Source organism: Xiphophorus couchianus, chromosome 22 (assembly GCF_001444195.1).
Source record: "Xiphophorus couchianus chromosome 22, X_couchianus-1.0, whole genome shotgun sequence".
NCBI lineage: Eukaryota > Metazoa > Chordata > Actinopteri > Cyprinodontiformes > Poeciliidae > Xiphophorus > Xiphophorus couchianus.
Genome location: NC_040249.1, coordinates 16,421,876 through 17,533,053, shown reverse-complemented (window position 1 = coordinate 17,533,053; position 1,111,178 = coordinate 16,421,876). Strand labels below are relative to the sequence as shown.

Below are 1,111,178 nucleotides of genomic sequence, written 5' to 3'. Positions count from 1 at the left end.
TGAACTGAAAAGGTTTAAACCCGCTGGGCTACATAAAGCCTACCTTCACCTCTGATGACGACGGATAGAAATCCTTCACCTTAAAAGACAGATCTTAGGCTAAACTACCAGTGTCACTCTGGTTGCTCTTCATGTTTCAAGCTAGCTGTCACTTTCCCTGTCCTTGACCACACCCTTCATTAACTCCCTCTGCTCCTCCTCCACACACTTGGCCACGCCCCTCAGTGTCTCTTAGCACGGCCCACTTTGGTGGAATTTTGGGTTTAGTTCCACGTTAAGAAACATGTAAAGAAGTATTACATTTAAGCGAAATAAAATTTCAGATTTAATACCCAATTACATTATTTTTACATTACTAACATTCTATTCACTGTGGAACTGACATGTAAACGAAGCAACAAAAAATTGTTGGGGTGCATCAGACTGACGACTTTATTCCAGGTGTTCCCTAGGTCATGCCTTGCTGGGTAGTAAACCATATTGCTGCTATTAAATCCGCCACTGACATAAAGAGACTTATGGCCCTTTTCCACTAGCACCTCTAAAGCGTGGCTCGATTCGGCTCATTTACAGTTCTGGTGGTTTTCCATTACAAGTTTAGTGAGTGTGGTCGACATATAGTGGTCGACCCCAGAGTCCGAAACGTAGCGCACCGAGATCTATATGCTGCACAAACACAACAGTGAAGGAGGCTATGTTGAGCAGTCTTCTCAGTGTGGGGCTTTTTTTGACTCAAAAAAGAAAAGAACCAGAGAAGTCTGTGGGCAGAGAAGTAAAGGAGAGTGAGAGTCACTTTTGTGATGCAACACCCTAGCCAAGCAGTGACCGACACTCTTCTGATGTCACATTTTAAGCCCCACTTTGCACACTTGGAACCCCAGCAAAAAAATTCTAAAAAGAGAGACTAGCACTATGTAGCCAATACTAGTGGAAAACCCTTATAATCATCTAGAACGTTTGGAAAAGGGCCATCATGAAGCATTAGAATTGTCTCCAAAATTTAATCTTGGAATGATGATGGTCCCAAAAAAGTGGGTCATAGTTGTAAGTCAGACAACCACTTTTCTATTTAAAGTTTTCCAAACTCACTTTACAATCAAAATCCACCATAAAGTTGCTTGTCTAATGTAGCTTTTACAAATATCAGATAATCAGCTCGATCTTTGTGTCTTTTGTGATGTCATCAAGCCAAAAATAATAATCAAAACTGAATGACTATTTTCTTATTGCCACAGTCTACTTTTATTTTTTGTGAAATCTTGCAGTGGGAATCTATATTTGATTAACAAACTGTGTTTGTATTGCCAGGAATGATAAAAAATACACACCTGGATGGTAGTTTTAAGAATTTCTAGCATCACAGTGCTGGCACAATAAAGTGTGAAGACTCATATGACCCGAAGTCATGTTGACGTGCATAAATCTCCACAGCCACAAGCCTAAACAAAAGTTTAATGTATTTTTCAAGCATGCCTCAGTTCTTACTGCATCTACCTCTTGTTCTAATAGACTTCACTACAGCTTTTCCAGTAATTTTTACTTCGTAAAGATTTATGTCTGCTTGAAAGGTGGACAGATCCAATGTTAGCTTTCACACTCTGATTAGTAAAGGCAGTTCGCTAAATCATGTGGAGTGAAAAGAAAGCTTGCATCAAGGCCAGCAGTGAGCCAAGGGCAAATACTGAAAGCATGGCATTTTTAGGCAAGCCCTGGAAGAAGATTGTGAAATTCTACTGTTGAAACATCTTAAACATCTGCAAATTTTAAGCATATTTTTCCTGCTAGAAATGCTTTGATTGTTGGAATGTCAACAATGTCAAGAGCACATATTGTAAATCAGTTGCTAATCAGAATATACAGTGCCTTGGAAAAGTATTTGTACTTGAACTTTTTCCACATTTTTCAAATTACAAAGGCAACTCTGAATGTACTTATTGGGATTTATGCTATGTAACCAAACAGTTGAGAATCATCGTGAAGTAAAAAGAAAATAATACATGGTCTTTCTCTACAAATAAAAATCTGAAAATATTCTAAACAGATGCCTTTATTTTGATAGTTACGAATAAAATCAATAGGCTTCAGAAATTCTCTAAATAGTAAGCAGATTTCATCTTTGTGTAATTTAATCTCAGAATAAATCCAGCTGTTCATTGAAGGCTTCAGAGGTCTGTAAGAGTTGACAAACAGCATCATGAAGAAAAAAACATGCCAACCTCCTAGCATCTCACAGAGGTCTGTTCAATGAATCATAAGACAATATAGAGCACAACAGCCTACTAAAATATGAATGTTCACCTAAGCTGACCAAAGAAAGCATTAAAGCAGCCAAGATGGCCGTGATAACTCTGGAGGAGCTGCAAAGACCAACAGGTATAGGAGAATCTGTCAACAGGACAAATACAAGCATTACGCTTTACAAATTTAATGGAAGAGCAGCAAGGAGAAAGACATTCTTAAAAATAAAAAACAATAAGTCGCACAGCAAGTATGCGGAAAATGTTGGTTTGGTAAACTGAAACTAAAAATATATTTGATCTAAATGTGGCTAAAAACTAACACCCTAAACACACCGCATCCACTGTGGAAAATGGTGGTGGCAGCATCATGCTGTGGAGTTGCATTGTTTCAGCAGAGACAGGGAAGGTGGTTAGAGTTGAAGTGAATATGGATGGAGCTACATGCAGAATAATACTGGAAGTTAACCTGGTTTAGATTAAGGCATATTAATGCGTTAGAATGGCCTAGTCAAAGTTCAGAGCTTAATCCGTTTTAGAATATGTGGCAAATGAATCCAAAAATATGTCTTTCTTTTAAATATTTTACATGTAAAATGTACAAAACATGTTTCATTTTCCTTCCTTTTCACAATTACACATGATCTTGTGCTGATTCTATCTTATGCAAAATAGCACTGCAGTTTGTGGGTTTAATCAGACAAAATGCAAAAAAAAAAAGAAAAAAAATCTAAGAAAGGTGAATATATCCACAAGTCATGGTAAGGCCAAATATCCATGGCACTACCAGGATGGATGTCCATCTAAATGAAACTCCTGCTAACCAGATTAACAGATTTAACATTCGCTTTATTTTCATGTGATCAAGGAAATATTCCTTTTGGTGTCAAAGGGTAACTGTGGCCAGGTGTCTCTCTTCTAGAAGGTAATCTGTGAACTAGATCAGTGGCCAGCACTGTGCACTCACCCACCCACACACACATTTATATGAGGGGTGGGAAACCCCCTCTGCCCCTGTCGTTAGTGATTTGTGCGAACCAATTACACAGGTCACTCAAAGGGTTACAATCAAAGAAGCACCGTTGGAAACCGTGGTATTACATAGTAAGGAGCGAATCAATCAGTAACTATGTAATGCTTCACCATCCCAGTTTATAGCTGTTTATGAGGGTGTTGCACTATGTAGATGTATATGTTTGCACTAGATAAGCTGAAAGATAATTTTTTTGTAGTTTTTCAATAAGACTGTACAACCTCTACTTTGCTTTGTGTTTTCACCTAAACTGGAAAGCAGCAGGGTTTATCTTATCTGCAGAAGCATCAGCGACACAGGGATGCACACCAGCCAGGGCTTGGATTTTTATCTAATGCAGAGGCCGTGATACAACTTGTATTCCTTCACAAGGAGGGAGAGTATCTAGGTGTTACTTCCACGCTCTTAAATCACTGCCGTCAATATTCAAATGTCACGTTTCCTGTAGTTGAACTTCAAGATGAAAGATACCACTTCCTGGCCTCAGCCACTGAGCTGATAGACATCTCAGGTTACAGGCCTCATTGAAATGCTCTCTTTGGGTAATTAGGGTTAATTGGAAAAGTTTTTAACCCTTGGGTAAGTTTCTTTTTTCTCTCGCTTTCACTTATTCTCCTTGATGGGAAAAGCTGAAATTGAGTCTAGACGCTATGGACAGTTTGGGGAGGGGGTTGTGTCAGAAATCTGCCTTCAGTGCCCCCACGACCTGCCCAGAGGTGATGCTGCTAGGGAGGATGATGAGGGTGGGGTGAGCTGTGGTGAGAGGAGGGGGTAAATGTATACAGATTATACAGTTCTTAGCAAGACTTTTTCTCCTTTTCTCACATTATACAACTCTAAACTTTAATGTACGGCAATTTAATGGTCTTTTATTTGGAAGACCAAATATCTGCGGGTCTATTTATGTTTCCGGTTGTTGTTTTGGTGGAAGTTGCCGACTCTTTGACATCTTCTAACAGGATTCCTGCCAGGATTTTCCTCTATTAATCTCCATCTGCCTACCTATCAACTCTGACCAGCTTCCCTTCTGTAGAAACACACATTTATACCAGTTGTTTGAATTATATCTATTAACATCTGCAATTTCAAGTGGTGCAGTGGTCCTAGGTTCCAAGTCCAGTGTGGGCTCTTTTTTCTTTGAGTTACCATATTTCCTACATGCATGGTGGGTTGTCTCTAGGTACTTCAGTTTCCTCCTACAATCCAAAAACACTTCTGTTTGGTCATTAGTCTCTTTAAATTGCTTTGTAATGGCTTAGTGACTTATTCAGGGTTTACTTTACTTCTTGCCCTTTAACCAATTATGTACTTTTTGTTTGATATTTGATTATTTGCAATATTGTTATGTCAGTATTTTAAAAACTATGCTTCTTGCAATTCCTTTTTTACCTGAAGTATTTCCTCATTATCATCAGTCCTTCAAACCCACCTTAGAGCTGATAACTGCACATTTTTGCCTTGTTTGGCATATTAAGTCTCTAAAGGATCTCTGCAGGTCCTTCAGGGGTACTGCAGGTTTATTAGTTGCTTATCTGATTAATGCTGTCAGTTTAGATGGAAGGCCGAGCCTTGGCAAACTAGAACAGAGCTTGGAGAGTCGTGGAAAGAGATCTAAAGATGACACACTTTTTAGATTTTGGGGGAGAACATCTAAAAGTTTTGGGGGGATTTTGGGGGAGAAAATTAGGGAGAAAACAAAATCACAATTTGTTTCTTCATCTCCAGAGCTATGCACAATTTTGTCTTGGTTTATCAAATAAATAAAACATTTACAGGGTAGGTACACTTTTGGCAACATGTTATAAATTTGTTCTTTCCTTTTACAATGATAAATCCAAACTAGTGGTACACAACTGCAAAAAGAACTGGAAAAACCTGGATCTCTTCTGTTTAATCATAACTACTCCCATTTATCATGCAGCATGTCTGCTGCTCCTTATGAGCACGGTGTGTTGTCCTCATGGAGCACAGACCTGGTTTCTCCTCTGAGGCCATGGTGCTAATCTCCTGCAGCCTTAATGTGATTATGGTAATGATCACAGAAATGACCCTTGGGCTTTTGGGGGGCGATCCATGGCTCATACATCCTCACACATGGGTCTGCTGTGACTTCCAGATGAGAACAGCAGACTGAGCCGGTCCTGGTGGCCCCTCTCTCCTGTTCTTGTGTCCTCTCTCTGCTTGGATGAGATAAGTGAATGACCAAATACATTCCAGACCAGGGACACAAAACCTGAAAGGCTATGAGAGGGAGAAAGAGATGGATACCTTTTGTTGTCTGACAATCAATGCCGTATTCCAATCCAATTACCTCAGTCTTTTGCAACCCCTTCTGTTGCAGAGCATGGCATTGAAGCCTGCTGGAGTTCAGACTTCAACAAGAATGTGGTGGATTAGGTGCTTAGTGTGCTCCCTTCCCCCTACTTTTTATTAAAATCCATGACACATGCTCCCATGAAATGATTTATAACAGCTACTATCTTTTTAACATTTAACATTCAGTCACCAAAGTCAAGGAAGAGGTTAATTTCCTCTTTCATCCATAGCAAACAAAAGGATCCTGTGTTGTTTCAATAGCCAACAGAGAAATACAAGTAAGCAACATGACTGTGCATTTACCCTTCAGCATTACATTAAGGAGGAAATGACGTGTACATGAGGTGCTCTTCAGTCACGTTTTGGAGCCATGAAGCCTACTCGACCACAGTCAGTCTCGTGAAACACCTCTGCAGGCTCTTCTCTTTCTTCAAGCAGAGGCTGACTGTAAAAATGAAAACAATATTTCATTTTGGTTTTTTGCTAATATTTTACTACTGCTACACATAGATGTCAGCTTTCAGAACTGTGAGAATAAAGAGAAAAACCAAAAGGATGAGAACATGTTCCATAATATATAATTAAACATGATCAATGATACAGTCAGAAGGTTTCATACACTTACCATGGACCTAATGTCATTAGTTTTTAGACTGAAACACTCAGGTACAACTTCTGGAAGTGAACAGCATTTTTTTCTAATCCACATCCGGTCAAATATATTCATATAGAATCAAATATATGCATGCAACCCTGTAAATATTGGAAAAAAGTCCTTAAGCAAGTTGCAGAGAAGCTGGAAAATAGGGCTGGAGGTTTGATCCCCATTATTGGCAGAGTTGAGCTGAAGTAAAGCTGAAGAATTTCATTATTCCATCTTGTACATTTCACTAGTACAACAAGCAGCTAAATACACTATGAGCATGATACTTCTATTACTATGCTTGATAGCCGGAACAGTGTTCTTAGATCTGAAAGTCTCACCCCAACTCCTCCAAACATCCTTTTGTCATCGTGGCCAAACAGCTCATTCTTTGCCTTATCTGGCCATGAAACATTTTCTCACAAGGAGTTCAGTTTCTTTGGGTGGGTAGCTGCAGATTTCAGTCATGCTTGAAAGTGCTGGCAGCCTCTCAGTCCATGGTTACATACAGTGGGCAGTGGCACTGCTCTTCAAGTAGTTTACATTTGGGAGGTTCCTGGGTTGTTCTTGAACATCTTAACCGATTACCTTTCCCTCTCAGGGGAGCAGTTTGGGTTAGCTGATGGAAACTTGGACACTAATGGTTCTTTCAGTAGGACAAGGATCCAAAAAACACATCAAAACTGGTTTGGGGATGAATTAAGCAGGCTTTCATAAATCTGGAATGACCCCCATCTCAACCCTGTTGAGAATTTATAGACTATGTCTAAAAACTGAGTCCATGCAGGGAGACCCAACCAATTTCAATAAACTCCACCAAGATGAGCAGTCAAACATCCATCCAGAGCTATAACAGAAGCCTGTTGATGGTCACAAATATAATGCAGTGTCTCTGCAATATGTTAACAGACTTTTACCCAAACATTAGTGGAGATTTACCTCCACTAATGTTTGGGTAAATCCATGTGTATCCATGTACATGCAAATCCATGTACATCCATGAGAAAGATTAGAGACAGCCATGAGAAAGTTGAACACTAAATTCTAAAAATACAAACTACTTGAAGTTGTTTGCTACATAATCATCTGACCCTTTACACAAAAAACATTGTGTAAAGTCCAAAATTAGTATGGGAATAATATAAACGTCCGACCAACTCTCTACATCAACGTTTATTTTGAGAAACAAAATTAGTATATTCTAACTTTCAGGCATTCAAGACGCACAATACTTTATCATATATGTTCATCAGGAAGCCCAACTATGTCATAGGTCAGCGGTCCCCAACCTTTTTAGTCGCGCGGACTGGTCAGCCCTTCGCAGTTTAGCTGTGAACCGGGGGGGGGGGGGAGTTCAGATGAACCATTTCTGTTAATCTATAGGTTTAAGTAGCTATACAGTATTATTTCTCTTATGTTGTAAAGTTACTGAAAAGCCTCTTATTCTGATCTTCACATATTTCTTACTTTTGTGTAAACCTGCATGCTCCCACTTAATTTTGATTTGATTCTGTTACACCTGAATTTTTTTATTCTGTTCTATAAAGCCCGCTCTTATTTAATGAAATGGGTGTAATAGATATCTATTTGGCTCTCTCTTAGTTTAAGAAACTCGGCTTCTGCCTAAATTTACAGGGTTCCCACCTCACTTACAGTAAAAATAAGGTGGAGCGTAGGCATTAATGTATTAAGAGTTTTAAGGAGATTACGACAAATACCGGGCAGGAGTAAATGTAGGAAGTGATGAAGCACATCTGAGTGGGCGATTAGAGCTCAGAGAGGTTCCCTTTTGTCATTTGGGGTGTTTTTCCTTTTAAATATACACCACTGTTTACATGGTGTGTTTATGGGAGCTGCTCTTACAAAATGTGTTACAGATGGTATCAGCTTTTTGCACTCAGATAAATGTCCCCCCCACCCCCTTTCTTAAAGCAGGGCTGCATGCAGTTCAAAAGCCTCTTCTGTGAGGTGATGGTATTTGGATGTCTGAGTGAATATGCGGTGAGCACCTCGGTGTGGTGGGAACCTAGTTGCCATGTGGAGGTTGAGTAAAAAAGAGGGATTACATGTTGAGGGGTTTGGTTTTGATTTTCATTGGTTCAAACTGTGCCTAATTGCTGTGGTGATTCTGTGGGCGACTCATTTATGTCATGTTTATTCGAAGTGTCTTTAGTCTTTTCCCCCATGCTAAAGTGGTACAACATATGTCAGCAGGACGGGGAGTGGAGTGAGGAGAAATGACGGCAGAAGGATTTAGATGGTTACCTGCAAGCGTGTATATCAACAGCGTCATAACAAGGCTACAGGATCAGCTCTCTGCACAGGCACACGTGTTAGGTTAAGACCCTGTGAATGGATCATCAGTGTGTTGTGTGCTGTCCCCTCACATCCTTAATGGCCAGGGGTGTTTGATCCTCTGAGGGGCGGGAAGATAGATTATCCTGTCTTAGGCTATAGCTGCATTTCCACCTGGTCTACAGTATCAAGTCTCATACAGCTGAGCTGACCCTTGTGATTAGGCCAAATGTGTGTGCAGGAAGGTTCCTTTCACCGGGGATTCATATCCAGAGCCTGCGTCAGAGCCAAAACCTTCTATTGCATTTTAGTGGGAATTTATGTGATATACCAAAGTGGTGCCTAATTGTAAAGTGGGTCGAAAGAAGGAAAAAATAACTGAAAAGTGATGTCCATTTGTATTCAGCCATCCTGAATCAGTACTTTGTAGAACTTGTACGTTTCTAGAGGAACATTGTTGCCTGTTCTTTTTTGCACAAACCTTTAGGTTCAATGATGGGGAGTGTAAGAGCATGAGTTTTCAAGTCTTGTTACAGATTCTCAACCGGATTTAGGTCTTGACTTTGATTGGACCATTCTAGCATGTGAATATACTTTGATCTAGCTCTGGCTATTGATGTATGAAATATCTATTAGTACATCAGATTGTGTGCTTGGTTTTATGTTTAGAGTTTTAACTCTGCTCTGCTGTAACCCCAGTCTCAAGTCTTTCGTTGCCTGTTTAGGTTGATCAATCTTTCCCGCCTCTCGCTCGTTGATAGCTGGCGATAGGCACCAGCACCCTTTCTGACCCCAATGGGATAAGGGTGTAAGAAAATAGATGGATGGACGGTGCAAGTGGGAAATAATGGAAGAATGGGTGACTTGTGTAGCTCTACACAACTTAAGGTAAAAATTAAACTGAATTTATTGCATTTTTGACAGCAGCTTTCTTGTCAGGTAACCAAGAACTAGTAGCCAATTACTTGTACTGTTTTTATTTCGTAATATTAAAGTAATGGGGGGGTTCAAATGCATGAATCTGCAATTCAGATTTTTTGATAAAAATTATTTTGCTAAAACATTATAATATGCATAATACCCCTTTTATTTTCCGTACATCAAGTTCCAAGAAAATGCGTTAAAGTTTGTGGTTGTGATATGTAAAATGTGAAAAACTTTCAGTGCTGTGAATATTTTTCCAAGGCACTTTGTGATTAAATCAAGAAGACGCAAGAATTCAGGGGAATGTTTGCAGCTTCATTATTGATCATAGTGACAGTTCCTCAAGTGGGTGGAGGGAAACTATTGAGGCAAGAAGATTAGATCCACTGTGCATCACACTAACCGAGGTGGTCTCCTCAAGTTAGAAGGGTTTGCGTGTCCTCAGGATCAGTGAGTCAGAACAGTGCTCTCTTCAAACAGGATATTGGGCCCCGCTTGAGGTGAGTGCACCTAATTACCTGAACTTCCTATCTGGAGGAGGTGACACTGATAAAACTCTTCCTCTCTGTTGTCCCGGTTGTTGTCAGTCATGTTGCACTTTGGATGATGAGGGTGAGAAATCCCCGGGATTCTGAAACCAGCAACTTTTACTAAAAAAAAAGGAAAGAAAAATGGCCTACAGGCCTGCCAAGAGGAATATAAGCTCCATCAGAACGACATCCGTTGCCAGCCTTGAGGGGAAAATATTGATGCTGGCAGTCTCTTGATGTCCTTTGCACCATGACGTAGCGGTTTTTCCATGACACATTTGATGATTGTTTCCAAATGGGCCTGTCAGTTTCAATATAGATGACCCCTTCGCTTCACTTTCTTCTAGAGCAAACTAAATCCACAGGCTCATACATATTAGCAGGCACACTCCAGGAATAACTCTTGAAGAAGAACAGGCAGTCACAAGCTGATATCAGTTTTGATATTCAGTCTTCTCATTCCTGACTGAAAGAGACCGAGTCTGTTTTTGTAAGCCTGTAGATGGAAAGCCGGCCGCAATGTTATTAATAGGAAACTGGATGTAAATTCATGAAATGGCATTACACCCCAGCATGTGGCATGTCAGGGAGCACACGGACCAACCACAGAGACGCAGGGGATTTGCAAAAATGTTGCTCAGTTTATTTACACAAAACATAAAAAATATCAAGGGAATGCAATAAATTTGAGCTCATAAAAGGAGGTCAACAAAGCAAACTTAACACAGGAAACTTGAGCACAAACTGACTGGAAACGTATGGAGCGAATGAGTTCCAAGCAAAAATAATAAACTAACAAGCTAATTAAAAACAAATTGTACAGAGTAACACAAGTTAGTAACCAATAGGAAAGAAAATATACATTAAGTATAATAGAAAAGCAAACTTCAAATCCTTGCAATGTCTGAAGAGATCCAGATGACACAAACCAATATCAGCAACAGGAAGATCTGATCCAAGTGGGACAGTTTCTATTAACATAGTAACAAACGATCGGCAGATGTAAATTAACTCAACCCAAATTACCACATTTTTACTGTGTTACAAAACTGTTAAATATTTATACGTGCATTCCAAATGGTCAAAAACAGCTAAAACAACTGTAAAAGTGTCTTACAGGGGACATGCTCCTATTAATGTGAGACATTAACTTCAAAGGTCTTTCCCACTTTGAACATGAATATCCTTTACAATTCAGCTGGAAAACAAACAAATCTCATTAGGAAACATGTAACAAAGGTGACATAATTTGATTGCATAAATGCACTTTGGTTTCTCTTTCAACATCCAGGCTTCATGATTTCAACTCCTGCTATAAATTCTTTTAAATCTGAGGGACCTGAAATATGATTGATATAGTATGGAGATTTGGTCCCCACCTTCTGACTGCTACCTTTGAAGACTGAAATTCTTTTGATCCTTGGTAACCATGGCTCCATGTTAACGATGGAGAGGAACAAATTTAAGAAAAAGACTGAATGGTACAACTAAATTAAAAGTTTCTTTAACAAAGTATTTAAAGGTCTGCACATTTATAGGTCAGAATAAAAGTGGAAAAGGTTGTGAAGTGATTTATTGTAGTTTTATTTTATCACACGGATGTCCACATATTTTATATGTTCTTACATACTTTAAGGTAATTCTAAAAAAATATAGATATTGTTTAATTTTACATTTTTAGTATCAGGTTCTGCTGTATAGTTATACTAAAATACACAGAGGCTTTACTTTAATACAAAAAGGGGGAAAAGTCACGATGTTTCCTCAAATACAATTAGATACAATAAAATACTTCAAAAGAAGATCAGGTATATATATAACAATAAACCCTTCTCTAATTATATTTAATCCCTGGTTTAGGCCCAGTGCCAACATGAGGCGTGTCAGTGTAATGACTGTTGCCTAACATATTATGGACAGTGTGGAGTTTGTTTACAGACCTTAGTCGGGTCGGAGGCATGCGAGCGGTCACCTTCCAGAGCATAACGTGGAAATATGTGGGAACTGCTCCGTTAATGGGTACAGCTGAATATTTGATGGGTCTGCTTCACTGGAGCATATCAACTACCTGTTAATGTTAAACTAATGAGCCGTTCTCTAGGGTTGTCACTTTAAGGCTTTTGTAAACACACTATGTAAATCACAATACAAAAAGGCGTAAATGTGCTTGGTGGCACAGAATAGTTCACAGCAGCAATATTTTTAGATACTTTAACACTCATTTGATGTCATTTGAAAAAGTTAGTTTCTGTTTAATTCAGAATAATAATTGTGTGGTGGAAAAAAAATACTGAAAACTGAACAATGAGTAGATCGGGGTCCACTGTAACTATGACTACTAAAAGCTAATATTTCTTAATTAATATGATGAAGTTTATGATGAACATTAAAATAAAGGAAATTTACTTAAGATTTTTTTTCCCTTTTCAACAGAAAGACAGGAGCTAAACATCACCATGCTAGGTTAACAGGCTGGCAGTGAATGGATATAGAGCAGAACTAAGGAGGAAATTGCTGGCTGATTAGACTAAAGGCTATTCACACAGCAAGTAAATACAAGCTAAGTCCACTGTTTTGTCCATATGCGATCTATATATCTGGCCTTTTCACAGCTGTCCGATTTCGATCTTTTCACCCCCTCAAAAAAAAAAGAAAAGAAATCCGATACATACCACTTTCATATCAGCTCTTTGAACGGTCATGTGCATTGGCTTCTTTATCATTAAGGTGAGACATAAACACCAGGGCATAAACAGTCAGGGGCAGTAAATCAGAATGCAAACAATGGCTGAAAATTATAATTATGCAATTAAGGAAGAAGTCTCTGCATTACATCTTAATCCCACCATTTCTGACTCTGTCTACATACTTTCCTAGAGAAACTGCAATCAATACTCCACGGTCTATAAATTGTCCTTTCATTTTATTAGCTTCCTTCTTATTTTTATGATCTTGTGACAATGGACCTTACCAAGCTCCGCCCACAACCGACCTAGTGGCCGCAAGTCTCACAAACAAAGCCTCACAGCGCCTATGTAAATGTGGCGTATTCCACTTTGATTGATTTTCTGCAGTGTATTTCTGACTCGATTAGTGCATCATTTCTACCAGATTTTCACAATTTATCAGCTGCTACTACAATGGACAGAGGAACTAAGACGTTCATGTCATCTTTTTTGGATGAGATCAAGGTGTTTGAGCCACGCCATGCCTTCAACATTGTGCATGTCACTTTCGCTTTCGCTCTATGAGGAAAACGGCAGATCCACACACCCTCTACATCAATATAGCTGCGGACAAGATCACTGATGCCTATTGTTCTTGCAAGGCTGGGTAAGTCGGGCATTCATCGTTTTGTAGGTTACTTTTGAAATCAGTCGGTGATTCCTGTGGTTTGTTGGCAAATGTTTAGAGTGTGCCTAGGCCTGATACACTGTACTTGGTGCTAGAATGGCTAACACCAGTAACAGTTTAGTCCAAAGCCTTTTCTGCTAAAATAAAATCTTTAGTGTATGTCAGATACAGTACACATTGCATATTGATCTGTTTAGCTAACGTAAGACTGTGTAGAAGTTGCATCAGTACTGCCATTATGCTGTACTTAGCTAACGGGAAGCTAAGTGTGTTTGTGAGAGGGCTACGCACGTGGTAGCCACGCTACACGTAGAATGGGCATCAGCCAATGAAAAGCGGCCTCTGTGGTAAGGTCCATACCGTCGGCTTCCGTTGCTTTACAAACTTTAAAATCGATCCATCAACGGCTCTACCCAGTATTACTTCCGTAAACAATGCGTGACGTCAATGTTCTTCTTCTGCGCATGTGGAGATGTAAACCCTTCACACAGAAGTCTCAATGCGGTCGGGTTTCATTAGTACAACTGAGTATTAGGGCCATGCTTAGAAAATAATATAATACAATTATTAGAATAAAGTCAAAAAATTACAAGAATAAACTTGTAAAAGAATAAAGTCATATTTTCGGGCTGTTCTGATAATATTGGGAGTTTATTCTCATACTATGACTTTATTCTCAAAACATGAGTTTATTCGGGTATTACTATGACTGTTATTTTTAAATATAACTTTATTCTCATAATTCTATAATTAAATTTTTTTCTTTGAAGGGTCTGCTTCACTGGAGAACATCTATGTCCCTAATACGCTGCTGTAAATTAGTAGCTTGAACAACCAGCCAATAATTAATTAATTAATTAATTAATTAATTAAATAAATAAATTTAATTTTATTAAATAAAAGCAAAACCATTCTGAATTTATTTCAGAAAAAAAATTGGTAATGACCATCAAGACTTGCTGTGTGAACATATAGCGTGGATCTCATCTGGTGGGAGGAGGAAATGAACAGAGAGAAAAACAAGCAGGGAGGGGAAAAAAGTGGAGATAAGAAGGAAGTTGGAAGAGAGTACATTTTTTATTCTACAAGATAAAAAGTAAACAGGTGATATGTTGAAAGTAAGCATTGTGTGCTAAACTATCCATATCCCAATGTGCAACAACAATCTGATGTATAACTAGAAGTAGTTAGAGTTAAACTGAAGAGATGAAGTTTTTCAAGGCTCTTTACAATGCACTAATTGTAGTAAACAGAAAAAAACCCAGAGAAGAGAATTTAAAGTAATTTCAACATTTTTACATTCTGTTTCATTGCAAGCTACAGTGTATTTTATTGGGAAACAGCATTCTAGATTAAAACCACGTGGCCAGTAATTGTAGAAGGAAAATGAGGAATGTTTTTTTTTTATTTTTTATTTGCAAATAAAATCCTGAAAATCAAGGCATGCACTTCTATTTGACCCCCTTTGCTCTGATATCCTTAAATAAAATCCAGAGCACCCAGTTGTCTTCAGAAATACTTGAGCACTGCATTTCCGTGTGTTGGAATGGCCAGTCAAAGTCTTGATTAGAATTTCTTTCCCCTAGATGCTCTCCATTAAGTTAAGTGAACAACTTTCATGGGGGTAAAGTTTAGTCTCTACGTGCGCAAAGCTGGTCATATGAAACATAATCAATAAACTAGAGTAAAGTTAAATTTTACTGGGTTTTAAGAGACAACAGGAGACTTTATTATCATGTATTTTATTTTGTCTTGGCTTTGACTTTCAAAATGCTGTGAAGCAGTCATAAAACTGTCAATGGGGGGAGAAATGTTTCCACACACCATGATAACAAACAGCACAGAGGCAATACAAGCATGGGTGCCATAGAGACAGCACATTGTGATTACACTATTGTTCCTTTTTGATAGCCTGGATTACTGGCTTGTTCTCAGAATACTATCTATTTAGTTTTAATAAAGTTACAAGTAATTTCTACATGCCTGATTTTTTTCTTTGTCTTGATCTGCCAATTTCAGCTGTTTTTGCTTAGATAACTATAAATCAAGTCTCCAACTCAGTGAATCATTCACCCTTCAGTATAAATAAATACAATAAAGAGTTACCTCAAATATTCCAATAAAAATATTAGTGTGAAGTTTCATAAGCTTTCAGATAACTGAACACATTGCTTTTTAAAGAGGTTTTCTATTTACTAGACACTGTCTCTGTAGCCTGGTTTTGTGGTCAACCCATACAAAATGGGCGCCAACTTTAAAATGAAATGGCTTAATGGTTAACAAATTAAACAGAACTCAATAAAGAGTGATCACGAAGCTAAAATGTAGAACTTATGCCTTTACCTGAAGCAGATTTTATGTTTGATGGCAAAATAACAATGCTTGCCTGGACATGGCTGTTTTTTATGGAACAGCAGAGAGGCAGAGTTGCTTCATTGATAAATTGCACATGCTGTCACACATCGCCTTGGAAAGGTATTTATACCCCTTGAACTTGTCAAGATTTTGTCACGTCACCACCACAAATCTCAGTGTTTTGTGCCTCAATTTTATGTTGCAGTCCAACACAAAGCAGCACATAATACATGAAAGGAAAAAAGGCCCAAAGATTTTCAAAATGCAATAACTAAGAACCACTTTGTGACTTTTTTTTTATGTCTTTGTCCCCTCTTGTTTGCAAAATAGTTCAAAAATAGTGCAAAGAGAGCATTTGTAGACATCAATTTCTGCATCAATGCAAGAGATTCTCAATTGGATTTGGTTCTGTACTTTGACTAGGCTATCCTAACACACGAAAGGATATACTTTGATTTAAACCGTTTCACTGTAGCTCTGGCAGCATGTTTAGGGTCTTGCTGGGATGTGAACCTTCACCCTTCAAGTCTTTTGCACCCTCTAACAGATTTTCTTCTTGTGTGTAGCGCCATCTAATACTGAAGTAAAGCATCCCACAGTATGATGCTGCCAAAACTGTGTTTTAATGTAGGACTTATGCCAGAATTCAAATGGGACTTCCATTTGCTTTCTGTCAACACTGGCTTTCTCCTTGACAGATTTGTTGAGTTAACATTTAATAATTTCCTTGTCAACAGATTGCCCCACCTGAGCGGTGGACTGCTACATCACCTCCAGAGTTACCAGGAGCTTTTCGGGTTTTTGTTTGAATGTGTGTTCTTTTGGGTTTGCAGATGCGCCAAGGTCATTCAACACTTACACTTTACTTATTTGTGACATCAGAGGTAATTGATTGCGGTACATTTTATTTTGCAGTATCAAAGTAAAAGGGGCTAAATATAAAGGTATGACAAGCTTAAATATTTTAAGTATACATATTTCTTTCCACTTCACAATTGTACATTCATCATTAGTCTATTATATGAAATCCTGATAAAAAAACATTGAAGCTTTAAATTCTAGCATAAAATGCAGAATACATTTGTTATGCACAGAAATATATAAATGGTGACATTAATGCGCCTTTCTGCATGCGTCCTGCACTCTGGCAGAAGCAGACAGTGTTTTGACACGAGGCTGCCTGTCTGTCACCGGCCAAGTCGGTTTGCGCTGAGTGAGAGCAAAGCGCTGGCAGGCCTCACAGGATTCACGAATCAAGGCCGCCGCAGTAGAAGGGGCCCAGCGTTTTCTTAATTCACTGACAGACGCCGCTAACTCTGTTTACGACAGCTAAACAAAAGCAGTCTGGAAGCTATAGACTCACCGCCTTGTTTTAATTAATTTTATTTGATAATGTTTTTCATTCTGCCCCAATCAGAGTCCCTGAATGCATTTTAATGTGGTGCGCTAATGCATGAGAGTCTCAACTCCCATCGGTGCGTTATACGTTTTGTAAATCAGGGAGAAAAAGAGGAGATCTTTTGTGTCAGCACATCTGACATTCCTTTGTGTGCAGTTAAAGGCTTGTCTTGTGAAATCATGCTTCAATGCCGTTGTGGAGACGTGGTTTGTGCACATTCATTATGAGGGGCTTGTGAGTGACATAATGTTAGCGCTTAAGGTTGAAAGCAAGGGGCTGTGCTTATTAACAGGCTCATAACGAACCCCAGTTTGTCTTGTTGATACATAATGCGTGTCTGTTGAAAGTTACTGGATGCTACAAGCAGGTTTGCTTTAGAAACACATCAAAAAGTTCATATTAATTCTGGCTCACTTAAGATAGAATGCATTCAAGTTACCCAGTAATCATAACGCTCCACTGATCTAAAGCCCATTGTCACACGGCCACTTGAAGAAGTCTTTTGTGTAACAGAAGAATGCCAGCGTGACCCCCGGCAGCGCCGACCAAGGCCAGGCAGACGTTTCTTTGGCCCAGCCGTCCACTCCTCTCAGCAGCTCGGAGTAAGATTTCAAGGTCCGAGTGGCCATGAGTGTTGCTGAGAGATAGGCAGAGAGAAAAGATCCCTAACCCAATAGCTTTGATGATTGAAACAAAACACGGAGCCCCTGCAGACCACCGCCTGCAGACATGGGACCGAGTGTGCTGTCATGCCTATTTGCCAGTGGCATCACTCAAAATCTGAACGCATTTGTTTTTTTTTTATTGCTTCAGTGAATACACCGGTGTTCACTTCAATGGGTGTTGATCAGAAACTCGCTCAAAAATGCCCAACACTTGCAGAAGCTACTTTGCTTTCTGATGAGGAAAATGAGTACACAACCAGAAATGACCATCATTTTTGGAGGTCAAAGGTGGGGTCCTACCTCTTAGAACTTACACAAAATAAAACCTTCTTTTCATGAATTAATTGGGAATCATCTCTGATCCTCCAAATGCATCACTACACTTCTAACAGACATGTACATTGTGGAGACAACAGAACAGCTTTATGGTCTAACAAAATTTAATTCATTGCTGTGCAGTGGGTCCTACAGGGAGGTGGAACAAAGTCAGTAAAAATGTGTCTCTTTATTGGATTTGGAATCCCATTACATCATTTAAAGGGCAAGGCAAGTTTATATAGTTACATTCATTGGCACCCCCGGTAAAGAAGTGTTAAAAAGTCTTAATATAAATCTAAAAGAGAAAAATTCAGCCTTTATTGTGAGCACATTTTATTCATCCATTGCCTATGGTCGTTTTTGCACAATCTCCATAAATAATTTGGAGAGATTTTCCAGATTGTCATAGGTCCTCTGTTTTTCTCTCCTCTCTTCAGCTCACCCCAGTTTCTTTAAGCATTTAGTTCTGGGGACTGAGATTTTTATTTAAGACTGTCTGGCATTTCAGACAGTTCATGATGGCACACTTTAAAAATATTTTTAAGGGCCTCTGCAGAAGAAAAAGCCCCACTGCATCAAAGATCCTCCACCATATCTAACAGTGGTTAGGTATTCTTTGTGTTTGAAATTTTTTAGTCTTATTTGACAAAAGCGTGCAGTTCTAGTTAAAGTCAAAGCAAAGTTTTACAAACTCTTAATGAGTATAAATCAATAAGGGAGAAGAAACAGAAAAAGTCTGCTGTTTTTCAGCAGTATAGCTGTTGCTTATTCAAAGGTTTTTGGCCAGTGACATATTTGTTTACCCAGCACATAGATGTGGATGATGTTTTCAATACTTTGAGGTATAAATCATGTCCTGTGGGTGTGTTTCCATAAGGTGTGGTGAACAGCATTTAGCTGGTTGTGGCTATCAAGTATCCGCAATGTTGGAGAATAAAAAAAATAAATAGACGTTTTTTTAATTTTTTAAAATGTTAGTAAGAGAATAAAAAGCATGTTTTTACCTCATTCCCATGCAGGATGACAGATAGTTGTCAAAAAAAGCGGTATATTGGCCTGGGAATGGGGAGGAGCATTTAAAAAGAGGATATCAAGAAGATATTCCCAAGGTTTTTTAGTATGACAAAAAGTTCTTGGTTTTGGCTTTTGAAATATTCAGATTCTTTCTGATTTACAAATGCAATGCAACAAATGGTTTCATTAACAAGATCCCTGCGGGGAGCCATGTGTGGGCATGTCACTGACTCATGCAAGTTTCTTTTAAAATGACAATGAGATCATTAAAAAAGGATTTACACCAAGAAGAAATATCCAACCACAACATCAGATGTTTGATAAGCAGTGCTGCATGTCCCAAGAGGCTTTGCAATCCACACAGGTCAGTCAATCTCACAGGCTCACAGAATATCCGACAGGCATCATCTGCTCGGAAAAAAGTAGTAGAATAAAATTTATTTATTTATGAAGCTGCAAGTTCCAAACAAATTTCTCAGATCCCTTTAAAAGCAGATCCAATTTCTGTCCAGAAACATATAATCAGTCAGATCAAACATAGCGACTCAAGTTCAGTTACATAACGTAAAGTAAGAACATTCCAAGTAAAACATAAAACAGAACATACAAAGAAGACAGATTTCCATATGAGCCCCTAAGCCACCCTGAGTTCACAATCCAACATGGCTGCTACACATGAGACATTATGAAACTTGTAGCCATAAACTGTCTTCTTGTGCTTCGAACAGTTTGTGTGACATTAAACCGGTTTCACACATACAGCACTGTGAATATGTTCTGTTTCTGTTTTTTTGTTGTATTTAATGATTTAGACCGTCAAAGTGATTGTAATTATCAAACAAAGATAACTTGGGTTTAAAACTATACATTTTAAAATCATATTTTCAATAATTAAGGGGGAAAAAACCTCAAACCAACCATGACCTATATGAAAATATCCTTATAATCAGGGACTTAAAAAGACTCAGTGACCTGCTACAGAAAGCTGGTTCTGTCCTGAGGCCTGCTGTGGAACCTCTGCACATGATGGTGAAAAAAGGATTCCTCTTCATGAGTCTGTTCTACAGTTCGAGGCTTCTCCAGATCTGCTGTAATATAGAATGCTACAAGTTTCTTGCAAAATCACAAAAGTTTTGAAAGGAACTTAACCGGCATTTTATTGCTGGTTTAGGCAATAAAATTGCCTTAACCGACATTTTACACCCTTTTGTGGTAAAGAAAAAAATGCCTACAGCACCTGGATTTCAGCCATTCGGAGGTGGTCTCCCATTCAAGTACTGACCAGGCTTGACTCTGTTTAGCTTCTGTGATCAGATGAAAACAGGCTTAACCGGAATAGTTTGGCTGTAGACAGCATGGGTTTTAGTGCAAGTGTACTTTACTGACTTAACTGATTTGCTTGCGTGATTACTTGACCAACAGAAGAAATAAAAGATTGTCTTACTCTGAACAAGGCCTAGTCAAAGTCTGGACATGATTGCTGACATGATTTTAATCAGGTTGATCAAACTTGCAAACCCCTCAGTGTGTCGTAGTTAAAATAATTTTGCAAATACTAAAAGACTTCTTTTTCTTCTAATTACTTCTTCACATGGGGCAGTTTAGCTTGAAACCTGCATTTTATGTTTACTCAGGTGATGTTCCCCAGATATTACAATTTGTTTGATGAATTTAAGCATTTAAATTTAACAAAAAATCAGAAATAGAAGAAATCAGTAAGCACTGTGGAACCCCCCCACCCCCTGACAAAAATAAAACATGGGATGGCAGAAGATTCCAGGTTTGTAGGATGTGTTTAAATCTGCTTGTTGCACAATCAAAGAGCAGATAGCGGCTCCCTCTCTTTTTATGACCCTTTGGAAACATGCTTGGAGTATTATGTTATCAAACCGGGAGAAAGGAGGGAGAGCACAGACAGCTGAAAAAAGGAGAAGCAAACAGCTGTGCCAGTGCAAACAGCACACAGATTATTTGCAAGAGGAAAAGTTGGACCGGCCTCACTATCATAATACCACTATTGAACACACAGCAACGATGAAGAGCTCCCATAGCTGTTTCTCTTTGCTAAAATCTTATTATGTCTGAACATTTATCAGGAGTAAACAGTTAAAATCAGTAGGGATTAGTCATTAAACCCTGATATGTCCAGAAAGCCCCTGATCTGACGGACGATGTTTTCCTCAGGTCTGTGCTTATGCTCAGAGGATGCCTCCAGACTCTACAGTTTCTCACTTGATGTGGCTGGCTGCAGTAGGAGGACCAGTGTTGATACAGCTGATCGCTGTTTTTCCAAGTAAAATATATGGCTTTGCTTGTTTTCACAGATAGCCCCATTGCTTTGCTTCAAGTTCATATTTACCTATCATGGGAAATATGTCAGAGCAGAACCAGTTTGGACTCATTACGCCGTCATATCTCACTGTTAAGCTGCTGAAGAGGATCCTTCCCTTATGTTTAACTTAAAGGTAGCACAGCAATTACATACAATTATAGCTGTGTGAAATGCATACGATGAGAGGCGGCCGACTTTATGGACTGTGTCCCGACAAATATGAGCACTTTTATGAACATGGCTCGCCTGTCGTGTTTCGGTTTGTTTTTCAGTCTGCGTTTTTTTTCTTTAAAGAAATGGCACCTTTGAAAACCCTGAAGGTGTTACAGGAGTGGCAGCAGCAGCAGATAGCAGTCATTTGAGAGTTGCTTGCAAGAGACAATACTTTGTGGAGCTGTTGCACACCCACGTCATGGAGTTCCCCTGAAGAAGATTGGATTGATATCTATCAGGAACTAAATGTCTCGCTTTATATTCTTTGCTGTAGACAAGACATGAACTTTTCTAAAATGATCCAGTAAAAGCAACCATAGTTGCACAGACTGGAAAGTATTTACGTGCAACTGTAATCCTAAAATTATTGTAATGCTATATCTTCAATATTCCTTGTGACATATTAGTGTTACTCTGTCACAGTTTATTATCTACTCTCCCACCATGCAGTTTAGACACTTGAGACAATATACAGGTTAGACTTTGCAGCATTTGGTTGAAGTAATGATATTACCTCAGCGCCGCATGAAGCAATACAGTATTCCTCTCTGTCTTCGGAGGGAAGGGGAAGTCCCCGCGTCTGTGGGCCGTTTGACTGGACTGGGTGAGTAATGCAGCATGGGATTAGGTGGAGCAGCCTCACAGCAGCAAACCCTCCCTCACTCCTGATCTGTCTGGACCCACACATGTGAATGGTTGGATCAGAACGACAGCTGGCCCGCATCCCTCCATCCTCGTACAAGATATTCCACTTGTCTTAAAGCTGGACGCCGCAGGTTTTTCTTTCAGCAAGACTATCACAGACAATCAGGCCCTGCCAAAGCTTACCATCCGATGATTATTTTTAGTTGTAATCAGGAAACATAAATCACAAAGCCCATAAAAATCTTTTACAGTGCCTCACAGAACGAACTTTTATGTGTTCTGCTGGAAATGCAGCTGCAAGTTTCTACCGACTTTGCACATCTTTTGCTCATTCTTCTTTGGAAAGTAGCACAAGTTCAGCTTGACTGAATAGAGAGCATCTGTGAACATCAATTTCTAAGTCTTGTCACAGTTTCTCTGTAGATTTTAGGTCGGGACTTTGACTAGGCTGTTCAAAAATGCTTTGATCTAAACCAATCCATTGTAGCTCTGGCTGTAAGCTTGAGATTGTTTCCTATCAGAACCTAAACCAGCATTCCTTTCACAAATCTTTTGCGGACTCTCATATGTTTTTGTCCTGGATTGCCTGGTATTTATCCCCCAAGCCTGAATGATCTGTTGTCCCTTCTGAACAAAAACATCCTTGCAGCATGATGCTACCACCACCATGTTTTAGCATGTGAAGTTTCAGAGTTCAGGCAGGCCAAAAAAAAGAGCATAGTCTGCCTCATGTTTGCTTGTTTGCTTTGTGGCCTGCATGCTAAAACATATAGGGGTCCTGCTGAAGTCACCATCCCCACTGTGAAACATGGCAGTGGCAACATCATGCTGTGTGGATGCTTTACTTCAGCAGTGAAAGCAAGGCTTTGACTGCCATCTTCCCATCAGTGACCAATTGATAATCTGTGGCTGGACTTGAAAACTGATCCTCACAGCATTTATGCAAAGAAGAACGTGCAGCACAACACTGATAGACACAGCAAAAGCGGTATAAAAAAGTATTGAGTTGAGGGACTGAATACAAAGTTATGCCACATTTTTCAGGTTTTTATTTATAAAAGCTCTTTTCCCTTTACAATTATGCCTACTTTGTATTGATCTATCGCGTAAAATCTTCCCCAAAGTACAAAACGTGAAATAGTTTAAGCAGTGTGAAGAGTTTTGCAGGAGGGAAAAAGCCATTCTGTTTGTCTTCTGTTTGCTTCGCTGCACTGTGATGTAGGGACCACAGGTGGATGAGACATGGCTTCACAGCATAATTATTCTCTTTTGCATTCAGTAAACTTATAGCAACAGCAACTGAAGACCGCAGAGTGGATAAGGCCGTAAAGAACAATGGGAATGAGCTGGACTAGTGTTTCAGTCTATAACTCTCCAGTGCTGCATAGAAGAATCCAAAGCTGGATCTGAATGTCGGTCCATTTGTACCTCTCGCTGGCCCATAAATGTAACAACCCCAAGGGGGACTGCCACTGCTGCCCTAAAAGAAACACACACCCAATCACCCCATACTCTGAGATCTGTGCATTTCAAACTCCCTCTGATGCCTGCTGAAGTCATCATTCTGCTTCTGCACTAAAACATTCAATAAAAGCGTAATTTCTAACATAAAACACACCTCACATGTAAAATTACAGTCTTGAAGCAACACATTTTCTTTAAAATAATGGTTCCATTTCTGTCCCAACTAATATGCCTCGCATAACAGCGCCAGCGGTGAATTTTCCTCTCCTTATCCTTGCGGGCCTCCCCTTGATTGAAGTCTTGTTCATGTCGCTAAGTCCTGCCTGTTTAACCCCAAGCCTCACAGGATATGGCATGAATTACGGGCACGCACCACACTGCTTAGATTGTAATCTTTTCATAATATACAGCCAATTTCCACACTGCAGCATACAGCTGATTGCTGCAGAGTCAGCGGTGCAGTCCGGGCCTTTTCGGACGGGGACCCATAGTCCCAGTGTTGCAGTATAAACAGACGAATAATGAAGCTTTTCATCAAGATGCTCAGCATAGACCTTCACTCTCCACTGCGATGTCCCACAGACTAATCATTGTTTCTTTTTTAATTAGACAAACTCAGTCCTTTGTGTACACAACCGAACATCTGTAATTTACAGTTTGATTAGTTTTCAGTGGAGATGTTGCACGATAGCAATGATTGCTATGCAGGGAGGGCGCTGTCACATATTTGCTGCTGTCTTTCAGCGGCTGAATGAAGGGTGTTCTCTGTCTTCGGCGGTTTGTTTAACCACTTATATGATTGGATCGTTCATTAATTCTCCCTCTGTCATGTCCCTGCATTAATCATTTTTTTAATGTGAATTTAAACTGCCTCACTCAACATCTGTCTGATGATTTACTGTGGACATATTACACAGTTAGTTGTTTTTCCGCCACTAGTGCATTCTCACGCCTTTAGCAAAATAAAGCGGCTCGATTTATTTGAAGCCAATTTAGCTGGGCTATATTAGATTTGATATGGCAAGGCACGCGGGCACATTCTGTCCAAAAAGTCTGTCCGCAAGAATTTTTTCCTCAGCCACACTAAAGGCATGTTTGGTTTGTAGTGCTTTATGTTACTGTTGACTAGAATGGTTTTAACACAACATCAAAAAAAGTCTGCAAATAAGACCTTAACCTTTTTGAGTCCACAGGATTATCATCATCACTATGTGTAATTCCTCACCCTCTCTCCCAACATCCCACAGTTTATTCACGACTTACGCATTTACTATTGTGCTAAGGTTTCCCAATGCTGTGGCCACCGACTTGCGTAACCACAGCCCAGCTGACTGCCGGTCACCACTCCTACAGGAAACACACCCACAGGACGTTGTTTGTACCTCAAAATATTGCAAATATTACTCTTATCCGTGAGTTGGGTAAACAAATATCCCACAAGCCCAACGAAGCCACCAGTTTAAAGCTAAACATTTACAGCCGTTTTGAGATGACAGAACATTTTTTTTAAAATATGTTGAAAGAGCATCATAAACTAAATCTTTTAATTTGGCAATTAAATTACATTTGCTGCCATCTCTTTTCTTGTTTTCAAGAAGAAAAATGGCAGATGAAATGGCGTCCAAAAAGGTTGGGGTGGATTTTATTTTTAGGTATCAGAGTAAAAGATAGATCACTTTGTTTCTTTCGCTTCATGATTAGGTGATACTTTGTGGTGCTCTGTCACCAACACAAATACATTACATACTGTTAAAACTGAGGAGAAATGCACATTTCAGGACAAAATAATTGTATTAAAAATCCAGGTAGGCTGTTTTTCATCTGATCAAAAGTTTATCACCCGAGCCCTAAAAAGTCCAACTCTGCACATACATCTTGTGATTTTATACATTCAAACTGATGACAAAAACAAACAGCTTTCTGTGTTTAACCAAGATATTAAGATAATTTTTGATCTCTTCTAAGTTCCTCAGAACAAAAAAATCAAGACGTGGTTGAGCCAGAGGATCTGATGTGTTGTATGTGAGGAGACCGTTGGTAAAAATTATCAACGACCTGCACTTGCACAGCATTTTATCAAATCAAAGGACTACAAAATGTCTTACATAAGAGTCAGTCTTTCACACTGGAAACACAAATCAAGCACCACTAAACAATTTCGTGATCTGTTAAAAAGCCAAAGGTGGAACTACATGACCTAATGAGGTTAGAACTTCAGCAGCATTTCATATACTTAGAAATTACTTTGTAAGCAGACACAAGTTGTTTCCTAGTATTTAAAGTATTAGTGGAATCTCCATCTCACCAGATTTTTGGGAGTTGGTAAAGTTGTTGCATACATTTTTAGAACTATGCATACAACAGGGTCATTTTTTGTTGGGGATATGGGTTCCTGGTGGGGTTTCTGGTGGTGCTCCTACAGCTTTCCACCAGATGGCGCCAGAGGTGGCTCCTCCTGGCGGGGCGTGCCGGTATCAGGCGCACCTGAACCACATCTTCTCATCATCTCGGGAGTTCAAGAGGAGCTGACTGCCGTTTCTCCGACGCCTGAGTGTTTGCCAACAATGGTAGTCAGACCCTCCTAGTATAGCTACTCCTGGATTCCTAAGAAATCTCGAGTGATTCCTGTTGTTGTTTTTTTTCTTCTCTCCAGGTGTTTTCAGCCAGACGCTGAGTTTCCTCCGTGAGAGGTTTTTTCTCCCCTGGTTTTCCCTGTACCTACCTTCTCGTGACGCCGTGGAAGTTACCCACTGGTTGCCCGAGCTCCTTCCCTGTTTTCCTCAAGTGGACCAAGCCGTTTTCCTGAGGAATCCTGATGTGCAGTCGAACCGCTCCTCTGTCTCCCACCGCCTGAACTTACCTGTCCGCCCTCCACCACAGCCTCTTCCGCGCCAGCTCACCCGAGCTACGGTCAAAGAAGAACCCCATCCGATCGGAACCCAACCCGGCAGATTTCCCTCCCCAATCTGAACCGCCAACTCCACAAGTAAGACCAGTTCTGTTACGAATCTGTGTTTCCATTTTCCCACATCCTTGAACTCATCATCTCTCTCTCTACTGCCACCGTAGTGAGCCGCCTTTTTCCAGAGCTGCCTCCAGAGTGCCGTGTCCTTTCAAGACAACCCTTATCTGAATCTGCAATAAATATTATTACTGATCTTTTGTCTACTCTGTGGTGTTCTGCATGTGGGCAAAAAGAGTTGATTCCAACATGACAGAACACTCAGGCCAATCACCAAGCCCAGCAGACGCCATCAGAAGAACTCTTTCTGAACAACATTCACTCCTACAATCTCATGAAACGGCTTTACAAGAATTAAGTACCCGACAGGCCGAGACAAATCGGCGTCTAGGGGAACTAACAACTTTCCTTCAAAGCTCTGTTCCACAGCCACCCGCTCTCGAACCAGCCCGCGCTCCGGATCCAGGTCCACCGGTCCATTCCACGTTTTCGGAGATCCGTCCTCCTACCCCTGAAAGGTATTCTGGCGATATGGAGAAATGTAGGGGTTTCATTCTACAATGTTCCATCATTTTTAATCACTCCCCTCAAAGTTTTGGCCATGATGGTGCCAAAATTGCGTATGTTCTCTCCCTGTTGTCAGGCCGAGCATTACGCTGGGCTGAAGCCAGATTCCCGTCACCCGTCAATTACGGCTGCACCTTCGATGAATTTTTAAGGGAGTTTAAACAAGTATTCAGTCAAGAACATGACAAAACCTTTGATTCCCGAGAGTTATGGAGGATTAAGCAGGGGCAGCGGACAGTCGCTGACTTCGCAGTTGATTTCAGAATAAAAGCGGCAGCCTCCAACTGGAACGCCGCCGCACTAAAGAGTGCGTATTTTCACGCTTTAAGTGAATCGATAAAGGATGAACTAGCCACCTTAGATGAGCCAGAATCCTTAGAGGATCTAATCGCCATTACCATTCGTCTTGATAATAGAATTCGCTCCCGAACAAAGGAGAGGAGCCGTAGAGAACCACCAGTAAAATTTTTCACCTCTTCTCCACTATCTCCTCCTGTCACGTCTCCACAGAGTTCCACAGATCCAGAACCGATGCAGATTGGTCGAACCCGCCTAACCCCGGAGGAGCGACATAAGAGAATGACATCTCGTCTATGTCTTTATTGTGGGGCCCCTGGTCACTTTATAGCACTCTGCCCTGTGCGTTTAAACCCACAGGTCCGCCAGTAGAAGCGAGGAGGTTGGCGGACCACCTCCTGAATGAAAAGTCTCCTCGTTTGTTGGTACCTGTTACCCTGATTTACGGTAACCAGTCTCTACCTATGTCAGCCCTTGTCGATTCAGGCTGCGAACAGAACCTTATTGATTCAACTTTAGTTCAGCAGTTATCTATTGAAACCATTCCGTTATCGGTTCCCCTGCGGGTTGCAGCTATTGATGATCAGACTCTCCCTCATATTACTCACCAAACCAAGCCGTTGCATCTAGTCACTTCTGGCAACCATAGAGAGCTAATTTCTTTTTTTTGTTTCCCCACTGCCAGTTCGTCCATAATCCTTGGTTTCAGTTGGCTACAACAGCATAACCCGCACATCAACTGGTCCGATAGTCTTATAGAATCATGGTCTATTTCCTGTCATCAATCCTGTCTCCGTTCCGCAGTCCCTCCAGGATACTCACCGGTCGCCTCTAAACAAGCAGATCCTCCCGACCTGTCTTCAGTTCCGCTCGAATACCACGACTTGGCCCCTGTGTTTAGTAAATCAAAGGCTCTCTCTCTTCCCCCTCACCGTCCCTATGATTGCGCCATTGATCTCCTCCCTGGGGCACCTCTTCCCTCCAGTCGCCTTTATAACATTTCTCGACCTGAGCGAGAAACAATGGAGAAATATATTAATGACTCTCTCGCTGCAGGAATCATCCGCCCATCCTCTTCTCCGTTAGGAGCAGGATTTTTTTTTGTGGGAAAGAAGGACGGCTCCCTCCGTCCCTGCATTGACTACCGGGGGTTGAACCAAATAACGGTTAAAAACAAGTATCCTTTGCCACTATTATCCTCAGCTTTTGAACCAGTACATGATGCCACAATTTTTTCTAAATTAGACCTTAGGAACGCTTACCACCTGCTCCGCATTCGTCAAGGTGACGAATGGAAGACAGCATTTAAGACCCCTATCGGTCATTTCGAGTATTTGGTTATGCCTTTCGGCTTATCGAACGCTCCAGCATTTTTCCAAGCCTTAGTTAACGATGTTTTGAGAGACTTTTTGAATGTTTTTGTGTTTGTGTATCTAGATGATATACTCATTTATTCCAAGACCCTCGCTGAACACCGACGCCATGTCCGACTCGTTCTCCAGCGCCTCCTCGAGAACAAGCTGTTTGTGAAAGCAGAGAAGTGTGAATTTCATACCGCATCAGTCTCGTTTCTGGGGTTCATTCTTGAGGGCGGACAGGTAAGACCGACAGAGGAGAAGATTAAGGCTGTTTTAGACTGGCCAGTTCCTGAGACGCGAAAACAGCTGCAGAGATTTCTCGGGTTCGCAAACTTCTACCGCCGATTTATTCGCAATTACAGCCAGACTGCCTTACCTCTGACGGCTTTAACATCTTCCAAGGTGGTTTTCAGTTGGACCACACAAGCAGCTGAAGCCTTCAAAAAACTAAAAACCCTTTTTGCTAGTGCTCCTGTGCTCATTCAGCCGGACCACAAGAAACAGTTTATAGTTGAAGTGGATGCATCAGATACGGGTGTGGGGGCTGTCTTATCTCAAGTTTCAGGTTCTGACAATAAGACTCACCCGTGTGCCTTTTTTTCCCGTAGACTATCCCCGCCGGAGCGCAACTACGATGTGGGCGATCGGGAATTACTGGCCATTAAACTGGCTCTGGAAGAGTGGCGACACTGGCTGGAGGGGGCTGTACATCCCGTAATAGTGTGGACGGATCATAAGAATCTCGCTTATCTCAAATCCGCTAAGAGACTCAATCCCCGTCAGTCCCGCTGGTCACTATTCTTTTCTAGATTCAATCTCGCCATCTCTTTTCGCCCTGGTTCTCGTAATGTTAAACCCGACGCCTTATCCCGCATCTACTCTTCCGATGATGTGGTTAAAGCCCCCGATCCGATTCTGCCGCCCAGTTGCACTGTAGCTGCGGTCACATGGGAAATAGAAGATCTGATTAAACAAGCGCAACAATCCGAGCCGACCCCCGATTCCTGTCCACAGGATAAGATCTATGTTCCCACAACAGTCAGAGCCCGGTTTATATATTGGATTCATTCATCCAAGTTTTCTGCACACCCGGGCATTAGTCGCACTGTCGCCCTCATAAGCCGAAGATTTTGGTGGTCATCCATCCATAAGGACGTAAAAGAATACGTTTTAGCTTGCCCGGTTTGTTCGAGAAATAAGTCCTCTCACCGACCTCCCTCGGGTCTCCTCCAACCTCTCCACATTCCCGGACGTCCGTGGTCCCACATATCTGTCGACTTCATCACCGGCTTACCTCCGTCTAAGGGCATGACCGCCATCCTGACTATCATCGATCGTTTTTCGAAAGCCTGTCATTTAGTTCCCCTGAGAAAGTTACCCACCGCATTTCAGACAGCCCAGCTAATGGTTAAACATGTTTTCCGTTTACACGGCATCCCACAGGAAATTCTCTCGGACCGAGGGCCCCAGTTTATCTCCCAAGTTTGGAGAAATTTCTGTTCCGCGCTTGACGCTAAGGTTTCCCTCTCCTCAGGTTTCCACCCACAGACCAATGGCCAGACTGAACGCATGAACCAGGAACTGGAATCAACCCTTCGCTGCTTCACATCCACAAACCCATCCGAATGGAGCCAATTCCTTCCCTGGGCTGAGTATGCGCACAATAGTCATGTATCCACCGCTACTGGGTTATCACCATTCGAAATATCCCTAGGCTATCAACCACCGCTTTTCCCCTCAGAGGAGAAAGACATTACAGTGACTTCAGTACGACACCACATCCGTCGTTGTAAAAAGATCTGGAGTAACACTGTCCAGGCCCTCAGCCGCACAGCGGAGCAAAATAAACGCCAAGCAGACCGCAGGAGAATCCCCGCTCCAATCTACACTGCGGGTCAGAAAGTTTGGTTGTCCTCACATAATATCCCGTTAAAATCCATGTCTAAGAAACTGTCCCCCAGGTTTATTGGCCCTTTTGACATTGAATCCATTATCAGTCCGTCTGCGGTCCGCCTCCGTCTCCCTGCCTCCATGCGCATTCATCCCACCTTCCATGTTTCACAAATCAAACCCGTCCAGGCCAGTACTCTCTGCCCTCCTTCCGAGCCCCCTCCTCCCGCCCGTGATGTGGAGGGTGACCCGGTCTATGCTGTCCGCCGGATCGTGGACTCCCGTCGGCGTGGTCGTGGTTGGCAGTACCTCGTCGACTGGGAGGGCTACGGTCCGGAGGATCGTTCTTGGGTTTCCGGGTCATTTATTTTGGACCCGTCTCTTATTGCTGATTATCGGCGCTCTCTTCCTTCTAGCTCTTCTCGGCCGCCAGGTGGCGACCGTTGAGGGGGGGGGTACTGTTGGGGATATGGGTTCCTGGTGGGGTTTCTGGTGGTGCTCCTACAGCTTTCCACCAGATGGCGCCAGAGGTGGCTCCTCCTGGCGGGGCGTGCCGGTATCAGGCGCACCTGAACCACATCTTCTCATCATCTCGGGAGTTCAAGAGGAGCTGACTGCCGTTTCTCCGACGCCTGAGTGTTTGCCAACAATGGTAGTCAGACCCTCCTAGTATAGCTACTCCTGGATTCCTAAGAAATCTCGAGTGATTCCTGTTGTTGTTTTTTTTCTTCTCTCCAGGTGTTTTCAGCCAGACGCTGAGTTTCCTCCGTGAGAGGTTTTTTCTCCCCTGGTTTTCCCTGTACCTACCTTCTCGTGACGCCGTGGAAGTTACCCACTGGTTGCCCGAGCTCCTTCCCTGTTTTCCTCAAGTGGACCAAGCCGTTTTCCTGAGGAATCCTGATGTGCAGTCGAACCGCTCCTCTGTCTCCCACCGCCTGAACTTACCTGTCCGCCCTCCACCACAGCCTCTTCCGCGCCAGCTCACCCGAGCTACGGTCAAAGAAGAACCCCGTCCGATCGGAACCCAACCCGGCAGATTTCCCTCCCCAATCTGAACCGCCAACTCCACAAGTAAGACCAGTTCTGTTACGAATCTGTGTTTCCATTTTCCCACATCCTTGAACTCATCATCTCTCTCTCTACTGCCACCGTAGTGAGCCGCCTTTTTCCAGAGCTGCCTCCAGAGTGCCGTGTCCTTTCAAGACAACCCTTATCTGAATCTGCAATAAATATTATTACTGATCTTTTGTCTACTCTGTGGTGTTCTGCATGTGGGCAAAAAGAGTTGATTCCAACATGACATTTTTTGACTATTTTCTGTTTGAAGGGTTGTGGGGTCATTGTCATTGTCAGCTAATAAACAACCTGTTAAATGCAGTTTTAAATAATTTGTCTTCTCTCTCTTCTTTGTGTATTTTGAAGCTCAACTAAGAACCTGCTTATTACCAAGTAATACGAGATGTGAATATTTGCAATCCAGTCTTTTTTCAAGTTGATCTGGAGTTTACATTGAAGTTTGTGGTTTTAATGTGACAAAATATGCAAGAGTTTAAGGGTATTATAGCAAAGCACTGTAAGCATTAAGGGAGGAAGCTTAATACACATGAACCTCCAGTCAGCACTTGATTAGCACCAAACGTCCTCCTGTTTTCTGTCTGTGATTTCATCTCAGCAGTGATCAGCCGGTGGAGTAAGTTGGCGACTATGGACTTGTCAAAACTGTAGACGGTCTGTGTCTTGTAATTTTCACCTTTCCTTTTTTAGTTTAACAAAGCCAAAAAGGACCAATATTTAAACAAAGATTGTTATGTTTTTCCTTTCATTTTCTGCTCAAAGAGAAATGAAACATATCCAAACCTTGGCCTCCCTTAAATTGGGTTATTTTCTTGGACCTGTCTACAGGCTCACTATTACTGCATTGAACTTGAATGTCAGAGAAGGGGAAATTCAATATGTCCCGCTTTTCACCAGCAACCAGAGAAAATCTTTGCAGGTTAATGATGGGTCAGTGCTGTAAGAGGAACACAGATTGGAAAATACACTCCAAAGTCCCCAGAGAAGCAGATATTTAATGGTTTATCTGGTTAGTGGAGATACTAGGACACAAATAGCTGATGGATGTGCATCAATCTATCTATCAATCTATGACCAAAGTCATGAGCTATTCACACTAGGTGGGTACCATTATTTGCTTTTTATTATATTTCCAAGTTTTCATATGACATTTTAAATATTTTTTAGAGAATAAACTTCAGATAATGCAGAAAAACAGTTTTTTTACATCTCAGACAGGCCTCCATATAGAGCCAAAAAATAACTCTGTTTGCAGATATAGTGAGAAAAATGTAAAATTCAAGTGTTGTTTGTTGTGGTTTGATTCACATGAGTCTTGGCCTTTGCTGTTGAATAATTTTACTGCCTTCGTGGGACCCTCTTCATGGGAACTCAGTTCAGCTCCCAATGGATCCCACATAATTCAAGCCTTTAAAATTTAGTTTCAAGTTGGAATTTGGTCAGTTTTTGAAAACTACAGAACCAGTTTTTTTTGTTTTTTTTTAAAGAATCAGTAGGGAATCAACGAGGGTGTGTATGGGCAACTCAAATATACAATGATGGATGCTGACTTTGAGTGGGCATTCATTAATAACATTTCCATAAGGGAGCTCTGTGATGGATCTAAGCTGCCACCAAAGACCTAGGTGACAATTCAGATATTTTAAGAGCTACACTATAACAGTACAATAAGTGAAAACGAGTTACGCTGCTATTTTCCACTATTTGTCCCAGATACGCCTTGCAAAATAAATCAAACCACTTAAACCTTTTACATTTTGTGACATAAAAGCCTCAAACATCAGTATTTTATTGAGATTCTCTGAGACAGACCAACAAAAAGCAGCGCATAATTGTGAAGTAGTTGCACAGTTTCGCCCTAGGTCAAATAATCAGGCAGGTTTTAATGTGCCTTTTTATTTCATGCTGATGAGATTCTCTGCTGTACTTTGAGGCCAACTGAATATTTACAGTTGTCCTCCTTGATCAAATGCTTTAGTAGCATCAAACACAAACAGTGGCTCTGTGACAACTACTTGAAGATGAACTCTGATGAAACACAATCCTTAATTGAGTCTCTATTGCCACAGAGACTCAAATGACTGAAATCAAGCATTATCTTGGTGAATTGGTCTCTTTTGTCAAACTAAACATCAGAAATCTTGGTATTTTTCTTGATTCTGCCATGTTTTAAAGTGGCTTTCTCGTGGCTACATCAAAAACTGTTTTCTTCCCTTTAGCCAAGAGTTATTTCTAAGCTTTGAAGTCTTTTTATCTATATTTTATCCGATTCCCTAACAAGTGTGGAGGGAGTTGAATTAGCTGTCAGGCATTAGTCCACCCAGCAGTCTGAAGAGCAGGGGTGCAGATTCTGCACAGCGCTCCAACTCTGGTTCCAAAAAGCAGAACTTTGACCATTCTGCTTATGTTGTCTGAGTTACAGCATTTACATACATAAGCTCACACAAACCTCAACCTTCAGGGATGTAGCACCATAAAGAAAGCACATAAACTGAGGAATATTTCTGATGACAGGGCAGTCTTTGTAGGTTTACCACATTCAGGCTTCTTAGAAACATGTTTATATGAGTAGAACCCCACAACACATGCAGATGATATTTTATTATTAAAGCATCGCCATAGGACTTTCGGGGTAGATTTGGGGTGTGTGTTCAGGAAAACACAACCACTTATTAAAGTCTAGACGCAACATAAAACCATCCAAAGTCCTGAAGTAAGCACTCACGGGCTCTTGTGGATCGAGCTGTCAGAGTGTTGGTTTTGCCTCAGTGTCTGTGAAGTGTTGGAAGAGATTTCATGCAAACATCAGAGCAGTGACGGAGCAAAAGAAAGACAGTCAATATTCTAAGACCACAACCAATGTTAACAGACAGTATTCCTTTTTACACATCACAAACTAACGTCTGGCATGTGCAAAGCTATATATCAAGCTACTCTCCCTGTAGGATACCCAACGTTTATCTGGTTGAGGTCAAACTCTATTTTATTCCTGTAAGTTTATGGTTTTTATTGCAGGAGAGCCAAGACATTCCACTATATCCTGAGGTCTCCCACCTGCAGCAGAGTGAAGATGTTCAACCAAGATTTACAGTCTCTTAAGGTGCATTTTGGTGGTTCGACCTGCATTCGACAGGAAGAAAACCTACAGGCAGAGCTCCAGGGAGTAAGAAACTTTGGGTTTTAAAACAATTTCCTGTTCCAGCGTCTTCTTGCAGGCAAAAGGCACAAACACTTAGCTTTTCTATGGTTAAGATAGAAAACGTAGTTTAAGATAGGAACCCTATTATAGGGTTCCTATCTTAAACTAGGACGTGACAAACTAGGATGTGACAAATTTCAAGTGCTTAGTTTAGTTCATTTTGATTATCGTGGCTTACAGCAAATGAAAGCATCAAATTCAGCTTCTAGGATAATTAAAATATTTTAAAAAGGCCAATTAAAACTCATATAATACAGAGATGTTTTAAAATAGTCATTCTAAGTTTGCAATTAACCAGCAGACACTCACAGAAGATCTATTAATAAAAAAACATATCCAAGCATATTAAAGAAAAGTTTAGTGGAAGAAATAAATGTGGTTGAAAATGATGGCTTTTGAAGCAAATAGTTTGAGGAGATTGGAGCTAGATTTTGTGTTGACAATTCTTTTTTAATAAAGATGTTGATTTTATTTTTTAGAAGTACATAACATCTGTCAAAAGCTGGCTGACTGACCATGGCATATGCTTGACAGGCCAGCAAACCTATTAGATTCTATTTAGGGTACTGCTAAAGAGCAGATGAGAGAAATAAAAAATAAAATTTTACTGTTAAAATGTTTTTAACTGGTTATATGTATGTACTGAGTTCATGCATTCAGTCCTTTTATTTTGCAGCAGTGGCCATAACTTGGTCCACAGTAACAAAAGATAGAAGAAAACCCGAAAGGCTGCTGCTATCTGTCTGTATCGTGACATTTGAAGAGAAATTGTGAGCAGTCCTGGAACAAAAGCATTTCTCTAATCTTTTAGCAAGACATTGAGACAGAGAACATAGCAAGGTGAAAGGAATGGTGCTGCCTGTGTCTGCGACCTGGGTCTCAGGAGTCCGGAGGTCTGGCCCGCTCTTCAAATGCCACTGTGTTTGTTGGGGAATGTGCAATTATGGAGGCCAGGCCTTTGATCCAGGTTTTCCATCAGGGCTAAATTGTCCTCACATTGAGCGCCGCAGTGTATCCTTGGGCACTCCTTTATATTCTGCTGCTCTTTCATGTGCGCCCCTCTGGAACTCAAAGCATCGCCGACTGAAAAGTGAGCTTTGGCCTGTCCTTGCTTCATTGTGGTAAGGAAATACTGCTCAATGCATATACAGATATGTGTTCATGCATGTGTGTGGAAATTGCATCTTATGAGTCATTATGCAGATATGCAAGTTGAAACTACATTGCTGTTGTAAGCAGCTATGTTTGTAAGCGGTGATGCCTCATAATGCATGTGTGGAAGGGTGGAAGTCGCGTTCCTGTGCTTGCGTGCATTTGACTTCGTGATTGTGATTCTTTCCACATGCCTCCATGTGTTATCTGTCCTCATAATAACTACCATCTCTGTCAGATTAACCAGAGGGACTTTCTTCCAGATAGTGACCTCAGCTACTCACATCAAGGTCTACTGTTTATTATGAGTTTTCTCCAAGGCGTGCATTTACACACTCTAGGTACTCTGAGTGCGTGTGAGAAATGGAAATGCCTATTTATAGATGTAGTGGTCACCTAAGATCTTTAAATTACATTACAGACAAGATGGACATTATGCACCGTCCTCAGAATGTGTCCCTGTGGTATAATTGTTAGACATAACACTCTGAGGAACTCTCTATCATCAGCTGCAAAGTAAAACCACATGTTTTATAGACACTTATGTAAGAGTGCCAATAGAGATGTTTCACTGGAGAGTTTGGAGGCCTTTGGAGGAGTGCAAAACATTGTATGTGGTTCTGTCATCTACCATCACGCTCATCTGCAGTCTAAGCTTTCTGTAACTTTGTGAATGTTGGAATACTCTGAAGTGTATATCTGAAGAGTGAAGAAAAAAAAATCCTACTTGGAAGCATAAATGAAGCATTTGGTATGTGACATTTTTCTGGATGAAAATCAAATGTTAACCTTTTTCTGTAAGGAAAGCATTTATGCAGATGATCATACTAAAAAAGTCCTTTGGCAGACAATTGTTTAATGTAATCACAGCAAAAATTCTCTATGTCTACTACAAATATCCATCCATTCATCCATCCATTTTCTAACACCCTTGTCCCTAGAGGGGTCAGGAGGGGTGCTGGTGCCTATCTCCAGCTAACGTTCCAGGTACACCCTGGACAGGTTGCCTGTCTGTCGCAGGGCAACACAGAGACAGACAGGACAAACAACACGCACACTCACACCTAGGGAGAATTTAGAGAGACCAATTAACCTAACAGTCATGTTTTTGGACTGTGGGAGGAAGCCGGAGTACCCAGAGAAAACCCACGCATGCACAAGCAAAAACTCCGTGCAGAAAGACCCCGGACTGGGAATCAAACCCAGGTCCTTCTTGCTGCAAGGCAACAGTGCTACCAACTGAGCCACTGTGCAGCCCTCTACTACAAATATTCAGGACCAAATTTCTGAAACCTTTCAACAATTTTTTGCCAAATGTTTCAGCTATGAATAAAAAAAGCATTTATTGCAAACTTTCAATATGGAGTCTCTCAAAAAGAAGAGATGCAAGGATGAATGGATGCAACATTTAATGAACTCTGGATATACATCTTTTTCTGTACTTTTCCCCCTTTTTTTATTTATGGTCTGGAAAATACATTATATTCAATACATTTTCAGATTAAATGGGAACCTGATTTGAACCTGATTATAGCATAACATAAGTTTGAAAATTCTTCATTTACTTATTTCCTACCTCAGCATTGCGTTTTAGTGAGCTTAGGTTTATTGCTTGTAACAAAAATAGAAGACAGCAGTGATTACGTTCACCAACTAGAGATAGGGGGATTCTCAAGGAACTGCACACCTGTGGGTCAAATTTGGCTAAACTGAAATTTGATTGTAATTTTTAGAAAAAACATCTTAAATCAATTCACTAAATCATGTTTTGATAGAAACACTGAAATATGACTTAAGATCCTGTTAGGATCTTACAAATTTACAAATTTGCAACTTACAAATTTGAAACTTAAACTTTACAGGAAGAAAATTACACTCTTACCCATAAAGCAGCCACCACCAGTATACTGTAACAAAGCAGGATCCATGTTTTCAAGCTGTTTACACCAAATACTGACTACAGCTTACCATCTTTTTTAAACTATATTCTCTGTAAAAGAGAGATTTGTTTATGCGCTAAAATCTGAGTAGATCAGTGGTTCCTAAGATACTCTTAGCAGCAAGTTTAGAACCAAATAACCTACCCTGTTTAAAGTAAAATCCCCAGTCTGCCACATTTTGATGCTCAGTTTGGATTTCAGCAAGTTATTTTTACCAAGTCTAGATGAGTAAGTGCTTTGAGGGGTGAACAATTAAACAGAAGTATCTAATAAAGTGGCTGGTGAGTGTCTCAAACATCATTGAGGCCATTTGAGGTGAAAATGTAAAAAAACAAACAAGAACCCAGCAATACACTGTAATTTTCGTTTTGCATCCACAGTTTCAACAATGACGATATCTTGTCTCAGAGGGACAAGTGATTAGTTTGTGATCACACTCTTCAGTCTATATATCACCTTTAGCTGCAGTGTGCTCTGCCAACTTTTCCACATGTGGCTCCTTTATTATAAGAGGCAAGTAATGACTAATACTGTAATAAATTTAGGGCTAGAAATCTCAGCCTTGTGTACCCACCCCGACTAGTTCAACTGCTCTCCTCACTTGTAAGACCTCAGCTGTTGAACTGCTGTGTTAAAAGGAGGAATGTCTTTTAAGTGGTCTCTGGGACTGGAATGAGGTACACTCAGGCTCCACACTTAAACCCCTCTCTTCCCTCTCTGCTGGTGAGATGCCAAGCTCCACTGCAGGGTGGTGGGTCCCCTCTGAAGATGATGGTGTCAGAGCTCGTACACACTTTAAGCACGTTAGTGGCGGTAAGCCTTCGTTAGCGGCTTGCGCTGCGGTTGAGCGAGCTCTGACGTGATGTCGCCTCTCTCTGAAGTCTGAGCTTTCACTGGGCTCACTTGTCACTCAGGTCCAAAATAAACATGTATCTTCCACACACCCAGAGACTAACCTGCAGCATGTCTCAGAATACCCGTTTGGCTTTTGAAAATATTTCCACCGTGGCTTTGCAACAGCTAGTCTGTGCATTCGACTCTCCAGATGGTGTTCTCTAGCCAGCAAGTCAAGAAGGTTTTACCTTTTAGGAAATTTACAGTTCTAGTCAGTAGTTTATGTACACTCTTCATGGGCATGAAGGTCATATTGACTGGGGCTTTTATGACTCATATAAACAGTGTATGGGAGCGTAGTCCTGTCAGAACACACAGGGGTTTGCAAGTTTCTGTCATCAAGTTGTGCATATGAGATGGAGTTATAAATTTAAAAAATTTCCTAGAGATTAGAAACTAAACAAGAACACGCAATACAAAGATGTGTTCATCTATTTATTCTAGTCTAAATAGAGGAGCAGTTAGTTTACCATGTTGATTAAAGAAAATTGCAGAAGTTTTATGCTGCTCTGCTCTTATCAATCACACATCCCAGAAGATTTGAACTTGACTCACCCTGTGGTCAGAATAATCAACAAAATGTAGCTGGAAAATGTTAAGCAAAAGCTAAAAATGGGGTCTGGAAGTATTTTAAACTGGTAATAGTTAAAAATAAAATGTCAGGTTTACTTCGGGCTCGGGCCTCTAATTAGAGTTAATTAGTAGGGTCAGACTGAACTCGGACATAATGTGTTTATTTACTCATATACCTCTCAACATTATTTGGACTGTGTTCAGAAGCATGGTCTATGCCAAGAAACCAACAACTTTAAATAGTATCTGCTCATTATACCAAGAACAGTGGTCAAACATCCAGCCAGATTGGTAGCAGAAACTAGTCAATGGATACAAAACGCAAATATTTGGGATGCAGTTTGGTGAAGATTGATTTGATCAGATAGTACTGAGGATGCATGTAAATAGTTGAATCTGTATGTATAATTTTGACCCAGTGGTGCACAAGAGAAAAAAGAAAATACATTTAAACTTGTGTACACAGTTCTAGTTTCTGATGAATGTTTCTAAAATCGGTTGGACTTTGTAAAACAAATTTTTTAAACTCTAAATTAATAGGACACACATGTCCAAAATGAGTGTATATCGATTTTTTCCCAAATTGTAGCTGTGTTGAATAAGAAAGTATGAAATAACTTTTGCAACACAAATTTTATATGACAGCTTTATCTCCTTTGGACTAAAAACCACAGTCACATAAATCTGATCTACAGTCGTGCGAAAAAAATGTAAGCACCCTAATAAATATTTATTTCTTTCAAAAAAGTATTCCCATATCAAAGCCTAATCTCATTATTTTTATCCCAGAAAAACGTATTTAATTGCACTTTAACATCAAAAATTAACCTGGATTTACTCATGCTAGGGAAGACAAACAAAAATATATTTTCAAAGTGAGGAAAAAATAAATAAATTTCATCCCCAAAAACTCCAACTTCACCTCCTTAGGCCAAGACAAATTCTGTGAAACAGTTTTTGAAACTATCTACCTATGTCAAACATCCTGAGGCATCAAATTGTCCTGGGGCAATAAGATCCAGACAAAATGCCTCAGGACATTCCATTTCTTAATTCTCTCCTACTTCTTGATAGATTTAGTGTTATGCTGGCATTTTGTAGTCTGCTTCATGGTGAACTTGCTTGGACAGACATAGTAGGGGATGCTTGCAGCTGTTTTCTACTTTTGGGTTGCGCTTTCTTCAGTGAAATTACTGAATAAAAATTATTTTGAGATGCGTTGAAACTATTTAGTTGACTCACAAACTGCAGGAGCAAAAGCCTGAGGTCTAAACAGGACAAACCTTTTTCAAAAGGCTGAGTAATATAGCCGAGGTTATGCATCTGTACTTCATTTTAGCACATTCTAGAATTTAGGAATAAATGTTATTTATGTTTTATAGAAATATTATTGCTTTTCCTAGTATATAAACTTAATTTCTCAGTATCAGTAAAATTTATGCTGTCCATGCAGTGTCTGAACCTGTTAGAAAAACATACAAGGTTTTATAGGGTTATGTTTCCCATGAGACATAATAACCAAGTTAACACTGTCAAAGAATAAGATTAGAGCAGGAACACACTGCACTGTTAAAACAAATGTTTTGTTTTTCAACACGTTTTCTGTGTTACGATCAAGTGCACAAATCTTGTATTGTTGTCTACACTTTATGTGTTTTATTTCAACAACTGGATGCAGAATATGTGTTAAGCCATTGCTCAATCACATCACTTTTTGGATGTCTGCTGTTCTGGAACTTTCTACAGAAACAAAACTGAAGTTATTATTTTTTGACCTAAAGAGGAGCGATCTATAGTCAACGCACAGTTTCAGCTAATACAATTAAAACCCAGCAATCAGACCTGAAACCTGGGAATAGTGATGGACTCTGACATGAACCTTCAGAGCCACATTAAGACAGTCACAAAGTCGGCCTTCTATCAGCGAGATCTAGTGAAATTCATTCATGCGTTTATCTTTAGTCACATTGATTACTGCAACAGCGTCTTCACAGGTCTGTCCAACAAATCAATCAAACAACTGCAGCTGATCCAGAATACTGCTGCTCACGTTCTGACTAAAACCAGGAAGATAGAGCACATAACACCAGTTTTAAAGTCCCTCCACTGGCTCCCTGTAGCTCAAAGAATAGACTTTAAAATACTGTTGTTAGTTTGTAAATAACAGAACAGCTTAGCACCACAATACATTAAAGATCTGGTGTTGTTGTATCAACCTTCTAGACCCCTCAGGTTCTGGTTCTGGTTCTGCTCTGCATCCCCAGAACCAGAACCAAACGAGGAGAAGCAGCATTCAGCTTCTATGCACCACAAATCTGGAACAAACTTCCAGAAAACTGTAAGACAGCTGAAACACTGACTTCCTTTAACTCTTGACTAAAAACCCACCAGTTTAGAGTTGCTTTTGAAATATAATCAATCACAAATTTAATGATGGCACTTGACTTATTGTACTGTAGTGTTTTAATTGATGATTCTATGTTGCATGACTTTGTGTTTTTGTCTTTGTTAAGATGTAAAGCACTTTGAAATGCCTTGCTGCTGAAATGTGCTATACAAATAAAATTTGATTTGATTTGACAAAAACAGCCATCCGACGCCACTGCACAGTGGTGCAGTTGGTAGCACTGTTGCATGTTCTCTCTGTGCAAAGGCTCTCTTTGGGTACTCCAGGTTCTTCCCACAGTCCAAATTGTTACGTTTGTTAACAAATTGCAAACAAACTTAACAATTGTTAAGTTAATTTGTTTCTGTAAAGTAATCCTAAAGTGTGAAAATGTGGTTGTCTGTCTCACTGTTGCTCTGCAACCTGTTCAGGGTTACTGTGCTGATAATTTAACAAAACTGATGTGTTAAAATTATTTGACACAATAACTACATTGAATTATTAGCACATAAAATGTGTCAATTTTAACAAAAATGTGTCCTCCTCATATTGACAAATTGCATGTTTATCTGTTTTAAAGAGTTCAATGAGGGCTTGGCTGCCTACTTTGGAAAACAGAATAAGTGTATTTGATTACCAGACAGACCACAGCTATGCTTTAATAATTTCAATTTACCCTGTCATTGCAGAGGGGTCATAACACACTGGCAGTGTGCATTGGATATTAAGACAGATTGCCTGTTGCACATCTGTAGAGCCAAACACAGGCAGACTGATAATGCGGCCATTGTCACACCAATGGGTAGCTGCACGAGTGACAAGCTCTTCTCCAAATTTGACCTTCTGGGTCTCCGTCAGACGGCAAAAGGGAGACGTAAAAATGAGCCTGAGCCCTTGACAGAGTGCACTTGTCTGGGGGCAGCTTTTCAATCTGGTTATCTTGAGAAACGCAGACATGTGAGAGGTCCTCTGTGGCATTCAGAGTTCGTGTCAGGAGCGAGGGCCTTGCTTCCTTTCTGCTAATGTGTGCCGAGAGGTTTCTCCTTCCTGCATGTTGGGGAGTACATGTGCGTGTCTGCTAAAGGTGCCAACATCTTCAGTGAATGACAGATAACTCCTGTGAAGTCAACACCCGCCCCCCCACCCCAAACGTCCCTGTGTTTCTCCTTGACCCGTCGGAGGGGGTCGCCTTGCCTTATTGCGTTTGTCCTGCTCTGGAGACGCTCAAGGAGAGTGAGTACTTTTTAAAAAAGCAGAGAGCAAGGCTGGGCTTCTCCTCCAGCTGTAGATCTTTCATGCCTGCATGGTTCTGGCCTTGAGAATCCATGAAGGATAATTCTGTGTGGTCCTGGTTCTCTGGGATGACGCAGCTGTTGGTGAAACATTTTCTCTAAATTAATTTAAGTGCACTGAAACAAGATTTTTGCAGGCAAATTTTTTAACAAATTTGAACTAGAAGTTGACGAAAGCCATGTGTTTTCCATTTAGATTAGATGACACTGATAAACAAAATCCTTCCTGTCTGTGAAGTCCTGAAAGACTTTAAAGAAATTCCTTCTTTTCATTTTGATCATGCTCTAAACTTTAGTTTTTTGTGTCAGTTTTTTAGCATGAAAAATATGTCTACAAAAAAACTACACAGACTGGTTGAAAACAATATCAATAGTTATCCTCCAAAGACAATTTCATCTAAGATGGGCTGTTTTACAGTGGAAGTTACTATTTTGGATTTGTGTGTAAATATTGTCATCTGGAAAATGCATAATAGAGCTCCATCTGCTTTCAACATCAAGTCGAGGCATGACTTTAGACATTATCTTCCGGATGAGTTGGATGTGTTTATTCCTTCTGAGGCAATCTGATGAGATTTTGACTTACCGAATGGATGCTATCCTTGACTAAGGACTGAGCTTCCGTCTTTCCCATACGATGAATAATACAGTTCCAAGTGAGTACTTCCAAATCTTCATTTCTGAAGGTGATGCACAGTACTTACTAATAGTAATGTTACTCTGTTCTGATCTCTGTTCTGCCCTATGAACAATTGTTAAATTTGGCATCACAAGTAAGGGATATTTTTGCTGTTTGTTTTTATCCTAAGTTGCTCTAACTTTTGACAGCATAGGGCTCCAATTTTCATTTGATTAACCCTACACCTTTCCCCAACATTTTCTTGATTGTTTTTGGTTTCTTTTCTTTCTTTTTTTTGCATTTCTTTGGCTGTGTCAATCCAAGTGGAAAAGATTTTGTCCAGATTGTATTTTTTTATTCAAGACAACAGATCAGTCTGCCCCTTTCTGTATTTTTGTGCCATTAACTCCCACTCTAAAATATATTTTACAAATATACTACAACTGTGGTTTTGGTTTCTACATTAAAATGATAGAATAGAGGCAAAATTTCAGATGATGTGCTACTTTTGGTGAAGACCAAAGGTAGTAATGGTATTACTTTAAAAACAGGAAAATGAATAATATTTCTATGGCAACATTTAAAAAAGGCCTTTTGTGGTGCAATTTATTACAAACATTTCTGATTAGAAGAAAACTATTACTATTGCTAACGTCACACAACAAGAAGGCGATGTCACTGCAAACGTAAGATAGCCTTCCTGATAGTTACACACAGTGAAATCCACACATTGTTTCCAAAATATATGCACTATTGAAACCAGGAACATCCAAAATGACACATATACTTGAAAGTTGACTTCATTTCCTCATTTTTAAACCCACATGAATTGCGTTTCTCACTGCAGTGTCGTACATGGCAAGACATGAAACTGTGACACCAGCTTTACTCTTAAATGGGTTGGACTGGAATTGTGAAAAAGAGATGTTGTGATCATGACATCCCTACTCACAACCTGAATAATCATCATGACTTAACAGATTTGGATGACTTAAAGAAATAGATGATTTGGTAACCATCCATTTACTTCAAATTCATGTGTCTTCAACACTAGCTTCCCCCTTGAGTTTCAGTCTGAATTAGTTCTCTGCCTCAGCTGGCTCAACAGTAACTTAATCCTGTTCTGTATTAAGACTAATCAAAGGTGGATGATCAGAGGTGATTCCTGTGAAGCTCAGCTTTTTTTAGTGAAAATCAATTTACCTTTCCATCTAGCGATTGCATAACAAGAAACTCAACCTTTCCAGCTCAACAACAAATTCAATTGCAAACCTTCCTTCTGCAAAACCCAATGAACCAACTATGAAACTATGGGATATTCTTAATGCTCTATTGTTGTGGTCAACCACAAAAATGGCAAACTACAAAAGAGAATTTCCCCAGTCTAGTACAGCAACATGACAAATACAGCTGACACATATATAGTATATTGGTTTGGCTTTTAGAAACATTATTGCAACATGGAGAAAGTCTTGAGGCCTCAGTCATGAAGAGTTGAACTTGATGCCACATCAGAACTCCCCTCACCAGCCCCACACTTAAAAGCACTTTACGCTATAAAAGTGTTTGACTTTCAATTCACTAACCATCCTATTGTGTGCTCCCCCCCAAATTTTTTTTCCCTTAAATTGCTGATTAATCTGTCACAAATGGTGCTTTGAAAAAACATCTTTACCCCTTGAACCTTTCAACGATTTTTTTATGGTATAACCACAAATCTAAATGTATTTTATTAAGATTTGCTATAGCCAACTTGGCTATGCATTTCACCCTATTGGCTGTGACACATTAACAAAAATGCAGTGCAACCAATTGCCTTTAGAAGTCACGAAATTAGTTCACAGAGAATAATAATATAACAATTCTGTGATGTCCTCAGAGGTTTTGTTTTAAAACTTTATCAAAAAACCACATAAAGTGGACCTAGGAAAACACCAGACAGGCGAGAGATAAAGCTGGAGAGAAGTTTAAATCAGAGTTAGGTATTAAAACAAAATTACGGCATTTGAACATCCCACAAAACAGCATTAAACCATGATCCGAAAATGGAAAACATACACCACAGCAGCAAACTTTCAGGCAGGGCAAGGAGAGCATTATTCAGAGGTGCAGCCAAGAGGCTCATGGTAACTCTGGAGGAGAGACTCGCAGCTCAGATTAGGTAATCTACTGACTGAATGAGTGTTAGTTCTGCAATCCATAAATCTGGTATTTATAGAAGAGAAAAAAGAAAAAAGTCTGGTTTTGTGATTTGCTTCGAACCATCTGGGAAACACCAAATATTTGGAAGAAGGTGCTTTTACATAACCCCATCACATTCAACTCACCATCCCCACAGTAAATCGATAATGGCAGCATCATGCTGAGGGGAAGATATTGTTCAGCAGGGTCAGGCAAGCCAGACTTTAAGAAGCAATGAATGGAGATGGAGAGGTTAGGGTCAGCCTTCCTATAATTTAACAACCATAAACACACAGCCATAACTACAATGGAATGGTGTAGATCAAAGCATATTCATGTGTAAGAATGGCCTAGTCCAATTCACAATTACTACCCTACTGTGTGGTGGTCTTATTCACAAAATCCGGATAAAATACACTAAGGGTTGTGAAACAAATACTTTTGGAAAACTCTAAAATTTTCAGAAACGTGACAGGGTGAAAAAATAAACCTCTTTTTCTGTGGGAATGTATTAATTTTGTTGTTCTCAGAAAAGTAACAGCAAATGAATGAATAAATAGAACACAAAGGATAAGTGGAATGTTTTAATTATAATAATCTGGATGTTGTATTGTATGTGGCTCTTGCGCTTGGGTAAAACATATTGTGTGCTCTCCATGGTAAAGCTATCATTAGTAAATGTGAAGAAGGAGGTTCACAGCACGAAACTGACCTCACACTATAATCAAATGGATCCATAGGTTAATAAATATCCTCTGCCAAGCAGGGAAACAAAGGCCATTTGCAGACTTCTAAAGCCTCTCTAAATCCGGGCTCTGTCATTATGAAAACTGCTCAACTGCGTCTGCTATAATCGCCTCGCCGGAGTGTTTTACGGCCCTCATGGGTAGTTTGTGACAGTGTCAAAGTTTAAAAACGGACACAGGATGTGAAGCTGTGAGAAATCTGCCTATAAGAGAACACATAAAAGCAAAGAAGGGCACTGTGGTTCACAAAACTGCACATTGTGATAGAGATTGAGAGAATGAGGACACGAGCGAGGAAGTGGGGGAGAGGGGAAGGGAGAGTTCAGCAGCGAGGGATGGGCAGAAGGAGGGAGGGATGAAAGCAGGAGGCCCAGACAGGCTAGAACAAGAAAGCAAAGAAAAATATCTAATTGGAATCAAGTGTCCTGACCCAGTGCGTGGGCGACTAAATTCCACAGAGCGTGCTGCTTTTCCACTCGCAAAAAAAAAAAAAAATGGAGCGTGAAAGTGAACGAAGAAGGTGGTGGAGGTGGGGGGGAGTTATTGAAAATACCCGTGGATTTAAGTGATTTTTCTTTTTTTTTTTCTGGGTGGGTTTGGTTGAGACAAATGATAGTGGGGTGTGGAGGCCAACCACAACAGCATTTCCATTTCAAACTACGCCGTTCTTTTTTCACAAGCAGGCTTTGGAGAGCATGCTGCCTGTGGGGTTTGCTTTGAGACCGAGGAAATGCTACCCAGTGACGAACTGAAACCAGTCTTACATTTCCAATTTCTTGTGCATCCTAATTGCTAATGAAGTTAAGGTTGTGTGGGGTTTCTGTGCGTGTCCTCTAAGAAGAGATAAAAGGGGTCAGAGGTCAGGTCTGCATTCTGAAGGACTTCAAGGGCCCTTTTTCTCTGATTCCAGTCATTCTGTTGCTCATTTGCACAAATGTTTGATTGACTTCTTGTCACAGAAAATATTCATTAAATTTAACACTAAATAGTTCTGTATTCAGGCTTAATTTTCAGCAAACTGCAATCAGTTTTGTTGTCTAAGGTTCTGGCAATCTCTCCTCTTTTTGTGAAAAATATACATCCAGATAGAAACACAATCGCAAAAACAGTTTGAATGCTGTTGCAGCTTCAAGCAGGAAATAGGAATAGACTGTACATAGTAGGGCTTTACATCTTCAATTCTATCAAGCTTTGAACTCTTTGTTCCCAAAAGCCTAGTTTAAATATGAACAAAAAAGTGAAAAGCAGCAGAAATGCATGTGCAAGTGTGGACAAAGGGATGCAATCTCTGAAAGAGGGCAATCAAGCTACCTTCAGCAGATGTCTCCACCCATCAGCTCTGGATCTCTCTCCAACTTCATGTCACAACACCGTGATCCTTCTAAAAACTGGTATTTTAAAAATTAAGTTCTCTGTATGATTCTCTAAGCCTGGATTTATTTATTTGAAATGCATTTATTCTTTTTAGATACTTTTATGTCCTATTTGCGTTCTTGCTATTTAATTTGATGTTAAAAATAGACCTCTACCTCACGTTCATGCACTGTTGCAGAACAAACAAATCTTGCATGTCACTTTCCTGAGTCTTCATGCATTTCCTCAGACAACTAAAAGTACGTAGATCAAGGCTTTGAGTTGTGCAGTGGAAACTAATCTCAGCCAGAGGGGCGATTTATACTCGTCTGTTGACCTTTGATGTTCAAGGTAAACCTTAACGTTTGGCCCTGATGAGGGACTGGGGGTCCCCAGACACACTGCCTGACAACCACGCAGACAGCTGTAGGTTTACATGAAATAAATCCTAAAGAAAAGCCAGAGAAATTCTTTCTTTTTTCTCCCTGTGTTTCTGTTAGCACTGATGAAAATGAAATGAAAGATGTTTTCCCATCACACGATACTGTATTGTTGCTCCTGCTGTGTGGGCTTCCCCTTCAGAGTCCTTTGCATCAGCAGAACAGACGCAGCGCTGTCTCATTGAGTGTCTGGCTCTCATTCTCCAGAACAAAGCTCCTCGACGGGGAAACGTGCGTTCTGCACCAGTGGCTTGTGGCCCACCTCCCACCCTGAAAGAACACGTGGATTACAGATGAGTGTAATCCACAATAAAGAGAAAGGTGGGTCTAATATCATACGCTGCTTTGCAAAAACTTAAACTTCTATGTGTTTTATTGAAATTTTGTCAGATAGACTAATACAAAGTCAGGCACAGTCATGAATTAGCAGCATAATAAGATTTATAAAACCTAAACCAACACCTTCCTTGACATGTTTAATGTGTCACCTATTTGGCTTGTGGCAAGCTGCAAATGGGACTTTTCAAGGGTTTCTTAAGAGCCCGACTAATATTTGTCATTCAACAGATTATCCCACCCAAGCTGGGATTCTCTGCAGCTCCTTCAGAGTTATCATGTGGCTTATGACTTTTACTCTGATTAATGTTCTCCTTGTCCAGTTAAATAAAGGAGCAACTGTGTCCTTTATATTAAGGGAATTAGTTGGGCTAGATTTTAATTAGGAATTTCAGGCTGAAGGGGGTTATTTTTTAAAATTATGCACTACTTTGTTTTGGTCTATCACATAAAAAAATCCCAATAAAAATACATTGATGTTTGTGGTTCCAATGTGACGAAATGTGGAAAAGTTCAAGGGAAAAGAATACTTTTTCAAAGCACTACATTAAGGCTCACACTGACACACTTTTGTAAAGCCTATAAAGTATTTGTTCTTTTTGGTTCTGCCACAGGGTGATTTATCTGACCTACAACTGGAATTTGGCTGCAATAGTTAAAGAATAAGAGCCATTACTTGTTCAGAGTAGCGTTTATATCCATAAACCACCCAGAAATGACAGTTTTTCTTCTTCGTTTCTCAAAAGGTTTGCCAGGCTCTCCCACCACCTGAGCAGTGGGAGCAATCGCGGATTACTTTGATAGTGTAACTGAAAACCTAAGAGTCCCTCTCATGCTATCTGAGACACACTGAGCACAAAGGGAAACTCCAGATATTGTTAACTGTGTAACCATAATCAAGGGAACACCCTTTCTTCCCATAAAGTCAAAAATAGTGGCATTAAATGAAAGTGCTCCACTGATAAAAATTCAGTTATTTATGAACCATGTGGTAAGTCCGGAACAAAATAAAATAATGGAAATCTCGTGTATTAGTGGTGCTTTGTGGGGCTAATTCGTCCAGCAGCAGCAGCAGGCAGGATGACATTTTTCATTGGAAACTGTTGTTTCTTCATTGTTCTGCACTATATATATCGCCACTTGACATTCAACTCTGCCTGTGTGAATGCAGGGTGCACCTCCCTTTCTTTCAAGGAATCTCAGTTGACACTCTCATCCTGACACACCCGTTAAACATAAACATCAGTAGATCTCCGGCTGATAGTTAGACACTCATTTATCCCCTTCAGTCAAAGATCAGAGCAAAGACTTTGGAGGCCACTTATGGGTCACGGAAACTGACAAATCTGCACATAAAGTGCCAGAGAAAAACAAAGAAAGGAACATGTTTTTTTATTCATAGTTCTCTCAGTATTTTTTTCAGTATTTTCATTGTATCATTGATAAATAAATACCAACAAAAAATATATTAGAATAAATGTATAATACAATAAAACAAAACCTGAACAAATATATCTGTTATTTAAAAATAGGTTGTACATTCATTCATAATCTTTCTTGATATATTTTACTAATACTCTAGTCAGTATAAAGATATCCTTGAATGGCTTTGTTCTGATATTATATACACATATGATTTATGAAAATTTACATATATTGGATATGTAAAAATGTTTCACAATCTTCCTGGTGAAAGACTGGCCTAAATGGTTCAGATTTCTATTTTCTGCTATGTGTTCATTATATTATACTGCTCAGCATAAATTATTGGCTGTTTTGCAAATGCCAGCCAATAGTGTGTCAAGTAGCATTGCACCTACGTAATTCAGCATCCCACATTGGATTTTCTCTCAAAAAGTTTAGATGTGTTCCATGAAAAAAAAAAAAAATCCATCAATAGGCAGGTTTTCCCTGAGCAATTTGGGGTGATGTTAAGCGGAAAAATCCACAACTACTGAACTGCAAATAAGAAGCAAGGGTACAATGTATATGATATGCAAATGAAACTTGTACAGGAGGTGATTGATGCTCCCTGCTTCTCAGCCTTCCTTGAAAAATGAAAGGCTGAACTTGAGCAAGACGTCATTCACAGGTCCAAGTTTTAACTTCTGAGGCGAACCCATTGCTCCAATATTCCAGGCTTTTCAAACCTCTTAATGTTAGCTGAGAAGAACTGTTAGCCTTTTAACTATCTCTTTTGTTTAAACAGCTTTGTTTCAGTTTATTAAAAAGTCACGTATCACCTCTTGAAAACTATTAGGCATTTATTACTCACTGTGCCACAGCATATAAATAGGCATAACGTTTGCTTTCTGAGCTCTTACAAGATTCTGCAATGTGGGGATACAGTAACTAATGGGGAAGAACTCAATACTGCCATGCCCCTAACCCGGTCCAGATGGGATGTCTGAACTGTGGTTTAGAAATGGTAAAAATAGTCCGCAGAGTAACACTTCATCTATCATTCGCCACCCTGCGGTACATGGTTAAAAGAGAACACACCGCGTCACTTTTTCTCAACACTGAGGAGATGCTGGAGGAGCTCTTTACATTTACAGAGATGTTTTTCTATTTTGTGGAGGAAGGAGAATAAATTCCACAAAGCAGTTTACTTGGACCATCCTTTTAAAATGTCAGATATAAGGCAAAGCATAGGTACATCTACTCTAACAAATATAGCTCCTTGCAAAATTAATTAAACCCGTTGAACTTTTACACATTTTCTGAAGTTACTACAACAAACTTCACTGAACTTCATTGGAAATTTTGTCATAGACAAACAAATTAGAGGATTATTGTGGAGTAGAATGGAAAGGCTACATGGTTAACAAAATTTTATTACAAATAAAAATCTGAAAAGTGCAGAAGATACCTGAAAAATAAATAAACTCTACCAGTGCATGAATTAATCTCAGCATAAATATAACTATACTGTGAAGGCTCCAAAGGTTTGCTAGACAGAATTAGTGAACAAACATCATCAAGACCAATAAACTGCACATAACACAGAGATAAAGTGGTGGTGATGGTTGCATAAAAGAATATCCTTAGCTTTGAAGATTCCATTGAGCTCTCTTCAATCCATTGCCCAGAAAAGGAAAGAGTATGCAAACTTACTGTGAAACAGTTGTCTACCTAAACTGACCAGCATTAATTTGAGATGCAGCCATAGTTTCCACAGTGACTTCTGTGGAAACTATGATTGCAGGTGAGAAAATCTGTTGACAACACTGAATAAATATGAAAGAAAGTTCCATTTAAAGTCAAAAGAAGTTGCTCAGGTAAGATTTAAATGTTTTGGCCAAAATGGAAAACACCAGTGAAGTAGTGGCAGCACCGTGATAATGGCTAATGTTTCACCAGAGAGAGGAAAGTTGGTTACAGTTGATTGGAAGATGGATGGAGCTAAATAAAGAGGGATGTCATAAAAAGTAGAAATTTGTGGTTGTAATCAATGAAAAACTTTAAAGGGTGTGAATACTTCAGAAAGACTGCTGTAAGATTTTGAACACTAGTTATCTTCTGTCTGTCAGACTGATTTTATGTCTTGAAACAGGGTAGGGCTCTTTTAGAGTCAAACCCCTTTTCAGCTGTTTGCTTGCTGTAGTTGGATCTTTGGGGGCACAAACATATTGCCTGTTGCAGGTGTGTGTATAGCTGCGCCGTGTGTGGGTTTGTTTAACGTGTTTGGGAGAAGAAGAGAGGGAGAAAGAGAGAGAGAGGAAGTGAGAAGAAAAGCTAGATTTGGATCAAGCTCAATGTGGTTCACCACAGATGGTTATTGTTTAGAATTCCAGGGTCATGATCTCACGCTGCGCGCTCTCTCTCTCTATCTCACAGGCCCTGTAGGCTATGAATTAATCAAACGAAACACAAGCCTTGATATTGTAAGTAGTCTCCTATCAGATTACCGACTGTCACCAGAAATTGGATTACTTAGGCGATAGCTAGAGACACTTGTGATTATAGATGTAGCCAGCAGCACTTTAGAGAGTTACCCCAGTTCTGCCAATGTTCAGCAACAACTTTGACATCTGTAAGCATCTCACCTCAGGTCTGTGTGACAAAACTAAACTTCCTCTCTCTTCCTTTTTACTCTGTTGACTTTGCTGTTAACTGGGGGGATATCCTGTCAGTACACACTCTCTTTCTTCTCTCCGTCTCCTCAGTCAGTCACACTCTCAGCTGTAGTAAGGATGTCAGCAGGGGAAACATCTCGGAACGCCCCAAAAAAGCTTCTTTGTTTGCACAGGACAACTAGTAAAAAGCCTCTGATGAGATGAAACTTCCCGCATGTCATACACCACCTCGCACCTCCCTTTATGTCCGTCTATTCCTCCACATGTGATCGTCATGCAGGGCTGAAGCATTTAGCTGCTGTCAGTCAGTGAGAACTGGGTCTAAGAAAGACAACTGAGGAGCTGCGTTGGCAAACGAGCCACAGAGGCCCCATTACTTTCCCTGCTTGTCAGGAAGGAGTTAACCCCACGGAGGGGGAGGCCAAACATTAGGCTCAATGGTAAACGAGTGTGTAATTAATGCTGCAATGTGTCCAGTCCCCAGGACCTTCTCAACCCCAGAACCCTTTCTCAGACACTGGAATGGCGAGAGAGGTCAGGGAGGAGAGGGGGGCATCCGGGGCCCCCTTATGCCATTGCATCTGTCCAGAGGAGGGATATCATCTCCAACAGAGCCTCAGGCGAATGACCCTTTTCAACCATGAAGTTATGGATGACAACACACTGGCCTCCAATGATGGATGCAGGGAGGGAGACAACAGTTTATAGTCTTCTGATTTGCATTTACTCCCTATGACCATTATAAGGTCAAATATACTTAAAAGACCACAAAATTATTAACGCCCTTTAAATGTCTGCCTATCTGGCTCTCTTCCTCTATCCTTATCTCTCTGGGTGAAGGTGTTTTTCTGCAGGAGGACCTGGTGAACTTTACAAAATAGATGCCATCAGGAGGCCATCATGTTCTACATTAACATTTTGATGGGTTTACCCAGCATAAAAAGATTATTTGCTGGATTACTTGCATGGCTACATGTGTGGATGTAGAGCATGTGTTTCTTGTATTTTGTTACCTGAAGTTGCAGAGTTATTACAATGCTAGGAAGAAAAGAAACCTTACCTCAACACTCAACAGCCCAAAGGGCAGGGATTATTGCACTCCCACAGAGCAGCCTCATGCCTGACACAGAGTAAGATTGGCATTGAAACATAGGATCAAGAAGCCAGACAAGGAGAGATACAGAATAGTGAACACCCCGTCCCTATCATGTCCCCCAGAGCAGTACACCCGGACAGTCAAGTTTGCACAAGCCCCAAGCAGCATAACCACCCAGCACTAAGATAGAGGAACCCCCCCAAGTGTCCCAAACCTAAACTGGTCAGGCAGAGTGTATCAGTTTACCTTTCTTATTTCAATAGAGAGGGTGGATTTGCATTATTATGACAGAGAAAACTACTTCTGTCTAGAAAATCTCAAACTGTTTTCAAAATGTAAATTAGCAGAAAACTATGCATGAGTATAAGGAAAATGTTGGTTAATATGCAATAAGTCTTGCCAGGTTTGACTGCCTTATTAATGATTGCTCTCACAGCTAAGAAGGATTTTGATCATTTATACTATTTAAGTTGGCTTCTTCCAGCGATTCCTGAAAGAACTGTGTTCTTTGGCCACCTCCAACAGCGATCCAGGCCGAGACAGAAAAGCTTGTTGAGGTTGTGAGAGCATTTCTCAGTTGTATAAATAAATAGGGAAAGACATCCATAGAATTCCATTTGATCTGGAAAATGTTGCTGTTGGCCGTGTCATTTCATGTTTGTTTCAGATGCTGCTAACTGGTGATTAAGTGCATTTTTGGACCAGATTGGGAATCCGTCAGACCAGTAAACAATGGCTGTGTACAGAATAAACAAATAACACGCTTCAGTGGGAGACTTGAACCAGCAAAAAAAAAAAAAAAATTGGCATCTGCCAACTGAGTCTTTAAGTCAAATAGCCTCCTAGCTCTCCCAGTCAGGAATCTGAATGGCCAAAAGCCGCCTAACTCTCTTGTCAATGGTGGTGAGAGCAGCTCCACCACATGTAAGCATTCCTGGGGCGCCGCAGCCTCGCCACAAGCTCATATTTATCCTGTGTGGTTCGATCGCCACTGAGGAACCCACAGCAATCATAGAGTTAAAGGAACACACACACACGCAGACACACGTTAAATGACCACTCTCTGCCATGTCTGTCAAGCCTCTCTCCTGTATCTGCGATATTGTCTGTGTCAGCATTTCGGCTCCTGTAAAACAGGTTCACAAAGACATCTGGCAGCTGCGGAGTCACGACATGAGCAGCCTCCCGTCAAGATCAACCGATTCCAGCTTGTTTTAAGGGTGACCCACCAGGCTTGCATGTCCTAATTACTACTCCTCTAAGTCTTTTGTATTTTAATTGAGCCAGAGTTAATGGAGTTTAATCATCAAGAGAGAAAAGGCTCCTTCTCTTTACGGTGCATGGAGTGACTCTTATAGGAGATATAACAACACTCAGACAGGTTGTGTCTGAAGCACACAGGCCATTAGCAGCCAGTAAGAAGAGCGGGGAGCCGTTCCTCTGGGCCCTTTGATTGTGGACTGTCTTAGTAGTTTTAGTGGTGCTCAGTTATTATCATCCTCCAAGCTAACATGCAGCAGTGCTTTTATGTCTTCCCTGAACTTTGGACCCAGCTGGATGTGTTTAGAACTGTTATAATGTAACAGAGGTTCAAAAGATTTCACTACCTTCCATTTAGCTCTCCTGCTGACACTGTTGAGCCACTTTAATATGCTTCCACACAGGGTCTGGATCTCATCAAGGCCAGATGAGGCGAAGGAGGGTGGGTTGACAGAGGGGGCTTGCTTTACAGGGAGGAATTAACGTGGAAAAAAAGTACCAAATCCATTAGTCGCAGTGGTGGTGAAGCCTGACAGATACAAGTGCCTTGTGGGCTGATTGGCACAAGCAGACAGGGCGACATTACATGTGGCGCAACCTTTTTCTTTTGACCGCATCTCAGCTTTCTTACTTTTTGCCTTAAAGGTGTGAGATCTGACCACAGTGATAGTGGAAGTAATTTAACAGAAAAGCAAAATTAAAAATCACACTTTTCACAGTTTTAAGATCCTTCGAAAATTTCCAAGTCAGTTGCACTGAAATGTCAGTCTAAGCTGCATATTCTTCAACTATAGCGTCACTTTCCCCTAGCCTCTAAGGAGAGTGTGGTTGGACGCTATAAAACTTTACTGAGGGGAGTAGAGCGACATGGGAGTGTCTCACCTCCATTAAAGTTCTTGCCAGGGTGCTGTGGCATTTAAACACTCATAAATAAATAATGGTGAGTTCCACAAACCCCTAACACGGAGTTCCCCGCTCTGAGGGGGACGCCAAGGGGATCGACAGACGGAGAAGGGTCAGCGGAGACATCCTGATTGGATGAAAAATTAAATTACACCCAAAAAAACTTTATTGCAACCACTAAAGCACGGTGACAGAAACCCAGCCAGGCCCTCATTCCTTGGAGGAACAAGGACACCAGTACAGTTTTTGTTGCAGCGGTATATTCTTTAGTGTTTCTTTCTTTATTATTTTACAGGCGAAGGGTTAAGTCATCAGCATTTGGAAGCCCTACTGAGAGGAGGTTAATCCAGACACAGCCTTTTTCTGAGCAATTAAATTGATTATTAGACAAAGCAGAAAAAGAACAACGTGTTACAAAAGTATTAACACCCCTTCAAGTTCTTCACATAATGCTACATTACAATCAATAACATTTAACTCATTGAATTTTTTTACTTAAATCAAAAATACTGTATTTATTCCAAAGGGAAGTTATTAGTTGTAACTCATATCATCCAAGGGTCTTTAAAGAGTCGTTGTAGATGGTGATGCTGTGGGGAGGAAGGAACTCCGGTAGCAGTAAGTCTTGCTATGAATCTAAAGATCTCTGTGACTCAAGACTGTCTCATGACCATCATGACATGATAACAGCTCAATTTCCAGGCAGAAAGATTACGTTCTGCTGTAACATGTCCTTGATGACACAAAACACTTGTAATCCACCTCATATGCTTTTGCTGCTCCTCTTCAAATCTACGTCTGGTCATATGATTAGCAAGCAGAGAGATGCTGAAATCAGCTATGTAATTCCTTGACCTTATGATCTGCTCTTTGATAAACAACTGTCTGCAAAAACAGTGAGTCAGAACTATTGCAGCAGAGCTACTCCAAAATGTTGTCACCATGAGGAGTGCAATCCTAGAATTTGATGTATTTAAATGGGATTTTGAGTCATAGACCAAATGAATTAGTACATAATTGTGAAGGGACAGAAAATGATAGATGGTATTCAAAAACTGAAGGTGACCAGTTTTGAGTACTTGTTACATTTCTTATCTGCCTGGACCAATCTAACACAAAGATATACTTTGGTCCAACCAGTTCTATTCTAGCTCTGGACATATACTTAGGGTTGGAAAGTGAACCTCTGACCCAGTTTCAAGTGTTCTAAGACAATAATGTGTATTTATACGCAAGCTATAAGGAAAAATAGATGGACATAATTATGATAGATACTGGGACACAGCAGATTAGATGCAGCAAAAGATGTGAAAACCACTTTATGTGACTCTGTCATTAAAAAACTCATTAAAACACATTGATTTTGTGCACGTAATGTGACAAAATGTGAAAAGGTTCAAGGCATGTACTGTCTTTGCAAAGCAGTGCAAATAGCTAACACAGTGGAAATTTTTGTCATTCATCCATTCATCCATTTTCTAACACCTGTCCCTAGTGGGGTCGAGAGGGCTGCTGGATCCTATCTCCAGCTAATGTTCCGGGCGAGAAGCGGGGTCACCCTGGACAGGTCGCCAGTTTGTCGCAGGGAATTTTTGTCAGGTGTTACATTATTAAGTTATATCCAGGTCTACGTTTTTGCATGTTAATAAAAAAAATGAGCAGTATAGAGTGGAGAGCCATGGATTAATCTATTCAAAGAAGTGACAAAAGAGTGAAAGGGCAATAGGGAGAGAGTGGCATAAAGCTGTTAGCAGCAGCACGGGCTGACATCACCGCATCCAATACAATCAGAGCACTAGCTGTAAATGAGCCCTCCAGTCTGGAGCGGCGGGACTGGGCCATATCAGCCTCCTGAACTAATTCATGCTGCTGTGAGTCCTGCTTGCTCTGCACAGGGAGGATTTTGAGGGATTTTGGGTGGGCCCTTTTTTTTTGTCGTAGCGTCCCTCTCATCGCTTAGGCGGACAGTGCTCGCTGAAGTTAGATTGATTTGCGGCTGAGGCCAAGCCTTGTGCGCCTGACAACGAGCAGGATGAAAAATGGAAAACGAAGGCCCCCTTGCAACAGTCGGCGATCTTCATTTGTTGCACACAGAGACGGAGAGCAAACTCTACAAGAGCTAGAGCATAGTGTGTTTACCCAGGTGTGTGTTGTAGCCTGCCAGCTGCTCTGGAACAATATTGAAAGCAGAGTGAAAGCTTCATTGTATATACAAGCCTTAAGTAAAAAGAGTGGGTCCTTTATAAAAATAACTTGGTTTGTTATTTTCTGAAAACAGAACTGTATCTTCAGCAGGATGCTTCCCTTTTTATACAGCCTTTCCTAATCAATGTAAAGCCTATATGTGTTTCTGCTAAAATAGCTTACTTCCTTAATATACAGTTGGTAATGTAATCTTTAGATATTTTTAGATTCACTGTGGTATATTGCGTTACTGTGAGGAAGTAACATATAGATTTCCCCTCTGTGGGGTTCATAGGGGACTATTCTATTCTATTCCTATTTTCAAATTTCACCTCAACTTCTTGATTCCATTTAGGACTGAACTTTGACTAGACCTTTTTAATACACAAACTGCTTTAATCTAAACCAATATATTGTAATTCTATATCTTATTGGAAAGATAACCATTGACCTTGCCTCTGGAGTTTTGCAGGCTCTAACAGATTTTTATCCAAGAAGAAGAAGCCTAATGAAAAAGATCATCCACACAGCATGATGCTCCCTCCACTATATTTCACAGTGTTGATGCTGTGTTCAACCAGAGGTATGGTGTTAGTTTTCCACCACTTTTAACATTTTACACATAGGACAAAAAGATCATTTTTAGTCATTGTAGGTGGATGGCCACATCTTGATAGGTTTACAATTCAGATATATTCCCCACAGCTTTTCCCCTGACCTGTTTGTTGTCTTCATGTTGTTGTTTGTTCACTGATGTTCTCTAAGAAATCTCTGAGGCCTGCACAGAACATATATTGATACCTAAATTAAAAAGAGAATGGCTTAATTTACTCATTAGGTGACATTAGAAGAAAACTGATCACATTGAATTTTATTTATTGAATTGCAGTGCCTTAATACAACTGCAAGACTTTTCAGACTTCTTTTTTTAAATTACTTGTTATCTAATTAAGTGACTTCTGCAGCCAACTGATTGTATTTGGTTTGCATAAACAAATGCATTATTTTTCGTCCACTTCACTATTCATTTCTGCTGCTGTAGCTTGAAAAAGGGGGGGGAGGGGGATTCAGAGGGTATGAATACTTTTGCAATTTTCAGTAACCAACTCTTTTGCAAATGTCCCAGCTTCTTTTGTGCCGTATTTGCACTCTAACACACTTTCATTCTGCAGAAAACCCTCTGGTTTGTCTACGTGGTGGACATCCACTACTCTGAGGATTCATATTCCCCAACTTAAATTTTCACTCTGCATGAGAGAAGCATTGCAACAGCTACTGGCAACAGGCTGCAAGCTCTTTTTTCCCTCCTCAATTTATAAAAGTATTAGTATGGTAGTCATGCCAGGAAAAGTAAATCCTCCGGAGCTCTGTGCGTGCACTTACAAGCCTGTACATGAGGGCCGCTCATGTACACGCCTGCACGTATAAACTCGTGCATGCGTGTGTGTGTGTTTGCAGACAGAGACAAAATCAATCTCATCACTTCTGTGGGGTATTTCCCCCAAACCCACTGCTTGTGATTACAATAGGCCTTGAAGTCACTGTCTATTTTTACTTCCTTTCTTTTTTTTTCTGCCCTCAGCTTCATGTGGTTATAGTTTGCATTCATCTATAAAGAGGCTGACGCTTGTTTGTAGCCTCAGCAGTGTAACCTGAGTCCAAACCCAACCTTAAGGTGTCTTCCGGATGCTTCTCTGTGTGATCAGCTCCTCATTGTAAACAGAATCATTTTGCACCCACGCATGACATGCGGCAATATAAAATCGATTAACAATGGACAAGATCTTAAAAAAAAAAGCAGTAGCAATGGTTTAAGTAGAGGGATTTTCAGCGTCTTGTTCATACCCCTCGATCTTTTACACAATTGGTTACAATCATAAATTTTAATATATTTTTATGCAACAGACCAACCAACTTCCGTTTGTTAAAGCCCTGCAGTGTATCAGTTGGCTTGAAGGCTGATATGGTGACAGACTGCTCATAGTGACAAATTGGTGCAGTCTTCCGCAATGATGATCTGACAGCATGTGTGAGAGAGTATCCCTCCTCTGGCAGGGAGTGCGGAAGATAATGGCTGCCACATTACATCAACATTGTTCTATGCTAACTGCTCAACTGATGACACATCCCATGATGCAAAGCTAAAAAGCACTCACCATCAGGAGTTGTCATACGGCTCTAGATGCTAGTTCTTTCTCCAGCAGTTGTTGCGTCAGAAGGTTACAAAGTAATTTCATTTTAAAGTGCGCTGAGGGATCTCAGAAGGGATCAGAGATATTCATATATACTTCAGAGCTATATAATTTGCCTTCACTAAAAAAATATTTCAGCGAATACGTGCGTTTTATAAATTTGTGACTTCAGTGGCTCAGTGTGTGGTCCTAAATAATAAAGAGACCATTAGTACTACTAGAGTGACACAATCCCTATTTAAATGGCTGCAAGAGTTTCATTTCATTGCAGTGCCTTGCAAAATAATCCAAACTCAATGAACTATTTTACATTTTGTCATGTTAAAACCACAAACCTTAATGTATTTTAATGGGATTTTATGTGATAGACCAACAGCGGGCAGTGCATAAATATGAAGTGGAGGAAAACAAATCTTCATTTTCTTACTCGTAAAAGTCTGTGTGCATGTATTCTTTGCAAAATGGCTCAGTCTGAACATTATTTTTTAAAAACTGTCAGCTGGCTATAGGTCTGGACTTTGACTGGACCACAATTTCTATTGCTTTCATCTAAACCGATTGTTATGTCTTCCACCCCAATCTTTTGGAGCCTCTTGCAAGATTGTTTCATGTTTAACTTCATCCACTTTCCCATGAATATCGATTACCTTCCCTGTGGATGCTGAATGAAAGCATCCCCAGAGATCTGTATCTACAAGATTTGTGGAGTATACACCAATCGATATATTTAAGGAGAAGTCCTGTCAACCAATTGTCCTATCAGAGTTCTGGATCTGTACAGCTCCTGTTGAGTACCATTTGCCCTCCTATTGCACTTGTTATTCAGCCTGTCTTTTTAGGTACATGGCCAGATTAGCGGTTGTACTCTTTCCATTTTTGGATAATGAATTGAACAGTGTTTTGTCAGATGGCTGAAGTCCTCCCTGACCTGTCTGCTCTATTCCTAGTCATCACGTAGCTACTTGTTCATTAATATTCTCTAAGAAACCTCTCAGAATTCACAGAACATCTACCTTTATACAGAGATTAAAGTACACTTTCTTTACTAACTTCTGAAAGTATTTAATTGCACTGAATTTTGCTTAGAAGGTCAGAGTAAGGAGGGCTGGACATGCATGCATACTGCATTTTTTCAAGATTCATATCCTTTTCCTTCCACTTCCAATTATGTGCCACTTTGTCTAACCCATATAATCTCTATAATTTAATGAAGGTGTTAGCAAAAATGTGAAAGGAATACTTTATGTAAAAGCCAAAAGCACTGATGTTTATAAACATATAACTTGTGAAGTCCATGCAACAATTTTAAAGCATAAAAGTGTATCTGAAAAATATCTTTGCTTCTTTTTTTCTTTCTCAACTGATTCACGCTGTTTAAAAGCTGGTAAACAGAACCTGTCTGGAAGAGTTTATTCAAGATTTGTCCCACCCAAACAGAACCATGCAAAAAGGAAATTATTCTATTTACTTGACCACATAAATCATTCCTGGGGCTTTATTGGATCTTTTCTTATGGAAACTGTGTGTGCAGCAGTGTTTTTGCTTTCCCTCTTCAGTCAGACCACCATATAGTGTTTACTATTGTTGGGATACAAATATTTCTAAAAATTTGATCTGAATAGTGCAGAAATCCCCATTTGTCTGCAACATACTTTTTTCAAACTGGATTTTACCCTGGATTGTCAGGTGTGGGTGGGCTTGGCTTATTCCCAGCTTATTCACATTTGCTTCAAGCCAAATGGTGCATTCTCGCCAGCGTAGAAGTCACAGCCAGCCAAGGCAAGATGGTGGTCTAGATTTCCAGAAATCAAAGCGGCTTGTTGTAAATCGTGATCATCACTTTCTTGCTGTATCCAAGTAAAGCATTTTGGAGGTGGTAGAAGATTATTCCCCCAGATGCCGGTGAAATGTAGTATGTTTGGCTTTACCTATCCATCTGGAACACATTACACAACACAATGTATGGGTCGTCATAGCAACGCCGACAACAAGGGTCCCTGGACCTCTGAAGCACAACTGATGTTGATGCTCAAAGAAAATAAGTATTGTCAAAGTGCTAGTGGGGATCTTACACACGTTTTCCCAGTGGATGCAAAAACGTGCAGCCATTCTGAGTGAGTCCTTTAGTTCAGTGATTGTAGAGAGCAAACTCCCTGCTGGGTGCTGTTGGGAAGGGGCGACTCTGTGGTTAATTAGCGGGCAGTGATTTGGCACCAAGAGGACAAGTTTGGCCCACCAGTGAGCTCACTTCCCTTCCTTCTTCACTCACATGCACGACCGCTCCCTGGCTATGAGTCAGCTTGAGAGCAAGAGCAAGAAAAAAAAAAAAACAGGAAGTCAATTTACCCGCATCAGGCCCATCTCCAATCGTGTTGCCTGCCAACTCTGACTTGTGTGATTACAGGCGAAACAGATTAAAACAAAACAACTTAGCTGTGCAGCCCAATCTTCCTCAACTTTCATGCATATACAGTACAAACGGACAGCAACCTTCACCCTCCACCTCCAGCACAGTTACACAGCACACACAGCACACACACACACAAAGTCAGGAAAAAACAGGATGCTTGCAGGCTCCCCAAATCTTTTTAGACACTAATGGCACCCTGATGGAACACAGGTGCCTCCGGAGAGTTGCTGAATACACATGAGATGACTCAATGCCTGCTTTCCTGCTTTAATCGTTTAATGATTATTATGTCTTTAGGTATTTCCTTATGCTCATGCTTTGGTACTGCTTGGGAAAGCCAATCTGGGCTTTTACAGACAAAGTTAAAAGACTTGATAATAAAGTGATGAGAAAGCTGGCCTGTGTGGCAGCCACATAAACATGCCCTGGACTTTTAAGGGATTTTCCCTGAGACATCGAATGCAGGTGCTCTGCAGAGATCAAAGCGGACAAGTAAAACCTACTTAGTTGAGGAACTCCAAGAGAGCTGATTTATTTAGTCATCCCACGGTAAGGATGCCCTGTTGGTTCCTGGACAGCGTGTAGCTAATGATGTATTCTCTCCCAGAAGCTAGAGTAATGTATTTTCTTTCAAAGTAACGGCAAAATACATCTGGTATTTTTTGTTCCTTCTATGATATCCTGTTTCTACTGTGAAAGAGTAGATAGCAGCCAAAAATATAAACTATTATGGTACATATGCTCCCAATTCACATGGTACCAACAAAGTACAGAAGGAAAGTTCAAGAGATTCACTAAGAACTTGTTGGAATCTAGTGAAGCCAACTCTTCTGTAAAAACACAACTATTGGCTGGTCTAAAAGTCACTGGAACTCATTAAATGGCAAACTACTGCATAATTCATCATTTGCGTGTAGTTGGAATAGATGCTTATGAGATAGGAATAATGTTGGAAAGTAAACAGAAAAGTAAATCAAAACATATGTTAATATAATAAAAAAGTTCATCAAGACAAAGACAAGAACATTAGAACGTTTAGAACAATTATGAAGATTTCTCATATCAGTATTAGCTTTTTTTGTCACAGTTTTAACCCTTTTTTTAGTCTCAAATAGAGCTGACAGAAACACTAAGTTTTAGTTTTGTTAAGCTGTCACCATATGTATGTAAATGTAAATTTTATGTACTTTCTTGTGAAAAGTATATATAATTCTTCTGTACAGTTGACCATGCTCCTTGAGGACTGGGCTGCCTGTGAGTGCTTTAGGATTGGTGAAGAGCTCATGGCAGAACTGAGAAAAGGAAGAACGATATGTGCTTAAATCATGTCTTGAAAAGTCTCCAGAAGCACTAAATAAGTTGTGGGATTTGTTTCATTTTGGAAAAGCAATCACTATAGGGGTCAGCACACTCATAAAATACAGCAAAAAGAAAAAAAAATATGGCTAAGTTGTTTACTATCTGAATAAAATGAGTTTCAGCTTGAACTTTCTTAAAAAAGTTTCCGGCTCTGTTGGAAACTCAAAAATGCAATTTTCTTTCAATCAGTGAACACACACTAAGCAGCAATGCACATCAAATGTGCTTTAAATTATGCCTATCAAGTGGCAACCTTAACACACAGTGAACATATTTTGTGCAGTGACTGAGCAAATTCCTGAACTTCAGCTATGGATGTCTTATCAAGAGTCTTGATGTTGAGTCTTGAGCTGAATAGAACTGATTTGAAAAGCGTTATTGAATTGGGAAAACAAGACGGATATAATTCTTTTTATGTGCATCTTGGGCTGCCAAACGTGAACTACCAGGCTGTACTGTTTTGTGAAAAATTACTGCAGGAAGAACACTCAAAGTAATCTATGTGCAGTGGGAGTGGGGTGTTTATAACTGATGTTAAAGGAAACACAAAAAGCGTAAGATGTTCTTAAAAAGAAAACATGTTTTCCACAGCCACGTTATTCCAAATTATTCAGGCTGTTACAACAGACAACCTGACCTCGGTGGATCCTGGTCATTTATGATGGGAGCCTTTATTATTTCATATTTTTGCAGTTTTGGTCACTTTGTCTTAAAAATGTTCAGCTAAGAAAAAGTCAACCTGCCACAGGAAATCAATTCACCACCACTGGCACATTTTGTTGTACTACTGATGTATCATGCTGACACAAAGACAAGTTAAGCAGATCCAAGGAAGGCTGAATGTACTGCACCAATGTTGCTCTATTATAATTATTTTGGTCTCCAAATCTCTGTTAGGGAACCTGCTGGATTTAGAAATATTGGGATTACATTTGGACAACTCAAAATTATTAAAAAGTATTGCATTCCCTTGGAGACACACAAAGAAACTGTTGTTTGCTGTTAATATGCTAACATGTGTTAACTGCTAACATCAGATGCTACAAACAGTTCAAAATGTCCACATTAAATCTTTTTGTCTTTGCTTGGAATGAATAGATTAAAATTTCTAACCATATGTCGAAGCTGTATAAAGTTTGATCCCCTAGTAAAAGTGTCTCTAGATAGCACAATACCTATGTTGTCAGATGCTTAAAGGTAGAACATCTTTCTCTTTGAAAAGTAAAAAGAACATGTTTTGAGCAAAAAAAATAAAATAAAAAATATGGACTGGTGTTTTTTTCTTTTTTAAAAGTGGTTCCAGCAACTAAACTTCACATGTGACAGTTGTTTTAACATTACAATTCTGCTCACGTTGTAGTCCCTTCAACTGAGCCAGAAAATGACCATTTTCAATACACAGCGAATATTTGCTGCTTGCTCATGAAACCCACAAAAACATTTGAATCCAGCCCAATGCACTGACCCAAAGAGGTTGAAGAAACCATTGAGCAAACAAATTCGACTTTAACAGTAGAGCCTATCCATCACCCAGGCAACTGCGTGTTTCACTGAGCGAAACAAACACAATACAACTTAATAGTGGGGTTAACATAGAAGACAAGTTTACTGCTATGGAGCAGACACGAACAGGCCTGAGAATGGGTCAATGATTTGTGTGTTGAAGGCAGATTGGAGCAAACTATGCTGCCATTGAGAATTATTTAAATCAACATAATTACAGTTGATGCATGAGAAAATATATGCACAATATACTCTCATCTATTCACATGGTTGTTAATGAAAAGTTTCACAAAATTTATGCACATTCAGTTTTCTCAGGGCTGCTGAGTCAATGTGTTATGAAAGTGCATCTTTAAGGCTTGCGGCTACAGTTGCACAATAAATTTCACAGTGAAAAAATGACGTTTGCTCATCATCTTTCTCCTTGTCAACTCTGACTTCTGTTTTTGGAAAAAGCTAAAATGAAGTATTATTTTTTTGACCTTTCAATGCATTTTAATGTTTTTGTTTGCATCAAGAAGTCTAAACTGAGATATTAATGAAACAATACTTTTGGAAAACACAGATAGGTTTTATTAAACACTTGGTTAGTATATGCACTGTGCAGCATTGTGAAACTCTACACAACCTTTCAACCCATGGATGCTCATGACTGTCAACATTCCTCTGCATTTTAAGTTTCATACCATCTTTATTGTGTCATATTTTATTTTTCCTTATTTATATTCTGAACAAAGTGAATCCTATCTGGCTTTTCAAGCGACTATTTAACTTCTTGGTCTATGCTTTTTCCGACTAATTCGATTTGGCCTTGATAAGCAGAATTTTTGAATGAGCATCTGTCACGGCAGCTATAAATTAATAATATTTATTGCTGAAGCTTCTTTTTCCTTTAGGCCTCCATGAGAAGATTAGAGCCTTACACAAACTTGAACCTTTTAAATCAGTACATGTACAAACAAAACTATTAACAAACACACGTGGTATGCGCATACTTGCACACACCCTGTAGTGTTCAGGCACATTTTGCTGACTAATCTAGATGAACTCTTTCCAGCAGTGATAATAAAGCTTTCCAACTTCAAATTCTTCTTCGACAAATCTAAAAGGATTTTTAAGAAACATAGAAATCTGTTAAGAATTAACATATATAATTCTTAACTGTCCTTTTTAAAATGTTTCAAAACATGGAAATGATTTTAAAATTCCACTTTTCTGACCCAGTGGAAGCAGGCCTTTGTCAAAAAGAATCTGCAAATGGAGGGGTGACTTGTCGTATCAAAAACACCAGAGCATGATGGCAGCTGGGTTTCTTTTTCATGCTTTTTAAGAAAATATTTTTATTATTTATGTTGACTTTGGATAAAAATATAACTATCATTAACTAGAAGCTAATGAAAGTATAAAAATGATGAAATATTCAAGATTACACTCATTTAACATCAAACGCAGTCAAGATCACAAGAATCATACACCTCAGTGATGACATCTGTTATATGGATGACATGAACTGAATCATCACCAAGATCAGGAATCAGAACTATGGCTTTGCTTGCTTGTCCTGACAAGCAAAGGTTGAAATCCTCAGTATCTTTTGACAAGGACTCCTCATCGCCAACAGCATCGAATCATATATCTTGTCAATGTACCAACTCTAATGGTCACCCCAGAGACGAGTGGATTTTCTGCATGGTTTGCCATCAATGTAACCGCTGTATCCACGCTGAGTGAATGTTTCACAGATATCATCAGAGGGAGTTGACAGAAGAAGAAATAGAGCTTCTACCACAACACAAAGTACTTCAGATCACAGGCTCTTCAGAGGTGAAGTACAGCCGAGAGCGATAGCTGTGTACAAGGACATGAAGCATCAGCCAGCAGAGTAAATACTACCTGTAAGGATTAACCTTCCTGTGTTAACTTGTATAGTTGTAAATACTGGAAATATGAGGGTTATCCTGATGGAAAAAGTGATTTACCTCCCTCAGCCTGTGCATAAATTACACACGCAAAGTTCTTTGAAGAGTATGCAGTTGCTACCTACACTAAGTTAAGCATTAGTGGTTGGTGGCGCAATAAGAAACACCGTGGAAGCTGATAATAATGAGATAAATCATGCAGCTGTTCATCTATTGCTATATTACGTTAATATTTCCCACTGACAGTCAAACAAATTCAGTTTCACCAACTTGAAATGTTGATGGCTAAAGCAGACTTCATTCAAAAAGCAGCACTTTTTCCAAAAATCATACAGTGATTTATTAGGTCACAAAGAGCGCCATGAGAGCTGCTAAAAATCATACACAAAAATAAATAAAAACAACATAGCATTTAAATCACTGAAGCATACAGGCATGCTTCTAAGCTTGCTATTTGATGGTGAGTTGGGATGGTGAGTGTGGTCGGCGATGAGGGAGGCAGAAAATATGTAGTAGCCACAATGGTATTTCCAGTGGGTTTGGGCTCTTGGTGCCTCTGGCAGCAAGGTCATGTGTTGACTAAAGTCAATTCATTTTGTACTAGAAAGTGTCACAGGCCAGACTTAGGGAGGCAAATGTTTAGCATCAGACTGCAGCCTGATGCATCTTGAATGTGTGTTTGTGAAGTCCGTACTGAACAGAAGTCTTAGCGTCCTGCAGTACCTTGCAAAAATACTCATGCACCATTAAATCTTTTACATTTTGAAAAGTCATAGCATCAATCATTAGGTAATTTATTGGAACTTTACATGACAAGGCAGTAGCGCATAACTGTGAAGTGGAAGGAAAATGATGAACAGTTTGATTTACTTCTTTACAAAGAAAAATATAAGGAAATATATATATAATAAAAAAATATTATGTGTATTTCAATCTAGGTTCATATCCAGCTGTTCTGTAAAGGCATCTGAGGTTTTTTAGAGAACATTTGTGTGCAAACATCATCATGAAGACCAAAGAACACTGCAGATAAAGGGAGAAAAATAAAGAAATTTAAAGCAAGATCTCAAACTTTAAACACCTCACAGAGCACTTTTCTACCCATCATCTGAAATTGAAGAGTATGGCACGAGTGAAACCTACAAAGACATAAGGCTGGTCAGGAACAGTATTTATCAAAGACACAGCAAAGAAGCCTATGGTAACTCTAGAGAAGCTGCAGATCTCAGGTGTAAGATCATAAATCCCATATACAGTGTGTTACAAGCCATGTAGGGGAGACAAGAATTGTGGAAGAAGTTTTTCTAGTCAAATTAGAATAAAACGTTTTCTAATAAAGACCTGCAGATTTTGAGTGGTAAAAACACGAACACTGCTCATCTCCCTGAGAACACCATCCCCTCCGTAAAACATGGAGGTTCCTCTTCTCTCTCTCTCGCCAATCCCGTCACAGCAGCAAAGAACAATGAAAAACAGTGTAAAATATAAATTAATTAAAAACTATACACCACGTATAAAAATAGTTCTTTAAAAAGAAACAAACCTGATTCTATTTCTGATTATCTCAGGTCACTATGTGTACAATTTAGAGCTCCGCTACGTCACAGATGAGTAAACAAATAATAAAGTAGACGCTACTGCCCGAATAAAGACAGATGTAAAGTAATGACTAATGCTCAAACTTGGCTCCTAATTGTTAAATCGACCCCAAAACGCAGAGTCCAATAGAGAATAGGCTTGGCCAAAGACACTAATTTGTATGAGAGTGGTCATTACTGGGACACAGCAGCCGGCTGTGGCGTGCTGCTGTTTATCTGGAGGTAATGAGAGGTAACATGGCTGTAATGCGGTTCCATGCATGTATATCTGTCTCCACTTCCAGAAAATAAATCCTGTTCGGCTGGTTTGGAATCCCTCTATTTTTTTCCCCTCTCTCGTTCTCTCGCTCTCTGCTATTTCTCATTAACCTCATGAAAAAGAAAAACATGTTTAGTGTGAGCTGAAGACCCCCCTATCCACTGACTCAGTTGTGGGAAGGGAGCTGTAATGGTTAATTGAGAGAGGTCTCACACGGGGAGAGAAGACACCCACACTCAACACACACATAGATCAGAGGGCAGCAGTGTTTTAAGGTGATGTTTGGGGTGGCAGATAAACAGAACATGTCTCGAGGAGCAGCGGGAGACCTGATGGGACTCAGGTGAGAGAAAGAGTGGAATAGCCCAAGGAGACATGACGCTCGTCTGGCCTGTTTCCCGGCCTCCCGTGTCGGAGCATGAAAAGGAGCAGGTCGTTTACACCCCGCTTAAAAAAGAAGAAGAAAAAAAAGCCACCATAGCTACAACAGCACCTGGATGTTATTTGGGCTAATGGAGTTGAGCCTCACTCAATAGTAATCAACTCAGGGGAGGGCTTGTCGCTTGGATTCCTGTAGAACCATTTTCCCAAACTTCCTTTCTTTGTCTTGCAAAACTTAGCTTTTTTTACCCTCCTACCTGGTTTTACTCCCTTCCCGTCCTTATCTCTCCCCACCTTTTCCTTGTGTGTTTATTTTATTTTGCAGAGAGCTGTGTTATGACAAAGCCTTCACTCCCCGGATGCGTGCAGTCAGAGCTTGTGTCATGCCCTTATGAGGTATGAGGGCTCTGCCAGCCCCACCCGGAATGCTCTTCCCAAGCTTGGAGGAGGGGTTGGGAGAGCCTGTAAAAAAAAAAGGGGGTGACTCCTGCTTCTGCTTTTCTTATCCAACCTAGTGTTGGTGCAAATCTAAACGTCATATATCATAATTTTTACAACATTTCCTTGTCAGCTGTGTTTTAGCTTGTAGCTCACTCATTACTCATGTCTTTTCAAGTCAGAAATTGAGAAATAGGTATGAAAGTAAGAGTGAAGAAATTGAGCACAAGGTAGCCAAGAATGTGGCCAATAGTTACCCAACAGTGATAATGTTATGTTTGGAACACCAAACTTTTATGAATAACGCATAGAAAGAAGTGGCAAATTTTGCTTATGGTCTAGCTAGCTCTTATTCTGATACCTCCACACACACCAGCACTCCCATTTCTCCAACTGGATCAGCTGAATTCTTTTTACATTACTGAGCCATGCAGCAGTTGTGTAAGTCTCACCTTTTTCCTCATAATCAATCTGTTTTTTTTTACTTTGAGGGACATGTTGCACCAAGGGCGTAGGTTTGGTCTAAGTTTTGGTGGGACCTTACAACTTACTGACCCCCCCCCCCCCCCCCCCCCCCCCCCCCCCCGGTCAGAAATGGTCGGCGGGGGGGGGGGGCACCACATTGGCTTATAGCCCCCTCCCCCCAACCATAACCAGATCATACATCTTGTGTATACAACCAGATACAGTCATACTCAGCAGGTCAGTTCAAGAACACTTTACTTTTTCCTTTTCAAAATTCAGCAAACATTACAAGTAAGATCAAAAGAAATATCCTCTGGATCTACTGATTATACAACAAACACAATTGCAGATAAGAACAAAAAATGACTTCTTGCACTTCAGGAAAAAGATCCAATTGTTGAGATATTATGCATTTAAGAGGAAAAAAGATTCATAAAATTGCTGTCTGAGCATCCTATGTGAAAAAGTATTACATAATTAACAGACCTATTCTACCTCACATTCAGTGCTGACCTTACTAAACACCGGACTTTACAACAAATGCGTTGCGTGATAGATATCTAACTTATGGGTCCACTCACTGTACTTACAGCCGAGGTAGCGAAATAACTTCTAATGTCTGTCGTCCTTTTCTTTTTTGGTGGCGACATGGTCTCGGAGACTCATAATAAATGTCAAACTCAGAAGGAGACGCGTTCACTGTCAGCACCATGGACCAAGCTTCCGTTCCGCGTGTGGCCAGCTGGCCGCCGCCTGTTGCAGCTAATCAAAGAACGTAGATCCACGTTCTTTGAGCCAATAGCGGCATGGGTCGTCATAGTTCATAACAGCGAATTTTAAAATGAATGCTACCACTGCGTAGTATATTGAAATATTAAACTAATCAATGTAGATTTTCGTTTATTTATTTTGTTTTTGTTAAAAAATACATATGTTTTTTTTTTTTTAAATTAATATGGCAAAAATTGGTCGGGACTATTTTATATCCCTTGAATATTGGTCGTGACATGTCACGACCGTCCATACCCAAACCTACGCCCATGTGTTGCACTAACCTGTCAAGACATTATTTTGAGAACAAAGTCACTTCATTCTAGTGCTATGAAATTTCTCTCATTCAGTTGTCTCAGACACAAACAACAAAAATGATTTTGCTATGGCTAAATATTTTTGTTTTATCATGATCAGTGGGTGTTAGCAAACATTTTGCAACGGCAGAGGGCACATTAAAAGTAATAGGTGCTTCAACATAATATCTGTCATTCACTTCAATACCAATATGACACCATCCTAAAGGAAATAAACCCACCTATATAGCTTTACAACACATTTGTTGCTGTCAGGTTGCCAACAACAGCATGCAGTTGTCACACTGCATGTACAGTATACCTCAGTAATAATATCAGCGCATCATTTTTTATTGCACTATGAAGAAGTTTCACTCACCTCATCATTTTGGACTATTCAAACTAAAAGTGAAACTGACAGCATCGTTCTGTGTCTAATTAATATGACTAATAATTATCTGGCCATTTGGAGGTACACGTGGTTGATATTTTATTATGAAAACACCAATGTACCCACTTATGATATATTGAAACACTGTGAATATTTGATCTTGAAATATGCACTATTTTAAAAAAATGACAAGACTTGATGTTTTTGCAAAATCTCTCTCATTTCACCACATGTACACCCACATAATATTGTCTAGTTCTTATGTAGTGTTCGCATCCCTCATTTTAGGTTGATGCCTCCTTTTAATCCAAGGTTTTGAATACTTCATATCTTGGGGTGACAAGTGTTTTTAATTGACTTCAGGACTGCTTTTACAGTCAAATAGTCACCATCCAAATATGGGGATCCTTTTTGTTTTAGTAGGATTGCCTGTTTTTGTGTTGAAAAACATGTTTTGAATTGATATATTACTGTGAAATAAATAAGGGAAAGCACTAACTGTTATGAATTTATTCATTTGCAAGCTATTTAGGTTCTAAAATAAGGTATATTTAATAAAACCTTTATCTGACAGGATTCATGCATTTTTGCTGTTAAAAAGCTGAGATGAGACTTTCTGAGTAAGACTATTTTCCGTATCCCTGCTATTACCTCATTCACTTGAGCAGTAGAGAGTTTAGGACTGTTTACCATCTATCACAAACCTCAGACGCCTGAAATCTTTAGCTAAAGGCATGTAACGCTCAATAGCAGTATAGAATAGTTCATCATGTCGCAGACACATTCATCCTGTGCTGGCTCCTTTCATTCAATTTACCAGAGGGGTTTATTTTTTATGTCCTCCTCTGGTGTCGGGTGTTTTCTATTACAGTGTTTCACTCTTGCTGTCTCTTTTATCCGTCCAGACAAACATTCTTTGTTTGCCATAAAAAAACTCACTTCATTTGTCATATCATGAAATATTCTTAGCTCAACATAAAAAGAGGAAAAAAGAAAGCAGACGGGGGTTCTTTGAAAAAATATCTTGTGACAGACTCCAAATTGAAAGTTGTAAAATAATATTACTTGAAATCCCTAAACAGTGTACCAGAAATCCTGTTTATTTTTGATCATACTTTTTCTCTCCGCTCTTACAGCTTGAATGTGAAAAACCCCTTAAAGAAAATGTTGCATTTCACAATTTTTCCATTCTTTAATTTTCACCACAAAGCCTGACATGTTTTAAGAGGTGCAACCTAATATTGCCTGAACTCCAGGACCTACCACAAAGATCTCTGGGTAAATGGGAGGGAAGGAAGTGCACAGACAGGAGGACGGGCGTGGATGGAAAAGTGCGCAGTAACTTGGCTGCTGCACACACTTAAGTAACAACACATGGTAGTGGAGGAATTCAACATCCATGAATACTCTAGATGAGCGAGGACTGGGAAAAGTTTGCTTGTACCAAGTCGCTGACCAGCTCCAAACGAGGAGCTGATAAGGTTCTGCCATACCTAATTTCTTTCCATGTTCTCATCCAGGGTAGGCATCACAATGGGCATGATTCATGGGGGTAATTCCGACAGCTACTGACTTGGCTCCTGTCTACATTTGGGAAGAATGTGACCTCACAATATGCTTCCTTCAGGCCCATCCCTGTCTGATTTTGTCTCGCCTCATCTTGAAGCCCTCTTCTGTTAGAGATTGCAGAGTGAAGACAAGGGAATGCAGCAGAGTGGCAATAAAGAGATGCTAAACAGAGTGGAAATACTTGAGTGGTTTAAAGTAAGAGGGGGTGAAGTGCACAAAAGATTTTGAATTCTGCCACTGTACAAACAACAGAAACAAGATTTCATTACCATGTTGCAGGTGTGATAACAGCTATTTGTTTTAGAATGAGTTGAGGTCAAGCTACACAAAATCCAAGCTTAGTGAATATCACAACAATAATTTAGACTGTTCTCTATTCATAAGTGAGTATAGGATAACAAATTGGTCAAAAGTGCCACAGAAATGCCATAGAACTTGTCTTAAATGATTATGACCTAAATGCCTGCTCAAATCAGGCAGATGACTGGGAACTCAAGTGAAACCTAAGTGAAAATCAAGATATAAAAGAAATCTACCAAAAGTTGAAAAGGATATAAAATCAAAGGAAATAAGTGGCTATGCATGTGGCAATGAAAAAAAGTGTACAAAAGCAGAAGTGGAAGCTGCTAAAGAACAAACGGAAACCACGGGATGAGTGAAAGGTTTCAATGAGATGATCCACATAAAAACAGATTCATAAGAACAAAGCAAGACAAACTAACGCAACAAGACTCCTAAGTGAAGATTGAAACATTGCCACTCCTTTAAGGGAAAACTCCATAACAATCTTAATCAAACAGGAAAAAAGGTAAATAAAAAAATAGGGATCAAGGGAGATTAGTTGATTGAGAAGCAACAGGAAGGAACAGACTGAGCGGCTATATCCCCTCAAAACCTAACTTCCTTTCCACTGTATGTTCTGTAGAGTCCCGACAACTTGTGTGGTACTTTGTTATCCTGAGTTATTGGTTTGTGAACTCAAATACAGGACCACTCATGAGGTAGCTACACTTTAACTTTGCATGTTTTGTTTGTAAAACATGCAAACAAACAGGACTGACAACGTGACATAAAGGGTCTGACAAAAGAAAAAGAAGTACAGAGAGATGTAATAGTTAAATTGATGCAGTTGTAAGAGAATACAAAACAAGGCCTTGTGTATGCAAACAGTCAGAACAAGTAACAAAATGAAGAACAGAAACAATCTCACAAAAAAAAAAGAAATCAGGCCAGACTGAAAATAGAACAAATACACAAAAGCTGGGACAAACCCAACAAAAACAAACTGAGAAACCATAGATTAAACACAACTGTTTTGAAACCAGAAGTTTTGCTCGTGTCCTCTGGTATGCATGTTTTCTACAAATCCAGAATTGTTTTTTTTGCATGTTTCAAACAAAGAAAGAGCACTTGCCTCACCATCAGTTATTTATGACCAAACAGCTGACTGATCAGAACAAAATGATGCAATCTTTGAAAGGAGGGTCTTAACAGAAGGGGGTAATATGTGCTTTGGTACTCCTTTTAACCACTTAATTCAAACAATATGGCACAGTTGTTATCACTGTTACCGCACAACAAGGAGGCCTTGGGCTCCTACCCTTGGCAAAAATATTGCTGGATTCTTGTTTCTTTGTGAAATTGGCAAGTTCTCTCTGTGCATGTCTGGATTCTCTCTCAATACTCTGTTTACCTCACTCCTGAGGTTAGTGGCTACTACCCTAAACTCCACTTTGACATGGGGGTGTGTGCATAAATGTGTTTGCGTGTTCCTCTGTGATGGGCTAGTGATCTGTCTAGTGTATCATTTTACCTCTGACCAATTAACCACTGGAGACAGGCACCAGCCTGCACAGTCCAAGATAATAACTTACATCGCAACACAATGTAATTAAGTGAACAGGTCAAAAATACACATTACATGACAATACAATTGGGTTAATATGGAAAAAACTAAGGTATGTGGGGCATGCTAACCCACATCGTCAACACTACAGGGTGCTCAGTTTTGTCGATTCTTGTTTTTCTTTATTCCGCAATTCTATCGCCCTCTTGCGTCCGGTGTGTTTTTATAAGTTGCATTTGGATAAATGTAATGTTATTAAGGTGTTCCCTTGTTTTTGGTTTATTTTTTTAGCTTTACACTTAGTTAATACATTTGAACATTGTATTAAACCTTTTTCCTAATCCCTTGTACTTAGTTTTCCATTTTTCGTCATTCTCTCTCAGTACCTCAGTCAATAATCCTGATCAGTTGCTCCACATTCAGTTAATTAGTCCTACCTGATGATACATGCAATATCTCCCGCCCTGTGGAAATACACTCCACAGATTCTTATTCTAGTTGTTGTCAGGCAAAATGACTACATTGTCAGCCTGAACATAAGTTGAGAGTGATATTTAGGTGAGATCTTTTCACTCTAGGAAGTGTTGAAGTTCTAGTGTGTAAAGTGTTTACAGAATTTACTTTCTTTAAATGGGGATGTCAGAATTGTAGGATTATAGTTCTGTAACAGAATTATGACCCAGTATAAATTCTTTTTTTCAGCTTGCTAAAGAGCTACTTACTCTTGTCATTTTGCTACAGGGCAGTCTGACTATGTGCATAGGTGCCATCAACAGAGCACACATGACCATAAGCATGAACAATCTGACACAAGCAAGAACATGTCTATACTGCCTCACATGTAAACTGGGTGTCGACACCAGTGCATATGTAAGCAGAGGTGGTTGTGTTATTTAAATCCCTTTAACATCCTTCTACAGTCTGCCTCCTCGGAGGAGAAAATATGGTGTGATGTCACTTCTGGCAAAGTCCCAGTGTCTGAACACTTTTCATGTTGTGCCCCAATGAATGAGGGGCAGACATTAGTCAGAATAAGACTCTCCGCAGTTAAAGCTGGTACTTGTTAAACTGAATTGCTGCCAGAGTCCCACCACTGTCTGTTGCCTGCAGATAGACAAAACGTAGATCAGAGCATTCTGCCTCCACAAAGCATCCTCAGTATGTAAGTTTGCCTCTCTCAAGTCATCCCTGTCATTCTTGACGGCGGTGCCACGCTGCTCGGCCAGCACCGCCTTAGAAGCTGTAAGCAGCCTGGCGGCATTGCTTTAAAACCGCTGAGTGGGGTTAGTTATAATACAGCATCATCAGCCCATCAATCCTCGTCCACTCCCACAGTGAGCTGCACGTTCTGACAGTGACTTGCACTGCGCTTAAAAGCCTTGGCACTCTTGTCTCAGGCCCAGATGGCCTAATAAAGGGATTGTTCAACAAAACTTGAAGAGAATGTTTGGAAATCCTGATCCACCCTAGCTGTGTGTCACTGTGCATTAGCAGTGACAAAGACATTCCTGAATCCTGACTCCCACGCTGTTCTGGCAAGTGTTTCAAATAAAACTGAGCAAGAAACACTCAAACTGGAGATGTAAATTGCGAGCCTATTTAGAAGATTTAATATTCTCTCTGACGTTAAAAAAAATAACTAAAATAAAAACACCCAGAGGCAATTTTGGGTTAACAATGTGTCAGCGGTTAAAAGTAATAGACTGTTGGTAATTTATCAAATAAGTGTACTTTCTGGTTTTTATCACCGAGAGAAACAAAAGAAGATTTGTTTACCCATTTCTCCTTCCAAGTTATGTTTCATTCCACAAGACAGCAAATAGCTTTTGATTGCATAAACACAAAACATATTTTAAAAATTTTATAAAAAAATATAAGTAAAGTAATGAAGATTTAGTTTTAAATTTTTTTCACAAACCCAGAAGGCATTGCTCAAAAGATAATAAAGCTATTTTACTATATACTAAATAACTTATCTGTTGTTTGAAAGTAGAGCATATCAAAATTAATTTATACACTTCTTAGAAACCAATGGAAAGATTACTATTGGCAGTACAGCAATCAATCAATCAATTATAATTGCATGTTTCCTCTAGTAAAACTATCTATCTTTAATTATGAACTCTAAGTGTATTAAACTGAAAGATGTTCCTTCTGTCACACCCTAATTCACTCATTTCACTATCAGGTTTAAGTCCTGATGTCAGCTGAGCTACTTGAAAATGTTCATACTTCCAGTCAGAAGCAACAAGAAGATATAATTACCACCAACAAACTGCTTTAAACCTAAATCTGTCAGGGATATGAATAATTTTGGACTGAACTGTACCTGCTCACCGTCAGAAATAGTCACACAAAACATATTTTCTAATATTTCACAGATTAAGTACCAGTTTAGCTGTGCCCACAGACCTTTGTTTGAGAAAATAATCACAATACGTTTTGTCCAATACAAAGCTAATGAGAAGGACTGACTATTTGCCAGTGTTTTATCATAGTTTATCAGTAATGTAAAGGCTAGCTGAATAGATCTAAATAACAGGTATGCAACAAGTACATATAAGTGTTTCTCTTACGAACTGGTTTTCTTTGGCCACTTTGGTTACTGCATTCCTTACTGGATGGCTGCTGAGGAGAGAGATAATTACGGCTCCCTTCTTGCCCTGCTACTTCCAAAACTTGACCAATGGGCAGACAAACAAATGGGCCCAGTTTGCATTTGAGTTTAGTTCAACACCAAGGATGGTTCATCTGTGATTCTGCAAACTGGGATTGCTTTGACTGCAGGTAAAATATCAGTAATTCTCAAGTATTCCTTACCACCAGAAAATTCATAGCATTAAGCTCTTCCTTTGATGTTTAATTCATGTGTTTGCAGTCTGTCAGGGTTGATAGTTTTTTCTATTTGTGGGTACATATTGGGTCTCTTGTCTTTTACTTGTGACACCCAAAGCTGTCTGGCTAACAGGATCCTGAGAAAGTCTCCTTCATAAAGCAAATGAGTTGAGCAAGTCTCTCAGATTTGGATACATCTTTCTCACAGATGGCGAGAAAGCAAATGTGCTGCAGTGAATTTGATCTGCAAAGGTGACATCATACTAGCATCCAAGACAGGGTTCTCTTTCACTGGTACTGGTTCTTGCTGATAAAAAAAACAAAAAAGCAAAACAAATATGTATATATATGAATTGTTTTAAGCATTTCTATTCCAGCTGACAAGTCTGGTGAGCGTGTTTTTTTTTCACTCATGAGAAAGTGCTCCCATTATGCTGGTTAACACTCAGCTAATTCCATTCAGTGATTCTATTTTGGTGAAACGTCTAGACATAAAAACATTTTACTACAAACCAAAGCCGCAGCTCAGTTCTCTAAAGACGGACCAGACATGGACCTTCCAGAAAACCCTGAATGACATGTCGGGTCCAAGCAAGTGTTTGGAGTTGATTTTCTGCCAAGCACCTTGCAGGGTGTTGATCTGATCTTCAGAGATAAAATATAGCAGATGAAGTCATGTGTTTACTTCCCGTGATGTTTTTTCACTGGGGAAAAGATTGTCTGCAGTCATAAAGTGTTTATATTAGCATCTTTTATGAGATGTCCCTTGTATACATAACTGTTTGTAGCATAATAAAAAAAACAAGACCAACAAAGTGCAAATTATAGGGTTTGTGGGGGTGCTGACCACCTATTTTCCACACTCTAAGTCACAACATCTGTAAACAAAGTCACTGTATTCTACCATCTACACGCCCAAAAGTTTTGACCACAAATGATGTCAGTGCATGGTAATGAACATTTAAGGCTGAGAATCACTCACTTCATTCAATTAAAATTGGGGTTGCTTATAATTGCTTTCTATTAAAAGTTTTATTTCTCCAAAATGCATTTCTGGCACAATGATGAAAACATGGTGGGATCAGCAATGAAACAGCCAGTTATTCTTTAAGACCAAATTTGATTACATGTTAAGTTACAAGATGTTGTGTGTTATGCTTGCCATGTTTCTTTACATCACTTTTCAGTAACACCATCCAGATTTACAGTCAATCATGAGGATGATTTTTTTTAACACTGTAGTGAATCATCACTTTGCAGTGAATCACTTCTTTTTGCAGGCTCTTCAGTTTCATCTATGATTTTTTCTAATGTTGGTAACTTCGGCTCTGCAATTTCTTGTGTTTACATTCCCAAAGTTGCTCAATTAATGACAGTTTTTTTTTTTAGCTTTATTGAATCAGAATGTAACTCAATCATTTATGAGAATTTCTATTGTGCAATTGAGAAGCATTAACTGTAAATGTAACTCTGCCAATGTTCTCAAATCTGAAATCCAAACATTAGGTAATGCCTCCACCCTATTGTGGTACTTAACAGGATTAAGCTGCTGCACAAAACCGATGGAAAAACTATGCATACTTTTAATAATATTGATAGACATAACTATTATGATAATTAAATAATGTACCTTCAGTGAATCTTATTACTTTTTGGGTGATTCTCTGTGCTTCCACTCTAACAGATTTGTCTTCAGGATTTCTCTCCGTTTAGCTCTGTTGATCAACTCTGACCAGCTCCATTGTTCTGTCTAAAGAAAAGCATTCCTTCAGCATGATGCTGCGACTGCCATGCTTTTATGAATTTCCCCACCTGAATTCTAAATATTTCTTCCAGAGATTCCTTGGGTGCATTGGATGTTTTGCTGATTGATGCTCTTGTTTTCTGGTTTTATTAGCTTTAAAACATAAACCTGCTTTAAATTTCTCCAACACTTTATTCCTGGACTGTTTACTGTATTGTATGTCCACACTGGTTGAAAGTGATTAGGCAAACTCTTAAGGCAACAGGGTGCTACGCATTTTTTAGTTATCACAGTAAAAACACACTCCACTATTTTGATTTTTTATTTGTTAAACATTTTGACATGAATCATTTTATTTACCTTGCAAAATTATGTGCTACTTTGTCAGTCAGCCACAAACGTTCTATTACAATCCCAATAAAACAGAAAGTTTGTGATTGTAGTGTGACATGAAGAAGATCAAGGGATATAAATACTTTTTAATGGCACTATGCTATGCCTTGAATGTAATGCCAATTGAAAAGCTTTGTGTGAAATTGTTTGCAGGTCATCTACTGTGCTGTATTTAACGTCGAATGTGTGATGGGCTTTGACTGATGTCTTTCCTATGTTCTATTTTGTCCTAATCTGGAGGAAACATATTGGTGTGAGCAACCTAAACCAGTTACACAATAGTGACTAAAAGTCCTGTCAAGATTAAAAAATAGTCTAAAATCAACATTACTCTGATACTGCCTCTGGAAACAAAACTCACAAAGCATAAGCAGGAAGAAAGGGCCTCCATTAGCGTTCAGTACAGTGGCTGATGATTGATATGATAGCAAGCCTATTCAAACTGCAAATTTTACACATGATTGAGGCTCTATTGGATGTAATGAAATGGCTTTCCTGAATATTGCACTTGAGTGACTGTGTGACCACCAGCACAATGGCTGCTATTATAGCGTTGGACCTTCAAGCCCTCTTTCATTGTACCGGGTCCACTGTGTTATTACAGCAGAACTCAGAGTGAACCTGCGGCTTCGGTTTCTTGCTGTTTCGGATGTGACCATTCTCTCCACTGGGAGCAATTCGTGGAGTGTTAATTGAGCACCGCAATCACTCAGCAGATTTATGGAAAGTCAGAAGGGTCACAGGAGATTTTCAGAGGAGGCTATCCAGGGAGCAAGGCTAGCCTCAGATCTGCAGCTGGGGAATTTCTGGCCTTTGGAAGCACACTGCTGGCACACAAACTCCCTGTGTTCCTGTACTAACCCCAAAGGATATCTGTATTTTATAGATAAATTATCCTTAAATTGTTCATATGGGAAAATCATATAATGTTGTGGGTGAGTTTGGTGGGATGTTCTGTTTTACTGTATTTACACTTTCAAGGCAGGAAATATCTTGGAAAAAACACAATTCTGCACTCAAAGTCTATTATCTTCAAATAAAACCGTGACCCAGTTTGCTTGTATTGGTCATCTACTCATGCAGATGTGTGTCATTCATTGGATGATAACTGGAGGGGCAGACAGACAGGGCGTGGCCTGTGGGGCCCATCTGATCTACAATAATCAGCTTTAACAACAGATCTACACAGATGAAGATACAACAGTATAAACAGAGATTCAACTGTTGACTACACCATTTAACATTACATATTAGGCTAAAACCTTCGGCCAAACTACTGTGCAAATATTAAAGTTATAGGATGCTCTGATCCGCGTTGCCATGAATTCTGAGTAAAGACACAAAAACATGATTTTTAAAATTTATATTTTATTCTGCGGTGCAGTGTGTCAGAGTATTAATTTGAATGAATGTGTGTGCGGCTCTGCATCTGGACACTCCTAATGCTTTTTAATCCTTTTCTGTTAGCCTGCAGAGCTTGCTATGCCACCACTATCAGCCATGTTTACTTGTGTTCAAACAGAATGTGAGCATCTGACAAAGTTCTTCTCATATTTTTAAATTTTACTCCTCCACTCATTGAAGAATGGCCTTGTTTCACTAAGGTAAGAACAAAACTATGAATTCTTTCCCCCCTGCGTTTTATTATGTCATTTATGGGCAAATTCAGTATGGGTATTTGGAGTTGCTAAATATGTGCAAATCTGAGTTTTCTGTTGTGCTACTGGAACAATGCAGAAGCATATATGAGGCACTAAGCATTTATTTTGTTTTTTACATTTATAAAAACTGAATAAACTGTGAAAGATGTGTTTAAAACCACATAATTATTAGTAATAAAGGCCACTAGTCATCTTTCTTTTTTAAATACAACTCTTTAAGTTATAAATCAAATATATTTTTATCATTGGTCATGGAGATTGCACTAATTTTGTAAATGATTGCCATTACTGGGAGATAATGAACAACCCTTTTTAAGTTTTAGCTTCCAGATATTTATTACACTCCTTTCCACTTCACTTTACCAGCTGGATGTTATTATTCAGTTAATAAGAGCCACTAATTCAGCCAAAACAAAGGATTTTTTTCACAAAATACTAACTCTGTTCTAGAAAACAATGTACATTTAAGATCTCCTAAGCAATTTTATACGGCATGCTTCCTTACAATAGGGTCATTGTTGATACTCTGTTCTAGCTCTCTCTCTTAAATGCCATAAAAGAACTCCACATTTTGTAACCTATTACTTCATCTCTGGCAACCTGTTGCCACAGAGACACCAAAATTCATTTCTGATTGGCTCATCAGTCCCTTGTGATGACTGATCACAAGGGACAGTCATCTTCCAACTGCTGAGAAGCTGAGCAGTTTTTGTAAAAAAACCATTTTTTTCCATATTTGTAGCATAACAGGAAAACTATCAATTTATTGAGTTCTCGGCAGGCTCTACTTTTGGGGAGAAGCAGTGGAAGGTGTGCTTCTTTGCATTAAAGGACCTGATTCTGAAATCTATATGTGATTTCTGAAATCTAACCTTGCAGACATCCTAAGCTGGAGCAGAAGAGATCACTGCCATGGTCCTGATTGAAAGTGCCCTCCATGCGTAGATAGAATTAACGCTTTGCTCTGCGTCCTGAGATGTCTCTGAGTTAGAGACTCGAGTTAGAGATCCAGTCAGTTCCACAAGCAGTAAAATCAACAGCATACGTGTCAGGCCCAAAAAGTCACTTTTGTCCTCGTTATGGAAGGATTCTCTGGTGGTTGGAATTAAAAAAATATCTTCTCACATTTTCCAACTTTATTATCCCTTCTTAAATCTTAAAAGGGCATAAAGGTTCAAACTGTACCATCAAAGTAAATTTTCTTGCAAACTTTAAGGTCTTATTTACTAATTAAATTCATTTGATCAACCCTTCTTCAGTAAAACGCAGTGTGTGGTAAAAGAAAAATTCATCGTCTTGCACATCAGTGGAAAATAGACATCATCAACTGCTTTATTTTGGCATCCACAGATTTGTAACCAGAGGACATATAAGTGTCATAAAATCAAGAGACAGAAACAAGGCAGCCACTTTTCTAAAGGGAGTGGGTGCAGTTCACATCTTATGATGGGTTACAAACACTGGTATAATTTTGACTTGAATGGATTGTTTTTTGTGGGCAGAATGGTTAGGAAAATGCTGGTGCAATAATGCGATGCAGTTGAGAATAATTGCTTTGAGCTTGCCAATTTTTTTTTGCTGTGATTATGTGATAAGCTTTTGAAGAAAAGTATAACTGTCTTACAGTGAGAGTTGCCCAGCCATGATGATTTATGAGTGCCTTACGTCTTTGTTTTGCTGCATGGAGCCTGCACGGTGTGTGGAGTCTAAATATCATGCTTGCTTACACAGAAAACTAATGGATTTGTGTTACATTGCTAAATAATGTGGAGTTGTGAATGGGCTGCAAGCAAACCTTTATGATCCATTAACTGGCAGGCACGGTTTACCCCTGGCCATGTGTGCCAGCTGGCAGAAACTGACAAGCCTGTATCATAAGCAGCCTCTGCCAATGATAGCTTTACTGTGGTTTGCACAGTTTCTCCCTAATCTCTCAAGCTGATTAGATACATGCTGTTTTCTCATTAGGCAAGACTCCTCATGGTCCCGTCTTGTGGAAATGTGTGTTGGAATGAAGGTAAACAGTGTGCGTATAATATGTTTGACTTGATGTCTACAGGCAGCTCGGGAAGGGCGACAAGTCTGTGGAGTGGTTTGAATTTGGGTGGAGACGTTTGCATTTACAGTAGAACTGCAGACAAATATGCAAGGACCCCACCCTAGGACGGCGATCAACTCATCTGTCATCAGTTTCTTTATCATCCAGACAGAGATTGATGTTCAAGGATAAAATTCCTTAGGATTTATATTGCAAAAGAAAGTCCCATATTTAAAAAGCAAAGAAAAAACAAAAACAATTGAGGTTCTATCGTACAGTATGACTGTTTCTGTTTTAGTTAGGAAAACTGGCAACAATCTATAGCATACAAACACAAATCATCTGTGCATTAGCTGTTCGTTGAAAAATAACTATTTGTGGGTATGTTTTATAATTCATGTTTGATATATCATAATTTTTACAAACTTTCCTTTTTAGTTTTAACCTGCATTCACGTCTGACTAAACTTTTTTTTTTACAAAATGAGACCATTCAGGTAGAAGTTATAATTATGCTCCGGTTCTGTCCAAAATCATTACTTTAAAGCACACGAGGCTGCATCACCGCTCCCATTTCTTCCAATGACTTTGTAACTTTATAGTTCAACTTTTCTGCACATTTTCAGTCCATGTTTTATTCTTGAGGGTTTAACTGATGGGTGTCCGAAGTGGTGGCTGCTGGCCCCAATAAAAGAGTGCTATAAATTTAGTGGCTGATGCAGTCACTAAATCAGGTTAAAAAAAAAAAAGGCAATTGGCACCATTCAGACTCTGAGTGTGTGTGAAGTTAGTTATCTCATAATAACATTGCAGTCCCTAACAAGTCCACTAATCTTCATCTAGCAGCACTCATGTATGTTTACATATTCATACAAGATGGACGAACAATTTGGTATTAAATGCCTTGTAGACACATTCAACTGGAATTGAACTGACAACTTTGCAATTGCAAGGAAGTTACTTTTCACATTGTGCCTTAGTGAGTCACAGATTGTTTTATAGAATTGGGGCAAAAAGTGGTTCCAACTAAGAAGTTGTTTTTAGTGGGTGAGGAAAAATCCATCCTTTTCACTTTATTATTTGCATGAAAATAACTGTAAACACTTCTAAAAGGTGACCACACATTGAGACCTTAATTTTTAAGTCAAGAAAAGAATGTCATTTCATTTTAAAACAAATAGAAGTCACACTACATGGGCTTACAATAAATGCTACATCATCATCCATATATAGTTGTGAATTTTTGTTTGATGGCCACATCTTAAAGTGACTCACCTGCCTTTATAAACATTGGGAAACCTACAATTTCAAGGGACACAGTTTTCAGTAGGCTCCAAAATATTCTGGAATTTTTTTTTTCTGCCACAGAAACAGATCGTTTGAGAAGCATGTAATCCAGATATATATACTATTTGATTCTTAAATCCTTCCACTTCCAAGATCACAGTCATTTACCAATGCACCCATGGCTTCCAAACCACATTTACTTTATGACTCCACAGTCAAATGGATGAGGGGGAATTCTGAGCAGACGGTGATGAAAGTTTTCAAAACAGCTAGTGGGAATGTGGATGAATCTACTGTACAAGAAATCTAGGTCAAATGTGAAGGAGATAGGTAAATCAGACGCTTCCTCCATCTCCTCTAAAATGTGGCACTTTCACTGGGTCAGATAACAAGCGAGATATGAGGAGCTGAGGAGGACCTGAGGGGGTTGTGGTGGGCATGAGACCAATAACAATAGTTCAAAGCCTCTTTGTATTTTAGGTTGCATTTGATCCATTGTCCCCGTTGGTCTTTGGAGACCACCACCAACATGCCATCAACATACTCAGGTTTGCAGGGTTTTGTATGACTAAGATGCCTCAAAAGATTAGGTTCAGGTGAAACCCAGGGTTAAAAGCAGGTGGGAGGATCAGAAATCTCACCATTGTTTTGGCCTGTTTCTGTGAGAACAGAAAACACTTAGATAAGAATGTACTTGTTTAAATGATAAATACCGGGCTTTATCTTCATTGGAAGTTGTAATTATCCACATTAAGAGGAGTAAACACGGTTAAGACGATAAAAAGAAATCTGAAAAGAAATAATTAAGATAGATAAGCACGTATTTCTTTGTCTGGTGATGATTGTAAATCCCTTGAGGAGGATTATCACAGTGGCTTGGTTCTCACCAGAAAATTTTCCTGCAGAACTTTGTCGGTCTCACTCACTCATAGGGCAAAATAAAGGGTGTGATATCTCAAGAAGTATGCAAATGAAAGCCAAAGAGAGAAACATCTCAGAGGGACACCACAATGAATGAAAATTTGGATGATGCTAATGAAACAATGTGATGATTTATTGTCAGTAACAAAATGTTTACTGTCATTTTTCCAAATGCTCTGCTTCCTGGAACATGTTGCATTTGGTCTCAGCTCTATACAGAGTCTTTGCAAAGTAGTAAAAAGCTGTAACACTGTGTCACTGTAATAATTTCTGTATTATGCAACTTTATTGGGAGGTTGTGTGATTGACCAATTCAAAGTAAAAGCATGTTTTTTCTGTTTTAACAAAGACATTAGATATCTGAAAGTGCCCGAGAAATTTTTACTCGCGATCCTTTAATATGATGCTCCTACGTAAATGCTGGTGTGGCAAATTACCCTCAGAGGGCAGCTCTTCTGTGGAGACCTCAGAAGATTGTACGTCAGTAAACAAACTGATGGGAGTTTGAATGAAACCAAATACATTGTAGTACTGGAAGGCTGGAGACTGGGGCAGACGGTCACCTTCCAGCAGGAAGATCATCTTAGAGTAGCCAGAGCCACCTGTCATTGGTTTAGAAGAAAGAATATTCATAGATTAAAATAATAAATCCCAACCCTATATTCAATCTAGAAGCTGTGGAAAGAATTTTTTTTAACAGATTCTCCCCATCAAATCTAACTAAGCTTGAGTTGTTTTGTAAAGAAGAATCAGCAAAAATTTGTGGATGTTCGGAATGGTAGAAATGTGCCACTAAGGACTTATATTTTCTGGTTCTACAAAGTACTTAAACAAAGGGGGCAAATACAAATGTATGCCAGATTTTTCACTTTTTTTGTGGTAAAAACTTTTTCTTAGTGTAATTTTGCCTGCACTTCATAATTATAAATTGCTGTGTTGATCTATCACATACAACCAAGATGTAATAAAGTTTGTGATTATTATTTGACAAAATACAAAAAGTATTTCAATTGCTAGAACCTGCAGTATCACAACACACAAACAGATTTTCCTCATTTGGACTGATAATTTTTCTTTGTAGTGTAATGTTTGACTAATTTTATTTTTGGAAAGGAAAGTGTTTTTTTTAATACTTCATATCTCTATGAGCATCACTCTGGGTTCAACCCAGAGGCACATGAGCTATCGGCAGGCTAATGAATGGACGGGACAGAGATGTTATCTGGCCTGAGGGAGGATGTTTACGGAGTGGGAGTGGAAGGGCTGTGTAACTTCAGTGTGCTAATGCAGCTAACAGCCAGGAAAGCAGAATGTTGACTCTGCAGATTTAAGCCTGCTACTGATGGCTATGGGGCCAAACACTGACCCTATGGACCAATAAAGAAAATCACCTCAGGCACGAGCCGTGGGGGTCAGAGGTAACACCATGGCTGGGAAAAACACAGACCATGGCTTTCAATCACTACTCTTCCTAATTGAAATGACAGTTGAAGACCAGCGGGGTAACAGTGTTTATTTACGTCTTTGTTACATGGTGAGCAAGCACAAAGATATGCCTGGCCCTGCCAGGGATGACATCGCTCCTGTATACTGTCTGGCTCTGGGATCTCTGCCCCAGTACAATAAGAGCTTCCTGTCTGCCGTCAGAATTTGCAGCTTTCCACCCCTGCCTCGGATAAGGCGAGGGGGCTGGTGGGGACATGGTTTACTGGGAGACTGTGAGTCCTAAACAGACTGATAACGTAGACGCAATCCCTTTCCTTTAACCTCCAAGCCTACACTCTGTCTGATCTTATGTCTGCTATAATTGCATACAGGCTGCCTTCCTGTTCCTTCCACAGGCTTAATGAGCCTAATTGTTAAAACGCTGATGTTGCATTTCTGCAAGTCTCTAGTCTCTTGTTGTTTTTTAAGCAAAGAGCCTTTTTTTGTTAATAAAAGTCTCCTAAAAAGCTTTGTAGGAGTCAGAGGCATCTCTTACCTAAATACAGATCTGGGTGAGAGCCTCTTTCTGCACAACCTCAATCCCTACATTTTCTTGCCACCCCACATCAAACAAATTAAACACACTTTTGCCTTGTAAAGCAAATACTGCACAAAAAAACACAACTCTATGTGGTTGACTTATATAAATAAAACGTAGAAATCTAGAAAACATGAAATATTACTAACCCATGGAAAGGGTGGTTATCGCCTTTCCATTGTTTTTCAAATCAAACAAGTAATTTTCAAAGTACTTTTTAGATGAAAAGAAGGCTTTTGTAGTTGCCCTGTCTTTAAAAACAGGGAGTATTTATATTGACAATAAATTCATATTGGTAATTGATTTGCAATGTCCGATAGATAATTTTTTTCCATTAATGTAAAAATGGTGGATGGATGCGCGTCCCTTATAGGTGATGTAAAAGAAAAAGGGTGGTGAAAGCAGCTTTGAGCCAAAGATAACCAATGCTGGAAAAATGGGTGTGTTTCATGGAAGTGTGTCCCCCCTTCTTGCTCCACCCCTGCTAATAGCCCAAGCAAAGAGTAAACAGTAATAGGGCAACAAAAACGTTTGTTTGTGAGCAAAATGTTTATTAGTTAAGAAATTACTTTCCTTTAGAACATGTTTTATTTTGTTTCCTCTGGCAGTACAATATGTCTGTTGATTTCTGCAGATTATGTTTGATCCATAACCTACCCATGCAAACAATCCTTCTGCATGCATGAAGTGGCATTTTGGGGCCAAACAACATGTTGCTATGGGAAAAACAACAAATAAACTCATAGCTAGTACCTCACGAGTAAAATATGGACTGAATTATATTGCACAGTCAGATGTGCATACTGCAGCTACTGCAAGGTAAAGAAGACTATTCCGATTGCATAGTTTTTGGGAGGAATCTGCTGAATATTGCGTAAGCAAATCAAAGTAAAAAGGCTGGTGAGAACCAGAACAATTATAACATCTAAACTAAATCTGAATTGGATTCTTTTAGGTTCCGGTTTTTGCCACGAGTGGTAATTTTTCACTTTGGTGAACTGTAGACACACTGAGCTCACAGCAGAGCACTTTCAATTCCCTCCTTTGTTGGCTTGTCAAGATAATGTCTGGAAGTTCTCCTGATGTTCTGATCCTCACTGGATGATTCACCATATAGATGTTCATTTTATAAACTTAAATTTAAGGTGAAGACTAGAAGCGTTTGTGCACCATTCACACCAACGCTGCTTAGTCAGCTTTAATTGAATTCTAGTTAGTTTGTCTTGAAAGTTTGATTTGTGTCTGTTCGGCATAGTTGAAATGAACTCTGGTGCATTGGAATGCACTCGTGAATACCAAGAGGATCGGAGATTGCTTCAAAAGCAAGAAGCAGATTATAGAGCAGGGCATTCTGGGTAAATACAATCAAAACAATCAAGCTTTAGTGAGAGAAATTACTTGTGGTCTTTTACCAAGAACAAACATGAAATCCTACAACCACTAAACTGTGGCGCCATCCCAATTTTGTTTAAACTGTGTGAAGCACGAACCTGCGCACATCTTCTTCAGAGATTTTTGTGTCGTTTCCTTCAGTGGTTCTTGGTGTAGCGCCCCACAGGCAAGGGGGGAACAGGGATTTTTAAAGGGTTTGGTTCATTTAACACAGTGCAGTGTGAAGTGAACCACACCAGCTGAAAATGTTACAAACGTTGTAATTTAGGTACCCAATCAAACAAGGTCTACCAGACTATCAAGTGTGAAAATACCCTTTCATTGACTTGACTTGCAAATGAACAAAATTAAACTTAATTTTGGGTGAAGCGAACAATAAGGTTCTTTTTTAGTGCTTCTCTCACTTCACAAGGCTAAGTGGCCTGCGTGGTGAGCCACATTGCCTACATAAAAAACTACAACTGGTAGGTTTCTGTTCATGATATATCCCAAGTCCAACAAAAATTTGGACAATGAATGAAAAACACAAACATATAAGAGGAAGAGCATCGCATTTGCATGGATTTTGCAACACTGATGCAACTATCTGAAGAAGTGGGGGAGGACCGTCGGTTCTCCTGTTTCATTGAGGTCAAAGTTAGAGAGTGACCCTGAGCAACCGGAGTACTAAAGCAGCCTGCTGCCGTCTAGCGTGACTAGATATTCTGCATTAATGGCCTCCTGAAAGGACCGATGGCACAGGAGGAAAGAAATGCAAATACTCAACCTCTAACAACCCAGCAGCATGAAAAGGAGTGTGGGGTGGGGGTGGGAGTGGGCAGAGATTAGTGGGAGCAAAACACAAGCATGTGCTTTAGGGATTATGCCAAGATTTAAGGTCCACAGTCAATTCATTGTTCGGATTTTAACACACAATGTGCATCACTGGCTCTTTAACAAATTCTCTAGACAATAATTAAAGAACAGGGTATCTGAATTACAAGAGGGACCTGGATGTGCCAAGATTGTTTCTGACTGAATCAACCATCTCATAAAATCTGTCCTAGTATGCGATTTCCAAAGCAAGATGACACAATGACATTTCTACAAATAGGACAGACCAAATTCCTAACAGGGACAACATGTTGTGCAACATAAACTCAGGCCATGGCAGTTGGGTACACCAGTTTGGGGTCTTATTAAAACGGTTGTTAAAAGCAGAAAATGAGTAGCTTTTGTGGTGTCTTCTTTCTTATTTAACAGATAAAACGCTTCAGTTTCTGGTCTCCATATAAGTCTATACATACAACGTTTAAAGCCAAGGATAATTCACATCTACTCTCAAAGTGTTGTCAGTCATTAGCATTATTTGCCAAAAGTGCCAGAGTTCATAGAAGAACAACAACCTACGTGTGTTGATCATGCCAATATATGAATTACATCAGACTCCTTGTAAAATTAAACATACAGATCTACTCCATGTCTTTCAGGTTTCTGGGCTGTTGCTGGGCAACAATATTCAGCTCCCTTCAATGATTTTCTTTTGGGTTCAGGTCTGGAGACTGGTTGGAAATTTCAGACCTCTCCATTCTTTGTAAGAGGGACAACTGAAAAATTGGCAGTGTATCAGATACTTTTTCTTCGACTGTATTTACATGCTGACCCATTTCAAATTACTCAGTACAGTAACCTCAAGTATGTTAACCACATTTCCTACACTAAACCACTTTGTCCACCAAAGATCAACTTGAAAAAAAAATCAAGCAATTGGAAATTGTATTGCATCACGAAGGAGTTACCTTAAATAAGGTATTCAGCTGTTCATGATATTTTTATTTTATTAAGTTTTATTAAAAGCCAAAATTAAAATACAATTTTACATAGAAAACTAAATATTTAAATCTGTATCCAATTTACATAAATGTGATGAGTAAATACATGTAAAAATGATATCCACTTAATTTAGTGTTTTTTGTTATCATGATTACTTAATGATTCCTGACCCACACTGCATCATGACGCAAACCCCAATATGCACTTTACAACCTGACTGGACCAACCATATTAACTTAAGCAGCATTAGCCCCGCCCACTGACTTTGATAGGTAAAGTTGAAAATATTTTGCCCACAGCAAGAACTATTGAAAAACTTAAATGCATTCATACATAATTGTGAGCATTATGCACATAGTATAAATATTTCAATTATTGACACCATCCATTAGTTGTACACTCATTAAATGATCTGTTTTTTTAAGTTCATCCATCTTATGACCCTCCGTACATGTTCAACATCCAGTAAAATACAACACAAACCTTTCGAGTCCACAGTAAATTATCCTCATAGGAAAGACGTTCATTGAGATGGCTTTCACATTTGCTCAATATTTTCCTTAAAAAAGATATTTGAATAAATCACTTTTATTTCTTTATGAAAGAGTGAGAATTATATCTGTCTCTAAGGTCTCCACTTGACTTTTTATTGCATGTACCACAATCATAATGCCTTTTGGATTCTTTACAAACCAGTTTCCCCTGTGATCATCTCTTGCCACATCTGCCACGACCCTTCAGATAAATATAGACCATATAATCACCTGCCACACTTAATTAAACCCCTCATCATCGCTTTTATCAGAGGCATCAAAGGACAGCATGCCCAAAGTGGGCCATGCAGATTAGACTTCAGCAGTGCCCCTTCAAAAGCTTTTTGCACAATGGAGGTCGCTAAAATCTTTAAGTTAGTTTAGTGGAAATAGGTCAGTGTGGACAGCTGTAGGTAATGTGTCCCAGGCCCGGCCTGTGGTCCAGCATGCTTCTCGCCATATTTAACACCCTTTGTGCCATCCTCTCGGCACTAATCTGTCCTTTCACTGAGTGTTAACTTTAATTTGCAGTGATGTCTAAGAGGGCCCAGGCATCGTTAGGGAACCTTGATGGGGCTACAACTGGACAAGCTGCTTTTGTCCTCTGTCTGCCTCTTTTTAAACAGCCATGACAGCAGATTTGAAATGCCTGTCTGATGAGGCTCAGATGCCCTGGCTTTAGATGCCGCAGTGACTCCACTTTTAGGCCTGAGAATGTGAAAAACATCTAAAGGACATGAGGACAACATCAGCACATTAAACAATACTACAGATGAGAGTGTGCAACAGTTTCATAGAGCGTAGCCCTTTTCCCTCAGTGACACATTGTGGTTATCCTTGATGGCTCTAAAATTACAGATAAATCTTAACTTGATTTAGACTCACTGTCTCGACACTGAAGTTTCAAGGAGAACATGAGTGAGAAGCGATAACTGTATCACTTCAGAGAGTTTGGCATCAACACAACATGGTGTTCCCATGGGAAAATCACAGACAACAGTTTTTGTTGAGCTCTCCAGTGGTGCTCATAATGCCATTAATTGTGTGAAGAGAGAGTTAGCCACAGAGCACTCTGAAACCACAGTTGGTAAGGAAGATTTGTAGGAGCTTGCATAGATCTGTTGCGCCTAAAACTGGAGGATTTTATATTACTTGCACAAGTATTAATACTTGACATTATATATTGTGGGCAGTTCAAACACTACAATACACTTTAAATCATCCCACTATTTTAGCTCTGGCTATTTTTTAGGCTTGTTGAAAATAAGTTGTTTGCATCAACCTGCAATCATCTCCATTCATCTTCTCTCCAACTATGACTTTATTCCCGGTGTCTGTCAAAGAAAAGCATCCCAACAGCACGACGCAGCCACCACCATGTTGAAGCACAAATACTGCCTGTGAAGTGTTAGTTTTCAGCCCATTTTGGATTTAGGACAAAAAGTTCAACAATGGTCTCATTTGACCACATCACCAAACAATGTTTCAAAGTGTATGAATACCTTTACAAAGAGATGAATTTAACATTTATTTCACACAATTTCCCCAAGAGAGATGCAAAAGAAACAAGTTACCAGAATAACTCCTTTTGATACGTTATTCTGTCTCAACAGACAAGCTTGAAACTTCGAGAAATATTGTTGCTAATTAAAGCACAACAGAGAGACAAATAAAACAAAGTTTGTCCAGGGCAGCTGCTGGTGGGCATAGTGGGAAATTTCCTTCCATCATATTAAACTTCCATCTCTATCAGAGACATACTCAGATTCCAGTAAGCCAATCAGCCAATCTAAGACAAATGATCTTGTTGCGCTTTCCTGCCACACTGGGCGTGGGAACAGCACAGATTCTCATAAAAAAGAAAAGAGAAGGAAAAAAAACAGAGCCAGTAAATTATTTCCCTCCTGCTTCAAAGACTTGAACAAGAAGAAGAAGAAAAAAGTTTGTGTTTATGTTCGTTATTGTCTTTGAGCCCTCTAGGTCTCAAATGGTTTCTACTGAGCTTGTGTATGTGTAAACAATATTTGGCAGAAACTGCTGTCTGGCCAGAGAGGAGGAACACAAAAGGATGCCATCTTTCATTCTCACAGATAAATAAACCTCTTCAAGGGTCATTTAAACTGGGCTGGCGGGAGGGGAGTATGCATTACGCTTTTTTTGAGGCAGCATTTTGATCAAAGCCTATTTCCTTTCCTCTGTCCCCCCCGCCCCGCCAACCATGCCATCCTCCCAGCCTACTTTATCCCCCACTCTAACCACGACTGCCTTGCTGCTGCTAATCATTGGTGGTCTCCTGACTGCCAACAGTAATTGATTAGAGAGAAAGGTGGGGGGGTCGGACTAGCTGTTGAGGGGGTGGAGGGAAGGCATGGAGGGGAAAGTTCAGCCCAGAAGTTCTAGAGGTCACTGGCCTTTTCTTCTCCCCTCTGAACTCCTTTTCTCAGGCTATTAGGTATCAGCCAAGTATTTGGCACACTTTCTAAGGGTTTTGGCAGTGGCGAACACAAACAGGAAGGTCCCTGTAAGCAGAAAAATGGATGCATCTGCTTGAGGGAAACGATAGAAACGAGGGTAAAGAGGTTTGATTCATGATGTGTTGATTTAAGAAGTCAACAGCGTTGGTTAAAGATGCTTATTTTTGTTGTCCCCCCACCCTCATTGGTGGAGTGCCACCATGTTGTTTGATCCCTAGTGAGTCCTCGACATCCTTGACGATATAAAGCATTCAGTAAGTGTTTTTCTCAAACAGTCACTCCCTCCAACTCCCTCCCTTTAATTTCACAGGAAGAGGTGACATTCCTTTCCCCTGGAAAGTGACTCATACTCCTGTCTTGTTTAGTAAATGCAATTATAGGCTGGTTAAAACATTCCCCTCCTCTATGAATTCAGAAAAAAAACCCTGTCTTTTCAGTCTGACGGGGTGTGTGTTTGCCTGTGTGAGTTCTCTGTATGACCAAACAGGGTCATGTTCACCACAGAACCCGCGCTGCTGCTGAGTACAGACGTAAAGTCTTGATGCCTGTGGAAACATGACTGTCACAGGAAATGTTCAACATGCTTCGCTGTTCTGCAGCTGAGAGACAGAACAAGAGAGAGAGAAAAGGAGAGAGAGAGAGAAGGAGGTGAGGGTGTTTCAAAAATGGAGCCCTCCCAGAGCAGAGAGGCTTATTGTTGATGTTGGCCGTTCCACCGTCTCTGGGCTGTCCGGAGTTTACTGCTCTTTCCTTGTGAGACCGTTATTAGCACAACTGGAGCATGCTCAGATACTCACAGACCTATGTCTGGACATGTAGGCTAAATCACGGAGCACAGAGAGACCTGGTGATGTAACTCCTGGAGTACAACTGAGCAAGATGGAAAAAAAAAAATCTAAAGGACCACAGCACATTCCAAAACTTTTCATACTATTTGATCTTTCACAAACTTATAACTACAAAAATAAAGTATTTTATTGGAACTTCATGTTATATACGACTGCATACAAATTAGTGCAAACATGGAAGAAAATTATATATGGTTTTATTGTTTTTTTAAACAAATAATCTGAAGAGCATTCCTTTGTTTTCATCCCTCACTTAGTCGACACTTTGCAGAATCCCTGTGCTATGTAATTACAGCCGGAGGTGTTTTGGGGTATGCATCAACCCGCTTTGCACATTTAGAGACTAAAACAACTTTTTAAATCTTGCCACAGATTTGTATTTGGAATAAGGTCTGAACTATGTCTAGGCCATTTTAACACATTATTAAGTTTTGATCTAAACCCTAGTAGTGTAGCTCCTGCTGAATGTTAGCAGTTTATTTTTTAAATTTACTTTGCTTGATCCAGCTTCCTATCAACACTGGTTTGCTTTCATGTGTCAGCTTAAGAAGCATGATGCTGCCTCCACCATCAGCTTTCCATCATGTGGTCAAAACAATATCAATAACTTAACCCTACAGCCTTATCTTTGAGCATTCTGCCATGTTCTTTGGTCCTCATGTTGATTATTCTTCACTGATGTTCTCTAAGAAACCTAAGAGTCTATTTACTATATTAGTGAATCCCAAAGATAGTTGGTCACATTGTATTTTGTTTACGGGAAAAAAATTTGGGGTTATGGGAAAAAAAAAGTGTGCCAAACGTCTCTGATTTTTCTCTGCAAAACCTTTAGAAAACCATAAATCATGTTTTCTTACTTCACCACTATGTGTCACTTTACATGAATTAATCACATTAAATCTCAATAGGGGGTGAATACTTTTGCAAGGCACCGTATGTTGAAGAGAAATAACTTGAATAGTTTCACATGTACATCATGAGATGAAGGACTGTTGGAGTGAAGAATGGTGAGGTTTCCATGTTGACCTCAGCCTACTTATCCTGCCTCAGGCTAAAGCAGCTGTGAAGCATTCATCTCTGTCTGTTTTGTCACTTACAGCATCTCTGAACATGCATCATAAGGAACTGATCTTTCATATATCTGCATGGAAGGTTGCAGGTTTTCTCATTTTAAATACAACCTCAATAACGAAGATAGAACGTTATTCCTGCATATGAGTTTTTATTCCCCTACTGCTTATGTATATTCAAACAACATGTATGGAAGATTATGACAGAAACTGATATGCTTGCAAACACCAGATCAAGATATCATGAAAGCCAGGTTCCTGCAGGCTACAAATAAAAAGCTCTTGTGTGGTTTAACTTTATCCAGACGTGCAAATACCAGTGGAGGTCCCTCTAAGAAGTGGTGGGGTCTGTTTAATGTCCAGACAGTTTGGGAGTATCTGCTCTCTGCTGCCTCCCTTTGTTGGCCAGGCAACATTGATTTGGATCATTTCATAGACCCCCATTGTGCATATTTATTACATACACACGCAGAAATTTGATTTGAAAGTGGTGTTGTTTGCCTTTCTTTTATTGACTCTATTTTTGTACCTGCATAAATGCTTTCTAACTCGAGCCGTCATGCTCAAATCTGAGACACCCTAAACCCACATACCTTCAACCCCTCCTATTAAACCTGTGGTCAGGATGTTCTCCTGAGATTAGCAGTAGAAGTGGATACCACCATGTGGGTCTGCATAACATGGGTATAAAAGCTCTTTTCACCTGACTTTAGGAGTCTTTCTAGTCTTTCGCTCAGTCTGTCAACAGTTGCCTGGCTGCCAACAGAAATCACCACAAGGTGCTATAACTTATGCCTAGCAACAAAGACTGCGGGACTTCCTAAACAAAATGATTTGTGTGTTAGGATGATGTTTTTTTTCCTTAAGTCTGCAGCCAAAGCGCTGTTTTAATCTATTATATAGGAATATAGTTATGTGCAAAAGCATTCACACCCTAGAACTTCCACATTTTGCGGTGTAAAGACCACAAACGTCATCGTATTTTGCTTGGACTGAAGAGAAAAAACAACACAAAGTAGTTCATGATGGTGAAGTGGAAGAAAAATGCTTTTTAAAAAAATAATAAAACAAACAAAAAAAATCTGAGTTGCCTGCTTTATTCATATCCCCCTAAATGAAATTCAGTGCAACCAATTGCATTCAAAATTCACTTAACAAGCAAATAAAGTCCAACTATGTGCAATTTAATTGGAGAACTGCAAACTACCAAGATTTAGTCATCAACCTAAACAAGGGCTGTGGAAGTACAGTCATCAAGACCTACTATCCTGTAACTTTAGACACCTGTCTTAACCAAGACAACTGAAACAAATGGCTCATATTAATCTTTTAGCTCTTTTAGGCCTGATGATACTCAGTCATTTGATTCAGGTGTATAGAAGCAGAGATGCATCTAAAAGTTGAAGAGTTACAGCTAAAGGACTGGACTTGGACACCCCTGATCTAAACTCATAGGCAATGCAAAGACAACATTAATCAGAGAAGCAGCCATGAGGCCCATGGTAGCTTTGCAGGAGCTGCAGAGAGTCACAATTCAGGAGTGAGAATCTGTCGGCAGGATGATTTTTATTCACCCCTAAATTTTGGCCTTTATGGAATATTAAAAAGTGTCAGGATTCAGGTGTGATCATGTTTTCTGTATGAGCATGATAGGATCTTTGCTAGAGATCAGTGCTTTCTATCAGTTTCATCAGTATGCTTAGGATTTAAGGATTTTCAAAACCTCCCTTTCTGCCAGATGCTTAACCTGGCTGGTAGTCTCTAACCAGCTCTGCATTTCTTGTTGCTTTTCGAGTTTCTCTAGTTGAAATGTATGTTTTTTCTTCTTATGGTCAAGTCGCCTAAAGCCTTCTGTGCTCCAAGTTCAAGTTCTGTCTCCAGATCTCCACCACCAAACTCACCATTAAACTCCATTCTCAATTCTGGACTCCATTTCTGGTTCTCACCAGAACCTGAGTCACTCCTCCCACGCACTTCTCAGCCTCAAGTTACAGAAAACCACTCCCTTCTGACATTTACATCAATCAACTTTCCTGATCACTGAATACAAAATCATGTATTTATACAAGATAATTCCTAGCTCCTGAGAAGAAACAGATCCTCATCATAACATTTCCCATTCTCTATGCATATTACTGTAAATACAAAATGTTTCCTTTTAACTCATATCCTGAATGTGATTCGGCACATCCGTCACAAAACTAAACCCTAACCTGACAACAAGAAGACAGCTGTTATTGGAAAAATATATACCATAATGCAATGTAGGAGGAACAGCAAACATATGGTCAAAGGTGCTCTGCTAAGATATGACCAAAATGTAACTTTTTTGTAGCATGCTAAATGCTATGTGTCACAAAAAATTAACACTGTCCCATGAAACACATCGTCCACCGTCTGTGCTTCTGATCATTGGCCTCATGCACTGTCATGGCCCCTGGGCCTTCTGAATTTTTGTAACTTAGCACAGATTGCACACACCATCTTTCAGTCAAACTGTAAATGACATGGCAGCTGAAACATCATATCATGTTGCAATATGCATAACTAAAGCAGGTAAACTTTATTGCATTAGTGAAACATATATGACTGGAACATCAAATATAACATCAGCAAAATGATGATAGAAATAATAACAAAGATGTAGTTGGGGTGGGTGCAGTTGTTTATTTACTCTCTGAGAAGGGGCTAGCTCTCCAAACTCTGAATACCTGGGGTTTAGATCAAAGCATAATACTCTGTTAGAAAGGACCAGTCAAAGTACAGGTCTAAATCCAATTGTCAATTCATGCCAAGGCTTTAATATCTTTGCTTTCTTCTATTCTTTGCTTTTTTCCATTCTTCTTTGTAAAGAATGAGACAGAATGTGATGTGCAAATCTGAGATAGACCCATAAGACTTGCAGCAAAAGGTGCTTCTTTAAAGTATTAACTGTACTTTAACTATGGCTTTATCTGTAGCAGGCTAAATTTGTTGAGCATAATTTTTAAACCCTAGTAGGCAGATAAACATCTTTACCCTTGACATGGTGTTTGCTTTGCAATTTCATCATTATATGCATAGAAATTAAGAAACTGAGGCAAGAAATACATAAGAAAGACTTCAGGGCAAGACATGCCTACTGGTGGAGAAGTACCTATTCCTATTACTCTGCTGTCACGTTATGGGCGTGAGAAGCAAAAAAACCAAAACAAAACAAAAAAAATCAGGGATATTATCTTTTCATGAAAAGCCTTTGGTGTGGGTGGTGCAGTAAGCCAGTTTTAAGCTGATGCCGGATGATTCATCAAGTATCAGAGAACAGGACGGCTCCTGTGGAATGAGGGAAATGTCATCTGATGCCATACGGGTTGTGTGAGCCACACATCCGCTGCCCCTATTCACACAAGGCCCCATGCAAACCACCCTCACAAAATTTAATATGGATTTCTCAAAGTCATATAAGTACCATTGCAGGCACATGCATGGCTGTTTTAAATTTACAACCCATACGTCTACCATGGTACAGCTGCCATATCAGTCGTTTTAAACCAATGTGGCTGCAATGATGCTGTTTATCATATCAAAGGATACTCAGCAAGGCTTGCATTCATTTCAAGTGTTCACCTGACCTCAAGAGCATGAATTGGAGCTTTTTTCTCCTCCGTGGTTTTCCTAAGCAACGCATGATGCAGCCGACTGTCTGTTTGGTGCAGATTTAATATCACAGAGGAGTGAACGAATGTTTTGTCCTTCTTTCGATCTTAATAAATCCATTTCATTTTGCTGAGAAGAAGTGGATTTTGAAAAATACCCAGTCAACTCGATGGCGAGTGGAAAAGCTGAGAAGCAACGGAAAACCTGGGGAAAAAGAGAAAGTTTTTCATGCGGACTGTTCTTCTGCTCATGTCTGTGTGTCAGGAGGAAGCAGCAAATGAAGATTAATGAGGGTCGTCTGCATTCACACCTGGATAAACGGGGATCAGGTGAGAAGAATGTGGCCCATATTACAGTGGAGGATCTGGGGATAGATAACACAGGCTTTAGCCTGGGGGACGAGAGCCCCCCGACCCCCAGGAACAGCATGGCCCCCTTGTTCAGCTCTGCGTCATCCTGCGCAAGGGCTCTGAAAAAGAAAGGACTAAATGCTCTGTCTTCACTTGTTATACCGCCCCAGGTTCAACCAACAGTCGCCATTAGCTACACGCAGGCTAATGAAGAAGAGGAGGAATTCCAGCTGGTGTTTGAAAATGGCGGTGATAGCACATCTGGTGCTGGAGGCCTCCTGACAACACCCATAATCAACCTGATTCCACCCACTCCCTCTAATGTTGTTGATGATGGTCGATTCTTTGACGGCAATTTAGATGAATGTGAGGCTTGTTCATCTCAGAGTGATGGAAGGTCTGTTGCTGCAGACCTGGACAAGAACGGTAGAGTGGAAACAAAGGAATCAAAAAAAGGATTCACACTGGCTGAAGGAAGTAATGAAATTGCTGAAAGCAGACCCATCAGTGGTGGTGGTCTAAGCGATAAGTCTGGAGACCAAGAAGAATCCGTACCTCATAAAAAGCTGGATAAAGATAAAGTAAGAGCCGCATTCCTATCAAGTGCCTTTAAGGAGGCTCCTATACCTGAGATCTCAAATAAACGTGAGTCTATCAATTTTCATGTAAAGGTGAAACTCTGGAGCAACTAGGTTTTAATTAGGTGACTAATTACTTAACCCCTTAACTGGCGGTATCCCATCCATGGGAAAAATCTAGTTTGTTTGAATACTCTGCCTTTTTCGCCGCCAGTTAAGGGGTTAAAGAAGTTTGTGTGTTTATGTAGAAGTAAAAGAAAGGAAATACAACATAATCACTGTATAAACATACTACTGTAGATTCTCTGTTAACCAGGACAACACACCCCTGGTATTCATTCATTCAGTTAAAAACCAAACTCCCAAACTCAGTTGCATGTCTATGGGCAAATTATAGAGAAAATGAGAACAATATGGGATTCCTGAACATTTTTCTTGCAAAAATTTCAGTTTTGTTTTTTAATACTGTATGCTTGAGTGGACAAACAAACCTGTAAATTATCAGCAGCAGTGAAATTGGATTGTATTTTCTCACTGTGGATTGTGGTAGTAGCAACACAATGAAAACAGGATAGGGCGTAAAATACAGCCCTGAGGTACTCCACAGCTATGACGGGATAAAGACACAGATGAGTCACTGACCCAACAATCCTTGTTGTTTGCAATGAAAGAATGCTTTCTTGGAACTCCACTATGAAGGGTGTTTAGGATGCACGAATGACTGTGAAACAGACCGGGAGCAGAGCTAAAGTTGTTGTTTTTTTTTTCTTTTTGAGCTGAGCAGATTATGCTATGTTTTGTGTTTAAAATAGAAACTCTTTGTCTCCTCTTGTGGAGACAAAGAAATGTGTGTCCCTGTCCTCAAAGTAGTCTCCTTTGTCCTTGAGATGTAAATAAACTGCAGTGTCTTAACCTGATGAGTTAGTTCTCTGTGTTCTATTATCTTCATCAGAAGGCGAAAGAGATATAGTTTAATTGTAATCTTTAATCCATAGCCTCTCTACTTTTCTTGTCGGGTTAAAAGTGCAAGGCAATACAAACCGAAAACTATAAATGAGAGGTAAAACATTTTTATGAAACAGAAGATGAAGTCCAGCTGCTTTCTAAGAAAGATAAGATAAGATAAACTTTACTATCCTGGAGAAATTTGTCATGGATACAAACACTGGCTGCTACACAATTGAAAAACTGTAACTGTCATATTATCTTCTCACTTAAAACCACTTCTATGATTAATTCATTACAAGAGGAATAAATAATGATACACCAGAGAAACAAAGCAGTACATTTAAAATCTTAGACAATATTACATACAATCACAGTTTATGGTTTGTTTCTGTTAATGGCTTTGATAGAAAGTGAAACAAATGAGTTCCTGTAACGGTTCAGCCAGAAACTGTGAAACACCGAACTTCTCAGAATTGGGAAGTTCTGAAGAAATGCCTACTGATACCAATTCAGACAATAGGTGACAATGACCAAGGGTTGATCATTTTTGGAAACTGGTTCTGCCAGCGTGTTTATAGATACATTTATAAATAATTGTATATTCAGACACTCATTATGTTCATTGTCTTTATTCTTGATCTAAACAGTTGATGTCCCTCATAGTCAAAGTTTCTGCAAATATCAGGAGTCGACTGGCGTGCCTTTCTGTATAGAGTTTACAAAATGACTGGGTCAAAATAAGCATGCAACTATGAGCTTGGACAAATAGTGGTGCTGGTTTTCTTTATATATATATATATATATAGTTATCCAACAAATATATATATATACCCTAAAATTATATATAATTTTAAAATTTCCTCCAACTGCTTAGTAACTTATCAACCAAATTCTTTCTCATGCCTGTTTAATTTTGCGTCTATTTGAAAAGCTATGGCATACTTTACAGCAAAAACATTGTTTTCCGTTTTCTTCTCTTTTTGTCACAGGGGGAAGCAACACAGGAATAAATTTTCTATCATTTACTGAACATAACTTGGGTAAGTCTTTCCCTGGTTCTTGTATTCTGTCTTTTATTTTCCATTAAGGAATAATCGAGGTGAGAGGTAAATGTCAACCAGATCCAGACCAAGTGTTTCTTCTTCCAGCTGTTCAGACTCAAGTGCTACCTTTCCGTTTTGATCTTGGTTCCCCATTCAGCTGAAATTGCTCTCATTATGTGACATGGCTACAGTACCTAGAACACCTCACATGGGAGTTGCAGAAGTTCCCCTTTGTTGGAGTCTCTTTTTAGCCATTGTGCACATATTCCCCAAGTGTGGTTGTTCAGCCTGTTCCCAGGTTTTGGGTTGCTGTGATTCAGCATGCGCTCCTCCCTCCGTCTTCTCTCAAAAAGCAGACTTTCCTTTCAAACCAATGGTACAAATGATAAGCATCGCTTTTCCCTATCAATTACACAAATGTGCTGAAATGTCATGACTCTAAAGCTTTGCTTTGTTGTTCTGTCTGTGTGTCACAATGTGTCAAAGGCAAAATGTAGGATGCTCAGGATCTGTCTGTGCTAACCTGTAGGCAGGCTTACTCATGGTTTTGCTGTCCCTGATAGTCATGCATTTCAGACTGATGGATTATGTCTAGGTTGAATTTTAACATGCCTGAATATTCCTATCCTTCGTTTCTTTGAAGAACGTAATACAACAACACGGTAAAGCATTCATTTTCATAAATTTTCCACATTTTGTCATAAACTACTGGCTGACATCCACAGCACTGCATATTTTGCAAAACTGATCATTCTGTGGTGCTGATATACTTCAGCAGGGAAACTGGTCATACCTGATAGGAAGACAAGAGTCTGAAAAGACTTGTCTCGTATTAAGACAGTAAACAAAAGCGTCAAAAGTCATGTATGTATTAGAGAAGAAATCTAGAGGTGGTAATTCTAAAGGAGGTGTTGATATTCTCATGGCCTAGTCAAAGCCCAGACCAATTAAGAAGCTGGTGCAAGTCATAACAAAAGTCATTGAGTGAGACAAAGTGATTTTCTCAGAATATCAAAGACACACAGTAAATGTCTTGAGGTCAGTGATATGAAGGTACTCCCATGTGTCTTCAGATGTAGCCAACACACATCAGTTCTTTCAGCCTGGCCTCGATAAGACAAGGGCTTGGCATACACAATTATCTGCCTCTGCTTAGCTGCAGGCCATATACTCTTAGAGCCAGGTGATGAAGAGACTGCTAGCTAAACGCCCCTCCTTTTTGTGCTCTTCTGCTCCTCCAGGACCCAGACAAGATTCCAGTGCTGACACACATAAACCAATTACACTGTCTTATCTGCCTCTGCCTTCGTTTCAACTCTTATCCATGTCAAACCAGCTTGTCAGAAACAGCAAGCTGAAATGGGGGGAAAAAAAGTACTCATATGATGATGCTCATGTTTTTCTTGGCTAGCCTATTCAAAAAGACAACTGCTTTTTCATCCTAATCCTTTAACCTTGAAATTTATTGAAGTTTAGACTGTCACAGTCACATCACTATTTCTGCCATGTGTGGCATGAAAAAGTCAGGGCTTAGCTTGATGTCATGTTTCCAGCCTCATTCGTCTTGCTTGTTATGATTGGACAAAATAAATGACCAAGTGATATTTGGGAAATGTAAGAAAAAGAGCTGCCTGTGGGAAAGAATTTGGGCTGTCAGAGAAGCATGTCATCCACCAGACAGACATGCTTGTGTTTGGCTGGTTGCTCAGAAACTCAATCTACAGCACATTGGAAAGGTATTCATACCCTTGAACTTATTCACATTTTATTGTGCTCTCACCACAAACTTCAAGTTATTTTATTGAGACTTTAGATAAGCACAAAGTCCCACGTAGTCATAAACTCAAAGCACTGAGATTCATGGGTTTTCATGAATTGCAGCTTTTGCGTGTTTGGTTTCCCTTTCCAATTTTGAATATTTTATTTGCCTGGTCTTCAGATTGGAAGTGAACAACAGCTACAAATGACTTTTTAGACTCTCCCCTGTGGGTTTTGGCCCAAAATGCTAAAGAGCTGAGCAATGTTTCAAATAATTATCTGAGAAAAAGTTGTTTTTGGTAATTTTCACCAATAGTGCAAAGAATAATTTTTGTTGAAATATTTCTTTCTATTTAGGCTACAGACCACATGCTTTTTTCAAAGAAATATTACCTACACTCCAATTTGATCCCAGCTACTAAATAATGCAACCAATTTCAGTTATTTTACCAACAAGAACAACCCTCAAAAACTACACCATTTATTGCACCATTTTTTAAAGGCAGGGATATAACTTCCTAGTTAAAATGATATACTTAGGTTTTTGGGTGTTAACTTTCAAAAAGTCCCCTACTAGATAAGTGCTTTTCAAATTTCTTTTGTAAACATTTTCTATCCTTTCTCCTTCATAATAATTAACCACTTTTTCCATGTCTGTGAAACAAAATCTCAATAATATCCATTCAAGTTTGTGGTTTTGACATGATGAAATTTAAAAGAATTCAAAAGATATTAATCCTTTCACAAGGCACTGTTCAGCATTAGAATCTACAAAAGCTTACAAGGACTAAATCTAAAGCTTTCTCTCTTTGTTTAACAATTTGATTTGTTTTCTTCTAGATGACTTGGGCAACAGAGAACTTATCCGTCCTGACATGCTGAAGAAAGATCTTGACCAGCTTCCTCACACAGCCCGGATGGAGGCCTTTACCTTTCATAGGGTATGACTACTCCTAGCTCGCCTCCTCACATGTGTATATTGCATTTTAGAATCTGTATCTGAAGCTGAGTTGTAGTACGGTGAAAGTTTGCTAAATAATTACTACTGGCATATGACAATGTGTTGAAATAACTTATAATTGATGACTTTGAGTTGATTAGATATAGGACTGTTATCTAATTACAGCGACCATTAACACGTTCCTGCAGTCTCGGAGAAACAGTTCAGACTTCTGCTTTCCATACATCAACACAGACCACAGATCTGTGCAAGGAAAGAAAAGGATTACTTCAGCAAAGGCGCATAACCATTGGTGAGTTTGTCTGCACATTATGGATCGCTATGGTGCATAATGCTGTTTCTTCAGGTAATGGGTAACTTCAATACTGTCCTTCTAGCATTATTTTTGTTGTGTGTCTGTCCAGCTTCATATGAGCCTCATTCAGCGGATCAGAATGGAAACTTCGCTGACAAGGTACTCTAAAGAAGCAAAGTGGGGCCTAAATAGTATAGCATCACCTCACAGTTTACTGATGTTGCTTGCTGAATATTCTCTGTTTAGATTTCCCTATCTATCCTGGTCTTATGGCAAAACAATGAGTGTGCAAAAAGTCTCAGGAATTTACTCTTGGTATTTAAATTTTCCAAACAAGTATCCATGTGCCTTTCACAATTTCGGTGTATGCTTAAACTGAGACAATTAGTTCAAAAGAGAAACTCACATCCAGCTAAATTGCTGTTATCAAGGCTAAGTTTAGTGTGGTTACAACACCGGCTTTGTGTGAGTTATTTACACAAATACACATTTTAAACCAATCATTATCAATATTCCCATCATAATAATTTTGGGTTTTTGAATAAGTTGTAACATTTTCCTTTCTTCTTTTACAGTTGACTTATAATGCAAGACACATTTTCCATAGGTCTTGAAAACTAGAACTGGGTTCACCAGAAAAAACATATTTCTTTTGGTTCTCAACAAGCTTTTAACATCATTTTGTTTGGGTATTTGGCCACCTTTCTTATCAGATTTGGTAGAAGGTTCTCAAATAGGATCCATGTTAGTCAGCATGGAGCTAGCCTTTAAACCCAAATCATATATTTTTCCATCCAGAGAAAGTTAGTTAACTTCCATCTACAAACCAGTTATGATGTTAGTTGGGTATTATTGTTGTCCACTTTATTTTCTGTGAATTTACAGAAAAGTAAGTTAATAGTTTAATCTTAAGACATATTGTGTCAATAAAACCTCTTTGGGAAAGATGTGGTTTTGTTGATGTGGAAAACTGAACATTTCAGCAGGGAAGCTGGTGAAAAGCTTCAAAGTGTTGCACTGCAGGGTTAGGGTCAGCATGTTCTCTTGTAATCCTGGTGTTTCTGTACTTCCCAGTACAGAATCGGCTTGGTGAGACGGGGTGGCTCCTGTGTTGTTCTTGGAAAGCCTAACCAATTTCCTTTCTCATGAGGTTGATAGTTTGTGTCAGGTTGCTGAAGCTTTGACAGAACTGGACGCCTTAACACACCAAATACACCAAAACCAGTGTTGGGATAAATAAAGCAAGCTAACACTGAGCTTCTGGAATTACTTCAACCTCAATCCAATGGAGAATTGATGGGATATCCTTAAAAGGGGGTTGAAAGCCAATAAACCAATGAATTTAGGAAGAGTGGTCAAACATACAGCCAGATATATCCCAATATGCTGTTGATGGCTACAGTTTGTGGTTTTATGTAACTTACCAAAGGATATTTATCCAAATATTAGTGGAAGTGTATGAAATATATTTGAGCCAGGATGTATAATTTGACCCAGTGTGGATTGGGAGAAAAATCCCCAATATTTCACATTTGTCCATTTCTGTCTTGTGTTTAAAAATCAATCTTTCCACCCTGGAAAATGCACAGCTCAAATAAATGGTTAAAAGCCCCAAATTATGTAAATTAATGTCTGATTAGAACTGTAACTACATTACCACAATTTTTTACTACATGACAAATGTTGGCTAAAATGTGGATATAATATTATTTACCATGATTTATGAAAGCATCACTAGAACAAACTATCAGTTCTTTTGAAATCAGTCACCATCATAGTTGAAAGCATTTCCAGGTAAAAGTAGGGTTTTTTTAAGCCAATCAGAATGTGGAACCAAAAAAAAAGAAAGAAAAAACAACTCTCAAAACTGTTGTTTTGGTTCTTCAGGCTGTTTAAGCTCTTTACAATGACTCAAATATTTTAACGAGCTGCAACATGTCTTAACGGGCATATCCAACTCAGTCATACTTATTTCCAATAAGACGGTGACGCAAACATGGACAATTCTGGAATTTTACCAAGTTTTGTTTTGAAGTGTTGCCAGAAGCAACAGTGAAAGTAAGCATCATCTCTTCCTTTGTCAAAAAAACAAAAAACAAAAACAAAACAGCCATTAACTAATCTCAGGTTAACGACAACATAATTAACATGACGCAATCATGATGTTTTAGAAAACTTTCATCTTCATACAGCATGAATGTTTGCCTTAGAAATGTCTCAGCTTTACAAAAGATCATTGCCCTACACATCAGCAAATGACACTCAAACATAAAGTAATGCATAAATTATTAATGTTTTGTTTTAGAGATCTCAGAAACGGCCAGAGTCAGTTTTATTATTTGATTAGGTAAGAAATTACGATATAAATACTCAGTGTTTTGCAACATTATGTTTATAAAATAGGGTTTCCATTGCATGACACTGTTGCTATGTGCTGCAGAATATATGTATGCATCGTCTCCCTCTCAGGATTTATACAAGCAAGAGGCCAAATCCCTCAGTGAGCTGAGCATAGACGAAGTCTGCCAGTGGTTTACCAGTATTGGACTGCAAAAATGTCTCCCTTTAATCCGAGGTAAAACATCATATTTTAACTCATCACCCAGCTTTTCTTTGGTATGCAGCAAAATATATTTAGAATATTTATGTCACATAAAGTAATTATACAAGCAGTTTATTGAACATCATTAAAATTTTAGACAGAACTTGATATTTTCTTAATGTTAAGAGATGCAGAGATGCATAATTGCCTTTTAGAGAAATCTATTTTGTTTTTCATATATTAAAAGTAAAACTTCTGCATGCATGTTTGTTTATGGTGTCTTCTCTTTTCCCTCTTAGAAGCTAAACTGTGTGGATCAGACATAGCCTCAGTAGATGCCAACACACTGGACATCCTCCACATCAGCTCACTGGAGGACAGAGAGCAATTACTGTCAGCTATCTATAATGCGCTCCACCCTCCCAGCACCATCACTCAGACTCTTGACTCTTTGCTTGGTATATTTCACCTCAATAGGAATGTCCCAGTCAAGCATTTGTTTCCATTTAACAATCAGATTAGCTGTTTATGGATACCACCTTAAATCTATTACAGTCAGTGCCATGCATTTGCTTGAAGTAACACATAATTACCCTAAAACATTTTGTTCCTTCCGACAGTTTTCATATGAAGTAGTTTACTAAATGGAAAGCCTCCCTGCTTTACAATCTGCTTTGATATGCCTTGTTGATAATCCACCGTGAAACATGTTAAAATGCTGTTTCCAGTTAATTCTGAACAAACTAAGAAAAAAAGTTATTTTCTTCTCTTAGAGGTGGCATGATGTATTTTCCAGGTACATAGTATCATTGTACAGCACAATCAAACTCAAAAGTTGATTTTACTTAATGCACCCTCTTTAAAAAACTTTGCTTTGAACATCTTAATTGTTGTTGAACCATTAATGGCAGATGGTCCAACTGCTTTGCATACTCCAAAGAGTAGGCCACCAGGCACAGCATCCAATACAGTCTCTCTATCACTGCGAACATAATTTAAAATTATTAGAGAAAACTTACAGCGATCTGCATGACCTATTATTAAGTTTTGCAAACCATGTAATTTGGTTGTGCCACACACAGTCTTTACAATTCCTTGGTTAACACTGTGGTTGGCTGGCATAAAATTACAGGCATTACTCCAACAACAGGGAGTTGAGTTTAGTGAGGAAGTACGATGCTAACCATTAAAAAATGCCTCGACTGGGACATCCAGGCTTTAAAGTGTAAAGACGGTTTTAGACTTGACAAAATAAAATAAATAAATGTCTGCTTGATATTTTCTTTTCACCCAGTGACTTTAGAGCCAAGTAAGGTAGAAACGTTCACTACAGATTTGGCATCCATGAGCAGGTCCACATCCTCTCCCCATGTAAGCTGCCTGAGTATGAATCGGCGTTCTTTTAAGTTCAGGTAAAGGGCATATACTCTTTAAACCTTGCACATGAAATTAAAAAAAAACCTGCAGCAGGTCTGTAGCTACTGGGTTATTAGAGGGAAACCATTACGTGTGATAACATCGGTATCAGAGGCCTTCAGCCTGATACCTCTGCTGCATTCTATCACTACAAGCTACAGAGTACAAAAGTGATAAACCTATTAAGGACCTGCTGCAGATATTTTAATTAGTTTCTGCTGGTGCCGTTCCCTGAAGCCAATAACACGCACCACAGTATAAGCAAAAAACTACTAAAGGAAAAAGCAAGTGTTGTTTTTATTCTCATGGTTTTGCTCGACAATAGGAACAGAAGCCAAAACCTCATGGCACCAAGGAGTTCTCAGATGATAGAGATCACAATTAACGGTGAGTCAACACAGTCACACAAACTTAAATAGTAAACAATCACTTATTCCCTGAAGCAGAGACAATAGCTTGCAAAGTATTATTACCCCTGGCCTCTTCCCCATCTTGACACATGACAATTTTCAAAGTATTTCATTCACTTTTTAATTGATTTATTTTTGATTTAATAAAAAAGTGCATTATTTTTAAATAATATGATGCAGCCAACTGCCATCAGACATCATCTAATTACTGCATTGCTACTTCAGCTGAAATTAATTAAATTTCAGTATTAATGCAGCTGTGTTTCGTAAAAATCTTGTTAATGAACATTAAAGAACAAACAGTATCATGAAAACCAAGTGACACCAGAAAGATCAGGATTAAAGTTGTGGATAACCTTAAATACCCAGTACTTTGAACATAGCAGAGCACCAGAATAATGGCAAAATAATATAGGGAGGATTTTTCTACATTAAAGAAAGGCAACTGGTTGAGTTTGATGGGAAGGTGAATAGATAAGAAGATGGACAAAAAACCCCCAACGTTTCTTATCAATAGAGTTGGTAATGGACCAGTCAAAGTCCAGGTTCAAATCCCAATGAGAATATGTAGGAAGACTTGAGCCATATAATCTGACTAAACTTGAGCTATTTTGTAAAGAGGTCTCTACATGTGCAAATCTACACATAAGACTTGCCTGAGAAACTGGAAAATGATGAGCACCACACTTTCCATATATCTGACTGAGATAAATATAGTAAACCATGTGTTCAGTTTGATTGTTGATTTCTTTTACGTCATAATTACTTACACCACTTTGTGCTGATATAGTTCATAAAATTCCACAAAATCACAGTTTGTTTGTAATGTCACCAAATGTGAAAAAGTTATAGGGGTGTGAATACTTTTGGAAAACCCTGTAAGTTAATGTCTTCTGTGTAGATCTGAGCTTGTTAGGTAGATTTTTAAAATTATTTTGAATGTGTCTTAAATGACTTAATTTCAATGCAAATGTTGCAGCATCAGAACAGATAGTCCATCTCAGGACTCCAAAGGAAACAACAGTGGGAAAAATCATGGATTCATGCATGAAAATGCTTGGATTGATGGACAATAAGACTCTATTCACACTAAAAGAGAAGCAAGGTGCTCAGATAATCAGCAATATCCCCATATAGTTTGCAATAGCATACAGAGGTATTATATGAAGATGGTATTAATATAATTTTGGGCTTTATTTCCTCAGATTCCCTTGAGGAGCTGTCCCTGGATCAGCAGATAGGAACTTTATTGAAGACACCATTAGAGAAAGGGCAGCTGGAGCTGCATCTGTGTAAAGCGGTACTGAACTTTGATACAGTATTCACAGATTTTACACTGTGCAAGCTAACAACAAACTTTCTGCTTGATTTTACATAATAGGAAATACAAATGAATTCTGCATCAGAACTTAATCTGAATATGAACAGTGAAAAAGGCATCATCAGCAAAAATGCCCAGGTGAACCAGCCAGGTAAAGAGGAGAGGATCCGGGAGCTAAAGCAGCAGGTGGACTCGCTGCAGAATGTCATCCTTCAGGTCTGTTATAAAAATCAAACACCCCTTTTCAATTCATAGTAAGAATTATAATCAATTTTGTCCCTTTTACTCCCCAAGGTCCAGGAGCTTCATCACGGCCTGGTAGCGTTTTGCTCAGAGATAAAGAACATGGAGCCAGATGTGAATGTGGACAGGCTGAGTTCTGCTGAGCTGAAACAGAGGCTGGAGATGGTAAACAGCCAACTGGAGGAGAAGAGGCAGAGGCTGCAGATCCTCAGAGACAGCATTAACAACTCAGCTGCTCATAAAAACAAGTAGGTGAAGTGTCTTTGTGGAGGTGGTCTAACCTCACAATGGAGAGAGACTGGACTCTTCCCTCTTCAAGTGATGACATTTTGCACTTTAAAATGTTACAGTCGGGGAATAACACCTTTAATTTTAACAAACGAGGTGGAACATTAACACTCTTCACCTTTTTTTATTTACATCATAAGAGATAGTCAAGTCATTAAAAAAACCCAGCTAGTGAGGATTTTTCTTCTTACAATGGTTGAGAGTACCAGAGAGACTTTGCTTTATATCATAATTCTTCTATAGCGGAGTCCAAGTCCTCAAGGGTGAGTAGATTTTTCCCATGGTCCAACATACCTTTAATAAAAAGTGGTTCATTAGGAGGTTGCTGCAGAACTTTTTGACATGCTGAGGAAAAAGGTGGAGCTTTAAAACCAGCGCTGCAAGCAGAAACATATCTAAAGCTGGGAGGACACCAGCTCTTTAGGACTAGAGTAGAACACCTGTACTCTAAAGCAGGGGTCTGCTACTCCAGTCCTCGAATGCCACTGCTCTGCAACCTTCGAATGTATCCCTGTTCCAAAAGACTAGGAATAAAATGAATGGCTAATGACCAGGTTTTTGCAAAACTTCCTGACATGCCAAGGAGATAATTCAGGTGTGTAGGAGCAACAGTACATTAAAAAGTTGCAAAACAGGGGCACTGGATGACTGGTGTTGCAGATTCCCTGCTGTAAGACACCTCAAAGTCACTGGATTGTTGTTATATTTTGGAAAACAAATAAGGGAAAATTAGGATTTCAGTTGGTACTCCTAAAAAAAGAGTTTAAATCACCTTTCTCTTTGAGAAATCCTGTGAGGATATCTGTTAAGGCATTTCTAGTTTTAATTATTCTTCTGTTTGTGCTCACCTTATTACCTCTACTGATTCTGTGCACCAGTTGTTTGATCTTATCAAGATATCTGCATTACTTGGATTTAATTTGCATTAAGAGATTTTCCTGGGTGGGCCCAGAGATTCATTGATTTTTTTATGGAGACTGAACTGTCTGCCATATTTCTTCAACTCTGGCCAAAATTCCCATAAAACTCTAATCATAGTATAAAATGTTACTTGTAACTATTAATTTAGCTAATTTTATGTGACTACCAGTATATATATATCTGTCACAGTCTCTGAAATGTGGTCTCTTTTCATTTAGACAGCTGGAGGTTCATCTGCTGGAAAAGATTAAGCTGAACTGCCAAGTGTTTAAGGAAGAAATTACCATTGTACATCTCAATCGACAAGCTACTCATCTCCTAAATGCCTGGCAAGGAAGCTCCATGAAGGTACGTACAGCAGATAAAATTAGTGTCTTTCATTGAATGCTTGCATCATTGCAGAGTTTAATTTGCAGATTTAAAAAGTGCTGGAGTTGAGTCTGTTGAGTTTAACAGCATGTGAATGACAGTTGCACCAATATGTGGGAAAGCTGTATCGTCTGAGACGGAAAATGTTTTCATTTCCAAAAATAAACACTGAGAACTGATATGTTCACCAAAACAACTGCAGATACTTTGAGAGGCATGTTTGGTATGGAATAATAAAATGATTTCAGCACAGAAGTAGCAGAGTCAAATTTGGTGTTTTTTTGGAGAATACGGTGCTTTTAAGCTATTCTTAACCATTTCACAGAAACTTGTGTAACTGGCCTTTTTTCTTTCAGACATTCCAGATCTGATGCATAAATCAGTTTGCAGTGACATGCTAAGATTTATTTGTATACGAAGATATTTAACTCTTAAACAGATTAGCCCAGCAAAACAAGGTGATCACAGCTATTTGAGAAGATACTCCTCCAATCAAAACTATTACTGATTTGACATAACACAGTATTGCATTAAAGAGCACAAATCACTGTGTTTCAGTGTCAGAAAACTTGAAAATCCTCAGAATATAATTGCATTATATTCTGAGGATTATATTGCTTAATATTACAAGCAATATCAATTGTTTGTGATATTAATAAATCACAAGCAACCTTTTGTTTGCAAAGTGGATAATTTTAAAATTCACATTTCTGAAACATTTGAGTCATGCCCAGTGAAGGCGAAAGGCTCTACCATAAATGGCATATGTAATGGCTGCCTTAGAGCCTTTTACTTTATATGGCTGCAGAAAGGTATTACTACAAATGACCTTTATAATGAGAATATGTTAAATTAAAGCTTATTAGACTAACAGAGGCAGAATACGGTGAGTGCAATGATCATTGATACAGGAAACTTGAATAATCTCTTTGGAAGTAAAAAAAAAAGTAAAGAGAATGGTTTCTTCTCACCTAACAAAACAGTGTCTCTACTGAAAGTATATTCTGAACTGGATTGTTAAACATTTATTTTGGATTTAAGGACAGGAGCAGCTACAAGAGATGGCTAAAACAAGGAAGTCAATAGCCAGACAGTTGAGTTAACCAAAGGTTTTGTTTGTGAGCACATTATTGTAGTGCAGCTACATAAGTAAAATTAGGACTATGCTAATAAAACTTTGTCTTGCACAATCACTGCAGAAACTGCATCACTGACTCAAAATGTTTCAAGGAATTTAATGTTTGAATTACAATTTTTGTACATGCGGTCACTCATCACCATGGTGAGTGACAGGCAGACAGTATCTCTCCTCCTAGACACTTTTCCATCACTTTTTTGTGTAATGCACTGATGTCCAACTTTGGTGTTCTGTATGCATTATTATTGATTAGCAACCTTTGATTGAAGTCTAAGCTACCATTTCTTATTGTTTCGCTCATTTTTACAGGTTTCATTTTCAGCTTTTGGTCACGGAAATGAATTCAGCTATTGTGAGCAACAAGAATGAACACCCTTTGAAAAGGAAAGGTTGTTTAAAAGAGAATGAACAAGCAGACAGAGCAAGTAATTTAGACAAACCTGCAGTGTTTACTGAGAAAGGGATGTTTAGCACTGACATTTGAGAGCCTGTGACCATACCAACAAAGGAATGCATGTGACAAAAGATACTGGGAGAGTGAAATGGAGAAATGGGCCAGTATGTGTAAAACTATCTGCATCTATCCCCCAGTGGAGCTCCCCTTCTTTTTTAACGTGGCTCTTTTATCTCGTCGGTGAAGCCCTAACGAGATGCCATGAAAGGACACACGCGGTTTCAGCTTTGAAAGGTGCTCCGTGTCACATTGCCGCCCCCAGGCCACACTTTTTTAGGTGCTGAGTTTGTGGGAAAAGCAGCAGCACTAATGTTTATCATATGACCTAATCAGAGTTAACACACAGGTCAGAGCCAAGGAGCAGTCTGGGAACTGATAGAGCTGCTGTTCAAATAAGGAACAGACCGCCCAGTGTTTGCTCCTCGTAGGCTGCCCCAAATTTCAAACAATAAGGAAATATTTCATCATGGGCCGTCTAATCACCAGGATCGCCTGCAACTGGAGAGCATCAGTAAAGCAGCTGAGAGGGAAGGAGGAAAAGGGGAAAGCAGAGGAAAACAGAGACCCAGATTAAGGAGTGAGGGGGGAGAACATCAAATGAGGGAAGTGACTTTAAATAATCCGTTTAGCTTTGATGGTTTTAAAACTTCAGATGGACAGTGGAAGAGAAGAAAGCTGGAAAATTATTAGTTCATCCAGCCCTAGCACCTAAGTCCTCTACGTGCAAAAAGAAAATTCCCCCCAAAAAACCAACAGAAAGAGCATCTTCAATTTTAATCTAACTGCACTCCTGTTAGATTATTTCTCACCATTTCATTATCTTCACTGAATAATTCCTGATGTTCTCACTTACTTTGGATTAGTTTTGTGGAATAGTGCCATATGTCTGCCTCAGGCAGACAGGGATTTCATTCAAAGTTCCGGATAAACAAGAAAAATATGAACCTGAAAGTCCTCAGGTTCTTAAAATGTGACCAGAACTGAACAAACTGGAAGGGAAAAAATACATATTAGAGTTTCGTCGAGGGGCTTTGCCTGTGTTTCCGTTGGTATATCCTGTCTGGCCCACTTGTCTAGAGAGAGAGAAGCTTTAGCTTTGACCCCTGACCCTTGCAAGGCGGCAGCTATTGCTGCAAGGCATTCACACGCCATGTGGGGGGAGAGAGAAGTATGCCAAGAGGCTGGATAAAGGGCCCGTTGGAATTCAGTGGTCAGACTCAAGTTATTTCTGATTCCTGCAAGCTTCTTGCGGCGTGATCTCTTTTGGAGCTAATCATTATATCTTGGTGGTCGACTGACTTTGACGCAGACTCAGTATTTATCTCTTGGGAACTTTCTTGTACTGTAGTGGTGTGTGTAACTTTAAAGGAGGCGATATCCGGGTTATTTTTATAACTCAGTAGCACATAAGTTTGACAGGCAGTTTAGAGAACAAAAGAAGTCAGAGTGCGTCAATCACCAATGGTAAATTATGCTTTGCATTGAGACCTAAACTGACATTAAAAATTAATTAGTTAGATAACTGCATTATCTAAGCTTGGTGAAAATGTTTGTTTTGAATGCGTGCAAAGGTTTCCTGTAGGAACTTAAAAACATACAAAAAAACATAATGATAAATCATGTTGCATTTTTGCAGCCATTGAATGCATCAAGAAATCTGCTTATGGGGAGAATTGGACAATATTTAGCATGGTCTTTGCTGACCAGTGACTAGCCAGTCAGAAAGTATAGAATCCACACATTTTCCAAATATTAAATACACCACACCTAAGAGCGACTGAAACTCATGCTAGAAAATACAGTTGACTATTCCCGGTTCAGAAATTGCTAAATTTTCTGTGGAACATAATGCTAAGCTATTCATAGGAAGTGTGTCTATTAATGGATATTTTGTAGAGCTTATCTAAAATATTTGAAAAAAATCCAGCTTAGAAAGCTGAAACCTGGGTGTGACACTACTTGAAATGCTTCTGACTGGTGTTTGCAAAGCAGCTAATAAAGAACTGTCATTTTCCTTGACGCTTATTGGTTGTACCCCCAAGAGGGACGATAAGCAAGACTGTGGAAATTAGCTTCCAAGATAGTGTTAAGGTATATTTGGTTTTTCAACAACAAATATAAGCAGCTATAACCTATTATGAGTTTCTGAAATACTCACCGATTTCAGCTTTGTGGTCTCTAATTCCCGTGAATACCGGGGGTTCACTGTGTAGTTTTCATGGATACAGACCAACAGCTGTATTTACAGGTGACTCTACAAAGCATTGAATCAAGTGGGACAAGTCTAAATGCTACACTAGTAAGACTTTTATTTTCTTAAAAAAATACTTCTTTCTTTGAGTTTTTGATTCATGTTATTACAGGAGAAAGCTCAAAAACAGACTTCAGCTTTAAGCAGCTTGAGCCAGCTTGTGACGCCTCAGTCTCCAGCCATGCTGATGGTCGTGCAAGAGAAGCAGCTTCCTGATGGGCATTATGGCTTCACGTGCTGCCACAGAGATGACCAAGGACTGGTGGTGGTGAAGGTGGACAACTCCCACCTGTTTGTGGGAGACAGGTAAGAAAGGAGCACTAACAAAACTATCCTGGGCAGATAATTTAGGATTGCTGACTAAAGTGTGTTCACAGATCCCTCCACCCCCTAGCAAGTGAAAGCAGATCTTACTCATTTCTTTCATCGGTGCATTTTTTTATGCTCAGTAGCTATGGAGACTCATTAAATAATAGCCCCAAAACAAGCAACAGAGTAATGTAATACTTGGATGCAGAAGAGAGTGAAAATGAGCAGATTAAAAGATGTCATGCATTTAAGCAATTAAGGAATTATAGTCAGTATATTGTTAGAGAAACAAAGCTGTTAGAGACACATTTTCACATACTCTCAGTGGTGTTGTTTTTGCTCCTAGAAACAATTTTGCCATGGAAAGATTCTAGACTACAGAGCAAATAAAGAACCAACGGAGTCAAAAACAGTCTTTTGTTGTTTTTTTTACAAGCTAATAAAATGCTACAGGCCATCTTTCCTAATGTAATTCCTATTTGGCTATGAATGCAAGAAATTATCATCAAGCTTACTGTAAAATATATATTCTTCAGTATTTGTTCATCATTTATTACCTAACACTTTGTCCTCACAGACTTGTGGAAGTGAATGGGGCGCCGGTGGTCAGCGCCACCCTGGAAGAGCTGAAAGATCTGCTGCGTCTCGGACCGTGTGTCCAGATTGTTGTTCTTCGCCAGCCTCCACCTATTCTGGTCTCTACTTGTCTCAAGCAACCGGTTATAAGTCCAGATCATGTCCAAACACTCTGGCCTCAAAGGGATGAAGTAACTACAGAAACCGCACCACAGAGAAAGATGATGGCCATCTAACAGTAGGCATACAGAGCATCGGAAAAGTAGTCATACCACTTGAACATTTCCACATCTTGTGCTAGAACCACAAATCCTTGATGTATTTTATTGGGATTTTATATGATTGGCCAAAAAGGTGTATATTATGAAGTAGAAGAAAAATGATGAAGGTTTTCCAAAATATTTCACAAGCAAAAATCTGCATAGGGTGGTCGGTATTTTTGTTCTCCTCTTTTTTACAAGACTTTAAGCATGTAGACTGGGCCGGCCAAAGCCTTTTTGGGGGCTTAAGCAGATTTTAATTTAGGGCCCACCATAGCAACATGTCAAAATCAGATACTTTATCATTCCTAGGCTACACTATTTGTGTAACATACTTACTACTATTAGCGTCATTTGTAAATAGCTTACATCATACCGGTGTTATTATGGCTATTGATTCTAACTTTGCAAGAGTAGCAAACAAGCAAAGTTGCTCTAATTGAAATGCAGAGGGGTATGGCAAGTGTGGCATATTAATTCAACTATTTGAACGTAACATCTGCAGACAAACACCAAATTTACAGTAAACAAATTAGCAAGTTTGATATCTTTTGATGTAAAAATTTTGTCAGGTGTGTAAAATGTGCCAAACGTGCAAACTGTCTCTACAAAACAAGATCAAATGATGTGCTTGGGGGCCTAGTGGTTTTGGGGCCCTAAGGAGCTGCTTAATTTGCATTTGCTTTTGACCGGCTCTGAATGAATAGGTCAAAGTATATTTGTGAGTTAGAATGGCCTAGTCAAAGCCAAGATGTAAATCCAACAGAGAATCTGTGATTAGAATTGCAAATTGATGTTTTCATCCAGTCTGGTTGAGGTTCTACTATTTTCCAAAGAAGAATGGACAGAAATCTTTGTCTTTGCTTGGCTCATCATTAATGGCAGGAAATAAAAAGTAAATATTGACACAAAACTATCTTGCATTCTGGACAATGATTTCCAAACTGACTGCAAGGAGGACCTGACTTGATTAGGAGACTTAAAAGGCTTTCTGCAAACTTTCACTTTGCCAACTTGACACTTTAGATCCTCCCAAATACTGTTCACAACAGACTGTTGCTTAAATGAAAGGAGGTTGGGTCTTTGTTGGCAAGCCGTAACGTAATCCACTGCATTGCAAGAACAAACCCTTGGGCCCGGAAGTAGCCCATTTATCAGCCCCCTTTCTTCCTGCTCTTACTAAGTGGCAGTGGATCATGCATGTCTGACAGAAAGACAGCACAAACACTACCAAACCCTGACCCAGACCCCGAGGGGTCCAGAGAGCCTGAGAGGAAAAGTGAGGAACTGGTTTTGCTTGTCTCATGATGAGAAAGGTCACAGGTCAGTCACCAACACGTTTGTGTTTTAATGGTTTTCTAATCAAAGCCAAATGAGCTCCGTATAATCCCGATGATGACAGAGGTGGCATTTGCTGCTTGCCAAACTGAGCCACAGGGAGGGAGGAGTACCATGCTGGCAAAACTAGAAATGTGAGACTTCTTTACAGGCATGGGAAATTGAATTCCTCCACGTTGCAACATGTTTGTCTATCCACTCACACAGAAGAACTATAATAACAAACCTCAGAATGTTTAACAATACAATGAAAAGTGTATTTAAAAACAGTAACAGTTCAATGCCAGGGTTTGGACTTGAGATGCTGTGGGAAGGAAGAGAAAGGGAAGAAATTATTAATGATCATGCTCAGAGTCAAAATAGCATTGTGAAAGCAGCTGAGGTAGTCTGGTCTTCCATTCAGCGCAAAGAGACATGGAGAGAAATTCCCAACTCTATAAAATAAAGCCACACAAAGGCTGAGGAGAAGGAGAGAATGTGTCATGGCTGCCTTCATGGAAACAAATTAACGCTGGAGAAAATGAGACTAAAATCCTATAAACACTAATTCTGGCAAGACTAGAAAGAGACGGAGGGACTCCCAGTGACCGACACAATCCTCTGAACACATACTCACAGACTTTGATATTCCTGCTATAAAACTGTTGAATGTTGTCAATCTAATAAGCACAAGAAATCCATCTGGTGAGGATTTAACTGGACATACTGAAACCCAAACATCTGATTCAAGACATTAAAGGTTAGTTTACGATTTTTGAAATGAGGTTCTGTTAAAATGTTAAAACCAGTTAATAGCTGATCCGTAGTAGATAGGTCTCCTGGGATCTTCATCTCTGAGTACTCAAGCTAGAAGCTAGCTGTTGATTATTTACATTAGAAATGGAAGTTGGAGGCAGTACACCACCAATAATTGTCCTGATTGAAACTCGTACTAAAAACGGAACATGTCAAGAGTTTCACAAAAAATAGTTTCATACATAATAAAACCAAGTCTACATTAAGCAATATATTACTGACACTAAACTCTCCATGTGAGTCACCAATAGGCCTTGGTAAAAACCGTAAGGCCGAAAACAGACAGACTAGCAGAATTTAATAAAGAAAATGAAATTCACAACAAAACTTGAAGTCTCATAGAATTCGCAGGTATCTGCAAGCAAGCGCTCCTTAGTAGTTTCTGCAGACCAGAAATAAGGCACAATAGGTAAGGTGGTGCTCAGCTCACCTCTCCACACAGAAAAAAAATGATCTGCCATGACAAAAAAAAGTCACTGAAACACCAACATCCTTCAGAAAATAAAAAACAAAAAAGACCTAAACACAAAAAAACTTTCAGAACTTACTAAAATGTGAATGTCGGGGACAGATGGAAAACATAAAAATGAATTAAGTTCCAGATCATTACAGACCATGGAGTCAACAAGGGTCTACTGTTTGCAGGGGTTTTGAGACAAATATTATGGTGTTGAGTTCAAGTTTAAAGCAATTTTAAAAAGGAGATTTTCCTTGTAAAATGTAAAAACTATGATTCTTTGTTAGTTACAAAATTGACAAGATATTTTGAAGTACCTCAGAAAAGCATTCAATGTTCTGATGAACCACAGCACTTTGTTACATTTGTTAAACCTAAACAACAGTAAATGTAAACCTCTTTGGCTTTTGATTTGTTAAATAGTTTTCATTCACTCCATAACTGCACACTTTTTGGGTTAATGAATGTGGTGAGAGTGAAAAACGTCAGCCTGGCTTTTGCCTTCCTACGCAGTTCCACTTGATTCTCATCTCCTTTCACTGCTCAGTTTGGGATTGTCTCATTGAGCTTGATTTCTACAGATGCATATCAATGAGGAATTGTGAACAAGCACGTTGATTTCTGCGCTGTTGTAGTCTACCTATGGTTGTAGTTTGGCAATGGCAAGTGAACAAAGTCATTGAGTCCATTTTGGCCATGCATCCAAATATTGAGCAATTAAAGACGGAGCAAGAGAAAAGTTGAAGACTTTTTGTTGCTTTTTTATTGCAGTGTAGGTGATGGTTGTTTACAGCACACACTGTAAGCTTTATAGCATGGCTTCCTCTATGATTGAGTTGATGCATTACAGACGTCGCAGCCAAAAATGAGCAAGGGGATAAAATCAAATCCAATTGTTTAAAACTTCAACAGAGTCCGTGCCTCAAGCAATCATTTCTTTATAGCTGTGGGTCCAGATCCCCTGTACGACACAAAGCGTAGAACAAGGAGCTGGTTTTTAACGGGCTAGGAAAAAGTGTAACTCAGAACAACAATAAAGAAACAGAAAAAGAGTAATTTGGGGAGAAAACTGAATATGGAAAATAATACAACAGATTTTATAGAGGCTGTACCTATATTGTAGCTTTTTTGTACTGTGTTAAATAATCATTGGCTTCTTTGCAAATACCCATCCAAAACCAATGTGACTCTAGCTCAAAGGTCAATAAAAAATGTTAAGCTGCATGAAAACACAAAGTGCAGTAAACCGTTATGACATTTAAAACATTTGGACAGGTGATGAGACGGCGGATTTCCGCCTCGGTCTGGGCCACTCTCAGACTAGTTGCTGGCTAGTCTGCTACTAATTTGAATTTATACTGACAGAAGATGCACCAACTGCAGGTAAGATAAACTACTCTTAACATTTAAACAGAAAGTCACCTCAGAAAACTAACAATAAGTTAGTAATTCCCAGAACTAATTTCAGTATCTTAACCAGGGTTGCAAACAACCATGTGTGAGGTCTTAACATCCGCTACATTGAACTACATAAAAAAAGATTCATGGAATAAAGGCAATAATTTACTTTTACTGGAAGAGTAACAACTTACAAACTTATATTGGCTTGTGATTTTGTTACTGCACCCTTGTCTAGTATAAATACTTATATCCTCAACAGACAGTCAGCGTCATGAATCTCGTCCACAGTTATTTTGTGGGTCAGAAGCTGATAGATTTGGGAGCCACTACTTTAAGTGAAAGAGGATGAACCGCAGAACACCAGTACTCATCAGGAACATCTGCAGTAGGTCTGAGCGGCATGCAGCGGCATCTTCCCATACCAGAAAAGCACCTCAGGTTGACCTAGGTCTGTACCTGACACACAGTGGCACGAAGCAACCTGCATCTGGTTTGGCTTAGTGGGTTCAGTAAAGTTACATCCAGTGCACACTGATAAGCTCAAAACGGAGTCCGGTGTGGCTGGATTTCTCCCTGTTGTCCTGTGAGCCACAGCTTCTCACTCTTCAACCCCCTACTCCTCCACCCCCTTACCCTCCCACCTTCTTCAACTCTCTAACCACCCCTTGACATTTAAGGGTGCCTGGCATCCGTTTGAAGTGGGAGAGGGGGCATTAGCTCTGGTTTCCTGCCCAAATCCCACACAAGCCAATAAAATGCATACAGGTCTAAAGTGAACCAAAGGAATTCCTGTTCACTAAATGCTAAAATAACACTGGCATTAACCCTTTTATGATACTGTACAAAACAAAGGTGGATTGCATTTCTCACTCTCTCTTGCAAGAACTCATGCAATTTATTTGAAGGTAATTAAGAATTTGCTTAATTAGAAAATAATTCACATTTCCTCATCAGATCTTCATTTCTGTGGTGCTGCACAGTCTAATATAGTTAATAGAGGTCTACACCCTCTAGCCCCTTACATTTCAGTAATCACTCAGTGGGAGTGAGGGCTGAGAGGGTCACAGTAAAATCCCTGGGGCTTTTCATTTCATTTTACTCAGGTGGAAATGGAACTTCAGCCTTTTTCCTGTGGCTAATCTAGCTGCACCGAGCACTTCAGAGACTCCCCAAAGATATTTATCAGTTAAACGTCTCCAGGCCAGCAAGGCCCTATTATCCTATTATCACCAAGCATAGTAAGGCTGCAGCTACCAATATGGCATGACAGCATGAGTAGAGACTGCCATCTACTGGATATCTCACAAACTCCTGTATTGCATCCCCACAAATTACTTGAGTGGCAGCAAAGAAAATCATTTCTCTTGGGGTTGATTATGAAGTGATTTTGATTACATCCCATTATTCATGAAATGCAGATAATTTACAATGATTATGTTTCATGGCTGAATGAATACCCAAGAAGTTTGATTGAAGCAACAAATGTGTAGATTTATCTAATTAATGTGGAAACATCTGCACATCTTTGCTTCCTAGATGGTTTGTGAAAAAACATATTAAGGAGTCTGCCTCAACACTCTCAACTCTGTTAAGTTGTGCATTTTGGATTCATACTAAGCATGTTAACAGCTCAAACTAAGGTATATTTTAATGTGAAATCTATTTCACTTTACTGACAAATACAGCACCTTCTGCAACTATTGGCACCACTTATCTGACACTTTGAACTGAGGTAACCTTTAATTTGAAAACATTTAAGCAGCAGCGCAGAAAGGACACATGCTGATAAATAATTTATACAACCAATAGTGACAAAAATATTAGTACCATTCCACATGGTTGTAGCATTCAGATAAGGTTTTTTGGCCTTTTTTCTTTGCACAGGATCTATAATGATTTTTGTCAATTTATAAGCTACAATAAGAAGTAAAGCCAATGGTTAGATAGATAGATTAAAACAACAACATGACCACTTGAAAACATTAAATGTTGTTTAAAATTTTATAAATAATACTGTGCCCATATTTGGACGCCGACTGATTTTTCTCCAGTACCAGTGATGTTTACATTCAGCTTCACAATGTTTCAGGTGAGTAATTCAGTTAATTGCAGAGAGAGCTACACCTTATTGCTGTTGAAAAATGTGTACTCTGACAAAGTTTTGGCTCGTTTCACCTTTTATTCTCCACTGCCACTGTATGAGAAATCTTAACGTTCCCAAACAGCAGAGTTTAGTGAAAGCTTTCTCTTTTGTCTTGGTGTCACGTTTTAAAGTAGAACTACACAATGCTGCATTACACACCAAGTTCCACACATAAGCATTCTGCGTGTGTTCATGCATCAAACAACACTGTATTTATTTAGTGACTGTTGGGAACTTCTGTCTTTACTAATGACCCAAACATGCCAGAGCGATAAATATGAGCCATGCTCCTTTTACTGTTATTTACTTTTTAACACAATTACAGAAATGTACACTCAGGAGAAACACACATGATTGATGACCACACTTTGTGTTTTAATGTGGGTTTAACTATCCCAGATTAACATGTATGGACAAGGTTTGACATTAGGGCCACTCTTCAAAGGCAGCTGAGAGACAGTTTAACTCTCATTGCCCCGCTTAATTAGAGGGATAATGAAAAGGCCATTAGGATTAAGTCTGAGGTGTGCTTTGGATGAGATAAATATGCTGCTAAATACTCTTTCCGTTGCCCTGCCAACAGGCAGAACCTGGGAAAGGTCAGCATAAGGTATTCGTCATTTTTCAATCTGTTCTCTGAAATACAGAGACCATAATGGCTCGTGTCTTTGTCCGATGAAAGGTTTAATTAACACTAGACGAAAATGGTTATGGGAAAAAATCATCGGGGCACATAATCAGCAATGAGTGGCTGGGAAATCTTGAATCCAATTGCAGAAGTGTAGTGCAGACTACAAAGGAAGGAAGATTTATAGCAAAAAAGAGGAAGAAATCAAAAGAAAAGAAAGAGGCAGATTAAAACTGTTAAATAAGTACTGCTGGTGGAACTTGATGTACCTTTACTGGTATTACTATTTCTAAGGTAAATACTAACAAGTTGATTTTGTTATAGAGCTACTGAACACCAAGAGCAAAAATAATGTTCAAGAACAATGATTTTTGTACAATCATGAACTTTCCAAAAGCGTTGGTAAGAAAATTCAGAGGACACTTCATTGTCCAGGAACAGTTGTGTTTCATTCACCTCTGAGATGAAAATGTCTGGGATGTGGGAACAAGGTTGGTATAGGAACCCAGGGAGCATCTTAACCAATCCATGAGTGTTCAAATGTTCATTTGCATGTCCAGCCACTGGGCTGTTGATGGGGTATTCTAGTCTAGGAATCTGGTTTGTATGGTTGGGAAGGGAGCCAAGCCAGAAAACCTGTTAACTGTTGTATTTAGGGAACAAGCTACCAACATTGTCTGCATTTTAAAAAAAGTTTCAGATGAAAGGCAGCCTTATTGGATTATGAGGTCAGAGCTGGTGTGAAAGCAGGCTGTAGTTTTAGTCTTGTTTTCTGATTTCAGACTTGGAGACTGTAACGTCTGTGTAAAAATGAAATATATAAGGACATCTATATCTTTCAAACGTGAGAGTGACTTTAGCAAGAGCTTCTGCTGGCTTAATTTTTCAGTTAATGGAGAGTTTTACATATGGATAAAATCATTCCTTGGACATATAGTTATGTTTATAAGGAACTATTTAAAAATAAAAACATAGCAAATGTTGATTAATCAAACGTCGTTATTCAGGGACGAGACCTAAAAACCTTGAAGGTAACATAGATCTAACTATCAATCTACTGTAGTTGGCATGCACATAAAGAAACTTGTGTAGGAGACACTAAAATTGGCTCTCAACCAGAGACCAACTTCCTCCTAAACGCAGCCCTCTTTCAGTCAATCATGCAGTGCCGATGAATATGAATGTTTGTGTTTCTGTTGCTTTTATAGCATAACACAGCAAACTGAAAAAAAGCCCTTTTGCACCAGTTTTTAAAATGCCTGGTATTTACTGAGGAGGTTCTTCCCATAAAAAAGGTGTTGGAACCACTAAAGTAGATTAAAAAGGAACAACAACAAAAAAGTTTTAATTCTCTAATGAGGTATGGCCTTGACAAATGGCCAGGCGTGGGTGCAGTTGAGGTTACTTGTACAATAAAAAGAAATTTCCTCCCACTCGCTGAACAACAAACAGGCAATTTCTGGCACTTCCTCAGCAATGTATGAGGGAGATTATCAAAAAAGGAAAGAAAGCACAAAACACTACAGAAATTACCTCTGAGGCGTAACAAATATGGAATAAATAACCAAACCATTAAGATGTTAATTATGACAATTTTCACAAAAAATAAATAGCAGCTTTGCTCCAATGCAGCCTGATCCCTGATGAACAGCAGCTTTTGTGCTCTAGATGGCAGTAGAGGGCTCAAAATTAGCTTGTTAGCTGGACAAAAAACAGCAGACACTCTCTCAGAAAGTCTCTCAGTGAAACCCATTACTTGCACAGAAAGATGCTTCACAAGAATCCATGTTTGAAAGACTGCCAAGCAAATCCTTAGCCGGGGCTGATTATTTGCTCCTTGATGGTTTTGGAAAGTAGGCCAAGGCACTGCTGAATCTCATTCGCAATAAATGTTTGACGAAAGCAACAGAAAAAAAAAAGATACATTTTTGTAAAATACAAGAATAATATATGGATGCAGAAGCTTCCATTCGATACCATCCGTTAAGAAACTGAGTGGAAGTTTTAAGGGCAAGATGAAAGTTATCCACCTTCACCCAAAGTAATTGGACTAACAAATAACGGCACTCAACTGAGCAGCTGAAACGGCACTAAATCATGTTTGCCTGATGCTCTCACTTTTTGACGTTGTTTGACAGCAGATCATAAGGAACACCTCAATGATGAGAAAAAAACAGAGAAAGCAGGCACTGAATGAATTGATGGTTTTCCCAGTGAATACTCAGACTATTGACGTGACCAGATATTTGTAACAAACCAAAAATTTGGCACACCTAAATTAACCAAAACAAATCAGCCAGAACATAAAGTGGAATAAAGTAAATAAGTACACATCAGTAATAAGAAGCAAAAACATGATACATGCTGATGGCACAGAGAAGTGGTTGTTTGGAGGTATCTGTATTTCATTTTTATTTAACCAGGTGGAGTTATTAAGAACAGATTCTTATGTACAATAGTGACCAGGTGGGAAGGGAAAGACATTTTGCCTTTATTTACTCTCAGACCATCAATCCATCCTTTATTCTTTCGTTCCTTGTTTCCTTAGTTTTGAAGTGTGACCTCAGGGGGACCTCCCAAGTCCTTTCCAGGCCAGCTGTGAAACAGTCCCTCCAGCGTGTCAGGGGCTTCCTCTGGGTCTCCTCCCAGTGGGAGGTACCTGGCACACCTCACTAGGGAGGCGTCAAGGAGGCAACCTAACCAGAGGCCCTAGCCACTTCAACTGGCTCCTGTCGTGGATTAATAAAACCTTGGTTTTCATGGGCAAGACCATGACAACCAGGGTCATCTGAGCCCCTCCCAGATGATCAAACTATTCTCCTCATCTCTCATGTTGAGTCCAGACACTTTGTGAAGGAAACTAAATTTTTCCTCTGGAATCTGTGATCTCGTTTTTTCAGTCCCTACCCAGAATTCATGACCATAGATGCAGGTAGAGACATAGACTGACTAAGTTGAGAGATTCACCTTTCATCTCAGCGCATTTCTCCCTGCGACAGACCAGTACAGCTTTCACATCACTACAGACACCCCAGCAATCTTGAGCCAGAAATGAGTAGAGAGCCTTTTACATGTCAGTAACAAGGTCCTGCCCCAAGTGGAAGATTTTAAGCATCTGTTGGTGTGTTCAATAATTAGGGGAAAATGGAGCAGGAGATTTACCATTACCCTCCAACTTCATTGACACAACAGCTCACTGAATATTTTCTCTTTTTTGCACCAAAAGCTGTTTGGTGATGCCTTGATGACACTAACCTTTGTGTGTTCAAGGCCACACAAATCCTTATTTTGTTGTCTTCATATCTAGTGAGCAATTGTGTACCTAATAAAGTGTCCATTTAGGGTGTGTTTCCTCAGGAAAACGCTGACAATGTCAATACTTGTTCAATACCTGTTTTCCCCGCTGTACTTGTTGCTTTCAATATGATTTGTGCAAGAACAAAGAAAAACACTTGTGATATAAAAAGATGACACTGTAGATTTCTTGCTTCAAATTGACACCACAATCCATCAAACAAAAACCCACACTCAGAACAATATTGTTCCTTCTCACTACATCACCGCCAAGGCACAAACACACACACGCGCCCGCACACACACTTTCCGCACAAATAAAAGAGTATATATCTAGAGTGTTTGATGGCGAGTGAGTCGGCCAGAGGAGATGGAAGCAGCACACCAGGGGGAATGATGAGAGGAAATGATGCGCATGATGAGTGCTGAATGGTTGGCCAGTGGGACAGACCTTGTCAGACTGTCTGCTAAAGGGCTGGAAGACACATCGAGACAACTGCAGAGAGAAGAAGAAGGAGAGACAGAGTCTGAGAGAGCAGAGAATCACTCAGTGACAAAGTTTTTCTTACTGCCATGCACTCCTTGACCATAGCATAATCATCTTTACTCCACAGCTAAAGCCAACTAACGGGTGATTTTTAAGCTGAAAGGTTAGTTGGAGAAGCAGGCCAGCAGCATGTTTTATTCAAGTCCTATTACATAAACTCTGTGTTGCATTTCCAATTCTTCCTTTTTTTTTTTTCTGCAGCCCAGAAACGTCTCCCAGTTTTGTACCAAGCATCATTTTCTACTCTTGTCGTCAAGTTTTTTATCTGCAAAGCAGGTCCTCACACACAGAAACAATGATGACCCAGTTGTGAGTTTGTCTCTGTGTTACAGCCAGTTCTCCTCAGTCCTAATCACAGTCCCAGAGCTCCGAGAGCGGCTGCTGCTGCTAAAACAAGGCAGGGAGCAGGGACGGATAAAAAGAGAAGAGGAGGCTTGACAGGAAGAAAAGGAGAACGGGTTTGTCTTCAAGGAGGAAGGAGAGAAAAGACTACAAAATATCCGGGCGGATGGATAGATATGTTCACAGATAGCACAGAAATAGAACGACAGAGAAGGTTAAACTGCAGTTCCTTTTCTGATTCGCTCCCTGCGGAGAGCACTTCTGAAGGCGGGATTGATGCTATGACAGGCTGGAGAAGGGAAGTTGGGGCCTGATGCACCGTGCTCCTTCATCTGCACAGATGTCTCCAGAGATACAAGAAATCAGGTCATTCTGTTATTCATCAGGTGTGACTAGATACTTGCTTGCAGGGTTGCAGATCCATGTTGTGCTTATGTAACACTATAAAAACACACAACCATATATTATATCTGTACATATACTCAACTACAAGCACAAAGCTACCAGGTCATCTGAGCTCAGTCAGTCTGAGATCAGTAGATTTTCTTGAACATGAACTAATTTCACAGAGATGTATCTTAATAATCTGCTCAGACAGATAAAATATGCAGCATGTCTTAAAAAATTTCACGGACATGGGCATGTTTATTCCAGGCTTACTGAAGATGCCTCACTAAAACATGGTGCAGTTCTCTCTCTCCAGTAACAAGGAGGTTATATTGTCGTTATGCTGGTTTCTTGCAGCACATACTGAGCTTCAGTTGCTTTAAATGCCCCTGTTTTAGATCAAGCTTTACTTACAGTTACTTAAAGAGATAGTTCAGCATTTCCAAAGGGAAACTTAGTTAAAGCTTTGTAGGCGATATCTTAGATATTTCTTTATTTAGTATAAATCCAAGTTAGCTGGTCCAGGAGGAAGAAGCTAAATTTTTACAATGACAGAGACCAAGACCTTCCCATTTTGCTAAAATGCACAAGCGGACACCCACAATCTTACTCATGTCTGCTCTTGGGGATACAGGCAATCAGTGCCAAGAAAATTGAATGACCCTCCTGGATTCAAATATTTCAAGTATGCTCCATGAAGAAAATAAATACCGTATTTTCCGCACTATAAGGCGCACCGCATTATAAGGCGCAGCTTCAATGAATGGCCTATTTTAAAACTTTTTTCATATATAAGGCGCACCGCATTATAAGGCGCATAGAATAGACGCTACAGTAGAGGCTGGGGTTACGTTATGCATCCATTAGATGGAACTGCGATAAAGGGAATGTCGACAAAATAGTCAGATAGGTCAGTCAAACTTTATTAATAGATTACAAACCAGCGTTCTGAAAACTCGTTCATTCCCAAAATGAACAGCTGTTGCTTCCTCCACTTCCGCACCATTGATTCGTTCATGTTAAATTCTCTCTCTGCTGCTCTATGGGCTCTTTGCACCTCAGCTTAATGATGTACATGGAGCCGAAGCCCCGACAATAATCTGGAGAAAGGTTTTAAGATGTTCGCCTCGTTATACACAGATACGAAGGTGAGTTTTACTTTCTTTAAACTTTGTAGCTAACATTAGCTTTAGCTTATGCCGGACATTTTTCTTGTAAAAATGTGCTATCTAAGTATCTAAACATTTTTCATCATTCATTAATGGACAATGTTTTTACCTTATGTTCAAGTATATTACGTGGTTTATTGTCGTCAGTGTCAGAGACCAAATAACGGGGATTTTACGGTTCAGGCTTTTTGCTTCTGAAGCACAACGAGCCCATAGCTTAACATTAGCTCTGGTGTCGGAGTTCTAGTTCAGCTGACGGTTCAGGTTCAAAGTTATTGCTTTTAGAAAAATATGGCCGTGTTCCTTAAGGTTTCCGTGTTACTTCGCTTTATTAGTTTAGCATGCTTCTTGTGAAGCAGGACGGTGTTTACAGCGGTTTGTACAGGCGGATCAGTAGCTCGGCTGTCTGGCTCTGGTCTGCTCTCTCGTTCCGTAAACTCGCTCTTTCAGGCTGAATACAGAAGTGTTTCCATGGAAATAACACAGAAAGCTCCTTTACCTTCTTCTTTAGGCTGAAGAAGTTGATCCGGAGTGACGTGAAGGCTGTAAACTTTGCTGTGCGGCGTTAGCTTTAACTGGTAGCGACGAATATTTACAAGCCACCGTCTTCTTAATTCAGGATCGTTTGGAAATCCATGAAAACTTAAAAGCCCATTATATTAGGAAGACAGCAATGTTCATAGTATTGTTTTATTTGCGTCTGAAATAAGACTTTGTCTTTTCTAGCTGTCATGGTAACTCAAAGCAAAAAAAGAGAGCCGCATTTGCGCATGCGGTTGTGACGTCAGCGCGGCAGGTGCAAAGAGCCCATTCCCGTGTTCTACTGTGTGACTGATCGCCTTGAGCTTAAACTCTGCGTTGTAAGCATGTCTCTTAATAGGAGCCATTTTGGGGTCTTTACACAAAACCCAGCTTGCACCGCTGGCTGCATCGGCGGCTGCTTTCCCCCATTTCTTCTTCTATGGGGAAAATGAAGTTGGTCTGCTTTCCCGTTTCTTCTTCTACAGGGAAATGAAGTTGGCGTCTGCTTTTCTCCGTTTCTTCCTCTACGGGGAAAATAAAGTCGGCGTCTGCTTTCCCGTTTCTTCTTCCACGGGGGAAAATGAAGTCGGCGGCTGCTTACCGTAGTTGCGAGACCTGTTGTGGCTCAATATTGGTCCATATATAAGGCGCACCGGATTATAAGGCGCACTGGCGGCTTTTGAGAAAATTGAAGGTTTTTAGGTGCGCCTTATAGTGCGGAAAATACGGTAGGTTAATTTTCTGCCAAAAAAATGGAGTCAAATTCTAAGAAAACTTAACTATTACAAACTCTAATAGTTGAGTTGGTAAATGCTGAACCACAAAGAGGTGAAGGTTTACTGTACTTAGTAAACCCTACAGATCGGTTTGACTCCGACTGAATGACAAATATGTGGAAAAGCAGTTAAAAATAGTGGAGGATCTGTGATGTTTTGGTCCCATTTCTCCTCCTACAGCCCTGGGAGTCTCTTTAGGTTTATTGGCATAATAAATTATTTTATTGTCATTGGGTCTTTCAGAAGCATAATGGCTCAAGATATGTGGAACTGGTCAGACACAAAGTCTTCTTCTTCAAACTCGGTTTGAAGAAGACACATACAAAGCTTGTGAGGAGGCCACAGAGTAAAGAGCATAAGAGAGAACTCTGGACTCTGTGTGATCTAGAGGCAGATCCAAAGAAGAAAAGTCAGAAATCCTTCTGAGTGCTTTAACCTTCAGAAATGTTATAAGAAAAGACTAAATGCTGCATATTAGAAAGAAGACGATTTGACATATCATTAATAGCAAGAGTACCAATAATTATCCCATTTGTGATTTAGTCTAAAACTGATTTTTCTTAATGTTTTCCTCCTCAGACACTGAATAAATGCACTCAAAATAAAGATTGGATGTCTTTGTAGGTAAAAACGGCAGTGTGATGCTATTTAACATCAGTTCCAACACTGTGGAATCAGGAGGACTGAAGTCAGAAAAGCAAATATCATCTGTGAAAGGTCCTCTCGAGTTACCTAAATAACATATGCACTAGCTGACATGGTTACAGTGCCCATGTTTCCTGTGATCATTAGTGCATGATTTTTAGGACTTCGGGACTTGGGAGATAATCTCTGAGCTGTAAGAAAAACAAAACTGTAACATAATGTGACTGACCGTGGTTCAGCGGTGGTATCACTCGATGCAAAAGGACTGAAGAGTACTGTGATGCAAAAGGACTGGAGAGTAAACAGGACGAATTGTGCATCAAGCATGAAACCCTCCCGCTCTCCTAGCGACTTTTGTCACTAGAGTTGGAGCCAGATGGGACTGGACAGAGGAAGGGGGGATTTTGACCTTGTTTTCCTCCCCAAATTTGGCACAACAGATAAAAAAAAAAAACATGAAAAAAAACCTATAGTGAGAAAATGACATTTATATCAAACAGGGTGGTCTCAGTGTTTGCTATGTAAGTGTATACTGTACATTTAGAGGACATGGGAGGTGAAAATCAAAGGATGAGCGGTCACGGGTGCCAAAGCTGGAGACACACGGAGTTGGCACTAAGCTGGCAACAAGCTGAACTTAGGGAGGCGGGGGATTCCTTGCCTGGCAGAGTCTGTCTGTTTGAGCAGAGGGACCACATCTCAATGACTTCTAAGCCGACTATATTATGCTAAGACATGTATCCTTGAGGGAGCATGGATTGAAATTGAAAGTCACACAAGGACAGAGAATTAGCAGCGCCAATGAGAGGATACCAGCTCCACGCCCTGGATGACATACAGCACTGCGTCTGCATAAATTGGTTTAAAAAGAAATATTTACACTGGCTTATACTGCTTCCCCTGGTAAGAACTCTGCACAAGGTAGTGAAAACTACCCGCTGCAATGCAGTAAAAAGTTTAAAGCCGAAATTTATGGCTATGAATCCAAGATCGACACCTTTTAGATGTATAGTTTAACAGAGTAATAAATATAGACATCTGGGTTAAGTCTGTCTCTGTTATTCCCTTCCTAAACTGTGTATGTTTCAATTTCCTCAGTGTGATGTATATCTCTGACATGAAGAGATGAATTACACCCTCAGCTCATTTCCTCTTCCTTCCCAACCTTTACACAAGGTGACCTTGCGTGGAACATAATTTACCGCTGAGTGACATGTTTGCCGTTCAAACGTATGCCAGCCTGCATCAACACCGTAAGTGCTGTGAGACATTGCTAAGCCGCTCCTGTAAAACTAAACCCTACAGTTCAGAGATTGCTAATGTGCGTCTATGTGCCTTCTGTCTGCTTGTTTCCACTGATGGCTGGTTGACACTGGACACAGTTACAGCATCTATAGGAACATGAGCGCACAACAGATGACATTTCAGTGATTTTAACCATGTCAAACATATCTGAAAATGTAAACCTAACTGGAGCAAAACGTAGACATTTAAGTTAGATTTTGTGTTTAAAATCAAAGATGAACTGCTTTGTGATGCGTAGTTTCACTACAACTTTACAGCATCTTTATTCTCCTTTAAAGTTTTACTGCACATCACCTTACAAACACCAATAATGTGTGTTTCATGTTATGTGTTAAATATTATAATATACAAGATAAACCAACACAAAGTGATACAGAATTGTAAAATGGAAGGGAATATATTCAAAAGTATTTTATAAATAAATACCTGATGCCTCTAAATACCATGTGCAACCATTGCCTGCAGAAATATTCCAGATATTCTGTGAAGGCCTCAGAGGTCGTTTCAGAACTTCAAGAAACAAACAGCGTCAGACCAAAGAACACAGCAGTAGCATATGTTTCATAGGTGAAACATATGCTACTGTATGTGTGACACAGCAACCTGACAACACATTTTCATGGTATAAATTTGGTCTTTGCAGAATCATGCTGGGGGATACTTTTCTACAGCTGGTATAAAAACGCTAATCAAATTGATGGGAAGATGGATGAAGCTAAATTATAGGCGGAAGAGGAATGAGGACTGGTTTAAAGGAGGGCTGTTTTATATAACTGTTTGAATATGTGAATATCCCACAAACAGCAGATCAATTGTATATCTAAAAACATTACAATTTGACAATGGAATAGCTGCAAACCTACCAAGACATGGGTGTTGTCCAAAACAGAGAGGCCAGGAATGACAGCAATAATTTGAAAAGCATTTATGAGGCCTTTAGTATCTCCGGAGGACCTGCAGAGATCCACAGCTCAGGTAGGAGAATCAGGGACAAGAGTTGTTGCAATTGTGGCTTACCCAAGTTGGACTTTAATAGCAGCTTGGCAAATAGAAAGTAATAAAGAATTCCAATGTCTTTCACAAGCCAAGCCATTTAGGGAACATTTTTTGGGAGAAATAAAAAAAAAAACACGAGGTGTGGAATCATGCTGTAGTGAGGTTTCCCTTTATAAGAGACAAGGACAAAGCTGAACAGAGATCCAACCTGAAGGAAAACCTATAAGAGGCTAAAAAAGACTGAAGCGTTCCAACAGGTGAACAACTCTAAAGGCAAAGCCACAGCTACAAAGGGAGGGTTTAGAGAATGTTAGAATGGCCCAGTCAAAGTCCAGACCTAAATTCCAATAGAGAATCTATGACTAAACTACAAAGTAAAATACCACAGATGTTTTCTATCCAGTTTAACTGGGTTTGATCAAAACCCCAAGTCTCTGGAGGCCTAAAGCTGGTGGAGTCTAAAAGCCCAAAAGACTTGAAGCAAAAGGCTCTAATTCAAGGAGCTGAATACCCACAAAAACATACCACATGTTCATCACAATAACATTTTAAAGTTTGTGGCTGTAACTTAATAAAGTGCAAAAATTCAAGGGCATTCAAACTTTTGCAGAGCACAGTAAATGTAATTAAGCTGCAGCCACCAACAGGACATCTCTGCCTTCACTTTTGGTCTAATTCATGCACAGTATTGGATGCGTCTCTTCACCCTGTCCCCATGCTCCACCAACCAGCGTCTGACGATTTGAAATATTGATTTGCATGTCCACCCATATAACCACGCCTTGGCTTTGCTGTCAAGTTCATTTAGAAGAAATCTTCTTAATGGCCTTTTGATGCCAATAGTGTGACTGTGGCCACAGAAGAGTTGCAGGGATGTGTGTGTATGGTGGGGTGATGGTTGGTGTGATATAAACTGGGCAGACAAAAACAAGTGCAACCAAGAAGGAAAGAAATAAACAGTGTAGAGATTCTCATAATTAGAAATCATCTTTGAATTCAGCATAGTTAGATGCAAGTACTGTTTTTAGGGCACAAACCTGCAGTTATTCATGTGAAGAGAATAAGCTGCTTGGTGCATCAAATCAGGTTGTACACTGTATTTCCCAATTAGCCATTTCAGCATGGATACACTCTTCTGCTTCACATAAACAGCCAACAGCCTTGCCTGAACATCAAGCCACAGACACTCATGAGCAAAAAACACAGTGAGGATAAGAAATCCTGCGTGCTATGAGTTATTTCTGAGACGGCCTTTACAGAGAGCATGAGGTAAAAGGTTATTCTGTTGTCACAGAGTTTAGGTCAGTGGTGTGTGGACGGATTTTAGGCTGAAAACTAATGTCACCCACAGTCCATTTGAGAGATAACAAGGTGACCTTTTCATGTACAGGATCTAAATGACAAATTGATGTTAATGCCTTGACTCGAAACCTCTTTAGTCTTCTGCACCGCTGCTTTGTGGGTTTCTTTTTGTCAGACTACTGCAGCTCAGCAAGAAAGGGGAAAAAAAAGTCTCACACAAATCAGATGCGGCTGATAGCTGAAGGGTTCCTCCATTTTTCTCTTGCACTGATTTTTTTTTTTTTTTTGGACCCTGCTTCAGTCAGACAGCAACAGTTCATCACCAAGCCGGAGAAACCAATGGTCTTTATTCTCACTGCCACGGTCCCTGACATCGTGTGAGTGGCATGCCGAGAAAGAAAACTACTGATGCAACAGGGCAGAGGCAGATGAGATGGGGTTGAGGAGCAAAAGATGAGAGGCAGAAAAGAAAGATAGACGGATATTTGCTGTGAGAAAAGATTGAAAGGAGGAAGGCTGCAACCCTCTCAATGAGAAGGTTAGGGTATTCTCTGTGCTGCCCTGAAGTGCAAAGAGAAAGGTGAGTCACAGCACACACTTGAACTGGGAGAGGCCAATAGACAAGCAGCTTGTGCTGGAGGCAGCATTGTGGCTTATTATGAGGGAAGCAGATGAGAGGAGGTTAGAGAATGAGCAAGACGGGATTGATCTCACCATTGTGCTCAGTGTGAAGCCCAAACTCTTTGTTGTTATAATGTCATTAGCTCATCCTTTGGCCCTCCTCTGAAGATTTGCATCATCTCCTTTAAACCCCTGTTTATTTATTTATTTGCATGCAAAATATAGGTCATGCATTCATACAGACCATACATCTTTAATAGAATTGCAGCTTTAGCTCAAATGTCTGCAAAGAGCCCCGGTGAGCCACTCTGCCACCGACTCGGGTCTGAATGGAGCAGAAACAGCGCGCCCGGTGCAGAGCAGTGCAGGGTGTCGTTGATGCCAATGCTAATGCAGCCGCTGTGTGATGAAAATGTTTTGTATATTTTCAAAGTGTGTGCTGTGATGCTCATAGGGTAAAAAATAATACAAAGCTTAAAACTTTGGCTAAATACCTGAGCATATTTTAAAGTATTATCACAGAAACCTATCTGGACTATAATCCTGGACTTCCTAACTGATGAATACATTTTCTGGTTACTTTGTATGAGCTACTTGTGGTTTATTTAGAGTTGTTGTTTCCTGAGAAAGTGCTCCTCTACCGCAATCTTAAGTATTTTACAGTCTATAGTTTTTCTTGATAATGCTGTCACTACCATGGTTTACCATGGTGTAGGCACTGTGACTATGGATCGTCAGTAACCACTACATGCAGAGTTTCGCATGTAGGCCAGAAAGCTGAGCTGACATCTCTTTAGCAGTAGTACTCCAGATACGAATAAATCCATGCAGTTGTATAGTGGAAACAAAAAAAACTGTGGATGTTTGCTTCTGTGACAATGCCAAGACGCAGGTGGGCTCTTAACTAATTAGGTGACTTCAGAAGACAAATGTACACTGGATTTTATTTTCGGCTATCAAAAGGGGATGAATACACATGCATTCCACATTTTTCAAATATCACTTTCAAAAACATTTGTAACCCATGAATCATAGGCTACGTCTCAAAATACCTTAGAATTTGAGGTTACAATTGGACAAAATGTGTAAAGAGTCAAGGGATTTGAATTCTTGTGCAAGGCACTTTATATGATTACTTCGACAACAGGATAAGCCAACTGATGAGAACATTATATAGTGAAGACAGCAGACTATTTTATCAGTGTTTGTGTAGATCAGTCTAGCTCCATTTCTAGGAACCACAAAGGAGCCCAGAGGCAATAAATGGCCTTTTCCCTCCCACAATATTTTTATTCCTCTCTTACCAAACAGAAATGAAAAAAGGCGCTCTCTGTAGATCTTTAGTTCGAATCATCACTGCTGTGGTAAAGCAAGTCAAACATGTATGCGCTCCCTTATAAGAATGAGGAATCTCACAACGCTCCCCCCCTCCTAAAAGTCCAAGACACTATAAAGAACAAGCAATTTTCAAAATTTTAAATTAAAAATGACTTACCAGCTGCAATTATTTTGCTCATAATCTCTGTAATGGCTTTGGATGTTTTATTATGGTCCTAGCAGGATTATGAGAGAAGCACTTAGAGCAAGATTCATGTTGTGGTCTCATTTATTCTCTTTATGCACATTAAAATCTGATATGTGAAATGTGACACCTCTATTTGAAAAGAAGGCAGCGCAGTGATTGCTTTGATACAAGAATTCTTCTGAGGTGATAACAAAGCATTAAACCTCCCTTGATGATAACAGCAGATAAATGATGGAGATGTTTAAGAGCTGCTCTTTGCTTATTACTTGTCTCATATTAGTCGTTTCCGAATGAAAGAGTATTTCTATTACATCCATTTCCCCACTGTGGCTGCAGCCTGATTGCTTTCAGCACCTCTCAGATTGCACCAACCAGCTTTTGATTTTATTGACGCCACATCTATTTACACTTGTTTATTTCAGAGAGCCGATATTCTTCTGCTGCAAACGGGGATGTTAAAGCATCAGCACATGCAGCCTTTACAGTCTGAAACATGCATGTAACAGTGGCAGCATGGAGAAGCAATTTAAAAAGGCTGCCTGCCGCTCTCGTTCACTGGAAGAGCAGGCAACTAACACCAAACTGTGGCATCTACATTACAAATGAAACTGGAGCTTATGTTAGACAGACAGGTTGCTCAGCTGAGTGGAGTAGAAATATTATATATCGAATGCATTAAATGGGTAAAAAATCAATAAATGTCTGCCCTGTCGGTCTGGCAGAGCAGAAAACCACTTTTATTTCACGCTCTGTCTAAGAATGAAATTGCAGGCACCAGAATATAACCATGCATATGTTCAGCATTAGAAATGCTCGCTTTCTTTGTGTGGCTTAGTTTTCTATCCCACAATCTCTTATCTGTAAGTCAGATTGCAAAACTCTAAATTAATTTTCTGCTTTCATATATTTTTCATGCTGCAAAGATGAAGCTTAAATTACTGCTGTTATCTGTTTATCTAACACTGACAGCAAGTTTCTCACGTTAACTAAAGTGAGGAGCTACAAAGTGAAGTGATAAAGGCATAAACAGAAACAAAACAAGACAGAAAACCTCTTTCCAAATGACAATTTATTTATTTAGGAAGTGAAGAAAAAAGGGCCTTTTAGACCAGCCAGGTCCCAAAAATGGGCTTTTACATCACTGTGGATTAATATCGGCTTTCTCTTGTTTTCATATTTAATTCAATTCACTCACACTGAAGTTCAGACATTAATTATGCCACTCCATAATATTCATTCGGGGTTTATTTCAGTCATTGTCCTGTTACGTAACCCAAGTATTCACTTAAACTTAAGGTCACAAACTGCTATCTGAACAATGTCTCTCAGGATTTTAAAGGGCTAAATTTATGAATGTATCAACTCCTGTAGCTCATCAATGTTTTATTGTAGCAAAGCAGCACCAGCCGCCACAGTCCGGTCAAAAGTGTTTTTGGCTTGGAGCTCTTCTTTGGATGCCATTTTTGCCAGTGTTTTTCTTATTGTGGAACCATGAATATTGACCTTAACTGAGGGAAGTGCATCCTGCAGTGCTGGGTCATAAATATATTCCTAGACAGAGGCTGGTAGTTACATTTACTCATTAATACTAACCTTAGTAACATTTTGAAAAATAATTACTAGATTTACTGCTCCATACTGTTTTTAAAAGGCAATAATGGCTTTCATTCAACAGTAGCTAGATAGGCAAAAGGGCAAAGAGAGAAGGGGAAGACATGCAACAAATAGTTTGGGGTCAGGAATCAAAACCCGCATAGAGGACTGCAGCCTCTGGATCGGTTGTGCATGCAAAAAATGATACAGACATCTGATACAGACTAAAATAGACTTACAGTCAACCATTTTTTTTCTTGTATCACTGTAGTTTTTTCCACAAATACATACATGATTAATAATTTGTAAACAATAATACAATAAACTTTGGCACAAAAGCACCTCAAATTGTTTCAGAAAATCTACCTAGCTAAAATTACTTTCCTTTTATTTAATATCAAAAAAACCTTTTTAAAAAAGGTGACTTTTTTACTTCTGAATCTTTACTCTTTTTCTAACCTAAACAAGTTTTATTAGGCTGATTTTTCTTGTTTATATGAGCTGCGAATATTGTCGCAGCTGTTCTGAAAGCCAAACTCAATTTAGGGATTCCATAGTGACAGTTCATCAGCTTAAAGCATAACCTCATTTTATCATAAGGCAGAAGGAGAAGCTGGAGTCGAGGGTTAAGAAAAACAGTAGGCAATGGTTTCTGACAAAGTTAAATGCTTAGTTTATTGCTCTAAAATTTTGTTGTATATCTACTTTATCATAGCATCTTACTGTGAAAATAAACTTATTATTTAAGTCAGTTTAACGCAAATTGTTGTCAGATATAAAAAAAATTTCTTACTTATAGAAAAATAGTAGAAAAGTGTTTTCTCATCGAAAGTTAGTGGTAATATGCTTCTGAAAAAATGCCACTATGAGTGACTGTCTTGGAGAGACATGCATGTGTGTGTATATGTGTACATCTCAGTGAACACTGCAGTAAACCAGCAGCGTTGACACAAGCAACATCGGCCCTCTGTGGCACATCAGGGACAGCTGGATGTTGTCAGCCAGCCATCGCTTTGATGAGAATGGGCTGATCTCAGCTCATGGGCCCCTCCCACTTATAAATCAGCTTCTCAGCTCTCATGGATGGATTACAGCAGCGGCAAGCACTGCCATACCTGCTGTGCCACACAGGAAACCCTGCAGTAAGCAGCAATTTCAAAAGGCTGTGTTGCCTTCCTGGCAGACAGATGGAAGTTCTGTTGGTGTTATTCTCTCAGAGTAAATAAATAAAAAAACTAAATTGAATTCAGCTTTTACATTTCATTCATTCGTTTTCATAGCTGAGTTAGGGGAGGAGAATAAAAATCATCAGCTTAACTGAAAATCGTCAATCAACTTTATAGAACGCCCCACAAACATATGAAAAGATAAAAAAGAAACTTGTCTGGCTATATCCAGAGTAGCCTCTCTTGCACCAGTAATTAATTTTGTATGTATTAATTCATATTATGGAGAGGTTTTTTCAGTGGAGTTGGCTTGCTATGGAAAAATGCTGCATTGTCAATTGCTGATTGTCCAGCCCAGCTGACTGAGCTGACTGAGCAAGGATATACAGAACATGGTGTGCTTAGAGAAAGCAGAGCTTTTAGCCATGCATGACTTTTAGCCTACCAGCAACAATCAACTGCAATGTGCTCTTTACAATATTTTTTTCTTGATTAACAGTGTTTTTGTTGTTGTTAAAAATATGTCTAAACAATGTCTGAATAGTGCAGACAAATTTAGGGTAAAGCTAGCACACAAGTACACAGCCTAATTAGTGTACTTGGTCGAAAGTGAAAGTTTGATTTAACATCTGATCAAAGTCTTAACATAGCCAAACACTTCAATTCGATATATTTTATTCCTACTAGTAATGTTTGTTGAGTCCTTGCTAATGAATTAATGGCTTGTTTTACCCTCAATGACTTGCTTCAGCGGTGACTTGTTTTCACTACTCAACTACATCTGCTATCTGATTATATATCAGAATTTTAACAGATGAGAAACTGTAATATACTTTTACCTTCATTCATAAACCATGGACTGATATAGTGCATAACAATTCGATTTGAAAAATTACTGCTCATCCATTTTGGGAGAAATCAGAGAGGTGATATCTGAGGGCTTTCAAATAATAATCCTGATCAGAACCACAGCAGAGTTTACAATCTCTATTGTACTGATCGACTTTTAGATTTCTTAAAATATTTTTTTGGATCAGTCGGTGATTTGGCCAACAGACACTATTGTGAATAACAGGTTGACCTGACTCACCATAAAGAGCTTTTAAATCGTCATGCCAGTTTGTGAAGTCTTTGAGCTACTGCTTATAGGTAACAGGTTGGCCCATGTCCTCCTAGTCACTGGACAAATAATATAAATTTTATAACCTTTAATTCAAGTTTGCAATTTTGGAGGCACCACTTTTATCTTGGGTTAAAAGAGTTTCAAATATGTTTTTTTCTTCACACATTTTCACCTATTTTCTCAATTTTGAACTTGAAAATTATCAGCTAACATAGAATAACTGCTAAGTTAGCAGCCTGATCAGAACTTAAGAGGAAATATTGTAAAAAGTATCAGATAAACCCTTTACAGTTAGTTAGCTACTGTTAGTTGTGCTATGTGGGACATGCCTTATGCATTTATTGTTTTTAAACTATTGAATTGTTTTGCAATTTTCTTTTTTCTCTTTTTATATTTTCATATGCTGTACAAAATGAAAAAGTATTATTATAAACTTATGGCTTGGGCATCTGGTCAGGATGCCTCCTGGACGCCTCCCTGGTGAGGTGTTCCGGGCACGTCCCACCGGGAGGAGGCCCCGAGGAAGACCCAGGACACGCTGGAGGGACTATGTCTCTCGGCTGGCCTGGGAACGCCTCAGGATTCCCCCGGAAGAGCTAGAAGAAGTGGCCGGGGAGAGGGAAGTCTGGGCCTCCCTTCTGAAGCTGCTACCCCCGCGACCCGACCTCGGATAAGCGGAAGAAGATGGATGGATGGATGGATTATTATAAACAAAATAAATGGTAAAGATAATCCTTGGGGAATGAGGATATAATTAGACATATAAAATATGAAATAATCTTCTTTTTAAGCAGTGCTTTATAAGGAGTACAATTTCTCAATGTGTGTCTCTATGTTCCAAGACTGCATTATTGTCATAAAAATTGATGTCTTTCTAATTCGTTATGTCTTACTCTACTCCAGTCACGAATAAAGATTTTAGAGGTCTCTGTAGATTGCTTTGTTTTCATACTGAATCTGCATCTGACTGATTTAAGAATGTGAAGCTGAATAATCATAGCACCTTTGCACAGCATGGCTTATTAATAACTGACTTTTTCAAGGAGTAAAAATGTTCAGACTTAAACTCTGGTGACATGATGCATGCAGAGTGAGTAAAAAGACAAAGTGTTTAACATTTTCTGCCAGGAAAATCTACTGTTAAAAATACAAAAACAAAAGCATTACATTCATTTTCACACATAATCTCATTTTTAACCGTGTCACAAAGAATCGTTTTAATTAAAAAGCTATAATCCATCATTCCCTCCTGACCTTTTCATAAAGTTTTAGTGAAATTGTGAAGTTAATTGTAATAAGGAATTACAAGCTACCCTCAGGGTAAAAACACACAGAAAAAAGAAAATTATAGTTCCACTGACCGTTTAACAATCAGATTTGAACGCTTTTAGAGATTTCTTCTCAAACAATTTTTCCATTAGCTCAGAAGAAACCAACAAACAAATCTCCTTTGAAGACTTTATTCAAGCCAAGCCTTCATGATATTAATTTCTATGGCAGTCAAGAGGAAAACTACGGTTGTCTTTGTTAGCAGCCAAACCGTGACCGTCTCCCTGTCTTTGCTGTCTTCACTCATCCATGTCTTTCTTAGACACTTGAACGAATAAGCGTGTTTTTCCACCTCTGCCTGAACTTTTGTGGTTTACATTCTTGTTAGTGTTACCATTACACTTAAGGACCAATGAACTGTGTCACACTAAAAAAATAAGTATTTCTTTAAAACTGTGTTTTATCAATGAGGAGGCAGAATCTCAGTTCTTATAAAAAAAAGACTCTTTCCTTTATTCACAGTCCTTCTGTTCCAGCAGATCTCTGCTGTTTCCAGCTATTCATTACATAGTTAAAAGAAATAAATAGTGTCTGAAAAAGGCATATTTTGCTCTGTGGGTTTTCCCTTATCTGCTGTGATTTCTAAGAGCTACATCTTTATTGGCTGCAAAGCCCAACACAGATTTATTTTTGCCAAATAGGAACAGCCATCCAGAAATGCTTTATCTGTTGTGCCGGACTTTTTGTCCCGACACCTGTGGAAATTATTTTGAATCATGGTATTTTATTTCCCTCAAGTGGGTGTTGGGTTTTATCTAACTTAAACAAGAAATGAGAATCTGCTTGCATGACAATGTTTTCAACATTTAAGTTAATAAATAAAACCGAGTCTCTCAAACAAATAGCTAAGGGAGTTATTATGGCTGTTCATTCTTCAGGAGGTTAGGGACCACAGCCGGATGCAAAAAGCTGAAATCCACAATTTCCTTTAAGAATGCTTATAAGTGCCAACTTTAATGTTCTAACACCAAAGATACTTTAATATGCAATAAATACGTACAATGGAATCTCTTGTTACTACTGCAGAAACCTCATCTGAGAGGAGGACTGTGTACCTTTGTGTAGCTAGTTAACCCAGTCAGCGCCAATGGAAATTAAAGACATTGTTGAATCAGCTGTTAAATAGAACGTAACCTGTGTATTTTAGCTCCCCAAGCTACATTTTATTTTAAATGTTTTAGGTATCCTCAAAAAATAATCTGTGAATTTTACACAAATAATCTGGAGTCACATTCTGAGAATACTAAACTGAGTCTAGGTGATAAAACCTGTGATAAAAAGGATGTGTAGTGTAATAACAAAATACTGCAGTTCTCAACTTCCAAAATTAATATTTTTCCCTCTATTGTTCTCCCACTCTGCCTGCTTTGACTGGTGTAGTGACTTGAGCAAATACTGATATATGTATGTACAGTATATAACTCATTCATGCTGACAGCATATATATGTATAAATATACAACTAATATTCTGAGCAAATACAGTCTGCCTAGTTGAGTTATTTTGAAAATACAGATGTGCTTGTGCATTTTCCTGTTGGGGTGGTGTGATCTTTGAAGATTGACTCCGTACTTGTGCGGGCATCTGGCAAAAATAGGATCGATTCTAATTTTAGCGTCATCCTTGGCGGACGTGCTGTGCGCCATGCTGCCTTTTGAAAGTGTAAATGTTCTCATTTACTATAATGGGTGTACATTTACTGCTAAGGCCACGCCATGGTGGTGTGGAGTCGGATGCAGTGTAAATTAGGGGTTATATTCTGGAGTAACATATAGTCCAGAAAATATGGTAGGCGTGTTTCCGTCTATTGGTTTGGAGCAGATGCTGAAGCCATACAGCACTTGATACATCAAGTGTAACCGATGGAAACTGAACTGCCACTGACATTAAAATCCTGTTTCATTTGGGTACACAGTCGACAAAACTTACTGAAGGCAGAAGTTAAGTTTTGTCCATCTATATCTGTGTGTGGTCTTTGAAACAGACAAAAAAAATAAATTAGCTGAACAACAAACCAGTTACTTCAAAACACATGTCAGTACACACCATCTAAACAAATTGTTTTTATGCATCACCTCTGTCTTACTTAAAGTTGCATCAACAATCAATTCTACAGAACCGCTAACAAAATACGGTGGATATCCCTCCTGGGCAGGGAACTCCAATAACGAGAAGGAGAATGATGCTGGGGAGAGAGAAGTGTGGGTTTCCCTCGTGAACCCGTTATGGATAGATGGATGGATGTTGGTGATAAAACTAGAAAAGGTCATATTTAATTCTTCCATCAGCCATGTTGAAGCTCCAGATAAGTGATGAGAAATTAGCTCTGTGAAGGTTAAACTTCCCTCTCAGGGGGTTGCTAATTAGTCTGAATGAACAAATATAGGTGGTCACAGTGCTCACCAGACTTAAACTGCCATGAAAAACATTAATGTTAGTGCAGAGTTTCAGATTATACTGAGAGAAGGAGGATGGAAGCAGGCTGGGGCAAAAAAAGGATTAAGAATCAGCTTTAAGGGGCTTTTCCCATGTGCTGTGCAGAAGCATATCTTTTTTTTGCTTTTTCACAGGTTTCTACAGGGGCTGCTCTCTCTCCGTTCAGAGACCCCAATCTCCTCTCTGACCTTCTGCCGCTCGACGGTTTCTGCCTATTAACGCGCACAGAAGCGTGCACCCAAAGTCACAATTTCATAGTCCATCCAGAGACTTTGATCATATACAGACATAGTTACAATATGCTATTAGCAGCAAGTTATTTATTTGAATACAATGTAATGTTTTAGGCTTACCAAAACTGTATATTCTCTGAAAGCCAGAATAATGAGGGAGAAAGCCGCTCTCTTCAGGGTCAGAAGTTTACATGCACTAAAAGTATCATGTTTTTAATAAAAGATTTCTAGTCAAAGTATTTAACACCAAATGTTCTTCCAGCTACAAAGAAAATGATTGTAAACTTCTAAATTTGAAGAGAGACTTAGAAATACATTCTCATTGCTTTGACATTTAGCAAATATAAATATATGTAGTAATTACAACTGATGTAAATCAGAAAAGTTTAATTTTATTTAACGTCAGACATTGACAGAAACGTGTCTCTTTATAGTGCTTGTAAATATTTTGTTTCAACTATATATCCAGGGGAAATGGGAAGGTTATGCGCTGTTACACTGAGCATATGACAAGTGCTGTCTCACTGCCTGGTTTATTAAGACAGTAGGAAGACATTCCCTCTTTTCTAAACAATAGGGACGTTATTACAAACTATCTCCATGCTCCTTATTCCATCTGTCTCTTTCTTTTCTCCACGCCTGCATGTGCCTGCTCAGCACTCTGCTCCTCTGGGGCTCCTCGGGTGCAGCTTGAACGCATATGGAGTCTGTTTAGATATTTATCTACATATTTATCACAATCCATGGCACAAGTCTCATGGAATTATGTTGTTCACATATGCATTAGCACTCGCACTAAGACGTGCATTATGATTGCTGCTTGTCTTGTGTAAATAAATCAATTTCTGCGTCTGCATGGATTGCAGACACGTCAAATCACATCACAGGATGAACCATATGGTCAGCCTTTTCAGCACCAGCGGGACTCCCACCGACACTTTGTCAACACCCAGTGTTCCATATTTCAGATGTACCAGGATCTGCTGTGCTATTGCAGACATAAGCATCTGTGCATCCCCCATAAGTCTGACAAAACATGCAGGTTTCAGCACCTGATCTCTAAATAGCTGATTTTACATGACAAGCACCTCCTGCCTGACTGCCATTATGCAAATCAGTGAAATCATCTGCTGAAGCAATGTTGGTTGGAACAGAAGCCAGCATGATTCAAACCGTTACTGATTCAAGTACTCAGAATTTAACATCTAAGTGCTGGTGTGGGTGAATTTATGAAAATGACATTGAGAACAAGATGTCTTCCAAACTTGGAGCTGAAACTAAGAGTCTTAGATGTTTCAATGACACATGTGAGCAACAAAGACTAAATCTTGACAATTATGCCGCTCTTTGTTCAAAAAGGGGATGTTTTTAGTCCTGAATATAAGCTAGATTAATATAAAATACTTCAAAGTTTTACCTATAATGGGAAAAATAAAGACTGCACATATTCTTTTTTTGAATAAATCTATTTCTAATGAGGTCTTTGACAAGATGACTAAGGAATCAAGACAGATTACTCCATAAAATATGTGTAATAAAACAGAATGACAGAAGTATTAAGTTTAAGCCACGCTTTCTGAAATGTATTATTTACTATACCAGAAAAAGCCTTATTTGGTAATGAAAACATAGGAATGTTAGATTTAAATGTAATGTAGAAACTAAACTAGACTAGAGAAGATGTGATTTAGACTCATTCTTCTAACCATCTCTTTAAATGTTAAGTGCTCTGGGGTCTTCTAATCATCGCAATGCAGTCTAATCAGGAATTCTGTCCATCGATTTTTAAGCATATTCATGTCTGGTGATTGACAGGGCTATCTCGATAGATTTATTATATTTTTCTTAATTAGTAGCATTCTCTTGGCTGTGTTTCATTTTTAGATTCTAATCTTGAATATCTCTCTAACTTTCTCCATTCTGTTGGTAACAGAATGGAAGACAATGAAGAGGCCTGTTTAATATTTAGAGGAAGAATATTCCACAGACTAGGAGGCCTGACCTATTCCTCCTAGTCTGTGGAAAAGATTAGGAGGACCAGTAAAGCTCTTCCTCCTCCTGTCACCAGCCGAGCTCTGGGAGTGGAAAGTAGCAGCTGATTTAAGGATCCGAGATTGCGAGAAGGGATATAAAAGGTAAGAAGCTCAGATAGAAATGGTGGCACAAGACCATTCAGGGATTTACAAACAAACAATAACATTTTTAAGTCAATTCTAAAAACCACAGGGAGTCGATGCAATGTGCTGATATTTATGAATCTTGTGAGAACTCTACCTACCCCAGGTTGAGAGAACTTCCAGAAAATAAAGCATTATAATAATCAATCGAGCATCTCCACTGCTTGATATTCTCACCTCAGGAACTCACAGAGTTCAATTTGGTTTTACTGAGTCATTCTTCTCTGTAATTTCACTGGCTTCTTCGAATGTTTTTCACCAAGCTTTAAAGCAACTCTCAACATGTTTTTTTCTTTAGCAGTGATGTTTAATTGAGTTACCACTCACACAGATCATTGCAGTTGAGTTAACTACTTATTGCTTTCTTGGTAAAACTGTACATACTAACACCAGATCTTCCCGAAGTTCTCTGCAAGTGGTAACTGGATCTCAGATAGATCTTCAGATAATGTTTTTTGACTCCGCTATGAGAAATCTGGCAGCTTTATTTATATTGATGACTTGATTAAATACATGAGATGGAGATACATTAACAAAATAAGAAATCCGTTTAGTATTTATTTACCCCATTGTGTTATTAGATTATTAAACATTGTTTTGAGGTGTTTTTCAAGTGACTGGGATAACTGTGTTTGTAAGACATGGGAATCCTTGTCTCAGAAAACCTTTACTTGAAGCAGCTGAGCCTCCTCAGCATGAGGGCCAGGACTCTCCTTGAAATTCTTGCAGTTGTATTAAAACGATCCTGAAATGGACTCTTCTTCTAACCTTGGTAGGACCTTGATTTCAGCCTCCAAAATAAATTACTAGTCTGAATTTGAAATAACAACAGCCTGCAACTGGTTCTGAGGCAAGGTGTATATTTTAATAAAAGTCTTAACCTTGGGTTTACAGGAAGACTTTGCTCACTGTAGAGTTGCTTCCTCAGCATCCTCTCCCTCTCTCTTACTCTCTTGTGTCAACAGAAGTGATGTATCGCCCCTATGCATTTTCAGAATAGCCCCTACACAGAATATGCAAGCTGTTTCCAGACTGGATTAGTGTGCAAGACAATTGATGTTGATGTTTCCCATAAGCAAAAACCTAACTGTTCTCATTGCTCATATATCTAAATATTTTGATCATTACTTGTGGAAGACCAAGCAAAGTTTTCTCATGTAGATATGATTAAAGTCTGTGAAGCAGAAGCAGAATTTTTAAGTGCAAATTCTTCTTTTAAAACTTAGAAAACTTTGAGGATTTATTAATTCCTACTGACTTAAATTCAGCCTCCAACATAGATTCAGCAGAAGGTCATTAGGGTCCTGACAACTAAACCTAATTTTTAAACCATTTCACGTGAGCCGTCTCTTCTAGGATATTAGTGTCAGGAGTTGCAAAAGGTGAGAATGCAAATGCAGAGAGCAGGTTGCAGACAGGGAGATGGATGACATAAATTATTTTTTCAAAGAAGAACACAAGGGGTTGCAAAGCAAGGAACTAGATATGAAAAAACAAACAGATTTAGAAAATCCTTAAACTTCTCCATTCATCTATGTCTAACTACATGAAGTTTGAAGTCAATATATGCATATGTATTGTTTGAAAAACAAAAGAAAGGTTGATTGAGAACGATCTATATTTCACACTTTTTGCTCTCTTGCTCTCAATATAATCGTGTTCTAACCGAGATAGACCCTCCCCCCCAAAAAGTACATGAAGACAAAATGCATCCTAATTAAAAAAATGCAGTTGCTTTTGTGTTTTGAGCGTTATTTAATAATAACATAGCTCTGGCAATGTATGCAAAGAAAGAAGTGAGAGGGGATCTGTTATACTGCATTCTGTTGTTACTTTATCCAAAGCATGTATATTTAATTAAAACCTAAGGGTATTTGCATGACTTGTAAAAAAGGCACAATACTTCTCCTTTAATTACACACTGGGAACTCATTTTTGAGAAAAATTCACACTGCTTAACCCAGAAACCTGTCGAGTATGCCACATTTTATTTGCAAAGCTGTGGTTTAAAAAACCCATTGCAAAATAAATTAATTATTACACAAGTAAAGACTAGAATTTGAAAGTATTAAACACTGACATTTGGACATATCATACGTACACAATGCAACAATTATTATTATTATTTTTATGTATGCAAACTTACATGCATGGTCTTGCAGGGTCAATCTGAAAAACCTTAAATGGATATTTAATGTGTGTAGAAAACACTAAATTAATGGGCAGACATGCAGATAACTATGCCAAATCAGTTTTATATGACAGCACAGAGAGGATGAAGAGTGAGCAATGGAATAGGATGCGTGGGAGTCAGCATGTGAGCGTGTTGTGGGCCAGGGTTAAAGGGTCATCTCTACACTGTCATTACTGTATCCACACATTTAGCTGCAGCACACACACATGTTGGAAAACACAGCCACAGGACAGGTGCATATAAATTGACTTGCACAGGCCAAAACAACACACCTATTTAAAATGGTTGCTGTGCATGTGATTCAGAGGAGCTTCTGGCTCTTGCAAACCTCCTACAATCTTTGGTATTTCTTTGCGTTCCCAGCAAGTAAAATTACCCCCATAGATCTTCTGAGTGTGACATATTGATTGTTAGCCAAAGGGGAGGCTATCATCTCATCTACTGTGTTGCTGCCTTTCTGGCCAGTTAAAGTGTGTTGGGATATTTCTTGGACAAGACATTGTTAAGGGTTCAAGTGCTAATAAACGATCATTGCATTTTGTAATGAAATGTTTATCCTGCCATTTGCTACAACTGCCATTTGCAACTAACAATGTGGTTATGCAATACAGTGACTAAATGTAGTATGAGTACTGCGAAGGTCAGTGGGCCTGATTTGTCAAAAACCTACATAGTTTTGGGAAAAAACATTAGTCCCCCATTTCATAAATCTGTTGGCTTAAAGAAATCAATATTTCGACACTTCTATTTATTCATAGTTTTGCCCCACTGTTTAACCCCACTGTTAAAATTTCTATCATAGATGAAGAAAAAGGCAATAGAGGAGAAAATGCAAGGCAGACATAAAAGATGAATGAGAGTCTCTATCACAAAGAAAGTGTCCAAATATTGTCACATCTTGTTATTTTCAAAGTGGATTTGCCTAAACAAGTGTTGAGCAGTCACACATTAGAAGTGCTAGATACCAAACCCAAATTAGTTCTTCACACACACACTATTGTGCAAAAATGCACAGGCTAAATGATGGCCTTCATAAACTTTCTCAGGCTTTTACATCAGATTCTCGCCTGAGGCAAGCCCACCCACTGCAGTACCCCTAAATAAACTGCCCACAGTAAAATTTGACTGAATGAAAGCTTCTTCAATCTCATTTTGAGAAGTTTCATCCAAAAGCCCCCAGCATGGACTGCATTAGCTTTGGAGTGTTAGGTGTCCCTCTTTTAAATCCAATTATGGATTTGGGAATAACTTCATAATGACATGCGTGGGAAGAATTAATAAACTTAATACTCACTGGCAGTGTTGTGCATGAACTCATTCAAGAGCAGTTAAATTTCTGAAGTACTTGCAACTTAAAGCTGTTTTTCTCATGATGAAGCTGAAATGTGCACAGCTGTCACTGGTGACTTTGAATGCTAATTGGCAGCAAACAAAAGACAAAAACTGAAAACTATAAAGGCCTTCTAAACCTTCTAAACACAACATAGCATGATAGTTTTCTGATGCTACTGCGCAGGAGCTTGGATTGTCGACTCAATTGAGATTGTTTTGGTAATGAACAATAAATAAACATGAAGTAATATATGCTCACATATGAATTGACACGTCCTCAAATTAGATAAAAACTTGCTCCCCCCACCCCCAACATATTATGTTGATAACTGAACCCCAACGAAAGCAAATGGTAACAAAAAACCAAGGATAGTGATGGATAAACTACAAATTTAGCCTCACAAACGCTTTAACTGGGGCAGTGCATGTGCACACAAACCCTCACACTGTTCTTGCACCCGACTGCCAGCTCTCTCCAAGACCCCACTGAAAAAAACGGCTCTTTCAGGACTTCTAAGCCCCATATCTGGGCGGACGCCATCACTTCCGCCCCTTCCACCTGTCAGGTGCCCTTGCCTGCTTTAATGGTGGCAGCACAGTGGGGGGAGGCAGAGAGGAGGGGTACGGAAAGCAAACAGTGGACGACGAGCTGCTGGATCCCATCCCTGCCTCCGTGTGCCAACCCTACATCACAGTTCATTTCGCAGCCTCCCCTCTCCTCCGCTGCGCTCGGCCAAGCCTCTCAGCAGGTTTCCCTCTGCAGAAGAGTTCTGTCGCCACACAGGGAGGCATCTCTGTGCTCAAACCCAAAGTGGCAAGCAGCCACCTCCACAACATAACTAATGACTTAGCATTCGGAGTTTTGCAGAAATTCTATTTAAATTCCACTGAACCCAAAATAATTCACACCAATACAGATTTTTTATTATATATATATATATTTTTTTACACTGACCATATTTCAGCAGTCTGCTTTACTGGTTTGTTTGTACAGCACACCATCTGTAGTTAGTTCTTATAGGATGGAGGTGTCCTGGTAAAACAACTTTGAAGATAAAGGTGTTTCATTGAGCGCTATCCTCAAGAAGCAATCAACAAAGGCACAGCTGGACTTCTGCTGCTTTTTAACTTCGTCTTTTGATATTTCTACCCCACAGCAGGAGAAAAACTGTACAGAGGAAAGGAATTTAAGAGACCTGTAGTTCCATCAATATATAAAATCATTTAATATTTTCTAGCTTTAAATCTGAGATGACTAAACCATGAACCAGCACTGTTCATGGTATAGTTATATATGAACACACATTTCCCCCCTTGCATGTGCAAAATTGTGTTAAATTTGATGATTATAGCAGCTGTTGGTCTTTGTTAAACTTAGTGTTAATTGCAGTGTTACTACAGTTATGCTAATTTTTCACTTCTCTGTGAATATGTGCGCCAAGGTGATAACATGCGAGATGAAATCAATGTTGACGTTGTAACAACACCATCATTACTTCCTCCCTTCACTCCTGAGTCTGGATGTGTGAACAACAGGATTTAATTTTCTGCTGAAGAATGGAGGGAAAATGCAATTAAACCATTTAAAACTGATATTTGGTGGCATAAATCAAATACTGTAGTCAGCTCCTGGGCTGTATTGTTAGATAAATTGTAAAAATGTCAGATTTATTACGCATATTAACAGTTTCAGATAAGGAATCATCATTTTAACTTCTGTAGATAATAGACAGTTATGACAATGGATCTATCTGGAATAATAAAAACCACAGCACAAGAAAACCTGTTCCCATCATCATTGTTTTTGTCTGCATAATATGTTTTCTGTTTTTTTTCCTTTCTGGTTTTACTTGTGGATTTGGTTACCAGGGTAACATCTCTAGTGGCCTGCAATTTCAGAGTATGGTGCCCCGTAATGTTGGTTCCATGTTGCCATAGCAAATTTCTCTGTTCGACAGTGTACACTGTATCAGGGGGCTTAGCAGGCTAATGCTCCTCGGTGCAGCAAAACACTAAGACAGTTAATTAGGCTTTATGGAAAAATCAATATTGAGACTGGTTCAAGGAAGAGTCTCACCGGTAAATTCATTTAACTTATCCCAGTCTGTTTGTCAGTTTTATTTTCACTGTTATGAATGTGCAATGCAATATGTACGTGCATTTTAATAGAAATAACACTAACACAACACCATGAAAATAAAATAGCAAACTAAACAAATATTTTTTTTTCATGTTGGTTATCTACAACGATACGTGGGAGATGTGGATTTAAGCATTTTGTAAAATATCAAGTCTTGTTTTGAAAAGGTTTGTGCATATAATGTGAAGAGTGTTTAATAATGTGTTACGTTTTGACATCACAACATAGATGATTAAATAATGATGAACTCTCTAAACATAATGACACCACAGAAAGTTAATTATTCTGCAAAACACCTACAAAATAATTATGCCAACTTAAATAATACCCAAATACACTAGAAATTACACTATAACAATTTGTGTTTTCAAGAGACACAAATTCTCTTGAAAATTGTGTCTGCTGCTCAGTCAATTCCAGCTTCCTGGTTTTGTTGGTCTTAAAAATGTGTCCAGTCAACACTATCCTCCTAATCGCTACCCTGAGGAACCTTTGTAGTATCATGGCTATAGTTTGTCTTATTTACTTTTTAGCAGAAAGCCATTAGGCTTTGTAGTGGAAAAATTAAAGTAAGGTCACACCTGCTAGTTGTATTGCTATATGTTTATTCTAAGTTCCAGTATATTCCCACCAAATTAAACTATTTTGGTTACATGTACAAGGTTGGACGTTGTTTTTCAAAGCTGCATGAGAACCAGTCTGTTTGCCATGCTTAGGATCCCTTATCCCTTTGTATAAAACTCATGTGTTGTCTCTGCCTGGCAGAGCTTTCATCCAGACCTGCTTCATTACTGATTGTCCTGCAAGCTCTCTGTATTGTGCACAATATATGAATAAACCAGATTGAGTGATTCTCTCTCTCAAATTCTCCTGTTACACTGCCCCCTAGGGGTGAACATAAGTGCGATTTTAGCTTCTTCCATTTCTCTTTAATGAATTTGTTCTTTTCCTTTAAAACCAGAACTATTAACTGTTTATCTATCTGTCAAAATCTAAGTCTTTGGTCAAAATTATATACACAAAACCCATAGAAAATGGGGTGAAGACCCATTGTGACAATATACAATTAAAAATACCAATGTTGAAAAATATCAAGTGGGAAGTAATTCATAAGAAGCTTCTTCCACCTAAAAACAGTATAATTTAACCTAAAATTTATTTGTATCTATTTTTAAATAATGTTTCTATTATTCTGGCACTTACAGAAGAGACTATATATGTAATTCTAACTGACCTAACATTCAAAGTGTAGAATAATTTAATGCCATACAAAATAGTTCTGTTTTTATAAGGTGTATGCAAAACTCTGGTAACAACTCTGATGCTGATGGCACAGAATGTTTTGATAGTTTTGTAACAAAAAGAAAAAAACAGCTTTGCTTAGATGAAGATAAAACTGCATATGTTACAGTATCAAATCAATTGTAAAGAAAAGTGAGCTTGTATACTTAAACAAGGTTTTGGTAAGAAGACTAAGAAAAAACATCATTGGTGAACATAAAGCTGAAAATAATTACGAATTTGACCAAGTAGGCAAACACACCTGAATTCCAAGATCCTAGATTAGGCTTAATCTGTGCAGGAAGATTCAAAACATGTTGCAGCAGCACAGACATGCCCAACGCAAATGTCTCAATGCACTTCCCACATTTCTGAAGAAGTAATTTATATAAGTTAAATGAATGATCAGTTGTTTCTGAAACACTTGAAAATTGAATGGGTATAATAGCACTTTGTAAAAATCTGAAGGTTGAATAACCAAAACAAGAGATTAAAAACAATAAAAATCTTTGTGGGCTCACATGTCCATTTATTCAACAATTTAGTTTTTGAATGGAAAATGTTGCTTGTTTTGTTGACATAATTTTCAATTAAAATGAGATTAATTGCAAATAATTACTTACAGATCATAATTAACTCAATTAAACCTTTGAATTAATTGATTATTAAATATGTCCCCACATATTTAATAAGGAAAAAATTATCTTCCAAATTGAAATTGATATATTTTTTAAAAGCTGCCTCTCTAGAGTTCAGAGAAGGAGTGTTATTTACATAAAAGTCTTGTATCTTTGTGCAGCTGAAATGCAGGACAGATACTCAATAGCGTGGCAAGGGTGTAAATAAACAATTAAAGCCTCAAAGGAAAAAAGTAAACCTATTGTGCAAGTTAAACAAGAAGGACAAATAATCCATATGCATTTAGAGAACATTGTGCTGAGAGTACATTGTATTCTTAGCTCCATGTACTCTCTGGATAGGATGATAAAAAATTTACAAAGACATTTTTGAAGACCTTTTTTGTTCTTTCAAAGAAAAGTTGTCTGAAACATCTTGGAGGTAGAAATCTATGGTGAAGTAATGTAATCCCACTATAGGTGGGGATTCAATACTTTCAACTCTTTATCAACTGCATTTAATACAAATGTCATATGATGACTAATCAAATTCTACCTAAACAATTATTAAGCTTATTTATTGGAGTTAAAATGGAACCCTTTGGCTTTCAGTAAATGAAACGCATGAAGGAAAAGCTGTGGATTAATCTATCTTTCTTATGAGACATGACTGCCACTTTAATTGAGACGTACCCAATAACATATTCAAGCATGTGCAGCCCTATAGGCTGAATTAGCCAATCATGAATTCTGTCTGCTGCCATTGGCTGAGCTCCTGAGAGAGCTCTAAACTGTGCTGAGAGGGGGGCGGGCATGTGGGGGCTCTCGATCTCTTCTGCGCTCTCCCATTCAACCCCTGTAGTCAGCAGAACGAGAGGCTGAGCGGAGCAGCTCAGCATTCACAGCTCCTGCATCCTGCAGATGAGTCTGCTACAAGGAAGAGAGGGGGGAAAAGCGATCCTGCCTCACAGAGAAAAAGAGTCACAGATGAAGAGAGGCAGAAAGGGGATGAAAAGCACAGAGGGAGAAAGAGGGCAAAATGACAGGACCTGAGTAAAAGGTGCTGCCTGAGGACAACTGCAGCGATACTAAATCTGGAGCTGTCAGGACAACCCTCAGTGAGCCAGCGAGTGAGAACGCCAAGGAGAGGAGGAGAGAAGAAGTGGATTTGAAGAGCTGATCTTATCACTCTGAACAAGTAAAGATGGGAACCCTGAAAGGCTCTCCATCACCAGATCAAACTTCACATCAGAGAAAAGCCTTCAGATCATTGGTTTGAAGCTCCTTCTTCAGGGAAGTGACAAAACAGAGAAGAGACATATCCTAGCAGTTCCAAAAGCTGGTGGAACAGACCTCACACAGGACTCTTGCTGCCAAACTGCTCAGAGTGGCTCAAATCTCTCCTGTCCTCATCCCCCTCAGCCCTCCATCACACCTGGCTACTCCTGCTGGATGTCTTCTCTGCATGCTCTCCCACTGCTCAGCAGTTGAACACACTCATGGTCGATGCCAAGGGAAGGAACATGAAATGTCTGACTTTCTTCTTAATGCTTCCTGACTCGGTGAAAAGCAAGTCAAGCAAAAGCTCCAAAAAAGGGAATGCCAGTGGCAGCTCCAAGCTGCCCCCAGTCTGTTATGAGATAATCACCCTGAGGAGCAAGAAGAAGAAGATGTCCGCGGAAATTTTTCCCACCAAGAAGCCGGCATCCTCCACCACCACCACCACCACGGTGCAGGAGTACCAGCAGCAGAACCTCAACAACAACAACACGATACAGAACTGCAACTGGCAGGGACTGTACTCAACTATAAGAGAAAGGTACTGATTCTCGTGACTGCAACTATTTGGAGATTTACATGTGTACTGATAAATGAGAAACTTGTATAAAGATTCTCATTTATCTGAATCTCAGACAGGACTAATGCAAGCTAGTGACCTTCATATCTGTGATTAGCTTTAGGGAATGTGAGAGTGTCAGGATCATTGAATGAAAATTAAACCAAAAAACATAAAAATTTAGTTGCTTTTATTAAATTAGATCATAAATAATTTGTAATGGTGTTAAAATTCTTGCTTATTTGTTATTCATAACACATTTGTTAAGCAAAATAAAAAATTGAATACATTTCAACTTAAAATATTCATAATCTTCATAGTAGTATAACAATCTGATATTAGCAGGTTAGACGGTCTGCAGCTTAGCAGATGTACTGTTTGATTTAAAACAATATTAGCATAATAAGAGCAATGGGTTGCAGTCTTTTAGATTACATAGGGAAAAATGTAGGAGCCTTCTTTCAGCAATCTGGACCAGCAGTGCTCAGTAATCACTTGGAGAGACAATTCCAGCCAATCCATTGGAATATTATTGAAACAGCTTTAAACTGCACGTTAACCATAAGTGTTTAAAACCTTGGTGTACCTCGACAGCTGTAACCGGCCCCTTGCCGGTGTTCTGTCAGCACTGTCCTCCTTCTGTTGGGGGAGACCTCTGTTTACAGCCTCTCCCACTCCTCCAGCCTTCACTGCTCTGATGTAGTGGAGAACAGACAGGCAGCAAGTGTGTTTGATATGCACAACATGAAGAGGCTGATCTGTGCTAAAAGGAAAATATTTACTTTGGCGTATCTGTAAAAGGCCCCAGCTGTTCAGAGCAAAGCGTGGGCTTTTTTTCTGACCTGGCTTTTGTTGTCTCTCCAGAACGTCACGGGGCTGTTTACCCACCCCAGTGACATGTACTCAATAATATATGAGCACAGCTTTATTGTTGGTCCTGTTCTTTCACAGCGGGGACTTTTCATTAAGTTTGTTGTCTTGTTCGTCTGTCTTTATGAAAAGAGAAGACATAAAAAGAAGCGGTATGAGGAGAACTCATACAGATGAGACTGTTCTAGTTTAAATGAAGCAGGATGAAAGATGCTACTGAGCAGTAATGTTACCATACAGCTGAAATGCTATACAGACATACTGATTTTGTTCTTCTGCTTTTCTTTCCCTTCAGAAATTCAGTGATGTTCAACAATGAGTTGATGGCAGATGTTCATTTTGTCGTGGGTCAGCCTGGAAGGACCCAACGGCTGCCGGGCCACAGAGTAAGAATCTATCAGTAAAAATAATGGCAACAATATAAGGAAATCAACAAACAAAGGATCAGGCAGGCTGAGTTTCATAGAAGGTCATTTCATAGAAGCATGAAAATAATCTTCTTCCATCATGTGCTTCTGTGGAAGTGAAATCTTTTGTGCTCTGTTCTCACTTCCGCACCATGTGTCTTTTTCAAGACAGTCTTCAAATATTTATATAAATGAGGCTGAAAGAGAGCGAGCAAGAGGAAGGGGTCATCTCTTTCTCAGCACTCATCTCACACAAAATAGATTCACCCTTGTCTGAGCCCAAACTATGCTTTTCAGAACTGCTTTAGAGTGAACTAACTTTAAATCCAACGAAGGAAGATGAGAAAAGAATGGGAATTTACAAATATTGGGGTATTTTTATATCTGCCATGTCTGAGTCCATTTAAAGTGATCTTGGTTTGGTTGCTCCATTAGTGTGATTTATTTTGGTAGATATAAACCCAAGGACTCGCATTAGTGTGTGGACTAAACCGCACACCCAGTACTAAACCCACCTCAGTTTCAAACAAACTCTAGAGTGATGTGTTTATGGTCTGAATGTGATCCCAACTCAAACCTACACCTCAGTCGGTGGCTGCAAACTTCAGCCAAATGACATGCCATAGTCAGATATGCGTTGCATTGTGGGATGCGGTAGAGTAAATAAAATAGCATTTCCTTTTTTTGCTAAGCATAAACTGACATGCTAGCTTCAAGCCAGGTTCTCAAATTCATTATACTTATTCAATTATTTTTGTCTGAAATAGTAACCAGAAAAACTAACAATATGATTAAATTCTTTCCACATGCTTTCAGCCACCAAACCACCAGGAAAAGTTATAAATTAAACTAAAAAACTGATTTGGATAAAAATAAATAAACTATAGGTGTGAAAATGCTCTTAGGAAAAATTTTAGAAAAGATTTCATATACTATAATGCTAAAATGCTATAATTCAAACTAACTAGTTTAAGCATTTCTTAAATTATTTCAGTCACTGAACCTTTATAGCTTACTCTGCAGACATCTGCTATGACTTCAGACATTTAAAAATGTTTGACTTTCTTTTGTAAACATCAGAATTTTTCTCACAAATAATAAGGGAGCAAGCTTTCGAATTGATGCGTAACTATGCTAACTACTGTCTCTGAATTTCAGTTAGAAAGAACAACTAAAGTTTAACCAGGTCACAAGACATTATTAACTGTATTCTGCAAACATGATACCAAACTTTTGCTAATAAACAATTTATTGATGAAAAACTAGAAAAATATTTTATCGCTTCTTAATTCTTAAAGAGTGGAATTTCAAGGGACTTCTATATTAGCAGGGAAATCCCACTCAGCTCTCAATAGACTATAAATGCAAGGAACAGAACTACTTCAGCCGGTTTCAACTAAATGTCAACTGTTTTAATGCCTGTGCTGATTTCTACAATTTAAAACCTGTAAATAAGTCCGCTTTATTTATTCATTTAAGAAAATTACATTTTTCTAGTTTAGTTATTACATGCTCAGATAGTTAGTATTATATCTAATTTGTAACATAATGTTGCTTAGCCCAACGTCTTTGTTTCCTCTGCCCACTGAAGTGACTGCTCTTTCAAGATGTTCAGATAAATAATTAAGATCAACTTTTTCTTAGACCATATGCCCTCTGTGAATGCACTCTCATATTTACTTACGTTAAACACAATTACACAAGATTAATATGGTAAGTCCCTTTAATGCCTTAAATTCACCCGTCCAACCACATTAGCTTTCAATAGCTCTTTTTTCTCTCTTTTCGTCCATTATATGGGACCAAATGAATTATATATGATTTGGAGCTGCAGTGCTCTTGGTGCATTTAGAGAGAACAGTCATGGAAGAATGATTTGATGGCCCTTTATGCTGAGACATTATACCAATAGGATTTAAAGATATTCAGCTCAGCAATCTTTATTGTGTCCAGTTGGCAGGAAATTACACAACCATTATCTTTGCAGTTAGTTCCTTAGCAAGCCAAGAAAATAGCTAAAAGCATTAAATTTGTTTATATCTATGAAGAGCATGACCTGAGACTAATTGAATTCATTTTTATTATATTGTTCCTTAATCCACATGCAAAAGCATGTGTGACTCCATAATGAAGGAAACAAATATGTTTTAGAAAATTGTATTACAGCATGTACCAGCATCTACAACAATAGTGACATCTTTTCAAGCATTTCCCCATGACTGGCTGCAATTTAGAGAAATTTATTTCAGGAAATTTATGCCACCCACATCTTCACCTACACATGCTTGCACAAACACTTCCACACAAAGATCTGAAACCTGAGTTTATAAACAGAACTTGAGGCCCTGCAGTCTCTAATCGAAGCGTGCCTATTAATGAAAACGGTGATTGTGTTGCATCTAATTTCATCATGATTCAGATAATTCATTAATTCCAGCAAACTGAACCTTTAGTGCACTCTGTTAAGTATCTAGAAATCTGCCTTCCTGTCCGCAGGGAAAAGGAAAGCTGGCTAAGAACTGCAGAGAAAATCAAAGGATTAAATATTTTTATGACTTAAGCTTTTCTCAGATACTTGCATTTTTATCCAAACAAAAAAAATATTGAACATTTTCTTTCGTATATCCATCCGACAATGCCAAACTATAAACTGTGTTTACTTTAAACAAAAGGCTAGGTTTTCCAGGCGTAATCTATTGACAAGTCATTATTGGTCAGGGTTCTCACAGAAATAAAAAAAACATTTGCTTTTTTTAGTGGTTTCACAAAATGACCTGAACAAAATAATTACAACCCAACCTCGGTAATTATTGCAAAAGCTTTTATCTGCCATCACAGGCATCAGGCTGTTCTAATTGCCAACAAGCCCTAATTTGCCTGATTTTAGGCAATTCCTCTGATTAAATATTTTCTATCTATCTATCTATCTATCTATCTATCTATCATCCTGATGGTATGCAAACTTTGACTCTATATTGTTAAGGTTTTACTTAATGTTTTTTTTATATATATACAGTATATTGTGGTCAGATACTAAGCTGCACCCTCATACAAAGTATAGATGGCTAACATGAAATATTGCCATTGACAAAAAGTCCTGGGGCATGAATCATTTTCCAGATCTCAAACCTCCATACCTGTACATGCAAAGATTCAGAGATGCTACATTTCCTGTGCTAGTCAAATGTATATTCTCCATTGTCATAGTGTTTTCTCTTCTTCTTTCCACAGTACGTACTGGCTGTAGGCAGTTCAGTGTTTCATGCCATGTTTTATGGTGAACTTGCAGAAAACAAAGATGAAATTCACATACCGGATGTGGAACCAGCAGCATTTCTGGCAATGCTAAAGTAAGGAGGTTCAGACTGTTTGTCTATTTTTCTCTCACATCACTGATATTTTACTGATGTTCTTTGTCTAGATCAACATTTTTCTGTTATATTTTGTATAAAACTGCTCAACACTCATATGACTTATCATACCCGTTTATGCAATAGTCAAGCGTATTATCTGTAGTGAGAGTACATAAGTACTATCCTTTACTCATTTATGCCAAAAAGAACCACATTCTTGTTTTCTGTGGAAAGAACAGTGATTTAATTACAGTTAAACACCCAAAATTGCATTGTTTGCTCATTAAATTCAAAATAAACAAATAAAGTACACTGATGGACGGTAGAATCAATAGTGGATTCTGTGATGAACTGTTCAGGTCCTGCTACAGCACAAGCTTCCCCAAACCATGAAACATCCACCTATATGCTTTATAGTTGGTATCAGGTTTTTTTCCTAAAAATACCAAACATGTCCTCTGTTCTGGTGTCTCAATTATCTAGTTTTAAACTAATCTCCCAAAGATGAGTTTTGTCTATGTTTTTGCTCAGTATGACTTTCATGTTAGTCTTAGAGAGAAATGGTTCCCTCATCATATCTCTCATGAAATTTAAACTTGTGCAGTCTATTTCTGGCTATACATGGATGCACTTTCATATCAACAGCACAAAACATATTTTTGGAGAATATCTTTAGCATTTTGCAGTCTACTCTCAGGTTGACCTTACCACAGGTCAGTCTTGGCTTGTAGTTTGTCAGTGTTCTCCATTAGGAGACTATTTTCTGTACAGTGTATTGGCTAATTTCAAATTATTTAGAGAACTTTTTAAACTCCTTACTATAGCAAAAAGCTGCAACAGTCTTCTTTCTGAAAGTCTCATTCAGCTCTATTATCACCAAGGGGTTCACTCTCACTTTACTAGACAGGAACATAAAAAACTAAATGTCTGAGGTGTCAACAACATAAACCTGAGTAGTTTTAGCCAATTTAAATGGGACTCAATCTGCCAAAAGACTCAGAAAATCTGAGGGTTTTCTGGTTTATTCCTCAACAGAAACTGCATTTTGATTAAATTTTAAATAAAATGTTCAAAAGCCTTCTCTTCAACATTTATCATTTATTATTATTCTTTAGGATTGATCCAATTTTAACTAAATATTGACTAAATAAATGACTTTACAATGAGGTAAATCTCAATAATTTCCTTTCACAAAATTTTCTAATTTCAATAATGTTGATTTTACAATAACATGCTAAACATTATAGTTTGTTGATGTGTCTAATGTCCAATTTCTACTCCAACAGGTATATATACTGTGATGAAATTGACTTGACTGCTGACACCGTGCTGGCCACTCTCTATGCTGCCAAGAAGTACATTGTCCCTCACCTGGCACGCGCTTGCGTCAACTTCCTAGAGACAAGTCTGAGCGCCAAGAACGCCTGCGTGCTGCTCTCCCAGAGCTGCCTGTTCGAGGAGCCGGAGTTGACACAGCGCTGCTGGGAGGTGATTGATGCCCAGGCTGAGCTGGCATTACGTTCGGAGGGTTTCTGTGACATTGACTCCCAGACCCTGGAGAGCATCCTACAGCGAGAGACACTCAATGCTAAAGAGATAGTGGTATTCGAGGCTGCACTTAGCTGGGCCGAGGCCGAGTGTCAAAGACAGGAGTTCACGTCTTCTACTGACAACAAGCGTAAGGTCCTGGGGAAGGCCATGTACCTCATACGTATCCCTACAATGGCTCTGGATGACTTTGCCAATGGAGCAGCCCAGTCTGGCGTGTTGACGCTTAATGAGACCAATGACATCTTCTTGTGGTACACAGCAGCCAAGAAGCCTGAGCTTAAGTTTGCAAGTCAACCGAGAAAGGGCCTGACGCCGCAGCGCTGCCACAGATTCCAGTCCTGTGCCTATCGTAGCAATCAGTGGCGCTACCGCGGCCGCTGTGACAGCATACAGTTCGCTGTGGATAAAAGAGTTTTTATCGCCGGGTTTGGCTTGTATGGATCTAGCTGTGGCTCAGCAGAGTACAGTGCCAAGATAGAGCTGAAGCGTCAAGGTGTGCTGCTGGGACAAAACCTCAATAAATACTTCTCTGACGGGTCCAGCAATACCTTTTCAGTATGGTTCGAGTATCCAGTCCAAATTGAGCCAGATACCTTCTACACTGCCAGTGTTGTTCTGGATGGAAATGAGCTGAGCTACTTCGGACAGGAAGGGATGACAGAGGTACAGTGTGGTAAAGTGACATTCCAGTTCCAGTGCTCCTCAGACAGCACCAACGGCACCGGGGTGCAGGGAGGGCAGATTCCTGAACTTATCTTCTATGCTTGACAACACGTGTAACTATTTCTCTCATTTTTAGTGCACTTACTGAAGCAGAAATGTATCACTTTGTGCATAACAGAAGGTGTTATTTTGTTGCAGCTTGATGTTAGACCCGTGATATGTTTTCTTTACTTATTTTGACATGACGAATGGTCCAGCTCCTGGTCAATTTGCCCCGTCACCATTTCATAATGGACTACTAGCATTTTATTGGCTGAATTACATCAGTGAGTTTTTAAAAAAAATTATATTTGCAGTGCTTTCATAAATTCTGAAAATAAATTTCTAACATTTTGAAAAATATTTTCTGAACTATTAGGAGAGTATATTTTGCTCCTTGACAACCAATTTTAAAAATATTTATTTTATATTCTACAGATAAAAAACAGCTATCTAAACACACTTTATGCATTTTTTTACTTAACACTGAAATACACTGAGCCTCTTGTTTAAGTCAATCAAGCGGAACAGAGTTATTTGTTAAGAAACTTTAAGCAATTAGTGAAAATCCAAATGTTGATGTCATTGCTTTGTACACTTCTGATACAATTTACAAGATTTGACTTAAATGGAGGTGAAAGTTGATGTGTTTTAAGGGAACATCCCAAATACACAGCTCCCTTTGGTGACATCACTTGAAGATCAAGGAAGGAAGGTTCTGTGTCCCACAGATGACTGTCAATTATTTGGTGCAAAATAATTGACCTCAGATTTAAAGCAAAAGACATTGTGAAGATGTTGGCTGTCATTATCCACAATAAAACCAGAAAAAATGGTTGTGTTTTTTGATGTAGTGTATATATTTGCTTTAAAGAATTACTTTAAATCCTTGGTTGCCAAAGTTGGTTCAAAATAGTCCTCTGGTGGGTAGAAATTGATGCACAGGTAGTATGAAAGACCCTGCATTGGATGTTTCTATTTCATACTAGAAAAAAGTTAGGCACGAAAAGGTGAAGGAGCAAAATAACCTAAACTGGACCATTTCAAATAAGTTGCTGAGTTGTCCAAATAAATAAACTGCCCTGATGTCTTGCTCTAGAATAAACAAACAAAAAATTCCTTGCACTACGGGTGCATGTACAGATGAACATATGTAAATTTTGAAAAATGTATACAATGCCACAGTTGTGGCCTTTGTTGGCTGCATAGATATCTTATATAATAAAAACATGTTACAGTATGTTTATTATTTCTATACTTGCACAGAGTGCACATATATATGAGCAATACTTGATTGAATGGTGATCATTTTATTCCAGGAGTCTCTGGATCCTTACCAGGGAGATGAAAAATACTGTACAGCTTGCAAAACCAACCCATGTTTAAGATCATACACATGGTTTGTCTAATGAATATCAGTAATGAGTATTAGTTATTTGCTTTTAGGTTGTTTAAAATGGACTGCTGCCTTTACAATATTGTTCTGGAAGCATTAAATAACACCTTCTTTAAATAACATTTATCTGCATTCACACCCTCTTCAAACCATCTTAGGAGGGCCTCTTGCAAAACTAGGGCTGAACAATATTAGGGAAAAAAACAACAATACTGGCGAATGTTGATATTCAGCTCAAATTTAGTTTCTTTTACTTTGGAAATGAAACTAGGTTATAATTGCTTAATGATTTGACCATAATGCCATCTTCTTAATTTTTGTGCTGCATTAAACAAGAGTCTCTAAGTATTACAAGAGCTTGAGTGCATGCTGCTTGAAAAAGTAGCCAACACTTGTTGCAGTTCTGGCAGTTCTTTGCGATATTGAGTAGAGTGGTATTGCGATAAATTTGCAATATATTGTGCAGCCCTATGCAAAACAATACCCTCATTTCCAATGCTGCTTTGATTCACGTTTACAAAATATGAACAGGAAAAGGAAATGGAAATGATAAAATCCCAACTAATCTCTTATTAATGCATGAGCAAGGTTACAGACCTCAGTCAAGTAATTTTCATCAAGATTTACTATAAGAGGGAATGCAACAACATGCCTGGTTAAAGACATGTTTTAAAGTTTATTTTTCTTCTTCAGAAAATCTTTGAACGGTATAACTTATGTTGCTATCCTTCATTGTCACTATGTAGCCTCATGTATTCGCCTTAATCCAGGAAAGCAAGGTGTCTAAATATTTTTATTTTTTGCTTGATATTTGTTTTGCTTGTAAAATAGAAAGCTGACTAATGTGGATATGTCTAGAGGCAAATGTAGAACTTAAATCCTCACCATTCACCACTTCCTGTTGAAATTTTGTCCAGCCATTTATCCATAGTGATCTCCACTGCAGCACTCACAACATGGACAGACTGGATCTGTTACCATATTATATGTATGTACTACTAATTACTGTGGCACCTTGCTTTTGTTTACAGTAAAATAATCAGTTGAACTGCTGTTTATCTGCTGAACTTTGTTAAAAAAAACTTATGTGCACTGGAAATGATGGAGCACTCCCTCCTAATGTGAACAAAGTTTTTGTATTCATGGAGCATATTACTGCACAGTTGCACTGATGCTGGCTTGTGAATATGTTTGTTTTGCTTTTTTTGCTCATTTCTAATGCAGGTAATTTTGGGGGGATTTACTATGCTACTGAATATTCTTTCTGGTGAAGGATAAAAGTCTTCAGGCTTGTGTGCTGGTGATAATGGATGGGTAAACTGGTGTACAAGTCCTGTGTTGTATGTGCTACAGTACTGCAAGACCAGCGAATGTGTATGGTTGTGTATGATGCAAATAAACAAAAGTTGTACATAGGCATTATGTATTTTCTTTCCTGAAGGTTGTATGTGACTGCATGTTCAAAAATTAGGACATGGGGTGATATCTCTGTTCAGTGCTGCAGGGATTTTGAATGTCAGGTTGAGCAGTCAGTTGATTGTCTCTGTGACACTCTGACACCCCACTATTTTCTGTCAAATGCAAATTGACAAACCTCATTTTACGTTGAAATTATTCTAAAAATTATGCAGTTCTGTAAAGGTGAGTGAGGATTTTTTAACCTCAATCCAGAGGAAGGACTTAAGAAGGGCACCTTATGTTTAAAAGTTAGAACAGATAAAAGAAAAAACTGCTATTACAAAATTAACCACAGATTAGAGGTGGTCAATGTTAACCTTAATCGACGATCAGTAGCATTGAAAAAAAAAAGGATTTCCAATTCACTAAAGGCGTCATAATTAGTAACTACAACCATTTTTGGAGTATAAAAATATCTACAAACAGGAAGTTTGTGTTCAATAAAAATCAGATGATAGATTAGGGATTCATAAATTGGGATAAATAAGTTTAAAAACTGCTACCTAACAAAGAACCTGCAGCACATTTTCTCTTTTTTGATGTATATAGCCTACATTACACACACACACATATATATATTTTTTTGGTCTGGCCTGCTTTTATATATATATATATATATATATATATAAGCAGGCCAGACCAGAAATGCCATCGAAAGTTGACCAGAAAAATTCTGATTTCTGAATTTCTAATCTAAGGGGTTTGAGTTTAATTCCCAGTGATAGTGATGACGACTATTTGAGGATGCTTAGATAATACGAGTGACAATGAGAATTAATTTTCCTTTGGGAAAAATAAAGTGTTTCTGAACTGAACTGAAATATTTCATCTCATATTTGGGCCTACTTATTTAAAAAGAATATTTAAAAGCACCACTATCTTAAGAGAGTTTCTAATTGCAAAGGAGAGATAACTTTTTCTAAAAACAATGAATCAAAAATATGCTTTGGGATTTAATTAGATTGTGTATCAGGTTACAAATATGTATTAAACACATCTCTCACTCCTGAGACCAGTGTTTCTCATTGATGTGTGTGAGTTCACCAATCACATCAACTCTTGTAAACATTTATATTAATACAAAAGCAGAGGTCAGAATTTGCAAAACCTTTCCAGAACTGGCCAGTAGCATGAACAATGTTACATGGTTTAATGACTCTTGATCCGTACTACACACCTCCTGTTATATCATTCAGACGGTCAGGTCGGAATTTGATTTAAAACAACATGAAAACTTGAATCTTTGCTGTCTTGCATCAACGGTTTAGGTTGCAGTTGGTGGTGTGGGTGATGTGCATTATGGATCCGCAGGGCTGCAGGAAATGCGTGAGGCTTTTATCTTGATGTGAATTTAAAATAAGAGGAACGTTCCCGACACCCATATTAGACCTTTGCCACAGAGACCTTAGGCACTTCTGAAAGAACAGAAGGTCTAACCTGGAATTAGTACCCAGTAAAGTAGATCAGTCTATCTAAATACACAAGCAAATTTTCATTGTTCAACAAGAAAGAAAAAAAGAGAAAAAAATATTATATATATATATATATATATATATATATATATATATATATATATATACTGTATGTCCCAATCCAAGTAAAGTTTATGTTTTGTTTTAATGCTGAGAAGAACAACCACATGCAGAGACCAGACCTTTGTGTCACTTTTGATGCATAAACAAAGCACCAAGCCTCTGGTGAGAGATTTCCTCCCTTTGTTCACACTGAACACTTTTTTTTATTCAACACTATAATTTCATAATTCTTTGGTATTTGTCACAGTCAGATCAGTAGACAGGGTGGCTAGAGGAGGTGTGGCAGAAGGAACTCAGCTACTGATGATCAACAAGAACTGAATCAAGGCTCAGTACAATGGTGATGTTAAAAGGCTGCACATAAAGACAGAAGAACATAAAAGTCACCAGATTTTATTCTGCAAGGGCTCCACTCTTCGTCTTGTTTGCTGCAGGCAATTCACTGCGCAACATTCTAATAATTTCCTTTGCAGCAAATGTAAATGAATTAATAATAGCTAGAGAGGGAAGGAAAACCCAGCTGTGGGTGTAAGGAATTCATCAAAGAAAATTATTTCTGTATAGGATTTTTAATTGAACCTCGTTCGCACCTCAAGGAAATTTTCCAGTCTCGCTTTAGGCCAAATGTACAGCTTGTATCTATAAGATAATATTCAAAGTACAGAATCTGCTTTAGTGCAAAATATGCTTAGCAAGTGTTATGAAAGTCCAGAAGCTTTCCTGGTATGCCATGATGAATGCAGAACATTTAAAGGGGTGTTTCAAGATTTTTCAAGTAATTCTCTGGTAAACTGCTAGCATAACCGACTTGACTGCAGAAAACTCTGGCATCTTCAGAAAGGATAAATTTGACTAATATTAAGATAGCCCCTCAAACACCTGGCTTTTGTAAAGGGAAAATTCTGAAGCAAGATGTGAATTGTGGACCTCCAGAATTATTGTTCATCTTTAGGTATAATTTATACATGTTAGGAAAGTGTCACATTCATCTGTGCAAACAGTGATGAACAAGTACAGTATAAACAGTATGACAATCTTCAGCCATCATACCATTCAGAAAAGTTTTGTGTCAAGGCTAATTAGCTAGAACTTGAGCAAACCCAAAACTTTAAATCATACAGTTTCAAATGGCATTATAACACATATTAAGCGGATGTATATAAACTTACTTTATCTCTTAATTTTGGCATTTAGCAAATAAAAATAGATTGCTTCATAGAGTATGTAAATATGTGGTTGAAGCTGTTTTTGAGAAAATCATTTTGAAAAGCAAAAAGATAAAGTTCTGTCCTTGTGGATCCACTTGGTTTAGATTTGTGGGCAGCAAGTGCTGTGTACACCAGGTACATTTTAATTACTTAAAAGAAAAACAACGTATTTGGCTAATAAATAGAGCTGTAAATGATTAAAACCAGGGGAAAATGCGCACAACACAGCAGAGGTAAACCATATTACATCCCAGTTGTGCCACGATAAATACCCTGTTTACATAATTATGCTTTTGTCAAATGAAACAGGATCCAAAATGCTGCAGCCAGGCAGAAAAAAAAAAAAAAAGCGTAGTTTCATAAGCAGTGGAAGCTAAATATGTTGCCGAAGCATTATGCTAATCAAGCTATTTAGTCCTACAACTATAGAATGGTATACCTGTCATCCACAGCCATTACTGTAAGGCCTGATCAAAACCTTGAACGCTGGCAGCTTCCCACAGCATGGGCTGATGAGGGCTGAGCATGCTACTTTTTCTATGTACTCCAGAGCCTCCATTCAGACTGAAGCATGTCCTCTAAAGCTGCTCTGTGGCTTTGATAGTATGGAGAAAGAGGGCCCCTTCTTTCCCCAGGGTCTGATATAATGAGAGCAAGCTTTCTAAACATGATCCACGGCTCTCTCAAATAAGCTGCTTGAAACGGCTCGAGACTGAAACACTACAACAAACAGCACTGATTCATTTGTACACATGCTCTCACTCCATCTCTCTGTGTGTAGCTTTGGGGTAGGAGGGTAATGTGTTTTAACATGCAGTAGGGTGTAATATGGGGATGGAGAAGGCGCAAACCCTCAGGATTCCCACTTTATGTGCATCTATTCAGAATATCTGCAGTTTCGGTTTAATTATTTCCTGCTGGCACAAAGAAAATGCAGATAGACAGATTTTTAATGATTAGATTCAGTTTGCATTTGTATACATATGAATACAAATGCGTTGAGTAGTTATTGTGAAAAATAATAGGTTTCAAATTTGGTCATTATCTGCCAAATCTTATCATTTTGCAGCTGCAAGGCTGGTAATCAATAGATGCTTTATTCTGCCAAAAAGGTATTTCTTTTGTCAACCAAATAAAAATTTATCAGCTTCTCTGGGAGCCAACACAGCATTTCCTGCTCATAAATACACAAGTAATAGAGATTTCCCCCCCATTTTCCCTCAGTTTAACCTTCATGTGACTTAACACTTTCCAACGCTGCCAATTTCTGTATAAATTATAGCAGGGAGAACAAAAACAGATGTAGTAAAATGATAATACCCGGAGTTCTTTAAAATGCGACTGAGCTCAAACAGCCTGCTTTTGTGGCCCATTTTAAGAAGTGGAGCGTTATCTCCTGTTCTTCTGCCCTTTTTAATGTCCTGCTTACCACAGGGAAAAACCACTTTCTGTGTCTCTCTGTGCAATTAACACTGTTCAAAACAGCATTACCTAGGCAACTGTGGCCTAAAGCTAACCACTGGAGCTACTGCCATGCAATTCATTGTGACTTTGAAGCAAAAATTCAGCTCTCAAACAAAGAGGGTCTGGGTGTAAAGTACCTCCATTTAAACCATCACCACATTCATGCAATTGGCCCATATAAACAGCCTCGGCAGTTAATTGCAAGTTTAATTGTCAGAGTACTAATACGTCTGATGTCAGCAAAGACTTTTTTTTGTTATTTAAGTCAAATAGCTAGTTGCAGATGCCTCAACTGTGAAGAAAAACTTTCAGAGCTGATGAGTATTGCTGTCATCAACTTGTGGACTCTATTTTCTTCCCCATTACCCTTCAATGGAAGGTACTACTGGCTCAGTGCTCTTGTATTTGGCTCTGTATCTTTCCTGCATGTAGGCATTGTCAGAACTAGTGCTGCCATTGATTATGTGTGTATTTGTTGTTTTTATCTCTCCCAGAAAATGACACCCAATGTGTGTGTATAGCTGTATCTCCTTCCTGAACAGACTACTAACAGAGCTATTGTTGCCATCAACGTTGTTCAATCTTTCTTTTTCTTTCCCACAGGAAGTACACCTGGTTTAGTGCACCTGTGTTGACATCTGTCTCTTTGGTGCATAAAGTCAATATCAGAGCTAATTGTTACCATTACAGGGACTATATCACTACTCCTTACTCAGCACTTCTGTTTTTATGTTCATCTCTTTTCTGGACAGAGCAAACAATAGAGATATTGCTACTATGAACTTTGTGTAACATTTGTTTTCTTAGCTTGTTTTATTAGTCAGTGAGAAGAAAATACTGCTGGCTTAGTGCTTCTATGTCACATTGAAACTACTCTTGATCCAGTTCTCGTATGTTTAGATGAAACCAGGTATTGACAGAACTAAGGATGTCAATTGCCTGTTCAATTTTCATATAAAGTTCTACTGACCCAAAGGGTCTATTTAGAGCTATGACTCTATATTCTAAAAAACTACTGATAGAATTTATGATGCCATTAACTTTATATACTCCTTTTGTTTTTACTTTCTCACTAAAGGTACTACTGGTCCATAGCCTGTATCTTTGTGTTTTATGTTTCTGGACAAAGTTACTGAAAGATCTGCTGCTGCTATTAACTATGTATACACTCTTTGGCTCTCTTTCATATATGGTACACCTGGTTGAGTGGTGTTGTGTTTTCTCCCTACAGAGAATCATTTCAGCCATCAACATTGTATTTTCTTTTCCTATCTATAGAAGGTACGATTGCTCGGTTTTCTGCTTCTACATCTTTTCCTCTCGACTCCAACCGGTACCAGAATGAATGGATTTTATCTGGATGGACATAAATACAAGCTGGATTCTGTTCGATTATAAATGAATTGGACTTCTTTTGCTTATGAAGTGCTTTAAGTAGAAATGTATTTTAATTGATGCTTGAGAATACTAAATTCTTAAATAATGAATCATAAAATCTAAGGCAAAAATATTAAATGATGAAATGCCATTGATAAAGTATTGTTTTATATTTTTACCTGAAAGATCAGATGATTCAACACCCTTGCATAATTTATGTTGCCAACAGTGCTCATCTGACCCAACTAACAATCTTCTCTCCTTATGCTTTCTTTAGTCAATCCCCAAACTATTCCCTGCCTGCCCTCAATAATGGCCTCAATTTAAGCTTTGCCATGCATTACCTTCTCCTTATTTTCTCTTGCCTTTGAGATACCAAATCTTTTTTCTTCATTCTGAGCTGCTGGAAATAATCCCAGGACATGAGATGAATAAATGAGTCTTGTTTGGAAAAGTTTCCCTGTTGATTATGAGTGTTTTTATTCTTCAGCACAGAGCACATCGTATGTAGCAGAGCAGGAGAGAACGATTAGACAGCTTTGACAAATGCAACATCTAACAATGTCAGACCTATAAAATGTGTAACTATGGTTCAAAGGGAGATAAAAAGAGCATCAGACTTTCACATAAAGCAGTCAGTCCAAACAGATCCATTGTCCATATAGCTCAGTTTATGTGTTTATTCTGGCAGGCAGTAACGATACTGCACAGGTGTGGGACTAGCTTTATGCATTTAATCAAGGAAAGTGGAGCATATGGTTTATGTGTTTATACCAAGCTTTATAAAAGAGAGAATATTCTTTGTAAACGTGCCAGTCTGTACTGATATAAGTCAGGAAAATGCATCTGTATGTCTAATGGTGTCAAATTTATCTTGGAAATAAAGGTCACTCCACTAAGTAGACATGTAAAATGAATAGAAATTTAGTTAAGATGTGGAACAAACCTTGATATTATAATTGTAGCAAACTCTCACGCTAAAACATTAAGAAAAACCTAAACTTTAATGCAAGTCAATTTATTAATTGACTGTAAGATAGACAAAATCCCTTATGGCACCACTTTTGATGTCCCTGAAGTCAGTATTTTATGTAACCATCTTTTGCCAACAGAACAGCTCTTTGTCTTTTCCATGCACAATATTTCTAAATTATAGAGTCCCATGTCCTTCAACTTATCCTTTTTTTTTAGAGCTTATGTATTAGAGTGGACCCCTGGTATTCATCTGGGATAAGGACCACAGCTGCCCGCGAACAGCTGAAAGCTGCGAATACTTACTTCGCAAGCTGCATTTTCCTTAGAGTATTTCAAATGTGCTCTATGATAAAAAAAAAAAAAAATAGTCCATGGATCGGTCAGTTTTATGCAAATAATTTGGGGTTTTGTTTCATCAAAAGTCTATGAAACAAAATCAGGTAATCCACATGCTGAACTCAGACCAGGTGGGGTCCACTGTATTAATAATGCTATATTTATTTAATCAGATTATAAGCTGTAAGTTTTCAAAAACAAAAAAAGTATAAATAATGCTTTAGCTGGATTTATTTCAAAACAGGATTTTTAAGGGTACTCATAATTCTACTGAAAGTGATTTTGTGAAAATTAATTATTTCTCATCTGATATTTCATCTTCACTGAATAAATGTAACCAAATTAAAAATTGTAGCCAAATACCATAAAAATTTTCTGAATCGACATAACCCCATATTAGTGAAAAGTAAAGTTTTTGTTTAATTTCGTAAGCTAGTATTTTCACATTTACTGTTTGCCCTTTTTATGTAATAAGTGAATTTATTTTTGGCAAGTTAGTTAGAATTAGTTTTCTTGAGAGCAGCAAAAGACAATGAATGATGTGGATATTCTCTATGTAACAGAAGATCTCATCCTCCCTTGAGGCAACAAAAAGTCACAAGAGAGACATCATTTTAACACAATGAGTAATGCATCTCATTCTAACATAACATCTTGGACTATCAATTATTATGTTGTCACCTAAGGCAGTACTAAAGCAAGCAGAGCAAGAACACAGGCTTCTTCTGCTCAAAAAGAGTGGCTTGCAATTTTGCAGAATTAGCATTTGTGGATAAAGACGGAACAATGGAGAAGTTTAATGCGAGGGAAAAGTGCAGGTTCAGGAAAGTAGAGTATATGAATAACTAATAGATTTTTGCATATTTAACAATGCATTTCATTGACGAGGACATGTTTTGTAGTTTGTATATCTATTTTCACATAAACCTAACTACTTTAAGCCATCTGCTCCCAACACTTTTGCTTCTGTCTCACTTTCATAGACACAGAATATCACAAAGTGAAATATGTCAGAGCTCAAGAGGTGGGAGAGGAGGGGATTTTCCTACAGTGTGCTGATCTTCACCTCGAGCAACAAACAGGAAGGGGAGCAGCTGGAATCCCATTACTCAGAGAAGAAACACTTTTCATCATGCGTCTTTTGCATAACAAAGCTGCAGAAAATGTATTATGCAAGTCAAAGTTTAACTATAAAGCCCCTAACAAAAGATTAGTCTAAAAGCAGCTCTCTGTTTGCAGGAATAGAAGCAAATATTAGGCATTTTGTGTTATAAAGGTTAGAAATATCACCACTTACCACTCTGCTGCGTGCGCGAGTCAGTAGCCACATTAAATGTCATTAAAGAGCTTATGTAATTTATCCAGTATGTGCAATATGTGAGGACTTTGGTCTTCTTCCTGATGTTATTCATTACTGTATGAATACATCCTTTTAATTTGCTATATCAATAAAGTCTCACGCGCCGATGACTTGTTACTTTCAGCGCCACATGGAGTTCACCGGTGCACAGAGAAAAAGCTTTGGTTTAGTAATATTTCATCAGTGTTCTATTAGGCTGATAAAAGGGATTGGATTATAAAAGAAGAAGGCCCATTACAGTTGAGAGTCCATGCCAGGTGTCACTCTAATTTAATGGAGCCACTAAAGACAAAGAGTTGGCCCGAGGGATGGCTTTCAATAACAGGCCTGACTGCAGATGACAAGTGGCACAGTAGCCTGTGATTGAAAGGATAGACAGGAGGCTTCAGGGCAGCTTCACTGTCTACTAATAATGAGTGAAGTTAGAAGCTCAGAGATTCAAATGGTGTTTTTGAAGAGATAAGTGGATGCGCAGAGAGAAAATGATGTCATTTAGAGAAATGGATTTACAGATTTTTACTAAACTGGCACGTTACAGGAGAAAAAAAGAGAAAAAAAACAGTTTCTTTGTTTTGAGATAAAAAGTTAGTAACATGAAATGGAGAGTGTATGTAAAGGCTTAACTAAGGGGTTTTTGTTTTAAGTGGATACTGTGCCTTACAAAAGAAAATGTGTCCGTAAAACGTATCCATATTTTTTCAGTATACACTCACAAACCTCCGTTTTATTTTCTCAAGATATTTGGGATGGGGAAACATAAAGCAACACATATGAACAGGGAGGGGAAATGATGCATGCTTTACAATTTTTGAAAATCCAAACCTGAAAAGTGCTATAATGCTGGAGATTTACATAGATACATTTAAAATACAAGTTGAATATTAAGTCGCCACAAGCTGTTTAAGGATACAACTTTTGGAAAACAGAACTCTGGCCAGATAAGAGAAACGCTGAACTTACCTCAAAAGAACTGCAGTATTGATTTATGGAGGCTCAAAGCAAATGTATGCCCCACTTCCCAGGTTTTAATTAGTAGAAAAGGTCTAAAACTAAGCATCGTTTCCCTCCCACTTGATAACTTGGCACTCCTTTGTGTTGTTCAATGACATTTCCAATAAAATAAAAAGCAGTTTGTGGCTGTCTCTCCTGTGGCTGTTTACAAATTTTGAAAATGGTTGTGATCATTTTTGCACGGCAAGTTCACCTTCTGTGGGTCATATTGGATTTTACTGTGGCTGATTCAGCTGTTATCAATATCTTTAGAAGTTGATCTATAGCTGTGTGTAATTACTGTTCACATCCAGATAATCATTAGAAAAGTCTCTATGCATCAAAAATAGCAGAACAAGACACCCAGTCAGCATATAAACACATGTGTGGGTGTAACATTCATGCACCACACCCTGGCAACCCAGGTTTTGCAAAGAAAAGTTTGATTGATCCTGAAAAATTAAAAGGCAGGAGTGGAAATGAATGTGGACATGCGAAGATTCATTACATGAATTATGCCTAAGCAACACTTTGTAAGTCATTTGGTTGCTCAGACATTCAATGCAGCAGCACAGGTTCTCAAGCAGATTTGCAGGATTACTCGTTGTAAGCCAGGCCAGCTCAATATATTGATTTCCCCTCACTGAGAGCTGCATTAAATTTCTCAGCAATTAGATGAACCTGGAGGTTAATATGGTGCTTCGTTAATCTGCTCACTTGCCCTAATAATAACTTTCTCTTCAGGTATGTTTGGATTAAAGGCACTAAACCCAGACATCCACTCTGTTAACAAATATTAGTACTTAATAAGCTATGCAATGTTATTAAATACATTGGAGAGTATTATTTCTCCCAAACTACTGCTACTTTAGGTATATATTATTATTCTAACAGTGTAGATGATTTCAAGGCAACGTTCAAGCCAGAGTGAATTAGTTTGGCCCCTACCATGACCCTGTAACCACTAATTCCTCCCATGACCACAATATGCTTTTAATGGCCTTGTATACTCACACATAGGCAATTTTGTTTCCATATCCACTGGCTGATTTTATATTCTGTAAACGTCTCATGACTTATGGCTGGTAAGAATGAAATTTCTCACATGGGATTTAGGAGATTTGTCTGCAGTGTACGTGCATCGAGGCTGGAGACGTAGAAAAGACAGCAGCACTGCATGTTTGAAATGAAACTGTCATAATGTTATCAATTCTTATTTGTAAAAACCAATGATATGAGTCTCTGTGGTTTCTGTGCATGGATACCTGGTGGGTTTGGGGATTTGAAAGCAATTTTCAGTGATAAATGATGGACAAGCAAGAATTATGTGGTCAACAGAAAAATAAAGTGATAATGCATCTGCTGAGGTATAGCAAACACAGCTTGACACAGGGCTCGAACGTATCCGATTTCAAATTACTGCAGCTATAGAATGAATTCATACATCCAAATCTTAGGAGAAAGTAAGCAGCAGAGCTAGGCGGAGTGGGTGGGGGTGATACTGGCCAGCAAGGGGGGGAGATTAGCTACAGGGGCTTTCGCTGCTGTTTGCAACGTTAGGCCCAAAGTAAGAGTAACTGGAAAAAATAGGAAGAAATTCCTGATCTAGAAGCTGACATAAACTAAAGGCAAAGATATTTCTGTAAGAAAAATGTAAGGTCATACAATACAGTAACAAATGTAGTACTAGTATCTACAGTCAAATCAGCAGACACATACAGTAACTATCTTTAGGTCAAATTCTAATGTTATCTTGCAGGAATGATCACTTTTTTAAATAACTCCAGGGAAAAAAAGGAGTTTACAATAATGGTAAAACAAAGTCAAGAAAATATGATATTGGTAAACTTTTTTCATTAGCAGTTAGCACCATGGGTATGGTGTCAGTATAGGTATGATATTGCACCTCTTAGTGCAATATCTAAATGATAAATATTCCTAACTTGAGTCAGACTCTTCTAACAGACTCCCAACATTTACTAATATTACATATTTTGGGGCAGAAAGAACTAAAAGCTCAAATTTAATTTATTGAACACCCATTATCCTTCCTGTGGAAGGTCTTTGTTGTTCTTCTATTCTATTATTACTACTGCAACAATCTGACCACTGTAAATATTTAAATAAAAAGCAAAGCCTATGAGCTTTTTTTTTTCTTTCTCAGTATCAATGATGGTTCTTCCATGAGAAGTGCCCTGGGCAAGCCCCTTTTTCTGCCAAGTCCAACCAATCAAAGTGCAGGAAATCATTGGAGATTCAGGAATGGAATAAAATGTAGTGCACTCTTGCACAAAGCATTGGATCTCCCTAATCCCAGCAGCAAGCAAGCAGTCCCTACACAACGCAAGGGCAACCAACTACCTATCGACTGCAAACTGTAAAAGCAGAAGGATGTTAGGTTAAGGTGAATCTCACACCCTGGGAAACCGTCCCTATGGCGCATGTCAAGAAGCATTGTAGACTATGCTGAGCAGTAGACTTTGTCTGCTGACAGAATGCTTCCAAAACTTGTATGAGTATGCCACCCACACATACGCAATTTAAATAAATTCAAAATAGATTTACTGAAATATGATAATATATTGCATTTTTAAAAATGTGCAATTGTAATACTTTGAAAAGAACAATGACAACAACTACAGAGGACCCCTGTGAAGTTAGGGACCACATCTCTCCACTATTAGAGGGGTTTTATGGTCCCTCTAAAAGTGCTCATAACTACCCATTTTAATAGTTAAAACTCAAAATGTATCTTAATATGGATTAATGCGCAAAATGGAAGCAGTCCCAGTATTACCGCAGAAGCTAAAATCTACAGTTTTCCTTATCTCAGCTCCTGACCACTCAGAGCCAAGGAAAATGAATGAAATGTAAAGTAGCACCTCAGTATTTCATCTTCTGAAGCTACATCTTTTTTTGAATACTTTAAATATGCTTTATTAATAAAATCTGGAAACAGTCAAACTACATCTCCCTGACTCTTTTCCTTTCTTTGAGATTATACAATGTCTCCATCACTCTCTGTTAGCTTTGGCATCTTGGCTATTAAACATACATCAGGTATTAGAGTCATACAACTGGCTAAATATTGGCAACCCGAACATCAATCTGTTACACTTGAAATATAATAACCCACAAAATATTTCACACTTATATTTTTGACAATTCAATATATTGGTCATCTCTAAACTATTTCTTAATGAAATAATTTAGAAAATTACAATGTATATTTTGTTATATTAGAATATATAATGGTAACAAATTTGTGACTTCCAAAGTATTTCCTGCACCAATACAGCACCATGTCGTCTGGACTGGTGACTCTCACCAGTATAGGACAGTATTATTAGATCGGGTCAGTCTTATCATCCTGTTTTTAAGTGGATGAAAATAATGAAAGACTCAATCATTCCTAGAGGCTGGGCTCATCTTTATATGCTGCCCTGAAAAGTATTAAAAATATACAGTCTATATAAAATTAATTTTAACAGCTAAAAAAGCTCTTGTAAAATAGAGATACTGTGATGTGAAGAACAAACCTTGAAAAGATACCATGGTACATACCTTAGAAGAACAGTAGTCTCTTTAGTTTGCCCCCCACCAATACATTTTCTTATGCGACATGAAGAAATAAAAATGGTCTCAGGATAATTATGCGTGTGTTTGAGGCAGTCATGTAAAATATGAATATTTCAGCAGATGTAACAAGACTCAGATATTTTCACAGAGAATACACTCCAAATTCGCTAAACTTCTGCTTTACCATCCAATTATTGCTGCAGTTGTGATAACTAAATCTCTGCGGTAGTCCCTGAGTCATCCAGAGATAGACAGAGTTGGACACAAAGCGCTGATAGAAAACAGCTGGATGCATCCCAAAGGAGGCTGGATTCAAACTACTTCCTGCTTTTAACATAGTTCCACATCAGATGCACTTTTGAGAGCAATATTGCATGTTTACGTGCACAAGGCCAGCAGTAAGAACAAAGCAAATAAAAAAAAAAGGATACTTCTTCAGTTTCACTCCATCCTGTGGAACTGTTAATTTAAGCAATTAATTTAAACTCACACTGTTCTGAGAATCCCCTTCATTTACTCCTCTCCTCACACACCGTAACACTTTACCCCCCGGTGGTGGATGGAGAAGTGGCTGCGGATACTGGCTCGGTAATTGGACAGACCTTCTAAAACATGCAGATGAAGCAGTGTGAGAAAGAGAGGACTGAAAGTGAAATGAAAATCGGACCATATTCCTAATTATCCATTTCTCCCATTCCCTTTTCTCAAGCTTTGTTCGAGCTGCAGTCATACAGCGGGGGGCTCCTTCTACTGCTCGTGTTGGCCAGAGCATAATTAGGCATCGTGTACATGGTTGAAGAGGGACTGAATCTCACGCTAGGGTCTCGGTGGAGGGGGTTCAGAGGAAAGCTGAAGCTTTGATGAGAGGGTTAAGAGCACTGTCAGCACTCTCACAGAGAATCACCCTGTCAGCTGACACCAAAGCTGTCTTACAAGAATCTTGGATGCAAGGTCAAAGGTAAAGCCATCACATGTGAACGTACATCCACAAATTTAATATACTCTTGAATACATCTTTTATTTACAGCTGAATCGAGATATTTACATACATCACAGTAAAAGACACATAATCTCACCTCTGAGATTATGTTATGCACCTCTGGTTGCATAACATTACATTGTATTGTTTTAGGACAATTAAGGTTAACTTTTTTTTTTTAAATGTTGGGGGAAAAACATTTCTGGATCTTGCTTCAAATTGAGAGTTTTACATGCATTTCCTTTACTATTTGGTGGTAGGAAATGACTTTGGGATTTTCCTCACCAAGCTTTTTCACCACAGTTTGCTTTAATTAATCTCCCGACAGAATTGTTTTAACAGTCAGCTTTGTTAACTACCCTGCTAACACACTTTTCGGCATTGACCATCATTTTTTATTTGACAATGTGGTTCTTGAGTCACTTTTTAGCTAATTGGGTGGTAAATTTAGGATCATTTCCTATTTGAAGGCCCATTAGTGCCAAGCTTTTACGCACTGGCTGGTTTCTTAAGATGTTTTTACAATATATACGCATAAAGTTCTATGAAGTCGTATATTTTGTCAAGTTCACTAGTTCAGAAAAATGGGATCGAGTTCTCAAGTTTGCATGCTTTCCCCTTGTTTCTCCAAATGTGAAAATGGCCATTAAGGTCAAATAGTCATAGTTTCATCAGATTACAGCATATGTCTCTAAAAAGTAAAGTATTTTTTCCTTAGGTACATAAGCAATCTGTCACCTTGATTCTTTTGTTGTTTTGCAATAACAGCCTCTTTCTTACTGAGCAGCTTTTCAGTCCCTGTTGGCACAGGACTGGTTTCACCACAAATATTGACACTCAGTTAATAGTTTCAGCCAGCATCTTCACAAAGTATTTGGTTCTTGATTTGGGGTTTCCAAAAATACATATTTATTGGTTGACCACAGCATCTCCATCATCTTCTTGAAAAATTTTGCAAGGTGAGCACTGAAAAAGAGACCATGATTTTAAAAAATGACCATGCATTTGTTAATTTTAAAGACTGGATATACAGAAGGTAAAGTAATGCAGGAAAATGAATACACTAACACTCACTTAAACAAGTGGTAAAAATATACTGAACATAAGTAACATGTTTCTGAAAGCTTTGCTAGAATCTTGTGATAATCATAAAAGATGAAGTACTGACTGTCCCAAACTCCCCTCCATCAGACTCAATCTGATGGAGAGGAGTCTGAAAAGGCTTTGCTTTTTCAGAAAAGCAAAGCATTCCAGCATCAGCAAGAGGAAAAGGGTTTAAATAAACTTTCTGAGCTCAAGAAGCATTACATTTCAAAATAAGTTCCCATTTTTCACAAACTGAATGTACCGACGTAATTTTGCGCCAAAAAAGGTGAACCTTAATGCTTACTTGAGTGATTTCAATAAAGCTGTGTAATATAACATATTAAGATATGTTTTTTGTCTGTGCAATTTTGTCTTCAACAAACATCCTGAATAAACGTTTTTAGAAAGATTAAGACCCACTAAAGTGATGCAAGTGAAAGCTCTGCAGAGACTTCCTCTGATGGTTAAGCTACCTACCGCAGCTAAAGGAGGCTCAGGACTACCGCTATTGCATATATTCTACCAGACCGTTCTTATCACCAAACTATAGGGCCATGGAGGGGTAATAGGATTGTGCATCACAGAGAAAGTGCCATGCTCGCCAAGCAGGGAAGAGCTCAGGCAAAAAAAAAAAAAAAATCTGAAGTGGCTGGCCAGCACCATGAGCAGAGAAAAGCAGGAGGGGAGAATGTGTTCTTGTTGCTCCATAAATAACTGTGCTAAATTGAAGGCTTTGGAGGGTCAGTGGGATGCTGGTCTGTTAGTGTATATCTGAAGGCCGGGATAACCTGTAATCCCACATCCCAGAAAATGAACAGCACAGCAGTAACAGCAAAATGTATTTTCTATAAAACTGAAGCCTGGGCATTAACGAGTTTGGGGACACAGGGAGATACAGAAACTAAAGGAGAAAGGCTCAAAGTCGATGTCTGAGTGCTAGACGCCTTCCTCTGCTAGCTGGGTCCCAGCAGGAGGAGATAAAAGCAGCTCTGGGTCAAACAGGGATGGAAAGATGAGGAAGGGGTGGGGTTTATTTGACTGGCAGACTGCTGTACACTGCACATAACTGAAATGGAAGATTGGCTACAACCCAGCTCTGGAGGCTAACAACGCAACTTGCCATCAAGATTTTGGGAGACCAAAGTTAAATGTTGCTGAAGGGAGAAATTTATCAAGAATTAAATGAGTGGGTGTGTGTTTGAGCTACATCAGCACACTAGAGCTCAGGGAAAGGGCATTAAAAGCCACTGCAGGTGGGTTAAGATGGATACAGGCACTCTGATTCTTTTGTGTTGTGTTAGAGAACATAAGGTGCCTGAGGCAGCAAGCATTGAATGTGGTGTTATTGTGGAGACTTAAGGTTGTTATTGAAAAGTGGGCATTGGGATACACTTCAGCTGCCTGGAGATATAGAGTTCCTTACAAAGGTATTCATACCTGATCAACTTTTTCACATCCAAGATACCAAATGTAATGTATTTATTGGTATTTAATTTGATGAACTAACACAAAGCAGTGCATAGTTATGAAGTAGAAACTGATCCATTGTGAGAAGTTTTGTTTCTTTTATATGTACAAAATAAGCTGCTAAGGAAACAACTTTGGAAATCAATAACTGGATGCTCTTGTCCTTATAATTAAAGAGTTGTTTTCCTTGTTAAAATTTTTCACACACACTAACTCAGAAAAGTAGATTAGGCATTCAGACATAGCAAAAACCAAAGAGAGAAACATCAGTGTGAGCAGAGACTTGTGCCGAAAAAGCAGCAGAGAAAGACTTGACAGCAGGGCAGGAAACAATTTGCTGTTTCACCTTATTTTTGTATCTTATCATTGATTATTTAAAGAAGATGTATTTTCCAGGCAATAGTGCCATTCTATAGCACAGACAAATAACCATGTTATTCAGTGGTTATAAATATACTATATATATCAAATGTAACTTAAAAGAAATTTGACTTTGAAATTTGACACCTTGAAATTGGCTTTTGTCTCTTTAAGAAGCTCCTACGCTTCAACATTCTGCCTGCAGTTTGTTCTTACAACACAACTCCACCGATACACCATTTCAAATTGTTCTTAGGAGCTTTGGCCTGAGAGGTACTGATATGATGAGATCAGCAGACTTGTAATTCCACCAGACCTTTGCTAATTGCTGCTGCCACTATTCTGAAGGAGCTGTGTGAGGTTAGAGGTGATCTGTCAGGTGGAAGCTCAGCTGGAGACTGCAGCTGCAGTAAGTAACTTTGTGTAAATAGGCACATATTAGAGCAAGCATTTAGGCAACCCTGAATGGCTGCCATGGGAGGGACTCCTCAAACATGCGTCAAAGAATCAAAGCAACATTCCAGGTATGTTTTTGATTAGGGAATGACATAATAACGTGATACAAAGCTCAAAAACGTTGATTTTACGTAGTTCCCCCTAACCCCTTTAAAAGTGGTAATGCAGCCAGTGGGATCTGAATGGCTTTCATTTTAGACTTAAGGTGCCTTGCAATGAACTGGAAGGTTGTCCAGTGGGATCAGGCATTTCATCCACTCATTTTACACTTGTGCATATGTATTAATTAGTTTTATTTTGTGACCAGGGTGCTGTGTATTGCAGACTTCTGTCCAGGTCCCTCTTGAAAATGAGATCTAGATCTCAATGAGGTTTACCTGGTTAAATAAAGGAAATAATAATAAAATGATCCACTAGAGCAGGTTTACACTCCAGTGCCCCTCCAAAGTAAAGGTTTAGAAAAACAGTTAAAATCTGCCGTTCAGCCTCTTAGATTGCTCATATTTATTCACAACATTGTCAAGTGTAAGAGGGGTACCTAGAAACTGACAAATCTAGGTGATTATTTTAGGTATTCATTAAAAATGAAAAGATGTCTTTCAAACTAATTTTTTTATTAAAACAAATAGTCTTGCCACATTAAACTTTCATTGGGAATTATATATGTGTGTCACATCAACATGACTAAATTTTATTTATGACAAGTTTGAAGCTTCCAGCATTTTATTATTAAACCCAAGATGTGCATCAAACTGTAATTTATCTTAAAAATGCGTGTGAATAAAATTAGAGGCTTATTTGTGGTAAACGAGACTGTCAGCCTAATGTCATGTGTCCCGTTAAGGACGCATGCATCTTCAGCACCCCCCCACCCCCCGAGTTTTCTGTGTTTCTAATTTATTTCTTGTCAGGCTTGATGAGATAAAGTGACGAATGCCAAGAGATGGTTGTCAGGAGAAGACAGGGTCTTTCTTCTTGCTGCCTTTTGATGGCTATCAGGGCCTGAGATCTGGCTGAAAGCGTGCCTGCTGCTCAGAGGGTCAATAACCCTCACGCTGCTACAAAACTGTCTTTGTTCTGTGACTGACACCCGCTCACCATACGGCTTCTGTCAAGTGTATACATGTCAGGGTAAAATAAAGGATAAGGTATTTTTCATTTTGAAAGTGTTGTGTTTATAAATAAACAAAGTGGAATAACATGACAGATACAGAGATAGCTGCCCAGCTTTCACACATAGAAAAAGTCTGCTTTGCTGCTGATGAAATTTATATTTATATGCAAATTTTTCAGATCCTGTCATGCACGCTTTACAACTGTTGGTCACTTGACAGCCAAAGGTTTATTTTTGATCCACGGATCTGTATGCTTTCTTGCCTCTTATACATATATATGTCTTTCCCTGCTGATTTAACCCTCCCTGATTGTCACATTAAACACAGATTGCTGCTGTCTGAATGATCTCTTGGTCTGATCTAAGGGATAACGGTACGTCTTTGAAATCCTTTGTACAATTCAACATTTCAGCTTTACAGGGTTGTGTCTCTCCATACAAGGCAGCATATTCATTTGCCTACTCTTCCCTATGCTTTTCTTTTTTTAATGTTTCCATTTTAAGAAGACAAAGTCTACCCCATCAGTGGGTGAGCTTCTTATGCTTCAAAACACACAATCCCCACAGCTACATACAACTGACAGCAGTAAAAATACTGTTTCTTATTTTATTTCACATTTTATTTTATTTTTAAAAACTGCCGTTTCTTGGCTGCTCATTTTAAAAAAGAGAAAAAGGCAAACCGAGCAAGGTAAAAAGGGTAATTTTACTGTCATTTTGTTTGCAATAAGTGATAAAGCAGTGAGACTGCTTTATTACTTTTTTCATTAATAATTTTGATTTATTAAAATGAATACAAAATAGTTTGTTTTAACCTGGACAAATAATAAAAACAACAGGATAAAATTCTGCAACAAATTTATTATTGAAGAATTTCACAAAATGCTGTTTTTAAAAAATGTTTAAGCAGAGAACATCAATGTTGTTGATTAAAGGTCAACAATAAAGGGTAAGAATAATAGGAGTTAGTTAGTTCCTTACTAAGGTTCTTATTATATAAAAGTTTCAAGCTCCATACCAATACTAAGATAAATACTCATACACGTTTCAAAGGCACTGTAATCTTTTCAAGTTAAGTGTAAAAAATGATTTATTACAATATAAGAATATTTTAACCTTTTTAATTAGGACATAAATAATATCTAAGGGATAATTCTGACTTCATTTATGAACACAGAAAATTTTAAATGGTCACTTTCCTTTTTGGTAAAACACACACACTCACCATAAATGATCATATCCTTTGTCAATTAGTCAATCAAATGTTATTTGCATAGCGCCTTTCAGCAACGAGGCATTTCAAAGTGTTGTACATCATAAAAACACAAAAATAAATCGTCATAGAACACACAGCCAACAACATTACGTTTTGCCCCCATTACACATCAGGTTATTGATCAATGTTTAATGATTATGTTTCAAAAGCAACTCTGAACAGCTGGGGTTTTAGTCTAGATTTAAAGGAACTCAGTGGTTATGGAAGAATGAACCTTTGATTCAGTTGTGCAATTATCTTATTCTATTAGAATTACATACGTTTAGTGTGCCACTGGGTGTTTTCATTTGCATGTCAATTTGCTGTTGATACAAATAAAATTTACCTTTGAGGGACAAATAAAGAATAATGCTATACTAGAATACATTGATTTTTTTTTTTTTTTTGCAGTGTAAGCAAGGGTCTGGTAAATGCAGATGTATTGAGCAACAGCCCTGTGCAATTTCTTTGTTTGATTTCAGAAAATATTTTTTTGGACAAATTGTGTTATTTTTCTCCTAATGCGTGTTTTTTTTTTATTTGGTATTCAAAGCAAAATGAAACAGGATTGCTAGTTATAAAATGATCTTAAAAGAGCTTAAGATCATTTATCATGCTGCATGAAGCACCCAAATATGTTACTTTGTTCGACAACCCTGCGTATTTTTGAACCCCTGCTGTAAGACAGGAATGGTATCATGAAAACGTGATGGGCTGTGCTAATATGAGCCAACTGTCTGATCAGGATTCAGCAGGTGCTCTGTGTAGAGAGGGCTGACGTTTGCTTGGGATCATCCATCAGAGCTAAATGGCAGATGGTCCTCTCTGTGGCCAGGCAGGAAGCACACTAATACAATTGCTGCAAAAACACAGGGAGCACTCTACCTGCTGATAATCCACTTATGCACGAACAAAGCTGCTTTAATCTGCCCTCTCCTTTCCTGCACCGCCCCTTGCCACACGACAAGGCCAGGCTTCCTGCTGGAGGATCACCGCTGATCCACTACACGTATGTGCACAGACCGAGCACTGACAGGGACCGTTATAATGAATCCTCAATCACTCTCGTGTGAAATAGGAGGATCACAGACATTAAACACAAAAACTTAAAAATAATCACATGGCCATAATTTTGGCCATTTACATATAAGAAATAACAAATTTCAATGAAAATAACTGTAATATATGTTGCAATACAAATGAATATTTAGTGCTTGTGAAGCTTAATTTAAAAATCAGTCATTTAAAAAAAACGTCTCTAATGTGTAACTAATGTGTTTTAGATCAGAATGAAAAATGGTTTTTCCTATTGTAAAATAAAGCCAGTGAAGATATGAAAATAAATTAGCAATACTTACCAGTATTATGTCTACATTAGTGTAATTTTATTCTCACAATGATGTCCGAATGCAGCTCAGACATTCTGTCTGCCCCTTCCTATCTGTCTGAGCTGTTACATTCGTACGCACCCTCCCGTTCCCTCAGGTCAGCTGATCAGCTGCTTCTGAAGGTACCAACAACAAAGTGCAAGCTCAGAGGAGACCGTGCTTTTTCTGTGGCAGCTCCCAAGCTATGGAATGATTTTCCTTTGGGTATAAGACAGGCCTCTTCACTTGTTGTTGTTAAGTCCCTTCTTAAGACCCATCTTTTTTTCTTTGGCTTTTGGCACAATCTGAGAGGTTTTCACTTTGTTTTATTGTGTCTGTATGTATTTTATATTTCAATCTTTTCTATTTTATAATCGCATTGTATTTTATGATTGTGTATAGCACTTTGGTCCTGTCGGTGTATAAAGTGCTTCATACATAAAGTTGGGCAGGAGAGATGGTATTCTCTCCTGGCCATCTATTATGACAATGACTGGGATTTTGCCCTGTAATACTTAGTTATCAGGGTTTCATAAAGTTCCTATAATAGTCAGAAAGCATTCACCTGAAATACTGGCAGCTTTATTATGCATTTCTAAAGCACCTGCTATTTGACTAAGCACATATGACAACAAACCCTTTTGCAATCTTGAATGTGACTTATGCTAATGATTTGTCCATAAACAAAATGTTTGTTGTAGTTTCTGGTTAACTTACTTCCTCTCACTTTTGATATGACTCATTGATAATTCTGTTAGTGACCTTTTTTTTTCCCTGAATGTTCTTAAGACAAATGCCAACAAAACTTACAAAATGAAAACTCAATTAAGCAATTTAGTTAAGCAATTTGCGCAAAATGTCTATTAAACATAGTCCTTCGTGTGAAGGACTATGTTTCAGATGTGCTCTCCAAGAGTTTCAGCTGACCAAGTCACATGACAGGGACAGGCAGAAGGCTGCAGCAACAAGCACAGTCCCAGATTTGTCAGATAATATTAACACATACACAAATAGTTCCTTATCTGAATTTAAACTGAGAGGGCAAATAATAATTTAAAGAGATTCCATTTTTATAAATTTAATGCCCCCTTACATTTTTGCTTAACTAGTCTTTTTTCTCTGTTCATTTCTTGCTCATCTTCACAGACCCCCAGACTGTTCAGCCCTATTCATCTCACCATCAGAAGGCCAAAAATTCCTTGATGCATCTGATTTATTAAACAACCTCCTGTGGTGTGTTCTGTTAGGATCCGCTCTGGGCTTTGACACAGCACTCATTAAACCTGTAACAGTACTTTTGAATAAATAATCAAATTATCTTATATTCTTTTGAAAAATCTTCCAGTAAAATGTTTTACTCCAAAAAAGATCACTTAAATTATTATACATTGGCAACGCTAGACTATTTCTAACAAATAAATAATGAGATTTTAACTGTCTTCATTGCAAATTTATGTGTAATATAATAAGTACATAATGGTCTTGTATATTCAAGCAGGATATATGATACCAAAAAAAACTCTGCCCATGGACTAAGTTTCTAATACGAAAAATAGCAGTGCCTTGCAAAAGTACTTAAACATTTTCACATTTTCTGAAATTACTACTAGAAATTTCTGCCTGGTTGTAAATTAGAAAAGAATCATGTAGGATTTTTAAAATTCTTTACAAATTAAAATAAGTGGCATGTAGTGCTTAAATGTTTAAGCCTTTTTTCTCTGTAATAGAATCCACAGAGGTCTTGGGCAACAAGAACAAACCTTGCAGAGTTATAGAAGCCAATCCAGTTCCTGCTGACATCATCACATTCAACTTATGATTGCGCTCATTTCACAGACATCAAACAAAACCCTTCTGCAAAACGAAGGACACTGGAGAAACGAGACAAAACTCCAGCAAAATGCTGATATTTATTCTGACAGATTGTCATACAATCTCCAAAAAGGTTGGTATTAAAGTTAATAAAATGCCATAATGTACAAAACAAGACTGTAAATTACCACATATATTTAAAATTTCCTCCAAATTCATAGTATTTTCCTGTGGCTCTTTGAACTTTTCACAATGGCCAGTAATAATTTTATCTAAAAATGATAAAGAACCAATTTGTGTCTTTAAAGATAAACATAACAACAAATGCAGGTTTGAGATGTTTTCCTACATTGAAATCCCATAATAGAATGACATTAAAAGTAAATTTATTAAAATATTTCTCTGTGCCTTTTTACATTTTCCACAATTATCAGCATACGATAGAGAATTAATGCATCCTGTTTTTGCAAACGCTTTATGAATTGCTTTTATTTTAAAACGTAAAAATAAAATGTTTCTTTAAACAATTATAGTTCGTATTTTAAAAGCTACATAAGTTGTCTTTTTTTTAAAGTGTAATATTTGCGGCTCTCAGCAAGTTTAACTTTGCTGGACTTAGATCAAAAATAGCTCTTTGGATTGTAAATGTTGCAGACCAATGTCCTAGAAGATATTTAAAGCTTTGGTTATTGTTTTCTAACCTAGTTCTATTTAAAAGTTTTGCAGAACTTTACCCTTGACCTTTCTGCTGTGTTCCTTGGTCTTCGTGATGCTGTCTGTTAAGGCTGTTCAAATATATGCAGCTAAATAAAGCTGCCTGCCACAGTTATCAGATTTTTATTTGCAAAAAATATTGAAAACCATCTTATAATTCTGTGTTCCACTTCACGTTATGCGCTCCTTATCAATGGTTTACCACAAAGAAATCATGAATACTTCTGTAATCCCCTGCAGCTGGACACTACATAACTGATCTAGGTTAGATTTTATTGGCCAGACTTGTAATGAGAGTCAAAAGGGTAAACAAACTATTAGAACATTTGCATTTTCTAATAAAAACTAGTTTAGTATGATTATAAAATCAGCAAAGTAAAATTTGAAAGATGATCAGTTGTCGTTACAACTGTTTGTATTTCCACTCTACATTTCACATCATTTAAACATATTACTCTTAAGTGTTGATCATAAAACCCAAATTACTTTATTTTGTGCAAATTAATGTGGGTTTTCATCTGATCTTGCCCTGTTTAATTAATAACTTTGTATGCTGCCAATTAACATTTGGTTCTGCATGCTTATTAGAATAGCTGGACTTAGAAGTGGACCGACAGACGGAGCCACCGGAACCTGGAAGTCCCTTTGGGAGTCATTAAATATGGAGATAAAGTTTATTGAGGTATTTTGCCAGGTTGTTTCAGCTGAATGGTCTTCATTAAAATAACCCAGACTTATTGAGGCTGAGCAAAAAGAGGCCGTGTTCTCTAGTTTGATATCAGAAACCTCTGATAACCCAAAACTCCAGTCAGATCAGAATAGATTTATAGCATATTTAATTTTCTGTATCCTGGGGTGTGGAGCCGATCGTGCTGGTGAACTCATCCATTTAACAGTTTGAATAACGAGTTGTCCTCTTTTCTCAAAGCATGTTCACTGGAGCTGTACGGGGAGGAGGTGTCAGAGCGGAATAAGAGCAGGGAGAGAATGAACAATTAGTGCAGAGTGGTGGAACGGCTCCATGACAAGACAGAGGCGGAGGGGGAAGGAGGCATGAAAGGGGCCAGGTGCAATATCGCATCCTTCCTGTCAGGGAGCTTAAAAAGGGAGAGCAGAGGAAGAGCATTTAGCTTCAAGAGACGCACGTGGAATGCTGACCACAGGTTGGAAGAATCGACTATTCACAGTGCGTCTCTTCTCTCTGCCCTGGTGGGAGGGAAGCGGTATCTACCAAGTGAAAACTGCTGCCAGCATTTACTGAGATGCTTGGAATACCGACAAGGAAAATAAGGTCTGCAGGATGATAGCTGACCTTGATCACAGCAGCTGTGGTGAATGGGAGAATGCTTGCTAGTCAAAACAATAGCACACTGCAAATGCAGCAAGTATGTTTTTCTTTAAAAGTAAAGCGCACATCTTTATTCCTAAATCAGCTTAGATTTGCTTTTCCTTAATTATGCCTCAACTATGCCTTCGACATCATCTGAATATATATTTATCCTCATTCCATTCAGAGGATTTAATACAAAGTTTTCTTGTATGTCTTTATCAAACTCATTGCATCAATCGTTTTAAGCAATGAATGATTGATGCAATTCACAGATTACATTAAATGGTAAATTAGTACTTGTTATGAGGCACAATGGATCATTAAGAGGTTGCATATTTCCCCCATGTTCTTAAATGTTGAGCAGTTACACCGGGAAAGTATTTGAACTAGTTTTCTTATCAATCATTAAGAAGGACTGATACTGCCAGCTCAAATTTCAAATCCTCTTTGGTTACTCTTGCATGGAGTTGCACAGGGCGCTGTTGTTTCTATTTATTTTTTGCACTTTATTTACATCCCTTGTACCTCATTAAGGGTCAATTCAATGACATCATTACCATGCTAAATATATTCAGCTTTTTCTTTCTTATAAACCCATGTATATTGCTAACTGCCTTCATGGCTGAATTTGTTTTCCAAAAATATTATTTGCAAGATTTTTTGCTCTCCAGGTGATGCTAAATTAAGGAAGGATAAAAAGTACACTAAAAAGGCTCCTAACCATTCAGGAGGCAATCCTACCAATGTCTCCAAAGTACAGATTAGTATTTTACTGCACTATATTTAACGTTAGTCAACAGTAGGATAATTCTATTATTAGACTTGTTTAAATGACAAATTTATACATAAGCTTTTTTAAAACAGCTATCAAAGTGCTGACGAGAGCAGATAAAAACAGTTCACTGGCACTGGTCCATCTGGGCTTATTTAACAAAAGTCTTAATGCATCATAAAAAGCCACCTTCAATCTTTGAAGACTTGCATTTTTAAAATTACACCACAAATGTGCAGTATACAGAGATGTAAAATATGAACTAAACAAACAGTTTCACTTCATCAGAACAGAATCCAAACTTACGGACAAGGATATTTGCCTGAACATATATCATTCGAACCTGACGGTAAATGTCCTCATCATCAGACAGATGGTCTGTCAACACATGACCAAGATATTTTACTTCATTTGAGACATTCAGTTAAATCCCAGACAGCTTGAAATTTGGAAATACTCTATTTTTGTCCTCTTTAGTACGACAGATCAAGTTGATACTTTTTGATGGATTGAATTTAACATCATGTAGCTCATCATATGCTGAACAAGCATTAAGCAGCTTCTAAAGACCAGCTGAACTTGGACTAAAAACCACTTGGTCATCAGCATACATTAAATGATTTATTTATGGTTTTATTATGGTTTACTTAGTAAACGGATGTGCATTTGGGCATAACTGAGAGCAGGATGAGTGTAAAGTGCTTCTAATACAGTGGGCCCCTAACCCCTGTATTCATGGAGGACGACAGGCACCTGTATAGTGAAAATCTGCAAATACTCGAGACCCTCTGTAAAAACGCGTATAACTACCTACTTTAATAGTTAAAACACCAAATACACCTTCATATTCATTGATACTCAGAGGGAACTCTAGTCTTGTATATTAGATTAAATATTGACATATGAGCACATTTATGAGTTACAGTAAGTATTTTGGGGAACTTTGAAATTATCCAGGCTAAACTTGAAATTAGTGCAACTTTTGCTGCCTTCAAATGGCCCTCTATTTGTAAGTGAACAAATCCTGAAACCTAAAAATCAGAGAAAGGGTGGTAAACCAGTTTAGCCAAAAAAGCAATTACTTCAAGGTTAGTTTAAATAGCTGTTTTTCCTCAGCAAATTTGAAAACTATTTATTTTACTTTCTTTTAGGTGTCTTTGTCTAATATTAACATGAATTTGATGTTCTGCAATATTTTTTATATAATCAGAATTTAAAATAAAATACTGAAGAAATCTGTAAGGAGGACATGCATTTTCACATATACAACAGCGTACATTGGTAGAATAAATTAAAAATACTTTTTGTCATATTAATCATAGTGTTTCTCATAAAAACTTGTAACATGTCCATCTATTGATGACTGTAACATGTCCCTCAACAAAGACATATTTGTTTTATAAAAAGGAAAGTTGAGTGCCCTTGGAACTACTGATTGCTTTTTTCTTTGATTAGTCGTCATTGCAATTTAGTTTATTTTCCATTGGTATTTAGTCAGAAATTGCCAGACTATTTATAATTTGTTCTTTTTGTTTTCGTAAAAGGTGTCCCTGTTCAGTCATCAGTTGCTGAAAAAACAACTGGAGGCCACTTAAAATTACATTCATTAAGGCAGTTCGACTAAAGAAGTCTAACTCAATTATATGCCATTTAAGACCAAAAAAAAAGTCTGAGATGGGTTAAAAACAAGTGCAAACTTACTGCCACAGCAAGCTTGAACTATTACCCTCGTGCTGAGCCTTTATCCCTTCTCTAGGATGTCAAAGGAGTTCTTTGGCATTTTAAGCATTTTTTTATAAGGCACAGTTAAGTTTCTACTGAGAACTCCGTGTCTGTCCATCATTGATTAGACGCTCTGTTTGGAGCTTGCCTTAACATCTTGATTTACTGGTGAGGCAAGCGACATGCTCAATAGCCCCCATCTCCTTTCACAGCTAGTGTCTTCTTCCTTGTCTAAACCATACAAAGCCTTGTCTTTTAGTTTCTATAGACATCTTACTCCCAACATCAATATAAGGCCACTGTTCATCCACTAACGAGTAGAGAACATTTTTGTGGACAATGAAAGCCAGGGCAGTTGTTATTCTTAAAAGCTTTTCTCCTTCATAAGGGTTCAAAATAAAAAAAGAAAGTAAATATTTTACAAAAGACATAGCAACGGTGTGTAGAAAGTTAGAAATTCATATCTGGAGTAACATAATCTAGCATAGAAAATTTAGAAAAACCTAAACTTTAATTTGAGCAAGAAAAACCCCATGTTAAGGAAAACTAATTATAATTATTGACACCTCATCTATTCATATGGTTATAAAAAGGTACAACCATTGTTAGAAAAGAGAAAATTATGTCTTCTATCACATTGGACAAGGTTGTGGCTACAGACAAAGGGTTGCTCATTCTTGATGGTTCCTAAATCCTCTTCCAGATCCTCCTCTCGCCTTTTGACCTCACAAGATTTTCTATAGGCTCTAGGTTTGATTCAGTATCGTCATGTAAGGGTGATTTTGTGTCTACTGGACCATTTCTGTGTTGATCTGACTGTAAGCATCGTGATCCTACTGTGAAGCCCTTTGATTACCTATTTTCAGTTTTCTGGCAAAAGCAACCAGGTTTTATTCAAAATGAAAATATCCTGGTAAACAGTTGATTATTCTATCGACTCCAACAAGGCTCCCTGGGGATTCAGGCCCACAGTATCCCACACACTCCCCCATACTTAGAAGTGGGCGTTAGGTGCTTTTCTATATTCATCCTCCATTTTACTCTAAACCCACAGAGAGTGTTTTTTGAAGGAAAGAGAGAAAAATGGCTTTATGGCTTCATTTGCTAACAAATTGTTGGCAAATGATTGTTATGGTAAGCTTTAGAGATTTGTTTTACTTTTCTTCTTATTCCTTTCTGGCAAGTCCACTCTAGGGGCCAACAGCTAACAGAAATTGTCCACTTAGCTTACTAATTAGAAGTTTCTACAAACTTAAAGTAAAGCATAGTTAAAACCAATCATTTCTAAACATATCTTTTCTCCACTGGACAAGTTTGCTGTACAGTAATAAGTAAAAATGTTGCCTTTCTGCAAGTAGGTTCTGAGTTCTCCCACCCAGGGGTCTTAGATGCAGTTGCATGTTCTCCTTCTGTATGCGTGGGTTCTCTCCAGGCGCTCCAGCTTAAGATTACAAAAACATGACTGTTGGTTTAAATGGTTTTTCTAAATTTCTTTTTGGTGTAAGTGTGAATGATTGTTTGTGTCTTCCGATGGACTGGTAACCTGTCCAGGGTGTCAGGGTGTCCCCCTTGTCTAATGAACATTGCATGGGCGTTAAACCCTCTATACCAGGGGTGTCAAACTCCAGTCCTCAAGGTCCACTGTCCTGCAACTTTTAGATGTGCCTCTGCTGCACCACACCTGAATAGAATAATTAGGTCATTAGCAAGGCTCTGGAGAACTGATCTACACAAGGAGGAGGTAATTAAGCCATTTCACTCCAGTGTTTTGTACCTGTGGCACATCTAAAAACTGCAGGACAGCGGCCCTTGAGGACTGGAGTTTGACACCTGTGCTCTATACCCTGTGACACAACAAGAACAAGCAGGTACAGACAGCGTGTGGTTGTATACATTTCCTCATTAATAGTAATCTCTAATGATGGAACTCTCAAACATCCATCCCGTAACTATTTCCTATTTCACCTGCATTTTCTGAAGACAAAATGCAGGTCATACCTTTATCCATCACTGGATGGGACTTGTTAAAGCACAGTTAGGAATGTTCAGTTTTAAAAAAAAAGATCCAAGAATTTGGACACAGATTTATAAATCGTACATCTTAAAAGGAATATTGATTGTAACCTTCTACAGCTGATCGGTAGAAGGTTAATGTATTCAGATCATTTCATGTATTTACTGAGCACTAATAGGAGAACCTTTGAGACTTCAGATTTAAAAGTTATTTCATGAAAGTGTCCTGACCAAGAAAGGCAGCTGCTCACATCATCAATGCAGCCTGAGTCCAACAAATACCCTTCATATGTAGAGATATTTTAAGGGACCAAAAGCCTAACATAAACCACACAAACTTAAGAGCCAAGATGGTCTAACATTAAATCACTCTAGTTGTTGCAGGTCACACAGGTGCAGAATGACAATTTACAAGCAGACGTATCTGCCATAGAAATGCAGCTGCACTGACTGGAAAACTGTTTATTTTTCCTGTAGGTGGAGAGAGTTGCCTGTTGGCACGAATGTAATAAATATTCTGCAGTGAAAAGTCTTCTGTAAACAAAATAAAAATATTTGATCTTTGCCAAGTTCCACAATTATTTAAAGCTTACCTCAAGTAAGCAACGGATTCTGCCCACTCATCATTTTAAACAAAGGCAAATAAAAAATAAAAGAGTACACCTTGCTTCTTCTATAGGATTTAAGAGTTCAAATAGCAGACAGATGCTGCTGCTGATTCTTATCTCTAAGGACTTAAAATCCATTAAATCATTTTCCAAATTCTGTTTTGTTTTTCCCCATTTTTCTTTTTATTTTTCCACGTTTTCAGTTCAAACCATATTTGTTAACCCAATAGCAGCGTAATTGTGGAGTGAATAGAAAACATTAACCAATAGCCAGAGGTCCACATTTATTGTTATTCAGATTTTTACAAATATAACAGTGCTGTGGTTCAACAGAACATTGAATGATTTTACCAGGTTTAAAGCAGGACTCCCCTAAAAATTGAGAACTCATATTTTTAACATTTTACAAAAATAAACATCTTGGTTAATGATAGTAATATCATAACATATTTTTACAAATATGAACTAAACAAATGCAAACAGTAAACCTTTGTTCACACTTCCATAATGATAAGATCCTTTGTTCCCTAGACATCTCAATTGAATGTTTAGATAGCTAAACATAAGAGCTGTTTAGCTCCCATGTTTCTGCAGCCCTGCACTTACATTGCTTTACTAAAAATTAGCTACTGTATGTTTTTTTCTCCTTTTAGTGTTCTTCTTATACATGTTTCTGATGTGAACCTTTACTATAAGTGGTTGTCACATGTATCCTCGCACCTCCAGAGCTTAAAAGCTTTCTCACATAAACCTTGCTAGCCCTGAGCCTTTTGCTAAGCTTTGAGTTTTTAGTACTTTTTAGAGAATATAGGTGTTTCGTTGAGTTTTTTCACCATGGCTGGTCTGTTTACTATGCCTGTGTGGAGACGAAATCTGACCCCCGCCTAACCAGTAACGCTACTTACAGGAGTTGCATCAGCCAGGATATTAGAGACATTTTTTTTAGCTTTTTCTGCTGCCTGATAGACAAATTCTGTGAAGTTATTGGAGACTCCATTTTGTGTCTTAAATTCCGTGATCCCCCCACATTTTCCACTTCACATAAAGTCATAGGGCCCTACTTAGCAGATGTCATCACCTCTGCAAAAGCAAGCGTTAGGGCAATTATAGGTTTTCAGATATGTTTAGCACTTTGTTAGTGTGGAAAGAGATCATTGATGACCTTGGAGAAGCAACTGTAGCTACCCATCAATCTGGGAGGGTTGGCAAGACCATTTCCACTCAATTTGACATCCATCGTTCTGCAGTGAGAAAAGTTACAAGTGGAAAATGTCTAAGACAGCTGCCAATCTTAGCAGGAGAGCAGTTTCCATCAACATCCCTTCAAGAACAAAACAGTTCCACCTCAGAATCAACAGATCTCAGCACGTAAAATTTTACAGGTCAAGCGAAGACAGACACAGAGTTAACATATAAGGGTTTTTTTCTAAGGGTTGCATCTTTGAAAATAGTAGAGGACATAACATAGGTTTGCAAACCATATCTCTAAGCGACTCTAAACAACCCTCTATCATCAATCAACTCAAGATGCAGTTTTTTAAGCCCAGAGGATAAATTTGGAGAACTGTGTAAAATATAAATAAAAAAAGATTTTCACAGCTGAGAAATGCAAACCAGAAAAGTTAATCTTGTGAGCTGAAAGTGCCAACCAACTTATCACTGTCCCACTCTTGTAGGAAAATGCCAGAACAATTTTCAACTAAGGTGTCTGTGGATGTTCTCAGGTTCTCTCTAATGAATAAATGACCAAGGAAACATCATCCGACTTAAAAACATGGCCTGACCCAGCTTGTGAGATAAAAGCCTAAAGTGAGATTAATCACTGCTGTCGTGTACGATGACAATCTTTGTTTCTGCTAATTTATGGCCTGTTTATAACAAAAACTCTGAACCTACATATTTGAGTCTAACATACTGTATGCAATCTTTATCCACTTATCACCTATCTTGAGCAGCTCAGGTAAAAGCAAACAGAACAGCAACATTAGACTACACTATGTTATTCATGACGGTAAAGGTTTTAAGCTGTGTTTTGCCTCCCTCCATCTAAATAAAATATTTTCTGTCGCTACATCTAAAATCTATGCAACATACAAAAACAGTCCTGCATTAGGGCAGATGAGTCCAAGGCGGTTTCACCGTAAGAATAAATGTTTTTAAGTAAACGGTTCGATACGGGTAAATTCAGTCATAGTTCCCTGAACTCCAAACATGTCTCTTGGTGTAGTGAATATTTCATGCCAAGTGTCACAGAGCTGACAGCAGTGTTGACCACAGTACAGCTCTAACAGATGTCTAGAGAGCCTGCACAGTGCCTTCTAAAAGCACTAATATTCCTTCTGCTGTTTCATTTTGGCACATTACCATCACCAGACAGCATTTTATTGGGATTCTAAGTGATAGAACAATAAGTTAGTACAGAATAGTAGATAATGTTACACTTTTTTTAAACATTCAATTTAAACATTAGTACCATCTAAATACCAGCTCTGGACATGTAGAGAATCAAATTTGTACTTATTATTTAAAGTATATAGCGAAACCTCTCCTATTACCTGATTTACCTATTCACAGATTTTTCTGTGGACACCAAATTAGTCCCAGAAAATTTGGATTTTAGACTATTGCGCATGTAAAACATTCAAAAGAAAATCCAGTTTAGGAAGCTGAAATATCTAGGGACGATGCTACATCACACCATTGGATTGTGTTTGCAATTTGCGTTTATTTTCTTTGGCATAGACTGTACCCCCAAGAGTGGAAATAATGAAGACCGTAGATGTTAGCTTACACTGTGCATAATAATACATATTAAATTACGCATATATTTAGTGTTTGAACTATTAAGATAGGCAGTTATAAGCTTTCTTAGAAGGGGTCTTAGATATTTGAGGATTTTAGCTACTCACAGGCAGCTGTGGTATCTAATCCCTGCGACAATGAGAAGGTTCCGTGTAACTCAACATTTGTGAACGGCAATTTTCAGGATTTTCCACAGATTCTGTATTAAGCTACAGTGTGTGACAAACTTTATGCAGGAATTCCTATTATTTTCGTTCTACAATGGCTTTGTTCTTGCTACTCTTATGGATTAATTCACCCTTCCTCATTAACCAATAATCCCACCTGGTCTGTGGATCTTAGCAACTCTTCCCAACATATCTTGGTTTCTGTTAATGCTCTTGTCAGTTGTCACTTTCGGTGGCCAGCCATGTATCAGTAAATTTGCAGAACAATCTATCCAATTTCAAATGATTGGTATCCAAAGCATAAGATATTGTTTTATATCCTAACTGTGCTTTAAACTTCTCCATGTCTTTATTTCTGATCTGGCTTGTAACATTTCTTGGACTTCATGACGCTGGTTGTTAACTAATGTTCTCAAACTTCTAAGGCCTTCAAAGAACAGCTAAAGATTACATTAGACAGAGGTTCCCTCTGTTCTCTAATTAGATGACTTTTGAAGTGAACTGGCTGAATTGGATTAGATTAAAGAAATGAATACCACACTTTCAGGTTTTAATTTGCCCAAAGCCTATAAAAATTGTGCATTAATTTAATGCTACTTCATGATTCTATGCCACAAATATCCAAATTAACATATGTTTTTGCAATACACAGTATTTTACAGACTGAATTATTATGAATTATACAAAAACATAAATGTACAAAAAAGCACTGATGAATATTTCACCTTTCAGGAGTTTATTTTATACCTTTACATATAATGTAGTTTGTTTGAGGAATTCTCTCCTTTTATAGAGCCTTTCTTGAAACCATAAAGCATTCTGCTTAAATTGAATGTTACATAAAACTAGACATATTTATCTGGTAATAAGATGCTTGGGTATGTACAATTTCTTTCTCAACCACACACTGTCATTTAGTTACATAACTGTCTGGCATTAGGCCAAGCCATTAAATGCATTGTTGGTCTTCAAATAGTTTTAAGGGTGGGACTGCTGAGCTTTGACTGCTGTGCTCTGATGGTCTCTCTAGAGAGGCCAAATCATGCAGTCTTTTTATAGCAGAAACACATCAAGTGTAGCAAAAATCCTCTTTTTCAGGCCTACTTTCTCAAGGTTATTTTCAAAGATGGTTCTTGTTAGACTTTGTGGGTTGGGCCTTAAGTACCCCTGCCACTAGAGATGCAGTGTAACCCTAACATAGTGGAGCTGAAAGGGCTTCAGAGGCTGCAGAGAGATCGGGTGATAGCTAATTTGAACCCGTGAGCAGCTTGGATGGGCGCTGTCGTTCTTCCAGGAGACTTCACACACAGAAAACACACAGTCAGTTTATGTCTGCTGTAAAGCACTTAAGGGTAATGAGATTTAGGCTTTCTGCGCATAAAATTTGACTGCCTAGAGAAACCCTTGAGACAGTGGTGACCATGTACTGCCAAGAAGAACAAAATAGACATATTATATCAGAATTGCCACATTTGATTATGAAAGAAAGAATTTTACACTCCAGGGAGGGATGTTCCTTCTGTCAGAGAATTTGTTGCCATCAGGCTGTTAATCTCTTAATATATTGTATGTTCACTTCTGGAAGAAGATTAAGGACTTTTAGGATCACTGAATTCAAACAAATGAATTTCTGTAAACGCGTCTACTTTGATTATAAATCCTTAATTTGCTCCATTCTGGAGGATTAATCACCACTGTTACTTAAGTCCAGATCCCAGCAGTCTGCACCCCTGCAAATGCTTTGGCCGAATACAATCTTAGACTTGTTTAACAGGCACTGATTTTGTAAAAAAATTAAATAAAGTATACAAAACTGATATGAAAGTAGTTGCAGACACACTCTCCAGAGAGGGCAAGGCACACAAGGCCATTGCTAAAAAAGCTGTCAGTTCACACAGTGCTGAACTCAAGCATGTCAAGGAAAAATTAAGTGGAAGAAAAAGATCCAAAAGCAACAGGGATAACTGCAGCATTATGAGGATTATGAAGTCAAATTCACTAAGTAGTTAAAGGGAAATCTACAAGTTTCGGGCTGCGGCTGGACTAATTGTATAACTAATATCAGCTAAACTGAGAATGTCTCAGACTCAGAATAATGTAAAGAGCAAAAAAGGGCATCGCTAGTTGATATGCATTTCTTTTGAAACGTTAAATATAAACCAACCAAAAAGTGAAAACATTTCCAAGCATTTGTTGTATAAAATCTTACATAATATTATAAAGTGACAGGAAAGAAATAAGGAAGTGTAGTGGACTAGGTAATCATTGTTTTCTTTATAGGCAGGTACATTCATTGTCCTGTTGGGTCCTCAATCACTGCCAGCAACAAGAGAAGCTGTTATTTTGCTATCTATTTTGCAACTGGCAGGCGAATTTGTAGGCCTAACAAAAATATGGCACACTGTTAAAAATTATGATGATTACTTTTGTAAATGCATAACATTTGATCACTGCCAATAAAACCTTAAAATTTAATTAAAGCAGGTGTCATAGTTCCTACTGGCAATGAGATTAGCTTTCTCCTGTGTGTGTGCGTGTTTATGTACGCGTCTGCCCTTTCTCTTCTTCTCCTTCTGTGTTCCTACAGACTTGGCATCTAGTTTTATAACTGGCAAGCTTTATAACACACCTGCTTCTCATCCGACTCACCTCCAAGCTTCATCATCACTGGGCTGTCCTCCTTTTTTCTCCCTCAAGGTGACTCTAATTGCCTGTCAGGTAACACTGAGCCCAAAATCAACCACCAAAGCTTCAAATTGGTTCATTTTTTAAAATTTTGTGGTACCATTGTTTTTATGATTTGGCACTTCTTGAGGTAACTGACAGCCTGTTATGGTTTGAGTTTAATTTGAAAGAAAGCAAAAACACAGCACATTTTCTAATAAACATTTCCAGATGCAGCCCATAGTATTATTCATTACAACTGAATTGTAATGAGTCGATAATACAAAGTGGGTAATGTTTGTAAAACAGAAGAAGGAAATTAAGATTAAGGATCAGCTCCCATCGCTCAACAACTATAAAATGAATCCATAGACGACGGCATCCATTATTACTTCTGTAAACAGCACACTGTGGTGAAATATCTATGTTATTCTCTTGCACATGCAGGTCACTGTCTGGTCTAAACTTTTCATACAGAAGTGTGACTGCAGTCACACTGAATTGAAGTAGCGTGAATGACTATGCAAAAATATAATTTTTCAGCCAAAAAGAAAAAAAAAATCGTAATTGAGCATCAAGACCCGTTGTGTGAACGTAGCCTTCAACTTAATGCTAGCTATACATGGCAGTGACCACATTATGAAACATGGTGGTGGCTGCATCGTGGTGTCGGTAATCCCTTAGGGACAGGAAAGCTGATATAAGTTGAAAGAAAGCTGGATGATCAGTATTTTTGTCTTGGAAAGCTGCTACATCAGAAAATTTTAAAAAGCTCAAATTTTAATACCCTGCAAGGGCTTTATACCCTGTCTTGAAAAGGGCATAAGGACCTTAACAAGACACTGTACTAAGAGTATATATATGAATCTCAGTAATTAATTTTTCTAGTCAATGATTAGAAAAGGACTTAAATGTATATTTTTATCCTTTAACAAGCAAAATTCTGCTACATTTACAAGCTCGGGACAATAACTGCCAGTTAGAGGATGCTGTGTTATAACTGCCTAATTTGGTAAAGAATTTTGTATTTTTTAAAGGATGGATTTCAAATATAATTCTTGCATCTGCAATTAAAATGACGAAGACACTAAATCTCCTTTTCTGTCCTGAACATATCTGTGACAGGACTTTGATTGCATAATTAATAAGATCCAAAAAGGGAATTTAATAGGAAGGTTGCCATGCACATAGTTCTGTGATTTAATCTATTATTATGTCTTGGATTTTTATTAGGTACACCATCTTGAAACCACTGTGAATTTTAATGCTTTTTTTTTTCTTTACAAGATGTCCTCAGAGTTTTCATTTTCCCAAACCTTTTAATGAAAATCAGTAGACTGGAAAGATGATGATTTTATTTGCTTTATTTTCCATCTGGAATAGGAGCGCCTGCAGTCAGCCTTCCCAAACTTATGTCCTCCATTCTTCCACAGCTTTCCACATACACACAAGCTATCTAATATCCATCAATTCCCACTTCTGAAATTGATCAATAAATCATACATCATAATACACCACTGCACAGTTTGAATAAAAATGTTGGAATCTGAGAACTGAGCATTGGATTGACTTTGCAGAAAGTGAACCGCCTGCAAGGCTAAATTTGCAAAGACGATGCAGCGCAGAGTTGCTCAGCTCTACTGAGCAGCACAGATGTGTCAGGATGGAGGGGAGGAGGATGCCAAGGGCAATGTAAACAGCATCCAATTACCTGCCTGGATGACGATTCCTGCTAAGCACATACACGTGAAGGGGCCAGCGCATCTGCCAGGAGATGCACAACCACACACCTTCAAATCAAACAACCTCTGATTTACTGTACCATCAGGCACACTGTGCCTCAAGCACACATCGTTTCATTTTTCAGTTTGTAAGGTTGTCTGAACACGGATTAGTGATCAACTAGGATTGGTTAATAAGACAAAATGTGATGAGAAATACGCGTAGATTTTTTTCAATTCAATTATTGATTACATCATTGGTGGATGAAATGTTTGTATCTTTTACTCTAGCAGTTATGGTGTTTTACAAAAATGTTTTGTCCATTTTTGATGTTACAAACTGCTGCAATGCATTTAATGAATAATTGCCAGCAGAAAGGACTGAATAACTGTGGAGTGAAAGAAAATGGGGGTTTTTCCCAAAGCTTTGTGTTGTCAAATATAGAGTGCCTTTCTATGCACCCCCTTTACTCAAACATCCTTAAATAAAATTCTGTGTAACCAATTTCCTTCACACTTCTCCAAATAGCTTAATCTCAGTACAAATCCAGCTGTTCTGTAAAGACCTTGGAAGTGTATTAGAGAACATAAGCAAACAAATAGTATCACAAAGACTAAGTAACATCAAACAAGTCAGAGGAAAGTTGTGGTGATGTTTGAAGCTCAATAAGTTTATAAAAAAATATTCCAAGCACTGATCATCTCACAAAGTATGGGTATGGCACTATTGCCAACCTTCCAAAATATGTCTGTCCAGATAAGCTGAGAGGCCAGGCAAAGAAAGCATTACTCAAGAAGCAAATAAGAAGTCCATGGTAACTCTGTAGGAGCTGCAGAGATCCTTTGCTCGGGTGGTAGGACTCATTGACAGATTTAAATTCAAAACTTTGTGAGGAGTGAGACAAACACTGTACCAGCCTGGAATACAGAATCCACACTGTGAAATTTGGTGGTGTATCATTATGTTGTGGGGATGCTCTTACTCAGCAAAGGTGGATAAGCTAGACAGAGTTGATGTCAAAATTATTTGAAATAAACACAAGGCAAACCTGCAAGATGCAAGGAACTTTAGAGTTGAGCAGAGGTTCATCTGATGTTTATAGTTATGACAAAATGTAAGTAAGCTTAAATGTAGTGAATATTTTTGCAAAGCTCTGTAACAAGTATTCTCAGCTTTATAACCTTTTTATGAGACATTTAAGGCTCAGATTTTGGCTGTTCCTGTTTCTGGGAAAAGAGAAAGGGTGAATTATGGATAATTAATTAGGAGAAACAAGATAACATTTGTGTAATGAATTAAAGACCCAAATGATAATTTATCAAGCATCTTAAAAATGTTGGTCTTTATTTCCTAATGTCACAGCAAGGAAATGGAAAATGTTCAGCGAAAGTTATTTCAACACGACCCAAGTTAGCTCAATCCTGCAGCTAAAACTCTTACATAATGTTCCTGGTAATATCCAAAGCTTCCCATCTGTGTACATCTTACCCCCAGGTGGTTTTCTTCATATCGCTTTTCACTAAAAATGGGACCCTATCCACGAATAGAAAGGATAAATTACCCAACGAACACTGGAGTTTTATCCAGAGTGAAATCAGCAGAGGCTGTTTGCATAATTTGCCTTTGTCCTCCCCATGTTCGTACCATCTATGTATTTATCTAACATTTAGACAAACCAAAAAGCAACAGAACCTATTTTGTTGTGGTGAGGCAGTAGGGCAGTCCTCATTGATAAAAGATAGTAGCTACAGATTAATAAATCGGTGATTAATTGAATCGGTGATTCAATTAATCACCGATTTAAAAATTATATATATACAAAACTATCCATCAAAGTGCAGGATATTACAGTAGATTTTCCATGTAGTTTCCACAATGAAAACACATATCTAGGTATTTATGCAGATATCTACATATCTAACATTTTTGAAGTGTCTAGGAAGATCTTTTTTTATCAAATGAATCAGATATAAATACCCTCCAATCCTACCAAATCAAAAACGAGTGCTAATCTAAAAGAACACAAAGGTCTGACTTGAGTTTGTCAGAAAACATCTTGATAATTCCCAAGACTTTTGGGAAAATGTACAGTAGACTGACAAGACGAAAGAACTTGTTATATAGAACTAGGGTACCATAACTAGATCCAAACATTGTAAAATGATCCGAGGATGCTGTCGTTCTTAGATCTGCAGATGTTTTGGGATCAATAAAGTGGAATTGTTCTATTGTGTAAGGACAGGGTACAGTAATTATGTTGTCTTGCTCACATGTAAGGATCAAATGTCCATCTGGAATGGCTCAAATGGTCAAACAATTTGCAGAAGGATTTAGGAAGTAGGGCCATCAGTTTTAACCAGTATGCCGATGTTAGAGAATCCTCATCAGTGCAGACACATAGCGTAGGAGTAGAATAGGTAATGTCATTATTGATCACTGCTCTGATATTTTAGTCACTGTTGCTTTGATTGTGTTATGTATATTGAATGATGATGATATTTGAAGTATTAAAAGTGCACTTGGCATTACCAAAAACATCCTCAACCAGTTTGGTAAACAAATTATGTATGTCATGCTTTCAAATGGATAGTAGGGCAATGCGAGAGTGTTGTTTTCAGATGACATCGTGTGTTGCTACAGCATTGAGATGAAAGGGAGATACGCAACGTGACAGGTATTGGGAGCTGCATATGATGCAACATTGTGGATCTAAAGCAGGAATTTCTGAAAGACAGTTTTATTCTGGTTCCATCACTACTTCAGTATGCCTGGGCTGACACAGCTATAAGCAAAGACTTGTCCCCCTTTTTTATTGCTTTCCTGATTGCCACAGGAGAGTGACTGACCTCTGGACCATGCAGGGGCAGGTAATATTCACCTTGATTGTGCCCTCCCTGGCACCCAGTCCTTACCACCCCACAACTATGCTTTAGGGTCAGAGCTTGTTGGAACATCAACAACTGATGAAAGCTTGAAACTCTGAAAACAGGTTGACAGGATATGCATGAAAAAGAAAAGGCTATGCTAGCAGGCCAAATCAGAACAAAGAGAAAAAACAAAGACAAGACAAGATTTTTTTCAGGCAGCCCAAGAGCAAAAAAGAGTAAAAGACTAAAGAAAAACACACTGAACACACTGAAAAGTGCTTCTCTTGATTTTTACTGTAAAACACTGCATGCTCTAACTGTTGTGTTTTTCATCAGTTGCTAAAAGCATAAATTATTAATTGTATTTTAAGGATTTAGGAAATAAAATGTTCTATTCTTAGCAAGCAGGCTTTGAATTTGAATAATATCAATAAGCTTCCAGTCTTCTGAATCTAATTGATTATGCATGCGCTGCATTTTGCCTCTTGAGAACGTTTTATATAGTCCTTCTCTGGCATTTTAGCATACGTCTTACCTTCAGTTGATGTCAAAAGTTGAAAAAACACACTTAGGAAGGGAAGGACAGAAAAATAAAAAGTCAGAGACAGATTACAAGGGAGAAGGCAAGTCAAAAGATGTTTAAAACATGAGGCGGTTTGTTGGCTTTCTCTTTTTGCTCAGCCATAATTAAATTCTTAATTAGCAAGCCCCGTGGAAGGAAATGCATCAAGAAGGAATTCAATTTAACTCCCCAACACATTTGGCCAATAGTGAAAGAGAGGAGGATGTGGGGGTGGTGGAGTTTGAACGTATGGAGGCAAAGCCAGGAGCAATAAATGAGCAAATTTATTGCAGATGCTACTTTTTTGAAGGACCAGAAATAGAGGCATCAGCTGCATCCATACAAAGTTATCGGTAAATCGCCATCAGCTGTGGAGGCAGAAGAAATGAAAAACCTTAAATTAATTTCTGATGGGTTTTCTTTCAATATAGCCATTTATTTTAAAAGATAGAAATTTCTCATTTTCAAAATTACTTTTAAGATTAGAGAAGGAATTTCTTTTGACCAGCCTGTCCTAGAGTATTTTGATACAAAAGCTTATATAGTAAATATATAGTGCCAAGCAAATGTATTTATTATCACTCAACTTCAATTTGGTTGTTTCACGTGATAGAAAATATTGTACATAATTGTGAACTGTAAGGAAGTGTGGTCTTAAATGTGGCTCAGCAGGAAAATGTGTCATCTGGTAAATGAAAGGTTGTGTTTTGGATCCCAGCAATCGACTTGCCCACTCCCCAAATCACCTACCATTGACCTTTACCTATGTTTAAAAATGTTTCTGTTAACTATGACCACATTGTAGCTTTAACTGTATTTTTAGAACCATTGTCCAGCTGAAAGTTGAAAGTCCATCATTTTCTAAAATCATTTGTATCATGAAACAGGTTCTCCTCCAGGATTATTCTATGTTTGAATCAGAAATCACTTTGACAGCATTGCGTGGATCTGTACTCTTACTGTACAGATACTAGGTACAAATATATAAATTGTAGAGGAAACAAAATAATAGATAAAAGAGTTTACATGCATTTAGATATACAGAAATGTTTCCATAAAGAAAAAAAAAAAAAAACAGGTTGTGATAGTGTAAATATGTTTATTTTGTTTCACAGCAGAGTACCGCCCTGGCTATAAAGTATTTGTTGTGTTCATCGGAGACTGTATGTGGGGAAACTGTCTCCGTGGTGGTGCAATCTTTCATTTACCAGACAACTCCTTAGCAAATGGCACTCAACCTGAAGGTATGCATTTGCGTCCAGAATGTATGGGGTCTGTAGACATGTTAACTGCTCTTTTTCTGACCTTTGACCTGTACAAGTCATGGATGAAGGGAAGGTTCATCCACATTGATTCTCTCTGCAAATCTAATTGTTTGTTGGCATTTGGACCTGTCCTGTTTTGTGGATAAGTCAAACCACACAATGATGGACAAACACAAGACAAACTAAGTAACTGAATAATGCCAATGTCTATGTAGAAGATGACAAACAGGTCCTGTGGCAAGCTGCACTTCTTGAGTAGGGATGGATTGATTGATAAACTCAGAATAGCTTACCTGCTTCTGCTAAAGAAAAAGATCCAGTAACATGTTGCTGTCACCAATATGCAGTAATTCCAGTTGTCCAAAAAAAGTCTTCCACAGTTTTTTCTTGCCTGATTTTTTATTATAACCAAATCCCAGTTGAAATTGTTTATCATTTCCTTCCCCTTCACAATGATACACTACATTAGATTGCTAAATCCCATACAACCTTCAAAATACAATGAAGTTTGTGATCATATCACAAAAAATAAGGGTAAAGATATTTTTGCATGGCACCATGGAAAACATAGTTTTCCTGGAAAATGGCACCATTTTCCAGGAAAATACCTTCAACTCGACAAACGGGGGAGGGGGAGGGGGATCCAGCTTGTTGTGCACGTCTTGCAACTGAAATCTGCTTTGCACCTAACCCCCAGAGTTAACCATGCTGCACTAGACTTGGAAAGTTCTACCCACAGGCTGCCCTGATAACTTTAAGTCATCCAAGTGGGAAATAGAGAGTCCATTTTTTAATTTGTCTGCCGAGGTCTTTAGTCATGGCCTGCCTGGCTGCGGCACCTCTCTGGCCAACTCCAGAACTGTGAGGTACCAAAGGGGAGAGTGGATTTGCTGCAGTCCTTTGATGTGTCAGCAGAGCGTTGGCGGCACACCTCTGTGAAACATTGAAATGTGATGCAACGATGATAGGTAGAGGTGAAGAACTGCCAGGGGCTAAATGAATATGCTCTTTCCTGCATGGTAGACCATGGCTCTGGGTTCCCTAATATCCTGCTTGAAATTGACAGATTCGTGGCATGTTTGTATATACAGGGTTTGGCATGGGTATCAAAGGAGAGATTAGCAAGTTTTGGTGCAGATGCCTCTTTGTTTACAGAGTTCAAGAGCAATGAAGAGAAACAATAACTATTTTTATTTTTTTAGACTACTTTTGTCCAAAAATAAAAGGTATACATAAAAATAGCAGGACTCCATGAACTGAGTTGCAGTGTCAGCTCCCTGGTGATCTAGTTTACACAGAGGCAGGCTTACAAATTTACTCTCGGCCCGACCTTTGCGGTCGTTGCAGAGTCCTGTTGAAATGGAAGTAAGTACTCAGCGTCCTGGGAGAATCGAGGACTCATGGTCGGCGTTGAAGCTCAGAGAGAGGGCAATGATTGTGCATTCACGGGAGTTTTGCAGAGGCAAGGGTTTGGAGGGTTTAACAAGTACACAGTTCATGTAATACCCAAGCCCAAGGGCCCGCCTGAGTGCCGATAGGATTCCCATCATTCCTAAACTGAAAGAAGATATCCCGTCATTGCAACACACGTATAAGTGTATAAGGTTCTTCCTCAAAATACAACATCCAGTAATTTTCTCCAGCAGACCACACTCTCATATTTATGATTTATCAACAAGTTGTAATGACCCCGGAGGCACACTATATCTGCTTACATCTCAAACCTGAGCGCTCAGGCTTTGATTAATCAAAATAAATCAGCAGGTTTAATGAGCATGTGTGAAGACCCTGATATAAGATGAGAGCGCAGTTCTGCATAATAAACCTGACATCAAAATATCTTAGATATACAGTTCTGGGAACTGGAGTGTAGTGAATCTCCTATATAAAACCCCGGAAACAAGAAGAAACTAGAATTGTGCATATTAAAGTTTACTCCTCTGTGTTCCCTGCTTCCTATTCTCTCATCTTTACTCATCTCTTCCCCTGGAAACCACAGTCCCAGAGGGAGGGTGAAGTAACAATACATCAGCACTGCAGCACTGCTCAGAAAAGAAACACGAATACTTCTGTTTTGTAAGAAGCACTGTGAAAGAGTCAAATTTTGAGCAAGACTATTCTGTTAATTCATTAGCATATGATTTGGTAGGATCAGTATCAAAATACTAAATTTCTCATGAATCATCATGATTTCTTATCTTTTTACACCATCATATCTTTCACCATTTAGTCACACAACAGTCACCAACTTTAATTTTTGGGGGATTTTACTAAATTGTTTTTATTGACTCATTTAACAATAAACACAAATAATTAACATGATTATTATACATCCATAATTAGTTTATGCATCTTGCCATGACTGTAGAGCCTTAGGCAGGAACAAATGCTTATTTGAGTATGCCTAACCCACTAACTAACATGAGAGCTGCCCATCAGAATGACTGAAAAATAAAAAAGCAATAAAAGATATTTACTATTGCACCCTGTAATGTATATTTACCAAGTAGTCTTTTGAACAGCAAAAATGGATTACTAATGTTTAAATTTATGCTTCCCTCATTCTTTACTGCAATAATGAAAAAAATTTCTTTTGACCTTTCTTTAGCTTTTTGTACCATAACTTTACAAACACCTCTTAACTGTCCAATATGAAATAAAATGCTGTCTACAAATAAAATTGTTGCACCAAGTCTTTAAGTGACATTGATTTTGTTCTGAAAATTATTTGCATCATTTTATGACTTATAGGTATTTAAATTTCACATCATTATTTGTGTGATTTTAGTTGAGATCAACACAGAATACCATATAATTGTGAACGGAAACAAAAATGTTTCAAATGTTTACAAGCATTTGTATTCAGCTGCAGTATAAGTTATGCCCCTAAGTTTTTAGCCATTTGACAATCATTGTAAAAAATTATAGAAAAGTAAGTAATTTCTCACTATGGTTGATAAACACTTCTTAAACGTATTCATGTTGCCCTCCAGAAACAAAACTGGATAGTGTAAGCGCATTAGTTTTAGTTGAAGTCAGTCACACCATACTTTGCACAGAACTATGTGGAAAATAGTTTGACCCAGGCCTGGTGTTGAGAAGAGGATTAGACACCTCCCTGCAAACAAGATGACCCAATTTTTGTCACGCAACTACATGAATCAGAAATGATTTTAACGCTCTGGATGAAGAATTGGAGAACCTTAACACTTGTCCAGTTCACACATCTTCTCACCTGGACACAGTGTAGGTTGTGGCTATAAATACAAGAGTGTGTGTCACGTTTCCATGTTTTTAAATTTGATTGTACTGTGGACAACTTTTTTATGTAGTAATAGCTGTCCTCACGATGTTTTTTTTTAGGTTAAACTAGGACTAAGAGTACTTGAGGAATAAAACTGACAAAGGAAAAAGTTCCAGTAATTTAAAATGGTTAAAGTGTCATTATTTGAGTCTTTACCAAAACTTAAATCTCTGTCAGAAATAATACTGAAGAGGATGACTTGGAAACAAAAAGCAGACACCAAAAGCCCAAACATGTTTCTTTCAACAACAGAGAAAGTCAAAGGAACAGCAAAAAGGAAGATGACAACTGAACTCTCAACAAGAACTGGCCACAAAACTGGGCTAACAGGCAGGCAGTACAGAAAGAAAACAAATGCAATGAGGATCTGACAGCGAATAACTGAAACTATATATACTTTATCGGACAAACAGCATCAATCAATCAATCAATCAATCAAATTTTATTCGTATAGCACATTTCAGCAGCAAGACATTTCAAAGTGCTTTACATCATTACAAACACAGAAACACAATGCAATATAGAATCAATAATCAAAACAAAGCATTAAGTCAAGTTCCATAATTGATTACATTTCAAATACAATTCTAAACAGGTGGGTTTTTAGTTGAGATTTAAAAGAAGTCAGTGTTTCAGCTGTTTTACAGTTTTCTGGAAGTTTGTTCCAAATTTGTGGAGGCAGATCTCTGACAAATTGGTTGCAGAGTAAGAAAAAATAACTGAAAGTTAAAGTAACAGAAAAACAGAACCACAAAATCAAAACGAGGAAAAACACAACAAGCCTAAATTTAACCAATATTAAAAACAGAACAAACTCTTTCTGCTTATCTAAAAAGATGATGCCCTGGGTATTTGCCCATATCATTCATGTCAGAAATCACCACTGTCTTTACCATTAAACATAGCAACTGAGGTAATGCCCCCCCTTATTTTTTTTTTGTATTGCTGCTTTTCAAAATGAAATGTTCATCTTTGCTTTAACAGAAACCTTGTTTCTCTCAAACTTGTGTACTTCATGTGAGAACCTGTCATCCAAAAGAACGGCATTGCATAAGTATTTTTATTCCATCAACTGTCTTCTACATGTCTCTGCATTCTTGCAGTTTATACTGTCATGCAGGGGCAATGACATTCGCCTCTATTAGGAGCTTAAATTTAACATGAGAAGCAGCTGTGTGACGACACACAGAGCAGATTGATGAGTGCCAGGTTCCTTTAAATACAGGTCTTATTTTTCTACAGATTTAATGGAGTTGATTATATCTAGGTCAATGTTTCTATGAGATCTAATGCTGAATAAAACACAAATACAAGTGAAAAAAGCTTCATGTAAAAGTTCATGTAAAAAGAAATTCTACACAATGGTAGAATTTGCATGCACATATACTACTGTATGCACACAATAAACACAGTAACTCACAATGGCGCACGCCGGTTGGTGAATCAACAATTCTACATTTAGAAGCCTCCAGAGTGTCTAAGCTGCAGGATGCACGCCTGGAAACTGGGTCAACCAAAGCCTTAAATGCAGTCTTCTTCCTTTTTTTTTTAATTCAGAGTAATTCTTTTAATCTTCTACATCTTGCATTTGAGAATGACACCAAAGAATATGCTGAGGATTATAATAAGCCTTCGCTTGAGTACTGTTTGAACAGATATGGTGGCCATGACATACAAAAGTGTGGTAAACTTCAGCAGTTTGGTATCTTTTCACAGTATACAGAGCAGCTTGATTAATTAATATTTAATATATATTCATTGTAGATGTATTACCGTTCTGTAATGATCATCAAATATGCAAAAGCACCCCAAAAATCTTTGCTAATGTTTTTTGGTAGATCTCCAACAGTTTTGTCGACATGTGGACTGTCTCATCAAGAAAGGTAAACTTGAGGTGATAGCAGTGGTGTGACCTCTCATGCTGTGGTGTATACCCCAAACATTTCACCCTCCTCCCATGTCAGTTAATTAGGTCATCCTCAGCGGGGCTATTAATGTAGCCCCTAGAACTCTCAGAGATGGTTATTCTTCTTTGTGTGGTCTGTGATCAACCTTAAAACAGAAGTAAGTTACATCCACTTGAAAATAATCCTTAACTTCTATACTAGAGTTTAGCTAAAACAAGTTTGATAGCTAGTCAAATATTGTAATACCATAGCCATTAAACCAGGTATCTGTACTTTTGACAGTTTTTTCAGGTGTCAAGTCATATGACAGGACCATGATATGATATTTCTGTATTAAAATTCTAATTTTAAAAAGTATTTGTTAATATTCTAATATAATAAAATAATTAATTTGGGGTTTTCATTAGTTTCAAATCATAATCATAAGTTGGCTCACTTAGAAAAAAGCACACCATGGGCAGAGGCTCAGCGTAGTTGTTCGATTCCTGGTTTTAGACCATTTGTTGCATGTCTTCCCAGTTCAATAAAATTCACTAGAACCTAAAAATCTTAAAACGCACACACACAGTCATCAAAATATACAAAATAAATGCTTAGAATGTAGTATTCTGTGTGCAATTTCCACTAAAATTACTGAAATAAATTATCTTTCTGATGATACTAATTTATTGATCTGTACTTATAATAAGTACTTATAATAAATAAATGTTTACCGTAATTATGTACAATGTGTACAAAATGCAGGAATAAAGTTGTTACAACAGCTGTGAAAAGGTCTTAAGTGCTGCTATATGATAGAAAGTGGTGAATGAAAAGATAAATCAGAAACACATATGTAGTACTGTGAACTACATTATGACTTTGGTTTCTGTTTCAGTTTATTATAATTCCTTTTTGAACCAAAAACTTTTGATCATGTTTTTGGTTCACATTTACTTTCATGATTTATTCTCCGCTGTTTACATTTTTTGAGGTTTTAACTTTTCTGATCTTGTTCCTTCTATTTGTTCCTTCTTTTCCTGTCTGTGGGTTCCTTGATAAAACAAAAACCACAAGCTGTGTTCTTTGGCAGATCTTACTTAAAGTTGGCGTCTATCTTTTAGAATTCTGTTTGATTCATTTTTTTTTTCTTTATGGATGCCATATTGTAAGCAACTGCAGGACATTCGGCCTCTTCATCACTTTGTGCTCCTTGTTTCTTTTTGTTTTTCTAACTTTTTTTTTTTTTTTTAAAAAAAAGGACCTGCCTACCATGAGACTCTGCGTTATAACTTCGAATCCATTAGCAACTGCCTAGGGGGCGCCTTACTTTCACTTTAACAGCCAAGGAAAAGCAGTTATTTGGAAAACAAACAAAATATGAGGGGAAAAATGTAAAAAATAAAAAAAGCAGCAATAACCTGGTTGCATTGTATCAACCTTCCAGACCTCTCAGGTCTTCCGGTTCTGGTCTACTCTGCATCCCCAGAACCAGAACCAAACGAGGAGAAGCAGCTTTCAGCATCTATGCACCACAAATTTTGGAACAAACTTCCAGAAAACTGTAAAACAGCTGAAACACTGACTTCTTTTAAATCTCAACTGAAAACCCACCTGTTTAGAATTGTATTTGAAATGTAATCAATTACAAATTTATTGATGTAACTTGACTTAATGATTGATTCTATATTGCATTGTGATTCTGTGTTTGAGATGATGTAAAGCACTTTGAAATGTCTTGCTGCTGAAATGTGCTATACAAATAAAATTTGATTGATTGATTGATTGATATGTCTGCACACCTTTAAGGTAATTTTTTAAGTCAATTCCAGCATTTTGTCTTTCTAGCACACACAGCCATCAAAAATAGAGAATGTGTTCAACTGTAGGTTTAGCTCTTCTTATATGATTTTCTTATTAACTGCTAAATTGCATCCTTAAGTTAAAGCCAGAGCTTACAGGGAGATTACAATAGACCCAAAAAAAATCAACATTTTATACATTATAATTTGGCACAGAAAAGACAGCCATCAGTAAATAGAATATGGAAAAATGTGACATTACAGATAAAAGACAAGACGGAAACTGGTCTCAGGAACTGCAAAGAGACAGACTAGCACTGAATGAACTTTACTTTTGGTAAATTGTCTGCATGTCAACAGTCTTCCATGTTATTCTCCATTTGTCTACATAAAGGAATGGGTTTGAAAGATGGCAGAAGCCTCCGAAAAAATAAAAAATAAATAAAGCCCAGTCTTATATAAGAATATGTTAAGTTTGGATGAAAGCGATCTAGCATGATGCCAGTTTTCTTTTTAAAGTATTATGATAAATGACTGCCTTTTTATACACGTGTTGCTTTTATGTGTTTTTTGTGGGACACATTATATAAACCAATTTTTATCTTATCTCCTGAGTAAGCCTCAAGTAAAAATCTGCTGATTCTGAAAGCTGTCAGATCTCTACTTTGTCAGTACAGTGATGAATAAAAGGCCTTTGTTAAAAGACTCAGACGTTGAAAGCCATTAGGAAATTAGATCTGGATATTATGAGTCTATGTATCAATAAAAAGCTGCTCTAAATGTTTGGAAAACAGAATACAAGGAGCAAATATGAGCCAACATTAAGTGCATCTGCAGAATTTAGACAACCTTTCCCAAAGAAGGCATTAAATATCATTGAAGATGTTTCAATAAAATTGCAGACAAATTATTTAACTGCTTTCAAACAAAACTTTAAGGGGTGAAACTGCACACTCATTACTGTTTTGGAGTAAAATCTTTGCAGAATCACTACAGACTTTGACCAGTTTCCAAATACTAAAACTCACCTTCATGAATTGAAATGTCAATAAGCAGATATGACTTTCAGTTCCTGTCTGCAATTTTCAGGCACTCTCGGGAGTACAGCAATATCAGGTTGCGACTCTCATTTATTTTCCCAGATGCTGTAGATTAATCTAAATGCTTTCATTTCCATGGTTGTTTGCATTGCTGCATGTTAGCACTCTTTAATTGAGATGTCCAGCTCTTCCCTAGTGTCCCTGACATTTACTGGGGTGAGGATGAAAAAGAAAATTTGCATATCAAACACGAGTTAAACAGTTCTCCAGAGAAAGTCTTTTTTTTTTCTCTCCATGGTTGTTTTCTCTGTTGTTTATTATACTTTTGGGTAATGATGGTTTGATTATGTTAAAATGAATGTGTCAGAATTGTTTACTGTAGGAGAAGTAAAAAGCTACCAAGATCTGAAGGAGGCTCTTTTGCCACCAAACAGAGATCCTCGTTTGATTTCATTGCTACAGGCAGAATGTGTTGTTCTCTCAAAGTCAGAATGCCCCATCACATGTGGCAGGATCCTCCTCCCATCTCTCATCACTGCTACTCGCTTTCATAAATAATTAAAGATTTAATATATGATATTTTCAAAGGTCAGAAGCACAACAAAGAGAGATAAATGCCATTTTTTTCTTTCGCAGGAGAAGCACCTTTGGTCATGTATCCACACTGGGTTTTGTTTTTTACCTTGAATCAGCTGAATCATAATGGGTGCAGAGCAAGGACAAGCAAAAGCGACCAGAACCAAGCATGTTAAATGTAATATTGTTAAAAAGAAAGCTTGTGAATGCTTAATAACTTTTTAAACACTGCAGCAATGATGCAGAGGAAAAGTGTCCATGGGAACCAGAGCTGCTACATGGAACAGCATAACATCAAACTGGCTGCAGGTTCAGGAAGAGGGAGGCCATGCCCACGTTGATGCATGAATATCTCCATCGTGCTCCTGATGGATTTCCTCTCCTGATGCATTATCTATGAGGACTGCTCCCTGCATTATAATCTAGTCTTGATAGAAAGAATTTAACATTTCTTTCTCTCTTCTTCCTAGTCAATGCTTTTCTAACCAATAGAAAATTAAAGACTTTAATCTTTAAACAGGGAGTTACTGATATATTTTAAAACTTGGTATGTTGAAAAGAACATGCTGAAGTCTAAAACAAAACCTATGTTGTGTACTTTTTGCATTAACTGCACCCTTTAGAGGTCAGTAGATCATCTGCATCCATCACCTCAAGCATCACCTCCTGCCCTTCGAAAAAGGGGCAGGAAAAAAAGGAAGGAAAAAAGTAAAGTTCTCATAATATTTAATCTCTCTGAATCAAATAAAAGCTTTTCTAACTTTCTTGCTGTTTCTTTTCTTACTGGGTTTTGATTTGCCGATGTCAAGCAGACTTCATCAGGAGTTACTTACCCTGACCCCAGATCAGTTTTTCCAGACAGCCAAATTAAAAGAAAAATGCATTTCTGAAAGTTAACAGCTTGGGAAGAGACTGGTTTTCCTGGTACCCTCACATCTGTTTCTTCTCAAATCTTAGTCATTTGGGCCTCATTGACTATTTGAAACAAAATGTTTGATGGTTATGTGGTAATCCCCCAATGTCTTGGCAATTTCTAGTTTATGAATTCAACTCTCATTTCATTCCAGCTGATAAAATGTAAAACTTTTTCTCTTCATTTGGAGGATGTTTCTTAGTTTCTGGCATTATCTTTGTAAAAACACCTGCTCTTCCTTTCCTTGTAATCTCCTCTAAAAAAGAAAAACGTATCGTGTGCTGTCAGAAACAAGAACTCCATCTTTTTATCTTGTAAACAAAGAAAGTGAAGAACTTTGATTTTATTTTGTTTGTTGCACAGCACTCAGGCATTGCATGAAAAGGAAAGAAGGTTTTGTTTTAAGAATATTTTCACCAATAGATTCTGTAGTTGCTGTATGTGTGACATTGTCCCTGACAAACACCACTTTTCCACTACAGTTTTGCTCTAAAATCCAATTAAGTTCCAAACTTCTTTCATTTTGGCATTTACCAGAAGCTGTTTGTCCTGCTACTCTGTGTTCTCCTTTGTTGTCACAGACTTTAGAGATTTTTTTTTTGTCTGAGAATAAGTGGTTATTTGTGTGAAATGCTTTGAGGTGGAAACAGTGGATGTAGACACTGTGTGCTGTGGCTTGTAAAAACCTTGAACTTTTCCACATTTTGTCACATTACAACCTCAGCTTAGAAACCACATCAATGTATTTTAGTGGAAGTTCAAGTGATACGCCAACTCAAAGCAGTTCATAATTGTGATGCATGTCTATTTAGACTCATGCACTGATACAGCTAAATGAATCATTCAGAAGTCAAGAACTGGTGCATATTAATTGGTTATTGTTACGTCCAGCTACCCTCACCCTGGTTCGTTTTTATACCGATTAAGGGAGAGAAGGGGCCGCAACAATAAGTGCAATAATGATTTACACAAAAAGGAACGAAGAAAACAAAACTGGGCACCTGAGGGAACACACAGTGTGGCGGGGCTTACCTTAGATGTCCGATCAGTAGATCATTCCTTGACCAGCTAGCATCCATTGAGAAGGGGCGATCCCTCATTCATCAGCCGCTCCGTTTAATAGTTTTTTTTTCTTTATCTTAATATATAAAGTTTTTCTCTTTTCCTAAAAACCGCGCCTCTGGTGAATTTGTCGGTGGTTGATCTTGGCAGGCGTGTAACTCCCCGGTGCTAAAATGCTTTAGCGTCCAGCAGGGTTTTCCCAAAACAAATCCAAACAAACAAAAACAAACTTCATCCCGGCCAAAACTTCCGACGCTCCCCTCTGGGTGGATCCGTCCCGAGGTGAAGGCACTCTTTTTTTCGTCCAAAGCCTTCCCGCACCGTATTTTAAATTAATTTTTCTTCGCCCAAAACTCCGCTGCTGCGGCAGCTTCTTACACGCCACCATCACTCATCTCTCTCAGGTGCGCCACCAGTCCAGCTAAAACACCTGGGCTGGCTGTGCCCCGCCCCCACCAGTGAACCGTGAAAGGTGCCAACAACAAAAACAAAAATAAACAATCAGGAGGCGGAAGCAAAGTGTAGGCATGTAACATTACTAAGACATGGATGTCCACCTGAAACTATAGGCTAGGCATATATAAAAACCAAAATCCTATGTGTGGAGGAAAACCAACAGCATATCAGGGCCAATCCGTGAGATGAACCTGTCAGAGGCTGCAGAAGATTTAAGACTATGCAGAGATTCCCGCAGGACAACGTGGTTAAACACGCACTAAGAGGTTGAATAGAATGGTTTAGATCAAGCATGTGTTTGGATAAAGTCCAAGTTGAAACCAAAGTTAAACAGTGAATCTGTGTCAAGACTTGAAAATTGATGTTTATTGAGACTCCATCCAGTTTAATTGAGTCAGAGTCAACTGATAGAGACACATCCCCATTAACTAAGGGGCTGAATAGTAAAGTGGTATCACACTGTCTGATTAACATTTTTTAAAGAAATTTTGAATATTTTCCTTCAAGTTCACAATTGAACACTGGTGTGTTTATCTATCACTTAAAGATACTTAGTTTATGGTTAGAACATGACAAAATATGAAAAGTTCAAGAGGTATGAGTAGTTTACTCAAGCAGCAGTTCATGAAAGTTAAAATAAAATTATGAAATAAAGAGTTTTGCGTTGTGTTTTGTGTGTTTGCTTTTCTATGGTTCTAATGGGTGTTTACCTGTCAGGCGTTGTGCCTGGCTTCCCATGTCGAGCTGCCGCTGCTGTTAACCTCCGCTCTGCCTTCAAGTTAATATGTTTCTGTCAAGCAGTAAACCCTGGTTGGCAGGCCCAACACAGTCAGGCTTTCTATTAAACATTCATGAACTGCATTGCAGTGGCACCAATGCAGAAAGGTCACTCAACAATGATCGGTTTGGCTGGCTAAAGCTCTGAGCAAAAATATATATGTGCTTGGCCATAAAATAAAATGCTCTCCAAAGATCCGGTGGCCTGATCCTTTCATAGCAGGAAGAGAAATCCCTTCTCACACAGAACCAACACAAACATCTCAGATAAAGACAGTCATTATACAATTAGAGTCATAGTTCATACAAAAGAAAATAAAAGGAAATGCATTCATATAGATAGTGTTAGGGATTTGTCGAAGCCACAAATTTTAAAGAAGAAGATTATATCTGCTTTGTGAAGAGTATTATTTAACCTTAAAAATTAAATAAAATATTTTCAGAAGAAAAAGAAGAATCTGAATAGTCTCTTTTAAATCACACAGCAGGGATTCTCATTCTCAACAATGCATGTCTAATTGAATTGAATATAAGAAAATGAACAAAAGACTGTAACCTGCACAAACAATATTCTCTCTATGAAAATAATCCTTTTGCATCTCTGTGTCTCTTTATGTTTCCAATTGTCTTCAGGTTAAAAGTGCACTTATAAAAATGTTAATGTGCAGTTAAAAGATTCTCTAAAAAGTTACACATTAACACCAACCTTTTATCTTTAGTGGTTTTTAGTTGTTAAAGCTCAAGGACGATGCTGAAGTCATCCCAGTAAATTGGATCTGATGGTCTGGGAAGACAAAACAAGACACACTACAGTCCATTTAACGCCACACAGTGATCCACTGCCATTCTCAGCAGTAAAACTCTCACCAACAGACTTTATGCAGGCTAACAGTATAGATACTGTACACATACTGAAATGAATGCAGGAGAAAACCGACACATTTACTCTAAATGCCTAATTGCAGGCTCAGCAGAGCATGTTGCATTATAGAAGTATGGTATCTCTCTCTAACCCTTGCCGGTCTCATTTGGTTAATTATAAAATGGTGCATCTGCCTCAGAGGGCGGCTAGCTGATAAGACTGCCCTGTGAAGCGGTCGCTGCCCCCATCAAGAGACAAGGACAGTGACCACTGTACCGCTCAGGCCAATTACCCACCTGCTGCATAACTGCGGTTCAGGGATGTCATTCCATGCTCAAACCAGCCCCATAATTGCTTTTGTTTCCCCAGTTAGAGGGTTTAAGACATTACATCTTAAAACTACTCAAATTAGCAATCTATGTTGTCTTGCAAAATTATTCATACCCCCTAAACATTCCAAATTTACTTACTTCCACAAACGTCACTGCATTTTATTAGGATTATGTGATGAACTGATGTTAAAAAAGTGCATAATTGTGAAGGAATCTAAAAGTTATGCATGGATTTAGAGTTTGGTGAGCATTTGTATTCCTCCCTCCTTTGCTCTAACACCACAAAAGAAAATCCACTGCAAATAATTACCTTCAGAGTTCAACTGTTCAGTAAATAAAACTCCCCTAGGTGTGATTAGGCCTGTAGCATTAAGAAATTTTGCTAGACAATAAATTGTGCCAGCAATTATGGCGACTTTTTGTTTTCACATCATTTTCAAGTAATATCCAAGTTCACCCCCTCAAAGACCAATAAACGTTTATGTTGTAAAGAACACTTAACACTGGAACTAGGTATTTTATATATCCAAAATAAATCACAACCAAACAAGAAATAAAAAATGACATATAACTGAAACCATAAATTAAATGGACTTTGATGTCACAGTGACCAAAACTGACTTTCAAAAATATTAATCATCAAAATGGAAATTTTTGAGATCATTTAAATTTTTGACCCAATTAATTGATTAATTGCTTATTGTAATATTCATAAAATTCATGACTGTCATGTGAGAATAAGTAAAAAGTTCAAGTGGGGTGAATACTTTTTTACTGCAGGGTAAAATAACATTTTATTTGGACTCTAATGTCCTGCAGCAGAACATTGACTTGAGAGGTTGTCAGCTGGTGGAAACACTGATAATCAAAATAATAAAAAAATATGTTTTTGTGCATTTCTAATACAGTTACATGAAAGATTTAGAAAATGTGTGTCAATTTAAATCTGATTTTTCTTTCTAATGAATATTTAAAGATTTCTTGTTTTAAAAAAAATATCTGCTGTTCTAGAAGATAAATAATGTGGGATGCACCACAGCAGCAGGAGGACTTATCGTGCCATCACCAGCTTTGTTATCGCTGTCACTATCTGTTTTTCACACTGGTTAAGCAACATGTCCCCTGTTAATTTTACAGTCAATTCCAGAGGCTGCACTCTACTCGCCTTCTCACTGCTATTATTTCCCCCGAGGGCTCTGCATGAGGGGCTCTGAAAGATGGGAACAAATGAAGGTCAGAAAAAAATAAATTACACGTACTGGAAGGCCAAGACCTGCACTCCATGAACATGCATTGTTACTTTTGAGCAAGTGATTCACAGTCAAATGCATCTTTGAAAAGTAATAGAAAGAAGATGAAAATAATACTGATGTGCTTTTTAAATGCAAATTTTGACAAGCAAAATATGCAAGCAAGGCCAAGCAAAATTGGATTATATGCCAATATAATCTAATGTGTTATGAACTGAGATAAAAATCTACCCAGATTCCCCAAACTTTCATGACTAATCTCCCACTTCTATGGTTCAGCTGACTTTTGCCTCCAAACAAATTAGCAAAGATGATGATGAGTGACAGGAACTTTTACATTCTGTCCCAATTAACAAGCCACCCTTGTCCCCACTAGCATTTATCATGGAAGCAGAGCTGACACATGCCTGTCAGACAGTCACCTCTCCTTATACCCTGTTTAATTCTGCACACAACTGGCCTGTCTTGTTTTCATACATCAAGGTCCGTCGCCACATTGTCACTGCCAGCTAACTTCACTTTATTCACTATTTTCAAACTGAAAGACAATCACACATACATACACACACACACACACACACACACACACACACACACACACACACACACACACACACACACATATACAGTATATATATACTGTATATATACACGTATATATTCTATTTATATATACACCTTTCCTTAATGTAATGATTTCTCACCATAAAGCATATGTGTGAAAAATGGCTCAATAAAACGGTGAAATTTCAACACTTCAGCTCTTAGCACCAAACTGAGTCATAGAATAACTTTTCTAGTAGAAAACAGCAAGTGACAGGTGCAACAAAGATGTTCCGGAGCTATTTGTAACTACTGAAACTGGTTAAGATACTTTCTGTGTTGGTCTTACTGTGTTTACTTAAATGAAAAAAACAGTTCCTGAAAATCTGTTGTTAAGTGTGTCCATTTGTTTCATTGATCTCTTTTTCACTGGCTAAAAGTGAACCATTAACTTCTTTCTTTCTGCTTCCTGTGTTGATCTATTCAGTCTAAAATGAGACTGCACTGTGGGAATTGGACATTCACCAACATTTAGCAGTTCCTACATGCAATGAATTCATTTTTACTTTACTTACTTTCATAGTACTGCTTTCTAACTACTGGCACAGGCCCAATTTATTTCCCATTAGTATATGGAATCCAATTTCATCCAGATTTACTTCAATTTTATCAAATTCAACCCAATAAAATCCAATTACTTAATCAAAATCCCATCCAATTGGATATAATCCATTTTATTCAAAATTATTAGACAGAATAGTTACACTAATTTGGTCATTTGTTGCAAATTTACAAAATTATATTAGGATTTTTAGCTGGTTGTATCATCCTTCTCATAAAGTATGTATTTGGATAGGAGAAAGGCAGATTTTTAAACCTCTTGTACAAATAGGCTCAGGCTCCAGCTAACCAATTTTGTAATTTTTATTTTTCTCAACAATTTTGTAGTCAAAGTTCAAGGATAATGAAGTCACAGGTAAATAAGAAAACATGTTTGGTTGTTTAGGGGTTTTAACCCACACATTTCATTATACCATTTATCAGCATCAGAAACTCTTTGATGTACCTGGTTAAATTTAATTTTTCTTGGAAATGTACCTACATCTGTGTGAAGAGTCCCTGGACTTGAAGGACAAGTGCTGTAGCAACAAACACCAATATCAAAATGGATTTGCCCAAAGATTTTGTCTGATTGAGTGGTCAGTTCCTTCGGTCTACGGAAACGACAAACACATCAAAGCAGACCTTGTTGCACACTTGTCTGTTCAATACATAAGTTGTGGCATTTGCATGCAGATTTAGAAAATTAAGAAACGGCAGTCACAAGCTGCCACTAGGATTGTTCCAGATAAGCTAACAAAAAACCCTGCAGTGCAGAGAAATGAAGTCAAAGCTTTGCATTGCCTAACATTCATCTGGAGCTGAAGCTGGAGGAGTAATGAATACTGATTGTGACTCTAAAATACAGGAACTGTAATATTCACATCGAGGACAGGCAAATTGTTGTAAATGAGTGGAAAAGCACTGTGTCGTAATGTAGATTGATACCCTCATAATGACTGTTCTTGACTAAGCAGGCTTTAAAAAAACCCTTCAGCTATCTGTCTCTTGTGCTCATTTTATTCCTCTCTTGCTTTGATTGCACAGCAGACCAGCTCCAAGCACAACTGATCCCACTTATCTTGCAGTCTGATAGTGATATACACACTGGTGTGTAACTCTGCATAATGAACTCAAAGCTTCTTACTTTATCATTATCTTCCGACCAAGTTTTTTGTCCTGTTTTGAATTCATGTAATGAATTCAACTATTTATACTTTGCCATTGTCCCATGCTGCATTATTGCTTAGTTTGCACTGCATCATACTTGTGTTGTGTCCTCAATTAGAGCTTATTTGATCTAACGGAGCCTTACTGAACAATGAGAATGAAATATTCTCTACAGAAAATTGATACCTATGTATTGTCAAAAGTTGTGCACAAACTTTAAAAGTGTACCTTTTTTTCTAGAAAAGTAATTTAAAAAAATGGTCTGTGCATTTCTACATCTCATTTCCCATGGTGGCCTGTACAAAAATGAGCAAGTAATTTCAACCATTATCCTATTTTGGTCAACCTTTTTCTAAAAGAAAATGAAGCACAAAGTCTTTAGTATTTTGATACAAAATTCAAATTAAACTCATTAAAGTTTGTGGTTTGGAAAATAAGGAAATCCAGAAAAGAATCAAGGGGTTCAAATATGTTTGCACTTCAAACAAAGTAATTATGAATTTGTCTTGGTTGTAATATCTCAAACATTTACTGCTTCTCAATAAAATCTAACAATCCTCTCCTGCCTAAAAAGTACAATCACTGACCTGTATACTATACACAGGACTTTACATGTTGTTAGATCTGTCATCCTCCAGACAACCCAGCTCTTATAAGCCTTTCATAGCATGACAATGTCTATCTGCTTTGTACCACTGTATGTCTGATATGAGAGGACAACATTATTTTCAGTCTATTCTGAACATGGCAAGCTCTCATCTATCCTCCTAGACATATTTGCTCAGTCTGACAATGATTTCAGAATGGCCCAGTACGAGAAGAGAAGCCATCCTTCAAAATCCACCGATCATCCACATATCAATTACCCAGGAGGGAAACTCACTCACTTCCGGGAGGCCCCCCGTTTTTTCTTATTATTATTCTTTTTGCCTGTCCAGCTACCAGAAAAACTGACAACATCAAGGGGATTTAGTGCAGTGTCTGTGGGGCGGGTTGGCACATTCTCAGTAGATGGGAAACAGTAATTACTGCTGAGGGGGGAGGCTCCCAGGGAGTCTGGAGCCTTGCAGAGATTCAGTGTCATAAGGCCAATGGATTCCTGGGTGCCTGTAACAAATAGTTGCCTCACTTGTCAGAGCAGAAAAATGCAATAGAACTGGGCAGATTTGACTTAGAGGAGGCAATTTATTAGATCAGTTGTCTGTTTAGTGACATATCTCTTAAGACTAAACTCACATTCTGACCTTTATAAATACGTCCTGAGTTATTCAAGATGAAATCCCACTTCATTTCATCTGACTATGAGAATAAAGTTTGGGCCTCAGATGATTACTCAAGTATATAAATATTTTAAAATTTGCAGTGTTTTTTATCATCTGAGGTTGGGTTATTTACAATAAAATAGTGTTTATACAATGTTGACTGTATAAGAAAGATAGAAAGCAATTTTTCAAAATGTATTTAACACATCCTGAAAGAAAACTTCTTCTAGCCGTTTAGTGAGTCACAATGCCTGCTGGATAAATTGGGATCAGCAGACATAAAAGAGCTAAGTTGACCGACAAAAACACTGAAAATTACAGCTTAGTCCATATAGCCTCCAGTTATGTCTGCAACACTACCACCATCACCTCTCTATTGCACTCAGTATAAATATCTTTGCCCAATTCGGTTTCGATCCTCAATTCCCCAATGCATCTGAACATATTCCAAAGGCTGAGTGCTGGAGGTGTTGGACCAAAATAGCATTTTTATTGGTATACAAAACACATCTTTCAGTTTTGTTTACAGTCTACACCGCTAACTGGGTAAATAAAACCTTACCAAAAAAAAGAAAACATTGTGAAATGTTCCAATGTGTTCAAGAATGTAGTAGTGGGTGGGATTGTCTAGCATTCTGCTAGATTGTTTCAGATCTTATTTACCAGAACAGAATGTTGTACTAGACACTTATAAACTTTAGTAAACAAAGATTACGTCTGTGTTGGGATCTTGGTGTATATCTGTGCTTTGATGTGCATGTAAGAGGCTTCCTGAACAAAGGATCTCAGCTGTAGGGTGTGGCAGACCTGCTGCAGATCCCATATCTGCCTGAAAGTGATCACCCTTTACTGGTAGTCAAGCCAGCTGTATCTCTTTGAGTTACTTTATCTCAATTTATTGAATTTGTGTTTATGCTTATCTTGCTGCCATATTTACTCTTTATGCTTTCTGTGCTTCCCAGGTTAAACCTGCAGCTAGCTTCCACATCATCCCAGATCAAACCAACAAACTGGTCCTTCACCACGGATATCTTCGGATTTCAATTCTTTCAATGCTTGCCCACTACAGCTCTGTAAGCCTCAACTTTCATCTTTCATCCTACACACTCTGTTCAAGTAACCATCTGAATTTCTCAGGCCATCAGTTACTCACAGAAAAGCTTCCTGGAATCGCTCTTCCTCAACATCAGCTGTCCATCTCAGAACCACAAGCCTGAAACTTAGTCATTGTAAATAAGCTTCATTACCTTTTTCAATTCTGTGTCCAGTATCTGATTCTGCATGTGGGTTAGGAAATTATCAGAAAACATGACAATACTTCCATGAAAAAATTTTTTAAACCTCTTTCTTCTGTATGACAATAAATACAACCAAACTTTTCTGTTTTAGGTCAGTTAGAATTACCAAAATATTTCCACGTGATCAATCCCATCTATATCCACTTGTCTTTGCACCATGACTGGTGACTTCTAGCTAATTGGGCAAAAGGCATGACAAAATAATCAAAATATTTCTTTAGATATTATTTTATTACAAATCTTCTGACTTTTGGTCAGACGATAGTGAAACTAAAGTGAAACTGTTTGGTCATAATGGCCATTGTCACATTTGGAGCAAAAAGGGGGACACATGTAATTCTTAGAATCTAATATTAACTCTAATGTATGGTGGTGGCTGAATTATGTTGGGAAGGTGTTTTACTGCAGGAGGGACTGGTGCAATTTACAAAAAAGATTATGTGAAAATGTTGAAGCAAATTCTTAAGACCAAAGGAATCACCAGTCTAATTAAAGTTTGGACACAAAAGAGACAAGACATATCATCAAATTTGTAACAAAGTGGCTTACAAATGAGAAAGTCAGTGATTTGACTTTGTGGCCATCATAAAGTGGTGATCTCTGTGGCAAATTCAGCCATCTAGATGGCCTACAAACCTAACTCAGTTACAGTAGTTCTGTCAAGAGGAATCTGTCAAAATTCCACCAAACTAGATTTGTTTTCTTTATTAGTTTTTACTAAGAACCATCTGCATATTTAAGGTTGTTCCATTCTAAAGTCACATATAAAAAGTATTCTTTAAATCCTATATAGAACAGTAGCAACCAGGATATTAAAATGAGGTCAGTTGGGCCTGACGAAGAAATTACATGATTTAATGGCACCCCGGGGGAAGTTTAAATATAGCTCAGCAGCACAACTTGCTTTCATGGCATAGCAAGAGTTCATTCATGCACAACTGCCCACATCGCTGATGAACCAGCAACTTAGATGCTGTAAAAAATGGTCATTCACATAATATAAATATGCAATATTTGCTCTTTTATTTTTTTTTTAATAGGCAGTGTTGATGAGAAGAGTTAAGTGGATTGTGTGTGTCTGACTTTTATGTCCTCTGCACTGCCACAAGATGGCAGGACAACCTCCTGTCTGTCAAAAGCTACTTATCAAATAGGTGAGGCATTCTGTTGTCAGCAAAGAATGTTTGCTTTTTTTATACAACCTCCAGATAGATTTTCTTTATAAATAATATGCAAAGGCTGTAGCACAGGGAGTTTGAGTCTATTAAAACATTTAAAGTCATCAAATATGGAATATTAATTGTTTTACATGATACTCTGAGAAATGGAAACTCCACACTGGAATAATCTCTACCTGTTGAACTTCACCAGCTCTCTTACTGAGCTTTCAAGATAGATTAACACACTATAAATCATATAATAATCTTAAATATAGAGAACATAAAAAGCAACAGCAAACTGATTTAGTTTAATATGCATTTTCTCTGCCTAGATCAATCAACTGAAAATAACAGCACTCGTAGCTGTCAGACAAAATGCTTAAACTTATGTTTCAGTCATGCAACATTGAAATTGTAAGTTAAAGTTACTTCTGTTGCTTTAATGAACCTTAGGATTAAAGAAAACATCCATAATGAAGAGTGCTGTCCAGATTGTTGCAGTTAATGAAGGCTGACAGATGTAGGCTACATCTGGTCCCATGAGAGGGAAGCAATTGTGTAACGAAGGAAAGCAAGAACCAGCTGCTCCTGCTGCTGCTGTGGGGTCTGCTCAAGACTCCAAACTAAGCTAACAATGGCTAAAAGCTGCAGATATCACTAATATCTTGTTGACACAGATTGTAACATTTAATCCATACCAACTGATCTATTTATATAGATGAGCTGCCTCAGTAAAGTTGCACTACCTAACATGTCAGTTAGCTTTACTAGTATTTGCTAAATTAGAAATGAGTCTTAAATGACCACAGCAGCTTCTTCCACATGTCAGTGTCTCCTAAAGAACTTACACCAAACTTTAACTGTAATTTCTTAAGGCTTTCTGTCAACAGTGACTTTATACTTCCCATTGTTTTATAAAGACCAGGTTTCTAAAATGCAAACTATTAGTTATATATCAACAGTGTCTCCCACTTCTAAAGTAACCATGGGCCTCTTGGATGCTTCTCTGACTGATGCTGTCCTTATCAGTTCAGGTGGACAGGTGTAGGAGACTCAGCAAACATGTAGTCCTCTGATGGACAGGCACATTGTTTGCAATATTATTTGACTTCTAAAGTGCATTTTATTTTATTTAGGGGCATATGGGAGTAACAGGAGCCAAATTAAAATGTATGCCACACAAGTAAGGGCATACTTGAATTAATAATTTCTCTTTAGTGATTTATAACATAACAAAATATGCAAACATACTTTTCCAAGGCAATGCATACAATCCCAGAGCAGTAATATTTTCAAACAGAACATAATACAGTGACTATAAATGATATTCTGATTCTATTAGCTTTCAAATGGTTAGGGACAGCAGAGGTGGGATAAAGAAGGAAGTTATGTTTATCAAATAGTAAATAGCTGTGAATAAATGAGCTTTTAACCAACACAACAGTGATAAACAATTTGTGTTGAAATTACATGGAGATGGGAGATATTAGACAGAGACACAGAGTGGCCCAAAGAAAAGTTAGCAGAGCCTGTGTGGCAGATACTGCCATCAGAGCATTTCTATTCATGCAGCATGAAGTTCAGACATGCAGCTGCATTCCAAACAAGTTCCTCTGAGCGCTATCTTCACGTCTGTCTGCTTCTGAGAATCTGACTTGCTCTTCAGAAGCAATAAGCCAGCTGAAAAGCTTGGGAAAAAAATGTGCCAGCCTGTTTAGTCATGCACATGCTTCAGTTTACTTTGGAAAGCCACAAGGTACACCACAGGAGCGGTTAGCACCATTTTACTAATGAACACCGCTCTCTTTATCCTAAAGGAAAAATACTCAAAGTGCGGATGGACTATCACCAAGCAAACAGATAAGATTTTAGAAGGCTATTTTTTATGTACTTTATAAGAGTAAACAGTAGGTTTGATTTATGACACACAAGTATATGATTCACCACAAAGCCTTCCTGCTGTGGAAACCAATAGCAACACTTGTTACAGCTGTAAAACTAGAACGTTTTGCTCAGCAAAAACATTAACAGCCAGTTTAAGGTTGTAAAATGTTGTCATTAGGCTGAGCTGGACTTTGACACAGAAACAGTTGGTGTTCGGAGTGCTATTCGGCACTGTAAACATAACTACCAGCACTATTGCAGCATCTGTCCCTCTAACCTCTAAACTTCCCATTATATTCTGATAACGTCGTTGTGTTGCTTTATATCAGATCAAATGTGAACAGTCTGATTTCTTTTTTTTTTGCCTGAAGTGTCGACATCAGTCATTGCTTTGTTATAAGTAAGCAAAGCACATTGTAATAAGGTTGTTATACTCAATGACCAAACCCAAACATAAAACAGGAAACAACACATACACAGTCTTACAAATGACTCAAACAGAACCTGGTTTGGGGCCGCTCTTCCTGCCTGACATCATCACCAACAACAGCTTTCAACACACATTTGGTGGAGAGGGGGCAACATTTAATCAGCTGAGCTTAAAAGAGAATCTTGTATATTGGTTGCAATTGTTTGCTGAGATTAATTTACAAACAAACATAACTTAAAAACAAAAGAACAATTAAGTTTGAAGCATGACATTATAGCTATGTTAACACAATAATCAACCAATGCAGATTAGTCTTTGCACTTTTACAATGCAAACTCACTAGTTTGCTTCTTAAAATCACAATTTTAAGGAGCATTTTAATAACTCTACATGTTTTCTTTTTTTAGATTTATTGCTCATGTTAAAATTCAAGTATTTATGGGAGGCCACTGATAATTCAGGAGTCTTAGGAAAGAGCTTAGTTTGCTTGTGCCTTCAGTCAGTTCTGAAAGTGTTCGTCATGTTTCTTTTACCACCAACTTCATATCATTTAGTTGTCTTTTACTACAGCAACAGCAGCATTTCACGTGTGGAGTATAATTTCACAAGCAAGACTACTTTGAGCGCCTGAAGTGAAACTATAACAAGAAAAAATATTTAGGACCAAAGTCAGTTACATACACTTGTGAATCCGATCTGAAGGCATCTTACTGTTTCACATTCCTGTACAGATATAGTTTCATTCAGAAAAGTGCATTTCACAAGTTATTCTGTGTTCTTTTAAACATTTTTTATTGTAGGTACATTAAAAGCCAAAGTATTCATACGTCACATTTTGTCACACTACAAGAAACCTCAACCTTATGCAATAGATGAACACAAACTAATACATAATTGTGAAGAGGAAGAAAAAGGAAATATGGTTTTATTGTTTTTCTTTATATATTTTTTAAGTGAGTGACATTCAGGGCATTTATCCCTATCTAAAAGCCAGTGCAAGGAGTTGCCTTTAAAAGACACCTACTTAGTAAACAGAGTCCGACTGTGTATAATTTATCCGTTCTGTGAAAGCCTCAGAGGTTTGTTAAGTGGACATTAGTGAATAATCATGAGGATCAAAAAGCACAACAGACAGGTCAAGGATGACGTTGTGAAGAAGCTTAAAGCAGTTAAAACAAGCTTTGATCATCTCACAGAGCTCTGTTCAATTCATTTGGAAATGGAAATAGGATCAATGCTATGAGAAATCAGAGAAGCAGCCATGGTAACTCTGGAGGAGCTGCTGACAATCTCCATGCATTTTTTCCTCTCTTTCTTTCCTTCTTTTTTTCAGTTTTTAATTATATAGGCTACCACTTATTACTTCTGTTGTTAGTAATGTTTGTGGCATTACCAGATAAAATGCAAAACAAGTTTAAAGGGTATGAATACTTTTACAATGGAATGCATAATTTAAGTATATGTATATTAGTACATATAATAAAAATACTATAACATAGAAGAGCTTTTCTTTTAAAGTATTACATTCATGATACCCAAAACAGTAGGTTTAATTATAGTAAAAACATTTTATTTCCATTTTGTCAACGTTTTGTTATTGAGTGAAATACATTAAAAACAAAATCTGTATTCCATAATTTAAAAATAAATGAGGGTGATGTAAGTGCCACCCCTGTTTAGGTTTTAATAACCAGAAGTTCCCTTTTTCGCTATATCGAAAGAGAAAACATTGATAAAGCAAGGGTGACACTTTCTGCAGAAGCTTTCAGGCAACAGCAAAAAAAAGAAAAAAAAAAAAAGAAAAAAAAAAGAGGCTGAACCGAAACAACTGAAGGAGGAAGTCACCTTTGGCAGTTTAGTAATCAGCACGTTGGTTTGTCATTCAACGTAACAGACCCATTCCGCTGCTAAACATGGCAAGAACGTCTGACGCAGACTTAAAGCCTCCTTTGAGCCAGAACGGACTGAAATGTGACGATCTGAGGAAAACCAGTTGTCACGGCAAAAGAGAGGTTTGTCTGTTTATGCTTCACTGATGAGAGTTGCTTATTATGGGGTAACTTTTTCTCCTTACCTTGCGGGTCCGCCTTCTTAGGTGCGGCACGGTGTTCAGCACCTGATCGTATACTGGTTAGTTAGCTACCGGCGGTTATGGTTGGGCTTCTTACCTGAGATAAACTTTGTGACGTAGCCCACAGTGTGCCATTCTTTATGTCAGTTCTACTTAAAAAGAAAAAAACAATTAAACTTTACGTGAAGAAAAAACGTATAATTAATTCGTCATTTGTACCATTATATCTGTTCAACATAACTATATATAAATAAGCTACATATGCAGCCTATATTAACTACGCTGTTAGGTCACTGTCTTGTGAAACAGTTATGAATTTGATATGGGATTTTTCAAGATTTTATTTCCGTATTACTTTTGTTTATTATCAAGATATTTACATACACAGTTTAAAATAACACATACTTTTTTTTTCTGTTTCTGTCTAACAATAAGTCAATTCAATTCTAAAATACTTTTTGAATCATATTGAAAGGTGATGCTGTGGGCCTGAAGGATCTCCAGTAGCAGTCAGTCTTGCAACAAATCTGAGGAAGCATCTGACTATTGCTGTATGAGAATCTCATTACCGTACTTTCATGACATGCTAACAGACAAATATAGAAGCAACAGCATGTTCCACAGTAGCGTGTCCTGGATGGCACTGCTAATCCACCTCATTTGTTTTTCCCTGTCCTCTTTAAATTTCTGTCAGTCCATGCAGTTAGAAAGCCAGGCAGAGAGACAATGTAGTTCAAGATATGATCCTTGCATATTATGATCAATGTTTTCACTGGCAAATATTGCTATTAAATGAGCCCATCAGAGGTTTCAACCACTGCTATCTGTAGGATATTTTAGAAATAGTTTAGTTTTTAGTAATGAGCAGAACAACCACATGGATGCTTGATTCTGTTGGTTTAACAAAGTAACCAACATGACATTAAGGTTGATATTATCTCTATAAGATGTTGTTTTAATTAAGAATTGAAACTAAGCATTGTAAACTGAAACACTGTATTGAAAAATATACTTTTCAGAAGCCTCTCACGCTTTAGGCTTCCACTACCCACTGAGATGGGGCTGACTATTCATAGCATTTTTGTTTGCAGTAAAAGCAATGACAACCAACCTTGTTTTCCCTTGTTATTCACCATATAGCTAGATTTTCGTATCTGTTCCACATTTCTATAGCTATATATTTTTGATATAACATGGCTGTCTCAGTCCATTGAAACCAAAGGCTTTTTTAAAAAAAATATACAAAAGAAGTAGACAAAAGACTCCACCCTGAAATGATTCCTCTTTTCCCTTACATTCATTGTGTTTTTACAGAGGGTGCAGTTCTTATACTTCCTCAAAAAGTCCTCTTTACTTTCTGTAGTATCCATTTGTAGCTTCCTCTAAATATGAAAGTTTTCAGTGCTTGAATTGAGACTCAGGAGAGACGTTAGACTACAACAGCTGATGGGTAACTAATAAGTGAGTGCATAACTTCATAGTGCGCTAGCTGATGTCATTGTCAAGAGTTGTATATCAAAACAAATAAGATTACGTACAACTTGGTTCAAAACAGCAGTACAACATTACTTAGCAGACCAATCCCTCTTCTTTTAATAGAAGCGTAGAATAAGTTTTGCAGCAATTCAAAGACATGCATGAGTATAAACTATCCAAAAGAAACCCCTGCAAAGTCAAGCTAGTTATGATATGGCAATTTTTTCATACTACAGAACTATTCAGTAAATTAAAATATTGTTTTATATCATTGGGCCTATCAAACACAGAGGTTGTGGATCAGTTTGAACATATGAAAATACTTGAAGAGGTAATTTTGCCTTAATTATTTCAAAGACCAAATTCCTTCAAAGTGGGTGTTTTATGCAGTCATCAGTTCCCTTTTCTTACTATAGATTTATATTTTGACCATTAAAAACAACAAATATTTTCTACCTTGAAGCAAATATTCACCTGTCTTCTGTTTCCAAAATAAAAGCAGTAATTGTTTGAGCAAATTAAGCACTGAATCTCTGGTTCAAAAACCAGCCCATTTATCTTGTTGAAAAGAATGACAGAAAAATATCTTGGGGTTGTTTATTGTAATGTTGGCATTATAAATTCTTGATACTACAGCCCACAAAAGCAGAAAGAAAGCTGCATTTGAGAGAACATTGCAACTAGATTCAATCAATCAAGGGATTGGCTCACAGACTTGATGATACACACCTAATAAAGGCCTTTTATCTCTCTTACTTACAGTATTATTTGTTGTTATTGTTATTTGAAGCTGTTTTGTAACATTTTGACAGACATTTACAGCAACTATTAGTGGTTTTGGAACTGCACAAATTTTGTGACTATAAACAGCACGTTTCCAAAGTGGCGGAAAACAAACACTTTGAGATATAACTGTTTCTAACAAAGTCCCAGGTGGCACTGTTGGAAACAGATACCCCTAGAAATAAAATACCTTTGTTAATCAACATGATGTGACACATAGACCCTATGGCACTGGCTCAAAGTTAATGGCGATGCATGTTCATCTTTGTAAGTCAGCAAATGGCTAGAGCTACAACCAAACTTTATCATCCATGAAGTCAGGGCAATATTTTTTAAGATTTGATCAAGTGGATGTGACAAAAAGGAGCTGTGCATGTCCTTCCATGGGTGCTTGTCATTAGGGAGCCTGGACTTTGGAATGTAATTCTTTTGGTACATTAGAGATCATTTACAACAAAACCAGAGAGTATTTCAGAAACACATAACTAGCAGCTTATCTCCAGGCAGAAGAAATACTCTTTATAGCACCTCTAATATAGATTTAGGGAACAGCTTGAATATAAGTGCTCTTATGGAGACTTTTCGTAACCTATTATTTCTAAGATGGAGCACCTTAGGGGAGTTTTTCTACCAAACCTGTTCCAGTCATAAACCAATGCCGGTGCTGGCATGCTATCAGATGAATTTTTTGACTTCTTTTTCCTTTCTTGTACTCTTTTTATTTTTTCCACCCTGACTTTTGAAACACAGGTGCCTGCCAAATTTGAGATTGAAGAGTAATAGAGCAAACTGCTGGGACGACAGGAAGGAATGGGGCATCAAGGAGGAGACTTTAGGAAATTAATCTTTTTCTAGAGCAAATTTGTTTCTTCTGTATTTCTTCACACATTTTTAGTTAAATATGTCACGATTATTTATAAAAACTGTGTCAGATTTTTTGGGTGCCCTCCTGGCCACTTTTGTGCCATATGCACAATGTGTTATGCATGTGGGAGGAGCAATGGTACTGCTCAGAACCTACTGTTAGCTAGGCCAGGGCGAAGAACTGCCCTCATCAGGGATTCGAATAAAATGTGGCTACATTTTATTTTATTCTAATATTCTTGAGTTATTTCTGCATTTAACCTTCGTAGTGAAAAGTTCAACGGAATGAAACACAAATGTCAGCATGAGTAAGGGTTGAGATTAGTATTAACTGGCTATCACTTATCTTTTTATTGCTTAGTTTGAGGTCACCCGTCAGTAAATTGAAGTAGGTCATTGTAACACATAGAACCGCCCTTCAGAGCCATTGTTTTCCACTAAATCTATAAAATTGATTTTTAATTCAGTTCTGAATCACTGCAGGATTTATACCACCATGCGACATTAATAAATACCACTTTTAAAAAAAATTACATTTGTCTTTACAGAACTGCCTATGGATGCTGAGCAGACATTACTTGGCGTTATAAAGATATCAGCTTGCAAGGATACTGGGAAAACATTGTATTTGATGTTGTTAAACGATCCCTTTTCTGTGTTTCTTTACACATACTTGTAATGTAATGGAGATGAAAGCATTTATTTACTGACAGAGATTCATTCAATGCCGTAAAGTCATGGTTCTAAGTTTACTCTCTGGCCTTTAAAAAAATGTACGTATGTTTGTGTGTATGTTTTTTTTTTGTTACCTCTTTTAGATCCCAAGCATGATACCAAGGTCATCTTAGGTACTCGTTCCCATTTTGAAGTGTGACCAATAGAAAAATATCCCTGCAGTGTAGTTATTTTTGCAGAAACTTTACCTTAGCCATGATTAGTTTTTGCTTTGTGCATTTTAGGAACTTGTAAAAAGCATGTAGGGCATGTAAGTCAAGAAACTGCAAAGCGGCCTGATGAGATGAGCACAACAGCAACCTGAGGCTGTATAAATTATCCGGCTTTCATTGGCATTCTGTCCTGTATTTGCATTCCTGCAAAGGGACCAAGGGTGTAGCTCCCTTCGCTGTACAAATAATCTGATTGTATGTCGATGAGTAGATAATAAAGGTTAGTCACGTGAATAGTTTCTTACAGTATGACACTAGTCAATAGTTTCAGGTTTTTCCTGAAAAGTCACTCATAGGGGAGAGTTTTCTAAAACTACTCATGTTGAACTAAGTCATCTTAGTTCTCTGTCACATGAAATATTAGAATACATTTCTGACTGTTGGCACACAAAGATCCCCAAAGCTGGGTCTTGCAAAATTAGTCTCATAATTACAGGTTTTAGTGTCTGTTTCATCCAGCTTAATTGAAATGCTAACCACAATTATTTTTTACATTAAGCTGAACTGCATTTGTTACCATAAATGTTACTACATTCTGTTATGTTCCTGTCTGGAATGCAAGCGCTCATGTTGCTCTCTCGTTAAATAGAAAAATGTCCCACAGACCGACGTCAGCTCCAGGCAGTTCAGCCATGACACGTTTGAACAGCCACCCATGTATGTGGCGGTGATGACATACCTGGGTTATGGGATTGTCACCCTGTTTGGTTACCTCAGAGACTTCCTCAGAGCTGTGGGCCTGGAGAAGTGCCATGTTGCTCAGGAAAGAGAGGAACAGAAGGTAGGTATAACATAAAAAAACATGCAGTCGGCACACTCCTAGGCATTTTGTATGATTAGACACATACCACACACCCAAGCTTGCAGACACCATCAATACGTTTTGTTTTCCCCAATTATTTCCATTTTTCCTTAAGCAGTGCCTCTTCTTTCTTCCCTTGTGTTTCTCCTCACTTCTGTATAACGTTGCCATGGGTGAAATGGAACACCAAAGAGAATATGTGTTGAAGATCTAATTAAATCTCACAGGATTCAAGCTCTTTGTTACTTTATTTCAGATTTCATGCTATGTCTCTTCAGTGAAGGTTAAATTAGAAAATACTTCAAGATGTTTTGTGATTTATGGGTTGGCAGGCACAATAAAGTATTATCTTAATAGAGTAGTCAGCCAAAAAGTCATGATTTTACTTTATTAAGGATGTTGAGGATATTCTCGAATAATCTTGATGAAAAATCTTACCTTTGTTAGTGGATTAAGGTGAGTAATTATTCAAATTTAATAACATTACGTTATAAAGGCTCTGATTATCATATAAGTACCAGAACTTTTAAAAAGCAAATTGTTAAAACTTACAATTTGCCTTAAAAAAAATAATAATAACCTGGTACTGACTCACTGTGAAGTTAATTAATTTGTTTTTATTGCCAGGATTTCACTCCCCTTTACCAAGATTTTGAAAATTTTTACACTCGAAACCTGTACATGCGAGTACGGGACAACTGGAACCGTCCCATATGCAGTCTCCCAGGCCCTATCTTCGACTTGATAGAAAGGGTGTCTGATGACTACAACTGGACATTCAGGTATTGTAACCCAACCATTTCTAATTATAACTTTTATCGCCTCAGCTGTGTTGCATGTGGAGTAGAACAGCTGCAGAAAAGAGCACACAACTCTAAAATGCACATATTGAGGTTTCTAGGAGACTGAGGAAATTTGAGTTCTTCAGGCTTTGAAATTTATTCATCATACTGTCAAAGCTTGTAATATAATTTTTGTATATAATTTTTAAAGTGCTGCAGTAAAATGAATGCTTTACAATGCACTGCATCTGTACAGAAATCCCCCACAAGGAACCTTCTCTTACTGCTGGTAAAAACATGGATCCCACTTCCCCCTCTAAACAAGGCTGAAGCTGATGGTGCAAAAATCTCTCACATTTATAGGGAAAACCTGCATAGTGTGAGGAAACATAATGAGACAAATGTAACACCTTTCTTGGAGTCACTGCGATATTATGGCCATGCAAGCAGCAGGTGAAGAAGACATCAGTAGGATGTATATTAAACTTAGATTACGACAGAGAACAAAAATTTGAAAGCAATGCTACTTGCAGTGTGACGCCTTTCTTAAAAACCAGTGTGAGTGCTATGGATTTTCAGAAGTATTAATGCGCGATCAACCTTTGCTTTCATTGATTAGAATTGTTTTTTTTCCAGTTTCTGGTTAAGTTTTCACTGATAACTCATTATTGCCCTTTTGAATTGCTCTATAAATTATGCCAAAATCCAGTGAAGTTACAAAATTCTCAAATATCCTAGAAACTTTATCTAGTGAGATGAAAGGATAACTTATTAAATATGGGGCAATCTCTGCAGATGTTTACATCACCACTGAATGACTTAGGCAGTAGGTGAACAATATGTTCCTGCATACAATGCTCTGTATGCAGGATTATGTTGTGAATAGAAACATTGTGATTCATACCCAGATGAGTTCAGAGTGTGCATCTCCAAACCAACAAGACTTGCGGGAAGAATCTACAGATAATTTCCTAGGCCTAACCTAAGGGATATTCTGTTTTCTGAAACCACCTGCCACAAAGTTCTTCTAGGACTCTTGCACAACATGTGTTTTATATTTTTTTGACTACATATAACCACTATCATGTCAGGTGTTCTCTCTTTGCTTGTCAGTGTATAGTCTTTAAGTTAAGTGTGCATCCATGTCTTTATTATTCAGTAAGTTCTCCTAAATTGACTTACATGTAGATTTTTGCTCCAAATGTGTCACACCAAGGATATCAGTAAATATACCATATGCAGATATAAACCATATGGTTTCTGGACCACAATTGATATTCCTTGGCACTGCGCAGCAGGGTCAGGGAATGTGTTATGAAAAAGAAAATGAGCAGAGCCACAGGGAAGGAAAGTGATATTATGAATCTGTGAAGAGGTACGCGTGGATTACATGTTTAAAGAGGTTTAATGTGACTTTAAGAAGAAGATATGGGGAAGCCTACTCGACTTTTGTGGAGAAGTGTGGTGAATTGGTAAAATGGTATGAAGCAGAGTGGAAAAAGTAGGTCGGCCGAGTAAACTCCTTCAATTCTTTGAAAGAAGAACTTTAACTACTTTTAAATTGGACAGGTGAACTTGGGCTTTGTTTCCTATCACTTTCTCATGCATAAAGAGATCCAGTTTTATCTGCACACTTGTTCTCCAAAATGCATCATAATAATATATAAATTCACTGCCTTTTAGTTTAAAGTATAATTGTTTGTATTCCATTTCTTGCTACTTGCTATGTTTAGTTATTGTGCAGTTTATTTTGAGGTTATTTATGTTTGTGTGTGAGCGTGCATGGGGTGGGGGTGTGTGTGCGTGTGCATACCAGAAAAACAATGACACACTAACTGAGACAAACATAAATCTTCACAGGTTTACTGGGAAGACAATACATAACGTCATCAACATGGGCTCATACAACTACCTCGGTTTCGCAGAGAACAACGAAGATTTCCTGAAAACTGTGGCAGATAAGTTGCGGCAGTACGGGGCTGGTGTCTGCAGCACAAGACAGGAAATTGGTAAGTTTGCGGTCAATGTTTGACAGAAAAAAGAAATTGTTTTCCACGTGTCGCTTAGAGCTCAGTTTCACAAAGCTTTTCATTCTATTTGAAGTAATGTCCACTGTACAAATCATAGTAGGAAGGTTTTTATTTTATGTGACGGGGGAATTGACTTTTGTGCATTTTCTGTTGTAACTGCCTGTCATATTGCTTCATGTATTGTTTTCTAATATTTTTGATGATTATGGCTTACTGCTAATGACAACCCAAATATTACTTTTTTCTGAAAGTTTGGATGTGGCATAAAATTATTAGTAATACAGAAATGTTATATTTGGAAAAGGTGTGCTAGAATGTGCACTCCTGGACCAGAGACAATGTCAGAATCTTTTCACCTGGACTAAAGTGAAAATGACATGACTGCTCCTAAGGGGACTTTCATTAACTCTCAAGTCAGCACAGCAGTCTGCCAGGAAATTTCTAGAGCACTTCATGCTGCTGCTCTGTCCCCTTTTCAGATGAAAGTAAATTTTACCATTCATTTGGGAATCAAGATCCCAGAGTATTGAGGAAGAATAGAGAGGCAAAAAAAATCCAAGTTGCTTGAGCTACTTGATGCACAACATATCAAATCACAGTTATTGCAATATCTATGCATACAATACGGCAATCACAAAGGACTGCCAGATGCATTGATAGAACAATAAAGTTCATGTGTCATGCATGCAAACCCTACATGCTAATAACATATCTGGCCTCCTAGATAGAGTTTCATTGGCTGAGATACTAAAACTCATGAAGAGTGGTGGGGACATTGTGATGAAGGGAATGAAAGAAAAGTGTCAGGAAAATGTGGGTTAATTATCAATATTACCGTTTCTAACGTCAGCAGTTATTTCACAATGAACTGTTTTCCTGACAATGCTGACTGTGTTTATCAGATTTAAAACCAGTAGAGCCATTTGTCGGGATATATTAGAGCACTTCATGCTTCCTTCTGCTGACCAGCTGAATGAAGACATTTATTTCATTTTCCAGCATGACCCAACACCTTCCCATACTTGATGTACCACATCTTGTTTTAGCTTAGTCAGTTTTTTTCTGTCCCATCTGGCCGTGTAGCATTCATAATTGAACCCACAGAAGTGCAAGATTTACTTTCATAAGTGGAGCATTGTAGTTTTCACTATAATGCATAACTAGTTATATTTAAATGAAATACCTCAATTAGACATTGCTTTTGGCTTATTAAAAGTAAAAGATGGCCAATAACAACAAATAACAAATGCATATATAACAACAACGTCACTGAAAAGTATGCTGTACTAATTAATACAGTATGTATGTAGTGGTAACCGTAGCCCAATGTGAAATGTATCTGTAAACACCTGAATCCAAACACCTGTCAGTGTGTGTGCGCGCTTGTTTAGACCCAATGGCAGAAATTGCTCTTACAAGCAACATAGTTCGAGTCATAAAAGTTTATTTTACACCATAAAGTAATGGTCTGAGCGGAAGTCCAGAAGGTGTCCTAGGAAGAGCAGCGGCCGTATTTGAAAAGGTCCGTCAGGTTTAGCTGAAGGTGTGTAATGAAATTTCCAAGGAACACTAAAGGAAGTTATTGTTTGTTCTGTGGTGCATGGTGGGCTTGTGGTAAATCTGTCCCAGCAGAGACATGAGGGATTGTATCGCTGAAAAAGGGGAAGCCCAGCATAAAAGTGATGCAAGAGGGGAGTAGAATTGCCAATCAGTGCTGACAGAATAAGCATTTGTTCTCTTGTGCTTAATGAGCTTGATTTACAAATGAGCTATCAGAGACCACCATGAACAGCTAAACAGCTAAGTAAGAAGAGGAGGAACTGTCACAATGCTGAGCTTAACATCCACTTCCTCAATTAGCCTATAAACCTACTTAATCTAAGCCAAGATCTTCAGAGACACCAGACACAACTATTCAGATGACAAGGCCGCTATCAAAGCAACCTGAGTCTCTTTAATTCCTCATCAGAGGCACAAGCTCCATCCCACACCGCACTGATGCAGTAATTCCTACAAATTAACTGGTACGAATGTTTAAAAATCAAAAGGAGGCCCAACCAAGTATGGAGTACATATGCTTTAGATACTTTTCAGTGGGCTGATATTTTTATGTTAAATAGTCGAAATTAACAGAAATAAATGCTTGACTGTATCACGCTGTGTGCCATTGATATACCCCATATGAGTTTCACTTTTTTAAATGGAATACTAAAATTATCTTTTTGTTAATATTTTAATTTACTTAGAAGCACCTGTATATTTCCCCTGAGTTATACTGTCAGTATGTTTAATTATCTGTCAGTAACTGTATTGTTGTATGAATTATTCAGCTTTTGTTCAATTATGTGGAGTGATAATCAGCAGAGATACATTTTGGTCCACAGAGGAGCCATGGAAGACATGTTATTGTGGATGAGCTATCAGAATTAAAAACCCTCAGGACTTTAAACAGGATGCAAATGCGATATACATACACGGACATGTTATAATAACAAGGATCAGAAAGTGGGATCTAATGAATTTTAAATGGTGTCTTATCTTTTGATCTTGAACCCATCTTCTGATCAGATGCAAGTGGCAGCCTGAAGCTCATTTCAGACATATCTATCTTGCAGCTTGGAACTCTAATGACTAGCAATCAGCTGAGTGTTTCTGTCAAAACATTCGATGAGTGAATATCATGGATCTCATTGGTGAAGTTTTCTTCAGAAAAGCACCTTTTCCTCTCTCGTTATTGATGTTTTTAGAGTATGAAACCTCTGCTGCCAGGTAGTCGTGCATCGGCTGAGAGCGGGCTTACAAAGTGGGGCGGGCACACAAGAGTCTGTGTATGTGGGAGTGTGGTTTGTGATATCAGCAGTCTGACAGTGAAAAACAACAAGCAATGTTTGTCAGTTCACCACTCCCTTATCCCCTCAACCCCCAAACAATCCATTATTCATTTCCTTGATTTATTTATATGTTTATTTCTCTTTCCAAATTGGACTGTTTTAGTCTGGGTTTCTAATGGGCACTTCAGCTGTCTTGAGTGAGCGGGTTATGCAAAAACAAGCATTTGTCTCATGAGACCATATATGAAGTAAATATTTAAAAATCCTGGTGTCTCTTTAAGAGCTGTCATGATGCCATCACAGCCATAGCAATTTGTAACCGACTGAAAAACCTAGGTCTTTTAGAGGCTAGTAGTACACAGTTTAAAAAAACAAACTTAAAAGGATATATATTTTAAAATGACCACCATTCACTCTGATGATCTAATTTCCATTTAACATTCAGATTCAACATGTTTGTTTTAAATGATCTCCTGTCTTCAGATTAATTGCAGTTTAACTTGAAGTCTTGATCAACCTGTAATTATTGGCACAAAATGTGATATTCATTTAAGTAAATTTTAATGAAATAACAGAACATTCTAATGTGTGCTTGAGGGGTGTACAGGGAGTATCTCTAAAGAGTAAAGTTGGGCACAAAGTGCAATAAAGGCAAACCAAACATTCATAGGCTGACATTACTGGGTTGGTTTTCTTTTTCTTGCAATCATTGACTTTCTGTTTGTCAAATATTCTCACCTAGCAACCATTTAAATTAATCACTTATTACTAATAAGGGAATTATTAGGTCTCAAACACAGATATTTTTGGCACAATTGGTACAAATGTTAAAAAAAAGCTATTAAAATTAATTTATCTTTTAGTACAGTGGCATAATCTCACACAGAAATTTGTTTTAACTATTGCACATTTATAGCTTCACAGTCAAATAAAATTGCAATATCAATGTGTACCCCAAAATACATTCATTCAATGTAGAGAAATTCTGGCTATACACTTAATAGTTATGTGCCTTTTGAAGTACATTCAATTTAAGCATTTTGTATTTATCTATTTTGAAATTGTGTCAATTTCTAAAACAAATTAGGTATATTTGAAAAAGCTGCATATTCTGCTCAACCATCTGAAAGATTATAGAAGAAGTGCTCTCTTATTGGCACTTGAATAATTTAGATTATCAACGTTTGAGTCATCTGTGATTTTGTAAACATACTGTATTATTTCTTAACGTGGAATTTTTAACCCCCATTAAATAATTTTAGTTAAATTAAAAGTTGTATTCTTCTCCTTTTTTAGTTAGAGACCATGTTTAGATGTTTAGATTTTTTACTCTTAATGTGCCAATAGATGAGGCAAGCATTGTATTTGTGAAATATATGCAAAGTGTACCTATGCAATAGAGCATCGTATCATTGAATACACTGTTGAAATAATTTATATTTAAATAATTAGCTCTTTTTGGCTTATAAATGCTTTAGAGAAAGCTTGGGTCCTATGTAAGTAATGAAGAAAACAGACAGGAAGGATTTATATTTATAGTTCCAATATTTAGTGTTTTCACTAAATATTATGATGATCTTGCTAACACAGGCAAAGGAAGACTTAAAAACGATGTAGGCGTTATCTCATTTCATCTAACCAAAGCAGGATGAGCTACATCAAATCACTCTCTTTTACCTGAAGAGTATCTAGATCTAAAGGCAGCTTCTGAAGGTTAAAATATCAATAAGAAGGCTGGGCGCACCTATGAAGACACTGCCAGGGGAAATGTTCCTTAAAGAGCGCAAATGCCAGTGCAGTCTGATTAAAAACGCTACACGTGCCAGCAGGGCCTGTGTGCTCAAGCAGTTGAGGAAATGTAAGAATCGATCTAGCTAACTCATCATCCTGATAGAAAGCACTGAACGGGAGTCACTATAAAGTCAGAGCTGGTTCACTTCATTACAGTTTTATGCCCATCACTCAGATTTCCATTTTCCTGGCCTGCTTAAAACATCTGTCTGCTTAAGTATTTAATGCCCGCCCTCTGTTGTAATGACCCATATTGACTTTGACTGTAATGATTAGTATGCAATGTATATGCAATGAAGGCTCCGTTTTCATATGAAAGGTCACGTCGGAAAATTTTGTGTTATTACTATTCATCAGATTTTATATTCCCTCTGCAGAAAGTCAGCTGTGTTATTACTTGTTAATGCAAATGTAACAACACATGCTGAGTGTAACAGAATGGATTTCATGTTTTGGAGATTTATATTATGCATGCAGAATATACGGTGCTTTGCAGAAGCATTTACATTCCTTAGATTTATTCATGTTTTAGCACATAAATAGTACAAGCTTGAATGTACTTTATTGGAGTTTCCATGCAGACCAATACAAAGGGCTTCATAATTATGGAGTGGGGAAAAAAGGATGAAGCTCTTGCTGTAGATTTAGATTTTTATACTTGTTGTTCTGCTAGAATTCAAACCTCCAACACAGTTTTGGGTCGTCTGCAGCCTCTAGCAGGTTTTTCTCCTGTTAGGCCCTGTATTTAGCACCATCCATCTTCCAAAAGGTTATATTCTGGTCTCATCTGGTCAGAGATTACACTTTCACATGTCTACTGTTATATCTACATGGCTAGGGGCAAACTGCAGATGCGTCTGACTTTCTTCTTCTCTCCTCTCTTTCATAAAGGCCAGGTTTGTGGAGTCCGCAACTAAAATTGGTCTTGTCAGCAGATTCTCCCACCTGATCTCTAAACCCCCGCAGCTCCTCCAGAGTTACCTTAGGCTACTTGACTGCTTCTCTATCAGGTCATCCGTCTCCAACTCAAGTCCTCAAGAGCTACTATTCTGCAACTTTTAAGAGCATTTCTGCTTCAGCACACCTGAATGAAATAAATGGCTCGTTATCAGCTCTCTGCAGAGCTGAAGGAGGTGCTGACGAGGGAGTTCGGTCATTTGATTCAGGAGTGGAGAAGAGAAATAGTAGCAGGATAGTAGTTCTCAAGGACTGGAGCTGCAGACCCTTGGTTTTGGTGAATGACCATGTCATGGTAGCTTTGCAGTTTTGCCATTTCCACAGCATCGATAAAAGTTCTTTTTTACATGTTCAAAAGCTTGGGATATTGTTTTATAACCGGCTGCTGCGTTCCTTGGTCTTCATGATGCTATTTCTTGACTGATGTTGTCTAACAAACCTATGAGGCCTTCGCATACCAGATGGTTTTATATGGAGAGGAAATAATACACATTTCTATTTATGAATTAAGTAACATTTGCAGGCAGTGGCAATGGGTTTTATTTGTGGTTATCAGTAAAGGGGCCTGAATCCATACGCACACCACAATTTTTAGATTTTTCATTTTCCTTTAACTGCTTAATTATTCACTAGTTTGTGTTGGTCTGTCACATAAAATCTGATTAAAATCCATTCAGGTTTGTGGTTGTAAAGTGGACAAATAAAAAAAAGTTCAACGGATATGAAAGTCCAGTTTATAGAGTGCGCTGCATCTTGACACTGAAACTTTAATTGTTCTTTTTAACAGATGGCCACAAAGGCAGATACCAAAACAAAAAAGATCTTATTTTGTTCACAAAATGAAAGAAACACAATGTCAGATGGCACATTAGCACAAAAATGAATTCTGGTCCCCACCTGCCATATTGGTTTATCACCAACTGTTTCAGCCTCAGATTGTGCAACAGAATCATTTTAGACCTTGCGGGACCTGCTCTGTTATTACCTTGGATGAAAAAAAAGATCAGGGGAACTAAATTCCAAGTTTGTCACATCATAGATCTATAAGAATTGAATTTAATCTCTAGAGGGTGAGTGCTGATCCAGAGGTTTGTGTCTTATGCTTTTTATGTCTGTCAGAATGTTAGATTGGATGACCAGAAAAAAGATCAACAAGAACCTAAAGGAATAAATCACTCTCCAATGATAGCAACATCCACAAACAGGGCTTCTTGTAGCCATGATCTTTTCCTTTTGGTCACTACCCAGAGGTCGTGACCATAATTAATTGTAGCAATGCAAACACCATGCCAATCTACCTCTCAATCACGAATGTAGCAACAAATGACAAGCAGAAAAATGTGGGAAAGGTTGACTGATCCCAACTGAGACCGCAGTTGCAATATTTAACAATAATCTGAATATTGCATAATGTTCTGAGAGGCAGACCTCATCCAAGGTGAAAGACTGTTTTTTTGTGATTTTCATCTTGCAGGTAACCTGAAGATTCATGAGGAGCTGGAACAACTTGTGGCCGATTTCATTGGGGTCGAGTCCTCCATGATTTTCGGGATGGGCTTTGCAACAAACTCAATGAACATCCCAGCACTTGTGGGGAAGGTACGCGATTCTCCACACGTTTCCCCACTCGCTGAATGAAGGAAATCCGATAAACAGCAATAAAGGTGCAATTTGCAAAGCACAGTAGATATTAATATAATTAGTTGAGCTTTTGTTTCCTTCTTGCTTATGCTCTAAATTATTAAAAGAAAACCTAAGTCAACTGCTAAATATTCCTGACCATCTCACTTAATTAAAGTTTTAATTAAACCTTGCAGTAGCCAGAATAAGAAGGTTTTGGGCATACATGACTGCTTCCAGGCAAGCAGACAAGCAAGGGCAGTTTTTATGAGCACTACTTAAGGGTCTGACTACCCATAATCTGGCCTCTTGGCACACCCGCCTGCTTCAAGTGGAGCTGACAGAAACCAGCGGCAACTTGAAGCAGGAGTAGCTGCGATTCAACTGGACAGGAAGAAAAGTAGGGTTGACGGTTTAAGTGATGAGAACAGGCTCGTTTTATGCAGCTGAAGAGGTCCAGCAGCCCCTTTAGGCTGCAGCGCTGATGCTAACCCGGTAACGTCTGGGGGTCAGCCCTCACTGCCAGCTCCGTCCTACAGGGACAAGGTGAGCTCGGACAGGCCTCTCTGAGCAGGCGGAGCCACATTAGAGTGACAGCTGTTGGTGGACCAGCTTGACCCCGGGCCATGCTGAGCGTATCTGTCACCGTGCTGGTGTCAACATGACCACCCCCCAGACCCCCCTTTACAAGATTATTCCGATTAATGCAGTCAATTGCTCTGAGCTTCAGTGCTATATATGCTAATGCCCTGGAGAGAATTTCATGGGACAACTGAATTCATTTGCATGCTGATTTTTATAGCATATGAAGCATCACACTGTCCAAGTAAAAATTATAACAGATGAGCTGGTAAAAATTTTATCAGACATCAAAAGGAGGGGACATTTGTAGACGATTTCTATCCTTTCTGTGTCAGGACATAAAAAGATTGTGATTAAGACATAAATGGGGGAAGGAGAAGAGGAATGAGTTGACGGGTAATTGGCCATGTGAATCCTTTTTATTTGAAAAAGCACATTTGCATAACGGGATTGCTTTTTTATGCTAAAACACATAAAAACCAAGAAATCTCCTAAGGAACAGATGCATTACGTTGTTCACATGGTTGCAATTTTCACCCATAAATAGTTGGCGGTTAACTGCTGTTTGTTTTATGCAACTAAATGAGCAACTCATCCTGCTCTTATCAATAATCAGTCATTAAAATCAGGTTTACAATGAAATTTTATAAGATATTTTATTCCAGTTAAATTTTCATATTGTGAAAAGTTAACTGGAAGTGAAAAGTCTTTTTTTGTGTGTAAGTTGTAGCTTTTTGCTGATTTCCAGGGTTGTTTGATAGTAAGCGATGAGCTCAACCACACGTCTCTAATTTTGGGAGCCAGACTGTCAGGAGCTACAATCCGGGTGTTCAAACACAACAGTAAGTTCATCGGCTTTCTCTTTTTACATATTTCACAATTCATAAGAGGTCAGATCCAAATTGCAATTTAAGACTCGTACCTTGTGTGTTCATCACTGAGAGCAAACTTACTTTGATTTGAACCATTTCTACGTCAGAATAAAGCTTGAGCTTCTCCTTGCAGCGCTGCAAACTGCGTCTTGGTTATTTTCTGCTGTTCCCTCATTTCTTTTTCACAGGATTTGCAGATTTAGAGAATAGTATTATATTTGCATTTCATATTAGTATGTTTGGAGCTATGAAGAGGTTTTACCAACCAGCACAAATATCACCATTTATATGCATTGAGCTCCAAAACTGAACTGTTGAACACCTAAACCTTTCTATATACAGTGATCTTAAAATCACAAAGGTCACTATATATTATTGTTGTTAATATTTTAAGGAACAACACAAAGTGGTACATTATTTTGAAGTGGAGGAAAAATATGCATGGTTTTCAAACTTTCTAGCAAATTGAAGTCTAAAGAGTGTGATTTATATTAATATTTACCACCAACTGAGTCAATACTCTGCAGACCCCAGAGTAGATACTGAAAGTTTTGCCCTTTCAGTCTCTAGGCCATTCTAATACATGAATATACTTGGGGGTTTTTTAGGATGGATAGAAGCTCAATCCTTCCTCCTATTAAGTTTGAGCAGCACCTCTGTCCCTGCTAAAGAAAAACATCCTCATGTTGGATGCAAATGAAATTTTAATGTTTTGGTCTCAACCAGGAAACTTAATTCCAGACGTTTGCTGTTTCCCCTACATTGCACATAGCACCTGGAAGCGTTCTGTCCATCATCAGTCCCATCTCTGCCTGTCTCAACTTCCCTCACAGTCTCCATAACCATCCCACTTTCCCTCTTTCTAAGATCAAACCTGGATCTAACTAACCGCTTGTTACTGTATGTGCATGGTGATATCTTGGTAGGGTTCCAACTGTTCAATGCTTTTTCCATTTTCACATTATAGATTCAACAATGCTCCATTAGATGTCCAAAGCTTTGGAAATTCTGCTTTAAAGTTCTGCCCAACTTTCCCCCTGACCTGTCAGCTGTGTTCCTTTGTCTTCATGATGTTTGTTCACTTGAGTTGTCTAATGAACCTCTGAGGCTTTCACAGACCACCTGCATTTATACCAAGATTAACGTGCACACGGGTGGACTCTTGAATTACTAATTAGGTGACCTCTGAGGGCAAGCTCGTTAGGAGTAAAATGAGCGGAATACAAAATACACCACACACTTTTGATGTTTTCACTATGCATCATTTTTCTTCCACTTTGCACTGAGCTGCTACTTTGTGTTTGTCTGTCAGATAAAATATACTGCTCAAAAAAATAAAGGGAACACTTAAACAACACAATATAACTCCAAGTACATCAAACTTCTGTGAAATCAAACGGTCCACTTAGGAAGCAACACTGATTGACAATCAATTTCACCTGCTGTTGTGCAAATGGAACTTTGTACAGAACAAAGTATTCAATGAGAATATTTCTTTCATTCAGATCTAGGATGTGTTATTTGAGTGTTCCCTTTATTTTTTTTGAGCAGTGTACATTGAACATTTTTGGTTAACCATGACTAAATGCATAAAGATTCATGGGGTTTGAATATTTGGCAAGACATTGTATCTGTTTAGTTATGTTGTTTTATGTAAAGTTTGTTTTCCTAGAAAAAATAGACTGTATACTGGAATCCCATCTATCTCAGGAACACCACCAACAGAACACCTCAAATGGGCTATTGGTTTAGCAGCAAATGCATCCTGACAGGTGCAAGCTCAGTCAGTTATAGTTCCACCTATCAGACCCCCCGAGGCCTGATCAGGCCTGTCTAAAGGCAAAGCAGCCTCAGGCACCTGAACAGTAGACCGCTTCTTGCCAAAAAACCTTCAGCAGCAGACACTCAAGCCTTGATTTAGCTGAATTTCTTCTAAAATGGCTATAAAGTCATAAAACTATAGCCATGGTTTTACAATGTCAGTTATTGGTGCAAGTCCTGGCAATGTGCAATTGCATGTTCACAGCAGCTGAAATGTTTATGATTTGCATTTTAGCAGAGCAGGATTTACAACAATAGAGAAAAACTGGTTTGCACAGTCCAAGTTTGCATATCAGAAGGCATGATGACATTTCTCCATTTTTTTTTTTGTTATTTTTCTTAATGATTTGCTGCATGTATTTATCTTTGCTTATTGAAAGTAAGCTTTAGATTCATTTGGGTTAATGCAGCTTAAACCAAAAGTGATTACTGTAAAATATTATTGCAGCAATTTACAGATATTTGCTTGTTTGTTTACATGTTCTGTAAAGAAGAAGATAAGCATCTAGTCACACAACGTCACATATCAGGTCATAGCTTATCCTGAATCAGAGTGATACTGTAAAATAATCTCTTGTCTGGTCTCCTCTACGTGGATTTTGAGTTGCGCCGGATGCATTCTGTCCTGTTGAGCTTCAGGAGGGGATATTAGCAGCAGCAGAGCATCTGCTGTCTCCTAAATGAACCTGTCCACGTGGAGGCAGTAATATCGATCATCTAGACAGACTGTTGGCTGTGGCAGGGGTTTTTTTCTGCAGATCATGGCTGGACTGAAGTTAGATTTTAAATATAAAAATTCAGGAGAATTACAACTGGTCGATACTGCCATCTGGTGGATTGTCACTGGAGATTGTTAAAACATCCCCATATGGAAAGAGGAAATTTTGGGAAATCACTCCCATGATGAGCAAAAATTTCTGTCACGATTCATATTAATTCAAAGAAATATTTTTCCTAGTATACTTTTATATGTGTGTAATTATGACAGATATTTCACGTCTGGAAGAGTGTCGGTAGTTGTATTAGTTGATAGGAATGTTTCGGTGTGTACCCCAAGTCTTGCTCCATGGAAATAGACACCAGCCCCACTGTGACCCTGCATGGATGATAGATGGATAGTATGTTGAATGTGTTTCTGTCATACAGTAATGCTCTCTGTATTCTTAAAACTACTTTAGAAGTGGTCTTTACAGCAATGTACAATTGTATTATTGCTTTATTTAAATTTATTGGTACATGTCTTGCAAGAGTATTACCCCACAACTAATCTACAGTTTACAACCACAAACCTGAATGTAAATTTATAAAGATTTTATGTGATAGAAAAACATAAAGCGGCACATCATGTTGCACTAGAAGGAATCATGCATGGTTTTAAATGGCTTCTACGTGGATGGAACACGCAGAAGCTTCTAAAAAACAACCTTTAACCACAATTACAGCTATGACCTTTTAACTTGTTTAACAGTGGGAGTGGTGCCACAGGATGTGCAGTGTTAGTTTTCTGTCACAACGTGAGTTTTTAGAGTTTCCGAGTAAAAAGTTCAGTTTTGATCTCATCAAAGCTGATGAGTATTCACACCGCCTCCGGAAGGGTGTGAATACTTTTGCTATGCACTGTATGAACCGTCCTAATACTTTACACTTTATTGGGCAGATTTTGTAATATTATTATTATTTTTTTTTTTTTATTTACCTTGTCTTAATTGTTCTTTGCCTGCGTGTGTGTGTGTGCTTTAGACATGCACAGTCTGGAGAAGCTTCTAAGAGAGGCTGTTTGCTCAGGGCAGCCTCGGACCCACAGACCCTGGAAGAAGATCCTCATTATGGTGGAGGGCATCTACAGGTCAGCTCCGACTAAACCGCCTTCAGGTTCTTCCATAGGATATTGTTGTGGTGTATTATTTCAATATATTATAACTAAAAGACATTTCTTGAGTTCGATGGTTTCTAATTTTAATCTTTTTAAGCGAGAGTTTTGCTCTCCCAGGATTTGGTAAAGATCTTTATTTGTAACCTGAGGTGAGCCTGTGCTTAGATGCCCCTGAATGCTCTCTTTCTCTGTTGCCTCCCTTCCTGCTGTTTGAATAATTGATTGTGCTGTGTGCTGGCAGGTGGATGGGAGTGTGTGTGTGGCTGGGTAGGGTGTGATTACCGGGAAAAAGGGAAAAGGTATTGTGTGTCTCTCCTGGCGGTGAGCTATCCCAAGTCTTAGTGACCCTCTCTATCTGCTCATTACCTCTAATTCAAGGCCAAATGGAGCCACTGAGATTGACTTGGCTGAGTCCCCAGCTCCAGCTGTTTATTACTGGCAGTATTTTCTCATTTTTACCTCATGTTACCCTTATCTGTCAGCATCCTTCACATTTTTTGCTAACAAAGTGGAAAACCTAAAACAAGGAAGCAGTCCATCCCAAAAAAACTCGATTTATTTTCACTTTATTATCCTGCCTTGATCAATGTGTACAGTGTGAGTCACACGAGAGCAAAATGCTGTCCTTCGTACAGCTCTGAAAGAACTAGAGCTCCATCTTTCACCTCCCTGGAACATCAAAAGGCCTGGATAAGGAGACTTTAGCTCTATCCCTGTCTCGCCTTTGATGTCCACAACGCTCCTGGTTCAGCTCTGTCTTCTATCATTTGGGCTGCAGGCTCAGCCAAAGAAAGTATGGCAGGTCAAGGATTTTTACAATTCTCCAGCTATATAATTACTTATTCTGTCTATTTGTAGCTTTAAAAGGTTTCCATCAGAGGGGAGGAAGAAGTGGGGGAAAAGATGATAGGAAAAAGTAAAAATGCCAGGAGAAAGATTCTTGAGAAACTGTAGAAAGTCAAACTATATACACGTCTGCTCAAATGTTTCCATCCACTCATCATGGGCATGAGCATCTTATTAAGCTGAATATTTTAAGGAATTATTTGAGCCGTTCTTTTTCCCAGATGCCGTGATTATACAATTCACAACATTTATTCTAATCCTCAACTGGTCAGATTATACTAACATTCTTAATTATATATACACCCCCTTCAAATACTTAAATAAAGGTCCCTTAGAAAGAAATTACAGCTGCCAACAATAAGCTTCTGGTTCAGTTCTGGCTGAATATTTTACGATTCTTCTCTTTATAAATGGTGTAGTTCATTTAAATTGTTTTTTTTTGGTGCATGGTTCGAACCTGGAATTTAAACGTAGTCCACCATAAACTGTCGGTGGGCCTGAAATTGAGACTATTCCAAGAACTTCCAGGACAAAACCAGTTATGATGGCTGTTGAAGATCATTGACCTCTTGAAAGACCGACTTTTGTCCAAGTCGAGGATGGCCAATCCCATATTTGGTAGAATTTATTGAGATAACAGTAATAAAAGTATTTACCCATTTTGGAGCAGGAGACTTTTTCTCGCCCAGCACCTTCTCAGTGGACAGTGATGTGCTAATAAATCACAAAACTGATTTTACTATGGATAGTGACACTGGTGTTCCAGTTGCTTCCAAGTTATATTTGGCTTGAGTTCTGGTCATTTCTGGGTTGTTCTTGGAACATCTGAACCATTTTCCTGTCATCTGAGGATGACATTTTGGGTCAGACTGATACTCAGAGACACATACTGTAGATGTTCCACCAAGACGAAGATCACTAACACACTTCCATACTAGGTTTGAACTAATCAGCTTTCTCATGTGACATTTCATCAAAAATCAGAGCTGGTGCTATGGATATCAACAATTTTACCACTTCTGACAAAAATAGTAGCCAAATAATCATCCAAAAACATAAGCAGAACCTTGATGATGGGAGATTTCACCAAATACTTTTGAGAGTTTATGTGTGAAATATCTCTACTTTCTGAGGCTGAGAGTTTTTTTTTTTTATGGGGCTGTTGTGACCTTTTTGCTGTGGCCTGCTGGGGCAACAGGCTGAGGGCAGCAGATGCCAACAGGCTCTACTCACTGGTCCATAAGATCAGTGATGTGGTGGGAGTGGAGTTGGACGCTCTGATGGCAGTGACACAAAGTAGGATGCTGTCAAAGCTGCATGCCATTTTGGGCCATTTTGGACCCACTCCACAACACACTGATGAAACACAGGAGCACATTTAGTGGAAGACTGATTCCACCAAAATTTGCTACAGAGCGCCACAGGAAGTCATTCCTACCTGTGGTACGGAGAACTCTACAGCTCCTCCGTAACTGTTTGACACTTTCTATGGGGAATCTGAGCAAATTTGTAACACTTACGTGTGTTTTTAAAATAATCCCTGCATAATTAAAATATGTGAATTATAATGCTGACTTATGTATATTATTATAATGTATGTTATATCGGTTTTGCTCTTATTTTTTATATTATATTCTTTTCATGCTCCTGTAATGGGTGCAGTTGCAAAACATGAATTGCCCCTGGGGTTCATATTCTGATTCTGATGCATTTATGTGTGGATTACAGAAAATCCACAATAAATTCAAACGTGCGCAAGTCTTTGTTTTTGAAAGTTATTGGAGTTATTTGATATAGGTCTTTATTCCTGTCCCAATCAGCAATTGATTGTACAGCAAGTCACATCAAGAGCAACAGAAACAACGCACCAACAATTATCATTCAGCTAGAGGGCACTAAATGCCCCTGCTTTAACCAGTTTGAGCTAAAAATAAAAATGTGTTGATCAAAAGAATATAGATGCTGCTATGACTACAAAAATGAACAATAAATAAACCAGTCAATACATAATATTTTTAAAAAATCTAAAAAGTAATTTAAAACTTCACACAGAATAATAAATGGTCTGAATGCATACTTGCATACCCCCAGTTACTTGAGTGTATGCAAACATCTCATCTGAACTCTAATATAAGACTTCAGAGTCCAGTTGGATTTTTTTCACAGAACACTAATTATTTGGTTTCTAAAGCTTACACCTGGTTGAATTCCTGTTTTCTCTTTCTGTGAATCTCTCCTATCAGCATGGAGGGCTCAGTTGTGCGACTGCCTGAAATCATCGCCCTGAAGAAGAAGTATAAAGCCTATTTGTACCTGGATGAAGCCCACAGTATTGGCGCGGTGGGGCCTTCGGGGAGGGGAGTCACCGAGCTGTTTAATGTGAACCCGGCTGATGTGGACGTGATGATGGGGACTTTCACGAAGAGCTTCGGGGCAGCTGGAGGCTACATCGCAGGAAGAAAGGTTACTGTTGAGCTCTGTTCCACCTTCCTCTGCTCATTTCATCCATCCTCACCATTTCAGCTGTTTATGGCCCACCTATGAAAAAGAGAGAGCTTGGAAACAGTGCAGTAAACATGCTATTATTCACACAAGCAGAAATTAGTCTGGTTGCTAATCCATTTGGATGCAAATAGGGTCAGGATAGATTTTACGATGTAGATGAGATTAATCACACTGAAACAATTCCAATAGCCATTGGTTCTCATTACGGAGAATCAGATAGCTTAGCCCACACTTTCTTGAATTTATTTAACACCACTAATCTGGCTTCAAAGCCTGATAAAGTAAGTCATGTAAATTATTTAGAATTTTTAAGAATTATTTGCAGCAGGTATTCAAAACAGATGGGACTGAATAATACAAACTCCATAACAACGACTTTTTTGTAGGCCTCATGTGTTCAACAAATGTTCAATAAGCTGCAACTCAGAGCCTTTTTAATCCGCTTTTACTCTATTAAAAAGTACACTTTAGTACATAACCACAGTGGTTTCGAGGCTGTTGATTAGAAAGCAAGGAAACAGGCTTGTTGTTGGAATTAAGCTCTTAAAAATGGACACTTCCTTTCCCTGCCTTATGTTAGCTCAGTCCTGCTCTGCCTTAATAAGAAGGTAAAGCTGGCAGAGGGCCAGCCCCTTCTTGTGGCACGCATCGGAACTGCGCTCCAGATTTAACAGGATGATTTTTAACAAGCATGATGATGTTTGAAGTATGAACGTACTGCCTGGTTTGACAGCTGGCTGTTGTAAACTCTTGAAAGGGAAAAAGGCAGGAAAAGAGAGAGAAAGCATATTTGTTGTTGTGGTGAAGTGCCCCAAATCCTGTGTTAAGTGGATACGGGTTGACCAAGAAAAGGCTCTGCACATGTGTTCTGGAAAACAGTCATCTTTTAGCTGTTTTATGAGAGAACCAAAAATAAATACACCCCAAGCTCCTTATAATTCACTTCAACAGTGTGTTTAGAAAGCATTGTTCAATTACCCTTTTGGCAAAACCTGATCCATACTCAGAAAGGATAAGTCGCTAAATACACAGGGCTTTTATGTCACATTAAATGTTTTAGAATATAAAATTAATTTTAATATTAGACAAATATAACACTGCATGTAATTTTCATGGGAAAAGCGATCCAAACCAATCCTGTAACTCAGTTCTTTTAGGAAAGAACTCCCTTTCCATTCAAATTCTCATTTAGCAAATACTGCAGGGCTGAGAGTTATTTAGGTAGAGCTGCATGATGATGCAGTTTGTAGTACTACTCCCTGGGTTTGAATCCCATGTTCTCCTTGTGCGTTCTCCTACAGTCCAAAAAAAATAAATGTGAGAGCAATTGATTCTCTAAATTGTCCTTAGGTCGGAGTGTATGTGTGTATATTTGTCCTTTTTATCTCCATGTTGCCCCGTGATAAACTGGTGACCATTCCAGGGTTTATCCTGACCCTCATTCAATCACTGCTAAAGATGAATCATTTTGTGAAAAGTGTATTTATTCAGGTCAGATAGACGTATTTTACCAGATACTCTTGTGAGCCTAAATTAATTGTAAAGTGTGCTGAGAAAAACTCTTAAAAAAAAATCTGTTATCTACAGAGCAATTCAGAAATTAATATATTTCCTAAAAACATCAGATTTAAAAGCACACATTCTTGTGTGCACACTAGAATTGAATTAAATTCTAGAATTCTAGCAAACTAGAATTGTATTTATTTAATCCAGGTTGCTGTATGTAATTTGTAAAATGTGATGTGGGATTAATCGTGTGCATATCATATGTTAATATTTATTTTGTATGAATGTTTTTGTATTTTATCAATTGTACCCCAGAAAGATTAGTAACCACTTTGGTTACTAATAAATTACACTAATAAATAAACAAAACAAACGAGCAGGCACCCAGAACCCTGCAAGGACAAGCAAGTATAGAAAATTAATGGATGTAATTCATGAAGGTCTATAATAACTAATATTAATACTGAGCAATCATTGATTCCTTTTAGATGTGATTTTCTTCCATAATCTTTAGTAAACTGAGCTGGTAAATACTGAAATATTAAATTTCCTATAAATATTAACCACAAATATTAAAATAAATTGTCTTTTTTTATTAAGATGGAGTTCAAAACATCCTAGAAAGGTGCAATTCCTTCTTCAATTTATTTTATTAATATGTGATAGAGTTAGCATGACTTTGATAACTAGTGAGGCTGGTTCAGTTATGGACATTAAAGTGGTTTAAAGTGGCTGAAAAGTCGCTGCACGTGCACAAGGAGCTCTGGCAATGTTCCCACTCTGTGGTTTTTTGAATAAGTATGCCACACCATTACTGTGACCGCTGTATGGCTTCGGAAACACCCTGAGTTGTCACTGCGTGCCCCCAGGCATGAGATGGATTTCAGACATGTTCTCCTAACTGGCTTATCTTGGTTGCGCTAAAATCCTCTGGGACCACAAAGCTGTGAAAATCTCCTGCCTTAAACAAAAACAGATGTCAGGTTGTTCCAGAGCTCCTATCTTTCGTTTGAACATTTCCACTGAAATCCCCCTTCCCTCCATGTGTGTGAGGAAACCTCAGCCACCACCGCCGCTGCCGCCCAGTGGGGACAGATGGTGGTGAGTGGAAATGGTGGCCAGACATCATCTCCGGCTGTGTGTCATCACTTCGCAGCCGCTGAGCAGGGGCCCGTCACGGCTGCAGGCCCGCACCCAACCTCTTCTCGCTCCAGGGGCCTCAACCGAATCAGTTCCCTGAAATTCTGCTTCTTCCCCTGTCAACCACTGGCAGAATTAATCTCCTGCTGACATTTCAGAATAATGAGCCTGACAATCCTCATTCAGGCTCATTTTGTCATCGGTTCCTTCTCAGTTTAGGAGCTGGAGAGGGGGAAAGGTTCCAGAGCCGTGTTAGAGTAGGTGCCAAGTTCCTCCTAGTGACAAAGGAAGGATCTGATGTATTTTAATTACTTTTCAGAAGTTGAGTAGATTTGAGCTCTCTCTAGTGGCTACAAGGTAGAACTACAAGTAATCTGACTCCACAACTGAAAGTTTATGTATGTACTGTATTTGGGACTAAAATACACACTTTTCCTAGTGCTAAAATGTGATTGCTTGTGTGCCATTGCAGGAACTGGTGGAGTACCTGCGCAGTCATTCTCACAGTGCAGTATACGCCTCAGCCATGTCCCCTGCAATAACAGAGCAGGTCATGCGTGCCATGAAGTGCATCATGGGAAAAGATGGAACCACAGAAGGTAAGAATATGAGAGTATTAGACCTTTCTTTACTAGTGAATCAAACCCAAAAATTTAGCTCCATCCATATTCCCTTTATCTCTGGTCAGCCTTCCTGTCTCTTCTGAAAAACAGCATCCCCACTAGATGATGCTGCTATCACCATGTTTTACCATGTCAGTTAGGTGTGTTTAGGGTTTTGTGGTGTTAGACTTCTACATCCTAGCTCTTTCCCTTTCATATGAAAACTACAATACTTGTTTGGCTTCCCTTCAAATGCAACTTTGTTATTGTCACAATGCCATGAGGGCGAAAAATATGGTGTGCACAATTAATAGTTGCCCTGTCAGCAGGTTATCACACTTAAACAAGTTTTCAGTTGTGCTTTACTGTTTCTTTTTCAAATGGCTTTAACCGTACTCCATGAGATACTCAAAGCTTGGGAATATTGTTTTGTAATCTAGCCATGTTTTAAACGTCTCCTCAGCTTTCTGTCTGCTGTGTTCCCTCTTCTTAATTATATTGTTTATTATCTAATGTTCTCAAACAAACCTCTAAGACCTTCACAGAGCAGCTGTATTTAAGAATAGTGACCACACATGCATGACACACTTTAAAGGTTTTCATCTAAAAACATTTTAAAGCCACACTTTTCCTTCCATTTGTCAATTGTGTCGGTCTGTGGTTGACAATCCTAATAAGAAACAGTGAAGTTTTTTGGCTGTAACATGGAGAATGAGTCATGTTTTTTTTGTAAGAAACTGTAAATGTTAACCTTTCATCAATATTGCTTGATATTTATTCAGCAATTCTTAGAAGGAAAGAAGAGTCTAGATACAAACGATTGTGTAATTTAGTTGTGAATTTGCATATTACCGAAAGAAAAGTATATTAGTAAAAGTTTAGCTTTTTGGGGGCCCTCATAGCTGTCCACAAAGATCTCACTTCTTCTTCTTCTTTTTCTCATTTGCAATTATGCGTTTTTCTGTGCAAAAAACAGCAAGCCAGATCAGGAGGTCACTATCAGCGTTTGCATTAGGAGTTGGACCTGCAGGAAAACACTAACAGCTGCTTTGTCAGAAAATGTGGAAGCAATTACACGGGTCTGCCATGGCAGGGAATGAGGGATCAAGCAGTCTATGAGCATTTTCATTTAAGTGTTGTGATGAATTCTGAAAAGTTGCTGCCTCAATTGAAATAGACACAAGAATAGGGAAGAGACTAGTTAAAGTAAGTACCTTCTGTGTAGATGTTCTCCTGAAGAGACATTAAAAGGAAGAAATACTGACAGTAATGGTAAATGAGTGACATTTAAAGGGCCCTAAGCATATGTCTTGTAGGGAAAACAGGCAGTCGTGACGTAAACTGTGTGGGACATTAAAACAAAAATGATAGAGTGCTGTAATGGGTTAATCGCTTTAGCAACAAAAGCCGAGTAAGCTGTGGTTGAGGTATACTGTGGGTTCATACAAAGATGAGCAACTTTTATCTGGCTCTGAATCAGACATGCCTTGCCTCTGACGTAGCTGTTGTGGAGAAATCAGTCTTGACCTGTCTTATTGAGGGGAGGGAGGGAGCTCAGCGCTGCAGTTACAGCGTCCAACACAACCCCGACTCCAAACCAGTTCAGCAGGGGGGCAGTGGCTTATTTTGGGGGAGGCTAAATGAATCTACGTATCAATAATACCATTACTCAAGTAAAAGAAAAAGGTACAGTGCAGTAATCAGTACTACACACTTTTGAACATAGATAACATCAGTAGCCTATAGGATACTTGTTAACCAGCTTAACATGCTGTATTGGTATTAGCTAGTCATCTTTTAGCTAACATTACCTGCATCCAACCGCATTATTCAACTCAATTGGTAAGTTTGGGGGGAACACTGTGCAAAGTTCTTTGTGTTTTGCTGGTTTGCTTCTGTGAGTGTAACACAAAAAACTCTGCACAAAAGGTTTCAGTTATTGCCGCACAGGTGTAAACCCAGCGTGAGCATCTTAGCACTCATGTTGCTTTTAAAGGCCGCCTCAGAAAAACACGTCACGACTTGTTAACAATGGATAACGACTGAAAAAAGGGATAGAGAGCACATATATAGGAAGTGCAGAAGCCCCTACTGTATCAAATCAACAGAAGTAACAGAAAGTTGGCCACTCTAAGGTAAAAACAAAGAACAGCTTCCAGTCCAGGGGGGCATATCTGATTCTGTGGGTGGGAAATGCCCGCCCATGCCGCCGGGCCTGGTCCACCATACAATAAAACACCTCCAATAGTTCTTCCTACTCCTTCTTCTTCATCTTTTCCTTTCCTGTTAGGCTTTGCTTTAGTCACATGTTCTTCTATGATTTCTGTGTCTTGCAGCAGGCTTTTGACTTCCCTGGCCTCTATCTTACCAGAGAGGAGCAATTTACAAAATGAGGCCCGTGCTTTTTGGCAGATGTCCGAACGCTATGTTTTCTCTCTCTCCTCTCCACCCCTCTCTCTTTCTCTCTTGTTTTGCTGAGATAAGGGGATTTAAAGTGCTTCTCTTACATCTCTTTGAAAGAACTGCCAATCTGTTCCCAGGTAATCAGAGGGAAACAGAGCTGGGATCCAAGGCCGGCTCATGCCAAGCCCTGGTACAGCCACAGAGCAGCAGGCTCCCCAGCGATTCACATTGTTCAGGAACACAGGGAGGGGGTCAGCAGAGCAGACCGCCTCTGCTTCCTTTGATGTGATTTCTAATATAGTCATCTTGAAATCCTGTGCATGTGATACTTACGCATTGTTTATATTCAGTCTCAGTCATGGCTAAGCTCCACTGGCAGTCAATAATTTTGTGCGAAATCCATCATAACTAATTTGTGAGCCCTCATTCTGGCAACAAGCGTGTGTGTAAACCCTGCTGTCAGGCAGACAAAACTGAACCATCTGCTGCTGCTGCAGCCCAGTTGTGATCATGGCAAATTTATGGGGAAGGGTAGAGGGTTCACAAACAGTCTAAAATAGTGTGGAACTCAATTTCAGTGTTTTCCAGGTCTGGATAAACATGGAGAAAAAAAAAGTGCTGAAAAAAATATTCATATTTTCAGACTTTCTTCCCAATCCTACTAACTGTGTCGTTCCTTACACCTTTCTTTTCCTTTTCTCTGATACTTCATCATGTCTTCACCCCCTCCAACCCTCAAGTTCCTCCTTCCTCCCTCTTCCTTGTCTTATTCCTTGTGTCACTTTTTCCCCTCAGGTTATTCCTTTCTTTCATTTCTTTTTTATGTATTTCATGTATATCTTATTTTTTACCATCAATCCTCAGTCCTATCCTTCCTTACTGTCCTTTGTTGAAGCTTCCTTCATTCATCTCTTGTTTCTTTCCTTCCTTTTCAGTTTTATATTGTTTTTTCCTGCCTTGTTTCCTTCTGTCCTCATGTCCCACTTCCTCTATGTTTCTTGCTTCTTTTTATCCAACCTGATTTTCGTGTTTGTTTCTTCCTTCCTTGTGTTTTTCCTTGGAGCTGCAGAACTTTGGGGCAGCTGCCACTGCAAGGAAGACACACTTAACGCTGTTCCCCACTGGGAAACTGGAAGTGTTCAGGGAAAAAATCAGTGAGTTGTTGCATTACTCATGTACATCTGGTGATGTCCTTGTTTTAATTGGAGGCATCAGACGGATCCGCCAGTTGGCAGAAAACACCAGATACTTCAGGGCCAAGCTGAAGGATATGGGCTTCATCATCTATGGCGATGATGACTCCCCTGTGGTTCCAGTGCTGCTCTACATGCCAGGCAAAGTGGTGTAAGTACCCCTAAACTCTCACCTATACACGTAGCATAATCTGGTTATTCACAAAGTTCAACATTTAATCTAAAGCAAAGATTAAACTTGAAAACTGTCTGCTACTTCAGTAATTACCTAACACCTTTTGATGTATAGACAGTTCTTTGTGATCTTGATATTAAGTACATTTCAGCAACGATTTGTGATTCATTGTGCAGCTCTAGCATGCCATGAATGTGAAACTGCTCTTTGCAAAACTGAAATGTCAGACACATTTCTTCTATGTGATACATCTCTACATACCAGTATATTATGAGACTGGTATTATTGATATTAATACCTAATCGGTTACCACATTTCTTTTATTGCTACCTAGGGCCTTTGCTCGTGAAATGCTGAAGAGGAAAATAGGAGTTGTAGTGGTTGGCTTTCCCGCTACCCCGATCACAGAGGCCCGAGCTCGTTTCTGTTTGTCTGCTTCGCACACCAGAGAGATATTGGACGAGGTAAACACACAGAGAAATCCACCAACAGTGGCTGTTTCATTTTAAACTGTGAATAAAGGTTTAGAAAAGGTTCTGAAACTTTGTTTTCTTCAGGTGCTGCAACAGATGAACGAAGTAGGAGACCTTCTCTGTCTGAAGTTTTCACGGAGGAAACGCTCCGCTTTTCCTGACGCCTGCAAAGGCGGACAGCTGATGTGACGTATCGCACCTTGACTTCACAGTGTCGAAACTAAGTGTCTCTCCCGGTGCAGACTCATTAACACATATCTTAGGGTAACACCCATAATTTATGCACAGAAGAGGGGACAAATGTTTGGCAGCTGCTTTTTAGATGTTGTTGCAAGCCACCGATTCAACAGAAGAGCAGTTTTTGCTCCTTTGAATTAAATTTATTTGTTAACACGTTTGTTTTTGAGCACTTGCAGAAAATCACTGCAGAAGCACGGCAGGGACCAGTTTAGCCTAAAGGAATGTGGAAAATATTCTGTGTTAGCATTTGTCCACATAAAAGGCTCTCAGATCAGTTTATTTTGAGAATTAAGAGCGTTTTAAAACATATTTAAACAACCGTGTCAATATGTCTTTAAATTAATGTTTGGAACTTTTTCTCTTAATGTATTTTTTATTAAATATATTTTGTTCCTTATACATTATTGTCAATTTTAAAAATGCTGTCACTGATAATTATTCAAGAATAAATTATTTTACTTACTATTTATTTTGTATTATTTTAAGCAACACAATGCTTTTTTAAAAAGGGATCATAGCTGATGCTAGTATATTCACTATGATCCATGTCTTCAACAGTGAGATGTCAAAAAATTATGAAAAGAAAATAAGCAAGTAAGCTTAAAGTTGTTGTAAAGATGTTAAGTTTGAAACATCAAACATGGGTATTAGCACATAACACAACAGCTAACCAAGAAGAAAATAGTGAACACAAAGTGTGCAGCTTTAATTTAAGTTCAGAAGGTGAAGATTTATATAAATTTATCTTGTGAGAAAGAGAACATTGGTTGAAATGTTTGTTTGTAGATTAAAAACCTGACTAATGGGATCCCTACCCATTTTCTAAGGTAGGTAGTACCTTATCCCTAAAAGTACTTTGTGTCACTTTTGTGACAAAATTGTAATTTTAAAATCTTAACAGGTGTTGCAGTTTCTGCACCAGTTCTGACCAGCATTATTTCTCTGACATACCTGTTGTTTTGAGCACTCCCTACTAACACCGGAATACTTTGTATAAGCAAACTATGCAACGACTGTGTATAACACAATAGTAGTGGATAGAAGCAGCTGAAAGTCTGCTTTCCACAGAGCTGTCCGTGTTTTCATTTATGAGCTTTTGCTTCACTACAGCTTTGAAGTTGTAGAAACATTTTTTTTGCACACGTCTCATCATTTAAAGTGTGTCTACAGTTAGTTTTCTCTCAGTAGTATGTCTTGTGGCTGTAAAAAGTAACTTCAGGGCTACACATGTAGTGGATTCAGAGAAGTTAAGAAACTTCAGCAGCTGCAGTCAAATGCCCCCTCATTCCTTGGTCTCACTTCCCTTTAGAAACTAAGATAAAAACATGTTGCTGTCGCTGTTAATTTTCATTGCTACACATGAAAAAAGAACATTTGAAGAGAGTGTTTATTAATTGAAATTAATATTGCAGTTTCAGACAACATGCCATAGTGTATTTCTGATTTAGATGGGCATAATTTCAAATGCTCTGTTTATGTCTGAACCAGGTGTTAATTGCAATTTATAGGTGTTTTATACTTTCAGAGTTTGAAGGTTTTCTGGCTCTAAAAGTGAATATTAGGCCATATATTGTTACTGTTTGGCTGCTAAGTTATTTTCCCTGCCGATTTCTTTATTTTTGAAAAGAAAAAGTGGCCATTGAAAGCTTGGTGAATCATAAAGTTGATTGATTACCCACCTGACATGTGTGTTGAAGCCTTGAGCCTCTATGCAGTAGCTTTTAAAACATCCTAATCCATGATTATTTTCAGTACTCACAACCATACTGAAATGTTGTTTTAAAAAGTCTCAGCATGACACAACTTTCATTTCCACTCTAAATGATAGTCCTGCTGCAAATAATATATCAGGCTGCAATTACCTCTTTGACATATAGTTGAATCCCAGCGAATAAAAAAGGTGCTGCAGCATGTTTTGTGGTGAGACTGCATATATTCGCCGAATCCAAACAGTTTAATTGTCGGTGTTTTAAAGACCACTGTGCTCATGCACACGCAGGCTGCTCAACAGTTGCGAAGGTAAGCATGCAGAGTATGCGGCACCTGGGCCAACAGAAACCTAACCTACCAATTAGTGCTGAACCCTGAATTCTCGTGGCATGGGGTAATCATTTGATTAAGACAGGAAGGATTATAAATGGATGATATATGTGTTTTCACAATGTGTCAGGCTGGGTCTAGTTTGCGCTTGTTTTTCTTCAGAACGAGACACTGTGCTCTTATCTCCATAAACAACATAATAATGTTTTACAATTTCGCATAAAGATACGATGCGGAGCTCTCAGGATAGCATTGTAGAACTACTTTAAACATGGAAGGAATTTTTTAAAAAAAAGACAAACAGGGAGGAAAGAAACTCTGCTCTTTGCTTGATCACTTTGTTCTGTAAGTCAATACTTCACATCTGGCTCCTGCAGCCAGAAACAATAAGGAACAGCTTCTTTAATCATCAAATCTGTGACGCCAGGGTAATGCACCGTTCCATCGAGATCTGGGGGAGAAGCTGAAAGGTGGCCTGATACGAAGCACTAGGATGCACTAATGTCTTCCGGATGGGTGCCATTAAGCTTCTCAAAGTTTTGTATTCGAAGAGGAAATATAAGAATTTAAGCTCAAAGGGAATATTATATTTGTGGATTTTTGTTTCAGGCGCTTTTCTGACAGCTTAAAATGTTTGCACGTTGCACATATAACCTTGAACTTGAAATAAAAAAGGGTAGCATTACATAATACACCCTGTACTTTCCCTGGACTTAGAGCTTTCCATTCCAGAACTTATAGAAAATGTTTAAGGAACATACTTGATACATTTCAAAACGTACTTTCAGAACTTGAAACTTTCATAAGACTTATTACTGTCCTGGAACCTACCACATACTTTTCTCAAACTTGGAGGTTATTTGTCATGTATGTTTATTCAGTTTACTGATTACTTTACCAGAAATGACCAGGTATTTTCTTGGATCATATAGGGTACTTCCCAGAACTTTAGTAATCAATGAGTTCCAGGAATTTTATTTTAAAATACATTGTAAGTTCGAGAAAAGCATCTGGTTGGCTCTGTGAAAGTAATCAGTAACATCCATGAAAGTATTGATGAGTGCCTGAAAGAAACATCTAAGTTCTGGGAAAATAACCACTAAGTAACAGGAACGTACCTGACAAGTTAAAAAAAAAAAAGAGACCTTTAAGTTTTTGGAAAATACCTTGTAAATTCCAGGTATTAATCCAGTAAAGTCTAATAAAATTTCCAAGACACTAAAAGTTTTAAAAAGTAATCTCCAAGTTTAAGGAAAGTCACTTTAAAGTTTTGTGAAAGTATAAGCTGTAACATGTAGTACTATCGGAGACTCTCAGCTCAAATTATTAATCATTAGAAGAAAATTTGGACTTTTTATGTGATAACACAGCTACCTAAAACACAATTTTACTTTACATCACTGGCTTTGCTTTCCCTTTTTTTTATTATTTCATCAAGATTTAAATTTGTTACATTTAAATTTACTTTTTACCTCTGAGGAATGAGCTCCAAGCAGGTACTCAACCAAAGTGACAGGTAATGCCAAGGCAACAAGTTTCAGCATCAGCAGAAGAGTGGCACATGGTTTGTCCTGACATTAAAACATCAGCGAAGCCACACTATGGGTGTCAAGGCCTGCCTGCACCAGCCTCTTTTGAACTTCACATCCTAATTCACTTCACTTATTGCAATGGCATGTAGCTGCTGTTCTGAAGGGGGATCCTCTGCTACGCCTTTGATGTCCACCACTGTGTCCAAGGCAGGCGAACCTGCTCTCTGTTTTCCATTTAGTCTGATATTTTTCTACTTTGGGAGAGGAGTTTTGAAGTGAAGCAGACAAAAGGACACATTTGCATGTTTTGGACATCTGTTCTCTGCTTTGAGAAAGAAAGACTGAAGGTTGTATTAAGGATCTAAATCTGGAAACTCTAAACTAAGATATGGATTTAATAGATGGCATGATCAAACACAATAAAGTGATGCGATAAAATATTTATGCTTTTATTTTATATTATTGTTTTGTTTTGTTTTGGGTTGTTGTTTTTTTTCAAAATAAGGAGCTATTTCTCAGTATTATTATGGTTTGTTGATCTTGTTCTCTATTTAATAGTTCAAACCATGACAGATAATAAAGAGTAAGTTATTTTAATCTCGAAAATGTATGTGTATTTATTCACATATTAATATGTTTACAGCGTCCCCATTCATTCTGGAAAAGTGTTTCAAATAAATATGGAAAAAGAAAATGGAGAATGGAAAAATAATTATATTACTGTACTTCATTACCTGTCCCACTGTATAACAATTGCATCAGTACATCCATTCAATCATCCTCACTGCATCTGATATTCCATCCATATACGTACTTGTCCACTCATCCATCTGTCTATCTATTCAACAACTTACTTTTTTTTATTACATCTACCCATCCATCTAATAATCTTGTCCTCCATCCACTGTTTAAACTTCCTTCTATTATTTATTTGTGTTTATCTGTCTGTCCATTCGTCATCTTATTCGTCTACTTATTTTATCAATCCATGCATTCATGTTTCAGTTGAACCATCCTCATATTTGTCCATTCGTGCTTATTTATCTGTCGTTCTATTCATCCAGTTTTTGTGTAGGACCGCCCCTGCATGTTTGCTACCAGGAGTTTTGTTCCACCTCTCGTATCTCATGGTGAATAAGTTCAGGGAAACGGTTTAAAGTGCGTCTTCCTCTCCGTGCAGGATCAGTGAATTGAGGCAGCAGCATCCCTGGTAGGTGCATGCTTTAACACGGTGGGCTGTCCTTTCAAGGGGTCAGTGACGCTCTCGCACTGGCTAAAATCACATTACGCACCATTTGTCTTGCTTAAGCGAAGTGTCACCGCTGTTTTACGCTGCAGCTGCGCACGCGTTAAGCTGAGGTGTAAACCTCCTGGTGCGACCTTAGATGCGCCTACAGGTCCTTTGATTTGGCCCAATAAATTTCAGCTAAGGTGTATAAGGAATAATATTTCACCTTGCAAATCTACAGAAAGTGGTGTTCAAAAGCGCATTTTGGTCATTTTAATTCTAGGACTGAAAAGCAAATCGGAGTGGGCGAGCGCTCCTCTTGATCTTTCACCAGAATAAGTGGAAATTAAAGCCAGCTGCACCTCAGTTTGATGAGGAGGGTTCAAAGGGATGAAAGAGTTAATCAGAGGGGAGGGCGCGGGCACATGGAGGGAGGTGGGGGGGGGTGCCTTGGTATAAAACCAGCTCCAGATCGCACAACAACACCAGCGTGCGTCTGCCCTATTTCCTCCCGCAGGTTTCTTCAACTCTGTGAGGTTAATGCTGACCCTGACTTGGAAGATCTCTCGTTTTTCCTCGGTTCTACCTGTGCCGTTAGCCCAAAGGTATTCTCGCTGGACTATGCCGCGCAGAATGCGGACTGTGCAGAAAGTTGCGCAAAGCGGATGAAGTGGGGAAGTGAGGAAAACCTGTGGCATGAGGTTGAAAATGCGGCGAGGAAACGCAGCTGCGAGTTTTCTGAGTTTGGAGATCTGACAAGAGCGGAAAGTACTAATGCTCCATGCTGGATCAACACCACAGCTACTCACTACAGGCTAGAGTAGTCTCTGAACTCAGCCAAGTGTTTACTCATTCAGCCTAAATAAGATTATATGATTAGAAAGCCAAGGAGAATTGGTTTAGAAAAAAACCTGGATCCAATTCCATCTCCAGTTCCTCGCATTCTCTGACTGCTTGTCCACCTTTTCGATCGGTTTCCTCCCCGGTTTTTTTTTTTTTCCCTTTTCTTTTTCTTTTGCACCTCTGATTCCCGAAGTGGCTCCGAAGTGGTGTTGCGGCTCCTCGTCCCCGGCGGATCCGGAGATTGGAGTCTCTGCACCGGTGGGAGTCGGAGGCGGAGCTGGTGCTCCGGCCACACCGCGGGCTCCAAAGAGCGGCCGCGTCAAGAGGATGGTGCGGCTGGCGGCAGAGCTCCTGCTGCTGCTGGGACTTCTCCTCCTTACCTTACACATCACGGTGCTGCGGAGCAACCCGCTGCCTCAAGGAAATGCTACTGTGAGCCTGGATCAGGATACAACACTTACGGAGGTGAGTAAGGAAATCTGCTGCCACGAAGTAGAAACTTAATGGCGTTAAGTTTAATGGTGTTAGGTAGGTGAGTAGGGTAGGTGTTGTCCAGGTAACAGAGCCGACTACAAGTCTACAGGGGGCTTTGACCAGGACTTGATTTGGGGGTCCAGTGGTTTCTCACCACAAAGCCACTTGCAACTCTTGAACTGCCCATGCTTGATCTTTATTTCTGTAGGCTCACTATGCCAGTTTTCAGTGGAGCACATCCTCTAAATGCAGGACCATGAAAATTTTTTTTTGCGTTTCTGCATTCTGGTCATAAAAGTTTTAGATTGTCAGCCGTTAGTATCAGACAAGGGTTCAGTTTTCAAATGATGAAACCAGTAGTTATGCCACCCTTGATTGCAACATATGTTATGAGGCCTTTGTGACACCTGGCAGTGAGTCTTTGACATCACTGGAGGAACAGATCTGATTCAGCCACTTTGGATGGTTTCAGTGCCATCCTACAACCTCTTAATTAACTGACTTTAACGAGCCCACTCCAAAATCTGTTTCTTCTATTAGTTTTTTTTTTCCCCTGGACTTGCTAGTGTGGTTTGGACAATTGTCCAGCTGCATAACCTGCTTTTTTGCTGGAGTTTTCAGGTCAAAAACTGATTATCAGAACGAATGCAACGAGATTCCTTGGGATTCATTGCAAGCAATATTAATAACTATTAATATTGTTGCAATATTGCAACAATATTTATATTGCAGCAGCTGTCAGGATCATCCAGATCTTGACAGCTGCAAAGTAGCCCCACACCATCACACTTCCACTACTGTGTTTTGTTGACAGTATGATGTTTTTTACATGTTGTTTTGGGTTCTTGATTTATTTCTGGAGGGATTTTGGTATTGTGCCTTTACTTCAGGGAAGGTTCATCACACTTCCATGATTTCTGTATTGGAGAATATTGACTCCCCTCTGGTATTCACTGGAATCCCAAATCCTTCAAAAATGTTTTTGTAAGCTTTTCCAGACTGATCAAATCAATGCTTTTTATTCTTACCTGTACTTGAATTCTTTTGATCAGGCTGTGACATCTGTTTTTTATTTTTTTATTTTATTTTTTTAGATCTGCTAGTCTACTTCCTGTTGTTGGACAGGTTCTGTTTAGGTGATTTCTTGATTGTACAAGTCTGGTAGTAAAACTGCTATGGAGCGGCTAATAAAATTAAACTTTGTGTTCCAAAAAATATAGTTAGTCACAATAAATTAATTGTCAAATAATGATTTGATTGTTTGACTGCTACATTTTAGGGCCAAGTTAGTTTGCATAGCTTTTTTTCCTTAACTTAAATAATTACTCATAAAACTACATGTTTAACTCTGGAAAAATTTCTGTGACTAAAAAAACTAATATCTGAAGATGTAGTTCAGAAAACGCATATCAAAGATAATCGGAGTTTATGATCAATTATGACTTATTAAACTTCAAAGATTTCTCTTAATGTTTACAACTGATACATTTGTCAAATAGTTTCAATAAATAAGAAAAACTGTTATTCATCACTCTAAAACTGTTTGAGGCAATTTAATGGTAGTCGTTATTTCTAAAGACATCAGAAGTTTTGAGTTCTCATTTGAGTCGGAATCTAAGTGCTCTTTGGGGCCCTCTGGTGGCTTTTATTATTATTATTAATATGATTATTATTATTATTATTTGTATTATTATATTATTTATAAACCTTGATTCCACCGGGAAAATCCCAATGAGATCAAAATCTTTGTTTCAAGAGAATCCTTGCCAAACAAGAGAGTGCGGGCCTGGTGACTTTGACCAGCCGCTTAGTTTGCTTATGCTTCTGGCTGGCTCTGTGAGGTTAATTAAAGCCTTCACTTACTGAGGAAGACTCTTGGAGTCTCTGGGGATTGGTGCATTCTTCCAAAAGGGAACCCCCAGGAATGATGGTGTGCCAGGAGAGGGGTAGAAAATGATCCGGGGTCAGAGATCAGCACCTTTGCCCCACAACAGACACACCTCCTATTGTCAGGGAGTTAAATGCTAGCTGCAGGCACTTCTGTCATCAAGGGCTCCTCACTGTCATCCAAACCCTTACTTGATAAGGCAGAGGATCAGGCCTGAGCCCCTGATGGTGCCCCATTTCCTGTTAAGATTCCATGATGTGTGTTTGGACAGCACTTTGTCATAAACCAAACCTCCACCTTGTTTGGATTTCAGGCAAGGAAAATTGTGTTTGTTGTTGTGTTTGCTATTTATACAAAAACCAAATAAGGTGCCATGCTGCAAAATATCGGAACATAGGGAAAGGAAAAGTCATTACAAGCAGGAATGGTTAAATGATTAACAAGAACATTTAATGAGATGAATTTATTAAAATTGAAATAAATAGAAAATGATGTTGCTTCCCTGATATGTACCCCTGAAATATATTTAGAACGAAGATCATTCAGTGTTGCAGGAAAATCATGTTAAAACCTAAAAACAACTTTACAACACTCTACCTGGATATAAAAGCATGCAAAATATTTTCTGTGTCCTGTATTGACAGGAAACCTCCTGTTCTGGCAATGTTTATGAGATGGTAGTGGGACCATTTAGTCATGGTTTTTATGTGGATGTTAAAATTTCCATTTGAGTCAAACAGCTAAGTTACTAGCAAGAGGTGTTGTGTTTAGTTTTTGCCTCACTGATTCTGAGTGCTGATCTCTAGCATTTTGGGGACTAAAACAATGGTCTTTAACTTTTCTGTATTATCAATCAATCAAATCAATCAAATTTTATTTGTATAGCACATTTCAGCAGCAAGGCATTTCAAAGTGCTTTACATCATTACAAACACAGAAACACAACGCAACATAGAATCAACAATCAAAACACGACATTAAGACAAGTTCCATCAATAAATTTATAATTGATTACATTTCAAATACAATTCTAAACAGGTGGGTTTTTAGTTGAGATTTAAGTATTATTAAACTATAGCAGAGGTGTCCGAACCTTCTGCTACAGGAGCCAACACTGTCAATTTCAAAGCAGCCGTGGGCCACAAAATTACTTTCTTAATATGTATTAAAAACACAAAAGAACTTAACTAAATAGAACATAATTTAGCAAATCAATGAAAGGGGTGAATATTTGATTTTAAAATTAAAAATTTCTACATGTGTGGTGTTAGTATGAAGAACAGGATATGTCACTTGTTTTGCAGAAACTGGTGCATCCACCTCTGCTTTTGAGCGAAAACCACTGGATATTTGTGGCTCCATTTACTATAAAGATGCATTAACTTAAAATGTGGGTAAGAAATGAGGAGCAGTTATTTTAGGAAAACTGCATTTTACCTTCTTTTTAAAATGTGAAATATCACCTTTTTTTTTTTTTTTAAGTGTCTCTGCGTCAACCACTTGTGCTGTTCAACCAGTACTGTGCCATTCTCGAATTGTGGTGCATAGGCTGAGCAAAATCATTTCAAGGGCCACAAATGCCCTCTGGCTATACTTTGGATGCCTCTGAGCTAGAGGAACTTCTGGAACATTCACTCACTTAGGTTATGCCACATATTATCGATATTAGGAGGTGTTGCAGTACTCCATATTCTGAGCAAGTAGGAGCCTAGATATTTAATGAAAGTGGCCTGAGAATAGAACCTTGAGGAACCCCACATGTGATCTTTGTTAACTCAGGTTTATTATTGTCAAATGACACAAAACAATCCTGGCCTTTCCTGGTGTGCCAAGAAGACAATAATGAAATCAGCACTGAAATCCAGGATTACTGAATCAGAAGTTCAACATAAACTTTTGCACAATAAATCAATCGGGTTAATTTTTCCTTGGTGTGATAACATTGGTTGTTATCACACATCTGATCAAACTGATGTTTTTGACTCCCCTGTGATCCAGGTCAAAACGTGCCATAACAAAATTCAGAAGGGAGACATTTGTCAGCATGACACCACTTGAAACATGTTTAATGGCTTAGCAGCCCATTTTAACAGCAACATCAAGCAGACATACTTCAACAAAGCCATAAATCCACACCAAGGACTTATGAGGGGTTTGGGATCAACAGGCTTCTTTAGAAAGTGTCAAAGGTATAGTACAGGAATTTTAAAGTGAGGGTGTGTTAAAGGCTCATAGGCAGCTCCCATTCTACTTGTAACAGATAATGCTCTTTGTGTTTTATTTAGTAAAAATCTATATTAGTAGCCAATAATTATTGTCAAAGTATTTCCAGTTATATTAACTGTTAGAAAAGTAAAGAGCAGCTAAAATCAAAATATCAGTATTTTCTCTGGAGTCAAATGGGGTGGCCAGAAATTATCCAGGGGGAGACCATGCCCCCTCCTGATCACCCCTTAGAGGTGCCACTGGCTACTTTGATCTGAAATCCTTTACATGTTCTTTTCTTCATGCATGTTTCACACAGGATGATTTTTGGTGGCACCCCATCTCCTAACTACAATTCCCATGTAGTCATAAAATCCAATGTAAATGTGACAAGAGTTTATAAAATGGTGTTGCTTTAAAACCGCTGTGATCCTCTTGAGTTTGGAATATTTTTAAGACAGCAGAGGTAAGCTCTGGTTTGGCATAAAAATGTCCCACAAAATAGCCCAGGGGAATTTTTAACATGAACTTTGTTCGCTTAAGCGAATAAAGAAATCTAATTTATTTTTTAGATTTTTCATGTCCATGATCCATACGCAGCATCAAGAACTTTTAAGTAAGTTCTTGACCAGGTGTTAAGATCTTACTTGATCTGTGGCTCCAGAGCCATAAGTGGCTCTTTGGACCTTCCACAATCGCTCTTTATAACTTTGGATATAAACTTTTAAAGAACCAAGCAGTTTGTTTTAATGCACAAATGCAGGTTTTAGCAACTTTCATAGTTTTTTATGCATGTAATTACAGTAATAAAGTCATTCTAAAAGCACAATAGTATATTTTTCTTGTGCTTTTTAAAAAGAAAGAATCATCCTCTATTCAAAGGGCATATGTGTTTTATTTAGCAGGACGGTGGGAAAAATGACTCTTTGGGTTGTAAAAGTTGCAGATCTTTGATTAAGTCAAATTATTTTATCTTAATACTATCTCACCTGCTTTTCCCATCCATTAAATTATTATATGATCAACTGGGTCAAACGCATAACTACAATCCAGAAAATTTGGATTGTAGTTATGTAACTAACTATAAGTAAGTAGTTGTAGCTACTAACTTGTAGTAGCTACAACTACAAGTTGTAGTTTTTGTATCCTAGATATTATGTATTTTTAAATGTTCACTTAATTTAGACTTTTACACTTTCTGTACCATGTGATGTATGTTTTCAGTGTGATAACATCCATTCTGCTTTATGGTAAACTGATCTGTTCAAACTGCTGTTTTCAGTGCTTCCTCTATGATTCAGGTGAGGGCGTGCCTCAACAGGAAAACACTTGTCAGCATGACACCACTTGAGACATGTCTAATGGCTTAACTGCCCATTTTAACATGAGCGTCATGCAAACGTACAGTCACAGTGCTCGAGGCGCTGCATGGTCCCCATTTGCAGACACTGAGTCCTCAATGCAGCTGCCCTGGGATCAGTTGCTGGTTTGCATGTCTTCCCCTTCCCTCTTGTTAAAGCTTTGGATTTTGACCAAAGCTTACAAACAATACTGTTTGTAAGTCTTAAACATCCTTCAATTGCCAAAGTATTTAAAATGTTCATCCCATGTAGCAGATAAATATGTATCCTCCTTGGAAGAGTTTCTGTTGAAATAAAAATAGAAACATGTGTCGGGTATGTTTTTTTTTTTTTTTTTCATTTTTACAGCTAATAACTAAGGTGCACATTTTCAAGTCTGTGTTTTCCTGGATGTTAGGCCATACAAAGCTGAGGAAGTATTCCAGGAATTTATTGAATATTTGTCGTCCGGCCAAATGTTGAATTGGATGAGCAGGAAGAGGAGCAGCGGGGAGTTTATTCTGAGAAATCAAAGGAGGGATTCTGAACTCTTCATCCCAAGTTCATCACCCCGCATTTCAATTATCCTAGAGATTCCTTTAACAATGAAAAATGAAACAAATCTTGAATGGTTTTTTTTGTTTGTTTTTTTGCGCATAAAGTCCAGATAAGTGTGCATAAAGTCTAGATAAGTTTCACTGATTCCTAATGAAAAGAAGTGATGTCATTCTGCAGCCAGGCTTGTCACAGCTCAGGTGTCAAATTAACAAAAGTGCAGCAAAAAAAATTTACTTTAGCTTATTTATGTCCTCTCTTGTCAAAGGTTACTTTAAGCTATGTACTTTTTCAGTTTCATTTGCATCCACTTTTTAGATGTGTGAGATGGGAAGGAAGATTTCTATTTTTTTTTCTCCACCACTGCTGGAAACCATGTGGTAGTACCATGTAGACTACCTTAATTTCCTGCCAGGTCCCCAGGGGGGAGAACTGAGTGGCTCCCAATTGAAAATAGTCATGGCCCTTTAAAGAGCTCCTCACAATATGAAGCCAAAAAAAGGGAGGAAGCGGGAAAGAAGGCGATGAAGAAGAAGAGATGAGGGAAGAAAGGAGGTGGCTTGTGTGTACAACAAGTGTTCATTCATGCCTTTTGGGAGTTGGGGTTTGGGGGCACTGAGACATCCTGGGAAGCCCCAGATGAGCGGACGGCTGGTGTGTCACTTTTGATCTCCAAATGAAAGGTTGCTCCTCAACATATGAGTGATAGGAACTATAAAGCAGCCTGCTGTCAAAGCAGTTTGATATTTAACATTTAAATGGGTTTCTCCTGTGCTTTTTTTTTTTACAGATAAGGTTGTGTTGGAGAGCAAAACTACGAAAGGATTTGTTTTTTCGTTAACATGTGTTTCAAATACCTCTGAAAACAATATAGGACAGGTGAATAATCTGCTAAAAAAAAACTTTAATTTCTAAGACTCATGTTTACTAAAACAGCCCTGGTATTTGTCATACTACCAGATATTAATAATCTGCTCTGTTAAAATAAATATCCATTCATTATGCTGTTAAATATTGATAGTGGCCCCTGCTGAAACAAACTACACAGATGAGACACCTGCTTTTGTATTACGCCGCTGTATGTTTGCATTTACGTTGTGATTAAACCTGTGAATGCTCCGTCTCGGTTGCTCCCTCAGCGGAGCTCAGTTACAGCCAACGAGTGAAATCTGAAGACTGGGAACATGAAAGGCAGGGTTATCACATGGGCATCTCAAAGTCCAAGTACTTTTGTTTGAAGCAGCAAGAGCTCTGTAATGTTCACGTAAAGAGCAGATTGCTGAACCATAAATTGGTCTCCCAAAATCGTTTTATTTTTTTATTTTCTTTTACAGAGCTCATAGCCATAAGTGTCTGGTTTTGGAAACAACACTGCTAGGGTTTTAACTGGATTCAGTTTTATGATTTCTTTTCCCACAAATATTATAATTTTGTACATGAATCCTCCTCATCCAGAAAAAAAGCTAAATTCTTTACTAAGAGGTTACAGAAAAATCTGTGTTTCTTTCTCTAAATTAATCATTTTAAGGACACGCAGCAGGAATTCTTTAACGTTTTGTCACATTTAAGTTAATCTAAAAAAAGCAATGCAGCTGCTTCCTCCAATAGAAGTTAAATGTACATTTATAATCCCGGCTCCCTTGCTGTGCAGCTTCATTTACAGTGTCCGTTTTGCCCCAGAGTGCACCTTTACTCCACACAAACGGCTCCAGTGGGGGCTTTTATGCCCTCCACAATGTGGCTGGGCTGACACTTTGTCTGTGACAGGCCACCGCAACCGTGCAGCACCGCTTCCATATTCTCAGGCCTCAGTCTGGCCACAAAAACACTGGGAAGAAAAGGAAAAAAGAAAAACAAGAAACATGATTGATGCCTTGCTTTGATCTTATTTTCTGCCACCCCAGAATGGATGATTGCAGACTACTTATGGCTGTCTGTCCAATTTAGGAATAATTGATCCTTCTGTGCATACCTGATCGAGGACATATGCCTCAGCTGTCATTATGGGATGGATTTACAACACCCTGTCAAAAGACCAAATGTTTTTCTGTCTTCAAGAAGGCAGATGAAATTATTTTTGCAATGTTTGCTTAGGTTTTTCTGTATAGCAGAGCAGGAAAACCATCACTCTTACACAGCTCTTTTTTTAGGCAGCAATACAGCAGAACATGCTATCTATGTACACAACATATTACTATGGTAAAGTTGCAGCATATTTAGTCAGGATAGAAAAAGGAAAAATACATAGTAAGGATGTACATAGTACCTAAATGCATGCTCAGAGTAGATTTTATTTTGATTGAAACAGACAGTTCTGTCTGGGTTCAGAGTCGAACTCACATGAACTCAAAAATTCATCCAATGTTGCTGTGTAAAAGGAAAATGTGGCGGTCTTTGTTCTAAAATGATCAAAATCAAGAATTAAATATATTCTACATGTATTCAAATACATTTCAATTGTATACATATTTTTGTTTCTTTCTTTTCTTTAGCAAAACACCTTAAATGCAAAAAGTAGGTCATTCGCCCAGCTGGCTCCTGAAGACCGGAGGTCTGGTGCCGAGCACCGGCCAGCCCATCAGCCTGCAACGCTCCCCTGGGTGCAGGGCAGCAACGTACACAAGGATGGTCCTGGGGCTTTCCTACTGGACCTGCATAACTTTCCGGACCTCTCCAAAGCTGATATTAATGGACAGAACCCCAACATCCAGGTGAACATGTGTGTCTGTGCAAAGTGTTTGATGCACTTTGATGCTTTTCTTTACCTCAAGGGACACTCTACAATTTTTACAGTGAGGCTTTGTGAAATGGTGATAAGCAGTTAATGTCCTGCCTGCAGTAGATAACTCTCTTGGCGTCTTCATTTAGCAATAAATGCAGAAGCGTTGGTCCCAGAGTTTTAAATCGGTAGCTAGTTTAAGAGGGACCAAGAAAAAATTGGACTTCTACAACTCTTAATCTCAAAAATGTCATAAAACAAAATTAATTTTTAAAACAATTTGCATCTATTGCTTATTTACATAGAAACTGTTCAATATGTACATAGGAAATTGTGAGTAGGTGGTGCAGCACCAATAATCTTTCTATGTCAAACATAACAAGAGTAGAACATCCCTCAATCAGACTTTACCTGACATTTGTGTCTTTTTATATCCAGACTGCTCAGATGAGACATTAAAACTATTACAGTCAAAAACCTCATGGTGATGTATGGGAGTGCAGATTTTTTTAACCCTTTCAGCTATCATGATTGCATTGGTTGGGATTTTCCACTAAAGCTGATGATTACAAGGAACCTAAGTAGGAGACAAAGCATCACCAAATCGTGAAATGCATTCTAAGCATGGAACATGACTAGTATTCTAGTCAAAGTATCTATCTCGTAAAAAATTAAAGGGTAAAATCAATAAATTTCACTTTAACTGCTACAAACAGACCAATTCACTTTGTTCCCAAAGGCCAAAGCTAACAGATTGTTTAAGCTGTTGCGAAACCAAAGCCGATTTTCTTCATCTCCAAAATGCTAAAGAACTTGGGAATCCTGTTTTAGGAAGCTTAAAACCATGGCTACGTTGACACCAGGTTGCTATTAACACGTAATCTGTAAATTATTTACTCTGTGGTAGATGTGGTGCACCACCAATGACCATTCCAATTTAAAGTGAGGTTGTGTAAAGGTCAATATAACAGTATTTACTCAAACCACTTTTATATTTTTAGAATTTACTTTATCCTGGTGAAGACTTCTAAACTGTCATCATGTTTGCATTGGGCAGGTATTTACACAGAGGATTGATTGTTTACACAGGGAAGTGAGCTAGGATGTGGTGCACCACTAATGATCTTCCTGTGTGAAACAAACACTAACAATCATGTACAGATCTTCAGATCAGAGAAAGTATCTAAACAAAAGTAAAACAAAAAATATTGTAGCAGTCCATCACCACTGGTGGTGTACATTTCCTGTGCAAATAATCACTGGATTAATGCAAACAATACAACAGCCCACATACCACGTTGGTGTTTTTAAGCAGGGGTGCACAGCAAATCAGTAACCCCCCTTGATTTGCTGGGGGTTACCGCAAATCAGTACCAGGGGAAATGAATCGTGCTCATGGGTTAGCTGCTTTGCAAATGGCAGCCAGTCCAGCATGCAAAGTAATGTAGGCATCTGAGCTTTTAAATATTTTTTTTATTTGCTCTATGAAAAAAATTAATGAATATGTTGATTTTCCATAAATAATTTGAAGCTGCGTTCCACCGAGAAAAAAAATCTGTGAATGCTGAACTGCAAATATAGGTGATAAACCTGATACATCTCATCGTGTATCAAGTCATCTCATGAGCTCTGTGTTGCAGGTGGTGCCTTAAGACAGGATTAGTCCTTTTTAGTCTTGAGCCCTCTTGGCTTCAGCTACCAAGTCCAGCTAATTTGGATTTATGATATGAATTAAGGTAACAAGAAGATTATCTACTGCAGGTTAGATGTTAACTCCTTATAACCTTTGAATTTAAAATTACCCCTTTAAACTTTGGCGATGCAACAATGAAGGAAAAGAGATAACAGGAAGGAGAACAGTCTGGTGCACATCGTTGCACCTTTTTTCTTCCTCTTTCTCCATACATCTTCTCTACCCTTGCCCCTTTTCACACTTCCTGGATCCCAGTAAAGCGTAGGAGAGACTCCACGTCAATCATGCTGACAGCTGAAAGGCAGAGACTAATCAACAGAGCGTCACTGCTGCACTAACCCATGTGCAGGAAGATGGACGGTAGCCTTATGTAAATGTGTGGCAGGCCCTTGGTCATAAATCCCTCAGTGAAGCAGATGGTTGAATAACGGCTGCCATGTTTAAATCATTCTCCTGTCTAATCCACCAAAGGGGGCTCTTTGCATTTCTGAGGGCATCATTGCTAAATATGAGCATGAACAAAGTGTATTAACATCTCAAGATGTGGGAAGAGAGAAAGCAACCAATTGAGCAAGGGCGTGAGGCTGTGGGAGCAAGGCAGGAGGAGGTGGGGGTGTCTTTGATCCTGGGATTCATCTGGCTTTCATGGTCTGGAGGAGGCCGAGTAGCCCTTTGAACTCTGTGTTTAGGTGGAGAGAGCCAGAGAGGTGGGAGGGCAGGGGTGGTGTCCCCCCCTCTTCATATGGGAGGCACATGTGTCAGGACAGAAAGGGGGAGGGAGTGATGTTGTGTGCTGGGGCAACAGAAATGGCCCCCTTATTGCATCCGATGTTATCATTCGTATCTTTAAGAGGAATATATATCAATTTTAGACAAAAAAACATAAAAATCTTAAATATTACGCATAAATTAGTTGGCCTTTCTGGTTGTTTTTAGCATCATTCTGAATCTCCCTTTACTGAAACCAAAAGAACCATTTAATTCATGGCCACTAAAACAAGAAAACACCCTCATATGTGAGAATAATAGCACCTTCTTGAAGTATGTCACTGTATGGCTGGAGACATAAAACAAATTGTTTGCATAAGAACAGCTTTGACTGGAATATGTAAGATGAATGCTTAATGGTGACAGTAAAAAGATTTGACAAGTGCTTTAGCCCAAATCATCAGTGAAAGAAAAGGTGTCTGAATCTGTAGAAGTAAACACATGGAGGGATAACATATAAATGTCTCCTGGAAATGCCTTTTGCCTTATGGTTATGAAACAACTGAAATTGTAGTTGGGGCACAATATTCCTCCAGGAAGATAATTGGGACCTGTGCTTGTTTTCCTTCTCAGTGTCTGAGCCAAATGAATGAGAGAACATTTGACAGCAGATGCTCTCTCATTGTTTTGACTTCACTTGCAAAGACTGCAGGTGTAGCATTAACTTCAATTGATGTTTTAGGGACAAACAACTTGTTTTAAGAAAATCACGAGTAGGTTGTGTGACAAATAGTGTCCTTGGAAATGTTTTGACAGCTATATACAGTACATCGTCTTCACTTATCAACTTTTGGCTATCTTGTGCTCACTTGTTTTTTATCTAATCTTCCAAGTTCCTGGCATGGCAATGAATATAACTATCATGAGCTATCATTTATCTCTACAGGTGACCATTGAAGTGGTGGATGGACTAGAAGGCCATGAACCTGAGAGAGAACTTCACAAGGAAAGCAAGCCCAACTGGGCCTCCCCCAACTGGAGAAACTGGTGGCCTCACACCTCTTCTTCGTCCTCTCATCAAACGGAAGAGCACGATCGCTCCTATGGGAGAAAAACAGAGGACAGCAACTTTCTCAGGCCACCATCAGACTGGGACAGGAGAGGAAGCAAAGCTCAAACTGAATACGGTGAGACAGACGGCAGGGTGTGGGTATTTGTTTCTGTTTGCATAATACGTCACCGGCTCCAATGGGGCTCTTATTTGAGCACTGCTTCCCAGATGGCTGCAGTCTGATGTGGAATCTGTAATTTGCAGATTTACTGATTTAAGCTGTCAGAATAATAAGGGCAGTCATGCTAGGCAAGCCCTGATTGAAGCCCTAACGCGTTTTTATGGGACAGATTCCGCTGCGGTGCAAAGCTAGCTGCGTCGTTGCATCAAAGTTCAGTCACAGTCAAGGAGCAGGAAGCACCATTAGGGCCTCTTAGGGACTCGAACCACGCACTCCAAAAGCAAACCCCATAGATAAATCTGCCGTGAAAGAATTTATGCTCACTGTCATACAGTGCGGCCCGTGTTGAAGCATGCCCAAACCAACGCAGTCAAAGAGGAATTTCTGTCGTTTTATTCACTTGCACTGGGGTGTTTGGAGGAAAGATGTTTGATATTTAGTAAGCCATAACCCCTGTTAAATGCCTCTGGCTTATCGCTGCGGTCATCTCCATCATTCTTTCTGTATTTCACACCACAGTAATGGACATGAAATATTTTATCTGCATTACTGTCATAGTCTTAAAGTTAATGATCCACCGATGGAACAATTATTTAACTGATGTGTGGCCTGAAAACTTTATTTTTCTTTCTGAATTCAGATTTTTGTCTTAACTGAATATGGCTAATGTGGTTTATATTACTGAAAAACGTACATGCTGAAGGGCAGATGGAGGATATATAGGATGGTTTGAACGCCAGCCAGAAATACTTGCATCCCAAAATGGCCACATTAATGCTTCTCTCTGATTGAATATGGCTTTTCAAACTTGGATCAATGTGTGTGGCAGAGTGACAGTGGTGGTGGGACGAGGTGACCCTCATGTAACTGCTTCTCTGTTTGCATTTGCTGTTATTTCACTTTGAATTTTGAAATTAAGGAGTTAAACATACAGTAGCTATCAGATGTTCAATGTGCTCTAAAATTTGTCAACAAACTTTTGTTAGAAAGCTTTTGTGCATTTTCTCATACTACACCCACACATACAAATATATTTTATTGGGATTTTATATGAAAAACATACAGGAAATCTAAAATGTTTTGCATATGTTTGGATGGAAATTCTCAAAAATTGTACTATCCATTTGAATAATTGAATAGGATCTGATTTAAACATATTTAGCTGGCTGTATCGTTACTATCCTTTGCCTGCAGAAACTGTAAAACGTCCCCATGTTTTAAAGCTCCTAGCAGGTTTTCTTTGAGGACTGCTCTGATTTTTATTGTCATTTATCTTCCCATGAACTCTGACCAATTTAACTGTCTCTGGTGAGAAAAAGCATTCCCAGGTTTTATTATTCCCAAGTGTTGGTTTTCCACCGCACATAGCATTTGGCATGCAGATTAAAAAAAGTTTTGTTTGGTCTCATTTGCCAAGAGAACCTTCTTCTACGCATTTGCTGATTTTATGTGGCAAACTGTAAATTATACTACTTCTGACTTTCCTTCAACAATGATTTCTTCTTGCTACTCTTGTATAAGGGTCGGTTTTGTGGAGTACATGTCTAGTGGACTGATTTTTTTTGTACAAGTTACCATTGACCTCCTGCTTCTGCCTACACCAGAATAAGTTCAGGTAGCCATGTCTTGATAAGTTTGCATTTTTCTTCCAATTGACAAGAGCTTTTTGAGATGACTAAAGTATGGAATATTGTTTTTATGACCTAACCCAGCTTTAGGTTTCTCCACATTATCTCTGACCTCTGTGCTATGCTTCTTGGTCTTCACGATGCTGTCTGTTTAGTAATGTAGTGATGAAGGCAGGCTTTACACTAGATTTTATTAAATAATATTGAGGTTAAGAAGGAAGCAGAAAAATGCATGCCGCATGTAGTACTGTCCTCTTGCTACTTTGTGTAAAATACATTGAAGTTTGCTTTTATAACTTTACAAATTGTGAAAAATACATACATGAACATTTTTGAAGTGCACTGTAACTCTAGGATTTTGTCTCCATTTGAGCTAAAAATCTTACCGTCTCCTTCGTCTTTCCTTTCTCTGATCCAAGACTACATGGATGGTGAAGGAGACTGGAGCAGCTGGTCAGCATGTAGTGTCACCTGTGGAAACGGCAACCAGAAGAGAACCAGGTCCTGTGGTTATGCCTGTACGGCCACAGAGTCCCGGACTTGCGACATGCCCAACTGTCCAGGTAATCTCCTGTTTGTTTTTATCCTTGTGAGGAGCAAAACAAAACCCATTTATTCATAGTCACTCATTCTTCATTCCATCCTTGTCCTTTAAGGTTTTGAAGACGCCTTCAAGACAGCAGCTACTGAAGTGAGCCTGCTAGCTGGGAAAAATGAATTCAATGCCACAGAGCTCTTTGGTGTTGGTAAGATTTTGTCCATTTACTTTTCTTCTCCACCCCATCCTACTTATAGATGTGACTGCTTTATCGCAGAGAATGTTGATCTACACATTTAGTATGCTTCCTTTTAGCGCCATTACTCTGAAAGTGCTGCAGGGCATGAAGGTCTCAGCTTTCATCTTCCCACCTTTTATCCCAATGTTCCTAAAGTCTTCAGTAAAACCACACACTTATAGAAAAAAAGCTACTCCTGCTCACACTTCTGAATTTCAACTTTAATGTTGGCCACCAAACATTATTTCTTCCAGACACAGACAGCTGTGAGCGATGGATGAACTGCAAGAGTGAGTTCTTGAAGAAGTACATGACGAAAGTGGCTAACGACCTTCCCAGCTGCCCCTGCTCTTACCCAACTGAGGTGGCGTACAGCACGGCGGACGTGCATGACCCCCTCACACGGCGCGATTTCCGCTGGAAAGACGCCAGCGGGCCGAAGGAGAAACTGGAGATCTACAAGCCTACAGCCCGTTACTGCATCCGCTCCATGCTGACCCTGGAGTCGACCACGCTGGCCGCGCAGCACTGTTGCTACGACGACGGCATGAAACTCATCACCCGCGGCAAAGGGGCCGGCACGCCCAATCTCATCAGCACAGAGTTTTCCGCAGACCTGCACTACAAGGTGGACATCCTACCCTGGATCATCTGCAAAGGAGACTGGAGCCGCTACAACCAGGCCAGGCCGCCAAACAATGGCCAGAAGTGTCCAGAAAATCCTCAGGATGAGGATTATTACAAACAGTTTGAAGAAGCAAGGGAGTTCTAGCCTGTGCAGCTCAAACTAGACTCAGAGACTCATGCATCCTCACAAGAAGCACATTTGTCATAAACTTGTCGTCCATTTTTCTGCTTTCTTGACAAGTTCCGTTTTTAAAAGATACTCCTTTATAATGTTGCTGCAAAATGTTACTCAGAGTTGGTCACAAAAAGGGAGAAATTTCTTCATTTTTTAAAAAGGGAAAGTTACTATTATAGAAACGTCAGGTTAGACCGTGTCCAAGTTTGTCTCTGTAGATGTTGCAGTGATAAGAGTAATGAGACGCCCTCTCCCAGGAATGTGTTGGTCAGAAGGGGCCAAAGAACAGAGCGGCTCAGTTTTAATAATTTTCTGTGCAGGTTTTATCCATGTAAGCTTGCGGGTATGAATATTTAGCATGCACATTTCTGTTTCGTTCATTTACCACTGTAATATTCTGTCTGTGAGGCAGTTCATTGTAAAAAGCCTGCATTAGTTTTGTAAAGTATTTATTAAAGTGTAGCTGTGATTGTGGTGGGTGTCTGTGATTTTAGATTGTCTTTCACATAAAGTTTTTTTTTTCTCTTGATAAAGCATTCACGCTCCATGAACATTTTTACACTTCTTCTACTCTTACAAGCCCAAACTTCAAACAATTTAATTGGGATGTAATATTAAGGGCAAAAAACAGCTTCAGTGCAGATTAAATATAGGTTGTCTGCAATCTCAGATTCTTATTTGGATTTAGATCTGGAATTTGACTAGTACATTCCAACAAATGAATATGCGTTGCTCCAACCCAATAGTGAACAAAGTCAGTCCTCAATGACTAGTATCCTGCATGCTTATCCTGCTGGAATGTGAACTTTTATTTTACAACCTCTAACAGGTTTTCTTGCCGTTTTCCATGTTTTTGCTCCATTCAGCTTTCCATTAATTCTGACTCTGCTTTCACTCCTCCTGGAGAAAAGAGGATCACAACATGATTTTGTGCAGTGTTTAGTTACACACAAGTGGACTCTGTTAAGTGACTTCTGAATACAACTAGTGGCCTTTATTCATTAGCAGCTGACCAGGAAGAAAAGGAGTCTGAGAGGGGGAAGACATGACGTAAATGTATCGACTGAATCGAATCGGGGTCGTGTGCCGGCTCTACCACTAAGACATGTGGAGCCCCAGGGGATTTTATTAAGCGGTATTAGAATAGAAGGGCCTAAATGTGGACACTTTCTAGGTGCTTATGTGTTAAAAAAAACTATTGGATCCTTTTCCTGACATTTTCCCCTAATTATTCACTAATTTGTGTTGTTCTGCCACATAAAATCCCAATAAAACATGCTGAGGTTTGTGGTTCCAATGTGACAAAATGTGAAAAAGTTCAAGCGGTTTGAATACTTTGAGACACTGACAAAAACTAAACCAGAGCTTTGTCTGTAGTTCATACCTCACCATCACCCAAAGCATACGATGTAACTAGCAGAGCGTGAAGAACGAGAGAAATAAACATTCAGAGAAACAATTGAATAAGAAATGTCTAAAAAAAAGCGAATGTGTGAAGTGTACTGTCATTTTTCAACATCTTCAAGGATCATCAGCTGCTCCTAGATTTCCCTCCTGCTGTCAAACAAACAAAAAAAAATCATCTCCAGGAACAGAAAAAAAAACATCTCATCTAATCAATTACACTCCTCCACAGAGTTAAGCCAGTGCACAAGACTTCCATTAGTTCCATCCAGAGTGGCTGTCAGGCCAGGCCTTTTGATGGGGCTGTGATATTTCTTCAGAGGGCAAGGAGAGTAAGGTTCCTTTGAATGCGACTCAGATTCTTTCTTTGGCATGTATCCTCACATTCCTGAGTAATTTCTCAGTGTACACACACTCCCACACACACACATTCACCCCTGCTTGTCCGTAGCGGGGGGTGAGGGGGACCTCTGACCGTTCCCTCTCCGCTGAGTGCTGCAGTCATTGTCACACAGAGAAAGCCATTCAAGGTGCCCTCATTCCTGCAGTCTCGTGTGCTGCACAGCTGGCCGGGTGCAGGGGCTTGTCTTTATAAACCAGCAGGCCCCAGCACGTTTCACACCCCCGAGGCGCTCTCTTTGCAACCACCTAGTTGTTTCTCTGTTCATGGAAAACTCCACGGGCATCGTCCGACACATTAATCCGCGTCTCTGCTTTTTCTCAACGTGTTCACTGAAAAATTGAACAAGAAGTTTGCTTAATCTCATGTCAGTCCCCCGAGTTAAAGCATGGTTTATTGCAGAGATTAAAGAGAGCAGCATGGATCGTTATCTTGACGCGGCGTCTGCTGAGCAGGTTTAGAGATCAAAGCGAGGTGTTCACCTTTTATTTTGCAACATTAGCGCCAAGTTCAAATACACGGCATACCTTCCACTCCGCCACGTCTCTCCCACCCCCCACTCAGATTTTCCCCTCTAGGCAGGCTCCCTCCTTGTGGCTCCAGAGCAGGCAGTTACTCGCATGCACGCCGCACACCGCTGCGACTGCTGCTGTGATTATTGCGCAAAGGTACAGATAGGAATACAGATAGAAGGCTAGAGAGGGTAACTGGTGTGAAATTGTAGAGGAGGGCAGAAAAAGTCTACGCCCGGCAGAGGAAAGAAACCTCGCTGCTTGGATTGTTTGTGAGGCCTCACTGCTGTGTTGCTATTTCCAGCATAGCGTTCTGGTATGTTTCAAAGGCTGCACATTAGTGGTGTATTGTCAAGGACCTGAAAGGGCTCATTAAGCATCACTAAGATATGGGTTTTGGTATTTTGCCTCTATTTTTGTTATGAGAAAGGAATTATGCAGACACGGCTTTAGATTGAGCTCCTCAGAGCTTCCCCTGGGATTTCTCAACAGATCTACACACCAGAGCCACAGTGCAACAGTCAACTAACTTCAACATCCAGCTTAAATAAATGGATTTTGACATTAGCTTACACAAACATGTAAAGGGTGCCATGAATTTGTACTGGAATCCCTTTGAAACAATTAAATAAAATCCAATAAAATTACACATCACGTAATTTGTGCGTAATTTTGTCTTAAAAGCATTGTTAGAAAACATTAGTGGATAAGCAGGATCATAAAGACCAAGGAACACAGCAGACAGGTCTGGAATCAGTTGTGGAAAAGTGTAAAGCAGAGTAAAGTTCTAAAACTATTCCTCTGGAGGAGCTGCAGAAATTCACAGCTCAAACATGCGGAAGATCCTCATCTGGCTCTGGTCAGATGAGACCAAAGCTGAACTTTTTGGACCCACATGCAAAACATTGTGTGGCAGAACACACCATCCTCATCCTCAATATGGAAGTGGCAGCATCACACTTTTGGGGTGTTTTTCTTCATGTGGGGAGAGTTGAATCCAAAACCAAACTGTCAGAAAGTTATATGCTGCAAAAGACTTGAGACTGGGGTGGAGGTTCACCTTGCAGCATCACAGCGACCATACACATACAGCCAGAGGAACACTGGATTAGTTCAGATCAAAGCATATCCATGTGTTAAAATGCCCCTGCAGATTTAATACTCTTCAACTTAGATTCTCTTCAAACTTATGCATAAGTCTAATTTGGTGTAATAAATTCAACATGGAGTATTCTTAAAGCTCTGCCTCATCATCTTACAAGCAGAAAAGCAAATGTTTGTTTTAGGATCTCAGTCTGAAGGCTTCTGTAGGTAAAGGGGCAGGGACATCTCTTTGTTTTGGGTGTGCTGCAGATGTGGCTGAGCCATTTTTAGTCTCACTTCCCTCACTTTCTTTCACTCGCTCCCTTACACTGTCGCTTTATGGGTGGTGTGGCACAATGCAGGAAGTGTCTGGGCCGCAATACCGCAGGGCCCTAACTTCATGGCAAACCTAATTAAAAGGTTTTTCTTTCGGCTTCTAATCTGAAAGGGCTGTCCTGGACCCGGACCTTGCTTATCTTTCATCCGCCCACCCCCAGTCATCACCCCCGGCACTTTACTGACAAAGAAAACACACAAAAAAGAAGCAGGCACCGTGCCATGGGTTCGCATCTTTGGCACGGCAACACAAGGGAGGAGTAAGCTGCGGGGGTCGGGGGAGCAAATATGGGCATACAGCTGAGCAAACGGGACAAGTACAAGTGTAGGACCTGAGAGGGCAAAACAGAGCTCTGCTGCTACACAATAAATAGTAGACAATGGCAAATCAAATTACTTTGACTTGTTAGATGTTTGGGTTGGTTTTACAGGCACCTGCTGCTGGCAGGTCCTGTATAAAAGCATGCACCTGCTTTCACTTACAGGTCCTTGCGAAAATTCTCTCTCAATCAAAGATTTCCATCTTATATACCAACACAAAGTAGTTCCTAATTGTGAAGTGGGAGGAGACTTTACTAATAGAAAAATCTGAGAAGTGTTATGTGCATCCCACTGGTGAATATTTTGTACCACCTTTTGATGCAAATGTTCAACTATCTTTCTCAGAAATGCTGCATTTATACACAAAGAGGAGGACTCTTAAATATGCTAAGCAGCTTCTGAAGGCAAATGGTTGCATTTTATTTAGTGGTTTCAGAGAAAATATGAGTTAAATACAAATACAAAACACTTTTCTGCTTTCCACGTTTATATGTGAAAAATTTAGAGGCTCATTTTTGGTCTATCGCATAAAAACTCAAAAAGGCAAGTTTACGATTGTAATATGACAAATGTATTTTTTTTAAACTAGGCACAGGAATACTTTTCCAAGACACTGTATACAATGTTGCAGGGTATAGATTACCTTTTTCAGGCTCAAAGGAAAATGCATCGTTTCCAGATGTTTTTTGTTTGAGCTAATATCATCAGTAATAACCCATATGTCTTCAACACAGACATATAAAAAAAAAAGTTGTGTAGACACAAAACAAAACATGGTTTGATTTTAAATCTTGATTTTGACTGACTAACCAGGCTATCACAAAGGGCGGCTGGTATGACAATGCTGAGGCGGAATGGTGTCTTGGAGGTGGCGAGGGGTAGCAAGCATGAGGAACAAAAAGCTGCGTGGCCGTGACTCCGCGGTGACAGCACCGCTTGGCATGTTGAGGACAGCAGGGCAGACAGGCAAGGCTGCTGCCTTTGATCTTTATTTGCTTCATGTCTGTTTTGCATTTAAGAGCTTTGCTGAACGTAAGGCATTGGACACACGGAAAATGGCTCAGGAGGATCGGTCCGCGTTTTAAAGAGCCGGGATCTTTTTTCAAAGCTGAGGGGATCCAGAGCGAAGACGAAAACTCCACGGTGAGTAGAGAGGAAGGTTCCCCAGTGGCACAGATTAGCCCTGATGAAAATCGCTTGCTCTCTAATAACACACAGCTGATCATGTTAGTGGAAAGTTGTGAGTGAATGGGAGGGTTATTGTCAGCGGTTACGTCAGTCTCCCTTTAGATGGACCTTTAACATCAAACTGAGGACAGGTGGCTGCAGAACAACACACACAGCATACTTTTAGCTAACATGCAACACTTATGACCTCCCAAATTCACTTTGCACCTTAGTGACACCAAACAACTGTGACATGTTACACCTCAGGGGCAGACTGACTGCATATCATCACTATGTGGGCTGATCTCACAATCTGGCATAAGGCACTGACACTGACGCATTTCTACTTTCAAATGGTGAATATGAATCTTTTCACAGTTCTGCTGCAAATTCCACCCAGACACCACAATGGCCACAATCCAGAGTCAGCAGCAGCTGGACAAAGTGTTGCTAGAAAGACTTCCCAGCCTGTAAAAAGGTTCAGAACGACGAGAAGAAAAGAGGAAAGGAAAAATCACTGGAATATTGATACATTGATTTTAAACAGAAAGGGAGCTGCTTCTTCACTGTTATTACATCACAAACACCTCACCTACTTTGATATTAAGCTCTTTTCTGGCATACACTTCAGCTCTCAGAAGTAAAGAGCCCTGTCATATGTAAAATGCTATATGTGTTTTTCCCAAATAAAGTGACATTTACCCAGTACGATTCAGATCGGAGAAACAACAATCCGAAACTAATTTTTAACGAAACTACGGTAATACTTTATTGAAGCATGTTTTAATTAAAATTTATACTATCTTCTTCAAGTACAGCAGATTTTTGTTCCAGATTAATCAGATTCACCAAAACTAATAGCAAAGAAAATAAAATGTCGAAATTACATCAAAAACTGTTCATCCAGCCAGTAGGTGCGCATTTATTCATGCCACGTTATTGCGCATTTTTATTTACAATCTTTTTTACTGATTTGTTTTCCAGTTAAATTGTAGGATAATTGTCAGACCATGTTTTTATTAATTTTTTTACATCACCAAAATCTGATAATTGAACAATGTTTTTTCATTGTGGTAAGCGCCACATTGACTGCTGTCCAAAAAGTAAACAACTAAGTTGCATCAGTTCTCAACTGATCTGCAGGACTTATCAATATTTAAAGCAGATAATTATGTAGGGTTATTACATCACATACCAGCTACTCAAACTCCTTTTTTCTTTAAAAGACCATATTTCATCACGTTTTAAAGCCAGAAAGCTCATAAATCTTGAATGTAACATAAATAAATCCCAATAAATATTTCTGTTGGGTTTTAAATCAAGCAAGTAACTTTAAAACACACTTTACATACAGAAAAACAGCCTTTTGAGTCAAACCAAAAGCAATATGCCTTTGTATATCTGATTGATAAAGTGGCCAGGTATTATTGACTCACCATCAAAACAGAAAATACACTGTTTACTTGATAATAATACATTTTTAGGAGCAATATGTCAAACTGATGTGGGTGGCCTTTTTTTTGGAAAAATATTAAAAAGATAGAGGTGGCACTTAAATAAAAAAACATAATTTTATAAGGTTACATGGGCAGGCTTTCAAAAAGTAAATGGGTGTCGTAGCCAGATTTCTATTCACCAAATGAGAACAGTCTGATATGAAGACGCTTGTTGCCCCAAGGCTAAGGGATGATGAAAACCTCCTTATTTTCAAAAAAAAAAAAAGAGGAACTAATTTAGTGCTATAAAACATCAACGATTTAATTAATTGCCTATCTAGAGATTTTTTGATGACGGTATATCAGCAGGGTTACCTAATAAAAATAAAAACTGCAAGAAAGGAACAAATTTTTTTATCTGTGAAACGTTATGCTTACAACCAAGACTCGCAGTCACCTCAATAGTCTGGCTGTTGAATGCCTGAGTATTTTTGCTGCCTTAACTATGTGGATCCTTTGACAGCAACTTGTCTGTCTGGGTATTTTAAGTAACTAAATTAGCTAAAATACCCAGTAATAATAGCTTAGCTTAAATTGACTTATTAGGAACAAGCAAGTTGTTCTAGAGGGGCTTCACATGGAGTTTAAGTGGCAAATATCTTACAGTAGTGGAGTTGCACACTCATGGATGAAACAGAAAGCTTATAGGCATAAAAGTGCCCATACTTGGAGAACTGACGCCTCAGAATAACAATGTGGTCAGAATCTGAGCAGAAACTACATCTACTTCTCTGCTGCCCCTATGACTCGACCCTGCATTAAGAGGGAAATGATGGATTGTTTGATGGATGGATGGATACAGGTGGAAAAACTCATTTCATATTGGGGTGTTAAAACACAAACAAAAGTGTAGCAAGGTAGATTTTATTCAGTTCCTCAGCACTGCAGAGTGTTGCACATATATGGTTTGCAAAGCTTATATAATTCAATATAATTTCTATGTGGGCTGCACAGTGGCGCAGTTGGTAGCACTGTTGCCTTGCAGCAAGAAGGTCCTGGGTTCGATTCCCGGCCGGGGTCTTTCTGCATGGAGTTTGCATGTTCTCCCCGTGCATGCGTGGGTTCTCTCCGGGTACTCCGGCTTCCTCCCACAGTCCAAAAACATGACTGTCAGGTCAATTGGTTTCTCTAAATTCTCCCTAGGTGTGAGTGTGTGTGTGCATGGTTGTTTGTCCTGTATGTCTCTGTGTTGCCCTGCGACAGACTGGCGACCTGTCCAGGGTGACCCCGCCTCTCGCCTGCAACGTAGCTGGAGATGGGCACCAGCAACCCTCCCGACCCCATTAGGGACAAGGGTGAACAGAAAATGGATGGATGGATGGATAATTTCTATGTAGAAATCAACAGGAGTTTTTTCATGTTGCTAAGTAATAAAGTAAAATCAGCACATCAGCTAACCCCATTTTCCCAATATAGTTAGTTCAGACAGTCACCCTTTTCAAGTACAATTCAACAGCCCCATTTCATGGGCATGACATAGACATTTGTTTTAGCTGGATTCTGCCAGCAGGAAAATACAACCTCTTTGCCAGTGGGACTGTGGAAAAATAAAATGTGATTTATAAATGACAAGTAACAGTCGTCACTCTCAAAGCACTCGGCTTCCTCCTTACAGATCAACACTCTAACTACAGGGTAAGAGAAAGTAGCTCATTCTAGACATGCAGTATTTATATATGCACATTTTATAAAAGAAGCAAAACATTCAATGCCTGAAATGATAGAAAATAAGCATTATGCTCTATTTTAAATAATGCTGGAGTCTTAACAGTACAGGTGGTTACATAACAAACTAATGCATTTTTTATTATTGTTAAAACCCCAAGGCTCTAAATTATTGCAAGCACAAATCTTGAGTAGCAGACAGTTCAAAAGGTGCACTTTTACATATTTCATTTATTGTTGTTTGAAAACAAAAAATATCCTGGATTTGAAATTTATAAAAATGTGAAAATAGTCACATCTCTTCTGCAACACAATATAACATCCACCCTGTTTCCCTAGATTATAGCTTGTGTACAAAATGCAGGGATGTATTAATTATCTGGGGGGACAAAGTATCAAAGAAAAGTAATGGTACATCAATATAATGATGCATCAAGTTTATTCCAGGTGACACTGGAGAGCTTGGAGGGTAAACTGGCATAGAATGCATACTGGAGGCCGGCAACGGCAAAGGGAAGTCTTATAAGTGCACTAAGTAGTAGCTATCGCTCATCACTTCTTCCTGAACACCTGTTCAAACAAAGAAAGCTTATTATCTCTGGCATCGCAAAGGTTGTGGGAAGTTAGGGATGCTGTTCATATTTGTGAGTGCATGTATGTGCATTGTCTGAGTATGTATAGGAGTATTGCTAAGGAAGCCCCGAAGAAGAGAGAGGGAAGAGGGAAAGCGGTTCAATCCACGATGCCCATCAGCCGACACACCCCTCCCTCGATGGCCAAAGACTGGCCAGGAACCGTTCCAGGAGGCAATCTGGATATGTGAGTCTGCAGACAACAAATAAAAAACACTTTTAAAAGTCTATGTATATTTTAAGTACAGAGTGACTCACACCAGGCTTCAATTCTAATTTGGTTTAACGTAAAGGTGCCAAACTCTAGCCCACGCGGGTGACTTTAGATGCCTCCTTTCTCTGACACACTTGAACCAAATGAATGGCTCATTAGCAACCCTCTGCAGAGCTGAATGACCTGCTGATGAGGGAATTCAGTCATTTGGTTCAGGTGAGGTGGAAGGGTGAAGTCTCTAAAATATACCACTGGTAAAACCTACATTCCAGGGATTGTTTTTGAACTGGAAACAATCCCTGGAAACTCTTCAAATGAGTGAGTAATCAGTAAATCACAACACAAAAAGCAATGAGGCTCAAACTTGGAAACTTCAACTCAAAAACTGGGAGATATAAACCTCTATTCTACTGGTTCTACTTCTCACTGTTTGCCACGGAGAAGTATATTACCAGTTAACTCCAACCATGTTAATTCATGAGCTACAAGTAGGCAGTGTGTGTCCAAATCAAGCTATGTGGATATCTTTAGTAGTGTTATGAGTAATTTTGCATGTCATTTCTAGAAGTTGCAAAAGTTAAAAATAAAATAAAAATTACATTTTAATTTTCCTAAGGACAGTGAAGAGATGTATTTAGCAACCTTATTTTACCAAGCTGGGCCAGAAAGAAACTGGGAAAATAAATGACTAACAAAGACAATTATAGCAAATAATCCCTCATATAATAATAATAATAATATCTCATTTGGATAATATTTGAAAAAAAAAAAAAAACACAGAAAAGAGAAACTGAATCACAAGAACTCAAAACGTGCACATTACAGAAACATATACACTGATAGATAAAAAAAATTATAACTGTTCTTTTTCTTCTTCTTTTTTATGGCGGTTGGCAAGCAACTTACTCATATGCATTACTGCCATCTACTGGAATATAGTGTGGATCGGGATGCTACATATATATTCTAAGCTATAACTGTTTCATTTAACTGCTTAATTTAAATAATTTTGGACTGTTTATGTAATGTCAAGAGAATACAAGTTTGCATTTATTTTAATCTGTGGAAGTGTTCTAGAAACTTGCCATGTGTGATTAGATCCCCTGAAGATATTCAGTCAGTATTTGTCAAATTTGTATTTGTACTGATTCTAGTCAGTATTTAGAATCATGTTTTTTTTTTTTTTTTCAATTTGAACTGAATGAAAAGTTGAAAGAAAGTCACAAACACAGCTGTGAAGGCATGAGCGATACGTCCATCTGAGGATCACAGGTCATCGACCCCCCGTGTGCCAATAATGGCTGTCATCCTCCTTCCTTTCTCTTGGCAGAAAGGCTAACACTGATTCCTTTCCTCTTGGGAGAGAAGAAAATCAACTGATGAGTAAGGCCACTGAGCTGGTCCCACATAATTCATCCAGATGCAAGAGTTGACTGGTGCTGTTTGGTGTTGGCTCAGACTATTCCCTTGAGCACCTCGAGGGCAACTGTCACTACAATGGGACAGCAGCCAGACAAGGCCAACCACACATGGCAATACTCTCAGGGGGCCATTATGCCTCGTACACGTCTGAGTTCATCTTCTTCCCTTCATCTTGTGAAAATGAGGTTAAAGGAAGGTCTAATTTGAACTGCTCGATAGGAGTCATGATCAACTTAAACTAAATGTTTTCCTTTTGATGTTTATAACAAGTGGGAAACAGTTTTCACACCAAATACTCCACTGAAAATCCCCACAGGGCACAGTTAACTGGCTTTTTGAGTTCATAAGGCTAACAGACAAGACAGCTTAAACCTATAATATATTTACACCAGTACTGTATATGTAAGAACTGTGTCCTGTTAAAAGCTACAAGGTCAAGTAATAACGCTAGTCTGACATAAACAACTCAAGATACAGAATCTGAAAATACAAGAAAAGAAGAAAATATCTAAAATGGGATGTTAATTTTATAAGATAGAAAGGGCAGCATTACTAAGCAGCAACAATCAGGGGGGGTTTATAACCAAACAAGTGAGGAAAACTGTTTTACAAAAACATTCATTGAGGATAAAGGGGAGGCTTTACACTTCATAAAAGGAGATTAACATGTATTTCAAGCAAATATAAAAATGCTTCTCTAATGGCTTTTTTTGGCTAGTAATACCCCAAATACTGATTTTTAGAGCTTTGTTCTTAGCTTGGAAAAAAATGCAGGAAATGTTGAGTAAATGTTGCACATTATGCATTTATACAGGCAGCAGTGCTGCAACATGTCTGGGACAAGTCTGATTTTCATTTAATCTCTGAAAACAGCTTTGAGCACAATAACATTACTCTGAAAACAGCAACAAGTGCCTAAACAGACTAACTCTCTTGCTTTTACTCACGTTAAGGAGGGTATTTCAACATATATGAATGGCAAAAAACCTGCTTTAAAAGCTCTGTCTGATACACTGGTGGCCTTTGGAAGCCAGCCTTGAAAATGGCACCACCGTATATAAAATGAGGGGTCACCTGGTACCGCAGAGTGCAAGGTCCAATTTCTGAAAATAGATTGTTTTGATTTGTTTCAAAAAGAAATTGGGAATACAACAAATGGATCTGCAGCCACTTATTGGGAACACAGAAAAGGATTGAGTGAGTACTCTTACTTTCCTGAGAAATCCTAGTATGGAGGAAATGTATGAGAGCTTTGCAAAAGTTCTTGTTTGATTCCTGCACATTTGTTGCAGTACAAGAGCAAGCATAGGCAACCATAGAACCCATCGATGGATTGGCAACCACTGGTCGTGAAGTTTTTCTCTTCATTTTCACTAGGAAAATTAGTTACTTTAACATGATCGCACAAAAAAAAAAAAAAAAAAGTTGATTTCATGGGAATCAAAAGCCCAAAATGACTTTAGGGCTAAATGACATGTCTGGAAAATAACTTTTGACAAACTTAAAGAGTTTGTATAGCATGCTTGAAGGCGTTCTATCATATCTGTCATAAACAACATGCTCAAGCCCTATTTGAAAAGAAAAAAGTCAAAATATGATAAAATGTGGCTTTTAGGATTGTCAGTGGTGTCAATTTTAACATTTCCTTCACAGGATAACACTGCTATTGACCAACAGAGAATTTCTGCTTAAGAAACTTGCAAAAATTCTGCGTAAAAAAATAACTTCAAAAAAGAGCAAAATAAAGTAGAAAAGAAAGAAGGCATGCAAACCTGTTTACAACTTGTTACTCGATGACCAAAGTAACCACATGACAGGACAACAGCTGTGTCAAAATATAGCATGGACAGGACAGCTCATTGTTCAAATGTTTAAGAAAAACAACATTCTTTGTTGACATAAATGTGTTTAAGAGTTACAGAAGCCACACATTAACACCACAGTGTACACGAAAGCATAAATGTAGCTCTGTAACCAAGCTCTTGTTTTTTTGTTGTGGTTTTCAGATTCTTTCCCTCTTAGAATAACTACAAAGACAATCATATGCTATTTTAACTTTTAACTCATTGAAAGATGAATAATAAAAAAGTATTTTTTTAAAAAAATACAAAACAAATAATATCCAGAAAAGCATGCATGCTTTTTTGATTTTCTCTGGCTTTACACAATTGAAGAAGAAAATCTTCATAGTGGTTAAGATGTAAAAGAGGAGAAAACAAAGCTATGGTGGTAGTGTTGTCATTCTTTGTCTTTATTCAACCGAGGTGATCAGAAAACAAAATTCAGTCTAAACCAATGGTTTGTAGCTTTGCAAAAACATAATCTGATGCCCTGAAGTTAATTCAGTGTAAATTCAGGTGAATATTTGAATAAAACCAGATGCTCTTTTTCATGAAAACACTGGTTGTGTCACAGTAAAAAGTGGAGAGACAAGAGAATGACTTAACAGATATCTGATAGAAATGGGAGAAATATAACACAACCGTACAAGTGCCTGACAAGGCATGCTAAATCAACATTGTTAGCTGAGATGTAGAGAAAATATGCACCAGATTGGCCTTGACCAGAAAATGTTTGGTCAGAAACCAAAACGTTCACTCTTTTGTCCTACTAGGAAACCCACCATGTTAAGTGCTTAAAGACTAAATTGAAAACACTCTTTAGTGTGAAGTCTGTTACTAAAAGAAGACTCAAATGTTGCTTTTTAAAAATTTTGTTAGTCATGGTAAAAAAAAATCTGTTCAATCACAACTGGCTAAAGTGATATTTTACAGGTCAGAAATGTCCCCTATGTACAATGTTGCTCTGTCTGGTTTTCTACGAACACTAAGCTATCTGAAGCAAAAACAAATCAAAAGACACCAGAAACCCAGGGACCTCTTTACTAAATACTCATGCTGCTGTGTAAAAGCACCTTTCATGTTTTATCACATTTAATCAGAGAAAGATGAACTCTGGCTGGGCAGAAATGGTCAGCTAATAGGAATGGAAGGAATGTTTGAAGATTCACAGCCAAGGCAGTGAATGTCTGAGCTCAGAAAACTGTGCATGAAAACATGGTGTGAGAAATACATGTTTTGCAAGATTTTTAGTTATTTTAAGCTTCATTTTGTTTTAATACAAGGTCTTAGGACAACACTGGCACACTTTGTTCCAGGCTACTTCTGCTTTTACTCTTCTCTAACTTCGAGTTTGAACATTCCCACAGATTTACCATCAAGGTCATGGCCATGCAGGTGGCACTTCGTGGGCCTCTATAGCAGACCACAGCAGCTGGGACTGCAGTCTGAACGCTTTAAAGTTCCTATCTCTTGCTATTTGAACTTCATCTGACAGGAGAGAGAAAACAGATGCTGTTCACCATGGTACCCCCTTAATGAACGTATGTAGGCACTGAGCAGAAAACATCTCTGGTCCCAGCTGGGGATCAGCGAGGGAAATCTTGTTTGCGCCCGACGAGGGAGCATGACGGACAGAAAAGCCAGCTGCTCTGGTGTGCAGATGGCATAACACAAGAGGCGCAGCTCAAATCCCACAGTCGCCCTCCAGCAGAGGCAGTGTGAGGTTTGGTGGAGCAGCTGTGATCCTGGCTGCGCTCTTCAATATCAAAATCACCACTGGTCCCTGAAGAGGAAGTGGACACCCGGCCCCAGGAGATTCAGAGATGGCTGACTCCTAAAGCTGCACTCACTTTACGCAAGTAACTTTTTACTGTTGAATGTGAATAGTTTGGAGGCTATTCAAGCACAAATCATGAATTTGTAATGAAATAAGTGTGCTTTATTTTTTAAAGTACAAAAATCTTATTGGTGCATCTCTACTAGTAACAAAACACTTGGGTGAGGATGAAGGTTTTCCGAGGATATTACTAAATTGCAGCATAAAGTTCACATATAACCAAGGTAAGAATAAGAGCATGTCAGGAACATTAGCAAACACTGCTTGCACTACAAAATAATTGAGGATTTTGTTTGTTTTTTCTTTACATTAAACAATTGTAACACAGGAGTTATTTGACTTTTATAAACCAAAAAAGTATAATATTACTAACATTAAGCTATTTTAAAAAAATCTTTTTTTAATCTGTAAAATGTTTATGGAGGACAACTGTTATTAAATATATTATATATTAATATTAACATATTTTACATTATCTGGCAATTCAAACGCTCACCTTTGCTTTGCTGTCCTGGGCAGACATGTAGCCAACACACATGCTCTCTGTGGTGTGACTCCACAGGAACTCCACTGCGAGTGAACAATAAAAACATAAAACAGGGCTAAGCTTATCCAGAATAAATAATATGAGGCAGTCTTTTAGCATTCAAATTCACAAAATGTACATAATTTGAAAGGCCTACAACATATTACACAAAGACACAGAAGATTAGAAGCAAATCTTGATAATGGACCATGTTACCTTTCTAATGTGAAGTACGTGACATGCTGCTAATTCCTACATCAACAGTTATGAAGTCAACCAATCAAGTTTATTTATATAGCACATTTCAGCAACAAGGCAGTTCAAAGTGCTTTACAGAATAAAAACACAAAAATAAACAGCCATAGCAGACACCACACCGTCAACAATGGCGAAAACCAGTAAACATTACATTTTGCCAAGTGCCAAAGTAGTGAGAAATGGTCACAACTTTGAAAACATTTCAACCTGATTTTGATCTTAAGATCTCAGCCTAGCAGAAAGAGACGACTCCGTCTCAAAGCTGCAGGTAGAGAAACCAGATCCATGAATACAAACAGTCAAACTGAGCAGTTCTCAGAAGGAGCCACTTGTGCAAAGATTAGCAGTTGATTCCAAAGTGGGAGGTCTGAGTTTGAATCTGAGATGAAGGGGGTGAAACCAGAGCCTGACTGCACAAGTTAAACCCCAGACCACCAGCGAGGAAAGCCACGGCATCTCCTCCCACTTTTACTTATTCAACCAATCGTTCATTTTTTATATATTCACAGTCAGAACTGGTGTTAGAGGAATGGATCTGTGTACAGAGATGAAAATATTAATGCTTTACCCATTGCAGCTTGAATATTTGGAGATGGCTGTGCTTCCACACATCTGCAGCATCTCAAGACAATAACTCCACCCAGAACACGATCTTCACTGGCTAGAAACGGTGAGCCTAGAAACATAAAAGGCCAAAATATTTATTTGTGTCCACACGGCATCTCTTTCAATCAAAATTTAGAAAAAAATTTAGAAAGAAATACACAAACAAAGAAACAAAAAAGGACACAAGACAATAGCAGATTGATCTAATGCCTAAACTGTGCAGTGGGTATATAATTGATGAATAATAACCCAAACAGTCTCAACAGCCAGCAGCTGTTTTTATTTCCTCAAATATTAAAACGTAAATATGCTTCACCACTTTTTGTTGTTAGTTTAACTTCTGTATAGGATTTCTAGACCCTATACTTGTTGACCCGACCGCAATGTTGGGTATCAGTGACCTAACCAACTGAAAATAAAGAGACTTACCAATTTTTTGTGTTCTATTTTCACAGAAAACCCTTTATTCTGAAAAGTTTTAAGATAACAGTAAGTTTCGGTGCATAAAAAACTTTATGTAGCTGCTAGAAGTAAAAGGTGCAAATAAGCTATTAATCAGACAAATCATAGGCCGACATTGAAACGTAAACGGCTCTCATGTTCAGAAAGGATTCACTTTTATTAAATCATAACTACCACAAAATGTAAATAAGCTTTAAACTTGAAAAGATTTCCTTGAACAATCAGTCCTAAATGTGCCCCTAGCATTGGGTTAAATCCAGGAGTATTGAACTTCAGAGGCATATTTTTTCTGCCTGACTTTTTGAAACAATTATTGAAACCTTGGTGTGGACTACACATAACCCAATCCCTTTAATCAAATGAAAGGGATTTATTGAAAACCTTTCTTCCCCGTTTGAGTTATTTGCTTTTTTTTAGCCAAGTTAAACAACTGGAAATGATTATTCTCTTCTGATGCAATTATCCTCTTTAGGAGTCTGCTAAATAAAAATATTTCACTGCCTTCATGTGGGCAAAATAAAAGGGATAATGACAGGTAATATAACTATTGTATGTGCAGTAATAACAAAATTAACAGGGTAAATAGTTGTCCCACCTCGCATTAAAAAACCAATTGGAAAAAAGAAGCACCTAATTTGTTGCATGATGAAACTGCAAGGGCTGCACAGTGGCGCAGTTGGTAGAGCTGTTGCCTTGCAGCAAGAAGGTTCTGGGTTCGATTTTGGCCCGGGGTCTATCTGCACGAAGTTTGCATGTTCCCTGTGGATGCGTGGGTTCTCTCCGGGTACTCCGGCTTCCTCCTGCAGTCAGGTTAATTGGTCTCTCTAAATTCTCTCTAGGTGTGTGTGTGTATGGTTGTTTGTCATGTCTGTCTCTGTGTTGCCCTGCGACAGACCGCCTCTCGGGTTACACCCTGGACAACGTATTCCGGAACGTTAGCTGGAGATAGGCTAGTAAAAGAAACAGACTACAAAACTCTTAAAACAACAGCAAGAAAAGTAAACAATAACAATAATAATTAAAATATCCTGTGCTCTTTAAAGTGCTCTTTTTGTGTTCTTCAAAAACGTTGACGTTGGCTCAAAAGTCTCAGTTTGGGCTGGGAAACAGAATGGTATGTGTTTGTCACTTCTACTTGCTAAAAAGTCCACAATGTAATTTTTGGTTTTGGTTGCAGGACACAGAAACACCCAGAATTTACCTTGTGAGAGTTGTCTTCAAAATAACAGCAGTGTGTTTAAAAAAAATGAGCAAAGCTCAACAAGGGTTATTTCAACATATAAAGGCACTGGGAGAACTGTACTCTGATCTGAGACAAGACCTGGAGACTACTTCACATTCTCCTTCTACAGGTGATACTCTTGCCTTTCAGTGTTTAACCTTGCCTTTCTCCTACACAAAGCTATTGGCTGAGCTTTTTGGTGACCAACTACATGTGCTCTTGTTCATGTTAAGGCCTTTTAAATCATGCTAGATGTGATTCTCTCCTAAAAGGAGCTCCTGTTGCCATTAACTCCTTACTTTTCTCTGAACTAGAAAGTACTCCTGGAGTCAGTGCTTCTGTTTTTTTGTGTCTTCTCTTTCTAACACTCTTAAACACCCAGTTGGCAGATGCATATTCACGCTGAGTCAGGTTCTGGTCCTCATAGATGTTTTTAGCTGCTTAAGACCAGTTTTTCCTCTCCACTGTTGCTACATGCTTAGTAAATATGATTGATTGCTGCAAAGTCAACAAGACAATGCAAGTGATTGTTTACAGTCAATACATGTTTGTTCAGGAGGAATGAATGCCACAATTCAATGACTGCAATTTCCTGGGTTTTCTTAGATGGCAAACTTTTGTAAACTAATTTTAACAAACTTAAATTGACTGCATTGTTTGATAACTAGTATCAATTGGAATGAATGCAATTATTGTGGGATCTGTCTGTATGGTTCTTTGACGGTCACAAAGAAGAAACAGAAGAACTGAATGCTTTCCATGTTAGTGAAAAGTAAAACGTTGATAGACGCAGAGCCAGGGTGAACCGTCTTTCCGGACTGAATTCCTCCCTACCTTCCAAACTGTAAAGAGAAAAAAAGGCTAATTATGGCCCTAATAATTAGTGAAACAAGTTTGACATTTTTATTGTCTTAACATATAAAATCTGATGTATATGGCTTCAAAGACGTTTAGTCAATTTTAGCCCATCATGTAGCTTTGATTAAGTTGAGCTGCCATAAAGATTTATGGAGCTGTGTTTAAACCTGATGTGAATTCAGACAGAAACATGAAATAACTTCAAACTGACCTCAGTGTTGGAAAACAAATATATCACAAAGCCAGACATAGATGGACTTTCAGAGGCCAGAACAAGGCTGAAACCACCACATGTATCCACTTGTGTTTTCTTTGTTTCCTCTGTTCTAACAAAGACTGGTCATTCACTGCACAGCAAACACACTTAACGAGGATCTCTAAAACTAGCCACCTCAGGGAATCCAGCAAAATTACACCTTCGAATAAGCACGCAACAAAATGTGCATGTCTTCTTAAATCTTCTGCGGCTGTCGTCTGTGATGTGTGGAACATCAGTTTACTATTTAACAATAAAACGTTAAAAGTTGTCTCTTTTGATTCTTTTTTTAAATGTTTCTGGTGGTTCACTCATTCTTCATGAGGAGGAACATCTGCTTGTTTGATTCCCTCAATGCATTTGTCAAAAACGTAGCATTGTCTTGCAGAAAATGTGTTTGTTTGGAAAATAGTGGTCATCAAGGCACATGCGGGTGACTCACTGATGAACTTGTTTTGCATAGCCTCCAGCAGCGCTTGGTGGGCATCTTCAGACTGCATGGCAGCGGAGCATTCCCGAGCCAGCATGGTGCGAATCAGATGCTCTCCACACCCTGACAAAACACACACAGCGAAAATCAAATGTGGTCAACATTTTGAGTTGTCATAGATTTAGACTATAGTCTTCTTTAAAAAATTAGAATATATATCCTGATGAGTCTCGTTTGTCAGATTAGAAATAGCTTTTGAAATTAAGCAAGTATTAAACATACTTTTCATTAAGTCCACATTTCCATTTTTAAAAATAGTTTTTATACTGGTCTAACCTTATTAGCGGTTAGCAAAAAATTATTACGATATAGAAATAAAGGAGCTAAAACATCCATCTTTGCCTAATTATTCCATATAATGAGTTTTACTTGGTGAGGGAGTTACTAAAAAAAATATCTCAACAATATTCTAATATACTGAATGGGTATATGGCTTTTAGGTCAAATTAACTCTGAGGCTTTAAGAATAAGTTTGAATTTTTCTTTACTCCAAGTGGAGCAATTAGAAATCAAACACAATTCTCCACATTCTTTATCTCAATATTGTAGCTTTTTCAGACTTCTAATTTCTTGTATTTTTTTTAATGTGCATAATTATTTGGCTCTAGTAGCTTTTTTATTTAATAGTGAAGCTACAAGAAAGCAGGTCGTGAGAGAGGGGGAAGAGATGTGACAAAGGTCAGCGGGCTGGGACGGCCACACCCAAAGAGGATTTAGGCCTCTGTATATGGGTTGCGCAGTCTTCACCTGCACCACAGGCGTGCTCTCTTGTAATTTTTATAATTCAAAATAACTACCTAGAAATCTCTAGAATGGCAATTGGTTCTTAGGTTTGAAATTTTTCACAAATAATTAAACACAAAAACTCTTTTAGCTGTGAAATAAGGGATGAAGTATCCAAAGCTGCATTGGGATACCTTTAAAAGTTTCTGAACATTGGCATCATTATTTAGATTTTTTTCTAAATGCAGAAAACTGCAGTCTTGGTGCTTGGTTTATCATTTTCATTTCAATTGAAGGTTAAGTTCAGTTCAACCAGAATTCAATGTTGTCCAGTGACCAAACAAGTAGTGAATTGGGTCTTTTAGGATTGAGAGCAGTGTTTCTCAATTCCGGTCCTCATATGTTAGATGGGTCTCTGTTCCAGAACATTGAGTTAGTATGTGAAAAACCAAAATACCAACGGGTGAAACATTAAAATCAAGGTGTGATGTCGCCAATCAAATATAAAACACTTGAACTCCACTAAACATTTTTAGACTATTAAAAGAGTCTTTATCATAGACTCTAATATTGCTAAAAGGAGCAGTCCAGTGAAAATTATGCCAAAACGTTGGCACATCAACTTCTAAAATCAAACTGACAAACCTTGGCAAAAAAAAAACAAACATTTTTTGACATTTTCAAGTTGAAGACCTATTGTGGGGGAAACCATTGTGATAACTTGTCATGTGGTGTCTGTACATTATTTAGCCATTAAAATCATCTCTGGGAAAAAATCTGAGCATTATGCAAAGTCACAGCATTTTTCTGTTTGTTTTCCAGTTGGTCTAATTAGGGATGGGAGAGTCGGATTGCAACCTAAAGTCAATCTCCAGAGCATCCAAAGGATTTTTCAATGGGATCATTGTCTGGAGTCTGTGGTACACTAGTCATGCATTTAAATACTGTCTCGTCTTCCCTTAACCACTTAAAAAAAGAAAGAAAAGCAAAACGAATCTTGGCATCGTCATCCTAGAATATGTCTCTGCCATCATCACACTGATGAAAGAAACAGGCTATTCAACAGATCCTGGCAGTCAACTCAACACAGTTTTAAGACACATAAAGTTGTCGAATACAAATATTTTCTACCATAGTCATCCCAGATTATGCTATTGTCCCCCAAACCTTTCCAAAGTAGACATGATGATTGAAATATTTATTTCATTTTTACACTGTTACATCACTTGAGTAAGAGAAAAACAAGACAGACCAAGCAGGCCACAAGCTAACTTATTACTGAAACTTTTAAATATTTCTTAATACTGTATATACTGTATTGTTGAAGAAATAATATTCTTGCTTTTCTCGTATGCAAAAAATGTTTTTTCATTCAGCCAGCTGATTTGCTATTTGAAGCAATATGTGAGGGATGGGCACTACTTGCAACCATAGAGCCAGAAAAAAATCTGGTCACTCTCGCACCTACTTTAATATCTAGCTAAAAAGACTTTTAATTAAAGACTTAAGATGAAAGAACCGTTGTAGAACTAAGCGGGAAATATATAAAGCAAGTAGTGAGCTGGACAATCACTACTAAATAATTTGTTTTCAATTTAATGTTATTTACCAAAAGCAAGAGAAAGTATTAAAAAAAATTATGACATTTTTGACTCCATCGCTTAAGACACATTGCAAATCTCTGAAAAGTAAAGGATATGATTACATAGAAAAATGAATAGGAATCGGAAAGTAAAAATAAAACCCCTTTGATGACACAGCACTTGTGAAAACTCATATAAAGGCTGAGGAATAATACAGCCTCATTGTTTCTGTAAATACGAATTAAGGCTCCCATAAACCTCCAGGTAACTACAACAGAACAGAATGCAGGTTAGTAACTATGCAGGCCAAGTGCCTGGAGGGATTTCTAGCTCTTGCTAAAGCAAAGGAGAGAGCTTCTCTCGCCATCTACTCTGCAGTTTACTAAAGAGCCTTGCAGAAGAAAGGAACCAGAGATTATCAATGTGGCACGAAGAGCTGGATATAAAATTGAGACTTGCAACACAACAATAAATGAATAAATGAGATAGTAATTGCAGATGAAATCTGCTTCTAAGCTGATGCCTCAGTGACCACAGCAAAGCCAAGACCAGATGAAGTAATAAAACTATGACCCATATGAGCCACATATTATAAATCTGACTAAATCGGAAAAAGGGAAGAGGAGGAGTAGGAAGAGGTGGTGGAGGAAGAATTGTGTGTGGCTCTTTGTCAAATGAAAAAAAGGAGTGACATGAAGGGTAAGGTTCACGCTCCTTGTGACAAATTAAAAAATATTGTTTTTCTGTTTCTTTTGATGGAAACGGCTTTCAAGTTGGGAAATGAAAAACAGGTGTTGAGCTGGAACCCACATTGTGCTTTTCAAACCCATAAGACTGGCTTTGTGTTGGTTACATCAAAGCAAAGAAGCCACAATATAGTAAGACAGGGTGAAGCGAAAATACACACAGGGAGGAGGCATATGCACTTGATCTACTGAGATAACAGACCGACACCAACCTTCACTAACACCCTGCTCAGATGCTGCTCGGGAAATGCAACAGGTACAGAACAATCAGCTGAAATGCATAAAAAACTACCACCTCTAACCTGCAGATAGAGAGCCTCTGTCATCTTGTTTGATCATCTAGAGAGTGATATACCAACCATATTTAAGAAAATTACCATGATCTGCCAGCAAGTTTGGAGTGATTCTTGTTAATTACTTTGAAACAACCAAATAATTGCAGTGGATCACACCATCAAGTTAGCTCTGTGAATAATTCAGGACGTATTAGAGGTTCAAGTACATAAAGCTCAAGCTGAAGCCTGTCTGATCAACTCAGCTCATCTGCACTGAGACGCATTAGGCTACAGATCCACATCAAAAGGCTTCTAATGTTCCCCAGAAGCTATGCTGGAGACATCTACACATCTTAAAAGAATACAGCCTTAATTCAAAACCAGACTGCATTGACTTGATTTTTAAAACTAAAAGGAAAGCAGACTTACAGCTGTTCAAAATGCAATAATCTACTCAAAAGAAGGAAGATTGTTTTCTGGAAGGTGAGTTTTTCTTGACTGGAGATGACCTATGTAGGTAAAAAGCTGTTACCTTAAGTCAAAGAAAGGCAGGGCTTACTTTACAGAGATTCATTGCAATGTTTGTCATTTTACCACCACAAATAACCCCTGAATTTATTTAAATTTCGTCTGATAAACAATACAAAGTAGCACATACTTCTAAAGTGGAAGGTAACTATGTGCAAGTAATAGTCCCCTTGAGTCAATATCTTATAAAACCACTTTTCTCTGCACTTCCCTAAAACCTACCAAGGTCTCTCTCTACCACCTTTATACATCTGAAATTGATAAAGACCAATATGTGGGTCATATTACATACCTGGAAAAATAAAATGACATGTTTTTTCACAAATAAATAGAAATTTAAGTCCCAATAAAAAGATCCCACATGAAGGTTAAGTCAAATATGATCATTTAAATGTAGACAACTATTTTTAGTGAGTTTCCCATTATTGCATTCAATCCACACCAGTTCTCCTAGTATATCTACAGCAGGTGTCCCATGTCAAATGTCACTAAAAATCCACACAGCTATGCAATGCACCTGGCATGCAGCTGGCTAACCATGAGTGGAGTATGTTGACTCAATCAGCTCAGGAAGTGACTGATGTGAATCTCTCAACAGGAAAATTTAGAGGTCATCCGAAAGCAATGTCAAACTTTTTTAGCCTTGAGTCAGTCTATTAACTCATATTATGGCCAAAACAAAAAGATGGGCCAGTGGTAAACAACAGAGCCACTGCACTGGGATATTTTAGCACAAACTCCTGAGGAAATGCAAAGTTGTGTAGAACAAGAGGTTATACCTGAGGTACTCACTGCTGTAGAGTAAGAGTTCATGTTACAGACGTTTTCAGCCCAGCAGCCACATCCATAATGAGCAGCCTAAAATAAAAACAGGGAGAAATAAAACTGGAAATTAAGAAAGGGTTTGCTGAATTAGCTTTAATGGAAAACTATTACCAACTCCTAAATGTTACCACCGGCATAAAAACAAGAAAGGAAGACTGTAGCAATTATTTCAACCTAATTAGCAGGCCCAAGACTCAGGGCTGAATATGAGCATAAAGTTTGCTAATTAGCTTGAGGCAAACAACGCTACTAACTTTATCCATTCAAATTTCATGTTGTAGCCATTTTTCAGTTGTCCTACATTAAAGAAAAGAAAAACCCAGGACTACTTGTTACTGGCTCAAAGTAAAACATTTACTGTACACACGTTCGCAACCATGTTGAACAAAAACATTTAGTATGCTGGTAAGTTATTTTCTCATTAATTTAGGCAATATGCATTAGTAACCAGAAGTTTATTTGGGTTATTACATCAGGCTGAGGCAGCGCCAGACTAAAATAGCAAAGGAAAAAAAAAAAGGTGAACAGAAAGCTGTAAGACTTCAGTGGTAACAGCTGTTTGCTGAAACATCCAAGCTGCTGTGTTTCGGCTTTCCAAAAGTGCATTGATCAGTAAAATTTTGGTGATTGTGGAACATAAAAATAAACTAAATGTTTGCCAGGAGGAGATCTTGTTTGAGAATTAGAGATACAACAACAAGCACTTGGTGGCTCCTTGCATGATTTTATGCTGTGACCTCTCAGTCAGAAGCTAAACATAATCTTTTATGAGATTATATAAATCTAGATTGATTGTTGTTATCCATAGAGCTCGAAAGGAAAAGAGAATAGGTTAAAATCTGTATTGTTAGATTAGAGTTTGATGAAATTGTAGAAAGAAAATGGGTCACAAAGGTCTGACCGTTGCATCTCTGCTATTCAAGAAAAAAAAAAAAAAACACTGAAGGGACCATAATAGTTTCCCAGTGAACCCAGCATAAACAAAAAACAGACCTGTTGGGATGTTCTCTTCTGAAACTATAAATGAAAGGCAGTTATCTGGCGACAGTCGACATCAAAGGCAGCATTTTAGAGAAGGCCATCATGTCAAATTGAATGGTCATACTGGAGGAAATGTTCTGCTTTGCTGCCCCAGAGGCCATGGCCGTCAGATTCAACTATGAATTATCCATTATATCTAAAGCAGCAATGAATCCAAATGTTTCAGTTGAAACGGAAGATAGTGGTTATGATCAACACCAAAAGATTACAAAAATCTTTTGAGTCATGAAAGTCTAGATCTGTAAGAAAAGCCAACATCAAACTAGGGAACAAAATATATCTGTTTACTTACATATATTTCAAAATGGACAAGTGTATTTTATTTATATAACTTTGAACTCTCTTTGTACCCCTTCCACATCTCCATTTTTCTTACATTACAATCACAAACCGTCATGTAAAATTTTTCGTGGCAGACCAACACAAATTACAGTTTATTATTTTAGAAGAATGACAACAATAAATGGATTTCAAAATATTTTTTTTTAAAAATAGCCAAAAAACGTGCCATGTATTTGCACAGAAATGTGGTTATTGAACCTGTCAGGGGATGCAAAGACTTGCATCCCCTTATGAGACTGGGATAAGGATTCTCCTTTCAGCAAGACATGCAACTCTCAACCTACAGCCATAGCTGAAATGAAATTCTTACAAAATGTCCCAGAAATATATACAATTCAGAATCTCTGATAGAGCTTGAAAATTGATATTTTTTAAAATAGAATTTTTCCAGCTCTACCAAACCTTACACTGACATTTGTGGTTGCGGCGAAGCAGAATAGGAAAAAATATAGGCGTATTAATGCTTTTGGAGAGCACTGCATTTTTCTGAGTTGTGTGCTTACTTTTTATAACAGAAACAAGTGTATATATATTAAAAACAAGCCACTATGAGAATAAATGTATCACGATAGAAGAGGGTGATCCTACCTGGCCAACCCTTCCAGGATGTTTCATAGCTAGGCCTCCACTGGACACAGCTGCAGCCACGTTCCCCTCTGAGTCGACCACAACAGCTCCGACTGTGTCAAGGCACCCTGAGCCGTTTTCCTACATCACACCAGGAAAGAAAAACTATTTGCGTGGATGGAATAAAATGAACACAAATGAAAATAATTACCTAAAAATTTCGGCAACAAAAAATAAATAGCGAATCATTCAGAGTCCACAAAAGACAATACTTTGAATATTTACAAAATAGGCAAGGACATCACGAATTCCCTTCCTCCCCTTTTGTCTTTAATAAAAATGCTTTGCTGTAATTTAAATTGACTCTTTCTTTCCCTGATTACGGTTTGTGTCGGAAGTGATTTGTCTGTGATCAATCCACAGTGGATGATGAATAAAAATCTGGATGTGAAACGTGCAAATCGGCATCGTAACATGTGATCACAATTCCACGTTCACCAGAACCTAAATACCCTGATTAAACTTTGGAATAAAAAGGAAAGAAACAAGAAAAGAAAACAATGTGAGGCTTTTTCTCTTCCATCATCTGCTCTCTTGAATCAGTCATCTCTCTGGGGTTGTAAGACCAAAACGAGGCCAGAGCCAGCTATTTCAAAATTAAAAACCATTGTGCAATACAGCATCCGTGCCTTTCAGTTCCACTGTAAATGATGGCTCCAAAACATGGGAAAATAAAAATTATGTCAATATGTTTTAGACTCCTTGGAAATTTTAACTATACACCATCAGTACACAGGTGTTTCTTGTGCCATGAATGAGAATGAGGAAAAGAGGAAAGATTTTATTGCTTGGCAACGAGTCAGGAAGGCATAAAAAGAACATTGTGCACAAAATTAAAAACAGGCAGCTGAGGCTATGTTTCTAATAAGTTGTTACTTTAAATCTGGTAATTTCCTTTTAAATGTCAACTTCAAATTTAAAACCAAGAATAATTTCTTAACTGCTGTTAACTGCATCAAATAGTCACAAATTAATCTTCCAACAGGTCACGCATTTGGAAAAGAAAAACAAACACTTCCTTTGGAATAACAGCCATTTGACATAAAGATTCATCATTGAATCATTGGTCACTTGAATAAACAAGCAGCCCATAAAAGTTATTTGTTTTCTTTTGCACTGAACATTTTGTGAGTGAACTATGTTGTAGGTTTACTAAACCAAAATACGATTAAAAAGTAATTCCGATGAAGTTTGTATGCTACATGTTTATTTACGTTGCACAAGATTCGCATGTGAATCAAGACAAACGTTCCCACCCTTTTCTATCACCGCTTCCATTTGCAGGGAGTTCATAAGAGAACGAACATTTTAACTGATTCAGTAAATAGTGACAGGCTACCAAACTTTACACCATGTAGTGTAACATCCATAAAACAGAAATAAGTAAGATATAACAAAACAACAAGAACTAGAATAAAATGAAAGAATAGAGGCATATATTATTTTTTGTCATTTAAATCCTGTTAATTCTACAACAGTAAAACTTGTGGTGTGCAAGAATTTATTGAAATGAAACCATTTTACTTCTCACTAGTTAGACTGTTCAATAAAGAGAACATCAGGGTACAGTACTGCCTTTCTGCTCAGCTATGTCTTCACTACAACAGACCAGTACAGCGCTCGCTATACTCACCACTCTGCCTATTGATCTCTGGCTCCATTTTTTCCTAATTTCCCTTCAAATTACCAGTCACTTATGTCAAATTATACACATTTGATTCTTTTTAGCTCAGCCATTTGAAATCTGTGGTCTTTTAACATGAACGTTGTTTTTTTCCATACTCCTTCCTAAAAGACCTGGCAATATACAAGCAAATTGCTAGATTTACACAATTTGCAGTTGTGATGTTAAATGCAGCTTAAAGTCAAATGTAGTCGTACTCCTGGCAGATTGAGATTTAAATTATTTTCACTCAACAAATAAGTTCATTTCTGGAGAGGAAATGAGACTTTAGGAGACAGTTTTAGAACTTTCTAGACTTTCATAGGCATCCTCAAGTTTCTTCATAGCAAATAAACATTTCTCCTTGAGTTTCATGATGAATGGATAAATGGTTGAGTTGTGTGGAAACTCACTTCTAGTCAAATGTTCCCTTTTGTCTTTGATAAGAAAAAAACTCACGTTTTCACTTGATTGTCGTCTTTTCTTTGTCTGGTTTTGTCCTGTGTCCATTTTCTCTGCTAGCTCCATCTTTCGCTTGTTCCTCTTGTATGCAGATAAACTGAACTCTGGATGTGACAAAATAATGTGGCCCCAATTGCATCCATTTATAGTAAAGCGAGTCTTCTTATTTCTTTTAAGGTGTGTTGGTTTATTCACTGTCAAATACAAATTCTAAGATTTTTTTCTTATGTTTAGAAATAATTCAACAATACTCACTTGTTGCCATTTTCTCTGAAGGGCATGGAGGTATTCCATGTCCCACTGCCCAATCATGTGCTCCTCGCCCCACCAAAAAGCTGCAGAAAGACAGTACAATTAACAAGAGGGAAGTGCTAACATTCCGATCTTTGATCATGAGGCTTGATAGTCACCAGGGTGGTATTCTGCCTGCTGAGAGCTTCCCTTTCTGTGCTTCAGTCAAGAGGCAGCTTGCAACTAAGACGGGGTTTTTTATACCTGAGAAGAAAAAAACAAATGAAGTCTTTCATTTAAGCAGAGCATTACAGTGTAATGAATTCATTGAGTTACATGCCTTACAAACACATTTAAACCCCTTCAGTCTTCCCAGAGTTTGTTAAAATACAAGCATAAACTTTGAACTACTTTTTATGACAAACTAACACAAAACAGTGACGGACGATGATGGTTGCACATCTCCCTGAACAAACCCCTCAGTGATACATGGTGATGATGGCAGCGCCATGCTGTAGAGATGCTTTTATTGAACAGGAATTAGAGAGTAGACCTAGTCAGAGTAGATGGGAAGATGGATGGAGCTAAATACAAGAGAAGTCCTACAGAAAACCTGTTGTAATAGACTTCAGACTCTTTTCTAAAAAAAACAACCTTTTTCTACAAGAACAACAACCCTAAACATGCAGCCACGGCTACAATTGAATGGCTTAGAACAAAATACTGTATATGCATGTTTTTGAATGACCTAGTCAAAATCTAAAGGTAAATTCAATAAAGAATATATTTCAGATTCTCTTCACCCATTCAGATTAAAGTATTTTTGGAAGAATTGAAACTTCACTATAAAATCTTTGTGAAAATGCAATAACCTTTGTGTTTGGAAAATAATAAAAATGGAAAGATGTCTAGAGATGTGAATAGTCATGTAAGGAAGTAAGAGTCAGTAAGAGAAAATGCATAAAAACTATGCAGTAAAGATGCTACAAGTGTACAAGTGTAGTTAAAATTTAAGGCAAATCAAGATGTGGAAATACAGATTTATAAACAGCAACATAACATTTTTTTTGTTGTTTTTAAGATGTAAAAATTTGTGTATAAATCCTGTGGTATGTACAGCTGCAGTTGTTTGAGAGACTGGAGAGGATATCAAAACACATATATTATATATTATATAGTAGAAACTAACCACTGATGGCTCCAACTGAGCCAAAATGAAGCGACTTCCCGTCCATGATACTTGCATCACATTCAATTTCCCCCGACAGATTAAGGTTGGAGCCCATGCCAGCATTTGTAAAAGGAGAGTCCTGAGAGTAATTAAACCAAGGGGAAAGTAGACAAAAAACAATATCTAGATCAGGAAAATCATTTAAAGAAAGGAATGTTGCTTAATATTTAAGATAATACCACAACAGAGTTTACTCATTTATAATCTACTTCTAAAAATGAAATTGTCAAAATATTTTTTTTTGTGAGCTAATATGTAAGATAATATCTTTTGTTAAGGTATTTTCTAGTGTTTATTGTGATAAAAGCGATGACAAAAAAAGCATGTACAATTTCCTTGAAGTTTTAAATAACTATATGTCACTTACTGCATGTCAAAGTCATACAAACCAGCTCGTTTACATTATAAAATGATTTTTATTCAACCAACCTCTAGTTCAACCAGGGCAGCAGTCACAGCTTCCACTGCAAGTGCACCTGCTCTCAATTGGTCTACAGCCTGGAAATAATAATAACTGAATTAAAACAATGAACAAATCACATCGCACCCATTCAGCGTTTGTAAAATTACAAACGCTGAATGGGTGCAATGCATTATCTTATTCTATAAATGTAGGTAAACACAATGCATCTAATGCAGAGAAACATAAACGTACCCTGTGTCTAAAGCACTTCTCTCTAAAGCAGCACACAAATGTTATGCAGTGCTAAAGAAAATGACCCTTAACACAAAGAAAACTTTTTAGGAATATTATAAACTACTTATTTGCAGTTGCAAAAATACATTTTCTAAGTCAAAAAATAAAACTGTGAAACTTAGCTCCTGGTCTGTATTGTGAATAGATGATATGTAAATCAGTCTAAACAGAAGTGGATTCTTGAAAACTATCTTGAAATGACAGAGAATGATGACTCTCTTGTGAGAACACCACAACCCTTCCCCAACAAATGCATGAAAGCATCTCAGCAGAACAGCCAACACAAATGTTGGAATTGTGCTGAAAATATATTGTATTTGTGGTTGACTTTAAAGAAATATATTTAGTAACATCAAACAAATAAAGAAGGATTTATTGCTTAATTGTACACTGACAATTGATTTATTAATTCACAAAGGCTGCCTTTAGACTTGTAAAGCTCTTCACAACCTGAAACGTAGCACGATAACTGCAAATTTGGGAAAACATTCTGTTTGAAAACAATAACCGTGGTGCTGCAATTTTAATATCAACTGAATATGTCTCTAATATGCCACAGATATACTCTTCTAGATATTGTATTTATTAACGCTACCTTTCAATAAGAATTCTACCATATGCTCTGCCATTTTACCAAAGTCCTTAGGACAGAGCAAAAATCCTGCAGATCACACCACAACAGCATTATGCTACAGCCAAGACAATTTGAAGTCCCGCTTCAAATTCTTGAAGACCAGGTTTCAGTAGTACACAGGCTTCGCTTCATAGATGCCACCACTTCTATATAGCATCAAGAATCCAATACAATGCCAGCTGTACCGCACAATAATAAACTAGTCCTAGCACACAACAGAAGACTTCTCCCAGTCTTTGTAAAGGCTATTGGATCTCCTGACAGATTTTTTGTTGCAAGTGAGTCTTTATGCAGGATAGGAACACAAGATTTACAAAGTAAACTTACCCGCTGGCAGGCTCTTTTACACACATGCTTATATTCCTTTGCCTTAGATTCAGAGTGGTAACCTGCTCCTGAAAGAAAGCAATCATTTTTAATTTTTTTAAAATTAAATCTAAGCAAATTACTCAATTACCTGTGATATATTTGGGATGTTGTATTAGATAAAAGAAAAATCTGAATGTATCAACATGCAAATATCCTAAACCCAATGCTATTTGGTGATAAAAAAAAAAAAATTGTTTTATTTTTTTTGTATAATTATATTGAGTTCTTCTAACAGGAGAGAAAAATAACAAGATTAGAAACATTGTGAAGTGTATCACATATGTACGGTCAACTTCTACGAACTTTAAAATAGGAGAAAAAAGTATGAAGAAAGAAATGGTGTGTCAGGATTTTTGCAGAATTATTAGTTTTTTTTTGGAGGGTGGTTGCCTAGTAAATAAAGGCTTCACAAGTAAATGATTTCTGTGACATAATTCATAAAGTAAGAGGTTTTATAAGTATAGGACTACAAAGACCAAGAAGGTTTAACTAACTGCATTAGTTCATATTCTATAATCTCTAAATTGTTTTGTTTTTTTCTAAACTTATCTCATTTTAACATTATGATTTTTTTCACCTTCATCTAATTGTTCGCGTGAATGTGTGATGGCTGAAACTAGTTGTTGCAAATGAAATGCCTTTTTGGAACTTAATAAAGTAAAGTGGATGTGTGTTTTTAAAAAAAGAAATTCCAGACTCACCTGCATGCACAAGGACAAATCCCCCAGCACATTTTGCCTTTTGACTCCTGCATGCTTCCTGATTGGACCAGGAGTTGGTCATCACAGAAGTAGGCTGCTGTTCTTCAGTACAATTAATTAAACTTTCCATACCCTCAGCATAACTTCACAAGCTTATCGTTGCCTGTCACGCTGCCTTAACAAAATCATTTTCATAGCATACCTGTGAGAGGACCAGAAATGTACACATTAACATCGAAATTTAAAAGTGGAATTATTTGACTGATTAAATGAACAATAAGAACTTCTTGCAAAGCAATGTGTATGTAGCACTTAGAATAAAATATTGTAATAAACAATCAGTGGTCTTTTAACAACCAAAACTGTTTTAAATCTGCATTTGATGGGTCGAATGCAATTTATTATCATAATTTGTATGAATAAAATCTGAAAAACATTAATTTTTTTTACGTATAAATGTACGTTATTAGTAAGTTTTTGAGCAGCGAACAATATTTTCAAGACATACACAATTTTCCTCATCATACTGCCATTCGTTTTTGTGTGTAATATTTCTGTTTTACGGATAAAAATACATAATGAACGAATAAGTTATTAAAACTTTAACAAGTTGTTTACTTTAGCGTGTTAACAAAAAGCTTGCTAACACAATAAGAAGATGCTTCCGACTTACAGTTCTCCCTCCTCTCATATCGGCGACAGAACTGGCTCCTAACCTTCAAATTACCGGACAAGGGTATAAAACACCTGAACAGTACCTGTCCTCATACTTTTAATCATTACAAACTTTATTTTTACTCTTTCGTACCCCAGAACAGCCCATGGCTAGTTAGCTGAAGCATACGGAAGTACTTCCGGGTTCAGAGGCTGGTTGCTAAGGAAGTGCGGTCTCCAAACACTGGCTCACGTGGACGAAAGGGCGCAAAACACCCATAATTCATCGAAACGGATGAATGTTAGACCATAGACATGTACATAGGAAACTGTTGCGATACAAAAAACGAAAGAAAATCACACATTCGGCATATTACAAGACGATATCAACATAATGAAACATAAATATTCACACTGGTTTCAGACAAAATCAATCTATTTATTAAAAAAAGAAAACACACTGGAAAGCATGTAAACATCAATCTTCAAAACTATCATAAAACACAATATTTCCAATGTTGGTAAAGTCTGACATATTAAGCATCATGACATTAAAAAAGAAGCCTTATGCCGAAACCAACAGCAACAGTTTGCATGAATATTGAAACTTTGAAATACTGGATGTTAATAGATTAAACTGTGTTAGAACTTTCATGAATAACAAATGCCTACTTTCGTTTAATATACCTAATTTTTTGAGAGTTGATGGATTTAAGTGTCTTCATTTATTTGTTATTTTATTTTCCTTTTAATCATGTAAATCACTTTGACTTGCCATCTTACTAAAAATGTGCTATACAGATAAAATTGCATTGCCTTACAGTATAGAAAATTGTCAACTTCTCACAATTTTGTGAGTAGGCTCACAATGGGCTCAACATACTTCATAATACAAGATATTTTTTTCCAGTCAAGAATGGATCAGCATGAAGCAGTTATGTCCCTAGTGGTTTGAGGAAGCACATAATTTGCAAGCATAAGTTGAGGAGCATAGGAAATTCTTCTGATTTTATGATTGTTATTTTAAATATGAAAACGATCTCACCACATTTTAATTCCTGCTGCTATTTCTGACCCGGAAGAACATTGTAATTCAGTTAATATTTAAAAATAGTAAATAGTTGGCTTAAAATGAAGTGTAAACCAACTATTTACATCTTTTATTTTTACTGTTTTTCAAAGAGAACATTACATAATAAAAATATTCACTATCAAGACATGGAATTAATGTGCTAATTGTTGTACTACCTTTGGTAAAAATAAAATTAAAAGATAAAAACACTCCTATCAAATGATGGTGAGTTAGGTTGTTTTTTTCCCCTTCATATAAAAGGTCCTTACAATCAAATGCCCATACCTTGTAAAAAAAAAACATAGGTAACAGAAACAGAAATTTTATATTTAACAGTTGAACTTCCAGATTTTGTGCCTGAATTTTATGCCTGAAACTCTAACCGAATCTCCAGTTGAAAGAAATATCTTTACTGGCCTTGACAATAGAGTTGTCAATTGAAGCTGTGGAAAGAACTTTAAAGTTCAGTCTAAGAAGTAAATCAACACTGAGTGTTTCAAAATGATTCTGTCTGCACCCTATCAGCTGTGTCTGGAGTTTAGAAAAAGAAAAAAAAAACTGAGAAGGGAAACACACTAAGACCAAGGAAGACTTCAAAGCGTCACGACTGAAAAACTGAAGCAATATGTCAGAAATGAAAGACAAATGTACAGAAGCAGCAGTTTATAAGAACTCAGCTGAGGGACAGATATAGTCAAGCATAAACAATCTTGAAAAATTAAAATAGAAGTAAACAAGGTAACATTGAAAGAAACAAAGATTGGGTGTGCTGTGGTGGCGTTGGGGATAGCGCGACTTTCATATAATGAAAGTAGGCTTGAATGAAAATGGCATTCAGTGATGAATTATGGATCTACACTGGTCAAGTAGATGAAATGATGTAAGAGCCTTCTCTCAGGGTTGTACTGCATCTGCAGCACTCATGCTACAAATCAAAAGTGCTTCACAGCACTTGCTTTGTAGTATGAATGCTGGTATGTTTCATCAAGAAACACAAGCCAACTTAATGACAGGTCTTAATACAATTTAACATTTTGGCTTGAAATGATAAAACAAGGTTAATGACATGGGTCCATCATGCCACGCTGGTCTTTCAAAACCAAATGAGAACATTTTCAGGCTTCAGTGCTCTATAAAACCATTCATGCCCCTTGAAAACAACACACACAAAAAAAGAAAAATCTCAACAAACACTTTTCAAGTCACTGGATTTTTTTTCCTTACCAGAATGCTAAAATTGGTTGCTTTTTTCTGAAATGTTTGATATGTTTTGGAGGGGGGTTTTTTGCAACAAAGTCCTCCGAAAGTAGTGACTCCATATTTTTTGTATGAAATTTCACAGCTTCACAGAAAAATTTATATTTATTGTAGATATGTTTAATTGCCACAATTATTCTGCACATATTGGAGCTCTATATTTGTATATTTCATAAACGATGGAGCAAGTAGTTGTGATAATCCTAAAGTACGCATCCTTCTGACAGCAAGGATGTCATTGCAGTCAATAATTTGTTTTGCCACAAAGATAGAGAGACTCAAGTTTTGTCATTGCGTCTCCTTCTCTTATATAAGGACATTTTCTTTATAAATGCAGGCTTTTATTTGTCACTTCTGTATATGTACACCATCTCCTAAACTTGGGCAACCTTGTTTTTATCTGGTAGAAAATATGTTATCTTCTTTTTTATATTCTCCATTTATTATTATTATTTACTCTGCAATTGTGTATGTAACATTTACAACCCAATGGGCCATTTTATGAGCTCAGTTCAACTACATAAAACTCATTTAGAGTCACAAACGTTATACGACCTTTCAAAAAAATAGGTTTTCATTCTTTATAAATATCTATTATTGGAACTTGTCATTTTTAAAGAATCTCCATTTGATTTCTATTTGTAGGTTTTTCAATAAAGAAAAGAAAATAACATTTTTGCAAAAGGTTATGATGATGGATTTACTTTCTTCTTCCATTCTGAAATTTATGGAAAATATGTTTAAATAAACCACAAACTAATTACAAAAAATAGATCTAAAAAGTGCAGTGGCGCAGTGGATAGCACTGTTGCCTTGCAGCAAGTCCAAAAACATGACTGTCAGGTTGATTGAACTCTCTAAATACTCCTTAGTGCATATATAACTGTTTGTTTTGTCTGTCTCTGTGTTACCCTGCAATGGACAGGTGTCCTGTCCAGGGTGTACCCTGCCTCTCGCCCGTCAGCCACTGAAGATAGGCACTAGTAACCCTTGCAAACTCACAAGGGACAAGCATGTAAGACAATGGATGGATAGATCTAAAAAGTATTACTTGTACTTTTGGTATCATTTGGTAGTGGAAATTCAAATGTGAAATTACTGATTCAAAAACTGCTCATATCTGCATTTATTATCATATCTTTAAAAAATTAACTGGCTCTTCACCATTTTAACCAAAAGCATTAAGAGCCATTGTGGAAGGTCCAAATACATATGGGTTTGAAAACCTCAATAGGAATTTGGTTTTATTTTTTCTCCAATTTTAGATGGGGCATAATCTTGCCCCAAAAAGGGCCTTGAGGTTCATGTTCTTTCTCAGAGACATGTTAAGCCTCAGGAGGGAAAGGCTAGACAACATTAAAAATCTATTGCTTCTGTCGTAATGTGCAGTGTTTGCTTTGGATCAAGTCAACAGTGATGAAAGGGCAATGTTCACTAGTTAACTCAAAGAGGGCTGAGGCTGAGGGTGCAGTGTGCTGAGGAGGGCCAATGAGCCTTAAGGGGACAGCATCAACATTGCATACCAGAATGTCTCTGTGGAAACTTCTTCAAGCTGTTGTTAATGGTGTGCAAAGGATCACTATCCAGTTTTATTTGATGTGATCTCTGTCATGACCTCACAAGCTGCAGACACATACCAGCAAAGAATGTTTTAAATGTAAAAAAACAAACAAACAAAAAAAACCATTATAAGTTCATATTTACTGGAGAAACTCTTTAAAGAAAAGTTTCTATGTTGTTGTAAAAACAACAAATATAATTACAGTGGGACCATACTACTTATAAATCCCGTAATACCTCTTTGACAGAAATTTGAATTCTGAAATAAATGTTCGGATGATAAATTTGGTGATGGGGATATTTTGTAATTTACCCTCATCTGTAATATTCAGCTAACATCTGACAGACGAAAATTCTAGCTTGGCTCAGTGACTCTGGCAGTTGTCAAATTGCGAGAGTTCTTTGTATTTTTGCCTCTGTAGCATAATCAGAAACATAATACATGGCCAAGGTATCCAGTTTTTAAGCTTAGTTGGACCGAAAAACTACATGTAAGATTAAAGATCTTATATGTATTGTATAAAGAATAATTTATTGTATAAAAAATAATCTTCAGTAGACCTGTAGATGCCAAGGGACAAAGCAACGGAGAAGCAATTCATCTGAAGAGAAACAGAGCAAGGTTCAATGATTTCCAATGTAAGACGATAGACTGGAAATGTTGAACCTTTATTTATTTAGTGAAAGTTACCAGTGCTGGGGCAAGAAGCTGGAGGTCCTGAGTACCCAAAGTTTGGTAAAGGGCACAGAAGGGTAGAATGAGGTAATGCTTGATTTAAAGTTTTCCTGCTGGGAAGTGAACCTTCGCCCCACTCTCAACCGTTTTGCTGCCCTTTGTTTGTTGTGATTCTTGGATGTTTCAGTTTTAGTTTTCATAAAAGTGTGTGTTTTGATCACTATGAGTTCTTTATTATTGCTCAAAGGTCTTTCCATATTCAGTTAATGTACCTATGTTCATTATTGCTAGTTAGTAAGTTGTAGCCATTAGTTAATTCTTTGCATAGTTTCTTATTTTATTCTTGTGTTATTTTGTGATTTGCATTTATTTCCCTTAGAACATTGCTAGCCTTTTCCACATGGTTTGTCTTTTCTTTGTTTCGTTAAGCTTCTTTGATGCTGTTATTCGTCTTCACTCAGCCTGCTGGTTTGTTCTGCTCCACAGCTGTTGCTAATCCCATGATTACATCACCTGCATTCAGTGGCGTTTTCCACACAGTATATAAGATCACCGGTTTTTTGATTTTTGTTTTCATTGTTCTGTGCCGATTCATCTGTTCAACCATGTTTTGTTTGTCCTACAACTGTGCCTCCAATCGTTCCTGGTTTGTTTTTAAATTTATTTAGCTTAGTTTCACCATCTTCAGTTTAAGGTTTGAGGTTTTTGGACCTAGGTCCATTTTATTTGTAAGTTTTCACCATTTCATTAATTTATTCATTTTCTTCCATCTCCGCCTCTCTTGCTTGTGTTTGTCTCCTCTTTTGTGACAGTATGTAACTGCATTCATTTTCCTATTGACTCGCTTGTTGCTGTTGAAGGGGGTTAGTTATGTGTGTTTAGACTGAAATGCAGTGTTGCTTTTCATCTATGAAGAGTATGTAGGTCAAAAATGTTTGTTCTGACAAAATACATTGACATTTTCTTGTTTGTAAATTGACAATGGGAAAAAGTGTAAGGGATATCTATATTTACACAAACCATTGTAGATAATTTTTTTTCTGGTATTATGGTAGTTGAGGAATTTTGGAATATCTTTGAAAGAGTATTGAGGAATTCTTCAGGAAAGTAGTTCATGACCATAAAGAGACATATGGTTTGAGGAGGTGCAAAGAAAGTGTCACAAAGTGAGAGCTGGATTACCTTTGAGCAATTCCATGGACAATCAGGTGCTGAATGAGCATCCTGCTGTTTCTTTCAAACAAAAAATTTTAAGAGGTGGCTGAAATAAGTTGGCAGCCTTCATTGAGATCAGTAACTACTCATGGGAATGGAGAGGGGGCAAAACAAAACCAATCACTGACCACAATAATTGATCATTTATCTAATGTAATTTCAACTTGATTTGCACCAGATTTCATCTGACTATGCATGAACTCATTTCCCAGTTTCATAATTTCATAATTACCTTTTGCTGACTGTTTATTTCCTCATTCAGCAAATGTCTAGCAATAGAAATTGACCTTGTTGCATGTCATTTGTAGGAATCAATTTGTCTAAACACACAGAAGTTTAAAACAGGGTGTGACAGACTTTAGAGAAAATGCTCAATTCAATACTATATAAATGGAAAACAGTTGAATTATTCAAATGTTTATCTCCATGTATCAATTTGCTCACTACAACAAAATATATACCTAATTTGAGTCATTTATGTAAAGGGGTAGAAAACAATTTGTCACCATGACATAGTGAGTTTGAGGTGAAAAGATGAATGAATAAGCAATTAAATGAAGTATTAGAATCAAACCAAATAAAACAATGTGTGGTTTTTTTGTGACTATTAAAGCAGATGGAAATTAGGTGGAATCATTCTGGAAATGAATTAATGTCAAAAGCAAATTTACAAAAATGCACAGGGACAGGCAAAGCAACCAGAACAAAACAAGAACAACATAACGCGCACAAAGAAACAGGACAGTCTGATAGTGAAGTACTGAATATAGGAGTTTAATAACAGGATGATTATTGGGAGAAGTTTCAGGTGAGTCTGATTAACTGGTGCATGGAAGCTGGGAGAGAACTTGAGCCAGGACACTGAGGGAAAAATACTACAGGGAAGCACACATATGAATAAAATGACCACATAACAGAATGTATGTAAATGCACATCAAAACAACTCACTGGAATTCAAAACTCAAAACTAGAAGCATAAATTATAGAAGTCAATTTTCAACGGATCATGAAAATAAATCAATTACCTCGTGGGATAAAACCCGAAACATGCCGTCTCTGCTACAAATGAAAGCCAGCTACTAAAGCAGTAATGCACTTAAAATCTACAGCATGCAGAGACTTCCAGTTTCATTACTAAAATGTCTTCATTTCTTTTATGACATAAACAAATGAAGACACATAAATTTCAAAGTTCAAAACACAGCAGGGCAAACGTGCTGTTGCTTCAGGAGGAAAGGTAATGTCAAGCTACAGGCCAACTTCGCACAAACATAAAACCTTAAACAGTCGGGACCCATTTCACAGCGTGCATGCTTTGAACAATCAATCCGCACTCAGTCCATTCAACTCCAGTTCACCCTGCGATCAAGAAGAAAATTCCCGCTGCTCTTAGCCGGCAGAGAGCAGGCACGCTCTGCTGTGAGGAGACAGGCTGGATGGGGGTTTTATTAAATGAAGTAAAATAAACAGAGGGAGTAGTTGCTACATATTTTTGCCAAAGCTGGAACCCACAAGAATTTTAAAGGAAAAGAATCCTCACAGCATGGTGCTTTTTTAATCCAACCTCAAACCAATTCTGAGCACATAGACTAAACAAAGTACCACTCAGTAACCCAACATACTCGCATGTATGCAGCCTCATGACAAATTCATCTTACAACTGCATAAGTGAATTAAAATCAAAGCGCCCCAACAAGAAACGCTGACATAAATGAAGAAAATTCAGTCAAAACAGCTGTATAAGTGGGAAATAAAACGTCTTTCGAGATCATTGAAAGATCAAATGCTTTCAAAAGGTTTAGTAAAGGAGTGCGAACACTTAAACAAGCATACTGATTGCAGATGTGTGTCAGATTAAGTCTTCACATACACAACATGACACGCACACAGAAAAATGACTAGTTCATGACCAATTCAGACTATTTCTGTTCGACTTTGTGAGTTGCTGTTCACATCTGTGAGACAGATGAGCATAATGCATGACATGTCTCACTGAACTGTGATGCACAGTGAAATGTTTGATTTAGAGGGATGGAGAAAATAATCTGCACTCTATGTTGAGTTTTCATGGTTGGACAGAGTGGCGCTATCACAAAACTCTTCTAACTGTAGAGCAAGGGATTTGGAAGCACTGCCTGTTGTAATCTTACAGTCTGTGCTCTTTTGAAACTCCAGGTATCCAGAGTTCCCCAGATCATGCATAATGTCTCTTGCTTCTACTGAAGTGAGCAGTGCAGTGTGTTCCCATTAGATTTTAAAGCTAGAGAGAACGGAGGGAATAAAAAAATAACCTGAAATATAAAAGAAAATTGAACCGAAAGAAAAAAACAGATGAAGTAGAAATTGAATACCCCATTGCACTTGGTAATGAAACAAAGTTTTCCACACACATTTTGTGGGAAGTATTTTTAATTTTAAATATAATTATGTGGAATAGGAATCTGAACATTCACAGAGAAAATAAAACTGCAGATGATTGTGGAATATTTCCTCTAAACGTTACCATAGGAAGCAAATAAATACTTATACTGTAAAAAATGCTTTGTGACAAATTAAATTAAAACAGTAAATGTTGAAAGGGTTTGCTGTTAAGAAATATAACTTTTTGCATTTTAAAATCTCTTGCACTTATTGATTTTATATCCAACATGACAGCTGCATAGCGGTGCAATTGGTAGCACTGCTGCCTTCAATCAAGAAGGTCCTTGGTTGAAAACCCAGACTGGAGTCTTTCCGCATGGGGTACCTCGTCTCATAACCATATATGCAGCACTCATGCTTCAGAGGTAACTAACTTAACCTATGATTGTTTTATACTTTTTTTCTTTTTTGCAGGGCATATTTCATAATAGTTTTCTTATTGATATAATGTGTCATGGCAACAATGTTTTATGTGGCATTGTTGGGTGAAAACTACTGATGAAGTATTTATATTTGTTTTGATATAATTTTTTGTTGCTCTTATCTACAACATTAAAATGTTTTGTCAAAATAAAAAAAATCTAAACATATCCAATGTTCTTCTGACACGGGAAAATATTTAAAATGTTCCTTTGAAAATGAAAATAGATGTGAAAATAAGTCAAAATAAATGAATAACAATACAGACGTACAATTAGAATATTACATATGTTTTGTGAAAAAGTATTAGACAGTGAAGATTTTATGTTTTTTATTTTTTTCTCACATTTAAATTAAGATTTCCTAATAATACCACCATGTTAGTAAAACTGAAACCGTGCTCTGTTTCACTAGCCACACTTTAGAATTAGATGATTTCTTAAAGACATGACTACATGAAGCAAGTTTCTACATGAAACGCCAGAAATGGCATGAACCAGTGAACCACAGTCAGAGCAAATATCCACATATGGAGAAAATGTGGTGAACCATCCCAACGGTGGTCAGCCTACAAAAACTGACTCTGAAAGCACACCAATGACTCAACCAGGAGGTCACAAAAGGACCCAAAGCAACATCTAAAGTGCTATTTGTGATACTTGCCTCATCTTGGGCTGCATAAGCAAAAGAAAACAATGTTTTATCCACCTTTTGGTGGCTAAAAAGATAAAATGGATGTTTTGGAAAGTAGTCTGAACCATTTTCCTCAATAATATAAATCAAGACATTACAAAATCTTGATTTCAGTTGTTGCCTGCAGGAGGGACACAGCCAGTTGTTTTGGTGGCTCACTTTTTCTCAAAAGAAGTTAAACTATTGTTAAACCTCATCAAGTCTAGAGGGAGAAAGATTCCCTGTCTCCATGTATTTGTCCTGAGCAAGATTATATAAACATGATACAAATGAAGGTCACTGCATTAAAACCTTCGAAACCCACTGAAGCCCATTGTTGGCACTGGCAGGGTGAGCTGCGTCAAGGAAAACACAAATTACTGTTGAAAATAGTTTTGCGTAAAGCCTTGACTTTGTAAGAGACATGATTATGATGTAATCTCTTTGCAGAAAACAAGCCAAACGGTACAAAAAGACCTAAATTGCCCCGTGATTATTGACATAAGGACACAAAGATTTCATCAGTTTCATACCTACGATTCCTGTAGCCTCAGGGCACCATTTAGGTGGGTGATAATTGTGAGTATTTTCCTTGAGGTAATTGCTTTATGTTGCAATTTCCCAAAGTGGAGAAATGACAGACATGCATATCAAAACAACAACAGCTCATAGGAGGCAATGTTCTTCCAAGTTACTTGTAGGTGCAGTCAGTCCCTTTAATCTTCTTGTATCCATGACAATAACAACAGCCCACACAAACTTACACAAATAGATCCTCCTCTGTTTGGAGTATTTGCAACTGCCCTTCAGACAGAAGCACTGACTGGAGGGAAGCAGCTAAGTTTCAGCCTTTAATTGTTTGTTCTTTTGGTTAAACTTAAGAGGCTTTACTCTGAAATAATGTAATCTAATGAATCTGAAAGTACTTCAGTTGACATTAAACTTTCATCAATACATAGACAAGCATCAAGATGAGTTCATTTTGATTAAAAGGCCATATAGCTAGTTTCACAGTTTCACACACACAAAAAATCATAAGACCACTTAAACTTTTTTAAAAAGACAGAAATGTTATGTTATGTTGTACACAGTAATGGGAAAGACTCCGGACAGTCATTGACACCTTCCACAGGGTAAGTGTGAAAGTATTATTTAAAAAAACTCTGTCTTTTTACAGAGTGCTATATATGAGAATTATACTGAAATGTTGAGTGGAAGAAAAAGCTCTGTTAGAGAAAGTTGACTAATTTGTGGAAGACATGTTGGGCATTGAATTATAGAAAGCACGTGATTGGTTGGGTGCAAATAGACTTTTTCTTCATGTGATAAGACAAAAGCTTTCAGTTCTGGTAGCAAAATTAGCTTAGCTAAATCATCAGATTTTACAGTTAAAACAGAAGACCCTGTATCACCAGTCAAACATTTTGAACAAACTGTTGTGGCATTTATTTTATAGTAGGTTGACATGAAGGTGGGTTATGAGAGAGGAGAGAAGACATGTGGTAAAGGTCAACATCGATGACAGAGTCCTCCAATACAAGCGTTGCATGCTGTAACCCCAGCCTGCCACCATGATACCCATTTTGGAAAGAAAATTATGATCCCTTTTAGGTTGAAGCTATTTTTTACTTTTGATCTTTTCTTTATTGTATTTTTCTCTTGCCTTGTTTGCCAATTTAGTTTATTTCTTGTCTCAGCTCAGTTTGTAGATTTGTTTGTGTTTTGATTTTGCTCATTTAGATTTATGTTCCTTTCTATTACAGTTTTATTGATTTCAGAGTTATTTTCCTCTCACATTTTCCTAGACTGGTTTATTTTCTCCCCTCACTCCTCCATTCTTCACCAGAGCCCAGCTACTAATCATTGCCTTATTCTTCTGCTACTATTCTTCCCACCTGCATCTGGTTACCTGTAATTAGCTCTCCTGGTTCTTTTGTCATTTCCACTCTTCCCTCTGTTTATATATGCTCCCTGTTTGCTTTTGTTCTCCACTAGTTTCTTCCGTACTTGTCATCTCCTTGGCCCTCTGTTCTTCTTTGTAATGCCTTGCTGCTCCTGTTTTGTAAGTCTGCTCTTTTGTTTATAACAAACTTTCATCATATTAACCCACAACTCCAGTGTTATTCACTCACAACCCAGTCTGCATGTTGGTCTTACCACTAAATCTCATCATATGACACAAATGCCTGATTCATAAAAAGATGGCTCTGAATGTACAAAAAATAAATCAAAGAACTACATTTCCAGCTAGGAAAGAGGTGTTCCCAGCTGGGAATCGGCATTGCGTATTCAGGCTGGAACACTGGTGAAGAGTCACTATGCTGTCATTTCTTGGTATACAGACCTTTCACAGGTTTGAACAAATAAATTACAGACAGACAGGTCAAAAGAAATTAATTAGTGTAATGCACAAATTACATAAAACATGCAGACTTTAACCGTTATTTTGTTAAATTACATTGGTTAACACTATTAAAAATGCACAATACATCTCAAAATACTATTCACTATTGAAGTAGTCACTGATGCAAAAATTATTTTTCTATTGGTTTTATGTAATGTAATTTTCTCAGACTTTTAATCATTAAAATTAAATCCATAAATATTTTTGAACCAAATTACTGAAATTAGCAATTTTCAATAAAGTTCCAACATCTTGAGATTGAAAGAAGTATTATACTCTAAGGATTTGGATGTTTTGGATAACAGCAGCAGACTGACGATTGTGAGAAAGATCATTCATGCCCTTTCTCACAGTTTAAGCTGATGCAAGATTGACATCTAGTGGCTTGAAGTAAAAAGCACACAACTGAGGGACAATTCACATGCAATTCTGACTTTGTTTTTATGTTTAAATTGATTATTTGATAATGGGTTCTATTCAGAGAAGATGACAAAATGGAATTAATACAGTATTACATAATTTTATATTTCTATATCGCTCAAAGTGGGATCAAATGAAATGAGAACTAGAGGAAATTTCTGTTCATGGAAGTGAGAATTAGTTACTTTCTGTTTATAGCTGCTCAGTGTGATAGATACTTTTAATTTGCAAAACTGAGAAGTTACTGGGGAAAATTAGGTCATGCAAATTTAAGATACAGTGATTCCCAACAAGTCAAGAGCTTTTGTTCCATCTGTAAAGTTAGTTTTTTATGTACTGCTACTGTTCTGTCAATATCATGCGTCAAGCCTGAATATATTTTAGTGTGAGATCTGGACAGAATTCAGGCAAGCTAAAATCTAGATGAAAGAAAATTTCCATCCTCAGATATGTCAGTGGTTTCAGGAGCAGATGGGTCTGGATGAGAGCAGTGCTAGCACAACAGATGACAGACGGTGGTCTCTGGAACCAGCCTCTCACATGTAACAGTCCAAATGACTGATCTGATCTAGTCTCTCCTGTGAGAAACAGACCTGAGCTTTATAGGAAGGACAGAAATGCCATCAGCATATTCAGTTTAAATGATAACCATAAACAATAATCACAATGAATGACATAAATATTCTCAAATTCAAATGCTGTAATTTGCTTGGCTTGTTAGCCATAGTCACATGGAATCGAAACAAAATTTACTTCGGATTCAATTCAAATTCAGTCCAATTAAATCATACTTCATTAATCCCAAATAGAAATTAAATCATGTTGTAACTCATGTTTTCAATTTTCTTCAAAGAGTTGTTGTACATTGTGCTATTGTATAACAATCTGATGAAAATGATACTCAGGGTTGCCTGTAATGCTCTTATATGTAACCCTTTGAAATATCCAGGGATCCCTAAAGGTTATCTAAAACCTTTACAATGTCATCTTTGGAGCATGCCTAAAAGCTACTCTCAACTTTCACAGGACTATATTAGAGAATATTCAGAAAACATTTTCTAAAAGGTACCTGAAGAACTACCACTTTAAGCATTAGGTTTAAGAGAACCTTTAGGTATATAGCCCTCATAGTTCACATAAATTGTATTGTCTATGTTAAAAGCAAACTTATGAGAATACACAATGTAGAAACTTTTCTCTACAGGCTCCCTGAAGGTTCTTAGCAACTTTTATGAATGTTAAAAGTTCAATTTAAAAGATAACCTTGAAAGTGGAAGCCAATAGCACAGTAAAGTGAAAACAAGTTCTCAAATTTCGACTATCAATTAATAACCTCAGATTTAGCGTGACAGTAATCTTTATTTGGAATAATTTAACGTATATTGCACTTTTACACGTGGTGGTCCATAAAAAGAACCCTTCATTTCAGGAAGAAAATCTGAAAGCACTTAATGTATTGGAAACATTAAAAAGTTATACATTAATCCATGCTCATAAGAGTCATAATAGACTTGATAATTTCGGTAACGTATGTTGCCTATGTAAGCTGGGTTCTTTTCAAAGCGAGATAAACTACCTGGGTACATTTTTTCAGCACAACACCGGCACAAGTCTCCAACCAGCTCACACGCTGGAGGGACGGACCACCGGAAACAACCTACCCTCACTCCACTCTGAACGTTGGAACAGTGTGATGGACTGCTCCAACAGACCAATCACAGGCCGACTTTCTTATTCCTCTGAGCCAATCGTGTGGCCAGAATTCTCACACATAATTTACGGCGCCATCACGATAGGTTGACGTTACTAAGGGGTCCATAGAAATTTGACAGCTTCACAGGTGAGACAACCGTCCAGAAGCTGTTTCACTTTACGTTTCTATTTTCTTTTATCCCCCGGAACTCCACTCACTGTGAGCCTGGGGTTGTCACAATCAAAAAGCAGCCTTTCGAAGTCTTATCACTCCGGCAGCATGAGCAAAAAGAAAAAGGACTGGAAGACTGAAAAAGGTAAGGGTTGTTTTGGAGGTGGATAATGTGGCTATCATTTCCGCGACAGACAGCATGAATTATAACCGGAACACTGACAGATGCTCTGCCTGTTCCCTGCTTTAATAACTTATTTTCTAGAGTATTCTGTCAATGCCATACGGAAGCTGCACAGATGTTACTGTTGCGCCTCTGCTTGTCTGCTTTATAATGCATGCTTGACATTCGCAGCAGCACCTTTCACTGCTTCTTATCTCTTTATTAGCTTACATTATTTGCGCTTAGATTCATTTTCGACACGTTTCTGGACTTTCATGGAAGCCACAAACTAGTATTTCCTGTTTTCCAGCTGTGTCGTGCTCCAGCATTAGCTCAGTGAGGTGCAAGCAGCCAATTCTAGGTGTATAAATGCCCTTGTAACCACAAACGGCTTTCCACCTCTGAATTACAAACAACACTAGTGTTGTAATGAAACACTTCATTTGTTTTAATCTGCAGCAGCAATAGAAACCCCCCCTATATTTTCTGTATTTAAGTGCAGCAAAAAATGTTTTATGGGCTGCTTGTTTGAGTGCAAGAACTCTTGGACCTGTTGAGTATCAAAAAGAAAACCAAACTTGCCTGATATTTATTTATTTATTAACCTATTCACACTGGAGCTTTTTATTGCATGTCTCTTCCTGAGGTACAACATTGCTGCAATTCATTAGTTTGCATTATGCCACTTCTGTCCTTGTCAGTGTGTGAGCATTGCTTTGGAAACACATTATAGAATGCAGCCATAATTAAAGTAAGACAAAAACTTCATGATGGCCTCTGTTTCTCACCTTCCGCTGCTATTAAAGCTGCAAGTGTTTTTTGGTATGTCCCTACCACCTTTGCACATGTAGAGACTTTTACCATTTCTCTTTGGAAAACAGCCTAAGTCTAGACATATTTCTAGGGATAGTATTTTTCAAGTCTTACCACAGAGTTGAAAAATATTGGGGGGGGTGTAACATATGAATGCACTTTTATGCACCTTTAAGTGGTTCACCATCATGTCTTTGTAGGTTTTTATTTGTGTCATCCTTTATATTTCCAAATGACAGATTGAGCACAGCTCTGTGAGAGGTCCAAAACAAACATTCTTTAAACTTTTCCACACAACCCACAACAGAATATTTATTGCAATATGTATTAATTTATTTATTTTTACCAAACATCTATATTTTTGTAAATATTACTATGAAACTTTCAGCAAATATTAATGAGCACTTAAAATATTGAACATTTTCAGATGGAATAATTATCAATTATTTGTAGGCAAAACGTATTTTCACATTTGAACTAAAAATGCTGCTATTTTAATAATTTTATGGATGCCATGTTTGTTTTGGGAAATGCAAGTTCTTACATTCAAATCAGTTGATTGTATAATCTGAAGAATGTTCAACAACCTGATAAATTTAAGTGGGGGAAAAGAAACATCTATTTTGTAAGTGCATTAATTCATACCAAAATGTTGGGTTAACTTAAAGAACCGAATGTTAAACTTTCAATAAATTATCTTGTCTATTCTGTTTGTACTCTAAGGCAAAAATCAGACAGAACACCCACAAACTTGAGTCTCATTAATGTGTTTCCTGACTCAGATTCAATATGGCTGCTGTGCATTTATAAAACGTATGAAAGTTGCAGGAATAAATATTTTAGTTGCTCTTCTGTCACACATAGAACTTTACCATTCCTGTTTGCTTGCATGTTTCTTCCAGGCTTTAAGGCATGGAATAGAGAAACTTATGGTTTTATTTATGCTTTTGTCGTTAATGGTTATCAACCAGGTTAGATGCTTTGGTCACAAAATCACTGGTTTTGTGACTTGGGAACAGAGCATCATTTGGACTCCAATAAATATGGTAAATCAGATTTAATGCCACCATCAGTCTCAGTTCCATTAATATATTACACTATACTGCGTTGTTCAGAGATGTCTGGAAAATGATGAGGACTGACTCCTGCATTTGCAACTATGGCACAGCAAATCTTAACAGGTCTATATGCTGTATAACATATATTTAGAGACAGTTACCTGTCAGGGTAGCTAAGCTTTGGAATTTGTCAGTGATGAATTGTTCAACCTTGTGACTGAGTGTTTTATTATAGTCCAAAAAGCTTTGCTGTGTTCAGCTGCCTTTTTATTCATCCATGTAGAATAAAAGCAGCTGTGGAAATAAGACAAGTAGGCGATGGGGAAAGATAGTACATTAGGAATAAAATAGATTTCATGCACTGCAGTAATACTTTAAATGTATGACTGGCTGACTGTGAGATCTTGTCAAAGGGATATTCTGAAGAAGGTTATATTTTTCTCCATATTTAGGGTCTTCCTCAGTATTTCTTCCTCTAAAGATTTCATTTCACAGTGACTTTATTCCCAAATTACTATGACCTATAAGTAGATGTAAATTTTTGAATTTTTCACTTTCTTTAATCACTGCTTTTATTGCACACATTTTTTGCTCCTGATGAGAGCCTCGGAGTCTGGAGATATAGCACACAATCCAACTCTGAGGTTAAGCTCAATATCCAGTCTGTTTCTGTTGTTTTTCTTTAGCTGAACCAGAGTTGAAAAGCTGCTCTCATAGAGACAGGTGCTGAACGGCTGGAGCTCGAGTAGCAAGGGAAGGATGCTGCTGTATTACAGTATAGCAGCAGAACTGAGGAAAGCTTACCTTAGCAAATTTTGTATTGTAATTACATGATAGCCTGCCTAGTTGACTTTTAGTTATGATTTCCATGCTTATTTCACAGGTGTTGCACATATAATCATCCCTTTGTTTCTCAGGAAACTAGTCTTACAAAGTTGAAGCCTTTTGCTGTGATTGATTAGCATTTAACAAACTTTACGTCCTCTTCTGTGGTATGAAACAAATGAATGCCAACTCTCATTACAAGGAATCGTGACTACCTGCTGTAGGTTTAATCAACAATCCACTATTGTTTTTTCCTCATAATTTTCTGTCCATGCAATTGCTCACAACTAATTGAAAATGGATTTGTGACCCATATTTGGGTCAGGACTCACCAGTTGAGAAATGCTGGAGTGGATCCAAGAATACTAATGTGTTAGTTATAGCCCAGTTAACGTCAGACTTAAATCCAGTTAAGACTTTCAATCTAATCTCACAAAGTTTAAGAGGCATATCTCAAAATGACTCGCTTCTTTTGTTTCCCTAACAAAATGTATCACAGTATGTGATTGTAAAGTGGCCAAGTATTCAAGAATAGAGGTGAACAAAATGATTATCTCTTCAGAAAAAGGCAATCAAAAATTTTGTAATGTCAGTTATTTATAATGGAGGGTATTTTCAAATCTAAAAGATTATTTAGAAAAAAAATATTTCCCACTGAGTGGATGGATCTCCAGGGTAAGTAGTTATAAAGGTTTACTGATTAGTTACAACATCAAGAAAGAAAGGCAATGGGAGAGCTTAGGGTTCACCTCTTTCTGGGCGATAATCTTTTTCTTAATAGTAAATTGTCTATACTGGCATAAAAGCACTAGTGAACAGCAGCAGTAAAGGTTATACTAACCTCTATGGTAGAGGTGGAATACCAAATCATTTTTTTGGAAGAAGAGGAGTTTGTCACAGAACTTTCTTGTTTGTTTTTGTTCACAGAACGACTCCTTCAACTAGATCGAGAGGAGAGGCGCAAGGAGTATCGTAAAGGTTTTACACAACTGGATGACATTCCAACTTGGAGAGAGGAAAATAGATGTGAGAGACTTTCTGTTTGTTATTTAAGGTGCTGAATGCCAAGTTGGTGGAGGATGGTAGCTTTTCTTTGTCTTTTTTTTTTTTTTTACACAAGCCTTCCTTCTCATTTTGCATCATCAGATTTTTCCCACCACTTTTTGTAAGCTTAAGATTTGTGCATCAAGAGTGGTAAAAGTACAAATATATTTGCATGCAGTTTGTTAATGAATATTCCTTTAAAGGTAGCAACCCATCAAATATTGCATCAAAGCAGACCTTTGCAACTGCGATGCTAAAAACACTGATATTGAAATGATTGCAGTTTGAAATATTGCATACAGCTACTTGTGAGAGTTCATGTGATCATGAGCTCTTCAAATAACAGGACAACTTCAATAAGAATCTGGTGGTCCACAGGAAAATTAGAAATAGGTAATTGGATGATTTAAACATGATATTAATCCAAAATGTATGGGCAAATTAACACTGAATTGGTTCATCAGTTGGAAAACCTGTGGGAGCTGAGTGGGAAAGAAGACATGAAGGTATGAGAGAGAGCCAAGGATGATTTAGAAAGGAAAAGCCAAAAATCTGAATACTCCAACCTCGATGAATGTCATTAGGCTTTCATGCTGTCCTTTTGGCAATAGGGCTTGGTACAAAATATTGACAGCATGAGTGCCTGTAATTGTGCAACCAGTGATTTTAGTTACAAGTAATTCTTTCTTCAAACAAAATTTTGTTTTACCAATTTAACCATCCTTAAATTAAAGGTTTGGTTTTTACTGTGTGGGTTACGCTAGTGCTATAAAAGATTAATTTATTTGACTTTTTACATGTCTTTACCAGCAACGTTTTCTGCATTATCCAAAAAAAAAGAGTAAGTGCTTGTGTCACATCAAGTATGTAAGATTGCATTCAGTGTTAGAAGGAAACAAAAATTATTTTACTAACGCTCATCAACATGGTTTATATCTTATTTGTGAATAGAGGTAAAGTTATTAATTCTTTGAAATTTCTTTTTCTGTCCTGTCAGCTTATTTCATGATTAAATATTTTTGGACTTTACTTTTTTGGGGGGAGTTTTGCTACTCTAGGAAATGTTGCTGTTTGATATGTAACCAATTGTTTATCATCTACACATTAAAGTGAACTTTAATGCCTTTTTGAGCACATCTGCAAGCTCTTTTCAAATATCCAGCTGATATCTAACTACATTACATGCTTGGTGGCATGTTTCTGTTTGTTACTTCAGCCAGGACTAAAGAAGATGATGAGAAGGAGCTCACAGCTGGAGGAGGCCTCGGTGATAAAGTATCTCTCTACAAGGGTGATATTACTGTCCTGGAGGTGGATGCCATAGTCAATGCTGGTAGGAGCTCTGCCCTCTAACCTTTTTAAGCTGCTGGTTTTCTGTCTGAAGTTCAGCTTTAAGTTGTGTTTTGCTGCCCTCTGCTGGTGAACATAAAGAATAACTGGTTCTGGAGGTGTTACAAGAGTGGTGTGTGCTAATGATTAAGGCAAGTTAAGTAAGTGTACTTGGTCTTGCTTACCATAATTTAAGTTGTATGGCAGTTTTCTTCTTTTCTTGTCTTCTGTTAGGTCACATGTTTTTTCTGTTTGATTCTGAAAGGTTTTTCTGGTACAGCTTTCTGTTATGCTATTAGTCCTCGGCACAGTCATCTTATATTCGAACCCGACCTTTGCTACAGATATTCCCCTCCCCTCCCCGCTCTCCTTATTCCTTTTTCTCCCCCTTTCCTGTGCAAGGCAAATAAAAGCCACTTAAACTTAAAAAACAAAACATTGAATTTGATGAGGTTAATCAAATCTTTTGGATTACATTTAATGAGGACTGAAGAACACTGCTCATTCATCAACATAATTTTACAAACTTGGAACATTTAAAAATACCGGAGACATTTAAATGTCATGGAAGCTGTTTTGTATGATCGGCATTTTGACCTTTTAACACAAAGTTTTGAAGAGCTCTTATCATAAGTCAAGCAGCGTGGTGTTTTGTTTGAGTATTGTGATAACGTGAAAACCGAATATCTGCTGTATAATTACTGTAAATATGGGGAACAAGGCTAAAATATTCACCTTGGTGATGTCTCTTGATTCTACTTGATTTTACTATGTTGCAGAGACTTGGTGGCTCCATGATTCTACTCTTTGCTTTGACAAGTGAGCTTTTATGATTTTTAAACCTCCCTTAACATCCTCCTTGCCGTGCGTGGTGACGAGATAGACGAGATTTCTTACTGAATCTTATTCATCCTAATAGTTGCGGTGAACTTTTTACCCTTTCTCTAATTGTAGACAGGAAATGGCAACAAGAAAAACAGCTGTTCATCTATAAACCCCTCATGACTCAATATGAGAAACACATTTGGCCGAGTTGAATAGCATGTTGTTAAAAGAAATTATATTACATAGAACAGGATTACTAATATGGAAATCTTAAGGATGATCTGATTAACTTTGAGTAAAATCTTTTAAAGAATTAAAAGAGTGGATTCTTTTTTTTTTAAGCCAGTGTTAGATAATTCTAGTCCAATAAAACATAGATTTTTTTTAAAAGATCTTTAAGGATATGTACTGTGGGTTCCAGTAAATGTAGAGAATACCATATTAGGTCCTTTATGAACTTTAAATTTTGTTGTTTGATTGTTTTAATAGAGATACAGAAAAACTTTAGAATAAGTTCCTATTTCTCCCTGTCTGTGTTTTAAAATGCATGTTGCATTTGGTAATTGGGAGGTAAAGAGCATTACTATGGCCTGTAATGTCAGGGTTATGGTCTCAGAGTAAATATCAAGTTTTTTCTGTAACGGTTGAATTTTTCATTCTGTGCAGGCAGGTTATTAGCTCATCAGTAAATGTTGCCAAACGTTCAGGCTGTGATTAAGCTCCATTGTGGCCTAGAGGCAATCCGTTCTGTTTAGCGGACCATCACGAGGTCTGAAAGGTTCAAAGAACTTTCTGTGGGCTTTTATGATTTTTGAGAATTTGTCTCCCTGATACTCTATTCTCTCTGGTGGTCTGGTTGCTTTTTACACAGGTGGCAGGACTGATAGGAATATAAAGTGCTAAACTTTGCTGTCCAGCGTTACTTGCTGTCTGTGTGAGCCTTGCACTGCAATGTTGGTCGAAAGATAATTTGCATGTGAATGCAATGTTCTGTGCAATTGTTTTTCATTGACAAAAGTTATTTATTCTAACTAATGTCACTGAGTTATATAAATGATGCACATTCTGACATATTGTTGTAACTCTTTTCCAAATATTTAGTAATAGATTTGGGTGAAAAAAAACCATTGGACAACTTGCCTGACTTTTTTACTTTCATCTGTTCATTGCTACTAATATTTTGCCTGCTGTATTTTCATTTTGTCTTGCTGTTTTTAATTTACACTTCACATCAGTAATCTATGAATTATAGGACTCTGGGAGTAAAAAAGCCTAACATATTGTCAGCATAAATTACAGTTGAAATTGGTCTGCCAAGTGTTGAGTGTTAGTTAAATTTGACCAAACTGTTTGTTGAAAGCTCCACTGATGACCAATTTATAGTTTTTTTTGGCAAAACCCACTTTTTTGTTTTTTTTAGTTTAAAATATTCAGATTTTTCCAAAAGTTTATGATGGCTTTGTGGTTTAACAAATATTGCAGGGCACTATTGCAGTACAGCTCATCCACTGTACTAGAAAGTGGGAATTGCTTTTCATTGTTTCATGGTAAACCCACTTTGTAATTTTTTCTAAATAAAAAAAAGTACCTTAGTCTCATTTGACAAAAGTATCCAGTCCCCGTAGTATCTAGAGTATCTAGCAAATTCTAAATATTTGTCTGGACAGAAAATTCCTTCTCTTGTCTTTGAATCACTTTTAAGCAACCAGCAGGCAGCTGTTGTTGTGGACACCTGGTCACCCTAAGTGGCCACACGTTTGCTATAGTTATTGAACAGAGAGCTTTAACTTGTGGGAGTCCTGAACCAGCTGAGGTATCTGTGGCAAAAAGAAATGCCATCATATTTAACTTGTAAACTATGAATATAAAAATGGTTACTGGTATGTTTTTTTTATTGGGTTTGTTGGTAGAAACACTGATTTTAACACTTGTTGCTTTAAAATTAAACATTTCTTGACTTCTGAGTTTTTTTACTACTGAATAATGAACTGAAATAGGATTTTCTTCATGTATATTTGAGTGTAACATTTTGCCACTGCAATAAAAGACTAGGGCTTTTAACACTTCTATATGTTTTATAAATGTGGCCCTAATATTCACACATTTCTGAAAGCATTGCTGATGTAGTTTAAGGCTGTAGAGGTTGCATATTCAAAAGGACACAGAAAGGAAGTTATAACATTTATGTAGTGTGAAGGATTTTGGTTACAAAAGCAGGTGGAATTGGAATTTTTCTCTTGATAAATTTTCCCATGACGACACAATGAATGTGTGGGTTGCTAAGGAGGAAAGGAGTTTCCTCCCTGATTGTTTTGCAGATATGGTTTCTGCCTATAGCTTTAAGTGGGTGTCAGGCTGCTTTATGTCCACCATTAAAATTTAATTACCAGGCTCATTGAGTTTTTAACTCTTCCTTAATTTTGTTTAGCTGGCAGTGACACAAGAGGAGCTCGCACTGTCACCTGTGTGAGAGCCTAAAGAAAGCAGAACAGCCGATAAACTGCAGTGCAGTAAGCTTACTGTGCCTGTACAGTCCTTTCCTTTTCGGATTGTATACAGCAAGGCTCCAACAATGAGTAACATCAGCGCTTAAATTTCTATTAGTGTTTTGTGTGTGGGTTGGGGTGTGTGTGTGTGCAGAATGCTTGCATGATAAGACAGCTTTCACGCCTTTCTGCCTAATAAAGAGGAGAAAAGAAAAATAATCAGCATCAATATTTTTCTTTCTAAAAAATGTTTAACAAACCTTTTAGTTTGAGTTTTGATTTCATAGATTATTTTTAGTAAACCAAGACAAAAAAAGGTTGCAATGCAATATTTGCCCATGTGTTCAAAATAATTTAATTACTGCTTACAAAGTTTGTGTTGTGAAATTATCTGCACTATACGTGTTTGATTGTTTTGATATTCAACAAAACAATCAAACAGAACTGAAACTTTTGTTGACAAAATACTCACTTTTAAAGTTTTGTAAAACGAAAATGCACACAACTCCACAGAAAAAACAAAATTAACCTTGCAATCACTGCATTTCTACTAAATACCTACCTACCCACAAGATACTTTTTTGTTTTGCTGTCTGAGTTCTCTAGATGTGGCTTTGAGACATCTACAGGTAGTGTACTTCAGCAGATTTCTTACAATTTCGTTACAGTTTATTTTATGTGTGATAAACAAAGAGCTTTAATCATTGAGTGTCCCTTTATTTTAGGCTCTCTGCCTATTCCTTTGAACACAAAAGGCTCTTTTAAACATGGCAATAAATGGGTTCTATGTCCCCCTTTTCTATATAAATGGATATCATAATTTCAGTACTTCACAGGCATATTGAATCATGAAGTTGTCTAAATTAATTTGTCATATTGTTATTTGTCTTTATTGATATCTGTAAATAAGAGTGAAGAACCAGAAAAATTACATGCTAAATGGATTTTACCACCAGGAAATGTGGAGGAAAAATAAAAATGCAAATTATGTTGTGAGATTAAGCATATTGCGTGAGAGTCAATGACACTAAAAATTTGAATGGGATGCAGATTTTTCTATTTTGTTAAAAAAAACCAAAGTCTTTAATGTGATATTTGTTGCGACTTTTACAAGGATAAAGAACATTGATGGACCAAGGAGGATTAAAGACTGATATCTGATATCAATATACTGTATATGCAAAATACAGATTATGATATTGTCCTGCATTATGTTGAAGCCAACCATGGATCCACAACATTTACAGAATATTTAGAGGGGAATAAAAAATCTCTCCTTTTCTTTTTGGCTGAAATTGATCAGTTTTGCAAGGAGAAGTGGGATGAATGAGCTAAAGAAATTAAAAAGCAGCCTGACCATCCCGAGTTTACAGATTAAATCATTGTTTCTGCAACTGTCAAATATTAGATTAAACTTTTTATTAAAAATGTAGTAGTGTGCATGTACAGTGTGCATAGCTAGAACAACTATTTTCCTTTTGAGTAAAAATGCTCCTCAGTGTACATTTTGGATTAGTAATGAATAGAAGGAGGAGATAAAAGTTAACCAAGTGTGAAAAAAATATTCATTTATACTAGAATAACTCCTAATAAATTAGGTTTTGCTGTCAGATGGTGTGCATTGTATTTAATTTTAGTTATTCTACATGTCTTTAACCCAGGTCTCTAAAATGTAGTGCTTATAATTTGACTCGGCATTCTCATTAGAAAGGGAGGTGGAGAAGATGTGCTATTATTATGACTGTGATAATTATGCAGGGTTTGAATCCTAACCTTTTATCTACTGTAAACCCTTCCTATCTTTCTTTATTAGATCATTTATTCAGGAACCAATTTTAATTGCACAGAAGTGGTTATGAGTGCTATAAAGAACCTTTAGGGTTACAGATAAGTACAAGAAATTCAATTGGTTCTGAGTTGAGTAGAGCCCCTTGTGTTGTGGTGATTATTGACCCTCAGAAAGTATTAATGCTGCTATGGATTATAGATATAATAATCTGTCTTTTTCTCTGGGATTGTAATTTTGCTTTAATGAATGCATGTTCCATGTTTTTTTTTTTTTTTCATTTTTCAGTAATGTAATGTATAAAACAAGAAAATATTGCTGCATAGAAACAGAGAAATTTTTTAACTAACAGAAAGACTATCCCCATATAAAATTACTCTAAAAGCAAAAAGCTGCTTAGCCAAGTCTAGGAAGGTCTTGCGTCTGAAGTTAACTCCCCTAATTCTGCCTCTCAACCCCACATTGCCCCAGATTTGAAAATGGGACTATTACACAGAAAGTGGTGAATTGACCATTGATTAATAATGCAACACATTTTATTACAGTGTCATCATAATGGCAGTTATTTTCATATATTTTCGGGGGAAATCTTAACTGAACTGTCGTGGCGTTTTCCACCATTTGATGGAAATTTCATCACATTTGTCTGATACCCAAATATCTACTCTTTTCTCTTGCATGTGATTCACAAATGGTTTGCGGAAAAATACATTATACTAAGAAACTCTCCAAATCACTGAATCCAGGTGTTTCAATCACTATAAGCGGCCACATGTGTTTAAAATAAAGCACCTATGTGTGCAGATTGCTTTTATAAGTATTCATAAAAGACTAGGTTGGTCTCAGGAGCTCAGGGAATTTAATCATGGTGCTGAGATGCCACCTGTTCACTAAGTCCATTTGTGAAATTTACTCAGCAACTATTTGTTATCATAACAAAGTGGAGGCAATTGGGATTAAAAGCAATTCCAAGGCCATGAAAAACGTCTTTCAGGAACTGCACAAGCTAATGCACACAGAGCCCAGAAGTCTGCAACTGCTTGGACAGTAAATGGCTACAGACCTCTAAACTTTGTGTGGACTTCAGTTAAGCTCATTTATTGTGTGCTGAGGGTTTCTGTTGCCTAGCAGCTGCAGCCAAACTTTACATCTCTAAATGCAATGCAAAATGTGAGATGCAGTGATTTAATGCATACAGGCAAAGTACTCTTAAAAAATGGAGATGCTTTCTGAAGTGAAGGATCAAGCCTCAATGTATTTTAGTGGGGGTTAGGCTTGGCACAAGTTCAAGTCTTAATGTTGTAGCATATGAAAACATCTGGGAAATTGTTATTCTTCTGAGGAATGGCCCCTTCTTGTACGAATATGACTGTCCACCAGTGCACAGAGCAAGGTTAAAGACATGAATGAGTGAGTTTGGTGTAAAAGAATCCGAGTGTCCACATAAACCCTTTAGAGCATCCAAAGAGAAAATTATTAGGCCTTCTTGTCCAACCTTAATACTTGACCTCACACATTCTCTCCTGGAAGACTGGTCAAATATTCCCGTAAACACGGTCCTAAAACTTTTCGGCCCAGAGGGAATTAAGCTGCTATAGCTGTAAAGATTGGTCAATATAATATGTAGAGTTCACCAGTTTGTGTGTAAAAGCAGATAAGCCAATATTTGGTGCATTTGTTTGTATCTAACCTCAGTTTTTTCTGATTTTTTTTCTTAGTGCTTTAAATGGTGGGTACATTTTTTGCCTGTCTCAGTCCGACTTGTATGTTTTTGTTATACTCTAGTTTTGTAAATGCAACATGAGTAAAAGTGTATGCTGAATAATATTCAGTGACTGTTGAACTCTTGTGTCATAAGCCTTATGGGAGAGTGCTGCATTATTTATTGTGGGATATCTTCTTTCCTCCATAGGTGAAGGTGGAAAAGACACAGCACTAAAACCAAACAGACTCGCACATTAAAACTGGCATCACATTTTCAATAAAAAAAACTTCAGTTCTCCATTTATTTTGTTGGGTGATAAAACAGCACTTTGAAGCTTCTCTGAAAAAACCGTGTCACCACAGAGTCTACATGTTTTCTGTCCAGCCATGAACATGCTGCTCCACATGCTCAGCCCCTGGGGAGTCTGGCTCAATGTGCCCATCATTCTTTCTGGAGATTCACACCTTGTGCCATAACCTCCTTGCTCCCAGCTATGTGCAATTTACTCTATCCCTCTTCTCTTTATTTCTTTCATTCTGTTGGCTAGTGGTGTAAAGATGGAATTACTGTTGTGCACACAGGAACACACACAGCTCTCTTTTCATCACTTTGGGAGACTTAAATTCATTTTCTGAGAACAGACCTTTTACTCTAACCACAACCCTACCCTAACCTTACTGGGAACCCATCTTTGGATTAGTTTTCCTCAGGTGGGATGGGCCTGTGTTTTGCTTTAGGTGTGTGGTGTAGCCAGTGATAATCCCGGTTGGTTATTCAGGCCAGGATTGCATAAAGATACAGCAGACTTCCAATATTTGTGGAGGATAAAGACCACGACCACCCGCAGATGGCTAAATTCTTGAATACTTGAGGTCCCCCCTAAACTTACTTATAAATGCTTATTTTAATTACCAAATATTTTTTAATATGTATTAATACCCACAGAGGAAACTGCAGAAGCTGATGACCTCTGTCTTCCTTATAGTGAGCTCAACCAGTCAGCGCCTAGGAAAATGTTTGGCCATTTTGCAAATATCAAACATCAGTGTGTTGACTAGCACTACATTTGGTATTTCAGCTAGAGCTGAATTTTCAAAAAAATATGTTGGGTATGCTCTATAAGAAGTCTGAGAACAGGTGGATTTTCCACAAATATTTTGGAGCTACATTTGACAGAAAAAAACTGCACATAAGCAGTGGTTCACGGTACATATGAATGCAAATAAATTTAGAGGTGGTTAAAAACTAACTTGTGCCAGATCACTGAGGAACTTTTGGTAGAGATGCAAGAAATATTTGGACACTAATTGAAACAGTTGATTTGCAAGTAAAAATAAGTTAATAAATAATAAAAACAAACAATAAAACCCAACAAGATTATTAAGTCAATGCACTGCCATTTGGGAAAATGGGAGAATGGCCATTTTCAGCCTTTAAGCATGTAAACCAGCAGCATGAACTTGATACACTTTTTTGAGTATAAAATACTAATAATAAGTGAAAGAAAATCAGAAAAATTAGCATTCGAGTATAAAGGGTTAGGGATAGCATTGTAATTTGATCTTTGTATTTTATTTTTTTCTGCTATTTATTTCTGCCATGTTTTACCATTATGTTTGGTCATGTTTCCTAGATTAACTACTTATGGCCATGGAAGATGTAATAGAAAACTAAAATTTTCTCATTTTATCTATTGTGTTTTATGGGACTCTGGACTAAAATAAGCCAACTTCAGTGAAATACTTTCATAGATCTTTACACTGAGTTTCCTGAAGCTGTTTCAGTATTTTGGTTGCAACTTTCCCATATCTCTGTCAGAGGAAGGCTCCATTGATGGAACCTCAGAAACCATAACAAGGGCCTGGTAACTTCTTCAACAAACTTGTGATTGTTATGTTGTCACACTGAGGAGGATAATCAGTGGCTCTACCTGAGAGAACTTGCTGCTCTGATGAACAGTGAAATGACTCCGGTTAGTGGGTTATGTTGGGTCCTGCACTTAGCGCTCCCGTTAATCGGATCACATTTGAGAGAGGTTCAGAATGAGGACAGGTTTCTTCCCTGCAATCTCTTTGGGAATCTGAACTCAGGTGCTAAACCAATTGATGGGTTATCCTCTCCTCTGATTTCATTTAGGTTTCTTCTCTAGATTTTTTTTAGTTTCATTTTTTTTGTGATTTTAAATATTTCAAATATTCATTTTAAACATTTCACTTGTCGCAGTTTATTAAAAATATTTCTGAAAATGAATACCACCTTACCTGCTCTTCCTCATATTCCTTATCGTTCATGTTAGATTTGAACTCACACAGATGGATGCGGGGATACAAGTGGTGGAAAGTAGATACATCTCTAGTTAAATCAGTTCATTTAACAATAAATGCATGTCTATGAAGAAATTTATTCATTGACCTGTAGGGGGCAATGTGACTCCAGCTAAGTATCAATGATTTGTTTGCTAAGTGGCAGAGCTGGGAAGCCTTTGCTGGTACAGCTTTTCAAATGGATAAATACCCTTTTTTATAGCTTTTTCTTCACAGATGTTCCTTTAGAAAACTTATTGGTGACAAGTGGAAATTCCAAAACTTCCTCTAGATTTTCAAACACTTTTTTTTTTCAAACACATTTTTTTTCTGGAGCCAATACTTTTTTTTTTTTTAAGTGTTTTTTCTTGATAAACTATTTTAGCAACAAATTCAGAGCAAGATTTCAGCTTTTAGACCACATAATTGGAAAAACTAGGAGAATGGCTACACTACATTCCTTTTCTGACTGTGGTTAGGATCTGTCAGGTGAATAGTTTTGTGCATGAAAGAGGAAGTGATTGCTCTGCTTCTAAAAGAGGGAGACTTTTTTTCTGGTTCTGTTTGGATTGAAATCAACTCTGGATCTCTGGCTGTTTCCACACTATCCTCAGGCAGTCTACTCTGAATTGTTGTGAATCAGCGATTCACTGGTTGTTGCACAGCCCCTATTTGACTTTTGAGGTCATCTTTCCCACTTTCTATTCTTGTTTTACTCAGTTTCTCTCATTTGAGCTTTAGTCCGTCTCAATTCTGAGAAATGTTGTAAACTCTGAACACAGCCATCCTCTAAAAGTGTATACCTTAGCAGAAATATTAATGAGCTTCTTGGTTACGTGCTTACAGTGGCAAGGTTTTCTATAATGGAAAGGTAATGGTAATGGTCCAGTTAATGAGCAACATAACACTACAAGTGGAGAAATATAAAACACTGATTTTGGCAAGGAATGTTCTTTTCTTTCTCCAGAGACTCTATCTGATCATTTCTTGCTTTTGCGTCACATTACTGTTTTTATAAATGCTTTTAAGCATAGAAAATGTGACTCTATTGTTGCATGAATAAAATACTATGGTGCATCGTTACTGTGACTAAGTCTCTGTCAAAATTCAGCGGAGAACATCAGCGTTCTTACAGAGATACAAAATGTCCCCTTCGCTTTTTTCCCCTCCTTTCTCTTTGCCATACAGAAAAATGACTCTTTAAAAAAGCGCCTCTGAGCAACTGGAATGAAGGACTGTGATGTTTTTTGTCAGTAGCTTTAAATGAGAATGCAATTCCTTTAACCCTAGGCAGTTCGTTCTGTATTGCACAAGTTTCTCTAAGGGAACCAGGGGCCATGTTCATAAAGGGAGCTCTCAGATGGCCATTTTGATGCTTTTAAGAATCACAGTTAGCACTAAATCTCTGAAGGATGTGGCTGTTAGATTTCCAGCGGCTAATTTTTATAAGATATGTAGGCCAAACTAAAAATGCACCTAACACTTTTTATTTTGAAAATAACCCCCAACAAAAACAACACTATATCACATCCTGTATAAATGTAAAAACAGACTTAAGAGTAAATATTTCACTTCTACATGGCCAGAAATGAAAAAAATATATATATAAGAAGTTGTTTAACTTGCTTTTCAAAGTTTTTTTTTCTCTATGCCAAACTTTTTACAACAGAACTGAAGTACCAAGCAGTGCATCATTTAACATGTTCAACTAAAATGTTTAAAAAAGCTTTAAAGTTTTATTTTTGGCATTACAGGGAGGAATTCTAATGTCAGTTTTGTTTAGGCAAAAGATTATCTCTACAAATATGTAAGGTATTTTTGCATTGTTACAAATTGAAACAAAATGTGTAACATAATCCAAGTACTCCACAATCACTCCCACATGTAATTGTTATTGCAATTCAACAATAAAATATATAATTAAATTTTCAAGTAACTTATGCTGATTGCACAGATTAATGCAACCTTTTGATGTTCCGATATAGCAACACTGGTAAGACAAGCTGACATTAGCTGGTTAATGAGTATAGCTATCTGCTTTGTAGCCTGCCTGCAATCAGCTGCAGTCAATGGATATGCTGCTAATACTTTACTCACTGTAGTTTACAAGCAGAGTTGATAAGAGGGATGAGGAAGTATACACTTTCCATGCCATGACTAGTTCTGCTTTTTTGTTAAAATTTATGTTTTCAGCAAGGCAGTAATATTTTTTTGAGCCAGCAGCTGACAGTCGGTGTGCAGCTGCTGCATTATTATATGATCCTTACAGCTTGGAAAACCTTAGATTATTTTATATATAGATTCAAAAGAGAAAACAAAACGCACAAAACAATCAAAACTGCTGCCAGAGTCTGACAACATAATAATATATAATAATATAATATAATAGTTTTCTCTATATGACATATAAAAAAATCTTCAAGTCAATGCATACAACACAAGTCAAGCAGTGGCCCATAATTATAATCTCTGCCAAATATAGCTTAAACCTGAAAATTGAGCCAAAAATTTTATTATAAGTTATCAGTTTCTGTATTCTTCATAATCTGTAATTCTTTGGTTTCTTACTGTTGGTTGTATAGAAATATTAGCATTTTTATGTGTATAGTTTGAAATATTTGGCAATATGTTTTCCTTCCTGATAGATTTTAAAGTACCTTGTTGCTTTTATTTGAACTGAAATTTTTATTTCCTTTTTTTGTGACATCTGTCTGCTGATCATCAGCAGAAGCGATTAAAATGCAACAACTAAGCTGCAGTTAATTTTGTTGGCTGCACCTGTAAAGTACAGAAATTGCAGACATGACACTATTTTAAAGAAGCATTTCTGTACCTTCTATATATTTCTAAACGGTATTGTTTCTCCAATTCTTTAGATTAAAACAACACATCACTACTTCACCTTTTGAAAGTCTCTAAACCAGGGGTGGCCAACCAGACAAAGACCAAGAGCCACATTTTTTACCAAGTTACCGCAAAGAGCCACATCATATGCATGGGCACACATGAACATCAACCCACCCCTTCCTCATACTCATACTTTTGCTCAGCCAGATTTATTGTAAATTTCACACACTATTTTAACACTAAAAAGACCACAGGCCAGACATTTTCAACAATGAACACTGTGCACTTTCTCATGCAAACAAACTCTGTTTAACCAAATAAACAAACAATAATAGAACAATTTACAATACATTTTTTCTTTTATTATGTGCATTACATGTGTTATTTAATGGGACTTCTGGCATTCCTTGTCTTGAACAATCCTGTTCAGATCTGGCTTGTACTCCGTTGTTGTCACTCGAAGCAATTCTTTGACATGGATGTCGGCCAGAACAGACCGATGCTTCGATTTCACATGTTTCAGGGTAGAAAACACAGACTCGCAGACATATGTTGACCTAAACATTGACAGTATCTTAAGTATCGTTTGACATTGGGATATTTTTCCATTGGCACATGTTTCCAGAACTCAATGGTCCCTTCCTTTATAGCAGGTTTCAGTTGGTCCTCCTCACGAAGATCAATCATCTCCAACTCAGCCGCACACTCATCTATGACTAGCAGGGCTTTCAAACAGTCTGTCTCAGCATTAAATGGGTCGACAAGGAATGTAATCTGTGGCCTTTTCAGTTGTAGATCACGGAACCGGGCCACAAAGCTTTCGTGCAGGTTTTCAACCAGTGTTGCATATCTGGCTCTTTGCTTGTTCAGGGTGGCACTGGTGACCTGCCCGCTGGCTTTTAGTAGAGTGGGAAAATGTGTTAATTTCCCCTTTGAATGTGCGCCTTGAACAAATTCAGTTTGTTGACAAATGCAAACACACTTTGCACCAGGTCAGGCAGCCCGTGCAATGTTCCAAGTCAGTTGATATGATGCGAGCGTTACAGTCTCTGAGTGCTTTGTAAATTTTTGGAAAAACTTTGCCTGCTTTTCTGTCTGACTTTTCAAGGTAACCAAATGGTGCTTGCGAAGTTCAGTCCCTTTTGGAAATTCCTGGTCGATGTTAGCATGGAGTGAGCTGAAGTGGCGCTGAAGGTTTGAAGCCTTAAAATGCGACAAGGACACCTGACATATAAGGCGGAATGGCTTTCCACTACGTTCAACAAAAAAATATAAATTCTCCCACTCTGTCAAAAACGTCCTGTGTTCATCTTCATATTTTCGTTTTCCTGTGCATTTTTTCCCTGCCATTTTGAGCGCGAAAGGTTTACTCAAATGATTTTACTCTTACTGGAAAAACTGCGCACATGCGCATTTGACGAAAATACCGTACTGCCCTCAAGCAAAGCGAAACTTGGATATTATAGCGACCCTACAGTATGTGCTAAATGTTACTGGATGTTACGCTGTTTAGAGATTTAAATTAGAGTGTATGATTTCCCATTGTCCGCGAATACATCAGGATGGATGAGAGAGCGAGGGGGCGGGGGAGTGAGAGTGAGGGGTGAGCGGAGGTTTGTGTGAGAGCAGATGGCGAACTACTGGAAAGAGTAAGGCTGCAAGAGAAACAAAGACTGTTTTTTGTTTATGTTGTTTTTGCGTGGTTACGGCCAACAGTAATGGCGTGCTGCTGTTGTCAATAATTGACAGTTCATCTGACTACTTTTCGTCATTATTGCACGTCTGGCAGATTGCGACTATATGAACGTAAGAGCCGCATGGAACCGGTCAAGGAGCCACATGCGGCTCTCGAGCCGCAGGTTGGCCATCCCTGCTCTAAACAGAAGCCATAATTTTTTTATAGATAAGTGCTAATTTTTTGACATATAGGAACAAAACAACCTTTTCTAAATCATGAGGGCAGATAGAAAACTCTTATCATTTTTAACAAAGACATGATGAGCTTTGCAAATAAACAGTACCTTTTCTTGATATTTTCTGTTTTGTAACCCCAACACAACCACATATGGTGTTGGGGGTGAGGCGGGAACACAATGTTAGAAAAAATAAGTTTTACTTTAATTCACTCGTGAACATTTTGTTTTAAATTGAATATGTCTAAAAACTGTACCTTGCAGTGAAATTCTACTAATACTGTGCACTCTAGTTATCAGTAACTGCTCTCAGGGACCACATGGCTGCACAGTTGTTGCCCCTGTGTATGGTAATGAAGCACTGACTGGACATCCTGATGAAATGGATTTCCCTTGTGTTGACATAAGTGATTGTGTGGTTACTGCGGGGCTTAGAGAATGTGGACTCATTAAATACAAACACCTTTGTTTAGTGAAACGGTAATAGAAACAAGACTAGGTTCTGTTGACAAATGATAAATGATGAGCAATGTACAAAATGTCAGAGTGATATGATTTTTATTTGGTATTATTGAGTTATTCGTTTAAAAGGCTTACAACGCAAGTTGGTGTTTAATGTAACAACTCTGGAAACAAGCAGAAGGAATTTCACTTTCACAATAGAGCTGCATGCCAAAGAATCTCTGTTTAAAGCAGTGATGAAAGCGTCCTTGTGCCTTAAGTAGTCTTACAGTGCAGAGGTGGTTAATGCAGCAAGGTTCAAAGGGGATGCATATATAGAGTAGTTATAGACAAGGTGATGATTTGTTGTGATGTACTGGGGAGAGAACAGTGAAACCTGACTTGGAAGCAAGGCAACCTCAAACAACCTGCATTTGTTTAACCTCGCTCAGCTGTGGAGCTATAATGGGATGATGGCTTCTGCCATTAGCATGATGAAATGGACAAATAAGTGACTTTCGTGAAACCCACTCAAGTAAGGGTTGTAATTTCACTGGCCCTTGATGTATCAGTTGGCTATGGCAACTATTTTATCTCTTTAATAGAATCTCAGTCCCTGTTCCAGGCACAAACAAAGCAGATTAGAGCTTCCAAGAGACACTGTTGATGCAGCTGAAATCCCAGTTATGTGGGTGGGATTGTGTTGTTTATAGCTATTGAGGATAACCGCTCTGAAATACTTATCTGAATACAATGCTAATATTTCAGTTCTTTTTTGCTGTACATATTATTTATTTAAGCACAATTGGAAACCAAGATTAGTTTTATAATTCTATATCTGACCAGGCAGATAAAAGTGTTGGACAAATGGAAAAATGAAAACTTTAATAGTGGAAATCTTGAGTAATTTTATGCTCACTTAATTGTAAAAGAGTTTAGTTTTGTGAACATAAGATAGATGTTTTATGGTATTTATAAATTTTTGGCAGATGCATAAATAAAGTTAATTCTGTATAGTTATATCGGTACATTTCATATCAGTTGTCATTTCAAACTGATCCAGTTTATATACAGAAATATTCAATATACAGTTTCAATAGTAATGTAGTAACAGACTAAAACGTATTAATATGGTATACGGGTAGGGAACTTATATTGGTCATCAGCCATAACATTGACGCTAAATAGATGATATCATGTATAATAAACTTTTTTGATTCTTGTATCATGTTATGTTGTTCCATCATCAAAGACATACCTGGAGTATTTCTTTGATTTCTTCAGGCATGTTTGAGAATTTCTTGAATCTCCCCTGGCAACCATTCAGCTTTGTAAAATACTTGATGGGATTGAGGACAAAGTTTCCAAGCTTCCAAGTTGAGTGGAGGTGTCTCCTCTGCGACTCCCCCACTCAGCTCCTTCAAACTAGCCAGCAGCAATTGGCAAACACCTTTGTGAAACTGCTCATCTGCTGAGCTCATTATATGAGCTACTTCTCACTGCAATACTGATTAAAATCATTGTTAAAGGTTTAATAGAGGAGTGATGTTATGATAACTTCCTGAAGGCGGAGTGTCAGAAAAAGCAAGAGTTTCTTAAAGAGGCACTGGCCCAATTTCAAGGTGATAATTTACAAAGTTAAATTTCTTTAAAGTCATAATTGATACATACAAAATTTTTATAATAACTGAAGGAGACCTAGTTACTTGATTGTGCTACAAAGTGGTGGTATGTGCCTGAAAAATACATAATACTGCCCCTTTAATATTGACTATTTCATATAGGTGTACCGTTTGCTTTCTATGTTGCTGGTGAAGGAATGCATTCCCACAGCATGACTTGTTCAGGGTAATGGCAAACCTGAACATATGATGAAAAAAAACGTATTCATATCTCAGGCCTTTTTAGATTGAAAAGAATCTTTTAATTTTACTAGCATGTTTCGTCTGCCTGGAAGTCATATTAATGCTACAGAGCAGCCCTGTCCAGTAGTGGTAGTTGTGTAGAGACAAATAGAATAGAATAGAAACATCATTTATTGTCCCTTAGGGCAAGAATTCAGGTAATTCCGGCAGATGTGTAGCGATAAATGTGTAGATGGAGATGAAGATGAATCTGTAGTTATCTAGCAATGTAGTGTGCATCCTGTATGTCAGAAGCACTTAAGGCTGTCAGGTCTGGGAATAAAATGGTAAACAGGAATTAGAAGGATGTTAGGGAAGATGGGAGACTCACAGGAGGGATGCCATGTACTCGAAACAGATTTAATTTTTCATGTTCCCTAGATAATCACGCACCACATGGCCATCTTCCAGGCAATAGTCTCTCAGGGGGCTTTGCCATATTGTTAATGAAATGCATTACATTGCAGCAGATAACGGTAATTTTATTATGTTTTAGAAGATGTTTTGACAACAGATGTTGAATATAGAGCAGTTTCTTTATTCAACCACACAGGTGTTTGTGTTTGGACAATGCAGTGGGCTATGCGATGTGCAGGCACACACTGTACAATAAAGCTGTTTATTATGGAATTTACAGGAAAAAATTAATCTGGCCTGTGCAGATGCTGGGTAACAAGCTGTACACATAGAGAGATGCAATTTTGGTGAAGGGAGTTAATGATCATTTGAAAAAGGTTCAAGTATTTCTAGACTTGCGCTTCAATATGGAACATAACACAACTTACAAAGTTCATAGTTTAAATCTTGATCTTTCCTACTATGGTAAAGTGGAAAAAATAACATGAATTACATGAAAACCAATATTACCAAATGATTATGGCCAGAAAAGATGTCAAATACAATAACAAAGAAAAGACAAAGCAATCTTCTAACTATATACTCTATTTTTATTTCAATTTTTCCTTTAAACTTAGCAATTAAACATTTGCTTAGTAATTACAATTATTTTAAAAAGGTTGCTCCAACACTTTTAAATTCTAGAAAATTAAATACTTGAATTGAGTCTGAGTGCATAGGAACAATACAGCAACTTAAAGGGAATGCTGCTACTTAATTTTCCTTTTTTTATTGCAAAAACAGATGGAATATGTGCATAATTAGACCAATAAACATTACTACAGTCACAGTCTGTTCTATCCCAACATGTAATCCTCTGATAACCTAATAAATAAGCCATCTTTACAGTTCTGCCTATGAAAGTACATCATAATCCTTTGAAAACAAAACTGCGTGATAAGATCAAAATTATATTCCTTCACCTTGCATTTGAATATTCTTGTGTTGTCTCGGTTAATCTGACTAATTGTCATCATGCAGTCCTTGTTGAATAATTCATAAATTGCAAATTAATGTATTATGGTTAAATGATATTCAGGAAGGGTAAAACATTCTCTTTTCACGTTTTGAAAAAAATATTTTCTACATCTTCTGAAACAAAGTGTACAGATAGTTCAAAATCAAACAATGCAGTACAAATTTTTTTTACTCTTTTATTGTTCTTATTGTTGGCCTTTTTTCACATTCACATAATTGTTTGATAGTTTAAGGTTTCTGTACTGTATTGATTGGCCCTGTATAAAATCAGAATAATTTGGCTTTTCTTGTACAATGACATTCAATTGGCATTGACTTTCTCTTCTAAGGAAAACATAGGGGCAGCAAGTTTTTATATTAATTTAGAAACTCATTGTTGTCCTCGTACATTTTTCCCTCTCTCCAGTTTCAAAATTTCAAGATTTATTAATCCTCTTACCCTTTACATACGAAAATAAAGTATAAATTTGCACCACATACATATGTCTCCTGCCCAATAGGTACCAGATCCTCTGCAACCTGCGACCCCGTAAGGACAAGCAGGTATAGACAATGTACGGTTGTCAGGAAAAATAGATGGATTAGTGGCTGTCAAGACCATCCATCCATCCATCTTCTTCCGCTTATCCGAGGTCGGGTCGCGGGGGTAGCAGCTTCAGAAGGGAGGCCCAGACTTCCCTCTCCCCAGCCACTTCTTCCAGCTCCTCCGGGGGAATCCCGAGGCGTTCCCAGGCCAGCCGAGAGACATAGTCCCTCCAGCGTGTCCTGGGTCTTCCCCGGGGCCTCCTCCCGGTGGGACGTGCCCGGAACACCTCACCAGGGAGGCGTCCAGGAGGCATCCTGACCAGATGCCCAAGCCACCTCAACTGGCTCCTCTCGATGTGAAGGAGCAGCGGCTCTACTCTGAGTCCCTCCCGGATGACTGAGCTTCTCACCCTATCTCTAAGGGAGAGCCCAGCCACCCTACGGAGAAAACCCATTTCGGCCGCTTGTATCCGCGATCTCGTTCTTTCGGTCATGACCCAAAGCTCATGACCATAGATGAGGGTGGGAACGTAGATCGACCGGTAAATCGAGAGCTTCGCTTTTTGGCTCAGCTCTCTCTTCACCACGACGGACCGGTACAGCGCCCGCTTGACAGCAGACGCTGCGCCAATCCGCCTGTCGATCTCCCGCTCCCTTCTTCCCCCATTCGTGAACAAGATCCCGAGATACTTAAACTCCTCCACTTGGGGCAGGACACCCCCCCTGACCCGGAGAAGGCACTCTACCCTTTTCCGGCTCAAGACCATGGCCTCGGATTTGGAGGCACTGATCCCCATCCCGGCCGCTTCACACTCGGCTGCGAACCGATCCAGCGAGAGCTGCAGATCACGATCTGATGAAGCCAAAAGGACCACATCGTCTGCGAAAAGCAGAGATGAGATCCTGAGGCCACCAAATCGGATCCCCTCAACACCTTGGCTGCGCCTAGAAATTCTGTCCATGAAAGTGATGAACAGAATCGGTGACAAAGGGCAGCCCTGGCGGAGTCCAACTCTCACCGGAAACGAGCCCGACTTACTGCCGGCAATGCGGACCAGACTCTGACACCGGTCATACAGGGACCTGACAGCCCGTATCAAAGGGCCCGGTACCCCATACTCCCGGAGAACCCCCCACAGGGCTCCCCGAGGGACACGGTCGAACGCCTTCTCCAAGTCCACAAAACACATGTAGACTGGTTGGGCGAACTCCCATGCACCCTCCAGGACCCTGCTGAGGGTGTAGAGCTGGTCCAGTGTTCCACGACCAGGACGAAAACCACACTGCTCTTCCTGAATCCGAGGTTCGACTATCCGACGGACCCTCCTCTCCAGGACCCCTGAATAGACCTTGCCAGGGAGGCTTAAGAGTGTGACCCCTCTATAATTGGAGCACACCCTCCGGTCCCCCTTTTTGAACAGGGGGACCACCACCCCAGTCTGCCAATCCAGGGGAACTGCCCCCGATGTCCATGCGATATTGCAGAGTCGCGTCAACCAACACAACCCTACAACATCCAGAGCCTTAAGGAACTCCGGGCGGATCTCATCCACCCCCGGGGCCCTGCCACCGCGGAGCTTTTTAACCACCTCGGCGACCTCGCCCCCAGAGATTGGAGAGCCCAACCCAGAGTCCCCAGGCTCCGCTTCCTCAGTGGAAGGCATGTTGGTGGGATTGAGGAGGTCTTCGAAGTACTCTGCCCACCGGCCCACAACGTCCCGAGTAGAGGTCAGCAGCACACCGTCCCCACTATAAACAGTGTTGGTGCTGCACCGCTTCCCCCCCCTGAGACGCCGGATGGTGGACCAGAATCGCCTCGAAGCCGTGCGGAAGTCTTTCTCCATGGCCTCTCCAAACTCCTCCCACACCCGAGTTTTTGCCTCAGCAACCGCCCGAGCCGCATGCCGCTTCGCCCGCCGGTACCCATCAGCTGCTTCCGGAGTCCCACAGGCCAAAAAGGCTCGATAGGACTCCTTCTTCAGCCTGACGGCATCCCTCACCGAAGGTGTCCACCAACGGGTTCGAGGGTTGCCGCCGCGACAGGCACCGACAACCTTGCGGCCACAGCTCCGATCGGCCGCCTCGATAATGGAGGCACGGAACACGGTCCACTCAGACTCCATGTCCCCCACCTCCCCCAGGACGTGTTCGAAGTTTTGCCGGAGATGGGAGTTAAAGCTCCGTCTCACAGGGGATTCCGCCAGACGTTCCCAGCAGACCCTCACAACACGTTTGGGCCTGCCAGGTCTGACCGGCTTTCGCCCCCGCCACCGGAGCCAACTCACCACCAGGTAGTGGTCAGTGGACAGCTCCGCACCTCTCTTCACCCGAGTGTCCAAGACATACGGCCGCAGATCCGATGAAACGATGACAAAGTCGATCATCGAACTGCGGCCTAGGGTGTCCTGGTGCCAAGTGCACATATGGACACCCTTATGCTTGAACATGGTGTTCGTTATGGACAATCCATGGCGAGCACAGAAGTCCAGCAACAGAACACCGCTCGAGTTCAGGTCGGGTGGGCCGTTCCTCCCAACCACGCCCCTCCAGGTCTCACTGTCGTTGCCCACGTGAGCGTTGAAGTCCCCCAGCAGAACAAGGGAGTCCCCAGGAGGAGCACTCTCCAGTACCCCCTCTAAGGACTCCAAAAAGGGTGGGTAATCTGAACTGTCGTTCGGCCCGTAAGCACAAACGACAGTCAGAACCCGTCCCCCCACCCGTAGGCGGAGGGATCCTACCCTCTCGTTCACCGGGGTAAACCCCAACGTACAGGCGCCGAGATGGGGAGCAACAAGTATGCCCACTCCTGCCCGACGTCTCTCTCCCTGGGCAACTCCAGAGTGGAAGTATGTCCAGCCCCTCTCAAGGAGACTGGTTCCAGAACCAGAGCCATGCGTCGAGGTGAGACCGACTATTTCTAGCCGGAACCTCTCGACCTCACGCACTAGCTCCGGCTCCTTCCCCACCAGAGAGGTGACATTCCACGTCCCAAGAGCCAGTTTCTGCAACCGAGGATCGGACCGCCAGGGTCCCCTCCCTTGGCCGCCACCCATCACACAGTGCACCCGACCCCTTTGGCCCCTCCCACGGGTGGTGGGCCCATGGGAGGGGGGGCCCATGTTTCCTCTTCGGGCTGAGCCCGGCCGGGCTCCATGGGTAAAAGCCCGGCCACCAGACGCTCGCCATCGTGCCCCCCCTCCAGGCCTGGCTCCAGAGTGGGGCCCCGGTGACCCGCGTCCGGGCGAGGGAACACCAAGTCCAAGGTTTTCCTTCATCATTGGGGTCTTCGGGCTGCACTTTGTCTGGTCCCTCACCTAGGACCTGTCTGCCTTGGGTGACCCTACCAGGGGCATGAAGCCCCAGACAGCATAGCTCCTAGGATCATTGGGGCACTCAAACCCCTCCACCACGATAAGGTGGCAGCCCATGGAGGCTGTCAAGACGTGATGAAAAAATTGATGGATGGGTATTTTGAGAAAAAAATAAAATACAATTCAAATTAAAGGAATACATAGATGGATTAAGGTCTGAAAATGCAACTATTTTTCCATCACATCCACTCGTGCTCGTGACAGTGTTGGACCCCTGCTTGGAGAAGCTCTGGTAGGTTGAAGGAGTAAAGTTCTGTGAAAGAGCCTCATGTTCATTACAATGTAAAAGACAACATAATTAAACATTGGCCAATTAATACTTACTAGCACACATAATTAATGAGGAGGCATGTTAGTGCAGGTCAGGAAGGGAAAAGAGGTAAACGTTTAGGTGCTATTTGGACTCCATTCTACTGATGTATCTCAGAAATAAGCTGAAAAATATAATAATGAATAATCTTAACCCCATATACAGTATTACCATCACACAATAGCTCTGCTTAGACATGTTTTATTCAAAAAGACATTCATGCAATAAAATGCGAACCGTAATGTGCAAAGCTTTTGAAAAGTGCAAACAGATAGAATGGTAAATATTAACATTGTAAGAAAGTATTTCGTATACAGTGGACCCCTGCCTTTTCAGGCTTGGTATTCACAAATTTTTCTGTGGAATGTAACTCCAAATTATTTGCAGAAATTTGCCAATCTACTCACTTTTTTCATAGAGCACTTCCAGAATATCCAAAAATGAAATGCAGCTGGGAAGCTGCAATATCAAGGCGCAATGATTCTTAACAGGCTAGTGGTTGGCTTTTGGTAGGCACACAGTTCAGGAACACCATTTCTTTTTTATGCCGCTGATTGGCTGTAACTCAAAGAGAGAGAAAGAAGAGCATGGATTTTAGCTTCTTCAGTACTTCTAAGATGTTCTCTATGGTTCATATTAGTGCATTTTAAGGTATATTTGGTATTTAATTTTTCTCTCTCCTATGGATTACTGTTGAAAGGTGTAACAACCAGATGCATAAGAGAAAAAGATTATGTTTTGGGAAACAACAGGATATGAAGTTGCCAGTTTACATAAAATTATGAGTCATTTGAATTTGTACCTTGGGTACCTCAAAATCTGTCTACCATATGATGTTGAGCTAAAATATTTGTAGTCCTTTTGCTAAAGACAGTTAAGTGTTAGCTGGATGACTGACGTGATAGACAACACTGGGTTAAGTCTATTGTTGATGTTTAGGTACAAACTAGATTTAAAATTTGTGTCAGAATGGGGAATTTGGTTGATGGCAGGCAGAATAAATCTTTCAGTCTGGAGGTGGCTCCATGATGGCTACAAAAATATTTATTTCAGGTGGTTTTATTCTACCCTTCTCATCCTCCTGGTAAAGCAGATAAAAAACAATGTGCAACAGAGATGGTGAAAAGAATGTTTACCAAACCTAGCATAATTTGGCTTTTAAGATAAGTTATTGATTTAGCTGTACACGTCCAGGTTGGCTTCAGATTTTCAGTTTGTTCAGCAGAGCCTCCTGCAAGCTGTTCAAACACATAGAGTGCTACTTTGTTGAAGCAACTTGGGAGATGTTATATTTGTCCCAAAAATTAATGTGTGTTTCAGGTTTGGATGTGTTAAGAAGCCAAGTAAAGCAACATGCCTTGAGGAGCGCCTCCCTCTGTGAATTTCATTATGGTAAACTAGGTTTAGGCTTTCACTCCAAACACCAGCTGGTGCTTCAATCATAACCGTCTGTTGTGTTGTGTCAACATATGTAGATGCTAACACTTTGGTTTTTTTTATGGCAGTTCTTCGCCTGGGATGTGGATTAAAAAAAAAAAAGAAAAAGAAATGCCTCTGTGGGAAATTAAATTCAGACAAGGTTGCAAATATTTTGGATTTGTATTGTCTTCTTGTCGCACAACATTCTTTTTTTCCTAGCAGGATATTGCATGTTATTGTTGGTGGAGAAATGTTTTCTCTGATTGTTGAAGTTTTTCACTGAGGAGATTTTTTCTTCTAGATAGCTAGGGGTTTTTAAGAACTGAACTACGAATTCAGATTTTTACCAGTAGTAAGGAACATAATGCATCTCAGACGTTGTAGTTTCACATTCAAATGAAAATAAAGAAATCTGAAGATTATCACAACTTATGCATCAAATCAAGCATTTCTAAGATTTTTGTTGAACTCAAAGTGCAGCAAAGTATATGTTGTTGATTGATGTATTTGTGATACAGAAATGATACATCTCAGTTTTAAATTATTAAATAAGTTTTTTCCTTACTTAATCTACTGATCACCAGCCACCTCTGATCAAGGAGAATCAGAATTAGTTTTATTGGCCAAGATTATATTCACAAACAAAAAAGTATATATACACATAATACAAATATGAACTTTAGATTAAATAAAGTGAGGATAAAAGAACTATATGTATTTGCAGGCATTTTTTATAAAGAAGATAACAGGATGGTGACTGTGCAAATTTCCTAATTCTTTTTCACAGAGTTGTTGACTACTCTAGCTATTCCTTCTGTTCATGAGAGAAAAAGTCTGGGGAACAAAGTGTTTCTGTGGTGGCTGCTTTTTGCCACTGTCACTCTGTATCACCAACCCAAAGGTAAAAGTTTCAACAGCTTGAGTCCAGGATGTGTGGAGTCTACAGGGATGTTGACTGTTCTTCTTTTGACCCTAGCACTGGTCTATTCAAATCTCTTCGATTAATTAGTGTATCTCTTCCCCATTTACAGTATCACCAATGTTTTACACACCCTGATCTGATTAATCATTCCCCTACTATATAGACATTTTTTACACACAAACAGCAGCAACAATAAAACGGCAGTATAATCAAAATGTATTCCTACCTGCAACAATAAGTCTGGGCACTTATTGTTGATCACTTGAATGCTATTCAAGTGATCATTCAAGTGAGATGAGAAAGAAGTAATTTGTTATTGGTGCTTCAGCTTTCATTAGACTTTAAACTCCACATTACTATAAGACCCAGATTTTTCCTTTAAATGTTTGTATGAAGAAATGCTACAGAATTGATTTCTAATCTTTTTATTAATCACAATCATTTAGAAGAGATCTTACTTTTCATCTAAGCTACTGACTTACATATCTTGTACTGACTTTAGCTGCCTAAGAGTTTTCATATACGGGCTGCTTAGGTAGGCTTTTTTTTCCAACTCGCTGCTCCAAAGTGTGCTCTTAAAACTTCTCCCTAGAGAAGCATGTTCTTTCATGTTATTATGTTGAGAATTAGGAGGATACATGCTCACAAGCTGTTTTTCAGCCTTGTTCTTGTGTTTTTGTACCGACAGAGTTGATGGAAAAGTCTTAAAATTGTGCAGATTAATCTTCATAAAAAAAAATGGGGCTGTGCTTTATGCTGCCAAATGGTGCATGAGAGAGTCCACAGTTCTTGCGTAAATTTGTTGATGGTGTGTTTCATTCATGTCATTCCCCTTTCTTAGTAAAACATTTGAGGCAGCTTTTTGGGTTCAACATAAAGTCAAAATTCTATTCAAATGCAATGTATTCGTTAGCAGAGAAATAGAATGCCATCAACATTATGTAGACAGTTTTTGCACATTGAATATTCCTGTGATCTCTTAGTGTTTAATTAGGCTCCCATTGTTAAAAGGCTGTCAAGAAAGTAGCATGTTTGACATGATTTAAATTTTATCATGGGCACAGATTCCTAAAAACAGGTAACGTCAAAAAGCAAAGGTTGCACCACAGTTTGCGTTAACCCAAACCCATATAATAAAAATGATAATTTTTGTGGTATTCTGTTACACATGGCACAGTTTCCAGGATGAAGGTAAATCAAAATTTTAGACACAAATTAAAAACGGCTACATTTTCCCATAAAAGTTGAAGTAGTACAGTAGTTCTTTAACAAGAAAGCTTAAACAAAACGTTTCCCAAAACATCAGAAATACTACAATGATATAAATTTCAGTCAACCCACATTCTCTTTGCTTTGGTTTCCATCATCATAATACCACCATCACTGACTGACAGCTTTAGCAGCTACACATTAAAATCCATCTTACAAGCTTATACAAGCAAGAGACCTCTCTCAGTCAGAGTTTCTCTACTTTTTATGTCACATTCTGTGGAGTAGAACTATGGATTACTCATATTTATTTTTTCTGCTTGCAAGAGGAACAAAGCTGGGTTTTTGACAAATCATGACATGGAAACTTCAGAAGCAACACCATCACTCCTTCTATTAATGATGCTAAGCTTTATAATTGCAGTTTGCAAGTCAAGAGTTGCTCTGAGTCCTACCAATTAACCAGCAAAAAGTAGCATGTCCGACTCCCATTGTTTCTCTAAAGAGCATTAGGGCCAAAAGGGACAATAGTCCATCCAATAAGCCTGTTTTCTCGAAAGACTTCTACTAAATTTAGTGAACTTTTACTGACTTATGTTAATCAGTATTTGGTTACCGTTAAGATGTGACTTAGTCTGGTAATGGTGAGCGGACGATATGAATACAATGGAACAGACAAAAACAAACTTTTATTGTCCTTAAGTGGAGAAATTCTGGTGTACTAGTAGCAAAGTGACAGCAGGCAAGTTGAAGCATGTCGTTTTACACAAAAACAAACTGTACAGAGAATAACAAACTGTACAGCATTGCATTTTTTTTTGCATACAAAAATATTATTTAGTTATTAAAGGTTGTGTACTCCAATTCAAAGAAATGCACAACTAAAATAACTTAATTACAATTTTAATTTGTATGTGTGCATAGAAACAACACCCGAGTATTTACTAGTCAACAAAACTTCATATATAGTGGGCATCTTCTTGTGGTAGTTCCCATGTCTTGTAAACTAGTCAGATGTGATTCTTTAAAACACATTTACTCATGTTAAGAGTAGGGGAAAAATGAAAACTCAGTATTGTGTTATTAGGGGTATCTTCTCTGAAGGGTATCACTGATTTCCTAAAAACATTAATTTACACAAATGCTCTCAATCTGACATGAACATTTTATGGCAGATCTGTCAGTTTTCTGTTATATAATCTTTCAATGGGAAGGAATCAGTGAGAGGTTTGATATTCTCCTATCTGTTTAAAGCGGTGTGCAAAGCTGGAAACACCATTAGTTGACGACAGGATTTCCATCTTTTATTGGTACATTTATGACAGTAAGACAGCATTCTCTCTGTCAAGTTCACAGCAAGAGGCCAGCAGGCAGGAGGTGCATACTAGATAGATAGACACCCCAAACATCACTAAATGAGCAAACTGGCACTTTACAGATACATCTCAAAGTAACCTGCATGTTTTATAGATGAGAAGAATCTCAATAACTGTCAGGGAATGAAAGCAGCTCTGAGGATGTTACTGTAATAGCCTCTCAGTAAAATGAGACGCATCATAACGAATGTTTAGCATTGCACATTTCACCAACTTTTATTTTTACAGGCCAGGGGGGAGAAGGCGGCAAAGCCTGCGAGAATGTTGGAGCTTTTTTTTCATTAGGCAATTTGTCAAATTGATCAGAGAAGACGAGAAATGTGTCATTGCTTTGATTCAGTCAGCAATTAAAATGAAAGCACTTCTTTTAAGGAAGAGGGGGTAAAAAAAAATCAAGTAAATAACTAAAATCATTTAACTATTCCACTCTGCAGCATTTGAATGTTACGCTTGTCTTATGTGTTGTTTACATGTGTTTGATGGTGAGCCTCGATGCCCTTCTTCTAAAACTGTTTATCAACTCTCTCAGATCGCAGCTTGTATTTGCATCTAACAGTGAGAAGCAAGAATATTGGTTTTAAACATTTCTTTTTATGTAGTTTTATTGAACCTCATGTGGCCCCAAATTAGGCTTGTTGTTTCAAATCCTTTTAATTTTCTGTTTTCATGTTTGTAATGCTAATTTTGTATGCTATTTTTTCTCACTGTGGATATAAATTATATATTACACCTGTCCATCAAAGTCAAGAAGGGCAAGGCTGCATGAAATCACTATTTTGGAAAGCAAGGTAATCTGCCAATATTTGTGATTAGTCAACCAGGATCTCTGTACTGTCTGTTCTCAGTTCATGTACATGTTTGACTGCACTTAAATCTTTAAACCAGTTTGAAAGTCACCTTGATACCTCTGTATTATCATATAACAGCTTAACAGTGAATTTTAAAAAAGACTTTAAGTGGAATTTTTTGGGAAAGGGTTCATGCATTAACAGTGCAAATTTGGATCTACAATTTTTTTGTTGTGGACAATGTAAGCTTTTCCTTCTTTATTGAAATGGATCTAAAGTATAATTAATTTTCACTTGCTAAGCCTTACTGAGGACTCATGTGTCATGTTCTCTGTGACAATACATGATACAAGTTTCTTCTGGCATCACAAGAGCAAAATGTAGGAATTACTTTGCTCTTGGAGATCATCATCAGCACTTCGTATGCTTGACAACTTCTGAAATAACTTTTAGTGGACATAAATGGAGACTTGCAAGGAATTGCCAATCAGGCAGTACAAGAAAAGCTCACTTGGAAGTTGGAGCTCATCAGTTTTTTGAATAAGTTGTCTGTTGAAGATGGCACGCCGACAAGACTCTGGCAAGGATTATTTTATCGCTTTAAATGGAAATGGATAGTAATATCTTTATTATATTATTGGATTTTTTTGTGCAATAAAAGTATGATCAGTAATGAGTTAAACACATCAATCTACTCCTTCTTTTTCCACATTATTGTTGGGATTTAACATTTTTCAACCTCATATTTAAGCCCGGACAATTTTCAGTGAGTGGTAATGGATCATGTGACGACTGATGGTTGCAACAGCATCAGTCCTTAACTGTTGTTCTACAGTCAGGTGTGAGAGGGCAGGTGTCACATGCTAGTGATTCAGAACAGGCTCTACTGGGAGAAAGACGAGAGCTGCTGGCCAGATTATTGCCTTTATAAATGCCTTAGGGACCTGGGTAAACATGGACCTCAGCCCTTCCTATCAGAGTAACTCAATAGCTCTGTCCACAACACCCTTCAACGTCTTAACACCTTTCCTGGGTTGAAAAATACCTCAGACCAGTTAGCTCCTGAGGATGTTGACCCAGCAGTGCAGGTCATCTCTTTGAGACAAAGAGATTTTTATCAGCCGAGCCAGCCTCTCCTCACTCACCCCCATCCACTGCCCTCCACACGGTGAGCGATGACTTCTCTGAAACTTAATATCAGTGATATCATCAAGGTGCTTCTTTGCCCCTCTCTTAGGATTCAGAGGAGTGTTGTGAAAAAATACCATCAGGCACTTGGCTGACAGAGGACTCCTCCAGGGATTGTCGGTTAGTTTGGTGCCATTAAGTGGTGTGTAATACAAGACAGAGAGACTAACAGAAAACCAGAGAGAGGAAGAGGTGCGGGGACAACTGTGGATGCAGAGGTTAATGCTCCATAACCCATTTTCCTCTTTTCTCCACCCAGGATTTAAGTAGCTGAGGGAAATTGGAAGCTGCTCTCTTGGCCAATCCATTGCTTTCATCCTTGAAGCCATTTTGAATTAACTGTCATTTTTAGTACTTATCCTAAACAAAACATGATGTATGTATAATTTTTATGTACTCTTTATTTAGATCCTTTAGAGTTCTGCATATTTATCAAAGTATATTTTATCTTTTATGCGTAATATTTTTCCAATACCAAATAAGAATTCACTTAAAACAAAACAAACCAATCCAATATTTGAATCAGAATATCTAATAGTAATGATATATTCCAATAAAAAACAGTTTAACTTAAACATTTGTTAACATTATTTTTTACTTGGCCCATATCAAAAAATATTTCTCTTACAATTTTGTTTTATTTCTGATTTTTATTTTTGTCACATAAAAATAAAAATAGTATTGTTATAGGGGGAAAACATGTCAATCTTCCTCTCTATATGTGGAAAAGTAATACCCCCAAACTGATAACTGGTGGCACCACATCTGACGGCAACAATAGCTGACAAGGGTTTGCAATACCTGGTTTTTATATTATTGTGAAGTAATTTGGCGACTTTACCATGTAGCAAAGACTTCAAAATTGAAATTATTTCAAATGTGTATACTGTTACATTCAGTCTTATTCTTATGTTACTCTTAGTTATTGAAACGTACTTTTAGGCAAAAATAGTCTGGTTTAATAGATGGAATATGAAAAAAAATTATTAACAAATCAAATCGAGCCTAATCATTAAAGTGGTGGTTTAATAAATCAACAAAAAATCAACTTCATACTCTTTGTTGCCCTTCTGTAGAGCTCAGCGTTGCAGTATGGAGATTTCTTCCCTAGTACTATAACAATCCAACACAACTTTGACTGATCTAAATGTTTGCACAAAACACAACAAATTAATCTCTTGTATTTTCTTTATAATGTCAGTAAAATATTGCCAAAGCAGCCCATGCTGAGCAGCAGACGGCTAATTTTGCATCATGCAATATATTACATATTCATGAGTCAACAAAGTTTCCACAATATTAACATGGTCACGTTACTGTGCTGATCATGAAGCATGGCTGTACTTGGACGGGAGTGTTTAAATGCCTCAGTATACCAAATAATAAATAAACTCTTAGCTTTGAGTCCAAAAACTGGTATATCACCCTAACTGGATTATTACACACAGGACATGATGGTTGGAATACATGATATATGAATATCTAGCAAAATTTACCTTGGAATAGTATTGCATCCATCAAAGCTTCAATTACATTTCATATTTACTTAGATTTTTCCCTTGTGGTGCCTGTTACACAAGATTACTTTCATTTGATTATTGCTCTACATTAGGTGAAGTTTGTGAATATATTTGAAGACTGACAGAAACAACTTGTTCTGTCATGTTGTACAAAGGCTTTGAATTATTTTAAAGCTTCTGTGCAACAGGGACATTTTGCTCCCTAAAAATTATTGTGTATAGAATTTTAGGGAGCAAAATTCTGTACACAAAATTTCCAAAAGATAAACATTTTATTGTCCTATTTCTTCTCATATTCTTTAATTCCGAATTTACTGAGTGACCCAGATCATATTAATATTTAAAGGTGATGACTCTGCTTATTCTGTGCGGCTTCTGCTTTGCCCATTTATATTCAGTCCTTCGGAGTGTATTCATAAAGTTTTTATGAGGGGTGAATTAATTTGATCCCTGAATGCTCAGCTATTACAACTTGTATTGTTGTCAACATGCATTGAAAGAGTGGGCAGAAATGTTTAGAGAGATAAAGAGAGATTAATCTTTATTGTCATTGTCACAAGGACAACGAAATTTAAAAGGTGCCATCAGTCAGTGCATATGCTTAAAAACAAAAAATAACTGTCTCACAATTCACACACAATTTAAGAATTAACAAATAACTGGTAAAAAAATAAACAAACAAAAAAACTAATAAATAAGAACAGCCACATTCTCACATACATCATTCATGATGATTAATGGTTGTTTTTGATTGCATTTTGTTATTGCTATCGGGTAAAAACTGTCTCTGAGACAGTTGGTTCTTGTTCTGATTGCTCTGTATCTTCTGCCTGAAGGCAGCAGTGTGAACAGAGAAGTGTCCTTTGTGATGTGTTGTGCTTTTCTTAGACAGCGGTCGCTGTGCAGGTCCTCCAGTGAGGGAAGAGGGCAGCCAATGATTTTTTGGGCTGTATTCACAACCCTATGGAGAGCTTTCCTTTGAGCCGTAGTGCTGCTGTTATACCATACGCAGATACAGTAAGTCAGTATGCTCTCTATGGTGCACTTGTAGAAGGACACCTTCTGGATGTTGTTCCTCCTGAGAACCCTCAGGAAGTACAGTCTTTGCTGGGCCTTTTTTATCAGCTCGAAGGTGTTCATGTTCCATGTGAGGCCCTGCTCAATGTGGACCCCCAGGAAACGGAAATCAGCTACCCTCTCCACACATTTTCCCCCAACGGTTAGTGGTGTAATGTCCGTTTTATTCCTCCTGTAATCTATTATGAGTTTTTTTGTCTTTGAGTTGTTGAAGAGCAGATTGTTCTCCCTGCACTACTGCAACAGCCGCTCCACCTCACCCCTGTAGGCGGACTCGTCGCCTCCTGAGATGAGCCCCACCACTGTGGTGTCATCAGCAAACTTGATGATGGTGTTACTGTGGTGGGCAGAGGTGAAGTCGTATGTGTACAGACAATAGAGCAGGGGGCTCAGCACACAGCCCTGTGGAGAGCCAGTACTAAGGCTGAGGGCAGTGGATGTATGTTTTCCCACCCTAACTCTCTGATGTCGGTTGGTCAGTAAGCTCAGAATCCACATGCAGGTGGAGTGAGGGAGGCCCAGGTCCCCCAATTTGTCCACCAGTCTGTAAGGGAGGATGGTATTAAAAGCAGAGCTGTAGTCTACAAAGAGCATCCACATATAGCTCCCCTGTTGCTCCAGATGTGACAGAGCAGCATGGAGGGCCATGATCACAGCGTCCTCTGTGGATCTGTTGGCTCTGTAGGCGAACTGGTGGTGGTCAAAGCCAGGAGGGAGAAGTGCTGTGATGTGACCCCGGACCAGTTTTTCAAAACACTTCGTCACCACAGGGGTTAGTGCCACTGGCCGGTAGTCGTTGAGGCAAGAGATGTGAGGTTTCTTGGGTATGGGGACTATGGTGGAAGATTTCAGGCAGGATGGGACTGTAGACAGGGCTAGGGACTGGTTGAAGATCCTGGTGAAGACTCCAGCCAGCTGATAGGCGCAGTCTTTCAGGACACGTCCAGGGACGCCATCAGGTCCAGCAGCCTTCCTTCGGTTGACAGCCCGCAGTGTGCGCCTCACCTCGTGCTCCTCTACAACGAGGGGTGTGGTGTTGTGGGTCGCTTGGTGTAGTGTGGCTGCCTCTGTTGGCTTCACCTCAAAGCGGGCAAAGAAGAGGTTCAGCTCCTCTGCCAGCGTGGCGTCGCCTTCCGCAGCTGCGAGGTTGGTCCTGTAGTTGGTGAGATGCTGGATTCCCTGCCACACCTGCCTGCTGTTGTTGCTGTCAAGGTAGCCCTCTATCCTCCTCCTGTAGTCAGACTTAGCCATTCTGATGCCGCTCTTCAAGTTAGCTCGGGCTGTACTGTAAATGTCCAAGACCCAGACCTTGTTACACAACTCCTTTCGAACTATATACAGTAGCTTTTAATGTAGTCATCCTTTTATGCTGCGTCAGACTAAATTTTGTACTAATCAAAATGTTCATACCATTTGATGATAAATCCTGAGATTTATCATCAAATGATATGAAAACTTGTGGTTTACTCTGGAGTTAAAATGTGTTTTATTTTTATTCCTGTTTGCAACCACTAACATAAGCAGATGAATCCACTTTCTTCCAGATGATTAGCTAAGCTGAGCTAAATATAACAGAGTTATAATCAAATAATCAATTATCTATTTGACAGGAGTCCATATTTATTTAAGTTTCTGTTTGTCAGTCTAATATGACTCTTTGGCCAACAAACCTTTCATGCTGTTCAGCCTAATTACATAATCATTTCAGACTCAGCGTATCTATGTCTACTAAGTGGAAAATTGTCATTATGACACCATTTCTTTTCTTATGCAGGGGCAGATTTCTTATGCTAGGAGGGTTTAGAAATTGGATACTGTGTAAAACGAGAAGACAACTAAGCTGAAATGTTTTATTTGCCAGCATTATGAACACTGCATCGAAAACAGATTTGTTAAAGTCACAGCCTGCAACAAATGCATGATATGAAACTATTGGTGATTTAGAAAGGGTCAGTGAAAATTATTATTTTTGTCTAATGTTGAGTGTTCTGAGAGAGATAATTACAATTACTGTGTCCCTGAAGATTTAGACCATTCTAAGACAAAAAAAGTAATTTGTTTGACAAAACAAGATAGTCGTTGTCTTTCATTTTGTCTATTTATTTAGTTTTTAAGTAAACATATTTAAAGAATATGAGCAGATAAAATCACACTGTGTAGCTGTTTTTCCAGTTTATTTTACCACCATTTTATTTAAAAACAGATTTTATGTATCCAAACATGAAGAAACATAAACTCCAGTTAATTAAGTATATTATACACCCTTTATCACATATTACATCTGTATTGGGAAGAAGGGTGGAAGTATGTAAGCTAAGTGGCATAGCATTGTGACACACTTTTGATGAACTACAAAGGGGCCGATTGTGAGATTGCAAGCTTTTTGGTATTCAACATAAATAACTATATCAGTTTTGGGCATAAACAACTTTGGAAGCCCATCAAATTGGCCAAATATATTGTGAGAATGCACATTTTCACTGCATGACATCTGAAATATTATCATCAAAAATTGTAGCTAAACAGTCTTTTGTGATTGCAAGTAAGTTTTTAACGCCTTGTATCATGTTCTAGATAGCACCTTATTTTAGCATGAATGTGGCTGCATTTGTTCGCTCCAAGTCAAGTGATATGGCTGAGATTGCATCAGCACAGGCGAATACCAACATTTCCATGTGACCTGGCTGGACAAGTTTTAGTGCTGGGCAGCAGAAGGTTTGATCTATATAAAACTAAACCACTTTCAATCCAGATGGGGTATGTTTACAAGAGATTACCACTCCTCTACTAGAAAGAAGTAGTATTCAGAAAGCAATACAGTGTAATCCCTCGCTTCACCCTGACATTTGCCATTCTTGGCTCACAATCCCTCTGACACCTGTCAACAGTTTCCAAAACATTGGAGCATTGTACACAACTCAAGATAGATGTAGATTTTTAATCATGTTGATCTTAGTCTAAGATGACACAAATAGCAGAAATAAATACAATAATTTTAACAGCTGATCTAATGAGTTATGAAATTAAGATCTAGGTTTTATCTTAGCAATGCACCATGCAGTCTTAAAATAATAAAATAAGCCTTCTTAGTAAATTTGAACCAAATTAATAAAATAGAATGTAACTTACACTATCATGGGAAAGACTGCTGATTCTACAATTGTCCAGCAGACAGCCATTGACTCACTCTCGTAGATAGTAAGTCATAAAAGATTATTGCTAAAGAAGCTGTCTTTTCAAGCATATTCTTGAAAATGTGAGTGGAAGATAAAAGTAAAAATGACAGCATCTGCAACACTGGAATAGACCTCTAGTATTTTGGATTGTCAGTCTTTTACTGAAATGATTTATTCAACAATGTGGTAATTCAACAAGATGCTCCTGTAAGATGCAAGAGTTAATTTCCCAATACACACTTCTATTTATCGAGACCTTTGTTGTGGTAAAAGGGGGTTCAAAAATTATTTTCAAAAGTTGAAAAGTACTGCTGTATGTCTTTGTTTGTCTCTGCTGGTCATACTGGTTGATTAGCTCACCCTTGAAACTCCCACTACCCAGATGGTCAGTCCAGCCCCGATCAGTAGAAGACCAAACAGGAATTCTGAGACATATGGCTCATCTGTTGTGAAAGCACAAAACGGAGAGTGGAGCAAGCACTGGACATGCGTCATTGTTCCACGCATGAGTGCTCTTCTTTGGTTTTCCCCATGTTACCAAACATGTTCTCTTTGTGCACAACTCTCTGAGGTTAAGCTCTTCAAACCAGATGGCCAAAATCTGCTCAACTCTAAGTTACATTCCTCGTTTTATTTCTGCAGGTAACTTGTGTGGTATTTGTACTTCCCTGAAAACTAGTAAGATTGAGGTCAAACAGTTGATGAGTTGAGCATTTATAAATACTTTTCTGTGCCAAGTTTGTCCTGGCATTTACCACTATGTTCCTAGTAATTCTGGAGCCATATGGCTATAAAGCTGCATTTGAACAAAATCCAGAAAAAAATGCAACAGAAAGCCTTGTTCTCTCATCAAATACCACCTGTTGTGGAATTTAAAAGCACCAAGCATGGAGAATTGTGGGTAGGCATCTCCTCTTTACAGAACAGGGGACCATGGAAGAGTGAACACCTCAGCGAACAAGAATGGGGAGTTAGTTAAGGGGGTTAATGCACAGGGGAAGGGGGGAAGTCATGGAGGGCGTGGATGGACTTAACACAGAGCAGTCTTGAAGAAAAGAACCTGGAGGATTTTGAAGAAACTCCTCCACATTCTGTGGTTCAGTTCCCCTTCATTGCAAATCATTGTCATTCATAAAGCAGAAAAAAGCCAGTGGACAGCTGGGCTTTGGCTCGGCCAGTCGCTGTGAATGAGACGGGCTGAGTCATGCTGCTGCAGAAAGGGAAATGGAGAGATTAGTTTTACAATCATCAAGCTCAATTTTTCCTCTAGTTTACACGGATATCTGCAGTTTGACAATGAAGTGCGTTTAAAAATTCTGTATCAAGCCACCGTGTATTATTACCTCCTCACTATGTAATTTAGTTTGCTGATAGAACATTGACATATTAGAGAAACACTAATAATAAAAACAGGATTGATAACTGTGTTAAAATGCGTTAATGTACACAAACATCTCAAAATTAAGTATGAACAAAATCTAATTCAAGCAAGAATACTTCTGTACACTTCTCCAAACAAGGTTATATTAGGACAAATAATCAACAAATCATTTGGGGAAAACCTCCTGAAACATAATCAAGAATTATTTATAGTATTGATTACATAAGGTTCACTTCCTAATTAAATTAAGCTAAAAACAGAGATGCTAACTATATTAGAATATCTAATCAAAATCGGGACTTTGAAATTACAAAAGAGGACGTATGACAGAAATGGATTTACAACAAATTTAATCACTAAAGTATTCAACAATATTAACTGCATGATTTCCAACAGGCTTGTTACTCAAGCTACTCTACAAACTACTTGTTATGAACTATTAGGAACATTTTCTAGTGATAGAGCTTAAAATAAAGAATGTCAACTAATTAAAAATCTATTTTTCATCAAATTCTATTGTTTTCCCAGAAGCTAGGAAAAAGGGGCACTGACTGTAGACTAATTCTGGTTTTTAATGCCTTACGGCCATCTGAGAGGGGAAGGTTTGGGGGAAAAGTGAAGCAGAATGAAGGACAGGTTCTGAATCAACTTTGATCCATTGGCTCGCAACTCCATAATCACTCAGGATATAGCTGTGAAGAGTAGCTTAGTTTGGGTCAGATGCAGCTGTTCCACGAACTTTGCATTACTGCTCAGGGATTTCCTTGATTTCAATTTTTTGACTGGACGGATAATCAGCTTTTTTCTTCCCACTGTGGTTTTGTTTGGCAATTGACTGGCCTGCTTCAGCTTGTTCGTGATTCACTGTTTTGGATTTGACTCCAAGTCGCATGCAAAGGAAAAACGGTTTTAAAACTTAAGAAGGTGTGATGTTGAGCACAAAAACTCTGCAGCTTATTGGCAGCTGGAGTTTCCAGGGTAGGAGACATCAGAAGGTGCTGATCAGTGAATCAGGCTTTGAAAAACTTTAACTAAAGGGAGATCAAAATGTTAACAAATTAGAAGCAATTTAGAAAAATTAGATGAAGAGTTTTTTTCACATTCAAAGATTCAAACATGTAACATTCAAGTTAATAAAAATTCAGAGGAATTATGATTTATGGATTGTGAAGTTGTCCTGAATTATGGCATGTCATGAACACATTATAGTTTGACACATTTATGGCTCTCTGAATTTCTGGATTGATAAAATAAGATTCATTGAATACTTATGCAATGAAATTAATCTTAGCCAAATTTCTATCCAATATAATAGTGTAATGACATCTTGTGACACAAAGGGTTAGTGAGGTTAAATATTACAGTACAGCAAGCATATTTTTAAGGAACTGGGAGGAAAGTGTTTTTTGTGTGACAGTTGAAATCTGCTGTGCACCGCAAAACTTTTAAGTTATATCTGTAAGTGTATGTTTGCTTTCCTCTTCTTTTCTCTCCCTGCTCCTGTCATGTTGCAATGTGTCTAGCATTTGTGTATTACTTAATATGAAGTGTGTCATGCTAGTCATGGTTAAGCTTATCCCATGATCAAAGCAGACGTAAGAGACTGATGTGGATACAGTGAGGGACCAATCCGTCATGGAAAGTACCGTACATCATGGTCCAACACAGTCCTGACTGTCGGATTGACTGAGTTTGAGTGGGAGACGCCAAAGGTTGTCTGAAGACTTTTCTTCCTGATAAATTAAGAGAAAAAAATGTTTCATGAATTTTAAACAGCTTGCTGTTTGTCTGCCAGCAGTTTTAAAAGACCAAAGGTTTTAGAAAAAAATAACAGTAAATGCTGATGGAAGGAATCTGCATACATTTGCATTCATTTTCCTTCATGTTAATTTGCCTGCTTCTCCCAGAGCTGCATTTACAGCGTCTGTCTTGCATTCCCCTTTTTATGCTGATTTTATTTTGGAACAAAATTGTCCTTTGTCACATTGTCTTGGATCCTTTTATGTGTGTAGTTTGGAATTTTTTTGTACTATTTAATCTGACTGCTTTAGATGGTTTTTTTCCTTCTTTAACCGGGGCACTGCTTAGGTGTGTACAACTACAGCTCAGTAATGCGATTTTAATCAGGTTTGTGGACTTTTACCATCTAATTCAGCTGAATGAAGAATGTTGGTTTATTTAATCAGAAAAACTTTTTTTTATCTAATCTTTAACATGTTTGACTTTAGAGTTAAAGATGAATATTAGTGGGTCCTATACTTAGCCACGCTGACAAATATAATTAGAAACAGAAACTAATGAACGTTAAACTTTGAGTTCACATTTCCAGCCTTCTCCTTCCTGCTTTCTCAACATCTTTTCAATGCATGTCACTAGCTTCTCTGTTTTAACTGTTAAATGAAAAATTTTAGCATTTGTACTGAATTTAGTTTAAAGTATTACCTAATGTACAAACGAAAATTATATTGTTTCTTGAATTTTGCAGCATATCTTTTAGCTTAACATTTTTCTTCATAACTGAAGGAGCTTACGGGATGTTTTCATTTTCTTTCTAAAAGAAATTGAGACTGCTAATTTTTTAATAGGACATTAGTTATTCTGTCTGCTGCTGGGAATGTACCCAGAAATGATATTTTTAAAATCAATGCATGCAAATTGGTTTATTTTGTGAAATTCTGGGGCGTATCTTTTTCTTCAGTGGGGAGCAAATGTACAGTATAAGACCAAAACAATGCAGGAAATACTGGCTTTAGGATGGGGGAAATGAGACAGCTGTGTTTATGTTTGTGTTCCTAAAACAGTTACTCAGTAGTTACTGTAATTGTTTTCTCCTTTTTGGCAGACTTTGCTTCCTTTGTCCAATCTAGGCACAATCAAACTTCCCTTGTTATGCCATAGAGCACTTAGACTCAGTTAGGAAGGTTCAACATTTTAACCTTGCAACATGTCAACATTTTAAGCAATGTTGACAAGCAATGCTGCTGGTTTTGATGTAAAGTAGTACAAGTCATCCTGCTTTTAAACATTTATAATGAGGCGTTCTTTCATCTTCTTTCTGGAGGCACACAGAATAGAATTAGAATAGAATAGAATTCAACTTTATTGTCATTGCACTGTCACAAGTACAAGCAACGAGATGTGGTTTGCATCTATCCAGAAGTGCTCTACGAGATATAAATATTTATTTACGGATATACAAGACTATGTATGTATGGACTAAGGGGTTATAGCAAGAGATATAGATATTGTGTATAAATATAAATATGGGATCTATATGCACAGATTATACAGATTATACAGAATATACAAGAATGTTAGGGAATGGATTATAGATAAATAATGGCAGATAAAATGTACAGGTTGTATCTGTGTGCATACAACCTGTGTTCCATATTATAAGGAACATAGTTCCTTATAATATGAAAAAAATATTTATATTTCTTTACATTCATGGTCTTTGATTTAAAAAAAGAAATACACACACATATATACAGGGTTTCCCCCAGTGCATTATAAGACTGGCGGGCCACCAAGCATTCCTTGTGCCCCCACCAGGCTTAGCGTTACATATTTAAGTTTTTTTTTTTATATTTGCATTTTTTAAGACTTCATAGTTGATGTTCAGGTATTAAACTTCCAATTTTTCAATAACACATAATTATAAAGGGATATTTTCAAATTCCCTGTCAACTTTAAGCATAAAAAAGCATAGCCGGCCGGTGAATGAATGACTGCCTAGTGCCCCAACCACTGGGCTTAGCTAGTTTTTTTGGGGAAACCTTGACATATATATTTGACAGTCTTCTGCTATGCCCAAGGAAAAAGAACGAATTCAGACTCTGCCATGTTGAACTCTGACATATCTTACTTCCTTTTGCTAATGAAATGAGACGCTTCTTAGTTATTCTTCTGACTGATGCAACACCAGGGGGTTTAATAGAAAATGTTATGATACAGTATTTCATTCTCATTTTTTCCTCACATAATGCCTAGATTAGAAACTAATCAATTATTGAATCATTACGTGTTAAGAGTGGAGTACCTCTAGCACTCAAATATCCTAACAACTTATTAAAGAATCTTTAAAGAGCAAAGGTTACATATGAAATAGGTAACCAGTTTTAGTGGTGGTCTACTATTGATTTAATAAAAACAATGAAAAAGAGAAAATTGGTGAAACACCAATTTTCACCAATTTGTGGTGAAACACAAGATCTATTTCTTCTACTGTATTGTGCATAACAAGCTGATATGAGCCGGGGTGTGTGGGAAATTTTGCCTATAGCTCATTTTAAAACAGTTTCCTCATTTTGGTTTCTTCTTTTTATGTATTTTTCCCCCTCATTTTTAAATGTTCTGTGTAGTACATGGTTTTGTCATTTTAAGTTTTCTTATTCTGTATTTATTTTTAATTCACTGTCCCTTTTAGATTTAATTTCTCTACTCTTTCCTCTTTGCATTTTATGCCCTCCTGTTTTCTCCCTTGTGTATTTACTTACAAATTTTACTTTTTTTCTTTTCCTCATATTTTTTTCTTTTCATTCTTACTCTTTGAAGGAGATAAAGTGAGAAGAGGGGATTGGTAGGACAAGGGAATCTTGTAGGCGGACATTCAGAGGCAGCATCTCTCCTATCTGTCAACATCAAGATCCAAGCTCTAAGTTAGGAAAGGTGTTATTTCTTATTTATTTTAATGCAATGCTTGCCACATTAATTCCTTTATCAAGCTGTTTATTTCAATTTTTCATTGTCAGTTTTTGCAGGATAAGTCCTCCACAGCACCAAAGGACCCTCTAAAAATTACCAAATTTATTGCAGAAACAATTATCCTGGAATGAGAAGAAGCAGAGGAGGGAGAAAGAAAAGATGGAGGCAACAGAGAAGGGAGACACCAGCAGGATTATAGGTGCAACCCAAAGAATTGGGGAAAGAGGCAAGAAATGACAGTTTATATTATCTTTGATGCCATATCAGCAGAGCACAGTGGCCACGAGAGCAATTTAACCATTTGAGATTTCCCCCCAACAAGATTGTTACTGTGGAGAGAGATGCAGCTGAGAAGGATGAGATCAGAAAAAAGAGTAGATCATGGAATCAAAGGAGTGCCACAGATGCAGCTGTGATGATAAATGGGAAGGAGATTTAAAAGAAAAGTAATTAATGTCTTCAACTAAAGTAAGAATGGGACAAGATCTATAGTTAATCTCACAAGTAGTACCCTCTCTCCCTAAATACATTTATACATTTCCATGCTTGGAAATCTGTTTTTCTTTTAAGCCCTCTGTTAGTAAGTGGAAGAGATACAAGTAGAGAAACGAGAGAGCAGCTAAAATGACAACTAGGAAGACTGAAAGAGACAACAAATTAGACCTGTGTTACATAATATAACCTCTGCAGTCAAGCTCAAGATTATTGCATTTCAAAAGTTTTAGTGGCAAGTAGTCTATTTAAATCAAGATTTTTCTCTATTTTTAATGTTTTTACAGAAACCAAAGTGTGCATGCCATCACTGTTGATTTGATATAAAACATGTATGTTGCTGCATTAGACTGAGTTTCTTGATTTGAAAGACAAGCCAGAGATGAAAGTGAAATTAGAAACAACGTCTGGGGCTTTTGTGTAGAAAAGTTGTGAGTGGATATTAGTGGAAGCTGTATTGAATGCAAGCACATATGTGAGGGAGAGTGAAAGAGAAAGAGACCACCAAACACAAAAGTGACTGAAAAGTGAACTCAGCTAATTGCACTCTTCAGTAACATCTGCTCTGATGCTTCCAGTAATGTGATTACAATGTTTTTATCTCCACTTTTATCATCTGAGCATCACACTGAAACTGGCAGCACTATGTGAAATTTTCCTTTAAAGCATTTATATTCCAAGAGCATGAATTGCAGGTAAAAAACACCCCCTTTATTCGCTTAAAGATATTGAACATTAATATCCCCACACAATAATTATGGCCTTGGTACAAAAACGTCTTATGTACGTTTTGAACACAGCTCCTCTTTGTATGTTATATCTGCTTGTGGGACAACAGCAATGTTCTGTATGCAGTCATAGCCATGGAACTAGAGCGGTTTTCTCTTCGGTGAAACAGAAGCCTTACTCCTCAGACAAAAAGACCTCTTCAGAAGAGTTTGTGGGGGAAGAGGAGAAAGTAAAGTGTAATAGCACACATGTTCCTGTCAACTCTGGCCTTTGTGGTGTGAAAACCGCTCAAAATAAAATCCCAAGCTACTTCCTCATGCTAATGGCACTTGTGATGCCATTGAAAATTGATACATGTTGATGCGCAACAGTAACTTGATGCGACATGCTAAGTATTTATTTGGCTTTTTTGTGATTAGTTCACAGACCAAATAAGTGTAGAAAGAAATAGAAAATGGACCAGAGATTGGAGTAGTACATTTGCAAAGTGCTCAGGGCAAAAGGGGAAAATTGATTGCATATAAAGAGGTGTAATTTGTCTTCTTTTTGCATTATTGGGGGTTTGTTTATCCTACTCTGAGGAATTCAATACTATTTCAGTTGCACATGTATTGCAGTCAGTTTGGGATAGTTTAGTTTGCATACTTTTTTAAAAAGTCTGCTTATACTTGAACAACAAAATAAGATAATATTAAGTTGAGAGAAATAACCTTTGATTTCTGATGTTAAATATTGTTTGACACCAGAAACCCATCCATCCATCCATTTTCCGTTCACCCTTGTCCCTAATGGGGTCGGGAGGGGTGCTGGTGCCCATCTCCAGCTACATTCCGGGCGAGAGGCGGGGTTCACCCTGGACAGGTCGCCAGTCTGTCGCAGGGCGACACCAGAAACCATCAAAGTAAATTGGGACAGCATTACATTGAAAAAAGCAGGCAGCTATAACAGTGTTTAATATTGCAGTGATTATAGTTGCCAAAAAGCACACAGTTTCTGGATTGATTCCTGTTTCTGTAACACACCCAACACTTCTCCACAACGGAACATCTTGACTTCTTTCATCCAGATCGACTGTGGATATCAAGGACAGTGAGTCCATTCAACTGGTCCAAATGTGTCCTTCAGGTTTTAGATCTGTCCCCAGTCCAGCACACCTGAATCAAAGGGCCAAATTATCTCTTTAGCATATGCAGCAAATTTCTTCAGAGTTCTGCTAAGTACCTGATTATTTGGCTCATATGTGTTGAAGCAGAGATGGATTTAAATGTTGCAGGACATTGGTCTTTGAGGACTGGAGCTGCAGATTCCTGCTACACGTCTTTGCTTCCAATAGTCTCTTTGTCATTTAACATTTTGGCCACTGCAATGTGTGTCAGTTGTGAATGTATGCTGCAGTCATACTCAAATCAACAACTTAAATATTAGATTGTCGTCCAAAGTGTGTCCTTGTGACACTTGGAATATTTGCCAACTCTTTTTGCATTCCAAATGGGCCATTTTGGACAATTCCAGTCACCTGCCGATTCATTGGCGTTACTCCAAAGTGATATGATTGACAGTTTTAGATTTCACACATTCTACATTTCAGTTATTTATACAAAAATATCATGGGTTAATAATGAAAGTGTTTGTGAAATTACATGTATAAAGATCTTCTGAATGTGAATTTGAATATGTAATTTTTTAGCCCTTAAAGCTCTTCTGATATTAAAGTGTTCCTTTAAATATTATTTTTTAAAATATGCATCTTTTTCCTTGGGAAAGAAAGTCAGCGCCATTACAGGACTTCGGGCCAATGTTATATAAAGCTTAAATAATGGAGGAATAGAAAAAGCTTGTTTGAGAGGGAGACATCACTGTGGGATACAATTTAATTTTCCCTTTTTATCACTGCTCCAAATTCTTCCATTAATCATGAACTTTGTTCTATTAAAAATTAAATGTGAATGTAGTATTTGAGTGTTAAAGCAGAACCACCCAACTTTTCGGCTGCTTTATTTTCTGGAGCTTACTAGACATGCAAGCGGGTCAAATAATAATGGAGTGAGGAGGATGCAAAGTAATCAGCCATGGATTTTATGTTTGAAAGGGTGAACTTAATTAAATCTGACTTGGCTTTTATAAGATTTTTGAGTTTCAAGTTTGCATTAGTAATGAGTAAAAATAAATTTCCCAAATGGAAAAGCTATGTGTCAAAAACTAAACACACCCTTACTGCTTGCAGGGTATTTGAGTGGAAATGTGGCAACCCTTGATTCATTATTGATCAGTAAGATCATCTATCTCTTTACAAGCAGGAGTTTTTATCACTTTCTGGTTCTCAAGCATATGGTTTGAGGTAACATAATTCTAAGTTTGGAAGATTTTGACATTGACCTCAGAAAAGACATATTGTTTTACATAAAGCAAAGAGTCCTAAGGTAATTTCCAACAATTTGAAGTTTATTGTTTGGAGACAAATTTGTCACAGATGTAAGATATTCTCCATCTTTAATGGAGGTGACGTTCTATCTGGTTTTTCCTGCTTCCTGAATCTGCGGGCCTTGGTAGGAGTAATTGAAGGCTGTACACTTTTTAACTGCAATGGCAACACAAGCTGGGGTTTGCAAGGTCTCAACTTAAGCTACACAATAATTCTGGTGCAATGTTCTTGGACTGATATGACATTAGGCCAAGATGCACAGTAACGTCTGAAGAAAACCAAACACAGTATCATTAGCATAAACCTCTCAAACCAGCTAACAGGTCTGGTGATGGAGTGGGAAATGATTTGTGCTTGTTTTGCTGCCACAAGAGCTGGGAAATCTGGCAGTCACTTAGTTGTCAAAAGTTCTTGGATAAACGTTGGGTCATGATATTGGCCTTAATTCAAAACACAGCAGCAAATTTAAAACAGAATTCCTGAAAAATCAAAGAATTGAGTTAATCAATTGTCAAATCAAAGTCCTTATTTTCCTTTTCCAATTAGGGCTGCTGAAAGTTTTTTTTTAAAGTCAACTTTGTGTTAATAGCATCTCAAATATGACTTTTGTATTATGTTTTCTTTGTTTAATGAAAATGTAAAATCCATGTGTTTTTGGACACAGTTTCCTTTCATCATGAATATATTTGAATGGAATATGAATGAATTATTTGAATACATTTCTTTATTACTATCAATTTTGTAAAGAATAATATATTGGAAATAACTCATTAAATTCAAACCTGCTGGGGCTAACGCAACTTTTTGTTGACCATGTGTACACATGAATAGGGCTTGTCAGTCTAAAAAAAACAAATGGCTTTTTTAAAGTTATTAGCCAGATAGTGTGCTGCATGTCATGAGAAAATGCATTTCTCAGATGGGTTGTCTTGAAAATATATAGCTTCTTTCTCTCTGTGCGGCGATGAGTCAGTTAGAACAGTAATGAAGTTATTTTTCCTCAGAGTGAGAAATGGGAGAAAGAGAGGGAAATCAATAGTGATATCTCGAAGCTAGAGTCTGCCATCTAATCTCTCAGTGGTACTGGAAGTGCTTCATTTGGCCTTTTTGATGCTTCCCCACCCACACTTTGCTCACAAAAACACCTACTCCCCAGTGTTCCTCATACGTAAACATGCATAAATGGACCTCATACAAGCTCAAAATATCAGCTTATCCATGCAGTGAGAGATTTGGAAAAGTGGGGAGAAGCTTCAAATTGAAGTACTTGAGGAATTCAGGCCAGACTGAGCACTAAAACATTCATTCTTTCCCCCCTTGTGCTAATCATATTTTATTTAGTTGCCACTGTGTTTCCACTTAATCTATTTTTGTGCTTGTAAGCAAACTTACTATGTTTAATTATCAAAAGCTCTTCACACATAGAATGAACATGAGTGTAGGGAAGTGGAGATGTGGAGACCGCATGGTTAACGCCTTTTCATTCAAACTTACTGTGATCTAGTATTTTGACCCGTAAATGTACCTGTACAAATAATGTCGATGCTTTTAAATCGTCCAACTGTACATAAACCACAAGCTTTCTAAGAAAAGTATTTGCTTTTTACACTTAATGGTAGGTTTTCATCTTGAAGATTTTTTTTCCCCTTTAATCCTTTACTGTTGCAAAACCCTTAAAGTGGAACCACAGCTTTACTCTATCTGTCTGAAGAGTGTCTAAGTTGATCTTAGGCATGCAGCCAACAGCAGTGTAGCTTTTTAGTAACATGACACAAAAGACTAGCTGATCATCTCTTAATCTTTGCGGCAGCTGCGGCTGTGCTTTGAGAAGACCTCAAGCACCATAGATATGGCGCGATCTGACAGGCAGAGAAGAATGTATGATTTTTGTTTAGATTCTTTTTATTCATTCACAAGGTCCAGTTTTGTCCGGACCTTTCCGACTTTCATTTTGAATTTCGAAATGAAGGGAGCAGAAGATTCTAGAGTGTGAAGTACAATATTTTTAGCTCATGCTGCAAACTGATTTCACGCTTCTGCCTATAGACTTCTAGACACTCTTCCCTACTAGAGCTCACAAGTAATTGCCGTTTATTTTAGGGATTAGTTTTAGAACTGATTTTCTGAAAATACATCGGTTATTCATTAATTATGACAAGCAAGACTTTATTTTAAAACTGTTTAGACTTAATCTCTTCACAATATTAAACCATTGCTTAGAAATGACATTGTTTTGTGTTGTAGGTCACCTATTTCTTGTTTAGAGTGTAATTACATAAGATATGGTGAGGTCTATATCAATTTTAAGAGTTGCTCTAATCAGAATGTTCTGGCCGATTATTCGACCACAAATTGTTTCATTTTTTAAAAGTTTTTACTGACCAAAGAGACATCAGTTAATCGTGAGGAATGGAGGCAACATCACATTGATGCATGTATTAAACACATTTTGGGCTGTTTTACCATCCGTTAAAGGCTAATATCAATTCTTTGAACCTTTTGGATGTGTAGTCTTTCGTCTACAGTAGGAAGAAATGACTGACGTGAAACTGTTTTCAGAAATTAGAAAAACAAAGGGAAAATACAGATTTTTATCTGTTTGGTATTTCTCCAAAGTGCCACAAAAGCTCCTTTTGTTGACAACTCGTGTTTTATAACAAAAAGAAGTCTATTTTGTATATTTACTCAAAAGGATATACTTAACTCATGATTATATGTGTTTCCATTCAATTCAATTTCAAAATAATCCATGCATATTTTTGAAGCCAACAATGGAAAATAAGGATTTTATCTAGTGCAATTCTTTAAAACAATTAATATAAATTCATCCAGTTACAGTTGGTATCCACTTATTTAGCAGAAGCAAAATAACAACAAAGAAAGAACTTTAATAGAGAAGGCAGGACCATCCCGGCTCGGATTGACTGACCTGTGCTTCAATTGGCTGCCATCTCCATGCAGTTTTTGAAAGCATGATGTTCATGTCAAGGCCAGATGGTTTAGTCAGTGTTCATTTTCTTTTAACAGACCTGACGTGTTTGAAAAATATTCCTTGCTAAGAGCTGTTATTCAACCAAGGCTTGATATGATTCTGGTTGAAATACCTGATAGAAAGTTAATGAAGTGAGGGAAGTAATCATGCTGAAGAGTTTACTGTCAGTTACTGACTGTATTAACTTGGACTGAGATTTTTTTATGCACTTTTTCTATAAAACTGTCAAATCTTTCAGATTGGTGCTGTTTCAGTAGCAGAGGGGTTTTTACTGACTCTGAATGTCAAGGTGAGGTGGTAATGAATCAAGGAGAGGGATGGATTAAAGCTGCACATTCCGTACCAAGTCTGTTAAAACTCCAGGCCCAGGGGAAGGTTTTAGGCACTCACAGTGAAGTAAAGATGTCAGCTCCTCAAATCAACTTGGTCCTCTTTCCTCTGTGTTTTTCATCTACTTCACCTTTGCATTGCTTTTGTTACATTCTCCAGCAAAGTCCTCAGATTCAGGTCAAAGGTGGCTGACGGTCGGCCTTTGGTGGCTATTAAAGTAAGGTTCAGCAGAAAAAGGCCTCTGAGGATAGCCATCCATCAGGGAAGGTAAAAGTAAGAGTGTGTTTTAGGCTGTCATCAGAAAGGTGACCATCCCTTAAAATAGAATCAAGTTTAAAAGCCTCCACACCCCTGAGTTTCAGTTTTCCAGCTTTAGATCCCATATTTCCCCGTATCATCTTCACCCGCATGTGGAATATAGATTTAAATGTCATTAACATGCAATCCACTGAGCTTCACATCCTTGTTTCCTGAGAGTGGTTCTTGAGGACTTCCCTCTCCACACACATATATGGGACCAAGGTGACTCCTGCTTTTCCTCTAGGCCCCATGTTAACTCAGCCTCTCTATCTGGCTAAACTTAATTTCTTCCTTCACTGCTTCGGACTGCATCATCAGAATAGGGCGCGGTAGAGCCAGAGACCATTCCCAGTGGCCGGATTTGCATACACGGCCACTATACAAAAATCCACTCTGTGATAGTCATTTCATAGCACTGAACTTCTACTTCTTTCATTTATAATTTACTTTTTGCCTTTCCTCCTTTACCTTCAATGTCTCCAGTTTTTATTATTTGAGATTTAACTTGTGTATTAAATTTCTACGTGTTCGTATCTGAGGACAATCTGTGACTACATTGCATTCATATCCCCATTATAACAGGAAAGAGGTTGGCACGCAAACTGCAAAACAGGATGTAAGCCAATATGTGTAGGTATTTTTTTGCAGGTGCTGCATGAGACTGAGATTGCCTTTTGGCCACTTTCCTGGGAAAATCCCCTGTTAACTCCTATGTTTTTATCCTTCAACGTGCCTGGAGTCGACAAAATACAAGGTTGCAAGATAAGCAACATAAAAACCTTTACAGAGATTCACCTTAATAATTATTACTTTAATTAAAAAGCAAAGTCAACCCATTATTCATGGCAGTTAAACCAAAGCAACTCAACTTAATGGACATTAATAAAGTTGCTTATCCAAGACTTCAACAGGCAGCAGATAACTTCCCAGCTATCCTTCTGTTTTTCTATTCTTTGTTCTCGCCAATGTTTTGCAGAGACATCTGCACCGGATTGATGATCATTTACTTTCCCCTCTCATTTATGTGTGTGGTATAATTTTAAAAGATACTTTTCTGAAGAGGCAATTTGGCTTCCGTAGAGGCAAAATAAGAGTTGATGGAAAATAAACAGTAATGTTGTTTTCTGATGGGGAGCCATCAGGTTTGTACATCTCTTTGGGTTCCTGGTTTCTCCCTTTTGATAGGTGAACCTGAGTGTCATGACACAGCTCAGGATTCATTTGATTTTCCAAACCTATTGATGGATAACATTACCCATCCAAAACTTGTACTAGAGATGAGAGGACAGTGTTTAAAAGTAGAATCTGTGCAAGGAAAAAATTTCATTTTAAAAAAAAAAAAGAAAATCAAATTTACCATTGTCAACGGTGGAAAGAAGAGTGGTCAAATATCTAGTTATGATAGAAACTTGTTAAAGGATACAAAAAGAATGTTGCTTAAGCAAAATTTTGCAATAGAAATTTGTCTCAGTGAGGTTACATGTTTATATTTGGGTCTTTACATGTAGATTTGATCTAGTGTGGATTAGAAAATATACTGAATCATCCCCAACTCCTGATCTATAAAGTCACTACAGTCAAATGTTGCATAATTATCACCCTGGAAAATATATCATTATTTTAAATTATATCATTAAAAGCCCTGCGTTGGTGACATTTATGCCTTAAATGTCTATACATAAACTTTGGACCAGAATTGTTCATCAAAGGTGGAATCATTGTTTGTTTCTCTCACATTTAATCTAAAAAAATGCCTGTGTGGATATTGCAATAATTAAATTTGCTGTAAAAGTGATGAGCTCATTTTAATTACAGCTACAATATTAATTCATTCTTGCTATTATAAATAGCAGCATTACTACCACTGTAGTAAAAGAGAGGTTATCCTATTCAGGCCTAATAGTAACTCACACAACCTGCCTATGTAATTTGGTTTTCCTGGGTCATACATCCGACAAAACATAACCAATTTAGCAATAATTATAGACTCTGATTTTAAATTTGATAAACAAATCAAATCTATTAGGCAAAAAAGTTTCTTCCAGTTAAGGCTAGTAATAAAACTTAAGCAAGTTTTATCGAGGCATGGCTTGGACATGCCCTGATCTCAACTTGTGTCGACTACTGCAATGCACTTTATGCTGGTGTCAGTCAAGCATCCCCATCTCATCTTCAGCTTGTTCAAAATGCTGCAGCCTGTCTTCTTACTGGCATACAAAGACATGAACACATCTCACATGTCCTGGCCTCTCTTCATTGACTCTCTGTACTGTATAGAATTTATTTAAAATTTTATTTATGGCTTAAACAAGCAAGAATGGTCTTTCTCCTTTATTCCTTTTGGATCTTCCCCAGGTTTATCCCCAGGTAGACCCCATTGATCAGCCAACCAGCTGGTTTTAGTTGTCCCAAAAACTAGATTGAAGTTTAAAGGAGATCGAGCCTGGTTGAAAAAGGAATAAGTCAGATCACAGAACTTTGGAATGAACTCCCTTTTAAATGTTAGACAAGTGTCTTTTACAAGCATCCTTTTTCAGTTGCTTTTGATCAGTAGTGAGCTAATATGCCATTTATATTGTGTTTGCTCTAGTTTTTGAGTCTTTTCAAAAGTCTACTGGGTTGGTTGTTTTTTGTTTTACTTCTATTTTTATTAATTTATTAGAATGTACAGCACATTGGCAAACTTACTGTTTCTAAATGTGCTTTATAAATAAATTAGATTTGGATTTGAACTTTTGTTGCCTGCATCAGTTTATCTATATATACAGTTAGGGCCAGAAATATTTGGACAGTGACACAAGTTTTGTTATTTTAGCTGTTTACAAAAACATGTTCAGAAATACAATTATATATATAATATGGGCTGAAAGTGCACACTCCCAGCTGCAATATGAGAGTTTCCACATCCAAATCGGAGAAAGGGTTTAGGAATCATAGCTCTGTAATGCATAGCCTCCTCTTTTTCAAGGGACCAAAAGTAATTGGACAATGGACTCTAAGGGCTGCAATTAACTCAGAAGGCGTCTCCCTCGTTAACCTGTAATCAATTAAGTAGTTAAAAGGTCTGGGGTTGATTCCAGGTGTGTGGTTTTGCATTTGGAAGCTGTTGCTGTGACCAGACAACATGCGGTCAAAGGAACTCTCAATTGAGGTGAAGCAGAACATCCTGAGGCTGAAAAAAAAGAAAAAATCCATCAGAGAGATAGCAGACATGCTTGGAGTAGCAAAATCAACAGTCGGGTACATTCTGAGAAAAAAGGAATTCACTGGTGAGCTTGGGAACTCAAAAAGGCCTGGGCGTCCACGGACGACAACGGTGGTGGATGATCGCCGCATACTTTCTTTGGTGAAGAAGAACCCGTTCACAACATCAACTGAAGTCCAGAACACTGTCAGGGAAGTAGGTGTATCTGTCTCTAAGACAACAGTAAAGAGAAGACTCCATGAAAGTAAATACAAAGGGTTCACATCTAGATGCAAACCATTCATCAATTCCAAAAATAGACAGGCCAGAGTTAAATTTGCCGAAAAACACCTCAAGAAGCCAGCCCAGTTCTGGAAAAGTATTCTATGGACAGATGAGACAAAGATCAACCTGTACCAGAATGATGGAAACAAAAAAGTTTGGAGAAGAAAGGGAACGGCACATGATCCAAAGCACACCACATCCTCTGTAAAACATTGTGGAGGCAACGTGATGGCAAGGGCATGCATGGCTTTCAATGGCACTGGGTCACTTGTGTTTATTGATGACATAACAGCAGACAAGAGTAGCCGGATGAATTCTGAAGTGTACCGGGATATACTTTCAGCTCAGATTCAGCCAAATGCTGCAAAGTTGATCGGACGGCGCTTCACAGTACAGATGGACAATGACCCCAAGCATACAGCCAAAGCTACCCAGGAGTTCATGAGTGCAAAAAAGTGGAACATTCTGCAATGGCCAAGTCAATCGCCAGATCTTAACCCAATTGAGCATGCATTTCACTTGCTCAAATCCAGACTTCGGACGGAAAGACCCACAAACAAGCAAGACCTGAAGGCTGCGGCTGTAAAGGCCTGGCAAAGCATTAAGAAGGAGGAAACCCAGCGTTTGGTGATGTCCATGGGTTCCAGACTTAAGGCAGTGATTGCCTCCAAAGGATTCGCAACAAAATATTGAAAAAAAACTATTTTGTTTGGGTTATGTTTATTTGTCCAATTACTTTTGAGCTCCTAAAATGTGGAGTGTTTGTAAAGAAATGTGTACAATTCCTACATTTTCTATCAGATATTTTTGTTCAACCCTTTAAATTAAACGTTACAATCTGCACTTGAATTCTGTTGTAGAGGTTTCATTTCAAATTCAATGCGGTGGCATGCAGAGCCCAACTCGCGAAAATTGTGTTACTGTCCAAATATTTCTGGCCCTAACTGTATATATCCTAGTGATGATATATATTGGCTAACCAGATGCACATGGCTGCTTTTATTATCTCGCAGATGACACACTAATTCAGTGTCCTCAAATATGAACAAGATTTAAAGAGTTAAGTCTGAATAGCAGTTTCTGTATTTTACTCAAGGCGATTAATTTGCATTCAGATGCAGAGTTTCTCAGTGCATATTTGCAGCCTGAAAATTCCAGTAATATGTGGGATGTCATTATCATTTCTAAGTTAAATGAGAATATATGGCCAAGAGTAACAACTGCATTTGTGAAGAAATGACCCAATTATAAGCTAATGAGCTTTCATTCCATCATAAGCTGTCTTCAGATACATGATTGAATGTTGACTTCTAAAGAAGACAATTTTTCTAAAGAAGACATGACTCCTTTTTGCATATGTTAAAGAGGGAAAAGTATGTCTGAATGTTCACTGATTTTATTCTTAACTTCCTACCTCTCATGAGCTATTGGATTCACTGTGTTTGCTCTGACCTTTGTATTGGAGCAGTAGTTGCATTGAAGCATAATATTATGTGTGCATATGCTACAGTTTGAAACTTCCTATATTAACATTAACACAAATGCTTCAAGCTGTCAGTTTGGTTCCACTTGGACTCTCTGATGCACTGACCTCAAAGTAGCCGTCACAGCCAGAACTCACTGTGCTGATCTCTGATCTGTTGGTGCAGCCATGTGCAAAAGTAAGTGTGGTTGGAAAAGAAAATCGTGAATTTTGCAATGTGTGATGCAACCATCGTACTTATATAGCCCTATTTAATAACACCAAAAATGGTAAAGGATCTGACATAATCCTTAATGCAGCCTTTTTTCTTTTTACTTTAAAGGTTCAGATGTTTTGGGTGTTAAATATCTTGATTTTTGTAGCTTATGGAGACGTTAAATTAGAAGTAAATGGGATGGATTGCATTTTGTCTCAATGGACTTTTATGTTTAAAGTTTAATGTTGCCATTTTATCTTGAACTACTAAATACATGGATTCAGTTTATTAAAAAAAACTACTTTTTATATTGTTGAGAATTCAGTTTGATTGGTGGCCCAAACAATGTTGTTCCTGAGGCATCTCCAATGTGATTCACAGTTGTTACAAGGGTTGAGCCTTGGAAAATTATTCCTGTTCTACATAGACAAACCTAATAATTGAAATATCAATAGTATATGATTGTAAAGATCTGGTCTTTTGAAACATTTAAAACTAGTTCCTTGTTGTGTTTATTTTTAACACAGGCTGTTATGCAGGTTAAATTTGAGAACTCACTCTTAAAGACACACTTAATAGGAACACTTTAAACAAATGTTTGAAATGGTGAACTGCTGAGTTTTTGTCATTATTGCATATCCTGCTAGTGCTTACCTATTTACAGCGTATGTAACTTATATCTTAAAAGCAGATGTAAGTTAATGCAGCTCTGGCTTCACTAATGTTTATTTATAAAACTTGGCAATATCAAGGATATTAAGCAGATTTTAAATGTGAGTGATTTGAAATACTGTAACATTTTACCAAGTCAAAATTCTGAATCTAAAATCTTAAAACTACACATTAAACAACCCAACCATGGCAAGCATGCTCACAGAAGTTGCAAAAGTGGATTTAGTAGCAAGCATAATCTGTTACTTACTTCTGATTTCTAGTGTTTAAAACAAACTTTTTAGATGAGCTTGAATGATGACAGCAGTCTTTAAAGTTAGACCTCACAGCATGAATGTATCTTTGTATGCAGGGGTGAAAAAGGGGGAAGAGACAGGATATAAAAATGGTAGCAACAGGAGTCTCACAGACCACAAACACACAATTGTCTGCTGCATGGGTGGCAGTTTCCAGGCGCACTGGTATATTTACAGCTGGACCGACATCCCATGGCTTCCACAGATGCTTTAGAGAACTCCTCAAAGCCTCTGTTGATCTCCCAATTGCATGTTTTCCCTCAAGGAATTCCTTTAAGCTTAAACCACCCTACAAACTGCACCTGCATTATTTTCACTGGTTCGGGCTGACTAGAAATCCTGAAAAAACAAGATTTTATTTTATATATCATCTGTTTAGAATGTGTGAGCCTTAACAGGAGTTGAATGGTGAAAAGATTGACTAATAATTTAAGCTGCTAGATGACACAAGCCAGGCTGCGTGTTTTCAGATGTGTGCATGTTTAGGTAGGTGAGGCATTTTGCATTTACCAGACTCCCAAGGTCTCTTCCTTAATGGGATTTGATCATAGTTGGGGAACATTGATATAAGAGTTCAAAAGAGATTAAAGTTTGTATATATATGTTTGTTTCCCTCCATGGTGGGACTTTTACTTCAGCTCTGGTTAGATGAGTACAGCCTAAATTAGCCATAGCAGGAGGGAGAGAAGGGGCACTGAGAGGGTCTGCAGCTAATCCCAGGATATTGAGCAGGATTCCTAGGATGAGGCTTTGCTCCTTTGCTTTCCCAAGTGTGACGATGGGGCGTGTGGGGTGGTACGAGGAAAGAGGGTGGATTTGGGGACTTTTTTTCTACTCGGTCCCCTTTGTGAAGAGAGTTTTCACAGTTTAGGGGCACAGTGTCTGGGATTCTCTGCCCACTGAAGTGAGTCTTTTTGGGGGGAAACGACCAGGCAGCATTGGTCTCCAAGGATTAAACCCACTGGGATAATCAGGATCAGTTCAGTGTCCTCGAAGGGGGTCTCGGTTTATGTCCATCAGAGTAGGAGAGGACGCCACTGTCCTGTGTAGTTGCTGGTTCTCCTTGCATCCCCCTTCCACCCTGATGCCATTAACTTCCCTCTTCTCTGCTTCACTGTGTCTAAATTCTCACCTATGACTCCTATGGAGGTTTTGCATTTGGTCATATCAAGTTGGTCTTAATAGGTAATGTAATTGTGATGCTTTAAGGAACAAGTAGAATTTATACAATATGTTAAAAATACCCAAATGCAGAAGAAACATTAAAAATAAATCTTGAATGTTCATTCATTTATTGCAACACAAAGGGATCATGTGAAGATATACATCTTTTTAATCCCTCTTCAAACTGGTACATTCCTTGATAAAATTTAATTAGCTAACGTCATCCCAACATGTAAAGCAAGATACAGCTTGAGGTATTTAAAATTTCTATCTGTACAGTTTTGTAAAATCTCTGAAAAAATGTGTAAGGCTAAATTTCATTACATAAAACATACTTTGTAAGCAATTGTACAGATTTAGAACAGGAAGAACAACTATGAATAGCTGTAGGCGTATTCTTGGATTAGAAGCATTCAATATCGTTTGCCATAACATGTTACGGCCAACAACAGGCTCCATTAAAGGAGATGGCAAACACTATCTTGGTGAAAAAGTTAGTTAAAAAAATTTACATTTTAAAATAAACAATGCAAATGTGAAATGTGATTTTACTTAGGAAAGCCGAAAGTTTAGTGCTGGGGCTAACATTTTTCTTTTTGTCATAATGATGACTGGTTTCGAAACAGTCAGTTTTTGTACTGACAGGCATTTTGTTGTAGAAAAGGTTTCAATAAACAAATGAAAACAATGTTAGAAGAGCAAGTTGAAGAGTTTGTTTCATATTAATAGACAAGTTACATTTTAGTTGTGCAATATTTGTATTTGGTAATCTGTTGAAATGCTCTGTAAGCCAAGTTCTTAAAGAGTCATTGCAGGTAAATTATACTATGTCAGCCACAAATTATAAGAAATTATAGTTTACGCCATTACAGTAAAATGTGTTTACTCTGAATTCATTGCATGTTTTGTAAAGTTTATCAAGATTCATTTGTCCTTCCTTATGGCTCTCGAACACATTCATTTTTCGTGTGCAAATTTTCTCAAGCATTGGTAATGGATTAAAATGTGATTGTGTAATCACTCACAAAGACCCTAATTTTACATATAAATTAAGTGCTTCAACAGTTTTTTTTCTTTTTATTAATAAAATGATCACATAACAAAATGTTGTTTTTGTGTGTAGGAATTGGACATTCAGTCCTCATTTCTGATTGCTAATCCATGTGTGGTTGTTCTTTTAAAGTCTTTGTTTTCTAAAAACGTGCCTTGACCTTTGGGAAAACAGAAAAAAAATGAGGCAATGCCTGCCATGTTGTGTGCAGGCACATCTGTTTTTCATATTTCTGCCATACCTTTTGTAGTTGTGAACAATTTCACTGAAACAAAAGCTTGGGAAATGGGTGGAACTAAAAATGATGGTCACCCACCTTGTACAATGAGGTGTACATTGATCCAAATGAACCATTCACTGTTTATGTTGCATAGTCATTCCAGTCATTGTCTTTTATTTTGTCCTGAACAAAAATAAATGGAAACCTTGTCACGTAAACTTCCTGTTTTTTTGGGGGGTTTTTTCTAAGTTTCTAAGTTTCTAAGTGTGGTTTTCGTTACTTCACTTCTTCTAACTCTGGTCGCAGGCTTTGCTTCTTGAACTCTGCTCTTGACAATCATATCTACAGTGAAGACTTCCACAAACCTTACTTGCCTTGTGCTGTTACCAAGATACGAGCACTAACAGTCTTGAGTATGCTGGGGAATGACGGACAACTTTAGCACACATATGGAGCAGTTCACTGCTCAAAGGCCAACAAACAGAGGCTTTCATATTCCCCTTCTCTTTTGGACAGATGAGGGGTTGTATGGAAGGAAGGGCTAAGGGGCATTGGGGAGGTGGTCACAGGCCACTACAGGGACACCAGTCTTTGGGACTTTCAGAGAAGGGTTTTGCCTTCTCTGAAAAGTCATTTACATATATAAAAAAAAATCGAGTTGTGGTGAAATCCTGTTTCTTTAAATATGTTTAGCATTTGTAGCTAGCATCCAATATTTTAAAGAGTTCTTCATTTAACTCTGTCTGCGAACACTGCTCAGACGTTTTGCAAAGATGTGTTTTTGCTGGGTCTTTTAACTACCCACAGAGCAACATCAAAGACTTTGATCAATGCTTCATTCAAAAAGCGTAAGCTCTTTAGTTTGACCTTGTCTGGGTTCAAAGTTACTCTTATTGTGGTTTTTTGGTAGGTGTTAGGGGGACTTGTCAGAAACAAGCTGTAAACTACATAAAAATGAAGTAAAATTGCATCCCACAGCTGCACACACTCACAAAGTGGCAGAATATTAGTCTCAGATCTTTCTGGTAGGTAATCTTACTCACTAGTCTCCTAGGCTATGCTTTTTCAGTGGTTAGGAAAATAATGGGACTCTTGTAACACAAAGGTATTCTACCATATGCTCACAATGTTTCACTTCCTTTTCTTGAACACAGGTTCCTTTCTCACACTCAGAAAACAAAACAAAAAAAAAACTGTAGCTGCTGTACTTTTTACAACTTGCAACATCTTTAATAAAATATACAGTATATTTCATGGACTTAGCTTTGCTTGTAATTGACAGATTCTGATACTTTAACAAATTTGTCATAGTAAAAATCTGTTGTAAGGAATTTTTTTGACTACTCATGTTCCTTCAGCTTACAGTTGGTTACAATAGACTGCAATATGTTTTATTGGGTTTTTATTTGAAGAAAAAACACAATGTGTGCATAAATGAAAAAAAAATGGAATGACAATGCTTCAAAATGTTAACATTTTGCCTCGGTAGCAGAAGGTGAAGTTTTCTTTCTAGTCTTAAGTCTTTTGCAACTTCTAACAGGTTTCTCCATCCCATTAACTCCAGTCCACTTCCCTGTCCTGCTGAAGACAATCAGTCCATAGCATGATGCTGACACCATTTAGCACTTAGTATGGTGTACTCGAGGTAATGTGCAGTGTCTGTTTTCCATCCCAGAGAGTTTTTTCATATAGGCATGCATCATGTTATAGATGTTTGCTTCAAACCATCTGATTTAGATGACTGCAGTTCAGCAAAAGTCTGTCAGTCATCTAAAACATGAAATACGGTGTGTCTTAAAGGTGGCTTTTAGTAAACTGTAGAAACTACTTATGGTTTTCTTTTTGCCACTTATATCCACACAAGTCAGGCTTGTGACAGGCATAACTAATAGCTGTCCTGTGAATGTCTGCAGCTCCTGAAGAACATTTTTTGCACCAGTAGCTTTTAGTGACAGTTTGTTGTTAGACATGGGCAGAGAGAGTAGGGGAAAAGACGTGCAGCAAAGGTTTTAAGTCTGAAATCAAACCAAAGACGGCCATGTTGAGGACTACTGCTTCTGCAGATGGGGTTCCAGCCTTACCAACACCCAGAATTATGTGACTTTTGATGGCAATAGATTGCACCTGATTTTTAGGGGTATCAGACTAAAGGAGGTGAACACATGGCAGTCCTCCTCAATGTTAAAATCTTTGTGTGGAAATGTTGAGAGCCATCTACTGTTTTCCTTCCACTACACAGTGGTCCCCAACCTTGCATTACCTCCCATAAAGAGCAGCAGAATCTTGTTAATCACCCATTTATTTAAGTCAGGAGTGGAGCAGGAAATGTCTAAAACATGTGGGACAGTGGACCCCAAGGACCATCACTACACTTCACTACACAGTTAAGCACTGCTTTGTGTTTGCTTATGATATAAAATAAGATAGTTCTTTGGCTTTTACTTGACAAAATATAATAAAGTTAAATGCTTTTGAATATTTTAAAAGGCACTTTGAGATAAATACATAATCTTTCTGCGTACCAGTTCATTTCAAATTGTTTTTTTTGTTATGCTTATTTAATCACCTTTGCATCTCCTCTCTTGTGTGAAACCTTGACTCTATCTCTATTTTTTGTTCATGTATGAATGACAAGATGAAATAAACACATGTTTTTTTATTGCTACAAGGCATAATAAAACTCATAAAAGGTTCAAATCCTTTAACTTATGATGGCTAATTTGACTTTTTCAGTTGGATTTTAAGTTGAATGTAGACAGGCTACTGAAGTTGGAGCAGTGACATGGTTTTCTTTGTGCCTATCCACTCCCTCCCCACTAACACTCACACACATGCACACTCTAAAAACACCTTTCATCACAGCAAACAGAAACCTTATTCCCCTTTCAGTCCCTTAGCTTGAGATTTAATTTTCTTGTATCACTTATTCCCCATATAATGTTCCTGTTGGATATTTATGACGTAGATTGCTGTTTTGTGGTGACTGGTCTTTGTAGGCAGTATTAAAGCTATATTTCATCTTATTATATTATATTAAAGTAGTTTTGGTTTGCAATTCCATCCCTTGCTTCACACCAAAAAAAAAAAAAAAAAATCGCAGGAAACATGAAGCAGCCAGATTCAGTGGTAGCCAGTATGAGATGCACAGCTGACGCTTTATTAATGGGATTCGGGAGCTCATCTGAGCGTTTCCATAATGGAACACTGGAGAAGCTCGCTTTGACAATCCTTCATCTGTGAAAGGCTACAATTGATCACCAATTCAGTTGCTAACTGAAGAAAATTGAATTTCTAGCCCTAACATTGTTCGTTAACCACGGTGCCGATGAGATGGCCATCCAGATTAATGATAATGGGAGGCTGAGATGGCTTGTGAGACGGCTTGTGAATTTGATTAGCTCTAGACGGCTGCAGAGACAAAGAGCAGCCAGTCAGACTCTTATGTGGAAGTACTTAATGAAAACCCTGAATTGGAGGTAATTGGGGAAATGTTTGTGTGACTGCACATAGTTCTCAGCTTACTTCACGCAGTCTTTAAATCTATCTGACTTGCTTTTAAGCACACACGTGTAAACAAATTCATCCTTGTTTCCTCTAATTGCATTATCTTGCATATAGAAAGTAAATGCAACAGTAAATACTGTGCATCTCCGTGTTTTTTCTGTATTACCTCCTTAGTAGTCCTGCCCATGCATTGCAGCACTGACTCTTCCAGGGTTCTGTCAGTGCCGATTAGCAAAAAGCTCATAGTCCAATCCCTTACCCCTCATCAAAATGATGCAGGCTCATTTCGGCTTTTAAATCAAATGACAGTGTTTAATATGGACATGTCTGCCACAGTGTTTGATAGGGCAATGTATATATCCCTAGAGTAAGATGAGATGTCAGTGAGTAGTAGATTTTGGTGACATCATGTCACAGTTGGCTGTGAGTGAGGCAGGTATAAACTCTCACCTTCAAATTAGAAATTAAATTAATCAACTGTATTTCATTTCTGTGATTTATGCCAAAACTTTAAAGAATAATGACACTGAACATTAATTGCCTTGTTTAATTACACTCTGGTGAATAGAGGTGGGAGGAAGTGAAATCCTTGATGCGGAACAGTCTATGCAACCAAAGTCAAGGGTACATTTTCTGTGAAATGATCCTCCTAAGTCTGTACTTTTTACGTGTGTAGCTGGAGTCAATAGCTCTACAGAGTATACAAATGTGAATAGTTGAGTCCCAGATTTCACTGTGTACATTATGCCAAAGCAACAAATTTAGATATTTTCTGGTCCCATTTGTGTTTTGTTTCTCCTCTTGTTGTGATAAACAATACCTGTTTTCAGGAGTACCACTCTTTAGTTTTATTTTTGCTGCTACATTTGAATATAGAGTGAGACGTGGGAGCGCACAAACGGCTCTAGAGCATAACGGTCATTTTAAAAAAGTAACTGTAAAAAGCTGCTGCTTTTATAAGAAATACATTTGACAAATGATCTAGAGAAGTAATTTACAGGATCTAGAGAAGCTACAAAAATCCACAATGTAGTTTAGTCCTGGTCCACATACATACGGGATTGAGTTTTCTAAAATGGGCACATTTATTTTTACGTTTTTGTGCTCCACGACCACATGGAAATGGCATCATAAGGGACTTGAAATGTTTTTGTTGTTGGTTTTTGGTTTTTTTTTTAATGGGTTTCAAAGTGAACATTTGGCCTTTGAATATTCAATGACAGCAAAAAGGGCTTTTTTATGAAAATGATGACTTATTAGTCCAACCTCTAACCTTGTGTGGAGGCTTCATGCACGTGTCCAGTCGTCCATGTAAACTATTGGACAACTTACAGTTCTGGTTGAGTATAAGTAGTGCTTTGGGCTGTCCTCGGTCTCACCATGTGGATGAAAACATTTCTGGAACTGGTCCCATGTAGATGTGGGTGTTTTTGAAACCGACAAACCATTATAGATATATACTTTCTAATGTGTATGGGGCCTTATTTGGCTTTACTGCCAGTACGTTAATTTAATACTCATGAGTTGAGGTGATGTTACGTTTGTGACAGATTGCATAAAAGTTAAACAAATGGCTCAGCAAGATAGTTTACCATTTCACCAAAGCAACCATCAAGTAAATAAGAGGGTAACATTTTTTAAAACCTTTTCTAATGCCTTTAAGTGACCATCACTGGCAGGAAAAGCATTACTAAGTGTAATAATCTATTTTCTAGATTGATAATTAAGTACGGACCTTTTACCTGTTAAAAGGTAGTTACTGTTTCAAGACCAAACTAATATTACCTACAGTATATCTCTATTATACTGGCATCTAAAATCTTAGCCAGACTACATAATTCCCAATGTTTGAAACACCTATTTTTGTTTCCACAATGTCAAATAAGTAAACACAATTAACATCCTAAAAGGTTTTGGATAAAATAGGTCAGCAACATCGTACTTGTTTCTCATTTATTCCTTCCTTGCTTCTGAAAGAACTGCTTTGAATAGCTACATAACTTAAATCTGTTGCATTTTATATACTATAGCTATCCAATGTTAATTTACTGGATGAGAAGACTATTGCAACTCGCCCTGAGCAAGTCTCTTCATTTGGGCATTTTCAATCCCCCTGAACACATCTGTTAATTAGGATCTCTAGCTGAGGCAAAGTCCAAAACAAGACGCATGGTTTTTGACTGAAGACTCAAATATATTTGCAACTGTACTCAATTACTTGGCATTGCATTTTTGAAATGCCTACAACGGACAGTGTGTTTTTCTGCTAATTCATTTATACGGGGCAATATTGAAAAGTAAACACAATAGAGGCTCTTTGTGAGGTTAAACCTGCTGCTAATTAACAAAAAGCGAATTTGAAATGGGAATTAGTCTCTGAAAGGGAGCTCTGTAATGAAGTGAGTGAATGGAGTAGAAGAAGAAAGCACTTGGCCTTCCTTGATGGAAAAAGGTTAATGAGTGTGTAGAACTGACCAGAAGTGTCTTCCTCCTGCTTTGCTGTTGGTCCTGATCCTCAGGGCTTTGCTTTTTGTTGGTCCTCAGAATAGAAGACAGGCATTCTAACTGTCCAGGGAGTGTGCCTGGGTTTTATTTCAGATTTCAGCTGCAGACGTCCTAAAATATTGTAGTTAGGGACATCTTTGAATGCTAACCAGCTTGTAAATGTGGATGCTGTGAAGCAACCAGGTATATTGAAAGTGCTGCCCTATAAACAAAAGGCAACATCTGGTTCTGGGCATGCTGTGTAGTTGTCTCTGCTTTCACTTGTGTGGATTTTCAGGTTTATTGCAGACATAAAATTAGCTTCGGTAAACGGATGCAGCTGCCTCCATATCTAAATTACTTCAGAAGGAGAAAGTAAACACTACTTTAACTCCTGAAAATATTCACATTTACAGATGCTGGTTTCTAGGTCAGTAAAGGGGAAGTTGCTGCATTGAAAACTGATGCAGGCCGTAATTGTTAGTTGCAAATGTTGTGAAGTTACGCTTGACATAAGGGCTGCTGTAGGACACTAATGCTTTTTTGCATTTTTGTCATTATTACATGCATTTGTAGATGTGTGATATTTCTGGAAGCCCTGTAAAATTGTGGTTTGGTGTACATATTTTGGACAAGACACTTAATTGGCTCTTGCTGCATGTTTTTGTTGGGGGATGTACAGGTCGAGTCTGCATGTTGTCCAGTTTGACTTATTCGAACATTTGAGGTATTGTGTGCCTTTGTTGTATTTGTAATTTAAATAAAAATGTCAGAGCTTCCTTGGATTTATTAAAGCTGTACAAAGGTGTGAAAGTAAGCACTTTTGCAACCAGCTTTTGCTGACATTAACATATCTCCAAACACTGCTGTAGAGCTATATGTTAGAATAAATGTAAGTTTAGAAGCAGGAATTTGTTTTACTGCAGTCTGCTTTTGACATGCATCTGTACTCCAGACTTCATCACTCTTGCCTAAAATGAAAATATTCACCTTGTAGTATGACTGAGTTACTTTTACCTCACATTTTACTAGGAAATGTGCTGAGAATGAAATAACAATCTGTTATAAATATGAACACCTGAAATAAAAAAAAACTTTGCATACTGTCTGTCCAAAGAAAATGCTGCCACCTGGATTTAACAAAGCAAATATGCATAAGCTTCCTTTTGCTTAATTACTACATGGATGATTGTTTCAGCTGGCAACAAGTTATTCAACCCCAACTGATGCAATGAGTAGCTTATTTAATAAGTAACAAAAACAAATCGCAGACCTTTCATCTATGTTTTTCCACATGCACAATGCAAATGGAACTTGAGGGATTAGGACTGAACAGCTGTGGAGCCATAAAAAAACTACTAATCAGGGATAAAAAAGGCTTCAATTTGCAAGAGAACACAAAGATCGGACATTGGAGCAATGAATGAAAGTCATGTGGTTCGAGTCCAGATTTACCCTCTTCCAGAGGGATAGGTGTGGGATGAAGTGATGCACCCATCATTTCCCACCACATATATAATCTTTCAGATAGGCTGGACCAATTCTCACATACTTTCTAGAAGATTCTGGTGAAAAAACAAAGAAAACTCTGGATGGAATAAACATTTAGACGCTGCAAAAGGTTGAAGATGTTACTTCAATAATGCCTACTGTAATCAAAGCTAAAGATGGTCCAACAAAATATTAGTGTGTGGCTTTTAATTTTTGGATGGGCAGGATGCCAACATAAATTATTACCACAAAAACTTGGCAAATAAAGAAACATTTTGGTTTGCAGGAGTAATTAAACAACTAGGAAAACCACAATGTTAGATGTACTATCAGAAGAGATTTTTTTAAAGATACTTTTACACTTTCATGCAGTATTCCTACAGTCTGAAAGATAATGGAATTGATTTGTTTTTTTTTTCTGATCTTAAGAATAGAGAAAGATGAACTTGGAAACATATAGTGAAATGTACATGTAATTATTATTTTTATGCTGCAGATGTAAAAGTGTTATGGTACATCAACCTTACATAATATTCAAAAGTTTTACATTTGTTCCAAAGTAGTTAGACTGGCTTTTCTTTTTGAGTTCTCACTTTCAAAAATCTTTCATAAAAACACAACTGCTTTGCCTAAAGTAAAGCCGAGTGATTTAAATATTCTTTGACTTGGAAAGGACGCTGAACGGAATCCTAGTATTGGATTTTCATCCTACTTTCCAAACAATAAAAATCCACATTCTTGTGAGTTTATTGAAAGTGGTAACTGATTGAGGACAGATGCTAGAAGTATAAGGAAATTTTCATCTGGCATTTTTCTACATATTTTATCACTTCTACACATAACAAGATGAGATATCACAAGGGAATGAAAAGGAATTGACCATGCTGCACATACTGAGAAATATTTACTTTATTTACCTCTATTTACTGTGCACTTGCAAGCCTGAATATTTTAGTGTAACTATTAGGGGTGTTTTTTTTCTGTTGCTGAAGTCTTGCTCTCTTCTTTCTCCACCTGGCTCCTGTTCAGACATGACCTCTATTTTTTTGAAAGCAGGGTTTATGCCTCATGCACAATACCACTTTGACAGGATACTGTATGGTGTATGGGGTACACAGCTTCTGCGGTTTCACTTACATCTTGGCCCACCTTCACGTCAACCCATTTGCAAACCAAAACTGGCTCCATAATTCATCCCAGGCTAGCCAACAAAAACGTAAATAAAGAACAAAAGTAGCTTGTTCTCCACATATCAGAGGGCCTCTTCAGCAGTGGAACTCCCTTAAAACTGATCCTGCTGCAGGCCTGACCCTGGCCTTTTCTGTTCGCTCCATTTTCTAAAGCAGCAGTTATAAGGCAGCGCGCCATAGTCTGTTTGCTGCCCTTATCTCACATTGGCAGACATTGGGTCTCCCCATAGTCTGGACTTCTGTCTGAGCCTGAGCACCTAGAGGGCTGATTGTTTTCCTTCATCTGCACAGCAATCTCCTCTTTCAGACTGCTTCAAATTAATTGACTTTAATTTGTCTTTTGTGTCCTCCAACGGATAGTGTACGTCTTGAATGCGCTGTTCGTAGCTAGTGTCAATTAAAAAGGCATCACCCAGTAAAACCTGTGAACAATCAACTTTAATTAATATCAAGGGTTTATTGTGTGTGGTGCAAGTCTGGCTCTTAGCACTTGATAACTGTTTGACCATGAAGTTTAAGTGCCGGTTTGGAGGCTGAGCCTAACGAAGCCCATCGGCTTAAATGAAGCCAGTCCGTAAAATGGCTTCATCAGGCACATTATTTTAATACAAGGAGAGCATTAGCACTGTAATTTGGCCACAGTCTTTCTTTTATTACAATAAAAAAAACACGTTAGAATTACAGGACAGACGATTTATAATTATGAAACAAGTAATTATTGATTGGAACCTACATAAACTGTTAAAAGATAAAAGCAGGGGTGGTTTATATTGCAGCTTGTCACAGTTTTGTGATTAAAAGGGTCTATTTTAAAAATAAGATAAATACACTTTGCTTTTGAAGCATAATCAATGAAACATTAATCAGCAATCTGATGTGTAACGATGGCACCTGACAAAATGTAATGCTTCAACTGTTAACTGTGTGTTCTATGACTTGATATGTTTTTATGATGAACTGCCTTGTTGCTGAAATGTGCTATACAAATAAACTTGAAACTTGAACTTGAAAGTCTGCATTCTGTCTGTGTAGCAACAATACTATAAAGGGGCTCCATCATGCAGCTTGATAACATTTTCTTCTGACCAGTAACAACTTTGTGAAGTATCAAACAACAATTGTCACACCAATGTCACAATCACAAAGGCAAAGCAAGTTTGTTCATATTGCACCATTTATGCGCAAGGCAATTCAAAGTGTTTGCAGGGCCTCAGAAGGACAGAGAAGATCTTTATTGTGAATTAACCCAACCCAGTTCACCAACAATAATAATTTATCACATTGCAACACAAACCACATCCACCATATTGGATTTGTTCTCACAGTGGAGGAAAGAAATACTACTTGAAACAGAGAGTATAGAAACTATTTGTGTACAAAGAACATACTGTAGCTTAAGCTTTTGTTTTAGTGCTTAAAATTAAGGTAAATTCCTTAATTTGTGTTGCGAATTTAATACTTTAAAGGCTAGGCAGACACCATTGTTATCAATATACTGCCTTACTCTTCCCCATATATTCAATGTACATCACTGTTATGTTTTTGTTGGTAGAGGATCCATAAGGTATGTTTTTAAAACCTGGGCAAAGACATGAATGTCACTTCCTGACCTTTGGCAGTCTTCCTTAACTGGAAATGTTCTCACTTCCTCACCAACATTCCACTTTATTGTTCAGAGTCTGTCTCACGTCAAGAAGACTTTTACAGATTGAACCAGATAATGATTTGCCATCGTGATCTTAGTTTTTCTCCCTCACAATTATTTCCTGTCCATCTAATGCTCATTTTCCTTTTCTTTGTTTTTGCTTCTTATTAATCATTTCTAATAACAGCATGATGATGTCAGTGAAGTATTTTGATTGTGCTGCACACTTAAGCACTGAAGCTTCTTCACAATGGATGCGTTCACACCAGACATTCCTCTGTGCCCGTCTCATTTTGCAACTGCTACACGATCCTTCTCATTTTCTAGCAGCTTCTGTGATCTGCAGTAAAACCTAATTGCTCTAATTAAAGTGACAGTCAACCAATAAGGACCATTGTCTTTGTCAAGTATCACATCAATATTTCATCTATTTGTTCTCATGATTGGTACTGTCCTGTTGTGTTGCCAAAAGACTCTCATTATTATGGATTCTTTTAGTTATAAAGCCTGATAACACCACCAGCCCCTAATGCCTTTTTTCATTTTAAAACTAAACTGCCACTTTTGCATCTAGTGGGTAGATGCTCTGTATTTAATATCAAGAGTGTGTACTATTTTCTGAGAATTTACATAACTTTCCATCTAGTGCTTCTGACTAGGTCAGCAGGTAATAAATACAATTGGTGGACTTTACCAGTAAATATATGTGTGTAAACTGCACACATAAATGGGATTCTTTCTTCTTCTTTATGTGTTTGTGTAGTGCTGGCCACATTTATTTGCAAATGCAGATGTAAGAAGGCTCAAAATATCTTTTTTATTGCAACAGCATAATCTTATTCTAAGAAATTTAGGCTCAATTTGCAGTTCTAGGCAACAATCCAACATTTAATTTAATCAAGCTTATTCAGTGGGGAAAATTATGTTAAGTAATTGTTTTAACAAAATCAACAGCACACAGTTATTGGTGCCCCTAACAATTATTTAAAATGAATCTAACTTTGATACTAAATCTCTTCAAGTAAAGAAATAATAATAAAAAAAATTAAGTAATTAATGACTTCCTGTTTCCACAAGGTATAAAATTACTTGACAGAGTGGAGTTGACAGCTATTCTCACCACCTTGGATACTGAAGTCGAAAAATCCTTAGTTTTCTGTTGGGAAACTCTAATCCAACCCCTTTTCAAATCATCCTTGATGCCATAACATATACATTATTTATACCTCACAATTGACTGAAATGTGTCAACACAAAATGGTTGGTTTAAGTCACACAACACGCTCTTTATCTCAACAGATCAACATGTGGCATGTGAAAGGACAAAGTGACCTATGGAGAATTCCTGTTTTTTTACTTGTAATGTTTTTTTTGCTCAAGAGTGGTGTCTTGGGGTAAACAACTGTTCACACAACAAATTAATGCCACCTCTATGCATTAGTTTGCATAGAGGTGGCAAAATGCTTCCTTTTTCTGTCAAAAGGAAGCATTTTCTTTAGAAAAGTAGACATGTAGAGATTTCAAAACTCTTCTAGGTCTAACTGGATCTGTGTGCTGTGTGTTTATGGAACCAGATTGTAATTTTTCAGCAACAAGCACTCCAGATTTTACATGAATCAAAAGCTACTCATCCCCATCTGTGCAGTGGATGATATCTGATGTCTTTTTTTTTTTTTCAAACTGCATGGTACCTTTAAGTTGACATACCTGGATACTTTAAATAAGAATTTAATACTTTAAAGAAATTTCTAAAGAAATTAAAGAAAGAAATTGAAATTGGTACTTTAAAGACATTGGTGGACTTTACCAGTAAAGTCCACCAATTTCTATATTAATATAGGTCTTAAGAGGAATGCTTAAAAATATGTCTCTTGTGTTCTTCAACCTTATGAAACGCTGTTCAACAACACTAAATGCTGACATTTTGAGAAATGTGGGTTTATAGAAAGTCTTGGGTGCCAATGTGTAACTGGTGATCTTATTGAATTACAGTTTGCTTAACGTCAGCTTCTTTCCCACACTAAATGAATGTACTCAAGTTAAAGGTTGCACTGAAGAAAAAAATTATCTGGGTGAAATTCTGCTACTCCAGCAAGGGGGTACCTATAAGTCTGGCTGCCTTTGCATTTCAATGTTAATTTACATTACAATTTTATCATTAGTCATAATCCTATTGTTTAGGGTTTAGTATTTACTGTTTATTATTCAAGCTGGCAAAATGAAACATGGAATACTTGACCTAGATTGACAATTACCCTCAACATGTGCATTGAGCCGGTTTGTTCCCCTCCCAAGGTATGAAAACAGTGGCCACTAAATTCAAAGTTCCAATTAATCATCCTCTATAAAGGTTTGTTTTTCTCAACAATCTCTTTGGATGGCATAAAGTAGGAACATCTTTATATTCAGCTCACATTTAGTGTGAAATATAAGGTCTAATGGTCATTGCAAAGACAAATTTCACAAAGCAAAGGTACCAGCAGCGATAATACATCTTCTATGCTCTGTCAAGCTCACATTAAAACTGCTCAAAAAAAAGAAAGAAAAAAAATCACAGCTCTAAATAAAACCTTGACTGAGGTAAATGAGGAGGAAATATAAGCAATATACCACATGCTACATTTTAACCATCTGTTTAAAAAAATTTAAATTGATAAATATTAATACGCGATAAAAATAACTAACATGTTCCCAAGACACAAGGGTTAAGTTTGCTTTTACGCACAGTTGTAATGTGTTTACAGGTAAGATGGCACCTGTCTCACAGTGGACATGCTGCTATCTGTGGAATGTCTTTTGGGACGGTTTGGCATTAACCTCACTGTGTGATGTTCCCTTTCCTCTCCACCCGTTCAACCCAGCCCCGTGTGAGATACAGAACTTGCCAGATCCACTCTGTCATCACAGCATTAATTAAAATGCCACACAGCAAAGGACCGGATCCCTTTTGGGCCACGGTGTATGCATGAATGACATGCACATGTGTGCTCCCACTCAGACTGTGTCCTGTCTGACACGGGGACATGTTTTCAGATTAAATGACCTTGGGGGACTTGTAACAAAATGGTCACGTTTTGTATCTGATGGACAGATGTCGCCCCGGCTTCCATTCATAGATATGTTTCCCCTTATTGAATATAATTATATTGCAACACATTACTTATGCCCATGTGTCTGGCTGAACTTGCCCCAAACTATAGCCATCTGGCTCCTGCTGATGATTTGCATTTGCATAGTTTTTCTTGCTGTGACAACTATGTTGTCAAAGGTTCAAAATTACCTTCTCTCATTGTTGTTTAATTCATGACTCTCACAAGACGCCACAATTCATTTGAAGGGATTCAAGTAAATTGAGTACAAAAGGAGGTTACTTATTTATCCCAGAGCCCAGTAATGCCACGGCATAGAGACAAAGGAGTTGAGATACTAAATGAATTCTGTTGTGCTGTGTGCTTTTGCTACCTATCACAATAATTTGATTAGTGACCTGGTAATTATACATGTATAGGACCTTTTTGTTCAAGTCCTCTGGGGCTCCTGGGGCCAAAGTCTATCGTAAAGGACCCGGCCCCTTTCCAAAGCAGGGCTGCCCTCATGTCATGTATGCACAAAACTGTATGAACGGGTGATTAATGACCAAGCTCGTGGTGCCATTGAGAAGTTGTGGTGACTCCTCACAAAAGCCACCACCCTTGTCACATTAGCACCAGTCTGGGAACATTTAGCCTCATGCTGCTGGCTTGCAGTACAGACAAGTTGTTTTACACTAATTCATAATACAAAGACTTTCTGCCTCAAAATAAATAAAGAAGAAATTTATTTAACTTTCTTTAATTTTCTCTGAAATCCTAAGCTTTTGTTTGCCCTTTACTTCATGTACTTTCGAATCCATTTATAATAAGACAAGTTATGAAGCGCACATTTCTTGCCGTCCTCTGATTTCATTAGCACAGTTTTCATCAGTTAGTCTTCTGTATCAGTTGTGTCTTCAGCTAACAATAAACCAACATAAGTATAAAATGAGGAATGGCCCTGCCAGAGAACTTTTCTTTTATCTTCTAAACTGATTATATTTTTGCAAAAATTAGCTGAATCATTATTGCTCCCAAAAAGCTTATGGATTCGTCTGACTTTTGAAATGTGTCTTTATTAAGTGAATTCTGTCTTATACATGTCTGGCAAAAGTATCCATATCACAGCAGATTTATGTGCTTAAATGGCCCAGTCAAAGCCCATTCAATTAAGAATCTCATGGAAGAAATTTGTTTTATTCCAATTTCATGTTTAGACACATTTTGTCAAATCTGACTAAATGTGACTGAGCTTGTACTATCAAAAAGGGGTAGGAATACTTTAGCAAGGAACTGTTGGATAACTGCCAAACTGAGATCACATGTGAAAACTTTCTGTTTTACAAACTTCCTTTCTGTGTTGAAATCTATTTTTCTTCTACAGGAACATTGAGGTGTGAATTAATAAACCCTGGTGCACTCTTCCTTGTCTGCAGGATCCTGCTTTCACCACAGCTATCACCTTTAATAAGAGTTTTTGTTAAAGACATTTGTAGCTTTGGTGTAACCTTTAGCGCTTCAACACCATTGTGATACGTGTCGTTCTCGCAGCTTTAACAACAAGTGGCATGTCTTCAAAATGTCCCGAGATATTTTTAGATTTACTTTTAAACCTCGCTATAAAGGAACTCAAACAGTCCAGACAATTGTTCGGATATGATGCAAACAAATGGCAAGCCTATTGTTTCTGTGTCAAAGTAGATTGTAAACAGTTTTTTAAGCAGCTGGCCTTTCTGAACAAAACTGATTTCTCCATAAATACTGCACACACACTGAGCAGTAGTTTCTCTTGCATTGCCACACTCAAAGATCCATTTATGACAGCTAACAGCAGCTGCAGGGAAAAAGAGATTTGCTTACATGCTCTTAAAGAATCAGCTTTTAGTGAGAAATCAGCTTCCTTCCAGGTAGCTGAAAATTGTGTTTATTGTACTGTAGCGACCTGGTAGTTGCAAATCCTAACACGAAGCCAACAACATCAGGCATCAGCTTCCACATCATTTCTCCACTGAACCTTTACTAGAAGCCTGACTCGCTGATTATATCTACATCAAGGCCTCCTGAGTTATTTTTGTTGTATGTGTGCTGCAGAGCCAAATTAAACAGAACAACAGGAACTCTTCATCAGAAAAAGTTTGTCAATGAGAATCTAATAAAACGTTAATACTGAAAGTTGATTTTTATCTATGCTTATTGAGTTTATTTCCCACTAATAGACCTCTATTCCTGGAGTAGATACAGATAACCTTTAATTTCTTAAAAAATATTAAATTGTTGACGTAAATGAGCCAAATTAGATTTTGATCAGTTATGTTTTAGTATTTTGCTAGTTGGTCATGACTGATTTGAGCTGTTCTCTCTTAATTTAAAGAGAATAGATGATATAAATTATGTTGGATAAGATCAGTCAACATCAGACAACATTTTGGATATATAGCATAAAAATGTTTTTTTTTTCTCAATTGAACACAGCAATAGACTATCTGCTATAGACTTTTTATTTTATGTGATCATTTAAGTTTGTGTTTCCATATTGATTGCAAGAGGTGGATAACAAAGCATACCAAGAAACCAGCACATATGGTACAATTGACAGATGTTGTTTTAAGCTGTGTGGATGTCTGTGTGAATGTCAACACACATTACACCACTAACTTAAGCAGGTTTTAAGCAGTGGTGATCGGAGGATTACAGTGGCTTACATCCTTTGACCCTACCCCTCCCACAAGCCCAGTGTGTCACTTGATTGAAATGGATTCCTCTGACTTATTCGAAAACCAAAGAATTCCCCATCATCTGTCAGTTTCATTCTTATTGCCTCTTTTCTTTTGTTTAGATTTTTAAATTCCACCAAATGAAAAATGATTCCTTGGTATTTTGTACAACAGACGGCTCTTTGCCCCCAGCTCCTCAATGGGGAGGAAATGAGTTGTGGGAGCAGATTCCTCTCACACAGAGATCTCAGTAATCGGGTAGCTGTGTGTCACCAGCACACCGCAGTGACAGCAGCCTTTAATTAATCCCACATCCCACCACCCCGACTTGCCCATTGGTGGTTTCTCCCCTAAACTTTTTCCTCTGAATTTTTGTTTGGTTGCAGCAGTCGGGGGGCTTTTCTCTGCAGTCTCCCAACCCACTGCAGTGTTATGTGCAAAACTTTCAAAGTTACAGGATGCCTCTGCTGTTGATTTATTCACACTGGTTTTTATTTGCTCCTCCAAAACAGACTCGGTGTTTGTGAAATGTAGTCATTACTAGTAGATGGCCCACACTGAGTAATGTATCCTACTGGTAGCATCACATTGGCTCGATAGGACATTTAAATAATGACACTTTCAAGCAGCTGACTAACTATGACACCGAATATTTACAATTTTAAAAGGTGCTGAATCTGCTGAAATTCTCTCGCCCCTGTGAAACATAGGAAAATATTGCAATCTTTGACCAAATGTGAAGCTTCAGCTAAAATCTGGCTGAGTTGTCTTAGTGAAGGGAAGCTAGATAGACTTCACAGGAGAGATAAACTGAGCTCACGCCTGAAGGTCAGACTGTCAGTCGGGTATTATCAGATCTCCTGAGACTGCCTCCTGTGCAACTGCAGCATCACAGAACCAAATCAGGATTATGACTTTAGAAAATTTTTGTAAGACAATTGATCGTATATACTGTACATTGGTAATATATAATGGTTTTCTCATTACATTAATATCAATAAAAATAAAGACACACAGAGAAATCATCTAGTGAGTTAAATTGCTGAATGCTCTACCAGCCCTGGTTTCTGATCTGCTGGTTGGAAACTAAAAATCTAATCTTTTTCAGTAAGCACACCTTTCTTGACTGAAGTTTACATTTAGCAAGTTTTCACACTACAGCTGTTTAGGTCACCTAAGGTAGACAATAGTTGTTGTTGTTTTATTTTTCCAACTATCTGCTGGATATGTTGGAAAAATGTATTCAAACTAGAGTTTGAATGAATTAATTGAAGACCGACTCAAAATTGGGGTCATGGTTTACTTACAAAATGAACCGTTCACTTACTGTTGGGAAAGCAAACAGACCATATAGCAAATAAAAAGGAAATTGGCATATGAATAACAGACCCATATGTTGTCTACATCTTCATTTCTGTAGACGCATCATAACTCTAGAGTCGCTCTCTCTGCAGTTATCTTCTGTACTGATGCATTTGCCTCATTTATCCAGAGCAGTATGGTTGTACGTTGTAGCTTTGCCTGCTGCTCATAATGGCCAGGTTTGAGTGATGATGCCCCACATGACTAGCTGTTGTAACCAAAGAATGTCTTGGTCTGTTTTGAAAAGTGTGGGAGAAAATAAAACCAAATCACCTAGAGGTTTGAAATTTTTCAACTTTCTGAACTTGTAGTAATGACAATTGTGCTAATCTGCTAGACAGGTCAAATTCTGATACAAATGGGTAAAGACGGCTTAAGATAATTGTCTCTAAAGTTTCTGTAGTTGTTACAGCAGCAAACCAAATAAGAAATAATATTTAAATCTAAGAATTAAAGAATGCAATTTAAAAGAAAAGGAATAAAATTATCCTACTCACAATTGTAATAATTTTAAACACAAAAGATTTGGCAAACCAGTAGGTAAAAACTAATTCACTTTACATGGATTAAAAACAGTTTGAGCTGAGTTAAGCAGGGATTTTGTGTAGTTGGTTTATTTGTGCTGACATCTCAGCTCCATAACCTTCATGGTTTTACTAAATTTGTAGATCTGTTATAATTTTTAAACACAAATCTCTATTGGCCACTTGAAGCTTTCCAAAATTTCTGACCAGAAATTGGCCAGAAAACCTCATATTTCTGCGACTCTACTTAAAGAGCGTGCTGTCGTATGGTCAGCCTGGAATAATTCTTTATGTGAAAAGCTGCAGCTTTTTCTGTGTCTCACACCTGAAAGCCAAAGTGAGTAGGACGCGTGCAGCAGAACACTGCAGTTATAAACCTTGGCTTGCTTTCAGCATTACTTGGCTGTAGCAGACATTAGGTTCACAAAGTGGGCTAAACTTGCATGCGATTAGACTGTCAGCGTCTGAAAATAATGAGCTGCAGACAGAGCCACATTGGCATGCAAATACTGTACTGACATTCAAAGCTGGCTTAACATAAATGAGGGAAGAAAATGGATCGAAGTGAAGCTTTTGCCTCAGTGCTGAGCTTCAAACCTGCTGCGGGTTAGACACAAGTTGGGTCCTATCAGAACCTTCAGAAATGAAATGATTTCTCTTCTGCATCAGACTTTGTAGACAAATGAAAGTGAGGGTCGATTAAGTTCTAACGGGGGGATGTGGTGTTGATCTCATAAAGGGCATCAGGAGATGTATGGCCTCTTACAAGATCATTTAAACCACTTAAAGTAAGACAGAAATTAATGGCTGCCACAGAGAAGAGTCAATTATATGGATATTTTCATAACATATTGTGTATAATTCATAGTGTAATGCAATCAGCACTAATCAGCTCCTCTGCTTTTGTTTTGGTTATTGCCTGTTTTAAATGAGACTATCGACTCTGTATTCTAGGGTGCACAATAAGTTGTGAAATAGAAGTGTCGTCATTGTCTGGTGTTGTCGACTGGCGCGGTCTTGATGGCAAAGCCTCTTGTTAATTTATATTAATGTCAGCCAATTCCGAGTTGCGATGGATATATGTGCATGCCTTGTGCTTTCAGGCAAAAAATTGGATTCATTAAGAAGACGGAGGAGCTGGTTAAGTTTTTTGGCCTTGCGGTTTCAGGTCACTGAGTAATGTGAAGAGATGGAGAGGGTCCTGGCCTGGAGGTTGGGGGGAGCCAGTCAGAGATGGAGGACGAAGGACAACACCCCCACATTGGGCGACATCACTCACAATGACATGTCTCTCACCATACAGTGTTGTCTCTCCTCCGCTCTTTTGCTGCCAGAACACATTGCACCAGTGACCGGGAGCCACATGACAGTCAAAGGACAACTAGATAGAAAAGACTTGATGACTTGAGCTTCACTTTCTACTCTATATTAATATGCATGTATGATGGTTTATGCTAATTCGATGTAGGGACAATGTGCACTGGTTCACATGAAAGCACAAGTAATCATAACCAGCATTAATTATTACAAACAAACAGAAAACACTCGCAGATGGAGACATTCACATGAGCTAGTCCTTCAGTGTCAAATGCAATTAGGCATGGGCTGGCATGAGATCCTCGCATTACAGCACGGAGTAAAAATATCACTGCTTCATGGTATCAAAGTGTTTAGAAAAATACAGTTACAATGCTTTCTGTAACATTATTGTTTTGATTTTCATTTCTATAGATTTATTTTAAAGTATATTCTAAAAACTATAGTTTTCTAAAACGTACTTACCCTACATACAGATGTCACTTTCTTTGTAATAAAATCAGAAGCTATTTAAGTTTATCTTTTGTGTATATTATCTCAAAAACATTTGTTCTTACTTTATTAGACTTGTTCTTAATATAAATATAATAACCTATTTGGTAACATTTTATGACTTTTATGCACTAAAATGAAGTTGTAATCTTTTAAATGCTTTGCAGTATATTTGGTGAAAGATCTAATTAATTAATTTTAAAGATTAAAACTCATCATTCGGTTTAATCCAACATATTTATAGACAAGCTTTAAAAGTTGGATTTAATTATATGCCCACCGATAAATTCAAGCATCAATATTCTTTTTACCATATACCAGTTGAAAAAAATAGTCATCCTGCAAGAATAATGGTAAACTCTTCCTAGCGGCTTGATTCAGATTATTTATGGTGTTTGAATTATTTTTTTCAAACAATTGGTTCAATTAGACCTTAATACAATGCTTTGTTTGTTCTGCAAAATCCTGATTGAGCACAATTATTGTGTACAGAAAGTACCCAGAAAGCTCTGACTGTATACATCAAAATACCTGCTGCAAAAAGTCTAAATTCTGTTTTTTTTGGGGTTTTTTTAACTGACACTTTTATCATTGCATCAATAAATGGCAAATAACGTGATTAATTTTATTTGATCATAATTTTCCCTGTGTAGTAGATGTCAGTTAATTCAAAATGATGCCATGCTGAGCTTCAAAATTATTGCAAATGTCAATACAATTACAGAACATAAGTTCATTTGCCAGTGAGACCAACTCATTTTAATTTTTCTTAAAAGTTTTATTCAATTTAGAACTTTATTGTAGTGTGCCACATGTCTTAAACCCCCTCATATCTAAACCGCCGGATTGCTGTAATAAAGTCAACCTAGTTGCCAAAAAAAGTACAAATGGCATCATTTCTTTCCTATGCAAAACTTAATGTAGCTCAGTTGTGTTTTTTAAATCGCTACTACATAGGAATAGCACTGCGTTTTTTCTTCAGTGTTTTGGTAAGAAAAAATGAAAACAGCTTTGAACAAAAAAGAAAAACAGTCTGCCATTAAAGACACGGTGAGGGTAGATCAGAAACAAATCACATCAAAGCTTTTACATCATGTCCCTTGTTTTGTAGTCTTTAAATAAACGTGCATTATATGCAAAATTACTCAGTGGAACAAGAACAGAATTAGTGGAGGTCTTAGGGTGTTAGGCTATTGACAATAGTAATTCAAGCCCTAAAATGGTCTATTCAGTATGAATTCTCTCTTAACCATGATGTAGGGCTATCATTGTCGAACATTGTGAAAATGATATTGCTGTGATTAACCCTCATTATCACAATGTTCGCACTGCTCAGTAGCAGCTTGGTGCGTCAAAGGTAGGAAAACTCCATCCAGCCGGCCAAACATATTATTACCTTAGCATGAATGCATGGCGCTTCAAATATAACATGCAATACTGCATTCAAGCAGACATTTTTGGGTGTGATTTTGCTAATATTGATATTGTCATTGCAACTGCAATTCTTTATAATGTGCAGCTGTAATGTGAGAAGGAAGAGTTAAACAAAACCTTGTTTTTTATTTTTTCTCATCCATGCCTCTTAGATGAGGTATATTTATTTTCAAAATCTTTGTTAAACTCCAATAAAAAATATTTACTTTTGATACAAACTGGCATTTTGTTTTGCAAGATCTCTTAACCATTATGGGAAAAGTTGTCTTATAACACTTAAAAGTTAATACACCAGCTAAAATTTTGTTAAAATCAAACAAGTCTTAGCATTGAGCTATAGTCTCTCCTTGTTATTGTCTCTTTGTTGGGTCCTAAAAGCTCTGAAATAATTACAGAATATTAGACTTTTCTTTAAAATGCTGCTCTCCATATTTTCAGGCATCACTTTTGGAAACTCTGGATAATAAAAGGCAGAAGACCTTTTCTTGAGCAAAGCATTCTAATGATGGGCTTGTTGCTTATCCAGGTCTCTGATGTACATCAATTTTTCATCTCTTGAGATCTTTGAACCAAGACTGACCTGACCTCCACGACCTCTAATCAGTCAAAGGGTCACAAGGATTTTACTTTTTGATCCAACTAATGGTGCTGATGGAGAGAAGCCATGCACAGCTACCAGAAACTGCGAGGTCATCCAGGGGAGCATAAACGCAGGCATCTATAGGTATGCAAATGTGACCGACTGACTGACCACAGCGGTACAATAGGAATAACAGGAGCTTGGGGCAGACAGTGCAGCTGCCTCCATTAGCGTTAATCGCCGGGTTACATAAAAGGAAAAACATCATCAAGCTGCAAGTGTCAAGCAAGAGACAAATGCTTCAGGCAGCTTCTGTTGTTTAGAGGATTGTTTGACCTTAGTGAAAACTTGACAGTGATTAAAGAATAGTTTAAAGGGACACGTGGGTCAGGGGTCGTGGGTGATAAGTCTGCACAGAGGGTTGTAAGGAGTCTGGTTCATTAATTTTGTCTCTTACGTGGTTCACTCAAAATGCCCAAAGTTATTTTGTTTTGTGTGATTTACCTAGTTAAAATCTGAACAATAAAATGCTCTTTTCACAATGTTTTTTTTTTTGTTCAACCAGGTTGTGTCATTACAAACACGCAAAAAACCCCCAAAAAACACAAAAGGTTTCTGACTAAAGGAACTACACTTTTTTTCAACTTTGAATCAGGTTTCTGGCTCAATAATAATTCAGCAAACATTTCAAGAGTTTCTCATAATATCTGACTATTGGATCACTCCAATAATTTTCAATTCATGGTATCTGTTAAGTCCCTTATTCATTAGTGACACTGAGAGTATGAAACCTGCTAATATATTTTAGGCAAGCTTGGAGTATAAATATATATTTTTTTTCTTTCTCAGTGCAAGTTATGTGAAATTACAACAGATATGTTGATATATGTTGTACAAGGTTAGGCTTTTTGTGACTTTGTTTAAATATTTAATTTGGAAAAGGAAAACGGAGGCTTACAAAAACCAAATTGCTGACATCATTCATAGTCAAACAATTACTATTGGTAATGAGATAAAGCTTGTTTGGTAAAACAACTAATTTTGATTCTCACTTCATGTGATATGCAGTGCCTTGCAAAAGTATTTATTCTTCCTGAACATTTTTACTTTTTCTCAAATTACGACCACAATCTTCGATGCATTGAATGCAACATAATTATTTTTAAAAGTTATGCTGCAAATAAATATGTTAAAAGAGAAGGTACTTCTGTATTCGGCCTCCTTTACTCAGATGGCCTTAAGCAAATCACCTATTTAGAGAAAAGCATCCAACTATTTATAAGTTAAATAACTAAATCAATAGACTTGTGGACAGAATAACAAATTAAAATTTAGTGCATCCACTTGCCATTCAGAGTTATCGGTTTAGGGGGAAAAAGCCTGGCTATTGTTTAGTAAAGTGTAATTAAATTGACGCAGTATGACTAAATGAAATGCATGTACAAAAAACCTTGAAAACCATGTGTCATCTTGCTACAGTTATGAATAACTTTGTCTTGGTCTGTCATATAACATTAAAATGAAAAACACTGAAGTTTGAGGTTCTGAGGGTTCAAAATGTAAAAAAGAAAGGAGATGAATATAAGGCATTGTATGCTGGCGTAGGTCAGGGTTATGATGTTACTGAGGTCAGGATGACTTTGCTGTTTTCTGCAGTTAAGTTTAACTGAAAGCTTTATATGATAGCATAAGCCTGGGGATGTGTGAACATAATGGCTTAATGGAAATATGCTTTTACTTCTATAATTTACAAACTTAAAAAAAAAACATTTAATATGAGGTCCTTATGGGTTTGAATATGCAAAAAAAGGTGCAATTTTCTTCAGCAATTTCATGTGCACCTTAATTGGGCCTCTGCCAGTTTGAACAGCAATCGTGCTGCCTGAAGCAGTGTGGACTCTGTGCACTGCAGAGAGGGGCATCCCCTACAGGGTCTGCCTGTACCACCCCTCCATATGGTGGTCTGTTGTGTGCCTGATGCCTGGGAGGTTTATCAAACCCAAGAGTCCAGTGTCTCAATTTCTGTTCCATTGTGGTATTTTTCTTCCTGACCCATTGTTTGGTTACACATGACTTACCAGCAGGATAGAACAACAGCAGCCTCAAACAGATGTTGCTCTGCTTGTGGTGTGGTACCAGTATGAGTTAATTTTACGTCCCATTCCATATTGTAGAAGGGGAAATGTGCATAAAGGATAAAAAGAGGATGTTTTTAATTTCCTATCATTTTCAAATTAAGCTTTTAGTGGGTAATTTGAGCTATCAATGAATTAAATTGGACCCGTGGAGCCTCTCAGGCTCTATGGTGCTTAGATAGAGTTTGAAAACTTAATATAATCATAATAAACTCAGAAATCATATCCATAGTGACATATTGTACTTGAATAGAAATATAATTTATTCTGAGTGTAGTTTTGTTGTATTCAATGTAAGACAGGGAAAAGTTGTTTTTGTCCACTTTTATTCTTTAATATGACCAATATTTCTCATATTCAAGTGTGTATGAAAAAAAGTCACTGGTTTCTTAAAAAGCTAAATACAATAAGCATTAGATCAAGGCACATACAAGACTGGCCAAAGGGCATAAAATGCACTTTGGTTTTTCAATTGTAAAGAACCGTTTACTTTAAATTGTGGCAACAAAAAAGTGTCCATTTGGAAAATAATATGAAAATAATACTCATGGGGAATTAAGGAGTTGCTGACAAGGTGGTAATTTGTATGAAAGCCAACAAGATGGGGCTTTTTTGGCCTGCAGACTAGAATGACGTATGGTACATAGTACTAAAGAATGCCGCCATTGTCATTTGGCCATTCTACAAATAGAGTAGGTGGTAGTGGGGGGTCCTATGTGTCAGCCAGACATGTCTACTTAGTTAAGGTTGGTGTGCTTTATGCCCTGTGCTGTGGCCTACAATCCTATCAGATACATTGGAACCCTGCTTTGCTGTGTTTTGTCTACCTGTAAAACAGAGCAAAATAACACACCCAGCAAAGCAGAAATAATAACATCATGGCACCTCATTTTTAGTTATTCATAACCACACATTAGGTGAATACTTGAGTAAAATTCTTGGTCCATAGTAAGTGGAGACAGCTAGTCTCTGCTCATTCTTTAAGATGCTTTATCGTGCCTGTTTGGTGAATTGGCCGATCATCTGTGCCTTACATTACTTGCCTTGTCATTTTTTTGCCTTTTTGTTTTTCTAACAGCCACAAAGTTAAAATAATGACCTGTGCTTATATTACAAGGTTTCCTAAAGTCTGATTGTTCAACACAGCAATGAAAACCCACTTTCACAGTTGACAAGTCATCATATCTTAATAGAACAAAGAGTTTCTTTAGTCGGTTGGTAACCTTAAGCAAAGGAAATACAGTACAAATTACTACAAATCCCTAAAATATAGAATTGCATTTGATAGTTCAGTGACAGCCTGCAATTGGAATCTTCTCAGTCTTCATAAAATGTCCTTAAATATAAATTATATGGCAAATGTACAGAACATTGCTCCCTTAGTCTCATATATCCAGTGTTTTGTAAAAGTCTTGCCGCTCTGTTTTAGTCACACACTGCTCTTGGATGTCTGTGTGCATCATCATGAATGGGAATGATCTGAATCTGGTATTCCACTGTCTCTGTAGCTCCTGTTGTTAATGCTGTTCTCATTGTGTGGACTTTTGTATAAACTTAAGCCATTTGGTGGGAAAATTGTGTGTATCACAAACTCCTCCTTGGACACGGGCAGATGATTTATAGGTATCATTTGAAAAGAAGTTTCTCTTATCTCCAGAATGGAATTGTCCTTCTTGGTGCCAGCCTCAGCGTAATCGTCCTTTCTCCGTCGACCTTTGTTGTAGGTGCAGTTCCTGGAAAAAAGCGACCCATTCCTGTGCACATACCAGCACACCAGTGCCAGCATGATTATTGCCAAAAGAGCCACGGCCCCTCCGATAATGGCAGCCAAAGGCAGACTGGAATTTTTATAAGGCTCTTTTTCCTGCTCTCTATTTAAAGTTGTAGTCGGTTGGTAGGATTTGTGAGGCCCGGTCTCTGTCTCGATGCAAACAGGGGTCTCATCTGACAGGTAAATATTGCTGGTCTCCATGGGAACCATGCATATCCTATAGGCAGAGTCTGGCTCCAGTGCAGTGAGGAGATAATCTGTCCTCTCTCCCTGCACAATGGTTTCAGTTATGGAGCCAAAGGCAGGGCTGTGTCCCAGCTTTAGCCAGCTGAGCCGCAGGGCAGTCATGGGTTGTGACACTCTCCATGATATATGAATTGCATCTGCACTACTTGCTTTCACACTGATGGTGATGATCTTTCTGCCTGAAGAGCTGGTAGTACTGTGGTAATTCTTACTGATGTCAGGCCCTTTCACCACAGGCCTTCTGGTGACAAACGGTGGCCACTGGGGCTGTGAAGGGCGTAAATTGTTGGAGACTGTGCTTGTCTCATATGTGGAGAACAGTTCTGAATCAGCACAGTCAAACATATCTGTGGTCAGATCTTTAATAGCCATGCCTTTGACCTTATCTGGCCCCTGGCACATGAAACCACGTACATTCACTTTTGTTGGCAGTGACCGCAACCAGTCCCGCACCCATTTCATCCTGCAAGTGCACTGCCATGGGTTGTTTCTCAGCAGAAGATGTGTAAGATTGTCCAAATCTTCAAATGCACCCTGTGGGAGGCTACTTAGGTTGTTACCAGATAGGTCCAGGCGATACAGCTGCCTCAAGTAGGCAAAAGCCCCAGATGGCACCCGGTTTATGTGATTATCTTGTAGGTGCAGTTTTTCCAAACTGGTGCCTGGGAGGTTTGCTGGCGGTGAAGTCAGGGAGTTCCTCACCAGTGACAGCTCAGTCAAGTTGATCAAGTTGATGAAAGCCATTTCTCCAATCCCACGGTTGTTCAGAAGGTTGCCATCTAAGATTAGTCGTTTCAGATTGATGAGATCTTGTAACGATTGCTCTGAGATGGACGAGATGCGGTTATCGTCAAAGCGCAGCTCCTCAATGCTCATGGGTAGGCCTATTGGGATGGTACTCAAATGGTTTCTGGAGAGAAAAAGCAGTCTCAAGTGATTACTGTCCCTGAAAGCCCCCTCTTCTATGCTGACTGCTGACACAGAGTTGTCATCCAGGTGAAGTTCCTCAATGTAAGGAATCTGAGCTAATGAGGCATGGGTTATCATTCTGACATTATTCTCCTGCAGGTGGAGCTCTTTTAGTCCAAGTGGAAGATTAGTTGGGAATTCATCCAGATTGTTGCAATAAAGATAGATCTTCTCCACATTTACCAGTCCGCGGAGCTCTGAGGGGATGCCTGAACTCTTGATGCGGTTGTTTTGCAGAAAGAGCACTGTAGCATCCAGAGGCATCCCTGTAGGTATGGAAGTCAAGCCTCGGTCATTACAGTATATGAAGGTCCCGTCACAGCGACAAGCTGAGGGACACGAGGCAGAGGTGACCAAGGGGTTTGCTAGACCCAGCAGCAGCCCAATCCTTATTAGGAAAAGGACAAAGGACTTGCAGTGACGTACCATCTTGAAGGTGCGTATCCTGGCAGTCTAATCACTCAAAGGGCCCTGGGGAAAAGAGCAGAAAAAGCAGATTAATGGACAAGGCCCTGAGAGAGGGAGCCAAATTCCAGTTTTTGTAATTGCTGCAGGTTTGAAAAGCTGCCTACAGCACTTTCTTGATTAAGTAACTGCTGAAAGAATCATTTTGCATTTTTCCGTTTGACTGATATGAACTGATTATGAGGATTAGGGTGTGAAGGCCTATCTTAAGGTTTTACTTTATACTTCTTTAGCGCTCACTGAAATTTGTTTTGTCATGCAAGTTTTTAAGGTAAAGTGAATTTTAAAGCTTTGTGGTTGAAAGTACGTCTTAAGTTTTTGGTCACAACTTCCTAAGTTTTACATCTTTTATAATGTATAAAAGATTATACATTATAAAGATTATACCACTTGATGCAGTGGTTTGATTGTTTGTTTTTTCTTCTTTTTTTGCAGTTTTTTGTTTTGGCTATTACTAGTTTCTTACAACTCTGGGTTGTAAAACCTTTGCAAATTGAGTTTTTTTTAATTTTTATTCCCCTCAATGTTAGTAACGTTGGGGCAGTCGATTAAGACTATGAAAATGAAGCAGAATTCCCATTTTAATCAACCCGAGAATACATTGGGCTTTAACTGAACATTCACACCCACATTTACTTATCTTTATCTTTTTAAAATAGGGATCTTGTGAGTAAATCAAAAAGACTCATAGCAATCTTTATTTACAATACCTGATTTAGACGAGGCTGTAAATCCTTTCCAATGAAAGAAAAATCCAATCAAGATTTCTTCTTAAATTTGTTCTTATCCTCACTGAAAGTAAACGTTTGTCCAAAGGGAGGGAGGATGGGTTCTGGTGATGTCCTGACCTGGTCAGTATTTGCCAAGCTGATCCTTGTTTGGACGATGACCTCTTCTGTGTTGTCAAAGGCTCATTCTTTCAATGCCTTTGCCATGGCAGATAAGCTTGCAGAAAAAAGCATCCCTTCTTGCTAAAAAAAGAACATGCACCCTTAGCTGATATTAAAAATCCCAGCGGCTGTTGCTGTAGTCAGGTTCAACAGCCATAACAGCCCCTAAGGTTTTTTTGTGTTTTTATAGAGATCCGTGAGTCGGATGGCAAAGAATCCTTCCTGCCATCAGGCTCGTCAGACATGATGGGTTGACACAAAGCCGGTCTGAGCCATGTCAATCCCCTTGGCCACAGGCTCAATCCTGGCCTGTTTGCTTGTGCCGACCGTGCTTTCAGGTAACCCAGAATCCTCTGCTTCCTTGTTGAGCCAGTACACACATTAATCCAGGGCTCAAGATCTTTTTCCTGAAGCAGATAACCAGTGTCCCCTTCTTCTCTAAAGAGCAATACGGGATGAGTTGCTGTTCCTGAAGGGCCCAATCTCCCTCATGCATCTGCACCTCGAGTCATCATGTCCTCCTGAAACCTGGGACAGTGCTCTGAAAAAAATCACAATGATAACATTTAGTGGAGAAAAGCTGAAATAATAAAATATTGGGATTTATAGTAGCTTTCTGGCTAGCATAAGAACAATACTGTTTCAAATACTTGCTATCTAACTTTAGTATGTTCTAAAGTGTTCAATATTTATACCTGAAATGGTAATCTTTTATAATTATAGCGACTGTTTAGCTATTATTGGGATATCATTTATCAGCTAATAAAATATGATAATAAACATGCAATTTACAGCTCTTCACCTACTAGCCAATTCGATCATAATAATATGCCACTTGATAGCAACATGCTAATTCTAGCATGTCAGTATTTTTCATGCAAGTCTTGCTTTTTCATGGTTTAATAATTGCAGTGGTAGAATCCAAATTCCTTTTCAGTTCAGCACAAATATATGTGAGATTTAAACCAGACAGTAAAATATTTATATACGATACACAGTATTATTGGTGGTAGACACAACATTTGTCACAAATTTTGCTTTTAGAAATATTGTTAATAATACCATTTGTACAAAAACTTAGTAATTAATTGAATAATAGTATTATTATATGTATTATGTTTAATTTATCAAAATTAAACATTTATCAAGTTTAATTTTGATAAATGACCAATGACCATGAATAAATTGACCAATCAGCCTTTTCCTAGTTGATACTGATTTCAGTTTTTCTTTTATGTCTGACCTTCTAATTTTAGCTTTAGATCCACCAAAAAAAAAAGAAAAAAGAGAGAAAAAAAAAAAAAAAAATTTCCTTTTTGTTAAAAAACAAAAGCTGAGGAATAAAAACGGCTGAACTTCGGAGTTTAAACATATTTATTGGGTAGAAAAACAAAATTATTTTTCTGTACCTCACCAAATTTGATTTATAGGTATATGCCAGTCTTAAAACTGCTTTACAATGTCACATTCAAAAAACCCCTTTTTTCCTGCCTTTTAGTCCATTGACCTTTTACTCCCAGTTACTCTAAATAACCAAATCTTTTCTATGGAGATGGAGGAAAGAATGCTTGTGCATGCACAACACATCTGTGATCTGGACCCCAAACTCAACAATAGGGGAGGGTGGAGCTCATGTGCCCTTCTCTCTCCGCTTCAATGCATAGCTGAGCTCTAAGTATTTTACAAGAGAACCGGTCCTGTGATTAAAAATAAAGAAGTCTGTCCAAATTCTTTTCCGTGAAACAAAAACGGATCCAGTCAGAGCTTAGTGTAATTACTCACACTGTGAAAAACACCAGTGACATATGAAGTCCATTTGAATTTCATATTAAGCAAAGGATGGGTGTTGCATCCCACCAGGCTGCTCCCAGCTACTTCGTGTGACCCTTCACGCCCACCTCATCCTCTGCTTACACACACCGACTGCCGTTTTCTGCTCACGAAAATAGATTTCCTTCACCAAAGAAAATGTTACGTTTCCTCTCAGAACACAATAGCTCTGTAACTATCCGTGTGCCCTTATGGCTGCTACCGTGTGCTGTAAAACATTCAAAGGTAAATTAGGAACAAGAAGCCCAGCCGTTTAACAGTTGTAACCCCTGACAAGGAGAAGATTAGGGAATTGAGAGGCTTGTAACTCGATTACAACTCCTGAGATGCTGTCTCATAATAACAGCCACCCCCCCTTCCTTCTGTTCCATCTAAACATGGGCTCTCTCTGTCCAGTATTACATTAGTAGTAGATTAGAGTCTAGGGAAAAAAAGCACCAGATGCGACCTCCAGTAACTTGTGGAATAAAGAGAGTTTGATGAGAGGAAAAAAAAAGATTAAATACAGTAATGGAGTTTTACAAAATGGCAGGATGATAGAGGGATATGGCATATTGGTCTGTTGGAATGGACTCCTAATGCAGCACTTTGTTGAGCTATTTCAATAGAAAATGTGCTTTTTCTAAGATGTTTTTTTCACTTTATGAATATTGTTAAATATGGAGTTTCATTTAAATTGCTTGGAAATTTAGCATTTTGAAAAACAAATTATTCTTTTCTGTTCCATCGAGCAAATTTTGACTTCTAAGGTTGTGCCATGGATTCATTCATCACTTATGGTACACCGTAGAGTTTAGACATGAACAGGATAACATCAAGAACTTATACCAAGATTTTACAAAGTTTCTGTGTCAAAGCTGCTAAATTGTCTGCTTCCTTTCCTCCACTTGTTACTGCACCCTGCTGAAGAGCCAACAGAAAGAATGCTCTTATGATTTTCTCTTACTTGCAAAAAAAAAAAAAAATCAATTTAGCCTATTTGGAAATAATTCAGCTTGCTGTAAAAAAATAATTGTGTAAACCAAAGAAACAGCATTCTTATTAAGACTATCTGAAGAGTTACTAAATTGTGCAGGTGTCTGCCTTTGTTTCAAAATAACCCTTACAGTTTATAGTGGTATTATATCTTATTTTTGAACAGCAGGAGGGATTGTTGCTGTTATTTTGTTTTTATCCTGCCATAAGAATTTCGTACTACCCATGCCTACCTTTGTTTTTTGCTTATTTTTTGCCATCAGAATTGTTAGAACCTTAGGTAACAGTCTAGCTTAGGGTCAAGGTGTAAAACAAAAAAGGGGGCAGTTATTTAATCAGATGGTATGTTGGGTAAGTTTTTGCTTAATTTAACAGAGCATATTCGGGCCTGGATACTTTTCTCCCCTACTTTTTTTTCGTTCTCTCCACTCATCGGATTTCAGGAGAGTGGCCCCTCTTCATTGTTTGCTCCAGGGCAAGCATGCAGACCTTGTAGCCTCACAGAGAGGATCGGGGCTGATGGGGTGGGGGTTATAAAAATGTAAACTTTTTATTAAAACTTATCTCATTTAAGCAGTGAATCAATCAAGCATTGTTATTGCATTAACCTGTCATAAATGGCTCTATATTTTGCAAATTTATTTACATTTGAGCGTTTTTTAGAGCAACTGTAGTTGTGCCAATTTTTTTTTTTTGGTTTATTCTTTTGTGATGGATGCTTTTCTCCATCGTTTTGATAAGCTCCGCCAACAGGAGAGTGGGTTTTCACTAGCTGTTATAGAGTGGAGTCTGCTTCGTTTAATCTGAACTGGCAAAGTTAAATTGACCATTGTTGGGGAAAAAATGGGCGCAAGTGTGTTTACAGGGGAGAAGAGCAGGAGAGACATAAAGCTGGACACTGATAGCCATTGTGAGCAAAATACACCCAAATGTACATTAGTCTGAAATAACAGAGACAAGGGCTCAATGCCCTGGAGTCATGTACTCCACAAGAAATGCTGCAAAATACCTCAAGCACAAACAATTTCATGCCTGTGTAATTATTGCAGAACATGATGACTTTTACTTTAGCAAAATACTGGAAGTTTTGTAAGCTTGCATTTATAGAGGAAAGAGCTGCATAGAAATTGCAATGGCTGGCTGTTAAATTATTCATGAACTCTGAAATTAATTTTGAACCACAGTAGAGCTCTCCATTGGGAAATCAATTCTGTTATTATGTTGTTCTGATATTCACTCTAATTCACAATATTATTTTGAATTATGACTGATTGCACAGGTATAGTTTTTGTTGGATCTGTGATTGGTCCAGAAACGTGTGCATGTGCAAATTAGCACATTAAGCAGGTAGGATTTTTTCAATGGAAGACATGAATGATTTAGTATTATATCATTAAATTATATGTATATCTTCTAGTAATGGACAAGTAAAAGTCTTGAAAGCCAGTTTGTCAGCTATTATTTGAAACTTCTTTGTGTGTTTATATGCAGAGAATTTCTTATTTCTCGGATGAAGACGTCAGGGTACCTGGCAGGGGTCGACTGTGCTGCCAAATCACAATAAAATGTTCATGATCCTATTCGAAATCTAAATGACGCAAATTACACACACACACAAAAAGCAAAAACAGGATGAAAAGAAAAATCTCTGAGTCTTTCTCAGATTTAGTATGTGGCCTCCTAGTGTTATCTCTAAATAGGCTGAACAGATGATACTTTTGCTGGCCCATTAATAACATATAGGCCCAAGACAGACGGGGGTCTCTCTTTTGTAGCTGGCTGAAAGGAGAGATCTGCAGCAGCTGCAATTGTTTTTCCCCACATGGGGGTGGTAGGCACTGCGAGATGAAATGTATGTATGTGTGTATGGGTGTGTGTGTGTCTCTTTGACAAGCAAAACCCAAGACATGAATGCTTCTGTTAAGCGGCACAAACCTATCTTGGCTCAGGCCGGACACCTTTCCCAAAATAAAGGGATTTGTTAACCTCCCTGCTGTTTTATCTGAGGCACTCTCAGTATTTATGGTTTTCTCCCAACTTTGGATTTCTTCTTGACTAAATGTGTTTCTTAAATCTTGGAAAACCTGGTAAAAAATACACCTTAGTGGCTCTGTAAAATATGAAAGAACTGCATTAGGTTATTTTAGATTAGGGCCTGCAGTTCTGCAACCAAAATAAACATTTCTCCACATGAACTGGGCATAAATATATATTTTATGCGTTCTTTCCTACAATTAGATTATTCCATCCTTTGTGACCTGGTTAGCTGTTAATCTTCTATATGAGTTCCTTCTGAAAAACAACTGACTGGGGACTTTAGCCTCAGGCAAGCTATCAGAGAGGAACTGGGCCTGTCCTCATGACTGCCATGTTTAACCAGCTATCTTTTTCCGTAATGAAAACAAGGGAAACCACCGTTGCTTTCCATGAGAGGGAAGCAAGAAGTTTGCTGTGTGCAGAATTGGTGCACAGCCTTGGGGTCATTATTTAGAGCCTGGATGACCTTATCGTCTCATGAAGATAAAAGGCTCTCTTAAATTGGATTAACAACTGTCCCTGCTTCGGTGTTGCCAATAGGCATGCCGCTATATTTCATTGGACTAATAGGATAAATATCCGTTTGGATGAAGGGAGAATAGCGCTGAGTTGGTTTTAGTTTTAAGCATATGTTTCTGTATATTAACGAGGTTGTTACATTGCATGCGTGCAATTTTGCGAATTACTGTGCTTACCTATACGCGTCCTGATGTGCGTAAAACTTGCATGAAATTGCACGTTGCATTGCACGCCTTTCTAAAACATATAACTAGGTTATGAGGAAATTTTTTTCGTTGGATCTACGCTAACAACCGATGGCAGTACTCCAGACAGCGACGGAAAACGAGCGTTTAGGCGGCATTCAGTCTCCCCAGCTGCCCCTTCACGTCCAACTCCGCGGGATCCGCGCTGCAATTTCAGGAGCGCACCGGGGTGTCTCCTCAGGCTGCGACACCGAGACTGCTCCAGACAGTGAACCTCGCTAATCCCCTCCAAGTTTGCATATTCATCCCAGACCATTCCCATACATACATGCGCCTCTCTATGCAGTGCTTAAAATCTGGAATGTTTGCAAGGAGCGCAACGATTTGCGTTGCGCACTAGTGGTGCCGAGACTAAAATGTGATTGTGGAAAAACAATACTGAGTTGGTGATTTTTTGTCTTTGTTAGAAATGCAAAATTAAAGGGATTTTGTATAGATCGCAGCAGCAAGTGGCAGGCACCGGGGGAAAAGGCTTGAATTGGTGACATAAAAACATATTCTGTGTGCTGCAAAATCTGTGCAGCTGAAGAAACGCTTTTTTGTGTTTGGAGAAAGGTGGGCTCACATTTTTATTATTATGGATATAAAAAGATTCGCGCCTGTCAGCATAGACAGGACCCGGTATTATTCGCCTGGAAAATAGGAGCAGTTCAGATTCACGCAACTCCTGAGGATTCCGCATTACTTTCAGTTAGTCGAAGAGAAAATCCAAAAGGCAAAAAGAGAGAAAGGGAAACGCTTCCAACAGGACTGCTGCACCAGCAGAAAGATTACTTACCTCTCAAAACAATCAGCAAAATGAAAAGTAACAGGTATCCTCTTTAAATGTGGCTCAGAAGAGGGAAAATAAAAATAAGTTAAAAAAAATTAATCCAATCCAGGCTAGTGAAAATTGAAACGCAGATCCAAGTGAAGAAAACGAAGAATAAACCCTCCTAACTCACACAGATTAAGAGCTACTTGGAGTTTATCTGTAGCAGCACTGCTCTGTTTTCAGTGGCAGCCCCCCTCACACAAATACACAATCAACTGGCTGTGAGAGGACATGGGCGCAAGTGTGGACCTCAGTACAAATGTGGAGTTGTGTGCGCCTCTAGCTCTGCTTCAATAGAGCTCTGATGTCATCTGGGGGAGGTCCTTCTTTCTCTCACTCTCTCTCAAGCTCTCTCTCTCTTTCTCTCTCTGCCTCCCTCTCTCCGTCATGGTCTCTGTTATGGTGCTTGAAGATGCAGTTCCGATTAGGTGCACTAGGGGGAGTGGAGGAAAGAGGAAAAAGCAGAGATTCACTCACCATGTGCCACAAAAGTCAGAAGAAGACCCCAAAATACAAGCATATAATATGTGTGAGAATGTTGATAAATATTAGAAAAACTGTTATTACCTGTGTCACTTGATCTAAAGAACAAAATCAATTTCAGTTTTCCATAAACGATGTCATCAGTTGTCATGAACTCCGCAAGGGGTGTTTTATCTCAGATGTACTTTTTTTTTCAGTATTTGTACTTTAGACAATTAAATGGGTTAGTGTTTTAAAAATAAAAATATGTGAAGGTCTAAAAAAAATTATTATTATTTTTTTTTGTACATTGACAGCTAAAAGATATTGTCTGATGTTGGACCAGAATAGTTTATAAGAAATTATGTGCACATTCTGTCAAATTATAACAAACGTTTATCCATTCATCCATCCATTCTCTTAACTTATCTTTGCAGGGTCTGAAGGAGGGGGCTTAGTGCCTATAATTGAGATTTTACATACTAGACAAACACAAAGTAGAGTAATTGTGAATTGGAAACCTCCCCCCACACCCCTCAAAAAACCCCATAAATAATAAATGTGGCGTTCCAACTTTTTTCTGCCCCATTTTACATTGATTTTCCTAAAAAGCCAATGCAACCATTTGCCTTCAAAATTCACCTAATTACTGTGCAATTTAATCTCTGTATAAAGCCAGATGTTCTGTGAAGCTTTGAGTCTTAATAGAGAACACAAGTGAACAAATGGCATAATGAAGTACATTAATCAGAAACTAGCCAAAAGGCCTATACTAATGCTACTGGAAAGTTGCAGTGACTCACAGCTCAGGAGGGAGAAACTGTTAACAGAAAACAGTCATAAGGTTTGTCACATAGGGAAAATAGAAAATAGGTTAAAGAAAGTACTTGAGTACTGAACTTTTCACCTAGATTCAGAACACTGTAGAAAAATAACACTCTTGGGCACCTCATCTCACAGTGAAACATGTGAGTGGCTACATCATGCTGTGGGACTGCTTATTTTAATTAAGGACAGGTGAAAGTTGACAGGAAGATGGATGGAGATAAATACAGTCCCAGAGAAACCCTGTTGGTGTGCTAGAGTCTTGAGACTGGGATAGATGTTTCAGCAGGACAACAACCATAAACATATAATAAGAACTATAATGCAATGGTTTAGATAAAATATTGTGTGTTAAAATGACCTAGTCAAAGGCGAGATCTAAATACAGTTGATGTTGTACATCTAATCTCCGTGAGTTTGAACCATACTTGGGAAAAAAAAGTATCAACACAAGAATAGCAGAGATGCTTAAAATACTTGCAGCTGTAATTTTAGAGAATGGTGGTTGAACAAAGACATGACTTAGAGGGCCTGAGCACAAAAGCACACCACACTTTTCAGATTTTTATTTGTAAGACATGTTAAAACACATTTTCCCTCACTTTTCTACAGTTATTTTGGTGAGTTTGACAAAAGTCCCCAAGAAGCGCATTAAAGTTTAAATTGTAGCGTGACAAAATGTTGATAGTTGGTTTATACAGCTTAAAGGGGCTGCATATGTAGGCCTTTATATATGAGCCTGCATTTAGATAATTACGAATAAGTGTATTAGTACAGCATGGGCTTGAGCTGCTTTAACATACCTGAAGTGCCTCTTGACCTTATTTGAATTTTTTTTCTTTCTCTATTTAGATGAAGAAAAATAAAGCAGAGCAGAGATGAGGCAGTCAGGGGTTTTACAGAAGAGTGTCTGACCTGGCCAACACCCTCTTAGCCTACGTCATCTCCTGGGTTTTCCCCCTCTGGCTACTTGACAAGTCGGACCCCACAGTCCCACACGTTACGTTGCCATGCCATCTGTTTATTTCTTGTTGAATGGCATCATCTTGTTGATGCCTGTAGAGATCAGCTCTCTGAGCGCTATAAAATTTAAAGTGAGAAATTTTAGACTCCTGTCATCCACAGTTACCTTCGATAATTATCTCAAACCTTTACAATCCGGCTTTAAGTGCTTTGAGGGTCTGCATTAATTTTCAGTGAATGCTCAGATTTATTAGGGAGCTTTTGTATTCTCTTGCTGTGGGGATGCAAAAATATATTTGTGTTTGTCACGACAGGGATGCTGCTCTGTAATAATTAATGACATCTTTAAAACGGGAAAAAAAATCACAAAGAAAAATCTCTTCTGAAGCAAAATTGGAGGCTCAGTAATGAATGGAAAAAGCTGGCATTTTGAAAATGAAGACCGCTCGCAGGGTATCTTAGCGATAATATATGCTCAGCTCTGTTCATGGGGTGTTAAACAAACAAGAGAAAAGCTCAATGGCTGTCTTCATCATCCCATGTTCGCATTTTGCCAGGGACAGAATGTGATCCAACTTCAGCCTCAGCAGCACAGGGTTTAGACCATGATTGCCATCTTAACTGGAGTACCTAATTGAACAGACACTTAAGCCTGGAGCATCTGCCGAAACTACTTAGACCTCCACTGGAGGTTCTCTGATTTGTTTGCTTTCCAGCTGGAGTGACTCTCACTTTTGTTTGCGACACAATGGGATTCCAGATTCCTTCCTGTCTGTATGCTATTAATTTGTTAACTAAAGCACATGTTTAAAAAAAAAAAAAAAAGCAATTTCTTAACCTAACTATAATAGCCCAGGTGTTGTCTGTCAGAGACTTCAGGGCAATCAAAGGTCAACCTTGGACATCCTGGCCTGATCCGTGTCTTCCTTCCATGGGGACAGAGCAGAGAAGTCTGTGTCTAACCTCAACATGTCTTCCTCTCCTAAATCGACTGCAGACACATCTGTCAGCGACTGGTGATTGACCCCCCTCTTAGACGTACAAAGAGCCCCACTGGAGGACGAAGGTGTTGGGTTTCTGTTATCTCAAGACTGGGGGAAATCTGTTGCCCCTGTTGGTCTTTTGTTGAAGGGGGAAAGGTGCTCTCCTTTCCCAAGGACATGCTCCAGTCTGTCTGGCTGCTTTTAGTGTTTAGACAAAATTAAGATTGCTTCCTACTTTGCTATGAAACTTGATTTTTACCTTTTATAGTCTAGTTTCTGCTTTGTCTTTATTGTAATACTCAGAACCTTTTTGTTTTGCTTCATCAAATACATTGAAACAGATAATTGATTAACTTTTTTTTTGCCTGTGCTACAGTCAATACGTGGCTGTTTGCAGTTGACTGGCTGTGTCCTACTTTCCTGGACTTTTCTGCAGGACACATGGACACAGTTGGATTTGCCCTATGTAGCTCGGTGTTATGGCTTTTCCTGTTATAAAAAGACAATAAATCCCAAAACTGCTTTGAGGCTCATGAGGGAAAATGCACTGATTGCACCTCCTGTGCTCCAATCCTCTGGCTTGAATTCATTATTGACATTAACACGTTTTTAACCAATGCCAAATTAACAGGAACATGTCAAAACTAGGTGCCAAAATCCCCGCTTTGTTTTTCATTTACCTTCTGCTTTATTTGCATATTCACCCTCAGCAAGCAGTCGTCGGTGATCTTTGCTCTGGGCCTTTCATTTCTGCTTCTTTTTTTTTTTTCCCCCATCCAGAAAGGCAGCTTTTCAGAATCAAAATGTTTGAAATTTGATTTGTGCTGTTAGTTTTGCTGCCACATTCACATTTTTGATTTAGAAAGCATGTAATCAATGTGACATGAATGGAGAGAGCAAAAGCACAAGTTGGTGAAAGTGCTAAAAGAACACGGATGCCGGATTTTATGGATGTGAGCCTGTTTCAAATGTAATGTTTGCTATTAACCAAAATAGTTGGTAAAGTGAACTTTGACTGATAGAATTTGAGTCTTCATGTATATAAATGCAATGTTGGTTACATAAGTCATTGTTTTGCTATGGGTTGCTACCATGCCTTGCAGTAAGGCACTAGTCTTTTCTAATGGAAATTCCAGATGTGAAGGATAGGATGACCCTTCTTCATCTTTAAAGAACCAACAACAACAGAGACTACATGGGGCGTCCTGCTGCTCAGAGGCCTTGGTCAGCACTCATTCAGGACATGGATTTGTAGACAAGCAAAAAACCTAAATCAGCTGTTTCTCTTCTTGTCTTTTGTCGGCTGCTTTTGTGGCTGCTGGTGTGTCGTCTGCTTAGATGGGGAAACATGAGGCTGAGAGAGCCTCAGAGTAGCTCAGAAAGGGGGTTGTGGCTATTCGACTTGTCAACCTCCGGGACCTCCTGTCGGTTAATGACCCAAAACACAATGCTCTCTGATCAGATTAGATAGAGCACGCTTCCCCCACGACACTAATCAGCACAATAAAGGAGATAAAAGATAGAATTACCATATAATGTTTTCTCAGTTGAGCGTACATCGCCAATATAGCTAATTGAAGCCCGCCTTTGTCCTGCTTTGCAACTGGTTTACTACTTCTACACTAAAATGTATTTAGCCAACTTAGCATCTTTTACCAGCTGTAGTTAAACTCTAGCATTTATCTTTTCACTGGGCTGAACATGTCTGTGTAAATGCTGACACAATCTTTAAGACAACACGCAGTATTCCTTCAGTATGGTGTCTTAGTCTACGGAGAACACATGTATGTGTTCTACTAAAAAGGTCAATTGAAGTTTAGAGTTGTAAGGACAGGAAGTTGGTGCTAATGTTATCGAGGGGAACAAAGGCGCTCTTGATAAGATAAAATAGATTATACAGTACCTCATGGATTGCAGTGTCTTGTTTGCTGGATCGCTACAGGAAGTGTGGGTATTAGGTAAACGTACTGCCTTAACAGACACAACTGACATCACAGATATCAAAGTCCTCACTAATCTTTGAAAGACACGTGTCTTACATCAGTGGATGTTTAGAAATTTGAACAAGAGACTTTTCAAAATGTTTTTAGGCAGTTGTTGCTCTTAAAGATGCAAACGTCTACTAGAAATCAGTGATACTGACAGCAGTGATTGTTACACATGGTTGATCGGATAAGAAATTGCATCCAGAAATTAAAGATCAAAAGCGTTTTATTGAGTTCTTTTTTCTGCAGCTTGTCAGTTTTAAAATTTCCTTTAATATGAATCACACAAATTAACCGATGACATCCCTCGGACTAGAAAATATCTTGGTTAAAGTTATATTTTGCTGGGTTAAGGTCAGAGTATTAGATATTTTTTTTTAAAAAAGAACACAGAAATGCAACCTGTCTGATAACATGAATTAGATCCTAATTGGAGCAGTGGTGAACCTTTCCAGGAAAGCTCACCACTGTTTGGGGTCCTTTTCAAGGCATTTTTAAAGCTGTTCTGAACTGAACTGAGAGAGCCATTGGTGGAGGGGAAAAGTAAGAGCACCTGAAACATTACTTTTTAAATTTTATAGCCTTAAAAATAAGCCGGAGAATAACTTCATTGGCGAGTTTTCTCTTTACATGATTCACAGGAACAGCATTAAAATATGTGATTAGCTGAATTACGACTAAATCATTTAAAACAGTCCAGAAGCATGTAGCATTAGCCTAGCATTTCAACATAAATTAGTGAAGCAACGAAGTAGCGATGTCGACGTTTGTGGGGCCTTTTTGTGAATTCGTCTTAAAAACTGGGAATCCGGAGCTTTAAATTTCACCTAAGGATGTTTTCAGGTGACACTTTCAGCTGCCCCTACAAAAATGTTGGCATTCGTGCCTCACTGTCTGACAGCAGTGCTCCTTTGTACATCCCAAGTGACTCGGATATCAGATGTCTAGTCTGCAGCCAGGAGCCACATTCAAAGGAGGCCCTACAGAAAGAGGCGATTGGGAAATAAAAAAGACAGTTTGAAGTGAGGAGACATCTATGACTCACTTGAAAGAAATATTTGTAAAGCACCCACCCACCAATTAACAGTAGTGCGTAAGGTGTCTGTGCTGGAGTTGTGAATGACACATTATGAGCATAACTGGAGTAACCGGAGTAGAGCCTTTTTATCCCGCTGTTGCCGGGGTGATTTTAGGTTAACGTTCAACGAGACCAAGAGTAACTTAGGTGTGTATTACACTGTTGGCACATCAGATTTCAGGGGGTTCCGATTTAATCTACATATACATAAAATTAGTTAATCCTCTGTGAGGTTTTTTTTCCCCCTCTGTCTCTTCTAAAGCATGAGACCTTCCCAATTTTATTTTGTTAATAACAACAACATAAATAATTTAAAGTATTAAAGTTATGAACTAATGATCCCACTTAGATCTTTTCTCAAGGTTAACTAGTAACAACTCCTTAAATATTGATAGAACATTTTATAGACATGCTTTTTTCTGCTTATAGTTTATTAAAATACATAGAAATACAAAACTATCTACTACTAAAGCAATAATATATTCAATACAAACTCTCAAGAACTGATTTCGTTCAACTAAAGAGCCACCATGGGGTAACATAATTTGATCACCTAAAGCAGGACTGGACTTTGGCACCTGTGACCTAAAGCATCTCCATTGATAGGTTTCATCTTACCTTCACTGGCTTACAGCAGCAGATTGCGGTGCAGGGAGAGAGTTATCTTTCCAGATCAAGATGTTTGTCTTTTTATCTGTCTAAACAGGTGTCCTGTTGTCATTACTCTGTTTTAAACAACCATCAGCCTGTGGACTCTCTGTACAATGTCGCAGCTGGTATTTCCAATGTGTTTATAGATGAAGTTGCAAACCACATCCATAAATTAAATGAAAGACAGAGATTGTGAATTCAGCTTTGTGGAGTGTGTTAGTATGCATTCGCAGTTCAACTTTCACCATTAAAACAGGCACCAGCAGGAGGAAGACATAATAAATTAGAATACTAGCTCAGTATTAATCTATTAAAACTTAATCTAGTTTTGGTGCATCTTCAGGTTGTTGATGGTTTTGTAGCTTTATTGAAGGCCTGTTAAAGTGTGTTTTTCTCATTTTGGTTAATGGCCTGAAAATATCAATTACATTTGAACCTTTTGACATATCAGGCACAAATGATTAGAAAATAATTGCACATCATTTTTGTAGGAGGTTTTCTCTATTTAAACCTCAAACATTGAATATAATGTGCTATTCACTGCTGAAGTGAGGGTAAGCACCATAGTGATATCCAAAGAGCTATCTGAGGCCCTAAGAATGAAGATTGTCATAACTTCTGAGTCAGGTATTTAAATGGCCTCAACAGAATATGAACCATAACAGTTTACCAAAAAGAATCCAGAAATGGAGAGGCATGCAAAGCAACTGTCAATATACCCTGGTCGTGTCATGCAAGCAAGTTCACCCTCAGCGCAGAATGCTAAAGATGTTAAAAGTCTCCAAAACCTTTAAAGGACTACAGCAGGTTTTTGCTACTATTCGTATATAAAAATACATGGTAATCAGAAAAAGATTGCACAAGTTTAACATTTAAAGCAGGTGAGCAAGGAGGGACACCTCTGTGGTCTCAGAAATACATCAACAAGGACAAACATGGTGTAAAACCAAATTCATCATTGTAGGAAAAGAATCTCAGAGCAGCTGTGATTTGATGATTTTGAAATGTCACTTGCGTGTTTTTTTTATTTTTATTTTTTTATTTTGCTTATTCTGCTGCTGCTGCACTGAGCTTTTTGTTAGGTTTATGTGAACTTCTAAAGGAGAATATCCACAGCTTCTAGACACCGTTTTTAAATTTTTTTCTGGCCCTAAAATGATGCAATAGTTGGGTTAGACGAGGTAAAGGCTGAACTGCAATGTGTGACTTAAAGGAGAGAAAAAGAATAGCAGGAACATGTTTTTCTTCTTCCTGCTTTTAAACCGACACTTCAAAGACATCCAGGGTGTTTCAGGAAATTTAGAAGCAAGATGTGGATTGAGGAGGTGGTGTGTTGCGTAAACAGAAGTCCTTCCCGTATAGCCACCATTTGTCACTTGGGCTATATAAGGATGCAGATGTATACATTTTGAATGAAGCATAGGTGGTAAGAGCCGAGCAGCGAGATCGTACTAGCCTATTCTGCTGTCTGTGTAAAACTGGATTTGAAAGGGCAAGGAGCTCTCTCTTCAGATGTTTTTGTGAACATGTAAAGCTGCTTTAACTGGCTAACCAATATGCATTTTTTTATAAATAAAGGTCATTGTTAATGAGGAGATTAACCAGCATTTCTGGCTTAGAAACATTCATCACTTTATCATTTTATTGTTTGTCTCTGTGGTCCATTTTTAGCAGTGTGTAATGCTTTTCCAGGCACTACCTTCATTATTTAAGATGCTTGCATTTGGAGTTGGTGTAGCGGTGCAGCGGGTGGCCCAGATGTGGAGGCTACAGTATTAATCCACGATGGAACCATCCAGGGTTCAATTCCCAACCTCAGGAACCTAGCTGTGTGTGTTCCCTTTCTTTCTCTGCCCATTTCCTGTTTTAAACAATGTGAAGAAGAGATGTCAGAGCTACAAAACTGCACTGCTCCAGCTACAAAATAAAATAAAGTATTTTGTATATTATTTTTTATATCTTTGTTGTAGTCTTACTGTATATTAACTCATTTTTACCACTGAGATAGCTAAAAGTGCCATTTATTGTGAAATACATAACATGAACATTTTACAAGAAGACAATAATTAAATTGTTTGTGTTTATTTATTATGTATTTATTTATTACCTAGTTGACCTCTGAATGAAATTCCTGGCACTAAGTTTTATTTTGGGATAAATATTGCATTGTTCTACTTTTGCAAGAGATCCCTATGAAGTACATTAACTTTAATGTACTTGTAGGATGACTTAAAGTGAAGAAGTTCAAGAGGTGTAGCGTGAATGCCTTACATTGTAGAATTAGTCATTTTAAGCATTGTTTTAATACTATGAAAAATTATTTTTGAAGAGCATTTTTTTTTCATGGTTTGAAAAGTGAAGCCCAAATTCTCCCAAATCCATTGAAGCGCAGCGTTCAACTCTTGCAACAGCAGCCGCCCCCAGCTCTCTCAGGATTGGGAAACCCCAGAGGAGGCTCCATTTAACCCCTTAGGATTAGTGCTCATGCCTACTTTAGCACCAGTAAAAGGGAAAACGTCTCAGCACATTGAGTCAACAGGGACTCAGGCTTGCTCTGCTTGCTTCCCACACTAAAATGGACAATAAAAAAAAAAAAAGAGTAGAAAACGAGAGCGAAGATTCGGCTCTGACTTGAATAGAGTTGGATATTTGCTTTACCGTTTGCCCTTCCGCAGCCTTCACAGTACATTACTGGACCAAAAATACGAGGCAGTAATCTCAATAATATATTCCAAGCTGGTGTGTAGAGCTTTGGCTTGAATATTTTATCTGCATCAGTTAGTCCACTTAAAGTTGAAGGAAGGTTGCTAGAAATGGGGAGATTTTGCTATTTGCATACGCTGCTAGTATTAAAATTGGGTTTATTTCAGCTTTTGCTGTGTTGTTCTCAGACAGCAGTTTCTCGTTGTTCTTTCGTCTTGTACGCCTAAAAAAAAATCCTCCTTTGTCTTTTAGTTATTATTCTTGCTCTGTTTATGCTGTATCAGTGAAGGTATTTGTCAGCATTGTTCTGAGTGGAAAGCAATGATGTAGAGAGAGTCCAGTGCAGTGTCAGAGGGCGTGGCATCTCTCACTTGGGTCCCCGGCTCTGTTCAGTCTCAGTCTATTGACTTTAGCTCTAGCTGACATTCCCTTGTGTTTGTCTAGGCTTTCATCACAGCTCTGTTCAAACAAACGGCAGCCACTGGAAAGACATTTTCTCGCTAACTCACAGGAAGACGCACACGTGAGCGCACACATGCATAGACAGACTTTGATTGGACTTCATAGCAACAGGTGATGACCTACATCAGAGTCAAAGCCATAGCAGCTGTGTTGTGGGTTTCCAGTGGAGTTCTTGGAGAAATAACGACTGTTAAAGATATGAAATGAGTATGTCCTGCTGTCAGGATATAGCTGATTAATAGATTGTGGGGGGGGGGGGGGTAAAAGCTACCATTTCATTCTCTAATAGAAATAAAAAGTAGCATTTTTACATCTCACCACATTTTCTGTTTCTTTCCCACCAAGTCTTGCGCTGCAGTTCTTAGTAGGAAAAAGCTGGACTGTTTTCTCCCTCCTTAAGCAGAGCAGCTAAAGCATATTGGTGTCTTCTTCACAATGGATGATGGTAAGATGGATAACTGACCTGAACCACAAAGTAAAACACTTGATTTACAGGTCTATCCATGTTTTGGCCTAATCCTGTCATTATAAGATATGAATCTTGTCTTAACAAATGAGATCCCAATTCCCTGGGATCTTTCAGAATGATCTGGAGAATGTTGCTGATTCTAAATGTCAGAGTTTCCATTCTGATCCTACTTTAATTAGATAATTATGAATATATGCAATAATAAGGCTAATTTATCTACTTTTCTTTTATAATTTTGAACGGAAAAAATAAAAGCAGAAGAAATGTCATTTTTTTATTGCTGTTTATTTTTTTAAATACACATTTTTTTGCCAAAGAGAATATGCCAGAAGAGAAACAGTTTGATCTAACACAATGTGCTGGTCTTGGCAACCAATACTAATTTCTTCCTAAAAAAATATTTAAAGAGTTGTTGTTTCTTGTTGACTTTATCAAAAGTAAAATTAAAAACCCAGAACTTGCTGGAGAGACTATATATATCCCTTGAGGACCGAGAACTGGGCCTTGGTATCTCCTAGAATGAGCTGCATGGTGCTGCCAGGAAGAAGGAGGTCTGGGCTTTCCTTCTGGACCAGTTACCCCTCACAACCCAACGTTGGGCTAACACAAAATATCAAATGGATGCATTGGTTTTGTATTTTCTACTGTAGCTGGTATGTATTGTTCAGTCAGCACGGGAGGCAGCCAGCAGGCATTTTTCAGCCAGTCAAGCAGGACGAGGGTCTTCTACTGATGTGGATCGGCGTCTGGAAAGCTTCCCAGGACTCCAGATTTCATTCTTGCAGTGGCGGCCGCTCTAGTGGGGGAACAGATGAGACGCTTTGTCTGGCAAAAGTGACATCACAGCCACTGAAAAGGGAGAGTGCTTACCATCTCAACTCAGCTGCGATGTATGGAGGAGAGAGTTTTAGAAAGCAGGTGCATCCCACACCTGCATGTGTCCCGTCCACCTTGCTTAATTAGAGTTCAGCATCCTCCTAATGAATATCCTCATTCTTGTCTCCTCTGTATTTGTGCTTGTGTGTGTGGGAGCCAATAGGCTCAATTGGGAATTATCTAGCGTTCCCTGGAGAACGCCTCTTTTCTTCCTCTCTGTTTATCAAAATACTGTGGAGAAGCTCAACGAACTCATACTGATCTATGGACAGTCTCTGAGTTTCACTTCCCACCTTCAGTTTTATTTCCTACTAAGTAAACTACATAAGCACTTTTTTCAGCAATAAGTAAGCCCCAGTTGCAAACTTTTTTATTTTCTTAATTCTTTGCTGTGCCAGCAGATTCTTATAGTGGTGCAGTGGGGAGCAACAGAGTCCCTCTCTGTCACCAGATCTTGCAGTGGGTTGGCGGGGATCAGTCATATAACTCATCAGATCTGAGGCTTAATGTGTCAGAAGTGTGAGCATGTAGAGAAGCTGCAATCTGTTTGATGTGCAGTCATCTGCTGGGTTGTAATTGGGACTCAGGCCTCTGTTCCTTTGAATGCACTCACTTGGAATTCTCTTTAGAGACTGTGTTTGATTTTTCTTATAGTCTGATGGTTAGAAGAGACTTTGCACTTGTCTAGCTGTCAGAATACGTGAGCCGCTGTCTGAGAAATTCTTGTGGAGATGCAATTGACAAAGTCCCAGCCAGTTTCTGTTTTTGTTAGTTTTAACAAAGTTTGTTCCTTCACCTCTGAAATCTCTTGGGGTTTCTTGCATTACCTTTCTGGCTGATCTTTCTCTGGCGACCCTGCTGAATTGCCTCAGTCATTGTGGACCACCAGATTTTGAGACCTAGCAAACACACATAGCCTCACAAGACCCCAGGGAGGTGTTAATATTAATGTGAGGATAAAACACATCAAACTCTTGCAGCACTTCCAGATTTATCTCAGGTTTTTGATTGCTGTCTGGAGACCAGTAATCTTGTCACCTCTTCTGATAGGCTGAGGAAAGTGGAGTTTTGTTTATAGATGATCCAGGAAGCCATCGGTGAACTGTTTGGTTAGGAATGTGGTTGATGTTTCTGGTTCAGGATTTTTTTGGTCATCTTAGTACTTACCTGGGAACTGGACAGTGGATATAAAAAGTCTGCACTTCTTCTGTTAAAATGCCATTTTTTTCTGATTTAGATTATGAATTTAAGGTGGGGAATTACACAAAATATTGCACATTTGATCTGACCTATGGCCTGTGCAGCTCAACTGAAATGTTTTAAAAATAAGCTAAAATATTAAAGTTGGAGGCATGCATGTGCTTAGAATTTACCATCATATTGAAATTAATTTTAAACAGAATTGGTAGGTATTGATAAACCATCGAAGATCTCCAGTATACTTTGACAGCAGTAGAGAAGCAAGTTTGAACCGTGTTTTTTTGTTGTTGCAAAGCATCCAATACAGTACCTGCCAAAGTTGGCCAAATTTGAAGTACCAAATCCACAAAGTATATACAGTAGTCAGTATAAGCATCAGTATATCAACAGTGTGGAGTGGTGATGGTAGCACCATCATACTTCATTTTGTGGGAATTAAAAATAGCTTGATTTGGCTGTTATTGGTTTAGTATACATTCTTCCAAATAGTATTTCCAATGTTTTTTTTTTAATATTTAGAACCCAACAGCAGCTGGAATTCTTGTGAATTTGTGTCAGCAAATAAACATGTTACCATGTGTACAGATGTCTCTTGACTTTATGTTTTACAGTGAAATTACTGTCACTGCTCTAAATATGCAAATCTAATAGTTTAGCTACTTGTTTAGTTAGTATTTTAAATTTTTTTACATGTGAGCTGTTGAGAGAAAGCAGACTTGTTTTAAACAACTACAGTAAGAAATAGGTAAAATGTAACGCTATATATATTTATTGTAGATTAATGAAGATTCAATTAAGAAGTTACAGCAATAACTTTATAATTGAACTGCAGAAAAAGCTACGTTTTGCAACTGATTCCAACTGTTGTACACTAATTTCAGTATGTAATTTTTTTATTCAAAGTAATCTGATTAATTTGCACTTGGACATGTTAGAAAATGTTCATATTGATAATTGCTACCTGAGCAAATAAATCCCAATTTGAAAGTTTTTCCCTGTTAAGTGCTGGCCATTGCAGGAGAGATATTTGGTCAATTCTGTTTAAAGATAAGAAAAACCTTTATTTATAGCAGATTCAGAACTGCATCACTCTTTAAATGCTCTTGATTCACTCAACAGTTTCCCTTCAGAAAATTCATATTGATCTCTGAGGTAAACAGGCTGCCTATACTTACTGACCATTTAGAGTTCAAATTTTAAACTTCTGATTGTGTTCGCCCACTTTAATTCCACTTTGTTTCACAAAGTGATTGCAGAAACAAACAGTTTTTCTCATTAGTTTGTCAGCATTTCTGTGGCTTCTAAAGGTGCCTCTTCTGCTTGATGGTGGCCATGGTGAGAGTAGATGTAATTGCTAATTTAGCTAAAGTGTGGAGAAAAGCAAACAGAAGGAAGAAGCTGAAATGACCAGACTACATCTCTTTCCAGCTGCCTAATCTACTCAGGTAATTCTCCTCAAACCCACTGAGTCCATGCGAGCGATTGAATTTCAATGAATCTCTGATGAGACGGAGGCCAAAAAAACAAGCCTCCCCTTAGCACTCAAATGGATTGGCAAACAGATGCTCGGCCAAAGTGACAGGTGATAAGTGCTCCGGCAAGCTGTAAGTGAAATCTTTATGCATGTCTCGCTGTATGTAGCGTTGCTGTCAAAGCCCATCCCTCATTCGGTTTCTCTCGTTTGCAATGTTTTCAGTCTTTCTTAGCTCCAGAGTTGGCTCCTCTTTCTCACTGATAAAAAGTCTTTGACCTTTCAGATGAAGCGTTTTACCCTGTGTACTTCACAAGGTGCAGCGAAAATCTAAAAAATATCAACTTTTGGTGCTTCATTATTTTTGACCCCTCTGGCCTTTTATGGTAATTTCCTATTGGAGTAGGTCTTAATTTGTACTTAGATGAGTCACAAAGCTTGATAGGTACTCTTGTTGTTTGATGAAATGAGAGGAAATTGCACTCAGATCAAAAGTTAAGTTGTGCCAAAGGGTCGAGTTATCTACCTTGTTAATGGACATGTAATACTTTAAAAATCAGGAAGCTCACTGTTTAGATGGGATCCCCAAGTATGTCACAGTAATCCTCAGAAACAATATATTTAAATAGAACAAAAATGTATTATATTTAACACTAGAGGAGCAAAATTGGGTACTTTTTCTTTTAATTTGACCGCAAAGCCGGTGTGTTTTTCTAACATATTTTGACATATTGATTTTTAATATAAATTTTAAAAACTTATTTTTTTAAAGTGATTTAACTAAACAAGTAAAACTGAAGAAATTACGTTTTTCTGTAAGGTTTTATTTAAAAACTGCATTTTTTAGTAGTAAATCATTTGGGACACACCCACATTTGCTCCCACTTTGAGTGGCTTAATTTACACACAGGTATATCATATCATGTACATATGATCAGAGGGTGATTAGATTGTGCTCAGCATTTAAAGTAACCCACTCGCTGTATGTAGCGTGACTCTAAATTTGAACAGTTTTAAACCGAAGATATTTAACTTGGTCTTATCATGACTGTTGAAGTGAGAAGGAACACCATGATATGTTTAAACCTAGCTGTCTCACATCTTTTGAAAGAGAATGGCAGCTTATGAGTTTGAGAAGAGATCTACTGAGGACTCAGAATAACCTGAAATCAACAATTCCACAGTGCAGAAAAGAGCCTACAAGTGGTGAACCTTTAAAACGACTTGCAAGGTTCTTAGGTCTAGCTATTCAAGCAAGTTCACAAGAAAACTCTAAAAGATGCAAATGTCATCATGGAACTTACAGTAGGCTCTTACTGCTGTGAGAGTAGTATGAAAGTAGGCATGCAAGGAGCAGGCATTGTCTAAGAAAAACATAAGAAAAAAAACCAGACTGTGGCAAAATGGGAAAATGTTAAGCACTGATAAAGCTTGTGTAAGGAGTTTTTGATTTTCTGACTCTGCAAGTCTGTCTGTCATAAAGAATAAAGCAAAGGACATTTGTAATTACATTATTTGAAAAGATTAGCATAAAACTGTATTATGCGGACACCAGAAGAGATGACGGATTTGGCATGTACCAACATAGCATCCTAGGAAACCAACCTGATGCCACTTATGAAGTACAGAACTGACAGGGTCATGATGTTAGGATTCTGTGTTGCAGTAGAACCTGAACAGCTCACTATCATCCAACCCACTATTAAGTCTATTATGTATTATATGATTCTTGAGAAAATGTGAGATGATCTGGATAAATGCAAAATGGTGAGTGACTGAGGGTCATTGAGCGTAACGGAAACCCTGTAAATTCTAGACACTAACAGGTACCATAGAATTGCACAAAAATCCATGAGGGACGGCGGAGTCCCAGCTCGAAATTCCATGAAAGAGGTGTACGGAGCCTTGTGCCAGAAGCCCATTAAAATGCTGTCTACATCGTTTTAAACTGTGTGATTGTGAGCGTGAGTGGGAATAAAAATAGCTATTTTGTTCCATATAACACAGTAGGAGTGTAACAGATAAACCTTTTATGGATGCAAACTCGACTAAAAACCCACCTGTTTAGGATTGTATTTGAAACGTAATCAATTACAAATTTATTGATGGAACTTGACTTAATGTCGTGTTTTGATTGTTGATTCTATGTTGCATTATGTTTCTGTGTTTGTAATGATGTAAAGCACTTTGAAATGCCTTGCTGCTGAAATGTGCTATACAAATAAAATTTGATTTTGATTATTTTTTTTTTTTTGATAAATATAAAGCAGGGCTAAACCTTGCAACTAGACAATGATCCAAAACAAACATGACATCCACCAAAGAGTAGCAGAGAATTAAGAAATAACTAGCTTCATTAAAGGATACTTTGCTTATACTTTAATGGGTAAGATACAATACTTATATTTAAAACTTTTTTTTGTTACTTTTGACTAAGCTTTATAGTTTTTTTTTTTTTTCCACAATTCCAAGTTAGTTTCAACTGCAGTTTTGTTAGCTTCACACCTAGATGCACGTACCGGCACTCCATTATAACTTCTAAAGGGTATTGTATTGTAGAAGCTGGACTTTTCCTGTGTATTTTCATTAGGTAATTTCAATTGTGTGTAAACGGTGATTAAAAAATACCTTAATCTAGGACTACTTGAAAAATCTTAAACCAGGTATGCCCAAGTCCAATCCTGGACAGCAACTTTCCTGCAACTTTTAGCTGTGTCCCTGTTTTCAACACACCTGAAACAAGTGGATGGCTCATTAGTAGGTATATGCAGAACTAAATGCTAAAAATTAGTAAATATTTTTCTTTCCTTTAAGCATTGTAGTTTGTGATGAGCATAAGCATTGTGTGTTTGTGATGATTTTCAAAATGTGAACTAGTTTAAATGATTTGAAAACGTTAGTAATCTACGATGCATGGTAATGTGAAGCCTCCCTAATTCAAGTGTGGGAGATTACCTTGGAGCCATTTCTAAGTACTGTCCCACTGTTGCGTACAGGTCAGAAGGTAGCTCAGAGATTTGCATGACGTTGTGTGACAAAAAAAAAAAAGCGCTTAAACGAGCTCTTTATTTAAAGCAGCAGCTGAATCAGTTGGAATCCCACACAATTTCTCTTCATTACTCACACAAAGCGGCCTCAGCCACCTTCATTTATTTTCCTCTTCACTTCATCCTGCTGTATGCATTTTTCATCCGCGTGGATCAGGGGCAGACTGTGCTTCTCCACCTGAGACCCCCACATAAATCCCATCATAACAAATTTCTTTTAAAATGGATGACTCAAGGCACTGCCTCAACATCTGAAGTTCCTGGCAATCAGTAAATTGCTGTCTTAAGAACACGAGTTGTGCAATTGCAAGGGGCTGTGATCATAACCAGAGAGGATTTAAATCAGAGTAGCTACCCCCTTTTTGTCTCAAAGGACAAAGCAGGCTTAGAGAAGGCATGGGTAGCTATTCTAACACTTTTTGCATCAGCATACAAAGCTGCAGTTTCCCTGGTACAAAGGTCTAATCCTCTTTCTCCCAGTCTGACTGTTGGTCACTCAGCCACCAAGTTTTTCTCTTGTGTTTGCATAGCATCATTAGCCGGGGGTCAGTCCTGCTCCCTCTTTAGTCCCCTTTGGATTCCCAGTTGCTCTTTTTTAACAATAGTTGCTACTTCCCAAAGCTTTAACACTTCTGCTGTTGGCCTGTAACACTTTAATACCAGCAGTTTTTAATCCTCTTGACCAAAGAACCATGGAACATGGGCACATGTTTCAACACCGCTGCCTACATCTGCTGTAGAAGCGGCACCTTATTCAAGAAAAAAAAAAAAAAAACTTCCTCTCTTCTTACCAACTTGCTTTTCCACTGTATTTAACATCTCTAAATTATCTAGTACTGTAATCATTGTCAGATAGAGATTTTATTTTGTCATGGAGGAGATTAGCATGGCTCAGTCCCTGTGTATGGTGGTAGATTAAACATTTTGAGTGAACATGTCTTTTAAAGTGTGGTGTTTAACTGATCAAGTTTTATTCAAAAATCAAATGTATTAAATGAATGAATGAATCAAGTTTACCTTTGACAATATCCAGAAAGATTTTGTCAGACTTTATTCACTTCCCTACCACCTAAAAGTTACATCCAACTTTGTTGTATCCATTCATATTTGGCCAATCATCCACTCATCCATTCATCTTTACACCAGAACATCAGTTTGTCTATTCATCCATTCATGAAACCATCTGCTCATTTTCCATCCATGCTTTTATTCGTTCATTCAGCCATCCATTCATCCACCTGGTGTTGACCTTTCTAAGTTTGTAGTAATACTTTAATATCATCTAACAAAGGACTGAGTACACTGGAATTAGGAGTCTGGAAAAGTGTGGATATTTTAGGTAAAAAAATTGTAGGAATCCTGACTATTGTCACACTAGTTAATTAAAGTTGATTTGTTTGAAGTCTTGGTTAAAGAAAACTTAATCACAAAACTTCATGGAATAACAGATTGGTTGATATTAACGATCACCATTCACTTTCAATGAAGAACTTGAAATCTTTTTGGGGGATAGCCAATATCTCGGTGCTGGTCTTTTCTGTATTTTTCAACCTGATGTTCTTCACAACAAAAAGGCACAGTTTCCTCAGAGGGCATTAATGCTAAATAGAAATTGGATTTAACACATAGATGTTCTTTCAGGATGATTAGAGCTGCAGCCAACCATGGCGTCCTTATGCTCCTGCCTGTTAAGCGTTGGATTAAGCCACTTGGAACCGACACATTCACGTTCCCTTTCTATACTGATCAGTTCTTGAAATTACTTTCTCCTTACCCTTGGGAGAACAGAAAGTGATCATTTCAAAAGTTCAGGTGAAAGTCTTCCTGTTTACAGTCTAAACATGATGGATTTACAGTGAACTGAGCTGGAAATAGCAATCTCACATTGGAGGCTGTACAAATGTTCTGTTGTACTAATTCAGCGTCTAGCCTAAAGCATCATTTATGTAATGTAATCATTTGCAAAAGGAGGACATGGAGTATTCATACAGGAGAATGCCCTATTGCTAACCATGCAAATAATTTTAAAACCAATGTAGAATAAATAAATTCAATGTTTGTTGTTTTGAGAAAATGGTTAACATAATTAAAATTTGAGATTTTACAAAATAATTACTCTAAGCAAAACTCCTCTTTGTAAATAAGAAACATTCTTAGTTTATTACCAGAGATGATCTTTACACATTATACCATTTGTGTTTTAACATTGGCTTTGCAGGCTATACTGCATTGCTTTTTTATGAGACTGCAATGTTTGCTAGAATTGCCATATTATATGTAGTCCCATCACATAAAAAAACTCCTTTCATCTGGAGGACAAAGATGTCAGTATGCAATCAACTGTAGACAAATGCCCCTATAATTTCAATTCCATTTAAAAAGAGTCATCCATACAGAATTACTGCTAACAACCAAGGCTGTTGGTGTTGTAATAAAAAGGACAGATTTCACTTCACTAGAGCTTGCTGTAGAGATAATGCATATTTGCTTGTGCATAGAAAAATCGGATTCCATATATTTTTTTTCTTTCAAAGCATAAACAACCACATGTGACCCTAATTCTTTTCATGCTTTGTTTCAAGGTCCAGGTAAGGCAGACTTCTGAATAATTTACATAAGTTCTTGGAGGGAATAGAATATTATTCTGTAATTATTGTTCCAAGACAGCTACCCTGTCGGCTGTTTGGTTTGAAAGCAACCCAAGGATGCTTGGATTCACAAGTCCAATTTATCTTAAGTGAATTGCTTCTATAGAAAAAACAAAAAGGCCAATAACAATTTTAAAAAAAAGCTGTTCATTTGTAGAGTATCTCTGTTAACCATGCATGCTGTGCTTGCCTGGATTCTTAAGCATAAACTTTGGTCCAGTTCCAGACAGGCTTCTTTTGAAAGTTTTTAAAACCCACATTCAACACCAGGCTGGTTTCAAGGGGAACAAGAAGAGTGAAAATACCTCCAATGATGCCCCACTTTGTTAAAAAAAAAAAAAATCTGTCATTGCATTAGAAAGCAATTAATCGCTGAGGAGATAATTAAACTTGTCCTGACAAAAATACCCAAGTACAAGCTGCAAAATGACAGAGTAGGGTAAACATTGGGGCTTCTGGCTCGTAGAGTCATTAATTAGGCAGGACGTTGCTACTTTTCAGTACAGGGCAACTCTTTGATAAGTTTAAAGAAATTACCCAGTTCTGAAATTTGTTGTTACAATGTCAATAAAAAGCCGGTATGGTAATCAGCTGTTGATTTCCACTGCAGGATTTTATGAAAAATAGGTTTATTAAAGCAGATTGAAGAAAAAAAAGAAATTTGTTTTGTGTGTATTTGACTCAATAACAATACAAGAGCTAGAGAAATCAAGCTCATTAACAAATATTATGGCAGACAAGCAATTCCGGAGTGATTATTAGACAAGTTGAAACATTCTAGCATTAGTATCTTTCTTTCTATTTTTTTATCGTGTCCTGTCTGTCAGTGAGGCACCCAGAATTGTTCCAGAGTCCAGGTAAGGCCCGACTTTCACAAGCGGACGTCATCCTATACTTGATATGTACAGTATGTGCGTATATATGAAACTTTACTAGAAATAGTTTTGACTTTATTTGAAATGTAATGTACAAGGTGACAGAAAAAGGGAGAAAGATGAGAAAAAAGTTTAGAAGGAAAGGAGACAAAAGTGGAGGAGAGAGAAGGATAGAGAGAACACAAGTCAACAGTCTTCAAGTCTGCCTCTGGATCTATTGTATATATATATATGTAGATAGATATATATACTCTATATATCTATCTACATATATATACAGTACAGACCAAAAGTTTGGACACACCTTCTCATTGAATTCAATGAGAAGGTGTGTCCAAACTTTTGGTCTGTACTATGTATATATATATATATAACAGATTATGCAAGTAAACAACTTTGAAAGAAGAACTTCCTAAGAAATGCAGATTAAAAGGCTAGAGAACTTTAAATGGGTGCACTCAAATGAACAGTTGCCTTATGTGATTTGACCAGAAGCATGTGCTTCCTAAAGTATGCATTGGGAGACTTTATCTCATTTTAAATAAAATACAACAAAATGGCAAAAGCAAATGGACAAACAGATCCCGACCTACTGTTTTACAGATAACAAACTATTTAAAATTAGTTTGATCCATTTTACACAAATGTCTGGTTAAATAAATAAAGATATCAAAGTTATTTCCATTTTGATTTCTCTCATACATATGGGAGTGCACACCTATGTGTGGATTGCTTGTTGCAGGAGATGCACATAGAGGGTTATTTGTGACATCGATGAAAACATTTCTTGCATTAATGTAATACTACAGTATTACATGGTTGGTTCAGGGCTGTTTCCTTTTCAGGGTTTGGAAAACTAATGCATACTATTAATCTGTGCCCTGCTGAGGGCGAGAAGGAGGTTGTTAGGAGCCGTAGAAACGCTTTGCTGAAATGTGATTGTACACACCGGCACATGCTTGGATCTTAGTCCGTTGTTCCTTACCAAATAAATTATGTTGCTTCGTACAAATTAAAAGGAATCTAGAATTAGAGAGTAAGAAAACTTTTATTCCTTCATTCGATGATTAAATTGTAGTTTCTAAACAGTGTTTCTTGTTCATATATAGAAGAGAGAGCCAGAAACTTTTGAGTCGTCTAATTATTGTATTTTCCTTGTTTGCGATGATGTTTATAAGCTAAATGCATTGCCTTCAGTCTTGAACATTTTACATACCATAGCCATGATAGCCAAAAACATATTGTAGCTCTCATGTTTTCATACAGGTTACATTTCATATCTAGGCCAAGAAAACAAATTCAAAGAACTGAGGGAAAGCTGCTAGAAGTGACGACACTGACTCGATGCTTCCTACTATATGATTCAAATCATTTGTTCAGCAGCAGAAAAATCCAACCCACTAAGTTTATTAAATCCTAGATTTTAATTAAAAATGTTAGTGAAACTTCAAGTTTAAAAAGGAATTTGTTTTCAGAACCCTTTTATCAAAACTTGACCTAACCCTACAAGCTATGCACAGTCACCCTTTTCTCATTCTCTGACGCACACAAAAACACCCACACACATGGCTATAAAAACACCCACACACGGCTATAAAAACACCCACACATGGCTATATACATATGCTGTTGGAGATTCAACTAGAGACCCTTTTTCTACCAAACTCAAAACGATACATTAAAGAGGCACAGTCTCTTTATTCTCCTCTTTAAATGAAGAGTTTGGTTGTGTGCAGTTGTCATCCTGCTGTGAGGGGAATTTCCACCCCTGCCTCAGCTTTTCATTCATGATTACATTATAGCTACACATATTTTTTATTAACTCAATCAATGTCTTTGCTGAAGAAAAGTATTTATGCTGCACAATTCTGACATTCACCGTATTTTGATGCAGAGATGATATGTTTAGGATTATGTGCCGGGCTTGTTTTTCTCGCCTACTTTTGTTTTACTTTGCTTTATTTGATTTTTAAAGTAACTTCACTGTTATTTTAGATTTGTGCATCAGTAACTTATTTTGTCTTTCGGATTTGTTTTCATTTTGTTAAATGTTTTGTACAGAATTGAGGTTAACCTTATTTTAAATGGGCTTTATAAATTGAACTTAACTTTGAGGACAAACTCTTTTGCTTATGGACTTGAAAGATTTTAGTTTCACATGATCAGACCAACTTCTTGCTTGAGTTTGCCTGCGAGTCTTCTGGTTGTATTCTCTATCTTCTGGCCAGATTTGGGGAGCGTTCTAGCTGAATTTTGTATTTATGAAGCCTGTCCTAATTTGTGTACAGCAAATACATGTATGTTGCAATTTTTGGGTTAAAAATAAAAAATTTCCTTCCACCTGAGAATTGTTTATTGCTTTGCGTTGGTTCGTCACATAAAATCCTAAGAAAAGATATTGAAGTTTGATCAAATCTGAAAACACACATGGGATGCTCCGAGCACTTTGTTTTATGCTTTATATACTGGCCCAGCTCCGTCTGAAATGGGACGTGTCTGATAACATCTGAGGCAACTTTGTTAGTTACTTGGTTAGGAAATGACATAATCGAGACACGACAAGATTCCTGCTCGTTTGGACAGCAGTGATAGACATGCATGAACTTACTTTCTGTCGAAAGACGCTGAACTATGGAATTATCTGATCACATTTGCTGAAGTGAACATCCTTCTGCCGTCTCCCTAAACAAATAACTGTCATTTCATCTTTTACTGGACCTCCTGTTCTCTCACTTGGCAGCCCATTTCCTGGCTGTATGCGTTTCTGTTTCCTGCTCCTTGAATCAGAACAAACTGCGGGGAGTGTTTTTGTTGGACAGACTGCAGAATGATCTGAGAATTTTTAACAAGTAAAAATCAAATCACAGCTGAGTGCATTTTTACAGCTTTGGAGAACACATACTTGTCGAAACACAATTAGTGTGGGGCTTTCAGTTTTGGTCACTCGTACTTATCATCCATTTGCATTAAAGTGTGCACTTTTACAACCCTAGCACTATTTGTATGTGGAAATAATTTTTTATATGTGCATTACTAATAAAACTGTCTAAAATATTTCTAATTCAGACTTTTCACTCAGATTTGGCCAATGAAATGCTTCCAGCCAGGTTTGATTTAATGTGTGAAATAAGCAGATATAAAGTTGTACAAGGTGTGTTGAGTAATGGAGTGTGGCCTCTGCCAGATTAGGGTGCTAAAGCTGCTTACAGGAATGATTTAAAAGTTGAGAAGTATTTATTTTCTCCAAAGTTATTAGTTCTGTGGAAAGTGAAGAAGCACCACCTATCATCCCCAGTGGACTTGAGTTTAAGACTCCTCCTGCTTTAAACATTGAAATCAATAAATATTGTCTGTTCAATAGCTCTTGTGACCTTTTTATACAAAGTGTAATAAGCATTTAGTAATCCATATACGAGGTCTTGACCAGAAGAATGGAAATGATAGTTGGTTGTGTGAGCCGGGAAGGGTGTGTTGCTTCAACACACCAGATGGGCAGGGTTATATGTGCTGTTAGCGGGCTCCGAGGCATGAGGCCTGCATGGAGCCCAAACAGCTGCTGCTCTTTAAATGAAACTTCTGACATTAACAGCGGTTACTGCGCTCCTGTGAGGCCTCCCTTTACAGCTGTTCTGAGGCCATTTCGTCTTTTAATTGGGACGGGAGAGATCATAGATTACATTAGTCGGAGAGGAGACTCTGAAGGCCGATGGGTTTCCACAGTGGGACCCCTTCGTTTTTATATCCTTTGGGTTGTTAGCTCCCGTGTCACCGTATACTTAATCAGCCTCCCATATGGATCTTTAGTCCTTTCTGACTAAAGATCCATATGGGAGGATTGTTCAGAAGATGGTTCTGCATACAACTATTATTTGGGAGCTCATTTTTTGACTTTGTGTTTTTATCAAGTTTTGTTTTAAAACTTCCTGAACTAAATTACTTTTTTCCTTATTTTTGCAGTGAAATGGCATCCTTAAAGAGAAATTACATGAATAAATATTGTTTTCCTCAAAGCCCGTGTGCCGCCAGTCTAGACTAGCTGGCTGTAACCAATACCTGCTGTCTGACCAGCAGCGACATATTATATAGTTGCAAGAGACAATCACTGTATTTATATATGAGTTAAAAATGCCCAGGAGACAACAGTGGAGATTACATATCTGCAACCGGAGTGCTAGGAGAGATTGACATAGCACTGTTAACTCATTTCAAACTTGATTAAGTCTAATTGGAGAATGAATGCTGCCTCTCTTTGAGCAAGGTGGGGGAGGACAGCCTAAGAGAGTTATTGACAGGCTATTGGTGCCCCCGGAGCAGGCCACAGACCTTTAAGAGTATGTTTTCATACCTCAAAGGATTCAGTGAAAGCGGTCAGGCTTTGTAACTAGAATATAAAGTGTATCCAGGGGAGCACCAAAGTGAATGTTTACATTACCTGTTAGATGTAGAAAGAGTAGGTAGAATTTATCTCTTCGGATGTTTGTCTCTAGAGAGAGCTGTGTATATATTTGCCACTTAACAAACATTCTAATACAACAGAATATGCTCACCAGAGGGCAACAACTTTAAGTTGATAAATTTTATTCAAACAATTTCTTTAGAGATAGTTATCCTTCGGTACTGGATATATACTGTATATATATATATATATATATATATATATATATATATATATATATATATATATATATATATGAGGTCCATTCAGGAGAGACTTAAAACAAATAACAGGAATGTTAAACATTTCACAGCAACATTACTTTGTTTAATCCCACTCAACATTCAGCTGAGCATGTTGTTTGAAAGCGCTTCGAAATACTTTCTGTTGGCTTGCATGAAATCAGCTAACAGATCCACGACTGAAAGAGTTCAATGTACTGTGCAAACTGTTTTAACATGTCATCTTTATTATGATACAGTTGTCTGATTTAAAAAAAAGGGCAAAAATAAAACTCTACAACAATGCTGTTATTCCCCCTGATGATTTTTCAGTGTGCCTGAACATTATTTATTTATTTATATCCTTGAGAGTCAGTGCCTGCAAATTTTAGATGCCTCTGCTTAAATCAAATAATCAGGTCATCAGCAGGACTCTGATTTGACTGCATGCTGAGAAAGAAATTCAGCCATTTGATTTAGATGTGCTAGAAGGTCCACATGTAAAAGTCTGAGGACATTGGCCCTCTAGGAATGGAGAGCCTTAACTTTGGGCCTTCTTAAAATATCTTGAAGACCAACAGCCCATCCCTGTATTTTATTGCGGCTAGTAACACTAATTGCTGATATAAGAAAGTAAAGACCATTTAAAATGTTAGCTCTGCAGTTATTAGTCTTTGCTTAAAAGTATTGGTGATGCCATGTATTATATTGATGTCTCTCTCACACAGTGTGACATCGCCTTCCCTCCCAGTCTAACTGTCCAGTACAAAGGCTGGCAAAAAAAGACTGCTAAAATCTGTAGTAGATTGGCACATCTGTAAATATTAGTGCAGCTTTATTAATAACAGTGTTCTATTACTTTAGAGCAGTTAGAATAACTGTTTATTAAACAGAGCTTCCTCTGTTTAATAAAATCAGTTTAATCTGTTTATACATTTTTTTGAATTTGTGTGTTAAAACTCTTGTGTAAGAATCTCCTTTTGCACCGTGACTAGTTACTTTTTTCCCCAGCTAGCTCAAAGAGCTTTGTTTGAGCTCTGACATGGCTAACTGAAAAAAATAAGATAAAGCATTAATCTTCTCTGTGTATCACTTTATCACACAGCATCTATTGCTCTGCCATGTGCAGCTCTGCTTGGCCTGTTTTGTGTTTTAACAGCGATCACAGGATCCTGCTTCATCCTGCATCAGATCTCATTAAAGATGGAAGTGAAGATTAAACCACATCCTCTTTAGTACACTGTGGCACTGGGCAGGAGACATCCACTTCCCTTCTATTACTTATGAATAAGATTGAACAGGCAGTTCCTGCAGCGGCAAAAATGAGGCTTGTTTGGTACCAGTGGAGGGGTTTTTCTTCAGGAATGACGAAAAATACTTTAGTGCTGTAATAAACAGAATTGTAAATTTTGCAGAAGAAAAAATGCATCATTTAAAGATAATAGAGTTGGAAACTGCTCAAAGAAGACATTTAAAGCCTTTTAGGAATAGTATGTCTTGCATTAGGCTTTTTTTTTTTTTTTTTGCAAATATATATGAACTGTGTGGTGTTGTATGTGAATCGGCTGTGTGAAACTGACTTATGTGCAGCTGTCGGAAACTGTTCCTCAGAATGAGGCTGAAGCTACGTTTCCTTTTGTACTTTTGTGCTGCAGAACAAGAGTTAAGCCAATTAAATCCTTTTAAGGTTTGAAACTGCATCCCAGCTTCATAAATGATGAACGCAGCGAGTGCTAGCCATGGCTCTTTACTGCTGGCTCCTCAGTAATTAGAAGCCCCATTAATGATCCCAAATTACCTCGTCTTTGAAGTACTTCCTTAATCCAGACATTGTCACATTCTTTCAGTGAAGTGAGGGGGAAAGCTCAAAGATGCTCATCTGATGCCAAATCTGAGTTCAGCGTGATTCTTATTGTGCTGTTATACAAACTCCCACGTGTCCTCCTCTTTTTTATATGAACAAAACTTTCCCGATCTCTTCAAGATAAAATAAAATGTTTGATTGTAGTTAAAGAAAAAGTAAGGAAAATATTAATATTGATGCATATGATATTCAATTGAATTTCCCCTCTAGTTATTTGATCTTCTTTTAAGTCAAGAAATAAGTGAGCTACTTTTCATCATTTTTGATCTTCTGAGTTTGTCTTTCCATTATAGAGAAGCATCTTATTAGCAACTCTACTTTCATAAAACAAAACATAAACGAATCGCCCATTTGGCCATTACTTCTAAAGAAAAATTTCAATAGAATATTTGCCTACCTGAGTTTTGTAAAGCAAAAAAAAATAAATAAATCTTGGATTGATGTCTGGTAATACATTTTTTAAGAAATTGGTATTGATATTATTGCTTAATGAATACCTTTGCTTGAAGACATATTTCTTTTCATTTAATTTTCCATTTATTATCATAAAACACTCGATGAATGTGTTCTCAAACAATGCTGTCTAGAAAATAAGGCTCTAGTGAAATTACCTATTGTTTGAGAAATTTAAACCCCTGGAATAAAAAAGTGGAGAAAAACTTTTGTTAAAAGCTGATGAAAATTAAATAATTTAAGTTAACTGGGCCCCTACAACAGAGAGGCAGGACCATCATGTCTCTATTTCTGTTTTCACGAGGAAGCACTTTTTTCCCATGCTGCTCCACGTTTTGGCGGTGGCTGAACAGACGGAGATAGAGCCTGCTCACAACAGCAAAGCTCCACCAGATGCCTTCTCTACTTCTGAGCGATGTCTGACTACCAGTGGAGCTCTGCCTGTTACAGCATCTGCAGCCAGGTGCTGTTGCTTTGTCGTGCCTCGTCATGTCGTCATAGAAACACAGATCGGTTGACTGCATCAAAAAAAGTCCAGGTTGCAACATGATAATATTAGTTCCTCTGTAAAATATTTTTAAAAATCCACATTGGGAAAGTTCTTATGCCTCTTTTGTCATCATACAGGTGCTGATGTCTCAGTTGTTTTTTTAAATTGCTTTCAGTAAATCTGACATTGTTAGTAATTTTGCTATCTTTAACTGAATTCCTCTGTGTATAATCCAACATTTGATCCTCCTATCGTATTTTCAGCTCACATTTAACTGGCGGAAACGTGAGCCAAATTAAAATCCACTGATCTAAGCAGGTTTTCTCAGTTTGTCTACCTCTGCACCTGCCATTTCTTTTTAGGTCATTCATCCATCTAACGTTCCAAACTGAATTGCATTTTAATCATGCATGCTTGAAACCATTTTGTGGTTCCAGTTTTTCCCTTTCCTTTAGTGCATTCACATTATCTATTTGGAGACAAACAGACAGCAGCCCTTTTGCTACCATTCTGGACTGCCTCGTGATTGGGGTAACACTGGAATACAGATTGATCTCTGCCTCTAATAGAGGTCACAATGACATTTCTATCCTTCATGTTAACAGAAATGTGTGTTTTTTTTTCTTACAAATGCTTTAAAATCAGATTCTCTTTGTCAAACTTACAACTGACTGACCTTTCAAGCAATTTGTCATATTTACCTCTTGCCCAGTGGTTCGGCAACTATACAATAGGCAGTGTGAGGGCTGCTTTCTATTTGTGTCTCAGGACCTGTCCCGGTCATACTCTGGGAATGGTTGGTGACAGAAAAGTCTAGGTAAGGGTAATTTGGGGGGAAAAAAAGGATGTATCAAGTGATGTGGCACCCAATGCATTTCAAATGTTGTGTCCTTGGGATGCAAGGTTACTGCTGAGTCCTCTCACCAGAAACAGGCTGAGTAAACTATAGGTATTAGTGAAATGTTTCTATAGAAGAGAAGAATGAAAAGGTCCTGTTGACTTTCACTTGCATGCAGTTATACAGAAGGCACATCTATTTTTGTAAAATGATTAAATGAAATGGGACTCCAGTACAGCTTGTAAAATTGTTGGTCTTTTGCTTAGCTAGTTAATGGTATGCTACGTCCTCTGCAAGTTATAACATTGTCTGGAGGATTGTTGCACGAGGCCCCATTTTACACCATATCAACAGTCTAGAGGAAATGCAAGATGATTTGAAAGCATCTTTGTTATGATGAATCTTGCAAACACTATTTCAAAGTGAAGACAGTTTTGACATTACTATGCTGTATAGTATTTGCCAAATTGGAGTTTCAATGCTGCTTTCCGAGCCACTCAACCACAATTTTCATCCACTTTTGTGTTTGTTTCTCTGTGTTCATACATGGGATTCAAGTAGACAAGTTTTCTGTACAAAATGTTGCTCTATGCAGGGTGCAACATCTTGTACAATTAAATTTGAGGGTATAGCCCTTCTTCCATATATGTTGGGTCAGAAAGCATGATGCACTCAGAATCAAACGTGTAAAAGTCTCACATCTTTCAGTTTCTGAACAACCAGCACCTTATGTGCAATTTGGAGATGTGTGCTTCTCCACAGTTGGGATCGCTGTTTACTTGGAGCGCAGCACACTAATCTCCATGTGCACTGGGCATTATATTAATAGCTGTGGAGCTGAAGCATGGTTAGTTTCAGTTGGTTGCAACCAAATAACACACACCCACCACATCTGGATGGTGGTTGATGATTAAAGGCACAACACCCAGCGAGTATTTTTAAAACGTTTTCCTTTCAGAAGCATCAGTGTCTCTTCTAAAACTATCTATGACTGAACTTCAGTAATATGTTGTGATAAGTAATCACGGGTACTGCGTGAACCTTCCATGCAGCAAATCAGAACTCTGATGTGCTTCCACTACAATCTAATCACAGACATTTCGGTCAGTAGAGAAATCTCCTACTCATGTATATAATGAGGAGCACAGAGCACCTCAGGAAGCCTCTCCAACACTCTGCAGAGACAGCCTACTAATTTTTGATTGTTTTTAATTTTGTGCTGCAGTCTAAGTTTGCATATCTTAAGCTCTGATTTTTTTTTGAATGTATAACACTAGCATGTTTTTTACAGGCTGAAATTTACTCTCTAATCTTATTCTGCTTTATCATAATCATTTGGAACAACTATTTCCTTTTGCATCTATTAGAGCACTACTCTAATAGATCTAAATGTGCACACCCTTTTTATTCTACAGTATTAAAATGATTATGAAGTGTTACATTGAACATCAAAATTATGCATTACAAATTTTCTTTGACCTTGCAAACCAGAAGGGGAGGAAAAAGGACTTGGCACCGACAATTTTATTCTGATGAGTTCTTTTCATCAAAACAGGAGGATAAATTGTCTGCCTCTCTTGGTCTCTCTTCTTCAGTTTTTGGCTTCATAGTCTTAATTACAAGAAAATCCTGTACGCTTTTTCCCACTCTTATTTATGTGTACAAAGTCACTTTTCTTTCTTCCTAGTTGCAGAATTATCTTTCAGGGTGTTTGCTTTCACTCTATCTCTTTTTCAGATTGTTTTCTGTTGGGATTTTTTTTAAAAACTATTTTTCTTTTTCTCCAGCTATGGGATCCCACCTGGCAGAGAGGTAGCTCACTGGTGAGGATGAGATAGGGATTTAAATCGTTTTACTCTGGGATCTGTGTCTTCTGTGCCCAGTCGAGTGCTAGGGAGAGGAATTATAAGGAAAGAGAATAAATCTTAGAGGGGTTCTTCCAGCTGTGTCGTCTTCGCCTTTAAGATTCAGTTCTATAATCAGCCTCACAGTTACTCTCAGTATGTGAGCTACAGAAAGCCTTAATTTTCATTGGCATGTCTAAAAGAAACATAAATTGCCTCTCCAGAAGTGACAGCCCTCCAACAATGTAACTTGCGCTCAGATGTGATTTAGTGTTGAGTGTACCAAACTGCAGAAACTCTGTGCACTACCCCACCTCCTTTTTTTGTAAGGCTCCTCACACAGGAACACTAAACCTGGCAGTCTGGTGTAAAACTGTCACAGCTTGGATAAACTACCAGAGGAGGCACATATTGTTGCACTTCTAAAATGGGATATGAACTATTCGTTTTGTGCTCTTTGAATGAAGACTCTTGGGTATTTTCCAATAGATAGTGGGCATCTCATTTCAATCTTTGCTTTGACATACAACATGACAGCTGTAGTGGAATAATGTCCATGTTCAGTGAGGAAGCAAAGAGCTTTGAAGGAAGTCATTAAACTGCTTCAATTAAAGCAGTTCTGCAAAGTTCAGCAGGAAAACAGGGATATCATTTAGGGAGATATAATCATTGTCAATCTATCCTTCTTGTTGGTATCCCCAAGATAGCTATTAGAACTCCTCAGCCTGCAGCGTGTCTGTCAATTATTTAGTGTAATGTAGATGACTGTTGTTTCATTCTCTTCTGAGTGGGTAAGTGGGGGGATGTTTTGATTGTAGCTCTTCCTAAGATTGTTTGATGTCAGCCTTGCTAGAGTCTAACAGTGTGAAAGGTATAACTGCATGTGTTTTATTAATTTAACCGTATTGTGTGTGCCTGTAATGGGACTCAGATAATGTTCATATTACATTTTATGAGTAGTTCAGTCAGAAATGCTGGCAATTCTGACTGTAATTCTGTACTTTCTCTTGCACTGATAAGCGATTTAAGAGTCTAGCTGCTTGGAGGCAAATGCAGGCAAGAGGACAGGTCATGTTACTGTGGTTATTAGGCTCTTATGAGTTTGAGGGACCCTGTTTAGTCAGGTTTTTGGTGTCCAGAACAGAGTGAACCCTCTGTTTAAATATTAGCATTAGGTTTTCAAGGGATAATGACAGAATGCATGATGAAGCAAAGAGGTTGTAATACAGGATGAGCTTCAGGCCTGGCAGGTTATTGTGAGAGGCACTGTGAGTCTGAATTGAGCTCACTGATGGAGAATACAAAGTCACTTTAATACTTTAATACAAAGCAAATGAATTTAATCGAACAACACTAGGACATCACTAGCGAGCACATCCTTTTGGATTGGAGTTTATAGGAAGCATTCAATTTCTGCATTATTGACACTGCTGTATATTATTCAAGCTGAGAAACATTATTTGATGTTTTGAATAATCACTTCAAATACATTTCCTTTGTTGTTGTTTGGTTGTGAGTAAAGGCAGCATCAAGCAGGTATTGTAGTTTTAATATGTCTAATCATGGTTGATGATTCTGTGGAAAGGAATATTCCACAGTAACATGTTCTGAATGACACTATCACTGTTAATCAACCTCATTTGCTTTTGCTACTCCTATTTAAATATTTGTCTGGCCAGCTGGTAAGAATGCTGGACAGAGAGACATTGAAGTCAAGGATATGATCCTGGATCATTATGATTAATGGAAGAGATGGTTTGGGCTTCCTCCTTTCCTCTTTGCTCTTTGGTCTTGCTCTGCATTCATGAAAAGTCCTATTCAACTCCTCTGGGATTTGACGTCACAGTTCAGGTTTTTGGTGCTAATTAGCTTCTCCCAGTTGTAAAAACAATACAAATAACTGTCCAGAAGTAAAAACGTACTAATAAAAACCCCTACAGCTGCACAGCATTCAAAGAAATTAAGCACAAGAAATTAAGTGATACCTCAAAAGCAAACAAAAAATGAAAAAAAGTCTACAAAAAAAAACTAACATTAATACTAAGGCAACAGCTACTGCAATATGCTGCCACCATGAGCGGTGCAATTCCAGAACAGATCCCAGCAATCTAGTAAGCACTTGCAATCTTATCCGCTGCTATTCCTCTCCTTGCTTTGTTGTGCATCATGTCTGTTCTGCCGGTATGATTCCTTCAACCCCCCATTCTATGTCGGAACCTGTCAGTCAATCAAGATGCACGATAAATGAGTTCTGAAAATACTTCGTCATTTCACAAGTAGCAGCAATGGCAAAATGTTACTTTCTTTGGCAGGAATCATGGTGGTTTTTCTGCTCCCCTTGTCTCCGCTACAGAAGATTGGGACAAATCTGTAATACTGGGTAGAAATCTACCACAGAAAACAGCGGGTGGTATTTTCGGTGGGTAACCTGAACTGCAGGTGGGAGTGATGGAGGAGTGCTAAACATTTCTGACTGGTTCAATATTCCCTGAATTTTCTTTTAGTAACTCCAGTTTAACTCCTCTCCAGATATATTTTCTCTTTACTCCTAAATTTGACAGGAGTGAAACATTCTGTCCAATAACAGAAGAGATTCTTAGTTAAGAAAAAAAGATTGAAATCCCATTCCTGTGAACCTGAGAGCTTACTTCATCTTAACTGGTTGTACCACCTAACAGCCATTGCTTTGCTTTGTGTCTTCCTTTCAAGGCTAAGACACTTGTAATTTTTGAAAGCGTCACTTAAAATATATCAATGACACAAATCCTTGCTTTTTTAAGTCAGTGACATTAATCATTTCACTCTTGTTAAATCAGAACATTAAATCCATTTAATCAAGCCTTTATTCTCTTTATGTGAAGTGTAGCCCTTCTTTACAGTCTAGTAGTTGAATGAAATGGCTCACATCCATTTAGCAAAGAGAGCAACAGAAAAGCCTCCTTATGAAGCCAGAGTAGACTTACTTTGAGTGTGGATAAAGATTGGATTATTCTGTGTGAAAACCTGGAAAAATATACAAGGAGGGTAGTTGAACCCCCACTGCTACTCCTTTTAACTTTTTATTCAGTCTTCCACAGTTCTGTCATGTCTTACACAGCTGGTTTTACCAGCTATTTATTTATTTATTTATTCATGGAGGCAACTGCCAAGTTAAATTGCCTCAGTGTCTTTTTGTGGTCTAAAAGGAAGCATTATATTACTCAATCTATATGTATACCTACATCGAATGCTGGGCAAAATTTCAATTATTTATTGAACAACAGAAAAGCTCAGTACAAGCATTAAAGGCAGACTAGAGACAAACAATACATATCCTTACAGGCAGTACACCAGTATTTAAACATTGTTACAAAATGCTAATTAAAGTGTGAACTTCATTAGCAATTTTTTCTGGTTTTCAAACATATTTTCACTTTTAAAGTGTCATTATTCATAACATCTTTCAATTTGTATGTGAATTCATTGTCTATTTCATAATTTTTCTAATTAAATCTGTTCATGTTTTTAAATTCATTTAATATGTTTATGTCTGTATTAAAACATATGTGGTCTTAGAAATGTTCACCTGTATTGTGATATTTATCAAGACTATCTATCAAAAGCTCTACTGGTCTACATCTTGATTTTCTGACCAACAGACAAAACATGCATTTCAGTTTCTGTGAAACAGGAAAATGATTGACAGTTTACATTTTGTTTTCATGGACTTTATGTTCATTGCTATTGTTTCTGTTCTGTAGCTGACAAAATCAACGGAAGACTCAGAACTGAGTTGATGTAGTTGCTGTAGATGAAATGATACTTATTTCTTGATGTGTATGAGGATGTCATTAAATCATAATTGGGGAAATACCTTTGCTTATTTTTAAACTGTCTAAACCTTCATTGGATCAGTGTTTTATAAACACTGATCAGCCAGAACATTAAGAACACTGAATGACAAGTTGATTACTGTAATATTGCTCATCTCATTACAATGGAAAGGTTTGCATAGAAAACCCACATCTTGGCATTCACTCGGATGCTCTATTGACACTCGCTGCCCACCCACCTTCCATCCTCACTAAGATGCATCACTGAAAATTATACAGCTTAGGATGGGTGAATCATAAGATTGTAATATTGGATTGGACTAAGTAGTCATAATGCCATTAGTGTACAGCAATATGTGTATTTTTATGATTACTTAAGGTTTAAACGGAAAAGTGGAACTTGTTACATTTTGCTCAATATGGCCCCTTTCAGAAATGCTTTAGAGTGAAGACATCAGTTTGTGTTTTTGGAAAACATTTAAAAGACATATTGTTACAGTAAATATAACACAAGTCTTGGTGCCTTGAAGAGCTCCAGCAGCAGCAGGAGGTCTAACTGAAGACATTCGAGTTCTCTTTTTATTTCAGTTTCCACTCTCCTTCCTCGGTTATTTCACCAGCCATAGGAACACTTGGACACAGATTGGTAATGTTAAGAATCTAGGGAAAAAAATCCCATTGCTGTTGCAGGTAGCTATGATAACTTAGCTAACAATGTGAACTCCTAGTAAAAGTTAAAATACATGATTGTCACAGTCTGTTCTTCACTTTTTCTGATTTAATTGATTCATCTACATTGTATACACACAGTTTAATTTTGGAGCAGCTGACAAGAATTTGATTTAAAGATCATTCCGATGCTTTTAATATAGTTATCAGTCTTGGAAACATAAAAGCCACTGCAAACACAGACAACATTCCCAACTGACTACCAGACACCCCTTTATCATTTCATACTGGTGTAGTTTTGGTCATTACCCAGTTTTCTTATTTTTGCGGAGCCATTTGCTGAGTGTATTCTACACAGTATTTTGATTCATATCCAACAGAGTAGCAGCTTCTCTAACTTTCAATGGAAGTAATTTTCTATATGCTACATATAGTGAATTGGCTGTCTTCTTAAAAAAATCTGCAAAGTTAGTAAGTTTTGGATTGATGTTTGGTTATGAATTTGGCATAGTCTTTTTAGAACTGGTGTTGTCTGTTAGAGGGAAATTAAGCTCCCACCTCACTGGTATTGGATCCTGTGATATTGGAGCACTTTTCTGTACAGTGATCTAGAGCTCACTCGAGTACATGCACATAATATTGGATTGATACCCGATGCTGGTATAGGCATCGATGCATCCCTAATAAAAAGGAAATGTGGTATAATATGAGGTTTTCAGAAAATTTGATTTAAGCACTGACATTACCATTTATATTGATAAACTAACAAGTATATTAGTTTTGATATAGAGCACACTAATTATTTTATTATTCTGGAAGAAAAGTATATGAAACATGTTAAGCCAAAATATTGTATGTTTAAGAAAAACAGCTAAGAATTGAGTATTAACAAAATATGAATTCTCTTATTAAATACTATAGATTGTTATTTTGAATAGTTTGTTGTACATTACTAAATCCTTATCAGCTTACTTGTACTAATGCCTCCATCCAGATTCAAATGTGAAGCTAAAAGATGGACACTCTTTTTGATAAACTGCCTTTAATTAATCTGTCTAATAGTCTGCACTCAATAAGGAGAAAACAAGATCATTCTGGAGTGTTCCTGGCACTACAGAGAGGTGAGTTCCTGTGACTTAAACCTCTACCTCCAGGGTGCTCTTCACACATGACCTCAACACTAAGGGCGCTATGATCAAATAAACGCTGGTGGGAATGGATTCTCTTAAGTACCTGTTAAGTGCATTTTGCTAAGGAAGTAAGAGAAGTTAAAATACAGTTAGTGTTAAAAAAGACAATGCACTCTTCTTTAATGCACTGGTCTGCACTCAGGCTATATGGACTTTTAAGTGAGAGCATATATACGTTGGTCCAGCCTTCAAGCCTTCATTTCCAGATTCTTTTTTTCACAAAAGGAATGTAGTGGTATGTCAAGGAAAAGCCTTTTTAGAAGATGTACTTAAATTGTAGAGTATTTCCAATTTAAAACTGTCCAGCCATGTTGTGTTTAATGTAGTAAAGAAAACTGTCTGGCTGCTAGGGTGGTACCTGGCTGGGCTTAATGATATTAGAGGACCCTCAAGGTGCCTGGAAGTCTTTTCTATATCAGCAAAGCTGATCACCAGGAGGGAAGATTGGTCAAGTGGAGACTAATCCGGAAATTTACCACAATGATTGTGCAGCTGCTGGGCCAAATCCTGCTGGATCTTTGTGCTGACACTAGTTCTTGTCAAGGTTAATAAAAACCAATATAATCTTAACCAAATTCCTCAAACTTGGCATGCGTGCACTCATTAGCTAAATTATCTTGGTATGTGTTGCAGTTTTGATCCTTGTTTTGACTGTGCACTTTCAGTTTTAATCACTCACCAGATAAAATGTACAATGATTTTAACATGCTAGTGATCTATTTATTGTCCTTTCATATAAATGTTTTGAAAATTGCTTTTACAATCGTGCTTGTATAGAGAGCCTTGAAAAGGTATTTATATGCTATAAACATTTCAGTTTGTTTTAACAAGAATGAAGCATAATAATGAAGCTATTCAGTTTGCTTTGTGGTTCTAGAAGATTAATTTATATAAAACAAATGAAAGCTGTACAACAAAAATGACTAAAAACGTAGGCACAGATACATGATTTTGCAATTGTAAAGAATTCCATAGTCTCTTCAGTTTATATCATGTCCCTAATGCCACTAAAAGGTACTGGTCCAATGATCTGAGGGAATGTTCATACAGATGAAATGGAGCAATAGAAAAGACAAATAAGAGCTTTCCAACTGGATTTTGAAATAATGAAGGCGGTGAAGAGAAGGCAAAGTTGGTGAAATGTAATCACGTTTAGCAGTTCCCAATGTTATTCCGGTTTGAATTAGCTTACAAAGAACAGCAGATATAAATTTTTGTTTCTAGACATGCAAAGTGTGCAGAGACACAGACAGTCTAAAAGCCTTGCACTTGCAACTGCAGAAAGATGTGGTCCTGCATATTCTGCATATCAATTCAGGGGAGCTGAACCCAAACGCAAGACCCCTTTTAGTTTTTATTTGTTAACAGAGTAATTTTAAAAATATGTATCCTTTTTTTCCCCTCTTCTCAATTATGAACTACTTTTTTGTTGTATTGAATAAAAATGTCAAGGCAGTGTTAAAAAAGGAATACAAAGGGAGACATGCAAAAAACCAAAATTGAATAATGTTATTTTCAAACAAAGTGTTTGTGGTTTTCTCACAAACCACATTCATTTAGCTATTGTGTCAACCACAGTGGGTTTATGATTGGGAAAGTAGAACCAGATTATCATATGAACTCTGCTCTCCCACTCCCCTCTGCAGCATGTCTCAGGAGACGATGCAGGAAGTCTTCCTCGTTCACACTACAAGTTTTGCATTAAGGCAATTACTAAATAACATTGCAGTTGTAGAAGTCATTGTTGTGTTCTTACTGTGGTGGCGTTCATGTTGCCTTGATGCACAACTTCAGAAGAAGTATAAAATTCTGCTTTACTTATCCCACCTTCGTTTTTATTTTCTTGTAATTTCTGCTAGCTCCCATTGCAGGAATGGGTGGAGAGGTTGAGCAGATGCAGGTGGATGTATATTTATGAGGGGGATGTGTATTTCAGGGCGAAGCAGCGCGTTGTGAAAGGTGACCTTGTTAGATAAAAGGAGGGCTCGAAAGCCAAATGATGAAAGAGAGGGGGATCATCCTGGGCTCATTAATGTGGATGTGAAGGTCAGGTCAGGTAACAATAGATGTGTGGGCTGGCTTTGGCATCTGGTTTTGTTGCTTTGTTATGGCGGTGACAAGCGTGCGGAGGAGAGGGATTAATCACGGTGACACCACCTTGTTGTCACTTCGATACATTCTGACGTGACATAAAGCGCTGAAGTTCTTGAAGAAAGGTGTGAAAACTATGTATTTCTAACCACAAGCAGTAAACGTTGTCCAGTTGAAAGCATATTTTTTTTATATGCATATTAGTCTTTTTCAGGTTTTTAAAACATTTTTTTTATTGATTTTCCTTCCAAAATCAACTTGTGAAAAATGTTTCCCAAGCTGATTAAATTTATTGGAAATGTTGATGTAATGGAGGTAAGAGATCTTGTTTTTGTCTCAGTGTGATGTAATAGGAATTATAGTACTGGGATAAACTCCTTCTAGTCCACTGGTGAGGTTTTATCACCATATCACTACAGTGCTTACCCATGGGCACTTCAAAACATTTTCAGATTTATACTCTTGCAATGTTACTTAATTTTTGCACAAGATTCACACTCAATATTTCACACAGCAATGTTGCTGTCACTTGTCACTAAAGCCTTAAAAAAAGAGCATGTATTAAATATATTATCAGTAGTAAATCTTTTATTTTGACTGCTTGGATCAAGATGATGCTCAGGTGGTTATGAATATATTTATTATTGAGATGTTAGCTTATCCACCTTATATTTGAGTGTGATATTTTCTTCATTTGTTTGAGTCACAGTTGCATCATTGTGAGTAAATCTGCTTCTGTGATGATGCCAGCTCTCCCACTAGTTTGTCTAGCTCAGTCGGTCTCCTCAGGGGCCGCTAAAAGCAATAAAGAACAAAAAATGCCAACGAGTATTATCAGGCAGGGCTGCATGTGTGGTGTGACATGCATTTTTAATGTGCAACAAATAAGAAATACTATTGATGCTGCTCCTCTCTCGTTTCTTAGTTGATGGCTCATTTAAGTTTTATTTCTATTTGTTCGAATTTCAGCCGAGACAAATGGCGAAACGGTCCCTCGTCATTAAAGGTCGGAATTACTTCAATAAAACACAGAGCTCCTAAAACATTAGATGGCTCGCTCTAGGTATCAAATTCTAGCTCCAATCGCTCCATTTGGTGTGTAGGTGCAATGTGTGCAGGATGCTGTGTGTACATTTGTATGTCTGGTGAAAAGTCACACAATCTCACTCTGTTGGAGTGGAAAAACGTGTGCGTCTGTTTTTTGGTTTGAAGGGAAGGAAAGAGCTGGAACTACATGACAATGTTCCCCTGGAAATAAAACCCCAATAAAATAACAAAGCTTTTATCAACTAACTGTCTGAACTTCAACATTCTGACCTTTCTTGTTAGACAAAAAAAAGAATATCTAACAACTTTTGTCAGTCCAGTCTTTAAATTATTATCTGTTAGTTTTCAGAACTATTTCTTTATTGTTGTAAAGTTTTATTGATATGCTTCCTGTAGATGCAATGGATGTTATGTTTATTTTAGTTCCTGCCACTCCAATTATTAAGTTCCCGGAAAGCTTGCAAGTTCAGTCACTTTACGACTATGAAATTTCATATTGGCAGTAACTGAAATTATGCAATATACAAAATAACCATTTAAGGACCATAGATTTGTGACAGTTTTTTTAAATCCTTAGCCTGCTGAATTTTGTTTCTGAACTGTAAAATAAGCAGGTAAAATAATCAAATGGTAAAACACCTTTTAGCCTAAAATTAGTGGAGTGCCCGTTATCTGCTCAAGACCTTGCCGTCTTTATGCTTCCTCAGACTTCCTAGCCATGTTGAGCTTTACTGAAGCTCAACATGGCTTCAGTAAAGCTCAGCTAGCACTCTGTTCGTTCTTCAATCTCTACTCTAGACTATAGAGGGTCTAGAGTCAACTTGGTAGAGATTACTAAGAGAAACTAGCTAATTCTACATCTTTAATACACATGCAATAGCACAAGTTGTTTCTTTGTCTGTTGATGCAGATCAGATTGGTTTAGGCTTGTTAATTCCTTTTTTAAATGAAATGTTATCTATTGTACAAGTTCAAATGAAATGCATTAAATTTGGTCAGATGTAGGAAGGCTGATAGCATTACACCATAGTGGCACTTCTGGTTTCTTTAAAAAATATTTGCACTAAGATTATAGTTTAGAAGCAGAGCGGGAAATCTGCACCAGAATCTTGTATTAGTTTCTCTTCCTTTCCTTTTTTTCCCAGAGTCACAACAGAGTATACTCTGAGCTGACTGAGAAGCACGCTGAGGATAAGGCATGTGCATTTGACAAAGCATACTGAGAAGGTTCAGTTAAGTGGTACAGACCCAAAGGTAGACAGTGGATCTGTTTACTGCCTTGAGGTTTTGTGGTTATGCACTAGAGCTTTCCAGTTAACAAGCATGATCTAAGGATGAGGTGACAACACCAAACATGCAGCAGTGATCGAATCCTAAGTGCTCTCTGTGCTAACACAATTGAGGCATGTAAGCCCTTTGTTTGAATGATTTGAAGATATCATGACATAGTAAGATGATTTGGAGATTTAAATCAGACCACAGCATATTCTCCATATGGCCACAATAAAAAGAAACACCCCTGTCACAGTCATGGACTAACATTCTGTTATTTTGCTTGATTTGAAGAGTTTCAACAGTGGTATCTAGTTTCTCTCCCTACAGGAACTTCTTGTCCTCACAGTGACTGTGCTGGCATGAGCTTGATGGACCAACAAGTCTTTACCGTCCCCAGGCAATCTGGGGAGCATTTCCACTGGGATTTATGACCCTTGCTGTGGTTACCACAGGGATGATGCCACAACACACAGTTACACATTAAAGCCTACTCTGCTGGCTTCAGACTTTCCTCTCGTTAACTGGGTCATTGCAACGCTTCAAGGCTTAGCTTTGTTGCTAAAGAAATATTTAAGTTCAGAACTCTCGTATACTGCTTTATTTTGTTTAATGCAAAGGGTTGTATTTAGTTTTTGTTGAGCAGAAGATGTGGTTTGGCCTGTGTTTAAAAAAAAAAAAGTTTAAATCTATCTTGGGGCAGGCCCTAAAAGAGGGTGGTAAACTCAAAAGTCTATTAACCATTTATTCCAAGAGACTGCTCCACATGTGGACACTAGCAGAAATAGATAATGGTCTTCTGGTAATACTAATTATTCACTCCCCCATTGCTTTTCTAAAGGCATAAATGTGTTGATCCCACACAAGATGCTCAGTCTGAGCCCAAGGCGAACAAAACGACACAGAAAGCTGCTTTATAATTAATACACACAGTATAAAATATTGATTGTGAGAAAGATGTGGCCAAATATGGATTCTTTTTTGTTTGGATTTGCACCAAGGATAATAACTAGGTATTGTTTCATTCTTGCGGAGAAGCAAATCTGCATTCGATTTCAGATTTTTATGTCCTGTGACGGTGTGTCTGTTGAGGAAGTAAAAAGTCAACACATCACTCTTTAATCTGATCTAAACCTCAATTTAAGAGAAAACAGCAAATCTTTTAAAAGAAGATAAATAATATTTGTTATAACGACATGGCTGTATAAATGTGTACTAATTACTGGAGACTTGGCTTTCAGAACTAACCACCACATTCAAAAGAACATTAAATAGGAGTCAGAATATACTGATTAATTATGGTCATTGGTATAGTTTGTTCGACCTGATATTTTCTCAGTTGCATTTCATTACAGAAGCTATGGTCTGCATAATACTTTCAAAACATAAAAGGGATCTCACTGTTGAAAGATGTAAGTCAGGAGAAGGGATGAACAAATGAGATACACCATAGAAAGTGCAGAAAGACGCCATCAAGTTGAGTAAATATGGCATGACACTGACATGACCACAAACTGGACTTTGATCCAAAATCGATGAAAAAGCTCTAAGAAAAGAGTTATGAAGGCAAATACTACTATCTCCCATACATTCATTTATATTGGCTATTAGATAATAGTTTGGCAAGATAATTTGGCTTAAACACTTTTTGACATTTCTATAAAGCATTTTTGGACTATAATTCCATTCCATTAAAGAAATGCCTCAGCAAAGTTTTAGTTTGAGACTTAAAGTTTTTATTTTTCTTTCCTTAATAATTCAATTTATTTTATTATTGAGTTGTACATTTTATAGGCCAAATAAAGTTCTAAAATGTGCTATTTTGGCTTTGTTTTTTTTATGTATTACACAAAATTGGTGCCTTAAGAAGAATAGAGACATATCCACTGTATGTGGGTTGAGTGCACATATTCTGTGGGTTGGTAGCATCATTTTGTTCTATAAGACTAGCCACCACTACTTGTTTTGTTTTGATCATTAAAGGTGATGTTACAGCAAGAAGTGCACATGTTTAGGTAATTTTTTTCTGTTTTCATTCTTATTAAAAAGCCACAACAATGAAGTAAGCATGTCTCTCCTATTGACAAAAACATACCCAATCATAAGTGTACCCAATCATTTCTGTCGACAGAAATCCTTTTATATCTCAAGCCCAAGCTCACCCTTTACCCTGCTATCACCATGCTGCCTTGCATACATATACATGCAGAAGAGTTGTGTCTGATTAGCAACCACATCTCAGATCTCTGATTAGGTGTGGAGTAAATGAAGTGCCCCCCTCTGGCATGCATTTCCATAATGTCAGGTAATTAAACCCCAGTGTTTTAATAGCTCAGGAATAAGGAAGGCTCCCCAAGAGACCAGACAATGATGATAGATGATGTTGAAAAACAGTATGCCGCTGGCTTGGGTTTGAGCTGACTTTGAAAGTGTTGGATTTGACTGAAAATACAAATGTGCCATACAGTTTGATGTTAAGGGCAATGCCTAAGCAGAAATTCAATATATTTCAGTTTTATATCAGTGCAGAACAATGCAACATGAATAATTCCATCTTTTTTCTGTTATTTTACAACAAACAATTTGCACTAGAGATGATGTGGTATACAGCGTTTTTTCTCTCTTCTCATGAAAAAGGAGGTGGCAGTTATCAGGTCATCATGCTATCTTGCTAGAACACAAAAGAGTGGCTCAATTGTAATAATATTAAAGGAACATTTATTTATTTATTTATTCCTAACAATTCTTGTTAAAGCTAGATATGTCTCCTGAATAAAAAGAAAAGAGTCAGATTTTTCCAGGAAATGTACCACTCTCATTTACACAGAGTAACTCCGGAACGCATGCACATTTGAGTTATGTGCTCTTTGTTGATGGCTGACAGATTCCAGAGCTAAACAAAGGCTGCGAGAGCATAAGCGTCTTTTTTATCACAGAAAAACCTGGAGAGGTGCTATTGTAAACATGACAGTGGATTGTCAGTACATCCCTGTTTGAGTTGTTGCTTTGTGTGTGTGAGTTGTCATACTGTATGTGCGCACAAAGACCACACAGATGCGCAACAAAAGCCCTTTGATGAATAAAAACCTGCTGTAGGAAGGTTTTCTTTGTCAGGCCCACTCATATTTGTGGGTCTGAAATGAGAATAATGCTTCCACCGAATCCAACATGAGCAGATTGAACTCCAGATGTCACTTCCTTTATGTAAATTAGACTCTAAAAACACTAATAAATAAGGACTTCTTTGGTAATGGCTCATTTTTATTATCTGTTGCTGGGGGGGGAAAAAATGCATTTTTGACTAAATGAGCTTTTGAACAGGGCTGATTCTGCAGCTCTATCTGAAGATAATTAATCGGATATTGTGAAAAACCATTCTTTTAATCTGATGTATGAACTACACTTCAAGCGTCACTGCTACCTTCTTTGAATTTCATAAAATAACAGATGTACCTTAAAAGTCTTTTAATCTTTCTTGTCGTATATGAAAATGGATTGCTCAAACGAAAAGAAAAAAAAATGGGTTAATTTTTAATGATGCTCTACTTGGGTTTCCTCTTGCAGAAATGGTATGTTGTGTCATTCATTAATGTCTGCCAAGGGATAATAAGTGTTTGTGAGCTGAACTTTCTTGTATTTGCTTTGCTTTGCAGATGTATCAGATCAAAGAACTGAGCCTTTTTAATAAATGCCACAACCATTTTAGTAACGAATGCCTTTTCACTGAAGCATGTTTTATGCTCCTTATACATAAGGTTCATATCAGCACATACAGCTTTCAGCAAAATACATGCAACTACTATTTTAAGTAATATAGACATTTTTGTGCTGAGCACAACTAATGTAGTAGGAAAAGAAAAACCTCAATCATAATTCACTGTCAAAGAATGACACATCAGCTGCCAAATGGCTAAAGTACAGTAGTTGTTCAACTAAACCACTTTCACACACAATAACACATTTTGTACATTTGAGATGTGACAAACTATTGGCTCATATTCATGTAACAATTGTTGGAAGGTAGCAAGCATCAAAATACAAACACTTGTTTTGTTTGGCACAGCTAGTGAAATGTTTGATTGATTGTAGATTCAACTGCAAAACAAACTGTTTCTGTCGGTTTTTAAATTATTTTCACTATTTCCATCCAAGAGTAATCATTGATTTTTATTAATTATTTTTTGTTTTGTTTGCCTTTTACAACTGGGAAAGTATAATCTGACAATCTTTGCTTTTAGATTAAATACATTATACTGTGGAAAAAAATAATTGACAGTTTATGCATTTGAAACATTGCTTTGATGTTATGTAAACTATACCGAAAAAGTCTTATTGATATTTGGGCACTTGTTCATATGCCTATTGACTTTTTTTCTCCTCTCATTTCAGCAAACACCAGTCTTCTGGGAGGAGGTGGAGGTGAGTAATATTAACATTTAAATATATTTAATGTTTGTACATAATTCCTTATGTATGTGAATAGACCAGCCTAAAATGTTGTATGGGTCATTTAGTGAACTTCACAATTTTTTATTTATTTACTTATTTGTTTATTTATTTATTTATTTTTTGCCTATTTTAAATCTAACTAAATGTTTTGTTAGATCAGAATATTACAGAGTAACCTTGCTCTGTGCCACTGAGAAGTGGTCATTACTTTAGCAGCCTGCCAAAGAGCATTATCATCAAAGCAAGGAAGCAAACCCAAGGCAGCCAACTGTGGTGTGAGAATAATGGGGAGGCAGGCAGGGGATTCCTGCTCACTCTTCTTTCTTCTATTTTTTTTCTTCTTCTTTCTATGGTGTTAGACGTTTTCTGTGATATTATTGAGATAATAATTCTTCACCACTGTGACAACAGATCTGGATAAAATGATCTAGGTTAAAAATGGAATGTTAATTTTTATTCCCACAGGGAATTTTTGATCATGTGGGAATAATGTGATCTGCTTCAGTCTTGTGTATCCTACTGCGTTTGCTGATGTGTGTAATATGTCTTCTGTCTAGAGCTGTACTAAAGAGCTTTCTTTTGTGAACCAAATAGCCTTTTCAATTTTTATGTTAAATTATATTTGTGGAAATTCTTTATAAACTGTAGGTTCACTGTGTTTTTTTAATGTCTCTATCACTTTTTCATGGGTCATATTGGATTTATGAATATTTATCTAAGAGCTAAGAGTTTAATAGTAAATTGTTAAATTTTTATGTATCAAACTATCAAGCTACAATGAACCCTCACCTATTTGAGATTCAGTATTCGCAAATCATCTATTGTGCGTTTTTTGTTTGTTTTTGTTTTTTCCTGTGGAATGTAATCCTGATTATTTATGGAAATCTCCCACTGATTTTTTTTTTTTTTTTCCATTTAGCATACTGTTTGAAAGACAATGCAGCTTGGAAAGCTGAAATACCTAGGTGCAGTGCCATTAATTCTCTTTTATGCTAATTAGCTGTACCCTCGAATGGAAATAAGGAAGACTGTAGATTTTAACATAGTAGTGCTAAAATGGTTTCAACTGTGTATAATAAAGTGCATTTTGGGTATGAACTACTTAAATATTCAGTTTTTTATTGGGAATTCACATATTCATGGATTTCAGGTATTTATACATGGATTGCTGTGGTTCCGCATCCCCAGAATCACCTGGTGTTCACTGTAGCTAGCTTTTAAATGGCTGCCTAGCTAAGAAGCCTATCGACAGTGCAGAGCACAGGAGTTAATCAGCCATGTTCTTTGTTAGAATGAAGCAAATCTCATTCTAACGTCAGCAGACTATCTAGTTAGCATTTGACTGCTAATAGCTAAATTTTAGAGCTTTCTTTTTCAATGCTATACTATTTAGCTGTGTAGGTTATATAGCTATATTAGCTATGTTACATTTACTATGTCATTTACTGTGGTAGCAAACTGGTTATCTTGCTTGCAGTGTAGGTTGCTATATAGTTATCTTAATCGCTATGTAGCCTAACTATTTTTGCTTTAAAGCTTTTCTTACGCTCTACCTCTCAGTCTGGCTAGTTGTCTACCTATTTTGTTGGTGAGTAGAAATAGACAGTTTAAGTATCTAGTTAGGTTTCCTGCTTACCTACCTTGCTTTCAATTATTGAGCTTGCTCTCTAGAATGTTGTCTAGTCATTCAACTAACTTGCAGTCTATCTTTTTGCCTTGCAGACTGCATTGCCATGTAGCTATTTAGCTTGTTGCAATCATGTCTACTGTTGCTGCTTTTGCTATCAAGCTGTTTCATTGTCTAGCTTGCTATTTAGCTTACGATCTAATGCCATTGTTCAATGCTTTGGCTAACCTTGCTTGATCCTTGGCTTGCTTTCCCTCTCTTGAGACATTTTTTTAAAGGTTTTGTCGATTCCTTTATTTGACAGTTGTCAGATAGGAAAGTGGATTGTGAGAGAGCAGGAAGACATGTGGCAAAGGTCATCGGACCGGAATTCGAACCAGTGACAGCCGCATCAGGGATTAAGGCCTCCATACATGGGTTGCGCTTTACTCCTAAGCCACTGCCACATCCCATCTCTTTCCACATTTGACAGCCTTTATGAAAAGAACTTTAAGAAACATGTTCAGTGCAATATAAAATAAGCTGAAAATAAATACTGATACTTTCATGGCAATTAATAATTTATTTGTTTGTGTTTATTAAGGCTTACCACCTGGCAAATATGAATTATTACAGACAAAGGCTGAGCATAGAAGAACTTCAAAGCCTCAGCATAGTTTAATGCTCAGTGCACATGCTGTCAGAGACATGAAGCTTCTCACATCTCATCATGCTCGTTGGAGTGGGCCTTATCTTGTCTGATAGATGATTAAGGGTGCTTGCCTGCAGAGTGGTTTCAAAATCTGTCACTCACAAGAAGAGATCCTCAGCATACAACTACTTTAAGAATTTCTGTGATTGAGAGCGAAGGTCACAAACATACATCTCCATTACCAAGCCAGGCCCTCCAAAACAGGGTACACTGTTTTCCTGATTGGTGTCTGTCTCTGCTGCGGTCAGATCTCAGTATTGATTTGCCATGTACAGAGAAACAAAACAAGGCAATATTCTTTTCTATTATATTCTCATTACCGTCGCATTGTGGAATATCACCTTTTTACAGTTTCTCAAATCTGTGTTGTTGATTGATCCAGTTTCTTCTTCAACTAATAATAGGTGTTGGGGTTTTGCTGATTGCTCTGTTTCAAAACAGTGTCGGCAAATATCAAGCTGAATTTATGGTTGTCAACACTGGAATGTGAGATCCTTTGTTTCAATTAATGTCATACTTTGCAAGGAAACATTTTCACCTGATTGAGACCTGCAGCTGTGCTTATTAATGCCTGAGGAATTCTAATTGTAGCTACAGACCTTTTTTTTTTTCCTGAGCCAGCGTCTTTTCAGTTTTAACTGACTTCAGGTAATGCCGTTGCTGCTACATATCTAACACAAAACACAAGGTTAACTCATAAATGCTGACGCTCGTACTTCTTCGAATAATAATCAGCAAAGCAGGTCTCAGAATTACATATTTTTTATTTTACTGCTTTTTAAAATCATTTACAGTAATGTGAAATTATGCTAATTATAAACAGAAACAGTCATCTGACTGTTTTATTAAGAGTTAAAATGTTATATTTTTTTAAGAACATGTACCTTTTTTATTTTATCAGCACGAGGCCAAAAGAGCTTTAGCTTTTCAGTGTCTTTTCCACTTAAATGTGTCTACAAACTAGACAAAATTGTTCTCTCTGTTGCCCTGCCCAGCCTCTCTACCTCTATCTGTGGCTTGGCATGTGAAGACCTCCTGCCTTGGTGGCAGTGAGGATCGATGGGAAGAGGAGATGTGGTCTCATATAGGGTCCTCCTTATCTCCCAGCTGTCTTCTCTGGGCTCTAAAGAGGGCCAGTTTCACAGCAGGATGATCCATCATGCTGGCCTCACACACCTGAGCTGTGCTTATTTTCTCATAGCTGTGGAGGTGGGCCTCCTGCCAGGAAGTGAAAACTGGACAAAGCTTTTACTCTGGTTACCTTTGTACCTACCTTTTTTCCATACTTGTTAAATATAGACATGTTGGTTTGGGCATGATTTTTCAACTTACTTAATTCCATAAATGAAAATCTAAATCGTAAGGGAAATTATTTTAAGGATCAAAAATCTTATGAACATCTTAAATGGAACATTTTACTACACTCAAGCCATTTTTCTTATGAAGAATTATTTCAGACATGAGCTTAGAGAATGGGAATTTATTATTTTGGAATATTCTAGGCAACATTAAACTTGATCATTACCTCGGCTCGTTTGATGATTTGTCTGCTGCTGCCTGCCATTAAAAGGTAGCCAGAGAGGTGACACCTGGGCAGAACATTTATTGCACTATGTAAGGTGTTTTATAGATGCATTGGACTTTTTCAGAATTTCAATTTAAAATGTGTTAAAACCTGTCACAAGTGTACTATTGCCAGGAACATGGGCTTCCCTCTCTCTTTACAGTAAATGCAATGCACTATATTATCGGCTTCACCATCTAGAAATTGGTGAAGCTGTCTTTATAGTGGAGAGTTATGAGGGCTTAATTTACATACAATTTAAATTGTGAAAGCAGACGCTGGGCCAAGCGGTCACAGGAAGGAACAGATTCAGAGGGGAACGTGAACCCTAACCCAACCCTTACCCTGCGGGATTTAAACATATATGAACATATAAACTGACACTTGTTCGCTGTGTGCTTAGATTAGTGGCATAAATATAACATCAAGCTTATCAGTATTGCAATATGTACAAATCCGACTAGAAGGACGTTTTTTGAGTAAAACGCACTCTGAATCTTGCTCGGAAAAATGTTATGTTGGATGAGTTGCAGCTCACAGATGCAATGTATATTGGTTATTTGTATGACATAATTTATGCAAATCTTACTCAAATTTAGCAGCAATGATTCAATATTACCTGATCTCATGCTACGCTTTGCAGATGCTCTGTCTACACTGATGAAGATTTACTCACCTCATAAATATTTAACTAAAGCTCCAGCAAAATAAAATACCTCTTCATGATGCAGTAGAACATTGAATTCCACGCCCATGACCCCGATACACATGTGTTATTGAAACTGACTGCCTGAAAAGTGCAGTCAGTTCTCCATTACCTCCATTATCAAACTGGGCCTGGTAATGGCCTGCCTGGTAATAGAGACATGATAGGAGTTGATTTTACTTTAAATGAGCTTAATTTTCTCGCATTTAGACCTACCTAATAGTTTTTTTTAACACATTAGGATACCTGACAAGGTAGGAAACAGTGTGACAGTAGTCATACTTTTTCAATCACATCATAATATATTCCAGTAAAACATAGAGAACATTGTATGATTTTGCTTGTTATCTACTAGAGCACTATAAAAATAATGAGGGTCAGTAATAATAAAGCCTTGGGATTTTTTACTTTAATTACATTTTATATTCCTGGTGTTTGTTATTGAGACAAAAAAATTATTAGATTCATACACCCCAAGGCTCAATTGCTTCCTTAGAAATCACTGATGGGAATTCATGGGATTTCAGCTGTTCACTCTTAGTATTGTGTAAGCAATGGGGTCACCCAAAATAGTACTGTTATCTGCAATAGATGTGTTGGTCTCACTGGGATTCCAAGCATACATTGAGGGAAATAACAATGATCTCTGATAATAGCACACTAAATGAGGCCTCTGTGAATAGAGGGTAATTATAAATAGTACCAGGTTGTCTATGTGATGTGTGTCACAGCATGGCTGGGCGCTGGCACAGTCCCAAAAGAAAAGAGCTAATGTAAACATTATGTTGTCTACCCTTCCCTTTTCTTTCCATTTGTGCCTTTCTAACACACAAGATCAAGGATTCAAGCTCATATTGAACCATGTAATGATACCATGAAGCCCTGTGAAGGTTGTGTGAAGAGAGGGAGCTCCCCTTGCCTTTGATGTGTCTATCTTGAAGGGGAATTGCCTCATTACCATTCTAACCAGAACCATTGGCCATTTAGCACTAGGCTTTAACTAGCCCACCCAAACAAATCGTTCTTCCAAGGTTGGGCCTCCTTTTTCTTCTCCAGTTGAGCAGCTGGGCTCAGTATGGGGTTGTTTTCTCTGTCCATGAATTCACCAGCGTTTCCCACTTGCGTAACAGTCTGGGGAGTAGTGAAGAGAAAACTGCTTTAAGTTTTCCAAATCAGTTGCTTGAGTCAAAATAATATTTGTAACATTTGAGGTTAATTATGTTCATACCATTTCATGTGTTTTATGATTATACTCATGGGTCCTTCTGTGCTTTACCTTCTTTAGTAGGTAAAGATTTCATGTGCCGTAGACTCAGATTGACAAAATCATAGCTGACAGCATTTCTTAGAAAACTACCGACTAATTTGCTGCAGGACTGCATCCTACATTTTAGTTGTAGAGTCCTAGATCAGACTTTTCAGTACAAAGTCAGAACCTAGTATATTTATCTAAACAGAAAAAAGCAACATCAGCAATGCATGTTCAACAGATCTATTGTAGGACTGGCTCTTGGTAAAACAGTGTGCTCCAGTGTGCCTAAAAGGAATGTTTCAGTTTCAGACATGTTTGGATAATCCTTTATCAAGATTCCTAAGTGCTTCAGAGTGCTTATCTCTATCTCCATTCGTTATGCAAAGAGATCTGTTTTCTTTTCCTGTCACCTCCAGGTGAACCATTATCCTCTGTCTGGGTCCTGCCTGAGGCTTGTTTATTGAGTAGATTGGAGGGGACCGGGGCATGGGGCTTTGCACAGGGGAGGGGTGTGGGTTCAGATACGGCAATGGTGTTGGGTGACAATTTGAGCTAGGTGAACTCACGGCCCTTACACAGCTCCCAGGATGCCCCCACACTAATCATTCAGAAAGGACATTTTATTCTCATAAGTTATAAATTGCACACTATGCTAGACTGATAGTCCTCAGTTCACAGATGGTAGTAACAGTCATTAGCATAACTTATGACAGTGAGAGCGTATTTCCCCACAGAGTAGCCTAAATAATGTAAAATGATAAATTGAATGCAAAGATTCCTCAGTCAGCGGGACACCCTTGGGATTTACATATTTTCTCGCATTTAGTGTGGAGTTAGTTACACTCTGCTCTTTACCCAGCTTTTATTTAGGCTGTATTGTTCCACATTTTCTTTAAAGTGTGTTTGAGGCAGGACCAATTTAAATATGTGTCAGTCCTTCTCTTTGGGATTAGCTCTGCAGATAAAAAGCTGTTTGTGAGGTAAACAGACAACATAAACACATATTTATTCTTTTTAGGCTGTATGGTTCAGCCTAATGAACCAAACACCTTCCTTATGAAGGTATTCTTTTGTTATGGCGCTATATAAATATGGGAAAGTTTTTTGTATTAATTTGTAAGTGGTACAAATATAAAATAAACTAACTTAGCTAAATAATAAAAGAACCACTGAACTGTCAAATGAAGCTGTGGTCCCCTTCCTTTAAAAAAAAAGGATATTATAATATGTTGATAAGATAACACAGAAGAAATCCACAGCTTCTCTTGCCTCACTGGGGGTAGATTTCTCAGTATTTGAATCAAAGTTTTATTTATTTCTTTAAAGAATATTCTGAAAAAAGAACATGATTATAACCACAGTTTTCAATGACCTCTAGGTTCCCAAAAAATTGGAAAGTTAAGCTTTTTGGAGAGATTTTCAGATCACAAGACGACACATGATTTCAGGCTTGCAAGATCGAGACAAATTAGATTTTGTTAGATTTTGTTTGATTTTGTTATAACAACTGAAATAACAATTTAGTGGTTTTAAAAGATCAAATATACAATAACCCATTCCAGGTTAGAACAGCAAATAGTGGTCTTTATTCACCGTTTTGCATTTTCATGCATAAAAAAGGTTCCCTAAATATCAAATAATCTTTTAGGGAATTGTTTTAGTTCAGAATTATTTAGTTTATCTTTTTATTTAATATTTGAATTAGAGATGACCAAATGCAGTGAATTTCTTAAGCTGTGAAGCAGCTTTTTACTGTACATTAGATCATGTCCAGCTAGGAAATAGATACCAACTTTAATATTGTCAGCAGCTAGTTTTTAGTTAGCTGCATAATTGCCAAATCGCTTAAAAACCATTCAAATGGGTGTAGCAGTGGCATAGGGGTAAAGCACAACCCCTTTATGGAGGCCGTAGTCCTTGACGCAGCTGTCAAGGATTCGAGTCCCAGTCCGATGACCTGTGCTGCATTTATTCCCCTTTTTTAACAACCACTTTCCTGTCTGACAACTGTCAAATTTAGGCCTGTCCTGGAAGGACAATCTATACTGTTTTCTCATTCCCACTAAAAGAAATGCTTCCAGATCGCCTTTGAATATGCTTTAGTCAATTTAGGAAATAGTGCTGGAAATAATTCTTTCTGTCTTTAATTATAAAGGTGTTCTCATTTATATCCTGTATATCATTTTAACCTAACATATGTAATATACATTTTGATATCATTATTAAAACGTAGATCTATGAAGGGTAAAATTTTTATTTTTATGTTCTCCTAGACAATATTATAATTCTCATAATGAATAATTGACAATTATAATAATTCAGCTGATGGTTCAAATCATGCTTTCAGAACAGATCGTGCAGTGACAAGTCACTAACAGCTGTTAGCAGCATTCCTAAAGTGCTTATAATCTCTTCAAATCTTGTCTCTTACACTCACAATTGGATTATTTCAAGTGAGTACCCAAAATGCTCCCACAAGTGATTTATAGTGGCGGGAGCTTCTTCAGTGCTTAGGTAACCCAAGTGTTGTCAGTCAGTCCAATAATTAGTTCAAATCAAGTCTGCCAATACAAAACTTCAAAATAAGAGTCTAAAAGAGAGTGTCATGCCTAAATCACTCGGTTTTATAAATAAGAGTTAGGAGTAGTTGAGACAAGTTACATACACACAGCAACATGATTGCTCTTTGTGACACAGACCTGACATTGCAAGATCTCATGCTTTGTTGCACATCTAATCCTTAAATTAAAAAAAATGAGGAACTTTGAAGCATTACAGTGTTTCCTGATCCAATTACCCAAGAGACCATTCCACGGAAATTAACAGAACAAGGTCATCTGCTGGACTCAATTTTGTGACTGGGTGAAACGTTTTAATCTAGCTCTTCATTCAGCATTGATAGATGGACTAATTGATGTGGAATGATTGGGCCATTTATTTTATTCTTCAGCAGTTGGTTCCATATTTAGTACTAGTGTTGGGAGTACAAAGGGATGGAAGTGAAAAGTCGCCAGAAGTCCAAGGATGCTAGTGATAAAGAGGAACAGATTCAGAGAGCAGAGAAGGCAAAACGGGTTATGAAGCTATCTGGAGCAACAAGACTGGTCACTTTGGTCGTGTTTAGCTTATGAGACATTAGGGAGTGCCTAAGTAATGTTATGGAGAGGTGTGTCTCTATGAATAAATGTGAATGAAAGATGCATATGACTTGTATGCCTCTTGCTATCCTTCTCTTTGCCCATGAATCATTCATATCTGTCCCCATGTATAAATCAAGCTGCCGGTCTTTGCCTGCGGCTGTCGTGTCATTAGCTAGTTGATGGCATCGCTTGATCTTTGGCACTGCCAGTCAAGTGTGTTAAAGGGTCTATATTTTAACAGTGTACACATCTGAATATCAAACCATATGAAGGTTTTGCTTTCCTAGTAGCAAAATTTGAAATTAAAAGAGGCACAATCATATAAAGGCATGTTTCTCCAAGAACAATAAAACTGTTTTGGAAGAACATTGAAGCATCTTAATTGGCGTCTACAAAGAGGATTAGCTGATCTTTGTTTCTAGTGAGTTTTTAATGTGCCCCAACTGAAAGCTAAATTAAAAGCATTCACACTTCTTAAGCTTGTACATTTTTTTCCCATTTTATATCCACAATGGTTGTATTTTATAGGGATTTCATGTGTTGGCACAACACAAAGTAGAAGATTATTGCGAAGTGGAAGGAAATTTATTATGAGATTTCAAAACGGTTTTACAAATCAAAAACTAAAGTGCGCCATGCATTTATAGTCAGTCCCCCTGAGTCAGTACTGTGTGTCCCCTTTAAATACAAACAGGGTTTTTGTGGCATTTCTCTACCTGCTTTGCCCATCACTTTACTGACTGTTTCTGGGTTTTTTTTGTTTGTTTTTTTATTTGCTAAAAGTTCAGTCTCAGATGGATTGGATGGATATATTGTACATTGTTTTATTTTTTTTTTATATTTTAAAAGCCATGTTTCTGAAAAAATGTTCTGTCACAGCAATCCAATAAAATACATTGAAGTCTATGGTTATGACATGACAAAGTGCAGAATATCATATCCCTATGATGTACAGTTATGGAACTGCTCTCTATTCCAGAAATATCTTGTATGTTTTTCTACTAACAAAATGGCAAATTCCACTTCAGTTAAGGTTTCTTATTCTCCCAAATCTGTCCTTTACACAGTAGGTTTATTTACATACCTCATTAGTTAGATTAGCTAGCTGAACAAGTCATTCAGTGTGATTACATCTTATGATTATAAATTTAGAGAAATAGTTCAAGGATGATCGTGAAACCAACCTGAGCAATTACTACAGGGTTAGAAATCTGGCTATTTTTACATTAGAACTTATTTTTGTGCCTACAAAGGAGCACAAACATGCAGTGAACTATCATAAATTCTCCGAATAATTTAGCAGAAAATAAATCTGATGGTGCAGTCAAGTCCTCCACTTCCCTCAGGGTTCCTTCTGTAAACATATTGCAGCTGCTTGTTTTACTTTGTGTTTGACCCAGTGCAACCCCTCTTTCTCTATTTTATAGTGTCTCTGTTCTGCCATCTCTAAAAGGGAGAGTCATGTTCTGAAACCTTGCAACAAATATTCTCCAGTCATTAACTTTTTTGCTTTGGTTTACCAAAAGATACTGAGTTGTTTTTTGTTTAGGTTTTTTCTTAAGGTATACACCACCTTCTTACCGACTGTAATTACAAAAACCAATTAGCTTGAAAAATATGAAAGAATCTATCAACTAATTTCCATTTTTGTGTATTTGTTTTCACTTGCCTCTCATATGACCTCCTCCCAAATTTTTTCTTGTGCACCAGTATTTCTGGGTCAGTTGTTAGGGAGTTTAGACAATTCAGTGCATTACCAACCCTGGTGTCAGAGCACATTTGTATCCCGTTTGGTCTTTATCATTCCTGCTTTTGGGGGTTGATCCTGCTCGCACATCACTTCACTACACTGTTTGTCTTTTTCATGGTTTTGTTTGTGTGCATTATCCTCTGTATGTAGGTCCCCATTACTGTACATTTTCATTACAGCGTGCATGAGTGCAGGCATGATTATGCCCATATTTCCACATATGACAGGCTTGTGTCTGTCTGAATTTGTGTGTGTCTCATTCAGAGATAAATGACTGCTGAGCTGTCCTGTCGACTGACCCAGTGGTCAGTTTTGGTCCTGCTGCCCCTAGCGATGCGTGACAGAGTGATGAGATCTGACAAATGGGGACAGTTCTTTGCAGGCCACTGCCTCATTCCATACTGTAGTCTCAACTATTATGGCAAAAGCACCAGATGAGGTTTGAAGAGTTTTTAGCATCATGCTCACAAATAAGTCAGAGCTTGACAGTATGTCAATTATAGGAAGGTTTGTTATTTGAAAACATGTATTTAACAGGTGTGCATAATAATCACCATGCAAAGAGTACAGGATAGGAACAGAGTTTTTCCTTTCTTGTTAACTTCCACTGTTATGACCTAATTTACAGCAGACTCGTTTGCACATATGGATGCTGACAAATTTGTTGACACCCCAGTTAAAGATGTGTAAAAAGCTATAAAATGAGTTGATTTTGTTGCTGAAGTATCATAATCTTTCACTGAAAATGTCAGAAAAGTCTTTGTTTATACCCACTTATTCTTGCAGCGCTGCTGGGGGGTTTGGTGCCTATCTCCAGTGGTCATTGGGCTAAAGACAGTGCACAACCCTGGCCAGATCTACATTTCTACCCTTTGCACTTTTCCATATTATAATGGACATTATTTATTTACAAGAAAATAACTTATCTGAGTCTTTGCTGCTGATGAACATTTGAATTTGCAGTAGTTTGTGTTTGTGGTGGTAATTGGATCTTAAACTCTTGTGATGTTACGGTGGGAATGGGCCTTTTAAGTTGCTGTGAGAGAAAGGGAAGTAACATTTGAGCATTTTGAAAGTACCTGTTGGCTGATTAGTAAGACTTTTTTGACACTTCCTGTGCTGTGACTGACCTGCTATGGTGGCCTTTTGCCAACTACTAACAAACTGTCAACCTATCTGCATCTCTCCTGAGCCAGCCTAGTTAGCACCATCTGACAGGCCACACGCAGACATGGAACATTTGGGCCCAGGGACGGCAGAGGGAACTTCTCTGGAAAGCTGTCGTCTTTTTTTTCCTTTTTTTTCTTTTCAGACCATAGACAGGAGGAAGAGATTATCTTCCTCTGTCTTTCTTTTTCTCAAATCTCTATATTTCCTTCACTATCAACCTGTTCCCTTGGTGAAGATTTTCACTCTCCCAGTGCCTGTTATACCACTCTCAACCAGAGTGCAGAATAAACAGATGGGTGTCAGAGGATGAAACGCCAAGTTTCCCCAAGGAGCAGAGCCTGTCGTTGTGTTAACTTTCCCACTGTTACCTCCTGAGGACCACAGCAGCAATCTAAGTATGCTAGCTCAGAGTAACACCGAGACAAGCAGTTGGACTGAGGTGAAAGACGCTCCATGTGTCCTTCCTTAGGGAGAGATGAGCATTTATACCACAGGGATGATGCCCACTGCTCCACCTAATCCTCTTTTCCTAGACACTTCATTATCACCCACACTCTGCGGTTGCAGTTTTGTGTGTGCTGACATATCTCAGAGGAGAACCACAGAATCGCTTGTAAAGGTGGAAAGTGAAGAATGACTTTTGAAAGTGAGAAAGGACAGCGAAGATCAATGAGAAAGGATAATGTAGCGTGCACAGAGTAAAACTGTGGTTCTGGCAAAGAACAGGAGCCTCATATTCAAAGTTCAGTTGGGTTTCCAACTGAAACATGGTGTACTCCTAAATCTAGTAAAAGGCCTATGCACATACAAATCAAGAAGTACAACACGATGTGGACAATTTATTTTTTACATCCCAATCATGGTACATTTAACCACATGTGAGGCATTAACAGAAACCTCTCTGTGCACGCCTTCTTTGAAATATGCAAATAGATTATAGAAAGCCTTGCATTTGGGAATTTCCTCACTGTGAGCAAAAACCATCTCTACACACAGGAAGAAGAAAAACTTTGTGGAATGTTATGTGAAGCCGGTCATCCTTTAATGTTTCACACCAATAACATGGATCACGGACATTATTGTAGAGGAAACCAGATGTGCACTGATATGATCAAGACCAGAAAGACTTGTATGTGTATTTGTATAACTGTTATAAACAACGAGGTAAACAATGACTTGGCACAGCACCCCATAACTGCACTGTAATCTGCTAAAAACTGAAAGTCATGCAATTCAACCACTAACTATTAATGATTCGATTCAGAACAATGTAAGCAATTAACCACAAATGCTGAATTTCAAATGATTAAACAGTACAGTAAGCTTAATTATTTGTAGTAGTTTAAAAAGTTTTGAAAGAAACCCAGCAGATTGCATGGAGTCATTGACTTGCAGCATTCACTCTTTCTGGACGACCACATAGTGACAGCAGAAAATCACTAGTATTGTATCGTTGACTTTACAGAAACCCTTCAAACTGAGCATGTACATAGTGACAGTAAAAAGACAAACAGGACGAAAACTGCAGCAGAACCTGGCTCAGCACGAGCAGCCTTCTCCCACAACTGACTGAAGGGTTGAGAAGATGGAGCAGATACACAAAGTTTTATAGTTTAAACTTCAAAAATCATGGATGTGCAGCTAAGAGATCTGCTGCCATCATGTCAACATGAACCGAAATCTAAGAGAAATGTTTGACCCCATGTTAAATCTATGGCATGAAGAATTGGGATAGTGCTAAAAGCAAAAGAGGGCCCAACCCATTACTACTAATTTATATCTAATAAATTAGTAAAAATTGTATTTCTTGCTGGTGAGTGTACAAGAAATACAATTTTGTACCTGGACATCTTGAGTATATAATGATCTTTAGTAATCAAGTTGTCAAGCTTTCCAGTACACACAAAACTGTGATTATTATTGAATCTCTTTCTCACACCTTTAGGCTTATGCAGAGATGTCTGCTCGGAAAAAGACAAATTTCTAAGTGGGAGAGTGCTGCAAAGTCATTCTAAGCCCACTGAAACATGTCGGTTCTCTGCTGTGAGACTCACATTAGCACATGCCATAATTGATGGAGGAGCCTACTTAGCGGTAATAATGGGCATGGGCAATACAGGGGGGGTGGTATCAAGTCATTGTTTTCAGAAAGCTCTAATTAAGCTTTTTCCTGTGACGCTAGTGTAGCACCAAGTGTCCAGGTTCATAAGAAATGCTTTCTAATTCTCTGATAAATCCACCACATGCCTGTTTGTTTGTTCAGGGTTTCCCATGCAGAGCAAACATAAATAGTTCATCAAACAGTAAGAGGCAGAGCTTATCTCCAGTGACTCTTGCCCTGCCTCTGATGAAACAGCAATCAGCTCTGTACCATAGGGAGCCACTGTGTGTGCAGTCGGTGGGTGGAAGGATGCTGCTTGCCTGGGAATGTTAGACGTTTGAGGCCAGCTGGGACATTCCCACCAGCAGCCAGCTCCACCTGCAAAGCTGCAAACAAGCCCTTGTCCCCCTTCCTTCAGTCTCCCTGGCCACGCAAGAGATCGACACCACAATGACACTTTCTCAAGGGTCTTCAATCACCATACTATTTTAGGGTGAGGTGTTGTGGCTGCAGAGCTTGCATACACTGTCTTAGGTGCTGTCTTTGAAGTGGAAGCACAACAAAGCACATACAGCTGTTGGGCTGATTGTGTCTAACGTGGGTTATTTGACCTCAGTGACAAGTAAAGATGTGGGTGGGATGCAGGTAAACAAGAAACCGTTGACATTATCATCTCTCCAGCTGTTTTGCCTTGTCCTCCATACATTTTTACTTAAGCAAGCCAGCAGATATTGGATGTAAATGACAGAGAGTCTGTTTCCAGACATTTTATTCCACGTAGCATTGAAACGGTAAGCCTGAAGGAAAAACGGCAGGAAGGGGTGTGAATACGAACCTTAGCTGACAGCCTAAGGGACGCGTTTTTCCCCCTTGGTGGGCAGCCGAGAAAACTTCACTGAGCGCGACAATAACAGAATGCCAAAACATGGAATGGGCCAAATGAGCTGTGACTGCTAACAAAATAGTGAATTTGTTGTGTGGACATGTGTCTCCGCAGCATGTTAAACACTGCACAGTCTTAGAGACCGACAGGCAGGCAGAATAATTAGCAAACAGTAAAAGAGAAGACAGAGATGAAGACTAGCAGAAACCAAACAACATAGCAAAAAATAAGTATGTATATACATAGCACTGCAGTATTTGAATGTGTTGCGTAGCAATTTTTTAGAGCCCACCTGACATTTGTCATGCCATATGGTAAATTTCCAGAGCATGAGCTATAAACCAGTGGAGTAGTTGTTTTTGCAACCCCTTGAGACTAAATAGCAACTCACGAGAACTAAAATAAGTTAGTGCCCGACATGCCTGTTTCTATGGATTTTGTGTTATTCATGGCTCAGGCAGGAAACCCACAGTTTCTCTACAAACCTGAGTGTGGCTCAGCTGTTAAATGTTTCATTTACTGAACCTTGAGGAGATAAGAGCCAAGTGTATTAGGATGTCTGTCCGAGGACATCAGCATGCCTTTCATTGTGTGTGCTTCCTTTTAGTGCTGATTGGTCATTTGGCATCCATCTCTCTACACCAAAGTGGACTCTTAGAGCAATTCAAGAAAGCTATAAACATATGTATCCAATGACAGAGCTATTATGAAAAAAAAATCTATTGTACACAGCTTTAAAAAATTATTTTTTTGTTCTATGTAATAGATTCTAGAGTTGCTTTCAAAGTCAGAGCCTCTTATCTTTTAGGGGTGGAATGTTGTTTCTTTTTATATTTTTCACTCCTAATCTTCCTATGGAGCACGCCATATTGAGGAGACGAGTTAAGGAATAATAAGAGGCCAGCTACATAGAAAATGGATCTGTACTGGGCAGCTTGTTAATTTCTTGGTGCACTTCCTGAGGTGAAGCGCTCTTGGTGCGGATGCTGCCTTTGATCATTCACAAAGCATGTTGCATCAAGGTCTGCACTGGCACCCAACAGATGGTCATTAAATCATGCATTTTATTTTACTGGAGCCTTTTACATTCCTGCAAGATCTCTGTGGTTTTTATTGCTGCCATTGAAGATGGCTGCCATGCTGATGAGCAACAACCAGAGTATCTCAGTGAATTGCCAATAGAACTAATAGGGGGCAAAATGTGCATAAGAACAGAAATGTAATCACAGCACTTAAGGTGCTAAGCATACTGCTTGTAAAATTTTGTTGGTTCACATGCTCTAATTAAAAATGAGCTAATTCTTAAATTTGTATTCAGAAATAATGAAGCAGTTTTAATATCTCTTCAAAAACTGGTCCATTTTGATGAAATGAGCAGTCTTTCTCTAAGTTGCCAATGCATGTAAACCTGTTTAATCTTCGTGTCACCGGTGTCATTCAGATAAAACAATGCCACATTATCTTTGCATGATTAGCTGATGAGCACAATTGGAAATCCACCTTAATGATGCATGACTTCTTGAAAGCCCTTAAATGGATGACCTCAAACAGCAAGCAAGCCATAAACTGGTGATCTGATCTTTTCAACCTTTGTTGTTTTCATCATTGTACAAAGCAGTGAACTGCATCCAAGTATGACAGTTATAAAACTATAACTGTCAACTGTCTAAGTAACTATTTAGAAGTTGCATAGCATTCTACTTCATCTTGTATATAATACGGGTTCTAAAGGATACTGTTGTTTAGTAAACAGAATATTCCACAATGTGAAAGTCTGTTTTTTTCTCTTTAGTCCTTGAAAGAAAAATGGTTTCTTTCAAAATTGAAGTCTAATGTTGATAAATATTTGTCATCATGTCTTTTTGATGTTTTACAGTTGGACACATTATACCTCAATTTGAAAATTATTTGTGACATAATACAATTTGTGGGGAAGTCTTGATCTGATCCCAAGTGTGGATTTGGAATGCCAATCTAAATCATAGTTAATTTATAGGACCTATATAATCAATATTGGAATCCTTGAGGACACACCCTGTATACACCCTGTGCATGCAAAATGACAATATAAGTCTAAGTCACATGACCCTGGATACATGTTTCTTCTCTGTAATTTTTACATAGGTAACACTCCAGCTAAGCCTGGAGTGTTACCTATATCTTTTTTAGACCTTAGATGAAATGGCTTCTTTTTATTTTAAATAAAAGTTTAGTGGCACTATTTACCCTTTTTGTGAAGCCTTTCACCTTAACAGGCACTATGAGAAACAAAGACAGTGTATTATATTGTCATGAGGGGCAAAGTTCCTGACATGACAATTTGCTGTCTTTTCTTTTGGGTGAGTGGTGACAATAGGCCACTGTATGCTCAATCAGGTGCCTGTGTAGCGCAGTGTGAAAGCAGCTTGGCTTTTTGCCCCAAAGGTCAGTTCAGGGATCTCAAACGTCCCCGACTGATGAGCGCTAATCTGGCCTTCTCAGCAAACGTGGGCCTTTCTCTCTAACCTTCAAACCGTGAAACACAATTCACAGCAGCGGTAGGGGGTCAAGGGACCGTGATGTTAACAAGCCAATAGAAGAGTGGCTTCAGAGTGCCTGTAACATTGTACACAGTGTAGTAAACTGTTAATTCTTTCTTTTCACTGGTAAAGTGAAACATCTTATCTATTTACTCCTAGCTTGTTTTTTTTTTTATGTACTTGTTGTAAAACAGAGTAATAAAGTCATTTAGTTTAGTTTTTCCAGCTGTATATGACAAAAGTAATCTCTGGAAAAAAATCTCTGGATGTTCTAAATTGCAGTTTGTTTGGGCTTCATGCGTATTGTACTGATTGTAATCCATCCATGCAATTATGTATAGACAAAGTTTGAAATGCTAGACATACATAATTGACTGCTGACTGTAAACAGCCTGAAAAATATTACATATAATTTAGAGTCAGATATTTCTGTTGCTATTATGTCAACACCTTTATTAATATCTTTCCCAAGCTCAATGGCCATCTGTATATGTGGATGCTTGAGGAATTTTTAATTAATAAAGCACATCTTCCTCCATCATTGAAATGCTAGGCTGCTAGGCAGATAGCATTTGCCTAGCAAACATACAATATTTCAAAGTGGATGCATAACAGTCTGTCAAACTTTAAAGTTGTGGTGTTCAATATCACTTCTTAAGGGCTGGTGTCCTGCATGTTTTAGATGTTTCCCTGGTTCAGCACACCTGAATGGTTCATTATCAGGCCTCTACAAAACTTGATGAAAAGCACATCTACAACAGCCATCAAAGGAGTGGACAGTGTGGTTCAAAGGATAAAAGATCAAATTTATTATAAAGCAAGCTAAGACAAGCTTGTTTTAACTAAAACAAGCTAAAAAAACAAGGATAAATTTGTTTTTGTCGTGTTTATCCTAAAACTAGCTTGTTTTAGGATACATTTGATATCAAACAGGCTAAAACAAAAAATGTGTAGCTTGTTCTATTAGCTAAAATAAGTTTATTGGGTGAAAGAAAAAATATTTTCAATTCTAATTTGCTAGGGGTATAAATAGTTTTGGCTTAACTTTAAATGCCTAAAAGTTATCCAGAGTAAAAGAAACGGCATACAATCAGAGAAAATTGATTAGTCTATAAGTGTAATAATTTCCTACTCCTATCCTACTATTTTCAGGTAGCTGAATAAAATATTAGTTCATTATATATTTTATACAACTCTGGGTAGTATCTATTGTAGAGAAAGTAAATGTTTATCTCTCTATCATTATTTTCATATTGAATACCAGTCTCTCTCTTTGTATCCATTTTGGCGGTGCCTCTGTGCTGACATCTCATTTGATATTCATTAAAATACCTGCCCCTGCATATATCTGTTAGGAGCAGCACTCCTCTTCTGCAGTTAATACTAGAGTTGATTAAAGAATTTAAATGGTCCATTTAACCCCTAACACAGGCGAGACCAACCTGTGTGATAGTACCATTATTTTGCAGTAATTCCTGAAGGCAGCAGCTTGAATTGATTCCCCGCTCGGCCATCAGAAAGTTTTAGTGCTGCTATGTGTGCGTTCAAAGCCCAGTTTAATAAAGCTAGGCGCTCATGAACCGTTAACCAGAGGAGAACAATAAATAAACGGAGCCACCCTTTCCTCTTCACCCCCTCCCCGAAAACCCCAAGTTCTTTTCTACAACACCTTCATCCCACCGTGTGGTGGATGCACCTCATGCAGAGATTTGTGCTTCTTGACATGATTGGCTTACAGCAAAAGGCAAGCACTGAAACTCTGAGCGATGGTACTCTGATAGCCCGATGGGGCGCTCTCCCTTTAAGAGGGTTTTATCAATTCCACAGCCAAACAGCCACACATCATTTCACAATAGCCTGCTATTTCTTTTAATCTAAATGGAAGGATTTGTGGGACATCGGTGTTTTTAATATTATGCATAAAGACGGCGGGGGAAAGTGTCATGAGACTGCCGCCACAACACAGGCCATCAGCGAGGCAGATTGATGTTGAGGGGCCTGGCTGATGGAGATAGTTTATCTGCTGCAGGCTGGGATATGAAATCTAATCACATGAGTGCCAGGTGAGGTAGTGCAGCCACAGATGAGCCCCGAACGCACACCCATCACACTTGTATGCAACAAATGGCAAGAAATTTCTCTCTGCTGGGTTGAGACAGGCGATAAGCTTCAGACAAGAACTTTCCCGCTCGGCAGATCTGTCTTTCAGGAAGCGAAAGAGAAATAGACAGAAAAGCAATGGTATTAGAGAGAGAGGAGGGAGGACTGAGAAAAGGTTAGCTGTGGGAAATGTAAAAAGAAATGAAAGGGGACTCTTGAAACACTCTCAGCAGCCCAAAAATATTCAATCTCTTTGGCTTATTTTATACATTGTTTACTCCACATAGTGAGTGAAAAGGCTTGACCTAATGGATTACTTGTGTTCTGAGCTTGTCTGTGGTCAGTGTCCATGGTGGATTGTTTATGTCTGACGTCAACCTAACACAGAAACAACTTTAAACAGACACTCCTTTGTAAATCAAAAACAGACCTTAAATTATATGAAGTTATTCATGAGATAAACTGAAACACAAATTTAACAATAACAATCTTAGTACCTACAGACATTATGTGCTCTGTCATTGTTTTGTAAGATACAGTAACTATCAATCCTATAATTACTACCGACTAGATTTAATCTGATATAATAAAACAACTGGACTTTTAGTTGTTCACAAAGCTAATGCTGCTAATACTTTAAACAACTGAATAAAAAAAAAACTTAAAAATTGCTCAATTATATTTGGAATATTCTAAATTTAGATGTCACTGCACTGCAAAAAAAGTCTGCAAATATGTTAATTTTAGGCAAATCATTCTGTTTGTTTTCATAAAGAAATTTCCAGGTTATAACCTAAACATGCTTAGTGACATAGATTAGAATTCCATGTGAGAGGCAAATACATTAAGTTATGGATTGAAACATAGCAAAAATATAAATATGTATAAAAAGCTATATGATGTACATTTTGGCATAATGTATAACTGAAGATGTATTGGGATCTTTTTATCTTCAATACGGTATTTGAAATGTTAGTATTTTGCATAATTCTTTATATTGAAACTGAAAAAATTTAGATATAAAATGGGTAATGTTGTAGGTAATATGACCTGGAATATAATATATTGGAAGGGGGTTAGGGAGTTAAGTTATATTGGCAACGGCAGTGTTAAGAAAATTAAATTCAAAGAAGTTGTTGTTAATTCTTTGCCTTTTTGTACACAAAGGCATTAATAAAATGGTCTGAAAGCTTTCTACTTCTGACCACAAAAATATTTGGTAACAATGTAATTCAACCAGGTTTTCTCCTGTGAATGGTCATTAATTATTTATTAATAGTGGTGACATGTATATGTGAAACCGAAAGTAAAGTAAAACAGCTCAATAAAAAAGTACTATTCACAATGTCGCTGAAACCAGGAGAGAGTATTTGATGGTGAAGTTTTCTGTGTTATTAGCTTTTATTACACAGTTATCATCTTTACCAGACAGCAGACGTGGATGTGCGAGGGGGGGGGGGGGGGGGGGGGGGGGGCGTGCGTGTGTGTGTGTTTTCTACATGCTAACTGTTTTTAATAGTATTCCAATGTTTCCGAATTCTAACCAATTCCTGGCAATAGGAGGTTGGAAGCTCAAGAGGGGAAAATTAAGCAGTTTTCTGCAGCTCCGTTTATGTTCCTGTTTGCTGAAGGTCCCCATTGCTCCTCTGCAGAGTGTGTTCTCCTCAATGTTTTGCACTCTAACAATGTGACACAACATTACCCACTTAAACTGTTTACACAAAATGAAATTCCTATGCATATGTTATCCCTAAACTGTATCCGCCAAGAGATAAAACTTTTTAGTGACAATTTATTATCTCTGTTTTATTAACTTTTTGGCTGCTAACTTAAACCTCAACAGTCAAATCAGTGGACACAGAAGCATGGATTGTGATTCAAAGGACAGACATTGGATCTGATTTCTTTCTCTAATTCCAAACTTTTGATAAATAGTGCAAACACAGTTGTTGCCATGAGCATATATGTTCAATATATGGTGCAGCAGCACTAGTTTCAGTCTGTCTTTAGTTTCTCCATTGTTTTAAATCATGTCCTGCAGTCCCTGATGCTATCCACTGGTGCAGAATGTACAGACCACTGCATTTTTAGCTGTAGACATTAAGCTGAAAGCTGCTTAAACAGAGCTAATAATTTTGAGAATACCATTTTATTAGCCCCGGGTGCCGTCCTCTCCTTTACAAACCTTAGTGAAACTCAGTGGAAATGTATTGCAAACAAATGATAAATGAACTTTATTGAATCTACAACTCAGTTTTCTCCAGCTTCAACATGGTTCAATGTTTATTTGCAACATGACTTTTGAAATGGGCAATATTCAATAAATCAGCATCGCACTTTGATGATAGTTAAATAATTTAATGTTAACAAATATTTTTCAGGTGAATCCATTTCAAACAACAAAAACTGGCTAAGAATAGGAAATCAGGTTTGTGATGTCTTATAAAAAAGTTGCCAACTAGACTTGCTGGGATGTTATATAATCAGCTGCTTTATAGATGACAAAGAAATCATTTTGACAGGGCTTTTTAACCAGAACAAGAGAAAGAGAGAGGCGAAGCAAAATCAAAGAGATAATTGGCAAAAAGAAGACTGCATGTTTACAAAGATGCAATTTACATTTTTATCTTGGTGAATTTATTAAGCTTTCTTAAAAAAAGCCATCACTTAATCTTTGTTAGGATGGAATCTAAAACGTAATAGTTATTTTCACTGCAGAGATTGATACAACTTCTGATAGGATGTGATGTCTTATCCTTTATTTCCAATTTTCTCCCCAATCCTTCAGCTCTTTCACACCAGTTATCTCATAATGCAACTATAAAACTCCAGGAGAAAGGTTATCCAGCTTTAAAGTAATATATTTGTCAGAACATGTTTGCTATGCTGGGCTGTTGCTGTCAAATGTTCAACCCCGCTTGTCCTAAGCTCCTATAAATAGTATACAGAGTGTGATGGAGTGTTTGGGGGCATGAGAGTAACGACGACCTCCTCACCTGGTCAGCGACACGGTCATCAGACCTCTTCACGGAAAGGCCTGCTAGACACATCTCCATCTCCTTTGCTTGTCCCAGCATTCCCGCCCTTCAACACCCAGCGACACATCCTGTGGGCTTTCTGCTGAACTGTCGACCCCAGCGCTGGGATGCTATGCCATCCATTTGCCAACAGGGAGATTGTTTTTCAGCCCTTGAAATTTTAGCCTGGGAGATCAATGTTGCAGCTGGTCTGACAGACCCCACAGGGGACTTGAGGTGGATGAGGTCAGGGTTTTCTCCGTGGCTCCCTGTCGTGTGTTTAGGGTAAGATAGGACACCCTGGAATAACTTTTCTCCTCCAGCTGGACTTTGGTCTTTTTCCATGGAGGTAATAAACAAATTTCTGACATTCAAAAAAGCAAGCACATTATACCCCTTGAACCTATTCACACTTCATAAAGGTAAAACCACACATTTCAATGTTGACATTTTATGGGACACACCTCTATCTAGTATTGGATAAATATGTAGTTATACTCCTAAATTAAGCTATTGTCCCTTAGCGTATTACTAAATATAGTGCATATATGTATAGTTGCATTTTATTATAAATGCAGCTGTTCTGTGAATAGTTTAAAAAACAAAGTTAGTTTTAAAGCTAGTCCAAACCCATCAAGCCATGGCCCTACTTATAGATTAAAAGGCTGGACAAGGAGGGTATCAATCAAGAAGACAAGAGACACTCTGTAACTTTGCAGGAGCTGCAAAAATTCAAAGCTCAAGTGGAAGAATCTGGTAGCAGGAAAACATGTTTTCTTTTTAATTCAGTGGAGGTAGAGGGAAGCTAGTTGACTGATGTGGAGATGGATGGTGCATTATAAAGGGCAACACTGGAAGAAAGTTGTTAGAGGTGGCAAAAATCTCAGGGGTTCACAATCCTGCAGGCAAACAAGTGTAAACATGCAACCAGAGTTATAATGGAATGGTCTAGATCAAAACGTATTCGTGTTGGAATGGTCTTATTAAATCTCAGACTTGCATCCAATTGAATCGTAAAATTTCAACACCGATTGTTCTATTTCACAAAGTTTCACAAACAAAAATTGGCAAACATTTAAAAGAGGTTAAACATACAATAGTGAAAAATATTACAAAATATTACAAAATGTATAATTTTCATATTCTCTCTCAATTCTATACTACTTTCTCTTGGTCTGTTAGAATCATAATAAAATAAGTTGTAGTGGGTGGTTGCAATGTTATGTGGGAAAAGTTCAAGGTGCATGTAATTTCTTTTGCAAGAGACTATAAATTGAAACTTTTAAGATTCTCAGATTGGATCACACCTGCTTAGCAATCAAAAACTAAATTGGATGACATTTGGTGCTGCAAAGTCCTTACACTTCAACACGGTGACCATCCTCTTCTCTTAAGCTTTAAATTTAGAGGACATGTAATTGGAGGATGTTTTTATTAGACTTAATTACTTTCCCACCCTGCACCCATCCCTCCTTGTGTTCTTACACACATGCACACATAAATAGACTCGTTTTGGTTCGGACTGGACTAAGGCAGAAGGATGTCATGCTTTCAATCGATGGCATTATGCAAAATGCCATTCTGCAGAAAAGGACACTCCAGTGTGTGGAGCCAGGTCAAGTGCTCATTTTCTAAAAGAGGTTATCTGTGGAATTGTAAAAAAAAAAAAAAATAATAATCCAAACTGCCATTCCTTCATTATTCTCAACTTTAAGAGCCATTTTAGTAAGTAGACATTTTAGCTTGAATGATAGCAAGCACAGGTTTCTTGTCCCCAATGGTCATTGTTACTTTTGTCAAAAAAGCGCACTAGACTGAGACATCTAGAGCTTCCATACAATATTTCCCTTTCTTCTTCCACTCTCCTCCTTTGCTCAGTCGATTACTCTCAGCTTGGAAAGGTGCTGTTGAGATTTTGGTGAATATGGAATAATGGAGGCTCTTTGTTTGCTCAGGTGCCGATCCTCCACAATGGGCGGATAATAGACGACACTTTAGAGACAGATGTTCCCTCTTCATGACACTCGTCAGTGTGACCCTCTTGGAGGCAAAGAGAGCGAAACAGACAAAAATAACATTTTTACCAGCTCTGCAACCTGCAGTTATTTTGCTATAAAATTGGCTGTTTAAATGTACAAAATAAAAAGCTTATTTTACCTTTTCTTTTAAAAATAGTTATTTGACCAATCTTGGTGCTGTTCCTTGATAATCATGCTCATTTCCTTTTTTTTCTTAAAGTCTTTGTAATACTTTTGTAATATTTTGTTATCTAATATATGTGACAGAGTTTTTAGTTGTGGGTCTCCTTGAAGGCTAAATGGTAGATAGAAGGGCAGTCAATAGCTAAGCCAATAAGAAGCCTTGAGGTTAAAGTTAAAAGGGTAATCCTTAAAAGTCAAATGGGAAATCTATAAAATAAAGGATTTCTTTTCAAACCAAAAATTGTATCAATTCTATTTTAGACATTTTAAGCACATGAAATGTCAAACTGTGATTAGACTCAAATATTTTTATTGCATATCAAAGGTTGAAAAGCATACTGCAGTTTACTTTTGTCAAAAAATGTCACTTTGTGCATACGAAGCTGAATTGATGCAAAAAACAATTTCAGCAATATATAAAGAAAGATGGGAGACAGTTCAGTGTGTTTATCACCACAACAGTCTGCAAACAGCGTTACACATCTTGGAATGATGATTATGCAATGTGAAGATGCTTGCAAATTGCCCCGAGTTTAACAGCACCTTAAATAGAGCATCTCAGAATGTTTAACTCTAATTCAACACCAACAAAGCAGTGAATATAATATCCCCTTGTTAACTACTGCTTTGAATGTGTGCAATTAAATCGGGTTATAAAATACTTTTTTGAAAGCACTTAAAGCTCAATTGCAATAAGTGCTTCACAAATATTTGAAAAACATAAAATCTGAATTATTGAATTCTTGCATGCATTAATAAGCAGAGTGGCAAAACAGAAAAGGTCTAACAAAGGGTGAGTGTAAGAAATGACCTGAGATTAAACAGGTGACCCTTTCTTACATCTAATTGTTTCTTTTCTTTTTACAAATCTCTGAACCTGTTGTGACAGAAGTCTAAAGTGATCCCACTGCCAGTCCAATAATCACTTCGAAAACAGCTCTGGAGTCTTGTTGTAGCATATTGACGGTTTAGGGCTGCTGCAATAACAATGTACCATCTTTCTTTCATGCCATTGTGTTAGCACAGCAAATGAAAACAAACAGTGAATTGAACAAGCCAACGGATATTCAAAATAATCCTTCTGTCACTTCTCACTTCAGGGAGCTGTGGCTTAGTTGTCACTCTGTCTCAGTTTGTTTTTGAGGCATGTCAGCAAACAATGTTTTTGTTAAATAACAGAATGTAACACAGCAAGTGTTAAAAATACTTTAAAAGAATTTCATGCTAGTTTTAAGGAAACCTCCATATAATTTAGGAAATGTTTTATCTCAATGAAACTGTTTATTTTCACCACTCAAAACTCTTTATCTAGATTGCCATTCATTATGCATTGGCTGGTAAATGGTAAACCAAACTTTAAAATCTAAAATGGATCTTCAGAGTGTTCTTACAATTTAAAGTTGGAGCGACTGGAACTTGCTGTGACTGTAGACAGATTAGTATATCATTGTGTTCTTTTCTATATCCCTGTTTTTTTTGCTGCACAATGCCAGTCAGCTGGATGAAACAGGTCAAATAAACCTTTTCCTTGCTTACATTGAATACAAATTTGGATGTTTAAAAGTGTCTCTGGTTGCAAAATCACACAGTCATGATCTGCACACATTTGAATCAAGTAAAACATTTCTAAGCAGTTATTTTTATTATTGTAGAGTTAGAATTTTACACCAGCTAACATCCAAGTGCTATAATAAACAGATGTAAAGCTGCTTTTACACAGTTTGTATGTTGGCATGTTAGGCAGATTTAAATATGAGGAAACTCATTTCTTTATAAATATTTTTTGTGAGATATGTTCAATCATGTCTTGGAAATTTGTTATTTTTGATTCACTCCTGTCATGTTTCACTTTCTGTATCAAGCATCCACAATGCTGAGGACAGTGACTCTTCATCATTGCATAAAAATAAGCAATGATGCGTTATTGCTACAATAATTGTCTCATTAATTATGTAGAAATTCCGCACATGTGCGGTATATGTTACAGATGTTTTGTGGCATTTAAGTGAATGAATTCTCTGTGGTAAACTGGTTGACCTAGACCAATTGTTTATAGAAGAGTAAAGCATCCTATGAGATTGTCTTCATACAGAATCGAAACCAAAGGCAGATGCATAATAACGTGATGGGAGTAAGGAAGAAAGCTATAGCACTTGTAATTTGGAACACCAAGGAACTCATTTTAGAATAACTTTATGATGTTCTTTTGCGGTGCTTTTTCTTAAACTTTGTATGGTTTGCTTTTTATAGCTGCTATAAATCCTGCAGTAAAAGAAACTGAGACACCTAATTGTCTCAGTTTCCAAATTCTTCTTAAAATCCTTTTTAGTTTAGTAGACTTCATTAAAACAAAAACGACTGTGAAATGTCTTGTTCATAAGGAGGATTTGCTGTTTTCTGTGCAGGAGTTTTTAATTCAGGAACACAAATGAGGCGTTAATGTTTTTTTTCTCCAGTAGCATATGTTAAGTGTGTCAGCATTTCAAGTCTGACCTGTTAGTGAAAACAACAGAGCAACAAATTCCTCACTAAATAATTAACACAGCCATTCTTCCTGTCTCTGTACTCGACGTATGTTGATTCAGGCAATTTGTTCCCTCGTCTGAGCACTCAGGTTTTTTTTTTTTTTTGGAGGAACACATGGCAAACTCTCTGCATAATAGGCACAGCAAAAGCTTGTTAGGGTAGTCACTGAATCACTTTTTGCCTTTTCCTTATACACTTGCAAATGGCATATGACAAGCATACATTGCAGCCCTCATTATTCTGCTGTCTTGAAATAACGGTTTTGCTATATGTGGACTCCCTCAGATGTGTTGATTTGGAATAACCAAAGTCAGAGAAAAAATACTCAATGTGACGTTAAGAATCAGTCATGGCTTGTTGGATAATTACAACACTACAAATATGGCCGTATCTGCACAAATCAAACATTCACGCTTCAAAGAGGTCTTCTTGTCAAAAACGATTCCTATTTTCTGTCTCTGTGTGCAGTCCACATTGTCATCTATCATGCATATTTTCATCTTATTCTGTCAAAACTGTAAAGTGAATCTCTCTGAAAGTTGGTGTCGCACTGAGATATTGTGAGACTGTAGATGGTAACAGAGTGTCAGGATTGATTTCCGTTCTTGAGATAATAATTAACAACTCTGAAAATATAACTGGCACAAAAGAAAGTCAGCTCTTTGGTGCCATTGTCGGAAGTAGGTGAACATCTTCAGACATGTCGTAATTTTCTTGCATTTTGCTGTCCCTTTGACCAGTTCAGTGTTTTCTGTTTTGTTCAGGGAATTAAAGTGTAAACCAGTTGTTCAATGTCAGGTTGTGTCACTGGCAGCATCACCGGGATGTTGGGTGTCTTTTCATGCTCCATTCAGCTCTCTGTCTCTGATGGCTGCTTCTGCCCTACAAGACCTAAGCTGTCAAGCAACCTTTTAGCAACTGCTAAGTCATTCTAAAACATTTTGAGATCTATTTTCCTTTCTGGTGGTCCCCTCTTTGTCTTTTACTGCTGAAACCCTGAATCAGTAAGTGTCTCTGAAATCAAAATATAAAGTACAATATCACTGAGACAGCCATTTCATTGGCAATGAATCTCTAAGTATAGAAGATAAACTGAATTTCTGGCCTTTTTTATCTTATTCCTTAAAAATTGTACTGATCCAACACTATCCACTCATAGTTATTTTGTTGGCCTTCCATCTTTATAATCTGTGGTATTTGGTCCCATAAACCAAATCATTACAGAAACATCTGTTGTAAATTCAGCGATCTATAGTGAAGCATTAAAGTTTCTCATCGACAAACCAGTGTATTTAGTCTCAAGTTATCCTGTGCAGAATTTAAAAATATTACAATATGCACGGTTTGATAAGTAAGATCAATTGGAATGGAATGTGTAAGTTTGACTGAATTCAAATGATATTTTATTGTAAAGAACCTTGAGATGACGTGATGTAAAATGGTGCTACGTAAATACACTGAATTGAGAGTTAAAAAAGGATTTTTGCTTATTTAAATTTGTTCAGGCGTAAAGAATACACTGAAAAAGACATTTAACATACTGCCAAACCAAAAAAAATCTGTTCTACCATTTGTTTTCAATAAAAAAAAAAAAAAGAATCGAGGAAACAGAGTCTGGAAAATGTGGAATTTTGAAATATAAAATTTGTTGGATTCCTGAAACCTCTATTTATTTATTTATTTATTTATTTTTTGTCAAATCATACCTAAGTCCTATCAAAACTTTAATTTTGTGACTTTATTTTACAATATATAGTTAAGCTTAGATAAATGTTTCCTATGACAGTTCAAAGTGATGTAAGATGCCTTTTTGCAATGCTCAACATTTGTCACATTAAAATATTGTAAGATTACTTCTACTTTAGCATTTTTATTATAATGTGTGTATTTTCTTTTTGTCCTTCACTTCTTGCCTACAAGCAATTTTAAAATACTCTTTGTGCCTGAACCAAGCCATTTTCCACTTCAGCTAATGAGATTTAGTTTTGCCAGTATCTCCTTTTGTGTGAGAGATCCACCTATTCACTTGTCATGGTTCATGTTCCTCCCAATCACGGCTGTATCGGAAAAAAATGCCTCCCAGATGCTTGCAGCGTCTTTTGACACATGATTTCAAATGATGCTAAATGGCCTCATGGGCTGATGTGTCCAAGGGGTTAAGCCGGGTTCTCCTCATCAACCTCTGACACCAGGGTCATTCATAGGGTTGTGCTCCAGGCACAGCTCTATTGATAAGGGTCATCGAAAGGGTCATCCTTCCTCCGTCTTTAGTTTTATCCAATTAAAGCATCAGAAACTGAATCAGTGCCTGATGTTCACTGGAACATAAATTGTGGACGTTGATTGGCGTGCAGTCCTCTTTAGCTCCAACACAATAATGTGGTTGTATTCTTCCATCTCAACCAACATTCCCTCTCTGTTGTAAGTACACATCTAAAGACTTGTAACACAGCAACTTGAAAGAAGAGGTCTACTTTGATGATGCAGTTGGACATCAAAACAAACACAAGGATGTACTCAGTCCTTTTGATTGTTTCAGGTTGACTTTTATATCCCATAGTCTTGTTTGATTCGCTTTATCGTTCCTTAGGCATTGAAGGGTATTATTGCTGAATGATTTTAAACAAGTAATCACTATATAAGAGAAAAAGAGTGTTGTTATTATTTATGCTGGAGATTCTCTTGAGGCTTATTTTCTCCCCCATTTCTATATGTGGCTAAGCCCAGAATTATTCAGAGCTCTGGCTGATTTAGATGATAAGTAATCTTTTAGTTTGTTCCATTTCTTTTGGCTGGAATATTTTGGAGCAGACATTTTTGTCAGTATTGCATGGTCTGCATTGACAATGGCATTATGATTGGGTTTTACCAACTCACCACCAGTCATATTCGGTGAACTTTTAATTATTTGTTCCACTGGATCTCCTCGACAGTCTTCAGTGCTCTAGTACAGGGTTAACTGGATTTTACAAAACTGCTATAGTCTTTTAACATCACTTCTCTTAAAAAATGGTTTTCTTATTTATTAGCTACAAAAGTCCTCCATAAATCAAAGTTTCACTCTTCACTTTCCAAGAGATGTTTGTTGTCATAACTAGTCATAGCCTGCTTCCTCTCTGTTTGATGTTTGACATGTTGATAATTGATCTCATAACATGTTTTCCTTCCAGTCACAATTAGGTATTTATAGAAAACACTTGTTTTCCTGGTTCACCACCTATTTTACTGTGAATGTTATTGTTAATATTGATAAACATTAGAGCAACTAGCCTTCATGTAGAGCAATATCTGACCATGCCCTAAAGTGAAAAGGTGTGAGTTAATTTTCCCTTCAGTTTAGGAGTCCAGATTTTACCAATCAGTAAGATAAAATAAAAAGTATTCTGTAGTACTGTTGCCTTGCAGCAAGAAGGTCCTGGGTTTGATTCCCGGCCCGGGGTCTTTCTGCACGGAGATTGCATGTTCTCCCTGTGCATGCATGGGTTCTCTCTAGGTTCTCTGGCTTCCTCCCACAGTCCAAAAACATGACCGTTAGGTTAATTGGTCTCTCTAAATTCTCTCTAGGTGTGAGTGTGCGTGTTGTTTGTCATGTCTGTCTCTGTGTTGTCCTGCGACAGACTGGCGACCTGTCCAGGATGTACCCCGCCTCTCGCCCGTAACGTTCGCTGGAGATAGGCACCAGCACCCCTCCTGACCCCACTAGGGTGTTAGAAAATGGATGGATGGATGGATGGAAATTGTTCTGTTTTTTTCACAAAAATAAACTATTCTATTGTACAATAATAATAATATTAATTCCTACCTTAATTGAACATTATTGCAGTGGAATAGAATGAGTTTTACTCACTGTATTTTTAATATCCATATAAAATGGTTAAGCCTTTACATTATACTTGTCAAGTTTATGAAAACGCACAGCTATCATCAATTTTAGAGTAGCCTTGTGCATTAAAGCTTTTGAGTGCATCTTCAGAGGCTGTTCTGCCTCAGAACTGGGCCAACTCTCCCACCCTTTTGAAAATCTAATTAAACAAAACTAGTTTTTATCTGTTCTAAATGACTTCAGAGGGCCCATTCATTATGCCTGCCCTCCAGTACTGTCACAAAAATACTCCGATATTAGATTTTTTTTGATAAATAGGTTACTAAATGTTTTTCCTCTCATACTTGTTGTCTCTCATATGCATGCTTTTTCCGGCCATCATCAAGATAATTTAGACATTAAAAGCAATTGTGACAAGTAGATTTTCGCTATATGCTACTGGTTTTATTAAACCTTTGATTCTAGCTTGTTGTCAAGCGACCAGTTCAATGTTGCATTTCACCTCAACCAACTAATACAATGAAAGTATAACCAACTGATCTATGAGTGGGTCCCATATCTTCCTGAATGCACTGCCGCCATAGCAACAAGGCCTGGATAAATCTAGTGTTTAGTGAAATGACACAAGAAATCACCCCTAGATTTGATCATCTGCTTTGCTCCATTCCCCAATTTCCCCTCTGCCAATCTTCAGTAGAGATGATCGGAGAGAAATGAATCCCTTTCCTCATACCTGGTTTGAGTGAATGCAATGCGAGTGGAAATGGGAATGATTACCATTTGGATTTGTGGCTCATCTTTTGCTGTGCTGAGTTGGGGAAGGATATACACACAATTTCTCAGGCTGAAAATACCGCTGTGGGGTTAAAGTTTTATTGAAATCCTTTGTATATTTGCATGATATACATAATGCAACAATGGTCTAAATAAGATGATAAGCTCAGGGTTGAACATTTGGCTAAGTTTGCTGTTGCTCTTTTGGGATTGAGTCAAAAAAGCTGAAGTTCAGCATTTCTGTCAGCTTTAGGAAAATATAATGCTCCTAAAACATTAAGATGTCAATCAATCCATCCATCCATCAATCAATACATCCATCCGTTTTTATTTGTATAGCACATTTCAGCAGAAAGGTATTTCAAAGTGCTTTACATCGTAACAAACACAAAGTCATAGAACTTAGAACCAACATTCAAAACATTACATTAAGTTAAATGCCATCATTAAATTCGGAATTGATTACGTTTCAAATACAACTCAACTGTCTACGTTTTTCCAGCCAAAAGTGGACAGGTGTAAGAAAGTTACCTGACTTTAGACTTTGTCTTCATACATCCATGCAGGTAAAAGTTAATAAAACTGCTGCAAAGATAATCAAAAGTAAATGGTAAAATGGACTGAACTTATAAAGCGTAGCGTAAAAATATTGGCTATTACAGTTGTAAAATTATTTTTATGGCATTTTCTATTTTGACTATCCTTCATATTACAAAATAAAAAGAAATAAAAAGCTCCTGATACATTTTATATCTGCTTTGCCACTCTGCCTTTTATAGACTGACTTTGGGAGTCTATAAATGTTTTAGTTAAATATTTCCGAATAGCTACATTTGTTTTTCGTGGAAGTGAGGGGAAAAGGAGAGCAGCAATAGGAGGGGCGGGGAATAGGTTCATTCTTGTGTGCTCCATACAGCTGAACAAAACTGCAATCACCCCTTCACATGATAGATTTTAGCTGTTATAAGACCATAACTACTGAAAATGTGGGGCCTACCTTGATACTGGCAACCAGCCCATATTTAATGTTGAGATAACATTCCTGCTCTCAAGTTTAATTATACCTGCATGGCTACAGTAACACAGAGATCCCAGACTTTCAGGCATGTTTCCAATGGAAGGCAAATGTTGTGAAGTAAGCCAGTATGTAATGCTTTATTTCAAGGTATAAAAATCCCAAAGTGCTTCATAACAAACTAATACAAAACCACAAGAAGTGACAATACATAAAAAAACAACAGAAAATGATTTTAAAAGGATTTTGAAAGATAACTCCACAAAGAAATCTACTTAAAATATTCAAACATCAAGGCTGAAAATGTATATATATATATTTTAAATATAAAGTATAAGGAAAAGTATAAGGAATAAATATCAATCAATAAATAAAAGTGAATTCTGAAACTAAAAACAAGTGTGAAAATAATGCTTCTAGACTGGGGTTTTATAAATTATGGACTCCTAAGTAGCAACTCTGAAGTACTACCTTGATATCACCCCCTGAATATGTACTAGAAATGAGCTGAAGTTGAAATAATATGCTGGGAAGGTGTGTCAACATGTCTTCTGGCTGATGCAAAAATAAACAGTTAAATACTCTTGGTAATGATGGTTTTACTCTGCTGTTTGTTTTCTTTTTTGAATGAAAAGCAACTTTTTCCTGATTGAGTGCAGATCACTGATAGTTCAGTTTTTTTAGGTCTGCCTTGCTGATGTTCTGTTTTCTGATTCATGAAGTTTAATCTTTTCTGTGTGCAGGACATATTTTGTTAAAGTGTTAGTGTTTGTCCTGCTCACTGAACGCTCATCTAATTAGAGTAGCAGCAGTGAAACGGCTGTGGCACCTGATGGAGATGGATTGCCGCTGAGGAACGAAAAAAAGAGATGATTTTAACACCGACTACAAGTCAAGATGCTCTGCAGTACTGTCACTCTGGCCACACACGGCTGATTGATTTGAATTGCAGATTGCACAGACTCGGACAGGACCTGGCGAGCTTTCCAGGCTGTCGCTGTCTTAAACCCAGCATAATCCCTGGCTACAGGCCCAGTGTGCATCCCAACCTTTCATCAATTTAGGAGAACCTGTACACCTGGCCACAAGGCAAGCATTTCAGGTGGGCTTTAAATGAGGAACATCAGTCATGCCATCTCTTTCGTAAGCAGCCTGCTGACCACTAAGATAGATTTGTTATTCTGTGTTTAATCTTTAATCCTCACAGGAACAATTCTACTTGCACTTATGCATTTTACCCATTGATAAAACCAAATCAACTTGTTTCAAAATTTGCCACGACTGCTACCATTCCAGTAACTTGAGACAATACATTCACACAACTGTAGGTAATTTTCTCCAACTGATTTACTGTAAAATAAAATGAAGACTGTGAAAGATTATCCCGTGGAAAACCTGTCTTGTCAACAAGTTTTCCTTTCAGCTTTATTATAGTTCATACAGGTGACTTTACCTGACTCTAAAGCGATTTTGAAACTCTCACAGTGGTCAGGCGTCTTTCTGCAAGGACTTTGCATGTTCTCTCAGGGCAAAAACGTAAATGTTAAGTTAACTGCTAATTGCTCCTAGATGTGAATGTGTATCCTGAGTGTCTATATGTTGCCCTGGCGACCTGTCCAGGGCATACCCCGCCACTTCCTCAATGAACGCTGGAGACTGGCACCTTCCTTCCCTGCATCGCTGCAAGGATAGACAATTACAGATGATGGATAGAGACTGCATCTACTTAAAAAAAGAAAATCAATATATCTTGTTTTGTTTAGTTCAGGTTAAGGTGTTTCACTTAATGATTTCTTGGAGCATACCATCTTAAATGTGCCTTCAAATGAATTACGACATGTTGGCAAACGCAATGCTGCTGGCGTGGACTGTTCAGTTTTATTTAATTAGGTGGATCAGTACTGCCCTCCATGAATGTGATTTCACCTTATAATATTGACTGATTAGCTAAAATAATAAAACAACCAGTTCCAATGGTTCCTTGTAAAGTTCTAGATGTTTAATACTCACTATTATGGTATTGGATACCAGAGCTAGTAGATGTGACCATGAGCTATGCTGCAGCTACATAGCAGAGAGCTGATTGTTCCACCGGATGCTGATATAACACTACCTAACAAGTGGATTTTTCAAATATCCCAAATTACTAAATGGATGGCAATAAATGACGTGTTGCTACAGACACGTTTTGGGCAGAACAATATGTTTATAAAATGTAAAATAGTACCATTTCCCCCCCAAAAAATTGTGTTATATGAACTTTTGTACAGTTAATATTATTGATAGCCAGATATTGATAGCCTTTAAAGATTTAGATTTAAAATGAATTTTCTTTTAACCGAAAAGTTAGCTTATGACAGAAAATGAGAGGTGCCTCTTTCCAGTGTTAAGCAGTGCAAAAGGCACTGTTTTGAAAAAGTATATATTATTTAATAAAGAATAGCCTATTAAAAATTATTCATACCCTTCTTGATTATAGAGGAACAATATCTTTTCCCCGTACAGCAATTATACCATTCCTATGACTGCTAAGCAGGTTTATATTTGCCTCCTGACATCTTACATCGGCCATTGAGCGAGAAATGGACACACCCTGGACAGGTCGCCAGCCCTACAGACAAACATTTACTGTATTTTTTGTAACAAAGAAAAATACTACGCAATCAAAAACTACCTTTTTAAAATCTTGATTTGTTAGTAAAACATTTTTTGTTTGTTTGTTTGTTGTTTTTTTCCCCAGCAGAATTCTCCCAAGTGTGATGAGGAGTAATTATTTCTGTCCCAACCAATAATAACTTCACATAATCTCACCTCAAAAAACCTATCTCCTTAAACTTTGGAAGATGTGCACACAGTGTGTTTTTTACATTTTAAACTGAAATATAGAAACTGTATTGTTCCAGCAGCCAAGGTATCACAGCTAACTGCAGTGTCTATAATCCTTTAAGCTGTTTTGCAAACATTGAATTCAAAATACATTGCTCAAATGCTCAATTGAAAGCTTGTTATAACTAAATCTAACTTTCACTTGTTCAGATATTATAGAAACAGAAGAACCCCTCACTCTGCCCTATATAACACTGCATATAGAACTGCACAACATATAAATAAAAGCCATGATTAGGGAATGCTGCTCATCTGTGCCCTCTGTTTCTCTTTTGTTCCTCTCTCTGTGTATGCCCTTTTCTCTGGTACAGACAGCTTTTTATATGAAAAATAATCAGATTTTATTAGTATCCTAATCTCCCTCTTTTAATAGCATCAGCAATTACACCATAACTGGATTTGCTATACCCCGTCTTAATATGAGAAATGAAAAATGGATCCTAACCTGCTTAAGGGCTGTAAGGAAATCATGGGATTAGCTGCAAAACAAAGGATGTAGCCTGTTATTCTGTCTTCTCCATCATTGCCGCTTCACTGCTTCAGTGACACAGATGCTGACCAAAGAGATTTAAAGTCAGAATTGATAACAAATATTCTCAGAGGTGATGGGACGTACTGCGTTGTAGGCCCACATATCATTTCTGGAAGGTCAATAGCCTCCATTACATTCTAATACTTTCTGCTGCTTTGTTATATGGAAACTGTTGTATCATTATTTTTCTTAACAGGAAAATGTAATTCAATCACACAATAAATGCTCAGTTATATCATAACTGTAAAATCTTGGCCCTCATGGTTATGTTTTATGATTTTTATAGCTTTTCCGCGCATATATAATTTGATATTTGAACCCAGGCTGAGTGGGGGAAAAATGGTGTTGACTCATCACTTTTTTGTGTTTACAAAATGTTTTTGCAAGGAAAAAAAATAAATATTGCTACCATATTCGAAGCAGTTTCTCTTCCTGCTGGAGTACATCATCAAAGTCGTTTGGGGTTTAAAATTAATGGGCAACCAGCCAAGCTGTGAACAAGCAGCTCTCCGCATGCTGTCACTGAGGAGGCCATTATAGTGTTCCATTTGAATGATAAAACCACTTTAAAGCAAGGTGGGTGCTGCATGGGCGCGTGACTACTGCCTGCTGGACAGCAGGGATAGGTCTCCCCAGTGAAACGCTTGAATGGAGGGGCGACCAGCCGTCTCCCTCATTATTAGACTTGTCAGTGTCACTCACAAAGGCATGAGTGACAGAAGACCCTATTACCCTCAAAGATTCATCTCCACCCTTCACAGATAGGGCTGCTTTTACAGTCATCATCGGTGTGACTGAGGGGGAGGAAGTAAAGAAAATGTTTCTACAGTCTCATTAACATATCCCTATTGATAGCCATTTGTTTCCATCTCATTGCTTTCTGGGGAGCCCAAAAATATGATTTTATTTGTCTATTCAGAGCAAAATGATTAATGAGTTTTTGTTTTTTTCTTTTGGAGAAAAGGCCACTATTCAAATAGCCGGTAAGTATTTCAAAGCTGATCTTCCCTAGAGAAAAATTATCTACTTAATTAAAAGGACCAGCAGGAAATGGCCTGGAATCATGACGGTATAATTATAAAAGCCCCATTTCTGTTAATCCTTGGCTCTGTAGCGAGGAGTCTCGCATTGGGAAGCCAGGACGGGGCCACCGGTTAAGCTGTGACCACACAGAGCCTTTACAAGTGGAGGCAGTGATGAGCTTTAACTGATGATCTGGAGAGCTGAGGGGAAGCCTAGAGGTCTGCTCATGGCTTTCTTACTGCATTGAGAGGCACAGCTAGACACTTCATGAACAACAGGGAGTTGAGATTTGGATCATATTTCAGCCACAAAAAGATCAACCCGATTTCTGATGCATTAATAGAAAAGCTGAATTTTTTTTTTAGCTATTCAATTTGAAGTTAAAGCTGCCAGTCAGACTTTTTTGTAAAATCAATAAAACTTACTATAGATGACTTTGAAATAGCCTAATGGTTTTGCTCCTCCGTACCTCTCACCGCAGGCCCCTAGATCAGCAAGACCAGCTTTTGTTGGTTGTACCAAAAACTAGGAGGAAGCTCAGCAGGGATGGCATCTTTCAGTCATGGATCCAAATTTATAGAGCAACTTGCCATTAAACATTAGACAGGCTTCTTCCTGTGGTTCTCTTAATAAATACACTTATCAGTGGCTTTGAAAATAGTATAATTTAGCTTTGATTCTGTTCGTGTTGTCATTTCAGTTTTTGTGTAATGTTTTATAACTTCTTTTTTTCTTTATTTTGTCTACTTTATAGTTACTTATGTCTTGGTTTGATCTATTTTAATACTACGCAGCACTTTGGTGAAACAAATTAGTTGTTTAAATGTGCTTTATTATAAAAAATAGCTTTACATTTGGATCAAATCAACCATTACAAATGCAAGCTTTCATGTGTGTCTGCCTGGTTGATAAGGAATAAGGCAAGAGATGAGAGATTGTTTTCGTATATCCTTTTATGCTTTTGTTGATTTTTGGTCTTTAGTCTGTCTTTTTTCTAGGTTTTTGTGACACTGTTGGGTTTTATTCTCATTTATCAGAGATGAAACATACTGAGAAAGAGCAAGGGAAAGGATTTTTTTTCTCTGTGCACATTTGTCAGTGAAAAAACCCACCACTGAAAAGTATCTGTAGCATTTTCATCTGCCACATGAAGCTCTGCAGGTATGATCAGAAAAATAAGTTGAATCTTATTTTATTTAACTACCATTGTCAGCTGTTGTACTCAATATTTACCAACATATTGATCGCAGCAGGGCGTTTCATACTGAGCTTGGTGTTTCTTTAAAGTTGAGTGCTGTATGTTTTGCTGGTTTGCCTTTGTGTGAGAAACGTTTGATTTGCGTCTCACAGCTGGATCGGGCTTGATGTTTCAGTGGGCAGCTGCAGAAGCTTAATCTCCCCTGCGCTGACACAGACTCAATTAATAGATAGCACACAGCGGTATTCTGCTGTAAAGTTGTCCAAGATCATTAGGACATTTACTGAGGAAAGATCCACACTGGTTATCACAAACTCTGGCCCCAGAGAACCCTTTTCTTTTTGTTTGCTTTCTTTGAATTACAGAGGTATTAAGAATATTACTGCCAGCAGGCATTGAGTGGCCCAGTATCACTTCAGAACAGCATATTCAAAGTGGAAGTGAACTTTGGACTTCAATACCTGTACAGACATCATTTGGGTTTGGGATTATAAATCTTTTGTCGAATATTTAGAAAGGCTGCCTCGTTATGAGATTAATTGTATACGTTGAGCTATTTTTGTAGCCATTTACAAGTCTTTCAGTAGGAAAAATGAATAGGAATTCAAAAATCCACACCCCGTACTTTCACATGTAAAGTACATCAAGATTAACGATCAATGGAAACAAAACTATGATGACCTTTTTACTCCTCTGCTCTCTATGAATTTGGCATGCATCTTATGCCGCTTTACACATGTTAATGTATTGTACATGGCTGTAGGCTTTTCTGAAGAAGTGCCTTGCACCAGCAAACCCAAAAAACCATGCATAATGGCAACAGCTGTTTATGCATTCTAATTCAAAGCAGTGGCCTTTTATTGAAAATCTCCATCTTTCTTCATTTCCTCAATTACAAACGTGCCAGAGAGTTTGGCTTGGAGATCCAAGGGGCCAAAGCAGCACCATGCTTGTTTTCTCTTCTCAACAGCCTTAAAGCTGGCCATTCAGATTGCTCCGTAATTACATGCATTTGTCTAGTCCTGTCTGCTGTTGTGCTTCTCAGAGCACTGCCTCCTTTCAACAAAGTGCTTCTGTTCCAACTCTCACCTCTAGCCAGGTTGTTCTTAGAAAAATCATCCTTTACCATCAAGCAGCTGGCTCTCTTGGGTATCTCAAAAGATGAACTTTGTACAGGGAAGTAATTTATGATGAAATTGGCCAGGATCTGCTCGGGGGCTGTGTTTTCTAGCCATGTTTTCTCAACATTAATGTGTCCCTTATTAGCCTAACATCTAAAAGAGGGCAATTTCTTCAGGAGGCGACATTTAATTATGTCTGCAGGAAAATGCACATTTGTATTATTGATTCCAGATAGGCCTTTCTCTCAGGAATGCTTTTTTTGCTTGCTAAGGTACTATTATAGTTTCTGCAACAATTTTAAGAGTAAATAGTCTAAAGGTTTAATCTCCATGGAAGTAAATCACACATAGTGTTGACCACATTTAAAGTGGGATTTAATTTGAAATTCAGACCGACCGTCTGTGATGTGAAGCATTTTTATAGATAGGCCACATGTTTAATATCTCCGTAGTATAAAACACTTCTTCCTGGATGAGGGCACTTTATGGTTTCAGCATCCTATGCAATAGGGGATTAGTTGTCATGTCACATTGTTTGTGTTAATCATATTTCAGTTTGTTCAAAACTGCTGTGATTCCTCACAGGAATCCAAGAACGACTTGAAATGTGTTTGAGCAAATAAAGATTGCCGGTCAACACTGTGTGCTCAGTGAACGGACAAGTTGTGTTTGAGAGGATTAATTTAATCGTGGGAACAAATACAGCAGTCTCAAAGAAGTGGACTGACTTCCTTTTTCATTAGTCCTATTTTTCAGAAGGGCCCACAATTTTAGCATTACTCTCCCATTTATGAAGCTTTTACTGGTCAGTAAAGCATTAGATGCATGTGGGGGTGTGTACTCCTGTATTAAGACTGCGTTGTTTTATTTTTAGTCATTTACTTTTTTCTGTATCTACTCCATGAAGGACGAATCTTGAAATTGGCAGAAGGTTTGAGTATTTTTTTAAAGTCTAAAAATCTGGCCTTCATGGAAGAGTATGAAACAGAAAGCAGTTGTTATGAGAAGCCATAAGATCTGTTTGATGTTTGCGGCGAGCATGTGGAAGACACAGCATATGGAACAAAGTGCTCTGGTCTCATGAGACCATAACTGAACTATCTGTTTTGAAAATAGATCTTAACAAATACTCTTCATCTAGTTTGAGTCATCCTGAGCAATTTCGCATAAATAATTTGGCCAAAATTTCATTCTCTACATCTGTAAAGCTCCTAGAGATCACAAAAAAACTTGATAGACTAACTGGAGATTAAGATGTTTTTTCAAAGAACTAACTCGGGCTGAATACAGATAACCACAAAACCTTTCAGGTTTTTATATGTAAAATTTAAAAGACTGTGCATTACTTTCTTCACTATACGATCATCACAATGCTTTGTGTTTGCCTTTAACATAAAATTGTAATGAATTACATTGTTGTCTGTGGTTGCAACATGGCAAAAATGTTTAAAGATAACTCCTTGTTACTTGTATAATTATTTTGTTTATGACTTATAGATATTTATTTTGTTTGTGTTATCCAGACTTTTTGGGTCAATAGTGGTAGGATGCTGCATTTTTGGAATCTTCAAAGCCCACATCACTGCCATACCATTCAGTCTATACTGTCCTCAACCCCACTCTCCCATCCTCTGCCATAACAGTGCGAGTAAAGCATAGTGCCAAAGGTAATCCAACCTGGGAGACGAGGCGATAATAGCCTCAGTGGCGGAGTGCTTGTTTGTAATAAGGAAGTGGATGAGGAGTCAAAGGTGAAAAATGAGTGTGATATTGAAGGAGCGAGAGGAAGCTGTAAAAGAAGGTTTGTGTTTATCTCAGATTATTAGTGAACCTCACACTCAGAAATGAAAGGCATTGAGGCCCAGGCAGTGCAACAGAGGACACAAATGGTGGATTTCTATCAGCAAGAGAGGCACTCTGTAAGCTTTGTTCACATTTTATGAAACAGGACTCTGACGGTGACTTCAAATGACACAAATGGAGTCTTGGATTTCTCTCTGAATACATTTTGGTGTGCTTTTACTGGTCACATTTTCTATCCGCAGACATCATGCCAGTCATTTTATTATAAAAGCTCAGTTGTAGGCAGAGGGCAGATGCATTTATTGTAGAATATTTGCTATGGATAATATATCTTTGCTGTGATATATTACAGATATTTATGGGTGAGGAATGCAAGCTGGCTTGAAGGCCATTCGGAGCACGTTTTCCAGAGTTGAGTCTCTGACTTGTAAATATTTAGGTTTATTTTAATGCAGAGTGGCTAAATTAGGGAAAAGAAAAATCTGTTTGATAACTATGTAATACTGGGTTTGAACTGCCAAACTAAATTGTTGCCAGCCTTTCTAGGTTTGCAAAGCAACTACACCCTTACCATGTAACAAAATACAAATAGCTGTGTCATTATATTTGGACAGAGTGACTCTGTTAACCCAAACGAAAACAACAGCCTTAAATAAAGACCACAGCCGTAACTGTTGTCCCTGGGTGTCCAACACGGCTGGAGTTTGGCACCGAGTCGTCCACAGCTGTCAGCCTGCAGATGAGCGGTGGTAACCTAACATGGGGTTTCTTTATGGCCCTGGAACAACAGCATGGAAAATGTGTTGCACTAATAAATCAGACCTCAGATTTTTGAGCAATGTGTTTTTTGCAAGGATGAATGCTCTCAAGCAAATGAGTGGAAGTCAAGTCATTGTTTATGAGTACACAACCCACTATCAAATAATATTACATAACTGCTGGAAAATCTTATAAGCAACATTCTATTGTCAAAGTAATTTCTACAGTTATTTTTTATCTCATCACTGATTTTTTTTATGTGGTTTTTCTTTTCTTTTAACTAAGTACATTCACTCAGTCCTTTTCCATTGTTACTTCATTCTGTTTGGGGTCTCAGTGGTCTGGACTCTTACTTTGCTGTACTGACTGACAGAGGGGGAACACACGGTTCAGGTCAGCAGTTTATTAAAGTGAGCCGAGTTACACTCTTCCATGGTCTGTTGCTCCTATGTGGTGCTGTAATGTATACTTAAACATTGAATAAGGGAAGAAGGGTAATAAGATGGACGAAAATGAGGTGAGAACTAAGTAGATCTTAACTGATTTTTTTTTTTTTTTTGGCAGAAATGTAGCTTATTTATCTTGACAGAGAGTTTTTACAAGTGAAAGTATCTATAATCAATGTGGAATATTGGAATCTTGGTTTGACTAGCCTAAATATTTTAATTTTTATTCTTGTATAAATCCAATTTGGTTCCATATTGCTTATAGATAATTCCCACAAGACTGAACCGGAAGCAACTTAATCCAGAAATGTGCCATCTTGATAGGCAACCTCTCAGTAAACAGTGGACCAGCTTACATTTATATTTCTAAGCTTTTTCTGCTCTTTGTGGGGACCAGTACAGTATTTTGCAATAGCACATCTGATGAAAATAGCCAACAAGTCATTTGTGTTTGCCGACAACCATACAAAGAGGAGGATGATGATATGATTGTCTGTGATGATGAAACTTGTCCATTTGTATAGTTCCATTTCAAATGCATAACGTTGATCAATGTCCCAGAAAGCTGTTCTGTTATGTACAAAAAATGAAATGGAATACAGCTTCTGTACTATCAAGATGGAAACAGAGCATCTGGATGTGTGGTGTCTTGTGGGAACTATCTGTTGAAATAGCTAATTTTTTGTATTTACACAATAGAACACAATTGTCTTTAATCTGTCGGAATAAATATGTGATGAATATTTTCTTTACAACTGCTGCTACATTGCCACAGATTATAAGTATTGTTGCTGAGAATGTCTATCCCATAATAACCAAAGTGTCCCCATCTTTTGACGGCTTCTTCCAGAAGGGTAATGGAACATGTCACAAATCTCAAAGCTTAGTTTCAGTATTTAGAAAAATCTCTGAGGAATAATTAAGACACCATTGATCTATGCCATAAAGAATTCAACCAGCTCTGAATCAAACTGGCCCAACTAAATACTGGTCACGTGTTCGTAATAAAAAGGCCAGTTAGTGTAGATCTGAAAAGGTTTGAGCTTAAGGCACTCAAAGTCACACCCAGGACCTGTAAAACAAACATAAGCAGATGAAATCATAATAAGTTCAAAGTTCATGAGAAAAACATCACTTTGATGGAAAATAGTGTGCCATTTTAAAATTGCTGCACTCTTACTAAATAAACAATTTCCTGCTTGAGTGCTTGTTTCTGTCCACATATTTCTCTCATGTTCAAATATGCTGATTTGCTTTATAAAATTTAAATATTAAACTTCTTTTAGATATTTGTTCCACACTTCTTCATAGTAAGATCATTAAAGCATCTGCATTGCAAGGCTGTTCACATTTCATGCATATATATCGAAGCATATGCTGTGTATACTTGAGTTAGGCTTGCAACCATGCTATTTTTATTGTTACACTGAAAATTCTCCCAATCTTTTCTGAAATGTCCCTCAGCGTGGGCTGAGCGGCGACAACACTAACAGAAAAGTTTCCTCTGGGAACCTGTTATTGTAGTGTCATTCACTCTGGCTCCTTCTTACATTACAGTGACAGGAGAATTTCGAGCCAAGTAAGCCGGGGGTTTTTTATATCGCTTTGGTGACTAACATCTATGACTATCCCGCTGACACACTATTAGCTCACATTTCTTGTTTACCTGTGCATTACAGGTAAAATTGAGATTAATATTCCTTTCTTGGGAACTTGGTTACAGTGGAGAGAAAGCTTGGGCTTCTGTTGCATCCAAAATTGCTGTGATTAGGACACATAATCCAGCATCACATGGGAATAACCACAAAGGCTTGAGCATACTCCGCCTGACATTTAGCTCAACCAGATCTCTGATTGGCAGTTGATTAGTTGCTAATCCATGTCGTCATCTCCTTGAGTGAAATTAGTTGAATAGAAAATAGTGTTGTAAATCACAGAGGTGGAATTTAGGGGAGAGGCTTTGATCTGCGTTCAGCTCTGAAAGTGCTGCGAAGGAAGAGGGAAATATGTTGTTGCCATGGATACTACAGAGAAATAGGTACGAGGCAATAAAAAGGCTCGATAGTTTCAGGATTGTGTTTCCTTTGTGTAAAAACAACTTTGTGAGGAAAAGTATTGATAAAAGTTTCGGTATATTGCCAAAGCTCTGTATGATGAGTTGACCTTGCCCACGCACCGAGTCATGCAGGTTAAAGTTTAGATATACCTTGTTATTCCCTTCTGTTGGATTAGTAACTGCTTTTCTGACTCCCTCATATCTCTGTTGGGTATAAATCCAGCTCACTCTCCCCCTTCTGTTTTGCCCGTACCGTGCCGCCTCTTCTGGCTCCAGTCCTGAACCCAACCCTCAGAGGAGAGGAAAAATAATTAGGAGAGAAAATTGCTGCTGACACTATTTCTGAAAAGCAGGGTATTGTAATGAGAGCAGAGCAGGTATTCATTGTGTCTGAGGGAGTGATAGAAAGCTTTTGGTTTTTCGGGCTGCCCCAGACAAGCCCGGGGAGAGTAAGCAGAGCTTTTGCTGAGTCCCTCAATGCATGTGGGAACTGAGCCCTGAGAGGACAAGGTAGAGGTGTCTTCAACAATGGCGGGAGCCAAGGTTACAGCTGAGTAACTAATTCAGACTGCTTTAGACTGATACACACACTCATACACACACACTCATCTCCTTTGTCTTCCTCAATATGTCTCCCCCTCTGTCTCTTGCTCTCTCCTTGTTCCCATTATGTGTTCAGAGGGATGCTGTCCGGCCTCTGCTCAGAGTTATCTTCATTAGCCGCGTGGACTTGCTGGAGTGGCTGCTCTGGGAAGTTTCTGTGAGCAAGGCACTCAGAGAAGATGAATAAATGTTTTGTCCCATATAGGCCCGGCCTAAAGCAGAGGCAGGCTGCAAGCAGAGATAGATGAGGTATTAGCTGTGATATTTTTCAGCGGGGGCTGAGAAGGCCCAGCAGTGGGCTCGGCAGAGGCAGATGCTGCCGCCTGAATATTAAGCCTGTTAAATGAAATGTCCTCTGTGAAGAAGCCTTAATGGAAGTTGAAATATGGCACCTTTCACCTGTGTTTGTGCATTGCAGAGATGAGCACATGTTCATCTTGGGACTTGACATGTGTATCAGTCTGAAAGCAGGGATAAGAGAGAAGGAGGCAGCTTTGATAGTCTTTCAGGGCTGTGATCCAGGTGCATCTGTGGGATGGTGATTTAACATTTGAATGTGATTTTGGTTTCAAAATACAATGAGGTAAGGACACAGGCATAATTGCTTTAAGGAGTCCTTTTGAAACTGCTCAAACACATGGGGCTACTAATGAGTCAAACTTCATTAAACACATAATGCAAACTTGTATGGAGGAGAGGTTTACTGCATCCAACTCTCGAGATGATAAATGATTCTGGGTTAACAACAAGACAAGGTTTAAGCACTATTTATTTGAAAAGAATTATCTCTTTTAGCCCAGAACTTTTTTTTACCTTGACAGACCAGTGCACTGCCCACAATATCACAGACAAACCCCAAACAAGATATTTGAGCTCCTGTAGACAGGCTGTCCCCAATTTGGAAGGTGGTATCCACATTTTTATCTTCACACACCAAGAACAATACCAGCACCGTTGGTTCTAAAAGCAATGTTTAGAACCTGAGGTCTTCAACCTCAATCCATCCCACTGCTCTCACACTATGCCTTAAGATCCTATCTTTGACCCAGGATCAGCAGGGTTTGCTTTGCCACTAATGGGGCTTTATAAGGACTGGATAAAAGCCCTTAAAGTCATGTCCAGGACACCATACTCCCACAACATCACTCTGAATACACATGTGGTTTTTTAGAACCACAAAGCACATGTGGACTGAACAACCAAACTCACACACCCTCCTCCACAACTCTGCAAGGGTAAAAATCTGATCCAATATTTTATGGCCAAGATAAAAGCCACACTGCTACTCTTAAATGCTTTAACAAGTAAAGCAAAGGTTGCACAATTCATAAACTTTGTCTTGTAAAATTTGTAATCAGTCTAGAATGATCCATTAAATAGCTCTTTAGTCTAACAAATCTCCTCTTTAACATTATTAAAATCTATAAGTTATCCAGTTGTGATATTCCTACAGTGGATACATACCTTTTTGCATTCTGAGTACCTTTAACGTTTCCTTGCAAAAAAAGATAAAAGTAGTGAAAGCTCTATTAGTATTTATTAACCATCAACACAAAAGAACAACTCCAGAACTGCTTCCCTTCCATATAATAAAAAAAATAAATCTAAAGAAGAGTGTCATCAGGGTGTGAAGGTTAATGCACTTGTCTTCTTATTAAGGATCATAAAATAGCTTAGACCAACTTGGACACAAATTCTGACAGCGACTGGATAGAGTATTATAAGACAGATTTCACTTTGAAATGTATTCTGGCATTTTAGTATAGCAAGATCTTTTATTATTTTGTTATTCCAATATGCTCATACATCTGTCACATAAAAGTGTATTTTTACATTTTTGAATATTACTAGTTAGTCCTATATTTTTCAGAACCACAGTGTTTACTGCTTTCAGAAAGTGAAGGACCTGTCCCTCTTTCTGCAGCAGATGTAAATGTAATCTTTACCTAATGAGAATCTGAGGCTGCCTTTGTAATGTTGCAGGCATCTAATGTAGAAATCTGCAGGGAATATTTCTGAGATCCAACTTAAATGAGAAAATAAATTGATGGTCAAATTGCATGTGGGTCATATCTCCACTTATGGGAACTCAGATCTGCTTTTAGTTGCCTACGTAATGGACACACAAAAAATGCATTCACAATCAAGTTTGGATTGCTTCATGCAGAGTGTTCTCTAGAAATTGAATTCAAAATTACAAAGTGCATTTTGAAACCTATCTCTGCCTCTGTTTCCTTGCTCCTCGCTTTGTCTTCCTCAGACACAAAGATGATAAACACACCTATTACCCACAATGCATCTGTTTTATTCCACCAGTAAAGCAGGTAAATTAAATCTGTAGCTCTACCTTCTGAGATTCTGGCCAGCAGCCAGATCAGTTCAGCATCTTTCTCTGTTTCCAGGCACTGTGAACAAATTTGCAGGCTTTTAGGGGCTCGCTGCAACTAGACAGCAGTGACACACGCAGTGGCATCAGAGAGAGTAGCTTATGCAACCATGGTGGACAGGAGGAGCAGTGAAATGAAAGCTCCCCGCTATTATCTGCAATCTCTTTCTTCAGGAACAGAGATGAAACACCGAACCCTACATAGTTTGTTTTATTTTTTATTTTTTGACAAGGTGTCTGAGGTAGTGTATTGGTTAGATTTCAACCATGCTTGCAAATAATGAATGGAAGTATGTGGAGGGTCAAAAAGAGTGAACGAAAAAATAAAAAGAGTAAAAATGTATGAAACCCTGTGTTGATTATTAGAAATTCAACTTTTTTTCAGTGTTATTTTTCTGTTCCTATGTGCTTTCACCGCTATCCGTGACCTTTAGCATTTCAGGCTTTGTCATCTTGTGGGCATCAACTGCAGTGTGTCTCCATCAAACAGAACCACACAGTGTGAACTCACGACTTTTTGCAGTATGTACATGTTATAAAGAGTGATATAATACATTTTAAACATTTGTCTTCAAAAACTCCTCAATTAAACCAAATGAAACTAAATCACACACAAATTAGTTTCTCCATGATAGTTATGGGAAAGACTGCTGACTTGACAGTGGTCCAGCAGACAACCAGTCATTGGCACCTTGCATAAGGAAGATAGGCTGGAAAAGGTCATTGCCACAGAAACTGGTTCTTCAGAGTGCTGTATCCAGACATATTGATGGAAAGCTGAGTGGAAGGAGAACATGTCACCCATCCATCACAGGGCAATAAGGTGACACACAGGACAAAAATGTACATGCACACGCACGCACACACACACACACTCATGACTAAGGGTAATTTGGAGAGACCAATTAACAATCATGTTTTTGGACTGTTGAACGATGTCTGAGTACCTTGAATCTAGATGAGTTTCCTTTTTTTAAATTGGATTATGATAAAAACATGTATATTCTGAAATGCAGAGAAGCACCTTTATATATTTATATACAACTTATGGGATTAGCCTCTGTGTATGCAACATTATTTATAGTAATAAGTCATAATATTACCATAGTTTGGATTAGTTTTAGCATTTCCAAAACAGTGTAATTTTGCATAGAAAATAAGTGTTATGTTATGCCATAGTAGAGAGTATATATTATAAGTAAGTTTTATAATAACTTCCTGTTGGTGTTTTGTATGAAATGGCATGTACATGATTTATCTCGATGCATAAAAACGTACATTCAAAAGATTGTAGAGTTTTCAGTACAGCTTTCTCTTTTTGCTTTTAGCATTTTCTTTCTTTGAGACTTTAGGTACCAATTGTGATGCAATAGAGTGCCTGACGATCATGGACAATGTTGTATGCTTCATAAAAATGCCAGTCCTTAAGCCCGCTCTGCATCCATCTCTGTGTTGTGTTAAGCAGCATTTATTGTCACTGCAGCGATCTCGTCGCATATCCACATCACTGTCAGAGTCATGTTACTTCTTTGAAAAGCCATCAGGATTTGTCTTTGTCAGCTGCCTGTCCCTCAGTCCATTAAAGTTGATTGATAGAAGTAGAAAATGTTCCGCCCAGCTGTTGTCGTTGACTCATCCCAAGGAAGTTGAAAGGAACTCTAAAGTGGACCATCCCTCATCAACAAGAGCCTTTGTCTGTGTTCATAATGTGAAGCAAAATACATGTCTGGGGAATTTTTCAGTTTTTTTTTTTCTGGATAATACCATGAAGGATTATTGTGTTACAGATGAAGATGCTGATTAGAGTCAAATGTTTTTTTGTTTTTATGTTTTCCCTGAGCAATGGTGCAGGCATTCTCAGCCCCTTACTAACATTGGTTGGAGGAAATCTGGGATATATGCTTCCACCAGTGGTCAAATCCAAATAAAAACCAGGCAAAAAAAAAGATCTGTCTATGTTTTCAACTTCCTCTTCCTTCCTCTGTTATCTTCTAATAGCTCTTGAGGATTTCTACAGGACAACTTGAGGAGGATTTTATGATATTTCAGTGTGATTGATAACATGCTGTTGGAGGGATGTCAGGCTTTCAGAGACAGATAATGTGGATTTCTATCTCTCTGCCTTCTTGTGTAAGATGTGCCATCAATCAAGTGTATCGTGTCCTTAACCTGATAAAATTAAAACCTTTAAGGGGGGGTGGGAGGCCTGGGGTCTCCAAAGAACTAGGGCACACATCAACACAGAGCATGACAGATCCACAACATAGATCCAAATCATGCAAGGCTCACAGCAAGGATCACGGGAGAAAATAAAATTAATGATCCGATTCTATATTGCTGTTGACAGAGGAGAGAGATTGCAGGAAGAACGGTCTCATTTTCACCCTACGCTAGGGGGTTATTAGATCTTGGCCCATCTAATTTCATTTCGAAGGTTGTCAATATTCACCAGCAACAGGCACAGCTCACCATAGCAGAGCTAGTATCCCTACAGGAAAGAAAACCTGAGATCATTTTAACATATACAGATACAGTTACTAGATTCAGCCTTGAAATGTTCAGCACACAGTTAGATTTTTGTTTTCAAATGATAAAGCACTCAAAACTATTTATCCCAGCGTGTCTAAGATATGCGGATCTGCATGCTCTTGCATTTTTCTCCTCAGGTAGGCCTTACCTTATTTTTTTGTGTGTGTTTCAGTTGATGGCTGCATACACAAATCGGCAGGGTGCTGTCTGTATGATGAGTGTCACTCACTAAACGGCTGTGAAACCGGCAAAGCCAAGATCACCTGCGGTTATGATCTCCCTGCAAGATGTGAGTATCAGTAATTATTTCCATCTTTTTTTGTGATTGCTCTGTAATGTGTGTGGTGGTGCCTTGCGGAAATGTTCTATAATCAAATCTTCTACCTCTGAGGGCTTCATCACCTAATGATTGGAGAACAATAGGTTTTATTGGTAAACAGTGGAATATTAGACTGTTCCGTACAACTCACCTAAAAGCTTTAATATGAAAATGTTTGAAATGATGAACCTGCTTTTAAATTGCATATGTGATCATTTGTACACCTTTTTATCTTTTCAATAAAATTAACTGCAAGCCTGATAACTTCTGTATTCCGGTTCATTGCTCACAATAATGATAAAGAAAGACAATAAAGGCAACTGAGCACAACCAGAAAATGCCAGAACGTTATGGTGTTATGTGCAGGACTAAACTCAGGCATGAATATGCAACACATTAACACACAGCTAGAAAGTAGTTGTTTCAGACAGTTTAAGGCTGTGTGAACTCATAAGTTGAAGACTTAGAGTGAGAAGGGGAACATCTTTGAAATGTATGTATATTATATTTGTTCCCTATTCTTTCGAGACACCACTGACATGTCATCTATGCTTTAAACGCCACACACCCACCATCTTGCACTGCATGACTATCACTGGCACATGCCCATGCGAATATTAATATTAATGGTGATATATCATGCATCCCGACTCATAACATGATGTTTGTGACTAGTAATTGTCTAACTCATGCCACTCCGTTCTCCATGAAAGAGAATTTAAAATAATTTAAGTTGTCATTCAAGAAAGAAATGACTCCCTTTAGGTAAATATTTTGGCTACACAGGCTGGTGAACAGTTTGAAGAGTGTTATAATGATTCAATGTAGCTGATACCATGAGATGCTTTGTACTATTAATGGGTGCAAAAAATGTTGAAATTGCTGTATTTTCTTACCTTCTTATCTCAAACATGCGGGCTCTTTAGTGCTCTGGGTGCATAAGGTGGTCTCAACTATGGCAGTTGAATTGCTTTTGTTCTAGCTACTTAGCCTTTGGTTGTTCCTTTTATTGAAGACAAAATTGCAGTTGTTTCATAATGTTTACTTTCCTTCATAGCAGGATCGTTGTGTACTCAGCACAGTGTTTTTCTATGTTGCCAATGAGTGCCCACACATCGATTTAACCAATTCTCGGTAGAAAAGTATTTCTTTGTGAGGAAATCAGTTTTCTGTTTACAACTGGGAGTCATTCTGTGCTGTTCCAAATGATGTAAATGGCAGAGCATTTCCGTTTTAGTGAGGCTTTTTATGTCATAAAATTCTGTTTGAAAGTTACTAATCTGCATTGAATAAACAATGAAAAGGCACATTTTGATGTGCTTGTTGCTTTAAAGATTTTTCAGTTATCTGATCCTAAAATCTGACAAGTGACCTTTATTTTTAATAATTTTTTTCAGTTTTACTTATTGAAATCATAGTATCCTGGAGTCAGACTTTGGACCTTTGTTGTCTTTCTTGTGAAATACAAAAACTCAATCTTTAAAAAGATCTTGAATGCTAAATCCTCTACCCATGGTAGACACTTCAACTGTCTGATGCTTAATACCACTTTCCGATGAAGTTGACCCCAGCCATTCATAAATATTATTTTTGTGTTAATTCCTGAGCACAACATATCTGTATTTTTGAAGAAATTCTGGAAATATATTGGCCTTGCTATCTGTTTGTATTGCTTCTGTGAAGTTTGAAGCCGTTTTTGTCAAGTTCAGGGAAGGGAAAACTGTTTTAAATAAAAATATATGTGAAGAAAAATATATATATGTATATATAATTCATTATTTGCAGTAACTACTTTAATCCAATTTAAGTTGGTAATTTGAGGATAATTAATGTAGTTGGTGCTTGTTATGATATACTGGAGTTTTGTTAATGTACAAAGGTAAGGCGTGAGCTATTAGCTACTTAATTTGATTGATTTTTCGTACCTGATTTAGTCTGCAAACAGATAAAAATACCACAACAGACATTCAACTATATGTTTGTTAATTTTTCCAGTCTGTTGAACTTGTTTGTTTCTTGTGTCATCCTAAACAGATTTCTCTTTTCTCTTGGCAAATGTCTTTCATTATGTCACATTTTAAACTTTGTCATAGGCTTATTTCTTTTACGAGAAGTGTCACTGGGTGTAATTCGGTCGAGACAAACGTCCCAGCAGTCCTAACCTAACCCTGAAGGATTTCTGAGAGACAGCCAAGAGAAGATATTGAGGCTCCGATGAAATTAGGTTGTGTTAATATGCTATGTCGTAAAGATGTCAAACAAATGGAGCAGATAAACTGTGAGAGCGTGCTTTGGGCAGCCAGTTCAAGTGTGTTCAGCTTTGAAGCTGCTTGCACCGTGACAATTTAATAACCTCCTGTGTCACATGGTAGCAATCATTGGCTGTTGTTGTGATTATTTCCAAACAGAACAGCTCCTCTATGCAGGTTACCTTGTTGGAAGTTGTATTTAAATTGATCTTATTTAGTGTCTTTACTCTGAAGGAGAGATCGTCTTCCAACTCAGATCACCGCAATATCACCGTTGTCACTCTTCTGTTCTTGGAAACTGTCAAACACTTTGCGTTGCTTTGTAAAGACTCCAGTTCTTATGATCTACCCACTGATTTTTTTCTCGATTAATTAAATTCTCTTTTTGACATTTTTGTTCCACCTACGTGCACAATGTAAAATTGTCTTGACTGGAAACAACTATCTGTTGAGTGCATGAAAGCTGAAATAATAGACTGTCCACCCCCTCACCACTGGAATGAGTAAATAAACAAGAAAACACTTGCCAAATTTCTAAACCTGTTTTGATTATTGGAAGTCACTTTCAGGCTTAATAAGAATAGAAAAAGATCCACTGAACCTATGTACTTTAATAGTGGTATATTATTTGCTAACTGTTGTGAAATAAAGATAATATTTTTTTTATTAAAAAAAAAAAAAAAACTTTTTTAAGAAAATGGATTCCAGCATTCCAGCAAATGAAAAAAGAGCTGATGTCATACTTTACTCATTAATGCCTTTGAGGCATTTTATACAAAGGACATCCTCTTGGTTTCTATTGTAAAAAAAATTGTTTTCAGAAGAGAGTTGAATAAGCAAAGTTCTGTTTTTATCTTCAAATGAAAGTGAGCAATTACAGTGCTGTGAAAAAGTGTTTGGCCATTTACAGAATTTTTTCTGCATTTCCTTTCTCTCACTTAATTTAATAAAGAAAACTCCCCAACACAACATGACCCTATGTGGAAAAAAATGAACTGACGTCTTTGTTTAGTCAGGAATTATCTGCCATTAAAAACATTTTTAGAAAGGCAGATTTGAATTTCACTACTTGAACCAATGCATACAAGATCAAGAAGTCCCTTAAATGGAACATATTTGACAACATGAAGCAGACTAAAAGCTTGCAGAAACTAAACTAAAACTAGAAACACACTTGTAAGTATGGAAAAGGCTTAAACTGAAAGTGAGAACCATTATTCACAAACAGGAACTCATTGAACAGCGGTGAATCTTTTCAGAGATATCCGACCCTCCAAAATAACTCTAAAAGTGCATCAAGGCCTCCTTAAGGAGGTTACAAAATACATCTTTACCATGAATATTGAAATTCAATATTTTCTTGTAGCCTTTTTCTGTGCTGTAATTTGAAAACTTCACCTGTATTTAATTGAACGCTGGTTGTGTTGGTCCAGTTTATTTTTGTTAAAAATTTGAAATTCCAATTTCACTCCTGCAGATTAAACAACTGTTGAATAAAAAAACTGTTTTTCTGCATCCTCAAAAGCAAGTTTCTCTCCACAACGAGCATAGTAGCTGAATTCAAATCAGACTTGTCCTTGTTTTGAGGTTTGACATGCTGAGGCAGTGGAAAATGACCTGGTAACCCAGCCCATCTTTCTGCCTCCAACCCCCACTGCTAAAGACAAGAAAATTACTCTCCATTACATCTCACTGAAGCAGTTTAGCCTGCGAATCCCAGTGACAAAACGAGCCTTTCCTTTAAGCAGGCTACAGACATGTGCAGCTTATTATTTTAGAGCCGGCCCTGGACTATTAATCAATGACGGTAATTACTCTCCTACCATAGCAAAAAGACTTCAAAAAACAATGTCTGCTATATCAATCTGGAAAAGAGTTTGACTATTTGTCCTGTTGTTAGATAGTTAGTCATCTGTTAGTGGTCAAGTGTGGCAATTAGAGTCACTTATGTGGATGTGCACATTATTGCTTCATTATTCCTTCATTATTGACGCTGTGGTTCACTCCTAAAAAAAACCACTAAATTAAATATTTATATGGGCTTATGTCTTCAATACTGTCTTCATTGATAAATTTTGGAAACGGTGAGGCTGACTCCTAATTATACATTGACATTACTGGAATATGTATGTGATGTTTTTGGTAAGAAGTGATTTATTCTGCATTTTGTGTGTAGCATGATGTATTTTGCATTTATTTATGTTATCTTTGTCTTAGATTAAAAGTCTTTGGATATATAACCAATCGAATGGCATCATCCTGATGCATTGATGCATCTGTGGAAGGCAACGTGGAAGAGAAACTGTTTTGGGGAAAGATATCTTTATTTTTTATTTTTCCCACATTTTTTCCCATTTTTTAACCAATATTCTCACATTTGGGTGAATCTTCAAAATCTATACCAACATTTTGGAAAAGCTTAAACTTATGTTCTTTTTGCAGTTCCACTTTCAAGGTTAATGGATCTTAAAATCGGCAATGTCTGTGTCTGAATGGGTGTTGGCTAGTCAGGCAGATTGTTTTCAATTTTTAGTCTGCTCTCTTTCTGGCTATTGGTAAGATGAAGCCGCGCTAATCCTGCTAAATTTGCATTCAGTCCCACAGGGCCCCTCTGATCCCAAATCTAATGGAGTCGTTTGACCAAAGCCTGATCGTAATGTCTTCATCAGTCCCAAAAAACTGCAAAAGCCTCATATCAGTATTTATTTTTACTTTTTTATCTTCTGCAATTTGCTCAATAAAAACATACCTTTGGGGAATTATCAATTTCTTTGATTCCAAGCACAACTTTGACGTAATTTTCTGGTTTTTACATTTCCTTCACCTTTGAATTAATAAAATAAAATATAAAATATAAAATGTATGGGTGAATCTGTTTTGGGTCAATAAAGTGTACCCATCTAGTGGAGATGGAAAATTGTTCCTGTTAAGTAGTGTTACCATTTCCTCCTGAATGGTACTTGTCAGTATTCACCACTGAGTGGTGAATATTTGGTTGAATTTGATAATACTGCTGGATCTTGAACTTGTATGACTCAGCTGTGACTCAGAGGAAAGAATATTCGTCCTCTCGCTGAACTGGTTGCAAATAGGTTTACTGGAACATGGATGCATATTAACTTGCAACCATGTCTAAACATTTCTGAAATGTTCTCTGAAAAGTATGATCTGCTGCATGAGTTAGAAACTTACTCTGGTTAAGGAAATATGTTTTTTAATTTTAGAATCTTATTTATTTTGGTGTCATGGCATAATTATCTAAATGTATTCAATTATCTTGAAGAACAAAAACTGTTTTATCTTTTATTCAGTGTCAAAACTATAAGCACAGTCTCTATTACATGTACTTGCATATTTCTTGCTAATGTTAAGTGAATGTTCCTCTTCCAATTCTGTCAAGAAGATGATATAAATATCCTTCCAAAATTTTGATATTGGCAAAAGAAAGGTCTGTCTTATATTGGTGCGTAATGCAAAGGAAAATTTAACTAACTGTCATCAGTGGTTTGAGCTTATATGTTTAACTTTGAACCCTTACGGCTTAAAGAAAATCTACAATTGTTTCAAAGTTGTGGTATCAGTTCCTCTTAAGAGTAAATTAAGGTTTTATGATGCCTAATCATTTCAACGTTTAAATTACTAAAAGCTCTAAATTAATTAAACTAATGACTACAAGCCTTTCATGCAAACTTCTGAACGCAACTCTAATGGCCATTTAACTGACTCCTTGAAATTACTCATAATATTGTGTGATATGAAGGAAAATGAAACAAAAGGTTAAATACTGACTCCATCTCCCGTTTTTTAATGAAAATCCAGTAAGACTCTAAAAAGGAAACGTCAGCATTTCTGGAGTTTTTTCTTCTTTTTCATTCAGTTGTATTGTTTAAATGTGTGACACATCTGAGCAGGAGATGTGGGGACTAAACTCAATATAGAAAAAGCCTGAATTATATCATTAATATGCCGGTCCACAGGTCCACACTAATAACGTTTAGCAAAGACCTTGTAGGTTAATCTGCGCTCTCACATTTAAGCCCAAGCTGTCACAGTAGACCTATGGTGTATTTAGGGTTCAAGATAAAGGCCTGAGTGAGAAACTTAATGCTCCAAGTTGGATCTGGGCCGTTTAACTCCCCATTTTTGATCCAAAGTATTTCACCCAGTTTTGTTTTCCTCCCTTGGGCAACTTGAGATTGGCAGTTCAAAACGTTTGTGGTGTTTATTGTTTTGCTTCCCTCCCACCCCCACCCACAACTCATTATTCTCTGAGCTCAAAGTATATGCTTTAAATAATGAATCATATTGTCATATGAAACAGAGAGGCCAGGATTTTGTTTTATCAAGTTGCTGTTATTAACGTTGGCCTCTTTCCATTTCAGTCTTTGTTAATTATTTTGAACATTAAACTAATAATAGGTTCGTGGATGAAACAAGAATGGATCTACTGTTTTATTCTAGTTTCCTTTAAACTCTTCTGGAAAAAAGTTCATTGGGATTAATGTGGAGTCTTTCTTTTCTCTGTCTTGTGCAAGCTGTAAGGTTTTAGATTTAAGCCTTTGGTGTATTGTATCCCCGACCCTCCATCCCCAACTCCCTCTCAACCTCCCCCACTCGCCCATCCTGATACTTTGAAGACAAAATCTTATTCTTGCAGCATTGAAAAGCTGGGAGATGTTTGATTGCCTTATCTAAAACAAATGCTAACTGTTTTTAGCACACTCAGCTGGCACTTTGTCTCTACAATAACTTCTTTGCTCTTCTTTTTACCCAAGCTTGCTAGAACAATACACAGCTCCTCCATTTTTTTTTTTTTCTTGCTACTCAAGTAGAAGCCTTGTGTTCTTGGAAAGTTGTTGCACGATACATTTTATTTCTCCTGTGGTAATTCGTAGCAGGGCAGTTCCTATGGTCAGTGTTTTTAAGACACTGGCAAACTAAATGTAAATGGGTAAACCACATCAAGGTAAATGGAAGATGGATCATTAGAGGGACTGTGTCAATTCATACTCACCTTGGGAACCTTGTTTACGCCTTTAACAACCAACAGTTTGAAGAAAATCGCCATTGTCTGCTTATAGTTTGCTATAAGAAAATGGTGCTTTGAGACGCCAATTAATATCTACCAGCAAAGGATAGTCGACTGCACCCACATAGGAATTAAAATAAAAATAAATAGAATAGGGTGGTATATAAAAATATTTGAGTTATAATACCAAAGTAGTTTTGAGGAAATATTATATTTTTTTATTATTTCTAGTAAATATGTACCATAATAATAAATATTTTTAGCATTATGAATCAGCATTAAGATTATTTGCATGAATACATGTTTAGAGAGAAAAACAAAATAAGAAATTCAAAATCCTTTTTGTCGTGGTTTGAGTCTTCTGTGTGTTTATTTTTGAGTTTCTTTGTCTCTGAGCCTCCGTGTTGTCCTGTCTCCCCTTGATAATTCCAGGTGTGTCTCGTTCCCTGATTGCCTCTTGTGTATTTAGTGTCACCTGTGTCTTTGTGTCTTTGTCGGGTCCTCGTCGTGTCTGTCTAGTTTCCAGTTGTCACCCGTCGTGTTCGTCCAGTACCTGTTGTCACTGTTTGAGGTTTGAGAGCTTTTGCATCCGCTCCTTTGTGCTGCCAGGACTTTGAGTTTTGGGTTTTCTGGATTACTTTCATCATTAAAACATCATTTCATCTCACTTCCACCTGGGTCTACAGTGTCTCCCTCGCCAACACCACCACTTCATGACACTTTTCCCACTTTAATAACCCATAATTTAAAATAACTACATGTGTTCTACTGAATCATTTTAAACACATTTATTTGACTCAAAAAAATTAATCTACTAGGAGAAGGTCACTTTATTATTCATAATACTGCCAGTTGGTTCAAATAGAGATCAATACCAAATAAATGGAAAAGGAGTGAAATTATAAACATTCTGAAGACAGAACTAAATTAGATATGTGAGAATTCATAGGACTAATAATATTACTGGCTATAATTCCGTAAAATACTCAATTAAAAAAGGAAAATCAACTGTCATGCAATGGCACGGCTACAGATTGGTTGGGTTGTTTTTTTTTTGGGTGCAAACTGGAAGTATTAAAAGACAAAATGGCAAGAACCTGTGCAAAAAGGTAAACTGACTCAGAGTCAAGGCTAATTAAACACTCCCCGGGTCAAATTGACCTTGGAACATTATTGCTGTACCTCAGAAACGAACATAACAGGAGGGTTAAGTTCCTTTGTAAGTTACATGTAAGCATTTATTTCATGATTTACACCTTACATTAAAACTATAAGCCTCACAAGGTTTTAAAGTCTAAAATTTAATTCACAGACACTTACTGAACCCCTCTGGCTAGCTTTAAATTGCGTCAATGAGGCTCTAGGGGTAAATGTTCTTTATGGTTGGCCCAAAAATAGAGAGATTATGGGTGGTGTGCATATGCAAATCAAGTATGTGGAGACCGTGATTTGTAATCATCTTTTATTTCATCAGATATTTCTGGTTTAGGTAATTTTTTGGAGCAGGGGACTGTGTAACACTCCATTTAATTCTTGAACTAAATAGGCAAGTACCTTTCAGTTAATTTTTTTTCTCACAAAAAGGTGATGTTATTGCAAGTAGAATTTATAGGGTCATAGTTAGATAAAACACCTTTGGGACTCACTCCCCAATTCAGTTCACATGCTTCTTTATCAGCTGCTCGCATTCAGGACGAAATGGGAATCTCTGGTGTTTACTGTAACTGCACCTGTGCTAATAATACTAATCATCTGCTCGTGATAAATTTTCCTCCCTGATACTGCGTGAGGAATCTTTCCCATGCCCTAGTTAATCTAAGAGACCAGGCCGTCTGTTCTCTCTCCACTCAGCAAACACAGATAAATCACAGCAAAGTACCCACTATTAGAAGGTGACATACAGCACGTTCTGATTAAATTACACACAAGAACAATATCAGTCTGTTGCGCTTATTTAAGGTACCCTACACCCTTTAAACACAGCATGGCTGACATTTTTATAGGTCTATCAAAGAGCTCGTAATTTGTTTATTTGGGCTGAACTTTACTAGGTAAAAAATAGTTTTGTTCAGCAGCAAAGTTGCTGACATTTCAATTCAGTTTCATAGTCTCATTTGAACATCTTAAGAAATCTTTTCTCAGCTAAATAACCATAAAAAAGATCAAACGTTGTTCAATATCAGTTACAGGTGGACCCAAATAAATTAGAAAAGTTTGTTATAGTAATTCAAAGCAAAACCTTAGCACATATATTGTATGGATCCATAGCAACAGTGATTTTGGCAATATTTGCTTTGTACTTCATGGATTGGTGCAGTACGGTGCGCTATTTTGTCTTTTTCCATTGTAAAACCTGATCATACAACTGACCTGCACCACAGCATTTCTGGGCCCTCTTTAGTTGTGAAATCAGGCCAATTAGGGGGTTTTGAAGCAAAGGTCATTGAGGTTTGGGTATTTGTGGGGGGGGAGGAGTTGAAAGCTGCTGTTAGAGCAACTTGGGCTTCCTTAACACATCAGCAGATACTGTAATTCAGGCTGGTCACTCCCATGTCACACCAGATTGATGTATTTATTCATGCAAACAGTACACCAATCAGAAGGTTTATATGCCCTTTATGGACATAGTTCTCAGTAAACGTTTTTAAATCATTTTGCCATTGATCTTGGTTAATTCTTAGAGAACTTCTTGTGAATCTATATGTTTCACTTACCCAATTTACTAAAATAAATAAACTTCTGAAGTATGTTTTGATTTGAGATTCACATGTGCATAAAGTCGTTGTTTTTAGCCTTATTGTGTTACAAATGAAAAGACTAAAACTATCATAGATTTAAAACCATGGGATCATATCCAGACATTGTGCTACTGTTACTAGATGTTTTTTTTTTTTCCCTCCCATTTTGAATTCATTGCCTAAGTGAAATAAATCCCTCATTGTAGTTAAAATAAATGAGCCTGGGCTGCTACTGCAGTCACAACCACATACATTGTACAAAGTCAACACTGCTCACCGTTAGCTCCCACATCATAAATGTCACCACGTCTCGTCATGGCCTCTCCATTCACCAGACAGGGGACACTGCAGACTTTCTTAGAGTCTGTCTGGATTCTGTGATTTCTTCACCCACTCTGTCATTTATTGTTTTATGAAGTTGTTTGAAGCCTTAATTTCCAGACATTTGTTTTTCTGCAAGTTTTGCTAAAGTGACATGTAATCTCTACTGTTAAAGTGCCTACAGAAGAAAATTCCTGGAGAGGAAAGGTTTTCTTGAGAAAATATTTTTTCATTTCGGATCACTTAGAAATCTGAAACATCTTAGATTAAGCGTTAAAGACATTGGATTGTTTTTTGTATTTCTGGGAAAGTACAATAGAAACATCCTTGTGTTATTCACATTTTATTAATAAAAAAGTGTATATTTAACAAGGTTTCACTTGAAAACTGGATTTTGCTAAAAAATATGTCTTAAATATTCACTACTGAGCTAACTGTGTGGTGTAAGAAAGTGTTAAAATTGGGTTACCAAGGAGTAGGAAGCCTGAAGTCAACGAGTCAAAAGTTGAACTATGTCCGCTTTAGTCGATATATTTTTTTTGCAAGATGAACAAAAATATGTTAAGCTATTAAAGTGACTTAATTTTATTGAAAACATAATCTTTAAACTGCAGTAATTAAATAAGTTTTTAAAATGTCTTGAATGTAACTTGTGGAAACCAATTGTTTTTGTTTTGATCAGGTATTCTGATATTAATATTTTAAGAGAGTTAACTGGACAATTATAGCATCCAGACCAAAATTTTAAAAAGTGGATGTGGAGGAATGTTTTCAAGAAATGATGCATAATCAAATTAAAATATGTGATATTTTAAAAAGTTTTTTGTGTACACTTGTCCATAATTCATAAAAGTAAATAACTACAATTCAAAATAAACAGTTTTTTAATGTTTTAAATAGCTGATTATAAAATATTTCATTTATCATAATTTTGACTGAACTTTATATTCGCTAATCATTTTTCCCATGTAGTCATGGCTTAAGTGACTGAAAGGCTTGTTTTTTTGAGTTAAAACTAAAAGAATTAAGCTTATGGAAAAACGTATGATGAAAGCACACATGTTTTAAAGAGGAGCTCATGTCTTGCTTTTTACATAATTATTTTAGCTCTTTTAACATAAAATCACTGTTGGACATCAATGGAAACTTTTCTGCTTCCTAGCATTGTTTATCAGAGAAAACCTGTCTCTATTTCCCTCCATGTTGATCATTTTGCTCTGCTTTTCCCTTGGCTGCAGTAACAAGAAACAGAACAAACCTAATTTTAACTGCTCATCTCTAAACGCCCAAATATCCTTCAGTCCTTCTCAGATATTTGTGCTTCCTTTGTTGGCCGGCCTGTCAGTCTTCCAGGCCTCTTGAGGACTGCAGTAATTTGGTAATTTTGCCTAAATGGTGATACTGTAATTATGTGGCATCAGCTGCCTAGCTGTCAGTGAGACGGCCAATGGTCATTCATCACCAGGAAACTAGAGGGGGAAAGCGAGTTTCTCGACTGATGGGGTAAACACTTGCAGAAAGAAAAGCGTGGTGGTCTCTCCCCAAAAATGGCTGAAAATAGGAGGTGAGAGGCCTTTGGAGTAATGGGGTGCAGGAGTATTTACGGCCTGTGTGGTAGGCCGGTCGTTTCACCGAGATAGAGAGGCATCAAGGCGTGCCTGAGCGGCAGAATTGACAGTGATGCATCGGGAAGGGGGAGCTTGTGAAGTGGGTCCGCTGGAAGGTCAGTTTTGAAGTGGAATGTGGCAGCAGCTCTAATGCAGTCCTTGCATCCCATCACACACAGCTCCCATCTGTCCACGAATAAGCCTGGCTTAATGAAAGCTGTCGTTATAAAGGGCTCATCACCCAGTGGTGGCACATTAACACACAGAGAGAATCCTCACTACTGAAGTGCTGCGCCTGCCAAAGTCTGTCTTTTTTAATTTCAGTCTAGTGCTGAATATACTTTTGAAAATAAAATACCAGCACTACGCCTACTTAGACTGCAGATTTTAATAAAAAATACACATACCTCTGGGTACCTTAAATAATGGTGTGTCTTGGACTCATCAAAATCCTATTCCTCTCAGGTAGGTTATGTCATTTCATGTACATCAGAAATGTATATTGAGGTAAAATTTTATGAATTTTTTTGCCTGCAAATCAAATTAGCTGGAAGTAGTGCAGAAATTGGTGTGACTCCTTGGTCAGCAATGCCTGCCCACCAGAACTGCATTCTGTTTCCTTGGTAACCAACTGGCTCCTAGCTGATGATTGGCAGTCTACGTCAAAATACTAATCTGGGAATTTGCCAGTCAGAGTATGTCTTTCTGAGTCTCTGCTCCATCTCCCATCACACATCATTCCATGCATCCTCACTTGGTCAGCTGCCTCCTTCCTCAGTTCTTGGTCACACAGTTTCTTGTCCATAACAGGCTTTACATTATTGAAATCCACCATTTTCTCCATCAAAAACTAAAAAAAGAAAACCCTGACAGAGCCAAAAAATTCTTACTCTTCCTGGAGCAAGAGAAGCAGCTGTGAACATGCAGGAAGAACATGCATGAGTTTGTTTTTGTTGTTGTTGCTTGAAACCAAGTCTAAGCAATTTAATATGTGGAGGAAAAAAAAAAGACATTTCTTTTTTTCACAAGCCTGAAATTGTATGTTTTTGTTAGAGAATGATGTGACCGGTCCTTCCTTCTTCCGAAGCTTGCTGTTGAAATCAATACTACATGCCAGATGTAAATAAATCCTGTTACTATAACTTGGCTTATCAGAATCAGGCCATGAGTAATTCATGCTACAATCAAAACATTTCAAACAAACAAAAATACAATAAAATTTGCCTGTAGAGATGCAAAAATGTTTCATTTGATGCTCCCATTTCTTCTGCTCGCAGCAGTTGAAGAAATGACCCTAAATCAATCACCCTGCCCACTCCCACCTCAAAAAAAGAAGAATGTTGTGATGATTCATCAGAAGCTGACAGGTATCAAAATAGAGAAATGTATTTGGAATATTTGGGAACCAAATAATGTTTCTCCTCATTTGGCAAACAATTTCCTTGCATAGATCTTTAACATACTTCTGTCTACTTCTTCCAATATGTTTTTTTTTTTTATGAAGGATGATTGTCTTGACACAACTGCAGGTTTAGGCTTTGTTAAAAACAGAGCACCGCCACTCATTCCTCTGGGGACAATTGTGCACAGATTATGGGAAGGAAATGCATGTCTCAACTAGTGACAATGCTGTTGTCTCAGGAAGAAAGGCATATTTTTAATCTGATGGCTTTGTTTACCGCTCATTTCAGACTAAGGATAAAAACTAATTAAGAACAGGGAGTAGCAGGCTCCTGTAGTGGCATTTTCAAAGCTAATTATGCATGAATACAGGCTGCCTAAATAGTTGCTCCCTAGTCTTTGATGTTCTTTTCTCTAAATTGCTATGGTTACTTCCGCTCATTAGGCTTTTAAGATTGTAAACGTTGACAGGTTTTGTCGTTCCTTTTTAAGCAGACGGGGGTTGGAGATTTTGCCACAAGCTCTACATTTATGTGTATTGCGTATATAGTTGGAGGAGTTGCCATTCATTGATTTAAATGCTGTGGATTTAAAGCTGTGCTGCGGTCCTTAAAAACCATTAACCTTCCCGTAAAAGTACATATGGCTCTCTGTAAACCCTAATGGGGAGTGGAACCGATACAGTGGAGGCTATGTGTTCCTTCAGGAGCACCACTTTTGAGAAATACGGAAATGAGACTCCATAAAATGGAAAATAAAACTTTTTTTTAATTTGAACTTTGTGGTACTGGTGGGGTCTGCTCCTGTGTCTATTGTGGTTTAAGTGCTGTCTCAATCAATATGTTCCCAGGCAATTGGATACCTGTGTGTGGATTTTATGCGCAATATGGGAATTCAGCTCTGTAAACCTCAGCAACAAAGCAGCATTTAAAGTGTGCTCTCTTCTGATGGAGGCAAAGCATGACTAAATCAAGCAAATTAGTATGGCTGACGATAAACTCTTACCAAAAGTATTATAGATTAAAAATAGGAAAATATACATTTTTTAACCATACCTCAAAATGTGATTTAACACTTGGAAAAATGGTCATGGTTATATTTTTTAAAAACGCTGATGTCGTGATCTGTGTTTTCTTGTGTGTTTATTTTGAGTTTTTCTGTGTTCCTGAGTCTCCGTGTTGACCTGTCTACCCTTTGATTGCTCCCTGGTGTGTCTCGTCTCATTGATTACCCTCTGTGTATTTAACCCCACCTGTGTTCTTTGTTCCTTGTCGGTCCTCGTCCATTGTCGTCTAGTGTCAGCTTCCCGTCTGGTTGCTATCCATTCGAGTGCTCCATTGCTACCTGTCGTGAGCTCTATCCTCCGCTCAGCAGTGCTGCCGGGGTTTTTGGATTGTGGCAGATAACTTGTATGTCTGTTACCTTGGACTATTTCATCATTAAGCTCCACCACTATTCATTTTACCTGGGTCTACAGCGTCTTGCCCCACCGCCTCACACACCGTTTCATGACAGCTAAATACCTGGTCAAATTTTCCATCTTATCATTTGTACCACAAAAGCTCCTTTTTAAATGAGAAGTTAAAAAGTGCAGTAATGACCAGAGTTCTCTCTAACTCTATGAAGCATAAAATAATCCCAATTAATTGCTGCACACGGCTAGATAGCTGCCTGAAAAACATAAATCCAACTGTTTTTGAAGATTCAGAGGTGTAAAAAACATGGCTTGTCATAGCATGGCCACTAAAAAAAAATGCCACTCCATGTTCCTTTTAAAATAATTGCTGAAAATTACAGTAGGTAGTAGAGATTCCATCTTTATACGATGACGGGTTAAAGACCTTGAAAACAAGTACATCTAGTTGGAAATATTTTTCAAATCTTTAATGTTTCAAATTGTGTCTAAAACATTTTCTGTGCTGCCATCTTCACTAAGAGCCACTCGGAAAATAGATCTTTTTAATAAAAAAAGAGGTTTTTATTCATTAAATGTTTTCTGGCTAATGTTGAGATCCATAAGATAAAAATATGGTTACCAGACAAAAATTGGAAATATGGCAGATATTTTCTGCAATAAAATATCTGACTTATTGTTGCTTGTTTTGTATTAGTATGCCTTTTAAATAATCAAATGCTGTTTATAGTATGAATATTAACAAAGCTGTCCTGTTGCTTTTCAGCTTAAAAAATAAGTATTTCCTGTTACAAATGTTATTTTTTTATTGCACAGGTGAAGCGCCTTTGCACATTTTTTTTCTTTAAGGAGTTTAACACAGAGAAGAGAGATGTGTTGCAAGTTCTTTGAGAGCAATTTTCAATCACAGAAGCTGAAGGAATTTTAAGCTGTACCCCATTTTTGCATCAAAGCATAAAACTGTAACACTTGCCTGATTTGCATTTAACTTGGAAAAAAGTGCAACAAGTAAAATTTTGTTGGCTGATGAGTTTATAAACATGAAGTTGTTAAAGTTTTCTTTCTTATTTTCAAACAAGGAAAAACAACTTTTTTTCACTCATCAAAGGCAAATTGGATGGGTCCAGTCTCTGTCTGGTTGATTGGTGCATCTTTATTATTTTTAAATACCATGCTGCAGGAAAACTGTGTTATCTTAACTCAAGGTTATCATGACATGATAATGACAGCCCATTCCTAAACGTGACTACAGACGTGCTTATGAAGCATGTGTAGTGTTTCTGTTTTATTCTGCTCCTGTTTCCCAAGTTGTTTTAAAGGCACTGCAAGGTGACAAATGACTTTGTGGCGTGTAGTTTTATGGTGATCACCTTGAGTCGTTGCTCTGGCCAGGAGACCAGTGAGTGTAATGGATCTGCTGGGAGCCCTCAGTATGGATTTATGAAAGTGCAGGGCTGGAGGAAAATATCTGTCACCTACCTCTGTTTTCAACAACCAAAGAGACACAAATGAATAACCTTAGAGAACTGTTTGCCTCAAGGTGACAGGATTTGATAAACACAACACAATGACTGTGTCTGGTATTTGCTGCTGATTCTCAAAGTTTACTTATTCAGGAATTTAGAAAGCTCCCGGTCTGAACATGTTGAATTTTTAATTAGAGGCAAGCTGCTGCCACTGCAGCCTTGGGTGAGCGGCAGTCTCCCTGCGGAAGGTTGACTTATCCGTTCCTGATAATCATGAACACAGTTGTACACCCAGACACACACCATTCAGCATGTAACAAATCATGTGACCGTGCACCAAAGGGAGCCGGGACATGTTGGTAAAGGTCCCCTCCATGTGCGTGGTGTTTAGTTTGGCAGGGCAAGCAGGGGAGCGTCCGGATCAAGTTTCCCCCTCCTGCTGTCTAATTATTGACCCATCTGGTATTGTCTTTTCAATTGTTTCAATTATGATGGCACTGGTGTTGCTCAGCACCCTGGCGTCAAGGCATGCATAATTCATGTGCAACACCCTGGACTCCACTCAGAGCTGTGGGTTTGAGCTGAATGTCAATACTGCCTTCATGCCCCCAGTGAAGCAAAGAGTTGTCTGTATTGACAGCAGGCCAGATAAGAAGAGTAAAACCAAGTGCTGGCAAAGACAGTGGATAGTGATGCTATCATGGAGCATGTAGGTGACAAGATGTCTGTGTGTGTGGGGGCGTGTGCGTGTGTGTGTGTGTGTGTGTGTTGTGAAGTAAGCTGTCTTCGCAGATTCTGTTTGCTGTCACCTAATATGTGACCTAATTATTGTCACCCCCAGACCTTACAATCAATAGTGTTCAATTACTCATGAACCAGTGGCGCAGCATTGTTTACGAGGAAATCAGAGCCAGCCAAGGGTTAACTCTCTCATCAGGGCTTTTAACACGGAGGCAGGGAGAGGCTAAAAGTTAATCAAGAGGAAAAAGGTTCAGGGAGTGCCACTGTTCATTAAGAGGTGTGAAGATGACAAAGAGAAAAGGTCATATTTTTTGGCACCTTGTCGTAATGGAGGTGCCACTGGGAGGGCGGTGCACGACATCTGTAAAATGTGTCGTTGCTAGACGCCAATGGCAATTGCTTAACAACAGATTGGAGCTCAGCAGACAATCAGAAAGTTCTTGTATTGTTCGCGGTGGCAAGCGCGTCCACTGCTGTCTTTTGACGAGACACGTTGTCAAGACACGAGATGCCGGAAAAATTTATATTTATGCAGCCGGAGTGATTGCTCAGGAGTGCCGTCGCCATCTGCGCTGCTTTTAAAACATTATTTAGTGGCTTAGAATTTTGAAGGATGCTGTTTTTTCCCAGCTGAATTGCAGGGTCTTTTTGCATATCAGTTTTTCATTTTCCATCATTATGCTCATGAAAGTCTCATTGATTCCGTACTTGTGGACCTGCGTGGCACATTCGGTATTCATACAGTGACCTCTCACAGCACCTCACCTTCAATTGCAGAGGTGTTCTCTTGCACATTGGCCTAATGGCCTTCAGCTCTGTTTCCGCTCCCCTTGAGTTCACCCTGGATGTGCCCAGAATGAGCTGTCAGAACCGTAACAAGAAGGGATTTCACTCAGAAAATGTATCTCTGAAATCTCAGCCTGCCATACCTAAATGATGCCACTGTCTGTAGGGAACAATCCGCTCTGGAAATATTACATCCCCTTCCACTTTCTTCACACACCTACTCAAGTATGTTTATTTATGCAAGGAATAAAATTTTCATGTGTGCTGACATCAGCATGTGTGCTGCTAAAAATCAGTTGACAAATTAACACCTCTTTCCCTATATTAGAGGTTTATATGGCAGCTGGTGTTTTGAAATATCCAACATTAGTTGTAAATCTTAAGAAAAAATACACAGGCAGTTTTTATATGGTGCTGTTACCATATTGTTATTGTGAAGGGATTGATGACTGTTTTAATATAGAATAGTAAATGTGGTAGTTTTATTTAATCGGTTTTGCGCTTATATGAATATTGGACCCCTTTTGTGACATTCTACCTGCATGTTTACTTTTTTTCTTGTGTGTAAATTTCTCAATTGTTCAATTGCTTTTTCTGCTTTAAGAAAAATTAAGCTGGCATTGTTAAACCAAATTAGGCCTGATGTGGGGTAGACTTTGAGTGCTACATAAGTACAGGTATATTTACACTGCAGGAATATTTTCTATGAACCAGGGTAGCTTTCTGGAGCAATGTTTACAACCTCTCCTAACTGCTGCACCTACCAGAATTAAAAAGATTTCCTGATTTCATGAGCATAAATTTACCTTAGGAAATCCCCCTTGAAACCAAGCCAGGGCTTTTAATATCTGTGAAGTAGACCTCCAAGTATTTTTTTGTGGAGCGTATTTAAACTATTCAAAAGAAAATGCAGTTTGAAAAGCTGAAAAGCCCTGGTACAATGCTACTTAAAATGCATCTGGTTGGCATTTGCAAAGCAGCACTTTCCTTGATGCTGACTGGCTGTACCCCCTGAGATCCACTGTCTATAATAAAGCATAGTAAAGTATATTTGGTGTATGACCAATTAAAATAGTCAGTTCTATATTTTAAAAATAAATGTATGGATGAGTTTCTCTAGATCTTACTGAGACATTAGTCCATTAATCCTGGAAATGTTCTGCAGTTGATAGAAGGCCGACTTTGTAACTGTCTTTATGTGGATGGAAGAAGTCTTGTTTTTTACCGGCTGGCATTTGGTTTATACTCTGCTTCAAAAGGTTTATCTTGACTAAAGGCAATATGTTGCTTAAACCGTAGCAAGAAAAATGGGTGATTATTCAGGCTGAGCATCATTATATCAACATCACTAGTCTCACAGCAAAGTCAGAATATATTAATTTCTGCAACCACTCTAGCAGAATCCTAAATTATAGTCATATTATGCTTTCAACACTATGACCACCTATGAAGACCTCTAATAAAATAGTGAAGTGCTTAGGCCCCCTTAAAGATTAGTATGTCCTGTGCAGTACATTTCCCAACTTGGATATGCACACACCTCCAAATTGGGCATAGATTGATTTCTGGAAAAACAAGATAGTAGGCAAAATTTTCAGGCCATATTTAACCTCTGAATTGTCATGAGGACACCAGTCCATTGACTGACATGCAAGCGTTTTGGGAGTGATAGTTACAGGGGTTTAAGCTGCAAAAAGTGATAATATTCATGGAAAAAGTGCTCTAAATTAATCTGTGACTTTACTTTGACATATTCAAAAAAGAGTAAGAGAAGAGTAATTTCTTTTTTCCAGTGCCCTGGAAACATTTTGATCAAAGCATTGCCCTTGAGTTTGTACTTACTGATATATGGCGGCTTTCATTCGAGGAAGAACTGATAGATGTGATCAAGCTCACTGTCATTCTGCTGATACTCTGTCTCAAAAGGTTTGTAATGATTTGAAGCAGTGTGTTGTTGGAAACTGTAGCCAGTGGCACATATTTTTATTTTATCTGTGATATTTGGTCTCCAGCCAGGTTTCTCATGGAAAGCTTCCTACACTTCATGATCTTGGTATAAATGACAGACGACAAGAAAAAATAGTGCCTGTGACCGAAGCTTTTCCATTGATCTATCAGTAAAGGGTTTAATAAGCTTTAAATTGCTCATTGCTCATGACAGCAAGGCTCAGACACACCACAGGAAGGCAGAAATAGATAAATATGGAGACACAACAAGCCATTCCTCAAACTATTATACTCACTCTAGTGGAAACATCATTTTTCTATTGATGTAGGACACAAAGCCAGGCTGTTGTCACCCTCTCCTGGCATAGTGACACACACACAGCTGTACACCCCAACCCCTCAGCTCATCCACCTCCTGCTCCGAGGCCATCGATCGGGACCTGTCAAGATCTCAGGGGGAGTAGCTTGGGCTTCTTCCCCCAGCACAGCACTGCCCTTCCTAGGTAGATTCTGAAAGCAGCAGGGGGGCTAGACGAATGGAGGTTGCAGTGAGTTGTTAAAGTGGGGAAGTGGAGTGAGGTGCAGGGTTGTGTAGCGAGCAGCTGCTTTCCTATGGATCACTTCATTAATATCCTAGAGCAGAAATTTGAGGGGCCGCTGCAGACTAATTAGCCTTGTCTGACCCCTTGCATCTCAGAGAGGCTGCTCCTTTTTAGTTCCTGCAGAAGCAATCCACAGCCATGCCACCCCCCACTGGCTACCTAACACAAAATCAGCATCAATATCGATGAGTGGTGAAGCAGAAAAGGTGTCCCCATAAAGTTGAAAGTTAAGTTTTTGAACCCACTTTTCCTGAAGAGCGATTAATAATACTGTCTTAATGTTCAATTTTACGCCATATTCAAACCTGTCTCTGTCCTTTGCTGTATGTATAGTAACGATCCGATTTATTAAATACACTATATCAACGCTCTCCTAGAGGAGTAAGCAATTGATGTTTTCCAAAGGGCCACATGAGAAACACGTGATCTGTGTTGGGGGCCGGAACATTGGTAGAACTCAATTATTGGGAAAATATATTTTATAATGTTTGTTAGCTGTCATAGAAACTGAGCAATAAAATGGGTCATGACGTATTGACAACTGAAGCTGTGTTGCTATAAATAATAGTTTACAGCCCACCTTATCTTAAGATATATTGCAGGGTGAACGAGAGATATTTTGTTCTTTTAACAATAGCTGATGAAATAAGAGATGGAGCAGAAGAGGAGTACAGATTTAAATCTATTAAAATTTGGCATTACTGTAACTAAAAGCTGAAAGTGGTTGTTTTCTTAGGTATTTATTTGAATGAATATGCATGGATATGTTTTTCAATATAATTTAATGAAATAAAATTAAGTAATTTAAATTATTTAAAAATTATTAAATAAGTAATAAAGTCAGCAAAATTTTGAGCTTCATTTTTACCAGCTTGTGTTTAGCACCTCTGTGGTTGCTAAGTGACATGATATATGCCAAGATAAGGGCAGGAATAAATTTAATGGCTACATTGTCAAAATTTTCAGCCGCGTATTTCTGGTCTTTGACAAAGAACCTGGTCTATACGTTGACCTGGTAGGCCGGGTCCTTCGAATGATGCACTCTTGGCATTTGGACCATTATTATTGCCATCAAATCTCACTGGCATTGGTGCACACATGAGTGTGCTAATGTCCTTATTCAGACAAAGAAAAACAACAATCTCCTTCAAAATAAAATCTTTTTCAAAAAAAATTGGAACATCATAATATGTTAGTTCATAACTAACACTTTGCACTTCCTTAATTTTAAATTTGTTATGACCACCACAGGCCACACTAAATATTCAGGACTGGCTGCAAAATTTCCACAACAACAACACTCCTATATGTGCACACTGACTCAAAGCTTAATTAGCTAGAGAAATCCCATTTTTAGTCGTATTTAAAAAGAAACATTCTGTATACAACTTTTCTGTGATTCATTCAGGCTGTGAAAGTGTAAATGAGAGCAAGACTTTAAGAAAGTATTGATGCAACGTACTATATTTGAAAATGTTGGCAGCCTCTTTAAAATCTCAGAATTGGTTTACATTCTTTAATATTCACTCAAAAATATTGTTTTAGTAATGCCAACAATACGAATCACTATTTTAATAATTACAGTAACTATTATTAAAATGCTAATAAGAGATTCAAATCTTTACTTATTTATTGTAGCTTTAATTATCCCTGCTAATTTACGTAATTAATAACTGCTCATGACAGAAATTAAATAAAAAAATTGTTTCAGGACCGTGTTCATGACTGTTTGACTTACAGTTCTTAAAGGGAAATTGCAATTAGTTTAAATCAGTATCGACAAGTCAAAGTTTTACATAAACTTGAGATCAGAAATCCGCCACCAAAATCTGACCAATCTTTGTTTATATAATGAGCTGTGTCTGTGATTTAAGAGGTGGGGGTAAGGGGTGGGGGAACAGAGACAGTGTAGCACAATGGAAGCAGTGTGTGTGATTGGTGCCAGGAGACAAGAAGCCTTCCCTCATTAGTATCATCTGTTTCCCCAGATGGAAGGGTCAGGGTAAGAGGCAAGCTTGATGAAAGGACTCATCCTGCAGGGTGACACTTATTCTGCTGCACAACATTCACTCTGATTCTCAAAGTTCCCAGATCTCACTGGGGGTTTCAAGGGCTTCAGTGAGATTCAAAGTCGGGGTGAAAGTAGCTTCATGTTTCCAATCCCACTTAAAAAGCAGTGTACTTTCCCTGCAGCCTGCGTTTTGGAGGAGACCGTATAAATAAAGTCAAGCAAAGATTTTGGTGATTTAACTATTTGTTTGTAAATGGAAAAAAAAACATATAAGTAGTTTTCTAAATTATTAAACACAAATTCTCTTATGTTGTGGCTAATGATATTTTCAGTGCCTCATTATATTGAACCCTGGCCCAACTGAAAGCGGCAAATGCTTGCATCTTGGCTGAGCGCTGTAAAAGGTGTACCCCATCCCAGCTGTGCCCTGTTGTGCTTCTGCGAGTAAAGATAATGAGTGCTTTTACATTTTAGCTTGAATACTTATAAAATGGCTCTTACACCAATTAAGTTCTTGTTTCTCACTGGAGCAGCCATGATTATATGTGACCTTCCAATTAATTTTCTCATTTCCTCCTGGTTCTGTCACCTTGGTTGATCTGGTCAGCCATGTGAGCTCTTAAGGATGGAAATGGAAGAGTTGATGGTGTTCCAACGTAAGACCGGGAGCATAACATTTATTTTGCTGGTCATTTTTGATTAGCATACAGAAAATGCAAATGGGAGCAAAACTGAAAACGCAGTTCAAAATTATTGTCCTTAAAGGAAATGTAAAAAAAAAAAAAATGCTGTAGCTCTGCAAATGATCTAAATCTCTCCATGGCTACTTGCACAATATTCTAAGCTGTACCATGACATTATGAATAAACCAGGCTATGTATGATCATGGTAGTTGATTATTGGCTCCTGGTTGCAGTAGTGGGGACCTTTTTAGGCCTCTTGGCCCACAGCCACTTTGTGGTTAGGTTATCAGAGAGTTAGATGGGAAAAAACGGCCTCATATCAAACCAACGACCCTTTTTTCCAACAGCAGGTCGGCAGTTCTCAAAGTAGCCTAATTTATTGTCTCAACTTTTGGCATTACTCCTATGTACCCGGAACCTGATACTGCTATGTTTGCAACAAAAGAATCTTTTACAGTAAAATAGCAATCAAAGACCCAACCTACCCACCATTAAATGCAAAAATGTGGCATTTTCAGACCCTCTTGCCTGTTCAGATTGGTGTCCACACCTCCCAAATGCAATTGGTGACAGACGGATTATGAGATCTTCAAGCAACAGTTTAAATTTCAAAATGGCTTCATCAGAATGTCACAGCCCAGTAATCATATTAAGTCATGAAGGAGGGGTGAAAAGGAAAATCTTGTGGATTGCATGTTTTATATTACACACTTGTGACTCTTTGAAATAACAGTGACTTCCATGTGACAGAGCCTTGGTGTGATCAGTTCACAGTGACTGGTGAGAACACTTATGGATTTTCTGGGCAGGACTATTTCTAAATACACTTTCGAAGAAATGTGTTTACTTATCTGTAAGTTACATGTTATATTAGATAAATTTAGAATTTTTAAATGCGATCAATATATATATATATATATATGAGACTAATTGCACTTAAACGTCAGATGGAAAAAAATCCCCAAAAAACCCAACATGCAGCCTTGAAACACAGCTTTCATATTTATGAATGAGGTTCAAACCCACCACAAAGAACTTTACTAACTTAATCTTACTGACTTTTTGTCTCTGTCACCTCTGTGAATTGAAATGATACATTTTGACTTAAATGAACATTTGACCGCTTTCTTTCTGTTCTTTGAGGGGTCGTATAAAGTACAGAGAGAAGACAAAGAACATAAAAACTAAATATTGTTTGTCTCCTACTACTGCCTATGACTCAGTTAGCATGTTTAGCACAAATAAATCAATAAAAATAAGCCAGAAAGAGTTGCATAGCAAAGCTGGAATACTCAAAAAGCCAGTAGGACTACAAAATACAGTCTACTGCTTAGGTTGCAGAGAGAATTCACAACTAGTATTGCTTCACTGTTACCAACCATTATAGCTCTGTGTCACTTTTACATAAAATGACCCAGATTGTATTTGTATAACCTCCAGATGCCCATCACAGGAAACCTGAATGTGCTTAATCATGGAAGGAAATAGAACAAAGGATACAGTCAGGGCATGTCAATACTCTTAAATAAGAAAGGTCTACAATGGCTACGGCTAAATCACTTAATGCACAGTGGAGACTGAAACAGCAGCTGGTGAGAGGAGTGCCTGCGGTTGTGATTGTAGTGTGTGGGATGAGGAGGAGATCAAATGAGAAGATCTGAGGGTTTTGTCAAACATGTACTCTTGAAGAACTTCCTGAAGGTATTTATATTGATTACTTTAAGAATAAACAGCGCTCAAATTATGTTTTGATGCCTGCATTCAGAGTAATTGTTTGTGTTTGTGCAATTTCCTATCTAAAGGAAAATCTAAATACAAAGGAGCTCTGTGCATATTTGATCATGAATCTTTTGTTCTGTACACAATTCTTATGGAAATTAGAAGACTTTTTTTTCTTCTTTTATGGAACCTCTTTAATATGCACATACAGCTGAAATGTGATGATTAATATTAAAGGAATACGTGTGTTTTATTAGTAGTATGAATTTTTATACAATCACAGTAAAAAGTAATTACGCCCCCTTTAATTTCTAGGGTTTACATATTCAGTGAGAAGTACCTCTCAAACCTTTTTTATGTTAAAATTGCAAACTTTGCATTATTTTATTGGGATTTCATGTAACAGATCAACACAAAGTAGTGAATAAATGTGAAGTGGAAGGAAAGTAACGAATTTTTTGTCTTGCTTTAAAAAAAAAAAATCTGATCTACTTTTACAATATGGATAGAGGTGTGCTGGTCAAATGAAATAAAAATGTTTTCTTTCCTAAATTCAAAATGTTTTTGTCCTACATGCAACAGGCTACAGATTTAAGTAATTGTGAAACCTGGTGAAATCATGAAATTTTTTTCATGATTTCATGAAAGACAAATTTTCCCTTTTGCTACCATAGAGTTCTCAAGCTAATGGCTACTAAGAGTCAGAGATATAAAACAACAAATTTTCTCCATCTAATCTGACAGAAACTGGAGAACAATCCACACAGTGCTTCATCATTTTTTCATGAGACAATTGTTTACTTTGTAATGCTTTTCTCATTCAAACAGCGTCTGGGTTGCTTTCTATCACTGCTCACATGGTTAAACTATTCATTTTCTTTATCACTCATTGCAGCGTCTGTTATTGTTGCTGTTTTGGAAGATCACCAGCATAATGAATCATGACTAAACGTCAGGATTGATAGTCAGAGTTACTCTGTGCACACAAGGAATACAGACATTGTCCCTTTGAGAAAATAGAGGAAACGAAGATCTACCACACCACAGCTAGCATGTAAAAGAAACACATTGCAGTTTCATCTATACTGTTCTAAAATGTAATTTTGTATTGCATAGCATTTAGCTTTATGTTATCTGCTGTTTGCTTCACTTAACAAGACTTCCTCCCTCATTCTGCAAGCATAGACCCAAACAAATGAGATGCTCATCATTCTTAATTATACTGTGAAACCCCCATTAACAAATAAAACAAAAACAATTCTAACTTTAAGTATGACTGAACTGAGTGCACACAGGCAAATGCAATAAATACCAAAACAACTGAGTTTCTTCTAATACTTTTTATGGGTGTAACCCAATAGCTTCTCACTATAAACTTCTCCATCTGCACTATCAGCTCCAGGAGAAACATTTAAAAATGAAAATGCTAATTGTTTGTTTGATGTTAGAGCACCCCACAAAATGCCAGTGTGTTATTTCTGATTAACATTAAAAATATTTAAAAAAACGCAGAGCACCCAGATTCAGGCACCTTTATAGTTCTGTTCCATTTCATATGTAGTAGAATTTCAGTTCGGTTGGGTTCATTATGAAACAGATGGTCTCTCAGCAACTAGACACTTTGATGTTAGATGGTGTATGGTGTCTGACTGGCAATGCCATTGCAGTTAATCAACTGATGTAAAAAACCCCAGAGTCCTTGAGCATCTCCAAAAGTGCAGCATTTTTCCTTGTTTTGGATTGATAGTATGAGTAACAAGAGAATGTAATGTAATTTGTAGAATGGATAGATGGACTGGATGCTATTTGTTGAAACTATGAGAGGTTTTCAGGCTTGGTAACTAAAATGTGTCTCTAGCATGAATGAATGATAGTTTCATTGCTGGTCAATTTGTTGTAATAAAAACAAAAAGCAAAAATTCACTTTTTATTTTGGTTGCATAACTTCATCCAAATTATTATTTTTATTAAAAGATTTTCTGCAAAAAGCCAACGTTTAATTTTACTCTTTTTTTAATGAGGTAGAATGAAATATATATTTTTTAACAGCATCGGTAGTGGCATGATGATTGGTATCACTAACATTTGTTTTAATAGTGTAAATGAAGCAGAAGGAATTTTTAAAAATACTTATGCTTTTTTGAATTTAATAAAAACTTTAACAAAACTTGCATTTGTAACCGTTAGCTTCCTGTTTCCATAGGTTACAAATATGATGTGACACAGAGGCTAACCTTTCTTAGCCACTGTACTTCACTGTTCGACAACTGCAGCAGTGTGTCACCTCTTGCAGTCACCGAGTCTCCAAAAAACAACCAAAAGGCACTATCTTCATTCTAACTGATTGTTTTAAAGTGAGACTCCCCCCACATCCCTCAACACCTCCCAAAAACATGTTGGTATTTGCTAAATTCTAATGGCATTTTTACAGTCAGATGACACTCAAAATGATCTTTTTGACAACAAATACTTTAGGTGAATTTGGTGTGGAATAAATAGTGGAAACGTTAGAGGACAAATTCAGATTTTTTTGTCATTACGTGTCTTTCAATAGATTTAATTTGAAACATCATCCAACTATTTGATTGACTTGCCCAGAAGCTAAATCAGAACAATCTTTCCAAGGTGAAATACCACTGATGGCCCTCTATTTAAAACATATTCAGCTGTGACATTACCCCACTTAGCTCGCCCACTGATAGAAATACCCGTTACTGCTGGTCAAAGCACTTCTCTGGAAGCTGCATTTAATTTGCCTTCAGTTTTAGTGTGTTATCAATACAATGATACAAAACCAATATCCCTGCCTGACGTCTTGTGCGGTCTTTGTGAGATTCTGGCATTAAACCCACCTGTTTCGCCTCAAGTCAGAGTGTTCAGTCGGGGGTGTGAGATTTTTCTCTTTCCTGTGCACACACAGGCCTGTGTATATGTTCCTATGTGTTAGCAGACATTAGGGCAGGCATGAGTGTGAAATTGACCTTAGCCACAAGATTATTTTCCCCCAGGGAGATGGCCACCCACACATCAGCATATGTGTTAGTTGATGACAAAATTAACTGTGCACAGCCACTTTATAGCTTAACTTTACCCTTAGTTTTTCACAGTAAAATTTATACTGATTAATACAGGTATTTGCTTGGACTCTGTTGTGTGTTTGTCTTTGTATAAGCCCTCTTTCTCTGACTTGCTGTGTATTGTTATAGAATTACCTCCTGCAGGCAAGAAATTAGAAGTTCAAAAGAAAATGCATCAGAAAGGGCAGAAAAACAGATTAAAGCACAAATAAAAAACCTATTTACCCAGTCTTTGAAGGTTTATTCATTAAAGCAGACACACATACACATATAGAAAATCTATCTCTGTACAGAAAGATATCCTTGCATGAAGTACTTGCTCATATTTTATTTGACATGAGAAAGAAAGATTTCTACTGACCTTTCATTTTTTAAATTATTTTCTTACAATTTATGCCAACTTTTCTGCGTAAAAGTGATATCAGATTTGTTTTTATTTAGTAGCAGACTGCTTTAATAAGGATTAATTAATTGTCCATTTTAAGTGTTTTTTGATTTTACTTCAAAGTAAGAAGACTTCTTCTCTCCCTGCAGTTAGGTGATTGCTATCCTGCAGTCACTTGTTTCTGTTTTTACTAGTTAATAATGTTGATTTGTATTGGTGTTGTGCGTGCACTCTTTCTTTTAGGGGATCCCAGCAGTTTGCTAGATGGAAGAAGGACTGCCTCTCTGTGAAAGCTTTGTTAGCTTGAGTGGATTAATGTGGAAGTTTTGCAGCAGAGACAGTGTGTTTAGTCAGAGAACACTTGAGGTTTGTGTTTTTCTCCCTCATTGATTGCATTTGATATTTATCAACGCTTAATGAGGTGGTCTTGACCTTTCATTAATCCCTGAAATTAAACATGTTACCTCTGGTGGTTGGGCTTGCCATGACTAAATTATTGGAGTTTAAATGTTAATTTAAAAACCTGAAGTGACGTTTCAGTTAGTCTTTATATGCTGTCTTGTTATACGGTGCCTTGCAGAAGTATTTACACAACCTTTATGCATTTTCCCTCATTTAAGCCAACAATTTCCATTTACTTTTAGGGGAATTTTATGTGGCAGACCAACCACATAATAGTGCACAAGTGTTAAATAAAAAGAAAAAGACAGGAGTTTGAAGTGTAGTATGCATATTGATTTAGGCCCCTTTATTCTGACACCCTACAATGAAATCCAATGCAATCAATTGTCTTCAGAAGTCTTCTATTCTGTTCAGTCTTTCTAAAAATGCAAACCTATTAAGACATTGCCATCCCCTAAACTGTCGTTCAAGGGGAGGATTAATCCTAGCATGCTACATTCACAAATCCAGCTTTTATAGAAGAGTTGCAATCAAAAACGATAAAGTTAAAAGGACACCCATTTCTACTAAAGCAGTGAGAAAGAGAAAACATAAAAGACTGTAACGTCTGTGATATGTCACAGACGTTACGCACAGCCAGAGCTGCAGTAACTTTGGTTTACATCAGTGGTGTCCAACTCATGCCCTTAAGAGTGAAGCTTCTGCATGTTTTTAAATGAAAAGTTCATTGCCAAACCTCTGCTTCTCATGATGTAGTGAGGAGGTAATTCAGACATCAGATCAGTTGTGTTGGAGCTGGGACATATTTAAAATATGAATGATGAGGGCTCGGATCATCATCATCTGTATGAATGGCCAAGTCAAAGTCCAGACCCACAGGCAATTTAATATCTATATCAAGTGTTGAACACTGCAGTTCACTGATTCTCTATGTTTTCTGTGAGCAAAAACCTGATGAGCAAAACTAAGACATGCCATAAAAAACTGGCAGTTGCAATTATAAAGAAAAGTGGTTATGTGAAGTGCTGCGTACAGGTGTTGAATATTTTTTTTATTTGTAAAAAATACTCGAAACCTTCCTTTTCAGATTTATGCACTACTTACTGTTGCTCCGTCACATAAAATCCCAATGAAATATATTGACATTTGCAGAGGTAAGCTGAAAAAGGTTATGCAGTTTGATAAGGACATGAAACGTGTTCTTTTATTTCGTCATACCAGAACCATTTTTGGATTTATTTGATTTTTTTTTATTTCAAATGTATTCTAGATTCTGCTTGAAGCTCAGTAATTGATAGCTATTTTTGTGATTTCTTACATATTTGTAAGCAGTATTAATGTGCTCATGGCATTACAGGTTTAACTGGATTTCCTGGAGGATTAAGTTGTTTTATGCTTAAAATGTGCTTCAGGATTTCTCAGGTTTTTAAAATGTGATAATAAGGATCTTTATGATGCCTATTGAATTTCTGTCTGTATTTCATTAGCTGAAACTATTTTACTAGACAAACTCTGCAGCTGTCACCTCACTTTCCAGTTTGCTGTCAATCAACATTTTTACCTCAAGAGGATGCATTCAGCCACCATTATTTCTGTCAGATTTCCATCCAGATTATATATTTTTCTCCACAGCCTTTATAGTGGATATTAAGGCTCTATCCCACAGGGGTGGAATCGCTTTTTTCTCCGATCCTATTTTGTGCACAGTAGGCCTGGATGCGTGGCGTGTTGCTGGTTAAAGAGGCGGATTACCCACAGAGGTATTTCTGTGTTGATTTCTCCTCCATGAGAAGCCATTAGCCTCTGGGGGCAGTGACGAGGTCTGCCCATTATTCAGGGACAAGGTGGTGGAAATGGAGAGGGATAAGACACAATGTGCTCAGGGCCAAGTTGCTCACTCTCCTGACCCGCTTCTCAAATGGCTTTTCCACACTCTCATAAAAGCCATTGCGCTGCTTTTTAAAGAATAATAGAATTGCTGCCTCCTCCCTGAGAAACTATTTTAGCTTTGTAATTCCTTGGCACAGGGGGCGTTTCTTTGAAGGTGACTTCACAGCAAGTTTTCTTTTTACACCTCACAAACACGTATAACAGAAATCAAATGCTTCCTTAAACAAAGGGCAGCGTGAAGATTGCAGCTTTGTCGCTACATCAAGGTAAGATAACGCGGATGTTGAGAAGCCAAATTGCTTCGATACCTTCAAGACAGGAAGGTCTGCTGGGGGCATGTGGTGGTGTTCTTCTTGACTAGGATGTTTCCCAGTGATCACACTTGATATTTGTCTCAGAAACTTGTCTGTTAATGCCTTTAATCTATGCCATTAAAAAAACATCACTGTACTGATAGAGCTGATGCCCCATATATAGAGGCTTTAGTCTTCAACATAACCATGTTGAAGACTGGTAGCTGTCCATAAAGGGCACTAATGCCAAAAAAATCTTCAAAAAAATGCCTGTTTTTAGTCTGATGCCCTTAAATAAATGCATGTAGTTTCATCAATTCCCTTTAAAAGTAACCCGTTTAGTAGAGTGTCTCTGTATTTTATCTCTATATTATTCCATTTATTTTGAATGCCTGAGAGGATTGTTCGAGGAAAAAAGAAGTGAACAAACAAATGAAATTAATGCAAATCGATTCATATCGTATAAGAGAGGGGTGGCATAAGTAATTGAGAATACGCTTTATTCAACAGTATTCTCAAAAAAATATTACTGGTTATTCTGAGGAGTCATTTTAAGGAATGGTACTCTTTACAGTGAAGCCCCAAATGGAAGATCATGCAAAGTAAATTACAAATTATATGATAGATTTGCACAGGATAGCTTTGAAGGTGGCAGCTGAGATATATATTTTTATTATGGTGAATTTATCAGCAGCAGGGAAAAAAGTCCTAGCCCCTTAAAGCTGCAGAGACTTGCATAAAGAGCTCAGGCACCTGCTGCTTTCTCTCCTATTTTTTTATTCTAAGTAGTACACTAAGCGTGTGTTTATCAGAGAAACACACTTCTCCTTTCTTCCTATCTAATACCAGGGGACCCTAAATTGCTCTTATTAATCAGAGCAGTGATAATGAGCAGTGAATAATAACCACGGGTGGAGGCCCACTGAATGCAATGAGATGTGAAGCAGAGAAAAAAAAAAAAACAACTTCCACTAGAGACGTGTTTATTTGAGATTTAAGGATTTGAATGTTTCCCTGGTCGTCCCTGGAGACTCAGTGTTGGTATTTCTGCCACCGACCTTATCCCTCACCGGGGGTAACACCAGCTGCTGCTCCCTCCTCCCACTTCCCTCTGTTGGTTGCATGTGCGTATTGTAGTCCCTTTGCAGTGGGGAAAAGAAAGGTTGAAGGTTTGATGGTAAAACTTTAATGACTTCAGCTTTTCAGTTTAAATAGTGTGTGGATGTCTTTTATCATCTTTCAGCCGTTCACCATTCCTCTTTTAAATTGAACTAGAACAGTGAGCTCGTTATGAAAGTGGAAATGTGATTCATACTCTCATTTCCTTCATGTTGTCTGCAGTTACTAGTCTGCTTGATCTGTTATCACATCAGCAGTTTCCTTCCAATGATGAAGTTTAGTAAACTGTGCTCAATTCTGTCTGTATTCCTGGAAGCCTTGATTAAATTTAGCTCCGATTTGCTCCCTCCGTCCACCTTTCTAACCAAGAACCAGTGAGTGTGTGAGCTCCTTTTAGATGCAAGGTGTGATTGATGAGATTTTGATTGGAATTGCGAATGAGACACTTTCATTACTGATTGTTGAAGTGAATCCTGATAGTAGTAAAGTCTATGCCTGCTTGTGTGCAAACGTTGGGTGTGTGTAAAGGAGAGATTGGCGGCAGTTAATGATGGGACTGGTTTAATAACAATTCTCATTTTGGATTTACCCCAACCATGACTGCTGAGAGTTGGGAATGAAAGGCCAGATTGTTGAAAAAAGAGCAAGCTGTTGACATGACTTCTGATTGGCCGTCTTTCTTGCTCAGAGATATTGGACCAATAATATTCCATTTAGTTATGGTAAATGAAATGCTATTCGTGAAAGTAAATGATGTATTATTGCGGTACTGTAGATGTGTTGCAAACATGAGTAACATTTGCAACATTTGCAGACTGGAAACCTAGCAATTTTTAGGTATGTAAAGAAAGAAGATTCCTAGGTCCCCTTCCTTTCTTTCTTGTGTTGTCTGTTCTCGTTTTCCTCTTTGTATTTTAAACAGACCATAAAGGACTGGAAGGTTTATATGAATGAGGTGTCAGGAGCCTTTAGGACATTGGATGAGGGGTAACATAAAGAAGCAGCTCTCGCTAAGTTTGCCCTGTTGGTATCTCGTTAAGAACTTAATCATTTGAAGAATGAAGTTTCACTCACCACAATAAGTTGAATGTAATTTTAACGCTTGCAATTGTGCTTTTATTGGGATAGGCTTTGTTTTCAGCTCTAATTTAGATTTCATGTGTTGCAATTCAATTTAACCACTCTGCAAAGGTCCCTTGATAAACTTCTTCAGTTTGTGGAGAGTATTTATTACACTTCCTGCTGTGATCACTTACTTTGTCACGACAAGTTTTATGAGATGTGCTTGCCTCATAATCACCACAACAGGCAGTGGTTTGCATCTCCTCACTCATCTATTCTCAGACCAGTTTCTCGTTAGCAGTGGGACGAATTCAACATAGGAAAGCTATTGATTTGTTTTTCCACCTTTTTATTAGTTGCGGTGCCAGATTTATTTGCAAAGTAGCACTCATCATTTCCTCATACCGAGGAAGCGTGACAGGCTGTTTTGCTCCTGGCAGTGTCCCTATTTCATGTCGCATTATTTCTTGTTTTGTTCAGGTCACCTTGGCACTAAACAGGGAAGCAGTGCCTGCAGCAGCTGTGATTAGAAAAATGTTTATCAGCAAATGATGTTTCCTCAACAGAAACAAACGGCACATCATGATTACTGCTCAATTAGTCGGAGCCAAATCATTTATTTTCAGGTTCACCCCAGGGGTTCTTCATCTTATGCACGTTCTTTCTTATGAAAAGTGGACAAAATTTGTTTTCAATTTAAACGTTAGAAGATAATAAACATGTCAAGTTCATTTTATTAAAAAAAAAAAAAGAATCTCCTGATCAAAAGTTGTCACTAAAGTGAATCCATTTTTGAAGAGCAGGCATTTGATGATACTGAATATATACTGGTGTATATGCTTTAAAATGCTCTACAGTTCAATAAAGTCACTTTAACTTTGACAAGTACTCTCTCACTAAATATATTTCTGACTGATTTAGTCTTTCTCATTATATGTCTAGAAATGCAATAAAATATTGGTTTGTAAAAAAGAATTTAATGATTTTCAGGCTGATCAATTTGTACCCACTGTGGAGATGTTTGAGCAAGTTAATGAAGGGACAGATGGACCCTGTAAAGATAAGAAACGTCGAACATACTATGACAAAGTTGGTCATTTCATTATTTCAACTTTCCACCTCTGTCTTCTAAGGAGCATCCTGGAAAAAAGAAAGACTGGCTGCTTTTTTTAATCTTTGAGTTAATGCGAGGGCCTATATTTTATGGGGAATAATACAGACTCTTTCTGTACATTTTATAAATGCATGACTTTGCATTAAACATCATCTAATTGAATGACAGTTGCCTCAACTACCTTCAGTTTAGTTCTCAAAACAAACATTTGTCTGAGCTCAGAACGGAACAGCACACAAGCTGGACAGACAGAGATCTGTAGCAGCCAATACAGTCTTTTATCATTGGAAACCCAATATCTTTTAATCACAAAAATTTTCTAGCCTTACATATGAAAATAGGCCATGAGTATCATGCAGCCCTCCCTCACAATTTCCCCACTCAACTCCTTCAGAGTAGACAGCAGCAGTTAGCAAACACCTGGTGGACTAAGCTCATTACATAAGCTACTTCTCTGTTTTTAAAGAAACATAGGCCCAATTTCAAGGTGTTAAATTACGAAGTAACATTTCTATTAAGTTATATTTGAAATGCATGCAGCATTTTGATAATAACTTAAGTTAACATAGTTACTTGATTGTGCTATAAAATGATGCTATATGGCAGGAAAACGCATATTACTGTCTCTTTAAAGTTCATCACACAACAGAAATCAAATGACTGCAGTAAATGAAACCAGGATGCAAATACTTCATGTCCAGCAAGTTTGCATTACACTGTTATGTGTAAATGCATGTACATCTTCTGTCGAGAGAAATTAATCAATAAAATTCCCGTTCAGAAGTAACACAAAAACAATTCTCTAGCATTTGATCATTTTCTAATGCTCCGATTATTGAACATTAGAAAGATGGAAAATTCTTGGTGCTAAATGATGCTTGCATAATGATCTGCCTCATCTGCCTTTGCTGTGATGCTGTGATTCAGATTGCACATACTTTCTTAGAAACACATTGAAGGATGTAGACCAACTGCACACTCTGTATTCTGGTGTGATTCATGTGAAAATTGAACAGAAGATGTGACTGACATTTTCATCTCAATATTCCCTCAGCCTTCTCTACCCACTTTCATCAAGAATCTTTTCCAGAGGCTTCCTCTTCTCTGTGGCTTTTTTCTCCTCCCGCTCTTGTGCTCAGGGCACTTCTTAGGTGGTGTGTGTAAGAGAGGGAGAAAAGCAGCATGCATTATTTACACTGAATTTGAGAACCTGGCATCCTACCATGTTTTTCTGTATACAGAAATAAAGGCATATTTTTTTGAGGTTTTGGTGATTCTTTTTTTTTATTGTCAGAGTGTACGACCTGTGTCTGTGTCTGCACAACATAAGCAGCTTCACACTGTGTGTCCTACTCTTTTTTGCCTGCAGTGAGAAAATAAAAGTACCTTTCTTCCTGATATCACTTCACAATGACAGAGCATAAGGTAATCCTTTTTGAAAATGCTTGATCCCCTTGCATCATATCCTTTAAGTTGACTATGCTCTTTGGTTTTTCCTCTCTGCTTCTTGTTTAATGAGTTTTATGACTCCAGGCTTCCCCTTTGGACTCTTGTCATGTTCAAGTGAAGCAATAGGTTTTTTAATCTCTGCGGACTTTCTTATTTTCTGAAGAGTTTCAATTATAAATGTCTAGAAATACATTTTTTTATGACATTTTAATTTACAATAAGTTACACTTTGGTAGAGAAACCATTATTTCCTTCTGCAGAACATTCCTATAAAGTGTATTAGAAGAAATAATTTAGTATTGCTTATTAATAAAACCCAAGATGCATAGTCTTTTCTACTCTTCCATTCTCTGTTTCTAACGCTGCAAACTGCCAGACTAGTCTTATGATGAGCATCCTTCCAGAGGAGGTCAGGACTTGAGGGTTTGAGTTTAACTAGCTCATGTCCTAGCAGATCGTCTCCACAACATGACCTTTCAGCCTCCATGTTTTTAGCAGTAACCACATGTTACGAAGCATATCTGCATTCACAGCCAAAAAGGCACTTAAAAGAACTCTTGTCTTTAAAGTGCTTTAAGGTCAGTGACTGCAAAGGATTTGCAGGTTATTAGCCAACAAAGAGTCGCTTCTTCGGAGAAATAAGGTTGTAAGAACCTTAATGTCAATGGTTAAGTGTTAAAAGAAGTGCTTAATTTTCAGTTTCTCTGGCTTTGCAAAAGTTTGGCTTTTTGGATTAGTCTTCATTTTCTGCAGATACTTTACAAGTCTTTCACTTTCATCTTACTTTCATCTTAAATGTCAAGGCCAATACATTTTTTTAAAACGCTTCAAATTTTGTATTATTTTGGCTTCAAAATTTGTAGATTTGTAGGTTTATTGGGGATGAAAATACCTGAAGATACTGTAGAAAACTGAAGCAGTTCTTTATACTCATAAAGCAGGGAAAATGCAATCAACATAATGTGTGATTAATTGTTTTTCTGCTATAACTAGTACCAAATGCACAATAGACAGCGGGTTATCAAACCAAAGTTGACTATATCAACTTTACAAATGTATTTTGATAGAAAATATCAAAATATATTTGGTTGATTAGGCTCTCTGTTCAGCGCTACAGAGTCTTGTTCCATCCTTTTTGCTTTATTGTTTTGTTTCCTCTACATCCTCTAAATGTGAGCATCTTGACCAGGCCTCTTTACAATCATTTTCCCCCTGTCAGCACATTTCTCTTTACCCTGAGTGGAAGAAGCCATTCTGCCTGCTGTCACCGCACAGACAGATTCTAGGCTGCTCTTGTCTAGATGATGGATCTGCTAGAGTCAAAGAGTGCTGACTCCTTACTGACCATCCTTCCCTCACCACTACATGTCGGCTCCTTAGCCCACCAGAAAAGGCTGCCTTGATGGATAGGGCATCCATCCTTCCGTCGAGCCTGCTTCTCCCTTCCACCCCGCGGGGCCTTTGTCAGTCAGGCCTCTGGTGGCGGCCTGCAATCTGACACAGCAGAAAAAGACAAGCAGGTAAACACTGCAGCCATATTGTTTTGCAGCCACCCGCTGTCATCGCTTTGAGGTCGTTTACAGTTCAGCAGCAGGTATAAGACTGGAGCAGAAAACTGGTGATAGATGCACTTTATCCTTCTCTTCTTTTAGCCATGTACTTGTGATGATTTCTTTTTGTAATGGATTTGATCCATTTTCTTTGTGTTTTTATGTTCATCTTTGAGCATTAGGCTAATTGACAACAAAATTATTTAGCCTTTTTACCCAAATCTTTTTCCATCCCTAACATATGTGACTACTAATGAAAGTCAGATAACTTAAAATATGCTGTTTCAAGTGGCAGATACAACAATAGGGGCGCTTTTGATTAGCATGACTGCTATTTCCTCTTGTGTTGTTAAAATAAATTTTCATGCAATAAGTAGTGTATTAGTTTATCAGTGGAAGTCCGATTAATATTCATAAAATAGAAACATTGTTCATTGTTCTCCTGGAGCGAACCTGTGATTAATCATATGCTTGGTGTTATGCCGGCTTTTGTCAAGCTCAATATCTTTTCTTCTCAATGTGATTATGAAAAAAGCAGAAAGGCAGTTTTGCAGGTATAAAACGCTTTTATAATCACATTGTCAGTCTTCTCCAAATGTGTCGGAATACGGTTTCCAATCATTCTGTCTTTGCAGCAAACTGTCATTCTTCCAGGGTTTGATGAAACCTAATGTTCAAATCTGAAATTATTCTGTAGATATTAAATCTTCGATTTTTTTTTGAGTTTCATCTGTGGGAAGAAATTTTATAACATTGCGTGATTTAAATAGTTCTTTGTATAGAGTTATCCATTTCTATGTGTAAACAATACTTTGTATTTGATTCTGTGTCTGTTTGACATTGAAAATGAATGTTTGCTCTCCTGTCTTATGTCGATTATTAAGATTTGCAAAACCACAGCGTAAAGTATCAAATTAATGTGAATTATGAGCCTCTTTTACCGCTTGAAGATAGGCTGGATGCAACTTTTTGTTTTGTAATGAATCTTGAATGCACTTGAGATGTGTCCTGCTTCCACGCATGAGGGAGCAATAAAAAAAACCATGATGGCTTTTTTTTAGTTTGTCCAGAGCCCCAGGTTGTCACATCAGGGAATGTTATACTGCCAACGTGAGATAATTCACATCCAGTCCATTGATTAATTACATCTAAGCTGACTCATTTGCTGCTAAGTAATCAGCATTTTTTTCTCCCACAGAAACGTAAGAAATGGGACTTCAAAATTAAACTCGGTGGTTAAGCAATTTATCACAGTTTGGTATTATCAGGTATTAAAAGATGTAAAGTGTTGTTTTTAACCAATCCGTTGTCAAATAAACAAACACCCTGTGTTTTGGGTTCTAAAATGTTTGGACATATGGATATTGAATACCAATTTTGCAAATATTGAGAAGCTCAGGGTGTATTAATAGACTTGAAATCCTAAAGAAAATACATTTTAATTGACCTATACAATATAAGAACAGTTGAAATGTAAAATTGGACAACTCCAGATTTATTTAAACTTAAAATTACTGAAATTATTTAAAGACTTGATTAAATTTATTTGACAGAATTGAAAAAGAAATCCTTCATAATGGAATCTCATGTATGCACTTACACTACATAAAAAACAGACCAGACAAAGCCACCATCTATTACTGGAAGAACATACCACCCAGTTTATGACAGATAAAATGAAAACTTCTTGAAACAGATTTGTTATCCATACCTATTATGTGAAATGTAAATATTTTGCACGTTTTTTTAGGATTAGTCAGGATTACAGAAAAATAAAATAAAACTAACGGTAAAAAAAACAGCATTTCCACACCTCCATATAGAAATTGAATGAATTCATAAACTTCCAAATAAATGCTTTAAACGAATTTGGATGTAGTTATGCCAATCAGACAAGGTAACATTGGAAGTTGAGGTCTATGAAGTGTGTAATGAGGTGACACCTAATATTCTCTTGGGTCTCCATTGCAGTGGGCTGTGAGGCCTCCATCTGTCAGGGGCCACTAGTGGCTAATCTGCCCCGTGCATACAAGGAACTGATCCCACTCACCCCCGGTCTGAATTATTCATCATTCACACACAGCATTTAGCCCACACTGAACTCCATCCAGTCGAGGAATAATGTCTTGTTCTGCAAGGCAAACAGGAAGGCTTACTTAAATGTGATGTTTCAGGTTTTTTCTTTTTCAGGTGCCCAAGTTTCTGTCACACGCTTCTATATATTACTTCTCTTTGGTAATTCACACCTTCTGCTGCTCTTTTGTGTTCTTCAAATGACTAACCGGGGTAATGGACTGTGGAGAATGATCATCAATGCAGCTGGCCTCCTGACAAAAGAACAGCATTCTCGCTTATTCTGTAAAGAAAAGGAACATCAAGTTATGCTGTGTTCACTGCATTATATCCATCACATGCCTTTTTGTGCAGTTTTATATATTCCAGAAGCTCTTGCATCTATCCCTTTTTATTTCCTGTTCATGTTTAAATTGTCATGTCTTATTCAAAGACGTGTACAAAGCAGCAATAGTGCCGTAAAAGTCTATGTAATCTGTTATTTGAACACATAAATGTGTATATTCTTTTGCATTCTTTGGCATAGCTGAATTCACCCCGAGCTCTTCTCCTCCTTTATAATCTATCCAGTTCTTAGGCTGTTTTGGAACCACAGTTTAGTTTTAAGTATTACTGCTGTTGTTTTTGCCTACAAGAAACAGGAGAGCGATTTGAATTCATAATGAGTCATTTACTGTCTTATGGGAGCAGGGAAATGTGGAGCATAGCACGATCTGGCTTGTAAATCTCTGGATGTCACCCACAGCGTGTAGATAGATCTCCTCTCCTGTGCATGTCCCCAGCGCCATAGAGTGACGCTTCGACAGACTAATGAACACAAAAAGCTTGAAGATTGCTAAACAAGTGCCTGATTAATTGGTCCTCTGCTTCCATTATTTTAGCAACGCAATACAAAATGCCCTATAATGGAGCATTTCTGACCAGTTGTCAGAATGGTATTTATTTTCCTGTTAATGTAGACAGATTCATTATTTTCTGTTGTGCATAGCAGCAAATAACCATGAAAGGTTTAACATTGTGGGTTTTGTAGCCTGCTTATCACTTTTTAAACTACTGTCAAGCCCAAGTTTATTCATACACCTAGCAGACAAGGGTTTAAAGTATTTTTTTAGGTTGATCAATGTGTCTTTTTCTAATGCCTCTCTCTAGAGGTCATTGGGCAAGATGTAGGGTATTGTCAAGCTAACCCCATAAAATAGTGAAAACATGTAATGGTTACATTCCCGAAACCATATTTGTTGTTTCTTACATACTGCTTACCTGCCTTACACGTTTTCAGCAAAATAAAATATGTTGCAATGTCATCAGTTCTCTAGGATGTGTTTCATGTGACTGACTTCACTTCACGTGAAAGTGAAGTCAGTCACATGAAGATTGACTTCACGTGATGTCAGTGTTTCAGCTGTAAAACAGCTGAAACACTGACTTCTTTTAAATCTCGGCTAAAAACCCACCTGTTTAGAATTGTATTTGAAATGTAATCTTGTCGTGGAAAAAAAAAAACTATTTCCAAGCACTGTTCAGGTAAAATCACTCAATCAGGTTTATTCATGAATTGTGCACAACTCAGAGAGCTCACAGGACAGTCAATAATGAAGCAAGTCTGAAACGGAAAGCTCTGCCAGGCAGAGCCAACACATGAGTTTTGTACAAAGGGATAAGGGATCCAAAGCATGGGAATCAAACTGGTTCCCATGCAGCTGGGGAAAAACAACGTCCAACCTTGTGCATGTAACCCAAACAGCTTTAACTTGGTGGGAATATACAGAACTTAGAAGAAACATATAGCAATACAAGTAGCAGGTGTGACCTAATTGTAATTTTTCCACATCAAGTCAATTACAAATTTATTGATGGAACTTGACTTAATGCTGTGTTTTGATCGTTGATTCTATCTTGCATTGTGTTTCTGTGTTTGTAATGATGTAGAGCACTTTGGAATGCTTTGCTGCTGAAATGTGCTATAGCTACAAATAAAATTTGATTGATTGATTGATTGATTGATAGGAACTGCACTGACCTTTTGTGCAGCTTTCTAAAGATCAAGGAAAGGAGGTGAAGATAGTGAGTTGTGTGCTACTCTAAATCTGGCTTTAGTTTACTGAAATTTTTAAAAGCTCCAAAGAACTTGAGCTCTTGGCTGCCTCGCCCCTCAGTGCTTTTTGAATCATTGAAGGGCCACTAGATTATCAATGCATGAGAAAGTCCTCAGCAGCAGCATTTTAGAGAAAGCCTTTAAAAGAAAGCCATTCAACATCCAAATGACGCCAGTGAATATAAGAGTTGAGGAACTTTGCCATAGTGATAGTGACAGCTCCTGTCAGTATGAAGTCTGCCGCACACTTCACAGCTCTCTTATTATTTAACTACTGCATACATGCAAGTAAAGCCTTATTGTATTTGAATATCTTATTGGCTTTGCTTGTGTTTGAAATAGTTTTGCAGAAAGATGAGATGGGCTGCCTTGAACATTCATTAGATGCTTGCTTGGCTATGACAGGTGGTCTGAGTTGACCTCGCTGTACTGCACAGAAATGTTATGTCTTCATCTTTGAAAGTGAGTCTCTGCAGAGGAATTGTTTTTCAGCTTTTTGACTCGACACTCTAGAAAGGAATTGAATCTTTTAAAAGAGCATAACTGTTTGTTTTTTTACAGGAGATATCTCTAGGTAATGTTTGCTTAATACAAAAGAATAGTTTTTTTGAGGCGGACAATAATTAGATGCAGGCTTGCATTCAGTTCTTGAATATTGAATCTAAAAGAATAACTTAGGACAAAAATCACTGTCATACTTTGAAGGTGTGGCTCATGCTTTAACCTTATGTAACATCCTCCAGAATATACTTAAAGATTCCAGGTAGTTAACCAATCTATGGATCTACAAATAATTGTGCCCTAGATAACCACACTCCCATGAGCCCTCTCCAACTGCAAGGATAAGCATCAGGCCATTGATCAATGACCAGGGCAGAATCTAAGCTTTTCCTCCTAAATCTGAGACAAAAATCTGATTTCCAGTACCCTAGAGTAACTCTACTCAGCAGACTTAAAAGTGTTATCCTTTGATACTGAAGAGACATGTCACTCACCACACTTCAACCACGTCTGGACTGTTAGCAAATTGGGGTGAATCTTGTCCACTCCTGGGACTTTTCCATCCAATAAGTTTTTTACTTCCACCAATCACTTATGCTACTTATTGTTCTCCAATTCTGCCTGAGGAGGTGGTCCATGTTGGTCATCATGGACCATCATGGTACCATGGTAGTGGTACCATGTTGGGCACCACTACAGCCCAACAATATAATCTCTCCCAGTCAGCATTTCTCTCTGCAAACCTTAGATGGTCTTGGTTTCCCTTTCTGAGTTGCTTCCCAGATCTTCCTTGTAGCTAAGCAAAAGTCCTTCCCAAATACATTCCTGCTATGCCTGACTTTTTGCAACCAGTGGGCTGAAAATGACGTGAAACACTGTCCTATTTTTTTTATTCGAAAGCGTGTGAGTTTGTTGAGTTGTGTGCTTGTGTTTTATGTTTTCTGTGTCTTTTGATCAAAAACAAGCAAAGAAATCGTGCATCTGCAAGTGTTGTCAGTTCTATTGGTGTTCTACTTCCTTTGATTATCAGGTATCTCGTCCACCTGAAGGGGGGAAAGTAAGAATAAAAATGTATTTGGGTTTAAAGAGCCTTTCATCAAAGATCCACAGTGGCATAAAACCTGCATATTTTTGTTTTATCTTGCACGTTTTTCACTGTGAAAGCTCTGCTGCATCACAGCAGGCAGACTTTGTATATCAAATGTATTCAGCATACCCTAATGATAAAATCATAAATCTCCTCGGGGTTGGAGATAACCTAGAAAAACAGCAGTTTGAATTCATTTTGTCTTGGGACACATCCTCTTTCAACACCGTTACCTTGTCTTTATGATACTGAAAACATTCTTATTCACAGTGAGTAAAATGTCTTTCAAAACGCTGATTGTTTTCACAACCATTGGGTTATGAAACCTGTAATTCAACTCAACAAAACAAAGACAAGTAAACACTGATGTTTTGAATGTACAGTTGTTCTCTTTGGTCTGCTCTCAGCTTTTTATAAACCACAAACTTCTATTCTTCATGGTATAGACCATTTCATTTTTTGAATAAGCATATGAATCTAAAATACACTAAAAAATAGATGAAGTGTTTTTGGTGTGGGTAGCTTGCAGTGCAGTTGAGTCTGCTGAATGTTTTAGAAAAATGGAGATAGAAATTGTGACTGTCTTCCTCTGTTGTTTCTCAAAGTTTGGGTGCACTGTTTGTAATGCAAATAAGGCACTTCAAAGAACAGCCTCATTTGCATTTTCAATGTGAGAAATGTTTTAATATGTGAAAAACTGTAATGAATGAGCAATCTTTTTGTTCATTTTGTTTGTTACAATTAGCCTTGCATTTTCATTTGACTTGCATGTTTATGTGACTTTCCTAAATGTTAAATGTATGACCTTGTAGGTGCTTATCTCCCTCTTTAGTTAATGTCCAGGCATGAAACTAGGAGGGATCATGAGTATGTCTGAATTGGATCCATAGCAATTGATTGGAGCTGTGTGTGTATCCATTGTTGGCACCTCGGGCCATGTCTCTCTTTTTTCTGCTCTGGGGATGAATAGCCTGGGCTCTGTGTTGATGTTTGGGTCTATTTTAAACCTTGATGTCATTGTTTACTTTTTAAAATGAGGCTATTGATTGGACTGTAACTGAAGAGATTAGGTTGAATAAAGTAAAAAGCAGATAGGGTTATTGTTTTGCTTATTTTGGTGTCCTTCTCTAGTAGGTTAGCTAGTAATAACCTTTCCTTCTAACAAGAGTTTCATTTGTGAAGTGCTATTTTATAACTATACTGAATAAAGTCAACCAGTTCTCTCCACAGGTCTTTTCCTCATAAACTGCTGCCTTATTGAGCCAAAAGCCTCAAGCATTTGGTGTAACTGCCGGCATATTCTGGAATGACAGTCCTGCCTTGTTTGCCTGTGCTGAACAGATGCTGATATTCCCTGTTGCTCCACTGATTATAGTGGGTATTTTAGTAATTGAGTTGCTGTCACACTCTTGGGCCTGTTTTGAACTTGACAGCCTGCTTCTGACACACAGCTGTGGGCAAGAGGTTGACAGTTGACAGAAAGGATAGAATAACCAGAACAAGCACATGATGGAGCACCAAATGCCTTCTTCTGAAACATTTATGATCCCTATTGTTTTCTCTCCCTCTTTCATTTTTTATTTCTTTGGGCACATTTGTTGCCTCCTGGAGAAACCTGGACATAGATCCTATTCATTACGTATTGGTGCCTAACATGTCCTACCCCTTGTACGGGTGATGACTCTCTTCTCTTGTGTTCTTGATAAGATTGGGAAAGGAAAGCAATGGCTGTTAAGAGCTTCACAAACATATGCAATGCAATTATGCTCAATTATAGAGGATTGGCATTTGCATAATCTTTATCCCAGCAACTCTCCAAGAACCAATCAGATGTTGTTTTGCAGCATAAAGCTTACATGAATAATTTATATCAGTAAAATATATCTATCCTGTGGCTCTTGGTGATCTCAGTGGCTATTCAGCCACCTCACTCATTCATCATTTATGATGGAGAGAGTGAGGAAGGCTGCCTGATAGAGCTAATGAATGTAAATGCATCGTTTAACTTGTAGGGGTCAGTATCTTCACTCCTTCCTCCCCTTTCCTGTTTTCTTCTCTATCAAATCACTCGGAGCTCATAAACAAATGTGGCATGTCATCTACTGCAAAACGATTAATTATAATAAAGAACGAAAGAAATAGCCATCTCTTTGGTGCTATGGGCACCTGGTTGTGCTTTGACAGTGATGGTAAGCATATATGGCAGCTCAATTACATTCTCTGCACTCATTTTCTATTTTATTTGGGTGATGGGAATCCTTTCACCAACTCTGTGGGTTAAATATATGGAAAAAGGCACTTGTGGCAGCACCAGCACAACAGATTTTAGCTGTAGCTGCAAAATAAAGGTGGTTCTACAAAATATTGATTTAGGTCTGAATTAAAATGTACAGTGTATTTCCTTAACCTTTTACATTTCCTTTTTCACCAAAACACTTTGCAAACTAAAAAAACCCAACTTAATTATTTTCCAAATGTAATTACCTGACATATATATATATATATATATATATACTGTATATATATTCTTTGAGTATAGTATTCTGTGAAACTATTAGAGTATATTATCACATGCCAAGTAGAATGGGGATTATATATTTTTCATAATGCAAAATATATAATTGGGTGAAAACCAAAAATGCATAATTTAAATTAAAAACAAAATTAAAGCCATGTAGAATTATTATTTGACTTGACAATTATGCACTACCATAATTTTTAATTTAAAATACATTGATATTTGTGGCTGTAATATCACACAATGTGAGAAATTCAAGAGGTTTTAATTGTTTTGCAATTTACTAAGTATGAATCTATACAAAGATACCAGAATGGTATTATTTGTAGAATGAGCTAATCTGAACAACATTTTCTCAGACAATCATTTGGTTTCGTTTACATAGATCTCTTATGTACAAAAAATATCTCACATATCACCAAAGAGCTAAGATTGTTTTTCTGTTGAATCCTAATTATCTCAACCCATAATTATGCATAGCAGTATTTGAGTAGCAAAAAAAAAAAAATATTATTGTTGATCTCTGTATATAATAAGCCTCTAACATATTTAAATTTAAAGGATAAAAGCTACTGCATGTTCATACAAGTGAATATTTTAGCCATTCAGACCTTTGTGAATCTAATGGACAGTGCATCAATGCCACAATAATGACTTGTTTTACTTCCAGTGCCTCTGATGGGAATGACACATAATGGGAATGAACAGTCCTGGCCAGTATTCCTTCACTCTACTCCCTAGAGCTTTTATGCATAATATTCATATATTAGTCAGCTCTGAAAAACTCGTTCCTAAACACAAAGACTGAGTGACATTATCTGCTGGCAGTGGTTTTATGCTTTTTTTTTTTTTTTTCCTTTTCTCATCGCGGGCTTCTACGGCTTTGACAGCACAAAGCTCTCCAAGTCCACACAAAAAACATTTACACATACACAACGCCTCTTTTTCCACACGTCCAAATGTGAAGCTTTACAAGGGTTGTCAACTCTTGCCAGCATGGCCTCACCTTTTTTTTTCCTCAGTAGGCAGCCAGAGTCTGTTCTGACAGCTCTGCTTTTGATATTTATATTTCCGCTGAATTTTAATTACTCTGTGCTTCATCCTTCATGTCGCCCTATTGTTGGCATGCTCATAACCACGTGCAGTTTTGTTGCCTTTACAATGTGGCTCTCGGATATTGATTTTTTTTTTTCTTTCTGCCCCTTTCTGTTATCCCTTCACAAATAGCATGTTGCTTTCACTTAGCTAACAGGTTTATGTAAGTTATAGAGCAGACAAACAATCCACAAACCTTGCGTTTAGCTATTATTTCTTACCCAATTATATATTTTGCATTATGAAAAATATATATTGATTTAGCAACATACTGTACTCTAAATACTACTCATTTCAAAGAATATATACTTTAGTGTTAGGTCATTTAAATTAGTAAAATAATTAATTAGTTGGGTTTTTTTGTTTTGTTGAAGAAGAAAATGTGTATAATGCTGTGAAAACATATTGATGGAACCATAAATCTTCTCTGGACTATAATTTACTGAAGGAGAATGTTAGGTCATATTGGTTGATGACATTAACTTCAAGCATTCTGGGTTTATCCAGCAGGACAAAGTCAGAAGCACACAAACAAGTCCACATGAAGATGCTTAAAACAATTATTTGGAGTGGCATAGTGAAAATCCAGGCATAAATCCAATTGAGATGCTGTGGCTTAACAGGGTGCTGATGCTCTCTGTCCTTTAGATGTGCTGAATTTAAACAACTGTGCAAAGAGGAGTAGGCCAACATTTCTCCAAAGCACAATTTGAAAACTATGTTGGTTGTTTTTTGTTATATTTGTTTCCTCTACCTGAAACATTAAAAAGGTCATTTTTTATTTAAAGAGTAGCTGTTTAGTAATTGTTTGGAAAGTACAAGCAGCATTCATCACTTATATTTCAAAGAGTCTTTCATCTAGGGAAAAGGAACAGCACTATTGATGACACTACTTTATGTAAGTATGAGATTTAAGCATGGTGTTTATCGAATTAAATGTGCAGTTCAGAAATATGAGTTGCCAGCCTGCCACTCATAATGACATGGTTTGTTTTTACAGACTAAGTTTCTCCGTATCCCCCATGTCTGAACATGATTGGCGCTCAGGTTAGGTGTGCCCAGCATCAGGTCATGTCAGACAACATTGTTTGTGACACCTCAGGGATAGCCTCTCTCCGCTCCTCCTCTTGACCGAACTTGATCCCTGCATCAGTCCGCTGTGAAATGTTCCTCCTGCAAACTTTGACAGCCTCCTTTGGGAAAAATATGGGAAGAATGTCCCATTTGTCCTTTGAGCTTTGTTTTTGTTGACAGCTGTCAATCTTTACAGCAGATTGGGTTACAGTCCTGACTACTACCTCTTGTTTGTTTTGGATGTGACCTGTGAAATTATGTAAATGCTAAAAGAGTTTTGCAGTGATCATATTTCATTCTTTTGTAGATTATTTGTTCAAATCAATGCTTGAAGGCAGTTTAGCCAGAAGGTATTCAAACTGTGTGTGTGCAAAGTCTTCAAGCATTGGAGCAATTCTGTCCTGGTAACTGTGCTCAATAATGAGGACAGTATAGAAAGTTTATGCAGAAGCAGTTTATTTTGCTTTCAGATTCATAAAGTGGCATGAAGCTGCTGCATATTTCAGAATTACGGTAATCTCTCAAAACAGCCTTACCTTGTAACAAATTCTCCTTTTTATGTTAGTATTATTGACTGAAATATAAACTCATAGTGGGAAGCACTTCGACTCCGTTCTGCAGTACAATAAAACACCAATCAGCAAAATGCAGTGTGATCTTCTGGTCCATCTGCAAGGTGTTAAAAACTGCATGCTGTCCAATGGAACATGTACAGTATATAATAATAATAATAATAATAATAATAATAATAATAATAAATTGTTATTATTATTATTATTTCAATTATAATGCCCTTTGTATTGTATTTTAAATTAAAATCTCATGTACATAATGAAAGCTATTCCATTTTCTAAAGATGACTAAAAATATTCAAATGCATAATCATAAAACACATGCAGGCTGATGTGTTTTTTTTTTTTTTATAAAACTGTGTGCAAGCCCCCCCGCACAACACGTTTTACCACATCCCTTAAATCGTGAGTCCTTCAGGACGCATTTAAAAATTAGAACCATCCATAGTAAACACATGTTTTGTTTTGTTTTCTTTTTTTCCAGCAATGTTGCAAATTCTGATCCAGTCTTCTAATAGTATGTGTAAAGCTTTATCTGCTTTTTCAGTGTCGTTCCTTGGTCTCATTTTTGCATTTTGCCTTCACTTTAATACCAAGAATAATGATAATGATGTTTTAAATTGTCCTCCGAATTAGATTTAATTTTTCTGCTGTTAGACTTGGATTTCTGCAAAATATTTAAAAGTCTTAAGTTCATTTTTTGTTTTTTTTAAAATACTATTTTCATCTGTACATCTGGTGCCTCTTCCAATAACATTTCATTTTTCTATCTTGAGAAACATGGCTACAATTTATTTTTCCCATTTGTGGTAATTCTAAGTGTAGAATTGGAACGCAAGGCAAACCACTTTTTAATACCTGTGTAGTGCAGAGAGCTTTCAAGTTAGCTAACTAACTTGTAAGTGTAAGGATTCACATGCAAGAACCAAAAAGGCTAAAAAAACTAAGTAGATAAAATCAGATTTAATCTAATTACATTATTGATTAAGATAAGTGGTCTTCTGCCTACGTCTTTGGAAGGATGCCTACATTTGTTCCCATGCTTAACTATTTATCTCAGGTATCTTCTCTGCATCCTTCAAATCTGCTGCCTTGACTCACATTCTCCAAAAACAAATTAAGGTTCTTCTTATTGCTGCTGAATATGGTCTGCTGCTCATTCTCATTCTTCCTCATCTGAGTGCAGCTTCTGATTTAATATAACCTATGTGGTTATATTAAAAGCACACATTTTAGCCTATTATAAATCACAAATCTCCATATAGTTAGCCCTGATCAGATCCGTTCTAGTCCATGTTATTTCCAGGTATCTGTAAACATCAGGACTCTGTTGTGGGAGGTGTTTTGTTTATAATTTGTTTATTAACTTTGTCACATCATCCACAAATACTATGTTAACTTTGGTGACCTTAACAAATGTGGCAGCTTTTCAGTTAATATTGTTATTAGCTGAATCACTCTAAGTATCTTTCTAATATGTTACACATGAAGTGTTCACCTCTTCTTTTATGTCTTAATCTTGAATTTATCTTACTACTGCAGTTTACCACCTTATGTCTGTTACTCTGAGCTTCCCCTTGATTAAGTTAGGAACATGAGTCATTTTTCATGATTTATGTAGGTCTTTGGAATAAATCAAACAGATCTTTATAAAGGTTTCACAATATAAAATATTGAAAGTTACTGAAATCTTGTCTATAAATAATGAAGTTCCTGCTGTAAACTTGACAAAACCCTTCTGGGATCTTTGTCTTTGTATTTATTTTCTTGGTGCTTGTAACATTTGTTTGTTATAATGTGTGTAATAGAATGCGGAAGAGCTCACTATTAGTTACTTAGACCAGTTGTATATTTAATATGTTGCTTTTATCTGTTTTAGCTAGATGTAAAGTACAGGCCTCATGCACTCAGAGACCACTAACATGCATGGTGGCAACGGAAACATGGAAAGACTTTTGTGGCAAGGCTTCACATCAGTTCTTCCCTGTCATCAAAGTCATTTTGCATCGCAGGCCTCTCGGGTGCAGAGAGAAACACACTTTGCATTATTTAGAGGGGCAATCACTCAGAATTCCCTCTGTGTTTGGCCCAGCAGAGGAGCAGGGGTCTAAAAATATCACCTCAGTGATGTGTGATTTTCTTTGTCATATCAATGGGACCCCCAGGTATGTACATTTGTCTCTTAAGCTATATTTCAGCATGAGCACGTGGCAAAGGCATGCGATGATTTGTGCTGCGGGCTTCCTCGAGGTGTCCTAGATTCCCCACTTTTACTGCAGTCATTTGTTTGATGGACAGGAAGACAATTGTCTATGGAAGAATTGTCAAAATTGCTGACGCTGATAGACACAATTGCTTGTGGCGGGTCAGAATTATCATATGACCGTCGCTATCGCTCATTATCAAGCTTTTGTATAAGAAGAATGAAACACACAAAAAACTGTGTCCTCAATATGTAAGCAACAAGATAATTTTGGAAAAGTGTGCACCGCTGCTAAATGTCAGGATCTGCATATTCATTTGAGAATTTATTATCCTCATCAGCATCATCATCATCAGAAAACCATTATTCTGGCTTATTTGAATGCACTCGTGTTTCAAGCATGAATACCTTAGCAAAATAAGTGACTTTGAATTCACAGTTCCTACAAATGTCATCTATGATTCATTAAAATTGAATTATTTTTTGTCCAAATCCCTCCGGATAGAAGCTTAAACTGCAAAAGTTAAATGAACAGTAGCTTTTTAGTGAAACATTGGTTGGCTTTATTTTTAGAGTAATATTCATTTTGAAGTTAAAAGAAATAACTCTGTAATAAGAGTTGCTGGTATATACAGGACCACATAAAGTATTCATACCCACCTTCACATTATGCCTTCAGTGGAATTCATTGGGTTTTTATGTGACAGACCAACATAAAATAGTACACAATTGTGAAGTGAAATGAAAGTAATAAACAGTGATTGTTAACAATTTTGCAAATAAAAATCTAGAAAGTGTTTGTTCCATTTTTTGTCAACCCTGCCTACTCCAGTCTTCAGGGAAACATGTCTGCCAGCTCTGCACATTCACATATTGCAATCACAGCCTGCTCTTCTCTATAAAATATCTTAAGCTTGGTCAGATGGGATGAATAGTTAATGTGGACAGCAATTCTTGTCACATATTTGCAGTTTAGTTCTCGACTTTCACTAGACTAACAATTGAATGTGCAATTATGTAACTCATTCCATTATAGCACTGCCAGCATGCTTACGCACAACTTTGTGTTGGTCCATCACATAAAATGAAATTTATTAATTTGGTTTTAATGTAACAAAAGGCAGAAAAGCTAAAAGCCTTTTGAAAGACACTATTTCTTCTGAATTAAAGCTTTTATCAATTAAACTTTTGTAGAAAATGAATATAGTGTCTCTAAAAGAACAACATGATAAAAGGCTGTTAAATTGTGAATGAGCTGGAAATGTAGAATTGATTAATGCATACTTCCTAGATTAAATGAACTTGGAGGGGGGGGAGCCCATTCAGGCAGAAGTGTGCATGGGTTTAGAAAAAGACACAGAGCCCCATCAGAGCCGTGTATTTTCTGAGGATAACAAGCTCCATGGCCGTGAGGACCACATCTCCAGACACTGTGCAGGCTTTCAAAGAGCAGCCATCTCCTTTCTCCCCACCGAGCCCAATCTGGCCTTAGTCGTTAAGACGTGTCTCGGCAATGTACCCTCTGGCATGTCCCCTGCTGCTTCAACCTCCTGCTGTTGCTGCGCTGCCAGAGCCGCTGTCTTCCACTTGAATGTTTCAAAATGAAAGCAGAAAATGCAAAGAGAATGACTGTGAGCCACTCTGAGACAAAAGTTGGAAGTAAACAACATCAAAATGGTTCCCGCAAATTCTGGCCTCGTGAACTGGTCCAAAGCGATCATTGTGCAGAATGATGTGATGGTTGTCGCTGTACTGTTTAGACAAGGTAATTACAGCACAGAATGGCAAACTTAGCTGAGCAGTCTGCCACCTGGTGCGCAGCCTTGATGAAGGCAGAAGCAGAAAGAGATGTTGGTGTTCATTTACAGTCTTGTTTATAGTCTTGTTTCTATCCATAGAGTGCAAATTAATATGTTTAGATTGTACTAATCTGTAACTATCATGCTGAATGGTATAAGAAGCAACTGAATAGGTGGAGCAAGTTATCATGGATGCATGAGGCAGGCAGCATGTCTGCCTCATGCATTGTTTTATAATGAATGAAGATTTACCAGCAGGGATATTGCAGTGGGTACCAGTCAGCATACATTCTGCAATTTGGTGTTGGTGTATGTTGAGGTGAAAATGATTGGGTGAATTACTTCTTTTTTTTTGTTTAAGAACTAGTATTTCTAAGAATATTTTATTGACTGACTGCAGCCGAACAGCAAGTGAATGTAAAACAGGGAGGAAAACATCCTCACAGATGCATTGGTCTTACAACTGGCTCACAAGAGACTTGTACTGGGGTTAGTTAGATGGAAAGAAGTGATAAAATAAATCTCCCATAAGAGTTGAACCTGAATTTCCATGGCCCCCTTTTCTACCTCCTGAAGTGGATTTTAAACCTCTTGGTCTCAAATGTAGCTGCTGCCAGTTCCTTAAAAGAACATTGTGTATGTGTTTGTCTGAAACAGTACCGGCTCAGATAAAAATGCAGAATTGGATTGCCTTGAAGCAAGGACTGGTTCAATTATAAAGGTAAATTTTAATACTCTTGAAAGTTGCTTGAAAATTAATTAAAATATTGAACTGAGTTGGGGTTTTTTGTAGTCATTTCAAACCCAAGCAGTTTGTCTGCTTATATTAAAACTATATTACTCTAATCAGTACCAACAATTATGCACGCAGTGCAAATAATGTCTGCAAACAAGTAGCTAAGTGAAGTTTATTAATATTTTACACACAACTAGCATTTTGACAAAGGTGCAAAAGCAGAAAGGGATGTCATAAAATGATAACTGCCCTGTAAGAGGTCAGAGTTCAGAGGAACGCCATCAACAAGAGAAGGGCATTTCTACTTTTAGCAGGATGCAATGAGAACACTTAATGTCTTTGACTAATATTCATTCCTCTAAAACTAAGTTCACCTGTTGATCATTTAATGTCAACATAAATGCAGTTTTTCTGTGAAGGCCTCCGAAGATGGTGACCAAGCAGCATCATAAAGACCAAGAAAAACAGCTGATCGATCAGACACTAAGTATGGTTTGAAATAAAGCTTCTAATCATTCCATTATCTGAAAATTTAGGTAGAATGGAAATACAAATTCTTCCAAGTAATAGTTATCCATCTATTCTCAGAGAGTAGACAAGGGCAGCATTAATCAGACAAGCAGCCAAAACATCCCATCTTTGCGTTAAAATATGGTGGTGGTTTAGATCAAACCAGCTTCCTGAGTGGAAAATGATAAATCCATTTGTGAATCTGTGCCAAGTCTTGAGGTAGTTTTGCACAAACGACTTCCTGTCTCTATATATGCAATTTTGGTTTAGACATGCACCAAAATAATTGTAGATGTCTAGACTGTAGGTTCATGGTTAAAATGTGATAAAATGTGCAGAAGTTCTAGAGATATAAATAATTTTCCTAATCACTAAGAGCTTTACTCAAAAGACTATGTATATTTATTACACTTATTGTCCCAAAACTCCTGAGGTAAAACTATGACTATTTGATGTGACTTTTGAATAAAGCGAACGCTTTATATCACCGTTTAGAACTTCAAGTTCTTTTCAGGGACTTCTTGCTGCTGGCTTCTAGCGTTTCGCCACCAGACAGATGGTCAGTTATTAGCACTAATTAAACATCATTGATCATGGTTTGTAACTGTATTTAATTTGAGCCGTATAAATGATTTAAAACTGCAGCTGCATGGTGTGAATGTTAATAGGGATGTCGACCAACTGAGGGCCACAGAATGCCAGTGGGAACTTCTCACTGGGCTTATTCCTTCAGTATCGGTAACTATTCCGCAACATCTGGAGGTGGCTCCGCTCGCTGTGTCGTCTCCATTTCAGCGGCAGCAATCCCAATTAAACGAACCTGGCTCTATCACTCCTCATTTGTTTATTTCTGATTTGGAATTAAGGCAGTAAACACATTGTAAACAAAACTAGTGTCATTTGTAAGCTAGCTGAATGCAGTGACATTTTAAGCTTCTAATGAAGACAAAATGGTGTCTTTGTTGTAAAGGGGTTCTGGAGGGAGCTGCGGGACCTTACAGAGAATAAAGTAGGTCAGCCGGCTGACATAGGGTGCCTGTGGACATGTTCCTTGTGCTGCGACTGTTTTACACACAGCAGCTTTTCACAGGGAGGAAACAGCCGTAGTTAACAGTAGTAGCAGTCTCCCCTTAGCAGAAAAAAGCCTCAAGGAATTTACTTGATCATTTAGATGTTTTTTTAATTAATCATATTATGGGTGACAAAATGTAACACAATACATTCAGTCAATGACACTTTGTTGACGTTTGTCAATGTAACTGTATGTCGGTTGTTCGCACAAACTCATTGTATAAGGTGGCGGTGGCAACATAACAACATGTATTTGTTGTAAAAAAAAAAAAACTTTTAAGAAAATGTGGAAAAACACATTTCCACACTCTTATTCACTTTAAGAATGTGGGAAAAGTTTCACTGCATGTTTTTAATGTTGTGGTTTTTAATGACATGTTGTTGTTTATGCATTAATTATTTTAGTTAAGAGGATGTATGTTGGTTTATGGGACGTTATTTAAAAGGTAAAACAGGGTATTTCAACAGTCATTTGTTGAAAGTGCTCAGAGTTGCCATTTGGAGAAAGAAGGACAGTATCCTTTCACCATTGTGAGGAGGGGGGAAAGAAAGCATAAAGCCAACACTTTCTCAAGTCCAATTATCTCAAACAGCCACCTGTTTGAATTGAAAATTACTTGAATTTTTTTCTTCCCCTACTCACTCCAAAACACTTGCTTCTGAAAAGCAGCAATCCCCTTTACAGCCTAGTTCTTCACAGTGCAGTGCAGCGCAGTGCTTTTGTGTGTTGATAAGAATTTGTGAGTGCACGCGTCTTTGATCTGCTATACCAGAGTAGATGTTGACGGTTTAGCGGGTAGATGCCGGTGTTTACTGGGGAGCTTAGATATCTGGGCCCCCCTGGGTTCACTCCACACGGAGTTGCTGTGTGTGCAGCTTTACTGTGGTTTTCTCCTTTCAAGTGTTTCTAACAATTTTGTCAGTTAGCTTGTTCACTTTAAGGAAGTGAGCAGAAAAATCAAAAAACAGAAAGGATTCGGTGTAAAATAAAATCCCTTGATAATTGAGGAGTGATGATAACTTTCATGTTGGCTCTGCAACAATACTTGCCATCTTGAAGTCTTAATTTCATTAAAAAAATAATTAAAATGTGTTAGGTCCCTTTTTGGATATATAGGTAAATAAAATAATGCTTGTCTTCATTCTTTATTGAGTGCAATTTCTAAATCATTTTAAGTATTTCTGCTTTGTTGAGTGAAAATAATTTTGTTTGCAAGAAGATTCCATTTTAGCGAGCACAGAAAAACACAATTAAAAGAACAAAAGGAGCTTTTCTATCTATAGTGGAGTTTTTGTAGCATATTTATGTCTGAACTGATTGCTGTCAAGTGCTTTTTGAATATGACAACCATTTCACCCACAAGCGTCACACTGTATTGATCTCCATTGATGATTTCCTCATCTAGCCTCTGCTTTCCAGAATGACCTTTGAGCAAACTCAGACACAGCCATACAAAGGGCAGATCACAGCAGATGAGATATAGATTCTCTGGAAATGTGCCTGGCATAGCATAGAGAGGCACATGCTGATAATGTTGGCAAAGTTTTCTGTCTATTTTCATTTGACAGTCACTGAATGAACCAGAATTAAACCTTCAGAAGCATCCCAGAATAAGCAGATCAAGTCCACTGCACATTCTCTTCATAAGAGATCTTTTAGGATTGTCTCAATGCATTCCAGTAAAGATATATATATTTTTTAAATACCTAAAGGTTGAGACTTTGATATTAGTATGCAAATTTATTTCATCCTTAAAAAATATATTTTTCAGCTTTTTTTACAAAAAAAAATGAAAAAGATGCAGCAAGCCTTCTTTTGTGCATGCTATTGCTCCACCCATGGTAATCATAGAAAAGATGGCTCAGTAGTTAAAAAGTGTGCCCATCTGGTGGGGAAACTGGGACAAAGTGTGCTTTAGAGGGAACAGAGGATAACTCTCCTGGCCTTTAGGGGTTGGAGCTCAGCAGAGCCAAATACTCTGAAATAGTGAGTTAAAGATGCTTACTTAATTCCTTATTTTTCTAAGGAAATTTGCATTTGTGTGGTTTCAAAGGTTGTTTATCAGTTTAGGTTATCCTTAATTTTTTAATGAATTTTAAAAACTTCATTTAGTTCTACACACTGATCAAGAAAAGATTATGATTGTATGTGTGTTCAAAGCTTACTAAACTGAATTAACGTAGTAGTTCAGTAGTGGTCAAATCTATGAATAAAATTTTAGCGAATGCATTGGGGGTTTCTTCTTGTTCGTAGTAGGTATTAAAACATGTCCTGGCTGGTAAGGTTCTAAGCAGATAAGCTTAACAGTTTTACATGCAAAGATGAACCATTAGTTACCCAGATAAAGTGCCAAAGTCTCTTCACTGCCCCTCTCCCTCTTGTTTTGTTCTGCTTGTCCGTTAGCTAAAATAATGCTACAACATATTTATCTGTAGTTGTTTGGAAAAATGTATGGTTACGAAAAACAAGGACTTTTATGGGGTGGAGACTAAATGCTGGTTTGAAACTACACTTGACAAGTTGAGAGTGACATGTTTGAATGAAGAGCAGGAAGCCTGACTAATTAACTAGATATTACCTTACATACATTGACATGTATATTACAAGATGGTTACCACACTTTGAACAGTCAAATTAGTTTTAGGAGGAAAAAAAGTTGGTGTTTTTTTTCTGTATCAGTCTTAGTTTTTATGTTGGTAAGATGTTGAATCCACATACTGTACATAACTGAAACCTATATCATGTATCCCCTACAATACCTCTTTGTCATTGGTAGTGCTCCAAAAATTAGGATTGTACATGACGTTTAATTGTGAATGACAATCAAAGAAGGAAACTTTTACATCCATTATGCTTTCTATTTTCCTCCTGTCTGACATAATTTGCATTGATTCAGGTTCAATTTTAGCTCTAATTTAATTCAAGAAGGCTCCTGCATGGAAATGACTCTGCAAACATCTAATGACTGCCTACTAAATAAAAAAAAGGGCCATGAATTGTCTTTTTCTTGCCTCGCCCTGAACTTGCACTCTTCTTTTACTCTGCCTGTCTCCTGAGATCCAGGCTGTCCCTTAACAGCATCATTATTCCCGCATTCCTTATCAGGCAGTGGGATCAATAAATCCATGGATCCTTCCCCGACTAAATTCAGATGTCCACCAGTCTTCTATTTTGCCTCTTGTCAATCCAAGAGGACACTTATCTTGCTGCATCACGCTGATGGATTGTGTGACTCCTTGATGAATGTTCATTTAGTTGTTTTCCAGTGAGAGGCATGGATCAATAGCAAATCATGTGCTTCATTCATCTGAGCTGTCCTATTAAGATCGAGATGTCATAAGATGATATGAAGGACTCTGTCTTTGCACATGAAAAAAAAGACAAAAATGGCTCTAAAAATGCAGTAACGCAAAAATAAATTTCAGCACTTTTACTTGATTGAACGTATAGTCTCGTGCCAGAAGTTTTTTTTGTCTTATTAATGTGCTTTAAACTTTGAAATAATATTGTGTTATTGCTGCTATTAAACGTCTAAAGAGAAATATAGTGGACAGTTAATTCATAGGCTTGGCAGGGCTAACAGCATGCATCTGTCCTATGAGATAACACCCAACACAGGCCCATGGAGCTTTGAAACCTGGATATACACATCTCCCATTTTTTAAAGACACATGCCCTTGGTGAAGCAATGAATGCTGTGCAAATCCTATCTATAAAAATAAGTTTTGCTTTGTTGGTTGAAACATTTATCCAGAGAATCCAAAAGTGACTAAATGTGTGCTTTTCTTTCATCAAATAAAGAACAGTGCCTTTTGTACATGTTTTCTGTTCACTCGCAAATTAAATAAATACTTTTTTAGTATGAATTTTGCTTGGTCATCAAAGCAAACATACTTACATCTCTGTTGCATCAGCTGAAAGATGCACTTATTTTAACCTCTAGTCGGGTTTGTTTATCCCTGCAAACAAAAACTATAAAGGCAGAGAAAGAAAATGCTCTTTTCTTTCTGTGTCCAGCTCTTAGAGGGACCTTCCTGTGAACTGGTACTGTTTTTTTTTTTTTTTTTTAAAGTAAACGTATGTTTAAATATAGCTGCAACACTTGAAATTTTGCTGTATGAATCAATTACATTCAAGGTATAAGGAAGCTTTCCTTTATAGGTTGGATTAGCTTTCCTTTTTAGGCCTTCAGCTGGGAATTTAATTGATGAGGAGCAAAGATGTACTGAATCAAAGGCTATCTGTACAGTTAGCATAGAAATGTTTTTGATATATTCAAATATACTATTCACATAAGCAGCTATTAAATTTATGAAATCTCTAATGAAAAAAAAGCTGTATAGTTAATAGGTAATTCATGGTCTTAGTAGACTTAGCATTGCCACACTAACAGTGTAGAATGTAGCAAAACATAAATCCATTGGAGTTTGAAAGCTTGAGATAGACATCTGCAGATCAGTTGTCATAGTATATGACACAAAGGTGAACCGGACTTACTAGTTGGGAGACTTATGAAAGAAAATGATTGCACTACATTTCATTTTAGGGGAAGAAAGATAAAGGGGTGAGGGAATGATACAAATGCATGGAACACATTTTGTATTTTATCTAAAAAAAATTATGAGCAACTTTTTGTTCATGTTTCACATCATAAAATGACAATATATTACAACATAACAAAAATGCAAAAGTTCCAGGAGTCTGAGTTCTTCAGCAGGGCTCTGTATTTCCCTGTGTTGACAGCTGATATAATTCCACACTTGGCAGTAGTTTGCATGCAGTTTGGTTGCATTTTCTCTGTGGGGCTTGGCTGCAATATGTTTGTTTTTAGAGATGATGATTAATTCCATCTGTCAAATATTATGGACCTGGAATGTACAGTTTGAGATGCGTACCATGTAAACATGAGGTAAAGAGTTCAAACCAGGCCATGAACTGAGAGCAAATGTGCTCCTCCTTTGTTTTTTTTCTCCAAATGTACAATTCCTTGTGTTGTCAGCTCACCAAAGTATAATGATATAAAAAATAATCTAAAGTGTAATGAATATTAACCGCCTCAGCTCCTCCAAGGATTTGCTTTTGACTTGTGCTCGAGGCAGTGTTGTGCTACTTTGACTCTGTGAATGTGGAAGTTGTGACAAAACTGTTAAAAAATTAAATATAGATCCTATGGGAAATATCTTTTTTCTTGCACATGTTTTTCTAATTCATACATTTGAATTATTTCATTTGTGCTTTACAGAAAATACAGTCAGGGTCAAATTGGCAGCCATGGTAAAGATGTGTAAATAGTCTTAAAAGTAAAAGTATCACGGTTTTGTACTAAACAAGTAGGGAAATCTAACCTTTAATTTGTACATTTATTCGAAGGGGAAAAGAATCATATGTGACGAAATTATCATACCGCAACTTTTGGTTATCCTGGTGTTTATACGTTGTGCAACCGCCTGTGGGTTATTACATCCTAGAAATTGCAATCGGTTAGAAGAGCAAAGTATAAATAAAAACAATTTATGTTAAACTTAGCTAAAATCTGTTATTTTGATCATAGAGTAGTTTACCCCATGAAGTAAAGTCCAGTTTACTCAAAATGTAAAAAGTCAGATTGTTGTTACGATAATTCTTAAAAATAAATAAGTAATTATTGTAACAACAATACAACTGTTTTAAGAAAAAGATTTGTCCTTTTTGTATCACAAATTCACTGCAGAAATGCTCTAGTGAATGCTGCTGAACCAGTGATTTTGTTGTGTTTGCCAGAGGCAATCTTTCCTTGCTCCCCACTTAACCCTGGTGCAGATCCCAGTTTGTGATGGACCTGGAAAGTGGTGATGTATGGCACTATTGAACCTGCTGGAACAGATAGCGCTTCAGTACAATGTAGTGGACCAATGGTGATACAGTTCCACAGATTGCTCTTTGTTGCTGCATTGGCATGGACCAAACTGATCTAGTGTAACTGATGACAGAGGGCGTCTTTCCCAGCAGTTCCTTCTGAGTTTATCATTCTCTTCTTCCTTGTATCAATCACCTGTGAGTCACTTCATTTGGTCACACACAGTCTCTGCCATACCTCCCACTGCATTTCTCTCCTCTGGTTTTGGTCCACATATGTTCCTCCTCCACATGGTAGCATTTTTATCAATGCCCCATTCAGGTTTCACGCTGAATAGAACATATGTCAGAACGGCAAGACGGAGAGTAAAAAAATAGATTTGGAAGTTAAAAATTCACAGTTAACGCTGGTTTCAGTCTTTTTCCTGTATCCTGTCAAACAATAGAGATGAAGAATAACCTTTTGTCTGCATTGCTCTTCTTTAGTCTTGCTTCCTATTCAGTCGCTAATTGGTACATCCCACTTACCTCTGGTTCAGTTCAGCAGGAACAGGAAGTGATCGACCTCCTGTTGCTAACCCTGTGGGATCCTGCTGACCACAGCACTCAGCACTAACCAAGCATTGCAAAGACGTCATTACAAACAGCATATGTGTGACTGATGGAGACCAACTCCCTGTGCATCAAAGAAACATCATTATGGACAACAAAGAGCATCTTTGAACCGCAACTAAAGTCATGTAACAGTTGCAGAGGTCCTTCGAGACGAGCTGAAAATGCTCTTAAGTGAAAGGAAGGAATGGGGAAGGGCTGATTGAGCATTGTCAAACAAAGGAGGGTCCACTGATAGTGTAATTCAATGCTCTGTTAGTTTATGGATCTGGGTTAATGGAAAGTTTGACATTTATTCATACAGAGAATAGCCATAAAATCCCTGCTTTTGAAAAGTGTCACATTTTATTTCTACATTTTAAATAGACACATTTTTATTTTGAACATTTCTTCTGATCTTCTTGACTCGTGTATTGTAAGTGTATTCTACAGTACATGTAATCAATTCTGGTTGGTGCTTATTTTACATGGACTACTGCACCAATTCAGTCTGGTATGGAGGGGATCAGCCTGTGGTTCTGTTATGGTGTTTTGATAGCTGCCTTCTCCCTTGTTCAATCTGGTGTTTGTTATATCCCTCTTGGTGATACCTTATAATTCTCTTTGGAGTTTAGGTCAGGACAGTGCATACTCAGTGATGCCATAGTCAATAAACCAGGTGTTGGTCCTTTGACTCAGGAAGTGGATGCCAAGTCCTGCTAAAAAGTAAAATCAATATGTCCATGAAGCTTGTCAGCAAGAAGTAGTTGAGAAGGCGTCCAAAATTTCCAGGTAGGCATCTTTGCTGAGTTTGGACTTAATAAAACGAGCTAAATCAACACCAATGACTGACATGATTTTGCACTCTTCCTCTGTACTTCAGGACCTTAGTTTCTAGAAAAAAATGCTAAATTTGATTTCATCTAAAAAATGTGAGCAACAGCCTATGACTTTTTCTCCTCTTGTCAGGAAAAAAAAAACTGTTGACATTGTCTCTGGTTCAAAAGTGATTTCAATCACAGTGCACATCTTGTGATTCTCAAAAAAAAACTCTTAAGTGGGCTTTGCTTCCACTTTTCTCAATAATACCACTTTCCCTATTGCTCATGCTTTCTGCTACCACACTTTTTTCTTCCACTCAACTTTCTTTTAATAAGCTTGGCAAAAGCATGCTGTGAACATCCAGATGCTTTAATAAAGGCTTTTTTTTTTTATTACTTATCATTTTGGATTGTGTCAGTGCCTGCCTTTTGGACTACAACAGAGCCAATGATCTTCACCATCTTTGTGTAAGGCTATAGCATTTCTGTATAAAATACATATTTTCCATTCTTTTCTAATATTCTAGATAGGGTTAGGTTTAACCCTAAATGGCAAAAATCACTATTCTTCATCAAAATCAGTGATGGTTACAGTATTACTCTGTAATTAATCTACACAAGTTTCACTTTTCGATTTGAATTACAATTTTTTTTTAATTAGACTGCCTGCCAAACTCAGCCTCACCAAGTGTGAGTGTGTGTGTTCCCCCCTGCATTTGCTCACATATAAACACTTTGCTATTAGAAAAAATAATATTTTGTTTCAGCGAAGTGTCCTGACTTGAGCCAATGAGGTCTTTTTCTGGAATCACTCAGCGTATTGAAAATGTCAAATCCATCTTGGTGGCTTCTGTAATGAGTATTGGGATGCTGACCTGAAGTCATTCATTTTGTTTTATTGACCATTGGATTCCATAAGGAAAACCACATTCTGAGGCCTCAGTCACATGTTAATGAAAGCACAGCAGACCTTGAGTATATTGCCAGAGGTCCTTCCAAACTCAACACCACAGAGCATATTTGGACTTGGCTGAGTTAAATCAAATCAAGTGCAATGTCATCTGCCGTCTGTAGACAGTTAGTTTTCTCAAGAACAATCTGAATATGTCCCCCCTGTGGGTTTTTTTTTTTTCTTTGAGTCCTGCTCTTCTGTAACCATTTCACTGTGGCTGAATGTCCTGCTGAGAGTTGAATCCCCTACTCCTTTATTTTATGTACAAGTCAGTGAGCTTAAATGGTAATTACGAGGAAATTGAGTACAATTGAGTCGCGCTTCAGTTTCTCTGTTATCTTTTGTAGGGAAATCGACCATAAGTAGTTATTACCTGGTGAAAGGAGATTACAGTAACACTGTTGTTTTTGAAGAGCAGATATCAATGGTGCTGAAACATCGTCCTTGATGTTTTGTTTTTTTTACAGTGATGTTTATTATCAGCTGTTTACATCAGGATGTTATCTAGAAGTAAACATGATTGAAGGTAAATATACTTTAGTCTTCTGAGCCAAAGACTTCATCAAAACGAGGGTTGGGCTGTTTGAAACACTCAGTTTTATCAGCATGCATTTTAGTGTTGTAGAGAAAAGATGACCTATGCACACGATGTAAAATGGTCTGTTTCATATTTTTCAGTTTGAAATATTAAATTGTAACACAAAATCATGTGCCAGAAGGAAGATGTTAAGAAAAAAGTCTTCATATCTGCTAAGAGCTGCACATTTAATTCGTAACATAAAATATATTGCCAAAATCCACTACTTCTTTAGTGGTGTTATGTAAAGAACAATGTAAATGTATGCATACTATTTTCACATTTTGACACATTAACACCTCAAGACTCAAAGTATCTTTAGACATACACAAACTAACTGTTATTTTTTTTTAAAGAAGAAGGACATTACCCCATCATTTCCCCTAATGTTTTTTTCTCTAAATACAAATCTACAATTTTGCAGCAAATGTACCGGTTAGATTGGTCCCGTCAAAGTCCAGACCTTGATTTAACTAAGAATTTTTGTTGAAACTTGAAAATTGATGTACACAGATGTTCTTAATAAATTTGAACTAAGCTTGAAGTATTTTGAAAAAAAGAATTAACAAAAAATGTTGTCACTGGATGTAAAAAGCTGGTTGACAGATGCCCCAAAATACTTGGATAGGCAACAAACAGTCAAACAATCAAATCAGGACATTTGAATACATTTTTATTTCAAATGCGTTGAGATTGTTATCTAGAATTATTTCTAAAGCCTTGTACAAGTTTTTTCCCTCTTCATATGTATATCCTTCTATGTGTTAGGTTATCATAAACATTTTCAATTTTGTGTTTTGAAAGGTTAAACTAGTGTGAATGTTTTTGTCAGGCACATGTTTCACAATAAGACTCATCTGCTGCCACTATCCCTGCTGTAGGTGCTTGTTATTCTATTCTGCTTCCACTCCCACATGTGCTGCATGCAGCAGGGTGACTGAGTAGAGCTTCATTCTTGGGTCTGTTTGAAAGTTTGCAGTGCTGTGACTCTTCATCCCTGGCTCAGGTGTAAAACTGTGTTTTTTTATCTTACTCTGACCTGTTTTTTTGTTTCCTGAGGCTAAACCCAAGCTGTCCCTCGGATTTGAGTTTGCCACAAAGCAGTCCAGTCAGAAACCTGCGGCCCAAAGGGGAAACAGGCAGCGAGGCCTATAGATACTAGCGTTACTTTTTAGACACTCATACAGATTGCTATGTACCAATTGCTGCACAGTGACAGTGGAAAGGCCCTCGAGTGTCAACCCAGTTGTCTCTGAAGTCTGTCTACGGAGCCTCAGGAAAAGTATGCAGGTCAACATGGCGACCATAGTCTCACTAATGACACATTCTCTTTCACAAATTAGAATAGAGAATGGTGATTACATTATTTAAGAGCTAAACCCACAGCCTTAATTATTATCTCCATTAAAGCTACATTATTTTCTCATTTTTAAAGCATACCAAATTAAAGTATAGTACAATACTAAGCTTGGAAGGTCTATCTTTAGTACACCAAATGTTTTTTTTTCTGGCAGTCTCTAATCCTAGTAAATAAGATTCTATTGTTAAGCCAGGCTACAGCGACCCACAAATCCCTCAAATATACAAGAAGCTCAATAGATGAATCAGTGTTACGTCAACAAGAGAGTTTACAAAGAAACTATTTGTATTGTGTTTTATTCTTTAGGTTCTTTGTCTGGAGATTGTCACTGAAATATTTATTCTTCCCTTATTTTTTTTGGTTCTACATAGAAATGTTCAGGATGAAACAGTTTCAGAAGAGGGTTCACCAACAAACCTGTTACTGTGCACAGAGCAGCTGAACTTATAAATATTATAAATCAGATCTTATCTGAGGTCTTTTCTGGCTATTTTAACTTGTTAACTTGCCATATCATCTGACAATCTCATGTTTAGCTTTCTCCAATTTTAAGGATAGACTGCAAACCATATTTAGATAGGCCAAATTTCTATTTAATATAGCTTGCTGCGATAAATCTCCTAATTAACTATTTCTCCATAAATTGTGTAAATTGCCTGCAGCATGTCAAATGTTTACTTTTTAAAAAATGATTTATATTGAAGTTAATTCAGACAGCCAACTGAATGCTAAACAAATACAACTAATGTATAACACTGAGTTGGGTATACATGGACGTATTTCATAAGTGTTAAACACTTTAAGTCTTGGACATTTGAGGACAGTGTTTTGCTATGGGAAAGGAAAGGCTCTTTTTCTTTATGAAAAAGTAAAGCCTTGTCTGCCAGATGAGTTTTTATCAGATGTAAAGGTTTTTAACCACTACTTTTGTAAATCGCTACATTAGAAACCGGAGTTGGTCACTTAAGTCTTACTTTTTCATCACAAATCCATATGCTTTAGGCTTAAACTTGCAGCCAAAAGACTTTTACTCAGAATACTTGGCCTCAACTCAGGCTCTGAAATTAGGGTATGGTAAGCCATCTTGATCTTCATGTAATCAAGGGTGAAATTAAGCTTGTAAATGTAGCTTATTGGGTAAATAATTGATATCATCTGAACTACTGAAATGTATAGAAAGAACTGGTTGCTATGGTAACATTATCCACTGTCTGTAGACCATGAGCTGCTAGTTACTCACAACCTGCTAGTGTGTTTTTGAATCATTTTAATGACAAAATTGTCTGTCAGACTGAAGTTTAACTTACCTCCAACATATTGTTCTTTTATTGGTTTCAACAAAGGCGATTCCATTTTACTCTTCAAAATAAAAGCACTTCCTGTTACGTAAAATCAATATTCAACTTTTTTCAGAGCAAGTTCATAATTTCTGATTTTAAATGTTCTTTTGAGCAAAGGTTTGACACAAGTCATTTAAATAGACATATTAAGGAGAAAAGTTAGAGTAGAAGATATTTGGGTCTTAAAGGACCAGTGTTATGTATATTACAGGCACATAGTGCCATGCTAAAGCACAATCAAGTAACTCTGTTACCTTCAGTTGTTTTAAAAATGCAATATAAATCAAACATAACTTTGAAACTGAATGCCTTGAAATTGGACCTCCATATCTTTAAGAAGCTCCTTCTCTATCCGATTCTGCCTTTAGTTTGTCATCATAACATTACTCTATCAAGCTTTTAACAACGTTTTTACCAGCGTTTCACTGATAAGTAGCTCATATGGTGACCTCAGCAGATGCACAATTCCACCAGGTGTTTGCCAATTGCTGCTGCTGCTTGTCTGAAGGAACTGAGTGAGGGGTAAATTTGACATTACCTAGTTTTGGCCTATGTCTAGTAATATTCTTTTAGACATTATTGTTTTAATAGTGTCAACATTATAGCTTATTAATATTTTGAACTAGACAAATTTTACATGTTGAATTAAATGCTCTAAAAAATAGAGATAGATGATAGATATTGATTTGTAATATTTTACATTTGCATTAAGAGTACAATTTGAATTCACATGCTGCAGCGTCTCTTAGGCAGAGTGTGGATGTGGTTTTAATGTGTGTGTTTTTTTTTTCATGAAGCTAAGGTCTTGTATTAAACCTAAAGCAGGGTTTGGAACATCTCTGGTACATCTCTACATCTGTACATCAAGAACTTCAATAACAGAGTTTTCATGCAGCGAAGATTTTGCAGTACAAAGTTTCAGAAATTATTTTGGTTTCCCTTTGGAGTCCCGGTACATGCTAGATTAGTTACTGCATGGTACATCTTGGTTGAATGTTCAGTATTTTACAATGTCACTTTTAAAAAAAAAAGAAATATGTTTTTTTTACTATTATTTTCCGCTTTCATACCATTGAAACAATGTAAATTTAACTTTTTTGTCATCAAGCCCTAGATACAGACAGACTACTCAAGAGTATCTAAGAAGTATCTCAATTTTTTGAAAACTTAAATTTATCTATGTTGTGTTGATGCTGCAATTTTCTACTTTCTTTTCTGTTCTTAATCCTTATCGTCTGAAATTACACAAACATCTACCTTTAATTTAATTTGATGTTTGGATGGATTTTTTTTTATCAATAAAGTGTTAGTCACTTTGTTTGAGTAACTTTCCAAACTATCCGGAGTACTATTTTGTCACTCAGTCACAGACAAGATTTGGACAATGACAAACATAAAAGCATTAGTAACTCTCTCTGAAAGCTTTTTCTTTTTCTCTGGGGACTATGTTCACACAAAAGAAGTTGTTTGACAGCAGAAACAAATGGACACTGCTAGTAGTCGGCGAGAAAATAATCCTCCGGTGCCACTTTTCACTTCGGCTCAGTTCGTCCACTCACACTTTTCTGTCAGTCATTAGACCCTGAATGCCATGCTTTCTTTCCTGGGGTATTCATCCAATTAACGATAGTACAGGGATACTATTTTGAATATGGCCTAAAAGCTGGACTGCCTTGTGGTGTCTTATCTGCTTTTTTGGTGCAAGGGAGAGAGCGTGAGCTCACCTGCAGCTTCATGTCTAATTGGCTTGCTGTGTAGTATGTTGAGTCGTGTCCTGTGGCTGTTATTCAGAGCCCATTCACACCTTTTACCAACTCCCTGCAGGTGTGCAGTGTGAAATCCATTTGTTTCAAGGCAGGAACCAAAGCGGACTCTACCCATGACAGCCCATTATGACCCACTCCAAACACTTCCTATTGAACTGAACAGTTATAGCTCAATGGTGTATGTCAAGAAGATAATAGTGAATCATTAGTGAACCTTTAGCTTCAATCCACTTGGAGGGGTTCTGCTTTGTTGTGATGGTCATTCATTGTTCCCTTGTTGTTCCAGTGATAAGCAGACAATTAGTAGTTTGACTAAGCCACAGAAGAGGTCATGAATCATGAAGTCGTGTAACATCAACCTGCTGCAACTTGAGCTGTGAAAAATTAACCTCTTAGGAGAGCACTTTAAGAGTAGTACTTTCCCAAATAGGTCTTGAATGAATGGTAAAGTGAAAAACATGTAAGAACTGTTGTGTGAAATTTTAATGCCCTGCGCAACGGTAGCTCTGAGTAAAAAAACACAATAACGGTTTTGAAAAACTGTTTACCTTCACCAGCCCCTCTGTTGCCGTGTCAAGGAAAAAGTGGGCATAGATGTGTGGCTTTTTAATTCAATAAATGAATATGTGTATGTTATCCTGAACTGATATGTATTCAAATAGTTTTCTGTACAAGAATATGTTCTCTCACCAAGAGTAAAAATTGTAGAAAAATTTTTACATTTTGCTAATTGACTCACTTGGAAACTATATATATGACTGCCTACATATACACTGCATTTTATAATACATTTCATTCTAGGTATCTCAGTAGTAGTAGTAAAATTTCTTAGGAAAATTTTGAAGGTCCTATTATTACTAAACCTAATCCTTTATAATAGTGGTTAATTTTCTTTATATAGTGTTTTGATGAAGTGTAATAATTTCAGTGGTGCTAAATTTATTTTAATCTGACAAACACAAGTAATGTCCTGCTTTCTTATAATTCTGGTTAAAGCGGAGCACAACTGAATTGTATGTATTTGCATTAACCAGACTTAGGCACTTTTACAATTCCTCTCCAGACATTGAGTGCCTCACTCCACAAAGTTTGCTTTCAGAGTAGAGAGAAGAACAGGTTTAATGAGAAAGAGAAATTCAAAATGCTAAATCACCACAGTTAGGCCACCACCTGTCTCTGGTGTGCCCTGGTAATTATCCTGCATCACTACTTTCTCATTTCTGCCTGCCGAGATGACATTAGCATAAAACAGGAAGGGCTATGCATACGCTAGATGAGGCACTTGGCTGATTGCATGCCTGTCTTGACCCCCCCATGTCCAACACACAGCAAGCGGAAGAGCTGCAGATCATAATGAACCCATAGGATGTTTTCTGGCTTCTCACAAATAAACAAAGGGCTCAAATGTTAGACTTCGTATAAATTAGCATTAATGACTTCATTATGTTTCTGGACACTGTTCTCTTTTCACAATCAGCACTTCATTAAGTGGCGTTGGACACTTAATTGAAGTTCCTGTTCTGTTTAAAAGGTAGTTTGACAAGTTGCACAAGTGAACACATGGCCCCTATTTAGAGCAAGTCTAACGAATGAATGTTTATGAGCACACTGTGTTTTAGCTCAACATGCCTAAACCAAGGTAAATTCTTTCTGCCAACTATGCATAAATTCTTTTTCATGTTGACAAGGGCTGAAGGACTACGTGTGTGTTTGTGTTGTTTGCGTTCTCTTAACCCAGAGCATTCTTAAATAGCCTCAGGCACCAGGAGCTGCCGGAGGGATAACCAAGATTATGTATTAGATTTGTATCTATCTTTAAAAAAAGAAGATTGTTGATACAGCTTCACATTTGTAGGAAAGTAAGCAGTCTTATGTTTATTGGATCATGTATGACCAGAGGGTTGCTCTTTATCTCAGGGGATCAGATCTTATTGGGTCCTAAGAATAGTACAAAATGTCCCTTTTGATTTGCAGGTGAGCAGTTTTTACTGTTTAACTATTCCCACCTATTACAAACGGATATTTTCCAGTTTAAGTCAGTGTCACACACACATCCATATCAGGTGTTACTGTATAATTTTGTACCTAAAACTGTAATTTTCAGTTTTTCTGCTTTTTTGATTGAGAAACACAAGAAAACAGATTCTGAGGGAGCTAGCTCCGTTTGATTGTCACTGAAGACATTTCAATGATGTCTGACTCACTCTGAAGTGTGTCACTGCTGCCATCGATGCCAAGCTGTCAATCTCAGACAACTGAGAGACAAATCACCTGCTGGTAATGAGATGTGGAGAAATGAGCTGCTTGTCAAGATGTCTGATTATCCAGTAGTAATACCTGTAAACAGAGTACATTATCTGACAGGACTTAAGATTTACGCTCTAGTTGATGAGAAACATTAAAACAAAACCAAGAAAAATTATTTATAGGCTTAACAGCAAAGAGGAGGAAAACAGTCTTGTAAAGAAAGTAGAAATACCCATTAATTACTGAAGGAGTAATTAATGGTTAAGGATACTAGATGTCTCTGTTAGTAATGTGACTCTGAAGTATAGTTGCCTTACGAAATACAGAGATATAATCACTAAATCGTCTAATGAGACAGCTTAGGCTTTTATTCTGCCTTCCTTTCTTGCACAGTTTGGCTGGAAGAAACAGTATTTAAATTAAGTGATTTGAATCTTTTCTCCTATTTAAAGAAGTTGTGAAACAATGGAGCAAAAATATATATATTTTTATTAATCTTATTATGTACATGTATGTAACTCCAGCTTCACTTATGGTGATATACTCAAGAAACAGGCATGTTTAAACAAATGTTACCATAGGTTATCTCTAATTCTTCCCAAAAAGCAGTCAGAAAAATAATACAGCTCCATATTAGAAAAGGCTGCAAAAGAGCACAACTAAATCTTTTATTGTAAGATCAGATTTAAAAATGGATGCTTCTAGACTTCACCCAGAAACTGCATCAAATCATGGCTGATCTCACACCGTACGAGTGTGCCCACATTTGCAAAGGGGATTAGTTTTTTTTTTTTTTAATTTATTTAATGCTTGAATTTTTTAAACAACTTCTAACCATATATCAATTATTGCATTTGTACAAGACCGTCTTGTGATAGTAACTGCTGATGACATGTCAGGCAATAAGTTACTGAAATAAAATAATTCTTCATAATTCCCAAGTTCGTTAAGGATATGAACTTGATATATGACATGGAATAGGTGAGAAATATTACTCTATTTTTTTTTCTATGCTGCACAACTTTATTTCACATGATGCAAATACAAATATTGCTCAAGGCAGTGGAGACATGGTGCAGCTCTATAGTTTTTAGTTTACACTGAAAGATCAAAAGCTTTTATTTATTGTAAGTGCTCTGAAAAACCTCTGTGAACTAATGGAGCTCATGCAGTATAAACTTGCAGTTTTGTCTTCATTACTGAATGATCCTGAGGCTTCCTATATTGTCGGTTCAATGTTAGAGATGCAGAGCTTGAGAAAAGAAATAAATTACTCATTCAAAGTTTTAAAAAAATATATATTGACCTATACCACTCAAAGAATATGTCTCCCTGGAAACAGTTTGCATTTATACTGCTGCAAAGTTTTGTGCATATATATTTACTCTTATTAGTATGCAGAAAAAGTAATAAAATCTAGTTTAAGAAGGCATTCATTGTTTGAGTATAAATGTGCATTTCCATCTTGCTCACTAAGCCGCTCATTCCAGCTCTACAGATGGCTTTGTTTTGCATTTCCCTTTCTATTTCTTTAATCATGAGGAACCGTGTAGACTGTTTTCCAAAGGTCAGTTTCAGTGCTTGTCTCCAGTTAGAGTCTGCCTAATGGAGGTGTGCTTCATCAAAGGGCTCTGTGCTCCCTGCCAGGCACATACAAGATGCACTTTTGATGTGTTTTTTTTTTCTTTTAAGAAAAATATAAGACAGCTGATGGTGATGACATCGCCCACAGTTTGCTTCAGATGCCGACTTAAGAGTCTATTTTGGCTGCAGGACTTCTGTCAGTAGGATACTCACTCCTGGAGCAGGTGGCTGTGATCTTTTTGGCATTGGCTGGAGCCCAAACAACCTTCCCCACCGCCTCCTCTGAGTCTGCCACCACATGTCCACCACCACATGTCCTGGTGGAGATATGAGAGACCCCAAGGGATTCTGCTCTCCTGCCAGGTGTCAGCCAACAGTCTCTCTGTCTACCCCACAACTTTCATTAACATACTGACAGACTCGATACAGATAAAGTGGTCACCCTTTGCTACACACTAGAATTGCTTTGGATAAGCCAATATTACATTACTTTTGGTGATGATTTCTTTTTGTGGGTTCCCCCATTTTTTTTTTCCATTTGTCTGTGATGAAATTAGACAGGACAATCAATAAGCAAAGAACTGCTGTTTGACAGTGATGTAAAGCAGCCACACTTGTCTAGAAATGGGCTTGATTATAGAAGAAAGATGGCAAATAAGTCATATTTGATTAGTTGGACTTGCTTGAACAGTCACATGTCGTCAATAACATTTATGTAAAATTATAGATAATTTTTTATGTTGGTCATCAGAATCTGCTTTATTCTCCAAGTACACACAAACAAGTAATTTGACTTGGGTTTTGCTATGCTCACTATTAAGACTTTTAAATGTAAATGTATAAAAAAGGTAAAATAGAATGGATTTTTTTCTTCCATATATATGTAAATACACCTTGTTGTTGCAAAAGAGCAATATGCATGGTATCGTTGTGGACACTGTAGCACCAACGTAAAGGTAAAATTCTAAGCAGTTTGTGTACAGGATGTGTGGGATCTGCAGAGAAGTTAGCTGCCCTTTTTCATGAATTAATTAAATACTTCCTGTGCATACTTGTGTTTGGTGACTTGTTGAACCTTCAGATAAGATTACTTTGGACATTCATGATGGATATTTTATATTACAGTGTGCAGAATGTTTGCTATTTTGAAATTGAGACACATATTAAAATGATAATTTCACTTTGCAAGCAGACTAAATATGTGAACGGGTCAGCTGATTTATAATTTTCAGTATTTTTAGAGATTAATCCAACTCAGTTTATAAGTAATAGAAACAGAAAGGTTCTTTTTTTTTTTACTCAACGTTAATGCCACTATACCCTAGCTTTCAAAATGGTCAGAAAGAACCCTTTAAAATTGGCTATTAAATAAATCCCTGAATCAAATAAAATGTACCACAAACTGGTTAATGGGCTGATACTATAGCTTAAACTTTGCTAACTTAAACTTTGCTAACTTTGCTAACTACTGTAAGCAAAGTGCTTAGTTAGCAAAACTAACTAAGCACTTGTTAGCTTTACGAGAGTCAGTATGAGATTTCTACATTGACGCAAAAGTAAAATGTAGCAGTCAATACCATTATCTCGCTGGCAGTGCACCAAGTGAGCATTACCATAAGAACAAAGACCCATAAGTCAAATTTCTCTGTCCACACAGGGGATGAAGGCCCTGTTTGAGGTGAATACAAATTCAGCATTGAAAGTTGATTGATGAAAGAAACTGCACTCCATGTGAAAAGGATGTGGGCATTTATTATGAATAGTTGTTCCGTGAGAGTTGTCAACACTCTTTTTGACACTCAACAAGCAAGGAAAAACAATTCACACAAGATAAGGAAATATTCTCTACAGACGGTCTTCAAAGCTGATTTAAAACCCAGGCTCTCCTACTGATAGCATGTAGCTCAAATTTTCCCCCTGTTTAAATAAACAATGCTTATGTGTCAGAGACTATCAAGTCAGATTCCTCCAATTGTAGATTGCTTTGTAAAGCACTTTTGTCCTCTCGCTGACTTCAGTTTTATGGAAACCAGTGCATGTCTGGCTGAAGCAAAAACAAGATCCGTGACAGTAACAGTCATATTCTGACATATACAGAACATTATACTTGTCATGCATGCCTCTATCCATATCATCTCAAGTCAGCCATGTGACGCTGCAGTGTGCATTCATACTTACAGTAATCTGTGCAGCTGTCAGTTTGTTAAATTACATGCTGCAACCCAAACTGCTGCCACAGATTTGTATTTCTGTCCTGTTCTAACAGGTGCTCAGTGTACTGCAGACTTACCAACAAAGAAGGTAAAAGCTTCCCACCCACACAACAGGGTGACTTTCAGCTCTACGCCGCTTTGAAGTCAGGCTCAAACCATAAAAACAAAGGTTGGGAAAAGATAAGGGAGTGATTTCCCCTGTTTTTTCTTTTTTTTTTTAACCATCCATTATCTTTGTCGAGCGAGTGCAAATCCACTCTCCTTATGTTTGGCGCAAATTCACTTTTCATCACAAAGCCTCTCATCTGCCTGTGGAGAAAAAAAATAGGGTTTTTGTCAGGCTTTACTTTGTGCTTTGATTTTGGAATTTGGTACCTGATAGAACAGCACCTAGTTGAATGCAGCTTTCCTCAAAACATACTAGTACATGCAATATTGGTTTATATTCAGCTGGGTGGATGCACACATTTGATTGTGGAGGTGAGGAAAGAAAGAAGTTTTTCTGTGGCAAGTAGCTCTCAATAATTTAACCATTCAGGGAGTAAAGGGTTATGGTTCTTGCATATATTTGAAGGTTCCTAAGCTGCTGGTGAGGCCAGAGAAAGGCTACATACTTGTATTCCTTTCCTAAAATTGAGACTTTTTTTCTGACAAGCACAAACACTTTCTTACCTAATAGTTACTGCAGAGTTCAGAATATCCTTTGCACAACAAAAGCTGCAGTGCTCAGAGTTGTGCTAAGACTATAATATACAGTAGTTCCTCATTTCAGTCTGATTTGCTTCTCAGTACTGTTGCATTTGGCTTCATTTTTTTTGTTTTGTGCTAGTAACTAAAAGAAGACCAATATTAAAAACATATTTTGATTCTGGTTGTCATATACATCTTTAGCAACTTGAACATTGACTAGCAGCTGTCTTTTCAAATAACCAGGTCAGCCCAATAAGTTAGGGTTAGTTCAGAGCTCTTTTGTGATATACCAACATGTTTACATAGTGCACATTTATGAAGTGGAACATTTCTTACACATTTAAAATCTGAAAAGTATAAAATGCAGTTGAATTCAGCTTCTCAAAATCTATTTTAACACAAAGTCATGTTTTGATCCAAATCATCCTACAGTATCTCTGGCTGTATGCAAAGGGTAATTTTCCAGCTGAATGATCAACCTCCACAAGTATTTCTAGCCTGGCTGTCCAAAGTTGGTCCTCATGGGCCAGTATCCTGCATATTTTAGTTTTCACAATGAAAGGTCATTAGAAGGCCCCTCCAAATATTGATGTGCTTCCAAGAAGGGACGTCAAATATCCATCCAGGATTATTCTAGAAGCTTCTTGATTGCATGAGGTTGAGATGTGACTTTCTTGGGAGCATCTAGTGAATTATTAGTATGTATGTATTTGAGTCTGTATGTTTGATTATGACCCACTGTGGATTATAGAAAATGTTAAATGTGTATTTATTTGTGACCCTTATTTTTTACCCTAAAACTGAAGTTTTGTGTATAATAATTTCTTAACTTAGAAAGGAACCATTTCAATCAAAGACTGAAATTGATCATGTATCCATATCTATAAAGAGGTTATATCCCCATCTGTCATGAATTGTAGAATGATGGCAGTACTTGCAATAAGCACTTCTGAAACAGCTGACCTTTAAAAAAAACATTTCATGTACAATATTTCCAGTGTTTTACTCTCAAACTGTGCCAAAAATAACAACAAAAACATTCAGTGAGAAGTTCTGGTGGTGAAAATGATTTATAGATGAATGAAAAAGCCAAAGGAGGAAAAAAATACAAGGACTCAAACAACCATCTTGTACAATATTCTCAACAAAGAAAAGGCAACTCTTAAATCTCTATACATCAACAGTTTGGGTGAGTGGGCAGCAGTAGCCAAAGATCTCGTCTGGCCTTAGCTCCCAGCCTTCAGTGTTTAATGTTCACCACAGAACATTACAGCTTCACTATTGATGCTTCAACGTGACTGCACAGTTGAGCTCAGCAAAAACCTCACAGCTGTAGTTTAGATAAGTCTAGCTGATGATCCTGTTCTTGCCACTGCATTTGGTCAGCAGCAAGGATCCAATGATACATGCTCTGTCTTGTAGCAAAAATCTAAAACTCACCTCTTAAAGTTTCATTGGTGATTTTTGGACACCCTTTATCAGTCATCATCACACCTTAATTCCAAAAACCAAAAAGCCCGAATTTGACAGTACTGCATTGTGCTAACATACTTCTATTTTACACATTTGTAGAGACTGTTTGAAATAAAAAGTGGGCCACATGTTTCCCAGAAATCAAAAGTATTATGTACAAATGTGATGGTTTCAGGGAAAAACAATACTGTTGATATCAAGACACTAATGAAGTGATTACCATGGATAAGAACAAAAAAGCAATATTTTCTCATATTAACTGATATATATATAAAGTTAGGATGTTTTTTTTTTTCAGTTTGATATACACCACCAACGTGGTTAATACCAGATAGCTATTAACTATTTGTTAATAGCTACCATATTGCTTGACAAAGACCCTAAAAAAGGAAGTCTGTGTTAATTGGTGGTAAAGACATTGGCATCTGTTTCCTCATCTTCATCTGTTCTGCAAATAACAGGAGTATATATTTTAAAATAATTAGTGCAGGACTTTTAAACATAGTGTTCTTTGAAAGTGTGAAACATTCTCAGCGCCACGGATGTGTTTCAGCTTTGACTCGTATGTCTGCAGGGATGAATTTTCTCCATGCTGACCCGGGAGAATAGTTTGTAGCATAAGGGGCTAAATCCATTTACAATGTGTCCACTGAGCGTATTTTATCACCGGCTACAGTATTTACCTTTCCCCTGGCTGTAGGACCACACTCTGGAGAAAAGATGCCTCAGTGGTCCACTGTGGACTCTGATCATGTTGTGCTAATTCATTTCAAAAAGTAGCAGCAACATCCAGGGGAAATGAAACCTGCCCTTGGCCAGAGCTTAAAGGGATCCATCGCCCTGGACTGGTTTGTTGCTGCGAGTCAAAACAGAATAGATATAAAATGCAGGATCACAACATTTTTGCAGAATTCAATATAGAAATAAACAGTAACAAACTAGCATGCAGTTTTAAATCAATCCTTGATTACAGTAAAATTAATTTCATATCTGATGGTGTGGTTGAAGAAAAAGGAGCTCAGTTAAGATGAGAACATTTTTGAACACCTGGTGGTGGCAGCATTATGCTGTGGGCTTGCTTTTCAACAGGGAAATTGATGCTAGTCAGTGTTAATGAGGAGAAGGAAGAAAACCTGTTGGAAATAAACTAAAATTGTAAGTGGCGAAGAGATTAACTTTCCACTGGGAAAATGACCACAAAAACTCAGGCAGAGCTACAAAGGAATGGTCAACATCCAGGGTGTCCAGGTCCGGCCTTCAAAGACCAGCGTCTTACATTTTTTAGATGTCCCTGCTTTAACACAGCTTATTTGCATATCTGAACTACATCTTTAGAATGTATCTTAGCTATTTTACAAAGAAGAATTAGGAAAAAATATTGCAGCTGTAATATTGCAGTGACAGGTGGTTTTTCAAAATATTTACTGGATACAAATGCACACCACACTTTTCAGAGTTTTATTTGTAGATTAAAAAAAAGATATATTATACTTTAAAAATACACTATTTTGTGTATTTTTGTGTGAAGATCATTAAGTTTGTGGTTCTATGATGAGAAAAAGTGGAGAAGTGTATGGCATACACATATTTTTACAATCCGCTGTAGTTAGAAGAATTACAAAGCAGGACTTCTAATGCAGCAAAGGCATGCTTTCATCTATTTTCCCCAACTGTTTGTTCTTTAGTCTCTCAATGTTGTACAATCCCGGTCTCTCCTGGCATCAGCCCAGTGACTGTGGGGCCAAGTGTTGAGTCTCTGAGGAGGGGCACCCGCTCAGTGTGGTGTTTGGGACAAACACTGCAGTAACGTTTCCTCTGCTCTACCCATCTGTTGGTTTTGGCCCACCCGACGGAGCCACAGAACAAATCTGGCCGGGCTTTAGCAAAAAATGTTTGTACGACAGCCAGACCACTTTACAGGACTTTTACAGAGAGTACGATCAGCCGCAGTTAAATGTGGGAATGGAAACCGAATTCAGAGCTTTGGAGAGGGAGATGCCAAAGCGCAGAGGAGAGGTCTTTCCCACAGTATTTACATCTTTGATATTTCCCCGGGGAAACAAAATATTTCTCCATAGACATGACTGGAAATATGGAGAGAGATGTGAAGGATATTTATTTAGAATTTACAGTAAATAAAGAGAACTGCACAGTGGGTTCTAAGTCATGCAGGCCTTTTAATGTTCACCACATGCATGAGGCCCTCCCGCTATTTTCATGAGACCAAAAGCATTCACTCTAGAGTAATTTTAGGGTAACTGGTGATTTTAAGTTGTGTGCACGGATGTCTAATTCCATCAATGCTTTTTGATGGAGCCATCCCAGGGTGTAGTCTCCTTTCCCTTGTGTCTAATTGAGTTGGCACCCACCTGTGACCATGAACAGGACCAAATTTGGGATGGAAAACTGGTGAATGTAGATAAAAGAAGAAAAAGTTGATTAATAAACTGACAGAGCTTCTTCAAGACTTTCTGTTATAGAAAGATGCTGTTAGACCCACTGGTGAAGTTTTACCAACTGAGCACCATTGTCTTGGTAACTAATTAATATACAGCGAGTTAATCATTATTGAAGACTCTAATTGGATTATCCTCCAAGAACACAGAAAGACTAATTATTCATCAGGAGCGCTCTCAAGCAAACACTGTTTATTTTTCTCAGATTTGCACTTCCCCTAAGCCTCTCTTAGCTCCTGAGCCACAACACTGTCACATCTACACAAAGTCAAGTAAACACTGACAAATCATTTGAGTCATCTGCATATAAAAGAGCAGCGAGCCCAAGAGCAGTCTATGCTATGACAATTTAATTATAAAACATCACTGGAGCACAAAGGGGAGAGAAAAAGAGTGGGGACAAAAAAAAATAAAAAATCTGCACAGCATTTTTTTCTGCAGCTGCATTTCTTTAAAATGCATTGCCTTTAATTTGTCTGTACAGGTAATTCTTAACAGCAGAGCACAGAATCATGCAGACATTTTTCATGATTAAAAAAAGCCACAAGGAGGCACCAGAAGTAATGTATTAAAGAAGGAAACTGATGATTGAAACATTTCAGTATTTATTGCAGAGGTGATTTTAAGTGTATGTCTGACCAGATAAGTTCAGTGAATGATGCTTCACATTCCAACCACAATATAATCTTAAAATAGGTACCAGATGCCCAAGAGGAAAAAATACAAAATTTTTTAAATTAACTGATTAGGTACTACTTCTCCCTCATCTACTCCAAGGATCAACTGCCAAAATATTCAATTCAACACAGATGGATCACAGTACACAATACTCACTGAAAAGCATGCATACCCCTTAAACTTCATCTCGTTTTTTCGTGTTATTACCTCAGTCTAAAGCTTCCTAAACTGCTTTGTATTAAACTCCATTCATGTTTCGTTTTACTCTGACCAGCTTCTGAGCTTTTATTGATAAAAGTACACGCATGGAATGATACTGCCACCACCCTGTCACTATGGGGATGTTTTAATCAGGAAGTCTTCACCAAAATGTTACTTGATTTTCATCTTCCACATGTTTGCTGTGTTTCCTACGTCAGAGGTTCTCAACCTTTTGCTCCCCATGGACCACTCTTGCCCTCCCGGATGTTATTGTGTATCTGGATTCATTATTTGCTTTCTGGCTTGATTCTAATAGATCTGCTCCATAGTACCATTTCAGGGCCCAGTGGTTGGGGACTTTTGTTCATGAGAAACCTCAAACTTTTTAAAAACTACTTTCCTTTTGTCACCCTTCCATGAAGATCAGATTTGCGGAGTGCTCAACTAATATTTTCCACCCAGGTTGTGGATTTCTGCAGAAAATGAGTATGAGTACATATGCAAGGCACTGTATAGAGCTATGCACATAGTATATGTGATGTATAATTTTAAATATTCAACTACACTTGTCATATTTTAGCCTCTATGATACAACCTTAGTTCTTTGACTTGCTTTCAGTCCCCCTTCCACAGCCTGCTGTTAGCAAAAGTCTGCAGGTCAGTGCTGAGCAAAGGACACACTGCCCTATCAGTGTGTGGGTGGAGAAGTGCAAGAGGGCCACAAATACTTAATATGAGCTGCTTCTCCTCTTTCTGTAAACAGGATATAATATCTACTCTTCATTAATGATGTAGGCCTGAGCCCCATGCAGCAGAATGCATTAGAGCTTTAATCAGCAGATGTGATTGCTTTGTACTTCATCTGACTGCACTGAGGGCCTTCTGGGGTTTGGTTGTGCTTTATGACAACTGGCTGCGGAAAAGTGAAAGAAGTAAAAAGCATAAATGATTTTCAATCTGACAGCGTCTTAAAATGTGTTTTAAAAGCTATCCTGCCGTATTCTCAGCTATCCTGCAAATATCTTTGGAATCTAGCGTCTTTAAATTCACTGTGTTCTTTTGTGAATGAGACTGATTGAATAAACCTTCATTCAAAATTAAAACAGGTACATACCACAAGAGGCAAAACATGAACTAGATCAAATAAAAATGCAACATTTCTGTATTTATTTTTATTTTGTCCTCAATTTTGATCACAAAATAATCAAATACTATTACGTCGTAGCTGCTCTCTGGGGCCATTATTCTAACTTAATTGAGATCAGTTTGATGTTTAATGTCCAAAGGTAACATCGTCTCCCTGCACCCACACCTTCTTTTGGAAACTATATGTTTTAGTGACCAAAATGTAAACCAGATGTGACCAGATGGCTGCATATGTTACACAATACCTGTATCAAGTTACCCTCCTCTTACTGATGACACTAATTTCGAGATTCCGTATGTGAAGAGGTTATAATAAGACATTAAAAATAAATCAGTCTGACTTTTGTGAAAAGTGCGGTTAGTGTCATAATTAACTTCATCATTCTTCTCTTATGTCCTCTTAAACCACATTCGAACGCCTGTTTGCGGTTTCCAGGCAGACCGGGGTACTTAAAAAAATGGTAATAATTGAAATATTGACCAGAGTTGCAGTTTATCTTCACTTTATTCCAAAGCCATCTATGGTGATGGATAAGGTAAAGGCGGTCAAGTGAGGAGCTTTCTGCTCATGTCTGGACCATTTCAGTGTGTCTTGCTGTTTTTCAACTAAATATGTTTAATTTTGTGCACTAGTATGAGGAAGAAGAACCTCATATTTTTAATATTGGCATTAATGGAAATTCTTCCTTCCCTTAATACAGTTGCTTTAAAATGCATAGAAAAGCATCATATCCTCACCTTTTGATTAGACAATAAACAGTTACTTCCACTTTGAAAAAGGCTATAACACATTTTAAAATGCATATCATGTGCATTTATATAAATGCATAAGATATGCACATTTATTTTTAGTGTGTACATATATACATATACATACATATATACAGTATATATATATATATGAATTCTGAAACATTCACTGGGCAGATAAATGTAAATAAACTAAATATTAAAACAATGAAACGTGCTTTGAATGCCTTCAAAGAAAGTTAACCAGAGTACATACTGATTTAATGTCCAAACTGGCCCACCTGACTCATTCCAATACATTTGAAAGCAAGTCACTTGAATTCCACCTGTTTAGATAGAGACTGGTGCTGTATTCCAGTTGACTGGGAAGTGAAAACTCAGAGCTCTGGTTTGACACCACACCCGAGGTAACAACACTCAAGTTAAGAAGTCGGAATTTCAAAATGGCGAAAACCATAAACATTGTTTGCAATAGCTCTTACAAACATCATTTCAAGCTTAACTTTACATAAGCAAAAAGCTTATGTAAAGCTTAGTGTTGCATCTTACTACTGTTGATGTGAGAAGCAGCCATACTGAAATGCAAAGTCTGCTTTTTAAATCGTAACTGGGATCAGTTGATGTTGTTCAACTGGAGGGTCTTCCAGTCTATTTTTTTCTGCTGGGAAGTCAGAATTTCCCAGTTTCGAGAACAACTGGAATGCAGCATAACCCCTTACATAGAGGTAGTTGCCTTACTTTTTGATCCTGAAAAACATGGCCTATATTTAACATTCAGAATCCAAGTTTTTTTGGATATGTGAAAGGAAGTCTTTTTTTGCAGATCGATTCATGTCACCTAATCTCATTAAAATCATGGCAAAATTATTCATAATGGCTCAAAATCTATTTTTCTTTTAGACAGCAAAAAGCAGACAGTTGAGACAGCCTAAGCTTTGATTAAAATCTGTCTGTAATCTTTGAAAAGTTATACAACACAATTTTGGTCATTTTTTTCTGAATTCCTTTGCTTTTAGCTTTAAGCTTTTAGCTACATCAAGGCCTGGACCTAATTGTTTCAGTCAGGCTTCTGAAAAGATCACCTACTTTGGGTTTTGAAAGTAGCAGAATTACTGCTTTCACCATTGAGAAAGCAGTAATTCTGTCCACACTTGGATATGATAAGATTGTTTTTTATGAAAGAAATATCATGGGTATTTGTAAGAATTTCACCTTTCTTTGATCCCCTTTTGGGCAAACTATTATCCAGAATAATGTTTTTGATTTACTGCACAGGTCTTAATCAAATCTGAGTCAGTGTATAGGTCAAAACACTGATGTAACCTTTTCTACTGGTGGATGAATTGGTTTATCAATTTATCACAGATAAAAGTCTGTTAAGGCTTTGTTCTTAAACGTTGTAACAAGATGAGTATGTTTCTAGTAGCTTAACCATATAATGTTAATACGGCTACCCATTTTACTGCAATAAACTCTCAAACTATGCTTCCTTCAAGAGGTAAAAGCAGATTTTAACCTTGCCTTATAAAATGTGTAAAATAGATAAAAATTAGGGAGTGTGGATGTGTAACAATTAGTACATAGATAATAAAACATTTATGTACTCCATTGTATTTATACATTTACCTTATGTTTGCAAACTAAGCATAAAGTGTCAATAGTTTGTATTTTACAAGCACATAGTGCAGTTTTATAGGATAATCAAATAACTGCTACCTTCAGTTATGGTAAAATTCTATTTACCATATATATATATACTATATATATACTATTGATATATATATATATATATAAGACATACATATATTGCTAATATTTATACCTATATTTTGTAGTTTTTCATTAAAGGTTAGATGGGTAAAAATTGAATAATGATACACTTTTGAATTAGCCATTTCAAAAGTGCCCTTTGGGTAGGTTGCCTGTTATTGGTCAAATTATATGAATGGTATTCATCAACTTAGTTTAAAACTCACATAAATGGATTTGGTTTGTCAAACCAAATCCATTTGGTTTAATGTGGCAGATATGTGAGGCATTTAGTAAACATAATTTTGACTCTTCCAAACTGTAGCACAAAGACTGAGTGAAAGGAATAATAAACATTTACATTCCCTACTTCTACATCTGTTGGCATTTTTTTTTTTTTTACAGACCGGGTCAGGCTGCTGCTGTTTCTTGTCATGAAAGCATTCTATGACTTGTGACAGCTTTTGTCCATTTTAGTGTAGAATTCTTATTTGCCCTGCGGAGGCAGCATCAGCGTCTGCCGACTATCCAGCACTGCTGGATTCTTTGTTGTACGTTTGTTCATCTTGAATCCGATGTGACACATTTAGTGTTTCTTGTAAGAAAGCTTTGTCTGAAGGCGTATAACTCCCTGTGGGAAAGATGACAAAAAGTAACAGATGATCTTTAAATCTAAATACAACATGACGTTTGCCTCTTGCACATTATCAAGCTGGTGGCTCGAACTGTTTTCTGTCTCAGACTGAAAGCAGATGCTGAAGGTTTCAATGATTCATTATAGTGTATGCGCCTGTGGCATCTATTCACAGAATGCCAGTTAAACTGAAGAAAATTTAAATAGTGGTTGGTGCTCCAACTGTACGGGTCAATAAAAAAGGGTTTGTACTGGCTGAGGTGTAGCCAGGTATCTGCCATGTAATTTGCCTGCAGAGGCCCAGCAGAGTGCTGAGTTTCCCCCCTTATGGCTTCAGACCTTTGACTGACGTGGAGATGTACTGATGTGGAAGTACAGCCAGAATAAACAGGCAGTGCTCACTGATCACTTGAAACCATACAGGGCTTTCCTGCCCCGAGGACACGGCTCCTTCCACATACAGATGAACGAATGTCAGTCATGCAATTTAAAAATCCCCAGTGTTATAAAAATGCCTGTGGAGCCCTCTGCCTGTTTGCTGCATTACAAGCACAGAAGAGTCATATCTTTCCTTCTTTGTCACATAAACACAAACAAATAAAGGATTACAGGGAAGAATTTTGTTTACTTGACTCCTCCATTTTCTTGAATGCCAAATGTAGATAAGCTAATTTGCCTGAGCTGATTATCAGCTTCAGAAACAAGTGGGCAGGCCACAGTGAACAGTCGGGGAATAAATTGAGAGAGTATTAAAGAGGGAGCGGGACTCTTTAGTTCCCCTCCTATGTAGCTGAAAATGGATCTCAGCAGTGGTATTTCTTTCCAATTCAGGCCAAAGAGGCACCGCTGTTTGCTACACTTAATACTAAGTAATTCATTTGTATTGTAGCTCGGCAGGAGAACAGCAGATATGATAGCTTTCAGGGAACTGTATTGTAAACAAATTAAAATACCTCTCTCTGTGAGGGTTTCTGGTATAACCAGGGCTGATGGGATGACTTTGTTTTCTTCTGACTTGGTGTTTCTTAAGGAATTAATCTTCTCAGGTGTTAGTTTAAGTATTTGTCCCATATATACAACATACTTTCCACTTTATGGAATCTTAAACCTGTCTGGGAGAGCATTATATTTTAAAGTGACTTTTAAAAGGGCAAAAAAAGGGGGGGGGGGGGGACTTGTGAACCTTAACTTGTGCCCACTTTTCACCTATGGTCAAGGTACAGTGCTTTTTCATTTTTTACAACCAAAAACATTAGAGAACATATAATAAAGTTTTTAGATATTCTTTTCCAAATAAAAGTAATAAACCTCTTGTGTACATTGATATTCAGTGCCCTATGCCATTACTTTGAAAAACCAGCTTTTGTTGCAATTATACCTGCAGATCTTAAGGGTTCTGTCTCAACCAGCTTTGTACAACTAGAGATCACTGCTAATCTGCCTCATTTGCTTTTGCTGCTCCTCTTTAAATCTATGTCTGACCTACACATAGAAAACCAGACGGAAAGTTGATGTAGTTGGGAATATGAACCTTACCCTTTATGATCGATGGAAGATCAAATAGAGGTCTCATGTGTATCCATGGTATTTCGGCCATAGCTCAAGTATTTTTGAGCTTCTGAGATGCTAATCACCTTCTTTCCACTCTAAAAACAATGTCTCATTGTCACAATTACATATCATAACTGTTCAAAATCCTTCCAGCTGCCCAACATTTAAAACCAAAGGGAACATTGGTTCAAACCTGCAAGTCCTCAAAAGTATGAACAAAAATCTACAAAAAGAAAATATCAGAACTAACATAGCAGAGCTACTTAAATATGGTGCCACCATGAGCGGCGCAGTTCAAAAACTGTTTAAAAATTGTTTTCTGTTCACTTCACTATCATGCCCAACTTTGTCCTGGTCTGTCACATAAAAAACTCAATAGGTCACATCTAAATATGGGGTTTTAACAAGACAAAATTAGCAAAAGCTTATTTGATATAAATGCTTTTGCAAACTACTGTAAAATGAAACTAATTCATTGTGTATTGCCTGAAGATCAATACAACCTTAAACTAATTATCTCAGCGGACATATAAGTCTACGAGGTATGGACAGAATATATGTCACAGTCAGGCTGTGCTGAACACTGAGTTCATCCTTAGGCCATTTACATTAGTAAATAGCAAAAAAAAAAGAAAACCTGTCAGGCTCTCCTATAAATTACCAGATATGCTGTCCTATCAATGGGCGAGATGGCTGCTGGTGAGGAAATGGGACGTGTTAGGGGCATATAAGCTGTGTATACCTGCTGACAGTGATGAATGTTAGCTCCAAAATATAGTACAAGTGATTTCCTTCTCTTTATTTATTTATATATTTCATGAAATTGGGGCCATTTTTTTTATTTCTTTTTTTGGCCAGTCTGATCAGAACGCCAGAGTTTGAGAAAGAAGGTGGTAAAAAGCTGCCGTGAAGGACACTCATCAAATTGCCAAATGGATTTGAAATGAATGTTGGTCTATGAGAGTGCCTCTAAAAACACCTTCAAAGTGTAAACTGTGACCCTCTTCATCACCTACCATACTCCTCTAGTTTTATTTTACAAAAACATAACTATACAGACACTATATTGGCAGCTCTGACTTGCAGGCATCAGAATGTATTCCTCTCCTGACTTAGTGAGAAGATGCTTTGGCTTGTTTTTCTCAATATTTTCCCATATTTACCGACTTGAACTTTAGTCTGCCATTCAGTGACTGATTGCTCTTCCCTGCTTCTTTCCCACTAGTCATTACTAGTCTGCCAACTGATGCAAAGCAGAAAGTTCAAAAACCATAGGACCAAAATAATACAACTAACTTTTAACTTTGTAAAAATGATTTATTAGGCTGATGTTTTATTTGTGTTTAATTAAGACAAATATTCTGTCACAGATATGAGGCTTCTACTGATGCTGAAACATTTTTCAGTCTGGCTCATACCTGCTTTATGCCTTAATAAAACATAACAATTATTCATATTTGAGGGAGGCTGGCAGTTGAATCAAGAAGGTTGCAAGTAAACTACTCAGGGGAATTTAATGCATTCGAAAATCTTCTCGTTTATTTTCCAGAGTAATTTGATATTTGCTTGTTCAGCTGGCAGCATAAAGGTTTTAGTCTCCCCTTGGAGTAACACATTGTGTTGTACTTATTAGGGAGAAATTATCAGCAATTAAGTTCTCATTTATTTGTGCTCTTGTTTACTATAAGGCGCTCATTTTTGAGTTGAGATTAAAAACAAATTTTAATTTTGTTATATGTTGGGTGAGAATAGACAAAATTGTTGATTAAAGCAAAGGTGATGATTGCTATGACATTCAAAATTATAATCAGTGACTTTCATAAACTGCATTTGTGTTTGAATTATGCAAATTTTTCACTTTGTTGATGATATATAATGTTCATTCATAATAACAAATTTAAGACAAACTTTAAGGGAAGTTGAACTCTGCAGATCAAATAACAGAATTAACATTAATATGGAACCATATTTTTACTTGTAAAACAAGCAGACTTGATAGACCTTTTTGTCCTCTATAATCACATCCACAGGCAGGTATTTTATTAACCACCAATCATATCCTGTCCAGTTTATCATACCACATAGTTCTTATGCATACTGCTCTGTTTTGTAGAGTTTTCTTTTATTATTTTTGTAAAATATTTGTTGGGCAGGCAGGATATGAAGTGTCAGTTTTCAAGCCAGGCTTTCCTTCTAGTTCTTTAAATTAAATTTAAAGAACATGTGATTTTTTTTATATCTTTTTCTCTTTCATTAGATTTATTTTGTAGTATATTAATAACACTTACCCACTCTTAAGTGTTGTATTGTTGTTCTATTGTTATATTTTCTAGATAATTAGCTATGCTGGTTACATACAGTATATACTTCTCATTTATTCTATGAACTTTTCTACTATGTGTGCTGCTGGTTTTTGGTGACAAACAATAGAAATAAACAAGCTCTTAGTGTACAGATGTAATTCATCATGGTGTTTGTGAATTGCATTCCAATCCCCATCAATGAATTCATTACCAGAGGCTTGACATTAGGCCATGTGTTTATACTGTACACATCCAAAGCACTGATGTGTTATGCAGTACTATACAGCTCCCAAAGAGCATTCCACCCCATGTAAGGGGCTCCATAGCTGGGATGGATATGTTCCATAGGCCCAGTCCATTAACACATTGACCACCGACCCATAAATCACTGTCCAAGGTGTCTCAGACAGCCGCAGCATGTTGGAGCGCTCTGGCCTACTGCACCATTCGCATATGAACAGCTGCTGATAATTCTCACCACAATTCATCCTTCCACCATCCTGGCTGTTTATCTCCTCTCCTCATTTCAGCTGACAGGTCTTTATTAGCCCCTGGCACATACTTCAGTTTACAAATTTTGCAAATGTAATATATTTCACTCAGTTTTGCTGGGTAAATAAAAGAAGAATTGAATATATTGTGAAATAGTGAAAGTAAGTTCTCAAGGCTACTGAGGAAGTGTGTAGTTTAAAATGCTCTTGGTCAGATGCTCAGTCTTGGATAATTCATGACCCGTGTTCGAAATAGATTTGGCTACCTTAAGCTCTGATATGACACATAGCTGGACATTTCTCTTGGGCCAGACATACAAGTACAGCTTAAAAAATTAGATCATCAGAAAGTTAATCTTCACAGAAAATTTGAATATTGCATAAGACCAGTAAAAATAACCTCAGGATCTCCCAAGGTGTCTAGGAAGCCCAGCTTGGTTTAATTGATCTCTTGAGCTCCACTGGAGTGTCTCGTCGTTCCACCGACAGCAGCCTACAAATTCAGTTTGGGGTTTAGGTCAGGCAAATTTACCGACTAATGAAATTCTGTGATGTCTTGGCAATTAAACCAGGTACTGGTAATCCACTCTTTTTCCGAGAACTAGTACCTCCATTTCAAAAAGAAATGCAAAATGTACTTTCATGTGGAAACATTTTTGTGGACCACTGAGCAACATTCCAGTTCCTTTTCTCCTTAGCCCAGGTAAGATGCTTCAACTTTAGTGTAACGTGGCTTAAGACAAAGAATGTAAGGTTTGCATTCCATGTCCTGGATACATATTTGTGTCACTGGTTGTGAAACACCCTGAAACTCTCAAAGTGACTTATATTCACAATTCTCACAAAAACCGGCTCTCCCTAATTGGCTCCTCTACCTTCTTTAATACAATTTTACCTTCCACTTAACCTTCCCTTAATATGTGTGGCTGTATGGCCACACATATTAGATTGTCAAATAATATAATGTCAAATGCTATTGACATTTTGTGCCTTACCTTACTTGTGGAGGAATTCAGTGACTTACTGCTGCACAACTGCCATGTCTGATGTAAAATAGCATTTCTGTATTAATGAACATAAACATTTAAAGTATATAATTAAATTTCTTTTAAATGTAATTATTGAAATGATATTCTAAGTCATTAAGATGCACTTGTATTTTTTGGTGCCCTGTAGCCCTGATATGACAGAAGTTATACTGCGTCTCTCAGCCGACAGAGGTTGGACAGAAATGCAGCAGGTTTTGGGTGTCTCTGCTTCATGGGGGGAATAGAAGCAGGAGGTTGCTAATTACAGCACGAGGTTCACAGCCAACATGTCAGCATGTCTCCTAAATTGCTTCACATGCATTTTTTTCTTTTTTTGACGCTGAAGTTGCTGAACACTCTAACACTTGGGAGGTGGCAGTTAGCCAGCCGTCCCTGAAGTCTCTCCATGTCAAAAAAAAAATAATAATAATCATTGTGATCTGTGTTATGAGGCTTTATCCCATCCTACTGATAAATTAATTCATTAATAATAGATTTATATTGAACATGCGTGAAGAAGCCATTCATCTATTCATGAAATCTCATTTGTCCCGTTTTATGGAGTACTGCCTTTGACAGAAAGGAGCCGAATGGAAAAACTCAATCGTCCAGGAAAGATGGGCTTTTAAATCGCGCCTTTCTCTCCATCTGCTTTGCAGTTCTAACGGACAAAAAAATAATTAAATTCTTTTAATGGTGCCAAAAATGATGTTGGTCCTGATTGCAACTATTGTAAAACTATTGTACTTAAATGGAATTGCAAGATATAGCACTTTTTCTGATTATCGACAGATTTCTTGAGCTTTTATTCCCTTCTTTATATCCCCCCCTGAAAAGATGTGATTTTTTTTTCTGCTTCCATACTCCAAATGTTAAGTTTGAATAAGGCACAGTGAATGTCAGTTCAAGAAATGTGCAGAAAATGTTTCATGGTAGGAAATGAAGGAGCTGTTCCTCTATCCCTTTTGGAGGTTTGTGAATGCCAGCAGGAAGAGCATTGGATGGAGAAGAAAAAGATTAAAAAGAAATGGTGAGTGCGAGGGTATGGCACAATAGGTGATGAGTGCAGAGGGGTTGCTATAAAACTCAAAGCAAAGATGCCAACTCATTAAAGATGTACTGTTGAGAGACACAGAGGGAAGAAAGCAGCAAAGAGGGAAGAAAGGAAAGTTTTTTCCACCTCTGGGTTTAGAAACAGCCGGGGCATGGTCGTACTCTGTTGGCCTCATGCAGTGCAGCAACCTCCTGTTCTGTCAACACAAGAACACAGCATGTCATCACTGATAAACCCTCTGCAAGAGAGAATAGAGTCTAGTTCATAGGGGGAAAAAAGCGGATATTATGTGGCAGCAAATTCAGAGCCGCAAGATTTTGTGCATTACCTAATGTGTTTCTTAAACACGCATTAACAAGAAATACTGTGCATGTGGACTTTAATGGAGAGGACCCTATTATTTCTTGTGACTGAGGCGGTGTGAGATTATATCAGCTATTACATTTTCTCAGAAGTTACAGAGCACTCAGCAACAAAGAGAGAGGCCTCCTTTTTTGCAGGCTGTGTGAAAGTGTTGGGGTGTTATTGTTCAGTCATGACAGGAGTTATAGCTGATGGAAAAGCTGGAAAAAGATTTGCTTTGTGCAAAGGTGACAGAATCTAAAATAATTTAGCAGTTCTTTTTAGTTGGTTAGCAGTTGATTTCTGTCTTCAAGTTTTTCTCCTTCAGCTGGAAAACATGGACTCTCAGAGTTTTTGTGGGACAAGTTAATCATAATAATTTTAGAGATTTAAGCTTGATAGTTCTGACAGCCTGGAGACTGTTTAATGGCTTATTCAGAGAATAGGACTGGATCTTGTGGAGCAAGCAGCGCTCTCATAAGTATGAAATAACTTCCCCAAAAAGGCTGTCATTACATTTGGGATTTGTTATCAGTTTCCAATTTTTCTAATATATCCCAAATCATATGATCCCCTGCGTTGCTCTGTTTAATCAGGTGCCATGCTGGGCTTGGAGCAATACAGAGCAGAAAACAATAGATCATTCTCCCAGAACAGAAAGTGTCACTCTTATCAGAGCAGAGCTACATACATGGGGAGAAATAATGTGAGGAGTTGTTATCCTTTCAAAGACTTGATGACAGTTGTTATCCTCTTTGTTATTCTCTTTGCATTAATCAGATGAGCGAACGCCTCGGGAATACTTGGAGTTACATCATCATAGCGCAATGTGTTGCTAATTTTATTTGCAGCTGTAAAGTATGTAGTACTCCATTGTTGCTCCATGATTGTAAAAATCTCACATAATGGACTGTGTTCTAAGCTCTAAAGTTCCTTTGACCAATGATGAGCGGCCCGCCGTCATGTTGACTGTCTGCTATCATCTGTATCTGTGATTCCCTCCTCCGGTGCTGTTGCTGTGCTTCTCATAATGAAGGAATGAGCAGGAGATAGGATTCCTTGTATCCTTGTTTAAGCATGATATGCAGCACTATGTCCTGAAGAATGTGTGTTTGAATGAGTTTTGACATTCACTTTGCTGCATGTCCAAACTGGTAGCACAGTGCATTATTCACTCATAATGCACTCTTTGTGCAATGCTAATGCTTTTTCCCTGTTCCAAATGCCAATGCCATTTTAGCACACTTGTCACTTTATAACCCTATTTAATGCCATTCTGCTGGGCTAATATCACGTTGGCAGACAAAATGTTCTTCTCTAACAAAATAGATTTTTTTTTTTTTTTTTTAGTTTCCAGATGGGTTTTAGGCCATCATTGTTTTTGGCTTACCTTGGTTGGAGGCAGATTTTTTACTGCTTTGTTTCTATAACAGTGCCTTTCAAAATATTTTCCACATTTTATTGCTTTACTGCCACATACTTCCATGTATTTTATTGGGATTTTATTTGATATACCGGCATAAAGTGGCAAATAAATGGAGAGTGGGAGGACAATGACGGATAGCTTTCAAAATATTTTACAAATACAAATCTGAGAACTGCCGCTGATCCACTTAAACATAATATAGGGCAACAAAACATCTTCATTAGTTCTCTAATTAGAAAATGGAGTTCACCTGTGTGTAATTTAATTCAGACTAGGTCTCAAAATTTATTAGAAACGCTCTGGATTAACATTGTAGAGAAGTTTATGGTGTAGGTTATGAAACAATATTCTAAGCTTTGAACACTGCACAGAGCTCTGGTTGGGCTGTCAGCTAAAGATGAAAAGGCTATGGATTGATAGCAAACCTACCAACATGACTGTTACTAGACCTGTCAGTTCACCCAAACTGACAGGCCGGTCAAAGAAAACATTATTCAGAGAAGCAACCAAGAGGCTCATGACAACTCTGGTGGAGTTGCAGAGATTCACAGCTCAGGTGCGAGAAACTGTTGACTTTGACTACTACTTCTTCACTTTAGAAATGTCGCCTTTATGACATAACGGTGAAAATAAGCCACTGTTGAAGGAAATCCATAAGAATTCCTGTTTACCAAAGGAAAAATGCTTTCTGTAAAAACTTTGCAGAGTTTCACTTTTCTTCTCAGGAACAATCCTAAACATGCAACCAGAACTGCAATTCAATGACAAGGACCAAAACATATCCCTGTTTTAGAATGGCCTAGTAATAGTCCAGACATAAACCAGTAATGAATCAGTGATAAGACTGGGATATTGACATTTTCAGACACAGAGCTAAATCTGTTTTGCAAAGAAAGATGAAAAACCAAATCTGTTTTTAGATGTTTTAGGCTTACAGAGACAAAACCCACAATATCTGCACTTGCAGCAAGGTGGTGCCATGTATAATTTTCTTCCACTTAACTATTATTTCCTACTTTGTATTCATTCATTAAGTAAAATCCCAACAAATTATGTCCATGCTTATGGCTATAACACTGAAAAATGTGAAAAAACTTTGAGGGGTAAAAATATTTTTGCAAGGCACTGCACATCTGGAGCTGTTTGCAGGTAAGAAACATTAGCCGCTGGAGATAAAGTTTCACTCCTGACTGATTGCTGGGTCAATGAGAGAGATGCAGAGAGCAGCAAACAGATGTTTGCACTGGAACAAAATGCAGCCAAGGATTTAGTGGCCAAAGAAAATGCTCAGATCTCACATTGTGAGGGGAGAGGCTTGCCCCCAAATCATCAGCGTTCACATTACAGGCTCATTAACAAGAATAATGGAACTCAATAAAAGCAATCAGGGTCTGAAATAAACTACAATTAAACAACACTATTTTTCCCCATTAGAGGAGCACCCCTCTGGCTCGGAGAAGAAAGACACCGATCCGCTCGTTTCTCCATCTGCCTCAGTCAGACATTACTGTGCACTCATGTCAGCCAAGTACTGTAAACATCAGAGGAAGGCAAACAGGACAAAGAGGATTTTTGTGCGTTCCAGTTGTTTGAGAGCTTTATAATGCGTCTGCCATCCTAAACAAACACATCACAAAGCTTTTAATGTCTAGTTACACTGCACAGACAGATTGTGTACTGTTGTCTTTCTGCACAGTAATATTCCCTCCATAAATCCATCCAAAGCCTCAGCATGAATTGCGGACTGTAGTGCTCAAACATGTCGCAGAGCTTTACTTTTGGAGTTGCAGCATGAAGAACAGCCTGTCTGCTCGGGAGCTGTAATTTAATTGAGGGATTAGCATTACTGTGCAGGCTATAATATTCTTCTTTCAACACCTGCCATTTAACCTTGCTTGGTGGTGAGCAGGACTTGCAGGAACATAGAAGGGGTTACCTTTAATCATCAGCTTGCCTGAGCCCTGAATGGTGGCTGGGGGTTTCTAGCCCCCTTATTGATTCCAACAGATGGCCAAACCAGAGAGAGAAAGCTTTTCCGCTGACTCCATGCCCGGATGAACAGCAGTGGAGAGCTTGCCATTGCTTCATTAAATATTCAGTCACAGTGACAACACACCAAACATGAAGCACACACCAACAAGAAAGCTGCAATAAAAGTGACACAATGCAGATATCTGAATGGAGCATGCAGCTATATCCATGGAATAGGACATTCACCTCATCCTCAAGTCTTTTAAAAAATTGAACATGCAGTCAGCAACAATGACTTCCATAGGTGAATAGGCTTGATAATACAGGTTTGAGTTGTATTAATTATTCATTTTCAGCTTAACAGTTTTTTCTTGCTAAAAACTTCTCTCTGGAAAAAGCTTCCCATTGTGCAACAATTATCAGTCAATTTTTCAAACATGCTGTTTGAGAAGAACGGTAATTTAGCACATCATGAAGCAGCACTGGAACGAGTTGTGATAAGTCACGGGGGAATTTAACAGTTCTCTAGTCTTTGCCGTTGCAGCTATGCATGAAAAATACTCCCAGAGATCTGGGACTACTTCAGGATTTGTTTATGTTACCAATTAAGCAGAGGAAAGATGATTGTTGGGCAGGTCAGGGAAATAATTACAGGTCTCAGAGAATGTCAGGCGCCACATTAGGGCACATCAAAACCTGTCTCTGCTGTCCAGAATTAAATATGAAAACATGCAAATGAGGCTGGGAGCCTGCGAGGGATGCACTTCCTGTAGCACTATAACAAGCTCATTGTGATGCAGTGTCACTAGTGTGTGATAGATGCTATTTGTTCTTGCAGAATGTCTGTTTTAATATGGACTGAGATTTTCTAGACAATATTCTGGGACTGCGGAATGATGATAAATCGTGAAAAGGTTTAAAATGCTGCAATCATAGGGAATTATTGTCGGTTTGTTGACTCAGGGGCATTTTAATTGCATTTTTAGTGTGGTTAGAGTTTCAGCATGTGGTCTTATGTATAGTAATTGGTAAAACAGCATTAATAACATGTCTTGTGTTTTCTGTTGGATATACTCATGCTGGGCTGTTAAATGTTCTCCTGTTATTGAATCACACAGGGCATTATAAGACTATGGGAATACCCACAGTTAGCAATTTGCTGCCACTGAATAACATCTATTAACACTTAAACACTATTTCTGAACATTAGGTGTAGAATATTATTTAACCTGTTGTTGTATTAAGAGACCTTACAAGGAGTGGAAAGTTTAAGAATAAAATATATTTATTCATCCACTGTTGTAACTGTCCCTTTGCTTTTTTTATGTTAAATCAGTACATATCCTATTTTTGGTCTGTGCTTTTCTTTAGCTTCTTTAAATTCAATATTAGTGTTAGGTAAGTAACACTAATTAGGTAATATTGGATTTTAACTGTAAAAAAAAGCCAAGGTGAAATATTTTTATATCTCTCTACAAGCGTCACACAATGGTTGGCAGGAATTTTACCCCATTCCTCCTGGCATAGCTGGTAACAGGACCTCCTTGCTGCAAGGCAACAGTGCTACCAACTGCGCCACTGTGCAACCCAATTTCAGGCAGTCTTCACTGGCCCCAAATGATGTGCAGTCTTAGAACAAATGTGTTGAAAAGCTGAAACTTTAGGGTTTCAGACAGTGTTTACAGTCCCCTTCTGTGCTCTGTTATCTTGGAGAAATTAATAGAAATGTTGGGCAATATTGATTTTGATGCCTTGGCATGTCAGCTGCCCTTGGAGGGTAGGGAAACTAAACTCAAGTCCTTACTTATGTTTTATAGTTTTGTTTTTCTCCATCTTTCATTTTTTGTCTCTCCTTCCTTGGTGTCCTGCGGCCAGAGGATTCATCCCCTGTATTCCAATACTATGATCAGTATACAACTAGCTTCTGTTCTTTCTTTCTTTTGACTTTCCTAAAACATTTTCTGTTGTAACACAAAACAGCAGCACAGATATCTAAACAAATTCATTGCCTTAAAATTGAGTCATGTTGTTATTCTGTAAGGCACTTTCTGTTACATTTGACTGAATAGAAAGTGCTGGACAAATAAAGTGTGGTTAATCATCTGATTAATTAGTTGAGCATGGAAGTTTAAAGCAGCATAAACTTATCTTGTGATAGATCACTTCCTATAATTTGCAAATTGAAAAAGATTTCCATAAAGTGCAACTTCTCTTGTTTTGTAGGTTGAGCGGAAAGTGTTGTTGCTTTAGTTCTACTACCTGATTCACATTTTAGAGCCACAACTGGGGAAGGGGAATAGTCTTTGATGCATGCAACCATAAAAAGTACTGGGTTCCTCTAGAACTGTTTCCTGGATTCTTATTAAACAAACTTATCAGTTTTTTTTTTTTATCTTATCAGTTTTGAAACCGAAACCACAGTATGGTATGACATTATAAATCAATTCATGTGTACTCCATATTGGTTTTGCTGCTCCCAGTTTTGCTTCCGTACAGTATAAAATTTTATAAGTAAAGCAAAAGCCTCTCCCACAACTTGAAGAAGACAGGACACCCGTTAGCAGATTAAAACAATAAACCAGCTGTGCTTCCCATCCTTTTCTTGTCAGCACACCACACATGGCATTTAATCATTTTTGAACTGCTTTTTAGAACAATTTACACACATCATAAAATAATGAGCCTAAACCTTTGTATTATTAGAGATTCTACTATCTTAAAAAGTTTTTTGTGGAACCTACTGTGGGTTGAGGATCCACTGGAGATATTCTGAGTGCCAATTATGCTCCCAAAAGAACCTAAGGCATCAGATTTTTTTATGGCAATAAACCCCCTAACACTTTTTTTCAATCATAGCTTAAATAGAGGGGGTATCTGGTTTTTTCCATGCATTTGTCCTAATACGCTTTTAAATGAGTTCTGGCTATAGAGATGGGCTGGTATTCCTATACAACTGCTATGTGCGATAAGTAGCCTCTCATTTGACCGTCCTTGCAGGCCAATTATAAAGCTGTAGTAGGGCAACACCTCCTCATTCTTTCTGTTATTGAACCTCACTGGTCTCTCTCAGTTTCTTTTTGTCTCTGTCATTTTCCCTCATTTCCTCTCCCCTCTCTGTCTCCCTCTCCCTGCGGCAAAGAGTAGAGAGGGCAGGCGTGGTGATGGCCAGCCCTAGTGTCCTTTAGTGTCCGATAACAGAGCCTTCCCATCAACCGCCTGCCTCGGCCAAGCAGGGCCTGGCTAATGGATTTGGCTGGCAGGCATACTTCCCTCCTCCCCAACCGAGGCACCCTACATCCCCCTTGTCCCCAACCCCTTCCCCCCCTTACACCTCTCAATTATTCAGTCTCCACTTTTATGCAAAAGGTCTTCTATTGAGGGAAAAACCCTGACATTATTTTCAACTGGTTGTTATGCGTGCTGATGTGAGGCACTCTGGGGACATGTCAACTGTGACATATGCTGCAGCTGGCTAGATAGAGGATGCTGCCTACTCGCCGATCTCTCATCTCCTTTTAGGCAAAGCTCCATCAGACCTGAACCATTAGAGGCTGATCTATCGAAGTGCCGTTAACAAGTGGTAACACTCGCCAGCAGTTCCCTAGCAACCGCCGGAAGCGCTGCTTTTTCACTGTAACACTCAGTTGCTTAGCTACAGAGACTAATGGAGTAGAGGGCCAAAATTCACTAACATCACATGAAATGGATCAATGAATGGTGGCGTACAGGAATGTATGTCAGAGCAACATTCTCCTGCTTGTACAACTTAAGTGAGAGCTTTACAGGCCCCACATTTAGTTTTTTTGACTAAAACATCCCTGAGTTAGAGTATGTAAGTCAAGCACATCACTTGTACTTCATCGTGCTTGTTTACGTTTGCTTTGCCAAAATGGAGGGTGAATGAAGGGCAGGGGTGGTTGCGTGGAAGGAGAGAATGGGGTGATGGCTTTGGAGGGCTGCGTAATTAAAGCACATAAAGCAGCCAGCCTCGCCAGCAGCAGCAGGAAGGTGTGCTGCTGATTTAGCCCTTCCCCTCTATGCTGGCCACCTGTTAAAGGATTTATTTCCCAGGTCAGTGGTGGGTGCCTGACAACCTGCTTCTCCTTTTAGCTCAGTGGGAGGGTAGCAGAAGAGGAAAGAGGTTACTTTCTATATGGAGAAGAAACTTGAAGCAACCTTCCATTTCCCCTTATTTTCTTTTGGGACCACAACTGCTAGCAAGATTAGATTTGTGGTATCTTGCAAACATTTTTGTTCTGGAACTGTTTGTGTAGTTTTAGAAAATATAAAAAAATAATAATTAAGTAAAATCCAATTCAACCAGTTGCCCTCAAATTATTAGTAAATAGAGTCCATGTGTGTACAATGCAGTCTTGGTATGAATCAATCTGTTTTTTGAAGGCCTCAGAGTTTTTTTTTTTGTTTTTTTTTGCCGCAATGAACAAACAGTATTATGTAGATGAAGGAGTCCAGCAACAGACAGAAAAAATGCTAATCATAAGTGAAGGGATTGTAGGTGGGATGAGCCAAATATGATGCAAACCTGAAACATCTGTCCAGTACGACACACCCTAACAAATGAGCCAGAGTAACAATGGGATGGCCAAGATCTAAGTATATTGATGTGTTATAATAGTCCAGTTAAATTTCAGACCTTAACCCAACTGATTCAGAGTCATTGGTCTCTGAGTCTTTGCCTCTGTGTCGTTGACTCAGAGCCAACTTTTACATATCTAGTACTCTAAACTTGTACATATATGTCCATAGATTACTGAATTTGAAATGTTTTGTAAAGAAGGGCTGGCAGAAATTTCAGTCTCCTGACACACAAAAGACTTTTGTAGAGATATTCCCCAAAAGACTTGCAAAACAGGGACACCACACTTAAGATTTTTATGTTTAAAAAAATTTAAAGACTTGCATCACTTTTCCTCCACTTCTCACTTAAATACATAAATGTTGGTGTTTGTAGTGTGATAAAATACTTTTGGAGGGCACTGTAGGAAACCAGTTTTCATAAAAAAATATTTTTAGAGTTGTTAGAAGTGTTGGGAGATATATTTTTTTGTTTTCCTGTTGTGTGGAGAGCAAGTCAGCAGGGAGACATCGTGCCCTTCCTGTAGTCTTGCTCAGCAATGTCACACCCAACCTGAGAAGTTGCTTAAAGAAAAAAAAAACAGCAGTTGCTTTTACCCCCATTTCACACTCTCATATTTCATTTTCATGTCCACTGAGGTTCCTTTTTTCCATTTTCTTCTTCACTGCATGGTGAAAATTGTATGCAACCTGTTTATTTGTGAGATTTGCAATTAGAGGAGTGAATTCGATAGAACAGGAGATCAGTGTTTATTTTAAAGATGTCTCCGAGGTAAATTTGCAAATCTGTAGTTAAGTTCAGATTTGCAAAGGCAAGGCAAAGACACCCCCAGATGGCGGCAGGCGTCTGCCCCCTGTGAGGCAGACACCGCTGTGCACCACTACACTTTGGAAGGACCTGCTGCAGCCAAAAATAATTAAGCATGCTGTCACTGGCTTTTTGCTGTATAAACACAAAACATTTTCATCCAAGTCTCAACATGGGAGAAGGCCCCTGCCTCCAGTCTTGCCTTTTAAAAGATGCACAAACACCAACTCCCACAGACACCCTCCGCAGAGCTCGCTGATTATACATTATGTCACAGGCAGTAAAGAGGAATCTTTGATCAGTTTTCTCAAAGGAACAGTTTTTTGTCAACAGGTTGTGATATTAGACCCTCATTGAGGCGTAGCTCCTCATTCCTGCATTTTATCAGATGATGTACAAAAATGCAAATTATCCTTAGACACGTATACAGTGTGCATGAATATGCATGCACACTAATGGAGCAATATACAGCTCTGAATTAATGATTGTCAAGTGTTGGTTACAAATCTACTTTATATATGAATCTAATTCAACATTGTGTGTCTAGATTATGATTTACTTAGCTACTATTCATTTGACAACACTTGTAGAGGCATCATTTTAACCCTATATTTGTAATCCATATACAATTACATGCATCATTTTTCTCTAATTCTATATTAACAGTGAAGTTGCACAAATAAGCATTAGCAATAAAATGTATAATAAATGCTTCTGCCACAGCTGCTTTGTGTAGTACCAGTTCGCTTGTTCCATGCATTTTGTCAGATGTGGGTAGAAACAAGCTACATTTACTTAAGTAACATTTTGGGTATAAGTACTTGTAGGAGTAGTTTTATTGCATCATACCTTTTTAGTTTTACTTGAGTAGTATTATTAAATAGTGCTACTCTCGAGTAAGTTTTCTGGATAATCTACCACTTACGAGTAACAAGTAACCACACCTACAACTTATGTTGAAGTGAGACTTCTGATTTGTAAGCAAACCTTGTTGTTGGATTGCTGTTTTCTGCCATGTTAAATTTGTTGAAGTAGTGTTATTTTTACTTGACTACAATTTTTGTAGTGCTCTGCCCACCTCTGCCATTAGTCTGCTGGGACCCATAGATGGGAGTGGCCTGCGATGGCAAATTTGGAAAAATGTGGCAGGGGCAAAATCTGCTTTAGACATTAATCTAAATATAAAAAAAACTGTTGGATTTTAAATTTAATGGACTAGGACTAATTGTTTATCTTCTTGTTTAAGTAAAAAGAATTAGTTCATAAGTAATTTTTTTCTTTTAATTTTACAACTATGGTATTTTTACTGAAGGTTTTCAGAGAACTTATACCGCCCCAAGCCTAATTATTGGTCTTATATAAATTGCATCACAAGTGGAAGTGCTTCAGGGCAAACTTTACAGTATTCTAGATACCTTTTCAAAATGAGCCAATGTTACCCATCAGTGGCATTGAGAGTGAATTTTTAACACTGATGACATAAAGAATGCATCTCTTCTGCTTGCAAAGAGAAATGTGACACGCTGTTGTGAAAACAGTGGGTGAAAAATGCAGCTGGCCTTGAAAGACGTAAGTGTGCGTCAAAGACAGGCAGATATTTCAGTAACAAGTACTCTGGGACATGCATCTGAAATTCCCCAAAACAATTTTAACTGTCTGCTTTAGTATACTGTAGAGTGAAGTTATAAATGTAATCTTACATCTCACGTTTTGCATCTTCTTTACCTAACCTCACTGAGTTATATATTTGTCAGCCGAGGGGCTGCGGGGTGTAAACTCATCTATTTCTATCATTTATCCTGAAGTGTAGAGGCACACTGACAGCAACCTTGAGTTTCTATCCGTCGTTAGATTCCCTTTCTCTTCAGTCAGCTGTGAAGAACCATTTTCGGTTCTGCCTGAGTAGCCGCACTGCTATATAAAATGGTTTTAACTTGCTCCTCAGCGTTTCATTTTATATCCAGAACTGATTTGCTTTGAAAATGCAGTATCTGGCCAATCTGTCTCCGTGTTTGGGTGCTTCAGCCTGGATTAAAGAGATTTTTTTTCCCCCCAAAGCATGGTCTGACAGCCAAATCTTACCTTGATAGAAAATAGTCTAGTCTTAAAAGATAAAATATCTGAGATGCGTCCTTTTTGAGCACTATTAATTACTTGTTGGAAGGAAAGATTATGGGTGACATAAATCAAAATAAATATGCTTTTATGGTAAGACAAGCATATAACCCCAAAGTAATTAGTGATTTTATGTGCATCCACTGTTTTTTCCCATTTCTTAATGTGTTTGTTTAAAACGGAACTCAGATGGGAAGGCATATTTTAAAGGTCACTACTTTAGTATAGGCATCTGCTAGATCTGGCAGAATGAAATCTTCTTGTGTGCTCGGAGGCTTTAGGCTAAATGATTTTTATAGCAGTCAAACTGATGACTGATTACTCAGCTCACCTTGTGAAACTTGGAAGTAAAAAGAAAAATAAATAAAATCACTCCCCATCTTCTGTCTACCATCCAGATCTAATGTACACATGTAATTTAGGAGCCAGTTCATGTTTATTAAGTAAGACTGAAAAGATTACCAATTTTAATAACTGTAACAACGTGTTCAGATGAAGAAAAAAAATCCCCCCAATCTATTCAGAAGGCAACTACAAAGTATTAGGAACATGCAGATAAAAGAAACAACAAAAAAACAGTAATCTGACCACAGAGCAGTAAATTTCAATTAATAGACTTAGACATTTCTAGATCAATGTTGCATAAATATGAGAAAAGTACTCTGTCAAAAGAAAAATTAAAACAATCTATGATTAAATGCATTAATGTATGATATTCTCTGACATTGTAAAGTCAGAAATTTGTTAGACCAAAAAAATCAGGAACAAAACTCATAGGTTTTTTGTAGTAAAGTACTGTATTTTGACAAATTGCCTCAAGTATTTAAAAGACAACCTGTCTATATTGGTGAGAGAGTTAAAATGTGACTGAGAGTAGGGAAAATATCGCTATAAAATTAATAATGATAATGTTTATAACAACTTTTTGTTGCTGGAAAACTGAAAAATTCTGCTGGTTCCACTTTTAATTTAATACATTCAGCTTGTAGTAATATATTTTTCAAATATTTCAAAGTATAATGGTCTTAACATTCAGCAATTTCCACTGAAGGAATTTCTACCATTCAATATGTACTATTTAGTTTTGTTAATACCCTGTAATAACTGGGCCTACAGCTCTACAAAGACCACACATACAGAAAATGCCCATGCCAATCTTGTATAGTAGTCCAAATTATCTCATTAATCCCAGGCGTCGTTTCAAAGACAAATGTTCATGCACCATGTGTCTCTCATTGCCAAAATGCTCCAAAGAACAAGAGGCTGTTGTGCAGAAGACAGGGCTGCTATAAATTATAGGAGAATGAGGCTGGGAAGAGCAACAGACTCAGGTCCATCATTGTCCAAACCTTAATCTCACAGTCCTTGCAGTGTATATATGTGTGTGCTACTAGGCCCCCCTGTGTTTGTTAATCACATGGAAACATCACCGGACTGCCTGTCCCATCAAAGCTCACCCTAAAGTGCACCCTGCATTAGGAGCATTAATCCAGACATGTTAGTAGTTGGAGCCCCAGTCTGTTATCTTCTGTTTGCTTTCTTTATCCTCCAGAGAATGTCTTGAAAAGTTCAGGAATTCAGTGTGTTTGTGAAACAGCTGAAAACAAAGAACCCAGCTACTTGCTTCCTTTTTTGCATCAAAGCTTCCCACTGAGTTATTTTTGATTTTTTGACATGAGTTATTGATTTTACATTTTATCCTGCATACAATTATGCAAATAGCAAATACTCTTTTTTACAAGTCGTCTTATAATTATTGTTAATGCACGTTTAAGGCAGTTACGAGGTCAAACTCTAAGTTTAGTGTAATGCTTAGAAAGACTCCATAAATAGATGCATTTCAGCTTTTCCCCCTGTTACTAAAAGGAAAGAGTTTATACAGTATGTGCTTTAATAAAAGCTTCTCCCTGGTGAGGCATTTATGTCAGGGGGTAACAAAGTGAGCATATGCACAGCATGGCCCAGCCTTCGGTGCAGAAATGGCTGCATCCTTGATAAATACACACGGCAACCAGGCTGCAGTAAAGCAGGTGGGAAGTCAACCGATACTATGCATGACCTTGAATTTTCTAGACATAAACCTTCACTAAATTTGGCATCTGAGTGTATTTCATTTTATGACCAAGCCAAAAGAGTGATTCAGGAAAATGTGAACAAAATACGGAGATATAAAACAATAAAGGAACAAGATTTTGAAATACAAACAGCAATTGTAAAGGTTCCAAAAGTGGGCTATTTACATGCAAAGGTTATTATTAAGTGCTTCACACCAAGCCTGTGGAGACATGCGAATAAAAATAGTAAAAGGGTTGAAGTGTTTTTCCTGAAACAAGAAATAAAATCACAATTAATGACGTAAGAAAACTAAATTACACAGTTAATTCAATAAAAATAATTAAAAGTATGGGAGTGTGATGATGTTTGTTAAACATGGCTTGAGATGAAATGACCTAGAGAACAGTATAATGGTTAAAAGTCACATGGACTCAGGCATGAATAAAATAAACCCCAATTTTAGGCTCCTAACATCAAAAAGACATGAAAGACTAATTATGAGTAGACCTTGATTTAGGATTAATTGGCCCTTAATAAGAAGCCAATAGAAAAGGAGAATTATTTTTTGTTGTTTTTGTGTTGTTACAATGTATTTTAAATATTTTATGAATACCTCATGGTTATACTGGGAAGGCCATCGCTAATCATCTCCAATATTCACATATTACAATACAAAGATGAATGAGTAAAGCTCCTTTCTCACAAAGTTTAATTCCTCTAAACATAATTAGATCTTTTAAATAAATGTTGTTCTTTTTCAAATTGAAAAACAAGGTAAGAACTGGCTGTTTTCCAATTTTTCTTTTTTCAGTGTTGTACCTGTTGACTCATAAAAACTAGCTAGTCCAGTGCACCCATGTTAAAATTGTTTGTTTATAGTCCACTGTCTAAACATTCTGAAATGACTTCACTGCTCTTTTCTTCTTCATTTATTATATTTTGTTTGCAAAAGGATTGAAAAATATATAATAGTGAGATTATTAACATGTATTTTGGTCATGTTATTTTGAGGTGCTTGTAACCTGTCCATTTGATTTTCTTAAACTGTGTCTGTTTATACTCAAAAATCCCAAAATAGGTGAAAAGAAGCAAAACGAATCTAAAACTTTTAGCTTGAAAGCAGCCTACTAAGAATATATAATTATGGTAATTTTAAAAGCATTACAAAGTCGGTGCTTTTCTTTAGTAAAATATTCATTATGTTTAAGCATATCGGCTGATAACATGCTGTTATTTTAGCTGCTGACCTGTTCAGCTGGTTACTTGTAAATTGACCTGAAAGAAAAGTTGGAAGTGGAATAGAGCATTAAGTTGTAGCAATCAGTCTGTGTGCTCCTCTCTTTAGTCGCAAACTAACATGGAAATTCATGCTTACTAGCAAGTTTAATCTATTTAGATATTTTGGATATGATCTTTCAGTTTAACTGGCTGAGTTTAAATCATGGAAGAAATTTGTAGCCAATCATAAAACAGCATCGTTGAGTTCAAAGTTCTCAAAAAGGTACGCTGGATACAGTGTTTATCACACTGCCTGGCCAAAATAACAGTCACCAACCTCCTAATTATCCAAAAACAAATACCCAGATATTTAATAACACTGTAATTAGATTCAATAATGCCAATACTAAAGCAAGATCTAATACAATATCTTTTGAGAGCAGCATCACTGCTGTGACACAGAAATGAAACTTTGATGAAAGATGTCAAGGTTTTTCTTAGTGTGAAAAAGAATGTTTTTTTTTTTGTTTAAAAGAAAATTTAGAAAATATAATCTAATTTTACTCTGAAGTCAGTATGAGATATTTTGCCTCATTCTCTAAGTTTTGAAGAGGAAATTCCTTTTCTCAGCAGGCATCCAACAACTTAAAATATACAGTGAAGTGAGCCATTTATTATATAAAACACCTAATATAAAGAGTTTGGAGTTAGTACTTTCAGCTGGTTTAAGATGTTTGTTTTTCTTTTATATTATTTCAAGAGATTCAGTCTTTGATAAAATTCTGCCACACAATCTTTTCAACCTCATAGTGCATGTGTGCTTACTTACTGTGTGGTAACCTCAAACGTCTTCCACCATGTTTGATCTGTACCGTACCATATGGCCATGTTTTATATGAGTAATGTATTCCCATAAGATCATGTTTCTTGTAGGTTTCAGTGGTGTTGCACTAGAAAACATTCAGTACAGTGTGTATGTGTTCTGTACCCTTTGAAATATTATGTGGCAGGTGTACTACTGCTAGGTAGCTACTCCCCAGAGGAGTTTGGTCTCGGTTCTGCGTCTTCCACATGGGGCCCTGAAACTGTCTCTGTGGGTGTTAGAAAGGAAGGGTAAGGAGGGTTGAGAGAGAGGAGGAGCTTGAAAATTGTCACTGTTTCTTCAGATGGAGCTATGGCAGAAATTGTTTTGACACAGTGCCTAGCAAACAGATTCATGTCTCTAACTTTTTTTTGCATTTCAACTGTAAGTCTCAACATATATGTTGGGGAATTTGTGTGCAAGACAAACTAAAGGTAGCTAATAATTGTAAAGTGGAAGGAAAATAACGCATGGCCTTTAATTGTTTTGACCAACTAAACCCTAAAAAACTGTGGCATGGATGTATATTGGCCCCTCTTTATGCAGATACTCCTAAATACAGTATATACCAATGCAACCAACTGCCTTTAGAATGAACCTAATTAGGTGCGTAATTATATTCATATTTTGGTCCACATGCAAAAAACATGTCAGCGAACACACATCAGGCCCCTGACGAAACATGGTGGTCGGACCATCATGCAGTGGGAATCCATGATTCGAGCAAGCAGCAGGGAGTCCCCTTTTCTCTGATGTCCCTAATTAAAATGCTGTGTTCTTGAGAACTGGATCATATCAGAAGTAAACACAAATCTCTCTCAGGTGATGCACATATAGAAACGTTTAGATGTATCTCTGCTTCAGCACACATGGCTCCAATATTAGCTCATCAGCAAAGCTCTATAAAACTTGACTGCATGCTAGTGAGGCAGTTTCATTATTTAATTCAAGTATGTAGGACAAGGGATAGATCTAAAAGTTGCAGGACTCCATCTCTTTAGGACTGCAGTTTGAGCTTTAGAGTTTTATTGATTCAAAAGCTTTTGATGTTTCCTGGAAAATAGCAGACTGCATGCTGTGAAATTTAAAAAAGTAAGCTAACAGTAGCTTATTTCTCTGTGTGTGTGTGTGGTCAAAAGGAGATAGTTACTAACAAACAAATGGTGTTCTCTGGTGATGTGGAAGAAAAACTTAGTCCACGTTATTCAGCAAACTGGTTTGGTGTTGAGGGAGATAGTTTGTTGAGATTAGTCTTGTAAATAAACTGGAGACACTACAAATACGTGAGAAATGAGTTACATCCTGGATGTGAAAATAGTTTATAAACAGGTTATCGGTTTGACGAAGTTTCATTTGTTTGAAACTGAGAACAGGAAAAAAAAAGTTGGCTTGAATGACCGGACAGCTCTTCCCTAACCTTGCTGTTTAATTGTTTGTTTCCTTATTGAACTCTGGAAACCAGTGGGCAAAATGTTATTTATGATAGTAGCAAATGCTATTTGTCTTCCTCTTCCCTTTTCTGTGTGGACTCATGTGAAATGTATTTTTCTTCACACTAATAAAACACAAGAACCTTTCAGAACCTTTTTCATTTAAATAACTGTGTCCCATTCTCGTAGCGACAAGCCTCCGTCCAGCCCCAGGGAGAGCAGAGCTCTTTAAGCATGAGCAGTTGCAGCCCCCTGCAGTTTTTCTTATTGAAGCCTTGTGAATGTCAGGACGTTAGTAACCACTTGCCTTTTTTTTTATATGTGGTAACAGGATTTTCAAAGGCCTTGTGGCATCATACCACTTTGAACTTCAAAAATGAGAGTGAACTAAAGAAAGAAAAAGTCCTCCTCTGTGCTTTAGGGCCATACTTTGGGTCTACATTTCCCAAGATTGTCAAGTTCGTCATTCATTTGAAAAAAGCTTTAGGTCAGAAGCTCTGATTAACAAAAACAGTTATTCGCTTCAGGCTGTTTATAAAAATTCCCCATGTTTTAAAAACTGCAAACTAAAGCAGGAATCCTGCAAAAGTTGAAAGGAGCATAAATATTGGATAATGAAAATTGATTGAGTGTTTTTATAACTTTCAACCTATTTGAATATTGTGTTTACTGTGGGAGTAAACCTGTCAATGCGTTAAACTGCTGTAAAAATAAAATAGAATCCCATTTCATGGTACATGTTTCCAACTTTTAATTATTTTCACATCTGTTCTCCATGTTTTTGTTTCACTTATTTTTTAAAAGAAATATAGCTTTACTATTTAAAATTATTTTTCATAGTGATTATTACAAAGATCATCAGCACAATGTCAGAATACTTTGTACTAATAAAATAATTAATACTTCAGTTACATCTTAACAAAATTTCAGGAAGTTAACTTCAGTAATTAAATTTAGGTTTTTACAGAGTATTATATCATTCATGCTTTGAAACTGTGAATTTTTATAACCAAGGCTTACATCTAACAAATGCTGGGTGTTGAACATTAACTCAAATCAAATCCATTCCATGTCAATTCCCCTAAACATGTATGTGTGCTTTGTTTCACAATCCTCTCTAGACTGAGACTATGCCTGTTGCTTGTGCATCTTTTACCACCATTCTTTTTCCTTCCACTCAACTTTCCATGAGTGTATATATAACTGTTGGTTGGTATCCAGGTTTTTTAGCAGTGACATTTTGTTCCTTGTCCTCCCTGTGGGCGGTGCAATGACAGGCTGATGGTCAACTATCAAGTGCTATTGTAATTATCAAAAATAGCTTTAAACCATAACCATAAAATGTCCTGAAATGAAATATAAATATATTTTTGTGTATAATGAATGTATATAGTGACATTAGCTTTTAAAATGGAATTACACAAAGTAATTAACCTTTTATTGACATTTTAATTCATTGAGATGTATCCATAATTGTACATCATACTAATTTATGCTGGCTTAGATTCATGCAGAGAACAAATACTGATTATTTATCAAGATATGTGGGAAAGTATTTAGATTATTAAGTTATTAATCAAACTCTTTGGTCTTATAATGGAAAATTACCAACTGGTGATTGTAAAAAGAGGCAGTTCCACAGAAGAATATTTGTACACATTCCGTAACCCTTACTTAACCAAACACAGATTTGAATGTGCCTTTGTAATTACTATCATTAGGATAATTTGGAGAGTGTGTGGCACATGTTGCTGCAATGAAAGCATGCTTAATGTGTTTCCATGCTGTGTCTTTCTCTTCATCAGATCCACATTGGGCACACATGTCCTAATTGAAATGATGGGCTATAACATCTGTGAAGGCCACATCACTTTTGGTCTTCTCTGCAGCTGCTCCACCACAACTGTGTATATATTTTTGCGTACTTGTAAATCTTTCTGACATTTAAAGATTCATGAAGCCCAGCTCACCAGCTCAAGGAGCTTGCACATAACCCTCATAGAATCATGATGTATGACTGCAGCTGTTTAGTCCCTTAATCAGAAAAAAATATTTGATGCAGCCGAAGTCAGGTAGTAACACCACAGTCTAATGTTTCACTAGCGAAGATGAAAGGCTGCTCTGATTTTACGTCTAGGAATGAAGATTTAAAAGCAAAGGCATTCTGCTACAAGGGCACAAAGATTACTATACTTCACTTTCCTATTGTCTTGTTTTCCTTCTGTTGAATGCAAATCTAGTAAGCCTACCTATACTTTACCAATGGATTGACATATTTTGTAGACGGTATGGTATTTCTTTGTATTTTGCCTACAACAGGAATGGGGATGGACGTTTTTTAGAAAACAGTAGCACACTGAATCTGAGTTTTGAGCTTTGACTTCATACTGTGGGTAGCCATGTAATTCCAGCAGATGCACTACAAACAGTTTCAGAGATTTCCTTTTTTCTGATTTAATGGCAAAGCTATTGTGGTATTTGACCTCCATTGTTACAGTTTAATTGCTGAAAAATAAGATGCCTGCCACAGCATTTCTTTGAGACCCTGTAAGGTCACAACCACCACTTTCTGAGCGCACCAGTGGTAGAAAATCACAGCTCAAATTGTGGTTTGAAAAAGGCTTTTAGGATTATTTTGGTATATACTCACAGGCATATTTTAGTAGATACACAATACACATATCAGATTGAACTTCTGCTTTTGAAACTGCAGTAAGTCAAACTTTCCTCAAAGAATCAGGCGGTACATGATTTAGAGGTAGAGCGGCTGCTCAATATACGGATGCTATTAGACATCAATGCAGTCATCTGTGGTTCAGACGACTGCCTTCGCTACAGATCTTCTCTCCTTTGTCTCTCAGTCCATTTCCTGTTCAATATACTGCAAATAAAGATCACTAGAGCCAAGGAATCTTCCAAATCCATTCCTTAGAGATTTTATTCTATATTTACATAAAAGCATCTCAGTTCCTGCACATTCGTCAGCTGCACATCCACAATGTGAATCTCCTGTTCCTCCCCATCATGAAACTACTCCGTTGGATTGAGGTCTGGTGACTCTCAAGGCCATTGGAGAACACTACTGTCATGTTCAAGAAATTAGTTTCAGATGATTTGAGCTTCATAACTGCATTATTTTGCTCTAAGAAACAATCAGAAAAGGGACTGTGAAATTTGTTTAGTGTCAGAACTTGGTGTGTAACAGCATTATAGCATGGCTCTGTCTTACCCTTTATCAATGTGTCAAGCTAGTGATGATGGGGTATGATCTGGGGGATATTTTTTTGACCACACACAAGGCCTCTGGTACCACTATTTGAATGCCACACATTGCCCGAGTATTTTTGCTGACCATATTTGTCCCTTTATTCATCTTCTGTAACTTCCAGCAGGATAATGCACCATGTCATCAAGAAACTATATCAGCTGGTTTCTTAAACATGACAAGTGTAATGTAATCAAATGATTGCACCAGATATTTGTTCCACTGAGCACCTTTGAGACATGTTGGAATGGGAGATTTATATCACGGATGTCAAGTGGACAAATCTGCAGGAACTACATGACAATGTCATGTCAACATGCCCTAAAGCTTCAATAATATTTCCAATATCATCTTCATTTTAGAACTAAAGCAAAAAAGGTATTCCAACTGATAAATAGGAAAGTGCTTCACATCTCTCAACCCACGGTGCATCACGAAGAACATCAGCCAGCATACACTGCTGTCGATTTGTAGCCACTGATGGTGGATCCTGCCTCTCATCCTTACTTCTATAACTGCTTACTTTTCAGTGTATATTGGGTATGACCCTGTTATGTTTGTTGCAAACTCTCCTGTAACATATTTATCCTCCTCTAGCTCTGACTGGCTTAGATTGTTATCCAACCACTGGCTGATCAGTCCCCTGTAACAACTAAGTTGTTGTTCAAAACATGGTCAGGATGGTGAACATCCTGTTCTGACATGATACATCCTGTCCTGACATGATTAGCACAATTTTCTAAAAAATAAAACCAAAAAAAAACCTGGTAAAACTATTGATACTATTCCAGAAATTTAATTTCAAGTAGATGAGAATTCAGACATTCTCAAAAATTTCTCATTCAATTACTTCCTTTTTTGTTTTGTTGCTTTTTTCTAAAAAAAAAAAAAGATACTTTAAGATATTGTGTCATTGCAAACATTTAGTAAATGCTTTGAAAGGGTGGAAAACGTTCATGCAGCAAGCTGTTAGGAGCGGTGTCACCTGGCAGCTCATTCATGCTCTGGGAAATGTTACGGTAAGCCCAGAGCAACGGAAACAGCCGGCAGTGCTACTTGGTGACTTTCTGCCTTTGTCTTCGCTCTGCTCTCCATCGTCCCTGCAGACGCTACACAGGCCGTTCTTACAGCATGTGTACAGCAAAACAATCAGTGCAAACCGGGTGTCCTTCAGCATGTGGTCAACGTGTACACGCCTGCACACCCCCGCACACGTACACTTCTCACTTTTTTCAGTTTAGTAAAAGCTGTAAAAATAAAAGTCTGCAGGCTGAGAGATGGCTTTCACATTAAGTGGTCTTTTCTTTCGCTCAAAGAGCTTCTTGACATTTGAATGCTGTGCAGTCTGTATTGTACTCTACCTCACTTCCCTTTGAATGTGTTCACACGCTATATACAGCATCTATATATGTATATATTCCTGTCTAGTTTTAAATCTCTATGATTGGAAAATTTTATTTTATTTCATTTCATTGTCATGTCTAACAATCAATAGAAGCATATATTTTTTTTACGTTTCTGTCGTGGAGATGGGCCATCCACTCATAGCAGAAAGAATGGAACCTTTATATTGTCAGTGTAATCTTTCATGTTAAAAATAATTGTTATGCAACAAACAGCAAGATCTGAAACCGGTCAGTGAAAACAATTTTTGTTCTTTTTCAGTATATAAAGTAATCATTGGTCACTGAGGAAAAAGCATTCCTGTCATATTGCATGAGAGTGTGATAGTCTGTCATCATCCTTTTGTACCTGCACCCCCCTTTGCTCTTTACACTTCAGCCCATTTTAGTGTGAAAGCACATCAGTGACACTCGCAACGGAAAAGCACTTTGAAAGCAAAGAGTATGAATAATCACTAAGAAACCCTTAATCCATTTTTAAAAAGGGAATATTAATGCACTAACATCTGTACCTGCTCAGTATTCAGCAGATAATTCCAGATCTCTAAAAATAGAAAGAAAAAAAACTTGTTTTATACGGGTGCTTCAGTGGCCGTCAGGAGGATCACTTTGCACTCCCGTCACCATGACAACACTGGGTCCATGTCCGAGTGGGTGTACACACTTCATTTGGTAATCCTCTGCGACCGACACAGGGGACAGCTTTGCTCATGCTGAGAGGGTCTTGATAAGCAATCATATGAAAATACATGTTATTGTTTTCAAATGTGGTTACCCTTACTAGGAGTTGTACTTTTCTCCCCTCAGAAAGTTCACTTTTACTGTGAAGGATTTGCAACCGTTGACAGTTGTTTCGAATCATGGTGCTCCATTCACACTACACAGCACTGTTCAGATGTAACATCCAAACTCTTCGAAATTTCACTGAAACATTGATCTCCATGATGAGGTCGATAAGCTGGTTACATAGCTTTGAAGTGTTGCCAATGTGGAGAGTCATTGCCACAGAGTCTTATGTCTATGGATACATGCATTTGTTTTCTGTCATTGTTACATGCAGTGGTGGCTGCATGTGGGATTCCTCCCAGTTCGGGTTGTTGCTGAGCTCCGGCGGGTTAAGCAGGCCCAGCTGGTTTCACTCTGTCTCTTGATGAGCAAGGTATAAAACTAGCTGGGAAACTGACTTTCGGTGCCTCTTGGCCAATTGGGCAGCATGTGTGCTGCAGCTTGGTGGTGCTGCAAATGAGGATGTTGGTCTACTAGAAACCCTGGTTTTCACTGTTATTCTCCCTTTTCTTTTCTTGTAGGTTTTCATTTTCATCTTTGAGTTTTCTCTGGATCCCCCAGAATAAACCCTTTAATTTTACCCTCCTGGTTTTTGTCTCTTAATTTTTCCTGGCTTATCTATTGTTACAGCCCCCCCCCTCCAAAACCCCTAGACTGCCTTGGGGATGTAACAGTCATTTTCAGTTTTTAAGCTTTTTTTTGCCATTATTCTATAGTAGCTTGACAGGAAGTAGGAGAGCGAGAGAGAAGCATACCATCTTATACTACTACTTATAGGAATATGCTTGCCTCAGTGAGTTTTATGTTTTTATGACTTGTAATAAATGCAACCTACATAGAAGTTATTATTTTCAGAATATTTAGACTGCCTTTATTTTAAGTGAATGAGACAGTTATTATCTAACTCTGTGAAGTAAAAGTATGTGATTTGACAGATTAGGGTAGGCCTTCAGATGAAGTATTGTTCAGAAGTTAAACTGCAGGGGATGGAAACAAATTTCTGCTCATTTTTAAACTTCTCTCTAAATGATGTTTCCTCTTCAGTCGTTTGTTTTGGTTCGATGTTTTTAGAGAAAGGAACTTAAAAAACATCAATATGAATGGCAAACTACAGCATGTGTTGCCCTATTTATTGATCTTTTTGGTCCAATTTGCTCTGACGCATTACACTATTGTAATTTATTTTAGTCATAAAGAAGACAAACAGTTGCTGAGGAACATGAACTGTCTTTTAGATTTAAAAAGTCCCATTGTTTCACACCACAAAGTTTCACACCACAAAATGCTTTTTTGTTTTCTGCAGATTCAGCTTTCTTGAAACATTCCCATTATTTTTCAGTATCACTTTGTCATGGATGTTTTACTCAGTTTTATCAAAAACAAGTACAAACTAGAAATCCCTTTAACCTTACAAGACTCTAACAAATAAGCAAAATGCTAATTTAGTTCACAATTCATTTAGATTTAGGTGTTCAGAGGCAGTTAAAGTATGTTTTTTGCAAATCTTTTTAAGACTTGCAAATATAAAATAACAATGTCCAGTATGTTACCAGTTGTGTCAAAAATAGCATTGTAGGATAATCTTGATGATGAGAGAAAAGCACAGCTTTTGGAGCTCTTTAGGATTGTTATGATGAGAAATGGTAACACAGCCTCAAAGTCAGAAACAGCAAGTAAAAATGAAAGATTGATTAGACTCTGAAGTGTTCATTCAAGTCCCTGAAATAGCACAGTGCTTCACTTCTAAATGAAGTCTAGATATTTCAAAAGATTTTTTAGCTGCGAAGAAAGTGGCGTCTTTGAAGTGAGCATGTCCCCTTGGTAGTTATTCCTCAGCTCTGGGAGGAGCAGAGGAATATTTTAGTAGGCTTGTCTAAGATGTTCTCACACATGCTCTGCAGTTGGTATATTAAGGGGTCATTCAGTGTCCAGTCTGTCCCGTCCAAGTAGAAAATCACTTTCCACTGGGAATGTCTCTATCATTTTGAAAGAAAAAAAAAAAATCCTCCTTCTTGTCCTAGCCTTTTACGGTTAAGAATGTACTAGTATTCCACATTTGATATTCATAATCCCTTTTACAGTTCAGCTGCTAAATGCCAGAAAACACTTAATATGAACTGGAGCATTTGACATTTAGAAGCTGGATGCTGAATTAGTTTAACCTTATGTCATATTTTGTCATGCTAGAATTTGCTTGAGCAGTTCTTGGGGTTCTGTTTTGACATCATAATAAAGAAAATGTAAAAGTTTACAGGTGTACTGTACAGGCAAAGTGAACAAATTAGCTGGTAAAATACAAATGTTACAGATCTTTACCTTTTTAATTCCTAATACGCTACTTAAAAGACTGAATTATGTTTTTCATGACCATGAGAAATATAGAAATATCAGACATCAGCTAAGGCACAATCAATCATTGATTGAAACACTTTAGTTCAGGTCTCCATCATAACACCATATTTTTTGTAACAAATCTTTTTTTTTTATAATGCCTCCTGCTCAGTAGTTTTTCTTTGTCAGCAATGTTCTTCAGATAACTAAAACCAAACAGAAGCACAAACAATGCCAATGTCATGTGAATAAATATCTGCCTTTCATTTCGATCACCAGACCGCTTTATGAGTGCCACTGCTACAGAATTAACTAGGGTGACCATATTGTAGTTTGGGAAAATCTGGACAACCTGCAGGGGGGGGGGGAAACTACAAAACGTTAGAGCGGGGGGGGATGCTGGAAAAGCATGGATATCCTGCAGCGGGGGGGGGGGTGCTGGACAGAAAGTCTAAAAGACATACATTTGCGCTTTCGCATGTTGTTGGCGTACTGACAGCCATCTTCTGACTAAGAACAGTGCTGCCCGCACTGACGCGGCTCAGGGATAACGTGACACGCAGCGCCGTGCGTAGTGCCCTACAATGCACTGTAAGCTATGTAATGTGTTTTGAGGCAGTTGACAAAAATCCCGGACGATTTTTAAATTCCCCCCGGACATCTTTTTAGGTCTGAAAAGTAGGACATGTCCGGGAAAAAGAGGACGTCTGGTCACCCTAAATTAACATGACTACAACTCATATTTCTGCAATGAACCAATAATATTATTTAAACCCTAACATTTAACATTTTTAGGCAATGTCATCTGCACTGATGATGATACACTGAGTCTTATGATTCTTAGATACGAACCCCAAAACAAAACATAATGAAGTCAATGAAGAAGTAACAAACACAGTTCTGACACAGCTTTGATATTTGATCCCAAAACACGTGAACTTTCAGTATTGAAGCACATTAAAGCCACACATACACTCCAAAGATACTATCGTTCACACCAGGATAACAAACATTTCAATAAACCAACATAATTGACAATAGATGAGAACCTTTTTAACTTTTAATGAAAAATGAAAGGCATGTTGTAATAAAACTACACACATACTTACTTTGTTCTTGTATGATGAAGTCTCCTCAAGAATGATTGTCGAGGCTTGCAGTACAGTGAACTTTGTACTCAATTTATATTCAGTAACCCTTGAAGTATGCTTTTTTTACTATATGCCTATTCCAAAAGCTTATCTTTTACAAGCATAGGTAAAGCTGCCAAACATCAAATGAAAATAGTTGACAAAACAATTGTTGAAGCAAAGCAAAAAAAAAAAAAAAAGAAAGCTGAAATGTTATCTTTTTTAAATGCTGTGAGGGGATCCTTGGTGGGAATAAATGTGAGGAAGTTAGGTAATTATATTCATTTATTTTCCAGGTAAGCTGGATGTTCAGGGACATCAGGGAGGTTGGAGCCTATCCCAGCTGTCCCTGAGCTAAAGGCGGGGGTACACCCTGAACAGACCACCGGTTTATAACATGGACACACACAAGAGTTACAGTCACACACACACTCCTACAGCCAGTTTAAAATCATAAATTAACCTAATATGCATGCTTTGTAATAGTGATAACCACTACTACACAATACCAGCACTATGACATGACACTATCATGCAAATCAGAACAGTTTAATAGTGTTTAATAACAAATACATCCAATATCCTTTGACTTTTTTGACAAAATGTGGTTTTGATTAAGGAGATCTACCAAGGAAAATGTCATCAAATTTAGGTGCTCATCAATATTGTATTTAATATTTTTCAGTAGAGCACTGACCATTAAAGATATGAAATACTGAAGTCTTGTTTTTTTTTTATTTCTGTGAATGACAACTATTTATTTTTGTTTATTTTTTCCTACAGGTTGGAATGTAATTCCTTCTGGATTTTTACATAGATCCTGAAGAAACTTTCACAGTACTAGTTGACTGAATGTCCCTTCTTTGGAAGCCCTCCCTTGATACAAGGCTGTATAAATATTTATTTAATGCAAAATTGTTTAAAAAAACAACCAAGAGGAGTTTTCCAACCTTTTGAGGTGTTTAAATTTTCATGAATTCACCAGTACTCTGGTTTTTAGCACTTGTCCACTCTCTAATTGGCATATTGCCTTTTTTGTAGTGTAGAAGTACATGAAATATGCAGGAAAAACAACTTACCACTTGTCCCATTATAACAATGTTGTGCCAGTTTTCCACCTGCTATTGTGAAAAAAAAAAAGAAAATGAAACAGACGGCTCCCTTCCTGTAATGACTCATCTTGGAATGCCTCAAGCCCTCTTGTTGTTTTACCTCTCGCCGAAACAAAATCTTACCCTGAAAGCAACACAACAGTCCCTGCATTTTGTCCTCATGGCCCCTAGAAAACAAAACAAAGAGCTAAATATAATGTGTAGTCTTTGGTGTTATTCAAAATGGTGAGAGCCGCTTAACATTTGCTTACATTGGCAGTGAAAACACCTTGTGTTTTGTATAAAATATAAATGGGTAAGTTAATGTGTAAGGACACGTAAGATGACTGCAGGGCTTGCCATGAGTTACCTCACCTGAACCAGATCAAAATTTTGTTGATTTCAATATTGCAGTAGCAAAAACAGAACAGTTTGATGGAGTAAAATGCAAATGTATGGGCTGGAGTTGATCTATATTTAATTCAACATTTGGTGAGATTTACCAGGTAGTTAAGTTAGATGCTGCTTTACATTTGGAAACAAAATCCTCTTTTGACTAAGATGGATAATACACACAAAAATACAGACACATGAATTATGGTTCACAATCAAATACTGACTACAAATTGTTGAGTTTGAGTGCCTTTTGCAGGTTTAGTCTTTTCAGACCCAAAAACGTTGGGCATAAGAAACAGCCACCGCTCACTGAACAGTTTGTAGAAACCATGTGTCAATTTGTACCTGTCCTATATAATTTATTGTAAACTACTGACTGTCTATGGAAAGGAAATGTAATTATTTGACTACAATAAATTGCATCTAATAGTACGAGTCATTAAGAGTAATTTTGATGAAGTTTCATAAGCATCATATATGACAGGATTCAGTGCGTCCAAAATGAGATCAGAACAATAATTTGTGGATCTCTGCTGATTAAAAAGTCTTTATAAACAAATATCCATCCATAAATCTGTTTTCTGTACTTGCTTACCCTTACAGAGCCCATTGCTAGTGCCTATCGTTCACTGAGAAAGAGGCAGAAACTAATGTACAAGACAAATAATGCTTTAGATATAAACTTGTTTATGCTTTGTTTTAAAAAAAAAATGTCCTCAAATCATCAATACACTTAGAGAAACTACATAGAGAAAATAGTAAGTGGTTTAGTAGATGTGTAGGTTTGTTTACAGGTGTAAAAGGAAAGTGGGTTTGGATGAATATTGCAACATATGGGTACCAAATGGGAGTACGAGTTGTGTTATAAGTTTGGTGGGGAAACGTTCTGTTGTGATTCACAGTTGTTGCAAAATACATTTTTTTAATTGACATTGACGCGACCTGTATGACACTGACAATGCCAATGTTGCAAGGCAGAATGCAGAAGGTTACATTTCTGTCAAGTCACCATTTCGACTGTCTTATTTTCCTGTCATCACTCCTATGATTCAATTAAGAAGCTGCATTCCTCAAACTGGCCAAGCCAGTAACACAGCTAGTGACTGACAGGTGAAGATATTACTTTGTGAGGGGAAAAGAGTACGTGGAGACATCAATAATTGAGAAGATGGCATGAAAGAATATGTAATTGATTTCCTATCAAAGCATCTCAATTAATGCATTCTTTTGTGGCAGAGTTGCTTAAATTGCCTACATTAGTGATTGTCTCATTGCGAGGACAAACTTTATTGTCTTATCATTTATTTAGATGATCTTATAGATTCTTAAACCTCAAGCTCAGCCGTTCAGCTGCTATGTAGAGGTTTGCAAAAACACTTAATACTTATTGTTATAAAATTTTACTGGAATTTTAAATAACAGACAACACAAAGTGGATTACAACTGCAAGTCTTTTGGGGATGTCTCTACTAATTTGCACATTTAAAGGATGAAATCATTTGCCAATTCTTCTTCCTAAAATGGCTCAAACTCAGTCAGATCACATCCAGTACGAGCTATGGTTTGTTGAAAGAATGGCTTCAGTTGTAAATTCTACTGTCACACAAAATAATTCCAACTTTTATTTTATGATTGGTGTTGGCTATTGTTACAGAAAATATTTGCTCTTCCTCCAACAGATGTGATCCACACTGTAGGTCCAGTGGCTAGAGGTCATGTTGGCGATAAAGAGATAAAAGATCTTACCTCCTGCTATAAAAACTCCCTGGATTTGGTGAAGGAGTATGACTTGAGGACTGTGGTGAGTACAATATTTTTGATTTTCACCCTAGTAAGAGAAACAATATGTTTAAATTCTTCAGAGTTTAAAAAGCACAAAAAGTAGCATTTAAATTTGGAAAAAGTACAGCAGCGGAAGGATTTAGCACTTTTAATTTTAGATACAGTTCTGAAAATGGGCTTAATCTTATTTACTTAAACAAAAGGAACAGAAAACAAAGCAGAATGGTAATGTGTTGTCAAATGAAAGCTTTTCATGTAGAAAATTTTGGCATGGCATTTGGAAGATGTTCAAATAAATCATAAGCCTTTGTTTAAGCCTACCTGTCTTTCAACTGTAAATAGCTGTTTGTTTTTCTCTTTGTTTGAGAAGCGACTTTTAAAACTTTACCGCTTGTCAAATTTTCAAACGGTGTTAGATTATATTTTTTAAAATGGTTAATAATGTGCAACAAAAAGAATGTGATTAAGAGGGCATAATTCTTGCAATCTTTCAACCTTTCAAACTTCTTTTCTTTTCTTTCTTCTAAACACACACACTAAAAATCAGCATTGAATTGCAGGAAATTATGGGGAAATGAGGACAACATTGGTGCAGACGACCTAACATGTTTATGATGTTGTGCAATATGTGGTGTTTTTTTATGGGAGGCATCTGACAGATTATGCAAGTAAAATTTCCATTTCTATGGACAAAAAAGTTTTTATTTAATCTTATTGTTAATATTCCTTCTTTACCTCCTTAAACCATAATCTCTGTTTCAATCTGAACTTGGTGATGCAGTGTTTTAGACATTAGACCAATCAGTATCACACCAAAAAGCCAGAAATCACATTTTTGGTGCCAACCTACTGCCCTGCTGCCTCATCAGAGGCCAATCAGTGGAGGCACTCACCTACAGAGAGACATAGATGTCTGGCAGTCTCATTAAAAATGATTGTGACAAATCCCTGCTCAGCTGATGACTTATTGTTAGTGACACAGAATCCTTTACAAACTCCTCTTGGTGGCAATTAAACGGGCTGTGAAACCAAATGTCTGACATACTGTATATGCTGTTTAGAAGCGAGTTTGTCTTGTGATAGTAAGTCTTGTCATTTTTATAAATATATATGCACTCCACATCCCGAAGATGTCATTAGTGATTCATTGGTCAACAGTAACGTCAGTCCACCATTCTGATTTGAATCTGCAATGTTGAGGTGGCTGTGGCTATAATCCATTAGCTTATCACGATTAGCGTGTGAATGTGTGTATTAATGGTACATGAATGAATTTGACAAAGTGCTATACAAGTAGCCATTTACAATAGGACAATATAACAAACTGTTGTACTTACTTATGGTTGGTGATAATGCCTGTTAGTGTATTACATCAATTAGAAATTCGTCATAGTATCAAGGTATGTCACAATAGATCCCCGGCTTTGTTGTTTGGGCAGTGCATAGCTGTAAGCTCTCTAGTACCTTCAGCTGGATTCTGATGGTCAGCTGACCTGTAAACCTTGTTCTACTAACAGTGCTGCTGCCCAGCCTCCTTTTCAAAGCTTATGAGATTCCATGCATGAGCTAGTCTCACTGGACTAGCCAGGCTGTCCAATTTTGCTTCACCACACATAACATTTGCATATAGGGAATTTTTAGTTTATTAGTTTCTTTTTGGTCTCATCTGACCAGGACAGCTTTTCCCACAATTTCGTTGTCCCCTACATGACTTGTGCCAAAGAGGTATTTATCAGACTTTCTTTCAACAGCATTTGTATTGTTGACACTGGCCATTATAGTCTCTCACCTGAATTATAGATCTCTGCAGCACATCCAGAGTTACCATGGGGCTCTTGGATCCTTCTCTGATTAATGTTCTCCTTGCCTGGCATATTGGTTTAGATCAGGGGTGCCCAAAGTCGGTCTTCGAGGGCCGGCATCTTGCATGTTTTAGTTCTCTCCCTGGTGGTAGTAACAACCTTTTCAGCATGTCAATGTTCTTCTTAGGCCATCTAACGAGCGATGATTTGATTCAGGTGCGTTAAACTAGGGAAAGCACTAAAACATGCAGGATGCCGGCCCTCAAGGACCGATCTTTTGTTCACTACTGGTTTAGATGAACAACTGTGACTAAAAGAGGAAATGGAGGTCAGGGTGTTGCATTTTACAGACACATAGTGCCATTCTATAGTACAATCAAGAAACTATTCTATGTTCAGTTGTTACGAAAAATGCTTTATATATCAAAATTAACATAAAAGAAATTTGAATTTGCATCATAGCTGCATCTGATGCCTTGAAATTGGCCCAAAGAAGTTAATGCACTTTCTGACACATCCTCTTCAGCACATCGTCACAACACTCCATGATGCCGTATACAGTTGTTCTTAGGAACATTGTTTTTTTTCTGTGAAGAGCTCAGCAAATGTGCAGTCCATCAGCTGTTTGATAATAGTTGCTGCCTCTAGTCTGGTAGAGCTGTGTGGGGAAGGTGCGGTGAGGTGTGCTCTGTGGGTCAAGAGCTCGGTTGGATACTGAAGCGCTAATGCAGTGCTTTAAACAGGCGACGCATTGAATAAGCAAGTGCTTAGGCACCCTCAAATGGCTACCATGGGAGATTCTAGGATATTTTTCTTTAAATGCATGAATGAATCAAATTAACACCCCTTGTATGTTTTTGCTGAGGAAATAACATTATAACATGATATAAAGCTCAAAGAAGTTGCACATTTTCCACCCTTTAAAATATGTCAATTTGTTCTGTACTCCTCCCATTTGATTGAAGAGTATTCAATGACATGTTCAAACCTTGCGTCTTGGTCTTCTGCTTTTTGTTTGTTTTTTTGTTCTCTAAGTAACCTCCGAGGCCTTCACAGAACACTGGCATTTATCTTGAGATTAATTTACACACAGGTGGACTCTGCTTACTCCGTAGTTAAGTTTTGAAGGTTTTGAGCGCAAATAATCAGATTAAAGAGAGATAAATAATTGTAAGCCCCACAAGTCAGATTTCTATATGTAAAAAGATTTCAAACACATCCTTTCACTTCACAGCTATGCGCCGTTTTGTGTTGATCAATCATTCTGAATTCCAACAAAATATGTTGAAGTTTGTGTCTGTGATATAGAAAAATGTGCTTTCAAGTCGTTGTGCAACAAGCATATTTGAGAAGATTGAAGATGCAGCATCAGAGTTTCTAGGTTTTAATGTCCTAAAAAAATATCTGGGCAAGAGCCACAACAAACACCAGGTAACAACTAACAAAATGTTATTTCATTTGGATACGTTCTGAGATTAAAAAGCAAACGAGAGCTCCTACAGTGAAGCACTGGGTCCAGTCCACCATGCTTCCTCACAACAATATCATAACTACTTGTGTGCTTCAATCCATAATCGACCCAGTGCTCTTCTTGTTTCTTGCACATTCCAAAGCATTAGTTACTGTGGGCCCATCTCTTGATTTATTTATACAATAATCCATATACAAGAAACAGTGATCCTGTTTCACTGGGAGCAGCCGGGGTTCTGTCTTGTATTTATAAAGTTGAAATGTACTGAACCGGGCTTCAGTGAAAACAGTGATGTTCTGTGATCGACTGTCCTTGTAGATTAAGACTACAAGGACAGTCGATCCTTGTAGTCTTAAATTATCTGGGGCACTGTCCATTTTGTTATACTGTTGTTAATATTCTTCAACAACAGTGGAGACTCTTGGTCAGAAAAGAAAAAAAGTAGTTGGTTCTTACTTCAAATGATTGTATGGCCTACATTTAGCTTCTACATTAGTATCCGTGATCATCCTAAAACTTTCTACTTATTCTTAGCTAACAATCGTGCAGCTTCCTGTTGCGAAGCACACTATGGTCAATATTCTGTTAGTTGATCAGCCCTAAGCTATCGACTAATCCAAAAGTATCTCAGTTTGATAGAAATAAGCTGCAGCTTGCAAGATGGGCACCCTACTAAGTAGGACTATGGGTTGAATAAAATAGCGAGCGAGGGTTCATTTGAAAATCTTAAATGTCTGGCTTCTTAATGAGGATTTCAGGGCTTTAAATAGTAATAAGAGTCGAGACAAATCCTACCACAAATAAATTTAAGCATTAAGATTTAGTGATTGTTAGTTAATCTGTTAGAGTTCAGTTTTGCTTCAGGTAGCAACATTTTATTGTTGTCAGATGTGTGAAGGTCTTATTAATAAGAATGACACCAAATCTCTTGACTGAAAATGTTTTCTTCTCTACCTTAAAAAACTTAAGTGTTTGAATGAACTTTTAATATTATTCTTAGAAATAATAAATTAGCATACAAAGAAAAAAAAAAGCAAATTTCTACCCTTTTATGTCGTGCTGCGTTAGTCACAGTGGGATCAAAGACTCCCAGTAAAGCAGACAAATGCACTTGAATTAACGAGGGCAGCAAGTTTCACTTTTGTTCTTGTGCACACAGTCAGAGTGCACAGGTTCAGATGCTGAATGCACTTTTTAACACATTGGAAAAGTATTCACATTGCTTAAACTTTCTTGAATTTTTCCTGGTTACAGCCACAAACTTCAATGTATTTTAAAATTTGTTATTTCATCCACAAACACCTGTGGATGAAAAAGGCAAACTTGTGCTGAAAATAAGACACATTTGATAACTCTCTACTCTCTTCATATGTTTCCAAAGTAGAAATTGAGCTTACCTATGTGTAATTTTATCTCACTATATGTTTTGTGAATGCCTTTAAGATTGATAGGGAGTCTTGTTTTATTAGCACCAAAACGACAATCACAGCAGGCTCATCAGGGATAAGATTGTGGTGAAGTTTAAAGCACAGTTAGTTTATAAAAAAATATATCAAGATTTAACCATCTCACCATTCGCTGTTTAATCCATTATCCTAAAATAGAAAAGAATGACAAAGCTGCAAAAATGTATTGGTATTGACTAAGGCTATAATATTAATGCTCCTTGTTGTTTATAAACTGCTGTAACCTTTTAGTTTAGCTTTGCAGGGAGTGTTGTGCACTAGGCAAACTGACAGGAAGAGCAGTAACCAGGGAATCAATTTGATGACACCAAAAAAAAAAACGTTTTGGCCAACATGTAAAGAAATATATTTGGTAGAGATAACAATCCTAAACCTTCAGCCACAGATACAGTGGTCTAAATCACTTACATGTGTTAGAATGGATAAAATTGGATACTAAGTACAAGTGAAAATGTGTAGTGAGACTTGGAAAAAGAATGTTGACAGACATCATGCATTCTGTCTAAGAGAATTTTAGAGATTTTATGTATCTATGACATGTTTGTGTTTTTAGTTTGACTAAATGTAAAAATATTTTTGCCAAGAACTGTGTTGAATCTGCTGTGAAAGATGTTTATTTGAGAAGATTGAAGATGCAGTGTGAGAGTTTGGAGCTTCTACTATTTTTTTAAATTTGAATGGTTACTAAAAATTCTGTCAGTTGTTTTTGTTGCAAAGTAATTTAAAGCTGTGAGAAAAGAGGCATGGGACTGCATCTCACATTTGAGGAGATTCTTGATCTCATTCCAATGTAACTCTTTCATTTATTTTTATTTTTTCTGCTCTAGATTCCTTCAGTTTTAGTCACTAGATAAGGCTTTGATAGTCTTAAATTATTTAAGTACCGTATATGTCCAATATCTTAAACATGTGCAGGTTTTTATACAAAATGATTCACCACGCCAATTTTTTTCTAGAATGTAAAGAAATATGTAAAGATTTTATTTAGACTCACAGTTCCTTGGCTCCAAGGCAAGTTCATGCTATGTGGGTCTAGGACTTCCTGGGGATTGCCTCCATGTGAAAAATTACAATGAGGCTGAGCCAAGATGCCTGCTGTTTAACGCTGGCAGCGATGCTGTGTGCTGTATGAGATGATCCAGACTGTAAATTTGCTCTGTCTTACCATTTTTACACTTACACTATGGTTGTTTGATTTCAAAACGCTTCTCATTTCTGCCATTCAGCGTCTTCTGTATAACAGTAATTTTCTAAGTAAAAAAGGATTACAGTCAGGATCTACAGAGATTTGAAAAGTGCTTTCTTTCTTACTGATGTATTTTGTTTTTGCTTCTGATGCTGGAATGTTTCAGATCATAAAACATTAAAGATATAATGAGCTCCTCCAAAATTACTCTTTAATATGGAGCCAGTTTGGTTCGAATATTTTTTCTTCCTTATAAATGATGATATCATTTGCAAACTGCTTTTTGAATTTAGTCAGGTTATTTTTGAATTTGAGAAGCAGCACATTCTTTTTCATGACACAATTCAAGTCACTGGTTGGTGTCAGCAGGATTGTGGTGTGATTCTCTCTTTTTTTCTCTTTTGAATTCACCCTGCATTTTCTTTATGTGCACAACTTTGCTTATGAGATGTCATATAAAAAGAAAAACTGTCCAAAAGTACTTTGCATATAAAGGTCTGTGGTCTATGACGGTTGGTTTTCCAGATCATTTGACTAAATCTTATTTTTTGACCTGTGAGACAATGCACAGTCCTCCACAGTCATATTTTCTGGGTGGGTTCTGTAGCATCATAAGAGAGGACTCATGTGGAGCTACGCAGCGTTGGGAGTACAGTTGCAGCTCTGGGATTGTGAGCAGCACGTTGTTAAACAGCCTCCTCCACTGCTCAGTGCATATTATGCTACACTTTATTTTTGGTCTCCTCAACAGATCCAAATACAACATCTAGTGAGAAATATGGATTTTTTTTGTAGCAGATATGAATGTGCGAATGGAGATAATCATGCTACTTTGGCAGTCAATAAGCATGAAGAGGCTGTAGCAGGTTGTCAATATTTGCTTGAGCCCAGACATATTTAACAAGGCTAATAATGATTGCTGAGATGGATACAGCATACTGGATATTATGGTCTGTTTGCTAAGAGTTCTTTGTAATAGGAAAATCATGTATGAATTTATACTTGACAGGAAGCAGAAAACAATGATTTTCTGTATTTGCTTTGGGTGTAATGGTACAATCTGACCTCTTAGATATGATTACTGTTCAGCTCTGCACAGATCTGAACCGATCCTTTGGGTAACAAATCTTTACCTCTGGCAAAGGGAATGTTTTCCTCCTCCAAATAGCCTAGAAGTGATGCAAACTTGTAATAGGTGAAAGCAAGGCAAGTTTATTTGTAAACATTATTGACATGTAGCTAGAAGTGCTTACCGGGAAAATGAAGGAACATCGCTAAAAAAATGACCAATACAAGGAATGTAATAAAAGTGACAGTTAAATGTAAGCTTTAAGTAAAAGGAAAATTATCTAAGACCGTATGCAACTGAAACAAACAGTCCTAAACCATGTCACTGTGCACTGACTGTTAAGCTTTGGCTGAAGTATGTCAGAGCCTTATGTTGGTAGAGCACTTTAGTCTTCAATAAAAGTGGCCTGAGAACACAGCCTTGTGGAACCCCACCTTTGTTCCCTTAGGTTTATGCTTAGCAACTGACACAACATAGTTCTGATCTGCCAAGTAAAATCTAAACCAATTTAGCACAGTACCAGATGATCCCACCCACTTATCCAGTCTACCAGTCAGTATGTTGTGATCAGCTGTGCCTAACGCAGCACCGAGATCCAGTAATACCAAGACAGATGGAACTGTAAACATGGGTCTTCTGCCTTGGTTAGATATGGAAGGCTGCTTAGATTCTTCCTGGGAAGCAACTTTGGCATCTGTCACAGAAAAAAGACAAGCTATGAAAAAAGGGATGCCACCATCTGGAAGTTATTCAGGGTTAGACTGTTGGATGCTTTACTTTGCAGATCATATCAAATGTTCCTTTTACATTGCTGCTAAGAAAAACAGTATTCCCAAAGTTTTTTCCAAATCATCATGTTTGATTATAATTCCAGCTTTACTGAGATTGTGAAAATAAGACACAAGCATTTAACTTAATCCAATCATGACTTTGACAATGGGATGTTTTCTGAAAGTATTTGTCATTAAGCTCTTCTTGGCAGCAGGCAGCGGGGTTGGCAGCTGCCAGCACGGGCCGTGACAGGGTCGCAGACTGTATTTAGTGGCCTCCTGTCTGACTCCCAGGCGGCCTTGGAAGTGTTTTGTAGTCATAACACAGTGGCTTTGGAGCGATCCAGCAGGGAAGCCACAAATTGCCTGTTGAGGGAAAAAAACAGCTGAAAGCCAAGTGGATTGCACATGAATGGTGTAGAATGATAGGATTAACCACCCTTCTCTGTGGGCTCATTCCAAGGCTGCTAGAAGCATTAGCTTTCATTCATCCTGCTCAACGGTGTTCCCAGAATGCATTCCCCAAAAAACAATATTGCTCAGTGAGACAAATCAGGATGCACATTCTGCTTGAAGATGATAGCTGATAGCCCAGACTAAATCATGTTTGACATGAAAGGAACCAAAAAAAAAAAAAAATGCAGTACGAAAGGAGTGAAGCAAGGTGATTCCAAGGTGTTATTGGATATAACCTTGTCATGTACCTTTTTTTCAGCTTTTTAAAAGGATTCTCAGGAACTCTATGCCCTGAGATTTCCTGTTTCCTTCTTATTTATGTGGATCGATTCTTGCTTAGAAAATCTTTTTTTTTTTTTTACTATTGTACTGTGGGTCCATTGGAGACTCTTTCATTTTACTATGTTTCCAAATGCTGTCATATCAAACTCCAGTGATTTAGTCCCTCATCTGTTTCCCTTTGGCTTGCAAGCTCCCCAGATGATTAATTAGTCATCATTTATGTATCCTCTGAACAGATCGTGCACACATCTCTCCTCTACCTGCTTTTTTCCCTGTTTTGTGGCACATTATTATTTGAGAATGCAAGCAGCTTCTGGTCCTATTTTGTAATGACTGGCAGAAGGGAAATTTGATAATGAACACACTTGGGTTGTTGTCATTGCAAAGTAAACCATGCCATTAACTGGGATAGGATAATGATAGGATTACTGCTGATCTGCTTGCACAATGTAGCCACTTTTTACATCCCTATACAGCTTAGTTTTGTGTTTAGTATTGATTATTTTGGGTTTTTTCTTATTTCTGTTCAGCATTATTTTCATCTGCTTAAAATATTTGACCATAGTTCTCCCTGTCTGACTGTCTTTCCGTCCTCAACTTGCCAATATATTTGGCATCTGGGTTATGAAATAACAATTTGTGTATCTGTTAAAGGACTATATTAGATTCTAACTGCAAACAGTACATGTTATGGGCTTCTTGCCCCTAAAGGGAAGTTTTGTGGATTTCACACCAAATGTGGAGGTACCATTGGCCTCTTGGCTCTTTGATTAGTGTTCTCATTGTTTAGTCTGTCTGTTTAGTTTGACAATCATGCCTTGGTAGGGCAGTTGCCCTATACTCTTTCATTATTCAGATGATGACATAAAAATGTGAATATTGTTTTCTAATCTAACACTGCTTTAAACTTGTACACAACCTTTTTACTGACCTGTCAGAAGCTTTCCTTGGTCTATTAATGTTCTCTAAAAAACTCTGGAGGTCTATACAGGGCACAGGTGGACAGTTTATTAATTGGGTGACTTTTGGTTGCATTAGATTGTATGCAGAGTAAATGGGGCTGATTACAAGTCAGGCTTTTCAAAAGTTTTTTTTTTTTTTTTTTTACTATACTTTGCATTAGGCTGTCATATAAAATCTCAGTAAAATACATTGAAATTAGCCTTTTCAATGTGAAAAAGTAAAAAGTTGAAAAGATATGAAAAGTTTTGCAAAACAATTTAGAATATCAGGTGAAATGTACAGTAATGGATGGGAATCAAAAATAATAAGAACCAGTACTTAGTGAATCAGCATTGGTCTGATTTATTATGGACAAGAAGACGATGGATGTGTTTCCAACCTTTGCATACTGCTGACTGCTTAGAGCTGAAATGCATCCATCTTCACAGTAAATATTTACTTCCACAGTAAATATTAAAAGTTTTAATGCAGTGCTTCTAATTTGTAAATATGTTTTATTAACCCTTCAGATATCACAGATTTTCTGCCAAGTATGCAAGCACCACTGAGGGTTTGCATTTAAAACAGATGGAACTGTTTAGAAATAAAACTCAACCAATCAGTTTAGAAATTAAGTTAAGAAAGGCTATTGGGAGTACACTAATGACAAACCTGGTGAAGTTTCTTAGTGCTGTAAAAATGTGAAAATGCTTGTATTACAAGACTATTCTGTATTTTATTAAAAACTTAGATTGGCTAAATCTTTCAAAAATAAACTGGAGAGTAAATTTTACCCTTTCGGAAAAGACTGACTGACTACACAGTTAAACAACAATAATGCCCCAAATTGTATTTTTATTGACTTACGATCATCAAGTTATTGATGATTGATGATTCCTAAGTTATTAGGAAGTCATTTGCCTACAATTCAAAACTCTTAATTTGCTTTAATGGGTTTATAACTGTTGAGAGCTGTTGATAAGAAGTGTAAAACTAATATGTGGTGCCATTAAGAACATTTTTGCAGTAAAGGCCATTGGTTGTAAAGTAGCCTAAGCCAGGTGCATGCCTGCTGCAGAGTGTACAAATTCAGGCTCTAGCAGTCGAAAATCCTGCACCACTCTCTTAAGTGCACAAGATTGTCTTGTGTGTTTCAGTTTAAGCCACTCAACTGAATTGGGACTAGACTGAGGCCTGATCCACTGCACTGAATGCACTACAAGTACTATTTTATTCACATGTGCAATTGCTTACTGCTGTGCATTGGCATCAGATTGTTTTTATTAATTTATTTTTTCATACTTTTAACTGATTTCTATGAATATTAAATCAAAATAAAGTAGTATGTAAAAAAACATTTAGGAGATTATCTGTTATTTATCAAAAATGAACACAAATTGGAGCCTTTAGTGGAAAGTCTTTCTTTTGACTTAATATAAAAATGTATCCAGATGCTTAATATTAAAGTTTAACTTTAACTAATGAAAATCATCATGAGGATTGGTGTGACCACCTCCATGAAAACAAGTTTGTTTTTGGTAATTTTCAGGTCTAAATGTTTATTGGTGAAGAATTTGAGTTAGATAGATTTTCAAGCCATTGCTCCTTTATTAATGAAAATTGTGCTGTTTTGTTAGGAAAATATTAGTCAATCATATAATTAAACATGACATAGGTCAAACAGAATGAAAGGAAAACATGTAGGCCATTATGCACTATAAACAAGTTTATACAGGCCCTTTTCAGTGAGTTGTCATTTGTTTTGTAGCCTTCTTTAACATTCCTGCATGCATCGACAAAGGTTAATTAGACTGAAGCTTTTGAAAAGGTCACACAGCCATTTAAATTAGTCATTTCTGTTTGTCTGATCCAAATCATTGGCAACACTGGGCAAATTAGACCCAATTATACTCATAGTGGTAGTGGTAGTCTGCCATCTAGCTTTGAATTAATGACCACTGGAACCCCAATTACCTCAGTGACCTAATTCAGAAAGAAGCAGCCACAGCAGGCTAAGATGCTTCAGGTGTGGGTAAAGGTAACATCCCTCCATCAGTTTCCCTCAACATTGTCTTAATTCCAGGAGAGATGCAGAACGTTATGTGAGATGAAACTGTAGGATATGTAAAATATGACATTTCCGTAGAACTTGAGAGGGGTAATCAATGTTGATGGTACCTGAGAGAAATTATCTCCTATGTGGGTTGATGTGAACATGCTACTGTCTTGATTATAAGCAGAGCAAGCCCTTCACAATCATCTGAAAGGCCTGCCAGTTATTCTACAGAAGAATATCAGCACTTCCATTTTATGTTAAAATTTACTGACGATAGTAAATGCTCTTCAAATAAGTTAAGTACTAAAGCACAGTCAAGTAGTAGAAAAGTCCCTCAGCTCTCAAGGTAGTTTTACATCATCTTTTTCTCAGCTGCTCTACCTGGCTGTGAAGATTCTTTTGCATATCTATGAGGCTCGTATCCCTCTGCGGTACCATCTGAGAATAGATACGACAGCTTGCACCCAACTGAGGGACTGTCATAGGAAGTTGTTGATTAAACAGATGTTGTTCCTGCCAGGCGCCATGAGACAAAAAAGCATCAGAGTAAGCATACATTAATTGAACCAACATGAAGAATGTAGGAAATGTAGAAAAACAAAAGGCATTTTGGTCTATTTTTACTGTTTCTCCACAGCAGGAATGTAAAGGTGTCACATTTTCACCTCTGGTTCCACTTATAGATATGCTCAAAGAAACAGGAAACACAGGGATAATAGTTGGTGACAGTTGATGCTGAAACAATAGATTTTTGCAGACCACAGAAACCATTTTCACTCTTCTTGTAGGATTTGTGACCAGTTCCGTTTGTGTTTTTGGATTGCAGAAATTTAGGCTGTGCACAGTTCCTATAAATGCTGTTTAATGGTACAGAACTCATAATTTTGTGTCGCTTTTGCATTAGGAGATGTGGTTGATCCAATGGCAAGCATAAATTAATTGATCATCAACCGCCTCACTTGTACAGCAAACAGCTTCTTGTGCAGAAGAAGCTGTTTGCTTACAAAGAAAACTAAAACCCCAGGATTAATTTAATCTCTGGATTTTGGAACAATGTAGATACTGAAAAGAACAAAATTAAAAGAACAACTGGTATTGAGTTGCAAGAAAGAGATTGAGGATTTTGGAGTGGTTTTTATTTTTTTTAAAAAAGCATCAATTGGCACAAGTAAATAAAATCAGTTTTGGTGACAAAAACATTTATAACTGTTAGCGTTCATTATTTTTGAGAACGTTTTAAAGGGTGCAAAAATGCTTATTTTTATACTTTATGCACTAAGCAAAAATGTCTCTCATAACAATTAACTTATTTTTGGTCTGAAACTGGTAAAGAGCAGTTTGTAGACATTACAGTTGTTTTGCAACTCTGTTATATTTATTCTTGTGGAAGATCCAGAGAGAGACACTCACTTTGTATTTCATCTTGGTTTTCTTTCTGCAATACTGAAAAATAAAATTATCTACTATAGTAAAATTTATGTATAGGTCTGTTTTATCCTTCACACCTAGCTTAACTACTGGCACATAGAAGAAAATCTGCTGATCTGCTGCAGATGGTTTAGGGTTGTAGTGATTATTATTTTTGCTTTTTAATATGCATGTTATTAAAGCACATAAATACACATGGGGTCTTTAGAATGAAGCAGTTCCAGTGTTTGACCAGAATTGTTGCTAAAGACAGTTTATTGGTCCTCCAAACAAGCCAGAAACCCTGTTCAGAACAATTGGATCAGGGATAATCAGTAGCAGCAAGGTTGCAAAGATTAGTTGACCAGTTTTTAACTGTCAAGTACTGCTGGTACAGTACTCGTTCTTTGCTCAATTCTTTCTTGCAGCAAACTTGGGTAAACTTGAACATCGGTCTAGTGCTCGAATTGGTTGAACAGTTCTAACAGTTCTTAAAAACCTTTAATTAGACCTTAGAACTGTTTTGCAGAAAATAACCTTGTGGAGATTTTCAAAGTGGAGTCCTAAGTTATCTGGTTGTGACCGTAACAAGTTGCGGATGATTCTTATTGTGTCTGACAGAGGAGAAACTAAAGAGCAAACTGTGCAGATGGTGATGTCTGGTTATCTTTGAAGTCTCAGAAGTTAAACTAATATATTAAATGATGCAATCTTGTCAGAAAGCCTGCTTCTTTTTCTCTGGCATGGCTCCATCTATTAAGAGTTGTCCCTGAGTCGGAAACACTCAGTGTCTTCTGATATTTCCTCCTCCACCTGATAAATGCCTCTGCTTTGATCAAAGAAACTGAGTGTAGCAGGAGGATAGAAAATACATCCTTGTATATGCAAATGATGCAGCTCTCATTACCTGACAGGTGCTCTTTCCTCTAGTACTTTAAATCTGCAAATCTCTGCTGTCCTACTGCTAACGTACCAGGTAGCTGTTCATCGGTGGTGGAATGAATTCTTGTTTACATCATTACAGTTAATTACCATACATGATCCATCAAGCCGGCAGCGACAGTGCTGTTCGTTTGCGTGAACATGTGTGTAGTTGTGTCAGCTAGACAGTCATCTCACTCTTGGTCGCCTCATTAGGGATGCAGCTGTATCCCTCTGGTAACGCCCATGTTGCTTCAGATTACTTTGTCATTTTCATGGCCACATTGAGTATTACACCAGTGACGATCAATACAGAAATCAAAAATAAATGCCCTTCAACGACTCAACTCATTTCATTGGCATACATTGTTCTGAAAGGTTATTGTGGATGTGCAATACACAGTCAAGATTTTTATTTGAATGAAACAGGATCCTTAAAGTGTGGATTCTCTTAAAGTACTCCGTATAGAGTAAATTCTAAAATTCTAAGAAACATGTTGCAAAATGTCTTTTTATGTGTGAATTTTACTGGCAGAATTGCATAGACATATGAAACCCAGGGTCACTTCATGTTTTTATTGGCCTCAAAGCTCTCATGTGCTCATTCTTTCCCCTTTGTGACTTTTATGAAACCAGGTGTTGAACCTTTCATGGAAGTGTGCCAGGCTTATGTCCATGAAACTGGAATTTCCTGCTCTATCACAGGATTCCATTTCAACAAGCTTGCACCCAATTATCCTTCAATAATCGTCCAAGGCCTTACAGATGGGATTGGTTTGAGTACAAGGCCTACCTATTGAGGTTTGTCACAATGGGGGGTATCTTTTCTCAGTAAACATGAGATGGTTTCAAGGGAAGAAATAAGATAACATCACAAATCAAGATGGACCTCCAGATAGTCATTTGAAGCTTTGACATCACAGAATTGGACTCAATATATAAACATAATACAGTGAGACAAAATGTACTGATTCAAGAGAGAACCGGTGTAACTGAAACTACGTTAGGTTTTCCCTTGCAATCATTTTAGCAGAATTGGGCACAAAGCCACTTATAATAGAGTAATTTGGGAGTTAAGTTTAGAATCGATCTTTCTGAGGGATACTGAAACACACAAGCTGGAAAACCTGGAAGATCACTTTACTGCCATGACTGTAGTGGGAGAAAATGTTCAAATGCTTTTAAATATGTAAAATGCATTTTGAGTGACTCAAGTGATTTACAAGTTTTCACTTCCTCTTAAGGAATGTAAATCAAAAACAAAGTCAATAATGATAAATTCCCTGTATAAAGGACATATTTACTCTCTCATATGCCTCAGACAGCATAGAGCAGCACCATGCAGCAACAGAAATTGTTTTCCAGACCAATCCACATAAAAGTGAGAGATGTCCACTGAAAATGGCCACTAGCCCATTCGTCTGTTGCCTGACCCCAGAATTATTGATGCTCTTTGGTTGTCATATGAGACCATTTGCCTGTGTTTATTTTTATAAAGGGTGTAACTAAATTACTTTGTTGTCACTGAGGATTTTGAACCTTTACCTTTAAAGAACAGACCAAAGAGAGATCATAAAATCCTATACTTGTTCAGGAAAATGCAGCACTGTTTTTTGCAAATCTAACATCCCCCAACAGAAAGTATTGTATTAGCATGATTTCATGTTGTTTGTAAAACTTGTTTGCCAACAATACCACTGTGTTGAGTAACTATTGAAGTACACATAACTAAAGCATCCTAAATGTGTATCTTTAATGTTGAATTTTCTGTCTTACAAATTTGGAAATTAAGCTTTATTGTACACTATGTGGCTAACTGATGTGGAAACACTTATGCAACCTAAGAACTAGGTAATACAGGTTACCTTGGTACACAACTGTTTTAAACATTTGTGTTTAAATCACAAAGGATTTTTATGAAATCATGACTTTGTCTATATAAACAGTATAAGTAACTGAAAGGAGGCTAACTACAAGATGACCTAGCTGATTAACTACTAACATCAGCTTCAGGGTTTAATATAAAAAAAGCAGAATATTGTTTGGATTAGGCTCATGAAAGCCTCTACTAAATTCAGAGGCATTTTCTTCTCTCTCATATAGCAGAAATAGGGATTTTTGTTAGAAGAAAAGCAAAAAACATATATTAGGCATTTCGTTTTAAATCTTGTTGTAAATACTTAGGCAATGTGAAACTGTTCTGTTTTCTCTCAAAGTTATCATACAATGAAGATCTCATGCCAACCAAGAACAAACCTCTCATTACTTTCTTGCCCCTTTTGTCATTTTGTTATCAAAACAGAGCGGGGTTTCTTGGAAGCAGAAATGAAGGATTGTGCAGATACTGCAGAGAGACATGTCAGTGTTTATGATCTTCTGCATATTTTGCTAATCACTGTGTCATTACCCAGCACATATATCTGCTTTAGTGCCATTATTATCTTCCAAGGTCACTGCTAACAAGGGCTGATGCACTGTGTCTGGCCTGAGCTGATTGACTTGTGATGTTAAACTGGCTCAATTTCATCCTACTCAGCAATTCAAAAGGCAAAGCAGCACCTTGCACAGGATTATAACAGAAAGATGTTGGGTTGTGCTACTGCTGTGTTGTATTCAAATGATGCTGGCAATTGCCAAAGAAATGTTAGCAGATATTTATTTTGTTTGTTTTGCTTGTGTTTGTGTGGATGGACAGCTTGAAGGGCATATATTATCATATTTCAGAGGCAAAACCCCTCCAAATCTTGAAAGTGTTATCCATAAATAGACCATATTCAGCATTTCCGTTGGTTTCCAAAGCAGATAGAGAATTTTAAAACACAATTTTCTGAAGGAAGTCTTTACTATATATGGACAATGAGTTTCTTCTGTTGTAGCACCTTATACCTAGTTACACCCTTTACCTGTTGACAAAAAGGTCCTTTTTAAAAGGAATACGTTTTATGGATGTGTGGCCAATTATTGACAACCCTGAAAAAGTTTCCTCTGTTTGGGTTTAAGAACCAAATTGAGCCCAATTTGGAGATGAAAGTAATTCTCCTTCTGAATAAGTTTGTGTAAGGACAAAGGCACACTGAAGCAAAGCCAAAGTTCAATAATTTGATTTGGATGACTCTTAACAGTTTCTCTATGTTTGTTTATCATTTTCTATGCCTCTTGCTGCACTTTGACATTGACTTAGCGTTAACCTACACACAGAACTAACCCCATCATAATGACATCAGGTGCGAAGGCGTTAGTTACTTGTTTATTATAGCAAGATTTAAAATGATTGTATTTATTTTAAACATTTTAAAATATTTTTAACAGAGTAAAGTCAATTTTGCATTCAGTTTGACCCTGTAAGGATATAGCTGACCATTAATTAATACTTTGGCGTTCAATACATAATATTCATAGCTGCCTTGTGCTTTTCTTTGTCCTTATGGTCTTTTAAATAATTTTGCAATTTGGTCACAGAAATAAATAGAATTTAACCTTCAAGGCTGATGAGAGCTGCAAGGAAAAGTTGTAAAAATCCTTAAATATGCCCTATAGATAAACTTTTTAAGATTACTTAAGCTTTGAATTGTGTTGGGGTGGAAAAGAAGAGGCATGGCGTTTTGTTTGGTTCAGGACTTAAGATTTGCTTCAGTGCTACAATTCTCATGAACCAGATGACTCGGCTGTATACACCTCAGTACTTGATATCCATTTACTTTTGATTTAATTTCTTGTAGATAAAGCGTGCAACAACTCTGTGTGAGACTCATGATTTTAAAATTGCAGCCAGTCCCTAAGTAACACCCCCACGTTCTACATTCATACCCCTCCAACTTAATTAAAAATTATACGACATGTTAGCACTAAATCATTATGAAGTAGGCCGAATGAAGCAATCATTCCGTAGGGTAATTTGGAAGATTAAGCATTTCTATCATTGTCTACTAGTAACCTTAATACTATAAATGTTAGACTCTCCTTTTAATTTATGATACTGCAACTGTCGGAACCAGAAAAAAAGATTTTAATGCAAATGTGCAGTTCATGTACCAATATTAATCTTTTTCATTTCACGTATAGATTCATCTGGAGAGCTCGAAGGTTTAGTCGTCATGCTGTATCCTGAATGAGATGCCTGCCGGAGAGAACACAGAGCAGTGAATCCTGTTTCATGCTTTGACTTCTTGTGTGCAGCTTGTAATTCCAGATAACCTCCAAATCTCACTCATCTTTATATCTAATGTCACATCCGTAAACCCCTGCATGACAAAATGCATGGAATAAGATTTTAAGCTCTCTGTCGTTGGGCATGGGCCCTGCTTTTAGGAGGGTATAGAAACCTGATCTGGTGAATGTGGAGAAGAAAAAATAAAATTACTGTACTGTTTGTACTGAAAGTATGTTGTATGTTTGCAGCACAATTTTAGCAAAAGAGTTTACTTTTTTAATATGGATAGCATTGAATGCAGAGCACAGCAATCAACCAAGATATTGAGAAAACAATTCTACTGATAATATCCCCGACAGGAAGCTCTGCTTTTATCTGGACTCAGCAAAGCAAAGTCATTAAGAAATCAGAAGAATGAGTCCACTACATCTGTGTCCCTCCTCTTCTCAGCAAGTCAATGGAAAGACATTATTGTGAGGAAAACATACACAGCAAGTGACTTGGCTTAATCAAAACTGCCATGACTTCAGAATTGCACCATGACAAATTATTGGCTTTCCCACCTGAGCACAGTGCTGCAAGAGTCACAGTGTGGCCTGACTGATAAGGAAGTGTCTTTAAGTTTGACACAGAGCCTTGCCAAGCATAATGATGATAGCTTGGATCATGCCCTCTTACCTAAGCAATATTGTGATCCACTCTAAATACCATTTAGGTGGTGTATAGATGTTTGGTGCTTAAATTATTGAGCAGCAGAACTTCTAAAGGTTCAATACTCTGGTTCCTGCGTTTTCTCTCTGACATTTAAAGCTACAAGCCAGATGTGGGTTTTTTCCCCCCAAAGATATAAGAACTTATAATAAAAAACAGCTAAAGTATGACATGTCACCAAAAAAGTCAAAGATAAATAAAACATACTGGGAAAAAAAACACCACAGAGGACAACAACTATCATAATTTGTTCCAAGACCAGTTTTAAGGTGATCAGATGCAGAGTTTTTACTATCTAGTCATCAGCGTTTTTTTCTAAAGAATAGAAATCAGACAAAGAGAAATGCATTGGGGCTTTGAGCTTGCTTGGGTTAGATTTTGCTTTTTTAAGATCCCAAAACCATGTTGGATGTTGCGGCTGGAGGCACACGTTAGACTTCAGAACACAAACTTGTATAAATCCATTTATATTACCACTTGAAGCTTTCCACTTAATTCCATGTGGCACTTTCAAATGGCACATTGAGCTTGATCCTGTTGCCCTGAAGAGTCACCTGATGATAAGTCATTTGAAGGCCAATGTAGCAATATGGTGAAAAATGTTAGCAGTTTTAAAATCCTAACTTTTTAAAATGTTGGTGTACCTTGATACTAAAAGCAGGTTACTTGACTCTTGCCCCGTGTGGTGTCAGTGTAACTACAGAGAATTCCAAAATTAGGTTTTTTTTGTGGATATTTAATTATTTACAGCAAAATTAAAAAAGAAAAACTGGAAATCTATCTGATTTGTCCTTAATTGATTTTACAGCAAAATCTAGCTTGCCAATTCCCTGGAAGAAATCAAGAATTGTTAACTATGAAGTAGGGGGATGGGAGGTTGTATATTAATCTACACATTTCCTATTTCCTACATTTTCTCATGTAGTTGTACAGAACAATTTTGCTATGAAAACATGTGATGTATTTGGTTCAGAGAAAATGGTTTTCCAGTTTTAGCAACTAATTAATTCTTTATCAATATTCATGACGAACTCCACATTTAGAAAACTGTAATTAGCTGCATTATCCTCTGGCCATTTGTGAAAAGTTATCCAGAAAGTTCTTTCAAACCAGCGCCATTAATCTGTTCACTGACCACATTGTACACAGTTGTACATTACCTGACATGGGAATCAGTCCAGATGTCACCACTTCAAAAACTGCTTTTGGTTTCTATGGACCACTGAAAATAGAGGCCGGTTGGATGGTGTCATAAATTCATGGGAGCCACCTGGTGATTTCTTCAGTCACCTTCCGGTTTCCTTTCAGCCAGCTGCTCCCCATAATTCCAATCAATCTGCAGAGCAGCGCAGCAATTCACCATGACCTTGAGTGGCAGCTCCCTTCTCTTTCCTCGTGGATGTATGGGGAATTTTAGTTCACCCTCATTCTTTCTCATTTCAAAATGCACCTGTGGCCTTTTTGAGTTTTTACCCTTTTTTTTTTTTAAATTGCTCTTATATTTTGTAACATTTAACAAATATTCTGGAGACTCACTGAGTAGATGGCTGCCCCTGTATCTTTCTGTTGATTATTGTTCAATAGATTTGTTTTATATTAGCAGTGGTGACTGTGTAAAATAGAAATCTGTGTGATTCTTTATATTTGTTTGCAAATAATCTGTGGTAACCACCCAGATAAATTAAGATAATGTAGACAGAATCTAAGTATTTTATCTCATGCAGGAGCCTATATACTGTATATATATATATATATATATATATATTTACATTTAGTCTGCAGTTGGGGGTTTGTTGTTCTGCTTGGTTGGCTGTAGCAATGCATTGTCTGGCTCAGGCTATGCTGGCTACCTTCCTGAACCTGGTGTGACAGAGCTGTCTCCACATGAAGGTCATGCTCTCCCAGGATCCTCCCCTCTGCCCAGCCTGTCTGTCACGTCCTACATGGTCTATTAGGCACTTTAATGATGACCACTGTCAAATGCATCGACATAACAGATCCTCACCAAGTTAAATATTTGTGCATGTTTGTACATTTTCTCTGGTTCACCAGTAATTAATAAAGTAATCTTACATTTTCTCTGCATTTAACCCTTGAGAGTCCAGGGTAGGTTCTGGGGATTTTCTGTTACCCAGGATGTAACAGTGCCAATGTAATTTACATAAACAACCTGGTATCGGACTCTACATTGGTGACACGCAGCTGACACTCAAGTAAGTAAAATATAAGCATAATTGCTTGTACTGAATGAAATAAAAGTTCTTTGGGGATTTAAAAGTATTTAATTAGGAAAATGAGCACCCAAAATAATTACTAAGACATTTTACCTTTACTTGGAGTCCACAACTATGGGCTTGTCTCTTAAAGGAGCGGTAAAAACCTAGAGAAAGGATCTTAAAAAGTTTTAAAAAGTTCAACCTTTTTTTTTCACATTTTGGTAATGAAAACGTTTTCAGATTTTTTATCTTTCGGTTTTTGTAAGGTTTTATGAAAGTGTAATATTAAATATAATATAAAATTATTTAGCATTTATACAAGTGTTGCACAAAAAAAGGACATATGTACACATGTTCCAGACATCCTAATGAGCACCCAAAATAATTAGTAAGACATTTTATTTTACTTGTGGTCCACAACTATGAGGCGGTATTATGCAAAATCAACTTTTCAAAGTCTTTTTTTTTTTATCATGATATAATGTTATTCTTTTTTAACATGGCTGAATATAAGCCCATTACCAGAGCTGTTTGTATTGATCCAATTCAATAGCAAAAAACCAAAATCGGGATACAATTGTGGAAAGGTCAAATGTTTATTGGGAAAGAGTTTTTTAAAGATGTAAGAAAGTGACTCCGCCTTGTCTGACTGATGAGAAACAAACCTGTTCCTTTATTAAAAACGATAAAGAACTGGCCTACCACATACTCTGATTAAATGCTAGAACCGCTTTGGTGTTAAGTCTTTACTAGTTTACAGGTGAGTCTGCTACTTCATGACAGCAAGCCTCCAGGAGTCTCCCATCTGCTTATCTCTATTATCCGAATACCTGCCATAAATAAAAGTAGCTCTCCACGTGACACTGCACATTTATTATGGGATGCCTTCAGGCTATAAAGAAGGCTCAACAATGCTTAGATGACTGTGGAAGGATTTGCTGCATGTACACTTACAGATGAATGAAAATGTGGACACAAAGATAAGTTATCTTAAATGCCTCCTCAGTTTACCATCACTGGATGACCCAAAGAGATTTTGAGAACTGGAAGAGTCCCAACTGCTATGGCCCTGTAGTCCCTAAAATAGTGGCTTTATTATATTAGCAATGAAAATATTCCTCCCTTAAGTTATTTTAATATGTACTTAAGCGTAAAAGTCTGTTTAATTTATAGTAGTACTTTTGTAAATTGTGATTTGGGTTTTACTGATCAAATAACAAGCCTTTTAATTTAGGAAAGATGTCCTAATGGCAGCACCTATCCTTTCACACAGCACCACTCGGTACTGATGGCTGCTACAAAATTGCTTAAAAGAAGTCTTTAAGAGTGGCTTTCAATAAAAATTTTTACAATTCTTAAATTATTCTTCAGTTTTACCTCAACCCTAATTTGCTTGATTCTCATAGAAGCAACCTCCAGGAGGCTCTTTCCAAATCCTGATACGTTGCTGATCTTCTGTGTTTTGACCTTCTGTCAAAACACTTAATTATTCATTGGATATTCAAAAAGGTGTTTTTTAATAGTTATTTTAGAAGTGCCATAATTTGTTGTGTGATTCTCTTAAGATCCTAAAACTTTTTTGAAGTCTTATTTTCAATTTGTAAGGAGAAAAATAATATTTCCTTCAGCAGATGGGTCTGAATCTGTGTCTTGCTTCACACGTCTTGAGCAAAGCAGGGTGCTGAAGGCTCATTAGAAGAAAAACATTAAACAAAGATGCTCTCTTTCCACCTTTCACAAACCTTGTCAAATGGAAACTTAAACACAAGACCACCTTTATTTTTACTGCAGGTATGAATATCATTAGAGCTCCAGTTAGTGCACTAAGTGTGAGTGAACTAGTAACTACTACTTATGACATGATTAAATTAATACACAATCTTACATTGTTATATTTTAGGGACCAACAAATATAGTTGTAGGCTAAATCAGGGCCATCATAAAATGTTTAACACTTTGTATTTGTAGATCTTTGAATAAATAGGCAGAGCATTGAAAGAGCAGGTGTTAAAGTACTCCCGAATGACTTCCAGGGGACATTCAAGGACTTGTTCAAACATGCATGAATGCGTGAAAGCAACATTCCATGTATGTCTTTTAGTGAATAACATTATAACACGATTAAAGCTGAAAGAAAGTTTACTTTACATAATGTCTTCTTTTGAAAAGATGTCCTATCACAGAGATTTTGTAATAAAGTGACTAAAACCTCAGAGCAGTGGAAGACTAACAGCTATTAAGAAATTTGAAAACAACTTGAAGTGTACATCTTCATATCTTATAGGATAGTAACATACATTAAACATATTGTACTTTATTTTTTCCCTCATGAAGAACTTTTAATAAAGCTAAATCTCTGCTTTGTAGGATTTCTTAGCTTAAATAATAATAAAAAAAAAAAAAACTCAGCACCTCAGAAAGGTCAGTGGTTTGATTGCCGTTTGCCTTCCTGGCCAAAATGAAGATAAAATGAATACATGCCGAGCCGCCTCTCTCCTGGTCCCTCCTGTCCCTAATCCGCCCACTCCTGAGTCTTTCCCTGCTGCACCATCTTCATAGCTCAGTTCAAAGTAAGGGAGAAATGGCTCATAGGTCTGCACAGAGGGAAGGCTGACCTCCTCAGAGCTTACTGTGTCCTTCGTCAAAAGTCCTTTTAAGGACTGAAAGATATTCAACGAAAACCAATTCTGTGCCGTGTGCTAGAAATGAGCTTTGGTTTGGATCCGTGATCTTGTTTTATAGACATTCCCTGAGGCAGACATCATATCTCCAGTGTCAGTTCTGTACAGGCTGTTCACTCATCGCGTTTTGAACACTGTTATGGTCCCACTGCCGAGGTAAACCGTTTCTGGAATCTTGTATTTTTTAATGCTCAATGGACTGAATGCTTTTGTATTTATACACACAGCACAGCAAACTTCATTACTTAAGAGTATGGAGTGTAAATTGAAAAATAGTGTTTTCACACGCTAATACGACACAGGCCTTAACCTCTCATCCTGCTACTGTTAATTAGCGAAGGTTGCTCTTACCTCAGGGCACACTTAGATTTATGGGTTTAGGTTGGGGGGAGATTTAAGGTGGACTGCTCAAGCTCATAGACTACACGAACGAATAGGTTTTTATAACACTCATATTGTGGTTTCTATGACTGCTCATGTGAACCTGAAATTTATTTGCTACAAACCAGCAGATGGTGTAAGTACACAAAAATAAACATTTCACTGACTATTGAGAAGAATGCTGCTGAATACTATTAATAAATATTTGAAATCAAAGCTCTGTATATTTCCGAGATCTGTGATTATGTGTGTATCTATGTTTTAAAGGAAACTTTGAATTTCTTTCTGGGTTAGTTGTTGATTTATTGAGCACTGCATAGGGGGATCAATATCAATTTCATCTCTGCACATTCAGCACAGAGATAGATCAGTCACGTGTTTAGCTTAGCCAAGCATAAACCCTGGCAGCAGAGGGAAATCTCTACCCTCCGAACAGAAGTTAAAAAACAGTTCTTTCAGGTATCCAGGATTCTAGTTATCAGTCCGCCTTGCTGCATTTTCCCCCTTCCCTGCTTATTTGTCTCACTCCAGTCTACCTTGCCTCCTAAACATTCTGCCTCCTCTCTTTTATTCCTTCTAAAAACATTGCATCACATGGAAAAAAAAGCTTTGCACCAGTGGAATTGTGCAAACAGGGTAAACTACAGAGGGCGAATTGAAGGCAATAATTGAGCATCCTGAGCTTCTGTTAACAAAAAGAGTTCATTAAGTCCATTAAATTCCCTGTTGACAGCAACATCCCTACCTTCAAGTCTTGGAATAATTATTCCTGAAGCACAGGGCCAATAAAGATATCAGAAGAAACAGACTCACCCAGTGGTATGCTATATTTCTTTTCTTATGCTATTAAAGAAATAGGCTTTTACTCTTCTAAATTGGAAATCATGCCCCCATGATTTATGGATCATTTTGTATTTACTCTGCTTTTAATGGTTCACCACAGAGAGCCAAATTCCAAAGCAAATATTGAGGTTTATGCTGTATTTGTGCTTTGAAGAGTTCATTTGTGTCTTTTCTAAAACATCTGTTATGGTTCTCAGCAGATCATTTATCTGTGTTTTGTTTGATGTGAAAACCAGCTACTATGTTGTAATTTTTAGTTTATAACAAGATCAAATTCCCAAAGATGTTTTTAGTACAAACTTGTTTTATTAGCTGTAGAAAAAGAGGATCGATCCTCTAGTCATGGCAAAAAATGTTTGCTGAACAAAACAGAATTAGTCATTGTATAAGTTGTTGATTCTTACAGGATTTATTTAATTTAACTGTAGAGATAGAACTAATCTAATCTATTTGATGTGACAGACCCTTTATTAATAGATTAATCCAGAAGCCATAGTCCGTTACTTCTTAACAGTGGCAGTTCTTACATGAACAGTGCCTCCTACATCACCTTCTCACCTTACCTCCCACTCAATAACCAACATTTCTCTAATTAAGCCCATTCTGTAACTTTTTCACAATGTTACTTCAGTTACAATAATCTTAGTAACTGTAGATTATTGCTAATATTGTTGCTTTTTTCTGTTAGGAGAGAAATTTTGTAATCACTTTGTTTTTGTGTACGGTAATATAATTTATTTGTTGGTAGTTCAGCACAGAACAGTCATATGGCATATGGGCAAAAGTGAACAGGCATTTGAATACCACAACATGTTTTTAATTACCCATTTCTGATAACGACTGAGTCGGAGAGTGATATATTAAATAATATTGACCTAAAGGGTAGAATTAAGTAAGTGTTCACTAGTTCTTCATACTCCTTTTCAAACAGAAAAGTAGAGGTAAACTTGTTATTTTGATCTTGACTGTGTATGCACAATTCTTCTCTTGTCCTACTGTTTTGTTGTTTTCTTTGTTTAAAAAACCTGTTTGAAATAAATAAACTTATTTATTTATTTCATTTTTTATTTATAAAAATAAAATGTAGGGTGTAGTGGCTTTGCAGACAATTTCTAGACAATTTTTTACCACAATATGTTTCTTTTGCACCCTATTGTTGTACTCAGCTTCAAAATAAGGCCAACAAGTATATTAAACATCAGATAAACTGTGCCCATGACATACCTGCCTGTTACTGGCGATGGAATACTACAGTGAGGCATTATGTGAGCCTTCACAGAATTATCTGTAATGAACAGATGCTTTTTAGCCCTTCAGCGTCCCAAACTGACTTTGTAAAATAAAAGTAAAAAAAAAAAAAAATGCTAAGCCCAAAATACATCACCTTTTAGATTATTCATAAACTTTCAGTCAAATAAATACGTGCAAACAGACAATGAGAAGTTCATAATGTTTTCAGTTGAAGACACTGGCATTTACTGAGTTTAAATGTCTTTTTGTCAGTTTGGAAATGTTGGTAAGACTTTTTTTTTTTACCGAGACAACCCCAGAAAAGCCAAGTTGTTTTTCTTCTGCAGACATTAGTATGCATAATGCAGCAGTGAGGATTTTAGTCTTACACTGGTTCTGCTCAAAGACGAGGGGGGCATGTAGCAAGTCACCTGTCTTCATATGTATGCTGCTCTGTCAACTCAAAATTCAGTGGGGTTTTGACTTTGAAGCCTCTTTGATATGGTGCTTTTGAAATGTTGAAGGATGCTTTGAAAAGGAAAAGAAAAGTTTAATTAGTGGCCTTATGTTGGGAGGGTACCACAGGATAGCTTTCACATTGAAAGACCAGAAATGTTCCTTTTTTCTTTTTTTTCAGTTCTCTGATTAAATGTGGTATTGAAGTTGATTTATAAATGGAAATTAATGTCTCTTGAAAATTGCTCCTTAATGGTTGCTTTACTTCACTTTAGATCAACCACTCGGGAATAATCTTTTTTATTTGTGAACATCAGGGACTAAATTACAGAGCTATTGCTCGTTTTAACTCTCCAGCTGTATGTTTTCTCCATTCTCCATTGAATAAATGGAATATAGGTATTTTAAAATTCATATGTGTTGATGTCTAGCCTTCCACACAGAAACATACAGCATAGTTGGTGTCTTTACCTCCAGCCTTTCAAATGCCTGTTCATTCTCGGACACATAAACATATGTCTTGTTGGATTATGACAGAATCTGCCGATTTTCTTCTTTGTATCCTTTATCACCACCTGTAATTTAGGCTTCCAACACGCATATGATTTCTTCTGCAACACAACATGCAGACATGCTGTTACACTTTTTAAGCACTTGCAGGAATAATCACAGGCGTACAGGCCCTGAGGCGTACTGAATGATGTCGTCTGCTGCTTTATGTTAATGTTCAGATATTCAAATCAAACAGTATCCTCAGGATTACCCCTATTACGTTCTCCTGCATGTACTCTTTGCTTCATTCTTATGCTTCAATAAGAATACAGTTTATAATGTCACAGCTCTTGTGATGAATACAATAGTAAGGACTTTATAGGATCATCACAATTATGTTGAGGTTATGGATTTTAATCAAGCACCACGTTTTAAAGCTGGAGAGATGAAATGGATGTCAAAAGTCAGCATTAAAAATGATTATAGGTTCTGTGACCTATTGTACCGTATTGATAATAGAATATAATACAACATAATATAATATAACATAATGTAATATAATATATCAAATATGCTCGTGTTGATTCCCAATCATCCAGGACATGACAATCTGATGTGTTCAAGGAAAAGGCAAAAAGGTAAAAAGGAAGGTGAGAGTGTATTATAAAGATGCACCAATCATAGTTCAGTTTCCAAGCACTGATTTCTTAAAGCTCTGAACTGTCTAAACTACTTGCAATAACAATTGCTATAGTGGAATTTATTAATAATTTCTAAGTAAAAGCTACAAGGACCAACAAATATAGTTGTACAGTTTTTTTCTGCATCGCCAGAAATCTACTAATAAAATAAAATCGTTAAGGTTATATAGCAAATATGTGTGTACATATAAATCCCATCTAAATTACACCACATCTTATTCACATCGTTCGTCAGTGTTACACTGCCATACTTATTCTACTTTATTAAAAATACAAAATGATTTTCAAAGCTGACATTAAAATAAACCGTGTTGGTCATTTTTTATCAGTATTTTTAGATTGATTTGGTCTGTTAATCTAGCTATGTGTTCCATGTAAAATAAGATTTTCAAAATATTTCCAATAGATCTTAAATGAGTTTGCTGATCAGACTGGTTGATTACAATGCTGTGTTCCCTCTTGTTCATGTCAATTTTTTCATAAAAAATATAATCTTGTTGGAATAATAATGTGGGTATTTTGATATTTTTTTAGTGTCTAAATAAAATCATGTTTAAGATTAAATGCTACAAATTATATAGAACGGATGCACCAAAGGAAAGCTTTTTACTGGAGCACTGAGGGTAAAACAGGTGAGATCTTTGTCTCGAACAAAAGCCTCTATGTTGGGTTCCCTTCAGCAAATAAAGGTCTATTTTTGAATTCAGGGTATTTCATAACAGTGACATTTGATGAGACAAAAAAAGCCACCAGTCTGTGAGCCTGTCTGTCAATCTGAAGTTACACCAGTTAGTATTTTAGATCAGCAGACACAGCCATCTGACTGAATCTATTTGGTGCATTCAAATAACTGAAAGACATTTGATGAATGGAGTGTTTTTTTTAGCCTGTTTGACTCCAGGTGTATTGATTAGGTGTAGAGTGGAGCTAAGCTGGCATTCTCTTCAGCATTTTGTCAGTCTTGTTTGGTTTTTGCCTGGTGGTCAGTTGTAAAATATTAATTTGACCTAAACAGTAGGCCTCACACACAGAGCTGAGTTATGTTTTGTTTCCTATGATTTCATGTCTTTAAGATGATAATGTTAGTGTAATCAGGTGAACTTAGAAATAACATAGATTGCTAAAAGTGAAAAGAATCATATGTACTTTAAAGAGATAAGACAGTGAATCCACACTCCATTTCCTAGTTTCTATTCTGTTATCCATGTTAAATTTCTAAACTTTCCTTTTGTTGTCAAAGCTTGAACAAATCATATTTTAAAAAAGTCTTCTGGGTGCTCTCTACAGCCTTGGCCTTCTGGGTGAACTATGGTTGATCAAGCATATAGGTGGTCATGGACCAGCGACTCCAGCAGCCATCACTTTGCTATCTGCTTGTATCGGCTCCACTGCCCTGCACCATCCGCAGACTTGCAGCCTTTACACCTTTTTTCAGCCCATTCATCTCACTGCTGTCACTGTTTGGCTCACCAACATGTAGTGACCTGTCTTTCTTCCCCTGCAACACAGCATCCATTGCATGTGCAGATGGGCTCAGTGCTGTGGAACTGAGTGTGATGACAGCAATCATGGAAAACCCTGATTTTCATTATCACCAAAGAGAGTAATTCTGTCCAGCTATTACCTAGTTGTTTTTAGACTCTCAGTGATTAAGCTATTTGCGGGCCCTTATTATCTCAAAACCAGAGTTTGAGTCTTTCCAATTCTCAAATTACACCCAAAGGAAGGTCTGCTTCTGAAATAGCTCTACTGAGCAAACATTGTTGCCTTTATATATTTGTAAATCACAGCCAGATTGAATATCGTGGCATTCTCAAAGACTAGAGCTGTTAGTGTGTTGCAGATAGAATGGAAAAAAATGCGGGCTAGTGGAATCTGCTGTTATTTTGCATGTCGAAGAAAACGGAAGAGTGTTTACAAAAAGGTTATTCCCTAGAAGTTGTAATTAATTCTTGAGCTGTTCTGAATTACTTCACCAATTAAATACATTTTTTAAACTGTGTTTGTAATACTTTTGTTTTTCTTGTTTTACTAATGTTTAAAATGTATTAATCAAACATAGGGGTTGTGGAGCTGTCAAACAGATGCTGTGTTAAATAATAATAAAAAAACCATTAAATCTTAGAGCATTTTTATTAAGTGAAATTAACAGGATGTACTCATATGTTTCTATCCTACTAACTAGGTCAGAGGTTTGTATGGTTTATATTTTTGCACACCACATATATCAAGTTTATAATATACTATATGCTTAACCTGATTTCATGATTCACTTATTGATCCACAATTCTTAAAACAAATTATGTGTGTTTCCTTGCAGAAATATATTGAGGAATATTTTTTACTTCTTGTATCACTTTTATAATTGACTGATGCAAAAATAGGTGCAAACTGCTTGTATCTGTTGGATTCAAATGGACACATTTTGAGCTTTTTATATTTAGCACAATCTGAGTTCTTACAATAACCTGAAGGATTTTATATATTCCTTTGGTTATTAGAGATTTGTTTTCAATAAAGCTGCTTGTTAGCTTTCTGAACCTTGTATGCCTGACCTCCTTTTTGTTGGAGTACATCAAGCAACAACTTTCAGCTTTTTATTTTTTACAGCACTATTAAAGGTGGGAATGAAAAATGATGATTTGTGCAATCTACTTCTCTATCAGCCATTGCTGATTGTACAGGCAATTTATACATTGCTACAAAGAAGTATTTGCACCAATCTGCTTTTATGTCACACTTAAATTATGCTCATGTTGCTTTGATTCTTTCATGCAGTTTGAAGAAGCGATTGAATCGCATGTGGCAATTACTCAGGGGTGCCTAAACGCTTCCTATCTGTACCCAAAGCACCTTTTTGGGACTACAGTCTTCAGCCGAGCTTCTGCCCCACAGAGCATTCTCCCACACAGATTCTCGAGACTAGTGGCAGCAGCAATTAGCAAAGACCTGATGGAACTTCAAGTCTGCTAAGTTTATTATACCAACTACTTCTCAATTCAACTCTCCTAAGAACAGTTGTTAACAGCAAAGGCGGGGTGTCGGAAGAGTAGATGCCAATTCCATTTGTTGGTACAATTTTCTTGTAATTTTTCTTAGCTGACCACCCCTTGAAAGGAGTGGATAACGGTGCTTACCGGGGTTCACTAGATTAGCTTTGTCCAGTCTGATGGGTATCATAACTTTTTTCTGATATGTTTCCTTATGATGACTCTTTTAGCCTACCGGTACTTTATGTTGTCAGGCAGCATCTTTCTTGTGAAACTGAACAAAAAATTGTTGTTAAAAATTTAATTCAATTCATGTTTTAATGGATAGGGCAAAAAGGAAAAAAACATCAGTATAAGTCTGGAAGGGTCCAATACTTTTTTTTTTTTTTTTTTACACATTTTTGTATAGTTAAAACCATAGTCTAACATTATGTTTAGTTGAAATAAATCAGGCAAGTGAATACTGCACTTATGGACCAAACTGAGAGTGATCATATTTTAATGTTGTGTATTTTCCTTTGATGTTTCACAGTTTTTTTTTTTCTGTGCTGATAAAAATTCACACCAATGTGGTGAAATCAGATACATGTCTATGTCAACAAAAACACTGTCATCAGCTCTGATAGCAGTTTCTTCCTAGCTGGATTTTTTCATGTTACTTTTTCATTAGATGACATCGAAAACACTTGTTGTTGGTGCTTTTTTTCACATATAAGTGCTAAGAAGAAGGGGAAAACCAGTTGTGGCTCAAAACAACAAGGATTCTTCTACTTACAGCTTAAATTGAATAAACTGTTGTACGCCGAGTATCATGGACAGCGTGTTGCTTTCTGCACAGCCAACTGTGCTGAGTCCTTATGGACAGATATCATTGGGATAATAGTTTCATTTAATCAAAGCAGGTATAAAAACGGTTGGTGGGTCTCGGGCCATTAGGTGCCAGGTTTCCTATCCCCTGCGTTTCTCCATCCTCCATTTAGCATAATGACAGTCAATCAGCGCTCGTGTTGGAATATAGGCCGAGGTATTATGCTGAATAAAAGAGTGTTAATGTGTGCTACTTAAACACCCTGATCTGTAACTGCGATGTGCATTTTGCAGCAGCAGCATGTATCTGATTACAGCAGAGGAAGCAGGCTTAAGACTTACAGCAGTCAACAAAGAAGATTGTCTTGGATTCATTTTCTACCCTGATGTAATTCCACGCTGTGGTAACACTTGTGAATAATAACAGCCTTGTGGTCATATTTGCGCTGGGTCTCCCCATGCTGCTGTGATTTATAAGCATAGATTCCATCTGCAAACAGGCTACAAGGCCTCAGCCTACAGGGGCAGTACCCCGGGTCCAGTGCTATTTACTCAGCCAGCCGAGACCGAGCGCTCCCCTGGCAGAATCCTGTAGTCACTTGGCGTGTCTTTCTCTCCCTTTAACCTATGTGCTTACGGCTACTCTTCTGTGCAAGCAGCATGGGAAAGTGAAGAACCTACAGTGGAACTCTTCTGCATTTTACTGCAGGTTGAGCCTTACTGTGTCACTTCCTGCTGCTTAACAAATGACTGGAACCTGCAGGGAATCAGATCTCGCAGTGAAATAATGGGGACTTTATTGAGCACTGTCTTCAGTGAGTTAGTTATACCAATTAATAAATCATTACTTAAAAAGGGCGCTTTCTTCACATTTTTAAATAATAAAAATGAATTAAAACACATCATACATTTGGCAATTGGTACTGTTTTTGCTTTTTTGTCACTGTTAAATATTTCAGATTGTCAGGCTTTCAAATCATGTTAAGTTGACCAGGTCCAGACAGAACGTAGCAGCCAACAGACCATCACACTTCCAGCACCGTAACATTTTTTACTCCTTTTCTGAAGTGCTGTTCATTTTGACAGATGTACTTGCAGATACACTTTTTAAAATAATCATCTTTTGTCTTGTCAGTCCACCAAATATGCATTTGAAAAACTGGGTTATCCGTGTATTTTGTGGCTAATATGAGATGGTCCTTTTGTTTTTTGGTAAGCAGTAGGTTATGGACTGTTTTTTGAATCATGAATATTGATCTTAACTTTGTAACCTTGACCTTTCGTAACCTCTTAGATGAGTGATTTATGTGCTTCTAAAGTAATTTTGTTTGCAAAGTTTTCTCCATTTGTAGAACATGCTTCCTGCTATGGCTCACTGGTCTTTCAGAGCCTTAGAAATTACTTTCAGACACTTCCCAGATAGAGCATGAATTTCTTTAGATCAGTGCATGATGTGTTAATCATAATTTTACTATTGTATCTGCCTGATATGAACTTTTGTTTCATGATCTGAAACATATAAGTATGACAAACAAAAAAGGAAGCAAATACTTTTTCACAGCACTGTGGCTTCCCTAATGATATACAGAAACTATCTTGTGTTGTGATGCATTCTGACTTTGTGTTGAGATGCTTAGAGGAAAGACGCTCCACTTAAAAGTGACGTGATAGATTAGGGAGGAGTCTCGGCAGCAAAATAATTTCCCTGGTGACCAATTTCCGGATACACTGTAAGCAAAGAAAATCAGCAACAAGCCGATGTGTCAGGCAAAGCCTTATGGTACGAGTGCAGGAGGACATGCTGAGTCACTTCTAATGAGCAGCCAGAGATAGAAATAATAATTTAAGCCAGGAATTGTAGGTCATGATTCCATATATGCCACTGACTGTCCTAATTAACTCCAGCCCTCATACTATACTGTAACCCTCATATAGTATAAGCAAAGTTGCATAGTGGTTGTACAGGATTGATGCAAAATAAAATAAGAATAAAAAAGTTTAGTTTTATGAGTTTTAACATAGATTTTTCTGTTGAATGGAGTTTCTGACTTTGGTTCTTTTATAGAAATTGATATGACTTATTTATTTGTCTCTAGTGGCAGAAAATCCCATCTCTTTTCAGTCATTTTCCATCATCACCTTTTTTTAAGCTTAGTCTTAAATTTTAAATACTTCATGTATACAGAATTGAAGCAGGTATCATAGCAGTAAAGCTATCTATTCACCTTTTGGCCAAATTTGGTAAAAGTTAGTGAAAGTTTTAAATATTGTTAATATTTAGCAATTGACATCATTGAGTTGTTCCCTTTCACACCATATTGCTTACAGAGCCTTCAAGATTGTTCAAACATTGCTGTTTTGCAACAAATCTGCAGAACTCCATTCCTGTTGTAAAGGCAGTCTTGTCTCTTCTGTTCTTAGTAATTGGTACATAGGTTTTTGTTATTGCCACAGTATTATGTCAGGCATCCTATTCCTGTGTAAAGAATGTTATATCAGTGTCTGGTTTTGTCTAAATAGCAGTTTGCTTCACATAAACTTTCTGTTCCAGTCTTTTTGTTGAAGAATAAACAACATAAGTTTAATCAATTCACTATTTGCACGAGAACATGCAGGTGAAAGGTATTTTTTACAAAATGATGCACGCTGTTGAGCGTGCAATCTGTAATGGTAATTTTAATCATTAGGCTCAATTGTAGCAAAAACAGAAGATAGCAGGGACACTAAATCCAAAAGTGTTTTTTGTTTATTTTTGCTGATCATGATTAGGATCTGAAGCCTGAAGCTCTTTTTACAAGGCCCACTGTGGCTGTTGCCAGATTGAATTACATGCCCCTTATTGAGTATCTACCTCGGTTTATCTTGACTGCTTGTCAACAACATCCAATCTATGTGCAATTTGGAGGTGTGTGCTTCTCTACATTTCACAGTCTTTTTCCTCTGGGTGCAAAGTAGTACATGTTTCTTTGTGTAAGGGCCTAAACCATAAAATAGTTTTTATTATACATAATATTTGTAGATTGTTAAGCATTTCTCTGGACTCTGGTTGCACAACGTGAAGCGGTTTTATTTCACAGAGATAGATATTTTATTTTTAAGATTGTGGTACATAGGCTGGGTTTATGGGAATGAGAGACATTTGTTTTCTCAAATACTTTTGACTCCTACTGCATGTTTCAAAGTAATTTCAAGCTGAAGATTAGTTTATATATACTGTATATGTATATATATGAACATCTTTGCTCCTCAAAACTTTTTGTACATTTCTCTAGTTCTCTTCACTTCTATTAAAAACCAGGCCTTAAACAAAACAAGTACATGTATCAGATTGTGACAGCATCCCATTAAGTGATTACCTGATGCTTCTTCACGCCAGTAAAATCAATAGTTTTTAATGGATTAGCCAGCAGAGTAATAAAATAGATTTTAATTGATTATGCTGGTGGTTTGGCATTGCCTCAGTGTTTGATATGCCAGGAATTAGATGATGTCAGAGTAGACATTCAAGTTAAAGTGACTGACATTGTGGCTTTTCAACTGAAATAGGGTGACAGTTTTGGCAGCAAAGGCTTACTGAAGGAATTAGAAAGTGTCACTCATTTTAACTGATTGAAGTATTTATCGTGCTGCTTATTTTAATTTGATTATTCCAGGTGATCAGAAATCATAATCAAGCATTATTTGCTTTGTTCAACTTATCAGCAACTTAAAAGTTTCATTTTTTTCAATTACTTAATTAATTAATTTTTTTGCTTATTTTCCCTTTTTGCTCTTTTGTCCTGCCTGCCTCTTTGCTACAGGCAGAATTTAGCACTGGAGTAGAAACAGCCTCGCTCTTCCATGCTTCATCATCTGTGGTTTGTGTCAGACCCAGACAGTCATCAGGAAAGGTCAAAGCTTTGGTAAAAGATTTAAATCAGCCCAAAGAAGAAAAAATTACCCTGACAGACTGAGGCCAAAAACTGGTAAATAAGAAAGCAAGCAGAGACTCATTCCTCATCACTTAAATCAAGGACAAACAGGGTATTGTATTTCAAAGTGAGGGCTGTGTATGCCGTCTTAATATGATTGTATGATTATTTCAGAAAGCACACAAGGAACCCTGTTTCTATTCTCCCTCTCTTCAGATCTATTAATTGTGTTTTTCTCTCTGAAATGAGGTGATCTTGACATAGCTGCCAGCAGCAACATATTTCTAAATAAAACTTGACAGGGCTAGTATAGAAAAACAAACTGCTGGCTCACTTTTGGCAGTGGAAGAAATTGACATATGGGGTTGTTCTTTGATACAGCTCTGAGCTGTTTTGTATTCATTCAGTTGCTTGAGCTTCTAGTGGACCGTTTACCTTTTTCTTTTTTTATATATATTTATCTTCTTATTATATTAATACTCTTGCCACACCTTCTGATAAATGCAAGAACTGAAGCATGTATTCAGCTTGTTTTGAGGACAAAATAGGATCTTTGAAAAAAATTGTTAGTGTTTATTAACGTACTTAAAAAGATGAATGTGAAAAAGAGATGCACACAGCAAGCCCTATGCATCATAATATATTAGCTTACAGAAGTAAGGAATAATGAAACTATTTTAAGCTATAAAGCCATGCTTGAATAATATGTTTGCTGCAAAATGCGACAAAGCATGAACTATTACTAGGTGGTTACTTTTTATAATCTTTTTGGAAAAGACATCCATAAATATTTGTTGTGTTTTTGCTCTTTAGTTTATAAAAATAGTCATAGTTTAGCATATTTTCCTGTTTTTTGTGGATGTCTCTTTTGTTTTATAGTCACTTAAGATTAGGCATTTGCTAAATCGGAGTCCTGGTCTAGTAAGTGAAAAATATCAAGGCTATATATATGCTTGGAAACTCATTAGCTATAAAGAGCAGTAAAATAACACTAGATTTCATTAATATTACATATTCTACATTATTATTATGATTGTGTCCCACTTAATTCACTCACCAGTGATGTTGCAGACGCCACATTATCTGCTTTTCTTGAAACTCTTGGGTTTTCTTTTTCCAACTTTTATCTGACAACAATATGCTGATCCACATGGGTTCAGCATACATGGGTTTGACTAGGTTAAGAAAGCTACTGCGAAGTTCTGATGAAAAGTCACCTAATATGTGAGATTTAATTACTTTTAACATATATGTTTTTATGTCTGACTCGACTCAATTTAATACCTTGGCCCTACTGGCAAGGGTTTATATTTCCAACAGAAAGCCAAATGTACTTTATGAAACTAAAACTAGCACATGTACTTTATGTTTTGATGTCAAAAGCAGTTCTATCTAACTGTGTGCTGACAAAACTTACAAAGTTGGTCGACTTCCTCAAAATCTAATGTCTCGTGTTTCATTTGCTTTCTGTGTAAATCTGCTAGTAACAAAGCAATATTCTGGACTGGTGTTAAATCTTATGATTTAAATAGGAGCTCACAAGTCAGAATAAAACAAACATTTTTAGCCATGTCAAATCTAATTAATTCTTACAATTTTGTGTCTCTGAAGGATAGGCACACACTGTCAACAATGAACTGTGAACGGTTGAAATGTCATAGTCGAACATACCGACTATGGTAGTGTGGCGTAGAGTGTTAGTCCAGCTACTGCTCGTCATTGCAACTGTTTGCCAACGCTCAACTTCATCATTTTGGTGTTGCATATATAATAGTTTGATTTGAACACTGTTTCCCACCAAACAGCTTACTGGGTATGAGTCATAAAAACTTTTCTTCATGTAGACAACCACTTGAGGACGTGAGTATGTGGGAGCCTTTATTGTTCGTAAATAGAGCATCTGCTCTACTGCTATACATTGTAACCCTCCTCATTTAACTCTCATTGTATACATAGCAGCTTAGGCAGAGATGTTAACTGTTGCTGAAAAAGGAGAACAAGCAGCATGCTTTTGGACAACTTAGTGGCTTGCCATAGAATCTCCTATTTGTTGAGGAGTGAGAGAACAATTCATTTATTCAAGTCACTTTCCAGATGTCTCCAATAAGAAAGATAATTGAATACGACGCAGAGAGACCAGAGAATGGAGCAGCCAAAATTGTCTTTCTTTACAGTGAACATTATTTTTATTTAAATTTGTACAGATTCTTAGGCTGTACTGGTCTTTAATGAAAAGTAAATTGACAGAAAATAGGGTTGAGGGAAAAAGGGAAGACATGCCGTAAATGGCCTGAGACAGGGAATCAAACCCAGGACAACCGCTTCGAGGACTGTAGCCTCTGCAGATTTTACTAACCGAGGCACCCGATGCCCTGTGATTGTCATTTAATTGTTAAAAACACTTAGTTTATTTGGAAGAACTGCTTATATTAATATGCATGACCTATAATAGAGATATGCAAGCCAAGCTCACAAATAGGCCATTTTTAAAAAACTTTTTTTTTTTCAAAGCACAGCTGCATAGCTTGCTTTGAAACACATTGTGGGTGTTGCTGGCATAAAATCACAGACAGTGCGTCATTAACAGGAAACGGGAGTTAAATTTAATCAGACTCTGTTAGAGATAACTTTAAGACATTGTTATTGGAACCTGAGTATCAGACTGTTCTATGCATTTTTGTGAATATGTGTTTCTGCTGTTGAGTAGTTAAATGTTCTGTTGTTGATCCAGATGTAACTGGGGTTTATGTTAGGCACTGAAAAAAATACTTGGATCACAGTTGGCAGTTAAAACTCTCAGGTTTGCTATCTTGTCTACTCGGCCTAAATAAAGAAATGTAATAAATTTATGTATAAGTTTAGGCTGTAGGCAACAGACAGAATCAGGCCTTAGTTAGATATTCGTGTGTAACATGCGCTACTGTACATGTACCTATAAATTTACATGAGTGGGTTTCACTGTTCCCCTTTGGCAAAATAAGCTAACTACTGGTGTTATAGATACTGACTATTAATAGCCTCTGTCCCAAATGAAATATTAACAGACATCATCTTTAACACGCTGTGATCCTGACTTTTCTTCAAGTATATACAGTATTTGAACTATGTACTGTATATTATAGACTTCAGAAGACTGTTGTTTAAAAACAGCAACTGTACCTTGTGTAACTGTGTGTGCATTGTAAATGGGAGCTGCATCAGTATTCACATTATAGTTGTACATTAGCATTGCAGGGATTTATGCAATGAGTTCTGTAAATTGCTTCTCCTGGGACCAAACAGGTGAAGGCAAACAGAGGTAAACAGTCTCTATCCAAAGGTAAACATTGTGTGTCCCACAATGCCTGCAGTTTAATGCACATGTATAATGGGCAGGTACATAGTTCATAATGTCTAAATTCCTCTGCTGCAGATTTCAAACAGAAATTATACCGTTGTGTTTGGAATTAAAGATAAACATAGTCATGGCATCTTCTTCACAATCCTATTATAAACTGAAATGTGATTATTTTTTGGTTGCATATTAATTACTACTTTGTTCTTTTTTGCACAGGCCTTCCCATGCATTTCCACAGGCATCTATGGTAAGCTTTAAATGTTCCTCAAAATGATTTATTCTCTTTGCATGTTCTACATATATTTTTCTCACATAACTTTGCAAACATGCTTGTTTCAGTATAAATTATAGATATCATTTTAAACCAAATTTTTTAATCATATACAGGGAAAAGCAGTGTAGAAGAAGGTTAACAAAATAAAGGCACATGGCTTTTGTCCTCTCATGGGGCCAAAGCAAATTTGCTGGCAGGCATCCCTAGAAAAGAGTAAGTGTGCTCATTGCACTTAAACAAAGTCACTTGCAAAAAGTCACAGAAGAAAACTTTACAGCTGTTGGGATAAACTGAATTAGGAGTTCTTTGTCTTAACAAAGTTGGATAGAAGAAAATTAGTTGTTGCTGTTTAGTGAAATTTTTATTTCCCCTGTGGAAACGATTTTTTTTCCCCTTGTCATCATGCAGTTTATTATTTGCATTGGATTAGCATACAGCTTCAATACTATCAGCAGGAGCCAAATGTTTATGGATTAATTAACATGCTTATCTTCCTTGTCTGTAACTGACAATAAGTCAACTCTATTGTAGTTGAAGTAGACAGTGACAAATTCTGTAAAATTGAGGACAAGTTTGAAATAATAATAAAAAACAAAACAAGTTAGTCAGTCCAGAACAACATTTCTAAGCACAACAATGAGTAAAAAGACCCCAAAAAACTTGAAAAATTGAAGCATCTTAAATCCAATTCTTTAAAAATATATGAAGTCTTTGTTAAAAACACTGCAGTGCTAACAACAAATACGTTCATTTTCTTAAAGCTGGAATATGTTCATATTTCACCAAAGCTTGGTTTAATTTAGCAAGGCATCTTTCTCTACTGTAGCATAATGTGACGTTAAAATACAAATAATTATTGAAATCACAGTTGGCACAATTATTTAATTCCTCTATCTTTTTTAAATAGATAGAGAAATCTATCTATTTATTGAAACATCTATTGAATGTTTCATTAGATGCTACTGAAACATTCCTCATACTTTATTTATTAAGGTGATCAGAGTTTGTTAGAATTTTAGCAATTAATGAATTTCTCTGCGTTTCTCTGGGGTATAAAAGGGACGTGACACAGTCCAATTTCTTCAAGCCACTGGCAACAAGGCTGAACATTAACACAAGTTTGCCTTCCTCATACTCAGAGTGAGGAAAATAGCAAGAAGGAAAAAAATAAATAAATAAACAAAGAAAAGAACTACCAAACTCACTTTGAGAATTGCTGCAAGTCTCCATGACAGTTATTGTATAATATTTATATGGCAATGGGTTGTTTGGGAGGCATGCCATGATTTTTTTTTTTTTTTTTGGCCTACCATCAGAAAAAATAAGCATGCTGATTTTGCTCAAAACTAGGTAGAATTTCAGTTGAAACTGTGTCCTTTGGCCAAACAAAACTTAAATTGAACTTTTTAGCCACAAACACTTAATGTGGGTGAGGAGTGAAGAAAAGAATAAACATGTGGAAAACAAATAACTTACTCAACATGGTGATGGATTTATGATGTTATGGGCCTGTTTCTTTTTAAAAACCATAGTAAAGTGTGAGGTATCATTAATATTGAAATATTAGGAGATTTTAAATAAACACTGAAGAAAGGATGACTGTTGAGCCAAATTAGAAGTGGTTCATCTCTGGGTCATTTAACAAGACGGTGATCCAAATTATATGTCCAGAAGAGAGATTGTGCAAACAGCAATGGTCATATGCTGTTTCTGTCATGGCCTTTTTGTAAGCTTATGAAATATTAATTTGGAGCATATTTTTCCTGTAATTTTTGTGTGAGATAATGGTACTGTAAATATTTTTACAGGGAGTGGGAATGCAATAAATGTTATTTGTACTTCCAAACAATGCACTCCCTTTAATTTAAAGGACAAATTCTAATTAATAATATTAATTAATAAACGGGAACATTCAACCATGGAATTATCTATGTTGTAAAATAAAAAAAGCTATGCTTTCATATACAGATATGCACATGCATTATAATTCAGTTAAATGTGCAAAACTGGAATCACTCACAAAGGTCCCCCAGTAAAGGGGCCTGGGTCCACAGACAGACTACATCTGTTTATTTTCTCCTAATAGTCATTAAAAAAGATGCAATTTCCAACCAAAACCATCACCTTTCCTCCTTTATTAAATCGGCACTATAACTAACCAGCAGCTGTCACCGAGGGACACTGAATTACTAAACGCAGAGGAGCACTGATTACACAGCCTGACAGACTTTGGCAGTGCTCATTAAACCGGCTGAAACTTCCCTGAATGTTAATGGCTACAAAATGTTCATGCATCCTCATGCAGTGCTAAATTTTCTTATTAGTACAGACCAATGTGTGTTGGAAAACATACTTCTGAATTACCAGATGTTTATACCTATATTACCTTCAGAGTTAATACTTTCTTCAGTGTTTGGTTTTTTTATGTGTAATTTTTTTTTGTCGCACTGCACAACATACCTTTTTTTAGTTTTATTTATGAGCACATCTGAAAATGTTATTACTGAACACCTAAGGATATAATGACTTTATCTTTCTAGTTGCTTCTCTTTTTTTTGTTCTGTTTTTGTAATACAACTTTGGTGTTAGTGACAGATTCCATACATTGTACAACAGATCCTCATTAATTTTATCCAATGATGGATGTTATGAAATACCAACGAGTTGCTTACACACATTCTGCTGTGGGAACACAAAGGCTGTCCTAGAGCGTGCACGACAAAGAGAGCTGTAGTTTGCTGTGTATTCTGCTGCTGCTGACTAGGCCACAACTTATTGCTGTTTATTGTTGTACTATGTGCTGCTTCACCAGTGGGAGCCTGTCGTAGCACTCCACCAGGAGCGCCCTAACATCAAAGAATAGTGTCTGCAGAGCCAAGCATGCAGTAGTGGGGAGGAATTAAACAGCCTGTTCAATAAATAAACAGCTTAGCGCTTCCCATAACTGCATCTTCACAGAACAATACAGCTGATTAAGACTAAAGATCCTCACACAGCAGAGGGCAAATAGAGGAGGGACTTTGAAAGTAACTTGAGCATACGGCTTTGCAGCCTCTGTGATGTTGTTCTCTGACTCCTCGCTGTGCCCCCAGAGTGCTGCTGTGCTCTGAGAGAGGCCTTGCTCTCTTGTCAGGAGGTTTGACATTTTCTGTACATTTTAGATAACCTTTAAGGTCAGCTACCATTTCAGCAACATAAACAAAAGCTTTTTGGTGTGTGAGTCACATTTTCCTCATGTCTTTCCTTCTCTGTTCTTTTTTTATCTGTCTCTGTGGTATGCACATCTTTAGCTCTAAATCAAGTAACAAGTGATTTGGTTTGCCAACAATCCATTGAAATCTGCATTGTTTGACATTTAGAAGAAACCCTGTATATTAAATTGATGAGGCTTTGTGCTGTGTTTTTAAGAGTAAGTTCAAAGCTGTTTGAAGAAAAATAGCTTATCCAAAATGGCTGACTGTCTGTAATCGTAAGTCACATATTGTCACCAACAGCCAGTCTGTGGAAATGCGCACCTCTGATTGGACCTTTCACTTACAACGGTTCCTTTTTGCCAGATCACATTAATTTATCATTATGATATTATTATGTGGGGGTCTCATAAGAAGAGACAAATTAAAAACTTTATTAAGGAGAATGGATATATACAATAGTACATATTAACTGTAAAGTTCAATATTAATTGACAATGTGTCACAATTTCAATATGAACCTGCTTTTTAGTGGAATAGATTGATGAGCTATGTGGAACTAAAAATAGGTCTGTTTAAAAAAAAATGAATCTGATCATTATTGTCTGTTTAGCTAAGCTCTCATATTACAATCTCACTTGTGATTATTAGATCAGTACCTTTTAAGGTCTTCTCTCTTGGACGACCATCTTTCTAAGGAGAAACACAAACTGAACCGTAGGATCACTGATGATCAAAACTTACCTGATTGAATCAATTAAAGATTGACTACTCTTTCCAGATTTGGTTGTCTGGCACAATATCATTTGACCGACCACACAACTGTTGCCCAGAAACCTGACCATTTCTTAAGCTGAGAGAGACAGAGGTGAAGAACTGTTTACAAAAACAGTCAGAGATGTAAAATATTCTGTAAACGTGAGCCTTGCTACCAGGAAAAGTAATTGATTGCTAAGTTCATCCTCCTTCTAGGCTCTTAAACCACTAATGTCATCTTCTTTAGTGTTGGAATTGAACACCTTCAGAATTCGCTACACGCTTTCTCAGTTTCTCTGTCGTTGTTGCTCTCAATGTCACTTTTGTCTCGAGGCAAATTCACCCTGTCCTCTTTATCACACAGCAGTCTGGCCTTTGATTGGTAAAAATCTGTATATTAGCCATACATGGTAATTGGACTTAAGTTATTTACATACACCATGTTTGTGGTTATATTCACCATCAAACCGCTTTGCAATAGAGTCACATTGACCCAATTACACTCATAAATGTTCACGCATTCATACACTAATATGTAGATCAGTAGGTAATTTGGGTTTAATTGCCAAAACCCGGGGGACACATTGACATGTAGCTGGATGGAGATGAAATCAAACCCACAACCATTAAAATTCCAAGAGGAGGATTCTTATTATTGAGCCACACTCCAAGAAAACGTGTGTAATTTTTCTAAATTAAAATTTATAAATGCTATATTAATCCCCTTAAAATTACAGTAATCAAAATCTGATACCCACAAATTTCACAGTCCAGCTAAAGTCACGTCTGTTCAGTTTAAGTCTGCTTGCTATAATAATGGCTTGCTTCATATACATTGTTGAAATCACTGCTTAGTTGCTGTTAATATTAAACATCATGGATTGGATGTTTCTTCATTCCTTATTTCAACTTCCAAAGTTAGCAACCCTGCTGTCCTAGTTCTAGACTTGAATTGCAGCTGGAAGGCAAATTCATTTCCCCCCTTGTTGTGACAGAGAGAAATTAGGAACACGTTATTCAAGGCCTTTGTGTGATGAGGAAAAACAGATTTGTCAGAAAAGCTAATGCTAATTGACACTCTCCAACACGCCTCCATCTTCCAAAGGACTCCATCTCCACTGACAGATGACGGCAGTACAGGGAGTTTGGGTTGTAGTAAGGGAGCGCAGGTTGTACCTCAAACGCTCGGAAAGAAAAATGAGGGCTCACACTGCGCTGACAGTCCAATCCCTCAGTCCGGCCCATTAGCCACAACAGAATTTCTGCACAGATAGTGTGTCGGAGGTACCACCCATAAACAAACTGGTGCCCACCGTGGGCCACGAGGTCACCCAGCATGATAGAGGTTATTAAGTGCTGCTTCTGTTTGGACATCAATCACAGGTGTGCAAGTCGGGTTTAAATGGATTATTCCTTCCAAGGAGAAGACACCTCTCAATGTCTCCCTGCAAAAGAGCCAAGGGTCCAACTACCTCGACTTAGAGAGGTCATTTTCTCTTTTAGTGTCTCGTTCTTTTCTGTCCTTCGTCTAACGCATTCTCGTGACTATTTTTTTTTCCTTTACCCCTTTGTTTTTTCACATAAACTAGAAGCACAGTCATATCCACTTGTATAAAGTTCTATTTTAGGATCCAGCATAGACCAGTAGTTTCCAAAACGGTAGAGGAAAAAGAAAAAATCTTGACGCTATCACCATGACCTCAGAAAGATAGGAAAAAATTTGCCAAGATCATTTTTTGTTAACAATTTATGTTGATTTCACTTCCTCTTACATCATTTATTGTTTTGTCAAAAAAGTAAAAAGAACAAAACAACATGGACTATTTTCTTTTGTTTTTAAAAAACACTCAAGTAATAACAGCACTCCCCTCAGACAATAGAAATAAAGTTAATTGCTCTATAATGGATGCAACAAATTGTCCAATTCTGCACTTTGCAATTATATTGAGAACATGGGAGCACATTTCAACTACACTTTAAAGGTTCAGTGTAGCTCTGGTTAAAATTAAATTCAGTTTTGGTACAAATTTCATTAGTGAGTTGCTCATGTGATTTTATCATGGTTTGTTAGCTCAGTGCTCTCCACACTAAGCATTGAAAGGAATTACTGGCATAGAAAAATGTTTTTTACAAGTTGTTTTGTAATGCTCAGTAGAAACTTGGAGATCTATTTCTTGCAAGGTGAATCTGAAGCTAACTAACTACACTTAACCATATCAATTAGGCTGTCCTAGTAAATATATAAAGAAAAAAGCTTCATTTCAAATTTAAGTTGACTGTGTTGCTATAACACTGATTGAGAAACTTTTTTTTTTCCTTGCATTTTCTTTGATTTTGAAAATATAAAGCAATACTTTTGCATGCAAAGATTGCACAGTTTAACTTGTACCAGTTTTCATAAAGTAAAAGCAGTGAGAAGTGCTAATGATAATGAATGGTTTATTATGACACTTATGTTCCTAGATTGTACTTATTATAGAAAGTTAGATAAACCTACTGTAGAAATCTTAGCCTTGCAAGGATCACATCGGACACTAAAAGAGCATTTTCCAGCAGCCTTGTAATGACTCGTACACTTCAGGAGACGTCTGTTCAGATTAATGTTTGCATGGAGCTGACGATTGACGGGTAGGATGTGAACGCAAGGACATGAAGATTACGTGTACTGTTTGCCTGACAGATACCCTCTCAAGCATGCATTTATAACCCTATCAAAATAATCAGAGGTGCTCAGCGCAGCAGAGCTGCCACTCTACTTTGGACAAATATTTCCCTGTTTATGGCTAACCTTCCACCTTTGATGCATCTGTCTCCGTGACGGATCTGACGATTGTTGACAAAGGAGTTTCAGCACTGGCTGGTGCCTGTGGGAGATATGTGGTTGTAATCCACCCAAGCTCTACTGGTATGTCCACAGTGCTCCTCTGTCCAGATCAAAGGTGTTTCACAGCACAGTTTTTTTTTTCCTTTCGCCAGCATCATGCTCTGGCTTTCTTCATCCTTGTCTAGGATTAGGAGGGTGGCAGATATTCATGGCACCTTATCTCTTAACGTTGATGGCTTGCTGCTTGCTAGCCAGAGATGGCTTGGGAAAATGTACCCCTTCTCTTAAAGCCTAGGATTTACTATACGGAGCTTAGTCCAGCTGGGTTTGGGAATTTTAAGGTGCGTCGGAGCAATATGTGGTATCTGCGGGCAGCAGAGTGGTAACAGGAACTTTGTAGCCCATTTAATAGAGTCACACAGCTTGCATTGTACGAAACACTTACTTTGCTCCAACATTGTCATGGATGCAGACTGGCGACCTGTCCAGGGTGTACCCCGCCTCTCGCCCGGAACGTAGCTGGAGATGGGCACCAGCAACCCTCCCGACCCCATTAGGGACAAGGGTGAACAGAAAATGGATGGATGGATGGATTGTCATGGATGATAAGCCAAATGTAAAAGTACTGAGTAATCTCGGGTCAATAAATGCAGGCTTCTGCAAAGAGTGGTTTGTGCTTAACTCCTGCAGATCACACAGAGTTGAGAATGTTTTGAAAAAGTAAATTAGGGAGGTTCAGTTTTAGCATTTAGGACATTCTAGCCTTCACCTTTACGGAATATTTCCAAAGAAGGTCATAAACTGTTTTGCCACGGAGGCTACGTTTCCATCTTTCCACCTCTTTTTCTGCCTCTCTTCCTCATTCAGCAGTCTCCCATCTCTCTTTGTCTCTGTAACCTTCTGTGGGCTTCAAAGTCGGTCACGGCCCTGCTGTCGTGTTGCACTGCTGGTGTAAGAGCTGCTCCGGGCAGTTTGACACCCACGCTTCGGCGTATGGAGTCCTGGGGCGCTACTCCGTCCTCCACCCCGGGTCACCTCACCTCTCCTCTGGGCCCTGACGGGGTGACAACCCTACTTCCCAGCGTGCTTTCCACATGAACACGTAGCTCTGCTTCCCTCAACTAGAGCAGCCCGCAAAAGTGCTGCCTTCAATTACTGATTTCTCCTTCTCATTCAAACTACCATCAGTTAATCTGTGTTGTATTGTATCACACCTTAAATGGTTCATTCTGCCCTTCTGTCAGGACCTGGATTTTCAAAAGAGAGACTCGTCCTAAAATTGTCTTGAGGTTGTATTATGCATCTTACTGAAGACATATTCACTTACATTTAAAATAATTTATGAAAAATAACTGAGATATTTACATGATGCTGTGCTTGATTTTTGTGTTGTGATGCCATCAATTCACTCAGTCTGAAGACAAAAACTTTAAGCTCTTTAAACACTGTTTCTTGTTTTATATTTGTATAATTTAAGACTTTCTTTTCTGAGTCACTAATGGCAGGAAGGAAGATTTAATAAGCATGTTTAAACATAGAAGATTGGACAGAGATGTTTCTTTTTTGTTTTGAAAAACGTGTTTTAAATTAAAATTTTATATCTCTTTAACAGGAGTAAGACAAGATTATCTGCCTTATAAAACAACATTGAACCACACTACTTTAAATATATTTAATTAGCATTTAAATGTATTCCAAAACTAGCTAAAAGGACCTAATGGCACATTGGGAGTAGCTGCCTTCTACCTGTATGATATCAAATACCATGAATTTAATTTGGCATTTACATCTGTTTTAGCCTTTTTCAGTCTCCTATGCAAACATTCTCACAAAGTGCCTTCATAAAACATGGCACGTGCCATTGGATCCTTTTTCTCCGGATGCTGCTCTCTGCTGGGTGATAAAGTAGAGAAGACTTCAGCTGAAATAACACTGCACCACCTGAGCCCTCATCAGGGGCGCTGCACTGCACATTTCCCATCAGTGCACCTCACTAAGACAAATCTCTCCAAGCCAGCCATATTCCCAGCATAGTAGAGAGGCGAGCCAAATCGAGCAGAGACCCTGGAGGGCCCACCATCACTGTGGCTAATGCTAGCGCCTCACCACCTGACAGATTGGCTTCTCCTAAACGCCGCACACAGGAAACCCTAGAAAGGAGGTGGTTGAGGGCAAGAGATGTAAGAGCAGCACAGAATTTGTGCATTTTGTGTGCACTTCAGCATATAAAGGACTCGGCTCACTCAATCCTGTGCTGCACATCTTTCAGAAAGTGGATTGTGTCAGCAGTGCTGCTGGTGGTGACTGGACTCGGAAGCCCAGGAGTGGTGCTAGAGGTTGAGTTTTAAAGTACTTTATTGTATCCGTTCCTCTCAGTTTAAATATACTTAGCCAAGCTCAGAGAGGCAAAGAGAGAGGAGAGGAGAGGAGAGTAAAGTTTAAAGTAGCATGATGAGAGAAAGCTGCTGATCCACTCAAATTGGTGCTGTTAACTTTGTAACTTTGAGTTCCTCTGCCATGCCACTTGCAGCTCAACTGATACTTCTTTTCCTGCCAGATCTCATTTTATCATGTCTTTTCTGATCTTTGGTGTGAAGGTATTGGTTTAATGGTTTTCGTTTTTAAAATTAGGCCTCTGCTTCACTTCTTTCAACCCATTTTCCGTCCAGCTCTGCTATGATTAATAGGTGTAGTTGTCAAATCAATAGAGAATTTATAGAAACTGCTCTGAACGGATTGAATGCTCTTTGTACCTTTAGCTCATTTATGGTGATGTGGAGGAACTATTATTATGTTTTATTCTCCATTTTGCAAGAAGTTTACCAGCCCTTGTTCAGACTCAGGGGACAGAGGTAGATACTTAATTCTTTATTTACATTTTTTGTTCATTTGTTTATGTGCTTCTGACACTTCTTGTGTCTGTGCTAACTGAACAGCTGGTCCCATCTCCCCAAAACTACTTTCCTCAGCTTTCCTGTCTGCTGCACATCTGTTTGCCTATGTTACTTGATGTGCAAGTTGGGTGTCGGTACACCTGCACAGGTGTGGGAACAGCTTCTTAAAAGGAAGCATCAGCAGGAAAAAAAATTATGCCTCTAAAAAGGTTAAGTGTGCTTGAGATGTAGGAGAAGTCAGGTGACTAGAAGATTTTGGCATTCTGGATTAGCTTCTGAGCGCATGGCTCTTGGGGGTTCCTGTTAAAGGACAGGAGCCGTGAACAGACTTTCCACTGTCTGCAGATGCTGCAGAACAGAGCTGTAGGAGCAGGCTGGCAGTCACTGCTGGCTGGTATGCAGCTCACATCTTGCCTCACCCTGAGTTTGAACGGGAACTTGGCAGTATCTCAGCCCCCTCTACTCTCATCAGTGTAACTCGGCCACTCCTGTCAAGCTCAGAAAGAGGAGGAGAAAAACAGAGAAAAGGGGAGAGGCATCAACAGCAGTCACACAGGTGAAGATCTGTGTGACTGAATGAATCTGCATATGTTGTTTATTGACTATTTAAGCAGGTGATTATGAGAATTTTGGTAGTAGTTACTGAGCGACTCTGACAGGAGGAGTCACAGATAAACAAAAAAAATCAATAACTGTTCAGGTTAAGTCTTTACATCCTTTCAGTTTCCTCTACATCTGTATGAAAGGACAGGTTGATGTTCTTGTAAAGCTGTTTCATGGGTCACACACTGATGTCAATGACTGAACAAAATAAAAGAAAAAGTCTGCATTTGAAAATATGACCCGTGTGCTAACTAACAAGGTACAACTGTGACCAAGCCATGGGATCAGTTGATGCTGGTTGAAATTGAGGTGTTAACCTTTGTTGTCAGACTGTCTGCTACAACCTGTAGTTCTTTATGGGATTGAGGGTTTTAAACAGAGTCTTAAATCCTGTACTGGGTCACAGCGACTGAAGAAACATGCCATGCTTGTTTGTTGGCATCACATTTTGCACTGGACATATGTTGCTAACAGGATACTTGTAGAACAGCCGCTAACTACCTTATGGAATACAGCCGAAACTTAAAATATTTATTAAAAAACACAAGCAGCAGCATTAAGTCATGAATTTGGAATCTTGTATTGATGACAAAATAGTCAGAACTTTCAATATTGTTGTCTTAATGATTCCTAATGGGGTAAAGGTTTGGACTCATATAGAAATGTCTTCAGCTACTTGAGATCCACTTTTTTCTACTTTGAACTTAATGATTTCTGGCATTGTCATCTCATAATATGTCTGGAAATAAAATACATGTATACATGAAAAATGTGATCATTCTGTATTTTTGTGTAGACAGCTGACCTAATTTTTTTGGACTTCTAACGGTGCTGAACATGACCTGACCTACTGAAGCAACCTTAAATTATAAAACTGCCCCCACAAGCTTGAATGATGGGCTCAAGGCATCATGCATCACTTCCTCCACCTAGGTTCTTACCCCAATACACCCAATGCTGCAGGATCAGAGTTAATATAAAGTCATCCAAATGTAATACCTTTCTCCATAATTTAGGAGTTCAGTTATTATTCCTTGTGGAAAACTTAAATTTTGCTTTTTGACTATAAGCTTGATGTCAAGAAATTTTCTTCAGACCAGGCACTACACAGAGTTAAATTGTTACAAAATGGAATAAAAATTTGGATGTTGTCTGATCACTATTTTCTCTCCATCCTTCCCCTGGCAAGATGATTGTTAATCACTGTCTTTTCACATTTTTATTCAAGTATTGTACAATTCTTTACTATACTTTTGTAGTTTAAGTGTTTTCTTTGTCCCCATCTTTGATGTCCATCAATAATCTGACACATCTGGGATCATAATGAGAGGCTGGTGAAGTTGAAATCACTGAATGCAGAAATATAATATTAAACTCAGTTTAGTTTTATAGCTTCTCAAAACACTTTATAAGGTATTCACTTCCAGTTCATATCTGAGTAAATGTAACAGTTTAGTCAGAAATGCACTGAGGTTCACATGCAGTTCAGTCAAATTATGTTATTTAATCCCAAATAGGAAATACAAATTAAGAAAATTCTGCAGATTCTATCAATTTAACTATGCAGGAATTTCTTATCCTGAGCAAACATGGGGTGACACTGGGAGAAAAATAGTATCCTTTAACTGTGAGAAACCTCCAGAGTGGCCAGCTGTCATGAATGACTTGGAGCTAAGAGAAAAGGAAGCAGAGTCTAAATGAATGGTCCAAGAGCACTTTTTACGGGTAAGAGTATTTATCTACTGGCACCAACAGATCTGTCATTAGGGTACTTTCTGAGGAAGTAAAAATTAGTACTCATTGTTCATTGCACCAATGTCAGTGGCTACATCTGTAAGACACCCACCTAAATGAAAAATCCACTGGGAGAATAGAAAGTAAAACAAACATGGTATACATATTTGTTGGTAGCTGGAGCTTTCCACAAGGAGTAGCTTCTATGAAAAAAAACAGATTAATGGCTCAATGGCTGTGTCCAGGAAACACACAGTTATATACAGAATCACTAGACCAGCAGAACCTACTATGGAAAAAACTAAGAGCACAAAGCTGGAAGCTGGATGGCTCATTCCATGAAAGAGAGACAGCTAAACATATATAACCAGAAGAACCTTCCACAGACTGGAGAAGAATAGTAATTAGAAAGTTATTATTCTCTGTAGTAATTTTCCAATGGGAAGCATTAAGGTTTTTGTAAAGGTGATATACATATTTTTTTATTTGGCCAGGTAGTGTGTAGTTTACTTTAAAATTGGGACAACTGAGGAACTTCTCGGTAGCAATTTATCAGCTCTTTTGGTTCTGGCATATTTACTCTACCATAGTAGTAAAGCAGCCCCAGAGGATTTTTAAGTCAATATCTCGCTGTTGGAGTTAGGTCCTGTGAAGTTATCTACACTGGCAGTAAGTGATCTACAGATTAGTATCCAGCAGTCTTCCTTTTCCTGGTCTAATTAGAAAATAATCAAGGAACAGTTTTTCTTTAGACTGTTAACAAACTGTTACGGTTCCTCTGCTGACACAACTGTTAATATGATGGTTTGCTGCATTGTGCCTAGACTCCAGGTTCATGTTGGCAAACTGATAAAACAAAGGAATGGTGTGTATGATCACACATCAAAGTGTAATTTCCCCATAAAGATAAAACATTAATCAGTTCTGCTTGAGGTGGTAATGAGTGAGGGTGCGATTGTGTGCGTGTAGCTTGTATCCACACTTTGAAGACCCTGTAATATTGTCTGTCTGTGTTTTTACATCTCACTGATACGAGCAGGTTGCTTTTCATTGATTCAGGAGGAATTCTGCTGCTACCTGTGGAGATATCAGTTTTCTTTGTTTGCTTGCCTGTCTGATTTTTTATCTCTCATTTGACATCTGCATGCTGAATACAGCCGCTGTTTACACTGTTTTTGTCTCCTCAGGCTATCCCAATGAGCCTGCAGCGGACATCGCTCTGGGCACAGTAAAGAAGTGGATCGAAGAAAACTCTGATAAGGTATGACACATTGCAGGGTAAAAAGTAAATACCAGCTTAGAAGAAGTCATTGCCCTATTCCTATTTCACTTTCCTTAATTTTTGAATATAAATGATTGGTCCACAGCTGAATCACACAACCTCATTTGCTATGCATCTGTGTATATGACAGACGTCTTACCCACCTGGCAATTTGAGGTCTGCATGCATATCAAATCAAAAGCCAGTCTGAGACTAATCAGGCTTAAATGGTCTGTTGACTGTTGAATTGGTCTTTGCTGGGGAGTGCTATTAAACTCAGAATTACATAACTCATCAGCAGTAATAATCTTATTTACAGGGCTTTGCAACAGGATTTAAACCCCATGTATGTTTTCACATGTTGTCACAGCAAAACCATGAGCTCCAATGTATTTTATTGAAATTTGATCGATTAGACACAATAAAGCTAAATTTGTAAATTACTGGACTAATAGGACATTTTCACATCGCAGGTTAAACATTTCTCTGTGAAATGTTGGGATATGATTTTATCACCTTACTCTTCTTTAAACTTTTTTATAACTTTATCCCTGACATATCTGGTATGTTCCTGAGATTAAACTGGGATAAAACAGAAACTATGATCATTGCTCCTGACAGTCACAGTTCTGATATCAAGCAGAACCTGGGTGTATGTGGGCTTTGACTTTCTTGCCAAGCCTCGGAAACCTTGGTGTGATTTTCAACTCTAACTCTGAGATTCTTTTTTTTTTAAATATCAAAAACAGCTACTTTCAGTTAAGGAATATCTCCAAACCATGATTCTTCATGTCAAAAACTGAGATGGAGGTGATTATTCATGCATTTATCTCTTCTCCAGTGAAGCACCATAACAGTCTTTTTACCTGCTTAAAAAAAGTAGTGAACAGTGATTAGTGAGCACAGAACTCTGCTCCAAGGCTTTTAAACAAAACAAGAAAGAGACTTGCACAGTGTAGCCCCAGCTTACATTTCTGACCTTAAAAGTACTCCATAACACATCCCGAAACCTTAGATCAGCTAGTCACAGGTGACAGGTTTTTTTTTTTAAAGCTGTAGCTCCCAAGTTGGGGAACACGTTGCCACCTTCTTTACGCTGCATTGATTTGCTCCATTCTTTGAAAAAGCAGCTAAAGAAACTTTTATTTAGCAAAGATTTTTTTAGCAAGTACTAGACTGCAGATTTTTTGTTTCATGTTTTTATTTTGTCACATTTTTTGTCTGTGTGTGCCATTTATATTTTAACTTGTGAAGGTTTTTTGCCTTTTATCGTGTGCTATATACTGTACATAAAATTTACTTATTTACTAATATCTCTGGGGGCATTGAATACAAATGTATGTGCTCCAGTTGTAAGATTTTTATTGCTAAAAAAAAGAATGTATAATTTTCTTTCATTTCCTACTAATGTTCTATGCAGGATTCCAATTGAATACATTGAAGTTTGTGGTTGTGACTTAACAAAATGTGAAAATACAACAGCTTTAAATATAGTGTGTGGCATTATCTCTATCTATGCATTTGAAGCCTTGGTTCTTAAACGGTTCAGCCGTAGTATAGTTGTGTTTGCTAGAAAATAAATTGTGCAGTTATCATACTGCCTTGGCCGTGATGTCAGATTAGATCTGATTATCAAGAGAAAATGCTGTACTGTTAACATTGCATTTACCACAGTGCCAACACTTTTATATTTTATTATCTTGCAACATGTTTAGCACTAATTTACAGGGTTACACTTCAAGAGAAACCAATCTAAAGCTGGAAATAAATGCTATACAAACTGGTAGGAGTTTGAGACTTTTTCATCAGTATGTATTCTGGCTGTCAAATGGAGTTTAACAGGTTGAACAGCAATCATACATTTTTGTTTTATGATGCCAGAGCTTTGTCGAGTTGTCATGAGGCACTTTGAGTCTTTATGGAACATTTATCAGTCTGTGTGAGTGAGTGATGGTAACCTTCGGGGGTCATCTCTATTTACCGAAGAACTGTTTATATCTATCTGTCACAGCGGATTGAGGTGTTTTATAAAGCTTACAATTTGATGTGCTGCAGCATCCCTCAGCTGGGGTTATGAATGCTGTGAACAGGCAGCCAAATGATACAGAGTTGGTAGATTACTTTGCAGTTGATGAGCTGTTTGCCGCACTTGTTCTCTGCCAGATGATTCCTGTAACATGCAGTTGTGGAATCCATCAGCTCTCTGGCATCAAGTGTGTTTCATACAGCTTATTGCTGGCTGTAAATAAAAAGGTAATGTGGGAAGCTGACGTTTGTTGCTGTGTTGTTCCACATCTAAGATTGCCACTTGATCAAAGGACACAATATTGTATTGCTTTGACTTATGTGTATCTCTGCTTTGGGCAAAACATTTTACAATTCAAGTAGTGAGCGGGGTCTGCAGAGACCTGCCCAAACACGGTTTGTTAAAACTGTCTGGTTACACATGGTGAATACTTAACTCTAAGTAGACCAAGTAAGCTTTTAACAAGATCAGAGAGAATAAAGTGATGTACTTTACCCAAAAGTGCAGCAATATATTTCCTACACTGGATCAAATCACAGAGCAACATGAGTTACATCAGGAGTCATTGCTCCCATTTCCCCTTCATGCATTATTGCACAATGCTTTACAATTCCTGCTACATCCCAGGCCTTTTTTTCCCTAAGGAATGTTTTAAAAAAACTATTCCTTGTAGTAAATTTGAACTAAATGTATTTATATTAGTCTTCATAAAGTAAAATGAGTCCCATAATGTGTAAAAATTTGTCTGAAGAATAAATAACGTACCTTTTCGTTGAGGAAGACTTATTTCAAATAAAAGGAAACTTCTTAGAATCTAGAATTTGCATAGAGTTAAAGAAAATATAATCAACACTTTATTCTAATAAAATGGAAATATGGACAAAAGGATAAAATTAGTAATCAAGTTTAGTATCATCAAATATTATTCAGCTAATTAAATAATAGTGTTTTGATTGCTCAAAATACTTTTGTCTGAGTAAAAGTCAAATCTGCTATCAAACTGTTTCTTATCTTGCTGTGTAAAGGCATTTTAAAAACCTGCAATGTAGGACTGAGTGTGAGGTTGGAACATACAGTATTTTATGTTTTTGAAAAATGTGTGCCACATTTGATGTTCTCCTAGTTTAAATAGTGCATGTATGTTGAGCTCAGGGGTGTGGAGTTCAGTGTTCTGCCCATCAGGACTGAGTATGTTACTTCTAAGTATGTTTTTTCTGTTTTTAAGGATCAACTGTCTATCTTTTTAATGCTCCAAAGTGTTCAGATAAATATTACGTGAACTCATCAGAAAACAAGTTAAGCCATCAGTTCACTTTTAGTTTCAGGCCTCCTGATGTGATTTGATCTTCATTAGTGCAAATTAAAAGTTATCTGGCATAAAGTAAAGTTTAATGTTGAAACATTGTTGTGATTTTTGAGTTGCAGTTATGTCAATGGTGGAATTCAAGTTTTAAAACTTAACTTTTAAGTAAAAGGAAATCTTAAGAAAAACAATTTAGTGTATGTGTGATCAATCATCTTTTATTGCACAGGACAACAGCAATATTAGACAGAATTAAGCACCTTACTTGATCCGGATCAATAAGTAACTTGGCAGATAGGCAGACCTCACTCAGTCTCTTTGATTGGCTGATTGGGAATCTGTTTGGGACAGTTAAAGCGTTACTCTTGCAATTGTGGGATCCAACAATGGTGGTCTGTCTGGCACAGGTGCATATTGGATTTTTGGATCCCCACTTAGATCAAATAGTGCACATAAAAAAACTGGCTCGGCATAGTTGAAGGAGTCTTCACAGTGGAAAATGAACAAAGCCTTTCAGGACCTTCACTCAAAAATGGATGAAGGCATGGTGTGGACACAGAAATTTTACAAAAAAGTCTAACTTTGGCTGAAGTTAGGACAGCACAGTTGGTAGTCAGGGTGAGTAATTTTTTTCTGACTTTCCAGATCAGTAAATGGTGGACTACAATTCATTCCTCCTCTTTGGGAGGGTAATACAGTTAGGGTACATGAGGCAGTAAATGAATAAGTTGTTGTCTTTTTTTTCTCCCCTCCAGGGGGTCTTTTGTGGGCTCTAGTGTCCCTTATATGAAAGTAGGCTGACAGGAAAGGGGGAAGGAAAGGGGGGAAGACATGTGGCAAATATCGCAGGGGTCCGGGAATCGAACCTGCGATGGCCACGTCGAGGACTCAAGGCCTTGAAACGTGGGTCGCGCTATCCCCTACGCCACCACAGCACGCCCGAATAAGTGTTTGTCTTGTTTTTTTTTTTATTATTATTTTAAGAATAAAAATTCACATTCACTGAAAACCAAACTCAAGGTTCAACACAATCATTGACAATTAAATGTATATCTAAGTTATTTAATTATTTTTTTTCAATTTGCAGCTTGAAAGAAGAACTCTATTATAATTTGACAAGCTTTCAGACAACTTTTTTAGCATAACTATCAAGGTCACATCTTCTTCATGTTCTTAAGACTTTGGGATGCTTGGAATGGAATTAGAAGTGATCTGGAAAAAACACAGTTGGGTGTTTTAAATATTTGCAGTAGTTATGTTTCTTTTCCCTTGGAAGGAAAAGGCTGAATTAAAGCTGATTTCAGATTGATAAACAATCAAATTGCAAAATGCCATCATTGGTAGTTGTGCAAGCGAGCTGCATCCACAATATCAAGATGACAACCACAGATATATTTAGAAATACAATTTATCACAGCAGCATTTTGTCGATTGACACAACTAGAGTCAGTGTGATTGATAACTGATGCAATTCTATTTCAGGCAGCATGTCATGAAAAATTATGAGATGACATCTGTTTACTGCATAGAGCAATCAATCAATACTAGCATTCAGAATAAAATCTTTGAATATATTGTTCCGTTAAAGTTATTTTGCTATTTTATTCATTCTCAGTTACTTTTCTTTCTTCAAAGTCAATCACCAGGCAGTGAGATGGGTTTTTTTATGCTAAGTATTGTTACAGTGACTCAGTGAATAAATTGCATGCCGTTTTTTAAGATTATGTCAAAAAGAAAAGTTTGTGAGCATCTTTGTCATGCACTGAACAAAAGCAATAGATTGCTGCGCTCGCTCACCTCGAGCTTTGTGCGCTCAGACCCAAAGCGTCTGTGATGTGGGCGTCCAGAGAGACTAGTCATTTCAGCGCCATGATAAGGAGCCTGCTCTGGGAAGATACTGTGCTATTGTGACTGGATTTCAGCACAATGGGCTGGCTGAGGATCTAACATGCCGGGGGTAACAGAGCATTGACCACAGGCTCCCTCTGCAAACCTCTCCACAGACTCATTCTCTCCAACATCATGGACTGGCTTGTGTATGTCAGCGTCTGCAGCTGTGTTATCCAGAATTGATACATTTGATTTTGGCACGCTGTAGTCATGTAACCGGCATGTAATTGAAATGTCCACAAAAGTGGTCTGTGGTTCAGGAATATATTATGTGTGAGACCAGTCGGAGCGATAGAATGGGAGGGAGCGGCGGGGTGTGATTGAGTTACAAAGTTTATCTTCCAGGCTACCTTTCTGCAGCCATGATGCATTCACCAGGACACAATGGACCACACTGATCATTTGAAATTCACTGTTAGCTTGACAAAAACGTCCACAGCAATATAACAAGCATCCTCATCATGGTCGGAACATCAGATACTTTGGTCCAGAGAGATTTCAGAAAAGATGAAAGATTAAGAGAGGTTGGCCTCAGCTTCTGTGTAACATTCCCAAGAAAGAAAGGAAAAATATTTTGCCATATACAAGATGTAATCTCCTGAGGGGTTTCCCTTCAGTCTTGAAAGTTGTGGAACATTTTGAAATTCATGTGATCCAGGACCTATTATTTGTAGAAAAAGAAAATACGGTATGGAAAAAATATTTTTAATTCATAATTGTATTTACCTTTTAATTGTCTAAATAGCCCATCAAATTCATCCATCCATCCAACCATCATAGCTTGTTACTGTAATCGAAACATCTACCATAAATCTATTATAAATTGTTGAATTAATACGTAGAAATGGAACAAAAATTATCTACAAACTGAATTATCTACTAACTGCATATTTATCAAGGAAGGTTTGAGCATGAGCCATTGTATAAGACTCCTGGGAAAAAAATAGTGAGGAACCCTCAAACCAGCACAACCAGCTCTACAGATGGCATACAAGTGGTTCCTCCTGTTCACAGCCTGCATGCCTCTCCAGTCATTTGGCTTTGGTTTATTTCTCATTTTCAGATCTAATTTGGTTTAATTTGGGCTTACATAGGTTTAATCTACAGATGAAAAATGTGGTCTGACACTTTATTTGGCTGCCATAGATGTGCTCTGGACAGCCAAGCTTTTTAATGAAGCATCTCAAGGAGCCGGCAGGCCCGTATTACTGAGACAGTCTGAACACTTGAGACAGATTGAGAGTCTGTAATAAGCTCTGCTGCGCTGCGCTTCTCGGGACAGAATTGATGTGTAGAGATTTCACCTTTCAACATGGCACTGGCTTGGGCTTTATTATTAAGCACTCTCCTTTGCCAGTGATGCTCCCAAAACAGGTGTTTACATCCCAATTTCTGTTCTGTCAATAATCTGTTTACCTTAGCAGCATCTGTCACTTAAGAAATCTAATAATAAATTCACTCACAAACCCAGTCTGGGACAAATGTCAAGTGGCTATTAGGAATGAACACAGTTGTTGGCATTATATAATGGTTTGCATAGATGTGTGTAGATGTATATCAGTTTAACAGATGGCTGTATAACATTACAGTACTGTATTATCATTCATCAGAAGAAGATGCGTGTTTTTTCTAAAGGTGCTGTGTACACCAGTTTACCTTCAGAATATGTAAATTAAACATTATCTTGCATGTATAGCAGGCTGACTAAACATTATTATGTTTTTGTTTCTATTGTAATTTACATTGTGATGAATTTAGTTCATAAACACAAAATCCAAACAAACTCAATAATTTTGTTGATCAGATTTCTAATAAATCAGTGCTGTTCAATTTACAGATGGTTGTAAATTGTTAATAAATAAATAACACAAGTTGTTAATAAATAAATAACAACCTTAGCAGTTCCAATAAATATAAAATCAAAACCATTAGAATGAATTGCAATTTAAACAGAATTCTGTGTAGTTTTAGCCTAAATGTTTTTTTTGTTTTTTTTTTCCCCTTTTTAAATGCTATAGCACAATAAATATTTTGGTCCTTTCACAGTCATTTCAACTTTAGGCTTTGATTATAAATCGTAATTTATTAAGTTAAGACACTTGTTAGCAACTTGTAAAAGTTTAAACTTACTTTCTAAGTTTACAGTTTACGATGACCAATTTCTCTTTTTACATCTAAGTCACCATATTTGCATTTCACTATAAGATAAAATACAAATTATGTTTTAAAGCTAGCATCTATTGTCATTTGGATTTGTCAACAGACTCACTATTCTACAGGCTTTTTGTCCACTAGTGTCTTGATTCACCAGTGGATTACTCTTCTGAAGTTGAATGCTTTTGTTTTTTAGTTTCATCATATTCTTCTAAATGGCGCTCCTGTATTGGTTGCTTTACAACTAATACAAGTATTGGCATCAATCAGGTATTGATGCCAGTAAATGATTGGCATCAGGTATTGTTGTAATATCATGTTTTTATACAATTACCCAGCCCTAGTTTGTAAGTTTACAATTACCCAGACCTAATTGTAAACTTATTTTATAAGTTTACGATTAGTAAATGTATTTCATAAGTTTACAATTAATCAAAATTGTGCTACATAGATGTTTGGCATAGACATTTTTAGTTATTCATATTGCTGTAAAACTTCAGTTCTCTTCATATCCTCGAAGATGGCACAAGAGACAAATGAAGTGAGGGGTGAGAGTGTGAATGAGTGTTTGATCTCTAGTCAAGAGGGGGACTAATGTTGATCTGCCCTGTGTTAAAAGCTTGCATTAATCTTTTGAAGTCCCTTTGAATTGATTGCTTTGATTGAAGGAATCAAGAAATTGTGACCAGTTCAGAAACTCTATTGGCTTGTGTGCACGAAGAGTTTGGCCTTAGAGGACCTGCATCCTCATGTGGGTGTTAAAGTGCCTTAAAGGGAAAATATGAATACCTGATTAGTTTTTGTTTTTTTCTCCTCTCAGAGAATTACTGCTCTGGCATCAGTGCTAATGTGTAACCTGCACTCTGATCCATTAGTGGTAGCCATTCGGCCAAAAGCAGTGGAATGGACCTTTTATGATCTGAGGATTTTATCGGGCTCTGTCTGGATATTATGATGTGTTCTTTTATTTCCCTCAGCTCAGGTTAGTTTATTTAAATATTGCCAGCTTTAAGATTTAAGATCACATCAAATTTCTTAACTGACACAGGAGAAAGTTGGTCTTAAGTGTATAACTTTTCGCTCTGTAGTTTATCTGCGGAGGGAGACACAGCTTTGATTAAGCGCTCTTGCTGTCAAAGATAATGAAAAGTTTATCATGAGCAGCAAACGCTTCAGTATATTGGGTGTTTATCTGACTGGTCTGATTGAGCTCTTGCCTTCAGAGAGAAATCCTCTCTGCACCAGTGGGGATTAAGCCTATCTTCTCAATCTATACCCAAAGAGCAGAGTGTTGCTTTACTCCTGGTAATTGCAGAATAATCACCTGTTTCTCTCATGTAAGGTGACTTTGAGGGTTCCTTTCGCAGGGAGATTAATATTGAATGTTAGTTTTATCATCAGCCAGAAGAGAAAAATAGGACAAATGAAACTTAAATTTCAGAATTGATTGCATCATTCTAAAGGTAATTGGAAATCTGCTCTGATAAGACATGTTAACTTTAATCGGGTACCAAACACCTTATGAAATAACACACAGTTGAGTGAAATGTTTGTAACAAAGACCTGTTATTAATTGTTTGAATTGTTTTCCTGATAACCACTTGCTTGTGTACATGTCCACTTTGCTCAAAAACAAACAAAGCCCACCGCACACTGACACATAGAAGCTGAGATATTCTCAGAGTTCAGCTAGCTCTGTTCCTGCAGATACCCCAGTCCCCTTCCATGCTTATTGTGCTGGAACAAGCTATCTTAATGACATGCTAATTGATTTAGTGTGGCACAGATAGCGGTAAGCTGGCACACCGTGATAAAGCAGAAGTGGGCTGAGCTATTGGTTCAGAAGAGGACAGGAGACTCATCAAACTCCAGCTAGATCATCACTCCATTTGAACACAATTTTACACTGCTGTGCTCCAGATTGAACCATGGAGACCTTCACTGGATGTTTGTGGTAAAAAAAAAAATTAGCGTAAGTGGTTGTAAGTGCTATATATGTCTAGAGTTCAGGTGGAATAAACAAAGAGGGCGACAGGTGTTTTATCACAGCTCATGTCAGTTTTATTATCTCTCACCTTCCCCTGATATTAAATCATAAACTCTGTCATGCAGAAGTAACATTGCTTAGCATTGCTACTGTAGTTACCTTGTTATTGACAGTACTGGAGATAATGCACAATGAACTTGTCAATAGTGAAACAGTCTAAAATTAACTTTGAATGGACTTTTTTTTTACATTTAAAACTGAAATTTTACATCTAAACAGACCAAATGCTTACTTTTTTAAATGGCTTTTTCTTCAGGGTTCTTACACTGTTAAAGACAACAATGTATTTCCAGTCTTTTCAAAGTCTGGAAAAGTTTCCATTCTTTATATTGTACTATTTGTTTCTAAAGCATAACAATCAAATACCTTGAAAGACAATTCACAACTATTCAGTACATTGATGTACAAACATTTTGCACTGCAGGCCAAAATAGGCAAACGGAAATAATACCGTCCTTTTTTATATTAAAAAATGCTAAATAATTTTATAGTGAATTCTTTTGGTTTTTATCTTCTCATTAATAAATTAAATAGGATGAGACAGGAAAGCTGGTCAGACTTAATAGGGATTTGAATGGCTCTAAATAAAGGACAGTCCTGGTAGTCAACTTGTTGGAGGCTACAAAAAACTTGGGCTGAGGACGGAGGCTCACTTTTCTGCATACGGATGAGCCACAGTTACAACAGAGTTGTTTAGATCAAGACTGAAACTAAAACTGATGGTCACAGATACTCCACTAACTGGACTAAATTGTTTTACCAAGAAAGGTAAAAATATGGATTAAAACCCCAATGTGTCAAGACGTTTATAAAACAATTAAAATGTATGTATTGCTTCACTTTCCAATGTTGTAAGATCTAGAATAAGTAGAAATTTGTTGTAACATGACAAAATGTGGAAATCTTTAAGGATGATAAATAACCTTAATGCCACTTTATAGAATATTGAGAAAAGTAATATGTTTCTTCATTTTTTACTGGATGATGATTAGTTTTGTAAGTTAAGATTTCCAACATTCTGGTTGAAGTCTTATTCCAACAAGCAGGTGTGTGTTTGCTCAGTACAGAATGAGTTTTAAATATCTTCAGATTTCATGTTAAAATATCCATAGCAGCATGTGGTCTCTATTCTTTGACCGATGAATGTTGATTATTACTCACTACAGCATAAACAAACATATTCTCCGTGTACATAGTGAGCTGCTGATTTTGCATGAGGAGCACATATCCATGTCTTACCAGCACTACTGATTTTGTAGGACTGTTGCTCAATACTGGGAAGAGGGTGGAGACCACCACTGTGATTACTTTAGCTGTTGCTGTATGATTGCATGTTCTCTGGCATGTGATTAGGGGGAATGGGCCATATCTCTCACAATCTCAAAGGGAGATCAAATCAGCCTCAAAGCTTGGCTTCAGGCGGTGATGCATTTGAAAGTCAATGTTTTATTTCTAGCATAAATTACTTGATCACAGCACTTTTTTGCCCCAAGGTTGTATTTGAAAGTGAAGGTTCTTTCAATTAAGAGGTATAAAAGAGGGCGGAATGTTTGCATAATATGTCATGCTACAAAAGTCTCTGTCAAGTCCACTAAATTTATTTAAGTCCGGAAAATCATTTAAATACATTTGGGGTAATCCTATAAAGACTATTTACAAGTGAGTCGTGCAGGTTTTGCTTTAATATTCTATACAGGAGTGAGAGTTGCTGAAAATTGAATCCAGGTGCATCCTTACCATGTTTGGTTATGGTGTGCCAACATTTTCAAGCCTCCTTGAGCATTCCTCATTACATTATTGAATTGGTTTTTACTTCTCTGGTATTCACAGCTGTGATTGACAAGAGCATCTGTCTCTGTGGGACTCAGCCAGCTTGGACAGTGGAACGATGCATGCTGTAACTCAGCGGGGATCCACAGATGAACCTGGTCACTGAGCTCAGCTGCTGGGTAGAGACTGAGGGAGGAGGGTGATTGAGGAGGAGGTGTTAGTAGTTCAAAAGCTGGAAGCAGAGTTGGCATTTCAGGGTTCCTACGCTGTTTGGAAAAGTCAAAGAAACTACAGAATGTTCAAGTGTTCACTAGGTTTAGATAAGTATGGAAAAATGTTTGTACTTTCTGACTATTCATTCATTCATCTGTTTATCTGTCCATCTATCTCTTTGTGTCTATTTGTTCATACGCCCATTTATCCTATATGTCTTTTTGCCCATCTTTAGTCTGTTAATCCAGTCATGTATTTGTCCATCCATTAGTCCATTCATCCTAGCACCCATAAATCCATTTATCCGCTTGTCTCTCCACCCATCAGTCTGTCCATCTATTTGTTCACCAATCAATATATCAATATATCAAACAGCATTTGTCATTACAACCTGGTCCCTCCCCCAAAAAACGATTGGATACGTAAATATCTTGTATGAAGCGTTTAGTAACCAAGATGCTGATCAGATGATCAGATATTAGTCAAGTAATTTTTATGAAGGAAAAGAAAATTTGAGAAAATGTGAGTTTGTTGTTATCGCTGATGTGATACTGATACATATTTCTAATATTGTGCTGCCCTTATTAAATCACCAGTAGTGTAGTACTTAAAGATTCTAACATGGATTGACAACTCTACTAATTTGTATTGAAAATGTAATGACATGTAAACTTCCTTTGATTGTTTTTGCAATTTTTACATCAAATTAAGACAGCAAAACCAATACCAGCCTCATTTTCACAATCCAATTCATTTTGGTGAATTATATACAAAAGTTTTGAAAGTATCTTCAAATTTGTTATGAAGAGGAGGTGAACTATGTGAACCTTTGGGCAGGGGTGACGAGGCCTAAAGACAACCTATTGTGTTTATGCCACATTAGTATGCAAATGTAGAAATAATTAAGAAAAGCAGTTTATTTTCTTCTGATGTCTAAACAGCTGTGTGTGTTAACAATGCGACCCGACTGTGAACCTTCATCGGAGCTGTCTCATCTTTGCCATGTGCAGCATTCCTGAACTGGACCCTATCTGCTGTATTCCTGAGACTGTCTGAAATTATCAAAGGACGGCTGCATTAATTGCTTGACCTTGGCAGGGAGCCAGGTGGTCCGGGTTCACTCATCACCTGTAGGCATACCAGTTGCCCAAGCATCTTTCATCGCCCCTGTGGACCTCTCCCCTTTCTTCTCTAGGTTAAGCCTGCACTAAAAGGTCTTGGTAAATACCTTGAAGAGCTGCTGCAAAATGCTATTTTCCAAACAACCTTCAGTCTTACCTGAAAGAGTAATAACATTTCATTTGAAGTAATGGTTAAAATTGGATTTGGACATCCCAGCTTTTCACAGACCTGTTTCAGGCAGTGGTCCCACTGCCGTTGCACAGCACCTGTCTCTACCCTGGCATAAACACCAGAGGAGGTGCTGCTCCAGGAAACAGAATGGTTTGTCTGACTTATGGCTGATACATTAATCAAGCTTGTGCCAAGCCAATATCACACTGTCAGAAAGGAGCATGTGGCATTCTATCACTATGAGAGGGTCGGACGGAAGAAGTCTTTTTCTATTACACTCTCTTAGGGCAATCTTTGATATTGCCTCCATTCTCCTCTGTAATGTTATTTAGCTTAGCTTCTTGAATCTGTAGTGCTGGGTTTGACCTAAATGTAAAAATGTAGATCACATATAGATCATGATCTGGGTAAAATATTCTGATTGTTTTATTTTCTGGCATGACATGTCTAGGTTGTCGCTGACATATGGTGAGTGTAATTATTGTACTGAAGCTCTAGCTAAAAAAAGTGCAAAACAGCTCTGCTCTAAAAGTTTTAGATCAAACTTTCATCCATTAGCAGCATATGGCTCCTTTGTTTCACAACAGATATTAAATAATAATGAATAGAAATCCTGTCCAAAATTAATTACTACAAAGATTGATTCGATTTTTCAAATCATACTGAATGTCAGTCACTAAGTAATTTCTCCTTTAAGTTTGGTTTAAATGCCTATCCTTGTTCCTGTTACTTGTCTCATTAATACTTGACTAAAATTTTAGGTTTTATTCTTTCTCATTTGATATTTGGCAGCAGTGCTTTCCCAGCTTATCCCTGACTTATCAAGACGAGTAGCCAGTGTTCCCATGGATTTCCTTTCACTCCATATTCTCTGCTTTAGCTATTTTTCATTCAGCTGAAGCTGTTAAGAAGCTGTCGCAGACCAGAGTGGTCCACTGTATGTTTCTGTGTTCTCCTTGCCTGAAGCACAGAATTACTATTTATGTGCTGAATGCCGACAGTACACCAGAGTCTGTCCCTGTTCAGCCAGCATAGCTACAGCAACACTGCTATGAATTTATACTTGTCTTCTGGTTTTATGACTTTCTTTTGACTGAGCAAGAGACGGTTTGTGCTTGAGTACAGTCCAGTGCATTAAAACATGAATTTGGGCTGCTTGAGAAAGTCTTTGGCTTGCATATGATGCTCATTCAAGACAACAATTTGCATGTTTTCAATGTGGCCTCAATTTTTTTTCTACCTTATTTTATTTTAAAAAGCATTTCAATCTTTTGCCTAATATCTGTATATATTTAAACTCAAAAAATGGTTGAATTTGCACCTATTTTTATCACTAACAGTCTCTCATGACTTCCAAAATGAAAATGTACCCTTTTATCAAGCCATTGAATTAGATTTGCTCACAGTTAGGGGATAAAAAGCTTCTCCCTCTGTAATGTGAAGACTACAGATATGGTTTTTCATAAAAGCTTTGATGGATATCAAATCTAATCTGAAGAATACGAAACCAAAGTATTCTGGTCTTTGATGTGGAGTAATTCTGCTTTTTCATCTGAAGAGGGCAAACGTCAAACTTAGTAGACATGACTTTCTCAAGAATGAAGTTATGCTGCAGATAACCATCCTCCAATGGGAGCCTGATGATGTTATCACCTGTCTGAGAGTTTTTAGCACTTTGAGGCAGGAGATATTTTACTTCAAGTACAAAACCCAGAATTTTTGTTTCGACTCTTGACTGCTTTTACCAAACATGTACATCTCTTCTTGGACTGCAACAAAGTGATTTTAAGTTTTTACAGGAAACTGCAACCCTAGTAAAACATTTTTTGCATAGTATCATCTGTAGTATTTCACCTGACAGTCTATTGGCATAGTTTCTCTTAGTTATTTAATCTAAATAGGATTTTGCTGTTATTTGGTTCTTAGTTATTACTAAGTAGTAATTATACAAAAAATTCCTAACAGACTGAAATATTTGTGTTTATTTTGTTTTAGAATTTTGCAAATTTCCCCACAAAACATCAAGCTTTACATCAGCTTTAAAAGCTGAGCCTCCAATCAGAGGATAACAATTGCCAGTTCTTCTAACTTAATCATGGCTATACTCTAACATAATAAATAGAATTAGGATATGTTAAAAATGATGTATGTAGTCTTTATACCGAGGTATGTCTAATTGAGATTAAAGTATCTTTTTTCTTTTTTTATGTAAGCTTTTTCTAGTATTGTCCTTCGGATTGTGTTATTTGGACATTTAAAAACATAGAATCAAAGTTGTTCCTCATCTAAAAAAAACAAAAAAAACCCAATATGCATATGTTTGAGAAGCCATAAAGTTAATCTGTGCACATCAACCAGATGACTGAGCCATATATTTAATAAACATTTTTTCTCAGTGACAATAAATCAGACTACACTTTGCCTGTTTTTGCTGGTTAGCGCATTTATATTTGCTTAATGTCAAAATAGTGAATGTATTTTATGAAGGCGTGCAATAAATTAGAGTAGGACTTAATACATTTCTAAATTTAAAGAAACTAAAAAATACATTTTTCATTTCTATTCGTCAAATAGAAATAATTTTGGTTAGCATAATTGAAAAATATTTTATAGAGTAGGTAAATATCTAAATTCAGGTGCGAACATATAACACTATAAAAAAAATGCTAATGATTATTCCTATGCATATATCTTTATGCATATATGGGAGGAAACAATTTCAATCCTGCGTATGGCTTGCATGTGCAGCAATGCCCAATGCGTAAATAAAAAAAATAAAAACTAAACTACTAAAGACAAAGTGCAGGTTTATACAGAAATATCTGTTCTCTTCATTAGTGCTCATCCTTTCATCCCAGTGTTGTGGCACACAGCTTCATTCTTCATTGATACAATTTTAACTGTATTTTTTTTTTCTTGCAGTCACCTTTCCTGTTTCAAAAGCCCAAACTGCGTTTATGTTTTGAAATGTCGCATTAGGTTTGTGTGGCTTTATGCTGTCAGATAGAACAATCAGGTCTCTGTTGTTTCTCTTACCCTTCACTGCCACAAAAGTTAAGTTTTGACTTAACGTTTGGTTTAACTAAATTAAATAGGCTGAAAACATCAATTTAAAGATAATTTGTTTATTCAAAAATATCCACGCATCATTAAAATTTTCCTTCTTTGTGGTTTTATTCTATAATAATTTCTGTAGTCAGTGGTGCTTTATTCTGATAAAAAGGAAAGCAGAGCCATCTCTAGAAAGTTTTTTTTACAGTGTACCCAGAAAAAACAACAACAAAAAAACAGAACCATTATCTTCTTTAGTACATATTTTTCATTCTCCAGAATCCAATATACCACATTCCTCATAACAGCTATTTTTTAGTACAAAATAAGTCAGTCCTGAATTTCATAAATGTCAAAAATGTGTTTGAGGTGGTAGTATATATTAAAAGAGAGACAAACAGAATGTGGGAATTCTTTCTTTTCAGACATATATGTCTGATGTGGCCAAACGTTACAGGAAAATGTACAAATTGACTGATTCAGATTAGCTGTTTTCTTTTACTATTTACTTAAGTTGAAGCCATTAGCACTTAACTGGAAAATCCTGTTAATTCCAGACAGCTCACGCTTGCAAAAACTGCTATTTGAATGTCTCTATTAATGTCACTGGATTCTTGTCGATACCTGCTGCTGTTTGTTTGCATCCTTGTATAATGGCACCTTGATGTAAACTGATGAAATCACTTATGAGGCTTGGCTTGGTTTTGCTCCGGGCAGTCCTTCTGAATACGCTCCTTGCTGCAGTTCAAAGCAAAACATATTAAATACGCTGTCAGCGAGGCTCTCACATTCACAGTCGTGCCGTCCTACTCTAAGATACTGTTCTGTTTATCATAAAACAGAACTGAATGTAATGAAGACAGACAGACCGTGCCATGACCTTCAGAACAAACAAAGTACTTGAACTTGCTTTACTCTCCAAACACCATGTTTAGAGGAACTCCTCGCTCCGACTCTGACACATCCTCTTTGCATCTAATGCTCTCAGATGTTTTCGTAGTACTCAGTTTATGTAGCGCTGGCTCCAAACAATTTACACAAGCCATGTTTAAAATTGGAAAAAAAATAATAATAATTGCCCACATTATCTCTGGTGATGTCTGGTCAATCTGAATGACATTACAATCAAAACATGTATATTCAGTGTGGGCACCTTCCATTCCCATCTGAAATACTGATTGAGAGAGAACTGTGAAAGGCTTTGAGCTTTTTTTCTTTTGCCATGAGTTCTGTCAACATGACCTGATGGGACCCCATTCATCTCCTCACTCTTCATCATGCAGCCAGGAGTTGGACCATAACCACATTCATTCTGTCACATCATCATCGGCAAGGTTTCAGATATGCCCTTGTCAGAAAATGCTGCAAAGGTCGACTGTGTTTGGTGGACAGAAAAAGCAGAGAAATATGTTTGGATTGGTAGTTTCATATATTTTTGAAGATATTACTTTTACACTTTTGCCTAACCATAAATATGTAAATTAGGTGTATATTTATCCCTATTTAAAATGAAAGGAGCGTTTAGGGATTAGAACTTTTTAAAATGTACCAGCTCCTTTTGAAAGGGCACAAAAGTAATTGGAAAAGGACATTTAGTTCATGGACATTATAGAAATTAACCTAATCTTTTCTATTTCAATTACTGATATAAAAAGTCTGGAGTTGATCCCACGTGGGATGTTACATTTGGAAGAGTTTGCTTTAAACCAACAGCATGGGGATAGGACAATATACAGTTTGACACATATTGAGGACACATATTGAGTAGTAAAACAGTGCACTAATAAAGATAGCTACACATAAAGAAATAGATGAACACAGAGGAGTAAAGTAGACAGTAAAGTATGATGTCCATCCTACCCGCTCCATAAAATGCTCCCCCACTGTTTCCTGTTTAATTAAAAAAACACACCGGAGGCATCTGGATAAGGGCCAATACTGCATCAATCCTTTGTAGACCTATTTGGTTGAGGAGTGTCAATACTTTTGATAAAACCATCCACAGCTGAAGTCCAGTAGTCCGTTCTGTGCCATTTCACTTTAGCATAAATGTTGCACCTCAACATAGCAGACAGCATGTCCTGCACTCACCTTGGGATACAAGATGCATCAATATGGTTATGAGGACATCAGTTATTGACAAAAGTCTAGTTATTCTCCACTGTCTCGTACTCATTTTTTTCAGAGTAAATTGATGCCCATAAAAATAGAAAATAGTTTTTGTAGAATAAAAACTCACATTTACTTTTTTAAAAATTTCTTTTTAAACTCACCTTTACTCCCAAACTGTTGCCGTCACAGAGTGCACTCAAAGCTGCATTAACCATTTATCAATAATGCAAGTCAAAATGTTGGAGAGCGTGAGCCAAAACATCAACTTCTAAACACGCCAAAGGCAGTGTAATGGTTTGGGCCTTCTGGTTTTGATTTCACTAGGAGAGATGCAGCTAGATAAGTTTGGAGATGTTATCCTCAACTTCAGCCAAGTTGATTGAGCAATGTTTCATCATACAGATGGAGAATGAACCAAAGGGTAAAGTGAAAGTAATCCAGGAGTTTGTTAAAGAAATGTCTTATTATAGTCTAGCCAGTCTTATAATTTTGACCGAAATGGACACATTTTCTCTTGCTCAGCACTGAACTTTAAACAGAAACACCCACAAATAACAGAAACTCATGGCTGCCGCATTAAATGGCTGGCAAAGCATCAAGGATATAGCAGCAAGTTGTGATGTCCAAAGGTTCTAGACTTCCACTCATTGCCAGCCAAGGAAGGTTAAACAAAATATGAAAAATAAACTAGTTGTTTTCTTTTGAATTTGTGCAAATACATCTCATCTCCTGACATACAGAGGAAAAAACTATAGTTTCCATAATTTTTTAAAAATATTTCTATCCAACCTTCCATCCATCCATCCATCTTCTTCCGCTTATCCGAGGTCGGGTCGCGGGGGTAGCAGCTTCAGAAGGGAGGCCCAGACTTCCCTCTCCCCAGCCACTTCTTCTAGCTCCTCCGGGGGAATCCCGAGGCGTTCCCAGGCCAGCCGAGAGACATAGTCCCTCCAGCGTGTCCTGAGTCTTCCCCGGGGCCTCCTCCCGGTGGGACGTGCCCTGAACACCTCACCAGGGAGGCGTCCAGGAGGCATCCTGACCAGATGCCCAAGCCACCTCAACTGGCTCCTCTCGATGTGAAGGAGCAGCGGCTCTACTCTGAGTCCCTCCCGGATGACTGAGCTTCTCACCCTATCTCTAAGGGAGAGCCCAGCCACCCTACGGAGAAAACCCATTTCGGCCGCTTGTATCCGCGATCTCGTTCTTTCGGTCATGACCCAAAGCTCATGACCATAGATGAGGGTGGGAACGTAGATTGACCAGTAAATCGAGAGCTTCGCTTTTTGGCTCAGCTCTCTCTTCACCACGACGGACCGGTACAGCGCCCGCTTGACAGCAGACGCTGCGCCAATCCGCCTGTCGATCTCCCGCTCCCTTCTTCCCCCATTCGTGAACAAGATCCCGAGATACTTAAACTCCTCCACTTGGGGCAGGACACCCCCCTGACCCGGAGAAGGCACTCTACCCTTTTCCGGCTCAAGACCATGGCCTCGGATTTGGAGGCACTGATCCCCATCCCGGACGCTTCACACTCGGCTGCGAACCGATCCAGCGAGAGCTGCAGATCACGATCTGATGAAGCCAAAAGGACCACATCGTCTGCGAAAAGCAGAGATGAGATCCCAAGGCCACCAAATCGGATCCCCTCAACACCTTGGCTGCGCCTAGAAATTCTGTCCATGAAAGTGATGAACAGAATCGGTGACAAAGGGCAGCCCTGGCGGAGTCCAACTCTCACCGGAAACGAGCCCGACTTACTGCCGGCAATGCGGACCAGACTCTGACACCGGTCATACAGGGACCTGACAGCCCGTATCAAAGGGCCCGGTACCCCATACTCCCGGAGAACCCCCCACAGGGCTCCCCGAGGGACACGGTCGAACGCCTTCTCCAAGTCCACAAAACACATGTAGACTGGTTGGGCGAACTCCCATGCACCCTCCAGGACCCTGCTGAGGGTGTAGAGCTGGTCCAGTGTTCCACGACCAGGACAAAAACCACACTGCTCTTCCTGAATCCGAGGTTCGACTATCCGACGGACCCTCCTCTCCAGGACCCCTGAATAGACCTTGCCAGGGAGGCTTAAGAGTGTGACCCCTCTATAATTGGAGCACACCCTCCGGTCCCCCTTTTTGAACAGGGGGACCACCACCCCAGTCTGCCAATCCAGGGGAACTGCCCCCGATGTCCATGCGATATTGCAGAGTCGCGTCAACCAACACAACCCTACAACATCCAGAGCCTTAAGGAACTCCGGGCGGATCTCATCCACCCCCGGGGCCTTGCCACCGAGGAGCTTTTTAACCACCTCGGCGACCTCGCCCCCAGAGATTGGAGAGCCCAACCCAGAGTCCCCAGGCTCCGCTTCCTCAGTGGAAGGCATGTTGGTGGGATTGAGGAGGTCTTCGAAGTACTCTGCCCACCGGCCCACAACGTCCCGAGTAGAGGTCAGCAGCACACCATCCCCACTATAAACAGTGTTGGTGCTGCACCGCTTCCCCCCCCTGAGACGCCGGATGGTGACGTCTATCCAACCTGCTGATTATATTATTATTCAACCTATTCAACCTGCCTCTTAGCTGATTCATTTAATGTGTTTTGTGTACAAAACCAAACAAAATCTGTAAATGAGTAAATCTATCTGTACCTGTACCTGATTTACCCATCATCTTTGTCTGTTCATGTCACATAAATGTGTTTGTGCACAAGATCCTATTTAAATGCATCTCAGCAGGATATTGCTGTATTATTTTACATAGCCTTTATTGATTTGTTCTTGCAGGAGCAGGCAACTCTAAATCGGTCCAAACACTGTTTTTGTATTGTTTTTGCATGCTGAGCACTGTATTGTAGGTCTGAGCTGGCTTCAGTTGACAGCTTTGTGGTTTCCACTGACAGAAGAGACTTATTTATGCCTCTCATCCTCTATGCAGCCTCTCTGAAGGCCCGGGCTACAAACCACAGAGACTGCACAGCTTTTGACAGGGTATCACACTGCAAGGCCCCTATACACAGTTTTGAATGGCAGCAGCCTGCCTCTCATTTCCCTGTCTCTATTGCTATGAAACTTGTCTCTTTGCACTTTATTGACAGTTTTCATGTTGGGATTTTTGCTTGTATTATGAATTTGTAACTTCTCTGAAGTAATGTTTCGCTCGTTTTTGCAGTCAGACTTATAGCTTTTAGCCAAAGTTGTATTTAAAATCAAACAATTTACTTCAGTTTTTCACCTGTGCAAGATTCTGACGGTAGTTTTCTTTTTCCTTTTGAATCATCATCTAATATAGATAAAACTGTACTCTACCAAGAATAAGATTGTGTTCAATTGCATCCGGTGACATCCCATAAGGTATTTTGGCATATGATGCACATTGCTTTTCCACCTTAACCACATGTTTTTGTTCACACTGCATTTTCAAAAGTGTAAACTGGCTTTTTTAAAAGTTGCAGGAAAAACAGTACAATATGTCAACAGTAAAAAATAGAAGCAGTTTATGAAGACCCAGTGATTGAAATGGCAGCATTCAAGTATAAAAGATATGTTTTATTTTTAATGAACTAGCTTGCATCTTAGCTGAAGTGTTTTGTTTTATGTCTTTGTATTTGCAGGTATACTGTGATTTTTCCAGCCACATTACGTGTTAAATAGCAAGTACAACTTAGCAAGTACCAGAGTGTTTCCCTACAAATATATATTTTGATTAATCTTAACTTGTGGTGTCAACAACTTTCTCTGTGTTATACCCATCTAAGGTGAAATGGGATTTTTCTGTTTGTCATTATTTCCGTTTTTATCTGAAACTTACAGATGAAGAATCAAAGCAAATGTAACTGAATGCTCAGTAGTTTGTTCCTTTAACCTAACACTTACCCCATGATGTGATACAGTTTAAAACAACTAAAAAACACCAGCTTCTGAAAAGAATTAAGGGTACTGCAGAGACCAAATCATGGATGATTTTATGCAGCATTTGAAGTTAGACCTTGAGTAATTTCACACCTTGTAGCGGACTACAGTATTTCCTCATTTTACCAGAGTATGGAAACAAATTGCATGGGAAAATTAATAAACAAATTTCTTCTTAAAATTATAAAGATAATCATTGCCTTCTTAAGCTTTGCAAACTTCAGCAATATCAATCATAGCCTGAAGACTGAAGTCAAACTGTAAGGCTGAACTTCTTGCAACTTGAATGCAATTCTAACTCTTCAGAAAATGTGTCAAGCTGTCAAAAATAGTTTTTCTGTTATAGTATTTACTAAAGTCAGCTGATTCTTGTCCTTTTTTGTGATTTCAGTAACTGAAAAAAAAAAAAAACAAAGCAGAAGTATTTGTTTTCGTTCTATGCTTTTTTTCTGAAATCTTTAATCTGCGATGAGTACCTGCAGTGGAAATCCATTTTTTGTTGCTCATCTGTTTTTATTTTTAATCTGTCTGTTAGTGAAAAAAATGTCCACAAGTTTTGATCTTTAATGATTTATCTCTTTGTTTACCAGTCTTTGAACACAATGAATGATTAGTGTCATAAAAGCACTAAGTGCTGAGTGGAATCTATATTAAAGTTTAATATTTTTGGCAAAGTAAAAACTGTTTCATAATCCACTCATAATCATTTTACATAAGAACTCCAGGATGACACATTGACTGATTTAAAGAGTAATACATTTTGTCTCTGAGCCATACCTCAGTCTATTATTCATCTAGGGTTGCAATTCCAGGCGGGGTTTTGTGGAGAAAATTAAAAGAGTTTCAATTAAGTGATTTTGTGAATTGGAGGGAAAAATGCCAATGATGTGGAAAAAGGCTTTTAATCTTGGTGAGACAACTCTTGTTCCATTAAGCTCATATCCCCCGCTTATCTCGCTAATCATTCCTCCCAGTCCCAGCAGTCTTGGCGATTTTTAATAAACCACTACGTCCTGATTCACTCCATCAGGAATGGCAGGCACACCATACGCTCCTGAAGTGGGCTGGAAACAATCTAACCACAATCAAGCTGCTCTACGGAGCCTGCAGCCCCCGTTTGAGGCTGAAAAATATTGTAAGACCTGGTGGTGTTTTGGGAGGTCAAAAAGTCTGCAGCCCTGACAGAAAAATATATACTGTGCTCTGGAAACTATGCATTCTCTGTCTGTAAGAAAAATGGTCTCAAAGACTTTGTCAGTGTCAAGATGTTTATGTAGTTGGTGTGTTTCCTGAGGATGTCAGTTTTTTTGTGTGTGGAAAAAAAGGATGCAGCATTTGCCAATGATGGTGCTAAAACATCAGATGAAACAAAAAATCTGGCAGGTTTTTATCACCTCAATTGAAAACATAGTCCATTACAAAACTATTGATACCACTTGAATTGTTTTTACTTGGTAGCTGCAAGCTTTAAGGTTTTTTTAATTATTATTTGTTGTTGATATGATAGACACAAAAATGATTCTCTGGTGCTCTGGTGATATGAGTCCAAAATAAAACTGTACATGCAGAGCTTTAACTTAAGTTATATTACCCTCAATATAACTTAAGTGGTGTTCACATCATGTGGGCATGCAGGGACTAAAAACATGCAGCCATTAGGGGCTACAAAAGATTTAAGACCAAGGGGGAGAGATACCTGTCAGAACACCAATGACACACCACCAGACCTACTGTGCATTAGTTAAGATCAAATCTTATTTGTGTGTTAGAATGGTGTAGGATGGTTCAGACCTAAATACTGACAAGAATCTGTGGCACAAAAAATGCATATTCAAGGAGGGTGTTCTCCATATGATCTGACTAAGTTTGAGCTGTTTTGGAAGAAACTTTACTTACCAGATGCAATGAAGTTAAATCCCCTTAAAGAACTTCCAGGCGAATATGGAGAGAAACTTTGGTTCTACAATATATTGACTCAAGAAATCTGATTGCAAATGTTTGCCACACATTTTAGATTTTTATTTGTTATAAATGAAAACCCATGTATGGTTTTTATTTTCCACTTTGCACTTACAGTATGTGCCCCTTTATGTTTGTGTAACACGTAAGATCACAATGAAAGCCACTGAAGTTTGTGGTTGTATCTATGCATTTAGGCCGTTTGCCACTTTGCATACCTGCACATCACAGCCTCCTGCTTGCGCAACGTCGAGTAAATCCTTTGTTTCATTCATTAAGCCTGGCAGATGGCCGGCGTGGTAAATGGTCTTTATTGTACGTTATGCTTTTTATAGTCATTCAGCACAATTTACACTGTGCTTTGATTATTATTAAATAGCAAACATCTAAAGGTTTAGCTGGAAGCACACGATTTTGCCAGCAAAAGGCAAGGACGCACGGCTTCTAACTTCTGCTTTAAGGTCAGTAATTAAAGAGGTAATATTCAGAAATAATGTCTGGTTTATTCAGGTCAGGCAGGGAAAAATAAGAGAGTCCAGGTGGCGACTCAAAGCAACTGTTCTCACCTCATGAACCCTCAGAAGCTATTTTAATAATTGGATGCTTGCATACCTGCATGTACAATAGGTAGCCTATATAAAAGTCCGTTTTTCAACAGATAATGTTGCTCTCAACTTTTTAATAAGATTCACTGGCAGTAAGTCTACACTAAAGGGACTATTAATTAATTATAGTTAACACTAAATATTTAGAAAAAGAGGCATTGCTAAAAATTTGATTATTATCGCTACTCTTATAGCTCCATTTGTGGTTCAGGATCAGCAAGAAACCCATTTTTTTATCAGCAAGCTGTTTTATCTACAGCTACATTCAGCCAGTTTTATTTCATCTGTCATTTTGTCCCAGCATAGAGTATGCTCTCGCTGATATCACGACACGCTGTCTGCATTTTTAGAGTTTTGTAGAATCATATATTTCCAAGGTTTTTTTTTTTGCATTTCTAAGAAGTTCTTAAATGGGGGAGGAGGATACAGATATGTAGAGAAAGAGATGCAGATCCAGGTTTTTTTATCAGGAGGACGACAACAAAACAGATACAATGAAGTAGGATTTTGAGAGATCCTAGCTGCATACTTGAAAAAAGAATGCAAAATGAAATTATTAAAAACTGTTGTGTGTATGACCTGTAGGGCAGTGTAATGGTTATTTGATGTGCCCCTGATATGGTTTTCAAGCTGATGGAAAGTGGTGCTATGCCCTTAGTCATTATGCATGGTTCCCAATCGATTCTCCACCATCCCATCCAATTGAGAAACTTGACTTTTATTTATAATTAAAGCTATCTAGATGCAAATCAGAGAGAGTCAAAGGGCATATTTGGTTATAGTCATGTTAAGTATCTCTATGGAAGGAGGCGTCTTTATTTTTACCTCAAAAATAAAAAATATACACATGCCCACGCACACACTGAATACCTATTAAACCTATTGTCTAGAGATAGAGCAATTATGTCTGACTGAGACTTAATTTAAATAATAGTGGTTAATGTCATGTTTTGCTGCCAGTTTTTATACTGGCACAAATTTGCTTGAATGTTTGATTTTGAATTTGTGGGTGTTTTCAGGGGATTTCATGTTTATCAGCCTTTATCTGGATTAGTCTGTTGTGCGTGGCAGTGAAAATAAATAGAACCCTGTCCAACTTCAGTACGGATAATCTGAAAGAAAATAATTGGTTTAGTTTTTTGTCAAAAAACAAGCACTAACTTAAACATCTAAATTTAATTTTGTACCAATATGTGTCTGATTATAAAGGTTTTTATAATCATATCAGTGTAAGAAAATAAGATGTTTTTGCTGTCACCAGAGCTTAAGTAAATGATCTGCAAGTGTAATAATGCACTTATGAGGGAACAAAACTATCTTAGTAGACAAGTATGGTTGGCAGCTAATTACTTCATGTGCAAAACAATTCTGTTTCCCAATCTCCTTCGCATTGGTTTGTCATATGTCTGCTAGTTTCCCTCACATTTAGGCAAATATGTCCCCCAAGGTAAGGAGATTGTTATACTAAGTACAATATAAATATTTCCGCCCAAACATAAAACTGAGTGTGAAGTTTAAATTCAAAATGGTTATAAATTATGATTTGCCAAAAATATGTTAATTTATTTTTTTTTAAGTCTTGAATTACTCCAGTGAAGCCTTGGTATTTGCGGGTTTTAAGTACCAGGATCACTTGCTTATAGCTGGAATCTGCCAATACTTCAGATGTGAGACTGGAAAGTAACACTGCATATCTACCTGAACCCACATAACCCCCTGCTCAAACATAAGATAAGACAAGACACTTTATCGTCCATGAAAGGTATAAAATGGAAATTTCCCTGCATGTAGTTCAGAAAGGAGACCATATTCAGAAAATCTTCTGTAAGTAGTTATAATGTTCAACAACAACCATGTTAAATAACCTCATGCCCTTGGAACATGAAAAATCCTCCTTGTGCTTCTGCATATCTCTTTCATGCTCCATCTGCAAAAGCATATAACTAATAGAGAGTGTAAGGTGGTTGGAGTCTCACATGCAGATGGAGTCCTTGACATGTATATCTTTACAATTTGAAAGTCTGATAAAAACCTTAGATTATTTTTCGTTGGAGATCATTCCTCAGCTCTTAGCTCACCGGTAAATTACAAAATGACATAAATTCCAGGATTCACATCTTTCCAGCAAATATTCCTCTGTTACACCAGAATATAACAGCGTTTTACAAGGTATCTTTTAGCTTTCAAATGGCAGCTCATTACAGTGTATTTTCTCACATGAAATCATATGTCTTTTCAGTTGCAGTCATTGACACCATTTGAAGTGACAGCCTCATTTTCAGCCCCCATGTGCCAAATTCTGTGTATGCCTTCAAACATGCTGATAGAGTGCAGCAATGCTACTGATAGAGACCTTTCAGGCATTGCTTAATGGGATTTGAAAGAAATTCTGAATTCCTAATGAGCAAAGAGGTAATACATTTCTTACTTTAGACTTTTAAATTAAACCGACTTTTTAAAAGAAAAGTCTTGTATTTTGAATTATTACAAGAAAAGATTTCAGATTTGTAATGTTAAGTCTTTTAACCTTCCCGGTACACATGATGTCCCCTGCATGATCCCGATCAGCCTCCTGGTATGTGTGCTTGTTTGTTTGCTTTACTTGTCGGTCTGCCTTATCACGTGTTCGCTGTCTGCCGTACCCATCTTCATTTTTGGTAGCTGTTATTGCAGCTCATTTCAGATTGTGCAACAAGAATGAAAAGGAAGGTGCGGGAGGCGGTGTGTTCGAGTGTGTTTGTGTATATGCGTGACTGTGTTATGCACGTTGCAAACTTCGATACACACATCATTAGAAGCATCTAAATAACACAACATGAGCGCCGAAAAGACGGTCATTAAATGTGAGACTTGAATGGCTTAATTATTTTCCCTGCCGTTGAGGTAGACTAATTACTGTGCTAGTTTGAAACCTGCTCTCACTCTAAAATCTTTTCTTGTGCACAATCATAAGCATTCATCCGTAGTTGGCAGCGTAACAAGAAAATTGTCTTCATGCAGGCAACAAAAACAGCATGCTTCATTTCTGGATTATAAAGTCTGCTGCAAGTTGATTTCTGTCCATGCGTTCACAACCGCAGAATCCCGGGGTGAAGAAATGTTTCAAGAGGTCTATGACCTGAGATGAATTATTATGAGGGCTTGAATTAAAAAGGCAGAGGTTAATGTCATTGTAATTATCAGTGTGGAGTCTTACGGGAGATGATTTCCTCATCACCGAGGAGCCAGTGTGATCACATCTAATGCATTAGACTAATAATTACATTCAAACACCGCCTATTTTCATACTTTGTTAATACCACAGTCGCCCAGTTTGTCATTGCTATGCCTATTTCTGGGGTCAAAGATCTGAGTGACCTGCTAAATGGGAATTGAGTAATGACAGACACATTAACATTGATGCACCAACATTCAAGCGGAAGGATCACGCTTACTTAGCGCCGTGCCCGAAGCTTGTTGAGTCACAAGTAATTATCATGCACGGTTTGTCTCATCAGGCCAAGGTGTCGAGGTGTAAAAATGGCCTTGGGTGAGTCACAGCAGTGAGGCTAAGGCTTCGCATTTGTCCCAAAGGAAGATGGAGAGAAGCTAGAAATGCTGTCCAACACAATACATCATCTTGTTATGTTTACCCATCGCCCAGAGCTGATCTGTATGGGGCTGGGAACCAGCAAGGCTCTCACTCTATAAAATTTAATATTTCTGAACACATCTGACGGTGCACAAAAAGTTATAGCAAGCTATTGTTTTAAAGGTATCTATGTGGAATTTGTTTAATATTTACTTCACCTAAGCCAATCTTTATCTCCAGTGGGAATAACATTGGTGTTATGTGGTTATAGTGTGTGACTGACCCTGCCGGCGGAGCTCTTTCTTTCTCTGACTGCAGCCACATGTGCAGTATGTGGTCGGCAGAGTTGTGCTGTCAAGAAGAGTCACTGTGACTGGATCGCTTGCCGTCTACTTGCCACCGGTGCCCTGACTGGTGGGTCCGTCTACGCCTCAGCTTCCCATGGGCAGCTTAGTATGCAGAGTCTGCAGGAAAAATAAAAAGACATCTCCCTGGACAGAAGCAGCTGTGATGAATGAGGCCTGAGGGGTCAGACCTCACAAGTGACCAAGACCAGAAAAATCGTGCTGGATCTGCGGCTGGGATTCTGGGATAAGCATAAAAATGATATGTATGTGTTGTTGTTTTTTTTAACTGGGGTCTACAGTCAGGTGTGTGTTTTATGGTTTCCTACTCAGAATATTTCTACACTGTCTGGGAAATTATGGAATTTAGCTACTTTGCAGGTCGGTGAAAAAGAGTTGGAAAGAGAAACCTGTCCCATCATCTGAAAGGTGCATCCACCACATTTAAATGTATTCATCCAGTACATGCTACTGGAATGTTGTTGCTCTGTATACTGGATATTACCCTATTAGCAAGTCTAGACAGTCATATATCACAGTCATAAAACTGCAACAGCATCTTCCATCATAATTAAACTGAATATTTAATACTTGCTATAAATCCATAGGAATTTTAGTTCTTTAAAGATGAACTAAAAGGACTGATCACCTCAAAAGTTTGATAGTCTGCAAATGTCATTATGACATGGAAAACTTCTAGGAGCTTTTTATTAAGTAGCATGGAGATTTTTCTGTTGACTTTAATCTATTGATACATAATTCAGTGGAGGTTGTACCCAATAGTGAAAATAATCTCATATACTGTTCTAATTTGCATCACACTGGGATTTGCCACTGTTACAGATGATGCTGTATGAAGCCACCCGAGTCTTGTTATGTGGAGCCATGTGAAGGGTGACACAATTTGCATTATTCAGAGCATGATGCAAAACTATATTAGCTCGTGTCACTCCATGAGAACCTACCATGCTATCCCAGAAGACATAAGGGGCTCCCCTGGTAGATCCTCCAGAAAGGCTTAATTTGCTCTGGTAGACAATTAGAAGGGGGTGCTGCTGACAAAGATCAGTTCCCCTGCTTCTTATAAAGGCTTTGTTGTGTCACTGAAGAGTGTTCATGGGTTAACCTGGGCTTCAGCACAGGTTGTGGGTTTTCCACTTGATTTAATCATTTTATGATTTCACCCACCTATTTACTGAATGGAGTTTTGTGTGTGATTTCTGATCTCCATGCACCTGTAAAGTTTTGAGTTGCCAGTTTTAGCAGATTGCAATTTCTATTTAAGGACTTCACTTTTAAGAGTGATATGAACAGCAATGGATATTTCAATCATTTGTCCCCATGGAGCTTAATTATTTGTAATTGGTAAGAGAGCAGTATTTGTAAAACATGCTATTACACATTCGAAACTGTCTTCAACATTTTACATCAGTGGTTAACATGGTTACCAATGCTAGCTGCATATATAGTGGTCTGTCTTCATAAGACAATGTACCTTAATTCTGAGATTTCCAAAAGCGTGCCAACATTTCCAAATTCAGTGTGTTCCCTGACTGGGGGATAAAGTTTAAAGGAACAAAATAGATCATATGTCCTGTACTCTATCAGAAATGCTCTTATTAGATTAATATTTTGTTCTCTTTAGCTTGCTGGACAGACTGCAGATATTAAAAATTATTTAAATAAAAAAAAAACTTTGAGTCATATTTACTCAGTCCAATTCATAGTGTCATTGTCAGCATGACCTGGTCACACTTGGGTACTTGTATTCAATGGTTGTGGAGTTTATGATAGTCTGGTCTCCATTTCCTCACATTTTAACCCACCTAAATAGTAAGCTGATTTCAACAACTTGTATGCAGGATCTTATTATTTAGTCATAATCCATATCTCATGTCTCTATGGGATCATTAATCTTGAAAATAATAAGCTTCTCTTTGTACTTTTCTTTTTTTTCTTTTTTACACCATGAAAAAATTAAGGCAGTTCTATTCATTCCCTGCCCTGTCCTATCATCAACCATGAACAAGACACCAAGTTAGTCAAACCTCTCTTGCGGCAAGACTGACCCTTGACCTGGAGGAGCAGGCCACCTTTTATTGGTTGAGAACATTGCCTCAGACTAAGAGGAGCTGACTCCCACTCTGGCTTCAGAATATAGTGAAGGTCACAGCTTGAAAATGTACACTAATTGCAGTGAATAGTTTAAATGAACTTTACAATTACTTTCATAAAAGGAAATAAAAATGAAACTTAAGAGAAAATGGATCATTCTTTTCTCCTTAAATCACTCCATTAGTGTGACATTACCTGCTCTCAGGGCTCAGCAGTGTTCAAGGACAAAGCAGTGATGGAGCTCAATCTGTTAGTGAAAGCTGTGTGATTAACCAATCCCAGCTAGCTATTAGCATGGCCCTTGAAATCAGCAGTGGCCACGAAGATGATCAGACTCAAGTTACTCCCAAGACAGTGACAGAAGGTGCTCCCGCTTCCATGCTTCATGTTGAGCCATTCACACCATCTTCTTCTCCACCTGTTCACATGTCTGGTCATAGCAGGAGCATATGCCAAATTACATCCCTGCAAATTTGTTGAGAAGCTGAAGTGTGTGGGTATCTGTGCAAACATGTAAGAGTGATCTTTCATTCCTCCTTTTTCTGCCGTGGTGCGTTCCCACTCAGCATGGCTAAATTAAAACCAGAGCCAAAGTGCCTCACAATTGATAGTCATAATTACAACCGGAAACCAATTAGTGCCTTTAAGAGTTGTTTATTGCCACTGTGCCCTCACTAACTGAACTGTTAAAACACAAAAATTAAGCCAACTTAAACATTAAGCCCACTTTACAAAAACCAACAGCTATCAGAGAAAATATGTTTACTCAAATAGAAATGTCCTCATAAAGATGCTCTCATCTCATTTTGTTTAAGTGGCAGTATCTATATTGTCTTAAAATATGTGGTATCACCATCTGTTATGTTCCTTCTTCTCCAAGCCTAAACTTCAACAAATACAGTTTTCATCCTATTAAAAAGAAATTAAGTAGCTGCTGAAAATGTAGATTTTGGAATATTTTTTTAGATGATTCCTTTATCCCATCATTACAGCTTCACAAGTGTTTTTTGATCAGGACAATATGACCACCTGCCCATGGTGTCTTCCCACCATGGGGTGGCATGCGCCCTCCAAAAATATGGCTGTGCATTTCAGCTGACAAATTAGGGTTTCAGATTTTCATTAAAGTGCAAATTAAAATGGCTGTCTTAATGTTTTCAAGACTTGATTGTACATTAAACAAAGATTATTTAAAACACAGTTTTTTGATTTTTGAGAACTTCATATGTACATTTTCATTTCCTAAAAATCTTTTTGACTTGCGATACATCTTGTTTTATTTCTGACTTTTTTTAAAAAACAAATACACTTTTGCAACTTAAGAAAATATTGCAGATGAGTTATGCATATATTCATTATTACATTTCTAAATGTAAGCAAGCCAAGCAAAGAACAAACACTCTGGTTAGAGAAACACAAACACAAGTGACAAATGTTTGCTTTATTTCACCATTTGAGCTTGATCCAATTGTAATATATTGTAGACATTGTAGCCACAGCCTTATTTAGAAAATAAAGTGAAGTATTAGAATATTTTCAGAACTGTTTCTCTTGACAATAGTACATGTAACTTATATCTCATACCCAATAACTTGTCACCAACCCTTCACTATATTGGTACAGAGACAACACCATACCTTTGACTTATAAGGTTCTTTACCTTGAAGTCGGAGGCACTGTACAGGTGAAAAACCATTTATATAACACTGCAAATGAAACATGGAGCAATGTAGACTAATTATCAATCATTTATTCTCATTTAACACCTTCCCCAGCTATGTTCAAATTCCCAAAACACCTCCCTACTATATTACCAAAAGTATTTTGTTATACCAGTACTTGGGAGGACACAACACCGTTATAGAAACACCTTCATCCACTTGAAGCCATGAATATTGTAGAGGAAAGTAGCAATAAGCATATTAGATATCAAAACTGAACAAACACAATGACAAAAATGATTATAGTTAAATGGGTTTCTTCGTTTTATTTAAATTTTTTGTCATTTTGAGGCATCTATAAAGTCATTATGCACAGCATAATTTACTCTGTAATTGTCGATTGTGAAGGTAAATCTTTTTGCAAGACTTTGCAAATGATAAACTACTTTCATTTGACATTAAATCATTCCCATAGTAACTGAAGCAAAAAATGAGGTGACTAAGAAACAGTTCTGTTGGATGAGAACACCTGTGATATAGTTAAAAATGACATTTAATAACAGATAAATAATATGCAACAAACGCTAAGACACGTACAAGATCATTTTGCTGACATCTGTTAATTTCTATTGACAAAAATGGAATATTACCTCTATCGTATCATTATATTTATTTTGAATTGCATTGTTCTCGCAGGTCGGTCACACTCACTTCAAGGTCTCATATTTAATTATTAAGAACAGTTTGTTTTTTCTCATACTTAGGAAATACCTGAGACAGAGAAGTGTAAAAAAACTCACACTGTCACGCTTCACACAAGGTTAGCTGTGAAGAGTCAACTTTTTCTTCACTTAATTCTGTACAATTGCCACAGTTTTTATCAGCATGCTTGTGCATTTGCGTGCACAATTTCTCTCTGTTTACTCAATGGCTTAATTTGTTGAATTCTTCTGATTGACTCATTTTTATTGTCTGAGAAGTATCCTTTCTCTATTTTGGTACTTGATGTGTGAGGTTCAAGTAGAGTCAATGAGTTTAATTCATGAATTCCATTTATTAAGACTAAAATACAGTGTTGGTCCAGTTGTTCATGCTATTCTTATGGGCTAACAGATAGTTTCTAGATCTCATTGTTGGCCTCTAGCTAAGCTACTCCAAAGAGGGCATTCCCTAGCCTGTCATTTTCTTTAACCTTTGCTTTGCGCACGTGTGCTCTATGTTTGTGTGTGTATGTACGTATATACGATAATGCAAATAGCTAAAAGAGATAGAGGAAAACACAGAATTACTTATTCTCAACATTAGCTAAACTAAACCACAGCTACTCATAGTGCCATTAAAGACTCCATCAGTTCAGATTTGTTTCATGTTGGAGTGACTTGTATGATGCCATTTTTGAGCTTGTTAGGTTACATTTGTTAGATGTTGCTGGAATGTCATTTGTGTTAAATTAAGATGTATATAAAAGCACATTGCTCTGAAAAGGATATGAGCTTTTACACTTTGGTTCAAATTTTATCCAAACTGTGCTTTGTTTATAACCATTTGAATGTATAGAACAATTTTATTGCATGATATTTGCTTGTACTTAAGTGCTAAATTTTCTGAGATTAGAAGATGAAAGAAACATTTTCAAAATCCTCAAATTTCTCTTCAATCTGAACATCTATCTAGGATCTCTATAAATCTACTGTGTGACGAATACTTTATCAACCTTGAACTGGCGTCTTTATTTACTACCTCCTTACTGGTCTTGAATTTCCTTGGTGCATGTCTCAGTCTCTCCCCCTGACACAGTTAGAAAGAAAAGTGGTCTTAAAGCAATGCCTTTTGTAATTGGGCCACTAATCGAATGTCAATGTGGAAAGCCAGGAGCAGCCGGATGGATTGAACTGTCCAAGGCACAGGTGAGACCAAGATAAAGAGAGGATGGCCAACCTGACAGCGAAGCCTACAGGCCTGCTCTTGTCTTTTCCTTTACTGTTACTCCTTACTAACAGTAAAAGCATTAGTAAGAGGGAAAATCCACCTGGAAGATATTTTATTAGTGTATTATTTAGAAATCAACCTGGAGCTATAAAGGCTGTTCAATTTTCTCACCAGTCAAACCACTTGGCAGAAATGTCTTATTACTCCCATCAGTGCAGAACCTTCTCACCTCTGCTAACCTCTGTGCCTCTTTCAAACCAGCCTTACATCCGAACTGTTATTGACTTAAGAGGAAAAAAAGCACAGCCTTTCTATACCCTCACTGCAAGTAAAATGAAACTGCATAAGCCAAGAACAATAAAATCTTCAGTGCAACACACTAAAAACTGTGTTTGGAATGGTTGTACAGATGGTCATAATGCAGTAAAAAAATCAATCTTTTAGTAACAGTATTGCAAGTTAAATAGGACAACAAAGGAGACATTTTTAGTTGCGTAAAATGCTACTAAGGTCTCAGGTACACATACCCATTACATGCCTAATTGGCATCAAAATTTGGGCTATGTTAATTATTAATTTGAGTCATTCCTTTTTGATATGCAACTTCAATTTTTTTGTAATAATTGACACTGATTCAAAATTACAACTTACCCACTAATGTGTCCATGAAAAAGCTTTACACAAAATTTCAGCGTAGATTTTTGAGCAGTGGTCAGATATAAGATTGTAGCCTTGATTTAAAGTTGTGGCTTTAATGTCACAGACCACCCTAAACACAGCTCATGCAATTTTTGTAAGGTTGAGGATGGTACATTCTTATCAAGAAGCTTAATTTTAGCTGGTGTTATCTGTTAAAAAACCTGTTTCCATGTGTGTTTGGGATAATTTTCCTGAACACCCTATTGTACCCAGGATTCAATTTCCCAACTGGTTATTTGATGCACCATGCCTAGCAGTTTTTATCCTGGTTTTGTGCTTAAAAGTCTCAACTTCACTCTTCCAAGCATTATTCTTGTCATTGTGATCTAATCCGTAGTCTTTCTTGCTTAACCTTTTTTTTTTAAAAATTGCGACTCACTTATTCATATGAGTAAGCTGCAAATTTTGTTTGTACTTGAAGGTGTCTGTTCTGAAGAAGGTTTTTTCTATTTTGGCTACAATCCTCTCAGTCCATGTTGATATAAAACTTGCTTCATTGTGTGTAGTTGAAGTGGCATTACAGTAACATTATGTTTATCAGCAGTTGCCAGGTTGTCTTGAACATCCTAACCCACTTCCTTTTATTTGTGAGTAATCACTTGAGTCAAGTAGATGAAACTTGGAAACAATTTGACATTTCAGCAAGGCATTTATTCCAACCATATGTTAAAAGTGGTTTTGGAATGGATAACACTGGCATTTGGAATCTCTCTGACCTCAGCCCTTGTGATAATTTAGCAGCTAAAGTTTGCTCTGTGCCAGGAAATTAAACGAGCTCTGCTATTTCTGATAAGAAGAGTGGTCAAATCTGGCCAGAGTTCAGAAATGAGATGTGTGGTTTATCTGCAACCTGCTAAGGAACAGATTTTATTTTGAGTTGTATGTATATATTTGAACCTGTAATTTTGTATATGTGAAGAAAGTGACTGTAAAACAGACTACCCTGTGTGCAGCGGTGCACAAAAATGTGTTTTTTTCTTCAAATTTTCATGGAGACAGCATCTGCTGCCCCAGAGGAATGAAAAATACCTTACAGTGAACTGTATTCTAAACCATGTTTACATAAAGTGTGAAACACAGTTTAAAATGGAGCATGCATCACGCAACATTTCTTGTGCACAATTTTGTCAAATTATGCAGCCGTTTAACTGAGTTCTCTTTAAATGTGCACACGGTATGCCTATAGACATGTTGCAAATGATTTTCTTCCACACTGCAGCCATTTCCCCCCAAACTTCAAAGAACAAATCATGGAAAACAGAAAATACAGGAAAAGCTGTATGCATATAGAAGTGAGTGACGAAGTTGAATGTCAAGAGTGACAAATGTGATTTGAAATATAGTCTCCTGCCTTGGTCACAGCAAATACGTTTTACTGCGGATGGCATTATATTCCCAGGGTTTGCCTTCTGCTTAGCGTGACTTGACCAAAGTGTTTAATTCTGCACTACTGTTGTTTTCCTGTTTACCACTCGTGAGCTCTGGAGGAGGGTGTTAATGAAACGTCCGCTCTAGTACCTAGGGAACTTGACCGCTCCGTCAGCCGGTACATTGCTCCGTGAGCTGGAGAGTCTGTTCAGTCAGCCTGAAAACAGTATCTCAGCCACATCAACTTCTTAATCACAGCAATACAGTGCAGCAGAATGACAAGTGACAGACTACGTTCACTGCCCCCAACAACATTCTGATGGGAAAACTACATGAATCATACTGTTACTGGCAGGATACACTTGTTTTCTACCTTTCCACCTAGATGAACAGGAAACCTCAATTTCTTGAAAAAACAGCAATGTGGGGAAAACATTGTTACCGATTATGCATGGTACTGAAAAGGAAAAGGGAGAAGATCTTTAAATTAGACAAGTTTCTCCTTTTTGTCTGTTGTTTTCAAATAAATAGATTAATGTATGGGGCTTAAATAATGACAGCTTAAAATGAAACTGAAAGACGTAATTGTAGTTGAAAAAGTAGCTTGCTCCTGTAATCCTTTGATTCTCCTTTGCTGTGAAATGTTAATAGGTAATCTATCAAGCTTTCAGTTTGGACTTGATGTTTAGTGTTTTTATGCTATTAAAGTACTTGACCAAGATCAATTTTTCAGGGTTGTTTAAATAGTGCAAAAAAATAGCTTTAGCTAGTTGCTGAATGCAACACTCTATACTAGTAAATGTATGCAGCAGGTCACTATATAAAGTAACTAAATACTATAGGGTCTAAGCCTCTGAGGTTTCAATATTGTCTTTATGCTGGCAAAATTCAGAAATAAACCAACTCCACACTGGCTTGTTTCCATGATTGCAATTAGCCATTTATATCATTTCTAGCCTTAGAACAAGTACAGACAAGGTTTTTACTACAGTGGTCAAGAGACAGAACTGGTGCTGCTGCTGTGCCCACAGCAACATGGCGATGATGTCTACCTCTTCAGCAGCAGCAGCCCAGCTTGAAGCCACTCCTGGACGACTCATTCTAGTAGCTGGGTCCTGCCCTCACCTTCTGCAGGGAATGAGAGAGGAGAAACGGGCTCCTCCGGCAGAACAAAATCTGTGGAGCATGTGGTAGAAAATGGGTCAACACGTACACATCTGCAAGAGTGTCTTATCTTTAAATCCCCTGCAATAATAAAAGTATTACATATCACATAAAAAAATTAGAGTTTTAAGAAGAAACCCAGATGGCTTATTTTCGATCAAGTAAAATAGTCACAGAACTGAAATGTAAGAGGGAACAGAATAGGGGACATTTTTCCCTTTGCGCTGTGTTGTTGTCATCCTCTGGCAGGAAGTCTCGTCAGATAGTTGTAAAATGGTGGCAGCAGGAAAGGTTATTTGTTTGGACATCGTTCAGGGTGACCAGCCTGGCCTGTGGACAGTCCTTGGTTGTCGATGTATTCCTGAGTGGTGGAGTCTGTATTGACAAAGTGCTCCAACCAGGGCACAGAGGAGTAAATCAGGAGGTCACTCTCACCCTGAAGAGGCATCAGAGAGTTGCCAAAGAGAAAGAAAGAATCGTGTTCCATTCAGTAGCATTTTTAGGTCAGTCAGTTTGTGGTGGTAGTTGTTGTTCTCCCATTATAAGAAAGGAAAGGAACATTTAGTTAAAAACAAAACAAACATGTGAAATGAACAAATGCAGTATTGTTTGCCATATTGAGAGACAGGATGTATTCATGGGGTGCTCTGCATGTTTTCCAGCAACCTCAAAGGTGTCATATGACCACTGAGGAAATCTTTTCAATGTTTTGCCTGCTGTAGGTTAAAATAATGACTCCAGAAATTTTAAGAAGCGGGCCTGATCTGGCTCTGAATTAATTAATTAGTACCACTAGCCCTTTTATTACCTTCACCTTGACTTTATGTGGGTGAGGTAATCATACCAGAGCAGCCCCAAAGTTTGAAATGTATTGCAATGAGTATATGCAACACAAACACAACACAATACAAGAACCACCACAATGTCTGCTGCCCATCCTTCAACCACAGTATTACTTTCAGTGTTGTCATTTTCCTTAAAGTTCAGTCACTGTTGTGAGTTTGTACAAATTCCAGGTGTGGTTCTTGTAAGGGATTTGCTCTTGTGCCACAACCAGTGACTTCATTCCCATCTAATAAGTGGCTAACACACTTATGACGTTGTATTGTAAACCCAACATAACTTGAACCCCAGCAAAGTCGATACTGAAAAAGGACAAGGTACTGCACAAATGTTATAGGTGGAAAGTCCTTATAACCTAATAGAGTTGAGTTGTTGTGCGCTGACTAGGTGCTAGTGGAAAAAGGGCCACAATAGGCTTCAGAGAAGGTTAGGCTGAATATTTCCAGATAGTAAAAGAAGAAGAAGAAAACGCTTTCATTTCACATTAGAAATCAACTCCTTGTCATCAGTGTTGGAAATTGTTGGGTCACTAACTGAAATGACTGTGTGAAACTGCCCTGCAAGTCTGATATACACATTAAAGAAAGAGGAGTGACCTGAATTAATCCTGACAGCAGTGGATGTTGGGCCATATTATCAACAGCCAATAATCAGGCCCCTGAGCTGGGAGGGCCGAGGCTTAATGGAGGATGTGTCTGTGTACCCAACTATTACAGTTTAACAGTAACCCACATGGAGCTAAAGAAAATAAATAACATTTGAAATGTTTTTGGTTTTTTTTGGTTACTTTGGTTCGTAATACCGCAATCCTTTGTGTGTCTCACATATGGAAAAAGACATGAGCATAATACAGAACAGAGAAGCACAAACAGATGTGTAAGACAGCTTAGCCAGAGGGTATTTCTCACTGTCACAGTCAAATCCCCATGAAGGTCAGAAAAAATGGCACAGATGGCCTTTTGCAGTAAATCAGCAACTTTTCCAAAGTGTGGTCAAACACTCACTCATGGGGTTTATTCACACATTAACCCACTTACTGCACACTTTAATCTCTAGTGTTTGCAGTTATGCATCTACAAAACACTAATACAGTTTCAGAAGGAGATCAGCAAATCCATTTTAATTGCAATGCAAAGGACATCTCATTTAGAGCTTAATAATTGTATTTTGGTATGTAATAATGTCATGCTAGAGGCAGAAATGACTCTAATATAGACTTTTAATTGTGTGTAATCTTTTAAGCTTAAATTTTATACAGGGGCTACTCCAATTTATTTTCTGTAATTATACACATAAAAATGAATAACTGGTTGATGAAGAGGTAGTTGCTTGTGTTAATTTTTGACATGTCCCTATTAAACCTTTGGGCAAAGATTAGAAATGTATTCATATTCTATGTGAATATTGAATAAAAACAGGTAAGTATGGGCCAGAAGCAAACTTACAAACTTTATTACTGCACAGAGAATAATGGGGGAAATATAATTTATTCTTTGTTAGAACTGACTCTCTTTGAATTAATAATTTGAAGCATTAGTTGGAAATGCATCAACATTTCCCTCATAATGGAAATAATGAAATTTGACTTGGTATTTAAACATTTTGAGATACTGTCTCATTAGCAGTATTGATTGATTAATGTATTTATTTCAAGCCATTATAAAAAGGGAAACTGCATGTTAATAATGTGTCGAGCGACATTGTGCCTAAATATTTCAGCTCTCCAAGCTTAATTTTTAAAAATAGTATTTTAGAAATGCTTTTTGCAAGAATTTCCCACAAATAATTCAGAGATTTCAGGAATCTCAACCTCGACAGAATATCTGGTCAGTGCACAATAATCCCATTAAACTTTGAGTTGTTTAAATATTTTAGATTTTGCTTTTGATAATATCAGTCACTTGTTAAGAAACTGCAAAATAGTCTTGTAAGGGGCTTTAAGCAAGGCTTATTTTAGCACTGATTGTGGCTAACGTTTAACCTGAAAAAATAACTTCTATGCTTCCAAAGCATTTAGATCTTCATTGTTACATTTGTATTAGGTTTTTGAACAAGGAAGAACTATAGAAACTCATCTTAACAACACACAAGAATTAAAAGTTATAATTGCTCCTGTGTTTGTGAGGGATCCTACTGGGCATCTGGACATCTCACATGTAATTAATAGTAAACAAACCCAAAACTGAGTGCTAGTTTACGTTGGCCTGATTATTTCTCCACAAATGAAGTAACAAGAGTGTTAACAGTCACCTATTTTAAATTAAGCATCCCTAGTTCCTGTGAGGTCTTCAGGTGGGGAGTTGAGCTGCAGCAGCTGAGTGCTGGTATCAGGGGAGGAGGCGTTGTGGCGTTGCAATGCTGAAGTGAGGTGAAGAAATGGTGTGTGACTGGCTGGGTATGACAGAAAGTGTAACTGTCACCTGAGCTCCCCGAGGCCCAGCTGCTCCACAGCCAGAGTTTAGAAGAGAGAAACAGTCATTAACCCTGTCACATTGATTCAGTTCTGTTACTTTGTTTTTCCTGACCCGTACTGTGAAATAAAGCGACTGAGGGGCTGTAATGATATCTTTTTTGCCATTGTTGCCATCACAACAGATTCTTTTGCTCAGTTTGCTTGTTTATTGTGTCATCAAAAGCCCGATATATGGCGTCTTGTCATTACTGTGACATTTGTTTTTTTTTTCTCCACATGACTGCTCAACTGTCGTTTGATTTCCTGACACCTGGGATTGTTAGGAAAGACTGATAGAAACCAATGTCGTGTGATAATGAACGGATCAGCTGTCAGTCAGACTTAGATCTTTCCACTTTTCTTGTATTGTATGCCACTCAGGATGTTTACAGACACACTCAAACACATTTCCTCCCCGACTACTGCTTTTCCTATATTGTGGATAAGGTCTCAATCCTTTCTGCTGCTCAGTCTCTATTCCCATGCTGTTTATTCATCAGGCAAACCATCTGCTGAAGTTGTGTGTTTTTCTCTGCATGTCGTCCCCTTGGCACAGAGCGTCATGTGGGGGTGCTCTACCAATTATCTGATACGCGCGGGGCGCCCAGCACGAGCCGCAGCCCACTGCCCAGGCTTGAAGTCTGTGTGCTCACACTAGGTAGCCTCTCTGCACGTCATCAGATAATGGGGAAAGTGAGGGGGAGTCCTCTCCTCACCTCCCCTCATCATTCATTTTGCGAGCTGATTAACTCCTCTCTGTGACCAGCGATAATCTACAGTATTTCATGGCCCATTTCAGAATTAGCTCGTCTTTCTGTGCTCAAAGCAATCTTTGCTTGCAGCAGGGATCGTACTATTCAGCAATGGCTGCTCCCTGTTTTTCTGCAAAGTGCCAAGTAAGGCAATAAGGCCAGAGATGTAAACAGTTGTAATTGCAGTCATTCATGGCCATCTTATTGGATACAAATTGGGATGACTGCACCGCTTTTGTTTGAGCTAGTGCATATTTTCAACTTGATTGCCAAAATGCAGTGACTGTCGAAAGTGTGCATGCACCAGTTAAGTCCTATTTGGGGCGCTGTGCTGTTCGGAAGGGAATATGCCAAGTAATTTAAAATTGTTTTCAGCTTTAATAGACAATATATGATGTCTAATTCAAATACAAACAAATCTGTTAGAGGGGATCTTAAAAATAGAAAACTTCATAACCAGCATCCCAGCATCTTTGTTCCACACAATTATACTAATGATAGAGAACCCGATCAAGTTGAAATTTTCTGAAATTTGCATTGCTTATTTTAAAGTCAGAGTTTCAAAAAATAGATAAGATAGATAATAATGATGAGCAGCAATGTTGAAATAGCTGTAAGAATTGCCAACTAATCATGGTCTGACTGGTTTAGACCAGTCAGACCATTTTTGTTGTAAAATGTCTCAGGCCTTGGCAAATTGAGTATTTGGTACAAAAAACAACACCATGCATGAAAAAAAACATCTTCACACTGAGCCGTGATAGTGGCAGCACCATGCAATGGAGTCGCTCTTTTTCCTTTTTGAAACTATTTTTTGACAGGGTTTGAAGGGTTTGAAGTTGTGAACAACTTCAAACACCAGTTAGTTTTGAGAAGAAAAAGAAACCTCCGGAGATTGGTAGCAAGCTGAGAAGGAACTGATGGCTTGCCTAATGAAGAGGAACATTAATGGACATATCCAGCTAGCTAAAGAATGGCATGTATAAAGCATGTTCAGTTCAAAATGTGTACATGAATGTGTGGCGATATACTCCAAGCAGACCCCGTCGCATAAACAATTAAACTAATGATAAACAATTCACATTCAATGTTTTAATCTCTTCTTTCTGAAGAGAATCGCGTGGAACTTTAGACTTTGATGGCCTCCTTTGGTTTGAAGATGAAAATTATCTTCTGCGTTGCTTTAATATGCCCTCTGAATATAAGGCACCTCCCCCCCACCACAAGCTCAATCTTTATCAATACCCAATCTAAATTGATTTAGATTTTGCTTTAAAGTTATAAGCGTGTGGTGTGTCAAGTCTGTCATATGGCATGCCAGTAATTCTTTGTGGATTGGTCCTCTATTTAATATTAATTTGAGAAATTTAACAAGGGAGATAAGGACTGGCAGAGCATTTCCAGAGGCTTTATCTGGTGTTCTGGATGGATCCAGTGACTTTACATGTAGTAAGAGTTAGGAGGGTGAACCCAAGCCGCCTACTGAACACTGAATGAAACATGCATGTGTTGCTGGGGGGTTTAAACAGAAAAACGTGATGGGGGGGAGATGGAAGAAAAACTATACTGTTTTTAAGCTGCCAGCTTTTTTTCTTGCTAAAATAACATCACGCTTTTATTGAATTAAACATGTTTAAGGTAGAAGCAATGAAGACCGCTTGAGCTCAGTCTCTGAGATAATCGTCTCTGTTCACATTTTCTTCCAAAACGTGGATTTCTTGTGTGGGTGTAAGTTTGCCCTCGTCTGAGTGGCTGTGAACATATGCTGGCAAAGTTTATTTCCTTCCATCATGCAGCTGGCTTTTCACTGCAGCTTTACTGCTTTTTGTTGGCATTTTTGAAGGTGTTATCTGTGAACCCTTACGTTGGCACTCCATTACATTCTCGCTCTGTATCTAATAATCTTGTCATTTTCCACCACATTTCCTCCACTAAGCAGTCAATTAGTGATGCAATACTTAGCCGCCTTCAGAATCATCTGAAAATTGTGTCTAAAAAGGTTAATGTAATTTCAAAAGCATAAAGTGGAAGGAATAGTCTGGTCGTAAGTGTGTCTCACTCATTAGAGTACTTCTCCATAAACGCTATCCCAGACTAGAATCTGATGGAAATTGGGCATTTTGAAGAGTCAAACTGCTGTAGAAGAGTTCATGGCTGCCCCATGCATAATTAATGTTCAGACACACATTGATTTGAGCATTTGAAAATTATAGATTTAACCTGTGGATTGTATCTAACTGTTTCATTTAATCTGTGGCCTGACACCTTCGCATTTTGATTGAGTCTTTTATAGTTGCACTGCAACCATGTAACAAAAAGATAAGAGAATTTATAAAGTAATGCATTTAGGCACAAAAAATCATCTTATATGAGTGTATAAGATGCTTAGGATATGGATGTCCCTGCCATTTCATTTACAGTTTACAACAAAATTTCTGAATCTCAGGACAATCTGTAATTCAAAAAAGATAAATAAATAAATAAATGGCATAGTGGTTTTAGATGAATTATTTTAAGATTTTAGTTACCAAACGGAAAATAAATGTTCGATCTCTTCTAAAATTTTGATTGTATATTAAATATTCATGCATATTTGGTAGAGGTCAAAGAATTTAGGAAATTAGACCGTTTTGGTCGAAGATTTTCATATATTTATCAGTATGTTATTTTACTTTGGGCCATTAATGACTATCGTGACTTTATACACGTATGTATGTGTGGTGGACTGTGGCAATCGGGAGGTTGTAGGTTTGATCCCTGATTCCTCTTGTTACATGTCAATGTGCCCCTGGGCAAGGCACCTAACCCTCAAGTTGCCCACCAATCTGCGTATTGGTATATAAATGTGTACGTGTTTGTGAGTCCGAATGGATGAATGTGACTCTAGTGGAACGCATTTTGTGCAGTCAATATGACTGGAAAAGCACTATATAAGCATTTATGTTGTGCAGTCATTCTACTAAAAATAATGGTTCAAATAAATAACTCAAAGCAAGATAGTAATATGCAATTCATCTCCACAATGGGAGAGTAGGAACTTTTTGCTGGAACTGCTAGAAATCATTTTTGCACTTTCTCAGCCTCTTTAGTTTTTTAGAATCCATCTAAAGAGTGCTTGTTTGAATATTTAGTGCGTGGGCTGAGTTATAAGATAATATAGGAATTTTGAAAGAAATCCATACATTACCTCCTAGCAAAGGTTTTGTGAGTTAGACCGAATGAATAAAACCACATGAGCTTCCAGCTGCACACGTTTACATCAGGTTTCCCCACAATCCACTTCTAAAGACGGCGCTTGCGGCCAAGTCTCATAGAACTGGTTTGTGATTTGTGTCATACAGGAGCGATCTGAAGGACAACCTTTCTGCTGCAGACCCAGAGCAGATTCAGAATATTCCCCTTAATCTTCAGAGTTATTGGTTTATGTTGAAATGTGACAGGCTGCAAAGCCGAGACTGAAGTTGGTTCACAGGATCCAGGTCATGTTATCATCAGCACTGATTCATCTCCAGTGTGAGCTTTTGTACTCTTCCTGAACGCTCATTGGTTCAAGCATACAGCCCATTATCCACTGCTAGAAAGTGAATAAATATTTTCTCCCTCTAGGCTCGCATGTACATCAAAGAAGTAAAGATAACAGCACAACATTTGTGATAGGTTTATATAGCTTCAGACAAAAAAAAAAGAAAAACTGATAATAAAACAAATTTGTATTTGGCACATTCCTAATGCATCTTGAACCTCTAGCTCTTTGTAGCTCTTTCTCCGTTCTTCTCTCACTGGAGAATAGTGATAAGATGTCTCATTTCCGTTTACTTTTCAGCATTATTCATGGTTGTGGAGGTGTTACGTGGTTTTGTTCCCAATGCAGCCTCCATATTTGTATGCTAAAGGATTTAGATTCACACGTCTTAGTCAGAAAAAAAAGACATTGTAAATTAGGTATTCTTTCTGAATAAAATATAAGGTGGAGCATCATGAATAGCAGTGAACTCATGTTTGTTGGGCATGGATGCTAATTTAGGTTCAGGTCTCATACAGATGTTTGATGATTTTAGTATAAAGATGACTTGTCTTTCAGACTTGAGTTGCATCTGAGTTCGAAAAGCAAAACTTCAGATTTTACTTAAACATAACAACTTGACCTAGACTTATAATCTGGGAGTGTGGTCTCTTCAGGAATTAAAAAAGCCAATATGTAAGCTATATGCCACACCTCTTTTAGGTGCTGACAGATTAAGTTTTTAATATGGTAAATATTAAGCTTCATTCATTTTCAAAATTATTCATAACTCAAAAGTAGTTTGTTTGAAATTAGATTTTAAAACATTGAATATATGGGAAAATGAGCTGTCTGCTACAAGTCCATGGATAAGTGTGTATTCATCTTGGTGATGTTTCATACCTGTTTTGACCTGTGAAACATTTGGAGTCTACCAACAGGATGTAACTTAGTTATTTTGGATTTATCAGGGGAGTCAATTGGCCCAAACGAGAATCAGACCTCCAATTAATGACATTCTGGTTAAATAGAAAATCTTGAAAAGGTCTTTTTAACATTACTGATATTTATAATTCATCAAACAGGTTGTAAGAGAAATTAACCTATGCACTTACGTACACCGGTGCAAAATTATTTTCCTGTCTTGTACAAAATGTTTGAATTGGCAACACGCTGGTGTTATATGAAGGTGCAAATTGGCAGAGAGGTGAAATAACCCATAGCCTTTCCTGGCAGAACTGGAAAGTTGCTGAGTTTTTAGTTTGTGAGGCAGGCTTCCTAATGAGTTCCCCGATGCGCTGGTGTCCAAACAGATGAAAGCGACTTTACCTTGTCCTGAAGTGGCACATGCCCAAATTCACATTGCCACTGACAGTTTTAGCAGCACTATGTGGATGTGGTTGGAATTTTATACTATTAGTATTTTTTTTTTTCTCAGATTGTTGAGAAACTTCAAACAGAAGTACCCTCTTGATCTCATTCCTTAATGCAGTAAATCATTGAAGCAGACATATGGGACTTGCTCTCGCCTCAACAGAGCAGTTAAAACCAATGTAACGTCTATGAGGCTTATAAACTGATTTAAGACTGCAGCACATTCCACACCACCCAATTAGTTACCAGATTAGCTTACGAAGGCTTTGCAGTGGACGTGTGATTGATGTGATCCTGGCTCTGACCCATGGCCCTTTAAGCTTGAGACACTTTTGGGGAACGTGTGCTGTAGATATGATGTCTGTCTCTCATCAGCCAAAACAGCCAATCAGTGGAAACTAACCACCATCCGCCACAGCCTGGTTTGCCTTATGCTGAAACAGCACGATGGCGCTTTTATTAGCTTTTAACGGATTATAATTGTGTGCTAAGTAATCATCTGTCAGTCACACAGATGGAAGTTGAACCTTAATCCTCATTCTGGAAGCGTTCCTGTAGTTTTAGGTAGTGAGGGTTTTCATGCCTGTCTTGTTTTTTTTTTCAGTGAAACTTCAAAATCTTTCCTCTCACAAAGCTTTCAGAAATTCAGTAAATGTTTCCTGACACCTGGATAGCTGGACCTTCCTATAACAAGCCATAACCTTCAGCGTTTTAATGACACTGTCTAAAGCACATCAACCATCGGCTCACCAAATGTGTAACAGATGTTTGCTTCTTTTTTTTTCCTCCTCCCTCCCCACTCCCGGGATTCTCAGCAGCCCAATCCACTAAACGGTAAACCTGAACGACTCTGAAGTGTAAAACATGTGAGAAGATTTATTATTCCTACTACACATTCAGTCTCGCATATGGGCCCTAGCCTTGGACCAATGGGACATCCACAGCTTTTTGCTCTTAATCTGAGTCTCTCATATAAACCAGCTAATTAGTAATAGCGTGACTACACTTAAGCTTGTGAAAAGCATATCATGGATGTTTATCCAGTGCATAATTGGCACCATAAAAGAATACATATTCATAAACACACACATTCATTGACTGCTTCAAGCTGCTTTATACAGAATGTCAGAATTAATTGGAGTCTGCTGACAGAGAGGTTTTCCTACTGATTTAAAGTTTTGTCCAGAGGGATTCTGGCATTTGTCACAGTTACTTTTGTATAAATGTTTTTCTTAAGGCTAGCAGGCTAAATTTTATGTAATAGTAATGAATGCTCAAGCCCTTAAACGCTAATATATTGTTATTGAAACTCAGTGTTGATAATAAATGCAGCCTCAGTAATATTTTTGTGGCATATATCATAAACTGCATATGCAGTTATTTTTAGGTTATTTGGGTTTGTGTGGCTTCATTTATTTTCAACTCTAAAATCCAAACATATGCTGAAAAATTTTGAAAAATACAAGTGCAAGGTCAAAGATGAAAGTTACAGAAGAGTGACAATATTAAGAACAGAACATCAAGCAGAATCCAGTGGCCACTGTATAGACATCAGTAATATTATTAACAGAGGCAATTATTTATATGCCAAGAATAAGTCGGAAAAAATATTGTTTGTCAGTAGTAACGTGGAGACTCAATAAACTGGCACCCTGTCCAGAAATTTGGATGGACACGGTTTTCGGTGGATGAAGAGAGGTCCATCATCTTTACTTTCACAAATCTATCCCATTTGGTCTTTTAAGGAAATTTAGAGTGCTCAATTCATCATTTCTCTGCAGCAAATCCTTTGTCTGCGTCACTCATCCATTTGACATTTCCTGGTAGAATGATCTTTTTTATCAAGACGACAATCCATTTTTTCTGTTTACAGGTGTTCTTTTTTAGTTCCAGATGGCACATCATCTATATGTAGTAATGCATTTCAGTTTTAACAGAGTGACTTGAAAGTCTCTCTTTGTGTCAGGAAAGTGTATTTTATCGTTTCCTTGTATGCTTTAACATACTTTCATGCGTTCAAGATTTATAGGTTTTCTGATGCTAGAATATGTTATTTGCAATTTAATGGAGGTCACTATAATTTCTTCTCTGATTTTTAAAATTTCAGCTTGCTATTGACAACAAAGAGGTATATGTACAGCTCAGACACAGCAAAAACGCCTAATGGTGTGCTGTAAGTGGTGCTGTCTCTGCTCTCCACTGGAAGCCGACCTTTGTATCCCACATCATTTGATGTCAGGAAAGGGGACACTCCAAGCAGTGCACAAGGATAAGTCTGCATAGTAAGGGAGAAATCATTTCTCTGTATAAAAATGTCTAACCTGCTTTCTTTTCATGTGTCACCCCTTGTTTTTCCTAATTTTTTGCAGTGAAGAACTTCTGAAACCATTGAATTTACTCCTTTACTTTTCAACATTAGCTGCCTAAAGAAAAGGCTTCAGTCTTTAAGCATCATGACTTCTGAGACTGCTTGGGAACAGAAGGAATAAATGAGTCAATGTGAATGTAACTTTATACATCTGTTATGAAACAAATTTGCCTCTCAAATCTTTCTTATTTCAGCATCTTTACATTTTGAATTTCAGTGACTTGCAGCACTAAACAGCAGATCTTCAATATCGTAATTAGAAAAATAGAAAAAGAACTGTGATATTAACAATGCAAAAACACATCAAAGTTGTGTCAGATTAAACAAGCAAGTGCCAGGAATGAAAGGCCTGTCAGGTTTTGTGTCTTATCTGGAAAAGTGAAAGCCGGAAAGGTATTTCTCTTGGGCCTGCACTCCCCTCATGCTGCTCTGATCTTTTCTCAACTACTTTTTCAATGTCTTGATGATAAGAGCAACCTGCTCTCTTTATGTTCGCACAGCGCAGACTACAACAGCAAAGCTGTCTGTTGACCCTGGTGACCTACAGGCACCACAAAGCATGACGTATTAGAACCTCTTACAACCTTCTGTCTGCCTCGATTTTTTTAAATTGTGCCTCGTCCAACAAACACAAACCTTTTTACCCACATTACACCATTGGACATTGGCCAAGACAAACTGAGCATACAATGCATGAATAAAAGATTTTATTCATGCGCAGACAGGATGCACACGGGACACAGCAGTGACTGCACTATTGTCAGCATGAGTCCCTGAATGTTTAGGTACCAAAGAGCGTAGGTCGCTGATACGCTGCTTGTCAGAACAGAGGAACAGTTACACAACCCTGTGGAGAAAGAAGTATCACAGCTCACCAGTGTTACTCAATTTATAAATCTTAGGATTAGAAATAAGCATGGCCCGAACTAAAGTCCATTTGATGCCTTTTGTTTTGTTTGCTTTCCAAGAAAACTTTATTTTTTATTCAATTTTATTTTGTTGTTTTGGTCATTAAAATTACCATTCAGATTGATACATTTAAGCAATATGTACATTTACAACTTTTTTCGGATTGACAAAGACATTTATGTTTTTTTTATGTGTTTGTTCATTTTAATTACAATTAATATGCTAATATGTAACTTTTACAAACATATTTTTTAAAGTATTAAAACTATTATTACACTCTGATAATCTAACATGAGAGATAATCTGTGAAAAATATCAAGTTCCTCTGCCTCCCTTCTTGCCCTACTGCCATCAGCAGAAATACACTGCTCGGTCAGAAACAACCAATCAGAGCCAGGAAGAGGGTATTAGCCCTGCCGATCGCCCTCTTGTACATGCTGCTCACATCCTTCCCCTTGCTCTTTGCTGTGCTACTTCCCTTTCCCAAAGAACTGACTACTTAGCATGGCTAGTGCATAAACAGTCTTCCTGTGTCAGTTCACTGTTGTATATTTTCCCAATTACTGACGGCTCTTTGTGTTGATATACTGTCCAGTAGCGATTTGAACCCCAGCTGATATCTCTGTAAACCAATACTTTTTAAATAATTTTTAACCTCTCCAAATGATGTAACTGTGGGAAAGTGAATCAAAGTAGAACAACTGAAATTCATTACATGTTTGCCATATTCAATATTCAATTGCTGGGAGGTGTTAACTTCATAATAAATACTGAAAATAAATCAGAAGATACATCACCAAAATATTACTTTACTATTATGAAATCAGGCTTGTGAAATCAGGTTCATACACCTTTACATTTCCCCTGTGCACATCTCCTAGAAGTTTTAAGTTTGGTTGTACAGAATAGAATAAATGCCATTATCATGATGATGTCCTGGTTTAGTTTATGTTTCAATAAACCTTGGTTTTTAATGATCAAAATGTTGTGTCTCTGTGTTGCAGGAATTAGCATTCAGATCAACAGAGAGATAAGCCCAGGAGATTTAGTATGCAAGACAAAATGATTTCAGGAGCAACAAAAAAGGGGATTTGAGACTAAACATACATTTGTGGAAATAATTCTATTGTCTCAGCACACAAAGATAAAGCGAGGGAGTGCTCATACTGCAAATGAGTCATAGCCCTCTCATTAGCTTGCCACAGTTCCAGTAAGTATCTTAATTAGATTATTGGGGGACGTACAGGGAACCGGTGGCTCTGTTTGCCTTGTGCCTCTTGACTTTTGATTACAGACTGTTTCCTGCTAATTGTTTTGTTTGGTTGCTAAATCAGAGCGGCTGCCTACTATGATATGGCCTCCTCTGTGGTCACTTGAAAAAGAGGATAATTTTTTTTTTGTTTGATGTGCTCATATGAATGAAGCAGTTTCTATTTTGGGGGAACTGATGGAGGAATACAGACGATGCCCACTGAGCCACAGCAGGATAGTAGCATGGGAGTTAATGAGGGCTGATGGCAGAGATGCAACTGGTTTTTCATTCTTTCCCGAAGTCCCTCATCATCTGTCTTCTTCTCAGCTGTGACTCACAAGATGAAATCCGAAACCTGAAAGGTCATCGTCTGGGGGTTGTTTTGACAGTTCTTATCTGCAGCTGAAAAACTTTACTTTTAGTACTTTTGACTGATTTTTGTTTTAAGACATGTAGTTGTACAATATTCATTTTTGACATTGAATCCTTATTTAAGAGTTGGAGTAAGTCATGTTTTAGTTCTTGATTTTTGGCTAAAGAATCTTTGGATTCTTCCTGACTGAAGAGTCTTTAACCAAGAAAAGAATCCAGCACTCCATGTTGTGTAATTCAGTGGTCCCCAACCCCCGGGCCACGGACCGGTACCAGCCGTGGACCAATTGGTACTGGGCCGCGCAAGAAATAATGAAATATTTCCGTTTTATGTATTGAGTCTGGAGGATCTTTTATTTTGAAAATCCTTTAACCGGATTCTCTCGGTTACGTCTTGCTCGCCAATATTGAGCCCACAAGCAGCAAAATGAGTAAGAAACAGATGAGATGTCTTTGGAAAGTTTCTTTGCGAAGGGGAAAGGCCCAGAGAAGAGACAGGAGAATGGATTTATCCCGGTGGGTGATTCCCACATTCCAAGCCCACTCTGCATGATATGGTGACCGGCTCGTTAATGAGGCAATGAAGCTTCAAACAGCTTCACCACGTAGAGACCAACCATCCGGTGCATAAGCAACACTTCTGGTGTCATTGTCTCTCGTCATTCCCAGATGGGACCGTCTCATTGCAGAGAAACAAGCTCATTAGTTGTTATCGTGAGTTAAAATTTTCACAAAAGTAAAATGTTCGTTTTTGTGGCCCATCGGTATCTTATTTTGAAAGGATATATGAACGTTACCATAGCGACCAGAGTCAGAGAGCGTTAGGGCAGTGGTCGAGATGAGAGGAGTAGAGCTTGTGAGTTTTAGGTCTGGTCCACACGGCACGATTTAAGGATTGTTGACCGATTTTCCAAACTTCTGTGATCACAGAACGGATAACAGTACAACCTGTTCGATCGGTTCGTGTGTCCAGCCACACGGCAGGAGCAACACACCACACACGAACCGATTCCACTCACAAACATCCCGATTCCAGAAGAAAATCCAGTAAAACCCCCAACATACCATACGTGAATTTAGAATAATCAAACATGGATGACGATGTAGAAGCAGTAGTGATAGTTTGTGGACTCATTTTAAGTGATAAAAGACGTAACAAAAAGAAAAGGCGTTTGATAAAAGATGGTGGGAGCAGCCACACTATGATTTGGAGGTGAGTTATGTGCATTGAATAGAGCTCTGTGAGATATTTAAAGCTTGTGATATTGTTTTGCAACTCCACCCTACTTTAAGCTTCTGCACAACTCCATCCCTGATCTGTCTGCTGCATTCCTTGCTTTTCAAGATATCAATTGCTATTTGATGTTCTCTTCAAAGTCTCTAAGGCCTTCACAGTACAGCTTTGTTTAGTTTACAGGTAAACTATTAGCTGTGTTTGACTTCTGCAAACAGCTAGTTGAACTGAATACAAATAGAAAATCATCCCTTTTAGATTTGTGTTTATAATACCATGTATCAATTTCCATCTACTTTTATAATTATGTTCTCCATTGTGTCAGTTTGCCAAAAATAACCTCGGTTAAATTCATTTCATTTTGTGGTTTTGACATCATAAAATGGGACAAAGTGTAAGGACTCTGGATGCTTTTGCGTGCTACAGTACATTATCGCATATGTATTTTATCCATTGAAGCACAGATCTAACACAGCCTGATTAAACTTTCAGAAGCCTCTAAATACCATTTTCACTTTTCAGTGCAGCCAAGCGATAGGCCTCGTTCTCAGATGCTTTAAACCAGTCATGCCTAACGTTCTTTTCAGGGCGCTGAACAGAGGAGCTATTGAGTTTAGGGAAGGTTTTTTGTTCGTCATGCTGCAGGTAGAACAGTTGTGGTGTGGAGAGCAGTGATAAATATGACTCTTTTAATACAATAGCTTTGTAGGTCAGTCTCTGGAGGGGCGAGGAGCACTCGCTCAGTCAGCTTCCCCCTACAGAGCCTGCACAGCCCACAGACACAGGAACACGCAACCTTTAAAGAGGGATTTGAAAAGGTCAAAGCACAGGCATGCAGAATGGTAATATAGAGTGCACTTCCAGAGGTCGCAGGGTCAATACGGGCTTTATTCCTTCATATTGCTCTCCAAGAGATTGCTGTAGGGTATATGTAAAGGCCTTAAAGGATTATTATTTTTTTCTTTTTTGCAGTGGTTGCAAACACTTTTCATCATAACATCAATGGCATTTCCATTAAATTTGTATCTCAAGATTTTTGTCCTTCCCTGGTGCTGATGTAAGTCATGTGATAAAGTGGACCTGGTGAGAAATGCAATGTGTCTCTATGTAAAACCTGGATTTGGAATATTTTCCAGATCTGGAGAAGTATGAAAAATATCTTTTTCCTAACTTCCAGACATATATCAATCTACCAGTTCTTCAATATCTACATCCACCTATCCAGCCATCCATCTGTTTGTACATATAAATTCAAAGGGAAGGCTTGGAAAAAATTTGACTGAGAGCTGTGTAAACACACCGCATTGACTTTTTCACACCCTCAAAACCCTTGTTGCTGTTTGCCTTCATTTCTCTGGCTCTTGAGTAATTACATCACCCTGTGGATTCCTCTTGATGAAGAGATTTCCTCAGTGCTGAACCAGTTTGGTCTCTGCCACATGAGAGAGTGGGTGCCCCTTCTTTTAGCTTCATGATCCCATGTGATATCATTGCATGTTTAGTGACTCTTCTTTCAGTGATCTAATTAGTCCCTTGACACTTCTGTAGCGGACTGTATTTATCAGGAACATTAATTATGACCTAGACTGCGGATTACTTTGAAAGCTCTAAATGTCCTGGTTTATTAAAGTATTAACAGTGGGAGGAAATGCTCTTGATTATCCCCTGTATTAGTCACTTGGTAAGTTTGCTCATAGATTATAGCCTTTCTTCTCCTGCTTATCCTTGTTTGTTTATTCCTAAGTGCATATGGAAAGTGATTAGCATAATTAATAACAGCCCACCGTTGCTCAATTACTGTACAAAACAAACATCAACTTTCTTGTTTGGGTAGCCACAGCAGAGTTGGGCTAAGAGGGAACGAGATTTTTCTTTGCACCCATTCAAGGATGATTAGAAGAGACAGATTGGAAAACAGTTAGTTGGAATTGGTGAGATCATTGATTTTCCAAATGACAACTAGACCAAAACAGACATTTCATTGATTGTGGACTTCCTCAGGATACTTTTTATAAGCTGGAGGCGAGCTGGGAAGCTGGAAGTCACTCGTCTGTTTAGTGGTGCTGTATGATCTTTCATCATCAGTGACAGAGACTGCTATCCTTTAGCTCTGTTTAGATAATATGGCTGCTTATCCGTATCATCTTTAATCCAGCTCTCCAATAGAATACTTTATGTTGAAAATTATGTTTCAAGGCCATAATGCTGCAAAATTTCCAATGCAATAAAAATAATTTTTAATCTATAAATAATAGGTCATGTCTTATTGTTTATTAACCACATTTATCCCTCCCAGATCATCCTGCATTTAGCTGGATTTAAGTTGTGATGTTTTTTATTTCATCAGCCACCAACTGCAACAGTTTTATTCAAATTCAAATCTTTGTCGTTCTTTTTCTAACTACACCAATTAGATCCACTGTAGCAGTGTCTGTATTGCCCCAGAGTCTGCTGAAAGCTGTTTTTGCTTTGGATTGATGTTTCAAAAAGTGGAGCTTACCTATTTTCATAACCCCTGACTTTAACAAACTCTCTGATCAAACAGAAGGAATTGTGTCATAAATTCATATCTTGGTATCATGGATAATTAATTTACATGCAGCAGAAAATAAGCATCAATCACATCAACATATTTCTTAATAAATAATGTTTCTAAAGGGACAAAAGATGTGGAATTAAAATCGGATTTTAGTAAAAATTATTTGCTCACTCACAGTGGCCTATATACGTGCTCGCTGCACAAGACTCCACTGCTGAAGAAAGTAACATATTAAAACTTGTTCAGAATTTGCTCAAGTCAATGGGAGGCAATACTTTAGATATTTAAGACCAAAATTTAGCTCTAGGATGTCAGTGTACACACCATGTTTAGAGCAGAAATGACGCTGCATGTCAACTCAAAATCCAGATGGAAACATCATGGGTTTTGCAGTGAAATCATCCCAAAACGCAGCTGAGAAAATTCTCAATTGGTTTTTCAGAGAAAATAATTGGATTTAAATTGGAAATCTATAGAAATAATTGAAGAACAGAGTTTATTGAAGAGGGCCTAGAACCGTTAAGACCTGAAGTTTTTATAGTACAACGGGTCAAAATCAGACCTATGTAATCCATGAAACAAGTTACAAGTTGTCATTGTAAAGGCATTTCTAAATCTGTTATAAATTAATGAAGATTGTCATTCCACTTTATTTAATTTTCACTTAATTTTGCACTAAGTTTAGTCATTTCTTTCCATATGCAGATAACTTGAGTTGTTACTATCATTTCGGGTGAATTTTGTCAACAGCCCCATTATAAATACATTTAGTGAGGCAAAATTTTAACATGTTATGTATTTTACTATATTTCTTGTTTTATGTGTTTGTATTCTCTTTGCATATTAATTATAGTTTCTGCACAAACAAGAAAAACACATAAAGAAATGTAAATTACTATGTGAACTGAGTTTTTTATCACTGGGACCAAATACTTATACCAACGTGTGGATAAGCAATCTGTCGCTCTGCCCTGAGGTGCAGCTCAGCATGCAAACATGCCTAAAGAAACTGACACTAATGCAGATGTATTACTCTGAGAGAAGCCATGCAGATCGAGCAGACCAGAGAAAACCTGGAATCTACCCTTTTCCCACTGCAGTGCTATGACTGCAATCTTTCCATATTCATTCAGAGATTAGTTTTGGGAGGCTTTCGTAGTTCTGGATTTTGTTCAAAGTAAATATAATTATACATTTTTGTCATGCACTGTAGTCAAGAAAAGCATGCTTGGATCTTACACTACTGGCAGATTTGCATTTAAAATTGTTTTTATTCAACCAAGAAGTCTTTTTCTCAGAAAATAAGACAGTCATTTCTTAAAATGTAATAAAAGAATATAAGAGAATTATTATTGTTGAAAAAAGAATGTTTTACTTATTTACTTTTTGTATAAAATTACATTAAATTATTTATACTCTTCTCAATAGATCAATGGAAACATATTTATTGGCATTACAACAATCAAACCCTTCTTATGATTTCTAACCAGCTCTGAGGATGTTTCTAGTTATAGGTTTTAGACATTTTAAGAGTACTTTATTGCCCTAATCTTTAGCTTCATCCATAGATTCTATTATTCAAGTTGGTATTATGGCGGGCCACTTAAACTTTTAATGTTTCCTCCAATCAGAAAAAAAACATTGATCAAATTAAAGTTTGATTTTAACTATTGAGCGGCAGAAGTAACTTTGGCTTTGCTGTTGCAAAACAAATAGTCTTATTTAGTAAAAATGTTCACATTTTAAGGTATTGCTAATTTGGACAAAACTAAAATATTACATCCAATATATACATTTTGCTCTCAGATTCTAATGTGGAAGATCTTTCCACAATAAAATTTCCTATTTTTTGGGCACATCATATCAGCACCAAAGAAATTAACCAAAATATCACTGGACAGAGCACAGGAGCTGCAAATCTCATCTGATTAAAAGCACTACTTATCAAATGTTTGGTGATGGCCTTGACCAATCAAAGCTAATCATGAACAGTGAGGCTATGTTTTAAATTCTTCAAAGGGCCTGGGTTCCTGCTTTCTGTGCCCTTTAGGTTCAGCTGAACTTCTGAATTGGTGGGTTACTCCAGGAAATCATGAAACTAAATGCTATGCTGAGGTAATAACATGAAAAGCGATCAGAATTAGCACGAATGAGCTGAGCAATGAACCACAGTGAATATCTATGATGTTGTTTTGCAAGTGGAGCTTGAGTGCACTGCTCATGTGAAATGTTAACTGTCAAAATAATTGCTCAATGTTTGTGTCTAATGTGGCTACAGGCTAGTTAGGGCACAACAAAATTTGCCTTTTATGAGTATAATGCCTGTTGTACTCGCCATCATGCATTATCACTTTTAAAATTAGAAATGGTACATTAAGTATTTTTTTTATTGTGTTTAGAATTTGACAAAGCTTTTCAATTTTCATTTGTTTCCAGTAATTCAAATGGAAAATTACAGACCCTCTCTAAAATCAAAGCAAGTTAAATTGCTTCCCAACTCTGATAAAAGAGCAGTGTATATCTAATTTATATGACAACAGAAATCAGTTGCCAGAAACATTGCTGACAAAAAGTTGCCCCTACTTTGTGTTTAAATACATTTTGGTCCTTCATCAAATTTTAGTGACTTAGCCTTGTTTGGAACCATGTAATGGATATCAACCAAATTAACATTTATGGTTCAATGTAAGACGGGATTTTGACCTGAATCACCAAAACCATACATTTTCATGTTTTTTTTTTTTTTTTCATGAGTGGGAAACAAGTGTGAGTGGGAACTCCTGCATTCCCAATAAGATCAAAGGTAAATCGTAGATAAAGCAAATAAAGTCACTTCTAGTGTGGTACTTTGGTCCCCTGCAACTAGCATTTTATTGATTAGATTCAGTCCTTTGTCATAATCAGTGCACTCTGTCCTCCTTCTTGGTACTAGACACACAGTGAGAGCACTTACAGTAAATGAGGAAGAGTGCTTCAGCTCCATTTACCAAAGTCTGGGAGAAAAACACAGCAAAGAGCTTCTTCTTTTCCTGGACCGTTCTACATTTCCTTGTAACCTCACTTCATAAATTCTGAGAAAACAGGACCAAACAAAACCCACTCTGAAGGAACTACGGCAATATATAATATGGATGTTTTGAATAAAAAATGTCTTGGTTGAGATTCACAATAGCAGTGGAGTGGTGTCAACTTTTTCTGTTTACTAACTTGCATTGCAAAAATGCTATGCAAGCTGCACTAATCACACTAATACTTGATGGTAGATTCTAAAAACTGTTTAAAATATCCACATTGTCAAAATTTTGGTAAAATCCACAGGTCAGAACTGTACAGCTAACAGAGCCACAAATTTCTAAGTGGTGCATCCTTAATTATGTACACCAATATTTATTACGACACTTAATTAAAAAGAAAAAAAATCTGTGATGGTTAAGTGCATGAGTATAAAATTTTTGTTTTTTGGGGGGAGGTGGTTCAATATATTTTGCTACTTCTTGCTTTTCAAGACAGTGGTGATTACTGGATTTTAACAGATGTTAATATTCTCCTGTGTTTTACATGATCTAATCATTTGTTTCTTATAAAAAGTGTGGGGATCTTAATTTGATTCCTCCTCATATAAACGTTATTTTCTTCCAGGCAGTCTTTATTAATGTGTTCACTGCCTCAAAACTTCTACTGAAGCAGAGATTGTAAATTTTCCTCTTTCATTTGACGAAACCCAGATTGGATCTTAATTCCACTTTGTAAGTTGTATCAAACGGCACCTCGGCCATCAGACCTGCTTTTCTTTTTGATGTCGCCCACACCACCATATGGTATTGCTTTCAGGATCAGTTACATTCGTCCCATGTTCCACTCGGCACCGTGTAAATCTGCCAGAGGCTCTTAATGGCTGTTCTGGCATTTTAAAGTAAAAGAATAACCTTTTCACAGTCACAAATGTTCATACACGTTTTTCGGTTTGATGAAGTTTTATCAGTTTCCATTTATATGTTACCCTTTAAGTAACTGAAATGCTTAAGTAGCTGAAATGTAACTAAGGTCCTTCTGACATACAGTACAGACCAAAAGTTTGGACACACTTTCTCATTGAATTCAATGAGAAGGTGTGTCCAAACTTTTGGTCTGTACTGTACATACAGGAGTTTGGTAATACATTGAGATGTTTTATATTTTATCTGTGCAGTAAATACTTCTCACTGAAAATCAGATTCTACTGAACGTTGTGCTGGCATCATAAATGTGCCTTGTTATGAAAGTTATAACCCAAGTAATAGCTTTGGCTAGAAGTACTTTCAAATGAGTGTTCTTCCTGACCTTGTGACATTAAAATCTACATTAGGGGTTGAAGAAACACCACATGTGGAAAAAGCCACAGAGAGGCAAAATTATTAGCATTTCTTTGCAGCATGGGAGAATGCAGCCCACAAACCGTCTCACCCATCTACATTAGCATCCGACTGGGTTATAAGACCTGGGAGAACTGTTAATAAGAATGCAGCAAGACAGAATGTGAGCTGGAGTAGCCCATCTACACTCCTGTAAAAATATGGATATGTTTGTTAGACAAACTGAAGATCAGCAGTGCCTCCTTTGTATTTCTCCCTGGTCAGTGTAGTCTTTGTGCTGTTCATGGCAGTCACAACAGAGCTCAGATGCAGCTCGGGGAGTTTTTCCCACCAGGAGATGTGATTGAATTTCCATTCATCTGCCAGCTTTTGTATAATACACAAAGTGGAGAGAACCTGGCTGGACCACTGCACATATTTTCTCCAAGGACACCGCCTCTGAACCAGCCAGATCTAGCAGTGAGTAAACATGCTGCTAAAAAGGAGAAGTGACAATGTGAAAAAACTACTCTGAGACATGTGCTAAAATGATTGATCTGCAAACCAAAAGATGTTTATTCCAAGTTTTTTTTTAAACTGTGTATTCAATGCTTTGTTAATTATGCTTCTCCTGGTGTTGCTGCACCATCAGAGCTCCAAAGTGACCTTTTATACTGGTGCACTTAGCAGTTACAATAAAGTGCACAGCTACACAATTCAATATTATTAAACATTCAAGTGTATTAAACATACACTTGGGATAAAAGGGGTAAATGTGAATTTAGTGATATTTACAGAATGTCATAATAGTCTAAATGCTTTATTCATAACAATCATGGCAGTAATATAGTTTAGCAGTGTTAAGAAACATTTTTTAAAATGACTAAAATAATTAAGAAAAACAATGTCGGAACACTAATTTTTACAGTAGTCACCCCTAGGGTTCTCTCTTTATTGATATTTTATTTATCCATGGTGAAGGAATATTGTAGAAATATGACAGTGACAAGAAATGCTAAGACTTTTGATCATATTACAGTGGACCTCCTCCTGTTAATAGGAGGGGGGATTTCCATGAGGAAAGAAACTCCAAATTATTTGTGACAACCCTGCTTTTTTGCAACTTTTTGTGCAAATTTGTGTTCTTCATTTTCCTGCAACCTCACTTGATATGGTATTGTCATCTCACAGGAGTTTGCATTTTTTAAAAAGCTATCAATCTTTTGTTTTATCTTGCTGAGGGTTCTAGCATGATTTTTGCTCCTTTTACTGTTTTAATCGATTTAAAATTGTGTCTGTCCAGAGGGTCAGAGCCAACTTTTGGTGAAAATACGCTCTTACCAGCATTTGATTGGCTATGACCTTAATGTTGTTCAGTGGATGTTGAGCAGAAAACACAGATAGTAATGTATTGGAAAAGAAGAAAACAGGTCACACATGTGCTTAATTGACCTCCTGACCATCGATAGCCTTATATGGGAAAACTACAGTACATCTTATAAGAAACTTGGTTTGTATTATGACCTCATCAATATGTGTCAGGCAGTCTTCAGGAAGTCTGTAGAAGCAAAGACTCCAACAGGGAGGTCAAGGTTGACTCCTACTGACCAGCTCTTGGGGACTGAACATTCATAGAAACTGGGGAAAAAGGAAGACTTTTATGGACTTGACAGCTGACAAAGATAACCTTCCTAGCAGATGAGTTGACACAAAGTCAGACACATCAATATGAAGTGCCAGCCCTTCACCTTGTTATGTAACACCGACTTTTTGTGGTCATCATGGGAACTTGGAGTGAGGTATATACGCAAAAGCCAGCTACTCCCTTGAAGTTACGTTTTAGATGCTGGAAATTTATGAGAAAAATGGTGAAGAGAATAGCAAGCAAAAAATGTTGTGAAGAGAATGTACATAAGATCTGGCAGTGCATTCTGCCTATGATTGGAAATTGTTGGATTAAGGTTTATGAATGGGAATAATGAAAGGGAAGACTTGTCGCGTTGTAGACTATCCGTATCTGCAGATATTTAAATTCAGATTTCCGGATCAAATGAACTACTACGTTCAACATGTTTATTCTATGTAAAACTTATTTCTGATCATGCAAACAAAATAAGATATCTTTCTGTAAACAAAGCTTCACATTTCTCTGAAAAGAAAGTTGATTTCTCTCTGTTTTTGAAGAGAGATTTTTTTTTTTTGTGGTTGCTCCACAGGTATCCAATAACTAAATTATTTAAGGAGGAGTTGTTGAGTTTCTGCCTACAGCATCTCTCACAGAAAAGATCTGATACATTTCTCTGACAGAATGCAAAATGAGAGCTTAGTATTTCTATTTTTAAGCCAAACATTAAGGTAAACCCCTTTAATTTTATTTACATATGAACAGTTTAACCCAACACTTCAACCATAGAATATCTTTTCAATCAGTGGCTATTCAGAAGTAAGATCATTACTGGTGCATGCAGGGATCACATGTACAGGAGTTACTGTCGGTGTCACCTCTGAACTTCTCTGCAGTTGTTCCACCTTTATGAATAGAAAACAACAACTACACTTTCTTTCTTTCATTTGGACTGTTTGCTTTGGGCAGTATGCAGCAACTCTGTTATTGTAATGATTCAACCAATATCACTGAAAATGTACCAGAACAGTAACACCTTTCAGTTTATGGCACAAAGATGTATATAGAAAATACAACTAAAATAACTTGCTACAAAAGTTATGTCATTTTGCAAAGACTGGATTTGGTCCTAATTACTATATCATTAAAATGAAAGCCTAAATCGTGATAATAAACAGAAAATATGTCGTTATTCACAATGCCTTGTAGGAATGTGTGTGTTGCATTCACTGGTCGGGAAAAGATTGGACTTTTAGTTTCCAGCTGAGAAATCCGTGATCAGGTCGGTAATTAACGCTGGTAATCACGCTGGTAATTAACCTAGCCTAACTGGCTGGGAATATATTGTCAATTTTTTTTCGTGTAAATGTAGCTTTTATCGACTAATTGATAAAAGCTAAATTTCTTTTATCAATGTTTTTTGTAATATTTTTAATTCTGAAAAACATATTTCAAAATGTCAAAACTGACCTACCTTTTTAATTAAAAATGATTAAAAAAAAGGTCATTAAAGATAAGAACAAATGCATGGTAGAATTTGTGAGATTTTTCCTCTGAAAACCTGTCTTTTTCTTTTTATAGCCAATAACAAAGCACTTTTGTTGCTTGCAGAGGGAGTTGGCAGGAATTGCTCAAAGCCTGTAAAAGTCAAATGCTGTCTCTTTCAGTGTGAGAGAACAATTTTTGAAAATGTGAGCTAAAACACTAGATGCCTCAAGCATGCTGCACTCCAATTTTCCAGTCCCATGCAGCAAGCAAAACCTATTTGGATCTATTTGTTCAGCTCTAATGTGTAGTATATTTGAAGCTCATGCAGGATCTGTTGAATTAACATACGAATTGCTGATACATTATCTTATGGGCTTTTCCATATCGAGCAGTACAGCATTTTCCTGACGAAACGTCTTTTTTTCACACTATGATGAAATAACCAGCTCACCAGAGTTTTATCACTTTTACTTTGTCACAAAATGCCAACCACTCATGCAGAATTGTGCTCATAAGCATTTACCATAATTTGTTAGCAAAATTAAACTGCATCCATTGATTATACTCTTGCTCCTATCGTAAAAGGGAGTGCCTCTAAAGCTGACTGGTTTTTGGCTCTGAGAGGTAAGAACTTTAGCTTAGTTCTTTCCCTCGGGCTTTTGGTCGTAACCAAGCCTTCGCAAAGAGCAGTGTCAAGCTTGTCCTTTGATGTATGTATGGAGGCGTTTTGTTCAAAGGGATAACCTTTTCTGGGCACTTCTTTGAAATGATAATTCTCCAGCTTGCTGCAGGTGGAACTGCAGCTCTCTCAACAGAGAGGTCAATCAAAGTCAAATGAAGCGGCTGCTCACAGGTTCACCTCAGTACTAGGTGCCAGTTCCTGGCTGCTGCTGCTGTCAGCTCTGCTGCTGGCCTAATCTCTACTTTTGGTAAAAGGAGAGGACACGGGGGATGTCACTTTGACAAGTATATTTGAAGCAGCAGATCGCAAACCAAGAAGCTGTGCTCTTATGGTCATAAATGATCTGAGGATATCAGTGTGCTGGAGTGTTTTCACAGCTTTGACTCTGTATACCAAACACAAGCTGAATTTTTCTTTTCCAAGCTACAAGTTCTGTGCCTGTAGACTGGTTAAAGGGGCGCAGCTGTGTGTAATTACATCAGTAATAAAGCCTGGATTCGGTCCACCTGCCACACAATGAACCCTCTATCCAATCTAGTGCTTCTGACAACAAAGAAGATGAGTCCTCACTGGTAATAGCCTTGACGATGCAGCTAGGAGGCTGCGTTTTATGAGAAAATATCTCCAGCTCAAGACAAATTTCCCAGAATTGTCTAATCCATCTTAAGTAATGAAATATATTATATTCACAAAGAAGAGCTATAAATAGTGTTTTGCAGCTGTTTTACCTCTACTGTTTGCTTTATTGCTGCACTGAATTTCCAGTTTATTATGCACTAAAAATATGGACACAAACAAATGGCTACTTGTAGCATCCAGTAAGCTTAAACTCCTAAATTGTTTAAGATGCAGGTTCTCATCAGTCTTTGTTGATGACGAGAGATTTTCTAAATAGAAGCCCAACATGGACATAATCTTATTTAAACACCTTTAAATATTGACAGTGATCATTTTCAACTACTGTTGTATAAGGTATTGGTATGCCTGCTCGTACTGCCTTATTCATTGAAAGAAGTCTTCAGTCACTTTTATACCATCCACATTTTTAGGTTTTAAAATGTAATAAGATCAAATTAATTTCAGAAATAGAAATATATATATATATATATTTTACTGCTGACACAGGTAAAGAAAAAAAATATATTTTTTAATAAGGCACATAAAAAAACATACTAAACCATGACTTTAAAACCAATATATGTACCGACCCATGATTTTTGATGTGCTATTATACCGCTACTAAATATCATAAGAACTTCAATTGTACTTCTAAGCAGCATATAATATTTTAGTGTGATTATATTTTAAAATATCCATCCATCCATTATCTAACATATTTATTTTTGCAGGGGCCTGGTGCCCATTTCCAGCAGTGAATGGGAGAGAGGTACAACCTGGACTGGTCACCAGTCCATCATCATTATTATTTATTAATATTTAAAATATATTGATGTTCACCGATGATAATGTAGTAGTGCAACAGTAAAAGTAACAATCACAATGCAAGACTTTGGGGTTTGTTTATTATTTCTTATCACAAAGGTTATTTATTTCTTCTTTTTTAACAATAAACAGTAAAATATTGGCACTTTCCTTATTAAAGTGTGTCAGTGAAGAAAAATTTCCTCCATGAAGCCAATTTATTTGGCTTTGGAAGTGACTTCCAAAGTCACTTGGAAGTGACTTTGTATTCACTTCCAAGGCAGTGAGGTTGCACCAACTTAGATTCACACTCATTCAGTACATGCATGTAACTTGGAATTTGCTCTTCAATGCGTAATGACACAACAATCACATATGCTATAGATACATAATTAGTTAGAAAAAATATATATTTTTACATAATCAGCATATTTTATATTTGCTCAGCCACTAAGACAGATTCAGTGTACTAGGCTGCCGTATAGTTTCTGTTGGTGTTCATTCCCCAGAGTACAGAATGCAAGTGAATAAAACAAAAGCACAAATGCTTTTAGCCAGTGACAGCATGCAATTGTATATCAGTATCCTGATGCTGTTGTCCATCTGGATGCAGCCATGCTGTATAGGTTCCTGCATCAGCTGTGCCTCAGTAACAAGGCAGTGCAGTACAGATAGGGATCTCCCGTGGGTTTGGGCTCCAGCTGGAACAGCCCTGCTAGTCCAACGTGTTCCTATTATTGTTTGTGACAGAGTCAAGAAGGACATGAAAGTAGAAGAAAAAAAGAAAAAGAAAACAAATGCATGTGCTAAGCTTGTGCTTTGGGTTCTTCTTTGAGTGCCCCCATTGTAATTATGGGCATGGGTGGCCAGCAATGACAGCTCATCTGTTAGCCAGCCAGAAGGAGTGTACAGCACCTGGTGAGCCATACGCAAGAATGATGAGCCACAAATACAAATTCTTAAATATATGCATATTTTTAAATGAAACAAGAAAAAGGAGTATTGGCACATGCATGTACAGTAGATGTTGCTGATTATTAACACAAACGTATCACTTATTTTATGTCATTTACTTGCAAATTAGTTGAGATGCACAGGTTGAACCAATGTCGTTATCATCTTAATTAGCCTCATCTTGTCATATATTTGCAGATCAAGCATGAGCCGTATGTTTTAAATTAATTATAGTAGATGGAACAATACAGATCAGATCTTTTACTCCCTGTTATTAACAATCTTTCAACAGAGCAGCAACACTAATGTCTGCGCAACAAATTAGCTAAAATATTGCTGAACTATATTGTTGATTGTGACCTTAATAACTGGGACATCAATGGAAAATTATTAGTTTAAATGTTTTCAGTCTTTTTTATTTTGGTTTTGCTGGTATGCGTGGCTTCTTGTGTATGTTATTACCATAACCTTGTTCACAATGACAAGGAAATTAAACTTTTTTTTAAATAAAAACACAACCTTCTGCAAAACAGAGAACATGCAATATCTATTACTTGCTTTATTTTTTTCTGATTTGGCTGAATTTCCAGTACTTTCTCATAAAATGAGTGGTCAGAATTATTTTTACACTGAATAGTACAGAGCACATTTTTTGTCAATTCAACCATCTCTCTTTTTGTGACACCAAGAGATCCAATCATTTGTGCTTCCCCTTTGACAAAACCCCTCCAATCAGGAATGACTAATGACTGGATAGTTTGGCATGCAGTGATCCCAGCTTTCTAATTAGTCTTCCATTAACTTGTTCAACCTTGGAAACTGCAGGGTGTGCAGTCAACATGCACACACTTTGCAGCTCCAGACCAAATATCGGACCTCTATTCTAAAGTCAAAGACCTGAGATAAAGGTTGTTGCGTGCACTTTCTGCTCTATAGACATCATTTGATTGGGCTACTCTAACACAGGAATATGTTTTAATTCAAGTCAATCTGTCGTAGCTCTGAATGTACTGTATGCTGTGGATCCTAAACATTCCTCCTGGAAGACAAGTTTCTCTCTCAATCTCAAGTCTTTTGGAGCTTCTGGGATTGTGCTGGATTTACAGTACCACCATCAACTTTGACCAGCTATCCTGTCCAGACAGGGAGACGCTGTGAAACTGGTGGGATTAATCATGTTTTTCATGTCGACCAAAAAGTTCAATTTTGATCTTCTCTGATCAAAGCAATTTCTTCCGCATGTTTGCTGATTGCGCTACTTACCTTTTGGCAGGCTGCAATAGCGATTTCTTACACTTTTGAAAACTCTTCATCGACTTCACTTGACTTGACAACTACATGCTGCTTCATGTTTGTCCATTACATGAAATACATGTAAAATGCATCTAGGTCTACGATTATAATGTGATAGAAGATTAAGTTAAAAGTGTTATATTTTTCCACTATTTGTTTTTTTTACTCTGCAAACCATTATTAAAACACCTCAGAAATACAAGATGAATTGAGTGCCAGGGTGAATTAATACAATATGAATTGAGCATCTCAAAGTGTGTAAAATCAAAAATGTCCCTTGTATGTCTTTTAGACTTTTTTATTAGACTACACAACACTTTTTTGCACACCAGGGGAAAAGGTAAGTTCATGCTGGCACAGTGTATACTTTGAGAAATAGAGAGAGAATCACCTCTCTGTTCTGCCTGATTCATTTTGGACTCCTACGAATTCTCAGCCAACAATATTTGTTTGGATACAAACAGAATGTCAGTGTTCTACGCCCACATTTCTGCTCTCTTTTTTTGTGTGTGTTTTGGTCTGGTTGATGTATGTCAAAGTCAATTCAATGTGTTCCTGATCGGTGGAATAAAAGAATTTGCCTGAGTCTTGTGCTGAATACAATGTAATTTAACATGCTGCTTCAGGGACATGGGGAATACAGGAACCTGGGAAAATATACATGTCATGGATGAGCACACTCTCACTCAGCTCAGAGTATTAACAGCATTAAAAACACCATAGCGTAAAGATAACTGACAACATACTGTGTGTACGCATATCCTCACACACTGATCTTTCTGTCTGATGCAAAACATCAAGCCATGCTTCATCCAGTATCACAGTTGGTGGCCGCTTTTCGAACAGAGTGCCATATAACTATGATAGAAATTCCCAGGGAGCTGCTGTTGTTTGGCGACCTAGCACCCAGTGGTGTTCCCTGTCTCGGCGCATTATAGTTTTTTTTTTCTTTTCGTCAGCGAGTACATGCCTTTAAAAAAGACTTGAAGCTTTCTTTCATTTCCTATTAAGATTGAAAGATGGGGAGAGTAAGTCTACAGACTGCAAGCAAACCCCCATCAAGACAACCCGCATAAAGAAAAATGTCCTGAATACAATTTCTAACATTTACTCAAAATCCCCATCATAAAGTATTAATGGGTATACTGTATATGTGCATAAGCACCAGTCGGGGGCCTCTTTGATGTGGCCCCAAGTGTCAAGCAGTGTTGGGAATGAGGCTTTTAGTTTTTTTCCCTCGAAATATCATTGCGCTGTGTGGAGGACGATGGCGTGCATATATTGTGGCTGTTGTGTAAAATCACCATTATTCAGTCAAGTAATGATGAGCTGCCTGGTGTTTAATGCTTCTGTCTGACTGATGCCTGCCCATGCAGCGGAGACGGGTGAAAGTGAAAGAGGTGACCTCTTTCTCTGCAGTCTAAAGAGCTGCCTGTGTGACTGCTTTCAGCCCCATTGTCGGTGTGTGCATGTGTGTGGTGGGGGTACGTGGCTCCTGGAAATCTTTATACTGTATTAGCATTTTATTAATTCATTTTTACAAACTGCAAATTAAACGTTTTTTTTTTTTTGCTAAATTTGTTACTTTTTTAAACTTGATTTACATGTTTTATTTTCTTCCCATGCAGATGAGGCCTCTGATTAAAACAATTAAACTTTTTCAATTTAGCTTAGGAATTTTTATTTCCCAAGGGGTAGAAAAGGAAATGGTAATCAAATTTAAAATCAATAAACAAGTACAATTGCTCGATGTTATTATATTTTAATTTGTAATTATAAAGTCTGTGCCTAATATCAAATATACATGTAAGATGTCTTCAGTAAGCAGTGTAGAAGTGCTGGACTGTTGTTTTATCTCTTTAGTGAGCAAACAAAACCCTTTTTTTAATGCTCCTACAATACTGGTGTGTGATGAGGCCAAGTTTCTGCAAATTGTGTCTTCAGTAACATATTATGGTATGCAAATAATTTATATTTAAAGAATGTAGCTTCTATATGCTACAGGTGAATTGTGAAAACCCACTTTCAATTTAACCTTTAAGCTGCCCTCATGAATGGGCAAAATCTATGTTGGAGAAAAAGAGATAAAGATTGAGCGATTTGATTCCAGTGAGGAGACAACTGTTTGTAGGTAAGGTAAGAATGCTGTACTAAGTTTCAAGCATGGTGGTGGTGACATCATGCTGGGGAGGTTAGTTTTTCTGGTGCATTGCTCAAAGTGAAGAAATAAAAAAGGAGGGCTCAACATTTTATTTAAATCAACATCTAAATGGCTAAAACTCAGAGGCATTTAGGTGTTTTAACAGAACAACAATCCCAAAAGCACTTCAAAACTGGCTCGGAAACGGATAAAACAGTAACTTGAAGCTTCTTACAGTACCTTCTAAAAACCCAGACCCAGATAAGAAATGTGCAGACTATGCTTGAAAGTCTGGTCATCTTATAAAAGTTGCAGTATTGTTATTTAACTTGACTTATTTGTTCAAAACCCCTACTGTTTTGATAAATCTATCAGTCTTCATTTTACACAGCTTTCCTAAACCGCATTTAATAAAATAAAAAAAAAAGATGGAATGATAGTCTGCATTTAATTTATGGCTTTATAGTCTTTATTAATTTAAGACTCCAATTCAGATTCATTATGTAATGGTAAACTGTTTTGGTGTCTCATGAGAGATGTTTTTATTATGCTCTTAAAGACTACATGTTTTTTATCTTGTCTGGGTTTATACAGTCTTCTGCTGTATGTATAATTAACAAGAAAAATATGTTTTAGTCTGTTTTCAGTAATCACACATTCGTCTTCCTGTTCTTATTCTTTGCAGATCACACGAGTCATTTTTTGTGTCTTCCTCGAGACTGATTTTACCATTTACAAGAAGAAAATGGCCATCATCTTTCAAGGTATGGTTGTTTACTTCCCAAGGACAGCATTTTGCGTTGTTTTGCTCTTTTTACCTGTTTTTTGTCTTTGAGCAAAACAAATTAAGGAAATGATTACTTGTTACCATGGCAGCATACTATTTAGAAAGTATGGGGTATCTCTCACTATAGAGATAAAGAGAATTTGCCAATCTATGTTGTTTATTCTCTGGAGAAAATGGTTTAAAAACCTGTCAGACTTGAGTGACATCTTTAAATGTGAAAGCATAAAATGCCGAGAAAATCTGTGCGGAAAGTTGTCAAATCAAATGCCAAGTTCACCACGTATTGCTTTAATACGATTAGAATAGTTGACGTCTTTTTCAGTTTATCTGCAAACTGATTTGTTCTACAGTTTTAAATATCTTAGTGGGATGTAAATGGCAGTTTCATTTCAGTGTAATAATGACTTGGATTTCTCCAGCAAGAGCTGAAAACATTCAGGGATACGTATGCATAGCAACATATCATCCCTGGTTACTGCTCCACAGTTCTACGTGTGGAATAAACAAACATCCATTATCTCCTACTCCCACTCTCTTTTCTGCCCCTCTCTCGATTCACTCTCCCCTTTTCATGCCATCATCTTTTTACGGGGACAGGGAGCAGTCACCAGCTCTGATGGGGGCTCCGCAGAGGACTGAGCTGAATAGCTGGGGAGCTGAAAGAGGCTGGCTGGCTTCTCCAGCCTAGCATTACCTCCCATTTACCTCACTTTTCCCTCTTCACCTCCCCAGCGGAATACCAGCTCTCAGGCCTTCATCTGGCTGTTCCCAGATGGAGAGTGTTTTGTTCTCCCTGCTCTCCCGTCATCTCCCCCGCCCCTCCGCCCAGGCTCTTGCCTGAAAGATTACATTCTGAGGAGAGACCTTAATTATGCCTGCCTGCCCTCCTGCACCCAGCACCCGTCTCATCATATTAGTGTTTTGAGATGAGAATCTGGAGCTGTTGTTCTCCAGTTATCTCTCTCACCATTTAAAAGTGTAGTCAGGGGATAAATGCTCCATATCTCTCTGTAACGGGGAGCAGGGCTAAAATAAAATGACAGGCGCCAAGTGTGTGTGGCACAAAGAGAAATACAAAGATATTTATTTATAGGCTGGTAAAGCCATCGAAGAGAGCAATTACCATGCCCTGTGGAAGTATTCATGCTGCTTAAACTTTCTGTCGCTTTGTCACATTACAACTTAAAACTTCATTGTATTTTGGGGTGCAGTGCATAACTATGAAGGCGAAGTAAAAACCTAGATGGTTTTCAAACCTTTTTTTCTTTTTTGAATAAAGAATAATTGGGATGAATTTCTGTTTAGCCCCCTGTGCCACAACTTTGCGAGGCCAGCTTTCAATGCAAGCTTTGTTCCTCTAGAAGATAACATTTTTACTTGTTCTTAGCAAAACAGCACAAGGTCAGTCAGAATGGGTCGAGTTTTTCCACAGATTCTTGACTGGAATTAAATCTGGACATTCACTTGGCCATGCTGGCACATATTTATGCTTTGATATTTTGCTGTTAGGCTAAAAAGTTATTTTAGTCACATTGGATCAGCACTTTTTCAATATTTCTTATGTTTTGCCTTCATAATATATTCTCAGAGCTATATTTTAGCAATGTTGTTCTTTTTGCCACACTAACAGCCTGATTCATGGAGTGCATTTAAATGGTAATACTTAAATGGTTTACAGATTCTCCCACATGAGCTGAGGATCTCTGTAGGTCCTCCGGAATCAGTACACTAGTTTTCCTGATTTAAATGTCCGTTTAAGTTGATGTCCAGGTTTTGGTAGCTTCGTAGCTGTTCTGTAACTCTAGCTCTGAGCTGCCTGGTGTGTTTCTTGGTCTTAATGATGCTGTTTGTTCTTTAATAAACACCTGAGGGCTTCACAGGACAGCTGTTTTCATCTGCCTTTAATTCAATACCTTAAGGCTGCATTCACACCACCCTTGTTTAGTCCCCTTAAATCAAACTCTAGTTCATTCATCTTGAAAGTCCGATTTGTTTGGGGAGGTGTTAATGCGTAATCTGGGTTTGTTTGAAGTTAACTTTGGTGCTGTTCGAATGCATATGTAGTTGCAAAGAGAACCAAAAACCGAAAGCAATAAACTAACGGTAACACAGGGCATTCTGGGAAAATACATCCAATACAAATGTGAAAGTCTTGGCTAGCATGAAGAAATGGATTGTGGTCTTTTAGCTAAGACAAAAAATATATATATAATTTCTAAAATTTGTCACCACTCCATTTTGTATACAACTTGTGAAGAAAGAAGTTACACTGTGCGTCTTCTTCAGAGGTTTTTGTGTAATTTCATTCAGTGGTTCTTGGTGCAGTGTCACCACAGGGGAAGTAGGGGGAGCAGGTTTTGCAAAGAGTTTTATTTGTTGTGTAAAAGCGAACCGCACCAGCTGAAGAGGTAACAAATGTTAAAATTTGGGTTTCCAGTTGAGACATACTAGACTGTCAGTTGCCAATTGCAATCAATTGCCTTTTGCATCTTAACTCGAGTCGAGCAAATCTCAATCTCGTTGTAATCTGTTGATGACAATGACAAATAAATCTTATCTTATCTTATCTTATCTATCTTCAGAAGTCATCTAATTTGTAAGTAGAATTGACTGCTTAGGGCAACTGGTTGCACTGGGTTTTATTTTGGGGTGTCAGATTACAGGTAAACAATGAAGATTGAGGCTTTTGTATGGCAAAATGTGAAAAAGTTTAAAAACTATGAAAACTTTTGTATAGCTTGTAAATTTTGAAAGCAGGAGTCAGAGATTTAATTAATATCTGTAGCAGATACCATGACATTTCTCAGCAGTCATTTGCTCTTTGACCCCTGGGTTCAGGGCCACGCTCATGTCTGCTCTGCTAACATGTGTGGGCAGGAGAGAATAAGTGAGTGTGACTTTTCCACTCTGGATCAATGTCGGCGGTGAGCCAGACATTTTTACTCCACTCTCACCTACACCTGTTCTAATCTTTCATCTCATGAGCAAGATCAAAGCATTTACCACATCCTCAATGAAAACTGAAGCTCTTTCAACATATTCAGTCAGGAAGAACAGAGACGTGAAATTAAGAATCTCGTGAATGTCGACTATATCCTGATGGAAGGGAAGTGAATTCATATGGCTGATCCAGCAAAATGTATTTCAGAGGTCGTGGAAAGGCTTGCTGTAAAGAAAGAAATGCTGATTGGTTTGATTGCAACATGTCACTAATGCATAACCCCGTAGCGTGAAAAGACTTGCATTTAGCCTGTGCAAAATGGTAGTAGTGAATCAGAGGCTGTGAATTAGCTCTGCAGGTGTGCTCGAACACTTTCAGAACATCTCATCATCCTCACTGCCAGGGGAAGACAGTGGTGTGGATCCTGCTTCAGCACTGATGCCACACACTGAGGCTTAAGATCATTCTGTCTCCTGTAGCACGCTCGCTTTCAATAACCGTCCGTTATATCGACCAGCCTGTTTTTTTTCCTCTTCCTCTCCTTACTTGTTCTCACTTAAGCCTCTCCTCGTTCACTTCCCCATTACCTTATTCTCCCACTTTCTATCATTCCTTCCTATTGCATCAAGGAGGGGCTTCTCCCTTGCCTCTTCTATCAGCAAGCTGCTGCAGAGTTGCAGTGATTGGTACCCCTTTGTGCTCTTTTTAGTATTTGTATGTGTGTGTAGAGGAGAGGGGGTCATGTTAGAAGTCCAGATCTCCCCTGGTCTCATCAGTTTCAGGAATGCTTGAGCTAAGAGCAGACAGAATAGATTTTTATTTTGAAGTCTCGCTACTCCCGTTTTTCATTGTATAGCTGCTCTCCTCGTATTCAAGCAATCTGTCAAGTGACAATGACTGGAGCAAGAATGTGTAAACAGGACATTTGCATACAGGAAATTGCTTTATTACAATGTGAATCTCCACAAGCTGTCAGTGAGAGGGAGCCAAAATATGGTTACTTGTCTGCAGAAGGAGGAAACTGAAAAATAGCCTCTGCTGACAATAATAATCGTGCATACCAGCCATGGCGCATACTGGAAACAGGTAGTTAAACCATGTAGAGTATTGAATTTCCTGCTTTTGACATGCTTACAAATGACGGCACATTCTGCTTTGCACTGGTATGTTATTTGTGTTCAAGCAGGCTCATTTAATGAGTCCTGATACAAGCAGACAAAGGTCTTTTATGTATCACCAGCTCAAGGAGCACCTCATGCATTCAGAGTCATGAAACCTCTCAAGCACACAAAGACTGATGTATGCAAATAGACAAAAAGGCTTGTGCACACCACCGCTATCTTTTACTTGCACGGGACCAATCATTATCCTTCTCCACGCTCGGTATTGGGGTTTGTAAGCATTGATATGAGGATCTGATAATTACGCTACCTATTCTTGCCTTGTTAAAAGAGCCACCAGTGTTTGTCCTGCTTGAAGAAATGTAATCAGAACCACAACAGTTGCTGTGGTTTGTTTAAACAAAAAAAATAAAACCTTGACTGGATTTACGTTGAAAATAATCCTCCAGTTTGTCATGATACTTGACTGTATTTTCTTGGCATTTTATTTGACAAACATAAAAAAGCCAACATTGTGACATCAAAGGAAAATGAGATATGCTTCTAAAAGTTTGTTTTTTAATAAACTTCTGAAAACTCTGAAAAGTGTGGCCTAGATTTGAATTCCTTGCTCATGCAGAATCACCCATCCCTGCAATTTTCACTGTCTTTTAAGATAGGCCTGTCTCCACAGTCTTCCATGTTAAAAATCAGCCTGTCCATTGACACAAAATGGAAAAAGCTCAGTCAAACTGCACTGAGAAGGTGTTTCAGTTGTCATGTTTGCCACTGTATCTTCTGCATATAGTTTGTGTTACACTTCAATAATATTTACTACTTTGTTTTTTTCTGTCACATAAAATCACTGATTTTGTTTCACAAAATGCAAACTAAAAAAGCCTAAGAGGTGTGTGAATACATGGACTTTGCTGTACACACACACTTCAGTTAATTTATTTAATCATGTGATTATACTCTGATTCTGATTGTCGTGTCTGACCACATGCTTGTCTCGGCTCGTGTTATTTGCGAGAATGGAAGCAGCCAGGCAGCTGTGGTTGTAGAGAGTAAAAAGCATGTAGAAATTGATTCTGGGTACACTCCTCTCCTAATATGATCCGGGTGGCTGCCCACAAGCTGGGCTCCATCTCCTCTTCTCCTCAATCAGCCACAGTGCTGACAATATTAACACAGCCCACAGATCTGCAGAGACTGCTGCATTCTCTCCAACTGTTTCACCGACTTCCCAATTGACATTTATTTACATGGTTCTTAATACACTTTATATCCTTAGCATTTCTACACACACACACTCACCTAAAAAATAACACGGCTCTCCTACTCCTTCGGAAGAAGTAAAGTTGTGGCATGCGCGTGCTTTTATCACGCACATATAATTTGTTGAGGGAGGGTATGAAAGGCTAAGGGAACCCTGTGAGGGTGAAAATGAAGTCTGTGTCAGTTTCACAAAGCTTTTCCTCAGGTTTGGGAAATGAGGAAACCATGGTGTATTAGTGATGTGATTGTGAGAAAGCACAGGCTCAGCTTTGGCAGCATGAGGATTCAGCTTCAGCTCGGTATCAGTGAAAAATGGTCATGTTTGTGCATAAATCAGACATGTAGTGAACAAGCCCTGCATATTTGCTTATCAACATTTCACTGTTGTGTTGATATGGTTACTTACTCACTAGGCCTCGCTTTAGTACAGTTCCAGTTTTAACATTAAACAGTTTGAACTGCTGCTTTTAAAGCTGTTCAGTCTGAGTTGAAAATCTTTTGTAGTGAATCCTTTTTTTGGCAAGATTTATTTGATGTTTAATATAATAGTGTTATAATGTGTATATATATTATAATAATCTGTGTAAGTCTATCATATATCTTGCCATGTCATTAAAGTTTTAGATCTTGATAAAATATTAATCCTTTCCAGTATCTTAGAATAAGCTTTAAATCTGTTTGCATTTTTTTTCTTTCTGCGGAAGGGTGAATGGGGAGAGCCTTTCAAATGGAACATTTTAAGGGAAACTCTTAAAATAGAGTGGTACAAACTTTGCTGGCAATTGTGCTAATTTTTGCCTTCAAAAATGTTTACAATCACAACAGCTTAAGTCCCTTCAGAAAGCATTCACAACCTTTGATTTTTCAACATTTGGTCACATTGTACCAACAATATTCTTGTTTTCTTGTCCTGTCAAGTCAGCTTTGGCAAACATTTGGCAGTTCTGGTGGCCTTGCAGTATGATACCAGATTTCTTTTATAATTACTTCTGCTGCCAAGTTGTCTTTATTGACTTAATAGCATAATAAAGTATATCATTCAAAGAGAAAAATGTACAAACTCTGCAACCATAATCGCAGCATTATGCAGGGAAACTACAACAGTGACCAATAAAAGACTGATCAGTTCTTTCCATCAATTCATGCCCACACTTTGTATCTAGATATTGACATTTTGTTTGACCCTACTTCCATTTCACCTTTAAAAATGCATTTTGTGTACATGTCATAAAAGGTTATTTTTTGAAGATAAACATTTCGCAGCTTTATGTCACACTATTTCTGTTGAGTATGTTTCTGATAATATGTTTCACATATTATGACACTTGAATCAAAGTATAATCACTCTGGGTGTAATTTCTCAATCAAAACGCCTTGAAAATGATTTTTAATATTCAGCTTTAGCTTACCATAAAAAGATCTACCAACACTGATGCAATTTTGTTCCTGTCAGTCTCGACATGTGCACAGCAAAGTAAAAGTTACTTTGCTGGAATGATTGACGGAGAAACAGGAAGAAAATGGGGACAAAAGCAAATGCGTCACATACAGTTATTCATGACCAAGGTGCACACATTTCCTGCCTGGACGAGTGTTTGGCTGGTGAAACCGCGCTATAATATTTGGCAGTAGTTGAAGCAGCTTCTGTTTCCATTCTTGCACTGTTTTTACTGTATCAGTGGGCCTTTCTTTGTTTCCCCGAGCAGGGTTAGATTAATGCACTGTACCCTTTTATTCAGTGTTATACAAAAGAAAAGCCTGTCGCAGAATCCGCAGGGAGCTCTGATGGTTGCACTTCTACAGAACAGATGACAACAGCCTTTCATCAAAGCGAACACACTCTTTTGCTTGTTAAACCGCAATGCAATCATTTTCCAGAGTCAAACCAAGCCGTATATACATATATAATCACAAATTGTACGTACTTCACTCATATGAACTGTACTTTGGAAAAACAAGCATGCCAACTGTTGTGGCATGACACAACACACCCTGAGGCATGCTGTGCTGCATAAGATCTGAGTGTAGGAATGCATTTGAGAAAAGAATCAGGAGCTTCAACTCTCACTCAGCAGTTCCTCCAGAAGCAGATCCCAAAGTCTGTTTCTCATCTCATGCAGTGCAACTCAACTTATTCATCCAGAGTCACCTTTAACTCACCTTAAAGTCTCTCTCACAGCAGAGCTGGAAGGAATCAAAGGGAAAAATCTTTTTTTAAAAGGTACAATTGTCAAGACCAGTCTGCAGTTCTTATAATTTCAGGATATATAAAGTTTTATGTCACTCATGCTAAGTCTTGCAGAATGAACTTAATTGAAAACAAATCTCTGTAGAATATAACCCTCTTAAACAACATACCCACATACTTAGTACTTTGTCATAATAAGAAACTGATGGGAAATGGAGATGGGTTATTACTGGGTGAATAAATAGTAAGGGGTTTTACTGTTCTCATCTCATTTAAAAAACATCTTAAAGACTGCTTCTTCAAAAGCCAGAAATCTCTACATTTAGTATTAAATGTAGAGATTTAATACATTTAATCTCTAAATGTATTACTATGCACACACACAATATAGTGTGTGCATAGTTGTTTGTCCTCTCTTTCTCTGTGTTGCCCTGTGATGGACTGGCAACCTCTTCATGGTGTACCCAGTCTCTCGCTTGTTGCCCATAGGAGGTAGGCACCAGCACCCACCACTGACCCAATGGAATAATGGTGTAAGAAAATGGATGGGTTAAACTTAAGCTTTTACACATGATTTAAAATCAAATGGGGCTAAAACTAATGTTTAGTTTGCATTTGAATCAAAAATATTGAAGAAAGTTCAATGTTTTTTCTACAGCACTGTATGTCAACTAATATTTGCAAAAATCAACTGAAGGATAACGTTGTAGGCTTATTGTTTTGAAGACAGGAAGTAGACACTCAGTGTTGAAATTCTGTATTCTAACAGTGTAATCAATTTATGATGACAGGTTGTATTGTACTTTATAAAACTGCCTGCTTTAACACACTCATTTTCCTCCTCTTCCAGACAATGACATTGAGGTTACAGAGGAGCAGCTGAAGGGAGGTGAGTGACAGAATATTTCATGGTTGCCTTTTCACCTTAACACCTCCATTAAAGCAGAAAGAGGGTGAGTGAGCGCCGAAGCTTTGGCTTGTGACAGTGATTTGCTGGGTTTTATGCGGCAGACGAAATTGAATGTTTATGCATCTGCTGACAAGCCGAATCCCTGGCCTAACTCATCTTAGTATAAAAATACTTCATGTCAGGTGCGTTACACTACAAGAGCTAATTCCCCGACAACATTCCGTTCATCCGGCTTATGGCCACAATTCCTTTAGGCCACCTAGAGCGATGACAAAGAGACTACAGATTGGCATCCCTCCACAGCATAAGCCAGATGATAGCACAAACATGACTGTCAGCGCATGATGCTTTTATCTCCACCCCATCATGTGGCACACAGCCCAAAACTCCCAGATGTTGCTTATCGGGATAAACTATTGACATTCATCCATGCACTGATGTCCTGAATAAGCAGCGGCATAAACAAAGTACCTCATGGAATTGTGTGTGTTGTTAAACAATAGATGCAGCATAGTTTAGCTTTGTTGTCACTGCTGAAAAGATTTATTTGTGTGAAAAGCAGTTTCCTGCCTGCAGCAGTTTGCTCTCTAGGGAACATTGCACCTGATGACGTTTTCCCTTATAAAAGTGAAGATCCAAATTTTTCTGCTGCTGATGCTTTTAAAAAAATGTCATAGCACACGTGAACCCAACTAAGCAGAGAATACCATTAGTTTTACTGTCTGTTAGAGAAAGTGGCCACATTACGGTAAATGTAGAGCTCTGGGTGCTATCAAAATGTTTTTCCTCCCAAAGTCACTCCCATGATTTGCCAATTACACGCATCTGTGTTTTCAAAGGGAGTCCATTTTGGGGAAAACATAAAAGAGCTGTTTTATACGTGACTGTAAAATGTGATATTTCAAAGTGAAACTGTGCGGACGTAATGGCTGCATCATAAAGATTTGGCTCAGACCAAATGCATTTGAGATTTTTAGTCCAGACAGCCCACATTATTTCTATAGAGCTCCTCACCAGCTGTTTTACACTACATACTCTATAATAACATACCATCAGACCATAAAACGCCAGCTGAAACAATTCCTGATAATTCCTAGCTCTCTTGTATTATCATACCATTCCTGTCCTCGTCCAGTTTGGCCTTGTTTGATTTCCCTCTTTGTGGGTGCCAAGAACTGGCCTTTTATTCCACTCCATCAGCCAGAGTTTGAATCAGTCAGTTTGGAACCAACTCAAAGCATCAAGTGATTTTTATGCTAACGTGGGATGGTGCTTTTGGCTCACACAGTGGTCTGGAGATGGTCTCAAAGCCTCACATTCTTCCCTCCTCTCCCTCTGGAGATTTCCTTTTAATGTTGTTCTCTTCAGGCAGGTAACAAAGCCACAGAAGAGAGCTGTATGGTCTCCTCAGAGGCATGCCGAGCTTAGGCAGCCAAGAGAGTGTTGTTTTAGGATGTCAATTTTTTTTTTTTTCTTCTAAACTTAAATTGATTTACAAATGATTCAAAATAGTACATGATTGATGAATTTAACTATAATATATTAAATTAATGGCTTTGCAGTAAACCCTCACATGCTTGCTCATTATGAGAGATTACTCCAAAATCAATTGTGCAGTTGGTTGAACTTCCTTATGGATATAACTTGGTCAGTTGGCTTTACAGGATGAATTAGATTGCATTATATTACATTTGGACTTTGATTAGACTGCGTGTCATTAAATGGGTGGTATTATGCGTTTGCCAGACCCCTAGTGCCATTTTATTGTACAATCAAGTAACTATGTTACCTTCAGTTGTTATAAAATATCCCCTTTAACATACAGTAAATAAGTATTTGCCACATTGCAGATTTTTTATGTTTTATATGTACTTTATTCAGATTTCATAACCTGCTTGAGTAAATGTACAACCATTCTTTAAATAGTTGTCTCACTTGTTAAAAGGGCAGTTTTATGTATTTTCTAAGTACATAATGCAATTTTATAGTCCAATCAAGTAACTGTTACCTTCGTTTGTTATAAAAATGCTGTATATATCAAACATAACTTAAAAGAATGTGACTTTGAGCCGCTGTCTCTTTAAGAAGCTCCTACTCTTTCTGACTCTCCTTTAGCATGTCATCACAATAATGCTTGTCATTATGGTGTTAACAATCATTCTTAGGAGCATTGCACTGAGAATTGGCTTGCATGATAAACTCCACAGATGCGCACACTCAAAAAAAAGTCTATTTTGCATCATTCTGCCAGTTTGAATCTGAAAACTAGGCACTTGCTTGTTTTCTTACACTGCAAAGGCAGTTTTGTTTGTATTTATTCTGACATTCCCATAGAAATTAAAACAGGATCGATTTTGGACGGCCTTCTAAGGATTTCCATAGTCTGCTTTTCCAGCTCGACAAAAAGACGAGTTTTACCTTTGATACTTTTATTCTGCTTTGCAGATACATCTCAAACAGCTTATGGAGATAACATTTTGAATAGTGGAGTCTACAGAGAACAGAAAACAAAATAGTAAAAATGCTTTGTGTTGAGCTAAGGAACATGTTTATTTTAGCATTTCAGATATAGGGGTTGTAGGATAACTTTTATTTACTCATGCCAACCCACTTGACAGTTTGTATTGACAAGACCTGACAAAAGAGTTGCATCTTGTTGCTTTTTGTGGATAGAGACGCATCAGTACCGCATCAGTGAAGCACCAACTCTCATTGGTTATTTACAGACAGCACACCTCCATCAACAAAATCTACAACCAAGGAAGAGGCTGAGGATGGCGAAAAGGGTGAGCACGTTACTAAATCTATACGTCTGCCTGTATCTGTTTGTTTTCTACTCCAATTCTTTTAATTTTGAGCATGCCAAGCAGCGTTAGTGGTAGTGGGAGCCTCTTACACTGATATGTGTTTACAGAAAAATTTTCCACCATGTCTAAACTAATGGAATGTGTTTTTGCTGGGTAATCTCTTGCTCTCTGATGCCTAGCTCTCCTCTTTGGGGAAATGAATAGAGGATGAAGCTAGGTCCTTTTTTAAAAGAATGTTTTCTTTTGGGCAAACCTGTTTAAGAAGCCATTATCTGGCTATTCTGCAGCTTCAGCCCCTTTGGATGTGTAATGTTGAAACAATTATAGGCTTCTCCAATACGATGGACCAAAGATAATGAGATTCTTACACTGGAGGGCGTTGGTAGGCAATTAAAATCGTACACTATCCATTTGTCTTGAAGCCTTAAGGTTGTAGGAAGTTTTTGAAGATAACAGTCATGCTTGTTTTCTTTGGAGAATCTGTTCCTGCGATCCTCTGGACATCGCAGTCGCAAGGGCGACAATACAATTTACACTGTAAAACAAAGCATAATAAGTCCTTTTCCTCTGCAAGATACCTCCTCTCTAATCCACAAACGTAATTCAGGATGACTCTAAAAATTCAATCATCAGCATTAGAAGGGCATAAGTATTTGTAATAATCTTTAGAAATCCTAATTTATCAGGCCCCCCAGCTTAATAGTAACTAATCCATTCACAAAAGGCCTTGATGCAGCTTCCCAGCTTGGGAACAGTCAGTCCTTGAGACAACCTCTCTCAGAGGAAGGGAATGAAATGATTTTGTTCTGCCTGCACTGTAAAGGTTAGGTGTGGTTCAATGTAGCACATAGGAGGGATTAATCATAGCAAACGCTCAGATGTCAAGATACCACAGAGCAGAGGAACAGTGAGCTGGAAAAGCACACTGTCAGCTGTGTGAGACCGGCACCCTAAGATGCTTTAGAACAACAGAGAAGGAGCTTCCTCCTTTGAAAACACACAGCTGTATTTTACTGTCTCCTGTCTGTACTTGGGTTCTGACGAGGTGTCATCGATCTGGGGGGGATTTTATTTTGGTTTTTTATTATTATTTTTTATTTTGAAATTAATTTTGCACCGCAGCAAAACTGGTACCTGTCAGTACGTCTTAGTGGATCCCTCACATCCATCATGCTCCTCAGGGGGTAAACTCTTATGTTTTACTGGGTCCCCCATTAAGGTACAGAGACTTTCTTCACTGTTCCTCTAAGAATAATTCACTGTTGGTGGACTGCAGGTTATTATAGGGCTTCCCTTTTCCTTTTGTTTCATACACAACACATACAAGTAATTACTTTTTCACCTTACAAGCAAAAGCCTTCTGGGCCCCTGTGGACTAAAGGAAGAAAATAGTAATAATAAAAACCCAGCATATTCTAAAATTCAGCTAAAGCTGTCCAGTCATAGTCCCTTGAATCTGATGGAACATCTGTGGAGGGAGATAAAGATTAGTGTGATGGCAATGAGGCCTTCCAACCTAAAAGACTTGGAGCTCATCACAAAAGATAAATCACCAAATTACAAGTGGATGCATGCAAAAAGCTGGCAAGCAATTAGAAGAACAGTTTGATTTGTTTTAACTCCAAAAAATATGTTTCTATTTATTGTTGAGAAGAGCATAAAAAACAATTTAACATGACATGTTTCTTTAATGAAACATAATCTTTCTTTTTTTCAGACGTTATGCTAATTTCTAAATTTTAGACTGTTTTGAGAGATGCTTCATTTGTATTAATAACTTTAAATATAAATCTGCTGTGGGATTAATTTGGCTTTTAACTTTATACTTTGTGTTAATTCCACACAGACTCTGTTGCCACTTTTTGAACCAGGATTTTACTGGATTTGTATTGGATTTTATTTGGAGATATCAGATTAAAGAGGGGGTAATAGAAAGGCAAGCCACATTTCAGATTTATATTTGTAAACATTTTTGGCAACAATCTATGTGAATCTAAATGTGAGCTAAATTGTACATTATCAATCGGAGGAATATGAGAAATAGTGTCACAGATCAACAGTGTGCGTGGGGACGAGCTGTGCTGTGATAATCCACATGAAACAGAAGCACAGCATGCACACGCTGCAAGTTACATAAATAAAAGTGGGGGGAAGGAAAGGGTGGGCCACCCGCTGAGCCAAGTGCTGGCACAGAGGTCTAAGGTGAAATATAAGCTCTTTGAGAACACCTCACAGTGTCTATTATCTGATATCAGGTTGGAATTAGTGAGATTAGTTGATGTCACAGGGCAAGCCACAGTAAAAAGTGAAAACTGAGCCAGAAATCAAGGCCTGGCAATGGATGCATACTGAGAATAACCTGAGGGGGAGCGAGAGGGTTGATGGTGAAAGATGGCGCATCTCTGTACGGGTGTGGACAGATATGTAGATTAATAACACTGTGTGGACTGACAGCCAGCCTCTCTATGGGATGCCATCTTTTACACTGTGGCTGCCTGTCAAACGTGGCTCACAAATGAACTTGCACTTCGCTTGCACACACAGATTTCACATGCTGAAGGTCTCAGAATGATCGCTGTGGGTCATCCCAGAGCTTTTTTTCCCGCTTTACATGTCTGATGAATTTTTTAAGGTTTCTCTCCTTTTTGTCTTTTGCTTCAGTGGATTTAATCAAAGAAACAACAGACAAGGCTACGGGGTGGAACTCTGAGCCTATCTGATGAGTATCTGCAAAGTGCTGTGAGAAAGTATTAGCCTTCTTACTGTTTTTTATTATTCTGTCAAATTATAAAATATATTTTAATAATGTACAAGGATATATAAATGGCATTTTTCTAATAATTAATTTTATTAAGGAAAAAAGCTATCAAAAACAAATATTCATGGCTATTGTTAAAGTACACATTTACTATAATTTTGTAACGCTAAATTATGTTTCACTAGACACACTCAGGAAATTTTACTGCTAAACTAAAATTAAGAAAAACTCAAATAATACCTGTCTAACTACATGAAGCAGGCAAAAAAAATAAATAAATAATTAAATTACAATAAAAAACCTTAGAAAAAACACAGTTTTTAAATGATTGCATTTATCGAGGCCAGAAAAGGCAATGCAATTACACCTATGATTTTTAAAAAATCATCTAAAAAGTAACTGTTTTGTCCCTGAGTAAATACAAAATGTAATTTGAAATAAATAAAAAGCTCTGCAAACCAACCTAAAATTAAAAATCACTTAAATGAAACGTCTTTGTCAGCATGAAGTGGGTGAAAATATTGAAAAAATTTAATGCATTACTCTGTGTTCCTAATACATATATCAAATTTCATGGACAGGATTCAAAAGTCATTTCTAAGACTTTTGTTAAACTACAGTGAAAGCCATTGTCTGCCAGTAGAGAAAGCATGGAACAGCGGTGAACCTTTGACAGGCTACCATATTTAGATCAAAAGCACATTAAAAAATCATCCAGAAGGTAATGAAAGAATGTAGAACAGCCTCTAAAGCATTGCAGAGCCAACTGCCTCAGTAAATATTTTGGAAAAAGTAAAAGAACATGGAGAGTTCTTAGGCAAAAACAACTGCTCACCAAAAACAACACAGAGCCTGTCGCATATTTGCCGCAAAACATGTTGAAGATCACCAAGATTTTAGGAAAATGTGCTTTGGACCCATCAGCTCATCGCTTTAAACTGAAGCACACTTTTGTTATGCAGCAGAGCAATTATCTAAAGCCCGCCAGCAACTCCACCTCCACAGGGCTGGAGAGCTTTAGAAAATCAGCGACCACACACCAAACCAGTCCAGTTTGACTGAAACAAAACAATTCTTCAAAGAGAACGGGGAAATTATTCCTTCACAGCATTGTAAAAGGTTCATTGCTGATTATTGCAAACTTTTCTTGCTAGTCACATTGCCGCAACAAATTACCAGGTTTGTGAGGCAATTCCTTTTTTAGCTTTATAAATGAAATTATCATTTGATTGTTTTTATTTGCTATTTGGTTCTTTTTCTCTGAAACATGAGATAGATAAGCAATGCAGAAGAAGTCTGTAAGGGGAAATACTTTTTTACAGCACTGTATGTGTTTATGGGGATTTAATATTTATTGTTATTTGCTGAATATAAACACCACTTTAACTTCTGTAAAAAGTATCATCATCACTTTCAGTTTACTCAGTGGTCACGCAAGTAGGACACACAAGGTATGTTGCATGCTAGGATCTAAATTATTAACATACTTGTAATCGTGCTGACTTTTATGTTAACATAAATAAATCAGGATTTGTTTCATTTTTCCTCAGAAATACACTCCAGCCTTCTTGTTTTGTATACAAAAGTGCAGCAGAGTGGCTGAAATTGCTTTTTTGTTCCTACATTTCTCAAAGCAGGTTTTATGGACGTATTGACACTGGAAATGTTGTGGTGTTTGCTGAAGCCTTCTCTGTGAAGTATGTCAGATTCGTAGCTGTGACAGTATCATATGGTGTGCACTGGTAAAGAAAGCTGTGACAATGCTGCCACCTGCTGTTTGGGGCGTTCGGGTTGGCGTCCTTCTTCGTGTGCAGGTCTGGGGTTTCATTTTGTGAGGAGAGGCGGCAGTCTAATTGATCCCAACTTGGAGCCATTATAAATCACATCAACCCAGCAGAGAATCTCTTCTGTTAGGAGTTGTATGCGAGTGTGTGCGTGCGTGTGTGTGTGTGTGGGTGTGTGTGTGTGTGTGTATCCACAATCTGTCCCTTTGCATCCTCTTTCCCAAATAGAATACTGTTCCATTCAATAAGCCAAACACAAATGATCAAATAACATGGAGGAAATTACTTTTGGTACTTTGTCGTATCTGATATATGGTTAATAAAGATCACTTTAGAAAGCCATGAATACCTTTTTTCTTAACACAGAGGAAAGGTTTAGGATGTTTTTCGAGGCTCAGGAAGTGTTATTCTGACACAGTTCTTTCTGGTGAAGTACTCTTTTCAGCCCCCCTGTCTGTGGTTTCTTCTCAAAATGCCAGTCATGATTAATACAAAGCGCTGCCATCTGTGTGTCACCGGCATTCTGCATGATGGACAGAGGTACTTGGGACAAACATGTGGCAGTGGCAGGACTGGCCTTTTCCCCCATTTAATAGAGGTTGGCATTTTTTATTGTTCTGAGTGCATTGCAAAATTGCATAGATATGAAAAAATGGCCTCTTGCTGCAGCTTGTTAAAAAAGCAATTATAGAAGCTGCACAATAGCCATTGTGAAGCATGTTCTCTTATTGGTGTCGTGGCTTTCATTTACTCAATTTGTCCCAAATGTCATTGGTTTATGTGTGTACATAAATGGGAAAGTGCGAGAGAAAGCAAAGAGGGACACAGAGGATGAGAGCGACAGATATGATGGCAGATTAATGTCTTATAAAAATATATATGCATATTTTGCCTTTTATGCTGGCATATTATTAGAAACTGTTTAACATAGGGAGATGGCGATGTGCCTGCTGACTTTAAGAGTGGTGATGATATGCATGTAAACTATGCAACTAAATCTATATCAAGTGGTATATGGTGAGTCATAAAACTTGTAACAAGTATATTTATTGTGTATATTTATTCAGCTCTCCTGAGTCAATACTTTGTGGAAACCAACATTTGGGGTAATTTCAAGTTTGTTGTCATGGTTTATGTCTCAATCTACATCTAGATACTGAAGGTTTTCTCTTTTTTTTTACACAATATCTCAAACTCATTCAAATTAGATACAGAGCATATCTGACTGGACTTTAACTAGGCTCTTGTTGTGTGTTTATAGTTGTTGCTCTGCTTGAAAATGAACTTCTGCCCCTAATTTTAAGTCTTGCTGCCTCTGACAGGTTTTCTTTCAAAATTACTCTTTATGTAACACTAGCCAAATTCTTGTTACTGTTTATATCGAACAAGAGCATCCCCACAGCATGAGGCTGCCATCATCAAATGTCACAGGTGGCGTGGTTTAGTGTCATCTGACCAGACCAACGTTTTTCACAAATTTAATTTGTCCCCTGAAAATGATTTTTCTATTGCCCATTTCCGATAAAGATCAGACTTCTAGATGTAAAAACCAAGTTGTCCTGTCAAAAGATTTTCTCACCTAAGCTCCTCTGAACATGTCATTGGCCTCTTGGAGCTTCTGATTAAGCAACATCTTTACACTTGACACTGCATGAAATCTGGTTGTTTTAATCAAGGGTATGCTAAAAGATACATCCCAAACTTTATTTAAAATCCCTGGTAAGGGCCAGCCCTCAATGCTTTAATTTCTGATTTAGGATCATAAATTCCCTTAAAAAGCTTCCAGATTTAACAATTTCCAGAATTTTTCTACCCTGCCCTGCAAGTGTAGTTCACCCTAAAGCATAGAGAAAATGCCCTGGACTAATAAAACAAACTTTCTTTTTGAAGCACTGTACAAAATGTGATGTCAGACCTACTAAAATGAGTCCTTTGCAGAGAGAAGATGAACACTGATGATTAGTGTGACTCGTTGCTTTGTTTTCCTGATATGAATAGCTGGCATTTTTCACATTCATGCGTGTTTGTATGACAGCTCCTTCCCCTTCTTTTCTAGGTAAAGAGGAAGCTCATGATGAAGAGAAGAACGATGGTAAAGCAGCTCCATGCACCATTAAAACATGTCCTCAATCTCTCTGCTTCACCAATGCTTCTTGATGCCATTTGTCATCAAAAATTTTTATTTTTTATTCATTTCTGCTCAGCCTTTCCTTCCTTTTTGACACACAAGAAAAAACTTCTCTTATCACACTTGCTTGGAACAAAGAAATCCCTCAATTATGTATGGCTTTAGAAGTGACATTCTTTCTCTTTTCTTTTTTGTCTTTTAATTTATGCATGTCTTTGTGGTTCTATTGCTCTCATACTGCAGTACAAAGACAAAGCTGTACAGAGAGTTGGAATAAAAAAGGCTTTTTGAGGTGATATGGAAAGTCGAATCATTTCGACTCTCTGCTTCAGTGCTGAACCTGAATGTTTCCCCCTTATTTGAATTCCTTCTCTGTTTTTCAGAACTGGAAGATGTAGACATGCCGAGTCAACCCCAAGGTATAGTTTAGTTTGGAGTCCAATTTCCAGGACAAACACTGGCTTTGATTAGATGTGATCATCTTAAGTGTAGATTTCCACCTCACTAACCATCACATCCCAAAGTAGCATGTTGAACTGCTTCGTATCTCTCTCGGAAGCTGAAATTCAGCTTTGGTTTTTCTTTTAAGCTTAAAGTGTAAATGTATTGCATGGACATTTTGTTTAAAATAGAGCTATAGCAGTGCGATTATAATGCAAATCTCCAAATACATCAGTGTGGAGCATCCCAAAGCTCAGATGTTATTTCTTGAGCTGTGCGGGTAGAGGGTATATAAGTGTATCTGTGCATTTTCTTTTGGCGCATTGGCAGCCATTAACTTTGAGCCAGAACCATTTCTCTTTTTCGAATATCCTCTGTGCTGCTGGTATATAATTAAGATTCGGCATTTGCATACTGGCAGCGAGCAGCGCCTCATCTCTCTTCTGTTTTTGTTTTACTCAAATCCCATGCCATTGACAGTGATTTGACAGATAGAGCCTCTCTCTGCATGAATTTTGGAGGCATTCTGTGAGCAAGTTCTAGCAAATGCTGCCCTGGGATGCTATCCAATATCTAGAATGTGTAATTACCTTCTCATGAGACACAAACAGGGAGTTAAGAGCAAAAAAGACCAACAGGATAATTTAACAGAAATTGCTCCATACAGTACAGTACTGTACAAAAGTAACAACACCCCTTGAGCTTGTTCAACCTTTTTTGTCTCATCGCAACCCAATTCTTTGTGTATTTTTTTATTTTTATTTTATGGGATAGATCAAAAGTCAGTGTTATATTATTATGAACTAATAAAAATCTGAAAAGTTTGATGTGTGCATGTATTGTGTGCATAGACATAAATTGCTTTTGCTTTTTCTCCGCATTTTAACATTTTGATCTTGATTTTTTCAGTATTACCTATATTACAATAATAAATGTAAGAATGTTAACTTCTGAAATATTTAATTCAGCAGCCAATATTTCTACAGATGTTGTCTTCTTTTTAGTCTGACAGTCTTTTCCTGTCATCTATCAAACTCCATTTCAGCAAAAAGAGTGTTACTGTATAAATGTTTCAGAGATTTCTATCAGCAGTAATGGAGTATGAAGTTATGTTTCTGCCACATATTAAAAACTGTCATGTGACACTCAAATCATTCAACACTCTCTTCCTATTATTTGTTTTCTAATTGTTTGAAGATGAGGATCAAAATTCAAACACAATGGAGTCAGACCAACAACAGAATGACGATGAACATGAAAAGTGTGAAGAAGAAAGGGAAATGGTCACTAACAACGAGGAAGATGACAAAGAACAGGACACCAGCAAAGAAAAGGAGGATAATAAAGGTATATTTCTAACAGAAGCTTTGGTACAGCTGACCATTTCCTTTAATTTATTTTCTCTACTAACTCAAACAGATGGTTAAACTGTCCTGTGAAGGCTTGTAACAAATTAAACAACATATTTCCTTTGTTTCCATCAGATCAAAAACAACCTGTCCCAGAGAAAGATAACGACCCACCAGATACCAACATGGAGGTGGAAGGTAAGATCCAATATTTTTTTCAGTTGATCTGATCTTATATTTTTGATAGTTTAAATGAGTCTTTATTTAGGTGATTTTCTTTTCTAAGCTGACCTATTTGATCTCTAGAATATCAAACAACAATGGTTGGTGGATGTTTTTAAGTTTTTAAGTTTTAAGCACCATTTTTCCTTTCAAATCAGTCTGGATCTATTTCACCACAACCAAAACACTCCTGGGAGCCTGAGGTGGCAAAACACATTTCGGGAAACAGCCTTGGTGGAGATGCTGGAAGCAGCAAATCAACAAATTGCGCTAATAATCTAAACTATTAAATAGTGCTGCTCTAAAGATGTGGAAAAGAACTTCAAATAAGTTCATCTTTTGGCTAAGAATAATGTCGTATATATATATTTTTTCTATGTGGCACATAGGGTCAGGCTGTTTGGATAACCTTTCTTCCATAATAAGTGAGATGATCATTGGAAAACTGTTTTACATTTACTCAGGCAGGTCATGAAATGTCATTGAAAATCATAAATGTAAGAAAATATAAAACAGAAAAAAATATACAAGGTGGCAAATAATTTTTCACTCTGTCAAAGTGGCATTTTCCTTTTAATTGTTTTTTTATTTTAGTGCTATTAAAGAAATCATATTTTAATTGATGAAGTTACTTGTATGGGAGAAACTGCCTACTTGATTTAGCATATTATGTCCATAGATATTATTGGTTTTGAGTGCACAATATTAATGCAGCACAGCAGCATGAAGTGTAATATTTTTGTTGTTTTTTTTAAGCTGAATCACATTTAATGTCTTCTGACAACAAGTCCCCTGAAAAGTGTTGTGGGTGTAGACAAATTTGTTAGAGGTTACTTGTCTTTGCCACAAACTAAAACGTTGAGCATAAAATTGTCTCAGGTAGTAATTTTATGCCATTACTGTGGAATATTACCAATGATTTTATTCAGTACTGGATCCAACAAAGTAGAAAGGTGACATTATTGAGAAAGATTTTAAAAAAACAGCATGTAATTTGGATCAGAAAGGGGCTTTTAATGAATCTCTTCTCTGGCAAGGTTTCTTTGCAGCTGGTGTTTATTTATCCAGACTCTTGAAAGTCTGCTTTTGGTATATGAGCATCTCTTTTTAGTGGACGTTTATGTTTCTGACCACACATCCGTCTTTATTTACCTCCAATTTTTGGTGACTTCTCACTTCTTGAGTGTATTCTCCTGAGCATTAAAGGTTTGAATTTTAAACCCCAGCTGCCCATCTTCCATTTTTGCTCTAACACAAAGGTTTGAGTCACTTTCTCACCTCCGTTTCACTTTCCCTTTGACTGACATTCAATTAATTTGTGGAGAGAGTGAGTGCTCCTGATGGAGATGAGATAGCCTGCTCCATCCTCTGTGAAAAGCCAGCAGAATATACCCTACCCACACTACAGACTTTCCTTCCCTGAAAAGCTTCACTCCAGCCTGTTGACTGTCTTGGCTGAGCCTGCCACTATCTGTCACTGTCTTGCATACCATGGGCTGTGTACTGTTTGGCAGGACTGTCAGGCAGTAAACAGTAGTGTCAGTTCTGATTGGAGGCAGATTGCATTTTATATAGAAAAGTGGGGGCCTCGGCCAGACTTCTGCCTAAACTGTTTCAGATATTAAATCTCATGCAGCCCGACGGAGAACAACTTAGTCCTGCGCAACCAGCTATTCACAAGACAAGACCAACTGATCCCTGAGCCAATACCTTTTATTAAAAATAATAACTGTAATCAGGCTGCCTACACAAGTTAAATCTGACTCATTGAAAGCAGTAATAAAATGCCTCACAGTGACGGGAGGAATTAATAGTGAATCGAACAGATTGTGACGTAACTGAGATCATTCACGTTATGAATGATAATCATTAAGGACTTAATATTAATTAGCTATACTTTTGTGCCAACAAAATGATTCTGGATGAAGGATAATTTTGCCCCAGGCTGTGGAGATTGAAGTACTGGGTGTAGATGTTCAGAAAACCCTCACAACATTCCCCCTCCATCCTAAACAATTTGCCTAGAAGGGGCAGTTCAAGATTTTTTTTATGTGAGGTTCTGTTAAAAAGGTGTAAGCAATTAACATCTTACCTGCTTTAGATAACTCTCTTGAATGTGTACAGGTAGCATAAATCCAAATTAGTTGGTCCCAAAGACTCAAACTCTGAGGTCAAGACCAAATTGAATTTAGAAGCAGAGTTGGTTGAAAACACAACAGATCCGATAAGAAAATATGCAGTGTAACAGCATATGTTAAACTTTGTATTGAGGATTCATTTATATTCAGCCAACTCAAAAATATATAAAGTTGTGGGTTGACAAAGCATGAAGAAGGGGTATATAATCACTGGTGTGTGAAAATCTGACTCATGTCACATGGAGCTATGAGGCCATTACATTTCTTAAATGTCTTTTTGTTACGTTTGACAGGCTGTGTGGGCACATTGTGGCAATATATAGACTTCATTATTACTTCATCTTGAAAACTGAGTTTCCTGTGTCTTTGTCCTGTATATTTGATGCTTAAAAGTAAGTAGAGGCAAGATGCTTCCTCCAGGCAGTGTTTCCAAACAAGCTATTCAAGCCTTCTCCTAATTGTTGTCATGAACCTTTAAAACATAACTTGCGAATAGAGCCTTGTAGAGTTAGATGTGGATGTAAGGGTTGTTTTGTAATTTTTGTGGAGGATTGCTCAGTTTGACCTCAAGTTAAACCCTCAGAAACCTTCAGTTTTGGAAAATTCAGCAAATGTTGAGAAAAAAAAAACAGATTTCTTCTCTGTAAAATAATCTTTCTTAGGCTGATAGAGAGCAACACGTTTCTCTGAACTCATTAATATCAACCTTTTCTGGCTGTGTGCTGAAACAAACCTGAGAGCAGCTAACTGCCCAAACATGAACCTTTTAACAAGGTCTACACTCTTGCTCATCATCCATTTCATTAAGTTCTTTGATTAGCAGATTATTGGAGATAATTTCAAACTGAATTCTTATGAAACCAGTGAAGTTGTTTCAGAAGGTTTTTGTTGAGAGATCGTCTTTTATTAGTCAATTAAACTTCTGTATCCCTAGATTTAAAACCTACTGATAATTAGATCATTTTTATGGCCTAGTTGTCAAGCACATTTAAAAAGGATGAACTTTCTTTTCATCTCCAGATTAACATGCTGATAGATCAGATTTTTTTGCCAAAAATGCATCCAGAGACCATTGCATTCTTTATGAACAGTAATGGTTACAAATTTTAAAAATTATGCTATTTCATGTAATCTTGAAATAGCACAATATTTAAATAAATAGAAAGGAGCCCTTAGACCCTACTGAGGGAACTGGTATTTTGAGTGTCTTGGAAAAGTATTCAAACCCCTTTGAACATTTTTCCTTGCCTTTTTGTAATGTTATAGCAACAAACTTTAATGTCTGATTTGAGAAGGATGGATTTACGTTTGGGCTTCATTGAACAATGCTAAAACTTTACTATGCTTTTATCTAAATTGTTATTATTCTGGCTGCATAGTTAGGATTGTTGTCCTGCTGGAAGGTGAACCTCCACTTCATTTTCATGTCTTCATCCATCTTCTCATTACCTTTGACACTGCAGGTAAAAAGCCTCCTTAACATACCTGCAAGTGTTGCAAAAACCTGTTAATCAGCCATCATTTAAGCCATGTGTGCAGCAACATGGAAACACCAAAAACATGCAGGTTTTTGACTTCCACTTGGATCTCTTTAAACAGAGGGGTTCGCTTTACCACTCTTCCATTAAGGCCCAATTTGTGGAGTGCATGACTTGGAGTCCTGCCAATAGAATCCCCTACCTGAGCTGTAGATGTTGCCGCTCCTCCACAGCTAACTAGCGGTCTCCTTGCACAAAGTGAGAGTTATGGTGGACGGCTAAGTTTTGTGTGCTTGCCACTATGCTATTTTTGTTTTTGGATGTTTGATTGAACAATGCTCAATATGTTGTCTAAATCTTACACTTTTTAAATTGATCTAACTCTGCTTTAAGCTTTTCCACAGCTTTTTTGCGGAGTTTTCTACCATGTACCTTAGTTCTCATGATGCTATTTGTTTAATATTTTAATTTGAAGTCTTCACAAAATATTTGTATTAACCCGGAGATTAAGTCACATTCTGTTTTGGTCACTTTCGATTTAATTAAAAGATGTAAAGAGGGCTGAGTAAAATACAATGACTCATTCTCATATATTATGGGTAAAAGTATCTGACCACCAGTTATCATTGTATTTCCGCATCACATTTATCCACCACTTTTCCACCGTGTTGGTTTTTCACCTAAAATCCCACCAAAGTAGCTTGTAGTTGGTGGTTGTAACTTCTACTGGGTTCTAAAGTACCTTCCTCACTTTTTGATTTGGCACATTTCTATCCACCGTCGTCAGCATAGTCTGCTGCTTTTTTCACGCAACTCAGTGTGTATCACAGCTAAATATCTCAGCCCCAACTCAAGTCACGCTAAATAACACAAAGCTAAATAAGACACATTTATGTTTTATTCATTTTCACTGCTATCATCAGTATAATGTGTTAATGTAATAATCTGCTCATTCTGCACACAGTCCCTCATAATAAGAAAAACAAAAAGTGTAGGATTGTGTTTAGGTCATTTGCTGATGTTTCATCAGCGCTTATTACCAAACCAGTGCCATCTGTTGTTTACTTAGCAGGTTTTTCATCAAATAAATATGCAGTTAATTCCAAGGATTTAGTCAACCCAGTGTTTTAATTCTGCATGTGGCAAGAACAAGATTGCAAATTATTTATATTAAATAAATTCCTTTTTTGTTGTTGTTGTTGTTTTTAACTAGAATGATTGAAAAATAAAGATATGTGAAGAGGAGGAGGAGGGGACATTTGATATTTTGAGTCATGCTGCATTCTCAACTATTTGCACCATGTGAATAAAATATCGCTCTGCAAATGCTGTGAGATTCTATGCTTGATAGTTGGGATATTATAAAAGGCTCCCTAAATTGAATCAGAATCCAGACAGCCTATATGTATGAATATTCATGGCATACTTTAAAATGAAAATGGGAGCTACACTGTTATTATGTTTGCCTCATTCTGGTGGTTTGCAAGAGTGGGCAGCCGCTTCACTGAGCTCAGTGCAACACCCATAAATTAAAATGAGACCGCCTAAAGCTAGGAATAAATAAATCTGAGTAGTGAGCAGATATTGTTTTTTCCTTCATGCAGTAAGATTCTCTTGGGAGAATCGATAGCATTTGTCTTTGTTTCAAAGGTAAGACTCGATGGCTGCACACAAATTTGATTCTGTATAATCATATCTGTATACCTCATCGTCTTTTCCCACAAAAAAACCTTTAGCGGAGGTTTCAAATGCAAAGCATTTACATCTTCATGATTGCTTGTCAATGGTATATTAGACTGCTGGTCAGTTATTATGTATCTAGACAACCTATATTAAATCTGACAAAAACAGCAGGGATGTTGCAGAGATTTTTTTTTTCAAAATTTGTCCTCTTATCTTGGAGATCTGAGCGCTCCCTGTTCCTCCTACCTTTGATCAAGCTGCTCCCCAGAGCAGGTTCTCTGCGAGATAAAAGCAGATCCTTTAATGCTGCCGAGAGAACATTTGTTGTAGAATGGTGGTCAAGTGCAAGCCAGACTTGAAATCATTAGAACAGCACATAAAGACAAAAACTACACTATAAAAAAGCTGCTATATTTATTAAATGATAGAATTGCTGTCAGATTTTCAATATCCACCATCAAAACAAACAAACCAAAGTCACCTTGTGAACAATATAGATTTTTTTCTGTCCTTGTCACTGGCATCAAAACATCACTACACTTGAATGGCAAAATTACTGGAATACCAGACAATGGACAAACATGACAAGACGTTTTATAAGAATAACTTTATTATCACTATGTTTAGAGTTCTTATTTATTTATACTTGTCATCTTCATATTGAACTACACAATATGTAGTAGTTCAATAGAAGTACCTCTTAAAGTGATCAGTATCTCTGGTTTAATTTTTTATACGTATATGTTTGAGTAAAATAAACATTATTTTTTTATTCTATTAACTACTGACAACATGTCTCCAAATTTCCAAGAAAAAAATTTAGTATTTATTTGCAGAGAATAAAAAAATGGTCAAATTAACAAAAAAGATGCTTTCATATCTCAAATAATGCAAAGAAAACAAGTTCATTTTTAGACACAACAGTACTAATGTTTTAACTAAGGAAGAGTTCAGAAATTAATATTTGGTGGAATAACCATGAGGTTTTCAAAGAGGTTCAGTGCAGTGGGTTCTTCATTTTTTCCAGAGCTATACATTAAATACACTTTGTCCTTGTTCTGGTAATCAGTGTTGCATGTGCAGTATTAATGTCCTATACATTTTTCCTCTCTCTACACAGTGTTCCCATTTCCCTCCTCTAAAATCCGCAGTATAAACACTCATCTCCCACATTTTCACATTGTTTACACTGAATTCTTAACTCGATCTGAATCTTGCAGCTGAAATCAAGACTCCTCAGACCAGTAAATGTTTTATTCCAAACCGTTTTTGTCCAGATTGGCTGAGGCTGTGTGAAACATAGCCCCAGTTTTCAGTTCTTAGCTGATGAGATTGTCACCCTGTTTGATATTCTACTGCCGTTGCCCATCTTCTCCAAGGCTGGTGTGTGCTTAAAGATGACATTCTGCATGCCTTGGTTGTAACAAGTGGGTATTTGAGCTACTTTTGCTAAGCAATCTGTCTCCTTTTTTTTCTGCATCAACAAGACCTCTATTGTTCATACAGTTGCTATCAACTGGATTTTTCTCTTTTTTTGAAACATTCTTTGCAAACCAGATGGTTGTGTCAGGTGCTGAAATACTCAGACCAACCCTTCTGGCACCAACACCCATCCAAGTCCGTTAAATCCTATTTCTTTAGCAAGTCTTCTTCATAATTTCTAGATGCCCAACTGGTTGGGAACTGAGTTTAGCCAGGAAATCCAGTACCAAACATTTGGAAATGCTCTGAGCAGGTCCCTAACATCTGTTTTATTCAGGAGCGTCAGAGAAGATTCAAGCAGAAAGTCCAACTCTCTCCACTAGTGCTACAGGGGGCACTCCCATGGGCATACAAATCTCTTTACCCTCTAAGATCCACAAACAGAAGTACGTTTTAGTGGAGGTGCGAGAATCTCCTTTTAATAACGTTCCTGGGAATTGGTTCCATTCTTTTTTTCTTGTATCGTATTATTGATTTTAGGTATTCGACATCCCCAGAGGACCAGTTCAAGTGTGAGAGCACAGTGAGCTCTTCCTCAGCAGGATTGCCACAGGCAGTTTGAACAAACTATGATGACATAATGACACTTTGTGTTTCCTCTTTGCTGCTAAAGCATCAGGAACAAAGTGAAATTTCTAAGTAATCCATTGTAAATCCAGTTGAAGTTTCTTTCCTCCTCCTTTCTTACCAGCATGAACAATTAATCCTTTAGAACACACTGGTATGGTTGGCCCAGAATTTGAGGCTGAAATGCACTAAGCGTTTATGTTTCCTCATCTGCAGAAGCAAAACGGATTTCACCATTTACTTAATTGGATGTTTTGTGACCTTTTGTCTGAGCACTTTCTGAACGACAGGGTGTTGGTGATGTAAGTCTGATTCTGAGGGAAAATTAACACTTTCCTGTAGCGACTTGTCAGCACACAATTAACTTTTGGTATAAAACTTCATACTGTAACACTGCGTGACTCTTGAGGGAGCCTGCTGCCACTGGCTAAAAGGACGTTGACTTTTGCTTTTTAAACAAACGCTGAGAGTTAAGTAATGGTAGCGGTAGCAGTCACAGCTTAGCTGAAGCTCTGTGCCTGAGTGCCATGAGTGGATACCCACAGTCTTATCATTATCCCTATTAAGCAGCTTTTATCGCTGAATTGCATTTGGCCTTTCCCCTCTGTCTTAAACTCCATTTAGTGGCTTCTTTTAAGCTATGTTGGTAATTTCAGATTAAGGCGAACCAAACTGATCCTGTCTCCTGTTGGTTCCATGATGAATAAAATGATGGATATTGTTCACAGTTGATTCTGTGGAGTTACATAAAGTAGATGGTGCTTCTTCAACCAAGAGAGTTTTATAAATTTCAAATTCTGCAGTCATATTGCATAAAATGAACATTTCGTTTTGGCTTTTGAAAACTTGAAATCTGAAATAATGGATCATGGTGCAATAATTCTGGGGTAGTGTCAGTAAAGAAAACATATTTTACTTGATAAAATCTTGACTTAGATTGCTTATAAAAATGCATTGTTTTTTTACTGGGATTCAGTGAAAAAGTTGAAACACAAATTCATAAACAGTGAAATATTAGAAGAGAGAGTTTATCAATTTGATGTTTCTTGTTCAAATCCTGCACAGTGGCACAGTTGGTAGCACTGTTGCCTTGCAGGAAGACGGTCCTGGGTTCTATTCCCGGCCATATGTTTCTGCATCTTGCATGTTCTCCCTGACATTGGGTGGGTTCTCTCCGGGTACTCCGACTTCCTCCCACAGTCCAAAAACATGACTGTTAGGTTAATCGGTCTCTCTAAATTCTCCGTAGGTGTGAGTGTGTGTGTGCATGGTTGTTTGTCCTGTCTGTCTCCGTGTTGCCCTGCCACAGACTGGCGACCTGTCCAGGGTGACCCCGCCTCTCACGTTAGCTGGAGATAGGCACCAGCACCCCTCCCGACCCCACTAGGGACAAGGGTGTTAGAAAATAGATGGATGTTCAAATCCCTAAGATGTGTGTTTGTTTTTTTAATAACTTTAAAAACAGGATTTTTGTCATGGAAAAAGGAAAACACAAAGAAAAAATATAACTGCAGCCTTGATGGGTTTGTAAAGCAAGACCCATTCAAGAGTTTTGGGAAGATTAAGCTGCAGCTAGAGTCAGATCTTCAAGAGTCACCACAGTTGGACATATTCAGGGTATTGCAGGCTACAACTGTCACTGCCTTACTTTGGCTAAAGATATGAGAAGGACTTGACTGTTACTCAGTGGTCCAAAGTATTGTTTAGAGGCACAAAATCCAAGTTTTTTAAGGTGAAGTTTCCACAGTCTGCGATGATTAGGAGAGGCGTCATTTCTACTGTCGGCTCAGTGTTTTGTCAAGTCTAAAGTCAGCACAGCCATCTATCAGGAAATTTTACAGCAATTTATGCTTCCCTCTGCTGACAGGTTTTATGGGGATGCTGATTGGATTTTTTTAGTAGTACTAAGAACTTATCCACACTTCTAAAAGCGCCAATATCTGGTTTAAAGACTATGGCACCATCAGCACACTCACCTGGCCTAAATACCACAGATTTTGTTTGGTAAACAACAACATCAACATAAAGAAATGCTTAAAATATATGTATAATGTGTAATAAATCTATATGCATATAAGATATAATCACTGATGCAAATGTTAACTAATAATTTAAAAAATCTATTTTCCAATGAAAAATGTCAAATTTCAAATTGTGTCATCTGCATCTCCAGCTTTAGAATAAGTACGTTACTATCATATATCTGCATTGGAAGAGGACAAGGCTTTTGTATTGAGTAAATGAGAGTACAGCATACTATAGTACAAATTGCAAAGGAAAACTCCAAGCAGCAAAGCCACTTATTTCTAAAAACTAGTCATAAATATGCATGTGACATGCTTTTTGTTGCTATGGTGACTATTCAGTAACTGGCAACAGTGACTGACAGTGATGTTAGGCTAAAATTTAGGATGTTTTGTTTGTTACTTAATTTGTTTGTTTGCTATGCAATTCATGTATTATTACAGACGGCACCCTCCATCCCCATCTTGTAATGTGGCTCTTTTGATGAGAAACACTGGACTCTGGTAGTCTTTACTGCTAAGACTAGACCAACAATGCATTTGCCGTCCATTACGCCGGTCACCTATGGCCCAGAATCTGGCTTCAAAGAGATGGGGCTGCATCTAACAGGCTACAAGGGACACAGTTTTCTGTTCTGCTTTGAAGCTCCTCTTTTGATCAGCTCTCTTCCACTGTCTCTACCCACTGTTTGATTTACAAATGAATCAATTCTATGCACAGGCAGAATTTGTCAGCTAGTAACAAATGGGCTTTTGAAAGGTCTGGAATATCTTACACAGATACACGCCTGTACAGATATCCTTATTAGAGCGATCCATTTATTTTTGGTTATTTTATGGGTTGTAATATAAACTTCAGGCCTAAACATTACCTTGGTACCAGAAATATATCCCAAAAAGGATTTAAATTTCTGACCAGAGAAGTTACTACACCAGGATAGATTTTAACAAGGTACACGGACATCCTAATAAACCAAACCCAAATGAATAAAACATTTATTCGAGTGATGCGTGATGTCTGTTTGGCTTGCCTGAGGACGATTTAATGCTTGAGCCACTAGAGCTAAAGTTAAGATACAACACTTCTATGAGACCCAGACATGGGAGGCTGGATTTTTTTTAATCATTAGCCTCTTGAATTACGATATTCAGATACACAACAATTTATTGTATTTTCCCAGTTTCCTCTAAATGTCCACAATGCAGTGTGGTAAGTTAGTGTGTAAACTAGGGTTGTCATAATACTAACATTTCAAACTCGATACTAACATTGGGCTGGCTATTGCTATGAAGCTAATATTTAAACAGATATTGTTAGCTTATGTCGACTGGAAGGTTTACTGCTTCACTGTGGCAGATAAAGGAGCCTTAATGGCCTTTAAGTTGCTCTTAAGCATCACTGTCATAACATTACAGAGTTCTATGTATACCTGCTGTGAGATGCTGTTTCTGAAGCCTTTTTCCACAGCCTCTGGGATCTTATCTGCTGTGCAAGATGTGATGCTCAGGTCTATGATCAGTTCTAGCTATTGGGATGATTTGGTCATATAAGCCACTTAAACTAACTTTAACCCATGCTTACTTGCAAATACCTTGCTTCTTAAGTCCTCACACTCTAAAAGGAGCATTTTCCTGAAACATCTTTTGATTATTTTAGTGTTTTACTAAGAATCTTGACCTGGTAACATATGAACACTGTTACAAAAGTCTCAATCAGTTAGTGAGAAAATAAATAATTTACATTTTCTATCTATCATATTAGCTCTGAATTCTAGCTCAGGAAAATAAAAATGTTTATTTTCCTACAGTGAAGAAATTCACTTGGTGAAATTTGTATTTGCTTGGATTCATTGAGATGCAGAAAATAAAATCCGTCTTCATCTTTCTACTGATTTTATTTCTATTTATTTATATACTTAACAATAAAACCCACCTCAAGGCATTAATATTAGAGTTGCATAATGTGAGGGAAACATGTAATATGCAATAGTCAATCAGTGATAATGTCTTTCTACCTATAGTGATACCATATGTTGATTTGTTTTATCCTTGTGTTCAACGATATTCTGTAAAAAAAAAAAAGATCACTTGTAACCTCGCTGCAAACTTTTGATTTAGGTTGAGCTGACTTATATGCTCTTCAACAAAGTATTAGTTTATGTAGCCTGGTTTTTGCCGTTTTTTAATGTATTTTCCACTTTTTTGTAGGCTCAGGTGAATTGTGCAGGACATATCTCATGTTACAGATGGGAAAAAATGTAAAAGGAGAGAAGTAGTTTGTTTTTACATAAAAACTAGCCTGCAAAAAGTTTGTGTCAAGAGCATATGGTTTTCTGTGTGGTATATTATATATATTGGAAAGTTAGGGTTGGTCATCAAATTCATATTGTTAAAAACAGATTTAGAAACTGCTTTAAAATAATTTCCATGAGATGTCTTAATTATCCAAAGAAAGCTCTCTTTCAAACTCCACTAGAGACATATTCACTCAGTGCAATAGTTGGGTCGATCGGTCAGCCCGTTCTCTCGCTGACCTTTCACTGACAGACAGATGCTTTTCCTGGGTTTTTGTTTTCTCTACAGTGTAGACTTGCTTTTTGATTATATTGACCAGTCCAGTCTGTGAACTAATGTAGACACCTTGGCGTGTCTTTACAAAACAAAATAGACACAACACCTAAAAGCAGAAAACATGCTGCTCGTCATGGTCCCCCAGCAGTGGTGCGTCCCATTTTAATCTATCCCCGTGGTTAGCCACGTCGTGTAGTGCCAGATTCACTGCTCCCCAGCAAGACAGTCTCTGCCTTCTTGTAAGAAACCACAAAAGGTATTGAAAACAGCAGCGGGCAGCTGCCTGCAGCGGACCCTCTAGCAGCGTGGGGGGAGTCTAAAGATTATGTAAAATATTTCAGTGAGTGATGAGAGCGGAGCAGGCCACCACTGACAGCAGGTTTAGCAGGTATGTAGGTCACACACATGGAGGCCTCTTTTGCATTATTCCCTTCCATGTCTATTTTTGTGTTGTCTTCTTCGTTCACTCCTTCACTTAATCAGCTCTTATTCCTTTCATCTCCTGGTATCTCGGTGCTCCGACTCCTGTTTTAATCTCTTCAGTTGTCTCCTTACACACCGTGGTGGCTGTCTCACGCTACTTCGGATGAAGTAGGGAATAATAAAGATAAAAAAATTTTAAAAAACAGGAATTGACAGACACTGCCAACTAGAGCATTTTTGTAGTTTTGTTTTGTTTTTTTACGCAGGGCAGTCAGTGTGTTATTGAAGTCATGCCATTGGTAATTTTCTTCTAATTTTCTTTTGCATTTATTGTCAGTTGCAGCATATTTTCCTTCCTTCCATCGCTTGCTGCCCTCTAATCATCTTTGCTTTCCTCTGAGTGGGAGCTTAACCCCAAAGCAGATGGTGTCCTGTTCTCTTTTTCCTTATTCAAAGTGCTTTTTGTTTTCTCATCGTGTCAAGCATGGCTCAGGGTTGTGTAATAAGCTTGGGTCTTTTCAGCGTGTTTAGAGGACCCTGACCTAACTTGGAGCCACCCCACCACAACCACCACCACTGCAAGGTTACCCAAACCCACAGGGGTGCACAATGCAACTTAGTGTCTACAACCCCTTGGCCTTTTCTTAAGGAGAAGAAAGCCGGAATATTAATGAAGACTCTTGGCTTTTTCAGGAGGATAACAGTGGGGAGGGGGCAGTCACAGTGTTTACTGAACAGGCTTGTTTTCATCTCCACGGCCCGCAGGTCACAGCTCAGTGCTCTTTAATTGGCTTAGATTGTCAGACAGTGTTCTACCTCAAAGAAGAGAAAACTCCAGCTATTCAATACTGACACACCTCCCTTTCTCACAAATATCCTATTTTTCCCCCCCGTCCCATCCTGTTTTGGGAGAATCAGCTCATCTAGTTAAGTTCTTTCCACAAGCCTGCGCTACAAATTTAACATTAGCATATGAAAATAGGCTGCTTTCCACATTTACCAGCTCATTAGTTCTTTTGGTTGGGCACTTGTTGAGGTCTGCTGTTTTGCTTCAGTGGGGATGTCTTTGATTATTTTTGTAGTAGGCTTGCCAGGCCCAAAGCTGTTAGTCCATGTAAAGTTCAATGAGAGATGCTTTGATACTTCTTTAATACACATGGTTCAATACAGAGCAGACCAGAGGCTCTAAAGACCACCCGATTTACGTGCTGAAATTATTCTTACTCTCATTTAATTCAGTTTGTTTACTAGATTAAATAAATTAGCAAAACTGTGGAATTGAATTTTAGTATTCAACAAGTCAGAATATGTGTGAAGTAATTATAAAAACGTATCACACATCTTTCAATCCTCTATCTTATTTATATTCAATGGTGTTTACTGGTTCTATACTCAATGTTTGAGCAGTGTTTGCAAAAAATGCAAGTGAACTTTTGCATCTGTACTTTAATAACAGTTTTAAAACTACTAAAACTGTTATGAAAACTATGAAAACATGAAGGAGTTCAGTATTTAGCATAATGAAAAACTGGTTTATCAAACTGAATAGTCTGGTACAATAAATTTAATCCAATGCACTGGGAATGCAACGAAGCAAGATTCAGATTGTTTGGTTTTTGTTATGCACTGAACTGTGAATTTTCCCTGTTTAGGTTATAAAAGTATATTCATCCATCCATCCATTATGATATATGCTTATCTCACAGAGGTTGCGAGGGGTGCCGGTGCCTATCTCCAGGTCGCCAGTCCATAGCAATAAAGTATATTCATTCATTCCATAATAAAGTATATTCAAAACCAGTCCAATCCAAATGATATGAAGCAGTGAAATTTTGTTTAGTATTTACTGTCAGTTGGTAAAACATTATTCAGTTTACGGAAGCTCAGAGAACTGAATTTGTAGCAATTCTGCCTTCTGAAAAAATGATCTTCATTTTGTGGAAATAAAGCTTCGACAGATAGTGCTACCAGCCTTGATAGTTTCTTTCTTTATTTCTCATAATGCCCTCCAGGTGCCTAATAAAACCCACAAAACAGAGCTTACGCTGGTGAGATAGAAATAGTTTGTATTCACTGAAGGAGATTTAATTTGTAAATGGACCTATCAGATTAAATCCATTGCTCAGTGTAAGAAGTAAGCAATGAATGGTTTGTAATTTCTTCCCGAGCTGAGACTGTGATAGGTCATGTTCATTGTTTGACTGCGAACAGCTGGACACCTGTGTGATCTTCTGGAGATCAAATCTTCCAGACTGGTTTGTACAGCATGTCAAAACCATGACTCTGGGATCAGATGAAGGGAAAAAAATTCTCCTGGGGAACTGACTCTGCAGGGTACAGATGTCCTCACACCTCCATTGATTTTTTTTTCCAACTCTATTATTTTACTGTTAAAGAAGGATAGTTGAATAAATGTCACTGAGGTGCCCTGTGGCTGTAGGACAAAGAGAACATCCTCTTCTGCCCAAAGGGTCCCATCTGGAACATTAAGCAAAGTCGGCTTCCAATCCGCTAACGGTGGTGTGACAGATGAGATTTGATTATGATGAGACATAAACAGGGATATTGTCAAACAAAGGTGGCCACTATTCAGATATCTGTTTTTCATACAAAACTTTTACTTGCCTCTGTCTATTTATGCTAGATCTAAAGAGATTTTCTACTGTAACTCATTGTTGTTGTGCAGAATACTAAAGCTGACCAACAAAACGCTAACTACCCCTTGTCTAATAAATGAATGGAGGTTAGGGCGATGTAATTTTCTGCTTGTCTGCAGATGAGGGTGACTTATGCCCAACTCTCTTCCTTCCTGTCCCCTTCTTCTGTGTGGAAATGTGAGCACATGCACATTTCCTCTCCTCCTGAAGGCTGGAACTGATATGAAGTGCTAAAGATAGTAAAGGTTTCGCAATCCTTCTAGAGTTTTTATTTTCAACTCAGTGACCTACGTACAGTGGATTTAATAAATCTTAATACCATATCTCTGAATCTTTCTGTTTTATTGGTATAAACTCCAATGTGCTCTATCGGGATTTTATGTGTTTGACCAGGTGTGTCCAGCTCCCGTCCTCAAGAATCGATGTGTCCAACATACCTTAATCAAATGGTATGTTGAAGTCCTAAAGCATGAAGTCCTGCTAATGACCCACTTAGTTGATTCAGGTCTCTTAATGCAGAGATGCATCCAGACGTTGCAAGACACTAGACTTCAAGGACTGCAGTTTGGCACTTACGTAACTTTTGGAAGTTACGTGTTAGACCAACAGAAAGTAGTGCATGATTATGAAGTGGAAGGAATACGACACATTGTTTTTAATATTTTTTGAAATAGAAATCTGAAACGTGTGGCATGCCATTTTATTCAGCCCCTCTGGGTGAACAAATCTGAACCACCTTTTGCTTTTGTTTTTGAATGTCCCTAACAGCCTTGACGTGTCAGATTATCAAGTATCCTCCATCTTATCACATGGATAAGTTTGGATCAAATACATGTCATTGTAACTCTAGCAAAAATGCACACCCATTGTGGACAGAGAGCTTACATTGCCTCTGCAAGGCTGTGCATGGTGGCATCATGCACAGCACCTCCGCAACGTCATCCATCAAAATTATAACCTACAAGTCCTATTTTTTGCAGGACGCTGGAGCAAATACAGAGTCAGTCGACAAATGTCATACCATTCCAACAGGAAAATGTATCAGCACAGCAACTGTATTTTCAAAATAATTCACTAAGATAAACTACATTTACTTGAATTACTAGCTATATTAATGAACATATGGGTATATTTGTACAGATATGCTGTCAGCATGTGTCCTTTATGGTGATGCATACACACAAAATGTGGCTTCAATGCTGAAGTTTTCTCAGTCAAGTCACAGTAGGAATGTCGATCAAAGCAGACTAAGTGAGTCTACAGGAAAAGATTAATTTTGGAAGTTGAGAACTACAGTATTTCATAATGACACAAGTCATCCTTTTCATAAATGGCTTTATGGGGAAATCTCTCATTTTCCATGTGTGCTTCTCTGAGCACCTCTAGCGTAAATAAGGATAGTCCAGAACAGCTCCGGTCCACCAGCCATGTGTCCAGAAAAAATACCTGCGTGTAAATCCTGGGTTAGGATTTGTGAATTTATTATTTAGGTGATTCCTCATGGCTACGCATATGCTTAACTGGTTTGTCTGATCTTTATTTACGGGAAACAGAATCAGTGTGGTTGACTAGAAATACACTAGTTTGTGGATGTAACATGACCAAATGTTAACATTACTAGAGGTAAGAATGTTTATTCGGTCTAAGTTTTGAACTCCATATCACAGTGACACCCTCAGATATATGGAATCAGTTCAAATACTCTTGTTTCAGCAGCTATGAAGCAGAAACAGGATGTCCAACTTTTAAGAAACATTGATGTAATGTCTCCTCAGCTTCCTACAGACGAACTTACTTCAGTGTTCTGTTTTTCTCATCTTCCCTTGCCCTCTCAGCACTGTGCCTCTCCTTCACCATAATCTTGACAGAGACCAGTTTTTTCTTTCTCCCCCCATCTTGTTTATGTGTTTGCCACAGCACTCCCAGATCTTTTTCTAAATGATAGCCTCTCCACTCTCAGCACACAGGAGCCAAATTAGAGAGTGAGACAGAACTATGTTCCAAGCTTCAGGCAGGCAGTGGGAGGCTGGGGCCCCAATCAGCTGAAACTGTGAAGCTTTTTTTGTTTTTTGTTCTGTTTTGATTACTGTCGGATATTAGAGAAGCAGGATGCTACCTTAGCACCAAGACTGTACTGTTATTACCTTGGAGGCAAGATGTTAGAAGTGAGTGGAATGAAGCGAGTGCTTTAGTGAGCTCCTTCCTTTAGTTGCCTGCTTGTGTGTTGCAGGCATTGTTCTTACATTAAGCAACTTCACACGTCCCACTTCTAATTTTCTTTAAAGATGAAGCTATTTATTGGAATATAATAAGAGATATTTTGTGGAACCCATTAAGTAAATCTATTACACAGATAGACAGAAATATTTCAAACCTCCTTACTTTAATTTTGATGATTATGGTTTAAAGATGATGTAAACCCAACCCAATTGGTTTGTTAGAGAATTAGAATATTACATAAGGTAAATAATAGATTGTATTTTGTTAATTTCTATGCTCATAATACTGGTCCTCTGGAGTCTTAGACTTTGATTTCCAAATGAGACGTAAACTTTACTTTCATGTGAAAAGAGAGAATTAGACCATTGAGCAAGAGCCCAGTTCTTTTTCTCCTCAGCCCAGGTAAGACTCCTGTAGCCCATGTGTAGGAAATTCTTGAATATATTTTTGTATGATAATACTCCCACATTTTTTTTTTCTTTCTTTCAACTTCTTACGAATACGCTTGGATACAGCACTCCAAGCAACCACCTTGTCTTACCTTTCTTATAAAGCATGTCAATAACTGTCTTTTGGACATCTGTGCAATCAACAGTTGGCCCCATGATTGTGTCCTACTGACCCAGACTAAGAGACCAATTAGAGGCTGAGTAAACTTAATGTATTGAGTTAATTACCATCGATTGATGTGACATCATATGTAACCTTTTTGCAATTTTCAAAATTTCTGACACCACATTTAGAGTTTTAATTATCTGTAAATCATAATTGTGAACTACAAAACGATATCCATGGTTTTCAAAAAAGATTTACAATTTAATAGTCGAAAATGTATTTGTCCTTTGTGTTTGTAAACTTTTTGTCTAAAAGCTGGCATAAATAAGTCAGTCAAATATTATGTTTTACAAATTGAGCCAAACGTTTAAAGCACCTTCGTCCATATGTTGGGTTTTTATGTCAGTGGTTTTCTTCCACTGGAAGAAAAAGGGCTCAATGAAAAAGAAAACTAAACATGAACAATTATGCATAGTCTAAACTAAAAGAACAAACATGTAAACATTGAAAAGATTCTTTTTTACTTTTTGATTGAGGATGATATTTTGCCTCGTGGGCAGTTCAATGTCTCAGATTAAAAGGCAAAAAGCTATACAAAGGCTCAGACGGTTGTTGCTTCATCCTTCCTGCTTCTCAGCAGTACTTCTGTCCCTCTGGTGTCTACAAAAGGAAAAGTTTATGCTGAAATATTGCAACAGATTAAATACAAAAAAGAGTGTTTTTTCTTCTTTTTATGGAAGTCTTCAGACCAGCCACAGAAACAAAGACTGATGTTGCCTACATGTGCTTTTTTTATAAAGTGGCATGGTATTTAAATCCAAACCTGTAATGATCACCAGGAAACTCCTATTTACCAACTTGGTAAATGACCTTGACTGCAGACATACAGAACGATCACATGCTTTGGATCCTGCACATTCTTCTATTGTGTTTAAGCAGATGTATTTGTTTACATTATCACAAGCCTGCCAGGGGAGAGCGGGTTATTTTTGTGGCGTGCTTTGTTGGGATGATTGTTGTTCCAAAGAAGGCAATGCGGAGGTTTGCTCAGGGAGCGACGATAAAGGAGTTTTGTGACTACAAAGGTAACAAGTAGGATAGAGAAGAGGGGGAAAGGATGTTTGTAGGGGAAGGGGAGGAGGGTCTCTAGCTGCCTTACAGGGATGGCAGCCTGTAATTAATTTTGCATGAGTCTTTCTCCCAATGTGTGTTTGTTTTGTTCTTTTTTGTGAAGTATAACTCTTTAGGAAGGCAGTGAATTTTCAGGGACAAGAGAAAGCATCAGGTCAGAAGTGTGAAGCTGCCGTAAAGTCCTTGGACTAAAAATAAATTAGAACAGCAGCTTGCAAGCAGGATGATTTCAGACAATGATTAACGGTAATACCTGAGTAAAGGCAATGTCTACATCAAAATCTGCTCTGCATTACAGATTCCTCTGAACCCAACGCTGGCACCAGCAATGGCGGTGAGTAGTGATACTAAACACTTTGTGTAATCAGCCCATCACAAAAGGAGAGGAGAAAGAAAAAGAATATGCAGTGTTCAAACTCATTCACAAATTCAAATCTGAAAAGTTTGGCCTGCATCTGTATTTAGTCCGATTTACACTACCCTAAATAGCATGTTCAACTCATCTTCCTGTATACACTATCCCCAATAACTTTAAATTTGCTGTGAGGTGCTTTTTGTAAGGAGGAATGAGAAAATGATTGAGTATGACAATGACATTAAACAGCACGAGTATGCAAAAAAAGCTTTATATCAAAGCCCTAGTACAATGGCAATTAAGTCTGAGTCAAGACCTGAAAAAGACTACTCACAAACACGTTCCTTCAATCCTGAACTACTTTGCAAAGAAGAGTGGACATAAATTTAAATCCAATCACATAAACTAATTCGAACTCAATTTCAGTTCTTTGTTAGTTTTCTAATGAAAGAAACCATGCAGATTGCATTGAGTCATTGACTTGTAGCATTCATTCCCTCTGAACAGGTCTGTGGCGACAGTAGAAAAGGAAAAACTCCCTCTAACGACCACCTGCCACGACCTTTAAACAGAGCAGAAACAAACAGAAGAAAAGATCAAAATGTACTTTCTATGTTAAAGAAAAGTGGAAATTTAAAGGCAGAATAGTGACTCCTTCAGTGGCTTCATCTAGAAGAGAAACACAGCAAAGCAGATGAGCTAGAAACTAATTTTCTTTAAGGTTAGTCACAAGAAAAGCTCAGCCAATAGCTATTTCTAGGAAAGTGACAGGCATGGCATATAATAAGGTGACTTCTAAAGCTAACTTGGTTTCACCTGATTTCATTTACCAGCATCAGAGTAAAGTCATTCAATTAAAATGGATGCCATATTTTCTAGGTTTTATTTGTAATAATATGTATCATTTTCTTCCTTTTCACAACTACGTCTTACTTTCTGTTGGTCTGTCACATAAAATCCAGATAAAATACATTTAAGGTTTTGGTAAAAGTGGAAAAAGCTAAGAGGGATCATTGATTTGTCTTATCTAACGCCTTCTGCAGACAGCCACTAGGTTTCTTCTTCCAACTTCCTTTTCTATTTACTAATTCATACCACATGACAGTACAGTACATATTAGCATTCAGTATATGTGGAAGATGCTGAAACCGTTTTTGTGATAAAAAATATAGTTTTGCGAAAGAGGAACACTACCTTTAATCTTGAACCTTAGACAGATGCATGAGAACTATAAATCTGCTCAGGTTGATTCTGAAGCTTTGGTGAGCAAATGCTGTTGAGGTATGCTGCAGGTTTTCTTTGCTATAACCCTTTTTCCCCATTTTTTGTTCTCTTAGAGGATATAAAACCTGTTGAGAGCTCAGAAGAACCTTCTTCGATAAAACCTGAAGACCCAAAGCCCAAAGGTAAGGGCACGGAGGAAACATTAACAACCTCTCACGGGCTCATGCAGATCTCTATTTTTAAGAGGGTTCCTATTAGTGGCCACAGCCACTGAATTAAAATTCAGTTTATTCAGAGAATCCTGAGCTATGTGCAGGAAATTGTTGCCAGGGTTCATCCCCCCTGCATCAGTTTTCCTCCCCGTCTGTCTCCATCTTCCCCGTCTCTGTAGGGGAGTGCAGGCCATTTGTACGTGCTCCTCCAGGGCCAAATGCATTTGTAACTCCACTCAACCCATTTCAGGTCTGCAGTGTTAACCCTGATATCTCGACACACAAGTGTCGGCACGTCTTTGGAGATTGAGTGTGATAAATTACCTGAAAACCCGACCATCGGACGTTTAATAAATCAACTGTAAAATGTATATTATTTTAACATGCAGTGACTGCAGTGGTAGTAATCATGCCAATAAATCATGTTTGTTAAGGGTACTATGCTACTGTTATTCTCAGATTTCTATCAAACTTTTGGTCCAATGGCATAGCATTTGTATATTGACACAAATACATTGCTATTGCTGGAAATTATTATATATATATATTTTTTTTTCCATTCAGGAGAGTTGTTAAGCCAGAAACAGGGACTTGGGTATTGCAAAGAGGAGTTTCCAGGTAGAGAAAAAAAAGAAACACAAGTATCTGCTATGAACAGATTGTTGGGGTTGAATAAATAGGACAGAGTAGCAGCATATGAAATAAGTTGGCAGAGACACACGAGGCGGTGTAGAAAGGGAAAGCTTTAACAATGCCAGCCAAAGCGTCATGGAAGAAAAAGGTTGTTGTCTAACAAGCGTCAGGAACATGGTGGGATGCTTTATTATGAATCTGGTCAGCATATACTGTTCTTTTTAATCAGCTAGAGTACAACTTAGGAGAATCACAACAGGCTGTCCTCTTTTCTGAGTCCAGGTAATGGATTATTTCAGCTTCACTAAAGGTTAATAAGATAGAGAAATGGAACAGCCTCTCAATTCCAGATTGAATTTTGACTAAATTTTGGGGTTTGATATGTTTTAATTCGGCACACCAATGCAGTCCAAAACAAAGACCCACAGTGGAAGAGGATGGGGGAATATCTCCACATATGTTTGACTATCGTTTACCTATTTGTAACAAATAGCTAAAAATGCTTATATCTTCACATTTAATAGGTCAGACACCAAATATATCCTAAAATGCATCATTTGGCATAGTGGAAACTGTCTATGAATTACTGCAGAAGTCAATATAAAACTATGAACATAACATCAGCTATTTCAAAAAAAGATTAGGGTTAGCCCTTGACACATATGCCAGTTTTGCCTCATTTTTGCAGCCACTCTGATCTTTTCCTATTCTGGTATTTGACCATTTTAAATAAATTTAAAAATATTGCAAACTTTAGAAAGCTGAGTGTTTAACTCTGTGATATCATCATGAAAATGAACATTTAACATTTTTGCAAAGCATTTTTATGGCAAAAGGTAACTGTATTGACCTTGATTGACCTTTTTCCCCTGTTTATTTTAGCATCATAACAGGTTAGGCTGTTAAATATCAAACGGTAAGAAGTTTGATATTTACACTAATTTTGTATACATTTTAGTGGCCTTGCAGTATAAAATTCTGAGTGGCATCAAAAAGGGGGCAAGACTAGGATGTGTGTCAAGAAGGCTCATTTTGAAATAACTGTTCTCAGGTATCTCAAGTAGTGTGACGAGAGTTTTTATATCACGCACATAATGAAGATGAAATTGCCAACAAGTTTGTAGAGCAACAAAAAAGTAACGACACTGGCAAATGGAGTCATGACCTAACAACAAAGTAAACAACAAATAAATATATTTTTGGCACATTGGGAACATGAAATCCAAGGCCTAATTCACAAAATAATTTTAAGCTTTCATCTATATCACCAATATAAGTTACAAAAAAAAGTGCAATTTTTTTTGATCAAGTATACTTTTTAAAATGTTAACTTTTTAGGAAGGGAAATTAAAACTTGAGCACGGCATTTGACGGTATTTACATATCCCATTTTAATTTTCTGTCCAGACTCTGCTGAGAGCAAAGAATGACCTACTGAGAGGAGAACAATCAACCTCATCTGACAGCCAGTAAACTGTGCAAAGGCCAACCGCACTGGTGTCAGACGGGCCCATGTCAGAATGGGCTCTGACACTGGCCCAGGACAACCAGAAACTTCACATGATGCTCACATCCCCAACTTTAATTAGCTTTCCACCTTTTAATTCTTCCCTGAAGTATGTATGTACTGTATGTAAATGTATGTATGTACAAAACCTTCTATAGGACTTGAACATATCAACCAGAAAAGAAGAGCCATACCTCACTGTATGTTAGTCATCCATCATTTTGCCAGCAGGGTGCAAAGAGATGAACCAGGTTCAAGTGTTTATTTGCTAAAAGCCACTGTGAGAGCTCGGTCAAGCTGTCAGAGGGCAGCAGCCGCAGCTCCTACATGTTAACACTCCTGACTGGATGAGGCTTAACATCAACCTTTTTGTTCCTACAATTCCAACTTGGCAATATACAGATTAATGTTCTACATTTATGGGGCTTTTAGATTGCACCATTGGTGCAACGCCAAGTCAAATCAGCCAATAACTGCAAGGCAATGTGCCATTCCCTGGCAACTCATGTGTTAACATCCCAGATCACACAAACCAGGATGCGGCCGTCTCTTGACAAATTGATTAGCTCTTTTTTTTCTCCCCTTGTTTTCTTCGCCTTTTCCAGTGCATGCCAGAAAATTGCTTTGAATTTCACTGTCATAAAAAAGAACTAGCCCTCTTCACTTTTGCTTGTCTTCTTTCCAGATTGTTTATAATTGTACGGAAGGAATCTGCCTTATTTCATATCAGACAAAAAATAATGGTATCAGACTTTAGGATGTGGGCCAAGTATAATTTTATGCTTGTGTTTTGCTTGCAGATGATTTGTATTTTTAATTACATCAAAATGGCTATTACCTGTTGTTAAACATTTCTTGTTTTATTGGGTTGATTTTAAAATGGTTTTACTTTTTTTAATCGTTAGCTGATTATTTTTGGTGGTGCCATGCTAAAGAACAGATGAATTACAGTTCTATGAAATGAAATGATGATGCCTTCATACTTTGATGTTTGCTTTGCTAAACTATAACAGAAACAACTAATAAAGTTTAAATTCAAAGCCCGGTGTCAGCTCATAATGCCCATTGTGTCATTTTGGTTTTGTCATGACCAGGAAATTCTTAGTAAGGGTGGAAGCATTTTGAAAAATACAACCAGAAGTTAGTTTATCAGCAGGAAATGAATATCCAGTCATGAATTTTAGAGTTTCCTAATGACTAATCTCTCCACAAGTGTTCACTAGCAGAAAAATTATAATTTGCTCATTTGAATCTTAATAAAAACACTTTGTTCTTTATTAGAATGCATTACCAGATGACAATCTCCTAAAACTTTGGTTTTTATTTAGTTTTAATCTGTCAATCACCGGTTAGAGCAATTCATGGGGGAAAAAAGGCTTACTGCAGTGTCTTATTGATCGATAAAAGACAAAATCTTTCAAAAATCATGTTTTGTTTTTCTCTTTGCATTCATAAATGGGGACAACCAGAGTTGAAGTACATATTCCTGGTAGAGGTATTTACTTTGTTAATATATTTAAAAGTTAGTGAATTAATAAAAATGATCCCAGATACAAGATGTGGATGGGGTGGTGGTTTGAGCGCCAAAGGCAACAGATTGACAGCCAGAAGGCAGAAAACTTCAGAGTGAAGCAAGGCGACGACTAAAGCTCTGTATCGGCATGAAAGCTTCTCTTTCAAAAAAACCACATCCCTTTATCAGCTATTAGCATAAAGTTTTCAACTAGTTGGGTTCATTATTTCTAAAAAAAATTATTATACCCATGCACAAAAATGTCTCACAATACACTTTTCCCCTTAACATTTGTTTGCTACAACATGCAGAACTCCTTCTGTTTTAGGTGTCGGTAAACAAGCAGCTGACAGTGAAGAGGAAAGGTCCTTTATTGCGCTAACCAATTTTCTCACAGGTTACACCAACAAGTGCATGACAAGATCAAGTTCAGCCCAAGATGACAACCAAAACCAACAGAAAGGTGGTACATGCTTTTTGCAGGACACTCCATAGTAAGTGGCAATTTTTAATCAGTTATACTCTAAGAGTATATCAACCAAGTTTAGTTTGTAAGCAACAAAAATTGCTTTGAAGGGTAATAGACTGAGTAAAACAAATGAGACTGCGACATGTATAGCTGATACAAAACAAAATACAGAAGTAAAGGCTGTTCAAGCTCATTTAGAGACGGAAAATCATAGCCAACATCTCTCCTCCAGGCATTTAGATACAGTGTATAAAATGACAATCTTATTTCCCTCACATTAAGTCTACCCATTTGCATTTGGATTTCCTTCAACAAGATTCTCACAACAGTTTTCTCTAATTGTGGTGCATTCCTCCCTCTCAGAACAGGTGGAACTGTGTCAGGTCCACAGACCTTTTTTATTTCTAGAAATTCTTACTTTGTGGCGGCCAGTCCAAGACACTCACTGTTTTATTCTCAGGCCACTCTGTAACTAATTTGGCTGGATGCTTAAGGTCATTTTCCATTTAGAAGATCCATTTGTGACCAAGCGTTAACTTCCTGGCTGATGTCTTCAAATGTTGCTTCAGTATTACCTAATGTTCTTTCCTCATCACACCATCTATTTTGTAGATTTGCTGCCAGTTTGCCCTGCAGCAAATCTCCCCCACTAAATGATGCTGCCAAAACTGGTAGCAGGCTTATGAGCTTCTCTATCTTTCCTTTAAAGGTAGCAATAGTCCTAATGGCACACTTAAATTTTGGTTTCATCAGACCACAGTACAGCTCTCCAAAAAAAAATAAGTTCTTTGCCCTTGAGTGGTTTGGCAAAATCTAATCTGGCCTTTGGAGTAATACTTTATTCCTCCTCGTTCAACCTATTTTGATACAGGACTCATTTCAATGTAAATAATACTCTTCGCAGCTTCATTGAGCATTTTACAAGGTTTTTTAGCTTTTATTCTGGAGTTGATGGGTACACTTTGCACCAAAACTCATCCATCTGTGGGATATACTGTAGAGTCTTTCCCCTTTTTTGAACAGATAAATGTGTAGCACCTTCAGGCATCTGGAACTTTTACCCACTGATTAACCATATATTTGGAAGTCCATCTCTGTCTGCTTTTCCCTCCAAGGGTGAATTATCTGTCTCTATCCTCTATCCTCACACCAACCATCATGTCCATAAATCTCCTTTTTGGTCTTGCTCTCTGCCTTCTGGTTCCAAACTCAGCATCCTATATCTACACATATAATCATTGCTTCTCCCCTGAACTTGTCCAAACCATCTAAATCTGGCTTCTGTGACCTTCTCTAAAACATCTCATGAGCTATCCATTTGATGTACTCATTCCTGACTCTATCCATCCTCGTCACTTTCAAAGAGAACATCAGCATCTTGAGCTCTTAATTTCTAGTTCTACCTGAGTTTCTTCTACGTCCCCGTTTCACCTGTGTCCCTTTCATTTACACACCTTTTCTGTCTTTCTGCGACTAATCTTTATTCTTCTCTTTTTCAGTACATACCTCCCTCCACGTTTCTAGCTCTTCCTCTACTCACTGTATATCACAATGTCATTTAAATTGGATGTCTTTTGATTTGCCCATGATGTAACAGAAGAAACATTATTTGAGTGTTTTTTTGTTTGTTTGTTTTATTTATTTATTTATTTTTGGTTCTAGTGGCATTTATTCGAGAGTGGTCTGACATAAAGCAGATTGAGGGATGTGATGTGGCAAAGGTCAACAGGCCGAAACTCAAACTTTTGATAAGAATCACACACTTTACCCCTTCGCCATCACCACACTGCAAGATGTTTTAAAATACATCCATATGTGTGCCTCTAAATAGCTCACATAATGAGATATCTTCCAGATTACAAAGCAATCATCATCATCTGGATTTTACCAAATTGTGTATAGATAGAGCAGTCTCAGCATACATTTACTTCTGAATTTAAAAAGAAAGTAATAAAAAAGAAATCATTCTTTCTGGCATTTATAATGGAAACATTTTTGGTAATTCTAACCAACCAAACTGAAAAAGGTTTAATATTATTTAATGTGAGAGAATTAAGTTGAAAAAATGTGTCTTTCTTATAGTGTGTATATATCTGGTTTCAACTGTATAAAGGAGTGCAGAAAATGACAGGCTGCTCAGCTGAATTGATCTCAAATGGTTTTTAAATGGAAACTAAAAAGGTCTACTGTTTCCTCTTAGTACTGTAACAGAAAGATAATGCCTCTGTGAAGCCCAGCAGCCCCTGCAAATTCCCAGGTTGCAGTTTGCCAAAGGACATATCGACTAGCCTGAAGGAAAATGAAGCAATATTTTATGGATGAAAATAGAGGTGTTTTTGGAGGAGGGATCAAGAAACTGCAGATGACCCCCAAGCACTGACTCCAAACCACAGCACACTGAAGCATGGTGGATGAGAATGTTTCTCATGTTTCAGTGTTGGGACTAATTATCGCATAGCAGGTATCATGGCTCTGTTATGAATATATCATAATACATGAAAAGGTCAAACTCCCTTGTGCCAAAAATGAATTGTTCTTTAAAAAGGCATTTGAACAGGACAAAATGCCAAACACGCCAGTAAGGCAGCAGCATCTTGGTTCTGGAGTTGCTGGCCCAATGCCCAGACTGTAATATAAGAGAAAACCGGCAGGATGACAAACTGTCTTTTTCTAAGAAAACTAAGAAATGGAGAGGAATTAATTATATTCCAATCAAACTAGGTGTGAATACCTGTTAGCAGATGCCAGATTTAGACAACACCATGCTACACAGATGAGCAATGACATGTCTCAGTGATTCACAGGGAAGCTAAATCTTCAAGCATATTTCATTATACACAGTACATGAGTTTTTACAGGAAAAAAATATTCACTTTCTAAAGTGAGTTAAATTTTGTGCATCTTTGTGTTTAGACCTTGAATTTGCAGTTCTATCAATGCTGCGCCATGTATGTCAATAAAAGTTTTTAAAGAAATTTTAAGCTTTTCTCACTTTTATTAAACACCAATTTCACTGCTCTGAGCAGCGGTACACTAACTACTCACCACTGTCTGATACTGAAGCCGGATGCAGAATTTAAATCAAACATGTGCTCATTTTGTCTTACTGAAAACCTTCCTTTGTTTCATTCCTTTTGTGCTACAACTGGAAAAACAAGTATCAGCAACAGGGGTTTTTGGCAATGTGAAAAGTAAAAGAAAAACAAGTTTTACTCCACTGTACCAGCTGTTTGTATTGTATTATCTTGTCGCCTGCCAAGCAGAGGTCTGCAGTGATTGTCCCTGGACTGGTGACTGTTTAAATTTTAATGAGTTCATTTAAATGTTGCATGTCAGTGCAGTAATTTCCCTTAACCTGAGCAGTAGGTGGTGTCAGGGGAAAACAAGCTTGGTGTTAAAAACCAACTCCTTGGCATGCAAAAGATTTCAATGCTAAAATAACAAACCTCTTCTTCTATACAAAACCAGCCCCATGTCCCAGTTTACATTTGATGCTGTTGGATTTTCTGGTTTATTTCAGAGTTGCGAGGCTCAATTTGTTGACTCACATCCTTAAAAGCAGCACATCACAGGCGTTGTGTCTGTCCTCACATTAAAGTGAACCATAAATACGTGTTAGGGTATTTATACGTGGCAAGAAGCGGTGATTGACATCTGAGATATGTTTTTGTCAGTATCTGACAAGACTTGTCAAGCAGCAGCGAGTTGATGTGAGGTGCTCTATTTATTTCCTTCTTCCAAATGAAAGCGTAGTGACGGCTCTTCTTACATAAACACACATTACCTTGTTCTCTTCCCATCATTTAACTTTCTCCTCTACTTATTCACTGCTAACCTCACCCACTGTCTCCCACCTCAGTACAGCAACCTCGTGCTCTCTGGCTGTTAACACAGCAAGAACAAATTGGAGAAAAGTAATTCCAGCTAAAGCTTTAAATCCCAACCCCAGATAAGCCTTTTTTTTTTTTTTGAAGTACAGTGTTTGTCCTTCATGAAAATTCATCGCCCCCTCAAGAGAAGGCATCAGTATAGGTGCACTAAGTCGAGATAAACACTCTAATTGGGATGAAAATTGACGGCATTCATTATGGATGCCTGTTTTTTTCAAAGCCTACTAGGGCCACTGAAATGTTGAAAGGAAATTGACTTGCAGCTTTTCGGGTTTGCTTTGAACAACTAACAATGTGTCGATAAAACTTTACCAGCACCAGACGTGTATGGAAATAATGTTCACAATCTGGCTGAAAAAGAATGTTTGTGTCATGACCATACAAAAAAAAAAACTAAATTGACTAATTATAAGTGTTGTTCTCTGTTTTTGCTCCAATTAAGTTGAGTCAAGTGAGAAGGAAACATTATGTCTTACTGTAGTTACAGTCAAGGTTTAGTAAAGTTGAGTGTAAAAAGCACCAGTTAAAATATCTATTCCTCAGTGTCCATTGCAAAAGTATTCAGATTCTTTCACGTTTCGTCATATTACAATTGAAAAGTAGAATATAATCATGGAGTGGAGGAAAATTATATTTTTTGAAATATTTAATAAATTATTTTTTTTTCTTTTTACTTTATAATGCACTTTTAAAATCTAGATCAATAGCTACCCTAAAGAGTCACATAATTGGGAAATAGAGACCAAATTCATCTCAGTATTTGAACAACTGTTCTTTAAAGGCCTCTCAGGTTTATTGTTGAACATAAGTAAGCAAACACCAAGCAATACATCAAATGGGCCAGCAATACAGTTTTGGTGACATGTAAATAAGGTTGCATTATAAAACAAAAGCTAGGGATATCTGATGCAACACTGCTAAATCCACGATTCAAAAATGAAAACGACAACTGAAAACCTACCACCGGCTAATAATAATCAGAAAAACAGATCCTTGTGGTTACTCTTGAGGAGCTGCAGAGATCCACAGCTCAATTTGTAGAATCTGCCAGCAGGAAAAATAATACTTGTACTCCCCACAAATGAATGAGACTCAGTAGAGAGGGACAAAGCATATTTATGTTTAGATTGACTCAGATCTAAATCTAGTCTGTGATGAAAATGTATCTTTACTACATCTCAGTACTACTTCATTCAGTCTAACTGAGCATAATGTATTCTACAATGAATACAAATAGCTCCAAAAATGGAGATATTCTTCCATTTCACAATTATGCTCTGTTTTGTTTAAACACAACATAAAACCACAATAAAATACATATAAATTTGTCGTAATGTGAGAAAGTTCAAGAGGGTGTGAATAGTTTTGCTAAGCCCCATATTTTTGGTTCGCAACAAACATCAGATTCAGATGAAAATTAAAATTTCTCTCTCAGTGTAATGACATAGTGATAATTCGCTAGAGTGCTATTCACACCTGAATTCATTTGGCTTCTCTTTTCAAATCAAAACATTGCTTGCTTCGGGGTAAAATATTAAGTTTCACTAAGTTATGAAACTAATTCGTGTGCTACAGAAATGTAGCAATAAACATTTTTTTAGCTGCTTTACAGTCTAAATTGCTGCCAAAAAGCTACCCTGAGCCGTATAAAGTCTTGCATTTAATGCCATCTGGTGATAAACTTTCGTTAATTTGGCACCATTAGTTTCAGACTGGTCTCATTATCCAATAGGTTAAAGCTCTTATGCAGGGAAACAACCTTCTATTTAGACAACAAATGCATGCAATTTCTGTGTGTGCAAAATGTCCTTTCAGGAAGAGGTAAATCGAAACAAGATTTAAGCGATAACATTTCTTTTTGGAGCTCTGGCAGAGTGCAATTGGGGGAGGCATGAAGAATGCTTCTGCCCTTGTTAACAAATTTACTTCAGAAGTCATTAAAATGTTTCTGTGCCTGTCGCTTTCAACAGGAGAAAAACACCCAATAAGCCTAATGAAAGAAAATGAAAAGCAACAGCTCTAAAACGTTCCGTAATTAATTTGGACATTAATAAATGCATTAGACTTATTTAGCTGCAACTTTGTGAGTAGTTTGGTAATGCCAATGTTCTTTCTCATTAAATCTAAATGTCACCTGGATCTTGGGCTTCCTAGGATTCAGGAAATGAGTCAGCATTGCATTTAAAGATGAACGGCTTGCACACAGAGAGGAGTAGGGTGTCTGGTGGAGCCCTGCTGCTTTCACTCCAGCCATGTAATCGGAAAGCATTTACTCCAAAAACTGAGCAGAGATAAGCTTGGAAAATTAGTGGGGAAGCTGGGGGTCAATTGCTCTTTAATGATGTACGCTGAAAAATTTGTAGATTTGTAGAGTGGATTTCCAGGCCCTAAAAGCTGGGGCAGTGTGGACATCACAACGATTTGCAAAATACGCATTATATCACAGATTTATTTATCAATACCTTCAAAACCAGCTGCTTCCATGCAGAGTGATTACCATCTCTAAATAATGAGGGGAAACCCAGAAGATGTCATGGTGTTGGAATTCTATAATAGATTACAGTTAACTATGGATGTATGTTTGACACGATAAATAAGTAAAAAGAAGTCATCCAAGTTATACGGAAGACAATTGTTGAGCTGCACAAGTCTGGTTCATTCTTGGGAACAATTTACCAATGCTTAAAGGTGTCGCATTCATCAAACATTTATATGCAAGTACAGACATGATGGGAATGTCCAGCCCCAGAACAAAAGACAAAGATCTTGTAAAGATGCTGCTGAAGCTGGTAAGACAGAGTCATTATCCACAGTGAAACATAGACCTTCATTTCTGGGGACATGCCTTGTGGTCTGATAAAACTGTTTGATCATAATGACCAAAGATCATAAGCCAAAGATCACCATCCTGACCTAAGTACGGAGGTGGAACCAGACATGGAGTCAGGGCCAGTTCTTCTGAGACCAAAACGAAGCACGCACCCTCAAAGGCCAAGACCAAGATCAAATGTTTAGATTTCGACTAATATTTCAGAACCTTGTCTTTACTTTGATTACCACAAACAAAAATTAATGGAAAGAGTTAATTACTCGACCAAAACTGCTTCTACTAGTTATCATAATAAACAAATATTTCAGTTATTAAATGCAACCACATATTGATACACAATCTCTAAACTGAATTCAATAATTGTAAGATATATTTTAAAAAAGAAAATAGTAAAAGAGTAATAAGGATTTGTTATATCATGCATGGTGTCAAGGCCCGTCCTTCTAAGACCAAAACCAAGACCACACACTCCAAGTATAAGACCAGGAAAAAACAGCTTGCACCCATCATGTCTGGGTGGGTGGCAGCATCTCGTTGTGTGCTGTTTTGCTGCAGGGGGAACTGGTCCACTTCATAAAATAGATGGCATCATGAAGAAAGAACATTATATGGAAATACTGAAGCAGGATCTGAAGACATCAGCTAAGACATTAAAGCTTAAGTACAGATTGATCTTCCAAAAAACCTACAGATACAACCAAAGTGGCTTAAAGACAACAAAGTTAATATTTTGGTGTGGCCATCACAAAGCCCTGATTTCAGTCCAATGAAGAAGTTGTGAGTAGGGGTGAAAATGTGTGTGTGAGTGAGACAGCCTACAAACCTGACTGAGTTACGCCAATCCTGTCAGGAGGAATGGACCGAAACTCTAACAAACTATTGTGCGAAGCCAAAATAGCAGCAAAACAGCTCCACAGCATGTTTCTAGTTTCTATGTGGAAAGTAGCAACTGGCAGTTTATGACAAACTTGAGACTTGGTGTCTCCATTGTTGTTGAAAATCCCAACCAATTTCCCTTCATCTGTTAACAATTTGGAAAACTCAAGAAAAGTAGTTGTTCCAATTAGAGAATGACGCCAAACACATACCTAAGCTGTGTTTTTGAATGGATAAAGCTAATTAACATTATGCTTCTGCAACCAAACAGGGTTAAGTTCATCAGATTTTGCCTAAAATCAGAGCTGAGACTGAAAACCAATCAGTATGAATGAACATGATCAGCCCATGTATACAATTCTGAAACTTTGTGGATTTCAAAAAATCAGTCTGTTTCAACTTGTGCATTCCAATATATTGTTTAAGTTATCTTAAGTTATCTAATTATCTTAAGTTTTATTACTTATTACTTTAACTTAAAATTGTAGAAAACAGTTCCAAAATTATTCACAAATAGAAACTACTTTAGCTGTTCCATTAAGGGGCATTAAAAAAGTCTTTTGAGGTTCAGGGACCATGAAGAATCTCTAAACTGATGGGTTTTATTTGAACTAGCACAAAATAATTGGGGTAGCAGAACATGGTGCCCCAATAGTGAATTCACAGAAATGATCCAACTTAAAACAGTGATTTGCATGCCAGCTAATTTGTCTGAAACATGTTTCCACCTGGTTGTATTTAGCATCTCTCTTTACTTAAAGTGCAAGCTCTGAATCTTTTCATTCGTATTGTGCTGTTTGTGGCTTTAACTGAATCTCTATCATTTGCTGAATGAGGCTTGATTGTGTGTTGCATCTCAAACATTGGAAAGCACATCTTCCCATTGCCATTTGCTGCGGTTATTTCTGGCTCCCCCTCTCAAAGCGTTTATATAATGCTGAAGGAGATGCCAGCAATTTAGGTAAGCTGTTACTTGAGAAAAGTTCATTAATTATTAAAAGAAGAAAAGCATCTTTAATGTCTCCCTTTGCATGTCTCTTCTGTACATGCCGAAAATGTGTTTAATTTCACAGAGCCTATGTTGGAACATGGCAGGATATTTGATTGCTATACACACATTTAAACAAACCTTCATATCCCATATAGAGAACTCCAGACTATTAATCAGTGATCTTTTACACTGTAATATATGCATCTCTGCACCGTGCTTTGTAAAAGAATTTTTTACCCTTTGAAATTTTCCACATTTTGACACATCATAACCACAAAGTTTTGTGGGAATTTTTTTTATTGGATTTAAATCAGCACAAAAAAAGCATGTAGCTAAGAGGAAGGAAAGGGGTTCAATAATGAGATTTTTTTCTTTTTTTAAATAAAGACTTGTAAAATGTGGCATGCATTTATATTCAGTCCATTTTGCTGCAATTACAGCAGCAAGTATTGTGGGCCAATTATCTCCCCGCTTTGCACATTTCAAGACTGAAATGTTTGACAATTCCTTTTTGCTAAAAACTCAAACTTACACACTTGTCACAGACATACAATTGAATTTATTATGTGGACTTTGACTAGGCCATACCAATACACGGATATGCTTTTATGTAGTATATTACATACTCCTCCAGGGTTACCATAAGCCTTTTCCATCTCCACTGAAGTGCTGTTTTTATTCCGAGGTTAAAATAAACAGGTTGATTAAATTTAATAAGGTGATGCCCTGTAAAAGACAAATACTTGTACTACATTTAATTTATGGGTAAATAAATTATAAAGAAAGCTGAATCTGAATTCATTTAACACTTTTTATCTTGGAAAACATGTTGAAAGCCATGTCTCATTTTCTAATTCATAATTATGCTGTACTTTGTTTTTAGCCTTAAAACTCCCAAATGAGTATGCGGTTGTAATATGAGAAAATGTTAAAAAGAGTTGAGGTACTATTAATATTTCAACAACACGCTGCATCTATCACAGCAGCACCAATCAATCGACATCCACCAGAACATTAAATAAGTGCTTTACTTGTGATCACACACAGACAGTGAATATATAATTTTATTTAATATTTAACACCTCTCCCTCTTTAGTGGTTTTCAGTGAGCACAAGTAACTGAACAAGCCGTAAAAAAGCCTGATTACAGTCTTTATGCATCACATCCTGATGTGTGAAAAGCACACATTTCTGCTTTCTTGTTGTGGTTTCTAGTCAATCATCAAAACAAAAAAAATGGATAAACAATTTTCTATAAGCTATCCAAGAACACACCTTATATCTATTGTTAAGGTGTTTTACATGGCAGTTTACTTGCTTTGTTATGGCCACATTCTTTATTGACCGTGTCATTTAAAGTTAATCATCAGTCTGGATTTTGCAGAAAGCATTCGCTGCATAATTCGTCATGCACAGTTTTCATCAGTGTGGCTGGAACTGTTTGCCTAAAAGACAGAAATTAGCATTGCCATTCAGTAATTGTGTGCAACAGAAGATTTCTTTGCTGCAGAGAGGCCAACTTACAACACTAATTAGCTAAAACGAGTCACTGTCTTGACAGCCATTCAAATGAATCCTGGCACTAGCTTCTGCTTGTGTGATTACCCTAACCACTCTAAGCAACTCCTTGGCTTCTGGTGCAAGTCACTATGTCCAAAAACAAGAGAAACAACACACACAAAAAAAAAAAAAAACCTGCTATGAGTTTTTAAAAATTCAACACAGATTCTTTCATATCATATAAAATCTTTTGGATAACTGAGCTGGTGTTGATAGCTGACAATGCTGTCATGAATTATTTACCTGTTTATTCTCTTGTTACTTTCAAGGAACTGATGAGCTTGATTGCTTTTGCATTTCAGTATCTTGCCTGTCAGCCCTGTCTGAGTCTTTAGGGTTCTTCAGTGCTTCAGAGAATTGTTGCTGTAGCAACAAGTTGTAGAAAGTAAGTCAGTCCAGTGCACACTCAAAGACAGGTGAATGGAGTTTAGCCAAGCAATAAAAAGCACTTGGATCTAGCTTATCTCCATTTCTGAACAAACTTCTCAAAAAGGTTAAGATGTGGGTGCAGTATTCACACTGATTACATTTAGATTAGAAATCACTTAAGCACTAATGTAAAAATGTAGCTGCACCCAGTGTCTCCATTCAGCTGTGTCTCTTTTCTGTACAAAGCCACTAAGATATTGTTGCTGTTCCCTCTGTGTATGCTCAGATATTTTGGTACCATAGAAACAATTCCTGTACCACTGCATTAGTGTTTAGCTGTGTTTCAGCAGAGCTGTTTGTGATGCTAACTGTGTACGCTTTGACATTTGTTCACACTGAAATTACTAATGGCCCAGAGCTGCTGTGTTTTTTTTCTGTCCTCTCAACCCTTAGCTGACCGTGGCAAATGGCCGCTCATTCTGAGCCTCGTTGCGACAAAGGTTTCTCCAGTTAAAAGTTAGTCATTCTTTTCCACTGTCACCACATGCTTGGCCAGGATGATGGATTGCAATTCATGACTGCATGAAATCAGTTGGGACATTTTACATAGAAACCTTTTTATCACTTGGCATTATAAGATCAATTATGTTTACTGTGACATTTGGAGTGAATGTAATGATTCTGGACTGAACTGATAACTGGATAGTATCACGTTTTCACAGTAAATATTAACATTTTTGATTAAAAAGAATACATTGAAAAATATATTTTTTGTACGGGACAAAATTTCAACCATTTTCAATTTTAATTTCTTGTCCCTGTAAGATTGGTTTTAGCCTAACCATAAGATCTATTCCTTCGTAATATGTCCAAATCAATTAAGAAATTTGAATTAAGGGGATTTTATCAGTAAATGTATCGATTGAAGAGAATTATTTCACAACTTGTTTTTTTTGTTAGTCAAAAAAATATTCGGTCTTGAGTTGTTTAGGTTCCCTTTTCTTTCTGTAACTCTCCTCTGTATTATACTATTGACTTCACCTTCATTCCTCAAGAAAAGTAACAATAAGAAACTGCAATATGCATAGATAGTGTGACCCATGCTCTAGCGCGCACTGTATGTGTATTTATTGATTCACAGCTAAGGGTGGATACCACTGTTCCTTCCCACCAGGATTCATTATTTTCTGTTCCGAACTCCTGCTGGTTATGGTAATGTATCCTGAATTTCCATAACAAAATAGGCATCAAGGTAGGCAGAAAAATCACTTGAGCACAGCATGCAATTTAAATGTGCCATTTTGCCACCAATCATTCAGCACTGAAGTGCGGATGGTTACAGACAGGCATTCTCGTCATCTCTCAAAGGTGCTGCAGGGTAGGTGGTGGTAAGAAAAACAAAGTGAGGAGATTTGTTTGCATTGACTTGCATTTTAGCTCACATCACTCCTATGTGTTGTCCCTTTAACACCTTATATTCCTCTTGCACTGAAAGACTACTTATTCTCTTTGTCAGTAGGGGAAAACAATCCAGAGTGCTAAACTGTGGTGTTGATTTATTCTCCCAATCCAGAGCTATGAACTTCATTAATAAATATGATTCATTTAGCATCATTTTCAAATTGCCCAGCCTGCTACAAAGGTGCTAACGGTTCAAACAAGCTGATTAACGTGACAACCAAAGTCACTTTTTAGGCTTTTCTTGTCACACAAAGCCACGGTTTCTCTGCAAGATCCGACCAACAAACACCTCACGTTGCAACATTCAGGGAGATTTTCTCATTCACTGCTAATTGGCTGATTTATTCCTGTGTGTGGAGAGAAATAAAAATAAAGAAGCCGTGGATTAAACAAACTTGGGCAACAAAGTTGTGGAGCACGTCCGCAAGAAGGAGCTGCCTGGAATGAATCAGGCGTTGACATTAATGGAGGGAAGCCGGAGTGTCTGCAGACAGTCCACGCCACCCGTCTCTCTTGTCACAGAGCTAAACACCTCTCGTCACCGCTGACAACTTTTGCAATTGATTAAGTCAGTCTAGCTGACAAGAAGACACAAGGTCACAATTATGATGAATGCTCCACTGATTCCTTTGATAATAGAGACTCTGGAGAGCGTTTCTTGAACCTCCTCTTATTAAATGGCAGTCAACATGCATTAATGTAGCATATTCACATACATCTTGGGAGAAATTAATCTTTTAGAAGATTTGTTTTGATAAGTTCCAAACATGCTGACAATTTTTTCCTCCTCGGCTCTTCCAAAGGAATACACTGCAGCAAATCAAACTGCGTGGATTAGTTATTTCATTGATTCACACGTTATTTTTGATGACTGGTAAAAATTTAGAATGTAAGACCAAAAAAAGACATGCAAACAGTCACTGACAACCTTCACATGGAGGGCACGTGAACAAAAAGATCATTTGGCTAAAGAAACCGGTTGCTCACAGAGCGCTGTCTCCGAGCATAGAACTGGAAAGTTGGGTGGAAGGAAAAAGTAGACCAATGTCCTCTTCGCAGATAAAAGTAAACTTTACATTTCAGTTATAAATCAGGTCCAAGATTTCAGATTAAGAGTGGAGAGGCACAGAATCCAACCTGGTGAAGATCAGTTGTAAAATTTCCACAGGAAGTGAAGATGTATTCTGGTAATGTGTGTCTACTGTGTTATCAAGTTCAAAGTCAATGCACCTGCATACCAGGACATTTTAGAGGACCTACAGTTTCACGGATTTGTTTAATGTCTTCCATATATGTTTATGTTTTGATGCTAGGTTATGTACTTAAGTAAAGAATCAAAGTTAACCGGAAGAAAACACCTTTATGTGTCACTAATAAATCTGAGTTCACTTTTTTGACGATTTTCCAATTTACTGAGATGAACCTGATTCTGGGGTAGAAGTCATTTACTCCATTGTGCATCTAGCAGCTCACCAATCTATTAATGCAGCCTGTCATATATAGGCTCAGGTCCCTCAAACTTTCAGCATCTGCGCTCCTCTATATCTCCCATCTCTCCAGCTCTTCACGGCTCAATACACCCCGCTCTAATATATATGACCGATCCTTTCAGAAGCCAATTCAAAAGCTAACCACCACATTCCGGACTTCTATCAGGCCCTGATAACGTGAGGTTTGACCATCTGTCAGCTCCGAGGCTGTTGGCTATAAACTTCATGCTCTGTCTTTTTATTCATCTGTTTCTTGGAGGAGAGATGCAGTCGGCGCCTGAGAGCCGGGGGCAGCATCAGAGATGAGAGAGAAATCAATTACCGCCTTCGCCTCTGCCTAAAACAAGCCGTGTCGAGGAGCATCTACAAAAAGGAGGACAAAAAGGGGGCTGGTGGCCCCTCAAACCAAAACCCTCAAGAGACAGGGTAGAGAGCATCCTGTCACAAGCTCTGACACATAGCCATCAATGCCTGCAGTGCAAAATAGGCTCCTGTCACACCTCAGAATGGGCCACTTCATGAGCAATCAGACCAAGATCTGTGATTGATGACCAAAAGTGAAACATGAGGCAAGACAGGAGAGAAACAGCAGAGACAGTTTGGTGAAACCAGGCAGAGTTAACAAATACAGTACAATTTTACAGCAAGAAGCTAAATAAAAACTTATATAGCATATAAAACAAGTTTTAGATTTTGACACAACATCCTTAAAATTCAACATATTTTCTTGGGTTTTTAAGTGAGAGACCAAAACAAAGAGAATAAATAAGAAATTATATATATATATTTAAACACACTTTACGAATAAAAATACAATGTAGTTCGCCTTTCAATTTGAACAACTCACACGAATGTATTATCTGACAATGAGATATCCCACAAGCTCAAACCTACCAAGTCATGGCAATCCATCTAACTGACAGCCCAGTCTAGGACATCATTAGAAAATCAACCAAAAGACCCATGAAAACCAATTAGGAGCTACAAAGATCCACAGCTCAGGTGGGAGAATCTGTCCACAGGACAGCAATTTGTAAGGAATTAACAAATCCAGCCTTAGAAAAACAGTGACTGCAGAGAAAATGCTCTGTTTGCAATTTGCCACCAGCAAATGGTTGTGTAGAGGACCAGCATATGAAAGAAGGCTTTCTGGTCAGAAAAGATAAGAGGTTAACTTTTTGGCTAACATAAACAACATAGTGTGGTGGAAAACCAACAATCTACATTGCCTCCAACATATCATCCCTAGAATAGCTTGGTGGCGGCAGCAGCTTAAGCAGGGACAAGTTTCAGACATCATGGAAAGGTGTATGGTGATATGTCCAGCCTCTCCACACATCTTCTGCTTCTGTGTACATTTGCAAACAGGGAAACACCACAAATGCACAAGTTAAATGCACACACAAGGAGAATAAAGCAGAAATCTTCAATATTTCCAACTTGTAATGAATTTGGGGAAGAAATGAGATTTGGTTAATCTGCCTGCTGCTATTTTAATCTTTATTTTTTCTATTAATATTGCTTGCATTGTGTAGTAATTCTATTTTATTTTTGTTTTGTCATGGTTGTTGTTATTTCTTTCCCCCTCCCCCCAACTCCTTATGTTCTTTCCTTGTAACTCTTTATGAGTGTCTGGCCTATCAAATCCACCTCTGACACTTCAAGGCAACCAGATTCACCATCCTGTTCGCTTAAGCTGCAAGGACAGGACAAAAGAGGGAGAAATACAGGGCAATCTTGAAAAACTTGAGAATGGGGCTGTAGTTCACATTCCAGCAGGACATTAACATTGAACATGCAGCCAGACCTAAAATGCATCGGTATAGTTTAGAAAATATTTATGCTAGAAGAAGAAAGAAAGAAATCAAAAAGAGAACCTGTGGCAAAATGTACAGATACTCTCCTCTTACTAGACTAGGCTAAAGTTATTTTTGGAAAAAAGAAAGGGGAAATTTTCAGTCTTGAGATGTGCAGAGCTGATAGAGATATACCCCACAAGGCTTGCAGCTCCAGGTGCAGCAGATATTACAATATTAAAGCAATTGGGCTGAATGCATATTTGTAAAAAAAAATAAACAAAAATCTATTTCCATCCACCAACAATGTGGCTATTATTCTACGAGAAATATTTGATGAGTACATTGCTACAATCCATCTATTTTCATTCTGAACCAAGAACAGATTGTTTTTGTGACAATTGTTTCTTGTGCGAGTGATAATGACACATATTGTCAAACATGTTATCAGGGTCTGTCATTTTATTTGTCAGAAAGCAACTTCTTTTTTTTACGTGATATGAAGCCTGTCATGTCTCTCTCTCTCTCTCTCTGAGCTGCAGGTGAGGCAACAGGAGTTAACTGAAAGCTATTAGCATGAAAAATAACTTTTTACTAACACTAATTATGTTCTGCTGGAAGACTCAAAACGACTTTAGGCTGTCACCATGTATTAAAACTGTTTTTCTCCCAAAAAGATAATCCCATGAGACGTAATTTCAAGCAAGTGATTATAAATGCAAAAAAAAAAAAAATCTTGATTTACAGAGTAAATCTCCATATTTTATAGTGATTTTACAGAGTAATTATTTACTATATATAATAAGTGACAGGAAGCTTGTGTCAGAGTCCAGCAGAGCTGTCCTCACAAGAGTCCAGCCACTGAGATACAAACTAAACGGCACACTGCTTTATTTTCTCCAAATTTTTGATTCAAAGCAGCTGGTGTGGCTAGAGACAAAAACACAGCATCTGGCAGGGGAGACTGCAGACCTCTTGCTGCTGTGTGCATCTGCCCGACTTACTTTGTGTCCATGGAATGGCGTGGAAGTGAGTGCTTTTGGGGTCCACAGAGAAGAGATGTGTCACAAATCATTGCTTCCACCCACGTGCTGAGGACAGGGTTCCCATCAGCTTAGAGTGATTAAGAGCATGACAGAAGCTCTGATTTTGGGAAGCCTGATCATGAAGCCATTGGAGAGGACCAGAGAGGGGACGAGGCAGAGCATAGTGGAGGGGTGGCAGTGCGGAGGAGAAGCCCAGCTGGCGGCTGCCTCTAATTGGCCTGAGCAGGTTTCCATGGCTGGCCAGACCCATATGCGATGTGGCTTCTAAAGAGAAAGAGGGCCACAAGCAAAGTATCAGGGCAGGCCGGGCTGCGGGGATGGGAGGTTGGGTAGGCGGGCGAGATTCTGGTCACACACCAGTCATCGCAGCCTCTTTGTGTCTGGGGTCGGGGAGCCAGCTGTCACCCCTTGACAGCAGCAAAGGCACTCCACCATGTGCACTGATAACTCGGGCTCAGTGAGAACACAAAACAGAAGCATGACAAAATACTTTGGAAACAACTGCTTTAATCAAAGCACTCCGTAAGGGAGTGAATGATTGGGCCAGAACATGAAAGACAGAAAGGGGGCTTGACTAGGAGAACTGAGGGGGTTGAATGAGCTGCAGTGTTCCCACTGGATATTTACTGCGTGCCATTGGAAACAATCAAAAGTGATTAAAACGAAGGTGAGCTGACAAGGGGAGTCTGGATTCCCCATGCTACCCCCACTCTACCCATACCACTCCTCTACCCCTACGCCCCTGTTATTCGGGAGTGCTAGTGCGTGTCGTGCTCAGGGGGTGAATCGATTCACTTCACACTGTCGGCAACATTAATTAATGATCTGTTCTCTGTATTGTAAAGCGACTGCTTGTCAAGCTATGGTTCCTGTCTAACTTCACTCCATCTCTACTCACATCCCTGTGTTCATTTTACAAAGACATAACCACAAAAACAGGACGCACACTTAAACATAAGCGCTGACACAAACAGGCCATGTACCAATAAGGATTATATTATTGAAACATAATACATTTATGCAATTGCGGCAAACATAAATTCTCGGAGCGTCATTCATAACCCTTTATTTTTATTTATTTGTTCCCTTTACAACCTACCAGATGTCTGGAGGGCAGAGCACAATCCTGTTTACAAGAGGAGAGGAAAATGAATAGGGAAGTCAAACCTGATCTACAGTATAGCTTACTGCTGCCCCCTACTGTAATAACAAAGCCTATAGAAATCCAAGAAGCTGAAAAACTGACATAAAACACAACCATTTAAATACGTTTTAGAGCTGTTAAGACTTCAGGTTTGCCGTCTTTATGCATAAAATTGCCAAAAATATTTTATCACAGAGAACATAATGTATTGTAGTCCGCAGCCTTTTAATTTAGACCAATTAGTTTTTGGTTCTGGGTTGTCCACTACTTCGGTGCCACTCCACCATGGGGTGGCTCAAATAAATAAATATGTTTTTCTTTTATTTATTCTAAATGCTAGTAGGGATTTAGCTACACAAAAACATAGTTTCGTAATTAGTGCGTGTAATTTCATAATGGTTTTGTTCAAATGTGTTGAAACTATACTTACAGGGCTGTTACATGCTAAGTTTTATTGCAATGAGTATTCAGATTGTTGTGTTTTCACCAGACAGGATGATGTATGTTGTTTTGATTAGCATTACTGTAAAATGCTTTGAGACATTTGCTATTAAAATAAATAGAACTGATAATGCAAATCTTTCAGTTTTATAGATTCAATCTGCTACGCATTCCCCTGATTTATTTACATTCACGTTGTGCTATGCATCTAAAAACTGAAAAAAACAGAATGAGGCATTCTTGTCCTGATGTGAAATATGAAATGTCAACCTAATTATGTACTTTAAATTAGCTTACACCATGAAAAATATTCCCATCAAACAGTAAATTAAGCAGATCAATCTTTTCTTAGTTCTTAATTGATACATGAAAAGTTATAATTAAATGGATTTCATGCCAAAAGTGGTTTATTTGCAACAATATTGAAGGGATGAGGTACTGGTGGCTAGAGGGCACAATAGGAGAAGCTTCCTAGGTTATGAAATATGAAAATAAATAAATAAATAAATAAATACTGGTTTGTATAAAATCATCTCATTTGACTCAGATATCTGATACTTCTTGATCATATTTATACTTTACTATTCTTTAAAGAATAGAGATTTTTACCTTATAACTATATTTACCTCAAAATTATAAGATACCCATGTCAAAGGTAGAAGATATTTCTCAAAATGTTGATTGAATTATCTTGGTGTTACTCATTCTTTTATTTCCATCAGAGTGGCACAAATGGGTTTCCATATACTTATACTGTCAAATAAATCTTCCAAATTTTTCAAACTATGATTCAAGCTGCTTAATTAAGTATGAAGCAGTTTTATCATATTATATTCATGCCCACTCCCACTGACAGGTTTGGTTAGGAGAGGAGGAAGAAGAATAGAAGTGACTGCAGGGAGTCTCCGGGGGGCTGAAAGAGACAGTAAACTAAACCACGAGAAAATCCAGATCACCTTGAATTTGCATAAACAGTCTTCAAACGGCTGCACAGAGGGTATAAGTGTTAGCCGTCTGTGCCTGAATATCTTCCCAGCCGTGGATTAGTATCGAGTTCACTCAGGTCATTTAACACTTAAGACAGTCTCCAGGGAACCTATTCATGTTGGACAAATTGTTTTGCCTTTACGGCAGCTCCGCGCTGCGCTGGGGTGTTAGTGGAGTTCTAAGAAGTAATTTGCCGCCTGCAGTGCGGGACACTTTGCACCCTATTCCTTCTGTTCAGATGGCCGTGCTGTATCAAAAACACAAAAATGGCAGCAGGAGCAACACCCGCGCCAATTACATGAAAACCGTCAGCGGCTGGGTTAAGGTTCCAGTGAGGGGCTCGAGACGGCAGGGAATAATGAGCGAATGCTTTTCCGTTTTCTTCTTTTCACTTTAAGCCAAACAGACATCTCAGAGCACATATGAAAAGTGGAACACAGATCTTAATGATCCTGTGAAATATGAAAACTTTGCAGAAGTGGACATACCTTGTCAAGTTGTCAAAGAAATCAGGAACTTATTGGGAAAAATTGCCTGTGTATCTTAGGCAACAAAAAGCAATTTCCCCAACTGTATGTCAGTTAAATCTGGCATTGTGACATCGCAGAGAGCAAGAAAAATGCATCTCTACTGCGTCCTACCAAGAGGGATTCGCTGGGTGCAAACATGCCTCCTGTTTTACACAAAATATAGATCTGCAAAGGATGTCTGCCTGGGTAGAAAACCATTGTTGTTCTCCCAAGGATCCTTAAATTTGAATTGCATCAGGTGAGCCAACAATACTTCTGATCCAAAGGAGTGATCATTATCCCTGCAGAAAAACATTTGGAACGAAATGCATCCCCAACTGACTACAGCATGACTGTAAAATAGATTTGTTGCTAACTAATTATGCATTTCCCATGCAATTTATAACACAGCAATGCCTCCAGTAACACTTAACTTCTGGAGCTTGATTAATGGCACCGCGCTGGAAGCTGGGAGCCCAGAAATAGTAGGTGTGGGGAAGGAGACTCACATTGCCAGCATCAGCACTCTGGATCGACTCCTTCTGTCACCCGCTCTCCCCACTTCCCATAAAACTAAAATGAGGCAGGTTTGGAAAACAGCCTTGTCCGGTTTGTCAGGGAGTGGGACTTGTCATAAATATCATGTTTGTCGAGCCCCAGAGGAGAAAGCTGTGGTGATAGCGCTCATCATCGCCATAGCACCTCGTCTGCTGGTGCCAGCTACACCGAGTGCAAATGATTGTTTCAGATAGCGATAATTCGTTGCAGTGTAAGGTGATGGTCTGAAGCTTCAATGAATGACAATGCTGAATCAAATCAGCACAGCTCTGATAGGGTGAATGATCAATACCATTACCATCAATTATAACTGGAGATTGTTTGGGTACAGAATGTCTAATAATTTACCTGTTCGTCATTGGAGGGAAGGTGCTGCATGAAAAGCATAGGATCCGCTTTTGTGATTCATTATCCCATAACCCATTTCTGTTGGCACTGTAAGTAGCTTACTCATCTCCATTGTTAACATGTGCCGTTATCATTTGTTTCAATTACAAGCCTTTATGAGCAGTGATTTATCAATGCTGTTGCCATTCGCCGACTGATTATTTGATGACCCTCTTTTCTTCCCCACAGATCAGTAATGCTTTGTTTTTATCTCACCAAAGCAGGAAGCTGAGGCACAGTGCATTCAAGCCATTTGTAAGTCTTTAGTTAATAATCGTACAATTATTAACAAATCATGAGGGACCAGACAGAAAATTAGCCACTTGGCTACAATCTCATTCATTTACATTTCATTAATATGCATTGCATCATTTCTAAACTATTGTCAAAACAAATATATAGGCTACTAATTTAAAATGTAATCTGTATATCTCTTAGACTTATTTGTGTTTTTTGAGATTACAACCACAAACGTCAGTGTATTTCATTAGGATTTTATGTGATAGATGAAAACAACAAATAAAACCTATAAAATGTTTTGAAAAAGTGTGGTATGTATTTGTATCTAGCCCTTTATAAAATAGATTGTTGTGCCCATTCAGGCTGCATGAAGAGTGTCTGAACAGCTATTTTTTAAATTCTTTCCACAGATTCTGAATCGAATTTTGGTCCGACAGAAAAAGAGCAAACCAAAACACCAACTGAAATTTAAACCAGCAATCCAGCCAATGTGAAACAGCATGCTTCTCCTTTGATGATATCTAACACTGTTGTGATTGTTCACTCATGCCATGTTCTACATAGCTGCATCTTAGCTTGTTTTTAGATGCCATCATATTCATCAGCGATTATTTGGAAACTATAAAACCGATATGGGGCTCAAATAACCCATCCTCTAAGTGATAAACGATTATAAGCCATTAAAGTCTGTGCATCTGCTGCATGTTCACCTGACTGGGCACACAGTGCGGCCGTTTCTCCACATTTTATGCCATCAGATGTGAACTGGAAAATATGAGGCTTCAGATGAAAGTGAAAGAAGGGACAATTCGGAATATTCTTCTGGACAATTTACTGATTTAACTCAACAGCGCTCCAGTGACTTCAGTCCCGACTGAATCAGCATTAACACGGCAACGGCATGATCATTTGATTCATAATGAAGCGAGACGCTGAAACCCAGCTGCTGCTCCAAGAGTCATGTGCCATCTTCCTAAATGGAAGATATCAACATGAGGCGCATATGAAAACAGCAATGCTTCCGGACTGTCAAGCGTACTTATCACTCACTAATCTCTCAGTTGGTTTATGCCAAGCTGCCAAGGACATGTTCATTTAGATAACTGAATCAAAGCATGTTTCTCACAGAAAAAGAAGTCTCAACTCCATGACATGCTTTGGTGGAATAAGAGAAAAGCTTTTCTGTGTAGCCCTAATGGAAAATATTAAAAATTCCAGCACTTTTATTTATCAAATTTAACAGATCATGATCACTCTTGTGTGTGACGGACTCCACAGCACTTTCCTTTTCATCCAGGCATAATCAGAAATATTTTAACTCTCAGACTTCAATGCCACCAACTTGAATAAAAAAGACCTGCTTTGTCAAGGTGGTAGTTGCCACATTTCTAATTTAATTTAATGGTTAAAGGAGCTACATAGAAATAGGCCACAAAGGAAAATTAAGCTGAAACATAATTAGCAGAGTGTCACTGAAGCAATCTGTTGCTGTCAGTTTTTATAACAACAAACTAGAAGTCTTGAGCAATAGAAAAGTTAATATTCACCAAGTCAAAATTTATGTTTTAAATGATCTCAGTTTTGTATCTTTTACTCTAATCTTGTCATCTTTAGTATGTGTATTTAAATTATCTTAAAATAAAAGAGTTTAGCTACACTGAAGTAGTTTTATGAATACTTGTATTTTTCACCTAGTATGGAATGACTGTGCAACATACAACTTCAGGGATTTTTAAAAGTGTGAATTGCACATTTTAAGTTATTGTGGATTTTATCCAATCCACAGGACTGAAATGATACAGAACCTTCTCACATACATCAATCAAAACACTAAAACTCAGGCCAATAATTACACAAAAATAGGTTTAATATATGAAATTGTGCTTAAAAATATGATAGCATGGGCGTGCCGTGGTGGCGTAGGGGTTAGCGCGACCCGTATTTGGAGGCCTTGAGTCCTCGACGCGGCCGTAGCGGGTTCGACTCCCGGACCCGACGACATTTGCCGCACGTCTTCTCCCCTCTCCTTCCCCGTTTCCTGTCAGCCTACTATCATACAAGGGACACTAGAGCCCACAAAAGACCCCCTGAAGGGGTTAAAAATAAAAAAATATGATAGCGTAATATGCATAAATCAAGAATTCATCTTATCATTAAAGATTATTTGGTCTCTGTGATGGAAAATTACATAAAGGTCACATCTGCTAGTCATGTTATATGAATGATTGTGAACTCTCACCAGAAGAACTATTTGGGTTACATGTAGAAGGTTGGAAGTTGTTTTCTACAGCTGCATCAGAACCAGACTGTCTCACCCTTTGTTGTGAATTCTTTATCTTTGGTATAAAACTCATGTGTTGTCTCTGCCTTGACGGAGCTTTTCACCCAGACCTGCAAGTTGCAGAGAAATTGTTTAATTTTTTAGCTAAGATGTTTCTGTTGGTTTACTGGCCCTTCAGAAATGTATTTTGTCCACAGTGAAGCTAGTTCAACATAGACGGAGTGCACCAATTAGGACCCAAAGCTCTGCTCTGAAACAGGGATGTTCAGAATAAACAATGAAGACCATAGCTAGCCCGTCATATTAATTTATGCTTGACAATAAATTGTTTCAGAAACATTTGTGATATTCATTTTGAGACCATTTTCAACTAACATAATGATAATGGCATAATAATGCAAGTACATCCTCTCAAAGATCAATAAATCTGTGATTTCTAATAAATACTTGACACTGGAACTGGAAGACTTTAAATATCCAAAATAATTAAGCAAAACAACCAAAAACAGGGCGTGCCGTGGTGGCGTAGTGGTTAGCGCGACCCGTATTTGGAGGCCTTGAGTCCTCGACGCGGCCGTCGCGGGTTCAACTCCCAGACCCGACGACATTTGCCGCATGTCTTCCTCCTTCTCCTTCCCCGTTTCCTGTTAGCCTACTATCATATAAGGGACACTAGAGCCCACAAAAGACCCCCTGGAGGGGTAAAAAAAAAAGAAGAAAAAACAACCAAAAACCACAAATTAAATTAAAATAAAACCTCTGCACGACCAAAACAATGAATAAAATTGAATATGAAGTCTCTTAAACAAAACTTCCCTCCAAAAAATTATCATCGACAGGAACAGACAGAAAAAACAGGAAAAACTGCCATTTCAGGCTTCATAAACAAAAAGTGCAAATGAACATGAAAACATGCAATGCTAATGCAAGAGAAACACTCAGTATCTCATTTGCTACTCCTAGCAGGACTCTCGTGTTATACTGTAGGAGACTATGTGCCTGCCAAGTACCTGACACAAGAGTTCAAGTACCTGATGGCAGAGTTCACTCCTCCTTCAGCTAAGGAAAAGAGAAGAGGAAGAGCCCGACAAAACTGATACAAAGCGTGAAGGCTTTTGTCATTCAGTGTGATAAAACAAGAGACAGGAAACAAACAAGCAAGCATGCAAATGGAAATTATGGAGCTCATTTTAATTTATCATGCAGTTAATTGATTTATTGCTTACTGTGACAGGATTAACTATCAAAACACTATACTAACGCTTAAGTGCAGTGATAGAAGAATAATGTTGAGGGTTCGTGTGAGGAGTAACAAAGACAGATCAACATCTTCAAGTCCTTCAACTTTACTTAAAATTAAAGCCTAGATTGATAAAATTGAAAAATTATTGCAATAACTATATGGACTAAGCCAAAAATGTTAAATCTGTGACAAACAGTTCAGCTTTTTAAAATTAACTATTTCAGAAAATGAGAAACTTGTTGATGTCTCAAAAAAAAAAGTGTGGTGAAACTGAAACTGGTAAAGAGACATTTATCTAAGTATTAAGACTATGCATACATTTCGGTCAATGTATAATTTCTATCCTGTGTTGATTAGAGAAAAGTCAAAATGGAAAACTTTTGCACCCACCTCATAAAAGCTACATGTTGAATGTACCTATTCACTTGAAAATAGGCTAAAAGCATCATCACAAAAAATCCAAAGTGCTATTAGTTCAGTAAGCATGAGTGGACACAAAATTCCAACCGGAACTATGCAATGAGTAAAAACTTAATACATTGCCCAAAATTAAAAATACTCTGCCAATAAAAACTTAAAACCTAACTTCATGAAGAAAAGTCACAACTTTGCCAACCCCTTCCCCCAGGCATCTTTGTTTCTCAATGACCAGTGTATTTAACTTGCAAATTAAATTTTTGCATACACCAGCTCTGTTAATGGACTATTGGTTACTGCAGAAAGCCAGCTACTTATGAAAGTGTTGGGTACAGTCACAATCAACAGATGGTGAGTACTGCCCACCCTACCGCCCCCCCAAGGCAACACTAAAACTGAGCTTGTGAAATCTGTCACAATCCATGGTGGTAAACGTCTCGCAGTTCCTGCAAATGCTAATGGAGCTCATGTGAGGTCCAGAATTGGACCTCGCATAAATAGAGTCCAATTTAAAAACTGACACCAACAATTTCTTAATCCTGTGGGGGACAAAGAGATCTCTTTTTTCTGGCCTGCAGACAGAAACTTGCACATAAGTAAAAAAGAAACCATTGACATTCAGACTGCCATTGTGTCTGTCCCTTCTGAGAGTCGCTCCCCCAAAACACATTCCATCACAGGCCTGGATAACACCTGCCATTGCTGGCAAACGTTAGCTCTCATTATACCAGAGTATGTGGATGACGTTAATTATGTTGTACTGCTATTGAGCAAAATGAATTTAAACACGTAGGGGTGCTCATATTGGACAACTTAATGGCCTCCACTCAGTCGGAATTGAACTTCAAAAGTGGCTTTGAAAGCATTAAGAGGGGAGTAATGATGTGGCTTTATTTTATTTAACAAGTCAAAAAAAGAAAAAAAAAACATTGCTTTGCATAAACTACCCAATCTTTGTTTAACCCTGAATGTACTGACAGATGCTGACACTACAGCCATGCAGGAGATCATTCACTGCTGGGTTTTTTTGAAGGCCTCAGAGGTTTGTTGGAGAACACTGGTGATTAAACCACATCTTTCTAGCATACGTTCACATCGGCCCAGCTTAGTCTGCTTTAATCAAACTGGAGAATTTGGTAAGGTGTGAAAGCCCAATCAAGCTGTACTGCGGACCAGAAAAGCGAACTTTGGTCCACCTAAAAACCTTGGTCTTGGTTCAGTTGAAGTGAACTCTGGTGCAGTTTGAATGCAGACTTGAATGCCAAGAGGACAGGCGACCGCTCCAAAAGCAGGTAGTGGATTCCAGCACAAGGCATTCTGGGTAAACACAACCAAAACAAAAATGGAGAAAGAAATGGCTTGTGGTCTTTTGTCAAAAATAAGAGATGGCGTACAATTGTGAAAATCATATACCACTTAATTTTTGTTTTCATTTCCTTAGAGAGGAAGTTGCGCTCAGGGTTTGTGTTGTTTCCATTTTAATATATAAAAAATGTAAACCTTAATCCTCTTTCAACTTCACAATAACCAATGGTGTGGTGTTGGTCTGTCACATAACATTCTATATAATGTCTCATTTTCCCCTACCCGATCTGGTTAGTGTTAGTTTCAGTGAAAAAGTAGAGGATGAAAATCAAACATTTCCTGGCTGTTTAAAAGAAATGCATTTAAATAACAGAACCAAAAACTTGAGAAGCTCAGAAGCAACTTTTAGCAAGGTCTTTCTCCTTAATTAGCTTACAGAGCTTTGGTCTGTTCACAGACTTCATTAGAGAAGGCAAGGTGCTTTAATTCTATAAAGCTCAGACTCTTCAAACAATCAGCAGCTACAGGCTCCTCCTAAAGCCCATCGGAGCCGGCTGAAACTAAAATTACTGATGCCCTCAAAGAAGGATGAGGCTAAAAGAAGATAGGGTTTTTAGGTATCTGTTTCCTCAGTTTGTAATTCAGGCTGATTAAGAAACACCAACTAATAATACCATTGGAAGCTCAGCTTTAGAACACCAAGACGTAGTTTTGGATAGAATTGCCTGTAGAATTGCTGGAAAAACCAATTAAAGTAGCAGTTGACTGAGAAAGATTTTCACAAAGATTTAGCAGGCTGGCAAGTCCTGGGGATTGTCTTACTAATCAAGAGGTTATGACCTTTGTGGAAGAAAAAAAAAAACAATCCAAAAAACTTTCTACATCACCACCAAAAGGTCAGACTGAGCACCCCTGATAAAAAAGTGTTGAAAAACACATTTTTATATTTTTATTTTAATTGCAGTACCATAATCTCACACTGAGAAACAGAAAAATGAAAATGTATTCAGTTGGAGGAAAAAAAAAATTCTTTGCACATTGTTGATGCAAATTCCTGGGTTCTCTATGCTCTCTTCTGAAAGTTACAAGATTTTTTTTTACAAATTACAGGAAATTGTGTCAATAATACTCCCACTCGACTAAATAAAAGGTTCTCAAATTAAAGGTTGGGTTTAATTTTTAGTGCAAAATTTTGCTCCAACAAACATTTTTGTGTTTTTTATACATCTGTGCCAGGGTGCAAATAAATTTGCTTAAGCTTGCATTTTCAACTGAGGAACAGAAGAATGGAGACTTGTAAATTACTTCCAACAGCAAAGCAGTTGGAGGAACAAATAGAAGTATAAAAATATATTACTTGTAGAAATGTTGAATGTGAGCATAATCATGATTTCTGCTAGAAGATAATGAAGCTAAATTTACACTAAAAACCTGTAGATAGTAAATGGAACAAGAGACAAGTTTACTCATTAAAGTGGCAGAAACAAGTGCAGATGCAGACTTTTAATCTGATGTTGTGGAAGAACAGATTAAACTTAAAAGACGTATCGAACATGTGTGAAGGCAAACAGCAGACAGAGTTGAGAAACTAAGTGTTAGCCAAGGTCCTGAGTTGTACCTGTGCTCATAACATGATGCATTATGATAAAAACTGCCTTGATCCTCAACTTTTAATCTATTTTGCCATTTTGGAAGCAAAACGATACAACAAAATGAAAGTTTATTTGATTGCATAGGTCCATCCAATTCAAGACGAAGCACTTCATATGCAGAGTCCGTCCACAGGTGCTTCATATGTTTATTCATGCCTGTTAGTTACTAATTAATGGTTTCGAACAGATAATCTCTTCCTATGAAAAGTTACGTGGCATGATAAACAATTAATACATGGCACTGCTGACTTCTAGCGTTATGCAGATAAGTGAAGCAGCAGAAGATGTGCAAAAAAGCCATACAAAAGCAAAAGCCTTTTGTCAAAATCGAACAGCAAGCACATCAACAACACGTTGAAAAACAAAAATATAAAAAATGCTGCTAGCAGCTTCTTTAAAAGGTAAAATGAGCTGATAAACTGACAATGCCAGTACTGTATTAGTAGAAATAAATGCAATAAAGAGATTTACTAAGCTGGAATTGAAACAACTTTACTGTAGTAAAAATGTGAAGCAGAGCAAACCCACAATTATAAAGCTATACATTTACAGACATTTATTTGACATGTAGGAGCTAAAATGTTCACTTAACCCTAGACCTTGCAAGACTGTCTTTGATGCTTGACTCATAAATGCTACGAGTTCATCCTGCAAGTTAGATTTTTTTAAAAAAGCTAAAAATGTATGCAGTCCTAGGAAAACAGAATGTGCTTTCACATTCAAGCACATTCTGAGATATCAGGACATAAAGATGTATTTATGAAGTTTTACAATGATTGAAAACAAACCTCAAATGTAACATGAACAATAGATACAGATCCATCATTTTTTATACAGAGATGAAGGGAAAACCACACACTTGATGCCAAGCAGCAAATAGCTGGGTGATGATTTCCTCTGATCTTCAGGCCTAAAGCATGTCAACACAATCAATGTTAGGGTGGAAAGACATCAGCAATAAATTTAAAGAGCTTCTGATTGTGTATAATCAATCTGAAAAGTGTTATAAGGTCATATTCAAACGATCAGAAGTTTGTATTTTTTTGCAGTGAGTGGAAAAATATAATCATCCATTTCCTCCAAGATACAAATAGTTAATCAGCACAGCAGTGCTTGTGTGTACCATGACATTTAAACAGAGCCATTGAAGAGTTTGTCCTCATTCTGGTTTCTGTCATAAACCACTCACACCAAAGTCAGATTGAGGTTGCATTAGTGAGTTACCATGCAAAGACAAAAAATGAATAAATAAAAATATTGGATTGAGCATCAAGACCTGCTGTGTGAATGCAGCCTGATGCTCCTCAAAATTGTGCTCCAAATTCCCATCAGTCATTAGATTTCTCCAAAGAGCCCAAAGGATGGATAAAAGGAAACAGTTCCCCATCCTTCAAGCAGGAGACGTTCAAATAATCTTGTCCAGTGTCGGGCCGTTCAATGTTCAGAGAAAGGAAACAAAACAAACTTTTCAAATACCATACTTTTAAACATAAAGGTTTATGATGATTTTTGCTATATTAGAATTACATTTATATGCATTTATAACAAGGACACTGTAAAACAATTTGTAGAACTTAAATAATGTAACACTAAAAGGCATCATTTTACATTGCAGTGGGTCTTTGCTTTATCCAGTGTGCTTCAAATCTTTGCTGTGATATTATGTTTCTTTTAGTTCTCATTTTGACTGCTTGTATGTTTTCGTGCATTGTCAATCTAAACGGCAACACACCCAAAGCCATAAACAGAGACTGCAAACAATTGCCTTCTATATCTAGTTTAACATGACTGATGAGATAGTTAGACGGGAAACTTCAGAAACAGCGATCTTTTAGAGTAGCAACTAAATGTGCTGTTTTACAAGAAAATGTTCATACTATATTTATTAAAATGCGACTCCCATTTGAATGCAATTTGCTTACTTATTTTCATAGTTCTCCAGCATTTCTGAAAGATTTGTAATGCTCCTTGTTTGATTTGAAACCACTCAGATGTTTCTTGAAGCAAATGAAACTACAGAAAACATGGTAGGGTTTCGTTTATCAATAAGAAACCAATTTTCAAATAGATTACAACCAAGCTCTGGACCAATTTATCCACCAAAGTAAGCTCTAAGCCTAATTTCAGAACATCGAGAAAACATAAGTGAACCATTAATTGAAGCTATACCACAAAGCGGCAGAATGATCCCAGTCAGTTTAAAGATTTACCCCATCAGCAGTTAAGCAACGACACATGTGACCAGCTCACGTTCAGATGCTTCTGAAGGAGGAGGTAAACAAATTATCCAGTTATGTGGCATCAATGATGAAGCGCATTAGAGCTGGAAGCTCAGTGGGAGGTCACACAGTAATGATTTAAAGATTGAAGACCGGACAGTGGTGATGCTTCATTATCTGGTGTAAGAACTTCCTTTAACAAAACTGTGTCCAACAAAGGCTTCTTTCTATTTTTAGTAACACACAAATCAAGTTTCTGAATTCAGCCACCTTAAAATTAACAACTTAACATTGTAGATCAACAGCAAACACATTAAATACAATACCTGCTTTTACATCCATTACTGCAAGCAGTTGTATAATCACTTCTGCCAAAAAAAAAAAAAAAGGAATCATTAAAATCTCAAAATAATTGATGTGGTGAACTAACCAGAACTGTGCCAACCCCATGCAGGCACATCAGACAATCACGCTACTCCAAATGTTATCCATTAAATTTTTTCCCCTAATTGTACAATTTATAAAAGTTGCTCATCTTCTTGGTTTTCACACATTTTACACACAGATGGCAAGAATGCTTACATAATATCCAGGGGAAATTGGGAAACGATTTCACATCTTTTTTTTCATCCCTGCTCAGATTGTACTGCAGCAATATGTGATTTTTTTTCTGATTCAAGGCCAGATCTGCATCCTTCATGCTTGAGCAGCAGAGACAAGAGGGCTGATTGCACTGCATTGCTCCTGCAATTTACAATATTTAAGGGGGTCAGCAAGTCAAGGAAAAGAGCAGAATAAACTGGGTCTACTGCATGTTACAAGCACCTGGGTGTTGTCATTGACAAGTAGACATTCAGTAAAAAAAAAATTCAGATTGATGTGCTTTTTTGCTGATGCCAAGATAGAACATCCTCTGCAAATTAAGTCAATTAGGTACATGTCAGAACAGAAATTAATTTCTGATTAAAGTCTGAAATGTTCAGTCAAAATTATACCAGAAGCTTGATTACTACAAAATGGGTGTTCAAAGCATGGCTTTCTAAAATAAAGTTAACCAAATATTAAATGGATGTTTGTGCACATCTGACATAACTGTATAATAAGTCATAACATAAAAAGACTGTCTACTGTATCAACGGAGATGAGTTCTGTATTATGAGTAGATTACAGATTTGTGATAGGGGACTAAAGAGGAAGCTTAAAAAACAAAAAAAAACATAAACCTTTGACTACCTGCTTCTGATAATGTGCCAGATGTAGAAGCAAAGCCTGACCGAGTAGATGAGACATCTGAGAAAACTGACTCAATTTTCTTCATTTTACAAGTTAAAAGCTGAACCAAGAGCTTATTTCTGATACAAAAGTAAACAAAATAGAGCAGAAATAGGTTTAACTTTTATTTCAAATATTCAAAACTTTAAACAATGCAGTAGCAGAACATTAATAATTTCAATTTTAGTAAAAAAAAATAAAAAATACAAATTACCTGTTAGATGTTTAATTCTCAATACCAAAATGTGAAGCCTTAATTATCTAAAGCATAACTAAACCAAACAGACCAGTGAAGATTATAAAAAATATTGGGTGTTTTAAAGATAAAATTCAGAGTGAAAAAGGCATGTGACAATATGACAAAAATTAAAGCACTGTCATTTAATAGAGAAGTCATCCTTTAAAGTGTCTGGTTAAAATGCACTTTTTGCCACTGCTCCCAGTGAGAGTTTTCAAGCTGGGCTGTTCATTACAGACTGTTTAGTCCTTGATCAGACATTTGACAAGTGATTAATCAGGCAGGTGGCCTCTGTGGAGCAACTGAAAGTTAATTTCCACACTTCTGTGTGCGGAGATGAATTGAAAGGATGTTCAGACAGGGTATCTAGCTTCATCATGCTTTCAGGGTGGCCTTTGGCCCTTGCTTTTGCAACAATTACATCCACCATGACAGATCCGCCGCTGTCTTCATCGTGCATCAGTACACAGCGCACATCTGAGCAACGACAAAGAGCTAAGACATCAAACTGAGAAAATATTGCTTTTGGAAACACAACATCCTCCTTTGCCAGACCAAAATGGGTATCTGTGAGAAAGAACTGGGCCATTTGTTCACTATGAATGTGGCAACTCAGGTGCACAGCCACACTGGTGTACATCAATAGCTGCAACTCTCCAAGAGCGACTGTCGCTTGATCAATATTACAATGAATAAGATAAAGCAGATCAATGAGACTTTTCTGAAATCGACAGTAAAGCCTTAAACCAGAGTCCAGCTGCATGTCGGGTACATAGACCTTACAGTCTAGGGACAATTCCATCAAGTTGTCATGAAGCAATTGGTACTGATGGAGCCTGCTGTCCCCAGAACAGACAGCACTTAGTATGGCCCAGCACAGCTCTTTGGTTTGCTTCTGGCTGTAGGTATAAACACCCAGGATGCTTTCCTCTGTAGTGCCTATTAAACGTAAACTTTGGCCAGCAAAGCCTATCAATACATCCCTCAGCTGCAACAAAGGGAGGTGATGGAACAAGACCAGAGCCTCAGAGTTGGCAGTCAGTGTGTAGAGATCCATTTTTGTCACAATCAAGAGGCCAGGCTTTGGATCAGGTTGGCTACATTTGGCTACGTTCAACCAGTGAAGTGCTATGATCCTCTGGGAGGAAGGCACTGAACAAGAGACTGACTGTACAACACCCATCAGATCTCCCAGTGGCAGAGTCTGTAGCTTCAGAAGTGGATTAGGAAATGTTATCAATGTCTGAATGCAATCAACAGTTTCTGCCTGATCTACATCTTCAGTTGCTTGGATAACATCCGTCTTGCAACCATTGTTGTAAGACAGGGGGCTTCTTTTTTTCGGCATCAAAGGCTCTGAAATAACTTCAGCTTGTTTTATTTGAAAATTATTCCCATCTTGCTTTTCTGGTGACTGCAAATCTCTCTTGCAGAAATCCCTAGACACTTCCAGCACATCACCTTCCACTTTTTCTGTCACGCTTTGTCTTAGTGTCAGGGTTGAGGGTTGTGTGTTGTTGGAATTATTGAAGTCCTGAATCATAAGAGCTGTCTCTTTGGGCTGAAGGGGATGAGATGTATTCATTTGGATGTACTGTATGAGGGGCAGAGCTTTCACAACAGTGAAAATGGGACTCTTATTGATAAGCGAAAAAGCAAAGCTCCCTCCAACCATGAAGATATGGCTGTCCTTCATTATAGACAGAACATGGCTAGACAAGCAGGCACCAACAGGTTGTAATTTTGCAGTTGTCAGCTGGTGCAAAAGTGCAGGAGATCTCCAAAGTAGTCTGTGTGCATCACGAACAATACAGGACACTTTTCTAAACAAAGAGCCTAGCCCTAATTTTCTAACTTCTGCAACTCCTTTGATCTCCTTCAAACTTCCAGCTTCCTCCATCTCACCACAACTCTGCTGGTGCTGGAAAGCAGCGTCTTTGAGTGGACAGCAGGCCACCTGCCTACTAAGTGGTTTTCTGTTGAACTGAGAATAAGTGCTGGTCTGTGGGAGGACCAAAAAGGAGCTTCTTCCTCCACTACTTTGCAGGTGGGACATGCTGCCTAATGAGTTCCCACCAGAGCTGGGTCTCCCCTTATAGGAGTCTGCGTTGACACCTTGGATCTCATTAGCATTCCCTTCTGGCTTCATGCCACATCCATCACCGGGGCCCAGGACACATGTCTGTTGGAGGCTGCCATCCCCTGATGAAACTTCCTCTGTCCCACAACTTGCAATACCAGCTCCACTCCAAGACGTCCTCTGCGGGCTCTCAGACACGAGTCCTGGCCCTGATTTATGACACAAGTCCCTCTCCTGCTCCTGGCCATCCCAGATGCTTCCTTGACCCTGAAGTGCATCTCTGCCCGACTGGAAAACTGTTCGAGGGACGGGGTCTCTTTCAGGATTGGCCTAGTTTATGTAGTGAGGATAGAAAGGAGAAATTAAAAGGAAATTAAACTCTTAAAGATAACAAAAACAAAAACCCTGATTTATGTAAATGATTACAAATTTCTGGCCCTGCTGAGAAGAAACCGATTTAATTCAGTTCACTTTGGAAGCTAACTTTTATTTATGCATTCAATTACATTTGGATGCACAAAGACAAAATGAGGGGAAATGAAGTGAGGAATTACACGGTACATTTATAAAAACAGAAACACTTGTGTGCACTCACTGTGCCTTAACAAACCATAATTTCCTTTAAAGCCCTACAGGAACATGTAGAAGGGTCTGAATATGTGCATAACAAGCAATGGGAGAAAGTGCTTCATGGCTCATAAATCTGCATTGGGCCTTGATGGAGATGGGCAAGCCTTTGAAACTCAGTTTTGCCAAGACAAATTAAACTAAAACACCAGTAATGGAGATTCACTTTTAGAGCCAATTCTTATACCTTTAATAACTACGCATTGGCAGTATGAGATTCTCAATGTACAATGAATGAGTAAACTGTTTATTTTTACTCAAATATGTAACTGAAATCAAATTTTCTGGTTATTTTTTATAGCCATTATAATTAAAGTTTTGTTGTAGTTTCTATGGTCTCGGTTGATCAGTACAAATTTGCTAATCTGCTCATTATAAATGGTAAATGGACTGAACTTGTATAACACTTTTCCAGTCATTTTGACCCCTCAAAGTGCTTTACACTAGAGTCACATTCACCCACTCTCACACAAACATGCACGCATCTATACACTGATACGCAGATCAGTAGGCAATTTATATAGACCAACACAAGTACAACAAAACTTATATTAGGCTGGCTAAGCTAATTTAACCATCTAAATATTTAGTGACTGAAATTAATTCATCAGCAGTCTAGTCTAAGGACCGTTGCTGAAGGTTGTGAATTCAAATATCCTTGGGCTAAATTAGCCTTCTAAAAAATTCAGTTCATCATTTAAGAGAAATTACAAACAGCTGCATTATTTTTTAAATTTATAAGGAGGTCCAATATTTATCCCATTAAGCATAAGGAGACACAACACAAATTAAATTATACTGCACGACAGTCTACTGATGCAGTTTATCATGGGGTTTTTATTGTGAAAGATAAAATTGTATGCACACAAACAGATCACTTGATCAAATATGAACAAGTATATAGAAAATGCAAGTTCCGCTAAAAAGATGCTTAAGTAAAAATATGAAGACATTTCGTCTCCCACTTAAATACACAAAACTCAAAAACACTCCTGCAGACAAGTTGTGATCAGTACAATGTCACAGTAACATTGATATTTGCTTCACTATTGCCAGATGCTAGGTGCAGTTTTTCCAATTTCAAGAACTTTATCTTAAATTTAGCAAATAGTGATGGATGGTGCTCCTGTAGGAGCCATCATGTTTGATCTGTTGCTTCCTCTGCCACTGTCCATGAGGACATTTTGCACATAGGGCTTATTTTATTTATTTATTTATTTTTGCTTTGGGGACTTGCCTAAACTTGCAGAACTAGTAATTTTAAATGTGTGCAAATGTTTGTGTTTTTAAACAGTGACTTTTTCATATCTCGCTATAACTTGAAACCAGTAACCAACCCACAACTAGTCACTACTTATTTCATGGCAAGTCCCTAAAACAAACATCTTCACTTAAATATACATAAAGGGTGGATTTTCAGGTTAATTTAAAATGCACTAGTTTTAAAAACAACGATTTAAACTTTGCTGTACTTTGATTAGCCCATTCCTTACAATAACTTTACCTAGAGTGCAGTTTGTTTAAAATAAAAAAAAAACAAATACATACTGTAATTTGGATCTTTGTTGGAGTAGATCCAAGGCAAATTCTCAGGTCTTTGGACTTGCTTTTGAGACCCAGCACATCCATCTGACTGCAGTCAAGATCAAATAAGAGAAATACATTTTACATTCTTTCACAGGACTTAAAACTACATTCTGATTAGATGAGAGCATTATACTTCTGAAGTCCCATTCTTATGTTGCTATGCTCTTTGTTTAAGAGCAAATTTAATTATTTGATGTAGTGTTGACACCAGAGAACAGTTGGAAAAAGAAAGCACCAATAACCCTCATCACCACCACACAAACAAAAAAATATTCATTAGATTTGAAAAGCAAACACCCAAATGGCCGGATGAGATTAGAGACACTCTACTAGCTATGAAATTAAATAGAATCTGTGCATGATGATTTGAGGATTTACATACAATGCGAAGAACTCCAGAGGGAGGGGGCAGGAACCAAGTATATAGCCCAGAATGATTTTTGACAGTAAACCACAGCTTTAGCAGGGCTTTGTGTGTGTATCAGCAGATTGCCAAAGTGTGAAAGCAGCAGAAGTAAAGCATTGGCAGCATCAACAAGCGGGACACAGTTCACGTTCTAGTAACGATTAAAGGATTTTTGCAAATCCTAAGGATCAGCTCGGAGGATGCCCTGTACGCATCGATGCTTATCATCTCGCAGAGAAAGGAAGTGTTTTAAATGTCCAAATTCTGAGGCTTAGATGCAAAGGTTTGCAGTGTTTTCCCTTCAGGTCCAACAGTGCAACAACTACTCATTCCCTGACAGCATCACAGAACATTTTTCCCCCAGCTGGCTTCACTTTTATCTGGATGCTACAGTTGCATCTGGTTAGGCAGCCATTGCTCAACTGTTTCTTTTTTTAATCAGAATCTCCCTTTCAAAATTCAGTGGGGTTGAAAAAGTTAATATATCTGTAGTGTATGCCTCTGTCTCATTTAATAAATTTCCATAATAGTTGATTCAGGAAGATGAGCTTACAGCCAACCCAAAAAAGATGAAAGCCAAGCACAACCATTTAAAAGCCTAAATCTCAAAAAGTCACAGCAGTGACATACAAGACCAGAAAATGTAGAATGAACTTTCAACTCTGCTACAAAATTTCTCTTAATCACCCTGAATGTAATGCCAGCTTTATTTAAAGAACAAGTTACAGTTTGAGTTATCCAAAGGTTTTGCAGTTGGTCTCACTTAGAAGGCTAATCAGCACCAGGCATTTTAAAAGTGACCAATTTCCTATATACCTCACCTACAGAGAACCAAAGTGGACTTTTAGAACACAACAGCCTATGTGAGTGTTCCAAAGACTCATTTGAGAGATTTATCTGAATACAAAATAAAATACTGATCGGTGCACACAATCCAGAAAGAATGTAGACTGGAATGCACACTTTCCAAATAGGCACCGTTACACATCCCTAGCTAGCCTCACGTCACTCTCAGCACGAGGATCCGTCTTAAAGATGCATCTTTGTACATACAAAGATACATCACTACAAAGAAGCATTTGTAGTGTCCACTATCAGACACTACAAATTGTTGTTGGTTTCCCTCAAGCAAGTCTTGACTTACAAATTGAGGGATGGACCAAGCCCTGAATTTTGTGCACTTTTAGATGCATGGCAAGAAATCATTTCCAACTTTTTTGGCATAAATAAAAATTGTTCTAAAGATTATCTTCACATTAGTTCAAATATTGCAGGAAATTTAGACATTTTTGTACTTTGCCATCTGTCAAGGTGAGCGTAAAGCTTTAATGTCAACACTACAAGCCAAACCTGAATCACATCATTAGCAGGACTCTGAATGACCTCTTCATACACAATCTGTCCTTTGATTTAGGTGTGTCCATGTTACAGATCAAAAAATTGCAGATCCTAGAGTTTAAAACTCCTCTTGTAAACATTCCTGAACATTGTGAAACGTCCAAGAGTCTATTATTCTACCCTAAGATCTCTGCATAAATCTGATAACCTGTTTCTTCTAGACCAAAAACTCATCTGTTGTAACATTTTACCGTATACTGGACGAAAGTTTTTGCCGCCTCCTACCAAGCAACATCACTGGCATTACTTTCATTTAAATTGATTTTTGTGCAATAAATATAACTTCTCCCAAGTATGTAGACAATTTAAATTTGGGTCATTTGCAACATTTGGTCCATTATTGGGTATTAGCCAACAGGATGTAAATACATGTCTGGTAATTTTACCAATTCATTACAAAAGAAAAACCACTACTTTACTAAACAGAATTTTGCTTTAAACTGACAAAAGGAATTAAATTATATGAATTAAAAATGAATATTTTTTTTGTAGAGCTGCTTAAGGTGTTTAAGATTTTTGACCAAATACTTGAGGTTTTGATTATGTCAGTCAGCCTTAAAAGCATAATAAGGTGTGTAAATCTATGCTGAATTTCTGCTTAATCTTCAACTGAGGGATATCAGGAATTCAAGTGATGTGGTCAATACTCATCAGGCTGCTTTTGTTGCAAAGGAGCACTTTCCTTGAGCATCTGCGGGTCAGTTCATTGATATCTTGTGTCGCTCCCAGAGTGCAACATATCCACAGCCGGCGTTTGAATTCAAATTTGCTCTTACTGCTGAGGGTCATTTCCAAGATTATTGAGATCAATTCTGCCCTTGCTGCAAGGGAGTTTATGCCAAGTGAGGCAAGAAGTGGAACAAGAATAGAATATATATCTGAGCTCACAGCTAGTCTTGAGAGCCTAAATAGATGTTGGAGGCTAGAGAAGGAAAAGTAAATAAGTGCAATAGTTTAAAATTGAATGTTGCATGCTCAGTACAAATTGACATCACCACTGGAATACTCCTTTCTTTAAGATTATATCATATTTTTCAAATTGAAAAGCTGAGCCAAAAGTGCTGATGCTGAGCTGTTAAACATCCTCAATCTGCTATAAATGGGTTGACTTCCTTCATCAATATAAATACAATGATTTAAGTATTCACACCCATTGAAATTTTTCCCCAGACATTACCACTAACATACTGGGATTTGATACAAGACTAACACAAAGTACAGCCTAATTGGGAAATTGAAGGAAGAACAGGTTCAACACATTACAATTTAATGTAAAAAAAAATTGTTGTCAGCTACCTTTCCTCTGACACCCTGAAATAAAACGAGGGGATTTCAGTCACTAGAATTGCAATGCCGGTAGATTTTTGCAGCTGTAACAGCATGGAAAGGTGGTTCTATAAAGTAATGACTCTTTATAGAACCACCTTCGGTTTGGTATGAACAGAAATGCATCGAGATTTCTCCCTCCCACCTCACTTCAATAACATGCAGCACTTTGTGCTGGTCCAATGTATAAAATCCAAATAAAATACATTGCCATGATAAAAGCAGTTAGAAAGGTATGAATACTTTTGGATAGCACTACAACAGCCTTGTAGTAACAATGTGTAAATTAACCATTTCACACCTAAATCAAAGAGCAGTAGATCTCAGAGAGCTGCAGGTGTCAAAGTGAAAGCTATATTAATCACACCAGCAGAAGGTTAACTTTTTTGTAGGGTTTCTACAGTGTGAAGGAAATTACACGTCAAACTTCCCCATGTGCTGTAAAACATCAGGCCTAGCAGATCAAGAGAGACAAGGGGAGGTGTCTCAAATTGCTCGCTACCTCAGGCAGTGGTGAATCACTGATGGGAGAATTGGATTGTGGACACTAATTCAGCGAACACTGAGACAGTGACAGATCAATGAACTGTCACACAATGCCAAGGCCGTGGCAGGGCATAAAGATGTCACAGAATGCCTCAGACGTGTGGCTGGTATAGTGTGTAGAAATAACAGTCAACTCGAACTCTGATAAAATGTGTTTTTGACAGTTTTTACTAAAGCTCAAGGGACAGTCTGGACGCTCAATTATTCTGATATTTTTAGAACTAAGAACTAATTATGTACAAAGATGACCTTTTACAGCAAAAAGATATGCCAAATTCAAATTTGCATCTCCAGATATTTGAACCTTGACACGCCATTTCACAACTGCTATGGTGTGACAAATTAATCACACATTAAAAAGGTTTGGGTCACATTTTTACAGCGCTTTTATCTGTCTCAGTCATTTTATTTCTGATTTATTATTTTATTATCAAGAATATAAACGGGAGATGTGAGAACAAACAATCCTTAAACATTAACCACAATCCAAGGTGATGAAAAGATTTAAACTGCTGAATGTCATTGTTGCAACCATAAAAATAGCGCAATGAAGTTTGTCCATTTCTTCAGGGTCTAAGATGCTATTAAGAGTCAGACAAAATGCAAAGTTAACACACTTAATGTAATGACAATGAAAATTCATAAAAATCTGCAAACAGAATGACTGCTTTTAAAAGGAACCAGTCCCTGAAAGCTTTCTTCAGTCAACTATTGTTACCACAAAGGAAATCCAAGAAAGACCACTTCTTTCAAAGCATATCCAAATCAACAATTTCACATCTACAACTTCAATAACAATTCCAAAGGAAATGAACAAATGGGTTGCCACAACTGCAGAGCTTGCTTGAAGATGGTAGCAGGTATACAAGATATTTCTTAACTCATTGTAGGACAGAGGTCTTAGAATGCATGTCTGATGTAAAGGAGGACAGAAAACCACTTCTGTCCTAGAAAAGCATAGAAAACAAAATTACTTTCTGCAGAAAGTACAAGAATTGGACAACAGAGGCCTGAGATTTTTTCTGAAGACACCACTTCAGGAAGAACCAATATCCAGCATGATTTGCATTGGTCTTGAAATATTAAGATCTAAACTGTAAATAAGTATGCTTGATAAACTTCAGGCACTTCTGGTTTTACAAACAATTTAATATAGAACTTTAATTTACTATCCAACTTTCTGATACGTTTTTGAAGTAAAGTTGAACTACAAAATATCTTAAAACTTGTGGTCTCAGGTATAAACAATGACTCTTGACAGAAGTAATTTCACCTTCAAAGCTGCAGTATGAAACTTTTATAAACATTTTTATACAACTTGAAAATTACTCTCTGCAATGGAGCCTGCCACAAATGCACAGGCTAATTAGCATGCCCACCAATGAAAATCATGCTAATCTATGATCCAATTTTGGGTTTCTGCCAATGAATCAATCCCACCCTTACCAAGCAATCATAGAGAGTTAGCAGCTTATGTTAAAAAACACTGGCTCAGATCAGAATGTTCTGACCATCTGAAGTCCTCTCCAGATAGCTAGACAAATGATTTGTTTCAGCTCTAGTCAAGTAGTTTTTTTTTTTGTTTTTTTTAAAGGCACTGCTCCTTTACAGAACAGTTTATATGGCGAGCCACACCAGTAGCAACCCATTCAACTATTCTACACAAAGTTCAGAGTAAAATTGTTCAGAGTAACAAAGTTCAGAGTAAATACTTTATTAATGGTGAAGAAAGGAATATCTCCAAGGCATTTTGGTAGGTCAGTTGTTTGTCGTCCACTATTTTACTTTAGGTCCTGCCAACTACTAGCGAGATTTTATAATAGTCAAAAGTATAAATACTGTATCTTGGGACCTTGTTAGAGATTTGAATGAAGAGGCAATTCTGGAAAGGTCACATTTGGCTGTTCACTTAAAAAAAAAAAAAAAAAACCCAGGAACGATTGGAACTTGGTTGATTCCCACTCAGCATGGAGCACTGAACAAATACTTTTTGCATGTTCTCTCCTCTTACAATAATACCACCTTGATTTATGGCTTTGATTTGATCCACATACCTGACGAATTGTGCTCTGTGAGTAGGTATTGTGCAGACTGAGAAGGAAAGAGTGAGGAGAATTTTACAAGATGCCAGCATACTGCATGTTTTACCCAGAGTTTTGCAGCTTCACTTTGGATAGATTCTCTGCAGATTTGGACAAGTCAGTGAAAGACCGGGAAGAGGAAGACAGCAGCCCGCTCTGCAGATAAAAGAGAGAGAAACAACTAGAATAAAAACCTGTCTCAGAGTTTGAAATGACTGACAACTGTCTATGGTGGATTTAAATTATACAATGCCTTGCTTTTGGTATATACTGTATATCATCAGTATTCCTGACAGTTTCACAGAAGAATGTAGCTGAAATAACGAACATTTAGAAAAATGTCAAAAAATATAGTTTAAGCCCCTCTACACCTGTTAATATAAATTATTTTTTTGGTCATGTGCTTTTCCCACATTTAGACAGTAACATGATTAGAATTGGTCAAAATTCAGAAAAACCTTTGGTTACAGAAAAGATTACTAAAATATGACAGCTTGGGTGTTTAAGATAATCTTAAAGAGTAATTATTGAACTCTTGCAAATCTATTTAGAGCAAATGTTAAATACCAACAATTGACTGGAACCACGAGAAGCAAAATAAAGATCCTACTAGCACAATCATGCCTGCGTATTCACTGCTCATTCCCTTCCCCTCGCTCTGCTCCGCTGCAGCTGGTAGTGTTGCAGAGGAGCTAAATTTTTTTCTTCAAATCATATCTCATACCATCATGACATAGCAAGGTTTAATGGGGTTTTTTTAAGTTGCATACTACAGCTTTCAGCACCTGAAAACTACTGCAACGTACAGAGGTACATGTATAAAAAAAATGCATAAATTCAGTATTTTGTGTCAGTCCTTTTAGGAGCAATAGGAATATAATTACTGTTTTGTATGGAAGCAGTCATATTATGCTATATGCCTTTCCTTTTAAATTATTGCATCAATACAGTGAAACTATTGCCTTTTTACTCTAGGCCATTATACTCTGCAAAACTCATACCGACCCATGCTCTGTAGTGATTCATTTCAAGCAATGTCATTTTCCTTTCTTACAAAGTCAAACTCCTCTGTTTTGTGGAAATGAATGCTGAAAAATAAACACTTATAAAGTTTCTTAAAAATGTACTGTTCTGTGTTGATAAGGAGCTGCAGGTGAGGAAATTATATTAAACTGTTTAATTCTGCTGCACCAATTCAATCCTACAACACCTCGATATAATTGAAAGATTGGAGGAGTAAAAACGGCTTTTGAGTCTTCTGCACCTGGGTCCTTTTATAGAAAACATCTGTACTTTTTTATAATATGCAAAATCAGTTCCACAATAGCATGATTTTGCAATTGTGATGTTAAACAGTAATGATTAAAACAAATCACTACAAGGAAATAAGATGACAAAACTATACTGATGGATATACAGAGTTTACAGTGTCAATATTCACTGCAGGTTGCAGGCTTTCAGCTTTTAGTCATGGCAATAGAGCACAGGATGCTGACTTGCTTTGTAGAAATTAAGATTAGACAATGCAGATGACACAGCAATGTTTCTTTTGGGTACCGACTGTACCTGCTGTTTCTCTTTCAGTTGTGAAGCTTTAGCTGGGTGGTTAAACCGCAGTATGGATCCTCCTCCTAGCTGTATAATTGCACCTAAAGGGAACCAAATAAGTAAAGCGTAAAAAGTCAGTAGAAATGATAGTCGAAAAGCAGCAGGAATCCCTCACAGCGCAGACTTACGATCTTAAACCTTGTAATTCATTATAAATGCAGCTCTAAATGCTGAAATAAGCATTGCTAATAAGATTCTCCTAAACTGGAGAAAAGGAGTTCCATCTCTAGTATCTATTATGCATAGAAACAGCAGGAATTTGGCCCAGGGGAAGCATGGAAAACTTTCAGTCATGGAAGCATGGAAAACTTTCCATGCTTCCATGACTGATACAGTAACTTATTGTCTACACACCATACTATGAAAACTCACTTGACATTTGTTGAGTTTTTCCTTGAGTGAATTCACTGCTGAAGAAAATGAATCAGTTGTCATGAGGAACATAATCTCTCCAATATGATTTACAGTGGCCTTGACCAGGAGGATCAGTTGTCAGAGGAAATGGTCCAAGGAAGCTTCCAAGTCTTGTGAAGCTGAAGAATTTCGGTGATATGGGGGTTTATATATCGGACCTGAATCCATACAACCGTATCCACAGATTTTCTCTGGGTCTTTTCTCTTCCTCTTCCACAGCAAATACTAATCCTCCAACTACTAATGACTTCTGACGAGTGACAAAGCACCAGAGAACAACCTGTGATAGATTCTACTTGCTGTTGGACTGAAAATTACTATCATTTGTGAAAAAAAGAAAAAAGCTTCAGATGCAGCTGTTTTTGACAAGAATACTGGATAAATTGAAAACCTTACAAAAATAACGACTACTATAGACAGGCTGCACTCTGGCTGGTTCTGTGTGCAGCTTTTATCTCTTGAAAACCAAAGCAATATGGATGAGGAGTCAGAAAGTACTTCAAGCTTCCAACCTCAACAAACAGGGGCCGCTCAGGGGGCCAGAGTTTCAACTAGACTCTCTTCTATCCTTTGAAAGGTTAATGCTCTGGCCCACTTCAAAACCTGTTGCCCCTATCAACTCCATCTGCCAATTAAATTGAGGGCTTCAAGCTTTGTCTAGAGCTTTGTCCAGGGCCCCTCGCCCTTAAAAATGTTTAGCAAGAGAAATGGCATCTGCCCTGTGAAGAGCAGCGTTCACAATCCACTCATGACTTAAGTGTGTTTCCATGGGGAAGCCAGCAACAAAGTGGATTTCATTTGTAGATGAGATCCAGTGATGTCATTTCACCTCACTCAAAATGGATAAAAGGGTTATTGACTCCAACAAGCCAAATAATTGTGAATCTAGGAGAGAAATCATTATTATAGTCATGTCTTGCACCATCCCTTCCCCATATTTATGCAAGAATATCAGGAGGAAAATTAGATTTAGCTGAAATGCTTACCCTGAGTCAGCTGGCAGGGATGTGTAACCGCAGAGCCGTTAACTGAACACAGTGCGCCATCCTGAGGGAAGAGTGTAACAATCCCACCACAGTTCTCAAGCAGACAACGTTCACGGGGGAGCTCAGGTCCAGAAAGCACTAGAAGACAGTTTAGAAAGCTTTGATACCCCAGCAGCAGAAGATGTAACACGAAGATTTAAGTGTAGTGACCTTTTTCCTCACCAGTTTCCTGACAACATGAGGCTTCATTTTGAATCCAGGTTTTGCCCTCCTATGGTGAAGGGGAAAAAAATGAAAGCCTAAGTTTTCAAATGCACATAGTAGAAAGGGTGCATATTGTTTTTAGTGCCATAAAACCTAATATCATTAAAAAGTAGAACAGATCCATTTTGGTTCTTTCAAATACAGTAATTATGAAACTTTTCTAACAAAAGCCTATGGAGTCATGCCTCAAACAGAAAGATGCTACTGCTGCTTTTTTTCCTAGGTGACCAATGTGTTATGTTGTGCGTAACGTCAATTATCAGGAAGTTTATACTTCCTGCTCATCTATCCAATTTACGGTTTGTTTTATGGTTATTTAAATATTTATCCACTCTAACACAAAAATTAATATGACCATCATAAGCTACAAGCCTGAACTCAGTTTATATATAAAAGAAGAAAAATTATGCAACAATTTGAGAACATAAATTAATCCATTTACTTTCAAATAATACAAGAGGATTCCTGTTGTGAGGCAGTCTTCATTGAGGCCTATCAGATGAGGTAACTGGCAGTTCAAGATGACCCTACTCCCCTCCTTTCTCAGAGCAATGCTTTCTTCCTGTGGGAACACACCCAAAGAAAAACAAATTCATTTAGTAGCCTTTAACTGAATGATGCACAATAAAAATGCTGACAGACATTTAAAGGCAGCTAGCAGAAAACAGAATTCTTTATGGCTGCTCTTGGACGCCTGAAGGCCACGAAGAATATCATGGTTCCAGCCATGTGTCACCATGAAACAGCAGAGAGGCCAATGGCAAAAGAGACAACATAAATCATTCAGATTATGGTGGCGAAAGTCAAACTGTATTTTGTGTTCAGTGAGTGAGACCGACGCATTTCCACTGACTGTTATCACACACCATGCACCATTGCTTTTATTGGTTTATTGAAGTTGACTTACTTTTAAAACTATGGTATTTTAATAACATGCAAACTACAGCAAACTTTAGATTCATTATTTATACAGTGAAGAGTGTCATATTGAAGGTCAAAGTGAATAAAATTTATGTTCTAGTAAGTAAGACGGAAAGCCACATATATTTTAAATGATCCTCCTTTCAATTTCAATGCCAAGTCAGGCATGTTTACCTGTATAGCACCCAAAGTATTTCAAATGGTTGTACTGGTATAAAAAAAAAGAAATAAAAAAATTTACAATTCAGCCTGAAAGTATTCAACTCCCCCAGGCAGATTTTGTCTTTCAACAAATGTTGGTGTTTTGGAGTGGTTCAGCCAGAATCCTGACTTAAATTTGATAGAAAAATCAGTACAAGAAGGTAAAGATTAGAGTAATGGCAAAGAGGCCTTCCAATTCCAAAGACTTTGATCTCTTCACTAAAGATCAAACTACCAATGGAAATATGCAAGACAAGTCTAATTATAGGAAATGTTTGATTACTGGATTACCAATGTAGCTTAATTTCCTCATTAGGCATTAGGAAAGGCAGACTCACTGATATTCTAGGCATCCTGTCACATTGCCACATGGATGTTAAGTAATCAATTTGGGAATGGTAAGAAATGCTGCAATACTAGAATCAAAAATAGAGGGAAGGTAGAATTTAAAGTACTCCAAGAATAGAGCCTTGAGGGACCCCACATGCAATATTAGTTCAACTACATTTGTAATTGTACAAAAATATACACAATGGGAGACTACTTCAAATCATTTACTAGTGTAAATCAAAAATAACTCAAAAGGGAATGGATAATGTTTTACGAACGTCCTTTGCTATAAAAAAAAAAGCCCAGCAGAAAGTTACAAGTACAACTATTAGTCATAAACATAAAAAAATGTAATTATATTAGCTTTTCCAGATAAATCTACTGTCATTTGAGTCTACTGTGCATTCTGGAATCTGATATGGTACGAGAGTACATTAGTTTAACAAACAAAATTTGAGACTTCACATGAATTTACAAGTGAGTAGACATATCACTGAATAAATTTGATGTAAAATTCACAGTCTTATTTTTGGGCTTTTATTTGTTATTTCATGGCTGAAATATATTCTAAAGCCTGTAAATTGAACATTAGACATTCAAAATGTTACAAATACAGGGTTTCCCCCAGTGCATTATAATCCTGGCAGGCCTCTAGGTGTAGCATTTCTTATTTAAGATTTTTTTTTAAATGTCTGCATTTTTTAAGACTTTATAGTTGGTGTTCAGATAATTTTCCAATAACACATAATCATCAAGTGATATTTTCAAATTTAATGTCAACTTTAAACATTTAACTTAAAAACATGGCGGGCCACTGGATGAATGACTGCTGAGCGCCCCAACCACCGGGCTTACAAGTTTTCTGGGGGAAGCATTGAAATATTTGAAAGTTTTGATCAATTTTGTAGCAAAGCAACTTGAAAATTACTTAAAATAAACCCACATTTGCTTGAAATCCCTTCTAAACTTGTATTTGATTTGTATTTGTTACATTCCCTCACCAGACAGAAGTGATGGTGTAGACTTATTTAATCCCTGAAAGTCTTTTGTGAAGAACTGGAAAGCCATACTTAAAACGTCTGATCTGCTTCTTAGACCATTTCACTCCGTCTAGCAATGGCTTCTGTGGAAATCTGATGGCATGAGTCATAAAGCATGTGGTTGAGAAAAAGCAGTATTAATTTTCAAATCATGTTTAAATACTTTTGTAATAATCAAAAGACCAAATATGCTCCACACTGAAACATTTTTATGATTGCTAATATGGAATTAAGACAAAATACATAACCCAGAGGTGACCTGGAGGTTCAAACAATACAAACCATAAGAGAAATCTCCAACCAAGTGTTTAGGCACCGATAACCTTTACACAAAACATATGCTGCTGCTGTTCAATAATCGAAAGTCTTGCAATGTGCTGCTACCGGAAGTATCCCTCCGTTAAGCTGATGGAGTAATGCCTCGCATCAATATGGATTTTAAAAAGACACTTCAACGAGGCAAAGCAGAAAAATCTCAAGGTGAATACAGAAAATGTGCTTTGCATGAACTGATTGCCCCTGCTTTTAACCCTTCCACCAGCTCTGTTGTATAGATTGGACTGTACAGAGAGAGACATGTCCACCACTATCACCTCATTCATTGGCAGTTGCGAGATGGGAGAAATCCTTTTTTCTAATGAAGAGGGAGAGGCATTGACCAGAGCTCCCTGTACTTAATTAAAAGGGATTTTTCACCGACTTCATTAGAGGTGAGGAGCAGCCTGGCAGTTTAATGCAGTATGTCACTTTCCTTTAGACCCTTGCAACAGATGAGATCTATCGTATTTTCTGGACTATAAGTTGCAGTTTTTTTCAGAGTTTGGCCAGGGGTGCAACTTATACTCTGGAGCGACTTATGTGTGAAATTATTAACACATAATAAAAATGGCACCAAAAAGAAAATCATATTCTGCGGATTACAAGCTGCAAGTAGTAAAATATGCAGCCGAAAACGGTAATCGAGCAGCAGAAAGAAAGTTTGGAGTTAGCGAGAAACTTGTAAGGGACTCCGCGAAAAGCGGAGGTTACTCTTACTGAAATGAAGAAAACAAAAAAAGCCAATCGCGGGCTAAAAGCTAGGTGGCCCCAGCTAGAGGAACGAGTTCGCACATGGGTGCTTGAACAACTTGCTGCTTGTCAACAGTGCAGTTGCATCTCTACGCCCAGGTATCTGCCAAGGAGATGAATATAAATGACTTTGCAGGAGGACCTTCTTGGTGTTATCGCTTCATGCAACGCAATCGCCTCTCTATCAGAGCAAGGACAACAATGTCCCAAAAATTACCAGCAGACTTCCAAGTCAAGGTCGACAGTTTCCGTGAGTTTCCCCCAAAAATGCTACTTATACTCCAGTGCGACTTATAATATGTCTTTTCCTTCTTTATTATGCATTTTATGGCTGGTGCGACTTATAATCCAAAAAATACGGTACTTATATTAATTTCCAAATGCTATAAAAGTTTACTCAATATAGCAAAAGCAGTGTTATCAAAAACATAGGCAAAAAAATGTTTGCTTTCAGACTGAAGCAGCTGGTGAGCATACTGTAATTAAATATGGCCTAGACCAGCAGCCAAGCTCAGGAAGTGCTTAGGCTTCCATTAAAAGCAATCATTTTGTAGTTGGCTAGAATTTTAATTAATTTCTTTTTTAACCTTTTGGAGCTGCAGCATGCATTTCAAAACAGCACTGCACTAAGCTGGCTAAATCTCCTGACTATCAACTTTGTCAAGTAGAACAATCTGCCAAAAGAACAGAATAATACAGAATTCAGAACAATGGAAACACCTTCATGCTTAAATTACTGTGTCACATTAAAAGGTTAATTTTCCTAAATGAATTGCATTAATATCCCAGATTGCTTGTCTTTAAAGAAGTTAAAACAGCTTCTACATAAAGGGGAGAGCAATTACGTGACCAGCTTTCAAAGTGACTCAGCCTTTTGCTTGGAGTGATTGATTATATACTTCTGTTAAAGAACTGTCACCTTGTTAACAGCCATTCCTTTTTCATGCTCCTTTTCATTAGTTTGTTACATTCAAGAGCAGAATTTTAACCAGAAACCCATTTGATAGTAAAATAAACCATCAAATTAGCCTGAAAATTCATTCCAGCCACCAGAATGCAATTAAACTTGGACTAAAATCTAGGAGCACATTTCTGGGATTATTTTGGTTGGCCCAAATCTTTCTGCTACACGGCCAACATTATGGGCACAAATTTTGTGCTTGTACATTCAGTTTAGCAAACTGCCTTTTACAAAGCACTGAGATTTTAGCAGCTGGAGAAGAGATTACACCTCAGTTTTATACAATCAGCAAGCCGATCAGCTTGCAGATTGTATAAATGATATCTTTAAGTCTATAAATTAAATATATAGATTTATATCTTTAAATTAAGATATAAAGCTAACCTTTGCATGTACCTTTTTGAGTTACATATGGGAATTTTGACAGGCTGTAAAACCCCAAAATGCCTAATCAAAAGATTTATTTGAAGCAAGTTAAACATTTCTGTATCTCCTGATTCACAGCCTGATGCAACAGAATGATCTTCAACTTAAGATGGACACGTTGAGGGCAGAAGAGCTCAACATGTAGATTTCCCCCGTCTGATCATTTTTTCAAATCCTTCATTTTCTCAATATTAGAGTTCTGTGTAAGATGTTATAGTTGTCAGTATTCATGAATAGTGAATACTATTCTAACAATAGTTTCCATAATAAAACTGTTCAATAATTTAAAGAATGACTGAAATGCAAAGTTTGGTTGTACTTTGAGGTCTGGCAAAATGATGTTTCAAGTGCTTGCAGTGCTTGATATGTTTTATAAGTAACCAATTCTCTTTGATCCAATTAAAAGAGCCAATTCAAATTTTGGCTAGACTAATCTCCCATAAGGAGGAAAAACTAGTCTTTATAAAATGTGAGAATATGCAAAGGTTATAAAATGTTATAAAGACCATGACGTAAATTTGCTGACTATGTGGTTCAAACTAACAAACCAGAGCAAGGCTCAGAGCATGCAGAGTTTAAGTTGTGCTGATTATAGCATGTTTTGAAAATGCAACGAACATCAGGATCAAAGAAAGGTTTTGGTTCATTTATCTCACAGAAACGGAGAATCCTCCCACACTGCGTCGCATGGGGACCTGAAAGTATCGCTGGGAGAACTGGATGCAACTCCACTCAACATAAAACTGCCTCAGTGTAAGAATGTGTATCTCTATATTACAAATATATAAGCCTGCAGTAGAACATGATTTCACTTTATCCTGTTCCTTTTTTATTCTCCCAATCTGTTACTGCCTCAGACTTGTAAGAGGCTGCTCTGAAATCTCTCATATTAATTACTTTCTCTTTGCCACATGCCCTGTAACCAATCTTCGGAAGCTGGCACTGCATAACTTTGCATTCTAAATCTCCTTTGAATATAGAATCCAAAACCCAGTTTACAACGCTCTCGGTCAACTTTTCTTGTGTAAGTGCTCAGAAATTTTCATTTTGCTTTTGCCAACAGCATCACCTGAATTAAACACGAAATGGCTAGAAACTAGGATGTACACATCATATGGAGAACATAAACTTTGCATAAGATAAGACAAACATGCAGGCTAGAGTGGAATATTTTAAAACATATCAAAGGCCATCTTTGAATTTAGACAAGAGCTCCAGGTAAAGGTATATAAAAAGCCTCAAAAACATTTTTTAATCGCAGTACAGTCCATTTTAGCTAAGAGGATACTACTTCGTGTACTAACCTTGTAAAAATGTTACTGAATACCAAGAGATCTTTGACTTTTTCTTCTTGTTTTTTTTAAACACACAATCCCTCTAGATTGTCCAGAGTCCTGGTTCTCACTTATGCTCTTCTCTTCAGCACCCCCTGTAAATTTTTAGCAGGATTCGTACCTCGTTTCCACTGAGTGGTATGGGTCGCAATGGTTAGGTACGCCACTTTCTGTTTGCAATGTAAAAGCAGACCATACAACCAACCTCTACTGCACCATACCTGGATCCCCTTCACTTATACGACCATAGGACAACGTTATGGAAAAGGTTGAGCTTCTGGCACCAACCAGTCCAAGAGGGCAAAAAAGAAAACACAACAAGTCACTTGCTAGTGCATTACGTTTGTCACACTATTATGAAGCAACATTTAGGAATCCTGTCTGCCCAGAGAGACCAACTAGCAGTGGGAATACTCTGAATACATCAGATCACAAAAATAGAGAACTGAACCGACACATGCTGCTCTGTCGAAGTGAGACATGAGTTTGCTTTGGAAGGAGGATGATTCTTTTAGTGGCAAAAAGTTTGTGTTGCCTTTGCCTTAAGCTTTGGATCCAATGCTGCAAAACGTCACAGGTTGTGACATAAAATACCATACACTCTAAAGACCCCTGGACTTTTGGAAGAAAGAGCATCACAGATCCTTCAACATCTCATATCCAAAATTAAGATTGGAAATGAAATGTTTTTCCAAATATTTCTGCTTTCACACCAAAGACATCTGGAGATCTTTTAACTAAAAAGCTTGATCCAATTCTCAGTCCAAAACAATTCAGATAAAAGTCCCAGTAAGGTTTGACAAACACCACATATCTATTAAGACACCTACTCCAGATCTGGTTCCCAAGGAATGCCATGAAATAGTGGTACTTTCACTCATGGCTAACATACCATAAAAAATGTCAGCCAATGTCCACATAACACTTAAAAGTAGTCATTTTAATAGCACATTTTAAGCTTATATGCATCTCAGTAGAAGCCTTCTACGTCAGCAATGCCATTTATTTTTTCCTCCTTGGCAGAATGCAAATCCACCTGAAGACAAATGTCAAATCCATAAAGTCATTCATTAAACACTTAGAGATCCAGCAATATCAGTGGGCCCACCAGTCATCAGCACAGTGGCATTTTCGCCTGGATGTTAAATTGAATCATGTATAATAAAAGATGCGGATACATGAATGGATAGATTCAAATATAACATATCTGTCAAGCTATGAGTGGAAATGGACCAGCCTTCCCTCTGAGCAAAAATAAACTGCAAGATTACGCAGACACTTACAGCGCTTTAATTTATATGCAAGACATTCAGCGACCAAAGTGCCATGTGTCAATATTCAAGATCTCTTAATTAGGTGCAGTGACAGCAGCTAATGAGTCCAGGGCTGTCAAGCTACTAAAAGTCACCTGCTAATTATCCAACACCCACATGCAGACCTTGGCACACAAAATATCCTCCCCCCTCCCCAAATGTGAACCTAAAAAGTAGCAGGGCCCTAAAATCTGTTGCTGAACCCTTTTCAAAGACATTAGCTTATTTTCAACTTTAGCTTCAGGACTTTCACAATAGTTTCAAATTTGATAAAGAATTTACAATGAAGCATGTATGATGGAAAAGTCCCTCTACATTTTTCACAGAGTTACTGGTACACTTCTGTTTGATAAATAATGCAAGACGCGACACGGCCAAATACAGTGAGCTCCAAAAAGTGACATTTGGTGTTAGTTCAAGAATTGGGCACAAATTTAGCTGAAGAAAGGGGATGTTCAGTATAAACTCTGAGCTCGCAGCAGTGGCTCTGCTGAAACATTGGGCGGTTTCAGGATGCTACCATTCTGTCCCTGCCACAAGAAAAGACATGCAGTTTGTTTAAAAATCTTCATACAAGCTTCCCAAACACACCATCTCCAACAACTGACTCAAAAAGTTAGCTTTTGGATGCCGTTTAAATCCAGATAGTTAGAAAATCAGACTGAATGCTCAGCTGACCCATCTATAAGGAAGTTATTCACAAGGCTCGCAGTGACACCAGCTGGCAGGAGCTGGTTACTACAAGCATCATTATTAAAGTAGAAAGGGGATCTGAGGCATCATTTATGTTGCCGTTTCCAGAAATAAAATGCAAATCTTTAATTTCACAGGACAAAATTCAAAAACATTCACCCATTTTATATGCATTCTTATTTTCAAAATGTTTTAACTTTCTTTTGTTCATTTCTAATTAGTTATTTTATTAATATAGTTAGTTTGGACATAAGCTACAATTCTATGCTTTATCTTGATTTATGGATAAATCATTTTTCTGCTGTTAAAATGAGCTGCACTGTTGTACCAGCAGTCCCCTGTAGGTCTGAGGATGTCTCAAGAATGAATCTAAGAACATTCATACATACAAACATATAGAGATGCTTAGACAAGTAATATTTTGTGTATGGTTTGTTTCAATTAAAAAAATAAATAAAAAATAGTAGTGCAATTTTTCCTCATTGTTCCTCATTTTGGAACATTTTATCCTAGTCTTATTTTTGAATGCTTTTTCTTTGACATCTTGTTACATTTGACTTTAAGATCACCCCCTTTCTCTGTTCAAAAATCCATCCAAATGTAATCAATGCAAGGTCAAAATTGCACTCTACATACACAGAGATCCAGCACACACACATATATATATATAAATATATATATATATATGTATAAATAAACAGGAATTAAGTAATCTTTGTACCTCCAGAATGCTCTGAGCACCCCTCCACTTAGTGTTCCACCGTTTGGCAAGTGTTTTGACCTGATGGAAAAAGCAAAAATATCCTGTATGATATCTAAATGGAAATTGTGGTGGAAAATTACTACAAGTTCACATCTGCTGATCATGTTATATGAAATGCTTGTAAACTCTCACCAAAATAACTATTTGGGTTTCATGTACAAGGTTGGAAGTTGTTTTCTGCAGCTGCATCAGAACCAGACTGTCTTGCCCCTTGTTGTTAATTCTTTATCCTTGGTATAAAACTCATGTGTTGTCTCTGCCTGGCAGAGCTTTTCATCCAGACCTGCTTCATTATTGATTGTCCTACAAGCTCTCTGTATTGTGCACAATATATTAACAAACCTGATTGAGTGATTTCACCTGACAGTGCTTGGTAAAATAGTTTTTTCCACAACCGAAATCTTGAGTGTGTCTCTAATGTTTGACTTGCCTTTTCTTCATTGTATTGCAACTTCTCCCTTTGCTTTACAGAAGTAGCCCAATCCACCTCAATAACCTGCATTGTTGGAGAAAACCAAATAAAAGAATCAGCACACTGTTGTCATTTTGGATGGCATTTTGTATTCCTGACAGATTGCAGAACCTGAGCGGCTTCAGCTAGAAGTGTTCGAAGCCTGGTGACCTCAGCCTGCAGCTCTCTGAGCACTTTGGTGCTGCCGTCTGCATTCACTGTTGGGGTGTTTATTATATTTTTAGCCCGGCTGGCAAAGCGCAGAGTGGTTAGGGTCTCCTCGTAGTTCACATCAGCAGGAGAAATGGCTGCCAAGAGATGTCATCATGCAAGAATGACGATTCGTCAGTCAAATTAAAGGTGGTGAACAAAGATTACTTTACTGCATTTCCAATAAGATAAAAAAAAAATAGAATCCAAATAAATACAGTGGAAATGTCTGCATAACACATACTTGCTATAATTGTAGTTCTGGTGTTTCCACCAAGACTGTCTTTCAGTAGCCATGTCAGCACAGAGTTTCTGTAAGGAATGAAGATCTGCTTCTTTTTTGCTGACTGTCCACTCACTGCAAGGTCAGCTACTGGTCAAATTGAAGAAAAGAAAAAAAATACAATAATTAAGGGAAAGAAAAGTTTAATCTTTTGGCTCTAGAGATCAAATTTAGGAACCAAAAGGACTTGGCAATTAATTTTTCTATTGACCAGTCTGGTCAAAGTTTTGTTCTGCTTTTTGTCATTTCCAATAAAAATAAAATGCTTGCATCACTGCTTTTCAATAGTATCCATAACCCTAAAACCATCTACAATTTATCATGCTAAAATCACAAACTTCAATGTTTTTCACAGAAGATTGTGTGACAAACACCATGTAGCACATAAATAAGTCTGGCATTTTTAATTCACCCCTCTTCATTCCCACACCCCTATCCTCAATTGCACAGTCATCATCAAATCATCTGTAAATAATCTTATGTCAGTAAAAATTCAGTTCCGTGAAGGCCAGGCAAGAGAAAGTTGTGGAGAAGTTTAGAGGGTTACATTATAAAACAATAGAACTTCAAAGAAGAATTTAATACATTATTGCATGCTTTGTAGTTGTAATAAAAGTGCTAAAATACTTAACTTTGTTCAGAATGAACTAACAATAATATACTGCTAACCAGCACGAGATGAAGCTAATTTATTAATCAAGCTGAATTTACCAAGAGCTGAGATCACACTGCTCAAGGTGACCAGGGATTTGTTGATGTTTGCACTTTCCTTCAGCCTGGTGCCCATGGCTTGCGTCCCATCAGCTCTCTCACTGCCAGCCAGGTCCACCAGTTGGATCTTACTGTGCCTCTCATGGGGCAACTCACCATCAAACCATCCCTGAAAACGGAGGATCAAAGATCATTTCATACAGCTATGCATACACTTTAAACTGAACAAAAATATTGCTTTAGATTTTGGAAGAAAAAAAAAATGTAATAAGTATTTAATAAGCAGTGATATAATTTGAAGTAGGACTTTAAACAGTTTTCAAATAAATGTTTCCAGAAACCACAGAAGGCAAGCAACTCAGCTTGCTTTCTGAGTTGCCTGCTCACATGTCACACCTGGGTAAAGATGATGGTGAAGATTGTGTGTGAACGGCTGCTGAAGTCATTCATGCCGGTGCTGGCGATAGTGCGGGTGGCATTCCCAAGCGTGATGAGGCTCTCCACATTACTCTGACTGAGCACCACATGTTTTGATAGATCTACACAGGCATTAGAGAGAAGGAAATTCTGAATGACATTTGAAACACTTTATGTAAGACTCAGATTAACAATTAAAATTGCGCATTACTCTCAACATAAGGTCCATCCGTAGGGTGTTCTCTCACTTTCAAGACCCTTCCTTCTGAGCATGGCAGCTTCTTCCTTAGGAGGTCCTGTACACGCTCATTGTAAATCTCCAGATAACTGGTGAGGGAAAAAAAATGTTTCACAAAAAATTAAAGAAATTAGTGATTTAATTATCTGACTTTTTTTGCAGCAGCAGAAAGCAGGTAATGTAGTCTCCAAGTACTCAAGGCAACCAGAAGAAATGTATCCTTCTACCCATACAAGTAAACTTGTTCAGGGGCCAAGTGACATTTTATTTTCCAGTTCTCCTGTGATGCAAATGTGGGACTGTCTTTTGTTGTGGAAATCTTTCATATTTCACTGTGTTCATCACTCACCATGTTGAGCCAGTAACGCACAGTTGTGTACTAGAAGATAACCCTCCTCAGAGAAGAGGCTTTTAGGTCAGAATACATAGTTTGACTAATCTTCATTTTGTAATATTAATTCATTCAAATTTTCAGATTACCGTAATTGTTTGCGTTAGCAACCCTAAAACATTGAGTATTTTTATGTAACATGTTAACTATCTAAACCAGTTTTCTGTATTTATTTCAGATTAATAGGTAGAAGTCGTGAATTCTAATATGCCTATTCCCAGATACACAGTGGCCCTACCATTGATGGAATTAACTTTCCATGAGGTCCAGCAGATTTTTCAGCCGAGTTAAGGTCAGGTCATGAATTCTTCTCATTTTACTTCCCAAGACAAAGGAAATAGTGATTCTTTGTGTACAACAGAATGAACCAATGATCAGCACAAAAATCTCCCACCAGATGAGTTTACATATTTTTACAAACCAGGAAAAGAAATGATTAGCTCAAGCTACACTCAAGTTAAAAAGTGTAAAATTATCACCCTTCTCTTTGCTGATTTTGCATCTTTTCACAGGCTAAATATTTAACCGCCATCCAATGCAGCACAGGATGAATTAAACATTATAAAATTAGACCGTTTGTATTTGAGTCCACTGCAATCATTTCAGTCTAAATGGATTCTCAACACGCAGACCCCTGGAGAGTCCTTGTTCCAAACATTCTTGGAATGTTAATTGCCAAGAAGCTGTTATTCATCCCCCCCCCCCTTTACATCCAGTTTTAATCAGTTAATTAAAACTGGATGTTTTGGATAATAGGCCTTAACCAGTAAATCATGATCATATAATATTTTCTGGGCTCCTATCAAGTTCCGTCATTGCTCAGTAAAATTGCCTAGTTATCGATTTTCTGCTTCCTTCAAGATGAGGAACAATTGAGGAGTCTCTTCCCTACACAAAATATTGGAGGATTTTAATACATTTTTTTCAAGATCAGGTTGCAAATCAATTCAAGTTTGCAAACTGTTCTGTAAAAAGTTTAAAGGTCAAGTTCATTTTTGGCTTTTTATTTTTGCAGTGAAGTTATACAACTTAATTTATTTTTAATAAGAATCCAGGCTTCAATATACATTACACACAAGGTCAACATGCATAGACATCAATATTTGTTTAAAAGTTAGTCACCTCCAGCTCTTTTGTAACCATCTTAAGACTTGTGGGATAATTCTAGCTAGATATTTGACTGCTTTCATTGCCAGAAGCTCATTTAATTTGTTTTCTGCCACAGAACTTGCTTTTTGGTAAACTAGATAGTTTTGAATTGGGTTGAAGTCAAATAATTGATCACCCGATTTAACCTTTACAGAACAAACTGCTCTTTGTGGCCACACCTGATTAAAACTTTAGGAGCAAAAACAGTGAAGCTCAAAGAGTCTTGTGCGGACACTGTATAATTGTAGGGTAAGGAAAGAGGCATAAAAATGTGGGTTAACTAAACAAATGGAAAATAGCCTGTATTTGTTTAACACTTTATCAAGTCCAGAGGACACCACAGAGTTTTACATTACATTCAAATGCTGAAGGATTTGAACGTGGCTATATTGTAGCTACAGGTGCCCTGGGACAGACCAATAAAAGTGATCAAAATTGTATTGCAAATTTCAGTCAAAATAATCATTATTTCCCTGCAAAAACGGCAATGCCATCAAACTACAATGGACCCCGTCCCTGCAAATCAGTCTTTGAGGATTTAACAATTCACAGATTGTGGATTGTTACTCCAAATTACTCACAAAAAAAATTTGCCCATTCAGATTTCTTCAATGACCATATAAAATATTTTTTAAAAGTGCTTTAAAAAATATTTTATAAAGCTAAAACATCAAGGTATTTTAGCTTCCTATGTTGCCATTAGCTTGTGTTTGCAGAGAAGCTAATCAAGGAGCTCCACTCATTCTCCTTACTGCTGATTGGCTGTACCCCCCAACAGCAGATATGAGACTGTGGATATTAGCTTTTGTACTATTCCCAAGACAGTTTCCACTGTATGCATTAATGTATATTAAGGCAACACCTGAATCAAAAGGCTAAAATAACTCCTTGGCATGTTAGCAAATGTTGCAAAGCCCTGGTTATTACCAATTCATTGATAGGTTTCTTGAAAGAGTGATGCATCCAAAAATTGAAGGACAGCGGCACTCAAGGACTGGACTTGCACTCAAAAAAACAAAAGGCACTGAAATTGCACGTTGCATGATTACTTCATACAGGAAAAAACTTTAATTAAAGACAAACTAAATGTTCATAACTCATAAATGTTGACATCTGCCTGGAACTGTAAGCAGCAGTATCTATGAAGACTTGATGCATTTAACAAGAACTTCAACTGTACAGTTGCTTACCTGACCTCCATTTGAAATGACATGCTGTCGCTCCTGCTGGATATCTCCAGGAACAACTCCTCACAGATCCGTGGGATTAAACCTTTATCCACCTTTAATTGAGAAAATGTTGACAGAATCAAAACACCAATTTTAATCTCACATTAAAATTAGCTACATTTTGATCCTATGACATAATCCAAGTGTTTACACGTTGCTGCAACCACAACTCAGCACACGCAAAGACTGCTGAACAACACAATCACCGCATCTAATATGGAGTCATTGATGCATAAAAGCAATTTCAGTCCGAGCTGCTTGCCCTCTTGTTTTTAATTACAAAGTAACAGACAGTAGGCATTAAGAGCCATATATAATTATCCGACGTTGACAGCAACTCTGCTGATGACCTTGCATGAGTCCCTTTAGCAGGCGAGTAGAATCCTCCATCATAATGTAAGAATCTCATTGTGGTGAAAGGAATGGAGGTCTTACTACACTCATCACATTTTCTGATTAGTGCAAAGTGAGAAGTCAGTATAATGAGGCTGCAGACTGTCAGTTTAGCAGGCAAGAGGTCAATGCATGCTAACCCAGCTGCATTAGTTGGTGCATTTAAAAATGCATTTTTCAGCCTCCTGTGTGACTAAGAATCGTAGCTATAAACTAGTGCTAAATTAATTCACATTTTTTATTGGAAGTCTGTGCCAACACAACCAGCTGTGATATCTGAATGAACAGATGACAATTATCTTTCAGCCAACAGTGCTTTTAACTCTTCAGAGTACTTTTTTTGTGAAGTGCCTTGAAACATGTTGTGAATTGGCCCTAGAAATTGGACTGAAATCAAATGAGGGATTTTATGTGATAGATCAACACAAAGTAGTGCATAGTTCTGGGGTGGATGGATACTTGTACACGGTTTTCATCTTTTCTTTTTTTACAAATAAGTAATTCGTAATGCATTAGCATTTAAGCTTCTTTATTGCAAATTCTCCAAATAAAATCCAGGGCAATGTATTGCTTTCAAAAGTTATCTAATTGGTAAATAAAGGTCACTTGTTTTTAATTTGATCTCGGTACAAGAACCACTGTTCTGTGAACATTTCAGACGTTGGTTAAACCACTTTAGTGAACAAACCGCAACATGAAAATGACTAACAGCTCAAGGATAACATTGCGGACAAATTAGGGATAGGTTATAAAACAATAACTTCACCTTAAACATAATATAAAACACTAATCAAGCTGTCACAGAAAAGGGGAAAAAATGACAACTATAAATCTACCAAGAGATGGCCACTTACCAAAACTGAAAAGCTGAACAAAGAGCATTAAGCAGCAAAGCTTTTATTAGTAACTCTAAACAAGCTGCATAGTTATGGTGGGATAACTGATAGCTATCAGTCACCAACTAAATAATCTTTATGTACAGAAACCATTTTTTGTTTAAAAAAAAAAAAGTTCCAACACTATCTCATTGTGAAACATGGTGGTGGCAACATCATGCTGTAGGGAAAAGGAAGCTGGCTTGAGTAGATGGAGAGATGAATGCAGTCATATAAGGAGAAATCCTGCAAGAACACAAGTTTGAGGCTGCTTTTTCTGACAAAGCTAAAGCCAATTATGAAAAACCTACAAAAATGACACTACATGTGCAAAGACAGCAGAAACAGATACTGATAAATTTGCAACAGTAATTGCAAAGAAACGTGGTCAACTCTTTATGTTTTTACTCACAATATAAATGAGAGTAAAAATACATACACACATATTTAAAGAATTGAGACTAAAACTATGCATTTGTTTCCTTCCAGTTCACATTAACGCACTCTGGTGTCGATCCAATACAAACTTCCAATATACAAAAAGAAAGAAAAAAAAAACAGAAAATCTACATTTAAGGTTTTAATGTGACAGAATGTGAGAGCTAAAAATGGATCTAGATATTGTTAGAAGGCGTTGTATTCAGCAGCAAAACATTTTTTGCTGAAAAACAAACAAAATGTAGAAGTTATTCTTACTTTATTTCCCATCATGGTGTAAGATTTCCCTGAGCCCGTTTGGCCATATGCAAACACACAAGCATTGTAACCATAAAATGCTGCTTTCAAAACGTCTGAGCCCAAGTTCTTGAAAATCTGAGAGAGATGAAAAGTTCATTTAAAAAAAAAAAAGTTATTTCACTTCTGTACAACGCAAAATAAGAAATTTATAAATAAATAAAATTCACCTTCTCCTGTGATGAAAATGTGGGACTGTCTGCATCAATTGAGTCAAAGGAGTAGTCGTATGAAAACATTTTCCCTCTGTCCTTCAGTTTCTCCCCTCGACCAGCTAAAGGCTGGAATGTAAAGTGAATAGTCCACTTTAGGTAAAAACTTAATTAAACCCATTCTAAACCTCGCTCATTTTTTGATAACGTACCTTATGAATAGATGTTGTATTCCCCCTCATGTGAATTATCACCTTCGAGGATAACAGCTTTTCTCTGTCGAAAATAAATGGGAGTGATGTGACGTTCAATTTTAAAACGTTAAGATAAAAACAAAAGAAGAAATTCCATTGGACCCACCTTTTATTCAAAGGACGGACTCGGACCGCTACTTTCATCACCGAAGACATTACCAACCAAACAAATGCCTCTTCCTCCTTTCTTGTTTGGTAAAACTTTTGGCTTTCCTAATTATTCACACCTGGGCTTTCTTTATTCCCTCATGTGATCTAGAAATTAGCCACTAGAGGGTGGCAAAGCACGTCCTACTTTTTATGTAAATTGCCTTTCCTAGAGAAAAAGTATACACATTTTTAGAAGTTTTACTACACCTTACTTTTATGAAGTATCGCTAAGCTTACTTCAGTACTTGCCGACCTGTCGTCCGACAAAATCAGTAACTTTACTGATTGGAAAAAACAGGCGTTTACCCAGAAATGCACCAGAGACGCGTCGAAAGTTTATGTTTAAGTGAGACTTCTTGCTTTTGCACAAGCTTTGTTGTTTTAATGTTATTTCAACCTGCTGAGGTTCTTGTGCCATTTCGAGGTCAAGTGGAGGTACAGTAAACAATATATTGTAACGTGGAAGTACTTTGTACTGTTCTAACAAAGGTCGCCCATATAAACAAGTGTTATGTTCAAAAGGTTGATGTTAGAAATAGAAAAGGGTTTCTCCTGCCTGAATGTATTTTGGTGCAATGTTCTTTTTCATAACATTTTTGTTGTAGTTTATAAAACACTCGAATTTGTTTGTTTTTTTTCTGTAAAATTACATAATTTCAAAATGTTTCAAAATATATTAGATTAATTATTCAGTTAAATTAAATTAATTAATAATTAATCAAAACATGATGTAGATTTAATGAACACTATTAGCATACCTAAGACTGTCAATTCCATAAAATATGTGAAAAACACTTTTTAAAATATCTCACAAATTGCATTATTGCGAGGAATGCTATTTTCCCAATGTGTCCGCTTAACGTGAACGCAACATTCGGTGGATTTCCCATGATTCCGAGCGGTAAGAACGAACCAGGCGCGGACGTTCAAAAATAATGGCGGAGCAGTGTGACGCTTTACAACCAATATTGAACTCAGATGAGACAGAGGGTTCGTCCATTGTCCACAGCAAAGACGGCAGAATAAAGCGGAGACTCTCCTTTGCCTCAGAGAGGAACAGCAGAACCGCCGAGGAGCCCAGTACGACATGTAGATTACTTAGCTTACAGAGTGTGTCCGACGATTCAAATTCATACCGACTCTCGTCGGAAATAGACGAAGAACGCCGAAGAGACTCGATCAAAATAACTTTAGAAACAAATAATGGCACTGATGTTAAAGGAGTGCCTCTGGAAGAGCACAGTGTACCTAACACAGAAGAAAAGGAAAACTCTTCTGAGCTTTCAGATATTATTCAAGGTACGCCTTTAAACTCCATGTCTATTCTGTTAATTTTAGAATTTTCTTTAGTACCAGCTATATACAGGGTGATTAAGTATTTAGGAAAGTAAACTAAACCCTGCTAAGCACTACAGGCCTATTTGTTTCTGTAAGGAAACAGAAATTAATTTATATCAATTCATTGATCAAACGACTAAAATATTTTTTTCTTAAACATCCCCTACTTCTAGGGTTTCTACACTGCTTATTATACAGTACTTTTATGGTGAAGCTGCACAATATGTTGAATTGCAGTATAATTTCTTTGCAATATTACAGGCTGGCATTTTGATATTTAATTTGCGTGCAAATTCTTCCGGCCAGTAATATAAACACCCTGTTAAATTCCCTTTATTGTCCTAGATAGCCAACCTTATTGTATATTTGTTAAGGCTGAATATATTATGGGCAGGTTGAGGTTTCTCTGTAGCCATTTTATGAGCTTAAATTATCATCAAATACAGTAGGACTATTGGAATGTCATTCTCCATTGTATTTCCCATTTTGAAGAGTGGTGACCACTAAAGGACCTTTGTGCTATGATTTTTATACCCTGGGCTAACAAGAACTCACAGAAACTCATTAATATTTTGAGGCAGAGCCACTTAAAATGGGAAGTTGCAAAAAATACTATTTCACTATAAGGATGATATTCTGGTTCTGTTCAGACAAAACGGAAACAGAAGAGACTTCTGGTCCAGATGTCAGAAAGGACACCAACACTGAGAAACAAGATGCTGAGGTGGTGAGAAAAGCTCAGGAAGAAGGCTGCGTGGACGTGGTCTTCCCCGGCGCCGTGACCCAGGACGGCTGCTACCGTTTCGTCAGCGAGATCCTCAAGTGCATCCTCTATCAGAGACAGCAGCTGCCCATGACGTATGACCAGCTGGTTTACTCCCAGAAAAAGCTGCAAACTTCAAAGCAGGTTTGAAGGAAGCCGTCTTGGAGCCGTTTTCCTTTCAAAGTATTGTTGATTTTAAAGAAACTCATTGCTTGGAAACATTTCGCTTTTCAGGAAAGAGGCGCAGTGACTCGAAGGCCATTGCATTCTGCGGATCTGGATCTGCGCAAATGTCACCAGACTCTTCAGGAGCTGGAGGAACTTCTGCAGCAGCTGGAGGTGCTGTTTTCTTTGAGCAGAGTACCCAGAGTTTTACTGTTGATGGGCGGCTCACTCATTCTACCTAAAGAAATGTATGAGGTCAACATGGAGGCCCTGGCCCTGGCTGCCGGGGATCAGTCTCTCAGGGCCTCCTCCTGCTTGAGGCAGCTCTTCCGCACTCTCTTCGTTGCTGACCTGTTGTCCGACAACAATCCTGTTCGCCTGATGCCCACCACGGTCCTGGCGCTGGCTCACAGGGAATGTGGCATCGGTTGGTTCCGACCTAAACTACAGTTTAAAGTCCCGACTCGAGTGAAAAATAAAATCATTAATCTGTCTACGGAGGGGCATGGAGCCGAGGGGGCAGACTGGCAGGATTATGTGTGGTTTCAGGCACCCACGGCTATTAAGGGCTTCACCAACTGACCCAGTTGGTGAAGCCAAATTTAGAATTTTACATATTTTAAAATGTTCTGTTTTGATTTGCTTAAATGTGCAAAGGGATCTTTTTAAAGTAAAGTCTTTAATTTAGTTAATATTTCATCAAGAGACATTATTGCAGTTTTGAGAGCATCTGAATTATTGTTTATATTTATAAAGCATTTTCTTTCATACACAGTGACACACTCGACTCATTAGTGCAATATACTTTTACTGAACATAACTTGAAAGGTTTATTGCTTTCTTTACATTCTGAGGGAAATCTGAATGTGTGTAAGCATGTTTACATGTACTGAACCATTAGCAATTTTAATTGTAACAAGCAAATTGTTGTATGGAAGAAAAAAAAAAATCAGTCTTCTGTATTTGTGGAGGTTAATATGTTGATTGTAATAAAAACCATACAACTGTTTTAGAATACATTCAGCGGTTCAGAGATTTTCTATTGCTTTGGCAAACTGGATGACATCGTTGGCCAGGAGCCGGGGCTCCTCCAAGGCGGGGAAATGTCCGCCTCGGGGCATGAAGGTGTAGGAGACGATGTTCTGGTACCGGATCTGTGCCCAGGATTTGGGGCAGTGCAGGATCTCCTGGGGGAAAGCAGCCAGTCCAGTGGGCACAAATATCCCTGTCCTAAAATGTGATTATTACACTTATTAGAGACAATTCTGGTCACATTTGGATAATAGCAAAAAAAAAAAAAAACTCTTACTTAGCGTCAATCCTGTTATTAGGGTTGCTGCTAAAGTTCTCTTTGTAGAACCGCATGGAGGAGATGATTGAGCCTGTGGTCCAGTAGATCATGACATTCGTCAAAAGATCATCCAGGCTGAATTTTCTGTTCAAAAGCCACAAACTGATTAGCTAGACACCGAGATGATGCATGGGATTAAAAATCTGAAGTGTGAAACACACTTGCAATTAGTTCCATCCAATTAAATATGCTGTAAAACCACTTCTATAATGACACTTCTCTCACATTTTGTTTGAAAATAGCTCAAGCTCAGGCAGATTGGATTGAAAGCATCTCTGCACACAAAGTTTACCACAGATTCTCAGATGTCTTTAGCTCTGGGCTTTGACGAGGCATTTTTAATCCATGAAATGGTTTAAAATACATGTATAATCAGCCTGCTTGATAATACTTATTATAGATTTGTGTTGGTCTATTATAAAAACTGTTAGAATTTATGATGCTAATATGGCAAATGTTTTTGGGGTATGAATATTGTTGCCAGACATTGCAAATGCACAGCAATTTTAATAAAATCAGCAAATAATACAAATAAATCCCAGGTGTGACTGTCTTAGATTTTGAAACTGTTCTGATTGAAGTTGGTTTAAATGCCAAAATAGAACCAATTACCCTTTGCCACACTGTCAATAAAAGCTAATTTGCGGAAAAATTAGCTTTAGTAAAACCCGACTCATTACATGTTTAGTTATCAGAGGTCCATAATTTTATTACAGTAGTTGGGAATGTCAGTAATTTTTTTAGTAAGCTTGAAGGAAAATAGAGCCAAGGAATGAGCGTCATTAAAAACAAAACACATTTCGCTGTTTTACCTCTCCAGCCCACCATCCTCCAGATCTCTGTTCTTCATGTGAGTCCAGCTGGAGAACTTTTCCAGAATGTAGGCCGCCAGGCCTACAGGCGAGTCATTCAGTCCACGTCCTGCACAAGCATACGATTGTAATGAGAGGTAATGGGAAAAACTATTTAAACAGCAGGCTGCACTCTCCAGTACCTTTAACCTGTCTTTATGGTATTAAGCTAGATATTTTTGTACGTTCTCACCGGCTGTGTCAGGTTTAGTTGCCTGAATGTGAAGGTAGCCAGATTCCTCCAGCATCTGCCACACATTCTTCTGAAAGAAAGGGAACAACCTGCGAACGTCTTCCTGGCTAAAGCCGACCAGGAAGGGAAGGTAAGGGCCGATGATTATGGAGAGTAACACTTTGAAACCCCTATTTGACATGCACATGTTTAGGTGGAGCCCTTTAACACAGCTGAAACAGAAAAAACAAACATAAGTTAGTGTCACCCCAAGACAATCACGCCTATTGTCCCAATGTCCTGGAAAAATCTATGTGCAGAGGACAAGCTTCATTTCACAGCCAAATGACACAATGTCTGCTGTGAAAATTCCACTAAAATGATGATGTGCTTTTTCTGATGGACTGTTTTTAACTTACTCAGGCCTCATCTGAGCCATGTTAGTGGTGATGAGCGAGCCCCAGTCTCCTCCTTGTAGGTAGAACTGGGAGAAGCCCAGGCGCTCCATGAGTGTGAGGAAAATCCGAGCAGCAGCCAGACTGTTAAATCCTTTAACAAGTACAACACAAAATTATTCAACCTTTTAAGGTTTTTCACATTTTGTCATGTTAGATCTACAAACTTTGTTTTTGGGGAGGGGGTTTCAAAACATGCAAAAACACAGCGAGAAGAAAAGCATTATGCTGTGAGGAGAGGAGACAGGCAAGCTTATTGAAGTTGAAGGACAATGGATAGAACTCAATATAAGGCAATATTGGAACAAAACCTGTTACAGTAGCCCAAACAACTTTTCTTCTTTAATTTATTAAAAACTAAAGAGAAAAACTCCTGTTGAGTACATAAAACAAGAACAATCCAAAGACAGGAAATAAACCATATAAAGAAAGACAAGGTTAGCTACAACTCCAAAACAAAAACAGGAAATAAGTCATAATAAAGATAAAGTTAGATACAACACCAAAACAAAGAGGATAGTTTCCCCAAACATCACTGACTATCTGCAAGTATCCACCATTTCCACCCTCTCGAATACCCAGAAACAACTAAGCCGAAAACCCCAGCACCTCAGTTTCAACCACTACATATGACATACAAACATCTACCAAGGCCTTACAACTATCCTCAGCCTGTGCTCTCAGATAGGGATTCAGATACCTCAATCATTCATATCTTCAACTGGTGTGTTCTGAGTCAAGGATGTCAGTTTCAGAAACAGCTGAGGCCGAGTTTACAAGAATCCTCTTTGATAAAGGTCATGACCATCAGAAGAGAAAGAATATCTAGATTGTGTAAACACAATTTAATGTTACACTTCAGTGCCATTTCATGTAAAAAGACAAAGTCAACCCAGTAAATAAAGGAAAGAAAAAATACTTCTTATGCAGTAATTTTACTCTTAAACGCAATCTTAATTTTCTACAATTAATTCAAACTAGGGAAGGCCAAGATAGCAAGAATTATATATCTGATAGAAACTACTCATGACCTGGAATCCACAACCTTAATGTCGGCCCACAGGTTTTTATAAAGGATTTTAGTTGTGTTACACCTAACATACTGCAGACAGTAAATACTTCCTTCCATCTTCACTTCACAGTAAATACATCCTTCCATCTTCACTTCACAGATCCAGAGGTAAACCTCAGAAATTCCTTCTCCTGGGGACAATAACATTCTCTGGGCTCTGAAGTTGTACCCAGGCCAGAAATGATTCATCCCTCCAGTGAGTTCTCAGTCTTTACCAAAATGCCCTAACCACTGTTGGCTGTGCTTGAAAGACTTATAAGGGAACAACATCAAATGCCCAAACCAACTAAACTGACTCATTTCGATTAGAAGGAGCAATGACTCTACTGTCAGCTCCCCCTGGATGATGGAGATCCTCACCCTATCTCTAAGAGTCCAACCAAACTACGGTTGGCAGTACTAAAGAAATGTAGTTTGGCAGTCTGGATTAAATAGGGCACCGAAAAACTGGGGCATGCTTTATTTTTATTAGACTAGATTATTCTAATTGGCTTTGCAGCACGTCAAAAAATGCTGGTACCAGATACCAGACAAGCACCGGTACAATACATTTCCTTACTCCTAAAGTATGGGCATAAAGTCCTGAATTAGTCTCAGAATTGCTCGTCAGGAATGCCGAAAGCCCTTATCTTACCAGAAACCAGCAAACTCAAGGGACCAGAGCTAAAGAGATCCTAAATTTAGTTTCTGTGCTCCTCCGCACTGGAACAAACTCCCTTAAAATCTGAAATGTGCAGAAACTACTGGTAGTATTAAAGCAGGACTTTTCTGTTACATTCCACTTTAGCATGTTATCACCACTTATTTGTTCCAAATTAGAATTTGCAGTTCATTTGTATAGATTGTATTTGTGACAGCTTTCTTTTTGCTTTTCCTAAAGTAATGGAATTGGTCTGTGGATGAATGGTGGAACACAAATAAACTTGCTTTTCCTAAAATTATCTACCTTTCTTATGAGGGGCTTCTGAGAAGCCGTAGCCAGGTATGGAGGGGATTACAACCTCAAACGCAAATCCGTTGTGGTTCTGTGTGAGAAGTGGAAGAATCTTGTAGAACTCATAGAAGGAGCCAGGCCAGCCGTGAACAAGCATGAGCGGCAGAGCTCTCTGGTCCCCACTCTGTAGTGGGCGCACATGGATGAAGTGCACGTCCAGTCCTGCACCACAACAAAAGACATAAAACAGATTTTACCAGATAGAAAGTTAAGCCAGCTGTTGTTCATTCTGCAGCGGTGCATACCTTCTATTTTGGTTTTGAAGTGCGGATACTTGTTCAGCATTGCCACTTGCTTTTTCCAGTCGAACGTATTTCTCCAATAAGAAATCACCTTCTTAAGATAAGTGGAATTGAAGCCATACTGGAAGCCACTATCCTCTAAAGGGTCAGTGAACCGGGTTTTGTCAATGCGTTCATGGAGATCCTGGTAAACAAAATCATAACTGAGCCCTGTACATAAAACAATGCCTTGCAAAAGTGTTCTCACCCCATGAACCTTCTCCCATTCTCTCATTTTATCTCCACATTTTATTAGGATTTTGTGATGGATAGTAGTGTAAAATTGTGAGGAAGGAAAGTATTACACGTTTTCTAAAAGTTGATGTGAGCCAAGCTACCTCAATCTCTTCATCCGACGTTTCCACTGTAAAGGGGTATATTTTTTGATCCTCTAAGAGTGGTTTTTCGCCTGCTCCCCACCATCCCTCACCAAGAGGGATAGATCTCATTTTGCTGCTTCTCTGCATTGCATAGGTCAGGATTCCACCTGCTGCAGCTGCTGCCACAGCACACCCAATAATAAGCTGCTGTTGTGCAACATCCAGCCCAAAGAACGTGTCCCTGCAAAGTTTGAGAGAAAAATTGTTGAAATGCAGGTAAAAGTAAGCACACTTATACTTTGTCAATTTGTGATTTTAGAGCGCTTACTTCAAAAGTTGCAGTCTCTGCATTGTGCAGCTCAAAACGTGAACACTCGCACGGGTTGCTTTATGCTAATGGGTAAAGGTCGAGAAAGTTTAATTTCCAGTGCAACATCTTTAAAAGTTTATACCTCCACTCCCTGTGTGCTTTGACAAAACCTCGTTTATCCTGGTTTTTCCACCTCCTGGTGAGATGGTGTTCGCGCTCCTAACGTCAGAAAGCCAAAACAAACCTTGGGAGATTATCCGTTTATCCAAAGACCTCGACGAGCTCCTGGAAAGAAGGAAACACAAGGCGGGTTGGTCCTGCAGAGATTGTTTATTGATGGCGTGCTGCGTCACTCCTCTACTAATCTGTGAGCGATATCGTCACTTTTGCTTTATAAAGAGCAGAAACGCTATACACAATCAAACAGCGTCCAAGTTGGACTTTTCTCCCTCCGAGTAAGCAGTTCAACCTTAAAGAAGGAAGATGTGGAAGACTATTGTTCCAATTCTTGCGACTATTTTCGCCGCTGGGCAGTGCGGCATGCCTGGGGGATGGCAAGACGCCGACATCCACAGTGAGGCTCTCCTAAGTGCGTTGAATTACGCCGTCGCCCAACACAACAGAGGCAACCAAGCAGATGCATTCCTCCACAAGGTGGTTCAAATCGTCTCTGCACAGACTCAGGTGAGCAAACTTTTATATATATATATATATACATATATATATAGCACACCTCCCAACCCCACCAACGACAAGGGTGTACAGAAAATGGATGGTTAATATCTTTTTGTATAGTTAGATTAAGTATAGTTTTAATCTGACAAAAGAGCGTATTTTAACTTATTCAATATTTTATGTATTCGAATAAATTTAACTCTAGATGTAAGCCTTTTGGCGTCCTCCTGTCTTTACACTCCATGTAAATACTTTTCTGACAATAAAAAATGCACAATGGTTTACATTATGCTAGAATTAAATGGAAATAGGAATTTAGAACTGGCAATTTCTTGGTAAACTGAATTATAGCTTTAGTTTTTAGCTTTTCAAGTACCTTATGTATGTGTGCTGTATGACTGCAACCATATATGATATGCTTTTAATAATCTGGACCTATGTGATTTCTCTTCTTCTCCATAATAGGTGGTCGCAGGAATTAACTACGAGATTGTTGTGAAATTGGGACGGACAAACTGCCAGAAAGGCGAAGCAAACACAGATTGTACTGTCTACATAGATCCAGCTAAGGCTCGGGTAATTATATGACATTATTAAAAAGATGTTGTAAACTTTAGAGATGAAAATGTTAATTCTATTCCCATTTTCCTCTCAGACATAACAAATACAATGAAGTATTGTATATAAAAACTGTGACATGATATCATTTGATTGTGTGAAAAAAATAACACTCTTTGGAACCAAATGCATTTCATGTTTGTCTGCATAAATTATTGTATAATGGCATGCTACTGTAACTGTATTCTGGTCTTTCTTTTTCAGATTTACCAGTGCACATTCAGAGTGTGGAGCTGCCCATGGCTCAATGACATTCATGTCACGAAAAAGAAGTGCTCGAAACCTTAACTTAACTCACCGTGAAATATGTGCTACTTTTAACAGTGTAAACATCTTTCCATCCTCTGTGTAATGAAGTCTGCTGTTTTCACAACTATGAATGCTGTAATGCAACATAAAGTTGATAAGTTACCAGGATAAAATTGTTTAATGACTTGGTAAAAAATATAAATAAAAAAAAAATAAAGTAAATTTCACTTCTCAGAATCTGTCCTTGTGGTTAATAATCATTTTTGTTTGTCTCCCTCTGTGAGGTGAGCAAGATATAGAACATATTTTTTGGCTGCTGATTCATCTGCGTGAAGCAAGTTGTGGTAATTGGTCTAATTGTTCTATTAAATTTTTTTGAAGTGTGGATGCTTGTTGGAGCACTGTTGCCTTGCAGCAAGAAGGTTCTGGATTCAAATCCTGGTCTGCACACAGTTTGCATTTTCTGAGTGAACAGATGTCTCTTGGGCAGTACTGCCTTAATCATAAGTTTGAAGTAAAACAGTTGATAATTGTGGCATGATTTCAGGCCCCGTAGTCATTCTTCGTAGAACGACCTTTCACTGCAATTACGTCTCTAAGGCATTAGGTGGCATGCTTCTACTAAATTTCCTATTAATTTATGTCCTTGTGCTTGGGTTCATATCAATGAATATGCTTTGATTTAAATGAGTCCATGTAACTACGGTTGGCTGATAAAATCAGGATATTTGTCCTGCTATAAGTTTAAACTTGGACCCGGTCGCAAGTCTTGTGAAATCTGTAGTTCTGATGAATACTGTCTTCAAGACTACAGGCATGCCTTGAAGAAATAAAACTCTAGATGAAATTACATTTTCTGTTTTTACATTCAGAAAAGAGTGAAGTGGTCATTTTTGGACCAGAGCATTAAGAAAAAAAACGAGATGCTCTGTCAACCACTTACTTGTGACAGAGGACAGAGCAAGTGATTAATAAAGTAAAGTTAAACGTTCTTTGAAGAAAATGCATTTATTCCCATTTGTGGTCACCTCCACAAAGGTAAGAAACTATAACAGTATTGCCAGGCCCAATGTAACTTGAATAAAGGGAACTAAAATGGAGACAACGTAAACATAATAGCAACAATGATAGCAGGTATACGCAGGACAGTAGAGATTTCTTTCTGGGTACTTCCACATCTGAAAAACATGTTAGTTGACTGCAAAGTCCAGACTGTCTGTTAGTCCTTAGAGACTTTTGACCACTGGAGATAAGCTCTGGCCTAAATGCTTGACAGCTGATTGATTATCGATTGGATGATTCCTCTGTTAAAATATAAATAGTCCCGTCACTTCTGCTTTCAAAGAGCAGGCAGACAGCACCAAAGCTTCTTGTTCTGAGCTTTTTGGCAGTTTCACCTACGGAACAATGATGTGGAAGGTTATTGTTCCTTTTTTTGCTGCGTTTTTGGCCTTTGGCTTTTGTCAGATGATGGCTGGAGGTTTGCACAAGATAAAAAATGCAGATAATGATGAGGGGTTCCAAAGAGCGTTGCAGTTTGCTGTTGTCCAACACAACAACGGGACCAATGACACGGTCCTCTACCAGGTCCTTAAGGTGGTCTCGGCTGAGAGTCAGGTCAGTAATGTTATACAAATTTAAGTGTTCACTATTCACTCAAGACCTGCTGTTAGCAGCAAATGTAGATACTTGACTCAGTTAGGGGCCAGATGTCATATATTAAAATATTTTATTTTAACTCAATAATGTTTTAGTGAATAACAAATATAAAAAAATATATATTAACATTGTTTTTTGTCTGTCTTTGATGTTTCACTTCTGATAAGAGTTTTTTCATTGTGTCACAATAAGCTGGATTTTCTTTGTCTTGGCTCCCTTTTCTAAAGGTGGTAGCTGGGGTCAATTACATAATGACTGTGATTCTGGGGAGAACCAACTGTGAGAAGGAGGCACCAGGAGACAACTGTGCTGTCCACAAAGAGCCTGGATTTGCTAAGGTAAATACCTTAGATAATAAAAACCTGACTTTAGTATTTAAGAAAAAGAATCTCACACATAAACAACACCAACTCTGTTAAACTAACATTGTCTAATGTTGCATTGTGAGCACTCCTTTAAACTGCTAATAAGTAATGATTGTCTGGATAAATGAGCATGTATTCTCAGTTTTATTGACATATTTTGTGGGTTTTCTCTTTCAGCCTTACCAGTGCAAATTCAAAGTGTGGAGTCGCCCATGGCTTAATGATATCCAGCTGACCAACGAGGAATGCAGCGGTACTGAACTTACTTCACCATGAAAAACCTTTTTTTTGAAGATCTACGAAGTGATACTGTCTTGACACCCTCTCAAAATCACTTCAAACTTTATTGAATTTTTCTGCAATGCAAAACAAAAGTCTCACTATGAAAGTATTCATTAGAACACAAAAATACACAGCTTTAAATAAAGCAACTTTTAAACTTCCCTGAATATGTTTGTGTTTCTGATATTTATTTTAAACTTTGCTGCAGATGTATTCTGTGTTCCGAAGCCTTATAGAATAGGATTTTATCTGATCGCCCAAGATAAAATGATGACTTATTTGGTCAGTACTTTATAGTATGAAAGGCGACATCTAAATTCGCTTTTTCATTTGATTTATGGTGACTTCTTGAGGGTTCAATGTTGACTTTAGGTCCATTCAAATGAAGCAAAGGTCTAAAGTGTTGGATTCTCCACAAATATTTGGATAGTTGTGTACCCCAGGTCCTAAAAATTTGATAAAACAGTTACAGGAAAGGGGTAAATAAACAATCAGAATTACATAAGGAGTGCATAAAAAAGTATCCAAGAGATCATTTGTTTACCTGATCGTGTGAACACATGAAAAGTAGGATTTTATGTGACAGACCAAAGGAAACTGTTGCAACATTGTAAAGTTGAAGTAAAAACACACGTTGCTCAAAATGTTTCACAAAAAAGTGGCTAATTGTGGCATGCATATGGATTCAGCTGCCCTAAGTCACTGCAACTACAGTGCATCTACTAAATTTGGTCGTCTATTGATTTATCTCCCTGTATTTGGGTCACTTTGCCAAATGAATTTGTTTGATTTAAATCATTCCACTGTAGCTTCTATTGGTTGCTCAGGATCTTTGTTTTTTATTTTAAGTTGAGCTTTTACCCTGGTGTCAAATTTAGCAAAACTTGCAACAGGTTAGCTACATTTATCAATTTCAATTAATCAAATACATCATGTAGATCATAGGCATGTCTAAAGAAAAATAAAAGCCAGGGTGATTTCTAATTTTCTGCATACAAAATTGGGAGAAGACAGAGGTTGGCATTAAAAAACCAGAGCATTAAAAAAGAGGCTTCTTAGTCAACCATTTAGTATTGGCAGAGTAAATTCTGATTGACTAATAAAGTAAAGACTGTTGGAAATATCCTTTAATTCCCACAATAAACAATTGTCTTGGAATTCATCCTTTCAAATCTGCCATATTGCCTAATTTAGAAATATCTTGTTGCAGACTGATCCAGAAAAACATTTCATGCATTTGTTGCTTCATAACTACACTGTGTTCCAAATTATTATGCAAATTGGATTTAACCCTTGTGTTGTCTTGCGAGTCAAAAGTGACCCATTACCATGTTTACCTGCAGAAAAAATACCCTAAACTATCTTTTTCCGACTTGAAATTTCATGACTTTTCCTAAATTGACAGCGTCATTAGAAAAAGTGATACTTTGTTTTTGTATATATTTCCATGCCACCTTAAAAAAGAGCAGGGGTTGTCAAATCAAAAACACGCAAATCTGTATCTCACATTAAATTTCTGACATAGCAATGGACAACATCAGAAGAATAACAGAGGTTACGCAAATAAAATTTATTAAAAGACTTATATATATGCATATACAGTATATAAACCACACAAAACCATTCAAAGAAGTTCAAATCTTACTTTATTGAAAACAATTTAGATTTTGTTTTGTTAATGAATCCTTTCATAGTGATACATTTGTTTTGCATTTCACAATACAGATCTTTGTTGAGGTCCAAACGTTTGAAAGTTGTTTGGCAGCATTGACAGAAGTGACCTTGAGAGGGTGTAAAGGTAGTAACTGTTTGCAAATATTCTAGAGGAAAGAGTTTTTCATTCTGTAGCACGTTCAATACTGTCACATTTATCTGATATTAGCTGGGTATCATTAAGCCATGAGCGACTCCACACTTCAAATTTGCACCGGTGATGCTGAAAAGGAAAGAGTGCAAAATTTAAATAAAACAGAGAATACATGTAATTCATCCAGACAAACATTAATTGCTACTGCTTTTAAGGAGTGTCTACGATGACATATTTTACAATGTTAACTTATCCATAATTGGTGTTTGAGATTTCTATCTTTAAATCTCATAGTTTAATGTCAGGTTTTCATGATCTAGTCTAATTACCCGAGCGAATCCTGGCTCTTTGTGAATGCCACAGTTATCTGCTGGTGCCTCCTTCTCACAATTGGTTCTTCCCAAAATCACAGTCATGATGTGTTTGAACCCCGCTACCACCTTTCAGGAGAGACAGACGAGATAGTTATTCACAAAGACTTGATGTAGTTAATGGGTTCAAATGAAGTCTTTTAATATGTGACGCCTGGCCCCTATTGTGTCAAATGTTTACATTTATTTCTAATAGTAGGTCTTGATTCAACACTGAACAAAGAAATATCTACAACATACTGACCTGAACCTCAGCTGAAACCACCTTAACAACCTGGTAGAGGACCGTGTCATTGGTGCCATTGTTGTGTTGGACGACAGCAAACTTCAACGCTGTCTGAAACATCTCATCATTTTCTGCATCTTCTATCTTATTTATGCCCCCAGGAATACAAGAAAACCCGACAAAAAGAGCGGCCAGAAAAGGAAAAATAGCCTTCCACATCTTTGCTTCAGAAGTGAAGCAATGTTGTCATAGGAATGGACCACTGAAGCGTTCTGCTTTCTCTTTTAAGTCATGCATGGTGTTATTGTTTATTGATTAACAGATATGACACGCCTGTCAGACATCCAATCAACAATCAAAGAGCTGTCAAACAAGTGGGTTTGCATTTATCTCCAACGGTCAACAAGCGAGAGTGGAAATCCACCTGGGAGAGGTCGAAAGTCCATCACAGAGATGCACAAACATGCACACACACGTATGTATGCACAGTCATCCACACACACAGACACAAATCTAGAGGCAATCTGGAGTGACCAGTGAAAACAATATACAGTTCATGTTTCTATAAAGTTAGCGTCCCCAGAGAGAACCTCCAAAAGCACGAGGGTTTTTGAAGTAGCTCATCCAACCAATAGATGTAACTAGTATGTTTATTTCCAAAGTTTTTGTGCAATTTAAGTTTTAAGGGTTAATATGACCTCATAAATATAAATATCAAACACTAGTTTTGTACAAATAGGAATTTTTGCAAAAAATAATACTACATTCTAAAATAATGAATTAATGAAATCCTCAAAACATAGAAACCACAAACGTTAACAGAAGAAAATAATTAAAGTGCAAATAATAACAAACCAAAATATTTAAATAAAATGATTATGATCAATTCACAAAAGAGTAAGAGGAAGCCAAGCTTACTAAATTCTATCCTTAGTATTTCCATCATGTATATTTGAAATATTTATACCTATATTTATCTTCTAAGTCATAATTATCCTGTTTACACTGTGGTGGAAAATTACTACAAGTTCACATCTGCTGATCATGTTATATGAAATGCTTGTGAACTCTCACCAAAAGAACTATTTGGGTTACATGTACAAGGCTGGGAGTTGTTTTCTACAGCTGCATCAGAACCAGACTGTCTCGCCCTTTGTTGTTAATTCCTTATCCTTGGTATGAAACTCATGTGTTGTCTCTGCCTGGCAGAGCTTTTCATTCAGACCTGCTTCATTATTGATTGTCCTACAAGCTCTCTGTATTGTGCACAATATATTAATTAATAAACCTGATTGAGTGATTTCACCTGACAGTGCTTGGTAAAATAGCTTTTTCCACAACAACACCCAATATATGTCATAATTAATCTGTATAAATATTTTTGTAGTTATATAATTAACTCTTTGCAATAGAGTCACCATTTACATGTATGTCTATTACAAAGCTGTACTTTAGTGAGATATACATATTTTAATGAAGACTCTCGATCATTAAGCACATGGGCATTTCTTGTTTCTAGAATTATGTCAATGTATATGCAAGCTGAACATGACAGTGAGGCTGCTTGCAGTTTTAACCCTCAGAATGCGAATAACGTGTAATATTTTTATACTTTTACTGTTTAACTGTTTTGATGTGTGTGTAAATAAAATGTCATCCTGGAAAGAGACAGAGATTTAGATAAAATATGACAATAAAATACTATGAAAAATAGTTGAGTAGATGTAAAACAAGAAGGGCAAGGAAAGGTTAGAGAGGCTGTATAGGGTAACATAGGAGCAGATTGAATGTTAATGTCTCAGTACACGGCATTTCATTAACACACAAGATATATAAACCATGTTACTGTTATTGTGCTTGCATAATCAGGTAATCAAATGCACTCCTGTGTACTTTTTAAATTCACTGTTCATATATTTCAGATTATTCATCGGCTCATTTTCCCGTAAGTGTGTCATCATGTTCTGATAGGGATTGGATTACACAAATATTTGAGGATAATGAAACACTTTAGACCTTTGTTTCATTTGCACGAACCAAAAATCAACATTGACCCCTCAGGAGGTCACCAGCAAACCAATGACACAGCAATGTTTGAAGTGAGAGGTTCTTTGGTTATTTAACACTTTTGAGGAAGAAATATTGTATATCCAAAAAGGTTCCTGAGAAGGTACTGTAGTGGATTCTAATTCATTTCACTTTAGGAATAAAAAAATATTTAAAACTTCCTCGTCATCATTTAATATTCATCATTGTGTCTTACCCTTCTGCTTAGGACTGGGAGAAACTGGACAGGCCAGAGTGATGAAGTGAGAGCGTAACAGAGAAGAAGCTCGGGGAAAAAATTATGATAAGGCTGTTTAGGACTGCAAAAATAAACAAAAGAACTTTAAAGGGAACATTAAATACACAAGCAGCCAGTGGAGGAAAGTCAGGAGAGGGATAATGTGTTCCTGTTAAAGTGAATGGGTAATTATGAGATAGAGTGAATCACAACAATTGCACACAGTTAATAAGCAATATTTTCTTAATTTCATCCTACTCTCTTGTAAAATAGTTAAAAATAAAAAATACAAAAGTATTTAGAAAAGCGTTAGACTCTGGTTGTACTTTATTTTGCACACACCAACTGGACGTAATCGTAAAGATTGACTTCTTCAATATACTAGAATTTTCCACTTCCTCCACTGAACAACATAGATCTTTCCAATGTACACCAGGAAAATACACAGCAAGATAAAATGAAATGGCTTTATTTGAATAGAAAAGTCAGTTTAATTTAATTAAATAAATCAAACATGAAAATGCTGCACTTTTCTTTTCTAATCTAATTCTATTAAATTAATTTATCAAGAATATTTTTAACAAAGAACATTATCCCTTTTCTCAGACTACACTAAGCTCCTTCCAGAAGCCAGACTTTTCTGTTCCCAGGCAGCATGAAGATTTCATCTGGCTGCATGATGCTCTGGTTGAAACCGAGGACTATGCTGGTCTGATCGTAAGTTGGACTAATAGGGACTGAAGTTATTGCATAATAGTTTGTCTTTGGTGGCTGCATGTACCACAGATGAAGCACATATTTAGCATGTAAATTATGAAGCATTCACGCTATTACTGTGCTTTTGATTGGGTTAGAATCCTTGAGTGATCTTATGCCTTACGTAAACATTTCTAGATCCCTCCAGCTCCCCCCAAGCCGGATTTTGAGAGTCCAAGAGATAAGATGCACAAACTGGGGGAAGGTGAAGCCACTATGACTAAAGAGGAATATACCAAAAAGGTGTACGCCCCGAGTCGTACACCTTTAGAAACATTTTGTTTGGTTTTCGTGTTTTTGCAAGAGAGAACTTCAAATGAACACAATCACCATAAATTTTTTCCAGAGGTCTGTGGAATTATTTTTATCATTTTTCTGCAATCCAGCATACATAGAGTTACAGGATGGCCTCTCCCTCCTAAAAGGTTTTATTCAGTTTGTAATTACTGTATGTCTCTCACTCAACAGTGTTGGATAGCTGAACAACCTCAAACTTCAAATATTGCTGTTTCATCAACTTGCTTTAAAACCTTTGATGTTTCACTGTTTACTTTGAAGTTGCGCAAATCAAATGAAGATTTAAAGTTTTACCTTTTCCAAAAATAAATGTGCTATTTGTGTGACCCGGTTCAGTGTTTAAACTTGATAAACCTCTTTTCTCAACCTCTAAAAGGTTGGTAAATAATCACAGTTACATAAATATTGCATAAAAAAGTGTGCAGGAATCGTGCAGCAAAGGAAAGAGAGTGTAAGGTGCATGTGATTACCTGACCATGTGATCACCTCAAAAGTAAACAACTCCATGTGGACAACTTACTATGTGTTAGTCCACTGCAAAGACTGGAGACATTAATGTTTCCTATGTCTTTTAAAGCTCTTTTCCACCTCATACATGCAGTGTTTTAAGACACAATTCTCTGTCCACATTTATTTTGCTGTCGTAAGAAAGAGTATTCACTCAGAAAATTCCAAGTCACCTTGTCAGTCTTTTCATAAATGGACGTTCCAGAAGATTAGTAGTGAGGCCAGAGAATAAAATGCTTTTCAGCCTCTAAAGGGTAAGGTTTATCTGTGAAATGTTCCCATTATTAAATGTGCAATGTAATAATTACACATTTGAAATGATTAAACCTGCAATAAAGTCAGAATTCTGAGCGGTAAAAAGTCTCAATTTTTTGTTATTTAGTGGCCCGTAATTTTATTCTGTAGTCATGAACTGGAAAATGTAACAAAAAACAGACACTTTCAAGGAATCTTTGAGTCCTGCTTTCCACAGTAAAGCTACATTGCTATGGACTAAGAGTGAATCCTCCACAAAGAACATATTCAACCTTGCCTGAAATTTTCTCCTAAAACTGGTTTTATGTTCAAACCTGCACAGTGCACTATAGATAAAACAGTCAGACAACTGAAGTTTGGACACAGCTGGGTGTTTCAACAGGAAGTGATCTCAGACAAAGCAGATGGACAAAGATAAAGCTCAACTACTAGAAATTTGTGGAATAAGCTTAAAAGTTAGCCATTTTAAACAAGCAATTAGAGAGAGTTGTGAAATATTCAACCACAATTGAGCCATTCCTACTTATTTTTTATAAGTAGGAAAAGCTTAATAGTTTCACCAGAAACATTAGAATATGTTAGAAGGGTTTACAACTTTCTTTAATGGAAGTACGTATATCTAGTTAATTTCGCGGCTATCTTGATCATTTTGCGACCTCTTGTGGACGAGTTTTTACATTGACATTAGAGTGTGAAAACAATTCAAACTCAAAATAATTCACATCAGTGGTATATTTATGTTTAATGTAAATTTGATCAATTTGATCAACATGTTTTTTGAATAGTAACTAATTGAGAAGCGGAGATAATAATAACATTAAATCTATAAGTTGTTTAGATATAATGTTTTACTTCCATGATGTGTAGTATTGTAAAATGTATATTAAAACTGTTACAGTGAAGAAAACTCAAACAAAGATATCATGGACACACCCATAAATTTGATTATATTTATAATATTAATTATATTATATAAAATGTTTATTATATTATATTGATAATAATTGTATTTATTTTATTATTATTATTATTATTATTAGTAGTAGTAGTAGTAGTAGTAGTAGTAGTAGTAGTAATACAGTTTCAATCGACTCGGGTCTTATAAAATAACATGGTTTAATACACTTTAGTGCTGCGGAAGCGGAAATGACAAATCAAAACAATGTAATAACCAGGACGTAATAGGGAGGCGGGGTTTGAGTCGCATAGAGACTGTTGATTGGCTGCGTCCTCTGCCTGTAATTCATGTACGGGGCGGGTCTTGTTTATATAACAGTAAAGTCTTTCCGCCAGTGCTTTTCTATTTCACTTCTGCCGCACAGCACGCATAACAATAATGTGGAAGATTGTTTTTGTTTTACTTTCAGCTCTTTTAGCTGTGGAGGGGTCTTTGGTTGGTGGCGCGACAGATATAGACATCCACAGTGACGGTGTCCAAAATGCGCTGAACTTCGCTGTCGCCCAACACAACAGAGGAAACAACGACATGTTCCTCCGTAAAGCAGCTGAAGTGGTCAAGGCTCAGGTTCAGGTATGTTATCCTTTAATACTTTGAAACGTTTGTATTTATGTATTTTATTTAAGTCCGATAAGACGATTATTACAGGATACCACTAACATAGCACCCGTAAACAATCCCTTAACTGCCTGAAAATTGGGTCTATAAAACAGTAAGCCGAGAGTAAAGCATCTGAGAGGTATAGCCTTGTTTTTTTTCTCTGCCCTCTTTATTATTTACTTCTCTTTAAAGGTGGTGGCAGGCTTGAAGTACATCCTAACTGTGAAGATGGTAAAGACCTCCTGCAGAAAGAACACTTTAAATCAAGTGTGCGACGCCCAAAGGCTGCCAGATAATGCTGCGGTAAATCTTGCTGATGAACCTACAAGGCCTCTCTCTCCCTTTATCTGAATTAGGAAGTATACAAAGCTAAAATGATTGCATTACTCATTCTCATTCTGGGCTTTGTTTTTTTCAGTCTTACCAGTGCAAATTCACCGTGTGGAGCCGCCCTTGGATCAATGACATCAGGATGACGGAAGAGAGATGCTAGAAAGGAAACTTTTCAGCACTGTTTGTAGAGCAAACTTCATGTAACATCTTTCTTTTAGATTAATTAACATAGCCATCACAGGAAATCTTTTCTATATTACTTTCTGTTTCTCACCTCATTGAAATTCTGTTTTTGGGAAACTTACTAGCTCCAACAGGGAAAAATAAATACAGCATTAAATTGTTTATTTCACTTGTAATCTCTACACAGTTTTAAAATAAAGTTGCTTTGGAACTTTTATTAATGTCTAAATGTAATTATTCTAAATATATTCTTTGTTTGCACTGTACACATTATGTTGGACAGTAATGTGGCATGGAAAATATCATCAAATTGTTTGAAATAAAGTTCCTCTTGGATTGTTTTTGAAAGTCTCCATGCAAATACATCTTTCTATTTTGCTTCACAAATGAGGTATCTGTCAGATTTTCTGCATGTTAAATGGCAACGGCAACGCAAAAGGGATGCAGTTATTTATCAAGAATGGAAAATGTGGTCTCCCATTACTTACAAATTCCAGTAAAGGCATCCACTTACCAGCCACTTCATTAGTACAAATAGTAGGAGGCGATTGATTGCTTTTGTTTTAACTTTAGATGTATTTTTTGTAAATGTGTCACCTGCACATCCATGTTATGACGCCTGCAAGGAGATCAGGTAACTGTGGATGCTGTTGGAGTTCTGTGAGGTAATTTTCATGACCAATAAACCAAGTTGAGGTGATTTGTGCTTTGGTAATTTAAAGTAGGCACACGAAGTAGGTACAAGAATACAATGAAGCAATCATAATCAGGAGAGCTAAACAAAGCCCAGTTGGTGCTACAGGACCCAAAGAGCGCCAAAAATAAACCTCTCACAAGGTTACACCACTGGGAGAAGAAAGGATAAAGGCCTATTTCTGTGATGTTTACACCATATTCTTTGTCCAATCTATCTTTATATTGTCTATTGTAGTTTTCTGTTGCTGTAGCCCATATGCTTCAAGGTATAATACTGTGTTGCTGACAGATATTATATGCCACAGTCTTTGAGCTACTGTATTATAGCCAGTATTTCTATTCTTCTCTAACATAAACTGTGTTTTCATCCACACAATGGCTGCTCAATCTCTTTTTTTCTTCTGACCATTAAGGGATGGTTCCCAGTGAAAACCAGAGTAGATCAGCAGTTTCTGAAATACTCAGAGCAACTTGTCTGGCACCAACAACCATGCTGCATTCTGATGATGGGTTTCAACTTCATCTGGTTATCCTCATCACGTTTACATGCCACAATGCATTAAGGTGCTGGCATGTACTGTAATTGATTTTAAGTTGAGAAACAAGTGAATAGCAATTGGCCTCTTCTTTTTTTTATTAATATGGTATTAATTGAGCCTCCAGAGCTAAGCTGAATATGTTGTAAAAGGACAGCAGAACTGTTTTTGTTTCCCAACTGCTGAGATAACAATTCTTCACAAGCTTAAGTTTTAGTGCAGTAGATTTGTGCCTATGTTTTTAATAAAAAAGGCTTTCTTTGTAAGGTTAAATTTTCATAAAGAGAACCGTTCATTGTGTAGATGTCAAGTTCTATTTGACCTCTTAACCAGAATGTTTCTTCAGTTCTCATCATGCACTAGGAGTTACTTGCTTAGAATAATCTCACTAATAGCATGATTAAGGTCGCATGATTCTCTGACCCAGCTGTTAATCCTGTGAGTCATTTGGGTTGCTGTGCAGTTACTCCTAACAAACAAATACATGAGGTGTTTTTTGTTGTGTAAATGATAGTGAAACTGCCTGGGGAGTAAACAATTCAGTATACAGTCTGACGAAAGTATTCATCAAACTTTTTTTAGGAGATTTTTTTTACATTTGGTAATATTACAACCATAAACTCCAATGTGTTTATTTGGATGTCGTGTGGTAGACCAGCAAATTGGACAGTGTGATATAGAAGTGGAAGGAAAGTGATTGAACAAACAGTATCATGAAACACTGGGTAGGTCAGCAATAAAGTTGTGGAAAAATTAAAGATATGGACAAATCCACAACTCAAAAATCTGCCCTACTGACACTACTTATAGTGCTTTATGTTACAAGTCGTAAAAACCACAAAAAATCCTTTGAAGCTGAAATTCTGTTTGGTAGATCTACAGTCATGCTACAGATCAAATGTAGCATTAACTCTAAAAATCTGACCTTTATGAACAGAAAGAAGGAAGGCTTGTAATGCCAGACTAACGCTAAACAAACAAAAAAATCCAAGGCTTTTATTTTCAAAAACTTAAAACAGGAAGTTGTTTAAACTCCACAACTTGAAAATCCATGAACCGGTTGTTAATCATTGTTTATATACGTATATAAAAAGCTGAAGTATCGAGTTCTTCAACCTGAGACACGCCATAAAAACTAAAAAGCAAGCTACACATAAACCAGACATGAAGGTGCTAAATAAAGACGAGCTTCAGACCGCTGAGAGAGTTTTGCTAAAACATTTCCCGAAGAGTTATAAGGTAGCCTTTATTAGTTGCACTTTCTGCTTAAAAGAAAGAAAAAAATATATATCACCGCTGTTTTGATTGTTTTCAGGTTTACGGTTTCCTCTACACTTGTAATAGGAACAAGCCGAGCACTGTGGAGGTTGTCGTTGATTCGTGGCCAGAGTTTAAAGTGATCCTTTTGCGTCCGGATCCTAAGGTGAGTTCACGGCCAGCACGGCCGAATGTGGAAACGCTGTAAAAATGTTTTATCACTGATTTGCATAATTTTACATTATTATCGTGGACCTTAAGAGTCACAAAGAAATATTGATATATGTAATAATGTAAATAAAATCATAATAACAATCTGAAATGATTTGTTATTACTATTTGCCTATTATTATTATTATTATTATTGTTATTATTATTATTATATGAATATTTAAAGCTAAAAATGAATTGAATCTATAATTACTTGTTAAATTCTATTTTATAATCGAATTTTTTAACTTAAAATATGTTTTATTAATATTTGCATAAATGTGTCAATTTATTAAATACACAAAATAATAAATCAGAAAATTATTTGCAGTAATCAGATTCCAAATAATTGAAAGTAGTTGAAGTTATTTCTCTTCAACTACTACTCAAATAAACCCTAATATTTGATTGGCTGATCTGCAAAGCAGTGTAACTGCAGACCAATCACCTTATTTATATCAGTATTAATACCGCCCACTGACATTGATAGTTTGGGTTGATATAGAATAAATCCACATCCTGCAAAACAGGATTATAAATATTCTTTAAAAAATAAAAAAATTCATAATTCAAATTTTATTAATTTGTGCATTTTTATTATTTAAGTATAATTTATTAAAACACCAAATATCATATAATCATAGATACATTTGTTTATTTATTCAATGTACACATTTTCTACTGTGTCATATTATAACATATCTAAATATTTCTAATGATTTATTGTTATTGGAATGTTGCACTTTTGGTTATTAATATAGAATAAGCAATCCGAGGACCGAGGTGTCCTTCTTCAGCACAGATGAGGAAGTTTTAAGGAAACTGCTGAGCGAAGAAGTTGACTGGAGCAGTTGTTTCCTGATTGGAGGTCAGTTGTGCTGAAAACCAACAGCTGTTCTCATTATTTCAGACAAAATCCTGCAGGGTGCAGTATATAGCTTGATGAGCTTTCAATATACTATACATAATTACAGTAGCATAATTCTATTAGCTAAAGAAGGAACTTATCAAACCGCACTTATTCATTTTCTCTATGCTTTTTTGCTATTTTGAATTGAAGCAGCAAGATAAGAGGACATTTAAAGATTTTTTTCCCCTTAGGATTTGATATTTCCCATGTTCCCACACTCAAAGAAGTGTCTTCAGAAAACAAAGTGAACAACAGGAGCTTCACATTGGTGCATCTTATGTATCTTCCAGACATCAGCCATCTACGTGCACCAGATGTTGACAGGTATGCTTCAAAATACAATTAACTCAATATAATCCATCCATCCATTTTCTTACACCCTTGTCCCTAGCGGGGTTGGGAGGGGTGCTGGTACCTATCTCTAGCGAACGTTTCAGGCGAGAGGAAGGGTACACCCTGGACAGGTCGCCAGTTCATCACAGCTCAATATAATAAAATAAGAAAACTTTAATTTTGTTTTTTCTTTTTTTCCCCAAACAGTCAACTCGAATCAAGGATTTCATCTCTCAGCCTCTCCCACATTGACATGGTGAATAAAACCTGGAAGTTTGGTGGGGATGAGAAGGGTTACAGGCACTTTAAAAACATAATTAGCAACTTTCCAACTTGCTGCATATTGGACACCCATGGTGTGCCTGTGGCCTGGATCCTGGTGTATGAATACTGCGCTTTGGGAATGTTGTACACGCTTCCCGAGCACAGAGGAAAAGGATACGCCAAAGTTTTGATCAGCACCATGGCCAAAAAGCTCCATGCAGATGGCTACCCAGTTTATTGTTTCATAGAGGAAGACAACATGGTGTCTTACAAACTCTTCCAAAACATGGGCTTCATTGAGGATACTTCCTACAGAGCAGCATGGTTTGAGTTTAACGTCTAACCTTGGAAATGACTATGAAGCAGCAGCTTTTCATTTTTGTCAAAATGTGATAAAACCTAAAGTGTATTGTTCAATTATGCATTAAAAGATGAATTTGCATTTGCATGAAATTAAATAATAATTTAGACTCAAACATGATTTATAACTATCATTGGCACTTTCAATGTAACTATAGTGCATTTTTATTCTAAAAGCACCACATGTATGAACGCAAACTATGACACGCTTTTCAATAGTTTCCAATATGGCATATTGTTTATTCCTGTGCAATTTTCAGTAAGTCAACAAGAACTTGATTCTACTCCAGGACTTGTTTTGATTTTTTTTGTCGTTTTTATTTTCTTTTTTGTTTACTAATTTTCAAAAATAAAGATTTTACATGATTTAAAAATGTCTTCAATGTCCTATCTGTTAGTCTAGACTCTAGGACATTCTATGATCAATTGTTTTAGATTGGGATACTGTTAAAACATGACATACTGTATACTAAAAATAAAAGATAATACAGTTATTATTATTATTAACAATAATAATAATAATAATAATAGTGGTTATTGGTAATAACATGTTGCTATGTGACCTTTTCCAAAAGCATAATAATAAGAAGAAGAAGACTAATAATGTTATTATTATCATTATTATTATTATGCTTTTGGAAATGGTCACATAGCTGGTGCGTTTATTTGATCAAGAAGTAATTTGTCTCGAAAGTGCGAAAGGAGAAAGAAGTTCCATAGCTCCATAGCCCCGCCCCTCGCTGCTGGACCTTGAGACACTGACGTTACGTTTTCCCTTCAAATACTCAGAGTTTAACGTCATGGAGCTGACTGAAGACCAGCTGAAAGTTGCAGAGACTGAACTGCAAAAACAGCTTCCTCAGTCACTAAAGGTGTGTTTGCTGCATAAATTATGGTCTGCACGTGGATTCATTTAGCGACTGCATTTCACAACTTAACTGTTTTTCTGCCGCTCTTCACTTACTTCATTAGACTTTGGATTAAAACTCTGTCTTATTTTCCAGATTTACGGTTTCTTGGTCCTCAGAAACCGAGTGAAATCAGATTCTTATATTGTTTTAGTGGACAGATGGCCACAGTTCAGCGTAATTATCTGCAAACCCCAGTATAAACAGGTAATTACTATTATCGAAGAAATACATGCAGACTTTGTGTATGTTAGGTTTTTTTTAAATTCTGCATACCTGTTGTCTTTCTAGAAAACGGATCTGTTCAAAGACACAATCGTTTTTGCAAATGATGAAGCTATTCTCACCGAAACAATAAGGAACTCTTCTGTAATTGACTGGAGCAGGTACCTTTGTCTTGGTAATAACATATTTCTTTTGTTCTTTTTATTATAGTACACTGAATCAACACATTTATGATAGACTGACATTGTTTTTATTACCCCAGAGTTCAAGTTAAAATGTTACTTTGGTTTGAATTGTCATTGTGTTCAAAGTTCCCTGTGCATAATTCACTGATAAGAAAATATATCTGTTGTAAACTCACACTGTATCGTATAACTACTAGAAAGATTACAATATATAAGAGTATATTGTTTTCTCATCTGTTAGGTTTCAATAAGCCTTTTCATATTTATGCTGGAATGCTCCACTTGTACTCAAAAGCCTTTATTACGGAAAGGTTTTGCTGGTGGAACCAACACATCAGTGCTTGCTATGTGAAACAGAACGAGATTCTTCTTTATATGTTCATTGAGTGAAATTTGTGGTTTTTTCACACTCTTTATGCACCTCCTTTCCACCACCATGTAGGAAGGTTCCTCCTGTACCAATACATTCATACATATAGAGGGTTTTGCAAATGTATTCACACCTCCTGTAACATCATAACCAGAAATTTAAATGTTTCTTTATTGGGATTTTATATCCAAAACCACCAGAAAGAGGTTCATAATTGTGGCGTGGAGATGTATATGTATATACACCGTGTGCACTAAATACAGCTGTAAGTTTTATTTAGGTATGCTTTAGGTCTGCTTCTATCAGCTTTGCACATCTAGAGACTGAACTATCTACCCATAGAAATCGTGTGATGTTTATTGTGGCGTGCAGTTTGTTTTCCACTAGTGTTTTGCAGCTAGTCTAAAAGGTAAATGTTGGCGTCATTTGACCACAGCATTCTTCAGTGTTTACAGTGGTGTTACATGGTTTGTAGCAAGCTGCAAATAGGACATCTCATGGCGGTTGTGCCATACTCTTCACTTTTTTTCCTGATCTAACATTACCTTAACAAGTATTGTGATATGGTTTATAAAGTGTTCCCCAGGTTTGTTCCTGATCTGTCTGATCCTAATGATGTCTTTAATAAACCTCGTAGACTTTCACAGAAAAGCTGTGTTTATACTGAGATTAAATTAGACATATGTGGGTTCTGTTTACTAATTAAGTGACTTCTGGAGGTCATTTTATTTAGGAGTATCAGACTAAAATAAACAATACAAATGCATACATTTTCAGATTTCAGATTTGCAAAATGGTTGAGAACTTTGCATCATTTTCTTTCCATTTCACAATTATCCACTACTTTGTTTAGGTCTATCACAGACAAATCCCAATAAAACACGTTGTAATTTGTGGTTGTAAGGTGACAAACTGAAATAACCTTTACAATGCACTGCAGACAAAAAAATATTTTATTTGAATTTTATCAGTAATGAAAAGAAATAAAAATGCAAACTAAGTTTTACTCATGTGAGCTATGATTGCTTGTGTTAAAGGAATCAGTCTTCCCCACATGGAGATAGTCAAAGCAGTTGCAGCAGAAAGAAATGTTCCCAGCAACCAACTGTCACTTTGTCACATGATGATATTGGAAGATGCATCCAAGCTTCCTACTATAGATTGGTATGACCAACTATACACTATGCTTATTTAAAAAAAACAAAAAAAAATCTATTAAATTAAAAAAAATCAAAGATTCTGGCAAATGATTAATAAAATAGCATCTCATTACAAGAACAGAAATCTGCTCTAAAATGTCAGTTTGTTCTTCTGTGCATCAGCTCTGGGATCTGCCTCAGCTCCCTGGATGAATCCCACCTTGACTTGGTGAATCAGATGTGGAAGTTTGGAAATAATGAAGGCGCTGCCAGGATGATCCGAAACATGGTTACAAACTTCCCATCCTGCTGCGTTTTGGATCCCGAAGGAAACCCTGTTTCCTGGATTTTGACCTACGTGTGCTGCGCCCTAGGAATGTTGTATACTTTACCAGAACACAGAGGGAAAGGCTACGCTAAAGCCTTGATTAGCAGCATGGCTAAAAAATTCTGTGGTCAGGGCTACCCAGTGTTCTGTTTCATAGAGGAGGACAACAAAACCTCTTACCAACTCTTTAAAGATATGGGATTCTCTGAGGATCCCTCATACAGAGAAACATGGTATGGATTCAATGATTTTTAAATGACAAAAGCTAAGCTAATAGAAAAAAATACATTTCATGAATTTATAATTATAAGGTGTTTGAAAGTTGTTTGACTTTCATTCAAAATAACAGGAGAACTAGTCACAAATATTAAAAACAACATTCCTAACTTGTTAGTTGCCATTTCAAATCCAGGCTTCAGTTGTTAAGCAGGAGCTTTTCAGTGCAGATCTATCACTTTTCAGGAGACATACTTGATGAAGCATTTGACCTGAAAATTAAACATTAGAAAATGTGAGATTATGGGAAACATCGCTTGATTATTGACAAATAAACAGCTGTTTGAGAGGAGACAAAAAAATTGTTTTTTTTTTGTGTGTGTTTGGATGTGGTGCCATTTAAAAAAAACAATCATCTGCCTGATTACACCCAGATAATTGCTAAGAAGTAAACTATAAATAACAACAAGAAAGTCATGCCTTTTAACAATACTCTATTCAAACCAAAACACCGGAAGAGCTAAAATCTCTATTTAAGCAACGTTTTTCATCTCTCTGCTTTAGAGGATTAGTATAATAACTAGTGATGCTTGGAGCTGTTTGGTCAACTTTATATCAATTATGTACTAGTCTGCTAACAACAGTTATGCCACAAAATGATATTTACAAAATCTTTTTTTTACAAAAACATTAGGAAATAAAGTGTTACACTTATTGCCACTCCTGATGTGTAAAGAAAGCATTAAGAGGCTTAAAAAAACAAATTAATAACAAAAAGACTCTTATTTTTTCTTTACCTGTGCTCTCTGTAGTCTTCTAGCCGTAGCAACCAAGTTTTCCAGTACTCTGACATCAGCTCTGAATTTATCTGGTGAGCGTGACCAGGGGAGCCATCTTTGTAGGCAACGACTATGAGACCATTTTCAACCTGCAGTGAGAAGACATGAGACAGTGTTGTGAGCACAAGAAATTCAGAGACGATAAAAGGAATTTAACTACATCCTGTTAATACAACACAAGTAAATATAAGATGTCTTTTATCAAGGTAGATCACCTGGTATTTGTAGTTGCCATCATTGTTCAGAGCCCCGGCATATGCTGCAACTTGAACAGGGTTATCATATGTGTTGCTCAAGAATGGTTTGGGTTTTTCTGAGGTTTTCCAGTCTATGACACACAGCACACCCCTGTGGAGAGAAGTGGACTGTGGGAGACATGAAGGCGGTAAGAAAAACTGAAGTCCAGAGGAGTTTTACCTGTAGCGCGCAACGCAGTCCACAATTCCCAAGTAATTCAGGGGACCATGCTGCACAGAGCTTTCAATGGCCCTCACTGCACTGACGTCCTCCAGCACGTGAGAGATGCTCTGAATGTATCCTTGCGCTTCAGGAGGACACTGTGGTGTCTCTGAGAGATTCTTGTTCCTCCATGTGTCGGCAGAGGTCAGAATGTCCTCCAGAGCAGAATGGAAAAGCTTTCCTTGTTTAAATACATCTGGGCAAAAAAACATATCAGCTTTGGTTGCAAGGTATAATGTACAATGATTTCACAGTATTTATCTGCTTGAGTAGCCAGTGTGCATTTATACTATTTGTAGTTTGTCACCAGTAACTTTATGATAGGGTTGCAAGACAAGACTCCAGAGGAGCACCTTTGTTTTAATCATCCACTGTACTGGTCATGTTTTTCTTGAACAGAAATATTTATATACAGCCAAATTAGCCTTTCTGCTATAGGCAAAAGAGAAGTGCTGGAGGTAGCTAACAGGCAGCGGCCAATAATAGGTGGGGGAGAAGCAGCACTGTGTTGATTTATGACTCACAGAACATGTAAATAAAATTTATGTATTACATCACATTTAACTTCAAACCCCCGGTATGGTGTGACGGGACATTTTTAACCACATTATGTTTGGTTACAAATATAAAACAATAAACTTCACTGTGAATTTCAGCAGATTTCAAAATGAGACACAAGAATAAAACATTTTCTTGTGTATAAAGAATATTTTATGACAGTGGAACATTGTCAATTGTTCCATTGACAATGGAACCATCATTGTCAATTGTTCCATTGACAATGGAACCATCATTGTCAATTGTTCCACTGTCAATGATTTTATACCTTCCTGAACACATCTCCTGACTGAGACAGGTGAGACATGGTAGTAGCTGTATCATGGTGTGAAGATGTTTTTAAGTGTATATTTGGTTATGGGAAAACGCTTTATAATATCTTTAAAAATCTTACTTTGAGTATATTCCTTGAAGCCCTCCTCTCCCAGCTCAGCGATCATCCTCCTCTTCCATCTCTCCAGGTAGAAGATCTGCTCTGGAGAAAGTGTCTGCTGAAGAATGCGAGTCACACTCGGGATAAACGGCCTACTCTTACCCCGATTTAACAAAATCCGGGCTGGGGGTCCCGCCTCTGGCTCCTCCGTTTCTAGAGTCCTTTCAGGATTTACGAAAGGATGAAGAGTTTTGGGGAGCCTTGGCTCGGTCCGTGGAGGCGTCCGAGCTTTGACAACTGGTCCATAAACGTGGCCATCTTCCGCCTGAAGGGTCTCTGGGGTCTGAGAGCTGACAGTGGAGGACATGACGGATTTCACCAGAGAAGAGTAGCGCTCACTATCCACAGAGCTGTAGGGACTGTTCCGTCTGGGGCATGTCAGGCGGTGGACAGCGGAAAAGTGGCACACTGTGAGGGAGGTGCTCTCAGGGACGATGATGCTCCCAGCAAACAAAACACGATTCAAAACGAACATTCTTGCGACTTCAACACAACACACTCAGACAACGATGCTATTTGCGGCAAAACAGTACGAATCTCGGGTAGTTTCGCGTTTTAAATCAAAGTTTAGCACTTATACAACTTGGGTTCTTGCCCCAACATGTTCCAGCTAAAACTCGGCCAAGTAAACAATTGTGTTTCTAACCGGCGCGCCTTTATGGTGGCACAACAACTTGTAGATGGGAAGTGAAGTTTATAATGCTGCTTTCTGGTTGTAGTTTGATACAGCAAAAACTACATTACCTATGTGGGTAGGTGTAACACTGAAATGCATCCCTGAAGACGACTAAAAGATTGGGCGCCAATCGCCTTATCGAAACAATACGTAAAGCGCTATTTTGTGAGTGTCAATTTATTTTGAAAACAAATGCTCGGAAACTGTTTTCCGAAAGAATAAACACTAACATTTATGGTTAATTAATTTTGATTATAAATGAATAATTATGATAATTGAAAAAAAATGCAAATATAAGCCTGACAGAACGATTACGTTAAAATGAGCATTTTGTCTAACTTCTGAAAATACACTAAACCACTCATTCAAATTCCATTCAAAATATTTTACTGACCCCAAAAGGAAATTATATGTTTTTGCAACTCATATTCTTCAAAGAGTTGATGTTGATTTAAAGAAATTAAAATTCTGTGTAGTAGCTTCCTACAACTAAGGACTGACTAATTAATACCTCTTCATTGTTTTATTTATGATTTCAGAAATTAAATGTATGTCACGACTGAAGTGGGCTGCACTGTGTAACTTTAGACCTTTTCGGGCCTTTTTTAGTTGAAGCTTTGTACATGATTTAAAAATAGTATTATTATTATAGGAACACATCATGGGTATTCATTTATTTATTTATAATTTCATGTGAAATAGAAGTATGCTACTAATGCCTTACATTACTGAGTTACAAAGCTTAAACTTTAACCCCCGCCTCTGTACTGTTTGCAAGAGTAAAAGGCCATTCACACGATGGTGGCAACGTTCACGTACCTCTGTATTTATGTAGCACTATTACATTTTCTCCTTGAGTTTTTGTTACTTATATTTTTCAAACGTCACTGCTTTTCATTTTTATTGTTTCCAAATGTTGAAACATTGTTATCTAGAATAAAAAAGTTTTCGTGAAGCGAGCATGTGACGTGATTGATTAAAGTATTCATCCAATTGCAGCTTTAGCGTTTCAGATTTCTAACCAATCAGGTTGAATCAAGGCGGTATTTTCGAGCTTTCGTCACCAGGAAGGGGGCGGAAAAATTGTTTGACAGTTTGTTAGGAAGCTAACGCAGCCACCTAGAAGACGGCTTCCTGCATCGAGTTTGATTTAGTTTGACCTTCTTTTTTTTCTCTTTTTCGTCAATTTGAGCACTATCATGACATCCATAGACGAAAGTGACAAAGAAAAGGTACGGTGACTGCTTAGTGACATGCAATTTGAGACGGTTAGCTGATGTTAACGGTTGCTTCTTTTCGTAGCAAAGTTATTGACTGGTGGTGTTAGCCTCTGGCTAAAACTCGCCAACGGTATATTGATAGCCTAATCAATGAGTGAAATGTCATTAGGATGTCTGTAGGTTAAAATAGTTGATTACCTTTGATTCCCATTGCATGAAAATGTCAGTGCTGAAAACTTTATCCCCTGTTTTTATTGTTTTTCCCTGCTGTGAACACCGAGTAGCGGTAAAGTAGCAAAAATACCAGGCTACCTTTCTAAACGCCCAACTCAAAGAATTTAGTCTTTGTAATACTAAAATTGTTGCCCATCATCTAACTTGTGTCACCAGTGAAGTCTAAGATGGCATAAGGGTTTCCTCCTCGAGAATCAAAGAATGATGGCGAGCTGCACCAGAGGTTACACTTTGTATCCAACTGAAACATTTTTGTCAAATAATGAAAGTTGGTAATAAGTAGCATGTTTTTCCACTTACAAAAGAACTAACTTAATTCAGTGGGATTTGCACAAAATGGGTGTGGGCCTTGCTTCTAAGCTCAAGCAAGTTTCTCCATGCTTGCTGCTTACTTTAAGGATGAAGTACTTGGAAGTGTTACATGCACCTCCTGTGGTGGTGGTATTTGGCTAACCAGTAGTTTCCCACAGTTGAGGTAGCGAATCAGCAAGTGTGGGGTCTAGATATCATCTTCAGAAAATAAACTAGATAACAGTGATGCAGCATCTATCTATAAATTATATCAGTACTCTGAAATAGATGTAGATATTTGCTATAGTATATTTGCTAATCATGTTCTTTCCCCCCCTTTGCAACCATGTTTACTTTTCTTAGCGTTCTGATATACTTTGTGAATAGGGGTCACAAGTCTCTTGCACTGTTTTTCATTTTTGGAGCCAGTAGGTTAGTTTGTATTTCACTTTACAGTGTGTTTTTGTATTTGTCTTACCCAACAATACCGGATGGTGATGGTGGGAAATAGCTTTTGGCATGCAAAACTAGTGTCTGCAAACAGAGCATTTCTGTGAACAGCTTGTGCATTGTTGGGCTACAAAAATCAGCAGGCTGAAGATTTGAAGAGATGCTTTGCAAAGATTTTGCTGACGCATTTACAGATGCATCTTAATAAATTAGAATTACAATTGGCTACTGAAAGTGAAAGTCCATTATGAAATATAGGTGAAGTTTTTATTACTTCTAATTTTACTTATTATGGCTTACAACTAATAAAAACTCTTGGTCACGTTCTACTTTTCTATTCAGAAAAGTAGAACCAATACACACAAAAAAATAATGTTGATGTTGAAGTGTTTTGTTGTGATCTCCATAATCATTTGGAAGACTTGACACTTGTACAGCTGAGAGTTGTCGACACCTTCCACAACAATGGTAAGCCACAAAAGGTGATTGCTAAAGTAGCTGGCTGTATAGAAAGTTGGATGAAAGGAAAAAGTGTGGCAGAACATAATGGAGATAACCTAGACTTAAAAGGATTGTGAAACAAAGGTGGGATCAGACTTCAGCCAGACTTGGTGCTTTGAGAGCAACACACAAACATATTTATGACAACAGCTTGAACTGAAATGCCTCTTGTGTTAATCAACTCTTGAACCAGAGAAACCTCTGGAATATTGTACTTGAGCTAAGGAGAAAATTAACTGCACTGTTGCTTAGTTGTCCAAAGCCCTGTCAGCCCAGAGTCTCAAGGCAATATTGAGAAGGCAAATTCTAATTGTTTGATGTCCAGAGTAAAGTTTATACAGTTAGTGATAAAGCTGTGTCTCCTGGTGGTGTTTCCCTCCTGTTTATTACAAAATACAAATTAACTGTAGCCTTGTGGGAGGACATTTTGAAGTGTCTATGCTCCTCTCCTTTGACAATGTTAATGGAGAGGTTATTTTGATTTTTAGGCCAGATATGCAAAAAGGAGTCCCAACAAAATCTTAAGTTCATTTCATTTTGCCTCATTTTGCCTTTTCCCTTGTAATTGTAATCCATGATTGATAGGTTTATTTTGTCATAACCTGCAAAGAATCAGCCAGAGACAGAGATTAGGTTTCTTTTAATTTCTTTTCTGCAGAATAGGAGAATTGAGAACAGACGCGACGAATCGCTGTCAAACACTGTCTGAAATCAATTCTGCCAGTTCTTTCTTTGCATTTCTCTTTATTGTATAGAAAAAGGAGGTTGGGCTTCTTCACACAGTCACACAGAGAATTGACCAACCGTCTTTACATTCTGGAACCTCCTATGGACATGCCCTTACAAGGGCATGTGACTGACCACAACTAATCAGTTACATATGGAACTAATAACACATGAATGTTTAACGTTTTTAGCTTCCAAGCAAACATCCTAAACAAAGTTAATAATATACTACAAAAGAAAGAGAAGTTAAGTAAATATAAAAAGAAGAATAATATGAGAGTAATAATATAAAAGTAATAATATGAAAAGAATAATATGAAAACATAACTTGTAAAATAAACTCATGAGTAAATGAACAGGAGGATAATTTTTCTAACAATGATCATCAAGATTAACAGACATAGACATTGAAAATATCACTGTATGTAACAAATATAAATGGATATCTTTGTTAACAAGTTATTTCATTTTCTTCCTTAGCTGCGCTCTGTGTCGGTAGACTTGAACAATGACACCTCGCTGCTTATTGACATTCCTGATGCTCTGTGTGAAAGGGATAAAGTCAAGTTCACAGTCCATACGAAGGTAAAAACAAAAATCCCCAACATGAAAATGCTGCACTTTTCTTTTCTAATCTAATTCTATTAAATTAATTTATCAAGAATATTTTTAACAAAGAACATTATCCCTTTTCTCAGACTACACTAAGTACCTTCCAGAAGCCAGACTTTTCTGTTCCCAGGCAGCATGAAGATTTCATCTGGCTGCATGATGCTCTGGTTGAAACCGAGGACTATGCTGGTCTGATCGTAAGTTGGTCTAATAGGGACTGAAGTTATTGCATAATAGTTTGTCTTTGGTGGCTGCATGTACCACAGATGAAGCACATATTTAGCATGTAAATTATGAAGCATTCATGTTATTACTGTGCTTTTGATTTGGTTAGAATCCTTGAGTGATCTTATGCCTTACGTAAACATTTCTAGATCCCTCCAGCTCCCCCCAAGCCGGATTTTGAGAGTCCAAGAGATAAGATGCACAAACTGGGGGAAGGTGAAGCCACTATGACTAAAGAGGAATATACCAAAATGAAGCAGGAGTTGGAGGCGTGAGTTTAATATTATTATTTTATGAAATGCTGTTAAAATACACAAACATATATATTTTTAAATTCTATAATTTCTTGTCGCTTTCTAGTGAATACCTGGCTGTCTTCAAGAAAACAGTTCAAGTTCACGAAGTCTTCCTGCAGAGATTGTCTTCTCACCCTGTTTTAAGCAAGGACAGAAACTTCCAGATTTTCTTAGAGTATGACCAGGATGTGAGTTTCTCATATTGCTGACTTCCTTTTCCGAGTTGTCGGTTGGAAAGAAAGGAAGCGTTTACCAGAAATGTGTGACACATGGCGTGCATCCTGCTGCGATCAGCAGTTAGACTTATCTGTGTTTGCTGGCCAATCTCGGACACTTTATGTGGTGTAATGAAGAGTGCAGCGAGATAATAAAACATTGGCTACTGTTAAATTTGACTATGCCAAGATAACTCAGTTATGGACACCAAAGCTTTATCTAATTTAATTTTCTGAAGACTTTATCATACACATAAGTTTGTCCACTACACACTCATTTCTAACACTTTCTGAATTCTCTTATTTTAGCTCAGTGTGAGGAGAAAGAATGCCAAAGAGATGTTTGGAGGGTTCTTCAAAAACATGGTGAAGTCTGCAGATGAGGTCCTCATCTCAGGAATAAAGGTGGAGTTCATGGATGATTGACTGCTTAGTTTTTATATGGCAGTTGCTGTGTTATAGTGACTTCCTCAGATAACATTTTATGTTTCTGTTTCCTGAACAGGAAGTAGATGACTTTTTTGAGCAGGAGAAAACATTTTTGCTAGACTACTACAGCAAAATAAAAGATTCCACTGCCAAAGCGGAGAAAATGACGCGTTCACACAAAAGTATTTGATCATTTTAACATCGCCAAAAAAAAAATCTTTGAGATGTTACGTTTGCATAATTTTAATTTTTGCTTTTGCAGATATTGCAGATGATTACATTCACATTTCTGCCACTTTGAACAGCCTCTGTGCTGAAGACAGTACACCAAATAAGAAGTGAGGTTAATACATATGTGACTGCTATACATAGACTTATTTTGCACATAGTAAAATAAGTTTTTAGTGCTACTAAATGTTTCTATGTTCACTTCAGAAACCTGGAGAAGCTGTCAGACCTGTTTGAGAGACTAAGAGTAAGTATAACTGTCACACAACAATCTGAATGCCTACAATTTGCCTAGAGATTTATGGAAGCTGAACTTGGCCTTTTTTATACATCTGCAGAAAGTGGAGGGAAGAGTAGCATCAGACCAAGAGCTGAAACTCACAGAGCTGCTGAGATACTACATGAGGGACATCCAGGCGGCCAAGGTAAGATGTTCCGACCTCAATGAAAATGCTTAATTTCATTTTACTCCATTACACATTTACTTAGCTTTTATTCACATAGTTCAATGCATTGTATATGGCAGACTAATATGAAGTAGTTTAGAATTGTTTAGAAGGAAAAAGATGCAGGTATTCATTTATCTTCTCAAATAAAAAACTGAACAATATGGTATTCAGCCTGCCTTTATTCTGATTCCCCTAAATCGAATTAAGTGCAACCACACAAGACAAGAATAAAGATTTGTAGAAGTTTAAAATTGGCTTAGGTAATAAGAAAATAACCCAAGCTGAAAACATCGGACACAGTGCTGTTTTACACTAAGCTAAAATGAGATTAATTGGAATTGTGTTTAATTAAATGCTCTTTGTACTTCATTTTTTCTCTTGTGAAATTGTTTAAAATTTTTAAGGACCTTCTGTACCGGCGAGCCCGAGCGTTGGTTGACTACGAGAACTCGAACAAGGCCTTGGATAAAGCCAGACTGAAGAGCAAGGACATTCCTCAGGCAGAGGAACACCAGCGACAGTCCCTGCAGAAATTTGACAAGCTGTCAGAATCTGCCAAGAAAGGTTTGTGTATTAATGTGTTTCAGAGGCAATTTAGTTCACTTTATTTATATAGCTCCAGTTTTAAAGGCAAGAGGATGAAAGAGAGTACACACAGTTAGTCAGAGTTAGAAAGATAAAGCCAATTGCATCATTTAGAGGAAAATATTAAGCAGGTGTCGCAGCTTAACAGAACAAAAGTCTGTCTGAAGAGTAAGAACTAAAAGCTGAAATCATTAGCATAGCAGCAGAAATTTTAAAGCAATCGGTGGCCCAAGCACTGTACCCTGTGGTACTCCACAAGTAACTGTGGAGTGTGAAGACAATTTATCATGTACACAAGCAAATTGGAATCAGTGGGACAAATAAGATTTAACCAGCCTGTTCCCTTATTCCCTGCAACATTTTCAAGTCTGCGTCCTTGATTAGATACAACTCTAATCAAGGACACAGACTTGTTCTGTGGTTGTTTCTTTAACTCTAAAATATTTGACACTGAGCAAACGGTTTTTCTACAACAATCTATTTCAGAACTCACGAGCTTCAAGGGCAGACGAGTTGTGGCCTTCAGGAAAAACCTCATAGAAATGGCTGAGCTTGAGATAAAACATGCCAAGGTAAGCAGTGTCCTTTTTTTCCTCTGCGTTTCTCTAGCTGTCTGTAGTTGAAACCTCTTGCTCGGACCATGAATAGTCATTGAATAGTCACTGTTCTCATATGATTATTTGTGTCCTATTTATAAACACCATATACAATGTCAGATTGAACATTAAAAATATTCATGATTGGAAAGTAAAAAAAAAACCCAAAAAACATTTATTTCAGATCAACCATATAATTTCTTCTATTTCTGCAGAACAATGTGGCTCTTTTGCAAGGATGCGTTGATCTCCTCAAGAACAACTGACATGTCTTCAAGCATTAATGTTCCAGCATCACTAAGTGACCAATCTTTACAAATCCCGGCATCCCAGGGATGTTGCATCGACATGTCTCCAAACATCGTGTCTGCTCCAACCTGGATCTGATACGCCTTTAAATCCCCGCAAGATACACCTGTATTCTCTAAGCACAATGTCCTCATGTTTACAGAGTCCCTGTCTTCTGCCCTTTTGGTCCATCTGTCTTATTTAATGTGGATCTATAGCTCAATGTGAATGTCTCCTGAGAATTAGGTTGCCATCATGAAGGCCTTCCATAAATATATGCACCCTTAATGGATGTGAAATCTTTCCATTTCTAAGTTTTATGCACATACTGTTTGTTTTTTTTTGCCTTTTTTTCTCTCCTTGAACTCAGATTACCATCTAACTTTCTCCTTCATTTTTGCTTCTAGATTACTTTAAAAACACACTTACACCAGTTTTGTTTTTCATCATTCATGTGCTTCATGAGGACTTTTGTTTTGTTTTCCAATGGAACTCTTGCATAAGTGAAAAGCGTGCCTAGAATATGGTTGTATTCAAAATCATACGCTGATTTACAGCTAAGAAAATAATGACTGAATTTGGAAAAAAATGAATAAAAATGTTAATCTTTCAATGCTCAAAATTAGATTCACACATGGTCCTTGTTTCTTAGGGAAGTTGCCTCATGTTCTACATTTATAAAGGATGTTTACGCAAAATTTTGAAGAACAGCATAACACAAACCGGAAGAAAAAATCAATGATAACCAGTTTGTAATATGTTTGAGGACATTCACTTCACCCAACCATTTTTTTGCAAGTTACTTCTTTAGTTTTGACAATGTCATTTGTCTGTCTTTACTTTCCCCCCTTTCATTTGATTATTATTATTAGTCTTACAAAATGAACCTGGTATTTGTAGAACATCCTGCAAACAGTTTGTTTATTGTGAATTGAAGAAAATGCACTTAAAAGGAAAAAGGCCCTCTACAATCGTGTCCTACTCATTGGAGTGTTAGAATGCATTATAGTTTTTTAAAGAAATGGAATGTATTTCTAAAAGATTACAACTGTTCACATTCTTTTTCATAATACCTTTTCTTACAAACAATAGCATTTTATGGATTTGTAAAGGCATTGAATAAATTTATCAGAAGTATAATCTTTTTGAAGTTGAGTCAATTTTTCTGCATGTCCCATGTGGACTCCACAGCTTCATCTCAATAAAACTTAGATTTGTTTCAGTAAATAATTTTAAAAGTGAAGCTCAAAGATGCACTACATTCAGTGATGTATTTATTTATTTTTCTAGTCTTTTGTGATTATGACTTGCATTATGAAACCTAAATTCAGTTTTCTGAAAAATGTAATATTACGTAAGATCATTACTGGATTTGTAATATAGAAATGCTGACTTACGTATAGCAATGTGCTGTACAGTATATACACTGAATATTTGGTTGTGTCTGCTTTGCATTAATTACTGCATCAGTGCAGCATGGTATGGAGGCAATCAGCCTGTGACTGCTGAGCTGTAATAGATGCCCAAGTTATTCAATAGTTATAGATCTGGTGCTTAATACCGCATAAATACCCTGTGCAATACAGTTTGAGAACAGTTTGTCTACCGCACTTTTTTCCTTTCACTTAACTTTACATTAATGCGCTTGGTTAACAGCCAGCTTCCTTAGCAACGACCTTTTGTGGCTTACCTTCTATGTGGGTGGTTTTGGTGTCAGGTCAACAGTCTGCCCTGTGAAGTGTAGAACATAGCATGGCAATTGCATAACATTCCTGTATTAAATATATATTTTTCATTCGTTTTTTGGGATTAAAATATATTTTTATGTGAAGCTATAACATTTTGGATTCAATCCCTAACATAATTGAACGTTTTGGTGACATTCTAATTTATACTACACAAAATGTGGTTACAAACTCCACCAGGGGGCAGTATCTATTTATCCTGCAGTGTATCCTGCCCCCACAAAGTTTAATCATATGGGTCCTTTAAACACAGCTGTGTGCATGCTTGTGTTAAATCCATTGACCACTGTGAATCTCAGAAAGGGACACCGTGGTGTGTTAGGTAAACTTTAAGGAAATGCCAAGGATCTCATGGGAATGATGTGCAAACTGCGTACACTGCATGTCCTCATTCATGAACAACTGCTACCCAGGATAGGCTAAAACGTTTTTGTCTACTGTATGAAGCATTATTAACTAGTCTAATTTAAATCATAGCAGCGTATAGTAATATTTTATTGTTTTTACCATAATTGAAACCTAATGTTTTAGGTTATACTGACTTATCTAATCAGGGCTGACATTTACATTCCAGGACTATGGTGGCAAAAGGTTATGTGTGAGACTTTCAAAGTTGTGACTCCTACACAAGCAGAATATATGTCCCTGATGGATTTGTCAATAGTGATGACCCAAGTCCTGCAGTCACAATGACCTCCAAGGTTTGGTCTATTCACTGATTGGATAACAACAGAGACTCTAGCCAATGAGCTGATGGCAAATTATCTGTGCAAACAGATTAGTTTGCCAGCTGTGGTCAGAGCAAACAGTATTTAAAAGTGCAACATTAAAGAGATATTACCATGCCGGATCCAAAGAGCAAGGCCTGCTTTTGTAACATCATGATTAATGAGGCGCAGACATTAAACGAGCAGCCTGTTTTTACTCCATGAAACAAAGGCCTTTATTTTTAGCTATTGCTTCTCATCGCTGCAGCTTCACTCCTGGAAGTTTCTGTATTTGGTATTTTCATGTTTATTTTATGTTGCTACTTTGTTGTGATGAATTATGACAAAAGCAGCAAAATCTAAAAAGACAAAGACTCTCAGTCTGTTATTTCATGTTGTTGAATGAAAAGCAGCCCAAGCATAATACTACTTTGGTCTGCTTCATGGTTAAGTGACCTCTATCATCATCATGCTCGTGATAGGGGCAGTAAAGTGCTCTCCTGATGTCCCACTGTTCTACATGAGGCACAGGCTGAAGTATTGAAGCAGGACTTGTAGAAACTATGCATAAAAGCCTCCTCAATTAGAAACTGTGTCCCCTGAAGGGCATTTATTAAAGAAATGGTGCACCTGCAGGGCTCGCTGATCTAACTGATTCATCTGTGCTTCCTTACTGAAACAGAACCAGATGTTTCATCCAGATACTTCAGGTTTTAGTCCATGTCTCAATGAGAACGCAGCCAAAAAAAACAACAACAAAAAAACCCAAGAAAGATTACATCAAGAAAGGTAACTGAAAAGATGAGACAAAAAATTTTTTAAATGAAAGACAGGGGAAAAAAGCAACAGCTATGGGCTGAAAGTGTAAGGAGGAAAGGAGGTCACACAGTGGACAATGTTTTATTCCGCTGAGCCAGAGAGAACGATTGCCCAGAGGAGGGGGATTCTGTTTGGTTTCTTGTTTCTGTCAAGTCAGAGTAAAGGATATGCCTTCCTCTGTGACAAAGTGTTTATCACCATTTACTTTTTTTTCCCATTTTCTTACATTAGAAACACAAACTTCAATGCATTTTAATAAGCACACAAAGCTATATATAATTGTGAAGTCGTAGGGTAAAATACATGGCTTCCACACATTGTCATAAATGGAAATCCAGAAAAGTGTGGAGTGTACAGGAATTAAGGCTACCTGAGTCAATACTTGGCGGAGACAGTTTTGTTGCAATTACAGCTTCCTTATTGCAAATCACCCCAAACTCAGTTGCATTAGGTTGAAAGCAAAGGTAAACAAAAATTAATAAGCCCTGCCACTAATTCTCAACAGGCTTTTGGTCTACTTTGACTATGCCATCCTAAGACATGGATATGTTGTCCTGTTGGAAAGTGAATGTCTAACCATGTTTTGTAAGGTTTGATTTCACCCATCAACTCTAAAAATCTTATCTGTCCCCATTGAAAGAAAACCTCCTCTAGCCATAACGTTGCCACAACTGCATTTTACAGTGATGATGTTTGATGCCACAAATAGCATTTTATACGACCAAAAGAAGCTTAGTTTTCATCTCAAGTGACCTGATCACAGAACTTTATTGAAGTTTATGTAAGTAATCAATAGTAATTGTTCCAAAAGATGATTCATTTACCTGCTTCAGTGTGTGAAGTATATATTTTAATAAACAAATTTGCACAGATTGAAAGGAGTTTATTCTGGGTATATTTGTTTGATATTAACATTGTGTTTTACTGAGCTGAAGTATGTAGCTGTGACAAAAAAAGAAAGACAAGAAATCTGTTTTCCACAGTAATTGTAAATTGTACCGACAGGTATGTTCAGCATGCAGACTCTTTTTCAGCGGAGCTTCGCTGCTATGGAACGTATAGAATGTGATTTGGCATTTTCTCTCCAACATAGCCAAGGATTTTGCTGAATAAGGCACTATCTGGGTGGCAGCATATCTCTCTCTGAAGGCTGCATCTTCATCATAGATGCCTTTAATTCATTGGCTAAAACAAATTGTATACTATTTTTCTTCAAATTGGAATAATTTCCACATTAATTTTTAATTGTGTAATTCTTTAAGTTAAAGGACCACTTCTCACTCCGCACAGAAACGTACCTTTTCCATCTTAAAACTTTAGCACTGGATGTAGAGGCCTTTTTATATGTAGACAGCATACAGTGTATGATGTAGAAGTATGCTCAACTCAAACTTTAAATCCCCTAACGAAAGGCAAAAGGATTGATTATAAATCATGCTTTCTCTGAATAGTTGTGTGAATGTGTTTGAAAAACTCAATATGAACTGAAATATTCATAATGCCTGGAGATTATCATAGGAGAAAATTTGCCAAAAATATTCACCCCAATGAAAAGCAGGTTCCACCACAAGGATGGTAAACACCGATAACATCAAAAGGCCTCTCATAACTGCTTTATTTCATACTACTTCTGCAATTTAATTTTGTTTCTTCTAAAGGACATATATATATGTGTAACAGGTTGTTTTAACAATAGTATAGATGTGAAGTTTGTCAAAATTTGTTTATTCTTTGAATTTATTTCGTTTAGTCAGTAAGTTGTTTCTCCTGGTGTTTTAAGTTCTGGTGTTTTAAGTTCTGTTATGCTTCTCTTGACAGTTGGTGGTTCCTATAGGGTTGTCCCCTTTTTCTGTTGCTGTCTGGTGGTTGTATTTATTCTAAATATGCGTTTTAATTTATACCCAACCCTTTGATACTTTGAAAACATAATTTGTCAGATTGCAACTAGAAATCTTTAGGTTTCTCACGTTGACATCCTTAAGACTACAGAAGGAAAAACCCGTTCTGCAATCTGTAAAATCCTTTCATCTTTCCCTTGTACGGAGTTCTATTTCTATTTCTAAAAGACTGCAACACTTAACTTAAAGTATTTGAAAAGTCTAACAGTATTAATCGCTGTGTTGATGTGATTGTGGAAGGTCTCCATTCAAAAACAAACCGCTTTTGTTTGACTTGACAGTGAAGGACTACAACTCCCAGCAGGAACCTCTTCCGGTCTGAGGTCCTTCTCAGCCAATCAGAGCCCTTCTAGATTTATGGTAGCTGTAAGGGGCACGGGGCCAGCGCGTCTAGCCAGCTCGAAGTGCCACGACTTCACAGCAGACCACGGATCCAGCGGAGTGAGGGGGGGGAGCGCCGTTAGAGGAAAAAAGAATAAGATTCAAGTTAGCTGGATTATAGAGGTAGCTTTCCATAGAAGTCACATCATCTCCAACCCAGAGCCTGTTTTTTTTGCCCTCAACCAGCACCTTTTTGAAGCAAGCAGCTGTATCTTTACCAGGAGCAGCAGCGCAGTAAGTATGGGATTCTTGGAAAATTTTATTCATTGAGTCAGGCTTAGCTAGCTTGGACAGCTATCTTCGAGATGAACTGTTAAATAACTACTTGGACTGAAAGACTGCGGCTAAAACTTAAAAGGGATTATTTAGACTTTTGGTTCTTGATTTATTTTCAGGTTTTATTGCGGGCTTTGTAGCGTTTTCTTGCGTAGACCAACAGTTGGTATGCTGGACATTAGCGAAATCCATTGATTAATACTGATAGCGCTACAGCTAGCTGTTAAGTAACGTTTTAAAGCTTTATGTCTTGTGATACTCCTGCCCAGGTGTGGGAGGAGTTTGGAGAGGCCATGGAGAAAGACTTCCGCACGGCTTCGAGGCGATTCTGGTCCACCATCCGGCGTCTCAGGGGGGGGAAGCGGTGCAGCACCAACACTGTTTATAGTGGGGATGGTGTGCTGCTGACCTCTACTCGGGACGTTGTGGGCCGGTGGGCAGAGTACTTCGAAGACCTCCTCAATCCCACCAACATGCCTTCCACTGAGGAAGCGGAGCCTGGGGACTCTGGGTTGGGCTCTCCAATCTCTGGGGGCGAGGTCGCCGAGGTGGTTAAAAAGCTCCGCGGTGGCAGGGCCCCGGGGGTGGATGAGATTCGCCCGGAGTTCCTTAAGGCTCTGGATGTTGTAGGGTTGTGTTGGTTGACGCGACTCTGCAATATCGCATGGACATCGGGGGCAGTTCCCCTGGATTGGCAGACTGGGGTGGTGGTCCCCCTGTTCAAAAAGGGGGACCGGAGGGTGTGCTCCAATTATAGAGGGGTCACACTCTTAAGCCTCCCTGGCAAGGTCTATTCAGGGGTCCTGGAGAGGAGGGTCCGTCGGATAGTCGAACCTCGGATTCAGGAAGAGCAGTGTGGTTTTCGTCCTGGTCGTGGAACACTGGACCAGCTCTACACCCTCAGCAGGGTCCTGGAGGGTGCATGGGAGTTCGCCCAACCAGTCTACATGTGTTTTGTGGACTTGGAGAAGGCGTTTGACCGTGTCCCTCGGGGAGCCCTGTGGGGGGTTCTCCGGGAGTATGGGGTACCGGGCCCTTTGATACGGGCTGTCAGGTCCCTGTATGACCGGTGTCAGAGTCTGGTCCGCATTGCCGGCAGTAAGTCGGGCTCGTTTCCGGTGAGAGTTGGACTCCGCCAGGGCTGCCCTTTGTCACCGATTCTGTTCATCACTTTCATGGACAGAATTTCTAGGCGCAGCCAAGGTGTTGAGGGGATCCGATTTGGTGGCCTCAGGATCTCATCTCTGCTTTTCGCAGACGATGTGGTCCTTTTGGCTTCATCAGATCGTGATCTGCAGCTCTCGCTGGATCGGTTCGCAGCCGAGTGTGAAGCGGCCGGGATGGGGATCAGTGCCTCCAAATCCGAGGCCATGGTCTTGAGCCGGAAAAGGGTAGAGTGCCTTCTCCGGGTCAGGGGGGGTGTCCTGCCCCAAGTGGAGGAGTTTAAGTATCTCGGGATCTTGTTCACGAATGGGGGAAGAAGGGAGCGGGAGATCGACAGGCGGATTGGCGCAGCGTCTGCTGTCAAGCGGGCGCTGTACCGGTCCGTCGTGGTGAAGAGAGAGCTGAGCCAAAAAGCGAAGCTCTCGATTTACCGGTCGATCTACGTTCCCACCCTCATCTATGGTCATGAGCTTTGGGTCATGACCGAAAGAACGAGATCGCGGATACAAGCGGCCGAAATGGGTTTTCTCCGTAGGGTGGCTGGGCTCTCCCTTAGAGATAGGGTGAGAAGCTCAGTCATCCGGGAGGGACTCAGAGTAGAGCCGCTGCTCCTTCACATCGAGAGGAGCCAGTTGAGGTGGCTTGGGCATCTGGTCAGGATGCCTCCTGGACGCCTCCCTGGTGAGGTGTTCCGGGCACGTCCCACCGGGAGGAGGCCCCGGGGAAGACTCAGGACACGCTGGAGGGACTATGTCTCTCGGCTGGCCTGGGAACGCCTCGGGATTCCCCCGGAGGAGCTGGAAGAAGTGGCTGGGGAGAGGGAAGTCTGGGCCTCCCTTCTGAAGCTGCTACCCCCGCGACCCGACCTCGGATAAGCGGAAGAAGATGGATGGATGGATGGATGGATGTCTTGTGATAATTTGCACCATGTCATTGTTATGTTGGATTTTGTGCATATAATATGTCTTAACTGCCTTTATTCCCCCTTTCCTCAGATCCCTTTAAATGTGTTAGATGAACTAGTCAAAAACTTCGTGGAACCACTGCTTTTATTGTGTAATAAAAACTGACGAGTTATGCAGAGATATTGCTAACAGTACGCCTGAGAGAGAAATAAATAGCGGATAAAGACTTATTTTAATTCCCACAGAGGGAATCCGGTGCACACGAATACAAGGCAGAGAGTTTGGAGTTGGGAAAGTACACGTAGCCTGTAACACATCAGTAGGTTGAGTCTCCTGTTGAGGCTGAAATCATCCTTGGTTGGGTTTTTTTTTTTGAAGTCCTCCTCTTCTGCTCAGTCTGAGTGGAGATGCACTGACGTGTGACACCGCAGATCAGGAAGCAGCACATTCTCCTTTCAGCGTTCTCTTTCCCTGCAATGAACAGGGACTTTTCTGGACTCTGATCGCACTAAAATTGCTAAACAGTTACCTTTTTAAAAAGGTGTATATAAATTTGTTTTTACAGAAAACGGTCTTTATGTTTTTTCCCTTTGTTTTTTTTTTTTTTTAATTTCCTGGATTTCAATATATAGATAGATAGACAAATAAAGCCACGACTGGTGCTGGGATAAAAAGTAAGAAAGGTGCTTTAGTGTATCTAAGGAAGGTTTTCCGGCCCTGCAGGCTCAGCATTCTGGTTTGTGACTGGGATTGTAGGTTGAAAACCTTCCAGGCCTTTTTTTGTTAACAGGACAGGAAATAAATGCGAACCACCTGCCTACTTTTGAGGGAAACATCTTTCTTTGTGTGGATACTCATTAATAATTATTAATACATCAAATTATAGAGTGTTTGCTACTAAAAATACTTATTACATTACTTTAATTATTGAATTTGAAATTGAAGATAGAACAGCTCATGCTCTCTTATCAGAATTTTTTGTTAGTTTTATTAAACATTTAACAAAATTTCATAAAACAGTCCACATTTTTGACATTAGTATAAAAAATAAGTGTGATAACATTTACATTCATGCCAACAAAAATGCACTTCTAATGAATCTTTGCTATATATTTTAGAGGAAAAAAAATTATATATATATTTTTAGAGGAAGTGCAAACATTATAAACATGCATTTAAATGTATATAAAAAGTATAAATAACATAAAAAATATTACAAATAAACAGCAAAACAAAATATATCTCTCCACCACCACCCAAAAAAAAGTTTTTATTGGCTAAGAAGTTGTTGGGTAATACAGACTCCTGCTTAGTTTGTTTTTCTGTTTTGTTTTTCTTCTTTCAGTGCTTATTGATGCTGGTTTTTTTTTTTTTGTTAAACAGCATTAGGAGTAGGAGGATTCAGTTATTTAAGCAGATGCTTTACCCCAGTAGAAGTGTGTATTTTTTTAGGTAAGATTTGAGCTGCACAGTCTGGTCACTGCAGCCTTCACTCAAATGTATTTAGGGATATTAGCGACACCTTGAGGTTATTAAACGTAAATACCTTGTTAGAGCATTTCTTTATATGTTTATTGCAGTTTTTTTTATTTTTAACCTGACATGCAATACCATACTACCCTAATTACTGGCTTATGTTATTGCTGTAAACAGTATGTTTGATTGTTACTTCTGTTCATAGGTTCCTGTTTCTCCTTTTAGGTTTACTGAAAGCAAAAGATGGATATCTACGACCCCCAGACTCTTGGGATTATGGTATTTGGTGGTTTCATGGTGATCTCTGCCATAGGGATCGCCCTTGTTTCCACCTTCTCCATGAAGGAAACCTCTTATGAGGAGGCCCTTGCTAAACAACGCAAAGAGTTGGGTAAAATACAGTCAGTTCGCTCGGAGAAAAAGAAAAAAGACAAAGTAGCCGAGAAGAAGAGCCGTGGAAAGAAAAAGGAGGAAAAGCCAAATGGAAAAATCCCGGAACAGGAGAAAGCTGAAGAAGCTGCTGACTCTGAAGCTGAAGCAGCCATTGAGCCTGCTGCTGCTGCTGCTGCTGCTGCTGCTGCTGCTGCTGCTGCTGCTCCAGCTGTATCTGCTGTTCCTGCCCCTCAGCCTGCTCCAGTCCTCGAAGTTAAACCGTCTTCAGCTCCAATGGCTGCGGAGACACAACCCCAAACTGCTGCTGAGCCGTCACCTTTGCCCTCGCCTAAGGACAAGAAGAAGAAGAAGGTGGCGAAGGTTGAGCCAGCCTCAACTCAGCAAGCCCCGATGGTGTCTGCTGCAGTGCCAGTAAAGTCCTTAGCAGCCTCTTCTGCAACCCAGCCTCCCCCAGCTGTGCAGAGCAAAGCAGCTGCCTCGTCCTCTTCACCACCTTCAACCAAGTCTGCTTCCGGATCTTCAAAATCCACTCCTGCATCTGCTTCGGCTCCTCCATCAACCAAACCTCCCTCTGCTGCTGCCCCAGCATTGGCTAAATCCACCAACGCTCAGGCTAAATCTTCGACCCCCACACCAAACAAGTCTGCCCCGGCACCAAGCAAGTCCGCTACAGCCCCAGCCAAGTCGGTAGCAGCTCCATCCAAGGCTGCCCCAGTGCTGGAGGTGGTGACCAAAGATGTCCCAGTAATGGCCGTGCCTCCAGTGGGGTCTCAGCAGGCTCCTGCTCCAGCTAAAACACAAGAACCCAAAAAGAAGGCTTCCAAGAAGAAGTCTGAGCCCGGTAAGCAAATATAATCAGGACAAATTTACTTCATTCTGCTTTAGAAGCCATGTTGTATATTTAGGTTTGGTCGTATTTTAAACATTTTAGAGTTCCTACACAGTCTGTGAAAAATGTAGCATTGGATTAAAGATTTCTCCACATCTGGATAATCACAGAAAGAAAAAAGAAATTATGGAAATGTTTATTTCTTTTCACATTGTCTAAAGAAATCTATCCATCATGTCATCTGTTCTTTCTGTTTTGTCAGTCCATTTGTCCTTTTGTCCATCGCATTCATCTGTCTAATTCCTTTCTACCTATCTGTGTCTATTTGTTAGATTATCCGCCTTACTTCTTTCAGCAGTTACAGTTTCTACATTCAAAGAATTATCTGCCATAAAATCACAGAAAACGTTTGCATTTTTTTTTTATTTGCTGGAAGGATTGGAAACTCTGGAAATTTGAGTCTGGAAAAGTTTGGAATCGGAAATAGAAAAACATGTAGGAAGCCTGATTTAGTGGTGTCAGTATGGGTGTATTTCCATTTTTAAATGCGCCACTATATATTTTTACTTAGTTTGGTAATATATATGAATAACTAAAAGGAAACTAGTCACTGGTCACCAAAAGCTCAGAGCTGCTGTTGCTTTTAGAGCTTCCATTGCAGAAATTAGTCGTCTCCTCTGAAGTGCAGGAAGCGGTCGTGGAGCCAGGAACTACATTAGCCACAACACTGGTGATTATGCGTTTTGTGCTGCTGAATCGAGAGCGAAGACATGCCTGCATAGTTGGGTTATATAATTGTGCAGTCTAGTGCAAGGCAGAAACAACCTGTCAGTACTGATGAGCTTCCAGCTGTGTACCCACAGTACCAAGGGGCAGCGGTGGGTAACGACTGGCACGCCGCTCTGAGGGACGTAGAGCACAGCAGCTTGTCCAAACACTGTTGGCCCTGTTTGGTTAGCTTACAAAGCTTTTCAGTGCCTCTGACAATGAGCAGAGAGGAGGGGCTGACCTTCTCCTTTCCCTGCAGCTGGTCTCTGCCTGGTGCCACAGCAACCCAGCATTTTACCATCTGAAACTTCCCAGTGCTACAGACTCAAAGGACAAGCCTCAACCTTGTACTTTTTCCTCACATGCAGTCATCTTCAGGAAAGCCCGAAGCTTTCCAAAAATAAATCCGTTTGTTCTTATCTCTCAATTTGCTGCTATCATGTTTACTTCTCTCCAGCAGCTGTTGCGACGGCGGTGGTCGACTGTGCTGATGCTCCTCTCTACCTGCCCTATAAATCTCTGGTTTCCACCATCAGCAGCATGGTGTTCAGTGAGGGGGAGGCGCACAGGCTCATCGAGATCCTCTCTGAGAAAGTCGGCATCATCCAGGATACCTGGCACACGGTATGAAACTCAGCAGTTGGTAATTGGGGGGGAAAAAAAGAACCACAACATAAAGAGAGGTATGTACTTTTTTCTGTGTATTGTGATTTTTAGGCCACTCAGAAGGGAGATCCGGTTGCCATGCTGAAGAAGCAGCTGGAGGAGAGAGAGAAACAGCTGGCAGCAGAGCAGGAGGATGCTTCTGCAGCTAAGAATCGTCTTCGAGAACTGACCAAGGTTCAAAACTGAAATGCTCATCACGACACATTTTCTGTGCTGGGATCCTTCAAATTAGGTTTTGCTGTTCAGATTTGCTCATAGGCTAGTGTCAAGGTGAACCAAGGTACAAAACAAACCAAACTTAAAAAATGTATGTCAATCTCTGCTGTGATTTAAAAATCCTATTAATAAGATATTAGAGAAAGTTTTAGGAAACCAGAGATTTCTGCCTTACAGTGTTGTCCCTCCCCTACCTGCTGGCAAACATTAAGACACTTCACTTTTCCCTGGGAATCTAAGAAAATAAATCAATTTCCTATCTAAAAAATAAATCTCGTCATACCCAAGCCTGAGTATGTCCAAGGTTTATTGATCAGAGTCTGTAGCACTGTATCTGATAATTTTTTAGTCTTTGTGTAAAGTTGTGAAGTCAAAGATGAAATTGCAGAATTACAATGCATGAAAAAAAGCTATCTTCAACTTCTTGGATAACTATGAAACATGACATGTTGGAGGGGTTTTCACAGAAATACGGAAAACAAGTCAGATTGCAATTTTTCTGCATCCAGAAAATGGATTTTGAATGAGTCGATGGCTCAAACACGCTGAAAGGAAAGAGTTACCCTGACACACACAATCTGACCACGCTTTAGTTGAATCAACACAGTGTTGTGTAAAAATTAAACAAAAAAAATCAAGGCAGCCAAAAGGGTAAAATAAAAACAGTTAGTCGTTAGTAAACATTTCTGCTTTAATATGGTGTTGCAGTGATGTTTTTACTGAAGGTTATGAGAGCGTCTCATACTGACCCATGCATAGTCTAAATTTAGGGGGTTTTTTTGTCCTGAAGGTGGCGTTGGAGTAAAGCACACAGAATAACTTGCTGATTAAAACCAGATTTCTTATTGGAACAAATCTTTATAAAGCTCCTGTCAGAATCTATTCAGAGGGAGGTGGGAGTTTGTTAGTACTCAGCTTTAATGTTTACCATAATTTGAATTAAAAATCTAAATGTTGCTTCACTGTTTCAGACCGAATCACATTTGTTTTGTAAACTATGTGTTTAATAATATTACCAGACCAAAGTCTCACTTAAAGATTAAAAAGTGAAATTAGTGACTGCTATTTTCACTTTTCTTCACCCTGAAGTGACTCTGCAACTTCAGAAACGTGAAGTGAACGAGTCTGACTGTAGTTTGCATTCATCAGGAGCTGTCGGCGGAGAAATCCAAGGTGGCCAGCGTGGAGACGCGGCTCAGCTCTCAGCTGAGTAAGAGGGAGCAAGAAATGATCGCTCTGCAAGCGCGCATGCAGGCCAGCTACCAGGACCATGTAGCCCAGACCCAGAGGCTCAATGCAAAGGTTAGTTCAATTAATATCACTATTCATTTGGTAAGAACTTGATCTTGGATTCTTATCTGCTGAAATATATTGTAGTATAAGTAAAGATGCTTTTATTTGCCAGTCTTTCTGCAGTGTCACTGATAAAAAAAACCTTTAAACTGCAGATCCTGAGCCTGCAGGACCAGCTGGAAAAAGGTCCTAATGCCCAACTTGCTCGTCTGCAGCAGGAAAATTCAATTCTTCGTGATGCTCTAAACCAGGCAACTAGTCAAGCTGAGAGCAAGTGAGTTCCTAACTACATTTAAGTATAGACCTTATATGTAGTATACCTGGTGTTTTGTGATTGAATTACTTAGTTTCTAAACTTTTCTTCACTTAATTGCATTCCTTTTTTTTTTCCTCCGTCATTCTCCGTTCAGACAAAATGCAGAGCTGGCCAAGCTGCGTCAGGAATGTGCAAAGCTAACCAAAGAGCTCGGAGAGAAGACGGAAAGTCTCCTTGCTGATGAGCACATCAGGAAAGGGCTGGAGTCCAAGCTCTCTGCCGCAGAGAAGCAGCTCTCACTGCTGCAGGTTGGCCCGGCCTGTGGGAACGGCACTTTTTTTATTATCATATACAGGAGACGTACTCGGGTTTCCATGTGGAATCAGATTTATTCTTGTTGTTTTCTATTAAACCCAGTATCATGTTTCAGTAGCCACTTGGTTATGAAACGGAGAAAAAAAAGTTACCCTTTTCTCCCACCTATTGTCTGAACTTCTCGTGTTCAGGGAATGGGTTACTGCAGGGATTAGGAATCGGTGTAGCTGTGTAATAACTCACCTTCAAGAAAAATACTGTAAAGATTCTAAATCTGGTAAGCTTTATTAAATATTTCTGTAAGGACCCTTCATACAACTTTATGCTTTACAAGAAACAGCCTGTCCCCCACCGTGTCAAAACCAAAACACAGAAAACCGTTTAAAAACTAGGCTTAAAAGGCCCAATATTTGTTTGACCAAATATTAAAAGGATTTTTATCAATCAAATTCAATAAATATATTTTTTACATTGGGCACAAATACAATCAAACAAAACCCCTGATAGTACTAAGAAATGGATGGAAGTAATTTAAGATATGATGGCAATAAGAAATAAAGTAAGATAAAATACAAATCAGTATATAAATAAAATTTTATAGTTTTAAAGAAAATGGGAATAAAAAAAGCTGAAATATTTAATCAAAGATAAAATTGCACAATTAAAATTGAGATCAAAATAAAAAGCTTATTTAAAAGTAAACAAAGAAAATTACATGCAATGAAAATATTAGGAAAAATACTAAATTTAACAAAAAGGCATCTTTCGTTCACTTTTAAACTCACCAACACTGTCAGCTGTCCTTCTAGGAAAGAACTACAAAAGCCTCCTGTATGTTTTATACTAACTTTTTTATTTTTAAACCCATCCTCATACTTGAGGATTCTGGAGGACTCTTAAGATTAAAACCATCTTAAATAAATATGACGGGTGATAAAGGGATTTGTAGGTGTTTAAAAAGAGCTTAAGCCTTTAAGCCTGACAGAAAACATGCCTAGGCTCTTTGTGGTTTTCATGCACAATTTAAAATTTTCACCTGCTCAACAATAAATGAATAACAATAGCGTAATAAAACAAAGTATCATATCAAAGAAAGGCACTTGATGTCCTGAATTTTTTGGACACATTGTTTTCTTATTCTAGAAATCTTAAGTTATTCTCAGCAGGAAGAAGAGGATACGAGTCACAACGAAACCGCTTGCTTTATTAAGCCAGCTTTAATAATTGGGTGTGTCCAGTTTGGGATCCTCCTTACTCTTAAATGAAAAGCAAACGTAAGACAAATAATTAGCATTGTATCCAACATCTTTATGTGAAGTGTCTATTTTGACGGTTTCTTTTTTTTTTTTGTAGTTACACTTAAATGTATTTAAAAATGTGTCTGTCTGCACTAATCAGTGAAAATTATACCGTTTCAGTCAAAAATCACTCAAAGGGATGCAAATGGCCCCTGCATCACACTTTGGTCACCTGTCTTTATTGCATGCTTTTACAAAACCAAAAAATGTTATTTAGCACTTCTTTTTAAACATTAGAATTTTATGGTTGCAGAATTATGATCCGAAGAAAACTATGCATCAGAAAAATAATCAGAACTCAATTATTTACAGCTTACAAATTTCTCAGGTATCAAAGATGAAACGTAAATAAATTGCCCATGTAGACTTTGAAACTGGTTTTATATTTGTTCACTTCCTGGTTTCAAGTCAAACCCCGTGGCTTACTGAAAGGAAGTACGTCTCAGTTCATTTGCAACTTGTCTGTACCGTCAGTGGCTCACATCTTCCTCTATTACTGGTTATTTGTAGCGACTTAGTGAGCACAGCTGACATGCCCTGTTGTTTAATCATTAACCTACTCTCCATCACAGCTGTTTCATGTTTGCGAGAGTCTTACTATGTTGCAACTAGGCACGGGAGCTGTTTGTCTGAATCATCTCTAAATTCCTTAACATTCCTCTCTGCAAGACTGTTGTGCAAAAGTGTTAAAATGTTAACTCCTCCCTACCAAACTGATTCTAACACTTAGGGTATGGCGTTATGTTTATTTTTTCGAAAAATTTAATTCACTTTTTTCTAAGTTCATATCATAATCAATGATTCAGTGAGCCTTTGCTGCCCCCTGCTGTCTGATGCATTTTAACCAAAATCCCCCAGGCGAGCCGTGCAGAAAGTGAGCAGGCGTTGCAAAAGCGACTGGAGGAGGTGAGCGAGGAGCTCAGGACGACGCAGAGCAGAAACAGCAGCCTGCAGGCCACTCTGGAGCAGAGCCAGCAGGACAGCAGTGCAGTGTCAGGTCAGAGAAAGGCGTGGCAGGGTTGTGTTCATGATCTTTTTCATGCTACGGTGTAGAGTAAGTTGCATCTTGTCCGTGCAGAGTACCAAGTGCGCATAGAGAGGTTGGAGGCAGAGGTCAAGGAGCGTTCTGCTCAGGTGGAGACCCTCACTGTCCAGCTCCGGGAGACGCAGGCGGAGAAGAGCCAGCTCACACAACAGGTGGCCTCCATCAACTCACTGCTGGAGGCTAGTCAGAGCAAACAGGATGAGGATAGCAAGCAGGTAGGACATTTTTGTTTGATCTTTCAATTTGACTTTTGCTTGGACAAAACGCTGAGTGATTTTTATCACTATATCAGCAGGTGAAGCCAGCAGAACTGGAACATCTAAAGCTCAGGTAAGTGGGTCGTCTTTTGTGTTTTGCAAGCATGACATGTAAAAGGGAAGATTTTTTAAAAATAATTTTTACTAATTTTTTGTTTTGTTTATTTTTTTACAGCCTTCAAGAAAAGGACAGCCAGCTGAGTTCACTTCATGAAGAACTGAAGCAGCTGCAGATAAAGCAGGAAGCTGCAGTGAGTGTTACAATCAATTGGTACTAAATCCACTGTCCAGTGGAGCCACTGTTATTCCTGATGCTAACAATGAGAATCTGATCCAATAGGAGAACACTATTACTGAACTTGAGCAAAAAAATAAGAGGTAAGACATTTTCCTTTGTTTATCGTGGAAAACAAAGGGATAGGGATCCCTGCTGGCTAGGCTCAAATTAACTGATGCTAATCTGTTTAGTGAGGATGCCAGCCTCATCAGCTCACTTCAGAAAGAACTCAAAAACCTCAAAGAAGAGATGGTGCAAGTTGGAAACGGAAAAGTAAGTTTCTCCGTGTTAAATGTAAATTATTCTATGGCCGATGCGGTGTTACTGAACAAAAATTGTCGTTTTGTGTTTCTCTAGTCGGACAGTACAGCAAAGCTCGCACAACTGCAGAACAGGTAACATACTGCACCTGGATTTTACTTCATTCCTTTTTGTTCAAGGTGTTAAAAAGTGATTTGGTAATACTTGTGAAGATTATATGAAGATTCCAGGGTTCCTTCACTCTGCTCAAAATCTGGATGTGTTGAGACATGGAAATGAGCTGGTGTGAGGAAAAACTCATCTAGCCTCCGATTAGACGAAACATCCACAGAAAAATGTTTACAAAGCAAAACCTGACAATTTATTACTTTCTTTTTTTTTTATTGTCTTGTAAACCTTCATAGATCAGGGCTTGAGAGGTTCTGCAAGTTACTTAAATTTAGTCAGTCTCAATATCTTAAATATCTTCCGTACTAGTTAAGTCTTAAATATTGTTGCTTATCGCTTTTATTGTTGCCATTACTTTTTTTTTCTTAAAGAAATGCACTCATGACTTTCATTTGGTCTCTGATTTTTGTGCTGTGGGAAAACTATTATACTATGTATAATTGAAATATGATGCAGAAATGTACATGAGTATGGAAAATATCTATCTCCAGAGATTATTCCTTTTATGTAATGGTCAAAATTTGCTTTTGTTGGTGCATTTATTGCTCTTATTTATTGCCTGACCACTGTAGGAACATCTGCCATAAATTCACAGAGAACTGTTGTATCTGTGCTTTAATTTGGGTTCAACAGAACTGAGAACTGAGGAACTATGCTGTTGTTTTTTGTCAGTCTGTCTGAGAAGGATTCCCTTGTTGCATCACTGCAAGAGGAGTTGAGGGAAGCAAAAGCTGCCACAGATGCTGTAAGCTTTTATTTAGTTTTTTTTTACATGAATGACTTGATGTTTATGAGCCAACTGATTAGATCGTCCTCTGCTGCAGAATGGTGCTGCTCAACTAGCAGCTCTTCAGAATGAAGCCAAAGAAGCTCTTCAGTCGCTCTTCCCACAGATACCAGTGGAGACAGAGCAGGTAAGTAATGGAGATCACTAACCGATACTGTTACAGCGATCCAATTCACAGTGATGATCTTTCTGTTTTCCTTTTCTTTTAGCCCAACTGGTTAAAAGCATTTACACAGAAAGCTCAGGAGGCCCTTAGCCAGCAGAGTAATGAGTCTCATTCAAGCACAGCATCGCCAGTAAGCATTTCCTTTTTTTTTTTCTTCATAAACAAATATAAAGTTAATGAAAATGTTTCCAGAAGTAGCTTTGGATGTTTTTGTTGTTGATGTAGGAGTTGCTGGAGAAACTGAAGGAATCAGAGGAGAACTACAGTTCCCTTCAGGCTGAATGTGACCAGTACAGGACGGTCTTGGCTGAAACTGTAAGTGGATGAAATCAGCATAACATGGAACAGTCATTAGCTTTTAGTATTAAATAAATACTACTTGTGTAATTATGATGCAGGAAGGAATGCTGAAACATCTGCAGAAAAGCGTGGAAGAGGAGGAGCTGGTTTGGAAGTCAAAGATGGCAAACTCAGAAGAACAGCTGAAGGAGGTATGTGGAAGCCTGACCTTTGGTCATGCTCAGTCTGATTCTGTCTGAGACGTCGCTCTTCCCTTTGTGACTCTGACAGGCTTTGCAGAAAGTCAGCAAGCTGGAAGCAGAAAACCAAAGTGTAGAACAGGTTGGTTTTTCTTACTATAAATCACATTTTTAGAGAGTTTTTGAGTAAAAATATTAAATATTCTGTTTTGTATGTTTGTTCAGTTGAAGGAACAAGTGATGCTCCTGGAAGCTCAGCTTGAAAAGCAATCAGACAACCTAATGACCTCAGAGGAAGTGGAGCAGGTACACAAGCAGAAACCAATCTCTTATATAAATACACAATAAATACAAGCTATCTTTTTATTAAATCTCCATGTGTTACTCGTTCAACTTTGAACCCCTTTTCATCAGGGTTGAATTTGTGATTATAAATCCTTGGATTTCCCATTTTCTTTTTTTAAGCTACATAAAGTTGTCATAAAACTGACCTTTTTTTAAAAGAATCTTAGTGTAAGAAACCATTCCAGATATGATGACTCTAAATGAGATCCAGCCCTAAAAAGCTGTGAAAGAAGCCAAACTCACTGTTGTGTTGACTCATGATTTACAACAATGAATGTTAAATGTTTTGTACTCAACTTTTTTTTCCAGTTTCAAACTAGGGAAGTTTGAAATTGAATTTTTAAAATATCTTTTGGATTGAAAGGTTCAGTTTTTTCCTCATGTGACCAGAGCACCTTTCTTCTGCCATACTCTTTTAGATGACGTGAGCAGACCTCTATCAGAGGATCAAAACTTACATTATTGTTTTATACCCTGATGCTGGTTGTTCATTATTGTTCAAGGCAATTTTTTGCCCTGGATTTTACTTAGGAATATGAGTGAAGAAGCTGAGCCTAAATCAATTCCATCTGTTTCATATCTTCTATTTGTTCCCTCTATGCTCAGCTGAAGCTGCAGCTGTCAGATTGCCAGAACCAGTTGGACTTGGCCCAGAAGGATGTCCGGGCACACAAGGAGGAGCTCCAACAGGTGAGTTTTTATGACGCTCCTGTCTTTATTTTTTTTTTGGCCTTCAAAGACAAACCTGTACAAATCCAAATACCTGAGCAACTGCATTGAGAGGGGAGGCATGAGGAATTAGTGGAAATCCTTCCTTTATGCTCACAACCTGCTCTGTAAGGTGTCAGTGACGTCAAGGGATTCACCCACATCGATTGCATAATGAGTGACTGGCGACGGCTTCCTGTTTCAGGTCAGAGCACAGCTGGGCGAGATCACGAAGCGGACTCAGGGAGAGCAGAACGGCCCGGCTGAGGCCGAACCCAGTCAGGTCAGGGTGCGAGGATCACAGGGCACCCTCCACCTCCTGTCAGAAAGTACCAGACAGTGACTGGAACAGCAACCCAGAACTCGTCCCATAGGAGCTGGGTCTAATCTGAAATAAAGATCCTTTTTATTTGCCATCAGGTTTTTTAGCTGACGTCCTAATAATAATAAAGCGAGCGTGTGTAAACATAAACGGATGAGTTTAGATTCAGGACTTGCTTCATTTCCAGTCTGTCCAGTACTCCTCTGACAGCGGCTCTGTATGCTAACAACTGTTTGCGTTGGCTAAGTACACTTAACCCTCACTGCTGCTCTTCCTCTATGTTAGCATGCTCCCATCCATCCTGTTTTAACTAATTTTCTTCTCCATTAACAGAATAGAACATAAGTTCTCTACTTGAACATTTCAGCTAAAACATATCGACAAGAAACTAACTTGGACCAGCTTCAGTGTGCTGATTTGACACATGGAAAAGTGTGTATTTACAGCTTTTTGATGGTGTGTGTGCTGCCAGGTTCAGAATGAGTTGAGTCAGACGACGGAGAAGCTGCGCGGAGAGGAGACTCAGAGGCAGCTGCTCTTGGAGGAATTTGAGCAGGTAGCAGAGAAGTTACCAGTGCGCTCACTGGTCGTGTGTTCTTGTGAAGCTGTAGTGAGTCACACTGAGATGCCTCTTTGATCTCCAGGCCCAGAAGACGGTGGCGGAACTCCAGGCCCAGCTGGATCTTTTAAAAGTTTCTGCAGACGCGCCGCAATCTGACACAGAAGACGTAGCTCAGCTCAAGGTGTGTTAGGATACCCAGATATAACGTTTAGCTCAGTACCGCACCTTTTCATTCTGCTGTGATAAACACTTTCCTTTATTTATTATTCAAAAGAAGCCACAAAAATCAGTCAGCCCCAAATATACAAGTGAGAGTATATTGATCTAAAGTTGTACGGTGTTTACGATCTCAATCAATGTTTCCATTAACTCTGACCAGCTTCGTTGTCCCCGTTAAAGTAAATCTTGAGTGTTTAGACCAGGGGTCCCCAAACTTTCTCCTGTGAGGGCCACATAACTTGTCCCTTCTCTGATGGGGGGCCGGGGTCATTTTGTAACAGAAAAAGTGTGACGATTGTAAGAGTGCTAAACATAAAAATGTATTGTTTTTCAGAAAGCACAATCAAATAACCTTTTCTGGATTCTTCAGAGAACAAAAGTCAGGAAATATCACTATTTATGAAATAAATAATAACCAAATAACACTGGGTTCTCCACATAAAAAAAAGGGTTAGGGTCAATTATATGCATGTATAAAATAGTTACTAACTAATAGTTAATAATAAATAAAGTTCATTACTAAGGAACATTTTATTGCAAAAGTCCAACTTATCAAATAAAAATGTACATATATGAAAATACTCTGGTATTGTTCAGGGGGCCGGACCAAATGTGGAGGCGGGCCGCATCTGGCCCGCGGGCCGTAGTTTGGGGACCACTGGTTTAGACGGTGTTAAGGAAATATGGATATTGTTGAGTGTTTAATATGGCTAATCTCATGCCATGTGCGTTTAAGAGATAAACATTCCTATTTGGACAAATGTTAAGCAGAGATAAACATTCTCCTGGCAGGGCTGTAACTTAGAGCAGCCATAAAATACTATGCTCTTGAAAGGCGTTAAATTAGTAGGCCATAAAGAATATCTTCCCCTGCTTAGAGGTCGGAGGTTGGGGGTTTCCCAGGGGCTCTGAGCTGCATCTGGAGTTGATCACAGACTTCGAATCTTGGAAACATTTATGTTTAATTTCTGATACACCTTTTAAATATTGTTCGTGATAAGGCAAAGATTCAAATCTTGGGAGATGCTGAGTCCAAAGGAGTAAAATAGGTTTTGTGAAATTAACTTATAACTTTAACAACTAAAATGACTCTTGAGTTTTGTCATTAAAACTTAGGGGAAGGTTTACGTTTTTCCAAGGTGGCTCTCGGTTGGTCAACAGGAGGAACGTCTTCGTTGCATAAATTAAATACGGAAACACCTCTTTGGTATAACATGACGTGTAAGGAGGAAAATAGAGAGAGCGGGGCCACTACTTTTTGCCTTTTTTGTCTTTGTTTTATGTTTGTCTGTCTTCCCCTGTGTGTCTTTATTTTTATGAAAAAATGCATATCTCTGTACCTCTGCAGCTCCGTTAACTGATTCATGCGTTGCTTTGTATGAATTAAACTCTGTGATCTGTGACGTCAACACGCCTTGTTGTAGTTTCGCTTTACAGCTGCCCTGCTGCTCGCCGAGAGGACCCGGCTTTTAAGGAAGATACGAGCCAAACGTTTTGTTCAAAGTTAATAATAAATATTTCTTCCTTTACAACGGTAACTGGATTTCTTCTATTTCTCAAAGACGTTTCACCTCTCATACAAGAGAAGACTAAAAGTTCTTTTTTATGTTTTTTTGTTTTAAAGATATGTTTATCGTACGGTATACATAATGTACACATTTGTCAGTTACATCATATAACTTTTCCCCCCTCATAACATGAAGAATTTCAGCAGAATTGGTAAACACACAGCAGGTCACACAGTAACCAACCTTAAAGAAAAAACAAATTAAACAGACAAAAAAAACGTCACCATGGTTATCATATATTAACAACGGTAACCATGTTACCATTGTTAATGGTAATATGGTTACCCAACTTGCATCCTGTTGGGTGCAAGTTAGTTCTTCCACTGGGAAATTCTCAAAAGTTCTGTGAAACCAGTTTGTTTGAAGCACACAGGACTATCATAACCTGGACGACTGAGAATCCACCACAACCTGCTGAAGAAAAGCATCCCACAGCATGATCCTGCCCATACTATGTTTCACATGCTATATGGATTATCCACATAGCTTTGCTCATATTCCTAAAAGTCAAATTTGATCTCCTCTCAACATGTTTGATGACCTTCTTTTTACATGTTTGCTGTTCTCCATATTTGACATGAGAAACTGCAGACAGGACTTTTTGTGGCACATTGAACAGCGGCCATCTTCTTTTTGCTTTTCAGTAAAGTCCAGATTTGTGTAGCGCTGTGCAAGACTAAGTCGTTTTGCCAGTGGAATCTTGTTCTATTTGAGCTACAGATTTCTGCAGCTCCTCCAGACTTGCCATGTTCCTCTTGGCTGCTTTACAGATTAATGCCGTCCTGTCCTGTCAGGTTAGGTAGAAATCCAAGTGCAAATCTACCCCACATTTTTCAGATTATAGGTGTTCAAATCAACCAGTTTATGTTGTTTCCTATGAAGTTCCTTATAGCTTGTTATGAAAAAATATGGAAACACTTTAACTGGTATGAAAAAATTTATATACTTGACTGTGAGACCAGTACAATTATGTGGCTATTTAGTTTGTTTTCCTCAAATCTTTGAAACATTTTACAGATTCATAGTTATGTTTGCTATAATTATTTGAACAGGAGCGCCTTGAGAAAGAGAAGAAGCTGTCCAAAGACCTTGGCCAAGCAGCCACTAAGCTCCAGCAGCTTCTTAAAGCCACTCAGGAGCAGCTGACCAAAGAGAGAGAGACTGTGAGAACACTACAGGAACACCTGAAGGTCAAAGTGCGTCTTATACTGCTATAACACACAGATTGGCTTTAAATCTTTCCATATTTTGTCACATTTTCATATTTATTTATTTTTTTAGGGGGAATTTGTGGAACTGAAGGAAGGAACATCCGTCTGAGTTGAAGCTCACCAGGAACGCTACAATAAAACCGCCAAATATGCCTTATAATTACCTAGTTATGCATTCCAAATTTATTCTTTCTTGTACTGTAGTTGTTTGCATTTCATTGCAACTTTTAGGGATCAAATATTTTTGTGTAATGAATATTTCAAAGTAAGATTAGAGGAGAGTATCCTGCTGCAGTCTTTACTGAAGCCCACATTCCATCTACGATTCTGACTATGTCAGAAGTTATTTATCCCTTTGCTTTATAGTCCAAACATTTCCCCCATAGTTCAGTGTTAAAAAGGGAATGTGAATGCGCGTCAGACGTGCTTCAATCTGTGCAATTACTTTGTATGTCTTTTCTATGTGGTTGAATGATGGGAACACTTTAAGGTTCATTGTAGAGCCTGCTTTAATCTGCAGCTGGCTGACAAACACATCAGATTTGTATGAATGAATAAACTACAGTTGAGCACTACCGATTGCATGTCTGTGAAGAGGCATGAAAGAGTGGAGAGAGAGAGAGAGAGTGGAAGCGCTGAGTTTTCATACCGGAAGTGAAGTGGTTGTACCAAGAACTACATCTGTAACAAATAGAAAAATTCAACAGCCTAAGAACGGTGAGACGGTTTTAGGCAAAAATAATGCAGAACTAAAAGAATTACACAAAAATATCAAAATTCACACACAAATGTAAAGCTGGAACCCTAAATAATCCAAAAAAAAGTTGGTTATGGACATAGCCTTAACTTGAGATGATAATTTTTTTTACAGATTCTGTAAAACGGTTTCCAAATTGTAAAAATAACTGAAGACAAGAAATTTCCTACTTTTCTTAGAATATTTTTTTATTTCCTGATTCTAAGTTATACATGTGGATGTCGAATCAGAAGTCAAAATCTCAGTAATTAAGTTCAAACTTTGAAACCAATGTGCTCTTAATTATATATTGTTTATGCTAATTAATTAGTTTTTTTACTTGAAGAGAATGAAAACATAACATTTTCTCAGATAATCCAGATATTCCATTTTACAGCTAAGCATTTTTAATAGAAAAAACATGTTATATTAAAAAGTATTTTTAAAGACAGAATATTTAATCAGTACTTGGATGAGGGTCTTTTTGCATAAAATACTGCTTAAGTGTGATGAAGCAAGGAGGCAATCAGACTGTGAATGCCTCCATGCTCCACACCAGAGGTTTTAGCCCAGACTGCTTTAAAATAGGCCTTCAGGTTGTGTTTTTGCATTGATTCTCATCTTCCTCTCAACTGCAGACAATATGGAGTTCAGGTCAATAAAATTTGCTGACTAGTCAAGCCCAGTTCCACCGAAATCAGTGGATGGATACCAGCCCTTCTACTTCTTGAAGCACTGAATCCAGCCACAGTCAAAACTCTTGGATGAACTTTATTTCACAATCATGGCTGCGATTCTCCCTGTCTCAGTGTGAAACACTTTCTACCACACGTTTTTCTTCCAATAAACTTTTAAATACCATGCTAGAGTTCAGAACTCTGAACTCTAGCATGGTATGTCCGAACCTGACAAAGTGTCGTTGTCGTTCACTCTGCCATGGAGGATGTTGGTGATGGTATGCTGGGCAACTTTCAAGTAAGCATTCTTCCCCATCATTCTATAGCCTGAAATTTATATAGCAAACTTTTCTGACAATCTATTTAACAAATTTAGACCCAACTTTTATTGTAACAGTGCTTCTTGGCTATTGATAGATAGCTTCCATCTTACTTTATTCATGCCCCAATGGGCATTTAATTGTAGCAAGTCACAATAAAAACAACACACATTACTATTTAGCTAGAGGGTGTGGCACTAAATTCCCCTGCTTCACCCAATAGGGTTAAAAACACAAAACTTGTCAATAAATAACATATGGGTGCTGGTATGCTTGAAAACACGAACAATAAACAAACTAATAAATGCATAATAGTTATAAAAAATCCTCATGAGACAACAACGCACCATTTTTCTCAGTAGTTAAAAACAAACCATTTCCATCAACCTTAGGACTATGGACCTAATAACACCTTCCCCTGTCTACATGAAGGCGGAAAATAGCACTAGGAATAAATCATTTATACTTATTGCTTCAAACAAGGAGAAAATCTAAGATAAAGGGATTATACATTTCATACCACTGAAATAAAATTTTTTGGGCGCAGGGGTAAAGCACAACCTGTGTATGGAGGCCTTAGTCCTCGACGCAGGTTCAAGTCCTGGCGAGGTGACCTTTGCTGCATGTCGTCCCCCTCTATTCACAACCCACTATACTGTCTGACATCGGCTTCTTGAGGTAACAAAACCTTTTTTTAAAAAAAGCTTATTTCCCCTTAGATGGTGCTACATTTATATGAAACGTGTATTTTTGGGGGGTGAAAAACCAGCTGAATTGATTCTGAGTAGCATCCCAAAAAAACGTGCTAAATTAAGCAGCTTTTGATGATGGTAGTACAATTTGTGATCTGGCATTATTGTATGCAATCACAATTCCAGAAAGATCTTGCAATATATCAGGACTAGCATCAACAATGGCTAATATTATCCATATTTGTATCGGTCTGAGAAATAAACTTGGGCTGATATTTGATCTTTATTTCCAACCTATTACCATTTGTTTCTTGACGGGCAGTGGAACAAGTTAGCCATTTGTTTGGTCATGTGACGGTAATAGTGACACAGCACAGGATTGTGGGGAGTTTAGCTGAAGAAGAAAAGAACAGGATGGTTGTTTTTTTCAAGGTGTTGAAAGGGTATCGAAATAATACAATATTGACAAATATCAGGTATTAGCCATAACAGTATATATTGTTGTATAAATTTGCCCCAATGTATTGGGCCAAATTTTGATACTTTGCTATACTATAACCATTATAAATCAACTGAATACAAGTTCTTACTTTTTGTGACATGTTTGAATAAATGTGAAATTTTAAAATACATTTATAAATATTAAAAAAAATAGTTGCTTTAATGCTTAAAGAGCTTTACTGGAATTGTGTGTGGTTATGGATGGGGCCTAGAAGAATTTGCCCTGTGTGGCATTCATGCAAAGAACACCCCCATTAACAGTCACACATCCTGCCTGGGTTCAAAAAAAAAAAACAAACTGTCACAGGTCTGTTGTCAGGAAGTATTACAACACTGCAACGTTCTTGCTACATGTCAAATTTGGTCATAAATATAGCACGTTAATAGTTTCAGCCTCTTTGCTCTTGAGTTACACCAGGAAACATTTTGCACAATGGACATTGTGTGCTTTGGTTTCAGGCTTGATCCATATCTGCTTTTACAAGACTCTTTGTAGAAGTGAAACTAAAACCCAGCATTGTTTACCAACTTGTGGTGCATGGTTTCATACAGATGCAGAGTTAAAAGCAAATAGCAGGTCCATTTTGAATCGTAGATGAGTTCCTGCCAAACTATTCCTTATTTGGTTCGAATCTAAGTAGAAGTGACATCACAGACACTGCTACACACGAGTTGCATTTTTAATTTGCTCAGCCCTTTATGGTTTGAAACAGGAAATCTTATTTCCTTAAAGATGCGATGACTTTTGGGAAGTTAAGTTAGCTGCTGAGCACAAAGCTTTTAGTTGCCTCAACAGAAAACTTAAGTTTATCAGATGCATTAAGACAGTTGGTCAGATAAATTAGGCATTCACATTTTTAATCAAAGGTATTTATGCTTAAGACAACACTGCAGTTATTCTCCCCCTAAATTGCATTAAATTAGGTCAAATCTCAGAATTGCTTGTTTTTGGGTTAGCAGCTTGTTAAAAAAGTCAATTAATGCGCTTTACTTTTTCTGCTGCATCCACGTTCTGCAGAACAGCCAGCTTTCTGGAGGTATAAAATCTACGCTGCTGAACGTCAATTTATGTGCAAATTTCCCCACTAGACAAATGACTTAAAAAAAAAGCAAATGTACAAAGTTGTTTCACTTACTTTATTTGACAATGCATTGATTGATTTTCTTGTAACTTTCAGTTCTTTTAGATACAAAGATGTACAGTATTTCCAAGTGGCCACAGTGTAATAGTCTAAGAAATGCAGATGTGGGTGAAACTATAAGACCGGTCATACTGAGTTTGTAAACCTGAAGGTATTTTACAGCTTATGTACCCAGATCAATTGTACATGAACATGCGAGAATTTAACCATATGTACAAAACTTTAGACGAACAGGAGGGATATGGAAACCTCATCCCGACCCCATTTTATTTTAATTTTTAAGAGACCAAATTAAATAAACTGAATCAGAAGATTAGAAGCTGTTGTGATCAGATTTGGCTTTTCAAAAACAGGATTTGATTTGATTTATTTGACATCATGGCCTTCAACTTTGATAACGTTTTTGCTGATCTTTGCTGCAAATTGGTCCCTGGTGCCGTAATCTGAGAGGTCGTTCATTTGCAGCTCGTGTTTGATGCCTGAGAAGATATATACACATAAAAAATTTTTTAAAATAAATTTCCTTAAATAAATGTGAAAAATTAAGTCACTCGTGTCAAAACATGGGATTTTTACAACACTGCCTAAATTCTTAAGAACTCAAAAACCTACCTGTCAAGACCTTCTTAAGCGAGTCTTTTGAGCTAGCGTACTGCATTTTGGACTTGATGGGTGCAGTTTCAGGAGCCCTGGAACAAAGAAATAGTCAGCCAGCTTGCCAATCCTGTTCAATTTTCATAAACACAGTAGCCCCACATTTCTAACTACTTAAAAATGACTGATTTTGCCTGAAAGAAATATCTGCAAGTACCACATCACAAAGACCAGCTCCTCTTTCCTGCTCGACTCCTTGGTCTCAAAGTGGCAGTCGTACAGCATGTAGCGACACTTATCCTTGTCCAACTGACTCAAGAAGAACTTGAAGATGTCATCCTCCCCACTCAAATCCTTTTCTCTGAAGATGCTTTCCACTTTGATATAACCCTCTTTGATTTCCAAGACCACAAGTCTGATGCGCTCGTTTGCATCCGCGTCGCTCTTCACCACCTTCATGTCACTGATGATGTCCTTCACTTGGTCGTCGACTTGCACTCCAGATGCCTGAGAAAACAGAAATTCACATTTTAGGGTTGAAACAGGTATTCCTGAAAAAAAAAGGGGGGGGGGGGAATGCTTTTCGAAGGAGCGTGCTGAGATTAATGATCAGTTTTGCGCTATAAAAATTTACTAATACATTAGAAACTGCCACAATCCAGACCCTTCTGTCAAATTTGGGCCTGGATTGGAGCTTCAGCAGCTACCCTTTACTTGTACTCTGGTTCTGAGAATAAAAGCAGAACAGAGAGATGAAGAAACAGGAAGCTCTTCACAACTTCAAAACTGAGTGCAAAAATGTCAGTCCAGTTAAGGCAATAAAGTTCATAAACGCTCCATTAAACTTCTCTCTTCTTTGAATTAAAGTGTTGCTTCCCAGCCAGTCTTAGGCCTTGGTTCAATTGCATTCCAGTCATTGTGGAACAAGTTAGCACAAGAAACACTGCCTGAGCGACCCTCAACAAGTTTCAAACACGTTCAGAGCTCCCTCCATTTTGGAGGCAAACCACACCTTGTACAAACCCTTTTCACCAGCAGGTTCATTTTCACCCCCTTAAATACTTCATGCCTCAGAAGCTACAGACTAAACCCCCTTTAACTTCAAATTATTTAAAAACCACATATCTACAAACTCACATGTTCCGCATATTCTAAAATAAGGAAGTGACTAAAACAAAAAAAAAAAAGACACAATGCTTGCATTTCTTATGAGCCAAACAAATAAAACTTAACTCTTATTCAAGATCACATTAAATCTAAAATCCACCACAATCTCACAGGAAGTGTGCTCGCTCACTCACTCACCATTGTGCTTGTGATGTGTGAAGGATAGAGGCAGCAGAGGAAAAATGGCAGCTGCAGTCAGACTGCTGAGCGGGTTATAAGAAGGAAGAACAGCAGGTTGACTCATAGAGGAGGAGCTGCACTAAGTGAGCACACCTCCAACAACCGACCCACCCACTTCGGCGCAGGTGTGATACAGTTACAGCTGCAACCTCGGCTTTTAATTATAGCTCGTGCAAAGCCCGAATCACAGTTTTTGCCATTGCTTGGATTGCGTTACAAAATCCAAACGTTTAAGTCCTCATTATAATTTGATTCAGTGGTGCAAATCCATAAACTGACTTAGGTTTTCCAAGTTAAACTCCAGGTGTTGAAGTTTAGCAACTCATAGCCTTATATGGAACTCAAACCTGTCCACCTTTAACCCATCTGCTGCTGAGACGCAGCTAGGTCTCCTTTTAAGGTAAAAGGTAGGACAAGTGGAGACAGATGGTTAAGGAATTTAAGAAGCTACCTGTTGAAACTGGGGCAGCACATGCCAGTGATAAGTGGGATAAACAAGAACATGAACGGTTCAGCTCCAACAGACCATAAATGTCTACAAAAAACAAAGATCCCTCCCACTGTGGCAGCTAAAAGAAACCACTTTATATGCCTTTGCTTCTTTGTGACAGAAAGGGGAGCTTGGACTCCATCCCAATTTAAAGAACATTAGGCCAATCACTGTAGGTTTACACAGTTTCAGGACCTGACAGCTTCCATTGATTGCAATTTCCACTTACAGGCCACTTTATTAGGTACCCATTTTGCCTTCAGAGCTGTCTTCGGCGTCTGTGTCCCAGTGTCGGACACATTCCTCAGATATTTTGGTGCATATTTACCTGATCGCATCGCACAGTTGCTGCATAACTGTGATGTGAATCTCCCTTTCCACCGCATCCTAAAGGTGTGGCGTAAAACTCCACGCCTTAAGGAGTTTAACACCTAAGGATGTGATGGAATCTCCTCTTCCACCACATCCTAACTGTAGGATATGGTGGATACGGTTCTTTATTGCATTGAGATAGGCTCCTTGGCTATTAGTTTACGGTGAACCTTTTTTCCAAGTAGAAACCACTTCTGACCTTTATGTCCTGGTGCTTTATCCTACTGAAAGTAGCTAATGTAATGCAGTACAGCTATTTATTTAATCCAAATAGCTGGATTGGGTCATTTTATAATGTCGAATAAGGTCATTTTATAAACTTTTACAACACAGAGACACAAAATGGTGCCAATATGAGTGATGTGCAATGAGGCACTTACTGATATGGAGTCCCATTCTGATATCATGTAGGTTTTACCATCAGATTCTGCAGCTCTAGGTTATGAATGCTACTATAATGTTCTATGAAATACCTCACCTCAAACATGTATTTATTTTTCTCATACAATACAAACATATTCAATAACGTAGAATATGAGTTCTGACAAGGCTTGTTTATCAGATTAAAAATAACTTATGAGAATAACAACCTTTAAGTAGGTGTTAAATATACTTTTTATTAGACACACATTTACATTTCTGTACTATTTAAATTTATCTGATGTAATTTGTCTTTTTTATTAGCTGTACGTGGACAGTTATAATTAACAGAAATAAAAACTTGAAAACATCAAACTGTAGTTAATCTGTGACTTGTTTCACGTTGGAAAATGATTTACTGAAATAGGTGAAAATTTGAATAGTGTCATTGGGTAAGGTTAGCCTGGGTAAAAATACAATAAACAGTTCCCAAATAATTTCAAACATGCATTTGATCAATTGTGGAACCTTAGGACTAGAGTTGGGCATTTATTGTGTTATCATTTATCATAATGAATTTCTTATCATGAGAAGAATTTTAATTTATTGTTGTCACAATAAATTTTAATTAATATTGTTTAAAATCCTCCAAAACTATCCGTATTGTCAGGAATTTTAGTTTTACAATTTTTTCTACTGTTTGTTTAATGAGAGCATCAATACTTTTAAATATATGATTAGATGCAGTTACTGTGTGCAATTTAGATACAAATTACACTTCTTTATGTGACCAGTGTTCAAACTAAACATATTACAAATGGGAATATTTTTTGCCATTTGTAGAAAACAAATGAGCTCTTTGTGGCACTATGATTTCTGTACCATAAAATCACGGTTAGACAGTTACTTTATCGTTACTTTTATTGTTTTCATGAGTTGGACTCTGGAGGACTTGCATGAGGTGCATGAGGTGACTCAGTCCTTTGATGGGAGATGATTAAACATCATAACATTAAAAATGTCTTAATGAATCAAAAATACCAGTTATAACCATCCTTGATCAAATAAACATAATGTATAGTTAACCCCATGTCAGACATTTCATGAGCAATAAAAGAGAACCACACAACAGAGAAACAAAGCTGCAGAGTTGCAGCAACAGAAATGGTTTCCACCGTGGAAATAGCTCACTGGTTTTTTCAAGTTTAAAATCAATACTGAGAACAAAACGTTCCTCTTCTGTTGTGTTTTGATCACCGAAGGAGGAGAGGTAAACATCAAGGGATGAATTTGAGAAGAGGGGAAAAATGTTAGCAGTCTTAGCAATCTACTAATGGAGCAACATCCACATTAGTGCACTCTGAAATACAGTTTTGTTTTTACACTTTGTTTTATTCCAAGATCTTTCTGAAAATGACTATAAAAAGAGGTACAGGTTATAATTAGCATGCTTTAGTTGTCATTTCCTTGACCAACATCACCCTTAATTAGAAGGAGCACTAGAAGAAAAATGCTCCTTATCTTTGCTCAGGGTAGACAGAGTTCATTTCTTTTTATTCAGACCAACAGCTTTGGTGGAGCTCCCGCCCCTTTCTGAGCAGAAACTAAATACAGATCCTCTGCCTCATCATCACAGCGGCGTAACTTCCCCTAAGGGTGGATTTATGGTTTTCAGAGTTGCAGTCCCGCCTCACATCCGGACAAAAAGCAACGGTTTTACTGCAAGCTCTAGGTCCTAGCTTACCTGCCAACAATGTCATCATTAAAGTATGAGAGTAGCAAAACACAATTTATATATGTCAACCAGTGGATCATTTATTTGGGAAAGGAATGATAAGAGAAAAGATTTTGTGGAAATGTGGTCAGACTGGACTTAAATTGCAGACGGCAGCAACATTAAAAGCACCAAAAGGGGAAATGCAAGTCAGAGCGTAGCAGGGCAGGAAATGACTGCTGCATAGCTCTCTGTGAGCTGAAGCCTTCATGCTGCTGCAAGCACTCTGGGAGTTTGGCCCCAGCAGAGGCAGTGACATAAGAGCAACGACTTCACAAATCTGTGAGAACTGGGACATCTGCTGGCGTATCATAGTACTGAACTCTGTTTTCGGTTGATATCTGTGAGAATTAAGCCTGGAACATTAACAAGGGTCAATAAATACACACACACACACACACACACACACACACACACACACACACAAAATGGATTCAAATATAAACTCTAGAGTTTGAATCTATACATTTTAATTTTGTTTGGTTAAAGAGGAACAACCAAGTTCAAATCTCTCAAACTTGTAGCAATTTAAGAGAAATGGTTCTAAAATCTGTTTTATTTTTGGTTGACAATTTTCTAAATAGCGTTGCAATGCGAATGACTAGCACTGGTATTGTAAAACTTACATGCAGGAGAAATTCAACTTCTCCATTTTTTGTGTTTTATTCTTGAAGAAAAGAGTCTTATTCACTGGTACAAGGATGTTTCTCATCCACTCCAAACCTCAAAATAAAATAGGACTACCACACATTTAAGACTTGGTGAAGCTGCTGTAATGACATGTACATTTAATTCAATTCAGTTCAATTCAATGACACCTTCTTCATCCTAGTGGAGAAATAAGATATTACAGTAATTACATAAGTTTCTTCAATGAGTAATTTAAATGTGGTTAATGCTGTGAGCAGGAGGGATCTCCTGTAGCAGTCTGTGGTGAAACGGTTCTGAAGAATCATCTTCAGATGCTAATGAAGCAGCAGAATCACCTGGGGTTTCTGTTAACTCCATTATTTTATGAGGTATCCTCTGCAAATCAGTAATGGCAGCTCCTTTTTGGTCATCTCTCTGAGTCAGATGATCCTACCTCACGGGAAAATAATTAAAAATACAAAACCTACCATTGTGATTCAATAGCTATTTTAATAAATCTTAAGACAGTTGACAGTTGAATTAATGATTGTTGTTTATTTGTCAATTTTTCCCTGCTCAACTGTCTTAAATCAATTTCAGCCTGTTACATTTACAATTCTTAAAGACATGGTTAAATGGTTAAATGAAACCCTGCTGATATCAAACCTCTTCAAGGAAGATTTTCCTGCTATTTGAGCCTCAGTCCTTGAGCCTCAGGAAATAATGTTGTTATTAAAAGCAACATTACTTCCTGTGTGGTCCCCAGTGGTACATGCAACTGTAAATTGTTTGATTAAAAAAAAAACAAATCAGTTTTTTTCACATTATGCACCAATCTCAAAACTTCGATTATTTCAGAGATATTGGAGAAAGTAGTTTTACCCAATTTAATGCTCATTGTGAAGGTTTTCCAGTCTGCCTTTAAACATTTACACGTCCCTGAAACAACACTTTTAAAGGTTTTTAACATGCTTCTGGTAAACGACCTCGAAAGCTCTGCTTTTCTTGTGCTTTTAGATTTTACTGCAGCATTTGATAAACCAAAGTATTTCTAACTCTGTTTTGGAACATTGAGTTGGGATTAAAAGTGCAGCTGAAGATTGGGCTCATTCCTAATTGAGTAACAGAAAGTGTAGTATAAAAATGTAAATTTTCTGTCCACCGCAGCCTCTCTTTTGTAGTTTTTTTGTACCCACTCCCTTTAGGGACTATTTTTAGAAAACATTGCATTTCTTTTTCTGTTCTGTCTCCCAAACTTTGGAATACATTGCCTTTAAATGTTAAGCAGACACATTTGCTTCCTGTTTATAAATCTGTTTAAGAAGTCATCTCTTTTCCATTTCAATTTGAGATATTGAGAGATTTTGAGACAACTTGTTGTTTTTAAATGTGCTTTATAAATAAATTTGATTTAGATTTACTAAGTCTTCACAGAGCCCAAAATCAAAGTCTCTGAACTCTCCCTATGGGTGTGGCTTCTTTTTTGTGCACAAGAAAGAAGCCACACAGTTACAAAGCCAGACCATTACAAGTCGGCCTTCTATCGCCTGAAGAACATTTCCAGGATTAAAGGACTAATGTCTCAGCAAGATCCAGAGAAACTCATCCATGCGTTTATCTTTAGTCACATTGATTACTGCAACAGCGTCTTCACAGGTCTGTCCAACAAATCAATCAAACAGCTGCAGCTGATCCAGAATGCTGCTGCTCGCGTTCTGACTAAAACCAGGAAGATAGAGCACATAACACCAGTTTTAAAGTCCCTCCACTGGCTCCCTGTAGCTCAAAGAATAGACTTTAAAATACTGTTGTTAGTTTATAAATCACTGAACGGCTCAGCACCACAATACATTAAAGATCTGCTGTTGTTGTATCAACCTTCCAGACCCCTCAGGTTCTGGTTCTGGTTCTGCTCTGCATCCCCAGAACCAGAACCAAAAGAGGAGAAGCAGCATACAGCATCTATGCACCACAAATTTGGAACAAACTTCCAGAAAACTGTAAAACAGCTGAAACACTGACTTCTTTTAAATCTCAACTAAAAACCCACCTGTTTAGAATTGTATTTGAAATGTGATCAATTACAAATTTATTGATGGAACTTGACTTAATGATTGATTCTATATTGCATTGTGTTTCTGCATTTGTAATGATGTAAAGCACTTTGAAATGCCCTGCTGCTGAAATGTGCTATACAAATAAAATTTGATTGATTGAAAAACCAGGATAATAATATTTTCTTTAGTTAGGCAACAAAAACTCAAAGTTTAAAGCTGACAAATTATTTTATTTGGGTTATTTCTAAAATGTATTGCACAGAAAAACACCAGCCAATCATAGTTCAGATTTTGAATAATCTAAACACAGCGAACTTTGGTCTCTAAGAGAGCTGAGCTAATGCACTACAGACAGTCTTCATATTTACCACACTCACCAGAGGAAAATATTGATTTTTATTATCCAACTCTTGACATGAAAGCCAGTAATTACATTATGTTTTATGACATGTAAAACCATATTTATGTTATTGCATGAAAGCTCAGAGAAGAGAAGAAAAAAATGAAAGGTGCCATATTTTTCAGCACAGGCTGAAGAAGTTCCAAAGAAGTATATGATGTTTGCTGAGTGTCCTTTTTTAATGTGTTGGCAAGCATTGGCAATAATTGCTCCCTCAAAACTAATCCCTAGTGACTAACTTATAAGCAAACCTCTTTCTGCAGTTAGCGAAAAACAAACAAAGGTTCAGAGTTGAAGTTTAAGCAATTTTGTTAATGCAAATCTACAAAACATCTTGGTTCTTCTGTTTGCTTGCAGCTCTGTTACAACATTGTCACATTCAGCCACTGTGGATAAAAGCATTAGCAAGTTAGTCTTTCAGCTTTTCCTTCCAGCCAGCCATTTTTTTTTTTATTGAACACACATCCTGGCTCTTACCTCCATGAAGTTCAGCTCGATGGTACCAGAACCATCTTTGTCCAGCACTTCAAAAGTGTCTGTAGAGATATGAAGTAACAAAGATCATAGCTTTTATGTTAGCTTCCAGACAGCAAGTGAAACAAAATCTCCATAAGGGGAACAAAACTCACTGAAAAGTGTCTCCAAGCGAATCAGGCAGCTCACAAAGTTGTCAAAGTCAATGGTGAGGTTCGTTTCACTGTAGCGAGCCACAATGATCTGATGGAGCGAGTTGTTCAGAGAAAAACCTGTAGAAACAGACCAATAACACAACTGTTTTTCTCTTACTTCAATCTCACAAGTGGAAATATAACTTGATAAACATGTTTCTCACCCGCCTCTTCGACGGCCATGCGCATCTCGGAGGAGCTCATATATCCACTTTGATCTACATCTTTTGATCTGAACAGATCCTGAATGGGAAAACAAGAAGTTACCGTCTGCTATCAGCAGGTTACTACTATTGTAGATATATTATAGAGGTAAAAATAAATAACAAACCAGAAATTTCTCAATCTTTGTCCACAGGATCTTAAACTCTACCAGGCCCAGCTTACCAGTACCATCTTTCTTTTACATAATTGTTAAGGAATAGTAGACCAAGATCACAAGATTAAAAACTCCTCAATGATCTCCCACTCTTCAACTCTCAGTATTTTGTGGATTTACTGGTATTTTTTGGGGCTATAGAGACCAGTTCTGCTTATGCTTTCATTATTTTAAAGATGAAATCATATTTTTCTCAAGCGTCCTCTGATAAACTGTGAATCTGTGGAAAATGATCATTTCAGAGATTTTGTTTAGAAAAGATACATCCAGCAGGTTAATCATATTGCGACAAGTTGCAAGACCAAACCCACTGGTTTTGATGTCGTCTCCTGAAAAAATGCATAAAGAAAATGTGAATTGTGCCTGAATCTAAAGATCACTTATGTTAAATCTAGGCGGTTAAGGAAGCAGGAATCTCTTACTCCTTGCCACTACTCTGTTGAGGATTCTTTCCAGCTCGAATGCAGAAATTTCCACATCCTGAGTGATGAGCCAAACACTATTATTCTAATTTTGAAAGCAGATATTTGGGAGTATAAGACTGTAAAAAAACTGTTTAGCATGCTCACCTCGCCTGCAAGCTGTCCAAAAAGCCTCTTGAATCTGTCACTGATATCATCTTCATCAATATCAATCTAAGTATAATAAAGGCAAGTTTTCATTTGCTGTTAAAATTAAATGAACATCACACCGCAAATGCAAATTGAAAACAATACCTTCTCCACATGGCTTTCTACTGGATCATCAATCTCTCTGAAAGGAGCAAAACATTAGATCAATATATTAATCAATATAATCAATATATTAAATTATTGTATGTATGACTATATATGTTGATAGCACTTGTTCCTACTGGACATTTGCTTGTTTCTCAGAGAACACCCGCACATAAAAGTCCCCGTTTTTGTTGGGCTCAAAGGTGGAGGGAACAATGAGATACTCTCCAGGGGGAAGACAGAAGCGGTTGCACAGCTCCCTCAGGTTGATGAAGGTCTCGGAGCGTGCTGCTGAACGGTTGTACAGGAAGAAATCTTTCTTCATCTGCACCCGTGTCTTGCCAGAGTACTGAAAAAAGAACCGGATAGTGTACTTTTGTAAGTAAGCCCACATGATCCGCTAATATAAAGCAGCCTTTTCTGGTGACACATTTTACTGGGAGGAACATGTTGACACACTACTGTGGCTGTCAGAGTAACAATGCTGGTCTGAGTTGGACCAGAATTTATGTCTACATGAATGCTATGAATTTTAATCTTTCAAACTAATGTTTTTGTCACAACAGGTAATTTGTTCATGGATCCTGGCTTGTTAAGTCTCCAGAAATCTTACTGTTACACAACATTTCTCTTGTTTTTCTAATCATCATATGGAGTGTTTTTGACAACTTTGTGCTGTTTTACTTTTTTCACATATTTGTCTGTTTTGGTACTTCAATTAAGATATCTAAAAGAAAAAAACAGCCCTGAACACACTTTCATTTTGAAAATGATTATTTACATTCTTTAACAAATAAAAGTATTTTAGAATTTAAAATATCCCAGTGCAGCCAGTAGACTCTCTGGATGATGTACCTCCTTGGGTAGCTATAAAAAAGGAAAGGAAATCCAAGGTTAGACTCTTATAAAATGCTACACATTCTCAAATATTGATTTCATTTTTATTTTATCCCTCACATCATAAATTGCAAATCCAATAGTCTCCATGTCTTCTCCCATTTTCCTCCTACAGCGCTTGTTTTTCTGCATCAGGCCCACAATGACAGTGCATCCCTCCTCCTCACCATCATCAGGGTCATCATTCACTTCGTCCAGCTTGATCACAAACTGAGGATTTGTCCAGAAAGTGTCTAAAAAGGGCAGCAAGTGTTAGTGGAACAACTGAAGGGCAGGTTTGACATGGCCAACCTGGTGTTTTGGTATAAAACAAACACAGCATTTCCATACTTATTTGTTCTACTGGGAAAGATGAGCAAAACATCTCAGAATAAATGTATATTTTATTCTTTACTTAAAGAAAAAATATATTGTAGTAGTATCACATTGCTCTAAAAATAGATAAATAAATTCTACATTTTAATTTAACTACATATTTAATTGAATTTATTCAGTGGTTAAAAAACATATTAAGACATATTTATTTTAATAAAATAACTTATACCACAGCTGTTTGCAGCCCTAAAAGTTCCACTAAAATTATGGTGACTGAACACACTATTTAGTTTAAGATCAGGAACAAGCTGCTGCTGCTCTGTTGGCAATTTGATAAGAATAGAATTTGCCATAATTTTATCAGTTCTAAAACTGTTCTTTTTTATGTTGCTGAAAATCATGTTTTTTACTGTATTTTTTCATTGTAAGTCACTCATCACTGCATTCATCAACTGAGTTCAAGACTGCAGCAGTTGGAGTAATTAGCGCACACACCCCTACAAGCACTTCCAATAAATGTAGAGCTGTCAAACTGGGCCTACCTGGATAGTTCCTGCAGCCGCCAGCTGACACACCTGTCCTCCATGTCTCCTCAAACTCTGTCTCTGCCCATTTCTGGTATTCGTCATCTGTCAGAGTGTCAGGGGTAAGGTTGCAGATCTCAAGCCGGGAATACTCACGAAGGAAGTCGGAAAAGGACATCCTGTGGAAACAAAGGTGAAAAACACAGAAAGGAAAAGTGAAAATGGTCTCCTCACAAGGACTGGTATTTGTCAAAAAAGACAAGAAAAGAAGAGAAATGTTGACAAGAAAAAAAAAAGAATTTTTTTAGGGTTACCAGAATTCTCCATCCTCAGATCGGTTGGTCAATCGCTCCCGATCCTCACTGCTCACAGATCTCCATTCATAAGAGCTGGAACAAAGAAACATAAAGAGCGACACTTGGGCTAAGTGGTGGGGATGGCTCCACACCTACATAGCAACCACAAAACACATTGAAAGGGCTGTTGTTCAAGATTTTCCAGCCTTTCCACTGGGTGTGTTTGTCTATGTATATAATAACCATGACAAAAGCATGTGTCATATTTGGGCAATTTGGGAATAGAAGGAGAAAGGAAGAGATTTAGAAGAAGCAGTTTAAGACATTTAACAAAAAATTTTGACAAATCTGTTTCGTACTGGATTTGTGTTGGGGTTGTACATAGAGGAATTACATAAGCAGTATTCGTCTTCACCCTATATGTTCTTCCATTGGATTGCAGCTTCATCTTGCAGAATACTATGTGTTTTAAGCTTGCAGTCAATTCTAAATTTGCTGCATGCTTGTCTTCTACTCTAGTTATCCTTCAAAAGCGGCAAAGTTGGTGTACAGTCCCCTTTCTAATTTTAGATAGGGAAAACCTGAAGCGGAAAGCACTGGATGTGATTATATAATGGGTTCTTTTGTTAAAACATGAATCAGCGATGATCAATTTGATTTCTTTGGTTCCATTTCACTAGCCGCATTCAGGTCTGACAACTCCTCAACCTGTAGAATAGAAACATTGCTTTAATGGAACCTGTCTGACAACACGAAGTAGGCTCAACAACAGATGGGAAACAATGTCATTAGCTGGGTTTATATTGGCCATAAAATTGCGCAAATTGGAATTCTGGAAATAAATTTGCTTAATACAAACATTCCAGTTTTTCAAAAATTACATTGTTTAATAAAAGGTTTTTGCGCTATTCTACGGACTGAGGAAAGAAAATCAAATATAAACATTCATTCTCCTCATGCAAGATTCAGAAGATCAGTAAAGTTGTGAAGCTACATCATCCTTGCACCCCGGATGTTTGTGCAGACCAGAATACTCCAATTAGCAAAATTCTCAGAGAACATGCTGGCTCTTACTTGTCACTCCATGCTCCCGTCCACTCCACTTGACCCCATGGGTTTCTGATCCTGATCAACTGCACCATGTCTCCTTGATACTCAACCTAATGCAGATCAGAAAATCAAACAACTCTGCTTCTAGTAGGAGGATAAGTTGTGACCAGATAACTCCTGGAGCCTCACCTGGTCGGCTCCTGTGACAGAGTAAGCATGCCCCTTCACCAGCTTGCAATGTGTGATCGCCTCAGAATCAGCTGCACTAGTGATCTGCAACAAAAAAAGGTTATGTGAAACAAATACCTCAAAGATAGCAAGCATAGTACTGAACTCAGACGAACATCAATGGAGCATCCCAAAAGGGAGCCTCTTTTCAAGGCCTTTTGGATTATTTTGAAGAGACGTGGATCTGGTCTCGCCAGCTCATGTCGCTCTGCGATGCCCCCAGTGAAGTCTTCAAAGCCCTCAATGGTGCTGCCTCCAGAGAGAGCCTCGTAGCATCCATTTATTCTAAAAGCAAAATAGCTTAGATAAGGACTAGACCTATAAAAAGCTCCAATAGTTAAATATTCAGATTCATCCATACTTAGCGTAGGCTTTCTCCAGCAAGGCGCTCCAAAACTCAGAGCCCTCCGCTGAGTGAACAAACAGGAGTTCCCCATCTCTGGTGGGCAAGCGATCATCAACAACCACATCTATCCAGTCACCAAACTGCCAGAACTGAGAGCAAGAAAAGATGTTCCTACCAGTCAAATCTACCTTTTTTGTCTCTGAAACCCAATCAAGACTCTAACTGAGGCAGTGTTGTACCTGGAAGTGGAAAATTCCAGCATAGTTTTCAGTAAAGCTTTGGTCATAGGGCACAACACGGGACAAAACCTGCTTGTTGAGAGTAAGGGAGGCAATAGCTGCCAGGAGCCAGCAGTCACCTGGGAAAGAAAATCACCAGTGAAGGCCTAATGAAGCACACAGAATAATTCACTGCAACATATTTCCAAAAATCTTAGTGATTATGTTGGTCATTTCCATCAAACAGATCTGTGCTGCTAGGCCTAATGTTCTTTTAATTGAGAGATGATTCATACGCAAAATAGACGGAACAGAAAATACAGTTAGAAAACATATTACAGGATGAAGTGAAGACAGACAGTAGTCTGTGCATTTAATTTGTTCAAATTACAAATAGGACACAAGACGAATACACAAGTTATAAAATAAGTTAATCAAATTAAAGTAAGAAGAAAAACTGCACTGTTAAAAGCTAATCTACCACCCACATATTTTCAGATCGTGATTGGTTGCACAAAAAAAAGCAAAATCTCAGCCTCATCTTTCAGTGGAACTCAGTAACACCAGTTTGTTGAAGATTTCTGGTAGACTGGGCAAAGGCACAGAAACAAGATGGAGATGCTGTGATCATTGATAGCTGATGTCAGTACACAAATATGTAAAAGAGATTTGCTTTAGGTATTTCTCCTGCACACAGGAAAGAAGCAGGAGACTATAAAGCCATGATGTCAGGTTAAACAGCGTCAGTATTCACAGATAGTCTGTCAGGGTGAATGTATTGTATTTGAAAAGCTAGATAAGCATGCAAACACATCTGAAGAGCTCAAGATAGAAAGATTTTGATAGTCAAATTTTCTGGTAAATACCTTTTGAATGTGATTAATTTGAAAGAAAATTGACATGTGTAGGTCATGTTCTTTTAAAAACAGTTTTTTGTGCATGTTTGGGCTTCTCACCAAGTGCTCCCTGACAAATATCAGTCCTTGTAGCATCTTCAGAGATGAATTTTGGATTTTGGCACAACTCCTGCAAAAAAGGGTCAATAAGACAAGTCAAACTATGGTTCATCCTTGTTTAACAGTCTTATCCGACCCTTTTAAGATGTTTTTAAAGTGACAGTTCTGAATTTTTCGAAGTGGAGCTCTATTAAAGCTCTGACATTTAAGGTAAATCCAGATTATTTTATCCCTGAGGCTGTCAGGAGACTACTACTCCAACAGAGATCAAGATCAATTTCCACTGTCTCAAAACAGCACAAATCCCACCCCAAATTATTGAGGTTTATGCAAACAATGTTTTCTGAAACCTTGTTATTTACATGAAACCTGGAGGTTGGAGGTATTGCATCACAAAATTCCTTCCTCTTTGAAACAGGCTGTCAGGAACGGTGTGATGAAGGTGGTGAGGCAAACGCTGTAGACCCAGGTTGAGATGATTGATGGTAGTTTTAATGATAAATAAAGTCAACACAGTCCAAAACTAGTCCAAAAAAACCAGGAAGCACGACTGAGCGGAAGCCAGGGCTCAAAGTCGGTAGCAACTGATATCATGAAGGGCAACACGAAGGACTGAGCGCACATTAGAGAGGACCCGACAGAGACGCTGAGACACAGGTGAAATTAAATACACGGGAGGGTAATCACAGAAACGAGACACACCTGGGAAACAATCAAGGGGAAGACAGGACAACACGAAGGCTCGGGGACACAGAAAACTCTAAATAAATACACAGAAAAACACAGAACATGACACAGGCATTAAGCATGGAATATTTAAACCCTTTCTGGTCTGACAGAAAAGGGGCATAAAATGATTAAAATAGGTTTAAATAAAATTTTTTTTTTTGCTTCTTACAACCAGATTATTCCAGATTAGATGGTCCCACAAGGCTAAAGGTAATGGCTATCAAAACAAACTTTACCATCTTAAAGCAACTCCAGCTTATTAACCTTTGAACCATGGTCAAGTTTGAACTGGGCAGCTATGATCTTCTTGTGTTCGGTGTATACTGAGAACAGAAAATGTAAAGCATTCAGGTCAACGTAACACCCACATAGAAAAGAAAGTGAGTGCCAGAAATCAATAAAATGCTTTCACATGTTCTGTTCTCGGTGTTTCACACAGGAAGACACTTTATGGTGCAGCACCTCCAACCTTTATTTTACATGTAAATAATCATTGATTTCTTTGTTAACTGTTACACTGACACTTTGAAGAGTAGTTCAAAGTGTCTACTAGTTTTCGCTTTAGATACTAGCCATACCTTGGCTTCAAAACTGAATTTATAATAAAATAAGATACCAAGAGAGTTAGCTAATGTAGTTATTAAATTAGCAGTTAATAAACCCTCAAAGCTGCAGTATGAAACTTTTGCAAAAATCTATTTTTTTTCATATTTTGTCACCACATCATGACAATATAATATAAGACAGGTAATCTGTGAAAAGCTCGAGCTCCCCCACCTCCTTCCTGAACTACTATTGTCACTCCCAGTCAAAACGAACCAATCAAAGTCAGGAGGAGAAACCATGTGCTGCCAATCGTGCTAATGGTAGAGAAGCAACTTAGTGTTCCAGCAAAACCATTTATCCACCATCATCAGTGTCCATGCTAACTAGCCTTAGCATTCATAGTAGGCTATGTTGTTGTGAATCATTGTAGCTTAGCAGAGAGCAAGGGGGACCGTGTGAGTGCAAGAGTGATTAACAGCGCTAAGACCCTTCTCCTGGCTCTGATTGGTTGTTTCTACCGAGTGGTGTATTTCTGCAGTTAGTCCAAGGGAGAAGGCAGAAGAGCTTGGTTTTTTTTTTTTTTATCAGATTATCTCTTTTTTCTGCAGAAATACTGTCATGATATAATGATAATTTCTACAAAAAACATATTTTTTAAAATAAAAGTTACATACTACAGCTTTAACAGAACCTCACTGAAGAAATACAGAACTATTTGGAACTGTAAACCCTTTAAGTGTTATGATAGTGATGCACATATTTATTACAGAATTTAAAATATTATAAAACAAGATTATAGAGAATAATCATTCCCTACTTGGAAAAATCCCTATTAAAAGCATAGAAGCCTTCTTTCATCCTTGATTTATGCTCTAAACAATCTCTATCATGACTACAGTAGCTTCCCATAAATCTCCATTTAATAACACTCACAGTGGGTCTCATCCAGGTGACTCCCCGCACTTTGTGGGAGTTTGGGCCAAGCTCATTGAAGCCTAAGGATGAAGGCAGAGCTTCGAAGCAGTCATCCTGAAACAGCTGTCCTCTCTCCAGACAGCTTCTTCTCAGTTCCTCAAAGTCTTGGTTCAGATATTTCAGTGTGTGAGAGTTGGTTCCAATTCCCTTGGATTTCTCTCTGAAATGCTGAATTTTGGCTGCAATGCCTGACATCTTGAAGGGGTTTTGAACAGTTTCCGTTTACCTGTGGCTGGCTGCCTCTCCTTTGTATGTGACTGTGTGTTCGGTTAAACAGGCTCTGTGTGATATTTGAGATCATATCCACACCCCTTATTGTTCATGCCAGACAGACCTTTCTGGTTCGCATGTTTGTGGACAGTTCAGTCACCATAATTCTCATTTCAGACAAGAGTAGAGATAGAAAACAGGTAATATTGTTCAAAATCAGACATCAAGAGGCATTTTTATTTTTTCTTTATTTAGTGGAATCTATAGCGCAAAAAAAATGGATTAGATAAATTCATTTTCTTTTCAAATTCTTCTCTTCCTTGTTCTTGAATATTTCTTGTGCTTATCCTCAGAGCTAATACATTGCCAGGCACATCCACTGCAAGAGGAAACAGAAAAAAACAAACTCAAAAATCTCTTAAATAGCAATCATGTAAAGACATTTTATTATGTCCCCCACCTGTTGTATGTTCAGCTCAATCTTCCCTGAGTCTCCTTTCTCCAGGGCCTTAAACATTTCTGTGGGAGAGGCGGACAAACATATACATTACTAATGTAAACACCACTATGCTCTCTGTCGGCTCAATTGCAAAAACATTGCTGTGAAATTTCTTTGTTTGCTATGGTGTCACTCACTGAAGAGCATTTCCAGCTTAATGAGACAGCTCACAAAGCTGTCAAAGTCGATTGCAAACTGAGCATCCGCATAGCGATTGACGATGGCCTGCAGCACAGCACTGTTCACCTGGAAACCTGCAAAAAGAAAGATGAGCTGTGTGTTATCGTGTAGCTGATCTGTGTCACTCTTAAAGATAAAGGGTGTTAGTCCTCAACCTGCTGGTCAGGTATGGTTATTGGAAGGTATCAGGCACCAGCACCGTTTTATGTTGTGCCAAAGTTTACATGCATGAAACAAAATTTGAGTGCTGGGCAGGAGCTGCTTAACTGGCTTTTCCAGTTCTGCTGTTACTGCCCTCACATGTCTCTTGCAAACACACACACACGCATGCCCGCAAACATCTGAGTCAGTAGTTTGCTATTGGTTCCTGCAGTGCTTTGTCAGACACAACACAGAGTCAGAAAAAGAAGCACCACCATGCATTTGCAAAGCTGTGTTGGAGAAGCAGGCTTGCAGGCAATTTAATGAGAAGCCAAAACCATAAAAATAATCATTCAGCATTTTATTTCAGCTGGGTTTTTTTTCTTCATCTCAAGCTTTTGCGGTGAACATTTGTTAACATGTCTGTTACCTGCTTTAGTAGCAGCGGCTCTCATTTCGAGGGAGCTCATCGTACCCGAGTTGTCTGTGTCGTGACTCTTGAAGATTTCCTACATCGACACATTAACAGCTTGATCACATGGCCAGGTTTTACAGCATGGTTGACAGTTATTTGTAGGGCATTTAAAAACATATTGGAAAGCCAGGATATGCAAATGTCACAATAAATTACAATTTACACTCTTTGGTTTTCAGACCAAATAAACAGTTTATTTATTTAAAGACGTTCATTTATTATGAACTTGACAGGAAGCAGGTAGGAAATTGCCTGTGGTCTATCTGCTGTATAACTGAGCCACAAAACACAAAGTCATTTATAATAACCTTTTTCTGAAACAAAAGCTCTACCATATGGACGATGATGTTGTGTATGTAATGGCACCACCTTGAAGAAATATGCCATACATAAACAGGTAAGAATGTAGATTATAACTAGTCACAAACATTTCTTTTCACAGTGGTGGCTAACAGACTTAGCTCACAACAGTGAGCTTTTAAATGCTTGTGTAGAGTGCCTGTCTATTAGGAGTCCATTTTTCTTACTGGATAAATCATTATATAAGTTTTCACTTCACTAACTCAAATGGAAACTTTGCTATTACTGCCACTGACTTGGGTGATGGTTGTGTTATGCACTGATGCCCATGTTCAGCAATTCAAACACAATATTATCAACCTTTGGCAATGTTCTGATATCTTCATACTCACCCTTCTTCTTACACAATATTACATATTTCTCAGTTTCAAACATGGAAATTGATATCAGTGTTTTGAACAGCAAGCTTGAACCCCGGGTAAAGCTGTATAAAGTGATCATAAATGCCTTATGAGAGGAGAAGACCACGTCATACCAGGTATTTCTGAAGTTTGTTCCAGAGAACATGGAATTCCTTTAGCCCCAACTTGGCATTTTCATCTTTCTGACAATGTTAAGACTTTAAAGGTCTGACAATTCATGTTAACATCAGGAGTTTTACATTGTTACAGAATTACTGCTTTGAGTGCCATCTTTAATTGAGGATACATCCAGCAGACTGACTATGAGACGCGCCGTCTCGAGGCTGAATCCGTCTGTCTTGATGTCAAAGCCTGGAAAAGAAAGATACAAATGAAAAGAAAGACACCACAACTACAGTTCCCAAAACCCCAAAAGAAGCAATAATTGTCACCACTGTTATAGATGTGTAACAAACTTTAAAATGAGTTAATCTTTTATCGCAGCTGCATTACTACACATTGACAAATGTCAAAAAGCCAAATCTTAATCAGTACATTTATTCTATTTCTAGCCTCTGCATAAAGCTGCATAAAAACAAATATTTATATTTCCAGGAAACATCTCCAAAGGTCACTTTCAGAGAAGTGCAACAAAGAGTGGGATCTTGTGGTTGCAAAGTTTTCATGCCAACCATTAGATGCTTTCTCTGTGCCGTTGTTTGTGTCCTATCAGAAACATAAACATCTGCAGCTGCTTGAAAGGACTTTAGCTTGGACAATGATGTTTGTTCAGATGAGACAGAGCTTGTTGCAAGATTTTCTGCAACAAACTCTTTAAGCTCAGTGTGCAGTTATTTCACTGCAATGAAAAAATAATTCACTTTAAAGGTTTTACACACTTTTAGCAGGAATTCTGTAACACATGCGAGACACTTTATATTTAACTTCTCAGCATACTTACTGTTAGAGACAGTGTTGTTCAGAATTTTAACTAACTCAAAGGCAGATACCTCCATGTCCTGTTCAACAACAAAGGGGCAAATTATGACCTATTAGTTTTCCATAATGGAGTTTGAAAAAAATGATTGAAACCCTAATTTAAAGGGAACATGTGTGCTTCTGAACCTACATTGCCAGCAATTTCCTTAAAGATTTTCTTGAAGTGAGGATCAATGTCACTTTCAGACACCTGCTTCTATAAAAGAGTGATGAAAACAAATGAAAACACCAGCATTTTGAAAGCTGAGCAGACGCTCTGTTGAAGATAAAAGAAGCTACAAGTTTACCTCTTCGATTTTAGCATCAATCTTCTCCTCCAGCCGCCTGAAATATAAATCTAGAATTATTCCTGTAATTGATGAACTGGAAAAACAGCAACATATGCAAAAGTATCACAGATACCTGGTAATGGCCTCTTTCTCTGAGAATACCCTGAGAACAAATTTGCCGTTCTTGTGAGGGTGAAAGGTTGAGGGAATGATGGCGTATTCTCCAGGGGGAAGTCTGAAGCGTTCGCACACTTCACGGGTGTTGATGAAGGTGCTGCTCATCGCCACGGCTTTCTGACGCAGCAACACATCTGGGCCGAGGCGAACGTTGCCGCAGCCTTTGTACTTAGAAGAGAAAGTTTTGTTTTTCTTTAGTAGCTTTTTATATACAAGTTTGAGCCTGAAATGAAGGAGAGAGAGTTGAAAAACTAATCAAACACAAACCTGATCTGGAACCTGCAAAACAAAATGACAAATGTTTTAGAAAAAATACTTTGATAATGTTTAATATCTTTAAATTGGGTCAAATAACTTCATGAGACCTTGTAAATGGCAAAGCCGATGGTCTCCAGTTCGCAATTAAGCCTCCTCTTCTGCCGTCCATCCTTTTGCATCAACCCCACCAGGAAGGTGCATCCGTGCTTCTCATCCAGAGGGTGGTCATCCACATCCTCCAGACGCATGACGAACTGAGGGTTGGAGCAGAATGTGGCTGGAACAGATCAAGGAGGAGAAATGTCTTATAAAGGGAAGTGAGACAGAGCTTTGAGCTCTGAAATGCAGGAATCTTTCCAGGTTTCTGTCCAACCTTCATTGTTTCTGCAGCCGCCAGCAGTGGATCCCACCCTCCACATCCCTTCGAACTGGTAGTTGTTCCAGTGGCCAACCTCATCGCTTTCCAGCGTATCTGGGGTCAAGTTGCAGATCTCCAGCTTGGAGAAGTGCGTGATGAAGTCTGAGTAGGACATCCTGAAATCAAGAGCACCGTTGTTCTACAGATTGTTGCAAAGATATTCACTCCCCTTCAGCCGAATGCAGACAAAACTGCTGTGACTTGACAGATAAAATATTTTAGCACACAACTGTTATCTTGACGGTTTAATTTGTAGAGTCTAAAAGCCCATATAGAAACGTATGTGCGGTGTCATCTATCACATGACATCCCACAAAAATGCAGTTCATAAACATACCAGAACTCTCCATCTTCTGCCACGTGGTCCAACTTTGATTTGTCAGCCTCACTGACATACTTCCACTCATAGGATCTATTTTACAAAAATAACAAGCAGTGAATGTTTTGCTTATTTCATTTAAAGTACAATTTAAAAGCAAAATGGTGTGAAAAAGTGTTTGCGCCTTTCCTAATTTTATATATTTTGCATGTTTACCACACTTAAGTGTTTCAGAACATCCGATTTAAATATTAGTCAAAGGCAATACAAATAAACACAAAACACAGTTTTCAAAATAACGTTTTTATTATTAATGCAGAAAAAAATCCAAACCTATGTGGTCCTGGGTGAAAGAAGTGTTGAATGGCTTTTTTTCTCCCTTAATAATAAAAACTTTGTTTTAAACTTGAATTTTGTTTTAGCTTGTGCTGTCTTTAACTAATACTAAAATTGGTTTGATGTTCTGAAACCCTGAAGTGTGACAAACATGCAAAAAAAAATATAGGAAATCAGAAAGGGTTCAAACACTTTTTCATACCAGACTAACATGAAAAAAGAACCAGTTCTGTGTATTCCTTCTTCTTTTTTATGTGTCCTGTCCACATTAAAGAAAAACAGACCGCTGGTTATCAATTTGCTGAACTGTCAGATTTTACCCGTCACTCCAAGGACCTGTCCATTCCACTTCTCCCCATGGGTTTCTGACACGGACCAGTTGAACGTCCCTGCCTCGGTAGCTGACCTGGAAGAACAGGAATGTGCAGTATATTTGGGCATGATACAAAACAAGAAGCTAAAATAATTACCTCTTCTGCACCAGTAACAGAGTATGCATGTCCTTTCACAAGCTTCAGAGCGGTTACTGCCTCTGTCTCACTGGCGCTGGTAATCTAAAAAAAAAAACCCCATCAGAGATAAACACTTTAATCAGGTGTCTTCATGACTGTGTTATTGTCCGTTTTTCAAACTGAAGTGCAGTTAAATATGAAAATGAGACTTGCATCAATAGAGCAGCCCAGGAGTGAACCCAGACTCAGGGCTTTCCGCATGATTTGGAAGAGTTTCGGTGGAGCTTTGCTCAAGGTGTAAATCTCAGCAATCCCTCCTGTGAAATCCTCAAAGCCCTCGATGGTGTTTCCTCCAGACAGAGCTTCGTAGCAGCCATTCACCCTGCCAGGCACAAGGGAGAGGAACAAATTTAGCTCCTCAGTTTACACTCCACTAAAATAAACAAGCGTACACATCTGAGTGATTTGTACTTTGCGTAAGCTTTCTCCAGGAGAGCGCTCCAGAACTCTGAGCCCTCTGCTGAGTGAACAAACAGAAGCTTCCCATCTCTGGTGGGTAAACGATCATCTATTACGACATCCACCCACTCACCATACTGCCAAAACTGAAAGAAACGATAAGTGTTAATAAAAACATACACAAAAATACTGTATAAATCTGGTCTCATAAAAAATAGACATAATAATCCTTGAAAATTATTTCAAGGATTTCCTTGAAATAATTCAATATCAAACTTTAAAGAGGGGCAGAACAGACCCTCAGAAGGTGAATTTTCTGAATAATAATAATAATTATTATTTTTATTATTATTTTAAATTATGTATCAAAAATACCCAAAGAAAGAAGCCTGTTGGGTAAATGTGAGTATTAAGTTCTCCTGACCTGAAAGTGAAATATCCCTGCATAATCCTCGGTGAAGCTCTGTTCAGTGGGCACCACCCGTCCTAGGATTCGCTGGTCCAGAGTTAGAGAAGCAATGGCAGCCAGAAGCCAGCAATCCCCTGAAACATGAGAGCAAATAACTGTGAACTGAAATATATATAGACATTGAAATGGACACTTGTGATCTGCTGTGCATTTTATTTACATTTTGAAAGAACAAACAATGATAATACTTCAACCTAATGTTTTTTGTGTTATTTCCTTCAACACACACTCCTTTCATTCAGGGCCACTACTTTTGTTGCAAACTATAATACTATTTTCATATTAAAGTAAATATGTAATTACCTTAAAACTAATATACACCATTTATACAGAACTAAAATTTGAGTCATGACTTTGCCATTGCTAATTTTGTCTTGGATGACCAATGAAATTTGCACCAAAAATTGAGTTTAGTGATGCAAGGTCATCGCTTATCAGCAACATTCAGCTAAAGATAAGGGCAAAAGTTGCAATAAAAAAAATTCTATATAACTTTAAATGGTACTTTTAATAAACCTTAATTCTCAGAAATGACAAAACTGCAGCAGCTTTGTGAACATCTGGCTGAATCATGCATGGGCGATTTAGTATGTCCAGGTTTACCGTCATCACCTCTACTAATTAAGATAAAATTGTTTATTTCTGGTATTAATGTAACCCAGAACACACTTTTAAAAGTAAAACCCAACTACATTTTTCGTTCATTGATAAAAATCTGTTTGTATCTGTCAGGGTGTTTTCAGAGATAAGAATGATGCAATGATGATGATACATTGATGCAAATTTTAAATATGTTGCCTTTTTTTAACAAAAAAAAATCAGCAAAAAGAGCATTCCCAAAATCCCTTTATTGGGGGCTTGAAGAAAAGAAGAAGACTTTAAGCAATTCATATATTTTTTAACTAACCAGACTGTTTTAAGCTTAAATATGTGCACAGCTGAGAGAAATGAAATATATACAATCAGGTAAATTTAAATGGACTTGATCTTCACCAAATTAAAACTTAAAATCAGTCTCAGCAAGTTTAAGTACGTCAGTAGGATGTGTGCACATAGGAGAGGCATTTTAACATTTATTTGTTATCAAATAATGAAAGTACATCTAACTTCACATGCCTGTAAATAAAGTTTACACCACTGAGCTTCAGGAAATTAGACTAAATGTACAATTATCAGAAGTGCTGAAATGTCACTGGTAGGTTTGACCTTTTAGTGTATAACATGAAGGTTTCTGAAGCCTTCAGAGTTAAAGGGTTAAAAGGAAAAGAAAACTCATTGTGTGTTACCATACGCTGGAAATGGATCAGCACAGTTTTTTCAAATGCAAATTTAATGGCAGCAGTTGGGGGAGGGATTGTTACAGACGGATTGTTAACGCATTAAAAATGGAAGCAAAAAATTCACCTAATGCTCCCTGACAAATATCCGTCCTTGTGGCGCCATCGTCAATGAACTTTGGGTTTGAACACAGCTCCTACATGACAGATGGAACAATTTGAAAAAATCAATTATATTTGTGCAATAGACTTATTATTTTAAGTTGCTTCTTACCATTGGCCTCTTCCAAACAATGCCTCTCGTCTTGGATGAGTACGGCCCCAGCTCATTGTAGCCTAGTGACTTGCTCTCGGCACCAAAGCTGCCATCCTCAAACAGGCGTCCCCTGCTCAGACACTGCTGCCGCAGGGCCTCATAATCCTGATCGCAAAACTTCACTGCCTTCTGGTTGGTGCCGATGCCTTCCGCCCTCTGCTGCTGCTGGGCCAGTCGATCTGCTGTGGAGGTCATCTTCACCCTTTCTGAGCGCTCACTTGCAGGATTTCCTTATTTAATAACAGGCTTTGTTTGCTTTGTTTGCCTTGTGAAAAGCTCTTCTATGAAGGGACACTTCCCAGAAGTGTTTTGTGCTGGAGTCCTTTATAGCTACCTATACGGATGGAAAGATGGAGTCGGATAACAAACAGGGAGGAGCCGCTTGTGGACAGGTGAGACAACTGGTGCAGACAGCAGCAGGCGTAAGCAAATCCACGATGAGCTCGATGTGACCATAACCAAAACAAAACAAGAACACACCTTAAACTAACAACACCCCTACCACCTTTTGTCATTTCATTTTCAGGACTAAATGTAGATATTAGACACTGGAAATGTTTGTGAAAACATCTATGTGATTTGACAAAGTTAACACACTATAAAACTTAACATAAATGATATATAAAAGTACATTTCCGGAAAATGGTTGTAGAAACAGATTGTGTGCTGTAAATATGGGTGGGAGTTGAGGAAGAGATCCCTCAACATACTGAAGCAACAGTTTAAATAGGTCAAATTTAAGATGCTGTGTTTCATAACCTGAGGCACGCACCGACACACCCAGTCAGGAGTTGTAGTGTAACATCCTCATTTTGTGCTTACATCCTCCAACCGAAATATAGAGCACCAAAGCCCTAAACAAATGTTATTTTAACTCAGTTTAATCAGGAATTAAACTGATCCTTTTGTGCAACGTCAGATTTGTGTTCTATACCATAAAATGCAATAAGGTTTGTGGCCTTCAGATGACAAAATATGGAAATTATTTTGTAAAGTAGTGCATATATGGTATTATGATTAAAAATTCTTAATAATTATTCACAAAAGTCCATAGACATCAACAAAGATGACCATATTTCCTAGAAAAATGTTAGAAACACAGTTTGTGAATTCATGTTTTATCTGCCTGTACTTGTTTCCATCACATTTGCATAAAATCTACCTGGGGATTATTAGCTCATCATTCCTCGGAGACAGAACAAGCAGCTTCTTCTCAATTCATTATCAAATGGTTGACTGGAAAGCCTTCATAAAAGAAAAGGAGTCTACATTGTGTGAAAACTTATTTATGAAGTTTGAACTTCAGTATCTCAATTTTAGAAACAAATGTGAAACTGAAAGAGGATAGAATGAAATATGTTTCAGATTTCACTCTGAAATCTGAAAATCAATGATTAAAGCAGTCATTGTCACTTGACAATGCTTTAATCATTTCAAATAACCACATTAACGCAGGTGTTACTCCGGTCTGTCACAGAGAAGAAAGAGATGATCCAAACAGCAAAGTTTTCGACCTATCCGAATCTGTATACATTCTGAGACTCACCTATGGACTCACTGGGGGAAATAAATGTCCTTTATGGCCCGGGAGAACCTGAGAGTATCTTGGTTAGGAATGACTGTTGCCCTGATGATAACAGTTTTAGATATAAATTATTTATCAGTGTTTTGAAAAAAGCTGGCACCCTGTCTGGGGGTGTACATCACTCCCTTTCTGCTCTCTGTTGGGACAGCTGCCAAACCCACCGTGATTCCAGACAGATAAGGTAGAAGAGAAGGCAATCTGTTTGGTATCAATAACAAGCAAATATGTGGTTAAATGACTAATAGTTCCCAAAGACAGACAATAAATCAGTTAATTGGAAGACAATTCTTTGTGGAAGGAAAAATCTCAAAATGGATTCACCTTATGAAACTGATCACATTCCAGGTAGATCAAAGTTAATCATTTGTCTCCCTTCAAAATCCTTCTACAGGTTTAAAACTCAAAGGCATCATTTAGCATCTGTGTGACCTGTTTTGCTTAGAGCAAATAAGTCTGGGGACATTTATTCAGTCTTTGAAGTCATGAAAGAGGTTTTGGTGAGCTGGAACCACAAGAGGAACTGGAAGGGGGGAACCTAAATGAAAACTTGTTTCAGCTGTACACAAATTCAAAACAAAAGGTGAGGCTTTATGAATCAAAAAGCTCTCAGCAGTACAAAGACGATCAAACTAAGAAGGAGCAATAAAGAAGCTGAAGCAAAGATACAATAAATGAGCAAAGGAACCTGACAGAGAACCTGTTGAAGCACCAGAAATAAACATGAACAGCAGGTCTGATCTGATGGCAGCTGCCTGTTTAAAACAAACAGGAAAATAAAAGAAACCAGTGACAGAGAAATGGCAAAAATACCAAACCTTAAAAAAGGCAGGCTTGGTTATTTTATGAATAGCAGATTCATAAAATAAATGCCTGCTATTCTTGCAGACATGATTCCTGTTTACTCTCACAAGTTTAAAACAGTTTAAACAAACGTCAGATGTAAAAGTTTTATTTATCTCATGACAAGACAGCCTGATGAACTTGATGATTTTTAACGTTTGCTGCCATTTGTCACACATTATATCTCAAGTGATAAAAATCTGATTCAGCCTGCAGTAATGAGCTGTATGTTGCTTTGTTTATAGTTATACACTTAACTCAAGCTTAACTGTTTTCTGAATTGAAAAAAGTTTGTATTCATCTGCAGAAAATTTGTCTGCTAGTAAATCTAGTAGCAACAACAAAAACTTGCATCTGCAAAATGTTTAGAGGAGCTCAATAAAAATCAATGTCACACCTTTCAGATGTTATTTGTAGAACATTTAGAAAACCATGTATCACTTTCATTTCATTTTTAAAATTTGATGAGCTGCTACATAAAATCTTAACAACATGAAATTTGTAGTTGTAATGTGTGAAAATATGGAAAATTTCAAGGGGTGAGATTACTTTTGCAAGGCACTGCTTATATAGGGCAGAACGGAGCGGGATGTCAGTAAAGTAAATCTCTCCCCCTACAGGCGCTGTTACAAAATGTTGGCATATACATAGAGGCCACAGACAAGGTATTGTCACTCAGCAGTTTAGTACTTCACATCAAGGTGATCAAGGATCTGTGTCAAGATCTGAAAATTAATTTCCACATACTACATTCCCTGTAAAAATTTGACTGAGCCTGTGTAATTTTGGAAAAGAGAAAGAGTTAATATCAGATTTTTATTTGTAATTTTTTTAAAACCCACATAATACTAAACTAATATCATCTTCATTCTTTCTCACAAGTATGTGCCATTTTGTAATTTATACCACAGAAATAAAACGAAGTTTGTGGCCCTAACAAAATGTACAGCAATAAAAATTAGTTTCTAACTGTATCCATTAGAAATAGTTTAATCCTTAGTAAGGAGCAGGAAAATGAGTTGGTAGTTTGATTCTGTTCTTTTTATTTAACACTATTTGTCAGTTCATAACATTATAGAGGTGCTTCTATTAGATGTTGTTGTTAAGATATAAAATTAAGACTGAATTTTAAAATACAAATTTTCAGAAAAGTTCCTTTCAAAATGCTTTTCTAATTTGATATATAGTTGAGATAATCAATCAAAGTTGCATTTGGCGGTGTGTACCTGTTGAAAGAATAGATAGGTTATTCTGACCAGGCACTCTTATGTAGGCCTCCATTACACAGAGAAATAGGACTGATTAAGCAAAAAGTGTGACACCCAACCCCACTCTCTGATCTTCAGTACAGTGGAAAGACTGATCCTGGTGCGTTTATAGTTTCCCAAAAGTTTGTGAATAAGAAAATAATTTTGCCACCAAGCATTAGCTTTGTTAGTAGTTTAAAATATCTACATGTTCATAGAATTACATGATACGTAGTTTATTTTCAACAGCGTCTCATATCTTTTTCTTTTTTTTAAATTCTCCTGATTTATAATTTCGTTCAAGTCAGACAGCATGTTTTTGGTCTTTAGAGCCCCTAGCGGCTACGGTGCGGTACTGGCGGCTTGCAGTGTGCCCTCCTCTAGAGGTGGGCTGGTCTGATCTGCAGCGAGCGCAGACTGAGAGGAGGGAGGACCACTCAGACTGTCCCCCTGTCACTGATTCACAGATTAGCACAATAACCGCTTTCTGTTTCATATTCTGGGAGCCTGAAGCAGTTTTCCTAACCGGTGGTGAGTTGATCGCGTCGCTTTAGTGAACCACTTTATTTACTCCGTGTGTGATTAACGGTGCCCGATAGGTTTATTGTGGTGCGGAGAGCTGGATTTAATCTGCTGCACCTTGTCGCTCTGGTAAGAATAGAAAAGGAAGTGACAGCTGCGCAGTGAGGTGAAAAGAATCAGTTCAGCTGCTGATTTTAGCTCTAAAATCAGAGCAGCTTTCATCTATAGTTTTGAGAATCTTTTGTGTAACATGCAGGCCGCTTACAGACAGGCCTGTATGCTCCTGCTGAACAGGTGCCGCAGAACAGTTCTGGTTCAAGCAGCAGGCCTCACTTACTGTGACTTTTTACAGCATCTGAAAGAAAGAATCCACTGAGGATTTCACAAAGTGTTTAACATATTGTATGGGCAGCATTTGTTTGGCCCCTGCAGTCACCTGACAGAGAGGTGGTATGTTGTTTTTGAATTGTTTAGGGTTAAAGTCCTGTGGATGACACCATCAGCATTGTTACTGTAGGGATCAGTGTTGTGTCCTTTCCCCATTATTGAAGAAAAAACAGATCCATTCAGATCTATGGTGTGATTTTGACAGAGGGACTTTCCTGTAGAGTCTCCACAGGCGTGAGGGGCCTCCGTTTGGGGACTGGCCTCCTTTAACAATGCCCCTGTTAAAGGGGCACAAGCATAACCTCTTTTGGCTCCTAACACATCTTTCACTTCTATCATTTTTTTCACTTCCTGGGCCTTGCTGAATTAGTCATAACACCTGAACATTTTCACATTTGGTACAGTCATAAAACTTTATGTATTGCACTTAGATTTTATGTAGCAGTGAATCATTATGAAGTGGAAGTCAAATCAAACACGGTGTCCAAAAGTGTTACACTTATTTTAATGCGATCTCAAATGTTTTGGAGCCTCTACTTATTTTCTATGTTTAGTTCCTTTTCCCCGTCAACTCTAAAAGAAACCATCCCCACAGCATGGTGCTGCCACCATCGTGTTTTATGACAGGGATGTTGTATTCAGGCTGATGTGAAGTATTAGCTTACTGCCAATGAGCCAAAAAGTCTAGTTTTTGTCTTGTCTGAACAGAGCTACATCTTCCACATGACTGCTGTGTTTCTTGATCTTCTTTCATTTAATTATATATTATTTTTTTGTTGGGTTATCACTTAAAATCTCAATCAAATTCACCCTTTGTCAGTAATTTGATGTGAATACTTGTGTAAAGAACCTCCCAAAAGGTATTTTTTGCACAGACTCTGCTCATTAGGATTCATTTCAGGTAGAGCAGAGCTACACTATTGTTCAAGATTTCCCTTAGCGCAGATCCAGAAAGCAACACAGACGAATCTTTGTATTGATTATGTTAGGCTTTTGTAACTTGTGGGGAAATTTTAGTGTGAAAGAACATCTTTCAAGTTAAAATAGTAAATATTTTTGGTCATTTGATTAATTTCCAGCTCTAAATCAATGCATAACCATTTCTCTCTGTTTCCTTCCTCCCCATAGTCCCTTTCAGCCTGTCAATAAAGAAAAGGTATCATATATACACATTTTTTAGTATTTTAATTTTTATTTTGGGCATTGGTGTATTTAAATTGTATTTAATTTTTTTAATCAGTGCATGCTTTTTGCTTGCTAATTATCCTCTGCTGGCTTCTATTTTTATTGATTTCTAACTGTTTCCAGGTCAGTTTGCTTTCTCTTGATATACGGCTACATCTTAGCCATGTTTCAACTTAAAATGAAAGGTACTGTTACAGAACGGTCTGAATCTAATTACTGGAATCATTAGGTTTTTCTGAAAGCTAAATGCTCACAGATACAAACTTTTGTGCTTTTATTGTAGCTTTTTGTGTTAGAATAACACAAGGTGGTGCACATTCACAAAGTGAATAGCTTCAGTAATTTCCACTTACAAAAGTGCAGTGTGTGTTTATATTGAGCCTTCTGAATCGGTACTCTGTAGACCCACCTTTTGTTGCAATGACAGCTGCAAGTCTTTTAGGTTTAGTTTCTAGCAGCTTTGCACTTCTAGAGACAGAAATGTTTCCCCGTTCATCTTTGCCAAATTTTTGTAGCTCAGCCAAACTCGACTTACAGCATCTGTGAATGTCAATTCTTAACCATGAATTTTTTTAATTGGTTTTAGGTCCGGACTTTGACCGGGCCATTCAAACACATGAGTATGGTTTGATCTAAACCTCCTCTGTAGTTCTGGCTGTAGGTTTATTATTTTTCTGCTCAAAGAGGTTCCTTTCCAGTATGTTTACTGTGATTAAATTACACTCATGTGAAACTGCACCAATTTTGTGATTTCAGAAGTAAGCCCAGAGCCCCCATCTCTGGGTTTAGTTCCACTGGATTTTATTTATGGGTATCAGAGCAAAATAGGGCTAAATACACACACATCACACTTAAAAAAAAAATTCTGCTTTTTTCACTTTCAAATATGACAAGAAAAAATAGTAGGTGCATGAATTTGTGCAGGAGTACTATTGTGAAATCTCCAGCTTTGGAAGTTTGTGTGTGGGGGCATGGGTGTGTGTGCGTGTGTGTGTGTGTGCAAATCAAAGCTATAGTCCAGGGGGTTTGCAGCTTCAGTCCTTGATTGTCCTTTGGATGCAAAATTTGCAGGACAGTGACTCAAGCAAATGGTTAATGATCAGGCATTTGCAAAACTTCCTGATATGCCAAAGAGGTATTTCAGCATTTTGATTCATGAGTGTTGGAGCAGAGATGCATCCAAAAGCTGGAGGACAGTGACACTCATGGATTGGAGTTGCAGACCCGTGCTTTAATTATTAATAAGTAAATGTGGACAAGAAAAAAAATCTAAGTGCTACAGCTTCGTTCAGAAACTTTTGCTATAAGCAGATTTCTGTATTTTCTTTTTCTAACCAGACTTATACCACTGGATGTTGTAACATTCAGACAAGAGCGTGTCACTGTTTAACTTGCTTCTATTTATAAATTGCACCCGTCTACGCGCTCCATATTTCTGTCCTGCGCCCAGTATGTATCCGGTTGGTGGGATATCTGCAAGCATATACGCCAACAGGCTCCAGTCAGAGGGCATGGGTTCCAATGAGCAGGCCGTGCACTTTGCCAGCCAGGACTACGAGGCTCTGAAGCAGGAGTGCGTGGAGGCAGGCTGCCTGTTTGAGGACCCCTGCTTCCCCGCTGAGCCCCCATCTCTGGGCTTCAAAGAGCTTGCACCCTATTCATCTAAAACCAGAGATGTGGAGTGGATGAGACCCACGGTAAGAAAATATCAAGGCAAAATTTATGCTGTCCTGTTAGTCGTTATTGGTGAATGATAACAGTGAGTGAAAATAAACTGCTATCACAGTATTCACAACTGTCAAACAAAAAATTAGTCAATAATTTTATCTATAGTATAATCCAGGGGTGTCAAAATCCTTTTCATTTTGGCCCGTATGAAGATCATAAATTATTCCTAAGGGCCATTTGTGGCTGAATACATTAATAAAACTACATATTAAACTGTTAAAATATTATAGCTTTCTCTGTATTCAATGAGTACCTCTTAAAATTAAATAATATTGAACATTTTTACACACTCATATAATTTGACACTGTACAAATAAAAACTGATTTGATTTGACTGGTATAATAATATTTAAGCATGCCACTATTATCTTGAAGTTCTATTTATGAGGCTCTGTGTCTTGAGGGCCACATAAATAGTTATGACGTGCCAGATCAGGCCCGCGGTCCTTTGACCACATGTGTGTTTGACATACGAGACATAATCTATTACATAAATCCATTCTAAAATGAGTTGTAGTTCTAAACATCTTTTTGTTCAATATGTTTACTGCTTATTTACTTCTTCTTTTAATAATAAATCAAGTCTTAACAGGCTGGTGAATAAGTCAGACTATCTACTCTAGCTGCCAGCCTGCACGCTACTGCTCAAGAGGCTGCTTAAGTTGAAAATTGTGGTTTTAAAACAGTGATGAATGGGTCCATTATAGTTTACACACCATGTCTATCACTGTTTTTTGTAACTAGAAATTTGCCAAATTTGTTTTTCTGGTAAGTGAAGAAAGGAAGTTTTGTAGTCTTCTTTCAGCCAGCGGAATGGCAGTATGCCGCAACACTTACAGAGTGTTAATAATCACTCTGTTAAGCCAGAGGAATTTTAAAATAATTATAAAAATAACTAATTAAGTTAGTAGAAAGAAGCTACATTAATTGAAAAAGTATATCTTAAAAAACAAAGTAATATAATAATTTAAAAAAACATAACTTTTTAATGTCTTCTTGTTGACGGCAAACTGATGGCCAGGAATTTCAGGACAGGAATTTGATTTTGACTGTTGCATGCAAGCAGGCATATCATGTCTCACTTTACATGTTGCAAACCTGGACAGAATCAGACTTGTAGGGACAGGCGCTTTGCAGACCTCTGCAGCTGTTGGCATCTCAGACCTCTCCCCTCTCTGACATTTGTTTACAGCTCCTCGGTATTTACAGAGTGAAACCTCATGGGTGGGTGGCAGACAGAAAAAGAAGTTATTTCTTTGAAAGAGTTTGATTGTCATGACTCATTTCTGTTATCTTTGTAGGAACTGACAGGTGATCCCCAGTTTATTGTGGGTGGAGCCACCAGAACGGACATCTGTCAGGGTGCTCTTGGTGAGTTATAAATTTGTTGTGAAAATAAGTTAAAAGAACATATTCTGATGTGAGGTTCTGGCCTCTGATTTTCCCCTCCAGGTGACTGCTGGCTCTTGGCAGCCATTGGCTCTCTGACCCTGAATGAGAGGCTCCTTCATCGGGTTGTTCCACACGGCCAGTCCTTCCAAGATGACTACGCTGGAATCTTCCACTTCCAGGTTCTTTATTTACAATTTTCTACCCTTCCTTTTTTTTTTTTTCCTATTCACGCAAACTCGATGGATCTCTTTTTTAATGCACTGCTTTGCATTGCAGTTCTGGCAGTTCGGCGAGTGGGTAGACGTTGTGATTGACGATCGATTGCCTGTCAAAGACGGAGAGCTCATGTTTGTCCATTCAGCTGAGGGCAATGAATTCTGGAGTGCACTCTTAGAGAAAGCTTATGCCAAGTAGGTTTGAAAAATCGCTTGCATTAGTTTGTTCAGAGGGATATTCTGAAGTGTTGCTGCTAAAAGCAATTAGTCTGAAGGTTTTTTTATTTGCTATCAGGCTAAATGGCTCCTATGAGGCTCTCTCTGGAGGAAGCACCACCGAGGGCTTTGAGGATTTCACAGGGGGGGTGTCTGAGATGTACGAGCTGCGCAAGGCTCCCAAAGATCTCTACAGGATAATCAGTAAAGCCTTGGAGAGGGGCTCCCTGCTGGGCTGCTCTATTGACGTAGGTGTCGTTTGCGCCTATTCATCTAGAACGGCAATTTAATTCTACATTATAAATTTCTGCTCACATGCTCACAGATAACCAGTGCCTTCGACATGGAGGCTGTGACCTTCAAGAAGCTTGTGAAGGGCCATGCCTACTCTGTCACTGCATTGAAGGAGGTTTGTCTCTCTGCAACTCGGTCAACACAAAGCATTAAAGTTGTGGTTTGACATTTCCTCACCACTTTGCTGTGTGGCAGGTTGATTACGCTGGCAACATGGTGCGCCTTATCCGAATACGTAACCCCTGGGGCCAGGTGGAGTGGACTGGAGCCTGGAGTGACAAGTGAGTGTATTCAAACTTACAGGTGCATCTCAAGATGTGAATTTATTTCTGTACTTAAATCCAAAAAGTGAAAGCTGTATATCATGTAGATTCATTAAACACATTGGGCATATTTCAACATGTGTGTTTTCCTTCTGCTGAACTTTCTAATCAGATATTTGGAGACTGCACCCTGTGAATACCCATCTTGATTAACAATTATCATATGTGACTTATCGTCCTTGTAGAGGTTATCGCTGATTGTCTCATGGACATCTGTTATTTTAGCATAATAGGCCATAAAATCACACTCTTCTACAGATTTTTCTTAATTGTAATGCAATATCATTATTTTATGAGAAACTAAATTTCAGGTTTTCATGAGCAGTTAGTCATAATCATCTAAGTTTAACAGTTGTAAAACCTGAAATATACCACTCTTTGCAGTAAATCTAATTATGAGTTTCAAATTTAGAATTAAACCAGTTAAGTCAGTGATGTTCAGATTTATTGAGATGTACCTTTAAATTTTGTGAACATTTAGCTTTGAAGGGTTGTTTCTTATGTCATGTCTGTCATTCATAGTTCCAGTGAATGGGATGAAATTGACCCATCTGAAAGGGAAGACCTGCATCTTAGCATGGAAGACGGAGAGTTTTGGTAAGATTTACATCTTCACATACAACAAGAAGTTAAAAGGAATAATATACATTTCTGTTTGGCAAACTGCTTGGTTTCATACAACACCCTCCAGTGTCTTCTCTCATAAAGGTTTATGAAAAGTCTTTAAAATTATTTCATGTTGCATTGCAATTACATAATCTGGCACTGAAAAAGTCAGAAAAATAAAATCCTATTAATTTAACATATATTGAGAGGAGAAGACAGTTTGCTGAAGGACTTCATGCTTACTGTTAAGTACAATGGAGAACCTATAATGCTGTGAGCCCTAGATAACGTTGCTGGACTGCATGTTATCATGAACTCTTTAAAATATCAGGGCATTTGAGTAAAATCTCTAGAACTCAACAAGAAAATTGCAAATTGAATAATAGATTAGCTCTAGAGTACCTAAATCCAGTGCTGGAAACCCAATGCCCTGCAATTTTTAGATACATCCCAGCTCCAACACACTTGAGTAGCCAAACATTTCTCTCTCTGTATGATACAAACTTGTAAAATGTCACAGGAAAAGATTTTGCTTCTCCATTGTCAAAAAAGAGGTTTGCATAGTTGCAACAAGACAAAGCAAAGAAGTGTGGCACTGGTGATTTATTTAAAAAAAAATTTTTATCATGATTATTTCTTAATGTGATTCAAACAAATCTAATCTAACTTTTATTGAAATGGTTTGCACAGTGTAACAATGTTTCTGTTTTTTTTTGGGGGGGGGGTTCATTCAGGATGTCCTTCAGTGACTTTTTGAGGCAGTTTTCCCGACTGGAAATCTGCAACTTGACTCCGGACGTCCTGAGTGAGGATAGCCTGAGTCACTGGAACACCATGAAGTTCTACGGCACATGGAGGAGAGGCAGCACGGCCGGGGGCTGCAGGAACCATCCCAGTGAGTCAATAGCAAAAATCCAAAAACATGTAGCAGAATATTAACATCAGGGTTCCTTCACGGTCATGAAGAGATACCACCAGTGTGGTATCTGGTGTCATTTTCCTGATCCTGAAGGAAAAAGAAAATTTAGTAGGACCAAATTTTCCCCGACTTTTTATTCAGTCTTTTTTCCTAAAGGACAAATGTCTACTGGTGCTTAATAAATGCAATGATTTTACATTAATATCTTTGAAATGTATGTTTCCTATCTTTGATTTGCCCCACAACTTGCTGACTTTTAATTTATTGACTAAATGTGTACAAGTTGCAATCAAAAAAGTCCCATTTTACTACCTTTGTAGTCTCTGAAACAACTTTAAAAATGTGTTGATGTGGGTTTATAAATCACTGAATGGGCATGAGCCAAAATTCTTGTCAAGTATAGCCCAGGATGAGCCTTTAAAGTCTTGAGATTCCTGCTGACTGCTTTCCCAGAACTGGAATCAAACAAGATGTGGCAGCATTTAGTTTTGCTCCTAAACTCTGGAGCAAACTCTCTGAAAACCTGACATATCCAGAGAAACTGCTGGTTCTTTTAAATCAACAAAACATTTAGTTCACTGAAGCTTTTGATCAAAAAGTCCCAATAATGAACTGTTTGCCCAATCAGTAAAGACAGTATTCAGTTTTTCTAAGGCGATTAATCTGTTTCAAATTTCTAATTAGGAGTTGTTCCTATTAATGCTGTTAAGTGTTTGACATGTTGCTCTCTTTTTAAGCAAAGCTTTAAGGTTTTTTGTTCTGTTTTTAGTGTTTTCCTTTAATGTGAAATTAAATCACTTTTGATTGTCTTGTGCTTGGTGCTAAAATACAAATAAACTTGCCTCGCCTTTTATTCAGGTTGAACAGAACCTGTAGTGCTTAGACTGTGTCTAAAAGTTCTAATAAATTAATAACAAAAACTTTTTTTTATTAAAAAAACAGCTTGGAATTCTGGAGTGAAATTTACACTAACAAAGACAAAATTAACAAAGCTTTTCTTTAAAGAGTCTGCTTAGTCCAAGGGTTATAGAGTTTAAAATAGGGCCAATTTAAGTAGTTCCAAATGCAAAAAAAGTAGTTGCTGCATACCACACTCTGAAAATCACAGGCCAGTCTCAGCATTGTGTTGTTTCAGTAACACTGAAAACTAAAAATAATAAGAGATGCTTACTGTTCAAAGTCCAGATTTCCGTAAAAAAATTTTTTATAAATATGTAAAAGTGGCTATGTGTAGAAACTCTATAATATGTGTAAGTTTTCACAAAACTGGCTTGACATAAATGCTCCATTTCTGTAGACACATTTTGGATAAATCCTCAGTATAAGATCACGTTGCTGGAGGAGGATGATGACCCAGAGGATGATGAGGTGGCGTGCAGTTTCCTTGTAGCCCTCATGCAGAAGGACCGGCGCAGATACCGACGCCATGGTCAGGACATGCACACCATTGGCTTTGCTGTCTATGAAGTGAGAACCATGATGAACTGCATGGATACCCTCTGTTCTGCTCCTGTAGTTTATTAAAAATGTCTGCTGCCTCATGCCACCCATTAACAATCTTCCCTTCTGTTCCTTTTGCAGATTCCAGAGGAGGTAGGTACAGCATCCCTTATTGAGAACCTTCTTACTTGTTACTCATTTAGCGATTTTCAAAATATAGCTTCACATATGCAAGATGAAGAGTTTCTTTTAAAGGTCTGTGTTGGGATTACGTACATGAAACACCACAACAGAAAAACATTTTGCATTCATTTACAAGAGCTCCTTAAACTGCAACCAAACTACTCACTAAAGCAACTCAAATCTTTTAAACACACCTGGCAGTAATCAGTGCATTGTGTTATATTATTTGACATGGAAATATGAAAATCCATGTTAAGTCATTTGTCTCCTGCTGTCCTCAGTACAGAGGCTGCCAGAATGTCCACTTGAAGAAAAATTTCTTCTTGAGTAATTCATCGTGCGCTCGATCTGAGACCTTCATCAACCTTCGTGAAGTGAGCACTCGGCTGCGGCTGCCGCCCGGGGAGTACCTCATCGTGCCCTCCACCTTCGAGCCTGGCAAAGAGGCCGACTTCGTCCTCAGGGTTTTCACCGAAAAGCAGTCAGAGACAGAGTGTGTCTTTTTTTTTCTTTCATTTTCATCATTAGCACAATGTAGGAAGGGAAATCTCATATTTATTTTTTGTTGCAGGGAACTGGATGATGAAATATCTGCTGATTTTGGAGATGAGGTGTGCATCAAGGATGAATTTCTCAAACCTCTTCTTTTTGGAACTAATTGTTTGAAGTATATAGAGCTCTGATTTTTATGTTTACTTTTTGTCTTGCAGGAGGAAATAACGGAAGATGATATTGATGATTCATTTAAGTCCATGTTTGCCCAACTAGCAGGAGAGGTAACCTGAAATTTAACGGAATGGTGTTGATAATTGTAGTATTTGCATTGTTCTCAGGTGTAGAACCTTATTAAGCAAAAAGCAGGATTTTAATGCAGTTAAAAAAGAACATGGCTCTGGTACTGCTATTTTTTTTCTTTCTTTGTGGTTATACAGGACATGGAAATCTCTATTCGTGAGCTCAGGACAATTCTCAACAGAGTGGTCACCCGACGTGAGTTTTCTGTTTAGTAATTTTAATGTTTCTGTGGAGTCTTATCAGTTTGTGTATAGTTTGTGCACCAGTTTTCAGACTGTTTACAAACTGTAGTGTGTCTATGGTTTATCAATAAAAAAATCACAATTTTGCTGTTTCAGACAAAGATCTAAAGACTGATGGCTTCAGCATAGAATCATGCAGAACCATGGTCAATCTGATGGATGTATCCTTATGACCTATTGCATGAAAATAAACTAGTTAACTCCAGTTCTGCTGGTTATATTTTTGGAAAATGTGTGCATTTGTCAGCATAATAATTGCCTCGATGTGTCATTTGCTGCCTTAACACGTACTTTGCCAGAAAGATGGCAGTGCTCGCCTGGGACTGGTAGAATTTCAGATCCTGTGGAACAAAATCCGAAAGTGGCTGGTAAAAATGAGAAAAATGGGGGCGTACTCTTAATCCCTTTGTTTTTATTCACATTTTTGCCTCTTTATTTTCCAGGTCACTTTCAGAGAGTTTGATCTTGACAAGTCAGGAGCCATGAGCTCATATGAGATGCGACTCGCTGTGGAAGCAGCAGGTCTAATGTTCACAGCTTTCTTGTTGACATTAATACTTTCAAGAAACATAATGATTTCATATTTTAAACCTGCACTATTTCTCTGCGCAGGCTTTAAACTGAATAACCGGTTGCACCAGATTCTGGTGGCGCGGTATGCAGAGAATGAACTGATTGATTTTGATAACTTCATCTGCTGCTTGGTCAAGCTTGAAGCCATGTTCAGTGAGTAATTCTGCACTAAATATATCCAAACTTCAAACACCTCAGAGTTTTGCTCAATTGATTAATCTCAATATTAGGACTGTAGCACAACTGCTGGCCTACCAAGGCATGACTGTCCATCTACACTGACTGAATCAGCAAAGAGAACTATGATCAGGGTTTTCCATTGATCTATCACATAAAATACTTACTTGTGTGGTTAAAACTTAAAGTTTAGATGCAATACAGCTAGTGTTGCAAAGCAACTTAACCTTCTTAAATCTTTCAATTTAACAGGGTCTTTTCAGCAGCTAGACAAGGAGGGATCAGGAGCTGCTGAGATTAATCTCACAGAGGTGAGTGATGTTGTAAAAAATATATTATTTAAAACTTTAGTTGTGTCTAACCTTTGTTTCTGATTCTTCTTTCAGTGGCTTTATCTGACCATGTGTGGATGAGGAGCCCTGCAGTTTCAGGAGAAGCTGCAAAAATATAGTGCCTGTCGCTCTGAGGACCCCTCAGGCTGTAAAACACCCCACCTCAGTGCAAACACAACCTAACATAGGAGCTTTATAAGAAAGTGCAGGTGCACTAAAGCCACATGTGTCCTAGAAATATTTTTGAAGATATGCAATACCACAGCAAAAAAAAAATTGTCATGTAAATCAGTCATCTCCAGTACTGGAAATAGCAGCATGTGCCTTTGCATGATACACCAGCTGGAATCTGCATCATAATTTGACATTTTTATTTACTAAGTTTATTTTAATATTATTACTGTCAAATTATGTCCTAATTTTATGTCATTTTATGCTTACTAAAAGCTGTTAGTGTTAGTGTATTTGTGATTTTTCTTGTCAATATAATCATTCTTATTTATTTTTTAATCAAAAATAATCACCTCAGAATTTCATTGGAGTTCCTAACTCCCACCTCCAGGTGGCACTAGAGTCCTAGTTAATGCCAACTTTTCACTTTTATGTTAAGCTAGTTCAGTATTTAAGTTGAAGAAACTAGTCGTTGTTTTGCATTGAAAGTTTAGCTGAAGGAAGCCACCAGTGATGTCGTCTCACACTAATCACATTTACTGACATTAAACTGACATGATTTTTATGTAAGGGTTGCCTTGTTAACAGCAATTTTATGTGACATTTTGTGTCATGTTTTGTGAATGTATGTTGTGCCTTCAATAAATATTTACCCCAAAACGGTATTATAATCTGTGTTTTGACCCACTAAACTGCAGAGCAGCAGATGATCCTATGATGTAGGTAAAGGTTATATTTGCTGTAAACATGAGGCCTCAGTAAAATGTCAAATATGTAAAATAACACTTTAGCATTTGATGTGTGGCAACAAAATATTAAGCAGAAAACTGCAAATTCACCATTTTTCATTTTATTGAAAACTCAAGAGCTAAATGTTAATATATATTCGACATGATGAATTTAGACAAATGTGTTTGCAATTGCCAGAACTTTAGAGTAATTGCCTTCCATTTGACGCAGGCTTGATGGTATAGGGACCTTAATCCTTGTTCCAGTAGGGTTGCCGTTGTCCTCAATCAGAACAACATTGTTCGAATCAAAGCGTGGAGTCATGCGGTCCCCGGGCATTTTGTGTCCAACGATGAGCGCTTTCTTCTTCTGCCCTTTAATGGCCAGCAACACTTTGTCGCCGACTTTCCCAATGCCGTTCTTAGTGTAGACATGGATCACTCTCGGTGGGCGGTGATATGGCGTATTTCCAAGAGAGCTGTTGTCTACCACGCGCACTCTGGTCATTTTCTGAATTGCAGCCGTAGCAATTGAGACACTGGAAAGATAAAAAATTAAGTCAGTAATTCTAAACTAAGCAACCTTTTAAAAGTACTTCATGCTAATTATTCTAATGGGTCCCACTCATTTTCAGTTATGATTTGAAAATGAAAAAAAGCAAGCAGCAAAAATTATTGCTGTACAGTACCTTCCTTACGCAGCTTAAACTTTTGCAAGCTAAACCTACATCAACATAATTGGGATTTTAAGTAATAGACTAACACCAAGCAGTGCATAATGATGAACCTGAAAAAAATACATCTTCTCCAAAATTATTTACAAATAAAATTAATCTGAAAAGAATGGCATGGGCATGAATTCAACCTTTTTACTCTGACTTCCCAAAAGAACATCCAGTGCATCCTAAGTCACCTCATTAAAAGAAATTAGACTCCACCTGTGTGTCATTAAATCTCAGTATAAGTACATTTGTTCTGTGAAGGTCTTGCAGTTATTTTAGAGACCAAATATCTTCATAAAGATCAAAACACACAGCTTTTATAGAGTGAGAAGTTTAAAGCAGAGTTATGTTCTATAACATTTACCAAGATTTGAAAATCTGTGAACACTGTTGAATTCATTATCTGAAAATGGAAAGAGTAACTAAAAGCTTGGTAATGAGATTAGTAGCCAATAGCCACCAAGGCCCCATGAACTCTGAGCTTGCACTTCACAACCTTTCTCTTATGAAAGTGTCAGATAAAAAGAAATTGCTGTAAGAAAGCCTGAAAATGTGTCTGTCACCAAAACAAATAAAAAAAGGACATCAATCAATGCCTTGCAACACGGTGGTAGCTGCATAATGCTGAGGGGATGCCAAAAATGCAGCTAAGTATTTAGTTGCAACATGTAAAAAAAAGTTCAAGAAGTTCCATTAGTATTGCAAAGCCCTGTACATTTAACCTAAAGCGTATTTTTCGAAAAAGAATACAAAGACCTTAAAATATGCTTACAATATGCTTACTGCACCTTTCAAAAACTACGTACATACAACATTTTTCCCCCAAAAAATATTCTTACCTAAATTTTCTGTGAAGGATTGTTGACGACGTCTGAACGAGCAGCACAGGAAGTTGTTGTAAAAGCCGGGGGAAAGTCATGATTACGACTAATCTTCTGTGGCCTGTGGAAGAAATGCAAACGGTTAGCAGCTAATACGCTAATGTTAGCAGTGTCAAACTTCACGTGGGAAGGTAATAAGACTTAAATATGCTAAATGTTTCTCTGTTTGACAATAATTGTGACAAAAACAATATAATTAAATTGACACATACATCAGATTGGGTCTAAGAGTGTACATTTAGCAAAATAAGGTAACCCTTGTTTTCTGCTATATACGAATGTCAAGCGTACGTCATCTGGAAGCGACTACTAAATGTAGCTAGCGAGTTAACAAAATGCTAAAAAGTACAAACAAATATTGCTCACCCTAATATGAACTTAGAGTAGTATCCTAGTCATAAATGTTGCCAGATTGTGCGCGGAAAAAGGCCAGAAGATGGGAAAAATAGCCAGAAGCGTGTCTGTTGCTGTGTTTACGTCACAGACATGCGCAACAGTGTGTAGAAATACAATACACTAGATGTTACTCATCCAGCCCCAAGGAGGAATAAAGAGGTTTAAGACGCATGCGCAATCTGCATCTCACATGTCTTTGGGGCTATCTCTAAACTTGGTGTTAGACTGGTTCTAGTTAGCGACTTTTGTCCCACCGGCATACAGACTGACTCAGCCGCGGTGGCGGAGCAATGTTTATGTGTACTAACAGCTAGAAATAGAGTTTCACTTTCTAATTTCGTTTAGTTTGCTTCAGTTTTTGTCGCTGACACTCGTTGGACTTAGATTATCCAAGAGTTAGTTGCCTGATAGTCTCAACCTGTTCTCGAAGAGCTAAGTCGCTAGCTTCTACTTGGATACAGTGGGCAGTTTTTCCTCACTGCTGCGCATTATTAGAAAGTAAGTTGTTTCTATTATATATATATCAGTGACAACTTTAATTTTTAGGATGTGTTCTCTGGTAGAGACGATTTTTTCAGCTCTGTCTGTTAAGTAACTTATTGGGTGCTGTCAGAACAATAAAGGCGTAAAGCTATCTCTTTACCATTAGCGTCAGGCTAATATATCTGAACAAATTGTTCCTTACTATCTGCTCAAATTGTGTTTTACGGTGTAAATATATGTAATATGACTACAAATTAAATACTTGTGTTAGTATTAAGGATATTTCATTAATACCTCCGGATTGTATGACCCATGGATTCGCCTGCCTAACGCAATCGGATATTTGTTGCTAATGAAATTTTAATAGTGATTTAAAGGCTAACTCACGGTAACGATCAAAATATTTTTAAAAAAGTTAAGAAGAGTTCAGAGATTGTCATGCATGAACGCAACAACCTAAGCAAGAATTGTGGTCTATGTCAACAGCAGTAGGGAAAAAGAGGGCGACATTTTGACATGTCTTCGTGTACTACTGTCGTTTTTCAGCTATCTTGCAAGTGGTCTGTTAGCCTCTGATGGATTTACTGACCTGGTTTCATCATGGACAGATGACTAGTTGGAGCTTGACTGAGATAATTAATCTCCGAGTTATCCCCATACATATGGAGAGCCTATAAAGAGATACATATGAGCTGTCTGAATACATGAGCCATGGTGCTCTTTATAAACAGTACCGGTATTTGTTTAAAACTTACCAGAAGCATCAGTTTTTCATAATGGATTACCTGATGAACTGGATTTGGTGCTTTCCAAAGCACCAAAGATAATATTAAATACATAGAATTAGAAGTATACAATAGAAAAATATATCCTAAATTTTACAAGTAAATTATGTTTTGATGATCTTTTCCTTTTTTATCGGTTGTGCATTAAAATGCAGAAGACTACCAATTAAAATTTGTTGATTCACTTCTTACAGAGTGATATATTTCAAGTGTGTTTTTTTCTCTGTACTTTGAGCATGTAAGCTAATGAAAACCCACAATTCAGCTTCTCAGACAATGAGAATTTACATGAGCAGTGAAAAAATTTAATTGAATTTTTTCTGAAGTAGGTAGTGAACATTCATTCTGGCTAATTTTTACATTGTAACATATGTTGTCATGAACGTGTGTGTGGGATTTTGCTTTTTTAACTCTTGTTGATTAGGTTAAATAATTGTGCTTTTAGTACTAACCAAAATCATTTGGATTGCTTATTTAATAAATTGTTAATTATTTCATTTTTTGTTCAAGGAACATCAGTTTAAAAATTTGATTGTAGCAGCTAAATTTTTTTCCAAAGGTCATGAAGTTTCAGTCACAATGTTAGCCGTTGATTGAGCACGTGTTTGTTCTTTAACGTTTGAGCAGCTATTTCTGATTGAGCTCTTTTCTGATCATTTCTTAGTCTTTAATTTTTGTTGAACATAAGATACACCAGCTGTAAAAGTAAAAAAAAGGACAAGCTTTCAGTGGTTATTTGATAGAGATATTTTTGTAGTGAATATAAAATAAAAGCATTAGAAGATTTTTGTGCTTGATTCATTATGGTATGTCATGTATTGATAAATCTTTTAGTTATTTTTGCTAAGCTCAAAACAAAGCAAATCAATGAACACACTGTGTTAAGCAATAACTAAAGGGCTCAAAGCATTGTTTTCTGCTTCACCTGCTGTTGGCTGTATTAGATTAAATCATTGAAAATCTGGGAAATCTACTGGCTAATTTAACTGGTTTGGCACTTTTTCCAGCTTTAACTCGCTTGCAACATGACATGAAACTTATTAGTGTGTTCACCCTGTAGTTAAATCTGCCAATAATGTTAATATTAAGTATTATTTCATTAATACCTACTGTAAGAAGTATTAATTAGATCTACCACTGATGTTTAAAGTTTCTCTTAACTTTATTAAACTTTTTCCATGTTTGCAGTTAATCTCTCTTGGGTATGATTTTGCGTAACGCTTTGACGTTGTTATGTAATGTCTAATGTATACAGAAGGTTGGTTGATTGAATCTCAGGGAGCTGACAGTGATTTACCAATCAGGCTAATGTTAGCATTATAGTCTTGGATATTTTAATTAAAGTTTATCATTCTGTCTAATAATGTTTGCAATTATGACTAAACCATGTCAGTTACACAGAATATGTTACTTTTATGGTGGACATGTTCAGTTTACATGAGCCAGATGACTTTCTAATAGAGTGTGCATTTATTTTAGTCACGATTTCACATCTTAAAGTTTAGTACCAAAGCAGATGAAGAAAGCTAAAAAAATAGTAGACAAAAAAATGGCCAAACATTTGTTGGACCACATGTATCTTCCTTGTTCATAAATATTTGCAATGTCACAACATTAATTTCCCTTCAGAGATGCAAAGATGTGTAGTTCAAAGAAATTACACATATTTTATTGCTGGAAGAGTATTTAAATGTTTTATTTTATGTGCTAAAATATAAGTTGACATGCTGGAAAAAATGGCTGAAGAAAAAAGCTGAACAGTTACTCGTTTAAATTTCTCTCCCAAGTGTTTTTTTGGGTCTTCATCCTCATTCCTCTTGGTTTATAGTCCTATAAATAAGTTTACACTAGAAAGTTAGTGTGATGGTGCTTGGATTGTTGGCGGTTTCAAAGCATGAAACAAGGCTTGGTCAAATAGTTCGCTTATGACATTATCAAACAGAGACTCACTCAGTAATGGAAAACGCTGTAGATAAAAAGCTCTTGGTGACTTTCCTAGAACTGTCAGAGAAACACCAGAAATTAATGTAAAAAGTTGGTTAAAATAAACTCATGTAGACGGATAATATTTATATTGGACCGTTTGATCACATAAGCATTTCTTTTGAATGTTCTGCTTTTGTAGTTTTGGGTAAGGGGAGCTTGGTATACACTAGTAACCTAAAGATGCAAATATAAAGAAGTACTTGAAGGAAATGAAACTGCAAGTCCAGCTTCTATGACAGGACATAACCTCCCGAGCTCGTGTTGTGACCCATCATGCGCTACTCAGCATGCCTTTTTAACTGCAATGCCTGTTTCTGCTGTACTTACTGTTAAACATCTGTGTCAGACCTTTATCTGAACAGAGATGTTTAACTAGAACATGAAACTGATGAATTTATGTGTAACTTGTACTTGTATATTAACTTCAATGAACCATTTCTTTAAAATAAACTTGCTTGTGTGCTTGCAATGGCTGTTTATTTTTACATTGAAGCAACATTAAATCTTTGCAGATATACATTACAAACTGTTTCATATGTTTTTGAAAACATCCTTTTTTTTTTTTAAATCTTTTTCAAGTGCTTCACCATGTTGCAGGTCTTTAATCTCCAAAGCGCCCATGACGGGCATCAGTGTGGGTGAAGACACAGCGGGGGCATGCTGTGTGCTGCTTGGGTTGAAACCGGTCCATTTGAACCCTGTAGTCTCTATCAGTTTATTGTTCGACTCTGGCTGTGGCTCTACAGTGATATCACAGCATTCCAGGGAGAAGATAAATGAGTTAGTGTTAGGGCAGATGAGCAGCATTGTGGATTCGGTTGATAGTAGTGGGCAGAAAAGCACAAGACGAGCTGTGCAACTGCGAAATGGTTAGAAACCATTACTTCCTGAATCCTTTGGACAATATCTTTGAACGTTTTTCAATTCAACGCCTTTAACTTTAAACCATTAAAAGTATTTTCCATAAGATTCTGAAATGGAAATACACCTTTTTAGTAGCTAAAAGGGAAATTTGCTCCTAACTTTAAATTGACAATTGTGTTGATTTCCTGAACATGGAGGTTAGTTTTAGAAAGTCTCACGTAAACCTAGATCCATTACAGTGTTTTGAAGTGCATTGTGCATTATTTATTCTGTGTGCCTAGTCAGGGGACATGTTGCTTCTGTTTTACTGCTAGACTGAAACTGAGGATTTCTAAAACAAAAATGCTAATCATTTAGACTCTAGCTTTCTTGTCGGGTGCATTTCAGACATAATCCTCTTATACTCTTGCTAGTCTATTCAGGATGTCATTATGAACCTATTTACATTTTAATAAATGTTTTAAAATATATTTTATTAGGGGGTTTTTTAGTATTATTTTATATTTGACACAAGTTTACCTATAAAACTAGTGCTGGAAATTAGTCAACAAATTATAGTCTCTTTTATTTACATGTTAATGTTCTTAAAAATGTTTTGACGAATTTAAAAGAAACAACTTGGACTGTGGTGTCCAAATACTCTGCTGAAACTAGTCCTTTATTGACAAGAGATGTGTCATCAACAGGAAAGAACCTGGAAGAAATGGAATATAAGGCCAACCCATAGCAGGCTTGTTCCAACATGCTTCATCTGCTCAGGCTGACTTGTCAACTTCTCTGCTTACAAATCTGAATAAATTACAGGGACTGGAAAGATGCTGGTTATTTTTGTGGCGAGAACCCACATCTCTAGTAATTTAAGAACTAAGCTGTGAATATAATCTTTTGTTTTTCTTCCCAAATGTACATTGTTGTATGTCATGCACAATTCAGAAACAAAAAAAATATTTCTCTAAAATAATTTTATAAGTTTTGCTTATGTTATGCTTGTGGTCAAACAACAACCACAACAACAGCTAAACATGTGACTGATGACAGCTAAGCATGGATTCACATGCGATGGTCACAGTATGTCAGTGTTGGCTAAAAACCGGCACGCATCTGGAGAAACATTTGGTCACTTCTGTTCTTTCTCTCGGATCTCATCAAAAGCACTTCAAACCGAAGCAGTGTTGTTGGTAAAATTTCTCTGCAGTTGAGAAACCATAACTTTTTTTAATGGATGCACCTTGATACTGATGGCATAAAGATCTGAGTAGGAAACCGTTTCTCATGTATGATCTAATATATTCTGATTTGCCTTTTCCATTTCTAACTAATCTTGATGCAAATATGGGAAGGATATATCTTTATTGCAACATTAAGTCAGTATGTGAAGTTGTAAAAATGCGTTTCTCCTTCGCAGGGTGTCAGCATGCTGCAGTAATTGAATTACAGATTGATGAAGATCACAATGGGCTCCTGGTTGGGGCCTCAGTGTAACAATGGGAACTGCTCGACCAACAGCTCCAAAGAATTCTGCTATTCGGGCCGAATTCGCAGCACCGTACTCCAAGGATTGCCGTTTGGTGGTGTCCCTACTGTCCTCGCCCTTGACTTTATGTGCTTTTTGGTGAGTATTTATGTCATTCATTTGAGGAGCCCAAAACATTTGTGCAGCGTTCAGAAGCTTGCCCTAGCGATGACTTACAGGTACTTGAACCTTTTCCTATTAAAACAAGATACTTCCAGGAAAGTGTTTTGAAATGATGAGCTTTGTGAAGCTGTTGTGCAACTTTCATGCTGTTGGTTTCTGTAGTGTAAATGAAGGTAGTGAAGGTGCTAACAAGCACTGTTTGTTGTGTCCCTGTAGCTGCTGCTGTTCGTCTTTTCTGTGTTGAGGAAGCGAGCGTGGGACTATGGGCGCCTCGCCCTGGTGACTGACGCCGACAGGTAATGAAACGCGTGCCAAGGTTCCTGGAATAACTTGTTCCAAACAATGGGAAATGTAGAATTATGGTCACTACCCGTTGGAGTATTCATAACACATGTTTTGTAAACACAATTATATAATCAATTATAAATGTATAAAAAGCAGATGCGTTTTCCTTGAGGGTTTCAAGCTTTTTAAAAGGAAGTTAAATTGTTTGTTTTTTTAAAATTTATTAATATATCTGCATTGTAGTTCCTTTTGCTTGAAGCTGTTGTGATATCCATGGATAGTTTGTTTTGTTGATCTAATCTATGCAAAAATTTTACTCCTGCTGCATGTTACTGTTATGGGTTACTGTAATGATAGCATAAGCATTTTACCTCAACTGAGGTTTGTTAAAGAAACCTGGATTACATCACATACAGAATGCCAACTTCTTTAACACTTCCTGAACATTTTATGTTTTGAATAGAGTTTATACTGTGGAGTTTTCACATTAAAAAGAGCTGATGCTATCCTGATTATATTGCATACAGAAATGAATGCAACGTTACATTTTGTTGCTTGAACTGAACTGTAATAAACCACTTGGCTGATATAAACATAAAATTCATTTGGAAACACACCTTAAGGGACTTTTATTGAGTTCATTTCCCAGGTATAGTGCTCACAAATATTTAAATGACTTTGTAATAACAACGAAAAGCACCATTGCGTTTCAGTCATGGGGCTATGCATTAGCTAGCATTTACTTATCAGTTACTGTATGTATTTGACACTCATTGTATGAGTCACAGCCACATTTCTTGGCACCCCGGGTAAAGATTTGTTAGAAGCCCTAAAGTTAAAGCAATCTCACACTGGGAATTTTAGAAAAACACAACCTCTATTATGAATAGAACATTTATTCAATATTTCTCAATAAAGAAATATAGATTGTTAAGCTTTCCTGCTGCCAATACTTTAACACCCATTTTTTTAATAGGACATTTCTTAGTTTTCTAATGTAGCATACAGAGAGAATGACCTTTTACCATTCTTCTTTAAACAATGTCTCTATATTGTCCAGAGTCGAGCTCCTTTCTTATGCACTCTTCTCTTGAGCACACCTCACAGGTTATCTATAAGTCTTAGGACTGAAGGTTAAGATGAGTATAGAAAGTTTATTTTGAGATTAAAACACTTCTGTTTTGCTTTGGCTACATGTTAAGATCATTAAGATGTAAGTTGACTTATTTTCAGTTTTACGGAGGAGGGCAGCAGTTATTTATTTATTTTTTGTTTTGTTTTAGTTTTACTTCATGTCCTCGTGTTTCCAAAATTGGAAGATAATGTGAACTCTAACCAGGTTTTTGGGGCTTTTCAGGGAAGTAATACACATATCCTCCACTGTGCTTAACAGAAGGGATGGTAGTGATTTTGCTGATATTTATTCTTTATTTAACATCTGACAGACATTCAGCATCTGCTGCTGAAAAGCTCAACTTTAGTCATGTCAGACCAAAGTGCATAGTTCTAGTTAAAGACTTCAGTAAACGCTGCATGTTTACATTTGTGATGGTATGATACTCCCAAACTGCCTAACTACTTACCATAGAAAGAGTGGTTGCTTTGCAGAAAACCCCAAAATACTAAAAAGTTTCTGAAAACTGATTAACTTGAAAGTGTTTCTTTTGAAAAAAGATTATTGAATGTACCAATAGTTCTCCCATTTGAGACCTCTTATTTAAATCTCTAAAGAAGGGATTTTTCTGGATTAAATCTACATAACTGTTGGAATTTCTTCAAGTTTCAGCACTGTTTGCAGTGTTGTTTATTGCCCAACAAATTGAACACGGCACAATGGTTTTTCCCTTTGGATCTTCCCCATGGCAGCAATTCCCTCCACCCCCTCTCTCTTTCTCATTGCTGAATCATGATCGCTAGTCGTTCATGAAGCCTGTCACTCCTGCAGTACTGGTACTTTAAATATTTGATAGGCTAGCCACTCATCAACTGATTTGTATCAAAGTAAACAAACTATAGATGTAAAAACCCCCTTAGAAATGAAACTGATGGATGTCAGAGACGACTTTGATTTTTAGTCTTTGCATGTATTTCTTTAGATTCAGCGATAATCTGTTGTTTTGTGAGGTCTTTTACCCAATTTTATGTAGCCAGACAGGATTGAGAATTTAAGTGATTTCTTGATTCTACATGTCAAGTACCGTAATGGTTATGGTGGCTGTGACTGATGCAATAGGTATCAAATCAAATGCTTATGAGTAAATGCAAGCTGAAAACAAGCCAAGGTGTGGCTGATGTGAATAAGCCAATAAAAGATTTAACTTATCCTTATCCTAGGGAAAGGTTGATTTTTTAAAAAAAATTTCTTTTAGTTGACTGTTTTTCTTTTCACAATTAAATCATTATTTAAAAATGACTTTTTGCATTTACTCAGGTTATCTTTGATATTTAATTTTGTTTAATTTGAATTTTTGTCACTTTTGTTTCAAAGTAGCATAAATTTATATGGGGGTCCATATTTTTTTTATTTTTTATGTGAAGGTATTCTTCAACAACAAGCTGGACCTGTACTTGGCTCGGTTTGGCCGCCCTTCTGTTTTTCCAACAGAAACAGGCATAATAAGGAGGAGTCAGAAAAGAGTGTCAGCAGTTTGTATTTTAGTGGCAACAAGTGAGTTCTGCCACACATTTTTAGATCTTCAAAGCTCATAAATACAGGTATAAATACAGAGCAGTTTTTATTATTAACATTTTGGAATTTAACGCATATTTCATTTCAGACTAAGAAATGAAAATAGTTGGGTAGCTTCCAGGTTATGAGTCGCCCCAAGCTCTGAGGTGTTCCACTTCCTCACAATGAGAGGAAAAAGACAGAGTCAGACGGACCTCGGACAGAGTCCTTGACAGTGCTCCATTACCCACATTCCCCAGCTGTGATTGTGTTGCGTCACAGCCACACTGTTTTTCCAGCTGCGTATGAGCAGAGAATGGGCCTGTAGCATGAAGGGAGGATGGGAGGAGGTGGCAGCACGGGAGACTTTTTTAACTGACAGGATATGGAGTTGTAGATTAACACAACCTCCAAATACATGATGGAACTTTGTAAAGAAAACAAGCAAAACTGTGGTAGACATTTGCAATATCACAGAACATGATTAACTTTGTAAGATAAAATAATTTGTACCAGGTTGAACAGAGCTTTCACTGGTATACGTATGATGCAACATGGCTACTGGATTTTTCTCTTAATTGATCACCCCCATTCTTTTTTGTTCCCAGTGGTTTTATGTGAGCTTAATGGTTCTTGCTTTGTTTTGTTGTTTTTTTTTATCAGAAAAAAAGAGATCGATCAACGGTATAGCCGTCTGGATGATCGGGAATAGTATGTTCATCTCGCCGCATCGCAGAGCTACTTACTGCCCTTTTCCTCTGTTGTTTTTGTCTCTTTTTCTGACCTAACTCGCCGCTCGTATCCCTTCTGCTCAGGCTGCAGTGGGGTTTTTTTGTCCTGATGATTTCATTATTTTTGTTCCTCTTTGATCCATTTCTGAGTACCAATCTGCTGGCAGTTCTTTCTCCATGTCACTCTTGTGCTATTGGTGTCGGGTGTCCCTGTTCTGTCACTGTCCTAATCAGATCTGCGTGTACTAATCTGTGTATTGACCTCCTTTTATGAAGCTTGAAGTTCTCCTGTGTGAGCGTGCCGCATGAGCCACACAGACTGGACACTGAAGGGGAGAGGTAATACTTCCCTGATGTGCAGCTGAACATAGACGGGCCTGGTCCTGTATTTGGTGGTTGTTCAGTGTCTTAGATGAGTTATTTCTCCTCACAGGAATGTGGGAGAGGAGGCCTCGGGCTCTCTCCTCATTCCTTTTCATTAGAATTGTTAGATCCTACAGTGATCTCATACTTGAACATAGGATTGATCTACTTCCAGCAGAGTCACGGTGTTCTTCAACCTTACCATCTGAATTTATATTGTACTGTTTCTTTTACCTCCCAGCGGGAGTGATATCAAATTTATAAATATTAAATAAGCTCATATTGATTTATATTAAAGGGTGCTGATGGCTCTGGAGGAATAACTCAACAAACCTATTAGAGAAGCTTCTAATGGGTTTGCATACCAATTTGATTCAATTCTGCACTCTATAAATGTATTTTAAAAACTATTTTAAAAAAAGGAGGCTGTAAGAAAAGCTGTATTTTTTTCCTGACCTTGGTGCTATAAGTACTCAGTGGCCATTTATATGAGGAGTAGATGTGTTGTCATAGTGCAAGTGTCAGAGACCAGTGTCTCCATTTACTATATGTTAATTTACGATGAGTTACAATGCGTTCAGGAAATAACATCACACTTGTCTGACCATGCAAGCTTGAAATGATGAGATTTGCTATTTGTTTGGAAGACAACCAACATTAGCAGTTCAAGTTGAAAGCAACATAGTTCAAACACAAAATAAGTATATTTTGTGTTTTTTGCTACGCATGTAGGTATTTTAACTACACTGTAAATGGCTTACTTTGAGTCTTCTTTACTCAATTAAATCATTCACACTGAAGAGTGTTGACTGGTTGCCCTCCAAACACTTAATACGGTGCATTTACTGTTAAGTAACAATAGGATTTTTAAAATTCTATTGTCAGGCTGGAGCTGATTAAATCTGAAAATGACCTAATTCTGGTCATGGCTGAATTCCTGGTGCATCACTAAAGTTTATCTCTCGTTATGTCCTTCTCCGACTATTATCATTGAACCTTCACTCTGCAGTGCTTGTAAGTCTTTATTATTAACAACGATAACAAAGCATGTTAGCATGAAATGTGACTACAGAGGTTCCTCTCATGGCTCCCTCTGGTAAAATATCCTCTCTTGGTTTCAGGGCAAATGTTTCTGATAAGTTTTATCATCTTTTCAATGCTGTACTTTACCTCTCTTTTCTATGACACCAAGCACTGAAACATAGCTGGTGTCACAAATGTCATCTTTGTCCGTTTCTATGCAGCAGCATGCAAATCTTGTGTGTTTCTGCTTGCAGCGTGAATTCCCCTTTGCCAGAACCAAATGAACGCTATGCACGCCTCACGTCCGTATCAAGCTCAATGGACATGGACCCGAGAGACACAGTAAGAAACCTGTGTCTTATATGAAATATGGGTGCATCTTAATGAAAAATAGAATATTTCCATAAAATAAAACTCATGTCAGTTTATTACACAGAATGATTATATTTCAAATCGTCATTTCTGGTTATTTTTTGCTGAGTCAACAGTGAGAACAGCAGCATTAAAACGTTTCCAGTCAGTGAATTAATTTCCCGCCAGATCCGGTGCAAACATTAATAAAAGTACCAATACCTTCAATGATCACGATATGAATGTGTTGTGCCTAAACCCCACAATGAATCTATTGAGTATTGTCAAAAGGAAGGTAAGAGGATTCAAAACCAGCCATGCAAACAAGTCAAAGGCTCCTATTGAAATGACTTGGGCTTCCTTAACAGCTCAGCAAAACCATTCTGATCAGTTCCATGCCACGCTGCATTGATGGAGATATTTATTCAAAAGGAGCTCTGACCAAGTTCTGTGTACATCCACTGTGTAGTGCACGGGCCAGTATTTCTGAGATAAAATAATTTGAATTGGTCTTTTATGATATTTTAGTTTTTAGAGAAAAAATTTGTTTGAGTTTTCAAAAAGCTGCAGCCATAATCGCCAAAGTTATAAATAAATGCTTAACATTAAACCCTCTGGGAGTCATGAATTTATTAGTATATTTAATTACTATTTTTTTTACATTGAATTAAACAACATGCTTTTCAGTGATATTCTATTTTATTGAGTTGCACCTGAACTGTTCTTTCAAGCAGAAGATAATGTCTTTTCCTGTAAAAACTGATTTTTTTTCAACTCTCCTATTTTAGGGCTTTTGCTCCTGGCTAACAGCCGTCTTCCGTATCAAGTGAGTCTGCTTCCTCACTGCTTGTGACAGTAAAGCCGCTGTACCGCTGGCAAAAAAACATTCCTTCTGATCTGAATGACTCATATGTAGCTGCTGCTGTTTCTCTTTTCTCTCTGAAGGGAAGAGGAAATAAGGGACAAGTGTGGTGAAGATGCAGTTCACTACTTGTCTTTTCAGCGGCACATCATTGGCCTGCTTGTAGTCGTGGGTGTGCTCTCTGTGGGCATAATCTTGCCTGTTAACTTCTCGGGGAACCTTTTAGGTGAGCTAATTGAAGTTTACTCTTACAAAAACTAAAAAAAAAATTTTTTTTGTCTTGCATATTATATTTTTTCAGTATGATAGAGTCTTATAACTCCTCTTTTTTTGTTTTCTTTTCATTTTTATCATTTTGTTGTTTTTGTATAAGAGGCTACATGTATTACCCAAAGTCCTGTACATGCACACTGTAGATAATTAAATATGTGACACCAGAATGACATTTTGCAGCTATTAACTTTAAGACTGTAAGCATTTGACATTCTATTTTTCTCTTGTGATTTTTCTTGTGACAGCAGTTATGTGCTGCTGCTTTTCTTCCCACTTCATGTGTTTAGTTCCACATTGCTATCAATTATAAATGTCTGCTGTCGTTCGTTAATTTAAAAGGGCATAAAAGGACTTAACTGATGATGAATCGGCTTTTATTTCTATTTAAGTTGCTGGTGAGCCACACCTGTGACTGTGAGGAAAATACAAATAGTGAATGTTGAAAGTGTAAGGAGGAATAAATGAGGTTTAACTTGCACTTGAACTTCTTTCTTTCTTTCCTCCAACAGACGACACTGCCTATAGTTTTCCACGAACCACTATAGGAAATCTAGATACAGAGTGAGTCTTGCATAAACTGTCCCTTTGTATATACAGTACAGACCAAAAGTTTGGACACACCTTCTAATTCAATGGGTTTTCTTTATTTTCATGACTATTTATAAGGCAAGAAATCCCACTTATTAACCTGACAGGGCACACCTATGAAGTGAAAACCATTTCAGGTGACTACCTCTTGAAGCTCATCAAGAAAATGCAGAGTGTGTGCAAAGTAGTAATCACAGCAAAAGGTTGCTACTTTGAAGAAACTAGAATATAAGGGGTATTATCATTTGTTTTACACTTTTTTGTTTAGTGCATATTTCCACATGTGTTATTCATAGTTTTGATGCCTTCAGTGTGAATCTACAATGTCAATAGTCATGAAAATAAAGGAAACTCATTAAATTAAAAGGTGTGTCCAAACTTTTGGTCTGTACTGTATATATAAAAGATATTTTGTGGATTTATTTTTAACTCTTTATTTTGCTAATGTTTTATTTCTTTTGTTATTTGTTTCTACAGGAACAAACTACTATGGTTACACACTAGCTTTGCATTTCTCTACCTGCTGCTAACGGTGTACAGCATGAGGCGGCACACGTCAAAGATGCGCTACAAAGAGGACGATTTGGTATGGATTCTTATTTTTGGAGCATCATTACATGGCATCAAGCATTTGCATGTTGTTTGTAATTGCTTCTGTTTTTTCCTCTTCCATGAAGGTGAAACGCACTTTATTTGTTAATGGCATCTCACAATATGCAGAAGAGAGGGAGATAAAGCAACATTTTGAGTAAGTTGGGATTTCTGTGTGTGTGTATATATATGCTTTTTAATTTTGTCTCACCAGAAGTTTAAACTTTATTGTATTTTGTTGGGACTTTATGTGTCAATCAATTTGATCAAAATGTTTGTTTTTTGAAGATTCTTTTGGGGGATTTCTTTTGCATATCCTTTGCGTTATATCCCAGTAGATACATTGAGGTTTTTGGTTGCAACATGAAAAAATTAATGGATGTATTATGACTGAAGAGCCATAATTCATATCAAGCCCTGCTTGTGTTCAAGTAAAGTTACTATATTGATGTGGAAGCAACACGGCGGTTGTCGGGTTAAGATGTATGACAGCCGACAGCCATTCCTTCCCCTGTTAAAACAGCTGTGTTGTCCTCGTCCCTATGTCTGGGAGCGGACAATGCCAGGCCTATATGTGTAATTGTCCCTAATCGAAATCAGATGAGTAGAATTAGGCAAGTCATGTGTCAAGTTGGTCTGAGGAAGTTGTTGTTGTTCCTGTCCTACAAAACTGCTCATGTAAATTCAAATGCATTTAGATGAATAAAGATATGCTGGTAAATGTATTAACAGATTTGTTTTTTTTTTGTTTTGTTTCTCCCTCATTGCCTGTTCTGTTAGGCTTGCATACGAAAACTGCATTGTCCTGGACGCTCGTATCTGTTACAATGTATCGAAGCTGATGTATCTCAGCTCTGAAAGGTACTGGATGAAGGATGTGTCTGTTTGCCCTCAAATGTTTTTTTAATTACATTTGAGAATTGTCCCATTCATTCCCTGACAGAAATAGATCCTCCTCTGTCTGACATGGCTATTTTTTCTATTTATCTATTCAGAAAGAAGGCAGAGCGTAGCAAAAAATTCTTTCTTGATCTGCAAGATAAGGAGAATGAGAAAACCATGATTAACCCCAAGCCTTGTGGACACCTTTGCTGTTGCATCATTAAAGGTTGCGAACAGGTGAGAAACTTACATTTTTTGTGATATACTGGTTTGTTCCAGTGAGACTTCTCATATGTAAGCCAAGAGGTCAGTTATTGGACTTTATTGCTTAGCACTGTTCCAACATATATATTTTACCTACTCTTAAGTATTGGCTTTACGCAAAAAAGTGGGTATGCACAATATGCAATCCATAGGTGTGCTGTGCTACAGAGGGCACCCAAAACAGTGGCGTAAGAATTATTTCTAGTCTGGATTTACTGTATTTAACAGCTTTGTGCATGTGTAAATGATGTGATCGATATAGTAGGGAGTAGGGCGAAGGATAAAGACGTTTTAGGGATGAAAAAAGCTTTTCAATGTGGTTAAAAGACATTGGTAAGACAAGGTAAGTCATGTCAATCTATCATGACTAGGCTTGTGAATGTTCAGGTTAGTTTGAGTTACCGGTACAATGACAGGTCATGGTTGTCCTGCAACTGTGTGCTGAATTTATAATGTAAGAGATTACAGTAGGAAAAATATTATTTTGCTGTAAAGACAATAATTATTTAACTAGATGGTGAATTATAAAACATTCTAGAATGTGGCAGTGATACACTTGAGTTTAAATGTCTTCCCTCAATATAACACTGCAGTGCTGTTGTGATGCATCCAGCATCCACCTGGATGGACCACAAATTATATAATTTTAAATTAAAATGTAATTTTTTTTATATGTGTTCTGTTTTTTAAAGAACATACTTAACACGAAGTTCATTTCATTCAGCTGTGAGGGTGGAGAGAAAAAAGAGAGAAAGAATCAGGACAGACAGGGAAAGGAACAGGTTGGTCTGATATTAGGCAGAAGTGTAGGAACAGCCAATGTATCCCATGTGATATATTTAAAAATACTTATTTTTTAAAAAAATGTATTAGTAAGGTCTGTAATTTGCTTAAAGCTATGCTTGTTTGACCATCTGACTTAGTACAGAAGGATGCAGGTTTGACCCAGTTAGCAGTGATGTCTATTGAAAACAAAGTTGCATTCAGTTTCATTTGATGCCATTTTTGACAAAGGTGAGTGCAAAAGGATGACTTGTAACAATTTAGTTAGATGTTCAGTATGCACCTCTGGGCTTTAAACTTGATTGTATGCAGAGGTAACTAGTAGTAACTAGTAACATTTACTCAGTTACATTTTCTTGAGTAATCTGTTAAAAAAAAATTACATTTAGCCATAGTTTTACTTCGATGTGCTTTTCATTTTTACGTTGGTAATAGTATTGTGAAGTATTGCTACTCTTACTTGAGTAAAATTTCTGGATCCTCGCTGTGAGTAACTTTGCTTAATGAAGAATAAAACATGTTTTAACCAAAAATGCAAGAAAGAATGTAATCTAAGCTGTTTGTTGGCTGACCAAGATCATTCATATCCAGTTTGGGGCAAATCTAATCTTGCATGTGTGATTTAGAGCAAACCGTATGAAAACGATACTGGAAATGACTGTTCGTCACACCCATGTGGTCCAGCCAGCAGTCACACTTCACAGTAGTATTGAGGATCACCTTGTTCTGTGTGATCAGACACCTTGTGAGGAAGGACACCCACCAATGAAACATCTCACTTCCTTTCAGCGTATTGAGAGCTGGTCTGCGATGACATGTGGAAATTATTTAACTCTCGTTTTTTATTTTGGACAGTCGGATTTCGAGACTTGGCCATGCCCACGTGCTTTTGATCCACCAAAACCCACTGTTGGCTGCCTAACAATGTCTTCAGACTATACTGAGTGTTTGTTCGGAGTTATTTTGAAGTATGTTACTAAAACCTGCGGAGGAGTTCTCTCACATGCCACTTCAGTACAATAGACACAATGGCCGACTTCCTGTGCCATTTGGACCATGGCTCCAAGATGCTTTTTTTGTATGATCTAAGGAGTAACACATGTGTGCTGATTTATATAATACCCAATCAGATCACATAAAAAAAGAAATGTTTCTAAGAAGGTTTTGTGGAGGAATTAGGTCATGTCTGCCAAATATTTGAGTAAAAATCTGTTCAATCATTACTGTCACTGCCAAATCAGTGGTCACAAAATTTCTGTATGAAAAACATATTTGTATGGATTTTACCTAACTCTCTAAGTTGCTTTGAGGAACTGATTTTTTAAAAATATTATATGTAATCCATTACCATCAAATTTAACAGATATAAGCATTTCCTGATGTATAAAAAATGTTTTTGATTCTAAAATTTCATTTTCTGCATTGAATGACTAAAACTATCTTGTATTTTAATTTATTGTGATGGACTTGTGTTTTCTTCTTATAGGAAGAAGCTGTGAGTTATTATGCCAAGCTGGAGGCACAATTAAGGGATGAATACAGGAAAGAGAGAGAGAAAGTTAACAAGAAGCCTTTAGGAATGGCCTTCGTCACTTTTCAAAATGAGGCCACAACTGCCAAGTAAGTTCATTTAGATAAGTGAAGACATGTTTGTCAATTTGCTTCTGAACTGCTGAAATTTGTTAGTCGTTTTTACTGTAATGTGTTTTTTTGTTTTGGTTTTTTACTTTGGTTTGTTTTCAATCGCTGGATCTTTGTCAGAATTTTAAAGGACTTTAATGCTTGCAAGTGCCAAGGCTGCTACTGCCGTCGTGAACCCAAGAGCTCTCAGTTCAGCTCCAGGCTGCACACCTCCAACTGGACCGTCACTTACGCCCCCGATCCACAAAACGTCTACTGGTGAGAACAAACACTTTTGTCACAGAAGGAAAACAATTGCTGGGTTTTGGCTGTTGTGATTAGTTCACATGCCAAGTATTAATCTAAATGCCACATTAGAACTTTTTTGGGGAAAACTCTTGATAATGTGGGTGTTTTTTTAAACTAGCGTATTAGTTTTCTGGCCAGCTGTGTCCATCTCTGCAGGTTATCACACCGTGTCTGTCTCACCGCTGTGTGACCCCTTTTCCCACAGGGAGCATCTGTCATTGGGAGGATTTAAATGGTGGGTCCGCTGCTTCATCATCAACTGCGTCCTATTCCTTCTCTTGTTCTTTCTGACCACCCCAGCCATTATCATCACCACCATGGACAAGTTTAACGTCACCAAACCAGTGGAGTACTTAAATGTAAGTATCCAAAGCTGATCTGTGGGGGTCTCTTATTTTGAAAAAGTAATTTAATTTAAAATCTTCCTTCCCCAAGTCTGGAAAAATACACTTAAAAAAAGAGTTTCTAGATTTTGTACCTTGATATATTACCTTTTCATCAGACAATTATCTTATCATTATACACTGTATGAAATGCTGAATCCAAATCCTGCCACAGCTCTCCCTTGTTTCAGAGGTTTAGATAAAAAAAAGAATAAGAAAATCCAAACATCCAACTTTTTTTGTTCTAAAAAAGTACACAATTTGTAAATGGAAATATAGAAACACTGTTATAATTTGCCAGCACTTTCAGGCATGGGAGTGTCTCAAGACAATTTTGAAACACGTTTACTCACATGCCTCAGATTTGTATCTATTTAACTGAGGGTATTGTAGTGACCTCTAACATTTTCATGTTTTAGTCTGCACCGTAAAACGTGACATACAAAAAAATTACAAATATAGTAATTATCTCATATTATCTCATATTCTCTCATGAGAATGTGAATAATATTTTTTAATGAATAACTATAGAAAGAAGGTGAATAGCTTCAATTATATTTAATTATATTATTATTTTTTTTTACCTTAGTTTATTTTCCATTGTCACTTACCATATATTTCATCACAAATGGAGAAAAAAAATATCCTTCTTACATGACGTTTGGCCTTCAGGTTATCTTAGATTAGAGTTTTATTTTATTTTTTGTATATTTGGTCTGGCTTAAAACCAACAGGTAAATGTCAGTCAAATAGATTTAAATACTAATGCCTCACTCATGTCTTTCTGATCCCAGAACCCCATCGTAACCCAGTTCTTCCCCACCCTCCTGCTGTGGTCTTTCTCGGCTTTGCTTCCCACCATTGTCTACTACTCCGCTTTCTTCGAAGCCCACTGGACCCGGTATGTTTATTATTCACTACTTTCAATTCTTCTGTTTTCTTATGTATTTGAATTTTAGGAGCATCATGTTTTAATGTGTGTGAATGGTTTAATGTTGTTTTACAGGTCAGGAGAGAACAGAACCACAATGCACAAATGCTACACTTTCTTGATCTTTATGGTCCTGTTGCTGCCCTCCCTTGGACTCAGCAGGTGATACATGTTTTATTTTTTGCTTTGCAACAAATTATTAATATGTAATATAAGGAAATAATTGTAGACCTTTTTTTTATATTTTTGAGCTAATGTCTTTCATTCATTTTTGCAGTTTGGATGTTTTCTTCCGCTGGCTTTTTGACAAAAGTTTTTTGGATGAAGCTACAGTGAGGTTTGAGTAAGTATGGTGGGCTTGGATTTTTTTATGCTGGTTTTGATTTTCCTTGGATGTAAAACTTGCAAACAAATAGTATAACAAGTATTAAATAAACATCATACTTAGTGTGATGTGGAAAATCAGTGGGATTGTTGTGATTCCAACTTTACAACAGAGGGTTAAGATAAATTGGCCACAGAGGAGTGAAGTTTTGCTAAAAGAAAACTCAAATGTTTTAATTTCACATATTTTTTTTAAAATATGTTGGATATTCTCAGTTGAGTATATCCAACTTTAAGTAAGTTTGGAGAAAATATAAATAAAATTCTGCATGATTAAAGGCATAAATGGTAAGACTATTTGAAGGGATGTGTATTAGACCAACATGATGTGTCATTTGGTAAATAATGACACTTTTAATGCAAAGTTTAAAATTTTAATGGGCTTTTAATGCAAGTACAAGTTCAACATTACTTTGAAAGTGTCATTATTTACCAAATTAAGCAAAGTTAACACTTGTAATGTCTACAATGACTAAATACAAGACAATACGACAAATAAAGCTTGTACAGTATTAAGAGCTTCACTGGTCAAATGAGATGCAGTCAGTCAGGATACTGATTGATGAGTTTTTGCCTGAAGTTCTCCCTCCTGTGTGTAAATGCTGATCGGCCATTTTGAGTGTTGAAATTTTGACTTCTCTGAGACTTTTAAAGTCAGAATTCCAGCATCAGGAGTTGTTTTTGTTTTATTTTATCTTGAAACTGGAGCTACCACTATTCATTAAAGTGTTTGATGACGTGAACTTCAATAATCCTTCATCAATATTTGTAGGCTTTGCATCATTTTCATTCAAAAATGTATGTTTTGTTCTTTTTCTCTTGGGATTTTATAGGTGTGTGTTCCTCCCTGACAATGGAGCCTTCTTTGTGAACTACGTCATTGCTTCTGCATTCATTGGTAATGCTAACGACCTGTTGAGGATCCCCGGTTTACTGATGTACATGATCCGCCTGTCCTTGGCTCGCTCTGCAGCCGAGAGGAGGAACGTGAAGAAGGTCAGTCTTCAGCATACAAATCCAAACAAGACACACTGAAAATAAGTTTTTACATGATCTGTTTTTTTGTTTTTACAAAAAGTTAGATGTATGATAAAAAAAAAAAAGAGTAAGAAAAAAAAAATATTTTGTTTGTTTTTAGCACCAAGCTTATGAGTTCCAGTTTGGTGCAGCTTACGCCTGGATGATGTGTGTCTTCACTGTGGTTATGACCTACAGTATCACCTGCCCAATCATCGTCCCATTTGGTGAGTCGTACTGTTTAAACTCTGTGCACTGCTCACTCCGTCTCGTTTTCACATCGATAGAGCACACTGATCAAGTGGCTGCAGGTTAGGCATGCAGAGGCCAGGCCACATGCAGGGGTTCTGTTCTGTGTCCAGAAGCTTATCTACAGGACTAATTGGATTAGTTTGCTGACTTCCTTGTCTTTCATCCTGTGCAGGGCTGATGTACATGCTGCTGAAACACCTAGCAGATAGGTACAACATGTACTATGCCTATCTGCCAACAAAACTGGACAAGAAGATCCATTATGGAGCTGTTAACCAGGTGGTAGCGGCTCCTATCCTCTGCCTCTTTTGGCTTCTGTTCTTTTCCACCGTTCGCTCTGGTAAGAGGACAGCTCCCTCTACTGGTCACATAATTGTGGGCAGATATTTTATGGTGCCCTGTCTCACACTTTTTCAAACCTATAAATGAGTGAGAACCCATTAAATGTAGGTTGTCTCTCTTCTATTCAGGGTTTACTGCTTCAACATCCATGTTTACTTTTGTGGTTCTGATCATCACAATCATCATTTGCCTTTCTCACGTCTGCTTTGGGCATTTTAAGTACTTAAGTGCTCACAACTACAAGGTTATTTTATGTTTTCATACTTCTTATGATTATGTATGCACCTACTACTTTTGGTAAGTGTCTTTTTTTTTTTCTGCCTCAGATTGACCAGGAAGTGGATGGAATGGAGGACGGACATTCAGCAAGCCCTTCATCTGCCGGCAAGACAACGGTAGAAACTCATTCTTGTTCCTTAATCTCAAACAAATAGGTTTCCAAAGAAGGTAAAGTTGTAGGTTGAAACAACAACCTACAATTTGTGACGAAAATTATTTAAATTCTTACACTTTGGCAATGAAACCTAAGAAGGTCAAATAAAGAAGACAGTGAGAAATGACATAACAAATTGAAACAGATGGAATTTATGAAATACATCAGATTTATCTTTTTTGATGGGTTATGTAGCAAGTTTTTTCATAGCCTGGGATCAAGAATGCTGGGATCAAGTTTGCAGTTGGTGGCAAATATAACATACAATTCTTCTGTTTGTTTGCTTTTGAGAGGTGTTTAAATATTAAGTAATTTTTGTGTTGTGTTTTCCCACAGCAAACATACATATGTCAAGTACTTCAAGATCCCTCGTCGGAGGAGGCTGGATCAGGCAACGGAGAGGACGACGGGCAGGGGTCCTCGCAGGATGAGGAAATGATCCAGGCTGGAAACAACCTGACCAGCGACTTCCAGTCCGGGGAGGCCAGTCTCATTGAGAACGAGGTGCGGCAGTGAGGCAGTCTGGGACACGAAGACTAACGTCAAACGAAACTTGATGAGTGCACTAAATGTGTGACGTTAACATGGAAGTGAACCAGCAGTTCACCAAAGCATCTCAGCCTCCATCAAGGGACCTTCCCCTGACTAACATAAGCACACCGTCTACTAAGGATTCAATAGTTGTTTCTCAAGGACGTCTTCTTCATCAGGTCTCGTAAAAGAACATCTAGTGGGAATCTACTTTGACGAGGCAAGAGCGGAAAAGACAAGGCTCTACCCAAACACTGCTTATCAACCAATGGAAGAAGATGCTGATGCACAAATAAAGAGGTTTTGCCTTTTTTTGTGAAGGGAGAGAAGTTCTCTGTATTTTCTTAACTTTATTGTACTTGAATGTTAGGAACGGGGAGCTCAGGTTTCTCTGAGGTACTGCATTGTCGCATGTAAATTCAAAGGATGGAGCAACTGTTTTTTTGTTGTTTTTTTTTCTCGTAATGCTTCATCGGTGTGTCTAACTGTCAGCTTTAGAAGCTTCCCATGAATTAGCAACTTACTAATGTCGGCCTAATTGGAGCTTTAGCGACGGATTTAAAACGGTTCTTCCAATTCCATAGGAGCCTTTAAAGATAAAAGAAATTGCTACTAACACTCCTGGAGGCTTTGACACTACATCTATACAACTCTGGATTTGTGAAGTAGCCTTTTTCGACCTGATATTTATTGTAAGCATGATATTTTTAAATTCTGTCCAGCCTGATGCTACTTTAAACTGTGGAATATGGTATTTAATTCATCGTAGCACACTACACTGGCACAATGCTCAACCTCTGAGCCTTTGTAGGGACTGCTGCTCCTGATGTTGCCCCCCTATGCCAGAATAGGGCGGGGTTCCTTGCACAGCTACCGCAACAGAAACTGGAGGCTGAGAATCTGTTGCTCAGAGGAGGCCTTTTCAGATGACACTATGACTAGTTCTTTATGCATCGTTTTTGTTTAAATCTTCTCGTTAATGTTTACAGCTTGACGTAGAGGTTAGAGAATAGGCATCGAATTTAGATGGCTGCTTACAGTTTTATGATTTGGTTAAATTCATTTCTCACCCCATCCCTCTTTACTAACTTTTTATTTACAGACTTTGCGACGTACAGTAGTAGTCAGACGTTTATCCAACACATCATCAGAGTGAAGCAGGCGATGTGGCTATACAACAAGCAAATTCAGCAAAAGTGTTTAAAAAAAGCTAACTGGGTGCACAAGTTTGTGGGTTTAGACAAATTTCAATACATGTCCTAAGCAAGATGTAGAGAAACCTCCGTTTTTGTTGTCACAAACAAATTTCTGATAGATTTTTTTGTTTCAGTCTTTGTCCACTCTTCATATCAGAAACAGCTGACTTCATATAAGCTGGCTGGCTTTCTTTCATGAGGTCTTTACGCCATTACAGAAGCTTAATTTCTTGCTGTATTGATTCCATGAATGTTTGGGAACATTGCACCATTGAGACTCCTGAATATGCCTCAAGCTGTTAATTTGAGGTGAAGTTGAAGAGTTTAGAGGTAGCCTCCTTAATATTCCACACAATCAGCCTCTTAGATTGGCAGGGAAACAGTCTCTTAGCATGATGCATGACTGTTGGTACATTGTCATCGTGATCAGATTTCAGTTCAGTTTGGAGCAGGAGCTTTTTATCTTGATACCTTCCAGTTTTATATTCCTGAGCCTTTTGGTTCCTGAACATCGTTAACAAGTTCAGGTGGTTGAAACTTGGACTTCATCAGCTTCATCAAAGATCCTTTACACTCGTCAAAACTGATCTTGTAATGGATAAAGCTAAAATCATTAAGCTTCTGGAATGGTACTGACCTCAGTTCTACTGAATATATAGGGGAAAAAATCCTTGGTAATTCAAACTTGTTCTCCCAATTCTTAATTTTGAAACTTCCTTGGAGTTATTTGTCGTTTAATCAATTCCCTCTAGAATAAAATAGACTCATGCATAAAAAAAACTCAAATTAACAGCATTCGCGCCAATGATGATTGTTTGTGAACAACTGACTCATACCGTATGTTGGAAATGTTAATTTCCTGTAGTATTTGAGTTCTGTTACAATTTCTCATTGCTCTGTACCTAAGGCAGTAGGTTTAGGTATCTAAACCTACTGCCCATAACATGTCAGGTCTTGGCTGCAATAGTTAAGCGCTCACATTATAGATGCTCCAATGAAGAAGTTTTACATTTTTGTACCACTTTATAAAAACAATGTAACTATAAAAGAAGAAATCACCTGTCCTACAAGGATGTCTCCATACTTATCTTCCAGATTAATTTAGTTTTCTGAAGTTTCTTCTCATTGACTCTAACCAAATGCTAACATGTCATAACAAATCATTTAAAATCTAGTGCCCATGCAGTTTCTCAGGATCTTTTGAATTTTTACTTTAATTTTATTTTTTTAAACGCAACACTATGACTTGCCCCATTAACCTTCAAGGAAACCATTGGTGAATAATGCAACAAAAAAAAACAACAACCACTAATCAATCACTGTTGGATATAATGCACTAATATTTCTCTCACTGATATGACTGACAGAGTAGTACGTGGAAACTGCAATAGGCCAAAATGGCCTCCATTTGGTTTGATGGCATCATTCGTTGACGCATCGCGGTTCGAGTAAGACTGTTGACCTGACACTACTGTATTTATCTGCTGCTTCTCTTGTCATGATAAGGTGACTTGCTTTATACCTCTTTTATACATGTGGGATAACTGCAAATCTCTGAATGTGTCCAGTCAGGATAACAAACACTGTCACACTGTGAGGGAGATGGGTTTTTTAGCACCTACTGTAGTCTTTGTTCGATAAATAAAATGTTACTAATGAATCTCTGAAAGAACTGTTTCCCAGCTAATCAGGAATTGAATGTTTTATACTGTAGCTACTCGTCTATGTCTAGTTGTTTGTTTTCACATTTCATTGGATTCTTAAAGCTGATCATGTGTTTCATTTGTACTCATTTAGTTCTGTTTAAATCACTGGAATAACTGGAAAGAAATGTTTTGTTTTCATCAACAGCCAACAGATCATCATAATAATGTCTACACTATATATTTAGAAAAACTGTGTGTGCACACTAAATATGTTTAAATGTCTGTTTTGTAGATTAATGTTACATGTTAAAGTAACAGTAGAATTCAGCCTATAACTCTGTCATTGTCTCCATTGCCCCATGCAGATATTTGCTGTATGCATCTGTTCTGCCATGGAGATGTCTCATCAATAAATCTGCATCTAATCAACTTTGGCTGTTAGTCTCAGTTCATCTCTCACTTGGTGTAATGTATAGGAATGGAGGTTTATGGTGAATAAAGCCTGAGTTTCACTAAATTTGCAGTCTCTAACTCCAGGCTTTGAGAACTGCTTTACTGCCACTTCTAATGCGTCTCTTCCAAATGAATTTCCTATTTATTTGCAAAACATGCTGTTAAGGTAATTAAGTCATTTCAAGTTTTGTTTTCAACACAAACAAAGGTTTTAAAAAAAGAGAAATTTCAGTAGCACTTTTTGATATCTGGACTCGTTTAGACAGGTATAAGTAAAACCCACAAAACAACAAACTTCTAGGCAGATTCTTCTAGGCAGAATAAATATTTAAGATACATTTTATGTGCCATAAAACTTTCACCCAGTTTTTGAAAGCTGAGAAAATACATACCAAACTGAATGAAGCTTAATTTTGAAAGCAGTTTGGCTCTCCAAGCTAGCAGGAATCAGATACTGGCCAGACATTACTTTAAAAAAAATTTCTCAATTAAAAAATGCTTTCTAACTTTGTAATTTAGTAAACTTTTCTTTTACTTTCCTTTGAATTTTTGTTTTCCAACAGCTGAAGCTACTGTATCTATTTCTGTTAACAGTGAACAAATAGCTTAGAAAAGAACAAAACAATGTTGTTGTCCTAAATGTTTACTGATATCAGCTTTTAGTCGTCCTGGTTTTATTGAAGAGAGGACACACTGTCCCTGGCTGTGACCCTACCTACTCAGCCATTGGCGTCTACAAAAGGTTTGAAGAAATTTGGCTGAATTACAACACATTTAATTTGTCACTGGACCTAATGAGGTATTTTTGAATTGCATTGAATGTAAATAAAATTATTTTCTTTTCAAAATTGATACCCTTTTTGTATAATTTTATTATATTTTAAAGAGTTTCCTTTTTTATTTCCTATCAGAAACAAATTCCTTTATTTACTTTTTTTTATCTTAATCTGCCAGGGTTAAGATAAATTAATATTCTTGGTACTACAATGTGACAAAGATTTACCGGAAATAGGCTTTTATTTTGAAAGCGTCTAAGCGAAGATACCGTAATACCGCGTACCATCGCGCATAGTGAAACCGAGTGAGGTGCGGTTAGACCTCAGCCCTTGTTTAGAGGTGGGAGATGAGCAACCACGGGCTGTTGGTCTTTGGTTCTATGAGACGGTCTGTGGAGGCTGGCTGTGGCGGTGAAGGAGGTTGTCCTGGAGGAGGGACAGGGAGACGGAGGTGCGACGTGGAAACCCGCAGCGCCGTCCGTTTCCGTCTCCTGAAGTAAACAAATGAAGTTACGGTGAAACAATGAAAGCAGACTTTCAGTTTTCAGAACAATCTGATCTGCTGACATGAAATGAGACTCGGCAAACGGAGTAAGAACTTGTAGGAAAATTCCGTCGCCATGGACGAGGGACTGACTATTACTTGTATATCTGTAGCGATGTTTGTGGGCACCTTCCTACTAGGATTCATCCCACTGTTGTTCCGACTCTCTGAGGTAAGTATGACTTTAACTTCCTCGTTAAACAAGGTCAGCAGGCAGATTTATCACGGCTGGTTTAAATAAGTCCTCTAATATAGTTCAGTTCATAGCGATGATGCTCTTTCAGGGCCAGTCAAAGATTGAGTGGAGCCCAAAGCACGAAGTGACTAAGGAACCCATCAGCCACCAAGGCAACACAGTGCTTAATTTTTTCCAAGTTGGGTATTTAGGGCTATTTTGTTCTTGCACTGATGTTGAGGGTTTAGCTGCTTAATGCGATCAAATTTATTTTGTATTTGCGGATTCACCATTTGCAGATATTTTGTGGAATGTGACTCCAAGTTATTTGCAGAAAACCCCACCTATTTGCAGATTTTTCAGCAGAGCATGTCTAAAATACTCAAAAGAATATGCAACTTGGAATGCAAAAATACTTGACACATTATTGGCTGACACATGCAAAGCAATCAATCAATCCAGCAGCACCATTCATTTTCCATGGTGCTGATTGGTTGTACTCCTAAAGCTGAAATAAAAAAAACTGTAGATATTAGCTTCAGAACTATTAGATTGGGCTGTTATTAATGTTTTAGATGGGTCTCAAATATTTTTGGATATTAGCAATGGCTAACTTAAACCGCCTCACATGACCTGATGTCTCAATATACTACATTAGATTTTTGATTGGAAAACAACTGAGTGTTTTTGAATTTTGACCTTTACTCCTGACAGAAAAGCCTGCAGTTTGTGTCCATCCTGGGGGCGGGTCTGCTGTGCGGCACAGCGCTGGCCATCACCATCCCAGAGGGTGTGGGCTTACTGGAGGATTCGTGGAGAGGTGAGCTCACTGTTTGAAATTTAAAGAAGCTGAATTGCACCACTCTACCTTCTCTCTCCCTTGTTGTCTTGACAACAGATGTGATGTGATACAGTCCATCTGCTCCCACCAAATTTGCATGAGTGTTTCATCGTAAACCATTTAAATCATACCTGAAAGCAGGCTCACCTGTCTGAACGTTGTCCCATCGCCTGCTTTGTTGTCCCATCCTCTTGTCTTCATCTTCTCTTTGCAGAGTCTTCCTCTGATGCTCCATCTGGCCTGAATGCTAGTGAAAAAATGGCGCCTTCCACAAAGGGAAGCGCCCCACCTCGCTTTTATATCAGCGTGGCTTTGACGTTCGGGTTTACCTTCATGTTTGTTGTTGATCAGATTGGAGGATACATTTCCACGCGTGGCAAGTTTAAATAACTTTCACTTTACGCTTCATTTTATATCAAGCTTTCCAGTCGTATGCTGATAATTTAAACACGTTTGGTTTCAGGTCAAGCAGCACATTTGTTGAATAACAAACACATCACAGCCACTCTGGGGCTGGTTATCCATGCTGCAGGTATATTAATCAAATATCCTCTGGACATTCACTTGCATAAGTATTCATATTTCTTAAAGTTTTTTTTATTTTATTTTGCAAAATAAAAACCTCCATGTATTTTATTGGGAAGTTGTGTGACAGATAGAGCAAAACAAAGTAGGGCATATTTGTGAGGTGGATGAAAAAAGAAAAATTTGCACACCAAAATAAATTCAGTATAACCAGATGCATTCAGTCCATTTGTGTGTAATTTTGTCGCTGTATAAATCCAGCTGCTCTATGAAGGTGTAATATATTTTTCTGAGAATATTAATAAATCGACAGCATATTGGAGGCCAAGAAACACATGACAGCAATAACACAATTCAATCCGTCATTTGAAAACAGAATATGAAACCATTTAGGGCCTAACAAGACATAACTGAAAACTGAAAACAGTTTTACTCTGACAAAATGTTTTGCAAACCATTTTATCTGCTGGTTTGTGTTTGCTTAAACTGCAAAGGGATATCCGGGACAAAAGCATGAAAAATTTCCGACAAAACCCAGTTATTCATTCCTTCATGTGACTTATCATGGGATTCCTGCACTCTGTGAGATCTAAGTCTCATTTAGCATGGCTAAGAGGCTTTGCTTTCAAATTGCTTAAACAAACATTTGCTGAGTTGAGATATTGCTTAAACCCACATTAGTGCACATTATAAAATCACATTAACCACTTTCTTAAATATTGGCTGTGATTTATAATAACAATAATAACTCTTCTTGCACTCTTCCAGCTGATGGATTTGCTCTGGGCGCTGCCGTCGCCACAGGTCAAGCCACTGTACAAGTGATTGTTTTTTTTGCGGTCATTCTACACAAGGTGAGAGAAATTGTCAGCTGGATGAAGATGTAGACATATTTAATAAGATGTGACAGAACTGATGGCATCTGTGTTTTTTTTTTTTTTTTGTTTGTTCTTTTTTCTTGACTTACAGGCTCCTGCTGCTTTTGGTTTGGTTTCCTTCCTGATGCATTCAGGCCTTGAGAAGAAAGACATTCAGGGACATTTACTGACCTTCTCAGCAGCAGCGCCCATAGTTGCTATCAGCACTTACTTCATACTGCAGGCGGTGGGAGAGAACACATGCTTCACATTGGTAAGGGTCACATCTCTGCTGTCTGGTTCTGACCTGTTGCATGCTTGTGTGTGTGTTTGTCGACAGACTGGAAGTTCCTCTCATAACCAGATGAATGCAACAGGAGTGGGAATGCTGTTCTCAGCAGGAACTTTCCTTTATGTTGCCACGGTGCACGTTCTCCCTGAGATCAGCAGTAGCAGCGCAGCAGAACCCTTCTCTAACCTGCAGGAGGAAACAGGAGCAGAAACCCACAAGGCAAGACATCTGGGGCTCCTGGAGAGCCTCACCCTCATCCTCGGTGTGGGGCTCCCAGTCATATTGGCCCTCAGCTTGCACGATGACTGACGTAGAGTTTACTGTGAAGGATGCAGAATAATACTTCCAAAACAAAATCTTACCAAGTATTTTTTGGTCTAGTTTCTAGTACAAATATCTTTTTACACTTGAAATAAGACAAAACTAACATACAACTAACTTTAGAGCAAGATATGGGAGGTGGTTTTAAGTCAGTAATTTCTTAATATCGATGGAAAAGTACTGCCTGTCGAACAAAACATTAAAATGTCCAGTTATATCTAGTACTTTCCGTCAGTATTAAGGAATTATTGACTTAAAATAAGTTCATTTATTATGCTTAAAAGTTACTTGTAAGTTAGCTTTGTCTTATATCAAATGTACTAAGATATTTCCAGTAGAAACTAGACCAGAAATACTTGGTAAGATGTAGTATTTTTGCAGTGAAGATAGAATGAAGGAAAACCCGTCCACGTATCTCAGCGTTAGGTTGTTCCTCATGGGCGTGCTTCTGATTCATACTAACCTGACCCTTGAGCACTGCCACTGTTCTTGGATCAACAAAGCTTTTCAGGATTTGAAAGGACTTGGATATTTTATACGCCGCTATCCTTCAGTTGAGTTTCCAGTACAAGTAAACAAAACGAGGGACATTTGTTATTTGTTACGAAGCTATTTAATTTTTAAAAAACAAAACCGTGGTCAGGAGGTAGATTTACAAGAACAAGATAATAATTTGATACTGTCATGTGCACAGTATGCAATCTAGTTTGCACAGTTTGCACTATTTTTGTGTTTATTATTAAGAGTTTGACAGGAAAAAGTGCCAAGTTGGAGAATCAGAGAGAAACATTCCTCCTCATGATTCGTCAGAAACAAACTCATTGTCTTTTATTTCTTTTCTTAGCCAAAATGCCAAATGTGACACCTGAACTTCATGAAAAACATTTTTAGAGCCATATTACTTCATAACTTATTGTTTTCAACAGTGTATGTTTGATTTATTTTTAAGAATGTATTTTAAAAGTTTGGCTCTATAAAGCTGTCTCTACTTAAAATGTGCAATAATTGTTCAAATAAACTGCGACACCATAAATTTAACACTGAAAAGTTGATAAAAATCTGATCTCTTATTGGAGTACACCTGTTCAGCAAAATCATTGCTGATGAAATTCTGTTGTTACTCCATTGTTCAACCTCATTTTACCAATAAGATGGCTCTTTGTCTCCAATAACATTTTACAAGGTCTGATGCTACAGGGAGGGATTTTTCCTCTGTGCAGAATTTCTCTTAATTTGAATTTCTCTGTTGTAGATATCTTTTAAAAATTTGCTATTTTGTTTTAGAGTTGTGTTTCTTTTGTAGCTTTAAATAAACTTTGTTTAGCTGAAGAAAAGGAAAAAATGTCTATTAAAGTTATAAAAGTTGCCGACCCCTGATCTAAATCATCCAGAGTTCTTAGTCATGGATTCTGCTCTCTTCTCTTCAGCTAAGATGGTCATAAAGACAGGTTGGTTTGATCTAAAATGTTCAGGTATTCAAATGAGTTCCCATTTTCCATTCTTCAGAAGGTTCCCAAGGTCTCTGGAAGAGAGAATGCGCACAGCATCACATATCCTCCACTGTGAACTTCCATACTTTTCTACATATTTTTATGTAGTATTTATTACTTGAAAGCTTTGCCTTAGTGTCATATGACCAAAGCACAGATTTCCATTTAAAGTCCAAGTGCCTCTGGCTTTACTCTTTTATGATTGTGATGGTAGGATAGAAAATATGTTTTTCTGGCATGCAGACCAGAGAAGATGTTGTTATAGAGCAGGGATCTGGAACCTGCAGCTCAGGAGCCCACTGTGGGTCCTTAACCCTCCACAGTAGCTCTTCATAGCTGATCAAAACAACAGATATAACAAAACAATGTTTTTAATTATGAAACAATAAAAGGGTTAATTTTTGATAAGTTTTTATGTATTTTGATGCAGTGCTTTACTAATTTCCTTAAGCCATTCTGGTTCTTTTTCTATGGATTTGGTCAGCTTATACAGTGTGCGCTGGAGACACATCATTTGAAACTGTAATCCAAAAATCTTAGAAATTTAAATTAAAAATAAACTGTAAATTAAAAACAATTAGTTTCAATTGTTAGGGTTACCATTAACTGTCTCCTTGTAATTTCATAAAAAAACACAATAATTAACTCTCTCTTAACATTAGCTTTTTCTCCAGTGGATACATATCCTCAATTCAAGTTTTTTCGTGTGATTTGTTGCCTTTTTACTGAGGGTGCTAACAAATACGGCTGCATCAGAATTAAAATACGTTTATTAAAATTTTTAATAATAATACATGAATAAAATTAAGGCATGAAATTTACTCACATTCTGTTATTCTTTAAAATGTATTGAACATATCCATATACTACCCCGAAAGTAATAAAACATTGTTATAAACCTCTACAACAATGATGGCTTGGTTTGCTAATGTGACTACAAATAGTTTCCATTTACTTGGAGGAACATGATTGTCATGTAGCTTAGCTGGATTTCTCCTGTTTTAACCTCAAATGAAAGCCTGTAGTGAGAGACTGTAACAGTAAGACATGTCAGATTATTCAGTAGAGCACACATAACAATGAGTGGTGAAACATTAACTTTTATTTCTTTATAGCTGCACTGTGAGCTTTGCTTAATGGCCTTCCTGTCAGGATTCATGCACTCTGTGTCTGTAAAAGAAAAAAATACTGTAAGTTTCTAACGGTGGAAGAACTCAACTCTGCTCCCTAACAGCTACTGTGACACATCTGTTGGCTGAGTGAGTGGAAAGGGTTTGCGTAAAACTGGAATCACGCTTGCCTTGACCTTTTCAAAACAGAGTATATAAAAAAACAACCTTTACATAGTTCCTGAAGGTAAATATGAAAACAAGCTGGAACTTCTACTGTGATTACATAACAAATAGAGATTTCACCATGTGAGTTATTTCCTGTAACTCCTCAGAAAGTATCCCTGGGCTCCTGGGCCAAATTGAGTTTGTAGATAGAGTGTATGGTGTTGTGAAAGAAGACACACTTTCCTGAATGTTTCATAACTCTGTATTCTACCCTCTAGCTGCCCTGAATTACATTGTTGTGATCCAAACTAGTAGAAATAGCCTCAAGCTGGTAAACTATGAACTTGCAGGACTTGTAAAAAAGTTTGCTGTGCTACTTGACCATTTTCTGTTGTCACTAGTTACAAACACAAACTTCAGTGTATTTTAATTCCACTTACTAGCACAAAGTAGCATGTAATTGTGAAGTGAAAAACAGAGTTCAGTTTTTTTCTTTTTTTTTTTATAAATAAAAGCAGTATCTGTTTTTGTACATCTGTCTCTACCAGCTGTACACATCTGAAAACTAGAAGAAAAAAAAATGTTCGTTGAAAAAAGTTCAAGCTCATTCAGACTGTAAGTTGAGCGTTAAAGTTGGGTTTAGGGCTGGACTTTGACTGGGCCATTGTAACATATTCAGTACTTTGATCTGAACCTTTCCAGTACAGCTCTGACTTTATGTTTACTGTAGTTCTGCTGGAAGTTGAACCTTCTCTCTAGTTTCAAGTTTTCTTTGCAACATCTAAATACAGCTTTTAGATTGACCTGTATTCAGCTCTGCAGTAAAAATGCTGGCCGCTTAAATCTTTCCTATTGATTATTTATGATTTTAACAGGCATAAATGACGCAAGTAAATAAATAAATAGGTCAAATAAAGTGAGACACAATGTAAACTAATCAAATATTACTTGAAGGATATTTTGTTACATTTTATAAGCAGACTGAAATTGTAAATGTTGGTATTTCTGTGACTCAGTAAGTGTTTACCGTATTCCACGTAGAAACCAAGGTTATAAAATGTCCATTGCAACTGGCTACACTGCATAGAAATCCTTTCTCTTATCTAGCTGTTACAGTAAGGAAGTTTATGTGATTTCTACAGAAGGATAAAGCTTCAGTGAGGCAAGTTTTATTTATCTACACTTAGGGCAGAAATTACTCTTCGAATCGTAAGGGTTGCAGACCTCTAGTCTGATACAAAAGGATATTTTTCTTTTTTATTCCCAAGACGAAGGATTTTAAATCCAGAAGAATTTGAAATTTTTGCTTTTTCACTGGGTTAAAAAGCCAGTATATTTTCAGAAACCATCTCACCTTATCTAGGGATACGAGCCTAAAACCCTTCATGGAAAAAGTTGTGATTTGTAAAAACCTGAAGAAATGCCCTCATTGCCTGATCTCAGCTTTGATGTTCTGCCGTGTTTGTAGTTCAAACATAGTGTTCCATACTGAGAATAAATTCAGTAAAGATGAAGTGTTTTTATTTTTAAGGCACTTAGAGTGCATTTTATTCAGGTGTAGCAGAGTAAAGGGGTTGACAACACGTACATCCCACAATTTGGATGTTTTTCTTTAAAAATTGTTTTGGAAACAATTCCTTCCACTTTACAATGATGCAGTACTTACAAACTGCCCTGCTACAGTAAATCTACATACAAACTTAAATGTGCTGTAAGGAAATAATTTAATATCTAAAAAAACATCCTGAGTTGTTTTAAAGTTTGATTCTGCTCATGGAGGCAGTCAGTTTAGCCTCCAGGGCCATCTGGTGGAAGGTCCGGCTGTGTGTCTGCTGCCTGACCCTGTCCCTCAAGTGAAAGGAGGCCTGCACCAGCCTCTGCGCCTCCTCCTGAATCTGCTCCCTCAGTTTTTGCAGCCTCTCCCTCTTCCCCTCCTTCATGCAGACGTAGCTCTCTCTGCACCTCCTGCTGGCCTCCTCCTCTCTCTGGATCTTCTCACTCAGCTGCTGGTGACAGACCTGTCTGTGTCTGCTCTGTTCTCGTCTCTGCTGAGTGCGGCTCCTGCGCAGCGCCGAGGCGTTCTGGGCGGCTCTCTCCATGCGACGCTGGCTCTGCTGGACCAGGATCTGCTTGTGTGTAAGCTCCTGGACACTCTGCAGCTTGGCCCTCATCTGTGCTCTTTGGATCTGGACGTCCTGCACGGCAGCTCGCTCCCGCAGCCGCCTGTGCTGTGCCTCTGCAGCTCGGGCTCGTTTCTCGGCGGAACGCTGCAGCTTCTTCTCCAGCAAATTCCTCTTCTGCGTTTCATCTTCCTCCATCTTCTGCTCTGCTTGCCTCTTCAGCAGGATGTGACACAGCATCTCTCTGTGATTCTCCTCCTGCAGCTTTTTCCGCTCCCTCTTCTCCTGCAGTTCTCTGGTCCTCCAGGCCTTCTCCTCCTTCTCTTCTGCCGCCTGCTTCTCCTTCTCAAGCTCCCTTTTCTCCAGCTCCATCTTCTCCCTAAGCAATCTCTCCTGGTATTTTTTACGCTCCTTTGCCTCCTTCAGAGCAGCCTCCAGCTTTTCTCTGCGTTGTGCCTCAACCACTTCCTTCAGCTTTCTCCATTGGTTCTCCTGGAGCAGCATCTCCTTCTGGAGCTGTGCTGCTTTCTCCTGCTCCAGCCGCAGCCTCAGCTTCCTGCGGGCCTCCAGCTCCTTGTGCCAATGTTTCATCCTCTGCTTAAGCCTCCTCCTTCGTTCTTTTTCTGCGTGGGCCTGCCTGGCCTCCTCCCTCCTGCGGGCCTCCTGTCGTTCCTGTTCCTCCTGCTGACAGAGCTTCAGGCGCTCCTGCTCCTCCCGATGCTTGACCAGCATCAGAGCTGCTATCTTGCGATCCCTCTCTGACACGGTGATGCATGTCTTCCTCTTTATTTCTGAGGTGATCTTCTGCAGTTTCCTCTCAGCAGACAGGGAGTATCTCAGATCTCCCAGACTGAAGCTGCTGATTGTGCTCCTCTCTGGGTCTCTCTTTGCAGAAACAGAGGAACCGGATTTTGCTTTGAAGCAAAGGTCTGCATAGACAACTGGCTCTGCTGAGTGATTTTTCACCTTTGGTACAACTTCAGAGCTTGAGGCTGCATTACTTCTTAGGCATTTGCTCCTTTCAGCTTGAATAATCCTCTCCTGCTCCTTGCTGCACACAGGCATAGGGAAAAGCTTCGATCGTTCCTTCTCGTATGATTCATGCAGAGTCTTCATGGCCTCATAAGGAGCAGCCTGCTGCCCTGCAATCAGCTCGTTCAGAGATCTAATTAGCAGCTGAACCGGTTTAATACCTGTCTGAGTCCTGGACTCCAGCGAGTGGGGACTTGTTATGATGCCGCTGCTCTTACCAGCTCCAGGCGATTCAGAGAGGTTCACATCCAGACAGGGAGCAGGTGAACTAGACCTCAGTTCCTCCATTGTAAAAGGAACTAGACCTCAGTTCCTCCACTGGTTGAAAGTCTCTTCTGCTCAGGAAGGCTGCTGAGCTGAGCGTCTGTCCAGCATATGGAGCTGGTGATCCCCAGGTGATCAGGGGATTAGCTGATCACCTGACCTCTCACTGTGTGGGATGGATTTATTATTTTGATAACACCCAGGAGGAGCTACAATGTTGATTAAATATCCAAGGACATTTATAGTTCTAACATAGGTTACCAACTTTTTGGTACAACAAAGTGGGAATTAATCTCAGTCAATATCCCAGGAAATGTGTTTTTAAATTATGTAACTTGACAAATCTGCATATAAACACTTTACCGGTTACTTTAGTTTCCATGATCTGACAAAGAAACTCAGAAGAAAAACTGATTGCAATCTGGTAAGAGAAATGTTGGGTACCATGACAATGGATCAGCAGAATCTAAATAAACACCAGCTGTCTGTCGCATCGGGTTCTCCTTTAGCACCATCTAGTGACTGTAATCACGGCAATTGAGCTGGATAGGCAACAATGGTTTCAATAAAAACAAAAAACAAAAACAGAAGAACAATGCAAACAATCAGACCTTTGCCCTAGAGTGGCAGGATGGACATAGAAGCCGCTTGAAAAAGTGAGTGTGGCCTTTGAACAGGTAGCCCAGGATGAATGGGCCAATATTTTAGCTATATGGAGAACTTTACCGAAGAATTCTCAAAACATTTTACCTAAGTCATCAAACTTAAATGGCAATCCTGCCAAATACTAGAGAAATTTTAAGTGCACCAGTCCCTCCTGCAACAAAACACCCACATAACATGTTTCTGCTGCCTGCAATACATAACTTTTACAATGGTGCTCGAAAACTGGCTGGCTTCCCCCTTTTGTCTAGCTAGCTTTAGTAATACTGGACCACAGGATATGGCTATAAAAAATGAAGGTCCTTGTTCCTTTGTATGGACTAATGACTTCTTACTTGCTGAGTGGCATTTCAGTCCATTTTAGTGTAGAACGCCTGGGCAGGAGGCCTAGAGGAAGACCAAAAAGGATATAGATCTGGTGAAAGAGGACCTGAAGTTGGTTGGCGTGAGAGTATAGGAGGTTTGCAACCAGATTCTGACTATGAGAAACCAGCAACCTCTTCCCAGTGTCAGAATCTCACCGTGGAAGAAACTGCATTAGGTTTTCTAATATGTGTCCTATAGTTCAGCGGTCCCCAACCTTTTTAGTCGCGTGGACCGGTCAGCCCTTCGCAATTTTGCTGCGGACCGGGGGTGGAGGGGTGGGTGGGGGGAGTCACCTAATTAGTAAACACACCACGGGTGGAGTTTCTACAAGTAGTAGAAACCTAAAGATAAAATGTGAACATACACAATTTTTATGTGTAAAATCTGGATATTGGTAAAGATCTGAAACATAAAAACTGCTTTGGACCGTTGTTTAATTACAAGAAAAACATTTAATTTCTAAATTGTTTGGTTAATTTATTGCTTTCTATTTTGTTGATCAAATTTGTTTGTTTTTTTTACAACTTTTACTTGTGGTCAAGGGCCAAACAAAAATAATTTCAAGAGCCAGAAATGGCCCCCTGAGCCACACTGCTCCATATTATATTTCAGCTGAAATTGACTTTGAATATTTATCTTTGTGCTGCAAGCATCAACTTACTAATACGTTGATGGCAGTACTTGTTTTGTTACTCATTCTGCTGCAAGTTGGCTCAATTTTGACGCGCAAGACGTAACCGGTAAAGTCCGGTTTAGGATTTTCAAAATAAAAGATCCGGAAGTAGTTCATTATTTCTTGCGCGGCCCGGTACCAATTGGTCCGCGGACCGGTGGTTGGGGACCACTGCTATAGTTGATGTTTGCATATAAAATAAATCAATAGAGTTTAATTTACAATTTTTATATATTCGTGACATGTGGTAGATCTCAGCCAGCTGATAAGAGAAAAAGTAGATCTTGGTCTCACAAACTTTGGGTACCCCTGCACTGCACTAGTGTATCTTTTTAGTCCAACAAAATCGGGGTTTTCCTTTTCTTTTATTCTGAAAAGTTGTGCATGACGCGTCACGTCAACTTCCTGCGTTTGCACGCCAGAGCTCTGTCTATCGTTTGAATAGTTTTTGTCTGTTTTTAAAATAGGTTTGAAGGTATTCTTTTAACAGATTTTTAGAATTTTTGCTCGTGTTTGTGTTTTTTGTAGTTCATTCTGTTCGCATTACCACAGTTAAACAAAACCGCTAAAATCAGGTTAACGGCTAACGTTAGCCGAAAGCATCAGCAGTTAACCGATAGCTAGCGTTAGCTTTCATTTAGCACCAATCGAGAGCTTTTTATTTGAAGCTGGTCTTGTGGGTTTATTAATTCTGTAAGGTAAATAACTTTGTCTTAACTTCTTTCTTAAATATTGTTTGCTATGCCATGTTTATAGTTAAACTCTGAACATCTACGACCCTATCGTTACTATAATCATAGCCTGTCTCCAAACTTGCTGAAGGTAACTTTTGATAACTTTTTTCCAAACGTTCTCGTTTTGCTTTCTCCTTCATGTGGTTGCCCTTTCGTAGAGCCCGTTCTGCAGCAGACTAGAGATGAGGAAGGCCAGAGCGGGCGGTGACGATGAAGCTGTCCGACAGAACGGGTCGTCCAGCCGGAGGAGAACCGATCAACACCCGGGTGATGGAGAGGACCATGACTCGAGCTCCGGTGGTGTGCAAGACGACGATGATGACAACGATCTGGGCCTCAGGAGAGAAATCCGAAGCAAATACAGGGACCTCATCAACTCAGTTCAACGTGAGTTGTTACTGAGAGGCAGCCGTAACTATTTAACAAAGCTTGAATGAGCTCATAGACTTTTCTTTCTGTTACAGAAAACAGAGAAGACATGCTGAGTCCTTCCAACAACAAGCTCACAGAAGTCTTAGAAGAGGCAAATAAACTTTTCAAAGATGGTATGTGAGAAATAGCGAGGTATTTCTGATGAGGAGCTGCAACTTAGTGGCAATGTAATTTCTGCACCAAAGAGTTGAATGTCAAAAGGCAAAAGTACTTAAAGTATTTTTTTTATGTAACCAGCATAATGTGAACAGTGAAAATGTTTTCAAAGGCTGAAATTATGGGATAATTTATGCACATCAGTTTAAATATAAATATGTAAAAAGTGTCTCTTTAAAATAACAAAAACATAAATGTTTTTGCAATATTTTTAATATTTTATGTATTATATATTACCATGAAACTGGTCGCTCAAATTAAACGTTTCTCTGCTTTCTCTAGAGGTTAGAGTTAATATAATGTAATTGACTTGTAATGATTCTGTATTTGTCACAGAGGTTAAGTTCATTACTGTAAAATCATATTTTCACAATAGAGGCTTAGCATAAAAAGATCTTCCTTGGCTTTTTTTTTCTTTTTTTTTTTTTTTTTAGAAAAGTTACTGTAAATGCTGTGATTAAAGATATTGTAAAATTTTGAGGATTACAAGTATGTTTTTTTGGTATTTGGATGTTTGAAATTGTTATCTGAGAGACTATTTAGTTAATTTAAAAAGAATTCCACTCATCTTCACATAAGCATGGCTTTGTTTCCCCAAAGCTTCTCCAACAAACTCTAGCTTCATTATGAGCAGAAACGGGAAAAGAAAACATAAGGCATTTTGAATATTATTAGAAATTTTTCAGCTACAACCTGGAACAGCTGTAACCATGTTAGTTGTCTAATCAGTCTGGGAAACTAACATTACCAGCATCAGAAATTAAACATTTATGTGTATTCCCCATACCCAATGGATGCTTTGATAGTTTGATTTTATACCAGATGTTTTTTGTCCAGCATACGTCTATCCTTTTGGATTAATTGCTCTGATGTGACTTTGCTCTCTGACAGTTCGACAGGCAAGAGAGGCGGCGCTCGATGCTCAGCTTCTCGTTGTGGCCACAGACTTGGGAAAAGAGAAAGCCAGTCAACTGTTTTCCGAGGGGAGTGCTTTTGATCCCTCTGCTTTCGCTGAACATCTGGTGAGTGTGTTTATATAAACAGTGTACTGGGATCTGGGAGAGCTGCAGAATAAACTGAATAGCTATCAATATCAAGTGCAAAGGGCTGCTTGAATGCAATATTTATTTTTTGCCATTTGATTGAGTTCTCACTACCCTGATGCCAATAAATCATATTTACTTAAGTATTCACAACCTTTTGCTATGGAGTTCAAACTCGAGTTGTTTCCACTGATCATCCTTGACATGTTTCTCCAGAACTCATTTTAAGCTACAGAAACATGTCAAGGATGATCAGTGGAAACAGATCAACTTTGAACTTCTTGGCAGAGACTGTGAATACTTACTTAAATGTGACATCTTGCTTTTCTACTTTTAATAAATTTGCAAAAATTTAAAAACTTTTTTCCACATTGTCATTTTAAGGTATGTGTTTGTAGAATGCTGAGGAAAAATGTTAATTTAATACAATATAGAATAAGTCTGTAATAAAACAAAATGTGGAAAAATTGAAGCGATGCACACTTTTTGAACGAACTGAAAACTTTGGTGACCAAGATGCTAACGATGACAGAAAGTAGGACCACAACGTAACCGTGGAAGACAAATGAAATAAGAGTGAGGAACATATGAAATAACAGCTTCTGAAATCATCTCAAGTGTTTTGTGTTTGGAGTAAATTTTTTACTGTTCATTGAATTGAACTGATGTCACACAACTCCAACAGTTGTCCTTCATGGGTCTTAACCGTCTGGAGGACGAGGACGATGAGCCGCCGAATGGCTGTGCCAGCGATGGCTACCTCCCCAAAGACGCCTGGCACCGGCTGGCCAGGAGAGCCGAGTGCTGTTTCAGGACGGCGCCTTCTTTCCACTACATGTGAGTCCCAGAGAGCGTGACGCACCCACACAGATTTAAAAACCCTTGGGTTTTTCTTACAGTTCTCACCTTAGGAAATCAGGAGTGAGTACAAAAACTCCATAAAATCTGTGAACATGAAGTAAGTCACCAAACTCCTGAATTTACCTCTGATTTTAATAATGCTCGTGTTAGTCATTGTAGATCAAAGCTTCCACTAAAATGTATTAATTTCCATATCTGGTATTTGGGATGATTCCATTAGAAAGGAGCCATTTCCTGAAGGTAATGCTTGAAGCAGTAATAGTACTCCTAATATTTTCATTTTCTAGATAGGTTAGAAGAGCAGAAAATCAAGTTTGAAAGAACATTAGTGTGTTTTTCAATGGTTCATTCCCTATTTTCTTTGTCTTAAAGGATGACAATAAAAATGTCTTGAATTAATATTGCATTCAGGTAACTTGTAAATTAAAGTTTAAGTCAAAGTCAGATTGTATCAGACGTTTACTTTACTATACATGTGTGAAGACAACAAAGTTTAGCTATAAATGATTCTCAGTGACCGTACTAAATAGATCTGAACAAACTGGAAGAATTGTGCACATGTGAAGTGATTTCAGCTTCACATGTCAAATGATTTGAGTCCCAGAATGAATAGAAAAAATGGGTAAATGAGTTTTAAAAATACGAAGCAAATGACTGGCAAAAAAACTCAGCTTCAAGTGATCACTTCCGCAAAATAGAGCCAGAAAATGAAATATTTAGTTCATTCTCGTTAATGATTACCAATTTCCAACTTTATTAAAAAGCTACATTTTGACCAAAGGTGCCACAAACCTGGGTTAAATACATTCACATGTTTCTGCATGAATTTATTAAATTTTTTTTTTTTTTCTTTCAGGAAAATATTTCATGACTGTCTTCAGTCACATCTACTAACATGAGAATGAGAGTTAGTGGTTTAAAAAAGGATCAAACACTTGAGTTCTTGAAATATCTGATCTGAATAGTTTTTTTTATTTGCAATTTTTCTCTTTAATTTGTAAATGTTATTTCTTAGAATAGAATCTCAAAACACTGACTTTATATGAATTTTCTCAACAGGATGGGATCTTTCTACACGGAGCCACCGCCTCCGAAGCAGAGAATAGAACGGCAAAGGAAAGCACCAAGCAAAGAAGCCAAGAGGATAATGCCCACTCAGGTAGCTCCAAGCTGCACCATCATGGCTGCAGTTTGATGCAAACATCTGAGCTGATATTGGCAAACACTTTGAATTATGAGGATTGTTTCTCCGCAATAAAATTTCCTTTTGTATATACATTTACCAGCCTGCTAATGGGCTTTAAAAGTCATTTAATCAGATTTTTCTATTTCAGAATATCTTATGTTTTACTCTGACTACTTTATTCTTGCATCCATCCATCCATCTTCTTTTATCCGGGGTAGCAGCTTCAGAAGGCCGAGAGTTATTCTTACATCTTTTACAAATTTAAACCCAGCCAACGTAGCTGAATTTTCAAAGGGGCAAATTTTCTTCAAATATTTACTTTTATTTTATCATTTAGAGCGTACTCATAAATTACAAAATGATTGACGTTGAGTCTCGGCTAATAACAAAATCATGTTGCATTTTAGCTAAAGAAAATGGAAGAATCTCATCAAGAAGCTACAGAGAAAGAGGTTGAAAGAATCCTGGGATATCTGAAGAGTTATTATCAAGATGACCGTAAGTTGGAAATCATCTTTACTCATATTTCCTATGAGAATGTACAAATATTAGGGTACAGAGATGAAGAAACCCTCTGCAGGCGCATCGCTAATTCCCAGCTCCAAGTTTTCTTTTTTTTTTCTATGAAGAAACATATTTTTTGGGGGGGGAGGAGTGATAAGTTGTCAAACTAATATCTTCCAAAGCATTTCTTTTCCTTTTCTTTTTTTGACACAATTTAAAACCAAATTTAAGGAGCAAAATATTGAGCAGGGGATTTCCATGACCATTAGTAAATTGCGGCTGTTGTCTTCAAACATGAGTTACAGTTGAGCATAGCAGCTCTATGAATAGCTCTATGAATAGCTCTATTCATAGAGCTATCTACTATGAATAGTAGATAGCTCTGCCATGGAGACCAGATCTGTTGTACAAACTTAAAGTAGTGAGTTCATCTTGACATGTGACAGCAACATTTGCAAACTTTATTTACATGACAAGTTTCAGGTCTTTAAATGTGTCGTCAACCTCTGCTGTAACTTTCTATGTTTTTTTGTTATAGAAAACGTAGAACGTAATAATAAAAAACAACATCTAATAAATAAGAGATTGGGATGTAAATAATGATTGTTTCCAGCTGCCACTTTTTTGATCTCTGGGCTATGTTTGACCAGTCATTGAAGAATTAAACAAAAACACCCAGCAATAATACCTTCAGTGTGTGACAGGTTGTGACATCTTTTCATCAACCTATGTGACATCTCGGTGTTGGATCTCTGGGTATCAGATCACCTCTGACTGTGGTCTGATCAATCAGATTTCTGTTGATCCCGAGTCTGTTGACACTTTTATTCAGAGCTGTTCTGTAATTTAATACCTCATCTTTGTACCCTGTCTGAAACACTTCAGTGTCTTGAATTATTTTCATAATTACTGTGTGTTTGCTTCAATACAGCATCACCAATATCATATTATGAATTTGTCATCGACCCCAACTCGTTTTCACGGACAGTGGAGAATATTTTCCACACTTCTTTTCTCATAAGGGTGAGAAATGTACCGTTTCTTTTAACTGAGCTTTGTCGCCCTCTAGTGACTCTGAGTAGGTATAACATTGTTGCTTCTGCTTTTTTCAGGATGGTTTGGCACGTCTCAAGTTGGATAGTGACAAGTTGCCTTGTATAGGTGAGTGCATGAAGGACGTCTTTTCAACAGTCTGATTGTCGACTAACAAGGAAAATCTCACGGCATCAAATAATTTTTTACCCTTTTATGTTTTTAATCTTTCAGAACCAGTAGAGGAAGAAGAGGTGGAGGCTGCAGGTTCATTCAGCCGCAAACAGTGCATTGTTTCTATCAGCCCAAAAATATGGAGGGTGCGCAGCTTTTAGCTTCTCTATGCTATAAAATGTTCATCTACAGTTTCTGGAAAAACTAATTTAGTTTCGTCATAGCCATGAGATGTAATGTATTTTATTACGTTGTGACAGATCAACACCAAGTACTAATAATTATGAAGGGGAAAGAATCATTAAAAAAAAAATTCACAGATAATATTAAGCCCTATTTACTTTCATACCCAGAAAATAAATTCCAGTGCCACCAATTGCCTTTAGAAGTTATATTATCAACAAATAAAATTCAGTTTAAATCCAGCTGTTCTGTGAATATGAAGGTAGATGAGCAAACAGCATCATGAAGACCAAGAAACACAGCAGGCAGATCAGAAAGAAAGTTGCAACTGCAGATCTACCTAGATGTGGCCGATCAAGAGAATATTAAGCAGGATGGCAGCCAAGACTCCAGCTCTTAATCTGGAGGAGCTGCCGGTATCCACAGCTCCGGTGAAAGAATCTATCAGTTCTTCACCCCAATAAATCCGCTGTTTTTGGAAGGGATAGCAAAGCCATTATTGATAAAAAGCTGTTAGAAAGTCCTGATGTCAGTCTGTGATGATGCCTGTAGGGGAAATGGCAAACATGTGGAAGAAGGTGCTTTGGTCAGATGAGGAGAAAGTGACATTTGGCAGCCTACATAAAACTAACACTACATATCACCCTGAACACACCATCCTCACAGCGACATTTTAGACCCAAAAAATTATTGCTGCAAGTTTTGACTGGTATAACTCTGGATGACTGAATACTAATGCGTGCCACTCTTATAGATTTTTTTTATGCGCTGTGATATAATGTTGAAATAGTTTATGGATGTGGATACTTTTGTATGGTAGTTTAATTATTCCTAATGCATCTTTTGTTGTTTTGTTCTTGTTTCAGGAGCTAATAGATGTTTTTGAAATCAAAGAGACAATAATTCAGCCTCCGGAGACGCAGAGCGAGTGACGACGGCGCTTCCTCCTGTCTCACTAGTTTTAAATAACAGCTTTTTTTTTTTACGTCCGTTTGATTCCAAACACCTTTGTTTGAGTTTCATGGGACCAGATAATCTTTTTACTGTTTTTTGTCAGTAAGATTTTGTGTACATAGTTTTTTTATTCATGTAGAAAAATAAATCTCTTTAGGATTTCACAGATGTTTTTTGTACCACAGCAGAAATTAAACATGATTCACATTGTATTTAATTGCTTTGATAATATAATGAGACAGTCTGAAACAGTTCTTCTTGTAACTTAAGTCATTTAATTGAAAAGAAAGTAACAGATTAGTTTAATCTTTAATGATATGAAAGATTCAGTGTGACATAAGTTTTGAATATATCTGACAGACCTCTGCTTCATTTTTTAAAGCTTTTTTCTTGTATTTTCATCTTATCCACATTATCCTAACCATCTTAAGCCTCTATGCAGTACTCGCACTTTGTTTACACTGTTGTACTTCATTGAGAAAATATGTTTGCTGTGTCCCTGTTCCACGTTTTTGGTAATTAAAAATTGTTTTTGTCAAACAAAAAGTCATTATTTGCCAAAGATTTTATTCCGTTTTGAACAGTGGATACATTCTGACTCCAGCAGCAGAAGCAGCCTTTCATTGTCTTTGATCTTTTAAAGAGACAGGCACGTTTCATGCTCCCTCCCATCCCTTCCTCTCCCCTCACTGAGATTTTTTTCCCCTCTGAAGCAGAGCCTTCGTCCGCTCTCCTGTGCTGTGATTTGAAGCTCAGCTGGATCTCAGACTGCAGAGAGCGTCTCCTGTTTTTTTTTTATCCCTGCTTCTGGCACGTTCAGTTGATTGGAGGGGGCGTTATGTAACAGTGACTGGAGAATATATGTCACGGGAAGACCACAGGCAGTGATGCACACTCTCATACAGACCGACATGGAGGAGTGTACGAGCAAGCTTCTGCAGTGATGCTCTGGTGATGCTGAGGCTGACTGATAACGATGCAGTTCTGCAGGAAGGTGCTCTGCCAGCCGTGTAGCGCCAGGGTCACTTCACCAGAGGAGGACATGGAATACAGGATGGGGAGCTGCATCGGAATCTCACACAAGCAGGTAAACGGAGGGGGGAGGCGCCGTGTTGAATGGAGGCGTTTCATTCAGGGAGAGGCAAAGTGTGTTCTTGTGCTTGAGAATGGATGAAAGCAGCAGGAAAAATAAGCTGCAGTGGATAAAAGTGAAAGGATGATGTGAGTTGCAGAGGAAAATTGGAGGGAGTGTGACACTATTTGTCAGCTCAGTTGAGCAATTAACCCCCAGTAGCAGAAAGCACCTAGAAGACAAACAAATGACAAGTATGGAGGCTGTTTGTGGGAAACAGCTGGTCAGATTCACGTTATTTATAGCGATGATGTGTAGTCTGCTCAAAGTGGCCTTTAAAGATGGCAGATAATAGAGGAAGCAGATCTGCTTCCAACCCTCTGCTGTCTTAGAGTGGAGATGAGGTTTTTGTCTGATGGCGCTGCTCTCCGAGTTTATCTCAGACGGTTTGTACTTGTGCACGTGTGTCCTTACAACTCAGTGTAAATGTGAAGTGTGGCTACAGGTGGCATGAGCACTGAAACCCCTGCAGCTTGTTTTCTGCCTTCTGGTCATGTTCTCAACTCTTGAATCTTTACGTAAACGTCAGTGTGTTTTATTTGGGAGTTTATGTTGCAGACCAAAAGATAAAGTTGTGGATAATTGTGAAATACAAGGTCAAATTAAAAAATCCATTTTTACTGTTTGTCTCCAGCTGTCACTGGGCAAGAGGCAGGATAGGTTGGCATTTTATTACGGGCGAAAACATTCATGCACTTATACCTATAAGAGGCTTAAGAGAGACTAATTAACCCAACATGCATATTTTTGGAGTGTGGAAGAAAGCAAAACAAATCACTTGAACAAAAAAAGGAGAGGTTTGGATGATTTTTCTTTCACTTCACAGCAGTTGTATGAAAAGTTGAAGGGGTATGAATGAGAGTGAAAAGGCCTTATACCTACATCCTGCTGTTAATGTTCCTGTTTATTTGCAATCCACCCACCTACAACCTCCCTCAGCAGACATGGCTACTCCAGCTCCAGTTTGGTCTCCTCCCACCGCTCCCTCCCCTCCCCACACGCTTTCTCCCCTCGTCTGCTCCTGCCCTGCGTCCAGGGCTAAAATAGCAGCAGAGAAACCGGGGTTCCTCAGGAGGCAGGACAGAAACATTAGTTTGACAGTAAACACACACCGGAGGGTCAAACCTGAGGTTTGGAAACTGTCCTATTGTTTGCAATGGTGAGTAGTTTGTAAGCTTCTTATTTTGTTAAAGGAAAATGGAACGAAAAGGTGATAAATGGTGCAAACTTTTGTTGCTACTTCACTTTTATTATATGCATGGATTTTATTGCTTTTCCTACAGCTATTTATGAAAGACGAAGCATTAATTTAATCTACTTGTTTACACAACTGACTAAAATATACCTTTAGTAATATTACAGCATAAAATTATGTTTTTGTAGAAAAATAAATAGAAATCTCACTCTGTTATTGTGAGAGGAGGTCAGAAACAGGGCAGGAAATCTCAAACTCACACACATGCTCCTCCATACAAACCTTTCAGGACTCATGTTATATGACAGTGATGAGGTGAGAAGTGACCTGGCAGCGGTTGAATCATATGATTTCCCCTGTGTGCTGCCAAAATGCCTTGAAATGCCATCGCCAGCTAAAGTGCACGCACGTTGGTGTAAAGAGGGGGCTGAAATTACACCCCATTCACACAAATAGCAGGCAGAGCAGATGAGCTGCCACACCATTGAACAGGCGAGAATTGGGATGTGAGGATGCAGAGTAAAGAATAATTGTTGGAGAAAAACGATTGTGGAGAGAGGTCACTGACTCAGGTGGAGAGCATGCATGACAACCCGTGCATTAGGCTGGAATAAAGCAGTAAATATGAGACAACTCTATTTATAAAGTCTTGCACATTCAGGTCAGTGCATTCTGACTGAACACTGAGCTGGCATTCGGTCCCTGCAGCCATACAAGAAATGCAAATAAAAAGGAAATGTCAGAGAGTAAATTTACCACAGCTAAAAATGCTGCTATGTATCAGTCGGTGTCTGGTGACAAAGTCTGACTTACAAGGATCTAAATTGTGCATTATGCTGCCCATCTTGGATTAGAGTTGCCTCCCCACCCAGACAACCCCAGCAACACTGCTGAGAGTCAATCTGTTATTTACCCTGTACGGATTACCTTATCCAGCAGTCACTGTGTCAGTGTGCTGCAGGCATCCACAATAGAAGCATGGAGCTATGGATAAAGTTTGGTTGAAAGTTGCTTAAATAGCAACATGAAAAGCCACATGCTTTGCAAATAATTTGTAGACATCAACTATCTTTGGAAGACACTAATCTAACTTTATCTAAATGAAAAAATTAATTCTCAATATTTTGGCGTACGATCAGGTTTTAGGCATTGTTCACAAATTTTCAGTAACGTTGATCTGGGAGCTGCTTAAGAAGCTTAACGTTAGTCTGATTGATTCTTTACAAAACCAGTTTTGATGCTTCTGGGATCTTTATCCTGTTTCAACCACTTTGTTGATTTCAACTTAAAGATAGTTCTCCCTCCTGATTATCCCATCCACTTTGTATAACACTTCACAACCACTGTTAGGAAAACAGGCTCTCGGCAGGATGCTGCCAACAGGTTGGTACAGAGTTCTTAAGTTTCAAAGTCTTAACCTTGACTCCTCCAAAAATGTTTTTTTTTGTCATTGTGGTCAAATAGTTAAATGTTTTCCCTTTTTAACTATAAAACTCCAGAAGATACTGTATTTGGCTGGTCAATGAGGGAAACTGCTAATTTCTGTCAAGTTTGAAGGTGTAGATTGTAGAGTAGGTAATTCTTTCCTCGTTGGTAATCTCTCAGCCCATGGTGATGTGAAACTGGCTTCACTGTGGACAGAAGATCTGGTAATCTAACGTTTTCCAGCTTATGATTAGCTGCGGTATATCCATCTAGATTTATACCAGGACTTTGTTAAAATCTTTAAGTTCTGATTTTTGCTGCAGATGCTCTGATTTTAGGAATGTTTTTTTATTTTTACTACACCAGAAACAATATTTCTAAAGGTAAAGGTAAAGGTAATTTTATTTATATAGCACATTTTCAGCAACAAGGCAATACAAAGTGCTTTACAGGAATTAAAAGGAAATACAAACAAAATAACAAACCAAAAGAAAGAGTAAAAATCTCATCTATTGATTATGATGCTACTTTCCTACTTTTTTTTAAATTCCACCACTTGCACTTTGGCCCTGCAGGCAGTCTTGGCATCAGTCTGCACTCAAATTCTCCATTCCTTCTCACCCTGTGCCCATTCAAGCTCATACCAAAGGGTCCCTAATCCTGCAAGAACATAAATCTCTAAGTGTTGAGTGGCCCACAGATCCCCAGTTTTATTCTGTCTCTGTACTGAGCACCTGAACGGTCGCACGCTGATGGTCTCTTTGTTCATAGTGTCTTTCAGCCAGCTGATGTGAGAGGCCGTTGGTCTGGGCAGTTGTGGCCCTGCACCTAGCTGAGCCATGGGGAACGAGAGCAGCACTACTGAGGCATTGGTAAGGGCAAGATTGCTACTTGCTCCCCTGCTGTGCTGCTTTACATTTCTCAAAATATTCAGAGCACAGATGACTAACAAAGCTAACTTAATTTCTGTGATCTCTAACTTTTGGATGTCTGTAACAGAAGCTTTTCTAATAAAAATTTGTATTAAAATCATGCTTTATTTCTGAACAGGCTGAAAAAAAATGTCTAAAGTTTGATTAATTACACCACTAAAACATGTCTACTTGCATTCTGATGTTACAGTTTTGTACTTAGAAAGAAGATCCATTGCAAAACAATAATTTGCACATGACTGGAAGACTTTAGGTGGAGAATTTTGGATTAATATAACAGGATTAAAATAACCATTTGTTGAATGAACAGCTTATAATTAAGGTCCACACAGAGTAGACAAGATTCGGTTTAAACTCCTGTTTTCCTGATGACATGAAGTTGATAATTGACTATTGAGTAATAGCATTTGTTTCATAATTTGTCTATGTCTTAAACTTAAATAAGGGTCTTAAAAAGTCTGAAATTTAATTTACCGAAACTTGAAGAAACCCTGGAAAAATGTAAACCAGCAATTCTAAACTTTCTAACAACAACCAATTGCCTTGGAAATAAAACCTTGTGTTACCTGCTGTAAAAAGATCTTGTTTTGTAGTAAAATTGGAACACATAGTACTATAAAACATTCTTAATAAATATTTAGCTTATGTTTAAAATCACAAAATACAGAAATTCATTGTTTTTGTGTACCACTAAGGGAGGCTCAGGCACCGCCAATGCTAATTGTGACTCAGTTTAAAAAACCTGGCTGTAAAACAAAAACAGTTGTTAAACTATTGAAGAAACTTCATAACTCCAGCTTCTCTTGGTTGCACATTTGAGCTGCTTTCCCCCTTTTGGTGAACCGTCTTGTTCCCCGTTACAGCCAGAAGAGGGCGCTCCAGAAAATGTGGTTCTGTTTCCACCCAGAGAGAACCAAACTGAAACCCTGCAGGTACACAATATGTTTGAATGCTTGTCATTTTGAAAGCATTTAGCATCAGTTCATAGTGGTAAGATGCTCTGAGTGCTTGTTGCTGTTAACACCGCTAAATTTGTGCTCTGAATTTGTGCATTTGTTCGATATCCTTGGAAGCAGGTGGTTTGACTTAACAGATGTTCTGTTATTAATTACTTAGATGTTTTTTTTTATTGTATATGATGTCTAATTCAAATAGTCACATTTTATTATGTCCCTTACTGTAACCTGTAGAGACCTGAACGAAATACAAACAAATAACAGTCCTCCAAACCCTACATTGTTAATAAACCAACAAGACTACATGTAAGCTCTCAGTTTACTCAGCTGTGCACAGCAAAGCTATTTGTGGGGATAATACTGATTGTCAGTTTCAAAAGAAGATTAAAGGTGAAGTGATAGATTTGATACTGTTGTGTGAGTGTTTAGTACAGCAGGAATTTTACTTTCCAGCTTGTGTAAATTGGGGTGATTATATTTTTATTTCTAAAAAAAGAAGACGCTTACCCCTGAAACACGTCATTGTGTTCACTTAAAACTGCAGTATGTAACTTTTTTTAAAAAAAATAATTTTTTAAACATATTCTCTATGTTGTAACAATACAATATGAGACAAATAGTCTGTAAAAATGAAGCTCCTCACATTATCTGTCCCATACCATACTGTCACAAGGGATTAGTTTTAACAGACATGTAAAAAGAAAAAGAAAAGAAATAATTCTAAAAATTACATGCTGCAGCTTTAACATTTAAAGTTTGCCTTCTCTTTCTCTCATAAAATATCAAGTCCTGTTATTTTAAAATTTTAAACTTTAACAGCAGCCCAGTTGGGCTGGATGTTTGTTCACATGTTCAAGTTTTAACAGTAGAGGTTTTTGTCATATTTACCCTTTAAATAATAGCCAAAACCTTTTCTGTATACCACTAAGAGCAACCCAGTACCATCAGCGGTACTTGTGCCACAGTTTTGAGAGTTACTTTCTTTTTTTGTTTCTTTGTTTCTTTCTGCTTCTTAAGATACTCGTGGTATGATAATTTTAATAAAAGATAACAGTTTTCTGGTAGAACCTAGGACAAATCTTTAGGTCAAAGTTGCATTATAATCTAAAAAATGTAGTTAACCATCTTGTTGACTCTCATTTTAATATGGTGCTACTTTGATAAATGAAACAGGTAGCTCTTCTTTATTTGTTTGTTTTTTTTTACAGCCAAAAATATTTTTAAAGAGCTAAATTTGCATTTCAATTAAGTGTAGAAAACATTCAATGACTGTCTTCGAGAAGTTGACTGGCAGTGCGCAGCAACAAGTTTAGAAGTCAGCATTATGTTATTCTAATTTTAGCCCTTTTAATGGCATTACTTAGGTATATCTTGATAGTGAAAACTGACCGGTTATTATCTTACATTGCTAATAGTAGCTAGCCTGGTTACTGAGGATATTAATTAGAAATCCCACTGGCATCTAAACTAGAAACGGGAGCTGAGCTCACTATAAGTATGGTAGTCATCACCACTTGTTCCTGGTTCAGTCTCTCAATTATCTTTTATTTGTTTCACTTTTGAGAAGTTTCTTACAAATCAAACATCAACATGCTTGAATGACTCGTCTTTTTGGTTGTTTACATCTGCCACGGTTTGACTCTGGAGTACATTCTGGTCTGCTTTAAAGGCTTCACTGCATGCCCAACCTTTGGCCTGATTCTTAGCATTCACCTGCAAAGGCATGGGAGATACGGTATGATGAGAATGAAAGAAGGAAGCCGGGGGCAGGATTAGTTATAGAAAGATGGGAGAAAGGAAGCAGGACTGTAGTTGGGAGGAGGGAACAAAAAGAGAAGAGAGAAAGCAGAGGGGAAGAGTTTACAGTAGATGGGGGAGGAGAACACGTAGCACTTCCCTGTGACCAGCCCACTCAAGCCAGTTACTGTCTCAGCAGCGAGGGGCTCTGTGTTTGTCAGTGCGGGCTAGTGTAGTGTTTCTACTCTTCACACACACTCTGCAAGAAACAGAGGCGGCTTATGGAAATTTAGCAGGGGAGCGGCAGCAGCTGAGCAGGAGGAGGAGGAACTTAGCTGAGTCAGTGCAGGAGAGGAGAGGGGACGTCAGCAGCATGTGTTGCAGCATGTTTCAGTGCCACTGTCTACCTCCCATCAAAACACACAGTCCTGCAGAGGCTGCCCACACTGTGAGCATGACACAGGGATAGCAGAGGAGCTGCACTGTAGAGTCACCTTCAGCACAGCGAGGCGCATTGCTGGGTAAGTGCAGCACTCACTTTCATAACAGGAGGAAACTCCTCTTTTTCTCCTCTTAACAGGAGTCATGTGTGGGCCATTAAAGTTTTTTAAGCACATGACATGCTGGATTAACGTGACGTACCGCATGGCGGAGATTTCCAGGCGACTTCAGCCTGGTTTCTGTTTTGTACTTGTGGGTTCATTAGTATCAGCAACCCCCCTGTGTGGTGTTGAAATAAGGACTGTGGTTTTCCACCTCACTGACCCTGCTGGTGACCTTTAAAGGACCAGTAAGCAGGTGAATCATTGTTGGCTGTAAACTTTTCTAAGCGTGGGGGGGCTTCTTTTCATACAGGCTTATCATTGCATTACGTGCAGGTGCTTGTCTTTTATTAATCTGATTATGCAACAACAATACAGAAAATAGAACCAGCAGTTCTATTTTCCACAGGCATTCAAAGTGACACTCCTGCCGGTTCACTTTTTCATTCAATTCCTTTTATTCCCTTTTGTGTTTTTGTCTTTTTTTTAAAGAAGCACTGCAGAGACCAGCTAAACTAAAACATGTAAAAACAGATTTATATGGCAGTTTTCTTGACTGTTTTTTTGCAAATATTTCCATGAGTGCATGAGAAATCTTGAGTATTTGTTCTTGTTCTGAATGTGTTGAGCGTATCAAGATCTCTGTTGCATTGACAAAGGTGAGCTCCTGAATCTCACACAACTGTAAGTGTTAATCTGATTTCAGCATCTGTGTTCAGTTAGTAAACCACTCGATTGTGCAGACAAGCGTTTGTAATGCAGCCAAACTTTTCTGTATGTTTCACATGGAGGCATGCTTTCTACGTACAGCTGTTTATACCCAACGTGTTCATACCAGTTGAACTTTTAATTTTTTTTTTCTCATTACAATCACAAACACGTATTTCAATCAGACATTTCCTCATTACTTTATATTTCTAGTAGATACTTATGAGGTGGAAGCGAAATTGTACATGAATTACAATCTAAATTTATATTCACTTCCTTTTTTAAAAATCATCTCAAAATGAAATCCAGTGCAGCCGATTTCCTTTATAAGTCACAAGATAGCAGAGTTAATTTGTTTGTAATGTATTTCCTATGGTGAAACTTGGCATAGGTTGCATCATGCTGTGGGGATTTGTTTCTTTAGTAGAGACAGGGAAGCTGATCAAAGTTGAATGGAGGATGGATAGAGCTAAATCCATGCTAATTCTGGAAATAAAACTTGCTAAAGGTTACAGAAGTATTGTATTTTCTAGTTCTATGCATGTAGCCACAATTGTTAGATTAATGTACATGTATGTTAGTATGGCCTAGTCAAAGTGAAGACCTAAATCCTATATAGAATCTGTGTACAAAGACATGGATGTTAATGTTTGTCTTTCCAACCTGACTGAGATTAAAATATTTTTCAAACTTGAGTAGGTGAACATGTAAGAAATCTAAAAAAAAATATGCATTTTTCCTTCCACTACACAGTTATGCACTACTTTGTGTTTGTTAATTATATGAAACTCCACTAAAACACATTGAAGTTCGAGGTTTTAGCATCACAAAATGTGAAAAAGTTCCAGGCTTTTGCCAGGCAGCATGGATTAAAGAAATAACACTAAAACTTAAGAAACAGGTCATACACTGATGTTGTAAAAACACGGTTATGAAGTTCTTTCAATTCTGCACATTTCTGTATGTGCCTACACAAGCACACTTTATCATGCTCCTACACCTGCATGCTACAGTCTTAAAAAAAACAAAAAACAAAGCGAGATCCATGAAATGAGAGTAAACTTTCCAGGCTCCATTAACTGAGCAGCTCCATGAGGGAGAAATTCCACTGAATTGTGACGGTTGAGTGTTTAGATGCTATAAGGGCGACGTTGCCTCAACACGACGACACTGCCAAGTGTTGTGTGTGTGTTTATGTGTGTCTGTGATTGGACTGTTTCCCAGTCAGACTGACAGAAATCCTGACAAAATTCAAGATTTTCTCAAAGTTTGACTGGTGGAGTTTTAAGTTCCTGAAGCAAAAGGACAAACTATTTTCTGTGTAATGGTTATAGACAGTGTCTGTTGTGCTTTACACCATCTGGAAAGACTGGTTCTGTCATGTGTGAACCGACTTGTCTGCTTGGTAAATTATTTTTGAAGCCTTACAAAAGAAATGTACTCCCTTATGATATGTGTTTTAGATGGACAGCTGCAGGCTGTAATAATCACCTACTTTATTTTATGCATTTAATGGTTGTAATTTCAAAGCCCAAGAGCAGCAAAGCATGAAGGAAGCTGCAGATGTAAAGTCTAGACAGTGAGGTTGGAGTTTTGGCTTTGAAGCTGGAGATACTGTTGTCAAGTCATGATTGATCTGAATACCATCCATCTATCTATCTTGGGCTGCGGCTAATGATTATTTCAATAATCTATTATTAAATTGAATATTCTGACAATTAATACGTTAATTGGATAAATAAATTGGCACATTGTGTAGATTTTTCATTTAACCGCTTAATCATTTTTATACAATATTAGAAATACTTCACAGGGTGCAAATAAACAATCAATTCAATTCCTTTTTAAATAACAAAACGAACATTTCTATTGCCTAATAAGCTACAACCGCATTCCTTGAGTAGATCCGTGTAAGGCTGATCTACTTTATAGAAGAGTTCTTTTTCTTTTTTTTTTATACAGAATTTGGACCAGGTAAAGCTAAAACTATGCCACTTATGGATTTCTGGGTAGAGCATATTTAGAGACTAAGAAGTTTTTTGTATCATAAATGCAAAATATGTATATGTTTTTGACTGTTTTGGCTTAATTATTGCTCTGACTGTGTTGTTCTTTCAGAGTCTGTGTACTCCAGTTAACGATTAATTAACTGATTACTAAATTACGTGATGCTTATTTCAGTAACTGATTTATCATGATTCATCTGATTAATCATTACAGCCCTACATCCATCTGTCCATCAGTTTGTATATCCATTTGTTGCTTATCTATCTTATTTGCGTTGTTTTTGTGTGCATAGGCAAAGATGACATTTCATGCAATTAAGTATAGTCAGTTTGATAACAAAGGCAGACTGAACACAGCAGATAAGAGATCAGTTGAGATCAGTTATCGTTCTGCTAGCTTGTTATCAGACAAGCTGACAGCAACACACAAGGTAAGAATCGGTTGGTAACTGATGTTAGGCTGGTATATACCTGCATCAACATAAGAAAAGCAGATCTAATATATGTTTAGTGATTGGACAGACTCCAGATAATCTGCTGTGACTTTGCTGTACCAGCTGTTTGCTTAATAGTTTAACACATGGGTGGAGTTATTTGATCACATGTTGTGTCTGAACATTAATCTCTGGGTGTTCCCTACGTTTGCTTTCAAAATGCTCAGGCTTGTTTAACTACATGCTGCAGTATGTTTTGCGCATGTGCTGGAGGTTGCAGCGCACCAATATGATGTCTCCACTGTCTCACAGACTGAAGCAGAGAGTCTGAGTGGACGGGACAACCATGCTCTGCTGACCGAAGCCTCCACCTACCAACCAGTGCTCCTAGAGGTCCCAGTCATCACTGGAGTGGAGGAGGGCAGCGGATCTGCAGACCAGGAGGACCAGGAGGAGCTTGAGTTTCCTCATGATCTGCTGCCCAGTTTGGATTTCAGCAGCGAGTTGAACATCTGGGAGTCTTCACTGGGGTATGTAGAAACTTGTCCTTGCCCACAGCTGTTTTTTCACCTCGGAGGAAATTACAGATGTTTTTATCTCTCAGGCTAATGAATAAATCACACGAAACTTTAACTTACATACAAAAACTTTCTTTTTGTTCAAAAACAAATAAACATCCTCTCTTACTTGGACTGGTTTTGCGGTGGAAGCATGTAGCTTTGCTTCTAGCTAAAAAGGTTATTGTGTGCAGCTTTTTAATGAATATTATATTTATTAAGGAAAAAAAGCTATTCCAGCCACCCTGTTCCTAAATAAAACACAATAACTTGTAGTAATATCCCTGCTGGGTACAACTGACAATTAAACATTTGTGATAACGAGCAGTGAGTCTTTTACGTCACTGTGGAGGAACAAATGTCTTAATTTAGCCTTACTGGAAAGTTCTCAAGAAGGATGTCATGCCACAGCATTTCAGTCAGATCTAAGTCTAGACTTTGACTAGGCCACTCCAGAACTTTCTGTGTGAATACAGTAATAACCTTACAGTGAGAAAGCTGGGGTTTCAAACGAGCATCAAAGACTAGAAAAGCGACATCAAGGATTTTTTTTTTTGGTATTGGGACCTCCATAAGGTGAGAAACATACAAACGACAATACGGTTTAATCAAAGGTGAACAGATTCTAGTTTGACCTTCTAGAAACATTTACTTCATTTATGAAAACAGAACAGAGGCTGGATTTTACTTTTCTTAAAAATATTAAAATTTCTCCTCTTGCTTGTGAGAAAATTATTTCTAACAACCAGGTGAAGTTTCAACCAATCCTCACAAGAGGCTCCAGTCAGTTGCTGAGGTGACAAAGTATACTGCAAGGGTGATTATAATTAATATAATCACCCTGTGATTATATTAATTACTATAGAAAAGTTTATCTAATAAAATACGTTCAGTTCATAAAGATGCATTTCATTAAAAATATTTACACCACTAAGGCCAAGTTGGGTCAAGTAATTGCCAAAATTCTATTGTTGGAAAATAAAATAACTTTGTCTAATGATGCACTGGTTATAAACAATACCATATGTGCAAGTTATCCGGAGGTGAAAGTTAACTCGATAATGATCTGTGTGTGTCTCCATGTTTGCTTTTATGGACCTGTCAGCAGAGCTCATTCTAGCTCCGATGGGAGAAAATGTGAGCAGGTGAACCCCCTGCTGGTGGGCCTGCAGCATCACATGAATGTCGGTGGACCACTGCAAGTTTTAGACAGAAGGTAGCACATGATTTGGCATGCGTCTCTGCCATGGGACTATGGTTAGCTGTAAATGAGATCATAGCATTATAAATCAGGGTGCTTGGGCTTAATCTAATGCTTCTAACTCATGCTTGATTGCAATGATGTCGCTGTTGTGATGCTGCCGGTTGAGGCAGGTTTTATTTTGATTTGTGGTGATTAATTTCCTCATGATAAAGTGGCTTATCTGTGAACACTTTTTTTTCATGATCTGCATCAAGACTTTAATGTTTACTGAAAATCTCACACCCTGTTGCTGCATAGATAATGTTTGACTTGATAATTTAACAGCTCAAACTCCAAAAAGAGAAGTATGGTAGACAGTGATCCAGCTCTTTATTGCCTACTCACTGCAGACTTATTAGTCTGAAGATGGATTGCTGTTTGAGACATTTGCTTTGTTCAGGCAGCAGCAGGAATCATTTTGATGCCTGCCAGCTGGAAACACTGGAGTTTTTTTTTACTGCTCTGCCCTTTAGTGCAAAGTGCCAAGAGAATTAGATACAGGCTTGAATGGCAGGTTGGTTAGTGAGCAGCATGTTGGAAGAGATTTTGTGTTTACAAGAATACAAGGAGTGCAATCACAGCTGACGGATGAAGGGAATAATAATGATTTTCCTCCACCTAAACTTTACTGCAGACTAAACACAAACAACTGGTTTGGTTCCTGTGGATTGGCATGAGAGAAGTTTGTTTTTAAAGCTGTTTTATTGTCAGTTGGTTTTGGTATAGAGTTGAAATTTTTTTTTAAAAATGTAATGTTTCAACACACGATGAAACCCAAACAGAATAAGCAAGAAGAATGAGGGCAAATAACTATGACACAACCTGGTATTTCCTGTACTTCTAATTAAAAGCTAAACAGGGATTCAGGTATTTCATCTGTCTGGCTGAAAAGTCTCCTAAAACGAGAAACATAGTTTTGACGTTTTGACAAGAAGCAATCTATTTACAGTTTTCTAGCAGTTTTCTTTCAAGGTTAATACACTACTTCTGATGTAAAGTTCAGTCTGGAATAAAGTCTTAAGTCTTAAACAGTTTCCTTCCTGTGTTACCCTGGCCGAAGATTTTACTTTTGTTCTCATCTGACACCTTTTTTCTTCCACATGTTTGCTGTGTCCTACTTGGCTTGTGGCAGACATTTTTCATAACAGTCTCATTAGTGGAGTGCACAACTAATAGAGATCTTTCTTGCCTGAGCTATGGATCTCTGCCTCTCCCCTAAGCTATCCTGGGCCTCTTGTCTACTTCTCTGCTTAATGCTCCTCCGACTGACTCATCGGTTTAGTTGTACAGTCATTTTCTTTGTAGCTATGTAGTTGTGCTCTTCCTTTTTAGATGGCTTAATAAAAAGTGAGATGAGCAAAACTCAGGACACTGCATATAATGCAACAATAATTTTAAATAAGGTTAATAAATAATACATTCAAATGAATGTACCTACCCTTGCTCATTCAAGTGTTTTTGTTTAAAGCCATCTTTAAAGCCATTTTAACTAGTAATATAAGCTTCTTTCTAAAGTATTGATACACCTTTCCACTTTTTGTTCTCTTACCATCTCAAATCCCAATTTATTTAACAGGTTTTCTTTTATGTAAAGCAACTACTCTCACACATGGTGAAACTTTGCCTAATGTGTCACAGTGTGTTTAAGTAGCAGCCATAATGAAGTGAAGATACATCTTAACAAGTTATAGAAAATACAATTTCCTTTCAAGCCTGTTATATTTTTTTGCTTCCGCTGACTTTCTGTTTAACACCTCACCCACAATATAGCATTCACACCGAAAAGTGTTATGATTCTGATGCCTATGCTGATCTAAAAAAGATTAGATTTTTTTTGTTTTTGTTAGTGACGTCTAGTCCATATAGATCTCTGTTGACAAATTTAAATGTCACTGCGACTACCTGCCAGAAGCATGTCTGCATGAATCCAGGGTGAACATGAACAAAAATGGCAGTTTCAGTGTGAATTCCTGAATGTGTTTGAATTAACAGCTTCATGAAACTTTAATGTTGCACATCTTTAAATAGCGAGACACTAAGGATCAGTGAGAACTGATTTAATAAAGTTAATTAGAAATAGTTTGTGCTCTGGTCTGTTTGTAAAAAGATGTGCATGTTCTATAACTCCCATAATATTAAAAACAGCTGATATTCAGTTCTTGCTCAGGAAGGGCCATCCCAAGCATCTTGATGTGCAACTGGGTGTTGTGTTTGCTGAGCATGGACTTCTGCTCTGCCAATAGCAATGCTCGACGGCATCGTGGAATGAGCAACTGTCTGTCTGTCTCGTCCTAATCGTGTCACCCTGCCCTCATCTCAGGCCAGATGGCACCCAGCCAGCAATCCCAGATGTCCATTCTTCACCTCAGCCGGGACCCCTGACACCTTCCCCAACCAACTTCTTGGACCAGGAACTCCAAATGGCCTTCCAAGAATGCGAAGAACAAATGGCGTCGCTGGTCATGCTGTCGTCTAAGGAGTCTGGAATGACTCAGGATGTAGTAGGGAAGGCAACCAATGAGGGGATGGTTAATGAGTCCAGCAAATCGTTCTCACCACTTCCAGTTGCAGTGCAGCCAGAACATAGCAACGGGGCCCTTGGAAACGAGAGTACACATGGAAACAGTGAGGCAGCACACAGTCAAATGGATACAGTTGTGTTTAGTTTTAGGGATTACATTCTAGGAAAGGAGAATAATTCTAGGAAAACAGAGATGGAAAATAAAGTAGAAGCAAATCAGAGCATGGAGAAATGTTCAGAGCTTAAGTCAAAAATGGAGATGAATGAACAAGAGGAGAAATCAGATACAAATAAGGAATCTCCAAAAGAACAGAGAGACTTAAAGACTTTAAATGAACAAGTTGGAGTGAGTGTCACTACTGAGATAAACAGCTCAAATAATTTTGATACAGAGATTAAAGAAGAAAGCCCAAGAGGAATACCAGAGGCTACAGATGAGTCAAATGGTTTAGATGTAACAGCATCAGGATCAAAAAAAAAAACAGACAAGCAAAGGGAGGATAATCAGTTAAGATCAAAATCTGAGAAACAAGTTGGACCGAACAAAGAAGCAAAGAAAAAGAAACACAAGACAAAGAAGAAGATAGAAAAGAGTGCCCAGAGTGACCAGGAAGCAAAGACAGAGCTTTGGCAGTCCGAAACTGAAAAACAGGCTCTGTCACTATCATATGTTGGTACTCACACAGATTTAGCAGAAAATGCTACGTCTGTGTTGAAGCTAGACTCTGAGCTTCTGACTTGTGGGGAAGAGACTGATTACAAGCAACAGCTGAGTCCCATGAGAATGCAAAAGTCTTCCCCTCAAAGCAGTCTGGATCATCTTACTGCCTCAGCCTGTTCACCTGACTCCATGCAGTCCTTTTCACAGGGGACCCATCAGTCAGAGAATGACAACAATATGAATATGAGTAATGATCAGAGCTCAGAGTGTGAGCAACATGTAACTGAAGGAGAAAATGGCATCCACAGTACACCAGCAACAAATCTCCAAACTGCAGCTACCAGACAAGGTGATTCTAGTGAAAAGGGATGGAATGCACAGAGACAGGAGGCTATAGTTACTTCAGAAACAAAAATACCCACAGCAGAGGATCAGAGCGTACTCTCCAACAGCAGAACTTGTGTGGGAGACGGTTGTGTGGAGAGCGGCCTTGGAAATGCTGTAATAGTGGTTAATACGTTGCCACTGACAACACCCACACTGTCAGAAGTGATAGAAAACGAGGGAGAGGGAGAAAGTGTGAGCCATGATCTACAGGATACGGTGGCTACTGTAGCAGTTGCAGAGAGTGAAGAAGGAGCAGGAGAAGGCAAACTGGATGGAACAGCAGAGTATCCTGCCTCTGCGGATATAAAAAGAGACAAACTCCAGGAGAGCCCCCACCTCGTCTCATTAATCTGCTCACAAGGAAATTGCACGCTTCCATTCTCGGCCAAAGAGGGGGAGACTGAATGTGAGGAAAGCTGCAGCAGCAAAATGCCACACAACTTGGCTGAGGCTGAAATTAAGGAACCGAGAGAGGCGTGCATTCACAGCACAGACACAGCGATCTCACCAGCTGAGGAGATGGACGCTGAAAAGGAGCTGCTATTCTCCACAGGCTGTACGAATACCTTTGGTCTTGATTTCCAGGATCACAGTGGTGCACATTTAGAAAGATCGGAAGAGGGAGGGGAAGGAAGAGGAGGGGAGGTAGGAGAAAAAGGAGGGCTTGCTGGAGAGAACAATTTACCGAGCCAGCTGAAAGGCTCTGCTGGAGGGGTGTCATCAGTCAAGACGGGAGCGAGTCCGCCCAGTGATGTTGCCGAGTCACAGTTGAAGTCACCGTGCTGGGGTGAGCCGATCGCTACCATTCCAGAGGGCTCTGAAGAGGAGCGTTTCTATCACAAGCAGCATGACGTGACAGTTTTACCTCTTCCCTCTTACTCTGAGCAGCAGCAGAGCTCCAGCAATACAGACGCTGAGATAAAGACTGAACCAATACAAGAACTGGTTTCAGAGGAAGCACTGTCTTTGGAACAACCTTGTCAGATATCAATCATCGCGGAAAGGAACTGCAACCGCATCTTCCAGTCTTTTACCTCACCTCAGCCTTTGAATACATCACAGCGAAGTGAGCAAAAAGCAAGATCGGATCAACAGGTTGGACCTCGTAGCATTGAAGAAAAAACACCTGAAAGTACAGCCAATACCCAGAGTGAGAGTGGTAGTCCCAACATGACTGAAAGAGGAGTCCTTCTGTGCACCAGCAGTGGAGGTAACAGAGTTCACTTTGCTGATGATGTTAATTTTAAGCTCAGCTCCTCTGAGACTCTTACAAACATGCCAGTTCTAGGTTTGGACTGTGCTTCTTTGCCTCCATTGACTGTTCATGAGACGTTGCACCATCCTGTGACAGAGGCCAGTTATACCTTCCCCAATCACCTCAGCTTTGATATGCCAGAAAACTCCACAAGTACAGGTTTGATGAAGGATGAAGAAGAAATGCATGGTTCAAATGAGGTTCAAGAAAAACGAATGGCCATTTTGGGTGAAGGCGACACTAACAAAATTGCCTTAGATCATGATCACCATGAAAAAAATGCTATACACTTACAGGAAATGACCGAAGCCGAGGGATGCTCAAAACAACTTTTCTCTCCCACTGAGGGAAAACAGATGGGTAAGGAAGAACATGACATTGACAGTGAGACTCGAAATTCAGGTGAGACTAAACGCCTGCAGGAAGTTTTATCTTCAAAACATGATGCTCCTGTGACCCTTGAAGAAAAAGAAGTGAACCAGCATAATGCATCTGAAGCTGACCCCTCAACATGCTCTGGATCAAAACCTCTAGAGCCCACCTCTCAGCCTTCCTGTTTAGATGAAACCCCTCAAACTGGACCAGTCATTACTGATGTCATGGGGTCTACTGAGGTACTCATGGGTGGTTTTACTGGTTTGACAAAGGAAGAGACTGGCTCTGTCAGCAACTCACCCATTACATTACAGCCTCCTGGACCAATGATGAGTCACCTGGAGTTTATTACCGACTGCGATGTCTCTTTTCCAGAGAACATAGGTACCCGCAGTACTGATGAGGACTGCACCAGCATCTCCAGAGAGGTGGCATGCAATCAGGGTGGTGAAATGAGCCAGATGCCTTTAGTAGAGAATCTGAATCACAGTAGTGCCACTTTGAGAACAGATGAAACCTGTCAGGAGCTGAAGGATAGAGATTGTGCTGAGCACTCTGATGATGAACTCCTGATATCTTGCACCAAGAATTTGAATAATCCTTGTTCACAAGTGGAAAATTTGACTGTTGCAGCCCAGACTTCAGCTGCAGATGATGTACTGTCAAAGGAAAAATCTGGTAATATAATGCCAACATGTCTCGATAAGCCAGATTCTACTACTATTGAAACATCTAACAGAGATCACCTAGCATGTGTCAACTACCCTACTAATGAGACATATGTTAACACTGAAAATGATAGTATGGGGGAAAAAAAGAAACTAAAAGAAGACATAGCCATGGATAATCAAGAGGAAGCAGCAGATAACAAAATGCAGCAGACAGGAAAGACAGACCCAACATTGCAGCAGCAGTATAATGGACCAGATAAAGAGGCTGTTTTTATGGGAGCAGCAGTTCTGCAGCCACAATGTAAACACAATATGGAGACTGAATCACCGCCAACAGAAATACCAAACAAAGAAAAAAGCAATAAGAGCTTTCCATCTAAATGTGGAAGTAAAACTTCCTCAACTTCCAGCAGAACATCTGAAAGATTTTTACCTCCTGAGTTGGAGTCCAACACTGAAACTCAGATTGTTTATGACCAGAGTTTGGGCCAAATTGTGACAGCAGTGCTGGAATGTAGCTCTGACACTGACACTGCACCAGATCTGAGCCCAGCTTTTGGCCAATCGCAGGACTTGCAAGATCTAAACAGTTTTGCTCAAGAACCAAAGCAAAGGGAGCAGTGTCTGGGATCCACACATTCCACAGAGGAGATGTCAGGTGGAACTGCTGACAGCAAAGAAAAGATTTGCAATTGGACTCAACCTGCAGGTCCAGAGGAGAGAGACTGCTCTGATCAGAGTTTGTTTGAATCAGTCAACAAGGATGAGTTGTTTAGATTTGCAGTGAAAGAAGAGGTGCCATCTGGCTTTTCTGTGGATTTAAATGGAAGTGAAAATGGTGCAGATGGAAAAGCATCAGTTGACTCAGGGTTAGTAACTGTTTGCTCTCAAGTATTTAAGATTGGACAGAGATTAGATGTGAATAAAGACCCTGGGTTAGAGCTAGATGAGTCAAACAGAAACATAATGCCAGAACAAACAACTAACATGGACCAGCACAGAACATGTGAAATGTTAAAAAACAGTGCTGCATCTATTGAGTTTGCTTCGACTTCAGCTAGCCAACACTCAGTTTCATCAAAAGTCAGCACAGACAGTCAAGACACTCATATTTCAAGTTCAAACCAAGCTAATGAAGTTTATCCGAAGGGGTTTAGCACACAGCAAAATGTTGGGGAAGCAGAAACTAGGAAAGAGGACTTTAGTGCTGCCTCAGCTAAAGAAAGCCAATGGGGTGACATTAAGGATGCAGAGCTGCAAAGCTGCAATAAAACCTCTGACACAGACAGCAGCCAAGTAGTACAAGCAGCCATAAAAAGCTCTAATGATGAGGAAATCCCAAAAGAAGACAAGGCAGGTTTGGTAGAGAATAGGGAACAGAAGGGGGTGCAAGTAGCTGATAGTGATGAAAATGCAGGAAAGCAAGTGATTTTAAATTTAAATGATAAAGAAAGTGGAACAGAATCAGAGTCCAGTCTCTTTAACAATGACGTGCCACAGAGCAGCATAGAAACCCCTGCTTGTCCCTCAGAAGGGGGTGTTAGCTGTGCTAAGGAAACTGAAATAGACGGTAGTGTGATAGATAAAAGAAGTACTGATGCCATCATCATCCCATCTGTTGTTACTTCGACCACCATCCCGTCTCCTTATGAGTCAGAGAAATGCCATGATCAAGTGGCATTTTCAGAACCCCATGATAGTGCTGAGGTAAAGCCCCCTGCCACTGCTTCTCGGCGTGATGCAAAGCCTCTTGAAAAGACTCCCGTCTGCTCCTCTCTTGTTGAGCAAAACGTTTTAGAGAGTCCTGATCCAGAGCAAGGATCCCAGGAACCAGAAACAAACTGGATTCAAGCCTTAAAAGACGCTGCATCCCTCTCTCAGAGCGAACAAGTGAATACACAAGATGCCTTGAGGTAAACACAATAGCATGCTCATACAGTTTTTAAAATTGTTCTAAAGGGATTACATTAGTTGGTAGTTTGGATTTGGATTTATTGTGGTCAGATTCTGTCAAAGGTATTCATAGTTCTGGTTCCCGTACCTGTAGCTGACAGATAGTATTTCTTAGTACATTTGTAGAGACGTAGAAGGCTAAAGTCACATTGTGATCACTGGGAGGCATCATTAGACAGATTTGGATACTGGGCTTCAGCTGTGGGTAGTTCTTCAGTTCATCTGTATAGAACAGGTCAGACAGACGACACCATGCTGAAGTTTGCATTATATTCACGTTCTCTGCAACAAAACAAAAACAAAAAACAAAAAAACACAAAAACCTTAAACTAATTTGTTCTACCTTTGATCTGACTAAAATTCAAAGTAAAAGATATTTACAATTGTTAAGCATAATGAATGTAAATTCAAAGGAAGGACATTTTTTACAACCGAAAGAAGTTTTTGCTAAGGAAGTGAAGATAATATAATTATCACCGACAACAAGCTATATTTTAATCAACTCAAGCAAGACCAGAGCTATTGGATTTATTCTGATGTTTGTTTTGACTGTCGACAAAACAGTCTGAAAGACAAATTAAAAATGCATCCTAAATCCAATCTTCACTGATGGAATGGTAATCAGATAGTTAGGGAATCTGTTAATTGTGAATAATAATCCTTACTATGTCCTTAATATAGTTTTGTTTTGATTAAAACCACATATCAACACTTCTTTTTAATTAATTATGTTATTTTTATTTCATTCATTTTGTGTCCACCTCATTTTGAAAATTTTGTTAAATAAGATAAGATAATTTTATTAGTCTCCCATAGGAGAAATTTGTCTTGCAGTGGCAAAACTGCAATACAACAATAAAAACTCATCCAAGAGGAGCCATTTAATAAATGGCTAAAATTGTTTAAAACCTCAGCTCCAGGAAACTATTACTGATAATATCATCACGGAGCATCACAACAAAACAAATCTGAAGTATTCCTTTACTGTCTTTGAATTCAGGCAGACATTGTAAAAAAAAAAAATAATTTCTGTTTTTAAATCGACTTCACAGTAACACCCTGTCCAGGCCTTGTTTGGAGCGCTATTGAGGAGAGCATCGTGACAATGAATATGAATGAGGATGTAAACACAGAGCTGCACTTTGTGTTTGAATTGAGTCATATGACTGCTGGTTGAACTCTAATGAAAGTAAAGCAGCCTATTATGTTCAAAAGGATGACATCAGCTGTGCCATCTCCAGGGAGACAACAAGCCTTTTCTCACACAAACACACCGTCAACATTTCTGTGTACACAACCTTCACAAACCCACGCAAACTTGTCATTTGTTTGGACTTTTGCTGTCAAGCAACAGCTCCATTAACCCTTTTCTTCTATTCTTCTTTTCCCAGACCACTCCCATCTCTGGAGTCTCCTCAGGTTGAGTTTGTAACTCCCACTGAGGAGATTCCTTCTGCACTGATATCAGACAAGGTGGTCCTTCCACCAGAGGAAGCAGAGGAAAATGCAGCTCAAAGCTCATGTCCGAGTGCTGTGAAGAGGCCAGATGATCTTCCTAAACCTTTAGTGAAGGTGGATCTTCCTGAACCAATAAAATATTTGGCAGATCTGACCTCGAAGGTTGAGCTCCCAGGAGAATCATCCAAAATAAAACCTTTGGAACAAGAATCATCTCAAAAGTTGTTTGACAGGAAGTCTGTTTTAGAAGCAACAGAGCACACTAAAGTCCTAAAACCTGCTCAAGAGACAGAAGAGATTCTAACCAGAAATGAGGTAGAAGTCAGAGAAACACCAAATTTAGAAGATTTACAACCAAACGAGCCAAGAACGGAGACTCTACAACAACAGCAGCAGCAGCTTTTAGAAGAGCCAGAAGAAAAACCCATCAAGGTCCCACCTGTGGAGCCATTCAGAGTCCCTGTTGAGAAAACTGAGGTGCCAGAAACAGTCGAGCATCCCTCCACAGAGCTACAGAACAGTGGGTAAGCTGATATTAAAAATTAAGCTATAAGTCAGTAGCTTAATTGTTTTTGTAAGTCTAATATTTAAAAATATAATTCATCAGATAAACAAGATGTGATTTGTAGTCCAGTAATCTGATCCATGATATTTTCCTATAGGCACCAACCAACGACTGCTCCTCTAGTACTTAGTTAGGATCTGGAGCATAGAAACATACCTTTTAATATATTTAGGTGAATAAAACCTCATGAATTTTATAGGCTATCTAATTTTTTCCGAGAATGAATAACATTGTATTTCTTTACAATTTTTTAGACACAATCCATAACTTCTATTCTGTTTTGCAAATTAGTACATCTCATAGGGTTTTTTAATTTCAGCCCCTTTCCTTTCCTGCCTTTTATGTGTTTAAAATGAATTTATTTTGCTCTCAGAGCCTCGGAGGGTGTCTGGTTGGGTTCTTCTGTCGGCAGCGGTTTCACCGTGTCTGATCAAACAAATTAGCAGAAGCCTTGTCAGTCTGTTCTGCCTCTGAGGCCATTGTTGTTTTTAGTTCAGCTTCTATGTGACTCGTCTGGTTTCACTTTTTAAATCATTTTATGAGTTCTTAGTTCACCAAGTTAATTGTTTTCTGCTTTTTTGTTGAAAAGATTCAGCACTTTGTTAACGTTTCATCCACAGACTTCAATGTATTTTATTGGGATTGTAGTGCAGAACAGTGAAGTAGAAATTAACAGTGTTTATAAATAAGTTTAAGTGCAAAATACCCATGTAATCAATCCCTTTACCCTGACATCCATAATTAAAACTCAGCACATTCAGTTACATTAGAAGTCAACTTATTATCAAATTAAGTTCACATTGGTGCAAGACAAGCCAGGAATTCATAAAGAGAAGCTGGTCAGAGTAATTAGGAAGATGGGTGGAGCTACAAATGGGCCAATACTGGAAGAAAACCTGTTTGAGATTGGGAAAAGATTTTAGACTGGTGCGAAACATTTATTGTCCAGCTGGACAGCACATTTAGACAAAAAGCTAGGGCTACAATAAAATGGGTTAGATTAAAACAGTCATGTGTTCATATTACTCAGTCAAACTCTGGACCTAAATCCAAATGAAGATAAAAAATTAACACTCATTGACCCATTTCATTAAATATATCTGATTTTGAGCTATTTTAGAGAGAATGGTCAAAAACTTTAATTTCTCCACAAAATTGATAAACCCCAAAGGTGCTTCTACAAACTGGCTTGGGATTGGAGGGGCTGGGAGAGGTTACTGAAAACAGATGTATGCCACACTTTTCAGATTTTTAAAGTTCATATATCATTTTTCTTTCACTTCACAACTACGCACTGCTTTTAGTTGGTCTTTCACATTAAAAAATACTTTAAAATCTTGTTATAAGAGCAAATACTAGACACTTAATAGGGTGTGAATACAAGTAAAACAAATCAGTGTAAACATGGAGGGATATTTCTATTGATTTTGTGTTATTCACTCTTTTTTTCTACCAACTACCTTCTCATTCATGTTTCCTATGTGCCGCCTGTTGCATGCCGAAGAGGCGATTACATGCCGGAGCAGCACTTGCTGCCTGTCAGTCTCGGCATTTGTCCCATCATAGACCTACAACTTCTCTCAGAGAAGAATAACGGTGATATACACTCCCATATGTCAGCGATAGATAAGGTTACACATGCAAACATGCGGCAGACAAAAATATAACTGCCTAGCCAATGATGTGTGTGTGAGGTTGGGCATATGTTGTATTTTCCTCCGCCCCCGAAGGCTAACATAGCTGTCAGTTCTGCTCAGTCTGTGCGGCTTTGTGAGCTGAAGCCTGCAGTGGGAGGAATTTGGGCAGGACACAGTCCCACTGAAGTCATTTTCACAGAGCGCACAGGAACAAAAGCCAGGCTTCAGAGAAACACTTGAGCGTGTGTGAGAGTGAGCGACGGAGTCACAGAGAGGAGGAGGAGGTGTAGTCGCAGGTTCTCCTGTTTGTGGAGTAAAGAAGAAACTGAGTGTTCAATCTTAAAGTTATATTTTCTGTGATGAATCCTTTCCACAGCTGAAATCTGGGATTTCTGGGTGAGTTTGACAGAGAGCTGCCGCTGTTTTGTTTTTGGTTGTTTTTTTGTAGAACAAGTGTGTTGGTACTTAAATCCTTCCAGGTGGACGCAGCAGATGGTCTGGAGGTAACTTGTGCTAATTACTCTGTGCCACTGTTGACCCCAGCAGATGGGCAGAGGGGCGGGACAGACAGAGAAATGACAGTATGGAAGGATTTTGTGGAGTGAAGTTGAGCATAGAGTTTGCTGCCTCCCATTTAAGAAAGTCGACAAGTATCAGCATGTTATGCTTCCGCCTCTGACGACTGGATGAGAGTTTATCTGTAATTTACAGAAACTGGAAAGCTGTTTAACTTGATCCTGAATGTTTTCTCTTGAAATATGTCTGGAGTGATCAACTGCTGTATCTGTAGTGTATTTTTGGAGGTTACTAAGGAAATTTAAAGAGCTGCTTTCAGTTTGAACCCAAAGTACTTTTGAAAATTGTTATTTATGAAAAGTTGCATTACCAGATAAAACAGTTGACTGGAGTTTTACTTCTAAAACTAGCTGTGGCGCTTTAGGTTTAGAATTACACCCCTTGAACATTTCATCACATTACAATCACAAATTTTGTGCAAACACAAATCTAAAAGTGTGATGTGCTTCACCATTCATTGCGATTACAGCTTCCTTCGGGATTAGTCGTTTCCAGTTTTACACATCAAGGGACTGAAGTTTATTCCTCTTCTTCACCATCAGATTTGACTGAGAGCAGCTGGCACAGCGTTTCAACTGGATTTAGGTCTAGACTTTGACTAGACCAGACTAACAGATGTTTAGGATCATTGTCCTGGTGCAAGTTGATACTGACCCCATTCAAGTCTATTCCAGCCTCTAACAGGTTTTCTTGTCTCTGCTGAAAAAAAGCCTCCCCACAGCATGATGTTGCCACCACCATATTTAACAGCAGAGATGTGCTAAAAATTGATTCACATAAGAATTATGATTCTCATTTACTACTATTCAGAATCAACTTAAAATGTCCGACGTGGTGAGGAAATATATACATTTTTACAGTTGTTGACTAAATGACCACTGAAATTGCAACTCCTCTTTGGACAAGACTGTCTGCAGAATGGTGTGGTGCTCGCTCCTTGATCAATTTATTAAAAGCAAGACAGAAGATTTCTGGCAGGGAGTTATTACAGCCATGCATGTATTAATATTTAAAATTTAATAAATGTGAAAAAGACACTTTAATGTCTCCCTTAGTCACTCTGCCTTGCAAACCAGAATGGAGTAGATCATGAGAATGCTTTGCACACCTATAGACTAAATCAGAATTCATTACGAATAATCATTTTGAATCAAACATTAATTTTGAGTGAAATTGTGCATTGTGTGTTTATGGTGGTTTGCAGGTTTGGTTTTCCTCCACACAATGCTTGTTGTTTCTTGGCCCTCCTGGACATTTCACTTCTGAGACTTGATCTTGCATTAACAAAAGACAATGGATCATGACTTATTTTGTAAAGATCAAATTTATGAAGTTCACAATTAACAGATGTCTTGTTGATCTCTGCAGCTCCTCCAGATTTGCAATGGACCTTTTTGGGTGCATGTCTGATTAAAAGCTGGTGATATTGATTTCTAATCACATTTCATTTGGTTGCTCTAGATTTTAATTAGCGATATCAGCGTAAAGGCGCCTGATTACAAATACATGTGTTGTGTTTATTTTTAAAATACTTTTAAAACACATGTGTTCTTTATCTTCCACTTCAAAGTTGGGCTCTGCTTTTTTTGTTGTGCTGTTCTGTCACATAAACTGCCAGTAAAATCTGTTGACATTTGTGGCTGTAATGGGACAAAACATTTAAAAAACATTCAAGGGGTATATATACTTTTGCTAAGAACTGAATATCCAATCCACTGTTATATCTAAAAGGGTTTCTGAGTATTTAGTCTATTATATAATCATGTCATATTTTACACACTACTAAAATATCCAGTTATTTTATCTTGTTTCCCCAAAATATATAATTATATTTAGTTGAAGCCCTACAATGATACAGTTGGACTTTTTATTTAGTATTGGTAATTCATATGTGACCAATTCATGGTATTTGTGTAATTCTCTGACGCCTGAGTAAATTACTTCTTTTGTATTTCTGAAATTCATAAAACTAAATTTAAATTTGCTGCAATCTTTTAAATATGTCCTTTAAAGTGAGATGCAAAACTGTTAACCATTAGTACTGAAATGTTTTCCTTGCCTTGTCACATCTGAATCTGGATCTTTGCAAACCTCAAAAGGATTTCTCAACATCACAAAGCAGGCATGAGTTACATATCCAGTTAGAGATCTTAACCATCACAGCAGACCACTTTTCTGCCGACTAGGTTTTGGTTTTGCTTGTGAATAAACAAAAGTTTCATATGCATACATCTGAGCATTAGGCGAAAACTTTACATTAATATATACAGTAGAGTAAAAATCAGATGATCCATTGCAGAGCTTTGAGGTACACCAGCATTAATATCCACCCGCTGAGATAATTTTTATCTGTGTGAAAGAAAAATGGCCCCGACTATAGTCAAAGCACCACTGTTTGCTTTGATATTTTCTAGAAAATTTTTACAAAATTTGGATCCTACTGGAAGAATTTTGATGGGTTTAAAATCATTAATAAGTGCCTTCAGCAGATTAAAAACTGGGAATAATACCTGGAGTTTTCTAGGAAGTTAGAAATTGTCCCGCTTTAACTGAGCAGTTAATTACATGACTCAGACTAATCAGGTGCCTCCTTATGAGTTTAAAAACTTTAGGTCTGTTACTATTGAAGACCTAAGAGGAGAAATAGAAATTTGTATTTTTTTTAATCTGATACATCAAATGTAAAATAGGAGCATAACTCTTTGGAGAGCAGAATGACTGAATATGTTGGTTTTCTGGAGGTTTTGAACAGAATCAGTAAAGTGTTGAATCCATTCAAAAGAAGTTGGGTGTGTTGAAACCCACTCTTTAATGTAAATAGACTGGTTGCCCTGGTGATTGTAGATTTATTTGCTTTGCATGACTGGATAAATTATTGTCTGCAACTTATTCTGACATTTAAAATATAATGGCAGTAGAAAGTAGGGTAAAGTACTAATTTGCCAAACAATAGATGTTTTCTTTAGGCATTTTTATGTAAACATTATGAGCTGGCTGTTGGCTGCAGAAAGAATGATATGGTCCAATCTTTACAGCAATTTAAAAACTCTTTTTTTTCTTCTGGTAAACTGCAGCTGGTTTCATTTAAAACTCTGGCATAAAACACCTGGACGCTTAAACCCAGATGTTTCCAGTAGATTACTTTGGTACTAGCAACCAAAAAGACCAGAAATCCTTTCAAAGCACAGTCAAATGTGTTTATTAATATTCATTAATGAACAATAAGATTGTATAATTATTCATTAAAAAGGCTCTTAGAATTTAATAGTGTGTTACCCAGCTCCCAGATGAATTTATGGCAGTAAGAATGTATCGGGCAGCTTGCCATAATGCCACGAGATTGAATTTGTCCCACTTGAAACAGCTCATATGCTCTAATTTGTTATATTTATCCTGCTGCCACTATCTGCTCATCATATCTGTGGGCACTGCTAAATTAGAAATCATCAGCTGTTACATTGAGTAGGTCAGCTGATGCTGAACTTACATAAAATTAAATCTAATCAGAGCTTATTCCACAACTTTTCAGCATCATACTTGTGAATTCACAAGTACTAATTCAGTTTATTCAGAGGATTCAATTAAGTTCCAGATTTAGAGAATCCAGTTCAATCAGACACAATCCAATCCTATAGTTAGATTCAAATTTAATTGCATAAAAACTAATTCTGCTGATCATAAAATGCCAGTTGGTAAAAGGGAGTTCATGTAAGGAAGCTCAGTTCTTGACTTCAGGTGATTGAATTCCCAGCGGTTTCTCAACCCAAGCAAGCATGTGGCGACAGTGGAAAGAAAGAACGTTTTGTGCACAGAAAAACATAAGAGAAACACTCAATCAGGAGTACTTTCTATGGCAAAGAAAAACAATAAGAGTAGTCAAAGTTATTTAACCCAACTTCATAATCAATAGCTCCTTTCAGAAAAGCGACACCGAAATACAGACTCGCTGAGTCAGGGGTAAAGAAAAAATATCAATGGCAGCAATAGCTTAAAGTAAAGCCCATTTTGTAAGAAACATGTAAACACAGAAGCACTAGGTCAGGACTATTTTGTATTGCAGAAACAAACAATAAATAAAAAATAAACAAATCTAGGAGAATACTTTAAATTGTATGTCTTAGCAGCTCCTTTTAGGAAGAGAAAAGCCTAAAATCGAAGGGCTTGCTTTACTTTTTACAGCAAACAGCATAACATAAAGCTCTAAAGCAGCAACAGCTCTATCAGTGGGTTTATAAGACACAGCTGAGCACAGAAGCACGGCTTCTGTGCTCAGGACTACCGTAAATTGAACAGCAAATCAAAGATAGTATGCAAAATTAACTGCAGCAATAGCTTTGTCTGTAACTCTCTTTTGGAAAGAGTCACAACTGAACACAGAAGCATTGAGCCGGGAGTACTTTCCAAAAAAAATAAATAAATAAAGCACTCAAAATTAATGGTAGAATTAATGACAAAATGCTTAGACATGCAGGCAAGTTACTTATGAACCTTTCTGATGAGGACGTTTGAGTACGGGTGCATATTGGAAGAGAAAAAAATGACTCAAATTAATAGAATCTAGTCATAGTCCTCCCCTTCTGTGCATAAGCAAACACCCACAAACCTCCACGAAGATAAGACGGACTGGAGAATTGAGGCTTTTTTGTTAGCTTCCCATTGCAGGTTGTATGTCTACATTTTTATTTCTTGCATTTTTAATGTGTTTTAATTTGTAAAACCTGAAAATAAAGGAAGATTTCCTATTGAAAGTATAACATGTTTTGGTAGGAACATCTAAAAAGAACATGTCTGCTTACATTTGGCTGAATTTGTGCTTTTGATAATCAAGGTATTTTGAGGTTCTAGTTGTCAGAAGAGTCTGCAGGGCTATTTCTGAAGCCAAACAGGAGGCATTCCCCAAGTGCAGAACAGCTGTATGGGTGTCCAAGGCAATGCCTGTCAGATTAGAGAGCCTACCACTTGGGATAAGGCCAAAACAGATCAGGTCTAAATCCACTCCACCAGGAGGCCATTGATGACAGAGCCTGCACCATCAGGCTAAACAGGCTAAGTCTCTGAAACAGTAGACTGTCATGTCTGGGCAAATAATGAGGCAAGCTGAAGATTGAGTTTCAAACAGGAAGACTTACTGTCGTCTTCTGTTTTTAGTCAAGTCTGCTTCATACGTCATTTGAACAGGAACATGACAAAGGATGTAGTTTGTTTTTTGGTTACCTGCTGATGTTTTGCCTTCCCTCCCTCTGCAGCCTCCCCCTTGCTGAGCAGACAGAGAGCGGCCAACCTGTCCCCACTTCTCCCACTCCTGCCCCCAACGATCACAGCACTGCTCACCTGCCTGCCATCCCCCCTCACCTCCACAAAACCTCAGCACTCGCCCCTCTCACATCTTTGGAGACACTTCCACCAACCCCACCTGCATCCCCCTGCCTTCCTCCTGCTGCCCCTGTAGAATCCTATACACTTCCTGCTGAACCCTGTGAGGACCTTTACCCTGTGTCTGCACCCTGCCGGGTTCTGTTAAGGTACGGTACACACCATTGCCTGTAAACATCTCCATGTTTAAGCAATTTTATCATTTAGCTTTAAAATTCAGCATTGACAAATGCAATGCAACTTAATTTGGACCTCGGAATTTGTTCCAAAGCCAAAAACCCTTAAATTTCAGCATAATAGCTCTGGTGAAATGATACCATTAAATTGACATCTGGCACACTTACTCAACTTGTAGATCCTGATCTTGCAATTCTTTAACAGGGAGCTTTTTTGAAATACTCCTCCAGCAAGGCTTCTTTGCATAACTCAAAGAAATAAATTTCAGATGTGAAGCTCATCTTATGTGTATGTTTACATGATAAGTATGCAGCTGAACTGGTATTTTTTCTTAGAATAAGCTCTTAAAATAGGAGGAGGAAGAAATATCTAAAAACATATCTATCCAGTAGTTTACAAAGTAAGTACATATTTCACAGTAGATATTTCAAATTACAAATGTTTTGTTGAAAATCACCCCTATTTTTAAATGTCTGAGTTTATTTTAGTACAAAAGTTCCTTGTGAAATTATTCCCATGCACTTCAAATACTTTTATTAATTTTGATACATTGCAACCACAATCCTAAGTGCATTTTATCTGGTGTACTGACTGCAAATGCACACTACAATTTTTTTTTTAATAAGACTTTGTTCCTATGTAATTATCCTCCTATTTTAAATCTATTCACTATTTTATGTTGGTTTGTCTCATAACATCCCAATAGAACTAATCTAATTGTTGTTGTTATGTGACAAAATGACAAAAAGGGCAAGGTGTACTCATAATTTTGTAAGGCAATGTTTTTGTTCTGTTCAAGCATAAAGCAGCATTAGGTTTTCATATAAACCTATATGCCCTGTCATCAACTGGGCTTGTTATCTCACTTATAAAATGACAGCATGACACTGCTATGTACGCTGACCACAAAGTGAAATCAAACTTGATTTTTAAAATTTAACATAGCAACTGATACTTACATGTACTTTTTATAACTACTGTGTTTTTATATGTGCAATCATAGGTGGACAAAGCTCCTTTGCATTTTTTTTAAATATCTGGAACACAGTCATGTACTTTTTATGAAACTCTTACTAAATTATAGCCACGATATATAAAGTGTGAATAGTTCACATTGTTTAACCCACACCCTTCTTCTGCAGCCCCTCTTGGCTTTGCATTTTATTGCATAAAGTTTTATTTGGAAGGAATGACTCAGCCACTTCTATGGTGTAAAGATTTTTGCAACCACCAGAGGGTGTTTTTTTTCAAACTGTGCAGAGGAATGCTTAAGTGCTCACATGTTTGCATGACTGAACACAGGGGGACAAATCAGTGCTGATGCATTTCATGATACATATATCTCTATGATTTAGACAAGAAGCTTCTAAAATGCAGAAGTTTATTTGACCTTGATTTTACCAAAAGAGAGGACTCTCTTTCTCAAGGGAGTCCTAGTCAGGTACATATTTATTTGAAGCAGCTGTGTGAATATTTAGCTTTATGAAAACAAGCCATGCTTAGTGAGGAGCAGAAGGATAAAAAATCCCAGTGAGGCATAATGTTATATTAATTACAGTCTCTGAGTGACCTGTTTGAGTACAGTGAAGAGGAACCTTTGAAAAAATTTTATATTTGACTCCACAGATTTTCATTTTTGACCAAAGATATGTACGATTATGGCAGAGCATGTGTAGACCTACCACTTCAGTTTTAGGTAATTTTCTTCACTGGTTTGTTTTTTTTAGGTTGAAAAAAATATTTCTTTATTTTAATGGTCTTAATCAATAAGAAATTATCACATCTTTCTGTGACTTTTATTTTGCGGCAGTAAATCTGTTGGTTTTTCTCTGTCCTTAGTGGCTAAAAGTGAATGTATGCAGTGAAACTTTAGTTTCTTCTCAAACTACTCCCACCTCTTAATTTTCAGCAATTATAACCATTACATTTTCTGTAGTGTCTTCTAAATTTTGAGACAAAAGATCAAACTGAAGGTAATTTAAGATGTGTTTTTAAAATTTTCATGCTTGACACAGAAAACCTTCTACTTATTTTGCTTGTGACTGTTATTTTTCATCGTTATCTTCTGCTGCAGCATAACAGCGGTATGTTTCTTTCCTATGGATAATATTTTAAAAACCTATTTAGTGGTGTGTTTTTTAAAATAATACGGAAAATAAAAAAATTAAAAAAAAGTACTAAAGTATGGATTTCCACTGCAGCATTTCACCTAATTAAAAAAGTTTTTAGCTGTAAACTACTTAAGAAAAAGCTGTCAATGACATCACAAGAAGCACAATAATCGATTAAATCATCTGGCTTTGGTAAACAATATGTGGGATGAGAGATTTTTATCGGTTTTTCACCTAGGCTGTTAACTGACATTAATTCACGTTTCACTCAGATCTGCCCTGGTCCTCTTCACAAGCCACTTTTATATTTCTTATTGGTACACACAGTAAAAGTAGTCTGATCAGTTGCTACATGTCTTAAGTGATGTCACTTAAGGCATAAAGTGACATCACTTAAGTTCAGCTTTAACAATTGACCAATTTTGCCAGTTTCGTTGGGCATTACATGGTAAACGCAGTGTATTTGTATACTGCTTTATCAAATCAGAGGACTCCGAAGCACTTCACACCCTGTTCAGTTATTCACATGCTGATTGAGAGAAGGCTGACAGAAGCAAGGCTGCCGTACAATCGCCACAAATACGTAGAGGGACAAAGTGGGGGTTTGAACCGGCAAACTGCGGGTAACAAGGCGAACTTCTACCTCCTGAGTCGTCGTCACCCCATCAAAACATCTGTGCAGATTAATATGAGCTGGCTTAATTTCCCCCCAAGAGCTTTTTTGGTCAAGACATTTCAAAAAGGACTGAGACCAGAATGTTTACACAGTCTCAGGTGGAGAGAAATTTCTCTGTTAAGATGACAACATCAGAACAGTGTTGCATACAGTCTGCCTGGTTCATAAAGCCTAAAGCTGCCAGAGTGGTAGGGTGCAGTGCTCATACTGAAGTGACTGGTTTGTTGGTAGCCTAATGTGGCTTGCAAATTGACTTCAAAACTAAGCTTGAAATTTATTTAGAATTCTGAAATGAAAATTATCTAAAAAACCCCCATAAACAAGAATTCAGCTGGTTCTTTGAAAACAGTGTAACGAATGATAGATGTGAGGTAGATGCTGACAACTTTGGTTGTTTAACTAGCATGACTGGTCATGGCAGAAGGAACATCCCATGAGTAGAGAATGAAGGTTGCCACGGAAGGTTACTTCCATTTGCCCTAAAGGACAAAATGTTCTTTGTGGAGTTTTATGTATTGCACTGGAGTCTGAAACAGGATATAAAAATGGATATTGAGTTGAATCTTTCATAGCCCAGTTATAAATCTTTCAGGAAACCCTGTCACAGCCGTTTTTTCCTGTGCATGAGTAGGCTGAACTCTATTTCTTTCTGCTCTGCAGCTGAAACTGAGGGGCATAGCTCAACTGTAAAAGAACAGCCTTTTTATTCAATACTGAACCTACTGGAACAGATATTGGACAGACTTCTGTGTCCTAGATACATCTTTGAGCTTCTGTGGGGGTGGGCAGTCTAAAGGGAAACAATAATCAATGATTTTTCTTTTAGCTGGGTCTGTGCTATGACTTTCGTACTCGGCTACAATTGAATGGGTTTCTTTGAATTGTAAATCATCAGCCATCAAGCCAGTTTAAGAATAAAACCTCAGCATGCTTTGCAAGTTCATTCATCAAGTAATGAATGAACTTGATGTTTACACCTGGGTTTGTGTTCCAGGTTGTGCGGAGCAAACCTGGAACAATTATTTTTGCCCTGACAGACACAGATATTACACCTGAAACCTCTGTACAGAAAGTTGGAGCTTCTGCCAGCTCAAGTTATCCTAGAGAGCCAGAATCCCCGTACTTTCCCATGGGGGCACAATAGATTTATTCTTCTCAAGTTGCTTAGCCTCATTTCCCTCTTTGTAGCTGAAATCAGTTGGGAATTTGACGAAACTGATCCTGCCCCCTATCCAAAGCCCACAGGACACATTCTTTGCATCTGTCATAGAGATGACTTAAGAAACCACTCCTTGATCGCTTTGGTTAGTGAGAGAAAACCAGGGCTTCAACAAAGAGACAGACAAAATCAGATATGAAAATATTTATTAACATCCCTATAATGATGTGTAAAATGCATTTGAATTAACTTTATTTGCAGCAGCATTATCTCACTCTAAAAAATTTGAAAAATCCAACCCACGACTTGATTTTTACTTTTTTACTCATTGTTGAAAAAAAAAGAAAGCGATCTTTGAAAGTCCCTTTAGGGAGGGCAGGAACTAAAGTTTATTTTAGCCAAAGAGCCACAAGGCTGAATGAAGACCCAGTTATATCAAAACAACACAAAAAAATGGTAGCCTGGAAAACTACCATCAAAAAATATAAACATGTGGATTTTGCTTAATTCAACTGTGATAAATGTGTCTTTTCAGATGTGACTAAAGTTGATTCTTTATATAAAAAAACCCCACTGCAGTTGAGTTGGAGTTGAAACAAAAGGACATCTGGGAAAAGGATCACAGCATTTAAAGTACGGTTGAGAATCTGTGATGCTGTGGGACCGTTTGTTTTTTTTTTGTCTGGGAAAAATGGTAAAGTGCACGGCATCATGAACCTTTGTAAATACCAAAATTCAACAGATTTTAAATAAAGTCTGTTGGATTTGGTCTTTCAGCAATGTAATGATCCGAAACAAATTGCTAGGTTGTGTAAAGAGGAATTCACACAAAACCTATTTCTATATACATGATTGTACTTTGTAAAAATGGTAGAAAACTATTGACAGAATGAGGTACAGCAGATTTAACTAGTTATTTTAATGACAAATTTTACTATTGTAGATTTAAATTACTCACTGTGTAAACTTATTCAAATGGAAAGTTTTATCTTTCTTAATTTTTAAAAGTGACATTAGCCGACCACCATCAAAGGTTAATTTATTGTAAGGCTTTTTGCACATTTTTACCAGGTCTCTAATTTTTTAATAAGATGTGCATCAAACTAAAAGTAGGAAACTGACATCTGTAACTTCAGATTTTACAGTGTCCGTCTCTCCCAACACATTATTGCATTCTGTAGTTGGAAACAAATGCAGTTGTATTTTAAAGTTTTTTTCTTGTGAAGAACTGCTGCTAGCATTATAGACATATAGAAAGCAAAAACTCTGAGACTCTGGTTTCATGCACTCTATTGTTTACCTCAGGCATCTCCCTGGTTGGCTAGACTGTATTGGATCCTTCCATTGTGTGAAAAAGAGGGAACGACAAGTAGGTATTTTTTCTGTACAGGTCGTAGGCTGATGGAGTGAATATCTGGCACCATGATAGCGATTTAGTGAGGTATGTTAACTCAGATGTCTGGGATGGTGGAAAAGAGAAACTGAGAGCGAAGGAGAAAAAGACACTTTATCACGGCAGTTTCAGGGTGCATCCATTGTTTGGCTCCCCTGCACAGTTGCATTAGCAGATGAGGGGGGCTAAAGAGCTGCTTGTCTTTTTAAAGACGCAGGAGTCTGGTGTTTGGGGAGAATGAAGGAAAAAAGGGGGAGGAGGCTGTGAGAGCAGCAACACAGCTCAGCGATTTCTGGAGCTGAGCAGAGGAGACGCTCTTCAGTCACATCTAGAACGACAAGAAAGCTGGAATATTTTTTATGCTTTTTTTATTTTTAGACTTGATTGAGATTTTTTTTTCCTTCTCTGGGTGCTTCATCATTTTGTTTGCATTTGCACCAGATGAGAGGGAGGAATACTTCCCGTAAGTTGAGGAGCAGAGGACAGAGGATGCTGTACATGAAGCGAAGAGCCTCTTAAATCGTCCGCCACCGTTTTGCTCCCTAATGCAAGGAGCCCGCTCTCATCCTCTGCACTGCAGCACGGTGCGCTCACCTCCTCTGATACAGGCTACCCGCTCTGCAAGCCTACAAGGAGAGGGAGCTTTGGAGGTAGCAGGTGGATGTGGTTGGTGGCTGGGCAGCAGGAGCAGGCAGGGGTGGGGGGCAGGGTGGGCAGAGATAGTCAAGGATGGGAGCCAACGAGTCCATGGAGCAAGGACAGATGCGCTGTCCATCTCAAGAGCACATGTAAGTTTGGAATTATTGACATTTGTGTTTATTGTTCCGATTGGAAGGGACAAAACCACAAAATTGTGTCACAAAGATTGTTTTTTTTTGCTGCATAGATGTTCACTATAGCTGCCAGGTGATGCCATTTTCTAGATTAAGACGTTGGAAAAACACTAATCGCTTTTGTTTTTTTCATTCTGTTTTCTCTAATAATAAACAGTCTAAGCTATTAAAAAACAAGCATTTAAATGCTAGTCTGATTTGATTTTACGATGTAAATAAGATCACCTAAACACGTGTGGACGCACATGCACTTTCTTCAGCTGCCAATACTGTATAGTAGCTACAGAAAAACCATAACAGTGCTTACAGAGGAGTCCCTGGGAAGCAGAATACAGTGAGTCAGGTGGCACAGGGAGACTGGTGGGGTGATGTTTTTGTTCTGGAAGAAGGAGGACGCTGCCGTCGCACTGGGAGCTGACGTCGGTGACGGTGTTGAAATAGAACACGCTGTGTGGGGGGGTTGGAGGATAACTCAGGAGTGGATCAGTGCTCCACATCTCAGACACTCTGGTGCTCAATGGTGAAGTGAAATGAGAACAGGAAGATGAATCCTTTTTTTCTCCATTAGAAAGAAGAAAAAATATTTGATGGTCTTGCAGTTTCTGTAAGGCTTCTTCCTGCAAATATCAATTTATGCTAATTTGAATTTAATGTTTAAGACTATAATTATTTAAAATTAGTGGGGGGAATGCTATAAAAAATTCATACTAGAGGCTTTGGAATTAAATTATCTTTGTTGATCATATTTTTAATCAAATATCAATATTTGACACAAACTTTGGTTGGAATCTGAATTAAAGCACACTCAACTACCTTCAGGTGCTCTTTGTGATCGAATGTATATTGGCTGTGTTGGATTTTATGAGATCAACACAAAGTTACATTGTTAAAAACTATGGCATGCATTCATTTACCCCCCTCTTTACTCTGATACCCCTAAAATAATCTACTATAGCAATGAGAAAGCAGCTGTTGGGGGTGGGGGATCATAAAATGTCCAATTCGCTACTAACCACGTGAGAAACAAGGATGTAGTAAATATATTGAGAAAAGGTGCTTTGATTAGATCAGACCAACACAGAATGTTTTGACTAAATAAAAAAAAAGAAAGACAAAAAACTTAGTGCGTATCCAAGTGTTTAGAACAAAACAGTTTATAGTAAGATAGGTGGTACTAAATTCAGCCTAAAATAAAACCAGTCTGAGGCTGAAAAATACGTGAGACTCCAGATGTGATTCAACTATAAACCTATAGAGCTACAATAAAATTGTTACAATTAAAGCACATCTGTGTTTTAGAACAGCCCAGACACCCTGACTGAGCTTAAGGTATTTTGCATTTTTATTTCAACTATTTCAGTCTGCAGGCATTTTGCAAAGCTGGTAGCTGCAAACCCCAAAGCACTTGGAGCTGCAGTAGAGTACAAGCAAGATAGACTCAGAGGAGATGAATACAAATGCAAGCCACATATTTCAGATTATTTTAAAATTCTTAAAGGTCTTTTATTAAACTTTTATTCAATTTTGCACTGTTTTGTGCCAGCTGACAACATAAACCACTTCAAAAAACATGAACATTTGTGGTTAGCGAAGCATGTTCTAAAACCTACATAGAGACACTGTTCAGACTTCTTGTGTAGTGTGCAGTATGTTTATGAATATTCATTCATCTTATCAGAAAAACACAGGGGCTCCCTCTGCTGGTTTGTTTTCAGCATGTCAACTATACAATTTTGTCCTTGTTCTTTCTTCACACTTCTGTTTTTAATAAAGTTCTAACAATAAATCCTATGGAAAACTCCAGCGATGAATTAGCAAGCTAAGAGAAATATTAAACTACAAAGTAAAAGATGAAGGTGAAGGGAAGCTCATACCTGTCAGGTCTCCCGTTTTTTCTGGGAAACTACCATATTTTACCTCCCTCTTCCACCGTGCTCCTCTCGTAAATACCCCGTAGTGTACCACTCCCCCTCTATTTATAAATCAGTCTGCTTCCATCTTCTTTTAACTTTTAATCACATTTAAAGACTAATTCCATGTTTTATTTGGTTTTATTGCTACCTGTTTTACCCACTGGCTTTCCTCAAGCACTAGAAGCTGTTTAAGCAGACAGCATCAGATGGTGTTGCCGGCAGCAGACATGTCTGGCTGTCTGACAGTCTGTGTGTTTCTGCCTGGCTCTGCAAAGCGTTCTGTCTCCAGGCAGGCTCCTCAGCCTATCAGAGAGGGCTGTGAAATGCTGCTCTCTTTGTTTATATTCACCCCCTCACCCAGACTATTCAGCCATATGCCTTCTGAGTAAAATCTGTTTGCACAGAAGGCAGAAATTTGTGTTTGCCAATTTAATTACCTTCACTAAAATTTACCTGACTTTACAGCATGGAATTTTGTGCATTCAGTGTTTCTTTTCCTTCTTGAGGAATATGGAGAGAATAGCATCCATTTCTCTGGTTACCATAGAAATACACTGTTTGCAGTCATATTAATGTTATCTGCTAAACTTAGCTCTGATTTATTCACTAAAAACTCAAACATGACCTTAATTTGAACCTTTGAACCATTTATAGCTAAACTACAATGCAAGCAGTGACCAAACGTTTATGCATAGCGTAACATATTTAGCTATAATATTTAGTAACTGCTAAGTTAAATTATGTAAAAAAAAAACGACTAAAATAATAGTAATAAGGGGAAAAAATCATTATATAATAATGACGATTATAGCAATAACTATAATAGTAATTTGCGTAATGTATTAGCTATATGTGAGAAGGTACTTAAACAGAGCAGACTATATATCAAGACCATTTTGTTTTTGGCAATTGGACATGAATGATTATTTCTTCCTGTTGCAGTTTTTTGATATGTGTCTGGTGCTTGGGAAAACAGTCCAAAACGCTGAAAGATGTACTGGCATTCACAGAGTGAGCTGGCTTACATTCCCTTAATTAGTTTTTGATGTGTTGTCCTTCAGCCTTCATGTACTGCTCAGCTGGGTCTGACACAAAAGCTAACTTCTGATTAATGCTCTGTTGTTTTTCGACATCTTTTTTTCTCCCCCTGCTCTAACGATGACATGCTTCTATGACTCCATGACTAGGTGTCAGAGAAGCACCTTTTTATGGTGCTTTTTGTTGTGATGTTGATGTTGTCTTGTTGTCTTTATTGGCTCTTTTGTTCTTTTTGATCAATGAACTGTCATTAATTTGATGACATCATCATCATATGTAGGAACAGTTTCAGAATTTAACCCATGATTCTTGTTGTCTAATACTTAAATATCTGAATGAAAATTTTATAAACACTAGACTGTTTGTTTTTCATTGATCAAAAAGAGAGGGACGCAAAGAGAGAGAGGGTGAGGTAGAGAGAGAGGCAGAGAGAGAGGAGATCTTTTTCATTCTGCATCCACTACTTGTGTGGTGAGGGGACAGACTGATGGTGGCTGATGACAAAGAGAGAAGCAGAGTAAGCTGACCTAAAGCAGGTAAATCTGAACATCAGGCAGCAAAGGGGGAAAGAAGATCTTGGAGCATCATCTTTGGAGGAAGAAGTGTTGCTGCACCTGGCTGCCGGTAGCATCGCAGTGCAGACTTCTGGTAGCCATGGCAGTGAGTACGTGGCAGGCTCTGTCTCCTCTGCAGTGGGCCCGATGGGGCTGGGATACGCTTTTGGGAGGGGCAGGAGACGGGAACAGCCCGGGTTCTGATCCGACTCTGGGGCTCCTGCAGCGTCTCTCTTGGGGTTCTCATCATGATAATTTATTAAAGACTGCCGGGGAGGCAGCCAGACAGAGGTGAGACGGGCTCGGGCTGCATGCCATGAAATGATGCTCTGAACTGATGCGTAGTGGTGTTGTTAATCTGTGAGCTCCACTTCCATTGATTTTCAGTGTTTCTCGCTATATCCTCTAACACAAAGCCTTTGTACCCTGAGATAGATGGAGGTGTATGTGTTTGTGTAGTGAAATGGGTCTCTGGTGTGTTGTTATTTCATACCTCTCTGCAGATTTAGCTTTTTTCATTTCTGCCAATAATGCCCAGCGTGATATGAAAACAGGAACGCTTACTATAATTGATGTAATTTATAAACCACATTTATTGGAATATTTCTCAGGTGCTCTTTTTTCTATTTAAATATAAGAAACCTCTAATATTTAGCTTTTTAAAATTCAGATTAAGCATCTGTATAACATTGTCTGTTGTAGTATTCGACTGATTAAAGTTATGACAACCTTTTTGTTTTCCAGCATTGGAAATTGTTCTATGCTTGTTTTCACAACCTCAGTCCATCATTTGGTGCTGCGTATCGTAGCGTTTTACTCCATTAACTTGAACATCTGGCTGGTGTCTGGACTAGTATTCCTTTTAATTGAAGGACAGTATTTACATGAAAGTTGCATTTTATTAAAGCTTTCACGAAAGTTGCATTTTATTAAAGCTTTCTAGGAGGAGTCCCCCAAGGTCCAGTACTTTATTTACTCAGTGGTTACCATTCAGTCTTTGCATGACATCTCACATGCTGACAATAGTCAATTGTACATGTCTTTTTAGTCATGCCATTTCTTTAGACATCCACTGTCTGTCTGATATTGATCTTTATTTAATTTCCAGCAGTCGTCTCAGTGATTGCATAGCATAAATTTCTTTGTAAAAATATTTTTTTATTAGCTTTATGCAATAATCTGTTTTGAAAAAGTACATTCTAGTTTTTAATTAGCTGTAAACCCTAATCCACAAATTTACAATCAGTGGGCCATAAGTTAATTTTTTTTATAATTGTATTACTGAAATTAATTATTTTTCATTGATATGATCATTTATTAGAATATACTTGTACACTGTGTTCTTGTGCAGCTCAGAAACAATTTTAAAATATTAGTGCTCACATAAAGGCAGCTAATAACCTGATGCCAGAACATCTGCTCAATCTTTTGAGTAACATTTAGGTTCTCTCTGTTTTTCTTTAAAAAAAATTATTTATTCATTCATTCATTCATTTGCATCAATGGTTACTTGGAGAATAAACGGGCCTTTTGCGAAACTCTTAATCTTTCTGATATGGCCTCTGAATATTTTGCAGCCTTATTAATGTCAGGTGTAACTTATGTTTTGTTTTAGGAGCTCAGACTCTGATGGTGCTTTTGAAACTCCTGAATCTACAACTCCAGTGAAAGCTGTTTCTCCTGCTGAACCCCAAAGAGAGCTGCTGGAATCTGATGACAAAGGTACAGTAGGAGATGCTGAGATAGAAGCTCTACTGCTTTAATTGTTGTTATTGAAAAGGTTGTTGCATCCTCTAGTGGTGGGAAGCTGAACTGCTCTTCCAAACAGTATGGGTTAAAAATCCCTTGAAACCTTCTGGACTGTTTACAGATAGTTAAACTAGAAAATTCATTTATAATAAAGATAACTGAAGAAAAAGTAAGTATACACATTTTTTAAAGATGACAGCATTTTTTTTAGTGTTTTGTTTGTGTTTTTCCCTCTTAATCTAAAAGGTTTTTATTGATCTTTTTACATGTTATCCCTTGGACCAGATTCTTAGATTGAACAATGGTTCCCAAAAGTATAAAATATAAACCTTATATAAACCTTTAGATGATTACCAATAATACTAACAAATAAAAAAATGCTTTATAGTAGCCTGTATGTGGCACAGTTACTATAAATAGTGAAAATGTGTATACTGCCTTCATGGTCCTTGACACATTTTGTGTCTATAAAGACACAAAATGTGTCTTTTTTTTGTGTCTATCACATTTTGTGTGTATAAACTTCATACCTTGAAGTTTATGCAATTTCAATTTCAATCACAAAATTGATTGTGAAAATCAATTTTAAGTGACTTTCACATTTCTTAAAAAATAATAAATCTCATAAGTGTGCTATGGCTGCTTCACTGGTCAATGCTCTTCCTGTCCAGCCTGTTGGTTTAGTTGGACTGAAATGTCTTTGTAGGTTTGGAGTTGAGCCACACTCTTTCCATTTTTTAAAAAAATATATTGGATTAATTGAACAGAGAGCTCTGTGATATGCTCAAACTTTGGGATAAAACCCAACTCTGCTAAAGACAACTCCACAACATCACCCCTGACCTGTTTGATGTGTTCCTTGGTCTTCATGATGCTGTTTGTTCTCTAACAAACTTCTGAGATCTTCATAGAACAGCTGCGTTTATACTTAGGTTAAACTGAAGTGAACACTATTTAATAATTAGTCTGTAGTTGAAATGTGGCAAAATGTAAATACTTTTTTAAGGTAGGTTGACCAACCATGCTTTCTTACTCGTACAACCATTTTTTTTCACATAACCAAGAAGATTTAATGTAATGATTCCCGTTTCTCTGTGTGGATGTTACTTGAAGTCATTCTCCTGTATAGCAGGCAGATTAATCTTATTTTAATGTTTTGCAGGTGTTAACGGCTCTGAAGGTGATCTTAGTTTGGACATCACTGCAACCGATGCACCTTGTCGGTCCCCATCCATTGCTTTTGATGAGAACAAACCCATTGCTGCAAGCGGGACGTATAACTTCGACTTTGTCGCTGTAGAGCCAACGAGTCACACTCTGACTCGCTCTCTGAGCCTCCAAGGGGGGGAGCTCGATAGCTCCAGTCTGCTGGAAGGATCAGCCTCTGGAGCTTTCCGTCAGCACTCCGAGTCCTTCAGCATTGGCACCGAGAACACCCCGGGGAAGCTCCGGAGACCTAAGAAAGTCAGCCCGGGATCTGTGAAGAAGAAGCCCTTCCTCAGACAAAACTCCAACCCTGACAGCTCAAAGCCAGCCTCCTCTAGCAGCACCCCTGAAATCACAAAGCGAGCGAAGCCTCGGACGGCTAGCCCTCTCCTGACTCAGGAGGATTTGGAGGTTGGCTCTGCAACTCCTAGTCCCGGAGGCACTCTCAGAAAAACCAGGAAGAGCCGTGTTGAGACTCCGCCTCCTCTCCTAGAGGAAACCAATCAAACCTGCCAAGAGGAGAGCAAAGGGGTCCCTGCCTTACCCTTGTGCCAGGAGGAAGCCCCTCTTGCAGAGAACGTAGAAGACAAAGACAACTCTCCAATCCCACCCAGTGCCTCATACAAATGGGATCCAGAAAACTTTGAGAACATTAACCCCTTCAGCACTGGAGGTAGCAAAATTACCAATTCTCCTGTTTTGGGTCATAAGGGTCCTGTGTATGGCCCTGCATCTAGTCCTCCTCTGAGTCTCCCTGTCCCTGCCGCAGAACCACATCACCACACTGTCACCGCCCCTCTGGAAGAGCTTTCCACCAATCCCGAGGAGCAACCCATTCTACCCAAGCGTCAGCCAGTAAGGCTGGAGTTTGACTACTCTGAGGAAAGCTGTGAGGTGCCACAGCAGGCCTCTCCTCCATCTAAGAAATTGGGCAAGAAGCCTCCTGGTAAGATGCTGTCCAGAAAACCAAAGCTGGGGCTGAAAAAAGTGGCTCCACAACAGGTGGAGCAGCTGGACAACAACCCCCCTGCAGCCTACAACGGATCGGATGAAATCCCCATTCCTAAAGTGTCGTACCACATTGAACCTGACAAGTGGGATGACCCAAACTTCAATCCATTTTCTTCAAAGAAAAGTATGTCCAACTCCCCCACCTTATCCAGGCCATCATACAGCTTTGACCCAAACAACATTGTTGAGTCTACAAACCCTTTTAAATCCTCCAACAAAATGGCCGCCTCGCCTCCCAGGGTGCCTGTCTCTTTCGAAACGTCGTCCAATGACTATGATAACGAAAATGACAATGACAACATCGGGGAACTGGAGGACCAGAACCAAAACAAACCGGCTAAGAAGAAGAAAACTCCCTTAAAATCGTAAGTTCACATGGTCCTCTGAAAGGCTGATGGAAGAGTCCACACTCCTAGTTTGTGTCTGTTATGCCAGTGTCCTCTGTCTGTCTCTCTGTCACCTGTGTTTGTGTATTCTCATGTATCACAGGAAGTCCAGGGGTGTGTCCTCTCTTTGTTGTCTGTTGTAAGTAGAGGGACAACACAGCCATCCTCCCTTTCCAACCCTAAACTCCATCTTAAAAAGCAGCATGTTGTTCCCCATCCTATTAACAGAGACATCTTCATCCTTTGGACCTACTATCTAACTAATGCATTTGAACTTTATAGTCAAAGATGAGGACACATGTTTTTAGTTACCTTTTTCATTCTCTTTATAGCTCTGTGTCAGAAATAAGCTTTATTTATAAAGACAGGAACAGATTTTTTAGCACTCCTGGTGAAGACTTGGAAAAAAAGTTTAATACTTTAATAATTTACTCTGGTAGAATAATCTCACTCTGAAAAATTTAAAAAAGGTTGTTGTTACCTTTTCATCATACTTTTCACAACAAGCTTATATTCACATTGGGTTCCAATAATACAATTTTGGTGCTCAATTACATCCTTATATATTTAGATAGAATAAATGGTGAAACAAATAATTTCACAATCTCTGAAACCTCGAGGTCTGTAGACAGATTTTATCTTTAGTTCTCCAAAATGTCCTGGAAGTGATATTTAATTCACTTCCAGGACGGTGAATGCAGTGAAGGAAGACCAGAGATGAAGATATCCCCAGAAATGAGTCTAACAGTGACACCTGAGCTTATCAAGAGTTTAATAGAATAGAATAGAATTACTTTATTCATCCCAGCAGGGAAATTATTAAGCAAGGCAGAGAAAGACTCTTGATTGCTTTTACCTGTAAAAATGCTGATCAGGTATGCTTTTATCTAAAAGACAGCACTTAATATGAAACATGTTTTTTTTATGTTCAAGATGTGATGCTAAAAATCCCTCCTCAAACTTCGCTGCATAACCAAGAAGAAATTACGTTTTTTTCTTTTCATACAAAGCCCTCTGCCTTTCAATAACTGTTTCACAAACAAAGCCTTAAGAGTTACAATTCTCTCAAATGATAAATATTTTAGTCCTTCAATAAAACAGACGGGGAAAAATCTAGCATCATTTTACTGTGAAAGAACTGGATCTTTTCTAGAAATGTTTAACAGAGCTTGAGCTCCCCCTTGTGGTCATGTTCAGTTATTGCTATGCGAGACTTAATTTATCTCATTACTGTATAGGGAAATTCAATTGTCAAAGCAGCGTACAAAAGAACAAAATGCAAGTAAATGACACATGGACAGTAGAATAACATACACAAGAATACAGAATGTGAAAATGTATTAATATAAATACAAAGGTGAGTTAACAAACTAATGATTCAATTAATTATGATAATAGCTTTATCTAATCAGAAATAAAAATAATTCAGAAATGATTAATATATATATGCCTTTAACCACTAATACACATTAACTTTTGTGCCACCATCTACTCAGGGTTATATAATAAGTTTTATTTCTCTGCAGGGGTTTTTGTAATATTTAAAATTAGAATTCATATTAATTATTCATCTTGTCTGAGCTGTAATTCTGACACAGTGAATTCAGTCGTTTCTCATGAAGTAATGTTGTCATCCTTTTAAGTGAAGAGAGACGCTTTCCATCCAGAGTACTTGGAATTTCAGCAGTGAACAATATTAAGTTTAAGGCCATAGATGCCGCATCTAACATTGTGTTGTTTTCCAAAGGCTTTGGATTTCCCTGGATTTTAATAATTTATGTTTTGTTGTCTTTTTTCCCTCAGTAATACTTTCAGAGTCAAGAGGTCACCAAAGAAATCCCCGTTGTCTGACACATCCCAGGTGTGTTTAATTTGCTCTCTTTTAAGGTTCTTTCTCACTTTTAAAGTTCCAGCTGATTTTACAGTTTCCCTCTTTGCCATTTTCTTGCAGGATCCCACATCTGCAGATGAATCTTCATCCCTTCATCAACAGGATGATCACGCCACAGATGAGGAGAAGCTGGCCTCCTCCACCGGTCATAAGTGGGCAGTCCGCCACGAGGTGGACCAAGATTTAAACACTGACCACCAAGATTTCCCACAGCCCTGCGACGTTACGACTTTCGTAAATGAGAACAGTCTCCCTCAGGAGAATCCAGGTTTGGCATTACTGTCTGATTTTTTTTTGTCTCCTTCAGGCACCTGTGTTCATGCAACATCAAAGTGTACCACACTCGTACAGCTATTCAGTGAAATTCAAAGCTTTGTTTGGATATATGCTCATGTAAAGCAGCTAGTTACTTTGTTATCCATTCATAGAGCAGTAGTGTATTGACTTTTCTTCTAGTAGTAAAATAAATAAATAAAAGGGCTGGCCCAGTTCTCTACTGCCCTCTGACCACCAAAAGACCCACCTCCTCCCAGAGGCTGTCTGGTTCAACCCATCTGGGTTGTAGATGAAACAGAGAGCAGACAGTGCTGGTTCAGCCTCTGATCACCATCAGACAGACCTAAACATTAGTCACTATTCCACCTTATATTCTGTTTCTAACTCTTGGTTTTGTGTCTTGGTCTGCTTCAGTCCAGGACTATGAAATTGAGTACATGGAGAAGATCGGCTCTTCCTCCCCAGTAAGTATTTGTTTGACATATTGACAGATGTGATTTGTTTTCAGTTTTTATGCATGTTGAGGTTTTCTTGTATGTTGATTGGAGATGCACCAATCAAATTGTTTTGATTCAGATTGTAGTGAACACACGGTCATATTCAATAAATTGGAATATGCGTTTGGATAAGGTACCATTTGAAAATAACTGTTTTAATCTGGGATTTAATCATTAAGCCCATAATTCTGCATAATTTTTTTGTTTAAGTCTGATATAATATGCTTACCTGAGTTATGTTTTCATTAACTGCAAGCAGAAAATCATCGAATTTACCAGATATAAAAGCTGGAAAACCATCAGCCTGTGTGTAATTAACTTATAAAATGTAATTTATTTCAATAATTTTCTAATTTATTTAATGCGCCTGTAGTTTTTTTCCTTTTAAAGACTGCACATATAAGATATAACAACAGTATTAAGCATATTCTTCTGAATTATCTCTGCCAAGATTTGATTTGGTTTTAATAATCTAAAACAAAAGAAAAAAATTTTTTTTTATTGGTCTTCAACATCTCATAATAGTGGTTAGCATAGTTAGTATTACACAAACAGCAGCTTCATGTGTATTCCCAGCAGACCTTAAGTCCTTGTCTCTTCTGAGGTTCCCAACATTTCCAAACTTCTCTTCCATTCCAGACAGAAGCGCAAAAAATAGTGCAAGGAATCACATTTGTCAACGCATTGTCAGTCTGTGCAATATCCCAGTGGTAATGGACTGCTTGGACACTATATTTAGTAACTTGCTAAATTTAAAGTGTCATGCATTCACACTCTTCATATCAGTCAGGAAAATGTTGCAGGAATAGAAAGTAGAAATGTGCATTAATTATAATCAGTAGTGTCACCACATTTGTGCAATTGCATATTTTCCTGATAGTGTGCATCCCTACTCAAAACAGCAAACAAAAACAAGCATCTTTGCTGGATTCCAGTCTGTGCTTCCTGTGAGCTAATTTCTTTTCACACCTCACTGATATTGAAAACAGCTAACTTTGATTCTTCATTAAGCCACAACATTCTCACCACAGAAGGTTGTTGCTACCATAGTGTGGTAACTCTTAGGTCTGATATGTTCATTAGAAAAAAGATTTTTTTTTTAATTAATTTGATAAATTGGTCTGGGCTGATCCAGCTGAAAACTGTTAGATTCCACTCACCAGCTAATGTCCCTGAGCATCTCTAATGATGATGAATTATTTCAGTTTTCAGCATTCTTTATTAATTGTCTTTTGCAGCCACTGTCTATCAAAACGCCATCTCTGTACTTGAACTTGGACTCAGTGTCTGACAACTTAACCAAAGCTACTTATGGACATGGATCTGAGCCCAGCTCCCCCTGCACTGGGTAAAATATACCTTACATTACTTATTCACATATTGTAACATTACTACATATGTTACTTTACAGCATTGCATAATATATTCCATGTTGATGTCTGTGATTTAAATTTTCAAACTATTATCTTTGTATGCATTTTAAAACTGTAATATTTTTATTGTGTGATTATTGGGTGTCCTCACCACTTATTGGCACAGTTGGTGAAAATATGTTTTATAAAGGCATTGAAATAAATGTGTCTTATTGCAGTAGGTATCATGTCAAAAACACACACATCCTAGCAGTAAATTTAAGTTATTTCAGTGGGAAAACATTTCCTCGATACTCTTTAGAAAAGTAAAGTATATGCATGGTTTAATACTGCAGTTTTATTTATTTTATAGGTGCTAGAAGTTTTTTTTCTCCCCCAAACCTTGGAGTTATCAGATTTTTTAGTTTGAAATGATGCTGCTGTGATAAAAGACACTTTCATTTTAAGGTATTTTAAATGTCTTTACCAGGAAATGCTAAAATCAATCATCATTTACTAACAATAATTAACACTATTTTTTTATTTTAATTAATTTTTATGGCAATATTCAGTTTTGTTTCACTGAATATTTATACTTTAGTACACTGGATTTGAATAATTTTGACTACCTTTACATTTATTAAAAAAAAGAAAAAAGTTCAACCAACCAACTTTAAATCAGTAACATCATGATAGTGTGAATTTTTTTCCACAGTTTACACATTAATATTTTTAGTGTATGGATCAACAGTCTGGGCTGAGTGCATTTTAATGCATTTTATTTGGTAAAATAAAGTATTAATTATCTCTTCTGTCTATTTTACATAGACGTCTCATACTCTTCCTGATACTTTTACTCAGACCTCAGATTGTTGTCCTTCTGCACAGGAGTTTTGAGGAAATGGAAGCCCAGATATCTGCAGGCATGAAGACGCCGGTGTTGAGCCCACGGCCCGGGCCCGAAGGTTCTGCTGGAGATAAGGGCAGGAAGAGAGAGAGTGAGGTCCTCAGCCGGACACAGAGCATAGAGAGGGATGAGCAGGTGAGACCAAGGCTCTTGGTAAACAGCTGGCATTGATCACATTTGTTATAAAGAATAAACTGATTTTCGTTTATCTGTGTACTCATCATCATGTATGGGAATTACAGATGCATCTCAGTAGATTCTGTACTACGAGGGGAATTTATTTCAGTAAATTACCACAAAGTTTTTTTTTAAAGCCTGATCTTCAGAGTGCTGTCAAATATTTTCATTAAAAGTGGAAGGAAAAAGTCCTGGATGTAGACTACAATTGTACTTCTGAAACTAAGGTATCCGTATGTGACTTACTTGGACTGCTGCTCAATTCTTCTCTGTTCAGATTAAAGTAGATTTTATATAATCTGGATTGGATTCTTTTGAGTGTTGATTATGTGCTGTATGAACATGGGCATACTTTTTAGTAGACCAATATTTCTTTTTTGATTTTATCTCGCAGGGCTAATGGTTATCGGTATGGCTTGTGCACCTGTTTCTGTCATTTTGCCCTTCCACGAAGCTTTCTATTAAAATACTTAGATACAGCACTCCATTAACAGTCTGGTTCTTTAGGAATTTGCTTTAGTTGCTTACTTTAATACCTTTATTTTGTCAATGTAACCTGAATTGTAGGTTTTCATTAGATGTAAGCTGCAATCGTAAAAAAGAATCTTCTACTGTATATTCCATTTTATTGAGATGCACCTGTATGTCATGTTTTTATTTAGTTACATCTTACTCCATGTTGTTGTTTAATCAGAATTGAGCACCTCCATCCAGAGACTTTATCCCAGGACTCGAATCACAGTGATTCTCCAAAAATCAGCCCCATCACACACTTTTTCCCAGCTTTGGTTCAGGAAATAAGCTGCCACTCAAACACTCAGCGCTTGCTTTGCTGTGCTGTCCCGTCCCCCTCCCTCGATCCCACCCCTCTGCCCACTCCTCCTGGTGCCCCTGTAGCCCTCTGGCCAGGGCCCCGTGGTGGCTCCTGCTCCAGCCCAGGCCATGCCCCTGTTGTTAGACAGGCTGTCAGAGTGTGAGGACCCCCTGCAGTACCTGGAGCCTGACCTGGCTGAGACCAACCCAACCGCATTCGCCCAAAAACTACAGGTGTGTTGCCCCACCTCGACGAACCTCGAAGGTCCTGGCTCTGGGGAGGAAATGTGACTGTGTATGTTTTGTTTCCACATCGTTCCCATTGTGTCAACGTTCTTCATCCCTTTCATCTTTTTATGTTTCCTCCTCCCTGTACTTGCAGTTTTTGGCTTGCTGCGTGAAGTAGATTAATGATTGGTAAAATGCAGACGGCAGCAAATGTGTGCTCTCAATTCAAGTCTTTGTATGTTTCCCTTTGCTCTCTTCAACCCTCCTCCCTCCTCCCCTACCCCACCGCTCCCCCGTCTGATATTTGGCCCCCCCTGTGTGCGGCCAAGGAGGAGCTGGTGCTTGCTGCCCTGAGGCTAGAGGCTCTGCAAGTAGCCCAAAGCATCTCTCAGTGCCCCTCCCTCTCCACTGTAACCCCCCAGGTACTGCGCTGAGTCAGCCTGCACCTGCTGTATTCAGTGTGTGTGGGTGAGCGTGTTTGCTGCAGAAAATAGGCATCTTGAATGAGTGATTAGGGAAAAGCAGGTGTAGCTGAAGTGGGTCATTGTAAATTGCGGTGTTTGCATGGGTGTGTCTCGGCTTGCCGATCGGCCCCTTCGGCATGGCGGCTGTGCTGCAGCATCCACAATCCCGGTGCCCCCTCTCCACACGATACCGCTAATGATGCTTAACGCGTCCGGCTCCCATTCAGACTGGCAACAAGCTCCTCCAGGTTAATGCACAGTCCAGTGCTTTCCTAGCCCCCCTGCGTTGTTTTTTGCCTGTTGCCTGTTCATGAGAGGCTTACATTAGCATGAATGTGACTGGGGATGTAATACGATAACCTAAAAAATTTGCACAGTTGCACGGCTGCAACTCTTCCTGGTGTATTTCATCATCCTCTGTTTCAAATCTCCAGTCACATTTGAGTTTTTCTTTTATTTTCCCCCAAACTAACAACACAAACGCAACACAGAATATTACAGCACATTGTAAAAATCTTCAAAACCTTTGGAGTTTATTACATTTTGTTGTTTTACAACTGCAAAGTTTAATTTATGGTATTGGGATTTTATGTGACCAATACAAGAGCATAACTATGAAGTGGATTGAAAAATTCTTAATGGTTTTCAAAGTTTTTGCTAATTGAAATTAAAGCTGTACGCAATGATTATTTTAATAATCAATTATTGTATCGATTATTTTGTTGCTGAATCAGTTAATCGGATAAGAGAAATTGGCACATTCTTTAGATTTGTTTACCACTGCTTACGCCTCAGCATCAATATTGAAGCAAAGGGATCCAGAATCCTCAGACTCTAATTTGCTTCAAGTTCCTACACTTTTTGGTTCAATATCTTGTATATATCTTGTTGCAGGATCTGTTTTCAGCCATCTGATAGTTATTCCCTTCTGTGAAGCTGTAAATAAGAGCTATTTCTCTGAATACACATTTCAAAGACTTTGAAAGCCATGTATAATTTTTTCTACCAGTTTACAATTATGCACTCATCACATGAAATCCTAATGAAATACATTGATGTTTGCTGTTGTAAAGTGACAAATGTGTCTTATCGAAGCTATTCTCAACATAAAAACATGTGCCAGGAATATATTTAGTTGGAACTAAAGATGCAGCTGAGTTAGGAAGTCAATAACGGGAAAAATCCTTGAAAGAGTTGGAGTAGGACTTCTGGTTCCCAATCTTGTCCCTTCAAGTCTCATGTTGTTGCTCCACACGTTTCAGTCTCGACTCAAGAAACCCAGCACACGGCGGTGGAATATCAACGGTTCACCTTTACTCAAAGTAAGAGTAACAAGACACCCTGTAATCTGTTCTTACCCAGCTAGAGTGCAGTCCAAGTATTTGGGCAAGAACATATTTTTCATTGTTTGACTGGCCCAGTTACACAACAGCACACTGGATTCAATGATATGACCTTTGTTATATCTTTTTAGTTAAATTATCTTCTTAAAACATATTTCCCTTGATTTGAATGTTTAGAAAATAAATTAGCACAGTGAATTTAAGCTGTTTGGCTCCCTCTAAAGTTCAGAATGAGAACTTTGCCCTCTTGGTTCTGACTACAATCTAGTCCAAATACATCCAGACTGCACTGCAGACTTGAGCCTCAGTAGATCATAGATGTGCTACATCTAGACAGCATTTTATATGGAGATGCACTGATCAGAGATTTTGTAAAGCTCAGACCAGCTACTGATGCCGAATTCACTCCAAATTTCTAAAAGATCAGCAATTGATGATTTTTTCTATTCCAGTGGAAAGTTAGCAACTGAAAATATCCAACCTTGTGGTTCTCCCTCAGTAGTAATTTCAGCACCAAAGAGAGTTGTTGTTAGTTAGCACATTGGATTAGATCTTTTCCTTTCAGACTGAGAACCGACAGTCCAACGTTGTCATATCTCTAAGTGAATATTTTGCATACTTTTATATCTATGGTCTTGCCGGTTTCGTGTACGTTTGGGTTATTTCCATGTTTATTCTCCGTTCAGACGTTGTAACCTGCATTCTCAGCTTTGAGCCCATTTTTAAGTCCACATTAAAATGAATCACTTGCCTCTAGTAAAGTTTGTTTCATCATATTTTCAGTTAATATGATGAATTATCTAAAATTTAGTATCCCAACCAAAATAGAGCTTTGAATCAAAATACCTAGAAGCCATGCCATTACATGTCCTCAAGTTTCTACTATTTACCTTAATTTAGTCGTGCGTTTTATACGAGAGTAATCGCATTAGTTCGTGAGCCAGACACAACACTTAGCTCCATACGTTCTTGTTGTTCTCTTTGAGCCCCCACCGTTTCATTAAATCCTCCTTTAATCCAGCTTTTCCGATGATGACTAAATCCTTTTATTCCAGGCCAAATTTTAGAGGTGAAATAGTGATACCAGAAAAAGTCTTGTATTCAAGAAGTCGAGGCATAAATGTTGTCAGACCTTAATGGACACATGCACATCTTGGAAACTTTTCAAGTTTTTAGTAAAAACTGTGAAGTCAGAATAGTTAATCTTTTACAACCAAACACTAACAGGAATGCCCCCTGCTGCCCAGTCCAGCTCCCTTATCGTCCATCTCTGTTTTATTATCTGCTGCTGTGCGCCTTCCTTCTTGTCTTGCTCAGACCAACTCACATTCAAGCTTCTGCAAGCAGCAGGCGCTCACGATCGCTCAGCCGGGGCCAGCATCAGCCAATTACGCAGTAATTACTGTAGCGATGAAGGCTGTTTCATCCAATCATGTAGTGGCCAACTGAGTCCTCAGAAACATCACCAGCTTTGCAGCATTCGTCAGCAGAGTTTTGCTGTGTGGAACAGATTTCTGTGGTTCCATGCTGCCTTGAGGTTGTGGTTCAGGAAACCTGTTGGGCTCGTGTGCGAGCCCCTGCATCTGATCTGTTTCCGATTTGTAACTCGCCATGTTTCCGTTCCTTTCCCTGCTGTCCTTTGCTTCGTGGAAGCAGCACCGGGACATGTTGTCTTCTGTGGAGAGCTCCATACCCAAAAGCTCGCTCTATGCCAAGACCACCAGCAGCAGCTACATCGAAGGCGAGAGTCCTCATCTGCCAAGAGAGCTCGACCAGTCGTTGGACATTGCACGAGAGGAGGTTCTCTTCTATTTCTTTTTATTCTCTGAGTGGCAAAAGTCATTTCATTTCAACATCTAGAACTTTACTTAAAAGTGTTTGCCCCTATTTTATAGATTGTGTCAAAGGAAAAAGAAGTTCTGGAGTGGCAGAGGAAGTATGAGGACAGTCGACAGGAAGTGGTGGAGATGAGGTAAAAAGAAAGATTGAGTTGTTGCCAAGTCTATCACTTTTAGATATCTAGCAACTGTCTTTGTATTGCACTGTCTTCTTTTGCACTTCTAACTTGGTTTATCTGAAACAAAGACACCTTTGGGTCCAGAATGGAAAACCAGTTAAAGAGTATGCCAGTCTGCACTGAGCACAGATAGAAAAGATGACTAAATAATGAATTACTATATATATTATTACACCAAACCTGCTAACAGCAGCTCTAAACTCACCCATAAACAACAGTCAGTAAATAGCTTCAGGTTCAGACAGGAAACTGGATATAAGCAGCATTGGAGCTTCTTGTCAGTTAGCAGGTGGTGAGTGTGAGTGCAGCTGGGTCATTTAGCAAGGATAAGACAGAGCTTACCTCCTTTAAGTGATTGTGCTCTGGATAAGGAGGAGCTAAGAGACTAAGAGGGAGGCAAGGCTAATCAATCCTCTTACCCCGTACAACCTGTTTTACTGGAACAGTCAAAAATGGTCCAGTTATTTCTAAAGAAACAATGCAAGCATGAAGAAATTTATTACACATCACAGGTTAACCTACTTATGTTACTTTTAGTAAGAATTTTGATGCTTTTTTTAGTGAAAAGGACATGAACAGGCACAGATCTACAACAAATAGAGAAGTCTATGATGTTCATGGCCTACTATAAAGTTTTTTTTCCCTGTTTTTATTCACAAATTAGTTCATACAAAACAAACATTACAGACTAGCAAACAGAGGTATTGATGTACAAAATAAGCAATTAGATAAGCAAAAATAAGAAATGATAACAATAAGAAAGAGCACAAGAATAAGAAAAAGAGTGTAAAAAAACAAACACATGAAAATGGATACATTGGGTACATTTTTATTTTCTTAGAAGTTATTTTCAGATTTCTTTTGGGCTACTGTACATTTGTACACATGAAAATTGGCTGTTTTGTCCTTTTAAATTGACAACTTAAAATGTGGTTTTAATTTTTTGATAATTATTGAGTAAGTAAGTAATGTACTACATTAAGGGGTGGGATTAGATAGGTGTTCATTTCTTCCTACTCTTTTTTGAACAGAAAAGTAGTGGCAAACAAATTATTTTGTCCTTGGTTATATATGCACATGCTTTCTCTGTCCTACTGATTGCTTGTTTTGTTGCTTTTTAAAAACCTGTTTAAAATAAATAAATCAAATCAAATTATTATTATTTACTTTTAATTCAATAAACACAAAGTTAAAAAGACGTTTTGACCAACTTTAAGTGTGCAACTGCACCCAGACCTAGAAAGTGAGTGAAATCAGACCTAGAAAGTGAGTGAAATGGCATTTATATAATTTTCTCAATTTTATCAGTTGGAGCATTTCTTTTCATTACTAATATTGCACACTCTGATATTGTGCTGACAATAAGTTTGCAATCATTTTTTATCTGTAGGAGGATTGTTGCAGAGTATGAGAAGACTATTGCGCAGATGATAGGTGAGTTTTTCACTTCCTCACTTAATGTAATCATTGACTGTAAGTGCACAATTTAACATGCATCAGAAAATGTTTTTCATCAAATTCTGACACTTTCATTTGCTCTTTGGTATCTTATTGAAGTTTATATTTTTTACCCCACCGCCTCCGATTTCAAATGGTTTACTTCAGAAACGCATCAGTCAGAGTTTTCCAGTTTTTAGAAAAGGTTCACCTGCTAATACCAGTTTTAATAATTTGCAATCTTTCTTTAAGAACTATTTTATAAACATATAAAACATTCAAAATATGCTGTAGAAGACCATAATTTATTCATAGTATCATCCTCCTTTCCTTAGCAGCAACTTCCATATCCAGGTGTTGCTCCATGATTTATTTAACTTCCTATCAGCCAGTCATAATCTGACTTATTGGTTCATCTCTAGTTTAGCTTTGTTAATTTTGTGCTGCGGCAGAGAGTCTGACACCGGTGGTGGTGGAAATCATCACAAGTATCCATTGACGGCACCCTTGTCACTACTTTGCTCACCTTACATTTTCCCTACCCTCACCTACATCCTTTTTTGCCACCTTCAGACGTTCTTGAATATTTGGCTTGTGCTGCAGTCTTAAGTTAATGTCTTGCTCTTCCCAGATCACGTCCACTAAAAGGCCAGAATCTGCTTCTGTTCATGTCTAACGCTCGGCTCTCTCACATGTTTTGACCCTCCTGGTTTGACTTAACGCACTCCCTTCTTTTCTGTTCTGCTCCCATCATTGCCCCTTACTATTTGATAACCCTGACAGGCATGCCAGGTGAGTAACACAGAGCCGTACTTTGCTTGTTTGTGTCAACTCGCGTCTCTTCATCCGTCCGTCAGAGGGGGGAGCAGGTGTGCTCCTTTTCTTCATCTCGTCTAGTGGCTTTTGTTTGTCCATTCTGTTGCATTTCACATAAAGGCTATGACCTAACTTTTTTTTATAGATATAAGGGAAAGAATCTGTCAAGTTGTTTGTTTTGAAAATAATACTATATCAATCTGAGTAACATAAAAACAATGAAAAGATCTTAAAGATGCATCGGCACTTGACTAAAGGTGTGTGCCAAAGCCACTCAAGCAGCTTTACCTACTTACACAAGTAGATCATCTACTGTAAGTTACTTAAAAGCCAAGCAAGTGTCGCTCTAAACAAACCGAGCGGCCAAGCTTTATAAAACATAGCTATCCTTTTTGATTTCCTCATTGTGACATTTTGTTTGCATGCAATAAAAAATAATGATTTTCTGAAGTAGAAAAATCACTCTACCCCACGATTCCACTTTGTTCGTGTAAAATGGTGTATATTTTTATGTATGTTGTGGGAAGATGTTTGAACCTTCCACGTCTCTAAGGTCTCTAGTGGATAGATTGATGATTTAGGAAATCTGTGTGTGTGTTCATTAGAGGATGATCAAAAGGAGAAGTCTCTGTCCCACCACACCATCCAGCAGCTGATCATAGAGAAGGACCAGGCCTTGGCTGACCTCAACTCTGTGGAGAAGTCCCTGGCTGACCTCTTCCGTCGTTATGAGAAGATGAAAGATGTGTTGGAGGGCTTCCGCAAGGTGCCACACAAATTACTCCAAACTTCTAAGTCAAAATGCCCTTTAAGCCACTTTAAACAGCACCCCTGATAAATAAATTCCTATTTTACTGCAGTAGGATAATCTCAGGCTGAAAATTTGACAAAAATCCAGCCTTTGAGTGCATTCAGTAGAGAAAAACGACGGTGTTACGAAATCATCTCACTTACTGATACCCATCAGTCCCTCCAGGATGTTGCAATGTTTTTTGGTTGTTGCAGCCTAAAATTATTGATTTTGCTTCATCATTTTCAAAAAGTTGCCCTTTTTTAAACTTTGCTTTTTTTAATAAGGGCAACATGTTTAAAAAAAAGTTGACATGAACTTTATAATCAAATCCAACAAAACATCTCAAAATGGCAAATATTACCATGTAGTGTCACAGATGCACTCATCTTGCAGGTTCAGCTTTCGTGAGACATCATGAAACAGGAAGTTAAATTAGAAGGAGGCTAAGGGATTGGTCAAAATTGAGCCGAGTTGCAGTGATCGGTCAGAAAAGAAGTGAAAATCGCAAGTCTGTACAAAATTTGTGAAAATTGAGTAAATTTGCATCAACAGTTGCGATCGCAACATCACAGCATCCTGGAGGGACAGGTTAATGTTAGTCTCCTAAAATATGTCCCATAGTTGTAGCACACATGGTGTGAGGTTTCCTGTTTTCTGTTCTGCTCCATTCAGAGGTTTTCTGTGAGATTTAGGTCTAGGGATGAAGAAGGATGATTTTTCTCTCTAGTGAACCACTTTTGTGATGTTTCAGTCACCTGTTTTGGAACAATATCTCACTGAAAGACACAGTGATGACCCATTTCCTGTTAGAGGTCACCAGGTTTTTATTGAAGATGTCCTAAAATAAATTGAAAATGTGTTCATGTGACCGTACACTAAAAAGTTTCCCTGAACTCCCAAAGAGAAGCAGACCTGCAGCTTCACAAATCCTCCACCTTTACTTAAGAGGAGGCACAAGTTCACTTTGTGCACATCCAAACAGTGTTTTTACACAAAACCCTCCTGGGCTGAGTGGGTTTTGCAGGAAAGGGGGACACCCATCAGCAGCGCCTCAGGTCGTCTGGTGAAATCATGCACGTGATGCTCAAGTGCACTGAGACAGAAGAGATTATTGGACTCCATCCTTGGACAGTTTCATTAGAAGCATCAGTACCTCTGAACAAAAGACATTTAAAAAGGATCACCGTGCCTAGAAGACGACAGCCATTGTGGGCTGTTTGATAGGTAATATTAGGGGCGTATTTTATGACATGCATTTAAGACGGCTGATCTGACCAAAGAAGTTGGTTTCAATCAAATTCTGAATAGTATTTTGGCAAAATCCGTGTTTGTTATAGAGACTTGGTGACCTCAAGATGTCACTGTGAATTTTTTCTTCCATTACTAGACACAATAAGTATGCCTCAGTTGCATTTATTTTAGCAGATTTGTGAGTGATGATGTGAAAAAAATTCTTCCTCCACTTTTTAATGTACCTAAATTTAATATTGAATTTAGAAAGCAATTTCAGGGTAAAGTTATCCCGCTACAATGACAGATTATTTCATTTTAAGGCTTTTTAAACATGGAGAGGTGAGTGTGAAAGGTACTGTAGTTTAAGGGCAAGACATTTAATAAATCTCTCTTACTTTAGAATGAAGAAGTACTGAAAAAATGCGCCCAGGAGTATCTGTCCAGAGTCCGCAAGGAGGAGCAGCGGTATCAAGCTCTGAAGATCCACGCTGAGGAGAAACTAGACAAGTGAGTATAAACAAATTCAAATTATAATGAGTTTTTCACCCCACAAAAGACTAAACCACAAAAAGCTCTAAACGTCCAACCAATACAAGTTCCCAAATTCGCTTTTTATAATAGGTTAGTTACATTTCTTCTGTTTTTGAGATGCAGTACAATCTTTCCTGACTTCTTCAGAATGGTATTTATCCCTGTACAAGTACTGAAGGGTAACTTTATTGTTTTATTTTCACTGTTCATCTCCAGAGCCAATGCAGAGATCGCACAGGTTCGATCCAAGGCCAAGCAAGAACAGGCTGCCCACCAAGCCAGTCTGAGGAAAGAGCAGATGAAGGTGGACTCTCTGGAGCGCACTTTGGAGCAAAAGGTCAGCGATGAGAAACACACTAACCTTAAAAAAAATACAGTACCTTGTCAAAGATTATTCATATCCCCTGAACTTTTTACAACCTCCTCATTGTACTTTATGAGGGGTTTATGTTTATATTGTGGATTAAATAAAGACATGATTTGAACATCTTGCATAATAATACCATCCGAAATGTGTGATGCACAGTTGCTGCTCAATACTTTGAAGAACATCTTTTTGCTACATTTACAGATTACAGAAACTTTTGGCCATTCTCAGACTCAGTCACAATGGTGGAGCGCATCTTTGGATATTAGTTTCCCAATGGAATTTAGGTTTAAACTTTAACTAGGCCATTATAGCACATCAGTATATCCAAATCATTATATTATGGCTCCATGGTTTGGGCCATTTTCCCGTTGGAAGGTGAATCTGTACCTCAGTCTGATGTCTTTTGTAGATTGTTAGCAGTTTTACTCTCAAAACCTTTCCCATTCCTGCTGTGAAAAACAAATGTTTCATAGTGAGGATGGTGTGTTCAGAGTGAAATGTCTTGATGGTTTTGCACCATTCAGTGGCGTTTTGAATGACCAGAGCATCTTCTTCCACATTTGGTATTTCTCCCCTCCCTGCACCTGTCCCAGATTTACCATTTTACCTCAACTGCTTGTCAGATAATCACCCTGTAAGCAGTTTAGGTTAACAGCTGTATCATAATAGGCCTACAATTGTGCCATTACTCCTTCCAATTTCTCAGAAAAGTTCAACCCATATGAAGAGAAAGACTCTGTGTATACACAGTTCAGGTAACTTAATGCTTTTGCAATTTTTTACAGAACAAGGAGATTGAGGAGCTGACAAAGATCTGTGACGAGCTGATCGCCAAAATGGGGAAGAGTTAGCAGCCACGCCACAAGCTAATACTTTATGAACACAAAGTGGATCACTGTTGCAAGAAACGATGGATGTTTTAAGGCCAAAGAGGTCTTGGGGTTTTGCTTCCTACTGAGTCTCCACCAAAATGACCTCCTCTTATTACTCTGTACATTTTTTGATGTGTCAGTGTACCGTACTGTATCAGGGGTCTGGTTTAAAGTTTTAGAAAAGCTATCATATCAGTGATGAGTGTTGCGTGTGTGATTGTGTATGTACGGTGACGAAAAAGTCCAAGGATTACTTGTGGGTTTAGTTATGTGTTTATGATGTTGCCATGACAGCCACTGAGGGAGAAGACTGTTTACCCGCTCCTGTTAGTTTCTCCTCTTGATGCAAGGTTAAGGTAGATTTTGAAAAAAATTAGCTGCAGATGTTTAGATTTATTTGTACAGTCTTGAAACACTTAGACACCAACCATCATTATAGTGTTGCATGTAAGAGAGAAAGAAAACCTTGTAATGTTACTGTTTGTATATACTGTTTTGTGGAAAATCCAAGTGTAAAACAAAAGAGTTGTCTGCATTTTAATGTAGTTACTATATCATCCTCATCCTGCTGCCCTCATGTAAGCATTTAAATATTTGTTATACTTGTCATAGCTTTTTTGATGAAATTGTGGGACTATTATTTTATTTGGGAATTTATTTTGATATAAAGCAAACTAATCATCACTGTATTCAATTGTGAGCAGGAGCGATTTAAGTTTTGGAGGACGACATCTGTTATTTTTCACTGAGGAATAATTCCTCTTCACAGCTACTGTACAGCATCAGCTTACAAAGTGCAATAAAAGATGGCAATACAGCTGAAGGTTCACTCTGGTCTTCATCTTTAGCTCATCACTTGATTGCTCTATGTTATGCTGGGCTTTTACAAAAACATATAAGATTTTATTTGACTTTTACCTTGTGTTCTTGAGGAACACAAACACACATTGATGCATCAATGACTGCTGTTTGGGCCTCTGATTAAGATGTATAAAAATAACTAAATAAAAATAATCCTCTTTTTTGAGTAGTATGCATTAAAAATGTAACAAAAATCCATCCTTTAATTTGAGGACATATATTCTGTGGTGGGAAAAATACGACATTAAGAAGTTTTGCTCAGCTGTTGGTTCCCATAACAAACCCTTTAAAATAAATCAAACATTTCTTATTCTTTTACTTTTTAAAATTGATCAGAGTATCTAGGTATTTTCAAGTAGTATTTCATGACTTTCTGGTTCACTCTAGTTTAAAACTCTGGCTCAATTTGCTTTTAGCCACTGGTTGCTATGTTTGATGAGGAGCCATTTTTATTTCGCCACCACAGCAGGTTGCTAAGGCAGGAAAATCATCTCTGTAACAACCAAGGCGCTAAACCTTTCAGGGATTTTAATTAGATAAAAAGAGATTGAGTTTTTCTGTAATACAGGTAATGTGGGTAATTTTGACATGAAATAAAAGACAAATGTGTAGAAGTTACTGTTAAGTATGGTGGGCATAAAGTGAGGCTGTGGGCCTGTTTATGTTTTGAAAGGCACTGCGAATATTGTTAGTGTAAAAAATATATGTAAACCTGGTTGCTGTTATGACCCCTTACTGAAGAGTTTAAACTAAATCAATTTCTTAATATGATATGTGCTGTCAAAGAGAGACTGTAACTAATTGGTCACATGGAACAATTTTATTTTTTATCTTCATTGTTTTGCTTGATTAAGATGTTGCATATTCAGCTGCATTGAGATAGAATCAGAGTTTTGATCTGCTTGATCATAGTCTGCAACTTGCAGAATCTTGGTATATTAAACAATTAAATATTGCTCTGTTTTTGCTCCATTCTTCTTTAAGTGCCATAAAAAAGCACACCCTGGTAAAATTTGTTCTGGAGTCTCCACTGGAGATTACAGCATTGGGACTTACAGGGCTAAATGTGAACTACAAATAGTACCAATAGTGAAAATTATGACCTGTGATAGTTTAGCAGAAAAAACATTCAGAATGAATCTGTCTGTGAACTTACAGTTTTAATAGGCATGGACCAGTAGAGATGCTCACAGTATAATAATTGTGCGTAAAAAAATTCCACAGTTTGATGATATTTGCTAAATGTAATCTAGATGTTTTTAAATGCAACAATTATTGCTTTGTTCTTTTACTTGTGCAGCACAACCTCGTTTTTAAAGATTTATATAAGTAATAATGGTATGGTATTATTACTACTATGTGACAGAAATATAAATAATGTTATCCAAACTATGCATTTATTGTAAGTATCATTTTGGTACTAATCAAAATTTAGCACCACTCAATGCTAGCTGCTCATCTGCTGCTCAGGCAGGAGCAGATATTAGCTCGTTTAAATACCAAGATAAAGCTCAGAGGGCTTAGAGAGCAAACAACCTGCTTTTCATTGTGGCATCAGGAGGAGCGACAAGTGGCAGCACCATGACGATCGTCCGCTATTGTCTATTGCTGCTTTTTGTGTTCCTGCTGCCAACTTACAGTAAGAACTATTTTACTCTTAATATTCCACCCTTTTTTTTCTTTACAAATTGGTTTTAGTGTTTGTCTTAAAAAGGAACTTAGAAACATTCCTCCACCTGTTAGTTGACTTTTTCCATTCAGGCATTTCTTTAGCTACTTGTTTCTCTGTACATTAGTCTGCTTTTTTTGGACGACTCCCTTTACATTCTGACATTTAAAAAGTAAAGGCTGGACAAGACAAGGCAGCAGTGTTTTTATTTTCAAGAAAAACTCATCTTTTAACTGCTTAAGAAATATATTCAACATTAAAACATAAAATGGTATTTCCTGTCATTACTGTTATTGGAAGTTGATTTCTATTGGGATTCTAATAATTGCTTGCTTCGCTGTAGTTCATCCTCATCTCCTGTAACGAACATGCAGTCAAAAGCAGCTAATCTCTTAACAGGCCTGGAGACTAATACTTTTAGCATGTGTGGAAAGCGGCTGTGCAGTGGGGATAGATTGGGGTCAGCAACACTCAGTGGGGGATATTTAATGCCAAGCCAAAACACAGATGAGCACTGATAAGAAAACCAGTAACAAGGACAATTTTAATGATGAAATCTTTGTTTCCTGTTGGTGTTTTAGTTATACTTTTCAAGTTGTGATTTTCTTCTTTAACAGAGCCTACCTTTATAGTGACAGAGTCGACCCTCTGTTTTGATTTGTACGTCTTCTGTCTCTGAACTATATCTGTACAGGGACAAACCTGCGACTGTGTCAGAGAGACACATCTGAGGTGAAACGAAGCAACTTTGATGGCGAAATACAAGAGATGTGCTGCTGTGAAGAATGTTTGAAGCTTTTAGTGCCTTTCGGCTCTGATCCTCTTAGGAAGCAGCGTTTGAGACTGCATGTCTGGAATAAAGGAGACAGGGATGGAGGGTTTTAAAAGGAACCGTTTAAATCTATAGCATTTCATAGGTCAATTCATTTTCAAATAGCCGCTCCTTCCTTAAGATAAGAAATCAGGGCACAGAAAGGCATTTAAGTGCTTTATGTGCTGAAACTGGTTCCCGAGGCATTAGAAGTTTAGAAAAATAAGTATTTTTAAACATGTGGACAGAACTGCTGTAACTTTCCGGTAGATTTTGAAAGATTTGTGCGAGACGAGTTAAGGGATTAATTAACGCTGTCTCCTCACTTTAGTCTCACTTCATCAGCGGAAGACTGTCACACATTGGAAATTTACATGGCTTGCATGTGCACGCACATCAAGTACATCCTGTGTGAAAGGAGATATCAAGAGTTGGGGTCTGTCTGGGAACCTGATTTGGTCATGCTTTACACCTGCATCACTGGAGCTAACTCTCTTTTTCTGCAGCTTTAAGGTTTCTAGGCCATACCCTGGATACCGCATTAACTGTTGAAAAGAGAGCAATGGGTTGGGTACCTGCAAATGTTCTCTTTAAAATCATCAGTAAAAATATCATCTTGGTAGATTGTTGAGGACAAAATGCAGGACAAAATTTTAGATCTGCTCAGCTGTTTAATAAAATAGCAACAGTAGTTTAAAAGTGACCTAATATGCTTCCTTGAACAGGTTAGGACAAAACATGTTCATTACATTTTTTGCACAAGTCATTTTTAGATAATGAGATTTTAGTCTGCTCAGTTTGGCCTATTTTGAGCTCTTTTGTAATGAGTTACTTTGGGGCCTGTTGTCACTTTAAATCCAAATAAGCTGCTGCTGGCCACACCCCCCCAATTCCACATTTACTGAAACAAACAGATGCGCAATTACATAACTTAACATATTTGAAAAGCATAAGTAGAGCCTCTGACACAACGAATAAGGATGCAGCAAACTGGTTTCTAAATGGTAAGTAAACAACAAATCATTAGTCTTTACCAGCAGCCACTGTACAGCACATACAGCGGTAAAATCAGCTGACCAAACGTTGTAGAGCTAAGGTTCAGTTGCTATGTAACGGGCTGGGCTTCATTGGGGTTGCTAGGTGATTGGTAGCGCCTGCTGATTTGACTTTACATTCCAGACGTTTTTTTGAAATGGGTCCATTTCCAGACACCAAACAAACAAACTTTCCAGTCTCAAAATTATCATAGCGGTTTTGCCAATAGTTTTATAAACCCTAGAAGCATTGTCACATAAGCCCAAATCCACTTTTTCATGGCAAATTAAATATAAATAAATGTATCTCATACTTGCAGCACCACTAGAACTGCTTTCAAAACCATCCAATACAAAACCTTTCCAACAAGTAGCCTTCACATAAACGGATTGACAATATTTTAAAATTATTTAGTTTTGGTACCGTTTTGAGTAGATATTAGCTTCAGCCTCTGGGTCCGTCTAGATTTTGCTGACACCAAGAGTGTTTTCTACTTCAGGTAAAATATTAGTAGCCAATAACCTTTTAAACAGAATGCATAGCATCTTGTTTTGACCTTGTCTCTGTCTCATCGAGGCGAGGCTTTGAAGTGCTACACCTGCATGGGCTCTAATAACGATGACTGCAACCGACAAGGCTCCAAATCCTGTCCCAGCTACTCTGACGCCTGTGCGGTGGTGGTGGGCCATGACAGTAAGTTTGCCGTTTCTTGAAGGTGTCTCTATCTCCTTTTGCTCATTTAGTTTCTACCTCCTGTTATTCAGACAACATTTGCACTACGGTTTTGTGTTCGTTCTGCCGGCGTGTACAAGACTGTGTGTGACAGTGTTTGTTGAAGACCAGCTGTTGTCTGGAGAAACGTCCCAACCTGCAGGAGGTTTGAGGTTTTTTTTTTTTTTTGGAGAATGAAGCTTTTTGCCTCTACTTGACAAACACCCTTAATTAGGATACCATGTGGTGCTTCAGCATAAACATTTTAGTTTATTCATTTTTTTTATTTAGAAAAAAAGACTTTGAAGTAATTGATAAGTTACTGATTAGTTCTATTTAAAGTTAGAACTAATCATAAATTAATTGTAGGTTACTTCAATAGTTTGGGCCAAATACAGTTGTTTTAGTTACCTGTAAGAGTCCAAGCTCAAGATATTTAAGGGGGACAATTAAATGGGTGTGAAATGTCAAATCCTGTTGCCTGTGGTCGCAGCAGCTTCTTATCAAACCTGCAGTGATTTTAAAATATCCATCATCCCAGATGCCTGCTGTAGTTTTTTTAATTTGGTTGTCAGTAGCAACGCAGTACTTTTTCGCAACAGCTGTTTTCACTGCTGGTGTACTGATTGGCTTCTGTGAGACAGCTGTTAAATGGATGTGTCTCTCACATATATTTCTGTGTGTCTCATAAGGTGGCGTGATGAAGTCGTGTTCCTACAAGTCTTTCTGCAGTCAGGCCAGCAGCCAGGGATACAGAGCACCAGGGGTCAGAGTTCACTGCTGCTACAGTGACGACTGCAACATTAAAAGCTTCGCCTCTCCGCTGCCAGGATTCAGCTTTTGGCTGCTGTCTTTTCTGCTACTTTTGCACTGACTTTTTTTCACAGGACACACAGACAACCTGATCATGCCAACAAGAATCCATTCAGCATTCAAATGCCAACAAAATGCCAAAAAGACTGCCTGTTTTCACACTTGATGTCATCCTACTGATCACTACTCCACTTAACTTTGGTTAATGTATTTATTGGAGTGCAAGACATTAAGAAAATGCTGCATACTGAGCAGTGAAGTAATGCTTATGAACCGTATAAATAAATCAGTCAACTAGCTGCATCTTTGATGGCGGATAGGCACGGACCAGTTTGCTAATCTTGAGTAAAAATATCACGTTGTCATGGCATTTGCACATTTTCTTTCAACACTTGAAAGAAAATCAATCTCATTGCTCTTAGTTAAAGTGAAAAGCAACAACTATTTGCTGCTGCTTCAAAATATAGATTTTTAGTTCTATTAATATTGTACATTAAAAAAAAATCTATTTACTGTTATTATGCTTTCAAAGCATTGACTTAACCCTGAACTATAGATGATGTGGGGCCAACTCCTGACACAAGTTCACAAATTTCACATGAAAATTACAACAATAGATCAGTTTTAAAGGTTGTAGCTCCTGTCAACATCAGTTGTTACAAAGCTATATTTTTATTACTGTAAAAGGTTCTTCATAAACAAGAGATGTCTTCATCCAACTTAGAAAGTACCCAGTTTTAAGGTTTTTACATAGTCCAATCAAATAAAACAAAATAACAAAGCTCACATTCATGCTTGCTTGAACTTGCTAAAACATTTGGTTATTTGAAAAAAAAAAAAATAGAAAAAAAAGATCATTTTGGGGGACCAAAAACCTATGTATATGTTTTTTTACTACCGAGAAATATTTCCAAACTGAAAAATCTTTCAGTCTTGTAAGTGAGGAAAAAAAGAATAGAAGCTTTCTTTCAGCCAATAGTGCAGTAACAAGTGGAGGCGGGGTGATGCTCTCCTAAAGCCAGAAAAAACTGGTCATTTTGACATTTTCTCTGGCCTGTTTTTAAACACAGTGTAAGGTATAGAAATACTTTATAATTCTGCTTTTCCACTCCCTTTTCTGTCTTGTAAAAATGATGAACCCCATATTAGATGCTTTACCACGTCTAAACAATCCAGTATTTGAGCACAGTTTGCGCTGAAATAAACTGTCCTGTGTTTAAAAAACACCAAGGAGTGTACTCAGCTGGCATGTTTTCTTTGCTTTTTGTCATTAGCCTCCTTCCTGCCAATCACCAACCTGGATCGTCTCAATGCTCCTGATAGGAAGTGAGAAAAAGCCTCTCACACGCTGTTCACTACCATAGTCCTTTTACACGCCTGTAGCCAGATGTGCTACTCTGAGATAAATTTGCTGTATTTTGAAGTTATTTAGGGAGTTACTGACATTATGAACAGAATCTGGACTCACCTCACAGACAAAGAGGTGGCAGCATTTCTGACTGAAGGAATTCATTTTTTGATGTGCATTACATTAAAGTTTGTCACTATTTGTGTCTTTATGTATATTTAGAGCTGTTAATCTGAAATAATGAAAAGGTGAATGTAATATGACTAGAGTGTTCATTCCTGTCAATATGTGCATTTATTGCTGTGGATTTTTTAAATACACCAGTGAATTATTGTGTGAAGATATAAAGACCCTTATGTTCTCTGCAGAGTATTAAAGGTTTACTCATCAGATCATTATGTCTATTTAACTTCAGACATTTAATGATTAAGTTTATTCATTTTCATAGTGGACGTAACACAACAAACAATGTCAATAATTTTTTAAAACAGAAATTTAGAATGTGAATTTTAAACCTATTGTGGATTTGTTTTATACCAGAAACAGGCTTCAATACATAAATACACTACACTTAATGTTTGGTTGAAAGTCCCTGAGAAAATTGGAGAAAAAAAAAACATACAAATTTGTAGCCATGAACAAGATTCTGGCAAAAAATTTTGGTTGAATATTTGAGGACTCAAGTTCATTTTAGATCTTGTTTAGTCCTTGTTTTTGTAGTATGGGTGCGTTTTTGAAATTTTAAGAGAGGTCTAAGTCAGCTTTCTTTCAGAATCCTATTGCAAAACCAGCCTAATTCCCCCAATACCAGTTTTGATGTGAGTTTGAATTTCAACTGTATAGAACTGAGAGATGATATGGATTAAAAAATGTTATCACAATGACTTGTGGTATTTCCTGTGATAACAATAAAACTGAAGTGAAATTACTACATATTCTCTAACTTGTAAAAAAAGAGAAAAAAAAATCATAACTATGCTGAACATTTTGGAGAGTTGTGGAAGTTTTAATTATCTTTAATTGGAATTTATTATTGTCGCAGTTCATCAACAGTTTTCACAGTAACACTACAACAAATACCCACCCTTTCTGTATAAATGTTGATTTTGGGTAGAACAATCTGGAAGCAATCTTCCATCTTCATTAATCCAACCACTTTGTGCCATTACACAACACAACTTGCACAACAGATTATGCAACACAAAGTTGCACTATTATCCTGTAGCCAGCAACATGCTTGACAGTTGGTACAGTGTTCTTAGGTTTAAAGGATGGATGGATGGATGGATGGATGGATGAACAGGTAGATGGACACATCATCTTTATGGAATGGGACAGATAATTAAGCCTGAAAATAAAAATATTTTCCCATAGAGGAATTACTTGTGCCATATCTATTAAAATCTGTGGAATACTTGTGTTAAATTTCGCACTTTTCCAGACTGTGTTGGAATTCTTTATACCGTATCGCTTCCTGCATGTCTGCTTTTGTAATTCTCCCAGCCTCCACTGTGGGGCAGTCTAGTCACACTTGAACATCCAGCTACCACATGCCATCAAATTTACAAAACTCTTGCAATTCATATCGACCGACCACGCCTCGTGGGTTCAGCAGAGATTAGCTTTAGTCAATAGTGATAATCATTGTACAGTTTTATTGCTGTCTGCTGGGCTTTGGACGTTATTTAAAAAACTGCAACTGCTTTCTCTTCGCTTCTTCTGTATTGCCACAACTCTTTGTTTTCCCTTTTGCTGTGCTTCCTCTCGTGATGTCCTGCTGCTCTCTCCTTTGACAGGCAGGTGTGAGAGTGTGAAGGCATTGCCCTGCAGAGGGATAGACACTGACCTCAAACCGTGAGTTTATGAAGCCCTTTCGGTCCAGGCTACAGGGTCTTCACGTCCGCAAAAAGGCCCCTCGTCAGCCCTCATCAAGTTTATTTGGAAAGACTCTTGAAAAGAGATGCAGTTGCTATTGCATTTAAGTTCTGATGGCGGGTCAGTGGGTCACAGATTATGTGGAGGTGTCTTTACATTTTCCTTAGTTCTTCTCACGATTCACTTTGAAGTGAGACTGCCCTGTTTCTACACTGTTGCAGAAATATCATCCTCTCCCTCACCAACACACACACACATTTGTGAGGACAGAGTTTCAGATTCAACACAGGATTTGAAAGCGCAATCATGGCAAAAGCCCCCGCTGGATTGGAGCCGTCTCTGGGCAATATCAAGCCAGTCGTCGGCTCGCCACATGTCCGCCATCTGAGCTAAAAACTGAAGGTCATTGTCATGGCAACTTTGCCGTTTTTAAAATTGAAGTATGTTTAATCCCAATCCTCTGGCACCTGAAGACATTATCGCCGCAAATCCCACTGTCAGTCATCAAAAAAGATGAGCTGGCTGCCCTTTAAGGGAGGCGATGCGCAAAGTAGCAAAGCTGTGGAAAAGTCCTGCCTGCAGTACAGTGCTTTCTAAAGTATACCAAACAGCTTTTCTGCTAGAATGTCACTGAATGTCTCTCACACTGACATATCTGACAGATTGTTGTCTTAGTGTGTGGGTTGGTGTGCATTTTCTTCCAATAGAAAGGATTTACACTTGTGAAAATGTTCTCATTCGACCCGAAAAGATTGATGTTTCTCTGGAACAGCCATCTTCCATCATATGAAGTCCCACTTCCCTACTTTTGGTTTTAAGAACATCTTTTAAGGTTTTCAACACATTATTTCTTAAAATTTCAAGGTGGATTTGTTGACTGAATGGCACTTGTAATTATAACAAACTCAAGCAGCAGTGGTTAAATTATTTAGGACAAATTAAAATATGTGTGTGGGCATGGAGAAGAAATTACCTACACCTCTTGCAAGGACGTGCCAAAAAGTGCCACACAAAAATATGACATTTGTTACTGTATCATACTATCAAATTGAAAAGTACCTTTAGCTTGTATCAATACATCTAACACATTATAGATTTGTGTTTTTTCCATTGTCCAGAGTTGTGTGTCCAGTTCATTCATCTTTTCTCTTTACTCTAATATTTTCTACAGTATTTAGTTCTTGGTCGACCTTGCTCTATATTGTCATTCTGTTGAAAAACTGAATGATGATTCATCTTTGGCAAAGAAGAAGCATTACAGATTCTAAACTATACTTACCAGTGGACATGAGGTACTTTTCCACATAGATTCATTGTTTTAAATTAAACCTGCCTGGAGTGACTGTTGCAGAAAAAGTAAATCTGACTGGCAGCACAATTACTGGCACTACTGCTGTGAATGCTTTGTAAGGCACCCATTTGTCATAAGGACAGGTTTCAAAACATTTTATGAGATTGTAACATTGTCATCTTACTACAGATGCAAAAATGACCCTTATTCAGAGGCTAAAAAAGTTTTTTTCCTTTCTAAAAAGCAACAGGGACGGCGTATGTTGACTAAAAGTGAGAGGTTTCATTTGAGATGCGTTTCTTCACAAACTGTTGCATTCATGTCAAGTCATTCACTGGATAACATGTCAAAGTTACTTATGCAGTGACATCACTGCATAAGTAACTTTGCAGTTACTTATGCAATGTCTGTCCTACAAATTATTTCAAAATTAGCTACAAAATTCAGAAATTCTATTATCAGAAAATTTCAACCATTACCTCATTTACACAGAACCATTACTTCACAACAGACTGTAGTTTAAATAAACACCAACAAATTGACTTTTTGTGAAATGTTAAATAATAGGTAACAATAGGTTAACATTTCAAATATTTTAGAAGATATTTCATAAACCTCCTGAGAATCAACAGGATAATGTAGTTTACAATGTGTGCATACACCATGAGGTCATCGCCCAAGACAATAAAACTGTGTTTAGGAATGACATAACAGGGGCCCTTCTGAACCTAATGATTTAATAAATGAATTAATCATAATAAAAACTGCTGCTATCAACTAAGTGGCTTCATGGGGGTGTAAAATTAAAATGCGAAATGGTCTGAAAAGCTGCCACTGCCGGCGACAAAATCACACCTGAATGACTTAATTTAGGGAGTATTTTTAATGTTACCATTATTCATTACTATCATTAATTATTTATAAGCAAAGACAGAAAGTTATGCGAGACTCAAAAGTAATGATATCATAGGAGTTTATTTTATGTGAAATGAAGACAATAGCATATTTTGGGTTGTCTTAAACATTTTTTGTCCGTGATTTTAATGCAGCTAATGGCTAAAGAGGTGTTGAAACATCTTCAGGAAAAACTGAGTGAGTCCGGTTGCCTTTGATTTAAGCCTGTTGTTTTAGGCTTTAGGAGTTTTTGGTTTCCTATTTTAAATGCAATGCCCCATATCAACCCTGGTAAGTTCCATGCCAAGCTGACGTTGGTTTCCTGATCCAGTCTGTATTGTCCATGCTGCCAAAGATTGAATTAACATTAACGGCCATCTCATTCAGGCTGAGACTGCTCTCTTCGTAATGGAGGATGGGCAGGCAATTTCCGGTAAGCTTCATAGCGTCAAACTGACACATCACATACGTCACGGGCGAACTTTAGCGATTGGATAAAATTTAAAGATTCAACAGAATCCTCATCTCCAGCAAGCAATCATTTCTCAACCTTCCATATACGAAGTGAATCGTAAGGGGCTGGTTTTTACAAGGCTACAGGCAGCTTGAAGAAATCTGTATTGGAACTGCTTTGTGAAAAAGGCTTTGAAGATGCCCAGATGCTACATTTTTTCTGTGAACACTGACATCTTTTTTCAGTTGCTATCCAGTATAATAGGACTGGGTGGCCAGAAGATATGGGCCTCAGTGTCTCTTCATATTTATGACTCAGAAAACACAAAAACCATGGATTGCAAGGGCCTACTGCCTCTGATCCACTCACTAAAGAAAAAGATAAAAATCCAAAAATGTTTTTTGTTAAAATTACTTTAAAGGAATTATTTGGAGTATGAATAATTTTCCCACTGGTGATGTTGTCACAAATAATAAGTTGTTTATGTTAAACCTTTTCAGCCTGTAATCCAGAATTACAGGCTGGATTTTTAAAAAAAATTTTGAAAGTGTCTTTCCAAACAATGAAATGAACTTATGAACCACCAGTGGAATCCAGGTCCTGCCCACAAGAGCCGACCTGTTAATCTAGGACAGTCCTGTCTCTAAAGAAAGAGTGGTTTTCATTCGGGCCTTCATGGGAGCGCTGAATTTTGGATGCACTCCGCCACAGAAATGACTAAGCATTACAAAGTAAACAATAATAAAAGATAAGCACAAAATGAACCTGAATGGACAGATCACTGACTTAGGACATGCTGTGACTGGTTGCGTCACAAAATCAGAGAACATGAACTGGTGAACATAAACCGCTTGTGCTAATGTGGGAAGGGAACAAAAGCATTCAGGGGTGGAAGCAGGAGGGTGCGTGTTAGACGATGGCTGTGTTTACAAGTGCCTGGGTCCTGGCTGGTCGGCCCAGGTTCACCAAGCGGTCACCGGTTCTGGGGTCTCCAGGTCTGTCTTTTTCTTTTTTGAAAAAGATCTGTGAAGCAGAATTAAAATGATCTACCTCCAGATTCTGGACACAAGGTCGCAAGTATTTTTATTTTTTTTTCTGGTTTTGAAACAGGAAAGAGGAAAGACAGAGTAAGAGGGAGTTGAGGGGTCAGCTGCAGACAGAGGCTGGAGAAAGAGAAGAATTAATTGCAATGAACCTGTTCGTCAGTCACAGCCACTGACGAACACGCTTGAAATGACTAAATGGCCCACCGTCTGTGAGCCTGGGCCCTTATAACAAGACAACAAGGAGTTCACTCAGGACAAAAAAGAAGAATTGACACGATGCAGTGTACAGCCGGCTTAGACATTTATATAGTCATTAATCTGATGGTGATTTTTAAATAATGTAAGAAAAATGGAAGTAAAGTAAAAATGTATCCCATCCCTTCAACTGTTGTTTGCCTTTTATGCAAGATCAGGCATCAGTGACAACAGGTCAAGAAGTAAAACCAAAGCATCCATCTTTCCAGCAACACTCTGCAGCTCATTTTCAGTGATCCCAAGGCATGCCTTTGTCAAAAGGAATATATAGCTTCCCTCTTGTCGATGCAGAGGAGTAGCTGCTCTACTCCTCATACTATTTGCATGGCTGACCCTGGCCATCATATACTGAGAAACTATTTTCAGTTTTTTGTGAAAACCTCCAAAGGAAGGTAGTTACCTGGTCAGATGCCCAAACCACAATCAGATTTTTTCAAGCTCTGCCCTGAGAATGAACCTCCTCACCCATCTCTACATCTGATCCCAACCACCCTAGGAAGAAAACTCATTTCAGCCATTTGCAGAGGCTCAATGGCTCTTCTTTAAATACTGACCAGATGTCAGTGGCGTGCATCTTATAAGCTTCACAAAAGGTCTCTATTCACTTTTTTTGCAAATTTATAACTTCTTCCTAAATTCAAAAAGGATTTGTATTATGTATTTGCTCACCAATCTGGTGAGGGATGTGTGGGTTTGCCTCCTTGGCTTGTTACGTTTATGACCCAAATGCAGATAAATGGAAGACAATGGGTCGATGGATAAGATGTATGCAACAATTGTTTGAACTGTCAAAACATGTTAATCTAGTGTTTTTAAAATGGATTGTTGTTACTGCATTTTATCTACTGGCCAATAAGTTGAAGGTAAACAAGCTTTGAACCAATGAAACATCCAGTTTATCCATTTTCTCTCAGCCGTTCTACCTTCTTCTAAGTGATTTCTCATGAGAAGACATGTGCGCACCATGTCTGTATATCAGATAGAGCCGTGGCGCAGGGTGTCTATTTTTGTTATCCCCCACAGGACGAACAAAGAAGCGGGATTATACAGAGACGAGCCTCTCTGTAGTATTACCCCATCTTCTAATTCCATCTGAAACTAGATCTGCATCTGAAGGCGGAAGCTCCAGCAGAGAGAAGATAATGCAAGAACATGTTGAGTTATTATGAACAATTTAATAAGACAGTCCATTGTTTTATGCAACTTTATTATATGGTGCAGGGGCAACAAAAGAGAAGAGAAGGAAGCAGACCTTGGAGCCAAATCCAAATCACATCAGTAACTGCTGCGCCCCGGGGTGAGGGCAGGCTCAGTCAGCCGTACCATGCAACTGGGATAATTAGTTTTGGAAAGGAATATCAACTGATATAATTGAGCATTCTTCACTAATGAAGATCCTCTGTGTTGTCACTATTGAGGCGCTAATTGACGGGAGAGGGATGGGCAGGATATCATGATGAAAGTGCTGCTCGAGTCGACAACCGAAACTTCATCAGGCCGACTGTGCTGCTCTGATATCTGAGTTTTATTTAGAAGTGTGTGACCCAGTCGGATTTCATGTTAAAGAGTGTATGATGAGCAAATTCACCACTGATTCATCTACAGAAAGCCTTCTTTTACTAGCTTGTAAATTTTTAAAAAATTACATTTTGTAGCAGTTTTTCTTTGCCTTTCTAACAAAAAAGTCCCCAGCAGCCACCAGGATGAGGCTGGTGGGAGTTTAGGGGTTGAACAGGTCGTGTTGGGAGTTTCGATCCAGGGGAAGCAGAAGGTCGCGAATTTTGAGAGAGGGCTCCGAGGAGGGGTTTTGGTGAAATTAGTTCAGGGAATAATAGGAAACCTAATTGGTTTGGACAAGTTTAGGGAGGTGGAAGTAATGCAGTCCTTTAAAAGAGGGTATGAGGGTCGATCCAGCAGAACTATGAGATAATCAGGGGTGATATTCAGGATAGGAGTGAGGGGAAGGACCAAGTCCAGAAACACTGGGGCCTCCTGATGACCTCTAGGGGAACAAGGGCACAAGGGCAACCAATAGCGGGCAACAGGGGAAATACAAATGAACATCTATGATCAAATCATTTTGGAAAATCTTTAACAAGACCTCTTCACCATAGACTCCTATAATGCTCTGTAAAATAAATCTTTAGAGGTTATAAGAGGCAGAGTTTTGTTAATAATAAGGTAAAATCCCTGCTTTAATTTGCGTTTCAAATCAGACTTGCAACATTCATTATGCTTTTCAGGGTTCAGTTAAATGAGCTGATGAAAGAACATTAATTTCAGTCTTAGAGATTTGACTTGTGAAAATCTCTAGAACTACACTTACTGCATGCTGGTGTGGGACGGCAGCAGCTTTGCAGTAGATAAAAAGGCAATACAAAGAATCAGAAAGATTGCACAAAAATTCAAAAATCAACAGCTACCCGACTTGGATGACATCTACACCTCTCGCTCACTGGAAAAGACACACAGCATTCTCAAAGATCCTCATTTAAATTATTAGTATCCAAGTCCAAGAGTAAACTGAACTCCAAATTCTTGATTTTTGTGTGCCTGTGATTATGTCAACTTATTTGTATGAATTATTTCATCTCTAAGCGAGACATGCAGTGTCATATTGAGCAACAGTATTTCACAGTCACGGCATTTTTCCACACCCACAGCTGGAAAACCTGTGTTATAGGTTACGCATGATTTGATTGCACAAATGTGCATTTTCTGTGACAATGTTTGCGGTTTTCACACTTTACAGTGATGTTTCCAGGGGACAGAGACTGTGTGTGCTGTTGCATCTCGCTGTCCATGTGTCATGTGACATGCTGTCTTTGTAGGGAAGATGTGGCAAATGCATGTGCCACACTAATCAGTAGTTTTTATAAAATTAGAGCAACATTAGGATTTAAAAGTAGAAGTTGATGAAGCAAGGGAACAACCAATTCTGCATGTTTTGTGAGCATACAACTGCAAGCACATTGAATCATGTTACATGTTTATTGGGGGACTGTATTAAGTGTTGAGTCTTCAGAAACAAAACATAATACTGTTTGATTATTATGGTGGCTTCCCAAACTCTAGCGGAACAACTTTATGAGCCTGATGTGTGGAAAGTTTTCCAGTGACATAAATATTTTTTACTGTCAGGAAAGATGGATATAACACACTGCAGGGTCCAGAACTTCATTGATGAGCCTGTTATTTGGTATGCAATCACAATACTGATGTAGTTCACGTCACAGCTACTAATGAAATTTTACTCACCTCGTTTAACAGTGTAATTGCAGTGCTTTTCATAGCCTTAGTGTTAGATTTGGTATTCGCAAATTACTTTTTTTAAATGACTTGGTATTAAGAACAAAAAACTTCTGATGGTGGCATTCTTTGACATTTGGTGTTGTTCACTGGCATTCATCTTTTGTTTAAAGCCTTGTTAGAAGATGTGATACAGATATGTACTTTATAATGCACATAATGTATCTGCAGAAACTTTGAAGCTGCACAGGACAATGTCATTATATATACAGCAAGAATGGTTTATGAGTAACAATATTGAAAGACATAACTCACCAAAATGAAGAGTCATGGAGTCACCCCTTGATTTAGGGAGAACTGCTGTGAAGAAAACACCTATAGAGAAGTGGTAAAAAAAAGAGAGCTGTGACAATCAAATCCTGTTGTAATTTACCCAAAGGATGTCACAGACCTCTGAAAATAAAGCCAGCTTGTAATAAAGTTTGATATATCTCCTTTTGAGATATTCTTTATAGCTTGGAGGCAGATAGACAGAATGAAGGACAGCTGTGCTCAGTAACAGACAAGTAGATATTTAGAAAGGCAAATGTTGTGGAGCACAACAGGCAGATTATTCCATTCCGTGATGCATTGTCACATATCTCTGAAATCAGGCGCAGCACTCAGCTCCAAGCTGCCTCCCAGATCACTTCGTCTGACAGCCAGCAGACCAGACTGCTCACAGCAGTCAGTACAGAGACGGCCTGATGCACAACAACTCCAAATGTGTTTGATCACAAAGTGAGTTCTGGGTAACCAGTACACAGGAAAACAGTCAAAATTAACACATACCAACTTTTTCAAAAGTAGACAGTTTGATTCACTTTGATTTTTTGCAAAATCTCCCAATTAAGCCAACGAAGTACAAAGTATGTTCTTAGAGCTATTTCTAAGAACATTATTCATTCTTATGTGCCTTGGAAGAGCAAAACCTTTTCAAGTCTGATTAACTGAATGTTAAAATGATGGGCTTTCTTCCTCTCCATGTTTTCAATGTGACTCAACATTGCTTCGTATTAGTGCACAAAGTAGCTGCAAGAATCAGCACGTGGTCATGGAAAAAAGAAGAGGGAGAGAAAATATTTAAGGCCTTGCTCCCCCTGTCAGCCTTCACCTCTTTTCCCCCCTTGTTCATGTTTTCACAGCCCCTAATCCTGGCGGCTCCGACGCCGAGCGGTCACAGGTTTTGACAGCAGACTGTAATGACCTAAGCTGTTCTCTGCAGGAGGTAGTTGGGGTAAATAGTTGGGCGGGGTGTGAGACAAAGGAGGAATGTCGAGTGCCGGACTGCTTAGAAACAATTCTCAGTGCACAAAGATTTTTTACGTTATAACCCTCAGGGTTGGCTTGTTCTGGAAGTCAACTTACTCCAGTAACTTGTCTTGCTTTGTCTAATATTATTATTTATTAGAATGTGAATGTACTTAATTTTGTTCAACAGATTGTGTTGTCTACTGCTGAAGTCTTTTACATTTTAAGTCAAGTTTGATTCTTGTTCCTAGAGAAATACTTAAAATGAGCAAATTGCTTAAAATGAGTCAGTTTGTATTAGTGGACACCTCCATGTTGCCTCACATGCTTTTTTTCCTGCTTCTGTTCCCTTTTCACTGTGTATCTTACTAATTCTCAAGCGCAGTAGCAGCACATGGAGTCCTTCAATTATGAAAAGTAAACCATGTCACATTTTCCACTTGTCAGTACTGGGAAAATCACCCATATATTTATTGACTCAGCAGTCAGGTACCAACATAAGACCCGGAACTGTTTATTGGAGGCCTCTGAACTCGGAAAAAATGTCATAGTTTGTTCGAATTGCCTTGGAAGTCTGAACTCTGAAAGTCGAAGCTGACAGAGTTAAGACTCATGGAGTGTAGTGTGCTTGGAAACAAAGACTGGGAAGCAGAAATATTGACACAAATGCCTTGATGCAGCTTTTTTTTCTTGCTAAGTTTGGTTCCCTTGTAGTGACTGATAGTACCGGAACTTTACCTATACATCCTAACATAAACATGGGAAAAGCTCAGTCCTTTCTGCTTGGCTGAACATCAGTACAGTGTAGGGCTAATCTGTTGACTATTTTTGGACTAACTAATAAATAATTAAATAGCAAGATGTGTTTAATATGATTTTTTTTCTTTATAGAATTCAAATAAATTTAGGCTTTTCCACTTGAGGAGTTCTGGTTAGAACATACTTACAGACAAAAAGATTTTTTTATCTTAATGTATAAAAATTTTGTGCAGCGTTGGCTTAATATCTGCTCTGAGGGTGTCCTTTCACCTAATAGCATGTTTTAGAGCCTGGATAGTAAAGTTAACGATTATTCGCTAACTAAATTAGTTGACAGTTATTTCAATAATCAATTCTTCGTGACTAATTCAGTTAATTGTTTCAGCCCTAAACAGAAGCCGTGTCTGCAGAGCCTTTCTTCCTGAAACATCATCACACCAGCACGTTGAAGAAGGCCACTAGCCATGCATGACACCCTGAATAACAAGATGGATTATTTACAGCTACAAGTACACTTTCACCATGTGCGTGAAACCATAAATAAGAGATTGGTGTTTGTTTTTTTGCTTTTACAGGTACCATAGCAATTATTCAATCTAGATAACAGAGCAGGAACACTGCTTTGCTGCTGTTCCAACAGACAAGATCATGGAAGGTGGATGAAGCCACCACAGAGTTAAAAAACACAACTTCAGGTGCTCCAATAGATCTCAGCCTCCTCTGCAGGTGATCTGCTCTGACCTTTCCTGTAAAGAGCATCGGTGTTGTGAGTCCAGTCAAGTTCAAGGTTCAGATGAACATCTAGGTACTTACATGAATATACTATCTCAATGTCCACTCCCTGGATGTTCAAAAATGTCAATGTCATGGGTGTGCGCCTGCAGTAATCCACCACTAGCTTCTTGTTTTTCACCTCATTGATTAGAAGGTGGTTCCAAACACACCATTACAGCCAAACCCCTGCCTGTAATCAGAGTCGTCTTTGTGATGAGGCCAGCTATGGCAGAGTCATCAACAAACATTTGTAGATGGCTTTTTAGGGAGTTGATGGAGAAGTTTGCAAAGTAAAGGGTGAGAAGGATTGGTGCCAGCACAGGCCTCCTGTTTTCAGACCAGCCTGTCAGAGATGCAGCACCGTGTCCTTATATACTGTACAGTGAGGTAGTTTAGTTGCATAGTGACATGACAAGCAAAAAATGCTTTTCCTTGTCATGTCCTCCGCTATCCTGTCCCACTGATAGCTACTATTGCTATCATGTTTGTTATACATTGGAAGTTACTACTACTATCATCAATTTTAGACTTGTTTTGGATGAGAGACAACCATCACGACCTTGCCAATGGTGTTCTCTGTTCAGACAGCTGGGAGTCACTGAGCATGCCATCTAGTTCAATAAATTCAATGTAAGTAGTCTTTAAAGATACTGTGCCTTGGCAGATCTAGTTAGATTGAGTCCTGTAAACAACATTGGTGCATTTAAACATTGAAATTGCAGCTTATTTCTGTCTCCTAGCAACCAGTACAGCCAAGCGAGATTGCAATCCAATAATTTACGTACAGGACTGTCAGCCCACTGTGAAAGTGAACAAGTTTTGGGCCTAAGGTCTTTTTAGCTTTAAATTCTATGAAGACCAAACCACTCAGAATGTGTTTGTCGGTACCACAACTATTAACCAACACATCCTGCCTACAGAAAATTTGTACATGCTAAGAACAATTCTTGAACTCAGGTTTGTCAAACAGAAAGAAATGGTAGAAATTTAACCCAAAATTTAACCTTAAAGCTAAGGAGAGGTCTGACATTAGTTTGACAACAAGGTCTAAACAAATAGAAAACTTAATAACAGAATTACGGTAGGTGATATGACATTTGTAGCTACACGTGAGTAGCATCAGTCTAGATAGAATAAAGTGCAGAGCAGGAACCTGTTCCACAGTTTGTTGAGATAATGAGTCACAGATGAAGAAGATATCACCAGGGAAACAGCAAGCATATGTATGGCACACACAAACAGCTAAGTAGCCCACACTACACTAATCATCCACAGCAATATGACAACCAGCTCAGTACTGATGGACAAATAACATCTTTGGGTGTTTGGTAACGGGATTATAGCAAAAGATCATTTGGGCTTTTGTGGGTTACTCTTCGTAAGCCAAGTTAGTGGTCCTTCACCAACTTTATGGTGAAGGGCGTTAGCCGTGCAAATGAGAGAAAAGCTTTTTCCAGTTTTTTTGGGAAGCAGGAAAAAGCTTTCCCCGGCAGGGCAGTGTGTTGTAGCAAGATCAGCTTTATTCACTTTACTCATAATATTAGAGCTCAATCGTAACCAGACTGAGAGAAAAAGATATCAGAGACATCTTTTGATCAGACTGTAAGATCAAAAGCATTTTTGCTTCATCGTTTGGCTCAGATGCTGTGAAGGCGCAATTAGGCGCAACAGTTAATTAACACAGGTAAAACCCTACAGTGAACAGTCTGTACTTTGCTGTGATTCAGTTATTTCATAACACAATCTGTTAGTTTCACCCGAACTGCTGATCAGAAGCTAAATTATCACATCGCTACTGTGCATGCTTCTCCTTTAAAGTGAACACATATATCACAGAACTATGAAAAGTGAAAATGCACAACATTAAGCCATAACATCATGAACATAACCAGGTATAACTGACCTGGCAGAAATGGACAAAACAAATAACTAACGTTCTAGTGGGTGGTCAACATCTTGTAGTATCACTTCTTCCTAGTTATCCCTTATTCAAATCGCACTTTGATGCAATGACCTTTACAACCTTTTAAACAATGATGTATATATCAAACTTACCTGAAAATAAATTTGACTTTGCAATATGATGCCTTGGGTTGTGAAATTTTGCTGTTTTTTTAAGAAGAGAATTTCATTCTGACATGATGTCTTCAGCATGTCATCACAAGCATGTTCTGCCTTTATGGCATTTGCACCCGTTTTTAAGAGCATTGGACTGAGAAGTAATTCATATGATGAGCTCAGCATCACCTCCGCAAACACCTGAGTTCCACCAGGTGTTTGCTAATTGCTGCTGCTGATAGCATGGTGAAGCTAAGTGGAGGAGTCACAGAAGAGGAGAGCTCCCCTGAATTTCTGCCAGGGAAGATTCAAGTATTTCTCAAGTATGCATAAAAGAATCAAAGCAACTCTAGGTATGTGTTCGATGAGGGAAAACATTACAACATGATGTAAAGCTCAAAAAGGTAAAAAAAAAAAGAAAAAAAAAACGAAGTAAATTTTACATATTGACCCCCAAACTAAATTCTGGATGTTAGTATCAATTAAGAAGTGTCAATAGTTTCTAAACTTACTAGGTCATCTACAAAGGCCTCTATGTGTTTTGTCATGTCATATGGGCTCACAGGTAACAAAGAGACCAAGCAACTACAATAATTCCTACTCTTCTTTCTTGCAACAGGAAATACAAACACATCTTAAAAAAATTGGATCATAAAAAAGTTCAGTATTTACTTATTACTCACTTGAAAAAGTGAAACCTTTTTTTTATCATATAGAGCCATTACACACAAAGTCAAATATTTTAAGCCTTATTTCTTGTAATTTTGATGATCAGAAACATCTCTTTAGCAGATGGAGATGATACCATTACTCTTTGATTTTCATTCACATCGAAACGCTCAGTGCTTCTGTGTTTAATTTAGTCTCCATCCTGGATGGAGGCAACAATAGAACTGCTGCTGCCATTAACATCGACAAAACAATCGGAGAGTATTGAAATAACTCCTTCAATGTATCCAGAAATAACTGGAAGTGGTGACTTCAATTTGTTTTATTAAAACACTCAGTTTGGCCAGCTTCTGCTTTTGATAGTCCCTCTGCAAAGGAAGAGACAATTAATGTTCAAAATTAGCTGTGCGCTATTGATCAGAGTGATTATGCGGTAGGCATGAGATGAGCTTTGTGTGCCACTCAAACATATAAACTGAGCCAAAAATGATGCTTGTTGTACATTTCAATGCGAAAAGTTTCAGGAGAAAATTCCTCACATTTCATCTATGCACATGAATTCCACTACATAAATTCTCTGTTGTTCACCTTCATAAGATTTGTTCTTCACTGCTGTTAATGTAATTGCTTTCTGCCTCCAGCACAGAAATAAAATGTCCCAGGTAATGAGGATTGCTTGTCCTCTCCGGTTTTGCAGTCTGACTGTGCTGTGGTGCCTTTTTTTTGCATTATTTCATGAACCAGGTAAAATATGAAAATCTTTGTCATGAGTGAATTGCTCTTTCGTGTTTATTATTTCCACTCAACCATCCTCTCCCCTGAACTATATTTATTTAATGCGCTCTTTTACAGATTCTGTCTTTCCACAGGACAACTTCCTGTCTCTCCCTCATTATTACGAAGCCCCAGTGCAAACTATACCCCCAGTGGGACCGATGTTCAGATTATAAAGAACTATTCTCCTGGGGTTGAGGCTACTCAGGGCCCAATATGAGATAGTGAATTGTAGACTTAACCCTGTCCCTTCCCATAAACCCGTCAAGTAGATAAATAAAGGTTTAATTAAGATATGCTGCTCTGTTGTGCTTCGGGGTTGGCAGCTGAGTGGAGGAGGGGCATAAGAAACACATTTTGAATACGAGAGGCAATACTCAAGCTGCACCAGTAGAGTAAAGCACAATAAAGAGATATTTAATAAATATCTCTGAGCCTGCAGGCTGTTGGATATGGCTGGCAACATAAGGCCATTCATAATGAAAAAAAAAAAAAATCCATTACAAAGAGAAAACCATTTCAGCTTGGTCATTACAAAAATATAAATGAATCAATTCAATTATTTTGCATTTTATCACCTCCTCCAAAGAGCAGAAAGCATCCCATAGGTGTGGCATCAAGATTAATTGCTATGGAAATTAATTTAGAGAGTAATTCTCATCAAAAACAGAATTACCTCTGGCTTTATCAGGATGAGTCACAGCAGCAGCGTTTACTTCGCGGATGTCCGCTCGCTGACACCTCTGTCATGTGGCCAGAACTACTCACAGACTTCATCCAATCTGTTAGGAGGTTGCTATTTAATTTCAGTGCTTGGAAATGCCAGGATGAAAAATTCATCTGAACGGGTCAGTCATTACATGTACGCTTAATCATTTGATGAAAACGTCTAAATAAAGGAACAAACAGAGATTGAGCACATGTTCGTGTGCTGAAAGAGTGTAAAAGCCCAAAACAAATTAAATCACTAATATAAAAAAATTTAAAACAAATTCTATCTTTATCCATGTTGGAACAAACACTGCTTTCTACTGAAACACTCACACATTAGCAAAACAATGATGTGGATTCACAAAATACTCAAGAGGACTATTCAATTGGACTAAAGCAGATTGTGAATTGTACAATTTTACAAAATCTAGTGGTTGTTGCACAGACCAACCATCAGATTTTGACTTTACTTTCATAAAGTCTCTG

At 37.8% G+C, this 1,111,178-nt stretch overlaps 30 protein-coding genes and 1 long non-coding RNA gene across 58 annotated transcripts; 20 read left to right on the top strand and 11 right to left on the bottom strand.

The window, feature by feature from the left end:
- Positions 1-112,269: 112,269 nt before the first annotated feature.
- LOC114138356 (uncharacterized) lies at positions 112,270-119,405 on the top strand. Its single transcript, XM_028007572.1, has 5 exons — positions 112,270-112,419; positions 112,498-112,694; positions 113,874-114,003; positions 117,980-118,173; positions 118,754-119,405. The coding sequence occupies exons 1-5, from the start codon at positions 112,273-112,275 to the stop codon at positions 118,986-118,988; spliced, it is 903 nt and encodes a 300-aa protein (XP_027863373.1). The 5' UTR covers positions 112,270-112,272; the 3' UTR covers positions 118,989-119,405.
- A 38,268-nt stretch (positions 119,406-157,673) lies between these two features.
- btbd3b (BTB (POZ) domain containing 3b) lies at positions 157,674-168,360 on the top strand. Its single transcript, XM_028007827.1, has 4 exons — positions 157,674-158,644; positions 159,828-159,918; positions 163,171-163,289; positions 164,579-168,360. The coding sequence occupies exons 1-4, from the start codon at positions 158,325-158,327 to the stop codon at positions 165,609-165,611; spliced, it is 1,563 nt and encodes a 520-aa protein (XP_027863628.1). The 5' UTR covers positions 157,674-158,324; the 3' UTR covers positions 165,612-168,360.
- Positions 168,361-234,772: 66,412 nt separating this feature from the next.
- Positions 234,773-266,518, top strand: sptlc3 (serine palmitoyltransferase, long chain base subunit 3). The gene is made up of 12 exons (XM_028007593.1): positions 234,773-234,946; positions 239,665-239,856; positions 240,505-240,659; positions 242,520-242,668; positions 249,743-249,867; positions 251,219-251,312; positions 254,904-255,009; positions 258,126-258,345; positions 261,506-261,632; positions 265,247-265,382; positions 265,741-265,870; positions 265,964-266,518. The coding sequence occupies exons 1-12, from the start codon at positions 234,848-234,850 to the stop codon at positions 266,066-266,068; spliced, it is 1,638 nt and encodes a 545-aa protein (XP_027863394.1). The 5' UTR covers positions 234,773-234,847; the 3' UTR covers positions 266,069-266,518.
- A 4,874-nt stretch (positions 266,519-271,392) lies between these two features.
- ism1 (isthmin 1) lies at positions 271,393-288,256 on the top strand. The gene is made up of 6 exons (XM_028007412.1): positions 271,393-272,227; positions 280,717-280,935; positions 284,291-284,531; positions 286,624-286,767; positions 286,861-286,950; positions 287,235-288,256. Exons 1-6 carry the CDS (start codon positions 272,090-272,092, stop codon positions 287,750-287,752), a joined length of 1,350 nt encoding a protein of 449 aa, XP_027863213.1. The 5' UTR covers positions 271,393-272,089; the 3' UTR covers positions 287,753-288,256.
- A 7,870-nt stretch (positions 288,257-296,126) lies between these two features.
- Positions 296,127-320,345, bottom strand: tasp1 (taspase, threonine aspartase, 1). The gene is made up of 14 exons (XM_028007587.1): positions 320,142-320,345; positions 319,469-319,670; positions 318,726-318,793; positions 317,497-317,565; positions 317,026-317,146; positions 316,016-316,100; positions 315,861-315,940; positions 315,603-315,709; positions 313,442-313,561; positions 311,425-311,503; positions 306,743-306,853; positions 303,465-303,572; positions 302,609-302,682; positions 296,127-296,991 (listed from the first exon to the last, which is right to left on the bottom strand). Exons 2-14 carry the CDS (start codon positions 319,596-319,598, stop codon positions 296,899-296,901), a joined length of 1,245 nt encoding a protein of 414 aa, XP_027863388.1. The 5' UTR covers positions 319,599-319,670; positions 320,142-320,345; the 3' UTR covers positions 296,127-296,898.
- A 13,672-nt stretch (positions 320,346-334,017) lies between these two features.
- macrod2 (mono-ADP ribosylhydrolase 2) lies at positions 334,018-810,773 on the top strand. Of its 2 annotated transcripts, XM_028006472.1 has the most exons (18): positions 334,019-334,249; positions 337,891-337,989; positions 339,224-339,340; positions 475,723-475,752; positions 526,156-526,272; positions 645,087-645,208; positions 684,140-684,170; positions 697,387-697,460; positions 766,858-766,936; positions 775,317-775,355; positions 778,103-778,162; positions 784,782-784,817; positions 785,237-785,272; positions 786,492-786,641; positions 786,779-786,841; positions 806,093-806,128; positions 807,487-807,555; positions 809,626-810,773. In XM_028006472.1, the coding sequence occupies exons 1-18, from the start codon at positions 334,213-334,215 to the stop codon at positions 809,646-809,648; spliced, it is 1,218 nt and encodes a 405-aa protein (XP_027862273.1). In that variant the 5' UTR covers positions 334,019-334,212; the 3' UTR covers positions 809,649-810,773. The 2 variants fall into 2 exon arrangements, with proteins under 2 accessions (XP_027862274.1, XP_027862273.1); XM_028006473.1 differs by lacking the exon at positions 807,487-807,555 and having other exon boundaries at positions 334,018-334,249.
- flrt3 (fibronectin leucine rich transmembrane 3) lies at positions 419,891-430,686 on the bottom strand. Its single transcript, XM_028006471.1, has 3 exons — positions 430,374-430,686; positions 423,810-424,530; positions 419,891-423,105 (listed from the first exon to the last, which is right to left on the bottom strand). The coding sequence occupies exon 3, from the start codon at positions 423,061-423,063 to the stop codon at positions 421,111-421,113; it is 1,953 nt and encodes a 650-aa protein (XP_027862272.1). The 5' UTR covers positions 423,064-423,105; positions 423,810-424,530; positions 430,374-430,686; the 3' UTR covers positions 419,891-421,110.
- A 28,268-nt stretch (positions 810,774-839,041) lies between the features above and the next one.
- Positions 839,042-873,019, bottom strand: kif16bb (kinesin family member 16Bb). 3 transcript variants are annotated; one of them, XM_028007419.1, is made up of 19 exons: positions 872,877-873,019; positions 872,729-872,792; positions 872,535-872,645; positions 872,326-872,442; positions 870,323-870,414; positions 867,566-867,681; positions 867,334-867,476; positions 866,938-867,106; positions 866,188-866,313; positions 865,866-866,041; positions 865,713-865,778; positions 865,241-865,300; positions 856,675-856,794; positions 856,191-856,239; positions 855,969-856,106; positions 854,527-854,609; positions 853,028-853,116; positions 847,165-847,249; positions 839,042-840,090 (listed from the first exon to the last, which is right to left on the bottom strand). In XM_028007419.1, the coding sequence occupies exons 1-19, from the start codon at positions 872,924-872,926 to the stop codon at positions 840,085-840,087; spliced, it is 1,860 nt and encodes a 619-aa protein (XP_027863220.1). In that variant the 5' UTR covers positions 872,927-873,019; the 3' UTR covers positions 839,042-840,084. The 3 variants fall into 3 exon arrangements, with proteins under 3 accessions (XP_027863220.1, XP_027863222.1, XP_027863219.1); XM_028007418.1 differs by lacking the exon at positions 839,042-840,090 and adding an exon at positions 842,815-845,319; XM_028007421.1 differs by lacking the exon at positions 847,165-847,249.
- A 780-nt stretch (positions 873,020-873,799) lies between these two features.
- mad2l1bp (MAD2L1 binding protein) lies at positions 873,800-876,203 on the top strand. The gene is made up of 3 exons (XM_028007424.1): positions 873,800-874,219; positions 874,909-875,165; positions 875,256-876,203. Exons 1-3 carry the CDS (start codon positions 873,856-873,858, stop codon positions 875,766-875,768), a joined length of 1,134 nt encoding a protein of 377 aa, XP_027863225.1. The 5' UTR covers positions 873,800-873,855; the 3' UTR covers positions 875,769-876,203.
- ephx5 (epoxide hydrolase 5) lies at positions 875,978-881,369 on the bottom strand. 2 transcript variants are annotated; one of them, XM_028007422.1, is made up of 10 exons: positions 881,237-881,369; positions 881,011-881,075; positions 880,701-880,923; positions 880,327-880,507; positions 880,034-880,243; positions 877,980-878,109; positions 877,582-877,793; positions 877,350-877,458; positions 876,496-876,621; positions 875,978-876,416 (listed from the first exon to the last, which is right to left on the bottom strand). In XM_028007422.1, the coding sequence occupies exons 2-10, from the start codon at positions 881,031-881,033 to the stop codon at positions 876,215-876,217; spliced, it is 1,416 nt and encodes a 471-aa protein (XP_027863223.1). In that variant the 5' UTR covers positions 881,034-881,075; positions 881,237-881,369; the 3' UTR covers positions 875,978-876,214. The 2 variants fall into 2 exon arrangements, with proteins under 2 accessions (XP_027863223.1, XP_027863224.1); XM_028007423.1 differs by having other exon boundaries at positions 881,162-881,294.
- Positions 881,370-881,398: 29 nt separating this feature from the next.
- Positions 881,399-882,732, top strand: LOC114138267 (cystatin-like). Its single transcript, XM_028007427.1, has 3 exons — positions 881,399-881,676; positions 882,133-882,243; positions 882,490-882,732. The coding sequence occupies exons 1-3, from the start codon at positions 881,476-881,478 to the stop codon at positions 882,571-882,573; spliced, it is 396 nt and encodes a 131-aa protein (XP_027863228.1). The 5' UTR covers positions 881,399-881,475; the 3' UTR covers positions 882,574-882,732.
- Positions 882,733-883,859: 1,127 nt separating this feature from the next.
- LOC114138265 (cystatin-like) lies at positions 883,860-885,007 on the top strand. Its single transcript, XM_028007425.1, has 3 exons — positions 883,860-884,151; positions 884,421-884,531; positions 884,736-885,007. The coding sequence occupies exons 1-3, from the start codon at positions 883,942-883,944 to the stop codon at positions 884,832-884,834; spliced, it is 420 nt and encodes a 139-aa protein (XP_027863226.1). The 5' UTR covers positions 883,860-883,941; the 3' UTR covers positions 884,835-885,007.
- Positions 885,008-886,469: 1,462 nt separating this feature from the next.
- LOC114138266 (cystatin-like) lies at positions 886,470-887,524 on the bottom strand. The gene is made up of 3 exons (XM_028007426.1): positions 887,263-887,524; positions 886,977-887,087; positions 886,470-886,776 (listed from the first exon to the last, which is right to left on the bottom strand). The coding sequence occupies exons 1-3, from the start codon at positions 887,461-887,463 to the stop codon at positions 886,678-886,680; spliced, it is 411 nt and encodes a 136-aa protein (XP_027863227.1). The 5' UTR covers positions 887,464-887,524; the 3' UTR covers positions 886,470-886,677.
- A 2,584-nt stretch (positions 887,525-890,108) lies between these two features.
- LOC114137725 (uncharacterized) lies at positions 890,109-890,515 on the top strand. The gene is made up of 2 exons (XR_003594077.1): positions 890,109-890,245; positions 890,423-890,515. It is a non-coding gene; the product is annotated as an uncharacterized LOC114137725 (long non-coding RNA).
- A 2,080-nt stretch (positions 890,516-892,595) lies between these two features.
- Positions 892,596-893,758, top strand: LOC114137724 (cystatin-C-like). The gene is made up of 3 exons (XM_028006517.1): positions 892,596-892,874; positions 893,094-893,204; positions 893,320-893,758. The coding sequence occupies exons 1-3, from the start codon at positions 892,680-892,682 to the stop codon at positions 893,392-893,394; spliced, it is 381 nt and encodes a 126-aa protein (XP_027862318.1). The 5' UTR covers positions 892,596-892,679; the 3' UTR covers positions 893,395-893,758.
- Positions 893,759-895,707: 1,949 nt separating this feature from the next.
- On the top strand, positions 895,708-898,357 carry LOC114137722 (glycine N-acyltransferase-like protein 3). The gene is given in 6 exon segments (XM_028006515.1): positions 895,708-895,888; positions 895,965-896,072; positions 896,878-896,894; positions 896,896-896,984; positions 897,218-897,350; positions 897,567-898,357. Coding segments are annotated over 6 exon segments (822 nt in total). The 5' UTR covers positions 895,708-895,813; the 3' UTR covers positions 897,967-898,357.
- LOC114137723 (glycine N-acyltransferase) lies at positions 897,244-901,708 on the top strand. Its single transcript, XM_028006516.1, has 6 exons — positions 897,244-897,350; positions 898,775-898,855; positions 898,988-899,098; positions 899,183-899,291; positions 900,709-900,835; positions 900,994-901,708. The coding sequence occupies exons 2-6, from the start codon at positions 898,784-898,786 to the stop codon at positions 901,391-901,393; spliced, it is 819 nt and encodes a 272-aa protein (XP_027862317.1). The 5' UTR covers positions 897,244-897,350; positions 898,775-898,783; the 3' UTR covers positions 901,394-901,708.
- Positions 901,492-904,482, bottom strand: mgme1 (mitochondrial genome maintenance exonuclease 1). The gene is made up of 5 exons (XM_028006514.1): positions 903,605-904,482; positions 902,611-902,848; positions 902,409-902,541; positions 902,152-902,282; positions 901,492-901,626 (listed from the first exon to the last, which is right to left on the bottom strand). The coding sequence occupies exons 1-5, from the start codon at positions 904,116-904,118 to the stop codon at positions 901,590-901,592; spliced, it is 1,053 nt and encodes a 350-aa protein (XP_027862315.1). The 5' UTR covers positions 904,119-904,482; the 3' UTR covers positions 901,492-901,589.
- Positions 904,483-905,372: 890 nt separating this feature from the next.
- On the top strand, positions 905,373-912,804 carry snx5 (sorting nexin 5). Its single transcript, XM_028006512.1, has 13 exons — positions 905,373-905,551; positions 908,222-908,326; positions 908,440-908,550; positions 908,728-908,849; positions 908,939-909,062; positions 909,399-909,494; positions 909,595-909,700; positions 909,781-909,856; positions 909,954-909,993; positions 910,085-910,171; positions 910,600-910,759; positions 911,267-911,352; positions 911,592-912,804. The coding sequence occupies exons 1-13, from the start codon at positions 905,519-905,521 to the stop codon at positions 911,640-911,642; spliced, it is 1,197 nt and encodes a 398-aa protein (XP_027862313.1). The 5' UTR covers positions 905,373-905,518; the 3' UTR covers positions 911,643-912,804.
- A 4,411-nt stretch (positions 912,805-917,215) lies between these two features.
- On the top strand, positions 917,216-937,089 carry rrbp1a (ribosome binding protein 1a). Of its 10 annotated transcripts, XM_028006752.1 has the most exons (28): positions 917,217-917,448; positions 921,261-921,585; positions 921,619-922,269; positions 923,483-923,649; positions 923,743-923,865; positions 925,057-925,209; positions 925,356-925,474; positions 925,611-925,764; positions 927,928-928,066; positions 928,148-928,329; positions 928,407-928,444; positions 928,547-928,622; positions 928,712-928,749; positions 928,840-928,921; positions 929,006-929,043; positions 929,750-929,822; positions 929,902-929,991; positions 930,074-930,160; positions 930,256-930,345; positions 930,429-930,521; positions 930,601-930,651; positions 930,726-930,815; positions 931,461-931,544; positions 931,768-931,845; positions 932,357-932,440; positions 932,529-932,627; positions 935,286-935,429; positions 935,515-937,089. In XM_028006752.1, exons 2-28 carry the CDS (start codon positions 921,279-921,281, stop codon positions 935,551-935,553), a joined length of 3,369 nt encoding a protein of 1,122 aa, XP_027862553.1. In that variant the 5' UTR covers positions 917,217-917,448; positions 921,261-921,278; the 3' UTR covers positions 935,554-937,089. The 10 variants fall into 10 exon arrangements, with proteins under 10 accessions (XP_027862551.1, XP_027862553.1, XP_027862556.1 ...); XM_028006750.1 differs by having other exon boundaries at positions 917,216-917,448; positions 921,261-922,269; positions 935,286-935,423; XM_028006755.1 differs by having other exon boundaries at positions 921,261-922,269; positions 923,486-923,649; positions 930,735-930,815.
- Positions 937,090-939,486: 2,397 nt separating this feature from the next.
- Positions 939,487-941,561, bottom strand: cfl1l (cofilin 1 (non-muscle), like). Its single transcript, XM_028006756.1, has 4 exons — positions 941,412-941,561; positions 940,324-940,613; positions 940,125-940,201; positions 939,487-939,991 (listed from the first exon to the last, which is right to left on the bottom strand). Exons 1-4 carry the CDS (start codon positions 941,412-941,414, stop codon positions 939,879-939,881), a joined length of 483 nt encoding a protein of 160 aa, XP_027862557.1. The 5' UTR covers positions 941,415-941,561; the 3' UTR covers positions 939,487-939,878.
- Positions 941,562-947,509: 5,948 nt separating this feature from the next.
- LOC114138434 (calpain-2 catalytic subunit-like) lies at positions 947,510-956,717 on the bottom strand. The gene is made up of 21 exons (XM_028007682.1): positions 956,338-956,717; positions 954,130-954,199; positions 953,195-953,313; positions 952,971-953,104; positions 952,726-952,894; positions 952,571-952,654; positions 952,406-952,491; positions 951,350-951,424; positions 951,054-951,214; positions 950,257-950,429; positions 950,155-950,166; positions 949,437-949,648; positions 949,300-949,336; positions 949,153-949,218; positions 949,006-949,063; positions 948,848-948,912; positions 948,536-948,604; positions 948,369-948,447; positions 948,166-948,282; positions 948,014-948,072; positions 947,510-947,922 (listed from the first exon to the last, which is right to left on the bottom strand). Exons 1-21 carry the CDS (start codon positions 956,572-956,574, stop codon positions 947,899-947,901), a joined length of 2,106 nt encoding a protein of 701 aa, XP_027863483.1. The 5' UTR covers positions 956,575-956,717; the 3' UTR covers positions 947,510-947,898.
- Positions 956,718-956,819: 102 nt separating this feature from the next.
- LOC114138435 (calpain-2 catalytic subunit-like) lies at positions 956,820-964,674 on the bottom strand. Its single transcript, XM_028007683.1, has 21 exons — positions 964,293-964,674; positions 964,146-964,215; positions 962,697-962,815; positions 962,285-962,418; positions 962,027-962,195; positions 961,832-961,915; positions 961,682-961,767; positions 961,044-961,118; positions 960,662-960,822; positions 960,396-960,565; positions 960,298-960,309; positions 959,987-960,198; positions 959,872-959,908; positions 959,715-959,780; positions 959,547-959,604; positions 958,893-958,957; positions 958,720-958,788; positions 957,840-957,918; positions 957,226-957,342; positions 957,050-957,108; positions 956,820-956,968 (listed from the first exon to the last, which is right to left on the bottom strand). Exons 1-21 carry the CDS (start codon positions 964,527-964,529, stop codon positions 956,945-956,947), a joined length of 2,103 nt encoding a protein of 700 aa, XP_027863484.1. The 5' UTR covers positions 964,530-964,674; the 3' UTR covers positions 956,820-956,944.
- Positions 964,675-968,400: 3,726 nt separating this feature from the next.
- LOC114138433 (calpain-1 catalytic subunit-like) lies at positions 968,401-980,371 on the top strand. Its single transcript, XM_028007680.1, has 23 exons — positions 968,401-968,537; positions 970,044-970,071; positions 971,551-971,797; positions 973,130-973,199; positions 973,281-973,399; positions 973,497-973,630; positions 973,731-973,899; positions 973,977-974,060; positions 974,141-974,226; positions 974,791-974,865; positions 975,609-975,769; positions 977,091-977,260; positions 977,375-977,386; positions 977,698-977,909; positions 977,988-978,027; positions 978,127-978,192; positions 978,349-978,406; positions 978,550-978,614; positions 978,753-978,821; positions 978,897-978,975; positions 979,066-979,179; positions 979,456-979,514; positions 979,590-980,371. Exons 3-23 carry the CDS (start codon positions 971,552-971,554, stop codon positions 979,614-979,616), a joined length of 2,115 nt encoding a protein of 704 aa, XP_027863481.1. The 5' UTR covers positions 968,401-968,537; positions 970,044-970,071; position 971,551; the 3' UTR covers positions 979,617-980,371.
- Positions 980,372-980,534: 163 nt separating this feature from the next.
- mrpl14 (mitochondrial ribosomal protein L14) lies at positions 980,535-982,558 on the bottom strand. Of its 2 annotated transcripts, none has more exons than XM_028007684.1 (3): positions 982,404-982,558; positions 981,996-982,098; positions 980,535-980,973 (listed from the first exon to the last, which is right to left on the bottom strand). In XM_028007684.1, the coding sequence occupies exons 2-3, from the start codon at positions 982,073-982,075 to the stop codon at positions 980,607-980,609; spliced, it is 447 nt and encodes a 148-aa protein (XP_027863485.1). In that variant the 5' UTR covers positions 982,076-982,098; positions 982,404-982,558; the 3' UTR covers positions 980,535-980,606. The 2 variants fall into 2 exon arrangements, with proteins under 2 accessions (XP_027863485.1, XP_027863486.1); XM_028007685.1 differs by lacking the exon at positions 982,404-982,558 and adding an exon at positions 982,250-982,377.
- Positions 982,077-1,007,324, top strand: LOC114138432 (CSC1-like protein 2). 3 transcript variants are annotated; one of them, XM_028007678.1, is made up of 24 exons: positions 982,077-982,168; positions 987,957-988,163; positions 988,404-988,483; positions 991,804-991,851; positions 993,512-993,599; positions 994,397-994,434; positions 994,554-994,696; positions 995,253-995,304; positions 995,809-995,917; positions 996,009-996,079; positions 996,703-996,783; positions 996,918-997,041; positions 999,338-999,471; positions 999,613-999,750; positions 999,986-1,000,139; positions 1,000,958-1,001,064; positions 1,001,170-1,001,256; positions 1,001,372-1,001,437; positions 1,002,312-1,002,474; positions 1,002,617-1,002,722; positions 1,002,920-1,003,087; positions 1,003,218-1,003,333; positions 1,003,416-1,003,484; positions 1,003,859-1,007,324. In XM_028007678.1, the coding sequence occupies exons 2-24, from the start codon at positions 987,993-987,995 to the stop codon at positions 1,004,036-1,004,038; spliced, it is 2,493 nt and encodes an 830-aa protein (XP_027863479.1). In that variant the 5' UTR covers positions 982,077-982,168; positions 987,957-987,992; the 3' UTR covers positions 1,004,039-1,007,324. The 3 variants fall into 3 exon arrangements, with proteins under 3 accessions (XP_027863479.1, XP_027863478.1, XP_027863480.1); XM_028007677.1 differs by lacking the exon at positions 982,077-982,168 and adding an exon at positions 982,652-982,931; XM_028007679.1 differs by lacking the exons at positions 982,077-982,168; positions 991,804-991,851 and adding an exon at positions 982,652-982,931.
- Positions 1,007,325-1,008,403: 1,079 nt separating this feature from the next.
- On the top strand, positions 1,008,404-1,012,729 carry LOC114138462 (zinc transporter ZIP9). The gene is made up of 7 exons (XM_028007747.1): positions 1,008,404-1,008,840; positions 1,009,558-1,009,663; positions 1,009,899-1,010,060; positions 1,010,148-1,010,216; positions 1,010,978-1,011,063; positions 1,011,179-1,011,313; positions 1,011,407-1,012,729. Exons 1-7 carry the CDS (start codon positions 1,008,745-1,008,747, stop codon positions 1,011,665-1,011,667), a joined length of 915 nt encoding a protein of 304 aa, XP_027863548.1. The 5' UTR covers positions 1,008,404-1,008,744; the 3' UTR covers positions 1,011,668-1,012,729.
- A 370-nt stretch (positions 1,012,730-1,013,099) lies between these two features.
- Positions 1,013,100-1,019,131, bottom strand: LOC114138461 (coiled-coil domain-containing protein 177). The gene has a single exon (XM_028007746.1). It carries the CDS (start codon positions 1,017,884-1,017,886, stop codon positions 1,016,201-1,016,203), a length of 1,686 nt encoding a protein of 561 aa, XP_027863547.1. The 5' UTR covers positions 1,017,887-1,019,131; the 3' UTR covers positions 1,013,100-1,016,200.
- A 641-nt stretch (positions 1,019,132-1,019,772) lies between these two features.
- Positions 1,019,773-1,027,363, top strand: nsmce4a (NSE4A component of SMC5/6 complex). 2 transcript variants are annotated; one of them, XM_028007977.1, is made up of 11 exons: positions 1,019,773-1,020,039; positions 1,020,457-1,020,685; positions 1,020,763-1,020,843; positions 1,021,778-1,021,908; positions 1,022,615-1,022,766; positions 1,023,850-1,023,949; positions 1,024,384-1,024,474; positions 1,025,412-1,025,503; positions 1,025,593-1,025,641; positions 1,025,747-1,025,832; positions 1,026,736-1,027,363. In XM_028007977.1, the coding sequence occupies exons 2-11, from the start codon at positions 1,020,481-1,020,483 to the stop codon at positions 1,026,799-1,026,801; spliced, it is 1,053 nt and encodes a 350-aa protein (XP_027863778.1). In that variant the 5' UTR covers positions 1,019,773-1,020,039; positions 1,020,457-1,020,480; the 3' UTR covers positions 1,026,802-1,027,363. The 2 variants fall into 2 exon arrangements, with proteins under 2 accessions (XP_027863778.1, XP_027863777.1); XM_028007976.1 differs by having other exon boundaries at positions 1,019,777-1,020,262.
- A 156-nt stretch (positions 1,027,364-1,027,519) lies between these two features.
- On the top strand, positions 1,027,520-1,088,162 carry tacc2 (transforming, acidic coiled-coil containing protein 2). 11 transcript variants are annotated; one of them, XM_028006266.1, is made up of 26 exons: positions 1,027,821-1,027,910; positions 1,031,347-1,031,447; positions 1,032,371-1,032,439; positions 1,038,203-1,038,420; positions 1,039,556-1,039,663; positions 1,042,011-1,047,473; positions 1,048,905-1,049,495; positions 1,056,996-1,057,271; positions 1,068,592-1,068,698; positions 1,069,888-1,071,307; positions 1,071,432-1,071,467; positions 1,073,132-1,073,189; positions 1,073,280-1,073,487; positions 1,073,910-1,073,959; positions 1,075,231-1,075,340; positions 1,076,233-1,076,386; positions 1,077,326-1,077,475; positions 1,077,799-1,077,891; positions 1,080,933-1,081,076; positions 1,081,172-1,081,248; positions 1,082,684-1,082,727; positions 1,083,514-1,083,522; positions 1,084,152-1,084,312; positions 1,085,973-1,086,079; positions 1,086,320-1,086,440; positions 1,087,259-1,088,162. In XM_028006266.1, exons 2-26 carry the CDS (start codon positions 1,031,415-1,031,417, stop codon positions 1,087,322-1,087,324), a joined length of 9,873 nt encoding a protein of 3,290 aa, XP_027862067.1. In that variant the 5' UTR covers positions 1,027,821-1,027,910; positions 1,031,347-1,031,414; the 3' UTR covers positions 1,087,325-1,088,162. The 11 variants fall into 11 exon arrangements, with proteins under 11 accessions (XP_027862073.1, XP_027862065.1, XP_027862069.1 ...); XM_028006265.1 differs by lacking the exon at positions 1,027,821-1,027,910 and adding an exon at positions 1,028,976-1,029,114; XM_028006264.1 differs by lacking the exons at positions 1,031,347-1,031,447; positions 1,032,371-1,032,439 and having other exon boundaries at positions 1,027,521-1,027,910.
- A 156-nt stretch (positions 1,088,163-1,088,318) lies between these two features.
- Positions 1,088,319-1,094,084, top strand: ly6pge (lymphocyte antigen 6 family member pge). Its single transcript, XM_028006275.1, has 3 exons — positions 1,088,319-1,089,845; positions 1,092,298-1,092,414; positions 1,093,125-1,094,084. Exons 1-3 carry the CDS (start codon positions 1,089,788-1,089,790, stop codon positions 1,093,304-1,093,306), a joined length of 357 nt encoding a protein of 118 aa, XP_027862076.1. The 5' UTR covers positions 1,088,319-1,089,787; the 3' UTR covers positions 1,093,307-1,094,084.
- The last annotated feature ends 17,094 nt before the right edge of the window (positions 1,094,085-1,111,178 follow it).

Coding starts and splice junctions, on each gene's coding strand:
- LOC114138356 (XM_028007572.1), top strand. CDS start 112,273: ATGAATTCTGCATCAGAACTTAATCTGAATATGAACAGTGAAAAAGGC. Junction 112,695..113,873: donor TCAGCTGCTCATAAAAACAA/GTAGGTGAAGTG, acceptor CTTTTCATTTAG/ACAGCTGGAGGTTCATCTGC. Junction 114,004..117,979: donor GGCAAGGAAGCTCCATGAAG/GTACGTACAGCA, acceptor ATGTTATTACAG/GAGAAAGCTCAAAAACAGAC.
- btbd3b (XM_028007827.1), top strand. CDS start 158,325: ATGGTCGATGCCAAGGGAAGGAACATGAAATGTCTGACTTTCTTCTTA. Junction 159,919..163,170: donor AACGGCTGCCGGGCCACAGA/GTAAGAATCTAT, acceptor TTCTTTCCACAG/TACGTACTGGCTGTAGGCAG. Junction 163,290..164,578: donor GCATTTCTGGCAATGCTAAA/GTAAGGAGGTTC, acceptor CTACTCCAACAG/GTATATATACTGTGATGAAA.
- sptlc3 (XM_028007593.1), top strand. CDS start 234,848: ATGGCAAGAACGTCTGACGCAGACTTAAAGCCTCCTTTGAGCCAGAAC. Junction 240,660..242,519: donor GACTACAACTGGACATTCAG/GTATTGTAACCC, acceptor AAATCTTCACAG/GTTTACTGGGAAGACAATAC. Junction 265,383..265,740: donor TACATGCCAGGCAAAGTGGT/GTAAGTACCCCT, acceptor ATTGCTACCTAG/GGCCTTTGCTCGTGAAATGC.
- ism1 (XM_028007412.1), top strand. CDS start 272,090: ATGGTGCGGCTGGCGGCAGAGCTCCTGCTGCTGCTGGGACTTCTCCTC. Junction 272,228..280,716: donor AGGATACAACACTTACGGAG/GTGAGTAAGGAA, acceptor TCTTTTCTTTAG/CAAAACACCTTAAATGCAAA. Junction 286,768..286,860: donor CGACATGCCCAACTGTCCAG/GTAATCTCCTGT, acceptor TTGTCCTTTAAG/GTTTTGAAGACGCCTTCAAG.
- tasp1 (XM_028007587.1), bottom strand. CDS start 319,598: ATGGAAAGTTTAATTAATTGTACTGAAGAACAGCAGCCTACTTCTGTG. Junction 317,566..318,725: donor GTAAAAGAGCCTGCCAGCGG/GTAAGTTTACTT, acceptor TATTATTTCCAG/GCTGTAGACCAATTGAGAGC. Junction 306,854..311,424: donor TACAGCAGTGAGTACCTCAG/GTATAACCTCTT, acceptor GTGTTTTGTCAG/GGTGTGGAGAGCATCTGATT.
- macrod2 (XM_028006472.1), top strand. CDS start 334,213: ATGAGCAAAAAGAAAAAGGACTGGAAGACTGAAAAAG. Junction 645,209..684,139: donor AGTATGACTTGAGGACTGTG/GTGAGTACAATA, acceptor TTTTTTGCACAG/GCCTTCCCATGCATTTCCAC. Junction 807,556..809,625: donor TGAAGACCCAAAGCCCAAAG/GTAAGGGCACGG, acceptor TTTTCTGTCCAG/ACTCTGCTGAGAGCAAAGAA.
- flrt3 (XM_028006471.1), bottom strand. CDS start 423,063: ATGGTACGTCACTGCAAGTCCTTTGTCCTTTTCCTAATAAGGATTGGG.
- kif16bb (XM_028007418.1), bottom strand. CDS start 872,926: ATGTCTTCGGTGATGAAAGTAGCGGTCCGAGTCCGTCCTTTGAATAAA. Junction 867,682..870,322: donor TCATTTCAAATGGAGGTCAG/GTAAGCAACTGT, acceptor TTCCCTCACCAG/TTATCTGGAGATTTACAATG. Junction 865,779..865,865: donor TTCTAGCTGAAGCCGCTCAG/GTTCTGCAATCT, acceptor CCAACAATGCAG/GTTATTGAGGTGGATTGGGC.
- mad2l1bp (XM_028007424.1), top strand. CDS start 873,856: ATGGCGGAGCAGTGTGACGCTTTACAACCAATATTGAACTCAGATGAG. Junction 874,220..874,908: donor GCTTTCAGATATTATTCAAG/GTACGCCTTTAA, acceptor GGTTCTGTTCAG/ACAAAACGGAAACAGAAGAG. Junction 875,166..875,255: donor AGCTGCAAACTTCAAAGCAG/GTTTGAAGGAAG, acceptor TTCGCTTTTCAG/GAAAGAGGCGCAGTGACTCG.
- ephx5 (XM_028007422.1), bottom strand. CDS start 881,033: ATGCAGAGACTGCAACTTTTGAA. Junction 880,924..881,010: donor CAGAGACTGCAACTTTTGAA/GTAAGCGCTCTA, acceptor CAAACTTTGCAG/GGACACGTTCTTTGGGCTGG. Junction 877,459..877,581: donor AACTAAACCTGACACAGCCG/GTGAGAACGTAC, acceptor ATGCTTGTGCAG/GACGTGGACTGAATGACTCG.
- LOC114138267 (XM_028007427.1), top strand. CDS start 881,476: ATGTGGAAGACTATTGTTCCAATTCTTGCGACTATTTTCGCCGCTGGG. Junction 881,677..882,132: donor TCGTCTCTGCACAGACTCAG/GTGAGCAAACTT, acceptor TCTCCATAATAG/GTGGTCGCAGGAATTAACTA. Junction 882,244..882,489: donor TAGATCCAGCTAAGGCTCGG/GTAATTATATGA, acceptor TTTCTTTTTCAG/ATTTACCAGTGCACATTCAG.
- LOC114138265 (XM_028007425.1), top strand. CDS start 883,942: ATGATGTGGAAGGTTATTGTTCCTTTTTTTGCTGCGTTTTTGGCCTTT. Junction 884,152..884,420: donor TGGTCTCGGCTGAGAGTCAG/GTCAGTAATGTT, acceptor CCTTTTCTAAAG/GTGGTAGCTGGGGTCAATTA. Junction 884,532..884,735: donor AAGAGCCTGGATTTGCTAAG/GTAAATACCTTA, acceptor TTTCTCTTTCAG/CCTTACCAGTGCAAATTCAA.
- LOC114138266 (XM_028007426.1), bottom strand. CDS start 887,463: ATGTGGAAGGCTATTTTTCCTTTTCTGGCCGCTCTTTTTGTCGGGTTT. Junction 887,088..887,262: donor TGGTTTCAGCTGAGGTTCAG/GTCAGTATGTTG, acceptor CTCTCCTGAAAG/GTGGTAGCGGGGTTCAAACA. Junction 886,777..886,976: donor AAGAGCCAGGATTCGCTCGG/GTAATTAGACTA, acceptor TTTCCTTTTCAG/CATCACCGGTGCAAATTTGA.
- LOC114137724 (XM_028006517.1), top strand. CDS start 892,680: ATGTGGAAGATTGTTTTTGTTTTACTTTCAGCTCTTTTAGCTGTGGAG. Junction 892,875..893,093: donor TGGTCAAGGCTCAGGTTCAG/GTATGTTATCCT, acceptor TTCTCTTTAAAG/GTGGTGGCAGGCTTGAAGTA. Junction 893,205..893,319: donor GGCTGCCAGATAATGCTGCG/GTAAATCTTGCT, acceptor TGTTTTTTTCAG/TCTTACCAGTGCAAATTCAC.
- LOC114137723 (XM_028006516.1), top strand. CDS start 898,784: ATGGAGCTGACTGAAGACCAGCTGAAAGTTGCAGAGACTGAACTGCAA. Junction 898,856..898,987: donor AGCTTCCTCAGTCACTAAAG/GTGTGTTTGCTG, acceptor CTTATTTTCCAG/ATTTACGGTTTCTTGGTCCT. Junction 899,292..900,708: donor GAGCAGGTACCTTTGTCTTG/GTAATAACATAT, acceptor CTTGTGTTAAAG/GAATCAGTCTTCCCCACATG.
- mgme1 (XM_028006514.1), bottom strand. CDS start 904,118: ATGTTCGTTTTGAATCGTGTTTTGTTTGCTGGGAGCATCATCGTCCCT. Junction 902,283..902,408: donor ATGGCAACTACAAATACCAG/GTGATCTACCTT, acceptor TTCTCACTGCAG/GTTGAAAATGGTCTCATAGT. Junction 901,627..902,151: donor GAAGACTACAGAGAGCACAG/GTAAAGAAAAAA, acceptor TTTAATTTTCAG/GTCAAATGCTTCATCAAGTA.
- snx5 (XM_028006512.1), top strand. CDS start 905,519: ATGACATCCATAGACGAAAGTGACAAAGAAAAG. Junction 905,552..908,221: donor ACGAAAGTGACAAAGAAAAG/GTACGGTGACTG, acceptor TTTCTTCCTTAG/CTGCGCTCTGTGTCGGTAGA. Junction 908,551..908,727: donor AGGACTATGCTGGTCTGATC/GTAAGTTGGTCT, acceptor AAACATTTCTAG/ATCCCTCCAGCTCCCCCCAA.
- rrbp1a (XM_028006746.1), top strand. CDS start 921,279: ATGGATATCTACGACCCCCAGACTCTTGGGATTATGGTATTTGGTGGT. Junction 928,330..928,406: donor AGGATGAGGATAGCAAGCAG/GTAGGACATTTT, acceptor TCACTATATCAG/CAGGTGAAGCCAGCAGAACT. Junction 932,628..935,285: donor AAGACGTAGCTCAGCTCAAG/GTGTGTTAGGAT, acceptor TTATTTGAACAG/GAGCGCCTTGAGAAAGAGAA.
- cfl1l (XM_028006756.1), bottom strand. Junction 940,202..940,323: donor GAGCTGGTCTTTGTGATGTG/GTACTTGCAGAT, acceptor TCTTTGTTCCAG/GGCTCCTGAAACTGCACCCA. Junction 939,992..940,124: donor GCTTAAGAAGGTCTTGACAG/GTAGGTTTTTGA, acceptor ATATCTTCTCAG/GCATCAAACACGAGCTGCAA.
- LOC114138434 (XM_028007682.1), bottom strand. CDS start 956,574: ATGTCAGGCATTGCAGCCAAAATTCAGCATTTCAGAGAGAAATCCAAG. Junction 952,655..952,725: donor TTTTGGGATGCTCCATTGAT/GTTCGTCTGAGT, acceptor TTTTTGTTGCAG/ATCACTAGTGCAGCTGATTC. Junction 951,215..951,349: donor TCTGAGGATGGAGAATTCTG/GTAACCCTAAAA, acceptor TTGTTTCCACAG/GATGTCCTTTTCCGACTTCC.
- LOC114138435 (XM_028007683.1), bottom strand. CDS start 964,529: ATGACCTCCACAGCAGATCGACTGGCCCAGCAGCAGCAGAGGGCGGAA. Junction 962,816..964,145: donor TATTTGTCAGGGAGCATTAG/GTGAATTTTTTG, acceptor CTCATGTTTCAG/GGGATTGCTGGCTTCTGGCT. Junction 961,768..961,831: donor CTGTTACTGGTGCAGAAGAG/GTAATTATTTTA, acceptor CTGTTCTTCCAG/GTCAGCTACCGAGGCAGGGA.
- LOC114138433 (XM_028007680.1), top strand. CDS start 971,552: ATGTATCCGGTTGGTGGGATATCTGCAAGCATATACGCCAACAGGCTC. Junction 971,798..973,129: donor TGGAGTGGATGAGACCCACG/GTAAGAAAATAT, acceptor TTATCTTTGTAG/GAACTGACAGGTGATCCCCA. Junction 973,900..973,976: donor TGCTGGGCTGCTCTATTGAC/GTAGGTGTCGTT, acceptor ACATGCTCACAG/ATAACCAGTGCCTTCGACAT.
- mrpl14 (XM_028007684.1), bottom strand. CDS start 982,075: ATGACTTTCCCCCGGCTTTTACAACAACTTCCTGTGCTGCTCGTTCAG. Junction 980,974..981,995: donor ATCCTTCACAGAAAATTTAG/GTAAGAATATTT, acceptor TTATCTTTCCAG/TGTCTCAATTGCTACGGCTG.
- LOC114138432 (XM_028007678.1), top strand. CDS start 987,993: ATGAAGATCACAATGGGCTCCTGGTTGGGGCCTCAGTGTAACAATGGG. Junction 997,042..999,337: donor TCATTAAAGGTTGCGAACAG/GTGAGAAACTTA, acceptor TTCTTCTTATAG/GAAGAAGCTGTGAGTTATTA. Junction 1,003,088..1,003,217: donor CTTTTCCACCGTTCGCTCTG/GTAAGAGGACAG, acceptor TCTTCTATTCAG/GGTTTACTGCTTCAACATCC.
- LOC114138462 (XM_028007747.1), top strand. CDS start 1,008,745: ATGGACGAGGGACTGACTATTACTTGTATATCTGTAGCGATGTTTGTG. Junction 1,009,664..1,009,898: donor ACTGGAGGATTCGTGGAGAG/GTGAGCTCACTG, acceptor TTCTCTTTGCAG/AGTCTTCCTCTGATGCTCCA. Junction 1,011,314..1,011,406: donor CTTACTTCATACTGCAGGCG/GTGGGAGAGAAC, acceptor GTTTGTCGACAG/ACTGGAAGTTCCTCTCATAA.
- LOC114138461 (XM_028007746.1), bottom strand. CDS start 1,017,886: ATGGAGGAACTGAGGTCTAGTTCACCTGCTCCCTGTCTGGATGTGAAC.
- nsmce4a (XM_028007977.1), top strand. CDS start 1,020,481: ATGAGGAAGGCCAGAGCGGGCGGTGACGATGAAGCTGTCCGACAGAAC. Junction 1,024,475..1,025,411: donor GAGTTATTATCAAGATGACC/GTAAGTTGGAAA, acceptor GCTTCAATACAG/CATCACCAATATCATATTAT. Junction 1,025,504..1,025,592: donor ACACTTCTTTTCTCATAAGG/GTGAGAAATGTA, acceptor TGCTTTTTTCAG/GATGGTTTGGCACGTCTCAA.
- tacc2 (XM_028006264.1), top strand. CDS start 1,027,800: ATGCAGTTCTGCAGGAAGGTGCTCTGCCAGCCGTGTAGCGCCAGGGTC. Junction 1,027,911..1,038,202: donor TCGGAATCTCACACAAGCAG/GTAAACGGAGGG, acceptor ACTGTCTCACAG/ACTGAAGCAGAGAGTCTGAG. Junction 1,038,421..1,039,555: donor ATCTGGGAGTCTTCACTGGG/GTATGTAGAAAC, acceptor ACCTGTCAGCAG/AGCTCATTCTAGCTCCGATG.
- ly6pge (XM_028006275.1), top strand. CDS start 1,089,788: ATGACGATCGTCCGCTATTGTCTATTGCTGCTTTTTGTGTTCCTGCTG. Junction 1,089,846..1,092,297: donor GTTCCTGCTGCCAACTTACA/GTAAGAACTATT, acceptor TGTCTCATCGAG/GCGAGGCTTTGAAGTGCTAC. Junction 1,092,415..1,093,124: donor GGTGGTGGTGGGCCATGACA/GTAAGTTTGCCG, acceptor GTGTCTCATAAG/GTGGCGTGATGAAGTCGTGT.